The sequence below is a fragment of the Schistocerca cancellata genome, chromosome 5, assembly GCF_023864275.1.
Source record: "Schistocerca cancellata isolate TAMUIC-IGC-003103 chromosome 5, iqSchCanc2.1, whole genome shotgun sequence".
NCBI classification, from domain to species: Eukaryota; Metazoa; Arthropoda; class Insecta; order Orthoptera; family Acrididae; genus Schistocerca; species Schistocerca cancellata.
This window is the reverse complement of record NC_064630.1, coordinates 281093738-282247170: the sequence shown is the minus strand read 5'-3', so window position 1 is coordinate 282247170 and position 1153433 is coordinate 281093738. Positions and strand designations below refer to the sequence as shown.

At 42.7% G+C, this 1153433-nt stretch overlaps 1 protein-coding gene, 2 non-coding genes and 3 pseudogenes across 3 annotated transcripts; 1 reads left to right on the top strand and 5 right to left on the bottom strand.

The window, feature by feature from the left end:
- Positions 1-305224: 305224 nt before the first annotated feature.
- On the bottom strand, positions 305225-1063613 carry LOC126188497 (nephrin-like). Its single transcript, XM_049930101.1, has 15 exons — positions 1062818-1063613; positions 601735-601867; positions 583499-583704; positions 560933-561046; positions 558997-559200; positions 444042-444193; positions 433728-433872; positions 408865-408995; positions 391725-391884; positions 380070-380366; positions 357339-357635; positions 349745-350041; positions 344041-344171; positions 318516-318809; positions 305225-305542 (listed from the first exon to the last, which is right to left on the bottom strand). Exons 1-15 carry the CDS (start codon positions 1063041-1063043, stop codon positions 305462-305464), a joined length of 2868 nt encoding a protein of 955 aa, XP_049786058.1. The 5' UTR covers positions 1063044-1063613; the 3' UTR covers positions 305225-305461.
- Positions 454212-454286, bottom strand: Trnap-cgg (transfer RNA proline (anticodon CGG)). Its single transcript has one exon. It is a non-coding gene; the product is annotated as a tRNA-Pro (tRNA).
- On the bottom strand, positions 466016-466133 carry LOC126189783 (5S ribosomal RNA; annotated as a pseudogene).
- On the top strand, positions 812735-812852 carry LOC126189857 (5S ribosomal RNA; annotated as a pseudogene).
- Positions 836072-836145, bottom strand: Trnas-cga (transfer RNA serine (anticodon CGA)). The gene has a single exon. It is a non-coding gene; the product is annotated as a tRNA-Ser (tRNA).
- Positions 1034456-1034573, bottom strand: LOC126189183 (5S ribosomal RNA; annotated as a pseudogene).
- Positions 1063614-1153433: the final 89820 nt, after the last annotated feature.

Genomic DNA, 1153433 nt, shown 5'->3' with positions numbered 1-1153433 from the left:
CTTGCGAACGAAATATAAAAACAACTATGTGAGTAATAATTTATGATGCTTAGTTTGCAGTCAGTTCTGAGTATTATTAGCAACTATGCTCCAGTCCCTAAACCTAGTTACAGAAATGCGAATCAGACGCATTACGTAATCCAGGCCATAGCAGCTGCGTCTTTGAGACGCCAGCTATGGTCACTTCCCAGCCCACTGTAGGCTCACGTCGGTTCGTCTTCTTCCTGCTGGTACTGTAACTTATATTTGGCAACACAGCAAGGTATGTTCAACAACTCTGTGATCGACGAATTACTTCCTGGTGTGCACGGAATTAAGCCTCAAAATTCACTTGATTATTCCTGTCATTTCCATTGAAGTGTAATAAATATTTGAGTAAATTTACGGCTTTCGGCCCAGGAAAGTAGTTGTACGTGGAAATCGTTACTAATCTCGTCCTTTAAATAGCATTTTACGAGTTCTAGCCACTATTGGACTCGTGAGAGGATACCAAGATACATTTTTCTTCGCTGGCTATGTGGTTACGTGCTAACTTGTGAAGAAGCGTCTGTTATGGTTGGCGGTTCCAGTCTCGCTGACAGTAAAGTTTTTATGCATTATGTGAAAGAGCTACAAGCAGTCAGATCAAACATCGATTAGGAAATCGCAAGAAAATACTTTCGACTCATAGGGCAATGGTGAAAAGCTTACAATGCTGCACTACAGGTAACGCATCTTTCCGCTGCTGACATGCAAATTTTGGGTTTCTAGGAATACATAACTTTGTTTATGAAATGCCACATATACATACCTCTTGAGTATGCTACACCATACCAATTAAGCACAGACTCAATCGAAATATAAGTGAATAGTGTTTTACTAATTCGTGCCAATTGAGGCACACTTGTCACAGTCAGTTTTATTAAAACAGACTTTCGTCGTAATGATATCATGGGTAGTTTTATTTCATTTCTTATAATACTCTGCACAATTTTCGTAAGGTGCCTTTTAGTGTTGTTAAAAGAATAATAATCATGAGAGAGAAATTAATTATCAATGATATACGCGAATTCTCTGATGTTCTGTATAACAGTCTAACAATACACATGCAGTTTATTGATTACATTCATGTAGAAAACTTGTTGTGAGTTAAAGCTGTCAAACAAGAATAAAATGCCACTACCACACGACAGATAATGTAGAAAATACTTTTCTGACGTATTTCGGCACGATGCGCTCTCCCCATACATAATTCGAAAGTTTCGAGATGCATCTGCTGCATGGCCGTCTATTAAACGTGAAAAGAACAAAATGACGCAGAGGTTAGCCCTTTTTGCACATGGGACTATTTTGGGTTGAGACGTGAATGGAATTATGTTCAAAGTTCCATTAGATCGATAACTTCAGCAGATAGCCGAATTGCGTTTTAAAAAAGTAGCAGCGAATGTACTCGAACTCGCGACATCTTACACACGGTGCGAAACGCTTACCATTCAGCTACTAGGTCACACGTAGGTCAGTACCTCCTGAAGTCAATTAGTCCCCCAGAATTTCTGCTTTCCACATAGCAGTGGGATAATGCATATGACCGGATCTAGACTTCTGAGAGACAGACAGTTACAGTTCTTCTTTTGCACTGCACGACGTTTTCAACAAACCGCGCAGTAGAGTAGCTCAAGTGGAAAGGAACACTTCCTATTTAAATTTCTGCATCCTATACTGTTGGCAGTTATGTGTAGGTGACAGTTACGTGATTTTATTTCGGTGATTACGAAATAGAGTCGAATGAATGTACTGGGTAACTGAGACAGCTAGTTCATGGTGATTCGGTCAAACAAATAAATGGATGTACTGAACATGCTGCAAACCACTACAAGGAGCCTGTGCGTCAGAATTCTTATCCAACGTGGCGCGACGACGTTTAGATCAGAGGATTCGGTGATCTGTGGATTGATAATAGTTTCATGTACTTACGGTCTGACTTCGATTCCAACTTCTGCTGATGATTTTTGATAGGCAGAGACAGATTCTATTCTCTCCTGGCTACGCCAAGTGAAGAAGGTATAATGGCATCGTGGTCTGAAATTCACATTAATCATGATATTCCTTTCCTGCCAAGCACACGTTAAGTTGAACCCCAATAAAGTCAGGTGTGGCGACATGTAGTAACCTTTATTATACTAGTTATTTATTTCTAGTGACGAAACGAATGGTATGTAGGGCCACAGGACGCTTATTCCACCTTCTATTTCAGCTTCAGTATGTCGATAAAATTGGTTCTGATCGGGGAATGCAACTCAGAACGCCCTTAACGCGGAATTTGATCCCTTCGTGACAATACAGCTCGACTACAGTTTGTTGTTTGTTCAAAACTGCAGTTTCCTAACATCTCTACATACTGCGCGTGAATGCGTTCGAATCCTGGCCCAGCGCTAAAGTTTTCGTTATGTATTATCCAGCTCTAGCATGAGAACACCTATCTGCTGGTGGATAACAATTTTGATTTGTAATGTATTTTCATTCGTTGTCAACACTAACGATATCTGACGTTTTGACTCCCAGTGAGACACAGAACTATTTGCGAGATCACTCAGTCCGGAATCGCGCGACTGCTACGGTCGCAGGTTCGAATCCAGCCTCGGGCATGGATGTGTGGGATATCCTTATGTTAGTTAGGTTTAAGTAGTCCTAAGTCTAGGGGACTGATGACCACAGATGTTAAGTCCCATAGTGCTCAGAGCCATTGAACTCTTCGTCATATTATTTCTAGTTCAAACACGCTCACATGTCGCTGCTGGTGTAACAAACCCATATTTAAAGTTCGTTTTCTCTAGAATATAACAGCGATAGGTGTCGGGTTGGAGTCCTGGAAAGGAAAAAAATTAATGTTTCGTCTCGTCATTTCAGTTAAAACATCTAGCTACTGCCGAGAATATCCGATATGCACAGTTGATTGTGCTACGATATCAATCTGATTAGGTTTTGGGTTCGAATCCCTGTCCAATACAAAGCTTTACCTCACGGCATTTCAAGTAATTTACTTGTGAAGAAGCAATATTTAACATCTCTCGTAGTTCGTTAACAGGGCAATTGATGATGGGTAGGAATTCCTGTCCGTTAAAAATGTTTACGTTGTGTAATTTAAATTTGATATTTGCCAACTGAAACTGTCAAAAATCGAGGTATATCACTCCCCTGTATGCATAGTCAGGAACGACTGTTAGTTTCCGTCAGTCACGAAATCTTTGCTTAGTCTGCATGACTTTGGTTTGAATCCGTATGCAGAACGGGACTGTTCGTCGTGCCATTTGAAGTTCGTACATATTCTGAACTAGCTGCTCGTGAAGAACTTAAGTTTTTTAATGTCATTTTGTGTTAGATAATAAGTACGGTATGTTACATTGAAGAGCAAATCATGAATATGACGAACTTACTACGTGCATGCATATCTGACGTAATAATGAGAGTGGTAACATTTCGGGTATGTCATTTATTGTAATAAATGAGAGCTTATAAGCCTTAAGGACAGTCTTATCTGTGATAAGGTGTTCCCTGATATTTGTAGTATCGTGGTATAACTTTAGATCTTGAGTTATTTCGATACAGAGCAGTGTTTTCTAGTGGTGACCTGTTGGAACCATTTTCAATAGTCAAACGACTGTACCCATGAGCGATTAGAGGACCTGCAAGACAGCTGCGTTATGTGGGCTGCATGCGAATCAGGAGAAATACAATTCAGGTCGTTCGGATACTTTTGAGCATGACTGTACAATAGTGCCAGCGATACAATGACATAAAACGCACAAGGGAGCAATAATGAAATATTAATGTGCAAATAGAGGTCTGTACGCAAATTAAAACTCAAAATTACGCACCTGTTTTGCGAACAGGACTGATGCCATGCGGAAATGAAGACCTCGCAACTCGTAAATTAAATTTGGACGCCGGTGGCTTTCAAACAGTCTGTGATCAAGTTATATTTATCAAAACTGTGGAGTAAAACAGGACCACTGGTGAGGAGGGGATAACCTGTCGCTACGAGTTTCTTATACAATTCTTATTGTGCAGTCATGTACTTGGAACATAGCAATATGAGGTAGTTAAGATCTGCTACTGTCGTTGTGTCCTTACATCAGTGTCCAGACGTAATAATCTCCAACCGATATATGTGTGCAGGGTAATATCCGTGTCCCAGCCTCATGCGAATGATAGGAGTCACATGACGTCTACGAAACTGCACCTAGGGGAACCATGGTCGATAAGAGATGTTCGGTTGTGTTTTAGTCGATATGATATCAGTGCGGTTCCTTCTTAACTTCGTGAACTGTGTGGCTCGTGGGGTAGTCTGCTCTTGTCGTCCTTTGGTTGGTAGCCTTTGGTTGGTAGAATGGACCTCGCTGTGTCTCCTGTAGTTCTTGCGTTAATACGTCACTTTTTTGTGTTCTACGGTGCTGTACGGCATCCAAAGGATAGTGTAGGCATTTTCCAGGTTCGAAATTACTTTCTTATCTCTATGGCGTGACTTTCGTATGGATGCTGCCTTGGGCTCTATCTACTGTACATGCCACTGCGTTCACCAGCAGTTTTTGTAATATTACCCAGCTGAAGATTTCACGGAGCCCATTCCTGCTTGACACGATGATATGTATGTTTCTTGACTCGGATCGATAGCAAACTTGTCAGTCGTTTGAGTGCTTTAACCACTTCATATTTTAACAGGTTCGCGTATCAATCTTGTCACCAGATTTCCTGAAAAAATGCGCCACCATCCCTACATATAATAAATATTTACTCATATTTCGAAAAGTTCTCATATTTACAAATTGGGTTTTTAAATAAAAAGAAACGTGAACTGGTGTGGAGATGTCAGTAAGGTCTTCCACATGCTGGAAACGAAACAATTCAGGTATTTGCACTGGCTGCGGAAACGTAAACTAACTGTACGAAACATTTATTTCGCTTTAAGCGAACAACAGTCTTATACTAAGATAAATGTAGTAGTCTTTCACTTAAATATCAATAGAGACGTTATACTTCTTATTCACATGGTTTACGTTGCATTAAATACTGTTATCAGACTCGAACCAGTATTACAGGTGCTGGTAGGAGAATGTAGATTATGTTGAATCTTTCACAGTGAGAGAGCACGGCTGACCAATTAATCTTTTCCACGACTCTATAACAAGCCGAGTGCGCAGTACGTGTCAGCGTTTATCACGTTAATCACGCGTCACTTGTTCCCAATGCTTTTTTCCCTGTCACGGCCACTCATACTACTAACAAAATTTAGTTGACACATCGACAGGCGTGCCATTTAATCGAGTTCTCTGTCCTTTTACACAGTCCCTCATTCCCGACGTTCATATGTCCTCTTTCATTAATAACTACTCCTTACAGCCAGTAGAACGTATGAATTGTTGAAGAACTCCTCATTCATTACAAAGTCCATATTCCCGGCGGTTATTTAAGAGACACGACCAGAAAAAAACGGAGACTTTACTAATTGCAATTTGGGACCTACAACTATCGAAGAACTAACTCCGATCTTCTTGAAAAAATTTTAAAACAAGTGCCGTTTGTTGCAGTTACCTGAAATTCAGTATATCACCAATGCACTAAGTAAGATATTGAAATCAGATTGGACTTCCATGCAGGAAAAAATGTCAGACACACCACAGCAAAGAACTATCACCATGGCGGCCAATACACAAACGGTACAATAACTTCCTGGAAAGCCAAAGGCCTTCCCGCAGTGGTAACACATGATCCGGTAAGATCATCGAAGCCATGTCCGCGCCTAGTAGCTGAGTGGTCAGCAACGGAATGTGATACCGAAAGGCCCGGGTTCGATTCCAGGCTACGTCGGAGATTTTCTCCGCTCAGGGACTGGGTGTTGTGTTGTCTTTTTCGTTAGTATTTCATTCCCATCGACACGCAAGTCGCCTAAGTGGCACCAACTCGAAAGACTTGCACCGGGCGAACGGTCAAAACGACGGGAGGACCTAGCCACACGGCATTTCTATACCGAAGCCATTCCCTATCGGGCTTGACTTGCACTTGGAGGAGTGTCCATCCGGGTCCGACGAGTACTGTTGGCTAGCGGTGTGCACTCATCCAATTGAGAAGCTACTAGATTGAGCAACAGCAGCTGCAGTCACGAAAGCTGGTGACCACACATCGTTCCATATCCGCATCCAGGGGCGCCTCTCAGATGAGGATGACACGACAGTCGGCCGGTACCGTTGGGCCTTCCTAAGCCTGCTCCGACGTAGTTTAGCTTCAGAATTTTCTGGAGAGAGGTGACATGGATGTGAAACATGGAAATTTGCTGTAAGTTCCTATGGGACCAAACTGCTAAGGTCATACACACACTCATGCCCCATGGAGGACTCGATCCTCCGACGGCGGGTGTCGCGCGAACCGTGGCAGGGCGCCCTGGACGGCACGGCTAGCCTACGTGCCATGGATGTGAAGCATCGGAGTAACTTGTGATGAAGACTTCTACGATGTACGAGTTATATTGCCTTCTTCACCACAGGAATTTGTTTAAAAAATCTTCCGTGTACTGGTTTCTCAATTATACACTCCTGGAAATGGAAAAAAGAACACATTGACACCGGTGTGTCAGACCCACCATACTTGCTCCGGACACTGCGAGAGGGCTGTACAAGCAATGATCACACGGACGGCACAGCGGACACACTAGGAACCGCGGTGTTGGCCGTCGAATGGCGCTAGCTGCGCAGCATTTGTGCACCGCCGCCGTCAGTGTCAGCCAGTTTGCCGTGGCATACGGAGCTCCATCGCAGTCTTTAACACTGGTAGCATGCCGCGACAGCGTGGACGTGAACCGTATGTGCAGTTGACGGACTTTGAGCGAGGGCGTATAGTGCGCATGCGGGAGGCCGGGTGGACGTACCGCCGAATTGCTCAACACGTGGGGCGTGAGGTCTCCACAGTACATCGATGTTGTCGCCAGTGGTCGGCGGAAGGTGCACGTGCCCGTCGACCTGGGACCGGACCGCAGCGACGCACGGATGCACGCCAAGACCGTAGGATCCTACGCAGTGCCGTAGGGGACCGCACCGCCACTTCCCAGCAAATTAGGGACACTGTTGCTCCTGGGGTATCGGCGAGGACCATTCGCAACCGTCTCCATGAAGCTGGGGGCTACGGTCCCACACACCGTTAGGCCGTCTTCCGCTCACGCCCCAACATCGTGCAGCCCGCCTCCACTGGTGTCGCGACAGGCGTGAATGGAGGGACGAATGGAGACGTGTCGGCTTCAGCGATGAGAGTCGCTTCTGCCTTGGTGCCAATGATGGTCGTATGCGTGTTTGGCGCCGTGCAGGTGAGCTCCACAATCAGGACTGCATACGACCGAGGCACACAGGGCCAACACCCGGCATCATGGTGTGGGGAGCGATCTCCTACACTGGCCGTACACCACTGGTGATCGTCGAGGGGACACTGAATAGTGCACGGTACATCCAAACCGTCACCGAACCCATCGTTCTACCATTCCTAGACCGGCAAGGGAACTTGCTGTTCCAACAGGACAATGCACGTCCGCATGTATCCCGTGCCACCCAACGTGCTCTAGAAGGTGTAAGTCAACTACCTTGGCCAGCAAGATCTCCGGATCTGTCCCCCATTGAGCATGTTTGGGACTGGATGAAGCGTCGTCTGACGCGGTCTGCACGTCCAGCACGAACGCTGGTCCAACTGAGGCGCCAGGTGGAAATGGCATGGCAAGCCGTTCCACAGGACTACATCCAGCATCTCTACGATCGTCTCCATGGGAGAATAGCAGCCTGCATTGCTGCGAAAGGTGGATATACACTGTACTAGTGCCGACATTGTGCATGCTCTGTTGCCTGTGTCTATGTGCCTGTGGTTCTGTCAGTGTGATCATGTGATGTATCTGACCCCAGGAATGTGTCAATAAAGTTTCCCCTTCCTGGGACAATGAATTCACGGTGTTCTTATTTCAATTTCCAGGAGTGTAGCTCCGTTTGTAGTGCTACGAACGATGTAGCCATACTGTTTAAGCACGTTGGATATCCAAATCCGTGTACACCTGCAGCACGCGATTAAATTCAAGCACTGAGTCAAGTAGCGAGGCAGCCTGCATGACATATTTGTGCATGAGGAGCCATCAGTACATGAACTACCCCCGAGGGGCCTCCCCACCCTTTTTCAGGTTAGTGCTTGCCTACCACGGGGCCCCAGCCTTTGCAGCATCTTTTCCTTTCCGTGATGCATGTCTCTCCTCTTGCTACTCTTTTTTCCCCTACCTTGGGGAACATGTGTGGGGTGTTACTGGGAATGTTCTGCATTGCCTGTCGCCGACATAAGAACAGTCTTACCACTGTTTTCGGTTCCCTTTTCCTTCCCTTGCCTCCCTTATTCTCTCGTTCCTCCACTTGGGCATTTGAGGTTCCTTATTTTCTTCTTCCTCCCTGTGCGCTCCTGAAGACCGGCCCCCGCGTCTGACGCGTAGCAGGTGACTGGGCAACGCGTAATTCCCAGCCCCAGGTAAACAGGTAGGGTTCTCACGTACCCTGGTACAGGCCAGGCCCAGGGAGGTGTGATTGCCTGAGCTGCAACCTTCCCAACCTGCCGATATGTCCCTATGTCAGGTGTTCAGGAGGTGTAACCTGAGGTGTGAACAATTACCTAAGGCGGGTGCGCCCTCTTGTGATGGAGTCCCCCAAATGGAAGGAGCGCACCATCAGAGACGCTGTAAATGATTCATAGGCCCTTTCTGCTTCACCACAGTTCCTTACGGTCTCACGTACTGAATACGGTCAGTCCTTCGCCACAGGTAATACGTTTATTACTCAGGAAGGTGCTGATGCAATTGCGGGCCCTGTAAAATCCTGATCTCCTTTACGGAATGGCACTTTGCTTTTGGAAACTACTACTGATTCTCAAGCACAACAACTGCTTGCCATCTCGCTTCTCCACGGCTATCCTGTTCTTGTCGAGGCCCATAGAACTTTGAATTCTTCCCATGGTGATATTTACACTAGGCTGCTTGACCGTCTGACCAAGGCCGAAATCCAGTCTTACCTCTCTGTCATTGCCGTCCATTGTGTATGAAAGCATATTCCTCACCCTTGGTGGAGCCAGTGTGATGTTTCTTTGGCTTCGTAGTTATGTTGGTCTGCCAACAGAAAGGAGCAGTAGTCTTTCTTCACAACTCTTTAAAAATGAATAGAAATGACAGAAGAGAAGGATGAGGAATGTCAGTAACTATTATGCAGCCGTCTATTTGACGGGTACTGCATATTTGCAGAGGAGCGACAGCACAAAAGCAGGCACAACAGTTTTAAACATTCAGCTGACGAAGAAAAAGCAAAAAATAACAATCGACGGATGGGATTCACTGTTCTCTACATGAAGAAGCACTTTATGATAAATTTGCAGGCATGCACACGTGGTGGTATGAATAGTAAATTTTTGGAAGTCAGACGCATTAATACTGTGTCAGCTGCATTATTTTTCGATGGAACTGTACGAAGAGCATATTACTGTAAAGTATGTTGGTTAAGTCGAGGGGCATGCCTGGCATTGTTTTTCTACTTAAAACGAAAAGTAGTATATCAGGAATGGATTACAGGTCTCGCATTTTAAGTAGAGCTGACTGCAATATGCTCACAGTAAGAAATTCCAAAGTAATATCTGATTTAATGGGAATTCACTTAAAACGAGTATCCCGTTATGGAAGGGAAAATTATGACAAAAGATGCCTTCCATCTCCCTAAGCTCACTGTCGTTAACAAAACGTTAATTTTAAGAGTCAGTTATGTCCTTGAAAGAATTACGAGGGTAGTTTTCTAAACGTTTTGAGGACACTACCAATCTTGTATCTATTTTCGGTAGTTTTTCGGGACCTTACGTTTCAGTTGAAAGCACCGCCGTGCATGTTCACGTGGGACTGAGTGATTTGCAGTGCAATTCCTGTCTAAAAGAAGTTCCGTTACAAGTGTCCAGGAAGCGTACGTTGTTTTTGTCTCGAAGTCTTTCCACATCACTGCAATGAGATTAACAATCTGACGAATTATTTTGATCAGGATATACGTACGAAAGGTTATTTTTGATTATGAAACTAAATAAGTCACAATTACAAGGCAAACTGAGTGCGAAAATCTGTGAAATTGTCCAAGTCTGCTCGTACGCCCGCAGCTGCTACGTAAATACTATATTACGTCTTCAGAGAGTCACGATAATTAAATAATATTTAAGTTTGATTTGTTTGTGACCTATGTCGTTGAGAACTCTCGAATAGGAAACCAAATCGTATGAAATGCGACTTCATTGCCATCTAAACGTAGTGCAATTTTTGCTTGCTGTTTCACCCTCTTCCCATTCATCACACTCCGTGTAGCGTGGCGGTGGGGGACGTGTGCAAGTGTGCAGTAAGGCAAGAGAGCCATGTACGCATGCAAGACCATTGCGCATTTGTCAAATTCTTGTCCATGTCTTGTTTACACAAACATTCGGATTATGTACCATCTGTAATACATTTTCTTGAACTTTTGATATTTCAATCCCCTAAAATACAAATAAAAGGCATGATATTAATCCTATGAATATGTTTACATGCTCAACGTAAATACTTATGCAAAAACAAATTTTCGGTTTACAATCTTTCATTTTCATTGTCAACCGCACATTCTAATAGGAATATGTTCTATGAATGTTATTCAGCTTTATTTCCAGACTTGTTGGATACGCTTCATTTAATAATATGAGGACGTAAATTCATATTATTACATCCACAAGCACATAAATAATATACCATGGATAACTATTGATGTATTGAGGGAATGCTCTTAATGAGAGGTATTTTGTGGTAAGTTCCTATGAGACCAAACTGCTGAGGTCATCGGTCCCTGGGCGTGCAAACTGTTTAACCTAAGCAAACTTTCGCTAAGGACAACACACACCTGAGGGAGTTCTCGAACCTCTGACTGGGAGGAAAGATGGTGGGGGAGCTGCGCGAAAAATGGCAAGGTGGCATAGACCGCGCGGCTCCCCAGCGCGAGACGAGGGGTAACAAGGTCACTTGAAGGTCCAATGTCAGAAAGCACGTGGAAACTAAAACAATCTCTGATCACAAATTGGTTTCATTTGATTCATTAGTAGAGGTCACCCGTGGTCTAGAGGTAGCATCTTTGATTAGTGATGTAAACGTCCTTGGTCCTGGGCTCGAAAATCGTCACAGCTTAAACTCTGACTAAAAATCAGCATTGGTGACCGGAAACTTATAAAATAAGAAGTGTCGCCCTCTGTTTGCCAATGGCGTCGTCAAAGAGGTTGGAGGAGCGGACAGAGGTTTAGATCACTCTCTTGTGTTTCGGGTGGCAAACTGCCCCTAAAGACGGAAGAATCAGCAATGATCCATGGCATGAGAATGCAGAGGGCAATGTAAACAACTGCGTTAAAGACACATAACGTGTATCCGCAGGACTTGTGGCGCGCAATTGGAAAGGGGTCTGACGATCTCACAATTGGCAAAAGATTTCGAAATAGTCCCCCATTCGGATCTCCGGGAGGGAGACTGCCAAGGTCTCCATGAGAAAAAGACTGAATAATGAACGAAAGGATATCTCTATGAGTCGGGGCATGGAATGTCAGAAGCTTCAACGCTGTGGGAAGCTAGAAAATGTAAAAAGTGAAATGCTGTGTCTCAGTTTAGATATAGTAGTTGTCAGTAAAGTGAAGTGGAATTTCTGGTCAGATGAGTATTGGATAATAGGTATAGCAGCAGAAAAGGTATAACGGAAGCGTGATTCGTTATGAATAGAAAGGTAGTGCAAAGAGTATGTTACAGTAAACGTTCGAGAATAGGGCTGTTCTTGTCAGAATCGACGGAAAACCAACGCCGACGACGATAATTCAGGTATACATGCCGACGTTACAAGCTGGAGAAGGAGAGATACAGAAAATATATCAGGATATAGATAGGATAATACAGTACATAATGGGAGATAAAAACCTAATAGTAATGGTGGATTGGAATGCAGTTGAGTAGAAGAAAATGTTACAAAAAAATATGGGCTTAGGACAAGGAATGAGAGAGGAGGAAGGCTAATTGAGTTCTTTATGAATCTCAGCTAGTAATAACGAATACTCTGTCAAAGAATCACAAGAGGAGAAGGTATACTTGGAAAATACCTTGCGATACAGGAAGATTTTAGATAGATTACATCATGGTCTGAGAGATTCCGAAATCTGGTTCTGGATTGTAAGGCGTATCCAGGAGCAGATATAGTCTCAGTTCACGACGTAGCCGAGATGAAGTTCAAGAGATTAGTCACGTAGAATCGATACACAAAGAAGTGGGATATAGAAGAACTAAGGGATGACGAGACACGCTCGAATTTCTCTAGGGGCACATATACAGCAATAAGGAATAGCTCAGTAGGCAGTACAAGAGGAATGAACATCGCTAAAAAGGGCAATCACAGAAGTTGGTAAGAGAAACATAGGTACTTTCGCTTCGTCTCTTTTCTTATTTGTTTTGTTTTATTATTATTATTCGCGTAACAACTAATGTATGAGATAAAATATGTTACTACGAAAAGAGACCCAAAATACCTTTTAGTGATGCTGTGCTATGCCTTTCTTTGGATCATTAATTTTCAACAAAACAAAATATATTATGTTCTTATTGTTCTGGATCTGGATTTCTATTAAAGGAAATTTTTTTCTTTTACTGTAACTCGCCATAAAGTTCAACCTGTCTTCCTTACTTTATAGTTATTGAAAAGGTTAATGAAAATTACTTCGTTATCAATACTGATGTTACAGTACGCAATGATTGTTCAACATCATAAATTTGCAGTGGATTTTTGTTAACAGTAAAACAACAATAAGTACCACGACTAACCCGAGAACATGAGACTATTATCGGAGAAAAAAGATGTTTTTACTATAAGGTTGCCAGACCAGAACTATGCACAGCAAGATTTCTTTTATGTGATGAAAGTAAATTTTCTTTTTGCGCTGTTAGTAATATATTATCAGCAGCCCGCGTCAACCTGTAAAACACATCATAAAATCTGCTGCTCTGCTCTGCAACTTCGAAAGCTGAAAGAAATAATTTTTACTTCACTATTACCTGCCCGCTTCTTTGCGGTATGATAGATTTCGTTTAATGAAATTTGAATGCGCCGCGGCAACGGTTCGTTCGTCCGTAGCGCAGCTCTGCACCACGAATAATATTTAACTCACTGAAAATGTCTTAAGGGGATGGGATAAAATACCAGGCAAGCTTATCATATATTAATTATTACACACCTTTACAATGAGTACGTAATGGCGTACATCTCTCGATCTTGACAAAAGAATGCTACCCTAGTGTACACTATCACGTCACAGGCTATCCTTCTCCCGTAACTCCAAGAAGACGACAGAGAAATTAATGTTCGTTCTGTATTATTTATACTAGTCACACGTTCTCATCTTTGTTTGATATTTAATAAGTATCGTCTGTGGCGGTTTCAGTACTCGCCGACACAGATATTACCTAAAATAAATAAAAAAGTACATAATTTTATACAAGAACAAAACATGACACACAATGTTTTCTCTTTATTACATAATGTGACTTTTGCTAAGAAACGTTACAATTCTCCCTGGCAGCAGTTGACTAACGTTAAGAATGTTCGGCAATATGCTGCCACTAACGTCCGTTTTGTCCTTGTTTGTCACCTTATTTGGAATATTCACTGTTCACTTCTTTGCTCTTTTGCACTATAGTTTTAATTACACTCTTTATGGTATTTTCACACTTTTCGAGGTGATCGTAAACCTAGTCCCAGGGTCATTACAGTTTTCTGGCTCCCTCATTCGGGCTACGTGCGTTCAGACAACCTGGGAAAACTGTGCCGGAGCCATGGTCATCTCGCCTGGTTTGTCTTAAAACACAGTTTGATTGTTCATCAAAAAAGGTTGGAATTTATCCAATGTTCACAGATAACAAAGGTTATTTATGACAAAATGTTAAATTTTTAGTCTCCTTGTTAAAAATGTACCTTCTACACTCTTTCACATTCGTGATAATATTTGTGTTCTGTGTCACACTGAAAGTCAATCATTAAACAGTTTTACAGTAGTGTAATGGATTGTCTCTACACTTACTCACGACAAATGTTCTACCATGGTATGGCATTCGAGTCAGTTTGCTTCACTAATATGACGAAAACACATAACATATATCATCGAACAAGTGAATGTTTTGAGTTTATACACAGTAAACTAAAGAAAAACCGTTTTTCACGAAATTTCGTGTCCTATAAATCATTTTCATGTTAGTACATTAACAGCGTAGTTGGTAATTTTCGGTTGAATGTCGACAATGTCGTACGGGGCGGGCGGCGCGAAGCAATTGTTGCGTAGCGTCGTCTGGAACGCGCCGTGCCCACGACCGCTGGGATCGACGACATGCTCGCCGTAACAGCGACGGAGTATTGGGGTGTCGCCCGTGCAGTCGCGAACCGCGCCGAACTATTCACCAATGTCGGCGTGTTGCAGTTGTTTCCCGCGACCGGCTGGCTGGCGGCACGGCACCCGTCTCTGCTTCTCCACATGACTCCCCGTCACAACGCATGAAACAAATATTCCACAACGGTGTACTGTCTTTAAGGATACAGATTATTAGCTGTGGAAGAAAATGCAACTTGGTTAAAAGCGTTTATTGTTCAGTAAGCCATCGTTTCGCTGGTATGCACAGGATGTTTTGGCGTGATAACGGGTTTCTTGTGGCTTCACAAGTGAATCGCATTGTGACACTGGTATTCAGGGTTCGTCACACACACGTTGTACTACACACTTTCATTTGTTCTCACGGTCGATACGCTGCCAGAGCGTCTCTCAACACGCGAAAATATTTCTGTTCACACACTGTAAACGTTTCCGTCGAGCGATGTTTGTTTGAATCGACTCCGAACGGATCACTAACTACCGTTTTTACACACAGTAAATTTATTGTTCGTTGAGCACGGCACTATGACAGTTAGTCACTCAACACTTGACTCATTCCGACGTATATATTGGTGCAGATACAACAGTCATTTTCTGTCCCTGCTACACACAATATTCCGTCCTTTCCTAGATTGTTTATGCACAGTTTATTTTTAATACATATCAACTGTTCTTAGCATAATCACTCTCATCTACATTGAGTCCATTGTGTTTACCATGTCATTACACACTTTTAGTATTATTACTAGGCATATATGGCTTTTTTCTTTGTAATTAGAAGGTAAATTGACAGGTGTGTGATTGTTTTTTTACATAGTTTTCTTTTCCTTTTTTGGTGTAGCTTGCCAGGTTATCACCCATCTAGCAAACAGATTTTACCATGTGCATGACAGCTGGACTTGGGCATATTGCTCAATAAATACTTCATTTAGTATTAGTATTTTTTTTAATTGATCTGTCCTACAGGACTACAGTGTAGTTTCCGCGTCGATTGACTTGATTCGCGTATCGCGTAATTAATATTCAAGGACGTGTACCAAGTACACGGGCTTCAATTGAAGCATTGATACATACAAAGCGTAGGTTACACGGAACGGGTTTGTCTTTGATTGAATTCTGCTCCAGTGTCGTTCTCAGATCACTATTGGCAGTAAACGTTAATCACATAATTGTTTCGTACTACAAAGTCAATTTTTGACCAGTAGAGACTCTCTCTCAGGGTTCCTTAATTCTAACACAATGACACCTGTTACATCACTATATGAGATTTCATCATTAATTGTACTTACTTACTACAAATGAAAAATGATTCAAGAAATTAATCATTATTTTATCAACAAAAAGATTATTCATTGCTTGATGAGCATATAGTATTTTAATGACCCTAATTGTCTGTAAACAAAGTCTTCAGTTTGCATGCTATTGCTCAGTTTACTGATTCTACTTTCATGCTAGGCTTAGTTATTTATGTTTTGGTTCCACAAAATTTTAAATACACACAAATTCTTTCTTAAAGCTAACATACTTATACTCTAAAACACAACTGAAATCTTCTCATAATGACTACTATAGGTCATTGAATAAATAATTTGACTATTCCACTCTAACATCTTTCGAATCTCTTTAGCCACTACTTCCCTCCTCGACCAAGGTGGAGTAAGATGCGCGACAGTATGTTTTGTGGGGCATCACCTCTATGTGATAGTGGTACCCCTTGATTATTCCTGGTCGGTCGGTAAATTCCATGGTATATTCCGATAGCAGCTGCGTCAACTGTTGCTTTTGTATGTTGCTTAAACTTTCAGATTCCTGTACTTTGGTTTGAAATGCATCAACATTTGTTTCTAAATTTCTATCTTCTATACTCGGATAATAGAGATCCGTCACAGGTGAATAATCATTGAGGTGTAGTACCCAGGGGTCCCTACATTTGATATTTATTCGGTTGCAACATGGTACAAGTGCCTCCTTCGATTTCATTATAGACAACTCAATCCTTCTACCTTTATTAACTATTCTTAGTTTTCCCGAGGAGAGGTCGATCACTGCATCCCTCTCACGGAGAAAATCTACTCCCAGAATGCAGGCCACCTTTAACCCTTTAACAATGAGGAACGAGCTCACTATGGCTTCGCCCTCCTTACAAATCTCCACCTGCACCTGGTACTTAACTAATTGGCTCTGTGCACTTATAGCTCCAGACACCTTGCAATTATTAACCGGGAAAGTCGGTATGCTACGTCCCTTCCCTAGCGCTTTGAAAAATTCTGTACTCATCACACTAACTGAGGCACCTTTGTCAATGATTATATTCACTGCAACATCATTGATTTTCGCTTCTATTATGGCTTGCACATTTTCGTTGTTATCTTTATTACATTCATGCGGTTCGGTCAGTAGAGCTTTATCCATACTGATACCGTCATTGTATCGCAGCATATGTATTCCAGGGATATTATTGTCATTTGTGTTGCTCTCACTCCACCCCTCGGCCAGCGATGGAGAGCATATCGTGGCCGATTCTAGTTTGTTGGATGGCTATCTTGCGAGGTATTTGGACGACTATTGTCCGCGACCTCTACTATGTGTACGTTTTGATTTGTAGGCCGCCACGACTGCGCAATAGGCGCGTCTTGCAGTGGTGGTCTTTTGTTATCGTACCGGTTATTACCTTGCCGTTCTGGGCTTGGTCGACGATTCTGATTCCAATTGCGATTACTGTCGCTGTAATTGCTATGCCACTGACCTCGCGCATTTTTCCAGCGGTTGGTCCCTGGCAGTCTGCATTCGTACCGGTCGTCAAATCGACGCTTTTTATTATGGGACGGCTGCCCATACCCATTCTGACTTCTACCATTATTACCATTTTGCGAATGCTCTTGCCGTTTGTTACCACCCCCACCATTTCCATGATTGTGGTTTTGTGCACTATTATTTCTGTCATACCCTGATCCATTGTTCCATGAGTGATCACACGCTGCTTTTACGTCTTCCTGGATTAAGTCTATTGAATCTAGAACAGACAGGAAGTGTTCCATGTCGCTCTCTGGTACGTGTATTAATTTCGCTTTGATATGAATGGGTAAATGTGATTTCAGAAGTCTTATTATGTCTCTTGGTGAGATCGGCTCATCCCAGTAGCGCGTCTTGTTTATATACTTTTCGAAATACCGTCTCAAATTCCCAAGACGGGGTGGGTACGGTTCGGGATTGTATACTTCTTTTCTTAGCCGCTCTTGTATACAAGGCGACCAGTATTTAGACAAAAACGCCCTTTCGAACTGTTCATACGTCATGCAGCTGTCCGCTACTTCCGTAGCCCACAACGCTGCATCACCCTGAATGTATGACATTACGTATTGAATTTTCTGTGCTTCGTTCCACACACTAGGCAAGATATTTTTAAAGCTTTTTATGAATACTACTGGGTGTACTGACTTCCGTTCAGTAGTAAACGTTTGAAACTGCCTATTTTTGATCAAACTTTCTTCAACCAATATTTTTGGACTATACTGGCTTGCTCCTGGGACATAGGCTGTGTGCTCCGAACCGAAGCTACAGCTCTTCGCATTATTGCCTAAAGATTCACCATTGTTGCGTCGCGTATAAGTTTGTGCGTTGCCAAAAACATTGGCTGTTGGCGACATAGTTTCATGTTCGAGATGTTTGCTGCTCTGTGCTAAACCCTTTTCCAAGTCGGATATCCGTTTGCTAATATTCACTTGCCACTGCGGAATATACTCACTGAGTAGTTGTTTGATGGTTTGCATGTCGTTCTGTACTTGACTATTTACTGCGGTACTGAACGATTCGGAATCTCTATCTGCCATGGCTGCTTGTACCTTAGAATTAATATTTTTGTCGATCTCGCTCTCCTTTGCTTCTAGCCAAGAGTTGAATTCGGTTTCAAGTTTAGTCGCTTGTTCGTTCCACTTCTGCTCTACAAGCTGTGTGGAATCTATTTCTAGCTTTTCTAATCGGTTGGCTAAGACATCTATCTCGTCTACCATGTTAGTGTTTGCTACTTGCAGGTTGGTGACCTGTACAGTCAACTCCTGCACGGCCTTAGGCATCGACTCATAATTCTGTTTCATACAGGCAATCTCTTTTTTCATAATTTCTAACGATTGCACAAGTTGCTGATCCCGCTCAGCTAACTGGCGATCCCGCTCAGCCTGCTGTGCAAGAAACTTTTTCTCTAGCTGGGGATCTCGCTCAGCTTGCTGGCGATCCCGCTCAGCTTGCTGGGCAAGGAAATTTTCTGTTACTGGCGATCCCGCTCAGCTTGCTGGCGATCTCGCTCAGCTTGCTGTGCGAGAAAGATCTCAATTTTTTCGTCCTTTTCAGCTTGTTGTTGTGCAAATTTTGACTGGTAATCCAGCACGCGCTCTAATATCGCCTGAAGTGAATACCCACCATGCAGATTACCACTCTCAGGTTCCTGCTTTTCTGGGAGTGGTGCAATTTCTTTATCTACATCTCCTTGAGCACTGGTGGGCGGTGACACCACTTCCTGTGCCCCTGCCCCCACATTTTCGCATGGTATATCCTCAAAGAGAGTACTTGTACTGCTTAATGCACCCGTTCTACATTTCCTGCTCTAACTAATGGCTGTTCCTCAGTATCCATATTGCTCGGACGTTGACTACGCAATTTAACCATATTCATAAATTACCTACTCGAACACAAGATCTGACAGTTTTGCCACTTGCACACAAAATATGTTAATTTATCTACAATACACTGCACACTAAAAATTACTATCTACACTCAACTTTGCTTGTCATAAATACTAACGTCAAACTACGCACACCACTAGCGATATGAGATCACTTCACTGGAGTTAAGCTTCTATAAACAGGACAACTACACTGTAGTCTTACCTTTAGTTAATCTGATTTCGGGGTTCAGCTGCCCCCGGATTATGTAGTCGTTACAGTTTCTCAGTACTATCAGGATCGTTTCCTCTGACTCGCTTGCAGTGGTGCGTTTTTTCATGAAAGAATTTTTGTACATTCATTAATACATGGCATTAATCATGATACACATACATACATTTATCACTAAATATATACATGTATATAACAACAGACAATGAAAGAAAACACATAAAGTAGTTATTTTCGTGGCCACTGCAAATTCGGGCCCCGCGTTTTTGGGCGACAGTTTCGCTTCGTCTCTTTTCTCATTTGTTTTGTTTTATTATTATTATTCGCGGAACAACTAATGTATGAGATAAAATATGTTACTACGAAAAGAGACCCGAAATACCTTTTAGTGATGCTGTACTATGCCTTTCTTTGGATCATTAATTTTCAACAAAACAAAATATATTATGTTCTTATTGTTCTGGATCTGGATTTCTATTAAAGGAACATTTTTTCTTTTACTGCAACTCGCCATAAAGTTCAACCTATCTTCCTTACTTTATAGATATTGAAAAGGTTAATGAAAATTACTTCGTTATCAATACTGATGTTACAGTACGCAATGATTGTTCAACATCATAATTTTGCAGTGGATTTTTGTTAACAGTAAGACAACAATAAGTACCACGACTAACCCGAGAACATGAGACTATTATCGGAGAAAAAAGATGTTTTTACTATAAGGTTGCCAGACCAGAACTACGCACAGCAAGATTTCTTTTATGTGATGAAAGTAAATTATCTTTTTGCGCTGTTAGTAATATATTATCAGCAGCCCGCGTCAACCTGTAAAACACATCATAAAATCTGCTGCTCTGCTCTGCAACTTCGAAAGCTGAAAGAAATAATTTTTACTTCACTATTACCTGCCCGCTTCTTTGCGGTATGATAGATTTCGTTTAATGAAATTTGAATGCGCCGCGGCAACGGTTCGTTCGTCCGTAGCGCAGCTCTGCACCACGAATAATATTTAACTCACTGAAAATGTCTTAAGGGGAAGGGATAAAATACCAGGCAAGCTTATCATAAATCATAATGCAAGGTTTCACTAAGTAACTCTATTCAAAACATTTAAATATATTAATTATTACACACCTTTACAATGAGTACGTAATGGCGTACATCTCTCGATCTTAACAAAAGAATGCTACCCTAGTGTACACTATCACGTCACAGGCTATCCTACTCCCGTAACTCCAAGAAGACGACAGAGAAATTAATGTTCGTTCTGTATTATTTATACTAGTCACACATTCTCATCTTTGTTTGATATTTAATAAGTATCGTCTGTGGCGGTTTCAGTACTCGCCGACACAGATATTACCTAAAATAAATAAAAAAAGTACATAATTTTATACAAGAACAAAACATGACACACAATGTTTTCTCTTTATTACATAATATGACTTTTGCTAAGAGACGTTACAGTACAAAGAAATCACAGGTAACAGAAGAAATACTTCAGCTGATCGATGAAAGAAAGAAGTACAAAAATGTTCAGGGATAGTCAGGAATACGGAAGTACAAGTCACTGAGGAAATAAATAAATAGGAAGTGCAGGGAAGCTATGACGAAATGGCTGCATGAAAAGTATGAAGAAACTGAAAAGCAAATGACTGTTGGAAGAACTGACTCAGCATATGGGAAAGTCAAAACAATCTTCGGTAACATTAAAAGCAAGTTTAGTAACATTAAGAATGCAACATGGATTCCACTGTTAAAAGCAGAGGAGAGAGCGGATACCTGGAAAGAGATATCTATGAGGGGAAAGATCTACACTCATGCTTATAAATTAAGGATAATGCTGATACATGGTGAAACAACGCTCTGGTGGGCGGTTTGCGGGTCTAAATCACCTCGAGGTACGACCATGCGGTGCTTTTGACCTGCGGTAGTCGCACGGTGGCGCTGCCAGCAGTCCATATACGCAGAGGTGTTTTGGTGGAAATTAGAGTACGGTGCAGCGAGTAAGTGTGCAGATCTTTTCAGATGTGCTAATGGTGTGATGAAAATGGCTCAAAGTACACATCTTGATGACCTTCTGAGGGGTAGAATACTAGAGTGACTGGAGGCTCATCAAACAAAGCAGGTCGTAGCACGGGCCCTCTGTGTGACACAGAGTGTGATCTCACGATTATGGCAACGATTCCAGCAGACAGTAAACGTGTCCAGGCGCTACAGTACGGGACGTCCAAAGTGTACAACACCACAAGAAGACCGATATCTCACCATCAGTGCCCGCAGACGGCCACGGAGTACTGCAGGTAGCCTGTACTGCTGTTAGCCTTTCTCGGGACTTTACCGCAGGCACTGGAACAGTTGTCTCCAGACACACAGTCTACAGACGACTGAACAGATATGGTTTATTCGCCAGGAGACCCGCAAGGTGCATTCCACCGACCCCTGGTTACAGGAGAGGCCGTGAAGCCTGGTGTCAAGAACACAGTACATGGTCATTGGAACCGTGGTCTGGCGTCCGAACTGGCTGAGCGGTTCTAGGCACTACAGTCTGGAACCACGCGCCCGCTACGGTCGCAGGTTCGAATCCTGCCTCGGGCATGGATGTGTGTGATGTCCTTAGGTTAATTAGGTTTAAGTAGTTCTAAGTTCTAGGAGAGTGATGACTTCAGAAGTTAAGTCCCATAGTGCCCAGAGCCACTTTCAACAGTGGTCCCAGGTTATGGTCATGGACGAGTCCAGGTAGAGTCTGAACAGTGATTCTCGCCGGGTTTTCATCTGGCGTGAACCAGGAACCAGATACCAACCCCTTAATGTCCTTGAAAGGGACCTGTAGGGAGGTCGTGGTTCGATGGTGTGCATGGGATTATGATTGCTGCACGTACACCCCTGCATATCTTTGACAAAGGAACTGTAACTGGTCAGGTGAATCGGGACGTCATTTTGAACCAGTATGTCCGCCTTTTCAGGGATGCAGTGGGTCACACGTTCCTCCTGATGGAGGATAACGCACGGCCCCACCGAGCTGCCATCGTGGAGGAGTACCTTGAAACAGAAGATATCAGGCGATGGAGTGGCCTGCCTGTTCTCCAAATTTAAACCCCATCGACCACGCCTGGGATGGTCTCGTTCGACGTATCGCTAGACATCTTCAAACCCCTACGACAGTTCAGGATTTCCGACAGGCACCGGTGCAAGAATGGGAGGCTATACCCCAGCAGCTGCTCGACCATCTGATCCAGAGTATGCCAACCCGTTGTGCATCCTGTGTACGTGTGCATGGTGATCATATCCCATATTGATGGGGTACATGAGCAGGGAACAGTGGCGTTTTGTAAACATGTGTTTCGGGACTGTTTTCTCAAATTATCACCTATACAATGGACTTACAGACCCGTGTCGTGTGTGTTATCTGTGCCTATGCTATTAGCGCCAGTTTTGTGTAGCACCACGTTGTGTGGCACCACATTCTGCAATTATCCTTAATTTATGAGCATGAGTGTATCTGATATGATAGAAGAAGAAACAATAATCGACTTAGGAGAGATAGGGGATTCAGTATTAGAATCAGAATTGAAGAAAGCTTTGGAGGGCATAAAATCAAATAAGACGGAGGTGATAGGCAACATTCCACCATAATGTATAAAATAATTGGGGAAAATGGCAATAAAATGACTATTCACGTTGGTGTGTAGAATGTATACCATGTGACTTTCGGGAAAATATCAACTACACAGTTCCGAAGACTGCAAGAGCTGACAAGTGCGAGAATTATCGTACCAGCAGCTTAACAGCTCATGCATCCACGTTACTGACAGGAATAGTATACAGAAGAATAGGAAGGAAAATTGAGGATCGGTTTGGCTTTAGAACAGGTAAAAGCACCAGAGTGGCAGTCCTGACGTTGCGGTCGATAATGAAAGCGATACTAAATAAAAACTGACACGTTCATAGGATTTGTCGACCTGGAAAAAGCGTTAGACAGTATAAAATGGTGCCAGATGTTCAAAATTCTGAGATAATCAGGGGCTGAGCTATAAGGCAAGACAGCTAATGTAGAGCAAAGAGGAATTAATAGGAGTGGACGACCAAGAACGAAGCGTTCGTATTAAGAATGGGGTAAGACAGATATTTGGTCTTTCGCCCCTATTTTTCAATCTGTACATCGAAGAAGCAATGATGGAAGTAAAACAAAGGTTCAGAAGTGGAAGTAAAATTGAAGGTGGAAGGATTTCAGTGATATGATTCGCTGATTACTTTGTTACCGTGGGTGAAAGTGAAGAAGAATTACATGATCTGCTGAATGGAATGATCAATCTGATGAGTACAGAATATTGCTTAAGAGTAAATCGAAGAAAGACGAACATAATGAGACGTAGCAAAAATGAGAACAGTGGGTAATTTAATATCAATATTGATAGTCACGCGGTAGAAGTTAAGGAATTCTCCTACCTAGGTAGCAAAATAACCAATGACGACCGGTGCAAGGAAGACATAAGAAGCAGAGTAGCATTGGCAAAAACGGCTTTCTGGCCAAGAGAAGTCTACTAGTACCAAACATAGGCCTTAAATTGAGGAAGAATTTTCTGAGAACGTTCGTTTGGAGCACAGTATTGTACGGTTGTGAAACATGGACTATGGAGTAAACCGGAACAGAGAGAATAGAAGCATTTGATATGTGGTGCCACGGTCGAATGCTGAAAATTAGATGGACTGAGAGGGTAAGGAATGAGGAGGTTCTGCGCAGAATCGTAGAGGAAATGGATGTATGGAAAACACTGACTTGTGGAAGGGACAAGATGACAGGAAATTTGTTAAGACATCAGGGAATGACTTCCATGGTACTAGAAGGAGCCGTAGAGGGCCAAATTTGTAGAGGAAAGAGAGCTTGGAATACATCGAGCAAATAATTGAGGACGTAGGTTGTAAGTGCTACTCCGAAATAAAGAGGTTGGCGCAGGAGATGAGTCCCTGGAGGGCCGCATCAAACCAGTCAGAAGACTGATGACTCAAAACCAATCGGTTTTGATCGTTATGATCGTCATCAGATTCATCTATGTCCTTAAACTTGCTGAAAACCAAATAAAATGTATAGATATGGTCGGTATAGTCACATACTTTAAAACTATAATGAAACTCTGATAAACTTTAATAGTCAATGTCCTAGGACCGTCTTTAGAAGATTGTTTACTAAGCTGGAAGACGCAGATATAAATGAGCACAATCGTAACGATGAGAACCGATAGTTTAAATGAATAAAACAAATTAGTTATCAAAGGTCGTTTTGGTTTCGGTGTTTCCTGAAATACTTTTATTTTTAGGTAGCCAAAAAGCGTAGGTTAAAATAAAAGTTGAATGGTTATCTATTAACCGTTTAGGAAGCGCATTTCTTATCAGCTATAGCACTCTATTCACGAAACTGCATCAAACCACTTAGTCGGTTATATAAAAAGTGTAGGTTTTAAAATGTTTTTCCCTCGTGTATAAATTTCTGCGGACGCATGTGAATAAAAGTGGTCTGGGTAGTTGCATATATCAGACATCGTAATGGAGACATCATAATACAGGTTTAAATACACAGCGCCTGAAACAGACAAAGTGAAGATTGCATGTGTTAGGACAAAGGCTGCAAATACATTTGTAATTATCACAATCGTCTGTGGAGCTGTTTTAAACAGAGGTTGTAATAGAAGCATTTCCTTTGTCATCTATTAAGAAGTATTAAGAACATCTAAAAGGAACGGTAAATTCGCTTAGGCTGTTATGTTGAACAACACAATTGGATATCTCTTACGCCGGTCGTGTGTAATATTTCAGTATAGATGAATAAACAATGAGAATATTGAGTACATTAGACAAGTAAATGAATACTTGTAGGTTTCGTGAAATGATCATTATCCTGTGGAAGGGACAGAAAAAATGAGGCGTGATTTTAATTTGTTATCCATTCAACCGAAAATTCTACACCAAATAACGTAAGTAGTGTGGCTACAAGGTATGTGTAAGACATTACACAGCAGCACTCATTTAGTGTTGACTACACTTGATTACTGCAGCAGCACAATCTGAAAGTCTTTAATTACTTGCTACAGTCACGAGTAGAATTTCGTTTGGTGTTTTGGTTCTGCTACGCGGCGATGCTCATCGAGGCGTTCGTCCTGCAGCATCAGTTGGCACTCACTTACTACGAGCCCCGCCGTGAATAACAGCGGTGAACGGACTTGCTGCCGTAAATTTGTGGGAAGCGCGCGGATCGCTCGCAACGGCCGCTCGGGACGCTGCCATCGCCGTAGCAGGGATCCGCCCGCCGGCCACAAACGCACCGCCGCATTCCCGTTCGGGCGAATTAAGCTGCTGCAATAAAGAAGAATGCATGTAATATTCCCGAGTCCCAACTTTGTGCATTACCCCGAGATGCTCTGATGTCGTTTCCGCGAACGTTACTCTTGGAAAAACATCCGGACGTCTGATCGTTATTTCTTTTTACGAGCCGCGCCATTTCCTGCGGCAGTATCATCTTCCCATTCACTGCGCTTTATGGGCACAATCGCGTAATAATGTACTTCGCAGTTAAAAGGTGGACACGAGCGCCCCAACAAAGCGGCCGCAGCGCCCTCGCGATGACTAACGGCGCACTGCGGACTGACTCGGCCCGTACCAGTGGTCTGGTCAAGTAACGGAGAGCCAACTCTGGCCAGAGTTTATGGCCATTAAAGCTGCACGCCCGTAGTGACCTCATTACTTGGAAAACGTCGTAAAGAAGTAACAACAGTTTTACACTTCAACCTATTAGGTGCCCAACTTTATAGAAGTACACTGTTCCTGTAAACATCCTATTCACACAAAGTAGCATAGATGCATTGACTTCAGCTTTGTCTATTTTGTTGTACCCAAATTTGAACATTTTTGCGTGCATTCCAATGTAACGATAACATTATTTACGAAGGCGGCTGAAAAATATTGCCGCGTGGGATTAGCCGTGTGGTCTAAGGCGTTGCAGTCATGGACTGTGCGGATGATCCCGGCGCAGGTTCGAGATCTCCCTCGGGCATGGGTGTGTGTGGTTGTCCTTAGGATAATTTAGGTTAAGCAGTGTGTAAGCTTAGGGACTGATGACCTTAGCAGTTAAGTTCCATAAGATTTCACACCCATTTGAACTTTTTTTTGAAAATTATTGCTTGTGTGTTTTTTAAGTGAAAACTCTTAAGTTTTTAAAATAAAACCAACGTTTTTTTTACTATTAAGTGGTCTGGTGGAAAAAAATGCATTAAAACTCTAGTGCAATCTGAGAAACCCCAATGATTGAAAATGAGATGTTATCACAAATAATTGCATTTAATTATCAAATGAGATACATATTATTAAATGTGAATGCGTAATACATTAACTATACGTATATACATAAATTATGTGTGATTACATAATTAAAGTGTGCATGTAAAATAAGCCATGTTATTTTGCACAGTCTGGGCAAATACATACACTGTGTTCCAAACAAAGCAACTTATGACACTTCACAGAAGAAAATGTTGTCTTTCTGTATTTTTCTGGAGGGCACAACAGACAACACCCCTTTCTGACACGCGGCTCTTGACTCCCCAGTCCTTCGTCTCCACCTCTGTTTTTTCCAACAACCTGCTGCAGTTACCTTGGAAGATATCTGGTTTCACGTCTACCCATATGATCTTTGATAAGTGCCGTGCCTAATGAAGTCAAAAGTTTCCTTCTTAGCATATACTGTGCTGTTGAATTAGGCTTGCAGTATGACACAATAGCACTGTTTACACAAGCAATGTCCAACATTGCGATGAAAATAGCCATAGGCCATCTCCTTGTGCGTCTCGAAGTAGTGTATGTACCACAGAGCTGGTCAAGGGTATCCGCCCTACCCTTTGTCTCATTGTAGTTGGTTATCATTTCCGGTTTTCCAGAGTTTGTTATCTTCTGGTCGTGATGCATGCTAGACAATAAAATAACTGCTTTGTTCTTCTTCGGAACATATGAACAAAGCGTGAGGTCTGTAGTATATCCAAAGAGAGTAGATCCAATTTGTCTAGGCCGGCTAACTTTGAATTCTTGTGGAATTTCACGTTTGTTGGCTCTCACTGTTCCCAGGACGGTGAGTTTCCGTGTTTTCAATTTCTCAGGAGGTTCAATGGAGGTGAATCAATAGTCAACAGTCACATTCCGATTTGTCCCTTTGATGGGTTCAATTAAGCGCACCATTGTTTGCGTTGGCACTGACATATATCTGCGAACTTCACTTTCTGAACCAATATAAATGAAAGCATTATTCGTATAGAAGTCCTTGTAATCTGCAAAGCATAGAACTTTTATTCCACATTTATTAATTTTTTAGGCATGTACCTTTTAAAAGGGCATCGTCCCCGAAATGGTACCAGCATTTCGTCAACAGTCACAAAGCTTCCAACAACAAAATACTGAATACAATTATGGATGAATGCATCCCAATTTCACGAATAGGAGCAAGTTTATCTGTTTCCCTTCGCTCTACTCGTGTCTGGGCACAGTCAGACCGCAAAGCAGGATGAATAAACAAGAATCTCTTGCCACTCATAGTGGCCCGGAAGATCTCTCTACCTGTACCATTTAAAGCAAAAAGGCTAGAAACATCTTCGTTTCCTGATTTCGATACACCTGCCAGGTGTAACAGTTCTCCCACTGCTTTGATTTCAATCATAGAGAATACCAAAACCACCAGCGCCATCTGTTGCCTAGATATAGAGGTAGGTGTAGAAAAATAGTCCTAGGGTCTGTCAGACCCCACTAGACCAGTTAACGGTTAACGTTCTCCACATTTATTCTTCATGTCCACATACTTTCAGCCCTGTGGCGCTAGAGCTGTTTCAGTTGTGGCCGGGTGTTACGAAGATATGTCGGTGCCTAAGAAACAACGTGCTGTAATCGAGTTTCGGATTCGAAGGGTTTCTCCACACATGGAGAACCAGTAACACAACATCCCGATGCCTCGTGTATTTTTCAGCTATGTGGTTTCTTCAGTTTACAACCATTTTTGTACATATATGTATTAATGAATGTTTTCAGTAATGTAACGTTTGTTGGTAGGCTAACTATGAATTATTTGCGTCACATTCTTGTAGTAAAGACGCTGGCCATGTCAGGGAAGCCTTTATTAAATAAAGTGCACAGAATATCTTTCGTGTAACAATAAGATCGTTGGTGCGAGTGCTCACAGTCGTAGAGGTAAAGGCAGAGAAATAGTTGCGAAACATCTATGGTGAGGAACCGTCGTATGTGTTGGCGCGCAAATGCTAGAGTGTTTTGCGTCGAAAATGATGTTGTAATATGTGGCTAGGTAAGTTATAAGTGGGCTATCAAGTACGTGGGCAAAGTACGTGGTAGTAAGAAGATTTTGGAAGTAATGAAGAATGCTGTACAGCCCAAATTTATTCAAGCTTCTCGTTAATCAACAAAAGCTGTTGCCAAAAAGGGATCTCATAGTAAGCACTACTTCTCGCCACAAGCAATGTATGCCAAAGTAAGATCCAGCCAATATCTGCGTAATACGTATGCTCTCCCTGGAGGCACCACCTTATCGTAGCACTGTCCGTGCGGGTGGGAGAGTTTGCGTGTTCCTTAGATGCTGAGAGCTATACCGGTGGTAGCGTAGCTACTGGCAGGTTCAACCTAGCCGGTCAGGTCTCAGCAGAGGAGCCAGACGAAGTGTGCCTCACAACGACCTACCGTCCTTTCCTCCCTTTCCCTTCCAGTCCCTTCCCTTTCCTTCTTCCTTTCTGTTAGTCACTTCATCGGTGTAGGAGGCGGGTAATATCGATAGGTAAACACTCACGGCTTCTGTACCGACAAAGCAAGGCACCTGTGATGTGCCGTAAGGGCATATGTCAAGATACTTCCAGTGGCATATGGTCATTCACTGCATTCCCTGCCTCTTGCCAGTCGTATCGGCCCTACGATCCACTGCCAACCAGAGGCAGAGGACGAGAGAGTGGATCTGCATCTGCGCAACTGCTTGTCCACTTTAAATACCTTCACGCGCAGATGACTCCGGCAAAGTTTCAATGGACTATGACCTTTGTAAGTCCTGCGGCGATGGAGTACTGGTGGTGCGGCAAGGGTTTGGTGTACCTGAACCTTAGTTGGTGGTCTGCACGTTAGGCGGTCAGACGGTGATGGTCGTCTGGTACTCATGAGAGACGGGAGGCCTGGTTCGGCAGCTCGTCAGACGACAAAGCAGCCCTATTTAGGATCGCTCTGCTTTCCCTAATCCAGCGAGGGGCCTAGAAAAGATGGCCTAAACATAGCCCGCCTCAACCCAGCACAAGTGGCAAACTGCGGTCACTTGTTCACTAACATATGCGGTCAAAAAAATAATAAAATGAACAGTTACCTTAAATATCTCATGATTAGAGTCTGGAACGTCCGTACTTTACAGGATAACGACCGTAATCAGTGCCCAGAGAGAAAGACAGGACTTATCGCAAGGGAATTGGCTAGATATAACATCGACATTACCGCCATAAGTGAAACACATCTTAGTGACTCTGGACAGTTATGTGAACCGCTCGGAGGCTATACCTACTACTGGAGTGGAAAATCATCCACTGAAAGGGCGGAACGTGGGGTAGGCTTTGCCATACGCAATAAATTAGCATGCTCACTAACAGAACTCCCAAAAAGTATCAGTGACAGAATAATAACACTCAGACTTCACCTGGCATCCAAGAAATATCTTCACTTGATCAATGTATACGCACCTACATTGCCATCTCCGGATGAAGAGAAGAACAAGTTCTACCAAGACCTCCGACATGTCCTTAGGGATATTCCTTCTGCAGATAAACTTCTGTTACTTGGTGATTTTAATGCTCGTGTTTGGAATGATTTCAGTGCTTGGAATGGAGTCCTCGGTCGCCATGGGATTGGAAAATGCAACTCGAATGGTTTGGATCTTCTAACTCTATGTGCCGAGTTTGAACTCTGTCTGACAAATACATATTTTCGTCTGCCTGAAAAATATAAAACGACATGGATGCATCCGCGATCTAAACACTGGCACCTTCTGGATTATGTGATAGTACGGAAAAAAGATCTTGGTGACGTACTGGTCACACGTGCAATGAGAGGCGCTCAGGGATGGACAGACCATCGACTCGCGAGGTCCAAATTAAAGATAACCTTGAAGGCACCACGCCGAGCTTCACACAAAATACCAACAAAATTGTCCTGCAAAATCTTGGCCAATGATCAGACTATGAGGGCAAAACTGGATGAAAAATTTGGTGTTGATTGCCTTTTGATATCTGAATCTGCCCCTGTGGATGAACAGTGGAGTGCATACGCTAGCAGACTGCGTGGCTGTGCTTCAGAAGTCTTGGGAAAGCCTCAGAAGAAGCACCAGGACTGGTTTGACGACTCAGATCCAGAGATCAGAAAGCTAATTAATGCTTTCAGAACCTCTCTTCGCACCCCTGATGATAACAAGCGTAGAGCAGTGCATTACAATCTGAAAGTGAAGGTACGTGCTCTCAAAGACAGTTGGTGGGCAAATAAAGCAAATGAAATACAGTTATATGCTGACACACACCAAACGGGCAGATTCTTTGAGTCCCTGAAAACTATCTTTGGTCCAAGAGTTGGGAAGATAGCACCAGTCTATAACAAAGATAAAAGTTGTCGGCTGACGCAACAGAGTGACATCCTGTCTCGGTGGGCGGAACATTTTAATGACGTTCTTAATCCCGACCATCAGGCAACCGATATTCCATACATAGAAGCACTTGAAGACCTGCCAGTTGAGGAACAACTTGCGGATGCCCCTTCCTACGACGAATTCATTTCAGCACTGGCTAAGCTGAAAAATGACAAAACAGCAGGATTAGATAACTTGCCATGAGAGCTATATAAATATGGGGGGCCAAACATCAAGAAACCATTGTTTGCTCTGATCTTAAGGATTTGGGAGTATGAAATGATTCCACAAGACTGGAAAGATGCTTGTATTTCCAAGATCTATAAAGGAAAGGGTGACATATCAGACTGCAGCTCCCACAGGGGCATTTCTCTTCTCTCAGCAGCGGGAAAAGTCCTTGCCCACATAATTAACACCCGGTTAACACACTTTGCAGAAAAACTGCTACCAGAGACCCAGTGTGGCTTTCGCCCAAACAGAGGCACAGTGGATGCCATATTTGTCGTCAAACAAATGCAAGAGAAAAGCTTAGAGCAACATCGGCCTTTGTTCATGTGCTTTGTAGACCTGGAAAAAGCTTTTGATCGTGTCCCACGGGAAGCTCTCTGGATCATACTAAAGAAAACTGGGTGCCCTGACAATATTGTCAGCTTGATTCGGCAGTTTCATGAAAACATGATGGCAAAAATCCGCCATGAGGACAAGCTCTCAGAACAGTTTCCCGTGACATGTGGTGTAAAATAAGGCTGTGTTCTGGCTCCCACACTCTTCTCACTTTACTTCGCAGTTGTTATGAGAGACGCGATCAAAGCCTGTAGTAATCAAATTAGTCTCGACACAAGGACAGACAAAAGTGTCTTCAACATCTCTCGCCTCAGAACAAAAAGTCGCGTAACCAAACTATCCATCTTAGAGATTCTCTACGCAGATGATGTATGCATGATGGCTAATTCTTGCGAAACTCTTCAGACTTACATAAATCTGCTAAATGCCTCCTGCAGAAGATTTGGCTTAGCCATTAGCATCACTTAGATGCAAGTTCTCAAACAGCCACTTAGAGGTCTTAATGCAGATAACTCCAGTATTGAGATAAATAACAAACCCTTGCAAAATGTGTCCAATTTCAAATACCTGGGAAGCCAAATTAGAAGTGACAACAGCCTGACAACGGAAATCGCAGCGCGTATAGCCAGCGCAGCCTCAGCCTTCGGTAAGCTTAATGACCGAGTATGGAAATCACATGATCTCAAACTACAAACAAAAATTTCAGTCTACAAAGCAGTAGTATTATACACCTTACTCTATGCCTCGGAAACCTGGTGCTGTTACAAAGCTGACATTAAGAAGCTAGATAAATTTCATCTTCGATGTCTGAGATCAATTCTGCGCATCAAATGGGAAGACCGTGTCTCAAACACGGAGATTTTGCGCCGCGTGAAACTGGCCGGTATTGAAGCTTTAATAATGAAACATCAACTGAGATGGAGTGGTCACATAGTACGCATGGATGACAGTAGGCTACCTAAAGCGGTGTTCTACTCGCAGCTCTCGTGCGGGAAGAGGAGGAAGGGTGGCCAACACCTGCGATATAAAGACACCATTAAACGCTACCTTGCAGCCTGTGGCATTCCAAGCAACCGTTGGGAGGAGCTAGCATTGCGCCGATCGGAGTGGCGATCAACTGTACATAAGAGCATCGAACAATTCGAGCAAAAGCGTCTAATGAACCTGGATGCTAAAAGAGAGCTACGAAAATCTCAACTCAAGCCTGTCTACACGTATACTTACAACTCTGCTGGTCAACTTCACTGTGCTTCATGCAGCAGGATATTCAAAGCGAAATTCGGATTCGCGAGCCTCATCCGAGCCTACCACAACAAGGACAGAGAAGACTGACCGATTCGCTGTCGCCGGACACGGCGAGGAGGACATCATCATCAATACGTATGCCAGCGTCTTAGTAACTTGTAGGAACGTTATAGTATTTGTAAAAAATTATTAAAACTACGACCGGTTTCTGCCTCTAGTAGTACCCCGTCTTCAGACAATGCATCATCCGGCTGACGATGATAACGCATGGAACCGCCGTGCTGTTCCCACCAGTTTTGCGTCGTCATCGTCAGCCGGGTGGTGTATTATCTGAAGATGTCGTACTACTATAGGCCGAAACCAGTAATAGTTTTAACAAATGACTGTGAGATCGAGACTGTTCCCTACCAATTTTATATAACTGACAGATCCCTGTTTGCCAATAATGTTATCTAACATTATAATGTTTAGTCAAAGAACAAACTTGTCGAGAGAAATTTGATTTACCCGAGTCGTTAACCATCAGCAGCGTCCTATTCTTTCACCATGAATTCCGAGGAAGTCACAAGTGAAGCAAATAGCCTAAGAAGACAAATCTAACCAAATGCACAGCCCGTTTTCAATCGAGTGATTATTTTACTGAAAGACAGTACTAGCTGTAGTTGCTGACATAGTATTGCACTACTGCAGCAGGTCATCACTTCAAATTATAAGTGATTTAAGGTGACATTCATTTTCTATGACAAATGCATGCTGGCTTTCAAGTAGCCAAAGTAGTTTTAGAATATAATATCGTATTTCGTTAATGATGTTATGTGTGTTAAGTCTTCATAGCATTACTACCAAAAGTAGTTGTTGTAAAGAACTATTATCGCGTTAATATGAGACGTAGTGATCTGCAAAGTAATAAGCAAAAAATTATACAGTTCTTGTCAGGTTTAGAAATTTTTTCAAACAGGTAGCATTATCGTGGATTACATAACACAATGCAATTTCCATGAAATGTTGCAAGTCATTGATTGTTACTGGTGATCATTAAGGTAACTAACATCATTGCATTCCAAATTAACCACTTAGTGTTCATGTCAAATATGTGTTTTACATGTAAGTTTGTTCGCGTGCATTTTATCCAGTTGCAGCTTTGCCTTTCTGTCACGATATTTGAGTAATTTCATAGCCGTTATAATAATTTACCAGAACTGATTTTTTTTCCTTGTGGAGCCAGCGACCGTTTTATTCTGCCACTCAAACCACATTCTTCCATTAGAAATTCCGGCTAACTACAGTGAGACTTAAACGTAATAACATTTTCTTTTTCCTTTTGGCATTTCGATCTTTGTTGTACATAGTAACTGACACTCGAGCGGTGGGTGATCGGGTTGTAAATATCAATATTTATGGCATGTATGGATAAAATTACTACGTCAAGATAGCAAATTTTCTGTATTGATTACCGGTTTCGACTCACTGACAAGACATCTTCAAACTGTGGAATGTTGTTCAGTGCGTGACATACACACTTCAGCTACTCGCAGTCAAAAATGTCAAAAAACTATTGATTCTTACTTAAGAATTTGACTTGTATACAAAATAAAAATGTGATAGAAAACAAATTTAGAAAAATCATTACTAATATAAATTACAAGAGGTAAACATTTAGCTGTTTTAGTAATACCACAGCTCTGTGAGACCGGTACACCTTGAAACATAAACATAAAATAGATTTTTGAACTATCTCGGCTAAGTTTCGAACAGCAAGGTGTCAACACATGCGGAAAAAAAGGTCGCATTGTAGAAGTTCATGTGAGTTGTAAGGTAGGTTAACGACGTCACGCTGTTAGTAAATTTCAGCACAGTTCCTCCCATCGTAACTGTCAACGAATCATGAGACGATAAGGCGACATCCTCTCCCCTCCCCTCCTCTCACTTAACCAGATATCACTCATCTTGAGGCCTCTACGATCGGCAGAACCACCATTCCCAGCGTTAAAATTACACAACACTTTCTTACGGGTGACTGAGGATACATTTTAGACACTTCGGTACTTAGAAGACACGGGAAGGGGGGGGGGGGGGGCACAAAGGGCGTCAGGGAAACCACCCCTTCACTTTGGGACATTGTTTTACGACAATTCGTAGTCTAAAACGGCAGTTTTCATTGCCATGTGAAATAGAACGTCTTTCGTTACCTCCTTTAACCCTGAAACTTACTGACAGATTAAAACCGTGCCGGACAGAGACTCGAAATCAGAACCTCTGCCGTTCGCGGTCAAGTGCTCTACCACCTGAGCTACTCAAGCACGACTGACGCCCGGTCCTCACAGCTTTACTTCTGCCAGTACTTCGTCTCCTACCTCCCAAACATCAGAGAAGTTCTCCTGTGAACCTTACAGAACTATCACTCCCGGAAGAAAGGATATGCGGAGATACCCCCTGAGCGTTTCTTGCCTTCCCTAAGGACACAGTGGGGCTGCAACCCCATTGAATGTGATCTGCTTTGGAGTGTAGCAAGACCGCAATTTTTACTCTATTTACAGGTTAGAACCACTTGGAACCATTCAAAAACTTTCGACGAAACCTCAAAGTGATTCAAAACACCGAAGGATGTTTATACTTTTTCAGACCTCATGTTTCATAATCTCCTGTGGCCTGATCATGTGGAAGTTGAGACACTGACAAGTGCGTGACCAAACTGCCAAAGAGTCCCTCTAAGATCCCATCAGTCTCGAAACATCTTCAGTGGACCTCTCCTGAGCTCTTTAAAAATGAATCTGTTCAAAGAAAACCTTCAACCCATTTCTAGGCACCTACAAGCATCTAACCAACAACCTACGGCTGAGTGGCGCTATACTGCTGCTCTAGTAGCAGTCTGCTGGTATGCGGAATCTGAGGGGTATCGAAGGAATTGCCTGAGCCCAGGTGCCTAAGAACTATGACCCAACTTACATATTCACAAGAACTTCTGAGCTCTGGCCTGTATTTCACATTTGTCGACGCATTGCCGTTTGAAGCATAGCCGAGATCTAGAGTGAAGGGATGGGGTGCCACAGTTTTTCTCCATTACAGAGAGCCAAATTTGAGACTTCTGCTTCTCTGTTGGGGAAAATCGCGGGAGTTTCGAAAAAGTAACCCTTCAGTTCTTTTGCACAATGTAGTTTGGGGTAATAACAAGAAGATATGGGAAGCATTAAGAAAGAGCAGTGGAACACTGATATTTCTTGAAAAGAGCAATACTTCTCTAACGGTAATCAGATATAAGAAGTGAGTGCATGTAGTTGTAGAATACTGTTCGAGTATTAGGAGTTCTTGTCAGGTATGTATGACATTAGAGATTGAATTCAGAAACTGAATTCAGAAATGAGTTGCTGGGTACTTAGCTGGTCGGAGTGTCCTGTGTATAAGTGTAACAGAAATGCTCGTACAAATTAAATAGAAATTCTTGAAAGAAAGATGATATACTTTCCATGGAGTCCTTTTTGGTACAATGATTACCTTGTATTCGAAGTTGAATGGGCAAACATTACGCTGCTACTATGAAGGGATCAGGGGAAAAAACTATGACAGATTAAGACACATACAGAGTCGTGTATATATTCATAAGAAAAAAAAGCGATAGCATTACTGTGATGCACCCTCAGTCATGCACTGTACGATGACTTGCGCATTATTTATGAAGATTTAGGTAGTCAGGATGAGCAAGCAGTTCAGTTTTGATTCAAGCCGATTGTCGCATTTCTGTCGGCCATATTACACAAACTCAGTATCTCCTTTGGCAGCAAAATGGGAATTTTGTGCAGCCCATCGGGCTCTTATTGTCGTTTGGTACCATGGCAATTCGAACATGAATACTGGACTGAATGTGGTTTGGGAACCACTATTCCTAGACGTGGAGAAGCAGGTAAAATTCCCACTTTTTCCTGGCAACAACTTTTCCTTGTTAACAACTTCCTTAGCACAGACAGACAGATGACAATAGAAAAATCGCAAAGAGATCATTTCTTTCTTTTATTTAAAATTCAATGAAAAATTTTGAATATAATGTCATTAGCTGTTGAAACTTTCTGAGTGGGGCTGATTTTTAAGAAAACGTATACTAACTAAAATTAATTATTTGAATTTCGGAGACGCTAGTGGAAATCTACGGTGGAGAGTAAAGCAAATAAGATATTTTGTTGAGAAGAGCGGCAAGGATGCCGTGGGTACGAATGTAAGAGTAACCCTGTTATTATATGAAGAGAAACTCACCGGTTAGCGTTTCCCTTCTTCTTTTTATTTTCTAGCGAGGAAGAGATCACTGTGACATAAATTCCAGAATGTTCTATGAAACGAAAACTAAGAAGAAAGCTTCTAAAGGAAAATCAGAGATGCTTCACCTGCCAGCTCTTAAATGAAATAATCCAAACTCAGAGCTACTTAAACTTAACTAACCTAAGGACATCACACACATCCTTGCCCGAGGCAGGATTCGAACCTGCGACCCTAGCGGTCGCGCGGTTCCTGACTGTAGCGCCTAGAACCGCTCGGCCACCCCGTCCGGCTTTACCGATGGCATTCCAATTATGTCAGAGACGACCAACGACTTGGAAGAGCAGCAGAATGGAACGGATAGTGTCTTGAAAAGAGGTTGTGCGACGAGCGTCACTAAAAGTAAAGGAAAGTTAATGGAACGTGGTCGAAGTAAATCAGGGAATACAGAGAAAATTAGACTAGGAAACGAGACACTAAAAGTAGCCGATGACTTTTGCTATTTGGGCATCAAAACAACTGACAAAAGTCTAACTAAAGAGGACATAAAATGCTGACTGCCAGGAGAAAGAATAACATATCTGAAAAGGGGACATAGACCACAGACCAACAGACAACAACTCTGACCTAAAAATGCTCAAATGCAGCAGCTGCCCACAAAGATTGATGACTGAGTAAAAAAGACTACCAATGAAAGATGGCTGTTTTATCCCATCAATGAATGTTAGACGACTAAATCAGGGAATACTGAGGAAATTTGTTTAGGAAATGAGACACTAAAAATAGCCGATGAGTTTTGCTATACGGGCTGCAAAATACTTATAAAAGTCGAACTAAGGAAGATAAAAATGCTGATAGCCAGTAGCAAGGAACATATATCTGACAAAGTGGACGCAGGCCACAAACCAACAGACTAAAAATGCTCAAATGCAGCAACAGCCCACAAAGACTAATGACTGAATAAAAAAGTCTATCAAATACTGATACCTGTTCTGTGCCTCAAAGACCGTTGGCCAACTAAAATCAATAAAATCTCTCTTTTCCTCTCTCTCTATCTCTCTCACGCACGCCCACCCACACGCACACACACACGCACGCACACGAGAAACACCTCTAGAACTCTAATGGCAAAACAAGATTCACAGATACGACTCGTAATCAGTGAAATAGATTTGTAAGGATTTAGGGGAAGCCAAGAGAGGTAAGTCGAAACATACTGACACACACACACACACACACACACACACACACACACACACACACACACATATACATACACACACACATACACACACACAATCTTTCATACGTCTATGGTCGCAGATGGCAAACTGTGAATGAACAACAGTTGTAACTCAGAATACGGATAAGTACAAAAACCACATAACATGTTGTGGAGGTATGTGTTAAAAACTTTTGTTTATCAAATTTGTCAGTACGTTTCCTAAGAACCGGTAATTTCTACATACATAGACAATAAAGGGCTATTTTTCATGTTGTTTAGTAGAAATAAAAGAAAAGAACGCTGATGCTGTAACTGCAGTGAAACATGCTTTGGTAAAAGGAGGAGAAGCTTGGGTTTCTGAAAGGTGGAGCCCGTCCAAAAATAAATTTAGAGTGCGAGTATGGCGGTTCTAGCAACAGATGAGAGCATGAGGTACACATACCTGTGGACCAAATTTCATCAACTGAGAGTCGACTTCTGACGTCTTCAGGTCACTGACCTTGCTGCACCCATGATGTTGTCAGCAGTTGAGTACAGTTTATGTGTGAAGCTGTCTTTTTCGGATGGAGCAATGCATTCTGGAACACTTCCCACTTCCTGGGAATACGCCTTGCAAGGTCTAATTCAGCACATGAGATAATAAATCTCTGCTGGCTTAGCAGTTCTACGAAGCTATAAAATGAGGAAAACTGGCTTAGAAGCTCGCAATTGATTCTGAACCGTTGGGGACATTCAACATCATGGGATCAGGGAAAATAATCTGCAGAGGAAGCAGAGAACCTGCAGAGGAAGAAGAAGACCTTCACCTTGGTAGGCTGAAATTTTCATTGACCAATCTAACAATGCTATTACTGTAATGGCTGAACCAGCAGCAAAACATGTTAAATTGGATGATGGTCTCGAATATGAATTGGTGGTATGGATGATAGGCTTGGATTTAAGAGCCCAAAATATTTCCGAGACGAAAGTTCGTCAGATGATCCAGCCTATTAAGATTAATTGCTCGCAAATCCGCAACTTACTTTTGCCAATGGCAGTTCAGGAAGAACAGATGTACTTCGATAAAAGGATGTGTCTCGTTCACTGTCTCCTGCTGACATCAGTGACTGGTACTCAACAAGTATTACAGAGTGACTTTCGAGAAAACTGAAAACTTTCCAAACTAACAATTCTGGCAGAGCACTGAAGTAAATAATTTATTTGAATGTTCATGTTAACGAAAACAATGTAATTTCTGCAGGAGTACACAACTTCCTAAGCTTATACCAGGTAAATAATAGTGGAATAATGCAAGTGATGAAAAGGATAATGCTTGTTATAAGTGATAAATTCTAGTAGAATTGTATTATGTGACTAAGGACGCAAAATGCCAGTCTAATTATTGGTTCCATGTAAAGAAATTAAAATTTCACAACATACAATTCCAAAAAGAGCTCAAACATGTTCATATTTTCGAAAAACAGAAGATGAAGATGAAGATGTGCCTGTAAATGTCTGTGGCGTCCAGTATTGGGACCATGTTGATAAAACGAAAGACAAAGAAACTAGAGTTGTTGCACCGCATTTTCCAAAACGCGGTCATGACAGACGTGTGAGTCTATTAATGTTCCAGGTTACCCTCAAAATACAGATTTTCCTCGTTTCTATTAGGTAAAAACATATCGAAGTTAGTACAGTGTAGTGTTGCTTCTTTTCATTGGTGTACTGCATTATGTGAGCGATGCTGACGATATTTTTATTCCAACGAAAGATTCGTTGCACACTCAGTTGACTGCGCACAGTGTAAACCAGTCACCAATCTCATGCCTAGTGAATTTACAAAATTCAGTAATAAACTGAAAGTACTTTTGTGATTTATGCTGATACAGAATGCATATTGGACTCAGTCACGGACTGCAGTTGTCGTACAGACTTTAGTTCGTATTCACATCAGGTAATTTTGCATAGACCATTCAGTGCCGCCTACTACTCGTATTTATGGTATACTGCAGCTACTACCACGAATATTCCCAGTTAAAATTATACAGAGGCAGCGATTCCATGGAATGATTTACTCAAGAACTCTATCCAGTCACTAAGACTGTGAATTGCTATTTAGCGCAAAATAAACATATGGTATTATGCTCTACGGATGAATCAGCGTTTCGCACGGAAGAAGTCTGTCGCATTCTTGAGAAACCATTTGTGGAAGACGATGTAAAGCATCGGGATCATTGTCATTTCACAGGTGTGTATAGAGGTGTAGCACATCCCGGCTGCAACATCATTTACAGACAATCTTAGCAATTACTACGTACATCCCTCAATCACAAACCTATATGACCCAAAGACAACGGATGACGTTGAAGAAATTACATTAAATCCAGACCGTGTATCTGTTAGATAGATCCACAATAATGTAAATAAGCGTTTGGCGTCATTGACCGTGAGCTCCCTTGCGGGGCCGTTCCGGCCGCCTTGGTGCAGGTCTTATTACATTCGACGCCACATTGGGCGACCTGCGCGCCGGATGTGGATGAAATGATGATGAAGACAGCACAACACCCAGACCCTGAGCGGAGAAAATCCCCGACTCATCCAGTAATTGAACCCATAATGAAGGATATGCAATAGCGATCTTGGTTGTTCGAAGTTGTACTTCAGTTTCTGCCTTGTTGACAACTTGGGTCCGTACATTGCTTCATGTAGTCTGCGTCACACTCGAACCCTATTATCAGCTCTTAGCACCCGAAATCTGTTTTCATCTGAACAGGCCACGACTTTACCGTAATCCAGGGTCCAACCAATATGGTCACGAGCCCAGGAGAGGCGCCGCAGGCGACGTCATCCTGTTAGCAAAGTCACTGGGGTCTGCCGTCTGCTGTCATCGCCCATTAACGTCAAAATTTGTCGCACCGTCCTACCGGATACGTTCGTCGTACGTCCCACATTGATTTCCGAGGTTATTTCACGCAGTGCAGCTTGTCTGTTAGCACTGACAACTCTACGCAAACGACGCTGCTCTCGGTAGTTAAGTGAAGGCCGGAGGCCTCTGCCTTCTCTGTGGAAAGAAGTAATGCCTGAAATTTGGTATTCTCAACACACTCGTGACACTGTGGATCTCTTTATATTGAAAAATCTCGGACTATTGAAATTACTTACCATTGCCAAAATGGAATTTACTATGCGTCTACTGAAACGTCCCTACTTCTCACATATTGTCCATATACTATGACCAACAGAAAAGTGTGCAGTGAAATGTAACTAACAAGTTAATAATATGATGAACTGGTATCAATTACAATTTTATAACATAAGAATACAATTACAAAGGTACAAAATACATCATTAAAGAACATAACAATACAGATAACATTTGTAGTACAGGCTTTACAACAGAATAGAAATAAACATATACATCAGTGTTACAGGAATTATGACATAAGTAAATACATAAAAGATCAGAATAATTATTGAAACATCAACTTCACACATGAGCATTAAAACAAAACAGAATAAATAATGTCTAAGAATATTTACAAGGTAAATAACATATTATTAATGCCAATTATATTTGAGGAGAACAGTGTTCCTCATCATAGTGAATGTAGCTTAATATTAAAAGAAGAAAAAATTCTATGAAACTACACAGAGACAGGAAGAAAACAAATACACAAGGGTACACAAACACATAGTGGGATAACACAAAAGGAAAGGACAGGGGTCGTTTTCAGTGTAACATTTGGTACTGCAGTCCAACCAAAAACTTCATTCCATATATCTTTCCTCTTATTTCATCCTTTGTTTCCACCAAAAAAAATCTATCTAAGCATGCTTTCTAACAGCATTGCTGGTTCTAAGGACAATTCCAAAAACATTGTGAGTGCACAAGTGGTGGTTATGGACTTGCTATATTAACTGCAAGACTCTTCAATGGTGATTGTGCACCCGCACAGTCACAACACATGGCTGCTGGCCATCTCTACAAGGACTACAGTGGGTCTGGATCTCTGATGACCCACCAATACCATTATTTCTACAAGGACTACAGTGGGTCTACACCTTTGCTGACTCACCAGTACGATTATTTCTACAAGGACTGCAATGGGTCTGCACCTCTGGTGGCCCACCAATACCGTAATCTCTACCAGGACTACAGTGGGTCTACTCTGTGATGACATACCTACCAATATTCTTCAAAACGTCGAATGACTCTGCTGTGGGTTTCCTCTGTTGTGGCCCATTACCTGTCTGCATGTCAAGAGTCAGCACTGTCTTTTCGTTGGAAGGACAACACTACTTCTTCAAGACTGCATGGAAATCCACTACTTCTGTGTGCAATTTCTTTTACTAATGAGACTTTGTGAAAATGAAATTACTATTATGATGAATGATCAGGACTATCTTTATGGACTGTGAGAAAATTTTAGCTTAAGATGGGGTAGCCTATAAGAGAATGAGTTGCGATGAATTTGAAGAAATGCACTGAGAGGTTATACGAGAAAAATACAGAAAGCATGCTTAGATAGAATTTTTTTGGTGGAAACAAAGGATGAAATAAGAGGAAAGATATATGGAATGAAGTTTTGGGTTGGACTGCAGTACCAAATGTTACACTGAAAACGAACCCTGTCCTTTCCTTTTGTGTTATCCCACTATGTGTTTGTGTACCCTTGTGTATTTGTTTTCTTCCTGTCTCTGTGTAGTTTCATAGAATTTTTTCTTCTTTTAATATTAAGCTACATTCACTATGATGAGGAACACTGTTCTCCTCAAATATAATTGGCATTAATAATATGTTATTTACCTTGTAAATATGCTTAGACATTATTTATTCTGTTTTGTTTTAATGCTCATGTGTGAAGTTGATGTTTCAATAATTATTCTGATCTTTTATGTATTTACTTATGTCATAATTCCTGTAACACTGATGTATATGTTTATTTCTATTCTGTTGTAAAGCCTGTACTACAAATGTTATCTGTATTGTTATGTTCTTTAATGATGTATTTTGTACCTTTGTAATTGTATTCTTATGTTATAAAATTGTAATTGATACCAGTTCATCATATTATTAACTTGTTAGTTACATTTCACTGCACACTTTTCTGTTGGTCATAGTATATGGACAATATGTGAGAAGTAGGGACGTTTCACTACTTCTAACTACCAGTCTGCTTTCAAAGTCCGTTAATTCCCATCGAGTGGCCATAATCACGTCAGAAAACTTTCACATGAATCACCTGAGTACAAATGACAGCTCCGACAGTGCACTGCCCTTTTATAACTTGCGTATGCGATACTATCGCATTCTGGACATGTGGATATTGCTGTCCCATGATTTTTGTCACTTCAGTGTAATACATTTCTTTGACTTTCAGAGAAATAATGAGCCTTTCGATTCGACGCTACGTAATTTTTACCGCAAACTGATGTTTTCTTGTACTGCACACTGACTGGTAAGAGATATGGAGGATAGGAGACATGGGATATATAGGACAACTGTTTTTTTTTTCATCATGTTTAATACTGGTCTGTGATTGTTTGGAGATAAGGATGGAGAGAGTGAGGGGTTGGGGGATGGCGTGTGACGTGACACGTATATCACAAATAAAGCAATTTGACGCCATTCCTTTATATATTTTAAAAATTACATTAGAAGGGGTAGAAGTTTCAGTCATCTTGGATTTTTAATCTTACGCTATGCAACTGGTTTGGACTAAAGAGTAGGGGGATTATAAAGCACGCAGTCGGTCTGTATGTAAGTAATATAACTTGACACCACTTTTATACCATGCTTTAATTGGTTGGAAAGAGGAGTGGAGGGAGTGGAAAGCAGACTATTGCTCCATTTCCATAATGTTGGACTATTGGCTCAAATGGCTCTGAGTACTATGGGACTCAACTGCTGTGGTCATAAGTCCCCTATAACTTAGAACTACTTAAACCTAACTAACCTAAGGACAGCACACAACACCCAGCCATCACGAGGCAGAGAAAATCCCTGACCCCGCCGGGAATCGTTGGACTATTGATACTCCGCTGTCTCTGGTGGATGATGTAAGGAGAGGGAGGGGAAGTGTAATGGGTTTCTAAATTTTCGTCTGCTGCAACTCTACTGTTTTTACCATTTTGTATTTTTAATATTGGATTATAATTTGCTGGAGATAGGCATGGGGCACGGCCCCCACTGAAAAATTTGATGTCGCTGATGAAAACTTTGACGTCACCGAAAAGTACGATGACATCAGTAGATCAGTGACTTTAATCGCATGCCATCACAAATATAAACAAAAGTGGGCCATGTGTACGTACCTGTGTTGCTTTGACTTACCCACTTTTTATCTGGCTCTCGATGAAACAAAGACACTTTTTGGTGTGCCCTGCGACGCACACCATGTGCTTCATTTGCTTTAATTTCCCCCTTTTATTAGAGATAATTTACACTTCTGTGATACAACGTTTATATTTAGGATCAAGTTTTTTTACTTGCACGATTGGTTGAGACAGTACCCATTCATTTTATAAAAACTTTCTTATGATAGAGATTACAATAAAATTAGTGATTCCTACATTGGTTTTCAATCCGTCATATCATCAACATGCGCAGCCTTGATAGATTTCTTAAGAAAACTTTACTCAAAATGTTTTATAGTAGATAGATTTTATATTTTCTTTACAAAGTTGCCTTGAAATTAATATTAATTCATAGATGATATATAGGGTGATTCAAAGAGAAAGAAGAGATTTCAGTTGTTTATTACAGACAAACTATGAAAGATATAAACCCATTCCCCATCTCGCTGGATAGGGCAGTTGTAATAAAATGGAAAAAATGGAACACCTCCTGCGTCCATTCGATGCTATTTATTATATAGCTACAAGTTTCGATGGCCCAATACATTATCTGTAGGCGTTAACTGATGCTCATTGTTCAAGGTTTTATGTTGGCAGGCACTCTATACTCAGCACGAGTCCTATGAGTTCCTCAAGAAACACCGAAACGATAGTACATTTCATTCCACACACCAATCAGCAGATCCCTATTTGTGCATTTTCAGATCCCTATTTATTAGATCAACAGCTTCAACAATCTCATTGCTCAGTTCCGGAAGAGAATCTACCAAAGATGGGATAAAGACTCTGTCTTTTATGTAGCCCCAACAGAAATAGAATTGCAAGATGAGATATCTAAAGACCTGGGAGGCCAAAAACAACGAATGAGGTTTTGTTATCCTCAACTTCCAAGAATGGTTGTGTTAAAATAACGACATACCTAATTGTGAAAGTGGCGTAGGGCACCATCATGCATAAAAAAGCACTCATAGGGATCTTCGTGAAGTTGAGGAAACAAACAATTTTGTAGCTGTTCCAGGAATAAAATACCTGTCACGCATTCCTCTGTAAAAAAGAAAGGTTCGTAAACTTTTAAAGCGAGATCGTACAAATCACGTTCGGTTTCGGTGAGTCTCTTTCATGTTCGATGACTAGTCATGTTTTCTAATCCCCATATTCTTGCATTGCGATATACCTTACCTGACGTATGTAACATCAATTGGTCTGAAAAGATGATTAGTTCGAAAATAGTATCCTTTGCCATATCCTGATGAAGTGAAATGAAATATTCGTACCTTCTGTTATGGTCGCATGGGACGCAATTTCTGCAATAACTACAATTTGTAAAGCTTCAAACGCAGGCGTCGTATAAGAACACGCTACACCGTTGTTGGAGGAAGTTAAAGTTCGTCGCCTACCCGTCTTGTAGACTTCCGATGGCCCAATGTGAACGCATCTCGGATACGCTCAGCATTTCCAGCAGGCGTGCGTGGCCGAACAGTGCTCTTCGACGTGCATATGCAACCAACTTCCAAAAATTTTGGATGCCATTCATAAATCTTCTTGTGTAATGGCCACTTCTTTCTGTTTCTACAGCGGAATGCACGTTGCACCTGAGCAGTGGACTGACTTTGCGCAAATTCCAACACACAGACTGGTTTCTTTTGTGCCGTTACTGCCGTCTTGCTACAAACAAACAAAACTGTGATAAAACTTTGAAGCTTCCTCTCTCCAGTGGCATGTAAGGGAGACCGTGGCAAGTTGAGGTGCGGGGCAAGATTCAAAACGATTTAGTTTAAATTCCCATACCTAGGTAGCAGCTCCGTATGCATACTACACTCCTGGAAATTGAAATAAGAACACCGTGAATTCATTGTCTCAGGAAGGGGAAACTTTATTGACACATTCCTGGGGTCAGATACATCACATGATCACACTGACAGAACCACAGGCACATAGACACAGGCAACAGAGCATGCACAATGTCGGCACTAGTACAGTGTATATCCACCTTTCGCAGCAATGCAGGCTGCTATTCTCCCATGGAGACGATCGTAGAGATGCTGGATGTAGTCCTGTGGAACGGCTTGCCATGCCATTACCACCTGGCGCCTCAGTTGGACCAGCGTTCGTGCTGGACGTGCAGACCGCGTGAGACGACGCTTCATCCAGTCCCAAACATGCTCAATGGGGGACAGATTCGGAGATCTTGCTGGCCAGGGTAGTTGACTTACACCTTCTAGAGCACGTTGGGTGGCACGGGATACATGCGGACGTGCATTGTCCTGTTGGAACAGCAAGTTCCCTTGCCGGTCTAGGAATGGTAGAACGATGGGTTCGATGACGGTTTGGATGTACCGTGCACTATTCAGTGTCCCCTCGACGATCACCAGTGGTGTACGGCCAGTGTAGGAGATCGCTCCCCACACCATGATGCCGGGTGTTGGCCCTGTGTGCCTCGGTCGTATGCAGTCCTGATTGTGGCGCTCACCTGCACGGCGCCAAACACGCATACGACCATCATTGGCACCAAGGCAGAAGCGACTCTCATCGCTGAAGACGACACGTCTCCATTCGTCCCTCCATTCACGCCTGTCGCGACACCACTGGAGGCGGGCTGCACGATGTTGGGGCGTAGCCCAGCTTCATGGAGACGGTTGCGAATGGTCCTCGCCGATACCCCAGGAGCAACAGTGTCCCTAATTTGCTGGGAAGTGGCGGTGCGGTCCCCTACGGCACTGCGTAGGATCCTACGGTCTTGGCGTGCATCCGTGCGTCGCTGCGGTCCGGTCCCAGGTCGACGGGCACGTGCACCTTCCGCCGACCACTGGCGACAACATCGATGTACTGTGGAGACCTCACGCCCCACGTGTTGAGCAATTCGGCGGTACGTCCACCCGGCCTCCCGCATGCCCACTATACGCCCTCGCTCAAAGTCCGTCAACTGCACATACGGTTCACGTCCACGCTGTCGCGACATGCTACCAGTGTTAAAGACAGCGATGGAGCTCCGTATGCCACGGCAAACTGGCTGACACTGACGGCGGCGGTGCACAAATGCTGCGCAGCTAGCGCCATTCGACGGCCAACACCGCGGTTCGTGGTGTGTCCGTTGTGCCGTGCGTGTGATCATTGCTTGTACAGCCCTCTCGCAGTGTCCGGAGCAAGTATAGTGGGTCTGACACACCGGTGTCAATGTGTTCTTTTTTCCATTTCCAGGAGTGTACTAGCGCTCCACACGACTATCAAGTTAAATATAGTGCACTGGCGCCGCTCGTGCCGTATCGTTCCTTGCTATACTCTGATCGAGAATTTTCTGTGACATGCTCTACATCTCTGAATTAAGACTTCGCAGACTAACAGGTAAAATATTGTTTTATACTTTGCCATACAGGAGTAACTTAAACAATGTGCTTTTCACAAAGACTGTGTATTTGTACCTCATTCTTCTTTAAACTGCCTCAGTAATGAAAAGTTTGTAACAATTTCGTTCGGGGCAAGTTGGTTGGGGCAAGTTGACGACCTCGTCATCTTGCCTCATATGACTTTTGCTGTAGCTGTTTCAGTTTTTGACTGCCTTTTTTTGTGTTCTGTGTAACAGTCTTGACTTTCATTACTCACAAAGTATCTCTTAACATGCTGAATGTGGACTACCTTACCAATTTATGACACATTGTGATACAGACAAGGTGAGAACTTATAAAAATGGTCCTCCAGAGGCGAGTGGGACCGAAATGCTATGGGTGCTGCAATAAGATATGTCAACAAAGGAAGAAAGACTTGCTTTAGTGCAGCAAACGTTTACGATATTCCTGAAGCCACACTACGTCGTTATTTGAAGAAAACAGATGACATAAGAATTAAATGTTTCTTTCATACGCAAGAATATTCGTAAAACTCTCTCTCTGTGTGTGTGTGTGTGTGTGTGTGTGTGTGTGTGTGTGTGTGTGCAAGCGTGCGTGTGTGCATCTGTATGTCTGCGCGTGCGCACGTGCGTGTCTGTGTGTGTGATATTTAGCCTATATAGGGCCTAGATCCTGTAATAAATAGGCCTACCATAACATAACATACTACATTTAGAGACTATGTAGGACCTGGGGTGAGGTCACTTATTTATTTTTAATTTTCATAGGAACGACCTATTCATGGTGGGCGATTTCGAGAAGTTTTTGATGATGTGCAACTAAAATATCTAAAGGACAGTGTGACAACAATGGATACAACGTGTTTGGAATAACGAAGCAGCCAGTAGGCTTGTCTTTGATTAAGCAGAGTGTTGATAAGTTTTTTTCAATATTGAAAGAAGTGCGAGAGAAAAATAAAATTACTGCTTCTGTTATTTATAATGCAGGTGAATCTTCACTCTCTACTGTACCTAATAAGTTACCAAACGTCATTTCACCCACAGGAAATAAGAGAGTTTCCAAAATTTTGTCAGAAGAGAGAGGAAGGAATGTTACCATAATTTGTTTCATTAGTGCTACCAGCCACCATTTTTGGTTTTTGCAAGCAAACGATGTGACCTGAGCTTGTAGAAAGAACACCACCAGGAACAATTGGACACTGTAGTGACAATGGATGGAGCAATGGAGATGCATTTATGATGTTTTTGAAGCATATTAATTATCATGTTAAGCCGACTTCTGAATCACCAGTTATGTTGCTGGTTGACAACCATAAATCTCACGTAACGCTGGAGGCTATCAAATTTTGGAGGTTACATCACATAATTATTGTTGGATTTCCATCTCACACTGCCCATCACCTACAACCACTAGACGTTTCATGTTTTGGACTTTAAAGATCTATTATAGCCAAGTTTGTGATAGCTTTACGGTTACTCATCCAGGTCAGGCGATTGCTGACAAAAACGTTGGTGGGCTACTGAGCACTGCCTGTTTCAAAGCAGCCACCGTTAGGAATGCCGTTAAGGGCTTCATAAAATGTGGAATTGAGCCTTATGGTTCTCTTGTGATTGATGAGGACAATTTTGCTTCAGTAGACGTCACAGACCATGCTCTTGCTTCAGACAGTACTACTGAACAGGAAAATCCTGCAGTTTAGAGTGAATAATCTAATGCCCAGTCCTCAAAAACGCTGAATGAAGAAGCAGGACCTTCAAGTAGTGCCCATAATTATGCAGAAGTATTTTTGACTTAAAACCAGTGCCAGAAGAAAATCCAAACATGAGGAAACGTAGAACTTACAAACAATGTGCAAATGTTTTAACAAGCATGCCTACGATAGACAGTTTAGAGCAGAAAGAAGCGCAGAAAATGGAACAAGAACTTCTAAAGCAACAAAGACGATAGGCTCAGGATGCAAGAAATAGAAGTTTTACTAAGGAACTAGTGTTTTCCTCTTCTGATGTCAAGAAAAAACCCAGAGTTTCGATAAAATCAACCAATGCTTACCAAGAAAGTTTAGTTCAGTGTTCTGGATGTGAAGAGATATATGAAGACCCTCCGTCAGAAGACTGGATACAGTGCTGTAAGTGCTTTAGATGGTGGCACGAAGGCTGATCAAACTGTATGTACAACTATGTATTAATATATATAACAATAAAAATTTATTGCAGTTTTGTTAAGTGTCATCTTGCCCCATAGTCAAAGTCATCTTGCGCCAGTACTGGGGCAAGATAACAGTTTGGCCTTACTTTCTAAAATTAACAACAAAATTTGGATAACATTACAATAAAATGATATATAATTACGAACATTGCAATAAAGACCAGTCTAATAATATTTGCAATGAAAAAATATTTTCTTCAAAAAAATGAATTTATTAAAAATGTTTCATCGTTAACATCGCCAACTTGCCCCGATCTCCCCTACAATGTGTTCCTATCTATTATAGTTTGTCTGTAATAAAAATCTGAAAGCTGGACTTTCCTTTTGAATCGTCTATTATACGAAATAATAGAACAGACATTCATCGTTTTAGTCGCTGATACCACTTGGAACATTAAACTGAAGATCAGTACCTTTTCTAATTCGAACACTTAACTCTTTCGGCCTGGTGTCCTCACATAAAGACATACAAAATAAATGCTTAGTATATTAAAATTTCTTTAAATTTTACCATTTGTCATTGTTGTCCTCGTATTGTCACAAGCAGAGAGTTTATTTGAGAACAGCGTCAACATCTCTTGTCAATCTGTGGTACCACATAACAAAACTGATTGCGCACAGTGACATGGACGCTCCCTAGTAATATTTGTACCTTCCATCAGCCAGTTAATATCTTCTGAGTTTGGGTAAGGAAATTCATTTCTGCGTAGAAAGGTGCATTCTAGAAGTTGAAAACTAAACGTAAGTGACATATTTATAACGTTACACATGTCTCGAAATGAGGACGTTGTGGTTGAAAGGTTGTAATAGCATAGAAATTTAGGACATTATTTCGCTGTCTTTTTAGTCACATTACGGTGTTTTTACAATGCCCTGAGTCTAAGATAGACGAAGACTAGTTACAGAAGAAGAAGTTATAGAGATCCTTCATTCATCTGAATTTGACGATCTATCCGATGATGCTGGCGCTAATTTTGAACGAGAGGACAATGATGGAAGTAGTGTTAGATGTTTTATATCATGCAGTATATTGTAAGCTGAGTAGCCTAGACGCAAAGCCCGCTAACTTCATGATAATTGACACTGAGATCATCACGAAACACTCTTCCCATCCAAACGACAATGCATTGGCAGCGAGAATGGTATTGTTGCGTACCGCAGAGACAGGCTGAACAGTGAAGGGGGAGGCGTGTTTATAGCGGTAAGAAGTGCAATAGTATCGAAGGAAATTGACGGAGATCCGAAATGTGAAATGATTTGGGTGAAGGTCGCGGTTAAAGCAGGCTCAGACATGGTAATTGGATGTCTCTATAGGCCCCCTGGCTCAGCAGCTGTTGTGGCTGAGCACCTGAAGGATAATTTGGAAAATATTTCGAGTAGATTTCCCCACCATGTTATAGTTCTGGGTGGAGATTTTAATTTGCGGGATATAGACTGGGAGACTCAGACGTTCATAACGGGTGGCAGGGACAAAGAATCCAGTGAAATTTTTTTAAGTGCTTTATCTGAAAACTACCTTGAGCAGTTAAACAGAGAACCGACTCGTGGCGATAACATATTAGACCTTCTGGTGACAAACAGACCCGAACTATTTGAAAAAGTTAACGCAGAACAGGGAATCTGTGATCATAAAGCGGTTACGGCATCGATGATTTCAGCCGTAAATAGGAATATTAAAAAGGGTAGGAAGATTTTTCTGTTTAGAAAAAGTGACGAAAAGCAGATTTCAGAGTACCTGTTGGCTCAACACAAAAGTTTTGTCTCAAGTACTGATAGTGTTGAGGATCAGTGGACAAAGTTCAAAACCATCGTACAATATGCGTTAGATGAGTATGTGCCAAGCAAGATCGTAAGAGATGGAAAAGAGCCACCGTGGTTCAACAACCGAGTTAGAAAACTGCTGCGGAAGCAAAGGGAACTTCACAGCAAACATAAACATAGCCAAAGCCTTGCAGACAAACAAAAATTACGCGAAGCGAAATGTAGTGTGAAGAGAGCTATGCGAGAGGCGTTCAATGAATTCGAAAGTAAAGTTCTATGTACTGACTTGGCAGAAAATCCTAAGAAATTTTGGTCTTATGTCAAAGCGGTAGGTGGATCAAAACAAAATGTCCAGACACTCTGTGACCAAAATGGTACTGAAACAGAGGATGACAGACTAAAGGCCGAAATACTAAATGTCTTTTTCCAAAGTTGTTTCACAGAGGAAGATTGCACTGTAGTTCCTTCTCTAGATTGTCGCACAGATGACAAAATGGTAGATATCGAAATAGACGACAGAGGGATAGAGAAACAATTAAAATCGCTCAAAAGAGGAAAGGCCTCTGGACCTGATGGGATACCAGTTCAATTTTACACAGAGTACGCGAAGGAACTTGCCCCCCTTCTTGCAGCGGTGTACCGTAGGTCTCTAGAAGAGCGTAGCGTTCCAAAGGATTGGAAAAGGGCACAGGTCATCCCCGTTTTCAAGAAAGGACGTCGGACAGATGTGCAGAACTATAGACCTATATCTCTAACGTCGATCAGTTGTAGAATTTTGGAACACGTATTGTGTTCGAGTATAATGACTTTTCTGGAGACTAGAAATCTACTCTGTAGGAATCAGCATGGGCTTCGAAAAAGACGGTCATGTGAAACCCAGCTCGCGCTATTCGTCCACGAGACTCAGAGGGCCATGGACACGGGTTCACAGGTAGATGCCGTGTTTCTTGACTTCCGCAAGGCGTTCGATACAGTTCCCCACAGTCGTTTATTGAACAAAGTAAGAGCATATGGACTATCAGGCCAATTGTGTGATTGGATTGAGGAGTTCCTAGATAACAGGACGCAGCATGTTATTCTCAATGGAGAGAAGTCTTCCGAAGTAAGAGTAATTTCAGGTATGCCGCAGGGGAGTGTCATAGGACCGTTGCTATTCACAATATACATAAATGACCTGGTGGATGACATCGGAAGTTCACTGAGGCTTTTTGCAGATGATGCTGTGGTGTATCGAGAGGTTGTAACAATGGAAAATTGTACTGAAATGCGGGAGGATCTGCAGCGAATTGACGCATGGTGCAGGGAATGGCAACTGAATCTCAATGTAGACAAGTGTAATGTGCTGCGAATACACAGAAAGATAGATCCTTTATCATTTAGCTACAAAATAGCAGGTCAGCAACTGGAAGCAGTTAATACCATAAATTATCTGGGAGTACGCATTAGGAGTGATTTAAAATGGAATGATCATATAATGTTGATTTCGGTAAAGCAGATGCCAGACTGAGATTCATTGGAAGAATCCTAAGGAAATGCAATCCGAAAACAAAGGAAGTAGGTTACAGTACGCTTGTTCGCCCACTGCTTGAATACTGCTCAGCAGTGTGGGATCCGTACCAGATAGGGTTGATACAAGACATAGAGAAGATCCAACGGAGAGCAGCGCGCTTCGTTACAGGATCATTTAGTAATCGCGAAAGCGTTACGGAGATGATAGATAAACTCCAGTGGAAGACTCTGCAGGAGAGACGCTCAGTAGCTCGGTACGGGCTTTTGTCAAAGTTTCGAGAACATACCTTCACGAAGAGTCAAGCAGTATATTGCTCCCTCCTACGTATATCTCGCGAAGAGACCATGAGGATAAAATCAGAGAGATTAGAGCCCACACAGAGGCATACCGACAATCCTTCTTTCCATGAACAATACGAGACTGGAATAGAAGGGAGAACCGATAGAGGTACTCAAGGTACCCTCCGCCACACACCGTCAGGTGGCTTGCGGAGTATGGATGTAGATGTAGATGTAGATGTTACAGCGAAGCCAGTCTAAAGTTGAATAAGAAAAATATCCATTCTAATCGAAACAGACTGAAAGATAGCTTTTAATATCCAGATTGGTAAGTCTCATGTCTGTTCACGTACTTTGCGTCCGGGCAATCGCAGAGGATGGGACTATTGGTATTAGGGAGCTCCAACGTTAGGCGCATTATGGGGCCCCTTAGGGACTTGGCTGACAAGGAGGGTAAGAAAACCAATGTGCACTCCGTGTGCATACCGGTGGAGTCATTCCAGATGTGGAAAGGGTTATAGTCACTTAAAGCTGGCTAAAGCCGGATATAAGCTCAGCTGAAATTTTTTAGACGAACCTAACGGTGTTCCGAAAAGATAGGTAAACACGGTTGGGGGTGGCGTGTTTGTTGCTGTTAGAAGTAGTTTAACTTGTCGCGAAATTGAAGTAGATACTTCCTGTGAGTTGTATGGGCAGAGGTCATTCTTGGCAACCGGAATAAAATAATAATTTAATCCTTTTACTGACCTCCCAGTTCAGATGATACATTTGCTGAAAGGTTCAAAGAAAACACACGTACCCGAGTCATACGATAGTAATTGTAGGTGACTTTAATTTACCCTCGATATGTTGGCGAAAATACATGTTTAATTTCGGAGGTACGCATAAAATATCATCAGAAATTGTGCTACACGCATTTTCTGAAAATTATTTCCAGCAGTTAGTTCACGAGCCCACGCGAACAGTAAATAGTTGTGAAAACACACTTGACCTCTTAGCAACAAATAATCCTGAGTTAATAACCAGCAACAAAACCGATATAGGGATTAGTGAACACAGGGTTGTCGTAGCGAGACTGAATATTGTAATCCCCAAATCCTCGAACAATATACCTATTCAAAAAAGCAGATAAAAATTCACTTGACTCATTCGAAATTAATAATATAAGTGTTGAGCAGATGTGGTTTAGATCAAAGAAATAGTATCGGCAGAAATTGAGAGGTTTATACCAAATAGACTAACAAATGACGGAGCTGATCCTCCTTGGTACACAAAACGGGTTAGAACACTGTTGCAGAAACAACGAAATAAACATTCCAAGTTTAAACAGACGCAAAATCCTGAAGATTGAGGATCCTTCACAGAAGCTCGAAACTTAGCGCGGAGTTCAATGCGTGACGCCTATAACAGTTTCCACAACGGAACTTTGTCTCGAAACCTGGCAGAAAATCCAAAGAGATTCTGGTCGTATGTGAAGCATGTTAGCGGCAAGAAACAATCAATGCCTTCTCTGCGCGATAACAGTTGAGATACTATCGAAGACAGTTACTAAACACAGCCTTCCGAAATGCCTTCACAGAAGAAGACGAAGTAAATATTCCAGAATTTGAATCTAGAACAGCTGCCAACATGAGCAGTAGTAAATATCCTCGATGTAGTGAAGCTACTCAAATCACTTAATAAAAGCAAGCCTTCTGGTCCAGACTGTATACCAGTTAGGTTCCTTTCGGAGTATGTTGATGCATTCACTCCATACTTAACAATCATATACAATCGTTCGAACGACGGACGATCCGACACATTATTCAAGTAAGGTAGTAGGAGTAATCCACTAAATTAAAGGCCCATATCGTTAACTTCGATATGCAGCAGGATTTTTGAACATATGTTGTGTTCGAACATTATGAATTACCTCGAAGGAAACGGTCTATTGACACACAGTCAACATGTGTTTAGAAAACATCGTTCCTGGGAAACACAACTAGCACGTTATTCACTTGAAGTGCTGAGTGCTATTGTCATGGGATTTCAAACCGATTCCATATTCCTGCATTTCCGGAAGGCTTTTGACACCGTAACACACCAGCGTATCGTAGTAAAATTTCGTGCTTAGGGAATATCGTCTCAGTTATGTGACTGGATTTGCGATTTCCTGTCAGAGAGGTCACAGTTCGTGGTAATTGACGGAAAGTTATCGAGTAAAACAGAAATGATTTCTGGCGTTCCCTAAGGTAGTGTTATAGGCCCTATGCTGTTCCTTATCTTATAAACGATTTGGGAGACAATCTGAGCAGCCGTCATCGGTTGTTTGCAGATGACGCTGTCGTTTATCAACTAATAAAGTCATCAGAAGATCAAAACAAACTGCAAAACGATTTAGGAAAAATATCTGAATGGTACGAGAATTGTCAGTTGACCCTAAATAACGAATAGTGTGAGGTCATCCACATGAGTGCTGAAAGGAACTCGTTAAACTTCGGCTACACGATAAATCAGTCTAATCTAAAAGCCGTAAATTCAACTAATTACCTAGGTTTTACAATTACGAACAGATTAAATTGGAAAGAACACATAGAAAATGTTCTCGGGGAGGCTAACAAAAGGCTGCGTTTTATTGGCAGGACACATAGAAAATGCAACAGATCTACTAAGGAGACTGCCTACCCTAAGCTTGTCCGTCCTCTTTTAGAATACTGCTGCGCGGTCTGGAATCCTTACCAGGTAGGACTGACGGAGTACATCGAAAAAGTTCAAAAAAAGGCACCACGTTTTGTATTATCGCGAAACATGGGAGAGAATGTCATAGAAATGATACAGGATTTGGGCTGGAAATCATTAAAAGAAAAGCGTGTTTCGTTGTGACGGAATTTTCTCACGAAATTCCAATCGCCAACTTTCTCCGCCGAATGCAAAAATATTTTGTTGACACCGTCCTACATAGGGCGGAACTATCATCACGATAAAATAAGGGAATTCAGAGCTCGTACGGAAAGATATAGATGTTCATTTTTTCCGCGCGCTATACGAGATTGGAATAATAGAGAATTGTGAAGGTGGTTCGATGAACCCTCTGCCAGGCACTTAAATGTGAGTTGCAGAGTATCGATGTAGATGTTCATTCTATTACCCGCTCAGTCTCTGCCAGATTCGGTCTTATGTTCTTACTTGTGGTTTCAGTTCTCTTTACCCTATTTCCGGTGGTATCAATGTTAATATATCTATGTGCTGTGGTTGTATGTTTTTTTACTGACATCAACATATCGCTTTTATTAGAGTATAAATATTACTCGCGTCTGACTACAACTTCTTAATATTTCCTCTTGTTCTACAGTTTATACGTAAGTTTAGTCTTTTAAAATTTAATTCAGAAGAAAGAAATAACTTAATTTCACCTTGACAGTAAGAAAATAAGTCTGACTTTGGTTCTGGAAGGTTTCAGACCATCTCTCACTTCTAGCAGAAATTGCCCTGTGAAAATCTTACTATTATCAGAAGGATCACTTTTACCTCAGTTTGTAATTTTCTCGTGTCAAAATGACATCCTATACGATGTACATCTGAAGTCCGACATCTTACGTTGTACTTGGAAAATAGAATATATTATCGGCATGAAGTGCGATAATGCAGGTTGGGCCAAATGAATATGCGGGTTTTAAGGCTTATTAGCATTTATTAAGTTCAGCTTGCAGTTACAGATAATACTTCAGATGATAGAAAAACACAATTGTGTTTATATACATTTTCGAAAAGGGAAGCATATGGAACGAACAAGAGTGACTGAATAACGAGTTGAACGAGAGAGTCTTTGTGGCGTAGCCCCAGCCCGGCGTCAATTCAGATGGCTAGTCGTGAATTAGCACTTCCTGTGACGTCTGAGTGAAGACTTTTAAAGAGTCGATTACAACTTGCAGCTGTTACAAGCTCTAAAGTCTAGAGACTACGGTTTACTTGCCAATTTTGTGAACCAAATGTTGCTGCGTGACGATGAAGATTTTCTGGACCTGTCGTCTTCAGTGATGAATCGACATTTTACCTAAGTTTCAAAGTGAACACACATATTTTACGCGTCTTGGTGGTTAGAACATCCCCACTAGAAGGTACAGTTGTAACGAGATTCCCTTAAATTGGATGTTTTTGTTGCCGTATCCCGCTGGGAAGTTTATGCGCTGTCTTTTTCGTCGAAGCAACTGTAACTGGTGTTTGCCATCTTCATGGGCTAGAATTATGGCTCTTTCCTGATCTCGAAGAAGATGAACCACCCAGTTTTATTTGGAAGTAAGGTGGTAGACCGCCTCACTGGCATAACTAGCTTCACGATTGGTTAAGCGACCGCTACATTGGCCACAATGGTCTTAAATGACAGAGCTTGTTTGTATGACCTCCACGTTCACACACGATCTGACGCCACAATATTTTTACCTTTGGGGATTAATAAAGGTCCATGCGTACGTACCTCCACTACAAGCTGATGTACCCGACTTAATAAGCAGCATTGTAGCAACAATTAATTCAGACACGGTGATCAAGGGTTGGGAAGAACTCGGCTATTGTCTCGATGTGTGAGGAATGGTCCACACATGAAAGTTTGTAACAAAAACTGTTTGAGTTTTCTTTCTTTTGATGTATTATTTATTAGTTTTTAATTCGAATGCAATGAATACTACGAAGCTTCAACCCGTATATTCATTTTGAAACACCCTGTATATGGAATGCAGCAGGATCTGTTTAGTATTATTAACTACTGAAAAGAGAAAGTGGCAAGCTAACACATACGTCGGTATTTCTAACAGGTCAGAGTCATTTGACCGTAGGATCCACATTAACTTGAAAAAATTGATAATTTCTGCTCACTAAAATACTCTTACTGCAAATAAAATTTATCAGGTGAGCCAAGGCATTATGACCACCCACTTAATAGCGCTGTACTTTAGGTAGCTGTATACCGGTAATTCCGTCAGCATGGATTCGAAAAGCGTTTGATACGGTACCAGATGCATATGTCACCGAATAGCTGCCATCACTTCCTGCAGTTCTTGAAAATTACAAGCTGGCGGTTCGTTAGCGTGGAGCTGGCGTCCGATAGCGTTTCAGATATGTTCCGGGGAGTTCATATCGTGCGAATATAATGCTTTAGAGACGTGAGGTAACGGAAGCTGCGTTTTACGGTAAAACTGGTAGCTATGCTACATAAGGGTCAGCAGGGCGTTTAGAGAGACAATACTCCCGTTAAAAGGTTGTAATATCTTAACTCATGATATCAAAACACTAAAAAGTCTGCCATAGTCAACACATAAGCTTCAGTTGTCTATCATGCTAACCCCCTATAGCAGAATGATACGGGCTGCTTTCCTGTTGGAAAATGCCATTACTGTGGGGAAGACATTAAGCAGGAAGGGATTCAAATGGTCCAAACAATATTCACGTAGTTTGTCATGAGGCCTTCGGTTATTACCACGAGTTCCAATGAAGCCAACGTGGATGTGCTCAAAGCGTAATGCAGGCCCCAGTGGCTGTACCCGTGTCGCGGTGCTAGTTTCGATCAGTCGTGCGGAATATCTGGACCGGACCATCGACTGGGTGTAACAAGAACTCTTATCTGGACACGATCATGGGCCTGGTGTAACAACGATTTCGTTACATCTGTGAAGGCAATATCTTTTCCTTAATCCTTGTCTAATCTGGTGCTGTGAGGAGCCCCAGGTTCAAGAACGTGTGCTAAACTGTATGCTCCGAAACACTTGCTTCGGCTCCAGCTCTGCAGTATGTCGACAGATCTGCCCATGACAGTCATTTTCCTTCTCGGAACGATTACGCTTCCGACATACGTGTCCCACTCCAACACTTTGTCGTCCACTCGTGATTTTCCCGCCCTTGAACTCTCCACAAATCCTCACGACAATAGCTCGGAAACAAACGACCACCTTCGACGATTCACTTCGCAGTCCGTATTTTGCTTTAGTGGTTCCTCATTCGTCTATTTTTTTCACTTTTGTTATTTCCTTAGTACGTCAAGCGCCAAAACGCCACCAGGTGGCGTAGAACCTCGCGGCCGGACGGTCATAATGTTTATGGTTGTAAGTTAGTTGTAGATAGAGTTTTTGTATCACATCATAATGGACTCAATATTCGTCCTGTAATTCTAATTTTTCATCGCATAAATCATCATCTACAGAGCGAAAAACTATACTAACAAGGGACGGGTCTGAATATCGTCCATTACCAACGTTGCTAACGCGGTGAGTACATTATCAATAATAAATGTCCACCTGCTGCAAGTAAAATCGAAAGTAGAAACATTAATCACATACACTGAACTCTGGCCTGTGATTACATCTCTAATACGTATATGCATAGAGAAATCGTGCTACACCTGCGACAAATCAATAACCATTTATTAATTCAGAACCATGCATAAGGCTATTTGCAATCAAGATGCTCGTCACAGGGACATATAAACAATGACAGATAGACAGAGTCCCTAGCGCTTAAAGTAACCGTAAAGCAGGCTCTCAGGTGATGTCTGTGTGTTTCAAATCTTATGGATTAACAGTGTAGCACGGCTTCGTACTCATGAGGATTACGTACCACCAGTTATGTATTTGAATATTGTTCTCGGTAGTTATTAGAAGAAGTCTTCAGATCCATAAATTGAAAAAAGGAAGATTGAACACCGACTTAACCAAGTTGTGAAAGAATTTGATACGCTCCTGAACATGATCTCAGTTTGATCAGGCACACCCATTTTAGTTGATAGCTATTGCAATTAGGTACTTATCTCGGCACATTCATATCACTTGGTGCATTATATCCCAGATAACACAGGAATTTCTACGTTTGTGCTTGGACACTCAGACTGGTGTCAATATTTCTTTACAAGTATTCTAAATTTCTTTTTTTCCGTTCACTAAAATAATTAATTTCCATTTATTATGACCATTATCTGTCTATGCAACGTCGATTATTAACAATAAAATTACTAGTTAATGTCCACCCACTACGTAATGAGATGCACGCCCATTCGCTTGTTCATGTATTAAAGAGTGACCATTGTTTGCGGCCGCTTAGGATGAAACTTACAGATGAACGAGACTCAACCAAATGACTTAATGGGAAGAGGGATGAAGGGTATTTTTACAGTCCGGGATAGCTGTTTCTGTCACATCAGCTTGGTCTGATTATAATTTTTTATAGCATTTATACTTAGTTTTGTTGCATTTATTACAACATGTTTTGTTTTGCTGGGTCATCTGAATGAATGTTAAGTTGGTGGCTACCGCCAGGTAACTATCAGAGACTTATCAGGATAGAGACCAGACGGAAGCTCAGTGAAACGACGTTTGAACGGGGGAAATTCCAACGATGAAGATGATCTGCCTGTGTTCCAACATCTGTCTGCCAAAGGTGGACATGAATGTAAATATTTACCGTGCACACCAATATCTTATACAGAACAAAACACAAGACAAAACTAAAAGGAGCACAATTTAAATTATGATTTTTTTGGACGAAATTGATGTCAATATACCTCAACTTCCATGTAAATAATGACAACTGATTTGCGCGCTGAAAATGGGGAAACAGCGATATAATTGGAGAATTAGTTACTACAAATGAACAAAGTCACGAAGATGATCAATACCTTAAATGGTAGCAAGAGCGCAATCAAGTCATCAGCTGCGGCACCTGTAAATAGAACAGTTCTCTCCCTAGCTGTTAGAAACATGTAAGTGTTTTAATTAACACTGCCGAAAGTTATTAACATTACTACATACAAATAAACAAAATAAATGGTTACATGTGCGTAAGATATATTATGAGAAGCTAATACTTGTTGCGATACTTGTTATGGTCCACAATCTAAGTATGTATTCGACTATTTAATTAATCTTGCAATTTTTTACGAAAATCATTAGAAAACTCTGCAATATATATTAAAATAAACTGCACCGAAAGAAATAAAATGTAGAGACACTTAAAAATATTATGTAGTCAAACTCCGTATAACGACTACGAGTACAACGATAAACCCTGGTACAGCGATAATTTCATATGGCCCCGGCTTATTTCCTATACGTACCATGTGAATTACTCGTCATTACAACGATGTAGTAAATTTAGCGACACCCTGTTGTTACGAAGACAAATTTTCGAAGAGTTTACTATTTCCTACTTCTAAGAAGCTCACTATAAAGGTAGGTATTGTTTATTTAGCAACTACACTTTTGGCGCTTTATTCCGAGAAGCTTCGCTACATACTATAGTAATGTTTTTATTCTGGCGGTAAAAAGAATAGCGTACAGCCGCGGGCGAACTTTGCCGAGCGGCAAGCGTCAAACAGCTCCTTTGTTTGAACGATTGTTTAGTTTGTTCATTGTTGAGCTTCAGTAGCAAACAGAAGTGTTTTGTTGGACTCATACGCAGCTTATCTCCGTGATTTTTGCAATCTGTGAAAACTTTTAGTTGATGTAAACGCTTTGGACTTCGTTAAGATCTCGACAACGGCTGGAACTCGGAAACAAATAAGGTTGGAGATAAAAATGGAGGTTTTGAAAAACATTTATAACGGAATGAAACAGGTAGACGTAGCGAGGAAGTATGGACTTGCACAGTCGAGTAAGTATGGACTTGCACAATCAACGCTAACTATGAGAAAAAATTGAAGAACTTTTTTAAGTGGAAAATTTAACCCTTCAAGAAAAAGAATGAAGACTGTTGCTGCTGACGATGTGGACAGTGCTACACTACACTGGTTTAATGACATGCATGCACAGAATGTACCAATTAATGGTCAGTTGATATGGGAATATTTGACAAACTTTCTTGGTGATTCTAATTTTAAGGCAAATAACAAATGGTTGCAAAGATTTAAGGACGGGCATGGGATCATTTTTAAAGTGAATTCAAGAGAAGGAAAGTCAGCATCTTTAGGTGATGCATAATTTTGGACGGAAAACACCATTTGTAAATCGTTAGATAAAAACAGTCCAGAAAACGTGTACAACGCAGACGTGACGGGATTGTTTTATCAGCTGATGCCACAGAAGACGATGGCCTTTAAAGGAGAAGCGTGGAAAGGAGGGAAGCAGTCTAAAGAATGCCAAACTGTTCTTCTCTGCAGCAATGCGTCAGGGACACATAAATTGACACCAATGGTGATCGGACAATCAGCAAACCCACTGTGTTTCAAAATGTAAGAAGCTTATTAGGTAAGAGGATACTTACATTTTATTTTACCTTCCTTTAATTTATAAGTAGTATAGCTTTGCTGGCTGGGGTGGTCGAGCGGTTCTAGGCGCTACAGTCTGGAACCACGCTACCGCTACGGTCGCTGGTTCGAATCCTGCCTCGGGCATGGATGTGTGTAATGTCCTTTTAATTGCAGTCTATTGCAGTCTATTGCAAGTCAAATCAAAAAGCATGGATGACGTCTACTCTTTTTAGTGAGTGGCTGCTTTCGCGTGATAAAGAAATGTACATGAAGAACAATAAGACCGCATTTCTGATGGATAATTGTAGTGCGCATAGCAACATGCCAGCATTGAAAAAGTTGAACTATGCTACTTCCCCCCGAGCTGTACTTCGATTCTTCAGCCAATAGATATGGGGATGATTATGAACTCTAAGACAAAATATCCTTCACGTTTAGTTAAACACGTGATCGCGAACATTGAAAGAACGGTAAGCAATCACTGCGGTTTCAGTGTGAAGCAGGCTTGTAACATGATTGCTAGTTCCTGGAACAGTGTACAGCCGAATGTGATTCTGAGGTACTGGAAAATGCAAGAATTTCCGAAAGTTAAGATGTTGGTGAGAATTTTGTGGTGGAAGAAATAACGCAGGATGATATTCAGCGTTACTGGTAAATCTGTGGATGCTTCAGTAGTTGAATACTTGTCAGTGGGTGAAGAGGCGTTGGTGTTTGAAGCATAACCGACGAATCTATCATGGAGGAGTTACAGGGTAATACGCCTGTTGAAGATTCTGACGATGACAGGGATACGGTAAGTGCCAGTCTCCCTCCTCTGATGGAGCTAATAGGTCAGTTGGAAACCATTCAGCAAGTAGCATCTTCAATTCCCAGTTTTCCAACGCAGCAATTGATTGCGTTAGAGGAGATGAAGACAATATTCACAAGAGAATCTTTAAGAAAAATGAACCAAAGGAAAATTAGTCAATTTTTCTGTACACAAAAGTAAGATATTCTACAGGTTCAGTATTAATAAATGAAGTGAACAAAATGTGTTTCATTATTTGTCTTTTAACGTTATTTTTCGTCAGAAAGTACTACTGTAATGTAGTTCTCAGCTACGGAAACATGACTCCTAGCTCCGAGTCACGATAACAAAACCTCATTATAATAACAACCCTGGTACAACAATTCAATTTTCATGGTCGCACGAAATTCCTTACATCGAGATTTGAGTGTATAACACATTAAATTCTGAATATATTTCTAGGTGGTCTATTATTTATTTTAAAGCAGCGAAATGCGTATAAACTCTGAATAAACTGTAGAGACTACATCAAACGATTTTTGAGACAGGAATGCCAGCGTCCAACAATGATTTTAGATTATATTTAGCGTAACTATTTTGCAATTTTTTACCTAATGATTTAAAAGACTGTACGAAGGAAATGGTCATGAGAACGTATTTAAGAACTGGCGAAGTTTAGTGACACAGATTCTAAATATACAATTTTGCCATGCTCCTTTCGTAGCGAAAAAACTTTCTCTCCTGTGCTCCTAATATTAAACAACTTTCCCTCACGTTATAGGTTTTAGGTCTAATTAATCAAAATCGACAGCAAACCAACACTGACAACTGTAGTTCACAGGTGCACATGCCAACGTCGCACGCCGAAGATGAAGAGATACAGAAGGTATATGAGGGTAGTGAACATGTTATCACGTATATAGCGGGCTTGTTGCTAAGGAAGGGAAAGGGGAAAAGCTAATTGAGTTGTGCAATAAATTTCAGCTACTAATTGCGAATACTCTGTTCACTAGTCAAAAGATGAGGAGGTATACTTGGAGAAGGCCAGGAGATATGGGAAGATTTCAGTTAGATTACATCACGGTCAGACAGAGCCTCCAAAATCAGATACTGGATAGAAAGGCGTCTTCAGGAGTAGATACAGCCTACATTAAAATTTAGAAGTGATGAAGAGTGGGTTGAAGTTTAAGAGATTAGTCAGGAAGAATCAATACACGAAGAAGTGGGATATGGATGTACTAAACAATGAAGATATACAGTTGAAGTTCTATAAGCTCTAGGTACTGCAATAAGGAATAACTCACTAGTCAATTCAGTTAAAGAAGAATGGTCATCCCTAAAAAGGGCGATCACCGACGCTGAAATAAAAAACATAGGCACAAAGAATGTCACTGCGAAGGAATCATGAGTAAAAGAAGAAATACTTCATCTGATCGATGAAAGAAGAAAGTACAATGATCAGGGAAATTAAGGAAAACAGATTTCAAGACGCTTAGAAATGAAACAAATAGGAATTGCAGGGAATCTAAAGAATGCATAAAAAACAGGAAGAAATGGAAAAAGACATTATTGTCATAAGGACTGACAAAGCATATAGAAAGGTCGAAACAACCTCCACTGAAATTAAAAGCTAGGGTGGCAACATAAAGAGTGCAATGTAAAGTCCACTGTTAAATTTAGAGGAGACAGAGGATAGATGGAAAGAGTACATTGAAAGAATCTATGAGGGTAAGATCAGTGTGATGTAGTGGAAGAAGATACTGGGAATCTAGTATTAGGATGATAATTTAAAAACTTAGGAAGACTTAATCAAATAAAGCAGAAGGGATGGATAACATTGGATCAGAATTTTTAAAATCATTGAGGAAAGTGAGAACAAAACGACTATTGACGTTTGCGTGTAGAATTACGATATATCATCTGTTTTTCGGGAAAACTTCATCCATACCGTTTCCAACACTTTTAAAGCCGACAATTATCTCACAATCAGCTTAACAGGGCGTGCATCCAAGTTTCTCACAAGAATAATATCGAAATGAATGGAAGAGAAAACTGAGGATGTGTTGGATAAGGATGAATTTGGTTTTAGGAAAGCTAAAGGCACGTGAGAGGAAATTTTCACTTGCGTTTGATACTGTAAGCAAGACTAAAGAAAAATCAAGATACGTTCATATAATTTGTCGACGTGCGAAAAGCGTTAAACAATTTCAAATTCTGAGGCAAATAAGGGTATGCTAAAGGGGACACTAATATACAACCCGTACAAGAGGCAAGAACGAAGTGCTCGGACTAAAACGGGTGTATGTCGAAGAAGCAATGATCGAAATAAATGAAAGTTTTAAGAATGGAATTATAATTCAAGGTGAACATATTCAATCCTTACGTCGAAGAAGCAAAGATCGAAATTAATGAAGGCCTCAAGAATGGAATTAAAATTCAAGGTGAAAAAATATCAGTGATGAGATTCGCTGACAACATTTGCTATCCTCAGTAAAAGAGACAAAGAATCACAGGATCTGCTGTGCGGAATGAAGAGTTTAACTAATACACAATGGGGTTTGAGAGTAAATCGAAGAAAACAAAAGTAATGAGAAGTAGGAGAATGAGAGCAGAGAAAAACCAGCATCTGGACTGAGGGTCATGAAGTGGATGAAGTTAAGGAACTCTGCTACTTACACAGCAAAATAACCAATGACGGAAGGAGCAAGGAGTACATCAAATGCAGCCTAGTACTGACAAAAAGGACATTACTGTCGAATAGAAGTTTACTAGTATCAAACATAGGCTTTCATTTGAGGAAGAAATTTCTGAGAATATACATCTGGAGCACAGCATTCTATGATAGCGAAACATCGACAGTAGGATAACCGGAACAGAAGAGATTCGAAGCATATGAGATGTGGAGCTACAGACGAATGTCGGAAATTAGGTAGACCGGTATGGTAAGGAATGATGAGGCTCTGTGCAGAATCGGAGAGGGAAGAAATATAAGGAAAACACTGACAAGAAGAAGCGAAGTGCTAAGACATCAGGTAATAACTGCCATGGTACCAGAGGGAGCTGCTGAGGGTGAGACCTGTACAGGAAGATAGAGATTGGAATCCATCTATCAAATAATTGAAGACGTAGAATTCAAGTGGTACTTTGAGATGAAGAGGCTGGCGCAGAAGAAGAATACATGGCGGGCAGCATCAAACCATTCCGAAGAGGGATGACAAAAAAAAATTAAAGAAACGCAGAGGAAGAAAAGGCAAAATTCTTGCACGTTGTGTGGTGGAATCAGCAGTTTACGTTGGCGCTGCCTCTGCTACCGTATATATCTCGAAGTTCAGGATTTGCGGCGCCTTATCTGAAATACTGCAAACTTACGCTGCTTATGTTTATATCGTAGCTCTAGAGCAAATTCCAATGCAAGTGACTGAATAACGTTTTATAAGAACCAGGTCTTAAGTATTTACACATCGAGGTGAGCTTGACGGGTTGAGGGTGTTGCAGTTAATTGTTGCACAGGGAGGAACGAGCGTGTCCTCGGCAGAAAGCAATGGCCTTGAGAAACAGGTGTGCTGCGGCACTGTCAGCCAGATATCACTATGGGTCTGCGCAAGGCGTGGCTGTGGTGTGGACACAACAGCCAGATGTAGCTGTTCGTATCTTATCCAGGCCAGACGGACAGCGATCCCAGGGGAGGTGGAGGAAAGGTTGTTTTGCAGCAGACACTTACATGCTGGTGGTTTTATGATTGATAGAGCGCACGGTTTGGTATATGAGTAGTGCACTGGATGTGTTTGCCAATGACAACATTCTGAAGGGAAGCCTTTCGTTGTCAAATAAAAAGTTGTGATTTATAGATGGGGCACAGGTGTGAGGGCTATAATGAGGAGCAGTCACACACTATAATTGTATGCTTGAGAACGATTAATTGTAATAACCCTAAATTGTTTTGTCCAGATCAATCCGTGAGCGTGATTGCTGAGAATCCATTTTGTTGCTTGTTCTGTGTGAGTAATCAATTATTTGTTTTATTGTATAAGACTTTGTGAAGATATATTTCTAGGTATTTTGGTGACGGTGGTAGTAGGACACCAGAGTGTTCATTTATTATCCTAGGTAAGAGTTGTTTCCCATCTAACGATTTTCTTTTGAAGTTGTCTCAGACGAGTCATTATGGCCGAATGCCATACTTTGTAAATTGTTAATGATGTTGCGCGATTCTGTATAGCACAGCCAAAATTGTATTTTATTGTTTCATCAAGTGTGAGACATTTTTGTATTTATTGTGTGGATTCCTGCTTAAAAATATTTAGGAGCTACAGAAATATACGTTTTTTCGTAAATGTTTATTTGTGTTTTGTTGATGTTAATTCAAGTAATTCTTAGTTGAGTCCCACGTCTGCACAACCTCTAGCCACAAAAGCACTCGTCCTAAATTCTACGAAGCTAGAAGTAATATACAAGACAAGAAACTACATCAACTTGGCTCGATACATTGCCAAATAAGAGATTGCTTCGTACTTAAACCGCAAGAGATGTTCAATCAAAAAGTACGTGCCTAGGATGTGATTGGTAGGTATCGGTGAGACATTTGGCATGTCAACAAGAGTTTGATGCCTGTTGCTGTTGGAAGATGTACAACTCCAGCGGACAGAGTCGGCTAGTGATAGATAGTTCACGGTTTCACAAGTGACTTACGAAAAGCGCTCTGTTGCACGAGCTGTGGAACATGTTCACGCCACAGGGGCCACACGAGTTGAAATCAAAGAAGTCAAATTAAATTCCTAACATTCCTGAGTATAAGTCTAGCACTGTAATGTAAGTAAAATATTTGTATACAAAACTGTTGTCCATATACAGAAAATTCAGGTTTTATTCACGTCGTAATTGGCCCTATATAGGACATAAATACAAGCACATACATACACAAAACAAGTTGCATACAACATAGTTATAGGTAAAGCATCATACCATCCACTCCCTTTACACAGAATGTACTTGATAGTTTTAAGTAACTGACAAATGTGTGTTGGTATGGGATATTAGTAGTGGAACAGACTATGTTTTGCCCCACTCTCCATTGTTGCCTAATTTGTTCAATATGGCGGATCCAAGACAGTGGAGATAGATAAGGCAACATCGCAAAGAGGTCAAGGAGGGAAGTTCAAATTTTGGCGAGAAAATAAGTCAATTAAGCTACCTTCACTAACCCCTCCCTTCCCCTCTCCTCCCCCAGAAAATGGAGGGAATTTCAAATTCCAGCAGGAAATTGCAACATACCGTGGCTACCTACAACAAATATAAGAAAATGGCGGGTAAATAGCTCACTTGGACTACGCTAACCTAAGTCATCTGACGGCCACCTCTTCCTAGGTATTGGTGGGAAAGGGACTCAGGATGGACATAAGTCTCTATTTTCTGTCTTTATTTAAACAATTTCAGGCAATAGCTCCATTGACTGTGTTCACCATGGGGTGTAGAGTCCAACTGCGGTAGTACACAGTATGCCATCAGAATGCACTTTCATCCCATGGTAGTCTGGGGGAAAAATGGTGGAAACAGAACACAGCCTGTGCTGGGCTGCTGGAGGGAGGATGGAGTGTACTTTATTTACTTTGGAACAATTGATTTAGGCAGGATTTCATGTAGATTATTTAGTACACTGATACAAAACACAATCTCTGACGCTCTTGGGGTTGCAATTCACAGCCTACAGACCTGCAATTTACTCGTAATAACCAAAATAATGCAGTACTCTGATGCACAGAGATGTAGAAAACTTGTAAATTGTTGAAATAATGAATGTAAAATGCTCCAAAAACACGCTTGCTAATTGTCAACTGTCGAAATCCTGCATTGCACAGCCTACAGATCTGTTCACAGAATAGTGCAACAGACTGAAAACAACACATAAATCTCGCAAATAATGTATATATATAACAATCTGCCACCACTCTCACAACGCTTAAACAGCGAAAAATAATGCACTGCACAAACACTCAGTGCACATAAAAAACACTTCTGAACTGTAGTCAACTGTGATGTATCAGCGAACTGCTGCCCTACAGAACTTCAAGACACACATGTTGGGCAGTGCGCTCACTCCAGTCCCATAAGCGAGACACTTCTGGACATGCATGGTTACCATTGCTGGCACTATACCTGTAGATACTCACATCACAGGTCGTACTATAGTAATCTGTTCCAGAATAACATCGACTGCTTTCTCCCAAGCGATCCCAGTGGGACATGAGAGGTGTGTGTAGCCTTGCACATGTGTTTACCTCCCAAGCATGGCTGACGCATCACCGCAGAAAATCCGTGTGAGGACTCGCCATTTAAAGTTTCTCAATGTTATACTGACATCACATGGCTATGTAAAATAAGAGTCAAGTCGACCTCTCGGAAATTTTGTAGTGACCAAGAAAGAGTTAACAATCACTATTTGGTACAGATCACCATGTTGCACCGACAATGATACCCAGCAGTGTGGCCTACAAATCATCAAATACAGAAAGACTGTTACTCAATTTCACTGCTCTGCCACTGACGACAGGAGCTTGATTATTAGATCATGAAACTGATCTCCAACCCAGCAAAATATCACTGCATATAAGTTTCGATGTAGCAAACATACATTTTGCATCCTGCGCCATACAAAATCGCCCCTGTTACATCCTTCGTATAGCTATCGGCTGCCAGACACTCATACATATACCGCGAAGACAGACAGTATAAGCACATGCACTGTAAATACACTCCTCGGTGCACTAGATATTTCCCATGTGGTCGAGTGGTAATCCGCTCCCAATGTGTGCCCAGAACGCCCTCAGCAGGCCGAAATCACTCTCAGAACTGTTCTGCAAATTCTGGGTCGGCCCACCTCGGCACATAAGCGTTACTGCATATGGCTCTGACCTGCATGCTTACTTGCTTTTCTACACTCATCTACAGACTCTGGGATTACAAGAACATATGTAATTTAGCATGGTTCACCAGAATATCATAACATTTCTGCAATACTTCTTGATATTAAGCACATAGCAATATCGCTTGTGTAGCAGTATTGCTCATGCAATATAATCTGAAGAAATAGTCTGGAAATTATTTCTCAAGAAACCCGAAACGTTGGTGAGGTGGAGCGTGCTGTAAACCGCTGAGTAACTAGAAATGTATCCTGTCTGCAAAGACCTTTACATGAAAACTCAAAAAACAAAAGCAAAGAAAATAGAGGAAACTGATAATTCCACTCCTGAATACGGACGTCAGTGACGCAACAGATTCCAAATCATCCCTGTAATTGACATAGTCAATAAGAGGTTCCTTATGTCTAGAGATCCAGCAAACGTTTTTTCCATCTGTCTTTCACACCACACTTGATGTTCCCTCAACTAAATAAATGTGCAAAATGTACAGAAGCAGTGAACTAGATAATATAAATGGGAGAAAATAATGGTCCATCGCAAGCACACATCCATATGGAATCCTCTCACAGTTCCACACGATCACGAAAGTGGTTGATCACATAATAAGCGTTTGTTCACTATTCAGCCTTCTAGACGACGACACAATTAAGTCAGCTACATTAATGCATCTCAATAGTTGTTTACAGTCAGAGAGCTCATGGCGTTAATGGGAAACGTGAATTATTACCGCCACAGGCTACCGACATGAGCAGACAGAATCATCATCCTAGGAAATCGGTTATATATATATTTGATCGCTATACTTACAGTTACATGATACGTTTGCAGTCACAATTGAACAACATTTGACAATGAGCGAAGTATCAGCTGTATCTGGGGCTCTGGAAATAGAAATATCTGTACCATTCTTATGACTTCACATACTCTTCCCTTTGTTATCACAGTACTCCAAATCAAATCCATACCTCCCTTACGACTGGACATAGTCATTTCCTTTGCACATGTCAGTAAACTATCACGTACTTTATAAGCCTGATGCTCAAGGAAAACCTATCACACACCCCCTACCATGAAGTATAATACTTCGTCAATAACTGATTGCTGGTGATACTAAATAATACTGACCGAAAATCAGCAATGGGTGGGTAGGTCTCATAAGTTTTCTTGTGGGACGTACCACTGTGTCTTAGAACATGAGTAGTAATTGTCTCACAAACCGACAGATGTTAAAAAACTCAACCATATTACCATCACAAGCAGTCTTGGTTCTACAGGTGCAGACTAGTATCAATGTCAAAGGTTATATTGGCTTTATATAACGAGGTATGGCATTATCTCCGAATGAAGTGATTTTACTTGCATGTAGTTTGGGGATGCACCACAAAGAAGCAGCCAAAACCTTGTCATTCTCCCAGTTCCCATACTGTCGTTTATTGCTACAGTACAGGCGATGCACATTTACACTGGTCCGTACGATGGATCAATAGCTGTAAATTTAATAGGATCATCACATGTGCTTGGTGCCGGCAACCAGACGGTATTTATTTTCGATATATAGAAGAAAGAGATGCGGTAAAAACCTTACTGAGTTCTCTATCAGATGAAGTTACTGGAGCTTTTATAGTTCATGATTTTTCTCTGTTGGATGGTACAGAATAACGAAGATAGCATGTTGGGGTGATACACGTGATTGGGCCCTGAGGGATGAGGATCGGCTTTGGACAGCAGTACTTGCATGTAGTTTGGGGATGCACCACAAAAAAGCAGCAAAATCCTTGTCCTTCTCCCAGTTCCCATACTGTCTTTTATACTACTTCATGTTGCGGGAGTGGGATTTGCTTGGCGCTGACCTTACAGAACGAGCACAGTTGGTGGAGCTACGATAATATGTTCCCATTTCCATCGAATGGTCAAAACACAGTCCTGTCACAGTAGCTCAGCTTAGCCTGTTTCTACACAAGATGGAGAAGGTGGTGATTATAGCTTCCCCCGACTTCTACTCAGTTCCGACTTAAATTGAAACGATTACATGCGTAAAGCTGCAGAAATGGTGGCAGTTTCAAGATACACGACGTTGTAATTTTGCTGTAGCAGATAGGTTCGAGAAAGGTGACTCGTTTCAAAATATCAGTGTACCTGAAGTATGAATTACTAATGGGTGAAATCATTAAAGGTCTTCCCCATAGGATCCAAGACAGGTATGTGGTTGAATTAAGAGACTTCATTCCAAATCCCAGACAGCATTTCTAGCGGATAGCGTAGCACTATAGATCTGAAAAGCTATTGTACATCCTTGCAATCTCAATCAGCACACCATCTACTGTTTGTGATCTTTCCCAATCAACCTTCGTCTGTAACCCAGTTGATATATCACCGAACCTTTGACATGGCATCGAGACACAATGCCTTACAAATACTGGAGAAATAACCAGCGGCGGTGGCGTGAGGGAGTTGCAAATACCGGTTTCATACCATTTCCCTTAGCCGAAACACTTTCTAATTTCGGTAATTTTATTACGAGGTGGCCCTGTCAATGAAGTGTAACCACACTGTTGGTCTGATACTATACACTCCGGCGATTACCACCTATATTCAGTGTCACGGTATTTGTCTGGAAAAAGCCACTTCATTCAGAGAAAATGCCATACCTAAATATATAAAGCCAATATAGCTTTCAACATGGATAATTGTATACACCTGTAGAACCAACACCGCTTGTGATGGTAATATGGTTGAGTTTTTTAGCATCTGGCGGTTTGTAAGACGATTACTACACATGATCTAAGACACAGTGTACCTCCCACAAGAAAACTTATGGGACATGTCCACCCATCGTTGATTTTCAGTCAATATTATTTAGTATCACCAGCAATGAGTTATTGACGAAGTATTATACATCATGGTAGGGGATGTGTGATAGGTTTGCCTTGAGCATCAGACTTATAAAGTATGTGTTAGTGTACCGACATGTGCAGAGTAAATGACTATGTCCATTCGTAAGGAAGGTATTGATTTGATGTGGAGTGCTGTGATAGCAAAGGGAAGAATGTGTCAAGTCATAAGAATGGTACAGCTATATCTATTTCCAGAGTCACAGGTACATCCGATACTTCACTCATTGCCAAATGTTGTTCAACTGTGACTTCAAACGTGACATGTAACTCCAGGAGCTGTCCGACTGTAAACACCTGTTGGGATGCATTAATGTAGCTGACTTAATTGTGTAGTTGTCTAGAAGGCCGAATAGCGAACAAATACGTAAGATGTGTTGGGCAGCTTTCGTGATCACGTGGAACTGTGAGAAGATTCCGTATGGATTTGTGTTCGAGCTTGACCATTATTTTCTTCCATGTGAATGGTCCAGTTGATAACTTTTGCACATTTCTCACCTTTACTTAGTTGGGGAAAGATCGACTGTGATGTGAGCATCTAGCAAGTGGAAGACAGGTGGAAGACAATGTTTTCTGCTTCTCTAGACATGAGGAACCACTTAGTTGACTTTGTAAATTATAGGGATGATGTGGAATCTGTTACATCAGCAACATCAGTACTCGTGAGTGAAAATATCAGTTTCCTCTACTTTTTCTCTAGTTTTCATGTACAGCTGTTCGCAGACAGGTTAAGTATCTAGTTACTCAGTGGTTTACAGCACACTACACCTCGTTAAAGTTTCGGATTTCCAGAGAAATAACTTCCAGTCTATAAATTCGGAATTGTGTCGCATGAATGATTCTGCTATGCAAGCAATATTGCTATGTGCTTGATATCGAGAAGCGTCTTTGAAATGGAATGATAATCAGGCAAACGATGAGAAATTACAGGTGTTCTTATAATCCCAGAGTCTGGAGATGGGTGAAGAAAAGCAAGCAAGCCTGCAGGTCGGGACCATATGCAGTAACGCTTTTGTGCCGAGGGTGGCCGACCCTAATTTGTAGGACAGTTTTGATTGTGACTTAGGCCCACTGATGGCTCTCTGGTCATGCTTTGGGAGTGGATAAAATTGGGAAATATCTAGTGCCGCAAGGAATACACCTACGGTGCATGTGCTTTTGTTGTCTGTCTTCACGACATATATATGAGTGTCTGGTCTCCAATAGCTATATGAATGATGTAACACAGCGATTTTGAATGGCGCAAGGTATGAATCGTATGTTTACTATATCGACATGGTTTGCAGCGATATATAGCTGGGTTGGAGATGGGTTTCACGATGTAATATTCAAGCTCCTGTCCTCAGTTTCAGAGCACTGTAATTGAGTAAGAGTCTTTCTTTATTTGATGATCTGTGGGCCACATTGCAGGATTAAATTGTTGGTGCAATATGGTTATCTGTACAAAACAGACTGTTGCCACTGAAAGTATAAAGGTGGACGATGCTTCCACACTGGTGGCATCAGTAATTCGGCAGTTGAGTTCAATAAGAGCCGATTATAATTCCCCATTCATTTAGAAGACATTCTTTGTGCTGGAATATAGGAGTGTCTACATAGTGGTGAGAACATTTGCGTTTCAGAGATGTTTGCTGAAAGCAAGACTTAAAGATCTCCGAGAAGAATAACATGTGATGGACGGGGTGCCACGCTAGGTCCATCAGGAGGAATACATTTGGTGCTATTCTCAGTTATTTTAGGAAACAGATTCTGTTAGGACAAGAATTTCCATGCAGACATGCTGAGATATCAAGGTAGCTCCTTCAAAAGCGACCATTACCTATTTCTGCGACATCATACAATTTCCAAGAGGTCGACTTCACTCTTATTTTACATAACCATGTGACATCAGTATAACACTGAGAACCCTCTTAGATGGCGAGTCGTCAAGCTGACATTTCGCAGCTATCTGTCAGCCACACTGGAGAGGTAAACACACGTGCATGGCTAGATGTAGCTCGCATGTCCCATTAGGATCGCTTGGGAGAAAGCGGTCGATGTTATGCTGGAACAGATATATATAGCGTGACCTGTGATGCGCCAGAAACGGTAAACACAAGTGCGCAGAGGTGTTTCGCATATGGGACTAGCGTGAGTGTGCCGCCCACCATGTGTGCCTTAGAGATCTGTAGGGAGCCATTCGCTGATACATCGTGATTGACAGTAGTTCAAAAGCGTTCATTACGTGCACAGAGTGTTTGTGCAGTGCATTATCTTCGGCTGTTTGGATGACTGTGGTTCGAAAACGCTCCTTTCATGCACAGAATGTTTGTGCAATGCATTATAATCGACTGATTAGGCATTGTGAGATTGTTGACAGAGTGTTATATACACATTATTTCGGCGATTTACAAGTTGTTTTCATAACTGTCGCATTATTGTCTGACAGGTCTGTAGGCTGTGCAATGCATGATTTACGCAGTTGATGATTAGCTAGTGTGTTTGCAGAGCGTTTTATGTGCATTATTTTGACAATTTACATGTATTTTACGTCTCTGCACATCAGTGTACTGCATTATTTCGGTGATTTTCGAGTTGATTCCAAGTCTGTACACTATTTACTGCGACCTCTAGCATGCCTGGGTTTGTGTTTTGTATCAGTGTAATAAATAAAGTAGGTGAAGTCTGTCCCTAAATAAATTGCTCCAAAAAAATAAAGTACATTCCTATCTCTCTCCAGCAGCCCAGCACAGGCTAAATCCTTTTCCTGCCTTTTCCCCCCACATTGCCATGGGATAAATGCACACTCTTGAGACAGTACTGTGTACTAGGTCAGTTGAACTCCAGATGCCACGGTGAACATACTGGATGGATCTACTGCATTAAATTGTTTAAATAAAGACTGAAGATAATCACTTGCATCCGTTCTATCGAGCACAGACTGAGTCCTTTTACCACCAGTTCCTGGGAAGAGGTGGCAGTCGAGTGACTCAAGTTAGTGGAGGTAGTCCAAGTGAGCTATTTTGCCGCCATTTACTTAGGTTACTGGAGGTGCCATTTTCTGGGGGATGGGTGGGGAGGGGTGTTAGGTTAGTGGAGGTAGCCCAATTGACTTATTGTCCCGCCAAAACTTGAACTTCCCACCATGACGTCATTGCGATATCGTGATATTTATTTCCGCCATCCTGGATCCGCCATCTTGAATAAATTTGGCAACAATGGAGAGTGGGGCAGAACATACTCTGTCCACTACTGATATTTTGGCTCATACTCCTCTTTCGGAAATTTCAACTGACTGGTGGAAGTGTTTTTATTTTACGCCACTTCAGCAATTAGCACGATGTCGATGATGTTGAAATGTGTGTGAAATCTTATGGGACTTAACCGCTAAGGTCATCAGTCCATAAGCTTACACACTACTTAACCTAAATTATCCTAAGGACAAACACATACACCCACGCCTGAGGGAGGACTCTAACCTCTGCCGAGACCAGCCGCACAGTCCATGACCTGAAACTCCGGCAGGGAATCAAATCCAGGACCCTCGTACGGCGTCCCGACACGCTTGCCACACAACTATGGTTTTGGACAAGTACCTAACAAACATTGTGCCATATTACAGTGAGTATTCAACGAATCATATTACACACGAAGTACTATATTTAGTCACAGTTTATGAGAACAGAGGGTATGCTTCCTTCCAAAGAAGACTGGATGTAAAGATGGCGCATGTGACAGTGCTAAGGAAATAAAAAATCTGTTGAATGCTTGATTTTGAGCTGATATATACTGACAAAATTATCTCGATTCTGCAGCCGCGTCTAGTGGTTCATGATCCTCGGGCTTTCGGCATCCCCAAGCGGTGACATACCACCCCCATTTTCTAGAATATTCTCTGCTACCACTGATTTCTCAGGGTACCAAGACGAAAACATCTCTCATGTTATATACGGCGCTTTTCAATAGTGTGCGCAGAGTCCGACGTAAAGCAGTCCACAACAACACGAATTTTATGCTCCTGGGGTTTTAGGGATTACATCGTTTTCCGAGGCCTAATTTTGTGGAACTTTTGCTGGAGACATGAAGACCAAGCTGATTATATGACTCTTTAGGATCTGGCTAATCTGCACTGCAGAACTGCCTTCCGCGTACGTGTGTTTGGAAAGGTGGCCGATCTTGTAGCCGTTTTCTTTGAATGATTTATGTATGTGTCTCAGTTTCTTCGGCAGGTTTTTCGTCTGTGAGGCTTCCGCTCGATGCACCAAGGTCCCCAGAGCAAAACGCTTCTTCGGCGGATGGTGATAGCTATTAGCGTGCAATATCGGCCCATGTGGGTGGGTTCCTGGCCAAAACATTTGTTTTGTGGTGGATGAGGACGTCAAGGGAAGGCAAAGCACCATCGTTCTGTACCTCCATCCTGAACTTCAAGTTTTTATGGACGTTACTACTGTGGTCCAGGAATTCTCCAATCTTTTCACGAGCGTGAGACCAGACAACGAACATGTCGTCGACGTAACGACGAAAGCGTATACGCCTTTCAGTAGGAATTTGCGGAGCCGTGTCCAGAGCGACATCCTGAAAGTGCTCCATATGCAGATTGGTTATAACTGGAGCTGATAGGATCCCTATCGAGATGCCACGCGTCTCATTAAAATATTCTCCATCATACACAAAAATACGACAGCCTCAGAGAGCGCAAAACAGCGTCGTCGAATAACTGGGAAAGCAGACAATAGAATCCCTGATGGGAACGCGCGTGAGTAATAATGTCACATCAAAGAATGATAATGCCACATCTACAAGACTCAAGCATTTAATTCGACTGATGAAATAGGTTGGTTGGTTGGTTGGGTTGGGGAAGGAGACCAGACAGTGTGGTCATCGGTCTCATCGGATTAGGGAAGGATTGGGAAGGAAGTCGGCCGTGCCCTTTCAGAGGAACCATCCCGGCATTTGCCTGGAGTGATTTAGGGAAATCACGGAAAACCTAAATCAGGATGGCCGGACGCGGGATTGAACGACTGATGAAATAGCTCGTATTATTGATGTGGTGCACACTATGATAAACGTGTGGGGTTAGGTATCTGGTCAGATGTTTCAGGAGTCTATATGTCGGCGATTCAATAGCGCTCACCATGAGACGCACGAGTTTGTTCTCCTTGTGGAACTTTGGAGGACACTATAATGTGTGTGGTCGTGCTTCCCTTTTGCCAAGCGCAGTGCAGCAGCTCGATGTGACATGAATTCAGCAAGTCGTTACAAGCCCCTGCGGAAATACTGAGCCATGTCGCCTGTATGGCCGTCCATAATTGCAAAAGTGTTGTTGGAGCAGCAATTTTTGTACGTACTAACCTCTCCATTGTCACATAAAGGTTCGATGATATGGTAATATGGGATGATACAGAGGTAGACGTACAGTTACAGCTTGATGCATGGAAGGAAAGATAATTTTTGCAGATGATATGGTAATGTGAGGTGATACAGAGGTAGATGTACAGCTACAGCTTGATGCATGGAAGGAAATAATGAAAAGGTTTGGATTAAAAATAAATAAAGATAAGAGTGAAGTAATGGTATTTGAAAGAGAGAAAGGGATCAACGGAAATATTACCTCGAATCGAGAACCCCTCAAAGTGGTAGAAAGTTTCACTTATTTAGGGAGTGAAACATCCAGGGATGGCAGAATAACTAACGAAATTAATAGGAGGTTACAGAGTGGGGGCAATTTCTGCCAAACATTAAAACACCTGATCTGGAATGAGGAAGTTTCAGAAAAAGCAAAACTCCTTATGTATAAGAATTATTACTTCCCTATTGTCACCTATGATGGAGAAACATGGACAATGACAGAAAGGGACTGGAGCAGACTGCAAGCAGGGGAAATTAAATTTCTCAGAACAGTTAAGGGAAAAACGAATGGACAGAGTAAGGAATGTAGAGATTAGAAAGGACCTTAAACAAGAAAACAAGAAAGTATGAGAGAAGAAATTGAAAAAAAAAGACATTAGGATGGTATGGGCATGTTAAAAGGATGCATGGGCAGAGACTCCCCAAAATTATGGAAGAAGTAAAGATGGATGGGTAAAGACCTAGAGGGCGCCCAAGAACACGATGGAAAATGGGAGTGAGAATATCTGTAAAAAGGAGAGGTGTGACCTGGCAGCAAGTGGAGGAAGAAACGTGGTAGGAGGACCGAGCCAAATGGAGAGGATTCGTCAGCACCCAGACCCGGCGGTAGCTGGAGCGCGATTCGGATAATGATAGATTCTTCAAGTCAATCGTGAGAAATTGTGGCCAGGTGAAATGGGTGATTCTCAGCCACAAAAACTCCATTTTTAGGAAATTTGAAGTCCGTAAATGGACACAGATCGTTTCCAAGCAGCCGGACATTATCATTCCCGGTCAATGATCGATTCAGTTGTATCAGAGGACCGAGTCCATTCCGTATACACACAGCCAAGGCCACTACGATGCCGCCACCACCACCAGCTTGTATAGTGCCTAGTTGGCAATTAGGGGCCAACGCTTCGTAAGTCTGCACCGCACTCGAACCCTAAAATCACCTCTTACAAACTGAAATCGGGATTCATCTGACCAGACCAGTCTTCAGTCTCTAGGTCCAACCGATATGGTCTGGAGACCAGGAAAGACACTGCACGCAACATCGTGCGGTTAGCAAAGGTACTAGCGTCAGTAGTGTGCTGCCGTAGAACACTGACGCCCAATTTCGTAGTACGTTCCACACTGATTTCTGCTATTGTTGCAAGCGTAATTGCTTCACTGTTGGCACTGACAAATCTACACAAATGCCGCTGCTCTCGGGGTCGTTAAATCAAGGCACTGCATTGTCCAGCGGTGAGAGGTAAACCCCGAAATTCGTAATTCTCGGCACACCCTTGACAAGGTGGATTTTGGAACACTGAATTCCTTATCGATTTACCAAGTGCCCTGCGGCATGCGTCTAATTTGAATCACCTGAGTAAAAATGACAGCTCCGCCACCCACTTCTCTTTTATACCTTGTGTAAGCAATACTACCGCCATCTTATATTAGAACAAATAAGCCCTCGGTCACAAATATTAAGTCGAAATAGACCAGGTTTCGACGCTACTATGGGCGTCGTCTTCAGAATTAAACTTACTGTTCTAAAACATAATAGGTATATAAGACATTCAAATGGCTCTGAGCACTATGGGACTTAACTTCTGAGGTCATCAGTCCCCTAGAACTTAGAACTACTTAAATCTAACTAACCTAAGGACATCACACACAACCATGCCCGAGGCAGGATTCGAACCTGCGACCGTAGCGGTCGCGCGTATAAGACATTAATAAACTAAAGTGTGTACTGACTGGAAAGAGATGCAGTACGTAGAAGTCACATTCTAAAAAAGTCGAACCCGGAAAGGCGACGTCATGAAAAGTTGTAAATAAGATAAGATGGCGAGCCGCTAAGTGCAGCTCGTACCTGAGTGAACACGGGTTGCAACAAAACTGTTTTGTAAGTACTGTATCTCTTTCCAGTCAGTACACACTTTAGTTTATTAATGTCTGATATACCTATTATGTTTTAGAACAGTTAGTTTAATTCTGAAGACGACGCTCGTAGTAGCGTCGTAACCCGGTCAATTTTAACTTAATATTTGTGACCGAGGGCTTATTTGTTCTAATGTAATTCTGACACGGTAACTGAACCTTAGCAGCTATGTTCAAAAAACTACCGCCATCTGTTTTATCGGTATCCCGTGAATTTTGTCGCCTTATCGCAAATGATTCGCGGAAGCAGCAACAGCCCTAATATTTTCGATCAGTGTTCACTGGCCGCGAGGGATTAGCCGAGCGGTCTAAGGCGCTGCAGTCATGGACTGTGCGGCTGGTCCCGGCGGAGGTTCGAGTCCTCCCTTGGGCATGGGTGTGTGTGTTTGTCCTTAGGATAATGTAGGTTAAGCAGTGTTTAAGCTTAGGGACTGATGACCTTAGTAGTTAAGTCCCATACGATTTCACACACATTTGAACATTTGAAGTGTTCGCTGGCTGAATCACAGTGGCGAGTGTTGACCCTTCCTCGATGTCGCCAGAGGCCTCATGAGTGAGGAGACGACTAGGGTTTGGTCCTTGCAGTAAATCATCGCAGTCGCAGCTGGAGCCGCGCCAGTGACTGGGGCCCGTTTTATGTGCGAGAAAACATAAAAGCGTGGAACGAGCTACAGTGGAGCAGAGCGCCGCGCTGCGCCGCTGCTGCCCGCTGCCCGCTGCCCGGGCCACCGCCGGCGTAGCCGGAAGGACCGACAGTGCGGGCCAGGGGTGAGGCGAGCGGGCGGCCGCGCCGCGCAGGGGCAGGGCGCAATTCCATTTGCGCGCCTGCACAGCGGCAGTAAACCGACCGTGCCGTCCCTCTGTGTCTGTCTGCGTGTGCGTGACACTGTGCAGGCGCGCCGGCGTGTGCGTGCGCCGGCCCATGTGTCCGCGGCCGCTCTGCCATCAAAGGCGAACAGCCGCACCGCGCCCTGGACACTGGCAGGCCGCAGCGACGCCGCCGCCGCGCCTTCCGGTATACCTTGCGGAACGCCCAAGATGTCGTTCGGCACACTGCAACTAGCAGGAGGAATCCCCTAAAACTAAAATTCGAACGAAATTATGATCCAAAATGTTACAGATATCTCAACTTTACGAACGTCTACTAGGTAATTTTGCTAGGTGGATACTGTGGTGTCCGTACTGTAAGACCTTCGGTGCACACACCATCAGATTATTTGACTTGTCGCTCTATCGAAGTAGGCGAATGTCAGCAATATGTCTCGTGGTCTTATCGTGGCGTGTTTATCTTCTGCTGTTAGGTCAGACGATAGAAATGCCATTTGCACGCTTAGAGTAGCAGATTGACACTGACCGACTTTAAACAGAACTTGATTAATTTTCACACACATTTATTAAAATAGTAACGAGCATAAACCTTACGTAACTTGATTCTGATGCTATTTACAATTGACAATCTGAAGTTCCTTTTGACTTGGTACATTAATCTTATTCTCACATATCTCTGATACTTGACAAAGTGTCTATACATTTCTCCTCGTGGCTATATACAGGAATATGATAATCTTCTTAGGTGCAGACTGAAACTTGACTATAGACTGGTACAGACTAATGCAGACTGGTACAGACTGGTGCAGACAAATGCAGACTGACTAATCGGAGGTCTGTACACTCGTTATAATACCTCGCACATTCAGGTATCACTGCGTGAGTGTGATCCGCTAGGAGAAAAGCTTCTAAGTTAGCAGCAATCTCATTGGCTGCGTTACATATTAATACGCGGATCGGCGGAAGCAGAATTTGGTCCATCTCGAAGGCAGCGCCATCTCGTAGTGTGGAGACGGACGAGCGCTGCACCTGCGCTGTTGTGCTTAGCGGGGCGTGCTCTAGTGGGAGAGCTGTGTACGCGCTGACTACGCGGAACTATGTACACGACAGATACAATCTGCCGAAAAGGATAGACGGGAGGATAAGGAGCAGATACGGTCATTTCGACACACGGCCGATAATATATTCCGAGGGACTTACGCCCATTTGAAGGTGAAATTTAGGGGGCGGGGGGTATGACGTCAAACGGGCCGACTTGGAGCAGGAGAGGCATCACAGGACATTTTAATTTCCAGTGTCTATACTTTTACAAAAAATGGTTCAAATGGCTCTGAGCACTATGGTACTTAACATCTGAGGTCATCAGTCCCCTAGAACTTAGAACTACTTAAACCTAACTAACCTAAGGACATCACACACATCCATGTCCGAGGCAGGATTCGAACCTACAACCGTAGCGGTCGCGCGGTTCCTGACTGAAGCGTCTAGAACCGCTCGGCCAAGCCGGTTGGCATACTTATACAAATAAATTTATAAAACTTTGTCAGCATCACCAGGAAGGATTCAGGATTCACACTCATTGCAGTGGAAGTTCGAAAACATACTAAAATAAATTTTTTTACGTGTGAAATTTCATCATTTTTTCACTTACTAATGGCTGCATTTGTTGCTATAGGTACACTTTTCTTCATAAGTTAGACAGATTATTCGATGAATTTTGCATAGCATACATACCATACTTACAGGTGTATGAAACTCTAGAATTTATTTAATTTATGAAAAAACGAATGAGCTGTTGTATTTTAAACTTCATGTTTGGAAAAAACGCAAATTTTGTAGTTAATTACCTCAATTTTTACCACAGTTTTAATAGATTTTGAAAAATTTAGAGTTTCATACACCTTTAAGTATGGTTTGTATGCTGTGCAAAATTCATCGAAGAATCTCTCTAATTTATGAAGAAAAGTGTACCTATAGCAACAAATGCTGCCATTACTAAGTGAAAAAATGAAATTTCACATGTAAAAAAAAATATTTCGTTATGTTTTACAACTTCCACTGCTAAGAGTGTGAGTTCTGAATCCTTCCTCGTCATGCTGACCAAGTTTTATAAATTTATTTGTGAAAGTATAGACAGTAGAAATTGAAATGTCCTGTGGTGCATCTCCTGCTCCAAGCCGGCCCGCTAGACGTCCTACCCCCATTAAGCGACCTTCAACAGTGCACGGTGAAATCGGGAGGTTACCGGGATCAGAGAAATGACATGGAAGGACTAGGCTCCGTTAGCTAACATGATTTATCCTTTAGACGACATTTATTTTTCACGGTAACATTAGGCCCCCCTTTAAGAAAAGCAGATAGGAAAATTCCACATTAACTTGTCATGTTAAATTTACACGCTTGAAAAGCATTCAAAAAGGTGAACAATACAATTACCCTTTTAATGGCCTTAAACAAGATCCAAGAAGATTATGCTTTCACAATGTAGGCCTTTAAAAAGATTTTTTTTTAATTAAATAAACCAGCCAACAATTAAAACAGAGCACTAGATAAATTTCTGCAAGCGAGCTCAAAATCGAGTATTAGACAGGCCCGCAAAGGATGAATATTAAGTAGGTTACAAGACAGAACAGTTTGCTTTAGGGCTTACCCAAAGGGTAAAATTTAATACAAGCTTGCAATACGTATTAAGCAGAACAATAACACTTAAGGGAAAATTCCATTTGTGAAACCCATTAATCAGACGATGGTTTTTTGGCCAACAGCAAAATTTCATTAACAGTTCAAGTGGGATAATATAAAGCATAGACAGTCAGGACAGCAAACAAACAGCAAGCCGCTCCAGAAAATACTCGAGAGCCGTCCACACAGCCACAAGCAAGCCAGGCTCAGGCGGAAAACGTTCGAATGTGTGTGTGAACCACAGAATGGGGTAAGACACACGACTGTGTAGAATGTGACTGTAAGGCACGCTATCTCACGGATCTCTGCGGCACAGTGACAGCGTACTGATTGTATCTTTGTCTGACGACAGTTATGTTACGTTCTCTTCACACCTGCACGTCGGCTGCACAATTTACGCTGGTGCCAAGAACATAGGGACTGTGCCAACGAGGATTGGAATGCGTGCACTTCTCGGATCAGATTAAATTCAGCCTGTGACTGTGGACGTACCACCATATGTCGAGATGTGTCAATACGTAACGCACCAAGGAGAATTGTCAAACCTGATCGTTGGTGGCCCTGGTGTTACTTGCAGTGAGGCATGATGTTACATGGGCATCGAACAGGGCAGGTGAAGGAGCCCTTGGAACAAGAGGATATTCTGCGAATGGACTTGCCTGAACGTTCCCCAGACCTAAGTCCCATACAGCTCTTGTGGGATCCGCTTAGGAGACGTATTGCATCACATGTACATGCACCAACGACCAGGCACCACTTGTCAACCGTGCTGGTTGAAAATGGTTCAAATGGCTCTGAGCACTATGGGACTTAACAGCTGTGGTCATCAGTCCCCTATAACTTAGAACTACTTAAACCTAACTAACCTAAGGACATCACACACATCCATGCCCGAGGCAGGATTCGAACCTGCGACCGTAGCAGTCGCGCGGTTCCGGACTGCGCGCCTAGAACCGCGAGACCACCGCGGCCAGCTAACCGTGCTGGTGGAAGAACGGAGCGCCCCATCACAGGGACCCATTACGAACATTGTGACCTGATTGGGAGCGCGTTGCGGAGGATGTATTGCTGTCTGTGTTGAGCACACAGTCCCTGTTACGAACCATGTCCATATTTCGAACCATTGTCTTTGAATATAAGTGTCATTTATTTCCATATCATTGCATGTTTCTTTCATTTACCTTCAGTGGCACTCTTTAGCGGTTCTTTCTCTGTTTGGTGCAAGTTTTGTCGAACTATGTCACTTGGAAGTGACGTATCATACGCAATTTACTTTCTTTCTAATGTTTGGCTCTTCATGTATTTTAGTAGAAAGAGAACTTTTTATTTATTTTACGAAACACATCTACCATATTTTGACTAAATACACTGATCTAAGAAACGGAACGTCCATCGCAATAATAATTACGTGAAAATTACTTTTGTCCTTAACTTTTGCGTGATATGATGTGATGATACGCTAACTCACTTCAACATTTCCGTGTAGTGGCATTTTGACAACTGTTCTGGTCGACAGAGCAAACAAGGTGGTCGCCAGTCCTCAGCCTTCTAGATGTATACCTGTGGGGGCACCTGAAAGAAGTCGTGTCTGTGGAGGCCATCCTGGACGTACAGATGCAGGAACAATGCAGTCATGCTGCCTGTGACGTCATTCGTTCGCACTGTGTCACATCTGACCGTTTGCGCCAGCCATTGCTGCCTAGTGTTGCCACATGCTCGGATCTTTGTGGGGGGGTGGGGGGTGGACACATTGAACACCTTGTCCAACAGTGGCCTCATGATGTTGTGCCGTTCTGTGCATTGTACTATTCAGGCATAATAAATTAACAAATGCCATGCATTTCCGACGATAAGTCCACACTGCCTTTTTAGTTTCTTTTCCTCTCAGGGACCTTCTTCTGCAGTTTGTACACATTTCCAGATATCAGTCTCTATGAGTATTATACCTATTGTACATGACTTTTTTCTTCGAACGCACGTATGACAACACTCATTTCATTTTCTTAAATATGATGTTTTCTCCCGAGTGGTAAAAACGTTTCCCCACTTTGTCAATTTACACACAGCTGTGAGGCATGGTGCCATGCTGCTGTCACATCCACTTAACACGCGGCATTTCCATAATATTCACACGGTGCACAACAAATTTCGAGATTTAGACAAAGTATATTGTTGATGTGTGATAAATTTATAAACAAAATTATACAATGGTTGCAGGAAGCATATGCAGACATGATCTATCCGTGGTGAGCTCAACCACTGCCTACGCATTATTGGTCTCATGGCTGTGAGCGATTCCCATCTGACAGTATTTCGTTGAACACTTTTTTTGTGACAAAATACTGTCAGTGGGGAATCGCTCATAGCCAAGAGACAGTGGTTGAGCTCACCACGGATAGATCATGTCTGTACATACTTGGTGCAAAATATTTGTTTTACATGTGATAACATCGTACAAGTAAATACGTGTGGGTGTGTATTTGTGTACATCTACATTTACATTTATACTCCGCAAGCCACCCAACGGTGTGTGGCCGAGGGCACTTTACATGCCACTGTCATTACCTCCCTTTACTGTTCGAGTCGCGTATGGTTCGCGGGAAGAACGACTGTCTGAAAGCCTCCGTGCGCGCTCGAATCTCTCTCATTTTACATTCGTGATCTCCTCGGGAGGTATAGGTACGGTGAAGCAATATATTCGATACCTCATCCAGAAACGCACCCTCTCGAAACCTGGCGAGCAAGCTACACCGCGATGCAGAGCGCTTCTCTTGCAGAGTCTGCCACTTGAGTTTGCTAAACATCTCCGTAACGCTATCACGGTTACCAAATAACCCTGTGACGAAACGCGCCGCTCTTCTTTGGATCTTCTCTATCTCCTCCGTCAACCCGATCTGGTACGGATCCCACACTAATAAGCAATACTCAAGAATAGGTCGAACAGTGTTTTTAAAGCCACCTCCTTTGTTGGTGGACTACATTTTCTAAGGACTCTCCCAATGAATCTCAACCTGGTACCCGCCTTACCAACAATAAATTTTATATGATCATTCCACTTCAAATCGTTCCGCACGCATACTCCCAGATATTTTACAGAAGTAACTGCTACCAGTGTTTGTTCCGCTATCATATAATCATACAATAAAGGATCCTTCTATCTATGTATTCGAAATACGTTACATTTGTCTATGTTAAGGGTCAGTTTCCACTCCCTGCACCAAGTGCCTATCCGCTGCAGATCTTCCTGCATTTCGCTACAATTTTCTAATGCTGCAACTTCTCTGTATAGTACAGCATCATCCGCGAGAAGCCGCGTGGAACTTACGACACTATCTACTAGGTCATTTATATATATTGTGAAAAGCAATGGTTCCATAACACTCCTCTGTGGCACGCCAGAGGTTACTTCATCGTCTGTAGACGTCTCTCCATCGATAACAACATGCTGTGTTCTGTTTCCTAAAAACTCTTCAATCCAGCCATCAGCTGGTCTGATATTCCGTAGGCTCTTACTTTGTTTATCAGGCGACAGTGTGGAACTGTATTGAGCGCCTTCCGGAAGTCAAGGAAAATAGCATCTACCTGGGAGCCTGTATCTAATATTTTCTGAGTCTTATGAACAAATTAAGCAAGTTGGGTCTCACACGATCGCTGTTTCCGGAATCCATGTTGATTCCTACAGAGTAGATTCTGGGATTCCAAAAACGACATGATACTCGAGCAAAAAACATGTTCTATAATTGTACAACAGATCGACGTCAGAGATATAGGTCTATAGTTTTGGGCATCTGCTCCACGACCCTTCTTGAAGACTGGGACTACCTGTGCTCTTTTCCAATCATTTGGAACCTTCCGTTCCTCTAGAGACTTGCGGTACACGGCTGTTAGAAGGGGGGCAAGTTCTTTCGCGTACTCTGTGTAGAATCGAATTGGTATCCCGTCAGATTCAATGGACTTTCCTCTGTTTGATTACAGTTGCTTTTCTATTCCTTGGACACTTATTTCGATGTCAGCCATTTTTTCGTTTGAGCGTGGATTTAGAGAATGCTATATACTGATGTAGTATAAAAACGCGTTTAGCTGGGACATTATTCGGGTCTCATTGCGAAGAGCGAGCGGAGCCTTACCAGGACTCAAAGAGAGACAATAAAAATATTCGCCTTAATTTAAGTGAAAATCGGTATTAAATAACAATGTACAAGATGAAAGATGTCGTCTCTTATGACTCGTAAACATGTTCAGAACTACAGAAAACACAAATCAGATTAACGCTTTCAGCGAAAGAAGAGTCCACATTGCCTAAAATGTCCAAAACCAAGAGAATGGTAGAGCTACAGCAGGATCCAAAAGGAAACGGAGAAACTACCCAGAAGTAGCTGCCGTACCAGGTATACAGCGGGCGGCGACATTCGAAACTATCGATTTAAGTGTTTTGTAACCATTGTACTACCGTGTAACTATTGTATGAACACAGAAATAACAACGCATTTTCCATAACATGTACTACCAACGACGCGATAGAGGGACGGGTGGGTACTTTATGGCTATCCCGAAAAATTTACTGAAAAGTTCATTACTTTTATTAACGACATTCTTTTGAAAAGGTACTGATAAAGTCGGGTCTGGAACCTGAAAATATCTTTTAGCACATTATTACCATACCAACGCATTTTCCGTAACGTGAACACAGGGAAGAAAGGTAATAAACACCCAAAAATCTCTAAAAAGTGTAGTTTTCTTTAATTTTTGCTGACCTTTACTTAAAAAAAATTGCTCAAGTGGCTCTGAGCACTATGGGACTTAACTTCGGAGGTCATCAGTCCCCTAGAACTTAGAACTACTTAAACCTAACTAACGTAAGGACATCACACACATCCATGCCCGAGGCAGGATTCGAACCTGCGACCGTAGCTGTCACGCGGTTCCAGACTGTACCGCCTAGAACCGCTCGGCCACCCCGGCCGGCCTTTACTTAAAACATACTTTGTAAAGGTACGAGGGCTATTTGGAGAGTAAGGTCCGATAGGTCACGAAATGGAAAACACAGTGAAAATTAAAAAAAAAAGAAAAATTATTTGCAACAGTATGCCACACCTTCTAGCTGCTTCTCTACAGAGTCTCCCCTCCGACTGAGAGATTTGTCGTAGCTACGTATCACCTTGTCAATACCCTCGTTATAGAAGGCAGCCGCCTCTGCTTTCTGCCAGTACTACAGACTGAGCCGGCCGGAGTGACCGAGCGGTTAAAGGCGCTACAGTCTGGAACCGCACGACCGCTACGGTCGCAGGTTCGAATCCTGCCTCGGGCATGGATGTGTGTGATGTCCTTAGGTTAGTTAGGTTTAAGTAGTTCTAAGTTCTAGGGGACTTATGACCACAGCAGTTGAGTCCCATAGTGCTCAGAGCCATTTAGCCAACTACAGACTGATATGCGACTTGTTGTCTATTGCCAAAACGTTGTTTTCATAGTCAGCAGTTTATGTGAGCAGAGATGAAAATCATAGGAAACTAAGTACGAGCTGAATTGAGGGTGACAAAATAATTTCCCATCGAAAACGCTGCAGGAGCGTCCTCATTGCTCCGAAAATTGTCGTGAAGAACGAAGTGCACGATAGTTACGTTGTGTGGCTGCATGAAATCAGGAGAAACTCTCACATGCACTTGGCGGGATGCTGTATTTCCTACACATGTTTATGTGCTCACTGTGCTCTCAGATCTAAAAGAGCGATGTGACGCGATCTATGGGCGTACTGGAGACACAGTGCAGCACATCTATGCAAAGTCTCATCGGATTTTCACTGTCGTTTTCACTTCGCGAACGATCGGACCCTACTCTCCAAACAGCCCTCGTGCACAGATGTACGAGTATACCACGGGTCTTGAGCTTGAAAATATGAATATGACATTCGTTGCGAAAAGTTATATCCACTGCTGTGGCTTAAATTTTTGCATTACGTTACACTGAAAAATTTGAAACAATTACGGAATTTGGTGTAAGGAACCATTAAGAAAGAGACTGCTTCTTACCGTAAAGAAGACACATTAAGTTGCAAACAGGCACAATTAAAAGAACTTACACAAAGCTTTCGGCCACAGCCTTCATCAGCAAAAGAGGAACACACTCCTTTCACACACACGAGTAAGCACACGGCATACACACATGACCGTCAACTCCGGCATCTCGGGTCGGAATTCCTATCTAGAGATTCCAATGCTCGATAACCATCAAAAATATTTTTTTCAAACTTTGAAATTTAAACTACATAACAAGACAACAATATTTTCAAAAGGTGAGCATAAAGTAGCCCCCCACTCTTGTCATGGAATTTCCAGGGTCAAAGAAGTTCATAATAAAATTATATATCAATACGCAGCACTTGTTGTGACCTAATCTCGATGTATTCACGAAAAATCTGGCGGACACTAGAACTAACCACGCATAAACACTTTTTTTACACATACTTTTCATACCCTACCACAGATCATTCCAATTCTTGACCTCGCTCAAGAATAGCTGGGTGGTTAAGTGCACAGGTGCGCAGAAGCAGGCAAATGGCAGATGCGGTGGCAGTCTGGCAGCCCGTAGCGCACGGAATCATACACAACTGGCCGATCTCAGACGGCCAGGTGTCGCCAAGCAGATCTCTTACCCGAAGAGTAGAGTTTACTGGTCAAATGTTGACCCACTAAAGAACTAGTTGCTGGCGAACTGGAAGAGGACAGAGTGACTCAAATTTGTCGCTATATGAAAAGGGATATCCAGCTGTATGACTTGCAATACTGCCTTGGTTGGATAGGTGACAGAAGCTACTTATAACTTGTTCCTTGGACACTTAGTTACAGGCCTAAATAAGCACACTGGACAAAAAATTATCGCCCTTGGATACACAACATTATTATCATGCAACATTGTCTCTAGCAATGATAGCATCAGCAATTTGACGAGAAAGAGAGCGCACAGATTGCCTCAGGTACGCTACATCCATCAGCCACAACTAATTAAATACAGTAGATCAATAAATTTACAGGTATGCTGATCACAAAGTTTCATCTGATAATCCCAATACTCATGACGAATTGAGATGGAGAGACTTAGTGGGATGATCACGGTGCAATATTGTACGAGAGTATTCTTCAAACTGGGAACGTATGCATGGAGACCTGTGAACACCGATGTTGTCTTCTTGGAAGGTGGGAGTGTCGACAACTTCTCACAGAATAATCCGGAAGAAAGGGAAACATTTGGTGACTAAGTTGAAATAACCATACTGCTCAAAGCAGCACTTGCACTCTATAGCCTCATTTATTTGCTAATGTATTAACATATCTGCCTTTCCCTATAGCTTTTGTCCTCTGCAGCTCCTCTAGAACCAAGGAGGATGTCTTAACACATTTACTCTTATCCTGTACCTTCTTCTTGCCGATGGTATCCATATGTTCCTTCCTTCGCCGATTCTTCGGAGAACCTCCTCACCCCCTATCTTACCACTTCACTAAATTTTCAGTCTTCTTCTTTAGCACCACATCTCAAACGCTCCAGTACTCTTCTGTTCCTGTATCTCCACTGTCAATGATTCACTGCCATGCAGTGGTTTGCTCCAAACATACATTCTCACATATTGCTTCCTCATATTAAGGAAGGTACTGGCAGATTTTTCTTGGACAGGAGAGTCTTCTGTGCTGTGCCAAAATGATTTTTATTTCTTGTTTGGTTCATCCACCGTGGGCTATTTTCATTCCAACATGGCGGAATTCATTAATTTTGTATAGATCTTGATTACAAATTTTGATATTAACTTTCTCGCTATTCTCAAGTGTGTTATTTCTAATTACTTTTTTCTTTCTCCTAATGACTCTTCATCAGTATTATGTGCTCATTACACTATTCATTCCATTCCATAAATCCTGTAATTCGTATTCAGTTTCACTGAGGACAGCGGCCGCGCGAAGTGACTGCGTAGTTTGAGGTGCCATGCACGGACTGCGCGGCCCTTCCCGCCGGAGGTTCGAGTTCTCCCTCGGGGGGAGCGAATCTTATTACTGTTATCCTTTTACGTTAATTTTAATCCCACTCCTCAATCTTTGTCTTGTTTTCGTCATATTTTCTTAGATGTGCAGATTGAACGTAGAGGTTAAAGACTGCATTCCATACCTTACACTCGTTTTAATCCGAACACTTCAAATGGTTCGAATGTCTCTAAGCACTATGGGACTTAACATCTGAGTTCATCAGTCCCTTAGAACTACTTAAACCGAACTAACCTAAGGACATCACACATATCCATGCCCGAGCCAGGATTCGAACCTGCGACGGTAGCAGCAGCGCGGTTCCGGACTGAAGCGCCTAGAACCGCTCGGTCATAACGGCTGGCCCTAACGCTTCTCTCTTGGTCTTCCACTCTTATTGTTCCCTCTTGGTTCACATACATACTTAACACTCAAGAAATCTCCTTAATGCTTGCTCCCTTGTCTATCAGAATTTCTAACATCTTGCACCATTCATATCGTCGAACGCTTTTTCCAGATCGACAAATCCTACGAAGTTGTTTTGATTTTTCGTCATACTTGCTTCTATGATCAAGCCCAACGTCAGAACTACCTTTATGGTGCCTTAACTTTCTTCGAGCGTAATTGATTATCTAACAGATCCTCAGTTTCTTTCCTTTTTCCTGTGTTATTCTTGTCAACAGCTTGGATACATGAGTTGTTAAGCTGAGTGTGCCTTGCTATCATCGGAGTTATGTGGAAGAAAATTTTCCCAAATTCTGATGGTAAGTTGTTTGGTTGCCACTTCCGGAAATGATTTTAGAAATTTCGATGGAATGTTATCCATCCCTTCTTCAAGTCTTCCACTGCTCTTTCACATTCTGACTCTTATTCTGCATCACCTATGTCTTCCATATCGACTCCTATTTTCTCTTCACCGAGCGAGGTGGCGCAGTGGTTAGACACTGGACTCGCATTCGGAAGGACGACGGTTCAATCCCGCGTCCGGCCATCCTGATTTAGGTTTTCCGTGATTTCCCTAAATCACTCCAGGCAAATGCCGGGATGGTTCCTCTGAAAGGGCACGGCCGACTTCCTTCCCCATCCTTCCCTAATCCGATGAGACCGATGACCACGCTGTCTGGTCTCCTTCCCCAAAACCAACCAACCAACCAACCTATTTTCTCTTCCGTATCAGATGAGTCCTCTACGTCGTACAGGCCTTCAGTATAATCTTTCCACCTATACGCTCTCACGTCTGCTTCTGACTCTGATTCCCCCTTGCACTCTTGCCTATAATTTCACCAAAAGCTGTTATGACTTTTCTATTTCCAGAGTCAGTCCACTCGATGACAATTCAGTTTTCGATTTCGTAACATCTTTTCTGAAGCCACTTCGCCTTGGCCAATCTGTATTTCTCATTTATTCCAATATTAAGTTACTTATATTGCTGTATTCCTCTTGCCCCTAAATATTTTTGTATTTCTTCTTTCGTCGATCTATTGAAGTATTTCTCCTGTTATCCAGGGTGCCTTCCTTGTACCTAGGTTTGTCGTCCCGTCTGTAATTGACGACTCCTCTTCAGCTGAACTGTCTACTCCGATGTTATCACAGAATCTACATTCTTACTGAACTACAAATGCTGCTTATCATTCCTCAACGCATTTGTATTTCACTATCTTCCACTCTGATTCTTCCGTACGATTCTCTTAAACTTCAATCTACTCTTCATCATTAGTAAATTGCGATCTGCGTGTCTAACCGCTCCTAGGTTCACGATGGGATCCAATAACTGATTACTTGTCTGACCATGATAGAATTCAACTGCAGTCTTCCCTTTAATCTGGGTCGCTTCCAAGTATACCCCCTCTTAGTTGAACTGAGTACTTCATATAAATTTCTTAAATTTATTACCGAATTCAATTAGTCTTTCTCCTCTTTCCTGTCTTTTGCCAAGCCCACATTCCTATGTAACAATTCATTCTGTTCCTTCTCCTACAACCGCCTTCCAGTTCAAATTTTATTACGCTTCCATCTCCCTTTGTATACTGTATTAACTGTTTAATATCTTCACATACGAGCACAATCTCAATCATTTCATCATCTGCTTGAGACAGTAACATGCACACTTGAATTGTCGTTGTCGGCGTTGGTTTGCTGTCGAATCTGGTGAGAACAACCATATCACTGACCACACTAGCTCACTCTCTGCCCTACTATCCTATTCATAACGAATCTTACTTTCAATATACAATTTTCAAATGCTGTTGATATTTCCCTGTATTCACCTGACCAGGAGTACAGATCCATTTTCCATACTTCACTGACCCACTACATCTATATTGTGCCTTTGCGTTTAGATGTTCAGATTTTCTGGCTTCCATCCAATGTTCAAATTTCTGACATTGCAAGCTTCGGCTGGCAGACTATTATCTCGTCGCCGGTTATTCCATCAGTTTCGCATGGTCTTCTCCCGCCTGTGCCTGGCAATCCGCCCCACCCCCCACCACGGGAGATCTTAATGGTGGTCTGCTTCGGTATATTTTGCTTTTGGAGAGATCATCAGTTTTTCAGTGACGTGCCATACATCCTGTGGATGGACGTTGTGTGTCTCTGATGTAGTGGTTTCTGTTGCCTTCTGCATCTCCACACCGTTTATCATTGTGAATTCGTCCGCCTTTTAAAGGCAGTTTCCCACAATAAGTGTAATAGAGTGCCCTGAACCTCCGACCGCTCCCCAGCCTTTCTTTGACAAGGTCGTTGGCAGAATGAAGGTGAGTTCTTATGTCGGATGTCTTCACCCTCCACTGATAATTTGAATAAGTGGGTACAAATAATGGTAAGAAAACATCACTAGTAGCAGGACAGTTCCAACTTCCCCCAGAATTACACGCTTCACACACAGTAGGTTCGACGCTTCATTGAGCTGCTAGTGCACTTGACAGCTTGTATATTTTGAAAAAGTTAAAAGTCAGAGTTGATTGTATCACATCATATGCAACCAGTCTACTACCTTCAAGTTTCAGTGTGCTTCACACACACAGAAGAGGTACCGCTCGATGTGGCGCTGTGTGTGACCTTTTTGTGAAAAATACGGCTCGTTAAGTCCATTGCACGCATTTATCTTTCTGTTTCGGAAATGGTTGAGATGTATCTGCATATACTGATAGCAGCAGTTTCAGTCGGGTTCGAAACCGACTGTTATTGAAAAGGAGTGCCAATGGTTGGCACTTGTTTTCGGTTACTGTATCTGTATGACCACTATTCTCACACCGGTTTGCACGGCTGCGTGTAGCAGGCTTACACCAAATTCTATACACACGTTGGAAAATCCATGTTATAAACCAACGAATCGGGCAACCGTATTCTAGGTGTGGTATGAGTGCGTCCAAATACGACAGCTTATTCCCAGCAGTCTGTCCGATCTGCCCATCGACTAAGTATCCTACACCGTGTAAGTAGGCTATTTAGGTTTTTATGTTGGTAACGCCACGTAGTGCTCTGTATGAAAATCACTGACTGTGCCGTGTGCAGTCTGTGGCTGGTTTGCATTGTTGGAATATTCGCTATTGTAGTGTTGTGCAGTTGGCTGTTAACAGCGTGTAGCGTTGCGCAGTTGGAGGTGAGCCACCAGCAGTGGTGGATGTGGGGAGAGAGATGGCGGAGTCTTGAGAGCGGACGATCTGGACGTGTGTCCGTCAGAAAAACGAAATTTGTAAGACCGGATGTCATGAACTGATATATATATATATATATATATATATATATATATATATATATATATATATATATATATATATATATATATATATTAGATGACTTTTGAACACTATTAAGGTAAATACATTGTTTGTTTCCATCAAAATTTTTCATTTGCTAACTATGCCTAGCAGTAGTTAGTACCTTCAGTAGTTTGAATCTTTTATTTAGCTGGCAGTATTGGCGCACGCTGTATGAAACTTCCCCTTTGAAAAATTATACACGACTGTGCTTAAGCTGACACAATATTTTTAGCGCAACGCAATCTGACTTTCAAAAATCCCTACAAAAGAATGGCCCTGACTAACATTAACCTATACGTTTCACAAATCACTTACCTCACCAAAAATCTTCCTTACTCGAACTACTGCAATACAGGGAGCGCCACTACTGCCAGCTAAATAAAAGATTCAAACTACGGAAGGCACTAACTACTGATAGGGATAGTTAGCAAATGAAAGATTTTAATAGAGAACAAACAATGTATTTACCTTAATATCATCAAAAGTCATAATATATGTAATTTCAAAACTCCGCCATTTCCTTCCACACATCCACCACTGCTGGCGGCTCACCTCTAACTGCGCAACGCTACGCGCTGTTCACATCCAGCTGCCGCTGCCCAACACTACAATGGCAGACAACAATGCAAACTAGCCACAGACTGCACACAGCACAGCCAGTGATTTTCATACAGAGCGCTACGTAACGTTGCCAATATCAAAATCTAAACGGCCTACTTACAGCTGTATTGCAAAAGTTTGAGTAACGAAGATTTTTGTGAGGTGAGTTATTTATGAAAGGTATAGGTTATTGATAGTCAGGGCCATTCTTTTGTGGGGATTATAGAAAACCAGGTTGCGTTGCGCTAAAAATATTGTGTGTCAGTTTAGTGATGATCAGTATAAAATAAAGAGAGAAATGTCTGAGCACGTTCAGTTTTGCTCAACTGTTAGAAAATGAAATAACGTAAGAGGTTTATCGGCACAGTCATTTATAAATTTCAAAAGGGGGTGTTTCAACCATTATTTGAAACACAGAAATCATATCACTGCCCTGACTTCCATCAACGCCTTCTTTGCCTGCAGTGCTCCAAAGTGGCCAGCGTACTTTCTTTCGGAGATATTTGTGAGGTGAGCTTGTGAACGGCTAATGCTTGTTAGAACATCTGCCAATGTGTATAATAGAGTAAAGTTGGTAACTTTGGCGACTTCCCTAATGTATGTGACGGCCAAACTGCATGGTGAACAACCAAAAAATGGTTCAAATGGCTCTGAGCACTATGGGACTTAACATCTATGGTCATCAGTCCCCTAGAACTTAGAACTACTTAAACCTAACTAACCTAAGGACACCACACAACACCCAGTCATCACGAGGCAGAGAAAATCCTGACCCCGCCGGGAATCGAACCCGGGAACCCGGGCGCGGTGAACAACCGGTCACATGCATTTGCCAAGCACATCAGCTGTGAGCACAGGCAGGCGCCCGTCTCCTATCACAGCTATAACAGTATGATCTAGAACTACATACGAATGACATGGAACAGCCTCGAGAATCTGTAGCGATTTCAAAAATGCCGATGCGCCAATTGGTTAACGGTCCTTTCCAAGGAACAAATTTGATCATAGAGGCCGCTACATTAAGAAAATCGATACAACAGATGCCTACATTCAGTTATCCAGCTACAATTAGAACAGAAATTCCGCAAATACTTGCTCATTAATTCGCTCGGCAGGTTACACCAACAAATTGATTACCTTTCTGAACAGCCTCTTCACTCGAACATAGACACGTGTAATGTAATGCACATAAATACACTAAAGCGTCATACATTATCTGATTCCACCTTCGGCGGGCAATTACAGTAATCAGTCGCTATCGTCCAGTTTCTGTTTCTGTCCATTTGGAGGTTATTTAGCTGAAACAGGTAAATCTGATACTCATTAAAAAATCGAACTTCCATGTAAGGAACTGACTACTTTACAAAAGGGTTAACGTGTTAAACGATTTCCGTTTAGCACGTAAGCGAGAAAAAAAATCCATGGAAGATTGAAGGTTTTGCTTAAAGTTGCATGGAAGTCGCTAAGTGAACTAATGATGAAGCACTTGATGAACATAAAGTGGATAATTTGCACTCCATTTAAGCAAAAGCTAATTATCCAAGCCCCTCAGTATCTGTGACCTCACATTGCATGAATTACGAGGAGCACAATTACATAATTTTAGCCTAATGTTGGAGTTATAATACGCGCCATTTTAAGTAAAAGCTAGTTTTCAAACATATAATTTTTTTTGACGACATATCTCCTGAAATATACACTGATGTGACGAAAGCCATGGCATACCTCCGAATATCACGCCCGACCTCCTTTTACAGGGCGTAGTGTAGCAACTTGACGTGGCCTGGACTCAACAAGCCGTTGCAAGTCACCTGAAGAAGTATTGAGCCATGCTGCCTCTATAGCCGTCCATAATTGCGAAAGTATTGCCGGTGCTGAATTTTGTGCACAAAGTGACCCCTTGAGTATGTTCCACAGATGTTCGATGGGTTTCATGTCAGGCAAATTTTAATGGCCAGATAATTCGCTCGAACTGTCCGTAATGTTCTTAAAACCAGTGGCGACCAATTGGGGCCGGGTGACGTGGCACATTGCATTCCATAAAAAAAGCCATCGTTGTTTGGGTACATGATGTTCATGAATCGCTGTAAGTAGCCCAAAGTAACCGACCATAACCATTCCCAGTCAAATACCGGTTCAGTTGAACCAGAGGAGCTAGTGGACCCGCCACCAGCTTGCACACTGCCTTGTTGACAACTTACGTCCATTGCTTCGTGGCGTCTGCACCATACTTGAACAATACCAGCAGCTCTCACTAACTGAAATCGCGACTAATCTGAACAGGCCAAGGTTTTCTGATAGACTACTGTCTAACCGATATGGTCTCGAGTCCAGGAGAGGCACTGCAGGCTATGTCGTGCTGTTACACAGGCACTCGCGTCGGTCGTCTGCTGTTTGGCCATTTGGTGTCAAATTTCGCAGCACTGTCCAACGGATACGATCGTCATACGTCCCACATTCATTTCTGCGGTTATTTCAGGCAGTGTTGATTTCCTCATAGCACTGACAACTCTACACCACTGCTGTCAGTCGTTAAGAGGAGGTCGTCGGCCAGTGCGTTATCTGTGGTGAGTGGTAATGCCTGAAATCTGATATTCCCGACAGCTCTTGACACTGTGGGCCTCGGAATGTTGAATTCTCTAACGATTTCCCAAATGGAATGTCCCACGCGTTAGCTGTGATTAGCTTTGCGCGTTTAAAGTACGTTAATTCCCGTCTTGTGACCAAAATCATAGCGGAAACATTTTCACATGAATCACCTGTGTACAAATGACAGCCCCGCCAATGTACTGCTTTCTTACATCTTGTGAACCCGCTACTACTACTATTTATGTATGTGCATATCGCTAACCAATGATTTTGGTCATCTCAGTGCATATTGTGCACTGGCAAAATTCAGCAGGCACTGCAGTGGTGTACGTAAATACTGTGTGAAAACTATGTTGCCAATAGCGTAAACAGTAAAGAATGCGCGATGATTTTTTGGAGCACTTTTGAAATTGTGTGTAGAGTTTGTTGAAAATTTCTAAGTGTTATCATTTTAAAATATAGGAGGAATAAATTCTGGGCATAAGAGCGCCGTTAGTTAATTTTTCTTGAGACAAACACACAGTTTCTAACTATAATACTTGCCTCATTGTGTTTAAGTTTTAACATAAGATTATACGTCCAAACTGACAGATTATTTCAGCTTTTTAAATTTTTTGATTTCGTCAATAATCAGATGACATAATAAATATCATCTTTTCGTTGTCTATTGGATAGGCCACCTGCTAATGGGGCTGCGTTTGGTGCCCCGAATTCTCGGATATTCGTTTATCAATGAGGATTGCAACACACATCTAGCTCTAGGGACTGATTCGATGGAAGATCACTAAGAAAGAGCAATCCATCCAAGGACGAAATACCTCGCGGAACGTTGTCCGTGTTTGTGGCCTCTTAACATAGTTCTATTTAGTTTATTAGTGAACATTCAGTGCTAATAGAATAAGAAAACCGTAATATAATTGTGATACATTCTGCTAACTCCGCCGTACACCGTATGATCTGTTGTACAATACAGGTGTGCGTGCAGCTGCTGTAGCGAAAGAATATCTGACTAAAGTGACAGCAACACAAAGGAGGCTTGAATACCTTACGAGTGCTTCACACACTGATTCCCCTGCAATACTCTACGTTTCGTTAATATGACACGTCGTTAGGTTTCGAAATGAACATGCTTGTCTAGGTACATACTAAATCTTTTCCTTTTTTGCCACTTGAAACGCAAAAACACGTCAGCACTGAAGAATGTCAACTGTACTGATAGGAAAACATTATTTATGGTCGTTCATTACTAAGACAGTTATTGCTCTTATAAGCTAATGTAAAAGGAAAGACTGAAGTCATGTTTGTTTTCTGAGGATTCGAATGATATTGTAAAAATTAAGTTCCCTAAATCGATACTGTTATATTCAAAGAATAAAGGTGGATCAGTAATTCTGATGATATCCGGAAGACAAGACATCACGATCACTGCCTCTTTTATGAATAGCTACATTCGCTCGTCATTACTTTCTGGTTTTAATATACCTTCTTTCCTCACAAAAAATTTTCAATGAATTTTTTCCTTCTTGTTGTATTACCAACAGCACTTCCCTGCTCTTTCCCACTTTTCTTGGTACTTGTTCATTCTTCAGCGGCCTCATTGCTGCATATAGGTAAACGTGTCTTCATTGACCCTTATCGCACTAAAACGTTAAGAAACCAATGAACATTTATGACGGTTAACATAGTGCTGAAGATAAATGTGTCACCTGGTCCAGAAAATGAGTCAGTGCTGAAACGGCTTATTATTCTGGCTGTACTGCCGGTAATGAAGCTACATAATATAAGAACTCCCCAAATATAACGTATGTCTTGCTTCTCAATTAAACAAGGACTACCACGAAAACTATATTAAATCTAAACAAGTACTATCACTAAAACTGTATTAGATTTCGTTTCTTTGTAAACTGATTTGAAAGTCGTGCTGCAGTATTAACTGGGTAAATCCAAATGGTTGATCTACAAAAAACTGGAGAAATTTTATATTTCCCTCTGCACTGGCCTTTATTCGGATAATGTGCATGTTTTCTTAGCCATAACTGATTATTGTAGTTGGATGCAATGAGAACGTGTAGGGCGTCTTGTCGTGCTTCTGTTCTTTGAGATGATCACGGCAGAGAGCGCTCACGTAAGCTCCTCAGCACAGATTACTTTTATGTATTTACTGCCGATCTCGCTTCGTTCATAACGCTAGTCATTATCGGCAACTGCATTACAGAAGTCAAAATATCTTTCGAAATACATTTGTCTCTACTGTTTCGTATTGCTTTATGTGACTTATTTTTAGAGTTCCATACCTCTATCGGTAAAAACGGAGCCCTCATAGGATCATTTTGTTGTTCATCTGTCTGTGTAACCCACTGATATAACTCCTTTTTCTACAGAACAGATAGAACTATCAAGTCCAAATTTTCGTTGCGCACTAAGGTCTTCAGTTGCTTGGCGGTGAAAGAAATTTAAGATAGTACGTCAATATCACGAAAAGATAAGGCCGTTTATGTCATCTACTTCGATACTCACAAACTGACTCATTAAAACCTGAAGAATACTTCCTCATGACCTACAATCATAAAATTTGTCAAAAAGAAAGATTTGACAGTACAGCTGAAAAAAATCCGAAAATTGATCATTTGAAATTATATTGCATAAAAAATATGATGGTATCTGCCACTGTTGTCCGCCTATCTGTCTGTCCCTCTGTCTGACTGGTAAGACACCTTTTCCTCAGGATCGGGTTGATATAAGAAGTTGAAATTTGTTTCACATACTGAGGTCTCCGGTCACTTGGTGGTGTAAACAAATTAAGCTTCAAGTCAGTGCAAAGAAAAAATACGGGTAGATATGTCACGATTTCATTCATTAAAACGATGACCTGGAATTTTAAAACTGGACAAGAATCAAGATTTGACAACAAAACTAAAGTAAAAATCCTAAAATTGTTAATTTGTTATTATATCAAAATTTCTTTTTTTTTCATTTGTTGTTCCTCTGTCCCTCTAACTGTTCGTTAAAACAATTTTTCTCAGGAACTGTTATAAGTCTTACATTGAAATTTATATTAGGGACGAAGGTCTACAGTCCTTTGGCGGTGTAAAAATTCATTATGTTATCGAAAGATACAGCCATTTATGTCGCATATGCTAATGCTGGCTAAATCACTCACTGTAGGATACTTCCCGATGACCTAAAATCATAAACTTTCGCAAAAAGCAAGGTTTCTCAGTATGAATTCAGCAAGAAATCCTAAAACTATCACTTTGTAATTATATGACATTAAACAGTGTTTTTTTATCATTTGTTGTCTGTTTGTCCGTCTGTAGAGACCCCTTTTGCCCAGGAAATGGTAGAGATACCAAGTAGAAATTCATATCATATACTAACCGCTGCGGGGCCATAGCGGTGCAAAAAATTTTAACTTTAAAGCCACTGAAATCAAAAGATGCGATCACATATGTCACATATTTTGATACACGCAAGCTCGCTAACGAAAACCTATTAATGAACTATCTGCATACATGTCGGACCGGGTGGTTTAACTATAGAGCTCATGTCTGATAACTGAGAGATCGTGGGATCGAATCCCGTTCTGACCACCAATTTTTCAGTCCTATGTCTGACCTAGTCTTCATCTCTCAAACATGTAAGGAGTCGCCATAAACAACACATCTTTCGGATTCCACATTAAATTAGACACTTCTGGAAATGGAAAAAAGAACACATTGACACCGGTGTGTCAGACCCACCATACTTGCTCCGGACACTGCGAGAGGGCTGTACAAGCAATGATCACACGCACGGCACAGCGGACACACCAGGAACCGCGGTGTTGGCCGGCGAATGGCGCTATCTGTATCTGCGCAGCATTTGTGCACCGCCGCCGTCAGTGTCAGCCAGTTTGCCGTGGCATACGGAGCTCCATCGCAGTCTTTAACACTGGTAGCATGCCGCGACAGCGTGGACGTGAACCGTATGTGCAGTTGACGGACTTTGAGCGAGGGCGTATAGTGGGCATGCGGGAGGCCGGGTGGACGTACCGCCGAATTGCTCAACACGTGGGGCGTGAGGTCTCCACAGTACATCGATGTTGTCACCAGTGGTCGGCGGAAGGTGCACGTGCCCGTCGACCTGGGACCGGACCGCAGCGACGCACGGATGCACGCCAAGACCGTAGGATCCTACGCAGTGCCGTAGGGGACCGCACCGCCACTTCCCAGCAAATTAGGGACACTGTTGCTCCTGGGGTATCGGCGAGGACCATTCGCAGCCGTCTCCATGAAGCTGGGCTACGGTCCCGCACACCGTTAGGCCGTCTTCCGCTCACGCCCCAACATCGTGCAGGCCGCCTCCAGTGGTGTCGCGACAGGCGTGAATGGAGGGACGAATGGAGACATGTCGTCTTCAGCGATGAGAGTCGCTTCTGCCTTGGTGCCAATGATGGTCGTATGCGTGTTTGGCGCTGTGCAGGTGAGCGCCACAATCTGGAATGCAGACGACCGAAGCACACAGAGCCAACACCCGGCATCATGGTGTGGGGAGCGATCTCCTACACTGGCCGTACACCACTGGTGATCGTCGAGGGGACACTGAATAGTGCACGGTACATCCAAACCGTCATCGAACCCATCGTTCTACCATTCCTAGACCGGCAAGGGAACTTGCTGTTCCAACAGGACAATGCACGTCCGCATGTATCCCGTGGCACCCAACGTGCTCTAGAAGGTGTAAGTCAACTACCCTGGCCAGCAAGATCTCCGGACCTGTCCCCCATTGAGCATGTTTGGGACTGGATGAAGCGTCGTCTCACGCGGTCTGCACGTCCAGCACGAACGCTGGTCCAACTGAGGCGCCAGGTGGAAATGGCATGGCAAGCCGTTCCACAGGACTACATCCAGCATCTCTACGATCGTCTCCATGGGAGAATAGCAGCCTGCATTGCTGCGAAAGGTGGATATACACTGTACTAGTGCCGACATTGTGCATGCTCTGTTGCCTGTGTCTATGTGCCTGTGGTTCTGTCAGTGTGATCATGTGATGTATCTGACCCCAGGAATGTGTCAATAAAGTTTCCTCTTCCTGAGACAATGAATTCACGGTGTTCTTATTTCAATTTCCAGGAGTGTAGGTTTCGTTTTCCGGTTGGGTAACTGGGGTAGGTTATGGACACCCAAGTGACCGAAGTGGCGCCCAATAGAAGTACTAGAACAGTCACATTGAGTCACCCGAAATTATTACTGTCTATATGCATAAGCAATCCTGAGTGCGGGTCGTACTCCTGTTTTATTTAATGTAATTTAACTTCCATTATTTACTGGTTCCTTAGCACGTCTTAAAGCCGTTTGTCAAAACATTCAAGTATTCACAAGATAATGCAATAGCTGTGAGAAAATTCATATAAGATAGACAGGAAGAAATTTCAAAACAAGATTCAGAAGAACGTCGAAATCTCACTAACAGAAGCCTAAAAGAACTGAAACATACAGACAGTGAAGCTACACAATGCCTGTCAATCCTACACCTTGCCAGAATGGGTGACCTACTAAATATGTTAGAAGAAATAGGAATTTTCATTTATTCGACGAAACATCCTGCCCCTATTTTTAACAAACAGAGGAGCCTGAAAAACAAAACACTCATTTCAGATCCCACCAATATTCTCTTAAACCTTTAGTTCTGGAATATATTCCTTTGTTTAGATATTCTGTGAACACAGACAATAAAATTTAAAAATAATTTATTTCTTTTTGTTTACGCCATAATTTTAAAAAACCTATAGCAAAGTAACATTTAACCTTGGTCAGACATACTTCTTAGAGGAGACACGTATAAATGCGCCTTCAAATCATAATTCTGGCATACCATCACCATTTCGCCATTTTGTGCAAATTGTTTTCATGTGAAAAACGTGAATATATTTAGTGTTAGCGAAAATGATATGTGCTAAAATCTATCACATATAAGTAGAATGCCGTGAAGAATGGCGTTAGAAAGAATAACCGTGACCACTGAAGATGTATTAGAATAAAGGGAAACGTCTTTGGTCCCAATCAGACTTTATTACAGTCGCAAAAGACGCCATTTATCCTGCATAGCTTGCCTATGTATGATAGTGGGGGAAAATCCACCATTTATATGCACATTCACAATGGACGTTACTATTTCCCGTGAGTGTTTGTTATTTCTACAAATTATGACCCTCTTCGTATGAGCAGTTGTATACCTGCGTACCATTCACCCATTGCTTTTCCGACTTTCGGTCCCTTCTTCCTGACACGAAAGATGCGCCTGTCGTTCTATTTATGGGAGGATGTGTGCGTACGGGAGCTTAATGTCCTTGGTCTTCCGCTGATAATCGCTTCTCTCCCTAGTTAATCTGCCTCGTGATTACATAGAACGGCGTAACATATAATCTACTGATGTAAAGCACAGCGGCGTTGACAATTATAAAATATCCAAATTAAGAGGGCGTGCTGAAAAGTAATGCGTCCGAATATTTTATGTGAAAACTCTTTGAGATAGTTACCTAAAACAAATTTTGGTAACGTTCTACATCTTCATTCTTAGGGGGCTCCGAATTGTAGCGTGTAACATTTCGTTGTTAAACGTAACTACGTCAGTGCATGAGAAACAGCGTGTTGTAGTAGAGTCTCGATTTCAAAGAGCTCGTCCACACACGGAGCGCCCTCTCGTTCAGTATCACAACGCCACTCTACACACGAGAGCCGTGATGTCTGCAACAATCCGATATATTGTGTTCACTGTCACCGGCCACCCTCCATACAGTCCGGACCTGGCCCCATCCGATTTTCGTCTGTTTCCGAAACTTATAGAACATCTTAGAGGACTTCACTTCGATAGTGATGAAGCGGTGCAGGCAGAGGTGACGTTGTGGCTCCATCAACATACTCCTATATTCTACAGTGACGCTATCTACAAACTGATCTCTCGATAGGAGGAATGTGTTCTCGTTGCCAAAGTGACTATGTTGAGAAATAAATACATAGACATGAAGAATAAAGATTTAGAACGCTAACAAACTTTGTTTTTATTGAAAATGCTTTAAGACGTTTCTCACAAATAATTCTGAGGCATTACTTTTAAGCACGCCCTCGAAATATGCTGGTGAAAATTATCGTTAGATAATTAGATACGTATGAGAAAATCGTTGGAAAATATCTTTTGCATGTGTTGAGAAACCAGAACAAATTACTGTACATGAAAGAACAGACTTTGTGTCATGCGAAACGCTATACACTGGTGATAAATATATTTTAAAAGATATTTTGTCTTCTGGAATGCAGATGTCGCTGATGATGGACATATGTGTCCGATAACGGTCCAGTCGAAATACATAAAAATAATCTCTGTCGGCAGCTAGTAATGTATTCCCTTACTCTACGACACTGTGGAGACGAATATGCTTGAAACTACGGTAATGACGAGTAATATTGTGTGTATGGATCTCACACTTTCAGCCATTCCTCCAGTTACGGACCAAATAGTGGTGTGACGCGTTCTAACACGTTCATTCGGGACGCCTATTCTCAGGACGAATGTCGTCACACCAGCGTGCGTTGGCTACCGCCGCTGCAAATGCTGGTACCATTAAAAAGTGATTACCTGCCACTGTGTAGTAAATGTTTTCCTTTGATTTCTAATTAATAAAAGAGAATCGATATATTTTCAACTCATTAAAATTAATAACTCAGATAAAATTTCAACAATATTAGCGATTCATATTTTAGCGGCAACGCTGAAAAAGCCTACTAATTTGTCGAGTTTGGAAGTGAAAGCAAAATGAGCCACAGTTTTCTGTTTACACCTGAATAATTCAAGCGTCCTCTTTTTTTGGCGGTAAAAGGTATTCGTATAAAAACATAATGAACGTAACGTGATTTAATTTATATGTATTGTCAGAATATATTGGCTCCTGTTAATGAACGAAATTAATTTAAGCTCCTGCAGGATTGCAGTAACCGCTGAAGATATGTGTTCAATGTGGTACCTGATAGGCTTGTAACGCAGCGTTGGACTACGACGATAGAAATTTCGATCACACAATGCAGGCTTCACGGCCAGTGTCTGCGTTTCTAGTGATACTTGTTTAATGGACATAACGCCGTGGTCCAAGTCACATTTGCCTGGCTCCGTCTTACAGTGCTAGAGATATCATCAGAGGCTGTATCAAATCAGATAGGAGTTACAATCAGAGACTAGCTCAGCAAGCAGAACTGGTTGCAAGTACCCAGACAACGGTCCGTTGATGACGACGTTTTGACCACTGCCTAAGATTTAGGGGTTTCTAAGACCTGCGTCATGGGTATTTATTTAATACCAAGCTCCACAACTCGTCTCATTTCAATCCATCAACTTCTTTATTAAAGCTTTCGTGATTTTTTTAATTGTTATGGTCTCTCTGTACATCCTAGCAGAGTAAACAATAACGTCGATTCTTTAAGAATCGAGCTCGCATGTGTAAAACAGCTTCAACCGTCTGATTTCTTTACAAACGAATCTATAACTTAAATATTTCACTTTAAGCATGTGAGTGAGAAACAATTCTAGGAAAGATCTGAAATTATGATTAAGCTTTGTTGGAAGGCTTTAAGTGCTCTAATTGTGGAGCACTGGATGAATATACTTGGGTAATTTGCACTCCATTTTAAACAATAGCTAGTTTTTCATGCACTTTAATATTTATGACGTCGTATCTCTTGGGCTATGTCACGCACAATGACACACTTTTTCACGTACATTCACTTTTATATGGGGACTCTGTCTCGAAGCTGTGTTGTGAGTTGAGCCGGTAGTAAAACACTAACAAGTTGAAACGTCATGAATAATGCTTCATGAGCAGCGAAAATATGCGATAAACCTTCTTCCTTCCATCTTCTTGTAGTGGGTGTAAGCTACAATAAGGTGCTTTAAGGGTTGAAATAGTGCGTACTGTTTATTGGAAGTTACTAAGGACCACAATTCTCAAATCCAAGAGGAGTGTACACCGGAAATTATCGCTTTGTCAGTGGCGATGCCTCAAGACACTCGAGTTTTCACAATTTCTAATGGTAACAATTGTCTTATTGCGTTAAAGTTTTACCTTAAGATTATACCTCTTAATGAGCAGATTAAGATATCCTATTAAATTTTTCAATTCGGTCAGTAACAACGTGAAATATTGAGGATCAAATTTTTATTGCCCAGGGAGCAATTAAGTAGGCAGCCTGTAACTGTTACCGGCTTACTGGTGCAGCGTTAGTGTGGAAAAGGAATTACATAACGAATTGTCAGGCAAATTTCCCAACTGCGTGGACCCAACAAGATCTTAGGTTTCAGAATCAATGTAAAGTGGCGATTTCGTCGGTTTTAAATCGACAGAATGTCTTAAAAGAAAACTGCTTGATATTAGACAGCGGTTGCAGTTTACTCCGAATATTATTTGCGCTATGGAATAAACAAGCATGTTCTTGGGATCATCAAAGGGAACGATTAAAATCATCACTTTTAAACCACGTAGGGTAAGGACCTTGGAAGAATTTGAAGGGGAAGATGTCAACAGGTCTCTCAAAAATTCGCAGAATATACTTCATTTGCGAGTTGTGGTATCAACTTTTTTCATAGGTCTGTTCCAGAAACTGGGGTGTTGAAAACACTGATATCATACAGGAGGTGCCACTTAGTACATAGCAGTAAAATGCGGCATGCAGTAGATTCATTTAATTGCGAAGACTAGTCATATATTTCTAATTGTTTATGTTGTTGTTCGTGTTCTCCTCAGTCAGAAGATGATATGATGCAGTTCTTCAAGCCACTCTGTCCTATCCAAACCTCTTCATCTCCGAATAACTAAAACAACTCATATCCATTTTAAATGGTTTAAATAGCTCTGAGCACTATGCGACTTAACTTCTGAGGTCATCAGTCGCCTATAACTTAGAACTAATTAAACCTAACTAACCTAAGGACATCACACACATCCATGCCCGAGGCAGGATTCGAACCTGCGACCGTAGCGGTCGCTCGGCGACAGACTGTAGCGCCTAGAACCGCACGGCCACTCCAGCCGGCATCCATTTGAACCTGTTTACTATACTTGTCCCTGGCTTTTCCTCTGCAGTTTTTAACCCCCCTCCCTTTTCACCCCAGTACTAAACTGACTATTCCTTGATGGCTCAGAATGTATTCTAACAATCTGTCCCTTCTTTTAGTAGAGTTATGCCACAAATTTCTTCTGTACCCTTTTGTATTCAGTACTTCCGCATTAGTTGTATAAACTTCATATCTCTTCTGAAGCGCCACATTTAAAAAGCTTCTCTTCTCTCCTAGTCTGAAGTGCTTATGGTAAGCGCTTCATTCATGCACAAAACTAGAGTCCAGAAAGTTACCTCCTGAAAACATCTATTTGCAGAAATAATTTATTACTACTGTAATTTTGCATTTTATATCCTCCTTACTTAGGTTACTCTCTGCTATCTTACTGTCCACATAGCTCATCCACCAATTTAAGTGTCTCATTTCTTTATCTAATTTCCTGAGCATGCCTGATTTAATTCGACTACATTTGATTACCCTTGTTTCGCTTTTCTTAATGTTCATCTCATCTCCTGCCTTCAGCACACTGTCAGTTACCTTCAAGATCTTTGCTGTCTCTGACAGAATTACAACGTCATCGGCAAAACTCACTTTTTTTCTTCTCCGTTGTTGTTGTTGTGGTCTTCAGTCCTGAGACTGGTTTGATGCAGTTCTCCATGCTACTCTATCCTGTGCAAGCTGCTTCATCTCCCAGTATCTACTGCAACCTACATCCTTCTGAATCTGCTTAGTGTATTCATCTCTTGGGCTCCCTCTACGATCTTTACCCTCCACGCTGCCCTCCAATACCAAATTGGTGATCCCTTGAGGCCTCAGAACATGTCCTACCAACCGATCCCTTTTTCTGGTCAAGTTGTGCCACAAACTTCTCTTCTCCACAATCCTATTCAATACTTCCTCATTAGTTATGTGATCTACCCATCTAATCTTCAGCATTCTTCTGTAGCAACACATTTCGAAAGCTTCTATTCTCTTCTTGTCCAAACTATTTATCGACCATGTTTCACTTCCATACATGGCTACACTTCATACAAATAATTTCAGAAACGACTTCCTGACACTTAAATCTATACTCGACGTTAACAAATTTCTCTTCGTCAGAAACGCTTTCCTTGCCATTGCCAGCCTACATTTTATATCCTCTCTACTTCGACCATCATCAGTTATTTTGCTCCCCAAATAGCAAAACTCATTTACTACTTTAAGTGTCTCATTTCCTAATCTAATTCCCTCAGCATAACCCGACTTAATTCGACTACATTCCATTATCCTCGTTTTGCTTTTGTTGATGTTCATCTTATATCCTCCTTTCAAGACACTGTCCATTCCATTCAACTGCTCTTCCAAGACCTTTCCTGTCTCTGAGAGAATTACAATGTCATCGGCGAACCTCAAAGTTTTTATTTCTTCTCCATGGATTTTAATGCCAACTCCGAATTTTTCTTTTGTTTCCTTTACTGCTTGCTCAATATACAGATTGAATAACATCTGGGAGAGGCTACAACCCTGTCTTACTCCCTTCCCAACCACTGCTTCCCTTTCATGTCCCTCGACTCTTATAACTGCCATCTGGTTTCTGAACAAATTGTAAATAGCCTTTCGCTCCCTGTATTTTACCCCTGCCACCTTTAGAATTTGAGAGAGAGTATTCCAGTCAACATTGTCAAAAGCTTTCTCTAAGTCTACAAATGCTAGAAACGTACGTTTGCCTTTCCTTAATCTTTCTTCTAAGGTAAGTCGTAAGGTCAGTATTGCCTCACGTGTTCCAGTATTTCTACGGAATCCAAACTGATCTTCCCCGAGGTCGGCTTCTACTAGTTTTTCCATTCGTCTGTAAAGAATCCGTGTTAGTATTTTGCAGCTGTGGCTTATTAAACTGATTGTTCGGTAATTTTCACATCTATCAACACCTGCTTTCTTTGGGATTGGAATTATTATATTCTTCTTGAAGTCTGAGGGTATTTCGCCTGTTTCATACATCTTGCTCACCAGATGGTAGAGTTTTGTCAAGACTGGCTCTCCCAAGGCCTTGTTTCGACTCAGGTCTTTCAGTGCTCTGTCAAACTCTTCACGCAGTATCGTATCTCCCATTTCATCTTCATCATCTTCCATTTCCATAATATTGTCCTCAAGTACATCGCCCTTGTATAGACCCTCTATATACTCCTTCCACCTTTCTGCTTTCCCTTCTTTGCTTAGAACTGGGTTTCCATCAGAGCTCTTGATGTTCATACAAGTGGTTCTCTTATCTCCAAAGGTCTCTTTAATTTTCCTGTAGGCAGTATCTATCTTACCCCTAGTGAGATATGCCTCTACATCCTTACATTTGTTCCTTAGCCATTTTGCACTTCCTGTCGATCCCATTTTTGAGACGTTTGTATTCCTTTTGGCCTGCTTCCTTTACTGCATTTTTATATTTTCTCCTTTCATCAATTAAATTCAATATTTCTTCTGTTACCCAAGGATTTGTACTAACCCTCGTTTTTTTACCTACTAGATCCTCTGCTGCCTTTACTACTTCATCCCTCAAAGCTACCCATTCTTCATCTACTGTATTTCTTTCCCCCATTCCTGCCAATTGTTCCCTTATGCACTCCCTGAAACTCTGTACAACCTCTGGTTCTTTCAGTTTATCCAGGTCCCATCTCCTTAAATTCCCACCTTTTTGCAGTTTCTTCAGTTTTAATCTACAGGTTGTAACCTCCCCCTCACTTACCGACCTTAATGACAGTGAAAAATGAAACCGCGTGTACCTAATGGGAGTTTTGGAAAAGCAATCGTCACCGAAGTTAACCTGTCGGTAAAGAGGGAGGAAAGGGTTACATCTAAATGAAAGGAAAAGTGCTAAAGATACTGGTGGAAATTAACTTTGAAAATGGGTAAAGTTAATAAAGAAAGTAAATGTGCAGCCGTTACATTAACAATTAACTAGCGGTAATTAGGTATTTGAGATTTGGGGGAAATTACGGTCGCCAGTCCTAAGGACAATTACTATAGTAACTGAAAGAGAAAGGTTCTTACACATATAATTAGCACTAGAAGTGTGGCAACTGAAGGTTGACACGTGTAGTGTGAAAACTGAAAGTTTGTCAGAAGTAATAAATTTCGCTACACTCTGACTTAATTTAGCAAAAGAATTAATAAAACAGGAAAACCGAAAGTTAATTTAGTGACTGAAGTTAATAGTGAGCTTTCTTTCTGAAGCACATCGAAATTCAGTAAAACACGGTTAGTCTTGGACTACCTCAACAATCATTTCAAAAGCTACTTGAATCTACGCAATTTAGAAATAAGAGATTTAACTTTGAACTTGAATTAAATGATTCCGAATAATTAACAATAGTAAAATTTAGTACGTACCAAGCTGAGCTGCAGTCACGGGTAAGCTAAAATACGATAACAAAACTCGCACTCTTAATTTGTGCTTGGGTAATCTGAATATTGAAGCCAGCTATGAATACCTTTGAAATTAAAGCAGTGAAATGATGTTACTTTAATGCTGGCGTCTGAATTTCAACGACACTCGGGTTCATTCCGGAAAAGGAAGGGACCCTGATTGGTAATGCAATTGGGACAATGAGCAACAAAGGTTCATGCTAAGTAGCTGTAATTTTGCGAGGCAAATGGAACAAGATTAAAAGCTGAGGTCTGCCATACAGTTCTAAAACTTTACGTGCGTCCAGTCTTCCTTGTCGGTTGATTGAAGGTTTGAAGCCGTCGGTCGAGGAGGTGGCGACAGTCACTCATTGTCGGCCGCCGCTGTTGCAGAAGCTGGGTTGGCGCGCATTCTTCTCGACACGGTCACCAGACGAAACGGGCCATTTATGTGCGCTAGTTAATGTTTCCCGTCCGCGACACCATGTCAGAATCTATCATCGCAAGTAGAGCGCAATTACATGCTGCCAAACCCCGAAAGCGCGGCAACTCGCGGGAGCGTCACACAACACACCTGCTCCACTCGCTACTCCCGCCACACTCCTTCTCTCAGCCCGCGCTCCACGCGGCAGAGTTAACACTACCAAAGATCCTACACACTTTGAATCTTCACACGACCTATCGATGTAATCGTTCGATAGCAGTTTTCCCTAGGCAAGACCCAGCGTAAAAATACAAATAATATTTACGAACCATACCAATTATACATCGACATAAATGAATAAATATACAAATAGTAAAACAATTACAATATACAAAGAGACAGAAATGACATATCTTGAGGTAACAAAGCAAAGAAAAAAATAATAGTACAATAGATGGAAATAGGAGGCTATGCATTTCCGGCGTTACACGTGCCCCACATTGTCTGAGGATGTTCGTGTAACGTAAACAGACTCAGAAAATGTCCCAAAAAAGAAACAGCGGAAATGCATACGTTCAAAACATCAAAAAAATTTAGCATTCGTCTAATTAATCATAAACCAATTTTTATACAATAATAATTGAGTGGAGATACTCCTAATCTTATTCCACTCTGTCATCTTGCACAAAGTAAAACAGGTTGACAACATATCAAAATTCATAAAAAACATAGAAAATGGTTTAGCTATTCCAAAATCATTAAAATTCGTAACACTATAAGGAATGGAATACTATTTACAAAATTAATCAGAGTACCTGGTCATAAAAAACAGGTATATCTAAATACGCAAACTAATGATTAATTACATAGAATACACATTTTTATGAAACCTTTTCATAATTAATTTTCTCGTCATGTCCAATTAACGCTAAACAAGAAAATAATATACAGCAGATCGAAAAAAAACACAAATATTGACAGCAGAATTCTTTCACATCAGCTGTCCGGGAAGAAAAGCAACTCCACATTCCGTACTCGCGAGTACAAAGAATGCCGACAGCGGCACAAGAGCCGACAGCGACACAAGAGCCGACAGCGGCTTCGCCTCGCAAGTATTGTTGCGCCCGTCTGTGCGGCACGCTTGATTTCACTCGCCTGTGTAACGGCATTTCCAGAACGTCCGTTTCACTGAATTCTTTCGGAAAAACTCACTCCCGAGTAATCTCAAGGAGTTCATAAACACTATCACAGTGGATAACTCAACACTGTCCATCATGACACGCATGTACTAGCCTGAAACTTAAAACAGCGTCTAAGTACATCGGCAATGACTAATAAAACACACATTCATGAAATATTACAGAAAGTTACAAAATCATATTTACATTCCTTAATCTACTGTGACTCAGCTGAAAACTTAAACTAGCAGCTTGGATTTTTCAGATGATTACTAATCAGTTACTCTTAAATCATTTAGTCAAAATTAATTACTTGTTAATTACAACTTCTTTAATGACCTCTAGGTCAGGCAAAAGCATCGCAACATGGTACACCCTTAAATCTTACACTCTATATTTACATACTGTACAAATTACCCTTCTGTGGTATTAATCAATCATAGGTTGGTACAATTTCAAGTCTACAATGTTCCGTATACCTAATAGTTCTCCAGAGCTTGGATACTCTGACCAATATGCATTTGTGTGAGGTATACCAATGACTTTATATGGTCCATTGTAAACAAACTTAAATTTAGAGATTTCATTGTCTATCTCGCTCGATTTCTCATGAGCTTTTACAAGTACTAAGTCTCCGATTGCAAACTTAGCAAAACGCGCTTTAGCGTCATGACGACGTATGCGAGCATCGGCTTTTAGCTTCATTACTTCTCGCAAACGATCCTTTTTCATACCAATACTAATGTCAATCCGTGGAGGGAATTTGATTATCTCTTCCACTAAACTTTTACTTCTGTCATCCAACAGGATTTCCTCTGGAGAAAATCCCGTCGATTCATGTCTCAAGGTGTTCATAATTCTCTCAAATACTGCTACATATTTGCCCCATGCCCTATGATTGTGATGGCAATAGGTACGGGAAAGTCGGCCTCGTCTTTGTTCGTGTGTTACGTTTGACACCCCGTCTACAATACTTTCCAATTCACTTTCTACACTTTTGTCAATGCCGAAATTGCTCACGTTACGGCAGTTCAAATTCATTCCTACGTCAATGTCATCCGGCCAGTTAACAATGTGTGTAGGCTGGTATTGCCTATGCACACCGTCTCCTGCCTCGTCAAAACCAACTACCATTGTTTTATCTTGTGACGTACATGTCAAAGTTTTGCTTTCGCAATTAATCACTGCACGGTACTTTAATGCCAATCTAACCCGATAATTACTTCCGTAGTCAAGTCTGGCACGACGACAAACTCTTGTTCAAATCGTGCCCCACATATCTCGAAGTGGACAAAAATCTGTTTGGTGACCGGTTTACTGGCCTTCCCAGTAGCACCGATAATTTTCACTCCTGTTACTGGCATAACTACGATGCCAGGTCTGTCTTTCAGTAACTCAAATATATTCCCAGATACAGCACTCAATTCTGCACCGGTGTCAATCAACACGTTTAGTTGTAGGTCATGCATATTAGCAGACACTACTATCTGTCTACACTTGTCCTCGAATGTTTCTTTATTTTCCCACAATAAATCCTCGTCTATATCCAGGTCATTCCAGAAAAAACCATCCGGCTTTGATCCTAAATCCGGCTTATCTGGCGGCTTTTTCAGCCTCTGTTCACATACAGTTTTAATTTCAACACGTTTGTCCTTAGGCTTAGTCTGTAGCTTCGCCTCCAATACCCAAACCTTTTCCTGTAACTCGTCAACTAGTGAGTGTTGCTTAGCTATCAATTCATTAATCGTCACCTTCGTTGATTCCTCTTTGGCCAGATTAATCTCATCTGCCAATCTACCTGGAGGAATGTGCTCAGTAGTATCTGCAATTACTTCCTCTGGATCTGCGCAACCCACACTGCTATCGTCTGACCGTATAATGTCAGCTCTAACCTCATACGCGTTGTAATCTATGTGCTTTTCTACCAATCGTGTCTGGCTATCACTAAAATTTTCGCAATCTTTCTCCTTAATACTCTCGCAATGTTTAAACTGGAGGTTTGCGTCGGATGGGTCGGTTACTTCTACCACTGAAACTTTCGGTAAGGTCTGCCGGTTAGGGCCAGAACTTTCCGTTACCACTTCAACATCTAACTCCTGCGGGACGAAACACGACGAATCTTGCTCGTGCTCCCCCTTAACATCAACTATTTCTAGTAAAGTCTGCCGATTAGGGCCAGAACTTTCTATCATTTCACAAACACTATCTTCCTGCGGGACGAGACGCGGAAAATCCTGCACGCGCTCCCCACAAACACTTCTCCCATACAGACCCCTATAATCTCTTAGTTCGTCGTATAAGCGACCGAACTGCCTTAACCAGACCTCATCCCTCTCTGCATCCCCTCGCTCGATGACGGACGTGTTATCCGACATCTGATCTTCTCTCAACAATTGCGAATCATTCTTAAACTCAATCTCCAGTTCCGCTGTGGGTATTACAGCTGCCACTTTATGATCGATTTCCGGAACACTACTTAAATTGTTCTCACTGACAGCGAATGTATTTTCTACTGCCGTGTATACAGCTGATCTACTACTTGTGGGCGCACTCTTTTCTCTTAACACTGGCACACTCTCCCGCCGTTGATTATTCCACACGGAATTTTCATAACGGCGACACCTGGGTTTTCTCTTGTTATTGGGCCGCCAAAATTTCTCCACGCCCGCTCGGCCCCTCACCGGCGCGGCTAATGGTTTCCCTGTCTCGTCCCAGCAGATACGCTCCCCGGATGCTGCTGAGGCGGCTGATCACACCCTCTGGCGTTATTACTATTCTGTGAAGCCCGTATCACGTTAGTATGATACTGGTTTCTGTCATTCCTGTTATTATTTGCATTGTACCGATTGTTATTACGGTCCGAACCATTATTGTTATTGCTGCGGTATGCATTATTCCGATGGTTATCATTGTTGTGGTTGCTGTGGTACTCATTGTTGTTACCACGGCCTCTACCACTGTCGCGATTATTGCGCCAATTGTCCTCGTCCTCAACTCTTTTCAGGAAATCATTCACTGTCCTATAATTGCTTCCTACGTAGCGTTTTGTATCATCTGGAAGCTTCTTGTAGAGTTCCCAGACTATTTCGGATTCCGTGCGGCGATCACGCAAATATTCCAACTTGCGGATCCAGCCCTCACAAAACTCCTTCATCGAGCCGCGCGAATTCGCATCGAAAGGCCTCGATACGACAAATTCGCGCCAAACACTTTGCTGTTTTTGCTCTGACCAGTATTCAGCCAGAAACAAATTTTTAAACTCGTCAAAAGTCAGGTTCGTAATGTTGAGGTTTAAGCCCCAACGCTTGGCATCACCAGCCAGCACATCAATAACCGCATTAATTTTTCTCTCATTAGTCCATGATCTGGGTAAAACTCTTTCACAATTTTTAATGAAATCCGTCGCGTGTATACCGCCTTTTTTCAAGGGGTCGAACCGCTCCTCTTTCGTCAACAATTCCGAACTATGTGCACAGATTGGCACATAGCTCTGTTTTTCGTCAAGTTTCTTTTCTAATTCCGACACTCTCGTAATTACTTGGCAAGTGGTTGTCGCAAGCGTTTCCACTTCCCTCTTTTTCTCTTCGCAGGTATTAGCCTGCTCCCTCACTTTAGTGTCTACTTCGGACACTAAAGCCTTTAAAGTTTCCACCTTCTGTTGATCCTCTTTTTTCACTAATTGAATTTGTTCCGTCACCTTATTCTCGATGATCGGAGCAACTGCTTCTCCTACACTTTCCTCTATTCTGCTAATTTCGGAATCAAAACTAGTATTTATGCTCGCAATTTCCGCCTGAACGCCTATCATTTCCTGTTTAAGATTACCGATTTCGGTATTAATTACAACAATATCTTCTTTGATTTTATCAACTTTTGTATTAACAACTCCAACATTGTTGTTAACAACGTTAATAGCTTTGTTCTGATTGTCTAGCTTGGCCGATTGACTCTTGATTTCGTTAATCAAAACATTCAATAAATCAGTTAAATTCCCGGAAACTACCGGTTCCACTTCCGTAGCGGCTTCCTCTTTAATTGTCCCCCGTATTCGTCATAAAGGGATTCAGGTTTGATTTTCACTTCCGATTCCGAAACATTTTCTAAAGTTTGGAATTCCATTTCTGCTCTTTGTTGCGTTTCGGCGGTCGCGTCTTTCATGCTAGCCGCCTGCCCCTGAACAATGGGTACCGCGGTGCGCGTTTCCCACTGTTCGACCGATTGTTCCGTATCCAAGTCTACCAAATTTTGGCAATTGTTGCCTTCACTCATTTTAATAATTTTCAATATAAATGCCAAATCTCAAATATAATTAGGATTACTCCCACTACTTATTCTCGCTGACGTAACGGCCTGTACGTAACCAATACTTTGTTACGAGATTTGCACAATGCAAAATTCGTGTCCAGAACAACCTCAAATCCGAAGATCGTCCTGTCACCAGGTTGCCACGTGTAACCTCCCCCTCACTTTCCGACCTTAATGACAGTGAAAAATGAAACCGCGTGTACCTAATGGGAGTTTTGGAAAAGCAATCGTCACCGAAGTTAACCTGTCGGTAAAGAGGGAGGAAAGGGTTACATCTAGATGAAAGGAAATGTGCTAATGAAACTGGTGGAAATTAATTTTGACAAGGGGTAAAGTTAATAAAGAAAGTAAATGTGCAGCCGTTACGTTAACAATTAACTAGCGGTAATTAGGTATTTGAGATTTGGGGGAAATTACGGTCGCCTGTCCTAAGGACAATTACTATAGTAACTGAAAAAGAAAGGTTCTTACACATATAATTAGCACTAGAAGTGTGGCAACTGAAGGTTGACACGTGTAGTGTGAAAACTGAAAGTTTGTCAGAAGTAATAAATTTCGCTACACTCTGACTTAATTTAGCAAAAGAATTAATAAAACAGGAAAATCGAAAGTTAATTTAGTGACTGAAGTTAATAGTGAGCTTTCTTTCTGAAGCACATCGAAATTCAGTAAAACACGGTTAGTCTTGGACTACCTCAACAATCATTTCAAAAGCTACTTGAATCTACGCAATTTAGAAATAAGAGATTTAACTTTGAACTTGAATTAAATGATTCCGAATAATTAACAATAGTAAAATTTAGTACGTACCAAGCTGAGCTGCAGTCACGGGTAAGCTAAAATACGATAACAAAACTCGCACTCTTAATTTGTGCTTGGGTAATCTGAATATTGAAGCCAGCTATGAATACCTTTGAAATTAAAGCAGTGAAATGATGTTACTTTAATGCTGGCGTCTGAATTTCAACGACACTCGGGTTCATTCCGGAAAAGGAAGGGACCCTGATTGGTAATGCAATTGGGACAATGAACAACAAAGGTTCATGCTAAGTAGCTGTAATTTTGCGAGGCAAATGGAACAAGATTAAAAGCTGAGGTCTGCCATACAGTTCTAAAACTTTACGTGCGTCCAGTCTTCCTTGTCGGTTGATTGAAGGTTTGAAGCCGTCGGTCGAGGAGGTGGCGACAGTCACTCATTGTCGGCCGCCGCTGTTGCAGAAGCTGGATGTTGGCGCGCCTTCTTCTCGACACGGTCACCAGACGAAACGGGCTCTTGATGTGCGCTAGTTAATGTTTCCCGTCCGCGACACCATGTCAGAAACTATCATCGCAAGTCGAGCGCAATTACATGCTGCCAAACCCCGAAAGCGCGGCAACTCGCGGTAGCGTCACACAACACACCTGCTCCACTCGCTACTCCCGCCACACTTCTTCTCTCAGCCCGCGCTCCACGCGGCAGAGTTAACACTACCAAAGATCCTACACACTTTGAATCTTCACACGACCTATCGATGTAATCGTTCGATAGCAGTTTTCCCTAGGCAAGACCCAGCGTAAAAATACAAATAATATTTACGAAACAAACCAATTATACATCGACATAAATGAATAAATATACAAATAGTAAAACAATTACAATATACAAAGAGACAGAAATGACATATCTTGAGGTAACAAAGCAAAGAAAAAAAATAATAGTACAATAGATGGAAATAGGAGGCTATGCATTTCCGGCGTTACAAGGTCATAACCAACAGATTGTGGTCAGAGTCCACATCTGCCTCTGGAAATGTCTTACAATTTAAAACCTGGTTCCTAAATCTCTGTCTTACCATTATATAATCTACCTGATACCTTTTAGTATCTCGAGGGTTCTTCCATGTATACAACCTTCTTTCATGATTCTTAAACCTAGTGTTAGCTATGATTAAGTTGTGCTATGTGCAAAATTCTACGAGGCGGATTCCTCTTTCATTTCTTATCCCCAATCCATATTCACCTACTACGTTTCCTTCTCTCCCTTTTCCTACACTCGAATTCCAGTCACCCATGACTATTAAATTTTCGTCTCCCTTCACTATCTGAATAATTTCTTTTATTTCATCATACACTTCTTCAATTTCTTCGTCCTCTGCAGAGCTAGTTGGCATATAAACTTGTACTACTGCAGTAGGTGTGGGCTTCGTATCTATCTTGGCCACAATAATGGGTTCACTATGCTGTTTGTAGTAGCTTACCCGCATTCCTATTTTCCTATTCCTTATTAAACCTACTCCTGCATTACCCCTATTTGATTTTGTGTTTATAACCCTGTATTCGCCTGACGAGAAGTCTTGTTCCTCCTGCCACCGAACTTCACTAATTCCCACTATATCTAACTTTAACCTATCCATTTCCCTTTTTAAATTTTCTAACCTACCTGCGCGATTAAGCGACCTGACATTCCACGCTCCGATCCGTAGAACGCCAGTTTTCTTTCTCCTGATAACAAAGTCCTCTAGAGTAGACCCCGCCCGGAGATCCGAATGGGGGACTATTTTACCTCCGGAATATTTTACTCAATAGGACGCCATCATCATTAACCATACAGTAAAGCTGCATGCCCTCGGGAAAAATTACGGCTGCAGTTTCCCCTTGCTTTCAACCGTTCGCAGTACCAGCACAGCAAGGCTGTTTTAGTTAGTGTTACAAGGCCAGATCAATCAATAATCCAGACTGTTGCCCCTGCAACTACTGAAAAGGCTGCTGCCCCTCTTCAGGAACCACACGTTTCTCTGCCCTCTCTTCTCCATGAACCTTGATTCCTTCTTCCAGATTTCCTTTGGCTTTCTCTACTGCTTGTTCAGTGTAAAAATTGAATAAAATCACGAATAAACGATAATCCCGTCTAACTCCCTTCTCTACCTCTGCTTCCCCTTCATGCCCTTCAACTCTTAAAACCGCCGTTTCTTTACGAGTTGTACATTGCCTTTAGTTATCTTTATTTTACCCTTCATGCCTTCAGAATTTCATAGAGTATATTCCAATCAACATTGACAAAAGCTTCCTCTATGTCAACTATGCTGTTACCGTTGGTTTGCCTTTCTTCAACGTGTATTTTAAGAAAAGTATTGCCTCGTGTATTCCCAAATTTCTTCTGAGTTAAAACTGGTCTTTTCCGAGGTCAGCTTCTATCAGATTTTCCAATCTCTGTAAATATTTTGGGGCATTATTTTGCTACCATGACTCACAGTCCGGTAATATTCGCAATGATCAGCACACGATTTCTGTGTAATAGGAATTATTACAGTTTTCTGTCTTATAAATCTTGCGCATTTGATGGTATAGTTTTGTTATGCCTGGCTCTCCCAAAAAGATTTCGCTCGGAGGGAATGTCGTCTACTCCAGGGGCCACGTTTCGTCACAAGAGTTCAGAGATCTATCAGATTCTTCTTGCAGTACTGTATTTCCCGTCTTATCTTCATTTATCTACTCTTCTCTTTCTATAACATTGTCTTTAATTTCATTTCCCCTGTACAAATCTTCTGCCCAAGATTAAAGCAACAAACGGAAATTTTGCAAGGTTTAATTTATCTAGCCACAAAACAGTATAAACACGTGATAGAAAAGTAGAAACAATGTAAAGAATACAGAACGTAAGCAAGTGCAACATGCATAAGGGTATGTAGAAATGTCCTTCTTTTTTTTCCAAATTAACGGTTTTGCACACACATTCTGACAACTGGTTAATGTGCTCACGATGGGGTTTGCCGACCTCTGCTCATTCTTCCTGCAGATATGATCGCACGTCTTGGGGAGTGGTTGGTGGACGCTGACGTGATGCAACCCGTCTACCTAGTGGATCCCAGATATGCTCTTTTGTCTGTTTTCGAAGCCAACAATCATCTCACTGGTTGACTCGACCCGCCACGATTTCCTCTCCTCTGATAACCTCTTCATCTTAGAATAGCACTTGCAACCTACGTCCTCAATTATTTGCTGGATGTATTCCAGTCTCTGTCTTCCTCTACAACTTTCCCCTCTACAGTTTCCTCTAGTCCCATGGAAGTCATTCCCTGATGTCTTAACACATGTCCTATCATCCTGTCCCTCCTCTTTGTCAGTGTGTTCCACATATTCCTTTCCTCTCCTCTCTGATTCTGAACAGAACCTCCTCATTTCTTAATTTATCAAGCCACCTAACTTTCAACATTCGTCTGTAGCACCACAATGCTTCGATCCTCTTCTGTTCTAGTTTTGGAACAGTTCATGTTTAACTGCCTTACAATGCTCTGCTCCAAATGTACATTCTCAGAAATTTCTTCATCAAATTAAGGCCGATATTTGATATTAGTAGAGTTCTTTTTGCCAGGAATGCCCTTTTTGCCATTGCTAGTCTGCTTTTGACGTCTTCCTTGCTCCGTCCGTCATTGGTTGTTTTACACCTGCCTAGGTAGCAGACTTCTTAACTTCATCTACTTCCTAACCATCAATGCCAATGTTAAGTTTCTCACTGTTCTCATTTCTGCTACTTCTCATTCCTTTCGTCTTCCTTCGACTTACTCTCAATCCATGTTCTGCATTCATTAGGGTGTTAATTCCATTCAGCAGATCATGTAATTTTTCTTCACTTTCACTCAGGATAGTAATATCACCAGCGAATCTTATCATTGATAACCTTTCACCTTGAATTTTAATTCCAGTCCTGAACTTTTCCTTTACTTCCGTCATTACTGCTACAGATTAAGCGGTAGGGGCGAAAGACTACACCTCTCTCTTATACCCTTTTCAACCCATTAAGTCCCAAATTAATTTCTTTTTAAAATTGAATTTTTTATTCCTTAATTATAATGTACATAGTGCATGAACCACAATATTTACAAAAATATCCAAAGAATATTTATACATGGTGATATAATGGCCGTCCTCATAATAGGACACTGGGATCTACCAGTATCATATACTAAACTAAACTGTATTCAAGTCTTAACTATTTATTTCTTGTGAAATGGTACAAAACACTTCACAAACAGTGTTACACGTCATTTAACACAATATGTTTTTGGTTTCCCATTGCATTTAGCTCCTACACATCTTTTTTTGCGTGCTTCTTTTCTCAATCATATGACCAATTCCATGAAACCTGATGTCTGGTATCACTCTCAACTGACTTGATGGATATTCCATTGGACGTCCAATATTCGGTCTTCCAGTGTCCAGTTTCAGGTATGTAACCGTAACAGCACGTCTGAAGTCCAGTAAATCCTGTGCATTTTTCCCATATAGTAGTCTGTAGAAGAGTCAGGCATTTACGTGGGCCATTTCCAGCAAACGTGTAGTAGGACCCAGTACCATTTTTTCCCTCTAATTACCGTCGCATATTTTCCAACTAACCAGTCATGGTGGTCAACACCTCCCATGTACGCGTTATAAGACTTCAAAACGGCAGGTTGTTGCACTTGTGTCTTCTTACTTGCTTGTCTACTGTACAGCGTAGCTGCTCCCAAAGGTTCAACTTGGTCAAAATTTGTACCAATTGTAACGCATCTGTTGTCGTGCCATCGAACAAATAAGACTTCACCATTCCTGTCGAACTGGTAGTCATAGTTTCCTCGAACTGTCCTTTTCAGTTCGTTGCTGCTCAGTAGTGGACAGTCACCAACTCGATTCTCTCTGACAGTCCCAGTTGCTCGAAAACCCAAATTTCTCAGATGAATCAGAAGATCTCTACTAATGAAGAAATTGTCAAAGTACACACAATGATTCTCGGGTTTTTCAATGCAGTCCAACAGTAGGTCATCCCTTGCAGTATCTTCTGGATCCATTCCACAGTATAAATCAAATTCGAAACAGTAGCCACTTGCTCCACAAAAAGACCACAACTTATAGCCAAATCTAATAGGGTTGCCTCGGATAAACTGTCCATCTGGAACTGTATTATTTACTAATGGGTAACATATTCATAAATATACTTACATAATACACTGTAAATTTCAAAGTAACTTTTATATCCTGTAAATTGTATATATATATATATATATATATATATATATATATATATATATATATATATATATATATATAAAAGAGGGGTCGTTACTTACCTCAGCAACAAAATCTGGTAAAATTACCACGTTCTAAAAAGAAAATGCATCAGCAGTAGCAGAGTTTCATACGCAAACGTGCAACAATACAAATAACTGAAATGATAACACCAAGGCCCAGTGTCCTATTTCGAGTACACCAAATTTTATAACGATGGAAAACAATGAATATACCTCCAATTGAGCTAACAATGCAAGTAGTTTAAAAGACACATTGTTGACTATAAATAATCGCAATAAGGTCTTTGCCACATATTTCAAATATTACTAAATTTTCGATAAAGTGAATACCTGTAATAACGAAAAGTGTGCCTTAGTATTCAGTAATCAATTAATGGTAGGATTTATTGCTTCTAATTTCCTGGAAGTATACATTTGTTATAAAAAGCATCAACAAATGACGTAAACAGTAATAGTTGCAAATTAATAATTTATTGTGTATTTATAAATAAATATGTGCTCTGTCCTCGAAATAGGACATTGGCACTCAATGGGTTAATCTGAGCGCTTCGTTTTTGGTCGTCCACTCTTATTATTTCCTCTTGGCTCTTGTACATATGTTATATCACCCCTATTTTTCTCAGGATTTCGAACATCCTCTACCATTTTACATTGTCGAACGCTTTTTACAGGTTGACAATTCAATGAACGTGGCTTGATATTTCTTTAATCTTGCTTCTGTTATCAACCACTACGTCAAAATTGCCTCTGTGGTGCCTTTACCTTTCCTTAAGCCAAACTGATCGCCGTCAACACATCCCTAATTTTCTTTTCAATTCTTCTGTACCTTATTCTTGTCAGCAACTTGGTTGCATGAGTTGTTAAGCTGATTGTACGATAATTCCTGCACTTGTCAGCTCTCCCAGTCTTCGGAACTGTGTGGACGATTTTTGTCCACAAGTCAGATGATATATCGCAGAACTCATACAGTCTACACACCAACGTGAACAATTGTTTTGTTGCCACTTCCCCCAATGATTTTAGAAACTGTGATGGATTATCTATCCCTTCTGCCTTATTTGATTGTAAGTCTTCCAAAGCTCTCCTAAATTCTGCGTCTAGTACTGGATCCCCTATCTCTTCTACTGTTCTAGATCCTCTCCTGTTTCTTGTTCTGTCACATCAGACAGATATTCCCCCTCATACAGGCCTCAGTGCATCAATCTGCTGTCTCCTCAGCATTTAACAGTGGAATTCCAGTTGCACTCTCAACATTAACCGCCTTGCTTTTAATGTCACCGAAGGTTGTTTTGACTTTCCTGTATGCTGAGTCAGTCCTTCCGACAATGATTCCATTTTTGATTTCTTCGCATTTACATGTAGCCATTTCGTCTTAGCTTTCCGCACTTTCTATTTATTTCATTCTTCAGCGGCACGTATTTCTGTATTCCTGAATTGGCCTGAAAATTTTTGTACTTCCTTCTTTCGTCGATCAACTTAAGTATTCCTTGTTACCCATGGTTTCTTCGCTGTTACCTTCTTGCTACCAATGTGTTTCCTCCAGACTTCGGTCACTGCCATTTTTAGAGATGTCCATTCCTCTTCAGCTGTACTGTCTACTGAGCTATTCGTCATTTTTGTATCTACAGCCCTAGAGAACTTCAAGCGTGTCTCGTTCTTTAGTATTTCTGTGTCCCACTTCTTTGCATGTTGATTCTTCCTGTCTAATCACTTAAACATCAACCAACTGTTTATCGCTATTAAACTGCGATCTGAGTCTATATCTGACCCTGGGAAGCCTTACAATCCAGTATCTGATTTCGGAATCTCTGCCTGACCATGACGTAATCTAACTAAAATCTTCCCGTGTCATCCTGCCTTTTTCAAGTATACCTCCTCCTCTTATGATTACTTGCTTTTACTAACTGAAGTTTAAAAGAACTCACTTAATCTTTCCCTTCACTCATGCCTTGTCCCAAGCCCACATTCTCTTGTAACCTTCTTTTCTAGTCCATCCCCTGCAACTGCGTTCCAGTCCCCCCATGACCTTTTACATACTGTAGTACCTCTTCAGTATCCTCATGTTCTTTATGTATCTCTTCATCTTCAGCTTGCGACGCCATCATGCATACCTATTCTATCATTCTCGGTGTTGCTTTACTGAACAGCCATATCACAGAACTATTCACAGTAACTCACTCTGCTCTATCTTCCTATTCATGACGAATCCTACTCCTGTTATACCATTTTACCCGATACTCATCCGGCCAGAAATCCTTGTCATGGAGTGGTGTTATGCGTGGTTGTTGGTTGGTCCCAAAATATATTTAGATTCTTCTCGTAATGACTGTAATGACTGTACACCTTCAGCTGTACAAATTTCCATTTATTTTATTTGAACAACAAGCGATCCCTTCGATCATTGCTTAATGATAGTTGGCATGTAATGATCGAAAGTTTCGGCGTGTCAAGAAGAAATATACGGATGCCAGTCATTGAACGTGTCCCTTGTTTTGACTACAACAGATGTGAGATTCCTCCTCCATGCCTGTTATGGTGCCTGAAATGGCGAAATGCGGCGTTGAAATTGGTTTCTGAAACAAAACAACTGGAAATTTAGACGTCAAAGGTGTTTTCATTCAATATTTTATATCGAACAGCCGAGGTTCTGCAATCATCGATATTACGATAAACTTAATGAGGAATAAGAAAGGAACTGATAAGTTCTAGGCAACATGAGGACACCTAGCGTAAAATAATACATACTGCATTTAAATATAAATATTACAGTATCATTAATTTTTTTTTTATCTAAGGGACGTAAAATACATGAATGTACGGCTGTGTGGCAGGACCGAAGATACTAAACATTAGTTCCACTGCTGACATGCGAACTTTTGTTTTCCAAATTTCTCTCCCAATCGTACTCATTTGAAGTATAACAAGTTTTATACATATTGAATCATCATAATTATATCCATCGCCGTACATTCAAACAACGCCTTTTGGGGGTAATTATGAAGTCACTATGGAGTCTCAGTGTATGGAGGTGTTATTTTCGACAAGAAAACTCAGTTCAAATTTCACACTTTTGCGCAATTTTAATTTGATCTCCGCAGTGCATTTGTTTCTGAAATAATTAAAATCGTCCTCCGGCAAATAACTGGCGAAGCGACGATATAATTATCGTGCAGTACAATGTTTCGCTGCATACATTTAAAACAGCAGATATGTGGCCTTGAAGAACTTAACAACTTTTCGTCGAACGCACTATCTACTGTTTCACTTCAGTTGCTTTGTATTCCAGTAACTGACATACGGTATTCAGTCAGTGACAACAGTAGAGATGAAAACAGCTACTTTCTTGTTGTGAGTTTTCATGCTTTCCCGACGGATCTGTTGCAAATACGCTTCTCGGGTTTGCCGCCGGATCGTGTTGCGTAACTCGCACAATATTTCATCGATGCAAATACTCGACATCATCAGGTGGCGGTAGCTCCTGCTGTCACTGCTGCAAGGCGCGACTGATACTACGCCAAGATAGTCACGGAAAATAGCACAGCGCTGTCATTTTAACGTGCACTACGGACATGACGAGGCCAAGTGAGATAATTTACTCCTGCTGCCTTGCAGCAGTGACAGCAGCAGCTACCGCCACGTGATGATGTCGAGGAGTTGCATCGATGAAATAATGTGCGAGTCACACAATACGATCCGGCGGCAAACCCGAGAAGCATATTTGCAGCTATTTGCTTCATTAGCGTTTCGAAGGTTCATATTCAGTTACGACCCGTACCAGTATGGTGAACTGCATTTAAGATAATTTTCGTAACAACGAACGGAATGTTTAGTCCATTATTGCTAAGAAACGTATAAACTTTGTGGATAACACCGTAATTTAATAGTTTTTTTGGCTCATTCGTTACTGTATCGAGACCATAAAACGAATTACAGTAATGAATATCAAAAAATCTCGTACAAACTCTCGGCGCTTGAGCATGGCTTTTTTTGTTAAAGGTTCGTTTACGTATTTTTAACCCTGTTTCTTCTCCATGTGTTAAATCAGAGTTCGTAATAATACAGCACACGAAGACAACGGTGGATCGAGCTGGACGACTTTTTGATTAGAAGTACGGAACCTTTTGCAATGCCAGGTCACCCAACAATCTTACAATGGTTAAAAATACAAAATAAAACATACATAGTAATAACAGTATATCCTGAAATACAAACACGATTAAAAGAAGTACACTTACATTATGCAGTTACGAGTGCCGTTTGGTTGCAATTCCTGAATATATTAATGAAATAATGTAGTATTAATGGCGGTGTGCTGTAATATGTCCTATCTGGATAAGACCTAGAAAACAAAAGGTGCCTCAAAAATCTTCAAAAGTTTCCAGCGACTACATACAATATGTAGGCCTATACATCCGTGGAATATATCTGTGGCTCAAATTATTTCTTTATTTCATTAATTATAATTACTTTTTCTTCTAATAAAACTCAGCATGCAAATGAGTCTTTAAAGTAACGTAAATATGTGTTGTATCTAGACGATAGTATACCAGGAAACATACGGTGTTTTTGGTCGGTACTTTAGACTAGAGATTGATATTAGGATCTCATGAATTAATGCGCTGGAGACTGCCGTAAGCAGTTTCCGGCATTTTCTAACGTTTGTGTCGTTGTTAAGCATCAGGTTGTGTTCTGTGCAGCATCTGTGAATTTTTCGCGTTCTGTACATTTTACTGCTGTACAAAATATTAAGGCTTTTTGGAATATTGTACGAAGTCTTCATATATATTTTACATCTATTTATATAACATGTGGACAGTTAAGCCGTACTTTGTCGGTCCTATATCAGCTGCTACGTTTAGAAGGCCTTTCAACATGGAACGTGTGATACTTGAAAGTGATATTTGTAAAAGAACTAAGTTTCCTTCAAGGTCTTAATAATTTCATCTATCCAGGAAACAGAAACTTGTCAGTTTTCAGTAGCTTCTATTTCATAATGTATTTAACGTGCTTAATTTGATTGTACCTACTGATTTTTTGTGTGTAGGAGAATAGTAATGTAACAGATAGGCTATTAAATACCGGAATAAGGAAATTTTCTCGACTGTAACTCTTGTAAATTTCAGTCTATTTGTTCCCAGGTACATGACGATGTTTTACATGCAGCATGTTTCCATATTTGGAAAAAACGTTAATTTTCCTGAGTAATTCTTGGAATTTCGGAAAGATATTGCAGCGCATAAAAATGGAATAAGAAAATAAGTTGAACTTCTATTACATCTATACTAAAAGCAAAGGACTGAACAGCCTATAGTGGTTGAAAACTTCACTAAGGTGCAACACCCCCTTCCCTCCTACTCGTTAACAGAACAGGCCATACGCAAATATTAAACCAGTGAACATTCACTTTGTTTGTGTAGTGAACAAAACCCAGTCTGTGATGAAATCAACGGAACTATGAGGTCTACGTTTCCCGAAACAAATTATCGTCAGCTACACAGTGATAATACCTAAAAATCATGTACAGAAACAACGGCACACGCACCAAACGCAGCTAAGAGTCATTTTCAGCGTCTGAAAGACGCCTAACCCGTCATGTCCTCAGTGCAGACTGAATATGAACTAGCCCTCTGACGCCTTCTTAACACCCAATTACCTCACACACTAGTTTCATCGGATACAACGTATAACTGAATTCTGCCAACTATTGTTTCTTCCTTTTTAGTTAACAGTTAAGAACGTCCAGTAGCTTTACAGAGTTAAGTCAGATAGCGATGGTGATTCTATAAAGCCGTATACTTTTAGAGTATAGGAACTATGATGCATGGAAAACAACTTGGTACTAAGGTCAAGGGGACGTGGAACTGAGTAGGATTTTCCAAATAACTGTAGGACAGGGAAACACTCTTGTGAAATTACAGCTATAAAACGTCAGCCAGATATTTAAACGAACCTGGACCAGCTAATACCTATTACGCTAAAAGGCGCAGTTACTAACTAAGTTAACTGAAGTTAGTGGCTCCAACCGGACAGTCAAAGGCAGGCAAACTTTAAATACCTACCCATGGCTGATTACTTTAGAAGCTAATTTTCTGTAATATTTGCTGAATAAAGCTTGATTGTTAAATCAGTTATGTAAAGTTACTCTTAATGTCACTAATTTATTGAGATAATAAGCTATACTGTACAAACACCATTCCAGAACGATAGTCGATTTGTAGTACAGCAAGATGCAAAGTTTTTAGTAAAGAAATATAATGGCCTTATGTTGTCAGTCTTACTAATGAACAGATGGCATGAATATATTTTTATGCCAGTGACTGCAGTGAATTAGTAAGTGTAAACTCAGACAATAGTGAAAAAGTAAAACGACACTAATTTTATACACTATTTTATTTAATTACATTTTTTACAGCATGTACCGAAAACCCTACTTCGAACATTATTTCAAAGTGAAGTGGAGATCAGCAACAACTGCGCTGCTAGCATTTTAAAGCATTACGTGACCGGACAAACTTCCACATGCTTACTGCTGATTGGATCCTAGGCTGCTGTTTCATTTTTCGTTGGTCCACAACGCTGTACATTTTTCGTATACCAGGAAAATAGACATGTCTAATAATATTCAATTAAATTACTGGAATTCAGTCCATATTTTGAGAGATACACATCCTGTCATTTTAAACGCACAGATACAATGTGTAAATATATTTAAATAATCATTATGCAGAACATATGCAGAAAGACGACACACACACACACACACACACTGTGATAGATTCCTGTTATCTGAAAACTGTACTATCTTGAGAAGAGGAACCAACTGAAAGACTGCAGTTAATTATTTACGTAATTGGTGATATGAAACGCATCTGATTTTCAGCCTTGCCATAAAACAAACACTTATTCAATTTTTTAAATTTTCTTTAATACTGCGACTGACTTCATGGACCACATACGGCGTAAGTCTGATAATTTGCAACTCATAACTATGCTTCCTGAAATCATTTAGTCAAAGAATCAGAATGCCACACTTATATCTATTGTTAAGAAAATTTATATTCTTATATCATAAACACATTGAGGATGGGACGGAATTACATTCAACGTGGATCTCTTATAAAGTTTCAATGATTTATTTATCGCCGGCCGAAGTGGCCGTGCGGTTAAAGGTGCTGCAGTCTGGAACCGCAAGACCACTACGGTCGCAGGTTCGAATCCTGCCTTGGGCATGGATGTTTGTGATGTCCTTAGGTTAGTTAGGTTTAACTAGTTCTAAGTTCTAGGGGACTAATGACCTCAGCAGTTGAGTCCCATAGTGCTCAGAGCCATTTGAACCATTTGATTTATTTATCGAGCAAGTGGGGAACATCAGACATACATAATGAAAGTACACTCATCAATGTAAGCGTAGGCTTCCGCGGCCGTTGTCATCTTCAATAAAATTCTTCAGGGTATCAGACCGCATCGTCATAATTTAAAATGCGCCAACGTTTCGGCCAGCGTTGAAGCTAGCCTTCATCAGGGCCTTAGGTTAAACAGCTAAATGAAACACACTTGGTTCCTTAAATAGCTGCACGAGAAAACCGTGTCGTTACTTGATTGGCTGTAAGAGGAGGAGGAGGAGGGGTGAAAGGTATGCTTTATTGGTGTTTCCTTTACTATCTGTCATTGGCTGAAATAGCTGTTTTCTATTGGTCTTTATATTAATCCACCCCATTGGAGGAGACGGACGAATAGCGAACAGGTGATGGCTGTGACATCACACTGTTTACATGCTGTCCAGAAGCCGGCTGTGGCGTGCCATTGCTTTGTGTGCTCGCGACCACTACTGCGGCTCTCCGCGTGTCTGCATGGGCCGCCACGGCTCTGCCGCCGCTCCGTAGCCCTGCTATTGCAGGCAGCCAACACCTCGGAAGCTTGTACCCGTCCTCTCCATTCATGTTGGCGGGTCTTTTGGCTATTTCTATCGCCTCTCTAATCTTTCTTTTGAACGTGAGAGGCTGTTTCGCCAGGACGCGGGCTTCTTGAAAAAATATTGGTTTCCCTCACACGTCTCGGTGTTCCGCCACTGCTAACTTAGTGTGTTGTTTCAGGCGGATATATCTTTCATGTTCCGAGAGCCTTGTGCTAATCGGAAGTCCCGTCTCACCTATGTAGACTAATCCACACGCACAACCAATTACATACACGCCAGCTGTGTGTAGTTTGTCAACTGCATCCTTGGTAGAACCGAGCATGTCAGATATTTTGTTTCTGCTTCGGAAAATTGGTTTGATGTCGGCTATTCGTAGAATTTTGCCAATACGTTCGGTGACCCCTTGTACATATGGTAACACAGCAATGCTCTGTGCGTCCTTCTCCTCTTCCCTATTAGTCTTCTCCCTTGTCGACATGGTGCTGTCTATCGTCTGCTTCCCATAGCCATTAGTTCCGAAGATGGACCTGAAGCGTTCAAGTTCGGTCTTCAGATGTTCTTCGTCGCTTATCCTGTACGCTCTCTTCGTTAGCGTGTGCAGGGCGGACTTCTTCTGCGTGGGGTGATGGTGGGAGGAGGCGTGGAGGTACCTGTCCGTACTGGTTGGTTTCCTGTACACTTTGTGGCCAAATTTACCATCAGGTTTTCGATAAATTTCCACGTCGAGAAAAGGCAGCACCCCATTCTTCTCTGTTTCCATTGTAAACTGAATTTTCCTATGCTGTTGGTTAAGGTGCTTGTGGAAGTTCTGTAACTCCTCTTCTCCGTGGGGCCAAATGACGAAAGTATCATCGACATAGCGAAGCCAACAATTTGGACGTAATGGTGCGGACTGGAGGGCTGTTTCCTCAAATGACTCCATGAAGATTTCTGCTGCGATAGGCGATTGGAGTGAGCCCATAGCTACACGGTCAGTTTGTTCATAAAATTGACCTCTCCACTTGAAATAGGTGGTTGTCAGACAGTGGCGCACAAGCTCACATATATCAGGTGCCACGCGTTCTTCTAGGATGTTCACAGTATCTGACACTGGGACATTCGTGAATAGGGATTTGACGTCGAAACTAACCATCAGATCTTGGTCCGTAACACGCATTTCATTTAGGAGAGACACGAAGTGAGTGGAATCCTTAACGTAGGACTCGGTTTGATGCACTAGGTGTCGGAGCCTAGGTGCCAGTTCTTTCGCTAGGTAGTAGGTCGGCGAATTTATACTGTTTACTATGGGCCTTAAGGGGAAGTCGGTTTTGTGTACCTTCGGTACACCATATATCCTTGGTGCCTGTGTCACTTGCGGGATGAATCTTCTGGCCTTGTCGAAGTTGATTCTAGAGTGCTTGGGCAGTGTCTGCGTCGTTTTGATTACCTTGGCCGTCGGATCTCCCTGAAGTTTCTTGTAGATAGGTACTGCGAGAATATCTTCCATTCGTTTGTTGTAATCAGTTGTGTCCAAGACTACAGTGGCTTTGCCCTTATCTGCCTGTACCACTACTAAGTGGGGGTTGTCCCTGAGTTCCTTGATGGCATGGTATTCCTCAGCGTTGATGTTTTGCTTCGGTGGCTTTGCTTTATTCAGAACTCTGACCGTTTCCTGCCGGATCTTCTCCGCCTCGGCCTGTGGCAGATGACGTACCGAAGCCTCTACGGATTCTATGATATCTTCTTTTGGAACTCGCTTAGGTGCGACTGCGAAATTCATCCCCTTGGCCAGAATTGCTGTGGTTGCTTCGCTCAAGGTGTGGCTGGAGAGGTTGACCACTGTCCGTCGCCTGTCCAGCGTCAATGTTTCGTCCGTGGCTTTTTGTTGTAGTTTGTCGTACTTTCTGATCTGGCGGTTAGTAATACTATTGCTGGTCCTTGATGTTTCCTGAAAGGTTAACCTGTCGACTTTATCCCAGTCTTCCATCTGAAGTTTTCCGGCCAGAAATAAGTGCTGATCACACAAATTCCTGTTGTGAGCATCGATACTTATGCGGATATGGCGGATCCTTTCCCGTAGCAATGCTTTACTGGCTTTAGCACAGATATTCCTCGCCTTGTTCGTTTTTATGTGAGACGTCAACCGCAAAGAATACGGCACAACACTCGTGTCTCTGCATCTCTTCAAAAAAGCAAGGTCATTCAGCAGTTTACATCTTTTTAGACGCAGTGCTTCTAACTTCTTGATGTTTCCGTGGATTTCCTGCCCATACAGGTTGGTTAAATGTAAGCGTAGGCTTCCGCGGCCGTTGTCACCTTCAATAAGCATCAAGGACCAGCAATAGTATTACTAACCGCCAGATGAGAAAGTACGACAAACTACAACAGAAAGCCACGTGTAACGCCAGAAATGCATATCCTCCTATTTCCATCTATTGTACTATTTTTTTTCCTTGCTTTGTTACCTCAAGATATGACATTTCTGTCTCTTTGTATATTGTAATTGTTTTAGTATTTGTATATTTATGCATTTATGTCGATGTATAATTGGTTTGTTTCGTAAATATTATTTGTATTTTTACGCTGGGTCTTGCCTAGGGAAAACTGCTATCGAACGATTACGTCGATAGGTCGTGTGAAGAATCAAAGTGTGTAGGATCTTTGGTAGTGTTAACTCTGCCGCGTGGAGCGCGGGCTGAGAGAAGGTGTGTGGCGGGAGTAGCGAGTGGAGCAGGTGTGTTGTGTGAAGCTCCCGCGAGTTGCCGCGCTTTCGGGGTTTGGCAGCATGTAATTGCGCTCGACTTGCGATGATAGTTTCTGACATGGTGTCGCGGACGGGAAACATTAACTAGCGCACATCAAGAGCCCGTTTCGTCTGGTGACCGCGTCGAGAAGAAGGCGCGCCAACATCCAGCTTCTGCAACAGCGACGGCCGACAATGAGTGACTGTCGCCACCTCCTCGATCGACGGCTTCAAACCTTGAATCAACCATCAAGGAAGACTGGAAGCAAGTAAAGTTTTAGAACTGTATGGCAGACCTCAGCTTTTCAAACTGTACCATTTTCGTAACTATAATAACAGCAACTTAGCATGAACCTTTGTTGCTCATTGTCCCAATTGCATTACCAAGCAGGGTCCCTTTCTTTTCCGAAATGAACCCGAGTGTCGTTGAAATTTCAACGCCAGCACTAAAGTAATATAGCTAATTCTATTTCACTGCTTTAATTTCAAAGTTCAGTTAGCTGGCTACAATATTCAGATTACACAAGCACAAATTAAGAGTGCGAGTTTTGTTATCGTATTTTAGCTTACCTGTGACTGCAGCTCAGCTTGGTACCTACTAAATTTTACTATTGTTAATTGTTCAGAATCATTTAATTCAAGTTCAAAGTTAAATCTCTTCTTTCTAAATTGTGTAGATTCAAGTAGCTTTTGAAATGATTGTTGAGATAGTCCAAGACTAACCGTGTTTTACTGAATTTCGATGTGCTTCAGAAAGAAAGCTCACTATTAACTTCAGTCACTAAATTAACTTTCGATTTTCCGGTTTTATTAATTCTTTTGCTAAATTAAGTCAGGGTGTAGCGAAATTTATTACTTCTGACAAACTTTCAGTTTTCACACTACACGTGTCAACCTTCAGTTGCCACGCTTCTAGTGCTAATTATATGTGTAATAACCTTTCTTTTTTCAGTTACTATAGTAATTGTCCTTAGGACTGGCGACCGTAATTTCCCCCAAATCTCAAATACCTAATTACCGCTAGTTAATTGTTAACGTAACGGCTGCACATTTACTTTCTTTATTAACTTTACCCCTTTTCAAAATTAATTTCCACCAGTTTCATTAGCACATTTCCTTTCATCTAGATGTAACCCTTTCCTCCCTCTTTACCGACAGGTTAACTTCGGTGACGATTGCTTTTCCAAAACTCCCATTAGGTACACGCGGTTTCATTTTTCACTGTCATTAAGGTCGGAAAGTGAGGGGGAGGTTACACACGGACGAAACATTGACGCTGGACAGGCGACGGACAGTGGTCAACCTCTCCAGCCACACCTTGTGCGAAGCAACCACAGCAATTCTGGCCAAGGGGATGAATTTCGCAGTCGCACCTAAGCGAGTTCCAAAAGAAGATATCATAGAATCCGTAGAGGCTTCGGTACATCATCTGCCACAGGCCGAGGCGGAGAAGATCCGGCAGGAAACGGTCAGAGTCCTGAATAAAGCAAAGCCACCGAAGCAAAACATCAACGCTGAGGAATACCATGCCATCAAGGAACTCAGGGACAACCCCCACTTAGTAGTGGTACAGGCAGATAAGGGCAAAGCCACTGTAGTCTTGGACACAACTGATTACAACAAACGAATGGAAGATATTCTCGCAGAACCTATCTACAAGAAACTTCAGGGAGATCCGACGGCCAAGGTAATCAAAACGACGCAGACACTGCTCAAGCACTCTAGAATCAACTTCGACAAGGCCAGAAGATTCATCCCGCAAGTGACACAGGCACCAAGGATATATGGTGTACCGAAGGTACACAAAACCGACTTCCCCTTAAGGCCCATAGTAAACAGTATAAATTCGCCGACCTACTACCTAGCGAAAGAACTGGCACCTAGGCTCCGACACCTAGTGCATCAAACCGAGTCCTACGTTAAGGATTCCACTCACTTCGTGTCTCTCCTAAATGAAATGCGTGTTACGGACCAAGATCTGATGGTTAGTTTCGACGTCAAATCCCTATTCACGAATGTCCCAGAGTCAGATACTGTGAACATCCTAGAAGAACGCGTGGCACCTGATATATGTGAGCTTGTGCGCCACTGTCTGACGACCACCTATGTCAAGTGGAGAGGTCAATTTTATGAACAAACTGACGGTGTAGCTATGGGCTCACCCCTATCGCCTATCGCAGCAGAAATCTTCATGGAGTCATTTGAGGAAACAGCCCTCCAGTCCGCACCATTACGTCCAAATTGTTGGCTTCGCTATGTCGATGATACTTTCGTCATTTGGCCCCACGGAGAAGAGGAGTTACAGAACTTCCACAAGCACCTTAACCAACAGCATAGGAAAATTCAGTGTACAATGGAAACAGAGAAGAATGGGGTGCTGCCTTTTCTCGACGTGGAAGTTTATCGAAAACCTGATGGTAAACTTGGCCACAAAGTGTACAGGAAACCAACCAGTACGGACAGGTACCTCCACGCCTCCTCCCACCATCACCCCACGCAGAAGAAGTCCGCCCTGCAAAACGCTAACGAAGAGAGCGTACAGGATAAGCGACGAAGAACATCTGAAGACCGAACTTGAACGCTTCAGGTCCATCTTCGGAACTAATGGCTATGGGAAGCAGACGATAGACAGCACCATGTCGACAAGGGAGAAGACTAATAGGGAAGAGGAGAAGGAGGCACAGAGCATTGCTGTGATACCATATGTACAAGGGGTCACCGAACGTATTGGCAAAATTCTACGAAAAGCCGACATCAAACCAATTTTCCGAAGCAGAAACAAAATATCTGACATGCTCGGTTCTACCAAGGATGCAGTTGACAAACTACACACAGCTGGCGTGTATGAAATTGGTTGTGCGTGTGGATTAGTCTACATAGGTGAGACGGGACGTCCGATTAGCACAAGGCTCTCGGAACATGAAAGATATATCCGCCTGAAACAACACACTAAGTCAGCAGTGGCGGAACACCGAGACGTGTGCGGGAAACCAATATTTTTTCAAGAAGCCCGCGTCCTGGCGAAACAGCCTCTCACGTTCAAAAGAAAGATTAGAGAGGCGATAGAAATAGCCAAAAGACCCGCCAACATGAATAGAGAGGACGGGTACAAGCTTCCGAGGTCTTGGCTGCCTGCAATCGCAGGGCTACGGAGCGGCGGCAGAGCCGTGGCGGCCCATGCAGACACGCGGAGAGCCGCAGTAGTGGTCGCGAGCACACAAAGCAATGGCACGCCACAGCCGGCTTCTGGACAGCATGTAAACAGTGTGATGTCATAGCCATCACCTGTTCGCTATTCGTCCGTCTCCTCCAATGGGGTGGATTAATATAAAGACCAATAGAAAACAGCTATTTCAGCCAATGACAGATAGTAAAGGAAACACCAATAAAGCATACCTTTCACCCCTCCTCCTCCTCCTCTTACAGCCAATCAAGTAACGACACGGTTTTCTCGTGCAGCTATTTAAGGAACCAAGTGTGTTTCATTTAGCAGTTTGACGTAAGGCCCTGATGAAGGCTAGCTGCAACTCTGGCCGAAACGTTGGCGCATTTTAAATTATGACGATGCGGTCTGATACCCTGAAGAATTTTATTGAATACACTCATCAACATTCTACAGAAGCACAGTTCCTACATCATAGAAGATTTATATTAAATTTATCTACAAACCAGCACTAAATAGTATATGGAAGTAGTGATGGGGACAGCCATGATATGTTCACGAAAGGACTAGTGCTTTAGGATAAACGCAGTCACACATTAGTTCTTGTATCAACAAAGAGACGTGAAACTGCTTTTTTTATTACCGACAGTCACTACGAATGCTACTGCTTATTCAGCATAAACAACTTGCCTCAAACTTGATCAACGGCCAAATTATCAAAAATCTATTACATTCCATAATGTCAAGATAAGAAAAAGTAATGCACACTAGCAGATATTGGCTATACTCTGCATATTTTGATCTTACCAGTGATCAGCAAGGATTTGAATTCTGATGAGCAGTACGTATCACGTGGTTGAACAAACTGTTGTGTATACATAGAAATTTTCCCCACTTCGATTAGAAAATTCGGCTTAAACCAAACCGGAAAAGTGCACGTTAATAACGTGAGCACTAAAGGTACAGGCACTTTACCATAAAACTCATAAAGGAACGTGCATAATCTGGACAAGTCTCCAAACCACGAAAACTCCTTTAAATTACACGTCTCCAAAATTACAAAAAAATGGTATACTCATGTAAATAATCACTCTACTCCCCAAATATATATCTATATAATGATTAATAAATAATCGTGTTTCAATGTACTTTTACTGTTACGTTTTCGAGTACACATCTTTTTCCAGAGAAAATCAGCATAAATTTAGAAATATTTATTTATTTCACTTGAGCACTGAAGGTAGAAGTATTTACTGGAGATTAAACAAGGAACAAACTCAAATCCTACCATTTCCCACGTGGTGTGCTACCTGAACTACACTCTCAATATTCAAACCCCAAATAATCATGGAAGCTATGACGTTCAACCCCATGCATCCTATTTTACGCACTGAAAAATAGTTCAAACGCAAAATACATGGCAAATCCACCTCCGAAATTTCTCCTGTCATGATTAATATAATTTTACCCTCAAATCCAAAATGTTCAAACACAGATGACGAAATTTTGCACACTAAGTAGGCTCCAATATCTCTTTCTACGTAGTATCTGCAGGACAACTGTTCTTACCCATACTTAGCGCCAGGGTGTCACACTGGACGGATAGGGAACACTTCCGCTTTTCATCATGTAGGAACAGCCAAAGAAGGACAATGCCCTTCTTGCTAAATTAACTGTATATCTGCTCTGGTTACATGATCTATGGTATCGCTAAATCTCTTCGTCTTCCCGCCTCAAGCTCTCGCTATTGACAAAACTGCACCCATAAACTATATGTACCGGTTTCCCTTACAAAATTAACACTAACGCTCACTCATTACAGTCGCACATGCTGTATAAAGAAATTGGAAAAGTATATGAAAGGATACATATCTACAAATATGAAGGTGAATATAGGATTAAAACAACTTACCGACTACGGAAATGTTTACTACCTTTGCAAGCAGATAGCGGCTCGTAAGGTAGAACAAAAATTACTTACAACTGCAGATGCTACACTGAAGAGCCAACTAAAATGGTATACCTACCTAATATCGTGCAGCGTACTCGCGAATAGGCAGAAGTGCATCACAAGACGTGGCATGGACTCGACGAATGTCTGAAATAGTGCTTGAGGGAATTTACACCATGAATCCTTCAGGGCTCTCCATAAATTCCTAAGAGTACAAGGGGGTCGAGATCTCTAATGAACAGCACTTCGCACGGCATACCAGATTTGCTCAATAATGTTCTTGTCTGGGGAGTTTGGTGGCCAGCAGAAGTGTTGAAACTATGAAGAGTGTTACTGGAGTCACTTTTTAGCAATTATGGACGTGTGTTATGATAGTTTCAAACCAAAGAGATGGATGTCTCGAGGTGGACAAGATGTGTAATACTCCGTTGACATATGAGCACTGAGGGATGGTATCCCAAGACGTATCTCTTCCCACACAGTTTCTGTAAATCCCAATTTAATACCATTTTTAATACCCTCGATATCTGTTACTACTTCACATGTACTGTCTGCGTATAACTGTACTTATATGTTTGGATCTACTCGCTTTCAAACTATATACAGTGGCATACAGCAGTACACCGTGACCACTTAGCTGAGACTAGAGAGGTGGTGGCATTGAAGGAAACGATTCTGAAATATCTACTTGCTGCTGCTACTGCTAGACGAGCTAGGTGTAGCGGACATGTCAGTTAGTGATGCATCAGGTAGCTGTTGTGTAAGGTGTCAGGCAAATCCAACACCTTCCATGAAAACCCTGACATGATAGCAAATCCGGCCTTATGTCACATAGTTTCGAATAAATCCTGACATTAAACTGAGCAAAGTAATACGATCAATGAGTGAGCAAATGTAATACCACAGACTAACACAAAAATGCCTGAATACATGTCATACCTTCCCACCGTCAAACAGACGCAGGTCCGAAGGGAGAAACGAGAACAGAAGCCGAGAGCAGAGTCGTGTAGGCTAGAAGGCCCTACGATAAGAGCGGGTCAATGGGACACCCACATCGTCGGCCGATCGCTGGGCGGTCCAGCCCCCAGCCCATGTTAAAAGATAGAGCAATCCAGAAGAACAGTATAGATCTTACGATAACACTAAAAGGGCCACACCAGCTGCAAGTTTTAGCGTGAGACTATATACATCTCTGTTACATAGTAAACATTAAAAACATTGCCCCACCACGAAATGTATAACGTTTCTCATAGAATAGACAGAATTTTTGTAGGTGGAGCTCAAGGTTGACATTGAGGCGCTGGTTGGTCAGTTGAAAACACAGCCAGATACCTTTCTCTTAAACCAACTTCGGTAAACAGTAGTAAGGAGAAGTTGGATAGAGTTGCTACCGAGACGGCGAGGTGTGTGGAGCTGCGTCGCTCACCGCCCCTGACGCTGCCTAACCACTGGCAAGGTAATGAACGCACGCGATGCCACATAATAGCACATAAGGCTTCACTCAGAACTGCCGAAGTGTCATCTGTTACATTCCCTTTTTACGTAATACTAGAGTCGATTGTCAATTAAACTTCGTGGTATTCACATTTGCTACTTGAAAAACGCACGCGATGCCACATAAGAGCACATAAGGCTTCACTCAGAACTGCAGAAGTCTCATCTGTTACATTCCCTTTTTACATAATACTAGTGTCGATTGTCAATTAAACTTCGTTGTATTCACATTTGCTACTTGAAGTTAAAATCTGAAACGCGATGATTTTTCTGTTATATAATTATTGAGAAGCCACATCACCCACTGTAATCGACGACTAGTTAAATAAGTAATTAAAGATAATTGAGGGTCACTGTAGACCATTTTTGATACTTTTCTCTTTTATGAAACTTAATTTAAACCTAGATTATAAATGTGATATGGCATAGGTCATCTTTCGATCCATTATAGACCAAAACTCTACCATCTGGTGAGCAAGATGTATGAACAGGCGAAATACCCTCAGACTTCAAGAAGAATATAATAATTCCAATCCCAAAGAAAGCAGGTGTTGACAGATGTGAAAATTACCGAACAACCAGTTTAATAAGCCACAGCTGCAAAATACTAACACGGATTCTTTACAGACGAATGGAAAAACTAGTAGAAGCCGACCTCGGGGAAGATCAGTTTGGATTCCGTAGAAATACTGGAACACGTGAGGCAATACTGACCTTACGACTTACCTTAGAAGAAAGATTAAGGAAAGGCAAACGTACGTTTCTAGCATTTGTAGACTAGAGAAAGCTTTTGACAATGTTGACTGGAATACTCTCTCTCAAATTCTAAAGGTGGCAGGGGTAAAACACAGGGAGCGAAAGGTTATTTACAATTTGTACAGAAAGCAGATGGCAGTTATAAGAGTCGAGGGACATGAAAGGGAAGCTGTGGTTGGGAAGGGAGTAAGACAGGGTTGTAGCCTCTCCCAGATGTTATTCAATCTGTATACTGAGCAAGCAGTAAAGGAAACAAAAGAAAAATTCGGAATAGGTATTAAAATCCATGGAGAAGAAATAAAAACTTTGAGGTTGGCCGATGACATTGTAATTCTGTCAGAGACAGCAAAGGACTTGGAAGAGCAGTTGAACGGAATGGACAGTGTCTTGAAAGGAGAATATAAGATGAACATCAACAAAAGCAAAACGAGGATAATGGATTGTAGTCGAATTAAGTCGGGTGATGTTGAGGGTATTAGATTAGGAAATGAGACACTTAAAGTAGTAAAGGAGTTTTGCTATTTGGGGAGCAAAGTAACTGATGATGTTCGAAGTAGAGAGGATATAAAATGTAGACTGGCAATGGCAAGGGAAGCGTTTCTGACGAAGAGAAATTTGTTAACATCGAGTATAGATTTAAGTGTCAGGAAGTCATTTCTGAAAGTATTTGTATGGAGTGTAGCCATGTATGGAAGCGAAACATGGACGATAAATAGTTTGGACAAGAAGAGAATAGAAGCTTTCGAAATGTGGTGCTACAGAAGAATGCTGAAGATTAGATGGGTAGATCACGTAACTAATGAGGAATTATTGAATAGGATTGGGGAGAAGAGAAGTTTGTGGCACAACTTGACCAGAAGAAGGGATCGGTTGGTAGGACATGTTCTGAGGCATCAAGGGATCACCAATTTAGTATTGGAGGGCAGCGTGGAGGGTAAAAATCGTAGGGGGAGACCAAGAGATGAATACACTAAGCAGATTCAGAAGGATGTAGGATGCAGTAGGTACTGGGAGATGAAGAAGCTTGCACAGGATAGAGTAGCATGGAGAGCTGCATCAAACCAGTCTCAGGACTGAAGACCACAACAACAACAACAACAACAACAACAACAACATAGAACTTGGAAATCCATACAGCGTTTTGAGTAGAATAAAAATTCCAATGGTAAATGTAACTGCTTTTTCGACGTCATTTTATCAGCTAGCTAAAAGTAGGAAAGCCTTGAACCCCTTCCACTAAATGTAGTTAGTATTAAGATTCTTTTATAGGGAGTGCAGTGGAGCTGACGCTGAAATCATTAAGTATTTGATTATATCATCACTAGTCTCACTGAACTCTTCTGAAATATACATGTCATGTGTCGTCTGGCGTCTCTTTACCAGCAACAGGTCCCAGGTTCAAGCTAGACAATTCCCTAAAAAACACATTCAGAGCGTCGTTGCGTGAAAGTGGTGGGGAGACCCGACTTAGAACAAACAGACATCACGCAGTATGTTAGAGTTGCGCTGTGGAAATGAAGGGAAATCGTAAGTATTTAATAAAATACATAAAGTAGTAATAAAGATGGAATTGATTAATAATACTAAATATCAGTTTTCCTTTCCTCTCACAAAGGTGGTCGTAGTATGAAACAATTGCGGTCCCTACTCACAAACGTGAAATAGCCCACCCATGCGCTGTGATTCGCTGGGCGAAAGTGCTCTGGACAGATGTATGTCGTGCTCCAACTTATCAGCTAGTGTTGCGTCAACGGGCTGTTGTGTTGTTGAAAACAGAAAAACACCGTAAGCATTCGCGAAATTACACTCAAATACACGATTATTCATGATGATACTTTGAAAATTTCAAGTGAGGTGTTAGTCTGATTGCCGGAAGTGTGGAGGAAATAGTTACTTGGCTAATAAATCTTTATAGGTGGGTAGTAGATAGTGGTGATATGTCTTTAATAACTGTGATGAAAGGTATACGTGTCTATTTACGCTAACTAGACAACAAATTATGAAATAAAATTAATAAAAGTGATGTAGTCGGATGTCACGAAGAATCTGAAAGACCTGACTTGGCAGACGCTTCATAATAGACGCAAATTATCTGGTGTAAACCAACTTAGAAAATTTCCTGAACGAACTTTATGTGATGAACCAAGGAATGTATATTATAATACCATATGTGTCGTTCCCTTAGGGTTCACGAAGACAAGACGATACTAATTACAGCCCACATAAAGTCATTGAAGAAATCATTCTTCCCGCGCTCCATATGTAACCGGAACAGGAAAAGGCCCTAAGAAATTGTACAGTATGACATAACCCCTGCCGTGCGCTTCACAATATTTTATAGAGAATGGATGTAGATTTAAGTGTAGATTATTGTTTCTATGAACGCATGCTTCAATAATTTTGCATTGACAGTTTATGTAATATAATCAACATTAGGTAGCGATGTTGCGTGTTCAGTTCGTCAGCAGCAGTTAATACCCTGCTTGAAAGTTGATAAGGAGCAGAAATATTGTTGGAGAATGATAATCGTAGGCACTCCATATGTGACAGAGAAGAAAAATGGTACAGGTTTCACTCCACAGGAACGGAGAGTGGATGTCCGCGGAGAATCACGTCTTCCAAGAGTATACCAGGCATTCTATAACCGAATTATGTCCGTGGAGTACAAAGGCCACTCCATACTTTTAGCACCTTCACTTTCCAGTGAAAATCTTTACTTCCAGTTAGTTCGACTTCTCAGCCTCCCTGTGTGGGCGAGCATTTTCGCCCACAATCACTGAGTCGGGACCTACCGCATCACTAACAGACGGATATGATAAAGAATAATCTTCTTGGAAATACCGTTATGCCGTAAGGGTGCCTCGATGCTCGACCATTGTGCATAATGCTTACCCACACCATAACGCCTAGGCCATACCGATGACGTCCATGAACATTCTGTGGAATGTAATGTGTTGTCCACTCTGTCTGCACTAACTGGTTGCCAGACTCACCCGCCACAGTGAAGTGGAATTTGTCGGAAAATATCACTCTGGACCACTGTTCCTGACCGCAACCGACATGTTCCCTACACCAATGAACTCTTTTCTTCCATGACAGAATTCAAGTGGGTTGAATGCAACAGGCTTTCGACCATAAAATCAATGTGATTTAATCTCCGCGGAACGATTCTGGCAGAAAAGCGCGTATCGGTAGCGCCAGCAAAGTCTGCAGTGATCTGCTAAGAGTGATATGTCCGTTCCTTTTTGCCAGTTTGGGTACGTATCGATCCGCTAGCGGTGTAATTGTACGTCTCCTGCCACCGAAAGTGTTTCGCAGAGCTTTTCCACCACCAGTGGCCTTTTTAGGGTTCCGTGAGTCAATCTCTAAAAATGGAAGCCTTATAGGATCGCTTTATTGTCGGTGTGTCTATTAGTCCGACTGGTAAGAACCTTTTTTCTCATGAATGGAAAGACGTGTCTGGATCAGATTTATGTCATGTATAAAAGTAAAAGTTTCCTAGGTGCTGTAAAAACATACGAGCTTCAAAATCAATGAAGTCAAAAGATTCGTTAATTTATGCCACATAATTCGATACTTGAAAACCCGTTCACTAAAACCTATAGTTTACTTCCCGTTGACCTAGAATCACGAATTTCGGTAAGAACCAAGGTTTCACAGAACAAGTACTGTAAGAAACCTGAAACTTGCTAATTCGTAATTACATCATACAGAAAAAATCTTTTGCCATTTGAACATACACTGAATTCTTCAACTGTCAGAAGCGTAATAGACAAACACTACTGCATGTCAACGTAAAATGTAAAATGGAGTCATTTCCTAACACGAAACTAAAGATGTTTTATTCAACTGAAGTCCCCTGCTCGCAACTTTCTATATGTCCGAACTGCTCTGAGAAACAACTGTACAGGTTTTGGTATGGTCTTGGAATTCCCGGGATTAATACCTTGACAGTATCAATATCGACAACAAGTGAAACTGGTCGAGATTCTCCTTTCCGGATGGGTCTGCTTCTCGCACTTGGCCAGTCTTATAATCGCGAGATAACAAGTTTGAACACACCTACTACTGTGGCCACTGTAGTGACACTCTGATCAGCTTCAATCTGTACAACTGTTCGTCTGCGATGTCTTGCAGGCTGCTGTCGTACCACACGGAAGGCCATACTAATAGGCTCCACAACAGCCATCGTCAAATACCGTACTGCATGAACCGTCCAACGCACACAGAGCAGTTAGCAAGTATAGAGGTCGCTCTATACTTCCTTTTACTACATCATTGCTTGGAAGATCAGTACCAATTTGCGGTTGTCCCATAGTAATTGGCAGTTGTTCCTCAGCAAGTGTCAGTTATTCCTTAGCAGCTGTCAACCAGCGTAAATAACCAAACTGTATGTCTTTGCGAGATCGAGATAATTTTACTTAACGCGGTATTAGTGTATTCCATGTCTTAAGAAGCAAGGAAATACAAGGCCGGAAAAATTTGTACACTGTTTTAGAGATCTGCAGTTAATTCTAGATTTATTGTAGCGACAGTGCAAATGGAGTACGCGAAATGATTACATCTACACATCAATAGCACCCAAGCGGTTCTGAGGTATCAGGAATTGATCCATGCTGAAACACCCATATTAGTACGTGGTGCAGCCACGAGGAGGAAATGCAGGCGCTCAGCCTGGCATCCAGTTGATCGTACAGATAGCGAATACTGTCTTGGAATGCGCCTGCTCGACCTGTTCATTGAGCGCTCTAAGAGTTGTCGGCTGACGAGTCGCACGAGACACATCTTGTCCCATCATATCTCACACGTGCTCGATTCGAAACAACTCCGGAGACTGTGATGGCTAAAGAAGTTACTGCATGTCTTGCAGAGCAGCTTGAGTTTCACGGGGAACTTGTTGGTGAACGTTATCCTGTTGGAACAACACATCATCTTCCTGCTGCAGAACGGGTCTAACAACTTTCTGCACGTACTGAGCGCTTTCGCTCCCCAGACTGTAATGCCTAGTGTGGGGCCAGTGTGATTTGGACGAAAGCACTCTACGAAAGAGCGCTCGCCAAGACTACATCGTACGTGAAAACGACTATCGCTTGCGTGTAGGAAGAATCTGCTTTCGTAGGTGAAGACCACGGCGCTCCATTCCTTCTTTAAAGCAATCATCTGACGGCACTAGTTGAGCCGTGCACGTCGATCCTGTGGTGTGAATGGAAGACTCGCTAGAATGGTGCGGGCCCATAGTTCCACTGCTAATAATTGGTTCGCAATAGTTCATGGGCTCACAATCCCTCTTACCTGTGATGTGACATCTTTACGATCTGGTATTGCTGCTCTTACAATGCGACGATCCTGGTGGGCATGTCTGTGCTGCGCGGACATCCAGAACCTCGTCTGCGGGTGTGAGAATGTTCCCATGGCCACTGATTCCGGCATCATTGCACAATTGACGCAGCACATGCAGCTTCTACTGCATTTCTCAGAGAGGACTATCCCACCACGCGGAAGACAAAAAATTGACCCCTTTCAAACTCGTTCAGTCTGCTATAGGAAGCACGATTGCGTCTTAATGACTTGGTGCCTGCTTGCTTGACACATTTGCATCTCACTGAGACTTCTGGCTGTGAGCATTCACTATTGATGGATAGACACAGATGGCGCTCTGGTAGCTACGCACCTATGTTGTCTGTTGGCGAGAAATTTGATAACATAAGCAGTACATCTACTATACAAGACGCCTTCTTTACAAGTGTAACTTTTTTCGTTTCTATTTCTGCGGTCGTATATACGACAGCGGTAAGAGTACGAAATTGTACAACCCAATGAGCCACAGAATTTGGTTAGCGGGATTGCGGCTGTCTTCCGTGTGCGAGGTGCGAGACGCTTTAATACACCACCACGGGGGCAGCATCGGACGGTGCCCGTGGAAGTGTAGCGCCATGCCGTGTCGTGTTGCGTGGCGACGCACGGCGCCTAGCGGACGCCGCGGCGCATCGCGGGCAGCAACCCGCAGCGCACAGCGAGAGCACAATCACCGGCTGATTTCCCTGAGGCGCCGCACGCGCTTGCCGTGTCCGCTCCGCTATAACTTTGTTACGCCGCCGGAAAATTGCAACAATTTTTATATTTTATTCTAAAACTCTCTTATTCATTTACGAACAACGCACAGGAAAATTTCTCTCCTCTCTTATTTTCCCGTCTCCGCGGGAAAATAAGTCGGTGACAACATCTCTCTTAAATGAACCATTGTTTTTGTAAACTTTCATCTTCTGATGCGCGTGTTTGTAAAATGGGAAGAGAATTAATCTCAAAGCTGAACGCCACCTTGTCATCCTGTATTAAAATATTTCCTTTTATCAATAACACGATAATAAACAGTTTTGAGTAGAATTAAAATTCCAATGATAAACTTAACTGCTTTTTCGACGTCATTTTATCAGCTAACTAAAAATAGGAAAGCCTTGAAGCCCTTCCACTAAATTTAGTTAGTATTAAGATTCTTTTACAGGGAGTGCAGTGGAGCTGACGCTGAAATCATTAAGTATTCGATTATATCATCGCTAATCTCACTGAACTCTTCTGAAATATGCATGTCATGTGTGGTCTGGCGTCTCTTTACCAGCAACAGGTCCCAGGTTCATACTAGACAATTCCCTAAAAAACACGTTCAGAGCGTCGTTGCGCAAAAGTGGTGGGGAGACCCGACTTAGAACAAACAGACATCACGCAGTATGTTAGAGTTGCGCTGTGGAAATGAAGGGAAATCGTAAGTATTTAATAAAATACATAAAGTAGTAATAAAGATGGAATTGATTAATAATACTAAATATCAGTTTTCCTTTCCTCTCACAAAGGTGGTCGTAGTATGAAACAATTGCGGTCCCTACTCACAAACGTGAAATAGCCCACCCATGCGCCGTGATTCACTGAGCGAAAGTGCCCTGGACAGATGTATGTCGTGCGCCAACTTATCAGCTAGTGTCGCGTCAACGGGCTGTTGTGTTGTTGAAAACAGAAAAACACCGTAAGCATTCGCGAAATTACACTCAAATACACGATTATTCATGCTTGTCGTTTGTTTGCGTTTCCTTGATGATAGAACTAATCCGGAAGATTATATCATCCGTTACAAAAGTGTATTGTATGTTCCACATGTGACTCCATATACTCCAGAAGTGGCTACATTAAGATAATATTCCACAATAATACAGGATTAAGTGACATAAATTCCTGGAGTTAACAATCAATGATAAACTTTATTCACGATCTAGCGAACGATGCAATGCTTCGCAGTTGCTAAATATGCATTGGATACACGTCCAAGTCTCCCCCTTTTCCGTGTCCATTAAATTCTCCGCCCTGTCTTTTTACATTTCATCCTGCTCGTCCCTATTACCTCTTAACCTTCTCTTTTTCTGTCTCCTCCTGTCATCTGTCTCTGTCCATCTCCTCTTTCCCATTCCCTATCTTGGGGTCCCCCCCCCCCCATTCCTACCTTCCACCCCAAACCGGCTGTCGGTCTGTCACCTTTCTCTGACCTGTCACTGCAAAAAATATCTTGATCGGGAACTTCAGCCGCTTAAAGTCAGTGCGTAAGACTAATGGGATCATTGATTCATGTTGTATGTGATAGAGCTCGCCACCTGCTGGGTCTGTGAGGACAGTAGCTGCAGTGACAGTCCCTCGCATTGTTTGAATCTGCGAACGGGCACGATTACTCTTTCAGAAGACTGAGTTTCGGTAGTACCATTCTAATTATTAGTCGTTGAGCCATAAATACAACTGCTGTCTGTTAAAACGGACTGAATGGAAGGGAACAATGCAGCGTATTGATGTGTAAACAATTTTTAGTTAAAATTGTATATAAGGAGCAAGAATATACATTATATAGGACAAACATTTTCTCTAATTTACCAAAGAAATTCACCAATCATCCGTACGTTTTGAGAAGTTATTTTATTTAGACAACCAGTTTCGGCATCTCAATCATTCCGTTTCCATGCCTCATATGCACCGAAACAAGTGCTTTATCATTTGGTAGATAAGATGCATGCGGAAGTGGCCCTGGTTCCGGCAACTACCTGTTCGCTGGACGGGAGGCGGGCAGCGGTGCACTGTGGGAGGTGTGGGATAACGCTGGGCAAATGTCCTTTTTACTGCTTCGAGGTCTCTTACCAACACTCAGCGAACTGATACAGTAGAATTTCACATCATTCAGCGCATTAACAACAGTGGTCACCTTTTCAGATCATACATCGGATTAACCATAGTGGTCGTCAACCTACATGAGACATTAAATACTGCGTAGAACAGAAATTTGGTCAGACTGTCAGAAATCTGAAGATGGCCTGAACTAGAATATTGTAGCTTTCACAGTGGACAGTTTCACGATAGTAGCTCATGCAGCAGCCTGTTCAAATTAGAAGCATCTGGAATCTATTGGTGGTAAATTTGAGCCGCTGAACGTTCTCAGGATGACTAATATACATTTTCCTTACGAAAGAAAGAGGACAAATTTCTTCCTTAGGAGTCTGCACAAACTGTGGATAAAAGTCAATGTTCGTATCAATATCTATACTGGAAAGTACTGTGCACTTACTTCCAAGACGTTAGAGCTGCCAGCTACAACGAGCTCATGGGCCTCGTCTAATACACGTTTTATTTATGGCTCCAGTTGTACACGACATATCAGAATCGCTAGCAGGATTTGCAAGAATAAAGTATAATTTAGATAGTGTTACTGCATGGTTCTGTTACATTGATGGGGCCACCGCCTATGTTCGATGTCAACGTGCAATAACCGTTCACAGGCAGCACACGGCAGCACCAGCAATGGAGGGCATGTAAACCGAGTTGGTGGAAGGGGGAGGGGGGGGAGTGGAAAACAGTGCAGTCGTTGTCGTAATACGGGGAAACGGAGCGAATTGCCTGACGTCCAAAAGGGCATGATCATTGGCTTTAGAGGCAAGGGTGGAAATATTTTCGAAACGGCTTAGTTTGTGATTGTTCGCTCGCGGTCGTGATTAAAGTATGCCATGCATCGCAAAATGGCGCTATCTAAAACCTGCACGGAAGCAACTGTTGTGCACCATGGGTCACATATGAGAGGCCCGAACGACGGCTGCGGAGATGTGTGTAGTCGAACAGACGTGCAATTGTTGAGAAGATGGCAGCCCAAGTGAACCAAGGGGCTACCAAGAGTGTCTCCTCAACGACCGTCCAGCGAACGTTGCTGTGAATGGATGTCCACAGCAGGCGCCTGTTTCATGGTCCCAAGTTGACAACTGTTCATCGTCAACGGAGGCTGGAATTTTCACGCCAGTGCCGCAACTGGACGCCCAATGAGTGGCGACAGATGGCTTTTTCAGATAAATTAAGTTTTATGCACCATCGAACCTGGTGGCCGTTGGCGTGTACAGCTTGAAACGTCTGAAAAAAAGAAAAAATCCAGCAACTATCGTCAAGCCAGAAGAGGGATCGTTATGGTTTGAGGAGTGTTTTCGACGCAGTCCTTGCGTGAACTCGTCGTTCTGGAAAGTACAATGCATGTGTTGCATCTGTCCCTGGGGCCATGTTCCGTTTGTTTTTCATCAGCGCGACAGCATCTACCAGCAAGACAGCACAATGTGTCATACAGTTCGCGGTGTACGTGCGTGGTTCGAAGAGCACCATGAAGGGTTTATTGTACTCCCCTGGTCACTAATCCACTACCCACGCGATATAGGTCCAATCGGGATTTTGTGGAACAACCTCAGTCGAGCTACTCGCGTCATGGATCCTCAGCCGTGAGTCCTAGCCTAGCTGGCCACAGCACTGGAGCCGTCACGGTGCCACATTACTGTCGGTGCTTCCCAGAATCTCACCAACTCTCGTCCTGCCCGACTGAGTTGCAAAAGGTGCTTATTCTGGCTTTTGACTGGCGGTCACAGTAATGTGACTGGACCGTGTAGTTCATTTATGAAACGAATAACGCTTTGAAATGAGTAAAATAGTGTGCGATAAGAGGATTGTAGTGGAATTGTGAAAGTGTCCTGATGACTAGCACTATTCAGTGGTACATTCCCAGAGGTATTCGTAAATCAGCTAATTCGTTTGAAACTGATCGTCAAATGCTATCCCTGCAATGCAATTGTTCCATCGCAACATCTCGGCATCTGTAGTGAGCACAGAAAGCTTCTTCTAGAACAGTGTTTCTGAGGAGGATATCATATGTGTTTCTTTTATTTCTTTGTAGATGTCACCTTATCATTAGGCAATGAAACATACATCTTCTGGTTTGATGGGTCTTTTCTAATTATTCATATATGCTCTCCACTGATACTCAAGGAAAATGGTTCAAATGGCTCTGAGCACTATGCGACTCAACTGCTGAAGTCATCAGTCGCCCAGAACTTAGAACTAATTAAACCTAACTAACCTAAGGACAGCACACAACACCCAGCCATCACGAGGCAGAGATAATCCCTGACCCCGCCGGGAATCGAACCCGGGAACCCGGGCGTGGGAAGCGAGAACGCTATCGCACGACCACGAGATGGGGCGATACTCAAGGAAAATCACGGTTAAATTTAGTATACGACGATGTCATTAGTGAATGAGTGCAAGCACTTACGGTGCCAAGACGGCGATGCTGATCGGCTATAACCTTTTTGCTTGAAATCAACCCGTATCTTATTTCTCGAAAACCTTGCAAAAATCTACGCCTAGATTTACTCCGTCTTTCCCGAATGCTAGTTCAGCGTCTCCTCGTTCGATCTGAACCAATTGTAACGCGCCTCCCATCAAGGGAGAACACGATGTTTCTAAAAGACTCGCCGAATTCAAAACGTTACTTCTTATGGAAGAATAAAAATGGAAACTATAGTTGATTTTAACATACTCATCGAAACTAAAATGCATTGGCGACAGTATTAAGCTGCCTCTTTAAATGGTTCGCTGGCGCTCTCGTCCACTCTGTTACAAGTAAAAGTTGCGTGGGTATATTCGAAGTCTGAGGTCCTCTACAATTGATAGAACATGCTGAAAATGCTATTTTGGAGCAGGATGGAGCGTTCCCTACTGACACGCGAATGTAACACTATTTAGTTACAATGAGCCATGTAAACGATGGATTGGGACTCTAAGGGCGTATAGATTTCACACTCCACCAATGGCCTCCAAGGTGGCCATTCCCCGACTACGAGATTCTCTTTTGGAGATTTTGTGAACACTACATTTGTCAGACCTTTCAACAATTTAGAGTGAAATGTGATGCCACACAACAACAGTAGTTGAAAGTTTTATGTTAAACTGTACATTCATTTCTGTCCATAGTTGCTGATTTCCTTCAAATCGTGACATCGTCTTTGCTATTTTCAGCAAGAAAATCCACTAATCGGTATCAGTTGGGCTTTGAATTCTTGTTCCAAGGAAATAAAGACACTAGCTGGGGCGGCCGGCGTGGCCAAGCGGTTCTAGGCGCTACAGTCTGGAACCGCGCGATCGCTACGGCCGCAGGTTCGACTCCTGCCTCGGGCATGGGTGTGTGTGATGTCCTTAGGTTAGTTAGATATAAGTAGTTCTAAGTTGTAGGGGACTGATGACCTCAGAAGTTAAGTCCCATAGTGCCCAGAGCCATTTGAACCATTTGTACACTAGCTGGCACTGGAATACATCAATGGGGAACGTTGAAAATTTTTGGCATACCGCAACTCTAACCCAGATTTCTTTTTTCGTTTCATGCGAACAGTTGCCTTGACGCCACAGCCATCTACAAAAAGTCTTTCAGACTGAAATATCCCACTTATCGACTCACTACTGACCTAGTGCGTCTGCCCCTTATCCTCATTACTTGCTGCGATTCGCTGATTCACGTAATAGTTTGAGCTTGTTCGAGCATCTGCTCTGAAGGTATCAGGGGGCAGCTTCAGCATATTCTGTTCTTTCGGACATGACCAAAACAAAAGAAACAGCATACATATACAGGGTGAACATTAATAAATACGACAAACTATAGGGAAGAATTCCTGACTTGAAATTGGGGGAAAAATGTACTATGAATACGTGTCCTGAAATGCATAGTTGCTGGTAGATGGCATTAATGAATGAAAGTTTCTCTGCGTGTCATTTGTTCCTTGTGCGTTTCAGGCTGTGTAACCGACCCAGCGTACTGTAACCAGCAGAATGGTTCGTCGGGGAAACTGATTGATGACAGAAATCCCATAACTGTGATGGTCTGGTGCAGAAAACATCGACAAAAGCCTTCCCATAAAGAGAAATCCGCTGCTTATAATACATGCAGACGTTGAAGGTGACAAGTATGGCAGCAGTTATTATACAGGATACATATTGTCGTACTTTTTATGGCACCATGTTGGGGGAGGGGAGGGGGGAGAGGCACTTGCGTTGAGCTTGTACCAGGGTTCGTCTCAACATCCCGCAGGAGCCGGTCCTTCAGATCTGTTGTACGGGTGTAAGAACAGTCCGCCGTCTCCCTGTACGTTCGTCTGTCTGGAAGGACGTTGATCGCACAAAATGTCCAAAAAGGGCTTGAAATGTTGTGTGATGTGGTTGGTGTCTGTGAGGGTACTTGTTCTGTTATAGCCGTGCTGCCTTACGATCGTTTCCATCTGCTTAGACACGCACAAACACCATCTCGGCTCGTTCCCGATACGAATAGAGGACCATTCTACTGCTTACAGTATGCAGCCACTCACAAGGAACACACGGCACGTGGTCAGAGGAACTGTCATTCGTCAGCACCATCTACCGTCGTAAAGATGGATTTGTTGACACATGTTCATAGGACCTTTCTTCCAGTCAGGAATCCGTCATTGCAGTTTGTCGGTATTATTGATGTTCACCCTGTATATATCTTTGAATTCTCTCTTTGTGGCGTTGATGTACGTCTTTATTACTTTTTGGTACGACTATCGGTCTCTTAGCCATTCAGGACATGTACAGTCTTCTGGCCCATGTGGGTGGAAGTATGTGAAAGCATTTTCTGTTCTGGGATTCGAATGCTAGAAATTTGGGAACGACGACTGGAGTTTTGGAAACTTTTGTTAGACCACTTTAGACATTTTCCATGGTTGTTGCTAGGCAACGTTTTCATAATTTAAGGCCCGTGACACTAATATTTTCATAGTTATTTTGGAATAATTTCATGTGCAGAACTTGAAGGTACTAGAAATGTGATTTGGTTTTCATGAGGGAAGCGCCACAAAGGCTCACAGATCGCTCGTTTTCATAAGCTAGAAGCTGATTACAAAATCGAGTTCTATTTATTCAGTCTGTTTCGATATGCACTCAATCTTACCACTAGTTTCTCCTCCATTTTAATTAGTTATTGGCTTAGTGGAAGATGTGCGCTGAGAACATGTATTGTTGGTTTTACTGAACTTCGATTCGTGTGTAACGTATTGAGATGCGTAGGTGGTTTATAGAAATTGTCTCACGAATATCAGGTCAATATAGTTTCTTAATTCAGTGTTACTGCTACTTACATTTGCACTCCCTGAACCGTTTATTAGTTCTTGCACGTAAGGTATATATATGCAAGGTGTGGCAGCTTGGCATCATCTTCTGGACACCGGTTGTCTAGATCCACATTTTGCCTCTTGAGTGATTCATCAGTGTACGAATAAGCCAACAGCAACATCTTACACGACGTTCCTTTTCATTAATGGTAGGTATCTCTCTCTGTACATGAGTAATTTACAGGCGGAGAAATGTTAGTTTCGACGCTGTGTCTGGAATGCCGAATGCAGCGGACATTTGAGTGTCCGTATTCATATTTGTCAGACAACGTGGTATCTTTTGTAGTACATGGTAGTGATGCTTCCCGTATTTCTAACAGTGTGTGAAGATTCAGTCCTCGAGCTGAATAATTCTGTCAGTTTAATAAGGCATTAAAGCGATAAATCTTTTAGAATCCGAGTTTCGTAATTTCAATAAGGAGGAAGTTCCTCACTGTACTGTGTTTACCTAAAACGTATAATTTTGGTAGAATTTTATGAGTCATTACCTACTGCTTCAAGTTCAGTTACATAGCCTAAGTATATTCTTTTTTGGGGTTGTGTAGATTTGTGTATGTCTACTGTGCTAAATTCGTTTATTTACTTGTTGTCAGGCTGCATTTACAAATTGAACATTGAGTCAGGAGCATTCACAAAGAAGAGCGTTGATTCACAGTGCACTGCTTCGTCTAACATCTAGTGATAGTGGATATCTGTTCTTAACATAGGAGTAAGCTTACGCAGTGAATGCAATGGCTCCAGACAAACATCAGACAAGTTTTAATATCATCTGGATTTTTCTCGTACGTCCAATAAAGGTTACATTCGACATTTCACAAAGGTAAATAAAGTATGAGGGGCAGTGAAATGAAAATCGAATATGCGCCACAATGGGACCACAGAACGCTCCCATTCAAGAGTAATCTCCATACACGTTATGACATGTACCCCATCAGGTGACGAGACAATCAATTCTTGTTTCGTAGAACGCAGTCAGCCACTGGTAGATTCAAAAGTAATCACCATCACGTTAATAGATTGATCCCACCGAGACTCGAGACGATCAATTCTTAAAATTTTTAACATGACTGCATGTTCAGCGACCGTTTACAAATTACAATTAACAGCAATAGCAGCCCTCGGTCGCAAAAATCAATTCTTGTTTCATTGAAAGCGCTCGGCCGCTGATATATGCACGACCGCACCCACCCTTGTATTTCCTCGTCCGATTGAAACCGACATTCACGCATGTCTTTCTTCAGATCGCCAAAGATGTAAAATCACACGATTAAAGACCAGGGCTGTACGAAGGATGTCGCAGTGATTCCCTGCCAAATCGCTTAAGTCTAGACTTTGTCCGATTAGCAGTGTGAGGACGAGTGGTATGAGCAACAGGATGACTCCGTTCGCCAGCATCCCCGGGCATTCTGACTGTTTCTGGGAAGCGTCTGAGAAGTGTCTTCATAGCACTGAACATGGATTGTGGTTCTACGCTCGAGGAACTCAGCGAGTATAGGGACCCTGCATTCCAATAACAAGGTCATGATGACTTTACCGAAACATGTGTGAACAACTTAGGATTTCTGGCAGTGAATATATGGGATACATCTTTTGCTGGCTTTGCTGTTTACCTTGCGGCATAAAGTCCAGGAGGAAGTACGTCAGACAGACATCGAGCTCTTACCCCTGGGCAGCCTTCGCACTATCTACTATCACTCGCCATTCGAGTGCGAGGACCTCAACAATGCTTTGAGCTTCTTGCCGCGAGATGGAGTGATGCTAAAAGTAGTTAAGGGTAATCTAAACGACAGCGTGTGCTTTTCTGTATTTCTACCTTTCTCTTACAATCGAATATTACTGTCTGATGAACACTTACTTTCTCGATACTCTTTATATTTGCCCGTCTTCACCTGTGCCACGTTCGTCTAACCTGCTACCATTTCTACTGTTGCCTGCCTCGCTAGTATATTCCTTGGCACCATTCATCGCCTGCGTTCGTTGCCGCCTGTGCTCTCGTCCCTGCAAGTACTCTTTATGAAGCGCTAGAGACGCTCTGTTTGCACAGTCGTTGAGACTGGGCCTTGAAGTCTGGTCTGAGAGTGACCGTGTTACGTCGTCTTTCCTGCGACCAACGGTTGGAGTATAGCAGTATGTGTTCTGGAGTCCTTCTCCCTCCATATGCACAGTCAGCCTCCAGGCCGAGATTTACATGCTGCAAATGCGTGGGATATGATTAGTTAAGACATGAAGTATGCCACGATCTGCATTCACATGTTTCATGGTTTGAAGAGTATTCAGGCAACCTGCAGCACCTTTCCTCTAAATAACTCCATCACTTACATATATAAAGTATCTCAAACTATTAAAAAAATAGATGAAATGTAGCAATTATTATCCCTGTAATGTGATAGCTCTACAGGATGTAACTATTAATGAGTGACTTCAACTAAATATGACACAACTGAAGAAATTAGTGGTCCCTCTTCCTCACCCAGTTGAGGCCAATACTAGAGGCAGTGACACTGATGTCGTGGGCAAATAATTTTTTGTCCGCCGTGTTTACATTAAAAAGCAGTTCACATAATCCTGTGTCAAAACTTTACTCATCACAGATACTGCCTCGATATTTATCTTAACAACTAATTTTGAGCCTAGGTCGTGAATTCTAACCTGGGTCACATATCTTCGCGAACAGTCGTGTATTATTATTTTCTAAGAGAGTAATCAACATTGCAAGCAATTGAAAGAAATAATTATCTCGCTACACTATGACTGACCAAAATCTTCAGCTTCATTTGAGCTCGGAATTGAAAGCAGAATAGGCAGGGCTCAGTTGACAAACCAGTATATTCTTCATGGTCTGTGCTTCTCAACAGTCACAGCTGGTAGTATGTCATTTCTAATACTCCTGGATCTTGGAACGAAGGCAGCTAAGCTACCTCCACACAATCCAACACTTTTCTCTCCCACTGTGAAATGTTTCCAAAGGTAGAATCAATCTGAACTCGAGATATCTACTGCTACTTCCTTGTTGTAGTTCCTGTTGTTTGCCAGACTGAAGTGGACTTGAGGAAACTTCGTTTGGTCCTCAATCTTTTAATGGATGACTATCCTGTTAACCCTGATCTGTTATCTCCTCATTTCGCAGTTGCTTCGCGACAAATATCTAGTGGCGCTTTGCCTGTGAGATGGTAGAGTTTTACATGTGGCATGGGTGTCTAGTAACCTATAATAAAATTGTGTAACAGACCAGGACTCCAGCTAGGAGCTTTTGCCCTTTGCAGGCAAGTGCTCTAACTGAAAACGACTTACGACCCGTCCTCAGAGCTGCCTTTTCGCCAGTACCACATCTCTACCTTCCAAACTTCACAGACGTTCTCTTGATAACTTGCGTGACTAGCGCTCTAGGAAGAAAGGCTATTAAGAAGACATGCTTTGTCCATGGCCTGGGCGACTGTTTCCGGAATGATTGTACACTCTGCAGTGGAATATGGGCTGATAGGAAGTTTCGTGACAGATTAAAAGTGTGTACCGGACTGTGAGTCGAACCATGCAAGGCGACGGTGCCGGGTGTGAATCCTATCCGTCTGACAGTTTTCATTTGCCAGGGAGTTCCATACCAGAGCACATTCCGCTGCAGAGTGAAAATTCAATCTGAAACCTGGAATAAGGCTAGGCCTTTCGTTTGGTACCTTGCTGGTTAGTCGGTTAGTTATATATTCCATAGCTCATTTGAACGTTTCTCTTATCGAAACAGTGTGGAAAGAGGCTGTATACAGGATACGTGCACACAATGTGTTAACATTAATGTATACATTATTGTCTCAGTGCTATTCATGCAGCTACACTTGAAGCAATATTTTTTTTCCTGGTACCAATTTTCAATTAAAACGAAGTAGAAGGAACTGACCAGGAGTTAGACTTAAAACTCGCTTTGCTACCTCTCAGATATTTTATGTTATTGGGCAAAGGATGAAAAATTTTTGTTATTGTATACTGAACTCCTTGTGGACAGTTGACAGCTTTAATAATGGGTAGTAAAAGTTATGTCTCCCTCTAGCGTTGAAGGTATAGACGTTACTGTCCTTCTAAAATCGTGATTAATTATTTACGATGCATTTCGTTACGTACCTGTACAGAATGTTCTTGGGAGAACACCACGTGTTACTTTCACAGCTTGCTTTTCTGCAGTCGATCTTTTTAGGTGATGTTACAGTAGAAAATTATTCCATAACACTTAACTGAGTGTAAATATGCAAAATTAGGCAGGAAGTTATTTCGCATGTTTCCAGAATCCGCAATTGCATGAAGAGAAAAAGTAGTTCAACTTAATTGTTTGACAAGCTCAGAATATGCTCTTTCCAGGACAAGTTTTAGTCGGAATGTACATCTAAAAATTTGTAGCATTGTACCCTCCATACTGACTCTAGCTCTTGTGCTGCATCACATTAGTTGTTCGAAAATGGAATATAGTGTGGTTTTTTTTTCAAATTTTAGGGTGAATTCATTTTATGAGTACAAATTTATAATTATTTTTAAAATATCAATTATCATCTCTACTGCTGTTTTCTTTCTAATGGGATTTATTACAACACTAGATCGTCTGCAGAAAGTAGTAATTACGCTTCGTGAACGTTAGTTGAAGGTCACACACGCACACTCATATTTATATAGGGAATACAAGTGGACCCAAAATTGAAACCTGTGGAACTCCTTTTGTTATTTCTCCGCCCTCACCTTTCGAAATTATCTGAAATGCTCGCTGTCCACTGGACATTGATCTCCGCCCTTCCTTCTTCATTGAGCTTGCCTGGCGATTCAACTCCTCTTGGAGGAATATACGTAGCTCCAGTGGCCCACAGAAGCAAAGGGGATACGAGAGCGGGTTTAACGGAACGCGGAGGGCAACAAAAATCGGCGGCATCGGCAGGGGTGGACGGCACAGGGGGCGTTCAGTGGTGTCGGTGTCGGTGGCGGTGGCGCCGGATCGATATATCGTAAGGGGGCCGGCGGCGTGGCCCGGGTGCCCAGCCGGCGCGGTGCGGCGCGGCGCGGCGCGTCCCCGATATTAATATTCCCCTCCCAGAGGAAATTACGTGCCGCGAGCGCGACCGCCCTGCCGTGTCCGCATCGGCTGCCGAGGAGGCGCGGCCGCTGCCCGACAACAGCTGGCTGCTTGCGGGATCAAGTGCCGCTCGACGTTTCCCCATCGACCACCATTTAGGAAAGTAATGGGCCTTCAGAAGTTTCGAGTGCTAGACGTGGAAGCAAATGGAAATACCCGTCACTTACTCCAGTGAGGATTACTGTCAGTTACTTCGAAAAGTGTGCAAAAAGCATTTCTAAGACTCTTGGACACGACACACATGGGACAGCATACCCAAATTCTAACCAAAAGGTAGTCTCTTCAGCATCGTGCGCTAATATGGAAGTCCTTAACGTACAGGTACCTGGTGTTACTCAGTTTAACTCTTTTTCATCTTTTGCTTGGGGCTTTGTCCTGCATTAATGCATTGCCGGCATGCTTATCTACGGATGTGGCAGTTTAGTTTAAGGTGTGGCCAGACGCGCTCCTCACCCCCCCCCCCCTCCCACCCCACCCCCTCCACCATTGGGACTGCTTATGTGAACCCCACCAGTCTGTGTGTAGCGTTATTCATGTGAGGGTGAGCGAAAGTTTTCTAAATGTCTGCAAGCCATGTAACTGAGATGAAATTTAGGTACTGAGCCGTGGTAAAATTTGCTGTTTTTGAAGAGCGCGCCGCAGCGCGTAGTATAAAGCAGTCGCCTTCGGTTTCTGGCGGTGTCGCCGCTGTGGCTATCGCAGCTTTGGTGTCTCCCTCTGGTGGGAAAGGGGGAAAGTTGCTTGTTCACGTGCATTTAAGGGGCGCTATGAGCTCGGAAGAGGGTCAGTCAGTCGGAGTGATTCTGGATCAGTCTGTGAGTCTCGGCGAGTCTGGTCAGTTGGTCAGCCAAGTAAGTCTGGGTCTGTCTCTCGTCCGCCTGGTGTGGCGGTTAGTGTCTGTCTGTCGTCCGGAGTGCTAATATGTTAGGCCGCCCGTCTGCTCGAGTTTGCTCAGGCAATAGGTATTGCTGATTGGATCGATCGGCCGGTCGGTCGCGCACTGGGACACAAGATGACTTGTCCGCCCGGAGCGTCGGCGCGGATGAGGTAGCCACGTGAGTCCAGTGACCGCGCCGTATAGCGAGGCGTAGTGGCTTCGCGGCCGACACGAGAGCAACAGGGGTCAACCCACGACATCCGTCTGGCCGGGGCGAGCTGCGACGCCCTGAGACGGGAGATCAGCGCGCCTTCCTGCGTCCGTTGAAGCGGCTGGCAGCGGACGGTTCGGGAGAGCGTTTTGGGGGTGCTACGCCGAGTCTTCGCCGGAAATCGCAGTTTGTTAGAAGTTAAGTGATGGGTGATATGCGATTTCATTTACTTGTTAAATTCTACTTGTTTTCTTGGTCAGTCTCTCGTCCCCAGCTTGCTCGTCTGTCTCCCGTCCGCATTTGTTAGGCAGTTAGCGTCGGTCTGTCTGTTGATCTGCCGTAAGTTAATAGCTGCGTCTGTCATGTTTGTCGGATTCGGTGTTAAGGAATTTATAGAATTGAGGTGTAAAGGCTGAATTCCTGAAATATGTTTTTATCTTGCCTATCATCTTGCGAGGCGGTATATGTTGGTTTGTGGGAGTTAAAGGACCAGACTGCTACGGTCATCGGTCCCTTATAAGTGTCATGTAGAGCATGTTGTACATTTTATGTAAGTCTGAATTTCATGGGTTTTATTTAAATAGTCATTTTCATGAAGTTTCCACACTTCCATCATAAGAGTCCTTTTAAAAACAAATTGCACTTTCGGTGGCAAATAATTTCTTAGTGTGAGTGTTTGTACCATTTCCATCCCTCTTACGGGGTGCATAGTTAATGTGTTTGTGTGAGTTGTTAAAATTTTTACTTTTAAGTAATCTGGTGTGTTGCAGATTTGCATGTGTGTAGTCTTTCAGAAGTTGTTGTGAGCGGTTCGTGACTACGGCTGTGTTGAAAAGGAATGGCAAGCTTCTCAGCCCGAAGGCTCATACTGTCAATATTGTTCTTTCTGCCTCTAAATAAAATTGTAACTTGATATTTCGAGGGTGCTTTTCTGCTGATAAATTTTAAATCTGTTTTTGAAAAGGCTTTTATAAATAAAATTCCCATTTGTTGAAGATAATTTCATTTTCATCACTTACTCCCTGGCAACTACTTCCACGCTTAAATGTGTTAGTGTTCTTGATGAATCGCTAGTAAATAAAGTAAATTCTTTAGGAATAGATTTTGAAAGTAAATTCGCTGTTCAGGTACCATCCCCATATTCACCTAACGGGATTTGGGTAACCGCCTTATAATCACATCCATTGCAGTAGACCAACCCTCATTGTTAATGCACACAGTGTATTTGATCTGGGGTGGGCGCACTTTCCCATCAACGAAAAACGGTGCTTCAACATGCACGGCTATGTGGGTAGGTACAGTTTTACTAAATTTAATTGATTGACATGCTAACTTGTGTTATGTATCATACTACACTGATACAGGAAACATAAGGACGAAATAATGTTTCACATGATGTTTAACTGGGAGTAACATAGCTCCATTAAACTTAGACCACGCATAAAAAGAACTTCGTCAGCTGCAATGTATCATGAATACATTCCTGTCAGATCATTGTTTACAATGGGCCACAGGATTGTTAATTATTTCATTGGCTGATACTGGCTAGCATGGCATGCTAACAATTTCTGCAGTACCTCGTGTGTGGGAGTTAATTAGAACTAAGCACTGACAGAAAGGGTGTAGTGGGCCATGCATTCCTCAAAAGCCGCTATTGGTTAAAGAGGTGCCGAGAAGAGACTTATCGTATTCTTGAGGTGTGGACATTTACTGCGCTGAGAGGGAGGAGAGTCAAATGGTGGTGGTTTACAGTTCTGGAGGCTGTAGAACCCCTGCAGCACAGACAGAGTGGGTGGGAGTTTGCTGTCTGGTGGGATGGAAACGAATTCACAATAGTTTACCTGGAGAAAGAGTGTCATGGGCGGAAGAAGGGGAAAAGAAATCCTTTTAGTGTGGAGGAGTGCTTGGGCACATTACCGATTGTCGCGAGCTGACCTCGAGGGAATCTTCCTTCGGAAAGTGCCAGAGCATGCTTCCTACTGAAAAGGGGTAGGAGGGGAAATGGAAATTGCAGAAAATCTTCTGAAAGAGTGTGAGCTTCAAGTGATTGGTTGGCGGATTCATGACCCATATACTGAGAGCTAATTTGAAGTGGCCGCTGGAATTCATTACCTGAGCACAAACGTGGATGCCACGTCAGCGGGAGGGAGCACGGTTGTCGTGGAGAGAACACTTTCCTCCCTTAATGAATCAGGGGAATTTCCCTGTCGTGATCGATCGAAGATAGTTTCCTGCGAGGATCGACCTAGAAACACTGCTGGCGAGAGCCACTGCGGAGAAACTAACGGTTACATTTTGCGAAGTACTGCATTCGGCACAGGGAGAAGGTGAAATCGTTTCTCTGCGACAGGCCGGTTATTGTGTTTGCTTGAATGACGATTCTCTAGCCTCTGTGGAGTATGACACACACTGAAGTGCTTCTTTATGGGAGAATACTTGAATAAAATTTCTATTGCTGTATATTAAGCAGAAATATTCACTCGTGTTCTGTCTTGCACTGAGGTAATTTCGGCCCTAGGAGTTTTCGGATGGAATGCTGGCTGCAATGTGAAGAAAGACAATTGCAGATATGTAACGTACGTCATCTAAACAGAAGCTAGCGGCCCAGCAAGCACATTCAGTGCAGTACAAGTGCTTCCAGCACTTCAATAGGTGACATGCCCGTCCGGTTCGACGGATAGGGAAACACTCACAATAAATGTGGTGATTTCTATTTCCTTCTCCAACGTGCGTTTTCTGAAAGTGCCAGTCAGGATGTAGGACTTACGTTTCTCACCGCTTCTGTCCGTCAAATAACGGGGTGGGGCAAGGTGGAGGGTGGCGATCTAAGGAAATTCAATCAAATATCCTGCAAATTTCGAAATTGCATGTAGCATACAATCTAACGTTCAATACTTCAAATTTATACAATTTTTTCAATCGACATTTTTTCCAAAATAGTACCCTGACAGAAACAATTGGTTTAATGTGATAAGTGAAGCAAACCCACAACATCTAATTCGTTTTTTGAAAATCCATAGGTGTGGGTTGTGAATGGAAGGATCATCTTAATAATTTGTAGACGTAAGAATTCCATTACGTAAACAACATTAGACAACCACATACATACACACACACAGACACTATTTGTTACAAACACCAAGGAGGTTCACAGAGAGTTGTACAGAAGGTTATTGAAAGAGATATGCTGTGAAAAGAACAGAAATGACGTTCTCATTCAAACGGAGTTATTACACAGAAGTCTCTGCTATTCATTATGGTCCCCTGGATGCTACAGAAGTCGGACTATCGTTCTTAATTGGGCGTGTCATCACCACGGACGGCAATGGACGCTCTGCAACGTGCTCCCATCCTGGCCATAAGGCTGGTGTGGAGTTCTTGTGGTAGGGGTTCCATTCCTCCACCAGTGGAGCTGACAACTGTTGGAGGGTCGTTGGTGTATGTGGACGTGTTGAAATACCTTACCAAACGCGTCGCTCACGTTCTGATGGGATTTAAGTAGGAGCATTTGTAGACCAGAGCGTTTATCAAGTAGCCTCTCATTGTAAGAGCTTCCAAACCTATGCGTTGTCATCCATAATAATGAAATCACGACCAAATTCACACCTGAAGAGACTCACGTGGTGAAAGCACAAAAATAAAGTTAACTTATGAGTATACCATGTTCAAAGATCTGGATGTGAGTGTGCACATGTAACATTGTACCTCATCACATTAACATTGTACCTCATCACATTATAACACCTGCATCATCGAAACAATCATGTTCGTCAGTGCTAGGCATATCCTCATATGGCGAGAGGTGGGAACACGCAATGCATCTAGGAACTGTTGTATCTATGAATGTTTCTAATTTAATTGAGCAGTGTTACTTGCCAGTGACACATCAGACGGAAGCTACTTTCGTCCTTACGTCTTGTACAACAGTTCGTTACAAAGCACAGCTTAGAGTACTCTTCATTCTAGATCATGTTGCAAATCATAGATTACTAATTGTTAACTATGTCTTTAATGAAACATGAACATTATCTGGTCGAAAGTATCCAGTGACCTGTTAGTGGACTATAATAAGGCGAAGCAGGGCCACACACTTCGCCTTTATAATGACCTGAATTCAACTGAGGACATTTTCAGTGCCTGCTGTGGAATGGCAACCCATTATTCCTTAAGCATAAGATCCTGAGTGATGATGAACGCTGAGGTCTGGAGTGAACCCGACGTTGTAAGCCATATTAGAGGTGAAACTTCCTGGCAGATTAAAACTGTGTGCCCGACCGAGACTCGAACTCGGGACCTTTGCCTTTCGCGGGCAAGTGCTCTACCAACTGCGCTACCGAAGCACGACTCACGTCCGGTACTCACAGCTTTACTTCTGCCAGTACCTCGTCTCCTACCTTCCAAACTTTACAGAAGCTCTCCTGCGAACCTTGCAGAACTAGCACTCCTGAAAGAAAGGATATTGCGGAGACATGGATTAGCCACAGCCTGGGGGATGTTTCCAGAATGACCGCACCGCACCGCATTCGTCTTAGATTCCTAGCACAGCTATTGTGCTACCTGAACTGCTGGAACACTTTGAAATTTGCGAGTGATTCCTCAGGTTTATGTCATGGAATGTTTCATAACCACCCCTACAATGCTTGATGGTCTCTGTCGGTCAACATCATATCCGTCTGGTCTTGGTTAAGGTGTTCATTCCCGTTTCCACTTCACAGCCACATCACTAAAAGACGCCGGAGCAGCTTTAGAAGGGTTGAAAATTTCCTGATGGATCAGTTACTCAGATAACTTCCAATAATTAGTCCAAGTTTGAAGTCCCTAATCTCACCAAATTGATCCATTTTGCTGTACTGCTTCTCTGCCGACAACGCAATGCTCCTTTTATATAGACTGGTGCGCCTCTCGTCTCCGCGTTACACAAGTGTGTCCCAATACTTCTGATACGATAGTGTGCGGTTGTCGCCTGTGTCTGTTATCCAGACTACTCTGTTCGTGGTTCTTAGGAAGTAAGCCTTCTGGATCTGGGTAGTTTCCACATGGCTGAAATGTCTTAGATGTTTCTGATATTTAATGTAAAAGTCAAAAAATGTATTATGAAATAAATAAGAGTAACTGAATCAGTTGGACAAATACTTGTACAGGCCTGAGTGATACTGGACTATGTGTCGTACTAGTTACTTTCAGTCTACATGACTGCTTGTAAAGCACTGATCTACAATGTACTAAAAAGGACAGTAACACTATGACCGAAGCCGACCTTCTTTCTGTTCTGGATTACGTAATGGAGGTGAGGCACAATCATTCACATGCAATCCAACATGGCGAACATTATTTATTTATTTATGTTTTGTGCCACAGACTTAATTCTTGCAATATTATCGAGACTGGTTTATTCTGGGAGAAGTTTCTACAGTCATCTGTCGCTACTGACTCTATATAGAATTCGTGCGTGATATGATCCGGTGTTGCTTCACGATTACTCTCTCATGAATTTATAGGTCTCAGTTTTATTGTTTTCGTATAGTCAGATATGCCCTGTCTGGTCCCTCTTGATCGATCCATTTACCTAATATTAAGCCTCTCCGATCTGACTCCTGAATATGCAAGAAATTTTCGTGGTCAACGTTTGGCTGTTACGTGGAGAAGATGTGGCGACATGAAGTTCTTGATCACTTTCCATCACTGTTCCCGGAGGTATGACCGGCGAATGGCAGTGACAATTTCTGCAGGCCGCTACGAGCTATCCGCAATGTCAAAACACGTTTTCACTTTTTCTTTTCTCTCTTTCTACGCGTCGTTAACGTCGTGGACATAAGACACTTTTCTACGAGATCAAGGAAATGAATAGTTCCTGCGACCATAGCGAGTCATAGAACTGTAATTAGATTGGCGCGTGATAATTACCGTTTGTTTCATTGAACAAGTAGAATTCAATACACGCAACAGATGGTAACCCAAAGCAGGGATAGTGCAGATGATTCACTGTAGGTAAGGTACGTCATGTAGAGGCCTATTATTTGCTAATAACAGCGTCATAAATTTTTACGGCGGGGCAAAAGCTACTAGTTTTCAGATAGCTTCTGATACGGATTACCAAACGCGATGCTACGAGAATGCAATTTTGCAGAACTACAAATTACAATATTGGACCTGAGGGCATGGAAGCTGGTTGATGTCATTTATCAATTTCATTTTCTAGACAAAGTAAGATAATTTGTTTCAACGAATGTGACTGGAACAAATGTATATCTAGTGTAAGAGCTACTAGTAAGTCGAAGTCAGTGACATAATGGTTGCAACTTCTCAAGTTACAGTGAGTGTCCATACCATTTATTGTTATACAATATTTTTCAGTCTCATTGACAACCTATGTTTCATTGTGTTATCACTTTGGGTAACAAAACAATCTTCTAAAAATCGAAAATTTAAAATCAAATCTGATATGTTATCGGACTGTGAGATGGACTCAATAATCAATGGGTGTAGCGAAGTCTCATTAGGGACGCCCAAGCTCTTAATACTAGTCAGTCTCAAGCTGGTCTTCCATCTCTACATTATTACATTTATTTGAGTCTGCTTACTTTACTGAAACCTTTACCAAATTGACTGCATTGAGAACTGTAAGTCTATCTCTTCCTGCAGTCAAACAGAGCCATAAAGCTATTATCTCACCTGTTTCATACACTTCAGTCTCAGTTTGTTATCCGATCTTGCTCTCTAATCTACAGTATTACCAAAATGTCTATCAGCCGCATGTATGTTTCGTTCGTCCATCACATTTCACTTCCTTATATCTTCACCCAACCAAATAAATTCAAAATTACTTCCTAACACTTAAATGAGCATTTGATTCCTCAGGAAAGTTTGTACTTCGGTCATAGTCAGTTACTTTCGCTCACTAAATAACAAAAGTCGTCTACTGCGATGCCCTACTGTCCATGATTTACTTTCTTGACGTCTATTCATTTGCAACATGTTTCTCAAGACTTTGTGCATTCCGATACCTTTTTTTTTCAAAGAGCTTGCAATTTACAAAGAAATTACAATGTCACTGACAAACACTGACGTCTTATTTTTCCCTTCCCCTTTAATTTCAATTCCCTTTCTCAATTTCTCTTTCGCTTTATTTATTCTCTGCTCTAGGCGTCGTATGTGTAATGAAGAGCATATACTGAAACACTGTGTTACACCTGTGGCGTGGGATTTAGGTGAAGTGGGGTTCGGAATGGAGGTTGTGTATACTTGGGGCTCAGTATTTTTATTACTAACTGATTTATCATGCAAAGATCAATACAACAAGAACGTAAACACTGTTATAAATGAAATATTTCTGTGGCCCGAATAAACTAGTTCAGAGTTTGAATAACGCAAAATGTCTTCTTGATATAATAACAATAATTAAGACAAAACAATTCAATGTGGCCCCACACGAGTAACCTAAATAACACTTTACAACATACAGCCTTTGACCTTTAGTAGTTACGTCAGTGGTAACTTATTATATCAGAAAACATACCTATAAAATGAGAGATAGCGGTACCAACTACTTTTTGCTCGTTTACCACTGGTTACCAAGGAAACAACTACCATTATACTGCTCTACTAGCCACACCTACGTCTAAGTGATCAGTACTCGAGTGACACACATAAATAAGTTATTCATGTAACAGAATATAGCAACTCACAATAGGCTACACGTGAATGAAAGACAGGTCGAACGACAAGATACGTACTGAATCAGCATAAAAACCGTAGAATATGGAACAGATCCACTGATTCAATAAGGTTTTATATTACATTTGACCTCTGTACAACACGCGTAGGCCTACAGCAAGCACAAATATGGGCCTGCTTGTTAAATGACACTATTCACTTTAGTACACCCTGCATCAGTACACAGTATTCACTTTACACAGCCACACGCGCAAGAGGCACAACAAGCACTAACTCAACGATCACGACTTCCAGGTGAAATGAAGTACAAATGACTTCTTGTTGCATCTGTGCATATAACACTGTGACTCAACTTGAACCCAAATTTGCCTAGATACCAACATTAACACAAGTACACTCCAAAATTTTATAAAGCCTTCTGGCGCAGCGCGTTTGGTGTAAACGCTAAAAATCAGATAAAAACAGTCTCAATCGCGTTTTCATATTTTTTTTAATTTGTTAGAAACCGGTTTCAGCCCTTTCCTCAGACCACCTTAAGAATTTTGATCGCCATTTTGGCTAATGGTGGTGGCAGACGGAGCGAAATTTACTTCTAAGAATCTCGCTCCGTCGGCCGTCACAACTCTGATTGTACTCCTTGCTTTCTGATGAAGACGTTCCTCGCCTTCTTGCCTGAGGAAACAGCACCCACTCCAACAGGTCGTTGTCCACACACTAGCGCCATCCATGCTGACCGTGTCCATCTGATTTCGATGCTCATTCCAACTCGGTGAGCGCCTTGATCTTGGCTTCTCACAGAATTGCTTCCCTTGGTGTCCCTCTAGCAATTTTTGTTACTGATTGTCTGTAAGCACAGGTCAAGCCGCCGGTCTCGGCAGCCGCCTAGCCCTTAGGATCCCATTCCGACTGCCGATGACGCTTCTTGGGTCCCTAGCGAAGACGTGGTGCTTGCTTCTGGGAGAGTGTCGGTTCTCCTTGAGTCCGGCTGATTGCCCGCCGCTGTTCGCACCTCTCCCCCTCAAGACGTCGGCGGGATTCGCGTCGACGACACGTTTGGCAGCGGCCGCACTGTGGTGGCATCAGTGCTGCGTACCCAGCAACACGATCGCTGGTGTAGGCGAACGTAGTCACGCTGTTCAACATGAAACACACACACCTTCCTCTAAAATTGGCTTCCTTCCACGTCAATCCCTAATGCTAGTTCGTTTAATGTACAAGTTGCAGATAAAATTTCTGCTCCCAGTATGTTATCCAAGATAACCTCATAATTCCAAGCCGTGTATTCCAATCGACATTGTAAAAGTGACTTCACTCAATCCACTCATTCTGCTATTATAGGTTTGTCTTTCTGAAACTTGTCATCTAACCTGAATGATAAGGCCAATAATGACTCGTGTTCCTACATTTCTCCTGAACCCAGACTAAAGTTCCAACTGGCCGGCTTCTGTCAGCCGTCTCATTCAACGATAGATCATTCGTGAGAAGTTTTAAACCAAGACGTACTAAAACCAAAAGATCGGCAATACTCACATACTTCAGATTATGGCTCATTTAATAATGAAGTTGTTGCATTATCATTGAAGTCTGATGGTATTTCGTTTGTCTCATATATACCTTGCATATTGGGTGTAAATAGTTATTGCCACGCTTGACTCTCCAGACTATTGCAATACTTCTGAGAGAATGTAGTTTACTCCAGTAACTCTGTTTCAACTTAGGTCTTTCAGTCTATACTGTTCTTCCCGCATGACTCGTGCCCTCTTCATTCTCTTCCTCTTTCTTATCCATAACATCACCTTCAAGTTCCTTTATACACGTTTTCTTAACAGCCCTTTATTTTTTTTTTTTTGCTTAGTATTTCTTTCCTAAAAGAATTAATACAGTTAGTTCCCTCTCCGACTATTCAACATTTTCGTACAGGTGGCGTTTATCTTTCCAAACTCATGCATGCTTTGCGTTTCACATTTAAACATTTATGCTTTGCCACTATATACTGTCCCTCAGTCCCACAGTTCGGCATATACGTACCTGTTAGTTTCTGCTGCATTTTACCTTCATTCTGAAAAAAAAACACAAGTGTGTTCCTTGTTGTTGTTGTGGTCTTCAGTCCTGAGGCTGGTTTGATGCAGCTCTCCATGGTACTCTATCTTGTGCAAGCTCCTTCATGTCCCAGTACCTACTGCAGCCTACATCCTTCTGAATCTGCTTAGTGTATTCATCTCTTGATCTCCCTCCACGATTTTTACCCTCCACGCTGCCCTCCAATACTAAACTGGTGATCCCTTGATGCCTTAGAATACCAACCCCTTCTTCTCGTCAAGTTGTGCCACAAGCTCCTCTTCTTCCCGATTCAATTCAATACCTCCTCATTAGTTATGTGATCTATCCATCTAATCTTCAGCATTCTTCTGTAGCACCACATTTCGAAAGCTTCTATTCTCCTCTTGTCCAAACTATTAATCGTCCACATTTAACTTCCATACATGGCTACACTCCATACAAATACTTTCAGTAACGACTTACTGACATTTCAGTCTATACTCGATGTTAACAAATTTCTCTTCTTCAGAAACGCTTCCTTTGCCATCGCCAGTCTACATTTTATATCCTCTCTACTTCGACCATCATCAGTTATTTTGCTCCCCAAATAGCAAAACTCCTTTACTACTTTAAGTGTCTCATTTCCTAATCTAATTCCCTCAGCATAACCCGACTTAATTCGACTACATTCCATGATCCTCGTTTTGATTTTGTTGATGTTCATCTTATACCCTCCTTTCAAGACATTGTCCATTCCGTTCAACTGCTCTACCAGGTCCTTTGCTGTCTCTAACAGAATTACAATGTCATCGGCGAACCTCAAAGTTTTTATTTCTTCTCCATGGATTTTAATTCCTACTCCAAATTTTTCTTTTGTTTCCTTTACTGCTTGCTCAATATACAGATTGAATAACATCGGGAATAGGCTACAACCCTGTCTCACTCCCTTCCCAGCCAATGTTTCCCTGTCATACCCCTCGACACTTATAACTGCCATCCGCTATCTGTAGAAATTGTAAATAGCCTTTCGCTCCCTGTATTTTATCCCTGCCACCTTCAGAATTTGAGAGAGAGTATTCCAATCAACATTATCAAAAGCTTTCTCTAAGTCTACAAATGCTAGAAACGTAGGTTTGCCTTTCCTTAACCTAGCTTCTAAGATAAGCCGTAGGGTCCGTGTTGCCTCACGTGTTCCAACATTTCTACGGAATCCAAACTGATCTTCCTCGAAGTCGGCTTCTATCAGTATTTCCATTCGTCTGTAAAGAATTCGCGTTATATTCATATGTACATGTACGCGATTGTGAAAATTCAAGGGTAAGAAACAGATGAACTTCTCGAACGGAAAAGTTCAGCAAGTTTCACGCTTCACCGCTACATTAACTCTGTGAAACTAAAATTAATACCTTTAGAAATTTTGAAAAAATTCGATAACTGATGTATTTAGAAGCAAAACTGTGGGCTGATCCATCACTTATAAATGAAGTTTTTTTCAAAAATAGTGTTAAAAACGTGTGATGTTTACTCTCAGTCATATATAATCGATAATGACTAACACAAGTAATCCTTCAAAATATGAAGATGATGGGAGAGACACAGGTCTTACTAAGCAGTACCGTAGCACGCCGCTACAGGAGCTAAAACAGCATGGCGCACCCTGCTGCTGAAGCCGAGTATAGTATTCTGCATTTGCTGTCAAAAAAACTCTACAATTCATGATGTACTGGTGGAAGCTACTGCAACAGTGCATCATATGACACAGCGATTAGAATGTTGTGATAAAAGTCATGAGATACCTAATATCATATCGCCCTTCCTTCCGTCCGACGTAGGGCAGCGACTCGACATGGCATGGACCCCACAAGTCGTTGGAAATTACCTCAAGAAATATTGAACCATGATGACTCTACAGCCGTCTATCAATGCGAAATTGTTGCCAGCAGGATTTTGTCCACGAACTGACCTCTGCTTTATGTCCTATGAATGTTCGATGTCTTCATGTCGGGCAATCTGAATGGCAAAATCATTCTCCATAATGTTCTTCAAACCAGTTGGGGCCCTGGTGACATGGTGCACTGTCATCCATAAAAAATGCATCGTCGTTTAGGTAACTGAGGTCCACTAACGGACGCAAATGTTCTCCAAGTAGCTGAACATAGACATTTCCGGTCAATGATCAGTTCAATTGGAACATAGGACCAAGCTCATTCTATGTAAAAACAGCCCAAATCATTACAGAGCCGCCACCATCTTGCACAGTGTCTTGTAGACGAGTCCATGGCTTCGTGGGGTTTGGGCCACACTCGAACCCAACCAAGTGAAATCGGGTCTCATCTGACCAGGCTACGGTTGTCCAGTCGTCTGGATCCAATAGATAAGATCACGAGCCCAGGAAAGGCACTGCAGGCGACGTCGTGCTGTTAGCGTCGTCTACTGACATAGTCTTTTAACGCCAGATTTCACAACAATGACCTAACCGAAACGTCCGTTGTCGTCTCATATTCATTTCTGCGATTGTTCCACGCAGTGTTACTCGTCTGTTAGGACTGACAACACAAGGTCGAACAGAGCTAATCACTTGGCTCATGCACCGAAAACATTTCTTAATCCAACATCGAGGTCGCAATCTGCTTTGTCGGCATTAGTCTCGAAAACAGTTACGCTATTTACGCAAACGCCGCTACTGTCAGTCTTTAACTGAAAACCGTCGGCTACTGCGTTGTCCTTGGGGTTCAGCTACCAGTCTACATTCAAAGCCTGTTGATTCCCATCGTTCGGCAGTAATCACGTAGGACACGTTTTCACACGAATTCACCGACTGCTTCGTCAACGCACTGTCTTTTTACATACAGCGGGGCAAATGGAAGCGGCCCGGAAAATTTTGGAAATTTGTGGTATGGTCTTATGGGATCAAACTGCTGAGGTCATCGGTCCCTAAGCCTACACTCTCTTTAATTAAACTAACTTACGCTATAGGCGACACACACACCCATTCACGAGTGAGGACTCGAACCCCCGACGAGGGTAGCCGCGCGGACCGCGACAAGACGCCCTGGACCGCGACAAGACGAACTAGACCGTGCGGCTAACCAACCCGGCCAGTGGCCCGGAAAACAGAGTTTCATGGTGTAAATAAACATAGCAGAGGAAAGGAAATACGCTACCAATATGCCTACAGCAAATGTTGAAAGTGACCACCATTCATCTCTTCGCATTTCTAGGCCCTGGTCAGCCATTTTCTGAAAGCAGATTGTAGCTTGTAGTTCTTGAGGACTATGAGGACTCCCCGTACAAAGTAATCGCACACTGACAGATCAAGCGACCTAGGCCGCTATTTCACTGGGTCTGCTAACAACCCTGTCACATCTGAAGATTTTGTGAATGGGCTCCAAGGTTCGGCCGGCTGTATGACCTTATTGCTCCATCCAGTTGGATGTAACCATATGTCTTTCCCTCTTCCATTACCATGTTTCAAAACGTTGGCAACGTAACGCGCCGAAGTCGGCGTGTGATGAAAGAAGATGGGACCAATAATGCGGCGTGGAGATGCTGAACAATAAACCCCAACTTTATGGTAATGCAATGGCGTTTCGTGGAAGGTACGCGGACTCTCCGCTGCCCAGAGTGAGTTGACATAAAAAGGCAGAAGACACAAGGCTTCATGTGACATAAAGAACAGATCGACGTCCGAGTCGTTCATTGATATCTCAGTGAAAAGCCACTCACCAAACTGGAGGCGCTGAAGAGCATCTGCTGGTTTTAATGCATGAACGGCAGACACTCGTGCAGGTCCAGCTGAAGTATTCGTACATATGATCGACATGATAATCCGGTCTCCTGCGACAGGTGTCAGGTTCATGTGGTAGGCCTCAGTAGCAGTTTATGGTGAAGTGCATCCACATTTTCTGGTATGCAGGCACGTTTCGGAATGGTTTTTGACATCAAAAACAAATCCTACCCGACACCACTTTTTTTGCTGGTACTTCAAATGGCTCTGAGCACTATGGGACTTAACATCTCAGGTCATCAGTTCCCTAGAACTTAGAACTACTTAAACCTAACCAACCTAATGACATCACACACATCCATGCCCGAGGCAGGATTCGAAACTGCGACCGTAGCGGTCGCGCGCTTCCAGACTGAAGCGCCTAGAACCGCTCGACCACTAGCGGTCGGCTTTGCTGGTACCTTGACGTGACTAAACTTCTGAGCAAGCATCTGACCGAACCGTTTCCACGACTTCGTTGTCACATATCCTTTCACGACGAATAGCTCCTCTTACTCTGTGAGTAACATCGTCCCGTTTTCGTTACTCCAGGCGCACTACCACAGCTCGTACTACATTCCAAAACGGCGCGAATTACGTGGCGGGCGTACACGTGGTGTGCGCGTCACGGAGTGTGATTATGTGCATATGTTCACGTCGAGTCGTAACCACTAGTCCGGTCCACTTTTATTTGCCGCATCCTGTCTCTAGTGCACGATACTACCGCTATTCTGTAAATCTGCATGTCGCTATCCCATGACTTTTGTCACGTCGGTGTAGGTGGCGTAGGCGGCCTTCAGTGCAGTCGAACAACTCTGTGATGAAATCGAAGCGTCAGATCGTCGCTCTATGAAGAATCGGGAATCTCCAGAGAAGTACATGCCATATTGCTCGAAGATCGGCGTACCAAAATAGCGAAAAAGTGAAAATAAGTTGTGGATCAATGACACTGAACATAATAAAGGACGTCAAACTCGTTGAACCGAGGCAGCAGAATAAGCGACGTCTGTAGCTTCGGAATTACCAATGACTATTTCTAGGAGCATCCTGTGGCAAACAATGGATAATACATGTGTTTCCCACCGTCGGAAAAAGTGAAGATCCATCATCGGGAAAGGTGACGCTGAGTATGTTTCACGATTGTCATTGTTTGGGACTAACAGAATATGATCGTAAGGTACCAAACGTCAGAGGAGCATACTTCTGAAATACGTTGGGGAGGCTATCAAGACAGGTTAAAGTGGTAAGCTGTTCAAAGAGGCGTTTTCCATCCGTAGCAACGGCTCGTCACGGTCTGTACGTAACACACCCGTAAATGCTGCTACTTGGATTATAAAAACTCAGGGCGTCACGCCTCATATTCTCCTGTTGTGATACCTAGCGACTTTTCGCTCTTTCCTCGGATATGAAGCCATAGCGTGGAAGGATTTCGTAAATACCTACATAACGTCTTCTATAATCAAGGTCTCCAAGGAATCATCATCGTAGTGAAGCATGCGTTGTGTTGTAGGCTGAACATGTTGACAAGGAACACTATTTACAAGTTTCGTGGTCACAGCTTTATTTCGTCGAGACGCTATTTGCCGTTATTACTATTGACTTACTTAGCATTCTTCAAAACATTTTCTTGGAGGTTGCTGCTGTTGATAATTGGAAGGAGAAGAAGCCTAATGCAGAGTTCGAAAAATAGAGAGTTTGATTAAATGAAAGTTTGATTGATCAAGATCCATTAGGTAAAGGTCGAAATAAGAGAATAAGTTAAAAAATAGTACTGTAGTTTCAGTCATATTCGATTTTTTTTTTTTTTTTTTTTTTTTTTTTTGGTCATCAGTCTACTGACTGGTTTGAAGCGGCCCACCACGAATTCCTTTCCTGTGCTAACCTCTTCATCTCACAGTAGCACTTGCAACCTACGTCCTCAATTATTTGCTTGACGTATTCCAATCTGTCTTCCTCTACAGTTTTTGCCCTCTACAGCTCCCTCTAGTACCATGGAAGTCATTCCCTCATGTTTTAGCAGATGTCCTATCATCCTGTCCCTTCTCCTTATCAGTGTTTTCCACATATTCCTTTCCTCTCCGATTCTGCGTAGAACCTCCTTATTCCTTACCTTATCAGTCCACCTAATTTTCAACATTCGTCTATAGCACCACATCTCAAATGCTTCGATTCTCTTGTGTTCCGGTTTTCCCAAAGACCATGTTTCACTACCATACAATACTGTACTCCAGACGTACATCATCAGAAATTTCTTCCTCAAATTAAGGCCGGTATTTGATATTAGTAGACTTCTCTTGGCCAGAAATGCCTTTTTTGCCATAGCGAGTCTGCTTTAGATGTCCTCCTTGCTCCGTCCGTCATTGGTTATTTTTCTGCCTAGGTAGCAGAATTCCTGAACTTCATTGACTTCGTGACCATCAATCCTGATGTTAAGTTTCTCGCTGTTCTCATTTCTACTACTTCTCATTACCTTCGTCTTTCTCCGATTTACTCTCAAACCATACTGTGTACTCATTAGACTGTTCATTCCGTTCAGCAGATCATGTAATTCTTCTTCACTTTCACTCAGGATAGCAATGTCATCAGCGAATCGTATCATTGATATCTACATCTACATCTACATCTACATCCTTACTCCGCAAGCCACCTGACGGTGTGTGGCGGAGGGTACCTTCAGTACCTCTATCGGTTCTCCCTTCTATTCCAGTCTCGTATTGTTCGTGGAAAGAAGGATTGTCGGTATGCCTCTGTGTGGGCTCTAATCTCTCTGATTTTATCCTCATGGTCTCTTCGCGAGATATACGTAGGAGGGAGCAATATACTGCTTGACTCTTCGGTGAAGGTATGTTCTCGAAACTTTGACAAAAGCCCGTACCGAGCTACTGAACGTCTCTCCTGCAGAGTCTTCCACTGGAGTTTATCTATCATCTCCTTTCACCTTGTATTTTAATTCCACTCCTGAACCTTTCTTATACTTCCATCACTGCTTCCTCGATGTACAGATTGAAGAGTAGGGGCGAAAGGCTACAGCCTTGTCTTACACCCTTCTTAATACGAGCACTTCGTTCTTGATCGTCCACTCTTATTATTCCCTCTTGGTTGCTGTACATATTGTATATGACCCGTCTCTCCCTATAGCTTACCCCTACTTTTTTCAGAATCTCGAACAGCTTGCACCATTTTATATTGTCGATCGCTTTTTTCCAGGTCGACAAGTCCTATGAAAGTGCCTTGATTTTTCTTTAGCCTTGCTTTCATTATTAGCCGTAACGTCAGAATTGCCTCTCTCGTCCCTTTACTTTTCCTAAAGCCAAACTGATCGTCACCTAGCACATTCTCAATTTTCTTTTCCATTCTTCTGTATATTATTCTTGTAAGCAGCTTCGATGCATGGGCTGTTAAGCTGATTGTGCGACAATTCTCGCACTTGTCAGCTCTTGCCGTCTTCGGAATTGTGTGGATGATGCTTTTCCGAAAGTCAGATGGTATATCGCCAGACTCATATATTCTACACACCGACGTGAATAGTCGTTTTGTTGCCACTTCCCCCAATGATTTTAGAAATTCTGATGGAATGTTATCTATCCCTTCTGCCTTATTTGACCGAAAGTCCTCCAAAGCTCTTTTAAATTCCGATTCTAATACTGGATCCCCTATCTCTTCTAAATCGACTCCTGTTTCTTCTTCTATCACACCAGACAAATATTCACCCTCATAGAGGCCTTCAATGTATTCTTTCCACCTATCTGCTCTCTCCTCTGCATTTAACAGTGGAATTCCCGTTGCACTCTTAATGTTACCACTGTTACTTTTAATGTCACAAAAGGTTGTTTTGACTTTCATGTATGATGAGTCTGTCCTTCCAACAATCATATCTTTTTCGATGTCTTCACATTTTTCCTGCAGCCATTTCGTCTTAGCTTCCCTGCACATCCTATTTATTTCATTCCTCAGCGACTTGTGTTTCTGTATTCCTGATTTTCCCGGAACATGTTTGTACTTCCTCCTTTCATCAATCAACTGAAGTATTTCTTCTGTTACCCTTGGTTTCTTCGCTGCTACCTTCTTTGTACCTATGTTTTCCTTCCCAACTTCTGTGATGGACCTTTTTAGAGATGTCCATTCCTCTTCAACTGTACTGCCTATTGCGCTATTCCTTATTGCTGTATCTATAGCGTTATAGAACTTCAAACGTATCTCGTCATTCCTTAGTACTTCCGTATCCCACTTCTTTGCGTATTGATTCTTCCTGACTAATGTCTTGAACTTCAGCCTATTCTTCATCACTACTATATTGTGATCTGAGTCTATATCTGCTCCTGGGTACGCCTTACAATCCAGTATCTGATTTCGGAATCTCTGTCTGACCATGATGTAATCTAATTGAAATCTTCCCGTATCTCCCAGCCTTTTCCAAGTATACCTCCTCCACTTGTGATTCTTGAACAGGGTATTCGCTATTACTAGCTGAAACTTGTTACAGAACTCAATTAGTCTTTCTTCTCTTTCATTCCTTGTCCCAAGCCCATATTCTCCTGTAACCTTTTCTTCTACTCCTTCCCCTACAACTGCATTCCAGTCGCCCATGACTATTGGATTTTCGTCACCCTTTCCATACTGCATTACCCTTTCAATATTCTCATACACTTTCTCTATCTGTTCATCTTCAGCTTGCAACGTCGGCATGTGTACCTGAACTATCGTTGTCGGTGTTGGTCTGCTGTCGATTCTGATTAGAACAACCCGGTCACTGAACTGTTCACAGTAACACACCCTCTGCCCTACCTCCCTATTCATAACGAATCCTACACCTGTTATACCATTTTCTGATGCTGTTGATATTACCCGATACTCATCTGACCAGAAATCCTTGTCTTCCTTCCACTTCACTTCACTTCACTGACCCCTACTATATCTAGATTGAGCCTTTGCATTTCCCTTTTCAGATTTTCTGGTTTCCCTACCACGTTCAAGCTTCTGACATTCCACGCCCCGACTCGTAGAACGTTAACCTTTCGTAGATTATTCAATCTTTGTCTCATGGTAACCTTCCCCTTGGCAGTCCCCTCCCGGAGATCCGAATGGGGGACTATTCCGGAATCTTTTGCCAATGGAGAGATCATCATGACACTTCTTCAATTACAGGCCACATGTCCTGTGGATACACGTTACGTGTCATTAATGCAGTGGTTTCCATTGCCTTCTGCATCCTCATGTCGTTGATCATTGCTGATTCTTCCGCCTTTAAGGGCAATTTCCCACCCCTAGAACAAGAGAGTGCCCTGAACCTCTATCCGCTCCTACGCCCTCTTTGACTAGGCCGTTGGCAGAATGAGGCTGACTTCTTATGCCGGAAGTCTTCGGTCGCCAATGCAGATTATTTATAAAAATTTAGGCAGTGGCGGTGATCGAACCCGGGACTGAAGACGTTTTGATAATGAATCAAACACGCTACCCCTAGACCACGGGTGCCCGTAATATTCGTGTCTCTTTCGTTTAAAATGATAGTGTAAACAAAAAATAACGAAGGTGGTAAAAATATAAATACTCTCCAGAGTCCTAGTTGTTACTTTCTGTTTTGCTTTGCAAAGAGATGCAAAGAGTAATATTCGTATCTCCGAGTACACACCAGAAAAGTTCAGTTTTCTGTGCGAAAAAACTATCATCAACTTTCACGCTATCTTCACACGTCTTCTTAAAATCGAAGTTCTGTCATCTTTTATAGTTAGTGAGATACCCCACACTAGCGGTGAACGTTTAACTGGAACAGCTTTGCATTTTTAAGCATGTAATCTCCGACACTGAAGAAGCCAATTCATTGACGTTTCTTCATGACAGGGGAACAAACTTCTCTCTGCTCTTTTCCTCGCTCCTTATAATATATTTTCAGGAATCTTACATTTATGTTTGAACTGAAAGGGTACTACTTCTCCCCTTTCAGTGGCGTCCACTTTCGATGGAGCAGCAGGTCGTAGTTTGTGCACATAATGTCATTGTATTTCGTTACATTGGTACCAGTATGTCATAGAGAAGGGATGGGCGAACTGAATTTTATTTTTCAGTGTACATCCCGTACCAATCCTCAAGTGTCCTCATAGTCTCAGTGACAATATTTACATGAGATTTCCAGAAGGCTTTTGACATTGTACCACACAAGTGACTTCTAGTGAAATTGCGTGCTTGGGGAATATCGTCTCAGTTATGAGACTGGATTCGCGACTTCCTGTCGGAAAGATCACAGTTCGTAGTAACTGACAGAAAGTCATAGAGTAAAACTCAAGCGATTTCTGGCGTTCCCCAAGGCCCTCTGCAGTTCCGTATCTATATTAACGACTTAGGAGAAAATCTGAGCAGCCGTCTTAGGCTGTTTGCAGATGATGCTGCCGTTTATCGTTAATAAGTCATCATAAGACCAAAAAAATTGCGAAATGATATAGAAAAGGTATCTGTGTGGTGTAAAAACTGGCAATTGACCCTAAATAACGAAAAGTGTGAGGTCATCAACATGCGAGCAAAAAGGAATCCGTTAAACGTCGGTTAAAAGATATATCAGTCAAATCTAAATGCCGTAAATTCATCTAAATACCTAGGAATTACAATTACGAACAATTTAAACTGGAGAGGTCACACAAAAATGTTTTGAGGAAGGCAAACAAAAGACTGCGTTTGATTGGCAGGAGGCTTAGAAAATGTAACAGATGTACTAAGGAGACTGCCTACCTTGTCCGTTCTCTTTTCAGAGTACTACTGCGCGGTGACGAATCCTTACCAGATAGGATTAACGGAGAAAGGTCAAACAAAGGCACGACGTTTATAATTATCGCGAAATAGCGAGAGAGTGTCACTCGTATGACACAGGACTTGGGATGGGCGTAATAATAAAGACGTTTTTAGTTGCTGTGGAATCTTCTCACGATATTTCCAACTTTCTCCTCCGTATGCGAAAATATTTTGTTGACGCCGACCTACACAGAGAGAAACAATCATCATCATAAAATAAGGGAAATCAGAGCTCGCACAGAAAGATATAGGTTTTCACTTTTTCCGCGCGCTGTTCGAGATTGGAATATAAGAGAATTGCCTCTGCCAGGCACTTAAGTGTGCTCTTGAGTGAGTATGCATGTAGATGTAGATGTTGACGTCTTTCGTTTTTTTCTGGTGGTTGGTTCTGATGTTGAATCGCTTCGAGTGTATCGTCTGTTGATGTAATAGAGGAAGCTTTCATAGATGTTGTCTATGTAGTGTCAAGCTGCTGCTAACTTGAGTTTTCTTCCAAGGATAGCAACGCAGGAATGTGGGGTCAAAGATGTGCACGGTTCTGTAGTTGTGGAAGGCCCTTTCGTATTGCGGAAAAACATCGAGTTAGGTATCAGTTTGTTTATGGAGAAAGGGAATAAACCTATCTTATCCCACCAAGAGTGGGACATGGCAAAATAAATGTTAGTAGTTTGCGATGTACTTAGGAGATGAGTATTTTTAGTGGACAAAAAATGCGTCACCTTTTTCCCACCATGATTGACGTCTCTGAGTAATTAAATGTTGCAAGAGTTCAAAGAAGATGGTGGGACGTCTATTTTGATTTGCGATACATACCTTGCACTCACGGCAACCATTTTATGCCTCCATGGCAGCCATTATCAATATGGCAGGTCCAGTACACGATGAGTGTGGAAAGCGTAACTTTCATTGATGTAATTCCTTTTACGCGTTGTACATCGTGCTGCTTAGATTTTGAACATGAATAGTATATGGTAATGAATTCACCGAGGGCCGGTATTCGTCCGATTTACTTTCCGTGGGGGTAACGTAATAGTGGTGGACCACAATATTCGATGTTGTCGCTGACACGCCTACAAACCACGTCGAATTTGTCCACGTCTCCTATCCAAGGCGTGCTTTAGATACAGAAAGAGAGAAGGATCGTTGTTGAGGGTAGCAATAAAACTCTGTCTAGTTCAAATTCAGTTTCAGATGAAGTAAAAGCTCTTAAACACCCCTTCACAAAACATTTTCGACAGCATGGTTGACGGAATTCCAAATGGTTTTAGCACATCTGCTGTTTTATTTCTCTCTGCATTAGGCCTCAATAACCTATTGCGTTTTTGCTACAGTAAGAAACTTTTACTTCTTTGTAGTCACTTTTACAACTCATTTATGTTCTGCATAAATTAATGCTTTATTGAGAAAACCAAGAAGTTTCACGAATAGTTTAATTGGAAATAATAATCAGGACAACGGACGAAACACTTTGGATCAAAGAGTGTTACACAGCTGCGAACTCGGAATTATACGACAACTTTTCAACAAGTAAGGCAACATATTTTTTTATAAAAGCATGTTGGTTTTATTCAGAAATACAATCCACCTTATTATACCCCACTCTTTTGGCTACAGAACATAATCTCGGTTAAAATGCAACAGCCTTATGCCATCTTACTGGGAGGGTCTCTGTACCCGCATGGTACCACTCTACTGGTAAACGGCGTAGCCTAAGTGCCTCATTAACCTCCTCCTCACCCGAAACAGTACCCACAGAGTCCATCATTCATTTGGCCAAACAGATGGAAGTCGGAAGGAGCGAGAGCCAGGCTGCAGGGTGGATGGTTCAAATGGTTCAAATGGCTCTGAGCGCTATGGGACTCAACTGCTGTGGTCATAAGTCCCCTAGAACTTAAAACGACTTAAACCTAACTAACTTAAGGACATCAAACACATCCATGCCCGAGGCAGAATTCGAACCTGCGACCCTAGTGGTCCCGCGGTTCCAGACTGTAGCGCCTAGAACCCCTCGGCCACTCCGCCGGCTGCAGGGTGGATGATGAAGAAAAGTTGAGATGATAACAGATGCCTCACCCAACGACTCACCGTGCTTTTGCTCACTTCCAGGTCCCCGTAGACATTCCACGAATACCTGGAATGCTCCGGTCTTCCACCAAGAGAAACTCAAGCTCTTTACTTGTAGCGCTTCTACTATGTTCCACAAAAAATTCCGCATTTTTGCAAACAAAACTATCCGGAAAAATTTGTTGCATTATATACTGAAAGCACATTGTAATCTGGCGGACGGTATGTTATGATCATCACTTAGGTTTATTCAGTGTGTCAAATGCCATATGGTTTCTACAATTTGTGGAAGCTTTTCGAGTATCTCGAAAAACCGTTGGATTTATTCTGATATTCAGTTTATCTAGGTTCGACTTAGCAAGGGTCGACTATATAGACGTTCTTCCCAAAACCTTCTTAATCTTTCGCTGCGCCTACATTTACTTTACACTAAGGTAACTAACGTGTCTTTGCGGTATCAAAGAGAGATCTGGGAGGCAGGCACTCCAGCTTCTGGCCCCAGACCGGGCCGAAGGGAGAAAACCAGATTAAGACGTCCGTCACCGAGTAGCACGTGGGAGGAAAAACGACCCTCTGGCAGTGTCGACAGTGGCGAACGCGCGCAGAAAGCTAAAAGTCGCGGGTGGAGGAGACCTTCCGCCGCCAGCCTGAACAGTGATAAATAGCGCGGCAGAGGCGGGGCATTAATTCCGATTCGCCTAATTCCGTGTAAGAGGGCGACGGGCAGGAAGCCGGCGCGGCGCGGCGCTCCGCGATTTATCGCAGTCGCGGCCGCCGCCAACCGGCCAGCCGCCAAGCCGCAGGCGAGAGGTGGAGTGAGGGTCGCGGTCGCCGCGCCCGGTCCCACCGAGGAGCCTATCTCACGGATCCTGACTAACGCCGTATGCCGAACTTCGTTAGGAAGGCTGAGACGTACACAACGTCGTCCGTCACAATCTTCAACACGGACAGTGGTGGCGAACCTTTTTCTTCTTCTCTTTGTTTTCTTTTTCTTCTTCATCTTGTTGGTCACTTATGCGACGCCCTTTCCATTTGACACCATTTGCGTTCCTTGCGTGACAGAAGACCTAACTGTAAATGGCTCAGGTTAGTTTCTGTCGCAGGAAGGTGTATAATGTTACGACATTTTTTGTTGTTGACAATGATGATAACGACGATAAAGGAAAGGAGACATGTGTACCATATGGTTCAGTTTCAGGTCCACTCTTATTTCTTATGTATACTGTCGCGAGAACGTGTATACTTTTATGTCAGTTTTTGCTGTTGACAATGATGGCCCTGAGCACTATGGGACTTAACATCTGAGGTCATCAGTCCCATAGAACTTAAAACTACTTAAACCTAACTAACCTAAGGACATCACATACATCCATGCCCAAGGCAGGATTCGAACCTGCGACCGTAGCGGTCGCGCGGTTCCAGACTGAAGCGCCTAGAACCGCTCGGCCACTCCGGCCGGCTGGAAATTATGATATTGACAAAATCGATAGGAGACACTTGTCCCATATGGTTCAGTTTTAGGTCCACTTTTATTTCTTACATATAGGGTAAGACAGCTAAGACAGACCACTCCAAATATATCCGGAATGAATGAATATATGGATGTGCAGTTTTTGCCGAGTTATAGTGGAAAATATGGCGAATATGCCGAAGTTCTAAAGTAACATCTATCGCTTATAGTCGCCGTTTTACGGCACCAACACTTTTTTCCTGATGGAACGGTATACTTTTCATGTGGCACTTGGAACCGAACTGGATCCTCATAACGTGTACGGGACTTAATCAGTTACTATCAATATAAACGTCTCGCAAACCATTGTTCCGCTTTCAGGAGAGGAGGTTTCACGAGCACCTATCCTATGATACCAAATGCAAATAAACACGTACTCACGTATGGTTCGTGTTGTTATTATTACGCCTGTTATACCAACTGCTGAAAATGTTGACCTTGAGCATTGATTCACAATATAAAGTGATCTGGAGAAATGCTACTTGTACTGTTTCTCAAGGGTGGACTTGGGTTAAAAAAATATAAACTAAATATTACGATAAATTTTGTAAATAATCGACAAGTACGCCAAAGAAGAATAGATAGAACTACAATGGACATGTTATTCCATGGACTCTTGCGCTTATATGCATGAACTATCTTTCCTTTGTCTTTCACTTATCTTTTGTGCTTGAATTCGGACGTAAGAGGACGTTATTGTGTAAAGCTCATCTTGCTGTACCAGCTAATGATGTAAGTTGTACTTAAAACTCGAAAAATATAATGGTTGTTTTGTCAAAAGAATTTGCGTATGTGGTCAATCAATTGGTAGTCTGATATCTGTATTGTCTTAAGTAGACATGAGCCTTAACAAAGAATTTTCATTCTTAGGCGCCATATTAGAAAAATCTTTAACATTTTTCTTTTAGCTCATCTATGAGAATTGCCGTCGTTTAGGACAATTAACCTTATTTCAGATCCCACGAGACCGGAGGCAGCTACTATAATTTAACAATTTTACTTACAGATTTTCTTTATATAACGAGATAACATCCCAAGCAGAAAAGGTCTGGTCACAGGATTCCAGTTCCATTATGGGATTTCATGTGCAGATCCTACTCTTGTTTTCTTATATTGGGGAATCGAGACGAAACCACGAGGTTAAGTTACGTATATCAGTAGTGAACATCGAAGAGACTGGGCAAATATTCGCTGGTGCAATACGCACACGACTTCTCACGAGCCTTGAATAATATCTGTAGATAAGAAAAGGACAATTAATTATCGACTATTGTGTAACTACCCTGAGAACTGAGCTAGTTTACTGAGTGCTTATACACGTCGGGCTACATTAAACCCTGTTAATAATATTGCTACATTAGTTATTTCTTTTTCATGCTGAGCCACTACATTAATGTGTGTTTCTTTTCTATATAAGTCGCGGCTCGTATTCATTCTATTACATTACACTGATAGCAAAGAAAAAGAGTCACAAATAATTTTTATTTTATTACATTAAATGCTGCACGTTGAATTTCATCTCTAATTAACGGCAGCACAGTTCCTCGTTATAAGTCATTGCATACCTTCAGAAATCGTTGGTGTTCGATTGTAGAGTTCTTGTTGTAGTTTTTGCTACAGATAAAAATATACAAGTTTTAAGTCTGGTGAGTGTACACACCACTTAACCTGTCCTTAATGACCTTTCCAATGCTCTCAAATGTTCTCCGAACAGGGTCTGTCATTAGATGTGCAAAATGGGGACGCATCCATCGTCTTAGTACCATACTAACTGTCTTACGTCCAGCAGGATGTCTTTAAATATCTGCGGCAGCAGCATATCTTACTTCAGTGTATATGCAATTGCAGGCTTCTACGGGCAATTCCCGTGATGAAATGTCCTCAGGCGATCAACCGAGCTGCAGTGTCTTCTTGTAGAAACGCTTCAGTAAGTTTCGTACCCATCATCGCTTGAAGACGACGGGTACGAAACTCACCGAAACGTTGCGACAAGACGACGCCACCACTCTGCTAATCTTCCGAAAAGGTTTCATTACTTGAGGGTTTCTACATTCCCATCAGCAAAACTGGGACCAATAATGTGTGTCTTGAAAAAACACCCATCAAACGTCGATAGACCAAGAAGGTTGTTGTTATTCACTTGTTTGAGCCAGCATGGATTTTCAACAAAAGAAAAGTGCATATTGCAGCGACTGATTTGCACATAGTTTGTGTATGTTTCTTTCTTGTTAAACATAATTTTGCGTAGGTGTGCAGCATCACTTTGCGCTTTTTCTAGATAACGTTCGGAGAACTGTAACCAGTTTTGGAAGTCATTGCCATAAAGTTGTAGATGCAGCCAAATGTGGAGAGGATGAAATGCGATGTACTGTAGTGTTCGCGAAACACTCGTCGGACCTATCACTCTCATACTCCCGAAATTCCTTTTACAGACATTTTTATTGTGTGTTAGTGCTGCTAAGACGTCAGTTTCAGTTCTTTCTTCAGTTGCTCCTCTGTTTCCTTGGCGAAATTTACTCTCCACACTCCCAGTTTCTGTAACTTTTCTTATAATGTTTGCAAAGACAGATCGTGAGAGTTTGGCAGGATTACGATACTCTTCAGCATAGACTGCACCGCAGATCTAACAACCGAGCGGGGTGGCGCAGTGGTTAGACACTGGACTCGCATTCGGGAGGACGACGGTTCAATCCCGCGTCCGGCCATCCTGATTTAGGTTTTCCGTGATTTCCCTAAATCGCTCCAAGCAAATGCCGGGATGGTTCCTCTGAAAGGGCACGGCCGACTTCCTTCCCAATCCTTCCCTAATCCGATGAGACCGATGACCACGCTGTCTGGTCTCCTTCCCCAAACCAACCAACCAACCAGATCTAACAGTTTGACCACATTAATCGCTGTAAGGTAGAGTGGAAGTGAACATGTATAACAGTTTCCAGACATTGAGTTTCCATGAAGTGCAGCACCACACATGTCTCTGTAGACGTGCCCTGTGATGGGTTGGAGCAGTACAAGGAATTGTTTCCAGGCTTTGAGGTTCCAATACATTCACCATCTGCACCACTCGTTGAGTCACATATAGGTACAAAGTGACTGTTACTATACTTCTCATGATCGTCCTATCCAAAATGCATGCATGTGGCTCTTCGGAAAGAGGGGATATATAGGGTTTCTTTAGTAGGTCGGTGTACAAGAAGTGAAAACATTCTTATAGAAAATCAAGTAACACATGGATAGTTGAGCAATGTGACCATATTGGTACGGAAAACAGTCGAAAAATATGAAAAAGTTACATACGTTGGGCGAAATTCGAGGAAAATCTAGTACAGGCACGAAAAATTGATGCGAAATAGGTAAAGCTGCTGGAAATGCCACGAAACAGATAAATAGCGAAAACCTATTAAAATTACGGAAATTGACTGAGAATATATAAAAGCGGAGGAAAAAACACCGTGAAATGAGTACTGAGCGAAATCAATAAAATTGCGTGTTTTGCAGGAAGTATACTGATGCTACATACACACATCTTAATAGTGGAATGACTTCTGAGTGCAAGAGGAAGGTTACGAGGGTGGGGGGGGGGGGGGAGGGTGGTAAACTGCGGTAAGACTGTTACATCTCATCTGGCTACCGATCGTGGTGTTCATTTCCTCGTAAGATGTTTCTGTCTCTTCGTAATCATTTTCAGCTGGCGACGATCATTTTATGGGACTGTTGTGAACATATAATAATTTATGAAAAACTGTAATCAGGCTCCAAATTTGTAAACTACGGGCATCATACAACTCTGGAAACCATCTAGTGTTTGTGTTACAAAGAATCGACGTTTTATTTGGTGTGCAAGGTAGTTGTTTCATGATCCTACAGTTTGTCACCTTAGTTTATCGGGGACAAACTTGCAGGGAGAATATACATCAAGCGCTGGAAATGTATTCCCTACATTCCAATACTAACAGTGTTACATTCCATACGACTACTAGGTCGGAAACCAAGCATCTGCACCATTAAATCGTATTTGAGTGCAGAACCATGGAGCCCATGGAATGTGTGTAAGTTACACTATCATTTCTCTCTTTCATTATTTTAAACATAGCTGCGTAACAGCAACGGTTCCACGTAATAAGATGAAAAACAGCCGACCAGTTGCAAAGGATAAAGTAATCTTTACCTAGGTTTCAATAGGTTTAAACCTATCTTCTTCAGAAGACGGCCTGAGGAAAATGAACATCATGTTTTATATGAAAGGTATACACATAGGTCAAGTTTTTTTTTTTTTTTTTCCTTTATTGAATTTCAATTCCCCCCGAAGGGGGCGGGCTGGCAGCAGCTTAGGACGCCGCTCTGCAGCCTACAGATTTTCTGACAAAGAGCAGGAGAATAAATAATAATAAAAAAACAGGCGATAAAGTCGGGGACGTAGCGAGTAACAAGGTGAGAAGAAAATGGGGAAATTAAAACAAACAACAGAGGGATGATGAAGCGAATAAAAATACATACGGAGCAGACATGGGAAACAATAGACAATTAAAAAAACACGGCGACAGTCTGGATTCTGTTCGCAAAGTATATATAATGCACACCCAGCGACAGCATGGTTTCTGTTCGCAACACAACACTGAATAGTCACTAGAACACAGCACGAAAAAGTCGGCAAAGGTGACACCACAGTCGAGAGCAGGTGGGGGGAAACTGGACAGGAGATGGGAAAACAAAAAGGGGGGGAAAGGAGAGTAAAAGCGAAGGGGGGGGGAACCGGGAAAGGAGCTGATGGAGGATGAGGACCCATAAGAGGGGTGGGGGGCAGACGCGACAGGGAGGGGGGTAGGGAGAGGAGGGGAATACAAAAGGACTGGGGGGGAGAAGGGAGGTAGGGAGAGGTGTAGTGGGGAGGAAACAGGACAGAAGGGGGGGGGAAGAGGGAGCCCAGGGAAAGGACAGAGGAAAGGAGGGGGAGGGAGGATCAGAGTTGATAGGAAGGATAAATGGAGGGAGAGAGGGCATCATCCGGGAGGGGGAGTTGACGGAAGCCACCTTGGGAAAGGAGATGGAGGGTGTAGAGATGGAGGGTAGGGGGGACACAACGGTGAAGACGGGACAGGGGGCGAGGATGGGAGAGGAGAGGAGCAACCAGGGGGTGAGGGGGTTCAAGACGGCGGGAGGTATAGAGGATGCGGATATGTTCGAGGAAGAGGAGCAGATGGGGGAAAGGAATGAGATCATAGAGGATCCGCGTGGGGGACGGGAGGCGGATACGGAAGGCGAGGCGGAGTGCATGACGCTCAAGGATCTGGAGGGACTGATAGAATTTGGGGGGGGGGCAGATATCCAGGCAGGACTGGCATAACAGAGGATGGGACGGATTAAGGATTTGTAGGTGTGGAGGATGGTAGAGGGGTGCAACCCCCATGTCCGGCCAGAGAGGAGTTTGAGGAGGCGGAGGCGGTTGTGGGCTTTGGATTGGATGGATCGGAGATGATAGGTCAAGTTTAGAGTTTAACATATATTAGGAGGATCTTGTGTTACAAAATATGAGATAAATTTCTTGTAGTTACAGTATTACATTAACATGGCATGATACGTCGTTGCAATTTTTACAAACATCTCCATTGCTCCATTAGTTCAAATACAATATAGCCCTAAGAGTAGGGTTCGTCAAATAAATAAAATTAAGTACATGGAAGTCGGAGAGCGTATAAGCAACTGAGTAAAATCGGCCTGCGTGGTAGCAACGCGGCCAGGGCAGGTGGCGCTCAGGTCGCGTACTATGTGCCGATTGGCGTACTGAAGCAACATGTAAAATATAAATATTAGTTGCGTCTTTAGATGGAGTGACAGTGAATAAAATGAAAGCGTTTAACATTCCCATTATAACAATGTGGGAGCCTTAGAAATAGTAACGTAGAAACATACATCAAAAAGGCAGGTGGCGCATACGCCATGAGTTACATGCAGTGGCATATACAGCCAAAATAAAATTATATTACCATATAGTGAAGCACACAGTACGTATATAGGTCAAAAGTTTTAAGCATAAACAGTAATGGCATCTTAAGACATAAATTACGAAACCTGGTCCACAATTTAGTTATTATATATTCACTGGGATCCGAGGCTTTAAGATAAGCGAGAATTAAATGAGGGCCGGTGTAGTGGCAGCCATACATCATGAGTAAATCACATTGCATAAAAGGTAGTGAGCTTAGAGATATAAAAGTGCATTATAGCTTCCTGAGGAAAAAGACTACTGAGGTTATCAACATTAATGTTATGAATTAAATAATACGGGTTTAAAGCCTTCTAAAAATTGTCTACAGGCAAGGTTCAACTGATCGTTTAGTATATTGCCGTCTTTCAGCTCTAGATGTTTAAAAATAAATAGCTCTTCCCACAGATCTAATCTCCGTCCTTTAACTTGTCTGTGTAGGATAACCGTGTCTTCTAACTGTTTAGGCTTATGGCCGGCTATCCAGAGGTGTTCAGCAAAAGTAGAGTTGTGAACATTAGCTCCTTTTTTTCCTAATAGATGTTCTTTATATCGTGTTTTAACAGCTCTGCCTGTTTGACCAATATAATATGAGGGGCAGTTACTACAGGTTATTTTGTATACACCTGAATTAGAAAACCAATCGTTAGCAATTTCTACTGAATGTATAAGATTTCTTTTTAAACTGTTGTCTGTAGAAAAGGAGACGTTACAGTTATATTTTTTAGTTAGAAGACGTTTAATCCTATATGATATGTTACCCAAGAAAGGGATGGAAATAAATTTTTTAGTTTCTGTGGTATCAGTGGGGAGGTTATTACTCAAAGTCGAACAATTTTGGGAAATTTTCTTATTAAGCAGGTGATCGATCATGTTCTGGTTGTATCCATTATTAACAGCGATCGTTTTGATGACATTCAATTCTTTTTGTTGATCCGCAGGTGATAAAGGCGTGGTTACCATTCGGTGAATGGCGGAATGAAAAAACGCCAATTTGTGCGCTTTAGGATGAGTTGAGTCAGCAGGAATGACATTATCTGAATATGTTTCCTTGCGGAAGATATTGAAATGGAAGGTATTATCTTGTATAGAAATTGTTAAATCTAAAAAATTAAGTTCACGTTTATCATTTTGAAGTTCTTTTGTGAAGGAAATTTTTTCATGTAGACCATTGAAAGTGTTGAAGAGCTGCTCTAACTCATGGTCAGTGCCATCAAAAGCAATGAGAATGTCGTCCACATAACGTGTATAATAGCGGATTTTTTGATGTAATTCTGAACTAGACTTGAAAAATGCTGTTTCCAGGGCGTTAATGACAATCTCTGCTAGAATACCGGCAAGGGGGCTGCCCATTGCTAGACCATCTGGCTGTATATACATTTTCCCATTAAATGTGAAATAATTGTATTTTAATATGACCTTAAGCAAACCAATAAGTTCAGCAATCTGAGTTTCACTTAGTTTTTTATGCTTAAAAAGATTTTCTTTTACAAGGCCTATGGTTTCATCAACCGGGACATTTGTATAGAGGCTGACGATGTCGAAGGACACCAGTCTAGTGTCAGGTGTACATCTTACAGATTGAATATTGTTAATTAATTCCTTACTATTTTTTATAGAAAAATTATTTTCAAATGTGAAAGCATCTTTAATTTTAAAATGGAGGTGCCTAGCAAGCGTGTGATGTGGACTACCTATACCATACACTACAGGGCGGATCGGATGATTTTGTTTGTGCAGTTTAAACTGGCTTCTGAGCACAGGTGGTTCGGGTTCATATTTATAAGCCCTTTCTTTTGAAACTTATTAAACAAGCTGACGGAATTAGATAGAGTACGCCGGATTTCATTTTGCAGTTCAGCAGTTGGATCTACGGTAACCTCAGTGATGTCGTTTTCCTCAAAAAACTTTGCAGTTTTCTCTATATATTCATTTTTATAAGCCACGACAACGGTGTTACCTTTGTCGCTCTTAGTGGCTAAGGCGTCATGCTCTCTAAGTTTATGATTAATGCTTTTTACTATACTATATTCACGCGACTGACAATTAGGAGATAATTTAATTTCTTTCTCTATTATGTTATTACATTCGTAGGCACATTTAACTTGCTCCGTTTTCTTTAATTTCAGAGATTCTAAACCGGTTTTTAGATCTACAATGAGATTACAAATAACTGGATATTTATCGAGTTTAGAAGGCAAGTTATATTTAAGGTCTTTACACAATAAGTCATTCTCAGCCTGCGTAAAAGTCATATTAGTTTTATTTAGTACTCTTTCGTAAAATAGGTGCTTGCCACTATTGTCTGCTGTATTAACACTTTTACTTGTGGTTCTATTACTAAACTTCAAAAGCTTTCTTTCATGTCTAGCCTTGATTTCTTCTTTACGATTAGAGAGCCATTCATTAATGCTATTTAATATATAGTCATTTTGAAAATTACAAAGATCTTTAAAATCTTTAGTTAAAAATAGGTGTATACATTAGGCTTCACTATTAAGAACATCTTTTTTCTTGTACAAATTCACTATGCTATCTGAAATGACTAGATGCACTAACTTCTTTTTAATAGAAGGCACTCTGTTACACTGTTTAAAGTTTATGTACGCCTTCACGTAATCAGGGATAATGTCTTTATCTAGGCACTGTTGATTAAAGTCAATAGCCATACCTGCTTTCACAATTTTTAATTTGATGTCCATATACCTGGATGCAGCTTTTGATACCTCGCCAGGCACGAAGTTCATTATTTTAAACATAGCTGCATAACAGCAACGGTTCCACGTAATAAGATGAAAAACAGCCGACCAGTTGCAAAGGATAAAGTAATCTTTACCTAGGTTTCAATAGGTTTAAACCTATCTTCTTCAGAAGATGGCCTGAGGAAAATGAACATCATGTTTTATATGAAAGGTATACACATAGGTCAAGTTTAGAGTTTAACATATATTAGGAGGATCTTGTGTTACAAAATATGGGATAAATTTCTTGTAGTTACAGTATTACATTAACATGGCATGATACGTCGTTGCAATTTTTACAAACATCTCCATTGCTCCATTAGTTCAAATACAATATAGCCCTAAGAGTAGGGTTCGTCAAATAAATAAAATTAAGTACATGGAAGTCGGAGAGCGTATAAGCAACTGAGTAAAATCGGCCTGCGTGGTAGCAATGCGGCCAGGGCAGGTGGCGCTCAGGTCGCGTACTATGTGCCGATTGGCGTACTGAAGCAACATGTAAAATATAAATATTAGTTGCGTCTTTAGATGGAGTGACAGTGAATAAAATGAAAGCGTTTAACATTCCCATTATAACAATGTGGGAGCCTTAGAAATAGTAACGTAGAAACATACATCAAAAAGGCAGGTGGCGCATACGCCATGAGTTACATGCAGTGGCATATACAGCCAAAATAAAATTATATTACCATATAGTGAAGCACACAGTACGTATATAGGTCAAAAATTTTAAGCATAAACAGTAATGGCATCTTAAGACATAAATTACGAAACCTGGTCCACAATTTAGTTATTATACATTCACTGGGATCCGAGGCTTTAAGATAAGCGAGAATTACATGAGGGCCGGTGTAGTGGCAGCCATACATCATGAGTAAATCACATTGCATAAAAGGTAGTGAGCTTAGAGATATAAAAGTGCATTATAGCTTCCTGAGGAAAAAGACTACTGAGGTTATCAACATTAATGTTATGAATTAAATAATACGGGTTTAAAGCCTTCTAAAAATTGTCTACAGGCAAGGTTCAACTGATCGTTTAGTATATTGCCGTCTTTCAGCTCTAGATGTTTAAAAATAAATAGCTCTTCCCACAGATCTAACCTCCGTCCTTTAACTTGTCTGTGTAGGATAACCGTGTCTTCTAACTGTTTAGGCTTATGGCCGGCTATCCAGAGGTGTTCAGCAAAAGTAGAGTTGTGAACATTAGCTCCTTTTTTTCCTAATAGATGTTCTTTATATCGTGTTTTAACAGCTCTGCCTGTTTGACCAATATAATATGAGGGGCAGTTACTACAGGTTATTTTGTATACACCTGAATTAGAAAACCAATCGTTAGCAATTTCTACTGAATGTATAAGATTTCTTTTTAAACTGTTGTCTGTAGAAAAGGAGACGTTACAGTTATATTTTTTAGTTAGAAGACGTTTAATCTTATATGATATGTTACCCAAGAAAGGGATGGAAATAAATTTTTTAGTTTCTGTGGTATCAGTGGGGAGGTTATTACTCAAAGTCGAACAATTTTGGGAAATTTTCTTATTAAGCAGGTGATCGATCATGTTCTGGTTGTATCCATTATTAACAGCGATCGTTTTGATGACATTCAATTCTTTTTGTTGATCCGCAGGTGATAAAGGCGTGGTTACCACTCGGTGAATGGCGGAATGAAAAAACGCCAATTTGTGCGCTTTAGGATGAGTTGAGTCAGCAGGAATGACATTATCTGAATATGTTTCCTTGCGGAAGATATTAAAATGGAAGGTATTATCTTGTATAGAAATTGTTAAATCTAAAACATTAAGTTCACGTTTATCATTTTGAAGTTCTTTTGTGAAGGAAGTTTTTTCATGTAGACCATTGAAAGTGTTGAAGAGCTGCTCTAACTCATGGTCAGTGCCATCAAAAGCAATGAGAATGTCGTCCACATAACGTGTATAATAGCGGATTTTTTGATGTAATTCTGAAATAGACTTGAAAAATGCTGTTTCCAGGGCGTTAATGACAATCTCTGCTAGAATACCGGCAAGGGGGCTGCCCATTGCTAGACCATCTGGCTGTATATACATTTTCCCATTAAATGTGAAATAATTGTATTTTAATATGACCTTAAGCAAACCAATAAGTTCAGCAATCTGAGTTTCACTTAGTTTTTTATGCTTAAAAAGATTTTCTTTTACAAGGCCTATGGTTTCATCAACCGGGACATTTGTATAGAGGCTGACGATGTCGAAGGACACCAGTCTAGTGTCAGGTGTACATCTTACAGATTGAATATTGTTAATTAATTCCTTACTATTTTTTATAGAAAAATTATTTTCAAATGTGAAAGCATCTTTAATTTTAAAATGGAGGTGCCTAGCAAGCGTGTGATGTGGACTACCTATACCATACACTACAGGGCGGATCGGATGATTTTGTTTGTGCAGTTTAAACTGGCTTCTGAGCACAGGTGGTTTCGGGTTAATGTTTATATGCCCTTTCTTTTGAAACTTATTAAACAAGCTGACGGAATTAGATAGAGTACGCCGGGTTTCATTTTGCAGTTCAGCAGTTTGATCTACGGTAACATCAGTGATGTCGTTTTTCTCAAAAAACTTTACAGTTTTCTCTATATATTCATTTTTATAAGCCACGACAACGGTGTTACCTTTGTCGCTCTTAGTGGCTAAGGCGTCATGCTCTCTAAGTTTATGATTAATGCTTTTTACTATACTATATTCACGCGACTGACAATTAGGAGATAATTTAATTTCTTTCTCTATTATGTTATTACATTCGTAGGCACATTTAACTTGCTCCGTTTTCTCTAATTTCAGAGATTCTAAACCGGTTTTTAGATCTACAATGAGATTACAAATAACTAGATATTTATCGAATTTAGAAGGCAAGTTATATTTAAGGCCTTTACACAATAACTCATTCTCAGCCTGCGTAAAAGTAATATTAGTTTTATTTAGTACTCGTTCGTAAAATAGGTGCTTGCCACTATTGTCTGCTGTATTAACACTTTTACTTGTGGTTCTATTACTAAACTTCAAAAGCTTTCTTTCATGTCTAGCCTTGATTTCTTCTTTACTGGTTTAGAATCTCTGAAATTAGAGAAAACGGAGCAAGTTAAATGTGCCTACGAATGTAATAACATAATAGAGAAAGAAATTAAATTATCTCCTAATTGTCAGTCGCGTGAATATAGTATAGTAAAAAGCATTAATCATAAACTTAGAGAGCATGACGCCTTAGCCACTAAGAGCGACAAAGGTAACACCGTTGTCGTGGCTTATAAAAATGAATATATAGAGAAAACTGCAAAGTTTTTTGAGGAAAACGACATCACTGAGGTTACCGTAGATCCAACTGCTGAACTGCAAAATGAAATCCGGCGTACTCTATCTAATTCCGTCAGCTTGTTTAATAAGTTTCAAAAGAAAGGGCTTATAAATATGAACCCGAACCACCTGTGCTCAGAAGCCAGTTTAAACTGCACAAACAAAATCATCCGATCCGCCCTGTAGTGTATGGTATAGGTAGTCCACATCACACGCTTGCTAGGCACCTCCATTTTAAAATTAAAGATGCTTTCACATTTGAAAATAATTTTTCTATAAAAAATAGTAAGGAATTAATTAACAATATTCAATCTGTAAGATGTACACCTGACACTAGACTGGTGTCCTTCGACATCGTCAGCCTCTATACAAATGTCCCGGTTGATGAAACCATAGGCCTTGTAAAAGAAAATCTTTTTAAGCATAAAAAACTAAGTGAAACTCAGATTGCTGAACTTATTGGTTTGCTTAAGGTCATATTAAAATACAATTATTTCACATTTAATGGGAAAATGTATATACAGCCAGATGGTCTAGCAATGGGCAGCCCCCTTGCCGGTATTCTAGCAGAGATTGTCATTAACGCCCTGGAAACAGCATTTTTCAAGTCTAGTTCAGAATTACATCAAAAAATCCGCTATTATACACGTTATGTGGACGACATTCTCATTGCTTTTGATGGCACTGACCATGAGTTAGAGCAGCTCTTCAACACTTTCAATGGTCTACATGAAAAAATTTCCTTCACAAAAGAACTTCAAAATGATAAACGTGAACTTAATTTTTTAGATTTAACAATTTCTATACAAGATAATACCTTCCATTTCAATATCTTCCGCAAGGAAACATATTCAGATAATGTCATTCCTGCTGACTCAACTCATCCTAAAGCGCACAAATTGGCGTTTTTTCATTCCGCCATTCACCGAATGGTAACCACGCCTTTATCACCTGCGGATCAACAAAAAGAATTGAATGTCATCAAAACGATCGCTGTTAATAATGGATACAACCAGAACATGATCGATCACCTGCTTAATAAGAAAATTTCCCAAAATTGTTCGACTTTGAGTAATAACCTCCCCACTGATACCACAGAAACTAAAAAATTTATTTCCATCCCTTTCTTGGGTAACATATCATATAGGATTAAACGTCTTCTAACTAAAAAATATAACTGTAACGTCTCCTTTTCTACAGACAACAGTTTAAAAAGAAATCTTATACATTCAGTAGAAATTGCTAACGATTGGTTTTCTAATTCAGGTGTATACAAAATAACCTGTAGTAACTGCCCCTCATATTATATTGGTCAAACAGGCAGAGCTGTTAAAACACGATATAAAGAACATCTATTAGGAAAAAAAGGAGCTAATGTTCACAACTCTACTTTTGCTGAACACCTCTGGATAGCCGGCCATAAGCCTAAACAGTTAGAAGACACGGTTATCCTACACAGACAAGTTAAAGGACGGAGATTAGATCTGTGGGAAGAGCTATTTATTTTTAAACATCTAGAGCTGAAAGACGGCAATATACTAAACGATCAGTTGAACCTTGCCTGTAGACAATTTTTAGAAGGCTTTAAACCCGTATTATTTAATTCATAACATTAATGTTGATAACCTCAGTAGTCTTTTTCCTCAGGAAGCTATAATGCACTTTTATATCTCTAAGCTCACTACCTTTTATGCAATGTGATTTACTCATGATGTATGGCTGCCACTACACCGGCCCTCATGTAATTCTCGCTTATCTTAAAGCCTCGGATCCCAGTGAATGTATAATAACTAAATTGTGGACCAGGTTTCGTAATTTATGTCTTAAGATGCCATTACTGTTTATGCTTAAAATTTTTGACCTATATACGTACTGTGTGCTTCACTATATGGTAATATAATTTTATTTTGGCTGTATATGCCACTGCATGTAACTCATGGCGTATGCGCCACCTGCCTTTTTGATGTATGTTTCTACGTTACTATTTCTAAGGCTCCCACATTGTTATAATGGGAATGTTAAACGCTTTCATTTTATTCACTGTCACTCCATCTAAAGACGCAACTAATATTTATATTTTACATGTTGCTTCAGTACGCCAATCGGCACATAGTACGCGACCTGAGCGCCACCTGCCCTGGCCGCATTGCTACCACGCAGGCCGATTTTACTCAGTTGCTTATACGCTCTCCGACTTCCATGTACTTAATTTTATTTATTTGACGAACCCTACTCTTAGGGCTATATTGTATTTGAACTAATGGAGCAATGGAGATGTTTGTAAAAATTGCAACGACGTATCATGCCATGTTAATGTAATACTGTAACTACAAGAAATTTATCCCATATTTTGTAACACAAGATCCTCCTAATATATGTTAAACTCTAAACTTGACCTATGTGTATACCTTTCATATAAAACATGATGTTCATTTTCCTCAGGCCGTCTTCTGAAGAAGATAGGTTTAAACCTATTGAAACCTAGGTAAAGATTACTTTATCCTTTGCAACTGGTCGGCTGTTTTTCATCTTATTTCTCTCTTACTGATTCCCTCTTGGTATGGACACCAAAGACTGGAACACAAGTGATTTACGCAATATATTTCCTAAGGCACTGACAGAGGTTTATGAGGTACCGCAATCCCTGTGTGTGTGTACGTTTGCTTTACCGTTGCCCAGTTTATGGAGTTCGTGCAGCGCTGAGTGTAATTTCACATGAAAGACACTGCTGCTATGCATCTGTCTGTTTTCTCACAAGATGCACTTTTCATTTCTGGCGGTTATTTTAAATTACTGATGAGAGCGTAGCATAAATTCAGAATCGCAATAGGATTTGAGCATTGGGCACTCTACACCTCTGAAAGAGTGCTGTGCATGTGTTACAAAGAGTCTGTCTTATTCTTTGGTGTAGAAGGAAGTAGTTTTGTCGTCTTGAAGTTTGTCATCATAGTGAGTGGGATAAAAAAGTTTCAGGCTGGTGTACGTCAGATGTTGGACATTAATGTCCTGCATTAGAGTGTTACGAGCGTTGCACTCCACATAATTGGTACTTCGGAAACCACATGGCTTCAACATTATAGCGTGTTTAAGTGCAGAAACAAGTAACCTTAAAAGTGCTGTGTTTATGTTCTACAAACATTTCTCTCTTGCCAATACCTTTGTCTTACTGACCTCAGACACTAGAACAGTACTTCAGAAATGATAGCACAGTTGATTTACGTAAAATGTGTCAAACTCCAATCATCATGCCTAAACCATACGTTTCTTCTTAACCGTCTCTTATGTCACTACAAGACTCTCATACCTTCTATACACCGATAAGGGGTGCTTACCTCCTCGACATACATGCTTCTGATGAGGCCTTGTGTATATGTATGTGGGCCTTGAGTAAGACTGGTGCGGAACACTCTTCACTGAACAGCACTTACGGACTTAAATCGCTGTGTTCCTTCACAAGACATGGAATGTTGTGGGTATAGTACCCTGAACTTCTGGCCAGTTGCAAATAAAATCAGCAATTGTGTTGCGGTAAGTGTTGGTCAAAGACAACGCGGGGAGGTCTTTCAATCTCCAACTTCATCCTATGAACGCGAGAATACTCTGTGAATCTGAAAAAATTAAGGAAAAAATGTTTTAAGTTTTAGACTTTCAAATACACTCCTGGAAATGGAAAAAAGAACACATTGACACCGGTGTGTCAGACCCACCATACTTGCTCCGGACACTGCGAGAGGGCTGTACAAGCAATGATCACACGCACGGCACAGCGGACACACCAGGAACCGCGGTGTTGGCCGTCGAATGGCGCTAGCTGCGCAGCATTTGTGCACCGCCGCCGTCAGTGTCAGCCAGTTTGCCGTGGCATACGGAGCTCCATCGCAGTCTTTAACACTGGTAGCATGCTGCGACAGCGTGGACGTGAACCGTATGTGCAGTTGACGGACTTTGAGCGAGGGCGTATAGTGGGAATGCGGGAGGCCGGGTGGACGTACCGCCGAATTGCTCAACACGTGGGGCGTGAGGTCTCCACAGTACATCGATGTTGTCGCCAGTGGTCGGCGGAAGGTGCACGTGCCCGTCGACCTGGGACCGGACCGCAGCGACGCACGGATGCACGCCAAGACCGTAGGATCCTACGCAGTGCCGTAGGGGACCGCACCGCCACTTCCCAGCAAATTAGGGACACTGTTGCTCCTGGGGTATCGGCGAGGACCATTCGCAACCGTCTCCATGAAGCTGGGCTACGGTCCCGCACACCATTAGGCCGTCTTCCGCTCACGCCCCAACATCGTGCAGCCCGCCTCCAGTGGTGTCGCGACAGGCGTGAATGGAGGGACGAATGGAGACGTGTCGTCTTCAGCGATGAGAGTCGCTTCTGCCTTGGTGCCAATGATGGTCGTATGCGTGTTTGGCGCCGTGCAGGTGAGCGCCACAATCAGGACTGCATACGACCGAGGCACACAGGGCCAACACCCGGCATCATGGTGTGGGGAGCGGTCTCCTACACTGGCCGTACACCACTGGTGATCGTCGAGGGGACACTGAATAGTGCACGGTACATCCAAACCGTCATCGAACCCATCGTTCTACCATTCCTAGACCGGCAAGGGAACTTGCTGTTCCAACAGGACAATGCACGTCCGCATGTATCCCGTGCCACCCAACGTGCTCTAGAAGGTGTAAGTCAACTACCCTGGCCAGCAAGATCTCCGGATCTGTCCCCCATTGAGCATGTTTGGGACTGGATGAAGCGTCGTCTCACGCGGTCTGCACGTCCAGCACGAACGCTGGTCCAACTGAGGCGCCAGGTGGAAATGGCATGGCAAGCCGTTCCACAGGACTACATCCAGCATCTCTACGATCGTCTCCATGGGAGAATAGCAGCCTGCATTGCTGCGAAAGGTGGATATACACCGTACTAGTGCCGACATTGTGCATGCTCTGTTGCCTGTGTCTATGTGCCTGTGGTTCTGTCAGTGTGATCATGTGATGTATCTGACCCCAGGAATGTGTCAATAATGTTTCCCCTTCCTGGGACAATGAATTCACGGTGTTCTTATTTCAATTTCCAGGAGTGTATTTTATATACAATACAGAGCACTATATAGTAAAGTGATAATTAAATCAAGACCCTCCGCTGTCGACAGGCGTTGATATACATCATTTGGAAATGTGTGCTGTGACCGGGACTTGAATCGGGGATCTACTGCTTACATTTCAGACGCTCTATGCAATTCAGTTTTTTATTACAGAGGCCAGTCAGCTCTCTGACCGAACACGCTGAGCTACCGTGCCGGCGATGTGAGCCACCTAGGGCACAGAGGATAGTGCGACTGCAGGGACTTATCCCTTGCACGCTGCCCTTGAGACCCACATTCCGAACTTAATGTCCACACACTACATTCGTAGTGCTCCTGTGCATTACACTCATTACTCGTGGCAGACAATCTTACCGAGTCCAGTAAGAGTTTGGGCAATACGTGTGCATCAGCACAGAAGAGGCAGGTCAATAGCCGGTTAACTTTAACTATATGAAGATGGTATCTGTTCTTTCGAACATGTCCGAAAGAACAGATACCATCTTCATATATTGTAAAGTGTTTTAAGTACATGTGTTTTACAGTGGGTATTTTTAATCTCTGATTTCATCATCTTTTGTCCACGTTTTCAATATTTTTGTGTTTCATGGGTTTTGACCATTATATCACTGAACATATGTGATTGTGTTTTAGGCTCTTCCAAGCCAGAACAAATGAAATGAAATGAGGGTATGGCATTGCTGGCCGGGAGGCCCCATCCGGGGAAGTTCGGCCGTCGAGATCGAGTCTTATTGCAGTCGACGCCACATTGGGAAACTCGAGTGCCGATGATGAGGATGAAATGATGACGACGACAGCACAACACCCGGTCCACGTGCGGAGAAAATCTCCAACCTGGCCAGAATCGAATCCGGGCCCGCTGCATGGGAGGAAAGCACGGTACTATACGGCTGAGCAGGCTTTATTCGAACTGATCAGTGCCTGCTTCTCATACAGTGACAGTGTATTGGGTCTGTGTTTTTTGAAATTCACTATTTCCCTTTTGCTTTAATCCAATGTAAGACATGTAATACCGAATTTGCAATAGAGTTTTTAAGTGAACACATTTATATGAACGTTAATCATAATTTTTGATCTTGCAGGTAATGTTTGTCACTACATTTCATTTGGCATTGAAACCGTGGTCTAGGGGTGGCGTCTTTGATTTCTAACCAAAAAGTTCACGGACACACGTTCGAGTCAAGCCACCGCTTTAATTTTAAACAAAAATCATCAGCATTAGTGGCCGAACACTTCCGGCATGAGGAGTCTCCTGTAGTCTGCCAACGGTCTTGTCAAAGAGGACGGAGAAGCGGACAGAGCTTCAGGGCGTCCTCTTGCACTTGGAGTGGGAAAAAGCCCGTAAAGGCGGAGGATCAGCAATAATCAACGACATGAAGATGCAGACGGTAATGGACACCACTGCATTAGCGACATATTACGTGTATCCACAGGACAAGTTGCCTGTAATTGAAAAAGATTCCGGACTAGACCCCGTTCAGACCTACGGGAGGGGTCTTCCAAGGAGGAAAGATTGGATCACCAACGAAAGGAAACCTGTCTTCGAGATCGGGCGTGGAGTGTCAGAAGTTTGAACGTGGTAGGAAAGATAGAAAATCTGAAAAGGGTAATGCAAAGGTGCAGTCCACACTGGTGTCCAAAATTAAAGTAACAATGCGCTACTTCTCCGTCCTGTGTCTAATTCATGATATAATTACACAAACTGTCAACAGATGTGAGTACGACCGTGTGTCCCACGGAAGATGGCATTCTGGTCAACGACGAACCACGCGAAAGATGACGTCAGGGCACCTGTCAAACGAGGTAGTGTTTTTTTTGTGGTCCCCCATCCACAATCGCTGTGTACACAGTCACAGACGAAGTATTATGGCACTGAGAAGGCGCCCATCACATTCTCTGCGGTAGAGCGCCTTAGGAAGAGTGGAAGCAAGACAGTCACAAACTGATGTGGTCCGACGACGTAATGTGAATCGTTCTGATATTTTTCAGATGTGGTAAGAGTGTATAGACACAGAAACTGTCTCCCAAAGATCATATCAGGGCCGACCAAGTGTAACATGAGAAAGAGAGGACCGTTATTTGGCTGTGAAGCAACATGCTACCGCCTTAGCACTGCACGGAAATGGCGTCTGACCTCGCAGCATCCACTGGACGTGTTCCATCGAGGTAAACGGTGTATAGAAGACTTCGGCAGAGCGGTCTGTATTGTCGGAGACCTGCTGTGAGTGTACCTCTGAAACGTCCGCACAGAAGGGAACGTCTAGAGCGGAGTCGTCAACATGCCACCTGGAGGCTCGAGAGATTGACCAATATTTCTTTCCACAGGTGAGTCCCGATTTAGTCTGATACTGGACGGATTCGCTTCTCAATATTCATGTGCTTGAATTATTGTGAAATATAGCCCTAATAATACGAGGGAACGTGGAGCGTGATTTCTGGACCCAAACATTGTGGCAGGAGACCGATATTGAGGAGTATTCTTAATGGTGTGGGCAGGGATTATGTGGGCCAGTCAAACACCTCTTAATGAAATTGTGTGGGTGAATCAGCAAGGTTGTTTGACGTCATGGCAAGATTTTGGGACCTCATGTGCAGTTGTTTCGAGGTGCTGTGGGCCAAGGCGACGTATTGATGGACGATAATGCTAGACTTCATGGAGCACGGGTGATTGGTTTTCTTGGAAACGGAAGACGCTGCTCGCACTCCCTATTTGAATCTCACAGAGAATTTCTGCGATGCTCTGCGTAGACGGGTTGTATCACATCAGCATTCACCAACCACTATCCAAGACTGCGAGAACTCTGCAATCAGAATGGGGGTTATCGCCTTAACATGAGATTGATGATATCATTCACAGCATGCATTATCGCTGTCAGGCCTGTACTGCTGCCAGAGATGATGGAACTCATACTGAGCAAATTAAGCAAATGTCGAAAGGTGTGTGCAAATCCATCAAGTTGAAAGAAAAAACTAAGAACATTTTTGTCTACCGTTATGCATCTTGTATTTGTTTACGTTCTGTATTGTTTACGTTGTTTCTGCTTCACTGTCGCCTGTTTACACTATTTTGTGGCAGAACTGAACATTGCAAAATATCCGTTTGTTGCTTTAATTTTGGACCCCAGTGTAGATATAGTGAGAGTCGGTGAAGTTAAATGGAAGAAGACAAGGATTTCTGGTCATATGTCTATTGAGCAATATCAACATCAGCAGAAAATTGTATACGAGGAGCAGAATTCGTTAGGAATAGGATGGTAGTGCTTAGAATGGGTTACTGTGAACAGTTCACTGGTAGGGTTGTTTTCATCAGAATCAACATCAAACCAACACCGAAAACAATAATTCAGGTATACATGAAGAGACAGGGAAAGTATAAGAGACTATTGAACCGGTAGTTTTGTACGTAAAGGAATATGAAAATGTATTAGTATGGGGGATTGGAAAGCCGTTGTAGGAGAAGGAGCAGAAGAAACGGTTACGGGAAAATATAGGCTTGGTACTAGGAATCACAGAGGAGGAAGACTAATTGAGTTCTGTATCAAATTTCAGCCAGTAATAGAAAATACTTTGTTCAAGAATCTCAAGAGGAGGAGATATACTTGGAAAAGGAAGGGAGTCATAGGAAGATATCTATTAGATTACATTGTGTTCAGGCAGAGGTTCGCCGGCCGATGTGGCCGAGCCGTTCTAGGTGCTTCAGTTTGGAACCACCCGACCGCTACGGTCGCAGGTTCGAAACCTGCCTCGGGCATGGTTGTGTGTGATGTCTTTAGGTTAGTTAGGTTTAAGTAGTTCTAAGTTCTAGGGGAGTGATGACCTCACATGTTAAGTCCCATAGTGCTCAAAGCCATTTAAACCATTTTTTAGGCAGAGGTTCCGAAATCACATACTGCACTGTAAGAAGTATCCAGGAGCAGATATAGACTCAGATCGGAATTTAGTAGTGCTGAAAACTAGGCTGAAGCTTAAGCGACTAGTTAGGAAGAATAAATCCACAAAGGAGTGGGGTACAGAAATATTAAGGAATGAAAAGATATGCTTGAAGTTCTCTGAGGCTATAGTACTGTGACAACGAATAGCACAGAAGGCAGTTCAGCTGAAGGGGATAGCCAGCCTTGACTAGGGCAATCACTTAAGTTTGAAAGAAAAACGTAGGTACAAAGAAGTTAGCAGCGACGAAACCATGTTAACAGACGAAATATTTCAGTAGATCGCTGAAAGAATGAAAGAAAAAGTATAAAAATATTGAAGGAATTTTAGGAATACAGAAATTCACGTCACTTACAAATGAAGTAAATAGAAATTATAGTGAAGCTAAGACGAAATAGCTGCGGGAAAAATGTGAAGAAATCGAAAAAGAAACCATTGTCCGAAGGACTGACTTAGCTTATTAAAAAGTCAAAATAACCTTCGGTGAAATTAAGAGTGCAATGGGAATTCCACTGTTAAATGCAGGGGAGAGAATAGATAAGTGGAAAAAGCACGCTGAGAGGAAAAACTTGTCTCATGACGTGATAGGAGAAAGAAGAGAAATCGATGCAGTAGAGATATGGGATCCAGTATTAGAATCAGAATCTAAAAGACTTACGAGCAAACAATCGGAATGCATAGACAACAATCCAAGAATTTCTTAAAATCATTGGGTGAAGTATAAACAAAAGGACTGTTCACGATAGTGTGTAGAATGTGTGAATATGGTGATATACCAGCTGACTTTCGCGAAAAAAAACACATTTACTCCATTCTGTAGACTGTAAGAGCCGAAAAATACGAGAATAATCGCACAATAGTTGAACAGCTCATGCATCCAACTTGATAACAAGAATAACATAACAAAAAAGGGAAATACAATTGAAGATGTGTTAGATGACGATTAATTTGGCTTTATGAAAGGTAAAGCCCTCAGGAGGGCAATTCTGATTGGCTGATAACGGAATCAAGACAGAAGAAAAATCAAGACACGTTCATACAAGTTGTCGACCTGGAAAAAGCGTTCGACAATGTAAAATGGAGGAAGATATTCGAAATTCTGAGAGGAATGAGGGTAGACTATGAGGAAAGACAGGTAATATGAAATATGTACAGAAACTATGAATGAACAATAATAGTGGAAGACCAAGAGCGAAGTCCTCAGATTAAAGAAAGCGTAAGACAGGTGCGCCCCTACTGATCAATCTATACATCGAAGAAACAATGACGGAAATAAAATGAAGGTTCAAGAGTGGAATTAAAATTGAATGTGAGAGGATGTCAGTGATAAGAGTCCTGATGAATAAGACTAGCCCATGACGTTGCTATCCGCAGAGAAACTGAAGAAGAATTATAGGATCTGCTGAATGGAGAACGGTCTAATGAGTACTGAAAGAATATCGAAGAAAGACGAAAGTAATCAGAAGTAGCAGAAGTGGATAAATTTAAGGAATTCTCCTACCTAGGCAACCAAATAATCCATGGTGCATGGAGGAAGGAGGATGTCAAAAGCTGACAAGCGCCGGCAAAAAAGGCACTCTTGGCCAAGAATAGCTTATTAGTATCAAACATAGGGCTTAATCTGAGGAAGAAATTTCTGAAATTGTACCTTACGAGCATACAGTCATATGGCTGTGAAACATGGACTGTGGAAGACCGGTACAGAAGAGAATCTAAGCATTTTGCTACATAAGAAAGTTGAAAATTAGGCGGACCGATAAGGTATGAGAAGGTTCTGGGTAGAATCTGAGAGGAAAAGAATATTCTGGAAACTGGAAAGAAGGGAGAGGATGATAGGGCACCTGGTAAGAAGTCAGAGAATAACGTCCATGGTGATGGTAGTAGAGGGATCCGTAGAGGGTAAAACCTGTAGAGGAAGACAGAGACTGGAATACATCCAGGAAATAATTAAAGACGTAGGTTGCAAATGAAAAAAGAAGAGTCGCGTAAAGTTGTCTGAGCGTGGTGTTTTACTGAAAGTGGTTCGTGAATACAACACAAGTCAGCACTCACGCCATGCATTTCTTGAAATATGTACATGCTGATTCCCACTTCGCACAGTTGTCGCTTGCAGTCATCTGCAACAGCAAGAGGTAGAAGAAAGCACGGTGCTAATTATATTACTCAAATAAATCTCGCTAGTTGAATTGCGAGTAAGCCATAATACCATTCGCTAACAATTGGATCTCACGAACTGCAGTGCGTGTTCAGGTAATCGTATTTAATAACTTCTCAATAGACAAGTAGGATTTCAATTCTCAGTAAACAATAAATAGAAAACTATTGCAATTTAGATATATATTATCTACGAATGACGAACAGGAAATATAAACATGTCTACATCGACAATTATTGCTTTAATCTAATACTAGCTTACGGGGTGAACACTTTTGAAATAGCTTCATTAACGTACAGCACTTTAAAAAGGAAGGATAAATGATGATATGATGTTTCCTGAGTTATATTCTAACAGTCAGGATATAAGTTACAATACTGAAAACACTTAAACTAAAACAATCCCTAAATACAACGTTCATTATTCTGCAACATTAATAATGCAGATGCATAACTGCATGTTACCTCACTTCATATGTTCCAGGCCGCAGCAGAGAAATCAAGCCTCCACAGCAGAACCAAGACACAGACCCAGGTATTCCTACGCTCGACAACGAAGTACTAACCAGCGCGGACTGACTGGACAACAATAATGTAAACGTTGGTAGCCGAAGTGTCTCCATTATACACTGTAAGTCTATGCCGTATTGTGTGACATTTGGTGAAGTATTTAAAAGAGAATTTGCTATAATACATCTTAATTTGGCCCTGTATAACAGGCATAAGTAAATGAACACCTATCAAAACAGTGACAAAGGAATTCATCTGATCAGGAAATTAGACGAAGATCTCAATGAACTCTGTTTGTTACGTACGTACATAATTAAATTCACAAAAAACGAGTCGAACATACATTGAAGTGAATATACTAATACTTCGGCAATTTGAATAATGGTCCTGGAAATATAATTCATGTAAATACGCATCTGGACAAAGGAATTACAATTATGGAAGTCGTACTGCGACTGCCAACAGTAAGTACACAGCGACAGAGAATACTACGAAGAGGTATGAACATCTGTTGCAGAGTTGAATGCATGTTGAACCTCTAACTGCAAGGAAGTCTTCAGAATCAGCACTGAAATTACAATGTTACAAATGATTCGCCCTTCCTACAGTTTGCTTTGCCATTTTAATAGGATCTCACCACACTCGTAATCTTGACGCGGAGGCTGATCGGTTGCAAAATCAGTCATTGGCACGCTACAGTGCCTGTACAGTCTCTGTATCGAAGTTCATCTCAGCTGGATAAGAGCTTCTCGTTCCGGACGAGTCTCGACCGTGTGGGTAGCGCAATGCTAATGCCGAGATGGTGCCTTCGAAAGGGTACGGCTGCTTTCCTTCCCCATCTTTCCCTAATCCGGGCTTTTGCTCCGTCTGTAATGACCTCGTTGTCGACGGGACGCTAAACACTAACCCCTGCTCCTCCACCGGACGACTCTTGGGAAGCCGTCTGCCAATAGAGAAACCTGCCGCTCAAGAAGCTGAAGTAAGAAGTACCTATCTACTGGGCATGTTCTGTGTTTTTCGACATCACATGTGATTGTCTGGACAATAATTCTCGTAAGTTGCATACTTGATAAGTAAGAATTTGAATTTTCTAAGTGTAAGTATGAAGCTATCTTATAAGATGCTGGTCTCATTCTTTTACTTCCGTTTCAGGTGGTTAAGCAGGAAGTTAACCTTGTTAGCCTTGGCGCTCCACAGTATATCCGGCTCTCTCTCTCTATCTCTCTATCTCCCTATGCCTACTTTCATGCGCAGCTCATTACGGTGGGGGATTAACTGCCTGTAATTTATAACCATATTGTATGTCCCTCATTCTCCAAGGAGTAAACTTGCTTTCACACTGGATTTTAATTTATTTATGTATGCAATTTAACATAGGAAACTGTTTTGTAAGGTATTAAGTATTGCCAATCTGAGGTACTGATTCCCATTTCAGTATCTGGTGGGGATTAATTTATTCCAATTTGATTTGACTCTTTCTCACTGGTCTTACGTAAGTTACAGGAACTTTAGGTAAAACGGTTGCTCAACATTAACGCTTGCTGCGCTTTCTAAATTTATTTTACTCATTAACTCACTGATGGCTTAGGCTTAAGCAGACTTTGTCATTATGTAAGCTTTAATTAATCATTCATAGTCGCTTAAAGATCATTGTTTTTTAAATTTAACTCATTCACCCTTTTAGCAAATACGTAAGTTGATATATCGTAAACATAATAAAATGTACTTGAAAGTACATCGTCACTCAATAACATACAAAGCACTAAATATATGTGATCTTTGATCATCGACCCGTGATTACCATACTCTTCCTGGAAGATCTTGAAAATATAAATCCCATACCGACAGAATCAACCAGATAAATCCATGAATAATGACTTAGAAAACCTAAAAAAATGAAAAAGGTACTGTATAATTTTTACAACATACAAAATTAGGCGATTACCGTGCCGCTCTCCTCAAGATCCTTAATATCCTTGTAGCTCGCAAATATTAATAACTTAGAAAACAAAGCTTGGAGCTTACTACGCTCGCTAATAGAGCTTAGTGACGAATTGTCAGTGAAGACTGGCTTAATGGTGACCACCAAAAGGTATTCAAGGATAAAAGAGATTGCAAGGATTATCAACAACAGAGCGCTGGAAAAATCCTGAACTGACAAGGGAATGAAATGGAGAATCACATGTTACAAAGTTATATGTAGTAGACACACACTTCTCACATTGTCTAATATTAGGGAAGTCACTTAGCCTATCGCCCATGGTTCATACTTTCAGATGTGATATCTATCTAGGTGCTGTAGTTCCCTTGGTAGTAAAGGGTGCTGACCATCAGTATTAGACAACAGACATAAGTTTTTATTTATCTAAAAGCATTCTTCATCCACTTCCGGAACACACAAGAATGACGTTGCTTACAACCGAAAGAAGTATCCACCACAAAAATATTAAATCGTATGAACAGATACGAGCCGACGCTAAAACGATAAAGCCTATGCTTTATGAACAAGATGGCTTCTGAAACATATTTATCTACAGGACATAAACGCGAATGTCTTTCCGCTATCAAAGAAGTATACGATGAGCCATAAACAATGCGACAGTAGCACCTATCGGTTTCTCGGCGTATACGTCATTGCGTAATAGATGATAACTATCGCTATCGACGATTCGTCGATTTCTGGTATCATCCTTGCCCTGTCCATGACAGAAAGAGCGATTTTAGAAGGCAGACTCTCTATCGCTTTTATCTAAATAAAAACTGTTCGTTTTATAGCCCCTGATAATATTAAATTTGGAAAAACGTTAAATTCCCACTTCTTGAGACACATACCTGTTAGGAATATGTGTATTTTTCTGTCATAATTCTACTGACCGATTCTTCATGTCACTTGTTGCGTGTCACTGCGTTAATCTCAAATCTCTAAGAACGTGAGACATCGGCTTCCGACTTCTCGTTCTGCATTAAACTTAAAAATGACTGACGACGTGACATTTCCTAACATCTAAGTTCTTTGTTGTAAAGTCTTTTCAGCTGTTGAGGATGTATGGGATAGGTAGGGATTAAACCCCGCATGGGGTACAAGCCCGCACCGACTTTTTGAACTGACTGCCATCGATTCAGGCATTTGACCATCAGGTGACAGGTTCCTTCTATTGCAACTTACTGCTCCATGAAATTTCGTCCCAATAGGCTGGTCCATAAGTTAAAAAACGAGGCAAGCCTGTTTTGTACTACTTACATATAACTTTTCTGATTTTTTGATTGAACTTGGTTTAATGCACGGTTTGAAAAGAAGAATAAACGTATTATCCTCTGACACGCCCGACGGTCGGCGCAAAGGCAGTGGAGCTTCAAATGCTTCAATCCCGGACGAGCCCCCACTTGCAACGGTCAGAGGAACGGGAAATGTGGCTTCAAATGCTTCAGCTCGCTGGCTCTTGTCTTCTAGCTCGGGGATTAACTCATACCCTTTGTCGCGCCAGACATGTGCGCTTGATACCTGCTAAAGCGTCTAAATAAAATACTCTCGACGCTGCTGACCGATGAGTACAAAAAATTAACCTAGTTACAGCCTAGGAAGCTGATGTCAAATGATGAATCCAACGTGTGTGTTAAGTTCCATAAAATTCACAAGTTTTTATTCGTAACTGAATAGAGTTAACTGGTGGTATCTTCCAAACAGTTACGTGTCGTTTTAATTATGATCGAGCCCACAACAACGATACTAAACACGCTGTAAATTTTAATAAAAGTCGTCGAATGCTGTAGAACATCGATTGAAATTTATAACATCGATCAGTCCGCAAAAACACGGCCTAATCCCGATGATCTGAAGTTCGCCCAACACTAGCCAGAAGCGCGAATTCTTAAGTGTCGGATGCCACAAAATATATTAAGTCCCCACTGGTTTAAACACAGTTAAAGTCCAGTGGCACTGTTTCAGAAACTATCACATAAATCTGGTGAAAATAATTAGAGTCCAACCTAGAAACTTAGTCCCACTGGTATTCCAAAACAAAGATCGGAATACTCAAAGATAAACAGAGTCCCTCGGTAGTGCTTCAGCGGCTAAGTGTGGAAGCACTCGAACGGGAACAGAGTCCCTACAGCTACGATTTTTCAGCAAAGTCCCGTGTGCTTACAAAACAATCACCAAAAGACACAACGCGTGAAAAAACACAAGTCCCTACTGTGTTCCACACCGAAAATGTCCTAAGTCCGGATTCTTCGCGAAAAATTCCCCTTTCGCGCACACGTGAAATTCGGCTGTTCAACACTTCTTGAACCGCAAAACGATCACCAAAATGTCGCGTCGAGCAACACAGGTCAGGCGTCCGCATAGGTGATGCTGATGCTGACGCTGACGCTATATGAGGAGCGGGGTCCTTGGTTCGATGTGGTGCAGTTTAGACAGAACTGCCATTCCTGCAGTTCCTAAGCGGGAGAAAATACATACCTGGCTTCTTGGTTCGTCCTTATTGGTGGATACCTGTGGACAATTAAACACAATGTGTTGGGGGATTAGTAAAACTTAATCCTTCAGCAGGTCAGGCCAACGCGTGGATGGCGTGTGGTGTGGTTGTTGGGTGCCCCAGAGGTGTGTGTCAGGCCCACTTAAATACCCTCGATCCGAAATTTCCCAAGCTACGTCATGTAAGTGCTTTCCATTGACCACCATTTCTTTGAAAAAGTTGCATAGAAGAGCAATCTTCATTCTGCTTGCAGCATTATATGCGCGCTCAATTTGTCGTCAAAACCATATATTACACAAACGTGTAGCTGCAATAATTTGCCGAGAATTAACGTTTTAATGTTTTGTAATTATCTTTGCAGAGCGCGAAAATAGTTTTTGTCCATTTATGACACTGAACAACATTGCAGTTATTTACGAGGCACCACATTCCATATGGATTTGAAGCGGTCTATCTGATGCACTGATCAGAATGTATGTATATACAAAGGTTAAAAAAATATGGGCAAAACTGTGCGAAAATTATTAGTAAGGAAAGACAACATATCTTATTAATTCCAAATATAATTATAAATATCACAAACTAACCACGTCGAAACGTATATAACGACAACCGCTGTCACGCACTGCCTTGCTGCTCGTGTATCTGTCTTGTAGTACATATTTTAATTAATTATTAGCAACAAATTAATAAAATTGGTGTTTTACCAGTGAAATATTAATGCTGCAAATTATACAAGTATGTCAGCCGTTGCGCTTCGATGAGACCTTTAAAATCAGCATTTACTCTACACCGTAACTGCACTGGTTCAAAATCTATAAATTATTCAGTAACTTGCACAAGCTACAGATTTGTTTATTTAATATCTTTTGATGAAAAATTCGTATAAATCAACGTCTCGGCTGATTTCTCTCAACTCCTCTTTCCTATGCCGCATCATACTCTGATGTACTAATTTCTGTTTCCGTGTAGACAACGCAAACGTGGATAAGGCACTGTCTTAAAGTCGTGTGCTCGACCGGTGTAAACCCTCATGACGTCACGTAACCGCCAGCCGCTTGAAACTGACAGCTCCACGTGGAGCGATCTGCCGCTGACTACTCGCTCGCCGCCGTCTTCCCCTGGCAGCCTCACCGGACACAGCGCGCGTGCCCTGCGATCTGCGATCAAACTTTTCTCTACAAATGACAAAAAATAACTTTCGTGTCACGTACGACAGCATTTAAACTTACATTCGCGAAGAAATAATTGCTCCAGTTGGCCCCTAAAATCAACAACAGTGTTTTTGTCAGAAAACGGCTAAGTGGGGCACATACATTCAGCTATTCTGAGGTAAATTACTGCAACCCTAACAATGTGAGCATGATGCCTCAGTGATAACCGCGGCAAAAGAAGACATTCAACACACATTGACTTAGATTGGCTCACCTGAAGATATAATTCCGCTGTCTAAAACAAAAACCTGAGAGAAATTTTCTAGCACGGCGTTGAAATCTGTGCTTCTAGCACCAACACCCATTAAAAAGCGAATGGAAGAACAATTCATGGGGAAAGAAAAACTTGCTACTGAGGATGGAAGACTTCCCAAAGAAAGAAAAGAGCGTGCTGTACAAAGAAAACGACCTATGCTAGATTTCGTTACATCCAAGCCAAAAAAAGGAAGACAATTGGTCAAACAGTCAGTTGATTATTCTTCAGCATCATATTCACACTTCTCGTATCCTGACAGTAGCTCAGACGTAGATGTGAATTTACTGTCTGGCGAAGAAGTATTCTAAGAAGAAGAAGAAGAAGAAGAAGAAGAATGAGAGCCTGAGACTTCAAGGAAGAATCAGAGGACCTAACAAAATAAATTGTTTACTAGGTACGAACATAGCTTAGCCTCAGTAACTCCTTCAGGTTTAATTAGTAGTATTCCTATCGTTAAGAACAATTTATTGTTTTTGTACAAATATTTTCACCATTATTTTCAAATTTATAAGAAATTTCAGTTCAAAATTGTGTTGGGTAATTTGGCTACAACACTATAATGTTAGAATAGGTTATTTCAAGCGTTTTTGTTATGCCGTCATTCACCGTTATCCATGTTGATCTCAAATGAATCAAAGACGCATACTGTGGAGCTTTACCGCATTTTTTAGGGTAAAATTCCACAGTTTTTGTTTCAACCAAATTGCAAATTTTTCTGTAATTAACAATCAGACAGAGCTGGCATTGGGATGGGTCACAGGTAGGCAAACCTATAACTTCTGTTTGAAATAGCGAGAAAATCTACCTCTCACTGACCATAGTGTTAGAGAAACCGAAAATTGAGCAGCTTTTTCCTCAGCTTCCCTACATTATGTCCGAGTGTGTAGTGTTCTGTAGATCTTCTGTAGATTATCTGTATAGGTTACTATCTCTAGCAGACTACATACAAAAATCTACCTGCAGTGTTCCGCATAATGCCGCGACGGCTACCGTCAGCTACGAACGTCGCACACGAGTATTGTATCTCTGTAGTGCAGGCGGTGTATGCACCTTAGCGATAGCATTCCACAATGCTATTTGTACATAATGAGTGAGGAAACTTGGCAAAGGTTAGACAGTTATGGTCAGCAGTTGCATTCGTGGATTTCTCTCATTACTGAGAATATTGTCACGTTGCATATATCTACCATACCAAAAAGTTCTCAACCATACCAGGTGCTCGATATGACAATGCTTGTCTTCTATCTGATAGGTTGCCACCATAATGTAAAAGTTGTTCCACGCCTCAGCGCCAAAGTAGGAATTCTGCGCGAGAGATCGGAACCCAGCAAACATCGACGCTAAACTCGGCATAATGGGACAGCACTTTTGAATTCCCCCAACTTGAGATTAATCTTCCTTCTGTCATCCAGACTAATAACAAGAGTCATTTCATTTTGCGGCGGTAAGGTTAACCACATAATTAGTATCGGCTTCACTGGATTGGATTTCGCTGGTTCCTTCATAACATTTCTGCCCACCCCTTCCCGTTTCTATAGTCCCAGTTGTGTCTAAATTTGTTTACTTTAAATTCCTAATTCAGTCATAATATTAACCTATTACTGTTACGATGATGGAACTACCGACGCGTGGTGAAGGAAAGCTATTAAAGAGCCCCTGACAGAAAACAGCGGTAGCAAGGCTTGGAGTGACTAAACATCTGACAACATCAGCTACGTGTACGCGTGTGTGTCTGTGTGTTTATGGGGGGGGGGGGGGGGGGAGGTGCACTGTGAGGATTAATGTGTTACTCTTATATTCACGAATTAAAACTGAACGAAAAATTATAGGAAGGCCAACGCGTGGAAAACAGAAGGAAGATGAACAGCAGAGAGATTAAGTATCGTCATTCCTTTGTGAAAATAAAAGGAGACATGATTACGATTTATCGTGTTGTCAACGAAAAGTCGTCGGAGACGGAATAAAAGTTTGTACTGCAGGAAGGATGAGAATGGAAACTGTCTGTGTCCTTCTCTACGGAACTCGGACAGTCTCGCGATTTTATGCCGCGGGCACTTACACTGAACAATTTATAGAATTCGCTTACACTCATAAACATACAATTAGTCTCCCCTGGACGTAGTATCCGAAACAAAATTGTCAGCTGCACTGGCCGAGCGGTTCTAGGCGCTACAGTCTGCAACGACGCGACCGCTATGGTCGCAGGCTCGAATCCTGCCTCGCTCATGGATGTGTGTGATGTCCTTAGGTTAAGTAGTTCTAGGTTCTAGGGAACTGATGACCTCAGTAGTTAAGTGCCATAGTGCTCAGAGCCATTTGAGCCAAACAAAATTAAAAAGGGGTTCTGTTCAAGCAGTTCCGATCAAGATCATCGTGAGGTTTCCTTGGTTCAACGAAAATTCTAGAAATTAAAATCTTCTCATAGATGTGCCGAATATGGGTGGCCTTTGCATCTCAAGCAGCACTACCGGTAACTGGCTGAGATGGATCGGATTTCGAACAGCTCATTCAACGCTTAAGCTTTTACAAAATAAAGCTGTGAATCTGTCACATTAATTTTCTGCATAAATCGGAATTCTTGAAGAAAGCTCGCACTTATACAGAGAATTGAAAAATTACACAGCTACCATTAATACATCACTATTCTCGACATATACGTCGAGATAAATTCAGCAGCAGTTTTGATATTTAAAGTTTAGTGTTTTTTGTACCTGTGTTTTCGATCATAATCGACCATCTTCAGATCTCTGTAGATACGTAAGCTACACGTTGTGTCCGTACAGAACTGCATACAGGACTAAAACTGTATGTCCATATGGAAACGACGTGTTGCTTACGCAAATACATAGATCTGATGATGATGACCTTGGACTGAAACTATACTGAAATAAATAAATGTGCAATTAAGACGTAAAACAAATAATAAATTTCACATTAATACAGCAAACCCGTAGTGACAGAACAGGGGACTTGAAAAAGAAGGTTGCATGCGTATTCTCGTGCTACAACCATTTTGATACAAGAGTGACGCATTACCAGAACAGAATACATGTTTTGGGTTTCTTGCAGAGACAGTTCTGTAGCAATGCGGATTACAGGTGCATCACCCCATGGGATTAAAATGACGCAGCTACACGACACGTGCACAAAAGTTGAAGTACGCGACGCAGCACGAGTCTTGCGGTGAAAACGTCTAAATCGCACGAAGATTCACAGCGAAATTCTATAGTTGAACAGACCAAATACAGCGTCAGGCCTCGACGTAGAGAATGCTAGAAAAACTTCGTCCAAGACGGCATAGATATGTGATCCCGAGCGAGAAGGAAGGCCATCGGACGTAAAGCACTGACGACTATGTCCAGACAGTCGAGGAACAGATTCACATCAGTCACAAATACTCCGAGGAAGATGAATCACAACGACTGGAAACCGGTAACGGCACCCTTTGAATAAAGGAACTGAAAGTAAATTTGTGGCTGGTTGCTGTCCCAACACCAACATTTTTCTACAAAGTTAAAGAATACAGAAAACTGCTGATACCAGAAATCAGGCAATATTTCGCTCATACAGAAATATAATAATTCCTAACTCAAATGGCCTACAATAATATAAAGCAGAACCTATTCCAAAACAGATACATACATTATTTAGGTAAAATAGTCTTGCTCGGCCAAGGTAAACTATAAAAGCAAGCTCCAACTAAAAATTATAACTTGTTTATGCTCGTGATTATCTTTACTGAAAAAATAAAATACCCTACACCCTGTGACATCTGTAATCTACTTCTCTCAATCTTCACCACCTGCCCAAACAGACAGCACAACTACACAAAACTAAGTACTTCGTGGACCATAAGGAAAGCCGTACAATGTCACCACTATACACTTACAGAACCACAATTTCGCGTTGTATTTAACTTCTCAATGAAAATATTACACCCTCTTACACCAAGGCCCACAGTGCAATGCTGTCTGTTCCACAATAAACCTCTGGGCTGGTACAAGTTGAAGAGGCCATCACTGCCCTGCCCCACTGTCTAGCTTATCCACCAGACTCTGGTTGAAGCAACTCCATCGACCAGCCGCGCCGAAGCCATCTAGTGCAGCCAGATGCCGTAACCAGCTCTGAAGCTAGAAAAGGCGTCTGACCCTCGCAGACACGACTATGAGTGGAGGTGTGGAGGGGGGAAGGCAGCAGGATGGAAGATATATAGGCCACGAAATTTCAGTTCCATGAATGGTACAGATGCAACCCTCCCCACAAAACTACTCACAATACCACCCAGCTACATGGATGGAGCATCGTTGTCCATTGAAATAATAAATAAGCAAATTTACAAACTTCACGAGAACAGTTCACCGAGGAACCAGAACAACAAGTTACCGGACAACAACTGAATTTGCAAGCACAAGGACAGAACAGAAACCAGGACAAGTCACACAACAGCATAAAAAGTTTTGACCGCTATGCGGCAAACAAGAGCACCAGTTACACTTTTAAGACCTGCTTCTGTCAAGTAGAAATACCAAGAAAAATACTTTCCACTTCACAAAACACGAATGCATCTTTCTGTCTCTTAATGTCACCAGATACTATAGGCATAGTACTCCCTCCGGTGCTGAATCTACAAAATAAACTACAGAATACTACTCATGATTGTTGATCATGCCTCATAATAGATGAGGTAATCTAGCAAACTTATCTTCATCATTTTACTTTCATGTTCTAATGCCTGTATCATATTCAGTTCTATCGTATTATCCTACAAGGATGACAGTGGTAACAAATCACTAACAACTACATCTACCCACGCTGACCTATCTTCCCACTTATTCAATGCCCCTTGCTTTCTCCCTCCTTAGTTATGAATTTTAAATCATTTCTCCTACACATAAAGTCACTCCTGTAACGTCCATAACTGCACATACATGGACACGTCACACTCTATAAACTTCGACTTCCTATAATGTAACATGGTATTTTATAACAAGTTCCGTAAGATCAGATGGTGACAGCATCAGACGGTTGAAACCGGTCATCTTCGAACAATAAAAATGCCTACACTCCAATCGAGGCGTATAAAGTGTGTCCATTTCCAGAAAACTTAAGTACCAATTCAATTTCATTCTGGGTCAACTGAATATTGTGAATTTACTTACTCACTTCCATCCGCTCCCCAAATTTCATAGAGTGAGGTTGCACACTGATCAGCATACTGGTCTCACATTTGGGAGGATGATGGTTCAAATGTGCATCTGGCCTATCTGATTTAGGTTTCTAGTGATTTCTCTAAATTTCTGAACACAAATTCCAGAATGGTTATTTTGAAAGGGCAGAGCCGATTTCCTCCTGCATACTTTCTTAGTTGGAGTTCGTGATACGTTTCTAGCGTGCTCTGTTGCACAATGATCTTCCTTCCTTTCCAAATGGCGCTTGTAAAGTCTTTCACACCACCTAACAATATTGTTGGGATAATTCCGCCACAGTGTTTGTAAGGGCCGTATCACAGGCAGAGGTTTTGGGTGGAGTGGAAATTAGCTAGTTGTTCGACGAGCATGGACTTGCAGTAAATACCTTCTTTATCAAACAACACCTGGCTGTTGGACGAGCATGGACTTGCAGTAAATACCCTCTTTATCAAACAACAGATTACTACATGCAAGAACATAAGAAAATAACTTTATCATTCAGTAACAGAAATAAAGAATTCAGAAAGTTTCTGATATTAGAAATAAAACATTATTTCGCACATATAAAACAATATTTCCGCCATGCAGAGATATGATTATTCTTAACTGCAGTGGGTAACAATAATATACAGCAGAACGTATTCGTACACACACATTTAATACTTAGATAAAATCATCATGTTTGGCTCCAACTACTAATGACAATTTATTGAAGCTCGTGACAAAATAAACAAGTAGTCACACTGAATAACTGTGAAAGACAACGAACTCATTCTCATACCAACAGTTTAATAAACCTTCATCATTTGCCAGACTAACCCAAAGGACAACACAAGAACATAGAACTAGCTGCTACTTGAAGCATAAGGAAAACAGTACAATACACAATCCCCTGTCATTAGAATACAATCATAGAACCACGGTGTCGCCGTGTACGTAAGTTCACGACGAAAATATAGCGTCGGCAAATGGAGCAGATTTTATAGTTCAGAATGAAGAAGGAAAATTTTATGTGTTCGCAAAAGTAGAAGTGAGAAACTATTTTCGGTTCCATGTAATATGATAACGGATCATTTTCAGACTATGTTTCTGCGTAAATCCTCTTCTATCGATGCTCTACACGGCCTGCATTAGGACCGGTGAAACATCCCGTACACTTTGACTTGAGGGGAGTTGGAAGCGTTTAGTTGTTGCGTGTATTAGGCAAATCGTTTTTCTGAGAAAAATTTCCCTGCTCACAAAAGTTTTGTGAGACGTTCAGTACCGTACCTATGATTAGTAAAATGCGAAAATAGATAAAAGAGCAAACGATGAAGTCGTTGACTAACAAGGGGAGGCCACAAAGTTCGGATCACGTATTTACTTCAAACTTTTGTACAGTTTTAGTAGTCCATTATTACAACATAATGTGCAAGCAGTAAGCCGTACTACTTAGGCGATTTCGAATAAATAGCAAGATAATTCTTACGCCTTGTTGATGTACCTGTGGGTTGCGACCCAGAGTACGTAATCGGTGAATCACTGCATCGAGTCCCAGTCATGATTTTCTTTACTTATATTTTATTCAATGTTAGTCATTTCATACATATCTTATTTGAAAGAAAGGAGGTGAAAAGAAACAAATATCTGCATGAAATTATACTGAATTTCCTATGTTATTTGGTTATTTCCTAATTTCTGCTACCACAAGAAATTTTATGTTTATAACTGTCGACAAGTATAGGATCGAACGTCTGAAGTTTTTCTGGAAATGAGTGCCTGTCGTGATTTCCGAAATCCCTTTTACTTGAAATCGGGTGAGGTATCGAAAGCTGTCCTGACCTACACCCTTTGATATGCAAACGCAAGGTTCAAGGACGAAGGACCGGCCTGGAAAGCGCAAGTCAAATGGCGATAAATAAAGGTGCAATTAACTTTACTGAATAACATGATTAGTTACAATATGCCAGAATATGCGACTAAATGACAAATAATCGTCGGATGTGCTTTCGACTTTACCATTTGCAGGCTGCTATTTTTCACACAAACACGAAAAGCATAAATTAAAATAGCACCTACTACATGGAATGAACGCAATTTACCTGTATGTACAAGGAATCTTCTGAGTTTCAAAGGAAAAAAAAGGTTCATTGACATTTCAAAACTTTTTCTTTCTTCGAACAATTTGGATGAAAATAGTGCGTAACACATTTTCGTACATATCGGTACCGAAAATTGGCGATGTACATTGAATGTATTTTAATAACATGTTCAGCAGAAGCATCCTCTCTTTCGTTGCCAGTCAAATATGAACAAGTTTGAAAGCTCTTGATAAAGTTTCTTGCTTACTACAGAAGAAAAGTCACATAATATTTAGTGCAATAATAATAACTAGTAAACATCAAAACAACACTGAAAATTCAATAAAAGTTCATGAAAACCCCCGTGTCATGTTATCATATCATCTTTCAAATGTAATACGTACGAAATAATATGAGCAGTGTCGAAAAAAAATGAAATTTAAAAAATCATAATGAATCTTGAACACTAACCACAGAATCGCCGCCAGTACACGCAGATGCTCGCAACGCACCAGTACATCATGGACCGGGAAAATTTCTCTTGCGATTTCATCAAAATCGCCTAAGTGGTACACCATACTACTTGCACGATATGTTCTCCTTATGTATTATTAAAAGTGTACAAAGATTGATGTAAGCTAGTTATCTGAATGTCTTTTCCTCCCCTTATTAGTCACCAATTTCATCGTTTGTTCTTTCACCAATTTCGGCATATTTTATAATTCTTGATACAGTACTGTAATTCTCGCTGGCCAGAGTGGCCGTGCGGCTCTAGGCGCTACAGTCTGGAGCCGAGCGACCGCTACGGTCGCAGGTTCGAATCCTGCCTCGGGCATGGATGTGTGTGATGTCCTTAGGTTAGTTAGGTTTAATTAGTTCTAAGTTCTAGGCGACTGATGACCTCAGAAGTTAAGTCGCATAGTGAACCATTTGAACTGTAACTCTCATGAGCTTATGCTGGACTAGTTCACATTTGTAGAAAAGATTATAAACACAACAGGCCATTAAAATTGCTACACCACGAAGATGAGGTTCTACAGACGCGAAATTTAACAGACAGGAAGAAGATGCTGTGATATACAATAAATTAGCTTTTCAGAGCATTCACACAAGGTTGGCGCCGGTGGCGATACCTACAACGTGCTGATATGAGGAAAGTTTCCAACCGATTTCTCATACTCAAACAGCAGTTGACCGGTGTTGCCTGGTGAAATGTTGTTGTGATGCCTCGTGTAAGGAGGAGAAATGCTGACAATCACGTTTCCGACTTTGATAAAGGTCGGATTGTAGCCTATCGCGATTGCGGTTTATCGTATCGCGACATTACTTCTCACGTTGGTCGAGATCCAATGACTGTTAGCAGATTATGGAATCGGTGGGTTAATGGGGGTAATATGGAACGCCGCGCATGGCTGTAACGGATCGTGCAACCACGTCTCGATCCCTGAGTCAACAGATGGGGACGTTTACAAGGCAACAACCATCTGCACGAACAGTTCGACAACGTTTGCAGCAGCATGGACTATCAGCTCTGAGACCATGGCTGCGGTTACCCTTGAAGCTGCATCACAGACAGGAGTGCCTGCGATGGTGTACTCAACGACGAACCTGGGTGCACGAATGGCAAAATGTTATTTTTTCGGATGAATCCAGGTTCTGTTTACAGCATCATGATGGTCGCATCCGTGTTTGGCGACATCGCGGGGAACGCACAGTGGAAGCGTGTATTCGTCATCGCCATACTGGTGTATCACCCGGCGTGATGGTATGGGGTGCCATTGGTTACACGTCTCTGTCACCTCTTGTTCGAATTGACGGATTTTTGAACAGTGGACGTTACATTTCAGATGTGTTACGACCCGTGGCTCTATCCTTCATTCGATCCCCGCGAAACCCTACATTTCAACAGGATAATGCACGACCGCATGTTGCAGGTCCTGTACGGCGTTTTCTGGATACTGAAAATGTTCGACTGCTGCCCTGGCCAGTACATTCTCCAGATCTGTCACCAATTGAAAACGTCTAGTCAATGGTGGCCGAGCAACTGGCTCGTCACAATACGCCAGCCACTACTCTTGATGAAGTGTGGTATCGTGTTGAAGCTCTGTTTGATTCAATGCCCCGGCGTATCAAGGCCGTTATCTCGGCCAGAGGTAGTTGTTCTGGGTACTGATTTCTCAGGATCTATGCACCCAAACTGCGTGAAAATGTAATTACATGTCAGTTCTAGTATAATATATTTGTCCAATGCATACCCGTTTATCATCTGCATTTCTTCTTTGTTTAGCAATTTCAATGGCCAGTAGTGTAGGAATTATAAAGCCGATCCGTTCTTACGACGGATATTTTTCTGGAACTTACATTTCCGTATTCCCTTAAATGACATAATTTTCAACTAAGGAAGGAAAGTAAAGAAAAACGAGATACGTTCATCGCAGCTGCCTCTGGTAAGACATTCTATCGGAGATATCTTTCCTCATCGATGTACAAGAAGAACGGAAGTGTGTGTACGAGAGGGAGATGTGTTTAAGGAAGACGTAGCTGTTCTCTATGGGAGTCGGCGGGCAGAAGTAGAGCGGTGCTCCAGCAGGCCGAGGTCCGCCCCCAGGGTGGGCAATCTCATCAGCGGTGCCCGGCTCCACAAAGCAGTATCCGGCGTACCCCATTACGCGCCGCATAAAGTAGCCGCCGCCGGTTATCTCGGGCGCTGCATTCGTCTTAACTGCTGCCGTTACGTCGCCCTGTTTCAGTCGCCAGATTGGAAACGTGACCCGGAATTTCAAAGCGGGCGCCGCTGTTATCACGGACAATTTTCTGCGTCGGATGCCGCGCTTTCGTTGCTTTCTTTTTGGGGCATTTGGTTATCTGATTGCGACATTTAGGTTGCCTGCAACAAGCTGATAAACTACCTGCGAGATTAGCTGCACGCAATATCAGACTAACTGCGGTGTTTACTGTCGGCACGGAGATGTTTGTCTTTGAGAGGCCGGGGGTTTATTAGGAGTCGGTTGTAATGAGAGTATGTAACGCTAAGGAAATAGAACGTAGTGCACATTTATTTCTAAGCATACGGAAACTTTAAACTCAAAAACTAGAAACTGATGACGAGCTCGCTAAGAACGTGGCAGCTGAGCGAAAAATACACTAGTGCGCAAAACTTTAGGGTGAATTTAACTTTCTGGTAATGGGACATATCGGCGTCTCGTAAAACGCCCTTGAAGGTCTAAATGGAGGGACTGGACCTGCGGGGGGGGGGGGGGGCGACGGTTGGAGGGTGGAGGGGAGGGACTGGACCTGCGGGGGGGGCGACGGTTGGAGGGTGGAGGGGCGAGCTTTATTCACCTTTTATTGCACAGGAAGTTTTATTTATATAAACAATTAATCAAAATGAGAAAGAAGTCTTTTGCGATGTGGCTGGTCCCGGTGGAGGTTCGTGTCATCCCTCGGGCATGGGTGTGTGTGTTTGTCCTTAGGATAATTTAGGTTAAGCAGTGTGTAGGGTTAGGGACTGATGACCTTAGCAAAGTCCCACAAGATTTCACACACATTTGAGCATTTCGTTCGTGATGACACTGATATGGAAAACATTCTCTGTTTTGTGGGCACGTCAGTTCGGGATACTATCTGGAGGTTTCGACGATAGCCTCCATCGTCTTCGTCAGGACTGTCTTCACTGCAGCTGTGATCGCCTTATATAGCCTGTGGACGGCTTCTGATTGGTCACCTTGTGACTGGTCGGCAATTACCTACTGCTCTCGCAGACGGTGTCAATGTCTGCGCAGGAAACAACAATAAAAATCAAAAATGTTTTATTTGAAACAGTTTAGCTACACCTTTCAGCTACTTCTCTACACAGTCGCCGCTCCGACTTAGACATTCGTCGTACCATCGTACCAGTTTTCAGACCAGCGGTGGTGGCCGAGCGGTTCTAGGCGCTTCAGTCCGGAACCGCGCTGCTGCTACGGTCGCAGGTTCGAATCCTGCCTCGGGCGTGGGTGTGTGTGATGTCCTTAGGTTTAAGTAGTTATAAGTCCAGGGCACTGATGACCTCCGATGTTAAGTCCCATAGTGCCTAAAGCCATTTGAATGTTTCCAGTACCCTACGCTAGCCCATATCTCTTGCTCTGCGCCACAATTTTCTTTTCATAGGCAGTATGGAAATGGAAATGAGCGTTTGGCGTCATTGGCCGGGAGGCCCCTCGCGGGGCAGGTCCGGCCGCCTTGGCGCAGGTCTTATTACATTCGGCGCCACATTGGGCGACCAGCACGCCGGATGGGGATGAAACGATGATGAACACAACACAACACCCAGTCCCTGAGCGGAGAAAATCTCCGACCCAGCCGGGAATCGAACCCGGGCCCGGAGGACGGCAATCCGTCACGCTGACCACTCAGCTACTGGGGCGGACTTCATAGGCAGTGGTTCCTGTGGGTAAGACGTGACTGTAAAGGGGAGTCAATTACGGGCTGTATGGCGGATGATCAAACACTTCCCTTCAAAAATGCTGCAGGAGCATTTTCATTGCCCCTACGGAGTGCCGCCGAGAATTGTTAAGAAGAAGGAAACGTATGACTGTTATGTTATGTGGGTTGCAAGACATCAGGCGAAATGTCACACCAGGCCCTCAAAACTTCGCGGGAGACTCTACTGTTCTAGTCGTCTTCACGTGCTCACTGCACGCTCAGAAATGAAAAGAGCGATGAGACGCGATCGACGGGCATACTAGAGACACTGCCCAAAACATTCGTGCAAAGCTTCGGATTTTCGTTGTGGTTACCATTTCACACCCAATCAGACCTTACTTTCCAAATTTCCCTCTTATAATACAAAAGGTAACTGAGACGAACAGAAATGACACAGAGTATGTGCATTTTCTTAGGGTGCATTCGGCCCTGACTTAATTTTTTTGGGTGACAATGCATAACCACATAGAATTGCTGAGCTTTTCGAACGAGAGGATATACAGCGAGTTGACTGCCCTGCCCGTTTCCCCACCTTAAATACCTTCAAGCACAGGTGGTATTCATTCGGAAGACATATGGCAGCACGTCCAGTTGCATCAATGACCATCCAGCAGCTGTCAATCACAGTGGAGGAGGAATGGAATGCCCTACCCCAAGAACCGCTCACCACACATGTGACCAGTTTGGTGATTGGAAATGCTGAGTCATTTGCACACCAGTGCATTTAGAGGACATTCTGTTTTCTCTTTTCTTATCTCTAGCGTTTATCCTGCCTATCAGAGGATTTTTAAAATGTTATTTTATTATTTAATTTCATATCTACATGTTCTATCTAGAGCAGAGCTGTAAATTGCATAAACTATGTTCTATATAAAATAAAAATTGTAGACCAACCACAAGTCGCATGTAACTGTTCTTTATAAAAAAAATGAGAAATAAAGGCAACTTACTTGTAACTTTTAGTTACAACTTAAACTTTCAACTGTCACTCTTCCTCGTGCAGGTGAGACCTGCGGAGACGAAGTTGTATGTGTTATCATATTACAACTGTTTGAATAACATAACAGCCAAGCATTTGCGTGAAATATCGTGGGAAACCCCCTAAAAACTACATTCTGGTTGGCTGATGCACGAGCCCATTGTCGTTAATCCTCAGAGGGTATTCGATCAGAGTTCTGCTCCTCCTCCCCCACCCCCCCTCCTTCACTGCCTCAAAAGCTATCTCACTTATGAGCATGTAAAATAAATTACGTGACGTACATATATACAAAGTAGTACAGGTGCACAGTAATACCTATACAAGTTTAATTTCAGGTATTACCTCTTACTCAAATTCAGTGAATGCATCCGCGTGTGGATTCAGGTGCCTGAATACACGTACAGCATCGACGTGACTGCTTGTGTGATATGTGGTACCACCAATACCTGCTATAACTAATGCCGACAAGTCACCTGTCACTGGCCGCTTTTATACAATCATTTGATGCTCCTAATATCTGGCAGATCTCGACCACAAGCTCATCGGAACTGTCGACGAATAGCAATAGGAGAATGTGTTCAACGGCAGTACAAAAAACATTGTGCTTTCTCCTGCTTGGACGCCATTGTAAAAGCATGAGTCGCTAATTACGCTACGTGTTATAAGACAGACAGAGAGAGAGAGAAGAAATTAGATGTTATGAGAGCACACGTAGAAGTGTCCATAAAAACTTCGTAACATAAAATTTACGAAAAACACATAAAATGTAGAATTATATCCACAATAAGACTCTACAAATGAAGCTACCATTTGGAACAATCCATACAACTGTATCTGGTAAAGTTCCATAGAAATAAAAGTCGGTAAGCAGAGAAGAATTTATGTTAACCTGTACATCTCTTACGTCAATCTCATTGTGTCACCGTTCAGTATCAAACTAACATTTTCCATGCTCCCAGCAGCGACAGGTGACTGAGGCCTCAGGTCATCAGTCCCCTAGACTCAGAACTACTTAAACGTAACTAACCCTTGTACATCACACACATCCGTCCCCGAGGCTGGATGCGAACCTGCGACCGTAGCAGCAGCTCGGTTCCAGACTGAAGTGCCTAGAACCGCTCGGCCACAACGGCTGGCCTGGAAGTTCAGGACTCTTTTTGTAAGAAATAGGAGTTACTCAAGTAAACAGATACACGTGGTTCATCTTTGACTCATAACGACAACTGTGTTGGCTATTTATGTACTTCTGATATTCCATCGATTTAAGCCTGCAGTCTGCTCTATTTTTTTCATTTTTTGTGATTATTCGTTACTGAAGCCGAACTCGCTAATTCCTGCACTTTTAGATGTGTCGCAGTGAGAAATCGATTCACTGTCCGACTGTCGTCGCTACAGTTGTGGACCAGTGATGCATCCGTAGACGGACTGAATATTCTGCCGTGACAGATCGTAGACAAACTTTCAGATGAAAGAGTGTACCGCTGTCGGTCATTTTATCGGATCAGCAGACAGTGAAAAATGTTTCCATTGACTAATCCAAGAGACGTATTCAGGCTGGTACAGTAGTTGTCATTTTGTGTATCTGAGGTTCCTTAATTGCGAAATTACGTAGGTCCCGAGTGAACTATTACGCTGCTCTTAAGTCTCAGTCACGAAAACTATGTGTCAAACTTATTATTTCAAAAATGGCTCTGAGCGCTATGGGACTTAACATCTGAGGTCATCAGTCCCCTAGAACTTAGAACTACACTCCTGGAAATTGAAATAAGAACACCGTGAATTCATTGTCCCAGGAAGGGGAAACTTTATTGACACATTCCTGGGGTCAGATACATCACATGATCACACTGACAGAACCACAGGCACATAGACACAGGCAACAGAGCATGCACAATGTCGGCACTAGTACAGCGTATATCCACCTTTCGCAGCAATGCAGGCTGCTATTCTCCCATGGAGACGATCGTAGAGATGCTGGATGTAGTCCTGTGGAACGGCTTGCCATGCCATTTCCACCTGGCGCCTCAGTTGGACCAGCGTTCGTGCTGGACGTGCAGACCGCGTGAGACGACGCTTCATCCAGTCCCAAACATGCTCAATGGGGGACAGATCCGGAGATCTTGCTGGCCAGGGTAGTTGACTTACACCTTCTAGAGCACGTTGGGTGGCACGGGATACATGCGGACGTGCATTGTCCTGTTGGAACAGCAAGTTCCCTTGCCGGTCTAGGAATGGTAGGACGATGGGTTCGATGACGGTTTGGATGTACCGTGCACTAAATGTGTGCCTCGGTCGTATGCAGTCCTGATTGTGGCGCTCACCTGCACGGCGCCAAACACGCATACGACCATCATTGGCACCAAGGCAGAAGCGACTCTCATCGCTGAAGACGACACGTCTCCATTCGTCCCTCCATTTACGCCTGTCGCGACACCACTGGAGGCGGGCTGCACGATGTTGGGGCGTGAGCGGAAGACGGCCTAACGGTGTGCGGGACCGTAGCCCAGCTTCATGGAGACAGTTGCGAATGGTCCTCGCCGATACCCCTGGAGCAACAGTGTCCCTAATTTGCTGGGAAGTGGCGGTGCGGTCCCCTACGGCACTGCGTAAGATCCTACGGTCTTGGCGTGCATCCGTGCGTCGCTGCGGTCCGGTCCCAGGTCGACGGGCACGTGCACCTTCCGCCGACCACTGGCGACAACATCGATGTACTGTGGAGACCTCACGCCCCACGTGTTGAGCAATTCGGCGGTACGTCCACCCGGCCTCCCGCATGCCCACTATACGCCCTCGCTCAAAGTCCGTCAACTGCACATACGGTTCACGTCCACGCTGTCGCGGCATGCTACCAGTGTTAAAGACTGCGAAGGAGCTCCGTATGCCACGGCAAACTGGCTGACACTGACGGCGGCGGTGCACAAATGCTGCGCAGCTAGCGCCATTCGACGGCCAACACCGCGGTTCCTGGTGTGTCCGCTGTGCCGTGCGTGTGATCATTGCTTGTACAGCCCTCTCGCAGTGTCCGGAGCAAGTATGGTGGGTCTGACACACCGGTGTCAATGTGTTCTTTTTTCCATTTCCAGGAGTGTACTTAAACGTAACTAACCTAAGGACATCACACACATCCACGCCCGAGGCAGGATTCGAAACTGCGACCGTAGCAGTCTCGCGGTTCCGGACTGAAGTGCCTAGAACCTAAACTTATTATTTACTTGTACTTTTGATGATGAGCGATCTCGATTACTCAATATTAACTGCGTACACATAGATGCTATGCTCGTAACGCACAGTGCATGTAAATATTCCTTAAGAGTGGATAGTTATTTGATGCTTAGGTTTTCTTCTGGAGATGTTCTGCTTTCACAAATATATAGTTACAGTCCTCTTTTCCATCTGTACTATTAGGTAGGGAAAAACTATGAATATTCCAGTTGTGAAACTAGAGTAAAAAGTTCTGGCTTCATGTTAATGTATTTGCATTTACACACAGACTTTCTTTAGTTTTTTGCGTGCGCTAGTGCTGGGAGGCAAGCTCTACGGCTGCGTTGTAATGGTGAAGAGCGAATAAGATCCGTACTTTACCTCCACCTGGCCAAGGCCGCCGTGTGAATGACTATTCAGGTAAAGCATTGTTCAACGGTCTAAAGTAAAATTAAATATCTAAATAATGTTATAATACTATGCCAGAAGATATAAACATTTTTTTGAGTTTCAGTATGATCCGCACATTAGTTTCCACAAGAATCCACTCTTTTACGAAATTTAAAAAGCGTGAAATATTAAATACAGAAAGTTGTAATTCTGGACATAGGTTCCGTTTTATGCAGAAACATATTGTTGTGGTTTCTATGAAGTTAACTCTTAGAATTTTTAATTATTAAGTAAACGCTGACTTTCTATGAAATTTTGTAAAATCATGCTACATTGATTAGACTTTCTATGAAGTTAACTCTTAGAATTTTTAATTATTAAGTAAACGCTGACTTTCTATGAAATTTTGTAAAATCATGCTACATTAATTAGCCTTTAAAAATAAGTTCCAATGATAAAATTACATCAGTACATCCATTAGAAGTAGTAATGGAGATGTATCAATCTACAAGAGAATTAGGTAACTTACAGAGGTACAGAACGTAGAATACAGTTCAGAGGTCGCAAACTACCCTCGTTTTCGTTAGAAAAATCTTTAAATCGGATTTAAGATTAGTCTAACTTACCTATGTTATGGTTGACACATACATAGAGTACAGTATTTCTCGTAGAAAAATTGGGGAAGTTGTTAGTCTTCACTTATCAACGATATGTAAGGTCTTGAAGTCAGGAAGGGTACCATTTGAGCACTGCTGCAGGCGCTAAAGGCTTTATATCTACAGGTGTTGCGTTTGCGGAAATGGACCTCCGTAGCATTGTGTGTGAGACAGGCAGGAGCACGTGATGTATCTCGCTACGCTTCAGGACGTGCCGTACTTGTGTACGCTAAACCTCGCATAAAGACGACGACTTGAGAATTTATCGGTCGACTTAGTTATTGCGGATTTTTGCGCAAATGTGTAGAAGTGAACATTCGTGGACTTTTTAATTTACTGGAAAGCTTATGTTTCAGCTTCGATAATTCTATTGAATGTACCGCCTCAGTGTTTTAAAGACACGTGTGACTAGTGGCATAGACTCTTCACCACTCTGAACGTGAACAATTAACTGTACTTAATAAACAGCTGGAGCGATAATTAGCAATGCTTGGAACTTCCATTGGAGGACGTCTCTGAACTGTATCAAGTGCTGATTACGGTAGGAAAATTTTAAAGAACTTTTTAAAAAATTTTCATGTTTATGTGTGAACATTTCTTGAATATACAGCACCTAAACGTTAAAACAGCAAACTCTCACGTCGTGGTTCCTGTTAGCGAGTTAGAATATTTTTTGTCAGTTCGGAGAGCTGGATTGTGGACTTGTGGACAGGAGATTACGGGTACCATGTTTCTCGAGTACTTTCTGGCTCTCCGCCCAATAATTTTCTGGCCCTTCTAAATCTGAACACACTGTGTCACAATGCTCAGGTAATTAAAGCTGATTATTTGCGAAGTGCTATGCAGCTACATCAGGGAGGGAGAGAGAGCGAAACTGCAACCGCTGTTCGTTAAAACTGCTATCGTATTCCAAAAATTGCGTTACGAATGTCCATTTAGTCAACAAAGATTTCTCACTGTTTGAACTGTCCCTATGTAGGGTCATAGGATCTTATACAATGTTTAATTTACCTTAATCAGGACAAAATAACTCACTGCTCTATCTGTGAATATGTTTCAACGGTTAATGAAAATGTTACTCAAACGTTTTATCTAGTATTTCTTATGTTCCCAACACAATGACTGACTTAAACAAAGAACAAAGTTTATTTACATGTGTCCTATGTACTCCTAACAGCTCAGAAACTAGTACATGTTTCTACATTTAAAATGTAAGTTAATTTCCACAAATGGAACTTCGCATGTTAAATTGCACATCCTGTGTGGACATGATAACGTGGTGTATTCATTCCGTTAAAATAAAGTTCCTTTTGTCAAAATGCGTTAGAGACAAACGCTATAAAAATGTGATCCATTGTGTTGCACACAGCAGGTAAAATTCTGCTATTCATAAAAATTCTTTTGTTTGCTTTAATGAAGCATGAATGTAGCAGCCCACCGTCAGAATATATCTAGTGGCAGGAATGCAGCAGCTAAAGATTTGGCACGAATACTTGATTATGTGGATAGTCACTGTCCAATGTGTTAATGAGTGCATATAATCTATTGGCAAACAGAAATTAGTTGTGCACAGATAACAAGAAATAGCTTGAAGCCGTAAGTTTTCGAAGCCTTGTAGTGTACAACCGACAATTTTATTATACTTAGATGTCGCATGGATCGTTAATGAATCACAGATGAAGTTCAAATGTGTAGAAATAGTATTTTTCTGTTAGAATACAGTTCAGTGGTACAAGAAATGTGTTTGTAACGGACTAGTAAACCGCCAGAGATGTAGTAGGTTGAATTCGAAAACGTATAATTTGATGGTGTCGGACTGTCCTTACCAATCCAGACGGACGTGCGATGCTGGTGGCCGACAGAAGATTTAAACAGACCTTCCGTTTTGTAATTGATTGGCCGTCCATTATTCAACAAAACATATCAGAGTTGTTGTTCGCCGATAGCTATCACAAATAGCCTTAATTGTAAAATCAAATTCAGCCATGTGGTATCGTCCCAAGATGCCAGCGCCACATCAAAGTTTGCAATGCACATCGATGCCGCACATATAAACAATGTCTCGTTGCAGTCCGTAACGACGAATGGGGGTTTTTGAAGGAGACACGCCCTCTCACTCAGCCCAGCAAGCCCTCACACAGAGGTCAATATAGAGCTGTGCATAGAAAAGCTCTGGTACAGTTCGTGATCTCAGTTGAAGTAGTCAGCATCATCGAGTAGGGCTAAAGTGTTCTTCAAGTCTCAGGTGGAAATGTACTTTTGTAAATGTTGAATATTTTACTCCAAGAAGCACTCCGTCTTCACGCCCCAAGTGGCCCATCGGGACCATCCGACCGCCGTATTATCCTCGGCTGAGGATGCGGATTGGAGGGGCGTGTGGTTTGCACACAGCTCTCCGGTCGTTATGATGGTTTTCTTTGATCGGAGCCGCTACTATTCAGTCGAGTAGCTCGTTCTAGGCGCTTTAGTCTGGAACCGCGCGACCACTACGGTCGCAGGTTCGAATCCTGCCTCGAGCATGGATGTGTGTGATGTCCTTAGGTTAGTTAGGTTTAAGTAGTTCTAAGTTCTAGGGCACTGATGACCTCAGATGTTAAGTCCCATAGTGCTCAGAGCCATTTGCTTTGAAACCAGTTTCTTTTAAGTTCAGGAATGATTATTAAATTATTAAAACACATTTTGAGTTAATGGTTTACGCTGTACAAAAGAAAAATACAGATATATCTTATGTAGTGGCTGTAGGCTTTGGTGTGATGTACGGAAATGCTGCGTGGCTAGGGTCTGATAGTTTTCAGGACACTGTCAGTCGTACATCTATTTTCGAGCTGTTTTCGAGAGCGTTTGCGCCTCAGTTGAAAGCGTCCCTAAGCATATGCAGATGGAAGTGACAGATCTGCCATGCAGTGCTCTCCTTTACGTTCAGGCTGTCCAGCAGCTCTGCAATGTTTCTCTGGAAGAGTTTCCACGTCTCCGCAGTGCGTTTGCAAACGTGATAAAATATCTCGATCAACAAATTTGCGCAAAAGAATTTTTTCGGTTGTGAAACTAATTGAGTAATGATTACATCATAACCTGAGTGCGGAAAGCTGCGAAAATGTCTGCGTCTGTTCATATGCCAACATATTCTGGCTCTGAGCACTATGGGACTCAACTGCTGTGGTCATTAGTCCCCTAGAACTTAGAACTACTTAAACCTAACTAACCTAAGGACATCACACACATCCATGCCCGAGGCAGGATTCGAACCTGCGACCGTAGCAGCAGCGCGGCTCCAGACTGGAGCGCCTAGAACCGCACGGCTACCGCGGCCGGCGCCAACATATTCTACCAGGTAAAAATTATACCTTCATCACGCCAAAAATAAATAAAAATAGTAGTATTTTTCTCTGTGGGCTATGTTGTAAAAAATACGAAAAATGAAACTAAGCCATACGCAGAGCATCTGCATCGCCATTTATGTGCAGCACGTTCACATTTTCCCTCTTCCCCCTCCCTGCAGTCAGACAGCGTGATGTGGCGGCGGGGAAAACACGCAGCCAGGCGAGAGACGCGTGCCTAACTAGCAACCGCCCTGCTCGTGAGCCGAATACATGACTGTCCCTGATGTGAAGGCCTCCAGAGGCAGCAAAAATTTGATGGTCATTATTTCATATGATTACTGCCTTAATATCATAACTTAAAATGCTGTCATAATTTGCTCATTAACCGGGTTAATCTTATACAAGTACTACAGCTAGCAACTGTGTGTAAATATCGAGGCAGCTTAACTCATGGCGTGCAAATTACCCGGGATAAATTCATCCACAGTTTGAGAGTGAGGGCACTTAGCGTCCTCAAACAAACTTTAAAATTAATTTCAAATTATCACGAAACTATTCCACAACGACACCCCAAGCGAAATAGAGAATGGATAAACGTTTGTCAATAAATACAAGGGGTGTTCAATAAATAATGCAACACTTTTTTCCTGAAAGCATATTGGTTTTATTGAGATTCCAATACACTACATTATTTCCCACACTTCTGGCAAAAAGTAACTTACTTTTCATCATAACCTCCTATCAATGCAGCGGCCCCTCACCACCTCACTGGGAGAGCCTGTAGTTTGAGGTGCTCCGATGAACACTCGCCAATCGATATGCAGCAAGGGGAGTCAAACGGCGTTCAGAATAAAGACACTTGGACTGTCACAGTTTTATCAGTAAAATGTCGAAGTATTCGTAATAAAGCTATAAAATTACTACTCTGCAGGAAGGTCTCGCACTCAAAATATTTTTGGGATCGAGAGCTGGCTGAAACTCGAAGAGGAAAGCTCTGAGATGTTTTGAGTGACGTGGTACGTACATGGTAAAGACAGATTAGAGCCATAGGAGGGGTGTGCCCATTGCAGCTGACAAAAATATTGTCTCTTTTGAGGTCGAAGTTGAGTGTGACAGTGAGGTTATCGTCGCGTGTAGCAGGTGTTCCAGTGAACAGTTCAGTGATAGGGTTGTTCTTATCATAATCGACAGCAGACCAACACCGACAACGATAATTCAGTACACATGCCGATGTCGCAAGCTAAGATTAACAAAATAGGAAAGGTATATGAAAGTATTGAAAGGCTAATACAGTAGGTAAAAGGAGATTAAAATTTAATAGTCGTGGGGGACTAGGATGCAGTTGTAGGGGAAAGAGTAGAAGAAACGGTTACAGGAGAATATCTGCTTTTGACATGAAATGAGAGAAGAGAAAGACCAGTTGAGTTCTGTAACAAGTTTCAGCTAGTAACAGCGAATACAATCACACGAGAAGGAGGTATGTTTTGAAAAAGTCGGGTGATACTGATAGATATCAGTTAGATTACATCGTAGCCAGACAGAGATTCCGAAATCAGATACTGGATTGTAAGGCGTACCCAGGAAAAGATACAGACTCGGATCACAATATAGTAGTGATGAAGAGTAGGCTAAAGTTTAAGAGAATAGTCAGGAAGAATCAATACGCAAAGAAGTGGGATACGGAAGTACTAAGGAATGATTAGATACACTTGAAGTTATCTGAGGCTATAAATGTAGCTGTAAGGAATAGTTCAGTAGGTAGCACAGTTGAAAAGGAATGGACGTCTCTAGAACAGGCAATCACTGAATTTCGAAAGGAAAATATAATTTCAAAGAAGGCAACTGCGAAAAAAAAAAAACATGGGTAACAGAAGAAATGATTCAGTTGATCGATAAAAGAAGAAAGTACAAAAATGTTCAGACAAATTCAGGAATACAGAGATACAAATCGTTAAGGAACGAAATAAATAAGAAGTGCAGGGAAGCTAAGACGAAACGAATTTATGAAAAATGTGAAGAAATCACAAAAGAAATGATTGTCGGAAGGACTGACTCAGGTTACAAGAAAATCAAAACAACCTTTATGGAAATTAAAAGCAAGGGTGGTAACATTAAGAGTGCAACGGGAATTTCACTGTTAAATGCAGAGGAGGGGAGTGGATAGATGGAAGCGTACATTGAAGGCCGCTATGAAGGGGAAGATTGGTCTGATGTGATAGAAGAAGAAACAGGAACCGATTTATAGAGATAAGGGATCCATTATTAGAATCAGAATTTCCGAGAGCATTGGAGGACTCACGATCAAATACGGCAGACGAAATTGATAACATTCAATCATAATTTCGGAAATCATTGGGGAAAGTGGTAACAAAACGACTATTCACGTTGGTGTGTGGAATGTATAAGTCTGGCGACGTACCATCTGACTTTCGGAAAAAAAACACACACATTTACGAAAACTGAAAGAGCTGACAAGTGTGAGAATTATAGCACAATCAGCTTAACAGCTCATGCATCCAAGTTTCTGACAAGAATAATACACAGATGAATCGAAAAGAAAATTCAGGAAGTCTTAGATGACGATCAGTTTGGCTTCAAGAAAAGTAAAAGCACCAGAGAGACAATTCAAACGTTACTGTTCATAATGGAAACAAGAGTAAAGAACAGTCAAGACACGCACATAGCACTTGTCGACCTCAAAAAGCGTTTGACAAGGTAAAATGGTGGAAAATATTCGAAATTCTGAGAAAATGAGGATAAGCTATAAGGAGAGACTGATAATATACAATATGTACGTCAGCCACGAGAAGGAACTGCTCAAATTAAACCGGCTGTTAGATAGGGATGTAGTGTTTTGCCCCTACTGTTCAATCTGAACATCGAAGTAGCAATGACGGAAATAAATAAAAGAATGAGAAGAGGAATTAAAATTAAAGATGAAAAAATATCAATGATACGGTACGCTGATGACATTGCTACCCTGAGTGAAAATGACGAATAAATTACATGATCCGTTAAATAGAAGAAACAATGTAATGAGTACAGAATGGATTGAGACTAAATCGAAGAAAGATGAAAGTAACGAGAAGTAGCAGAAACGAGGGCAACGAGATGCTTAACAACGTGACTGATGGTCACGAAGTTGACGAATTTAAGGAATTCTGCTACATAGGCAACAAAATAACCAGTGACGGATGGAGCAAGGAGGTAATCAATAGCAGTCTAGCACAGGCAAAGGGCATTTTTGGCCAAGAAAAGTCTAGTAGTATCAACCATAGGAATTAATTTGACGAATACATTTCTTAGAATATAGGTTTGGAGCACGGCATTGTATGGTAGTGAAACATGTATTGTGGGAAAACCGGAACAGAAGAGAATCGAAGAATTTGAGATTTGGGGCTACAGACGACTGTTCAAAATTTTATGGACTTATAAGGTAATTAGTGAGGAGGTTCTGTGAAGAGTCGGAGAGGAAAGGGATATGTGGAAAACACTGATAAAGAGAAAAGACGGGATGATAGGACAACTGTTAAGACAGCAGGGAATGACTTCCATGGTACTACAAGCAGCTGTAGAGGGTAAAAACTGTAGGATAGGACAAAGGATGGAATATATCCAGCAAATAAATGAGGACGTAGATTGCGAGTGGATCTCTGAGATGAAGGGGCCGGCACAGCAGAGAAATTCGTGGCAGCCCGCATGAAACCAATCAGAAGACTGATTAAAAAGGAAAAAAAGTAAGAATTGGCGTTCTTCAAATCAAGTTCATTGTCGGATGTTTTTACAGGCCACCCGCTTCTGATGCGGCAGTTCTAGAGTCACTAAATGATAGTCCACTGTCAATGGCGCGCAAGTACCCAGATCATATAATTTTAGTTAGAAGCGACTTTAACCTACCGAGGGAGCGACTTTAACCTACCGAGTATAGAAAGGGATGTCTATGGATTCATTGCAGGGCTACAGCAAGAGACTCACGCGAAATACTTTTGAGGACGTTTCCTGAAAACTATCTTGAGAAGCTAGCTCGTCAGCCCACACGCAATGGAAATATCTTAGACCTTGTTGCTACAAACAGGTGGGACCTTATCGAGAATGTCAGTATAAAACGGGGATTAGCAATCATGATGTCATTATAGCAACTATGACTACGAAACTCAAGAAGACAAGGAGAGTGTTTCTACTAGAGGGGCATCTCACTTAAACAGTGAATTGGCATCACTTAGTTGCACTAAGATGGCTGTAGAGGAATTATGGGCAATGTTCTTCTTCACTTCTGTGAAAAGATCCATGCGCGAAGCATACAACTATCACCGTCACACCTTGGCAAAAGATTTGGCAGAGAACACGAGGAAATTCTTGTGTTATGTAAAATCACTAAGCGCCTCTAAGGCTTCCATTCAGTCCCTTCTTGAGCACTCTGCTATTGCAGCTGAAGGTAGCAAAATGAAAGTGGAAGTTTTAAATTTCACGTTCAAGAAACCGGTCACCCAGGAGGATCGTAGAAACGTAAAAACAAATGACTATCAAACAAACTTCCGTATCGACGACATAGTAATAAGAGTGACTGGCATAGTGAACAACCGAAAGATTTCAAAGCTAATAAATCACCAGGTCCGGATGAAATCCCAGTTCGATTTTACAAAGAGTACTCTGCAGCATTGGCGACTCACCTAGATTGCCTCTATCACAAATCTCTCGCCAAGCACAAAGCTCCAAGCTACTGGAAAAAAGGCGCAAGCGACTCCAGTATACAATAAGGGTAAAGGAACGGACCCGCGAAATTACAGACCAGTGTCCCTAACGTCTACCTGCCGCAAAATTCTTGAACATGGCTTCATTTCGAATACAATAAACTTTCTTGAGACTAAGAAGCTTATGCGTACGAATCGGTATGGTTTGTGAAGGCATCGCTCGTTCGAAACCCAGCTTGCCATTTTCTTACATGATATACTGCGAAATATGGATGAAGGGCAACAGGGAAATTCCTATTTCTAGATTTCCGGAAAGCCTATGACACGGTGCCCCACTGCAAGCTGTTAACGATGGTACGATCGTATGGAATAAGTTCACGGATATGTGAGAGGCTCGAAGACTTCTTAAGTAGTAGAACCCAGTATGTTGTCCTCGACGACGAGTGTACATCAGAGGCAAGGGCATCGTCACGGAAGTGTGATAGGACCGCTGGGCGATAGGGTGGGCAGCAATCTGTGGCTGTTTGGTAATGATGCGGTGGTTCACGGTAAGATGTCGAAATTGAGTGACTGTAGGAAAATACAAGATGACATCGACAAATTTTCAATTGGGGTGACGAATGGCAGCTAGCCCTAAATGTGGAAAAACGCGGATGACTAGGAAGAAAAATCTGTAGTGTTCAGATACTGTATTAGTTGTGTCCTGCTTGACGCAGTCAAGTCTTTTAAATATCTGTGCGTAACGTTGCAATGCGATATGAGATTGAATGAGCATGTGGGAAATGTAGAAGGGAAAGCCAATGGTCGACATAGGTGTAGTGTGAGAATTTTTGAAAAGAGTGATTCACTTGTAAAGGAGACCGCATATAGGACACTGGTGGGTCCTGTCCTGAGTACTGCCCGAGTGTTTGGGATCCGTAGCAGGTCGGACTGAAGGAAAACATTCAAGTAATTCAGAGACGCGCTGCTAGACATATTAACGTTAGGTTCTAACAGCACATAAGTGTTACGGAGATGCTTCGGGAGCTCAAAAGGGTAAACTCTTGAGGAAACACGATGTCCTTTTCGAGAAACACTCTTGAGAATATTTAGAGAATCGTCATTTGAAGCTGACTGCCGAACGATGCTAACGTCGGCAATATACGTTGCGCGTAAAGACCGCGACGAGAAGAGAAATTAGGGCTCATACAGAGGCGTATCATCATCATCAGTTATCTGCTATATTAGCAGGTCCTTTGCCTCTCCATTTTCTGCGATCCATTGCTTCCTGCTTAAGGGGCTCCGGAACGCCCTATACTTGCAATGTTAAAATAACGCTTATAAATTACATCTTTCCTCACAAAGTATTTGAGGTAGGAAGTTGAACTTTTTACAGATTATTTATTGGTATATGGGCTACAACTTAAACAGGGATTTTACAGAATTTTAGTTCAGTTATTAAAGATGATTTTTTTTCAATTGTAATGAAAATTCACAGCATTTTTTTGCAATTTTTTATTTATATATTCAAAAATATACAGTTTTTTGGAAAAAGGCTGTGTTAAATTATGCAGAAGGTACTGTGTAACATTTACTGAAAGTTTGAAACAAATACGTTTGGAAGATCCTTAGAAAACATGTAATTAGTATGAGAAAATAAAAGTTTTGGGAATCGAGCGACGAAGATTGGATTAACTTTTTAGTGCATTCCAGGTCCATAGGATGAATTATCTTCATCCTCTGCAAACTCCTCCTCCAGCTTCCTCTTTTTCCTCCTCCTGTTTACTCTTGCTTGTACTTCTAGACTCTTTACAGCCCTGTCTGCAGCCCGAAGGCGTTCCTTGTCTAAAGCAAGCATCGCTCGTACCATGTTAGAACCTATCTTCATTCCCATATTTCTAAATACCTTGCACCTTACAATGTTGCCATCATTGAAAGTCGCAACAGCAACTTTACTTTTACTCATTATTATACTTCAACAAAACAGAGACTCAAGAAACAGAATTAATTACGAATATTTTCGAGATAACGACATAGTAAATAAACATGAACCAATCGACAATCACACCAGCGATATATATTGAACCATCACAGGTTAGCCACAACACATACTTTATCTCACATCACTAAAATGTACCTGATGAACACGGACGTTAATAATAACACCATTTGACAGCAGTTTAACAGCGCCACAGTGGGTCACGCCCATGTAGAACACATTTCAAAAAAAAATTAAAAATAGTCGTAGTCTTCGGAATTGTATAAATTATATATCTATTAAAAGGTAATAGTCTGCAGATTCAGAAAACGCAAAAAAGTAAAAATTGAACTTTTCATGATTTTGAGCCTTTCCGGAGCCCCTTAAGGCTGCTGTGTGTTGTACCGTCCATCATGTCATCCAGTATCTGGAATCTCTTCCTTCCTCGCTTCCTTTTCCCTTCTACATAACCTTCTAGAACTGTTTTTATCAGTCCGTCTTTCTTTCTTACTATATGCCCAATCCAATTTCTTTTTCTTCTCTTTATTACATCTAGTAACTGTCTTTTCTCTCCCACTCTTCTCAGTACCTCTTCATTTTTTACTCTGTCCATCCAACTTATTCTTTCCATCTTCCGCCATGTCCAGATCTCAAAAGGCTCCAGCCTTTCTCTGTATTTTTTCCTCATAGTCCATGTTTCATTGCCATATAGAAGAACACTCCATACAAGATATTTTTTGAGTCTCTTTCTGAGTTCTCTGTCCAGACTGCTGCAGAAGATTCTCCTTTTCTTATAAAACGCCTCTTTTGCCATTGCTATCCTTGTTTTAATTTCTGTGGTGCACTTCCAGTCGGTGACTATCCTGCTTCCACGATACTTAAAATTTTGCACCTGTTCTAGTGTGTCTCCATTCAGCACAATTTTTATTTCCTTATTTCCTCCTATTGCCAATACTTTTGTTTTATTTGTGTTAATTTTCATTCCATATTTTTTTCCGTTAGTTGCAATGGTGTCCACCAAATACTGTAATTCTTTTTCCCCTGTGGCTAGAAGGACTATGTCATCAGCAAATCTCAAGCACCCTACTTTTCTTCCTCCAATTTCTACTCCTTTGTCATCTAATGAGCATTGGTCAATCATATTTTCCAAGTACAGGTTGAAAAGAGTAGGTGATAAGCAGCATCCTTGTCTTACTCCTTTCCCTAGTCTGATCCAGTTTGTACTTTCTCCTCTCACTTTAACTGAAACTTTTTGATTAAGGTATAATGAGTTTATAAGTCTTCTGGTTTTCCAGTTCACTCTCTTTTCCCTCATAATAGTGGCCAGCTTGTCCCAAACCACATTGTCAAATGCCTTTTCTAAATCGATGAAGCACATATATAGGTCTCTTCCTTTTTCAATAAACCTTTCTCCCAAGATTCGTAGGAGACCTATTGCATCTCTGGTGCCCGTATTCCGTCTAAAGCCAAACTGCTCCGCGCCGAGATTCTCCTCTATTACTTTTTAAAGTCTTCTATTAATTATTCTTAACAGAAGGCGTATAAACAGTTGTTTTTCGCTCGCTCAGTTTGCGAATTGAACAGGCACCGTACGGTGGCTTGTGGAGTATCTATGTAGATTTAGATGTAGATGTAGGTATACCCTTTACTGGTCGAGGTCGGAGCCAACGTCTTGTTGCAGCCGACTGGTGCGAAATCCGGGATGTCGACTGGATTAGGAAGAACAATGCAATGAAGTTTACTCAGCTTCTCTGGTGTGTAGCCTTGTGTGAGGTCTTTCGTTATCATGGAGAAGGACAGGTTCGTTTTCATTACTGAGGTCTGTCCACAAGTTCCAACATTACAGGAGTTACAGCTGTGTGCAAAGAGCCAGCACGTGGGAGATAGGGCAAATTTTCGCGATCTTCCTGTGATGATGAAAGATGCCTCGCTCAGTGTCCTATAGTGCTTTTGCTCACTGCCAGGCCTCCGCAGGCATTTTACACGCACCTACGAATTTCAGCGATACTCTGGTTATCCGCCAAAAGATCAATGACAGCTCTCTCCTATAAACCTCCGCAGCTCGTATTCTAGTGGCTATCGTTGCTGCCTCTGTACCACGGGGACCCGGATTCGATTACCGGCCATCATGGGGATTTTCTCCGACGGGAGACTGGGTGTTTGTGTTGTCCTCATCATTTCATCACCATTCATGAAAGTGGCGAGATTGGACTGAGTAAAGATTGGGAATTTGTACAGGCGCTGATAATCACGCAGTTCAGCGCCCCCAAACCAATCATCATCATCATCATCATCATCATCCGCTATGAACGCACCTCTGTTACAGACACCTTTTTAAGGTTACGAGTATCGCAGCCATGATTCGAACTTCATGAAACTGTACAGACTGAAGCGGGATTATTTCACGATATCTCACAACAAATTCCGCATCTTGTCATCCAAACAGTGACCGAGGAAAAATAAAAGTATTACATTACTTATTGAAGGTCCTCTACTGTCGATGCCTGAAACTTCAGCGTCAGGACGTTTCAATTTATTCCTTACTTGCTGCTAACTTCTTTTACAGGATATTTTGCAGACGGTATCCTCATATGGCACTGAATGTAGCTGCAAAACTATACCATTATACGAAAATAGTTCAGCATATATATGGCATTACACAATTGAGACCCGTGAAAACCTAGCTTTCACTTGACACGGAGCACAAATTAACCAGTCCCTTCACCTACTCATCTAGTAGTGTTTGAAAAAAATGGTTCAAATGGCTCTGAGCACTATGAGACTCAACATCTTAGGCCATAAGTCCCCTAGAACTTAGAACTACTTAAACCTAACTAACCTAAGGACATCACACACACCCATGCCCGAGGCAGGATTCGAACCTGCGACCGTAGCAGTCCCGCGGTTCCGGACTGCAGCGCCAGAACCGCTATACCAGTAGTGTTTGATAACTAAAACATCTACACCTTATTAATAATTTCAAACTTCTTCTGAAAATTTCTTAACGTCAGCCGTTTAATGTATTAACTCATTTCTAATCCGTAGTTTGTAAAGTAAATAGTTTTGAACATGGGAGGTCGACTCTTTGGAGAACCGGGGACGTGGATTTACTGATTATTAAACTATCAGTGTTAACTCGGAGTTATAAGACGGCATCTTCCGCTGGCGCTGTTACTTGTCGAGAGGAACCTAGCAATAAGGGGCTATTCTTGTTTCTTTGGCGTCAACGTTTCAACTCGTCGTTTTATTCCTTGTGCATCAGTTAAGAGTGCTCTCACGCTTCAATAGGGTAGTGCAGACGCTCCTTTAGACGAGATTTCTGTAATATTTTATTCACTGCCAAGCTAATTAATTAGAGACTGGCACGTCTTCAGACGGCTTAACGGCTCTGCTCACTTTGTCAAGCGTTCAACAGAACAGCTCTTTGTAAAGCACCTGTAGCATGCAGGCTCTATTACGGCACCAAATAAGTTTTCCTTAGCACGTTGACTAAATACCGATAATAAGCACAACTGCTCACTCGCAGAACAGTCCACTGAGGGATCATCGGCAATGAAGTTGTCGACCGCTTACGAGGATAACATGGCAACTACCATAATCTGATTCCCCAGAAACTTCGCTCAAGGTTTTGGGTACTGATGTACCTTTTAGCGAGTAAATTGTTCATTCGAAGCTCTGGCGCACTGGCTAGTGTCACAGCTACAATTTTGCGCCCCGTCTTCAAACCCGACTATTAGTTCTATTTTTATTTTTCATTTACCTACCCATTTTCGTAGAAGCTTATTAGAAGAATGTTTTACAATGTATAGTGAAACGTAGTCCTTATTGCTCTACTAATTGTATGTTTGGCGAATGAATTTTAGAAAAGAAAAAACTGTAAATACATGAGAACTATTTGAAATTGTTTCAGGCTTAATTCCTGAACGTATTTTGATTCATAATCAATTGCAAATGCCAGCTTTCGGAAAACTGATCCTTTATTCGATAAATCTTCAACAGTATTAACGACGTTCCTTTCCCGAGTGAGATTTATACGAAGAAACGTCAGTATGGCAATCCTATCTTCGCTCGTAGAGTTCGGAATTTCCATGTATACAATGTTTCTAATGTCGGTATCAACATTAAATATAAGAGTAGAGTGTAATAAATGATAAAGGAATATGGGAATTTAAAAAGAATGTACTATCCGTAGACACCATACACATACACATCAACTTGATAAGAAAGATTCGTGTAATAACTTTCTGCAGACATGGATAGATAAATTAAAATAAAGATAAAAAAAAATCGGAATCGGGTGGAAATTGGGAGCACACAAACGTGAGGCCGCATCTGTGTCCATTTTGACACTGCTGCAGCCAAAAATTTCATTCATCGATCGATTGTCTGCGTATAAGGCGGCAAACATATAAAGCGGGAACGTAAATTAAACTAAAGATAAAAGAAATAACCGGAAACGGGTGGAAATTGGAAGCGCACAAACGTGAGACCGCATCTGTTTCCATTTTGACACTGTTGTTGTTGTGGTCTTCAGTCATGAGACTGGTTTGATGCAGCTCTCCATGCTACTCTATCGTGTGCAAGCTTTTTCATCTCCCAGTATCTACTGCAACCTACATCCTTCTGAATCTGCTTAGTGTATTCATCTCTTGGCCTCCCTCTACGATTTTTACCCTCCACACTGCCCTCCAATGCTAAATTTGTGATCCCTTGATGCCTCAAAACATGTCCTACCAACCGATCCCTTCTTCTTGTCAAATTGTGCCACAAACTTCTCTTCTCCCCAATCCTATTCAATACCTCCTCATTAGTTACGTGATCTACCCACCCTATCTTCAGCATTCTTCTGTAGCACCACATTTCGAAAGCTTCTATACTCTTCTTGTCCAAACTAGTTATCGTCCATGTTTCACTTCCATACAGGGCTACACTCCATACAAATACTTTCAGAAACGACTTCCTGACACTTAAATCTATACTCGATGTTAACAAATTCCTCTTCTTGAGAAACGCTTTCCTTGCCATTGCCAGTCTACATTTTATATCCTCTCTACTTCGACCATCATCGGTTATTTTACTCCCTAAATAGCAAAACTCCTTTACTACTTTAAGTGTCTCATTTCCTAATCTAATTCCCTCAGCATCACCCGACTTAATTTGACTACATTCCATTATCCTCGTTTTGCTTTTGTTGATGTTCATCTTATATCCTCCTTTCAAGTCACTGTCCATTCCGTTCAACTGCTCTTCCAAGTCCTTTGCTGTCTCTGACAGAATTACAATGTCATCGGCGAACCTCAAAGTTTTTACTTCTTCTCCATGAATTTTAATACCTACTCCGAATTTTTCTTTTGTTTCCTTTACTGCTTGCTCAATATACAGATTGAATAACATTGGGGACAGGCTACAACCCTGTCTTACTCCTTTCCCAACCACTGCTTCCCTTTCATGCCCCTCGACTCTTATAACTGCCATCTGGTTTCCGTACAAACTGTAAATAGCCTTTCGCTCCCTGTATTTTACCCCTGCCACCTTTAGAATTTGAAAGAGAGTATTCCAGTTAACACTGTCAAAAGCTTTCTCTAAGTCTACAAATGCTAGAAACGTAGGTTTGCCTTTTCTTAATCTTTCTTCTAAGATAAGTCGTAAGGTCAGTATTGCCTCACGTGTTCCAACATTTCTACGGAATCCAAACTGATCTTCCCCGAGGTCGGCTTCTACCAGTTTTTCCATTCGTCTGTAAAGAATTCGCGTCAGTATTTTGGAGCTGTGACTTATTAAACTGATAGTTCGGTAATTTTCACATCTGTCAACACCTGCTTTCTTTGGGATTGGAATTATTATATTCTTCTTGAAGTCTGAGGGTATTTCGCCTGTCTCATACATCGTGCTCACCAGATGGTAGAGTTTTGTCATGACTGGCTCTCCCGAGGCCATCAGTAGTTCCAATGGAATGTTGTCTACTCCCGGGGCCTTGTTTCGACTCAGGTCTTTCAGTGCTCTGTCAAACTCTTCACGCAGTATCTTATCTCCCATTTCGTCTTCATCTACATCATCTTCCATTTCCATAATATTGTCCTCAAGTACATCGCCCTTGTATAAACCCTCTATATACTCCTTCCACCTTTCTGCCTTCCCTTCTTTGCTTAGAACTGGGTTGCCATCTGAGCTCTTGATATTCATACAAGTGGTTCTCTTCTCTCCAAAGGTCTCTTTAATTTTCCTGTAGGCAGTATCTATCTTACCCCTAGTGAGACAAGCCTCTACATCCTTACATTTGTCCTCTAGCCATCCCTGCTTAGCCATTTTGCACTTCCTGTCGATATCATTTTTGAGACGTTTGTATTCCTTTTTGCCTGCTTCATTTACTGCATTTTTGTATTTTCTCCTTTCATCAATTAAATTCAATATTTCTTCTGTTACCCAAGGATTTCTATTAGCCCTCGTCTTTTTACCTACTTGATCCTCTGCTGCCTTCACTACTTCATCCCTCAGAGCTACCCATTCTTCTTCTACTGTATTTCTTTCCCCCATTCCTGTCACTTGTTCCCTTATGCTCTCCCTGAAACTCTCTACAACCTCTGGTTCTTTCAGTTTATCCAGGTCCCATCTCCTTAAATTCCCACCTTTTTGCAGTTTCTTCAGTTTCAATCTGCAGTTCATAACCAATAGATTGTGGTCAGAACCCACATCTGCCCCAGGAAATGTCTTACAATTTAAAACCTGGTTCCTAAATCTCTGTCTTACCATTATATAATCTATCTGATACCTACTAGTATCTCCAGGATTCTTCCAGGTATACAACCTTCTTTTATGATTCTTGAACCAAGTGTTGGCTATGATTAAGTTATGCTCTGTGCAAAATTCTACAAGGCGGCTTCCTCTTTCATTCCTTCCCCCCAATCCATATTCACCTATTATGTTTCCTTCCTCCCTTTTCCTACTGACGAATTCCAGTCACCCATGACTATTAAATTTGGAAATGGATAGGTTAAAGTTAGATATAGTGGGAATTAGTGAAGTTCGGTGGCAGGAGGAACAAGACTTTTGGTCAGGTGATTACAGGGTTATAAATACAAAATCAAATAGGGGTAATGCAGGAGTAGGTTTAATAATGAATAAAAAAATAGGAGTGCGGGTTAGCTACTACAAACAGCATAGTGAACGCATTATTGTGGCCAAGATAGACACAAAGCCCATGCCTACTACAGTAGTACTAGTTTATTTTGACACTACTGCAGCTAAAACTTTCATTCATCGGTGTTATGGCAGTTGCCTTATTCTCTTCTTTAGTCAAAGAAGCTGCTGCGGGAGAACATACTACCTGCGCTGCAATCCCAAGTAACGACTCCTACAACTCCTACAAAATCGCAGGGTACAATAACGGAAACGTAAATGGGAGGAAAGAACAAGACATAAAACAAAGAAGTACGCAACCATTGATACGTTGGTCCCCTGTTCCACGAAATCTCATACAATAGCGTAGGTACTTCGCCTAATAGCAAGATCCATATTTAACCTCGGATCTTTCTGCAAACATCTTCACAGGCCACAACGTAGAGACATCTTTGTGCTCTTTTGGAGCAGAAGAGAACGCAACGTGGACAACGTGGAAGTGCAATTCTTTTACAAGAACTTGTGGACCTTGATCATCCGTTGCCAACCCGCATGAGGACTTTACCAGCAACACAGGAACACAAACGTTTGTAAGCGCTGTACAGATTCACTTTTTCTGGACGTATCCGCATCTACAATCAACATACCACTGACAATGGACTTGTGTTATCTAATTAGTGGTCTGGAACTACATTGAGGTGACAAAAAGTCGTGGGATAACTTTATGCACATATATACAGCTAGCGCGAGTACCGCTTACGCAAGGCATAAAAGGGCAGTGCGTTGGTGGAGCAGTTATTTACATAGGTATTTAATGTGAACGGGTTTGCAACGTGATTATGGCAGCACGAGGTGAATTGACAGACTTTGAACGAGGAATCGTAGTTTCAGCTCGACGGATGGGACATTCCACTTCGGAAATCGTTAGGGAATTAAACATTCCGAGATCCACAGTGTCAAGGGTTTGCCGAGAATACGAAATTTCAGGCATTACCTCTCACCAAGGATAACGAAGTGGTCGACGACCTTTTTATTACAAGTCTTCAGTAAGACTTGGCGTCATTAATGGCATCTAAATAAGGGACTTAAACGTTTCGTTTAGTTTTTCGCTAACTGAAAAGGACCCGCTTCGTTTTTTCCCTGTTTCATTTACTTTATTAACTGGAAACGAATATGAAATTAATTATTTATATAACATTTAAGCTATTGAAGGTACGTTTTTATAAGCTTTATCTGGTACTTTGCTAATGACTGCAAAGACGAGTAAGTTTGGTGGATGATCAACACGTGAATAACGTTACTTATAGCTGTCGGTGGGGGATACCCGATTATTTTGAATTGAGTCAGCATATTTCACGTTGTGATTCATTGATATACTGTACGCCAAACTTACCGGAAATTGGAGTCGTTTGAACATGAATGGTAAATTTGTAGAATTGAGTGGAATTATTCGTGACTTGTTTCTTTTGTTTTCTTGTTTTTTTTTCCTTTCCGGTTAAGGGGCTCCGGAACGCCCTATACTTGCAATGTTAAAATAACGCTTATAAATCACATCTTTCCTCACAAAGTATTTGAGGTAGGAAGTTGAATTTTTACAGATTATTCATTGGAATATGGGCTACAACTTAACACAGGAATTTTACAAAATTTTAGTTCAGTTATTAAAGATGATTTTTTTTTCAATTGTAATGAAAATTCACAACATTTTTTGCAATTTTTTATTTATATATTCAAAAATATACAGTTTTTTGGAAAAAGGCTGTGTTAAATTATGCAGAAGGTACTGTGTAACATTTACTGAAAGTTTGAAACAAATATGTTTGGAAGATCCTTAGAAAACATGTAATTAGTATGAGAAAATAAAAGTTTTGGGAATCGAGCAACAAAGATTGGATTAACTTTTTAGTGCATTCCAGGTCCATAGGATGGATTATCTTCATCCTCTGCAAACTCCTCCTCCAGCTCCCTCTTGTTCCTCCTCCTGTTTACTCTTGCTTGTATTTGTAGACTCTTTACAGCCCTGTCTGCAGCCCGAAGGCGTTCCTTGTCTAAAGCAAGCATCGCTCGTACCATGTTAGAACCTATCTTCATTCCCATATTTCTAAATACCTTGCACCTTACAATGTTGCCATCATTGAAAGTCGCAACAGCATCATACACACCAAAGTGAAGTGTTTCTATTCCAACAAATACAGTCTTGGGGATTCTCGACCATATAACACTATTTACACTTTCATTGGGGTTTTGAGTTTTTCCGTGAATACACTTTTTCAACAGTTCAGGTGCTCCTAAGTCTCTGAAAATAGGTTAGCCACAACACATACTTTATCTCACACCACTAAAATGTACCTGATGAACACGGACGTTAATAATAACGCCATTTGACAGCAGTTTAACAGCGCCACAGTGGGTCACGCCCATGTAGAACACATTTCAAAAAAAAATTAAAAATAGTTGTAGTTTTCGGAATTGAATAAATTATATATATATTAAAAGGTAATAGTTTGCAGATTCATAAAACGCAAAAAAGTAAAAATTGAACTTTTCATGATTTTTGAGCCTTTCCGGAGCCCCTTAATGTACTTTAGATTTTATCTGCAAGAGAAAACCGGAAACATTGAATGAATTTGGAAATTATGTTGGGAAGTTTTGGCTTTCGTCTTGATACATCATTGTATCTGTGGGGTTAAATATTTCTTTCCTCCTCTGGTATCATATTCGCTATCCAGTTATATGCATCTCAAACTGTGCCATTTTTAGGGTTCCGCGTCAAACAGGAAAAAAACGGAACCTTTAAATAAAACTCAGACTACTGTGTGATCTCTTTGTCAGTTACCGACCTATGGTGAAAAATGTCTGTTTCAGTTCAGGACGTAGGCTTGGTATTGCCTAAAGTAGGAAACACATAGGACCTAAGAAGAGGAAAGTTACAGAGGAGTTGGGAACCTTCCCAGACAAGTGGATTGTACATTTTTTTTTGTGAAATAAAAAAAAACCATGTGTCTGATATGCAGTGAATCTGTCTCGGTTCAAAAGAATATAACATCAAACAGAGTTATGAGACTGAACATGCAGTTATGTTTCATACGAGTGTTGGAACGTTAATAGTGGCAACTATTTATTTACAGCTCGTGCAAAATAGATATAAGTTTTACTGACCTTCGAAGTAGTCACCAGCATTGTGTATAACCCGTTGCCAGCGATGTGGAAGCCGTAGGACACTTTTAGCAGTGCCAGTTACGTTGACAGTTCGAGCTGCACGATCTATTGCCTGACGAATTTGTAGCAGTTCTGAAGGCAATGTCGTGAAGTGTTTCCCTCAGATTAGAAATCGAATTGAATTCACGAGGGCTTAAGTCATGGGAGTGCAGTAGGTAGTGTAGCACTTAGCAGTCCCATCAGTCAAAAAATCAGTAACAGTTTGCACATTACGTGCTTGAACATAGTCCTGCAAAACGATGATCAGGTCCTGCAGAAAGTGTCATTTTATAGTCAGGTGTTTTTCAGAACTCTGGCGACCAAAATGAAGAAAAGGTCACGTAAGACCAGTAAAGTATACATGAGCTAATACTTTCGGAAACAGCGGTCTTTTTCCTGTGCAGAATGTTAAGTAATTCTGTGTTCGGCAGCATGTCTTACAATGGTCTGCTCCCGGTAGGTGAGTGGTCAGCGCGACAGACTGTCAATCCTAAGGGCCCGGGTTCGATTGCCAGCTGGGTCGGAGATTTTCTCCGCACAGGGACTTTTGGTGTTGTGTTGTCCTAATCATCATCATTTCATCCCCATCGACGCGCAAGTCGCCGAAGTGGCGTCAAATTGAACTTGCACCAGGCGAGCGGTCTACCCGACGGGAGGCCCTCGTCACACGCCATTCATTCATTCAGAAGACATCGTCGGATATCAGTATAACTTTGTACACGTACGCACCACTGGGATTATACAAATGATCACAGCTGCAATTCAGAGTACGTTAACGTGATTAGTGTTTACTACTGTTACGAGACGTGGTAGGATATGAACGTGACGTGAACAGCATCAGATGTTGAGTGTTCGCTGTGGAGATCAGTGTCATCAAAGAAGCCTCACTGTAGATCTCATTACGCCAGATAGTAAAATCATGCAGTATCCAGATTTGTAGGGCGCCGTTGTAGGGGCAGTTGAGGGCAAGCGTACTAGTCGTCAAGGGGGGTGGGGTGGGGTGGGGGGGGGAAGCGGATGACGTAAGATGGAGTTAAAAAAGGGATTGAGAGAGCAAAAATGTGTATGTGTATATATGTGTGTGTGTGTGTGTGTGTGTGTGTGTGTGTGTGTGTGTGTATGTGTGTGTGTGTGTCTGTGCTCTCCTCGCCTGCCCTCTCCTCGTCTGCCAACTAGTCTTTGCATGTAGGCAACCCTTACATTTGACGTCAGAAAGACGGTACTAAGGAAGGTGCTTTACTATGCTTACAAGCCGTGAGCCAGTGCCCTATAGAGATGCTACTATTGTGTGCTTTATATGAAGTAGCACGCTGCTCGTATTTTTAGCCAGATGCCGAATACCATTACAGACAAGACATTTTGCGTACTTCTGTCATTCTTTACGTCGTTAAACAAATGCTTTTCGTTATTACACTTGTTCCCTATTGTAAATTTCATCAAAACACAGAACTCACTTTCTCTGTCCCTGTATCACTTCTCTCTGACACTGACCTATCTTGGATTCTGTATCTCTCTCTCTCTCCGAAGCAAGTTCATTTCAGATATTAGAGATAACTAACTGATTTCATATTAAGTGTCTAACATTAGCGGCGTGGAATCCCATTGTGGGGAATAGATTTGTCTTCGGTGAAGAGTCATACTTCGAACTGAGCACCGATGACCACCAAAGACGTGTCTGGTGACACGCCGAACAGCGGTGGGATACCAACCAGGCTGTCACCTGCCATAAGGCTCGACAACTGGGAGTTGTGGTCTGGGGTACCATACCTTTTAATAGCGAGACACCTTTGGGTGTCATCTGTGGCACCCTTACAGCTCAGCAGAACATCTAAGGTATTCTACTACCCGTTTTGTTGCCCTCCATGGCAAGCCACCCTTGGCTTACATTTCAGCAAAATAATGTCCTCCCGCACATGCGAGGGTTTCTATGCTGGTTTTGGTGCTTGCCAGACCGTAATTTGGCCAACATGGTTAACGGATCTCTACCAAACTGAGCACTTTTGTTGCATTGTGGACAGAACTCAACAACCAGCTCGAGATTTTGACAATCTAGCGCGTCAATTTGACAGACTTTGGCACTATATTCTTCACGAGGTCATCAAACAGCTCTGTCAATCATTGCCAAGCTAAATAACCAGAGGTGAACCAAAGCGTTATTTTCATGCTCATTCTGCGAAGCAGTTTCTCTTGCATAACTCATTCAATTTCTCTGAAATTCTAATCAATCTTTTGCCTGTAAGTGTACATAATATCCAGCTTTTTTATTTAAGGATGTTTCCGTAGATTCGCCAAGTAGTAGCGAAAAATAGTTGCCGCTGTCAAAGTCAGTTTTAGCAGTGAAGTAACATCGGAACTCATAACCTCCATCCTTTTCATAACTGCATTTGCTCACAGCGGTACAGATTTAACAGCAGAAATTATCTCCGTTTAATTTTTGAAACTATTAGATAATGAAACTGCAGTTTCTAAAAACGCATTATTAATTAATCCATCGTTTTTCTACGGTTTTTTATTCTGTGAAGTGCGAATTTCAGACGAAACATGTTTGCAAATACCTGATATATTCACAAAACATAACGCGCACAACCGACATGTATACAATTAACTATGAGGGTGACAATTTACTATCCCTGACACAATGGGAGCTCCTTTTTTTTTTTTTTTTTTTTTGGTCATCAGTTTGACTGACTGGTTTGATGCGGCCCGCCACGAATTCCTTTCCTGCGCTAACCTCTTCATCTCAGAGTAGCACTTGCAACCTACGTCCTCAATTATTTGCTTGACGTATTCGAATCTCTGTCTTCCTCTACAGTTTTTGCCCTCTACAGCTCCCTCTAGTACCATGGAGGTCATTCCCTCATGTCTTAGCAGATGTTCTATCATCCTGTCCCTTCTCCTTATCAGTGTTTTCCACTTATTCCTTTCCTCTCCAATTCTGCGTAGAACCTCCTCATTCCTTACCTTATCAGTCCCCTTCTCCTTATCAGTGTTTTCCACTTATTCCTTTCCTCTCCAATTCTGCGTAGAACCTCCTCATTCCTTACCTTATCAGTCCACCTAATTTTCAACATTCGTCTATAGCACCACATCTCAAATGCTTCGATTCTCTTCTGTTCCGGTTTTCCCACAGTCCATGTTTCACTACATACAATGCTGTACTCCAGACGTACATCCTCAGAAATTTCTTCCTCAAATTAAGGCCGGTATTTGATATTAGTAGACTTCTCTTGGCCAGAAATGCCTTTTTTGCCATAGCGAGTCTGCTTTTAATGTCCTCCTTGCTCCGTCCGTCATTGGTTATTTTACGGCCTAGGTAGCAGAATTCCTTAACTTCATTGACTTCGTGACCATCAGTCCTGATGTAAGTTTCTCGCTGTTCTCATTTCTACTACTTCTCATTACCTTCGTCTTTCTCCGATTTACTCTCAAACCATACATTGTACTCATTAGACTGTTCATTCCTTTCTGCAGATCATTTAATTCTTCTTCACTTTCACTCAGGATAGCAATGTCATCAGCGAATCGTATCATTGATATCCTTTCACCTTGTATTTTAATTCCACTCCTGAACCTTTCTTTTATTTCCATCATTGCTTCCTCGATGTACAGATTGAAGAGTAGGGGAGAAAGGCTACAGCCTTGTCTTACACCCTGCTTTTAATGTCACCAAAGGTTGTTTTGACTTTCCTGTATGCTGAGTCTGTCCTTCTGACAATCATATCTTTTTCGATGTCTTCACATTTTTCCTGCAGCCATTTCGTCTTAGCTTCTCTGCACTTCCTATTTATTTCATTCCTCAACGACTTGTATTTCTGTATTCCTGATTTTCCCGGAACATGTTTGTACATCCTCCTTTCATCAATCAACTGAAGTATTTCTTCTGTTACCCATGGTTTCTTCGCAGCTACCTTCTTTGTGCCTATGTTTTCCTTCCCAACTTCTGTGATGGCCCTTTTTAGAGATGTCCATTCCTCTTCAACTGTACTGCCTACTACGCTATTCCTTATTGCTGAATCTATAGCGTTAGAGAACTTCAAACGTATCTCGTCATTCCTTAGTACTTCCGTATCCCACTCCTTTGCGTATTGATTCTCCCTGACTTATGTCTTGAACTTCAGCCTACTTTTCATCACTTCTATATTGTGATCTGAGTCTATATCTGCTCCTGGGTACGCCTTACAATCTAGTATCTGATTTCGGAATTTCTGTCTGACCATGATGTAATCTAATCGAAATCGTCCCGTATCTCCCGGCCTTTTCCAAGTATACCTCCTCCTCTTGTGATTCTTGAACAAGGTATTCGCTATTACTAGCTGAAACTTGTTACAGAACTCAATTAGTCTTTCTCCTCTTTCATTCCTTGTCCCAAGCCCATATTCCCCTGTAACCTTTTCTTCTGCTCCTTCCCCTACAACTGCATTCCAGTCGCCCATGACTATTAGATTTTCGTCACCCTTTACATACTGCATTACCCTTTCAATATCCTTATACACTTTCTCTATCTGTTCATCTTCAGCTTGCGACGTCGGCATGTATACTTGAACTATCATTGTCGGTGTTGGTCTGCTGTCGATTCTGATTAGAACAACCCGGTCACTGAACTGTTCACAGTAACACACCCTCTGCCCTACCTTCCTATTCATAACGAATCCTACACCTGTTATACCATTTTCTGCTGCTGTTGATATTACCCGATACTCATCTGACCAGAAATCCTTGTCTTCCTTCCACTTCACTTCACTGACCCCTACTATATGTAGATTGAGCCTTTGCATTTCCCTTTTCAGATTTTCTAGTTTCCCTACCACGTTCAAGCTTCTGATATTCCACGCCCCGACTCGTAGAACGTTATCCTTTCGTAGATTATTCAATCTTTTTCTCATGGTAACCTCCCCCTTGGCAGTCCCCTCCCGGAGATCCGAATGGGGGACTATTCCGGAATCTTTTGCCAATGGAGAGCTCATCATGACACTTCTTCAAATACAGGCCACATGTCCTGTGGATACATGCTACGTGTCTTTAACGCAGTGGTTTCCATTGCCTTCTGCATCCTCATGTTGTTGATCATTGCTGATTCTTCCGCCCGGGGCAATTTCCCACCCCTAGGACAAGAGAGTGCCCTGAACCTCCATCCGTTCCTCCGCCCTCTTTGACAAGGCCGTTGGCAGAATGAGGCTGACTTCTTATGCCGGAAGTCTTCGGCCGCCAATGCTAATTATATATCAAAATTTAGGCGGTGGATGGGATCGAACCCAGGACCGAATACGTTTTCATTATGAATCAAAGACGCTACGCCTAGACCACAGGTACGCACTATGGCAGCTCTACCGGAGAAATAAGCCGTTGTGATCATGGGCGCGGTTGAGCCCAGTAGAGCAATCCTAAGCGTTACGCCATTTACCAAAGGTGTCTCTGCGAGCTACTATTAACACTGACTTAGACTGTAGGGTACATCAAAGTCAATCGGCTAATAACGTTGACCTATACTTAATGGGGACAGGTAGCCTACCGAAACAAATTTAAGTCGGATGAGAACTTTACCTCAGATGTCTAATCCAAAACGAGTCTATAATATCCCGACCGTACCTTACAATCACAACACTAACATAACAATGTGGTGACAGTTTTGTTCCTGTTGAATATCTAACCTCCAAGGTGATAACGTTCATATATGTAAATGTAACACAATGAGGCTGATGATGTTATACATGGGGGTGACAAAAGTCATGGGATAGAACATATACAGATTGCGATACATCGCATACACAAGGTGTAAAAGGGCAGCGGACTGACGGAACTGTCATTTCTATTCAGGTGATTCGTATGAAAAGATTTACGACCCAATTATGGCCGCACGATGGGAATTAACAGAATTTTACCGCGGAATAGTACTTGGCGCCAGGCACATGGAATATCGATAGGGATTTGCATATTCCGAGATCCACAGTATCAAGAGTTTGCCGAGAATACGATATTTCAAGCATTAACTAGCGCCATGGGCAACGCAGTCAGCGACCGACTTCACTTAAGGACCGAGAGCAGCGACTTTTGCATAGAATTGTCAGAGTGCTACTAGACACACAATACTAGTTCAAAAGTACAATTTCGTGACGATAGTGAACTAAAGAGCATTTTGGCGTGAAGATTCCAGGTTGCAAACCAAGATCTAATTTCGCAGATTTCCCAACCAAATTCTATATAAATGTAACCAAAATAAATAGAACAACATAGATGAGTTATTTTAAATAGCTTAGAAAAGAACAGTAAAGGGAATTATAATTTAATTAAAAGACACATAAAAATTTTGAGAAATTATTCAAATTAAATAACGTGAATAGGTCCCTTGTGGCAAGCACATCTAGAAATGGTAGTTTTTTCTCCTAGTCTTCTTCCATTGTAATTTTATGTTGTTGTTATATTTTCGTTTCGAATTTAATTGATCAGAAAAATATTTGTTAATTTTATCATCGTTTTGAGTTTAATTAATTTGTCTTCATTTCGAGTGTAATTAATTTACCTCCAGTTTTAAAGTTGATTAATTTATTTTGGTTTCAGGTTTAATTGTAGCAGTAATTTTTTTCTGGCCACTGCTGTGCATTTAAATTAGCAATAAAGGAAATTAAATCGAAAATTTGTCTTTTTAATATTTTAGCTCAACAATTCTTTACTGAAAGTTATCTTAATCATATCTTCTCACCGTAAGGCTGTGTGACTCTACAGTGTTATATGCTTTTGAGTCTCCATCACCTAAGAACTTAGTGTGACATGCTCCCCTTTCATTCACAGATTGACTAAAAATTGCAATAGCCGGAGGCCTCCATACCACAACTTGTTCCTTAATAACTTCTGTCACAGATATGCCCTTATTCCTCCCCTGATTTATACTTATAACAATGGTTGGTTAAAATTTGGAAATCTATTACCTTTCCAGTGTCCACATTGGTCACTGTCGCAACAGAATTCTCACAACTGTGGCAATGTTTCTGCCAAGTGCCATCAAACGCTATTGGTATGTCAGTCAATCATTATTTCAACAGCTTCGTTTGCAGCACCCTTCATTGACTCACAAGCAACAGATTCCACAGCAGCTCCAATACAAACTGCATACTTGGCGATTTTACGAGGTGGGTGTGGCATATTCATCATGGCACACGACGTTTCTGCTACATTGTATGCTTTGCCAGTAGCTCTCAATCCATAAAATCACCTAACATTTACTTCAAAACGTCTTCATGTAAACTAACTGGCCTTCCATATATTTTACAACACACACATTCACTTAACACTCTTGTTAGGGTGTGTAAATCTCACAGAACACAACCTAACCTACAAATTATATCACTTTCGTTTTGAGAAAACTGTGAATCACAACATTTTATTTTAATCTTGTAAGCAGTAATGGTTGTTTCTCTAGATACTGACAAGTTTGACAGTATTTCATTGTCTGTAACTTCACATGCTACATGTTGATCACAATGTTTCCCATTATTCGAAAATCTATTACCATGAAATCCACATTTCTTAAAAACACTTCGTTTTCGCGTCATACTTTACTTTTTGAGAGATTTACCAATCTATTTGTCACTTTTCCTCGGAAATACGTTAGCACTTCGACATACAATAAGTGTTTATACTATGAAACGGGTACAATACTGATTTTGATAGTGCAACCAACACAAACACGTAATTAAACCTTTATAACACAGCAATCCACAGCCTTCTGTATAAAAAAAAATACAGCAATCCAGAAGCAATGCATGTAAAAATTTTAACGTTTTCAATCAGTGATGATTATATTGAAAAAGAATAAAGTAAAATACTTCCTGTGTGAGTTTATAAACAATATTCAGAAAACAGCAAATGTTGTAATGAAATAAAAATTCGAAAATGTGAAAAATAATTTTTTTTACGTACTAACTACCCTTAAAATTCAGTGTCCCCAATGTGGGGCAAGGAATTTGAAAAATTTGAACATAAAATTGAACAACAAATAAAAATTAAAGTCTTCTTCAGTAAATTCGACCACCATTGTGGCCTATTACATCTTCTTCTTGTGGGAATGGTTCTTTCTAATCTTTATCGCTATATATTTTGCTTTCTTCACTAGAATCCGAATCTTTTCCTTCCAAATATCATTTGTTAATCGCCTCAAGAAACTGTTTAATGTATTTCTCTCGACTGCATTTATATAAATCTTTTAATTCTGTAAATGTGTATTTTCCTTTATTGTACACAGTAATTTTTAGATAATCGTGTTTGAGTATAAATAAATCCAAACATTTTACTTGGTTTTCTTCATCTAACAAACTATTTAATTCACTTAAATCTTCAGAACTGATAGGCCATGGTTGATGTATAAAACTCTTCCCTGATGTTTCGTCTCCGGCTGTGGGAGACATCCTTCAAGGTAAGCAGCGAAGTTATAGGGGAAGAGAATACTGGCTGTGAAAGCCTACACTGTATGATCAAGCTATTTAATTTTTCTCTTGTTTCTTTGTAATGCATTTTATTCTTGTAGAACAGACCAAAATTTTAGCATTTCTATCTTCCTCCATTTATTACTACAAATTTTAGTAAGTTATACATAATTTTAATTAAAATAAAAGGGAAAACTAATTATTCTTAAAGATATTGCGCCCCTGGAAACAGACATATGTGTTTACATAACTAAGGAGACTCTAAATAAAGAATGGTTTCTGTTATTGTTTACATATTTAGGATATGGTTGAAATGGCTCTGGGAGTTAATTTCTGAGGTCATCAGTTCCCTACAACTTAGAACTACTTAAACCTAACTATCCGAAGGACATCAGACACATCCATGTCTGAGGTAGGATTCGAACCTGCGAACGTAGCGGTTGCGCGGTTCCAGACTATAGTGCCTAGAACCGTCAGCCACCCCAGCCAGAATTTAGAATATAAGGTTTACCACATTTATTTTGTAGAAGATGGACATTTAATTCATCCTTGTTATATTTTTGGAAATTATTATAGCCATAAATATATAGAAAGTTTAGTTGGACTTAATAACGAATATCCACCTTTAATGTTAGATTACACAGAATAATATACTTATAACATAGAAATTCTAATCAATTAAAACAGATATATAAATGTTAAACAACAAACAGTAATTTTTGTTTGTGATTATTTAATTTTGTCAAGCTTAACTGTAATCTTGTAACTTTGATCTCTTTTTCTATTATGTACTGTTTTTCTAACCAATAATTAGATACATAAAAACTTTCTATATTTCCAAATTTAAATATATATCATTCTTTGCATCTATAATCTATTTTGGATAGACTGGATATAATTAATTCCATTCCTTTTTCTGAACCTTCTAATGTTTTACACTCACTTACCTTTACTTTCCCTGACAAGCCTCCCATTTGTGCATTATCCATTCATTCTTTTGTTTCTTCATTATACAAAATGTTATCTTTAGTTTTAAACACCTGTAAGTGTTACATTCTTGCATATTAGGATAAGAATTTCCTTTTTAATTTTTAGTCCTAGTTTCCTTTATTTTGATAAAAGTTTTTTTCTTTTTTTTGCTAGGAAATAATTATTTCTGATCTGTCATACAGAATAAACCAAATCTTAATTTTCGTAAAGCATCTCCTTCTTTACTTTATTTATTAATGTACTTTTTTGTACATTTTCAACATAATATAATGACTTCATTCAGTCTTTTTCGCAAAATGCTCCAACATATGGAAAATTATTTTTATTATTTGCTACAAAAGCATATATATTATAAACAAACTTTTTTATATGTAACTCTTTTCGACATTTACTAAAATAATCTCATAATGCTATTTCTCTTTCTTCTATCTTTGTACTTTTCCTTGTTCTTCATCTAATTTCTCTTATATAGATCTTGTTTCCTCCAAATAAGCTACTTTTTGCTGTTGGATAATAATACTTTCTAGCTCTTGTTCTTGTTTTCTTGTTCTAAATATTCCAATTTAATCGTTTTAATTTCTTTAATGGAATATGGATGAACTTTGCTGAGTGAATTTGTTCTTTCCTACATATGAAAGGAATAATATTGTCTGTTTCATTAGTCCCAATTCTTCGACATTTATCTCTTTTGTTATTGTAGAAAAAAGGCTCTTCGACTTTGAAAAATATGTCTTATTATTTTTATGAAACATGTTTGATTTACAATAATTACATTCTCTGTGTTTTCCACAATTTCTGTGCAATTAATAGGTAAGAAATCAGAACCAAAAGCAACTAATTCAACTAATTCTTCTCTTTCCCATTATTTTCAATTTAAATTTTTATTTGTAGCAATGTCAGTTTTCTATATGTTTTTGTTGCCTGAATAAACATATTGCAAGAGATTGTTGTTAATCAGACAACTACTATTTTGTAGAATACCTATTAATTTTTGTCATATTTTAGCAGGTGGAACAGAATAGAATTGAGCTGTTTAGAAATATTGCCTGTTTTTGCTATTACTTCTAAGCAATCTGTTAATAGATCGAATTCCTGTCTTTTTCGAAAATCTGGGTTATTATAATTAGAGATTGTTGCCTGGAGCCTTGTTATTCCATTTTCTTTAGTTAATGTAGAAGCAAAAGTTTCCATCAATAGTTTGTTGGGGCAATTTAAAAAATCTGTAATTTTGTTACCAAGTTGATTATTAATTCCTGGACTTGATAATTGCCAGATAAATTTATTGCATATTTTTATTCTATAATTTGAGTTTATCCATGGTAAACAGCTTTTCCCAACAGAATGATCATTGTTTACTATTACATTACATTCTTCCTTATATTCTCCTTGTTTTCGAAAATTAAAATTATTGGTTAAGTATTTGATCTTATCTTCTTTGTTACATATTCCAGCAAAATCTTGTGTTATGCCAAAAACAGTAAATAATAGTGTTCCTTTTTAAGTTCTTCTAAAATTCCTGGTAACTCATAAAAGTGTACATAATTTAACATCTGCTAATACTATGCTGTAAGAAATAGCAACAGGCTTTAAATTTCTTTGTTTTGTAATTTTTATATCTTTGCTAATAATTTGTTTAGTACTATTAGCTTTTTGTTTATTGGAATCTAAAAAATATGGCATTTACTTAAACTCCATGTCGTTCCAAATTAAATGTAGAAAACCTACATCTTAATATGCTATTAAAACCTATATGTATTTACTTTTTTACAAGAAATTTTCCATTTTTCCATACTCCTGTACAGTCTATAAACATGTTATTCTTACAGTCATAATGTTACAGCAAAAAGATTCTGTAATTGGTCTAAATTCTTGTGATTTTTGTTCTTTTGAGTATGTAATATCTCCAATATTTGTAGTAAGATTATTACTATCTAAATATTCTGTAAGTAGCTATAAGCCAAATCTTTGATCACTTGGTTTTACTTTATTTCCAAAAAGTTAGCTTATAGAAATTTTTTTTCAGTTGTAGCTCACATTTTACTGTCAGCTTCCATTTATGGAGGAAAAAATTTATTAGATTTGTTTAAAAGTGGCTAGAATTTAAAAAAGGTTAAAAATAGTCTACATGACACTAGTGATTATCCTGAAAGTAATATTTATGTTGTTCCACCTGTGAACAATAAATTTGTAGGATAAAAGGAAGGTGAATGGAATGGAAAAATAATAAAGAATTTTGTGGTTTGAGAGCAATGATGCATGGTTATAAAGTTGGTAATAAAAGAGAGAAAAATCTAAAGGGGTTAATAAATATACTGTCAAAAATAGAATAAACTTAGAAGAATATAAAGATTGTTTGTTTAACTGTAGAGAACAGTACAGAAGAATTAATATGATTCGAAGTCAAAAACACGAAAATTACCATATGGTCATTAGAAATTATAGACAATCTAATAAAAATTCTTCTCTATAAATGGAGACTCTAATCAAGCAACTCAACAACACATCTTGAAAGATATTAAAAAATTTATTAAGGTAGAGGTAAATGTTTTATATAATGTTATTGGATGTTAATATTTATATACTAGGGAATGTATTGAGCTTAATAACGAGTTTAAGATTGTTTTACAAGACAGATATTCTAAAGTAATTACTGATTGGGAATTTAAATTAATTGAAAACAAACAGATGAAAATGAAATATAGAGGAATGAAGAAACTTAAAAACAGAAATGATGAATTTCATCATAATGAATTGACAGTATGATATTTTCGACCTTTTGACAATGAATTTGTTATTCCAGGGTTTTTGAAGCAGAAGCATGCTTATTCCATATATAATTCCACAGCGTATGCTCACAAACTCCTGAAAAATAAAAGTTACTTATTACATTCACCATAATGCATTTTATTTATTTTCTTACATTCACCTTTTATAAAACAATATTAAATTTTATTTCCTTACAGTCACCTTTTATAAAGAATATTAAATATTATTTTCTTATGTTCACCTTTTGTATGAAAAAATAAATATTTGGAAAAGTGGCGAATGTGAGACGAAAAAATATTCATTTCTGTAAATTTCTGTAAGTAATTTAAATTAAATTAAACAAGTTAGACCTGAAAAGTTGATTGTAGTAGGATAATTCTGTAGAGCAGGTTTTCAGTTTCTAGTGAAAGAACGAGTGAAATGAGTGAGCTAGGAAATGAAAACTGAGCCTGAACCTAATGAACTATCCTTCTTTGAAATAACCACATAACTCAATGTGGGGACATACGACAAACACATCCGTTAAGACAGTGTGGCCAAAATTTGGCTTAATAGGCTATGTCAGCAGACGAGTGACATGAGTGCCTTTGCTATCAGCACGACATCGCCTGTAGTGTGTCAACTCCACTGGTGACCATATTGGTTGAAACCTACATGACTGCAAAACAGTGACTTGGTCTAATGAACTTCAGTTGGTGACAGTTGATAGTAGGGTGGAAGTGTGGCGAAGACTCCATGAAGGAATGAAAGCAAGTTGTCAATAAGGCGTTGTGCAGGCTGGTGGTTTCCCCATGATGGTGTGGGCAGTGTTTCATGGAATGGAACGCATTCTCTGGAACAACTGAACCGATTATTGACTGGGAATTGTTATGTTCGGCTACTTGGAGACAATTTGCAGCCGTTCATGGACTTCTTGTTTGCAAGTAACAATGGAATTTTTATGGATGACAATGCGCCATGTTCTTGGTTTGAAGAACAATTCCAACGAATGACTTGGGCACCTACGTCATACGAATGAATCCATCCAAGGACGTAGCCAAAGGAGTGGCGAGTTGAAGGGGTGTGGACTGATGTATCACATAAAGGGAATGACGCATGATCTAGTTGCCATGTGTGAAAGTGAAAGACAATCATAAGCTGCGGTCAAAACCTTTCCATCTGAAGGAGTTGCTGCATTGTATATACAACATAGCACGACTCCGATGTGAGTATAAATGCACCGACTTATAGGCAATGATTAGTGTGTATCTGTATGTTTCCAAGATCCGTGTGGTTTATTGTTCTGTTACTCAGTCCAGTTATTACTTGCAGTTTAATTTAATTCATGTGCTGACCTTAATTGTTTTTGTGCTGTATGCTGTTCCAATACCTTCTAATTATGGATACATTTGTAACAAGAAGAAGAGGAAAACCGATTTTGATTCGTACATGGGCGTTATAGCAAGAAAGATATATACAGACTACTATAATAGCCTAAGTATCTATCTATAGCAGTTTGATAGTCGTGGTAGAGTGGTAGAACATTCAGTATTTCACAAGGCAGTGGAGTGGAAAACATCATTATAAATAACGTTAAATTAAAATTGGTGCATAAAAATACACTTGGGTTGGCCCATGTCGCCCAAAAATCGCGTTGATCTACAAAAAATGGCATCCGTAGGGTGATTGTTGCTCAACATTCTAGCATTAGTAGCCCTAATGGCAAAATATCGCCCGATCTCGTCAATGGGCGGTATGGGAAACGATTCGGAAATGAAGCGACGGGGAGGGGTTTGTGGAGAACGGAAGCGACAAGTGATGACAGCACATTCTCGAGTTCGTTGTCTCTAAAATCAGTTTTCGCCGGCTACTTGAATTCTTCCTAGCAACGTGTGCCCTGCATCGCCTCCATCTTTCGTCCAAAATGTATTTACACTCTTGTAATACTATAATAACTCAAGCCACGAATTCAGTGCACAACTAAATCTTAATGTAAGGAAGCATCCATGCACTATTAAATGACGAAACATGCATACTTAAAGGAAAAAAGCACAAGATCAGAATCTTTTCTTGTGAAGCATTTTATTTTATTTTTACAAAGTACAACAACTAGTTTTTCCCAAATTCTCTACTGAGCGGGGTACATCTCTGCCTTGAGGCGCTGAGCTAGCAATCCCTACATACAACAGGGGAGATGGTTCGAATACATTCGCTGGTAATCTTGAAAACGGGTTCCTGGTGTCTCCTATTTTCAATTTAGGCAACTGCCGGGGTTGGTAACTTACTATAGGCCACAGCCAATTTCTTCCCAATTCGTTTCTTTTCTAACAGATTCCAGTTCCCTTGAAGATGCAGCCTCTGTGCTTAAATGCATGAAAGGCGAACTCTCTTCAGAGACTCTCGGCACTGCAATCCATATTAACATGGGAAGGCGGCTTGCGATCGTCATTCTGTGCAATGTACATGTGCATAAAGGTAGCTTATTTGAGGAACATGGATTAATCATGTCTTCAAGGTTTACTACGAGAACGACATTCTACTGTGAAATATCTTATTTGTAGTATCCTCGGAAAAATGAATGCAACCATGAAATTCTAACGTGTTTGTAAACAAACGTCATACAAACGACAACATTTGTAGTACATCGTCGAGGAGTTTATTAGTATCAACGACTGTATAGCCATATTATCATGGGTAAATGCAAGCTAATTAATGAGGTCGCATATGTTAGGAGTCTAATTAAAATTAATACGAGAATCAGTTTTAACATCTCAAAAGCGTACCTCACTCTATCTGTTTATTACGTTTCGTTTTATGAAAAAAATTGTTGCTATAGTTTAAAAAATGTTCTTGATCACTTAAGGAAAATGAAGAAGTTTAATGAAATGAAAGATACTTCAATAAAATTTAAGCTTGAATTGAGATGCTTTGATGTGCAGGAGAAATTCTGACTTTGTTTAGATAAGCCATAAATTTTAAATACATAAATTTAGTAGGAGTTCTATAGCTAATGTCAAATGTGATTTAAACGTATTTAACTTTATAAGTTACTCAACCCACCGTTATATTAGGAAACAGCTCTGCTTTGTTAGCAAAGAGGTAATACTGTGTTTTATTAGCAAAGAGGGAACACATTATATTCGAATTTTAATTCGTTTGGCAGTAAAGCCTTTTTTGAGGTCATCTTTAACAAATCCCCACCCCCATGCTGGCTACGTCCTTATCCTGACGCACATTCATGGAACATAACGGAGAGGTCAATTCGTGCACAAAATCATGCACCAGCAACACTTTAACAATTACTGACTGCTGTAAGGGTAAAACGGCACAATATCTCTGCAGGAGACATTCAACGACTTCGTGATTCCTTGCCAAGTCGAGTTTCTGCACTACGCAGGGCAAAAGGAGGTCTGACACAATATTAGGAGCTATCCCAAGGCGTTCATCACCTCAGTGTAAAAAGTAGCAATGTGACTTTTGGTTCCGACACCAACCATTATTATAGAAAATGGTAGTGCCATAGTTTTCCTGTGAAACTCTAAAATTGTTCAAAATTTTCGTTGTTGTATACAGCTATTTTCTTGTATGGATCATAATGATGCAGTGATGAGGCACTACCATCCAAGAATGTACGTCTGCAGCGTAGCTAAGGCAACCTGAGTGCAGTTTCACCATCTGGTGGAAGTATGTCGTATGCAGCACCAGCCTGCAGGCGCACGTAGCTACTGCTGTACCAGCCACAACCGCAGCGCGGTGGGTGCATCAAACTTATCGTCCTATGCCCTCACCTCGACCATTGGCTGCCAGCTCCGAGCGTTCGTGCTCGCACACGCTGTGCCCTAGAGCGGTGTGCTCGGCTGAGTGTGACAAAGCGAAGCGGCCGATTAGCAAACCTCTAGTTTCCAAGCTCAAAATTATATTTTTTTAGCAGCTGTGGCACGATGGAACAGTAACCATTATGAAACTACAAGATGATTCTAGAGCAAAATTTTTGGTAAGGTTTTAAACTGAAATACAGTTTTGTCTATGATGTGCACTCTGCCGACGGCACAGACCCAATAGACGTAATTATCGTCTACGAGGCAGTGCAAAGCGTCGGGCTTGGTGCTGCAGTGGAAAGTGTGAGTCCGGAACCCGCTAGGTCGCAGGGCTGAATCCCACTCACACATCGGAGTTGTACTCTGTCTTTACGCTAACCTTCCCATCTCACTGACGTGAAGATATGTCAGGAATTACACGAAGTGGAGCTCCACTTGAAAGAACTAGTAAACGGGCGATTGAACAACTGTCTTGAGGGACTCTCGGCCAGTCGTGCCGTAAGTAGTTACGTTACGCAGTAAACTTTTGTCTCGTACGAATAGTTCGTTCGATGGTATGTACGATACCAAAGGCGAACAAACGTGGTAGAAGCCAATAAATATTTTGACAGGCTTGGTGGTTTGACGTGTAGATGACGACGGTGATTAGAGAGTGTAATATGACCTGATGACGCAAAGTCCAACGTCACTGTATTGTTTGGTGATTCAGCGTGTAGGGCGCTGATGGGAACGAATATCTAAATTATCAGTCCAGTTATTCTGATTCAATGAATTCCATCAGAGTGGACGAAACAGCACTGGGATGTTTTTCCCTTAACGAGCATTCACTCCGACGTACCGTAGGTAAATTAATTATTGGGTTAATTACCTGTGATGCCTGGAGCTTGTTAACGCAAGGCCATTAGAGGAACCGTACTTGGGTAGCAATTAGGAATATTCCTGGGGGAGAAGCATCGTGCTCACCCCTCCCCCGTCTCTCCCCTCCCACTGGCCATCACTGCCGCGATAAATAACGCCAAACCTGTTGGCCGCTTGTCTCCCCGTCTCTTTCAAGAGATGCATACATCATACTGTTGCTTTAAGAAAATTTGACACCCATTTCGACATGAGGTGAAGCATGATGTCAATGCCGAAATGCTGTTACAGCACAAACAGGATTCGGTGGCATAAAAGCAATTGTAATTGTTTCCACAAGTGTCCAATAGTATTTTTAAATTTCAAGTTCATCGTTGGCATATCCCAGAAAATGAATTTCTCATTTGGAGCACTTCGTCATTTGAAACGTGATACATTTAAACCTTAATTAAAAAGTGGCGTACAAATTAATAAACTTCATTGTCGGGCGTAGCTGGAAATAATTATGATCTGCCACTACCCATTCTGGTTATTTTGTTACTAACGTAACAATGAACAGCTCTCTAACATTTCGCCTTACTGTACGCGTATCTCTTAAAGGTAAATACCCGCCCGGATGCCCGTGCTTGTTAATGTGCCGCTTCTGGGATGGAGAGATGAGCCGGCCCCAGATCGAATCCCCCCAGTGGATTGATGAAGGGAGTCAGTGTGCCAGCCAGACTGCAAGTGGTTTTGAGGCTGTTTCCCACATCCCACCAAATGCATTCTGTGATGGTTCCCCAGTTCTGCATCAGTTACACGATTCGCAAATATTTCGAAAACTAACGCTCACAGTCACATGAGAATGTAGAGAGTCGGAGTACAGAAAGGACATCCGGCCACCCGTAAAACTAACCATGCGAAGTCCATAACTAACAATGAAGAAGCAGCGCCGATGCGTGAAAAAGGCAGAAGCAAAACATCAAGAACTTCAAAGGTAAATGCCATCGGATAGTCACAGACGAGACTAATTAAAGGCCGGCCAAAGTGGCCGAGCGGTTCTAGGCGCTACAGTCTGGAACCGCGCGACCGCTACGGTCGCAGGTTCGAATCCTGCCTCGGGCATGGATGTGTGTGATGTCCTTAGGTTAGTTAGTTTTAGGTAGTTCTAAGTTCTAGGGGACTGATGACCTCAGAAGTTAAGTCCCATAGTGCTCAGAACCATCTGAACCATTTGAACTAATTAAAGTGTACTTGGACACTGCACTTGATATAGTCGAACGTAATATCTAACACCAGATTTATAAAGGGTGTTCTGAAATTCCCGTTACAATCTTCTAGGACTTGTAGATGAGAGTGAGTACATAATATGTTGAATAGAAACCCGCATCCGGAAACGTACCCTTTTTAATTCATATGTTTGACTCATCCACTTCTGCTTGAGGAATTGAATCAGGCATGATGCAGTACAATTATTAGGTAATAATTTGAAATGAAACATACGAAACATACATCTGCGATTTAAGGACGTTTCTTTGTATTAGCACTTAAATTTACGTGATCACTTATTCCAAAACAAAAAGGAACCCATGTTACTGTAGGTACAGAACAGTAGTGATGCATTACAACAGTTGCTCGATGTGCGGCTGCCTAGGTTGTTACAGACATTGCACCTACGAGGCGTGCGTCGGTATACACTCTCTATTCCGCCTGGTTTCTCTTCAGTTTCTAGTGCAGCAGACGTGACGCGTTACAGATCTGAATTGAAACCGTCGTAGATCGGAAACGGTACGTTTCCGGCATGGATTCCTGTTCAAAATTCGAGTATGTACTCACACCGATCCACAAATCTTAGAAGTTTGTAACGGTTATTTCCGAACACCCTGTTTGTTATCAGCCGAATTTTTGCTATTCTAATAATTTCTTTGTGAACAGCATCATATTTAGTTCAAAAATAGAAAGTATCTAATAGAATTTGAATCAAAACTGGCACACTGAGTGGCGTCACTCCCTGGCGTTGGCACACTCACTCTGCACCATCACGGACTGCTCACTATATGATTCTATACACGGCAAACGGAACAATTAATTAGGGGTAGCACAATACAACTGTATCTCTATAAGTGCAGTCCAATTTGCCACAATGATGCTGTTTAGCAGCTTAGAGCATACAATCTAGAAGTTAAGTAACTACGTAAAAGCAATACAGAGGACAGAATTAACAACTGAATGACTTTATGTTACAATGAGATTGAACTAAAATTAATGAACTTCCTGAATCATTAGATTATTTTCAAAACAAGTGTTACGTTTCAAATTAATAGCAATAAAGGGAAAGGGACTATAACTGGTGACAAAATAGACACAGACGCTAAAGAAGTACTCGTAGAATTGGACTCAAATGTTGTAAAACTCTCAATTTAAGTGGCTTAGGCGTAAATTGCACATTATTATTTGTAGTCAAATACATTTTTTTTCGACATGGCCACCAAGTCTCTTGTAAGCCCTGGTCGGGATGTTGTATTAATCGTTCAGTTTTCGACGACAAAAGTCCTCTCCTTCGTCACGGAGCATTTCGTTAAACGCTGTGTGAACGTCATCATTGTTGGAAAGTCTCTTTTACAGCCAGATGCCCTTTCAGCTTGCCGATTGAAACGACGTGCTGCAAGACCCGGACCGTATCAAGCATCCCCATCACCCACGTCTGTGCGACCTTCGTCAAATTGATGGCACCTTTTGTCTGCGGCTGGACCCGAAATTGCATTTGCTTCATATACCACAAGACTTTCACGGTGCAATTGTGTACAGTCTAGACGTTTTGTCCACAAGATTCATACAGTACCGCATACTTCAGCTTTCGAGTGCGTTTCCAGTTGATGCACCATTTGACTTCCACATTTTAACGCACCTGTTTTCCGTGCTGCAAAACAATTTTGCTGGCAGGAAATCCGAAAAATGTGCTCTCTTCTGACAATGCGACAGTCTTTTTGTGCAATGGTTTTGCTATGAGAAGACATGTGTATTGTATTGGATTGTATGTTAACCGGGGACCTAGAAACGACGGAGAGGCTCCGGCCCCGCCGAAGCCGCAGTGGTCCACAACCCCACGACGACTACCGCAGTCCACTTCACCCCTCCGCCGCCCCACACCGAACCCAGGGTTATTGTGGGGTTCGGCCCCCGGTGGACACCCCAGGGAACGTCTCACACCAGACGAGTGTAACCCCTATGTTTGCGTGGTAGAGTAATGGTGGTGTACGCGTGCGTGGAGAACTTGTTTGCGCAGCAATCGCCGATATAGTGTAGCTGAGGCGGAATAAGGGAAACCAGCCCGCATTCGCCGAGGCAGATGGAAAACCGCCTAAGAACCATCCACCGACTGGCCGGTTCACCGGACCTCGACACAGATCCGCCGGGCGGATTCGTGCCGGGGACCAGGCGCTCCTTCCCGCACAGCCAACCGGGCAGGCTAGACATGTGTAATTAGTTTCTCAAGTGTTTACGTGTTTTGTCTCTTGCAAATCTGTCATCCCCGGAGTTTGTAAGGGTACCCTTTTCGTCGTCTTGGACATCATCTGCGTACCAGGAAATGAATTGAATAAGAGTAATCTTGTACGTTCATATTCCAGTTCATGCCTGTAAGAGGAGCTTGCGCTGATGTTGACAATATTAAGGGTGGGAAACCATCACGAACCGGCACGTATCTATTCAGTGATTCTGCAGCAAGTCAAGTCCTGAATCGTGCAATTCTAAAGGCCGTCCACACACGGGGAAACTGAAAAGGAACGCAATGGGCACGAGATCTAAAATCGGAAACTGGTAGCAGACAGGCTGGCAACACTGTAGCGGGCACTGCGTAGCCTTTTTAATATGAGAAACTGCAGTTGCCGTGAGCGAGCCTTAAGGAGAGGGAGTACTGTTATTTGCATATGAGCATCTTTTGGTACGTGTCAAGTGAATCTAAAACCAATTCTTCACTTTAACGTGTTGTACATCATTTTATTTTGAACACCCAGATGCCATTAGATTTGTACACATGGATTCGTGACGACAGTCATTTGTGCTCTTTACAGCCCCTTTTGGCACCATTGTGTTTACAAGTATCGATAATTTAATGGTTTTTCCGTCGTTTCTCTCCCGTTTTAATTTTTCGATTGAATGCAGCGTAATTTTCCCGAACGAAGTAGGCATTGATAGTCATGCGGAAGAATTCTCCCGGTATGATTTATATTTTCTTGTGTGTTTGTTCCCATTGATTTACCAGTAATTTTACTGTAATCAGCAGATGCACAGTATATTACTTACCTGTCTTACGAACTTCTTTCATTTCACACCACGCTTTCTCTATCAAATACCTCCAGGAGTAGCACGGGAGCTTGTAGTTGTATAAAACGAAATATTTTTTTCACTTCCCGTGCAAACTAATTTCCACAACCTGCTCGTTCATTTTCACGATACAGCTCAGATCGCTTGTCAACGCGGGGCCCCGAGTCGCTGACAGATGGTTGGAAATGCTCTGCAAGAGATCAACTTGTGAGTCAGTCTGCAGTTGCGCTACCTACAGGAAGTAATTCACAAGCGATTAGTTGCCAACTAGCATCGCGAACGGGTTTAGTTTGATTCGCTCCATTTATGATGCGCTACGTCCTTTATTGATTGAGGCTCTGCAACTGGGACCTGTGCTATAATGTGGAAATCGCGGAAACAGTAACAACTGAAAAAAAAAAAAGAAAAACACCTCCAAGTGAGAGTTCTTCAGTGTCGTTTGCTTTGCCAGTGCCTTACCTCAACTTTATCAATGTTAAGTACTACTTACGTGCATGGAACTTCATGGACTTTGAGGATGGCAATGTGGATTCATATCTGATGACTTTATTGACAAAGCAGTAAATGATGCACTGAAAGTAGTAGATGGGATCCCAGTTCTTATCATGACTGGCCACTGTTGCACTACGCTGTTAGCGCTATTACGGGAACTTAAGTTCCCACATCACTCCAGCGGAGTTCCTGCAACTGTTCAGATAAAGCATTCACTATGGGGTACCAGGAGCGAACGATCTGTGGATTCATATCAGGGACATCACCAACACCTCCTTCAACCAACTGAGGGGAAAGCGAATGTGTAATGCATAGTCGCATACGTGGATTTTATTGATGCTTTTGTTGTTGCAGACTCAAGAACTTCATTAGAAGGAAAGGACTGTGAGCTACTGGAGCAGATAATGTTACGGTGCGAAGGGAATAAACTTCCGATCGCTGATGTTGTGGTGAGAAGGGAATAAACTTCTGAATGCTGACAATAGTCCATCTACGTACTGCTAAAGGATAATCCGAGAGACTACTGGGACCAGTATCACTAATAAACTCCAGCAGCAAGACTACAGGATGGGTGCATCGTAGAGTCAACAAGACACAGTGAGTAAGGGTCGAAGCGGTTGGCCGTGCGGTCTAACTCACGGCTTTCCGGGCGGGAAAGAGCGCCTGGTCCTGGCATGAATCCGCCCGGCGGATTTGTGTCGAGGTCCGGTGAACCGGCCTGTCGGTGGATGGTTTTTAGGCGGTTTTCCATCTGCGTCGGCGAATGCGGGCTGGTGTCCCTTATTCCGCCTCAGCTACACTATGTCGGCGATTGCTGCGCAAACTAGTTCTCCTCGTACGCGTACACCACTATTACTCTACCACGCAAACATAGGGTTTACACTCGTCTGGTATGAGACGTTCCCTGGGGGGTTCACTGGCGGCCGAACCGCACAATAACCCAGGCTTCGGTGTGGGGCGGCGGAGGGGTGAAGTGGACTGCTGTGGGCGTCGTGGGGTTGTGGACCACTGCGGCTGCGGCGGGGACGGAGCCTCTCCGTCGTTCCTAAGTCTCCGGTTAACATAACGTAAAGGTCGAAGAGTGTGTTACTTCTTTTCGAATATCAAGAAAAAGCACAGTCGTACTTGATGCACCTCTAAACGGCACGTTGTCCTTGTCTGACATACTCAGAAATATTATAACTTAATTAGGGAGGAATTTACCAGTATGGAAGAACTAGATTATGTGAATGTGTAGTTATGAAGTGGAACACGTATAGTTGTGTTAGTGTCACACACACCAGGAAGCATCGCGGACCTGTAATCTGCATTATGGACCTCTGTTTTTCGTGGAGAAGGCAAACCCGCCGATGGCGTTTCTGCAAATCAGCTATCGAGGGCACGTCACAGTTGTACGATTTTGATTTAACGCCCAGTAACCGAAAATAATTCAACAATACTCAATGCTGAGGCAACGTCGAGCGTTCACCATTTGAAGACTCATATTTAGACCTAATAGAATAAGGTTAATATCTAATTGTAATTACGTACTAGCCTTAAAGTCAAATTCTTAGTTTTATTATGAATCATAGATATCAGACTACATCGCTAACACATTCAATAACGTTAAACGCGAACCCTGTAATGCAGGATCATTAAAAGTACTTAGACACAGAACCACAAGCGAAATATGAGCTTAGTTGACAGAGGTTGTGTCAGATCTGTGGGTCTGTTGTAACTGTCGTTCCCTAAGGTCACCCGATGAGTGCATGATTCTATGAAACTCTGATGCAATACTCCGCAAAAGTTTTGAGAGGGTACCTCTCTCTACACCGTCGACTATTTTCTTAAATTGTTTAGTTTATAAGCTAGTTTCCCAGCAAACTTCAGTAATTTTACTCTCAAATGTAAATACAGGGTTATTACAAATGATTGAAACGATTTCACAGCTCTACAATAACTTTATTATTTGAGATATTTTCACTATGCTTTGCACACACATACAAAAACTCAAAAAGTTTTTTTAGGCGTTCACAAATGTTCGATATGTGACCCTTTAGTGATTCGGCAGACATCAAGCCGATAATCAAGTTCCTCCCACACTTGGCGCAGCATGTCCCCATCAAGGAGTTCGAAATCATCGTTGATGCGAGCTCGTAGTTCTGGCACGTTTCTTGGTAGAGGAGGTTTAAACACTCAATCTTTCACATAACCCCACATGGGGTTAAGTCGGGAGAGCGTGGAGGCCATGACATGAATTGCTAATCATGATCTCCATCACGACCGATCCATCGGTTTTCCTATCTCCTGTTTAAGAAATGCCGAACATCATGATGGAAGTGCGGTGGAGCACCATCCTGTTGAAAGATGAAGTCGGCGCTGTCGGTCTCCAGTTGTGGCATGAGCCAATTATCCAGCATGTCCAGATACACGTGTCCTGTAACGTTTTTTTTTTTTCACAGAAGAAAAAGGGGCCGTAAACTTTAAACCGTGAGATTGCACAAGACACGTTAACTTTTGGTGAATTGCGAATTTGCTGCTCAAATGCGTGAGGATTCTCTACCGCCCAGATTCGCACATTGTGTCTGTTCACTTCACCATTAAGAAAAAAATGTTGCTTCATCACTGAAAACAAGTTTCGCACTGAACGCATCCTCTTCCATGAGCTGTTGCAACCGCGCCGAAAATTCAAAGCGTTTGACTTTGTCATCGGGTGTCAGGACTTGTAGCAATTGTAAACGGTAAGCCTTCTGCTTTAGTCTTTTCCGTAAGATTTTCCAAACCGTCGGCTGTGGTACGTTTAGCTCCCTGCTTGCTTTATTCGTTGACTTCCGTGGGCTACGCGTGAAACTTGCCCGCACGCGTTCAAACGTTTCTACGCTCACTGCAGGCCGACCCGTTGATTTCCCCTCACAGAGGCATCCAGAAGCTTTAAACTGCGCGTACCATCGCCGAATGGAGTTAGCAGTTGGTGGATCTTTGTTGAACTTCGTCCTGAAGTGTCGTTGCACTGTTATGACTGACTGATGTGAGTGCATTTCAAGCACGACATATGCTTTCTCGGCTCCTGTCGCCATTTTGTCTCACTGCGCTCTCGAGCGCTCTGGCGGTAGAAACCTGAAGTGCGGCTTCAGCCGAACAAAACTTTATGAGTTTTTCCACGTATCTGTAGTGTGTCATGACCATATGTCAATGAATGGAGCTACAGTGAATTTATGAAATCACTTCAATCATTTGTAATATATATAAATAGAAACACCGTAAACATATATAAAAAGTAGTTAAAAGGTAATTAAGGAGATATTTAGTGTTAGAAAGGGAATAAATTAATTCACTACTCATCAGATCCTTAGTGTCAAAAGGAAATCGTATAAAAACGAGCCGGCCGCTGTGGCCGAGTGGTTCAAGGCACTTCAGTCTGGAACCGCGCGACCGCTACGGTCGCAGCTTCGAAACCTGCCTCGGTCGTGGGTGTGTGTGAGGTCTTTAGGTTAGTTAGGTTTAAGTAGTCCTAAGTCCTAGGGAGAAAATGACCTCGGATGTGAAGTCCCATAGTGCTCTGAGCCATTATAACCATTTTTATAAACATGAGAAATCATTGTCTCCTCGGCTTCGAGACAGTTATCGAAAATAAACAGCTGTAAAAAAATGAAAAGGCCCTGTAACTGGAAAGTTGTGGTTCGATCTGGCCATGTAAGTTTTTACGCAACACTGATTACTTTATCTCCTCCCAATGTACACAACTCTTTGCAGTGCAGCAACTCAAATCTACCTCCTCGCGCATTTACAGTACTCGCATTTTAACAGTGGCCCTTGTCATTTTAACAGTGGCCCGCTGTCTCGCTAATCACCGTCACCATGTGTTTGTGTGAACAACATTCATTACATGAAAATATCAAAATCTCAGGCCAGTTTGTTCGTTCGTAGTCTATATTTATTCATCGAACAGTTACTGTAATATTTGACTTGGTAATAAGGAAGATGAGGGCACCATATGCACTTAAAAATTTGTATCGACCTGCAGTAGCGAGTAAGTGCAGGATACTCATAAAATTACCTGTATATCATACGTAATCAGTTCGTTTCGCAACACAACATTTTTACGTTCACTGATTGAAAAGAATTCATCTACAATTCAGTTGGGCACATGACGGGACTAGTTATATTTGCAGTCCATACGACAGTTTTGGGATAAACTGATGCGAACTGAATTACCGGAAAACTTTTATTATTCCCCTGCTAATAATAATCGTTGATTTGACTGCTTAAGGCTCTTTGAGATGTTCATATTTTCACGTAACCTACTCGAAAGAGTCCAATAGTACAAACATTGATGGCAGAAAAATATTCTTTAAGATTTATGTCTGGAGGACAGTTATCAATAAGTGAGAAAAGCGGACCAAGTAGAAGGCGTAAATGAAATGTTTAGAAGCCTTTGAATACGGTGCTGCAGGAAACTGTTGCAGATCAGATGGACTGATCGAACACGTTTCCAGACAATACAATAAGGAGAAATTCCTAATGAAGAACAAATGAAGCGAAAAGATCGAGTGGTTGATATAGACATTACAATGTGGATCGTTGGTGGAAACTGTACTGGAAGGAAGACGAAAGGAAAGAATCGTGTGGATAGTAGAACATGAAAACGTAACAATCGTTGACGGTTTACGGTGCAGTTGTTATGCTGAACTGAAAAGCATTAGTGACAGTCGACAGTAGAAATGCAATGATGGGCCAACGGAATGTTTTAGTACGCTGCTACTATAATCGTTATATTGTGACTGTATGAAACAATAATATCTACAAACATATACATGTGGGACGGAGGAATAATTATTAGTTGTACATTTTGCATGCAAAATTATCGCGTAAGTACTTTTGCTGAATTAGCACGTGTTATCTACTCTCTGTATTTCTCTACTCTTCCTTTAAACATGTTCACACATTGCATTTTGAATTTTTGTGTGAGTAACGGACAGCAAAAGTAATTAGGATCCCCCATTTCCAATAAAGGGGTTTTCAGGATGTTTTCCTTGGTTATGAGGAGGAATTAGAAATCTCCCGCCAAATATTCTCTCTTGAGGACCCCTTCGCTTAGCTCCCAGCTCATTATACTTTACCAGCAAGAAATTAACAGCCGGCCGGTGTGGCCGAGTGGTTCTAGGCGCTACAGTCTGGAACCGCGCGACCGCTACGGTCGCAGGTTCGAATCCTGCCTCGGGCATGGGTGTGTGTGATGTCCTTAGGTTAGTTAGGTTTAAGTCGTTCTAAGTTCTAGGGGACTGATGACCTCAAAAGATAAGTCCCATAGCGCTCAGAGCCATTTCAACCATTTGAACCAAGAAATTAACAACAGTCCATGCTCTATGACTGCTGCCAGTGATTCCTAATTGGGTTAAAAGGAAGTCGTTAAGGCTGGATTTCAAAATCTGGTGTTTATAGTTAATGTTTATCGTTGTTTCCTTGATACCACAATCTTAATTGGTATTTTGTACTCTGAAACCATTTATTACCTTTGCATATTTTGAATTTCAAGGAGTTAGAATAATGAAAAAACTGTCTGAAACTGAGCACCACTGGAGAAACACAGCAGCGTAAATAATACTTTACTACCACACGTACAAAACGAGAAAAATCGGAAAGTGTACAAGCACTCTCTGTATTAACTGAAAAGATACTGTCAAAACCCTGTCACTTGATCACGTATCACTACAAAAACAATACAGATATGAAATCGCCCCTCATTACGTCCTCGAAACAGTGTTGATATTTCCCGCGCTTTGTGTGTCAGCAAGGGAAAATAATTCAAACACCATACTGTTACATGCTGCTTTACTCGTTCTGATATTATCGCAATTTCTTCAGCAGCAGGTATAAGCTTTTATATTTACTCTAGTATGTTCTTGAAATGGTTCTTAAATTCGGATGCTACTTAAAAATTTTATCGCTCACTTAAGCAACTGCAAAAAATTTTTAAGGTTTAATGAAGACGAATTTTGGCTGAATTTGAGCTTGTTTGTTCTGTCGGTGCTACGCCGAAGGTATTCTCGTTCCACAGGATCTTAATGGAATTTTGCCAAAAGTCAGCTAATAGCGTCTCACACTTCAAAGATGGAATAAAAAATACTCTGAATCTAAAACGGAAAATAATTGAAACTCATACTGTATAATGGTTCACACTTTTCAGTTTTGCAAGAAGCTCACTAGGCTTAAAGTGAAAGGAGCAGTCTACTTTATAATGTGGTTCAAAAAACAGCCTTAATTATCAGTGGCTTGACGTAGGTATTTTCCTATGGCTAACTGTTCCTGCCACATAAGCAGCGTAGATTGCCAGTTTGCAATATGTCGCATCCTATTAACGGCGGCGCGAAGACAGTTGCAGTATGCTTCAATTCCGAGGACGTTATGTGTTACCCCCCCCCCCCCCCCAAAAAAAAACATAGGTGGTAGCATTACAATCTCCTTTGAGATGAGGGGCAAAGGGCTATAACTTATTGTCCCTCAACTCAATGTCACCCTTCCGATTCAATGCGCTTGCCACCAACACGAAGGAAACTTTTATGAAAAATTGAAAAGTCTGCCAAACAAAATTCCGAGTTCCTCAGTTTTCCTTGCATGCAGCCTTCCCGTGAAATTTTCTTATGCTTCCTGCGTACGAAACATCACAAGTCACGGGGAGAGAAGTGTGATTTGTCAGACAGTATTCCAAGTTTTCGATTCCGCATGTGTAACTGTCGCTGTTTCTTCACCTACTATAAACGGGATACTTTGCGGACCAGGTTGGTCAGGATAACCATTCCATTAGTCGAGAAGAAATTGTTATTTGCCAGTTACGTATAGTAAATTAAATTATTATCAGTGTTCATGAAATTATCTCCCATAGGCAACGGGGGGAACACCATGTACAAATTTTAAAAAATACACACCACTGTGCTGCCAATAATAATGTTATTTTATTTTACTGCCGGTTTTTCTTTTGAACCATCATCTGATTCATAAAATTATCACAGATGTATCACATGTCACACATCCTCAGGTTAAAGCAGGTTTATTCAAAAGTATTTTCGAAATAGTAAACAGTGTGATTTTACTTGACGAAGCTCAACGTTCTTCAGCTGTCAGGGTTAGTCACTTCCTGACTCAATAACTGGTACCTCTGGATCCCGTTCTTGTGCGTTACTCAACTTTAGTTAAATAAATTCTTACTGAAGGTTTACAAATTTTGTTCTGGTTCAAAAATGGTTCAAATGGCTCTGAGCACTATGGGACTTAACATCTGTGGTCATCAGTCCCCTAGAACTTAGAACCACTTAAACCTAACTAACCTAAGAACATCACACACATCCATGCCCGAGGCAGGATTCGAATCTGCGACCGTGGCAGTAGCGCAGTTCCGGACTGAGCGCCTAGAACCGCTAGACCACCGCGGCCTTTTGTTCTGGCCCAGCAGGGAAAAAAATGTGTATTTCAAATCTTATATGTTTCCAGAGAAAAGCTGCAAATATAGTGTTATATGTGTTGGGCAGATTCTGACCGTAGAACTGCTTTTTGCGCAAATTCATCAGCAATAAAATCACTTAGACTACGGAATTCTGCCTTCCCTCCCTACAACACTAAAGAGAGAAGACGTTCGTGGAAGACTGTACATAAATGTACTATTGTCCTGTGAATACAACCAAATTACAGCGTCCCTGAGAAAAATAATCGAAAAATAAAAATCTACCTAACAACTTAGCACTCACGTACGACAGGAGACCTTTTATCAGGAATGTCTTACTTCTGTTTTTACGTCAAATGTGATGCAATTGTCTTCCGTACATTTCAGTTTGTAACAAATCGAAAACAGTGCTGAAGATACCTACCAGCTTCTAAAACTTTTAATTATCTATCGTGACACATGCTGCCCATCCAGGCCCTACCTGATCGCCTTCCGACGGCATTTTTGATATCTGTGCCCACTAAACTAAGGAGTTCGAAACTGCTCGTAAAACCTGAGAACATCTGACGGTGAAATGATTCCGCAGTCCACGGCCAACTCTTCCATGACTACGAAACTGATTACCCATGTTGCCATTGTGTATAATACTTCCTCAGTAAAAGCTCGTGTCAGTTACAAGGTAGTAGTACTTACGTCAGTAGTTAAATACTTCATCGGAAAAAGAATAATTATAGGCTCTATGTGTTATATTATGAACAAAGTAATTCCGCGCTTTTAAGCTTCATTTTCCTGAATAATACATCCACTGGATAAAGTATTATTTTATGCCGGAGCAGCGCTACCACATTTCATTCTACGGACAGGGGGAGCGAAGGGATCATTTCCTGTAGAGACCAATAGCCGACGAGAAATCGAATACTGGTTTTCGATAACCGCGTTGGTGGCGGATATACGACGGAAGCTAAAATGTTATAGGAAGGGAAAGTATTCAATTTAGGGAGGTAAACAAAAGGCAACGGCAGCTCTACAGTGGAATAACATTCCAGTTTGTTGCTCTGGTAGCATTCTTTCAGAAAAATGCGTAGTAATCACAAACAAAATAGAGGGAGAGAGAGACAGAGAAAGATAGAGAGAGAGAGATAGACAGAGAGGCGGAAATGGAAGACTGCTCATAAAATTACTGAGTTTCTCTCTGGTGCTGGTGACAACAGCACCAGACAGTAGCGGAGTTCAGTGCGAGAACAAACAGAATTGCATATTCGTTACCGCTATCCATGCACTTCTCATCTCACGGGAAGCACCTGCTAAATGCAATGTGCTGTGGCTGTAACACACGATGCACGTTTCAGCTGTTCCTGCTCGCAGTGTTCATGCACAAAATGTTAATTTATGTAAATTATTCTCCATAGGGTTGGCTACACTTCATTTTCAACTAAGGCACTATAACTGGCAAAACAACAGAGGATACTCTAGTACATTACGACAGAAGGTCGGAAAATCAGTAGTGAGGAAAATATAACATTCAGAACAAACGAGGACATCTGGTAAGGTCATCGCATAGCCGTCACCCCGATCGCGTCAACGTCACAGTCCACCAACCTTGCCAATCAAACGATAGTGTGTGACGCTTTGCGTCAAAGCGATAGCGTGCTCTTCTTTCAGTGTTTGGCTGAGAGGCTAGGATGGTGACTTCAAATTGATTTTCCAAAAATTCCGAGACAGGGAGAATATCGTTAAACAGTATCTTCCAATCAGCAGTATAAGCTGTAACAAACTATAGAAAATCAGAATATGACACAGAAAACTGTTGATACTTCGTGAGCTTCTCGGTGAGAGAGAGCTACAGGGAAAATTAGTCTCAGCTCAATATGAGCCCTCTTTGCGAAGTTAGCATTGGAACATCAGAATGGAGTTGGAAAACAGTGACAGGTAGGATAATATACATATATATATATAAAATCATAAATGAGTTTCTGTGGCGTATAGATACATCTGATGAGTTTGTACGTTATACAGTTTCATAGGAATGAAATGAAGGTGTAATATGGTCACAGAACTTTCTCCGTCCAGCTAAATGTTCACATACGATCGTAACATCACAATAACCGATAGTGTCACGTGCCCTGTCTGTGGCAAATGCTTTCCAGGGCAGAATCTTGATGTTAAGAATTAACAATTTGCACTGGCAACTGTATTTCGTCACTTTCCTCCCGTTGACATTATGTATTGCTCATATAATTCTTTTCTGCATTCAGATCTCCAAACATCTTCCCCCGACTCACGAACCAACGTTTTGCTTCACCAACCGCAGTTGCAGAGTGACTGTGACACATACAGAAAATCTCACCTTCGCACTATTTCCGGGGGCGAATGATCGAGAAAAACTTAAGACAGTTGGAAAATTGTATAAGACCCCATATCAAGTTTTCTTTCTATCTTTTGTGTGTAAAGCTTTCTATGAATGTCATGAGAAACAGGACTAAACGGATCATTAGTGATATTTATCTTACTTTGACAGAGCACTGAAAGTCCTGAGTCGAAACAAGGCCCCGAGAGTAGACAACATTCCATTAGAACTACTAACAGCCTTGGGAGAGCCAGTCCTGACAAAACTGTACCATCTGGTCAGCAAGATGTATGAGACAGGCGAAATACCCACAGACTTCAAGAAGAATGTAATAATTACAATCCCAAAGAAAGCAGGTGTTGACATATGTGAAAATTACAGAACTATCAGTTTAATAAGTCACAGCTGCAAAATACTAACTCGAATTCTTTACAGACGATTGGAAAAACTAGTAGAAGCCGACCTCGGGGAAGATCAGTTTGGATTCCGTAGAAATATTGGAACACGAGAGGCAATACTGACCTTACGACTTATCATAGAAGCTAGATTAAGGAAAGGCAAACCTACTTTTCTAGCATTTGTAGAGTTACAGAAAGCTTTTGATAATGTTGACTGGAATACTCTCTTTCAAATTCTGAAGGTGGCAGGGGAAAAATACAGGGAGCGAAAGGCTATTTACAATTTGTACAGAAACCATATGGCAGTTATAAGAGTCGAGGGACATGAAGGGGAACCAGTGGTTGGGAAGGGAGTGAGACAGGGTTGTAGCCTCTCCCCGCTGTTATTCAATCTGTATATTGAGCAAGCAGTGAAGGAAACAAATGAAAAATTCGGAGTCCGCAGCTCGTGGTCGTGCGGTAGCGTTCTCGCTTCCCGCGCCCGAGTTCCCGCGTTCGATTCCCGGCGGGGTCAGGGATTTTCTCTGTCTCGTGATGACTGGGTGTTGTGTGATGTTCTTAGGTTAGTTAGGTTTAAGTAGTTCTAAGTTCTAGGGGACTGATGACCATAGATGTTAAGTCCCATAGTGCTCAGAGCCATTTGAACCATTTTTTGGCCGGCCGCGGTGGTCTCGCGGTTCTAGGCGCTCAGTCCGGAACCGCGCGACTGCTACGGTCGCAGGTTCGAATCCTGCCTCGGGCATGGATGTGTGTGATGTCCTTAGGTTAGTTAGGTTTAAGTAGTTCTAAGTTCTAGGGGACTGATGACCGCAGCTGTTAAGTCCCATACTGCTCAGAGCCATTTTTTGAACCATTTTTGAAAAATTCGGAGTAGGTATTAAAGTCCATGGAGAAGAAATAAAAACTTTGAGGTTCGCCGATGACATTATAATTCTCTCAGAGACAGCAAAGGACTTGGAAGAGCAGTTGAACGGAATGGAAAGCGTCTTGAAAGGAGGATATAAGATGAACATCAACAAAAGCAAAACGAGGATCATGGAATGTAGTCGAATTAAGTCGGGTGATGCTGAGAGAATTAGATTAGGAAATGGGACACTTAAAGTACTAAAGGAGTTTTGCTATTTGGGGAGCAAAATAACTGATGATGGTCGGAGTAGAGAGGATATAAAATGTAGACTGGCAATGGCAAGGAAAGCGTTTCTGAAGATGAGAAATTTGTTAACATCGAGTATAGATTTAAGTGTCAGGAAGTCGTTTCTGAAGTATTTGTATGGAGTGTAGCCATGTATGGAAGTGAAACGTGGACGATAAATCGTTTACAAGAAGATAATAGAAGCTTTTGAAATGTGGTGCTACAGAAGAATGTTGAAGATTAGATGGGTAGATCACATAACTAATGAGGAAGTATTGAATAGGATTGGGGAGAAGAGAAGTTTGTGGCACAACTTGACTAGAAGAAGGGATCGGTTGGTAGGACATGTTCTGAGGCATCAAGGGATCACCAGTTTTGTATTGGAGGGCAGCGTGGAGGGTAAAAATCGTAGAGGGAGACCAAGAGATGAATATACTTAGCAGATTCAGACGGATGTAGGTTTAAGTTGTTACTGGGAGATGAAGAAGCTTGCACAGGATAGAGTAGCATGGAGAGCTGCATCAAACCAGTCTCAGGACTGAAGACCACAACAACAACAACAACATCGCTTATAAACAGAGGAAATTGCAGTTTTCCCTTTTTCGCTGCGAGCAGCGAGGAGAACATTTGCAGTTTCTCCCTTTATCTTGTTTCAGTTACTACCGTTTAAACATCAATATTTTAATCTCCCATTAACTGTGAATATATTTAAATCATTTAACGTTAGCTGATGCACTTACTTCAAATCCAGATAATTTCCTTGTGTATTAACGCTATGTAATTATCAGGCTTTCATTATAGCTATTACATGAAAGGAGACACAAAATTTTGTTTTACCCTGTGGTGAAGCACCTGTAGTTTTACGGACTCGAAGTTGACTTCCAACTTAATTTGTACAGCATAAAGTGATTGACTGGCCGTGTTATGCATATACTCTTACAAATTACGACGATCCACAGCTATAACTTACTGAATACTTTCACTGTAAGACTGAAGGAAACTACAGTGATCAGCATCGGTATTCTTTGGGAGTAACATTGTTGTGGAGCGAAGGTTTTTCCAGAAAATTAAGTTGGTTAATCTCTATGAGATGGCGAAATTAATTGCAAGCTTTATTTTTTTACTTCATTTGCCTTTATTCCATCTTCACAGCTAGAGGTCTACTCACACTGATAACGGCGGCTGCACAGTTAAGAAAAAACAGTAATATGTGTTAAATGTAGTTTAATGTATGTTCTACGTACTGTTGAAACACTACATTGTGGACACTATATCTAACTGGTGAATGGATATGGATGTGCAACTCTAATGTTCAAACACTACTGTATAAAGCAATCTGGAGAAGTTATTACATTAACAGATGCCAAATCAGTACTGAAATGTTTCAGTTAACAGAAGAATTACTATTGCCCTTCATTGCTTAAAGTACTGAGTGTTAGATTGCTTTACTTACACTCTTATTTACAAATTCAGTAGTACTTTATTCTTTCTGTCTTGGATAGCTACATACTTGCACATCATACAGTTTACAGATAACAGTAACCAACACAATAATACGTAAATTAGCTGCTCTAAGATGAACGACTTTTACTCATATCGTACGTAATATCGTGTTCCGTTAGTGAAGTTAAAGCTAGCTGAGATGTTGTCATTTTGCAACTGAAGTATTGATCATTTCAGCTGCGTGTTAACGTTATAAAAAAATAAAAATAAGAAAACACGCTCCACGGCGATTTGTTTTGAATATTATGGTGAAGATACTGAAGAAACAAATTATGGGCGAAGCAATAACATACTTTCAGACGAAGAAACCAGTGAAGTAGAAAACAACATTATTGAGAAAAACATTAATGGTGCAGAAGGCAAAATGAGTACACCAACTGTTAATAACACAGCTCAGACACATATTCAACCGACAGACAGCCCAGAATTCTAGTGAACTTATAATACAGAGAACGATGCTAAAGTCGTAGACAATATGAATAATATAACCGCCAAACTTGTGACACTTGCTATGATATCAACAACTGATGAATTGACAAACAATATTAACACATAATCACATAGTCTAAAATTACAGTATCTTAACATCCCATCTAATGTTAAACTACCTGAACAAAATAAGGATTTAAGAAAACAAGGCACGCTGTACAGTAATGAGTCGAACTTAAGTAACCTTTGCCAGAGTCTATCTTGTAACGAAGTAGTCAAAGTAACTAAAATATTTTTCTAAATCGATTGACAGTGAGGTATCAGAGAAAGTAATATCTAAGTTTGATGAACTGGCAGCTGAACATGGAGAACATGTCAATAGAATATACGCAAACGTTTCAGAACAAATAAATGTTTAACTAGTAAACATACGGAAACAGGTACAAAATGCAAGCAATTATTAAGTAAACGTACTAAACTGAACTTAATTCCATTCACTTCCAAAAAGTCGTATCGATATCATACATTTTTGTGACTGCCGCTTCACGGCTATCTTTTGTTCAAGTTACGAGATTTTCACTACTAAGGGGCTTCACACCGATCTGATCCTATTTTATTTCGGATATATACCGACATTCCAAGGTTCATTTATCGGGCACTTGGTAGTAGAAAGACTTAACTATACAAAATAATAGCACTTTCCCGTGATAAGAAGTTGTAGTGAATATGTTGCGTGTAGCCTTATGTGATCTTAGGAGATATTATTAACGGCACAAGTATACACACACTCACAAACAACAGACAAACATAAAAAGAAATCACTACAATGGCGCCCAAAGTGGGCATGTATGGTGCTAGATATAATTGTAATTTTTGTTGTTTTTTCTTTCATGTACGCCATCACCTACGAGGGTACAAATTGATCGGCAAAACAATAAGCTGAGAGACGTTGATGATAAAGACGCCGAGCAAGACTTGTAAGTGAGATTTCATTTTTGCAATTTCAATAATGTTTCTTGGTGCTATTTAATTCGCAGCACTGTGTAGGAAAGTTAATTTTGTAATCTATCGTCATAAAGTAGGAAACAGTAGTGGGAGTGATGTTTTATATGGATTATTGTGTGTTTTCAGCGAGTTAATATTTCTTGTATCTCGTCTTTTTGTTTCAATGTTGCGCTTAGTGCACTTTGGTATTCAATATGGGTAGTCCCAAGAGAAAAGAAAGGTTACGGGGAGATAACGTGACAGAGTTACAGGAAACTGATAACATTCGCGAGTTTTGTCACACCGAAATAGAGGGTAATTGCTCGGAGTTCCGGAATTTGGAAACCGAGACAGGTAGTCAGATGTCTGGTTCTAGCGTGGAGCGCTGAAACAAGAGACAAGCGCCAGATCTGCTGACGCTGCTACAAGTACCGTGCAAGCCGTAACGACAAATGAGTTGTTGCTTACGGCGATAGGAAACGATTTCATTTCTCTGTTGGGAAAGAACGAGGGGAACGAGAAGAAAGAGAAGGAGTAAAGCAAAGGGAACGGGAAGAAAGAGAAGGGATGAAGGAAAAGAAGGAGAGAGGAAATGGATCGGGAAGGAAGAGAAAGGACGGAAAAAAAGGAGCGACACGGAAGGGAAAATGTAAAGGAAATGGAACGGGAAGAAAATGAATGGATTTAGGAAATGGAACGAGAGGAAAGGGAAATAGTTCGCGAATTCGGAAGAGATAACAGGCTGACCGAACAATTTCGTAAGATTCTCGACGCTGGCGGTCAGTGTATCCTCGTCCATATGGAGGGGGAAATGTATAGTATATGAGTATAAATGGAAGAACTAGTTACTCAAAATAAGGATTTGCCTAGCAAAGTGGGTAAACTGGATTCACTAGTAAACAGACTAGAAGAAACTCACCAAACACCTGAAGGCCAGGTAAAAAGGATTACTAGCACTGTGGAAAATAGTAGCCGAAGCTACTGTGACATTGCAGCGTTTGAACAGTGCAGTAAATCGTGAGATTTTAATAAACGATGGCCACAGGATGTGCGTGAAATACAGAAGCGCATGGTTGTGACAGGCCGTGAAACTATCGAGAACAGGGTTAGAGAATCTAACGAAACCTTAAATACTCGTAATCGGTACGGTAACAGCACCAATAACACTGCACGTTGGGATATTTTAAACGGCGGTCAAGCAGCCCGAGAAGCGACGGGTGCATTGTTGACGCGACAGCCACTGCCGTACCAGTGCCAACCTTGGAGAATTTAAAGCACGAAGAGTCGCTTATAAAACATAGACAATTCTAGACGTTCTCGAAAGAGAACAAGACGGTGCATCCCATAATTTTCATTAAGAGTTTTAGGAATGTACTTCCTGCTTCTTGGTCAGAGAGACAATGGGTTCAATTTGTTACTCCCTTCATAATTCACCATGTAGCATTGAAGGCGATGGAAATCACTGACACCTGTCAGAAACTTTCGGAATTTGAGAAGTGTTTTCTATCACTCTTCTGGTCGAAGTGTGTTGGAGAACGCCGAAGGAAACAGGTTAACAATCCCGAACCATATAATCCTAGACAGGGATACTTTGTAAAGTACTTAAAAAAAGAATTCGTACTTGGATGAATCGATGTCTCCAAGAGGTGTACAGCGCATACTGAAAGGCAGATTACCAACTGTCTTTAGGGAAAACCTTTCCATGCCCTTAATACGGACTTGGCCAGTTTATGGCCACTGTTGACTCACTTGACCTCATACAGAAAAATGCAAAGCAAAGTGAGAAAGGGAACAGTGGCATGGGCCATAATAATTTTTACAAAAATGTAAATAAGGATGGAAACAGTCCGAAGAAAAATTGACACCAAAGAGACAATGATTTCTGTACCAGAACCAATGGCAACCACCAAATCGGGTACGGAAGTCAAGGCAATTAAGGGGGTAGCAATAACAATTCGTTTAACAACGGGACCAACATGTTTTAAAGAAAGAGGAGAAATGAAGGCTACAATGCCTCGCTTCAACCCGAAAATATGGGGGAGGTGAATGAACAAGTACAAAAGACAGAACCAGTAAACTAACAAAGAGATAGAGGGGCTGGCCAGTACTTACCTCAGCTCAGTACAGCCGCCAGGGATAATACTCCGCCAGGGATAATACACCGCCAGGGATATGACTTTCTCAAGTGAACCCCTGAAATGAGATCATCCCTTGACAAAATTCTCCCCACACCACCCAGAGTTGCCTTTCGTCGCCCCCCTAACCTCCGTAACATCCTTGTCAAACCCTACAATATTCCCAGACTACCTTCTCTACCCAGCGGTTCCTACCCCTGTAACCGATCCCGCTACAAAACCTGCCCAGGCATCCCCCCACAACCACCTCCTCCAGCCCTGCTACTGGTAAAACATACACAATTCAAGGCAGGACCACATGTGAAACAACACATGTCATTTATCAGGTGACATGCCTTCACTGCACAGCCTTTTACAACGGTATGACAACAACTAAACTGGCTGAGCGCATGAACGGACACAGACGAACTGTCCGCCTGGATGTCCAATACCCACTAGCAGAGCATGCCCTCCAGCATAATTCTAGGGACGTAGGAACCTGCTACACCGTATGTGCCATTTGGCTTCTCCCACCCAACACCAGTCCCTCGGTACTGCGGAGATGGGAACTTGCACTCCAACACATCCTTTCATCCCGCCATCCCCCTGGACTGAACCTACGTTAAACCACCTCAGTCCCATTTACTTTTCAGTCTTCTCCTCTTTCCCTTTCCTCTTTAGCCATTCACGCATCTTCCCATCCTACATAGTTGTGTTATCTTTATACTATATACCTCTTTACTTCTGTATGCATCCTCTTTGGTTTGAAGCTGGCACAGTACTTACAGTAGAACATCTTTGGCTTCCCTCTGACAACCATGCCTCCATCCTTGCTACCCTCCCTGTTTTCCTTACCCTGTTGCTTCATAGCCTGGGTTGTGAGTAACTGAATCCACTTTTCCTTCTTCCCTTTTTTTCCCCTCTCTCCTCCCTGATGAAGAAACTAAGTTCCGAAAGCTAGGACCGTAAATTTTCTGTTGTGTTTTGTGTATCTATCGGCTGTACTGAGCTGAGGTAAGTACTGGCCAGCCCCTCTATCTCTTTGTTAGTATTTGTTTCACATCTTTATATGAGATTTTCCATTAATCATTTAGAACCAGTAAACTGGCATTCAAACCAAACGCCACGGAGTAAGAACCATCCTGTGAATAATAGTTAGTCGAACTGGCAATGATAAAAACAACTGCCTTACACGAATAGTATTACAGAAGGTTGAAGTTAACCTTTATGAAATCTAAACTACTGCACATAGCCGGTGATTATACTCGGGAAAGCTACCCGTGTGTAACTGAAAAGGGCAAAAGTGAGGTCTCGATGGTAAACAGCGGCAACAACTCACTCGGTTATTGAAGCATTAAGCAGTGGTATTCTCCGAAAAACCCGGGAATAATTAACATATACATATACGATATGCAGGTCAAATCTCGGACACCTATTGCCGTGCTACCTATTCGGTATCATGGAGTAAAAAGGAGGCAGTGTCTAAGGATATACGACTTATGATTAAGTGGGAGATAATAGAGACTTCCTCATCTCCATATAGCAGCCTGATAGCCGGTGGTCCCAAATCCCCTGGTAGCATACGTCTCGTGCTTGATGCACGAGATATCAATCAGGTTATCGTATCAGTGCGAACCCGACCTGGAAATGTGGAAGAGCAAATACAAAAATTTCAAGGAGCACAGCATATAATGAGTTTTGATTAAAAAACTTCGTGCTGGCAGGTCTTACTTTCAGCAGAATGTAGGAAGTATGCTGCCTTTATTTTTGCTGGTCGAAGTAAGGAATTCAGTGTGTTACCCTTCGGGCTCAATGTGAGTGCCGGAGTCTTCATTGCGGCCTTAGATACAGTCATCGGTTCGGACTCGTTAGATAAGGTAACGCTCTATATTGACTTACTTATAGCTACGTTTAGAACTCATAGATCGTGCTCTTGAGGGATTTGCACGAACGGGTGTCACGGTATACTTACAAAATTCAAAGTTCTGGCAAGAGAAGATAAAGTTCTCGGATCATATTAACTCGCCTGTAGGGGTAATGCCTGATCCGGGTAAGCTTAATGCGATATGGCATTTACCTTACCCAAGAATTTACCTTGGAAGCTTTCCTAGGTCTAGCGTTATTATTTAGGCGTTTGGTGCGTGCACAGATGCTGAACAGTGTTGCATTGTTAAGCCTGCTAAGGACGAACGCGCTTTTGGTTTTTCTCTGAGGGATTCAAGATAGTCTTTGACAATCAAAGAGGCTCTAGTCACTTCTGGACTGCTACATCACACTTTTATCTAGCGACAGATGCGCCGAACTGTGGTTTAGGAGCGTGGTTGTTCCAAATTGATCAGACCTCGGGACAAGCCTAGGTTAAAATGATAGGATTTTCAAGTTCTGTCTCATCCGGTTGTGAACAAGCATATTCTGCAACTAAACTCGAAATATTGACTGTGGTTTAGGAACTAAAGAAGTCCCATTATTATGTTTAAGGTAAACACGTAGTGGTCTTCTGTGACCGTCAAGCTTGGGTTTTATCCCGTCGTGCCAGGCAATTCCTGTGGGTATTAGTCTTGGAGGGCTATGATCTTGAAATATGGCATGTCAAAGTAAAGGATAAAGTGGTAGCGGATGCTTTGTCGCGTTTGCCGGAAAGGTTGGCCGAATTCACAGAACTTGTCGACAGTCAATCGAATATAAGATGATGTTAATCCAAGACGGGAGCCAGAGAGAAGCATATCTGAGAAAATGTGAGGACATGAGGGACCTACAAGACGCAGATTCCTACTGGAAGAAGATAAAAGATTTATTAAAAAGTAATCCAGAAAGAGACGTTAGGAAGCATCACAAGCTGCAGAATGATGTTTTATTCCAAAGGTACCACCCCGATACACAACACTGGCGTGTGTATATCCGAGCAAAGAGTATAGATAATTCTATTTGGTACACACACCACAGCTGTGGTCACTTCGACGTAAAAAATGTGCATCTAAAATACCTACCTACTGTTATTTTCCCAATTTGCATGAACGTGTTAGGAAGTTAATAAGAACCTGTCTGGTTTGTGAAAGGGTTAAAGCCGATGAACTGTAGTACATTTAGCGAAGTACATGCGATTATACCCTCACAATCACTACAATTAGCAGCTGTCGATATAACGGGACCTTTATCTTTACTAGAAATTCTAATTCCACTTCCATCGCAATAAAATTATTAAGTGACTACATCCCAACAGTGGAAAGAAAAGTTTCCTTCTTGACACGCGATGCTACTAACTTCAAAAGCAACAAATGAAGACCTTTATAAGGGAACAAGGTGTTAAACAGCTTTTGATATCTGTGTTTAACTCCAGAGCGTACTCGGCTGACAGAATCTTTCGCGAATTTGACAACTTCGTCAGAACCAACACAGCATACTAAGTGGGTGCAGTATGTCCCTCTATTTGGGAATATTTGCCGGCCGGTGTGGCCGAGCGGTTCTATGCATTTCAATCTGGAACTGCACGACCGCTACGGTCGCAGGATCAAATCCTGCCTCGGGCATTGATAGTGTGATGTCCTTAGGTTAGTTAGGTTTAAGCAGTTCTAAGATATAGGGGACTGATGACCTCAGATGTTAAGTCCCATAGTGGTCAGAGCCATTTGAACCATTTTTTGAGAATATTTACAAAAACTTACCCCATGAGTCGACAGGGTTCAGCCTATTGAGCTTATGTCATCAGAACTTAAATGTACCTCAAACACTTAGAAAGATGGTGATGAAAGATAAAATCAAGCAGCCTTGATAAGCAGACAGGTTGAACTTACGGAGCCGAAAACATAATAAGCAGCAGAGGTCGATACATGAGTACCAAGAAGGCAATCTGGCCTTACTGAGGACATATCCTAAAGCTTCTAGTGTAAAGAACAAAAAGTGGCAATTTTTGGAACACAGAAAATATCTCACGATGGTCGCTACCTTCTAGCTAATCCAAGGACACTAATGATGGAAGGTCTATGTCGACACCGGGATTTAAAGCCTTTTATTGCCCCTGAATAAGTTGATAACAAAGGTTTGCTAGGAAAAACAACAATGCTTATATTTTTTTGAATAGTTAGTATATACGTGACATTTTTATTTGATTGAGTTGTATTTATGTATATTTGTAGTATTAATGTTTTTCATGTATAGTGTAATTCATATGTGTAATGACATACCTAACCGTGTAGTGTCGTTGTTAAAGGTCGCACATGATTTTAATACAGTATATAGATAATAACCATAAGAGAGCCGTGTCGGCAATTACGAGTCCACTTGAGTGAGCCCTCAGTAAGCAAATATTGCATGTACCGGGGGCGAAATATTACTTACCTTCAGTTTTGAACTTCTGAAAACCTTTCAAATGGCTCTGAGCACTATGGGGCTTAACGTCTGAGGTCATCAGTCCCCTAGAACTTAGAACTACTTAAACCTTACTAACCTAAGAATATCATATACATCCATGTCCGAGGCAGGATTCGAACCTGCGACCGTAGCAATCGCATGGTGCCCGACTGAAGGGCCTAGAACGGCTCTGCCACAATGGCCGGCTTTGAACTTCTGATCAGATCGCTGTGATTTCTTGTTTTGCTACTCATGGCATCCGATTCAAGATGAGATCAGCCCTAATTTAGGACATTTGAATGCCATCATGCGTGTTTTGTAACTGCTACATTCAGTCGAGATGAGGCTTTCTTCATGTGACAGTAAAGCTTGGAAGGATGAAACTGTGTCCTTTGTTTAACTATCACACTGTAGCATTTGCTTGCGGCATGCCTCTGTATGACTGATTGTAAAACTACAAGAATTATTTAGTCCAGATGACTCATGGTCATCTTTTCGACATGGACGAATGATTAGTTGCTTTCTGAAGAGGTCAAAAGTAACGATAAACAGCATACTGTAAACGAAAATACGTGACACTCCAGTGTAAGTTACATTCTGTGTGTGCAAATGACACATAACGAACCAAATACTTGTAGCGTTTCTTTCCATCATGTACGATGTTCGAACTGAATGATGTACGAGGGCATTTTAAGTCTTAGTGCGAGTAGTTAGTATGTGAGTGACACTAAGGAACATAATCTGCGTAATTACAGCAAATGTATAATTGACACATCAGTCAGTGATATTCAGGCCGTAATTCAAGCGTTTATTTTGTTTAAACGTCCCATCCGACGTCTATGGAAATGTTCTGTGTAAATGAAAACTGAGACTATGCTATAAGTGTTAAAGCAGACAGTGTTTACTAGCCAAGCGGACAGTCACAGTTGAAATGTGTCATTTGAACTTTGCTACACCAAGTGTGTGAATTGTGAATTCCGAAAGCAAGACAAACCGGTTGCGACTGTAAACATAGTGTCTACAGACAGTGCGGGCACTTGAAGTGCCGTTGACAGACTAGAAAGTAATGCTCACTGTAGATCAATTAAAACAGTTAATGCCTAAAACCCAGAAATGTACGGAATACTGGAATGAATAAGTGCCTCGTGCTACAACCGAAAACATTACCCACAAAAGCAAGAAAAACTGCGGGATAAGTGGAAACTAATAATGCTTCGTTTCAGCTGAATTAACAATGTTGATGTGATGTCACCGCCAGACACCACACTTGCCAGGTGGTAGCCTTTAAATCGGCCGCGGTCCGTTAGTATACGTCGGACCCGCGTGTCGCCACTATCAGTGATTGCAGACCGAGCGCCGCCACATGGCAGGTCTAGAAACTTCCTAGCACTCCCCCCAGTTGTACAGCCGACTTTGCTAGCGATGGTTCACTGACAAAATACGCTCTCATTTGCCGAGACGATAGTTAGCATAGTCTTCAGCTACGTCATTTGCTACGACCTAGCAAGGCGCCATTACCAGTTACTATAGATGCTGTAAAACATGTACCGTCAAGAGCGACGTTCACCATTTATGGATTAAAGTTAAGTATTCTACAGCTACGTCCTTTTTTGCTAGTCTAATTTCCTTGACCTGTTCCAGACCTCACGCCAGCCTGCGTGAGCTAAAACGCGTGCCTTTCGACTTCCTCTCACACCGGGTTGGATCTTTTGCCAATCCACAACAGTTGATAAGTGTATTAATGCTGTGTTGCAACATTTCATGTTCATCCCGCGACAAGATGGGTGCGCGCCGCACGAACAGCTAGCTGACTGACCCGGGGGGCAGAGCCGGCTACAACACCTGACCACCGGAGGGGCGTGCTTCATTGCAGATCAACCCACGTACATCTACGAGCGTCTTTTCCTGTACCTTGGGTCAACGTTGCAGACACAGATACCCCAAGAAGAAACTCTTTATGTAGTTCGCTGCAAAATTGTAAAATACAAATTCTGCAAATATTTTGTTACACCTCGACAGCTTACCCGCTGCTTTATCGCTGAATTTGTATTCTTGAGATTCAAAGAATAATATAATGAAAGTAGTTGCAACGGCTTCTTTTAACGAACTTGTTTTTGCTCTGATGATTTAAAACCATCATGGAGTGAATTTTAAAAACATCGTTTACAGCTTAGGGACCATAGTTGGTAACTAAGTTAGTAGTTATTGTGCGAGTGCTCAGATGGGAACAGTCTGAAAATTCCGGGCTCGGTTTTATGTCGTCCTCAGCTTTTTCTCATTGTCTACAACCCAAATGGGGGAGTTACCGAGTATCTTTCCATGAAATATTCAACTTCACCAGATAGTTTTCACTGGTTGCAGTAGTGTTGTGAGAAATGGGCGAAAAGTCGTCAATATAATGCCCAAGTGAAAGTAAATAACAGTGAAAAAACCTTACATAATAGCTATCGTTAAATACTAACTGATGATTTTTTAGAACTTAATTTTGAACTCATATCCAATGTAATCATGTATAACTAAAGATTCTTGATGAACTGTTCAGTTAATAACTGCTTAATGCAAATATTATTGCAAACCCGTTATAAATGTGAAACTACGTATTTGAAAAACCATGTGTGAACTGATTAATTAATAATTAGTTAAAACAGTTACAATTATGAACCCACAGCTGATGTAAGAGTGTTCACATAACTAAGCATTATGAACTTGGCTTTTTGTGCTTACGAGTGCAGTGTGACAAACTGCGATGGGACGAATTAACGGACAGTAAATGTGGAATGCCTGTCCACAAAACTTTATGTAATTTTGGTCTAGTCATTCCAGGGCTGCATTGTACTGGTTCTCTGGGAACGAGAAATATTCATTTCTGATTGACATAAAATGTTTAAACGAACTGTTGTTTTGTGTGAGAAATATTTATGTGAGAAACAGTATCGATATTGCAGGATAATAGTGGTTTTAGGACGACGAAACAGTAGAGACAGATTTTCTGAATCATACTACTTTTGTTCGAATCTTCATACCAGAAAGACGTGGGTGGAGTCGTATGTACCTTGTAACGCACTTCTGGTTAATGTATGCTGTTAATTATAACTAAACTACTTATTTCAGTATGGGTAGCATCCCAAACACGTGAAAATTTAGTGGTACGTTTTTTCAGAGATTAGTAACGTGCGATACAACGCGAGTTATAATTTGTATTGTCGGCCACCAATTGCAACATGGCAGATTCTTGATCAAATTAATATAATATTAAGTGGTGTAAAGAAAACTGGAGAGTGTTTACAAGTAATTCTTGAGTAAACATACTAAAGTTAATTTAATTCATTTTGCAGAAAGATGTATCGATATTAAAGATTTTTGTAGTTGCTGCTTCACGGCTATCTTTTGTTCAAGATTTTTTCAGTTAAGAAAGTTATCAGCTTTGAAATAACAATAAGTGTACCATGCAGAAGGTGGATCTCCACGCGAACCCACGAAAGTATAATTATTATCCGAACGAAAGGATATTAGTTACAAGCCTGAGATATTTCAAGACGTAAAGGAATAAGTGATTACACACCGATGTGTTGCTAATTTATTTCAAGTACATACCGACATTCCAAAGTGACTCTTTTACAGGGCACTTGTATATAGAAAGACTTAACAATATCAAAACTAGTAATACTCGCCCATGATAAGAAGTTGTAGTGAATATGTCGTGTGTAGCATTATGTGATCTTACGAGATATTACTAATATTAGGAGATATATGACACTACATGATGGCGGATGGATTCTGACGATCTGAGAGAATGAAAAAAATGACTTCCCAATGAAATGAGAGGACGTAAGAACATAGAGCGGTCAGTAATGACCTCGACAATTTGCGGAAAACAAATTGCATTTGACCGAACACTTGTCTGTCACAAGCTACAGATGACGGGAAACCAAAAAAATAAAAGGGTCTCATGCTCTAATTTCCTATTTGTCTAGTCTTCTGATCAGTTGTCGACAGAGGCCTCTCCCTGCATCTTCACTTAATGATGCCCTTCTCCAACTGAATAGCTTCAGTAAGTCGTGGCATAACTTGTTGGCATGGACCTCTGAAGCGTCCACAGGCGGGGCTGTTGTCGGCTTGTGCAGATGATGCCGCCGTAAACTACTTGACAACGGCTGAAATGTGCTGAAATCAACTTGTTCTTGTCAGCATGACAGCCTAAGTCACACTACAACATCGAGTTAACAAAGTTCTTGAAACTAAGGACGGCATTTACTACTCTTTGAATGAGAATATAAGTGAACAGTGAACAGCAACTGTGAAATCTGAACCCTTAGCGATCGCCGAACTCTGGATGCTCGCACATAACAATAAAGTTAGCAAGACACATGTGACACCACAGCATTTTCTACGAACCAAATCATCCGTTTCAGCAATCACAGGTCAGCGCGATCTGAGCATCCAGGACTGATCATTCGATCCCAAAAGGATAAACATAGCTAATGACGAATAAGAAATAAACAAATTGTACCCAGAATATTCAAAAGGGACGAGTATTTATTGTTTGCTATCAGTATTCATTTTTAAATTTTATTGGCAGATCTAGATTTCAGCTAGAAACTATCCATTCTCAATGCACTATCATTTTTGATCAATGCAAGTAATGCCTGTTGGTCGTATGTAGTATTCAATGAACAGTGTATGAAGCCCGACCAACAGGCATTACATGCATTGACCGAAAATGATAGAGCATTGAGAATGGCTAGTTTCTAGCTGAAATCTAGATCTGCCAATAAAGTTTAAAAAGGACGACTGATAGGTGAGGTCTATTATTTACAAGTCAATATAACAGTCGCTGAGTGCAGCAGCCTTCTGAATGGAAGGTAACCTGATTAGAAATAAGTTTGCTCTATCTGTTAACGTAAGTCATAACGGAGTACCTTGCATAATATTCCTTGTTTCATGCTAAAATACACTGTCTGAAAGAAAATCGCAACACCAAAAAAATTAATGTAAAGTAATAAAATTTTGGGAATACAAATGCGTAGGTAACTTTGCAAGATCAAAGGTTAATGGAAGTGCTATGCAAGCCATGGCAAATGTGAAATGCTGGTACGTTAATAACCTGTGTAATTGCCAGACTATTGAAAGAAAGCATTCAAACTTGCATGCAAGAGCCGGATGTTACTTTCTGGGGAGTTCCATGCCTGTTGCTCTTGATCGGCCAATACAGAGCCGGTTAGTTCTGTTTGTGATTGACCCTGGAGTTGTCGTCCGGTAATTTCCCACAAGTGCTCGAATGGAGATAGATCTCGTGTTCCAGCAGGCCAGCACAACACGTCGACCCTCTGTAGAACAGTTTGGGCTAAAACAACTGTATGTCGACGAGCGTTATCCTGTTGGAAAGCACTTCCTGGAATGATGGGCATGAATGTAAGGCACTATAACGGATCAGATTAACAGACTGGCGTATAGTTTTGCAGACAGGGGGCGTTGTATAACAAAGAGAGTGTTCCGCTGTCATACGAAGTCACGCCCTAGATAACAACTCAGGTGCAGGTGCAGTATGTCTACCACGCAGACAGGTTGGTTTGAGATACTCAATTTGTAAGTAGGCTGTTTAGATTTTTATATTGGTGATGCCACGTAGCGCTCTGTATGAAAATCACTGGCTGTGCTGTGTGCAGTCTGTGGCTAGTTTGCATTGTTGTCTGCCATTGTAGTGTTGGGCAGCGGCAGCTGGATGTGAACAGCGCGTAGCGTTGCGCAGTTGGAGGTGAGCCGCCAGCAGTGGTGGATGTGGGGAGAGAGATGGCGGAGTTTTGAAATTTGTTATACTGGATATTATGACTATTAAGGTAAATACATTGTTTGTTCTCTATTAAAATCTTTAATTTGCTAAATATCCCTATCAGTAGTTAGTGCCTTCAGTAGTTTGAATCTCTTATTTAGCTGGCAGTAGTATAGAGAGAATTTCCTTGGTAGTTGTGGTTTTTCATTGTTGCACAGTAAAACAGTTGTGGCATGCATGTAGATTTGCACCAAGTATTTCGCAGCTGCGCTTGCAATTAACTACATATTATTTTCAGTGATATGTTAATGTGTTCTCTTATTTTTGCTATTCAAATTGTGCTTTTCTGTGTTATCGTGTGAAATATTGTGACAATAATGGCGTGTAAGAAACGTAACACTCGGCTCCAAAGTAAACTGAGAAATCATAGTGACGACGAGCGTAGCTTATCAGCACCACTGTGTATTGAATTAACAGACGTTCCAAGTAGTAATTTGGTAATTGTGCATAGGGAAATGGAGCGGGCGGCAAATAATGGTGTAGACAGTGAAACAGGTTGTGAACAGGGAAGCATTATCGATCGATCGGTCGGCAACAGCTCGCCTCAGGAATCCGAAATGACAGGACACAATTTTACAAATACTGTAGATTCAGGTTTTGCGTCCTCGCCGTTTTCTCAAATAAGTCAAGACACATTTTCAGCTTGTCAAAATGTGAATGTTGCCGGTGCAAATGCACTGCCGAAAAGCGTAGAGGAACAGATTCCAGACACTAATGCATTGTTATTACAATTAATGAAACAAATGGGACAAAATCTTCAAAAGATAGACACAATGGAACAAAATCTTCGGAAGTTAGACACCACACTTGAACAAACACGTGAAGATTTAACTACTGAGTTACATAACATTGAATCGAAATGTCAAAAAGTCTGTAATGAGGTAAAAACACAAATTTGTGAGCATTTTCAGCCTATTTTTTCGCGGCATGAAAATGCATTACAGAATCACGAAGCAGCCATAAAAGAGCTGCAAACCATTGTTCATGAAAATCATGAGACCTTGTGGGCTAAAATTGACTCAGTTGCATCTACCGATTCGGTTACGCAACTGGCAAAAACTCAGGAAAACTTAAAGAACACAGTAGATTCGATTTCAACACAAATGGACACTCTGAAACTTGGTTCAGAAAAACACACTGAGGAAATGTGTTCACTATCGGAGAAAGTAGCCGAACTTTCGGATCAGGTCACTAACTTATCTACAAAGGTAGATGATGATCTGAATGACACAAGACCCGTTGCATTCACTGACACAGAAGAGTATGAACAAATAAGAAAATTCAAACAAAATCAAAATCAAATCAATACACAGTACAAAAGAGAAATCCGGGAAGTACAACATCAGTTGACACAGGTATTACAAGAAATGTAAGTAGGCTGTTTAGATTTTTATATTGGTAATGCCACGTAGCGCTCTGTATGAAAATCACTGGCTGTGCTGTGTGCAGTCTGTGGCTAGTTTGCATTGTTGTCTGCCATTGTAGTGTTGGGCAGCGGCAGCTGGATGTGAACAGCGCGTAGCGTTGCGCAGTTGGAGGTGAGCCGCCAGCAGTGGTGGATGTGGGGAGAGAGATGGCGGAGTTTTGAAATTTGTTATACTGGATATTATGACTATTAAGGTAAATACATTGTTTGTTCTCTATTAAAATCTTTAATTTGCTAAATATCCCTATCAGTAGTTAGTGCCTTCAGTAGTTTGAATCTTTTATTTGGCTGGCAGTAGTGGCGCTCGCCGTATTGCAGTAGTTCGAGTAATGAAGATTTTTGTGAGGTAAGTTATTTGTGAAATGTATAGTTTAATGTTACTCAGGGCCATTCTTTTGGAGGGATCTTTGATAGTCAGATTGCGTTGCGCTAAAAAATATTGTGTGTCACTTTAGTGAATGTTTGCGTACGTGCAGTTTTGCTCAGCTGTTTGAAAAGCAAATAGTGTAAGAGGTTTATCAGCACAGTCGTGTATAAATTGTTCTAAGGGGACGTTTCAAATTGACCTCGTTGTAACCAAGAAACTGTCATCACTGGCGTCAAGACAGAAACAACTTTCATCAGGAAACACAATAGACCTTCACTCTGCCCTCCAATGAGCTCTCGCTTGACGCCATTAAGGACACAAATGACGATGGTTTGGAGTCGCTACAGAGTGTCTGGCTTAGAGCTGTCCGCGAAGTAACCAATCGGTAACAGTTCGTTGTGTGACTGTGGTGCCTACTGTTGTTCAAATTGCTACTGCCGATGCAGTACGATGTGTCAGAGCCATTTTTCAAACACGTGGTCTTCCCTCTCGGTAGTACCACATGGCAATCTGGAGCCCGGTCTTCTTGCGAATCAAGATTTAGATTTTGTGCCCATCGGTGCCAACAATCACGTACAGGGGCTACATTCCTGCCAAGCCTTTCTGCAATATTACAAAAGGAACATCAAGCTTCTCGTAGGCCTATTACACGACCTCGTTCAAAGTCAGTGAGAGGTTAAAATGGCATCTTTGTCGCCTATAAGGCATTGTTGACAAACATCAGCTCACCACGTCCAATATTAAAGGTAACTAACGCTCACGGCCGTTAAAGAGTGTGTTTAAAGAAAACCTGCTGTTCATCCTCATAGCGGCACTACTCACGCCACCGGCCGGAATGACCGAGCGGTTCTAGGCGCTACAGACCGCTATGGTCGCAGGTTCGAATCCTGCCTCGGGCATGGATGCATGTGATGCCCTTAGGCTAGTTAGGTTTAAGTAATTCTAAGTTCTAGGGGATTGATGACCTCAGAAGTTAAGTCCCATAGTGCTGAGAGCCATTAGAACCATTAGAACTATTCGCGCCACTCTTATCCGACGGGTGCGAAATTTGAGTAGGCGTCATGCTTCATATGAGGAAACACGCCCACCAGCTGTAGCTTACATCATTCAACTCCTGATTTTGATGCGATTTTTGCCCGTCAGTATATGAGGACAATATCATTTTGTGTATGTGTTAGTATCTCAAGAGTAGCAGTTCGTGGCAGTTACTTTTTACGCCATTAGAAGCCTTCTCCAAAACCCACATTCAATTTAATTATGATGAAACTGCATGGCCACTGCTAGGAAATACCGGTGTATAACCTTCATATTTCCTAGCGAAAAACATTCGTTGAGTATTCGTTTTCCTTAGACAATTATTTGCAGTGTGAAGCGTTCTGTGTCAGCTACGAGGGAATGTGGTATCGAGAAGGATTAGGTGAGAGCGTTGTGAACACACAGCTTCCTTATCGCTGCTAAGAGGTCTCATACTACAACATTTCCATTAACCAGTCGTACAACCATCAGTTTCAGTTACCATTGCTTCATGAGCTATTGGGTAAGATTTTTCACTTTTATCTTGGACACCGGTACACACTGCTTCGAACTAGCAATGTCTTGATCAAATGGTACTTCATGGGTGAAGCTATAGAGGCACCTGGGAAAAACCAGTTTCATCAACCTTTATACCGCATGAGCGATCAAACATTATAGTCCGGGACAGAAGAGCTTTATGTCTGCAGTAGGAAGTTGTACTGATGAAATATTATTCTATTTCCTTAAGTTCTCCATTCATATTACTTATAGCGTAGAAGACTGTGGTAAAGCTTATTAGAAGAATGTCCGGTCAGAAGTAAGTAATGTTCTTAATCATTGTAATCTGAAGGGGGGAATACTGAATAAGGAATTAAATAATCACTTTATTATTTACACAAATTTGGTATCATCATTTGGCTCACATACAAACGTATACCGAATATTGTACTTTATCACAGTAAAATATACGTAAGAGAATAATGTATTCAGAGCATTTCATTAGAAATAAACAAACGTGACAAGAGTGAACTTCTTTGTTTGGCGTGAGTAGTCTCTTTGGATGCTTCCCTGGCTTGTTGTGCACTTCCTACAGACGCGCAGAGGTTGCGAATTCGCAGGATAGGCCTCAGAATCTGGTGGCTCCCCCTCTGATGGGCACCTGCAGCAGCCCAGGCGCCCCAACTGTCGCTTCCTGCGCCGTCAACACCTGGGAAACATGGAAAACGTGTTACGACTGTTACAGAAGTTATCTTTTACAAGACGCAATTAGATAAGAAAAACTGATCTCATTCGCAAAGATGTTGTACACGCTTCTGGTGTTTTTGGTTAGACATTTACACGTTGTAAATAAAAATTTGCATGATTTCTATCGAAATGTAGAAAGGCACTTTAGACACGATGTAATTCATGATCTATTTGTGTGCAGTATCTGTATCTTGGTTACCTGCAGATTTCCAAGTAGCATGGGAGTTTAAATTAAAAGAACACATTTTTATTTTCAGATTTCAAACAGAACACCAATTTAACAAACACGTAAATATCTTTTCTGCTATATTACACATGGCACCAGCGTGTAATCGGATACCCCTTGTGCAAAGTTTCCACTGGTAAAAGCAACGTCAAGAGCAGCGTCAAACCGTCTGCAGACTGACACGCCCACAAGATCACGAACAACAACAACAACAACAACAACAACAGAATAGAAACTGTTCAGAATAAATCCTTTCATAAGATTTAAAATAGAGTTCGCTATTTTTCATACGTTTTATGTTATTGGGAAAATAATAAACGAATTGTTCTACCATACTGAACTCATTTTAACCACCCTGATAGTTTTACTAATTAGTGGATGATCTTTCTATTCTTATTGCTCTCTTTTGTATATTCAGTACCTTCTTCAACACGGTGTTTCACAATTCATGTTACAAACGTCAAGAGGTAGCAAAAGTAACTTAGTAGATCAAGTTTTACATAGGAATCTGTGTTTGGAAACATCATCCAACGACGCTACAGAGCGACAAAGTAATATGTATATAAAGAGTAATTCCGTGATGACATTACAAACTTTGTAGGATGATGGAGAAGGACAAATGCGTCAATTTGAGGTAAGGTCCCGGGACTGGACACAAACGAGTCGAAAGCTCATAGGTCCTCAAGTCCTTATAGCTCTGCAATTTAGAGTCCATGTTTCCAGACTTTTTTCCTTATTTTGGTCCAAACGATCACCTGTGAAAGTTGCTTCCCTAAAATCTTAGCAACAACAATACCAGTATACGTTTCCCACTGTCAGAAGTATCAGAAAGGTTTTCGCTCGTAGTTTTTGACTCATTTGTTTCCGACCCAGAGGCCTTACCTCAAATTCATGCATTTATCCTTCCCCATCGTATTAGAAAGTTTGTTACATCATCAGGGAATTACCCTATATATACAGGGCTATTACAAATGATTGAAGCGATTTCATAAATTCACTGTAGCTCCATTCATTGACATATGGTCACGACACACTACAGATACGTAGAAAAACTTATAAAGTTTTGTTCGGCTGAAGCCGCACTTCAGGTTTCTGCCGTCAGAGCGCTCGAGAGCGCAGTGAGACAAAATGGTGACAGGAGCTGAGAAAGCGTATGTCGTGCTTGAAATGCACTCACATCAGTCAGTCATAACAGTGCAACGACACTTCAGGACGAAGTTCAACAAAGATCCACCAACTGCTAATTCCATTCGGCGATGGTATGCGCAGTTTAAAGCTTCTGGATGCCTCTGTAAGGGGAAATCAAAGGGTCGGCCTGCAGTGAGCGAAGAAACGGTTGAACGCGTGCGGGCAAGTTTCACGCGTAGCCCGCGGAAAATTGGCTCATGCCAGAACTGGAGACCGACAGCGCCGACTTCATCTTTCAACAGGATGGTGCTCCACCGCACTTCCATCATGATGTTCGGCATTTCTTAAACAGGAGATAGGAAAACCGAGGGATCGGTCGTGGTGGAGATCATGATCAGCAATTCATGTCATGGCCTCCAGCTCTCCCGACTTAACCCCATGCTATTTCTTTCTGTGGGGTTATGTGAAATATTCAGTGTTTAAACTTCCTCTACCAAGAAACGTGCCAGAACTGTGAGCTCGCATCAACGATGCTTTCGAACTCATTGATGGGGACATGCTGCGCCGAGTGTGGGAGGAACTTGACTATCGGCTTGATGTCTGCCGCATCACTAAAGGGGCACATATCGAACAGTTGTGAATGCCTAAAAAAACTTTTTGAGTTTTTGTATGTGTGTGCAAAGCATTTTGAAAATATCTCAAATAATAAAGTTATTGTAGAGCTGTGAAATCGCTTCAATAATTTGTAATAACCCTGTACATATATTTATAGGCACTGGCTCCTCTAACTTTGACGCTCTGTAGCGTCATCGGATGACGTTTCCGGTCATGTGTTGCTATGTAAAACGTGATCAGTTAAGTGCACTCTAGAACATCCAACTAAGTCCCCTCTACAGCTTTTGCCACAAGACATAAATGCATAGAGCCATAAAAATAATTTTCCGATGCTAATTTCTGTGTTTTCAAAACTAGCAATTATGCGAACAGCTAATGTTTTTGAAGTTGCGTTTGTGAAACCCACATTAATATGCTTCTTCCAATTTATCATCGAAATCGAGTTCAAACTGAGTTCTACGTCTAGGACAAGGTTGAAGCTACCTCTCGACTTTTCTGTTGTCATCGTGAACTGCTCAAACATCGAAACAAGAGGATCTAAGATACCTTCAGTTGTTGGAAGAAACAGAGTCACTTTGCCATTTCATTAAAGCGTCCTCACTAGCGCAACTTAAGTGTATGTTGTAGCACTTCAGCATCGAACGAAACGGAGGATCTTGCCTGAAACCCAGGCATAAGTGCTTTTATGAAAGGAACTATATGACCGCCCCATTTCGTTAGATGTTAACGTACTATTCCATTAGAGTTGGAGAGTCTCTGCAATGCTATTCGAATTTAGGGCGAATACCAAGTAGGCAGAGACGTTAATGAGAATTCGGATTGATAGGAGTTACTGGAAGCCACTGTGCCGCGGCGGTGTAGTGGTTAGTGCAGCTGCCTAGTGAGCAGGAGACCTGGTTTGAAACGCAGATTTTGTACAAATTTTCATTCGTCTCTTCATTCTGCTTATACACATCACATATGTTTGAGACTTGATCTCTGGAACTATACGATTTCATTCTATTAAAGTATCATGCCTGTGTTTCAGTCAGGACTCCCCGTTTCGTTCGATGCCCAGATACTATTCCAATTCAGTTGGAAAGCTTCTCCAATAGTGCTCACGTTTCAGGCTTATACAAAATGGCCTGAGATGTGAATGGGAATTTGTGGTTAGGAAGGGGAAGGCGGTGGCGTGCTGGGATAGTATTTGCAGTTGCGCAAAACCACCGCACTGTCCAAGGTGGCGTAGTGGTTTGCCCTATTCCCTTGTGAGTGGGAGACATATGTTCGAATCCTAGCCTTCGTACAAACTTTCATTCATCGCTTCAGACTGTACACATAAAACATAGAGATTTGAGTCTTCAAAGGTCTCTGTAACCATATAATTTCATTTGATTAAGGTCCATTATCTTTATCTGCCTCCGTAGGTGAGTGATCAGTGTGGCTGACTGACATGCAGATGGCCCAGGTTCGATTCCTGGTACAACCACTGATTTTTCCTTGGTGGCAGGACTGTATTGGGGTACAGTCAGCCTTGTGAAGCCACTTGACGAGCTACTTCACCGAGTAGCAGCAGCACCAGGTCTTCTAAAGCGACAATGGCTGGAAATGGGGGGTGCTGACCAAACGCCTCCATACTGAATTCACATGGAGCCGTTGCCACGGCGGTCAGCATGACCCGATCGGCTTAACTGTAACCAGAAGGTCGGTGCTTACTTGATCTTCAAGGTTTTCTCTCAACAACGTGAGCACGTTCTATATGTCTCTCAACAATCACTGACTCCGTTATCGTCTTCAATCTATTAGCAATTATAGCTTGAGGGGGAACTTAAACTCACTGTAATCCTAGTTATTTCTCGATTGAGCAAACTTTCAAGTTTCCGCAAACGTAAAGAACATTTGTAAATTTAAATGGATAAAAATGAGAAAGCAGAAAAAGTGGAAAGAATGTCGGGCAAGGAGACAAGTTTCAAACATTTGACTGCATTTAATTATTTGTTTACGATCTCTACTATCGTAAGTAACAAATATTGTACGCATACAGTGGTAGCTATAACAGATGGCCTGATATTAAGTAAGTTTTCCACACAATAGTATCATAAATGATTTTCAGTCAAGAAGGATAGCTATACTGGAGTTTAGGTTTGGGTTCTTTTTGTAAAATCCTAGATTGCCACTACCTAATAAGAGCTTCATTAATTTCGGTAATCGACTATAAAGATTCCCTAGCAGCAGTAATATAGAGGATGCTAAATAAATTTATACATATAAGAGCGATAGAAAAAAGTATATCATTTACAGACGGTAACTATAAATAATAATTCATACACCACAGTTCTTAAACTCAGGAATTACTGTAGTTATTCCAATTTATCACCATCAGTTCCCAGGGGTTTCCGGTTACAATGAACTGACCAACATTCGTTAATGTCGTCGCTATGATTTCTGAACATTATGTTACAAATTCTTTTGGAAGTCAGAAGTGGAGCCGTTTATCTGTGGCATACAGTGTTGTTAGGGGTTCACCGCAGGCAGAAGTACAGTGGTATTTAGTATGAAGAACGTGCAGGTCACAGATTTGTCACTTCATCATAACTATAAAAGTAAATCATCGATTAAACCTTTTGCGCCGTGGAGGTAATACGATGGTGTGCCATCCCCATGGAAAAACGATCTCGCATTTTTAGTAAGTGTGAAAATTGCGGAATGGGTGATGAATTTATGCATAACATATTCTGCTGTACTAGGCAACTTCATATCTTTTCGGACAGAAAGATGCAATTACGACAGAAGCGGTCCAGCTATACCAACCACTAATTTCTGGTTTATAACAACTGAGCGCATTCTATTTCAGACTAAATGCCGTCCCCTTTGTTAACCGAAACACGCCACATCTAACGAAAACGTTATCCCCACTAATTACATACGTTATTACGCCGTGTTCCAAACGTTATAGAACACTGTATTATTCTACGAGACCCACCATCATTTAATACACAAGACAATATTCGAATGGCAAATGTAAATTGGACATTTTTCCAGTCACAGGCCCAGCAACAGATTTCAGCAGCTTAAAGACTTCACGGGAAAACTATATCTGTATAGCCGGACTAGGATTTGGAACTCAGTAATAGTGTGTGTAAGTGTTCACTATTTTAACAACAACACCCACTTGTTTGGTATACACTGGTTCTTCTAACCAGATTTTCAAACAGAAATTTTTTTGACAAACCTATTTTTTAGTGTGGAATGGTGACAGAGTTCCATAATATAATAGAGCAATGATGGTCACTTGTTTCATTAGATCTCTTACATCTACCAGTAGACCCAGAAGAAAGCTGCCGCAACTGTGGCCGAAACGTTGGTTTTTCTCCAGCAGCAGTAGTTTTATACATTACGACACGGTACCATACCCAGAAAACTTTTATGTCGACTGACTCTGGCCGCGGAAGCCTACGCAATTATACGATTAATTTGCTACTTCCACTGATTTTTGTGGCCTACTGTAATACTTTCTTGTTTTCAGTGCCACTTTAAAACCGCCTCCCTGCGGATCTAGCGATCGAACACTTGTGCAGCAGTAATGCAATACCATATTTGGAATATATGCGTCAATATACAGCTCATCACATTACAGCTCAATATATTTCGGTGCATCGTTCGAAGATTTCAGTAGTTATCGCTCTGTGCATCCGTGAGATCGATTTAAAGTTACTTGGTGGATTAGGAAGGAAATATAAGGGAAAAAGTGAAATTCATAACAAGTTAAGTAATCGGTGCAATAACGAGGTATGTCTTCTTTTGGCCGAAAATGAGGTTTTACTACCATTGCATAGTTTGAAAATTTCTCTACGGTGTGGTGCAAGAATGAGACCTATCTGTATTTATGGGCCAAAAGCAGAAATATATAGGATGATGATGTTTGGTTTTGTGGGGCGCTCAACTGCGCGGTTATCAGCGCCTATCCAAATTCCCAACCTTTTCTCAGCCCAATCTCGCCACGTTCATGAATGATGATGAAATGATGAGGACAACACAAACACCCAGTCATCTCGAGGCAGAAATATATAGGGATTGGATTTGTCGACGCCGTGTGTTTAGGGCAAAAACCAAATATGACCAGGGCTTGTTTTATCATTGAACCAAAGTTTAGTCAGATTCTGACATGTGAAATGAATCCAAAAAGTTCATTATGGTCGATATTACACAAGTCCTACTATTAGACCTCTTCTTTCACCCAGAAAGGCTACGTCGGATGACGAGACGTTTTAAAGGACAGTTTCTTGGAGTACTCCACTGCACACAAGCGTATAGTTCACAGTAGTGCATGGTTATCACAACTTACCGATCATGATTTCGACATTCAGAAAGCATCAGAACACTGACTTTAACTGAGAAAAAACTGTATGAAATACTTCTGGCAGTTAAATCTGAGAAATTTTAAGATATCATGAAGCTTCCCAAGAAGTATGTGCCTATCTCAGACATGGAAGTTAAATAAATGCCTGTGGAGGACCTCTTACGGATGTTGTATACAGTTCATTACAAGGAGGAGCACAATCAGCTGTTTATTAACCTTCAACACCTTTGACTTTTGTTGCAGTATCCACTTTTTTTTAATTCTTAGACTCTCCGTAATATTCAATAACCTGTAAATAGACAATAGTTGTTGCTTTAGTTTCTTGTTTATTTTTGATAACATATTCAAAAAACTGTTCAGGCGCGAGTAGGATTCGCACACTGAGGCTTTCCTACGAATTTAATTACTCATATACACACAGACAGTTTATCCATTCCGGGAGCTGAAGATACTGACAACTTTTGCCTGTTGTCGACATTGCCATTGGCGAGATGACGCTCCCAGGGAACCCGAAAGCTTCGACAATGTTTTAATTTCAAGTTAGAAGTCGGATAACAAATGACAACGGAAATAATTTTTCGTGTGATACAATTACAAATTAACAATTTAGGATTTTGCACTGTACTCGAACTGTCAAACTTTGCTCTATGGAAAATTTCACGGAATAGGTCAACGGTAAGGTTTTGTTGAGTTAGTTTTACAGTATCAAAATACGTGACATAAATAGCCGTATGCACTAACTGAATTGAAACAGAAGTCTACAATTTTTACACAGCCAAGAGACCACGGACGTTAATACATGATATAAATTTGAACCTGTTACTCTAAACTATTCCAGAGAAAAAGCACAGACCGACAGCCAAACATATAGACGGATAAAAAATGGGAAAAATTGCCTTTATTAGGATATGTAATTATAAATTAAGAATTTTCGTATCTTCCTCTTGTACTTGCACTATGAAACGTTGCTTTCTTGCCAAAATTTAATCTTTCTATGTCAACGGGAAGTACGCTACAGGTACTGATGGGTGAATTTTCCTGTATCATAATACATCCCTTATCTTTTGAACTGACTTAGGATTTTAAATTTTTAACATCGCCAAGGGACTATAGACCTTCATAAAAGCCACAAATTTCAACTTGGTACGTCTACTACTTCCTGAGAATAAAGGTTCTTAACAGGCAGGCAAACAGACTGACAGACAATAAAGCGACCCTGCAAGAGTTCTACACTACTGGACATTAAAATTTGCTACATTAAGAAGAAATGCAGATGATAAACGGGTATTCATTGGACAAATATATTATACTGGAACTCACATGTGATTACATTTTCACGCAATTTGGGTGCATAGATCCTGAGAAATCAGTACCCAGAACAACCACCTCTGCCTGTAAAAACGGCCTTGATACGCCTGGGCATTGACTCAAACAGATCTTGGATGGCGTGTACAGGTACAGTTGCCCATTCAGCTTCAACACGATACCACAGGTCATCAAGAGTAGTGACTGGCGTATTGTGACGAGCCAGTTGCTCGACCACCACTGACCAGACGTTTTCAGTTGATGAGAAATCTGGAGAATGTGATGGCCAGGGCATTAGTCGAACATTTTCTGTATCCAGAAAGGTCCGTAGAGGAACTGCAACATGCGGTCGTGCATTATCCTCCTGAAATCTAGGGTTTCGCAGGGATCGAATGAAGGATAGAGCCACGGGTCGTAACACATCTGGAATGTAACGTCCATTGTTCAGAGTGCCGTCAATACGAACAAGAGGTGACCGAGACGTGTAACCAATGGCACCACATACCATCACGCCAGGTGATACGGCAGTATGGCGATGACGAATACACCCTTCCAATGTGCGTTCACCGCGATTCCGCCAAAAACGGATGCGACCATCTTGATGCTTGAAACAGAACCTGGATTCATCCGAAAAAATGACGTTTTGCCATTCGTGCACCCAGATTCGTCGTTGAGTACACCATCGCAGGCGCTCCTGTCTGTGATGCAGCGTCAAGGGTAACCGCAGCCATAGTCCCCGAGCTGATAGTCCATGCTGCTGCAAACTTCGTCGGACTGTTAGTGCAGATGGTTGTCGTCTTGCAAACGTCCCCATCTGTTGACTCAGGGATCGAGACGTGGCTGCACGATCCGCTACAGCCATGCGGATAAGATGCCTCCATCTCGACTGCTAGTGATATTAGGCCGTTGGGATCCAGCACGGCGTTCGATATTACCCTCCTAAACCCACCGATTCCATGTTCTGCTAACAGTCATTGGATCTCGACCAACGCGAGCAGCAGTGTCGCGATACGATAAACCGCAATCTCTATAGGCTACAATCCGACCTTTATCAAAGTCAGAAACGTGATGGTACGCATTTCTCCTCCTAACACGAGGCATCACCACAACGTTTCACCAGGCAACGCCGCTCAACTGTTGTTTGTGTATGAGAAATCGGTTGGAAACTTTCTTCATGTCAGCACGTTGTAAGTGACGCCACCGGCGCCAAGCTTGTGTGAATGCTCTGAAAAGCTAATCATTTACATATCACAGTACCTTCCTCCTGCCGGTTAAATTTCGTGTCTGTAGCACGTCATCTTCGTGGTGTAGCAATTTTAATGGCCAGTAGTGTATTTCTACAGATTGAGGCACGGAACCTTAAAAACAATGTTATTTCGTTTAAGAGCGAAGCAACTTTAAGTCTGTTAAATATATGTAGTAAGTTCCCACAGTTTATTGGTTGTCTAAATAAAGGTTTGGAAAAGTCGAGACCGATTAATAAAGTTTTCCAATTTCTGGACAGTTTTTGCTCTTTATTAGAAAGTATGTAAACATGCTTATCTTGTTAACCCGACGATGTCTTCAGTATATACTTTTTCCACACAGCCTATACTAACAGCGAACGTGAAACTACTAGCTGCGGTGATAGCGCCTACAGTTGCGTCTGCAGACGCGCGGACTCTGGAAGCGCTGATAACACGCCGACGACGCCCTCGCACACACTGCCAATGTGGAAGCCGGCGTGTGTCCCGCCTGCGGCTCTTTCGTCACACAGACCGGCGCCGCCGCAGCTCGAGGAGACGAAACGTGCGGTGGGCGGCCGCTAGCCTCCCAGTCCGCCACCCTGTGTAAACACGCCGCGCTCTTCCCTTCATTACTGAAATTAAAAGTGTTGGCTCACAAAATTGCTCTGTCGTCCCGTCGCCAGGGCTGGCTCGCAAGTCTACAGGAAAAACTAACCGTTCCTCGGTGGAAGAGCGCGCTCTGGCCGGCAATTGGAAAAACGTAACTGCTTTCCTCTGGCACACAGCGGCTATCTCAGCTCGCCGAAAAGTTGTATGCGACAGCTGAAAATGTGTGTCCATTTGACTATACATCGATGTTCTGATGCTGAAACTACAGCAAGATTTTTTTAACAGTGAGTACATTTGTAGGACATAATAGTTCAAGAAACAGAAAAGTACAAAACAATGCTAAATAAAACCATCCCATTCCTTAACTCCTACCCAATTTTCGCATAAAAAAAAAAAAAAAAAAAAAAAAAGCTGTGAATTACATCCACAGAACGGCTGAAGACAGAGAAATCGAAGAATGAACAGTAATAATTGGTAGTATTCAACCGTTTAATGTCTTAGACACAACTCAACTCCCACTTCGACAGACAATGCTCTCGTCATGAAAACAGTCTTTTTCCTCCTTTCTACTCATCAGTCTTCTGAATGGTTTGATGCTGCCCACCACGAATTCCTATCCTGTGCTGACCGCTTCATCTTACGGAAGCGCTTGCAACCGATTACCTCATTTATTTGCTGGATGTACTCCAATCTCTGTCTTCATCTACAGTTGTTACCGTCTACAGCCCCTTCTGCTATCGTAGAAGTAATTCCATGATGTCTTGACACATTTCCTACCATCCTGTCCCTTCCTTCTTCTGTGTTTTCCATAAACTCCTTTCCTCGTCGGTTCTCCGGAGAAATTGCACATTACTTACCATATACGTCCACCTAATTCTGAACATTCTTCTGCGGAACCAGATTTCAAATGCTTCGATTCTCATATTTTCCGAATTTCCCACAGTCCATGTCTCACTACCATGCAATGAAGTTCTCCAAATGTACATTCTCAGAAATTTCTTCCTCAACTTAAGCACTACGTTCGCTACTAGTAGACTTCTCTTGGCCAGAAATGCCTTTTGCGCTAGTGCTAGTCTCCTTTTGGTGTCGTCCTTTCTCCGTCCGTCATGGTTACGTAGCTACCTAGGTAGCATAATTGGTTCAAATGGCTCTGAGCACTATGGGACTTAACTTCTGAGGTCATCAGTCCCCTAGAACGTAGAACTACTTAAATCTAACTAACCTAAGGACATCACAAACATCCATGCCCGAGGCAGGATTCGAACCTGCGACCGTAGCGGTCGCGCGGTTACAGACTGTAGCGCCTAGAACCGCTCTGCCACTCCGGCCGGCGAAGCAGAATTCCTTAGTGTCATCTACTTCGTGATCACCAGTTATAATGTTAAGGATCTCACTGTTCTCATTTCTGCTATTTCTCACGATTTTCTTCTACGATTTAGTCTATGTTCGGATTCTGCACTCATTAGACTGCCCGTTCCATTCAAAATATCCTGTAATTATTTTCACCAAAGATAGCAATTCCACCAATGAATGCTATTATGGATATCATCTCGCCGTGAATTTTTTATTCCACTCTTGAATCTTTTTTTCCTGTCATTACTTCTTCGATGTATAGATTTAACAGTAGTGCCGAAAGACTACATCCCTAACTCACTCCCTTTTTAATCTAAGGACTTAGTTCTTGGCCTTTCACTTTCATTGCCCACTCTCGGCTGTCATTCTCAGACGCAAAAATCTACCAATTTCAGGAGCTGAGGTTGAATATATCGTGATCAGAGCATTGTCATCCAAAATGCATCTTGACTTGAGTCTTGGACATAAAACGGCATACAACGGTAACCAGCTGTTACTGTTAAAATGTAACAACCGTAGCTTCGAATAATTAAAGTGGCTTATATTGAAACGATGAATTACTACGGAAGAAGACATAATATGAAGGAAGTTCATAGGATACGGACATTAATATTTAAGATGGCCGCCACGAACATCATGTATCACTTTTGTTAGTGGAGTGAAACAAACTTACAAAGAGGTCAAGGAAGCCTGATTTTATGCACAGCAAAAAGCGCATAATTAAGGACAATAAGGTACAATGTTTGTGCTATTAATCTCGGAGAAGTGGCATTCACAGTGTAAGGAAGAACAAGGGATAACTGTAGAAACACATGCTGCATTTAAATGTTAATACCTTCAACTGCGAATAGTAAAAAACCTACGCCAAGGGAACAAAACTTGTTTTCATTCCTAAACCATAAAGAGGTTGCCTTTGTCTTCTGACAATAATGTTCCAATGACAAATACTCGTATTCCTTTCTGTGAGTTCCTTGAAGATAAGACGACCATCCATAAATTACTCATTAGTGTTTCAAGTTCAAATTGCTGAACGTTGTGTTGATGAGATGTCACATTGTTATGCAACAATCTTCGTAGGTTTTGAACCATGTCTCGTTCCGTGCCATCCAATAAAAAATTCCAGTCGGTCTAGTTATTGTTCTGTCTTCGACGGCGCTATAAACTGTGCAATGGATGTTGCTTTTCCAGCAGCATGGAGCTTTTGTATTAGCCTTAATTCATTATTTGGTTTGTTTCTTGGAAACTGGTTTGTAATTACGTACCGAAGTTTCACACGAAGACATGAAATTTGCACATAATGTACCACCCCAGAGTTCCCACGAACTTCTCCAATTTCGATCTGTGCAGATGGCCACGAAAATGTGTTTCAACCGCAGGAAAAACGTTTCGCTGCATTTTTTTTTTCAATTTCACAATTACTGAGACGCAGTTGCTTGGAAAACAGTGAGTAAAGAACGATAAACTGTTTTTGTCAGATTTAGGCTTTTTTTCTAACAGACAGCATTATCGTGAGTTACATAGATACTACTTTCCATAAAGTGTTGTTAGTCGTTGGTTATTATTAGTGATCGTTATGGTAACTAACATCATTGCATTGCAAATTAAGGTCTTTTGTGTTCAGATCAATTGTGTATTTTGCATGTAAGTTAGCGCGTGTACATTTTGTTCAGTTGCTGCTTTGTCTTTGCCACAACATATTCCAGCGATTTCAAAGTTATTACAAACATTTATCGAATTTAACTTTTGCCCCTTTTTTAGAGTTCGTGACCGTTATGTTCCGCAATCTGAATTCGCTCAGACTAAATTCTGGCATTCAGAACGACGACTAGCTTGAGTGAGATTTTCATTTATTACCACTGTGTTTTACATTTCGATCGTTGATATGCGCAGTAACAAACACTAGTGCGATAGCGATCGGGTTGTAGCTATCAGTATTCCATAGGCTAGCATTGACCGGTACAAGTATCATAGTAACTCCTTACTTACACAATGGAGTATGAGTACGTTATAAGCTGCGATTGTCCTATGGTCCGTGTTGCGTTGTTTTAGAGAACGGTTTACATTTGTGTTACACAACGTAAGTGCGCACAACACAGTAGCGGTAAAGGAGAGGGCGGGCACGTTGTTACCGTACCGGCTGGTGGAGGTGCAGCGGGCGACCCAGGTGCAGCCCCTCGGCGGAGGGCCTGCGGACGGCGTGGGGGCGGGCCTGCTGGGGCTGGTGGTGGGGGTGGGGGCGGTGGCCGTGGCGCTGCAGCGAGCTATAGCCGGGCCGCGCGCCGTACGGGCCCACCTCGCCCGGCTCCAGCGCCACCACCTCGTCCTGGAAGCGCACCGTCGGCCGCGGCGCCGGCGTCGGCGGCGCCGTCACCGCCACAGCCTGTGGCGCCCGCGGCGCCGGAAGCTCGATGTACGTCACTTCGTCTCCCTGGCGGCACAGAGCGTTTCAGTACTATTTCGTATTGTGTGAATCTTCGCGTTTCCAGAAAAAGCATACACATTATCACTTACAACACCTCTGCAACCCGTCTCGCCTGTTCAGAAACAGATATCATAGTACCACACTCATATACACTGAAGTGCCAAACAAACTTGTACACCTGTATATATCATGTAGGGCACCAGCGAGAACGCAGAAGTGCCGCAACACGACGTGGCATGGACTCAATTAATAGCTGAAGTAGTGCTGGAGGGAACTAGACCATGAATCCGGCTCGGCTCAGAATAACTCCGTAGGAGGTCGAGGCGGTGTAGATATCTTCTGAACTCCACGTTGGAAGGCATCCCAGATATGCTCAATAATCTTCATGTATGTGGAATTTGGTTGCCAGTGGAAGTGTTCAAACTCAGAAGTGTTTCTGAAACCACTCCGTATCAAATCTGGACGTGTGGAGTGACGCACTGTCCTGTTGGAATTGTCCGAGTTCATCGGAATGCACAGTGGACCTGAATGGACGCAGGTGATCAGACAGGATGCTTACCTACGCGTCACCTGTCAGAGTCGTATCTAGACGTATTAGGAATCCCATACCACCCCAACTGCACACGCTCCACGCCATTACAGAGCCGCCACCTGCTGACATGCAGTGCTCATGGATTCATGAGGTTGTCTCTATACCCGTACACGTCCATCCACTCCATACAACTTGAAATTAGACTCGCCCGACCAGAAAACATGTTTACAGTCGTCAACAGTCCAATGGTGGTATTGACGGTCGCAGGTGAGGCGTAGAGCCTTCTGTCGTACAGTCATCAAGGGTACACTAGAGGGCCTTCATCTCCGAAAGCCCATATCAATGAAGTTTCGTTGAATGGTTCGCACACTGACACTTGTTGATGGTCTAGCACTGAAATCTGAAGTAGTTTGCGGAAGGGTTGCACTTCTGTTACGTTGAGCTATTTTCTCCAGTCGTCGTCGGTCCCGTTCTTGCAGGATCTTTATCCGGCCGCAGCGGTCGGAGATGTGATGTTTTACCGGATACCTGATATTCACGGTACACTCGTGAAATGGTCATACGGGAAAATCCCCACTTCATCGCTACCTTGGAGATGCTGTGGCCGATGGCTCGTGCGCCGACTATAACACCACGTTCAAACTCACTTAAATCTTGATAGCTTGCCATTGAAACAGCAATAACCGACTAACAACTGCACCAGACACTTTCTTTCTTACATAAGCGTTGCCGACCACAGGACCATATTCTGCTTGTTTACATATCTCTGTATCTGAATACGCATGCCTGTACCAGTTTCTTTGGGGCTTCAGTCTATTTTCGTGGCTGCCGAAGGGCAAACACCGGTCAACAACGGTCGAAGTATGAAGAATGTGTATGAGATAGCATATCTGTCTAAAACCTCCGCTGTGGAATGGTGCGACGAATTGTGCTGTCGCTTCATGGTAACACACGTCCACAGATCGCAAATGTCGTAACGCTGAAGTTACGCCAACTCAAGTGGGAGACGCTCGAGCACCAGCCCTTCAGTGTATATCGTTCTGAACTGGAAAGACGGGTTTCTGCCATAAATACTTACATTTGAAGATGATTCTGAGTGATAGAAGCATGTGTCTACTTAAAAATATGCAGCTGAGGCATAACAACAAATGAGAATTATGTCAACTATCAATACAGTTGTTGAATCTCTTAAGACGAATATGTCGGCTAAAGTGAAGAAAGAAGTTTGTGTAAATAGACCAGCTTTCACCCCATTATTTAGCATTTTGTAGAAGCCAGTTCTCTGTATTTGTCTCGATACTGAAATGTGTTAAAATGTTTAAGGATTTTTTTATAGCCCACAACTTCAAAAAATTCGAGTTTTTGATTAATTAGATGCAATAAAAGTGTGGGTTTCACTAGACTGGACGCCATAATTGATATTAAACACTAGCACTAGAAACATTATAACTTTGCTTTTTTATACATTCAACTTATTCAAGACTCAAAAAAAGTTCTTTCTTCTTGTTATAGCTTAATTTGTCACAGTTGTGTCCCTTGGCAGTGTATGGCATTTGTGTTTCACCATCCTTACAAATAACGGTCGTAAATGTTTGTGTCTATGTGTCTCAGATACACGTACAGCCGTTTATTATAAGAATGATGGTCTTTGCTTGTTTATTGTTTAAATATGTGAAGGTACACAGCAATGGAGGTCTCTTGTTATGGCCAAATTATGAAAGCATTAAAGCTACCAATATCGTTTCATCAACTGTTTGGCAGGGTGCAGTTCATGTATACAATTCCTCTTACAAGACGACTTCCTTCCGACTGTCATTTGGAAGCATTAATAAAAGCATTTGACAATCATGAGAATAGTTTCATCGTGCATCTGAATCGAAAGACACTTCTGACAGTGATACAACATATGGCAATGTGCAAACGGTCCAGGTGCTTCAGCCAAAAGTCTATTTATCATGTACAACCCTAGGATGTTTTCCACGAAATGGAAGAATATCTACTGCAAATGTTATAAAACAGGCTCGTTGTAAAACAAGATACTGTGTATGCATTTTACAGGAAATAAAATCATCTTATGAATATCTTATGAATGATAATAATAAAGAACATGCTACTGAAACGAGTAATTCTGGGGGTAAAAAAGCTTTCTACTGCCTATCGTCGTGATTAGTGGAGCAAGGCGTCTACAAGGACATTCGTAGGAGTGGGCTGCATATACTCATAGGAAAAAGTAATTGATTTATGACCTCTCTCCCTGTCCGCTTAACATACTGTGCTGTCAAGTTGTTTACGAACCCTTGGGGGTGAACTTACGAACCCCTTGAGATAATCTGTCCTTCTGAGAAACCAATCACAATCCTCCCCTCCCACTGCTCCTCCCCCAGCCCTCTGGAAACTTCCAACCCAGTACCTTCCCCCTCGCCAAAACAAGTATACTTTGAGGACTGAGTTATTCGAATAGCCAACTTCCAATCTATCAATTTGATTGGCTAATAACTAAATCGATCAATTAACCCATTCCTCTCAGAGAAATCACAGAGACCCCCTTACCCCACAGCTGGAAATAGGTGTCTCTGTGCTGGACAGGAGGGACCCCATGACAGGAAATTCAGTTAAAAATATACTATTTATTTATAAAATTCGATTTGCACAGGATGGGTCTCTCTTGCTCATCATTCTCTCCTGTTTGGTAAGATGTAGATCTTGTAGAACACATAAAAGAGAAGTAATTAAATCGATCGTTTCTTTCCTATTCTGATCGCACAACGAATACCATCAACATAACTAGCCACACATAATTACCGCGTTAAAAATCTTTCGATCATGAAGCATGTGCTGTCCGCTGTACACCAGCCTGACCACGTGCCAACAACCTTGCGTATTCCCACACGTTCAGTACCCCGCAACCACTGTTACCTGCACCACACGCCAGCCGACTTTTGGGGCATGCTGACTGGATGTCACACTAATCCCTAAACAAATGCTTCAGGTGGGAGCAACCCTTCGATTTTTGATACCCAAGATATTACTATCGATACACATGCTCTCTCTCTCTCTCTCTCTCAGTCCCTCTCTCTCTCTCTCTCTCTCTCTCTCAGTCCCTCTCTTTCAGTCTCTCTCTCTCCCTCTCTCGGTCCCTCTCTGCCTCAAGTGGCTGCTTCCTGTTTGTATGAACCAATGTATGCCCAAAACACACAGACCAAGATGCATCCCCCACACCTTCTCTCTGCCATAACTGTCCCCTGCCCGCTCAACACTCATTATCTCTTAGTTCTCACATTTAAACTGCTATGGAAACCTGTAGCGAATGGAACAAAGACATTCAAGAAGGAGTAGGTAGCATCTGCCATGTGCCTCACTAACGCTACCTTTATCCTGAACGAAGTAGTAGACATCTGGTAGTAAACCCTCCCACACTCAATCAGCTTGACTGAATAGTTAATTAAGTCAATTACTTTGTGTGCAGCCAGATTTTCCTTGAATTCTATTTGTGGATACTAGAAATGGTATGTTTGGCGATATTCGATCCACCAACTGTTATTTTCCAAACCCTTCTCTTCCACCTTCCATATTTTTCCCCTTTCCTTCTATTGGGGATACTAGCACAGTTAGGTCATGTGGCAGAAGTCCATTACGTTCGGGGCAGTTGAAAATATGGAACTCAGCTCATCTGCATAGTATGTTCTTACACAATGTTTGGGAGGGGCTGGAGAGATGCGTGCTCACAGTAGCGCTATCGGAAACAACAAGTTGATCAATCGGGATATTTACGTTGTGACTGGGTTTTTTAAGGACTATAGGATTGTTAAATTATTTCTCTCTGCTACATTCAGAAGGAGGAGGAGGGCCTACTATGGAGTAGAATATAGACAACAGCAACAAATATCACAGCAAAACAGAGTCGTCTGGGATGTATTGAGAAGCACTAAACATGACACACTTAAACCACAATCCAATCCGTAGTAGTAGTTGTCATGGCTAGACATTGGAGATCCCTGAAATGCTCTGACATAACACACGCTCGTGTCCCAATTCCTTGGCGATAGCGCCCGATTTTAGTCAGACTCTGCCCACTGGAAAAGATCGCTTGCTCATAGTTGGTGTCCAGGATGACCGGGATGGTTCGAATTTGGATGTAATCAACACATCCGGTGCCAATACTCACCATACTGGATCGTCTCAAATGTCGACATAAAAATCGGAGAAGACTCGCAACACACACGATCGCAGAGGCAGCCAAACCCAAGGTGAGTATTAGTTCGCTATTCACCCAGCTGACCAGTTCCTGAGGCTTAGCGATGGCTCCCGCCTTACGCTGGAAATGTCAATTCGCTCTGGTCACTGGGTACCCCTGCCAAACACCCACATGCCAGGTCAAATCGTACGAGGAAACAAGCCACGTATTTATCAGTGTAATTCCAATTAATTATTACTGTCGTTGCACCAATCTGGTGACAATCGACAATAGCAAAGCATCTGAAATGTCTCCTCCTGGCGAATGTGGCTCTGGAAATATAAGTATTTGTACCATTCTTATGACTTGAAATAATTTTTGACGATATTCTTTCATTCCCATTATGCTATCGATTCACTGAAATCGCTGTTTTCCATATCAAATCCGTACCTCCCTTATGACGTCACAGTCATCTCCTTCACGCATGTCAGAACAAAGACCACAGTAATTTTACATACCGGTCACTTTATAAGACTGCTGATCACAGAGAATCTATCACACATCCACTACTACCTATAACTGAAGGCTGGTGACACCAAACAATATTGGGCGGAAATCTACGATCGATGGACATGCTCCATTTGTCTTTCTTGGCAGTCGCTCCAGTGTGTCTTAGGAAGAGAGAGGCAATCGTAATCGTCTTATAAACGACCTGATATTAAAAACACGCTGGCAACGACCATGCTATTGTTACCCTGCATGAAAAAGTGGTCTTCGTCTCAAAGGCACACACAAGAATCAGTAATGATATCCGTGTTAAGAAATATAGATGCTTTATAAATCGATGTATGGTACTGCTTCCGAATGAAGTGGTCTTCCACACAAATGCCACGATATTAAATATAGGCGGTTATAGCGAGGCATGTATTAACTGGCCGAAAGTGTGGGTACATGTTGCCAGCCGTGTAACCTCTTCAAAAAATCACCCTTCTTATTTAGAAAGCAATTCGGCTAAGAAACGTGGTATTAAGCCGATATTTGCAATACCTTCATGCCGCTCCTAGGTATTTCTTACGCTAACGAACACAATCTGTAACGCATTCTATCTGGATAACATGTAGACAGTGCAATAGACGTTCTGCGATATATCTGCAAGGATATAGGCGAGGGAAAATGATGGTTGATTGAGAACATTCACCTAAAGAAGAAGAAACTTTCTAGCAGATTAAAACTGTATGCCGGACCGAGTGTCGGTCAGGCACACAGTTTTAATCTGGCAAGAAGTTTCATGTCAGTGCACACTCCGCTGCAAAGTGAAAATCTCATTCTGGACCTAAAGAAGATGCTGTGCTGTGCGAGGAATCATTTAAAAAACGCAGTTATAGAATGAATTCGTAAGGAAAGTACAACATTCTATTATCAATATACTGGCTGTCAGATCCATAGCACTACACTTTCTGGTAGAAATGCCGATTTGGAATAAAGTTTTTCCATTCAACTACACGCTTGCGTTGGATGTTAAGGGGATACGTTATAGTGATCAGAGCCAATGGTAAAACATATTTGTGGCACTCTTATATCTCGGAACGAGTCACCTTTCTCGAACCTATCTGCTGGGTACACCATACAGCAAATTTCCCAAGTGGTTTTAGACTGTATCTCTACAAATTGTGTTTCTCAGTCACTGCTCCCAACACCCTGCAGTTTTGTCCACATGAACGTTCCAGTTTAAGTAGTAACTGAGCCGAAGTCAGAGAGCACCATATCTACCACAATCTGTATCTCATAGAGAAACAGGGTGAGCTGGGTTAATGTGACAGGTTATGTTTTGACCACTCGGTGGAAATGGGAACATGTTGTCGTAGCTCTGCTAACTATGTTCAGTGTGTAAAGACAGCGCCAAACGAATCATTCTCCTGCAACACGACATAGCAGAACAGACAGTACAAGCAGTTACACTGGTGTTTCGTACTGGGAAACCTAGGAAGAATGCACATCATATGGGGACTGGAAGATGGACAATGAATTTGCTACCACACTTTGGTGTGTTTCCTAACTGCATATCGATATATCAGTCCAAAGCAGATCTGCATCCCTCAGGCTGCATTCTTGTATGTTACTCAGACATTATATCTATCCCAGTTATTTTATTCCAACCAGCAGAGAAAAACTACAAACTACAAAAACTTTGCTAATATAATCCATTACAAAACTTGCGTCCCTCTCTTCCGATATATCGAAAACATATACTGTGCTCACACCAAGAATATCTGGCGATCCTGTTATATATACACGCATTGGTCCAATGGAGCTGATAGACAGTGATCGAAGTAACTCGCATGAAAGTGTATAGTTCCATCGCCCATAATATAGGAGTACCATATCCCATACCCTAACAACCACAAGGACGGGCTCCTTATGTTGTTACTTCATAAGCAGCTTGATACGTTGTTTTCCAGCTGTAACACATAGAATCAGTGTATGACTACAGTTTTGTACACTACCCTACATTTTGTTTCTTCACCACGACTTCGAGCTCTATGTCAGGTGCTAAACCGACATTAACACGTTTTGATCCGTTGTCTCTCACAGAAAGTTGGCTATAGTATTGTGTAAATTATGCTGCTCCCACAACAGACAGGATGGTTCATATGAAATAGAGAGATGGTGTTCATTAATTACAAAAATGTGTGGGACATGTATCATGTCGAACCTGGAAGAGTTTGCAGCATTGTGGGACATTTCCAACAGCTGCCCAAAGGTGATAACCTCCACTTTTAATCTCATCTTCCACAGTGACAGGATAGCAAATGTCTAGGTAGTCCATTTTGAAGAGACCAACAGCATTGTTTCCTCATATTGCACCCTTGTACGAGATCAATGGTTTCGTGCTGGCCATATCCTGAAGGTCTTGCCCCTAGAAAGACTCTCACCATCTCAAACGTGGTGTCAGTCAACCATTATGTAGTACTCAACAGAGTACCAGAGGATGGTTGGGATGGAGAAGCCACCATCAATATGCGATAATGTACTGAAATAAGCACCATAGTTCATAGTGCTCTCAAATTTAGCAATTTTACCACTTTTTCCATACTTTCAGCGCCAGTCAATGACATGACAACATGCTTCCTATTTTCTGTATCATCACCAAACAACTCCTCCATTAATTCGAGGTGTACCATATACAAGATTGATAATGTAGATGGATGACGGTGCAGTACTTCCATTCACGGTTAATTCTAGAACATATACACCAAATTATTCCAGACAGCGTCCTATACCAATGATGTTAGGTTATCTATATAGTTCTAGCACTTCGATCAAAGTGTGTAATTTAAGATTACGATTGCCTGTATTTCATTATGTGGATGAGTGTCACAGAGTACTCTTTCACTCATATGATAAAGTTGGAGATTGAAAGATCTGCCTCCATTGTTTTTGACCAACTGTCTACGCAGCACAGTCACCGATTTAATTGGCAGTTGGCCATAAGTTGGTGAGTACAACACCTGCTACATTCCATGTCTCATAAGGAAATAGATCGAGAAGAATCTATAACTGCTACTCAGCAAAGGCTGCTCAATGCCAATCTGACTCACAGCACCCATTCAAGTGAACAACATCTTTCCAGACTCGTGCATGTTGAGGAGGTTAGCACCGCTTATCTGGGTATAGCAGATATGAGAGTGTTGTAATGATATAAAAGACTGAGAAGAAGAAACGTGTCGTTTATGCATGATGGAGCTCCAAATGGACGAAGTGTGAAGCATTTTACCTAAATCAACTCCGCTATCAATTCCAAACGATTTTTCTAGTGTCTGGGACCAATACCAAGAAGATATCGTCAAGAGAGATATGATCGACACACTCCTAAAGCTACACGGTTCTGCATTTAAACACGCTATAATATTAATGCCACGTGGTTTCCGAAATACTAGTCATGTAGACTGCAACGCTCTTAACACACTAATACAGGATATGTACGTCCACCGTCTACCATACTTTCACCTTGGAAGATTTCTATCCCATTCACCATGGTGACAAATTTTAAGATAGTAAAACTACTTTCTTCTTCATCAAAGAAAACAAGATTCTTTGTGATACATGTACAATACAGCTTTAGAGAGGTGTATAACACCCACTGTTCACATACGATTACGGTTCAGAATTTGTACTGTTATGCTCACATCAGCCCTACAAAATGATCGTCAACGATAGAAAATGCATCTTGCAAGGAAACAGACAAACTCGTAGCCGTGGCTTTTGACACGTGAAATTAGACGCCATACCACAGTAGCACTTTAACCAGGAAAATTGTGAATCAAATGAATACAGTGCATTTGAAGTACCGCAGAAACATCTGTCACTAACTTAGAATCACTGCAGTTATGAAAATGAATACTCGATTTCTGTGATTCAAATGTGGCAGAGAAATGGAGTACTTAGAAGAAACATCGTTCGTCTAGAGGAGGGTGCTGCAATAGGTTTTTCATGGATGGACATGATGCACCAGACATGTGTCAGAAGTCCTCTGTTGACTGTGGTATGGACATGTTTGCTGTTAAAGACAGTAGGTAGATAGCGCTCTAAGTCACACAGAACAATCATCCGTAAATGAGTCAATACTACGCAACTAATGCAACCCAAGAGAACAACGGGAGAAAACTGTTAAATGCGTGATAAATGCCATGCAGCAGCATGAGAGGGAGATGCTACTGCATCTCTCTCTCTCTCTCTCTCTCTCTCTCTCTTTCTCTATCTACACTGGATAATCTGTCTACATTATATCATACTTCATTCCAACCTGTCTCAACTGATCACTCCATCTACTTTCTACAATTATTTAATGCAGATCCATGTCAATTTAGAGGCTGAGGGTTCTCCTTTCCAGGAAAGCATCGAAGACAACAGTCAGCTGGCATGTATCACTAATAACTCAACACATATACAGTGGAATGTTGTTAAAAGCCATGCAGCAACTGTTTTATAGGATAACTGTTAGATGATGCCACATGGTTGTGACTGGACAGTACAAGGAAGCACATTGTAAATACTGTTTGTTAGTGAGGGCCAAACACACAATACATTCTGTAGTTGTATACTGCAGTTCCTCCACAGGTATTTTTTTTCTTCTAAGCTTATCAGTCTTCTGACTCATTTTATGCGGTGCACCACAAATTCCACTCCTGTGCCACCCTCTTCATCTCAGAGTAGCACTTGCAACCTACGACCTCAGTTATTTGCTGGATGTTTTCCAATCAACGTCTGCCTCTACATATTTTGTACTCTACCGCTCCTTCTAGTACCATGGAGGTCATTCCCTGATATCTTAACAGATACCCTACCATCCTGCCCTTTCTCCTTATCAGAGTTTTCAACATATTCCATTCCTCTCTGATACTGTGCATCACCTCCTCATTTTTCGCCTTATCAGTACACCTAATATTCAAAAATCATCTGTAGCCCCACATCCCACGTGCTTCGATTCTCTTCTGTTCCAGTCCCCCCCCCCCCCCCCCCCCGGTTCATGTTTCACTACCACACAATGCTGGGCTCCAAACGTACATTCTCAGAAATTTCTTCCTCAAATTAAGGCCTATGTTTGATACTACTAGACTTCCCTTTGCCAGGAGTGTCCTCTTTGAAAGTGCTAGACTACTTTTGATGTTCTCCTAGCACGATCCGTCACTGGTCATTTTGTTGCCTACTTAGCAGAATTCTTGACTCAATCTACTTTGCGACCATCAATCCTGATGTTAAATCTCTCGCTGTTATCATTTCTGCTACTTCACGTTGCTTTCGTCTTTATTCGATTCACTCTCAGTCCATATCCTCTACCCATCAGACTCTTCGTCCCATTCAGCATATCATAAAGTCTCCTTCACTTTGACTCAGGACAGCAATGTCATCAGTGAATTGTATCATTGATATCCTTTCATATTGAAATTTAATTCCACTCTTGAACCTTTCTTTTATTTCCATCCTTGCTTCTTCGATGTACAGACTGAAGAGAAGGGACGAAAGACCCTCTCTTACACCCTTCTTAATCTGTGCACTTTGTTCTCAATCGTCCACACTTATTATTCCCTTTTGGGTGTTGTACGTGTCGTGTATTACCCACCTCACCCTTCCCCTATTTTTTTCAGAATTCTGAACACCTTGCACCGTTTAACATTGTCGAACGATTTTTCTAAGTCTACGAATGCTATGAATGTGTCTTGATTTTTCAAATATGACGCTAGAATTGCCTCTTGTGTGTCTGAACCTTTCCTTAAACCAAATTAATCGCCATCTAATACATCCGCAATTCTTCTGTATGTTATTCTTGTCAGCAACTTGGATGCACGAGTTGTTAAGCTGATTGTGCGATAAAACTCGCACTTGTCACCTCTTGCAATCTTCAGAATTGTGTGGATGATATTTTTCCTTAACTCAGACGGTATGGCGCTAGGTTCATACATTCTACATACCAACGGGAATAATCGTTTTGCTACCACTTACCCCAATGCTTTTAGAAATTATGATGAAATTTTACCTATCCCTCCTGCCTTATTTGATATTAAGTCCTCCAAAGACCTCTTAAATTCTGATTCTAATGCTGGATATTTTATCTCTTCTAAATCGGCATATCAGAGAAATTTTCCCCGCATAGATGCCTTTACTGTACTCTTTCTATCTATCCGCCCTATTGTATTGAACAGTGGATTTCCTGTCGCAGTCGCAATGTTACCACCAATGCGTTTAATTCCCCAAAGGTTGTTTTGACTTTCTTATAAACAGAGTCAGTCTTTTAGACATCATTTCTTATTTGACTTCTTCACATTTTTCATGCATCCATTTCGTCTTAGCTTCCCTGCACATCCTATTTCTTTCATTCCTCAGCGACTTCTATTATTGTACTCCTGAACTTCCCTGAACATTTTTGTACCCCCTTCTTTCATCGATCAACTAAGGTATTTCTTCTGCTACCCATGATTTCTTCGCACTTACCTTTTCAAATTCTGTGATTTCCCTTTCTAGAGATGTCCATTCATCTTCAACTGTACTGCCTGCTGAACTATTCCTTATTTATGTATCTGCAGCCATAGGGACTTCAAGCATTTCTCGTCATACCTTAGTACGTCCGTATCCTACATGTTTGTGTATTGATTCCCCCTGACTTGTCTCTTAAACTTCAGCCTAGTCTTCACCGCAATTACACCGATATCTGAGTCTTTATCTGCACCTCTGTACACCTTACAATTTAGTATCTGATTTCGATATCACTGTCTGACCATGTTACAATCTAACTGAAATCTTCCCGTATCACCCTACCGTTTCCTAGTATACCTCATCTTGCTGCAATTCTTGAACAGAATAGTTGTCATTACCTGCTGAAATTTATTATGGAACTCAATTAGTATTTCTCTTCTCTCATTCCTTGTCCCAAGCCCATATTCTCCTGTAACAGTTTCTTCTACTCCTTCCCCGGCAACTGCATTCCAGTACCCCATGATTATTAGATTTTCATTTCCCTTTACGTATGGTATTATCCTTTCAATATCCATATATACTTTCTTTATATCTTCATCTTCAACTTCAACTTGCGACGTCGGCATGTGTACCTTAAGTATCGTTGTTGGTGTTTGTTTGCTGTCGATTCTGATAAGAAGAACCATATAACTGAACTGTTTGCAGTAGCACTCTCTCTGCGCTGCCTTCCTATTCATAACGAATTCTACTCCTGTTACGCCATTTTGTGCTGCTGTTGATATTACCCTATATTAATCTGACCAGAAATAGAACGCTGATAATACGACACTCTTTAGCTGAGGACACCTTACAGAAATCCTTAAGATGATAGCCAATAGCTATCACTCTACATTTGGTGGTAAAATACGTAAAAAATTGTAATACAGTCGTTTTATCGTTATCGATAACAAATTACTGTTTCCCTGGTTCCAGTTGCTCCCACATCACCTTTTTCTCGTATTTCTTTTGGTGTCATATACTCGTTCACATGTGCGTGAATATTCCCAGGCAGAGGACATGCAAAAATTACTTCTTCCTCCCTCAATTTCCCTGCATTTTGGTGTATTTTACCTAAACTAATACGTATTTACCTTCAATTTTCGTTATTTTATAAATTTTATGTCACTTTTCCCCATGCGATCATGAAATCTCTTCTCGAAACGTATTCTAAAATTGCTTCTAAGTGTAGTAGAATTGTCAACGACTAGCGCAAATGAACTGTTTTGTGGTGGGATAGTATTGTAGAGCGCTATGTTCGAATGCATCCACTCACTTCCAAGTACATATTCTACAGCTACAGTGCATTGTCTCTGTTTTCTGTATCGTCAGTGACTGTGCATGTGTTGTGGATGCTTCACATGACCCAACTCTCCCACTTCTCTCCGTTTTAACATTGTAGGGTTTTTAAGTGCACCACCATGTGAACTTAGAAGTGCATGTGTTTATGTTCTACAATCGTTTCTCACTTTATGATATCTTCTTGGTACTGGCCCCAGACACTAGAACAATTCATTAGAATTTATATTACAGTTGGTTTAGATAAAATGCTTCAAACTCCTTCCGTCTGGAGCTCTATCATGCATAAACCACAAGTTTCTTCTTATTCGTCTGGTGTATCATCAAAACACTTTCATACCTACTGTATAGGTGTGCTAATCTCCTTGATTGCACACACCAGGAAAGATCTTGTGCTCTTGTGCGGCAGCCGTAAAATTCGTCTGGAACAGTCTTCGCTGAATAGCAGTTATCGAATCAGCTCAGTCTGTTCCTTCACGAGACATGGACTGTAGTGGGCATAGTACAATGCTATTTCTAGTCAGCTGCAAATTAAATCAGCGATAATGTTGCATGGACAGTTGGTCAAAGACAATGCAGGAAGATATTTCAATCTGCAGCTTTATTGAATGAATTGTAGAATAATCCGTGACTCCCATCCACATAGGGAAAATGGGCAATCGTAAATGTAAATTACTCTCTATGATCGAAGTGCTAGAAATATAACCACTTTGGTATGAGTCGCTGCCTGGTATACTTTGGTGTATATGTTCGAGAATTAACTATGAATGGACGTACAGCACAATTATCTATCTACATTCGCAATCTATTATATGGTACACACTGAGTACTGGAGGGGTGGTTTAGTGATGATACAGAAATTGGGAAGCATGCTGCCGTCTCATTGCTCAGCATTGCAATAAATCAAAAACTGCTAAAATTGCTAAAATTGATAGCGCTATGGATTGTGGTGCTTATTAAAGTACATTGTCCCATATCAGCTGTATCTTTTCCATCAAATCTGTCCACTGGTACACTGTTGATTACCACATAATGATTCAAATGGTTCAAATGGCTCTGAGCACTATGGGACTTAACATCTGTGGTCATCAGTCCCCTAGAACTTAGAACTACTTAAACCTAACTAACCTAAGGACATCACACACATCCATGCCCGAGGCAGGATTCGAACCTGCGACCGTAGCAGCCTCGCGGTTCCGGACTGAGCGTCAGAACCGCTAGACCACCGCGGCCGGCCACATAATGATTGACTAACACCACTTGTTTGGGATGGAGAGAGTCTTGGTGGGGGCAAGACCTTATGAGTATAGCCACCACCAAAACAGTGACCTCGTACGTGTATGCAACTTGAGGAATCAGTGGTGTTGGTCTCTTCAAAATGAACAACCTAGACATTTGCTATCCCATCACTGTGGAAGATGAAAATAAAAGTGGAGGTTATCACCTTGAGGCAGCTGTTTGTAAATGCTCCACAATGTCGCAAACTCTTCCAGTTTCCACTTGTTGGATGTCCTCCATACTTTTGTAAGTAAGAAACACCACCTCTCTGTTTCATTTGAACCATCTTGTGGATTTTGGGAACAGCATAATTTACATCATGTGATGTCCAACTTTCTGTGAGAGTCAATTGACTGAAACGTGTTAATGTCGGTTTGGCACCTGACACAGTCCTCGAAGTCATGGTGAGAAAACAAAATGTATCATGATGTACTGTAGTCATGTACTGCTTCTGTGTGTTACAGCAGAAAAACAATGCATCAAACTGCTTATGAGACAACAACACAAGAACCCTCTGCTTGTGTGATTGAAGGTCTGTGGTGTATCGTCCTCCTACAGTACAGGCCAAGAAACTTCACGCTGGCCTGTGCACGAGACCTCAATCACTACCTACCTGCTCCACTGGACCAGTGCCTGTATATTTAATAGCATTGCCACATATTCTTGATCTCAGGACACTGGCGGTATTGTTTTCGACATATCAGAAGAGAGGAATGCAGTAATATCTTAGCAAATTATCTACCAGGTGACATTAGCCAAGTTTTCCAGTTGTAGTTTTTCCTCTTTTGGACGGTACAGAATAATGTTGATATAGAGAATATTTGGATGGCGTACAAGAATGGGCCCTGAGGGATGCAGATCTCCTTCAGACTACAGTATCTGTATGTAGCAATTTGGTAGCAAAACCCTTGTCCTTCTTGCAGTTCCCATGTGATGTGGAGTCTTCCAAGTTTTCCCAATAGGAAACACCGATCTAACTGCTCGTACTGCCTTTTCTACTACTTCTCGCTGTAAGAGAAACCTTCGTTTGGCACTGGCCTTACACATTGTACACAGCTGGCGGAGCTACTACAACATGTTCCCATTTCCACCTAGTGGTCAAAACATGATCCTGTCCTGTCCTGTCCTGTCCTGTTTCCCCATGGGGTGCAGAATACGCTGGATACAGCGCTCTCTGACATCTGCTCAGTTCCAACTTAAATTTGGGATGATCACATGGACAAAGCTATAGGGAGGATGGGGCAGTGAGTGAGTAACACAAGATGTAGACAGATTGTCTAAAAAATTCAGGAGTTTGCAGTATGGTGACCTCAGGAGATAAGTTCGAAAAAGGTGTCTTGTTTCGTGATATGAGAGTGCCATGACTGTGATTCATCAGTGGCTGATATCATTAAGAGACATCTCCATAGGATCCAACAAAAGAATGTGTTTGAATGGAGATACTTTATTCCAATTGCAGACGGTATTTCTACAAGGAAGTGTATCAACGTAGATCTGAAAAAGCCGGTTATTGGTATTAAGATCTTGTACATTTTCTATGATTTCAATTAAGCATTGCATTTTTTAAATGACTCCTCACACAGTACACCATCTACTGTATATGATTATTCTCAATCGACCATCTTCCTCCCTCGACTATAACCCACGGATGGGTGGCTGAACCTCTTGATTTACAAAAAATATATAGTCTCTAACATACATATCGTGGGCGACACTTGTGTGTGCCTGTGGAACCAAGACTGATTTTTATGCAGGGTGACAGTAACATAGTCGCTGCGATCGTGTTGTTAATAGCTGGTCGCTTATAAGATGATTACATTTTTCTTCCTAACACACACTGGTGTCATCATATGAACAACAAGTGACAAGTGGAGCATGTCAATCAAGCGCAGATTTTCGCTCAGTATTGTTTGGTGTCAGCAGCATTCAGTTACTGGTGAAGTATTGTACTTAGTAGGGGATGTGTGATAAGTTCCCTCTAACCAGCAGACTTATAAGGTGACTGGCATGTAAAGTTACTGTGGCTTGTGTTCCAGCGTGTGCAAACAAAAAAAAAAAAAAGGTCTATGTCCGTCGTAAGGGAGGTACCAATTTTTAATCGAAGTTAGACTGATAAATATGTGGCTGGTTTCGTAGGATGATCCTACCAAGCATTTGCCATTCAAATAATTCATTCGCAATGCACCTAGTTTCGGAATCATATAACCCTGGCACAAATGTAACCGGCGATGGGAAAATAGAACTTAGGTTTAAAATGGTAATAGCGGTAAATAATTTATGAGTATTGTGTCCTTATAAACTACTCCGGTCGCTATGCCTCAAAAGAGCATACAGGTGTAGATTTTTTTAAAGAAAGTAAGCAGGGTTAATTCAATTGAATTAATTGTTCTTCCGTACGTGCAAGACTGTCTTGATGGCTAGTGAGTTTCTCGTGAAGGTAGATGTTTTCTAGAAGCTGTTGGAAATAACACTTGGAAATAAACCTCCGACAAGGCCTGACTGAAAGTAGCAGATTGCTGTGGAGTGCGGGGAAGCTGGAAATGAAGAGTTATAGTGCTTGCATTCTGACCTTGTGGCTTACTGGCTTCAACTTTTGAATATTATAAAATTTCGTGGAATTTATTATGTGGCTACAGGGCATCAACAATTAGTTTTCAACAATTAGTTTCAGCGTAATTGCGGAAAGTGAATCTTGTGAGACATAAGAATATGTTGTGTTTCAGTGAAGAAAACAGATTCGGGTTCGCAAATAAACGTTTGCTGGTTAATCATTGGGGATATACGTCACACAATTTGTTTCACGTGACAAGAGCGCGTGTACTCCGGCGGCAACCGAGAGTGAGACTTTAAACGATTATGTCCGAGGAAAAAATAAAAGGATAGTTTTACTAGTGAATTCATAAAATCAACTGAGATGAGACCCTCTTAAATGATGGTTGAATCAGCAATCCCATGGCGCGACAGTCTAGTAAAGGGTAAAGCCAATTATAGAATATATGATAGTGACGGGATGTAGTACCTGAAATGATGCCTTGGTCAGGAGCTAAGTGTGTAACCTGATTTAGACACTCTTAGCAGCTTAAGCAAACCCAAGGAGGTCTATGCTGAACGTATTCAGTGTTTATTACGGGAAAACCTTAAACCTTCAAGGGGCAGCTGAACATTAGACAAAGATTGAACAACCAAAGAAGGGATAACGTTCTACGAGCCGAAGAATTAATTGAATGTCAAAAATTTGAACGTAGCAGGAAAACTAGGGAATCTGAAGAGGGAAAGGCGGGCTCATTCTAGATACAGTTGAGGCCAGTGAAGTGAAATGGAAAGAAGATAAGGATTTCCGATGGGAAAAATTTAGGGAACCATCAAAAATAGCAGAAAATGGTATAACAGGAGTAGTGTTCGTTATGTGCAGGAGAATACGTAGGTCAGAGAGTGAGTTACTGTCAACTCCTCAATGATCGGGTTGTTCTCATCAGATTCAACAGCAAACCGACGCCATCGATGATAGTTCAGGTATACATGCAGTCGTCCAAGCATAAGAGGAAGATATGGAAATATATGAGGCTATGAAGCGGATATTTCAGTATGTAAAGGGAGATGAAAATATAATAATCATGGGGGACTGGAACTCGGGGGAACAGGAAGAAGATGAAATGGTTGTTGGACAATAAGCGTTCGGAAGAAGGAATGGGCGCAGAGAAAGACTTGTTAAGTTCTGCAATAAGTTTCACATGTAATATCGAAAACAGTTCAAGAATCGCAAGAGGAGCAGATATACTTGGAAAAGATACAAGTAGGTTCCAGCTCAATTACGCCACGGTCAGACAGAGTTACCGACATAAGATACTATTTTGTAAGGCGTACCCATGAGCAAGCATACTCTCAGATCGAAATATGAAATGATGAAGAGCAACAGAAGTTTAAGAAGTTGTATGGACGAATCAGTGTGTAAGGAAAAGCGATACTGAAGCACTGAAGAGTGATAAGATGTGTGAATTTAACAAAGGACATGGATACGGCGTTAAGGAATATTACAGTAGGCTAGCCAGTTTAAGAGGAGTGGACAACTCTAAAAAGTCAGTAACAGATGTTAGACAGTACATGGAAGGTAGCTTTAGAACCCTTCGATAACATAGGAAACTCATCGACGAAAGGAGGAGGTAAAAAAATAAGACGGGAAGAGGGCAATATAAATCACTTGTTGTTGTTGTGGCCTTCAGTCCTGAGACTGGTGTGATGCAGCTCTCCATGCTACTCTATCCTGTGCAAGCTTCTTCATCGGCCAGTACCTACTGCAACCTACAACCTTATGAATCTGTTTGGTTTACTCATCTCTTGGTCTCCCTCTACGATTTTTACCCTCCACGCTGCCCTCCAATACTAAATTGGTGATCCCTTGATGCCTCAGAACATGTCCTACCAACCGATCCCTTCTTCTAGTCAAGTTGTGCCACAAACTTCTCTTCTCGCCAATCCTACTCAACACTTCCTCATTAGTTATGTGATCTACCCATCTATTCTTCTGCATTCTTCTGTAGCACCACATTTCGAAAGCTTCTATTCTCTTCTTGTCTACACTATTTATCGTCCATGTTTCACTTCCATACATGGCTACACTAATACAAATACTTTCAGAAACGACTTCCTGACACTTAAATCAATACTCGATGTTAACAAAGTTCTCTTCTTCAGAAACGCTTTCCTTGCCATTGCCAGTCTACATTTTATATCCTCTCTACTTCGAGCATCATCAGTTATTTTGCTCCCCAAATATCAAAACTCCTTTACTACTGTAAGCGTCTCATTTCCTAAACTGATTCCCTCAGTATCACCAGAATTAATTCGACTACATTCCATTATCCTCGTTTTGCTTTTGTTGATGTTCATCTTATATCCTCCCTTCAAGACACTATCCATTCCGTTCAACTGCCCTTCCAAGTCCTTTGCTGTCTCTGACAGAATTACAATGTCATCGGCGAACCTCAAAGTTTTTATTTCTTCTCCATTGATTTTAATACCTACTCCGAATTTTTCTTTTGTTTCCTTCACTGCTTGCTCAATATACAGATTGAATAACATAGGGGAGAGGTTACAACCCTGTCTCACTCCCTTCCCAACCACTGCTACCCTTTCATACCCCTCAACTCTTATAACTGCCATTTGGTTTCCATACAAATTGTAAATAGCCTTTCGCTCCCTGTATATTACCCCTGCCACCTTCAGAATTTGAAAGAGAGTATTCCAGTCAACATTGTCAAAAGCTTTATCTAAATCTACAAATGCAAGAAACGTAGGTTTCCTTTCCTTAATCTAGCTTCTAAGATAAGCCGTAGGGTCAGTATTTCTACGGAATCCAAACTGATCTTCCCCAAGGTCGGCTTCTATTAGTTTTTCCATTCGTCTGTAAAGCATTCGCGTTAGTATTTTGCAGCCGTGACTTATTAAACTGAGAGTTCGATAATTTTCACATCTGTCAACACCTGCTTTCTTTGGGATTGGAATTATTATATTCTTCCTGAAGTCTGAGGGTACTTCGTCTGTCTCATATATCTTGCTTACCAGATGGTAGAGTTTTGTCCGGCCGGCTCTCCCAAGGCCGTTAGTAGTTCTAATGGGATGTTGTCTACTCTCGGGGCCTCGTTTCGACTCAGGTCTTTCAGTGCTCTGTCAAATTCTTCACGCAGTATCAAATCTCCCATTTCATCTTCGTCTACATCCTCTTCCATTTCCATAATATTGTCCTCAAGTTCATCGCCCTTGTATAGACTCTCTATATACTCCTTCCACCTTTCTGCTTTCCCTTCTTTGCTTAGAACTGGGTTTCCATCTGAGCACTTGATATTCATACAAGTGGTTCTCTTTTCTCTAAAGGTCTCTTTAATTTTCCTGTAGGCAATATCTATCTTGCCCCTAGTGAGATAAGCCTCTACATCCTTACATTTGTTCTCTAGCCATCCCTGCTTAGCCATTTTGCACTTCCTGTCAATCTCATTTTTGAGACGTTTGTATTCATTTTTGCCTGCTTCATTTACTGCATTTTTATATTACCTCCTTTCATCACTTAAATTCAATATTTCTTCTTTTACCCAAGGATTTCTACTAGCCATCGTCTTTTTACCCACTTGATCCTCTGCTGCCATCACTATTTCATCCCTCAAAGCTACCCATTCCTCTTCTACTGTATTTCTTTCCCCCATTCCTGCCATTTGTTCCCTTACGCTCTCCCTGAAACTCTGTACAACCTCTGGTTTAGTCAGTTGATCCAGGTCCCATCTCCTTAAATTCCCACCTTTTTGCAGTTTCTTCAGCTTCAATCTACAGTTCATAACCAATAGATTGTGGTCAGAGTCCACATCTGCCCCTGGAAATGTCTTACAATTTGAAACCTGGTTTCTAAATCTCTGTCTTACCATTATATAATCTATCTGATACCTTTTAGTATCTCCAGGGTTCTTCCATGTATACAAACTTCTTTTATGATTCTTGAACCAAGTGTTAGCAATGATTTAGTTATGATCTGCGCAAAATTCTACCAGGCTGCTTCCTCTTTCATTCCTTAGCCCCCAATCCATATTCACCTACTACGTTTTCTTCTCTCCCTTTTGCTACTACCGAATTCCAATCACCCATGACTATTAAATTTTCGTTACCCTTCACTATCTGAATAATTTCTTTTATTTCGTCATACATTTCTTCAATTTCTTCGTCACCTGCAGAGCTAGTTGGCATATAAACTTGTACTACTGTAGTAGGCGTGGGCTTCGTGTCTATCTTGGCCACAATAATGCGTTCACTATGCTGTTTGTAGTAGCTTACCCGCATTCCTATTTTTTATTCATTCTTAAACCTACTCCTGCATTACCCCTATTTGACTTTGTATTTATAACCCTGTATTCGCCTGACCAAAAGTCTTGTTCCTCCTGCCACCGAACTTCATTAATTTCCACTATATCTAACTTTAACCTATCCATTTCCATTTTTAAATTTTCTAACCTACCTGCCCGATTAAGGGACCTGACATTCCACGCTCCGATCCGTAGAACGCCAGTTTTGTTTTTCCTGATAACAATGTCCTCTTGAGTAGTCCCCGCCCGGAGATCCGAATGGGGGACTATTTTACCTCCGGAATATTTTACCCAAGAGGACGCCATCATCATTAACCATAAAGTAAAGCTGCATGCCCTCGGGAGAAATTACGGCTGTAGTTTCCCCTTGCTTTCAACCGTTCGCAGTACCAGCACAGCAAGGCTGTTTTGGTTAGTGTTACAAGGCCAGATCAGTCAATCATCCAGACTGTTGCCCCTGCAACTACTGAAAAGGCTGCTGCCCCTCTTCAGGAAGCACACGTTTGTCTGGCCTCTCAACAGATACCTCTCCGTTGTGGTTGCACCTACGGTACGGCTATCTGTATCGCTGAGGCACGCAAGCCTCCCCACCAACGACAAGGTCCATGGTTCATTGGGGGGACAAATCACTTATGAATGAAATAAACAGGATGTGTATGACAGCCAAGGTGAAATAGCTACAGGAAAAATGTGAAGAAATTTTCACAGACGATAAGACTGACTCAGCACATGGATACGTAAAAACGACCTTCGCTAATGTTGAGAGTGAGGGTGTTAACATTAGGAGTGCAATGTGGAATTACACTTTATAACGCAGAGGAAAGATCGTATAGGTGGAAAGGGTACACTGAAGGCTCTATGACTGTTGATGTACCATCACACTCTTGGAAAAATATCATCCGCAAAGTTTCGAAAATAGCAAGGGAAGAAATTTGCGACAACTACTACACAATCAGCCTTACATCTCATACGTCCACGCTGCTGACAAGAATAATATACAGAAAAAGAAAATAGAGGTTTTGGAAGAGGTAAGGGCATCAGAGAGGCAGCTCCGATTTTGTGTTTGTTAGAGGAAGCAAAATCAAGATAAAATTTGATGATCTAGAAAAAGGTTTGGAGAGTGTGAAATGGAGAAAAATGTTCGAAATTCTAAGAACAGTAGGAAAGGCGTATGTTGTACAATAGGCACAGAAAGCAAGAGGGAGCAATGAGACTCGGAAACCGAATGCGAAGTGCTCGGATGGAAAAGAGTGCAACACAAGGATGTAGTGTTTCTTTCCGACTGTTCAACCGATACAGCGAAGAAACAATGCCGCAAATAAAATAAAGGATCAAAGCTGGGATTAAACTTCAGCATAAAAGCGTATCAATGATACGATTCGCTGAAGGCAGTGGTATCCTCAGTGAAAGTGCAGAAGAATCACAGGATCTACTGAATGAAATGATCTAATGAGTACAGGATATGGATTGAGAGTATTCTGGGAAAAGACAAAAGTAACGAGAATTAGCAGAAATGAGAACAGCAAGAAATTTAGCATCAACATTGGTGGTCATGAGGTACACGAAGATAAGCAATTCTGATTCGTTGGAAGCAAAATAACCAATGGTGGACGACGGAAGTTGGACATAAGAAACAGACCAACACAGAAAAAAAAGGCCACTCCCGCCCAAGAGAAGTCTACTAGTATCAAACATAGTCCTTAATTCGAGGAAGAAACTTCTGAGAATAAACGTTTGGAGCACAGAATTGTACGGTAGTGAATCATGGATAGTGGGAAGACCGAAACAGAAGAGAATCGAAGCGTTTGGGATGTGGCCATACTTAATAATGTCGAAAGTAAGGTGAACTGATAAGATGAGGAATGAGGAAGTTCTAAACAAAACCGCAGAAGAAACACTTGGAAAACACTGACAAGAAGGAGGAACAAGGTGATGGGACATGCGTTAATGCATTTGGGAATAATCTCCGTGGTACTAGAGAGAAATGTAGAGGGTAAAAAATGTAAGAGAAGGCAGAGATTGGAATACATCGAGCGAACTGAGGACGTAGGGTGCAAGTGCTACTGAAGATGAAGACTTTGGCACAGGAGAGGAACTCGTGGGTGACAGCACCAAACGAGTCAAAAGAGCGAAGTCTCAGTTTCTGGATAAGGCAAACTGTGTGATGAATAGGGACACATTGTCTATCTTTACAGGCAGAAAACGTCTCACTGATTACCTCACTATTGCCCCGCAAATGTTAGTGGACCTCAGTATTATACGAACTCCATGATTGGACATAAAACCTCTTCGAAAGAAAAACTGTGTGCGTTGTTTTCGATGGAAGGAGCGTCAACAGTTTGTACGGGTCCATAAGGACGTGTGATCTGATCGTTTATGTTCCGACATAGGAAACTTAAAGTATTATATTGGTAATTCTGTGAGGCTGTTCTCGTACGACACCATTAGACACAAGGAGAGATCATAATTAGATAATTGCAGGAAACCTACCCTACCAATCATCAGCGCTTGGTGCAAGTCTGGCAGCCAAAGTAAACAAGACAGTGGCAGAGCAGAGCCTCATGGGAATAATAGTAAGTGTATCCAAGTACGTGAAGGTTGAAGTATATCACCTACAGGCTGTCGTCCGACGAATATAAATGACTGAGTTTTGCAGCTTGTGTCAGTGTACCGAGTCCAGAACTGCACATTTCGTCGTGGGTGTCTCCAGTCTGCGTAAGTCGCAGAAATGAATAGGTAACTCCGTTGATATTGAATATCACTCGAGGGATTAGAATTAAATATTTGTGAGTAAGTGCTATAAAAGTAGACATAGAACCCATTTCATACTTTCACCAAGTATCTCGTCTTACGGCTTACACTAAAGAAATAGAATAGAGAAAATCGAGCAGGCATGGAAGAATTAGCGACACTCGTTATTGCCATGCATAATATATGAATGTAATAGTTATGAGAGTAAATGAAACGCATACTACATAGTTTACACCTCACTCCATACGATGAAATGTAGTATGCTGGTGTAGAACGCTTACTTAAAGCCATAAAAGTATTCACATGATCAGTGATACATATTATTTTGAGGTGCCACAAAATCTTTTACCCACAGAGGACATGATTGCTTGCATTTCTAATGATAGAAATCATTGTTTGAAAGATATTTGTCTGAGAATTTTTGTAGCTTAACACTACTAACAAAATTTACGATTTGTTTCCTATACCAATCGAAGATGGTACTCTCACAGAGTAGAGGAGTGTTCAATATCCGCTGAAACACATGAGAAAGCGAGCATACTGAGTATATTAACTTGCTTAATATTCTTCTTTTTCCTGAGTGTTTTATATTTACTTCCATTGTATAACAACACAATGGAATACCATTAAAACCTCAGCATACATGGCTCAATTTCCCAGTTACAAATATCTATTGGCGAAATTCACTTCCATTGCTGGTAGTGGCAACGGAAAGTCCGCAAATGTGTCATTAAATTCGACTGTTAGTGCATATTATGTGAGCGTAGTTGGCGTTTAAATCAGAAGTATTTGCCACAGAGTAATATAATCAGGAGGGTGGCTGGGGTTTGCGCCATATGAAGGTGAAGGGAATGAGGAGAAGCTGCTCAACAGAAATGGCGAAGCTTTCACTAGGGCTGTTAAGATGTTGACTCATGACTCTATCGCCATGAGCAACACTTGGTGTCCTGGCTAGAACCCAACTTTTCGTGTATGTTTCATTTACATAAAAGAATGCACATTTCTCTCTGTGTTAGAAATTCCGCTTTCGTTGTAAAATCTATTTGTGTATGTTTGTGTGGGTTTAAGCGTGTGTGTGTGTGTGTGTGTGTGTGTGTGTGTGTGTGTGTGTGTGTGTGTCGGTGGGTGGGTGGGTGGGTGGGTGGGCGGGTGTGTAGATGTGAGTTTATGTGTGAATTCTCCTGTAGAGAAAATATCCTTCGGTAAACTTCTGGAAGCCTGTCCACTAATCTCTCTGACGCGTAAGTATGTGAGACAGGTGGCTGTGCGAGGGTGACACTGGCAGTGGCAGTTGAGGCATCCCCGATGGTGGGCGGTGCGAGCAGAGGCGGGGCGTGTGGCGGTACTCACGTTCCTGGTGACGTAGCGCACGTGGCTGGCCGGACCGCCCCCGCCGCCTCCGCCGCCACTCGGATGCCGCCCGTGCCGGCCGCCACCCACGCCGCCGGTGTCGTCGTCGTCATCGTCCTGCACGTCGGCGTCTGTGGGCAAAGGGCAAAACATCGGGCTCACTGCGCAGTCGCATACACACGGCTAGCTGCCGTTACAGGGTGCTTGTCGCTATCACGTTGGCTGTAGTTAGAGAATTCAGTTGTAAGTACAAGGGCTTAAACCGGCAGTATTAGCTATTTTGAATAAACGCTTTTGAGTGTGCAAACGTATCGCGATGTAGATGAAGTTAACAGTGCGCCTGCTTTTATTACAGGCATACCTTATTATTATGGCTACTAACTACACAATCGTGCATTATAGTAAACATCTTCCTTATAAATGGCCAGAAAGCATTGAAATACTCCAGATGCCCATGGAAGTATAAACACAGCAGTGTATCACGACTGCATCTCTCACAATCTTCGATGACGTTAACTGAAGGAAATTGTTGATAAAAGTACACGCAAAAACTACTTCATTTCATTCTTTTTGACACTGTCTTCCAGGTAATCTTACATCTTTGCTATCAACGGATCAGTGACAGAGACCATGGGTATCGTAGGTTTAGCGACTCCACTACAACCTCAGATAACTGATTCTGTTCGCTGCTCCCAACTGCTGTTGATAGACTCGGAAATATTTCCTTCGAATATGTGTCCTAGCGTGGTCCATGTTGTGTTGAACGCTACTGGTACATCCTCACGTTATTATAAATTCCAATGACTTCCTCCTGTGATAGACGATGAACTTCGGGAACTTTAAGTTTCAGTTTCTTCCACTTCGTTCACTTACTTGCAGAACATCTTTTTCAAATATGTACTAGCTGAGAAATCCACCATTGCCTGGGTATTTATTTATTGCAGTCTTCTGTTAGTTCATCTCTTTCCTCCTCTCTCTGTCCATGTCGTGTTCCCCCCTCTTTCTGTCCACGCCCTCCTCCTCCTTCTCCTCCTCCCCCTCCTACCCCTTTTCCATCCATCCCTCACGTCTCTGTTCGTCTCTTCATCCCCTCCCTTTCTCTGCGCACCACTTCGTCACCCTCTCTCAGTCCATCTCCTCCTTCCCCTCTCCCATTCATCTCCTCCTCCACCCCTCTTTGTCCATCTCCTGCTCTGCCTCTCACCACCTCGTCCTCCTCTCCCTATGCCCATTTGCTTGACCCTATATGCCTAAGCATCTCATCATCTTCTCTCTCTATCTATCTACCTTCTCCTCCCATCCTTCTCTGTCCATCACCACCAACGCCACTCAACTGGGTATTTGTAGTTTTCAACCACAAAGTATTTCTTTCGAGACAGTAAGCAATATGTGTAATTAGATTAGTTCAAATCGAACCAAGGGCTTGGGAGAAGATGTCGAACACATACGTATCTGACACATATAGCACACATATACATGTCTCAGTCTCTGCTATTTTACACTGTAAGATTCCAGAAATGGTGTGTATTCAGCCGTGTAGCTTGATCGTAGGTCCTGAAATACTGTGAAAAAATTATTAGCTCGCTGTAGCTCGCGTTCTGGTGACCTGGTTGACACGTCGAACATAGACACATTGAACTTCGTATTTTTAAAAGTATCTTATGGAAATACAGGAAATAAATATCAATAGGCCGTTTTCGAATATTTTCATGTCACCGATTCTCATTCACATCGGCACCCCTATTGGTAATGGGGCATCTTAATCTCACAGTATCAACATACAAGTTATGAGTCGTGTACCGAACAAATTTGGCTGAAATTGCTCCAGGTGTTAATGAGTTATGCTTCTATGCCACTCCCTTTTTATTCCCATCCCAATCAGATGTAGATGGTCCTTAACCCCACAGCACTTCTTTCCAGATAGCAAGTAATATGTGTACCACGTTTCGTTTAAATCGGTGCAGTTGTTCAGGAGGAGATGTTGAACATTCATTTACATGTACGTACATTTTAAAATATATTGTGATATGCAACTATCCAGTGGTTTAACTTGCATTAATGTTTGTTGACCAGTAGATACTATAACTTTGTGAAGCAATTTTGCAAAAAGCCTTCTCTCTTTCATCCTTTGTTTCGACGCCACAATGCCACTGAGTGTATGGTCGAATGATTTTGATCAGTTTACTGATTTAACGAGACTCCGAAAATTCTTAGCATTTTCTGTCAGGTCGATAACTGTTTGCAAGTTTCGTTGTTTAGCCTCCCGAAGATACGACTCCATTGTTGGGAAATCGGCAGCTCCATAGAATGGTGAGATATTTGCATGAGAATGACTACAACATCGCATAGTCACACAGATTTTTACCAATGCAGAGACTGAAGTACGTTAGTGTCATGAGCGGGCAAAAGTGTACAATGATTAAGACGTTGCACTCATATTACATTACATTCCCAGTGAAACTTTTTTTTTGTCGTCACATGACTGCAGTGTAGTGAGCACTTGCTTTGGAAATACTCAGAGGTTCAAATAAAAAGTAATAGAGTATCTTACTAAAAACTCTGTAAGTGGAGCTCGAGTATATCAATTTCAGTTAACAACAATGTCCATAGCATAGAATTTTAGAGCTTTTACGCTATGTATACACATCGTAGCAAATTATTTAATTACAAGCATCTACCTGACTGAATTTCATACAATCTTCCAAGGGAAAATGAGATTAAATTATTGATGGTAAACGTCATGTCTGTGAAAGTCTTCTGATACTTTTAGTTAAGATAATAAAATGTAGCAATTTCTTTCTTCCTTTCTTGCTAAGCCACGGGATAAAGTGTTGTGTTATTCCGGTATCTTGAGTTCTGTTGTGAAGTAATAATGCTGCATGAATTATTTAGTCTTCATTTTGTAGCATAGTGCATAATGCTGCAGTCCTGGACTAATGAAGCTTTTTCCATATTTTTTGGCCTTTTAAATTAGTTGGACGTACTCCGTTTAACGACCCGACGATTGCGCGTTGTAAGCACTCTATCGTCTTCTCATTTCAACATTTTTATGTCGAACCTGCATTCTGTGTTTTTATACGAAGTATGATTATTCTTATATAAGCAATTTCATATGTATTCGCAGTTAATAGCAACAAGTTTTCTAGACACTAAGCTCGCTGTATTGTAACGACGACATCCTGGCCTGCAGCATATGTTACATGACAATGAAATAAAATTCGCAATCTCTTACTGAATCTCTTACGCAGCAAGGAAAGAGTAAAAGAACCAGTACTTTCCTCTAATTTTAATGATCAAATGTTTTCCCTTGTTGTTGGCAAAGTGATGTAACCTTTCTTCAAAAAAAAAAAAAAAAAAAAAATGTTCAAATGTGTGTGAAATCTTATGGGACTTGACTGCTAAGGTCATCAGTCCCTAACCTTACACACTACTTAACCCAAATTATCCTAATGCCAAACACACACACCCATGCCCGAGGGAGGACTCGAACCTCCGCCGGGACCAGCCGCACAGTCCATGACTGCAGCGCCTGAGACCGCTCGGCTAATCCCGCGCGGCTACCCTTTCTTCAATAACATTCTATTCTCATCGAACAAACCGATACTTTGGAAGAAAGATGATACATTACAATTCGATAGTATTTGCTGAAAACGATGAAGTTACGTCCCACAAGTACTTAGCAACATCCAAAATTAATTTCCATCTCGACCACAAATTAGTTTTCTTAACCTGCGACTTGTTGCAATGCCTTGCGCAACATAATCAGTTTTTAAAAGTGTAGTTTCGAGTAGCACGTCAGCGATGGAGATGGAAATTAATTTTTGTATTACTGAAGTATTGCGATCACTACGTACCAGTGACGATGTTAGTCTTTCGAACTTTAAATGTACTGAAGAGCCAAAGAAACTCATACACCTGCCTAATATCGTGTAGGGCCCCAGAGAGCATGCAGAAGTGCCACAACGCGACGTGACATCGACTCGACTAATGTCTGAAGTAGTGCTGGAGGGAACTGATACCATGAATCCTGCCCGGGCTGTCCATAACTCCGTAAGAGTACAAGGGGTTGAGATCTATTCTGAACAGCACGTTGAAAGACATCCCAGATATGCTCAGTAAAGTTCATGTCTGGGGAGATTGGTGGCCAGAGGAAGTGTTTAAACTCAGAAGAGTGTTTCTGTAGCCACTCTGTAGCATTCTTGGACGTGTGAAATATCGCATTGTCCTGCTGGAATTGCCCAGTTCCGTCGGAAGGCACAACGGACACGAATGGATGCAGGTGATCAGACAGGACGCTTACGTACGCGCCACCTACAAGAGTCATATCTAGACGTATCAGGGGTCACAAATCACCCCAACAGCACACGCCCCACACCATTAAAGAGCCTCCACCAACTTGAACGGCCCCTGCTGACATTCAGGGTCCAAGGATTCATGAGGTTGTCTCCATACCCGTACATGTCCATTCACTCACACACTCACTGGTCATACCAGACTCGAGAGTCCATTACCGCAGAAACGTATTTTCGCCATCTGTCACTATCTTGGGGTATTTCCTTCCATTCACCTTCAATACCTAGGCTCCTCAAATCATTCTTCACATTGTCCTCCCATTTACGCCTCGGTCTCCCCACAGGACGTTTACCCTCTAAGTGCCCTATCAGTACTCTGCGCGCTGCCCTGCCCTCATCCATTCCAGCTACGTGACCCGCCCATCGCAGCCTATGCGTTTTAATAATACTGATTATGTCAGGGCTTGAATAGAGTTCGTGAAACTCTTCGTTATGCAGTTTTCGCCACTCTCCGCTATTGTCATCCCTTTTTGCTCCGAAAATTTTCCTCAAAATTTTGTTTTCAAATACTCGAAACGGCTTTCCTTTTTGCACAGTGAGAGACCAGGTCTCACACTCATACAGCATAACTGGTAGAATAATAGTGTTGTATATTCTAATTTTTAGATTCCTTGACAATATCCGTGATGAAAGTAATCGATTCAGTGAGAAGTAGCACTCATTTCCCGCCCGTAATCTCTGCTTCAGTTCGGATTCAATCTCATTTCTCGAAGTGATGTCCACGACTAGATACTTAAATGTGTTCACATTTTAAAACTGCATGTCTCCAACTCGTAACACTTCCTGATCTACTGCTGTTGGCATTCTAGTAGTAACCAGGTATTTAGTTTTGTCTTCACTTATCGTTACACTTACATCTTCAATAGCCTTGATTAACGCATTCGCATTTGCTGTTACAGATTCTTTCCTATCGCTAATGATGTTTAGATCATCTGCATACCCTAATATCTTAATATTTCCATTTAAATCCATACCCTCTGAATTATCTGCTGCCATTCGTACAGTATATTCTAGGGCTAAATTAAAAAGTCTCACGTGTTCAAAAAATGGTTCAAATGGCTCTGAGCACTATGGGACTTAACATCTGAGGCCATCAGTCGCCTAGAACTTAGAACAGCATTCGAACCTGCGACCGTAGCGGTAGCGCGGTTCCAGACTGAAGCGCCTAGAACCGCTCGGCCACTCCGGCCGGCATCTCACGTGTGGTTTTCGAAGGCCAGTTACAACACTGCGGGTTGCATAGAAAGACATCAGTGGGTGGTACCTGAATAACCATCTATAAAACAATCCTCCTCATTCGAATGAGTAACGCCGTTCCTCGCCACCTTCGCGTGCTGCATTAGTGGACTCACCGCTGTTGTGCGGCACGACGTCTGGGTTCTTGTCGTCGATGCTGTCGCGGCTGCCCGCGACGCCGGCCCCCGCCGCCGCCGCCGCGACGGCCGCCGCCTCGGCCGCCTCCTTGCCGGAGCTGTAGGCGTCGGTGAGCCCCGAGTCGCAGTTGGCGGCCTTGTCGTAGCCGCGCAGCCGGCGGCGGCGCCGCGTGCGCACGATGAGCGTCGCGACGGCGGCGGCCAGCAGCACGGCCAGCACGGCGCAGCCCGCCACCACGCCCAGCAGCGGCGCCAGCCGGCCCACGCCCGCCGACGCTGCCGGCACACACGCGCCGCCGCGTCACCTCGCTACATCCGTGCCAGCGCACTATTTTCTGTAGCGTACTCATCAGCAAGAGCAGAAAGCTAAGTGCCACGTAAAGCCGACGCTGTACCGTCGTCGTAGAACTGTCGCAGCTGCAACGTTGCAGGTATCTCTACTCCGATGCCATTTACAGGATGATTCGAAAGGTTGAACATAAATTGAAAGAGCTGGTAGAAAGGTGTAAAAAGAAACAATAAATAATGAAAAAGCAGCGGTAGACGCGATGTACATGTGCGGACACACTAATGATTACAATTTCAGAAAAATTGGATGATTTATTCAAGAGAATCAACTTCACAAATTGCACACATTGAGCATGTCAATAACGCTTTAGTCCAGCTCTGACCCTTAGGCACGCGGTTCTTCTGCTTGGCATAGATTGACTAAGTTATTGGCTGTCCCCCTGCGCATATCGTGATAAATTCTCTTCGACTGTTGCGTTAAATCACCAAAATCCCGAGCTGAGGTGGTTGGAGAGGCCTGCCCATAATGTTCCGAGCGTTCTCAGTTGGGGAGCGGTCTGGCGACCTCGCAGGCCAAGCAGACCGACAAGCAGTAAAATCTCTCGCTGCCGAAATGTAATCTCAGGATGGCTTGTCTTGAATGGAAACAAACCGTGGCGTATAATATCGTCGACGTACAGCTGTGCCGTAGAGCTGCTGCGGATGATAACAAAGGAGTCTTGCAATGAAAAGAAAGGCACTCCATACTGCCAGGACGGTACGCCAACACTCTCAGGGGCTCTTCAGACGCATCTTCAGTCTATATGCTCATTGACTGGAGCAGACTCTGATGAGTCCTGCATCGAACTGAGCCCCAATGACCAGCGGAAGACGTGCCTGGAGGCATTTCGGCAGTAGTGGAATACCAGCCTCACTGTGGTCCACCATGTGGTCCGACAACAGAGAGTGGTGGTCCCGTGTGACATTTCTTTTCACAACATAACATCTTTGGTTGCCATTCGCGACACACTTACAACACAGCGGTACTTCGACGGTATCCTACGCCTCATTTTGTTGCCATTCATGGTAAGCTATCCCGGCCTTACGTTTCAGCACGACAATGACCCACATCCACACGGCGAGAGTTTCTACTACTTCTCTACATGTTTGCCAATCCTGCCTGGCCAACAGTGTCACCGGATCTCTCCCCAGTTGACAATGTTTGCAGCATTGCGGAAAGGGCCCTCGAAGCAGCTATGCATTTTCACGTTTCAATGTGTAGATCGGACAGAATGTGGCACGATATCCCCCAGAAGGACATCCAGCATCTCTGTCAATCAACGCCAAGTCGAGTATTTGGGGGCATAGGGGCCACTGATGGACCAAAGCGTTTCTGACTTGCTCAGTCTGAGAAGCTCTTTCTCTTGACTCAGTCATCCAATTTTTCTGAAATTATAATCGTTTGCTTACCTGCACAGGCACGTCACATCTACCGATTTCCGTCCCATTCGGATAATTCCTTTGTGGTACGTCTTCTTTTTTTATCTTACAACGTGCAACAACAAGAAAGTATTGTCTTGGAAGTAATGCTGAGTCACAGAAAGCTTTGAAAATTCAGAAACATCGAGGACACTCAATACACATGAACTTTATGCTTAACAAAGGTAATACACCCTTTACTGAAAAAGTACATTACAGAAGTTGTTCGAAATGGCAATCAGTACATTCAGTATATGCATAAAATTTCCGTAGATCTTTCTGAATCGCTCTACCAGGTGCACTAGGTGTCGCATGAACCTAATCAGACTCTTCTAGTACCTTGATGAGAAGTGTGCCTTGCTCTGACATTGGTATCACGTACACGAGGCTTCCTTTCACAAATACAAACCGAAGGGTCATGTCGTGTCAGATCAGCAGAGCGATGTGGGCGTGTAATTGGACTTCCCCTTCCATCGTCTTTTGCATTGAGATGCTCAAAGAAGTATGCTGGTGCTCCGTCTAGTTGCATTCACATATAGTAATGCATGTTAAATGGTACATCCTCAGACTGTTCTAGCCAGAACACTTGCAACGTCTAACAAGGTTCGTGGGATGCCTTGAGTAGTTTGTAGAGTATGCCATAATTGTGTACGAAGATGTTTAAGTCGCCATTTTAAACAACTTCTGCAGTGGACGACACTGTTGAGTAAACAATACACTACCTTTTCCCGCCTTAAGGTGCATGTACATTAATTTTCCTCGCTGTTTCTGAGGATCCAAAGCTTTCATTGCTTCAGGATTACTTCGAAGCCTATAATTTCATGTTCCAAAGTTGTAGTATTTCGACTACTCTGTCAGCCCCTCCAGTATGTGAGCAACATTTAGAATCATTCCGTGCATTTAATTTTGAACACTGTAATGCACGAATCTCACTACGAAAAATTTTCACAGTTGTAAAATTCATGGAGAAATTATTGTAAAACTGGGTGTTATAATGCGTGCAGCAGCCGATGGAGAATGAAAAAGAGAGAAAAACAAAAGCTTCTTCTTTTGAAGAAATTATATTAAAAACGATAAGTGAAACATGGCCTTGGTTTCACATTCTAATGATAAGTTACTCATTATAATTACAGACCAAATAACTTTTGTCGATGCAACACTACACTTCAGAAGTGACACAGATATACGACTCTTTTTTCATTTCAACAGTCACCAAGTATCTGTAAACAACGGTCGCACATTCTACGAACAGTTCAACCCCTCTACAAGAGAAATCCCCCTCCACACTCCCTCCCCCCCCCCTCCCACGCCTTGGTCACGGAGTCATTCCAGAACGACTGAGTGAACGTCTTCGTCATCGGAAACTTGCGTGTGTGGTGGATGTCAATGGCCTTACGCCCCGATCGACATCACCGATGTATGCCGGACTTGTTCAAATCGTCGGCACCATTTCACTAAGGCTGGACACGACATTGCATTTGGTAGATATACCGCCAGAATAATACGTGTGAAATAGAGAGTTGTGCACAAGAATCTTACTATCCTGCGGTTTTCAACTTCAGAGAGCGTTTCCAGTTGCAGCACAATTTAATTTCTACATTGTGATGTATCTGTCATCCCTAGCCCTACAGAAAGGTGTCCACGAAAAATCGAGAATAGGTTATCTCTTCCGGCAAATGGTCTTAGAGCGGTACGGCACATGTAACTTACTTTTCGAAGTGTTCTCGTATTTGAGACGTCTAGTTAAGATCTGGAGCAAATCTCCAGTTCGGATATTATGTCAACAAAGTATAGTATGTATTTCAGTGTTAGAATTTCTTAGAACTTTTGCCGTTCTAAGTAATTTCTTTTTCTTCAGTCTAGATACAGTTGATTACCTCTATGATTCAACAATTGCTTCCGATTCCTAGTACGAATTTCCTGAAAATCCTTTCTTCATCTGTGCTGCTCACTCGTTATTTAATAGTTAACATAGATTACGCTTTCTTTCATCTTTTCTTTTCCCTAGCGTTTATCCCATCTAATACTGTACTGCTTTTTTTCAGCATTTCCCAAACTTTCCTTTTATTATTTAACGTGGTGACCGAATGCTCTTCGTGATTCTACAGTCGCCAAGGTAACATACGGTAGGGAACTCATATGACTCATCTGTGGAGCTTGGTAACTTTCTTCTGTGTTATCAGGTTTGATTCTATTGAGAAACAGTTGTATACCGTGCCTTTACCCTATTTGTTTAAGGAAGTAACGGGTACAGCAATCAGTCGCAAATAATGTTCATTGTATATCGAGATTACGGTCATTGTGTGGCCATCTACAGTGCAGTAACTATAAGTTAAAACATTAAAAACACATACATGCCCACAGTCACAACTAGACTATATGTGTAGGAATGCGTAAGTGGTTGTAATGTTTTAACTTGCATTTGCTACACTCACTGACAGAAACACTGACATACAGAAAACGTTATCTGGGACTGACTTCTGTGGCCGTTACTAAATTTTTCTGTCTTTTATTGCATTTTAACTATTTGCCTGTTATCTGAGGCGGATTGTGGGAACATTACAGTATATCTGGTTAAACGAGCTTGGCAAACAAACTAACTACCACACTCAGGCTGATTGATGTACTAGCCCACGTCGTTAACTCGATATACGGGATCGATCCTTGTCTGGCTTACCTTCCTGATTCGTAAGCTATCGCGCTAGATGTTCTGTTTTACGAACACAAGATGCGTCTGAAAATATCGGTGAATAGTCTCAGAAAATGGAGGAAACAGGAGTTACATGCAAAATATCTTTATTGGTCTTCAGAGTAAGCATCATTACGTAAGTAAACTTCTGATATTGGTGTTAACCTGTAGGAAATCGTCACCAGACGCATCTCGTGAAATCGGCCGACGCAACGTGGTCAGGTGTGTTGGATATCCGCAACGTCTGCTCATGCTCTTGATCAATAGCGCTTCCACAGGCTATTTTTATCTTCATCTCTTCTGATCTCGTTATCAAAGACAGCCGCCAATCATCCTGGAGCAACGGCCGCACTTTTTCGACGCTGCATTGGAATGCACGTGTTGACCCAAACGCGGCTCATCCTCGACACCAACCTTTCCCTCTCTAAAGCCTTTAAGCGACTCACACACTTTTCACTCACTGCTTTAACAACGTGCACTTGAACTAACTTTCCGTGAGTCTCCGTTGCCGTTTTCCTGATTTGAAGCAAAGCTTCCCGTTAACTCTTTACCCCATTTTGTGCTCCATTTTACAATGACACTATCGTGACGGACACTTGCGGCTGTCTTTTAGAATGACAGCACATGGGTTTAAGATAATCAAAGATATAAGCATAATTGTTCATGTACATTCGCTGACGTTATGTATATCCTACAATGCGTTACCACAATAATTCGATCGAATTCATAAGAAGTTTGCTATCACTGATCGTGATTACATTGAAGGCGATTTAATCTATTTTGATTGTAACTATTCTTCCTTTATTTTTCACATGAAATTTTGTATAAAGTATGCAGATAGTAGAGAACTAGGAATGATCGGCATAATAGGTTATAGAATGAAACTTTACTCTGTAGAAGATTAAAAATTTGTTCCTGACCGAGACTCCAAATGGGGACCTTTGCCTTTTGCGGACAAGTGCTCCTCTCCTTTCTTCCAGAAGTGCTATTCCTACAAGTTTAGCTGGATAATTGCTGTGAAGTTTGGAAAGTAAGACATGAGGTACTGGCGGAAGTAAAGCTGTGAGGACAGGCTGTCAGCTGTGCTTGGGTAGCACAGTCAATAGAGCTCTTGCCAGCGAAAGGCAAAGGTCTCGAGTTCCACTCTCGGTCCGGCACACAGTCTGAATCTTCCAGGAAGTGGCCAGCAGTATCGCACGCCCCGAGATGACACTAACGGAGCATATCGTGGTCGTGCGGTAGCGTTCTCGCTTCCCACGCCCGGGTTCCCGGGTTCGATTCCCGGCGGGGTCAGAGATTTTCTCTGCCTCGTGATGGCTGGGTGTTGTGTGCTGTCCTTAGGTTAGTTAGGTTTAAGTAGTTCTAAGTTCTAGGGGACTTATGACCACAGCAGTTGAGTCCCATAGTGCTCAGAGCCATTTGAACCAATCTAACGGAGCATAACAATATAACTTGTTAGTGTACACTGTTCGTGAAACTGCTCCTCTAAAGATGCTTAGCAACGTGTCAGTTGTTGCCGAAGGAAAAGCTGTGATACGTGTCGACAGAAAGGCCCATTTTCTTTTTTCGCCAGTGGACCAGATGGGAGGGATGCTTAGAAACTGACATTCGTATGGGGTTGCTGAGACAGAGAAATACGTTCAGCTGCCTTATGAGAATGTATTTTCTTCCTCTGCAGATAAAACACCGCTTCCCAAATGGTACGTGAGAGTTTGTAGTCTGCCTCGGTATCGGCCCGCTCAGCAAGGCAGGTTGCTGACTGAAGGGGCCTAGGTTCGATTTCCGGCCAAGTCGGAGATTTTTCCGCTCGGTAACTGGGTATTGTGTTGCTATCGTCACAACTGCCATTCCACATTTGAAATACGCTATGTGATCAAAAGTATCCGGACATCCCCAAAAACATACGTTTTCCATATTAGATGCATTGTGCTGCCACCTGTTGCGAGATACTCCACATCAGTGACTCACTAGACATCGTGTGAGAACAGAATGGGGCGCTCCGTGGAACTCACGTACTTCGAATGTCGTCAGGTGACTGGGTGTCACTTGTGTCATACGTCTGTACGCGAGATTTCCACAATTCTAAACATTCCTACGTCCACTGTTTCCAATGTGATAGTGAAGTGGAAATGTGAAGGAACACGTACAGCACGAAAGTGTACAGGCCGATCTCGTCTGTTGACTGACAGAGACCGCTGACAGTTGAAGAGTATCGTAATGTGTAATAGGGAGATATCTATCCTGAACATAACACAGGAATTCCAAACTGCATCAGGATCCACTGTAAGTACTATGACAGTTAGGGGAGAGGTGAGAAAAATTGGATTTTATGGTCGAACCACTGCTCATAAGCCACACGTCACGCCTCGCTTGGTGTACGGAGCGAAAACATTGCACGACTTCACAGTGAAAGAACGTTGTGTGGAGTGACGAATAAGGGAACACAATGTGACTATCCGGTGGCAGGGTGTGGGCATGGCGAATGCCCGGTGAACGTCATCAGCCAGCGTGTGTAGTGCCAACAGTAAAATTCGGAGGCGGTGGTGTTACGCTGTGGTAGCGTCTTCCATGGAGGGGGCACGCGCCCCTTGTTGTTTTGCGTGGCACTATCACAGGACGGGCCTACATTGATGTTTTAAGCACCTTCTTGCTTTCCACTGTTGACGATCAATTCGGGGATTGCGATTGCATCTTTCAATACAATCGAGCACTTGTTCATAATGCACGACCTGTGGCGGTGTGGTTACACGACAATAATATCCCTGAAATCGACTGGCCTGTACAGAGTCCTGCCTGAATCCTATAAAACACCTTTGGGGTGTTTTGGAACGTCGACTTCGTGCCAGGCCTCACCGACCGTCATAGATAGCTCTCCTCATTGGAGCACTCCGTGAGTAATGGACTGCCATTCCCCAAGAAACCTGCCAGCACATGATTGAACGTATGCCGGCGAGAGTGGAAGTTGTCATCAAGGCTAAGGGTGGGCCAACACCATACTGAATTCCAGCATTAGCGATGGAGGGCGCCTCGAGCTTGTAAGCCATTTTCAGCCTGGATTCTGCATACTTTTGAACGCATAGTGTAGATGCGTGGACACGTACCGAAAGCCACCTTAAGAAAAAGTTTCTGGGAGAGTACCTGCTCGCCGCTCTGCGGGCTGCAGCGTGTAGGCGTGCAGGGTGACGGCGCGGCTGCGGCCCTTGCTGTTGGCGGCGAGCAGCGCCACGTCGAAGCCGAGCCCCGGCTGCAGGCCGCTGACGGTGAAGGCGGGCGCGCGCGAGCTCACGTTGCCGACGAGCGCCTGCGACGCCGCGTCGTACACCTCCATCACGAACTCCTGCGGCAGCCCGCCGTCGAAGCCCTCCGAGCACTCCACGTGCAGCGAGTCCGCCGTCTGGTTCACGATGCTGCAGTTGTGCGGCGGGTCGGGACGACCTGCCCACAAGCGTAGCGTGCACAGTGTGTTTTACTTCTAACCACGCTCTAAGAACGTGTCTTTTTAGTAATTAGATTCAAAGAGCAAAATGGGAGCAGCGGCGATATGCAATTATTGGTTTTTTAACTGTCCTCACCCATTGTAGCAACTTATTGTTTCCGAATACAAAAGTTATGAAAAAACAGTTTCTTTGAGCACTTCAGCACATTCGGCACATTCCAAGAAGACTCAGGCTCATAAATTGCTTCCAAGTATACTGGTGTGAGAATCACAGAAATTGAAGCTCGCACGGACACGTTAATACGATGTGTCCACCTAGAAAAAAAGCGTTCGCCAATGTAAAATGGCGCAACTTGTTCGAAATTATCAGAAAAATCGGCTTAATATGTAGGGAAAGACAGGTAATACACAATTTGTATAAGAATCAAGAAGGAATAACAAGAAAAGAGGACCAAGAACCAAGTCTCACAATTGACACTATGTCTTAGAAACGGTGATCGCTTCTCTTACAGTAGATAATCAATCACAACCTCCACTCCGAGGCGCTATTGCTTTTTCTACGTAGGTGTTGGACTGAAGTGTAGAAAGACTGCATCAGTGTCTAACGCCCTACTTAGTGCAACCTCTTTCTACTTGTAGCAAATAAACAAACACTGTTTAGATCACTTCTTATTTTTTAGTGACGGAAATAAAAGAAAAGTTCAGAGCTGACACTAAAATTCAGGGAGAACGGATATCAATGACAGGCATTGCCTTGACACAGCTATCGTCACTGAAAGTGCGGATGAGCTGAAGGGAATACTAAGTAGAGAGAATAATCTAGCGAGCAGAGTATGTGGAGTGATGGTAAACCAAAGGAACACGATATTGACGAAGAGTGCTAGAAATGAGACAGTGAGTAACCACCACAAGTAGGAATAATGAGGTAGACAAGGTGAAGAAATTCTGCTACCTTGGAAGCAGAATAACCCATGATAGGCGAGCAAGGAAGAAACGAAAAGCAGTCAGGCAGTGGCCCTAAAGGCGTAACTGTCCAAAAGAAGCCTAGTAGTGTGAAATATCGGCCTTACCTAGAGTAAGATCTATCTGAGTAGGTAAGTTTAGAGCACCCCATTGTAGGGAAGTGAATCACGAACTGTGAAGAAGTCGAAAGAGAAGGTCGAAGTTTTCGAGAAGTGCGGCTACAGAAATTTGTTGGGCTAATACGATAGCGAATGAGGAGGTTCTCCGCATAATCGCTGAGGAGAGGAAATGTGAAGAACATTGTAAGAGGAAGGGGGAGGACATGCGTTAAGACGTCAGGCAACAACTTCCATGTTCTTAGAAAGAGGGGTTAATGTTAAAAGCTGTAGGGGAAGAGAGAGATTGAAATAAATATGACAAACTAACTACAAATTTTTCGCACTACGTAGCTACAATAATCTGCTTTATGAATGATTTGCATGTAGCTGCAACACACAGTAATGATATTATTGTGCTTTAGGGTTGGTTGATTGGTTGGTTTGGGGAAGGAGACCAGACAGCGTGGTCATCGGTCTCATCGGATTAGGGAAGGATTGGGAAGGAAGTCGGCCGTGCCCTTTCAGAGGAACCATCCCGTCATTTGCCTGGAGTGATTTAGGGAAATCACGGAAAACCTAAATCAGGATGGCCGGACGCGGGATTGAACCGTCGTCCTCCCGAATGCGAGTCCAGTGTCTAACCACTGCGCCACCCCGCTCGGTTATGTGCTTTAGGGTTACGTCATTCCTAAGGTAATATGATACAAGTTACTGTTGCAATACGTGATCGGACTGCGTCACTGTAACCTTGGCGTTCCCCGCGGCCATGGCGTTAATACTTACAACTGCTCACAAGGAATTCTCCGGTTCGATCCCTCGCGATTACCTAATGTTTTTCTGAGGTGGTCGCTGTGATATTACCCATGCCTGAGGTCGATAAAAATAAAATCTGAGCCCCCACTGAATACAGCATGCCTCAAATACAACTTGCTGCTTTCGTCAGTATGCTTTGATGAATGTAACGGATGTTCCGCATACCAAATGGCTGGAAGAGACAGACTGCTTGATACTGATTCCGCAACACTATTATGGCCTTCAGTTGCTATCCTCAGTTCATGGTAGCAAAGCATGACATACCGTATTGAAGTCGTTCAGCATTCGAAGAATGGAATGCTTACAGGAATTATGTGGTATCAATACAATCAGAAAGCAATCAACAACTTTGTGCTGTTATCATAAATAGACTCTGTATATGAAATAAAAGGAATCACTTGATATAAATGTAGATTACGGTCACAGAGTAAGTCGTTAGGTGTCGCGAAGCAGTTTGGTTTTATAGTCGATTAAGAAATTATACCGCAACATGCCTTCAAATGGTTCAAATGGCTCTGAGCACTATGCGACTTAACATCTGAGGTCATCAGTCGCCTAGAACATAGAACTAACTAAACCTAACTAAGGACATCACACACATCCATGCCCGAGGCAGGATTCGAACCTGCGACCGGAGCGGTCGCTCGGCTCCAGACTGTAGCGCCTAGAACCGCGCGGCCACTCCGGCCGGGAACATGCCTTCAACTGGAACATTCCACGTCTACAGTGAAATGGAAAACTATTCGAGTAATAAAAGCAGTGAAATTGACACAGGATTCGGCGAAATGGTACGAAAGCGATTGGCATGCAGCTCGGTGGAAACCGGATGACATCCATCCATATAATTCTTTCATCGTGAAACATTTGCTGTTTATGGAAACATAAAGGCACAAACGTTTGAAGTTCGACAAAATTTCAGCTGTATATTCCGTGTAACATTGTGACATATCTTTATTAAGGAGGGATATATCTCACAGCTGATCACTGCCAGGAGATAGTTTAGAAACTAGGGAAGGATACGACTCGTTCTGGAATTTTTGCTTGACCACAATATTCCACTACAATATGGCCTCGGTATAACAGCCTCCACTAGTCGTGGAGAAAGAAAATTACTCGGAAGGGGATATCAGGGGAATGCATGCTCCTGAAGTCATTACGTAGCTGGAGAGCAGCTGCGCTAGCCAAACAGAGAGAACCTTAGCGAGTGCCAGAGGTTGAGAACTGAATAGTTATGTCAGTTAACGATGGAAAGAACATTATAATAACAGTCCTGCACTAACAATTCCGTCTGTAAGCTTCGTCACCCCATTTCAATTAGGAAAAGCGTTAACTGACACTAATTGCATTATAATTTTCAAGGAGAATACTATCTAAATAAGAGTGGCGTGAGGTTAATGTCACCTTACGTGACTGCTCTTCTAAGAAATTATTTGTAAGTTGAGCATTAACGTCTCGACAGTAATAGTAACGCATACTGTGTTTAATTTCTCAAATATGAAGCACCTTAGACTGATTGTTTCTTTGTACTTTGGATGAAACACACTTTAACAAGAACCTTCAGTGCTTATTATATTAGCATAAGTGCAAAGGTTAGGACTGGTACACCTTCCTGACAATGACCTTCAATCTTGGCGTGCGTGGGTGAGCGTGATGGACGGCAGAAGAAGGAGTTCGGCCTCGTCCTAAAGCAGACGTTTGAGACTCGAGGAGTTCTCGTAACGTGCAGGCAGCACTCGTGTGCACTCTGTGAGGCGGAAGCTGACCGTATGTAGCTTTCTCGCGATCTGACAGTCATGGGTTCCAGTGGACAGAGAAGAAAAAACTGACAACAGATTGTGCTACATCACAATGTAAATGACTTGTCGCAAAATTCGGGAATGCATCAGTTTTGCTAGCGACCAACCTAGTTTCAAGTTTACGATGTTCACCGACGCCAGCATCACGAGAGACTGTAACACTGATGTGCAGAGTGATCTTCAATTTAAATTTTAAATCCCTGTGTCACTTCTGGAACCCTGTCAATTCTATACGTTAGACTAAATTACTGACCGAGGTTGTTATTACCAGGGATAGATTTCTGATTCCAAGATTTCTATTAGGATGCTCGAGTAACATGAGTGAGATACAGAATTTAACAGATGTATATAAAATTTCATTCCTTTGAAAAATTTAGGAGTATTTGTAGATAAAAAAAAAAGACTCCTTGCATAGTAACAGACCTTCAGTTCGGTATTCTTATAGTTGCAAGTCATTATTTAATTTGAATGGTGGCACTAAATAAGTTAACTATTGAAGGAAAACTGCTTTTAATTTTATGTTGTTCTATATTGATCTCAATGTGTCAGCAGTTCAACGTTGTTCCAGCAGTTCGTATTTCATAGTGATTTACAGTGGTTTGAAAGTTTTATTTTTCTTCTTTGTACTTTTAACAAAATTAGCTGCAAATTGATTATTTCATGTTGATTGCGTAAGTTCCGGCAAGGTTGTTTCGGCACGTTAGCAAGTGTTCCTGTTGACATTATATTTATCTTTTATTTTATTCCATCTCTATGTACAAGTAATATGAGATTTTATCTTATATTATATTCTCGTCTAGATGGAGTGCGGTCCACAAATCATCTTAGAACGTAAGTTCTTTTATGTTCTATGTTGCTGACATATATCACATACTTACTTTCGGCACACTACACAAAAGAACACTTCTAAGATTATTTATGGATGTCATTCCTGCTAAACGTAAGTACAAGATGATATAAAATCTCATCGTTCTATTACATTCACACATGAACCATCTCTCATTTTACAACTGTCACAAAATGATGCGAAATTTCACCATTATAATTAAAGTAAATACAGGGTGTTACAAAAAGGTACGGCCAAACTTTCAGGAAACATTCCACACACACAAAGAAAGAAAATATGTTTTTGTAACACCCTGTATATGACCTACGTTAACAATATAGTGAATAAAATAACTTAAGTTCAAAGATGATTTGAGGAAGCCACTCCACTGAACATAAGAATAATATAAGACAAAATCTCATATTACCGTTACACGGACGTAGAATAAAGTGATTTGTAAATGTTATGTCAACAGGTACACATGGTAATATGACATATGCCGAAAAAAGCTTGTCGTGAAATTATGTAATCATCAGGAGATAAACAATTTGCAGCTAATTTTGTCAGTGTAAAGTGTAAAGATGACGCCATATTATGACCTTATGGAAGCTGAGGGTCCATCAGAGAAGAGGTTATTTTATTTCTCTGTTCTACGTACATCATCTGAGAAAAAATATGTCACGATAAATAGTAGTGTACTACGACGTCTATGTATGCTTGTGCTCAAGTTCGTTTCAATGTTACAGTGTTCACAGTACGCTTTACGGTACTAATAAACTTCACTTATTAACGAGCAAAGTGATTCAGGATTGCTAAATTCAGTACAGTAATCGCAGGGAATATTTGCATCAGCAAGCACGTTACAAAATTGCATAATCGAGCTATACGCACAGCGTTAGTTACGCACAGCGTTTCTGTAATTAACTGATATTGCAGTTAAGTTTGTCCATATCGACTGGTGACCGTGTTATTGCAAAACTGTACAAGTTCGTTTCGAGCGGCTAAATTATTCACCCAGTTGTAAATATGTATTTCCTTGAAAAGTCAGGACCAAATTTAATCCCTTTATTCACCAATAATTCCTTATTAAGGAGATTGTAGTCGGGTGAGTTGTCATTGTCCTTCTGTGTTTTATATGTTCCACTTCGATTTGGCAGATTTAGTAACCGATGGCTGTGCATCCGAGATTTGTGGGTCACGCGACTTAACCAAGCCGAGTGTGTGGGCGTTGCAGGCGGACAACAGAAGCAGACAAATCTAGACAAATAAATGCTCTGAAATTGTTTCGCAAACGCTAAGTGACAAAATAGAGAGGCTACATAACACCACTTTCAAAATAAAATGTAGAGGTGTATTCCAGATAAACTCATAGGGAATGGACAATACCATTAGGAGAAAGCGAAACCAATGTGGGAGTTAGAGTAGGATAATAACAATAGTATGACAAAGGGACATCCCAACGTCAGTAATAACGTACCTGAAAAGATCTAAAAGGAACAACCTACAAATAGAACGTTTAGCGTTTGTGGATGACGTAGGTGTTTTCTCAGACTCAGCAGAAACAACCACAACACAAATAGTACGCTCATAGAAGAAGGTAATCCAAAACTAAAGGAAATCAAACCAGTGACACTTGGTGCGGCAGTTTGTTATAATTCTGAAAGTCTGTTTTAGCTTTGGAGCCCACTGAACTAAAATACTGGAGTCCGCTGTTTAAACAGTGAGTTATATCCACTGAAACACAATTCAGTGGCACTAAAGTGTCAAAATACATGAAACAGATATGTAGATAGAGACAGCGACATATCTTTCAGTTATTATATGTAGTTTTCTGCATAGACCATAGCACTATAGGGTAAGAGCAGACGTAACACCAAGCTCAAGGTTTGATGATTTCTCTAGGTGAGTGGCAATCGACTTAGAAACTACCCCAACGGGGTAGCGCACAATAGCCACATTGGTAAGTAGGCCTAAATAAATTGAGAAAAATAGTTTTAACTTTGAAAGTTTGTACTGAGAGACAAAATAAGTTATTTGTGCAAAAACCATACGTTATCTATAGGTTATAATTATTTTTTTTTTCAAAAACAATGATTTATTGTTACCGAAAAAAGTAAGGTGAAATGTTTCCAGAAATTTTAGGCACAGTTTCCTCACAGTCATTTTCATCCTCACCAGTAAAAGCACTGTGTTCGTGGTCCTACATTGCTTACCCCAGCCCACTCTCAATGTAGCAAACCGTTTCAGGAAACCAGCAGACCACCCATTTCCAGTCATTCAGATTTCCTTATTAAAATTATGAGAAAAATTATTCCTTTTGGACAGTTAAAATGCTGTGTATAGTAGATCCTTACCTCACATACAGAGAAATCTTGTCCAACAACAGATGGTCGTAAATTTGCTTTCTTTCTTTTGATGTAAAAATGACTGAAACTCTCCGGACACCTTTTTCTTGTCAATATTCAACTTCTGTTCACATTAATAACAGTAGGAACAGAAGGAAAAGGGATGCCTCACGGCGGGTATAGTGGCTACTGGCTGTCCATTGTGTCGTCTTAGACGCCTTTTCACATAAGGTGTTTTCGGCTGGTGAAGGCCACCGGTGAAGCAATGGCCGACACGAGAATTGGTTGCTAAGTAACGACTTTTACAACACAATTATGTTCGAAAAACGTAACCTGTTAAGTAAATTTTTGGTAACTTACATGAGATGGTCTCAAGACCACACAAAACGTGACTGCGAGAAACGCGACGTCCTGTTTCTTTCAAATCGATAAGCAGAAAAGTATGTGTTTCGAGTAACACAACTGTGCAGTTTTCGTACGACTGCAGCTCTACATGGACTAACACATCGAAATGGCCGCTACGCCCGCAGTGGCCCTTACGCCCACGCTTCTCCTATTCCGGAATTATTTAACCTACAAAGTAATCTTATTTTTAATTTTTCTCAGTATCATTACGCTAAGTGAAACGCTGGTGAGCAGCAAGACCATGACCTCCGAAAATAGTAACGTGTTGGTGTATCTATAGTTACGGTAAAAGCTTCAGATCGTAATACCATGTAGCCTAAGTATGGCATTAGAAATCCGCGCCAGATCGCTTGATTATCGTAGACTAATCCGAGATGGTTCCAGGACACGTAACTGGCCCTTGTTGAAATTAGTAGGCCCTGCGCGTGCAATATAAAAGCTATTCCCGACTTTTACGATCCCAAGCTTGGTATATAATTTTACTTGACACAACTACTTGTCTTAATTATGTGTAAGAATTTAACATACTGAGAGAAAGATTACATTTTAAGTCACATAACGTATCTATTCGGCGTTTCCCGTTATTGCTTTCTTCTCTTACGGTGTTATGTTATAAAAGCACACTTCCATAGGGTAACCCTTGTCGCTAAATTCCCAAGAATATGACAAGAAATTACGCTACCTGATTATAGACGAAGTAATTCTCTTCCCTTGTCAAAAGACACCAACAGCACGATATTCTGCAAACAAAGAGGGTAACATAACTCTATCTTATAACAATCACGTGAACACCGCTCCTAAGAAGCCTTGATCCTTACATTTATTGGGTTTTTACGTAGTACCATGGTTCCTTTACAGATTACTTCTTATTACTTTCCTGTTTCTGTGTACATACTTTAGAGGTAATTTCAGATATTTTCTTTAGAAAGTCCGCCTCTCTCACAGAACGTTTCATTTCGTTAAAGCTATGAACCCCCCCCCATGAACCATGGACCTTGCCGCTGGTGGGGAGGCTTGCGTGCTTCAGCGATACGGATGGCCGTACCGTAGGTGCAACCACAACGGAGGGGTATCTGTTGAGAGGCCAGACAAACGTGTGGTTCCTGAAGAGAGGCAGCAGCCTTTTCAGCACTTGCAGGGGCAACAGTCTGGATGATTGACTGATCTGGCCTTGTAACAATAACCAAAACGGCCTTGCTGTGCTGGTACTGCGAACGGCTATAAGCAAGGGGAAACTACAGACCTAATTTTTCCCGAGGGCATGCAGCTTTACTATATGGTTAAATGATGATGGCGTCCTCTTGGATAAAATATTCCAGACGTAAAATAGTTCCCCATTCGGATCTCCGGCATGGGACTACTCAAGAGGACGTTGTTATCAGGAGAAAGAAAACTGGCATTCTACGGATCGGAGCGTGGAATGTCAGGTCCCTTAATCGGGCAGGTAGGTTAGAAAATTTAAAGAGGGAAATGGATAGGTTAAAGTTAGATATAGTGGGAATTAGTGAAGTTCGGTGGCAGGAGGAACAAGACTTTTGGTCAGGTGCATACCGGGTTATAAATACAAAATCAAATAGGGGTAATGTAGGAGTAGGTTTAATAATGAATAAAAAAAATAGGAGTGCGGGCAAGCTACTACAAACAGCATTGTGAACGCATTATTGTGGCCAAGATAGACAAGAATCCCACGCCTACTACAGTAGTACAAGTTTATATGCCAACTAGCTCTGCAGATGATGAAGAAATTGATGAAATGTATGATGAGATAAAAGAAATTATTCAGATAGTGAAGGGAGACGAAAATTTAATAGTCATGGGTGACTGGAATTAGAGTGTAGGAAAATGGAGAGAAGGAAACATAGTAGGTGAATATGGATTGGGGGTAAGAAATGAAAGAGGAAGCCGTCTGTTAGAATTTTGCACAGAGCATAACTTAGTCATAGCTGACACTTGGTTCAATAATCATAAAAGAAAGTTGTATACATGGAAGAATCCTGGAGATACTAGAAGGTATCAGATAGATTATGTAATGGTAAGACAGAGAGTTAAGAATCAGGTTTTAAATTGTAAGACATTTCCAGGGGCAGATGTGGACTCTGACCACAACCTATTGGTTATGAACTGCAGAGTAAAACTGAAGAAACTGCAAAAAGGTGGGAATTTAAGGAGATGGGACCTGGATAAACTGACTAAACCAGAGGTTGTGCAGAGTTTCAGGGAGAGCATAAGGGAACAATTGACAGCAGTGGGGGAAAGAAGTACAGTAGAAGAAGAATGGGTAGCTCTGAGGGATCAAGTAGTGAAGGCAGCAGAGGATCAAGTAGGTAAAAAGACGAGGGCTCCTAGAAATCCATGGGTAACAGAAAAAATATTGAATTTAATTGATGAAAGGAGGAAACATAAAAACGCAGTAAATGAAGCAGGCAAAAAGGAATACCAACGTCTCAAAAATGAGATCGACAGGAAGTGCAAAATGGCTAAGCAGGGATGGCTAGAGGACAAATGTAAAGATGTAGAGGCTTATCTCACTAGGGGTAAGATAGATACTGCCTACAGGAAAATTAAACAGATCTTTGGAGAAAAGGGAACCACTTGTATGAATATCAAGAGCTCAGATGGAAATCCAGTCCTAACCAAAGAAGGGAAAGCAGAAAGGTGGAAGGAGTATACAGAAGGTCTATACAAGGGCGATGTACTTGAGGACAATATTATAGAAATGAAAGAGAATGTAGATGAAGATGAAATGTGAGATACGATACTGCGTGAAGAGTTTGACAGAGCAATGAAACACCTGAGCCGAAACAAGACCCAGGGAGTAGACAACATTCCATTAGAACTACTGACGGCCTTGGGAGAGCCAGTCCTGACCAAACTCTACCATCTGGTAAGCAAGATGTATGACACATGCGAAGTAGCCTCAGACTTCAAAAAGAATATAATAATTACAATCCCAAAGAAAGCAGGTGTTGATAGATGTGAAAATTACCGAACTATCAGTTTAATAAGTCACAGCTGCAAAATAATAACGCGAATTCTTTACAGACGAATGGAAAAACTGGTAGAAGCCGACCTCGGGGAAGATCAGTTTGGATTCCGTAGAAATATTGGAACACGTGAGGCAATACTTACCTTACGACTTATCTTAGAAGAAAGATTAAGGAAAGGCAAACCTACGTTTCTAGCATTTGTAGACTTAGAGAAAGCATTTGACAATCTTGACTAGAATACCCTCTTTCAAATTCTAAAGGTGGCAGGGGAAAAATACAGGGAGCGAAAGGCTATTTACAATTTGTACAGAAACCAGATGGCAGTTGTAAGAGTCGAGGGGCATGAAAGGGAAGAAGTGGTTGGGAAGGGAGTAAGACAGGGTTGTAGCCTCTCCCCAATGTTATTCAATCTGTATATTGAGCAAGCAGTAAAGGAAACAAAAGAAAAATTCGGAGTAGGTACTAAAATCCATGGAGAAGAAATAAAAACTTTGAGGTTCGCCGATGACATTGTAATTCTGTCAGAGACAGGAAAGGACTTGGAAGAGCAGTTGAACGGAATGGACAGTGTCTTGAAAGGAGGATATATGATGAACATCAACAAAAGCAAAACGAGGATAATGGAATGTAGTCGAATTAATTCGGGTGATGCTGAGGGAATCAGATTAGGAAATGAGACGCTTACAGTAGTAAAGGAGGTTTGCTATTTGGGGAGCAAAATAACTGATGATGGTCGAAGTAGAGAAGATATAAAATGTAGACTGGCAATGGCGAGGAAAGCGTTTCTGAAGAAGAGGAATTTGTTAACATCGTGTATAGATTTAAGTGTCAGGAAGTCGTTTCTGAAAGTATTTGTATGGAGTGTAGCCATGTATGGAAGTGAAACATGGACAATAAATAGTTTGGGCAGGAAGAGAATAGAAGCTTTCGAAATATGGTGCTACAGAAGAATGCTGAAGATTATATGGGTAGATCACATAACTAATGAGGAGGTATTGAATAGAATTGGGGAGAAGAGGAGTTTGTGGCACAACTTGACGAGAAGAAGGGACCGGTTGGTAGGACATGTTCTGAGACATCAAGGGATCACAAATTTAGTACTGGAGGGCAGCGTGGAGGGTAAAAATCGTAGAGGGAGACCAAGAGATGAATACACTAAGCAGATTCAGTAGGATGTAGGTTGCAGTAGGTACTGGGAGATGAAGAAACTTGCACAGGATAGGGTAGCATGGAGAGCTGCATCAAACCAGTCTCAGGACTGAAGACCACAACAACAACAGCAAAGCTATGAAAGATGTTTTGACAGCAAAGTTAGAAGCAGACTATTCAAATATGCTAATACAACGGCGAAACAAAGAAGACCTGAAACTTTTTCAAATCCTTCTCCTATTTCTCCAAGATTTCAGCTAGTCGAGAGAGGCAGTTGATTTCAGTAGCCAATATCAAGTTCTTATTACTTTTGTGACAAGACTTTATATCTCCACCGTAACCGTAAACGTGATTCACATGACGAGATTCTCACTGTTACCACTGTCTGACAAAAGAGATGAAGCACCTACAAGGGTAGGTGGAAACAAAATTTAATATCACGGGTTGAGAGATTATGTGATGTTACAGCATCGATGATAATATCGAGTCACACTTACAAGGAATATGGCAGTACGATCCTAGACAGTGTGTTCAGAAACAGACCGAAAAGCTTATGAGGGTGTTGCAGGATACTTTGCGTCGATAAATAGTTGTCCAGAAAAAAAATCGATACTTTCCGAGTCAATCAGCAGTGAAGTTATACTATCAAACGTTGCGTGCGCGAGCTCAAGCAGCCCGCCAGAGATGGTATCTTCGTTTGGTCTCCCAAAACCGAACTACATAGCAATACAAATACTGGACATGGGACGGTAGTAACGATCGAACCAGAGACACAGTCTCGTTCGCTATCCTCCAAGCTATGAGAAAAGCTGACACAAACTGTATTTGGTGGGCCACCTGAATTTGCTTTCGTAACTTGTAGATTTTAATGTCAATTGTAATTAGCTCGGAAACGGTGATTTTTTTTTCTTAATAGTTATTTCTCTACCTTGCAACACCCCTACCAACTTCTGTTCACTCTATATATCTATGACTTTGCAGCCGATATGGATGTAGGATCTATTTCAGTGCGGAAGGGTGCCGTAAAGCCGTTGTGTCCTTTCCTGGAGCAGGGTGGCCCTCAGCCGTTGTAGCTGGACTTTGATGTCCTATACAGTGACACTGGGAGGGAACTGACATCCGAGAGTCCCATGTATGTTCAATTCGGGATAAATATGTAGATCTGGTTGGCCACGGGAGCAACTGCAAATCACGAAAACAGTTAATAGAGATGCTTCCTATCTGTGGACGAGCACTGCTCTGTTAAAAAATTGCACCACGACGTTATGACATGAGGGACAACACGTGGGTCGCAGGATGTCCTTAACATACCATTGTGCCGTCGGAGTCCCATCAATCAATACCAGTTGTGACAATGGGTCATACTCGATTGGTCAAAATACCATTAGGGCTACGAGTAATACTCGTACCACAGTGACTCTCCAAACATGGGAGGAAAGTGACTTCACCTCAGGTCACCGCCACACTCGCCCAGAGAGAAAACAATGTGACACCACTCGCCAGGAGTCCGTCCTTCCCTCTTGCGGCACCACACTAGAGGCAGCCTTTTGTGTTATTAACACATGAGATGGTGTCCATACTGTCGCTGCTGGTAGCATCCGACCAATGAGGCGGGATATCACAGAATTCTGCAGGGAGTCCAACAGCCGTTTTCGGATGGCAGGCGCCATTGTGGTTGGAGCGCAATACGGCGGCCCTCTCTTGTGGTGGTAAGACGTGGTCGAGTGGAACCTTGATGGCGTATATGCATTCCCTTACGTTCCCATGCAGTTTGTGACAGACTCCACAAACCGCGACATTGCATGATTGCACCAGTCAGCCAAATGAGATTCACGACAAGGCCCCTTTCAAGCTAAGTCTGGTGTTGATAGTGGGGTATTCGAGCCTTTCGCGGTAACTACACATCTGGTGCTGTTCATGCCGCTTATAGACCTCTCCAGGCATGGTAACAATACTAAACACAAACAACAGTAATGCACTCTAGGTCGCCGTTCTATTTCTCCTGTCTCATAAAATGGCAAATTATTAACATATCCGCCTATGGCGTGTACATATACGAAGTTACATTTATATCCGATCGTTGCTACTGCTTTTTTTTTTCACCAGTGAAGTTTCGCTCGGTGTGTCTAATCATTAATCAAATACTGACTTCCAATAGGTTATCTCAAATCATAAATGAAATATTGGTTGTGTGCATGTTATTTGGTATACGCGGTGTATGTTTCATTGTGCTGTGGTAGAGGATGAAGACAGATGACGAGATTTACTTGCTAAGTCGCCTTCTGTAAAGTGGATGACTCCATCGTTTTCGAAGATGACAGTTTTTTCCCATCCTTCAGTCGGTAAAAACAGAAACCTTATAGGATCTCTTTTTGTCCGTCTACTGTCTGTCCGATTGTTAAGAACCCTTTTCCTCAAAAACGGGTAGACATATCAAGTTCAAATGTATATGACGTACTAGGATGTACGGTCCCTTACAAAATTTTAAAAAATTTAAGCTTCTAACGCTAAATACTCAAAAGATACGACCATTTATGTCACATGCTTTGATACTCACAAACTCATTAACATCTGTATAGTACGTCCCATTGACATAGAATCATGAAACTTAGCCAGAAGCAAAGTTTCACAGTACAAATGAATAAGCACAAACCACTTGTTAATACGAAAGTTGTTATGCAATTACGTTACATAAGAATACCTTTTTGACATTATAACTTACATTTTAATCATCATCCATCAACAGCATCATAAGATATTACACCGTATGCAGAGACAAATTGTAACTAGTAGCCATGTTTTAGTAAGTTCATAGAAATATTTTATTAAATCTTCTCTCTCTGAATACGTAAACTTAAGTACCCTGCTCTCTTCCTTTTGTATGTTCGGACTAGTCTCATGAACTACTGTAGAGATTCTGATACGGTCTTGGCATTTCCAGAAACAATATCTTGTCAGCATCGATATCGATAACAGGCCAAAATCGTCGAGATTCTCACTTCCTGGGGTGTATGAACTATCTACATATGTAACTAAATGTGTAGGGAACCAAAAGTGGGTAAGTCATACTTGAGCTCACCAAATTTTGGGTAATTCATCGTGTTACAAGGCAAGGAACCGTACCATTATATTTTCAAGCGATCTCAAACAAACTTAGTGTCTTGAACTAGTGACACCTGACGAGAAATAGCGAAAACAATAACAACACCGAAGCTATGGCATTATTTAAATTTTCCTTGGGCAGTTCATGAGAACATTTGTCTTTCCATATAAGGTGCTACTCCAACTGAACGTCTGCTGTCCTGTTCAGAGTGGCAAGCTTGGCGAGTTAGAGGATAATACGCCCTCCAAATCGACTAAAAGTTTTCCTTACTTAACACCTAATTCGCCCTTGGTGAAACTTGTAGGCGATATACGAGCATTGTAAAAGCTGTTTCTGACTTTTGCGATCCCAAGCTCGATATTTCCTTTGCAGATTAGTTATTATTACTTTCATTTTCCTGTGTACATACTTTAAAGCTAATTTCAGATATTTTCTTTAGAAATTCCGCTTCTCTACAGAGATCATTTCATTCCGTTAAAGATATGAAAGATGTTTTGATAGCAAAGTTAGAACGAGAATATTCACATATGCTAATACAGCGGCGAAATAAAGAACACCTGAAACCTTTTCAAATCTTCCTCTAATAAAAATATTTCTGTGTGAGAGCAATTTAATATGGGGAAAGGTACGAATAATGCTGAAATGAAGCCTAAGTTCTGGAGAAAACACCGCTGCCAAAGGAAGAAATACTTAGAAAATGTCCATGTCTGTATGAATATAGAAAATAGACGAGCATGCAATCACTGATGCTTTAACCGAATGAAGTGAAATACATATCCTGTGTCTGTGTCTGTCTGTATATTCAGAGTAATCTTAGGAACTGCTGTAGGGCAGGGAGAGAGAGAGAGAGAGAGAGAGAGAGAGAGAGAGAGAGAGAGAGGGGGGGGGAGGAAAGAGAAGGAGAGGATGGGAAGTGTTACATTATTTATTACTGTTTCAGTTCATGTAGGCGATTTTCTTTTGAATGTCATAATCTTTGTTTACTACAGAAGATATTCATGTTATATTTAGATGCTGACAAATCAAGCTATGAAGTGCTCTTTGAAGATTATTTTCATTTTCTTGCATTATTATTTGATTTTATGTCTATAGCAGAGTATTCAAATATTTCTCCTTGTCGTTTGCTATGCTACACCTTGTTTCAAGGCCCTGACTAGGTCATATGTATGGACGTTGAATGGAGTTGGGGACAGGTTACATTGTAACGTAACTCCAAGTGGTGTTAATATTTGTTTATACATGTTATCTCCATCTTCGATTGTAATTTTTGTCTCTTTGTAAGGAGTTCTAAGAGAGGTAATTAGATCTGTTGGACGCCTCTTTCTTCCACAATCATTAACAACAGGTGTCAAATAACCTTGTTAAAGTCTTTTCCATAACCTAAAAATGGTCTAAGTAAACTTAATTCCTTTTGTTTACCTGTTGTTGAAGACTAAAAAAAAAACGGCAAATGCAGCATCGTTCTTTGCTAAATTATATCCACTATCCTAAACAGATTGTTGAGATGGCGCAGTTTATTATTTAACGTAGTGTTATAGACGTCATAGTCTCTGTTAACGAGGCTAATTCCTCTACAGTTGTTTAGGTCGGTTATGTTGCCTTTCTTGAATATGGAGAATATTTTTGCCAAATCACGCTCATCAGGTTACTTACCTGCAGCGGAATATATATTAATCAGATGTAGCATATATTCCTTCAGTTACAGACTTCCGTATTAAAGCAATTCGGCATTTATTCCGTATTTAATTGTTCCTTTCCTGGTCTTCAACTCTTTTATTGCTAAATATTACTCATTGCAAAGGCCTTACTGCGTTGGCTACGCTATTTCCCCTCAGTTCATCGGATGTGGCCGGCACTTCAGTTGGTGACCGTCAGGACCTGACCCCTGCTGCTCGCAGGTGAGGTGCATTGAGCGCTTGTTGCCAGTTGAGGAGCTGCTTGACTGGAATCCAAGCCAGGCGAGCGGCATGATGACCTCTTGTCCCTCCATACCTGCAACCGATGACGCATGCGGGGTGAGAGTGACACGGCGATCGAACGGTCGGCACCACTGGACATTCTGAGGCTTGTTTGGCCCGAGTTTCACACCCTGTTCATCCAGTAGGATGAGATCGGTGTTTCAATTGATTGTGCAAATGTCACCGAGTGGGATAGGTCACTGGTTAGCACACTGGACTCGCATTTGGGAGGACGATGGTTCAAACCCGCGTCTGACCATCTTGATTTAGGTTTTCCGTGATTTCCCCAGATCTCTTAAGGGATATGCTAGGATAGTTCCTTGGACAGGGGACGGCCACTTTCGTTCTCCATCCTTCCCTAATCCGAGCTTTTGCTCCTTCTCAAATGACCTAATTGTCGATGGGATGTTAAACACTAATCTCCTCATCCTCTGCAAATATCACAATACTCTTTTGCTGCTGAGTGTTCAACCCAGTGACTTTTACGGTGATCTTCCAATCGTTTCAAATTTTTATCTTTTAACTGGAAAAAGCTTTGTATACTTTTCCATTTACCTGAGAAACGCCTGAAATAATTGTAAATAAAAATATTAATGTTTGCTTGTACACAATTTTAAATCTGTTCAACAATTGATTTCAAATTTTCACGGAAGATTTCCTTCGAATACATACATGTTTTATACACCTACTGGAGCGTCGTATGATGTGTAAAATGTATGTATTGTATAAATAATAAATAAAAATGTAATACACATATGTATGAAAGATTCAGCTTCTCCTACCTATGGAGTTTTTGGAACCTGCAGTATCTTTAGAAATCACGTGAGATTTTCATTTCTCTTGGTCGCTACACACAAACAATTAGTCCAACAGAAAACATAAATAGGAACTTCTTGTGGGATATTTTATTTAAAATTTCATACTGGGATACGATTTTGCTGGAGGTCACAGTTTTCGAGAAAACCGTATTTGAAGGTCACTTTTTCTTGGATAGTTCGAAAACTGCGGCCTCTAGCGAAACCGTATTCCAGTACGGCATTCAACTACATTAAATTTCCTACGTAAAGGTCACTTCATATTTTTTTTTTTTTCGTAAGACTGGTACTTTGCGAATAGCGACCGAGAAAATTTGAAAACCTTGCGCGTGGTATTTGAATATGTCGCGGGTTGCATAAAACACACAATTAAAGGCACCTGAAGCGTCCGGTACACAGGGTGAACATTAATAAAACCGACAAAGTTTAAGAACAGATTTCAGCATGGACGAAGAGTTAAGAGATGCTTTGAACATGGGCAGTGTGCCGTAACGAGAAAAGCCCTATGCATAACGGTATACGCAACTGAGCCGCATACACATTATGATGAAAGCCTATAACAATCATCATGGGATTGTAGGTGTAATGTTCTCAGCTGATTTAACGCAATACACAACTGAGCTGCATACACATTATGATGAAAGCCCATAACAAACATCTTGAGGTTGTAGGTATAATGTTCTCGGGGTATAATGTCCTTACGTCATGTAATATAACTGTAATATTCCGGCTGCGAGTACCAGCCAGGGGGGCGCAGAAAGCTATGCACAGAAAGCAACGTGTTTTCTCAGCTAAGCGCATGACGTCACGGTGGAAGCAGCTTTGCCAAACAGTACACAGTTCGAATTGTGTGTGATTGTTTTGTGTTCAAAGGGGTATTTGGATTGAGTTCTTTCTTCTGAGGTACTCAGTCAACAGCGGAAACATTCGGAGTTCGGGAGTGTTAACGGTTTTTGCTGTAATTGATATTTGATTCGGAACTGAAATAGTTAGCGATAGTGGTCAGCGGGATCAACATTGTGTTCGCCAGCTCTATAATTTACGGTTCGTCCTGTGAAATTCTTATTGGAGAATCTTCAAGTGAGTGAGAAAATTAAGTTTTACAATGCCAGGCTGTGCTGTTACGGGCTGTTTCTCCTACAACCGGAGCACAAAGGGAACTGACGTAATGTATCACAGTTTCCCGCCTAATGAAACATTACAAAAACTATGGTTGTCGAAATGTTGTAGGAAAGACGGTGTAAATGTTGCGCATGCACGAATATGTTCTCGCCATTTCGCAGAAACAGATTACTCAAGGGATTTACAGTCTGAATTGCTTAATTTGCCCCGAAAAAGAATGCTCAAGCCAGATGCAGTTCCTTCGTGCAATTTGCCGTGCAGTAGTGCGACTGTCAATGTGTCACCCGCAGCAGACGACAGAACCAAACGGTATAAGAAACGAGAACTACATAAGAGATCTCTGGAAACTCTGGAAAAGCTGTCACCAAATAAGAAACATCATAATAAGAGCACATTTACAGATGACGGTTTTTTTTTCAGACACAGATAAAGTTACTTTGATGAATACTATAGCGGCTTCAGAAAGAAGGAATGCTGTTCATACAAACAAGTGTGTGCAACTTCGAGCTCTTAAGTAAATTCATTTCAATGCAATTAAATTAATAGTTTCTGATTTATTTGAGCCGAGGTTTCGAATTTCAAGTGTGTGTCAGTGTGGTTGTGACCTGATATTTTACCGATGTGTGAGGCATAAGCTGCGAAAGAATATAACTCATCAGTTTTAACTGTAATATTTTAGCAGCAGAAAAGCAGTTTAGACATCTCAATTCTGGAATAAACAAAATCTTACACCAAAAACTTGACGTAAACGCGCATGCCGTGTCGTCTGCTTGTGAGCGCTTGCTTCCACTCTGACGTCACTAGGCCAGCCAATGGTAGAGCAGAGCGCTTACTGCCCAACCTTATTATTTAGTAACCTTGGTACCAGCAATTATGCGCTGACGTAATACGATACAACGCTCTTTGCTCTAACGACAACGCTCTTTGCTGAAAAAAGAGGAGCATCTATGTTTTTCTTGTAATTGTTGGAGATAAGTCTGCAAACAGAAGTAATGTCAAGTGCAGAGGTTAACATGTAATCGCGATTATCAAGAATAAAAATTGAATTTGTGGACAAAAGGAAGGTAAATATCCTTACGAATTTTTACTCAATATTCGATCCTCGGACCTTCATAAAAACTATTAATGGGTTTAGTAACACAGTGCGTAGTGATCTCTTCGCGCATTAACAATACTGGGCGAATCTGCTACTATCACGGCCCGAACGACGCGCAATACTTCGCCGTCAGCTTTTATGTTCAAGACGTTCCCTAAGCGACTAGTTTGTTAGTCAGAATATATCATACTGCCACTGTTGATCAACCTTCTCATTCTGAAAGTGTGTCTAGAATTCCATATCTTACGGCGACTATGAATATCGTAGCTGCTAAAGCAGACGGTGTCTTCATCGCGAGTTGTAGCAGTTTTCTCCGTCTATGCCTGGCGTTCTCTGAGAACCGGAGAAGCAGAAACCTCCGACCGCCAGCTCACCCTGTACCTAACCCGTTCTCTCTTTACAGCAGCCACGAGGAAAACACATTCATCAATAGTCAAATTTTTATCACAGATTGTTTATGTTAGACAGGTAAGAATTTTATAATGTATGTTTCTAGGCAAAAAAATTAAAAAGGAAGTTTTTTTAGTGCCGTACCTATCTTATCTTTGTGAAAGACAAAATTCAAAGAGCAAGTTATTTAATTAATAATTTTTGCTTTTGCATAGAAGAGTCTCACTTCAAGGGAACAGATAATCGTACTTTCGCTCACACAAGATTGGCGGGCAACTTGTCTGGAGCTTGTAGTAGTGTCCATCTCAATGTTCTGTAGAACGTGGTATGTACTCCAAATCTGGTATACGCACAGTACACCGCCTCCCTGCAGTTTCGTCTCTCTGAAAGGGCCCATGATCATACAAACACCCAAAACGTCCTTGAAATGTTGTGTGATGTGGTTCGTGTCTGTCAGGGTACTAATTTTGATACAACTGTGCTGCCTGTAAACCGTTCAAGTCTGTATGGCGGTACGAAAACTTCCACTCGGCTTGTTCCCGACATGAGTACCGGACCATTCTGTTGCATAAACGCTGTGTCAATCACACATCCTGCCCCACTCCCCCCGTCCTTAGTTTTTCCTCTCCAGCCAACCCCTTTTTCTTTCTCATCATCTGTCCATATTCCCCCCGTCTGCCCTCGGCTGTAGTATGTCATATTTGCCAACTTTTTAGTGCAGTGTTCAAGTGAATGATCAGTGTTGTACGTCTTTCCAAAGTGTTGCGAACATAAATCATGCTGTCGCTGGGTGTGAATTTTATGTCTCTTGCGAACAGAAACCAGACCGTGGCCGTGTTTCCTAACTGTCTGTCTATTATTTTACCTGTCTGCTTCATATGTATTTTATTAGCATCATCATCCCTTTGTTCTATGTATTAAGTTCCACGATTTTCCGCCATGTTACCATTTAAGTCTCCGATTTTATCGCCTGTTTTTATTATATATTACCTTCATTTTTTTAAAACAAATTCTGTAGGCTGAAGAGCGGCATAGTAAGCTGCTGCCAGCCCGCCCCCTTCGGGGGGAATCGAAACTCAATAAAGAAAAAAAAAAAAAGAAACACGCATCCTGCAACACATAAGGAACGCACGGCACGTGGTCAGAGGAACTGCTACTCGTCCGCGCCATTGTCGTGGTAACGATGCATTTCAAGACTAAGATTCATAGGACCTTTTTTCCTCCATCTCCGTTCATGAATATTGTCCATTTTATTAACGTTCACTCTATATATACCATGTGGGGCCCCAATTGGTATATAAAAAAAATTTGTTGGCAAACTTTCAACGCAATCAGCGAAGATCCTACAGAGATTTAAGATTTTGAGAAAACGAACGTCTACATCCACATAAAGAAAAGTGTATATGTTGGTTTGCTCAAAATCTTAAACCTCCAAAAGTTTTTCGCCCTTCTGTATACGCCTCCCGTCCCCCACACGCATCCTCTATGACCTCATTTCTTTCCCCCATCTGCTCCTATTCTTCGAACATCTCCGTATACTCTACACCTCCCGCCAACTTGATCCCCCTCACCCCCTGGTTGCTCCTCTCCTCTCCAATCCCCACCCTCTGCTACGCATTCACTGTTGTTGTCCCCCCTACCCTCCATCTCTACACCCTTCACCTCCTTTCCCAAGGTGGCTTTCGTCAACTCCCCCTCCCGGACGATGCCCTCTCTCCCTCCATTTATCCCTCCTATCAACTCTGATCCTTACCCCACCTCCACTGTCCTTTCCCTGGGCTCCCTCTTCCCCCCATTCCATCCTGTTTTCTCCCCACCTAACCTCTCTCTGCCTCTGCCCCGCCTCCTCCTCAGTCTTTCCCCACTCCCTGTCTGCCCAGCCCCCCCCCCCCTCTTATGAGTCCTCGTCTTCCATCGGCTCCTTTCCCCCTCGCCCCCACTTCGTTTTTCCTCTCCTTCCCCCTCCCCCCCTTTTCTTTGCCATCATCTTTCTAGGCTCCCCCCGTCTGCCCTCGGCTATGATATGTCATATTTGTGCCAACTTTTTAGTGCAGTGTTCAAGTAAATGTTCAGTGTTGTACATCTTTCCAAAGCGTTGCGAACAGAAATCATGCTGTCGCTGGGTGTGAATTCTATGTCTCTTGCGAACAGAAACCAGCCTTTCGCCGTGTTTTTAATTGTCTATCTATTATTTTACATGTCTGCTTCATATGTACTTTATTAGCATCATCAACCCTTTGTTTTATGTTTTAAGTTGCACGATTTTCCGCCGTTTTACCATTTTAATCACCGATTTTATCGCCTGCTTTTATTATTTGTCATCTTCATCTTTTTAAAACAAACTCTGTAGGCTGAAGAGCGGCGTACTAAGCTGCTGCCAGCCCGCCCCCTACGGGGTGAATCGAAACTCAATAAAGAAAAAAAAAGTTTTTCACTGAAAACGAGTGCTTTCTCTTCCCTTTCTTATCCATTTAAGCAAACCGAGTCACAGTAACAGTAAATAGCGATAGAATAAATATCTGAGGATACCTCATTTCCATCTGGCCTGCAGGCGTGCGACTACTAACCTGCGGGCACGACCTGGAAGACGCAAGGCGCGCGCTGCGTGCCGACGGCGTTCCTGGCGCGGCACAGCAGCTGGCCGTAGTCGGCCTCGGCGCGCGGCGTGTACAGCAGCAGGCTGCGGCCGCGCTCCACCGACCACGCGGCGGCCGGCAGCTCGCGCTCGTCCGCGCTGCCGTTGAAGCTCCAGCTGAACGACAGCCCGTGGCTGGGGTTCGCGTCCACCTCGCACGACACGCGCACCGCCTCGCGCCGCGCCACGCCGTACGTCAGCTGTTGGTTCTCCGAGCACAGCGGCCGGTCTGCGCACGAGGCCAGCAGCGGTAAGTTAGGCGGGTAGAGCTTACAGCTACTGTATGACAAACTAACGGGTGGCGCAGTTTTCAAGTAGCACATTCCCCTATGAATGCGAAAGCAGTACCTCGACTTCTGAAGTAGAGTAAACAGATCTTTGTTCTGTTTCTCGATGGACACAGAACCTAGGTCTGAAACTAAACCCCAAGACATCCCAGGTCATTCTTTTATCTCATCCAAAGTTAATCAGCCGGTACTTTCACGAAACAGTCCCTCAAATACTCCTCAATAGTACCCAACTACGTTTACCAAAAAACTGTAAAAGACCTTGGAATAATCTTGGATGAACACCTAAACTGGGAAGAACAAAGAGTCACAGCTTGCCCGAAATCGCTCTCCTCCCTACATGCAATCCAAAAATTTAGAAAAAAAGTATTTCCAACCCATCTTAAACAAAAATTAGTCCAAACACTAGTCTTGCCTAATCTTCACTACTGTGATGTACTTCAACACGACACAAATAGTGAAAATTCGAGATGCCTCGAGCTAGTGATGAATGCTTGCGTAAGATACGTGTGTAATATACGGTTGTATGATCATATCAGACTTTCATACTCCCAGCTAGGTTGGTTACGCCCACATAAGGTACGCGATCTCCACACGATGTGCTTTCTTCATCGACTTCTTAGTCACTGGTGCCCCCAATACTTATCTTCTCACATTAAACACCTATCAGCATTCCACAACCGCAATACCTGATCGGATACGTCTAGCTTCTTGGCTGTACCTTTACATAACACAAAATCTTTCTCCGTGTTATACTCCATCTCAGCCATAAGACTATGGAACGCGCTCCCCTGTGACCTGCCTCTTATCCAGACCCACTCAACATTCAAGGGGGAACTCAAAACTTACATATTAGGGACGGTATAGCCACCATTGTTGTGCACCTCTCATCTCTTTCTTTCTCCTCTACATCATAGCCTCGAATTTTACCATTCTATTGCTCTTCCTCTTCTAAATCTCTTTCACACCATTCTCTTGTCTTATGTCTCTGTTCGATGTGAATAACTCACAAGCTGCAAGAACATAACGAGAAAATTCCCAACTAGCAATAGGACTGACATTCATAAAAGAAAAATATGTTTATTTTCATATACATAGTCATTATTATTATTATTATTATTATTATTATTGATTGTTACAATTATTATTTTTTTATTATTATAATTATCCTTATACTACTGTTATAATCTCTATTTTTTCTTTAACATTAATACTGTATAACACGTGATATGCCCATAATGTTCTGTACAAACTGAAATTCGTTCACTCTGAGTATGCCTAGTTAGGTGTAAGAGAGGGCCTGAAGGCTCTAATCTTGCCAGGTAAAATAAATGCACACATAAATAAAATAAGTAAACAGCTAAAACAAAGGGCCGTTTTCCGCAATAATAAATTGTTATCGTTCTTCAATCAGCATTTCAGTTCATTCAGTCAGGGAAGATAGAAGTTTCTCTTTGCGGTCTGCAAAATGACTTGCTCCACAGAAGAAAGAACTGAAATTGTGGAAGTATATATAAACAAGTTCGATTAAGGAAACTAGTGAAATTTTCGTGGTGAGGTATGCGAATAGACGCCTATCTGCAGAGAGAGCAATACAAAATCTGTATAAAAATTGGCGCCCCTACGCATCGGGGCAAGATGTAAAACGACAAATAATTCCTTCAACTCGCACGTCAGAGGTTACTGCAGATGTTCGCAGAAGAATTATTCAGAGCCTAAAGAAGTCAACATGTAAATTGACACCAAATGTGTATGTACAATTTTATAAAGTATTCTGTGACAGCAGCACAGTCATGGGTATAAAATGCTAAAAGTCATATAAGATCAGTCCAGATCGCGCTTTCAGATTTTTAATTTCTTAGCAGCCGGTTTCAGTCGTTTCCTGAGATCATCTTCGGGCTTTTCCCGCCACCAGCAGCCATAATGACGGGGACAAGCCTGCTGAAGGGGGTTTGAGCAAAGAGCAGAAAAATGCTGCTAACAAATAAAAAATCTGAAAACGTGATAGAGACTGTTTTCATTTTATTTTAAATGTTTGTAAGTAGAAGGAGTTACCAGCTCTTATTTAGATGTTTTAATCCGAAGCCATATCGAGTGATTGTTGTACAGCAATTACGGGAAGATGACTGTCATAAACTTGCAGTTTACCGCACGTGGCTTTTGAATAACAAAAATGGTTCATATGGCTCTGAGCACTATGGGACTTGACATCTGTGGTCATCAGTCCCCTAGAACTTAGAACTACTTAAACCTAACTAACCTAAGGACATCACACACATCCATGCCCGAGGCAGGATTCGAACCTGCGACCGTAGCAGTCACGGGGTTCCGGACTGCGCGCCTAGAACCGCTAGACCACCGCGGCCGGCTTTGAATAACATTAAAGATGATTTGTTAGACCCTTTCCATTACTTCATGAGTGGTGAAACATGGTTTCCCCTTTCTGGTCATGTGAATCCACAGAACACGAGGTACTGGGCAACGGAGAACACTAACACTGTGTGTCAGCAACCATTCCATGATTTAAAAAATCGGAGTTTGGTCCGCTGTATCAGGAACATGCATCATTGGACAGATATTTGTTGATACTACCCTCAAGACTATTGCATGTATAGATATTTTTGATATATTTTGTGCTCAACTTACTGAATATGAAAGACAATACCTGCTCTTCTAGTAAGATGTGGCAACATGCCAAGCGTCTGAGGTATCCATGAAGCAGTCCACGATATCTTCACTGAGGGCGAACTGTCAGCAGACCTTTATGGCCACCACATTCGCCGAATATAACAACAAGTGATTTCTTACCAATGGGACACTTTAAGAGCAAGGTGTATGAAAAAAAATACACACACAATGCAGCAACTGAAAGCCAACATCAGCCGTGAAGTTATCACTGTCGATATCCGAACATAACGCCGCATGTATGTGAAAATGCTCAGACATGCACAGCTGTGTACTGACGCTGCGGGGGTCACTTTCAACATATTCTACAAATTATTTTTCAGGATGTTTTCCATCCTACGTAAATGGTAAGTCCATTTTAGCTCACTGTTTCTGTAATTCCACTGCATTTTCTTTAGACTTACACAGGCTAATTTTACCTATGCCATCCTTTATAAAGTTTTCTCTACCTTACTCAAAGCTAAACGAAAGCTCATGATGGGCCAGAAGCAATTCATCGCAGTAGAAGGGGACACCGGTATAGTTACTGACAAAGGGGAAATTTTACATCTCATTCGGAACTTTTACAGCCGACTTGTGATATTCCTCTTACTTTGGACAGTTTATTATTTCCTAAATTTTGCACTATATGGGACACTGCAGCAAGAAAGAAACTTTTAAGCGTTTCCTGTACTTGTGATTTATGGTACTATTATTACACGCACATGATCGAAGTCATATTTACACATGTATGCACTGTAACAATGACAGTGGACCGATCGACAACCACTTAGTGGTTGATGTGGCTAACTTTTATTTTAAGTTTTGCTTGTTCTAATTACACTGTTGGCAAATCTCATCATTTAAAAATAAACATTCAAGTGGTTGTTGACAAGCAACAAACTCATAGCTGCAGACATTTACCTGACGAAAATGGCTTCCTATAAAGGACGTACGTAAGCAATAGAAAAAATACTGCAACAGGTACTGGATGCTAGTTCAGATGACGACAGTGATATAGATACGTTTTCTGCTGATACTTATGATATTACTAACGATGGGCCGAGTTAACATCCAGACGTAAACGAAGTGAATCTCTCTGAAAATGAGGACAATTTTGAAACAGGTGATGAAAATGTAGACTCTGGTGACAAAGAAATGGTCGAAAAAATCACAGGAGAAAGGTAAATTATGGAAAAAGTTATCTCCTCCTCAAAGTCGTTGCAGACAGCATGGTTACAGGTAAACCAGAGTTGACAACTTACAGTGAAAACGTTTCAGAATTATGTGAAACCATGAAACTTTTTTTACTGGTGATATGCAGAATGAAATTTGCCTCCAAACTAATTCTGAGGGCACTTCAAAACACCCAAGTTCGTTGAACGGTATTACTGCAGAAGAATTGATAGTATTTTGTGGATTGCGTATTCTTGCAAGTCTTATGAGAGTGAAGAAAGAATCAGTAGTAAATTCATGGCGCCGAGGTCAGAATTTACTGAAAAATTGGGAAAAGACAGATTTGTTCAAATTTTACATCTTCTTCGTTGTGATGATAAAATGACAAGACCTGAACCTAGAATGTCAGACACATTAGCTCCAGTTAGAAAAAGTTTTGACAGTGCAACCAGCAGATTTCAAACGAACAGTTGGTTTGCATTTAGGGGAATATGTCCATTTCTTATGTTCAGGAGAAGATAAAAAAGCGAATATTGAATGAAAGTTTTAATTGCAGTAACGCCCAAACTTTCTACGCACACAGTATAGAAGTGTAAACAGTGAAAAATAACGAGGAAAGAGAAAGGACCTAAAGTCTTCGTGAAGCCAAGCACGTGATCAGTAATTTATATGGGACCGGCAGGGCCGTCACAGCTAACAGTTGTCTTACATTCTGTGAGCTAGGAGAGTTCCTTCTAGCACAGAATATGAAGCTGGAAAGCACATTGCGGCATAAGAAGTCAGAGTTCCCAGCATTCCTATTCTGAAAAACAAACACAGGGCGGTACACGATTCACTTACCAATGAATTAACGTTGGCGGCTTATGCGCCAGCAAATAATAGAGCGGTACTATTTCTCTCATCCCAAGATCATTATGATTCAGGTGCTACAGAAGCAAGTGACGCCAGGCCAGAAGTCAACATGAATTATAATGTTACCAAAAGTTGTGTTGATGTGCTGTACGACTTAGTGAGGAAATATACAGGCTAAAGATATACTAGACAATGTTGCTAGTCTGAAAGCTTTCGTTCTCTGGATGACGAAAAATTCATCAAGGAAAATGATAGATAGCAATCTAAACGTTACAGTGATAAAAGTAGCAGACAAAATAAAGACAAGAAGTAATAGAGTTGTAGACAATGTAAACTTAGTGAAGTTCAGAACAGAAAAAGAAGATAGGAAAATAAAATTATCTTGAAAATACATGCATATATAATTTTGTGTGTAATGTCCCCTTGTTGTAGTCAAGACAATGGTCTGTAATAAACAAATAATAAAAGTAAATTACCTGGAATTGAACTCTGATTGCACCCTGCTGCCTTCAGTCGAATCTTTGTTTGGAATTCTATTCCGAGTTATGGATGTTGACGACAGTGATTAGAGATTTGAAGATTCGTATTACTGGTAGCGAAACGTATTAGAGACAGCATTACAGTCCGCTATTGGGACTTTTCTGGTTGCATTCCCTTCCGGGACACATGAGCCACTGAAGTGATTTGCTGCAAAACTTTTATTTCCCATTAATTTTCTGTGTTAATGGTTATTGCTCCCTCCATATTTAGCGAATCCGTTTCCGATTTTTTTTTAAAAATGGAGTGGTGTTACTCCCCGGGTTAGTTTCAATTCCAGGTGGTTTGTACTTTAGTTTGTAAGCTATTGTATTAAGTAGAAACAGAAGTAAAACTTCAAACAACCAAGATCCCTGTTGTACGGTATTTATTGTGGCGACCGGTTTCAGCAAACTACGCTGCCGTCACCAGATCTATAAAGCATAAATCAACATCTTGAAGCAGACTGGAATCAGATGTAAAAGGGTGTAAAACAACTTAACATAAGCATAGACTATACCACTGCATATAACATACCTTCCGTAGTACATCTGAGTTAATCTAGACCAAATCAATCTTATATCGAATCGCATCATAGAACGATATTTCATTAACATGAGAAAAACAGTATATTAACAAGTCAAGCATAAAATAACATAGAAGTGACAAAGTCGTTGTAGATCCATACGACAATTACTAATCGCAAGAAGAGAAAGGGCTTTAAAATGGCTGGTTAGTCGAGAAATAATAGTCACATGGTATTCCTGAAATATTTCTTTATTCATTTCTGCTCTGCCCATCTTCAGATGACATGGTGATAAATATATTTCTTTACAATCTTCCACAGCGGATTTCACCTAAAGATGTGTGCTACTAACAACCTAGTGAAGTGGCTAGTGTCACCTCGCACCGAGTAATTTTCTTAAGCGGGGACGGACGCCAGCCACTTCACTCGGCTGTTAGTAGCACACATGTTTATGTGAAATCTTACTTTGCTTTGTGGAATTGTAAAACCTATGTCGGTTTTGACGTTCTTTGACAACTTTGTCAAACTTGTATGTTCACTTTGTATCAAAGGGTATGTATTACGTCTTAAATGTCTTGTTGGTGTACGGTGGTTTACTATAGGGGCTCCATTTATACGCGAGTGTAATTTTGCAAGATTGCAAAGAAACGTATTTATCACTAGGTCATCTGAAGATGGGCTGAGCCCGAAACGCGAAATGAACAGCAAAAGGTTCCACAAATACTCTGTGACTTATTTCGCAACTAGCCGGCCACATTAAAGCCATTTCTATTCTCATGAAACATAAAACAGCTGTTACATGAAAAACGTGCGTATTACACTCATTACACAAGCTCATTTTCGTACATTTGCACAATGAAGACTGAGATTCTCAGGTAAACATCGTAGACGATACAAGCAGCCACCAGGTGACACTGTGATATAATTTACAGAGAAAAATGCGTCGTGCCATGTAAAAAATGAAAAAAAACGAACGATCCAAGAACGTTACAGTGCTGACATGCAATAAATAAATAATCGAAATCAGAGTTTGTTATAAAAAACTATAAATTAAAGAACAGAACAGGGAGCACTATATCTCCAATGTAACGTTTAATACATAAGTAGTGAAGCCAGTCGTAGTACCTGGAAGTCTAGCTACATGTTGATGGCGTAAATCATGTGATTGTACGAAGCCAGCTCAGTGATTTCATTGTATAATTTCTGTACTTGTACGTACTTCTGTACGTGTTTTTGGTAGTTGTCAGTGGAGCACTTGATGTCTCCTTTGCTTAACTCACCGAGGCACCAAACACAGTGCATGGCTGTCGAGGCTTTATGCTCCTTGCATTTTATGACATTTGCATTTTTACTGTTTTTGTTTTTGTAAAACGAACATGCCATATGACTGACTTCACTACTTCAGTATTAAATGGCACACTTAAGGTACATTGTTTCCAATTATTTTGTATACTATTAATTTATTATTATTATAAACAAATAAATGTAATTTACTCCGATTTAGATTATTTCTCTATTACATGTCTGCAGTGTAAAACACTTGAATCGTTGGTTTCTCTTTATATTTTATACCACACGGCATATGCCGCTTCTACCACAGTTCCACTGAGTGACTGCTTGTAACGTCTATGAAATTTACTTGAGAATCTCAGAATTCTGATAACATACGGAAATGAACTTGTGTAATAACTGTAATACTATTTAAATTATTGTACTGTGATCTTATTCGAAACTAAATGCAATAAAATCTACATCTACACCTACATACATACCCCTCAAGCCACTGTACGGTGCGCGACGTTAGGTACCCAGTAACACTGCTAGTAATTTTCTTTCCTCTTCCACTCACTAACAGAGCGAGGGGAATCGACCGTCTATATGCCTCCGTATGAGCCATGATTTCTCGTATCTTATGTTCGTGGTCCTTACCCGAAATGTATGCTGGCGGCAGTAGGATCGTTCTGCAGTCAGCTCCAAATGCCGGTTCTCTAAATTTTCTCAACAATATTCCTCGACAAGAACTTCGATATCCCTCCAGAGAGTCCCATTTGAGTTCCCGAATCATCTCCGTAACACTTGAGTGTTGCTTGAATCTACCGGCAAGAAATCTAGCAACCCGCCTCGGAAATGCTTGTTTCCTTTAATCCGACATGGCAATGAATCGAAACATTCGAGCAGTACTCAAGAATAGGTCGGGTAGCGTCCTATATGCGGAGTCCTTTGCATATGAACCACACTTTCCCAAAATTCTCACAATAAACCAAAGTCGATCATTCGCCTTCCCACCGAGATCCTCACATTTTCGCCCTACTTATTGCCGTTTTGCATGATTACATCGAGATATTAAAACGGCGCTACTGTTACAATCAGGAGTTTTGCTGCATCCGAACATTACGGGTTTGTTTTTCCTACTCATCCGCTTTAAATTACTTTTTTCCACATTTAGAGCCTGCTGCCATTCAACACACCAATTAGAAATTTTGTCTAAGTCATTTTGCATCCTCATACAGCTACTCAACTTCGACAGCTTTCCGTACACGTCTTCTCTGCTGGGCTTTTGACAGAATTAACTTCAACTTTTTACTTCTTGTTGATTACATTGTTTCACGACGAGCTTTTTTTGGCATATGTCCCATTTTCAAGTGTACCTGTTGACATTACGTTTATACTTAATTTTACTGTAGGTCTATGTTACGTATAGATGGAGTGACGTCCACAAATATTTTCGAACGTAATTTCTTTTATGTACCACGTTGTTAACATAGGTCACGTATTTACTTTTTACAGAAGAATGAGAGTGAAATTTCATATTACTTTTTATGACAGTTTTAAAATTATAGATCTTTCCAATGTCAATGTAATAGGACTATGAGATTTCCCCTTCTATCACACTTAGGTCAAGATAGGGTGACGTCATTGAATCATCTTAGAACATTAGGTCTTTTATGTACTCTGTTGTTACTTTCTGTTGAAATTTCGTGTTATCTTTTGACAGTTTTCAAATGATAAATCGTTTAATGAATATCCATGTTTACAAATAAATTACATCTTAGGTAGTCAGAGACATATTTACCAGATATATTGTACATTATGTAGATGTGCGATCATAGTGCTGTGTATTTTTCTTTCTTTCTTTTTTCTTTTTTTGTTTATCGCGTTGTGTTCATCCATTTTCTGTTTCTATAACGTCAACAACGATTTACACATTTTTTTTATGTTTTCGGTCTGTTTCTTCATTCAGGATGTCATGCGGATATCTTTTTATGTGTGCGTGAAAGGTCCAACCATGAACATATTGGAAGAACTAGACACATCCTAAACGAATAAACGCACCAAACATAAAAATTATCTGGAAAACATTACTGACATAATTGAAAAAGAAAAGGGGTGAACCCAACACGATAAACAAAAACAACAGAAAACGTTAAATCACAGATATACATAATGCACAATATCTCTGGCAATAAATATCTCTGCATACCTAAGACATAATTTACTTGTAAACAGAAAGCATCGTTGAAATGATCTACCATTTTCAAAAAATCAAAAGATAACACATAATTTTTGTAGAAAATACACTCCTGGAAATTGAAATAAGAACACCGTGAATTCATTGTCCCAGGAAGGGGAAACTTTATTGACACATTCCTGGGGTCAGATACATCACATGATCACACTGACAGAACCACAGGCACATAGACACAGGCAACAGAGCATGCACAATGTCGGCACTAGTACAGTGTATATCCACCTTTCGCAGCAATGCAGGCTGCTATTCTCCCATGGAGACGATCGTAGAGATGCTGGATGTAGTCCTGTGGAACGGCTTGCCATGCCATTCCCACCTGGCGCCTCAGTTGGACCAGCGTTCGTGCTGGACGTGCAGACCGCGTGAGACGACGCTTCATCCAGTCCCAAACATGCTCAATGGGGGACAGATCCGGAGATCTTGCTGGCCAGGGTAGTTGACTTACACCTTCTAGAGGACGTTGGGTGGCACGGGATACATGCGGACGTGCATTGTCCTGTTGGAACAGCAAGTTCCCTTGCCGGTCTAGGAATGGTAGAACGATGGGTTCGATGACGGTTTGGATGTACCGTGCACTATTCAGTGTCCCCTCGACGATCACCAGTGGTGTACGGCCAGTGTAGGAGATTGCTCCCCACACCATGATGCCGGGTGTTGGCCCTGTGTGCCTCGGTCGTATGCAGTCCTGATTGTGGCGCTCACCTGCACGGCGCCAAACACGCATACGACCATCATTGGCACCAAAGCAGAAGCGACTCTCATTGCTGAAGACGACACGTCTCCATTTGTCCCTCCATTCACACCTGTCGCGACACCACTGGAGGCGGGCTGCACGATGTTGGGGTGTGAGCGGAAGACGGCCTAACGGTGTGCGGGACCGTAGCCCAGCTTCATGGAGACGGTTGCGAATGGTCCTCGCCGATACCCCAGGAGCAACAGTGTCCCTAATTTGCTGGGAAGTGGCGGTGCGGTCCCCTACGGCACTGCGTAGGATCCTACGGTCTTGGCGTGCATCCGTGCGTCGCTGCGGTCCGGTCCCAGGTCGACGGGCACGTGCACCTTCCGCCGACCACTGGCGACAACATCGATGTACTGTGGAGACCTCACGCCCCACGTGTTGAGCAATTCGGCGGTACGTCCACCCGGCCTCCCGCATGCCCACTATACGCCCTCGCTCAAAGTCCGTCAACTGCACATACGGTTCACGTCCACGCTGTCGCGGCATGCTACCAGTGTTAAAGACTGCGATGGAGCTCCGTATGCCACGGAAAACTGGCTGACACTGACGGCGGCGGTGCACAAATGCTGCGCAGCTAGCGCCATTCGACGGCCAACACCGCGGTTCCTGGTGTGTCCGCTGTGCCGTGCGTGTGATCATTGCTTGTACAGCCCTCTCGCAGTGTCCGGAGCAAGTATGGTGGGTCTGACACACCGGTGTCAATGTGTTCTTTTTTCCATTTCCAGGAGTGTAGATAAGTGACCTATGTTAACAATTTAGTACACAAAAGAACTTGCATCCCAAGGCTATTTATGGACGTCACTCCATCTACACCAAAGTATAATAAAAGATAAACTCTCATTGTACTGTTGTGCAGACGTAGAATAAAATAATACGTAACTGCAATGTCAACAGGAGCACTTGAAACTGTCACATATGCCGAACTAAGCTTGCCGTGAACCTACGTAATCAACAAGATATAAACAGATGCAATAATTTTTGTCAAAAGTATACAAAGTAAGTAAGTAAATAAATGTGTTTCGATAGTGTAACTTGTATGAAAATTAGTCAAGCCAACCACACCAGTTGATGTTTCTTTGTCCTACCATAGGCGAATGTAGATTTCAACATCCAGGGGTTTAAATTAGTAATCAATACAACAAGAGAACACTAACTCATAATAACCAAGCTGAGATTGCTACAACATTCTATCCTTACGGTGAATGGGACACATACTACTTGCGCCAACTGTTTCAGCTCATTATAGGAGAGCTGAGAAGCAGAAAGTCTGTTTCAAGATGGCACTGCTGTGTACTCACAGGTCACGTTGAGGTAGACGGGGTTGCTCTCGCCGTCGCCCTCATGGTTGCTGCCGACGCAGGTATAGATGCCAGCGCGATCGCGCGTCACAGCCTGCAGCACGAGGCTCTGGTTGGCCAAGATGGTTCCCGTGGAAGCGTTGTTGTGGAGCGGCTTGCCCTGCAACCGAAGCACCGCACTGGACCTCGCTTTGTCTGGGGGAGTTATTACAGGTAATAGGAATTAAACACGGTACCAGTGCTCCTTTCCACTATCTGATTTTGAAACAAGTTGCATTTGAGTAGTTGCATGCTGCTCAAATGGTTCAAATAGCTCTGAGTACTATGGGACTAAACATCTGAGGTCATCAGTCCCCCAGAACTTAGAACTACTTCAACCTAACTAGCCTAAGGACATCACACACATCCGTGCGCGAGGCAGGATTCGAACCTGCGACCATAGCGGTCGCGCGGTTTCAGACAGAAGCGCCTAGAACCGCTCAGCCACAGCGGCCGGCTGCATGCTGCTATTTCTCAAAAGATACTCTGGGTCTCGTCTACGAATCACAGACACCAGTAGATGATTGGCGCTTCGATCTCTGGCACTTTCCTTGATTTCGAGAAGGCGTTCGATACAGTGGTTCTATGTCACCTACAGAACAAAATACAACCGGATGGAATGTCAGACCAATTTTGTGGTTGGATTTAAGAGTTCCTAGCTAACAGAATACAGTATGTTGTCCCTACTGGAAAGATATCTTCAGACGTAAAAGTACCTTTGGGCACACCCAAAGGAAGTGTTGTAGGACCATTACTTTTCATAAGATATTTATTGAATAACGGCAAAAGTTCCTAGAGGCTTATCCGGATGCTGATATTACACACAGATTAGGCGCAACGCTATAAAACTGTAGCGAAATATAAGAAGAACCTACAGTGGATCGAAGTTTGCTGCAGGTATTGGCAGCTGATCTAAAACGTAAACAAATATAAGACCCGCTACTGAATGATTACACAACGGAAGAGCGTAAAGAGGAAATTTTCTGACATCTCTGTCATTTGTCACAATAATAAAAAAATGATGTACCTTTCTTTCGTACAAAACTGATTTGTATCCAAAAACTTGTGGTGATATTCTGATAACACCGAATTACGCTGCTTACCGTGTTGCTGAAAAAAATATCATACAAATTAGAAACTAAATACTTCATTAAGAACTTTCTAAAGGTCACTGCAGGAAAATGACTTTTTTTAAGTACCGATACGAATGATTTTAACAATTGATTCTTGGAAGGAGAAAACAGCAACCAATCATTCTTAATAATGCTAGGAATTTACACAAATAGCGTCCTTACAGGTTTAAAAGTGTCAGGTTCATCTTTACATCGTTTATATTGAAGTTTTTGTTTACATTAATTGTAGACTTTCTTCCCAAAAGCTAATTTCGGTACAAAACAGGTAACAACGATACTTGTGTAAAAAATAGCATTATTAAGAGTGGAGGGTAGTCGTTTTCTTCTTTGCAAGAAGTAATGTTTTTTTTCTACGCTGTCACTGTCTCAAATACGTTAGTTTTACACAAAACTGCAGGACGAATGTTTTTGTTCCATTCCCCATTAGTACTGAAATACGTTTTATCTATGATGATACTAGTACAGAAATATACTAACTAATAGATCTGTAGTCAGCAAACCGATTTCCCATAGCTTTTAAATTTTGGAACTCCAAAAGGAAGAATAACTTGGCAGAAAGACAATGCGACATCAGCAACAGCATTTTGGAGCACTTTCTCCGTGGTTTTTCACCTGGATCAAGTCTAGGGACATGCAGTAATATGCTGATAGCACAACAGCACTAACAAGCCTTTTGTGAAAACATGACACTTACAACGTTTTACGTCTCCTCTCTTCAGTTGCCACACCAATTATGGAAGCAGTTATATACAGTAAATATCTGGCTGTATGCGCACAAGGAATCTAGATGCAAATTTATATGTATATGTGCATGTTCATATACATGTACATGTAAATTAAAATCAATTCTTTACAACGCTTTACAATTTGGCGCCCCTGTCGAAAGCTCATTGGTTTTAAGCCTTTACTGTGACGGCTACAACATTAGATCTCAGAGAGATTTTGCTGCTACAGCTGGGATCGACAAGCACCCTAAAACGACTAAGCAAAGAGGGCAGTGACTCTTACTGCCTTCACCTGCAGTCAAAAATGAAAGGTTGCTCTTTTCCCTCATATACTTTCTGTCCAAAATTTTAACACTGCATGATATTCCTGTGAATGCATTTATAAAGAAAATGTAGATTTCAATTTTCGTTCAATTGTAGTGGACTGAGTCGATGTTTGGCTTCGCTTTACTTCCTTCTGGGGAACTGGAAGGATTTTCATCGACGATGGTATGTGCAGTATGCCCTTCATCGATTTTCCCCAAAACTTTCCTCTACAGCCAAGAGTACTGTTTCAATCAGCAAACAACCCGCAGTGTTAAGAGTGATGATTTTTTCCCTCCATTTCTTTAGCATGGAGTTTTGATCGATTGGATTTTTATTGTTTGTATTTTACTGACTACCAAATTTCAATTCAATAAAGTACTATACTTCACCAGTCATTCCTTCTCTTGTTTCAGGGCTCGCAGCGTCCATCTTATATAGAGTATCCACCGACGTTCCGTATAACACGTAGCCTGAAGATCGATTTGCGTGGTCCTTTCTTTAAATTTTGTTTTAATTTTGCTAGAGGCTCCATTACTGTCTGTTCTCTTTGTGAACTAACTCGGAAATCATGTTTTTACCTTACTTCTTTCCTAAAGAGGGCCAAACCTGCTAGGAAGGTCAGATTCGGTTGTACAGAAGACACTACTTCTCCGGAACAACAACGTAGCGCCACCAATTTTATTGACTAGACACATTACAGGAATTTCGCTGGAAAAACTTCAGATAATTGTCTCACTCATTTATCACTTTACACATTCGTATAGCCGCCTTATACTAAGACGGGCAGATAAATGAAAACCATGTGAAGACAGTAACTGAATTTCGAATATGGGGCACTCAAGTATGAAGCCACGACGCTAGCCATTGTGCCCTCACCTCGGCTGAAGTTATCGTGCCTCTGTACGCTAGTGTAAATACGTCTAAAACCTTAACCCTGATTTTCTCAGAAATGGTCGAGCATCCGCGTATAAACTGAAACACATGTTCGCTTATTTTAACACCTCTTCCACAGAGCAAAGTTTCCGTAAAATCGGGTAATGACACTTGCCGTGTTCTCGACGTAAGACAACAGAGAGTTCTGTGTCTCCTCGGTCGCTATATTTACTGTCCACAGATAGTGCCGTAAACAAATATTAACTTTTGTTGTAATAATAAAAGCATATACGATCTCTTGTTTATTTATACGAATGTAACGAGCTAAGCGCAGCTTGCTATCACACATCTTCGATAACAGAAAAGAAAAATACAAACAGTAGAAGCGAATCACAAATAAACTGAGTCACGTGTGCGCTCATACTGCAGCAGCGATTAATATTTTCAACTAAGACGTAGATTAAAATTTTTCCTCTTATGATTTATGAAACAGATCATTTTAGGAGCATTATCGCAGGCCAAAGTTCGTGGACTTTTTGGTTTGGTATACTGTACAGTCTACCTGTAATACATAAATTCACTCTATTAATAACTTCTATATACACACATAAATACAACATATATTCAAAAAAATGGCTCTGAGCACAATGGGACTCAACTGCTGTGGTCATAAGTCCCCTAGAACTTAGAACTACTTAAACATAACTAACCTAAGAACAGCACACAACACCCAGCCATCACGAGGCAGAGAAAATCCCTGACCCCGCCGGGAATGGAACCTGGGAACCCGTGCGTGGGAAGCGAGAACGCTACCGCACGACCACGAGATGCGGGCAACATATATTCACTTTGCACATACGCTACATTTGAATTGTTGGCTGGGACAACTCATCAATGAAGGACGATATCCCAGAAATAAGTTAGTATTATTCCACTTCTCTCCGTTCTGGAGATTTCCCTTCGTTCTAAGAAAACTGACTAGAGCGGGTAAACCCGTCCTATTTTTTTCCAATTGGGATCCCCTAACTGACCCGTTATCAGCTTGTATGCTAATAAGCGAAACAGGAACGCGCCTCATTAATGAGCTGGATCCCGAACAGCCAGCTCCACTCACTGGAAAAAGTATACTGTGCAACATGAAATTCGTTTTGTCCCACTCTGATTTTTAACCTTGTAGCTGGTGGTACATCAATACGACTGCGATACCAACAACTAATTTATTTACGACATGTAGCATAACAAGACAAGTAATAGAAACATATTTACAACCTTGAAAATCTTACCAGTGCTAATGTGTGTTTTTAATAAGTTTGTATCCATCCCAAATTCCGTTTTACACTGAAGTAAAGATTAGCAGCGAGAGGACAATCTTGTTGACAACAAATGAAAACGAGGTAAAACAGGATGTACCTGGAGGAATAGTCAGTTTTCCGGGAAGCAAATAAGTCTAGTAAACATAGACTCGAAAACTATATATGAAATGGAGGAATAATAAGAAAAGGGAAAGGATGTGTGGGAGACTAGGGATTTCCAGCCACACAGGGCATTGTGAAAATGCAATGGCGAATCCTGAAAATATGCGCCGAACCGGGACTCAAACCCAGATTAAACACTTTTCCGTGAGCAGTTGCCGTAGCCGCTTCGGCCGTCCACCTACGGTCCCTGACCGACCATAATTTCCAACTTATCGCACACTGCACTGCAGCGTCCCTTATCCATTACGCCCTACACGCAGATTATTGATTTCGTAGGAATTTGGACGATATTACTGCATCTTCACTGAAGTGAATGCCATGGACTCTAAACTACTTAAGTTAAGAGCTGTGAGCAATTGTTCGGGAGAAGAGATGTGTTTCGCAGTAGCGAAGATACGTACATAGATTAGTATAAAGATGTATGGGTTAGTACTAAGGAGGTTGGAAGCGTTCTCTGTTCAACGGAATCATTGGAAAGGGAGCACAAGACCAGACAGAAGAAGGTTAGAGAATTCTGATCATGTTTTTTTGAATTGAATTATACCTGCTTTTCACATACATCGATTAAGGAAAAGCAGGGCAAAAATAAATGTGAATGACGGAGGGGAATCTAAGCGCTCCTTCCGCATGCTAGCTCAGTGCCTCAGTCACTTCGTCAGCTCGTTCTGTGGACCTTACAGTTCAGTTGTTCCGACAAGCTTTCCTCTGTGGCCTGTCTGTATTATCATTGAATGTTAACATTTCCCAATAATGTGTGAAAGAACGGTCAGCGGCACTTTTAACTACCTTAAATTCTCTGGCGAGATGTACGACCTCGGAGATTCAGCTCATCCAATTCTGTCTGCTGACTGAATATTGCTGATAGTATTTCCATTACGATGATGGAGCTTTATCGTTGCAGTTGATTACTATTCCAAGGAGAGCCAGACGTCACACCGAACTCTGTTATTACGGCGCCCAGAATTTTTGACTGCTTTATGTATCAGTCGAAATTGTTGCTGAAAATTCTTTCTTGTCCACGAGATCTTTAGATCATCTATTAAATTCTCTTAAGTTTAATATTAATGTAAATCAAATATTTATGGCATTTCATACTCTGGGCACCTGCATCTGTTGAAAGGTATGAAGCTAGAAAGAATTCCACTAGCAGCTAGTAAAGCTGTTGTTTATTGATACACAACAGGTTTCACCGCCTAAAGCCGCATCATCTGGTGCAACCTAGATGGCAAAGGGCAGTGTACACTGTCACCTCTTTGTAGATATTAAAATTAATGAAAATATTGTAAAATATACTCACAACGTTAAAGGTTCATAGACATACCAATCGCTCCTAGACAAAATTTGCTATTCAATGAATTCTGTCAGTTCTATGTCGAACGAAAGGTAACGAAGACGTTCTCCGTTCCTTTAGGACAAATTGACGGCCGCAGTGGCCGAGCGGTTTTAGTTTCTTCAGTGTGGAACCGCGCAGGTTCGAATCCTGCCTCGGGTATGGATGTGTGTGATGTCCTTAGGTTAGTTAGGTTTAAGTAGTTCTAAGTTATAGGCGAATGATGACCTCAGATGTTAAGTACAGTAGTGCTCAGAGCCATTTGAACCATTTAGGACAAATTGCTGATAGGTGAAACTTGCAGTTACAGAGCCATGTTATAAAATTTACCCGCACCAAAAAACAAAAAGGAGATATATTTTATAGTGAGAGGGGATACAAATATTTATTAAAAAAGGCCGGATTAGTGTTAAAAATTGTCACTGCTAACATAATTCGTCGCGGCACTATGAAAATTACTGTATGGGATGTATACAGTGTACTGAGAAGTGCGGTGAGAATGACACTTTACCGTTTTTGGACCTGCAAGTATCTGTAAAAGTGGAATTACTGGCTTCGATATGTACAGAAAGCGAACCAAAACAGATCTTGCTATACACAGGCACTCATGGCACCCAACGGAATATAAACTCGTGGCTTTCCGAGCCAAGTTAAACCGTATGTATTGTGAGTCCCTTAGTAGCGAAGCTCAAATGGTTAAGTATAGGGTTATACAGTATGCAGCGTATCGAAATGGTTATGATCCAGGAATTGTTAATGTAGTTCATATAAGTATATTAAAATAAAGAAAAATCCTCTTTCCATTAGCGGATCAGAGGCAGATTTTATAAACGGTAGACCAGCCGACCACAGAAAGAACCGCTCTATTTTTTGTAATGTCATATCTGGGTGCAGTATCCGATTAAATAGCCAGATGTATGAGACGTAAGTACATTATTCCAGCGTATTTTACTTTTTCGGATCTACGTGGAAATCTCAGACACAGGGATGGAGCACTGGGAAATAAATGTAATGAAGCGGGTGTATACTCCACTACATGCAACGATTTCCCTAAGAAATGTATAAGACAAACCAGTAGGTTATTTCTAATAAGATTTTAGGAATACTCCAACTTAGATAATCCCCAATCTGCATTAACAGCGATGAGAAGAGGGGCATATCACAACCCCTTCATAAATTTTAAAAATACTTCATAAAAAAGAAAAAAACCTATGTTTTTAAAACAGTAGAGGAAGTAAAAATTTTTAGACGTAAGAAAATACACGGTGACCGTTGAATAGCTAATTAGAATTAAAGCACTACAACATTGTGGCTAAATTTGAGTGTTTATACGGTTAAGTATTAGTACGTAATAAAATTCTGTATTATCTCGCTTGTAAAGGTGGCGACCCAGAACTCCCAGTCATCACATTGTCCACATGGATAGCTTGCGTTCCGCCAATCAGCTAGTCACTCCAAGTCGTTGGCGTGGGCCGGTTTTTTTTTTGCCCTGCCGTCACACCGCCCTAAGACGTTGCCACGTGGTGCAGTCCACAGAGTAATCTGCGTAGTGTCGCGACCAATTGTGTTAGCAGTGCAATTTTTATCGCCAGTCTGGCCCTTTTCTAAAAATATATCCAGCGTCTGTTCACTATGAAATATTTTTCTTTTTTCTTTTTAGACGCAGGCGGACTTTAAAACATGGCTGTGTAGCTGCGTGTTTCACCTATCAGCGATTTGTCTTAAATGAACTGAGCACAGCTTCATTACCTATCATTCGTCATAGGGTTCACAATATTCACTGGATAGCAAATTTTGAGTAGGCGCGATGAGTAGGCCTATGAACTTTTAACGTTGTCAGTGTATTTTAGATATTCGTTTATGAATTTTAATATCTACAAAGTGATGACACTATACGTTGCTCTTTTCCATGTAGGTTGCACCTGATGATGCGGCTTTAGGCCCGGAAACAAGATGCAGTACATGCCAATTTTCCCAGCCGTTAGCAGAATTCTTCCCAACATCACTTTATGCCATTAACCTATTGCGATATAATTGTCGCCAGTCAGTGTTATTACTGAACAGTGAGACTGGGCCAAATCATTTCATTATTGACAACGATAGTTGTGTACTGACAAGGTATCTTCAGTTTTTTCGTATCGATTGTTTGTTTATTCTCATAAGACATTCAGTGTCACGACATCCTGCCTTGGGGAGAAGTAAACTCACTGTGTTTCATACTAATTATATACATCATTCTAATACTTCATATTTCTCTTATTAAAAGAGAACAATGCTTAGTGGGTGCGAAATTTCAAAGGCTCAAAAGAAATTGCGTTATAAGGTAACAATATGCACGTGCGGTATTTTATCATTTTTTGTTGAAAGACGTAATTGCGGTAATCTAATCACAGGAATCTATGACTCATAAATTTCTTAATTATTGTTTTTAAATTTTTATGAAACAATATACTGCTGAAAATCGCTGCTGATCCAACATTCCTAGCCTTGTGTGCATTGTTGTGTGCACACGATCGTCGTGCATAGACCAGTCCGCTTGTTGATTTACACCCGCCGTAGAAAGACGTGTTTACCTGCGGGAAGCCAACTAAAATTGTTCCTTAATAGTCCTCAAATGACTAATACGAGCAGCGACCCACCAGTACACAGCAAATGACCGCAATATGCACTGCCGCCTGCTGCTCGCCCATAGGAAACTAATCTCACGGCACGTGCTCCATAAGCGCGAGTGGAGTGTCGCATTGTGTAGGGGCCCGCATGCTTCACGCCTAAACTGCTGAATTATGGGGCATCACGCTGCCATCTGTCCCAGCCCTACGACAAAGGACCCCCACCAACCCTAATTCAGTGTCGGGCGGTGCCACAGCACGTTCTTATTTCCGCTTCAGATCACGACTCGTTTATTGTACGACAAGCTCTAATATTATGCACCAGTTGTCCTGGTACTCAAAAGGATATCTTTTTTATTTCATTTTAAAACCCTCCGTTATTAACTCAGTGTTTGATGCACTGATATAGCCTATTATACAAATATAATTCATTGACAGTCGAATGTATGCAACTACGGAAACATTTCTAAAGAAAGTTACTGCATTTCGTTACGTATTGCACTGACGACATTCAAGCTGCCTGACTGATTCGGCGGGAAGTGTCTTATATCTGTTGTAGCCTCTTCTGAGGCAAGCTGGCCCACAAGTGTTCTTAACTGATACATCATATCTTGGATATTGCCACCGGGACGGAGATGACGTCAGTACTGGTGTCACATACGTTTTTTCGGGAAGAGGCGTGGGGTACTGTTGGCCACGGTAGTCCCTCAGCATCACGCAGACAGTTCGGAAAGACATGTGCCATGTGTATATATGATCCTTGTCCTGTCGAATAATGGCACCATAATACTGTCAGATGGAAGATAACAATTGAGAAAGAAAGATTTTCGTGTCGTGCCGTTGTGTCTTCAGAGTTCCCTCTGCAGCAGCAGCCTTTAATCGGAAGTCGTCCCCCACGGCTGTCCACACCATGACGCCACATGTAAAACCAGTGTGCCACTACAGAACACTGCTAGTATGGGACCTTACCCCACGTGCTGCTGTTGTTACATGTGTGAAGAGATACACTGCTCGTGAAGTCTTCTACGGAAACCAGGTGCAAATCTTAGTTTCGTGTTATATACATGTAATGCTGGAGGCTTAACGTCGTTCATGCTACTGGGCGTGAAGACGACTTTATTATGGATTAGAAACTGGTAAGCTCAGCAACTAGCTATAAAGGTAACGGCTGTTGATATTTTTACAATACATTGTGACAATGTTATCTGATGATGTCGACTGTCTCTTACAACATGCTTTCTAGTTTAGCTAAAGGAAATGTTTGTAGAGGAAGTTGTCGTTGCATGTTGGAATTGATTCCGATGCTGGGTGCACAGGCCATTTTGTAGCTCATTACTCATTATTACTCATATGTTCGAGCTCAAAAGAAAAGAATAAGATGGAAAGTAACAGGTCATACCATTCCATTTTCATAAAGATACACAAAACTGGCGGAAAACGCCATTATTGTATGGTTACATGATTGCCGAACAGTGACTGGAGGTAGTCACATCCATTAAATAAGTGCGCTTCGCGTACCAAGCGAGTTAAAGTAGCGGCCACATAAAACTAACCCCAATAACGGTAGATGCACACAGATTCGTTGGATGAATACTTACAAAAAATGGCTCTGAGCACTATGGGAGTTAACTTCTGAGGTCATCAGTCCCCTAGAACTTAGAACTACTTAAACCTAACTAACCTAAGGACATCACACATCCATGCCCGAGGTAGGATTCGAACCTGCGACCGTAGCGGTCACGCGGTTCCAGACTGTAGCGCCTAGTCTCACTCGGCCACCTCGACCGGCTGAATCCTTACAAATTATGATCTGTCACGAAGGGGGTAGTTCAGAAAACCGTCGTTCGACCATGATTCAGTATTATTCGTCAGTCTGTGATCCTTGCTAGACGGGACTGACAGTCGAAATAGAGAAGATTCAAAGAAAAGCAGTACGTTTCGTCATAGTTTCGGCGAGAGACGCCCAGAGATGTACATCCTAATCAAGTGAAAGACTTTAGAAAAGGCGATGCCAGTCATGATGTGGTTTACCGTTAAAATTTTTGAGCGTACGTTCGTGTAAGAGTCAACGAATAGACAGTTCCTCTTACGAATTTCTTGCGAGAAGACCGTAGAAAAACAATTAGTGAAGCTCTAATTCACTTGGAGGGCCACAACAATCGTTCTTCCCATGCAGCCTTTTGAACTAGAACAGAAAAAATTCGGAGAAGAGCGACTAGGACTCGAGCACTGAGGATGGCGCACGAATTTAATTACGTGTGTCGATAGTACAACCATTCCAAGAATAGAGAATCACAATGATTTTGGCCTGTTATCAACGTTAATGCAGGTAAGATATACATCTATCCATTCCTGAGAAAAAGGAGTCCTAACAGAACGACACACAATCGGACAAAAAATTTAAAAAAATATTTTTATGTGATATAATTACAGTTCAATCATTATTGTATTTTTCCTTTGTTTTCACTGTCGTATCTTGCTTTCTGCCAAATTACACGATTCTTGGTCGTTCTTGGTCGACAGGAAACACACTATAGATTTTGAGGAGTCAGTTCGGCAGTATGAAAATTTGTGACAGTAATGGTGGTATTTTGTGTCTGCGTCGATTCAGAGGCTTACATTTATTACACCTCCAGGACACATAGACTTCAGTATGCGACATAAATTTCAACTTGATAAGTTTACTCGTTCCTGAGGAAAAGGGGTCTTAATACATGGACGGAAAGACAGAGAGTCGGATAACAAATAACGAAGAAACATTTTTCTCTTATGTTTTAATTACAGATCAACAGTTTTCTGATTTTCTTTTCGTGGGCTTGTACTTCGAAACCTTGCTTACTGCCAAATGTCATTATTCTAGATCAACGGGAAGTACTCTACAGGTTCTGATGAATGAGTTTGATCGTATCAAAACGTGACATAATCGCATTGACTTACAAGGGAAACTCCCCAATGCACTCCCCTCGGATTTTGTCGTGAGATGGCCCTGTGGATAGACCGTCAGAAACTGAAGAGAAAAAAACCATGAAAACAGGAAGAAAGTGTACTGAACTGTAAAAACTGAAGAAAAATAGAAATAGTGAACGGTTCAAGCTCAAGGTTTCCAACATCGAGCGAGAAGCGAGTACCACGGCGTCGTGGATGGGTGATCACGGTGTTGGACTGCAAAGTGGGAGATCTGTGTTCAGATCTCTCTCATGTACACGACCCCCCCCCCCCCCTCCCGCCGCCGTATATAACTTTCCGTCCAGTAGCGTTATTTGTCTGTTCTCTTTCTATGGTCTTCACAATTGTCGTACTATACATTGGTTATGGAATGTTGTTGTTGTTGTTGTTGTTGTTGTGGTCTTCAGTCCTGAGACTGGTTTGATGCAGCTCTCCATGCTACTCTATCCTGTGCAAGCTTCTTCATCTCCCAGTACCTACTGCAACCTACATCCTTCTGAATCTGCTTGGTGTATTCATCTCTTGGTCTCCCCCTACGATTTTTACCCTCCACGCTGCCCTCCAAAACTAAATTGGTGATCCCTTGGTGCCTCAGAACATGTCCTACTAACCGATCCCTTCTTCTAGTCAAGTTGTGCCACAAACGTCTCTTCTCGCCAATCCTATTCAACACCTCCTCATTAGTTATGTGATCTACCCATCTAATCTTCAGCATTCTTCTGTAGCACCACATTTCGAAAGCTTCTATTCTCTTTTCGTCTAAACTATTTAACGTACATGTTTCACTTCCATACATGGCTACACTCCATACAAATACTTTCAGAAACGACTTCCTGCCACTTAAATATACACTCGATGTCAACAAATTCCTCTTCTTCAGAAACGCTTTCCTTGCCATTGCCAGTCTACATTTTATATCTTCTCTACTTCGACCATCATCAGTTATTTTGCTCCCCAAATAGCAAAACTCCTTTACTACTCTAAGCGTGTCATTTCCTAATCTGATTCCCTCAGCGTCACCAGAATTAATTCGACTACATTCCATTATTCTCGTTTTGCTTTTGTTGATGTTCATCTTATATCCTTCCTTCAAGACACTATCCATTCCGTTCAACTGCTCTTCCAAGTCCTTTGCTGTCTCTGACAAAATCCCAATGTCATCAGCGAACCTCAAAGTTTTTATTTCTTCTCCATTGATTTTAATACCTACTCCGAATTTTTCTTTTGTTTCCTTCACTGCTTGCTCAATATACAGATTGATTAACATCGGGGAGAGGCTACAACCCTGTCTCACTCCCTTCCCAACCACTGCTTCCCTTTCATGCCCCTCAACACTTATAACTGCCATTTGGTTTCTATACAAATTGTAAATAGCCTTTCGCTCCCTGTATATTACTCCTGCCACCTTCAGAATTTGAAATAGAGTATTCCAGTCAACATTGTCAAAACCTTTTTCTAAATCTACAAATGCTGGAAACGTAGTTTTGCCTTTCCTTAATCTAGCTTCTAAGATAAGCCGTAAGGTCAGTATTGCCTCACGTGTTCCAATATTTCTACGGAATCCAAACTGATCTTCCCCAAGGTCGGCTTCTACTAGTTTTTCCATTCGTCTGTAAAGAATTCGGGTTAGTATTTTGCAGCCAGTGACTTATTAAACTGAGAGTTCGGTAATTTTCACATCTGTCAACACCTGCTTTCTTTGGGATTGGAATTATTATATTCTTCTTGAAGTCTGAAGGTATTTCGCGTGTATCATACATCTTGCTCATCAGATGGTAGAGTTTTGTCAGGACTGGCTCTCCCAAGGCTGTTAGTAGATCTAATGGAATGTTCTCTACTCCCGGGGTCTTGTTTCGACTCAGGTCTTTCAGTGCTCTGTCAATCTCTTCACGCAGTATCGTATCTCCCATTTCATCTTCATCTACATCCTCTTCCATTTCCATAATATTGTCCTCAAGTACATCGCTCTTGTATAGACGCTCTATATACTCCTTCAACCTTCTGCTTTCCCTTCTTTGCTTAGAACTGGTTTTCCATTTGAGCTCTTGATATTCATACAAGTGGTTCTCTTTTCTCCAAAGGTCTCTTTCATTTTCCTGTAGGCAGTATCTACCTTGCCCCTAGTGAGACAAGCCTCTACATTCTTACATTTGTCCTCTAGCCGTCCCTGCTTAGCCATTTTGCACTTCCTGTCAATCTCGTTTTTGAGACGTTTGTATTCCTTTTTGCCTGCTTCATTTACTGCACTTTTATATTCTCTCCTTTCATCAATTAAATTCAAATTTCTTCTGTTACCCAAGGATTTCTACTAGCCATCGTCTTTTTACCTACTTGATCCTCTGCTTCCTTCACTATTTCATCCCACAAAGCTACCTATTCTTCTTCTACTGTATTTCTTTCCCCCGTTCCTGCCATTGGTTCCCTTACGCTCTCCCTGAAACTCTCTACAACCTCTGGTTTAGTCAGCTTATCCAGGTCCCATCTCCTTAAATTCCCACCTTTTTGCAGTTTCTTCAGTTTTAATCTACAGTTCATAACCAATAGATTGTGGTCAGAGTCCACATCCGCCCCTGGAAATGTCTTACAGTTTAAAACCAGGTCCCTAAATCTCTGTCTCACAATTAAATAATCTTTCTGGAACCTGTCAGTGCCTCCAGGTTTCTTCCATGTATACGACCTTCTTCTATGATTCTTGCACCGAGTGTTAGCTATGATTAAGTTGTGCTCTGTGCAAAATTCTACCAGGTAGCTTCCTCTTTCATTCCTTAGCCCCCAATCCATATTCACCTACTACGTTTCCTTCTCTCCCTTTTCCTACTACCGAATTCCAGTCACCCATGACTATTAAATTTTCGTCTCCCTTCACTATCTGAATCATTTCCTTTCTTTCATCATACTTTTCTTCAATTTCTTCGTCATCTGCAGAGGTAGTTGGCATATAAACTTGTACTACTGTAGTATGCGTGGGCTTCGTGTCTATGTTGCCCACAATAATGCGTTCACTATGCTGTTTGTAGTAGCTTACCCGCATTCCTATTCTTTTATTCATTATTAAACCTACTCCTGAATTACCCCTATTTGACTTTGTATTTATAACCCTGTATTCGCCTGACCAACAGTCGTGTTCGTCCTGCCACCGAACTTCACTAATTCCCACGATATCTAACTTTAACCTATCCATTTCTCTTTTTAAATTTTCTAACCCACCTACCCGATTAAGGGATCTGACAATCCACGCTCCGATCCGTAGAACGCCAGATCTTCCACTTTTCAGACCAACTACGTTACCACAAAACTGCTACTCCGTTTGTAACGTGGCTATTTATTGCGGGATAACATTTGTTGCAGTAAGATACGCATACGTGGAGCAGATGGCTGAAAGCAGGCTGCAGAACTGTGTCTTAGCGATGACTCATAGCACAGCTGTCACTACGAGCCAGCGTGAGAACGGGCTACTGTGTCATGTAGTACGAAAGTATATTTATAGCCCCTACGAATCTAAACTACAGTTCGAAACTTAGTATACTACTTTTTGTTATTCAGTAAAAGATCTCATCAAGCTACTGGGCCTGAAGACGACTGTTGTGGATTCGAAACTGGTAGGCTCAGTTTTTTATCTGATATAGTTTCGGAGATTGCAAAAATTACTTAAGTCATACAACCCACACTCAGTTTACAAAACTTTGTTATGAATAATAACAGTTGGTCTTTTGTTATCATTTGAAATCAATACCAGAATTTTCAGGATACAAAATAATTTAATGGGATTTTTTCTTTTCAAAATCTTTAATTACTTTGAATTTCGTAGTATAAAATTCATAAGAAATTAATATTTGTTTATTATGTTGTTGTGTGAATAAATAGGAATGAATGAGAGTGTGTCTGTGGGCCATACGTCAAAATTCAATATTATTTTCTGTAAAACTGTTCGAAACTGTGCTGTGGGAAATATGTATTGTACCCACGTTGCTAATGACGTATGTCGAAGAGTGCGTGCTTTTATAAAAGAGCAGCCAGAATATCAGTTGGAAGTGTAATCGGTTTCTGAATTAATTTAATGATTCTTTTTCATTTCGATCTTTTTCATTAAACATTATATTAACATTTGCATTTTTGAATGATGTAAATAACTTTCTGAAGAGTGATTGTCTTAGGCAAGTTTTGCAGCAAGGAGGATCTAGAAGATTAATTCTGACTGGTCAGTCAGATTGATCAGCCAATCAGAATTGTCTTCCGCGTACTGAAAGCAGATAGGTAGAGCGTGGGGTAGCATCTAGCGAGTCGCTCGCTAGCCATCGGACGTGAAAGGTCATGATAGACGTCACGGTAAAAATTGTGTGTAAGATGAAGGAATATTAAGTTCCTCGCGTTTGGATTTTGTCGTAACTAAGTAAATTTGGACTTACGAACATTTGTGAAAAAGTTTGATGTTTCTGGGTACATTTGTTGGAAAGTTATGAGCGCGTGAAATTTAGGCCTTTAGTGAAAATACTGCGTGGAATATTCTGTTTTCATTATGAAACATTTGGCGAGCACTTCTATTATAGAAGACCACTTGTAAGACCGAATGTGAAACACGCCTATAGTAGTGGATCAGTAATTGCTAGTTTGCGTATTCCATCGGGTACACTGGAAATCAATTTCTGGCTGGTTTTGCGTGTGAAATTTGTTGTTTGACTGTGAACTTAGTGACATAGCTGATGTATTCACTAAAAGTGGACTTGATAGCCATTTCCAATTGTTGCCTAAGCAATAATAAAGCCAGGTCTTGGAATTTTGGGACACTTATTTAAGTCAAAAATACACCATATTACCGTCCGAAATCTTGATAATAATGAGCTTGTAGGGCCTGATTTTCACTACTAGTTACGCGGCCTGAGCAGGGTAGGTCTTAGGTGGCATTTTTCTTCAACGCTGCTTTTTCGCTGCCTAGTAAGTACCTACGACTGCAGAGTGAAGGGTCGTCGAACGGAGGCCGTACTGAGGTAGATGGACATTTAATAAGAGCAGTACGAGGTACGCACCGACCCCGCCCCGCCGCACATTGTTCTTGGAATTCGCTCAGTATTGCTCATCTTTACCTTGGACATTCAGGGTTTCTGTTTTGCTTCTTTTTTTCACCGTTCAATATACATTCTTCCTGTTTTCATGCTTAGTCTATGTTCAGTTTTTGATGAGATATCCCATGGGCCATCTTGCCACAAAATCTGAGAGGGGGTGCGATGGGGAATTTTCCTTGATAGAAGCTTCAAGGGACAGTAGACTTTAATATATGTCGTATGTTTCTGTTTCATACGTCTACCCATTTTAACAGTCGAACAGACCAACAGACAGACAGACAGACAGACGGACAACAAAGTGATCTCGTAAAGGTAGCGTATCTACCGATTGAGGTACGGAGGAATGTCAGTGGGATGCCAAGGACCATATACCAAACATCATAAGGTGGCGTTTTGAGTATAGATGCACATGTAGAAGGTTGTCCATGAAGCATAAACCAACACAGTTCTCTTTTCATCCCCAGGAAAGTCATTTGTGACTTATTCAAGAAGGGGTTTAAGAATATGTCAGATTAATCTCAGGTTTTCTTGAAGTGATTGACTCATGGGTTCTCTTCAGGTGTTCATCTAAGTTCTTGATTCCATTTTATAAAGCTCATTACATTTTCGGATGTAGTATGAGCAATTATTCTGTGAATACTCACATTATGCCTCCAGCTGACTTTGTACACCCAAGGATTGGACTTGATGTTGCACTCGAAGTACACGTCTTGCCCCTCCCGAATGTTGCTGGGGTCTAGTTTGCTTCCTATCTCAAGAGACACAACTGGAACATCTGTGGACAGAGGAAAACACGAAAATTAATTGAACGGACAGTCCATCAACTCTTCGAACATCCAGCACATGACAAGCATGTACTTTTGAGAAATATTCGAAAAGAATAAAGTAGTAGGATGTACTGTTCCTTAAAAAAAAAAAACAAAGAAAAACCTGGTAGCTTTTATTATTTATTGTAACATAAGCAGATATTACATATCTTCACCAATACCGATTATTTGAAAACGTACAGCTGATGACGCTTAATATTACAGACGAAACAGCTTGCTCTAAGTAATGCAAAGTCTTCCAAATAACTGTTTCTAGAAACGTACTTAAATATTAGTGCCTTCACTATGATCAACATCACAACGTCGAGCGAGCTGTAGGTTGACACATTGGCACATCAATAATTAACTTGCATATGGACGTGTACAACTGAAGTTTTACCGTGCAGTGTGTCATTCTACAGCTCACGCGGGTGTGCGGTTTTACTTTGTTATTATCTTGCTTGCAAGTTATTACGTAGATTCCGTGTTCGTTTCTAAATTGATTCTGTGGATAGTATTCCAAATATTCCAAGTTGAATTTTGTATTTATTATGGAGACAATAAGAATTTATTAGCATTCCTTAGGCAAACGTTGGTAATTAGTTGAATTATTCGGGGAGTTACAGCCATTTGTCGAATTTCAATTGTCAGGTCTGAACTAGGGCTGTTGATAAATTATCGATATGTCAGTGCATCGATATTGTTTACAAAAACAATGAATATTTATGGCCGATATCTCTTCCACTGGTATATCGATATCAAAATAGCAATATCAAGAACCGATATTTTTATTTCATATTATCTCTTTTCACAATTTTCTGTAAATATTTCAAGTCGTTCTTTCGGTGTTGTAGTACAACATAATTTTGCTTTCACTGTATGAAGGAGTCTTACTACTTTTTGAGTTTTCAACTTTTCCAATATTTCTCTTTTGACTGTGTGAACCAAGCAAGTATATGTGACAGAAAAGAAGTACGATTGCATTGGGGTGGGGGGGGGGGGGTGGAGGCGGGGCGGTGGGAATGAAAGAAAAAAATTTCTGATGTGAAGAAACAGCACACCAGTTGCATTGAAGAACAATTTTTAACGCATCTAGTGTTTTATTTCTTCACATCGGCATTTTTCAAAAGCAGTTGCTGAAAATGATGACCAAAATGCCTAAATTAGAAGACTGGTCTGTGCCGTGGGCGGAGACGTGTAAGGGGAAATGCGAACGTAATCAGCGCGTGGTGTTACCAGCAGAAAGTGCACCCTTCAGCTTCAGTAGGAAATTTTGCCACTACAATCACTAAGTTGCTGGCATTGGCACAAATGAAACAAATGGTAAACTCGACATGAAGTGTCCCGGACAAATCCAATATGCGAGGAAACCTAACGAGGGACTGAATCGGACATCTTTTAGTGTGCTACTTACATGCAGTTACTATTGTTAGCCAAGTGGTTATAGCCAAGCGTAAACGTACATTGTTTTCCATTCAATTCTTGCTGTAAGGAGTATAAACAGGCTGCTAGCTTTTTATGTAGAGAGTATCTAATAATAAATCAACACTTAAATATACAGCAGTGAAATCGGTAATATATTTAGAATGTGCAGCCGATATTCTTACAGGCAGCTACGTCGATATTTCGTTGCTCAGTATATCGAAATCTTTCTCGAATTATCGAGCGCCAATACTGATAGTTTTTAAATATCGATATATCGGGCCCTCGATATTTTCAAGAACATCAACTGTCTTACTTTGAACCTGGGCTATATATTGACGAATCTAACAATTACTACAATTTTTACCTGAAAGAATTTGTTCGTAGATAACTGCGTTATATGAAAGGTATTATATGGTACTAATGGTAATCTGTAACATGAACAGTAATAGTGCTTTTATACTTCCGTAAGTTATATGAAATATTACTTCAGTGTCTGTAGCTGATCTCCATCCAGAATAAAATACGGCGTCCTGCCGGCCAGAAAATTTTTCATCTGCATGAAAGCTTAATTAGATATCGCAAAGAAACATGTTTTTCTTCGACGTCGTTGAAGTGATACTGAACGAAAAGCTTTTCGATAGCTAAAAAGCACTGAACCAGTTTCTTCTATCGGTGGAGCTAATGGTGGTAGGTGTGAAAAGCCGGAGTTGAGTTCCGCAGGATACATTTTTCTGGAACCCGTGCTGATTTCCATTTACGAGGGTTTTTTTCCCATATAGATCATCGGATGAGTTCTATTTCCTTGGCATTTGTTCCCAAACAATTTTGCCCGTAGATTAAATTTCTGTCTCGATTTAATACTTTTATTAGTGCTACAAATACACTTCCACAAGCTAGTGCATCAAGTTTGCAAACAGCTCGCGTACCGCCGTGGTTAAAGCATACTGTGCTTGGCAAACCAGCCGAAACAGACGCAGAGGTGACTGGTGCACAACGGGCTATAGATGACAGGAGTAAACAGCGGCTTCGGAGATGTGTACGGAATTTAAACCTAATCGGTAATCTGTAGGATCACCTCGACCGAGTTGTTCGCGAAATGGATCCTCAACCGAGAAACCTGGCGCAGGTGACCACACCACTTGAATCTGCGTGGCTCCCTAATCCCGCCGGTACCTTCCATAACTTCATTACTCTCTCCCTGCGCGTCTCGCAGCGTCGGTGCAGCAAAAGGTGCTTATTGCAGCATTTGAAAGTTGGTCACATTAATGTGACTGAACAGTGTAGATAGTAACGTGCATCAGATAAGAAAGAAAGCTGTAGTGAAAGTAGCATAGGTCAGGACGTCCACGTTACGAAGCTATACGTTGAAAATTTGTCATACCTTTGATTTGCGATTCTAAAGAAGAGCATTAGAGAATTACAGTAATATGTGCAGCTGATCACATACATATGAATGGGAATGTAGAGGAAACTATCTTTCAAGAAAATATTTAGGTCCAGTCATTAAGAAATCATACAAATGTGGACCACAGGCTGTCTAACAGTCCGGAGCTCTTTCTTCCCTGTTCTCCTTCATGATATCTCAAACACCACCATAAGGGAGTGTCCCATTGCAAAGACTTGAGTGATACCTTCGAATTTCAACTTTTGCTTCAGAGGGTTGTATCTTTGGCATTACTGGTAATATTACAATCGGGGAAGTGTATATTACATTAAATTCATTCGCAGTTGCAAATGTGGACTACCATCAGCAGTATAATGGAATGACGAATCGGATCTCGAGCCTGGATTTCCCGCTTATTGCGAGCCGTAGCCCTAACATACTCTTTTCTTTTCATTTTGCTTGTTATTTTTCGTTGTTTGATGGAAGCGGGCGTCATATGACATCATTTGAAGTTCTTTGTTGATCGTTTCACTCAGATTTTTTATTACAGAGAGTAACCAGCTCTCTGACCGAATGCGCTGAGCTACCGTGCCGGCTAATCATGTGTCTAACAACCTGTGCTTGTACATCTATGATGTATATTGTATCACGATAGCCTATTGTAAAAGGAGGAGACACTTTGTTCGATCACGAACACGCGACCGCGGACACAAAGGAGGCGGCAATCGGGCTATATTCGTGTTGACAGCTGAAATCAGCTTTACAAGAGCACGTGGAGGGCCAGTTTCACACGATGCTCCGCAGATGGTGTTGCCTCTGGACTTCCAACGGCCGATAAGGTGATCGTGTTACCGGGAAACCCGTCCGTTGGGCAGCACAATGGCTGCTTATTTCTCATAGCCGCTTTTCGCGTTCAGTGCAAAATTAAGGATTATCTTAAAATCAATAAATAGTGAGGCATATGTGTCACTGAAGAGCCATAGCCACATTGGAAATGAAAAGAGGGACGATTAAGCGTGTGGAGACGCGCCTTTCATATCCGTATTAGTTTATAAGTTATTGTAAGTTGAATTTTATAAATAATTCCTCAACTGTGAAAGTGAATATCTCGGCAACGCATTATCCGATTGAAGCAAATGAGGTGTGTACGAATACAGCCTGGAGGACTGTATCGGACTGTAGTAGTAGATTTACTGAGATTATCCACACATTTAAATGAGAGGCAGAAAAGTGGATTTCGGAAATTAAAAAACAGCTTTTCTTACGAAATAAATGGAGAAATATTGAAAGTAGTGGCAGTACAGTAAAAGTTAGATATATAGGAAATTATTGAATTTATTATTATTATTAATTATTAATTTATTTTATTTATTTCTTCATTATTTATTATTATTTAATTATTAATTTAAATCGTTTATTAATATTTACACTTAAAAATCCGGAAACGGAGGAAAACAATAGCAATTATTGTTATAAATAAACTATGGTAGATAAAAGAAAACTGATAACAGCAAAATATTTCTCGGAAAATGTTCGTGTGATTAGATATGTCATACGTGTATAAAATATTAAAATTAAGAATTTCAGCTGTTTTCATTTCCAGTTTCCAGTTTCATTTCAGTGATGTTTGCCCGAGCTTTCCTGGGTGAACAGCAGCTCTTTGGAGGGGAGTTTAGCTTCGGACGCCGTTGGAAGCGGTCGGGTTGTGTGAGGAGAAAGTTCTGTCTGATGAGCCGTAAAATATCCGCCAGTTCGCGTGTGTGATTTATTCAGAGTTTCTGCTTTCGGGGATAGTTATTATTCGGCGTCTGATGAACTTGTTACTTTTCGAGCTGCGGGTAAGGCAAACCTCACTTATAAGGTTTCAGCGTCTAGCCATTGTGGCATTTATAGTTTGATAGTCTGTAGAACTTTACCAGTTTTCTAACGTAATTCACGCAGTTTATATTGGTTTACTCAACCGCCACCAAGGTCTTTCTCGGCCAGGCTCTGGAATTCTTGTGGACCGTGCGACTTTCGATTTTTCTGTGTGCTTGTTGGAAATAAAACTCGGGTTCGTGAAACTTTTTAAAAAAATACGTGAGTGTGTCCATGATTTTTTCATAACAAATCCTCCCAGCATATATAATAAATACTTTCGTGGGATGTTGGGTACGCTGTGATGAATGAGAGTTGGCGCCCCATAGACGAAATGTAGCCAAACGTGCACGACCGACCACATTTACGAGGGCCCATTGAAGGGTTTGTGTTGTGTAATGTTTGGGTAAATCATTTCGTGCAGTAGCACGTGGGGACTGCGAGCTCTGAACAGTTAAAAATTTGATTTTTGGCGAGTTGATATTGTGAGAGATTGTATTTTATACCGTCGTCCACGCCTCACGCACATTCTTATGCAACCCGTACGGTGACAGTATTGCAGTACACGGGAGACATTTTACTTGAAAGCCGCTTGCTATATGTCGGCGGATAAATATGATATTGCTGTGTTTGTGTTATTCCGTATTACGATGCAAAGTTCCGGCAGACACGCATGTATGTCCCAAGGAACAGGCAATGCGGCGACTGCAGTCGTTATGAAATACATGAAATGTATTCGCCGTTCGGAAGGTGGGTAACCATTAGCTGTATAATGGAACGTCCTTCGAACATGCATGCATGTCCGAAGAAACTTTGCATCGTAATTCGAAATAACACACGGACTGCAACATCGTATAGTGTAACAATTAGTGACGTCCCAGTTATTTGCCGACAACTCTCTCAGTGAATTCTTACGCCACAGTATCATCCAAGTAGAAGAATTCGCTATTCTCAACGTAAGTTGATTTAACTTTGAATGCAGCATACCGAGAGCAAGAACGAAACTAGAGGAATTTCTTGCAACACAATCAAAAAAGCACTCCATAGTGCAGAAAATTGTTCCATCGAGCCATCTTGCTGTAAGTAGATAAAGAAGCGATGTCAAAGAACGTTTACATATTCTGTAAAATATGCCAAGTAACTATCTCCAAAACGATACAACAAGAATAAAATAGTAGCTATAAGCACTTGCTGCCACTCGTAATTGAAGGTTCCCGTTGCGTTGTCAACGTAAGTGTAGACACGGTAGGTAGATGACAAGATTTTATATATTTTAGGAGTGAAATCTTTCCTTTTTCTATAAACACATACCTACAGTATATTCGCGAAAGGAATAGCCATTTCGACAAATTCCATAGATACATTCATCTGTGTAATAGGACATACTTGTTTAAAAATCCAGAAAACTAAAAAGATTTTTAAATTTCCACAACTTTAAAGTGGGTAGAAGAGGTAACGTGATAAAAAGAATGATTCATAAGAACATGATGATGTGAATATGCAGTAGGAAAAGGGAACACCAACAAAATCACCGAAAAATTACAGGCAGTCAGCAGTGTTTTAGCTAACAACGATTGTGACAGTGACAGCAATCAACATTCGAGAATTTTTTTGGAAGTGACGCTGTTTGAAAAGTGAGAGCATTTCTTGCAGAGTGCTCATTTTTGTCACATAGTCTGGATGGCGTTGTGATAAATTATTCTTATTGTAAATTATTCTGCCCTGGGTCTGTATCAAATGGCAGACTGTGAAGACGAGTATTCAGTCTGACTAGTGACGATGACAAAAAGCCGCTAGGTGTCTTAGATGTCGAACGCAAAGCGATAGGTTTGTAATGCAAGACTTTTTATAGGTTGGAAACGGATAACTAAATTTACTTTTTTTCATATACAAGCAGTTAATCACCGAGCATTTAAAGAATCGAACTCCCATGTGCTCGTGTATAACAGCTTCAAACGCCTTGATGCTTTATAAATGAGTTAATATGTAAACGTGTAATTGAAGAAACGACTTTAAGGTTTGAAATTATGCTTGAAGTTTGTTGGAAGCCAGTAAGTGCACTAATTATGATATACTGCATGAGTGTAGTCCATTGTAGGCAAAACGAAGTTTTTCGCGTGTCTCATTGTTTATGGGGGGTAAGGTGTGGGATGCGTCACCAATAGCCTCTCCCACACAAATGTCAACCTCTCCGGCACGTGGTATCCCCTGCTACGCTAACGAGGCTCTGGCGACCGAGTTTCTCCCGGGATAAGGAGAACCCTCTACTAAGTCAATGACCTTCTAGAAGGGCGGATGAGCTGGTAGAGCAAGGGCACCCTCTTGTCCTTGGAGTGAGAAATCACTCCTAAAGACGGAAGAATCACCAAGGGTGGTCAACGGCATAGGATGCTGAAGGCAACGGGAAACCACAGCATTAAAGATCCAATGGATATCCCCAGGAAAACTCATCATGGCAGGGTTCAATGTCAAATTATCCGGAGTTTCAACTCCCCCACTCGGATCTCCGGGGGGGGGGGGAGAGCCTTGAACAATGCCACAAGTAAATACAAAAATAATGCAACAATAGCAACTTGGAATGTAAGATCATTATACCAACCAGGCAAAGTAAATAATGTTATACAAGAAATGAAACGCCTAAAAATTAACATTTTGGGTGTAAGTGAAACAAGATGGCCTGACTCAGGAGAAATGACCATTGACAACATGAAAGTATATTACTCGGGAAATTCTGATAGCCAGCACAGGAATGGGGTAGGAATAATTTTAGATGAGTATGTTAGTAAATCTGCCAAAAGCATTTTACCAATCTCAGATAGAGTAATCAGTCTACATTTACAAACGAAACAAACAAATATTAATTTAATCGAAATCTATGCTCCAACAGCCGACAAAGACCAAGAAGAAATAGGAAAATTTTATGAAGAATTAACACAAGCAATAGGAACCTCAAAAAGCAGAGACATTATTATCATCATGGGAGATTTTAATGCCAAAATAGGTGAAGGAAGTGAAGGTGATCTTATTGGACCTTTTGGTTTAGGAACAAGAAATGAAAGAGGAGATTTGCTGTCACAATTTTGCCAGGAAAACAATCTGTCTATTACAAACACATTTTTTAAACTCCCTAAACGAAGACTTTATACTTGGAAATCATCAAGAGACTGTAATGAAGAAGTTTGCAGAAATCAAATCGATTTCATACTTATAAACAAGAGGTACAAAAATTCTATTCATGGTGTGAAAACATATCCAGGAGCTGATATATTTTCTGATCATAACTTTTTAGTAGCAAAGTTCCATGTGAAACTGAAAGCCATACAAAAGAAACAAAAGAAGGACTATATAAATACAACTATTCTAAGAGACCCCTTGACTAAACAAAAGACTTCTGAAGAGATTAATAAGGAATTAGTTAGGATAAAGAATAATCAAACAGAAGACATTGATGGCAAATGGGAACTTATAAAAGACACATTAAATAATGCATGTAAAAATACAGTGGCGACCAAACACGACAACATGAAAAAGAAGTGGATGACAGAGAAGATATTACAATTGATGGAACAAAGAAGAATACTTAAAAATAGAGATGAAAGTGAGTATAAAAGATTACATGCAGAAATACGAAAAGAAACACGGCGAGCAAAAGAAGAATGGTACAAGGAACAATGCTCTGAAATTGAGAGTTATGAAACAAGACATGATAGTTTCAACTTACACAAAAAAGTTAAAGATTTAGCTGGACTTAATAAAAAGAAAAGTACAAGTTTATTGTTAGATAAAAATGACAAAATAATTCCTGATGTTAAAGGTAAACTGGACAGGTGGACAGAATATGTCAAAGAACTATTTGAAGATGCAAGAAAAGATCAAAAATTTTATGATAACATGATCGGAGAACGAGGACCAAGCATATCGAAAGAAGAAATATTACATGTTATCAACAAATCAAAGACAGGAAAAGCCCCTGGACCGGATAAGATACCAAATGACATCCTGAAACTCATAGGAATAGACCATATAGATATATTTGTACAATTGTTTAATGATATTTATAATTCGGGAATTATTCCTAGGGATTGGTTGACATCTACCTTTGTTACATTACCCAAAAAGGCTAATGCCAAAACTTGTAATGATCACAGTACAATAAGCTTAATGAGTCACACCTTAAAGATATTTCTAAAAGTTATACACCAACGAATATACAAAAAAGTAGAAGAAGGTATAAGTGAAACACAATTCGGTTTTAGAAGTTCCCTCGGTACAAGAGAAGCATTGTTTGCTTTTAACATATTAGCGCAATGATGTATGGAGGTTAATCAGCCACTATATGTGTGCTTCCTGGATTATAATAAAGCATTTGACAAAGTTCGTCATGATCATCTCATAGAATTGTTAGAAAAGAAAACACTTGATAAGAAAGACATCCGCATTATATATAACCTCTACTACAATCAAACCGCAACTGTGAAGGTAGAAAATGAGTTATCGAATGATATAGAAAGAAAGAGGGGTGTGAGACAAGGTTGCGTTCTCTCACCCTTATTGTTTAATATGTATTCAGAAGACATATTCCAGGCAGCTCTATCAGATGAAATAGCTGGCATTAAAGTGAATGGGCTAAACATTAACAATGTTAGGTTTGCTGATGACACTGCACTACTAGCTGGAAACCTCAAAGATCTACAATTACTTCTTGACAAAGTCGCAGAAAAAAGTGAAGAATTTGGCTTGACTCTTAACGTAAGCAAGACTAAGTTCATGGTGATATCTAAAACACACCAACAAGAAAATCTTACAATCGATAGGGAAAGAGTCGATCAAGTACGTAAATTTAAATATCTCGGAACAATTGTAAATGAGGAGATTGAAAGCTCAGAAGAAATTAAATCGAGAATAGGACAGGCCAGAAGTATCTTTAATAAGATGAAAAATGCATTCTGTTCGAGAGACATTTGTTTAAACACAAAAATGAGGTTGCTAAGATGCTATGTATTCTCAAAATTACTATACGGAATGGAAGCGTGGACATTGAAAAAGAAGGACATGAACAGTTTAGAAGCTTTTGAAATGTGGGCATATAGAAGAATACTTAGAATTAGTTGGGTGTCGAGGATTACTAATCAAGATGTCCTAAGAAGAATGGGAAAGGAAAAAGAATTAATTAAAACTATTAAAGTAAGGAAGCTACAATATTTAGGCCATGTTATTAGGGGAGTAAATTACAAAATATTGCAAATAATACTAGAAGGGAAAATTTGTGGGAAGAGAACGAGGGGTAGAAGACGGACATCCTGGATTGACAATTTAAAAAATTGGTACAACTGCTCAACGTCAGAACTCCTTAGATCAGCCAAATCAAGATCAGAAATTGCCATGATGACAGCCAACCTTCTTAGAGGAGACGGCACATGAAGAAGATTGTTTATGACGTCGTATCTTCTGAATTACGAGTCGTACAATGATATGATTCTACAGGTACGTTCATTGATGTATGTAGATAATGTCTAAAAGGGTTTCGATAGTAAAGGTGGCAGTAACGAAGTAATGAATTATATAGTCATCCCTGATGCTGAAGTTTCACTGCGTTCCTTTTTAAACAGAAGCTAGTTTTTCGTGCGTCTAGATGTTTATGACATCATAGCTCCTGAACTACGTTTGCGGGCCGGAGTGGCCGAGCGGTTCTAGGCGCTACAGTCTGGAACCGCGCGATCGCTACGGTCGCAGGTTCGAATCCTGCCTCGGGCATGTATGTGTGTGATGTCCTTAGGTTAGTTAGGTTTAAGTGGTTTTAAGTTCTAGGGGACCGATGACCTCAGCAGTTAAGTCACATAGTGCTCAGAGCCATTTGAACCATTTTTGAACTGCGTTTCGTACAATGATTTAATTTGTCTGCAAACTGTTGCGAACAGAGTTGGTAGTAACGAAATTATACATTTAAACGTCATGTCTCTATCTGACATGTGACGGTATGACAGCGAAAGTGTAGTAACTAATTCACTCATTTCTTTTCATTATTTTGTGGAGATGTCAGCTAGAAAAAGTTTCCTTATATTATGTGTAAAGTTTGTTGGATGTCACTAAGTGCATCAAATACTAGATGAAAAATGTACGTGTATTCGCGTGTCGTCTGTTATACTGCCTCAAGAAGAACCCACAGTTTCTGATTGTGATACTTTCCTCGCTGTGTTAAACTTCGCATTAGGTTATACCTTTTAATGAGTAGCTTAAAATAGCGTTTTAAATTATTAATTTTGGTCAATAATTACATGATAATTTGAAATCAAAATTGTATTGCCCACTGAAGCAGTTAGATAGGCAACCTGTAAGTCGTACTGGATTCCTGAATAGTCACTAAGTAACGTAGATTACCCCGTTGACAAAATCACATACCTGATGCGCAATATTACTGATTTTATTTGTTCCAGCAATTATCTTTAAGTCTATGAACAGAATAAAACAAAACTAAAATTACGATTTAATCTAGATAGACGCTGAAGGCACAAATACTTCTCACTAAAACTTGGTATTATAGAAATTTATTTGTTATATCATATTATTGTCTTGGCGGTATAGAAAACTAAAAATGACAATGACAATGACAATGATAATAATAATAATAATAATAATAATAATAAATATTCGCGGTTCACAGGTATGGTGCAGGTTTTTCTATTGGACGCTATTTCGGCGACTTGCGTGTCCCTAACCTACCCCAGTTATCCAACAGAGGAAAGGCGACATACTGTTTCACATGGAATCCGAATCACGTGTCGTATCTGTGACTCCTCACAGCGGTGAGAGATGAAGGCTAAGTTTAAACAAAGACTTAAAAATCATCGGTCCGATCGGGATTTGATCCCGCACCTTCTTGGTTTACATGCAAGTGCTTTGTCGCAATTATTTCTTGCCCCCCTCCCCCTTTCTCTTCTTTTCATTCGTCATTGTTAACGGCATTTTGTCTGGGCAGACCTCACATGACACCCCTTCAAGTTTATCTTTGAAATCTTCTCTCACTTTTTATTTTTATTTTTTATTTTCTCATTACAGAAGGTAGCCAAACCTCTGACCGAACACACTGAACTACCTTGCCGGCGACTGATAAATTACCAGGCCTACATAGAAACAAATTATTATTTGCTCAGATATCTTCCCCTAGAGAACTGAGCTGAGAGAACTCACCTCAGTTCACGCTATATAATGAAATACACAACAGCAATGTATTTTCAAAATAATCCCGTCAGTTGACAGATGAGCCCCCGCGCCTCTAATTTAGTACATTTACAAATATAATTTTAAATTTCACAATGATTTCACCTGTTTAGCAATGTGATTGATTGCGCGTCCCTTGCCTCACTTGTGCAATGTATCGCAATGACGTCGAACGAGTGAATTTACTGGTTACTAAATTAATTTGTATTTAAACATTGCTCCATACTGATCGTTTACAGATTTCACGTAATAAAAAGAATATTTTATAAAATAATAAGGGAAATAATGTGTAATTACATCTTGAAACACAATTTCTTTCCTTAGAAAAATATGACCTTAAGTCTGAAAATATCATCTGCCTTCCAGAAGTGCTTAGATGTCATTAGCCGATGACGCGACGCGAAAAGCAAAGATATCTATTGCAGATTCCCTACTTACGTAACACAATGTAAATCTCTTTTGTGCAATAAAGAATACAATTGCGGAAAAATAATATAGGAAACGGAATGATGGTTAAGAACGTCCCGGTCCCTTCAGATTCTGTTGTACAAAATATCTACTTTGAAGAATGAATGTGTGGTTGTATCTGTATTACTACCGTTAATATTCACACCTATACTGCAGGCGAAGACCTCCGGTACCTGCTTACCCCACCCAGCCCCTAAGGAAGTTTCCTTTATAAGAAATGGGAAAGAGAACTGGCGAGAACGGTTAGGTCCTCTGTTACCTTTACAAAAGCCTACGTTAAGAGCAAGTACAGTGTTGGTGCGACATGTGCGAGGGGGAGAGTGGTGTTCCGCCTTGTGACTCCCTAATACTGCTCTTTACTGACGCTACAGACAGAGCGTGATACAGAGATCTAGCGGAAGGCAATGCTCTGTTCAGATGACAGTGACGTATTTGTGCTTCACGCTTGGCAAGTACTAGATCGCAGATTTACGGATGGTTAGATAGCATATAATGGAATAAAGTAAAATAACTAGGTGCCAGTGAATCTATGGATTTTTCCCATCGGCCCATAATAATAAATTTCCCATATTTTCACAATACAATAACTCGTCAGATGTTAGCACAGATGCGTGTTTATTTTATCCAGAGCTTGTGATAATAAAGTGTGATCGGTGAACAAAATAAGATATGAATCACATCTTTTGTTGTGTAGATCGACGTGATTTCAGAAGTGTTTTACACCGACTTGTACGGTAATGAAGTACCCCACTGCTGATTTCAAGAACTTTGTTATCTGTTAAAGATTGAATTTAAGATTCCTCCGGGATCATTCGCTTTTGTTAAAAGTTTATAATTCATTTTCACATCATAAGTGGTGAATTTCGACCATAGAGACCAATGTCATGTAATACTAAAACTCAGACAGAGTCATCAGCTGTCACAAACCGAAGAAAAGGTATACAGAATATTTCTCAATTCTGTGGTGTTATTATCTGTAAAAAGGAAAGTTACAAGGGTTGAAACTTCAATAGTGCCTACTATTTATTTACGGTTTACACAAAACAAATATATGATACATGTTTCAAAACTTTATTATCCTTCAAACTAGCCACCAGCACCGTTGTCAGCGATATGGAGAACGTGGGACACAATTAACAGCGCCAGTTGCGTTGGCAGTTAGCCGGCCGGTGTGGCCGTGCGGTTCTAGGCGCTTCAGTCTGGAACCGCGTGACCGCTACGGTTGCAGGTTCGAATGCTGCCTCGGGCATGGATGTGTGTGATGTCCTTAGGTTAGTTAGGTTTAAGTAGTTGTAGGTTCTAGGGGACTGATGACCACAGATGTTAAATCCCATAGTGCCCAGAGCAATTTGAACCAATTTTGTGTTGGCGGTTCGAATGAAGCCTTGGATTGCCCTACCAATATCTGTAAGAGTTCAGAAGCGAATATCATGAATTTCTTCCTTCAATTTAGGAAACAAGTTGAAGTCACAAGGACACAAGTTCGGAGAATATGGTTGGTGGTACAGCACTTCCCAGTCCCACCGACCGAACAAATCAGTCAAACTGGCGCCATATACGCATAATGATGGGCAGTTTCTGCAAAAATTGTCGCCCCCTTCTTATTATAAGATACTCATTTTTGGGGAACAGCATATGACTACCTTTGACAAAGAGGTGGCGACAATTTCTTCAATACTCTCCCGGCATTTCGCAGGAAAATTCTCGGGAGCTTATGGCGCGTTTTGACTGATTTGTTCATTGGCGATGGGAAGTGCTGTCGCACCCACGACAAGTCCCCGATTTCAACACGAAGTGTCGACACAACTGACGCGGCTAAGTGTATCCTACGACTCCCACATCACTGACAACGGGTTGTATGCAATACCAGTGACTACTTTGAAGGATAATAAATCTTGGAACACTTTTCTGTTAGGTGTAAGTTGTAAGTAAATATGTTCCACTATTAAAGTTCCAACCCTGATACTACGTATCTGTACCCTTAACCATTCAGAATTTTGTATGAAGCTCCAAATGAAACGGGAAGATGTGAAAACACAATATAAAAATTTTCTAACAGAAATAATGAAGACAGTAAGTAAGAAAATAAGTAAGAAGAAGAAGAAGAAGAAGAAGAAGAAGAAGAAGAAGAAAAATCAGTAACTTACTTTAAGTAGACATGACATTTCATCAGTTAAGATAGCACAGGGTAAACTGTAAGTGGTGTCCAAAAATCCTTTATGTTTGCATCTTTTTCAGCAGATAATTCTGAAACGTAGATCACTGACGTAATAGTGAAAATATTATGACTCCGAAAATATCGTCAGGTAAGTTGAATGAAGCCATTTGATGTAGGAAAAAATCAATGGCACCTGGAGATGCTGTTGTTTCAATAGAAATTATTGAACCTGGAGCCTAAGAAATTCAAAAATTGTTTTCAGAACATCTGCAGATGCAATACATAAGAAACTATCTACCTCGATTGCGGTAATGAAACCAACCTTTACCTGGGTTTCAGCCCAAATGATTGAGACTTCTTCGGAAGATATACCTGAATCTATAATTTGTCTAAGAGGGCATGGTCTAGAAATAAAACTAAAACAGCCTGAATAGGCGTAATCACATTTTAAAAATGAGGTACAAAAGTACTAGGTCAACACCAAGACTTAAGTTAAGCTCTGGCGTGCGCCTCTTCTCCATGGACGCCGTGCGGTGGGCCTCGGGAGCTCACGTGAAACTAAGCAGGACTATATAACGCGCTGAAAATCAACATTCAGGGGAACATTGCGCATGTCTAACTGAATCCATGACTGTCAAAGATAAAAGACCGACGCAGTTATATCTTAAAACAAATAACTTATAAAAAGGTTGAAAATCTAAAACATAAGGCTTCTGCACCAGGTTATGACTAAAATGTAACAAACTATGCATAATTTATATAAGTTCGAACCGAGATTATTGCATTATGGCGTTTACTTACTACGGTTTCGCTGTTTTATGTCCTATGTCATCTTTAATTAATAATGATTGGTGCGTTGTGAAGGGGCCGATATATTCTAATAGCGTAAGTCGGGGTAGTGTGTTCGAACTCACAGACATCGACGCAATGATCTATCGATTCTGCAGTCAACTGACGTGGCAACCATCTCGCTGACACTTCACTGATTCGCAACTTATCATGGACAACATGGTGTACTAAACCAACACTAATGTCCAAAGTAGTTTACAGTTACACGTCTGGTTTTACTTAATAAGCTTTTCCACAACGGCAATATTTTCTCCGCCAGTAAGCGGCGTGCCTTGTCTGGACGCAGAGCATTTTTCACAGAAGTTACACCTCTTTTAAACTTTCTGCACTACTTGCACAAGTGCTGCAAGAACAAGCACGAATCTCCATACTGTGCTGTCATCCTATGATGCATATTCAGAGGTTCAGCAGCTTCACAACTAATAAAACATATTACAGATCGCATCTCAAATGCTGTGCAAGTCGATAATGGAGCGGCCGCACTGACACAGTTTCCTTTCTTGTGATGCAACAAGACATTACAACTGTTAGTCATTTGTCGTAACGCAAGGATAGCTCCTAAAAACTGAGAAATCAGTACTATGACATGTAGGAATTTTATTGTTCTGTTGAGGTTTTAATTTGAATCGCACTCGTGATCTGTATTGTAATGGATGAAAGTAATATCCTTAAAATCGGTTTGCTACAGACTTCTTGAACATATTCTAAGTTCGAATACAACAAATTACTTTTTACAGAAAAGCTTCTGTACACAAATACCACAGATTTACAACGCATCTCTTGTGCGAATCTCAGATTGCCCTTTTCTCTCCCGATACTCTGCAAATCAATAGAGCGCAAAAGCCAGATCCTGTATCCCTAGATTTCCGGGAAGCGTGCAACGCGGTGCCCCACTGCAGACGGCGGAGGAAGATCCAATCACACGGTATAAGTTGCCAGATGAGTGATTGGCTCGAAGACTTTTTAAGTAATAAAGCCCAGTATGTTGACCTCGAAGGTGAGTGTCCATCAAAGACAAGGGTATCGTCAGGAGTGACCCAGAGATGTGGGATGCGACCGCTTTTTTTTTATCTGTGTTTATAAATGACCGGACGGACAGGGTGAACAGCAATTTATTGCTGTTTGTTGATGACGCTGTGGTGTACTGGAAGGTATGGTGGAGTGTCTGTAGGAAAATACAAGACGACTTAGACGAAATTCCTAGTTCCTGTGATAGTGGCAGCTAGCTCTAAAGACAACCATTTTGATTAAATATCTAGGCATTACGCTTCCAAATGATATGAAATGGAATGAGCACATCAGATTGACAGTAGGCAAGAAGAATGCTCGACTTCGTTTTATTTGGAGAATTTTGGGTCTAGCTCATCCACATAGAATACGGGGTATAGAGGCGTAGTGCTACTGGCTCACATTCGGACTACTGTTAGAGTGTTTGGGTTACCCATCTTGTCTGATTAAGGTTCAAAATGGCTCTGAGCACTATGGGACTCAACATCTTAGGTCATAAGTCCCCTAGAACTTGGAACTACTTAAACCTAACTAACCTAAGGACATCACACACACCCATGCCCGAGGCAGGATTCGAACCTGCGACCATAGCAGTCCCGCGGTTCCGGACTGCAGCGCCAGAACCGCTAGACCACCGCGGCCGGCAGTCTGATTAAGGTTCGACCAGCATCCAAATATTACGGATGTCCCTCACGAATTGAAATGGGAATCCAAGGGAAAAGGGGACGCTCTTTTTGTAAGACACTGTTGAAATGTAGAGAACAAAATGGTTCAAATGGCTCTGAGCACTATGGGACTTAACATCTATGGTCATCAGTCCCCGAGAACTTAGAACTACTTAAACCTAACTAACCTAAGGACAGCACACAACACCCAGCCATCACGAGGCAGAGAAAATCCCTGACCCCGCCGTTAATCGAACCCGGGAATCCGGGCGTGGGATGCGAGAACGCTACCGCACGACCACGAGATGCGGGCGGAGGGAACAAACATCTGGGGTCTATTGCAGAACGATTCAGCTGCCGCCGACGTGTATTTCACGTAAGGGCCATAACATAAGATGCGAGGAATTAATGCTCGTACGGGGATTTTGGACAGTCGTTTTTTGCTTGCTCCATTTGGTTGTGGAACAGGTAAGGATATGACTAGTAGTGGTACAAGACCCCTCCGCCATGCAGCGTAAGGTGGTTCGCGGATTATGTATGTATATGTAGATGGTGATATATGATTCCTTTCATGCCAGTGTTGATGCTGGTAACGGAGAAAGGTATTGGTGGGAGACTAGAGGGCCCATTTAAACGACGCATTCCGACCAAGAAAAATAATATCGTTAGAGAATAAAACAATAATGCCTCTGCTGCTTCGAAATTGCGGAATAAGTAAACGACGAGCGACGGGCCGCTGTTCATCGGGGACCACGGGCAGCAGCTGGCGCGGCGATTCATTATTGAGAGGAAGCGGATTACAGCGGCCCAGTAACGGCGCCGCCATTCACTGGGCTGCGGGCAAAACGCGCCGCGCCAGATTACTATGAGCGGCTCCCACTCAATGCAAATTATACATCAACACGCCGCATGGCCGCCGCGGGAAGCCGTAAATAATGCGCCAACAGCGCCGCATCGCCACAGCAGCCAGTTTGCCAATCAGGGTGTTCGCTTGCCGCGCGCTACGCGCTCCGCCCGGAAGAAACCACCCGCTCGTCCTAATGGCGAAATTGAGGCCACTGCCAAATTATGATAACGTAAAAAATTCCATGTGCGGCTACCGAGTAAATTTTCCATTCCATAACGAGCGTTAGCCGGCTCTACACTTAAAAAAAGAAAAAAAATCTAGAGAAATAGAGCCTCGAACAAAAAACTGATGTTACATTATGGAGTTGGTGAGCTAACATTCCTCGTCGTGATATCAGGCGTTTTTGATTTGCTTGCAGTCTACATCGCTCGTGTCGTTTAATACCATCTACTTCAGCCATGAGAAACCTTGGGGACCCGCAGGCCTGATTCACATACTCATTTAATGAGGTACACTACGATAGAAATTTTTGTAGCGTAATTTTTTTAGTGGTTTATAATGTTTCTTGGAGTGTCTATTTTTAAGATTCATTCATATCAAGCGTGCCACAAGTGTTAGAAAATGTTAAAACCGCGATTTACTGCAGGGGGGTCAGGCACATCCGAGAGCTCGAATACAACCAACACTTACATAATTAGTGACGGAACGGGTGTACTATGACATGTCCGAAAGAACAGATAGCATATATAAGGCTCACCGGCCATTTGACCATCTTCTTCTGTGCAGATGCACAAAAAGTGCCCAAACTCTTACGGAAATCGGCAGTAAAGCCACTAGTAATCAGTATAATGGGCAGGACCACTATGAATATAGTGCAGGACAATAAGTTGGGAATGTGGGTGTCACGGGAGGCGTGCCAGAGATAAGTCCCTGCAGTCGCTCTATCCTCTGTGTCCTCGGTGGCTGAGATGGATAGAGCGTCTGCCATGTAAGCAGGAGATCCCGGGTTCGGGTCTTGGTCGGGGCACACATTTCCAAATCTCCCCGTTGTCTTATATCAAAGCCTCTATGCAGCAAAGGGTATTCATTTCTTTGTAAAATACTATTCTCAACAAGATCTCTCTTCGTAACATGATTCGTTCACGGTAAACAGTCTGAAAACACGTGCTTGCCTCGCGTGTACTTAGTTTGTCACTCCGCATTTTTTTATACAAGTAGAACTTGATTCCTGAAAGTGACAAACGCATTTATACGGACAGAAAAGGTTCGAAAAGTAATGACAATTGTACAGAAAACGGTTCGATTCGTAACCAGAAGCCAGTTAACTGTTGTAATTTCGTGAAAATGAGAGTACACATCGGCGAGGAAAAGGCCAACTGCACGGTGCTGGCATTTTTTTAAAATTACACCAGGTAGGATGATGATGATGATGTTTGGTTTGTGGGGCACTCAACTGCGTGGTTATCAGCGCCCGTACAATTACCCAATCTTTGCTCAGTCCAATTTCGCCACTTTCCTGGATGATGATGAAATGATGAGGACAACACAAACACCCAGTCATCTCGAGGCAGGTGAAAATCCCTGACCCCGCCGGGAATCGAACCCGGGACCCCGTGCTCGGGAAGCGAGAACGCTACCGCGAGACCACGAGCGGCGGACTTCCCCCGCGTAGGATGTTAGACAATATCGTCAGTTTCAAAGCAGTTTTTGAAATATTGTTCTAGGTCAGACGTTGTGGCGTTCAGGGCTCCCACCAACCAACCACGCACTCCATGAAGGTCTCTCATCGGCCGGCCGGTGTGGTCAGGCGGTTCTAGGCGCTTCAGTCTAGAACTGCGCGACCGTTACGGTCGCTGGTTCGAATCCTGCCTCGGGCATGGATGCGTGTGGGGACCTTAGGTTAGTTGGGTTTAAGTAGTTCTAAGTTCTAGGGGACTAATGACCTCAGGTGTTAAGTCCCATAGTGCTCAGAGCCATTTGAACCATTTCTCTTGTCGTAGGTGTGTGATGTTCTCTGGGTGCAAGTTTTAGGTGTGTGTTAAGGGCGTGTAATAAACCTCTGAAGTCGACTTTGTAATTTGGTATGTCAGTTTATTGAAAAAAAAAAATCTAGAATGTCGGTTCCAAAATCGGGCGTCACCCTGGTCCGTCCCCTTCACCTCGCTGGCCGGCTCGCCACCTGACACTACAGCAGCAGACGTTAATTTTCTATGGGGTAATGGGCCGATACAATTGGCATTAATGGCACCACATTCTCAACCCGCCACGCCAGCAAAGTATGCCTCAAAACTCGCGTTTTTAGGAGTACTTTCGTTTAATGTTCACCGCATCTTCAGATGTTTAAATTTAATATCTGTCGTAAATATTGTTTATTTACTTACATTTTACAATAGTTGTCTTAAAAAATTCCACTGCAAAATTGTGCAACGCCATTAGCAAATAAACGATTTTCGTGACACGTAAAAAATGTAAATATCTCATGACGGGATGCCAAGCATCTTGAAATGTTGTCACAGAAGAACAGATGCCTATAAAAGCAACTGTTTGCAGTTAATTCATTATAAATTACAGTTTCAACAGTTGCAATGTTCTAATACGTCCACAAATAACAAGAATTATGCAACTACTGTTAATACGAGAAGGAATAGAAAACCAAAATACCACCATGAGACTTGCGGTTTCCGTTGACAAGTAGTAATGAGTAACTTTCAGTTTTTGGCAACACGCAGCTCATTCAAGTGTTTGACCTTTAGTGTCCTAATATACACCCACTATGAGCAAGGATTTTTTAAATATTTGTCCAAAAATTCTTTCGATGTCTGATCACAGAGGAATGGGCTGATTCTGGGACACTAAGAAAATTAACCCACCATTTCTTTATTCATTTTAAAAAGTTTAAAAATCTAGATCGATTGAACCTAACGTATGTGGGCTGTAGTATACAGAAGCTATGCTGAAAAATTGCGAGCAACGGAATGGCGAATATCCGAAAATGCACCACGGGAGTAGTACATGCTGTCCCATGAATTCCTTTTGAGGACCGTATTGAAGCCACTCGCAGGTTTCAATAATTATTTAACTGAAATGAATTTTTAATATATCACATTTTTCAGTCTAATCCGTGCACCTTATGTTTTTCGTTTTAAGTCTTACAAATATTTTCATAGCTATAAAAAATTTATAGCCTAACCAAATATTTTCAACACCATCTCTATGGGATTAGGAATTTTTATGGGGCTGGGAGAAATTATTTTATGTTTCTTAGTTCGATTTGAATCATGTTGTAATAATAATTCATTTTTATTAAAAAATATTTTCTGTTTTAACTGTAATATATGTGACATTTTTCAGTCGATTTTCAGCATTTTGATGAGATTACAACAAACACATGTGATAAATTTCAGTTGTATATAGCTTTCATTATCAGACTGAACCGAAATACTGCTTCCTCCTCCACTTCTACTTTAATCAAATTTTACATGCAATCACTTTTCCTGTGAAGCAGTCCCGACTGCAACAGGATAAAGAGGACACGGTAGTGGTACACGAAGTACCATAGACACACACACCATCAAGAAAGATAATATTGTATTGTCATCCAGAACTGAGTCACATTGAAAATTTAAGTCTCTCGCTGATCGGGTAGTTAGTTTCAAGTCAACTGCAAAACATATACGGAACAGACAGACCGATAGGAAAGCTGCATAATAAATACTTGCTAGAAAAGGACAATGAAGATGATTGTTTCATATCCTCGTCAACGTCTTGCTCATCAGAGACAGAGACAAAGCTCGGACTGCAAACTTGAGGGGAAAGGAACTAACTGGTCGCGTTGTTAGAGGAAGCATCCTAGTGTTTGCTTTAAGCAATTTAAGGAAACCACCAAAAATTGCTTTACTGGCAATTAAGACAGCAACCCCAGTGAGATGGGAATAACGAAACTTTACTTACTGTGGGTATACGGCGCAATAGGATAATAAATTATCATATTTGTAGATGGTTTGTGAGCAGTGTGCAAAAATCAGTACTTAGAGCTTCCTCCTATCACAACAACAATTGCTATCACAACAACAAAAATTTGTAATAGGTGCAATGTTGGTGTACACGACAAATGTTTTCCTTCATTTCATACGGAATAGACATTTAATAATATTAAAACATTCCTTATTTATTGTTTGTGTTGTTTCTTACAATATTATGCATGGGAAATAAGATTGTGAATTTGGATAGCGCATTTGGCCAATGTCCCAAAAATGGGACGGTCTGTAGTTTCTGTTCTAATAAACTGAAAATTTTCAGAACAACTTTTTATTCAATTAATCACTCAATGTAACGTATTTATGTACAAAAGTTTGCAAAAAATGATCCGACAGAGTTTTGGCCAGTAATGGGTTAAGTAGATCTAAGTTCTAGGGGACTGGTGACCTGAGAAGTTAAGTCCCATAGTGCTCAGAGCCATTTCATTCTGCACAGAACCTCCTCGTTCCTCACCTTATCCGTGCACCTAATTTTTAACATTCGTCTGAAGCACCACATCTCAAATTCTTCGATTTCCTTCCCTTCCGTTTTTCCCACAGTTCATGTTTCACTACCATACAATGCTGTGCTCCAAACGTACATTCTCAGAAATTTCTTCCTCCAAGGAAGGCCTATGTTTGATACTAGGAGACTGCTCTTGGCCAGGAACGCCCTTTTTGACAGTGCTAATCTGATCTTGATATCCTCCTTGCTCCGTCCATCACTCGTTATTTTGCATCCCAGATAGTAGAATTCATTAACTTCATATACTTCGTGACCATCAATGCTGATGTTAAGTCTCGCGTTTTTCTCATTTCAGCTATTTCTCATTACTTACGTCTTTCTTCGATTTACTCTCAGTCCATATTATGTACTCAGGAGATTGTTCATTTCATTCAGCATATCATGTAATTCTTCTTCAATTTCACTCAGGATAGTAACGTCATCCGCGAACCGTACCGCTGATATCCTTTCACCTTGGATTTTAGTTCCACTCCAGAACTTACTTTTAATTCCATTATCGCTTCTTCGATATGATATTGAACAGTAGGAGCGAAAGACTGCAACCCTGTCTTATACTCTTTTTAGTCTGAGCACTTAGTTCTTCGTTATTATTCTCTCTTTGCTCCTGTACATATTGTATATTACCCGTCTCTCCCTACAGATTACGCCCTATTTTCCTCATAATTTAGAACATCTTGCACCATTTTACTTTATCTAATGCTGTTCCAGGTCAAAAAATCCTATGAGTATATTGATTTTCCTTTAGTCTTTCCTCCATTATCAACCGCAACTTTAGAATTGCCTCTCTGGTGCCTTTACATTTCCTATGGCCCAAATGCTTGTCATCTAACACATCCTCAATTTATGTTAAACTGTTCACAGTAACACACTCTTTGCCCTACCTCCTACTCATATCGAATTCTGCTCCCGTTATAACATTTTCCGCTGCTGTTGATATTACTCTTCTGACAGAAATCCTTGGCTTCTACCGAGCGAGGTGGCGCAGTGGTTAGCACACTGGACTCGCATTCGGGAGGACGACGGTTCAATCCCGTCTCCGGCCATCCTGATTTAGGTTTTCCGTGATTTCCCTAAATCGTTTCAGGCAAATGCCGGGATGGTTCCTTTGAAAGGGCACGGCCGATTTCCTTCCCAATCCTTCCCTAACCCGAGCTTTCGCTCCGTCTCTAATGAACTCGTTGTCGACGGGACGTTAAACACTAACCACCACCACCACCGCCACCACCTTGGCTTCTTTCCATTTCATATCACCGACCCTTACTATATCTAGATTGAGCCTTGCATTGCCCTTTTCAGATTATCTAGCTTCCCTACTACTTTCAAGCTTCTGACATTCCATGCCACGACTCGTAGAACATTATCTTTTCGTTGATTATTCAATCTCTTTCTCATGGTTACCTCCCCGTAGGCAGGCCTTTCCCGGAGATCCGAATGGGGGACTATTTCGGAATCTTTTCCCAATGGAGAGATCATCAGGACACTTCTTCAATTACAGGCCACATGTCCTGTGGATACACGTTACGTGTCTTTACTGCAGTGGTTTCCATTGTCTTCTGCATCCTCATGTCGATGATCATTGCTGATACTTCCGCCTTTAGGGGCAGTTTCCTACCCAAAAGACAAGAGAGTGCCCTGAACCTCTGTCCGCTCCTCCGCCCTCTTTGAACAAGGTCGTTGGAAGAATGAGGATGACTTCTTATGTCGGAAGCCTTCGCCCCAAAGAGTGGTGATTAATCGAAATTTTAGCAGTCTGCACGCATACAGAACTGGAAAGGTAAGCATCCAATCAAACAGACAGGTAATAGAGAGTGTCTATACCTAATGAATAGTAGTAGCATGAGGTAGCAAGTCAGTGCATAGAAGATAGGAAAACCTTCAGAAAGTAAGAAAATTCAGACACAAAGAAGAAAATAAAAGTTGAGTAAACATTTAACAAGGCAATTTAAGTGCATAATTGTGTCCAACAGCCACTGGCAAGTCAGTCTCGATATACGCCCCCTTTCTTTTTGAAAGAAAGACTACTATGTAAGGAGCGAAATGCGACTATTGGATGATGGTCACGCAAGCTAAATACGGAATTTAAATCTCTATGGTTGTTTAACATAAGATAGGCTTTGGACATTACATTCTCTACAGGAGACGTAGGCTGCTATGAACCGCAACTGCATGTCCCTTTGAGTTGTATTTTTGAGCGCAATTAACTAGCCGTTTGTGAACGCGTGAATACTGCTCTAAGGCACAGATTTAAGGCTGCCGCTGCCAGAGGACTGGGCTACTCACGGTAGATGTCGAGCTTCCAGGAGTCCTCCAGCGAGCTGTCGGGGATGAGCGGCGTGCTGGCGCGGCACGTCAGCAGCTTCCCACTGTCCTCCATGGTCGGTACGAACGTCAGCGTACTGGTGGTCACGTTGCCGTCCGGACTCGACTGCAACAGGCACCGCCGACGTTCCAATCATACTTTACCGTCGTTTCTGCTTTATTTCCAAAGAAAAACTTCTCGGGAAGCTTGGTCGGAAACGGGGGATATATGACATATTTATTACCCTCCAAAATTTGATTAATGTAATTAATGAAATTTTGGGAGTACATTTGTGTGGGTAAAATATTTACTGGATTAACACTACAAGAACGTACATGTATTGTGTTGTACAGATATCAGATTGTTGGAAGGAGTACCACATCTGTTGCAGTTGGTCGATCAATGCAAGGTTGACACTGGAGTTTTCGTCCTATGAAATCCCATATTTGCTTGATTCCAGACAGATCTGGCGATCGAGCAAGCCAATACAACATGTCGACACTTTATAGAACATGTTGGGCTGCAACAGTGGTATGTGGCCAACGTTATTCTGTTGGAAAACACACCCTGGAACACTTTTCACGAATGACAGCACAATACGTTGAATCATTAGACTGACTTACGGTTTTTCAGTCAGGGTGCGTGGGATAACCACAAGACTGATCCTGCTGTCATATGAAATCGCAGCCCAGATCATAGCTCCACGTGCAGTTCCAGTGTGTTTGGCGCACAGGCAAGTTGGTTTCAGGTGTTCAACTTGCCTCCTCCTTCTCCTAACCGACACACGGCCATGGGCGGCACCGAGGCAGAACCAGCTTTCATCAGGAAACGCAACAGACCTCCACTCCGCCTTCAATTAGCTCTCGCTTGACACCACAGATGTCGCAAATGGCTGTTGTTTGATGTCAATGGAACGCACGCTACATGGTGCCTGGGTCGGAATTGTCCTTGAAGTAACAGATTTGTTACCGTTCGTTATGTTACGGCGGTACCAACTGCTGCTGAAATTGCAGCTGCAGATGCAGTTACTAGATGTGCCAGAGCCATACGCCGAACAGGATGGTCGTCCTCTCCGATTGCCATGAGGCCGTCCGGAGCCTGGTCCTCTTGCGACTGTGCCTTCTCGTGACCACCGCGCCAACAGTAGAGGCTACATTCTTTCCTAGTCTTTCTGCAGTATCATAGAAGAATCATCAACATCTCATAACCCTGTTACACGACCTCGATGAAACTCAATGGGTTATTGATATTGGCGTCATTGTCGCCTTAAAGTCATTCTTGACCAACTTCAATTCACCACGCCTAATCTCAAAGGTAACTAACCCTCACGACCGTTACAGCATGTATTTAAAGCAAACCACATTTGAATCCTCATAGTGGTGATACCAGCACCACTCTTAAGTGACTGGCCTGAAATTTCATACCTATAAACAGGCCTATCAACTTTCATTTATGTCGCACAATTCCTTCGTGGTGTTGGTATTTGTTTCCTTTAGTGTATTTTTGGGACAACGCGTTCCAGACAAAAAATTGAAGGCTAAGTGCGTATTTGAATATCCGTTTATGTACTGTATATAGCTTAGAGAAGTCGACGGGTTCCTCAACATACTCACTTCTTACACTCTTTCCACCACCAGTGTATGTAGTTATTCCAAACGTTGGAGTAAGGGGATGGAGTACACAGGTGTTCTATCACCAAGGTGACACCAGTGATTTATACAACCTAACGACGGTTTCCACAAACGAGGAGCGAACTGGGAATGAAGACTTCTGAAGCCACTTAAACTGAAGTATCGTAATTCGTTCTGCATGTTTTTTATTCCTTCTTCAAAGAGTAAAAAATCAGTTACATGCAGTACATTACTTTTCATCAATCCTGAGTTTGGAAATAGCACCACCTGTTCTCCAGAGTAATAAGAAGAGGGATTCGTATTGCTATCAACACTGGGATACACACGGTTTGTTGTACTGAGCTTTTGCTTTATAAGAGGCGTTTGGAATTTAATTCAGGGTATCGGCACTAATTTTTGTGATGTATTGTTGTTAGAAATAGATATCGTCCACTACCAGAACTGACCAGCAATTATTTATCCTTTCATTGATTATTCGTGTTCTTGTGTGTTGTCACGACGGAAAATTTCCATGGACTTGGAGATAATTATTGAACACATAAACAAATATAAACAGTTATTCAAATCTGCACTATCTGTAAACTGCTAAAAACTCTTTTTGGATATTCAGGCCGAATTTACAATCGAAAACCTTGGAGGAGAGCTGCTTACTGTAAAAACCTTCCACTTATTCAGTTACAGTCAATTGCTGCCATTTAATCTTACTGACAGCCGAATATCTACGTGTCCACATTTATATTACGATACCATACGACTGGTGTTATCCTGCTCGGAAAAAAATTCGCAATACCGTTCGAAACTAGTGAGAGACACACTCGAACTCTACTCTTCACCCAAAAGCTGGTGGGAAAAAAGGCTGGGACGTAAGGTACTATCTTTATTCTTTTTGATGGGTAATAGGTTCAAGTGATGAGATGCTGGTGTTGGAGACAGCTTACCGCTGAAGACAATTTCTATTGTTACTTAACATCAGAGTTCGCTACACACTCCTGCTCAAAAACTACGCTGCAGTCCAGGTAACCGAAGCCAACATACACTACCATAACTCATGAAATAGATGCATCAGAGCACTAATTACACTTCAAAATTGTTGTGAAAAAACCAGCACTTGTAATTGACGTCTCATAATGTAACACATGTACTATGAAAAATGTCCTAAAAAACAGCAGAGGGGGAGATTTGATCGTGCATTCTCCTTGAGAAGCGTCGACAAACTGCTGAAACTCAAGACCCTCTCACATCCTTCTCTCTTTCCATCCATCCACCTACGTGGACGACACAGGCTTTTTGAAACGACCAGCCGCTCCACACAGTGCCTCGTGGCAGGAAGTGTCCGCTGACCGCCTTGAGGCGATGGTCCTTAGCCAACACAAAAGCGTGTATAGTGGAGTAAATAATAGAAAATAAAAGGATGACCGCATCAAGTGCAACTTGTTCATCTAAAATATAGCGACACGTCTCCCACATGCCACTCCGTGGTCAGTGTGTGGCTGTGGCCGGCGACCACCCACTGTAGACAGCCCCCCCCCCCCCAACCCCCTCTTTCCTCCAGCAGTCCACCTTTCTGCGATGGATAACAGTTGTACTTACCATCAAAGAAATTCTTTCTTGCAATCAGCTAAACGTATTTTTTGGAAAGATAGGGCCCCATCCAGAACAACAACGAAATTCCGAATGACGCTCCAGATGGGTTTTTCAGAAGCTATGGAAACAGGAAGTCTTCCGCCTGAAGTGACCAAAGCCTCACACCACAGTGTCTTCACCACAGCCAGCTCCAGCGAGCACACTGCTGGGCGTCCAGTGCTATCGACGCCGAAAAAAGCTACACATATTGTAGAGTGTGATGCTGTCATCCCTCAGAGTAAAACCATGATAAAAGGAGACTATCCCAAACGTTAGTTGTTTGTCCAAAGGGACAACTGCGACATCTTAAGGAATTCAGCCACCACGCCTTTCCGAGCACTGGACGGTGACATCAACGTGACTCCTGTATTAAAGCAACTATATCACGGCAATAATAAATGTCCTCTTTCCACGAAAATAACCACAGGTCATTTTCTTTCAGTTTCATGAGCAAAATGGTATAATTTTTATATTCAACTGCAGGATACAATTCACATCTCATAATTTTGCGACATCCAGTGAAGTGCACAGCCACCCATTACAGATGATCAAGTGTGTTACAAACATTTCAGACACGTAAAATAACAGGAGACAACACAATCTTTCACGCCATTAGCTCAATTATCTGAAAAAAAAAAAACTCAATCGTTTCACGTTCGACAACAAGAAGCTGTTATTCAAAAGGACGTAACGGTTTTGTACACTATGGCAGTGATCATTTTACGGTTGCAATACTATGTCATACAGGCGTTCATGAAACAAATCGTGAGCAACTGTCTTGTAATAGAATCTCGTAAGATTTTACCACGCACCTTTTCCATGACATCAAAAACAGTTACCGTCTGGATGTTCACATTTGACATTTTTTATGCATAACTCACCACTAACGACATGTCTAAAATTTCTGTCATACAACAGCAGGTTCCTGCGTTCTAGTTTTGCAAGACAATTGATCATCACTACCGTTTCTCGCCATCAACTCGTATGCCTAACAAACAACCTGCCATCATTTCTAGAGTGCACAATGAGCTATAATTCAAGTGGTGTCTACTTTATAATTGGAATTTATGATGTATGAAATAACACGCAATCGTGGCCATAATAATAAAAAAACAGTCATGAGTCCACGAGAGTAGATTTCGATTAATTTTATGAGCAAAATCGTTGCTGTTTTGAGGGAACTATAAGCATCCAGACTTTAACCAGCTATAGCACTCTTTCTATCACACTTCCCCTACTACTACTAAGTATATTACTTCATCAATAACTGCATGCTGGCAATACGAAAGAATACTGAGCGAAAACCAAGGCTGGGTGGACATTTCTCATAAGTTTTTTCTTTCACGTGGTACGACTGTGTCTTAGAAAGAGAGGCGTAATCGACCTATGAGCCGCCATAGGTTAAAAACATGATCGTAACGGCTATATTACTGTCACATGCGGTATTGGTACTACAGGTGCTCACTAGTATCGCTAACGATATCCATGTTAAAATCTATACAAGCCTTGTAAATTGAGGTATGGCATTATCTCCGATTGAAGTGGTTTTTCCACACAAATACCTCGTCACTGAATATAGACCTTGATCGCTGGAATGCATATTAATACACCAACAGTGCTGTTAGACGTTGCCTACGGTGCTAGCTCGTTATAAAGTCGCTGTGTTTTTAACATCTGGCTGCTTGTAGGGGGATTACGCCTTCTCTTTCTAAGACACAGTGGAACCACGCGCAAGGAAAAACTTATGAGAAATGTCCAGACCAAAATAAAGTACACTAACCTAACTTTCCTCTTCTGCATCTAGACAGTTTCCTTGTGATGCGGTAAGCACTTGGGCTTTCCATCCAGTAGAACTACGGTTTGAGTACCAGAAATGTCACTGCCATTTTTATTTCCCGCCAATTCCAAGTGCCTCTGGTGGTATAATTGTGTTAGTAGGGTGCTCTTGGGCTTTCTGGCCAGAGGGACCAGGGGTCGTGTCCCTGAAAGGGCACTGCCAGTTTTTATTTCGCGCCCATTCGCTGTTTGGTGGGGCGGGGGGGGGGGGGGGGGAGGGAATCAGCACAGTCCTGGGACAACGTAATTCCCACCAAAATTCGAAATTCACACACCAACCGGGGGTGGGCGATGGTCGAAAGGAGGGACAGGGGCTGGGGCCCACCTGTAGGCTGAGAAAAACACATGATGCTATCGTGGAATGGGGGAGGGCCTAATCCGGGACGGGGGAGATCAATTGCTCAATTTAATTTAATTTAATTTAATTTGCGTATCAGTTTCATAGCAAAAGAGTCCTGTTGCTGCAAGGTCCCAACTACTGCTAAGGCATGACAACAGAAAATAAATTTCGGTTAAAATACGGTGTACTAGTCCCTTATTTTGTCCACGATATTTAACTATGAGGTGCTAGGAGCATCTTCGCAGATGCGGGTAAGCAGCAACTCTCTAGACAAAATGTAAGATTTGCAGACTTGTTGAACGACAGCTAAAGCCCGTTAGTCATTATTGACATTACCTGCGAAAGAATCCATCTACACATACTCATAGAAAACTGTAATATATGTTCTATGAATTTGACTTTAACGGGCAGCGTGCAATCAGAACATAGTCACTCGATTAAAATAAACGAATTTGAGAACAGTGTAAGTAGATGGGTTTGTCGCATGTTCATTTAGTGCGTCCCCTAAATGAATTATGAATCGCCCTGTAAAAGAGAACACTGGCTGCTTTAGAGCTCTGCAAACATTGTATATTTGGTGGAAGGAGGTCAGCCGGCCGGAGTGGCCGTGAGGTTCTAGGCGCTACAGTCTGGAGCCGAGCGACCACTACGGTCGCAGGTTCGAATCCAGCATCGGGGATGGATGTGTGTGATGTCCTTAGGTTAGTTAGGTTTAAGTAGTTCTAAGTTCTAGGGGACTTATGACCACAGCAGTTTAGTCCCATAGTGCTCAGAGACATTTGAACAATTTTTTTCAATAAAAACTTCCCACGAATGTCATCAGACAGAAGAACGTGATGTAAACCACTTGATGCTTTTCTGCAGTTTCTTCGAAGCACAATAAAACAGTTTCCTCAAAATTTTGTGAAGTTAAAGGTTGTCCGTCCGCAAGTGCTACAGTTTTATTGCGTCATGAACATCTCAAATACACTCCTGGAAATTGAAATAAGAACACCGTGAATTCATTGTCCCAGGAAGGGGAAACTTTATTGACACATTCCTGGGGTCAGATACATCACATGATCACAATGACAGAACCACAGACACATAGAGCATGCACAATGTCGGCACTAGTACAGTGTATATCCACCTTTCGCAGCAATGCAGGCTGCTATTCTCCCATGGAGACGATCGTAGAGATGCTGGATGTAGTCCTGTGGAACGGCTTGCCATGCCATTTCCACCTGGCGCCTCAGTTGGACCAGCGTTCGTGCTGGACGTGCAGACCGCGTGAGACGACGCTTCATCCAGTCCCAAACATGCTCAATGGGGGACAGATCCGGAGATCTTGCTGCCCAGGGTAGTTGACTTACACCTTCTAGAGCACGTTGGGTGGCACGGGATACATGCGGACGTGCATTGTCCTGTTGGAACAGCAAGTTCCCTTGCCGGTATAGGAATGGTAGAACGATGGGCTCGATGACGGTTTGGATGTACCGTGCACTATTCAGTGTCCCCTCGACGATCACCAGTGGTGTACGGCCAGTGTAGGAGATCGCTCCCCACACCATGATGCCGGGTGTTGGCCCTGTGTGCCTCGGTCGTATGCAGTCCTGATTGTGGCGCTCACCTGCACGGCGCCCAACACGCATACGACCATAATTGGCACCAAGGCAGAAGCGACTCCCATCGCTGAAGACGACACGTCTCCATTCGTCCCTCCATTCACGCCTGTCGCGACACCACTGGAGGCGGGCTGCACGATGTTGGGGCGTGAGCGGAAGACGGCCTAACGGTGTGTGGGACCGTAGCCCAGCTTCATGGAGACGGTTGCGAATGGTGCTCGCCGATACCCCAGGAGCAACAGTGTCCCTAATTTGCTGGGAAGTGGCGGTGCGGTCCCCTACGGCACTGCGTAGGATCCTACGGTCTTGGCGTGCATCCGTGCGTCGCTGCGGTCCGGTCCCAGGTCGACGGGCACGTGCACCTTCCGCCGACCACTGGCGACAACATCGATGTACTGTGGAGACCTCACGCCCCACGTGTTGAGCAATTCGGCGGTACGTCCACCCGGCCTCCCGCATGCCCACTATACGCCCTCGCTCAAAGTCCGTCAACTGCACATACGGTTCACGTCCACGCTGTCGCGGCATGCTACCAGTGTTAAAGACTGCGATGGAGCTCCGCATGCCACGGCAAACTGGCTGACACTGACGGCAGCGGTGCACAAATGCTGCGCAGCTAGCGCCATTCGACGGCCAACACCGCGATTCCTGGTGTGTCCGCTGTGCCGTGCGTGTGATCATTGCTTGTACAGCCCTCTCGCAGTGTCCGGAGCAAGTATGGTGGGTCTGACACACCGGTATCAATGTGTTCTTTTTTCCATTTCCAGGAGTGTATAAGAAACGCCTTTTTGTTCTATACGACATAATAACGACTGTACATGACGTTTGGTGTGTTATGTAATCTCACAGTTTCGTCTGTAGTTGCTACGTCACGTTTCCTTATCTGTAAGTATTATACCTGTAGGGATTGGACAAAAATGCGGAGACAGCTCGAGAAACGCATTATTGAACAGAAATGCAGATTCTAGACCAGCCTGCAGGTCCTGATGTTGCATTTGGTCACTAACAGCACCTGTGCAAAGTCCTTAATACTCTATAGTTCTCAGTCGTAGTGAGAACAGTGTTCTGTGTCGTTGTGTGTGCATTATGTCGGAACTAAATGAATTCTTACGTGGCCAAATTCTTGGTGCTCGTATGGTGAATGATTCTGCAACAAAATGGTTCAAATGGCTCTCAGCACTATGGGACTTAACATCTGAGGCCATCAGTGCCCTAGACTTAGAACTACTTAAACCTAACTAACCTAAGGACATCACACACATCCATGCCCGAGGCAGGATTCGAACCTGCGACCGTAGCAGCCACGTGGTTCTGGACTGAAGCGCTTACAACCGCTCGACCACAGCGGCGGGTTGATCCCGCAACCAAACTGAGCGACGTGCTTGGTGATTCAAGACACTCCGTATCGATAGTTTATACCACATACAAGAAAAACGGGAATACACCCGCTTAGTCACAATATGGATGACAGTGTGCAATGAGTGATCGCGACAGATGGCCATTGAAGAGGAGTGTTTAGAAACATAACCGGATGACAGCTACAAAAGTCACTGCAGAACTTAAAATCGAGTGCGAACTCTGTCAACACCAAAACAACAGCAACAGATGAGTGGTTCGAATGCCCGTAATAGGAAAACGTGCCTAAGCCACAAAAGGAGGATTACGGAGCAATTAAAGTAAGTAACATGATCGGATTAGTCTTGTTGTACACTTTTTCCAATTTCTGGCCGAGTTTATGTCCCAAGGGAGAAACACAGATGGACTTCGGTGAGGATTTGAGCAGCAATGCCGTGGTATTCCATAGTCAGCGTGATTACTCCGCAAAGGTCACATTACTATGAAGCTTTATAGGATCATTTTGGCCTGCGAGATCCATCCCTCGGTACAATATTTGTTCCACAATGGTGATGCTATCTTCTACGACGACGCGACCCTATTCAGACAACGCAAAATATCCAGAACTAGTTCTGTGAGATACGAGATGAATTGTTGCATCCTTTCTGGCCACCACAGTCATCAGATCTGGATAGTGTAGAGCCATTGTGGTCTAATTTGGAAAGAAGGGTGAGTGATCGCTATCCAACTCCATCATCGTTACCTGCCCTTGCCGCTGTTTTGCATTACGTGTGGTATAATATTTCCCTGAAAACCATGCAGGACATCTTTTTATCCATTCTGAGACAACTGGAAGCTATTTTTAAGGCTAACGAGTCTCCCACACCGTATTAGACATGCTAATGTGTTTCTTGGGTTTACTCATATTTATCCACCGAAAAATAATGTCAAACCATTGTCCAAATCATTTATGTTGTGATTTTTCTGTACACCGTATGTGATTTTATAAGAGCTGTTTGCGATATGGTTCAATACACGCAAGCCAAAGGCCACTTCATAAAAGCAGTGTATGGGCAGTGCATCTCTAGCCTGGAGGTAGTGCTGTTATGTTTTGGGAGTGTTTTTCGTACAGTCTCCGCTTTTAGGTGACCGTAAACATAAACCAAGACATTCATTTTAAGATTACGGTGACCAAGAGTTGAACTTTCATGTAAACCTTAATCTGAGTACGATGTGGAAATTCCTATGTTCCAAGATAGCAACACTGTTGACAAATTACCGAATAGATTCGCATTCTGTGACTATACTTTGTTGTCAGCTGTTCGCGAACCCGGATTTCCCGCTTATAGCGATCGGTCGCCTTAATCTCGTTGGCTACCCAAGCGCGCCTCCAAGACTGATCCAAACTCTTACCTAGTCATTGTGCTTCATTTTCCTCAGTCATGACTGCCCTTATGCTTTCATAATTCCTGACTCTCACACTGAGAGATAAATATTCGTAGCTTTAGCCTGTCAGCGCATGGATACATATTGAGTGCGTGCATTTCTGGACACTTATTGTGAAGATACAGACACTATATATACACAGACATCGTAACCGTCTAAAATTCTGATCAAGCTCCTTGCCTGGTTGACACTCAGGTACCATTTCACATCTCGATAGGCCTGCGGAATCTCTCGATTTTAATCCCGTATAAAATGTCTGGGACTGTTTGGAACAGCGGGTGAAACATACCAAACAACGTCTCACGTGTTAGGAGCTCCACGTACGAGATCTAATCACGACTGTTCTCAGCTTGATAGGGTGTACATTAAGAAATTTCTGAACATCTCGTCGAAATGCGGCTATTATTTTGTCCAACGTACGTAGCAGATTGCTCTGCATAGTGACTTCTGTTGAAGAGCAGAAAGTGTGGTGTGACTCACCGTCTCCCTGGTGTTGCGCAACTGGACGCCGGCCTTCCACCAGGAGAAGACGGGCGGCGGCCGCGTGCCCACCGCCTCGCAGTCCACCTCCACCGGGGCGTCTGCTGACAGTGGCCGGTTACGGCCGCGGATGCGCACCGACAGCGGCCGAACTGCAAAACACAGCCATTCAGATGTAGCCCGACCGTTCTTGCAAGAAGGTATTAACACTTACCATGAGCTCATCTTTTCTTTATCGCCACTGGGTGGAAACCCTAACGTCTTCACCACTTCTCATTGTGGTACTGTATGGGGTGTTTAATTAAAGTGTTACATATTCCTGCAGGACGTGGTTGTTCAAAACTAGAAGAAAAGTTCCAGAAACCAAATACATGCTGAGGTGTGGGCCGTTTAACTTGTTGCGGCGTATTATTTGCAGACGAAGAAGAATTCACAAGAGATGTCATAATAAATCGTTACTACACGCATGTCTCGGCAGGTGCAAATGATTGAGCAATCTTGTAGATGAGACATCAGGATCAATGTATGAACAGGAATTGCAGTGAACCACAGATAGAACCATACTAAAACGAATTTAACTCCGTCCGAAAGGCGTCATAGGACCCGATGATACCGACCGATCACCGTGTCATTCTCCAGATAGGTGTCACTGGATACGGATACGGAGGGACACATAGTTAGCAAAACGCTCTCCCCACAGTTTTCAGTTTTCGTAACCGGAGCCGCTACTTTTCAGTCAAGTAGTTCCTCAACTGACCTCGCAATGGCTGAGAGCAGCGCACTTACTAACAGCTCTCGGTCAACCATCCAAGTACTAGCCCAGCCCGACAGTGCTTGACTTAGGTGATCTGACGCGAACAGATGTTACCACTGCGACATGGCCTTTGGCATAGAACTATAAACTTTGCCAAGAAGAGTAACAGGCGTGTATCACCGAACTCTGCACGATGAATTACCAGCCTTATTTGAGAACGTAACCCTTGTTGGAAGATAACTACTTGCCACCGCACAGTTTTCTATGGATCGTGCGAAAGTGAGTCACAGCGACGTTTCATGAGCAGTGGATTTGTCGAAGAAGACGAGTTGGATGGCCTCCCCACTCATCACCCCAAAATCTCTTTGAAATGTGGCTATGGCGACATTAAAATGCATTAATGTATTCCCAACCCATCGACGATGTGCTGACGTTACAGAAGCGAGTGTCCAATGCATAGGACGCGATTCGAATGGACCGAGTATTCTAGAAATAGTACGTGATCCATTGTGTAGAAGGGCTGAAGCCTTTGCCATTATGTATGGTAATTATGTGAGCTCAAAACTAGGGGGGATAGGTCCGAAAAAATCTCACCAAATTTCATTTAAAGAGAGGTTTGAGGGAGGGGATGGGTGGCAATGAAAATCTCGTATCAGATTTTAATTCCGAGAATATACGTTATAATAATGGATAACACTTTGTTATTTTACTAATCCCGAGCACAGAAATTATTGAAGTGCACACCAGTATTTATGGCTTCTCTGCACTGAACTGAATACTTTCCACATTTACATGCCCGGGGTTCTCCAATTAGAAACAAGTGCTGCACAAGTGTTCGATTTAATTCTGGTAATTCCCTGCCGCCATCGGTTGAAATCAGTGCGTGTCAGTTAGCTGTGATATTCTGCAAAGCATAGAACACCAATGTTACTATGTTAAACACGAACTTGCCTCGAAACTTTTACAATGCATATGTTAAATGGCCTGCCGTCAAGTTGAAACGAACGTTCGTATAGGAAGTTAATCGTTATAGGAGTAAGCTAAGCTGAAGTTCACTTATAAGAGTTCTCTCAGATGCCACATAAATCAAGAGACTGAAAAGCACGTAATCATAGCGTTCAAAGGAAGATACAAAGACCTTTCTCTTCCATCTGAAAAATAAGTAAAGGTTTTTGAGTATCCGTCGATACGGTTAATACTATTTTCGATGAGCCTTTCTTTTCGTCTGCCTCTCTGTTTGTCGATACAGATACTATTTCTGGTTGACATGTTTAAAATAAAATGTTTTTCATCCCACATTATAAGTAAAGTGTAGTACAGTTTCTAAATCTATGTACTACATTTCTGAGTAAAACAGAGGTGAAAATGATAACTACGTTTAAGGTGCACTATAACGAGTTTAATTAAATTGCTTATCTTGAAACCTGTCAAATAGCAGTGAATATAAACAGGATGTCCATTATTATAAAGGATAACGTTTTGTTTCATAAAAATAATTCCGAGTAACCTGAAAGGTATTTTTAGTGGTGTGAAACTGAAACATGAACGTATCAAATATATCTGTTTAACAATTACAGGGTAAATTTAACGTAAGGTGAAGGGGGCCTCCCACATCGCACAAAGGGATAGAGAGGAAGGGGGGGGGGGGTGGTCAGGTCCTTCGTAATTAATGGGTCTCCAAATTACGTGCAGCATTGTTGTAGTGTCTGCTTCTAAGTAAAATATAGATGGTAATGAGAACACAGATTGGTCCATACATGAACAGCTATTGCTTTCCGGACATCCCACTGTAGGAAGTTTTCTGCTATGTCTGACGAGTAGTGCCCCTTGTAGATGGCGATTGTCGTCAGATGGGACTGTTAACCTCCACGACTTTCTTTTGTCTTTACTAGAGAGGACAAGGATTTTGTCAGTCTGTGAATCACGTAAGATAATAACAGGGCACTTGAATTGATCAAACTAAATATTATTACAGAGACCAAAGGGGCATCATTCTAGCGACGATGAGAGTCGCAAGGGGGAAAATCCACTGACGTGAGCGACTTTCACGAAGGGAAGGCTCTTATGGCTCGGCACCAGGGAACGAGCATCTCTGAGACAGTGAAGCTGGTCCGTGTGCTACTGTCATGAACATCTGTGGAATGTGATTGGAGGAGTAGGCGACAAGGTACTGGATCGTCATGCCACGTCATAGAAAGTGGAGGTCCAAGGCTTGCCCGCTATGTGAAGTAGGTTAGGCGGTGACCTGTGGAAGATCTGATGACAGTGCACAATGCTGGAGCAAGTGAAAGTATTTCGGAGCACATCGTTCAGCGCAAGTGTTGAACATGGGCTTCCGCAGCAAACGACCCTTACGAGTTGCCATACTGACCCAATACTTTGTCGCTTAAGACTGCAATAGGCACGGTACCATCGAGATTGGACCCGGATCAATGGACCATGGTTGTGATGCTGGGCCACAACATTATCGGGTAAGACTGCAGCAGCACCAGGATCATCGAAATTGGACGGTGGTGCAGTGAAAACACGTCGCCTGGTCGAGAGAATCAAATTTCTTATTACACTGGGCTTGTGGTCGTGTCCGAATACGTTGTCATCCAGGAAAATGACTGCTCAACGTAAGTACAACACCACGGACACAGGTCTATTGGAACAGTATTATGCCACGGTTGATTTTCACTTGGATTTCCGTGGGATCTGTAGTAATGATCGAAGAAAATATTTCTTTTTCTGGTATTAAGGTTGATACGTACAGGCTTCATCAAAGTGAGTCGGTCACTGAATTAAAACCACTTTACACAAACAAACAAAAATGGTTCAAATGGCTCTGAGCACTATGGGATTTAACATCTGAGGGCATCAGTCCCTTAGAACTTGTTGTTGTTGTTGTTGTTGTTGTCTTCAGTTCTGAGAATGATTTGAAGCAGCTCTCCATGCTACTCTATCCTGTTCAAGCTTCTTCATCTCCCAGTACTTACTGCAACCTACATCCTGCTAAATCTGCTTAGTGTATTCATCTCTTGGATTCCCTCTGCGATTTTTACCCTCCTCACTGTCCTCCAATGCTAAATTTGTGATACCTTGATGCCTCAGAACATGCCCTACCAACCGGTCCCTTTCTCTTGTCAGGTTGTGCCACAAACACCTCTTCTATCCAATCTGTTTAATACCTCCTCATTAGTTATATGATCTACCCATCTAATTTTTAGCATTCTTCCGTAGCACCACATTTCGAAAGCTTCTATTCTCTTCTTGTCCAAACTATTTATCGTCCATGATTCACGTCCATACATGGCTATACTCCATACAAATACTTTCAGAAACGACTTCCTGACACTTAAATCTATACTCGATGCTAACAAATTTCTCTTCTTCAGAAACGTTTTCCTTGCCATTGCCAGTCTACAGTTACTTTGCTCCCCAAATAGCAAAACTACTTTACTACTTTAAGTGTCTCATTTCCTAATCTAATTCCCTCAGCATCACCCGACTTAATTCGACTACATTCCATTATCCTCGTTTTGCTTTTGTAGATTTTCATCTTATATCCTCCTTGCAAGACACTGTCCATTCCGTTCAACTGCTCTTCCAAGTCCTTTGCTGTCTCTGACATAATTACAATGTCATCGGCGAACCTCAAAGTTTTCATTTCTTCTCCATGGACTTTAATACCTGCTCCGAATTTTTCTTTTGTTTCTTTTACTGCTTGCACAATATACAGATTGAATAACATCGGGGACAGGCTACAACCCTGTCTCACTCCCTTCTCAACCGCTGCTTCCCTTTCATGTCCCTCGACTCTTATAACTGCCATCTGGTTTCTGAACAAATTGTAAATAGCCTTTCGCTCCCTGTATTTTACCCCTGCCACCTTAAGAATTTGAAAGAGAGCATTCCAGTCAACATTGTCAAACGCTTTCTCTAAGTCTACAAATGCTAGAAACGTAGGTTTGCCTTTCCTTAATCTTTCTTCTAAGATAAGTCGTAAGGTCAGTATTGGCTCACGTGTTCCAGTATTTCTACGGAATCCAAACTGATTTCACATCTGCCAACACCTGCTTTCTTTGGGATTGGAATTATTATATTCTTCTTGAAGTCTGAAGGTATTTCGCCTGTCTCATACATCTTGCTCATCAGATGGTAGAGTTCTGTCAGGACTGGCTCTCCCAAGGCTATCAGTAGTTCTAATGGAATGTTGTCTACTCCCGGGGCCTTGTTTCGACTCAGGTCTTTCAGTGCTCTGTCAATCTCTTCACGCTGTATCGTATCTCCCATTTTATCTTCATCTACATCCTCTTCCATTTCCATAATATTGTCCTCAAGTACATCGCTCTTGTATAAACGCTCTATATACTCCTTCCACCTTTGCTTAGAATTGGGTTTCCATCTGATCTCTTGATATTCATACAAGTGGCTCTCTTTTCTCCAAAGGTCTCTTTAATTTCCCTGTAGGCAGTATCTATCTTACCCCTAATGAGATGAGCCTCTACATCCTTACATTTGTCCTCTAGTCATGCCTGCTTCGCCATTTTACACTTCCTGACGATCTCATTTTTGACACGTTTGTATTCCTTTTTGCCTGCTTCATTTACTGCATTTTTATATTTTCTCCTTTGATCAATTAAATTCAATATTTCATCTGTTACCCAAGGATTTCTACTAGCTCTCGACTTTTACCTACTTGATTCTCTGCTGCCTTCACTACTTCATCCCTCAGAGCTACCCATGCTTCTTCTACTGCATTTCTTTTCCCCATTCCTGTCAATTGTTCCCTTATTCTCTTCCTGAAACTCTGTACTACGTCTGGTTTAGTCAGTTTATCCAGGTCCCATCTCCTTAAATTCCCACCTTTTTGCAGTTTCTTCAGTTTTAATGTACAGTTCATAACCAATAGATTGTGGTCAGAGTCCACATCTGCCCCTGGAAATGTCTGACAATTTAAAACCTGGTTCCTAAATCTCTGTCTTTATCATTAGATAATCTATCTGATACCTTCTAGTATCTCCAGAATTCTTACACGTATACAACCTTCTTTTATTATTCTTGAACCAAGTGTTAGCTATCCCTAGAACTTTGAACTACTTAAATCTAACTAACCTAAGGACATCACACACATCCACGCCCGAGGCAGATTTCGAACTTGCGACCGTAGCGGTCGCGCGGTTCCAGACTGAAGCACCTAGAACCTCTCGGCCACGAGAGCCGGCTTTACACAAACACATACGGTCGGTTAAAAGATCGCAGATCAGAGTTAGGACACAGTCAGAACAGGAACGTCGGTTATAAAAAAGTCAGAACAGGAGCGTCGGTCATTAACAGCGCAGGATCAATGCGCAAATTCAGCAATCGACTGTGCACTCAAAATTCAGAACAAGAATTCCTCCGAGATCGCGGTCGAGCTGGAAACCCTTTCCTCGTTTTAGCAGTTAGTAATTACACGTCTTCCTTAGTCACGGAATCCTGACACGTTGGGATTAATTCTCGTACATTGTGGTAACATTTACATAAGACAAACAATACGCACGTTATAAGATTGCGCACCGAACGCTGGCGACTCAAACGCCTTCTACTGCCGAACAAATCTGCCTTGACCGAGCGTTACATTTCTGCAGGTCATTCCATAGATTACAGGAATGTCGTTATACTGGCAACATCCCCGTAATACAGCAACTGAGTTGTCAAGGAAGCCGTCGAAATTAGATCCAACTCAACAATTCATGGAAATTGCTCAATTCACTTCTGAGTTCCGAAAAAAGTAGTGTTCTGAGTCTTCTCTGTTTGTATTCCAACATATGCTGCTATATCCTAGCTGCACCCAGTTTTCAGTAGCGAGAACTACAACGTCCGAAGGGTAAAAACCAGTCGGGGCCAGAACACAAGCGAGGACGTCAACCACGCACCTAACCAAGAGATAAAACAAGGAGAGATTCCTATTAACACGTACTACTCAACCACGATATTATTGTCCTTGGCCGTTATCAGAAACACGTGGTGACGTTACAGTAAACAAGAACAGTGCTGACTCAGAAAAATGCATCGCATTGTCGATGCCTTCAGGTCGGTTGTTCACATACTATCAATCCTGATAACGCGCTGACACGCGAGAAGACGACCAAAGTACTCTTACGCCCAGTACTAAAGTGCTGTGATTGACTAACACGCGTTTAAGCGACCGCATATCCGAACCAGAAGATCTCTCCAGTACGCACTGCGTGAGGACCCACAGTCGGCGGGCGTCGTAACCTGCTCGCTGGCTGCCAACGTCGTTGCTTCCGCGTCCTCTGTTGCTGTGGCATTATTTGCAGGCGCAGATAACAAACACACCATCAATTTGATGGATTTTCTGATGCCGCTTGCTCTATTTTGCTCTTAGATTGATAGTGTTTTATGTGTGACTGACACTATTGTACTGACGTCTTATCTATGATGCGCGTGCGTTTACTCCACAGTACATCATTGTGGGAAGTGGTTATTAATTCAGTCACCGACTTAGCTGGGAGCCGGCTATCCGGTTATGAGCCCGAATAACAGAAGAAGAAATCTTCCTGTCCCTGATACGTGCCAGAAAGATGAGGGAATGTTTGCAAGAATTTGAAACCATTTTGACTGTTTTGCGACCGTGACCGTCTCAAGAAATATGTAAAGGTTTTTTTTATTTTTTTTTAACAACTGCTACTAGCCACAAACTTCGTCAACTATCGTATTACTTACTTATTTAGCGATATGTTTCGAGGTAATACCTCATCATCAGGCTAAATGGCATTACAAAAGCAACTTTACAATAAGTCCATACTGATATTACATAGTCTTTTCGTAAATGCTGTGATCATCCAGTGGAAGAAGAGAAAACTTAGTAAGAGATGATGTCACTTTGGAGGCTGGACTGATGTTTTCACGAAAAAGTTTTGTAGCGGTCACTCACTTTTTTATTTTGGCGCGGCAGCCTCGTTGTGGGTCGCTAGGGTGCCTCCATTTCTGTGGCTCTCCTTGTCACTGTTCACAAATTGTCACTAACATAGCAGTAACTTGGAAAACGACAACAGACAGTTCTGTAGTGCAGTGGACAAGATGGCGGACGAAATACAGCTGGTTTTGATTTGACAATCGATTTGTCGATCTATGTGGTGTCAGATGTTTACCTGTCTTCTGCACGTCTTGTTATCATATTACAGATGTAGGTTGACGAAATACATTACAAATTGAGCACCTATTACAATATTATTGAACACATCATGAAATAAACTAATTTATTTTACATATTTCTAAACTATTGCTGGGGCTAGAGTTAAACGACTATCATGTGATGTATTTTTTTGTTCTAGGAGTACTGTAGTGAAATTGGAAAAGAAATGTGAATTTTTTAAGTTTGTCATTTCATTCAGGATCTCGTTATTTCCCATGTATCCATGGATGAATATTTCCATTTCTTCCAAGATGTCCATTTTCCAGCTCTTTTCTAAGTTATGTAGTACTTTGAGTTCTTTGTCTATTGTAACACTGTGTCCTGTTTCATTTATATGTTTCGCTATAGCTGATTTATACGGCTTGCCAAGTCTGAAACAGTCAATGTGTTCTTTAAAGCGGGCATTAAAATTTCTTCCTGTTTGGCCAATGTAATATTTGTTGCAATGACTGCATGTAATTTTATAAATTCCTGCTTTATTAAGTTTCTCTGTAGGATGTGAAATGCAGTCCCCAAAGTGCTCCTCTAGGACATCAAACATTCTCGTGCTTCGATAGGTTCGAGGTCATTCTTGCATGAACCACATCTTGTGGAAATCAGTGTCACTTTGAATAATAGAGATGAAATCATCTTCCAGATCCTTCACATACCGTTCGGTAGTCACCGTGCCACACCGATTCTTCTGTAACTGGTCATCGCAGACCACACAGTCATCCGCTGAGGGCGAAGAGACTTCTCGATCTCGAAATTCAGATTCTCAGTCTCCCCAATGCGCCAATTTTGCTCATTCTCGAGACTATCCAAACGAAAGAGGACTTCATCTCTAAAGCAAACAATGTATGGCATACTAATTTACATCATGCTCCACGGCCAAACGCGAATTTTGAAAGTCCTAACATAAACCGCTCAGAAGTTATGACGATTTTCTTCATGTAGTTCAATAGTTGTCACCCTGTTCATTGTCACAACGTAAGAGAGTACCGTGGTGCCAGTACTAAGAGGTAGTGGAATTTTCTCTGCAAATCATACTTACCTATTAGATAGAACTGAATCGTGCGGGAGCCACGTGTAGTCAGGTAACAATGTGGTTTCCGCTGTGTACAGTTCTAGGTCACGAGAGCAGTTCACGTATTGGCTGCAGGAACAGGGTGCCTACGAAATGACCTCCCCCAAACACTCCGGGCGCTACACGTCGCTCCGTTCTCGCCTGTGGTATCGGTCGAACAAGTGGCGGACGGGTCGGAGCACGAGTGCACCGTATCTCAATTAAGCGATCGCTGTCGCTCGTGGGCTGTGCGACGCCCGGGGACCGCCGAACCCCATAAGCAGTTAGCGGCATGAACAACGAGCGCGCAGGGGGTTAGCGGGCCTGGAGCAGATGCGTGCAGTAATTGTGAAGAGCGGTAACAGTCGCGCGCGGCCGGCCCGCGGATAACGCTGAGCTACGCTAATATTCGTAATGCGGCTCGATTAGAGCGGCGAGTCTCTTCTGGCGAAACGGCCGCCGTCTGCGGTGTGGCCCTGCCGCGTTGCGCGAAACAGGGATCGCGGAACTGAACTCCAGGTGTGCTGCTTCGCCCCTGATAATCCTGCTCCCCTCTAAACATTGATCGCGAAGTTAATGCAGACCTCAGTCCAGTTTGTAACTGGATTCTCTGTCTCATGTGAAACTTGTCGATTGATTTAGGAACGGGCACTCTGTAACCAACACGGATTGGATCCGGTTTTGGCTGACCTGCGTAATTCGTTAGCAACCTCATTGAAGCAGGGGTCTGAATCCCCGTAGAATGCTTTGAGTTTATATTTTTACCAGTGAGTACACGAGATTTCCTGGTATGTATTTATTGCCCTCTTCCTTTAGTCCATCTTCTGCTTCTCCCTCTCTCTGCTCATCACCTCCCTCACCCCACTTTGTCCATCTCCTTCTTCCCCCCTCTATGTCAGTCTGCTCCTTCCTCCCCTGTCCAGCAATTCCTTCCCCCTCTGTCTGTGTCCTCCTCCTACCTATAATTCCATTTCTTCCTCCCCTTCTCTTTGCCTAACTTCTCTTCCTCCTTCCCTCTGTCCATTACCTCTGGCCTCACCCTCTGACCATATCTCCTCTCCACCCTCTCTCCATCTAATTCTCTTCCCTTCTCTGTGCATTTCCTACTCACCTGCGTTTCCAGGATGAGATTTTCACTCTGCAGCGGAGTGTGCGCTGGTATGAAACTTCCTGGCAGATTAAAACTGTGTGCCGGACCGAGACTCGAACTCGGGACCTTTGCCTTCCGCGGGCAAGTGCTCTACCAACTGAGCTACCCAAGCACGACTCACGCCCCGTCCTCACAGCTTTACTTCTGCCAGTACCTCGTCTCCTACCTTCCAAACTTTACAGAAGCTCTCCTGCAGAAGATACCGACGTCGTCGTCGCACAACAGTTTACAAAAATATAGAAAACTTCGAACTAACGACAACAACAGGCGACAAGAAAAATCGCATCGAGTGAAGAGTGTTGCAGCAAACGCGCTCGTTGATGGACCATGTGTATTTCTTGGATGTAGTCTTAATTTTAGTTTGGACATAAACGATACCTTCTCTCATGGCAATGGATGGTTGATAGTTGCTATAGTAAGAGGTGGTAGCGGAGTTCCAAGTGTACCTGGACTAGAAAGTTTTAATGAATGTAAAGTTTGGAAGGTAGGAGACGAGGTACTGGCAGAAGTAAAGCTGTGAGGACGGGGCGTGAGTCGTTCTTGGGTAGCTCAGTTGGTAGATCACTTGCCCGCGAAAGGCAAGGGTCCCGAGTTCGAGTCTCCGTCCGGCACACAGTTTTAATCTTCCAGCAAGTTTCACCTGCGTTTGTTTATCTCCTCCTCCCACTCTTTCTGCCTATCTCTTTCTCTCCCTGTCTCTGTCCATTTTCTTCCTTTCTGTCTCCATCTTCTCCCCTCCCCTCTCTCTGTCCATTTCCCCCACCCCTCCCTCTGTCCTCCTCCTCCTTATCTGTGTCCATCCCCTCCTTCACCCTCACTGTCACTTCATCGCCTCGTCCCACTTTTCCATCCACGTTGACACGCTCATCCCAATAGGAGACTGGTCGTTCTTACGCCAATATATTTCTCTCCAGAGTTTAACTAACATGTATAGAAATTCGGTTGAAATAGTCCCAGGGACTTTGATAAGCTTTTAACCCGCAGCTTTGCCCACTTATACACATGTGCACTTATACTTAACGTATATCACAGGTATTAGCACACACATTTAACCTGTATCTCAAGTGTATTTCGCCCTGCAGTTTCATTTTGACACAGCGCAGGGTGTATAACGTCGTACCTCTTAAACTATGTGCTGTAAACAAACCAAGCTCTCACATATGCTGTTTTACGACGTGTATGCATTGTCACACTGATGCAAACAATCATCGTCTCCGAATTGTTCCTGTACAGTACACAATCTTGTGAAATGTGTTCATATCCTTGTGCATTTAGGAATTGTATTGAGTATAATACAGAGAGCAGATTATAAACGCTAAAGACACCCACATACCGTAACACCACCTATTCCGCACTTCTCTGTTAGTACTATACATGATGGCCCGTAACGTTACGCGAAAACCTTACATCAGATTGCCACATGGTCTAGCGTAATTCGTCACGCCAAATCACTCGTTTCCAGTCATCAATGGTTCAGCGGTATCGCTCTTTATACTGCCTCAAGAGATGCTTATCACTGACTACAGCAATGCGTGGTATTTTAACTATTTTAACGCCTTACGCACAGACAATGTACTAGCAGGAATGCTGATATCCCTTGTAACTCATGAGTGTTTCCTTCCCTGGATTTTTTATAACTGCTCTCTGCAATGGCGATCATTCGTATCCTCCATTACATTTAATCCGTCTGGTCTTGATTTAGCTGTGTTTGTTCCTTCGCTTTTCCGCTTCACAGTCACATCACCACCAGTCGATTTGAGTACATGCAGAAGGTCTCTAATGGGTATGTGTTCCTAGTGACGTCCAATTACTTGCCCATGTTTGAAGTCACTGAATTTTACTGTTACTGCCGCTCTGTTGACAACAAAATACACCCCGCCTCCTCTTACGCTGGTGGGTCCGATCGTAGTTGTTAGCTCCTCATTTCATAGATGTTTTCAGATACTTTTGATCAGGCACTGTACCTGGGGTAAGCTAAAGGCTTTCACGCAGAGTCTGCACCTCTCCACAAACGAACTTTGACAATGGAGAGACTAACCGATTGGAATTTCATATTATTCAAGTATCCTGACATTATATTAGCTATTTGTGAGTCCTATGAAGCGGCCGTGGCAACCTTACACAGCCATTCTGGGAACCTTACACAAATAAAAGAAGAAAGGTGTTTCACACCCAGGAGGATTCCCTCTTCTATGGGTCTATGGAATGAATAATTAATCTAATCTAATCTAATCTCTAGGCAACAACCCACTTAGCGTAATGTCTGGGTCAGACACCTCGACTTAATGTTGTCCCACATCAGCTCGGCCTCAGTTGTTTACGATCTATCACAGGAGCTACTTGTACGTGGACTCTGTAGAAACAACTGTCGGAATTTTACAGTACGTAGAACGAATATCTGCACTACCAAGAAAACACGATCTTCGAGTCTCGTGGAACCCAGCCTTTTTATTATGTATGCTGTTTAATATCTACAGAAATCGTAGGCATAGTGAATGGGTGAGCCATATGGACTTCCTTGATGTGCAGATTGTACGAGAACCTATTTCGAGTTATCCACTATCACGTGGGGTTTTTATATTGTGTGTATTAGGCGTAATTAACCTCCACTGTTGCTAAGATTAGCCGAGTGGTCTAAGGCACTGCAGTCCTCCCTCGGGCATGGGTGTGTGTGCTTGTCCTTAGGATAATTTTGGTTAAGTAGTGTGTAAGCTTAAGGACTGATGACCTTAGCAGTTAAGTCCCATAAGATTTCACACACATTTGAACATTTGTTGCTAAGAAGCGTTTATCGGTAGTTACAATCGCTTAGTTCTTTCTGTGCCTTTATTTTTTGTAAATAAATTGTCTTTTCTGGTTGAAATGGTATTTTTTCGAATGGAACCTGGCATGTAACCACTACCAACTCTTCGGTAGTTGCAGAATTTCATTTAGCCTGCTTATAATTGATAATCATCAGTTTCGAAAATGGTTGAGGAAGTTTTTATTAATGTTTTATTTCCACCTTTTTTATCAGGAGACACATGAAACAAAAAAAAAAAAAATATGGAACCGGACGCACCGTGAGGCGTAAATAGTAATCTGAGTGAAATGGAGATGACAGGGAAAGCTTTTTTCTTTATTTTTCTTAGTCGTTTGAAGCAGTGTGCCACGAATTTGTCACCTGTGCAAACCTTTCCATCTCAGCGTAGCACCTGCAAACTAAGTCCTCAATTATCTGCTGGAATATATTCCGATGTCTTCCCCTACATTTTTACCCCGTACATTTTCCTGTAGTAAAATGGACGTTATTCCCTGATATCTTGACATATGTCATACCACCGCGTGCTTTTTTCTTGTCATTGATTTCTATATATTTCCTTGCGCTTCTATTCTGCAGAGAACTTCCTCCTCATCTTACCAGTCCACCTAATTTTCAACACTCACCTGTATCACCACATCTCAGATGCTTCGGTTTTCTTTTGTTCCGATTTTCCCACAGTCCATATTCACTAGAACAATGTGCTGTGCTTCAAACTTACATTGTCAGAAATTTCTTTCTCAAATTAAGACCTATGCTTGATACTAGTAGATTTCTCTTGGCCAGTAATGCCATTTATGACAGTGGTAGTCGGCTTTTTATTTCCTCCTTCCTCCGTTCGTCATGAGTTATTATGTTGCCTAGGTAGCAGAATTCCTTAACCTCGTCTGTTTCGTGATCACCAGTTGTGATGGTAAGTTTCTCGGTGTTCTCATTTCAGCAACTTCTCAAAATTTTCGTCTTTCTTCAATTTACTCTGAATCCATATTCTACACTCCTGCAATTTTTCATCTTTTTCACTGGGATAGCAATGCCGTCAGCCAATCTTACCACTGATATGCTTTCGCTTTGTATTTTAACCTTACTAACATTTTCGTCATTGCTTCTTCGATGTATGATGTGAACAATAGGGGTGAATGATTACATCGCTGTCTTAATATACTTAACCCGGAGAAAATCGTTCTTGATGTTACACTCTCATCGTTCCTTCTTTACTCTTGTACGTATTGTATATTACTAATGTTTCCCTATAGCTTACTGTTATTTTCTGATATGTTCGAACGTCTTGCATCATTTTGCACTCGAACTTTTTCCAGGTCGGCAAATGCTACGAAACCCTTCCATTATCCACCATTATCAACCGCAACTTCAGAATTGTCTGTCTGGTGCCTTTACCTTTCTTAATGCCAAACTGATCGTCATATAACCGATACTCAAGTTTCTTTTCCATTCTTCTCTATATTATTCTTGTCGGCACGTTGGATGCAAGAGTTTTAAAACTGATTGTGCAGTAATTCTCGCACTTGTCAATTCTTGGAATCTTCGTAATTGTGTGGATAATCTTTTTTCTGGGAGTCTGATCGTTCGAAGCCGCTCTCATACATTATACAAACGAACGTAAATAGTCGATTTGTTGTCAGTTCCTCACTTATTTGTAGATTTTTTAATGGATGTACTAGCAGAGAAACCGGAGCTGCCCTGGTACTTATTTATTCTAAACTTTTATTAGTTCATCTTCTTCCTCCTCTCTCTATCTATCTCCTTCTCCCCCTTCCTCTCTTTCGGTGTCCCCCTCCTACTTCCCCTCTTCCTTCTGCCCCCTCTCTGTCCATCCCCCCCTGTCTCTGCTCTTCTTCTGATGACAAATTCCATTTTGCAGGTCACTCTCTTCCCTTGCTGAAGTTGTGACTTCGTCTGAATATAAAACACAATTCAAATAACATAGGAGACCTCTATGATATTTTGCTTTCCAGTCTCGCAGTAAACCGTCAAAAACGTGTGGGTGACACGCTACAGCGTTGTCTGATCCGCACCCCAGCCACTTCCACCCTTCTGCCATTTCTGCATTTATACTTAACGTAATTGTTGTGTTTTCATATAAGCTTTTTAAGGTGTTTATTAAATGGAGAGGGTAATCTCTTCCGTTAATTATGCTACACTGACTGCCTCAAGCACTTTTCTTTCAGATCAAAACTTTATCAAAGACTTTGTTTCAGATCAACCAGTTTGAGCCGGTAGCGCTCGCTATTTAAATTTTTTGTTTTTTGAAACCACCCGCCTTCTCAGTACTCGCCGCGATGTCAGTATCCAGATCGTATTTGAGTCTCTGGTCGCCGCACATCTTTGGCGAGTTGGCTTAGCGCGAGGCGACAGAGCGAGGAAGAATGGGGTTGCTGGGACTTAGCTCTGGACTGTGCGTGAGCAGCTACGTCGGTGTCGGAGAGCAAGGCCGCTTGGTCGGTGAGCCCAGCGGAAGCAGTCGGTTGGGGATGAAACGCCGTGGGCTCAAAGATCCTAGCGTGGAGTGACGGCGCTGTCCCGATGGCGGTCATCGTGTGGTCATTCAAGGACTGACAAGTGAGTTCTTGGTTCTGCCTTTGGATTCCGACGAAGAGTTACGGCAAGTTTGACGCATGACGTGAACACAAGAATTCTAAAAAGGTGCACGTTGGTGGCGCGTATATCAGACTTGTGAGTGGTGTAAGCTTTGCTTCGGTATTGCTGTTTCCAGTTAGAGCGCTGCTTGGGAGGAGAGCGTTGATATCGGTATTGTCATTTATTTAGCTGCTTTAAGGTATATGACTTTTTTGGATCGAAGGTGGATCCAGGTGAGGAATCGAATCATTTCTTGTCTTATTAAGAAACCTAAGTCGTCCCCCACAGTGTTAAACTATGTTATCTACAGTTATAACGAGTAATTTGACAATCTGGTAGTGTCCACGATTGAAATTTGGAGGTACTTTTAAGTGTTTGTAGTAAGGGAAAGACTGACTGTGGAGCTTTTTAGTCGGACGCTTAAGAATCGTGTTCATTGCAGTTCACTTCTTATGGTATTTTACGGTTCTGCTTGTCATGGCGAAATCACTGACAGTATTTCCATAATTTAGATTGGGACATCGTTGTATGGTTTGGTGTGGTCCTCCCAAGAGTTTAAAGCCCCAAATATTCTCTTACTACCTTCGCTGGGGTTGCGTTCTAACAGTTATTTGTTTGTCTCTTGTCTACCTCACCGTACTGCTGTTTGGTGCGGTGCGGTATAGTCGAAGTGTTCACTAGTACCGCATCTACTCCCTCGCCCGTTTTAAGATTTGCGAGCCGCTTCCATATCGACGTATAATCCCAGCGTGCAATTTGTGTAGGTTGGTAGCGCCCTGTTAACGTTTTTTACATCGGGGAAAATCTTTCCCCTTGCCGCATGTGACCCTGAAGGAGAGCACGGTCCACAACAGCGCATGACCACAACGATATCAAAAGATTCGTATCGTATTTTTTTAATGGATGAAACCACTGAGATTCAGAGTTGTTTTTTATTTATTCTGAAAGGAAAAGATTCATATACCTGGTTAATTACAACATATGCTTAATTATTTGTCATAATTCGTTGGGTGTAGTGTGCACCACATGTAGGGCGCTTTATGGTATAAAGTATTTAAAAGGAAGTAAAATATTTTGTGATACGGTGCGCATCGTAGAGGCTACGGGGTATGAGTGTACGTTGATAGTAATCAGATTTTATTGCATTTAAGTTGTTGTTTCAATTAAAATTTTGTGATTAATATTTGATTGCCTTTAGAGATCACAGGCGATATCTAGAAAAATTTTGGTATTGCCATGTGGCGTTAGTCTTTTATTTAACCTTTCATTACGCAATTTGTATTTTTTTCTTTGCTTAAAAAGGGATTTTGTCTTTTAGGCGTTGTAAATTGATTCTGAGAGCTGTTCTTGATCTGTTAAAATAATACTTCAGGAACTTTCATTAATAAACTATATTGAGGATCTTGCTGTTCATGATAACGAATGTTCTCTTACTATTCTAAACTCAAGTCAATAAAGTTGTAAAATTTTAAAGATAAAAAAGGCTTTTATTCGAGAAACGGTGTGTGCCAGTACTCCCCACAACTTCCACGTATTCAAAGCATTGGCCTTCGGACGTTGTCTTGTGTTATCCCCGGTATCTATCCCAGCCAACGCCTGTGGGGCGACGTCACGGTTCTAGGTTGGCCTGTATGATCTGACATCGTCGGGTGAAAGAAATACTGTGATCTCTACAGTTTTTTTTAAAAAACCGTAACAGCCTTGATCGCAAAATAAAGCAACTTGCTGATTACCGGTTTAGGTTTACTAACAACCATCTTCAGATCATGGTAAGCGAAGAACCAGTGCCGGTGTGCAGTGTTGGCCACAGCACAATCGCTGCTTAGTGCAGCTGGGATCACGCTTACTAAGGAATCGGTACCTGAGGAGGGTGTTGGGCAGCGTGGGCGCAACCAATCCTGCGCAGAGAGTAGGCTTCTGAAGGTTCGACAAGTTAACACCCGTGCTTTGACCAACTCGTTACTATTAACGAGTTACACTTTGCAACTAAGATATGGAAAACATCGTACTTTGGTACTGATTCATAAGTAAGCATTATCAGACCTACACTCGGTAGTGATGGTGTTGTTCCCAACTTTGTTTCATAGCTACTTATTCTTTAGTAAGCATGATGTGGAGATGGTTATCAGTCAACCGGAAACAATTTATAATTTTATGTTTTACTAGCTGTTTCCGGCCACGCGTTGTCGTGGTTTAGTCTTGTCAAATGGAAATGAAAGAAAAGAGAAAGTATTAGTTTCAAATATGTATCGGAATTGGATATACGTCCTAATCCCTCTTTCTCCCCTGTCTCTGTCCATCTATGACTACCCATTAGTGGTCCATCTCCCCCTCCTTCCCCCTCTGTTCATCACCTCCTCCCCCTCTAACGCCGCGTGGGGTAGCCTCGCGGTCTGAGGCGGCTTGTTACAGTCCGCGCGGCTTCTGCCGCCGGAGGTTCGAGTCCTACCTCGGGCATAAGTGTGTGTGTTGTACTTAGCGTAAGTTAGTTTAAGTAGCGGGTAAGCATAGGGAGCGATGACCTCAGCAGTTTGCTCCCGTAAGACCTTGCAACAAATTTCCTAATTTCCGAATTTTTCCCCTCTCTCAGTCCATCTTTCCCTCCCCTACCTATCTCCATTTCCTCCTGCCTTTCTTTCTCCTCCTGACTCTGTCCATCACCTGCTCCCCCGCTTTTACGTCATCTTCCATTCCCCCTCACTCTACAGTCTCTCCTGCACCCTCTCTTTATTCATCTTCTGCTTTCCGCTTTCTATCTCCATTTCCTCCCGCCCCTCTGTCTACCTCCTCTTTCTCCTCTCTATGACCTTTACCCCTTTTTTATTGTTACTGCAGATTATGTACACTACTGGCCATTAAAACTGCTACACCAAGAAGGAATGCAGATGATAAAGGGGTATTCATTGGACAAATATATTATACTAGAACTGGCACGTGATTACATTTTCACGCAATTCGGGTGCTTAGCTCACGTACAGGTACAGCTGCCCATGCAGCTTCAACACGATACCACAGTTCATCAAGAGTAGTGACTGGCATATTGTGACGAGCCAGTTGCTCGGCCACCATTGACCAGACGTTTTCAATTGATGAGAGATCTGGGGAATGTGCTGGCCAGGGCAGCAGTCGAACATTTTCTGTATCCAGAAAGGCCTGTACAGGACCTGCATTATCCTGCTGAAATGTAGGGTTTCGCGGGGATCGAATGAAAGGTAGAGCCACTGGTCGTAACACATCTGAAATGTAACGTCCACCGTTCGAAGTGCCGTCAATGCGAACAAGAGGTCACCGAGACGTGTAACCAATGGCACCCCATACTATCACGCCGGATGATACGCCAGTATGGCGATGACGAATACACGCTTCCAATGTGCGTTCACCGCGATGTCTCCAAACACGGATGCGAAAGTTATGATGCTGTAAACAGAACCTGGAGTCATCGGAAAATATGACGTTTTGCCATTCGTGCACCCCGGTTCGTCGTTGAGTACACCATCGCAGGTGCTCCTGTCTGTGATGCGGCGTCAAGTGTAACCGCAGCCGTTGTCTCCGAGCTGATAGTCCCTGCTGCTGCAAACTTCGTCGAAATGTTAGTGCAGATGGTTGTTGTTTTGCAAACGTCCCCATCTGTTGACTCAAGGATCGACACGTGGCTGCACGATGTGCTCCATGTGGATAACATGCCTGTCATCTCGACTGCTAGTGATACTAGGCCGTTGGGATCCAGCACGGCGTTCCGTATTACCCTCCTGAGCCCACCGATTCCATATTCTGCTAACAGTCATTGGATCTCGACCAACGCGAGCAGCAATGTCACGATACGATAAACCGCAATCGTGATAGGCTACAATCCGACCTTTATTATAGTCGGAAGCGTGATGGTACGCATTTCTGCTCCTTACACGAGTCATCACAACAACGTTTCACCAGGCAACGCCGGTCAACTGCTGTTTGTGTATGAGAATTCGGTTGGTAACTTTCCTCGTGTCAGCACGTTGTAGGTGAGTTACCGGCGCCAACCTTGTGTGAATGCTCTGAATAGCTAATCATTTGCATATCACAGCATCTTCTTCCTGTCGGTTAAATTTCGCGTCTGTAGCACGTCATCCTCTTGGTGTAGCAATTTTAATGGCCAGTAGTGTATATATATGGCATCTGGCTATCCGACTGTTCATTAGGAAATCGTGTAAAATTTAAAATAAATGTGTCAAGAATTTTTGGGGTTTTTTGGTAATAACGTTTCCCTTTTCTACGTTACCTCTTTATGTATATATAAAATATATTAAAATTAGATATAGAAAAACACGCGCGTATTCAAACACAACGTTGTCGAAATTTCAAAGAACTTAGCAGATTTTGAACATTTTTGTTTCTGGAGACGTAAATGTACGTTCGTACAAAATCGAAAATCGCTTAAAGTTCTTCATCGAATGCTCTGAAATTTTTGCAAAACGTTGCGTTCGAATACGTTTGTGTTTTTATTTAGCTACTGAAGCGATATATGGTGTATATAAATACATATATTGCATATAAAGGGCATACGTTTTTAGAAATATTAGCATGTTCGCATACGTATCCGAACGCAACGTTGTGTCCACTTTTCCAAGCAATAGGTAAAGACCTTTAGGACATACACTATTTGGAACAACGAACGTTTTATTGAAATCAAGACTACTCAAAGTTTTAACTAAATGTGTCCCTCGATTAAATTCTGAATTTTTTTCAACAGTCTCTTTCATCAAAAAAAACTGTCTCTATTGCCGATTTTCGTCTACGAAATCCGATTTGATCTAAATTTAATAAAGACGACGGAATATAGATAAATGTTTTAATTTACTTCGCCGGCCGGTGTGGCCGTGCGGTTATAGGCGCTTCAGTCTGGAACCGCGTGACCGCTACGGTCACAGGTTCGAATCCTGCCTCGGACATGGATGTGTGTGCTGTCCTTAGCTTAGTTTGGTTTATGTAGTTCTAAGTTCTAGGGGACTTATGACCACAGATGTTAAGTCCCATAGTGCCCATAGTGCCCATTTGAACCATTTAATTTACTTCATAAACAGCAGCAGTTTGCAAATCACAGTACAGCGTGGACGACTTTTTGTTTCTCTCTTTTGGCGTCTTCATAGATTATCAGCAGTGACAAGGGACGAGTTACTCCGGCAGCTGCAGGGAGGACTGGATAACGGTACGCGAGCTGCTGCGGCGGTGGCATGGGGCGCGCGGAAGTCCCATGATCCTGCCTGAGGAAGCGCGCCGCGGCGCGCCCCTCGAGGCATAAAATACGATTCCTGAAAGCGGCGCGGCGCCTGGCGCTGGAGGTCCCGCCTTATTTATGGGATTTATGGTCCTAATTAGGTCCGTAATGGGAGGCGGAGGCCCCCCACGGCGCTGCGCCCTATTTCCACGGCTACCTGTTGTATAAATTGAGCGCTCCTGACCCACAAAATAAATCTGACTCCTCCATTCCCAGCTAATAAATATAAACCGGCGAATCGATACCACGGTCCTGCGGCTGTGCCTGCGGTGACGCCGCGACTTGCGAGGAGCCCATTTGCAAGTTTATTGTGGCCGACAATGAGGACAGATGAAAATTTAATTATGTCTGCGAACAAATAACATTGTTTGTCCATTCTTCTGGAGGGCTCTAATAGGACACGGTTCGTTTCTCGCATTTAATAACGATATCTGAGGACCACCGGGGTGCCCTGAGACGTCAATAAGATGCAGTCTCAGTAATTAGTATCCGCCGAGCGAGTATGCTCTGAAAATGTGTAACAAAACGTAGGAGTTTTCTCTCGCTTTACACAGCACTGCCACATCTGCACGGTAGTCGCATTTTCAGCTCTTCTTTAATTCGTTCCAGCATTACCTTAACTCATAGGGAGAAATGCTGTATTTACTATACCTTTCCGAACCAACAACCTCTGCTCTGTATTTTGTAGTTAGGTGTCTCCAGTGACCGAGCGGCTCCAGAAAACTGTAGCACATTAGGAGCACAGATTCTTTTTCCTTTGTCTCAAACCCCCCCTCCCCCCACGCACAAATTACTTCGCTACACCGTTTGCTATGTAGTTACGCCTGTGGTATTGCCTGTAATCGCAGTAGGAACCCCAAGTTTGACATCGTTTTCTATGTCATGAGCTTTTCCCTCTCAAGCAGCAGTCTAAATGGCACGCTTTGTTTGTCTCAATTTATCCTCATTCTCGAGTTAGAGAAAAATTAAACTAAACCACATTAAACTTCTCTCGCACAGGCCATGAAGGCCCAAAGGTACCGACCGGCCGCCGTGTCACCCTCAGCCCATAGGCATCACCGCATGCGGATATGGAGGGGCATGTAGTCAGCACACCGCTCTCTCGGCCGTATGTCAGTTTCCGAGACCAGAGCCGCTATTTCTCAATCAAGTAGCTCCTCAGTTTGCCTCACAAGGGCTGAGTGCACTCCGCTTGCCAACAGCGCTCGGTTGACCGGATGGTCACCCATCCAAGTGCTAGCGCAGCCCGACAGCGCTTAACTTCGGTGATCTGACGGGAACCGGTGTTACCACTGCGGCAAGGCCGTTGGCCCAGTTAAAGAAACTGGTATGCTAAAATTAAGAACGAAAGCCACTTTCGCATGACGTGTCACTGGCAATCAACATTGTTCGATAAAATTGGGACAGTAGATACACTGAAGGGAAAAAAAAGAAACTGATAAAAGTATGCATATTCATACAGAGATATGTAAACAGACAGAAAACGGTACTTCAGTCGGCAATGACAACATAGCACAACTATCTGGCGCAGTTGTTAGATCGCTTACTGCTATTGCAATTGCAGGTTATCAAGATGTAAGTGAGTTTGAACATGGTTATATAGTCGGCTCATGATCGATGGAACACAGCACCTCCGAGGAAGCGATGAAGTGGGGATTTTCCCGTACGACCATTTCACGAATTTCCGTGAATAACAGGAGTATGGTAAACATCAAATCTCCGACATCGCTGCGGCCGGAAAAAGAACGGGACCAACGACGACTGAAGAGAATCGTTCAACGTGACAGAAATTCAACTCTTCCGCAAATTGCAGCAGATATAAATGCTGGGCCATCAACGAGTGTTAGCGAGCGAACAATTCAACGAAACATCAATATGGGCTTTCGGAGTCGTTGGCTCATTTGTGTACTTACGCCTTGCCTGGGCCCTTCAACACCGACACTGGATTGTTGATGACTGGAAACATGTTGCCTGGCTGGACGAGTCTCGATTGAAATTGTATCGAGCGGATGGACGTGTGGGGATATACGTAGAAACAACTTCATGAATCCATAGACTCTGCATGTCAGCAGGGTATTTTTAAAACTGGTAGAGGCTCTGTAATGATGTGGGACGTAAGCAGTTGGAGGGATATGGGACCCTTGATACGTCTAGGTATGACTCTGACAGGTGAGACTTACGTAAGCATCCTGTCTGATCATCTGCATCCATTCATGTCCATTGTGCATTCCGAGGGACTTGGGCAATTCCAGCAGGACAGTGAGATACTCCACGCGTCCAGATTTGCTACAGAGTGGCTCCAGGAACACTCGTCTGTGTTGGAACACTTCGCTGACCACCAAACCCCTCAGACATGAAGATTATTGAGCATATCTGGGATGCATTGCAACGTGCTGTTGAGAACAGATCTTCACCCCCTCGTTCTGTTACGGATTTATGGACAGACCTGCAGGATGCATGGTTTCAGTTACTCCCAGAACTACTTCACACATTAGAGGAGTCCATGCCATGTCGTGTTGCTCCACTTCTACATGCTCGGGGAGCCGCTACACGATATTATGCAGGTGTAAGGTGTACCAGTTTCTTTGGCTCTTCAGTGTAGAAACAACTGCAACAGTATAGTATACAAGGTAACACAAAGAAATACGAAATATTTATGTTCTGACACACTAATTACACCAAGTTCACCGTGATTCATGATGGTTTCGTGGGCTTTGTAAACGGTGTGACATGGTTCTTAATAGGGTGTGCCATCAGGCAATGCATGCTCTGCACTGTAGTCTGACACTAACCACAAGGTTGGTAATGGTTTCGTGTGGCAGAGTGACTCATTCCTCCACTAGCGCCATTGACAACAGCTGGGCCTTCATTGGTGCGTGTGAGGGTGCTGCATTACGTCTCCCCCACACATGCTCGATGGGACTGAAGTCTATGGAATGGGCAAGCCAGTCCATACGCCCAATATCCTCTCGCTGCAAGAGCTCCCCCACCTGTACATCTGGATGCGCCCGCGCGTTGTCGTCCATAAAAAATGAGGTCGGGACCAAATTCAATCCTGAAGCGAGACACATGGGAAAGGAGTAGAGTGTCAAAAGAACTTTGACTTGTGTGCCGTGTTCGAAGATTTGGAGGTGAGTAGTCCCATACAGCATCAGGGCACCCCTGATGTCATATATAGTTAAAATATGGCTTCTCGGCCATTGACCTTCTTGTGCGAACGCACACGCTATGCCCCAACTCGTACGGGACTTGGTAGATTAATCTGCCACGAGTAATGAGTGTGCTCCCTGCCGCCGTTGGATAAGCAGCTGCAGCAGCAAGTCGTATACTCCTAGCTCACTCATTTGTTACATAGTTTAATTCTTAATTTCTTTGCGTGTTTTTGGTACTTGCATTGTTAAATTCATAAATTTCGGGCGTATTATAGTATTTGAGAGTTGTAGCATCGCGTTTTAGTACCTGAATAGTGTAAATTCGCGTAGTCGTCAGTCTTCTGTTTTTGTTTTGAACGGCCAGTGTCGGTTGGTCACAGTCAGTGTGCTCCCTGCCGCCGTTGGATAAGCAGCTGCAGCAGCAAGTCGTATACTCCTAGCTCACTCATTTGTTACATAGTTTAATTCTTAATTTCTTTGCGTGTTTTTGGTACTTGCATTGTTAAATTCATAAATTTCGGGCGTATTATAGTATTTGAGAGTTGTAGCATCGCGTTTTAGTACCTGAATAGTGTAAATTCGCGTAGTCGTCAGTCTTCTGTTTTTGTTTTGAACGGCCAGTGTCGGTTGGTCACAGTCAGTGTGCTCCCTGCCGCCGTTGGATAAGCAGCTGCAGCAGCAAGTCGTATACTCCTAGCTCACTCATTTGTTACATAGTTTAATTCTTAATTTCTTTGCGTGTTTTTGGTACTTGCATTGTTAAATTCATAAATTTCGGGCGTATTATAGTATTTGAGAGTTGTAGCATCGCGTTTTAGTACCTGAATAGTGTAAATTCGCGTAGTCTCCTTCCGCCGCCGAGCAGTGTGTCAGCAGTGCACAAGTTACTGCATTTACTAGGCAATCTCGTATTTTAATAACCGTTTAAATTTTGTGTCGATTTCTTTGCGCTCTCTGTAGATTAGTTCAGACGTTCTTTGCACAAGTTTTTAGCATGGATAGGGACTGCAACTGCTGTGTTCGGATGCAGGCTGAGTTGGCATCCCTTCGCTCCCAGCTTCAGGCAGTGTTGGCTTCGGTCACACAGCTTGAGGCTGTTGCCAATGGGCATCACTGTGGGGGTCTGGATGGGAGTTTGTCGGGGACGGCCAGCTCGTCCCACGCATCCCCCGGTCGGGCTACGGCTGTGGTTGCCCGGGATACTGCCCGCATTGAGGCTGATCCCTCACCTGTGGTAGAGTGCGAGGTCGTCTCAAGGTGTGGCAGGGGGCGAAAGACATTCCGGAGGGCTGAACGGAAGGCCTCTCCAGTTTGTCTGACGAACCGGTTTCAGGCTCTGTCTCTGGCTGATACTCAGGCTGATACTGATCTTCGGCCTGACATGGCTGCCTCTCCTGTTCCAGAGGTTGCCCCTCAGTCTGCAAGATCCGGGCGGTCGCAGAGGGTGGGCTTACTGGTAGTTGGGAGCTCCAACGTCAGGCGCGTAATGGGGCCCCTTAGGGATATGGCAGCAAGGGAGGGGAAGAAGACCAAAGTGCACTCCGTGTGCATACCGGGGGGAATCATTCCAGATGTGGAAAGGGTCCTTCCGGATGCCATGAAGGGTACAGGGTGCACCCATCTGCAGGTGGTCGCTCATGTCGGCACCAATGATGTGTGTCGCTATGGATCGGAGGAAATACTCTCTGGCTTCCGGCGGCTATCTGATTTGGTGAAGACTGCCAGTCTCGCTAGCGGGATGAAAGCAGAGCTCACCATCTGCAGCATCGTCGACAGGACTGACTGCGGACCTTTGGTACAGAGCCGAGTGGAGGGTCTGAATCAGAGGCTGAGACGGTTCTGCGACCTTGTGGGCTGCAGATTCCTCGACTTGCGCCATAGGGTGGTGGGGTTTCGGGTTCCGCTGGATAGGTCAGGAGTCCACTACACGCAACAAGCGGCTACACGGGTAGCAGGGGTTGTGTGGCGTGGGCTGGGCGGTTTTTTAGGTTAGATGGCCTCGGGCAAGTACAGAAAGGGCAACAGCCTCAACGGGTGCGGGGCAAAGTCAGAACATGCGGGGACCAAGCAGCAATCGGTATTGTAGTTGTAAACTGTCGAAGCTGCGTTGGTAAAGTACCGGAACTTCAAGCGCTGATAGAAAGCACTGAAGCTGAAATCGTTATAGGTACAGAAAGCTGGCTGAAGCCAGAGATAAATTCTGCCGAAATTTTTACAAAGGTACAGACGGTGTTTAGAAAGGATAGATTGCATGCAACCGGTGGTGGAGTGTTCGTCGCTGTTAGTAGTAGTTTATCCTGTAGTGAAGTAGAAGTGGATAGTTCCTGTGAATTATTATGGGTGGAGGTTACACTCAACAACCGAGCTAGGTTAATAATTGGCTCCTTTTACCGACCCCCCGACTCAGCAGCATTAGTGGCAGAACAACTGAGAGAAAATTTGGAATACATTTCACATAAATTTTCTCAGCATGTTATAGTCTTAGGTGGAGATTTCAATTTACCAGATATAGACTGGGACACTCAGATGTTTAGGACGGGTGGTAGGGACAGAGCATCGAGTGACATTATACTGAGTGCACTATCCGAAAATTACCTTGAGCAATTAAACAGAGAACCGACTCGTGGAGATAACATCTTGGACCTACTGGTAACAAACAGACCCGAACTTTTCGACTCTGTAAGTGCAGAACAGGGAATCAGTGATCATAAGGCCGTTGCAGCATCCCTGAATTTGGAAGTTAATAGGAATATAAAAAAAGGGCGGAAGGTTTATCTGTTTAGCAAGAGTAATAGAAGGCAGATTTCAGACTACCTAACAGATCAAAACGAAAATTTCTGTTCCGACACTGACAATGTTGAGTGTTTATGGAAAAAGTTCAAGGCAATCGTAAAATGCGTTTTAGACAGGTACGTGCCGAGTAAAACTGTGAGGGACGGGAAAAACCCACCGTGGTACAACAACAAAGTTAGGAAACTACTGCGAAAGCAAAGAGAGCTTCACTGCAAGTTTAAACGCAGCCAAAACCTCTCAGACAAACAGAAGCTAAACGATGTCAAAGTTAGCGTAAGGAGGGCTATGCGTGAAGCGTTCGGTGAATTCGAAAGTAAAATTCTATGTACCGACTTGACAGAAAATCCTAGGAAGTTCTGGTCTTACGTTAAATCAGTAAGTGGCTCGAAACAGCATATCCAGACACTCCGGGATGATGATGGCATTGAAACAGAGGATGACAAGCGTAAAGCTGAAATACTAAACACCTTTTTCCAAAGCTGTTTCACAGAGGAAGACCGCACTGCAGTTCCTTCTCTAAATCCTCGCACAAACGAAAAAATGGCTGACATCGAAATAAGTGTCCAAGGAATAGAAAAGCAACTGGAATCACTCAACAGAGGAAAGTCCACTGGACCTGACGGGATACCAATTCGATTCTACACAGAGTACGCGAAAGAACTTGCCCCCCTTCTAACAGCCGTGTACCGCAAGTCTCTAGAGGAACGGAAGGTTCCAAATGATTGGAAAAGAGCACAGGTAGTCCCAGTCTTCAAGAAGGGTCGTCGAGCAGATGCGCAAAACTATAGACCTATATCTCTGACGTCGATCTGTTGTAGAATTTTAGAACATGTTTTTTGCTCGAATATCATGTCGTTTTTGGAAACTCAGAATCTACTATGTAGGAATCAACATGGATTCCGGAAACAGCGATCGTGTGAGACCCAACTCGCTTTATTTGTTCATGAGACCCAGAAAATATTAGATACAGGCTCCCAGGTAGATGCTATTTTTCTTGACTTCCGGAAGGCGTTCGATACAGTTCCGCACTGTCGCCTGATAAACAAAGTAAGAGCCTACGGAATATCAGACCAGCTGTGTGGCTGGATTGAAGAGTTTTTAGCAAACAGAACGCAGCATGTTGTTATCAACGGAGAGACGTCTACAGACGTTAAAGTAACCTCTGGTGTGCCACAGGGGAGTGTTATGGGACCATTGCTTTTCACAATATATATAAATGACCTAGTAGATAGTGTCGGAAGTTCCATGCGGCTTTTCGCGGATGATGCTGTAGTATACAGAGAAGTTGCAGCATTAGAAAATTGTAGCGAAATGCAGGAAGATCTGCAGCGGATAGGCACTTGGTGCAGGGAGTGGCAACTGACCCTTAACATAGACAAATGTAATGTATTGCGAATACATAGAAAGAAGGATCCTTTATTGTATGATTATATGATAGCGGAACAAACACTGGTAGCAGTTACTTCTGTAAAATATCTGGGAGTATGCGTGCGGAACGATTTGAAGTGGAATGATCATATAAAATTAATTGTTGGTAAGGCGGGTACCAGGTTGAGATTCATTGGGAGAGTCCTTAGAAAATGTAGTCCATCAACAAAGGAGGTGGCTTACAAAACACTCGTTCGGTCTATACTTGAGTATTGCTCATCAGTGTGGGATCCGTACCAGATCGGGTTGACGGAGGAGATAGAGAAGATTCAAAGAAGAGCGGCGCGTTTCGTCACAGGGTTATTTGGTAACCGTGATAGCGTTACGGAGATGTTTAACAAACTCAAGTGGCGGACTCTGCAAGAGAGGCGCTCTGCTTCGCGGTGTAGCTTGTTTGCCAGGTTTCGAGAGGGTGCGTTTCTGGATGAGGTATCGAATATATTGCTTCCCCCTACTTATACCTCCCGAGGAGATCACGAATGTAAAATTAGAGAGATTAGAGCGCGCACAGAGGCTTTCAGACAGTCGTTCTTCCCGCGAACCATACGCGACTGGAACAGGAAAGGGAGGTAATGACAGTGGCACGTAAAGTGCCCTCCGCCACACACCGTTGGGTGGCTTGCGGAGTATAAATGTAGATGTAGATGTAGATGTAGAATGAGTATGATGGGCAAACATCTATTAGGCGCACTACGAATGTAGTGGTGTCGACATGTTGGGAATGTGGATCTCACGGGGAGCGTGCAAGGGATAAGTCCCTGCAGACACACTATCCTCTGTGCCCGCGGTGGCTCAGATGGATAGAGCGTCTGCCATGTAACAGGAGGTCCCGGGTTCGAGTCCCGCTCGGGGCACACATTTTCAACATGTCCCCAATGAAGTACATCAACGCCTGTTTGCAGCTAGGGGGTCCATTTAATTATCATAGCATCAAAAGTGGCGAACTGTAGTGGTAAATAACTTATAGTACAAGAAATTTGGAGTTTCCTGTAAAAATTTTCTGAAGACACTTTTGAATATGTCGGTGGGTATCATCGTTCTTATGTGGTGTATTTGGCGACTACGGTCAAGAAGCAGTCAACTGCTAACAAGCAGGAGTTTCGAAGCTCAGTTTTCAGCTTCACGGAGTATACTGCAGTTCTCGCATTGGATGCATACGCACCCTTTTCTTTCTATATACAGCTACACTTGTGTAACTTCAACGCTTCTGAAAAGGTAACAAATGGCAAAACGTGTATGCAGTATCTCATGCATGTGATTAACCGCTTCTACTTTGTTACGTGATACGGGACATTAAGAACGAATCGGCATTTAGTTTAAACATATAGTGACAGCCAGTCTAACCTAGACCAGTAGTCATTCAAATGATAAATTTCATTCCAGTCTGATTAAATCACCTATGTCACATAACAAAGAGACAAACTATGAGGATTAACTAATTTCGTGATTATTCCAAAGTATAATTAGACTTACTCCTTTGAAATATTTTGTAAAGCAAATACGATTTGCCTCGTCATGAGAGGTATCTAAAACAGATTTACCAAATTACATGTTCTTGTCTCAGAACGTGAAATTTGTAATGCTATTACAATTTCTTCTCCTGAATTCAAATGTGATATAGATATTCCTCTCTTGTGCCAACCTTTTCATCTTAGAGTAGCACTTGCGGCTTACGTCTTCAGTTATTTGCTGGATGTATTCCAGTTCCTTTCTATTGCAGTTTTCACCCTCTACAGCTCATTCTAGTACCGTGGAAGATATTCCGTATCGTCTTAACAGATGTCCTATCATCCTATCCCTTCCTCTTGTCAGTGTTTCCCATATATTCCTTTCCTTACCCATTCTGCTGAAAACTTCCTCAATCCTTACCTTTTCAGACCATCTAATTTTCAGCATTTCTCTATGGCATCCTATCTAAATCGCTTCGATTATATTCTGTTCTAATTTTTCCATAGCCTATGTTGCACTGCCATAAAACGCTGTGCTCCAAACGTACATTCTCAGAATTTACTAGTAGTCTTCCCTTTTTACCAGTGCTGGTCTGCCTTTTTATGTCATCCTCGCCCCGTCAAACACGAGCTGTTTAACTGCTTAAGAGTTGAGTTTCCTGTTATCGTTTCTGCTACTTCTCATTTATTTCGTCTTTCTCCGAATTAACTTTTAATCCGTATACTGTTCTCATCAGACTATCAATTCAATCGAACTGATTCCGCAGCTCTTATTCAAGTACACTGAGGATGGCAGTGTCATCAGCGAATCTTGTCAATCATATACTTTTACGTTGAATATTAATTCCACTTCAGAAAATTTCTTTTATTTCCGTCATTGCTTATTCGATGTATAGATTGAACAGTAGGAGCGAAAGACTACAACTCTGTCTGACACCCTTTTTAACTAGAGCACTTCGTTTTTGGTATTGGAGTTGTATAGTTAAATTATAATTCTTGTACATATTGTACGTTACCCGTATTTCCCTATAGATTACTCTTATTTTTCTCAGAATTACGAACATCTTGCACTATACGGCATAGTCCAACACTTTTGGCAGGTAGACAGATCGTATGAACATGTCTTTAAACTTGTTTCTCTTATCAAGTGCAACGTCAGAACGACCTCTCTGGTGCCTCTATCTTCCCTAAAGCCAAATCGATCGTTATCTAACACATCGTCAGTTTTTTCCATTCTTCTGTATATTATTCCTGTCAGCAGCTGGGATGCATGAGCTGTGATGCTGATTGTGCAATAATTCTCGCACATATCGGCTCCTACTATCTTCGGAATTGTGTGGATGATGTCTTTCCGAAAGTCTGATGATATATCGCCGCAATCATATATTCTACACATCAGCGTGATTAGTAACTTTGTTGCCGCTTCCCCAACCGACTTCAGAAATTGCAGTAGAATGTTATCTGTCCTTTCTGCCATGTTTGACGTAAGTCTTCCAAAGCTTTTTTAAATTCTGACTCTAATACTGGATTACCTGTCACTTCTCTGTCGGCTCCTGTTTCTTCTTTTATCACGTCATGAGACAAGTCCTCTTCGTCATAGAGGACCTCAGTGCACAGTTTCCACCTATGTACTCTATCCTCTGCATTTAACACTGGAGTTGCCATTGCACTCTTAATGGCACCACGTACGCTTTTAATTTCGCCAAACGTTGTTCTGAGTCTTGTGTGCCGAGTCAATACTTCCGACAATAATTTCTTTTCCGATTTCTTCATATTATTCATGTAACCATTGCTCCTTGGCTTCTTTTCAATTTCTGTTTCTTTCATTCCTAAATTTGGAAATTTGCGGTAAGGTCTTATGGGACCAAACTGCTGAGGTCATCGTTCCCTCAGTCTACACACTACTTAATCTAACTTAAACTAACTTACACTAAGGACAACACACACACCCGTGCCCGAAGGACGACTCGAACCTCCTGTGGGGAAAGCCGCACGAACCGGGACAAGGCGCCCTAGGCCACGCGGCTATCCCGCGCGGCTTTCATTCCTAAGTGCCTTGTGTTTCTGTATTTTCGAAATTCCGTGAACATCTTTTGTGCTTCTTTCCTTACCTTTCTAGTGCTTAAGTGTTTCCTTCCAGTTTCTGTCATTGCGGTTTTTGTAGATATGTCAGTTTCTCTTCGACTCAGCTGTCTTCTGTGGCCGGCTGGTGTGGCCGTACGGTTCTAGGCGCTTCAGTCTGGAACCGTGTGACCGCTACGGTCGCAGGTTCGAATCCTGCCTCGGGCATGGATGTGTGTAATGTCCTTAGGTTAGTTAGGTTTAAGTAGTTCTACGTTCTGTGGGACTGATGACCACAGATGTTAAGTCCCATAGTGCTCAGAGCCATTTGAGCCATTTTTTGTCTTCTGTGCCATACATCAACGCAATACCTAGAGCCTTGGAGAACTTCAACCGTATCTCTTCATTCTTTGGTCCTTCCATATCCTACATCTTTGCACATTGATTCTGCCTGACCAGTTCCTTGAACTTTATCCTACTTTTCATCATTATTAAATCGTAATTTATTAATTTCGCTGCATGTTTTCACACCATCGCTTTACCTATTCTGCAGTGCTGTGGGATCAACTGCTTTTAAGTTAGGCGAGAAAAAGCTAAATTTCTTCGGTTTGAGGAAACCAAGCGAAGAACACGTTTGGCGACACCGCCTCTGGCACGCTGCTTGGATTTTGGGCGTGCGACGGCCTGGTTGGCTAAACTGTGCTAAATAACTCTGAGAAACATACCGAATTCGTTTCTTAACAATTATTTCTCAGCACAACCACCACTGCAACATCCTTACGAACTGTTCAGGCTGTTGCAGATCACTCTGTACTTTGATTTGCACTTACTTCACACTCTAAGCTCCACCCACAAGCCCTTGCAGGCCCATGTACCGACCGATCGCCGTGTCACCCTCTGCCAGTGTCGTCGTCGGATGCGATATCCAGGGGCGTGGGATCATCACATGACTCAGCCGACCGTTGTCGGTTTTCGTGACCTTGAGCCGCTACTACTTGGTCAAGTAGCTGCTCAGTTGATTTCACGTGGCTGAATGCGTCTCGTTCCTGGTCTCCCAAGGAAACATCATTGGCAGCACTGGCAACAGAACCCGGATCCTCAACGAAGCAGAAAACCGCACTGATCAATTATTTTTATTTTTTTAACATAATTTGTACCATTAAGGGTATCTATCAAAGGAAAACAAAAACAAGCAGTTGCAACCCTACAGGGCATCGCTACATGTGACCTGGCCAAACAAAAATAAACGGATCCTTCTTCAAGCGTTTCCATGTCAAGTATTGCTAAACCTCCTGCCACCTCTCCTCACACCTATGGGAACTAAAACTGGACGTCTTTCCAGCGATAATTCTTAAAGCCGATAGGAATGAGGGATAGGGGATCCCAATAACCAAGAAACAAGTTTTTTCATGTATTTAGTATTATATTTATTTACGTATTTATTTATCTCGTATTATATCTATATCTACATCTACATTTATACTCCGCAAGCCACCCAACGGTGTGTGGCGGAAGGCACTTTACGTGCCACTGTCATTACCTTCCTTTTCTGTTCCAGTCGCGTATGGTTCGCGGGAAGAACGACTGCCGGAAAGCCTCCGTGCGCGCTCGAATCTCTCTAATTTTACATTCGTGATCTCCTCGGGAGGTATAAGTAGGGGGAAGCAATATATTCGATACCTCATCCAGAAACGCACCCTCTGGAAACCTGGCGAGCAAGCTACACCGCGATGCAGAGCGCCTCTCTTGCAGAGTCTGCCACTTGAGTTTGCTGAACATCTCCGTAACGCTATCACGCTTACCAAATAACCCTGTGACGAAACGCGCCGCTATTCTTTGGATCTTCTCTATCTCCTCTGTCAACCCGACCTGGTACGGATCCCACACTGATGAGCAATACTCAAGTATAGACCGAACGAGTGTTTTGTAAGCCACCTCCTTGGTTGATGGACTACATTTTCTAAGGACTCTCCCAATGAATCTCAACCTGGTATCCGCCTTACCAACAATTAATGTTATATGATCATTCCACTTCAAATCGTTCCGCACGCATACTCCCAGATATTTTACAGAAGTAACTGCTACCAGTGTTTGTTCCGCTATCATATAATCATACAATAAAGGATCCTTCTTTCTATGTATTCGCAATACATTACATTTGTCTATGTTAAGGGTCAGTTGCCACTCCCTGCACCAAGTGCGTATCCGCTGCAGATCTTCCAGCATTTTCTAATGTTGCAACTTCTCTGTATACTACAGCATCATCCGCGAAAAGCTGCATGGAACTTCCGACACTATCTACTAGGTCATTTGCATATATTGTGAAAAGTAATGGTCCCATAACACTCCCCTGTGGCACGCCAGAGGTTACTTTAACGTATGTAGACGTCTCTCCATTGAGAGCAACATGCTGTGTTCTGTTTGCTAAAAACTCTTCAATCCAGCCACACAGCTGGTCTGATATTCCGTAGGCTCTTACTTTGTTTATCAGGCGACAGTGTGGAACTGCATCGAACGCCTTCCGGAAGTCAAGGAAAATGGCAACTACCTGGGAGCCTGTATCTAATATTTTCTGGGTCTCATGAACAAATAAAGCGAGTTGGGTCTCACACGATCGCTGTTTCCGGAATCCATGTTGATTCCTACAGAGTAGATTCTGGGTTTCCAGAAACGACATGATACGCGAGCAAAAAACATGTTCTAAAATTCTACAACAGATTGACGTCAGAGGTATAGGTCTATAGTTTTGCGCATCTGCTCCACGACCCTTCTTGAAAACTGGGACTACCTGTGCTCTTTTCCAATCATTTGGAACCTTCCTTTTCTCTAGAGACTTGCGGTACACGGCTGTTAGAATGGGGGCAAGTTCTTTCGCGTACTCTGTGTAGAATCGAATTGGTATCCCGTCAGGTCCAGTGCACTTTTCTCTGTTGAGTGATTTCAGTTGCTTTTCTATTCCTTGGACACTTATTTCGATGTCAGCCATTTTTTCGTTTGTGCGAGGATTTAGAGAAGGAACTGCAGTGCAGTCTTCATCTGTGAAACAGCTTTGGAAAAAGGTGTTTAGTATTTCAGCGTTACGCGTGTCATCCTCTGTTTCAATGCCATCATCATCCCGGAGTGTCTATATATGCTGTTTCGAGCCACTTACTGATTTAACGTAAGACCAGAACTTCCTAGGATTTTCTGCCAAGTCGGTACGTAGAATTTTACTTTCGAATTCTCTGAACGCTTCACGCACAGCCCCATTACGCTAACTTTGACATCGTTTAGCTTCTGTTTGTTTTGACTGCGATTAAACTTGCAGTGAAGCTGTCTGTTCGTTGGCCTGTACATGTTAATGTATCGTACCTCGGAAGGTGATCAGGATGTCTCATGAAGTGGAGTGATGGGCTACATCCCAACTAAGGGGGTGGAGCATCAAGGAAGATGCTGCGGATATATCCTGCGAAGGTTCGTCGGTAATGGGGCGACTGGATGAGTATACAGCGCCTGATCACAACCAGATTCCAGTAGTCGAGGACTGTATGTGGATCGTTGTGAAAGCGGTATCTTAAAGCCTGTCCTCGAAACCATGTGAGTGCGTGAGGTTTCGCCAGAGGGCAGTTTGAGGTCTGGGGCAACAGCAGGAACTTCGAGGTAGCCGTCGTTGGCGTGGCGCAGAGGTAACGGCACACGATGCATAGGATGGGGAGCCAAACTTTCCATTTCTCGAGGCGCCACTGAATTACGGAGGCGGAAGCACACACTGCAGTGTCCCTGGTTCATTCCAGAGTTGGAGTACTTACCTTCCTGTTCTGCTACTGTTTTGGTCCTTTCTGTGCTGTGTTGTTGATTTTCAGTATTACTTCTCTCTCTTACATTTTGAGAATGTTGCTACCTGTATATGTTTGTGTGGTGTGTCATTGTGTACCTTCAGCCTCTTTCTGTTGATTCTAAGCCTATTATATGCTGTTGGTTTGTATTGTGTTTTCATGCATTGGTGTATTTGCGCATTCATTGAAATAATAATGGCCCTAAAAATAGTAATGATAATAATAATAATAATAATAATACTAACACTGTTCAAAAGCTAATATCCTTATCATGTTTGCTGCTAGAAGGGTTCAAATTGTAGCAATGTCTTCAATAGGTGCATATTTCTTTATAATTAAAGTATGCAGATCTATTAATTGTAGGGATCACTCTGCAGTTACCTCATGTAACCAAGCGAGAGATACGTGGATATAAAGAAAAAAAAAATACCTGTTCCAAATGAATGCTAAGCACTTACAAATAACACGAACAATAGGAAGCATCTACCTATTGAAAATATGGTATGTAATAGTTCCACATGCAACTAGAAGTCATGCAGGGAAATCGAGAAAAATTATTAGCGGCAATCCTTTAATGTGCTGACAGCTTGTAGTGAGACCGAAATTAGGAAGCACAGCAGCACGTGAATAGATGTGTGGATTTTTCGGCCCATTTGTATTTAATAACAGGCGTTCATCGTCTCAGTATCATCCCGTGGAACTAAATTAAAACAGCTTGACCTCCTCCGTAAATGTTCATTGGCCCATAAAATTTAATTACTAAGTAATTGGGCTAACCGGCTGCTCCAGCGGCAAAGGAGGTCGCTTCGTTTGATCCTGTCGATTTAGGATGAGTTGTGGCAATATGTCTGCTGTAAACAACTTAATCAACAGCTGCGTGAATCCTAGAACATTGAATTCCAACAGAAATATAACAAATTATCGAACGCATTCTGTAAGGACTTTCCCGTAATCTATCGTCAGTCACCTGTGTAGCTCAACACCCACATACGTATAAAAATTTTGTAGTTCCACTGAGCTGAAAGTACATATATGACAACATATATTCCAAAGCGCAACACATTTTTCCCGGACTCATAGCTCTGGTAATGTTGGTGATAGGAAGAAAGGGTCAAGTGTTTTGGACAGCCCTTGTGGTTTGGCCATTTGCATCCTCAATTGAAGGACGGTGTTGTTGTTGTAGTTGTGGTCTTCAGTCCTGAGACTGGTTTGATGCAGCTCTGCATGCTACTCTATCCTGTGCAAGCTTCTTCATCTCCCAGTACCTACTGCAACCAACATCCTTCTGCCGGCCGCGGTGGTCTCGCGGCTAAGGCGCTCAGTCCGGAACCGCGCGACTGCTACGGTCGCAGGTTCGAATCCTGCCTCGGGCATGGATGTGTGTGCTGTCCTTAGGTTAGTTAGGTTTAAGTAGTTCTAAGTTCTAGGGGACTGATGACCACAGCTGTTAAGTCCCATAGTGCTCAGAGTCATTTGAACAATTTGAACCTACATCCTTCTGAATCTGCTTAGTGTATTCATCCCTTCTTTTGGTCAAGTTGTGCCACAAACTTCTCTCCTCCCCAATCCTATTCAATACTTCCTCATTAGTTATGTGATCTACCCATCTAATCTTCAGCATTCATCTGTAGCACCACATTTCGAAAGCTTCTATTCTCTTCTTGTCCAAACTATTTATCGTCCATGTTTCACTTCCATACATGGCTACACTCCACACAAATACTTTCAGAAATGACTTCTTAACACTTAAATCTATACTCAATGTTAACAAATTTCTCTTCTTCAGAAACGCTTTCCTCGCTATTGTCAGTCTACATTTTATATCCCCTCTATTTCGACCATCATCAGTTATTTTGCTCCCCAAATAGCAAAACTCCTTTACTACTTTAAGTGTCTCATTTCCTAATCTAATTCCCTCAGCATCACCCGACTTAATTCTACTACATTCCATTATCCTCGTTTTGCTTTTGTTGATGTTCATCTTATATCCTCCTTTCAAGACGCTATCCATTCCGTTCAACTGCTCTTCCAAGTCCTTTGCTGTCTCTGACAGAATTACAATGTCATCGACGAACCTCAAAGTTTTTATTTCTTCTCCATGGATTTTAATACCTACTCCGAATTTTTCATTTGTTTCCTTTACTGCTTGCTCAATATACAGATTGAATAACATCGGGGAGAGGCTACAACCCTGTCTTACTCCCTTCCCAACAACTGCTTCCCTTTCATGTCCCTCGACTCTTATAACTGCCATCTGGTTTCTGTACAAATTGTAAATAGCCTTTCGCTCCCTGTATTTTACCCCTGCCACCTTCAGAATTTGAAGGAAAGTATTCCAGTCAACATTGTCAAAAGCTTTCTCTAAGTCTACAAATGCTAGAAACGTAGGTTTGCCTTTCCTTAATCTTTCTTCTAAAATAAGTCGTAAGGTCAGTATTGCCTCACGTGTTCCAGTATTTCTACGGAATACAAACTGATCCTCCCCGAGGTCGGCTTCTACTAGCTTTTCCATTCTTCTGTAAAGAATTCGTGTTAGTATTTTGCAGCAGTGACTTATTAAACTGATAGTTCGGTAATTTTCACATCTGTCGACACCTGCTTTCTTTGGGATTGGAATTATTATATTATTCTTGAAGTCTGAGGGTATTTCGCCTGTTTCATACATCTTGCTCACCAGATGGTAGAGTTTTGTCAGGACTGGCTCTCCCACGACCGTCAGTAGTTCCAATGGAATGTTGTCTACTCCGGGGGCCTTGTTTCGACTCAGGTCTTTCAGTGCTCTGTCAAACTCTTCACGCAGTATATTATCTCCCATTTCATCTTCATCTACATCCTCTTCCATTTCCATAATATTGTCCTCAAGTACATCGCCCTTGTATAGACCCGCTATATACTCCTTCCACCTTTCTGCTTTCCCTTCTTTGCTTAGAACTGGGTTTCCATCTGAGCTCTTGATGTTCATACAAGTGGTTCTCTTATCTCCAAAGGTCTCTTTAATTTTTCTGTAGGCAGTATCTATCTTACCCCTAGTGAGATAAGCCTCTACATCCTTACATTTGTCCTCTATCCATCCCTGCTTAGCCATTTTGCACTTCCTGTCGATCTCATTTTTGAGACGTTTGTATTCCTTTTTGCCTGCTTCATTTACTGCATTTTTATATTTTCTCCTTTCATCAATAAAATTCAATATTTCTTCTGTTACCCAAGGATTTTTACTAGCCCTCGTCTTTTTACCTACTTGATCCTCTGCTGCCTTCACTATTTCATCCCTCAAAGCTACCCATTCTTCTTCTACTGTATTTCTTTCCCCCATTCCTTTCAATTGTTCCCTTATGCTCTCCCTGAAACTCTGGACAAGCTCTGGTTCTTTCAGTTTATCCAGGTCCCATCTCCTTAAATTTCCACCTTTTTGCAGTTTCTTCAGTTTTAATCTACAGGTCATAACCAATAGATTGTGGTCAGAGTCCACATCTGCCCCTGGAAATGTCTTACAATTTAAAACCTGGTTCCTAAATCTCTGTCTTACCATTATATAATCTATCTGATACCTTTTAGTATCTCCAGGGTTCTTCCATGTATACAACCTTCTTTCATGATTCTTAAACCAAGTGTTAGCTATGATTAAGTTATGCTCTGTGCAAAATTCTACCAGACGGCTTCCTCTTTCATTTCTCTCCCCCAATCCATATTCACCCACTACGTTTCCTTCTCTCCCTTTTCCTACTCTCGAATTCCAGTCACCCATGACTATTAAATTTTCATCACCCTTCACTATCTGAATAATTTCTTTTATCTCATCATACAATTCTTCAATTTCTTCGTCATCTGCAGAGCTAGTTGGCATATAAACTTGTACTACTGTAGTAGGTGTGGGCTTCGTATCTATCTTGGCCACAATAATGCGTTCACTATTACTCAGTACAGGGTCAAAATTTGAATATTATACACTTCGTCCAGCTTAAGCAACTGGATTTTACGTGCGTATTTTACGTGTGCAAATGAGGTAACTTTGAACCTCTATACCAAGCAAACGGATGAAGAATTTCAAATTTGTTCGAGATTGGGACCTTAGAACTATAACGTAAGAATTACATCGAATTGCTGTACATCGCCATTTTGGTACCCAAACCCAAGCTTTGTCTCTAACGGCAAACGATTACTGAAAACAGAAAGTCATCACTTCTGCATAAATGTCTAGAGAATACGCCGTTAAAATTTGAGAAATTTGCTGCTGTTAGTTATTTAGATATTCGCACGTTATAGCGAAATACTGGCAAAAAATAAGTTTTTTCCCGTTTTCTCAGGACACGCCCATTAATTAAAGGATGCTTCCATAAGCTCCTTGGAGTGCACCGTAGACCACATGTAATTCATTAAGATTAAAATTCAGTTTTGCAATATTTAAATTTCACATACATAAACAATCAATATTTTATTGACCCCTAAATTTCGTTTCATATAAGTGACATTCCCTGCTGTAACGGGAGAAATAAGAGAAACAGTGGAAGAATGCTGCTATCGGAGCTCAAAGGAGGCGAATAGGCTTAAAAGACATTGAAGAAAAAGCAGGCTACCAGCTGATTCATCATTTTACCTTCCTCAGAACTCTTAAAAATTCTACCAAAAATTTTGGCATGCGGACATATTCGCGCTTTTGTATGCCGAGAGAGAAGTAGACAGTGGCAGTGTGAGGGAGACGGAAAATTAGTAAGCACTGGAGGATATACAGTAGTTGTGTAGAAAGAGCGAAGGAGATAACGATATTGTGAGGCAAAGAGAAGGACAGAGTGGCAGTGGAACATAGTTGACAGTGAAACAAAAGAGCTACCGAAAGAGTGAAGCAGACATTGTCAGTAGGAGAGGAATAAAGAGAAGGAGAAAGTGTAAGTGGGTTAGAGCCAGTGATAATGAGACAGTCTATGAGTATGAGAGCGAGGACGAGAGACATTGTGACATCAGCAGTGGGTAGGAATGAATGAGACAGTGGCAGTAACATAGAGGGAGAGGGAGGCAGTGGCAATGAGAGTGGACGGTAGTAGTAGGACAGAGCGAAGGTGACAGGCCGGGAGACAAGACAGAGTGGCAGTTAGAGAGGCACAAATAGATAATGCCGCTGAGCTGAGCTGATTGAGTGAATGAGAATGGTAAAGTGGGTGTGCATGGGTATCAGCGACTTACAGCGGCGGACTAGTGGCTGTGAGCTAGTTGCAATTAGGGGAGGTTGTGGGGGTGAGATGTGAGTTGCATGTTAAAAAAAGTGCGAATATGTTCCCATTTCCAAAATTTTAAAGGTACTGAGGAAGGAATCGTGAGGCAGCTGATATCCCTCTTTTCAGTCACAATCTTCTAAACAGAAGCATATTCACCTTTCTTTTTCCTCTGAACATAATTAATAGTTAAAAACTTAACAAGGTGTTGATATTTAATTAGGTACGTACTGGCCAGCCAGTTTAGAAAATGCCTCTGAGACGTAATTTACTCGTACAAACACTCATCTCTACAGGCGACGTCACCTGCGCTTAACTTTGTGCTTGGAAGAGCGCTGTTCGAAATCCGATGGAGGAAAAACTTCTCAGTAGTGATAACAAAATGGTAAGTGAAAACAGAATGATCTTCATTTCTACTCCATGCCCTGGTTTTATGCGACTAAATCTCGCATGGAGTAACGACAAAATTCAATCTACAGTGATCCATTAACCTGGCAACACACATTAATCTAGGCAAAGCTTGTCAATATTCGACTGTGCAAAACGACTTGACAGTTATCCACAGGACACAGATACACACAATCTCCGCGAATGTTTTATTAGTTACTCTTTTACAAGAGCACAATAGTCCTTGGAGCAGATGTGGTACTACTGATACAGCTAACGTACGTCGTGGTAGCGAAGTGGAGTATATTTGCCATTCGCTTTTATTGAGTCGAAGCGGTATCATGGGTTGGTGTGCAGGCGTGGGACAATGTTAGAAAGAAGCTATCGAATTTAGACGATCCCGTGCTCACGCCATGGGTGAATTGGGACATTTTGTTGATGTATCAACGAAGACTGTCCAACATCTCTCCAAAGACTGGTGTAGGATTAGTGATCGTAGGTAGTTCCTGACCAACAGAAACCGGAGATAATACGTCACGCCTTGGCAATGACATCGATTCCAAATCCGAAATGAACTGATGCTGTCAGTAAAGGCATGTTCGTTGCAACCAACTTTAAATCAAACACTTTAAGGGAATTGCGTGCAATGGACACTTTGAGTATAGAACCACGGGAATGGCGGTCACTGGAGGCGTCTAGGTTTACCATTTTGCCTCTTTTCAGCTGATTTAAGGCATCAAATGCCAAATGAAGCGTTGAAGCCGCTGTGCAAGGAAGTTTAGTGATGTTTAGGAGGTCGTTTCCATACTATGACTTGTGACCACTGTTCTAGGCTACCGTGAACATGATTCAGGATGTTTATTTCGACATTTCGGTGAACACTTTTTGCCCTTTGTTCTTTATATTCATGATGAGTACGCTATAGACATGCCTGTCCCGCAATGCAACAGCTGTGTTCGCAGGGCTGCACGCATACGTTCCTCGTTTGACGAACGTTCAGGCGCTATCCCACCCCTGTTCCATAGAAAATGTGCGTTTGGAGTCACTTAACAATCAACATTACCGCAGTTTGGCAGCTCTACGGAATGTAACAATCACTGGGCCGCTTTTGCTGAATAGGGAACACCTGGGGATGTCGGTGGTCTGTCCTTATGGACAGAGAAGATTATCAATATGCTGTTACACAGTATCAGCACGATGTCTCTCTGACGCGACTAATTTTTACTCGTGTAAACACAAGAAATTAATGGTTAACTGTGGAGTGCATTCATTTTTCAAAATACTTCTAAAATAATTTTGTGCATCAAATAAAGGTATGCACCTACGCCTTGAAGCAAAAAATTCGTATCCGCTACCCCAATAATGAAAAGCTAACTCCTTTCATGTATCCGAAATGGTCTGATTTTCAAATGTAATATTCAAATATAAGACGTGATGTATAATTTCTCTCTTGATAATTCGATAAAAGGAGCTGCAATTACTTAAAAGGTATCCGAGTCATGGACCACATTAGTTTCATTCGTGATAAAACAAGGCCAGGGAATGTTACTGAATTTTGGTGGGAATGAACGTGAGGTGTGCATGTAATTTCGCAACGTTCCTTCTAACGATTTCCTTAGCCATGGTAATGAGCATACGCAGCTTGCGGTTCGGTGGAATTATTGTACAGTGGTCTAGTGGCCTGAGCCGGCAGCTTCTGAAGGAGCCCTGTTTGGGGAAAAGTTTATTTCATCTTTTAAAGTACTATATAACGGTTACTGGCCATCAGAATATAACACTACGGTGCCTTGCGCAACGTCTGGATTATCTCCTAACCGTAATTCTGTGACATCTGTGCTTATGGGTGAACTTAATATTGATAACAAACTTGGAGCGATTTTCAGCTGGAGAATGGCCAACAGACCCATCCATCATATCAACTAAGACAATGACTTAAATATAACCATCATCATTACAAAAGCGCAGATTTAACGATTAATAATTAATTTCACCCTTTTGTAAAGTCCGCGAGCTTTTAATAGTCATACCTCACGGATGACTCATAATGCCAGCAAGGGAGCGTATTATAAGCTTTGACAAAACATCCTATCCTTTAACTAATAAACATAAATCTTCTCTGGTAATTAATAATAATAACTACTCAAAGCTCTGAATCTCTATAAAAGGAAGAATATGATTACTAAACTTTAAATATGCTGTTTTGCATTCATGATGGTTAAACTGAAGTCTTTATCTCACTTGATACGCTGGGCGAGTCTGTTGGCCTCTCTCCAGCTGAAAAATGCTCACAGTTTATCCGTGTTAGGTTGAACCATAAGTATAGATCTCACAGCTTTACAGATGGAAGGAAGACCGCTCGTTGTGCAAGGCACGTTACTTAAAATTTCCCACAAACAGGGCTCGATCCGAAGCTGCTGTCTCTGGCCGCTAGACCACTGCAAGTTGCGAATCCTCATTAACATGGGTAACGAAATCGTGAGAAGAATCCTGGCAAAATTATATGCTCACCTCATGTTTATACCTGCCAAAGCAATTTGAAAAGGCACTTCTGCAAGTGAGTGGTATGTTGACGTATACGGAAAGGAATAAATTTTTTATGCTTGCCACGTTACGAGGAATTGTTTTCTGATGTCGAATGGCGGCTCACCAGCCTCAGCAGGTGAACTGTAAGAACTCCACTGACCGGACTGGTTAATGTAATATTTTAAATATGCTTGTCTGCCTGACTCATACATCATGCATAGTCGAGCTGATGCCTTACGAACATTCGAAAAACTGACACAGAGATGGTGTACCTGCTCCAAAACCCTGTAGCTAACATGTTTCTAATTGTTTGGTGCTCTGAGAAACTATGCTTTCAGATCTTTCGAGTTTGGCAGCTAAGTGAGTGGAAATGAAGACCAGAATTCTCACCGAATTGTAATTTAAATTGCTGTCCCTCATATTCAATTCAGACAAATTAAAAACAGAGCACGAGCGGTTAAAGCGGACAGAGAGGTATCTCAGTTGAAAACTTTTATTTTCCCACTCATCTCGCCTTCTGTCAGCTGCAGCTGTCGTGTGCTGCATGCGGCGCTAGAGGAGGATCAGAAAATTGGAAAAAGTCAGCCATGAGTAGGAAACAGTAGGCGGATGCTCTTACCGTGGACGAAATATTGCTAATTGCAAACTTTGTTAGACTTAAAACTCTACCTTGTCAAAAGATATCGGACTAAATATTGTCAACGCAGCAGGTAAAATAACGCGAGGAAAAGAGGAACCACAAGAATGTTGACAGATCACCTCGGACGCCTCATTCTGGGAGATACTCATGGATACAATACTTCAAAGTAATGCTACAGGTTTTTAGAAGTTTGAATAAAAAACTTGTCTGTTCAGGAACATCACACTGAAAGTCAAAAGATATTGTTCCATAAATTTTGTGAACTGAATATTAGAGTGAATAAAATATGATTTTCTGCTGTTTATTATTTTTACAGAAGCCGAAAACCGGACGTCCTTAATAGTTGTTAATTTTAAGGCAACAATATTTATTTGTGTTATCTTACAAGGAAAGGTGAAAAAATAAATATTTTAAGAGCATCCACTTTTGACCTGTCAGGGCACTGTGTTACGAGAATGTCTCTTGTTACCATTCAGCAACAATTATTTAAAATAACTACACAAGATTTCCCTGTGTATCTTTATTCATCCATCAAAATATCGCGATAAAACGATTACCTCGTTTATTGCTCATATTACGAAAATTTTTATATGACATGTGACATAGAGCTATTCATACTAGTGCATCAGGTGCTTCGGGTTGTACACGAAGTAGGCATGGGCAGAGTTGTAAGCACTCTTGGAGGATTTGAGATCACATTCATTTGTGTGAATATCCCAACAGCATTCTCAATAATCAGAGTTAATGAACAAAGATTTTTTGTTAGAAAACTTTGATCATATACTTTGAACCCAGTATCTGTTGCGTCTGGCTTTGCGCTGTGCGTTTTGCTTTGCGCTTCGGCGCCGAAGGTGATGAGTGTTTAGTATTTTAGATCTCGTCCACTGTGTTTTACACTCATCCCGCCCACTATATTTTATTCTTTTGCTCTTATACCATCATGATTATATTACTCTGAACGAAACAAAATTTAATTCCTTCAGTGAAATGTATTTGCCAGGTGACCATCTTCTTACAAAGCGTATAAATTTATGCGACTACAGGTAACACAATAAAATTCTGTCCGCAGCTCGCGGTCTTGCAGTAACGTTCTCGCTTCCCGCGCTAGGGGTCCCGGTTCGATTACCAGCGGAGTCAGGAATTTTCCCTGTCTCGAAATGACTGGGTGTTGTTGTGTCGCCTTCATCATTCATCCCCATTACGGTCGAAGGAAGGTAATGACAAACCACCTCCGCTAGGACCTCGCCTAGTAGGCGGTGCGGGTCTCCCGCATCGTCCCCTACGCTGAGTGTGGGACCTCATCATCATCACAGGGAATATGATTTTCATTTTCAACAGTTTTATAAACAACGCTCAATTGTATACAGTAGTTATTGCTGTACTATTAACGCCGTCCGGGGTGGCCGTGCGGTTCTAGGCGCTACAGTCTGGAACCTGCGACCGCTACGGTCGCAGGTTCGAATCCTGCCCCGGGCATGGATGTGTATGATGTCCTTAGGTTAGTTAGGTTTAAGTAGTTCTAAGTTCTAGGGGACTGATGACCTCAGATGTTAAGTCCCATAGTGCTCAGAGCCATTTCAACCATTTTTGTACTATTAACGACTACTAACAGTGACACACACATATACTCATAAACATATATTTATACCTTATAAGCATATATTGTCATCTACATCATTGTTAATACACTGATATCTTACACTTATTATCTTTACCCTTGTTCCACGGTTATATTTTATCTCAGTTGTTTTCTGTATTGGAATACTGTTATTTATGATGACTATGAACATACTGTTTTACTTGTACTTAATTTCTGATGCTTTTGTTTTCACGTTTCTTTTAATGTATTCAAAAATCTCGCCTATAAGGGTGCGGGGGGGGGGGGGGGGAATCAAAAAGCTTCCGTTGGAAGGGCATACGGTCTAAAATCAGTAAGCCAATCAGCCAAAACCGTTGTGAACATTGAGGCAATCATCCCATCGACGCACGAGGTTGAAGATATCCGTTTCGCAAAACACAATGTCCTGCTGCGTGAAGAGGTCCGTAACTGCTTCCTGATCTTCGTCCAAGACGAATCGCCGACCCCTGAAAACCTTTTTTAAGGGTTCGAAGGCGCGATAATAGCGTGGGCAGAAATCAGGACTACAGGGCTGGTCCTCTGGCGTCTCCCACTTGATCTGGCATAACTTCTGCGTTACGACATCTGCGATGTGTGGACGTGTGTTATCATGAAGCAGCAGCACCCCTTGTCGCACCAATCCGCAGCGGTGGTTTTCGACAGATATGGTGCCCCATACACATTCTTCATACTTCGACAGGTGTTTACCGGTGTTTGCACATCGGCAGCCACGAAATACAGTGAAGCGCCAAAGAAACTGGTATAAGCATGCGTATTCAAATACAGAGGTACGTAAACAGGCAGAACACGGCGCTTCGGTTGACAACGCCTCTGTAAGACAGCAAGTGTCTGGTGCGGTTGTTAGATCGGTTACTGCTGCTACAATCGCAGATAATCAAGATTCAAGTGAGTTTGAACGTGGTGTTATAATCGGCGCACGAGCGATGGGACACAGCATCACCGAGGTAGCGATGAAGTGGGGATTTTCCCGTACCACCATTTGACAAGTGTACCGTGAATATCAGGTATTCACTAAAACATCAAATCTCCGACATCGCTGCCGCTGGAAAAAGATCCTGGAAGAACGGGGCCAATGACAACTGATGAACATCGTTCAACGTGACAGAAGTGCAAACCTTCCGAAAATTACTGCTTATTTCAATGCTGGCTAATCAACAAGTGTCACCGTGCGGATCATTGAACGAAACGTCATCGATATGGGCTTTCGGAGCCGAAGGCCCACTCGTGTATCCTTTATGACTGCACGACACAAAGCTTTACGCCTCGCCTGGGCCCGTCAACACCGACATTGGACTGTTGATGACTGGAAACGTGTTGCCTGCTCGGACGAGTCTCGTTTCAAACTGTATCGAGCGGATGAACGTGTAAAGGTATGGATTCAACTCCATGAATTCATGAACCCTGCGTGTGAGCTGGGGACTGTTCAAGCGGGTAGAAGCTCTGTAATGGTGTGGGGTGTCTGCAGTTGGTGTGATATGGGACCTCTCATAGGTCTAGATATGACACTGACTGGTGACACGAACATAAGCATCCTGTCTGATCACCTACATCCATTCATGTCAACTGCGCATTCCGACGGACTTGCGTAATGCGTCATCTCACACGTCCAGAATTGTTAGAGAGTGGCTCTTCTGAGCTTAAATACTTTTGCTGGCCACCAGACTACCCAGACATAAACATTATTGAGCATATGTAGGATGCTTTGCATCGTGCTGTTCAGAAGAGATCTCCAACCCATCGTATTCTTACGGGTTTACGGACAGCCCTGCAGGATTCTTGATGTCAGTTCCCTCCCGCACTACTTCAGACATTAGTCGAGTGCATGCCACGTCGTGTTGCGGCACTTCTGCGTGCTCGTGGAGGCCCTACACGACATTAGGCAAGTGTACCAGTTTCTTTGGTTCTTCAGTGTAATAACAGTACGTTTTTCCTGTTTGGACGGATTTTGTAATAGCGTCGCCTCAATTCACGTTTCCCCGTTTACTGGAGGCACATCGGTTAGACACGAATGCCAACTTTCTGACCACCCCTTATAGTAGTGGTGTATAAAGCACAGCCTGGTGAAATGACGCTCTTTTTAATAATGTAGTATCTTAAACACAATAACCTCTTCCATGACAACCAGGGTGGGGTACGAAAACATCGGTAATCCGTTACAGTTTTCTCATTCGAAATCCTGCAGGACAGGCAACATTACATATCGTCCTTTGGTTGTTTTGGAGAGCCGTTGAGTTGCGGAGTCAGGAAAATGAACATTACAACATTAGAACAACTATCTCAACACAGCCAATTATCTGCAGGATGTTTCAACCATCCCTTTAAAGTGGGAACAGAAAATTACTAAACTACTTTGTCCACAGCTGGTTTAAATACAGAACTACATGTTTGGAAACAATAATGTCCGATTAATAACGTGTACAACTCTTTGCTTTAACCCTCTGAAAATAATTAAATGCGCTATGTTCATAACCCCGCATAAAAGTAACGTATCTTACGTATACTTAATTAAACAAAAACACCTTTCAATTATTATTTTGTAAGGTACAGGAAAAACACGTTATCTGAAACGCCCTGTTAGATGATGGCTACTATAAACCAGTTCCTTTAAAATATTGATTTAAATTTCTTTGTCAGAACGATGGATTGACAGGAGATGCATTCCACTGTCAAAAACTGAGAATTTATTGACTTTGTAGGTGTCCGGTGGACGCTGTCTACCTGACGTCTTTTGGCAGTCGTGGAGTTCAGAACAGACAGTGGGACAGTTTGAGGCTGTTTGATTCGTGTATTGCATTACGAGAATATGACAACATCCGGCAGTGGTTTGAAACCAGTCCATCGCTGTGTAGGCATGATAATGCTACAGCATTGCCGTAACGAGAAGGACCAGCTTCCAGCCGCGGACAGTCAATTAACCAGACTGCTGATAGCGAAAAACTTGGCATTATCAACTCATCGTGCTTCACGACGAACTGAAACAAATTTCCATGTCACTGCATCAAGCCTTCCCCTGAATAATAAAATCTAAAACAGTGGCGAAAACAGTTTCTGCATGCTGCCGACTTCACACGAGAAACAATGTGATGTCCGGAATTGGCGGCAGAATTCGTCATTTAATCAGAACAGATAAAAAGCGCTTCCCTTTGTCCTTCGCCTTGTTCTTCTGTCGTCAAGTCTGTTCTGTCCGATTATAAATATTTACATTTACTAACCGAGACAGAGCCTGTGCCAAAACGGGTATCCGCTGTAGGGACAGTTTGAATGACGATGCTCCGCTTGTCCCGTGCTCATTTTGGCGATACAGGTAGCTTGTGTGTGTCTCCTGCTGACACGGCTTTGTGTGACGGTTTTGCCGGAGCTCTTCATCACTGTCATGCCCGCCCTGCTTCCAGCGACCACACCGTCCCTGGCGGCTGCGAGTGACCCTGAAGAAACTCCTCGACAGCAAGTGGATTTAACCAGAGTGGTCATTTCCTGAATTATGCATTCGGCTGCACTGTCGCGTGGACAGGAGTACATGTGTGTGTGTGTGTGTGTGTGTGTGTGTGTGTGTGTGTGTGTGTGTGTGTTCGTGTATACATTTGATAGCACCCATGTGGACGTACTTTTAAATGCCCCGAGCGTACCTAGAAGAAGGGGAGGGTGGTGAGGGGCATGAAGGCGGGAGGAAGGTAAAGTAGAAAGCGCAAAGGGAGTAGGAGGATCAGAACAGAACGAGAGAAGTATAATGGAATGGAAGAGACAGGTGGAAAACACAAGCGGCTTTAAAGCGATAACTACTTTGCTTGATAAAAGTACAAGGATGACCCCAAAAGTGACTTATGAAGGCATTTATATACTATATCGACTGGGCCTTGAAAGAACGTATGTGCTAGGTGAAAAATGCATTTATCATTCGACGTAATGTTGACTTAGGCAACGTCTTTTCCTAGAACTCAATTCCTTCCAGCATGTTTGTATGACGAAGATCTGCAAATACTTATCGTCCACTGTGTTCTCTTCATTGAGATCAAACTGTTCATTAACCATAAATTTCTTTAATTATACAAATCAGGTGTTTATCACAAATATTCGTATTTAGACTCCCTTACCCTCCCCATTCCCAAGCCGCATATGTGGTCATATTCATTATTATAATAACTACTTTTTCCAATCCTTCGTGTCATATTTCAGTGCAGTCTTATGATTCAGTTTGTTGATGAATCTCACGTAGTATTCGCAGGACGACTGTTACGTACTCCTTGGATTCGTAAAGTTGTCTTCGATAAAATATACGAAGCGTTACCTTATCACAATTTATACAGAAACGATACTGCAGTTTCAAGAGTCGAAGGGTACGAAAGGAAAGCAATAAGTCAGAAACGATTGTGACAGGGACGTGACCTATCCACCAATTCGACATTAAATTGGGAACACCAGCAAATACAGAAAATAAACTAAAGGAAATAGGCAGCAGCCCTATTGAAAGACCCGTCTCAGTATTCTCCTCAGTAAATTAGAAGGGCTGGATAAGAAACTGAGACCCTCTCCTCCAGTACACAGTTCCAGTCTCCTAAGAACGCCACCATTTCACTACGCAAAAGTTCTCTTAAGACGTTTATCTACATTGCTAAGGAGCATTTAATCCTAAGAAATTGTCATACACATGACTTACGGAGAATTTAGTGTGAAGGAACAAATTATGAAACAGTTTCACATGTCATACGAAGAGCGGATATGGCCAACTCTCTGAGAGACATTTTTCGTAAAAAATGTTTCCAGTGCTTTTGTGCACTCGGTGCTCTGTTGCATGCCCCTAGCCTTGTTCCAAGTAACAACTAAAAAACAAAATGTTTTAAACATTCATTCACAGCTAGTGCAAGGTCTTTGTGTCAAACAGCACCTCCTTCTGGAGTTCCAGACGCCATCCGTCTAGGTATCCTCTGTCGCTGAAGATTCTCATGAGATTGTTGAATTGGCTAAAGCTACGACCCCATTCGATGTGATTCTACTGTATATAACGGACTTATTTGATTTTGAAGACGCAGTAGAAGTATTGTTTTCAACGCAGGTGTACAAGTTCTTCAAATGCAGTATGAGTAAAGCGCTCATCTCAAATAGCTCTGAAAAATTCTAACTCTGAAAGAGAAGCGTGGAGAAACGTCATTTTATTTGAACGTGGAAAGATCATGTCTGGGGTATGCCACTGAACACTTCTTCTGAAAGACCTGCCATGTTTATCAGATGCATCACAAAAACATTTGTCGACGTCGTTGGCATTACCTCCTCAATAGTGCAGGGAGTCTTACAGCAAACTTGTGAACGTCTGATTCCGAGAATAGAGCTGTGTATGAAATGCAAATCAATAGTTAGTGATTTTCCTTGAATTTAATTTTATTATTATCTTCTAAAACACACAAAAGATAAGAAAAGGTTTTTTTTTATTACATCTCAATTAGTTAATATTCTGCTATTTAAAACATTACTGTTGTATTTCTGTTCTTTTAATATCACAAATGAAATGTAGTAGCTCATTATTAATGGCACTTGAAACAATAACTTTTTGATTCGCACTTAGATTTAGAACCAGTTCCTTGGTATGACGCATAGAAAGCTCTTCATAAATTATTTATTTTCTGATCTGACTCACAATGTTTTGCAGTGATGAACTGGGCAGCGTAGTTCTTTGGTATCAGGAAACCACCTCAATTTCTTTGGATACGACTAAATCACTCACAAAAAGAGATATATTACTTTCTGGTCTACCTGATATATTTACCACTTAGAATATTCGACTTTTCCAGCCTTCATATGATGTAGTAGAGGTGGTCATTAAACGGTGGTCTTATGTTTATAGATAATTGTGATAGATTATTGACGTCAACAAAAATAAATTAAGCAATAAATGAGTGATGTATGTACTTAAAGTAATGATTGGGTAACGAAGTGGGGTTATGAAATTCTTCAAATCAATTCTAAATTGATAAGCTGAAGGTAACAGAAGGAAATGCTTTTCATTATGGCAGCTGCGGTAAACATGGAAATTATACAATTTTCAGCTTTTCAGAAACGCATACGAAATTTACGGGGAATTGCCGAATGTTTTCTTTTTATTAGTTGATTTTAATTTTCATATAAACGTTGCACATTTCTTATTTGCTTCTGCAAAATTGATCAATTTCTCTTTACCTTCAGCAAATGCTACTGAGAAGTGGAAAGCGTAGTGATTGGTACATAGAGAAAAACATTGAATAACAAAAAAAGGAGGAATGGGTAAACATAAAAAAAGATTTAGAGGGAGCTTCTCTTAATATGGAAAGGTTTTAAAAGCAGAGGAAAATTCTCATTTAAATGAAAAAGTATAAGTGTTACCTTCGGGCTATAGAATAACTTGGACGCCAACAGCAAACAGCGTGTATCAAGGGGAAAAAGGTTTAAAGAAAATATTAAAGCACCACCGTTGCTACTCAGTACATAACCAAAGAAATAAGAATATGGAGCTACAGTATTGTACATGATGTTATTTCCTGTGTTTTAGGTTGAAAGACATACCAGAGTATCTCAATTACACAGCTGCACCACTTCAATAAAAACACATCTGAAGCCTTACCCGTACAAAGTACCACAGGCTTTAAACAACAATTATGAACGCATTATTTTCTCTCTTATATGTTTATTATCTCACACGTAGAATGCGAGCAAAGAATGAAGCTTAAAGAAACTAGCATAAAATATAATGAAATCGTGTTTAAAAGATCAAATTAACAATCTACAATCGCGCGTTTTAAAATCCAGTTCTGGTATTTTGACGTAAGTTTTAACCAGTCATCTGATATGAAGGTGTAATTAATTTCTCGGTCGTAGTTATGGCCACCACACTTGCTCATCATCGTCCAATTCATGCTCATCCTCTGTCGCTATCCGAAGATCTGTAGTCTAATACATTGTTTTCCCTTTCATTATTTTCTCTTTTCTTGTCACATCAAAGATATTTACAGTAGTGCAGGCTTTGTGAGTCTTTCTATGTACGTTCTATAACGGCCTTGGACATAAATCTAATTTATTTTAATTTTATTGTGTTGTATATTCATACATTCATTTCTTTAAGAATCGTTAAAATATTGTTAGGTACATAAAATCATATATTACTGTAAAATTGTAGTTAATGCAATATGTTACTATAGAGAGGCATTTTGAACACCAATCGACAGGTCGCGATGTGGAGTTGTAACAAAGGATTGTGAATATAAGTGAAGACATTACTGTTGCGTGTGAGCATAGCAGCAGCATTTTTCACTGCGCACTGCGTTTTCGGCGTTTAGCCTACACGGTTTTCGGTGTATGCCGTATATTGTGAACCTGACTGACGCGTAGATCAAAGTTATTCTGATTATAAATTATTGTATCATAAAATAAAAATGCAAAAACTAAAACATCGGAACGGTGAAGAGACACATTTACCAGCTGAACTGTTGTCAATGCTCACGGTGGACTGCCCAGTGGACAGAATGAAATTTTCACTCTACAGTGGAGTGTACGCTGATATGAAACTTCCTGGCAGATTAAAACTGTATGCCGGACCGAGACTCGAACTCGGGACCTTTGCCTTTCGCGGGCAAGTACTCTACCGACTTTTTTTTATTGTTAGAATAACATTAAATACAAAAAAATATAACACATCCTGTTTTCCTTTTTTTTTTTAATAATTTGTATTGAACAAACTAAAAGTACATATATATTCACTATGCAAGAGTTCTTCAAGGTACCATTTAAACATATACAAATGACTGTAGTTAAAACAAAAAAAATATTAAAAAGAAAAACATTAAATACAACAAAATATAACATATTCTGTCTTCTTCCTTTTTTTTGTTTTGTTTTGTTTGGTCGATGCATGAGAACGTGGATAAGGGTGTTGCATCATGTGACAGGTAGGCATGGTACACCCCAACTTTGAGGGGGGTCAAGGAAGACGCTGCGGAGATAACCGGCAAAAGTTTGTCGGTAAGATTGTTTTCGGGTGAGGGTGCTATGCACGATCACAACTTTGTACCAGAAGTCAAGGACTGTATACGGACCACTCTGAAAGAGGTATTCTAAAGCCTGTCCTCGAAACCAGATGAAGGCATGGTGCTTAGCAAGAGGGTAGTGAAATGTCTGGGGCAACAACAGGAAATCTGGGGTTACCGTCGTTGGCGGGGCACGGAGGTAAAAGCCCACGATTCGTTGGATGAGGAGCCATACGTTTTGTTTCAGGGGGCACGTAAGACGGTGCTCGTCGGTGTCTTCGAGCTGACAGTCAGGGCAGAGTGGGGAGGTGGCCAGTCCTATGCGATAAAGTCGACTATTAGTCGGGAATTTTCCATAGACTAAAATATACCAGAGTGCAGACACAGACGACGGTAAAAAGGGTGCATGAACACACCCCCAAACCGTGCGCCAGTGAATGTCAGGATGCTGTAGCACCATGGGGTCGCAAGGGTTGGACAGCATAAACAAACGATAATAATCTTTTGTACGGGGAGGACGGGTGACTGGAAGATCGGCCCGAACGTAGCTGAGTTCTATGAAACAATTGGCGACGTGGTACAATAATGGAGAAATAGGTGTCACATTGATCGGTGGATCGAGAGAAGCTGGTAGGAGGATATCTAAGAGACTGCGTGTTAAGGACGGGACCGGCCCCTGCCAGTGTTGCAACAGAGTGTGGACAAAGAGTGCAGAAGATCGTGCCTGCACGTTGACGAGTCCGAGGCCACCTTTTGCAGGAGGCAGTGTTAGAGTGTTGTAGCGGACTTTGAAAAGTGCCCCTGCTGACACGAAATATCCAAAGGCTGATTGGATACGGCGGCCAAGGAGTAACGGTATTGGGAGGATCTGGGCGACGTGTACCAGTTTAGGGGCGACATACATGTTGACATAGGACACACGTTGATGTTGGTTTAAGTTACGGTGCACTTTACCGCGGACATGGTGCCGAATCGACTGCAAAAGCCGCCGGTAAGCCAGGGCCACTGTGCGGTGTGTGGAGCTCGTAAATTCGATACCCAAGTAACGAAGGGTGGCACTGACTGGGAGTGGGGTCAGCACCATAGCCGGGAGGCCGCGCCCAATGTGCATCATAGTCGATTTACGGACATTAATGCTACCAGAAAGACGTCCGTACTGGTGGATCCATTGGATGGCGTCATTGAGTTCCGTGGAGGGGCAGGTGAGAAAGAGGAGATCGTCCGCATAAGCCCTACAGTGAAAGGTGTAGTCACGCAAAGTGAGGCCCTGCAGTCTAGCGGTAAGTCCAGTGATGAGGGGCTCAAGTGCAACGGCATATAGTAAAATAGACATAGGGCATCCTTGACGCACAGAGCGGCGTATAGGAATCGGTCCTACAAGCCTCCCATTGACTTGTACCATCGAGACCACGGGAAGTAGTAACCGGCGAATGGCATCGACAAAAAGTAATGGGAACCCCATACGTGTCGCCACTATGAGGAGGAACGGGTGTCGAACGCGATCAAAGGCACTCGTGAAATCGACGGATACCAGTGCTGCACGAAGGCGACAAACCGACGCCAGTGCAATGAGGTCACGGCATTCTCCTAGGGCAGTTTGTAAGGTGGCCCCACAACCACGTGCAGTCTGCTCAGGTGAAAGGACCGTAGGTAAAATGGAAATGTCGTGTGGCTAGGGCCTCCCGTCGGGTAGACCGTTCGCCTGGTGCAGGTCTTTCGATTTGACGCCACTTCGGCGACCTGCGCGTCGATGGGGATGAAATGATGATGATTAGTACAACACAACACCCAGTCCCTGAGCGGAGAAAATCTCCGACCCAGCCGGGAATCGAACCCGGGCCCTTAGGATTGACAGTCTGTCACGCTGACCACTCAGCTACCGGGACGGACTGGACCGTAGGTAAGACTGTGCGTATGCGCGCTGCTAAGAGGCGTGCATAGATTTTATAGTCTGCATTTAGTAGTGTAAGGGGGCGATATGCAGAGACATGAGACCCTCCCTTCGGTTTAGGCACAGGTAGAAGAATGCCAGTGACGAATTCAGGTGGAATTGGGAAGGACGGAGTAAAGAGTTCCTGAATCATTTCCGTCCAGCGAGGAAGCATTAACGTGGTGAACGCCAGGTAAAACTCCACCGGGAGACCATCCGGTCCGGGTGATTTGTTCTTGGCCCCTTTGTTGATCGCATCTACCACCTCTTCTGCGGTGATGGTAGACATCATGGCCGTCGACTCCGCTACGGTGAGGGTCCGATCAGGGGAAGGACGGAGATCATCAGGAATGGGCGTCGCCATCGGTTCATCATCATAAAATTGGCGATAATGTTCAGCAAAGGCAGACACCACTGCCGCCTGTGTTGTGTGGTGAACACCATCGGAGGTCGTGATGTTGGGGACTAAAAGTCGACGTCGACGACTATGGTCAGATGCGGCATGGATTGTGGATGGGGTTTCGTCGTGGAGGAAGTCTTGTCGTCGGGAACGCACCACGACACCATGCAGTCGTGCACGTTGAAGAGAGAGGAGACGAGCTTTAGTACGTTGTCGTTCCCTATGGGTGTCAGGTGATGGAGGGAGTGCATCGAGCTCACGGAGGACGGCGTAGTGAAAATTTGTGGTGTCTCGATGCCATGCTGCTGCTTCCTTGCCACATTGTATGAAGGCCTTTCTGATTGCCGGTTTGGCACATTTGAGCCACCAATGGAACGTGGATGTGTACTGCGGGAGGCGTCTTTCGCAAGACGCCCATGTAGTGGCAATACATTGTCGGCAGTGTGGATCATTAAGGAGGGAGGTATTAAGCTTCCAGTAACCTCTGCTGCGCCACACTGACTGAGGTGGCAGAGCCAGGGAGCAAATGACGGCGCAATGGTCCGAAAATGCAAGGGGCCATCGTTCAGCTTGGGCGACCTCATTGCCAAGGTGGGCAGAGACATATAACCTGTCCAATCTGCTTGCAGAATGTGCTGTATAATGGGTAAAACCGGGGGTATTGCCATGAATTTTCTCCCAAACGTCCACTAGATGAAAATCTTCGATTAAGGTGAGCAGCGCCGGGCATGGCGAATAACCAGGCATCTGGTCCTGCGGATGGAGGACACGTTGAAATCGCCTCCCATGATAAGGCGATCATAGCGTCCAGAAAACAGGGGCGCCACGTCATGTCCGAAGAAAGTGGACCGCTGCCGACGGTTCGCGGAGCCAGACGGAGCGTAGATATTGATGACGCGCGTGTCGAAGATGGTAACAGCCATGCCTCTTCCACAGGGAAGGATTGTCGTGTCCTGGAGTGGGATTCCTTCGCGTATGTAGAAAGCCACTCCACGCCCTGAGTGATCACATGTGGACGTGCATGAGTCGTAGCCGTAGACTGGTGGTAGTGTGGCAACGCGTACTTCCTGAAGAAGGGCGACGTCGACGTCAGAGGCCCGAAGCATGTCACACAGGAGTTGCAGCTTGGGTGCAGTGCCGATCATGTTGATGTTCAGTGTGGCAAACCGGTACGTTTGTTTCAGTGGTGGTGGACGCGCATCTACCATCACCGAGGGAAGTAAGAGGAGGGCACCGACAGGAAGTCCCGTCCCAGCAGCTGCAGTGCCTCGCTTTTGATGTTAACAGGCAGCCTTGTCCGGCGGAGGCAACTCATCCGGAGGAGGGGGCGTATCTTCGTCAATGTCGTCGGCCCATGCTCCTGTGCCGTGGGTCTGTCCAATGTCCATGGGAATTGCGTCGTGGTGAGAGAGATCTGGAGTTGTCGGCGGGGAGACAGGCGTCTCAACCGGCGCACCGATCGTTACATTGTGAGTTGCGACCTCCATAGTGGTCCCGTCCTTCAAAACGTCTTGTTCATCGTGAAGGTTGTCCGCCGACCTCTGTGTGGAAATGTCGGCTGGTTGGGTATCGTCTTCGTCGTCGCGGGTGGCGACGCTTTGAAAGCCCGTGGGTGAACGGCGACAGCGTTTGCGCCTACGTCGCGAGCGTTGTTTGCGCACGTGTTCCTCAGTGTCGGACGACGGCAAGGAGGAGCGTCGACCTGGTTCGAAGGCGTCGGTGGGTACAATGAAATTGTCAAACAGGTGTTGTGAAGAAGTACTATTCTCCTCAGCGTCCGGTGCGGGAGCCTGTTCGGCGGCAAGGTTGTCAGGTGGGACGTCCGCACCGTCCATAGGTGACTGGGACGGTGGGACGTGCCGATCGGAAGGACCGGGCGACGGACTGGACGAAACTGTAGACGTGGCGAGAGCCGCTGCGTAATTGACCGGTAGGGCGGTCATCGTGGGTGTGACGGACGCTTCCGACAACGGGAGCTGCGCGACACGTCGTTGAATGCATTCAGACCGTAGGTGACCTTCTTTCCCGCAACCGGAACAGGTCCGAGGTTGGCCGTCGTACATTATAATGGCACGGCAGCCTCCGATACCTAGATAGGAAGGCACGTGTTTCTGCAACTCGATGCGGACCTGTCGAACACCGTTTAAAACGGGATAGTTGTCTTGTGACAGCGAGAGCGAGAGCACCAGCAGCAGCACAGTACTGTTTGTATAAAGCGTTTTTGTACTTATTTGCTGCGCTTAGCTTTTAAATAGTTTTTCTGGGAAAACCTAGCGTAGTTTTCGCGTCTCGTATTTCAGTGAGTGTTTCTTGATTATCAGAGTAGCTCATCAGAAGATTATCTTGGGAATTTGTCACCGTATAGGGTAGGGTAAACATAGTCATGTGTAGGGACTGTGGTTGTTGTGAGCGGACGCAAGGAGAATTGGCCACTCTTCGGGGGCAGGTGGAGGCTTTGTCTGTTAGGCTCATCGAGCTCGAGGCGCAGGCGTCGGCTCGTAGTGGCGTTGGGGCAACTGTGGTGAGACCTATGCCTACTTCGGTGGCCTTGGAATCACATGGAACCCCTGATGTCGCTGCGTCTTCCGGCAGTGAGCATCTTACCGGTCAGCCATCACTCCAGGGTGAATGGCGGACAGTGGTGGGCTCTCGCGTGCCTGGCCGAAAGGCGAAGGTGGGATCTGGCCGCGTGGCAGCTGCCTTACCCCTTTCCAACAGGTACGGGGTGCTTCCTAGTGGTGATGACATCGTTTCCGAGCCACCACAGGATGCCTCGCCTGTTGGGCCAGTGGCCGATTCTCCGGCAAGGTCCCGACAGTCACAGAGGGCGGGCCTATTAGTTATAGGGAGCTCCAACGTTAGGCGGGTTATGGAGCCCCTCAGGAAAATAGCGGGTAGGTCGGGGAAGAATGCCAGTGTGCACTCGGTGTGCTTGCCGGGGGGTCTCGTCCGTAATGTGGAGGAGGCCCTTCCGGCAGCTATTGAACGCACTGGGTGTGACCGGCTGCAGATAGTAGCACATGTTGGAACGAATGACGCCTGCCGCTTGGGTTCTGAGGCCATCCTTGGTTCCTTCCGGCGGCTGGCTGATTTGGTGAAGACAACCAGCATCGCACGCGGAGTGCAAGCTGAGCTTAATATCTGCAGCATAGTGCCCAGAGTCGATCGCGGTCCTCTGGTTTGGAGCCGTGTGGAGGGTCTAAACCAGAGGCTCAGACGACTCTGCGACTATAATGGTTGCAAATTCATCGACCTCCGTTATTGGGTGGAGAACTGTAGGGCCCCCCTAGACAGGTCAGGCGTGCACTACACACCGGAAGCAGCTACTAGGGTAGCAGAGTACGTGTGGCGTGCACACGGGGGTTTTTTAGGTTAGAGGGACCCCCCCTTGGGCGAAACGATAAAATACCTGACGGCTTACCAGAGAGGACATTATCATCGTTGATAAAGAACGTCCGTCCTCAGAGACCAAAAACAGGAAAAGTTAACGTAATACTGGTAAACTGCAGGAGTATCCAGGGCAAGGTTCCTGAATTAGTATCTCTTATTGAAGGAAATAGTGCGCATATAGTATTAGGAACGGAAAGTTGGTTAAAACCGGAAGTGAACAGTAACGAAATCCTAGACACAGAATGGAATATATACCGCAAGGATAGGATAAACGCCAATGGTGGAGGAGTATTTATAGCAGTAAAGAATTCAATAATATCCAGTGAAGTTATTAGCGAATGCGAATGTGAAATAATCTGGGTTAAGCTAAGTATCAAAGGTGGGTCAGATATGATAGTCGGATGCTTCTATAGACCACCTGCATCAGCAACCGTAGTAGTTGAGCGCCTCAGAGAGAACCTGCAGAACGTCGTGAAGAAGTTTCGTGATCATACTATTGTAATAGGGGGAGACTTCAATCTACCAGGTATAGAATGGGATAGTCACACAATCAGAACTGGAGCCAGGGACAGAGACTCTTGTGACATTATCCTGACTGCCTTGTCCGAGAATTACTTCGAGCAGATAGTTAGAGAACCAACTCGTGAAGCTAACGTTTTAGACCTCATAGCAACAAATAGACCGGAACTTTTCGACTCCGTGAATGTAGAAGAGGGTATCAGTGATCATAAGTCAGTGGTTGCATCAATGACTACAAGTGTAATAAGAAATGCCAAGAAAGGAAGGAAAATATATCTGCTTAACAAGAGTGATAAGGCACAAATCGCAGAATATCTGAGTGACCACCATCAAACGTTCATTTCTGAGGAAGAGGATGTGGAACAAAAATGGAAAAAATTCAGAAACATCGTCCAGTACGCCTTAGATAAGTTCGTACCGACTAAGGTCCAAAGCGAGGGGAAAGATCCACCGTGGTATAACAATCATGTACGAAAGGTACTACGGAAACAAAGAAAGCTTCATCATAGGTTTAAGAGTAGTCGAATCATAGCTGATAAGGAAAAGCTGAACGAAGCGAAAAAGAGCGTAAAGAGAGCAATGAGAGAAGCATTCAACGAATTCGAACATAAAACATTGGCAAACAATCTAAACAAGAACCCTAAAAAGTTTTGGTCATATGTAAAATCGGTAAGCGGATCTAAATCCCCTATTCAGTCACTCGTTGACCACGATGACACCGAAACAGAGGACGACCGAAGAAAGGCAGAAATACTGAATTCAGTGTTCCGAAACTGTTTCACTGCGGAAAATCGTAACACGGTCCCTGACTTCAGCCGTCGCACGGACGCCAAAATGGAAAATATTGAAATAAACGATATCGGAATTGAAAAACAACTGCTATCACTTAGTAGCGGAAAAGCATCCGGACCAGACGAGATACCCTTAAGATTCTACAGTGATTATGCTAAAGAACTTGCCCCCTTTCTATCAGCAATTTATCGTAGATCGCTGGAAGAACGTAAAGTACCTAGCGACTGGAAGAAAGCGCAGGTCGTTCCCATTTTCAAGAAGGGTCATAAATCAGATGCGAATAATTATAGGCCTATTTCGCTTACGTCAATCTGTTGTAGAATAATGGAACATGTTTTGTGTTCTCGTATTATGACGTTCTTAGATAATACAAATCTCCTTCATCATAACCAACATGGATTCCGCAAACAGAGATCATGTGAAACTCAGCTCGCCCTATTTGCCCAAGAAATTCACAGTGCCGTAGACACTGGCGAGCAGATTGATGCCGTATTCCTGGACTTCAGGAAGGCATTTGATACGGTTCCGCACTTACGTTTAATGAAAAAAATACGAGCTTACGGAATATCGGACCAGGTTTGTGATTGGATTCAGGATTTCCTAGAAGAAAGAACACAACATGTCATTCTTAACGGTTCAAAATCTGCAGATGTAGAGGTAATTTCGGGAGTACCGCAAGGAAGCGTGATAGGACCTTTATTGTTTACAATATACATAAATGACTTAGTTGACAACATCGGTAGCTCCGTGAGGCTATTTGCAGATGACACGGTTGTCTACAAGAAAGTAGCAACATCAGAAGACTCGTACGTACTCCAGGAAGACCTGCAGAGGATTAATGCATGGTGCGACAGCTGGCAGCTTTCCCTAAACGTAGATAAATGTAATATAATGCGCATACATAGGGGCAGAAATCCATTCCAGTACGATTATGCCATAGGTGGTAAATCATTGGAAGCGGTAACGACCGTAAAATACTTAGGAGTTACTATCCGGAGCGATCTGAAGTGGAATGATCACATAAAACAAATAGTGGGAAAAGCAGGCGCCAGGCTGAGATTCATAGGAAGAATTCTAAGAAAATGTGACTCATCGACGAAAGAAGTAGCTTACAAAACGCTTGTTCGTCCGATTCTTGAGTATTGCTCATCAGTATGGGACCCTTACCAGGTTGGATTAATAGAAGAGATAGACATGATCCAGCGAAAAGCAGCGCGATTCGTCATGGGGACATTTAGTCAGCGCGAGAGCGTTACGGAGATGCTGAACAAGCTCCAGTGGCGGACACTTCAAGAAAGGCGTTACGCAATACGGAGAGGTTTATTATCGAAATTACGAGAGAGCACATTCCGGGAAGAGATGGGCAACATATTACTACCGCCCACATATATCTCGCGTAATGATCACAACGAAAAGATCCGAGAAATTAGAGCAAATACGGAGACTTACAAGCAGTCGTTCTTCCCACGCACAATTCGTGAATGGAACAGGGAAGGGGGGATCAGATAGTGGTACAATAAGTACCCTCCGCCACACACCGTAAGGTGGCTCGCGGAGTATAGATGTAGATGTAGATGTAGATAGGTTTGAAATTGTACCCATCGTTCGGCAACATGTTCCAGAACGTTGCCATAGGGGCGGAGCGCCTCGATGACGACGTCTGCAGGTAGTTCGAACGGCAGTTCGAAGATCCTTATCGTCCGTGTGCCGAGACCTGCGTGATCGATGGTAACGGGTCCGACGTTGCCGTCGGAATGACGGAAGCGCAGTCCACGTTTTGCCTCTTGAAGCACCGTATCGCACGCCGCATCGTTGATCATTTTGACGTAGACGGTACTGCTAATTATGGACAAGTGGATACCAATTAGATCCGTTGGTGGTATTTTAACTTCATCGCGAATAAATCGTTCTACCTCCAGGGCCTTGGGTCGGAACAAAATTTGAAACGTAGTGTTTTCTTCCGATAGTTGTGCGCCATGGTGGTCTAGAAGGGATAACGCCACTTACAGCGGCCGAAGTAAACACAAACACACCGTGCGCGCCTCGCCCGCAGCGCTCTGGCGCGTGACCGCCTCGCAGCACTGCCGGCGGCAGACTGACTGAGCTATACAAGCACGACTCACGACCCGTCCTCACTGTTTTTCTTCTGCCAGTACCTCGTCTCCTACCTTCCAAACTTTACAGAAGCCCTCCTGCGAGCCTTGCAGAACATGCACTCCTGAAAGAAAGGATATTGCGGAGACATGGCTTAGCCACAGCCTGGGGAATGTTTCTAGAATGAAATTTTCACTCTACAGCGGAGTGTACGCTGATATGAAACTTCCTGGCAGATTAAAACTGTGTGCCGGACCGAGACTCGAACTCGGGACCTTTGCCTTTCGCGGGCAAGTGCTCTACCGACTGAGCTACCCAAGCACGACTCACGCTCCGTCCTTCAGCTTTACTTCTGCCAGTACCTCTCCGCTGTAGAGTGAAAATTTCACTCTACAAACATCCCCCAGGCTGTGGCGAAGCCGTGTCTCCGCAATATCCTTTCTTTCAGGAGTGCTAGTTCTGCAAGTTTCGCAGGAGAGCTTCTGTAAAGTTTGGAAGGTTGGAGACGAGGTACTGGCAGAAGTAAAGCTGTGGGGACGGGGCGTGAGTCGTTCTTGGGTAGCTCAGTCGGTAGAGCACTTGTCCGCGAAAGGGAAAGGTCCCGAGTTCGAGTCTCGGTCCGGCACACAGTTTTAATCTGCCAGGAAGTTTGTGTGCCCAGTGGACAGTTCACAGTTTATAGCACGGACTGAGTATTATGAAATATAAATGTAGTGAACGGCTTCTAGTCAGAAATTAATATTTAAAGAACTAATATTACCACAACAAAGCTTGAAAAGTAGCGAATAATGTTTAATAGGTGTTGTCACGTGGGTAGACATCACGTTTTTTTTCCGAGTGAAGTGTCTGGCGCACGTCACCGACTACATATATTTCCGCTCGAGGAGGCGGCCCTTCTCAACAGGACAGTTACAGCAACAGTTGTTAATAAGGAGTGCACTGTTTGGTTCATGGCCAGTCTATGGTGACCGCAGGCCCTTTCCCACAGTTAACTTTTACTTCGTTAGACTTTGATTCTCATGAGCTCTCCTCTAGTAAACTGGTTTGAAAAGGGTTTATAGATACAATGAGGAAAGCTCGGAGCTCCTAAATTATCAATAAGTGTTTTAGTGGGAGGACTAGACTCCAGGCTTTTGGATATTCGTTCAACATTTACTGCACACAAAATAATTTATTAGCAATAGCTTCAGAATTAAAACAAACAATGAACTTTAAATGAAAATATAAAGGTTCTGTATACCTAAACAATGTTTACAATTTTAAAACAGCATTTCGACAATATAAAGCTTTCAGGTAGGAAAACAATAATTAAATTTAAAGGAACTTCAAAATTTGTTTGAATAACAACAACCTCATAGTGGGCAAATAACAAAGGGTCGGACGAAGAATGGCAATTCGTGACATTTACTTGCAACAGATAACAACGCCCAGGGGACGCAATCATACTAATAATAATTTTGCCCTAGAAGGACCAAGATAATGACTATAAAGGGCAGTAACTCGATTCACGAAAATGAGGGTATCATAACCCCTGCTTATTAAAATAAATTTGAACAATACATGATAATTGGTGTTAGTGCGGACAAGAGACCCCCAGGATCTTAGTGAATATCAAGGGTGGAATTTTTCAAGTCCCTCTTTAGGAAAGCATTAACATATATACCTGTTCTCATTCAAAAGTATAAAAATTCAACAACAGTAAAATAAAATATCAATCTCAATATACAACCACGAGGTACGGAAATATACGTAATTAGAACTCTTTCCTGTAACATAAACTTTAGTGACCCCTTGAAAAGCACAAGTTAGTAAAGGAAACTCACTAAATTGTGTTAAAGGCATTGAAGCGTGGTACAAAACGGTAACAGCTTATATACGAATTCCGTGGAGAGAGTGGTCTCCGATAACACTGTCGCACACATCGTCGGGCATAGTTAATGCCTCGATTACGCGACCACTCGACAGCTGTCGTAGAGATGAACAGTGTACCGATTGACTACGGACGTGCGAAACAAGGATCACAACTCCCAACCTGGCATAAACACTAACGCCCCTACATAGCAGTACAAGGCCGACAAGCAATCACGTCTCGCATAAATACCTGGAGTACAGAGCATGCGCTGATAAACATTAAATTACATACACCCCAAGTGCGCGCACACCAAATCATATCAACACAACTAAGCCTCAGAACACGCCAATAACAACAACCTCATAGTGGGCAAATTAACAAAGGGCCCAACAAATAATGGCAGTTCGTGACATTTATTTACAACAGATAACAACGCCCAGGGGACGCAATCATACTAATAATAATTTTCCCCTAGAAGGACTGTAGAAGGTGATGTGCGCCAGACACTTCACTCGGAAAATGTGATGTCTACCCACGTCACAACACTTATTAAACGTTTTTCACTACCTTTCGAGCTTTGTTGTGGTAATATTATTTTTTTAAATATTAATTTATGGCGATACGCTGTTCAGTACATTTATATTTCATAGTCCTTAGTCCGTGCTATAAACTGTGAACTTATGCGATGACACAGTTTTAGTTGAGACTAAAAAATATCAATTATGAAGACAGAAAGAGCTACAGCCAAGTCAAGGGAGCAAGAAATTTAAATCTTAAAAGCTCGGATCAAAATCGCATCAAAATTGTCATAATCCTAATCCTTAAAATATCCAATTATAAGTCTGCTTTAGAGTCATAGCTTATCCGGTGCAGAGGCAATATCCAAAATTCCCCAGAAATTATCCGATGAATAAGAAGCCTGTCGAAAATGACCTCTGCTCGGCAGTACACACAGCCTCCTGGAACACGCTAAATGCGAAAACTGATATAGGGTAATACAACAAATACTAAATGTTCAAAGATTTTCGAGGTTATAATGTCAGTGGAACAACTCAAACCATGGTGCAGATAAACTGAATTACTACTCACCACCTCTCTGAACTTAACGAATCGTAGCAGTGACCCGTGCAATAAATCATGAATATGAATTGAGAGCTCGGGAGAAAACAGCAAATTGCACTTCAAGGAACTTCAGAGTAAATACACCTGAGGATAAAGACGTCAGGAATCACCTTCAAATAAGACGACGTATGTACAGAGAAATCAAACATATCCAAGAGCCCACATGTGACTGCATAAATTCTGCAGTTGGCAGGTAAAAATATGGTTCAAATGACTCTGAGCACTATGGGACTTAACTTCTGAGGTCATCAGTCCCCTAGAACTTAGAACTACTTAAACCTAACTAACCTAAGGACATCACACACATCCATGCCAGAAGCAGGATTCGAACCTGCGACCGTAGCGGTCACGCGGTTCCAGACTATAGCCGCACGGCCACACCGGCCGGCAGTTGGCAGGTAAGTGAATCTTCTCCAACTACATCGCCCCCCCCCCCCCCCCCAGGCACCTAGGCTCCCCCGGCTAGTCCACAATACAACGCACGTACTGTCGACGCTGGCCAAACCGACGACCGTGTGCTAGTTTTCTAATTCCATCACCTCTCTCCATCGCTCGCTTTCCTCTTCGCCAGAGCGTGCCACCTCGCGCTAGGGTCACACAACCCACGACCAAAGATCAAAACAGACGGCACGGGTCGATATCGAGACAGCCCGCATGACTAGCAGATAATTACGATTGCTGATGTTACGTTAATGACTGCTCATTGTTGTTACCTATCCCACGTAACCTAATTCCCAGGCACTTTAAGTCATACATTGAGTAATTTAAAAAGATTAAACTGCAACTAATTTACTTTGCATAGCGAAATAAGTACGAGTATTTGCGAATACTTCCTGTTTTAATGTTTTCTCCATTTTTTTTTGTATTTATTAGCCACACGTATGCTTGTGTTTGCAGTGATATGAATCTTACTTCTTTCTTTTTTGTACGAGGGTCAGTCAAAAAGTAATGCCTCTTATTTTTTTTTCTACGTTTAATTGTCAGGAAATTTAAATGCAATTACATAGGTTGAAAACCACAACATTGAGGATCATTTTGTCATTTTTCAATGTAATCTCCGCCCATCTCTACAGTTTTGGTCCATCTTTGAACAAGGGCATGTATCCCAGCACGGTAAAAATCACAGCTCTGCTTCCTAAGCCATTGACGCACGGATGTTTTGACGGCCTCCTCATCTTCAAAATGAATCCCACGATGAGCTTCTTTTAGTGGCCCGAACAGATGGAAGTCTGATGGTGCCAGGTCAGGGCTGTATGGGGGATGAGGCAAAACTTCCCGTCCAATTTTGACAATCTCGTCAGAGGTGTGACGACTGGTGTGTGGTCTTGCATTGTCATGCAAAAGAAGAACATCTGCCATTGATTTTGTCTGGCGAACTCGCTGAAGACGTGCTTTAAGTTTGTTGAGGGTTGTGACGTATTGAACAGAATTTATTGTGCATCCCTGCTCCAAAAAATCAACCAGAATCACACCCTCTGTATCCCAGAAAACTGTTGCCATAACTTTCCCTGCCGATCGCACAGTTTTGAATTTTTTCTTCCTCGGCGAGCTTGTGTGACGCCACTCCATTGACTGCCTCTTTGATTCGGGTTCAAAAAAATGCACCCATGTTTCGTCCCCGGTCACAATTTTTTTCAGAAACTCATCTCCCTCCAAACGGAAGCGCTGCAAGAGTTGGAAGGCTATTGTTTTCCTTGCCTCTTTATTCTGATCGGTTAACATTCTTGGAACCCACCGTGCACCAACTTTTGAGTACCCCAATTGTTTAATAATCGTGATAACACTGCCTTTACTAAGAGAAATAATGCGACACACTTCATCTGCAGTCACCCGACGGTCACCACGAATGATGTCATCAACTTGCTGAATGTTGTGTGGAGTCACTGCACTCACCGGCCTGCCGCTCCGCTTTTCGTCAGTCAACGGTGTTTGCCCTTCAGCTTCCTTACAACGACGAACCCATCGTCTAACAGTGCTGACATCCACTGTCACAACACCATACACCTTCTTCAGTTTTTCATGAATGCGTATGGGCGTTTCACCTTCTGCATTCAAGAATTCAATCACACAACGCTGTCTCAAACGAACATCGATGTCGGTCATCTTACACACTTCTGCTGTGCTGCCACCTGTTGACACAGAAAGTTACTACTGCAGTGGATTGCAGAAGAAGGTTTGAGGAATGGCGCCAAATTCAAATTTTTCACTTAACTTAATTTCTTTAAGTAGAAAAAAAATGGGAGGCATTACTTTTTGACCGACCCTCGTACTTTCATCCAAACTGCATGATGAATTAGGTGTTGTTTACTGACTTGCTTGTAAAACATGTATGTCGTCCATTACACCAGCTGGCTACGAGCAGTCGGGAAAGAATAGTTGGATTTTCATTGAATATTGTTATTATTATTGTTATTATTAACTTTTTATATGAATATAGCCATTTCTGGTAGAAGTAATGTTAGGAAAGCTTGTGTTTCGTGCCAGCTACCAATTTCTTCATTGAAAAGACGTTTGTCCTCTTATTTCATTTGAATCAGAGTAAATGCTACAGTAAATGAAGTGAGCAATTTACATTTTATCGAGTCTGCTTTACATAAACTGTGTGCACTGATAACAAGGAGGGAATGAGGTATCTAAACGGCAATATGTTAGTAACAAATATGTTAGGGAGGGAGCGAAAGAGGGAGGGAACGAGTGTTTGTTGCTGACTTATTTTAGATGTGGAAATACTGCAAGATGCACACTTTATGTAATTTTTCCGTTAAATACTGCGCATGAAACAAAAATACCAGCTGATTTGGATATTTTTTAACGTGGCCAAAGTTGCTGCTCTGGGCCATCATTGTGATTGGCTGTTTCATTTTTATGATTAGTAAAATACTACACTGTCACTGGTTTTTTGTTCTAATACAACTCGGTTATTGACTGGAGAGGGCAGAGGGGAGGAGCATGAGGACATCACTGAAAGGGGGGAGACCTATTACATGATGATGTTAACGTCTTTAATAAGATGGGCAGGGCTTGTGACATCATCTGTGTGTGCCCCATGACAGCCACATGTATGTCCATCAGGAACTTTAGCAGAAGTCTGTAGGTTAAAGTGTTCCAGCTTGCTCATAACTATTCTAGTTGAAGCTATCCAGTGATCAGCATAAGGAGATTTTTTCACACATAACATAAAAATTAGCCAAATTTCCTGTTATGTGAGATAATGTTTTTGGTCTGATTGTGGGGAAAATGGAGAGAGGAAAAGACTATCTCATGATGACATTAACTGGTTGCAGAGACGCTAACAGGTAAGTGAATTTTCAACTAATATTCACTGATAGTTTGGCAATTCGACGGTAATTAAAACTTTTATTTTTGCTTGTGTTACAGATCAAAAAGGAGAATATAGAAGCCACGAAATAGCTAAGATTCATTTTAGATGAAGACTGAAAACCTTAACAATGGAGGCGCGATACTAGCGATTTTTTATTAACGGAAGTAATATATATGTCGACATATCTCACTGCGTTTGGGATGTGATCTACAACGAGGCTATACACCTTTAATAAACGGAGGATTAGAAATTTCTTCCTTTATGTGCACTGGAAAGACAGCTAACTAAATACATCAACAGCTCGTTCAAGGTCAACAGAATTTCAAATTTTTGTCGGAGACAGTAGACACATTTTATTATATCTTACCAGAGCTCTCCAAGCTATGAGACAGTCTACACAAAGAATAAAATGTAAGATCAGATAACATAAAAATTTGAAGACTACACATGTATCATCCATCTAAACTCGATATTCCATGCCCTAGAATTAGGAACGTGCCTTACCTTTCCAGCGTGCATGATATCCGTTACTCATAATTTAAACGTAAAGAAGCTAGTTTAATTTTGCATACTTGCATTTGTTAATGAACATATTTTGATGATATTCAACTTATAGAAACAGTATTTTCTGATTATAAACGTATTACACATGTTATATGACGTCAGTTTTTTTAATTTTGAGACGAAGAAACGCCTCAAAAACTGCACGTGAGACTAATAAACCGAGAAATGCGTGTTCAATATTTTTAAGAAAATGCAGTATTACCACTGTTGGGTAACTTTCTAACCTTAAATAGTAATATCACATTTTTATGAACTAGCGCACTGAAAAGTGATACCTCTGAATTTCTTTATGAGGAAACTCGTAAAGCTTTTTAAATAAAACAACTTATATTTAAATTCTACATCTTTATTTACCATGTATACATATTTATTTTTCAACATAGTCATCTTGTCGACGAACATATTTTTTCCAAAGAGAGAGCAGTGTATTGAGGTCGTCGCTGTAGAATGTTTGATGTCAGTGACGGAGCCACAACTTCATCTCTGCTTGCACCGATACATCACTATCAAAGTGAAGTCTTCGAGGGTGCTCTGTAAGTTTTGGGATCAGATGAATATCAGATGTGACCAAGTCGACACTGTATACAGTATGATCGATGACAGCGAACCCAAGGCGACAGATTGCTTCGTCTGTTCCAGCCCTCGTGTGTGGTCTCGCATTGGCATGCTGACCGAGACGATGCTCCAGGATTGGGTGAATTCATCGAATTCATGCTTTTAATTTTCTGAGCTTATTATCACACACCGGCGTAACTACATTACGTATCACCATGTTACACACTATAGTTTGGAGCTCCCTATCAGCAGAGGGTGCAACGTCCCTCAGCGAAACAGGTAAATCGACTGAGTAATGTGCATGTCAATACGCCAACCAATAAATATGTAACTTCTGCATGTAACACATTTTTCGTCGAGTGATATATGGCGCTGTAGTCGATAAAGGAAAATGAAATTTAGTTCGAAAACAATAATATCTTGAGAAACATATCAGGGATCAGACCTGATCAGTAACTGTGAAAAAAGCTTGCTTGAGATGTGTCCTCTCACCTTTCACCAAATGGGCGCTTGACTTTAAGAGATCTTTCACAGTAACTATTCACCTATTTATTCGAACAGTGGATGATTCTACACACTTGAGAAGTGTTTTGATGTAATCTTCTAATAACATGCATTGGTGATACGCTGAACGACGTTAATGCGCGTTGTTGGTACTTTGTCATAAACTTTCCTCTTCAAGTAACCTCACAAAAAAAAGTCAGGCGAAGTAAGATCCGGCGATCTTGCAGGCCAAGCACTGGGCTGCCTCTTCCTATACACCGACGATTGTACACGGGATCTAATGCTTCCTGTGCTAGTATACAAGTACTACTCGAAGAGTAAGGTCTGATCAGTCAAATACTGGAAACCACTGGGAAAATCGTAAAAGGTTTTATTTTCAACAGTTAGCCACTCCTTATAACTACTTCTCTAGGTAGTCACTACTCTGACTTAAACATTTGTTGTACCGTTGTACCAACATTCTAATACCCCCATCATAGAAGGCAGCCCCATGTGCTTTCCGCCAACCATCGTATTGAAACCACATTGCTTTTCACCAAGGTCAAGAAAAGGACTGCCGGCCGTCGTGGCCGAGCGGTTGTAGGCGCTAAAGTCAGGAACTGCGCGACCGCTACGGTCGCAGGTTCGAATCCTGCCTCGGGCATGGATGTGTGTGATGTCCTTAGGTTAGTTAGGTTTAAATAGTTCTACGTTCTAGGGGACTGATGACCGCAGAAGTTAAGTCCCATAGTGCTCAGAGCCATTTATACCATTTTGAAGGAATGGATTGTAAGCAGTGCTGGCAGATCGTCCGCCAAGAATGTTCCGCATTTATCATCGTAGAAGGTGCTATCGATAAGAACTGGACCAATAAGTATGTCACCAATTATTCCACAGCAAACATTCACATTCCGCGGACGTCAATGTTCTGTTTGGCTTAGCTTATATGGGTCTTTCACATTCTAATAATGGATATTGTTTCGATTAATCGTACCGCCGTACGTGAAGCCGACTCGTCAGCCAGCAATACTCGTCCAAATATATTGGGACCACTTTGTGTCTGCTGAAGCGACCACTGGCAAAATGTTAATCTGTTCTGGAAAACCTGATCGAGGGACATATGACATGGATGATATTTTCTACGTTTGAGAATACTAATTCCCAGTTTTCGACTTAACTACCAAGTGCTAATATGGTGTTATAATTCAATGCTGTTACTATTGTAGTTCCATTATTCTCTTCAGTAGCCGGGCGAAGTGGCCGTGCGGTTAAAGGCGCTGCAGTCTGGAACCGCAAGACCGCTACGGTCGCAGGTTCGAATCCTGCCTCGGGCATGGATGTTTGTGATGTCCTTAGGTTAGTTAGGTTTAACTAGTTCTAAGTTCTAGGGGACTAATGACCTCAGCAGTTGAGTCCCATAGTGCTCAGAGACATTTGAACCATTCTCTTCAGCAACTCTTCGTCGACGGTCCCTTTTTCGTGACTGTAAAGCTCCTTCGGTCGAGATCTGACAAATAAGCCAGCAGAAAGACACGCATTATCGCATCCTGTTTGGAAAAGTCGAGCGTAAAGATTTACATCGATGTCGACATTCCTGCTCCTTTCTTCATAAACTTAAACCATTTCAGTTTTCTCTTTTAAAGTAACGGCCTGTATTTTCACTAAAACACAGGTTATGAAAGAGCGTATTTGAGAAATGTGCAACGACGTGTACGCAATATGAGAAGTCAGATAATAAATGAATGTTTCAATCTGCTACTTGGAGAAAGCTGCAAAACGCTGAATTGTTTGCCATGCAGTCTGTTTTTATAATTTTGGTCCAGTACATTTTCTCAAGATAATACCGTTTCGGAACCCCATTGTGTTGTTTATCGATTATAGTGGCATCTATCACGCAACAACAGAAGTGTTACATACAGGAGTTACATACTTTTTATCGTAGAACCCGATTTAACAATAAAAATTGGTTTTCTTAATAATGACATCAAAGTTACCGCTCCATCCCGTCGGAGTCAACATTGGTACCGCCAGAAAACATTTTTTTAAATTTTTAACACAAGCTTTTCGGTTTTTAATGTAATGTGTAATTTTTGAGGAATCTCGTTATCTCAAGATAAAAGCTTGCCCTGTGTGTGGTGTTAATTCTGTAAACTGAAAACTGATTACAGGACATAGATTTGGTAAAATTCTTCGACGTTACCTACATTTTTCTTTCCAAAACGATGTATAAATGTAATATCAGAGACAAAACTGCCCCCTAGAAAGGTGTCTTGAAGTTAACATTATTCTAAAACGTAGTTAGAGGTATTAGAACCAATGTACTCATTAACCTGCCAGATCAGACTAAGCTAGTGTAGCTTGACACTGAATGAAACTACTTCTACCACACAGAAGAGTCCCTTCACAGAAAATCTTAATATCCATGTTTTCGGTTATTCTGAAATTAACTTTGCCATTATTGTACGGTAAAATTTTTTGATGTCAATAACCACGTGGTATTGTACAAGGGGCGTTCAATAAGTAGCGCAATAAGTTTTTTTCTGGGGCAATTTCGGTTTAAAAAGTGCCGAATTTGTTGTGGGACATTGTGGACTATTCCTGCTTCAGCTTGTGTAATTTTAGGAAGTTACGGTAGTTGTTCAAATCAAATTGCTCTGAGCACTATGGGACTTAACTTATAAGGTAATCAGTCCCCTAGAACTTAGAACTACTTAAACCCAACTAACCTAAGGACATCACACACATCCATGCCCGAGGCAGGATTCGAACCTGCGACCGTAGCGGTCGCGTGGTTCCAGACTGTAGCGCCTAGAACCGCTCGGCCACCCCGGCCGGCTACGTGTGTAACGGAAGTGCGTTTTCGAGCAGAACGCTGTCATCGAAAACCAGAGAATCGCCGATAGTCTTAGGTGCTTGCAGAATGTCTAGGAACGCCTGCCAGTAAACGTAAGCATGGTGATTCATTCGACGAGGTGTATGTCATCGTTGCAGTCCTGCAAATCTGTCCAGTTTCCCGCATGCCCGTCGGCCGCACACACCTTTGACCCCTGCAATCTTGGAACGTCCGAACACTCTCATTCGAGGTTATTGACGGAACAGGATCAAACACTTCCATTATAATGCAAGACCTCAGAGAAGTCTGTATATCCTAGAGGAACTCAGAAAATTTAAATGGATCGTTCTTCCTCATCCACCCCACAGGAAGGATCTCGAATCTTCCATCTGTTTGGTTTGATGAAGAATCCACTCCACGGGAAGCAGTACGTGGATGCTGGGGAAGTTATTGATGCAGCAAGCCATTGGTTCCGACGTCGAACATATAGGGGCACCATGTGGCAATACAGGCCCTTCCGGTACGATGGCGTAATGTCATCGCATTGAACGGAGATTGTGGAGAAAAATAGGATTTTGTTGAAATACCAGTGGTGCATAATATGGTGTATTGGAATTCTGAATAAAGATCACCTGCTTTCAGCAAGAAACTGTGTTGCATTACATACTTAACGCCCCTCGTAGTTAAATAAAATGTGTTGTTGTTGTTGTGGTCTCCAGTCCAGAGACTGGTTTGATGCAGCTCTCCATGCTACTATATTCTGTGCATGCTGCTTCATCTCACAGTACGTACCGCAGCCTACATCATTCTGAATGTACTTAGTGTATTCATCTCTTAGTCTCCCTCTACGATTTTTACCCTCAACACTGCCCTCCAATACTAAATTGGTGATCCCTTGATGCCTCAGAACATGTCCTACCAACCAATCTCATCCTCTAGTCAAGTTGTGCCACAAACTCCTCTTCTCCGCAATTCTATTCAATACCTCCTCATTAGTTATGTGATCTACCCATCTAATCTTCAGCATTCTTCTGTAGCATCACATTTCAAAAGCTTCTATTCTCTTCTTGTCCAAACTATTTATCGTCCATGTTTCACTTCCATACATGGCTATACTCCATACAAATACTTTCAGAAACGACTACCTGACACTTAAATCTATACTCGATGTTAACAAATTTCTCTTCTTCAGAAACGCTTTCCTTCCCATTGCCAGTCTACAATTTATATCCTCTCTACTTCGACCATCATCAGTTATTTTGCTATTTTGCTCCCCAAATAGAAAAACCCCTTTAATACTTTAAGTATCTCATTTCCAAATCTAATTCCCTCACATTACCCAAGTTAACTCGACTACAGTCCATTATCCTCGTTTGCCTTTTGTTGATGTTCATCTTATACCCTCCTTTCCAGACGCTATCCATTCCGTTCAACTGCTCTTCCAAGTCCTTTGCTGTCTCTGACAGAATTACAATGTCATCGACGAACCTCAAAGTTTTTATTTCTTCTCCATGGATTTTAATACCTACTCCAAATTTTTCTTTTGTTTCCTTTACTGCTTGTTCAATATACAGATTGAATAACATCGGGGAGACGCTACAACCCTGTCTCACTCCCTTCTCAACCACTGCTCCTCTTCCATGTCCCCGGACTCTTATAACTGCCATCTGGTTTCTGTACAAATTGTAAATACCCTTTCGCTCCTTGTATTTTACCGCTTCCACCTTCAGAATTTGAAAGAGAGTATTACGGTCAACATTGTAAAAAGCTTTTTCTAAGTCTACAAATGCTAGACACGAAGGTTTGTCTTTTTCTTAATCTAGCTTCTAAGATAAGTCGTAGGGTCAGTATTGCCTCACGTGTTCCCATACTTCTACAGAATCCAAACTGATCGTCACCGAGGTCGGCCGTCTAACAGTTTTTCCATTCGTCTGTAAAGAATTCGCGTTAGTATTTTGCAGCCGTGACTTATAGTTCGGTAATTTTCGCATCTGTCAACACTTGACTTCTTTGGGATTGGAATTATTATATTCTCCTTGAAGTCTGAGGGTATTTCGCCTGTTTCATGCATTATGCTCACCAGATGGTAGAGTTTTGTCAGGGCTGGTTCCCCAAGGCTATCAGTAGTTCTAATGGAATGTTGTCTACTCCCAGGGCCTTGTTTCGACTTAGGTCTTTTAGTGCTCTGTCAAACTCTTCACTCAGTATCATATCTCCCATTTCATCTTCATGTACATCCTCTTCCATTTCCATAATATTGCCCTCAAGTACATCACCCTTGTATAGACCTTCTATATATTCCATCCACCTTTCTGCTTTCCCTTCTTTGCTTAGATCTGAGTTTCCGTTTGAGCTCTTGATATTCATACAAGTGGTATTCTTTTCTCCAAAGCTCTCCTTAATTTTTCTGTAGGCAGTATCTGTCTTACCCCTAGTGAGATAAGCCTCTACATCCTTATATTTGTCCTTCAGCCATTTACACTTCCTGTCGATCTCATTTTTGAGACGTTTGTATTCCTTTTTGCCTGCTCCATTTACTGCGTTTTTATATTTTCTCCTTTCATCAATTAAATTCAATATTTCTTCTGTTACCCAAGGATTTCTACTAGCCCTCGTCTTTGTACCTACTTGATCCTCTGCCGCCTTCACTACTTCATCCCTCAAAGCTACCCTTTCTTCGTCTACTGTATTTCTTCCCCCTTTCTAGTCAACTGTTCACTTACGCTCTCCGTGAAACACTGTACAACCTCTGGTTTAGTCAGTTTATTGAGGTCCCATTTCCTTATATTGCCACCTTTTTCCTGTTCCTTCAATTTTAATCTACAGTTCATAACCAATAGATTGTGGTCAGAGTCCACATCCGCCCCTGGAAATGTCTTACAATTTAAAACCTTGTTCCTAAATCTCTGTCTTACCATTAAATAATCTTTCTGGAACCTGTCAGTATCTCCTGGTTTCTTCCATGTATACGAGCTTCTTTTATGATTCTTGAACCAAGTGTTAGGTATGATTAAGTTATGCTCTGTGCAAAATTCTACTAGGCGGCTTCTTCTTTAATTTCTTACACTCAATGCATATTCTCCTACTACGTTTCCTTCTCTTGCTTTTCCTACTATCGAATTCCAGTCACCCATGACTATTAAATTTTCGTTTTCCTTCACTATCTTAATAATTTCTTTTATCTGATCACACATTTCTTCAATTTCTTCGTCATCTGCAGAGCTAGTTCTCATATAGATTTGTACTACTGTAATAGGCGTGGGCTTTGTGTCTATCTTGGCCACAATAATGCGTTCACTGTGCTGTTTGTAGTAGCTTACCCGCACTCCTATTTTTTGATTCATTATTAAACCTACTCCTGCATTACCTCTATTTGATTTTGTGTTTATAACCCTGTATTCACCTGACCAGAAGTCTTGTTCCTCCTGCCACCGAGCTTCGCTAATTCCCACTGTATCTAGCTTTAACCTATCCATTTCCCTTTTTAGATTTTCTAATCTACCTTCCCGATTAAATTATGTGACATTCCACGCTCCGATCCGTAGAACGCCAGTTTTCTTTCTCCTGATAACGACGTCCTCGCCGGCCGCGGTGGTCTAGCGGTTCTAGGCGCTCAGTCCGGAACCGCGCGACCGCTACGGTCGCAGGTTCGAATCCTGCTTCGGGCATGGATGTGTGTGATGTCCTTAGGTTAGTTAGGTTTAATTAGTTCTAAGTTCTAGGGGACTGATGACCACCGATGTTAAGTCCCATAGAGCTCAGAGCCATTTGAACGGTGTGCTCTTGAGTAGTTGCCGCCCGGAGATCCGAATGGGGGACTATTTTACCTCCGGAATATTTTACCCAAGAGGACGCCATCATCATTTAACCATACAGTGAAGCTGCATGTTGTTGTACATCCTCTATTTCATTTCATATTCGAGGGCACGCCGAATTGTTACTTACTATGTCGTTATGCAGTCTAACCAAATTCTTTCATTGATCGGCTGAATAGACAGATATTTTTTCTCAGGTTTTTGGTAATATACAACTCTTCATTTATTGTCTGTGTGATTCGTTTATGAATGTGAAATACTTCTGCATTCATCCGTATTTATTGGCGTTTGTGATACTCTCCAGTCACCCGTCTTAACTTTTTGTGTTTGTATGTACTGTATCTTCTCGATTTCCGAGTTACTTAACATGAGCTTCAGACATCCACCCACTGACAGGAAAACATATGTGTATCTGAGGGTGGATACATATAACCCTGTAGTCTATAACATATTCTACATGGCAACGGGAAAAATAAAGGCAGATGATTCGAACAAGATACACACGTGTAATTAATATATGTGTTTTCCACCTTATTGTTAAAATACACCACATATAACTTAACCTGTATGTTATATACCACTTTCAAAAAGAATCACTATCTTCGGTTTGGTATTTGCCTCATAGCAGTACCGAAACTACACTCCTGGAAATTGAAATAAGAACACCGTGAATTCATTGTCCCAGGAAGGGGAAACTTTATTGACACATTCCTGGGGTCAGATACATCACATGATCACACTGACAGAACCACAGGCACATAGACACAGGCAACAGAGCATGCACAATGTCGGCACTAGTACAGTGTATATCCACCTTTCGCAGCAATGCAGGCTGCTATTCTCCCATGGAGACGATCGTAGAGATGCTGGATGTAGTCCTGTGGAACGGCTTGCCATGCCATTTCCACCTGGCGCCTCAGTTGGACCAGCGTTCGTGAGACGACGCTTCATCCAGTCCCAAACATGCTCAATGGGGGACAGATCCGGAGATCCTGCTGGCCAGGGTAGTTGACTTACACCTTCTAGAGCACGTTGGGTGGCACGGGATACATGCGGACGTGCATTGTCCTGTTGGAACAGCAAGTTCCCTTGCCGGTCTAGGAATGGTAGAACGATGGGTTCGATGACGGTTTGGATGTAAGGTGCACTATTCAGTGTCCCCTCGACGATCACCAGTGGTGTACGGCCAGTGTAGGAGATCGCTCCCCACACCATGATGCCGGGTGTTGGCCCTGTGTGCCTCGGTCGTATGCAGTCCTGATTGTGGCGCTCACCCGCACGGCGCCAAACACGCATACGACCATCATTGGCACCAAGGCAGAAGCGACTCTCATCGCTGAAGACGACACGTCTCCATTCGTCCCTCCATTCACGCCTGTCGCGACACCACTGGAGGCGGGCTGCACGATGTTGGGGCGTGAGCGGAAGACGGCCTAACGGTGTGCGGGACCGTAGCCCAGCTTCATGGAGACGGTTGCGAATGGTCCTCGCCGATACCCAAGGAGCAACAGTGTCCCTAATTTGCTGGGAAGTGGCGGTGCGGTCCCCTACGGCACTGCGTAGGATCCTACGGTCTTGGCGTGCATCCGTGCGTCGCTGCGGTCCGGTCCCAGGTCGACGGGCACGTGCACCTTCCGCCGACCACTGGCGACAACATCGATGTACTGTGGAGACCTCACGCCCCACGTGTTGAGCAATTCGGCGGTACGTCCACCCGGCCTCCCGCATGCCCACTATACGCCCTCGCTCAAAGTCCGTCAACTGCACATACGGTTCACGTCCACGCTGTCGCGGCATGCTACCCGTGTTAAAGACTGCGATGGAGCTCCGTATGCCACGGCAAACTGGCTGACACTGACGGCGGCGGTGCACAAATGCTGCGCAGCTAGCGCCATTTGACGGCCAACACCGCGGTTTCTGGTGTGTCCGCTGTGCCGTGCGTGTGATCATTGCTTGTACAGCCCTCTCGCAGTGTCCGGAGCAAGTATGGTGGGTCTGACACACCGGTGTCAATGTGTTCTTTTTTCCATTTCCAGGAGTGTATTTGCGATACACTGAGACATCAGGAGCTGGCGATATGAGCCATGACGCCTGGAAGGAAGGCAACCACACCAACTCGGTCGTACTTGTAGCTGCCTTCCCTCGCACCTTCTGTGAAAACTTTCATTCTCAGCAGGACGTGCTGAAACCTCTTAAAACACTTTAAATATAACAAACGTTATTAACATTATTCTTATTATTAGCTGACAACCTACATAAATTAGTATGTTCTGATCCACCAATAAACAAGCTGTATTACGGGTGTGATAAGCTGGCCGCCGGCCCCCAAATAATGTCATTAAAAGGCGGCATCATACGGAAAACTTCGTGTCGGCTTTTGACTGGTTTAAATTGCTACCACCCTCAGTGACACCAGACATGGGACACTGCAATTGACTAACTTCGTGCTGTTGTGTTGTCTATGTGGGCGAATGATACATATTGTGTGTTTATGTCCCACATTTCCTCCTAAACCACCAGCAGACCGATCTTAACCAAACTTCGTAAACATATCCCTTACTGTCAGCAATAATCGTTATGGGGGTAAGAACTGTGATAGGTAGCTGGTTCCTATCACAGTTCAGGAGACATGACGTCATAAACACTGAGATCCGTCAAAAACTACCGCATTGTGCATGATGTTTAAATTTATTACTTCTGTTCTACGAAATCTATTCTTAACACATTTCATCGACAGTATCCGCATATGCCACTGAATGTATCTACATAAACGTATCAATGTACGACTCATAGCTGAAGACACTCCAACAGTCGAGTCAATCCCTGACACCTGGCAGAGCATTTGCCAGCTTTCAACTGCGAAGCGCCGACGGCTGTAGCCGAAAACAATAGCCGTCTATAGAGCTATGAGGGGGAATTGCCATAGAGACGTTTACAAAACCACTTTGTATCGATGGGAAGCAGCTGCACCCACCTTACATAAGCTGTCCGGAATAGTGTTTCTCAACCTGGATACTGTACCTGTAAATTTATACATCATGCATATTTCGTTGCACGACTGTTTATAATTTCAAAGATATTTTCACGCCTACATGAAAATGAATTCCTTTAGATACTTCACCACAAACTAGGTTCTTTTTTTGTTTTCCTTTCTAATAGAAACTTGGACAAAATGAATTCTCGGACATTATCGCGTTTATCAGCTACTTCTTTAAAAACTATAATTGTACGTATAATGAAATGCATTATTCCGTATGACACATGCTCAGAAATGTTTACTAAATGTTTTGAATGTCATTTTCTTGTACTCACTGAGTTGTATTAAACTGCCTTAATTTAATTTCGTTTTCCTTGCTACAAATATGTACCGCATTTGAAGATAACCCTCTCTACAATGTGTATTCTCGAATGCACGTTAATTCTCTCCCTGTAGCGAGGGTCCTACATCTGTCCAAGCATCCAATATATCTATTGTCTAAGCCCTGATCTCGTCATTCTTCTTCTTCTTCTTCTTCTTCTTCTTCTTCTCCTTCCAGGTGGTTGCCATGAAAGTGTTCTCTTTGGCCACCACTGTTGTTCTATTCTTTTGACATGCCCTAACCATCCTAGTTTTTTTTTCTTCTATTTCATTCGCAATACTAGGGTCTGCGTCCTTTCTCTTAATTCCTAATTTCTTACACGGTGAAGTCGGCAAATTCCACATGCTGTTCTCAAGTGTCTGCTTCTAAAATTCAGAGTATCTTTTTATTTTTTTAAGTGTCAGTTCCCAACATGCACACCCATAACTTGTTATTGGTTCCAAGATGAATTTGTATAAGCTAAACTAACCTTCAAACTCTTTTTTGAGAACCGTAGTACAGGATTTAATTTCTGGATATCCGCCCTTCCTTCCAGATAAGTCGTTCGAAATCTCTTTCGTATCTTCCATCACTTGGTAGGATGTTATCCAGGTATTAAAACTCTTCACATGTTGTAATTTAATGTGCAAGTTGCTCCTCTCCGCTCCACAACACAAATATTCCATTTTCTCAAAATTCGAATATCATTTTTATATTCCTCTACAACTTCCTAAGCGTGTAAAACATGTACTCTCCATTTTTTTTGCTGCAAAGGCCCGATCATCAGCTAAGAGAAGTTTGTACATAAACTGGCTACCTACTTAATTCTCCAAGGCCATAAACTTTCTACACCAGAGATCCACTGTCTTCTGCACATACAGTACTTGTTAAAGAGTGTGAGTTACAGCGTCCTTGTTTCACTCCTCTGTTTATTCTGAAGGCCTCTCTAGAAATTTCCGCCCCCATTTTAACGACACATGCTGCCGATTTGTAGAGGTTTATGGTATTTCTTGTGTTAGTTTTCGGCTATTCCACAACACCTCGAACAGTATCTTTAGCAGCATTGCGTCATATATATTCTCAGTATCTACGAAGGTCAAATGACTGAATAGGTCGTTTCCAACCTCCTCCAATTATCTACACATGACCTACCTCTTCAGAAACGACTTTGTTCTTCCACTTCCATGTTGCGATGTCCAGATGGGCGCTATGGCTGCTGGTCCTAATCTTGCACGCGTATGTTTCACGTGGGTGTGACTAATTGGCCCGATCTCCCCTCATTCATGTTTCCATCATTATTTGTTGGCACCTGAAGATGGAACTTGAAGCTTCGACACCGGCCGTGGTAAAAATCAAGAAAATTACCAGTAGCTGAAGTGGAATTTGTCTATAAATATAATCTTCCCAATCTTGATTGTAAATTCTCCATTATAATCTGATAATTGAACTTGTGACACTTATACCGCAATAAGTGCTAAAAACTTTGTTTCTTTTTTATGAAGGGAGCTTAGATATATTAAGTTCCATTCTGCTGGAATTTCCTCCCCATACCACACACATTTATTAAATATCTTGCTCAGATATTCGTACAGAATGCTTTCTCTACAACTCGGTAACTTTATTGGTACATTAACAGGCACTGATGATTTCCCCACTTTAATTTTCATAACCGCCTTATATATCTCTTTCGTTCTCATTTTCTCTACCTTTTCCCCACGCTGGTTCTCTAGATTCTACTTTATTTTTTTTTGTAGTCTGTCCTTTCTTTAGTTAGCAGGCCTTTAAAATTTTTCTGCAATTCTGACCGGTAATAGGCAGGTTACTTCCGTTTGAAATTTATACCACGGAAGTTGACCGGCGCAAGGGAGACATCCCTGTAGGTTGTTAGACAAACAATAAAACATGTCCCGTCTCACAACATCTTGCCCCGCAGAAACCACGCTACTTTCCCGTCTGCTCCGGAGATAAGCGACCAACTTTAGTCAGATCTCGGCCAAACTCATCAACGTCCATTACAATAAGCGCATGTTGAAATATTAATCTCTCTGTACGTTTCCAAGCAGGAAAACTGCACTCTGAAGATGATCTTAGCAGACATTTTGGATTCGGATGTTAGTTGCTAGATGTGTATTATTACAAAATACGGCTGAGAATGGCGGGCTGTACGAATACTTGATTCTGACCGCATCCCGCCCGCCGGCCGAAGTTTGACATCCGCTGCTTTAAATCTGTATTCTTCATGTGGACATATTTATTTCTCAACATAGTCACCTTGGAGATGAACACGACAGTTCCCTCAAACCTAAATTTCTCGTTTCACATCTTGACTTCTATCCCGGAAACCCAGGTTCAGTCAGTAACGAACATGATGAACATTTTCAGCAGATCGTTTTGATGATGGGGTCGCGGTATCAGGGTCTACGGCATGCAGAAAATTGTGTGTCTACTGCTGGATACCTCAGTGTGATATGCCCAGCGCTCAGCGCAATCGCAAATCTACAGCCAAGTAATTCAAAACAAACGAACTTTAAATTAAGGAAATATTTCAGGGAGTATGGATGTTACGGGTAGATTATATCTTGAACTCGATATAACAGAATGATATATGTGTCCTGCGACTAAGTCTCACAATTTTCTTAGCTAGGAAATCGGGAACATCAACGATTTTTGTCTGTTATGGACATTCATAATAGCAAGATATCGGACCCGGGATTAAGACTTTCGAGACTGTTTTAATTTCAAGTTTGAACTTGGAAAACAAATGTCATAAGAAACTTTTTCGTGTGATATAATTGCAAATTAAGAATTTTGATTTTTTTCCCTTTACTTGTATTGTAAAACCTTATTTCTGCCAAATTTCATGATTCAGTGTCAACGGGAAATACGCAACAGGTTATAATGTGTGAGTTTTCAAAAATCTAAACATGTGGCATAAATGGCTGTATCTTTTTATTTGCACTGACTTAGAAACTTACATTCATTACATCACCTTGAAAAAGAAAACCTCAACATGCTACATCACTTTCGACTTGTTACGTCTGACTGACCCTGAGAAAAAGGAGTCTTTGAAACGTTGCTTGTTGCCAGATTTAACGACTCCGAGTCAACGGGAGGTTACCTTTACGTGTTGGTGAGTGACTTTGCGAGTATCAAAATATATGAGACAAATGGCCGTATATTTTCATTGCACTGAGTTGCAAACTGTGTATTATAGAGCCAAGACACCTTAGACCTTAGTACATGACATAAATTTCAACTTCATAATTTTAACTCGTTCTATGGAAAAAGGGATATTAACAGGCGGACTGTCAGGCATACTCGCAACAAAGTGGTCCTTTAAGGGTTCCATTTTTACTGACTGAGGTTGTTGTTGTTGTCTTCAGTCCTGAGACTAGTTTGATGCAGCTCCCCATGCTACTCTATCCTGTGCAAGGTTCTTCATCTCCCAGTACTTCCTGCAACCTACATCCTTCTGAATCTGCTTAGTGTATTCATCTCTTGGACTCCCTCTATGATTTTTACCCTCCACGCTGCCCTCCAATGCTAAATTTGTGATCCTGTGATGCCTCAGAACATGTCCTACCAACCGGTCCCTTCTTCTTGATAAGTTGTGCCACAAACGCCTCTTCTCCCCAATTCAATACCTACTCATTACTTATGTAATCTACCCATCTAATCTTCAGCATTCTTCTGTAGCACTACATTTCGAAAGCTTCTATTCTCTTCTTGTCCAAACTATTTATTGTCCACGTTTCACTTCCATTCATGGCTACACTCCATACAAATACTTTCAGAAACGACTTCCTGACACTTAAATCTATACTCGATGTTAACAAATTTCTCTTCTTCAGAATCGCTTTCCTTGCGATTGCCAGTCTACATTTTATATCCTCTCTACTTCGACCATCATCAGTTATTTTGCTTCCCAAATAGCAAAACTCCTTTACTACTTTACGCGTCTCATTTCCTAATCTAATTCCCTTAGCATCATCTGACTTAATTCGACTACATTCCATTATCCTAGTTTTGCTTTTGTTGATGTTCATCTTATATCCTCCCTTCAAGACACCATCCATTCCGTTCAACTGCTCTTCCAAGTCCTTCGCTCTCTCTGACAGAATTACAATGTCATCGGCGAACCTCAAAGTTTTTATTTCTTCTTCGTGGACTTTAATACCCACTCCGAATTTATCTTTTGTTTCCTTTACTGCTTGCTCAATATGCAGATTGAATAACATCGGGGACAGGCTACAACCCTGTCTCACGCCCTTCCCAACCGCTGCTTCCCTTTCATGCCCCTCGGCTCTTATAACTGCCATCTGGTTTCTGTACAAATTGTAAATAGCCTTTCGGTTCCCGTATTTTACCCCTGCCACCTTCAGAATTTGAAAGAGAGTGTTCCAGTCAACATTGTCAAAAGCTTTCTCTAAGTCTACAAATGCTAGGAATGTAATTTTGCCTTTCCTTAATCTATTTTCTAAGATAAGTCGTAGGGTCAGTATTGCCTCACGTGTTCCAACATTTCTGCAGAATCCAAACTGATCTTCGCCGAGGTCGGCTTCTACCATTTTTTCCATTCGTCTGTAAAGAATTCGCGTTAGTATTTTGCAGCTGTGACTTACTAAACTGATAGTTCGGTAATTTTCACATTTGTCAACACCTGCTTTCTTTGAGATTGGAATTATTATATTATTCTTGAAGTCTGAGGGTATTTCCCCTGTCTTATAGATCTTGCTCACCAGATGGTACACATTTGTCAGGACTGGCTCTCCCAAGGCCGTCAGTAGTTCCAAGGGAACCCTAAAAACATGGGTGATAGAGACAAGTGCTTTGTAGATTTTGAATCAGCATGTTTCACTCGTCTTATAATAAGCGTTGGATATCAATAAATTCGCCAAATTTTGTCATTTGTTTCCCAATATACCAAAATGAGGATGAGACCTCACGCAATAAAGTGAAAATGAAAATCCTAATTAATTTCAGATTCACGGTCCCATCACTAAGATTTTTCTGTGGTTGGGGAAGGGCTGCGAAACGTACAACACCCAATTGTGTGCAGTTGAGCAGAGGTGTGCTTTGTCCTAGCACGGCGGCGCGGGTGCGCGCGCTCGGTGACATACACAGCTGCCCGCGGAATCTGTTCCGGAGAGCAGGACGTGGCCTCCGCGCCCGGCCGACTCCCGCCGGGACGCGAGTCTCTGCCAGACGGCCGATCGTGTTAATTAGAGGCCGTGTATCGACTGCCAGGTGCCGTGTTCCCCGGCATCACACCCATTCGCCGGTCCCAATAAAACGCCGGAGGCCTATCCCTGCCCCGCCTTCCACCGCAGAATTCCACTCGGCGCACGGGATCCGACCTCTAAATTCAATAGAACCCTCGCCGCTTCTTTATTGACTAGTGAATGTGGTAAGAGTGAGGCGGGCATTTCCTGCAACCACTTCGTTAGTGATGTCGACACTTTCACTGCATCTGGGAGCTATCTATGTTTAATTTCCGCATCGGTATTCGATACATTCCTCGAACGCAGACCTGGCTATTTTTAAGTTTTCGGCGTTATTTGTGACCGGCGAAAATAGCTCAAAAAACTTCTGGAAAACACTGATGACTTATTTAATTGTGTTACTTGTTGCGCGATTTGTTCTGGTCTAACGACCCATCGCGCTTGGACGACTTATTTATAATATGTAGTGGTGGTAGTGGGTGGAGGCGTGGTGGATACTGCATGACTCAATCAGAGTTACGTCGCACCCTGGTTTCAGAGGGAGTTCCCAAAAATCGAGATAAATCCTGATGTTCTCGAGTCGCAGCATGTCTCGCCTCAAGATCTCGGATTCTCGAAACCGCATATTCCTCAGTCTTTCAGCTGTTCTGGTGTATTCAGAAGAGTGGAGATGTATAATCGCAAGGAAAACGAAATCAAAACTTAATGTATAGGCATCCAAATCGCAAAGCAAACTTAATAAATTCGTTTTTCCTACCAAATTATGTAAATAAAACCTATTTAAAGAAGCAAATCAGTGTCGTTAAGTCTTCAAAAACACAAAGTGAAATCAGGTAAATCCGTATATGCTAGCCACGTAAATTCAATTTTGGTTTGTACCTGTACATATAAGACTGTGGAGCTTAATTATTTCCCTGACGTAAACTTCCGAAAATACTTCTGTCACCGAGGTTAAAGAACTTCCTTGAAAAGAAGAGGAGTACAAACAATACCTGTCTAAAAGAAGAAATCAGTGTCGCTTAGTTTTTAATACACAAAGCGAAATCAGTTAATCCGCATATTCTAGCCAAGTTATTTCATCAACCTTAATTTGTATTGGTAAAGATAAGGCTGAGGCACACAATTTTGTCACTGACGTAAACTTCCGAAAATACTCGTGCCATTGAGTCAAAATAAGCTAACGGCGTCATCTATTCGTTCATCGGTGTACTATGAAACTAACAACCCCATCTATTGTTTCTTTGGTGTACTACATTGTGATGATTAAACATCCGCAACACTGAACTGAGAAGACGATTTTAGATAAAGCTTTCCAAATTACGATACGTTCTTTTCAGTGGTTTTGATGAAATAAAGCCTATATATTACTCCTGGCTGTGCTCAAGATACCTGCGAGAAGACCTTTAAAATCCGTTTAGTAGCTATGAAGATTAATGTTTTCTACAAGTCAAACAGACAGACACGACAGTCTTACAGTTTTATTGTTGGTAATACTAATAACCGATTATCTGCCACTGCATGGGTATGTATTTTTTGAAAATTTCATTCGTCCGTCTCCACCTTCCACCTTCCCTGTCCATCTCCTCCGCCCCCTCTCTGTCCTCCTCTCCCTGTCACTGTCCACTTCCTCCATCCCCGACTCTTTGTCCACCTCCTTCGGTCCCTCTTCATCCGTCTACAGCCCCCCATTCTCTCTGTACTCTTACCCCATCACACTCTCTCTGTCCAGCTATTTCTCCCTCTCAGTCCATAAGCTACTTCCCCTCTGTCCATTTCCTCTTCCTCCTTCTAAGTCAATGTCCTCCTGTTCCCTGTAACTTTTAATCATCCCCTCAGTCTCCTATTCCCTCCTCTCTCTGTCCACCTGCTGTTTCTCTGACCATTTCCTCTGCCCCGTCTCTCTGTCCGTTTGCTCCTCTCAGTCTCTCACTCTATCTCTTCCTCCCCCTCTAAGTCCATCTCCCCCTGTCCCATGTCATCCCCATCCCCATCCCCTCTATCTGCTCCTCCTCCTCATCCTTCTCCTCCTCAGTCCACCTCTTCCCTCCCCTATTCTGCTTTCCTTCTCCTCCTCACCCTTCTCTGTCGACCTCCTCCTCTTCTCCTTCTCTGCCCATTTCCTCCTCCTCTCCCATAACTGTGTCCGCCTCCTCCTTCCACCTCTCTGTCTGTCGATCTTTTCCTCCACCACTCGCTCTCTACATTATTATCCCCATCGAAATGCGAAGTTGCTGTTTCTTATCACCAGTATATACTACCAGGTGGTAATACAAGTACCAAGTTTAGCTGAAATGGATCCAGGAGCTTGTGAGGGCATTTATATCTGCGGTTTTACTGCATAGCCACATTTCCCAAACATTTAACGTATATTTAACATACTTCACTTGCATCTCCAGTGAATTTCGCCCTGCAGTTTCGTTTACACGCATCCCAATCTTTATGACGTCATACTTCCTGAACTACGTTCGTTTTTCTCAGGCACATTTAGCGGTATATGTCGCTACTGTGTGTGAAACGTATTTAGAATAGCGTTAGTAGTAAATAAGTAATAAAATTAAGCATCATGCATGATGCGGTATTTTTCCATGCATCTCAGTCTGATGACGTCATATCTCCTGAGCTATGGATCGTAAAAAGATATGATGTTGCAGGTACATTCAGTGGTGTGTGTTAATAACAGGTAGTAGTGCAGAAGCAATAAATTAAAATGCCATAAAAAATACAACAGTTTACTTGAAGGAACAGAAAAAAGGTTGGAAGCGATTAACTTTTCCCTTTCATCTTTTTATGGAGTCTGTCAACGGGAAAAAGTTTCATAAGGATTTGAAATTATGTGTAAAGTTTGTACCAAGACACTAAATGCACACATTCCCCATATCGGTCGAAGATGCTCTGCGCCTTTTTCATCCGGTATATCTCTTCATTTTCGTGGAAAAGGTATAACATCACACACCCATATCATACGATTACGTAAGTACAGCATACGCCGGGCCAGAGTGGCCGACCGGTTCTAGGCACTACAGTCTGGAACCACGCGACCGCTACGGTCGCAGGTTCGAATCCTGCCTTGGGCATGGATGTGTGTGATGTACTTAGGCTAGTTAGGTTTAAGTAGTTCTATGTTCTAGGGGACTGATGACCTGAGAAGTTAAGCCTCATAGCGCTCAGAGCCATTTGAGTCATTATAGCATACGTGATTATAAGTGGCGTAGAAATTAGGGCGGTCAGTTTAATCAACGGGATAGGGGTTTGAGTTCTGTAAATTTAATTCGTGGTAAGCTCTATTAGTTTAGAAAGACAACGAGAATTATTAAGTATTTACAAACTTAAAGTGTTTATAGCTGAGGATGCAGTGAACTAAAATGCTCGACTGCGTCTACATCGCCAGTCTTGCATCACTTTCGGCACTTTTTCTCTTTATTCATTGTGATTTCTGCTTGGCATTTAAAGGAAATGATATCTGATTTGTCTTTTCGTCAGTACTGACGTCCTCAAAATGGTTCAAATGGCTCTGAGCACTATGGGACTTAACTGCTGAGGTCATTAGTCCCCTAGAACTCAGAACAACGCAAACCTAACTAACTTAAGGACATCACACACATCCATGCCCAAGGCAGGATTCGAACCTGCGACCGTAGCAGTCGCGCGGTTCCAGACTGTAGCGCCTAGAACCACTCGGCCACCCCGGCCGGCACTGATGTCCTCCTTGCATGTAACTAGAGAGAACACTAACTGATATGATGCTTTCTCTCGGCTTAAAAAGACTGAATACTATCTCCTTGGTGCTTTCGTCAGCACTACCTTTATGAGCTTCATGACAAAAAATTAAAATAGCTTCAAGTTTGTCCTAGTGTTTCTAATCGATGGTCGCAAAATAATTTAAAATCTATTTAACGACTGAAAAGAGTGAAATAGACAGCCTATGTTTGTGAAACCGGTTCTCAGATATTTTTTTAAAAAGCGAAAAAGCGTCAAGACCAAAATTTATACCTCATCTTTGATAGAAAACAAAAACTTCACTTGTCATAAACAAAAGCTTCTCCCTAACAACACAATAATTCAGTAACGTGTCCAGTATCGATTTTCTTCTACAACTACATTTATCCGCCGGGGAATAGAGGCAACAAGTTTCAGGATGAAACTGTTATTCTCTGACAACTCTTCACAAGTGCCATGAAGTGCTTGGGACTGCGATAGCTTAGTTATCGGTGCTTGTCCTCCTCGCCTTATTATTTTCTCCGTCTCTACTCATACATGCTGTATGGGTCTGCGGTCAGCATTTTTGGGAGACCAGTCCAACGGCTTGAAATCTCCATTCATTTGAAACAAGTGTTTAACACAGTTCGCTATGTGTACAGGAGAACGGTCATATTGGATGATTATTCTACATCCAGAAAAATCTCAGACAAACAAATGAGGCATTATGTTCTCCAGTGTTTCGTAGTAGAAATGACTAGAATACGGACGGGTCAGTTGTCATAGAATGCCGCAACCACTTGCTGATATCAATTTCCCAACTGTGACACCACTTTGGTCACACCTTAGCCTCAGGTGGACATGTTTTCTGTCGAATCTTGCTTCACTTGGTCGATATACGTGGGCTAATTATTATATTTAGTACAGTAGAAAACACTTTAACAGCCGTAAAGACAACTTGCTCTCAATACGAAAACGGTTTCCTTCAGTACGCCAATGCAAAGTTTAATCTGGCAGCCTTATAACGCTCCTTCGATATTTCCTTATCCACTGGTTTTCATCCACACCTTCCTTTCTCTGTGAGACGACGACGATTGGTAGACCTGTTTAACGTACCTGGAGGATCTTCCTAATTTCTGTGCTAGTCCAGAAATGTTCTTCATCACTGCAGTGTTAGTTCAAGGACATCCAGGGCTACGACGACGGTCCTCGAGGTCTTCCTCAGTCATCCTCTCAAGCTAGAGATGTAACGTAGATTTTCTGTATCCTAACGCACGGGAAACGGCGCGGATAAAATATCTATGTTCATAAGGTGCAAGTATGCGACCTTTATCAAATTTCTTGAGCTATGACTTTTCTCAGGTAAGGACCTACTGACAAGGCAGGAAGAAAAACGAAGAGCGTTACAATGTGGACGGCACTTCCTTCGCCTTAGAGGCCAAGTTCAATCGCAATTTTTTGCCTTGGAAAAAGATTTAATGCTTTACTTCCTAATGAGTATTATTGACAGCGTCGTGTGAATATATTTTGTCTCTAAACATCATAAATAGTAATAAAATTCAGATTTAAGGTAATATATAGATTCTTGTGGTCATGTAGATCATGTTCTTATGGCTATCGTATTTTAGTCAACTGTGCTACCTCATAATTACATTACAGTTTGTAATCTTCTGTTATCGGTTTAGAATTCTACCGTTTCTACAAATTTTAGTTCGTTGTAAATAAAGAACTCTTAGTTTAGGAGGGCAACGTCAGTTATAAGGTTCAAAGTACTCGTAGTGTTGTAAACATGTACGAGTATGTATGTGGCTTCCAGTGCTCACTGGAGGAAGGCGAGGACAATTGATCTCCTCAACACTCGCTATTATAAATAGACCTCAGACTGAGAATGAACTCGCCGGCCGGTGTGGCCGAGCGGTTCTAGGCGCTACAGTTTGGAACCGCGTGACCGCTACGGTCGCAGGCTCGAATCCTGCCTCGGGCATGGATGTGTGTGATGTCCTTAGGTTAGTTAGGTTTAAGTAGTTCTAAGTTCTAGGGGACTGATGACCTCAGAAGTAGAGTCCCATAGTGCTCAGTGTCATTTTTTGAGAATGAACTCGGTTGTTAATCGTTTTTTATTTTTAGCAGTACCATGCCCTTAGATGTTAAACTCTGATTCAACTAACGATTTCCACAGCTTTAGGAACACAACGTGTGATACTTCGTTGGCAATCTATAACGCTGTGCTACAGGACGAAAAGGTCGACATCCCCAGATTCTGCAGACTTTGTTTTTGAAACTTTCCCTACCTGGACAATAAGATCAACATTTTCGTAAATCTGTGAATGTTGCTGCTTAATATGTTCAAAACACTAAATTCCTGCACCTAGGACTACGTTAAAAACAATATTCTTAACAGCACTAAATAGCTGTTTGTGAAGCGATTACCGACCACTTTCTGCCGCTTTACTGAACAGAAAACTAATCTCCCAGAGGGAAAGGAGGATCAAAATGAAACCTCTCATATTGAGAGGTCAAATGACTTCAATTTTAAGTGGCTACAAAGTTACATGTAACGAACAGTGAAGTTGACAGTACGAGCACACTGTTGGTGTCAGTATGACGTTGCACTATCTCGGTCCTAAAATGAATCAAAGCCGGTTTAGATCAAGAATGTACAAAACTGGAAGGCTCCTCAATATTAAATTTTGCATTTTGTATGCGTTGCTTTCACACTAAATTACTGTTGCAGTATAATTAAAGAGCCAAATAAGTCAGCTGTGTATTTTCCGATGAGGCGAGCAATGGTAAACCGTCTACGCTACATGAGCTTACTAAAACAGGTGTCGTACGAAGACAGAATTACTGTTTGGCAACTAAGTGTAAGACGTCTGAGTTGCATGTCAGTCCTGCACCGTCGAAATATTTTTCTACATTGTTGAAGTGGATACTACAGTCAAATTCCGCGAAAATTTAAACTTGGGCGATATAAAATGAGTTTGCTACAACAAAAACAATTGCTCTAGTGAAACATCTTCTTCCTTATAGTAACTGAAACTGGTGATGTCAACGAAATCATCTGCACAGAATGATCGTGAAATTTAACAGAATACATTAACATTATCTGGCTTTTAAAGTTCTGTTCACCGCTGGTTTTAGCATTTTACAAGCGTCGTTGCTAAGGTAAATGGAATAATGTAACACAATTTCTGTTATGAAGTAGCCAGTTAATAGAGAGCTGAAGTTTTTCCACTTGGTCTAATTTTTAAGCTAAGCGCATCATACGGTGTGTGACAATCATGAATGAGGCAAATGTGGGCTTCAGTGGTCTCGTGGACTGATCCTAGTTTCGTAGTTGAGAGGTAAGGGTTCGATTCTCAGTTCCGTTATGTGTTAAAACGCATACGTACAGATCTCATGGACGTCTGGTAATGCCAGGTCAATAACGTCAGTTTGCACCTTAGTGAAGAGTCGGTATTATAAACATCACTTCCCTTCGCTACCACGTGGGACAGAGACGGTTTATGTTGGGCCATAGCAGAGGCGGAAAATGCAGCAAACAGAAATTTCAAATGGTTCAAATGGCTCTGAGCACTATAGGACTCAACTTCTGAAGTCATCAAGCCCCTAGACGTAGAACTACTTAAACCTAAGGACATCACAAACATCCAAGCCCGAGACAGGATTCGAAGCTGCGACCGTAGCAGCAGCGCGGCTCCCGACTGGAGCGCCTAGAACCAATGGCCACCGCGGCCAGCAAACGGAATCTCTCTCGTCAGTGAGTATCATTAGAGAAGAAACTTTTTTCATTTAATGAGCCAATGGTCATTTAAGGTCAAAGGATTCTTGCTTCATTTGGACTTCATAAGTTGAAAAATTTGGTTCTGGGCTGGAATTCGAACTCTAATTTCGTCTTTCGTGAAATCTTACCCACACAGAACCATATGTTTCGACTATTTCATTGTTTTCCCCAAGACTGCAAACTCCTCTAGGTCTCCACGAAGGGCACGTATGTTGGTTTGAATCCTGGTCTAGCACAATAATATCCTTGGTTTCATTTGAGGCATTATCTTATGCATACCGAACTACTAGTGATGAATAATTTTCATTTTTAAAGTATGTTCATGTTTGTCACCAATAATGACAGGTACCCTTATTCCTAGTCAAGCATGCATACATCTCATTACCGGTGAACAAACAAGTCGTAGATAGAAAGCAACTGTGGTAGGTGACGGATTCGGTTACCTGTCCGGCAAACAAACTGATCCACATTTCAAGTTCAAACATCTTGCTGATGATGGATAAATTCGATATCTAATATTTGGTATTAATTAGTTAACAGTTTTATTATGTGCTAGGTTCGAGTCCCCGTTACAAAACTTTACATCACGGAACTTCGTTTTAAACACGTGCAAAATTTGTTACTTGAAATTATATTAAACGTTTTCCGTGTTTAATTAATAGGGAATAATGGTCTTGACAGGAATCCAGGTAACGAAAAAAATTATCAAGTTCGGATTTGCTGACTGATACTCGTTAAAACTTCGATATTTCACATTCTTTACTCCTGGTCACCAGTCACAAATATTTGTGTGATCGAATTTTGGTCATGCACGAAAACTTTGCTTGGTTACAATGGCTATAGGTGCTTGATTTCAATATAGTTCCAGAAAGAAAAGTTCGTCGAATCGTTTAAAGTACTAACATGTGGACAAATAATTGCTCAGTCATGAGTACAGAAAAATTACTGGTGATATGAAGTTAATTTTGAGAGTTCCGTAGAACGCTTGCTTCTGTTAATCGCGTTCCTTTTAACCGATTAGTTCAATACCAGTCACGAATATTTGTGTGATCGAATTTTGGTCATGCACGAAAACTTTGCTTGGTTACAATGGCTATAGGTGCTTGATTTCAATATAGTTCCAGAAATAAAAGTTCGTCGAATCGTTTAAAGTACAAACACGTGGACAAATAATTGCTCAGTCAAGAGTACAGAGAAATTACTAGTGATATGAAGTTAATTTTGAGAGTACCGTAGAACGCTTGCTTCTGTTAATCGCGTTCCTTTTAACCGATTAGTTCAACATAGTGTATGACAAATTACTCGTATCGGAAACGACCTTACAATGGTGTAGGAAAACCTTTTGAAGGGCAAAACTACTTTGAATTGTCAAGATGTTGTCTCAAATTATCTAGATCATAAAAATATTTAATTTTCGACATAGGATTAAACAGCTAATCAGTTGCACAAGCATCAGACGCGTTGACCTAGGTTTCGACACTTACCACGGCTGTATTCATCAGAATGAAATATTGCTAAATCGCAAAATAACAGTGCTAAGAAGCAGCACTCAGAATTTGGAACACCTACGCTCAATTCGAAAGTGAAATAAAACTGTCCAGCCTTTGCCATGTGTGCCCAGCTGGAAACAACATCAGACTGATGTTATTCCCAGCTGGGCACACGTGGCAAAGGCTAGAACGTTTTATTTTACTTTTGACTTGAGCATAGCCAAATAGCTTGGGTAGCTCAGATGGTAGAGCGCTTTCCCGCGAAAGGCAAAGATCCCGAGATCGAGTCTCGGTGCGGCACAAAGTTTTAATTTGCCAGGAAGTTTCATATCAGCGCACACTCCGCTGCAGAGCGAAAATTTTATTCTAGTATACGGTTGCTGAGTATCAGGCATGTTCAAAACTGTAATATTTAATTTTGCATAAAGATTACAGGAATGAATTATGTGACACAGTTAGTTAAATAAAATTCTAATCATTGCAAAACAGGTACGTTAAGTGGGATGCATGCAAATCAGGTTAAACGCAACTCATGTCGTTCTGATACTTTCGTGTATGAGAGTAGATCCATTTTCACTATACGTACAGATATGGACAGATATGTGAGACTGAAGAATTGTTTTCACCAGAAGACAATAAAACCATCATGAATATACTTTAATGTTGTTCCTCTTTGTCTATTCATTTTGAAATTGTGGTCATTATTTGCATCTATTTCTTGATCGGCTGGGTGGTGTGGCTGTGGTTAGCACACCGGACTTGGATTTGGCAGGACGATGGCTCAAACCTGCGTTTCGTCATCCTGGTTTAGATTTTCGTCGATTTTCATAAGTAGCTTAAGACAAATGGCGGGATGGTTCCTCCAAAAGGGCACGGCCGCTTTCCGTCTCCATCTTTCGCTTATCCGAATTTGCGCTCAACCTCTAATGACCTCGTTGTCGACAGGGTGTTAAACACTAATCTCTTCCTCCTCCTCCCTATTTCTTGTTTAATTCTCCTCAAATTGATACTGATTTATTACGGTACTTCGGTACTTCTAGTGCTGTCATCATTGGATAGACTAGCAAGTAAGACCCATGAAAGAATAAATTACCGAACGACAATGATGTCACTACCCTCTTTAAGTTTAACTCTGAGGTTCCACCATGGCAGTAAGCTCTGCCAAAAGTTAAAAATTACTTGTAGTTTACATCGGGTTACTTTATCTCTTAGGGGTCATTTTCATTTAATGTCAACAAGCTGCAAACCTAAATCGTGGTAAGAGCTTAGTGTTCAAGGATACCATAGTATTAAACTTTAACAAATTTCTAACGGCTGTGAAATCATAAATAAAGTGGCTGAGTTCGACTAGCTCCATATTATTTACTAATTATGATTAAAAATTTCTAATAAGCTTCTCTGAAACAGGTCTGTACTACACTTACGTCTCTGTTGCAACAGCAACAGCGGCATAAAAACTGTAAAACTGCAGCGTGCTTCAAAAATTTTCATCCCACTGCACATGTCCGCTTCTTCCACATGAATAAAGAGAGAAACTTGGGACAAAAGTAAAGTGCTGTGGCATTGCAGGCTGGAAGAATGGAAGGGCAAGCCTACTTAGGCACAATGCCACATTCTCTTTGCGAAAGGTGAAGGTAATAGCATTTGTGCAGTGTGGTGACATGTTTGTGTTATACGATTATAAGAGGATGGAGAGCGTGAAACCTGGTGACGGCGTATTGCCTACTCCTCTCGAATAACACGAAGGAGGCCGCTGAGCTTACCGTCCTCGTCCGCCGGACGGATCACCATCAGTGGCGTCTCACGCCCTTACTGCAGGCCGGCCGTAGTGGCCGAGCGGTTGAAGGCGCTACAGTCTTGAACCGCACGACCGCTACGATCGCAGGTTCGAATCCTGCCTCGGGCATGGATGTGTGTGATGTCCTTAGGTTAGTTAGGTTTAATTGGTTCTAAGTTTTAGGGGACCGATGACCGCAGAAGTTAAGTCCCATAGTGCTCAGAGCCATTTGAACCATTTTTGAAACCGCATTCCCGTCACTTCCGCTCTCGTATAGCTATAGGCTACCAACAAGAGTTTACGATCGTAGTCCTTAACGAAATATGATACAACGACTTTACACTGTTTAAATGACGGCGTTAAAGTTATGAGAGTCAGATGCAACTGTAGTTCATAAATTCCGTACCTCATGTAGCCCACTACTCTAACTTTTTGAGATATGCTTTCCAAATACAGTTTCTTCGGCGTTATGCTAAAGCAATATCCATTCATTTGTGTAAGCAACTTAATATTACTATCATTATTTTATAATTATTATTATATTCGAATATATTTTATATTTTGTGATAGTTAAATGTTTTATTAACATTTGAAATATTTTATATGTTTTATTGTTAGTGAAACTGATCCTACCTGAGTCAAATTAAGATTTGTGAAGTGGGAAGTTACATTTTTTAGCAGGGTGAGGAGGCAAAAATAGTAACAAACTCTAATTGCCTCTCCCCACTCGTCCTCTCCCCCCCCCCCCCACCCGTCCCCCGACTCCCAATTAAAACAGATCCATGTGTCCACGTTTGCATGCTGGTCCAATGCTGTTGGCAGTAGTGAACCTGCTCTGCATTTCCGTAGCCTCTTTCTGATCAGTGATAACAAACAGCAGAGTATGACAGTAAGCCCGGACTGGTTCTCGCACGCCACTGGAGGCTTCGTAAAGCCGTCAGCACATGGACCGTGCTGTTGAACGTTAACGTTGAGCGTGCCAAGTTCAACGTGGTGCTGAACGCTCAGGAACGATGCGACTTGTGCATACGGTACGTGGGCACCAACGTGCTATACGCGATCGCAATGCACTCCAGTGGCAGTTGAGGGATGTTTCTAGTTCGTAAATTACACTGTTTACTCAACGGGCGAGCGTAAAATTCCCGCCTTATCTCTATTAAAACGCACATTTCCTCCATCGTCCACGAAAAGGAAAGTACTATGTCCAATCGATAAGGACACAGGCTTATAAAAGTTCCATTAAAAACAGCGCGGTACAAATTTGGAATACTTCTCTGCATTAGATAAATATTGTTTCATCATTCCCACATTTTAGTAAAACCCCAAGGTCAGTCTTACTTGATCACTGTTCCTGCCCAGTAGCAAAAACTTGGCAACATGTGAATTACGAAGCGTAAAAGAAAAAGGAGCAAAATATCTTTATACAAATTGCGCAAGTTGTCTTTTAAATTAAGCCAATCGAACAAAGTCACCCCTCAAAAGGAAGTGAACTTATATTTGCATAACTTCAAATATTATAGTATATACTTGTTTTTGGTCGATGCATGAGAACGTGGATAAGGGTGTTGCATGATGTGACAGGTAGGCATGGTACACCCCAACTTTGAGGGGGGTCAAGGAAGACGCTGCGGAGATAACCGGCAAAAGTTTGTCGGTAAGATGGTTTTCGGGTGAGGGTGCTATGCGCGTCACAACTTTGTACCAGAAGTCAAGGACTGTATGCGGACCACTCTGAAAGAGATATTCTAAAGCCTGTCCTCGAAACCAGATTAGGGTATGGTGCTTAGCAAGAGGGTAGTGTAATGTCTGGGGCAACAACAGGAAATCCGGGGTTACCGTCGTTGGCGGGGCACGGAGGTAAAAGCCCACGATTCTTTGGATGAGGAGCCATACGTTTTGTTTCAGGGGGCACGTAAGACGGTGCTCGTCGGTGTCTTCGAGCTGACAGTCAGGGCAGAGTGGGGAGGTGGCCAGTCCTATGCGATAAAACCCTAAACCAACATCAGAGCTTTAGCACCTAATCATATTATCTTACTCTTGCTGGAAACCTTAATCGTGGCTATGTTACTAATTGAAATTTAATTATAACAAACTGTACCAAGAACAACGCGTTTTCGGTGGATCTTCAGTGCGTGGCTGCCTTCAAATAGCCTACTCTCATAATACGCAAGTTACAAAATTTCTTGTGCCACGAATATGATGTTTCTCATTATCTTATTGGAAATAATCATACAGTTAACAACGGGTTTTCCAGTGATTCTCAATTTGCTGGTGCTCAGAAACGGCATATATGCGTATAAGCTTGAAATGAATGCCAATATGGCGCCCCACAACTCTGTACTGAAGGCAGACGGCGTGTGTGTGACGTATGTGGCGTTGTGCCATCTCATTGGTCATCGCTCGGACGCACGCTCAGAATATCTGACATGCCTGCACGTTCGGAAGGACTCCCGAACGTACTCTTCCTCGCTATGACGTCAGAAACTCGGCACTCTCAACGCTCAACGTTCGGATGCACGGTCCGTGTGCCGACGGCTTAAGTCGCAAGCAAGGAGTGTGCCGGGACGTGGGTGGAGCTGTGGCACGCTCTCTCTCTCTCTCTCTCTCTCTCACACACACACACACACACACACACACACACTCACACACACACACGCACACAGACACGGGCGGTGGGCGTGGCGCCAGGCCAGACCAGACCAGGTCGTGGCCGGCAGCGCGGCGGTCGCGTGGCCGACACACGACAGCAGTAACAGGCAGGCGGGGAGGCGGGTAGCCCTCCAAGCCGAACCGGTCCGCGCGGCTACAAAACGACCACCGAGCCGGACACACGACCGGGCAATCCGCCGCCGGTCGCTGTGCCGGCGAGGCTACCCAGTAGTCAGCCGTCCGCTGAACGAAATGGCATCGAATAGTGCGAACTTTCAGCACCTTCCTATTACACCATTTGCAACCTGTTACTGTAACTACGACGAAATTCTGTTGAAAAGCTACTGTCACATAGCCCTGTGTCTCGTTCGAGTACTGCCTCCTCCTTTTTTCTGACCTCATCAAATGTCTTCACGGAGTGTCCTTCCTGTCACCACCCATTCTCCTGTGACGGAATTAATGTACCCCAACTCCTCGTTAAGTGCTAATCCACGTGAAAGTGTGCGAACGCGTACCTGAGACGGAACGTTGGTACCGTCCCGTATTCATCTAGTCGGGTGTCGAAAACCGTCTAAAAACAATATTCAGGCTAGACGTCACCCTGTCCTCGCTGTTAATCCATCGAACGAATCCATCCGGAGCCGGCAGGAATTCCTGAAGCGACGTGCTGACAGGCGGATTCACTGAAGTACCATCTTCAACAGAATCGTATTTGACGTGCAACATCATAATGTTAATCGAAGTCCGGTTCAGATGACACATTGTCGAAGAGTGGGCATACTTACGTCGCGGTCGTTTGTTGTCCAGAGTTGCCAGTCAACATTTTTTTACAATATGAAACGACAAAGAAACTGGTATAGGCATGCGTATTCAAATACAGAGATATGCAACCAGGCAGAATACGTCGCTGCGGTCGGCAAGGCATATATAAGACAAGTGTCTGGCGTAGTTATTAGTTCGGTTACTGCTCCTACAATGGCAGGTTATCAATATTTAAGTGAGTTTGCACGTCATGTTATAGTCAGTGCACGAGTGGTAGGACACAGCATCTCCGAGGTAGCCATGAAGTGGGGATTTTCCCGTACGACCATTTGACGAGCGTACTGCGAATTTCAGGAATACGGTAAAACATCAAATCTCAGACATCGCTGCGGAAGGAAAAAGATCCTGCAAGAACGGAACCAAAGACGACTGAAGAAAATCGTTCAACGTGACAGAAGTGCAGCTCTTCCGTAAATTGCTGCAGATTTCAATGTTGGGCCATTAACAAGTGTCAGCGTGCGAACCATTCAACGAAACATCACCGATATGAGCTTTCGGAGCCGAAGGCCCACTCGTGTAACCTTGATGACTGCACGACACAAAGCTTCACACTCGCCTGGTTCCGTCAACACCGACACTGGACTGTTGGCTGGAAACATGTCGCTTGGTCGAACGAATCTCGTTTCAAATTGTATCGAGCGGGTGGACGTGTACGGGTATGGAGTAAACCTCATGAATCCATGGACCCTGCATGTCAGGAGGGGACTGTTCACGCTAGTGGAGGCTCCGTAATGGTATGGCGCGTGTGCTGTTGAAGCGATATGGGACCCCTAATACTTACAGATACAGCTCTGACAGGTGGCACGTAGGTAAGCATCCTGTCTGATCACCTGCGTCCACTGATGTAAATTGTGCATTTCGACGGACTTGGACAATTTCACCAGGACAATGCGACACCCCACACGTCCAGGATTGCTACAGAGTAGCTTACGGAACACTCTTCGGACTTTAAACACTTCCGCTGGCCACCAAACAATCCCGAGATCAACATCATTGAGCATATCTGGGATGCCTTGCAACGTGCTGTTCGGAAGAGGTTTCCACTCTTACGTATTTATGGACTGCTCGCAGTATTCATGGCGTCAATTCTCTCCAGCACTACTTCAGACATTATTATTGACCATCCCATGTCATGTTGAGGCACTTCTGTGTGCTCGCGGTGGGCTCTACACGCTATTAGGCCAGTGTACCAGTTTCTTTGGCTCTTTAGTGTATATTGACGTGATCTCAGCTTTACAAATAAGAAAGAAAGAACTTTGAATAACTGTTGGAAAATGATTGTTGCACACAGCAGTATTAATCAGTTTATTACACGAACAGTTTGAGCCATTAATAGACCGTCTTCAGGTGTTGTGTGAAATCGTAATCAAGTGTGGAATAACTTATAACCATGAACAACCATCGGGGCACAAGCCCACATTTCCATTTAACTCCAAACTTGTGCCATGATCGATGACATTCATTATGAGTTATCTCATATCTGATTACGATCTTACAATACACCTGAAAATGGTCCGTTAACGACTGAAATTACTCGTGTAATAAATTGGTTATTGCTACTGTTTGCAACCATGAATTTGTAACAACTATTCGTTGTTTCTTTGTTTGTTAATTATACAGCTGCAAGGAATTTTACGAAGTGGTCGAAACTGTGTGGGTTGTTACATCACAGCTAACTCTCAGTTCGCAGTACTTAGATTATAACGAACAAAACAGTTTTAGTTTGAAGTACTACTCTTGGAATAGTTCGAGTGGTTGCTATGTATCTCGCTTTTATGAAAAGAGCTGTGAATTCAATTTAATGATATCGCAGCACTTTATATTGTAATGTGTTGGGTACATTTGACATTTAATTGGGGTTGGCTAGCCCTTGTAGCAGTGCGTAGTGACACAAAAACCAGACGTTTACTCTTGCTTCTCTGTTCTTTCGTGACATCCATGTAAGTATGCGTTTTTGTTAGGATCGAAAGTAACTTATGGGTCTCGTACTGAAATTGGTTTTAAACAAACAGTCACTGCAGCTTCATTCATAAAACTAGCAATTACACCTACATGGAATGTATCCTTGTCCTTGCACCTAGGGAAGTGGCCCAGTGGTGAGCACACTGGACTCGCATTCGGGAGAACGACGATTCAAAACCGCGTCCGGCCATCGCGACTTAGTTTTCCGTGATTTCCCTAAATTGCTTCAAGCAAGTGGCGGGCTGGTTCCTTTGAAAGGGCACGGCCGATTTCCTTTCCTATTCTTCCCTAATCCGAGCTGGGGCTCCCTCTCTAATGACCTCATCGTCGGCGGTACCTTAAACACTAATCTGCTGCTGCTGCTGCTCCTCCTCCTCCCTGTCCTTGGAGTAGCAGTTGCTTGTTTTGCTTATGGTGGGATCCGAAAACACTATTGTCACCTTTTGAAGCTTTGGGCAAGGCTACTCATTACTGTGGCTGTTCATTCGGAAGTGTCTATTTCCGGACACGAACAGTCGAGAAATAGCAAATGTGTCCATAAATTCGTAATGTTTATTCGATGGAGCATTTTTTCCTTCTCCTTTAACGGCAACCAACAAAGCTGCAGTTCGGAGAGTTGGGTAAAACAAGAAAGGAGACAAGGGTCCAGCGAAGTATATTCATCCAGGACTTTTTGTTTAAAGCAGTGCTAGTCATGAGTGCTGCGGTGTGCTAGCGCACATGTCCATTTCTGACATGTTGTCTGCTAGAATAGTCACTTGACGGAAAGTAGCGGAGGGCCCAAAAATCGTAAATCCTGCCAGCGGTAAGAAACGCTCTCGAACAAAATCAGAAGGCTAAGGAGGAAAAGGACAATGGAAGAGAAGAGAGAAAAGAATACAGGATTTACGAGAAGAGAGAAAAGCTCGTTCTGCAGGAAAGAAACAGCTCACAGCTCTTCAGAAAACTAATCGGGCCAAAAATTTCTTTTTCCCGGGGTGCTGATGTAATTTTGCAGACGACTTGATACAGTACGGTAAATGTGAAGAATGATGGTATTTTAACTGTAGGGAAAAAGAAGGTTCATGACGATAACACTATGACCATTGCCAAAGAGTTTCAATTAAGAACTCTTAATCGACTGATTGTGTGCTCTTATCCGCCTGTGAGGGCAAGTGAGCATAGTTAATGCTTTTGTAATGTCGTTCTTATTGTCGCTTTGTTAAGAGAGAAACGGATTTACTTGTTAATTATTAATACGTAGATACTCAAATGACAGATTGTTGTGTAAATAAATTACAGTGAAATATTCGACAGGTATCTGCGATATTTCTTTTCCCGAAACTTTCTTACATCAGTTGTCATTTACAACTGAATCTATCTCGGAAATAAGCTACAAAGCTTGCTGTAAAATAGTCCTTTCACTCACTTCAGTGCTACAACAAATAAGATTTAGATCGTACGGCAATATTCAAGGGAGCACATGCCATACTTGCGACGTAAGAACTTAAACCCCCAACTTCTTAATATTTTTAAATTTTGTCTTAAAATATCTGCTGTGTATAACTAATGTTTTATACTAATGCTGTAAAACTGATTTTGAATTTTAATTTATGCTTTGTCCAGAATATTTAAAATATGTATGCACTGAAACTTGTCAGGCTACAAAATAGTAAAACATCAGTGTTAGGAATGGGCGGTGTTCTACAGTTCGTGAAAGCCAGAAAAAAAGCTCCGGGAGACTTATTCCAATGGGCTTCCAATTCTTGATTCACTAGAAGTGCGTCCGCCACAGAAATAATTACAACAAAGGCTTCTTGCGTAGCAGCGAGATCTTTCCGCGAAATTTTAAACACCAGTTTTCTGCTCTGAGTGCAAAATATTTTGTTGACTCCCACCTACATGGGGAGAAACGATTATCATAACAGAAATCCGAGCTCGGGCGAAAAGCTTTAGTTGCTCATTTTTTGCATGTGATTATCGTGGGCGGTACGGTCAAGAAATAGTCTGAAAGTGATTCTAGGAACCCTCTGACAAGCACGTGAGTGTGAATTTGCAGTTTTCATTTGTGTGTAGATGCAGATATAGAGGGCGAGGCACCCTGGAATGTTCAAGACTCAGTTAATATTCGCAATATAATACATTTCCGTGAACATCAGCGAGCCAACAGTCGTCTGGTAAGAGTTCCAGGTGGAATTAACCACACATCACGTACGCTGAGCCAGAGAGATGCACTCGAGATCCAGATGGACGATTCAAGATGTTGATTATTCGATGCCGGCAGTTGCTAACAAATATCACTGAAACCAAAAGTCGTCAAATGTTTTTTAGCGAAGAGAGAGTCCTGAGTTTGTAGGAAGGTGCCTCGGGTTGCAAACGTACCTACCTTGTTAGTAACCGGTAGCCTACATAAATTGGTATGTTGCGAGACCCCTTTTGATTAAGTACAGTAAGGAAGCGATAAGTTGTCCGCTTGTTCGTAAGTATTGTCGGTTAAAAGTCGTCAGCATCCGGAACTATCCGTATCGACTGTTCTGTTCCAGACTGCTGCCATCCTCAGTAACTATAAATTGCTGAAACTGTAATTACCTGACGAAGTGTCATATTGTCTGTGAGTGGGTGATTTATTGATTTACAACAGTAACTGTAGTTCCATTTAAATACACTCCTGGAAATTGAAATAAGAACACCGTGAATTCATTGTCCCAGGAAGGGGAAACTTTATTGACACATTCCTGGGGTCAGATACATCACATGATCACACTGACAGAACCACAGGCACATAGACACAGGCAACAGAGCATGCACAATGTCGGCACTAGTACAGTGTATATCCACCTTTCGCAGCAATGCAGGCTGCTATTCTCCCATGGAGACGATCGTAGAGATGCTGGATGTAGTCCTGTGGAACGGCTTGCCCTGCCATTTCCACCTGGCGCCTCAGTTGGACCAGCGTTCGTGCTGGACGTGCAGACCGCGTGAGACGACGCTTCATCCAGTCCCAAACATGCTCAATGGGGGACAGATCCGGAGATCTTGCTGGCCAGGGTAGTTGACTTACACCTTCTAGAGCACGTTGGGTGGCACGGCATACATGCGGACGTGCATTGTCCTGTTGGAACAGCAAGTTCCCTTGCCGGTCTAGGAATGGTAGAACGATGGGTTCGATGACGGTTTGGATGTACCGTGCACTATTCAGTGTCCCCTCGACGATCACCAGTGGTGTACGGCCAATGTAGGAGATCGCTCCCCACACCATGATGCCGGGTGTTGGCCCTGTGTGCCTCGGTCGTATGCAGTCCTGATTGTGGTGCTCACCTGCACGGCGCCAAACACGCATACGACCATCATTGGCACCAAGGCAGAAGCGACTCTCATCGCTGAAGACGACACGTCTCCATTCGTCCCTCCATTCACGCCTGTCGCGACACCACTGGAGGCGGGCTGCACGATGTTGGGGCGTGAGCGGAAGACGGCCTAACGGTGTGCGGGACCGTAGCCCAGCTTCATGGAGACGGTTGCGAATGGTCCTCGCCGATACCCCAGGAGCAACAGTGTCCCTAATTTGCTGGGAAGTGGCGGTGCGGTCCCCTACGGCACTGCGTAGGATCCTACGGTCTTGGCGTGCATCCGTGCGTCGCTGCGGTCCGGGCCCAGGTCGACGGGCACGTGCACCTTCCGCCGACCACTGGTGACAACATCGATGTACTGTGGAGACCTCACGCCCCACGTGTTGAGCAATTCGGCGGTACGTCCACCCGGCCTCGCGCATGCCCACTATACGCCCTCGCTCAAAGTCCGTCAACTGCACATACGGTTCACGTCCACGCTGTCGCGGCATGCTACCAGTGTTAAAGGCTGCGATGGAGCTCCGTATGCCACGGCAAACTGGCTGACACTGACGGCGGCGGTGCACAAATGCTGCGCAGCTAGTGCCATTCGACGGCCAACACCGCGGTTCCTGGTGTGTCCGCTGTGCCGTGCGTGTGATCATTGCTTGTACAGCCCTCTCGCAGTGTCCGGAGCAAGTATGGTGGGTCTGACACACCGGTGTCAATGTGTTCTTTTTTCCATTTCCAGGAGTGTATATTATGCAATATGGGACACAATCACAAATGCTTACTAAATGTTTCGAACATCAGTTTTCTTCTACTCACTGCGTTGTTTAATTTCATACTGCGTGCTACAAATGCGCGGCTCCCCCCGTCGAAGGTTCGAGATCTACCTCGGGCCTGGCTGTGTGTGTTGTCCTTAGCGTAAGTTACTTTAAGTTACATTAAGTAGTGAGTAAGCTTATGGACCAATGACCTCAGCAGTTTGATCCCATAGTCATTACCACAGATTTCCAATTTTTGCTACACATATACAGGGTGAGTCACCTAACGTTACCGCTGGATATATTTAGTAAACCACATCAAATACTGACGAACCGATTCCACAGACCGAACGTGAGGAGAGGGGCTAGTGTAATCGTTTAATACAAACCATAAAAAAAATGCACGGAAGTATGTTTTGTAACACAAACCTACGTTTTTTTAAATGGAACCACGTTAGTTTTGTTAGCACATCTGAACATATAAACAAATATGTAATCAGTGCCGTTTGTTGCATTGTAAAATGTTAATTACATCCGGAGATATTGTAACCTAAAGTTGACGCTTGAGTATCACTCCTCCGCTGTTCGATCGTGTGTATCGGAGAGCACCGAATTACGTAGGGATCCTAAGGGAACGGTGATGGACATTAGGTACAGAAGAGACTGGTACAGCTCATTACGGTCACATGCTAACACCTTTTTACTGGTCGTTTTCACTGACGCACACCACGTGTGTACGTGTACCTCACCCCTCATGGTAATGTACATGTGCGTCAGTGAAAAAGACCAATAAAAAGGTGTTAGCATGTGACCGTAATGAGCTGTTCCAGTCTCTTCTGTACCTAAGGTCCATCACCGTTCCCTTTAGATCCCTACGTAATTCGGTGCTCTCCGATACACACGATCGAACAGCTGAGGAGTGGCACTGAAGCGTCAGCGTTAGGTTTCAATATCTCCGGATGTAATTAACATTTTACAATGCAACAAACGGCACTGATTACGTATTTGTTTATATGTTCAGATGTGCTAACAAAACTAACGTGGTTCCATTTAAAAAAACGTAGGTTTGTGTTAAAAAACATACTTCCGTGCATTTTTTTATGGTTTGTATTAAACACACTAGACCCTCTCCTCACGTTTGGTCTGTGGAATCGATTCGTCAGTATTTGATGTGGTTTACGAAATATATCCAGCGGTAATGTTAGGTGACTCACCCTGTATACCATCTCTATAATGTGAATTCACAAATCCTTGTTATTCCCGTTTGAAATTTATACCATAGCAACCGATGGGTACGAGGCTCGCACGATCGTGAGTTGACAAAAGACAAAAAATAAAACATTCACACTCTCACGTTCTCTAACCCTGCAGTGTCGAGAGTCCCGTGGAATAACGAAACAGAACGTGCGCTCCACTCTTGAGGTAGGCGGGCAACTCTACTTAGCTCGCGACACACATTACCAACGTCAACCGATATTAAGCACGTCTTAAAATGTTAATGCTCCTCTAAATATTTTCGTTGCTGCGCAGGGAAACGCACTCTCAAGAATCTCTTAATGTTATTTGACATTCTGCATTCTTCTACTTGTTGTTAGATGTTTATTATTGCAAATTAAGGTTGAGAACTGTGGGCCACAAGAATACTTGATCCCGGCCGCAAATTTGACAACAACTAGCTTAGACAGTTTGTCATATAACAGGCAATTGGACTGTACGTGCTGGTTACCTTGTGATAACACAGTTCTGCAAACGCAGCTGTAGTATTGCAGTTAATTTCCGTCAATATCTTTATGTCATGTAACTAGCTCATGAATTAATTCACTTGCTAAAGAACTTCAGTCTTAAAATCTAAGAGTAATAAATATTACTGATGTAATCTTAAGTTATTTTCCTTTTATATATACAGTGTGAAGAAAAAAAACGCGTACTCGGATTTCGCAGAGCGATTGCTTACTTACTAACAATACAAGAACGCCTCTCACAAAATTTCGTCCTGCTCATATTTCCGACAGTATATAGCTGTTAAAGATTGGGAATCTAACAGCACTGTAATCACATGTCGGTAACTACTTCTGTCAGCGTACAGTGTCAGAGCCGTCCAGTTGGTACAGTGGATAGCGTTTTGCGTAAGCTTGCAGGAGATTGAGGCTTCGATTCTGGTTCGAGGAGTGTTTTTGTTTGTCAATTTTGTCCTGCGATATAATACTGTAATTTACAACGTTTCATAAGCCACTCGTATCCGACATTTACACCATTTTTCTTACGGTGCCGGTAATGGACGTGATGTTCCCATATTTCCATCGTTGATGATAATAATAATAATAATAATAATCAGGCAACGCACGGACATACTTACTAAACAGCATGCGCTGATCACACTCAATGTTGCAAGGCATAATTAGTGTTTACATGGGGATAAGGCAATCAGATGGTAAACAAGTTAGGAAATTATTTGCAGAGTATGTCGCCAGCATTATTTCTGACGTAAGGTTTAAACAAAATGCAATGGACCTGAAAGTGGCAAGAATGATAGTGATTAATAATTGATAGGTCCACTGGGGGTGGATAACAGAAGGCAGGTTTGGAACCTAGGAGATGTAGTGGTGCGAAACAATTCGCATCCATGACGTGGGAAATGGTTCTTTAACAGCTCACTAATGAAAAGTACTGCACATCGATTTCTATGTTGTAGTACGTAAGTGCAAATGTTTTGCAGAAGACCCACTGTAATGGCTGCATGACTATTAAGACGCCAGATACTATGCGAGTATATTTAGTAAATAAAAACAGCTGGCCAGAGTGGCCGTGCGGTTCTAGGCGCTACAGTCTGGAACCGAGCGACCGCTACGGTCGCAAATTCGAATCCTGCCTCGGGCATGGACGTGTGTGATGTCCTTAGGTTAGTTACGTTTAATTAGTTCTAAGTTCTAGGCGACCGATGACCTCAGAAGTTAAGTCGCATAGTGCTCAGAGCCATTTGAACCATTTGAACCAAATAAAAACAAACACGCCTCGTCCCAGAATATAACCCTCGACATCCTGCATGCTAACCCATAACATTATCCACTGCACCAACTGCACAGAACTGTCAACTGCTAACAGAGATAGTTACCATAAAAGTGATCACAGTGTCGCCAGGCTGCCAATCTTTAACGTCCATTTACTTCTGAAATATGCACGGGACGAAATTATATGAAAGGCATTTTTGTGCTGCTAGCATTTGAAGAATCACCCTGCGAAGTACAAGTAAGTGAATATTTCTTATCCCTGTGTATTCTGGCACCAGTTTTGCGGAATTGTTTAAAAGTTTACATGTACCTGTAATTTTACTGAACTAATCTCTTTGTTCTTTGGCATCCTGTACTCTGATAGTGAATCTTCATTCGGAGTGCAATTTGGTTTGAGGTGTTATTCAGAAAATGCTATTTAAAGAGTGTTGATCAGCTTATCCAGTTCATAACTGTGTAGACTATATACATAACGTGTATTGACGTTTTCCCCTTGTCGTGTGCATAGCAATTAGACTTCATAAGTACAGCATAAATTGTAATCTAACGTTTTTCAAAATTTAACACAAAGTTTATAAGTTATTTTTGAGTCTGGAAATTCCTAACTGGGTTCCACGAGGGTTTTGCCCGGAAATCTGTAGCCATTTTGTGAGGAGCATTTTCTTTCTAGCAAATCTCATTCTTCATCAGGAATTCTATCGCCATGTATTAGTTATTGCTAACTACGAAGCGAAAAAAGGCTCAAATCCTAACAACAACAACAATAAGCCACGTGAAATTGAAATTCCTCCTGGTGCATAAAATCTCCAAACCACTTATGGAAATGAAACAGGTGACGTCCTCGGCAGCTGCAGATGTTTCGGCAGTTGAACATCCCGTCACTCTCAAGTCACAGAGGCAACGGGAGAGCGCTGAGCAACGAAAATTACCCCTAAGGCAGCAGTGGCTACGTTAATCTGTTCCTCTGTTGTTTGATCAGGGTGTTAACAGGATTCCAAACAGAATTATGGGAAAAATCTCCGTTTGTGTTTATAAGATTACTTGCTGAGTTAATTTCAACTGGTTCCTTAATAACACTATTGTAAACAGTGGAAATGCACACCAGAATCTTTTTATAGTTATATTTCACAGGATGGTCACTAAGAGGAGAATCTTCTGCATTAGCAAACCAGCTCGGCTCTTGTAAGAATGTCTGACACTTATTGTCTGTACGCCATTCCTCCATGATGCTGACAGTTTGACCAATGTGTGACACAGGAAAGCAACAAGAGACACGGTAGATGTCCATCTTACATAAACCAAGATCATCTTTCACAGATCTTCAAAGAGACCTAACCTTAAGATGGTAAAAAAAACCTACTTCTCACCGCTTTCCCACAGAGCACATCCAGTCTCGTCAGTAATGCTACCTACGTAAGATAGAAAAGGTCATAAACTTAGGTTCCACCTCTTCATTTTGATCGCTCAGTTAATTCACGGTTGGTCGATAACACAACATGTGTTTTCACTGTCTTACGCTATAACTTATTGCGGCGGAAGGTGAATTCGAGGTGAGGCTATCTCAGCTGAAAGACCTTCAGCGATTCATATCATCTTGGTCCTATGAACACAGGTACGAAGTATGCCTACACGCTGAGCCGGATGGTGACAACTATCATCCTTGACATACAAACCAGTGAGAGACAATGAATTCACGGTGTTCTTATTTCAATTTCCAGGAGTGTAGATTTAAATAGAAACAGATGTTGGAATATGCAGACAGAATGCCTGAAAGTAGACTTCCAAAACTAATTCTTGACTACAAAGCACGAGGGGAAGACCACGAAAGAGAAGGTTAGAACTTGTTGACCGGAATTGGTGAAATAACCTAATCCACGAAGGGAAAAAAAGAAGAAGAAGATATTCTGAAGATTTGTTTAAATTTTCACTACCTTGATGCCTGAGAACAAAAATGTTGACTTCGTACCTAAAATGTCATTCACGTTCGAAAGTCGTCGACATCACGGCACATTCCTCAAGTGTTACATAAACGCAATCGCAATACTGGTGACAGAGGGCTCCCCATGCAGCTCATACCTCATAAAACTAGTCATTTAGTGACAATGAGCAATGTGTGAATAAGTGAGTGTGATCTGAGGATAGGCTCAAGAGACACTTCCAAATGGATCTACAGGCGTATGAAAAAAAAAAAAAAAAAAAGGCGAGACAACATTCAGCAGACAGTACCACTGACGACACTACTGTGTTTTTCATTCTATTGTTGTAGAGTTGGTCTCGAACCTTTCTTTCAGAGGCACTTGACTTCCATCCATCCTAAGAAACTAAAACGTGACTCACAGGAGAAGCCTATCGATCACCGAAAAGCAGGAGACGAAATCTTTCCTATCATCTGCTTCAGAAACCCTACAACACTTTTCGCCGAATCTTCAGATTCAGATCCTTTGATTAATCTACAAGCTTCTTTGAGTGGCGAACTGTATGAATTTAGGATGTCATTAGGCGTTCTTAATGTTCGATAGCGAGATCTGTGTCAAGCTTCATGTAGTGGATCGCTGACTTCCGATACAGCATCAGGAATTTGAAAACATCAGTATTTCAGAAATACTGAAGCTTATAATTCAGTTTTCATGAATCAATCCATTGTGGAGAACCTGCATTTTTTTCTTCAAGGGATCACAAAGTTAAATGCGCCTCAGGATCATATATTTGTGATCATACATAATACTTCGTACAGCAAATTCTGTCACACGCAATGTGGTAAATGCTTTAACGGCAGAACTTAACTTTGACCACATTCCTAGGCTACAGATTGTGTATAAAAGAATCTATACGTATTGTTTAACACAGTGTTGTTATACAATTATATTCAGCTAGCTGCATTTTTCAAAAATCCGTGATCGATTGCAACCACTCGGTCAAATCTATATCGATTGCTGCCGATGGAAACCACTTTTTCGCATAATGTAAATTCTATGGAATAAAATTTGCTTATGATGTGCCATAGCAGTCACTTTCGACCACTGTACAAAACTGCTTGAAATTATCTGTCCCTTTCCACATCAGTCTTTTTATTTGTATTTACTGTATCGCCTTCCTTCAAGGGGTCAAGTTTTCTATTAGGTTTCCCTGTTAGAAATTATCCACATTATAGCAAATCTAACAATCATTTACACTGAGTGAGATAATATGTTTCGCAGAGCATAGATCAACTAATCCCGCACACCGTTCACTTTAATTTTGATATTGTTTTAAAAGCGTTTTGAAGCAACTGATCTACACTCCTGGAAATTGAAATAAGAACACCGTGAATTCATTGTCCCAGGAAGGGGAAACTATATTGACACATTCCTGGGGTCAGATACATCACATGATCACACTGACAGAACCACAGGCACATAGACACAGGCAACAGAGCATGCACAATGTCGGCACTAGTACAGTGTATATCCACCTTTCGCAACAATGCAGGCTGCTATTCTCCCATGGAGACGATCGCAGAGATGCTGGATGTAGTCCTGTGGATCGGCTTGCCATGCCATTTCCACCTGGCGCCTCAGTTGCACCAGCATTCGTGCTGGACGTGCAGACCGCGTGAGACGACGCTTCATCCAGTCCCAAACATGCTCAATTGGGGACAGATCCGGAGATCTTGCTGGCCAGGGTAGTTGACTTACACCTTCTAGAGCACGTTGGGTGGCACGGCATACATGCGGACGTGCATTGTCCTGTTGGAACAGCAAGTTCCCTTGCCGGTCTAGGAATGGTAGAACGATGGGTTCGATGACGGTTTGGATGTACCGTGCACTATTCAGTGTCCCCTCGACGATCACCAGTGGTGTACGGCCAATGTAGGAGATCGCTCCCCACACCATGATGCCGGGTGTTGGCCCTGTGTGCCTCGGTCGTATGCAGTCCTGATTGTGGCGCTCACCTGCACGGCGCCAAACACGCATACGACCATCATTGGCACCAAGGCAGAAGCGACTCTCATCGCTGAAGACGACACGTCTCCATTCGTCCCTCCATTCACGCCTGTCGCGACACCACTGGAGGCGGGCTGCACGATGTTGGGGCGTGAGCGGAAGACGGCCTAACGATGTGCGGGACCGTAACCCAGCTTCATGGAGACGGTTGCGAATGGTCCTCGCCGATACCCCAGGAGCAACAGTGTCCCTAATTTGCTGGGAAGTGGCGGTGCGGTCCCCTACGGCACTGCGTAGGATCCTACGGTCTTGGCGTGCATCCGTGCGTCGCTGCGGTCCGGGCCCAGGTCGACGGGCACGTGCACCTTCCGCCGACCACTGGCGACAACATCGATGTACTGTGGAGACCTCACGCCCCACGTGTTGAGCAATTCGGCGGTACGTCCACCCGGCCTCGCGCATGCCCACTATACGCCCTCGCTCAAAGTCCGTCAACTGCACATACGGTTCACGTCCACGCTGTCGCGGCATGCTACCAGTGTTAAAGACTGCGATGGAGCTCCGTATGCCACGGCAAACTGGCTGACACTGACGGCGGCGGTGCACAAATGCTGCGCAGCTAGCGCCATTCGACGGCCAACACCGCGGTTCCTGGTGTGTCCGCTGTGCCGTGCGTGTGATCATTGCTTGTACAGCCCTCTCGCAGTGTCCGGAGCAAGTATGGTGGGTCTGACACACCGGTGTCAATGTGTTCTTTTTTCCATTTCCAGGAGTGTATTTCATTTAGAGCTGGAGGACAACTGCTATTAATTAATTAAAGCTCTGACGAGTTTAGTTACTGCTTTCTCTAGACAAAATTCAGTTTCGGAAAGCTCTGATCAAACAGAACTGTTTGATATACTTCAGGATAACATTCTGATTGATTTTTATTTTGGTATTTATTTAGTTATTTTTGTGTCTGTACGATTCTAGCCCTACCACTCTCTTTGACCCGGTTCAACCTATATATTGTGAAGACAGTATGTGTGTGAACGAATCTGACAATTTGTAATTGACACAAAATGTCATTTGGATGCAGTGATTTATCTGTATAATTGGCTGTCAGTATAGCTTAAAATGACATTAAACTTGATGTGATCCATGAGACTTGCCATAATTCTGGCGTAGGTTCTGTCGACGTCATGGGAAAGACGTCAAAAACACTAGAATAAAACCTTCAGCCTGAGGTGGAATGGGCACTTGGACGGTAGTGATGACGGTCTTGACACGGTACCGTCAGGTGTATCTAGAAGACTCCTTGACAGCAACAGATGTGTACTTTTTCAGTATGGCACTGTACTGTTTACGCCTAGTTTGAAGGTGGCAACCCAGGGTGATGAATGACTGTATCTCACTTGTATTGTTTTTATTTTGGAAGCGAAGTAAACACATGTTACGCTAGGTTATTGTTCACTGTTTATTAATTTAAAAGAGCATTTCAAACATGAATAAGTCTATCTGTAAATCTGAAAGTAGTCGGCTACGAGATAAGTCTTTCTATTGAGTTGTAAATCTGGGAATCTTCGAGTTTAATGGAGATCATATTACTGGCATTTAAAAATAAATGATATGAAGATTTGACTGTATAAATCCCGGGAATTGATGAGTTTCAGGCAAGGCAAGGTGGGGATACTCACGGTTGAGGTCGAGCGTGATGGAGCCCGCGACGGGCGCGGCCAGCGGGCTGCTCTCGGCCTGGCAGGTGAGCACGGCGTGCAGCTGGCGGCGCGACAGCTGCTGCAGGCGCAGCTTGTTGCGCACGCGCTCGTGCGAGATCACCTCCCAGCGGTCCGTCAGCAGCGTGTTGTCCTGCCACCAAGTCACTCGCGGCGGTGGCCGGCCTGCACAACCACATCACAGCTCTTACCACGCGTAGTGAGTTGCGCACGCGCTGTTGGGAAGTCACCTCCCAGTGGTTCGACACCAGCATGATGGTCTGGAACCTCGGCAGCTGACAGCTTGTTGCACACGTGACCTGCCAGATCGCTGTCCTGCGATTCTTCAGCAGTGTGTTTTCCTGCGATCACACCACATGTGGTGGTGGTGAACTGTATACTAACACCTCAACTCTATTACTAACATGTGGCTGCACATACATTCCCCCGACATCACCTCTCAGTGATCTGTTCTCCCACAAGGTCAAATTGGTCAGCAGACGACCTTTATAAAAATATCACAGTTTTGTTTTTGGCAGTATGTGGTGCATGAACTCTTACAAGATTACGTGCAAGTGGCGGCTGCAGGCTGTTCTTCTGTATCACGAAGCAAAGTGCCCCGAGTGGTAAGGCACTGGACTCGTGGAATTCAGGAGCGCTGTGGTTCAAGTTCACGCCCAAATATTAGAATTATGATTTCGCTACATCACTGGAGGTAAATGCCAGGATGGTTCCTTTGAAATGGAACAGCCAATATCCTTCCCCTATTTCCTCAGCTTTATGTGGTATTTCATCTTGAATGATCGCACCTGTCTTAATTTCTTTTTGTTCTTTGGCAATGGTTTATTAGGTGTAAGAAGATTAGGATGACACAGTTGACATAATAAAATAATGGTAAAAAAAGTCATATGAATGAAGTTACTATGTGGTAAAGCTGGTGTTCGCTATGGTAACAGCTACTGCCACAGCATATTTCAGGATATGGAATTTTCATCAGTAGTTCTTGACCAGGTAGTTCCTGCCCAGTTTCAGTATCCAGCTAGCTACTAAAGTCGTGTCACAGCTGTCTTAGTATTCATGATTCCCAGTAAAACTGCAAATACAGGAATGCATTAAAGAAAGTATGTGACTTTAACGTCAAGAGTATCCCCTGACCTTCGGTCAGTCTCAAGCGAATATCTTCATTGGTTCACCATAAGCCGTTGGAAAACATCTTGTGACTGTGTTTGGATACATAGTGTAACATTATTGCTATGCTAATTGGCTGTTTCATTTCACAGGTGATTCGTGAGAAGGATATCTTCATATGTGACTTTTGAAACATGACATAGGCGGTTCTTTGAATACTGACCCTAGTATACCTCAACAAAATAATAACTTACTTCAAACGTATCACACTAAGTTCTAAATTAAAGTGAATGACCAAAAATGGGCTAAAGGAAGCTTCCCATCTGAAAAACAATATTATTGATGATCCGTATTTGTCAGCTGTTTCTTGTTTTACAGTTTTGATGGTAAAACGTGCTTAGCGAAACTTGAGTATGGGGTACAGTCTGTACAACCCATGATAGGATGCTGTTTAAGGGACTTCTGCCATTCTTGAATGTCCCTTCTCCTGTACTCAGGGCATAATCACTCAGAAATGTGTCACAGACAATGGTAACGAAAGTTTTGTGTGTTTGTGTATGTGTTTATATTTAAAACTGATTTCAATTTCAGTTATATGCTACTTTAACTTAAACCTCGTATATTGACACTTAGCGGTGTTGGTGTCATAAGAAAGTCGTCAGCTAAATTCAGTTGGATCGATTTATCCGAGATTAACATGCAGGCATCCTCAACGCACATCTCCATAATACGCTCTTGCACTAATTTTGAATTGTAAATTTGAATGAAGCAGTCTCTTAGTTCAACGTACCTCCGACAGCAATGCAGGTAATTTCCACTGTGGATCCCTCGTTGTAAGGACCAACAGTGTAGTGAGGTATGGTTTCTCCGTTTCCATCCAGAAAGATTATCCTCTTTGGTGGCACTGAAATAATAATAGCCCACTTTTAGAAACAGTTAAACTCGAGAAGGAAACAGAAACAATGGAACTGTTTTTTAGGTCAAGGTCAAAGAATTATAAGTATGAATTCGTGGGTATGTCTACTGAATTAACATATGTAATACAGTATCTCCATTCTAGTCTGTCGTCTAAGACCTGTCGATAGAAAAGACAGTTTCTGTTTGCCTGGCTTCCAAGACCAGTCGATAGAAAAGATACTTTCTGGTAATCCATTTTTATTACCGCCACAGCCACAATAGAAACTAAATTCTTATTTGCTGAATTAGACTGTATTTTAAAGCTAATAGGTTGAAGACGTTTACGGTCGCCGCTACAGGTCATACGAGCACTTCTGAACTGTTATATAGAAACGATTGTCAGTGCGCATCTAACTGCTCTTGATTTACCACAGTTGCAATGTTGGGTCTTTAGACGTAGGATTTTTGTTCCTAGAATCCCATACACAGTTCTATCTTGTGTATTTCTTCTTCTGAAGTCAACAATTATTTCTCCCAAATATCAACTTATCTTTTCATTTAGATTCTTAAAATATTTGCTACATATTTTCTGCAATACCTTTAAAATGTCGCCTATTACATTTATATGTTGACAAGCGCTTTTAGCTGTGTGCTTTGGCTAGTGGGTAGTCTTTCTGAAGTACAATATATGTAATCTGGCGCTATCTAAAGCCATGGCCTGCAATAACTCTTTTTTCATCAATTTCGTTTATGACAAGAGCCACTCGGCTTTATCTAAACTATTGTGGCAACGTGTGATGTAATAAAGGCCAATAATTCAGAAGACGATATTTTAATAAATAACTAAACAATGCTCAAGGGATAATAAACATTTATTTGCAACTGGTTGGCTGAGTTTTCAATCTGTTCTAAATTACACAGTTGATGTTTCGCTGCCAATCAAAAGACTTTTAAACAACATATATTGGATTTCCGTTTTCAGAAAGTATAATAAAATCTTCTGACTATGTTAGGCTATTTATTTCATCACCTTTGTTTTATCCAGAGACGCTTTATGACCCACTCTCTCAGTTCCCTTTTTGCCTGTACCCATCTCCCACACAGAACGTGTTGTGGAATAACAGCGCTACTCCTCTGCAGAATGAAAAATTATGGTTGAAATCACTCCTATGCTTCTTCGCGACTCTGTTTCTTCTAGAAGTACTAACCCAGTTCACTTTGGGGGAGAGAATACTATCACAATCTCTCTGATTGTATTCCTTTGTTATAAAATAAATGAAGTCTAAAATAGTAAAATAACCGACATTTCGCCCTTGAAGTTTAATATGTCTGAGGAGGTCCTGACTAATTTTGTGTTGTGTCGAAGCAAAGACTGGACAGCTGGTATGGTAAATATTGTTCACGAAAGGCAAGGTTTCGGATTCGATTCTTGAAATGGTATACTGTTTCAACCTGACATCGAATTTGATATCAGTGCACATTCAGCTGCAAAGTGAAATTTCATTTTGCACCTTTGATGTTTCCACACGCTTTACCGCAGATGTTCTGCACTCTTGCGAGCTCTCTGTTCCTTTCGCGGTTTTCTTGAAGACTGTCACCATCTTCTCACAGTTCAAGAACATCGATACTCCCTTCTCCTCCACCAAAAGATAGCTATTCTAACACGTTATGCGTCGTTATCCTATGTGTGGTTAATGACCTGCAACATACTGTAGAAATATGACGTGATAACATCTGAGCTCAAAGATAAACGTGTGCTGAGCGATATATACCTACTGCGTATCAGAGCAGACGATACAGAAGAACTCCTTGCATCTCTAACGCGGTGGTTTGTACAGTGGAGACCATGGGAGCTCAAGAAGGACATTGGGAGAGAATCAAAGAGGCGGCTTAATGACGCGAAGCTGGTACCCTGAATACGATGGTACCAGATGGCTCCGAAATGAAGATGATTGAAAGGTGTGAACGATGCCAAAATGCACCAGTGGGATTGGATAGGCTAAAGAAGAAAAAGAAGAAGAAGAAGAAAGAGAGGAAAGTACCCTTAATGATACCTTTTATAATAATCATTTATGAGTTAATTTTCCACGCTGTAGCTATTCAAAGTGAGAGAAATGCTCATACCTTGTTTATAGAAATTAATCTAATCAAGCCATATGTTTCATATGTCTTATGCGTGTCCCGCAAAGTGCTCTCGGAAATTCATTAATTATGGATCAGGTTTCATTCTTAGGAATTCTGCTCAGAGATGTGGCATAAAGAAGTGTATACTACATAGAAAGGAAGTAATCAGTGGAACACGCACCCTGACTTTGGCTACAATGCACGAAAGAAGAAATGCCTTTGTGTGATACTTCTCATTTCTTTATCGTGCCGACAGTTGCAACGGCTGACGAACTTATTTTCTGAATGGAGAGCGGTACCGAAGAACCAGTCGTCGTTCATCAATGGACACATTCCAGCAGGGACCCGGTAAAAAAGCGGCATCCTAAATTCTGACCGTGTGGTATGAGCTAACGAGCGAAACAGCGTCAGCTGTTTATTGGATCGGAAGGTATTTCAGGCTGTCCGCGCAGATTAAGGCGAACAATGACGGCCACGTTCATCAGCGTCCTGGGACGCATTCATTACCGCGGAATAACAAACGAGCAGCGACATGTGAGCCGCGCCCGGAGAAAGCTACTGGAGGCGATAGATACACGCGGCGCTGCTGTCGCCTGTGCAGCGAGGCGAACCCAGCTGTCCCCTGCGCCCGTGTGATTTCATTCGTGAACCACACAAACTGTTGACGTCTACAGTGGCCAGTCACACTGGAATGTATCCGCCGCATCTGCCCCGCGGCAAAACTGAATTTCGCATACATTTACATCTGATAAAAATAGTGACGTACAAGGGTTACTGAGTCAAAATTTTATACGATTCTTCACAAAATATTGACTAATATTTGACATACTATCGAACTTTCCGATGAATATCACTCACAAAATCCAGAATACTATGACAAGCAGAAGAGCTAGAGATATCACAAGCAGCTTGACAGTTCATGTACCCTATAGTAAAAATAATGTGCAGAAAAGTGAAAAAGAAAATGGAGGACTTGTTACAAGATGATTAGTTTGGTTTTAGGGCAGATAAAAGTACCTGAGGGCTCTGACATTGCTCTTGGTAATGGAGGGAAGACTTGCAATTAATGAAGATCCCTTCACAGGACTTCTCGACTCAGAAGAAGATAAAATGGGTCAATATGTTTTATACTCTGTAGAACAGTCTTATAAAGCTATGTGGGAAGATGGGGGAATCAAAACATGTGTAAATACCAAAAAGAGTCAATGAGAATGGAAGATAATAAGAGAAGTGTTCGTATTAAATAGGATCTAAGAAAACGAAGGAATCTCTTTCCCCTATCGTTGAAACTGTGGTACCACATATCGATACCACCCTACAGGCGTCATAAAGTTGGCAGCGGAATTGCAAGTTTCCGTCACACGCCGACAGTGGTTGTGCAGCATCCATCGGACCCAGTGCAGCATGCCTGCTGAGCCATGCCCTCAGCGGCTCGGAGGATAGCGAGCGCCCTCTGCTGTCGCAATGTAGGACGTCCGGCGGCAGCCATACAGCCCACTCACAGTTGGAGCCACTTCGATATGTGACGCTATGCAAACGCCACCTGGTCGCAGCTCCAATACCATATTTTGTCACTGCTATCAGCTGCAGTGGGACATTAAGCGGAATCAGCGACGACGAACGAAAATGTGTACCAGACCGGGACTCGAACACTGGGATCTTCTGTTTACTAGGCAAGTGCGGTAACCACAGGCCCATCCGGGACACAGCGTTATCGCAACTACACGGACTATCTTACAATGCATTATGGCCGATCCACACTCCCGCTGAGCGCCACCTGCCTGCAGTCCCAATCCATTATGCTCCTGTTCACTACTTAGAGATTCCCACACGACGTATTTGTGCATTCGAACTGATAAAGTCGATCCATTGCTCAGCAAGGCCTGTCAATTATTTGAATGCATGGCGTCTTTCCTTCAAAAGAACAGACACCACGGTGGATAGGTTGAGCTCGTCTGGAGTGTGGATCGGCCGTGAGGCGTGCCGGGACAGTCCATGCTGTTGCGATAACGCTATGGTTACCGCACCATCCTAGTAAGGAGGAGATCCGGGGTTCAATACCCAGTCCGGTACACATTTTCGTTCATCGCCACTTAGTCCACTTAATGTCCCACTGCAGCTGATAGCAGTGATACCATTTCAATTTACATATAACGTTTCACAGCAGCGGGATCTGTGTGGTGTCTGTTCTTTCGAAGGAACAGATACCACGCATTCAAAAACCCATGGTTTGTGCTTATTTCACAGAGCTTCATCCCTGTTGCTGTTATATGATCTTGACTCTTATTTTTTACAGCACTATTTGCCATGAGTCTTTGTACGCTTGGAGAGATACAAGTTAAGTAAATCTTATATTTACTGTGTTAACTTCTTCGCTAATCATTCCTGTTCCCGTCCAGAATTTCTATAGTGACAGTTGCTGCACCTCTCCTTACCGGAGTGGGGTTAAAATTTGGGGTGGAAGTATACCAAAGACCAGATTTCTGATTACATCACTACCTTCAGTGAGAGTGAGACGTAATTACAGGAACCCTTGATTGGAACAGATTGGAGCGCATAATATGGACTGAGGCAAATGAAAGAAAGGTGGAAGTAATGAGTAGAAGCTGAAATGAGTTTGGCAATAAATTTAACATGAAAATTGTGGACCACGAAGTGAGGGTTTCTGCTAACTTGGACAGAAAATAACTCTTATGGACGAAGTGAGAAGGATATAAAGAACACATTAGCATCGGCAGAGAGAGAATTCCTCGCTTAAATAAGTCTCCTAGGTCAAAAACAGACCTCAGTTCGAAGAATATATTCGTGAAAATGTATATTTGGAGCACAACATTTTACGGAAGTGAACTATAATCCACTGTGGGAAAACTGAAAAAGAAGAGTATCTAAGAGTTTGAGATCTGGAGTAAAAGGAGTATGCTGAAAATTAGTTTTATTGATTTGTTTATTTATTTAACCTGGCGCGATTACGGCCACCAGAACCGCTTAACCAGGCAGTCTACTTTTTTTTCATTACTTTGATTACGTTAAGTATGTTGTAAGTTACATCTTACTACTTACTACAGTGTAGAAAGAGCAGAAAACAGTTTACGTTCGTTCATGACTACAACAGTAGAAAAAAACTTGCAGAAAAGTAGATTTAAACTAGGAGAGCTACCAGCAGTGGTCATGACAGATTGGGTGGAAGAAAGGAGGAGAAAGGAATTTAGAAAAACACAATTAATTCTGGCAGGGAAAATAGTCGTGTGACTTACCGATAAATGAAAAGAGGAAGAAACGTAAATGGGAGTACTTGGAAGCATCTACTTTGCTGTCTCACTGAGGGAAAACTGGTCATATACGTTTATTTGTATGGAAATGTTATGACAGTGGCAGAAGGTATTCCTTCTTCTTAAAAATACCAGAGATATAATTTTGCTCAGTTAGCTAATTCCAGAGGTGGACCGTAGCAATAATGAAAGAGTATGCGAACGGATTTCTTGTATGGATGGACGCAGGCAGAGCACTATAGAAACGAAGACGTTGAGGGAATATCTGACAGCTAGGAGGGCTTCTTCCAGCTTCCAGCTGCGAATCGCAAACATCTGTAGACGAAACAACAGCCGCCTGTAGAGCTGTGACAATACTGAGGTGTTACCGTAGAGAGGTTTACAGACTCGCGTTACATGACGCATTGTGGTAAGTGCGCGAACCAGCTGCGCCCAGCCCGCTGCAACTGTCAGGGGTTTTCTTATGCCGTGTCGGCTAGAAGTAACCGGTATTTAATCTCTGACGCAAGGTACAGGGTTTCTTGTGCACTGACGAGCCGATGAAGAAAACATAGCGTCTGGCCACAACTAACGTAAATTGGCGTATGAAGCACTGATGGTCGTATAGACGGATATTGCAGATATAATACACACATGCAGCCTAGGTTAATTGTAACCATATAACATTCTCACTACTTGTGCCATTTTAGGTTACATCGTAGTAATGAAGGTACGGTAGAACAAACGACTGCACGAAACTTTAGTAGGGCATAGAGACAAGGGAAAGCCTTTCCGCGTGCGGCAACAGTTTTCTCTGATAAGTTGAGATGCTTATGAAACTGGTTACACACAAGTTCGACACTTGTTTTTATTACTAAAGGATGGGATACTACTCAGAACTGGCGAGCTAATTGTGAGCAAAACACTGACTAGAAGAAGTGACAGGCATATAGCACATGAGTTAAAACATCGAGCAATAACTTCGATGATACTAGAAGAAATCGTAGACGGAAAAAACTGCAGAGGCCAGGGAGTGGAACGTATGTAAGAAAAAATTAAGGGTATAGTGCTAAATTCAAGCTCTACACTGAATCGAAGAGGTTGCAAATCAGTATGGAGACTAATCATCCACCTACCAACTCTAACTCTACTCCCCTTCCCAGCCATCAGGGAAAAAGAAAAAAGAAAAGAAACCACGGCTCAGCTCTAAGCTTATCACCCTCTCTTGTATACAGCTGAAGGCCACCGACGAAACAAATAAAAATTTGCCAGAAAGATTTATTACTAGTGAAGTAGATAGCATTTATCTTGTAAACGAAGCGGTATAATCTTTGAAATAAATCCCCTGACGATGAATGTGAGTAAACGTATTTCTTTTCATCACAAAATTTGGAATTGACCAAATTTTACTTCGCAAGATATACCAAAGAGAGACATTATAAAATACTACTAATGGCGAAGAAGGAAAAGCGGAAGTGCGTTTCTGAAGGCGGTGACCTATAACACACAATAACCAACGTCCGAGAGTACCCCATTAACATTAATTATTTATACTCCCGACAACACAGTTCCTAGTATGTGTCTCTGTGTAATTTCTGGATTTAGCCAACCACTAAGATACAGTTCTCTATTTGCACTGATAAGTACAGAACTTGGAAGGCGAATTCCCTCACCTGCTACACAGGCCTAACGTACGTAATGAACCCTTTGAATGTCTGCCAAATTACACAAGCCACAGCATTAGAGCGGCAGCGCAGTCATGTGCCGAGTATATTTAGGCGCCTTAAATCCTTCTACACTGGTGTAGGAAGAAGATGTCATGTAAGCTGTCTGAATTCTATATAAATAGCGTTAAGACCGCCGGAACAGGATGCTACTAATGTTTCCGGCTTTCTTCCAATTAGTCGCACTCATGTGGCTCAAGTTCAGTTTTTCACTCTCAGAGAGTAGAGGTTTCTCTTGTTACGAGTTCGTGCGGCATCAGGGGGTAACACTTCTCGAATTATATTCTTCTGTTTTCAGATTTTAGCAAATTAATTTATCCACACAAATGATTTCCTCTCTTAGCTTAAACCAATAGACAGTCATGTCAGGGTCCTAAAGTGTAACACCTGCTATATCAAATAAGCTTTTTCCAGGAGTTAATACAGTGGCTAAATTACTTTGGACTTTCAATAAGGTGTCACGATGTTAATATAGTACACAATGTCACAATAGCCACGTACTCGTATGTGATACTGTATCTTATTACTTGTCTATTATGAAATTTATAATAATTACCATAGCAAAATTTGCAAGTTGATCATTATATCTCTCTCCATAAAATTTGGGTGTACACGTTTCTCGTGTTTTTTGTCTTTCACAAATTCCAACAGAAAACATGTTCCGTAATATTTTTATGATTCAACGCCCTTATTTACTTCCTTACATTAGTTACAATTAATGGTAATCAATATATATTACATTTACTACAAATTTGTGTCCTACTAATTTTCTGTCGCAGCATTTAGATACCTACTATTACTTTTATTGCCTGTTTTTGGTCATTTTGAAATGTCTGTCATGTTCTGTTATGGCTCTGTGATGTTAAAGTAGTTTTATTGCTAATCAGTATGTGTACATATTCTACGTTCTCGTGTGGTATGTTCACAGGTACTTGTCTTAACGTTGCTAATTGCATTTTATAGGTTTTAAGAACGTTTATTGTTACGCTTCATTTTCTACCAAATTAATTGTGGTATACCTTCTTACACACTACATGTATACTCATTTTCATATGCAGGGCCTGAAGATGGCATATTGAAATGCCGAAGCTAGTTGTCAAAATAAAACTAAATAATTTCTTAAAAGATTTGTTCGGCAGTTTTCCTTGATAATTACGTCAGATATGTGGTCGTCATAGAACGGTTTTACTGTAACAGAGCAGTTTGCGACGTCGACAGATCTGAATTTGATCGAGGGGACTGATGCGAACTGTCTTATGGGGCTGTTGTGGATTTCAGTCCCAAAGTGCGGTACTATGGAGCTCCCCACGTTAGTCCAATCAGTGAAAGCCTCTTCTTCACTGTATAACAAGTGCAACCTAGATCAATTAGGATCAGCTTACTACAATGAAGCTCCCCTAAAATTTTTAACTATCACGCGTCCTCACAATTTGACGATTACTTAATGCCTCAGGATGTGTTCTCATCAAAGGAAACGGATTCCTTTTTGTCCAATTGTGCCGTAATTTTCCTTTCTCCCTAACTCTATTCAGTAAACCTGAATTCTCCTGTAGGACCATATTTCAAAAGCCTTTATTCTCTTCTACTCTGACCCGTTAATAGTCCACGTTTCACTTCAGTACATTCCTATACTCCAGGAAAGTGCTTTCGGAAATGTTTCCTAATATTTAAAGTTATATTATATGTTAACAAGTTTCTCAACTTCAGATACTTGTTTCTTGCTGATGTCGGTCCGCATCGGTAGCTTTTACGGATGGGTGTAAAAGAGACAATACAAATACAAAATGTACTATCAAATGATTCAAATTGATCTGAGCACTATGGGACTTAACATCTGAGGTCATCAGTCCCCTAGAACGTAGAACTACTTAAACCTAACTAACCTAAGGACATCACACACATCCATGCCCGAGGCAGGATTCGAACCTGCGACCGTAGCAGTCGCGTGCTTCTAGACTGAAGTGTCCAGGACCTCTCGGCCACCGTGGCCAGCATACATGTACTATCCTCTCCTTTGGATATTGTCTTCATTACTGGTCCACTTGACTATGAGCGGCGTGGCAATAGTAGGTCCAGGCGCCCTGTGGAGAGGAGACGGGGACCACGGAGAACTCAGGGCGTGATACCCATGACCCTACCGTACAAATTCGATGTGCTGTCTCCCACTAATACTGGAACTGATCCATTGAGACTAAGGTCAGAAGGCCGGCCGGAGTAGGCCGAGCGGTTGTAGGCGCTACAGTCTGGAACCGCGCGACCGCTGCGGTCGCAGGTTCGAATCCTGCCTCGGGCATGGGTGTGTGTGATGTCCTTAGGCGAGTTAGGTTTAACTAGTTCTAAGTTCTAGGGGGCTGATGACCTCAGCTGTTAAGTCCCATAGTGCTCAGAGCCATTTGAACCATTTTGAACTAAGGTCACTTGTTAGGAAACGTTTCGTGCCCAAGTCAAATGAAGACAAAGTTAATAATGTAGGTGGTAGTTCAAACATGTAGTAAATAATGGTGGGCCTTGAGGAAATGGCAACAAGGGATCCGAAGGACGACAATGCACTCAATGTGAATGCCCTGGGGGCCTCATTCAACGTGCTATTCAGGCACAGAAGCTCTCCTGAAGTTTGGAAGGTAGGAGACGAGGTACCGGATGAACTGAAGCTGTGAGGACGACTCACACCCCGTCCTTCAGCTTTACTTCTGCCAGTACCTCTCCGCTGTAGAGTGAACATTTCATTCTAGAAACATCCCCCAGGCTGTGGCGAAGCCATGTCTCCGCAATATCCTTTCTTTCAGGAGTGCTAGTTCTGCAAGTTTCGCAGGAGAGCTTCTGTAAAGTTTGGAAGGTAGGAGACGAGGTACTGGCAGAAGTAAAGCTGTAGAGACGGGGCGTGAGTCGTGCTAGGGTAGCTCAGATGGTAGAGCTCTTGCCCGCGAAAGGCAAAAGTCCCGAGTTCGAGTCTCGGTCCGGCACACAGTTTTAATCTTCCAGGTAGTTTCAAATCAGAACACACTGCGCTGCTGAGTGAAAATCTCGTTCTAAAAAGGCTTAACTCCGTTACCAAATGTTCTTCTACAAAGAAAAACACAGAGTATTACCTGAATTTAATTCTGGTACCACTGCAAAGATGAGTAAAATGGATATTAGAGCCACTGGTGTTGCGAGAGAGCTGATGAATTCCCATCACCTTCTGTACCGAATTAACGGCTGAGCTAACCACTATTTTAACCACACAAAACTGAAAATCCCTCCACAAATACTGCGTCTCAACGGTTGTAAGAAGGCACACGTTACATCCATTAATGAAGTACCTCGGCCAGAATGACCTCTACCATGTCAAGCAGCATGAATTTCGATAACATGGATCATGTGAAACTGAACTTGCAGATTTCTCACACGATATCCTGAAAGCTATGGATGAAGAAGCTATGGAAGAAGTCAGGTAGATACAGTCCAGAAAATGTTTGATTGAATACCACTCCTACTCACGTTGTCCAAAGTACGATCCTATGGTATGCCAAGCAAATCTGTGTCTAGGCTATGGATTTCTTGGTTGGAAGCGACCAACGTCTTTTCTTGAAGGAGAGTTATCAACAGATGTAGAAATAACGCCTGATGTTTCGGATACTTGTACATGTTGTTTACTAGTGACTTTTCAGACAGTATTGATAGTTATCACAGACATTTTCAAGATGATTCAGTTAGTAGCTATAGTGAAGTATTTTCTGATTCTTCTTCAAATTTGTGGTTTTTCCCCGCAATTTCTGTCCTGAAACAAGATCGCCACTCTCGCTCTTTGTACTGAACCAAATGAAAATCTTGTCATGTAGTGAGCCATCCTTTGCATTTCTTTTATTGTCCCGCATATCTCCAAATTGCCCTACATTTCAAGCACATTCCTCGATTTCTTTTTGTTATTCCTTCACTACAGTGGTTAACAACCTGTAATGGCTACTACACTGCTGCAGGACCTACAAGGTATTATAGTTGTCATTATTTTTATTATTATTAGTGGTAGTGATCAGACAGAAGCCATTGACAGCTAGAGGATTTTAATTTCCAACCAGTTCAGAAATAAGGAGTCCAGCTGTCAAATGATTTACAAGCAGTAAATATAGTGCATGCGTCTTAATCTGGTTGATTTTAAATGGGGTGGACTAACGTCGCCAGGGAGAGAAATATCGGAGAGGAACCATGTTCTGTAACGATTGTCTACTGCCAAACACCGTTGGGTGGTGTAGTGTACATACGGCGTGTGTATTTGTGGTTGCCTAACGTTGTTTCCGCAACGGAAATATCACGTTCACAACTTACACCGAGAGGAATATAGTATATGAGATATTTAGCAGTGACGATTTCTACTATTCCCTAATTAGGAGGTCGATAGCGTTGAGTATATATCCTGTTGTTGTTGTTGTTGTTGTGGTCTTCAGTCCTGAGACTGGTTTGATGCAGCTCTCCATGCTACTCTATCCTGTGCAAGCTTCTTCATCTCCCAGTATCTACTGCATCCTACATCCTTCTGAATCTGCTTAGTGTATTCATCTCTTGGTCTCCCTCTACGATTTTTACCCTCCACACTGCCCTCCAATGCTAAATTTGTGATCCCTTGATGCCTCAAAACATGTCCTACCAACCGATCCCTTCTTCTAGTCAAGTTGTGCCACAAACTTCTCTTCTCCCCAATCCTATTCAATACCTCCTCATTAGTTACGTGATCTACCCACCTTATCTTCAGCATTCTTCTGTAGCACCACATTTCGAAAGCTTCTATTCTCTTCTTGTCCAAACTAGTTATCGTCCATGTTTCACTTCCATACATGGCTACACTCCATACAAATACTTTCAGAAACGACTTCCTGACACTTAAATCTATACTCGATGTTAACAAATTCCTCTTCTTGAGAAACGCTTTCCTTGCCATTGCCAGTCTACATTTTATATCCTCTCTACTTCGACCATCATCGGTTATTTTACTCCCTAAATAGCAAAACTCCTTTACTTCTTTAAGTGTCTCATTTCCTAATCTAATTCCCTCAGCATCACCCGACTTAATTTGACTACATTCCATTATCCTCGTTTTGCTTTTGTTGATGTTCATCTTATATCCTCCTTTCAAGACACTGTCCATTCCGTTCAACTGCTCTTCCAAGTCCTTTGCTGTCTCTGACAGAATTACAATGTCATCGGCGAACCTCAAAGTTTTTACTTCTTCTCCATGGATTTTAATACCTACTCCGAATTTTTCTTTTGTTTCCTTTACTGCTTGCTCAATATACAGATTGAATAACATCGGGGAGAGGCTACAACCCTGTCTTACTCCTTTCCCAACCACTGCTTCCCTTTCATGCCCCTCGACTCTTATCACTGCCATCTGGTTTCTGTACAAACTGTAAATAGCCTTTCGCTCCCTGTATTTTACCCCTGCCACCTTCAGAATTTGAAAGAGAGTATTCCAGTCGACATTGTCAAAAGCTTTCTCTAAGTCTACAAATGCTAGAAACGTAGGTTTGCCTTTTCTTAAACTTTCTTCTAAGATAAGTCGTAAGGTCAGTATTGCCTCACGTGTTCCAACATTTCTACGGAATCCAAATTGATCTTCCCCGAGGTCGGCTTCTACCAGTTTTTCCATTCGTCTGTAAAGAATTCGCGTTAGTATTTTGCAGCTGTGGCTTATTAAACTGATAGCTCGGTAATTTTCACATCTGTCAACACCTGCTTTCTTTGGGATTGGAATTATTATATTCTTCTTGAAATCTGAGGGTATTTCGCCTGTCTCATACATCGTGCTCACCAGATGGTAGAGTTTTGTCATGACTGGCTCTCCCGAGGCCACCAGTAGTTCAAATGGAATGTTGTCTACTCCCGGGGCCTTGTTTCGACTCAGGTCTTTCAGTGCTCTGTCAAACTCTTCACGCAGTATCTTATCTCCCATTTCGTCTTCATCTACATCCTCTTCCGTTTCCGTAATATTGTCCTCAAGTACATCGCCCTTGTATAAACCCTCTATATACTCCTTCCACCTTTCTGCCTTCCCTTCTTTGCTTAGAACTGGGTTGCCATCTGAGCTCTTGATATTCATACAAGTGGTTCTCTTCTCTCCAAAGATCTCTTTAATTTTCCTGTAGGCAGTATCTATCTTACCCCTAGTGAGACAAGCCTCTACATCCTTACATTTGTCCTCTAGCCATCCCTGCTTAGCCATTTTGCACTTCCTCTCGATATCATTTTTGAGACGTTTGTATTCCTTTTTGCCTGCTTCATTTACTGCTTTTTTATATTTTCTCCTTTCATTAATTAAATTCAATATTTCTTCTGTTACCCAAGGATTTCTATTAGCCCTCGTCTTTTTACCTACTTGATCCTCTGCTGCCTTCACTACTTCATCCCTCAGAGTTACCCATTCTTCTTCTACTGTATTTCTTTCCCCCATTCCTGTCAATTGTTCCCTTATGCTCTCTCTCAAACTCTCTACAACCTCTGGTTCTTTCAGTTTATCCAGGTCCCATCTCCTTAAATTCCCACCTTTTTGCAGTTTCTTCAGTTTCAATCTGCAGTTCATAACCAATAGATTGTGCTCAGAATCCACATCTGCCCCAATTTAAAACCTGGTTCCTAAATCTCTGTCTTACCATTATATAATCTATCTGATACCTTTTAGTATCTCCAGGATTCTTCCAGGTATACAACCTTCTTTTATGATTCTTGAACCAAGTGTTGGCTATGATTAAGTTATGCTCTGTGCAAAATTCTACAAGGCGGCTTCCTCTTTCATTCCTTCCCCCCAATCCATATTCACCTACTATGTTTCCTTCTCTCCCTTTTCCTACTGACGATTTCCAGCCACCCATGACTATTAAATTTTTGTCTCCCTTCACTACCTGAATAATTTCTTTTATCTCGTCATACATTTCATCTATTTTTTCATCATCTGCAGAGGTAGTTGGCATATAAACTTGTACTACTGTAGTAGGCATGGGCTTTGTGTCTATGCTGTTTGTAGTAGCTAACCCGCACTCCTATTTTTTAATTCATTATTAAACCTACTCCTGCATTACCCCTATTTGATTTTGTATTTATAACCCTGTAATCACCTGACCAAAAGTCTTGTTCCTCCTGCCACCGAACTTCACTAATTCCGACTATATCTAACTTTAACCTATCCATTTCCCTTTTTAAATTCTCTAACCTACCTGCCCGATTAAGGGATCTGACATTCCACGCTCCGATCCGTAGAACGCCAGTTTTCTTTCTCCTGATAACGACGTCCTCCTGAGTAATCCCCGCCCGGAGATCCGAATGGGGGACTATTTTACCTCCGGAATATTTTACTCAAGAGGACGCCATCATCATTTAATCATACAGTAGAGCTGCATGTCCTCGGGAAAAATTACGGCTGTAGTTTCCCCTTGCTTTCAGCCGTTCGCAGTACCAGCACAGCAAGGCCGTTTTGGTTAATGTTACAAAAATGAATACAAGTAGATACCGTCAAATTATTTAGTTTCAAACAACAGAAAAATGTGAAAATATATAATTAATACGGAATGTTAAATCCTAATCTTAATCTAGCTTTGAGATTGGGAGAATGTTTGTGACTTTCCCCATTTATTAGATGGGCATACTAGGTTAGCTGACACTAAGTTGCATCGAGAAATACAAGACCTCTTCTCTGCCTGGAGCTGAGAGTAAAGAGCTTAGAGAACAAGCAAGTGGAGCCCAAACCATTGACTGTGATTTTTTTCCCTATCTGCCGATCCATGGTGCGTATATCACCGTTTACAGTGCTGGGAGACGTGGTCCGGCAGCGTCGATCTGCTTGGTGCCGTTGGTTGCCGCGCAGAGAATGTACTTTGCATACCTATAAATTTTGTCAATACAGCGGACGGAATATACCGTCCGCAAACTCCTAGAGCTGAAACTACTTCAGTACGACAAATAACACGAGTCGAGACATCTGTTTGCTCATAATCTCGGAAAGAGCTTAAGTATTCATTCGTAAAGAAGCACTTCAATATACCTCAGACTCCACATAGAAGCCAAGTATCGTCATTCTGATTACAGAGAAACGGCTCAACTTGGGCTCAACTTGCTTCTAGTGGTGAAATCGACACGCTCTTGTCAGCGACGTCTCAAGTCGTTCCATGAGTCCTCTGTCTACACCCACAGGACAGTCCTTTTTCAGCCTACATGCTGGTTTCCAACATGGCTCACGGCGCTTTCGTGTGTGCTCACTGCAACGAAACTTGCAAAAGCAGTGCCTCTCACTACATGAGGAAGCTGTCAGCCAATCACTTACAGTGCATACTCTGTATAGAAAACTGCTCTAGAACATTCTAAGGACTCCACCAATTAAATTCTCTTCTCTGCTTTTTTTTTCAGAAAATGTGGCTCGCTGTCTCGTATGAAAAGATCTGCGATGGGTCCACTTTCGTCTGCCGTTCCCGACCCCTGCATATTTCTTCATATTAAAAGGATGTCTCCGCCGCTTGTATGATGCTATCGCTCCATTCTACTCTCTGTAGAGTATTAAAACGTCCCTCTCAGTCGAACACAGGAAGATGCCTCTTCTAACCTCTCTTCTGCCCATCGCTGCTTTTACAGGAACATGTAAATGTCACCCCTCCTTGCCGCCAGTGTCCCGCTCAAATTAATCCCCAGCCAAGCAACACTACAGGAAATTTTAGTACATGGTGCTGCCCAGAATGACCTGAAGAAATGATCAATTATACGTTCACCCATCGTAAATCTCGATTTCATATCGAATAAAGTACGCAAGCGAACTGGTGTAATATTACATTTATAGCGGAAAAATATTACTGCCTTACAAGTGGATAGTTAGCTTTATTTTCTGAGGACCTGTAGGTAGTACCTGCGGTGTATAGTGAATTGTTTCACCACTTTATAAAAAAAAGTTCGTTAGAAATAACCAGTACCATTGCCTCGCTGGCTCATTAGTTTAATAAAACGGCTACGAAAACTAAATACGATTTATCTTCCGCTATTTTTAAAATAATGGTGTTCAAAGATTTTTTTTTTCTTCCTAAGTTCGATAACATGCTAATCTTGGGGTGGGGGGAGGCGGGGGTGGCGTGCTAGCTATTATCTGATTGCACTTAGGGTTATGTGCTCGGAAGGCTGAGGACCACTGCTTCAGTATGACACAGCCTAAGTTGCGAAATCACATGCAGCAGCAATGTTTTCATCGATGCTATTTTATTCATTCTACGGAGAACATCCAACGTTTGGTCCGTCTTTCTCTTTAATGTAATTCTATACTCAAGACGAACGGGATCAATTTAATATGGTACAACTAAATATTAGATTGGTAGGTTACACAGTACTAGGATCCTACGGCTGACTCTAAATTTAATTACTGTCCTCGTCAATTGAAGGTTACACGGGATAAAGGGGGAATGTAACGTGACACGAGAAATGAAGTAACATTACCAACATATGCTTTTTTCTGAGGAGAATAATTTCAGACAATGTCCAACCAAACACAGGGAAACGTCATTGAAATGTAACAATTGGCAGAATCCATGTACAATGGATGAAAGGAGAATAATACCACAGAACAATAAAAGCAAGGGAAATGTCAGCTTGGTATGAGACAGCAATGTTTCACACGATGCTGAGTTAACAGTCAGTTGTTTCAACTTACAGCGAGTTAGTTGTTCATGACTGTGTTGCATTGATTATTTTGCATATAATTACCATGTCTGAAGAACAGAATGGTAACGCAAGTCTGCTGTCTACCAAGTAGAGACAAATTTTGTATCGAATGGCGGAGGTAACAAATGAATTTAAAGTACAATCCCATGAAGAAGGGGAAAACTGTAATTACAGTAGGTTGCAGTCTTTTAAAAACATTTCTGAGGACAACAGAAAAAGGCTTTTTCATGACTTTAATCCGCTCAGTACTTATTTGGTCCTATAGACATTATGCCAATTGCTCAAAGGACGCCTAGGAAAACGGAAATTAAACCACAGTTTCTTAATCAGAGTTATAGGCATAAGGTTATAATCCCACAGATGGTCGTATAGTTGAAAGAAGTTATGTTATATAGAATTTCTGTCCATTTTCAGTATTTCTAACGGCTTGATATCTTACAAAATATTCTAAAGGTTGGGCATCCCGGGTTGCAAGCGGGAAACGTACAGATCGGTCAAGAAAACATTCAGAATCAGCACTGCGCTTTACTAAGGATCTTATACATTTCTGTAAAATAACGCAGAGCTATTGTAGTATACATGATTCACTAAAAATGTACTTGCCAGATAGGTTATTAGTTAAGAAAATGCATGCTATTATTATGGATAATCCCAGTAGTTTAATATCATATGAAAGCTACAGGTAAATATTCTCTTACAAATTGAACGTAAGTTTTTGATATCCTCGCACGGATACTTGCAGTATTTGCGACACTTATGCAGCCAAGTTTAAGATAGAATGTCAAAAGTCGATTCACTTAACAAAGATTGCGCAAAGCGAAAGGAAACTGAAGCTCAGTGGTTTACTTAGGCATTCAAAGCAAACTGCATCATAAAATCGCTGAACGGTTTTATGCACATAAACAATTTGCGAGGCTTACTAAAGATTTTGATGGGAATGCAGTGATGATGAATGTGCGAAAGAATTTATCCACAACTAAATTATCCAGTAAAGACTCATATTATAGCAGACTGCTATCACTCTTCTCCTTCAATACACAAATTTTGTCTGGTGGATAATAGGTGTTCTATACATACCCAGAGACGGCTGCACATAAAGCCGTGGGCAGATGAAGTGTGTTCTATTTCACACCATTTTATATTTTGTGAGCTTGGTGAATAGGTGAAACAGTTGACAACGTTCTGTGATTCTGTACGTGGACAGAACAAGAAATGGATAGCTTTCAGATTTCTCCGCTTTGTAGTACATCATGCCGAACGCCTAGATTATGTGAAAGTTGTATTTCCAGTTGTGGGCAATCATTAATGAGAAATTTGCAGCTAAAACGCCAGATCATTTAAGGAGTGCCTGAAACAAGCCTTTCCCTTTCCATGTAATCGAAATCGATCAACCAATGATTCGCCAAGGGGTCAAGTTTTTGACTCTCTCGTTCAGAAAAGCTTGCCCTTTTAAAACAAGACCTGTAAGGGAACCCGTCATTTCCACTGAACATCAGCGATTCATGGAACACAGAGACTGTTACAGTGGCAATTGGAGAAGATCTGTTGTAAATGTTCCAAGACCAACTCTACACTTACTAGAAATATCAGTTAGTGAGTTTGTTCTTCCAGAGACATCTTATAAAAGTAAGCGCAAAAGTTAGTGTACATGAGGATGCTCAACATAACCAGATATGCTGGGAATGTGGAGGTTTTAAATTTGTAATATCTATTTCAGCTTTGCATCCTATCTCTGAAGCAAAATTTGCTGATCTACAAGCCTTTAGATCGTCGATTGCCAACCTGGGGGTAACTACTCCTGAAGAGTAAAATGAAACGATCTAAGGGATAAAAGCAAAACGGTTTGATTGTTATTCAGTCATGAATCCACATTAGTTTTAAAAGATCTTTACTGGTATCACAATTTTCTAAGACTAATATTGACTATGTAAATTATCAATAATTATTTTTTTCTCAATTACTAGCGTTATGGAGATTACAGGTTTCTCACATGGTCCAACCTACTACACAAATATTTTGTGCCTTGTCCGATACAGTGATCATTGTAAAAGTGGCAACCTCCCTGTTGTAGACCAGAAATTGATTCGTTGCTCACTTCTGAACACATAAATAAGTTAATTGAAAGCACAACAGTATGCAGGTTGTCCCAGGAGCAATGGTAAGTATTCAGGGATATGACAGAAACAATAATTTGAAGCCGGCAGAGGTGGCCGAGCGGTTCTAGGCGCTTCAGTCCGGAACCGCGCGACCGCTACGGTCACAGGTTCGAATCCTGCCTCGGGCATGGATTTGAGTGACGTCATTAGGTTAGTTAGGTTTAATTAGTTCTAAGTGCTAGGGGACTGATGACCTCACATGTTAAGTCCCATAGTTCTCAGAGCCATTTGAGCCAATAATTTGAAGCAAAATTGTGTTGTAAACATAGATTGTAAAATGCATAGCTAAAGATCTATCATTGCTTCTTCGTCTTCGATACTGTGAAACACATTTCTTCTACTGCAAGCTCTTTCTTTTCCATGTTTTGAGAGGTGACAGTATGGATGAAAACAAGAAAAATGTCCAGAAAACGAGGGCTGAAAAGTGCATACTTTATAAACTATGAGCAGTGGTTCTTCTTTGCTAGTCTGAAACACATCTCTCCTACTGAACAAGTGCCCATAATGCTTAAGTTAAGCATTCTATAGGCCATGTGTGGTGAACAGTCTTTTATTTTTTATTTTCGACTATATTGTCTTCACCGTCTGCTTGCAGCAGAAGAGATTTGTTTCATAGTATCGAAGATGAGGAAGTGGTTATAGCTCTTAAGGTATGGCACATGTTTACGAGACTTTTCTGGTGCTGTAAACAATATTATTATTACTATTATTATTATTATTATTATTGGTTCAAATGGCTCTGAGCACTATGGGACTTAACATCTGAGGTCATCAGTCTCTTAGAATTACTTAAACCTAACTAACCTAACGACATCACACACATCCATACCCGTGGCAGGATTCGAACCTGCGACCGTAGCGCTCGCACGGTTCCAGACTGAAGCGCCTAGAACGGCTCGGCCACACCGGCCGGATATTATTATTACTAGAATGGACAGACACAAGGCGTTAACAGCCTGAAGTCTTCCAATTTCTGCTAGTTCAGAATTTATGTATCCAGCAACCAAATCACTTACAAACAGTAACTATAGCTCACACACTTTAACTTGGTTCATTTCACATGAAGGTCCAAGTGAACCAAGTGCCACTAGGGAAAGTAGTAGCGCACGAGAAGCATGTATTGTGACAAGTGCTTATCCTCACTATTGCTAGTTAGCTTTCTTACCTGAGAAGAAGAAGTGGTTAGTAACCGAAATGGAGTCGGAATTGCTTCATCATATTCTCTCTGTCTGTCCGCCTATCTCTTCTATCCGGACACAACATATGGCACGTGGGAAAGAAATGTGTGATTCAAGATTTACAGATGTGAGAGTAGATTTTGGAGTGAAACAGCAATAAAAATTAAAACAAGTAATGGCAAAGTCCCGGACTGATAACGATACTGTTGTTAAAACAAGTAACTGAATAGATCTGGACCATGATTTGTGGGGAGCACTAACTGAAAACAACTCGGATAAAAATGGTTGTCAGACATAAGCATTACGAGCTGTCTCATTGAACCATTAGTTTGTGAAGCAATAAAACACCCACAAAACAAAATATCATTCATCTTCTACTATTTTTAAAAGTGTTCAAAGGAAGTTCTTTTTCATTGTGATGTTTATTTAGGTGCTAAAATTGTGACGTTGGGGAGACTGGTAGTAGGGGGAAGGTGGGGGTTACTGTCTAAAACCTGGTTGCATTCACAGGTAATGGTCTAAGAAAGGCTGGGAAACACTGCTTCAGATCATTTTGTGAGCCAGAGAAAAGATCCTTCATTGGCAGAGTTTCTGGCAATTAACGGAGACTGTAATACTGTTATTTGTTAGTTTTTATTCAAAGTGGAATTCCTCTTTATTTTAGTAACAAAAGTGTAGTTTCTTTCATGTATAAATATTATTTGCAATTTTCAATTATGTATGTAGAATACCAATACATTAGTGTACCCTTAAGTAATACACTACTGGCCATTAAAATAGCTACACCAAGAAGAAAAGCAGATGATAAAGGGGTATTCATTGGATAAATATATTATACTAGAAATGACTTGTGATTACATTTTCATGCAATTTGGGTGCACAGAACCTGAGAAATCAGTACCCAGAACAACCACCTCTGGCCATAATAAAGGCCTTGATACGCTTGGGCATTGAGTCAAACAGAGCATGGATTGCGTGTACAGGTACAGCTGCCCATGCAGCTTCAACACGATACCACTGTTAATCAAGAGTAGTGACTGGCGTATTGTGAAGAGCCAGTTGCTCGGCCACCATTGACCACACATTTTCAATTGGTGAGAGATCTGGAGAATGTGCTGGCCAGGGCAGCAGTATAACGTTTTCTGTATCCAGAAAGGTCCGTACAGGACCGGAATCATGCCGTCGTGCATTATCCTGCTGAAATGTAGGGTTTCGCAGGGATCGAATGAAGGGCAGAGCCACGGGTTATAACACATCTTAAATGTAACGTCCACTTTCAAAGTGCCGTCAATGGGAAAAAGAGGTGACAGAGACGTGTAACCAATGGCACCCCATACCGTCACGCCGGTTGATACGCCAGTATGGCGATGACGAATACACGCTTCCAATGTCCGTTCACCGCGATGTCGCCAAACACGGATGCGACGATCATGATGCTGTAAACAGAACGTGGATTCATCCGAAAAAATGACGTTTTGCCATTCGTGCACGCAGGTTCGTCGTTGAGTACACCATCGCAGGCGCTCCTGTCTGTGGTGCAGCGTCAAGGGTAACCGCAGCCCCGGTCTGCGAGCTGATAGTCCATGCTGCTGCAAACGTCGTCGAACTGTTCGTGCAGATGGTTGTTGTCTTGGAAACGTCCCCATCTGTTGACTCAGGGATCGAGACGTGGCAGCACGATCCGTTACAGCCATGCGGATTAGATGCCTGTCATCTCGACTGCTAGTGATAGGAGGCCGTTGGGATCCAGCACGGCGTTCCGTATTACCCTCCTGAACCCACTGATTCCATATTCTGCTAACAGTCATAGGATCTCGACCAACGCGAGCAGTAATGTCGCGATACGACAAACCACAATAGAAATAGGCTACAATGCGACTTTCATCAAAGTCGGACACGTGATGGTACGCAATTCTCCTCTTTACGTATTTCTCCTCCTTACACGAGGCATCACAACAACGTTTCACTAGGGAACGCCGGTCAACTCCTGTTTGTGTTTGAGAAATCGGTTGGAAACTTTCCTCATGTCAGCACGTTGTAGGTGTCGACACCGGCGCCAACCTCGTGGAAATGCTCTGAAAAGCTAATCATTTGCATATCACAGTATCTTCTTTATGTCGGTTAAATTTCGCGTCTGTAGCACATCATCTTCGTGGTGTAGCAGTTTTAATGGCCAGTGGTGTATAATAATTTGTGTGCGTGTATTCTTGAAGAAAATAATAAAAGTTGCAACTTTCAAACTAAATTAAATGAATGTGTTGAAGATACGACATTACGATGTGCTCTAAATTTTTAATGTACGTAACAACATAAAAATTTCCTCTGTTTGCAATGTGGGAAAAACTGAGCACTGAAGGAAGGCTTACCGATGACGGTGAAGTTGACCTTGTAGTTCCTGGTAGGCGATCTGCGGAAGTCGACGCGGCAGCGGTAGACGGCGGCGTCCGCCTCGCGCACGTTCTCTATGACCAGCGCCGACGGCCGCTTGTAGAGGAAGACGGCGCGCTGGCTGAGCGCGCGCTCGTCCTGCCAGCGCACTGCGCCCGCCAGAGGCGACGTGCGAGCGTCGAAGCTGCGGGCAGAGCACAGCGTCGAGACAAGAGTACAGCACGGTACAGTTAATACACGACGGAAGGCGGGGCGCGCGTACGTCGCTGCTCCTGTGAATGCGTCGACAACAACCACACAGGGTGCACAAAGGGCGCGACAACGTAGCAGTCTCAGTAGTAGACCAGCGACAGCAGCAGCGATGTGCGTGCATACGTCTACATCTACATGATTACACTGCAACTGGTACATAAGCGTCAGACGATTCATAGACCCTCACGACCGTTCAGCTCTTGTACAACGCATAAGCAATAGGAACACCTAAAACCTTCGCCTGAGATCTGATTTATTTTATTGAGATGGACGTTTCTTCTTGCGTAGATGGGAGACGACAAGATGTTTTGGCCTTCGGAGGAAATACGCCCTGGAAAAAAAGAAACGACGCACCACGAAGAAATTACTCGAACAGCATGGAAACCGGTAGTGGTGATGCACATGTACGGACGAACAAATAATGACATTTTCTTAACGTTGAGTGACGAGTGCACTGTTTTTATTTTACTGACTTTTGTTTATTTCAGACTAGTTTCGGCTTACTGGGCCATCTTCAGGTAACAACTGGCTAGCGTCTCAAGATGTCCTAATAAGCCGAAAATTAATGTGAAATAAACAAAAATCAGTAAACAGAAACTGTGCACTTGTTATTCAACTATAAACATGAAATTCTTCTTCCAAGACGTAATTTTACAATTATGACAGCTTCCGAAAAATTGTATGATTTATTCCAAAGAAAGAGCTTAACAAACTGAACAAGTGAATGACGCATTGGTCTGTCTCTGGGCCTTAAGCAAGCAGATATTACCCTTGGCATTGATTTATAGAGCTGTTGCATGACGTCCTGAGGGATATCATGCCAGATTCTGTGCAATGGGCGCGTTAGATGGTCAGAATCCCGACTTTGCCCATAATTCTACAAAAGTTCTCAGTTGAGGAGAGATCTGTCGACATTACTGGCCAAGATAGGGTTGGCCAAGCACGAGGACAAGCAGTAGAAACTCTCCTTTGCCACGGTGGGCTTTATCTAGTTGAAATGTAAGCGCATGACGGCTTGTCACGAAGGGCTACCGAACGGTGCTTAGAATATCGTCGGCATACTGCTGTGCTGTAAAATTTCCGCAGATGACTACCAACGGGGTCGTGGCTGTCAGACCATATGGCGAGCGACAGGTAGGCTGGTATCCCGCCGCTGTCACCAGCGTCTCCAGACAGTCTTCTTCCTGGAATGGCACTTACTGGAGTAGTATTGTTTTCAGTGATGAGTCCTGATTCGAACTAAGCCCCGGTGACCAGAGAAGACGTTTCTGGGGACGCCCCGCACAGTCATGGGATACCATTCTGACTGTCGTCCGCCATGCAGCCCGACTACTAGGAGTCTACATCTACATCCACGTGATTACTCTGTTATTCAGAATAAAGTGCCTGGCAGAGGGTTCAATGAACCACCTTCAAGCAGTCTCTCTATCGTTCCACCCTCGAACGGCACGCGGGAAAAACGAGCACTTAAATTTTTCTGTGTCAGCCCTAATCTCTCTTATTTTATCGTGATCATCATTTCTCCCTATGTAGGTGGGTGGCAACAGAATGTTTTCGCCACTGGAGGAGAAAACTGGTGATTGAAATTTCATGAGAAGACCCCGTCGCAACGAAAAACGCCTTTGTTTTAATGACTGCCACTCTAATTCACGTATCATGTCTATTGTAATGCTCTGTGGCGCCATTTCTTTTCATAGCTGGAACCCTTTACATGTCGCCGGCGGCACCCTAAAAGCACAAGGCTATGTCTTTTTTATTCTACGCCCCGTTTCGTTGCCCTTAATGGTAAGCCCATCTAGGCTTACACTCCAACAAGATAATGGTTGCCCGCTACACAGTAAAAGTTTCTGCTGTTCGTGCTTGCCAAAGCCCATCTTGCCAGCAAGATCATCAGGTCTCTCTCCAGTTGAGAACGTTTGCAGCATTATGGCCCTAGCCCTCCGAGTAGCTAAGGATTTTTGCAACCTAACGCTGCAAATGGACAGAATTTGGCGCAATATCCCTTATGAGGACGTCCAACAACTCTGTCAATTCAAAGCCGAGTAAGCGTTTGCATAACCTCCAGAGATGGAACAAGGCGTTGCTGACGTGCTCAATTTGTGAAGCTCTTTCTCTTTAAGGCGTCATTCAATTTTTCTGAAATTGTAATCACTAGTTTCTCTGTACACGTATATCAGATCTACCGATTTCCACCGAATAATTCGCTCGTACTGCACCTTTCCTTTTTTGTCTTAGCGACTGACATTTTGTGAAAAGACCTCGCTGTAACGAAAAATGCCTTTGTTCTACTGACTGCAACCACAACTTGCTTATTATATCCGTGACATTCTCTCACCTATTCGCGATAGAAGAAAACGACCTGCTCCTCTAACTTTTTTCGATGTCCTTTCTCAATCCTACCTGCTAACCGCCCCATACTGCGAAGCAGTGCTTCAGAAGAGAACAGACATTGTCTCATCATTAGAATATTGTATCTTATAAGCGTTCTGCCAATAAAACGGTTTACCTACAACAGTTCCTATGTAACGGTTCTAACGGGAGTTAATTGTAATGGCAAACCGTAGGCATTCAACTTCGGTAACTTTTAAATTTGTGTGATTTATCCCGTAACCCAAGTTATGCGGAATTTCTTTTACAACTCATCAGGAAGAACCAACACTTTTTATTATTTAGGGTGAATAGCCTTTATTCATAGATTATAGATACCTAAATCGATCTTCAATTCAGTTTGATTTTTTGATGTTTTCACTAGACAGTAGATGACAGCATCATCTGCAAACAGTGTAATATGACTGCTTAGATTGTCTCCTAAATAGATTAAGAACAGCAGAGAAGCTATAACGGTTCTCTGGGGAACGCCATATATCCCTCCGTCTTCAGTAGATGACCTACAGTCATTTAATACGAACTGTGACGCTTCTAACATGAAATCACGAATTCACTCGCACAGCTAAGACGGTACTCCACAGACGTGCATTCATTGCTTCATGAGAATAAAGTTCCAGTTGTTTTTCACAAGAATAATGCTTTCTGAATCAGTGGTTGTTGAGTCTCGATTGATTGCATTCTTTGAGATATTTCATAATGCTGCAACACAGCATATGTTTCAAAATGCCATCGAAAATCGACGTCAAAGACGCGGGCCCGTAATTCGGCGGATTGCTGCAATTTACTTTCTTGAGCGTTGTTGTGGTCCTTCAAACCTTCCATCTTAAAGGTACGGATCTTTCGTCGAGGGAACAGCTGAATATGTTTGCAAGAAAATGAAGCTATTTCATCAGCGCACTTCTAAAATAACCGAACTGGTGTACAATCTGGATCGGAAGACTTCCTTTTACTAACTGACTTATATTGCTTCGCTACAGAGATGCTGTGTGCTTCAAAGTTAATCACGTTCGCTTCCATTCTTGATACGAATTCCGGGATATTTACTATAAGTTCATCACGGCAGGTATTTCGGAAAACCATCTTTAGTAACTCTGCTTTAGTGGCACTTTCGTTGGTAACGTTAACCATTGTCATCAGGGAGTGAAAATATTGATTGTATCTTACCGCTAGTACGCATCACGTAGAACAAGAATCTCTTTCGATTTTCAGTTAGATTTAGAGAAAAGTTTCATTGTGGAAACTATTCAAACATGTGCGTCCTGAAGTAATTTTCGATACGAACAACAAGTCGGTATGTACAGTACCACAAGCAGCTATAAACGTTACAAAACTTACCACACAATACAACAGAGGAGAGAAGACAATCGAGCAGATTCTGCTATATTCTCGCTCCCACCAGTGCTGACAAGAATTGGCCAAATTGAACAAATAGACAGTAGCCCATAGCGCAGCATTAGGACAGATGCTAAAGGTAGGAACGAAGGTTCTGAAAAGACGATTTTATGCACATAACACTCTATGCGATGTTTGTGGGGTCGCAAATAGAGGTGATGGAGGCATCTGAAGGCTAAGTATTCTATAGTTACAGGTTCTTCTGCGTAATTAATAAGTAGCTAAAATGTTTTACTTTTAAACAGCTTGTGTCTTTATTCACAAGCAAAATATATTTGTCTCTTCCCGACTATTTATGTTTGCAGATGAGTTTTTGAAATAGTGAATACAGCGGCAGCCATTACTTCTACTTCTCAGACAGCCAAATGAGGAAGTAGAAGTAATGCAAGAAAAGGAAATGTTATTGTCATGGATCCTCTGCCAGTTTGTGTCCGTATGTGTAGCGTACGGACTATGTGCAATGTCTGCCACTACTAGTGATGAGGTGTAAGTGAATACCATTACATTAGTTTCGTCATTATCAACTAATTTGCATGCAATATTGTGTTGTACAGAAATGAAGCGTTATTCTGAATGGGGAGTCCCCATAAGCTGTCACATGCGTGTCTGTATATAAAAGAGTATTATACAAAGTGTACAAATCCTCTTTAAACCAGACCTGAGGATAAATACATGCGTACAGGTATAAAACTTGAGCTTCTTAATAAGATTAAAGGTAGACTTACCTTTCTGTTTTGTTGTTGTAAAAAGCTGACGTATTTCATATTACTGTAAAATAGTCCTTGAATCAAGAAACAACAAATTAACTAAGAAAAAATATGCATCTGCATGCCTCCTTTCATTATAAAATATGTAACTGTTGCTCAAAGGAGATATTTAAGTAAATTTTAGGTCTAATCAGTAAATGATTGATCATAAACATCATACAATTATCAGAAAAGAAGGCTATAGTTAAGTTCCACATGAATTTTCATGAGATCACTATCTTTTCGGAGTATCACAATGCTGTAGATCTGTTTGATAACTTCTGGTACGAAAATGAAACTTACTTTAGAATGGGGAACTATGAAATGCGCGTCTCTCATGAGTCATTACTATTTCACCTCCTATAATTTCCAAATTACGCGTTAATGATGTACAAAATAATTAAAATCGTCTCTCAACAACATTAACACTTCCTTGCATGGAAAGGGCTCTGGTCAAAAAGTCTGAATTCCTCTATCTTGTATAGACGGAAGCAAAACTCAGAGCAGGTACTCGGTTGAAGAACTACAATGTTTTGTACTCTTTCTGAGAAAGTGTAAGTAATGTACTCTGAGACCTGTACCAATACTTTTTTCCCTTGCTGAAACGGATTCTATGTACAAGTTCTAAACGACACCTCAAATGTAAAATTTATTTTTCTTTTTTTGTTGATGATAAAGTAATGAAATGTTACCATTCCTTCGGCAATCATTCTGCACCGTTTCTCGTATATTGTCTTTCGGAGATTCGTAAGAGCTTCAAACTTCAGTAATTCAGTAATTCTGAGGCGTTAATCTCACGAATCCACTTGTCAAAATTCCTTTGCGAACACAAAAAATGTAAACGACATCTTACGGTTTGAGAACTTCTGCTACAATTTTTTAGACTTTTTGGGGGAATGAGTGAGATTCCAGTATTCACACTGTTCCTTAGTTCTCGGGTTGACGTACTGAAACCTACTTATCGGCCCTAGTCACGATTCTTCGAAAATTCCTCCCTCTCTCAGTGGTAAAGCTAAAGAAATGTCAAGGCCGCACATCTTTACAATCAACCATGAGTTTTCTGCACCAACGCCTCGCAACGTCATCATTCATAACCCAGTCCTCATACATGTGACACAAACGACAATGAATCCCGGCGGCGGTGACTCCTCCTGCTGGTAGAAAACTAACGACGGAACATACCTCTAAACTGACGGGAGACGCAGCAACGCCAATCATTTCAATTGTCATTAAGCTGCTAGCTTTCGTTTGCTTGTAATATCCAATAGGAGGTTAATTTATGAATAGCCCTAGTAAGTCACTATGTTACACTTTACGCCTGCATCTAAAAACGTCCTCTTATAGTAACACTATGGCTACAAATACGTGATCAGATTACATACTTTTTCATTTTAGTTTCCTTTGTGTAAAAACGCTTTGGAGCAAAGCAAACTATACTATGAGCGTACTCTGTAGCAACGATCTGACAGGAATAATCTGTCAATAATAAGGTGTTACAAATAGCTCTCCTAATAACAGTTACTGTTTTTGCAGATAACTTCAAGTTCATATCCTCTGTAAGCATTGCGTATTGAACCGGGGACCTAGAAACGACGGAGGGGCTCCGTCCCGCCATAGCCCTCAGTGGTTCGCAACCCCACAACAGGCCACAGCAGTCCACCCACACCACCGCCGTCCCACACCGAACGCAGGGTTATTGTGCGGCTCGGCCCCCAGTGAACTCCCCCGGGAATGTCTCGTACCAGATGAGTGTAGCGTGGTAGAGTAATTATGGTGCATGCGTACGTGTAGACAGTGCTTGCGCAGCAATCGCCGACATAGTGTAACTCAGGCGGAATAAGAGGAACCAGCCCGCATTCGCCGAGGGAGATGGAAAACCGCCTTAAAAACCATCCACAGGTTAGCCGGCGCACCGGACCTCGAGATTAATCCACCGGGAGGATTCCTGCCGGGGTCCGGCAAGCCTTACCGCTCGGGAAGCAGCGCGTTAGACCGCGCGCCTGGCCGGGCGGGCTTCTGTAAGCATTAGTCAAATCTAATTGTGGGATGATGCGGAAATCAAGCCTGCTAGAGGAGGAAGCGCTCTTACTTCGTGAGAAATACTTTCATTCGGTATTGCAGTGCCTGTATTATTTCGAATTACGATGCCAAGTTCCCACGCACAAGCATGCATGTCTGGAGTAACAGGCAGCGAGGTGACTTCAGCCGTTATGAAATACAAAAAATGCATTTGCAGTCGCAAATATTAACAACCATCAGCCGTATACCGCTAAATTGTAAAGCGACCGCTTGCAATAAGCCGGAAATCTGTCTTGGAGTCTCCATCCGGCACAAATTTTCACTGTCTTCGGTTAGTTATGTTACCTAGTATTGGCGCCTGAAAGTCAGTGTGGTGTTATGTTTCCAATAACGTCACGTCTACGTGAATGGTACACTGCGACACGTTTCTGAATAGATCATAATCAGAGGTGATGGATTACTGATAAAATATTTATTAAACTGTTTAAAGAAAGAAGTATTGTAGTTCGTGTTTTTATAACGAACAAGTTATAAGAATGGCGGTCCTCTTGTTAATGTCCCGCAGGTCGCTAAACAACATTTAGTTTAAACGTATTTTTTTATTTTCCTTTTGAATAAAAGTCCGCAGCTCGTGGTCTCGCTGTAGTGTTCTCACTTCCCGAGCACGGGGTCCCGGGTTCGATTCCCGGCGGGGTCAGGGTTTTTCACCTGCCTTGAGATGACTGGGTGTTTTTGTGTCACCTTCATCATCATTTCATCTTCATTACGGTCGGAGGAAGGCAATGGCAAACCACCTCCGCTAGGATCTTGCCTAGTACGGCGGTGCAGGTCTCCCGCATCGTCCCGTACGGTCTGTCAAGGAGTATGGGACTTCATCATGATCTAAATAAAAAGATATTTTAGGTGGTCAAGGTAAAAGACACACACTGCGTTCATTGTGCTGAGCTATTGATGATCGTTTTGCTGAATAAATACTTATTCGCTACAATATCCCATCGAACAACGGCAAGTGAAGGTTTGAACAACAATGCAGCACTCGTTCCTTATAGGCAAGAAGCTTACGATTTCCACTCAACTCCTACAAATACCTCAGTATTATCGTTTGTAATGAAATGAAAAAAATCATAGGATTGGTCATAGGTAAGTGGAAATGCCGTGAGGCTAGGGCCTCCCGTCGGGTAGACCGTTAACCTGATGCAAGTCTTTCGAGTTGACGCCACTTCGGCGACTTGCGTGTCGATGGGGATGAAATGGTGATGATAAGGACAACACAACACCCAGTCCCTGAGCGGAGAAAATCTCGGACCCAGTCTGGAATCGAACCCAGGCCGTTAGGTATGACATTCCGTCGCGCTGACCACTCAGCTACCAGGGGCAAACGGTCATAGGTAAGTGGGTAGAAGACTTTCATGGTTGCTAGGACTACAGAAACAGTTGTGGGAACTTCATATAATATTATGTAAATGTATGTGACCCATAACAAATACGACTGTAAGCGGATACAGAACGTATGTAGAGAAGTGCAATGCATATAATAATAGGGATATTTGCTCTATGACAGAGCACCATGGAGAAGTTGAAGAGTATGAACTAGGAGATGCATGAGGGTAGACGCCAAGTATCCAACGAAAGCATATCTAAAAATGTTACGTTTGTGGAGATCCACAGCTTTCACATGCTTAATAAACATAAACATGGTTCGTAGCAGGCTGTAATGCGGCTTTTAATTAATCGTGCGCTTAGTCTAAATTAGCTAATCGAACGATTAAATAAACATAGTACTACAGCCTGCTACGAACCATGTTTACATGTATTAAGTATCTAAAAATGTTTCAACAACCAGCATTGAGGACTCTAGAAACATACTACAACCGTTTACGAGTTGATCCCATGTGGACAGTGAAGAAAAAAGTAGAGTAATTACACTGCAGCACCTTTGTACCTTCTTTTTTGTACTGCACACATGCGAATGGAATAATAAATACCCCTGATAAGTATTTTTAGTTTATAGTTCCTTATAACTCGGACAAACTGTATAAATGACATCATCTAACACTATAAGCTGCTGTTTAATTCATTCTTTAATGTGCGACCGGTTTTTGGTCAAAGACCATTACTGAGCACACTTTTTTTCTGAACAGCAAGAAAGTGACTAAGTATAAACTAGAATTCTCCCCTCAGCTTCGCCCATGTGTGCGTTCGACACATATATTGAATACACCTCCTCCTGTGTACATATTTTCCTCCCATTATCTCTCCCCCTCTTCCTCCATCTGTCCATTTCATTCTCCCACCTCTATCTGTCCATCTCATACTCCCCTATCTGTTTCTTCATTGCCTCCTCGCCCTGTCTTTGCCGATTTCCTCTGTCTCTTCACTCTCACCATATCTTCTTCTCCACTCGAGCTGCCCACCTCTTTCTCCCCCACTCTTTCCATCTCTGCCTCCCCCAATTCATTTTCCACCTGCATACTACCCTTCTACATTATCCGCATCTCTCCCTTGAATCTCTTCTCCATCCATTTCCTCCTCCCCTAAATCTGTCCGATCCCTCCCCTGTCCATTTTAACCTGCCCCCAGCCATGTTCATCGACACATCTAGCCCTTGAAATACAGTTCAATAAAGAAGACCGACACTACTATCAGATCACAGTTGTCACGCAAGACAGACTAAAAATCAGGAGCCTCAAAATTATTTATTTTATGATGTTGCTTTTTGTTGCTAGGTGGGGTCGCGTCAGAGATACGAACGTCAACTTTTTCTTATATGGGATGCTATAGTTTGGTACTTATTTTCTGATAGCGGCTATCGAGACGAATGTTCAAATGTGTGTGTGAAATCTTATGGGACTTAACCAATAAGGTCATCAGTTCCTAAACTTAAACACTACTTAATCTAAATCATCCTATGGACAAACACACACGTCCATGCCCGAGGGAGGACTCGAACCTCCGCTGGGACCAGCCGCATAGTCCATGACTGCAGCGCCTTAGACAGCTCGGCTAATCCCGCGCGGCTATCGAGACGGATCCAATGATGTGTAACAGTAAGGTCTTTGAATGTCAACGAAGGTCAAAAAGGTGGCATGAACGTCCATTTACAAAAGGTGTTCAAAGCAGTGCTGCAATCTTCTAATCATGGATTGAGCTGTATTCCTTATCACTTCGGCGTTTACCGAAGCACATGCTCTGACAATTCTCTCTCGTATATCGTGCAAACAGTAAATATTTGCCGAATACGGCGTATCCATCTAACGTGCCACTGACGTATAAACACCATTCGATGGTTTCGCAATACAACTCTAATAGGAACGGTAATACTTAGTATCGTCGAATCAAGCGAATATGAATGATGTATCCCTTCGAAGAACGAGTCGATATGCTTCTCATTTACGGAGAATGCCAACGAAATTCAGTGGGAGCTAGAGACTTATGCGCTGAAAGATATCCTCAACGTACTCCCCCTACACGTCCTACATAACTGGATCTTTAACGCATCGGAAACATATCCGGTAAAGGAAATTTACTAACGAGGAACCGGAAATTTGTACTCTTGGCACTGTGGTTCGAGATCCCTGTGTCAGTTTGCGTCACATCGCAAGGGAACCTGGCATGAGCCAGGGTAATGTTGTTCGTGTTCTGCGTCGCCGTAAATATCATCCTTACCATATCAGTCTGCACCAAGAATTAACTGGTACCGATAGTATGCGTCCCATTGAAGTCTGCCAATGTGATCAACTTCAGATTCAGAGGGATGACACATTTCTTGATTTGATTTTATTTACTGACGAGACTAGATTCACGAACCATGGAAAAGTTAATTTGCATAACAGAAATTATGGAGCAACTGAAAATCCATGTTGGTTGCGGCAAGTTACGTACCAGAAACCGTGGTCGGTGAATGTATGCTGTGGGATTTTGGAGACAGAATTATAGGCCCCTATTTTGTCGAAGGAAATCTTAATGGTAGGAAGTATACCACATTCCTGGAAGAAACGTTAGGCCTGTTACTGGAAGAAATACCTTTAGGAAAAAGGAACAGAATGTAGTATCAACACAATGGGTGTCCGGCATATTTTTTGCTGATGGCCAGAAATGAGTTGCAGAGACAATTCCCAAATCATTGGATTGGACGCGAGGGGGATGTGTCGTGGTTCGTTCGCCATACTTTACGCCTCTGGATTTTTCCTTGTGGGTATTTGTAAAAGACATTGTTTATCATGTGCTTTGATAAGTGCCGATGTGATAAGGATTACCACTGAATCCATGATAAGAATATTATAACACTGCATTGATACCAGTCGTCATCACTTCAAACCAACGTCATATTATGGCCCTGTTGTCTCATGCAACATTTGCCCCACAAACTCTTCAGTCGCTATCATACTTTCGGAGTTATTCTTGGTGGCAATAGTCAGTGACTCATAAATAAGACTGCATATTACAGTGTTATATGATGTAATTTCCACACCACGATATGCGATACAACCCCTCAATACCTGCTACAGTGTAACGCAGAGCACGCTAGGTTTTAGGATGGAATAGAGAGTCAGACGATGATCGAACCTGTGTTGTGGGTCAACGAAGGTGGCTGGAGCACCAGCCAAAATAAGTGTGGCGTTTAGGCGGTTCTCCTTTATGGAGATGCTGGGCTGGTTCCCATAAAATACGATAAAAAACCGTTGAAGCAACGATTACAAATGGAACAATGCTTACAAAGTGCAGAGACGACTTCCCTCCCTTTGGTAACTGACGAGTGTGGCGACAGGAAGGGCACCTGCCCGCAATATTAAAGAAAGGAAAAATAAGTTAATAACATTTTCCAAATCCTGAGTGGGGTGGACCAGTTTACTAGACGGGACTAAAGCTAAGAAGAAGAGGTATGATTGGAAGCACTCTCGGCCACGGACTTCACAATGGTTTGCAGACCACAGATGTAAATATGGATCAAGGCTTAACAACTCGCTAATTCTGAGCGCGAGCACTCAATTCTGCTCACGCTCTTACCTGCGAGCAGACCTGTTGCGGCGTGGCGACGCGTGAGGGAGATGCGCGCGCAGAATGTGATCGCGGCAGCACACTAGAAGAGCAAATGTGAAATTTCGGAGGGTCAGTTTTGGCAGCGGTGCCACCTAAGGTCGAGTCAGCATTGTGTAACACCGACAATGTCTTCGCCTTTCTACCTGCTGTGCGAGGAGATGGGTATTGCTTGTCACAGCACTTCAAAGGATAGAAAACGGAATATGTGAAGACCTGATCAAGTACAAGAGGTTTTAAAAAGCAAAAGGGAGCCATCTGAAGGAAGAAAACAGCATTACTTTTAATGAGGTCTTAGGAAACTTTCACGGATGATATTTAACGGCCGTGCGGTGTAGCCGTGTGGTCTTGGGCGCCTTGCCACGGTTCGCGTGGCTACCCTCGTCGGAGGTACGACTCCTCCCTCGGGCATGGGTGTGTGTGTTGTCAGCGTAAGTTACTTTAAGTTAGATTAAGTAGCGTGTAAGCCTAGGGACCGATGAGCTTAGCAGTTGGGTCCCATAGGAACTTACCACAAATTTCCAAATTTTGATATTTAATCGAAGAATACTAGGTTGTTGAGACGACACAGTGTTATTGTGTGTGTACATTCTTGCTTGTTAGTTGCACGATTACGTAACGACTATAAGGCTCACATACTTAGAACATATCTGGTACTGCTAATGAGATTTTAATGCAACATTTTGGTTCACTTAAAAATACATTCTGGATTTAAAGTACTTTCTGTGAGATACCAGATGACACAGTGGTTAGTTTATGTGACAGCTACACGATTTTATCACGACGCTACTAATGAGTGACAATTTACAATGTTGCTTTTGCGGTGTTTCTGTTTTATATCTGCACAGTTTTTCTGAATTCTTCTGGAAAGGAAAACATGTTTTAGTAGTAACTTTTGTGGTATAGCTACAATGAGACTGCCTTTTCCGTAGCACAACAATACGTTACAGCACAGTACTTTCTTCATCACGGCAATAAGCGTAATAAGTAAGATATCTATACGCAAAGCATTTCACTTTTGTTTATCATGAGGTAAGTACATTGACTTCTGCAGAATTTAGCTTTCGGAGGACAATAACTACGACACTTCCACAGAGATTATCTTACAGCAAGACGCACATTTCGCGCTACAGGACACGTATTTGAGTGATTAATTTTGTACTTAAAACATTTATTTTTAAAGATTTTTGAATTACAAAGAAAGTTTTCCGTGATACATTTCATTCCATTGCTGTAATCTGTAACACCTGAGGGTATAATTGCATTAATCCTCAGGGGGGTGCACGCTTACTTTGTGTACCATGTGTGTGGCAAGCACAAGGAGCCCTAGCTAATATGGTATTTGCTTATACAACTTTACACATCGGTACCATATTTCTGTAACACATAATTACACAGGTATCTGATCATTTAACTGAGAGAGACAAACTTTTTTACTACGGCAGTGACAGATGTTTACGTAATTACACTGTTGGATAACTTCGATCTTACGAAATTGTATTTTGTCTGTACTTTGTGAACTGTTCATATTTTTCAGAACCATTGTGATACTATCAGAGCTTTGAATGATGTATTTGGTATGAGATCATGATTTTTAAAGTACGTTTGAGGTAGATGACACTACTGAAATGAGCAGAGAATCTTCTTTAGGTTTTGAAATTATTGCAGAAAGCTACGACGTTTTAGAGATTTGACTGAGGTGTTATGATGTTATTTTTACGACGACGATGTGTATTATGCTGTTGAGGTATGTTTATGATCAATAAGCTGATGTTATATGAGGAATCTGATTATGCTATGTAGTTATTATGATGAAATATTGAAGACGTGTTGATGAATATGAATATGTATATGTGTAAAAAGGTAAGGAATAATGAGTAGTGGTTAGGGACTCTGGTTTGTGAATAAGGTTATGGGAAACCAAGAATCGTCCTTTAAGAGTTATGAAATGTGTGTAAATGAGTGAATGTATCACAATGCCGGGGAAAATTTTTGGACACTGTTATATTTATAGGATTTTGTTTCTACAGATTTGTAACGCAAATTCTTGACCTGTGAAATATTTTTATATGAGACTGTCACTGTAGCGGAAACTGCTGTCGTAAATATTCCCGTAAGAAAGTTAAGTGACCACCTGCACGTAATGCGTCGTGGGCACCCAGCTGTGTCAGACGCCTGGAGAAAAAGCCATTAGGGTGTGCCTTTCCAGAGTTCACAGGTAGAAAAAAAAAGGGAGGCCATTATCCTCGCTGTTGACATTCCTTTGTAGAAAGCATCGTAAATACGACACCCTCAAACTTGAAAACATGATAACACTGTGGAGCTCTTAATTTATGATATTTACTGCAATGCCGAATGAAATGACGAGAAATATTTTTATGTCTATACACCTGATTATGACTACTGTCTTTCTAGTTGAAAGAAATGCCATATGGCTTGCTTTATGTATTTATTTGCTCATTTTCTTTAGTATCTAGTTTCTAGCTGCACTGCAGCATTGTTTAAAATAAAATTTTATGAATGTACTAATATAGATATTTTATGCCTACAGATACAGTAAACAATAACTTAAAAAAAATGAAGGAGCACAAAAAGACATTTCCCTTCACAGGACTTGCATACATAATTTTCTTTTCAACTACTTGGTAATATTTTTCGTAGAATAAGTTGTGGTGCACCACTTTAATTACATAGACATTAAGATGTGAATATACATTTCCCTTATCTGCATTGTTGTTTTTACTGTAATATTTTTTCTGCTTGAGCTATGTCATGTTTAGGTATAAGTTACTGCTGTTTGCCAGGCATAGTGTTACTGAATTTGACTTTGTGTTACTCTGCTAAGCCAGTTTATTACTGATTTATTTTTCTTGTTTGCTGCTCATTGCATATTAGTTGTAATATTGTTGCTTACTTTGCCAATTTGAATTTTTTGTCATTGCTGTTCGTGTTAATTGTTTTGTGCTGCAGCATTGCCTCGTCCCTTAGTTTAGCATCTGAGCTCAGTAGATTTAAGTTAGCTTAAGAAGGGGTAGACTATATAAGAGAATGAGTTGTGATGAATTTGAAGAAATGCACTGAGAGGTTATACGAAAAAATACAGAAAGCATGTTTGGATAGGATTTTTTTGGTGGAAGCAAAGGTTGAAATAAGACGAAAGATCTATGGAATGAAGTTTTGGGTTGGACTGCAGTACCAAATGTTACACTGAAAATAAACCCTGTCCTTTCCTTTTGTGTTATCCCACTATGTGTTTGTGTACTCTTGTGTATTTGTGTTTTTCCTGTCTTTATGTGTTTAGCTGATAAGAGCTATGTTGTAGAATTTTTCTAATACTCTGTTATTTACTTTGTAAAGATGTTCAGACATTATTTATTCTGTTTTGTTGCTCATGTGTGAAGTGGATGTTTCAATAATTATTCTGATCTTTTATGTATTTACTTATGTCATAATTCCTGTAACACTGATGTATATGTCTATTTCTATTCTTTTGTAAAGCCTGTATTACTAGAAATGTTATCTGTATTGTTATGTTTTTAATGATGTATTTTGTACCTTTGTTATTGTATTCTTATGTTATAAAATTGTAATTGACACCAGTTCATCAAATTAAGTAACTTGTAAGTTACATTTCATTGCACACGTTTCTGTTGGTCATAGTATATGGACAATATGTGAGAAGTTGGGACTGTTAGTGTTTGCACATGTGTTAATAATTGAGCAAGGGACTGGATAACAGCATTGCTGGTTCGAAGGACATTCCAAAAACTTTGGGAGTGCACAAGTGGTGGTTATGGACTTGCTATATTATCCGCAAGACTCTTCAATGGTGATTGTGCACCTGCACAGTCACAACAGATGGCTGCTGGCCATCTCTACAAGAACTACAGTGGGTCTGCATCTTTGATGACCCACCAATACCATTATTTCTACAAGGACTGCAGTGGGTGTGCACCTCAGGTGGCCCACCAATACCGTAATCTCTACCAGGACTACAGTGGTCTGCTCTGTGATGACCTACCTACCAATATTCTTCAAAACTTCGAATGACTCTGCTGTGGGTTTACTCTGTTGTGGCCCATTACCTGTCTGCATGTCGAGAGTCAGCATTGTCTTTCTGTTGGAAGGACAACACTACTTCTTCAAGACTGCATGGAAATCCACTACTTCCATGTGCATTTTCTTTTACTGCCCAGACTTTGGGAAAAACACTGCAATTTTACTGTGTTGACAAATCTGCACTGTCTTTATGGACTGTGAGAAAATTTTAGCTTTTGACCAACATTGCATCAATAAGTGTGTGCATTTGATATCTTTGTTATTGTAATTATGAAAAATTTTGTCAAATCTGTATTGGCCACTGCCCAAAACAATTTGTAAATTTTTTTGTGGGGAGCATGGGGGCTATGTAAGTAGGCTGTTTAGGTTTTTTTATTGGTAACGCCACCTCTGTATGGAAATCACTGGCTGTGCTGTGTGCAGTCTGTGGCTGCTTTGCATTGTTGTAATACTCGCCATTGTAGTGTTAGGCAGCTGGCTGTGAACAGCGCGTAGCGTTGCGCAGTTGGAGGTGAGCCGCCAGCAGTGGTGGATGTCGGGAGAGAGATGGCGGAGTTTTGAAATTTATAATTCTGGATATTATGAGTTTCTATGTATATTATGATTTTTCAACACTATTAAGGTAAATACATTGTTTGTTCTCTATCAAAATCTTTCATTTTGCTAACTATGGCTATCAGTAGTTAGTGCCTTCCGTAGTTTGAATGTTTTATTTAGCTGGCAGTAGTGGCGCTCGCTGTATTACAGTAGTTCGAGTAATGAAGATTTTTGTGAGGTAAGTGATTTGTGAAAGGTATAGGTTAATGTTAGTCAGGGCCATTCTTTTGTAGGGATTTCTCAAAGTCAGATTGCGTTGCGCTAAAAATATTGTGTGTCAGTTTAAGCACAGTCATGTATAAATGGTCAAAGGGGACGTTTCAATACATCCCACACTTGTTATGGAAAGTGGCGTTCAGAGTGAGATTGTAATATTCCTGCAAAAAAATTGCTGCATATTCTTTAGCCCTGTATGAAACTGTAGATATCACAAGCACACAGTTGGATGTAACATTCTTAGCCGCGCTGGTGTCATGTATAAAACGTTTGTCACGGCGATTATTAGTTTGTGTGTCTGCAGTTGGAGCGTCAGTCATGATGGGAAGTAAATCAGGCTTCGAAGCGCAGCTGAATGAGAAACTGAGAAAGCGTGCAGCACCCAAGACAGGATGATCAGCAGCTTGAAGTAACTGATCTACATTGCACCGGTCTCCTCCCGGTGACCCTGGAGAGGGAACAGTACTCGCTCGTTGCGGGTTTGTGCTCACCGCTTGCTCGCGGAGCACGTTTGCTGCGAAGCCCTGATGTAGATGTACGAGGACTGTTCGCAATGTAACGACCTATCGCTCGCGGAATGGAAACCACTGTGAAAAGCAAAAATATTTTATTTACAACAGTTAGCTACACCTTCCAGCTACTTCTCTAAGTAGTCGCCGCATCTAATTAGACATAAGGCGTAGCGTTGTACCAACGCTTCAGTACCCTCGCCATAGAAGACAAGCGTCTGTGCTTTCCGCCAATTCTCTAAGCTCATCTACAGCTAGTCATCTGTGTCAGAATGTTTTCTTTATAACCAGTGGTTCATGTGGGCAGAGATGGAACTCTGGGGGAACCAATTATGGGATGTACTATAGGTTATCAAAACTTCCCATCGAAAATGCTCCAGGAGCACCTTAAATGCTCCCGCATAACACTGCCGAGTACTCTCATGAAGAAGGAAGCAAACGAAAGTTATGTCATAAGAGCTGCATAAAAACAGGAGAACTCTTGTCACGAAGCCCTCATACTTGGCGGGATATACTATTTTCTAGGCTATTTTACGTGCTCACTGCGTGTTCAGAACTGAAAAGAGCGACGTGACTGGATCGACGGGCATACCAGAGACACTGCCCAACATATCTGTGGAAAGCTTCCTCGAAGTTTCACTGTGATTTCTGTCTCATGTGCGATTGGGCATTACTTTCACAATAGACCTCGTATTTGGCGACAAGTATATTACAGAGCACAAGTTCTGGTTGGGGAAAGGTAACGGTCGAGTCCCTTTGAAAGGAACGATCACCAGTTCTGCCTAAAGTAATCTGGGGAAGCTACAGAAGGCCTAAATAGGGCTAGACTCCCACTCTAGCAAGTGGGACTCCCGGAATAACAGCTACATCTTTTCGGTCGTATCACGAGTCAACCCACTGAGAAAGGTACCTTCAACAGTGAAACTTTCGTAACCGATCTTTACGGCGAAGAGTAAATCGTATACGGAACAACAAGTTATGTGTGGATTTATTTCTGACCTGTAGATGGGTGCTTTGAGGTCCTCGCGGTACCAGATGACCAGCAGCGGCTTGTCTTCGGCCACGGCGGGGGTGATGTCACAGGGCAGCCGAGCCACGCCCCCTTCCGCCGCCTGCACGTTCGTCGTCGGCACTGTAACAGGAGAACACAAAAGCACGTCACATAAGGTACAAAACGTCCAACACACAGTGCTCTAATTGTAAATTGTGGTAATTGTATGTTTGTGGGCCAAAACCACCGAAAACGTGTCTGAATAATGCTATTGAACAGCTTCCCATTCTACGTCGCTGCTAAATGCGACCATCTAGGTAGTGTGGGGTTTTTTCCAATCTGATGCTGGCTGTTGTGACTTCTACTTTTTCTTTTTTTTACGCGGTACACAGTCACTTGCGCGACAAGTTCGTGGTTGTGGTGCGGATCGTCGAATGAGATGCAATTCACCTATTGGAGCACGTCTATTCAAATGGTTCAAATGGCTCTGAGCACTATGGGACTTAACTTCTGAGGTCATCAGTCCCCTATAACTTAGAACTATTTAAACCTGACTAACCTAAGGACATCACACACATCCATGCCCGTGACAGGATTCGAACCTGCGACCGTAGTGGTCGCGCGGTTCCAGACTGTAGCGCGTAGAACCGCTCGGCCACCCCGGCCGGCACAAGTTTATTCAAAGGCAAGTTAAACAGCAGTATACAGAAACTTGTCTTTACTTCAGTACCACTCAAAACGTCATTTAAATTTACGCCTCATTCGAGAGTACTTCTGACAATGAGAGTATTAAAAGTTGTGCGTTGAAATCTTCTTCAGCTCGATGTGACACGTAAACGAAAATAAAATGCTACTAATCCCCAATGTAACTTCTCAAATATCAAGAGAGTTCCTTTAAATAACTATCAAAAATTTGCGGAATGTAGTCACAAATTAAAATTTTTATATGGTAATGAATTTAAATTCAGTGAAGATTTATGGCTGAATTTTACATATGTAATCTCTTTAGTATGAGCAAGGAGATATGTCAGTAACATCCTCAGGTATAGCACTTGCTGTACCCGATGAGTGCATTTGATGGCATTCCTTGCTAACTCAAAATGCTGGCTAATGTGAAGCAGTCCTTGTTCGTCTGAACGTCACTACCTCGTTGAGCCTTCTCTCCTCCATTTACAGTAGGTGGAAACCAGAAGCTGTTACAAGGGTCTCTCCACAGTCCAGCAAGTGACTGAAGACATCTACATCTGCATCTACATCTACATCCATACTCCGCAAGCCACCTGACGGTGTGTGGCGGAGGGTACCTTGAGTACCTCTATCGGTTCTCCGTTCTATTCCAGTCTCGTATTGTTCGTGGAAAGAAGGATAGTCGGTATGCCTCTGTGTGGGCTCTAATCTCTCTGATTTTATCCTCATGGTCTCTTCGCGAGATATACGTAGGAGGCAGGAATATACTGCTTGACTCTTCGGTGAAGGTATGTTCCCGAAACTTTGACAAAAGCCCGTACCGACTACTGAGCGTCTCTCCTGCAGAGTCTTCCACTGGAGTTTATCTATCATCTCCGTAACGCTTTCGCGATTACTAAATGATCCTGTAACGAAGCGCGCTGCTCTCCGTTGGATCTTCTCTATATCTTCTATCAACCCTATCTGGTACGGATCCCATACTGCTGAGCAGTATTCAAGCAGTGGGCGAACAAGCGTACTGTAACCTACTTCCTTTGTTTTCGGATTGCATTTCCTTAGGATTCTTCCAATGAATCTCAGTCTGGCATCTGCTTTACTGACGATCAACATTATATGATCATTCCATTTTAAATCACTCCTAATGCGCACTCCCAGATAATTTATGGTATTATCTGCTTCCAGTTGCTGACCTGCTATTTTGTAGCTAAATGATAAAGATCTATCTTTCTGTGTATTCGCAGCACATTACACTTGTCTACATTGAGATTCAATTGCCATACCCTGCACCATGCGTCAATTCGCTGCAGATCCTCCTGCATTTCAGTACAATTTTCCATTGTTACAACCTCTCGATACACCACAGCATCATCTGCAAAAAGCATCAGTGAACTCCCGATGTCATCCACTAGGTCATTTATGTATATTGTGAATAGCAACGGTCCTATGACACTCCCCTACGGCACACCTGAAATCTTTCTTACTTCGGAAGGCTTCACTCCATTGAGAATGACATGCTGCGTCCTGTTATCTAGGAACTCCTCAATCCAATCACACAATTGGTCTGATAGTCCATATGCTCTTACTTTGTTCATTAAACGACTGTGGAGAACTGTATCGAACGCCTTGCGCAAGTCAAGAAACACGGCATCTACCTGTGAACCCGTGTCTATGGCCCTCTGAGTCTCGTGGACGAATAGCGCGAGCTGGGTTTCACATGACCGTCTTTTTCGAAACCCATGCTGATTCCTACAGAGTAGATTTCTAGTCTCCAGAAAAGTCATTATACTCGAACACAATACGTGTTCCAAAATTCTACAACTGATCGACGTTAGAGATATAGGTCTATAGTTCTGCACATCTCTTCGACGTCCCTTCTTGAAAACGGGGATGACCTGTGCCATTTTCCAATCCTTTGGAACGCTACGCTCTTCTAGAGACCTACGGTACACCGCTGCAAGAAGGGGGGCAAGTTCCTTCGCGTACTCTATGTAAAATCGAACTGGTATCCCATCAGGTCCAGAGGCCTTTCCTCTTTTGAGCGATTTTAATTGTTTCTCTATCCCTCTGTCGTCTATTTCGATATCTACCATTTTGTCATCTGTGCGACAATCTAGAGAAGGAACTACAGTGCAGTCTTCCTCTGTGAAACAACTTTGGAAAAAGACATTTAGTATTTCGGCCTTTAGTCTGTCATCCTCTGTTTCAGTACCATTTTGGTCACAGAGTGTCTGGACATTTTGTTTTGATCCACCTACCGCTTTGACATAAAACCAAAATTTCTTAGGATTATCTGCCAAGTCAGTACATAGAACTTTACTTTCGAATTCATTGAACGCCTCTCGCATAGCCCTCCTCACACTACATTTCGCTTCGCGTAATTTTTGTTTGTCTGCAAGGCTTTGGCTATTTTTATGTTTGCTGTGAAGTTCCCTTTGCTTCCGCAGCAGTTTTCTAACTCGGTTGTTGTACCACGGTGGCTCTTTTCCATCTCTTATGATCTTGCTTGGCACATACTTATCTAACGCATAATGTACGATGGTTTTGAACTTTGTCCACTGATCCTCAACACTAACTGTACTTGAGACAAAACTTTTGTGTTGAGCCAACAGGTACTCTGAAATCTGCTTTTTGTCACTTTTTCTAAACAGAAAAATCTTCCTACCCTTTTTAATATTACTATTTACGGCCGAAATCATCGATGCCGCAACCGCTTTATGATCGCTGATTCCCTGTTCTACGTTAACTTTTTCAAATAGTTCGGGTCTGTTTGTCACCAGAAGGTCTAATATGTTATCGCCACGAGTCGGTTCTCTGTTTAACTGCTCAAGGTAGTTTTCACATAAAGCACTTAAAAAAGACGTCGGTGGGTTGACAGTATGCGCTTTCGTTAGCCTGCTGAGACGGTCTCGAGTTATCTGGAAAATGAACTAATAAACCTGTGAGCTCACACACCCACAACGTCCCTCTGTACCTGTTCATCGTTGATCTTAGAGTTAATTAGTGCCGTCCTGACTAGGACGGAGAAGATAAACCGTTATTAGATGAATGATTATCCTAGAGCGTCCATCTTCGTTTATCTTCTAATATAGACACACGTACATGTGTGCAAAGGATGTGTTAGCAGAACAAGTCCAGCATTTCTCTGCCATTAAGCCATACCGATGGAGCGTTAACAAACGCGTCAAGACCTTTTTAGTCGTTCAGCGAGTCTAAGCCGCCGCAAAGCATAACTCTGCCGCGCTGCCGTTTGCACCGCAGACCTCACGGCGAAGCCAGGTAACGAACCTATGCTGGGAGTTCGTCCTCCTTGCGAATTCTCACCCTCTCTAGGCATACCCTTCTTCTTTCCAATACTTAAAATACAGTTCGGACTTTGTGACTCAGAATTTCATTGCGCTCAAGTTTTGATACCATACCAGAGACGGGCTACTGCCAGGAACGACCATTGTTGCTGTTAACTACCCAGCTCGTAGTAGGGCAGGTCTAATTTCCATCCGAATTTATTTGTTGTTAAACTATTCTAATGACTCCATAAAATTCGGTACTTGTTTTGTACAGTAATCGGCAGTACATTTTATCAGTGTTTCCGTTTTAACCCAGTTGTTTACTGAACAATACCGTATCGTTCTCGCAATGTACTTATACAGGGTGATTCAGCTGCCCCCATCGCTCGGTTTTATACAATCCGCAGTGCCTTCAAATACCACTCGCAAGATGGTAATATTCTTTCGCTTTCTATGCGGAAACTATTAGTTCTACGAAAAAATTAACGGGATCTTTTTGTTGGAAGCTATCACTGGAGGCCATGGTTTTCGAGTTATTAAAGAAAAATAGGTTTAAAGGTGACTTTTGCATCTGTTCTTGAATAATTAGGAAACTGCAACCTTTATCGAAATCGCATTCCAGTACAATATTTAGCTAGGGGACTTCAAATGGTTCAAATGGCTCTGAGCACTATGGGACTCAACATCTTAGGTCATAAGTCTCCTAGAACTTAGAACTACTTAAACCTAACTAACCTAAGGACATCACAAACACCCATGCCCGAGGCAGGATTCGAACCTGCGACCGTAGCAGTCCCGCGGTTCCGGACTGCAGCGCCAGAACCGCTAGACCACCGCGGCCGGCTAGCTAGAGGACTAATAGCTTGTGTACAGCAAGATAATACGAAAATATTGAGTGTGACATTTGAAGGTGTTGCAGGCTACATGGAACACAGAGGTAGGGACAGGTGAATTACCCTCTATTGACTCACTACATATCATGCTTTAAGGTCTAAAACTTTGCTTCCTTTCGGGCATGGATGTGTGTGATGTTCTTAGGTTAGTTAGGTTTAAGTAGTTCTATGTTCTAGGGGACTGATGACCTCAGATGTTAAGTCCCATAGTGCTCAGAGCCATTTGAACCATTTTTGCTTCCTTTGTTTTCTCTGCTAGAGAGAGGCTTTATTGTGAAACACTAAATTTTACAGTTTATACCACTGCCCATCTCTAGCTACTACTTTATCGCACCTGATTTGGCGGCATACGAACCCCGTAGCGGAAGAACTGGGCATCCTCTGAGGAGACCAATGAATGAATCCAGTTTTCCAGCTATATGACCGGAAGTGCTGTTCAGCCAGACCCTGTGTTATTAATCGAAAAAGGTGGTAGTCAAGGCAGCAATGTCTGGAGAATCGGCAGTTCCACGTTTCCAAATGTTTTGATTGGTTTTGCGACTTGGAGGTGGAGCGTTTTCGTGTTGCAAAATCAGTTTTAATATGTACCACCGTATTGTGGTCGTTTGTTTTCCAGTGCTTGGCTTAATGGGAACAACTAATTTCGACAAGCGTTACCCGTGATTGTTTCCGCCGGTTTCAGTAGCCTCGAAAACCTCTTTTCCACTGCCAAATCAGTAGCCGACGAAAAATCACCTTCTTGAAGCGTATAAAACCATTGTGTGCACGTTCTTTCACTAATAGATGCCTCGGCGTAGGTCTTACTCAGCATTTTATGAGCCTCAGATGCAGATTTCATCATGCCAAAGCACGAAATTAGGACTTCCAACTAATGCAGCTAGTCGGGTAGAAGAGTACTCGTAGAGTGCAATTGATGTTTTTTTTAGGCTTGATGCTTTTTTTAGGTGAATACTCGCCAGTCGATATGCAGCATGGGAAGCCAGGTGGCGTTCAGAATGAAGACACTTCGACTGTAAAAATTTTATCACAAAGCTGTCGAATATTCGTAATAAAACTCCACAGTTTATTACCATTCAGGAAAAGTCTCGATCTCAAATTATTCTAGGGATCGAGAGATGGCAGAAACCCCAGGTGGAAAGCTATGAGATATTTAGCATGTTATGGATCGAATATGGGAAACACAGCTTACAGGCTATAGGATGGGGAGTGTTCATTGCAGTTGACAGAAATGTTGTCTCTACTGATGTCGATGTAAAGCGCATACCAGATCGCGCATACCAGATCGCGCATACCAGATGAAGTTGAAACCAATTTAATTGGTGGATATTTTTACCGGCCACCCGATTCCACTGTGAGAGTTCTAGAGTCATTCAAAGAAAGTCAGTAGCGCGTAAATACCTAGATCATGCAATACTAGTTGGAGGCGACTTTAACCTACCGAGTATAGACGGGGATGTCTATGGATTTATTGTGCGGGGTAAAGACAGACAGTCATGTGAAATACTTTTGAACAGGTTTTCTGGAAACTGTCTTGAGCAGCTAGCTAGGCAGCTCACACAAAATGGAAATATCTTAGACCTTGTAGTTACAAATAGGCCGGGAAATATCGACAATGTCAGTATAGTAACGGGGATTTTGTGACCAAGCGTTTCTAGGCGCTTCAGTCCGGAACCGCGCTGTTGCTACGGTCGCAGATTCGAATCCTGCCTCGGGCATGCATGTGTGTGCTGTCCTTAGGTTAGTTAAGCTTAAGTAGATTTAAGTATAGGGGACTGATGACCTCAGATGTTAAGTCCCATAGTGGTTACAGCCATTTGAGTTTGTCACTACAGCAATCATGATTATGAACGTTAATCAGTCAAGAAGGCTAGGACTGTGTCTCTGCTAGAGGGAGCACATAGGCAGTTGTTAGAAGCTCTCTTAGAGAATGAACTAAAACCACTTAGTTCGAGTAAGATGGATGTACATGAGTTACAGGCGATGTTTAAGCAAATTGTAAATTATGGGCCGGAGAGTTATGTGCCTAGTGAGTGGATAAATTGTGGAAAAGATTCACCATGGTGCAATAACGAAATTCGGAAGATGCTGAGGAAGCAGAGGCAGTTTGCATTCTCGGTTCAAAAGAGAACGCACAAATGACGAGAAGCGAAGATTACTAGAGATTCGTGTATCTGTGAGATCTATGCGCGAAGTTTGCAACTACCACTGTCACATCGTAGCGAAAGATCTGACAGAGAACCCTAGAAAGTTCTGGTCCTATGAAAAATCGCTAACCTTCCATTCATCCCCTGTTGGCCAGTCTGACGTGGCAGCTGAAGGCAGCAAAACAAAAGCCGAAGTTTTAAATTTCACGTTCAAGAAATCGTGCAACAGGAGCATTGTGAAAACATACGGTCATTTGACCATCGGACAGACTCCCCTACGGACGACACAGTAATAAAAAATGGTTCAAATGGCTCTGAGCACTATGGGACTTAACAGTTGTGGTCATCAGTCCCCTAGAACTTAGAACTACGTAAACCTAACTAACCTAAGGACATCACACACATCCATGGCCGAGGCAGGATTCGAACCGGCGACCGTAGCAGTCGCGCAGTTCCGGACTGCGCGCCTAGAACCGCGAGACCACCGCGGCCGGCACACAGTAATAAGCATTCCTGGCGCTGAAAGACAACTGAAAAATTTGAACAGAAATAAATGACCAGGTACGGATGGAAACCCAATTCGGTTTTACAAAGAGTACTCTAAGGCATTGGCCCCTTGCCTAGCAAGCATTTATCGTGAATTTGTAGCCCAGTGTAAAGTTGAAAGTGACTGAAGAAAAGCGCTGGTTACTGCAAAATATAAGATTGGTAAAATAACGGACCCGCAAAATTGCAGACCAACATCCCTAACTTCGGTCTGCTGTAGATTCTTTTTACATAGTCTCGGTTCCAATATCTTTCATGAGACTGAGAAGCTTATGTCCACAAATGAGCATCGTTCTTGCGAAACGCAACTTGCCCTATTTTTACGTGATGTACTGCGGAAGGGCGATAAGCAGATTCCATAGTTCTAGGTTTCTAGGTTTGACATGATGCGCATTGCAGTCTGTTAACGAAGGTACGAGCATATGGAGAAGTTCACAGATGTCTGAATGATTCGAAAACTTCTTGAGTAGTAGAACCAAGTGCTATGTCCTCGACGGTGAAGATTCATCAGAGACAAAAATATCGTCAGAAGTGCCTCATGAAGTGTTATAGGACCGCTGATGTTCTCTTTATACGTAAATGGTTGGCGGACGGGGTGCGCAGCAATCTGCGGTTGTTCGTTGATGATGCCCTCGTGTACAGTAAGGTGTCGAAGTTGAAGACTGTAAGAAGGTACAGGACGACTTACCCGAAATTTCTGGTTGGTGTGATGAATGGCAGCTGGCCTTAAATGTGGAAAAATGTAAGTTAATGCTCATTAGTAGGAAGAACAGACCTGTAATGTTCAGATATACTATTGCTAGTGTCCTGGTTGACACAGACTAGTCGTTTAAATATCTGATTTATCAGAAATGTCAACAATGTTGTTTTGTAAGATCGAATACTATTCTCCTTAACGATGGGCTAGCTGTCTTTGTGGTCTTCAGTGCCAAAACTGGTTTGATGCAGCTCTCCATGCTACTCTGTCCTGCGCAAGCCTGTTCATCTCCGAGTAATTACTGTAACCTACATCCTTCTGAATCTGCTTAGTGTATTCATCTCTTGGTCTCCTTCTACTATTCTTACCCTCCAATATTAAATTGGTGATCCCTTGATACCTCAGAACTTGTCCTTTCAACCGATTCCTTCTTCTAGCCAAGCTGTGCCACAAATTCCTCTTCTCCCCAGTTCTATTCAGTACCTCCTCATTAGTTGTGTACTCTACCCATCTAATCTTCATCTCACTTAACTATCAGAATAATTTCATTTATCTCATCATACATTTCTTCAATGTCTTCATCATTTGCGGAGCTAGCTGATATTAAACTTGGTGTCTGTTTTGGTTACAATAATGCGTTCCTTATGCTGTTCGTTCTAGTTTATTCTCGTTTCTATTTTTTATTCAGTAGTAAACCTACTCCTGCATTACCCCTGTTTGGTTTTGTATTTATAACCCTGAATTCTCCTGACCAGAAGTCCTGTCCCGCCTGCTACCCAACTTAGTTTTGTTTCTCCTGATAACGACATCGTTCTGAATATTCCCCGCTCGGAGATTAGAATGGGGGATTGGCTAGCAAACTGTACAAATTATCCGGTATAAATAGTGCTTCTAATCTTACATTTCATAAAAGTCCCTGCCATATTTCTAGTTAACAAGTGATTAATTAGTCAGTCTGCAACGCTTTCTGCAAGACGAAACTGCTGCTGCTAATACCAAATTAAACATTTGCGGTTTTGCAGACATATTGTATCCAAAGTGTGTAAAAAGCGTTGTCATTTTATCCCTTTGCTTTTTGTAAAAAAAAGTACATTATGCAAATAATATTAAGTACCGCAATATTTACCTAGTAAGTAAAACGTACTTTCTAATTTCGGCCCTTGTTATGGGTTTGTCCATGCTCTCGGAAGCATGTTTGGAAACACACCTGCAACATGTTAGGGAAGATAATGCTAATAATGCAACGCAGCATTGTCGCTCTGTGTATGGAATTTTTAGTCCGCAGCTCGTGGTCGTGTGGTAGCGTTCTCGCTTCCCACGCCCGGGTTCCCGGGTTCGATTCCCGGCGGGGTCTGGGTTTTCTCTGCCTCGTGATGACTGGGTGTTGCGTGATGTCCTTAGGTTAGTTAGGTTTAAGTAATTCTAAGTTCTAGGGGACTGATGACCATAGCTGTTAAGTCCCATAGTGCTCAGAGCCATTTGAACCATTTGGAATTTTTATGTAAGCAACATCTGGTCATGATAGATCACAGGTCCTCTATAGGAGAGTACCTGAGCAAGAGATCGTTATCACACGCCTTACTAACGTTAAAGTTACGAATATTTAGAGTCTCTACTGACCGACAGCTTGTACATCATGATTCCCCTACATGATGATGTTACGAATGTGTTGATATGATACCTCACGAAACTGTATTTCCTGTAACAATGCCTTGTGGTCAGACATAAATTTGTAAACGTAGCAATAACAACCCTCTGCTGCTTATTCCGCAGACTAATGCACGAAAATCAGTTACAGGTACAGATGTCTCCTGCGAAATGTTGTTATTATTGTTGTTGTTTGATGCAATTACCTAAGTTAGCATATACTCTCCACACCTCTTCACCTCAGTGTAACTACTGCCACTTACGATCATTTGACCCTGTTTATTGAAGTTCAAATCTTGGTCTCCCTCCACAACTTTTATCCCCACACGTTCTTCCATTACCAAATTGCCTCCTGGTTTGTTACTAACAGTCTATTCCTCTTTTATACGCAGTTCAATTTACTACCTCATTAGTTATTCGAAGAATCCATTTGATTTTTAAATTTTCTTCTGTAGCAATACACTTTTAAAGCTTCTTTTCTCTTCTCGTCTGAACTGATATCGTCCACTTTTACAACCGTACACGCCTACACTCCATAGAACAACCTTCAAAAAGATTTCCTGGCAGTTAAATTTATATTCGATATTTAAAAAATATATTTTTCAAGCTCACTTGTCTTGCTATTTCCATTCTGACAAGTTGCTTGTTTTCCATATGATTTTGGGTGTACAGACGGATGAAGTCGAAATCTTTCACGCAATTTCGGCTGACACTGCGTAAAACTCACATCAAGATGATAAGATAATAGTCGCCTGAAATGTCATGGCAATAATTCGACGTCATCCAACTGTAAGCCCGTTTTACAGTGGGAGCAGTTATTCTAACCAAACGTTTTCTAGAGCTGCATCTACAAAGTGATTCCTTGATGATGTTACAAACTTTCAGTGGTAATAGAAAAGGGTAAATGTATCAATTTCAGGTAATTGGTCCAGGTCCGAAAGCGACGAAGTCGAAAGTTCCCAGCAAAAGTCGTTCTCAATTCTCTTACAGTGGAAAACATGTACCAGTACTATTGATGTTACGATTGTAGGGCTGGCAACTTTCGAAGGTGGTAGTACGAACTAAAACAAAAGAAAAATTTATCTCGTAGACATAGGTCCTAAAATGCACACCTTAAGAGATATGAGTATCTGTTGATGTTCGATACTGTGAAACACATCTCTCTGCTGTAAACGTTTTGCTTTCTATATTTTTGCAGCAACTAGTATGGAAAAAAACAAGAAAAAACTGGCCAGTAAGCTTGGGTTCCAAAGGCATACCTTAAGAACTACCGGCACTTGTTCAGCAGAAAATACGTGTTTCACATTGTCGAAGTTGAAAAAATGTCCATAAGCTTACTAGACTTTTTTCCTTGTTTTTTTTCGATACTGCTACCTCTGTAAGTTGCTACCCTACAATTTTAGCAATGAATTCTATTGTTTTCACTTATGAATTTGAACTCGGTCGTTTCCAAATCAGGGTCCCTTAACTCAGATGGCTAAATTTATCCTTCTCCATCATCCCTGAAAGTTTTTCACATCACAGAGTCACCCTTTACAGACATCAATAAGCAGGAACTGTGTAACACATTTTCCGCCTGCAAGCTGCACCAATCTGAAGTTATTTAGCTAATGGCATGACACACTACATTGGAAACAGCATAAAAAAGAACATGTATTGCTAAAATATAGGATACAAACATAATAAAATAATGTGAATTGAACATTGGCACATAACAATAAATATATAACTAAATTACAAAACAATAAGATTGCATTAAGTTCAGATTCCAGTATTTTCAGCAATCACAATTCCACACTTAGATTCTGCAGCCACTCCACAGCTTATGCACCCAGGGTCAGGTCTCAAGTTCCATCTGTTCATCGAGGATCCGTGTCGGCTATAACCTGTCCGTATTCTGTTCAGTGTTACCCAGGTTTTCCTTGAGAGGTGAAAGCCCTCTGCATGGTTGGGGGTCTCAAATAATGTATGCCATCTTCGATTGATTCTGTTTCTGTAGTCCGTTCGCCAGATTTCAACGCCATTGTAGTTTTGGCTCAAAAGTTGCTGTGCAGTCTTCACAGGAGGATGTCTGGATTTGAGTCTTCTAAATACAGTAAGGTCCTCGTGGATGGGCAGGGATGTGTATTGGAGATCTTTTTAAACTCTCTTATGAGTATGTTGCATCGTCATATATAAGGCCGTTCGATGTTACTGAGGACTGGTAGCCAGTGGAGTGAAGTGGTTTTAATAGCTCCAGCTATTATTCACATCGTCTGACTTAGCACCACATCTACTTTCCCCTCGTACGGACTGTTTAGCCACACCGATGCGCAGTAATCAGCTGCTGAGTAGACCAAGCTTAGAGCGGTGGTACAGAGTGTCTCTGCACCAGCTCCCAGGTCGTTTCCGTTAATTTGTGGAGGATGTTGTTTCAGGATTTCAGTTTTGCGGCCAGGTTTGATAGGTGTTTTTTATAAGAGAGAGTTCGATCCAATGTTACGCCCAGCTATTTTGGATGGGAATTGTAATGAAGCGCAGTACCATTCAGAGATATCTGCTGAGGTGTTCCAGTCAGCCTATTATTTAGGTGGAAGCATGAGGTCTCCGTTTTTAGTGCACTTGGGATTAGTCGCTATTTCCTGAAGTATTCAGCCATCAGATCCAGATCTTGGGTGAGAGTCTGTTCAAGAGTATGTAGGCATACAAGAGTGATGTCATCTGCTAAAATAAATTTTCTGGATGCTGTGGTTGGTTGGTCGGCTACATAGAGATTGAACGGCAGAGGCGCAAGCACTGATCCTTGGGGGAGACCATTACTCAGGAGTTCTGATTTGCTGAAAGAGCCAAACATTGAGATCTGCAAGACCCTATTTGACAACAAGTCCTCTAAAAGATACGTCATCGTTTTACATCTAGTAGCTTTTAGGAACTTATATGTTATTAATTTTAAGTTAACAACAGCCTCAGTTGCACTGTTTACCTAGATTTACCTAGGTTTCAGTTGGGATAACCCATCCTTCTTCAGAATGTGTTATTCCCTCTCTCCAGACAGTATAATAAGCTGCTGTCAAATCGACGAAAAGCACACCAGTTTTCAGGCGTTGTTCATAGCCCCGCCCAATGAACATTGTTCATGCGAGGACCTGATTTTCGCAGTGTCGATTGGATCTGAAACGGCTTGGTCGATAGGCAGAGATTCTAGTATCATTGGGTTTAGTCTGTTGTAAAGACTAAGCAGTGTATACCTTACACTTAAGAAAAGGATGGGTCTATAACTTCCTGGTTTATCGTCTGGCCTTCCTCGCTTGAGAAAGGCAATGATCTTTGCCCTCTTGAATTCTCTTGGGACAAACTCTTGACTGGAGTATGTGGAAGTAGAATGTCGTTAGCCATTCTTTTGTTTTTGGTCCAATCTGTGGTAAAACTTTATTGTTTGGAACTAACCTCCATGCTGTTTGTGCATAGTGAATTTACTACTGACACCCTCTCGTCGAAGAGGCTGCTATAGTTGCTTTGATGAACGTTTGTGGCCAAAGACAGCGGTTTTACTGATTATTTAAGGAGTCATAAACAGAAGTGACTCGAACCCATATCGTTAATAGTCCATTCAATAATCACTGCATCCAGAAAGCTAAACGAATAGAACAACACTGCGACACACTCCAAGAGAAAGGATCAAGACAGTTTCAGTAATGCTGAAGATAACTGAGATCACTTTGTAAATGTGGTGCATTAGATGTCATCTAACGTAGCTTACACGCTGAGAGTCGATCATAAAATTATTCCGCTTCGAAACACATCCTTTAAATGAGCAATAATCGCGCGGAATTCCAAATTTAGAGGAGAAGTTGTAAACTTTGCTAGACTACTTAACCTAGTGTGTGGCAGTCGTTCCTTAATGCAACAGTTTGCCATCTACAGTCGCTCGCCTTTTCCCTTCAGCGCTGTAATCCCCGCGTGTTGTGGCCTCGGCTTCTCATTCTCAGTAGCGGTGAACACAAAGACGGCTGGCGCGCAGAATGAAGTGGCTGCCATTTTACAAGCGCGGCCCTCTTTCAACACGTCCCCGCCCCCCCCCCCCCCCCGTCCACGCCCCCTCCACCGCCACCAACTCTACGTCCTAGCCCAAGCTAGGGCGTCTGCAAAGAGCGCCGCAGAACACCGAGAGCAGGAAGGAAGCGGTAAAAGAAACCGCCGTGGCGCGGAGGCGCCGGTGAAATGTAATCCCGGCTTCCGAGGGCGCAGTAGTTAACGCAGGCCGGCCGCTTCTTAATTCCCCGACAGGAAAGAGGGGGCCAGAGAATGGGAGGGAGAAAGTGTCTGCGCGTCTGATTCCCTGGCTGCGCCAGCCGGCGTCTTTTGTCCACGGCGTCCCGACGCCGGGCGTCGTCGCACTCAATAGGTTGCCAGCAGGCGTCTAGGACCTCACTGTCCCCATGGACCTCGACGCTACGACGGACTGCGCAGTACGATCTACTTTCGCACTTACGACGGACGTGCGAACGTGCAAAGCCGGGAAGGGAAACAAAAGTTAAGAGATAATAGTCTTCTCAGTCTTGAATGGTGCGCTCAGTCCTACTACTCAGCATCTTTTTAAAACCACAGTGAAATATATTTCATTATGTTGCATAGGTGACACATTTAGCTGTATTTATTCCCCTTGCTTTTATTACAATCGGTTTGGCCGTTCTATTACACCGACTTCAAGCCCGTTTCCGATATATGGTTTCCATGTTGATACATGGCAATCATCATAATACACCTGTGATCAAAATTATCCTGACGCTATTAGTGGACATTACAATGGGTCCTAAGAAATTCTTTAGGATTTTTAAGTATCATTAGCCTTCGGCTGCGCTGTTTATTAGTGACAAATGAAAATTTGTGGCAGACAGGCACTCGAATCTGCATTCCCTGCTATTCGCAAACTGTCTCCAAATCCGCTTCGGCTTCCCGAACTCGACTGAGGACTAGACAAACTTTCATATGTCGTCATCCATGTGTCGTACCTGAACTCGTACAAACAAAGACAAACACCGTCAGAAACAGGCATTGAAGGGCCAGCGCTACCGGCTGGCCGCCGTGTCTTGCTCCGCTCTTAGGCGTCACCGGATGCTGATACGGTGAGGCAAGTGGGCAGCACACCGCTCTCCCGACCGTTGTCATTTTCGTGACCGGTGTCACTGCTTCTTAAACACTTAGTTCTTCAATTGGCCTTACAAGCGCTGAGTGCACCCTTATGCCAACAGCACTCGGTTGACACGGATGGTGACCCATCCAAGTGCTAGCCAAGCCCGACAGCTGTTATCTTCTGTGATCAGACGCGAACCGGCCTTACCACTGCGGCAAGGCCGTTGGCATGTACTACACTCATGCTCATAAATTAAGGATAATTGCAGAATGTGGGGCCACACAACGCGGCACTACACAAAATTGGCGCTAATAGCATAGGCACATAGGGAACACACACGACGCAGATCTGTAAGTTCACGGCATTGGTGATAAGTTGAGAAAACCGTACCGAAACACATGTGCTAGAAATCGCCACTGTTTCCAGCGCATGTACCTCGACATCAATATGGGCTATGATCACCATGCACACTTACACAGGCCGCACAACGGGTTGGCATACTTTGGATCAGGTGGTCGAGCAGCTGCTGGGGTATAGCCTCCCATTCTTGAACCAGTGCCTGTCGGACCTCCTGAAATGTCCTAGGGGTTTGAAGAGGTGCAGTGATACGTCGACCGAGGGCATCCAAGACGTGCTCTATGGGTTTTAGGTCTGGAGAACAGGTAGGCCACTCCATTCGCCTGGTATCTTCTGTTTCAAGGTACACCTCCACGATGGCAGCTCGGTGGGGCCATGCGTTATCATCCATCAGGAGGAAGGTGGAAGCCAGTGCATCCATGAAAACGTGGACATGCTAGTTCAAAATGACGTCCCGATACACCTGACCTGTTACAGTTCCTTTGTCAAAGACATATAGCGGTGTATGTGCAGCAATCATAATCCCACCCACACCATCGAACCACGAAATCCATACAGGTCCTTTCCCCTTTCGCGGACATTAAGGGGTTGGTATCTGGTTCCTGCTTCACGCCAGATGAAAACCCGGCGAGAATTACTGTTCAGACTATACTGGACTCCTCTGTGAACATAACCCGTGACCAATGTTCCAATAACAATGTACTGTGTTCTTGACACCAGACTTTACGGGCTCTTCTGTGACCAGGGGTCAGTGGAATGCACCTTGCAGGTCTCCAGGCGAATAAACCATGTCTGTTCAGTCGTCTGTAGACTGTGTTTCTGGAGACAACTGTTCCAGTGGCTGCGGTAAGGTCCCGAGCAAGGCAACTTGCTGTACCCGTCGCCGTCTGCGGACACTGATGGTGAGATATCGGTCTTCTTTAGGTGTTTTACACTGTGGACGTCCGATACTGAAGCGCCTGGACACATTTCCTGTCTTCTGGAATCATTGCCATAATCCTGAGATCACACTTTGTGGCACAAGGAGGGCCCTTGCTACGCCCTGCTGTGTTTGACCAGCCTCCAGTCGCCCTAGTATTCTACCCCTCATAACGTCATCAATATGTGTTCTTTAGCCAATTTCAACACACTGTCACCATTACCAAGTCTGAAAATGTCTGCACATTTATTCGCTGCACCGTACTCTGACATGCACCAGCACGCCTCTGCGTATGTAGACTGCTGCCAGCGCAACCGTGCACCGACCTCAGGTCAAATGAACCGCATGGTCATACCCCGAGGTTATGTAAACACGCAAACCGCCCACGAGAGTGTTGTTTCACCATCTATCAGCATTATTCTTAATTTATGAGCATGAGTGTAGTCCACACCATTAATGTTTTTTCCATACATGGGAGACATTTTATGGCAGGCCCGGTGTCGGCCGATTGGTTGGGCTGTTGATTCAGGAGAGGGGCCAAACGTCGTACGCGGTGGTAGCAGAGTGGGGTGAGCGGCTCTGCGCTCTGACGCCACTAATCTTTCGCCATCGACTGTCTTCAGCTGTGGTTCCGTCATGAGCTACTAGCTCTGATATGGTGCCTCTTCCTTCGGACGACACTCCATCGGACATGACACCCTGTGACTTATTCTTCTGTTCTGCAGGAATATTCAGAAATTTTCGAGGTCAAATGTTTCCTATAAATTCAAAGTAGTCTTCTATGGCAAGATCTCTGCCGGTCCATTGTTGGCGAAAGTGTGATGCACTGAAATGTGAATATGTACAAAAGAATCGTCATCACCAAATTTCATAATCACTGCTCGGATTTTTGAGAGTGATAAATCAAAATCTTGTGACGGTCCTTCTACCACATCTTATGATATTACTCTGCGTCCACGCACGCATTTCTTCAGACTTCGAAACAAAACCTAACCTCTTCGAGTGTGGTGTGTTTCGATGCGCTTAGAAGCGAAAATAATGTAGTAAATTCAACGATTTGAGACTTCTCAGAACGTGTTATCACGACGAAAAATAACTTTCTTCTTAGAAAAATGTGGACGCGTATGCGAAGACCAGAAATACATGGTAATGTAATATTGGTGAAAGTCCATAGGAACTACACCATGAAAAAATGAAATGGCAATGGTCAAGAGATCCCGTCTGGGGCCGCGCTGCGTCTATTGCTGTGTTCGCATTACGTGGCAGACAGCGTCTTCCTCATGTTAACAAATCTATGCACAACATAGGCAAGATTCTTATAAAAATTTTGAAAAGCTACTGTCCATAACAGTTGAAATATGGACATTGCAAACATCAACCTTGCACAATGCTTTAACATGGTACATTTGTCATTTAAAATTTACCGCACTCGTATTAGTAATACATCTATGACGTAAAGTGTTTTACATGTTTTCAATTGTCATTCGTTTAATTTGGGCCCTATTTCAACTTGTTAATCAACGAGTAAGTTGATCTGACGTTTTTCATGTGTATTACTTCCAGAAGAACTGAGGTCACGTCAAAATGTTGAAAATGAAAAGAAGTAATCCTTACGAATCCTCAGTAACTGAAGGTGAATTTTCCTTTCCGATCTTATGACTGTACGTTATTCCAGTTTAAGGAGCTGGAGGAAACACTTGCTGCAGGGCGACTTCAAAAATATATAGATTAAAGCTATTCTGCAGATCAAGTTTTTAATATTGACACTCTTTTATGTAACTGGACATAATGTTGAAACATTGCAAAAAAGAAAATTTCATTTATATGACTGTTTTTACTGTGTCAGATCGATGAACTTTCATCTTTCTACCGCCTCACGGGGTAGCCGTGCGGTCTGGGGCGTCTTGACACGGTTCGTGCGGCTCCACCGCATCGGAGGTTCGAGTCCTCCCTCGGGCATGGGTGTGTGGGTTGTCCTTAGCGTAAGTCAGTTTAAGTTCGATTACGTAGTGTGTAAGACTAGGGACCGATGACCTCACCATTTTGGTCCCATAGGAACTTAAAACAAATTTCCTAAATTTCATCTTCTATTCCATACCCGTGATAGCAAGCGTACCCAAAGTGTTAAAACAGAAAACAATTTCGCCAATTTTACACAATACAGTACCGCCAACATGGATCTGTACCGACAATGAAAACCAGAAAAGAGACTTCAAAGCTTTGATAATGCTTTACAGGGGTCTGTTAAGATCTGACGAAAGATAAGCAAAATTAAGAAAGTAAGAAACTACTGACCATTTGTAAGGATATGTGAGTAACACATTCCATGAAAACCTAAGAATAACACAAATGTTAAAGAACTTCTTCCAGCAGATATATAACTAATTAGCGATAGACCTATACGTCGAAGCGCTGAGAAATAAATCATTCCATTATTTCAGATTTTTGAACATTTATCTATAGCAAACCCTAAGTCGTTGGCAGCTAGGCAGAACTGTTTTTTGCACGAATCCGATTGCATAATCGATGGCCCATTAATAAGAAAAAGTAAATCTAAAGGAATACAGAGTGAATGAAAATGAAATACAGATAATGTTTTTTACGAAGTTTGCGAATGGAACATGCTTTCCTAAGGTATATTTATTGAGATGATAGAATGTCTACGTTTTGCAGACTAACTGATGATGCAGGATACAAAAATGTGTTGTAATGGTTGAAAGTAAAGTTAATGGATTCAAGAGCGCGGAATGGTGGAGAGGAAAAAATAAATCAGTCAACAGTAGAAGTCAAACAGTGGTTGTCGGTTTCGTTAACGTGTCCTCATGCCAACCTGACATATGTCTCAGCTTTGCACTTGGCCGCAATCTTCAGACGCAAAGCTGAGCTGCAGATCAACTTTGCATTTGAAGTAGGCGGGCAGTTAAAACACCGAAATGTTAGATTGATTTGTGAAACTGGCAGCAAAAGCTGACAAACCTACCATAAATTACCAAGCAGTGAAAGCCTACGCACTCTCATCTCGAAAAGGTATGTTCAGGAAAAGTGTTAGATAAATGATTTTTAAGAAATTTTCATTCTTAAAATCGTGGAAGTTCAAGGGTGAACATATCCTGACAAGCGTTAATTCATGAATATAGGGACTGTCTCAGGGCCTCTTAGCTGACAAATACGGTGACACGTCTAGAGTAGGAGCCTTTTGTCAGATAAAGACTTCTGAGAAGAGAGGGAAAATATAATGCTGCACTGTCGTGGAAGTGAAATTCTCCAACAAACTTTTCTCATTCCGAGATGATTACGAAAACTTCGCCTTAGGGGCTTCTTTTCATTGCTAGTCTCCGCTATTACGCCTGGAAACAATTTTCGCGTATTTTCTCCAATTTTCATCGTGTTTTCCTCTCTCCTTACAGCAATGTGTCCTCGTGCAACACAAATGCCTATGGACTCCAACTGAAGTCACCAAGTCATCCTCAAAGGCGTAGTTTACTTTAAGACAGAATATACGAAAAGATACTGCAACAAATAGTTTTCACAGACATAATTTCTTTGACTTGTTCCATGAATTCCTCTACTTCTTATGAGTATTTTTTATTGTCATCATTTTTGTATAAGGGCCAAATCAGCCATTTTTTTCTTCATAAAAAGTTAAAACAACAGATCCTGATAGTATGTTGGCGTCCATTGTTTGCAAAGTTTGGAGCCCTGTTGCAAATTATTGAAGCTAAATATGCAGTGACATAATCTGTGTGTGGTGAATTGCACTATTTTCCAAAACTTAAGTTTCATGTTGAGAATAGGAAACCTAAAGAAAATTACAAGAAGTCAGATTTACGTGCCGCAAATAGACATGTGATAGAAAGGTAAAAGGAATGAAATGGTCACGTGGCATTGATGGCCGGGAGACCCCATCGGGGAAGTTTTGCCATCGGGTTGCAAGTATTATTTCAGGCGACGCTACATTCGGCGACTTGATCGGCGGTGATAATGAAAGGACGATAACAACGCAACACCCAGTCCACGAGCAGAAAAAATATCCATCCCGGCTGGAAATCGGACCTTTGACCGCTGCATGGTAGGCAGACATGTTATCATATAATAAGAAGCCCGAGAGGAGGGTAGGGTAGGAGTCGCCTCCAGAGGCGCGGCCTCAATGTCCCATTCCCACCCTCCCAGTGCCAATAGAGGAAAAGGGTCTTACAGGATTAAGAGAGCTTTATTTGAACAAATTCATTTATGTGTTTATAAATGTATATATTTCATTTATTTATTTTGTTTTACTATCATTAACCGTATCCTACTACCGCCACCGGAAGCTTCCGAGACGTTTCCTCGTAAATTAATGGATTGGGGGGGGGGGGGGGGGGAAGGATTCACTTCAAACTGTTTCCTCAGAGGATCAGTCATGGCCCATGAATCGTCTTCAAGTGTGTGCCTTCTACACTACTGGCTATTAAAATTGCTACACCAAGAAGAAATACAGATGATAAAGGAGTATTCATTGCTCAAATATATTATACTAGAACTGACATGTGATTTTCACGCAGTTTGGGAGCATAGGTCCTGAGAAATCAGTACCCAGAACAACCACCTCTGGCCATAATAACGGCCTTGATACGCCTGGGCATTGAGTCAAACAGAGCTTGGATGGCGTGTACAGGTACTGCTGAACATACAGCTTCAACACGATACCACAGTTCATCAAGAGTTGTGACTGGCGTATAGTGACGAGCCAGTTGCTCGGCCACCATTGACCAAACGTTTTCAATTGGTGAGAGATCTGGAGAATGTGCTGGCCAGGGCAGCAGTCGAATATTTTCTGTATCCAGTAAGGTCCGTACAGGACCGGCAACATGCCGTCGTGCATTATCCTGCTGAAATGTAGGGTTTCGCAGGGATCGAATGAAGGGCAGAGCCACGGGTCATAACACATCTTAAATGTAACGTCCACTTTCAAAGTGCCGTCAATGGGAACAAGAGGTGACAGAGACGTGTAACCAATGGCACTCCATACCGTCACGCCGGGTGATACGCCAGTATGGCGATGACGAATACACGCTTCCAATGTCCGTTCACCGCGATGTCGCCAAACACGGATGCGACCATCATGATGCAGTAAACAGAACGTGGATTCATCCGAAAAAATGACGTTTTGCCATTCGTACACGCAGGTTCGTCGTTGTGTACACCATCGCAGGCGCTCCTGTCTGTGATGCAGCGTCAAGGGTAACCGCAGCCATGGTCTCCGAGCTGATAGTCCATGCTGCTGCAAACGTCGTCGAACTGTTCGTGCAGATGGTTGTTGTCTTGGAAACGTCCCCATCTGTTTACTCAGGGATCGAGACGTGGCAGCACGATCCGTTGCAGCCATGCGGATAAGATGCCTGTCATCTCGACTGCTAGTGATAGGAGGCCGTTGGGATCCAGCACGGCATTCCGTATTACCCTCTTGAACTCACCGATTCCATATTCTGCTAACACTCATTGGATCTCGACCAACGCGAGGAGGAATGTTGCGATACGATAAACCGAAATCGCGATAGGCTACAATCCGACCTTTATCAAAGTCGGAAACTTGATGGTACGCATTTCTCCTCCTTACAAGAGGCATCACAACAACGTTTCACCAGGCAACGCCAGTCAAGTGCTGTTTGTGTATGAGAAATCGGTTGGAAATTTTTCTCATGTCTGCACGTTGTAGGTGTCGCCACCGGCGCCAACCTTGTGTGAGTGCTCTGAAAAGCTAATTATTTGCATATCACAGCATCTTCTTCCTGTCGGTTACATTTCGCGTCTGTAGCACGCCATCTTCGTGGTGTAGCAATTTTAATGGCGAGTAGTGTAGCACTCGTTACGCCCCATTGGGCAGAAGGATCCTCGAATAATGGGCCTAAATAATTCGATAGTCGTGTTCGGAACGTCTCATGAGTCGTTTAGTCGTCAGGCGGAGCCACGAGACGAGAGAGCTCTCGGGCGATGCTTGCAAAACGTAATACAGCACCATGCCCTTCAGCCAGTTGCCAGTTTTCGGGATGGAGGTACGAAAATAAACAGAACCTGGGCGTAGGAGTTTCAAAAATGGTTCAAAATGGCTCTGAGCACTATGAGACCTAACATCTATGGTCATCAGTCCCCTAGAACTTAGAACTACTGAAACCTAACTAACCTAAGGACAGCACATAACACCCAGTCATCATGAGGCAGAGAAAATCCCTGACCCCTCCGGGAATCGAACCCGGGAACCCGGGCGTGGGAAGCGAGAACTCTACCGCATGACCACGAGCTGCGGACGTAGGAGTTTGTTCGGCATGATATATTCAGGCTGACGTCGCAACAGGAGCGCCAAAATACGTTGTGTAAGACCCCAGCAGCTGCCCGTCGCAGAATACGTGAAGCGGTGCGCGTCCGAATCGACGATTGCATATTGCGGGCGCAAAGGGTCGTCCGTAACATAGATTGAATGGAGGCGCTGGTGTGTGGCTGATTTGGCGTTCACCACGTACCACAAGGAACGAGCGTGTGTGGGCGAGTATGACGTCTTGACGGCCCGCCACACCATGGTTCACCGGATTGCCGTGTGTTGTTGTTCGACGTTGTTGCAGGGTTGTCGAGTTTGATAGATGCTGTAACAGTCACTCGTGCTCGGCGCCCTCATCGCTGGTAGATTCTCGATCATGTAGATCGGGTCGCCAGGGAATATCGGATGTGGGCGAGAGAAGGAGCTATGTGGCGCACGGCAACTGGCTAGCCACTCAGCTAAGCAAGCGGACGACAGAAAGGTAACAAAATGCAAAGAGTTATACAGTTTTTGCAGTTTTCTTGTAAAGCTACTTTAATCAGTTGTTGAAGAAGACAGTTATGGAGCCATACTCATCACTAAGTTCCTTTATTTTGATGCGGCATATGTCCCCGCAAGATATGCCTCTTGCGCATTTCTTTGTGTGTGTGTGTGTGTGTGTGTGTGTGTGTGTGTGTGTGTGTGCGTGTTCAATATCGACTCAAATTAATTTAACCACCTGTTAAACGCCTGAACCACCATCATTGCAGTGCTGATCTCTGCGAGAAGAGACGCCAGGCCACATGGAGCATGCCAACTCCAGTGCAGTGGCCAGCTGAGCTAGGTTTCCGGCCTGAGGACCCATGAGGCGAACAGCTCTATCGCAGTGGTACCACAGATTCTCGACTGGGTTTAAATCCGGTTGGTTGGTTGGTTGGTTGGTCAGGGGGATACGATAAACTCATACTGAAGCTCCTCGAACTTACTGTGCGATCTGAGTGACACGTGGCATTGTGCTGCTGTTAGATGTCATCGTACAGAGGAAAAACAAGCTGTATGTAGGGGTAGACATGGTTTCCCATGGTTCCAGAATAGCGATCATCCGGGGAATAATCTCCGACGATTGTTGCAGGGTGTTTGCTTACACAAGTTTCACGCCATACACGTCAACGACCATCTGTCCGATGGATCGTAAAATGTGATTCACCTGAAAAGGCCACCTGTCTCCAGGCAGTGGACGTATGGTTGCGGTATTGGCGTGCAAAATCCAGTCATCGTCGACGTTGAACAGGAGTCGGCGTGGGTGCATGGAAGAGGCGTCTGCTGTAGAACCTTATTCGCAGCAAAGTTCGTTAAACGATGGATGAGGAGACACTGAAGGTAGCCCATTGATTCATTTCAGCGGTCAGAAGCTTAACAGTTACACGTGTGTTCGTCCATACACATCCCTGCATGCATTGCTCAACCCTGTCATCTAAGGCTTCTGGTCAACCACAGTCTCCTTTGCTCCGGCTCTAGATAGCGCCATTCACTGACGCACGGTAATACTTTCACCACAGCAGTACAAGAACTGTTTACAAATTTAGGTGTTTCGGAAATAATGCTTTCACCTTTGGCCCGAAAGCCAACTATCATGCCCTTTTGATCACCAGTTAAATCCGTTTCCACATTGCGACTACTACTGCATTGTTTCCATATTCCCCGCAATCTACACTACTGGCCATTAATATTGCTACACCACGAAGATGACGTGCTACAGACGCGAAATTTAACCGACAGGAAGAAGATGCTGTGATATGCGAACGATTAACTTTTCAGAGCATTCACACAAGGTTGGCACCGGTGGCGACACCTACAACGTGCAACACCACGAAGATGACGTGCAACAGACGTGAAATTTAACCGACAGGAAGAAGATGCTGTGATATCCAAACTATTAGCTTTTCAGAGCATTCACACTTGGTTGGCACCAGTGGCGACACTTACAACGTGCTGACATGAGGAAAGTTTCCAACCGATCTCTCATAAACACACAGCAGTTGACCGGCGTTGCCTGCTGAAAAGTTGTTGTAATGCCTCGTGTAAGGAAGAGAAATGCGTACCATCACGTTACCGACTTTGATAAAGGTCGATTGTAGCCTATCGCGATTGCGGTTTATCGTATCGCAACATTCCTCCTCCCGTTGGTCGAGATCCAATGACTGTTAGCAGAATATGGAATCGGTGAGCTCAAGAGGGTAATACGGAACGCCGTGCTGGATCCCAACGGCCTCCTATCACTAGCAGTCGAGATGAGAGGCATCTTATCCGCATGGCTGTAACGGATCGTGCAGCCACGTCTCGATCCCTGAGTCAACAGATGGGAACATTTCAGCAGGATAATGCACGACCGCATGTTGCAGGTCCTGTACGGGCCTTTCTGGATACAGAAAATATTCGACTGCTGCCCTGGCCAGCACATTCTCCAGATCTCTCACCAATTGAAAACGTCTTGTCAATGGTGGCCGAGAAACTGGCTCGTCACAATACGCCATTCACAACTCTTAATGAACTGTGGTATCGTGTTGAAGCTGCATGTTCAGCTGTACCTGTACACGCCATCCAAGCTCTGTTTGACTCAATGACCAGGGGTATCAAGGCCGGTATTATGGCCAGAGGTGGTTGTTCTGGGTACTGATTTCTCAGGACCTATGCACCCAAATTGCCTGAAAATATAATCACATTTCAGTTCTAGTATAATACATTTGTCCAATGAATACCCGTTTATCACCTACATTCCTTCCTGGTGTAGCAATTTTAATGGCCAGTAGTGTATATATATCCTCCACTGCTAGTGCAGTCACCTACAGTCTTTAAATCGTTATTCCACGTTGACGTCGAATATAGGCGGTGGTTACATTAATGTGATTGTATCGTGTATATCTCCAGCAATAACGCGCTAGCGGTGCCTCACGCAATTTGGTACACGGAGAGTTCGCCGGTCGCCATCACTGCTTCTTGCTGCTGCTGCTGATGTTACTCTTGCGGTCACGCGTCTAACCAGATTCTAAATATGCAGCTACCAAAACTGAGTGTGAAATCTTATGTGACGTAACTGCTAAGGTCATCAGTCCCTAAGCTTACACACTACTTAACCTAAATTATCCTAAGGACAAACACACACACACTCATGCCCGAGGGAGGACTCGAACCTCCGCCGGGACCAGCTGCACAGTCTGTGACTAATCCTGCGAGCCTATGCAGCTACCGTCAGCTAAATCTATTACATGTACCATCTAATTCTCTCCTTTTGTGTACACACGCTGATATTCGTTACAACTATGCACGTTAGATACAGCCTGTATAAAACATTCAAAATTAGAAAAAAAATCATAATAGTTAAAAATTAATTATCTGGTCTTTAAACAAATGGATTAAAGCATGAATAAAGTATTTTCAGTAATAATTTGTAATATACAGTATTACAACAATAGCGTGACACACATGAGTTGGACAAAAATATGGGAACAGCAAAAGCGCAACACATTACCACGCATAATATAATGTAGGAAACATGTTGACATTGCCGGCCGCAATGGCCAAGCGGTTCTAGGCGCTACAGTCTGGAACCGCGTCACCGCTACGGTCGCAGGTTCGAGTCCTGCCTCGGGCATGGATGTGTGTGATTTCCTTAGGTTAGTTAGGTTTAAGTAGTTCTAAGTTCTAGACGACTGATGACCTCAGCAGTTAAGTCCCATAGTGCTCAGAGCCATTTGGACCACGTTGACATTAAAAACAGCTTCCAGTCGTCTCAGAATTATCAAATATGAATCCTGTACTGTTTTTAAGGGAATCCCATATCATTTTTCCTGTAAAATAGAACCAGTAACGATGATAGAGGTGTAGAGCGATCAGGCACTCTTCCCTTAAAAGTAGACAAGAATGACTCTATAGTTTTGAGATCTGGTGACTCTGGTGGCCAGGGGAGGGAGGGGAGGGGATGGGACAATTCACCTTCGTTCTCACAAAACCAGTCCTGGACGATGCGAGCTGTGTGAACAGCAGCCCTGTCGTCTTGGTACACAGCAGTTTCATTCGGGAGCAGAAACTGTACTATGGGTTGGACCTGATCAGCCTAAACAGCCGCATAATCGTTGGCGGTAAGGCATGGTACCTATGGGATGCTCAAATCAGCACTGAACCCCGTCCACGTCATACTCGTGGAACTAAAACTTTGCTAGAAGTTGGAAACAGTGTGTAACAACACTCAAAGGCTTTATGGCATCGGCACCACGTTCTCCTGTTACGGGCAGTTGCATCATTGATGAGTGGTTTTGGAATTCCACTTCACTCTTCAATTCCCAGCTTATAAAGCTTCCTTCGTTTTTTTCTGTTTTTTGTTGTTTTGTTGTGCTGACAGGCATCGAGAGTGCAGCATTCAGTTCCGCATTGACTTCTACTTATTTTTAGTTACCGTTCTCTTCAATGACCGTCCGTCACGGTCACTCAACACAGACTTCCGTCCGCGTTTTCAGTTAGCGGTTGATGTATTTCCGCTTTTCCTATATACGGTATACATTTTCGATGCGGAGCCTCTCGAAACACTAAACACTGCTGCTACCTTGGATACGGAAGCACACAGTATCCGAGCTCGAACTGTCTGCCTAATTTCGAAGTCACTGATCTCCGACGTAATGCACTCACAGCTGCACAGAAGCAAGTTATGTCCACGACTAACACATGTAACTTATTGAGGTCCTTGAACAGTTGCTGTTCATCGTCAAACACAAAAGGGCAACCTGCAGGATTGGCTAACATTTATATTTATGTACAAACACATACATTTATCGTGGCGTTACCGTATTTTTGGCAAAGCCCTTTACTTGTTTACACAAATACTGGGGATGCACATACATATGAGGCTACGAAATTACTTTTAACATTTTAAAGAACATAGTTCTCATATAAACAAAAAACAGCGGTTTGTAATTATTATAAATAAATTGGAAGCAGTCTTGATCGTTTAGCTTTTTTAATGGTGACCGGTTTCGATCATTTTATCAGATCACCTTCGAACCATGAATGTCTGCCGGAGCAGTCATGGACTGTGCGGCTGGTCCCGGCGGAGTTTCGAGTCCTCCCTCGGGCATGGGTGTGTGTGTTTGTCCTTAGGATGATTTAGGTTAAGTAGTATGTAAGCTTAGGGACTGATGACCTTAGCAGTTAAGTCCCATAAGATTTCACACACATTTGAAAATTTTTTTGATGTCTGCCGGAGGCGGTGGCGCATGGCAGTCCTCTTGCTTGTGGCTGGTGGTGCCATGTGCCACCGCCTCCGGCAGACATTCATGGACCGAAGATGATCTGATAACAGGATCGAAACCGGTCACCATTATAGAAGTTAATCGATCAAGACTGCTTCCAGTTTATTTACGAAATTACTCCTGTGTTGCAAATATCGTAAGACAGTGGTGGTTTGTCTGTGCTGTGTGGTTCTGGTGACGGTCATCACCCGTGGATCTCAGATTCCAGATCCCAGTTCTGTGCGCTACACACCTCCTGCGCAACTACTACGTGCCAGTACGGACAGCTGTTAAATGAGACTACAAACCGTATTCACGACGGTCGATCAATCACGCCCATTCATTTGGCGGGTGCGGTCTACTGTAATCTCTCAGACTACGTTTGCCGCTCGCAAACAAGGAAACACGGCGCCCTACGCTTCTCTGCAGCCCTTTATGTGCACACACGTTGAGCGGCAATTCAGCGGCTGCTGACAGCACGAGCACCTGCTATCATCCTGTAATGGTATTCGTTTTTTAGTTTCGTTTACCCATATTTGAAGTGTTATATCGTTTGATTGGAAAGTTGCCGTTTTCTTCTACCTGTTCTCTATCTGATAAGATTGTTTTGTTTCAGAAGATACACAGTGTAGTAGATAACTACGTGACGAAACCTTTTTTCTCGAAGTGCGTGGTCATCCGTAATGTTGTGCCGTTGCTGAGTTTTGTTTTACGCGCGCGTGTGTGTGTGTGTGTAAGAGAGAGAGAGAGAGAGAGAGAGAGAGAGAGAGTTCGTAGCTGGCGTGGGAGACAACCGAGGGATGACAGATACTTTCATAAAACTTAAGGTCAGTCAAGACCTAATCCGTCAATTGTTTTTCGTGTGGCACAAACGCTTCCACTAGGACCATGGACACTGTGGAAAATAGAAGTAAGCGGTTGGTCGACATTAACGAACCATCGACTAAATCGCATTAAATCAAATTGGAAAAATGTGACTCGCATAATTGAAGGCAAGTTTGACATCCCCAACACAGCATTCTTGGGCTGCCTACACGAAAATTTGTACTGCGCGAGGTTTTTCGGTTGATGCTCCTTGAGAACAAACCGATCAAGGTGGTCCACAGATTCTCGATGAGGTTTAAATCCGGGGAGTTTGGTGTCCAGGGGAGTACGATAAACTCGTGCTGGTGCTCTTCGAACCATGAATGTAGAGTGCGACCGTCTACCACTTTGCGTTGTCCTGCTGATAGGTGCTATCGTGCCGATGAAAAACAAATAGCATTTAGGGATACACATGGTCCCCCGCGAAAGATAGATATTTATGTTGATACAGTGTGCCTTCCAGAGTGACGAGACCATCCAGGGAATGCCTTCCCGGCTGGCCCCTTCTCACAATTGTTGCAGGGTGTTTTCTTTCAGACGTATTACCCCGTACACGTTAACGGTTATGAATCTGATACAGCATAAACCATTATTCATCAGAAAAGCCACCTTTCACCTCTCTGTGGACGTGCAGTTGCCGTGCTGGCGTGCAAATTTTAGCCTTCGCCACTGATGAACAGCCTACTGCAGAAAACGATACGCAGGAACGTTTGTTGAACTGTCGTTGAGGAGACATCCCGAAGTGCAGTTGCTCAAGGGTTGCACGTCTACTCGCACAAAGCGTATTTCTTCGGCCGTTGTTTAATCCTGTAATCTATGGCCTGTGGTGCACCACACTTATCTTTGCGCCGGTTTTGGATAGCGCCATTTTGTCATGCAAAGTAAACTTAAACCACGCCGGCAAGCGAACAGTTTACAAACCTAGCCGTTTCGGAAATGCTTTTACCCTTGTTTCGAAAGCCAATGCCGGCCGAATTGGCCGAGCGGTTGTAGGCGCTACAGTTTGGAATCCTTCCTCGGGCAAGGATGTGTGTGATGTCTTTAGGTTAGTTAGGTTTAAGTAGTTCTAAGTTCTAGGGGACTGATGACCTCAGAAGTTAAGTCCCATAGCGCTCAGAGCCATTTTTCGATAGCCAATAATGGTGCCCTTTTGGACGTCAGAGAAATCGCTCCGTTTCCGCATTGCGACAACGACTGCAACGTTTTCCCCTTACCCTCGAAGAGCTTTATATACCCTCCAACGCTAGTGCTGCCACCCGGCGTCTGTGAGTGGTTACTGACCGCTGACGTCGAACACAGGCGGTGGCCGCATCAATGTGACTGGACCGTTGATCTCTATACTGCCACACTAAAAATAGTGTTGTTTACTACAAACGAACGCATAATATACAGACTAGTTCACGGAAAAGTGTTCCTGGAAGAACGACTGGGCGATTTGGAACTCTACATCTACATGGATACTCTGCAGATCACATTTAACTGCCTGGCAGAGGGTTCATCGAACCACCTTAACAATTCTCAATTATTCCAATCTGGTATAGCGCGCCGAAAGAGTGAACACCTATATCTTCCCGTACGAGCTCTGATTTCCCTTATTTTATCGTGGTGATCGTTCCGCCCTATGTAGGTCGGTGTCAACAAAATATTTTCGCATTCGGAGGAGAAAGTTGGTGATTGGAATTTCGTGAGAAGTTTCCGTCGCAACAAAAACCGCCTTTCTTTTAATGATTTTCAGCCCAAATCCTGTATCATTTCTGTGACACTCTCTCCCATATTTCGCGATAGTACAAAACATGCTGCCTTTATTTGAACTTTTTCGATGTTCTCCGTCAGTCCTACCAGCGAAAAGCAGCGCGATTCGTCATGGGGACATTTAGTCAGCGCGAGAGCGTTACGGAGATGCTGAACAAGCTCCAGTGGCGGACACTTCAAGAAAGGCGTTACGCAATACGGAGAGGTTTATTATCGAAATTACGAGAGAGCACATTCCGGGAAGAGATGGGCAACATATTACTACCGCCCACATATATCTCGCGTAATGATCACAACGAAAAGATCCGAGAAATTAGAGCAAATACGGAGACTTACAAGCAGTCGTTCTTCCCACGCACAATTCGTGAATGGAACAGGGAAGGGGGGATCAGATAGTGGTACAATAAGTACCCTCCGCCACACACCGTAAGGTGGCTCGCGGAGTATAGATGTAGATGTAGATGTAAGGATCCCACACCGCGCAGCAGTATTCTAAAAGAGGTCGGACAAGCGTAGTGTAGGCAATCTCTTTAGTAGGTCTGTTACGTTTTCTGTGTGTCCTGCCAATAAAACGCAGCCTTTGGTTAGCCTTCCCCACAACATTTGCTATGTGTTCATTCCAACTTAAGTTGTTCGTAATTGTAATACCTAGGTATTTAGTTGAATTTACGGGAACTTGATGTGCAAGATGCTAGAAGCAAATAGTATGGAGGGCAGAAATATTTGGGATGAGGAAGCACTAGTGATGGACTGCAGATATACGGAAAAGCCAGTTATTTGGAAAATCGTTCTTTCCAAACGAACTATACCGGCATTTAGGAAAACCGTGGAAGACTTAAGTCGCATCTTTTGACTTTATTCCAGTCTTATTACAATATAATAGTAACACATACTATGGTTACATATGATAGCCTGTTTAATATGAACTCCTCTAGGAACACGAATGTCCTCTTCTGTTTACATGCGAACGAAGCCTGTTAGGTTTCAGTGTGACCGTTACTAACATCAACTGAAACTTCAAACAACTGTAATCATCAAATTTATTATACTTTCCACTAAATGTTTCCGAAAATGGTACCTCCCTCAGTTTCATTTATGTCAGTTAATAAGGCGTGGATGTATTGTATGTACGAATTTCGGGGAGCCTTCGGCATTCTCAGCAAAATAAAATAATGAAAATTATTTGCTGCATAGCTCACAGTCTTGTGGAAGATTTGTACCACAAAGGGGAACAGTGATATAAATCTGATATACATGACGGAGCAAATGAAATTGGTCAGCACGACTGGATACGATTGGACGGAAATGTATGCATATAACCACCCACATCCCGTGAGGCGCACACCAAGTGTATGGCCGCCACCGGTTCAGAGCGTAGTGTGGGCCGCGTCAGTGCGACTGGAGTGATGCAAAGGGGGCGGTGGTGCTCACAGCGGAGCAGCGGGTGTTCGTTGCGGAAAGTTACGTGACAACAAAGCCGTGGAAACGGCGTGGTCAGTTGTTTGTTGAGAAGTTCAATGGTGTCAAAGTGCCAGCAACGCTTAGTTCGAAAATGGCGTCAGACGGGATATGTTTTTGAACAAGTCCAAAAACATTCCGAAACGTAACCGCATACTAGAAAATGAGGCTGCTGTTCACCAGAAAACGCTTAAGAGTCCTACCAAATCATACCAACCCTTGTGGCAAGAGGCCGTCATGCCACGTCAATAATCCGGGCCAATACTCCACCTGGACCTGCACGTGCATCACTAACGAGTGTCTGTTGTTCACGCCATAAGACTAGCAGATGTTTCTTCAGCTCGTCAAGTTTTATGAGTGGCTGTTCACTGACATAACAAAGGACGGCTTGGACATGGATTTGTTCTTTGTGTCCGTTGAAGCCTAGTTTCACTTGAGTGGTTATGTCAGCTTACACAATCACATGTTTTCTGCTAGCAGAGAAGCAATATAATTTCCTCATAACACCACTGCATTATTAAAACCTTCGGATTTGGTGTGCAGCGTCTGCATGCCGCATTAACGTTGCCATCTTCTTTGATCAGGCTCTGACGTTTACCGCGTTTCATTGACAACATTTTGAAACCATCTTTGACAGCATTAACGGAGGAGGAAGACACCTACACTTACTTCCAACAGGACAGCAGGCTGAATTTTGGAGCACATTTATGCAGTCTTCACGGCTGACAGAGTTGTTAGCAGACGTCAGTCTGGTCGCTGCCAGAGATGCCCAGCCAGGTCATTTGATCTGTCTGTGTGCTATTACTTTGTGTGGCGAACCCTCTAGTCTAAGGTGTATCGCAGCAATTCTCACAGTCTTCAAGAACAGTAGAAGAACAGTTCCGATGAGACTGCAGCAATTCCAACAATTCAGCTTCGATCCGCTTTCAGCAACTTGCTGTCCAGGGCCCAAAGGTGCCAAGAGATAAATGGTGGTCATTTTCAACATCTGCTATAGCCAGGTTCGTAACGAATTTCCTTTGCTCTGTTGTGTTTCTTTGTACTCAGGAACTCTGTTCTCCTGAACACTTATATCTGCCCCACCTCGTATTTCCGTACACCGTTGTTATCAAATATGCCACTTGACTTCAAGCTTAATATATTTTCGTACTCAATTTTGAGATGACAGCACTCACTGCAGCTGCATATTTTCCAAACTAAAAAATTTACTTCGGAAAAATTGGGTTTCTCTTAATCTGAGAAAGCTTTCCAAGGTACTGCACGGCCGTATATTTGGAACAAATATTGTGTTCCAATTTAAAAGTGTTACGTTCGAAAAAATTGTGACTACAACATTTAATAGTCTATGTATTAAGATATTACTCTATTACGTAACCACAATCAGCAAATGAAATCAAATCAAAAAGAAGTTTTACCAAAAACCAGTTACAGGTGAAAAAGATTTTGAAACAGAAGTTATTGGTAACTAACTGGAATTTCCATTTCCAGGACATGGAAAATTATCAAAGCATCAAACAAACCCAGTTCATTTGCCAATATCGCCTATTCCATGGTAGAAGACGTTCTTACGTTTCAGGGTACAGGACGGTGCACGACAGACGAAGTATGGCTTAAATGTCTACCTTTACGTAACTACGAGGCTCGTTCATTATGTAATGCAACACATCCTTTTTCTGAAAATGGTTGCTTTTATTCAGGATTTCAATACATCATACTGTCCACTGCTCATGGTCTCGCGGTAGCGTTCTCTCCGAGCACGTGGTCCCGGGTTCGATTCCCGGCGGGGGACAGGGATTTTCCCTGCCTCGAGATGACTGGGTTGTTGTGTCGTCTTCATGATCATCATCATTCATCCCCATTACGGTTGGCAAATCACCTCCACTAGGACCTTGCCTAGTACGGCGGTGCGGGTCTCCCGCATCGTTCCCCTACGTTCTGTCACGGTATATGGGACTTTATCATCATCATCAATACATGATATTGGCTACAAAACTCTTTCTTTCAACACAATCTCCACTAAATGCGATGGCCTTACACTACCTTAGGGGGGCGTGTGTGCCCGCATGGTACCAGTCTACAGGCCGACGTCGGAGCCAATGTCTTGCTGCATTAGTAACCTCCCTATCATCGAAGGACTACTTGCCGAGGAGTGCCTCCTTCATTGGGCCAATGAGATGGAAGTCGGAAGATCCGAGCTGTAGAGTGTATGAGGAGCAGCAATCCAATGAAGTTTTATGAACTCCTTTCGGGTACGCAGACTTCTACGAGGCCTTGCATTGTCATGGGGAAGGAGAAGTTCGTTTGAATTTTTTTGGCGACGAACACGCTGAAGTTTCTTCAGTTTTCTGAGGGTGGTACAATACGCCACAGAATTGATCGTTGCACCACGAGTCCTCACTCATCCTTTCTGTGACCCAGAAGACCGTTTCTGGCTGAAGGTGTGGCTTCTGACTCTTTTTTTCGGAGAAGAGGTGGTGTGGCACCACTATATGGATTGCCTCTTTGTCTCCGGTTCATATTGATGAACTGTTTCACCGGCTGTAACCAAGTTCGACAAAAATGTTCACGATCAGCCTCGTAACGCCCAAGCACCTACGCACAGATAGTCCTTCCTTGCTGTTTATGATCTGCTGTTAGGCGACGAGGAGCCCAGCTCGTACACACACCTTGGGTACTCCAACTGGTGCAACACTGTGTCAGCACAACCAACAGAAGACGTCCAGTTGTGCAGTTAGTATTTGACTGTTATCCGTCGATCACCTCTAATGAGTGTCAGCACGTCCTAACATTGCAGGAGCCAAAGCTGTCTGCGGCCGGCCGGCGCGCGGGACACAGGAATGGTTTGCGCGACCTTATTGTAAAGATGACAGACGTCGCGCCCAACGACTCACTTTGCTTTTGTTCACTGCCAGCCTGCGTAGACATTCTGCAAGCGCCTATGAATATCTGCAACACTCTGTTTTTCAGCCAAAAGAAACTCAGTGACAGCTCTCTGCTCGGAACACAACACAGTTGCAGACGCCACTTTGAAGGCTACGAAAATCTCCGTCACCTGTCAGAGTTCCAGGAAACTGGAGGGGCTGAATGGGTTGGGGTTGTTTGGGGACGGAGACCAGACAGCGAGGTTCAAATGGTTCAAATGGCTCTGAGCGCTATGGGACTTAACATCTTAGGTCATCAGTCCCCTAGAACTCAGAACTACTTAAACCTAACTAACCTAAGGACATCACACACATCCATGCCCGAGGCAGGATTCGAACCTGCGACCGTAGCAGTCCCGCGGTTCCGGACTGCAGCGCTTATAACCGCACGGCCACCGCGGCCGGCGACAGCGAGGTCATCGGTCGCATCGGATTAGGGAAGGATGAGGAAGGAAGTCGGCCGTACCCTTTCAAAGGAACCATCCCGGCATTTGCCTCGACCGATTTAGGGAAATCACGGAAAATCTAAATCAGGATTGCCACACGCGGAATATAACCGTAGTCCTCCCGAATGCGAGTCCAGTGTCTAACCACTGCGCCACCTCGCTCGGTAGGAGGGGCGATATCCCTTAACAAATCCTTCATTTTTTCAAAGGAAATTATCCGAGAATAAAATGTGTTACATTTATTTATTATACGCCTCTTATACTCCTACAAAACGGGTAGAGCAAACAATAATATGTCTGGCTGATTATAGTAATTCATAATTTCCACTCAACACCTTTTGTTTCCTATAGAAGGAACAATGATAGTCCTGTTCTCGTCACCAGGGATATACTTCGCTTTGTCGAAACACTTCCACCAAGTAGCCAACTTTTTAATACTTGCAACGTTTCTAGATCTAACTAAAGCGGCAGGGGTCGTGAGAAGGACACTCGTAGGTCACTTTAAGGGGCGGGTGCAGCACAAAGCAAGGATGGTAGAGAGAGGAGGGAGAGCGGGGGTGGGGTACGCGAAGTGCTCTCGCTTGCGCCGGCCCCATCCCCTTTCCTGCTAATTATTATCACCAGCTAGCAGGGCTGGCGCCGAAGAACGCGCCTGTGTGAAGCCGGAGCGAATTTCCGTGTCAGCGTCGTCGTAATTCATTGCGGTGCCTTCTCCGTCTGTGCCACCAGGCGGCTGCCTCCGCGTGCGCCTTCCCTCCCCCCCCTCGAGCTGTGGGCCACGGCCGCGGCAAATTAACCCGCTCTTCAGAACGCAATTAACAAGGGGATGCGTGAGAGGTTCAGAGTCGTGCTGCGAGCGCGCGCGCGGGCTGACGGACGTGCGCGAGTGGCAGACAGCGCGACGCACACACTCCGACGCCGCGTCCTACTGTACTCGGCGGCAAGTGCTCGCGTGCGTCGGCGGACGTGCCCTGTGTGTGTGTGTGTGTGTGTGCGTGTGTGGCGAGCGCGTAGCGGCTCTTGCAGGCGCGCGCGGACCGTCTGTCTCTTTGAGGCAGTGCCACAGGGTTTCAAAACACGCGCGCACCAATCCCTCTGTGTCGCGTATTGTACAATGGGAAACCGCCATTCTGGACCTTAATGACCTCGGTTTGACCTCTGCCGACGCGATCCGGGCCGCATAGTCGTAATGGACGCGGGCACAGCCTGGGCAGCCGAAGCGCACGCTAATGGCTGTTACATAAAAAACTGCATAAAAGGAGCGGCGCAATCGTTAAATGAGGAGCCCGCTGCCGAGCGCACAATCCCGGCTGTCATTATTTCCAGCATTTTTTTCGGTTTGTCCGAGCTCGGGGGAAAAAAAAAATGCGCAGTGCCGCTCCCCATGCCAGAAGTTTTCCGATAAAGATAACAGAATATCCATATGCGGAGTCTCCTGGAAGCGAGTCCTATTTTTCGAGGAAACGAATACCGTATTTACGCATCTACAGCGTATGTATTTTTTTTTCCCGTACTGTCACTGGAAAAACAGCGATGCGTATGTTCACGCTTGATACACGTATGAATTATACAGAATTCAATGCAGTCTAATTAGGATATATCTCAAATACAGAGAGATATCATGAACTGGTCATCTGGTATTATTTCCGATGTCATATACTGATACGTGGTAGCGTATTCCAATGAGCTGACTAAATGAAACAGTAGTATTTCATTTTCGTACTAAATACAGTAATTTTTCTTTTTACTTTTGACAGTGGTAAAAGATTTTTAGTTCTTCTGTGCGGTACTTCCGTTTCGACAACATTCTTCAATTTGCGATCGAAGTCTCAGAAAATACACTCCTGGAAATGGAAAAAAGAACACATTGACACCGGTGTGTCAGACCCACCATACTTGCTCCGGACACTGCGAGAGGGCTGTACAAACAATGATCACACGCACGGCACAGCGGACACACCAGGAACCGCGGTGTTGGACGTCGAATGGCGCTAGCTGCGCAGCATTTGTGCACCGCCGCCGTCAGTGTCAGCCAGTTTGCCGTGGCATACGGAGCTCCATCGCAGTCTTTAACACTGGTAGCATGCCGCGACAGCGTGGACGTGAACCGTATGTGCAGTTGACGGACTTTGAGCGAGGGCGTATAGTGGGCATGCGGGAGGCCCGGTGGACGTACCGCCGAATTGCTCAACACGTGGGGCGTGAGGTCTCCACAGTACATCGATGTTGTCGCCAGTGGTCGGCGGAAGGTGCACGTGCCCGTCGACCAGGGACCGGACCGCAGCGACGCACGGATGCACGCCAAGACCGTAGGATCCTACGCAGTGCCGTAGGGGACCGTACCGCCACTTCCCAGCAAATTAGGGACACTGTTGCTCCTGGGGTATCGGCGAGGACCATTCGCAACCGTCTCGATGAAGCTGGGCTACGGTCCCGCACACCGTTAGGCCGTCTTCCGCTCACGCCCCAACATCGTGCAGCCGGCCTCCAGTGGTGTCGCGACAGGCGTGAATGGAGGGACGAATGGAGACGTGTCGTCTTCAGCGATGAGAGTCGCTTCTGCCTTGGTGCCAATGATGGTCGTATGCGTATTTGGTGCCGTGCAGGTGAGCGCCACAATCAGGACTGCATACGACCGAGGCACACAGGGCCAACACCCGGCCTCATGGTGTGGGGAGCGATCACCTACACTGGCCGTACACCACTGGTGATCGTCGAGGGGACACTGAATAGTGCACGGTACATCCAAACCGTCATCGAACCCATCGTTCTACCATTCCTAGACCGGCAAGGGAACTTGCTGTTCCAACAGGACAATGCACGTCCGCATGTATCCCGTGCCACCCAACGTGCTCTAGAAGGTGTAAGTCAACTACCCTGGCCAGCAAGATCTCCGGATCTGTCCCCCGTTGAGCATGTTTGGGACTGGATGAAGCGTCGTCTCACGCGGTCTGCACGTCCAGCACGAACGCTGGTCCAACTGAGGCGCCAGGTGGAAATGGCATGGCAAGCCGTTCCACAGGACTACATCCAGCATCTCTACGATCGTCTCCATGGGAGAATAGCAGCCTGCATTGCTGCGAAAGGTGGATATACACTGTACTAGTGCCGACATTGTGCATGCTCTGTTGCCTGTGTCTATGTGCCTGTGGTTCTGTCAGTGTGATCATGTGATGTATCTGACCCCAGGAATGTGTCAATAAAGTTTCCCCTTCCTGGGACAATGAATTCACGGTGTTCTTATTTCAATTTCCAGGAGTGTATATTAACAACGAACGTAGGCGCATGACCAGCGACAGCGGTACTAATTGTAAACCTATATTCAAATTCTAGCCAGAAGAAGTTCAGCAACGTATTACTCTACTTGTCTCTCATACCAACTTGGAGACCCAGATAACAAAGAGGATAAAAAGTAAAGGCATTCCATGTTCCTCAAGTGACAGGTAAACACTGACGACAAATTTCGACTGCATATCACTTTCTGGCGTCTGGTCGCTGTATTGCAGTACTTCAACTTCTGTATTTATGGTACGAGAGGGCTCGTCTTAAGTCCGCTCAAACAGAAATGTCTTTGATATATAAATCACAGCTCTTTCATTCTCATAAACACTCCACAGATACTCGATGTGTTCTCCTCACTGCGATACTTTCCAGGCTGAAAAGAAGCGTCCGCTCACCGTGGTATCTCCAAGCTACCGTCTCACTATGGACAAAGTTACTGAACGCTGTAGGTATCCGCACACAAACATACTAACGAAGTTGCTGACAGACAGCAGTTCGTATAGGACAGGGTGCAGGGTGACTGGTCCAGTTACAAGATGCTACCCTGGATGACACTAGGAGTGGAGGGACTGAGAGAAATTAACAGTCATTGAGAAAATGTTATTGCAACTGTAACTTAAATGCAATGTAAACAGAGACACAGTGATGTACATGTACCGACAAACAAATGATTACTATTCCAGAAAAACCGAATGATGTTTTTCGAGAGTAAGTGCTTCACAAATTGAGCAAGTCAATGCGTATGTCGATCTCTGGCCCTTATGCAAGCAGTTATTCGGCTTACCATTGATTGACAAAGTTATTGGATGCCCTCCTGGGGGATATCGTACCAAATTCTGTCCAATTGGCGCGTAAGATCCTAAGAATCCCGAGGTACTTGGAGGGACCTGATCATATTGCTCCGAAACTTCTGAACTGTGGGGAGGTACGGCGACCTTGCTAGCCAAGGCAGGCTTTGGCAAGCGCGAAGACAAGAATTAGAAACTCTCACCCAGTGCGGACTGGCATTATTTTGCTGAAACGTAAGTCCATGATGACTTGCCATAAAGGGCAACAAAAAGAGGCGTAGAATATCGCCGACGTACCGTTGTGCTGTTACGTTTCACGGATGACAACCAAAGGGGTCCTGCTGTGAAAGAAAATGGCACACCACAGCATCACTGCTCGTTGTCGGGCCGTATGGCTGGTGCCAGTCGCGTTGGTATCTCACCGCTATCTGTGGTGTCTCCAGACATGACCTTACTGATCATCTAATTATAGATTATTTCAAAGGCGAAATAAAAGGGGCACCGTATAATTTAAACTTGGTTACCAGAGGATATTGATGGAGTAAGGACCATCATAAATGGGAATGCTACATCACAAATCACAGATTTAAACACTTCATGGGGACAGCGCAATGAATGCTTAACACAAAGCGAAGACGACTTCTTAACCTTACATAACTGGGCTACCATTGTTGTTGTCCGCCTCCTCAGCAGAGTGGTCAGCGCTATTGACTGCCATGAGGGGGACCCGGGTTCGATTCCCGATATTGTCTGGGACTTTTCCTTGATGGGAAGACTGGCCTCGTGAGGCCTACTGAAGAGCTGCTGGACCGATTAGTAGCGGTTACAAGGTCAACAAACCCTACAGCGACTGGGAGAGCAGTGTGCTGACTACAAGCCTCTCCATACCCCATCCGATGACGCCACTGAAAAAGGACGACACAACGCGCGGTCCCGTCAGTGCCAGATCATTCTTGCTATATGGGGGTCAAAAGTGGGTTGTATCAACGGGTCAAAGTAAATGATAAGAGTCGAACCAAATGTAACTCCGATACGTAGAGGATTATTCACTGCTTGATCACGAAAGAGGTGAGGACACGCAAAAATATGTGGGAATTTGAGGGTTCTTCGATAAAATAGTGAATTGGAGGAGATACTGACTACTGCGCTAGCAGCGTACGCCAGTATCTATGACTAATAAAACAACTAGCAATGCAAACCATTAAGTCTATGTACATAGGAATGCCGCTGGTAAAGTGACAGAACCCATTTTGGAGACAGGAAGTTAACTCGTACGCAGCATGCATTGACTATGTAAACAGTCGGCTCTCGCTGTTCAATATACGCTGAAATCCAATTGGCATTTCTAAACTAGAGTCGTCAGAAATATGGATATAATGTAGGTCTGCATATATGACGTACATCTATTGTAAATTTATGGGTCATTATGCTTATCTATTATCACATTTCTTGAGCAAGAAAATCTCATACATATAAATCAACATGGATTCCTCATACAGAGTTCTACTTCCTCCTTTTATCCTCAGCGCCGTAAACAATGGAACCCATGTTCATGCTGTGTTCCTGAACTTCAGGAAGGCAGTCGATACAGTTCCGCACATTCGATTGGGGAACAAAACACAGGAATACCGAGGTTAATACCAGATTTTTTACCTGATCCAGGACTTAATTGCTGATAGAATTCAACATGTCGTTTTTAATGGAACAAACTCGGAAAATGTAAAGGAACGATCAGTAGCATCCAAAGAAACTGTAACAAGACCGTTAATGTTCGAAATATACGTTACTCATTTAGCGTTATAGCTTTCGGGAATCTATTCGCAGACAATGTTGTTGTTTATACGAAGGTTGTAGAGTGATAGGTCTATATAGCGAAATTCGGGAGGGGACCTCGACAACGTTGAATGTTGGTGCAAGGACTGTCAGTTGTACTTGAGCGTAAATAAATGTGAGGTTCTGCACACAAGGAAGAAATGCATTGTTGTTGGTTAAGGATAACCACTAATTCTAGGAAAAGCAGATGACAGGCTGAGAGTCATTGGCAGAATCTTAAGAAAACATAATTCCCCCAGAAAATAAGTCGCAAAAAACTCGTTAAGACCTACTCTTGAGTATTTATCATCAGTATGGGAACCTTATCAGTTGGCATTAAAAGAAGAGATAGAGAAAAATCCAAAGAATAGGGAAGCGCTTCGTCAAAAGATCGCTTAGCGGGGGCGAGAGCGATACGGAGTTGTTACGCATCACGGAGAGGATGACTGGTGAAATTCAGAGAGTTTACGTTGCAGGAAGAAACGGCATCCACACACACACACACACACACACACACACACACACACACACACACATATATATATATATATATATATATATATATATATATATATATACCTCTCGCTAAGTAACCACTACAATAAAATCACAGAAGGTAGAATGTTTGCCGTCAATCATTCTTTCCACACACCATTCATGAACTGAACAGGGAGGGGGACTTGTGGAGCATAAACACGATAAACGTGGCGATATGGCAATATTATATGCATTCACTGAAATGTTAAATGACTCTATAATGTTCAAAGAGCCTAACTATATTTCTGTATGTGTACGATCGAAAGATGGCAAGTATTTGCCGAAACCGTTAATCTAAATATTTCTAATGCATCTGAGTGATCGATTACGTAATGAAATAAAATACGAGTCGAAAGGTAAGCTGTTAAGCTGTTAACATTTCCAGAAACATGTACTTAACACGCACTGGAATGACGCAAATAGTCACCTCTAATAGCTCAGTAAATGCTAAAATTGTGGAAGAAATTGTCAGTTCACATCTTTGTAGCAAAATTCATTGCTATAATTCGTATTTCACATTGAGCTTAGACTATAATCGCCGTTATTCAAATTAAGTGCGGTGTACGGTGACTAGGGCGCCGTATGTCTTTTTGTGGCGGGCCTTTGTTTTTAGACCGGCTGTCTGCACAGTGCCGTGAGCGGCGCTAATGAGCTCAGAGGGGGCCGTGCCCCTAATGAGTGAGCCTCCTCCGCTCATCTACTGTCGCCGCCTGCGCCTCCTGATGGGGGCGCTCGAGACGCCCGGCGCCCGTTGTGATGGATGTGCTCCGTGGTACTGGGTTGCCGCTCGATGCTGTCTCGTATCGCCCCGAGGACGTAACTATTACGTGGCAAAAAGTGAAACATTTCTGACAGTGTCTACCCATGCGCGAACGCAGTTGAGTTAGTTCACTGATACCGCCATGAATGACGTAGCTAAATCTCCACGAAGAAGAGAGGTGGCACGTGTACTTGTTGATCAACAGACTGATTGTAAGCGTAAGTCCGTGATTCAGTAGGCAATTTTAATATACAGCGTTTACATGAATTATCGTTACAGCTCCAGAGTTAAATAACTTTCAAAAAATACTAGATAATGACAGCTGGTTTTCTACATTTGACAAGTTAAATCCCGAAGATTATTCAAGGTGACACAGGTTTGATGTAAACGGCACAGGGTAAAAGTCAGTACGCAGCATGGAACATTAGGGAAATGGTAATACCCAAGCGCAACGAAACTTTCTGACTCATGGACTGTGCGGCTGGTGCCGGCGGAGGTTCGAGTCCTCCCTCGGGCATGGGTGTGTGTGTTTGTGCTTAGGAAAATTTAGGTTAAGTAGTGTGTAAGCTGGGGACTGATGACCTTCGCAGTTAAGTCCCATAAGATTTCACACACATTTGAACATTTTTGAAACTTTCTGACACAATACGAAGGGAACCTCACTTCCGACCCACTTGGCATACATCATCTAATATTGTCCACAAGCAGGTGCAGCGTCATTCTACACCCACGACTGATGCAAACTTTGACATTCCGTACAAGATTTGTTTCACCAATGAGTCAGTTTTCACGTATATGGCAAACAGAAGCATTATAAAGTTCATATATAGGGATCAGAGACTCCTCGTGTTAGGCCTACACGAGGAATGGAAAGGTAGAGCGCAAAGGTCAGTGTGTGCGCTTAGCTGCAGCTTTCTTTTTCTGCTTCTCCAGAGTTAACAGTGATGTGTAGTTCGATATTTACAAGACTCTGCTGTGACATACATGGAACATCTGAAATCTGACGTTATATTCCAACACATGGGGACACCATCGTACTGGTCCCTAAATAACCGTCCATTTCTCGATGAAATGTTTCTTGGCAGGTGGACTGTACGAGATGGTCCGATTCGTTGGTCACCACGATCGCCTGAACTCACGTCCGTGTGATTTTCTAATGGTTCATATGTGCCTAATCAATGCTACAGACTTATAGAACTTGAAGACATGCATTCTCAATACCGTGGGGTCCCTGGAACGGACTTGCAAAGAAACTGAATATCCACTGGGCATTTCGCGTACCACGAGAGTGATCGTGTTGACGTTTATGAATAAGGAGACTTCAATTTATCACTTACTTTTTAAATGTTGATAGCCATTGGTTACTATCTCGTATACTGTAAAAGTTCTTAAAATCAAATATTGTCAAGATGGTTTATGGTACGATTTCGTCAGACAGAAAATTTAACATTATAATGCAATATCGATTTGTTTACTTGGTGACTTATACAAAGCAGAAAAAAGACGTGCACTAGAAAAAGAAAAGTGGGCCACTTGTGAATGTGAGCTACATAAATAAGCTGTCTTGCAAGTCCTGTAAACACCGAAACCTTTCGGGGTGCAGTCGTTTGAAAATGCACAATGGTTACTCCTTGGGACTACTTAGAGAATACTGCTCTTTATTACAGTCAGTCCAGATGTAACTCAATGCCGTGATACAACGAATATTAGAAAACACATTAGTAGCTATGAGACAGTCCGGAACGCCTGTAAATTAAACTTCATTACAATAAGTAGCACTTCAGAACTATGATCACACCCATTAAATGATATGATGAGTTGTTGCTTGTAATACGAATTTGAACCCACTCTTAACCAAACAGTGCTTCCATGTCTGATCGACATGCGACTAGGCATGGAGAGCCGTAAAATATCAATGTGTTCACCAATATCAGTTTACAAGGCCGACTGTCCGAACTTGTAAATAAGTGACGATACGTTTAGCACTGCATCGGGAACCCCGTGAAGCTTATGTTGCATCTGAGAAGTAACCACGAAAGGTACGTAATAAAGTGCAACGCACAAGTGTGAAACGCCGTAAAATAAAGTTGTGGTGATGGATTGGGAATAGAACCCGGTGCCTGTATCAGTTGTTAACTAAGCACAATCAGATGTTAGATAATGGTACTCGAACCTGAAACAACGATACAAATGATTTTTCCCTGACAGGTCTTCGAAGCCAGCGCATTTCATTATTGTCTTACAGCTACGAACAGACGTGAAGTATTTATTATTTTTTCATGAGTAGTGAGACGTGCACATGTTGGGCTAGATGTAACTCAGCGAATAGTTATGTGTTTCCTGGGACTCCAACCCCATGCATACCTTCGTTGTTGACTCCACACAGAAGTGTCTACTATCATTGTCTTTCACTAGCAGGATCGCGCAGTTCGTAAACACCTGGAGGAGTTTGCCATCATGAGGAAGAACGTAATGATGGGACAGAATCATCTCGACGGATTCAAATCCAGAAAAAATTTTTGAATCGGAGCTCGAATCCCAGTCCTCTGCCAGTATTTTCCATACCTAAAGGTCACTTAAAATAAGAAATGAGGCTGCTGTTACCTTACATGACGATTAGTGTGTGAAATAAAATAATATGATTGGTAGAAAGAGGCTTACTAGAGACAAAGTTACTGCAAGCAGCGACTTCCGCCTCTCACAGCCAAAATTAGTCCAACTCTCTTCCAGTCACTAGTGAATGGATGTTGATTTGGAACCACGACACAGCCCTCCGTCCCTTACTTGGCGTTGCTAGAGGCGAAGGGGGTAAGTTTGTGACTGTTAAAAACTGTTACCCCAGCGGGAATCGAACATACCTTAGCCGTTACAAGCTAGCCTCAGTCCAAACAACCACCGGATTTCTCACGTGTTACCATCATGCTTTGTCATAGTGGGCTACGCAGCGCACGGTACGAGAAGTATTGATTTCTACTTGAGCTGTTGTGAATAAACCGGCCGAAGTGGCCGTGCGGTTACAGGCGCTGCAGTTTGGAATCGCAAGACCGCTACGGTCGCAGGTTCGAATCCTGCCTCGGGCATGGATGTTTGTGATGTCCTTAGGTTAGTTAGGTTTAACTAGTTCTAAGTTCTAGGGGACTAATGACCTCAGAAGTTGAGTCCCATAGTGCTCAGAGCCATTTTTGTTGTGAATAATCTATTCGTAGTATTGTATATGTAGTCAACATAATGCAGGACGAACGCAGAGCTGTGTTATCAAACCCACCTTTTTCATTTCTTTTTAAGATTTGTTCCGTCTGTCTCGTAAGAGCATCAGTCTGACAGAAGTTCAGAGAGTTTCGTTCATTTTCTAACCGACCAGTAATAAAAAAAATCTCGTGGAAACATGTTTTCGATTGGTCTCACGGGCGCCTGTCGTGGTTAGACCAGTTACAGTGCTATCAGCCAGCGACCGCTTGATACATACTGCCGTCCGCCCAGCTGACCGCGACGCACAGGGCATAGAGGCTGTGTTCACTAGCGGAGTTTTCTACATAAGAATTAGCGAGTATAACATCATGTAACATTGCGTATGATATAATACTATGTTTCACCATTCTCAGTGAAGATTCGGTATGGTATGTTGCTATTAGTGTATTTACCTGTGGTTTTGTTTTCAAGTTAAAAAGGAGGAAAGTCAAACATTTTTGACATTGTGTTTAATAAATGCGTGAAAGTATTGGAAGCAGCTCGAAACACCTGTATGGAGTCATTGCTATGAGAAAATCAAGTTGTATCGTTTGAAGGACGATAATTTTGAGATAAACTGATCATTAAATTAAGGAAGACAAAAAGGTGTTGATGATGGACGGTTCTGTGATTTACTACAACGATCAACTATAGTCTATCCGGTAAGTGGCAAGTGTGGTGACCAATTAACCTTCTGTTACTCTCTCCTTTAGTAGTCACGCTAAAGTAAAAAGAAAGGGAGGAGGATTATGATAGTGTCTGATCGAAAACGAGATTAGACGTGAAACAAAATTTGGTTGTGGGAAGGATGGGGAAGTAAGTCGTTGGTGCACTTTCAACGGATTGACCCTGAGGTTTGCCATATTGGATTTACGGTTGTCACCGTAAATCATTGCGGCCTGTGGAGATTTGAAGTACTATATGAAAATTTCATAATGAGAAAATAGTGGGTAAGCCATAACAATTGTTATCTCAAACCAATACCTGTTTATGTTCAAAAAAGGATTCTTATTTATATGCATCGGGTGGCACAAAGAAGGTGTTTTGCGTCACGATCTGCCTCACAGGGATGTGTCCTTCGCAGCTTACGTTTGTTATCAACAAGTGAGATGCCTTCAGTCGCAGAGTAACGAGTGCAGCCAGGAGCCGGCCTTTGTCGCCGTGCGGTTCTAGGCGCTTCAGTCTGGAAACGCGTACCGCTACGGTCGCAGGTTCGAATCCTGCCTCGGGCATGGATGTGTGTGATGTCCTTAGGTTAGGTTTAAGTAGTTCTAAGTCTAGTGGACTGATGTTAAGTCCCATAGTGCTCAGAGCGATTTGAACCTCTTTTCTTTTTTTTTTTTTTTCCAGCCAGGAAGACAACACCAAGAAACTCGGTTGGCAATCATGATTACCACACGTTTACTAATATGTCACTCGTATGTGTTAGCATTTCTCGCCCCTAGTCGATCAACCACCAGGAAAGATTTTTTTTTTTTTTGTGAGTGCAATTTAAACGTAGCTTAACTCAGAATCGGCAAGTCACTAAATGAGTGTTATTGAAAAACTACGTGCACATAGTCAGACAGTTTTCGATAACGAGGTGGAATATATTGTCCACAATTTCTCTGATATTTTTTTCAGTAACCTAGCGGACAATACAACTGTTGCCTGATCATAATTCCATACAACGAATGGCATTAAGCACGAAGTGTTTGTTATACTCAAGTAGCTTTACCGGACGACAATGTAAATATGAAAATGTAGCGGTGAGAGTAGCTACTGAATAAAACAAAGTTAATCGAGTATTCTGTGATACTATATCATTAACAAATGAGTGTATTTTCTGCTGCAGTTCCACAGTATTTTATGTTCAAATGGTTCAAATGGCACTATGGGATTTAACTTCTGAGGTCATCAGTCCCGTAGAACTTAGAACTACTTAAACCTAAGTAACCTAAGGACATCACACACATCCATGCCCGAGGCAGGACTCGAACCTGCGACCGTAGCGCTCACGCGGTTCCAAACTGAAGCGCTTAGAACCGCACGGCCACATCGGCCGGCCAGTATTTTATGTTTGTTACCTCTAGATCTACTGGGTACTAAACAAAGCGAGACGTCTTATGATAACAAAATTTCTAAGGATGTCGTTCTTAGTTCGATATAGCTGTTTGCAGCTTCTCACAGAGGAAGTAAAATGTTACTCTCCTGGCATTTTGGAACTAAGCTCCTCTGTCTGTAAACATATAATTGATAAGTCGATGACACACCAAAGTAGAATTCATTAAGAGTCTTCCATTGGTTACCTCAAATATATCCGGTTCTAGGCCCTTCAGTCCAGAACCAAGCGGCTGTTACGGTCGCAGGTTCGAATCCTGCCTCGGGCTTGGATGCGTGTGATGTTCTTAGGTTAGTTAGGTTTACGTAATTCTAAGTCTAGGGGACTGATGACCTCAGATATTAAATCCCATAGTGCCTAGAACCATTTGAACCTCATAGATATCAAGTGAATAGTCCATTAAACTTCGGGCATGCAGCCGCGCAAATAAAATTTCCTCCTCTGATATTTCGGCCATCTTCAGAGTGAGTCACAAGTATGATGACAAGATGACAAGCTCGGCCTTATATACTCAACCGCGGCGGTACTGCGCATGCGGGTCACAGAAGCTGGTCGGCGGCAAAGAAATACGCTTAACATGCGCCGGCTGTGACAAAGGCGAACTGACATTCGATTCGCTTATCGATGTATGATCGGAGGTAGTGACACCATGACGACTTCTCTGCAGTTTAATTACCCCAAGAGCCGGATTCCATGTTTTGTCCTATTTAAAACCATGATCTCTATTTATTAAATGGAGATAATAGTTTCCTACAGCATGCGGTTGCTAGGTAGTTGAAATACTTTGTGGTAGCTGTGCTTATCCTGGATGTATTCTTTAACTTATCTTTCGTTAAGTATTTGAATGAAACATCGAAATTACGTTATAGCAAAATAGCTCTAGCTGCATTAGTGTGTACTACAGACTTGGGTACGGTAGATTAAACGTCTGATCCTTCACGGGGTGAGCATGGCTTTGCGTACTGGGCCTGTACTGGCCGTGGCTCAAGAGCTAAGGGCTAAAGGCTAGCCAGCCTGGACAACTGATGGACTGGTGACTAGGCAAGACCGAAGCAAGTGAGCTGTCAGTGGCAGGCAAGCAGCGCCCCGTCCCACACCCCCACCCCCTCACACACTCAGCTGTACAGGGATAAACTAGCACGGCCACCACACATCGGTCTGCCGCTCCTTTTGACGTAAATATGTTTGCTTCCTCTCCTGTAATCAGCAAAAGAGCGGCAAGGGGAAATACACATCAGGCCATTTGTTGAAGTAGCACACTGGTAGAGATCAAATGTTCAAATGTGTGTGAAATCTTAAGGGACTTAACTGTTAAGGTCATCAGTCCCTAAGCTTACACACTACTTAACCTAAATTATTCTAAGGACAAACACGTACACCCATGCCCGAGGGAGGACTCGAACCTCCGGCTGGGAGAGATCAACCAAGCTTTCAGGTTGCTCTTGTTGCTTTCCAATTGCAAGACATCTCATTTGCTGGCAATAAAAAACCAACGGCGTAACACAAAACGCTTTCTTGTGCCACCAGATCCATGTCAATAACATTTTTTTGGATATAAGCAGGCATCCCTTTGAGATAACGTTTGCTATGGTTTACCCACTATTTCCTCATTATGAAGTTACCATCTAATATTTCAAATCGGCATCAAACCGCACTGATTTGCGATGATCTCCTTAAATCTAGTATGGCAAACCCCTGGGCCAATCCTTTGAAAGGGCACAGACGGTTTCCTTCCCCATCCTTCTCAGTTCAAGATTTTGCTTCGTGTCTAATCTCGTTTACAGAAAGACGTTTTACCGTAGTCCCTCTTTCTTTTAACTACAATATGTCTATTGAAGGCAAGAGTCGCACGAAGGTTAATTGGTCATCACTATAGATCGGGTTATATGCACTTGCATGTTACTTATGCATTTTCTTATTCGGCTCCTTTTCATTGGTTATTGCGTATTTTATCTAAAAACTAGTGTCGGTGCTCATTTTCACTCTATGTTCACAATATTTTAAAAATTTAGACTCGTGGTCTTTGGCTCGATCTAGTTTTGATGTCTCACAGATTGACCGTGACCTAGAACTGCGTGCAATCGCTAACCGATAGGGCACTGCCCTATCATTATAGAACATGAACAGGAACAGGCAGACAGAGTCAATGCTCCTGCGCCTGTGACCTTGACATTTGGAAAATTTTGGCACTGGACTGGGATTTGAGCTCCGATTCCATTTTTTCTCAGCATTTGAACCCATCGAGATGACACTGTTCTATCATTTCGTTGTTTCCTCACGATGCCAAACTCCTCCAGGTCTCTACGAAAGACACAACCCTAACTACTAGTGAAAACGTTTAATAGCTGACACCCCTTTGTGTGCGGTCAACAACAACAATATGCACAGTGTTTGAGTCACAGGCAGCACGGTATTATTCCTTGCGTTATCTGTAGCCGAACATGTGCATATCTCGCTACTGATGAAGAAACAACAAAGAATTCGTGTCTATTCGTAGCTGTAAGAAAATAGCGAAAGGTGCTGGGTTCGAATCCTTGCCAAGCACCAATCATTTGCGTCGTCGTTTCAGGTTCTAATATCACGCTATTGGTGGACATATTTACTATCTAACATCGGAGTATGCTTAGTTAATAATTCATACAGGTGTCGCATTCTACTCCCCGTCCATAACCACAGCTTTACTTTATGTCGTTTCACACTTGTGCGTTGCACTTCATTACATAAATTTCGTGGTTACTTCTCAGGGGCAACATAAGCTTCCGTGCTAAATGTACTGTCATATATTTCCAAGTTCGGACATCAGGTCTTGTAAACTGATACTGGTGATCACATCGATATTTTACGTCTCTTTATGCCTAGCTGAGTCTCGATCAGATATGCAACCTTTGTTTGGTTAACAGTGGTTTCAAATTCGGACCTCAAACTAAGCTCATCATGTCATTTAATGAGTGTCATAAGACTTCTGCAGTGTCACTTGCTAAAATGAAGTTTAATTTACAAACGTTTGGGACTTTATCATCTCTAAAAAAAGGTGTTTTCTAATTTGTTGTACAAAAGTATCGATTTGCATCTGGACTGACTGCCATAAAGAGCAGTGTTGTCTAGTAGTCTCTTGTGGTACCCACTGTGGACAGTCATGCGTCCGTACCGCGGAAGGTTTAGAGAATCTGCAACACAGCCATGCTCTGTTGGTCTCATAGAGTCAGGTACGGCCTACACATTCAAACTCAAGGGTGGCCCGCTTTTTGTGCCATTGTGAGTACAATTATGTGACAAGTGCTGGAACAGCAATAATATACTGTATTGGACGTCAACGATCGTTTCTTAAACTTGATGTAGCGTGCGTAACTTAAAAAGAGTTGCTTGATCGAGACCAGATGGCTGTGAATAAATACAACAGGTATAGGTGGGTCTGTTGTACCGTTCTTTAACAGGAATGGTTTGCAACTAACGTTTAGTAGACATCACCGCTAACAACCGAGTACTACCGCTATAGGAGAAAGGTTCAAGGATGCAGCCAAAAACACTTGTTTTAATTACAATTACATAATGTATTTGACGTCACTAAACTTTCCTTAAACTTGACGTAGTGTTCATGGTTGCTTGACCGAAGCCAGTTGATCGTGAGTAAATACAACGGCTTTAGGTGGTTCTATGATACCGATTTAAAAAGAAAGGTTTGTAACTTGTTTAGTAGACATAACCACTATAACGGAATACTATTGCTGTGGCATAACGGTTGTAGTATGTAGACACAAACACTTGTTTATCTATTTTAGTTTTGTAATGAAGAAGTCTGCAAGTCTTATGAAGTAATTTTGATAAATGACGAAGGACCAATAGAGCTAATGGGATTAACACATTGCTATTTCTGAATACGAGTGCCGTAACTACTGTGTCACAATTTTTGTTGGAGGTTCTCGTTAAGAGCAGAGATGAGATAGCGCTCTCCATTTCTGTTGCGCCAAGCTAAAACGTAGCTACGCAAATGCAATGCTACATAAACTACTGATGTTCATATATGCAATACAGCTACGTCTCTGATGACTATACATAATTTGTTGTAAAGTCGTGGAGAAACTCTCAACATGCGCTGACTATTTACCCGAGTGTATGATGTTAGAATAAATACGGAATATTATTATTACGTGTAAAATAAATACGTATTCTATACACCACCAAATGTTTCTTACGGGTATAATGAAGTTCATTTTCTTGCAGATCTAATGAGATCATAAACAAGTTCAGCGGATAGAATACTGGTCACCCCTTCAAAATTGCCGGCTGTTGTGGCCGAGCGGTTCTAGGCGCTTCAGTCTGGAACCGCGCGATCGCTACGGTCGCAGGTTCGAATCCTACCTCGGGCATGGATGTGTGTGATGTCCTTAGGTTAGTTAGGTTTAAGTAGTTCTAAGTTCTAGGGGACTGATGACCTCAGATGTTAAGTCCCATAGTGCTCAGAGCCATTTGAACCATTTTTAACCTTCAAAACAGCACAATGGTTAATTTGTTGCGCTGCAGATGTAGATCGTAGAAGGTAGCTGCAGCGAAGTGTTAAGTATGTGCCAGTTACCTGTATGGTGTCAGTGTAGGAAGATGAGTCGTCATGCAGACGTAACAGAATGACAACCAGGAAGAATCATGAATGAGATTTTCACTCTGCATCGGAGTGTGCGCTGATATGAAACTTTCTGGCAAATTAAAACTGTGTGCCGAACTGAGACTCAAACTCGGGGCCCTTGGAAAGGTAAAGGTTCCGAGTTCGAGTCTCGGTCCGGCACACAGTTTTAATCTGCCAGGTAGTTTCAGGAAGTATCATGTTTGTAAATGTCCCTGAACACGTATTATAAGGAAGTTCTCGTTTTGTGATTTACAGACCACCAATGCATATGGACCACAAATTTATGCAATTATTTTTTATGTACCGTGCCAATGAACGGGGGCTCTGCAGACATTGACAAGAAACTCTTACGCCGGCTCGGTCACCGACAGCTCGACACAAATGCTGGAACTACTCAAGCTCTTGTTGAAGCAGAATCAAACAGATCCGTCGCGCTTTCGAGTTTGAACTTTTGTCGGAACCAGTATGGTGCATGTAGAGAGGCTGCTTTCTTACCGTACGCTGGGGCGTGTCTTCAAAGATAAGAAGACTATTTAAAAGACATAATACACTAGTGTGCAAAATTTAATGAGGAAAATATCTTTTGCGTGGTTTGACACTTGCGAGTAACATAGCTCGATAAAAGTTGGATCATATATACTACGAACCGCTACAATACAGTGTAGAAGGTAAGTGAAATCACAACTAGACGGTCAGAAATGATCACTTCATTCAAAGATAATAATTTACTCAAAGATAATAATTACACTGAAGTCTTCGCGATTCATGATGATATGCTGGATATTACGAAAGGCAGGAAATGATTCTTTAGAGGATGTGTGATCACCACGGATAAAAATTCAGGCTCTGTGAAGTGCTCTCATGATGGCCACAAGCAGCTGTTGTGATAGTGCGTTCCTTTTCTCCATTAGCGCTTGACAGTTATTGGATAGTCGTTGGTGCATATGAACGTACTGCAATTCGGCTCCCCAAAGCATTACACACATGCGCAATGGGATTTCAGTCGCGGGAACGAGGGGGCCATTCCCTTCCCTGAAAAACTTCTCATTCCAAGAGCTCCTCCACCTGCGCTATTCGAGACGGTCGAACATTGCCATCAAAAGGATGACGTCAGTGCCGAATGCATCCCTGATGTTTATGCATATCTGGAAGGAGTAAAATGTCATAATAACGTTGACCAGTGAGTGTACAATATTCAAAGAGATTCTGAAAATGGTCATGGAATTTGTATTACCCTAAGGGATGTTAATTACTGTCTCAGATACTGTTAATTTTATACATTCCTGGAACAAAAGCTGCCTTTATGTTTGTAAAGGTTGAACGTCATCGTTTCCTACCTCTTATACCTTGTGTGATTAAACGATGGAATTCAAGTAGGAGGCATTGAGAATTGTATGACAAGTATAAATAGACGAATGTTGATGACAAGTAACGCTATTCGAGTGAATATGAAAAATTAGCGGATAAGGTATAACAGAAAATCCGTTAAAAGTTAGATGTTCCATGGATGCTCGAAAAACAATCCTGATACAGAGAGAGATGTCAAAAGAAAAGAAGAATCACTGAAAAGCTTGGATTCCTCGCATTTGTTTTCTTTGGTCTGAATAAGACTCAAGAACTGGCGCTGTCTATTTTGCTGTTTTGACTTGTTTTTCGTTCTCAAGTTCACTGCACGGACTGATCTAGATCTCTTCTCATTTTCTCAAGAAGAGTCCTGAGTTGGAAGAAGGAAGAGAAAGGAGCAAGAGATAATGGGTGAAACCGATGGCGACGGTTTGGAACTAATTTTAAAAGATAGCTCGGTCAATACCGTCCTCTATATATACAAGGTGCCCCCCGTAAGAGACGTCAGGCACATTTTCTCTGGTGTTTCGGCAGATACTTAGCATTTCTTTTCTTGATTGGCGACTCCATGTTGTCTTGTGCACTGCGACCAGATAACAGGTATACTTGAAAAAGGGACAGCATTGGTCGTATATTTTTTACTATCGCAAAATCGATTTTCTGTCACTGAGTGACCATCTTCAGTGCTATATTGTAGAACTTAAATTAGGATGCACTGTTGTCACTAAGCTTACGGCAATCACAGACAGAAAATCGATTTTGCGATAGTAAAAAATATCCGACCAATGCTGTCTCTTTTTTCAAGTATTTCTTTTCTGCTATGTGTAGCTGGAGTCAGCCCAAACAAATACTGTTCAACACATTTTTCATACGACGCTCGGTGTCAACGAAAAGCGACTGTTTCTTTCCAGCTAATGACACAATGAAAATTAAAAACTTAATTTTAATTGTTAATTCCAGAGAGCGGTTCCAAATTTCTCTTATCAAAGTTCTTATACAAACATGTATTAATAGGGACCATAAAAAACGAAGTATAATCAGACTCCTGCAGTAACTGAGCAGAGCTCTTGCAAGGCTGTTGTACTCAGCGCGGACCAGGGCGGGTTGATGCTGCTGGGTACTAATTATTGTTCGTGTTTTACTGTCCCTTTCAATACATGTTGATAAAAGAATTTCACAGTAGACTAATCTGTGACTGCTCTATCGAAAGGGTACGGCCGGCCGCGGTGGTCGTGCGGTTCTGGCGCTGCAGTCCGGAACCGCGGGACTGCTACGGTCGCAGGTTCGAATCCTGCCTCGGGCATGGGTGTGTGTGATGTCCTTAGGTTAGTTAGGTTTAAGTAGTTCTAAGTTCTAGGGGACTTATGACCTAAGATGTTGAGTCCCACAGTGCTCAGAGCCATTTGAACCATTTGAAAGGGCACGTAAAACTATGGTTTAAAAATAATTTTGTTTGTAAAGGAAGAAACCTATCCTTTTCGTCAAAAATGGGCGCCAAATGAAAGACGTAGTGCGTAGAGTTTGTCTGGGCTGCTTCCAGAGGAAGCCTGACAACTGTTAGGAGATACACCAGTTACATACACTATGTGATCAAAAGTATCCGGACATATAGCTGCAAATGACTTACAAGTTCGTGGCGCCCTCCATCGGTAATGCTGGAATGCAATATGGCGTTGGCCCGCCCCCAGCTTTGATGATAGCTCCAACTCTCGGAGGCATACGTTCGATCAGGTGTTGCAAGTTTTCTTGGAGAATGGCAGCCCATTCTTCACCGAGTGCTCCACTGAGCAGAGGTGTCCATATCGGTCGGTGAGGCCTGACACGAAGTCAGCGGTCCAAAACATCCCAAATGTGGAATGAGATTTTCACTCTGCAGCGGAGTGTGCTCTGATATGAAAATTCCTGGCCGACTGAAATTTTGTGCCGGACCGAGACTCGAACTCGGGACCTTTGCCTTTCGCGGGCAAGTGCTCTACCTTCTTTTTTATTTTATTTTCTTTTTTAATCTCAATTTGTTCTATATTGTTCGTTGTATTTGTTCGTGGCGGACGTCCGATGACACCTATTCAGGTTCTTTGTTGTTCCGTTCACTCAGTTTGTGTATTACAGAGGGAGCTAACCCTCTGACCGAGCACGCTGAGCTACCGTGCCGGCTCCATCTGAGCCACCCAAGCACGACTCACGTCCCGTCCTCACAGCTTTGCTTCTGCCAGTAACCATTCTTCCACAGGCGGTGCATTATGAACAGGTGCTCGATCGTGTTGAAAGTGCAATCGCCATCCCCGAATTGCTCTTCAACAGTGGCAAGCAAGAAGGTTCTTAAATCATCAATGTAGGCTTGTGCTGTGATACTGCCACGCAAAACACTAAGGGGTGCAATTCCCCTCCATGAAAAACACGACCACACCATAACACCACCGCCTCCAAATTTTACTGTTGGTACTACACACGTTGGCAGATAACGCTCACCGGGCATTCGCCATACCCACACCCTGCCATCGGATCGCCACATTGTGTACCGTAATTCGTCACTCCAGCACAACGTTTTTCCACTGTTCAATCGTCCAATGTTTATTCTCATTACACCAAGGCAGGTATCATTGGGCATTTACTGGCGTGATGTGTGGCTTACGAGCAGCTGCTCGACAATGAAATCCAAGTTTCTCACCTCCCGCTAACTGTAGTAGTACTTGCAGTGGATCCTGATGCAGTTTGGAATTCCTGTGTGATAGTCTCGATAGATATCTGCCTATTACACATTACGACCCTCTTCAACTGTCGGTGGTCTCTGTCAGTCAACAGACGAGGTCGGCCTGTACGATTTTGTGCTGTGCGTGTCCCTTCACGTTTCCACTTCACTATCACATCGGAAACAGTGGACCTAGGGATGTTTAGAAGTGTGAAAATCTCGCATATAGACATATGACACAAGTCATACCCAATTACCTGACCACGTTCGAAGTCCGTGTGTTCTGCGGAGCGCCCCATTCTGCTCTCTCACGATGTCTAATGACTACTAAGATTGCTGTAATGGAGTACCTGTCAGTGGCGGCAGCACAATGCCCTTCGTATGAAAACCTTATGTTTTTGGGGTTATCCGGATACTTTTGATCAAATAGTGTATGGTGATGTGGATGATGTCGGAAGCTGAGAAATGCTCTTTGTGTACGATGACAGTGTGTATAGGGAATTCGCAATGACAGGAACTTGAAATCAGGTAGAGGAAGACCTACACAGGATAGACGCTCGATTTAAAGACTGGTAGCTAAGCATAAAATTGAAAAGTAGAGCTCGTTGCGTACAAATAGGCAAAAAAAAGTTATTCGATTACCTGATCATCGGAGAATCACTAGCAACATGCAGAATATGTAATGCGTCTACGGCAGCTCTAAGTGGAACAACGACGTGTAACCAGTCGTAGAAGATACAGTTTTATTAGAAGACTTCTAGCCAAATGTAGCTCATGTGCGAAATAGGTAACTTACAGAACCCTTCCATTGTAGATCCTTCACCATGTAAGGTTCATTTAGTAAGTGCAGTGATATCCATCCAACAGAACTGACTGGCACTACATCAGAGGCGTTTATTGTTGCCGAGAGATTTACTGTTAAAATTCATAGGGCATTATTTCCAAGAAGATTCAACCAAAATGCTACTTCGTCCTCTATGGCTGCTTCAAATGGCTCTGAGCACTATGCGACTTAACTTCTGAGGTCATCAGTCGCCTAGAACTTAGAACTAATTGAACCTAACTAACGTAAGGACAACACACACATCCATGCCCGAGGCAGGATTCGAACCTGCGACCGGAGCGGTCGCTCGGCTCCAGACTGTACGTCTTCTATGAGTGACAAGAAAAGGCCGTGGAAAGCTTCCTAACAGACGTTCTTCACAGGTCAGGGAAGGAAAAGATAGAGCACCCAAACAGAATACAGTGGTCTCTCGATTACAGATGTTGGATGTAAGTGTTGTCCACAAAGTCTGATGTTTGGAGTCCCTGTCTTCAGAATGAAAATTTAAATCTGCAACGATCCAAGCGCAGTTTGAAATTTCTTGGCAGTAAATTAAAGTTGAGCCCCTGATTCTGTCTAGTCGTACGCAACGCACTTATTAACTGAGCTATCAAGGCATGATTCGCGTGTCGTCTCCGCAGCTTCACAGCCAACGGTACCGCTCCCCTAGCTTACATTCTTCATCGAAGTTCTCCGGAACACTTTGCTGCACTAGAGCTCCTCTGCAAAGTATACCCAGGACTGCGGTCCAACCATTTCTTCGCAAAATACTATCTTCCGGAAAGCTATGCGTCTATGTAGTTTGGAAGCTAGGAGATATCAAACGGCAGAAGCAGAACTGTGAGGGCGGGCCTGAATGCCTCAGATCTTTAGGGCATTACCCGTGAAAGAAAAGGGTCCTCGTCGTTTCCTGGTCCGACACACAGTTTTAATTTGCTGATTAATGTACTAAGTTAATTACATGTTCCTTAGTTCAATTTACGCCTATGTATAGACGATTATACATTAGTGAACATATTGTTATTTTTAGTCCTATTTACGCAACTATAATTTTTTTTCTTTTCCTGGCAACCAGTATTTAAGTAGAAATTCGTCAATGGAATAGAAGTTGTTGTCCAGGAGAAATTGTTTTAAATTACATTCAAAACTAGCTTTTCTACACGTCCGAGATTTTATATTATTGGACAAACGATCAAAAACCTTGTTGCTGCATATTGGGCTCCATTCTGAGCCTCTGACAGCTCTCACGAAGGGTATTACAGGTCATTTTCCCTCTATTGCTGTAGACATGGACATCACTGTTCATCTCAAATTCTGGTGGATTATTTATGACGAATTTCATTATGGAATAAATGTATTGTGACTGCGCAGTTAAAGTAACTAGTTCCTTGAAGAGGTGCCTAGATGAGTTCCGTCGGCGAACACTACATACTATTCTTACCGCTAGCTTTTATGCACACAATACTTTCTGTCTTTGAGTTGCGTTACTCCAGAAAATTATTCCGTAAGACATTATTGAGGGGAAATAAGCAAAATATGTCAGGAGGTTGATACATTTGTTTCCGAGGTAAGCAATTATACGAAGACAAAAGGTAGCTGAACTTAACTGTATGAGAATCTCAGTAATATGCATTTCCAGTTCAAGTTCTTATCAAAATATTTAGAACATTTTACCCTATTTACTCACACCTACTCATGTGCTACATCAGCAATCGGTATGATTCTGTTTCTTGCACAGAACGGAATGTCGTGTGCTTCTTCGAAATTTAGGGAGAGTCCACTTCCAGAGAATCGCTTAGTAATTAAAGATGATTTTAAAACTGGGTTAATCACAGCTAAAACAGTTATACATGAATGATTAACAATTCATACAGTAATTTAAATTTTGTGTTCTGCCTTACGGCAGGTCTTGTCATGGGGGAAGCCTCGTCAGAGAGGTCAACCGCATGGGCGTCTAGGGAAGTGATTCCAGTGGTGGTTTCCCGTTGCCTTCCAGTGATGATGATGATGAAATGATAATGAGGACAACACAACGCCCAGTCCCTGAGCGGAGAAAAATCCCCGAACCAGCCGGGAATCGAACCCGGGCCCCTTGGCGTAACAGACCGCCGTGCTGACCACTCAGCTATCGGGGCAGACTCAGACAGTAAACAGTTGTTCAAATACAAGTGGTACAATTACTGAAATATAAAATGGAATGAAAAGCCGAGTAGTCCGCTGTAGCTGTATTTAGTTAAGTCGAATAGAGCTTCTGGTATTTATACACATGCACACGCTTCGACAACAACCTGGACCCTCCTAGCTTGTGTTGTCAGCTGCTACGTTGGTGACAAGCACACCTGAGCGTGTAGGCTTTCCGACCCAATACATTCTGGATAACATTGAGGCCGACAGGAAGACATTTTAATAAGTTAAGTGATGACAGTTCGTGATTTTAATGCAGAGATAACATTCATAACTGATAATTGTTTTTATCAATTGAAGAGGGGGCTGATAACTTTGCCTTGCCACGCGACATGTTACTCTGTGGCATTCTGTAACCACTCCATTTACTACATGACACAGCATTTATATACACCGGAAGTTGCAACTTAAAAGTTGCGCATCTGGTTGTGTGGGTCTCTGATCGACTTATATAAATGCAGTTACAGCGGACTATTGGATTTCTCATTCAGTTTTATTTTCTAATAGTATTAAACAACTGTTCACTGTATGAATTGTCAATCCATTACATAGACCAATAATCCTTTGGAAGATATCATCTACCAACTCTTCTTTGACTTTCTGTCTAGTGGGATTTATTACACCACTATTATCATCTAAGTAACAATGTTGCTTATTGAATATTACATGGAAGATCATTCACATTTGCAAGCGCAGTACAAGAATGGGGCTAGATCCAAAATTGAACACTGTGAGACTCTCTATGTAATTTTCTTTTCTCCGGTCACTAAAATACTGCACCTTTTCGACATTGTCTGAATTATTCATCACAACCTTTTGCATTCTGTACCTTTTAACTCGTAACATATGTTTCGTGTGTGTGTGTGTGTGTGTGTGTGTGTGTGTGTGTGTGTGTGTGAGGTCAGTGATTAGCTTATTAGCTTACTAGCTTACCAGATGCTGGAGAACTGTCGTAACAGGTGAGAGCACATGTCAGCAGGCACAGCTTAGCAGCTGCAAAAGGAGAACTGGTTCAACTTGTCAACAGTGGCAGGGCAGGACAGTTAATCCCAACCCTGTAAAACAGCATGGAGTGTAACTGTCAGCTGTTGTTTTTGAAACGAAGAGGAAATAACAGAGGAAATACCACCACTGAGAAATGAAATGGAGGGAAAAAGAGAATCACATCCGTGTTTGTCTTGGCGGCAGATCTCGCGTGCCAGGATGGCCGCTTTATAAACCGAATGGCCGCAGCGCAGCGCAGCGCTCTTTGTCTTGGAACGCGGCTGAGCCAGAGGGCTCTGGCAGTAACTCGCCGCCCGCTGTAATCCCGCCCTCGTGCCGCGGCAAACAAACGCCGCTGCCAGCCGTCGCCTCTCACTCCTCTATTCCACCTTACCGACTCGATGCTAGTAGTCACACGACGCCACACTCCTTTTCATTTTTTTTTACAACTATCGACACGTTTTACGGCCGATGACATGCACTGAATGCTTCTATTATGAAAGCGTAGAAAGTTTGTGACATTTTTGCACCAATATGTCGTCAGCGCACTCATTCTCTCCGGAATAATTTTCCTCCGCGTGTGAGAGGATACATTCAGGAAGCGTATTTTCATTTCCTTGCAACTGACAGTCGATTGTGGTTGTGGAAAAAATGGTTCAAATGGCTCTGAGCACTATGGGACTCAACATCTGTGGTCATCAGTCCCCTAGAACTTAGAACTACTTAAACCTAACTAACCTAAGGACATCACACACATCCATGCCCGAGGCAGGATTCGAACCTGCGACCGTAGCGGTCACGCGGTTCCAGACTGAAGCGCCTAGAACTGCACGGCCACACCGGCCGGCCGTGGTTGTGGAGCCAGTGCGATGAGGAAACAGTGAAAAGTTCATTTAGCGCTCTAGGTTTCTTTGAGAAGTTGATAGCAAGAGCCCACTTATCGATATGACGTTGTACACCCTCTGGTCTGTATGATTGCAGCTTTCGGCTGACGAGAGTGTCCTAAAGCCTTTGAATCCCTTCCCGCGGCGAACTAGTCCCATAACTGTGGTAACTGGTCCTTGGCAACGTGCATAATGACAGTGGGATGGAGCTGACATCCCTGTTGGTCCTACACATGTTCTGTCGGAGATGTAATTTGGGGGGGGGGTCACCTCACCATGTCGTAGACATTTCACAGATGCAAATGCCATGTGTGTACTAGCATTGGCCTGCTGGAAAACGTCATCACGATACTGCCGCTTGAGACGTCCGTCACGTACCACTGTGCCATAAGAGTTATCTCAATTATCACCACAAGTGACCTGAATTCATAACCGATGGTTCGCCACACAAAGACACAAGAAGCAACGCTACCGCGTCTCTTCGAATAACTGATACATAGGAACCTCTTCCAAATCATTCCCATACTAGACGACGATGGTCACTCAGGACAGTACCGAGTGAGTTGTTTTACATTTAGTTATGTCATGTTCCGTAGATCATTTTTCCCGATTATTTTATCGATATGATGAGGAACAAGTAAGATTACAAGATATATACAAACACACATTAATAGTGCTAATATTAATATTACTGAAATTTTTAGATCTACACATGCAACTACATTCAGAGGTACTTCTTTTTACCATTTCTGAAACAGAAACTCGTCCATGGAGTAGAAGGAGTTGTCCAAAAGAAATGATTTTAAGCTATATTTTAAACTTGATCTGCTACCTGCCGACACTTTATGTTGTTGGGCAAATGATCAAAGATTTTTGCTGCTGAATAATGTACTCCTTTATGAGCAACTGACAGCTTCAATAACGGATAAAATGGTTCAAATGGCTCTGGGCACTATGCGACTTAACTTCTGAGGTCATCAGTCGCCTAGAACTTAGAACTAATTAAACGTAACTAACCTAAGGACATCACACACATCCATGCCCGAGGCAGGATTCGAACCTGCGACCGGAGCGGTCGCTCGGCTCCAGAATGTAGAACCTAGAACCTCACGGTCACTCCGGCCGTCAATAACGGATAGGATTGGTCATTTTTCCCTCTAGTGTTGTACGTATGAACATCACTGTTCTTCGCGATTTGAGATGGATTATTTGTAACAAATTTCATTAGCGAAGATATGTACCCTGATGGTGCAGTTAAAATACCTAACTCCTTGAAAAGGTGCCTACATGACGTCCTTGGGTGAACAAGACTAATTATTCCCACTGCTCTCTTTTGTGCAATCAGTACTTTATGTCTAAGTGATGAGTTACCCCAGGAAACTGTTCCATAAGGCATTATTGAGTGGTTAGTACACTATAATTGCATTGCGGGAACTACCGTTCAAACCCTCGTCCAGCCATCCTTTGAAAGAGCACGGCCGATTTCTGTCACACAGTCCGAGCTCGTGCTGCGTCTCTAATGACCTCTATGTCGACGGGACGTTAAACCCAATTCCTTTGCCAGGACAGTACAGAACACTGATTTATCGTTGAAAGCAATGTGACGCCGGTCACCAGCAGTCTACGCTTCCCAGCCACGGCTCCATCACAAAATCAGCCGCTTATGTTTTGATTTTAATGGCAGCCTATGTATTGGACATTAATTCCCTATTCTGGCTGCTGATAGTCTCCGACCAGTGGTGCGAGGTAGCACAGAATGCTGCACGGAGTCCATTACTCGTTCTCGCACGGTGGGCCCAGGTGTGAGCTTGGTGAACAACTCGGCAATGCTCTCCTGTGGTGTCCACACATGGTCTACCGGAAACTTCTAGACCAGTACACCTGCCCCAACGTTCACAGACATGCCAACATCGGGCTAGTGTCACATCCGTCTGCTTCACGAATCTAGATGTTGCACGATTCGAGCAACAGGTAAAATGAGGTTACAATGAGTCCATTCTCAAAATCTGTGAGGTGCTGATAACGCCAGTGCAAAAAGTCGTGCATAAGGAGGCTACGTCCCGTACAGAGTCGAGTGACGAGGACCTCATCCCGCATGTGTGATCGGAAAGACGAATGCCACAGTCGTACAGTGGGTTTCATAGCCCGCAGCTTGCTGTCTCTCATTAAAAAAACAAATAAGTACCATGAATAAGTTTCCGATCACTGTGGACATTTTGAGAATAAAGCGGATTAAATCACTTAATATATTTTCTATTTGTAAGGTCGTTAAAGCTACTGCCATAACCAGATCAAAACTTAGAACTTGCCACTCTCGTTCGTGTCTTTTATTGATACTTACACTGGATGACGTTTTACGAATTATGAGTTTTGATATGTTGTCTCTCACCTTCAAGTACTCATAGCCCCCCCCTCCCCCCTTAAATTCATTCATGCCTTTACGGAACAACAGCGTAGGGGAATTACACTTGTTAAACACTGTCACCCTAACAGAGTTCTTAGTTGCTACATCAGCTTGTTCGTCCCCCTTTCCACGTATACAGGGTGTTACAAAAAGGTACAGCCAAACTTTCAGGAAACATTCCTCACACACAAAGAAAGAAAATACGTTATGTGGGCATGTGTCCGGAAACTCTTGCTTTCCATGTTAGAGCTCATTTTATTACTTCTCTTCAAATGACATTAATCATGGAATGGAAACACACAGCAACAGAACGTACCCGTGTGACTTCAAACACTTTGTTACAGGAAATGTTCAAAACGTCCTCCGTGAGCGAGGATACATGCATCCATCCTCCGTCGCATGGAATCCCTGATGCACTGATGCAGCCCTGGAGAATGGCGTACTGTATCACAGCCGCCCACAATACGAGCACGAAGAGTCTCTACATTTGGTACCGGGGTTGCGTAGACAAGAGCTTTCAAATGCTCCCATAAATGAAAGTCAAGAGGGTTGAGGTCAGGAGAGCGTGGAGGCCATGGAATTGGTCCGCCTCTACCAATCCATCGGTCACCGAATCTGTTGTTGAGAAGCGTACGAACACTTCGACTGAAATGTGCAGGAGCTCCATCGTGCATGAACCACATGTTGTGTCGTACTTGTAAAGGCACATGTTCTTGCAGCACAGGTAGAGTATCCCGTATGAAATATGATAAGGTGCTCCATTGAGCGTAGGTGGAAGAACATGGGGCCCAGTCAAGACATTACCAACAATGCCTGCCCCAACGGTCACAGAAAATCTGTGTTGATGACGTGATTGCACAATTGCGTGCGGATTCTCGTCAGCCCACACATGTTGATTGTGAAAATTTACAATTTGATCACGTTGGAATGAAGCCTCATCCTTAAAGAGAACATTTGCACTGAAATGAGGATTGACACATTGTTGGATGAACCATTCGTAGAAGTGTACACGTGGAGGCCAATCAGCTGCTGATAGTACCTGCACACGCTGTACATGGTACGGAAACAACTGGTTCTCCCGTAGCACTCTCCATACAGTGACGTGGTCAACGTTACCTTGTACAGCAGCAACTTCTCTGACGCTGATATTAGGTTTATCGTCAACTGCACTAAGAATTGCCTCGTCCATTTCAGGTGTCCTCGTCGTTCTAGGTCTTCCCCAGTCGCGAGTCATAGGCTGGAATGTTCCGTGCTCCCTAAGACGCCGATCAATTGCTTCGAACGTCTTCCTGTCGGGACACCTTCGTTCTGGAAATCCGTCTCGATACAAACGTACCGCGCCACAGGTATTGCCCCGTGCTAATCCATACATCAAATGGGCACCTGCCAACTCCGTATTTGTAAACATTGCACTGACTGCAAAACCACGTTCGTGATGAACACTAACCTGTTGATGCTACGTACTGATGTGCTTGATGCTAGTACTGTAGAGCAATGAGTCGCATGTCAACACAAGCACCGAAGTCAGCATTACCTTCCTCCAATTGGGCCAACTGGCGGTGAGTCGAGGAAGTACAGTACATGCTGACGAAACTAAAATGAGCTCTAAATTGGAAATTAAGCGTTTCCGGACACATGTCCACATAACATCTTTTCTTTATTTGTGTGTCAGGAATGTTTCCTGAAAGTTTGGCAGTACCTTTTTGTAACACCCTGTATAAACTGAGTCAGGCCGCCGTGAGACACACAGTCAACAAGGATGAGTCGTTCCTCGTGGGAAGGCAGTCCTGTGTGGGGTGCAACAGATACATTAGTATGAGCACATATCTTCTGCTAGCACTTGCGGCCTGAAAGGTCTTCGTCGATGTATGAGGCGAAATCAAATGAAAAAAAGACGGATGGAAAAAATGTCAGAAAACTGTTTATTATTTCAAAAGTAACTGCTATAACTGGAAATACATTTACTCACTGTGAGACAACACGGTCAATGCCTTCACGAAAAAATGTTTGCGGTGCGGAACCATGGTTGTACCCACGCTTGTAGTTCTTCGTCTGAAGCAAATCTACGGCTGCAAATGTCCTTCTTTAGGACTCCAGAAATACCGTAATCCCATGGCGGGACTGTATGGAGGACGTGTGAATATTTCACAGCGAAACTTCTGCAGCGTAGTCGAAACAACAAGCACAGGAGCTCCGGCAAAGTCATAATGATCATCTCCTTTGACTGCAAGGACCTGCTGCTCACTGACTTTCTGGAACGCGGAGCCAGAACTTACGCAAGCGATAGGTGGGCACTTTGCAGAGACTGAAGCGCACGGTCGAGTATAAACGCCCAGGAACGTTTACGGACGATATCATTCTGTTGCAGCATAATGCTTGTCCACATGTTGGCTAGGTCGTTTCAACTACGCTGCAGACGTTCCGCTGGGTAGCCCTTACACGTCCTCCATACTGTCCCGATCTTTCGTCATACGGTTTCCATGCTGTTGGAACCCAGAAGAAAGATATTAATGGCCGTCGACTTCCTTCGGATGAAGGGTTTCGTGCCTTGATACAATCATGATTCCATAGGGAACAGCACAACATTTTTACATGTTGGCATTGACCGTCTTGTCCCACAGTGGGATAGATGTATAAAAAGATTATTTTTTAAAATACTTTTTCCATCTGCCTAGTTTTCATTTTAGTGTCCATTAAATGAAGCTATTCATTTACACTTCGTCCCTATGTGTGAGAGACATGTTCAGAAAGAAAAAAGGGAATTCTGATTTGTCTCTGAAAAGGTTTTATGCACATGGCGACGAAACGTCCGTGGATTGATCATGGCTGGACAGCCCGGAAATTTTAGCTGGTCTCAACAAAAGCTGTGAAGCCCATAGTATAAACATTAATGTTCTAGCTAAAACCGAAAATGGTGTACCTTAGGTGGCGAGTGAGCAGACCACGGAAATCTATTTCTGCGATATTCCCTTCCAGACACCAGGAGACAGTCAAATCTCTATTGGCAGCAAGTACAAGATTACATGTGTTGTTTATTTACGAGTGGCATTAGATATGGTTCAAACGGCTCTGAGCACTATGGGACTTAACTGCTGTGGTCATCAGTCCCCTAGAACTTAGAACTACTTAAACCTAACTAACCTAAGGACATCACACACACCCATGCCCGAGGCAGGATTCGAACCTGCGACCGTAGCAGTCCCGCGGTTCCGGACTGCGCGCCTAGAACCGCGAGACCACCGCGGCCGGCGGCATTACATAGCCTAACGTTTTGCGAAGCCGATTGACACTTGTTACAGCGTAGATCCCGCTGCGTTCTGCTTGATTTAGCTACTAACTACTTATGAGAGGGGTTGAGAGTGAGAGAACTCTGTACTAAATTGCCTTATAGAGACAACTAATTATCCTTACATCGCTGTTTGGATTTTGGATGGTCCATGACAGCTTATATGTACATTATGAAGGTTTCGAAAAGAAAGTTCTGATACCTATTTGAGAAAGAATTATAATCATCGTAATAGTACAGTATTATGCAAATGGCTGCTACATTGTGAACCAACAGAACTTCTTCCATAATACGTTAGCTCAGTTGCATATACAGCATTATTAACAGCAATTTAGTATATTTGTTGTTTTGCAATGTACAAGAAAAATCGGTTTTAAGGGATAATGAGGTTATTACTCTCTAGATCTATAGCGGAATAGCCAAATTGCACCAACCATGCATCTGACTGACATTTGACGCCATCTATGAACTATTTAGTAAATGTGATGATTAATATACTTATTATGCTTTAATAAAGGGAGATATAATATAAAGATCAAAATATTTAAGCTATATCAACTAATAGGCGTATACAGCACGTGTCTTCTTGTGTCATAAATTTTTAAAAAATTCAAAAAGTTTTACCTGTCTGACGTAATTTAGAAGTTTTAATAATAAAACGGACTCACAAGGTGTGAACATGGAAATTTTATTACTTGCCGGCAAATATGAAATAAGTCGGACTACAACGTAAAGAATTTTACTTATGTTTCATTCTATGTAATTCTCACGCAAATTTGAAGTGGTTTACTTCCCTTGAATTTTATATATGTAGTTCATATAGATGGCGTCATGTAACCAACCGATGTGTTCTCCATATATCCTGCCTTCCGCTAACAGTACTATCCCATGAACTGTGGGTGAAGCCCGATCAACAGGAACTTACATGCTTTGAGCGAAAATAATAGTGGTATGTAATATGCGAACCATATGAGCTAAGCCATTACTTGTAACTTTTTATGACATCATCTGACTGTGTACTTCTTGTATTCTTAACACTGAGAATGGCTAGTTTCTAGACGAAATCTAGATCTGCATACTAAACTTTAAAAAGGACGACTGGTTGCTGAAATCTATAATTTACAAGTCGATATAGCAGTCGCTGAATGGAAGGTAACCTGATCTATAGCTTAAGACATTCACTCAGTCTGCTTTTCCGTATCTGATTATCGCCAACCATGCAGATCGTGTGACAACTCACTCAGTTCCCGCATAACCTTCATCATCTAAGATGTAACCGACATCATTTCATTTATCTTATGAACCGTCTTCAGTCCTGTTTCCACACAAGTCTCATATCTCGAATAAACACGAGTCTAAAGCACCAAGACAGTCACAGATCTCATAAATTCGCCCATCTCTCTGGTGTGACACGATCATCAGTCACGTTGACAAAGAATGGTTTATAAAGCCGTAAATGGTCATTAATCAAAGGCTGAAGAGCTGCTGCATTCAAACTACACTGGACTGGGTGATCGTAGATACTAGAAAGAACTTGGGTCGGCTGCAATTGTGTATGGGTCTTTGATTACGACTGATAAAATCGACGTAATCTGAGGTGACGCTGCTGCATTTGAATGGTGGGGGTCGTAAGGTTCCACGCACTGGTTGCTCGGCTACATGCGGCCGTCTGTCGACGGTACTGACTCGCAGGATGTGGCGCAAACAGCAGCAGTCCTGGCAGAAGGGGCTGGTGGTGCCTGCCGGACAGTTCGCCTGTCTGCTTTCCTATTGAATCGAAACGGCAGTCTAGTTTCTGTGTGGCGTATTATACTCTTTCTTTTGTCCGTTGTCTAGACCCTTCCCTCCTCCCCCCAACACTCCCATTACACCAGCGGGCCGCTGTAATGCTCAGTACGGGGAATGGCTACTGAACCTCCCACAACCATAGTTTACGGCCACAACCTCCCTTCCCTCCGCGCCGAACGTTTCTGCTCAAACTATAAATCGTCTCCGAAACATTCTGCAGTCCACACCGATGCTATCCAAACCATAACAGGCCAAACAATAGGAAGCAAACATATTGCGTCGCTGTTAACTTGTTTCATTGTTACCCTCAATCATAACAGTAGCATTATCAGGTCGATTGGATATTTTCAGTTCAATTTTAAGCCGACTTGTGTGTTAGTAAATAGCCAGTAACTCATCCCCGGTTCATTAAAGAACCCTGACTACTTTACAAATGAGTTAATGTGCTAAATATTCGACGATAGGCACGTTAAAAGTTTGTGGCTTAAGACACAAATGCCCAGTGATATTGATTTTATTTGTTTTGTTTTTGTTGGAAGTCACCAAGTGTTGTCAATATCAAACAGTGGTTGAGTACAGTCTGGGTAATTTCGGCTTCGTTTTAAGAAAAGCTAACATACCGGCATATCTCGCAACCGTCGCTGACAGTTTGAAAAGCACCAGCACCCTGCATTTCCTCGAAGCAAAAGGGTTCGCGCCACACCATACCGTGCCCTTCTCGTCACGCCATGACAGTTTTATCATTTTCGGTAGCTCAAATTCTGCAGTTGTCGGTGTTATCATGCGGAGCGTCACTGACAAGTTGCCGTTCAAACATGGTTCTGAGCACTTTGGGACCCAACATCTGAGGTCATCAGTCCCCTAGAACTATTAAACCTAACTAAACAAAGGACATCACACACATCTATGCCCGAGGCAGGACTCGAACCTGCGACCGTAGCGGTCTCGCGGCTCCAGACTGAAGCGCCTAGAACCGCTCGGCCACACCGGCCGGCCAAGTTGCTGTGCAATGCCATCTGTTGTCCTGTTTCTGCACCCGTTTGTAGGGTTTCATGCGTGAATCTGTAAAAACGGAATTCTTATAGGTTCGTTTTGCTGTACATCTGTCAGGCAGTCCGATTGTTAAGAATTTTTTATCTTAGAAACGGGTAAACTTATCACGTTAAAATTTTTATCACATATTAAGTTTTATAGTCTGTCGGCGTTGGACAAATTTCAAGCTTCTAAGTCAGTGCAATCAAAAGATAAGGCCAAATGTCACACATTTTGATGAAAACTCACTCATCAAAACCTGTGGGATGCTTCCCGTTGATCTAGAATCATGATATTTCGCAGTAAGCAAGGTTTCAAAGTGCAAGTAAAGGAAAAATCAGAAAATTGTTAATTTGTAATTCTATAACAAGGAAAAATATTTTTGTTAACTTTTTAGACATATATTAACATCCTTTTTCTCTGGAACATTTTGATGTCTCATGTTCATATTTTTGTCACATATTCAGGTCTATCGTCCCTCTGTCGTGTAACAAAGAAAGCCCCTAAGTCAATGAAATCAAAAGATCGGGACATTTATGTCACATACGAGGTATTTCGATACTCGGAATCTCATTCATGAAAGCTTACAGGGTACTTCCCGCTGACGTAGAATCATGAAATCCGGCAAGTAGTAAGGACTTGCAGCAAAATTAAAGTAAAATATATGGAACATGTTAAACTGTAATTAAATGAAAAATATTGAAATGATCGTACAGAAATGATGGCTGTGAGTTCCCACCTGGAGGAATCCGGCTGCCGAGTTGTGAGTCTTTTCAGTTGACGCCATACTGGGCGACTCGCGTGTAGATGCTGACGAAATGAGGATAAGAACAACGCAGCGCCCAATTCCCGAGAGGAGAAAATCTCCGACCCAGCCCGGAAACCAACCAGGGCTCCGTACATGGCAATCAGGCGCGCTGACCTACTCAGCCAATGCAGTTGACATTAAATTGTAATTACATCATGTATAAAATACCTTCTCGCCATTTGAACATACATTATATTTATCGTCTGTCACAAGCATAACAGACGAACCTTATTGCATGCAAACATAAAATGTACGTTGTGGTCATGTTTTCGTAAGTAAATAAAGAGGTTTTTACTGGAGTTCCTCTCACTACATATATAAGCTTAAGTCCTTTTCTCGCTTCTTTTTGTACGTGAGGACTAATCGAACAACTGTAGAGATTCGGGTACGATTTAGCAATTCCCTAAACCAATATATTGCATTATCGATATCCAAAATAAACAAAAATTGTTGAGGTTCTTGATTTCCAGGATGGATTAACTATCTGAATACGTGATTAAGTTTACAGAGCATTCGTGGCGGGCAGCATCAAACCACCCACAAGACTGATGGAAAAAAAATAAAAGAAATTCACGCGCGTACATTATTCCGTTAATTACTGCATCTTGTAATGTTAAGGTGGGAAACAACACTAGGAGGTTCAAAAAATCCGATTTTTTTTACTTTTTTTTATATAAATCGTTACGTTAGCTATCCAAGGTCCACCCCCGGCAGCTGAGTGGTCAGCGCGATAAAATGCCAATCCTAAGGGTCCGGGTTCGATTCCCGACTGGGGGTGCAGATTTTCTCCGCTCAGGGGCTAAGTGATGTGTTGTCCTAATAATCGTCATTTCATCCCCATCGACGCACAAATGAGCCGAAGTGGCCTGGAGGCCCTAGTCACACGACATTTATTTTACTACCAAGAATACGGCGTCAAAATTTCAAAGCGAAATTCGCATTCGTTTTGGCTTAATAAGCATAGAATGGAATGCATATCGGGTACAGGCTCGAGCGCTGATGGGACGGAGCACTACCTCATGGGGACTCGACTCCGAAACATTCGAAAAACTGAAAAGCTTGGTGGAAACGGCTAACTCACGGTGTCATTAGTGAAAAAACTCGGCACTATTGTGGACTAGCGATTCGAAGACATATAGTGTGCAAGGTGTGAAAAAAGCGGCTATGGTGACATACGATCATGTGATTTCCAAGGATGAAAATCCTCGACACGAGTGTTGTCCAGAGGGAGAAGACAGTTGGTGCGAATCGCAGAAACGAACAGCCCTTGGAATGGAACATGAACCACCCTACTCCATTGCACCCCGATGAACAGAAGGAAATTCTTCTCATATATGAAGAATTATCAAAGGATTAATTACTGGAGAGATGTTTAGGTGGCAACACTCAAAATACGAATGAAAGTTTTAATTCCACTATTTGGCTAATAGTTCCTAAACACTTGCACTCCGTATTAAAAGTCGTTGAACTGACATCGTTTTCAGCAGCGGGATTATTCAATGAAGGAGACAGGAACTGTACTAGCGAATCGAAGCTTCAGTTATGCCGAACAAATGGATAACCAGTGCGTGGGCGGGCAGAATCGACGGAGTTCATTGGAACCGAAGGAAGGACGGAAAGCTCGGAAAGCACCTCTGCAAGCGCAAAACGAAGCCTATGAGGAAGGAGAAGGATTACTATATGGTGCTGGAATAGCAGATTCATCGGTAAGCATTTTACATTATCTTTAACTTCCTTGAATTTCTAGTTTCCAAGAATTTATTTTCCAACGCGTTTACCTCGAAAAGACTTTTTTCACATTTGCGTGCAGTCTAACTCAAAAAGTGTTGAACCGATCATTATGAAAATTGATGGTATGATTCTTTATATAAAATACGAATTATATGAACCAACTTGTGAAATGATATCATGATTTGAAGTGTATTTTTCTTTGCATAATGAGAGAAAAAAATGTAAAAATCGAAGTAAATTGTTCCAACGCCTGCAAAATTTTTAATTTTCATTATTTTCATCTGCATGGCGGTTAACATACTTAGAAAATAAGTTTTTAAATGTAAAATCAAAATCTTTCTGATTTCAGATAAAAATCGGAATGGCTACACTGCATGCAATTGAAGAACTGTATTCACAAACTTCAGTGGACATCACAGCGTAACGTTGTTATTTTTGGCCAAAATTATTCAAAAGAATTCACAAAAACTGTTCGAAATATGAATTAAATGATGTCAAAATTTGATTCAATTCTAATTAATTTTTCCTACCCAAAAAATTAGTGTCAAATAGCCTGCCAATGTGGTTTCCCTCCTTAACGGATCTTTTGGGTCACCCCGTAGATTCCACTTCGGTTGTCCATGTCCCTGCTTTCAGAACCTTTGATTTGTGAGTTGAACCAAGCGTCGCGTATCTGTTTGCAGACGCCGAGTTTCCGCGTGCTGTGGGCCGCCTTTATTATGCTCGGCGTCAGCCCTGAAAGCAATAAGAGGCGGCCGAAGCCAGCGCCGCCCTCGACGCCTCTCAGCTGCCGACATGGCGTGGCGTGGAAGTGCACCCCTCGCGCGCTGTGACTCACGTCAGCCGCCCCTATGCGACAACATGACGGCCGTTCCCCGTCCCCTTTCACTGTGCCAGCGCGGTCCTCGCGTTCTTCCGTCTCCCGTTCCCTACAGGACGCAGTTGTCAAAAGAGAGAAGAGAGGCCACCAGAAAGAGCCACGGGGTGGGGGGTGGGGATGAAATGAGATAGGAATAATTGAGGGAGGAACTGCCATACAAGCTTCATAATCCGATAATGCAGTTTACTGCAGCCGGAGCGGGGCGGCCATGCATCAAAGCGGCTCGGAGAATCTCTCTCTCTCTCTCTCTCTCTCTCTCTCTCTTTGTGTGTGTGTGTGTGTGTGTGTGTGTGTGTGTGTGTGTGTGTTATCTCTCTCTCTCTCTCTCTCTGTGTGTGTGTGAGAGAGAGAGAGAGAGAGAGAGAGAGAGAGAGAGAGAGAGAGTGAGGGAGGACGCACAGTGGGAGGGTCGGCTGTGGAGCTCTGCGGCCGCGCACAATTGTGCGGGCACAACAGTTATTAGGGGTGCCGGCCGTAGCCAGCTGGGCCCGCGTCGTTTACTCGCGGTAACTCAGCCTTATGCCTGTCGGCACTCCGGCGGCGAGACGGCCGCCATATACAGGGGTCGTGACTCACAAGCCGGGGGTCAAGCATCCTCTCCCCCGCCAGTGCTTCCCCGGGGCAATCATTCTCGAATTATTGCTGGAGGGTGCCGGCGACCTCTACGCGTCGGCACGTGCTCACACAAAAGCGAGTTCGCACCAAAATTTCTGTCAGAGATGACTTTCGAATAATTCGGTGGCCAAGTATTAAAATTTTTCAGCCTATTGTGCCGTCGTGGAGTGGATTATTGTGTAACCCCGACGTTTTCTCTGTAAGGTCATCTGCAGAGGAGAAGAACGGGCCATGACTTCACTTCAATGTCTGCAATAGCTCATTGTTGTGTGCGAAGTATCGAAGTCGCTGCAGTGGCGTGGGCGTGGCGGTAACCGCATTGCTTGCAGTGAACACCTAGCGCAGCATTTCGCCAAGCAAAGGTAGAGGAAAGTGCCCAAAAGCGGACCCCCAGTTACTATTTCATTTTAAAAAATAGAAAATAATGAAAAAATGTTTTAAAAGCATGTATTATTTACTTTATACCATTCTGCACACTCTGCATTTTACTTTTAGAAAGTAACATCAAAAGTTATTTCCAAGAGAGTTATTTTCATAAACCTTACACTTAGTGAGTTAGGAAAATAGTTGTGAAAAACAAACCCATAGTACAAGTAATCAAAATAACACTACACAAAATTACAATAAGATATTAAATCGTAGAAAAAATGTGTGAAATGGCTCTGAGTTTAATTATAACACATTGTACCAAGAACAATGCGGTTTGGGTGGAAATAATAATACTCAGGAGAACGTATACCTCACCCCTCTTGGTACATGTGCGTCAGTGAAAAAGTCCAATAAAAAGGTGTTAGCATGTGAACGAAATGTGCTGTTCCAGTCTCTTCTGTACCTAAGGTCCATCACCGTTCCCTTTGGATCCCTACGTAATTCGGTGATCTCCGATACACACGATCGAACAGCGGAGGAGTGGTACTCAAGCGTCAACTTTAGGTCACAATATCTCCGGATGTAATTAACATTTTACAATGAAACAAACGGCACTGATTACGTATTTGTTTATATGTTCAGATGTACTAACAAAACTAACGGGGTTCCATTTAAAAAAAACGTAGGTTTGTGTTAAAAAACATACTTCCGTGCATTTCTTTATGGTTTGTATTAACCAATTACACTATGCCCTCTCCTCACGTTCGGTCTGTGGAATCGATTCGTCAGTATTTGATGTGGTTTACGAAATATATCCAGCAGCGGTAATGTTAGGTGACTCACCCTGTATATATATATATATATATATATATATATATATATATATATGCAGCCTGTATGAAGAGCGACAAAAGACAGCACAAATACTGTATTTAACCGAGATGTATCAGTGGGGAAGACAGGGCATGGAACCAGAAGTAGATCGAATCGTGACTGCGAGTTAACAACTACCGGTCAATACATCGGTCGCTCGTAACATTACCTGTTCGTGCTCGGTCAGCTATTTGGAGTACTTGCCCTTTTTAAGCAATGCAGAGTCCATTACAGAAACGTCAATTTGGGCAGAAAACGAATGGTCTATGATCGGCAGAAATAATAATACTTAGGAGACCAGCCGTCTACGATATCCGACATGAATTTCATTCATGCCAAATTTCCAGTTATGTGAAAAAAACTACGTAGCCTTTCAGAATTAGCCCATAACTCGCTGCATTCCCGTGCACAGATTTACTGCTTGCACCTCTTCAGTCTTGGTACTTTATGAAACACGTAGAAGCAAAATGTTCTTAATAGCTGAATCCGAAGTCTCTTCAAAGGACGCAGTACAGATGCAGATTAAATTATGTAAGTAACAATAAAAACATTCAGTGACAACATATTCACAGATTTCTATTTCTACGTCACTGTCACAAAAATACTAAGAGTCTTGAAAATCCCGTTTTTTCCATATTTCCGTCACATTAACGCAACACAGAAACAAACAGAAACACGAAGACAATGGAATTGAATTTCGTTAGCACACACAAGGTGCACACGGCGTTCTCTTCCTTTTTCAGGTTCATGATCACGAGGTGACAGAAAATGGGTTTCGCCATAGTTGCCAACTCTAGGTAACTCTAGCAAAGGCCTCAAACCAGAAATATTATTGTCCAGAAACCTCCGATCATCCAACTTCACATTTTTATTGCCACAAATACAGAAAATTATGGGGCCAATTTCGCACCCTCAATGATCCATATAATCTAAGCCGAAGGCACGCACGGCATATATGTAGGCGAGTGAGGAAATAACGTGAAGTCAGCATTGAAGGAGGTTGCAAAATTACGGACAAGGAATTGCAGGACGATATTTATTTAGAATGTTAACTAAGGTTTATCCTCAAAACATCGCATCATGTCAACCGCTATGGTACAGATTTAGCGTCAAAGTTGCCACTATTCTCATTTGCCACTCGCTTGCCTGAGACGTCAATTTTATTCGATGACAGACCGCCGTCGCACAATTAAAACTCGTACGCGTTATCTGAAAAACCCAGTCACAACTAGTATAGCCCCGTATCAGTGTGGTCCAAGATGCGTATGTCCAAGGTACGTATGACACCACATAAATCGTGGCAAAATGATGCGCTGCATGTAATTTTCTGCACTATATCACCGTTTGTCGTTGACTGGTCGATTCCTGCATAAGAGTCTGAGAATAATTATGTGGAATTCCTGGGGGGTGACATCGACAATGTGAAGCAACTATTACAAGTTACACAGAGATTTCCTTTAGGTCTTGTCTCAACCTACCAAAAATCTCCAATTTCCCTCAGTAGCATATCGAAGGAAGTTTCTCCCCCACCATGAACTTATCTGTTGGTAACCGAACTCGTAGTGCATATGACCATTTAATAACAAGCGTATTAATAGCATCAACAACACAACAACTCTCAGGAACTTTTATAAGAACCAAACTGATGCCACTGCTGGTGAGAAAGGTTTTAAAATGATTTGCGCCTGTAAATGACTGTATTAAAACATAAGCAGGTAACACTGTCAGCCTTATTTGCTTATGCGAAGGGCGTTCAGACGTTAAAGAATGTTTAGCCAATTGTCAACAATTCTAAAGAAATGGAATATTCGACACTTTACAAATAATGCTACCTTCTTCTCCTCTTACACATTCTGAATAGTGATTGATTTTCAGTTACCACACACATCATATAGTTTCTCTTGGCATGATAGGATTGCTTGATTTTCACTGTTCACGATCGAATACTGGAGATGCTAATCGATATGCAATATGATTCACCTTTTCTCCTATTACGACTATGGCGATAATTGTCTGCCTTGATCTCTCACCGTCATGAAGAACTTTAACTCATTCAGAAAGGACCATTTTCAGAGGGTGGAAGTAGCTGTCATTTAGTCTGCATATTACTTTCAAGACGTAAATATTGCCGATCTGCTCATTGTAAGGTACAGAGAACATACAATTTGTGACAAAGTAATGAGAGAGATTTTCTTTGCAAGATGTGACAACCCTGTAGGCTTGTGTAGGCACAATATCTTTGACCTTGGTCTACAAGTTGCTTCTAGTCCAAGCAGCACATCGATGCAGCTGCTCAGTCGTGAGTTGTGCTGTAATAAGTTAACACGTGTTTGTGTCTCTCGTCACCGAAATGGAAACGCATAGTATTGCGCAACGGTATGCCATTTCTTTTTGTGTTAAATTGGGTGAAAACGCGACGACAACTTACGGAAAGCTTCAGAAGGCTTTTGGAGAGGAGGTTATGTCAAGAGCTCAAGTTTTCGATGGCATAAAATACTTAGTGAAGGCAGAACGAATGTTGAAGATGAAGACCGCAGTGGACGACCGTCAACCTCATGGACAGATGTCAACTTGACCAGGGTGCGTGATCTTGTACGATCTGATCGAAGATTATCCATGGAAATGATTGCAGAAGAACTGAACATCAATCGAGAAACGGTTCGTCTTATAACAACTGGAGATCTTGGTATGAGACGGATTTGCGCAAAAATGGTCCCCAAAAATCTCACACCACAACAGCGAGAAACACAGAAAAATGTGGCAGCCGATCTGTTAGACTAAAAGGAAATCAATCCGGAATTTTTGAGCTGTGTTATCACTGGTGATGAAAATTGTTTCTTTCAGTACGATCGAGAGACAAAACGACAAAGTTTGCAATGGTGCTCAAAGGGATCACCCAGCCCAAAAAATGCTCGTATGTCAAAGACAAAAGTGAAATCCACACTTGTGTGCTTCTTTGATTCCAAGGGAATTGTTCATAAAGAGTGGTGCCTCCTGGACAAACAGTTAACCAATATTACTACAAAGAAACTTCATAAAGACTGCGTAAAAGAGTTCTTCGTGTCCGTGCCAACATTGTTGATACCTGGATTCTGCGCCGTCCCATACTACTCTGTCAGTACATTAATTTTTAGCCTCAAAACAAATTTCTGTACTACCATAGCCACCTTATTCACCAGATATCGCTCCGTGCGACTTTTTCTATTTCCAAGAGTCAAAACGGCGGTCAAGGGACACCATTTTGAAACAATACAAGATGTCCAAAAAGCTGTGACGAGGGTCTTGGAGATATTACACAAGATGATTTCCAGAAATGTTACCACCAATGGCAAAAGCGCTGAAAAAGTGTGTGCAATCAGAAGGGAACTACTTTGAAGCAGAACACACTAAACTTGACTAAAACGGTAAGCAACATTTTTTTTACATCAGTCTCATTACTTTATTGTTGCACCTCGTGGATCACAAAATAGTAACGTATAGTTCATGGCCTGTGTTCTTTATTCAGCATCTATTGTCGAAATCACCAAGTGTTATTCAATAATCTACGAATGGAACACAACGAAAATCAACATAACTAGCGCTCAGTAAACAGGTATGGGCACAAGACAGGTGTTGGAAAAATTATAGACAAAACAGAAAAAGTTATTCATAATGTAGTGACGTAGTGTATCGATACTGTTGGAGTCGGCGCCTCGATGAAGATTCGTGAGTGAGCTGCGAGCGGCGCTTTGAACATCGCCACCAGCAGGATGACCTGACCAATGAAGAATCTCCAGGCCGTAGAATAATGGCGACCGCCAGGATAGCGTTACAAGCGGCGGACACATGGGCACATTCTTCTAGGTCGATATTAGTTCCGTGTTTGATAGCTAGCTCTACTGGCAAACGTTCAGTGTAAACCGACGCATGCCCGTGCCAGACCCAGCTATAGCCATGGCTGCCACAATTTGCCAACAGAGTAGTAGTTCTTCAGCAACTTGTGCCAAGTAATCTTTTGCCTACCTGTACAGTTTGTTACGGCGACAGATCCCTGTGACCAACTTCCACCCAATTAACATTAGCTGTGAGGACACAACACTTGACCCTTCGAAAGGTAATTGTTGCTGATGGCATCATGACACAGAATTAACAGTGAAATACTATACTTGAAGGATGTCCTTGGCGCAAAGGAAAATCAGTAGTGAATACTGTTCAGGAAAACTACACGAAAAAGATGTCACCGTTATTGGACAAGAGATCTGAAAATGAATGCAGAAATATTAACATCGTCTGGCAAAAGAAACAGCTAAGCATAGAGAAAAGAGCAGACTAAATACAGAAATCGTTTCCGCAGGGAGCAGAACAATCCAGGCAATCCAAGGGCATTTCCAAAAATGGGGAAATGCGGAGGAGGAAGAATTAGTGATGTTCTGACATACTTCAATTTTGCACTGACGTAGTGTAGCTAGTGTTGACTTTTTTTTTTTTTCGCCCTCATCCTTCTCACTAGTTTGGTGCGGCCCCTCGCAAACTCCTGTGCCAACCTCTTCATCTCAGAGTATCACTGGCGATCCTCAATTATTTGCTGGCTTTATTCCAATCTCTGTCTTCCTCTACAGTTTTTTCCCTCTACACCTTCCTCTAGTTCCATGGAAGTCACGCCCTGATGTCTTAACAGATGTCCTATCATCTCGTCCCTTCTCCTTGTCAGTGTTTTCCACATATTCCTGTTCTCTCCGGTTCTGCGCAGAACCTTCTCGTTCTTTACCTTATCAGTTCACATAATTTTCAACACTTTTCTGTAGCACCACATCTCAAATGCCCCGATTCTCTTCTGTTCCGGTTTTACCCTCAGTCCATGTTTCACTACCATACAATGCTGTGCTCATAGCTTCCAGGAAACAATAGTGAAGGATTTAGCGAGTAGAAAATCCTTCACCGCCGTATCTGAGGTCTGTGATACGATTTAAGACCTGAAGGAGTACCATCACACTTGTGAAGTTTATTTCCTTCACGCTACCGAACAGACTTTTACACCTGCCAAAGTGCTCTGGCGCGGCCTGTGAGTGCTGCCGTAGAAACATACTCGTTCGCTGCAACTACTGTGAGGAGCTGCGGTGCTTACTTCTGCGTTATTTGTTATTGCGAGACACCCACTTTTACATAAGAACTATTTTTGGGCATAATACTGTAGACTTTTTATTAAATGTTAATCGTTTCTCTTGATATCGTTGTACCTACGTGTTAATATACAGGGTTTTAGGGGTATAAGTGCAGATATTGCGATCATTGGTACCTTAATATGACCAACTTCAGTGTGTGACGTTTTTTCCCCCTGTGCATCACAATGTTTCCGCAAACTCGTCACATAACTTTTCTCCTGTTGTCTTCTGGGTAGTCGTAACTGTATGAATAAGAGGACTATGTCTGTCAGTATAGACTTCCCTTTTTGCATCTACGTGTTCCCACTACAACACCTGAACTGCTGTCCAAGGGGAAATAAGTATTAATGGCTTGCTCTTGCCCCATGCTCTTAGAAGTACCAACAAACTTAAAAATATACTACTCCTAATAGATGTAGTTATTAGTCTGCAAATGAAGTAAATATTGACGTAATATTGTTCAGTACACTGGCATTAGCCATCAATAAATATATCTGCACTTATGCGCGTAACACCCAATACGTATGTCGTTTAGCAACTGCTGTTGTAAACTAAGCCCAAGGTTGCACTGTTCCCAGCTCAAACCCTGCTCCACCCAAATCCTGTGCTATAGTTGGTAGCATATGTCGTTGTGCATTGTACTTTTTTGGTGCCTGTTACCTCAAGTTTAGATTGTTAAGAACTGGTGTCCTGCTTCTCCAAATGACTCTGAGCAGTATGGGACTTAACAACTGAGGTCATCAGTCTCCTAGAACCTAGAACTACTTAAACCTAACTAATCTAAGGACATCACATACATCCATGCCCGAGGCAGGATTCGAACCTGCGACCGTAGCGGTCGCGCGGTTCCAGATTGAATCGCCTAGAACCGCTCGGCCAAACCGGCCGGCTCCTTGCTTTTTTCTTTGTGGTGTTACAGTAAGATTTCTGGTGAGATGCCAGGTAAAACATGAATGCACAAGGAGGAATTGGCCTATATCCATTAAAGTATGGGCCTCTGTCAGCACTGTGGCTGAGCTAAACCAGCAGCTTCAGCAGGTTATGGGTGAGCCATTGCAGTTCACGGTGGGTGAGTGGATTTATGTGAGCAGTGACATCAGTCAACAATATCATGTTGGTTCTCTCAAAGAACTAATATAGAATTTTTTTGGGGATATGTGACTCCTCCTTGTGTCCCGTTGTGTAGATTACACGCATTACGTAATGTGGGTTAATGACTTGCTACTGTTAATGAAGGAAGGATAAGGTAGGCAGGCTGCAAATGAATTACAAGATCGGGCAGCGTGAGCAGACGACCGGATTAGTGAGTTGCTTGTCTGGATCATCCACACCAGATACCAGAAGAGGCACTAGTACTATTAGGGTACTGTTACATCGATGGCCCAAGATGAACGGTAGTAGGCTATTTGGTTCTTTACCAGGTGGGTTCTCTTTTTCTCAGTTGGGCACAGCATGCGGTATTGCCTGGTCGCTGCTCTGGACAGAAAAGCATGCCACGATTCTGCATCTTTCAGCAACCTTGTCATGTTCCCAATATTTTTATTCCATCTTCCACTAAGAGGGGAGGCTGTTCGTCCAATGCAGTAGGTTCGAAAACAGGGCCCAACTAGAGGACTTGTTTTTAGTGCGACATCGTGGGCCCAAGTCGTTAGCATGGACCAGAGTTGGAGCAGGCTAGATGCTTGGTTAGTGGTCTGCAGCGCTGCCACTCTGACATTATGTGGGAGGCAGAGATGCTCTGGCACTCATAGTTCGGCAACAAGACATGGCTGGCAGTGTCCTGAGCCACAGCAGTGCCACACTGGGATTATGTGGTACGGTCCAGAATGGAAGAGGTTAGTCATTTGCACAAAGTGGTAACGAGAATGCCATGAGGACGCCACCGTGGAAGCGGTGGAAGAACCTGCGGCGTGTCACTGGATGAGTGCAGCAACCGAGTTTGTCTGTATCGGCAGACTAGGCCTAGATGTATCTGTCAGTTGGTCAGTGGGACAGGAAGATCTGGGGACTACAACTTCAGCCAGCAGCTAATGCCACCGTTCCTAGTCGTGGATGAGTCATGTGGAAGCACCGGTTGTGCTATGGGATGCTGTCGTGACCTGTTTCCTTTATGGTATGAAAGGCCCAACTTGTCGTGGACCGTAAAGAAGCAGGCCATATGATTTGTAGGTGGCTATCAGCCGATGGCTCCAGTCTGCAACGTCGTGTGCCATGGAGCCGAGCTGCCTGTACAGTCGTATCTTTCAGTGTAGGCTTTGCCAAGATGTCATCACCTTCCTGGAGGTTAAACAGTGTCTATTTTCTAATTCCCAGGGTAGGTGGGAACCACAACCAGAGATGGGAAACAGTGGACGTGTTATTGCTGTGATGTAGAGAGCACTATGAGTGTGCTTTGATTGTCCACAGTGACTGGTGGGCAGCTGGTAAGTGTTAGGTAGGGTAATGAGCACAATGATGACAGCCAGTGGCTGGTGTGTGTGTTTGAGTACGGCGCATTCGTTACAACTGTTATATTGTACAGTGTAGCTGCGGGGGTACAAGAGTGTGCATTCAGTATTGTGTGCTATTTTCACGCTGAGGACATGTTCAGCTGCATACAAGAGACAGTTCTGCAGTATGTTACTCAGTAACCTTGACGCACAATCAACTATTCTACATAACTACATACTAGGTTTGCTGCATTTTATGCGGATTTTCGTACATAACTACATAGTAGGTTTGGTGCATTTTATGTGGATTTTTGTAGTCAGTAGAACACTCGGCCTGGCGTAGTCTATTTTTACGGTACAGAGTAGCTAGTGGAATTGGTTTGTGGTAAAGGTAAAAGCTGTTGTGATTTTATTCATTTATTATACTGTGTTACTACAACGTATGTTTGCTCGATTATGACGTAATACGGACTGAAACTGTGAAAATTGTCGTTTATCCTGTTGTTCTTGGTTGTTGGTCACTTGTATATCACAGAGCCTGAATCAGAGTTGTCTGTATTTATAAATTTGCTTAGGACAAGTTTCTCGTACTGTTATTGAAGACTGTGCACCTCCACTTAACATAAGAGCTATTCCTGGCCAAAATACTGCTCTTTTTTATTAACTGCCAGTCATTTTTACTGACGTCATTGGGTTTGTGTCTTATTATGCATGTTGTTAACAATGTTGTCCACGACTGCACAACCCCCAGCTCTAGCATCATTCTACCCAAATGCTGCGCTACAACGTATGTACATTTGACGGTTATCACAAGATCAGCTTGAGATTCCATCTTTATAGATTATTCGAATGAATCAGATAGTGAATTGAAAGTTGTATCTGATATAAAAGACCATCAGATGAGTTTCAGAAATGGAATCTACGTGCATAAAATGTCCTGTCATTTCGTTTGTAATCGAAGGCAGATGTGAATACAATGGTTTCAAGCATATGTGAGTCTAGTCGTCGACAGCATGAACTACCGATAGCAAAGTACTGGAACAGATGGTTGGTTTGCAATATCTAAAGTGGTTATAATAAGGTGAGAATAAAAATGCAAAACCTTGTGCGTAAATACATTGTAGTTTATCATAATATCTATTCATGTTATATCTTGAGAAAGCAAAGGACTAGGAAACATAACGGTGATAAAAAAAAGTTTCCATTTGAGGGTGTTGCTGCAGGGTACATACAACGTAGTGCGCCTCCTATGCAGGTATATAAGCACCGACATTTCGCAAGGTATTAGTGTGGCATTCATGTGTTTCTGACGTCCATTTGGGAGATAAGGAAACGTGAACTATGGTGATGTCATTACCAAATACTTCCAAACAGGACCATTTTCTTGGCTGTCGAAGGAGAAAAACCGGTAGACGTCCAGCGGTGACAGAAGAATGTGTATGGGGCAGCATGCGTGTCAGAAACCACAACCGTGGAATTGTACGCCAAATTCCATGCTGATCGCGATTCGACACAAGACGCTTGTCGACCTGGGAGGCCAGCCCCAGGCATGACATTTGAGAACCCGCCCTATAGTCTGGATCTCTCTACAATGCGATAATCACTCTTTCGGTCCCTTAAAGAAGGTTTTGAAGGGTGTATGATTCCTGTCGGACGAGGACGTGTAGCAGGCAGTTATGCACTTCTTCACACAGCACAACGCGGTGTTTTACCAAAGGGGTATATTGAATCTGGTGCGTCGGAGGGTTGATTGTCTCAGTGCTCACGGCAATTTTACCTCACCGGCAGACTGTTTCTGGATTGTACGGCCTTCGAACGGAAACTTTTTGATTGTTATGCATAATGAGAACGTGAAGCGGAAGGCTATAGATATTACTACTGTTCACTGATATAAATGCCTACCAACGAAGGAACATAATTTAATGAACTGTTAATCGTTACTGACGGCTTATTAGCACAGAGCGTGGGGAAAGATAAGGAATAGAAATATCAGAAACAGCGTTGGACGTAGACATGGGGAACACAAAAGAAGACTCAGAGCAATAGCTGTATCTGCGGTGCAAGATCATAAACTATGGCGAAGGAAATAAGATGTATAGGACAGACAAAAAGAGATAAAGTAACTGGCGTCAGAAATGGTAGATTACGATTGGGGTTGGAAGATAATACAACATGGATGTGAAAGCTTAACATTAGATGAGCGAGAAAAGATGTTTTGACGGTAAGAGAAGAGATAATGGGGGAAATACAGCTGTGAGGCCGGGTTCCGCTGGTCGTGTGCATGTATCTCAGTCGGTGGAGCGCCCCACTCGGGAAAGAAAAAATGCCTCTAGTTCGAGTACCGGTTCGGTACGCAGATTTCGTCTGCCAGGAAGTTTCCTAAAAAAGTAGCCGGAGGCGTCTGTTCAGTGACACAATTGAAATATGCTAAGTACTAAATGGAATTTTACTAGCGAGAATAGCGCGATGAATAAGTTAAAACTGTTAAGAAGGCAAGTGGTTGGGACCAAATGCTGAAGGTTCTGACGCCACGCGTAGTGGCCGCCAGGTTTGAGGCGCCATGTCACGGATTGTGCGGCCCGTTCCGCCAGAGGTTCGAGTCCACCCTCGGGCGTGTGTGTGTGTGTGTGTGTGTGTGTGTGTGTGTGTGTGTGTGTGTGTGTGTGTGTGCGCGTGCGTGTGTGTGTGTGTGTGTGTGTGTGTGTGTGTGTGTGTGTGCGTGTTATTCTTACAAAAGTTGGTTTAAGTAGTGTGTAAGTCTAGGGACCGATGACCTCAGCAGTTTGGTCCCTTAGGAATTTACACACATTAAAGGTTCTGACAGAATCTAATTTCGATTGGTAGGGACTTGTGGAGATATTATTAGAGAAAATAATGACGTACACAGAATACATTATCAAGGAAATTAGTAGTAGACAGTCCGCAGCAGTGGGAAAGTTGCCCATACTAGGCTGATAGGTAACAGCAACAACGAGAAATAGTTTATTTGCATGAGAAAGACCGACCGTCAACATAGATTATTGATCTTGTAATTCTATCGAAACAGTGGTATGTGGCAAAAAGAAATCTCTTCCACTTTCAGATGAGCAACGTGATCTTTAATAGAATGATCAACAATCACTTTACTATTGTAATAAAAATTACTTACTGTGTGCTGTTAACGAAAGCTGCAGATATTAGGGAGTACATGAGTATCGTTACAGCGAAGCTAATCTGCTTAAACAAGGACGGTTGACCTCTTTTACGATTTATAACCCGACCTACGGTTTCGTAATCGGCTTCAGAGTAACTGTTTTCACGAATAAAATGGGTATCAAGAGTGGCTCCGCCAACGAAACCCTTTCCTGGCTGAAATTTCAATTATTACTTTATTAATTACTTACAAGTATTGTTAATGACAGCTTTCCTGCAGCTTTTTCATGTGCGCGTCTATCTGTAATTAAAGATTCGTAATCAAAATAGGCATCCCTCTTCTCTTACGGTATGTGAAGTAGGGCACATTTGCTGAATGGACCTTAATCTATTTCGAGAAATGATGAAACAACACGGCGCTATCGCAGTTGGCATATAGTTTCTTGTATACTATGCCCAAAGTTAAATACGTTATTTATTAACTTCCGACGCTATGGCAAGAGATATAGACAGATGATGAGGTATAATTACATGGATCACTAAATAGAATTGTTTGCAAGAAATTGTCTACATATTTGTTCTGCTGGTATTTCTTCACCTGCCTGGCCCTTAATTCTGCCGAAGTCTCTTCACGAACTGCACCTGCGACCTTCGCCCTTTGATGCAGCGCACTGCTTCGCATTATATGAATTCCCAGTTACAGCTAGGTAATTAGGACTGTGAGGCATCAAGCGAATTAACATCGCCCATGTCGGATTTAATTCCTTAGTGAAGAAAAGCTAGATGGCGGATCTATTCCATCCTGGTGAGCGTCTCAATTTAATGTTCCTAAATGTGCTTGAACGAACTTCACAAGCTTTCAGATGAAAGCCGAGGCATAATTTTTCTCGACTCAACTTGCATGAGCACATTAATAGGACAGATCTTCACCAACATAAATAATATCACTGTTTCCGAAGTGGAGAAAAGTAGACTGTTATCGTGGAACGTGAAAATAAGAAGGATGAAATAGTTGTACCCAAGATTTAAATTCATCGTAGGTTTTTTTAACAAGAAATACCACTGATATATAGATAGTACGTCCAACAACATAAACACTGTATTATGACAACCATTCCCGAAACCATTTCATGTAATCATAAAAGAAATTGATCTGAAGCCAGTGCATCCCTTAAATAAGTCACAGAACAGATTAGGAGAAAATCACAAGGAAAATAAGCTTCTCAAATTACAGAAATAAAAGACTTCAGCTTTTATTATAATAATAAGAAGAAGAATAATAATAATAATTATTATTATTATCGTATCCAGAGCAGTACGGTACAGTAATCTGCCAATTCATTACATGCACGAGGCTTTATGCATTTCAAATTGATTCTGAGGCTCAAAATTCGGCATTCTTGATTGCTGGATAATTTTCTGAAACTATGTCCACAAGCGTGCGGGCTTCAGACAACTCTAGGCAGACCAAGAACTGTTCAGCGTCTTGAAGTTCTCCATATTCGCAGGTTGCAGCTCCAGTAATGTAGACTTTTCAAGTTTTGTTTGTACCGCGTCATTCATTTCGCAGACTGTTCAAAGACATCAACGTCCAGCAAGGTTGTTAGAGACCAGCAGCGGTCTCTTCCTTTAAGTTTCGGTTATTACTTCCGGGTGTCTTGTTTCGCCACAGTTCTATTTTGCGAACGGAAGGTGGAGACGTAGTGGTTTCAATTGTTCGAAGAAAGGTCTTTCTCGACTCAGCCTATAACTTGATGTTTTGCTTACAAACATGGAGTGCCTGGAATCGTTTCCATGTTTCTTGTTCTCAACTTATGCTGCTGTTTATTCGTCTAATATCTGGGGTCTTATGCTTTTAAGATGGTACATTTTGTCAACTGGAACTGGCAGTAGGCAACAAGTTATAATCCAGCCAGTGTCGTTAAGAGCGATGTCAACGTACCTGGTGTGTGTTGAGTTCTGAATCGTATTCTGCCGTAAAGAAACAGAGAGCTAGAGCAGACGTACGTAGAACATTTGGCTGAGCCTCCCATGTGCTGTTAGTGAGCTTTCTTATATTATTATTTCGGCTATAGACTTTAAGCTTCATGTTCTCCCAATGGTCTTTGAAAGTAAGTAAGTGGTTGAGCTTTACTCTTACGTAAGTAGGGGTGCCCCACGATTGTAGTTCCTTCCCCTCCAAGTCGCTACTTGTTTTTTCCTGGCTTCTCTGTCTCTCAACTGAAACGCACATGCCTGTGTCTTGGATGAGTTAGGCTTTAGGTGGTTATTGTCATAGTATTGTGCCAGATAATTGAGCACTGTGGTCAGTTTTATTTGTACCTCCTCAAAAGTAATTCCTTGGACTGCAAATGCAGTGTCGTTGGCATAAATGGAAGATCTTGTGTCTGTTCCGACACGTTGGTCATTGATGGAGACATTGTACAGCAGTGGTGCCAACAAACTTCCTGGAGGAAGACCGTTCCTACGGGTTCTCCAACGGCTTTTCTTGTCGTTCAGGGTGACGAGGAACCGTCTGTTTTGTTGCAAGCTATTGATGGACAGCAATAATCGGTAGTCCTTGGTGATAGCAAAAATATTCTGTGCCAATTTTGTTATGATTCATTGGGTCACAGCCGCAGCTAGGTCCACGAATGCCAAGCCTGAATCTGCCCTCTCGTATGCGTTCCCTACATGCTGAGTTAAGTTGAGAATCTGACCACAAAACAATTATCCCGGGCGTAAACCTGCCCGTTGTTTAGTAACAATCTCTCTGTACGTCCCGAGATGCGGTTCATGAACATTCATTTCAACAGTTTGTATAGATCACAGAGAAGTAAGACTTCAATGAAAGCAGCATTTCCGAAGTAAAGAAATGTTCCGGAAAGTTGATAATGTATGGAGTGCCTATCTCCCCATCTACGTGAACAGTAGGTGGGCCACAATAGGGAAATACCAAAAATACAAAACATTACCACGCCGAATAAGGTGCAGGATTACCATTGGCATGAAAACGAGCTTCTAGTCGAGTCACAGTGGATAAATATAGGTTCTGTGTGGTTTATAAGCGACTCTTACGTCATTCTTGCAGCAAAATATTGACGAGTTCAGGTAATGATGATGAAGGTGAATAGCGATCACACATAATTTTCTCCTAAGTAGACCACAATGCCTGAATAACAGAGGGGTAACGGAGATGCAACAGTCCATCCTAGTGCTCACAATACCAGTCCAGGCGATGCGAGCTGTATGAACATTGGCTCTGTCGTATTGGATTAGGGCATTGCCAGTGGGGGTAACATAGTACCATAGAGTGGACCTTCTAAGTTAAAATAGGCGCATAATACTTGGCAGTAATAGAACCCATAGAATATCACGATAATGTTGTCCAAATCATCACCTATCCTCCGCCATGTTTCACTCCTGGGACGTAAACTCTGACACGAGCTGTTAAAAGTGTGAAACAGGGCTCATTCGACCAAATTGCACTCTTTTATGGCTTAACAGTTCGTATTTTGTGATTTCGGGGAAAACGTTTTCCTGTTATTGGAATTTGCACCATTGACGAGTGTTTTTGAATTCGTATCCCGCCCTGCAATTCTCTCTTCTGGAGCTCCCTTCGTGTTGTTTTGATGCCTGGAGGGTTAGCGACGGTAACATTCAGCTCTGCAATGACTTCCGTAGCTGTCGTCTTCTTAGTCGACAGCCCTCGTTTCATGACTCAATACTGATCCTTGAAATTTTGTTAGTTGGTTTTCTCAAGACAGTTTGTTTCTTACAATGAAAAGATTACCAATTCAGGTTTTTTCAGCTTTTCTGTGAAGCTCTCCTGAGGTGAAGTTCTGCAAGGACTTGCTATATTGAAAATAAAGACGCACATGTTTCACCATTTTCCGACACACTTTCTAGTTTTGGAAATAATCGAGGTCAAAGATGACGGCAGAAAATTGTATTTTCAGTGCTATATATCGAAAGATCGTCTAAAAGGAAACTTTTTATTAGCATAATATGAGGGTCAAACATTAATATTGTTCTAGTTATTAACGTTTTTGTGTCTTCATGATGTAGCTAGGGTATCCGCCGTTCAACGTATCTAGCAGAGCGAGGTCGGCGGTCGAGCGGTGAAAGGATAACAGTACCAGACTGCTGGTCCGTGTTCGATTCCTGATATTAGATGTTTTCATTAATTTTTTTTCGGTTTATCTGAAAATATTTTGTTATTGGGAATATCTTTCTTTCCTTTTTTAAGTAAAGCATCGGAAGGTGTGACTAATAATCAAATACATGTATATAATATATAGACAGTTGTTTTCATCGTAATGCATACGCTTAGGATAGCACTTTCGCGAATGATGATATTCAGTCGACCTGCACCGTGAATGTGATACCACCGAAATATTCCTCACTTTGTGAACCGTGTGAAATATACTATTTTCGACGAGTAAGGTAATTCATTGCACGACTTCAAAATCATGCGACGTAACAGCAAGGAAGAGAATTACAGGATAACATCCGACCTACCAAATTCATCCGTTGGTCCCAACCAGTTGTCCGCACCTATCTTTCAAGTCCTTCTGTTATACACTTGGTACACATCAAACTGATAGCTGAGGGATCTGTTTTTAGTATTATGAATCAGGTATGTTTCGCACGAACAATGCACCGGAAAGACACATCAATGCAGCGACATTTCGCTCGTGTGTTCCGTAAGTTGGGAGAAACATTTGTGTTTTGACTATTATAAAATCCACCGAAGATCGATTGCGGCTAAGCAGTAATATACATTAGGTGTAGTTTTGTATTGTATGTCACGATTCAAAGAGCATTAAATACATTATAATATAAACTTTTTTGATTTCGAATCATACTTTCCGATATGTTACTTAAAAAAGGCAAAGAAAATTGTTCTGATTATCAGAGTCCTATCAGACAGACGAAAAACGTATGGACTGAAAAGAATGCCGCGATCAAGAATCGAACAGGCACCAGCAGTTTGGTACCATCAAGTTCTTACGTTACGCTTCTGTTCTATCCGAAGTAAAGAGCGTGGGTGTGCGGGACCGGAAGTGTTTGCAGCACTTGAGGGATTCGCGACGCTATGGGAATGTTGAGATAGCGCGTACGTTGCAGGAGGTCATAGCAGCGGAGGCGATGTAAATGAGTGCAAACCTGATCTGTTGCGGCAGTCGTTTTGCAGTTGAGTGCCGCAATACGCACCAGGTCGACCGTAAAACCGATGCCAACGTAAGGCATCAGTCACGCTGAGCGGATCAACAGTCCCCTCCGACAGGCCTGTACCGATAGACATTGTCCGCGATTTATGTGCATTAAGGGAGCTGCCCCATGCCTCGCCAGGCCGCTACCCTCGCGAGCGGTGCCCGGATACTATAGGCACCTCGTAGGCAGAGCACCAAATTGTCCGCATAGGCGGTGCAGAAAATCGATGTTCACCTAGCGACACGCCCCTCGGTCGTCGTCGCAGACCACATAACAATGATTATAGGGCGAAGGTGTACAGCAGCGCCGAAAGGGGGCATCCTTGTCACACTGGGCGCCTGATCAGTATCGGTTGTGTGAGTCTACCATAATACAGCAGTCGGTACGTCGCTTCATGCGGGAGACATACGATCACCTCGCCAATAGTTACTGGGTCCGCTCGACTGCCCACCACGATGTGCTAGACACGCTGAATGACAGGTACCCATCTAGACCATCAAAAAACAGCATTATTAACGTAGGATCTCAAATTATTTTGATAAATTTATTTAGACCATCTTTCGTTGTATAGCACTGAAAGTCAATTTTGCGTCATAAACTCTGACCTCGATTTTTTCAAAAATAGGAATTGTCTCTAAAAAAAGCCGAAACACGCGTCTCTTTGTTTTCAAGATAAAACTTCTTTGCCAAACTTGATGAAAATCGTTGACCAACATGTCAGAATAAGAAACGATAGGTAAAAGATTAGCATCTTTTGTCCAAGTTCTGTTCTCCACTGTACCCATATTACTGTTAATTGAGTCGGACCTTATCTAACTTGAATGCCATCTCTCTTCCTTCCTACGTGAACTACATGCTTCGCATTGAGTAGATTTTACAGTGCCTAACTCTTTGGTTATGGCAACAGGCAGCATGGTGCTGGTGCAAGACATGCCCTTGCCTAGTATGCCAACAGCGGATACTAACACTATTGTCCATCGATTGCCCGGTGTGAAGTCTGCGATATTACTCAGTGCATATGGCTAATGTTTGGCTCCATGGCTCCAATTATGGCAAGCTACAACTTGTCGAAAACTTCTTGAGTTACATATATTGGGAAATTTCTCTGTAGAAGCCGGTAGCTCTCCACGTAGCCTCGGAGCAGTGCGTCATTCCCTCTGCCTGACCATTCGTTGGGCAGTCACGAGACGCAGTTCCCATTCAAAATAATTTACAATAAAGTTTATTTTCCCACCAACATCGCCAACAGGAAGGGATCAATCAAACTCACCCTCACCTATGGGAGGAAGCACACGGGTTTCCTCTGCCAAAAGAATTTGGCCAAATATAAATCGTGTAATTCTCAGAGCTTAACTGATCTGAAGAGTCCGGAGAACATGATATCAGACCCGAACTGTCTGCTACCTGCGTTCTTCCGTCTCTGGCTTGCTCAGAAACAGCTTTATCTGGTTGCCACTCATTCAGCCTCCGCAGTTAAGAGCTGGAGATAATGTCCCAGTGTTTCTCCTCTGTACTGTCCGTGTTGCGTCCGAAAGGAAGGCGGCACTGCCTGCCTGTCCGGGTACAAACCAAGCGACTTCTGCAGTTCGCGGGTCGCAATTGGCCGCAACACTGTTTCTGGAACGGCCCTTACGATGCCTCAGGTGCATTCTTGTGCAGTATCATCCTGTTCGCCAGCTGCCAGACAGGGACTTACTTACCAGTTTGTTTCGCACAGCACAGGCGAGTGAACGGAACTTTGGCCATAAAACTACTACTCAGATATCGTTTGCAACTGTACCATAAAATTACGAAATGAAATTAGCTATAAAACCGTTCAGCCTGAATCTTGTGGCCTACTCATTTATAGACAGAGAAGTAAGTGAAGTCGCGCAAACTCGAATTTACACTACCGTTTTTAAAAAGTGAAACGCTCAGAAGGAATGGTCTGCAACAAGTCAAGATAAGAGAACGTATAGAACAGCAGAACGACACTAGGAGATTAAAATGACGGAGAGGTGGCATGCACGCCCTCTTTTGCGTCAGGAGCGGGTCAGTGCCAGGCATCGCTAAGTCGTCATACGAAGCGGAAACATGTAACGGAGTGCCACTATGCGTCGACAGAATCGCATGGTGGAAAATCGACATATGAGTGTGTTAGAGCAGGGCAGAATGATTGGTCTACAGGAAGCCAGTCTGCCGCTCTGGGACGTTGCGGCCCATACAGGGCACGGTGCTTCAACAGTGGAGCGTTTGTGGGACCAGAGGAGAGAACAGAGCCATACACGGCGCCCACAGGGGTACTGGACGACACACTGTGACCACAGTGCGAGATGACCGCCATCTTGTCCGCCTGGCCGTAACGGACAGAGCATCTTCGTCCACGAATGGACGCCACTCCGGAGCACTGCAAAGGATGTAGACATGTATGAGCAGACATTTCGATGCCTCTTCTGCGGATTGGGCTATTGGCACACATGCCACTGCGTCGGCTTCCACTGAGTAGAACCCACCGACCACGCAGATTGAAACGGGCATGTGATAGTCGTCACTGGCACGCTGAGTGACAAAATGTAACATTTTTGAAACAGTCCCGCTTCTGTCCTACAGTGATGGCCGCATGCTCGTCCGACGGTGAACGCAATCGGGGAGACTGTATCGTTGAGCGGCACAGCGGTTGGTTGGGGCGCCATTGCCTACAACACACGATATTGCCTGCTACGAACTGAGGGCAGTCCCAGCTGCTACCGCTACAGCCTGAGGCACTGCCCCTCCTGCAAGCCGTTCCACATGCTATATTTCAGCAGAAAAACGTCCGGCCGCATGTGGCGAAGGATGTCCAAGCCTTCTTCGAAGAACAACGTGTACCACTGCTTCCCTGCCTGACCGTTCGCCTGAAATGTCGCTCAGCGAACATTTCTGGGATATGTTCGGTCGGCAGCTTGTTACTTCAGGTCCTCCTGCAGCCGCAGTTGATGCTTTGTGGACGCGCCTGCAATCCACATGGCAGAGAACAGGATGTTTATAAATGAATATCGGGGTTTTAACGCTTTATAATATTTATTACATTAAACTTACAGTTATAAATGATATGTCAAATGAAAGTGCAACTCAAAGAGTTTTACCAAGAACCTTATAAATGTTCAGTATGAGCACAATTTGTCACACGGCATAGCCGAGTTCTTCCCAAAGGTTGATAATTGAGTATTCAGTGATTGTAGTAACAGCTGCTTCTACCTGGTTTCTTAATTCAGGGAGGTCTGCTGGTAGCGGAGGGACGTACACACGATCCTTGATGAAGCCCCAAAGGAAACAATCGCATGGCACTAGGTAGGGTGAACGTGGAGGCCATGCAAAGCAAACCCTGTCATTGGGCCCCTTGCAGCCTATCCAGCACTTGGACACAGTGAAGTTCAACCAATCGCGTACTGCGCTTTGCCAGTGACATGGCGCACCATCTTGCTGGAAAATAAAGTTCTCTGGCTCATCTTCTTCCAACCGAGGGAAGAGCCATTGCTCTAGTGTATCAAGGTAAGGAATGCCAGTTACAGTAGGTTCACCAAAAAAGAAAGACCCATAATCCTTCCTCGGGGATATGACGCAAAAAACAGCCAATTTAGGAGAATATCGTTGCATTTGTACCACCTCGTGAGGATTTCGTGAGCCCCAGATGCGCACATTGTGAGTGTTAACATGTCCACACTAAGGTGAAAAATCGATTCATCACTGAAGACCAGAAAATCTTCATCGTCATGAAACAACATTTCGTTTGCGAAGTTGGCATGTAATCCATGGTCTGCCGGCTTTAGAGCCTCTAATAACTGTAAACGGTAAGGACGTAGTTGTACGTATTTTCTTAAAACTTTCCAAACAGTCGACAATGGAAGTTGTAATTCACGACTAGCCTTCCGCACTGATTTCTTTGGGCTACGAGTGAACGACTCTCTCACTCGCTCAACAGTCTCTTTACTAACTCTTGGTCGACCTGTGCTCTTCCCTTTACAAAGGCAGCTGGTATCTTCAAATTGATGATACCATCTACGAATGTTATTATCACTTGGAGTATCACAACCGAACTTCAGCCGAAACACACGTTGCACAGTAACTACAGATTCGGTCTTTGCAAACTGCAAAACACAAAACGCTTTCTGTTCACTAGTCGCCATCTTCGCTACTACCCCTGTGTAGCGGACGGCGGCGGATACATTGCGCGTTGCACATGCGCACTGGTGCCAAACACAACTGTTTCAGTTGCTCTTTTATTTGACATATCATTTATAGCTGTAAGTTTAATGTAATAAATATTATAAAGCGTTAAAACCCCGATATTTATTTATAAACCCCCTGTATTCCACAGCAGCATATTCAGGCGTTCTTTGATTCCATGCCACATCTTGTGGCTGCGATTGGAACAGGTGGTGTCCCTACTGAATTGCATGTAAAAGTCGGTGACGCTAACCATTTTTGTTGTGACATGTCCCTAATCGGCGACATAAATTTCACTGTAGTTAAATATCTCGGTCATAATGTTTCAGCTTTACCTAACAGTAGTGTATTTTCTCCACAACCGGAAATACAGTTGGGAGAAGGCGGCCCTAACCAGGTCGACACCTCACACATCTGCAGAAAGTGGTTGCTCCTAAGATTATCTGAGGTCATGAATCCACAATGTGAACAATTCCTGATTTTGCTATTTTAGTGTCCAGTAGTTTGTATGTAGTGTTTGGCGATAATTACTACCATTGTTACCGATATTTGTTAAAGATAATTTATCTATGATAAGGTATGTAAATGCATATTTAAAAAAGTCCATTTGGTTGAAAGTGCCCGATACATCTTATACAAATAATCTGCAGGCTGAGCGGATGCATGACTTCATTTAATCTATGTTTCTCAATTGTGGATACAAGCATAAGGAATACATGTTATTGCCGTTTGTGCTTTTGAAGCAGTGAAACGAGTGGTCAGAGTTAAATGTTCCTACGATATTGAGTGCAGCAGAAATGTAGTACATGTTTGGACAAAACACAGACGGGACAAGAGATCGCATGTATCCTTTTAGAAGACAATACCCCAGCATTTACTTTGATCTTTTTAGAGGAACTGCGTAAAAACCTATTCTGATCTGCGAGAAAGGATTTGAATCTTGCTCCTGCAGAATGTGATTCCACTTTATTTTTCAACTGAAGTATAGTTCCATACATAAATTTTGTGTGGGTGGGTGTGGGCGGGGGGGGGGGGGGGGCAGGAGAGAGAGAGAGAGAGAGAGAGAGAGAGAGAGAGAGAGAGGCACAATATTGGTGGGGATGGAAGGAGTGGGAGGGTTCGGGAGAAGTAAATGTTAAATATTACGTATATACAGACTGATCCATGCTGTAAGATGCAGGTATCTAAAAGATTCATCAATTCAAATTCTCTTCATTATTCGTTTTCTGAAAGCGCCTGAAAGAAATACTTTACATTTAGCAACACGCTATTTTCTGTAATTCTATTAAATCTGTCGGTTTACGCCTATACAGCTTTTCAGATCAAGAAACAACAGCACTATTTTGTTTCATTTTTAAAATCTCTTTACATCTCTCAAAGCTGAGGACCAAACTTGCAGGAACTCCTGTAGCTAATTGAATTCCGATATTGTATTGGCAAAGAGTAATCCATCTCATTCACTCATCCATCTGTGTCACCATATTCCTGTTACATTAGCTACCCGAAAGAGAAATCTGTGCAGTCACTGCGAGCTGGAAATTTTGTGAGCATAAGCAATCACTTTGGAAAATTAATTAAACAAATCTCATCTGAAGCACGCCAAAATGGCTTTTACTGGTCCACAATGTCCAACTCATTCTTTTCGTAATATTATGTTTTATAAAATGAAATAAAGGCTCTGCACCTAGTTCGTCACACAAAATTACAAGAGTTCTTTGTAATGGCCTGTAATTATTTCTCGGTCTTTTGTTAGCTATTCGCTTAGTAAAAGAACAATATCACTTTATTACTTTTAGTTCACAATTTCGCCATGGAAACGAGGAGGTGCTCACCGCAGACTGTTCATTATAACCGCGCCTCATGCGAACTCTCACCTCTCTAAAAGCGGGGCTCGCCAGCTTCATTCCACTTAATTTGCTGCGAGGCCAATTTAGTTATAACGGCCCGTAGGATATGCTTTCGAGAACTACCATAAAGCCTGAAGCGCATCTCCGAACTTATTTTGTTCCGTGCTCACTATACAAGAAATCTGTAGGGGCAATTATGTACTTCTTGTGCTAGTATTATGTCTAGCGACAGTACTTCAGAGGTTCACTTCAAAACATTTCCGAGAACTTTGTCTTGTTGCCTGTCGAGTTTTTTCGACAACTTTAGAGAGGAAATTCTTCGACCAGGCATAGGAGTGGGGAATCATGTATTTTCTATCGTTGAGTATCGAGTATGATGGTGTGGACAGCCACCTGACCATGAAAAACAAAGATATCATCAGATTTAGCATCTGGTGAAAATCATCATTAACTACCTTCTTACGACAGATCTTCGCGTTGTGTAAATGGAAGATGTTTCATTGTTGTTTTTCGAGTGACTGGTAATGGTAGGTCTGCCACACAAGAGCGAGAATGAATTCTTGCAACTAACAAATTCCCGAAGAAGATTCCCAAATTACTTTCAGCTAAGGGTATGCACCACTAGTAATAATATAGATCTTACTCAACCGTTATTATCGTAGAACACTAAAGATTTTTAATATTTGTTAGTTTTGAAAAGAAATAACGAATGACTCTCGACTCTGAGAATAAGTACAACAGCGTAGTAATAAGTGGTTACTACTGAGGAAATATGGCGTACAGACTGGTCCAGACGCGTCACGCCAGTGCTGCACCAAGATCAGATTTGTCGAACGTGGAAGCAAGTGAACTAACGGCCCTTCAGGGTGAAAGCGCACAGTGTTAATATCTGAGTGAGTTCAAATGTGTTTGTCATTCCATAACGGCTACTGCAGTATATTCATGTGTAGCAATGGTGTATATGAAGAAATAATGGTTTATACAATGTCTGTGCTTATGCACTGTCATGTAATACACGGCCAAAGCCGGTCCCAAGCCTTGTTGAAAAGTATTAGTAAAACATCATTAAAAAACCAAGGTTCACCGGGCCCGGGTGATGAAAGTACCTTGTGAGGGCCCCATTCCAGGGATACGGTGAAGACGTCAACGGCAGTGAAGGCGGGGATGAAGATCATCGGTAAGGCAGAACTGGCGGAAGAGGCAACCCAAATCCACCAGCGTCTGTTCTGTAATCGAGCGGGTAGTGGTCAGCGTCTGTTCGCCTAGTTGTGGCGGCTGTTCGATGCTCTTCTTGATCTCAACAATCAAGTCGTTAACATGATCTTCATAAAAGATCACCACAAAACAAGATTCAACTTGAAAAAGTGTGATGGAACAAAAGGAAAGAAAACTACTACCCCAGGCATCAGCCTCAAGACTGAATTTTCCTGGTCATCGGATTCTGGGTGACAGGAACGTGCGCGGAGTGGCTGCGTGGTTAGAGGCGCCATGTCACTGATTGCGCGGCCACTCCCGTCGGAGGTACGAGTCTTCCCTCGGGCGTGGGGGTGTGTGTTGTTGTTCTTGTCATCAGTTAGTTTAAATTAGTTTAACTAGTGCGTAAGCCTGGGGACCGATGACCTCAGCAGTTTGGTCCCTTAGAAATTCATATGCATTTTGAACATGAGGAACGTCATGCGCAGAAGTCGGAGCTTCTCAAAATCTCTAAGACCAAACCAGGAAAACTTCATGCAAACTCTCAACACAAACACACTCTTCAAAGTAGATAAACTCAAACAACTCACAAATACTATGGAAAAATTCCACATAAAAGTCCTTACGATTCAAGAAACACGATTTACTGACGAAAATAAATTTTATTCAGGAAACTTCAGAATCTACAAAGGAAAACATACAGTCCAGCTGAAGAAGGGACCCAAACGATTTGGCACAGATTTTGTTGTGCACAGATCAATTATAGGGTCTATTATAAATTTCCATTACAATAGAAAAGATCCACAGGTAATAGATGATTTCTGGGAACTATAGGAGGAAACTTTGAAATAAAATCCCTACTCATCACATGGAAATTATGTTTGGAGATTTCAACGGACAACTCGGCAAAGAGAAAACATTCAGGAAAACAACAGGAATTCATACGGCTCATTAGGAAACTAAAACGGCGAGAGACTGATAAAATTTTGATCTTAAAATCAGTTCCACACAATTCCTTAAACCTGTAAACAAACTTACAACATGGAAATCACCAAATTCAACTTCAGGTGAATTTCAGATAGACCATGTTGCCATATCTAATAATACCAAATAAATATTCAACGTACGGACAAGAAAGGGATTTTTTGAGTTAGACCATCATCTACTGTAAATAAAGATTAGATTTCAACAGAAAGAAAACACCAAAGCACAAAACAGTTAGAATTGATCCAGAATACCTTAAACTTAAGGAGACGGAAATTCTCCAGGAAATTGGGGAATCAAACGCAACGAACTAGAACGAACTTGCAGAAGTACTGAAAAACACTATGAAATTTGGCAAACCCCCAAGAAAGAGTAAACACAGATGGTGAAACTGTGTATGTGATGAAGCAGTAGAACAAAGAACACAAGCTTGGAAAACTTTCAGTAGCAACAAAAGTACAGAAAAATGGCAAAATGGCAGGAATTTTTGAGAAATCAGAAGAGTTAATTCAAGGCAATACAAAGAGGTAAACGTAGATATGGTATGAGCCGGCTTAAAGTAACTGAAAAAAGAATCTATCAAGAACAAGAGAAATTATTTCAAAATTTTCAAAGAAAACCTAACAGGGTATCGACCACCTAATCTGTGCTTTCGACGGCCCGATGGATCACTGGAAAGCAACCCTAAAAAAAAATTGTCAGATTTTGTCTAAATATTTTCACTCACTTCTCAACTGCGAGCCACCGACACAACAACTAGATTACGAAAAGCTCACATCCAATCCCGATTCTAATCCACCATCACTTAAAGAAGTAAAGGAAACAATCACTTCTTTGAAGAACAACAAGTCTCCAGGGGAAGACGGAATCATAGCAGAAGTATGGAAATTAAATGACAATAATCTCACACAAGCAACCCAGAGAATTGTATCAAAGATTTGGGAAACTGCAGAGTGCAAATGTGCATTTAATTAACCCTCTTCACAAAAAAGGTGCAAAAATCGATCCCAATAATTACAGGGAAATTTCACTGCTCCCTTTAATATACAAAATTCTTTCAAAGGTCCTGTTGAACAGACTAGAAGAACAAGCGGAGCAGTTAACAGGGGAGTATCAGGTAGGGTTTCGCAAAGGTCGATCTTGCATCGAACAGATTTGGAACTTAAAAGTAATTTTGAAAGTGAGAATCTGTAGAAATACTGTGGTAACCTTTGTCAACTTTATAAAGGCTTACGATTCAATAGATAGACAAACATTATTCCACAATTTAGAGGAGCTCAGGTGAAACGTCCCCTTTGAAAATTTATACAGGACTGTGCTTAAACTGACACGCAATATTTTTTAGCGCAACGCAATCTGACTTTCAAAAATCCCTACAAAAGAATGGCCCTGACTAACATTAACCTATACCTTTCACAAATCACTTACCTCACAAAAATCTTTGTTACTCGAACTACTGCAATACGGCGAGCGCCACTACTGCCAGCTAAATAAAAGATTCAAACTACGGAAGGAACTAACTACTGATAGGCATAATTAGCAAATGAAAGATTTTAATAGAGAACAAACAATGTATTTACCTTAATATCATCAAAAGTCATAACATATGTAATTTCAAAACTCCGCCATTTCCTTCCACACATCCACCACTGCTGGCGGGTCACCTCTAACCGCCTACTTACATAGCCCCCATGCTCCCCACAAAAAATTTTACAAATTGTTTTGGGCAGTGGCCAATAATGATTTGATAAAATTTTTCATAATTACAATAACATAGAAATCAAATGCACACACTTATTGATACAATGTTGGTCAAAAGCTAAAATTTTTTCACAGTCCATAAAGACAGTCCTGATCATTCATCATAATAGTAATTACAGTTTTTTTTCACAAAGTCTCATTAGTAAAAGAAATTGCACACAGAAGTAGTGGATTTCCATGCAGTCTTGAAGAAGTAGTGTTGTCCTTCCAACGGAAAGACAGTGCTGACTCTTGACATGCTGACAGGTAATGGGCCACAACAGAGCAAACCCACAGCAGAGTCAGTCGAAGTTTTGAAGAATATTGGTAGGTAGGTCATCACAGAGTAGACCCACTGTAGTCCTGGTAGAGAATATGGTATTGGTGGGCCACCAGAGGCGCAGATCCACTGCAGTCCTTGTATAGATAATGGTATTGGTGAGTCAGCAAAGGTGTAGACCCACTGTAGTCCTTGTAGAGATGGCCAGCAGCCATCTGCTGCGACTGTGCAGGTGCGCAATCACCATCGAAGAGTCGTGCAGAGAAGATAGTAAGTCCATAAACCACCACTTGTGCACGCACAAAGTTTTTGGAATTGTCCTTAGAACCAGCAATGCTGTTATCCAGTCCCTTGCTGAATTATTAACACAGGTGCAAACACTAACAGTCCCTACTTCTCACATATTGTCCATATACTATGACCAACAGAAATGTGTGCAGTGAAATGTAACTTACAAGTTACTTAATTTGATGAACTGGTGTCAATTACAATTTTATAACAATAGAATACAATTACAAAGGTACAAAATACATCATTAAAAACATAATAATACAGATAACATTTGTAGTACAGGCTTTACAACAGAATAGAAATAAACATATACATCAATGTTACAGGAATTATGACATGAGTACATACATAAAAGATCAGAATAACTTATGAAACATCAACTTCACACATGAGAAACAGAACAGATAAATAATGTCTAAACATCTTTACAAAGTAAATAACATAGTATTATAAAAATTCTACAACATAGCTCTCATCAGCTAAACACATAAAGACAGGAAAAACACAAATACCCAAGGGTACACAAACACATAGTGGGATAACACAAGAGGAAAGGGCAGGGTTTGTTTTCAGTGTAACATTTGGTACTGCAGTCCAACACAAAACTTCATTCCATAGATCTTTCGTCTTATTTCAACATTTGTTTCCACCAAAACATCCTTTCCAAGCATGCTTTCTGTATTTATATGTTCACATATTTCTTACGTCATTATTTATTTTCCATTATCTTACCTCATCATTTATTTCCAAGAAAATTCTACCTAAACTTGTTGTCTCTAAACCCTACTTTTTTTTCATATCCTCTTTCAAAATACTTTTTTGGCCAAACCATTTTCTTTTAGCTTCTCAATGCATTTCTTCCAATTCATCGCAACTCATTCTCTTATATAGTCTACCCCCTCTTAAGCCATATGAAACGTCCCCTTTGAAAATTTATACAGGACTGTGCTTAAACTGACACACAATATTTTTTAGCGCAACGCAATCTGACTTTCAAAAATCCCTACAAAAGAATGGCCCTGACTAACATTAACCTATACCTTTCACAAATCACTTACCTCACAAAAATCTTTGTTACTCGAACTACTTCAATACGGCGAGCGCCACTACTGCCAGCTAAATAAAAGATTCAAACTACGGAAGGCACTAACTACTGATAGGCATAGTTAGCAAATAAAAGATTTTAATAGAGAACAAACAATGTATTTACCTTAATATCATCAAAAGTCATAATATATGTAATTTCAAAACTCCGCCATTTCCTTCCATACATCCACCACTGCTGGCGGCTCACCTCTAACTGCCTACTTACACAGGATTGACAGGAAAACAAGTTCAGTTATTCAACAGACGTTAACAGATACAAACTCCAAAGTTAAATTCATGGTAGAAACATCGGAAGCACTTCATATCCATACTGGTGTTCGCCAAGGAGATGGAATGTCCCCCCTTTTATTTAACATGGTTCTGGAAAAAATTGTGAGGACATGGGAAAAGGAAATAAAAGGAATTCAGCTTGGTATTAAAAAGAGGCAGAGAATCAGGGTGAAGTGTATGGCTTTCGCCGACGATTTTGCAGTTCTAACGAACAATAGACAGGAAGCCAAACTTGATTGGAAAAACTACACGAAAAAATCACAAGAAACTAGGCTACAAATCTCCAACGAGAATACACAGTACATGGAAAACAAACCTGTAGATAATCTCTCCATTACTACTCAATACGGGAAAGTGGCACAAGTTACCCACTTCAGATATCTGAGAGAGAGAATCCAACCATCAAGACTGAACTCAATAGCCAATAAAGATAGAATCTCCAGATTACAAAAAGCATATAAGCTCACTTGGAATCACTATAATAAGAAATCTATTTCTGTCAATGCGAAACTAAGGCATTACAACACAGTAGTCCTACCAGAGGTACATTATGCTGCAGAAACTACAGTGATTCATGGTCATACGAAGATCAGAGAGATTGAAAAGCAGGAAAGAAAAATTCAGAGGAAAATATATGGACCAGTGTTTCGGGAAGTAATTTGTATGAAGAGGCCAAATAGAAAGATTTACAAAGACATAGAAACTATAACAGACACAGTTATAAAGAGAAGGATGAAATTTTATGGACATATCAGCAGGATGGATAAAACCAGGCTCACAAGGCAAATCTTTGATATAGTAAGCAAGAGCAAAAACAAGACAAAGTGGATCACTGAAATAGAAGAAGACATTAGAGAACTGAGAATCACAGAAGACAACATAAACAATAGAAAACAGTTCATAAAGAACACACGGAGAACAGAAAGGGAAAGAGATGGTCGGAAGAGGCAACAGAGAACACAGTGAACGTATGAAGAGTTTGGAAAGAACGAAGCAAGAAGAAGAACTCATGAGTACTCAAGGTGAATCGCTCTCGACAATTGGCTTAGTTGGTACGTTCTCCACGTCTCTCATCCATTGAAAATCTAGACATCGGTTACCGACTGACAGATAAAAGGAACATCATTGTTTAAAGAACAGCACTGATATTATAGGCTGTGCACAAGACAGTACAACCAGGATGGAGGAGGAATCAATCGATCTTGACCGTATTGAACGAACTATAACAGTATTCGCCTGTGTTATCTTACACATACCAAGAAAAGCAAAATTTCGGGAAGTCTAGTTTGAATCTTAACCTCAGTTGGTGTGTGAATTCAAACACAGACGACAGCATACAGCATATACCCAACATACCAGCTCCCAAAAGAGTATAGACTTCTGCTGTGATGAACGCACTGTGGTTATCGTTGGAAGATATGATACTAGAGCTGCGTTTCTAAACGTATCAAAGTATCAGAAACTTGACATACGTAAAGGGCTGATAATCAAGCAAAGACAGTTACTTGAACAGAATGAGAGATTCGCTAATCGGACAACAGTGGAAGGAAGTGTTGCATAACCAATTAGACACCTTACAGAAGCAACAGTCCTCCATATTGACAGTAAAGCGCATTTAACGCAGTAGAAACCATACGGTACATTTTTAATAAGCACGAGAAATAAAACAATATTTCAAAAGTAACGGGAATTCACATCCTTACGAAACTGGTCTTAAAAAGGAAAGGTCCTTACCAATTGTGTAAGGACAATAAATATTTCTTTAATTGTGAAATTTTGCTATTGTAAAATGTCCATTACCAAGTTAGCTTCAAAATATCGGCAATTTTACGTATTCGTAAATTCTTTAATTAACTAAAACGGGGGAGGATATACTTGTAAATTGCAAAAAGACGCGTGGACACTAGAGCGTTCTAAGAATAAGGAACTGTGGGACTTCAAAAGAGTTGATTTATACAGTATTCAGCTCGAATTACATACAAGTTTTCATTGATTGCTGGTCGCTTTAAATGCTGAGATTACGTCACATTGCTATGCACCACGGTATTGAAACTTTATTTTTGTCTTCACTGTGGGAACAAACCTAACCTAAAGGTCAATTATTGAGGGCCTCAGAGCCCAATAAGCACTTCGTGAATGCAGCCTGTAGGAATCACTACTTCGAAAACATCTATGAGAGAATGAACTCGCCAGTAATATTTTGAGTTTTCACTTTTCAACTGATTAGATGCCTGTGCGTCAGTTCTACGTATCAACTGAAGCTAATTAGTCATAATTTCTCTCGGAAAGAGAATTCATTCCTAGATGTTTTGACCGTCATACAATGACGCAAGGAAGGATGCATCGCAAATTAAAGCTTTCCGATGCAAAAGAACAAAACGGTATTGCCTGTTCAGTTCACAATAAAGTGCTCATAAATCATTTTCTCGAGTATCTCTGTTAATACTTCAGTGCGTCTGTGATCTATCCTCGACAGAATGACACAGGCCCCTGGAAGAGTACTGCGGGTATATAAACCCATTTATTTTATTCAGAACTTATAGATAAATGGAGACTAGTATGTTAGATACTCCCCGAAAACTGAGAAAATTTAGAGCTCCGGAATATCAACGTACCAGTGAGTAATGCATGGTAGGTATACTGAAAAACGAGCCGTTTCTACATCTACAGGGAGGTCCAAAATATGTAGACATTCTTTTGATAGTCAATATTAATGGAACAAAATGACATACCGTTACTATTCCTCCTTAGGGTGAAGGTCATTTTGTGTGTTAAAAATGATCCCATTGTGAGCCAAATAATGTCGAGGCCTCTGAACTGTTGACCGAACTACAGCTATCAGTGTGACCGGCATGATAGCCGTACAGGACGCCTCGATGGTTTCTCGTAGCCTGTTCAGTATAGCTGGCTTCTGTTGACTAACATCACTTTTTATGGTCTCCCACAGGTAGAAATCAAGAGGTGCAAGGTCTGGAGACCGTGGCGGGTACTCTACGCCTTCTCTTCGACCTGTCCACCGTCCAGGTAGTTTTTCATCCAAGTAGGCTCTGATATCTCTGTGATAGTGAGGTGGAACGCCATATTATTGTAGGTTAAATCCTTCCTTTCCAAACACCTCTCGGATAACAGGTAAAATCGATGTTTGCGGCATACGAAGATAGACCTCACCAGTTACGGTACCTTCAAAGAAGAATGGCCAATCAAACCGCAAGATGACAAACCACACCACACATTAACATCCTGTAGAGTAACATGTCTATCCTCGTGAGCGTGGGAGTTTTCAGGAGCCCAGGACACGCAGTTGTGGCAGTCTACAGTGCCATTACGTTTGAGCTGCATCTCGTCAGACCAGATAACCGTCCCAGCAAGCCGTTCATCCTCGCGAAGCATGTCTTCGAACCATTTGCAGTACACCATCATTCGTCCGGGTCGTCCTCGTTCATAGCGTGCAGCGATCTTGGAATGTACGTTTTCCAGTTTGCAGCCTACAGGTATTTCTGCCCACATGTTATTCTTTGCTAACGCATTGTAAAGGCCACCTTCATGACTGATGTTTTGTTAAAAGCCCAGGAAGCAGCCATCTGACAGCGGAGCTTGTACCTGTGTGTTATTATTTGGAGCCAGGTTCTTAAGGTAAGTTATTTAGGTTTCAATTTGTCATGTTGTAAGCTAGCCAACGCTTTAATCTGTTATGCTGTAAGCTAGTCAGTGGTAATTATTACTTGGTGTTATTTACAGGAAATCGCTCTTTAACTCCAAATTGTCACTACCGTTTCCTTGGAACTATCACTGTTTCAAATGGGATGCTTGGTAGATACTGTATGGACAGGCTGTGAGCCTGAGATTCATGTTATTTGGCATTTGCGTATTCAAGCTTAAATTTTAAAGTGTTCGCTAACTGAAGTTATGTAATTATTGTAACTCTTTTGGAAAGAACTTTACTTTGAGGACAGTTACAAGTGTTAATAATTTACAAGGTAACTTCAAGTTTTTTCTTCTGGAACTGGATTACGTCAAAATTTGCGAAAATGCTGCTAAGTCTTGCAACTCAGGCTTTAACTTGTATATTTGTTACCTAAGCTCTGTGAAACTGATGTCGGTTTTGAAAGTTTATTTTCCTAACCTGCAATCGGTGTGTTAGCTTGTAATCTGAGTTTGATTTTAAGTGCCGTGCCGTATCACTGTCAGGCTGCTATTCTTGTAGCTTTGTGTCATTAGAAACTGTAATATGTAGCAAGGGTTGGTCACGCTTAATTGTGAAGGATAACTAAGTTTTGAGCTTTAATATTCAAATGCAATCTTCGTGTAATAAATTATTTTTGTTGGTAAAACGTATAAATCAATTTCGGCCCTACAATGTACCACTTCCTCCTCACTCCTACCACTATACCAACTGTGGCACAATGTGATTATTCGACAGGCCTCTCGGCTTCCACGACAGTCAAACTCTGCCATAGCTTTTAGTAGTTCTTCCCATTCTCTGGACGTGCATTCGACCCAATATGTTTTCCCAATATGTGGTAACAGTTTCCTCGGGTGACCAGAACGTGTTGTTCTCACAACTGAGTAATGTATGCAGTCAACGTGAATGCAGCATCATGCATATGCGGGAACTTGATGGCGATAACCCTGGTATTACAGCCAGCGTGCTCTCTCAATAGTACAGTTCCCGAACCAATCGTTATTAGCTCTGCTTAACGAAATCCAAACTACTAGAAGTTATTACTATTCACCACATATTATAGCATAGTTCAATATGAAGTAGTCTTGGGAATACAGAATTATTCAGCTGAGATGGATGTACGAAGTCATACGATATTCACATAGCAACGGAATACCGCGTAACACGGTTTGTCGATTAATCTGGGAAGAGTAACTCCTTGCGGAGGGACTGGTGGGCGTTAAGCATATAAAGAGCATTATTTGGTAATTGGAAAAATGTACAGATGAGTAGAAATTTCAGAACGCATAAAGCAACACGGTCCTTCAATTGAATGTAATGATGCAGTTAAATAAAGACATCGACATACATTTAAGACACACACTTTCAAAACATGCAGTTCCAGCACAATATTGGTTCGTATACTTGTTAATTTCAAATAGTACTGCAGTATATGGTATTTTGATGTGTGTGGCTAAGTTATGTAAATATAAAAAAGGCCGTCTGTCAGTAAGGTAGGGAAGTTTTTGCATAAATTCTGTCACTTTTCTGTCTGAGAAAATTAGTGATTGCATATATTATTAATTTTGGGATTCATTGTCTCAACAGTTACACAAAAGAGAAAAAGTGAAAGTATGTAAAACATTTTATTAAGCCTGTAAGAGAACTACACTGGTTAGGCACAAACATTAATTACTTATCGATCGCAGTAGTCTGTTGCCGGCTAAGAAGGTGATGGTGAATGTTGCTTGAAGTGCAGTGGGATGAAAAGTACATTGTGGGGTAAATAAAAATGGCCCGGAGAACAGAGTTCCAGGAAACAAAGAAACGAAGCAGAGGAAAGGAACTACAGTACTAATCTGACTGTTTCACATACTGAAAGTGACCACCATTCCCCTCTTGGCACTTTCTGGCCCTGATCAGTAAGTTGCTGAAGGCGGATCGAAGTGGAACTGCTTCACTCTCATCCGAAATGTTCTGCCGTAATTCTTGAGGAGATTACTTTTCAGAAATTTCTTCTTGTATTCCTTGCTTACTGTGATAATAAAGGTTATTGTTGTGACAAATGTTAGAATTATATCTCTTTTCATACCCTTCGGACTCAAATGATTAGTGACCTTCATAGTAAAGGACCTGCCATTGAAATGTACTGAGTTTGCCGTAAATAGTGCGAACGTTCATGGAAATTTGTGGTGACTCTCAACCATCGACTGAAAATCTTCTAGTTCTGCGGGCAATAACGAGCGTCTTTACAAAATACAGGGCTGTTACAAAACTTTCATGGATGATGTATCATTTTGATGTAATGAATCCTAGTATGGAATACTAAGTAGAAAGGTGTAAGCGAAACTCCGCTCAAGATGTACCTTAGTCTCGCACAGTGCACAAACTGATTGCCTCGGCTTCTGAACCTCGATCATAACGTACAGGATTCCCGGCATGTGCTCCCCAGTACCCTTCGATAATTGGCCTTGTTGATGGACTAGGAACGGAGCATGTGATCTGAAGTAAGAGAGACCAAGACTCCTAAATGACGTGTACAGAAATAATAAATTTCATTTATCTCCGCAAGTTTCACAGGCTGCAACAGACGTTCAAAACGGAGTTCCCCAGCGTCAATGCAGGTATTCAATTGTCCCACAGAATTCCGCTGGACCCGTTCTGAGGTCCCCGCTGCCGTCTGAAGAGTGTCGCAGGCAGCGGACAACCTTGCTAGGAGTCCTCTTCAGTCTCGACAGCCGTCAATTTTCACAGGTCATGGTCACACAAGAAGCAATCAAGCAGTTGAATTTTCTGGCCACGGAACATGACCTCCTCTGGCTATCCACTTTTCACGCAATATACAGGGTGTTTCAAAATGAACATACCGTTTTTAAGGCGTTTTAGCATTTATTACGTTCAACTTACAATTGTAAATAATACACCAAATGAAAGAGCAACTCAAACAGTTTTGTTTGTATCCCTTTGAACAATGGGAAGAGTACGGAATAATAAAGAGCGACTGAAAAACGTGTTGAACGAGTGCGAGTCTTTCACGCTTAGCCCCAAGAAATATCGCCGCGGAAAGTTTATAGGCCTTCCTTTTTCGGTGAATCAACTGTAACAGATGTTTCTTGTCTTGATGTGCCACAGCTACGGCCCGTGGTTCAATGGAAAAAAGCTGAACAACACATCTTTATTTGGTAGCAAGATGGTGCGCCGCCTCCCTGGCATAACTGAGTAAGCGACTGGTTAAACGACGTTGTATCCGACCGGTGGATTGGGCGCAAGAGGCCAGTTGACGCAGCATTTTATGCATGAGTTCCACGTTCACAAACGATCTGACGCTATCATGTGTATGTGTCTCCGATACCAGGTGATCTATCCGACTTTAGAAACATCAAGGTTTCGGAACAACTAGCCTATCGACTCGATGTGTGATCGGTGTTCACACTGAGCAATCTTAAGAAAGCTCTTTGTGTTTCTCTTTCATTTGGTGTATTATTTATAATTGTAAAGTGAATGTAATATTTGCTACAAAACCTTGAAACCGGTATATTCATTTTGAAGCACCCTGTATGATCCAGGCGTTCACGAACACTCAGTCTAAATAGAAGTGGTGTTCCAGCATGCTGGAACCAAATCCGTTAAGTTATATGTGGGATATGTTCTAGGAACCTGGGTAGTGCATCCCTGATAAAAACGGTATAAACTCGTACATTTAAGTGGAGAGAAGGAAGGAAGGGACCTGTACGTAATCATTGACTATGCTTGCCCACACATCGATTGACACTCTGTGTTGACGGCTCTTCGCGGCTGTATTGTGCGGGTTCTAATAGGTCCAAACATGAAGATTGCGACTATTTAGCACTCTATTTCTGATGAAAAGGGTTTCATCCGTGAAAAGTACGCAGCAGGAAATTGAGGATCCATCAGCTGAACGCAAGGACCGAAGTCAGCAAGAATCAATGCATGTACTTTCTGTGGATGGTAGCGGTGTAGCTGCATCTCGCGTAATACTTACCAAACATCACGCTGCGAAACATCCATTTCACACGCAGACCACCGAGTGCTGATTAGAGGCACCTCATCCACTCGAGAATAGACCGGATCTTTTAAGTCGGGAGTTCGTGTAGTTCGTTGTCCTCCTCCGCCTCTTTAATGTGGTAACAGTTTCCTTGTTTCACTTGATCGCTTCAACCGTCTTGAAAACGTGGTGTGGTTCGGATGTTTTCTACGCAGATATTTGGTCCTGTGCAACCGTTTCGTATCTCTGCTGTTTCCATTTGCTTGCCCATACACGAAAATCATGTCTGTAAGTTCCGTCACCTTTTAAAATACGGTTTGCTTCGGGCAAATAGACGTGAAAGTTTCAACTTTTAAACACAGACTGCAATCTACAACAGAAAAGAACTTGTGTACCAGGATTTCTCATGACAGTGCACAGTAGGCCATGTGCATTGGTTGTATTATTATGCCAACATTACACCTAAGTGCTCGTCGGTGGTGCCTACCCTACACTCTTAGCATCGGAACATGTATCCCACTGCCAGAGATATCAGGATGATTTTCGCTTACAACTTTCGACTCGCTCGTTTCGGGAACAGTGAGCCTTACCTCAAATTTATACATTTATCCCTCTTCATCATCCACGAAAGTTCTTAACCTCACCACGAATCACCCTGTATGTAGGACCTATCGGTCATGAAAGAGGAACTAGAAAAATTTCCATCGCTAATAATGCCGCCCAGTAACTTAGAACTGTGCTATTCTGGAGGAAGTGAGCTCAAGTGCGATCCATTTTAAGGATAGTGGCACGACGTGCACATAATAAGTAAGAGCAAAGCTGTACACCATCTTGTTAAGGTAGATAAAGAGAATCTGTGATAGGGAACCAAAATAAAATGGAAGAGTTATATATTATTCACCGATAAAGTTTCAAACACTTCGTTTGTTCTCTAACCCAGCACCTGTTAATATATTTTTTCGAACGCTAGAATTTACGACACGTTGAGGAGGTGGAAGAAGAGGTAATTATTACCGGATAAAACCAATCAAGACGGTAAAACCCACGTTAACAATGGCGTAACATAGTATTCTAATGACTGAACCAAGTACTGAGGGTCCTGCGTCTAGCCAAATACATTGTCTTAGGTTGTTGATGGAACTGTGTAAGAGGTGGCATCCAAATGTTTCCGAAATATATGATTTAAAATGATTACGTCTCAGTCAGGTTTCATTCTGCACCGTCACCTTTCCCCCGTTTCAGCCACATTTGAAATGGATCCTGGAGGTTTCTCTGTGTTTAGTACCCTCTGAGTTTCTGCTTGAATCTTCTTCATTGCATCACATTTTCACCATTGATTTTGATCTTAGGTAAAAACAAATTACACGGAGCGTAATCTGGTCAGCACGGTGAGTAACAAACAACAGTCATCTTATGTTTGGTGGAAAATTCCTGAATAATGTAGACGGTCGTGAGTTGTCGTGGAGGAGTACCCGGTCGCTTGTGCGCCACTGTGGACATTTTCTCCTCGATTTCTCCCTCAAACATCTTAGAGCATTCTGAAAGTACCCTTTATTTACCTTGTGGCTTGGAGAAAGTCTTAATAAATACTCCCGTTTATGCACTGCAACAGAACAGGAAATAGATCAGCAATAAGTTGATGTTATTTTTGTAAAACTCTTCTTAGCCGAGACGAAGAAGGAGTCTTCTGCTGCGATATTTGATGTTAATAATCAGTGTCATTGTCACTAACTCAACTTTTCTCACGAGTGATAACCCCTTTGACAGAATATCTGAATCGTCTTGAAGCAATTGTTCAAGTTATCCGCAGATTTGCACTTAATATTCCTTCTTGCCGCCTTGAAGCAATCATGGTACATACTTCTCTGTAATCCTTCTCAACTATTCTGAGAGAACATGTTGTCATGTAGCATAATTTATTCCCAAGGTGTTGTACAAATATTGTATGGTGTCTACAGCATTTCAGAGGCAGATGCGTCATTTTCTGAATACTTTCTTTTATGACGTTGCCGGCCTCGGTGGCCGAGCGGTTCTAGGCACATCAGTACGGAACCGCGCGACTGATACGGTCGCAGGTTCGAATCCTGCCTCGGGCATGGATGCGTGTGATGTCCTTAGATTAGTTACGTTTAAGTAGTTCTAAGTTCTAGGGGACTGATGACCTCAGATGTTGTCCCATAGTGCTCGGAGCCGTTTGAACCTTGTTTTTTTTTTTTTTCATGTTAATTGACGACCAAACGGAACGATCGTCAACGACGTTCGTGTGGTATTCGATCGCTTATGCCAGTCGCAGCTCTGTGTATGACCTCACGCATTATTTGCGTCAACATCTGGTGAATTTCTGTAGCGCTTTACGCAAGTTTAAGATACAGCTTTATTCAGAAACGCTTCTCTTTCGGAATTTAGCTATGTTCATAGGGTCCTGTGTCAAACCAGATACGTCGCCTTAGCTCATGGAAGGAAAATGTAATAAACAGATGTACAATAGCATTTAATATAACTTCCAGTTATCTTAGAAAGGCTTATCAACTTGAGACCAACATCTTAAATCCTGGTTCATCAAAGGATACTATCACACAATATAATAAATTTTAGACAAATGCTTTGTAACACTGGTATTTTTAGGCCATACATTGGGCTCCAATTCTGTGGTGCTGAAATTCGGTTGCTTTTCAAGGTTAGAGATATAATCTCACCTCAGCAGTTACCGCTTGATTTGTAAATATTTTATATACCACATTTAACACGACTGGCTAATTGATGATTTATAGACCATTTTCATTATGAATGAAACACACACAAAACGGGTGTGCTATTCTACAACATTTATTGTTTTTACACGAACCCGTATTCAGATGTTACGCTATCATCAGGTGCAAAGATTAGTATATGGTGCAGTGAAATTTTGTTGGATCAAAGGTTTTAATCTAGTTCATCTACAGAGTATTTCCATTTCCAGAGATGAAAATGAAAATCACAGAATTAGAAATAAAATACGAGGGTTTACTTCAGTGTAAATGTTATGTAACACTGTTTAACTAAGGTAAAATACGTGACACATTAACTAATAAACTACGGACAAATTACAACAGCTGTACATAAAAGAAAATAATTGAAAAATAAACTCTTGTGACATATTCCAAAGATCTGGCTGAATAAAAGTAATCTTGTTGTTAATACGTACTCCTAAATTACAAACAGATAAGAAATATTGGTGATATTAAACTGGTGAGTGAAACAACTGTGATTATTTTGAGTTACTGTATGTATCAAATGACCGAACAACATGTAGCCATACTCATACTGGTATTTCCAATGTCCTCAATGGCAAGAGGAAGCACGAACAGTAATGTAGCCGAGTATTTTTTTTTCTTTTTTTAGTTTGAAGGTTACATGATTTTGCTATAGGAACGGAAAATATCTGTCACTGTTAGTCAGATACATTGCTCTGCTAGCTCCTACCTGCCTTGATCTATGATATGATTATGTTTGCATGCTGTTGCTGTCTTGATATTATAGAACTTGAGAATGCCCTGTAATGCTTAAATTTGGCATTCGTGTAAACTGCAGTAAATAAAAGTAATTCCAAATTAAGTATAACAGCAGCCGTGGGGCCACCATGTCTTTAACTACAAATAAGAAGAAAATGGTTACGTTTATTAATTATAATATAATAGCACTCGAAGGCGGCTTTCGCACATTAAGAAGTACACAATTAGCAGCGCCAAACAGAATGGGAACAGCTCATGCTATCATGATTTATTTTTCACACATTGTTGTTTCTGGACCACCGTTACGGAATTCCAGTCACCCTCTACAAAAAACAGATAAAAAGCAAGATTCATATTTCCGTCTCTGCTGCTGGAATAATAAAATAATAATATTCTCATTATAAGAATGAAAACCACTCACGACTATTACTAAGGCCTTTTGTGCTGGTTACTATGATAGGGAGTACTTAAGCGCGTGTTGTTATCAGGATACCATCGGTCTCTCGTCAGCGTCACTGATTGACACATAGAACTCGGCTGTTATGAGCAGAGCCGTTCCAAGCGGATGGCGAGATAGGTCCTTGCAAAGACAGTGCCACTGAAATTGGCCGACAAAATAAGAGAAATAAAAATGGTTTAAGAATTAACCAGAAAATGTGTTTAAGTTCTCCTTTTCCACGTGTTTTGTTTTCTACCTACGAGAAGATGCCTCTCCCTCGGCCTGTGACCTTAAACTCGTCGCCCGCAGCTCGTGGTCGTGCGGTAGCGTTCTCACTTCCCGCGCCCGGGTTCCCGGGTTCGATTCCCGGCGGGGTCAGGGATTTTCTCTGTCTTGTGATGGCTGGGTGTTGTGTGATGTCCTTAGGTTAGTTAGGTTTAAGTAGTTCTAAGTTCTAGGGGACTGATGACCATAGATGTTAAGTCCCATAGTGCTCAGTGCCATTTTTTAGCCTTAAACTCGTCATTTCTGCGGTGTCATTTCGTTCATGAAGCGCCATAAGGAAACGACTGCTTGCGAACAGACATCTACTGAAAACGTGGTTTGTGTCGCTATAGCGCACTTGGTTCGCACAGCCTCCATGTATACAGCTTGCTCTTGTTCAGCAATGTGGTTCTTACTGACACGTCATTACATAAGTGCAGGATATCAAACGTCAGCGACCGGGAGCTGGACCAAATTTGCAGTTTGACCGAAGAATTTCAATTTATGTCTACAGAGGACTATCAATATTTCATAATGAATAAATAAAATCTGTTCTTCATTACGAGTATATACAATACTAAGGCCAATATTCAGTAGGTGTCATAAGAAATAAGCATAGATTTTATTTCGCTCTAAATTCTTTAAAATTCATAAATTTTGTAATTTATTTGTTGCAGTGATACATCTAATGTATTATGTACATTTTTCGTCTGACGAAAATTGTTAAGTAACCAGAAGACATGGCCATACGTCAATGTCACTTCCTACTCATATATACCATGGGTGGTTATGTAAATGATTATAGCTGCGATTGGTAGCGAGGCCTCCAGAGTATATTGTTGTTGTTCGTGTGCAGTGCTGTTACCAAGCCTTTTAGAGAATACAAGGATCGTGACCATTTTCAGATGTTGAGTGGTCACAGTGAAGGACATGGTGATGATATGCACACGTGTGAGTCAGCGTTTTCAGCACCTGAGAGAGTTTGAACAGGGCCTCAGTGTGCGTGTTCACTTAGGTCGAATAATACAATGCAGATTTGTGTGGCATTTGGATGTGACAGTAGCATGTGACATAAGCTTGACGTAGGACTGCCTGGGATTGTTAAGGCCAGCAGCGTTACGTCATCCATGCTTCACAAACACACGATAGGATTGCTATATTGTCCGCCAAGCACATCGAAACCCCTTTCCACCTGTGCCTGACATCCGAGAACAACTAATTGGCTACCTGCAACATCACGCTCTGAGCGCTGGTCAGAGACAAGCAGCAGCCGCCCCATGTGTAGGCTGCCCCGTTAACACTGAAACAGTCGCTGACATTTGCTGACTGCAATGTTTCATTAAAATCAGTATTTGTCTCTGCTTATTGATTACCGCCCCCTCACGCTCCAATAGGTTTCGAGTGAGCAAGCATAATGACAATAAATAACAACCTCTTTCCCAAGAGATTATAATGCTAGCAGAGAATAAGCAGTTATAATCGTAGTGTGTAAGAGGTTAAATTCTTAAACGATGATGCAATTTCACTTATAGGACATCAGCACTGAATTAAGAAACAGCCGGGAGGCCCTCGCTGTAGAGGAAACTCATCCATCCAGAGAGACAAGTTATCTCCTACCTGAACACTCTGTAAATCGTTTCGGCTGCTGCGCTTCAAAGGCGGTCTCTCCGTGACAACAGCAGGTAGCTGCACGTCCTATGTAGAAGGTCTAAAGCGAGTTGGGAAGCCGCACTTCAACCGCTCACTGTGAGGTTGGCATCACAATGGTGGGGTGCTAGGCTGCAGTTCTAGGCACTTCAGTTTGGAACCGTGCCACCGTTACGGTGGCCGTTCCGAATCCTGCCTTGGGCATGGATGTGTGTGATGTCCTTAGGTTAGTTAGGTTTAAGTGGGTCTAAGTTCTAGGGGACTGATAAGTCCCATAGTGCTCAGAGCCATTTGAACTATTTTTTTTGGAAGTGAGGCGTATTGAATACTTCTTCTCAGTAGACGCTCGGAATAGTCTCGGGTCAGATAAAGGGAGGGAAAGAGTTCTTCGTAGGTTCTGAAAGGGTCTAAAAATCGCATCCACGCAGGCGCCAGGGAGTTGGTTGAGCAAACACACTCTGGTTCCCTAACACCTTGTCTTTCGTTCACTCTTCTCTTACATGGACATTTTCTATTCGAGTTTAGTAATGGGGAATAGAAGGTTGGCTTCATTATGTCCCATTGGCCGAAAACTCTATAGAGAGCGGATATTATCTGCATAATGTAACTCACCTAACCGGCGGGTAAATTGTTGCTGCAACGTCACTGCCTAAAATTAGCCTATACGGTTTCGTATACAGAGCCAAATAGTGCTCAAAAGAGAGGTACACTGAGAATTATTCTGATATCAGTTGTAGTGGGAAACAGTCGTGAAGCATTTAGATAATGGCCGTGGAAGGAAGCAGGCGTGAAGATTTGTAGTATCCAATCCGGAAGGACCCAGATGTAGTCTTCAGCTGTAGCTTCAACTCTTCAGACGGTAAGCGCTGCTTTGCAAAGTGAGATAATAGAGTCCGCTGGATTATTTTCTGACTGAGACAGCAACCCACAGAAGAGTGTTTTATGCATATCTGTGCCCGGTGCTCGTGAATGGAACACTGCCTACTTGATCGCGCGCTTATGCTTACTTTGACATAACTGCTCACGTAATGTAGACTAGGTAGTATTGGCTCTTTTCACATACGTAATTAATCCGTGTCTCAATAGCAGTACTAATTGTTTTACATGTACAAACTTTGTGACTTTGATTATTAGAGGTGATGCCGTAACAGTCTTTTCCTGCTCCTACAAATTTCGATGTATTGTGCTCATATGGCCCATAAGAACAATGCATTAATGACTGTGTTTACCGTCACTCACAAAACCTGTGTAATCTAGTACAGCTTAAATGTTCAGTCTTAAGATGTAATAAATAGTAAGAGTGCAAACTAATAATTTGCTTCCTCCTACCCATTCTGTTAATAATTTCAACGATACTAGTACTAGAAATTAAAGGTACCTCACCCTATTCAGATCATTCAGACCTCTCGAGAGATCTTATAGCACCACGACACAAATGATTGCGTCTGGAGTGGTGCCACGAGCTGTAAGCGTGCACTGCTACTCAATATCGTCGCTATGTGTTCAGCGATGAATCAGGGTTCTGCATTACCCGGTGTGATCATCGCTGGCGATTGTGGCTGCAAGAGGTTCTGTTCTTCCTATGTTTTGGAGAGGAACAGCGACGTTACTCCCGGCGTCTTAATTGCGAAGCCCTCAGATCACGGTTGAAGAGATCGATGAAACAACGGTACGTCACGGACGTCTACCACCGCATGCGTTACCGCTCATTAGACGATACTGTTAGGCAACTTTTTAACAGGACAATGCTCGTACAGACATGACACTTGTCTGTACTGATATCTGATGTAGTCCTGTTGCGATTAATATCGCCAGATCCATCCATGATAGAATTCTGATGGCTTGTCTCAAAGGGCAAAAAGAAGGGGCATAGAATATCGTCAACGTACCGCTGTGCTGCAAGGGTGCAGCCGATGGCAACCCAAGGGGTCTTGGTACGAAATGAAATGGCACCCCCGACCAAACACTTGGCTGTCGGACCGTATGTCGCCCGACACTCGGTGTCCAACCGCTGTCTGATGCGTCTCGAGACATGTCTTCAGTCTATAATCTCACTGACTGGAGTAGAAATGTCTTCAGTGATTGGTCCCGCTTCGAACTGAGCGCCGATGACCAACGAGGACGTGACTGGAGATACCCCGGGATAGCAACGTGACTGTCGTCGACAATCAAGAGTGATAATCTGGGTTGCCATTTCTTTTAATTGCACGATATCTTTGGTTGTGATCCGCGTCACCCTTACAGCATAGTACATCAACAATATTTTACGCCCCTTTATGTTGTCCTTCGTGGCAAGTCATCTTCGGCGCACATTTCAGCAAGATAATGCCCGTTCGCACATGGCTACTGCTTGCCTTCGTGCTTGCCGAACCCTATGATGACCAGCAACGTCCTCAGATGTCTCCCCAATTGAGAATGTTACGGGGGAAGATGGGTAGGGCCCTCCAACCAGCAATGGGGTTTTGAGAATCTAAAGCCGCAGTTCGACAGAATATGGGACGATATTCCTCAGCAGGACATCTAAAAGCTCAATCAATCAATCAATCGATGTATTGCCAAATACAGTAGAGCATCGATTACCCGAACGTCGGTCAACGGAACGACCGCTTAACCGAACTGTGTACTCGTTCGCACCTGTTACTCTCCCACCCTACCGTCCACCATCCCAATCACTCCCAAACCAAGTTTCCCACAGTAGTCGCAGCACTGGGCCACCGCTGGCGGAACATTGCTTCTAATGGGGCCTTCACAAGGCGCTGCTGACCGGCAAGCCGCCAGTCGCTGTTTTTCAACAATCAGCGCACTTCAGCCGGCTTGGCACTGGCAGTAGAAGTAGCGGCGGTATCAAAGCTGTTCACAGCAACAGCTGCGCCAACTTGTTGAGGCGTGCCGCTCCGCGCAGTTTGAAGGATTGCGCGCCCCCAAGAAGAGCTTCTCACGGTGCAAACGGTCACCTTCTGTTCTCTGTTACGACCACTTGTGTGCTGCAGCGTGAAGAAGTGAACTTGACGATACAAAATGCTTGAACGTAAACGTGTTGTCCTTTCTATGAGGGACAAGTACGAGATTATTAAAAGGTTAGAAGAAGGTGAATCTGCAACCACTTTATCCAATGAGTAAAAGGTGGGGAAGTCGACAATTACGAATATAAAGAAAACAAAAGACGAGTATAGCAAATTTTATAGCTATGCTTGATTCTACTGATGGATCAACAAGCCGTAAAACTATGAAGCTCGCCGGCCGGCCGAAGTGGCCGTGCGGTTAAAGACGCTGCAGTCTGGAACCGCAAGACCGCTACGGTCGCAGGTTCGAATCCTGCCTCGGGCATGGATGTTTGTGGTGTCCTTAGGTTAGTTAGGTTTAACTAGTTCTAAGTTCTAGGGGACTAATGACCTCAGCAGTTGAGTCCCATAGTGCTCAGAGCCATTTGAACCATTTTTTATGAAGCTCGCCACTAACACAGATCTAGATGATGCTGTTTACAAGTGGTTTACACAAAAGAGATCGGAAGGAGAACCTATCTCAGGTCCCATTCTGTGTGAGAAGGCAATGCAGTTCAACGAAAAACTTGGAGGGTCTTCGAACTTTAAAGCGAGTACGGGCTGGTTAAAACGCTTTAAGTCAAGACACGGCATTTGTGAGCTTACAATACAGGGAGAAAAACTGTCGGCTGATTCTTTCAAAGTCAAACTAAGGGACGTATTAAGGGAAGAAGAGTTTGCTCTCCAAAACGTTTACAATGCTGACGATACTGGACTTAAATGGAAAGCTTTACCGAGAAAAACTCTTGTTTCACGTCATGAATTAGCAGCACCTGGTCCTAAAACAAGCAAGGACCGTATTACAGCTTTGGCTTGTGCTAATGCTACTGGAAGTCACCGACCGCCTATGTTCGTCATTGGTAAAAGAAAAAAACCGCGTTGTTTCAGGCACGTTAATATGTCAGCCTTGCCTGTTGTGTACACCTCACAAAAGAGTGCCTAGATTAGGGTGACCAAATTATTTTCGGTGAAAACCGGGACACATTCACCCGGGTGCCAATGGACTCCTAATTCCACATGTATCCAGGCTTCTTAATTTTAAATATCAATGTTTTGTTGATACATTTTGTTAACCCGATTATTATAACTAATAAGAAGATACAAAAGATTGATATAATCTAGATTATCTGTATAATTAATGACATTTAATAAACGTATACAGCAATAAAGAATGTATTACGATTGTACAAAATTTTACAGCCATTCAACTTTTAATCAATTAATTTTAACATGAGCTTTAATATTACTGAGCACTTGTAGATGGAATTGACTGTCCTTGGAGAAAAGGGTATTTTTCACTGCCTCCACCCTTCTTGATCATGTCTTTTTTCTTTGAGACACAGTGATAAAACTCGGCACAATCCATTTTGTAGTTGTACAGGATCTGCAGGATTGCTTCAAGAGAGTCCACCTCCATTCTGTATCTTTCATCAGTCCACGACCGAGAGAAGTGGCGCAGTAGCTAGCACACTGGACTCGCATTCGGGAGGACGACGGTTCAATCCCACGTCCGGCCATCTTGATTTAGGTTTTCCGTGATTTCCCTAAATCGATACAGGCAAATGCCAGGATGGTTCCTTTGAAAAGGCACGGCCGACTTCCTTCCCCGTCCTTCCCTAATCCGATGAGACCGATGACCTCGCTGTCTGGTCTCCCTCCCCAATCAAACCAACCAACCAGCCATCAGTCCACTGGATATTCATGAACGAAAATATTCTTTCCACATTGGCATTATGGGCTGGGATTGCAAATCAATACCTTGCAATTATTACCAACTCAGAGTAATGCTGAAGACAGTCACAGCTTTTAAGCAAACTCACCCACTTCTCATGACATTCCAATGGTGGTTTTTTTTTTTCATAATTCCACTTGTGAAGACTTCCTTCAACAAAATTTGTCAGTATGTCGAACTGATCAAAGAAAATGGAATCATCGATTTCAATCTCTTTACTCTTCAAATAAGAAACAGTCTCTTCAACACTTTCCCATTTTGGCACTCTCTTCAGTAACATCCAATCAAACAGCGGCGATGAGGGTAAATATGAGGCGCTCTAATTGCTGAGATATTCTACACACGTGTCATAAAACTTGTTAACTTCTTCTCTAAAACTCCTTTTCGCTGCTTCTGATACTTCTGCTCTTTTAAGGACAGATTTAACATTAAAAGAAATGAACTGCTGTTCTCTCCTCTTAGTAACAGTTTCCAGAGTATTTTTCAAAACAACATTTACCTCTACTACACTTTTCGTGCTTCCCTCAATTTCCTTTATCCCATTCTGCAAAGTGTTAAGCTGACTGTGAATGAACCATAAGTAGGCTTCACTTAAAGGGTTACTGAAAAAGTGAACCAATATTTTGGGGCTTTGTCTTCATTTAAGAAAAAATCATTTAACAGTTCAACCAGGCGGATTACTCTTTCAACTGCTGGAAACAGTGATATCCAGCGAGTTTTCGAGTGACACATTACATTCATATATTCAGTTCCCAAATAATCAGAGAACTCCGTAAGCCTCTCTGTTCTAACAGTATATATGTAAAAGTGTGAGTATACCTTCATGGCGATAGTTTCAACATCACAACTTAAACTGTCAGCAGATGTCTGCACGCTATTGTGCAAAACATGTGCAGGGCACGCTATTCCTTCAATGTTTTCATGCAATGTTACCTTTAATTTGGTATATACGTTGCATTTGGCTCGTCTTTTTAAACCACCATAGTTTGTGTTGGTGTTGTCTCCACAAAATGCCACACATTTATTTTTCTCAAGATCAAACATTTCGATAGTATTCATACAAAATCTTGAAATTTCGTCAGATGTTTCATTAGGTAGGGAACTCACCTTCAAAATTTTGGTCTGAATTCCCTGATTAATATCGAAAAACTGAACAACAAACGGAATTATTTTAGTGGCCTTATGATTGCTGGCATCAGTGGATATCCCGTAGAAAGAAGACTTTTTGATATCTTCAAGGCTTTCCTTTACACTCTGGGGAGCAATAACTCCTTTCACTAAGGCTGACACTTTAGTTCTTGCTGAACTAAACTTTTTTGCAATGGAAGAATCATCAAACATAATGCTGTTAAGCTTATTAGTACAATCACTAGATCTATAAGTTTGGTGATGTTTTATCGTGTGGTAGGCTAGTGTAAGCTCGGCTGCTCGAACTTTTGTCTCTTCACTTGACTGATGTTTCACAAAGTAATTTCGTACAGTTTTACTGCAGCTCGGCGCACTGTATATGTTAATGTGTTTCTTTGACCTGATGTGATCAACTATGTCGGAACGTCCACCATGATTTATACTCATAAAACAGTCTGCTTCGTAATCAAAACGACCTTTGTTAATGAAATTCCACTCCTTGGAATAACAGTCACTGAACTTGCAGGCACGTTTCGGCATTGCGTTTCACAGTACTGCAACAATAATACCACTAATATGAGAAAAAACTATTGCAGTTTGTCTGACAAAACATCAACTACTACACTGTTCTGAGAATGAGCGTGTGAGTGGTGGCCCGACAATCGGACGGTTTCATAGCTCTCTTACAATAATACAACTTGCTACTTGTTGGCCAAGTACCGCTCAAAGTAAATTATTGCCTGAGTGTGTCAATACTGATACTGTGATTACTAGTATGGGACAATGGAGGTTTTAGACAAATAAGCTAAAATATATTAATTTCTTGTGTTGTATTTCCTTTAATATAGCGAAATCCCAAAAAATTGAGAAAGTTTCACGAAATGTATTTAAAAACTGAATTCCGGGACTTTTGAGCGACCCGAAACAAATTTTCGGGACACCGGAACACAGGGATGAAAACCGGGACAATCCCGCTTTTCCGGGACGTTTGGTCACCCTAGCCTAGATGGATAGTACGATTTTTATGAAGTGGTTTCTGGATGTATTCGTACCCTCTGTAAAAGCTCATCAGCTAAAGAATGGGAAGAGGGAGAAAACACTACTTCCTGCGTATGTAATATGTATATATTTTTGTTTAATAATCTGTGCCACATACTATATATTCCTACTGCAGTTGCCTTTGTATGTTACTTTGTAATATTAAAAGAGATCCCTGTTTTTATGAATAAATTTACTGTACAGTGCTTCTTTTTGGCAAATAAACATGTACAGTTCGATTATCGGAACAAACCAGTTTTCCAAACACCCATGTCCCCCAATTACTTCGGATAATCGACGCTCTACTGTAACAGCTTGTATAACAGCCAGAGGTGGGCCAATGCGTTATTGAATTGCACAATTTGTGAAGCTCTTTCTCGTGAATAAATAACTATATTTATCTGAAACTGCAATCAATTTTTCCCTGTGTATGTACATCAAATCTACCCATTTTCGTTCCATTCGGATAATTCCTTCGTAGTACGTCTCTTTTTTTTGTCTCAGAGAGTACTTCATTTTCAATTACCCCTGGTACTAACTGATCGTCCAGTCATTCCAATATAGATCACCAATGGAAAGGTATCCTTTGATAACTTCATCCACTCGTTCTATATATATATTAAATGTCGGCCGAAGATCCCGATTAAAAAGCCAACAGGCAATGCAATATATTTCTTTCTTGGGCACAATACTTTCTAGCTCTGTTATAAAAATTCCAGGAAGCAAGAAGGTCGAAAACGATTTTACCGTTTCTCAGTTGAGTTTTATATTCTGTTCAGAAACTTAAAAAAAAACTACTCAAGTATTACAACAAGTGAAGTAAACTTCTGTTTACCGTAGAGAAGCTCTATCTAGCAACAGTCTATCACAAAAAGAAGGGGCACTCATTATACGAAGTTCTTGGCTTTCTTATCATCAGTACGATCACTTCTTAGAAACTCGAACGTCTGAATACCAAGTAGTGGACAGATCGCTAGGTTTTCTGAACATCTACCTCCTACTGCAAAATGTTTCAAATGGCTCTGAGCACTATGGGACTTAACATCTGTGGTCATCAGTCCCCTAGAACTTAGAACTACTTAAACCTAACTAACCTAAGGACATCACACACATCCATGCCCGAGGCAGGATTCGAACCCGCGACCGTAGCGGTCACGCGGTTCCAAACTGAAGCGCTTAGAACCGCACGGCCACACCGACCGGCCCTCCTACTGCCACAAATGCACCAAGTCCACTTGCGCTCAGAAAAGAATGAAGTCTGGAAAGTAGAGAAGAGAGTAAGAAAAAAGGACGGTTCAAGGCGAGGTTAATTCGAGGAAGTTAAGGAGTCATTATGGAACGCTTAGATGAGACCGCACCGCCGCCGCCCATGCAGCCGTCGGCCCCCGCGAAGGAGCGGCAGTCTGGCGGCACCGCAGTCCCCGTGAGCTGACTTCCAGCTCACTTAGGGGTTCCCCCCCTGCCCCCTTCCAAGTCTCAACTAGCTGAAGTTGCCCAGGCCGTAATGGCTATAAAATGACTTACACCGTCTAATGTCTTATGCCTCGTTATTAGCGAATTTCCATTGTTTCTTACACTTTAATCAATTAACATTTCGGCAATATACCATATCGGTAAACAGATAAAAGCCACCTGTCCAGACACCTGTGATCATAATGGCCTCTAAACGGAGACTGAGAAAGACAAAGCGAAAATACAGACTGCCTGTTACCAAAACTCACTGAGGAAATCGTACTACGAGTTCCCCTAGAGGGTGGTTTGCTGAGTGTACTACAAAAGCAAGGAAAAATTTTTGTTTCGTAAACAGCTCGACTTAATTCTCGATATAGTCTCCCTTGGGGGATATGCTCTTGGTCGAGCGCTACTCCAACTTTTTCATCCCATCGGAAAAACAAGTTCTGCAAAATACTCGTTGACTGCGACTATCACTTCCTCATTTCACGAAAACTTCTTCAGCCAAAATTTCAATTTAGGGAACAGGAGAAAGCCAGTGGGGATTAAGACTGGTGAACAGGGTGAGCGAGAAATCAGTTCAAGTCCGCAGCTCGTGGTCGTGCGGTAGCGTTCTCGCTTCCCACGCCCGGGTTCCCGGGTTCGATTCCCGGCGGGGTCAGTGATTTTCTCTGCCTCGTGATGACTGGGTGTTGTGTGATGTCCTTAGGTTAATTAGGTTTAAGTAGTTCTAAGTTCTAGGGGACTGATGACCACAGATGTTAAGTCCCATAGTGCTCAGAGCCAAATCAGTTCAAAACTCAGTCAAGCACTTGCGGCACTGATATCGTTGACGTGTGGGATGGAGCATTATCAAGGTGAAAGGACACGTTTTTGCGTGTGAACCTCGGTCTTTTTTCAGCCAACGTAAGTTTCAATCGCTCGGACAATGAAGCATAACAGGGTTCATTTATAGTTATGCCTTTTTACAAGTAATCTTTCAGTATTATTCCTCGGAAATCCAGAAAGCAGTGGCCATCATTTTACCAACCAACAAAGTGTGGTTTGCCGTCTTTGGTGCACTTTCACTACCCTTTGTTCATTGTTTTCATCGCCGTTTTGTGTCTAGTGTGTAATAAATGATCCAAGTTTCAAGGAACAGTCACAAATCGGAGCAAAAAACTTTGTCAACTGTAGCTAAACATTGCCAGACACTGTGCTGAAATTTTGTGCCGGATGCGCTTTTGTTCGACTGAGCAATCGCGGCATCCACCCCGCACACAGCCAGTTCTCCGAGCAGAATATTATGCACTCACTCGGCTGAGATGTATACTGTGCCAGCAACCTCACGAAATTTTATTCGGTGGTCTTACATTACCATATCATGGATTTTGTCAATAGTTTCCTACTCGGTAACCTCAACTGAACGGCCGGAGCGAGCTTAATCTCCGGTGCTTGTCCGACTACATTTAAATCCATTAATCCAAAAGTAACCGGTTCTCAATGGTGGTGCAAGGTCCGCTTGAATGTCATCCAATTCTGTTTTGATATTTGCGCGGAACAACCATTCAGATGAAACTGTTTAATAACATCATGAAACTCGGTTTTTCTCCATTTGAGTCGCAGTCGACACACTGATCAATTGAGACGGCTGTCAGCAATTAACTGTACGCTTTGTATTGTTGAAATACTTTATGCGATCCTAAGGATAATCACACTTACCAACCATAATGGCTTAAAAACAAATTAAATAAATTAATATCTTTTTTATGTATCATTGCACTGAAATCAGAAGGTGAATAAAAAATGGTTTTTATGGAATCACAGAATTCAGATTCTTCTTATTTTCTCACATGTTAGGCCTTTTTCTTAGGTGGCCTCTTGTGCAATACCTTTACTATCTGTGGCTAGTTACTATTTGATCTTCCCATCTCTTGCTTGCTCTACCTGTTGATATTTGCACTATTGGTCGATAATTCGTCACTACTTTAGGCATTCTCTTTTTATTCGTTCTTGCGATATGATCACTCACTGCTTGGCCTGTTCGTTTACACTTTTAAGTCCTTGTCCGATTTTATACCCTTTAAAACCTAATCTCCGCAGCTTGCAACCCATTAGAGACAAGCCTCACTGGGACAAAAGTAGTGGAGGAGACTGGTCAACGAAAATGGTCGATATCATGTGGAAGGTACCTCCATTTAGAATTAGTGAAACCAAGAAGAATCTAAATTATGATGGCTGTACAGGTACTGCATATATCTTAATAAGTACAAATTTCATCCGTTATGAATTACATCCCACTTCTTACCTCGCTGACATTTTCACAGTTTAATATCTGTATCCAGTATTCCACTTAGGGGGACTCCTAGAAGTCACTTGAATCGTTATAGAGACTTGAACAGTCTTCACATTATTGAATAACACATGGTGCAACAAGTGCAATCGGCACCACTATTCCACAATTCCGGAAATCCTCCTCAAAAACATTTTGTGACGAGGATGTTAATAGCTGAGACTTCAGAGTAAAGTAATAACATCTACGTTACCACGTTGTATACGACAATGAAACAGAATGTTTGGAATTAACTCAGGTTTTTCCGCATATACAATCTGCACAGAAAATACATCACTAAAATCATGTCTCATCCATAATAAGTGGTCGTGTTCGTCATGGAGGGGGCTTGCACCCCTTTTTCTTTTGCGTGGTACTATCACAGCACTAGTCTACAGTCATGTTTTAAGCACTTTCTTGCTTCCCACTGTTGAAGAGCAATTCGGGAATGGTGACTGCATCTTTCAACACGATCGAGCACCTGTTCATAATGCACGGCGAGTGGCCGAGTGGTTACACGACAATAACCACCCTGTAGTGGACCGGCCTGCAAAGAGTCCTGACCAGAATCCTATGGAGCACCTTTGGGATGTTTTGAAACGTCGACTTCGTGCCAGGCCTCACCAACCGACGTCGATACCTTTCCTCAGTGCAGCACTCCGTCAAGAATGGGCTGCCATTCCCGAAGGAACCTTCCAGCACGTGACTGAAATTATGCCTGCGAGAGTGGATGCTGTCATCAAGGCTGAGGTTCGGCCAACACCATACTGAATTCTAGCATTACCGATGGAGGGCGCCACGAACTTTTAAGTCATTTTCAGCCAGGTGTCCGGTTACATTTGATCACATAGTGTAAACGTCTTTAGCATAACATGAAGCCAGTTATTTCTAAATAACTGATTACTGCAAAATTTTGCCTTTGTTATGTTTAAAAACACACTAATAGCGCCTTTTTAATTGTTTTCTTTCCTACTTATGTAAAAACTATATACAAATATCACGCCCTACCCCAATAAATTTTACCTTTACCACTACTTATTCATATATTGATTCTACTTGTATCATTAACGTGTGATGTTAGTTCCTTCTACATTATGGTAAAATTAATGGCCTTTTCTGAAACTTTAAGAAATATGCGTTATGTTATATAACAACTTCTAGCCACCAACTTTTATTTATTGCAAAGCGATAACTTAAGAACAATGCTTCACCATAACGGCTTCAGTTTTTCTGCTAATTCTGGTTCATTCGAACGTCAGAGTTTTGTAAATGAATGTCTGCGAACGGTTATGTCTCTTCATTAATGGGAGCCTCTTGTTCATGTAATATATATAAACTTCGGATTCTCTGAAACTTCCTGGCAGATTAAAACTGCGTGCCGGACGGAGACTCGAACTCAAGACCTTTGCCTTTCGCGGGCAAGTGCTCTGCGAACTGAGCTACCCAAGCACGACTCACGCCCCGTCCTCACAGCTTTACTTCCGCCAGTACGTCGTCTCCTACCTTCGGATTCTCTGTTCCTATACAGTGATAGAAACGGTTTTCCTTTTAGGATAAAATACTGTCTACAACTTTACTGCTAGTTTCTTAACACTCTAAAGAATGCGTAAAAAGCTGCAAAGACAACCACGCGATTGGTTTACAAAAAAAATCTGATATATTTTGTTGTTATTTATGGGGAGTACGGTTAGTAGCTGAAAGTGTTGCTCAAGTGGTTCCTCTTCAATGTATTGTCGTACTCTCGTCGATCGTTCCGGCATATATACTTTTTATTGCTGATATTTTATTTGAAAATTAGCCCATGCCATGACTTCACGGTGATTTAGGTTTTATGCGATACCATGGCTACGATTCCTCTATATAAATATTTCTTGTTTAATATCTCAACACTTGCCTCTTTTTCCTTCATATCGTATGATAACGATTGATTGGTCTCTAATATTGGGCATCTGCACCATATAGTTTGTAATGCATTAACAGGAATTTGGAGGTCAAAAACTTTTACCTAATTAACTGGATTTCTGAAGTAAGCCTCGACGTTCCGTTTGGCAGGTTTAAGGAAACTATCAATTCTTGAACGAGTTGTGAGGAAGTAAAGTTCTGTAAATATGCTTTTACGACATAAACGAGGCTGGAGATGTAGAAATACCGTATTCTCAAGAGGATGTCTCTGATAAATATATTAAGAAATGAATACAACTATGAATTAGTGTCTCACCCTTAGAAAATGAAATGGTTGAGTTTATCAGTAACATTTCAGGAGACATGATTATCAATTGCTATATCTAGGTTTTAAGATATACAATTATTTCTTAGCATTTATTTTATTCTATTTTGAAGAGGAAGAGACTAAGGTGAAAGTTTATAAAGAGATTTAATGACTTTGTCCTTACGAGCACGTTTTAAGACAGCTTGAGCGATTAGAGGTGCCATGGGCTGTGAGGTCTCTGCCGAAGTTTAAGGTGTAATTTCATACTTGCTTGGGCTGACGGCACGTCCTCTGAAGTGGAGCGTGGAACCAGGTTACGTCCTAACTTCGCGAACGGCACCAACTTAAGCTAAGTGCGCATCTGTACTCTCCTTCAAACAACAAGGCAGAAAGCGCAGAAGTTGATTCGCCCCTCCCCAGACCGTGACTTGATGTTCATTATGTCCAATATATTCCAGCATAGGAGAACTACTTACTTCAAGCGTCAGAAATAACTAAACATGGATTACGACACACAACAGTCATTCTTTTACTTCACCTTACGAAATTATCTTATGTTGTGAAGAAGCAAATCGTAAGATAAAATAAAAGTAAGTTTGAATAAAGAGATAAATACCATTTTAGTTACAATAATCACGTGTCACTGTGAAATACGTTTGACTACGAAACTTAAAACTGTAAAAAACGGAGTAAAGGAAAACAGCAACACGAAGGGGTGAATAGTGTCTCCACGCGATGTGATCTGTGTGTTTTTTTGGCGTTTGCCTTCAAGTGTGCTAGTAAACTGTCTCCTTACTATGGGTGGCATTTTGTACAGTATTGGTGGAGTCTAATAAGCATTTATCGTACCACCGATTGCAAAACCCGACGAAAACGACTATGTGAGTGGTGTGGACGTTGTGTATGAAAACTGAATTGTCAAATATAGTCCACAACAGAAAGGATGCCTTCTACTGACGAATGTTTGAATTGCTAACCAAATTTGGTATGAGCCAGTTGTCATAAAAAGAACAACGGTAATACTCTCTCGATGTGAATATACTAAGTCGTTGCACTTTTCCAGCGTCCTGATAACTTCTGAAAGGAATAACGGTCAAATCTTTGATTTATGTGACCATTAAACTGACAGCTGCTGGATAATTTGTTTGATGTTGGTACTGTGCGTACGAATATATTTAGTCTTACTCGTCGTTTCTTATAAAAAGGACGATTTGTGTCTGTTTACACGTATCACAAGAATATTCCCCTCTTAATATATTACTAACTGCCTTGAGAAGGCCGGCCGTTGTGGCCGTGCGATTCTAAGCGCGACAGTTTGGAACCGCGTGACCGCTACGGTCGCAGGTTCGAATCCTGCCTCGGGCGTGGATGTATGTGATGTCCTTAGGTTAGTTAGGTTTAAGTAGTTCTAAGTTCTAGGGGACTGATGACCTCAGTAGTTAAGTCCCATAGTGCTCAGAGCCATTTGCACCATTTTGAGCCTTGAGAAGGTTACGCACAGTAGGGACACTGCTCTGCATTAAACAGAAATATCTTACAGTTTTTATCAGATTCTTGCCGAAATTAGCATAGAGAAAGCTTTCTTCATATTTTCGACGCGTTTTTCCATGAGTATATAAAGGCCATTCACCTGAAGAAGTAACCCTATTGTCGAATTTGTGTAATAGTTCCAGGATAAATGACAGTAACCGAAATGATTTATTTAGCTAGATATTTAAATTGTTCTGATTGTGTGATTTTATAATATACGTTATTGTATCCCTACAATCGTTATGTATCTTCTGCCCATTCTTACGAACTTCAGACATTATCGAGGCAGCAGAAATGACCTGAGTGTCGACTGACTCACAAATAATTGCTTCAAGCACTTTTCTTCAATAATGAGAAGAACAAGATGTCAAAACTACAAGGAATACGATTAATTAGAGGATTCCGCACCTACATAGCTAGAAACTCCGAAGGCTACTTTACAGTGCATGGTGGAGGATACATCGAACCAAATGTATTTATATTCCTCCTTGTTCAACCCGCGAACTCACGTGGGTACAGAAAATTAGTGGCTCTGTACGTGGACGCCTAACCTTGTTATCGTCCTCTCTACTCTAGATGTATTGTAGTGTCAGCAATTGGTCGCTCAGTCTTCTTCAAATACAGCTTCTATAAATTCACCCGCAATGTTTTTTCGGAAACGTCGAGGGAGTCCCACTGAAGTTCCCGGATCACTTCTGTCAGATTTTCGTGAGGCATTTACAGATCTGTTCGATGGCTGTTGTCCTGTCTGCGTGATAGCAACTCCAAAAACGTGGAAAACAGTGATAGGATAAGTCGCGTAGAGTCTCGTACGCAACTCCCATTTCAAATGCACTGCACATTCCCAGAATCCTGCCTTCCGCTTTCCCTAACAATGATTTTACAAGATCCGTTTCATACCTGTTCTTAGTTCTTGTGTGATTTAGTGTCGCACTGTGTTCACCGCCGATCTTGCAAGCAGATTTTTTTACAGTTTTTTCTCTATACAAAAGGCGTTGTCTTACATTTATCCACATCACAACAAGCAGAAATTTTGCTCAAGACTTTCTATCACTCCTTACAGTGCTAAACGTACCCACAGATGGCGAAAGGGGGGAACGCGTACTGCACTCAGGAACACTGTCGAACGTGATCTTTATCGCAATGCAGGTTTCATCGTGTGTTGCATGGACGTACTCATCCCCAAACCGTAGAACACAGTCTCACCGGCCTATGGTAGTGTGACTCTCTACTGTTCCTTGTGCGCCTTTTCAGAAATGAGCTCGTCCCTAGCCTCATTTTTATGGATGACAATGAGCGACCACATCGAAATGCGCAGGTGGAGGACTTCCATGGACGAGAGGATATTTAGTGATGGACAGGGCAGCCCGTTCTCCTGACGTAAATCTTATCGAGCGCTTGCGGAACGCTTTGGGGAGACGTAATGCAGCACGCCCACATGCACAAAGACCATCCTGCAGTATTCAATCGCGGTGGTGGAGGAACGGGACACCCTACCGCAGGAACTCCTCACAAACCTCGTGACCAGCGTGGGAGCACGCTTCAGGGCATGCACTGCAGTCAGTGGTAATCACAAACATCATGAAGACACATGTCGAGCGTTTTGTAACTTCACGTTATTTATACTCATTGAATAAAAGGGTAATTTCTGAAGGCGTATTTCATTCAGTTACCTTCTCTACTATACAGTAGCATTTATTTTGATGCCTGCTCCAAGTTTCGTCGAGTATATTTCTTGATAGTCCCACAGCGCTCTTAAATTTTGCTGATTAGTGTACACTGAAAACAACACAGGGCCTGTAGTTCTTCTTCGGGGTACGCCCGGTATTACTTTAGTTTCTGCGGAGATGATGGAAGAACTGAACCACGTTATCTTGACGATAGAAGTAAACTATGCTGAGAAAGCCCTATATACATAAAATTAGAGCTGAAATCTCATGTATCCGAATTATTTAAGTGAAAACTCATAGAGCTTTATACAGATAACGTTGTTAATGTGCTACATTTTTATTCTTCATGTCTACATAATGGCGATGATCACACTTCTGTCAACTAGAGACCAGTTACTAATACTGTCACTATAGAGTGTTTGATGACGAAGGCACAGCCTCACCTCTGCTTGTCCCACTCCATCACTATCAGAGAGTATTCCTTGAACGTGATATTTACGTTTTGCAAACAGACGAAAATCGGTTGGGATCGGGCCTGGATTGTATAGAGGATGATCGATGAGAGTGAAACCAAGGCGTCGGATTGTTGCGTATGTTGCAGCACTCGTGTGTGGTCGTGCACTGTGACGCTGAAGGAGAGGGTGGGCCCTGTGCTCACGAAGTTTTGTGCGACTAGAAACTCCATTACAGCACGCTGTTCCTCCCGTACCGCCACATGTACGTTTCACACCGCCATTTTACAAGCTAGAACTCGTAGCCCTATTGTGGTAGAGGGTTGCAACTTGCGACAGCGAAGCGGAAAAGTTCCCTGAGTAATATGAATGACCTTATTTTGGGATCTAAATACTTGTATGATTTAATGTGCGCAACATGTTCACCACTAATCCTGCAATAAGATACCGTTCACTTCTTTCTCTAAACTATGTGTGTTATCTTGCACAGAGACTTTCAAACATTCTGCCCGAGATACATCCTTGACCAGAAAGCGAGAAAGGCCTTAGAACCCGTACAATGGGACGAACGCTTTGCCATACACTTCACAGTGGTGTACACAGTATGGATGAAGATGTAGATTCGTTGTTAAATAGTATAAGTCAAATGTTCCTGTAGCCAATCACTTTTTTGTGAAGATAAAGTGATGATATCGTAGCAGTCGACGCTGTGGTACAAATGTCGAATGCTTTACGGATATTTAGAAAGCGGAAGCAAGCAGTTCACCTGCATAATTCGTTTGCCAGATGTCTTGTATGAATAAAGCAAGCTGTATTTCCTACTGGCTTTTTCTGAATTCTTGCGAAATCTTCTCATGTGTATAATTTTTGAGCTGAGCAACGCTCTAGGACCCTGCAAGGGATGTCATCCATACTGATCTATAGTTTTGTGCATCGGGTTTCCTACGCTTTTTATAAAGAGGAGTCACCTGCTCTCGATTATATTCACACAAGAGTATTTGCAGCGCAAGCAATTCTAGATGAATATGTGCTGGGAACGTAGCTAATGAATCTAGCTAGAATTCAAGCAGGGGCTCTGATCTGTTCGTATTCTGTATCGCACTAATTGAAGAATTATTCCGTGAACTACCGAACACTATACAGTAAGGCAATGCTGTACTGCTAATGATGTCCGTAGGCAGCTGGGGGATGGAAGGGAGTGTGCGGCTAGGACTGTTTCCTTGCACCCTGCCTCATTCTTTGCAGCCATTATTCTGAGCTGTCTACCGTCGTTAAATAGAAACTTGCTGTTGCACTCCGTCGTAAAATGTAGTGCACATGCTGTATCTTTGTATACATATGTATCTGTACTAATAACACACGGTCCGGTCACATTAATGTAACTGCCTGTCAAATCCATCAATGGCCACTTTTCGCAACGCGGACCGCTGCTAGACGTACAGTAATAGAGGCAAAGAGGTTCTGGAAGGTACCAATAGGGATATGGAGCCATGCCGACTCCAGTGTTATGGCGCTTAGTCCATCACATTTAACTCGGCGCCTAGTTTGAACAGCGCCATTTTTCCCTTGCGCAGAATGCTTCGACCACTGTAGCACGCAAACAGTTTACCAACTAATCCGTTTCGCAAATGTTTCCACCCTTCGTCCGAAAGCCAGCAATCATGCCCATATGAATATCAGTAAAATCGCTCTGTTTCCGCATTGCGACAACGACTGGTTTCTGGTTTCCTTGTCCTCAGACACGCTTCATGTACTTCCACCTCCCCCTGCGCCCCCCCCCCCCCCCCCCCCCCAGCTGGTGTTCCCACCTGCTGTCTGCGAGTGGTTAGTGTTGCACGTTGACGTGGAAGATGGTGGTGGTCAGATTAATGGGACTGGAATGTGCAAAATTTTAAAACTGTCGTGTCTTTTTGTTGGTCTGTTTGAACACACTGATCGCCAAACTACTTGATGAATTTTCATGGGATTTTCGGAGGTAAGTTGAGCGTAGTTTGGGAAAACGTATGGGCTTTATTTAAGTGAAACCGGAACATTGAAAAAAAAAGATATCGTAATTTACATTTTTATTTAAAATACTCTCTTCGTCTTAGTACCTCGAATGTTTAATCTTCATTGTGTAGGACACCAAGAACCAATCAGACGCAACTGTTAGTTTCGTATTACACCTAAAAACCAGTAGATGGCACTGCTACCTTCTTTTTTTTTTAATTAGTTACGGTCGCATTTTCGAAATTTTACGTCAGAATGAAGCTCCACGATGTTATTACCAATGCAAACTACCGGTGAATTTACTTGGATAGTATATACGGGTTTACTGATTTTTATTTTTTCGATGAGTTTCATGTACATTCTTTTATAGGAAAAACGAATTTATAAGGGATGATAAGAAAGGTTCCGTTTGTGGACGTTGCTGCGGTCTATATGCAATTCAGTGCGATTCCGATGAGGGATACAAGCACGGACTTGTAAGTAAAGAATTAGTTTTTCATTCGAACTGAAATCTTCTGATTGCCTCTTGTATTCTTTATCATTTGGGTGCCTATTCATTACAGTTTGATTCCGTTTTGTTTTCGAACAAAAATGCGAAAATGGTCGAGTCTTTCCGAATACACCAGAATGGCTAAGGGACTGAGGACTACGCCGTATCAAGAGTCCAGTCAAGATCTAGAGGCGAGACTTGTTGCGGCAGAGAACGTTTGTGTTTCATTCTTCTGAAAGCAAGACGCGATCTCTCATGAAGAGGGTCATAAATTATTTCACTTCTCAGAATCGTTCACTCCCTGATACTTGAAGTTATTTCTCTACAACGTAACGTCATAGAAGCGGAAATGCTCTTGGGGAGTGGCAAAGGCGAGTGAGTTTTTGTACCGCAGATTCCATTTATTTCTTGAAATTTACCATTGCCTTTAAACGTCTGCAATTCCCGGTAAGCTTATGCTATGTTATGTTTATAAACGAAGCTCAAGACCAGGCGCTGCCTGTTCCGGACGTGGACCTTACTGTCAGTTGCTTTTAGAACGGCCGACTCTGTGTGCCTCTCTCCCATGTTAATGAAGCGAACGAGTTCATTCAAGTACGCAATAATACTAATTCAAACTTTGTATACGAAGACAAGTTAAAAATGAATTCCGTGAGTCGAAGTCTCGGGCATAGCAACAAACAAATACCTGGCCAACGCTGGTTTTCTGATATACTACTGAGTGTGTTCCGCTAGTGGTCGTCGCTTTCATAGTACCACCCTTCTGAGTCCAGTCTGCATGCGCCGCATAGACTGTTAGAAATATGTCAGCATATCGTTTCTCTCGCGGGTGCATGGAAATTCAGACGTGTTTTTCACTTCCCGTGGAGCACAGGGCGAGTGTGTAGAAGCCTGCTTGTTCACTGTCACTGAGTTAATCAATCTCGATGAACCAAGACACCACATGTGGACACAGTTCAACGTCTTCAACGCACACATAAGCTTCACTGCCAACGTATCACGTCAAATAGTTTCTTAGTTTCTTCTGTTGCAAGGTAATGTCTATTGTCGATACTGTACGTCATGCAATACACCCTGCGATCAAACTTGCATCTGTATTGGCATTACGAAACTTATAAATTATTCACTTTGTTAAATATTTTCCTAGAAAAAAATATTTATTTGCTCGAAAATCGGCCTATGTGTCCGAAGCCCAGTTCGTAATCAAGTAAATAATATTTTGCAGAACATTAGGAAAGAATTTCCTATTTACTTTGTTGTCGTGTGCTGTCAAGTACCGACAGGAAGTTAATACATCAGCTTTGTGTTAGAAGCAATGCGATGATTTCACGATTCTTACGGACTTGAACACTCCCGTCATCTTCAACAAACTTTATGAAACCTAAGCTTCCCTATGTTGCCAACTTTGAATTACAAACAGTGAAACGCATGTAGATGTTCAAAAGAGCTTTGCTGTCCCAGGAAATGGGCACTTGGTTGTCCAAGCGACACGATTAGGGAGTCGTTGGTCCACGACACACTGCTGGCAACGCACAGCCTCCTCGTCAACAAGGTAAATCCTGTTTAATACTGGACAGCCAATTAATAAAGAGCTTCCGACAATCGTCCCCCGTTTGCTGCTCTGTATTCTGTATGAGCGCCGGCGCAGTTAAAGGTACTTAGCCGCCCATAAATAGTGCAGCGTCTGTCAGAAGCACTTAGTGACTTCATCGCTCACTTCGGCCGGGCAGTCCGGCAGCTTAACGGCCATTAGCCGAGCCACTTATTTTCTGCTGCAAACAGGCTAACAAAGCCACCTGCTTCGCTTAAGTGATGGAAACCTGCAATGAAAAACTAGATATTTCTCGGAGAACACGCTTTTCTATGTCATATTTTATCATTATCTTTCCAGCACGTAAGGATTCAAAGGATGAAATTTTGTCTAGCGCCTCGCAATCATTTGACAACAAAATCTCGACACTTCGGTGCTGCTTAACGTAAGAACAAATGTAGAATGAGGTGCCAAAAGTCAAGGACTGTGATATGCACATATACAGATCGCGGTAGTATCGCGTATACAAGTTATGAAAAGGCAGTACATTGGCGGAGCTCTTATGTGTACTTAGATGATTCATGTGAAAAAGTTTCCTACGTGATTATTGACGCTGAATGGTATCTGGAGCTAAACGCATGGGATATTCCATTTCGAAAATCGATAGGCAATTCAGTATTGCGAGATCCACAGAGACAAGATTGTGCCGAGAACACAAACATTCTGGCTTTACTTCTCATCACGGACAAGACAGTGACTGACGGCCTTCACTTGATGACCGAGGGTGGCGGCGTTTGAGTAGAAAAAAATGTGTGTGAAATCTTATGGGACTTAACTGCTAAGGTCATCAGTCACTAAGTTTACACACTACTTAACCTAAATTATCCTAAGAACAAACACACACACCTATGTCCGAGGGAGGATTCGAACCTCCGCCGGGACCAGCCGCGTTTGCGTAGGGTTGTCAGTGCTAATAGACAAGCAATACTGAGTGAAATAGCCACGGGAACCAATGTAGGACGTACGACGAACGTATCTGTTAAGATAGTGCGGTGAAATCTGGTGCTACTGGGCAGCGGCAGTAGTCGACCGACGCCAGTGCCTTTGCTAACAGCACGACATCGCCTGCAGTGCCTCTCCCGGGCACCATATCGGTTGGACCCTAGACGTCTGGTAAACCCTGGCCTGGTCAGATGAGTTCCAGTTTCGGTTGGTAAGAGCTGGTGGTATGGTTCGAATGTGGCGCAGGCCCCTCGAATCCATAGGCCCAAGTTTTCAACAAGGCACTGTGCAAGCTGGTGGTGGCTCCACAATGGCGTCGGCTGTGTTTACATGCGATGGACTGCGTATTCTGATCCAATTGAACCAATCATTGTTCGGCTACTTAGAGACCATTTGCAGCCATTTATGGACTTAATACTCCCAAACAACCATTGAATTCTTGTGGATAACAATGCGCCTTGTGACAGGGCCACATTTGTTCACGATTGTTTGGAGAACGTTCTGGACTGTTCGAGTTAAAGATTTGTCCACGCAGATCGTCCGACATAAACCCCATCGATCATTTGTGGGACGTAATCATGAGGTCAGTTCGTGAACAAAATCCTGCATAAGCAACACATTCGGTATTATGGGCAGCTACAAAGGCAGCATGGTTCAATATTTCTGCAGGGGCTTATAACTACTTCCTGAGTCCATGCCAGGTCAAGTTTCTGCGTTACAACGGGTGATTGGAGGTCGGACACACTCTTGAGGCGTATCCCACGACTTTTGGCACCACGGTGCATTACAGCACCCCGTCTTCAGGCCCTAAGTGGCACATCTGGACCATCCGACCGTCGTGTCATCCTCAGCTAAGGATGCGGATAGAAGGGGCGTGTGATCAGAACACCGCTCTCCCGGTCGTTACGATGGTTTTCTTTGGCCGGAGCCGCTACTAATCGATCGAGTAGCTCCTCAATTGGCATCACGCGGATGAGTGCACTCCGAAAAATGGCAAGATCGCATGCGGTCCGTATGGTCACCCATCTAAGTACCGACCACGCCCGACAGCGCTTAACTTCGGTGATCTGTCGGGAACCGGTGTGTTACGCATTCTTTTAATTATAATCATTATAGGCGCCAAACTGTAAACAGCATTACAATTGCAGCACCATTATAACACCAATGCGCATACGTCAAACTGGGACTCTTCGATACGCAAACTGTAGCAATTCGGGGCAAACGTACGAAGTAAGAAAGAGTAACGCTATCCACTTTCTGCATACAAGGGAAGAATAGGCAGTGTGTTTCTCTGTCAGAAATCGCATTTGATTGTTAAAAATGGAAGAGTCTAGCAGCTCGTGCTGGGATTCGCCGGCGGCAGGACCGTGGTCTATCGAGACTACCGTTTGTCGTTAGGTGAAATTTCTGAAGACGATGATTGAGATTCCACAAACGGAATCAACAGTTTCAGGAGGCCGCACTCAACGCCTTGCAGGATCTCAATGAAACTCTTGAGACAAGTGCTGCAAAGGAGAGGGTGTTCGCTCGGACGTACGGGGTCATACAGTCTTCAGCTTTTTTTTTCATCAATATTATGACTGGTTTGATAGATCTCGACATCTCACCACGAATTCCTCTGCTGTGCCTACTTTTTCATTTCAGATTTCAGATTAGCACTTGCACCCTACTTCCTCAATTATTTGTTGGAAGTATTTAACTCTTTCCCTTCCGCTACTGTTGTTGCCCTCTACAGCTCCCACTAGTAATAAATTAAATGTATTCGCAATTACGAATACGGACAACCGTCAGCTATATAACAGAATGACGACAATGAAAATTTGTGCTGGGCTGGAACTCGAACCCGGATTTCCTTCTTATCGCATGTGGTTGCCTTATTATTTTTTGGTGTCCTGAATGAAGTAAGTATATGACTCTTCTTGAAATAAAGAATAATGTCTTTCTAATGGAGAACCAAAAAAAATGAACACTACTATATGTGCAAAACTTTGCACCACGCCCGGGTTCCCGGGTTCGATTCCCGGTGGGGTCAGGGATTTTCTCTGCCTCGTGATGACTGGGTGTTGTGTGATGTCCTTAGGTTAGTTAGGTTTAAGTAGTTCTAAGTTCTAGGGGACTCATGACCATAGATGTTAAGTCCCATAGTGCTCAAAGCCATTTGAACCATTTTTTTGAAAACTTTGCAGTTAACGAGAACACAAATAAAAGTCTCTACTGTCTGAAAATAAAAGATTGCGTTCTTCATAAGATAAGCAATATTTCTTGAAAAACGTAAATATGTATACTTTCTCAACATCTCTTTATTTTATTTAAGCAGAGTCCATGGGAATGAAAGGAAAAAAATTTAGAACGTGAAGAGAAAAGGGAAGTTACCGGCATTAGGAAGACTTGCTGAACTGTGCTCTCCATTGTCGCGCCGTCAGAACAACGTCCTTTCTATCTTTGGAAGGGGAGCGTGTGGTCGTCCCGTCTTGGTTAACACGTATGGTCGAGATTCCATCTCCTAGGCGGTTTAGCAAAAATACCCCGTAAATATTTCGTGAAAGAGTCCCAGCAGTGTCGATGTCGGTGTAGGGTGTGGTGCTGTACTAGGAGACGTGTCCGGCAGTCTGCTGGAATGACGATGTCGTCCCGGGAGAGATACTTGATAGCCCTGCCACTGATCCATGTGAATGCGTACCACTTACACAATGGAAAGTAGGTCGTGTTAGGGTATCTCAGCATGTAGGAGAGACGTGACGTTGCGGTGCTGGGAGGTAGAAAGCCGCGATCTATTGTACAAGGGCCCAGACAGCTGCTGCTGGTCTACACTCAAAACGGTGTAAATCAGTGTCTTCGACGTTGCACTTTAGACACAGTGGTCAGTCCATCAGGGCGACGCGATGCAGTTCCTGTCTTGTAGCATATTTCCCTCTTACGAGAAGGTACCACGTCGCAATGGTCTTAGTGGTGTGGTATCGTTGATGGATCGTTTTCCAAACTGTGGGCCATGAAACCTGGAGGTGACGTCTTCGACGGGGTTTCGGTTTGGATACTGTCGGAGAAGGCGGTAGATGTCGCGGGTTGGCGTCTTCCTGGTCCTAGAGAGCTCGGAGCATGTGTAGCTGTGTTGCCAAAAGATCAGGAGCCCCGATCGGGACTCGCATCCGGGATCTACTGCGAACATGGCCGACGCTCTATCCATCTGAGCCACCGAGGACTCCACGGCACGCCTCCCGTCAGACCCACATTCGCAACTTACTGTCCCGCACTATATTCATAGTCTCCCTGCCCATTATACTCATTACCCGCGGCTTTACTGCCGATACCCGTAAGAGTTCGGGCACTGTTTGTGCATCCGCACAGAAGAAGATGGTCAAATGGCCGGTGAGCCTTAACCATACACGTATGAAGATGGTATCTGTTCTTTCGGACATGTCCGGAAGAACAGATACCATCTTCATGTATACAATAAAATAAAATACCGAACACACAACTCAGAGACATTATTCACAAGGTTTGTGTAGCTAGTTGTTTTATCCGATTCTTGACTATTCCAGCAGGATTACTGAAGTCTAGATTTTTCGTCAATATTAATGAAAGACTATTGCTTAATTACAGCAGTAGCTAACTGTCAGACATGAACAACATTTAGACGTTACCCTTTTAGGTACAACAGATAATTACATACACAAGACCGGCCGCGGTGGCCATGCGGTTCTAGGCGCTGTAATCCGGAACTGCGCGATTGCTACGGTCGCAGGTTCGAATCCTGCCTCGGGCATGGATGTGTGTGATGTCCTTAGGTTAGTTAGGTTTAAGTAGTTCTAAGTTCTAGGGGACTGATGACCTCAGATGTTAAGTCCCATAGTGCTCAGAGCCTCTTTTTTACATACACAAGTTCTCATAAATTATTAGCTTTCAGTTGCCGGATAGGGAAAGGTGGTTATAGTCTAACGAACATTTCTGGTGCGCACACCTGATAATTTGTACAGCAGAAGAATTGTCAATACCAAGGGCGTTTGAGTGTTGCCCTGGCGAACATGTTGTCCGTATCTCTCACCGACTGACAACAGTTGACCGTAGGTTGCCGAGAGACTCGCACACTACCACTTTCCAGTGATTAGGACTGATAAACCTCTGGTACAGAGTTGAAGCAACATGGAGTGACATACGCATATCTCTCATGCAAGCTCAGTTCGACTCATGTGCAACCAAGTAACAGCATTTGTTGCTGCCACAGGTGACATATCTGTGTGCTAAGTACTGCATCCTCTATAGCCCCAAATCAGGTTCATATTTAATAATGGGTTCAGCCTATTACAGTGTGTAAGCTTTGTACAGCGCAGAATAGTAATTACGTGCAGGACTGAAGTTTTATTAGAACCGGCTGGGACGAGGCTAAGTGGAACACTTCCTCCGAGTATGTAACGGTGGCGTAACCGCTGTCAACATCCGAACTGGACGCACGGAGAGACAGGGAGCTTACTGCCTCACAGTGTGCGAGGGGAGACGCCAAGAACCGCTGATTCAGTACTCCGGCTGCAAGCTTTGCATAAAGGAAGTATTTGAAGCCCTAAGTTAAACATTATGCCAGCCAGGTGCTCTGGCAGTCTCAGAAAATGGGAGCACATTCGGTAACCCAAATGACGGAAATCACGTCACCGACGCTACAAAACCCTAGCCTTCCTTCCACTCATTCTCAGAGTTAGGTCGTTCCACCTGGCGGATACGGATGGGAGGTTAGCTCTATTAGTTATAGGACGCCCTGCTGAATACAACGGAGAGTCTACAGCAACCACTACCAAGGAGTTCATTGCTTCGAGTCCGCAGCCGTCTGGCTGTGGAGGGAACTCGACTCTGTTACCTGCAATCCCGCCGGTCACGACACCTATTGTAGATGAATGTGGGACCGATCTTCCGTGAGTGAAGAACCGATCTACCTGTATGCGAGCTAAACAATTTGAGAGCAGGATGCCTGCGCTGCCAATCCTGGATTTATGCTGGGACCAACACTCCGGCTGTCCTCCGTGTCGCTCTTGGGTCTTCCGTCTACATAGCATCTCGTCAACATAAAACAGAGGCATGTAGATTTATGTGGACGATGATGGGTGCTGCTTAACTCAAGGAGAGCGCTAGGCTCCGACAAATGTTCACAGCTACACCGGGCCCCTGCGTCGCGCTAGCCGCAGCACTGACCTCCGATAAACCCAGAGGCTGCACCTGCGAATTCCACGCTGGGCGCTGGCGTGCTACTCTGCCCCTTCGTGAAACACGGGCTCAGCGTGGACGCTGCAAGGCAGTGCCGGGAACAAGGCAGAGTGAATGTAAGACTCTTGCTAATAAATTGATGTTAACTGAACGATCTCTCATTAGCGAACCCGTCGCCCTACAGGACTTCACTACAGCACCTCCACTTTTCTATCCTCTACTCACGTAGAAGGTAGCATCAGGTAGCCTCATACAACGCAATTTCGTTATTTGCTATCCTTCCTGGTGTCGAAATTTTAATGGTCAGTGGCGTAGTTCGTAATAAGAGTGACTATACGAAACAATTTCATAACAGTGAGTCCCTATCGAATGACTCTTGTAGAACCAACATCATACTGAAGTATTTGCAGTACATAACTGACTGCATAAACAGAAGTGGCATTCGTTGGGACGTGGATTCCTTAACAGATCAGCTGTGCTACATATTTTAAAACGGGAATGGATAGCTTGAACACAGATAAATTCGGCTTAAGTGAAAAAATGCTGTGGCATGAAGAAAAGGACTTCTGGTCAGGTGAGTACAGATTTATATGTAAAAACTGAGAAGGGTAATAACAATAAAATAGAAACGCAAGTCACTTGCTATGAACAGCATAATGAATGCATAATCACAGCCAAGATAGAGACGAATAAACCACCCCCAACAATAGCCCAAGCTTATAAACAGACTAGCTCTACAGATAATGTAACAGAGAATGTATGACTGAAAACGTTTTCGTGTACTCGTAGTTCAGGGAGGCGAAAATTTGTGATGGGGAATTGAAATTCAACACGAGGAAAGCAAGAGATGAAAAAATAGTAGGAAAAGATGGACTGGAGGAAAGGAATGAAAGGCGACGCCATCTAGTAGAATTTTACACAGCTCATAATTTAATAATCGCTAATACTTGGTTTAAGGATCATGAATGACTTTTGTACGGTATATGCGGAAGAGACTTGAGAACATGAAGTTTTCAGATTCATTATACACTCATGTTCAGAAATAAAAACAGAGCGACTAGAGATAAGACGTTCATATTCACCGAACACGTACATTAGTATGTTATGCAGAAATGATTTGCAGTTGAACCACACTGGCCTAACGGTTGAGGATAAACATTGAAATCACGATGCAACACCACCTACCGGTAATATGAGCCTGCGGCTCTCGTTGTCGCTGTAAACCTAAGGGAATGGATCATTGTGACTTGAGCAGACGTGCGACATGCTTTGCAGACGTATGCGCGAACCGTGCCGTCAAATCAGTGAGTTTGAAAGAAGGCGAATTATTAGCGTGAGAGGATGTGATGCATCCATCTGGGAAATTACTGCTCGTGTGGGACGAAATGCTTTATCAGTGCAACGGATGGGTGCTGAATGGTTCGTGGAAGGTCGTACGACACAGCGAGATGGGTCAGGCCGCAGCATCCAGACCACCGGCAGAGAAGATCGACACTTCGTCCGATGGTATTGCAGGACAGATCCGTGTCCTCTTCGGCTCTGGCGCGACAGTAGAACAGTTTAACAGATAGTACACTATCAGGGGTGACAGTCCGGCGCCAGTTATCACAGCGCGTCGTCCACTTCTCCGCCTGCTTTCGACGAATGTGCAGAAACATGCTAGACAGCAATGGTGTACGGAGCGACGTCACTGGGACAGGAATGGCATCAGATAGTGTTTCCGGACGAATCCAGTTTCTGTTTGTTTGAAAATGATGACCGCAATTTGGTTACCCACAGAAAGACAGGGAAGCAGCACACAGTGAATGCATTCGCACAAGACATACGCCACAACTCAACACCTTATGGAGTGGGTTGCTATTGGGTACAACCACAAATCACAGTTCGTGCGTGTCCAGGACACTATGGCCATTGTGACCAAAGTAAACATCCTGCGACCCGTCGCCAAACCCTTTCCGCACAACACCCCAGACGCAGCTTTTCAGCAAACACTTTGACCCGACGTCAGCCAGCACAGATGAACTTTAGAACCCAGGTGAATGCAGCATCGATAGCTATACCTCAAGCGGCCATTCGCGCCTTATACGCGTGAAACAAGTTGTCAGGGCCCATGGCAGACCTTGTGCCTACTAGGCAACAGGACACACGCTGAACCGAGGTGACTAAAATGCTGATCATTACTCCAGAACATACTGATGTACATGTCCTGTGAATATGAACGTCCTATCTCCAGTTGTCCAAGGTGTTCTTTTTGTTTTCTGAGCAAGAGAGATTTCGAAACCAGATTTTAAACTGTATGATGCCTCCAGCTGTAGAAGTGGGTTCTGACCATAGTTTATTGCATCTGAACAGCAAATGGAAGCTCAAGAAATTGCGAAAAGGTAGAAAGTTAAAGAAGTGGAACCTGTACAGACTGAGAGACTTGGAGCTTATTGGCATTTTCATAGGGAGTATTAGGCAGTAATGGACTGAAGCGGGGGAAATAAATATAACAGAAGACAAAAGGGCAGCTTCGGTAAATGAGATAGTGAAGGCAGCAGAATATCAAATACACAGAAAGACAAGGTGTTATAGAAATCCTCGTGTAATATGAGAGCCACTGAATGCAACTGACAAAAAATATATATAGAAATACAGCCAATGAAGTACAAAAAACGGAATAAAAAAGATCTAAAAACTGTGACTGGTGGAAAGTGTTAAATGACCTAGCGGAAATGGCTAGAGAACAAAAGCAACTAGGACAAAGATAGATTCCGACTATGGAAAACATAAAACAAACTTTTAGGAGACAAGAGAAGCTCTATAGGTATCAATAGTTCATATGCAATTCAGAAGGAAGCTAAGAAAGGAGTACTCGGAGTTGAAAGGCATGTACAGGAGGAATGCACATGGGTAATGGACTTCAAGGCATTATTATAGAAAGGGAAGACGAACTGGATGAATATGAGTTACTAGATACAACACTAAGCTGTTCCACATGGTGTGCAACGTATATGAGACAGGTAAATATCGTCAGACTTCAAGAAGAGTGTAATAATTCCAATTAAGAATAAATCAGTTGCTGGCAGGTGTGAATATTACCGACCTACCTGTTTAGTAAGTCTTGGTGGCAAAATGCTGACACGAATTATTTACAGAACAACAGAAAAACTAGGTGAAACCTACCTTGGGAAAGACCATTTTGGATTCCGGAGAGAGTTAGGAACACGTGAAGCTATACTGACCCTACGACTTTTGTTACAAGATATTTTATGGAAGGAAAAACCTATAACTAAATCATTTGTAGATTTAGAGAAAGGTTTTGGCTACGATGACATACCCTTTTTAAAATTCCGAAGGAATAAAATACAGAAACCAGAAGGTTATGTAAAAATAGTACAGAAGCCAGTCTGCAGCTCTAAGAGTCGATGGACATGAAAGGGAAGCTGCGGTTGCCAAGGTAGTGCTACGTGGTCGTACCGTGTTATTAAAGATATTCAAGTTGACCATTGATCAAACAATAAAGGAAACCAAGGAGAAATTTGGAGAGTAAAGTTTGAGGAGAAGAAGTGAAAACCTTACATTTCGCAGATGACATTTAATTCCCTCAGAGACAGCATAGATCCTCGAAGAACAGCTAAATGGAATAGGATCGTGTTTTGCAAAGAGGTTTGAAAGTTGAGTGTGATATTGTAACTTTGTATTTTTAATTTACTATTGTACAATTCAATCATTTTTGCCTACTAGTTACCACAGGGTTACTGCAAAGAAGCTATTCTTCACGTAGTATCAACTGTGTTTGAGTCACGATGGAAGGCGTCTTTGAGCGACGGGTGAGCGAATCAATGAGGACAGAGCACACTGGCTGACTCTAGCGTTGCATCGTATGGAAGGAAGATGTGCGTACTTTGTGTCGAATGCTCGGGTTGCTGTGTTACTGTTGCATGAGGTGGTAACATGTAGCTTGGTTGCATGCAAGAAATGCACACTCGCAGTAATAATTTACGAAGTACGACTGCTCATGCTTAACTATTTCTTGATTTGCGTTGTGAAACTGGTAAAGCTTTCACATGTAGGACTCTCGTCTCAAATATAGTTACAGGTTCTTAATGTGTTTATTAGGCAAATCGGTTTCGAGGCTCGGTACAGAATCTGCTCGCTATAGATTCAGCCACATGGAGAGACATCCAATTTAGTCACAGTCTGTCTCAGTGTACCTTTATTTGTGTTTTGCGATTTGGTTATCTGGCACTATATTTACCAGTGTCGTTGTGATTTATTCGTTTTTCTAACTTCAGTTTTACGAATTTACGTTTAAACATTATTTACAATCATTGTCCTTACCATGCATCCAAATTAAATGTATTTTGCCGTTTTGCACTCAACCGTTGGTACATGACGACTTGATCAGAAACGTGTTACTTGATTACTTCAAATGGTAGAATTTTCCAATTTTCTCTCTGCAATTCTCGCCAATCATAATAACAATAATGATTACGAATATAGCGCTTTATATTTATGTATATGTTTTCGGCAGACAAGGTAGACTCTGGTGCTGACGCAGATGGCAGAATACAGTGCTTTGTTAAACTGGGAGCACATACCATCTGTACAGAAAATGGCTACAAACCACGATGCTTAAACACTTTTAAGCTTGGTTAGATATCTGATATGATTTCTTATATTCACTTAAAATTCAGTTTTTGCCCACAATGGATTGTCGTGCTAACAAAGTAAGTATTAACTGCTTAAGTAATTTTCTATAACACCATTCCAATCAGATCGTATTTCTAAATTTTATTCATGGTCAACATTTTGTATATGAGAGGGAGTAATTTACAAATCATGGCATATTCGGATTTACTTTCACAGGTAAAAAAAATTCAAAACCTAGCAGTAGCCTAGCAGGTCAAAAGACGAAAATAAACAAGAGTGTATAATTATAATGGAGTATAATTGAATTAAATTAGGTGAAGCTGGAAGAAATAGATTAGGAAATAAGACACGAAAAGTAGTAGACGTGTCTTGCTATTTCGGCAGCCAAATAACTAATGACTATCGAAGAGAAGAGGATGTAAAATGCTGTATTGCTATAGCACGAATAGAATTTCTGGGGAAAAACTAATTTTTTTATATTTATTAAACTTAAGTATTAGAGCGTCTTTTGTAGAGGTATTTGTATGGAGTGTAACCTTACACGAACTGAATCGTGGGCTATAGAACGTCTTACTGCAGAAGAAGAATACTGCAGATTTGTGGATAGATCAAGCAACTAATGAGGAGGTACTGACTCGAAATGGGTAACAAGTATATTTACAATACATCTTGACTAATAGAAGGGATCAATTGATAGGAAACAACCAGAGGCATCAAGGAATCATCAATTTAAGGACGGACGGAAGTTGTAGAGTGAGTACAGCAAGCAGGTTGAAATGGATGTAGGATGCAGTATTATTCGGAGATGTTGAGGTTTGCAAAAGATCGAGTAGCCTGGGGCCTGCATCAAATCACTCTTCGGGCTGAGGACCATAGCGACGATGACGACAGCAACGCCACCACCACCACCAACACCAACACCAACAACAACAACAATAATTTTGGAAACCATTAGCCGCAAGCATAAAGTGACATCTATCAGCATGTGTGAAAACATAACTGAATAAAACTGCTAACAGATTCATGGATTCTTTTAAATTTCCCGAAATACCCATTCCAAAGGTTCTACGTTGCAGAGCAATTAAACGGCAATATTAGGTGAATGTTCTCTCGGACAATCTTGTCAAATTGAGCCTGTGAGTGGCGTCGACCTATACAACCACTCTTTAGCTGTTCCAGGCGTATCGACTTGAGGGGGGAAGCGGTAAGTGTCTGTCGCACTCCCATGTTAATTGCGTCCTACATAATGCAGGTCCCCTGGGATGAAGGCGGGATCCAGCGCCGTTTCTGCTCCTTTCGAGAGTACTGTTGACCTTTATTTGGCTATCGAGAGGTCTCCATCTAGTCGAGCCGTTAGATTTTATTAATTTGTCAGTTATATAGATGCAGCTTACGACGTTTGAACTGTATTTGCATGTACGAATTGTTCCGCAACAGATGGAAGATCACGTGGAGATAAACACAAGGGATAATGCCACATACTGTAGGTGTGAACATAAATCGTTTTGTCTGGAGGGAAATATTATAATAATTTGTATATTGCAATACCATTAAGTGATACTACTTGGTTGGCGCATACGTTCGTAGTACCCATAAGTTTAATAAACCCAACAGATACCCATAACAGAGACTTTAGTCATAAACAGTATATTCTCCTTCACGATTTACAGCTATCTGCCAGCGCTGGGGTAACTTTTCTGTTCCGAGACTGTAGGAACCCTGTAATTTTGAAGCGAAGAATTAGTCGTGCCATGTTCGGAGTTCACTTTCATACCGAAAGAAAGTTCCTTGAAAGTTGTTCGATAAAGAGCGGAAAAGGTGAAAATCTGAGGACGCAACATCAGACGAATAAGTTGGGTGCGGAGTGACTTCCCAACCCAGCTCCTGTATAGCATTTTTTTTTTTTTTTGCCAATCTAGCACGATGTGGGCGGGCGTTATCGTGGATTAACGTAATTTAACGCAGTCTTCCAGCTCGTTGTTCTTCGATTGCATCTTCAAAAGTCTCAGAGTCTGAAAATATCAGCAGTGATGGTTACACATCGGGGAAGCAATTCTTAGTACACCAAACCGTCGCTGTCCCACCAGATGCATGTCATTGTCTTTTGTGGATGCGGGCAAGTCTTTGTAATGAGAGTTACTGCTTTGTTTGGGCACAATCATTCTTTTCTTTCTCTTGTGTTAGCTTAAAGACAGCACTTCTCGTTACCAAAGGATAATGCGAGATACTGTAGCTGTGAACATACATCGTCTTGTCTGGAGTGAAATATTATAATACTTTGTATTTTGCAATACCATTACCTGATTCTACTGGATATAGGATAGGAATGATAGGTGTTGTTCACGGGCCAATTGCCGACGAGCAAACAGAGGTGCACATATGGACACCCGCTGATTTTCGTAATTTCGGATTAGAGCACGCGGTACCCATACACGCGATTTTTAAACTTTTTTCATGCATTCGAATGTCTCATGATAGTGGAATAAACTCAGTTGATCATATTTCACAGTTCTCAATTACACTAACGTGGATCATTGAGGATTAATGCACTTACACGATCTCCATCAACCCTCTAGTATCTTCCTGAAAGTGGAGAGTCTCTAAAATCAAAACGATCCTCCTCAAATAGAGCAAACCATTTTCTCGCTGTGGTCTGTCCAATGGTATTATCCCCATACACGAAGCAAAAGTTTCTGGCTGCCTCCGCTGCGGTCACCCCCAAAATAGAACTTAAAAAGAAGAATATGTCTGTAATATTCCTGTTTCTCCGCCTGGAACTCCATTTTATAGCGTCCACAGCTCCACTCGCTATCTCCAAATAATGAAACGACAGTAGGTAAACTCAAATAGCAATATGAACTACATATGAAATATGACAGCAGAAATAAACCCATAGCAACCGAAGACATAGAAATGAAAAACGCTGCTAACTTTTACACCAAACCAATAAATTCCGAACTGAACACTGTACGACTTAAGTGTGACTAATATTGATTTTCGACGGAGGAAACTCATTCACGGTTTGCTTGTTCCTCCCCACGAACTGGCCATGTAATGATTTATCAGCATTGTTACAAGGCATAGACTCTGTCTTCAATTTCTTTCTTCGACTGATCTTGAGCATTTAAAAGCTTATATTAAATTACACACATTACAGCAGCCAGGTGATGGAAGTTAATTATTGTATAGTTATCAAGATGAATATGCCTAATATATAATGCAGTGCACAAATGTATAGTAATATGCTTCATCACTCGGCGTGATTAACTATAGAAGACAATGATCATGTCGTTCTTCTAAGGTGAAGATCCATTCTAAATTACCTGCACCCCCTATACAGTAATATTGCTTCATGTAAGTTTTAATTAATGGGTATTACTGCTCTTCGTTGTGGCCCGGGCGAACAAATGTGTATCGCCCGACCGTTAAGCCATCCTCTGACAATGGCGTAGCTCGGATGTGGTACTGAGGGCCATGGTGGCAGCACACCGCTCTCCCGGCGGTTGTCTGCTTTACTGATCTTATATCCACTACTTCCCTGTCAACTAGCTCCTCAGTTGGCATCATGAGGCTTCATGCACTCGGTTCCTGTTCTCCCACCAAGAAAAAAATCCCTGGAAGACCAGAAATCGAACATGGATCTTTTGTATAGCAGCCAGAAACGCTGACCACTGGGGGTGTATATATAAATAGCGCCAGCACAAACAGACAAGGCTTGTTTGACTGACGAAAGAGTGTAACAATATTGCCGAAAAACTCGCAGATATATATGGAAAGCTAATATTTCGAAGCACTAATTGAAGACCTGAATGGAAAAACATCCCAAATTCACCTTTGGTCAATTTTCACTTTTAGTATGAAACTGAATGTACATGCATAGAGCTACGTCCCTGCCGAGAAGAACATTCCAAGTCCAGATCTCTCCCCTTAAAACGACTCAATAAATTTTCAAATGAATGAAATAACATCCCAAGTCCATGGACTTGGGCAGTTTTTATATGCAGTAAAACCTTGGAAGCCACAATTCAGTTTTCAGCACCTCATGGCAGCTCCAACAATCAATAAAAAATTTTTTTCACAACGATGGACCGGCTTATACATACTGCATTGTTGACATTTTATGTATTTCACTACAAATCAGTTCCCAATGAAGCCTGTGTAGTAAACGCACCATTTGTGAAAGTTGATTTTTTTTTTCATTCTAATAAAGAGGTGGTTTCAAGTGATGGAGATTCAGAAGTTTGTGAATCAAACCTAAAACTCCTAACAAGTGGAAAAAAATGGCGAAACAAAAACGAGATGTGGGAGAAGAATATATCAAACATACAGGAGAAATACATCCGAGTCAAGAAACAGGTCCTAAATGCAAGTGCAGAAGAAAACGTTGTGATATGTTCACTGAAAAGGAAAAGTCAGTCAGTTTACGTAACTTTAATGGTTTAGCTGCGAAAAATAAGCAAGTTGTTTATCTCTGTGGGCTGATGTCTCCTACGGTTGTTTTTCGTCGAAGACTCCGTTCAGACGAACCTTCCCAGAAAGCCTTTACAATGGAATATAAGGTAATCAAAAGGTTAGTACTTTTTTATATTTACGTCCATTATCAAACATGATTCTCTGTTTCTGAATTTCACAACTCAACTCTTATATAGAAAATTCTCTCCTTCCCGTTTTGCCTCTCTGTATTCTCCCTCTCCCCTACGTCTCTCTTTGTCTTTTTCTCTCTCTCGTATTCTGAGCCAATTTTTTTCCTGTGAAATTAATCATTATTAGGTATATAATACTATATACTGTTTTAGGTAACCATTGCAACAACTAGTCATCTTGTATGCTGAATGGCATTTTACAGTCTTCATGGCACCGGAGAAGGGAGAGTGAAATGTCTGGCAACACTAACTGCAGTTGGGGAATCTCCTACTGAGAAAGGAGGTGTACATACTAACAGACACCACAGAAGATCTTCGGAAATCATAAGTAAGGTAATACGTCTTTTTCCTTCAGATTACTAATTTTCATGATTTCATCATGTAGTTAGTTGAGGTCGGCAAGTAGTAATTGTGTTACCTTATAGAATCTAACACGTTTATGACCACATACGATCTTTTACTTATAAAGTAAGCCACTGTGGGAGGGATAAAAGTAAGAAGCAATATTTGTCATCAGAGCTGAGTATTATGAAAATTCACACTCTGCATCTGGAGAAACATGAGCCAGAAAATTACATAAAAATCAAAAGTGGTTCTCCACCCGAAAAAGTAGATGCAGAAATTAAATACCGGTTGTGGTGTCACCGCCAGACAACACACTTGCTAGGTGGTAGCCTTTAAATCGGCCGCGGTCCGTTAGTATACGTCGGACCCGCGTGTCGCCACTATCAGTGATTGCAGACCGAGCGCCGGCACACGGCATGTCTAGAGAGACTCCCTAGCACTCGTCCCAGTTGTACAGCCGACTTTGCTAGCGATGGTTTACTGACTACAGACGCTCTCATTTGAAGAGACGACAGTTTAGCATAGCCTTCAGCTACGTCATTAATGGATTGAAGTTAAGTATCAAACTAATTATGTCCGGTTTCTGAATTCTAATTCCTTGGCATGTCCCAGACCTCACGTCAGTATAGTTCTTCCCTCCTCACGCCAGACTGCGTGAGCTAAAACGCGTGCATTTCGGCCTCCTCTAGTAACACGGTGTTGGCTCTTCAGCCAACACAACACCGGTGATTTCATAAATACTACGCAGACAGTTTTAATTACGGGTTTGGTGGTCCTCCTACAGTCACACGTAATTCATGCACCGAGGTAGAGAACAAGTTGAAATTTTTCGCGAAAACGATGGATTAAAGAGACGGATGGCACTAAAATTTGCTATTCATTAACGAAAAGCTTCTGTCTTCTACGACAACAAGAAAAACTTCACAAATCTTGTTAGGGAAAGGGAAAATGTGAATATTCTCTGTTTTGACTTCCAACACAATCTGTCATGCCCTTTATTCCCCGTAAATGAAATATTCTACCTCCGTTAGCTTTGAGAATTCAATTTTTATATTCATAGTGAAAAACAACAAAAAGACAATGTTTATGTGGGACAAAACACAGAGTCATAAGGGTGTTAACGAAGTTATTTCATGCTTGAACAGCTGCATTACAAGTACATTATCAACGCAAGTTGACGCACTTTACTTGTTCTCCGATGACTGCATTGGCCAGAACAAAAATATGGCAACGGTTCATTATCTAACAACTTTTGTTACTTCTGGAAGTTTCAAGTACATCAGTCATTACTTTCCCATGAAAAGCCATAGCTGTTCTCCATATGACGTCAACTTTGCAAAAATAGAAAAAATTAAAAGAAAGAAAGAAAAGGCAGAAACTCCTTGACATTTGGAACATACTGTCAAGAATTAGACAAATTTCAACGTGGTACGGATGACAAGTGGTGATTTCCAGGAATAAAAACGAATTTTAAGTCAATATTACAAAATGGCAGTAAGAAGCAGAGGTCAGAAATTATCTGTTAAAATACAAATATATATATATATATATATATATATATATATATATATATATATATATATATATATATATATATATATAAAATATTCAAATTTACAGACAAATATCCGGGAAAATTTGCAATTGCAGGAACAACTGGTGCAAAAGGCTTCATAATATATCCCTTGATGAAAGATCCGTCCCAGCAGGTCACTTTCAACACTCTGCCATTGTACACCAACAAACTGCCATAAAATCAGGAACGATGGAAAATCTGAAACGTCCTGTAAGTACTTATCGCCAGAGGGTACAGCCTTTTATTCTTCTGTCACAGAATATTCCTAACCCGAAGTAACAGCTATGGAATCGGGAGAAGAAGGAACAACATAGAGAAGGAAAAATAAGTTCCTTTTCATCATAGAAAAAGTTGTATCACAGAAAAAACTGTATACGTTATTTTTTTTATTTCCAAAGATTATGATGTCGTATTCATATATTCAGTTCAATAAACCATGTTAGGATGTGAAGAAATATGATTAAATAAGATAATTAAAAATAATTTTTCTTTCACCAATGTCTATCTTTTTACCACGCATTGGAAGAGATCCCAAGCCCATGACTATATATTAATCATTTTCTCTTGAAGTGTGCACTCCAAGTGTCTGAAACTTGCAGGGAATATAAAAGCGAGAAATTCATAAGTGATGACTAAAAATTACGTAAATACAGCAAAACCAGCCCAACGTTTTTTGCCGGTCATCATATATTTTGGTCAATGAACTTAGGATGATTTAACGTCCACGTCTTCAAGTATAAAATTAGAAAAATCCCGTTTTGAGGGTGCAATTCAAAAATATTTTTGAGCTATTTACGTATCTCTCATTAAGTAGTCAAAAAGTAAATCTAAGTATCGTAATACATACCACAACATAAATTTCTGTACACTACTATCAAGTAATTTCGAAAGTGTGTGTGACGCCGTGTATATATAGAACCTCCAGGTCACAAAGGGAGCAGAAATAATGTATTGAAGATCTAATAGTTACGTCTGTTTCAAGACATATTTCTGTTTATGGATACGAAATTATGAACTTCCTCTTTTAGCGTGGATAGATTATGAATTTTTTTGGATTTCCAGCATGCTTGTTTAATGACAGGATAGCAACTTACGTTAAGCTTTTGATGTAAAAAAGAAAGTTACGATATTCCATTCTTTTTATTTAATTAATGACCGGTTTCTCGTATGAGAACCCATTCTCAAATCATCCAAACAGAATGGCGATTTGAGAACGGCTTCTGATGTCCGAAAGCAGTTATCATTTAATATAAAGGACTGCATTTCGCAACTTTCTCTGTTTTCTACATAAAACTGATCACGAAGATTGTTAAAATATCTCTAATCCACTGGCAACTGTGCTTCCAGGCACTTAAAATGTAAGTCACTAATGCACTCTACAGAAGACGCGGGACTACGGATACTTGTAGGACGAAGAATGGAATACGAAACATTTCTGTTATGTGTTAATTTGTTGTACTTGATGCCTTCTTTACCACATAACAGTGATTTTTTTCAGTTAGTAGGAAGAAATATCACGCTAATCTTTGTTTAGTGAAATATAAATTCGTAATGGGTTACATGTACACAACTTTTGCTGTTTCGAAAGAAAATGAAATAACGGAATGGTTTTGATTGTTTAATAGCCAATCCACATGAACCACGTCCGCTGTTTCCCGATTTGTTTGTAAATCAGAGTAGCTGACACAACCTATAAACATGCTGATTTGATTGGTAAAAGAACAGCATTTTGTGCGCTGATTAAACTGCTAACGAATTTTGCTTGACAGAGGTATACTTACATGTGGTATCGGCAGGGCGAATAACGAGAACACTTAACGGCCCCAGCAATTGTCCAGTAATGTTGGAAAGTTCGATAAACAAACTGCTTTACTATCTCGCACTGCACACAGGTCATGTCATTTCACTCCATTCGTTCCATGGCCAGCAATCAGCCATAACTCTTCCGAAATAAAGTAGGTAATACGTGTTTCAACCACAACATTCTACGCTGTAGTTATTGAACAGTTCTGTAACTGTGTATGTGACGCTGATAATTAGTAGCATTCTACCGTATTTCTGTCCTATACACAGTTCAACAGCACGTTTCGAGAGACAATACTGCCATCATCAGGTTGTAAAATTTAGCTTATACAGGTGTCCTCCAACGCGTTGTTGAGCTGCATGCAGGGCAGATATCCACCGAATGCTGCAAATTATTAAAACTTAACAACCCTTGCCTATCATCCGGAATGACTAATATTAAACTGTGTATGTAAACTTTTGATTATCCTCGTCTGACGAAAACCTGCCACAAACTTTTAAAACCTTTAAGCGATGATCTTTTCTCTGCTGCAGAAAGACGTTGAGAAAGAGGAGACACAGTGTATGCCCAGAGATGAATATGAGACTTTTATTAGGCATTGCATGCCCTGCAGTCCGTTACTAATGTCAGAGATTGATTTTGAAGAAGCAGAACAGAAACATGATCGATGACTTGGAATTGTGCTGCTGATGGGCGAAATGTGAATATGTATAAGTAGTATTTCTAGAGCAACTAATCAGTTGATCTTGAAGGAGAAAAACTCGGAATACGAATCAAAAACACAGTTTAGCATATTATGACTAGTTTAAAAATTATAACACCAGAAAGAGTGCTGGCCAACCATGGAGAAGGTACAAAAATTCCGAAGAAGAGAAGACCTGCCAACCATCATCAACGTGTAATATTCAGTGCAGAGAGAGAAATCTTTCAGAGGAACCACGCATAGGAAGTGTCAAGGACGCAACTGACAGCAATGTTCTTCGCATGGACAAGTAAAATTTTCTTGAGAAGGTCAGTATGATTGCTGCAGCATAGTAGCTATTATGTTGTAAGATACCACTAGCGGAAAAATGCTCCTATCGGAACACGGAAAATGCTTACATTTTCCTGTTTAAAAGACTGAAAAGTGCCTTCCAAAGCACAGTTACAGATTTTCTCAAACATTTTGGCATACGGACATATTCGTGCTTTTTTTAATAAGCAACTCACCTCAGACTCCCACAAATTCTCGTAACTGTAACTCACTCACACCCACAAACCCAGCGTTGTAAGTCGCTCATGCCAATCCACTCCCAATCTTTCGCTCTCACTCATTCATTCAATCCAACTCATTATCTCTGTGTGTCCTTCTGTCATTGTCTTCTGTATCATAGCCACAGTCCCCTTCTTTCTTTCCTACCACTACAGTCTCCTCTCATTGTCACTGACTCCTTCTTGCTAATATCTCATTCCTTCCTTCATATTGCTTATGTCTCTTATTACTGTCCCTATATCTCTCTTCCTCGTTATCTTTGTCATATCCTCTGCCCCTATTACCACTGGTCCTCACCCACTTCCACTTCCTATTTCGCTTTATTTCTCCATCCCACCTCCCGTCACCCTGCCCCCCTCTGGACCCACTGGTATTGTCTCCTTTTTCCCTAGCACCGTTCTTTCACTGTCAACTATGTTCCACAGTCTCTGTGTCATTCTCTTTCTCTCACACTGCCACTGTCTCCTTCGCTCTTTCTGTAACACAAGCCCTACCTACTATCTTCCAGTATTTATTACTTTTCCGTCTTTTTGCCACGTCCCCTTTTTACCTCTCAGCATAATGAAGCACGAATAAATTCGCATGCCAAAACCTGTGGGAAAATTTTGAAGGTTCTGAAGAAGGTAGAATGAGGAAGATGGCACCACAATGCGTGTTTTTTAAAAAAGAAGGACCACATACACGATTTTTGTGCTCCGATGGAGTATTTTCCGCTGGATCCTTTCTTTTCCCTGAAGGTTATTTAACTCAACATGGAAAGAAATTTACTGATCAGTAAAACTTGGATGTTTATTAATGTAAAACTGAGATAATGCAAAACTAATTTCCCACGTGGTAGCGTCTATGATGGATAATCAAAACGTCCTCGGTCCCTAGGTTCGAAACCCGCCACAGCTTAAATTTTGATTAATAACCAGCAATGACGGCGGAACGCTTCCGGCGTAAGGAGTCACCCTCATTCTGCCAACTACCTTGTCAAAGAGGGCGAAGGAATGGACAGAGGTTAAGGGCACTATCTTGTCTCTGGGGTGGGAAACTGCCTCTAAAGGCGGAAGAATCAGCAATGAGGATGCACAATGCAATGGAAACCACAGCCTGTAGTTGAAAAAGTGTAATGATGATCTTCCCATTGGCGAAAGATTAGGGAATAGTCCCCCATTCGGATCTCCGGGAGGGGACTGTCAAGGGCGAGGTGACCGTGAGAAGAAGGTTGACTAACCAAAGAAAGTTCTACAGGTCGGGGCGTGGAATGTCAGAAACTTCAACGAGGTAGGAAAGCCAGAAAATCTGAAAAGGGAAATGGAAAGACTCAGGCTAGGTATAGTAGTTAAAACGTATAATACAGAGGTTGTAAGATTTTCCAAAAGCACGTATGCACTCTAGAAGTAAGAAATAAAGTTATCAATTTGCGACCGGACAGAGTACGAAACCACAGGGGCACAGTGTTAAGGAATTCTCTAACCTGAGTAATAAAACAGAGTAGAAAGCTGTAGTGAAACTATAGTATATGTATAGTAGTCGTCATCTATGTGAAATAGAAAGGATTTCTGGTCATATGAGTATATGGCATTATCAACAGCAACACAAAATGGTGTTACGACAGTAGGATTCGTTGTTGCCGACTCACTGTGGTCGCGGAAGTTACTGGTCCTTTGAAGTAAGGAAGGAAGATTAGGGTTTAACGTCCCGTCGACACCGAGGTCGCTGGAGCATGAAGTCGGAGTGTTTCAGGAATTGTCGTTACAAGTGAAATACTGCTTTTAAAACTGACTGGTTGTATATCCTGCTCCTCCTCATGCGTCACAAATGTTACAACACGGCATTTAAGGCGAATTTATTTGCTGCGTGGTTTATCTTTGAGGAAACAAGGTGTCATGCCTACCCGTGCTCACAGGGCACATCCGGACTACAGTTCATACGCGCCTGAAGATTACAAGTCTGTGAGGATTCAGAAGCCGCTACGAACTCTTTCTTACGTTTTTTGGCGCCGATTTGTCTGCTATAGTATCAGCATTAACGCTGAATCGACATTTTCGACCCTCTACGGTTGTGAATGAATTTAAGATTCCACAATGGGATTATCACTCTGTAGCGTAGTGTGCGTGTGTGCCAGACCGAGACTCGAACGCGGGACCTTTGCCTTTCGCGGGCAAGTGCTCTACCAACTGAGCTACCCAAGCACGTCCTCACAGCTTCACCTCTGCCAGTACCTCGTCTCCTACCTTCCAAACTTTACAGAAGCACATCCCCCAGGCTGTGGCTAAGCCATGTCTCCGCAATATCCTTTCTTTCAGGAGTGCTAGATCTGCAAGGTTCGCAGGAGAGCTTCTGTAAAGTTTGACAGGTAGGAGACGAGGTACTGGCAGAAGTGAACCTGTGAGGACGGGGCGTGAGTCGTGCTTGGGTAGCTCAGTTGGCAGAGCACTTGCCCGCGAAAGGCAGAGGTCCCGAGTTCGAGTCTCGAATTTAAGATTATTATTGTGGTAACAATACCTCAGTAGGTTTTTAGATGTCGGTAACTACGAAAGCCAGGAATGATCAAGACTATTGAATAAAAATGTTTTTCATTCACTGAATGGCTATGTTTGCTATTTTGTCAACTAACATCAGAATTTGTATCCGGCGATACCCGTATATGAGGATGCTAGCGCATGCTTGTGCGATGGCACTCGATTTGGAGGTACCCTGTTCGAAACCTGATGGTAGAACTAATTTTTACCGTCAGAATTTGGTCAGCAGGGCAGAAGAGTTAACAGCGTAATCCTCCATATCAACCTAATTTGAACCAATGCTTTTGATCAAATCCAAGTGTTCTGTTTTCATGATAGAGGCACACAGGGACTGGCACATTTTATGCTTAGAGCAGTACTACTAATTTTCGATAACGCTACGTTTTGCATAGGCAACGGCCTTGCCGCAGTGGATACACCGGTTCCCGCGATATCACTGAAGTTAAGCGTTATTGGGCGTGGCCGGCGCTTGGATGGGTGACCGTCCAGGACGCCATGCATTGTTGCCATTTTTAGGAGGTGCACTCAGCCTCGTGATGCCAATTGAGAAAACCGTCATAACGACCGGGAGACCGGTGTGCTGACCACACGCCCCTCCAATCGGCATCCTTAACTGAGGATGACACGGCGGTCGGGTGGTCCCGATGGGCCACTTGTGGCCTGCAGATGGAGTGCTGCTGCTGCTGCTACGTTTTGCATCACTTAATGAAATTCGATGATTCGTTTGAACTCGACTGCCCTAAGCACGTCTGAGATGATGCTCCGCACGGGTGTGCAAAATCTAAAGACGGAAGTAACTTTCACATGCTGTGTCACAGAAGTAACATTCCTGGATTAAACTTGGACCATACATAGAAGGAATTGCTACAGTATGGTGTAGCATGGTATAGTATGGGAGGTAACTGAAAGAAATAGGCAATGAGACGAACAGAAATGAAACTATTATTCAAATACATTGATTACACCGACGTCGACGCGATGAAGACGGTCCTGTGGACATTATGAAAGGCAGGACGTGGTTTTTAATACAGTGTAAGAACACCACGGATAGCAATGCATGCTTCGCAACGTCCTTCCATGCCGGCTCCTGGGGTGGTAAGAAGTTGTCGTGGGAGGGCGTTCCGTTCCTCTAACTATCGCGGTTGACAACTGCTGTACCGTCGTCGCTGAATGTGGACGTGCTGCAGTACGTGTCCCTAACGCGTCCCACACGTTCTCGATCGCATTTAAGTTGGGGAAACGAGCATGACAGTGCATTCACCGGATATCCTCTCGCTCAAGAGCTACTCCACCTGCGATATTCGATGCTGTAGCGCATCGTCACCCATACAAAATCAAGTCAGTGCCGAACACAACCACAAAAAGATGCACATGGGGGAGGATTACAAAGTCAAAATAACCGTGCCTGGTGAGTGTACCGTGTTGAAACATTTGAATGTCTATACATCCATGCGCCATATTACGTTGTAATTAGGCTGTTTATATTTTCTTATTGGCAACGTTACGTAGCGCTCTGTATGAAAATCACTGGCTGTGCTGTGTGCAGCCTGTGGCTAGTTTGCATTGTTGTCTGCCATTGTAGTGTTAGCCAGCGGCAGCTGGATGTGAACAGCGCGTAGCGTTGCGCAGTTAGAGGTGAGCCGCCAGCAGTGGTGGATGTGTGGAAGGAAATGGCGGAGTTTTGAAATTACATATATTATGACTTTTGATGATATTAAGGTAAATACAGTGTTTGTTCTCTATTAATATCTTTCATTTGCTAACTATCCCTATCAGTAGTTAGTGCCTTCCGTAGTTTGAATCTTTTATTTAGCTGGCAATAGTGGCGCTCGCTGTATTGCAGTAGTTCGAGTAACGAAGATTTTTGTGAGGTAAGTGATTTGTGAAAGGTATAGGTTAATGTTAGTCAGGGCCATTGTTTTGTAGGGATTATTGAAAGTCAGATTGCGTTGCGCTAAAAATATTGTGTGTCACTTTAGTGAATGTTTGAGTATGTTCAGTTTTGCTCAGCTGTTTGAAAAGCAAATAGTGTAAGAGGTTTATCAGCACAGTCGTGTATAATTGTTCTGGTTGCCAAATTGTTTGTTTCTATGAGTGTCTCTGTGATAGTCATTACCGCGGAAAGGTGATCTTTCCCTGTAACTATTACTCTGCCAGTGGTTGTCATACGGGTGATGTCTGTTTTGGTCACGATTTGTGTTGTGAGAATAGCCTTGTCGTGTCCAGCTATTATTTCTGTCGTCACGGAATTGTGACGGATGTGCCCGGTAGTGATTTTTTCCCGTTTTCGCATCCCGCGACTGTCTGTGTCAATTTCTAATTCTTGTAAGAGTCCCTGAAAAGCTTCAATGCCGTCTTTGCAACGTCCTGCCAAAATAATATTTCTTAAATGTTCAGGCGATTTCATTAAGCAAATGCGGATGAGTTCTGAAGGGCTGTATGGGTATGAAAGATATTGATTCTTATGCAACATGTCTTCAAAATATTTGACAAGACTGGAAAATTCAGATTGTTCGAAATGTTTCATCATTATGATGCCATGTTTTACTCGGTCTTGTGTGGCTTGAGACCAATATGCTGAGAGGAAGGCATGGTAAAATTCTCCTTCACTGTGACAATCGTGAATGACCGATCGCATTCTTACAGCTGGTTCATTCTCCAAGTAGCCACACATAAATTCTAACCTGTGCTCCAATGACCAGTTGGGAGGGAAACAATGAGAGAATTGATGGAGCCACGCTTATGGATGAATGTCGTTGGCAGAATTCTTAAACGTTTTGAATTTACGTGTAGTAATGAACAGCTTATAGTCAAAATCATCGTGTCGGCGAGTAGCATGTCGGTCATAGTTACGTCGTGTCGGCGGCTCGATCTCAAAATTCGGTGCACATTGCCAATTTCTTTCATAACTTCCGAAATGCCCTGTGTTATTATTTTGTGGCTGTTCCGTATTTCTATGACCCTCTTCCCGTATTGGAGCGCGAGTGTCCTCTGAAATACGTAATTCTTGTATTACCTGTGTCAGCTGATCTTGTACTTCCCGGATTTCTCTTTGGTGTTGCGTATTGATTTGATTTTGATTTTGTTTGAATTTTCTTATTTGTTCATACTCTTCTGTGTCAGTGAAGGCTACAGGTCTTGTGTCATTCAGATCATCATCTACCTTTGTAGATAAGTTACTGACCTTATCCGAAAGTTCGGCTACTTTCTCCGATAGTGTACTTATTTCCTCCATGTGTCTTTCTGAACCAATTTTCAGGGTAACTACTGTGTCCTTTAAATTTTCCTGAGTTTTTACAAGTTGCGTAACCGAATCGGTAGATGCAACTGAGTCAATTTTAGCTTGCAAGGTCTCATGATTTTCATGAACAATAGTTTGCAGTTCTTTTATGGCTGCTTCGTGATTCTGTAATGCATTTTCATGACGCGAAAAAATAGGTTGGAAACGCTCACAAATTTGTGTTTTTACGTCATTACAGACCTTTTGACATTTCGATTCGATGTTATGTAACTCAGTGGTTAAATCTTCACGTGTTTGTTCAAGTGTGGTGTCTAACTTTTGAAGATTTTGTTCCATTGTGTCTAACTTTTGAAGATTTTGTTCCATTGTGTCTAACTTTTGAAGATTTTGTTCCATTCCGTCTAACTTTTGAAGATTTTGTCCCATTTGTTGAATTAATTGTAATAACAATGCATTAGTGTCTGGAATCTGTTCCTCTACGCTTTTCGGCAGTGCATTTGCACCAGCAACATTCACATTTTGACAAGCAGAAAATGTGTCTTGACTCATTTGAGAAAACGGTGAGGACCCAAAACCTAAGTCTATAGTATTTGCAATATTGTGTTCTGTCATTTCGGATTCCTGAGGGGAGCTGTTGCCGACCGGGCGATCGATAATGCTTCCCCGTTCACAACCTGTTTCACTGTCTACACCATTATTTGTCGCCCGCTCCATTTCCCTATGCACAATTACCAAATTACTACTTCGAATGTCTGTTAATTCACTACACAGTGGTGCTGATAAGCTACGCTCGTCGTCACTATTATTTTTCAGTTTACTTTGGAGCCTAGTGTTACGTTTTTCACACGCCATCATTGTCACAATATTTCACTCGATAACACAGAAAAACACAACTTGAAGAGCAAAAAAAAGAGAACACATTAACATAGCACTGAAAATAATATCTAGTTAATTGCAAGCGCAGCTGCGAAATACTTGGTGCAAATCTACATGCATGCCACAACTGTTTTACTGTACAACAATGAAAAACCAGAACTACAAAGGAAATTCTCTCTATAATTACGCGCTAGCAATAAACAAAAGCTACACTAAATACACAAACTACAAGAAAAAAATCAGAAGATTCCAGTGAGGTACCCTAGGCTAAGGGTCGACATATGAAACGTCCCCTTAGAACAAATTATACACGACTGTGCTGATAAACCTCTTACACTATTTGCTTTTCAAACAGCTGAGCAAAACTGAACGTACTCAAACATTCACTAAAGTGACACACAATATTTTTAGCGCAACGCAATCTGACTTTCAATAATCCCTACAAAACAATGGCCCTGACTAACATTAACCTATACCTTTCACAAATCACTTACCTCACAAAAATCTTCGTTACTCGAACTACTGCAATACAGCGAGCGCCACTATTGCCAGCTAAATAAAAGATTCAAACCACGGAAGGCACTAACTACTGATAGGGATAGTTAAGTTAGCAAATGAAAGATATTAATAGAGAACAAACACTGTATTTACCTTAATATCATCAAAAGTCATAATATATGTAATTTCAAAACTCCGCCATTTCCTTCCACACATCCACCACTGCTGGCGGCTCACCTCTAACTGCGCAACGCTACGCGCTGTTCACATCCAGCTGCCGCTGGCTAACACTACAATGGCAGACAACAATGCAAACTAGCCACAGGCTGCACACAGCACAGCCAGTGATTTTCATACAGAGCGCTACGTAACGTTGCCAATAAGAAAATATAAACAGCCTAATTACAACGTGTTCCCACCTCCAGCCATATGAGGGTACGTATGCATGGTTGAAGTTTCAAAAAGCGACGTTACTTGAGAGTAACGCATCATGCGAGAATTATTTCCCTCCTTAAGCTCTGCACAAGTGTATAATTTCGAAACTGATTATGTGAATTAAATATCATCAGCAAAACATCTGAGTGGATTACGTACAGCTGTTATTTGTTTATCTTGAAGTGAGGGCGTATGATACTGTCGATGATGACAGACGATCGTCAAAAAGGGATCGTTAATCTAGTGACTCCTATGGCGTTATTTGAGCGGAGCAGGCTGCCAGATTCGGGCTTCTCTCTGTTCCTTCGCCTGATATCATAAAAATGGCTCTGGGCACTATGGGACTTAACTGCTGAGGTCATCAGTCCCTTAGAACTTAGAACTACTTAAACCCAACTAACCTAAGAACATCACACACACCCATGCCCGAGGCAGGATTCGAACCTGCGATCGTAGCGGTCGTGCTGTTCCAACTGTAGCACCTAGAACCGCTCGCTCACACCGGCCGGGCCTGATATCATGCGACAAAAATATGACACAATGCTATACACATGTAAACTGCGGACCTGTACTTAATAGACATACTGATGACACAGCTATAACGGTTGAGTCACGTAAGACGTAACACAAATCTTATTTTCTGAAAAGTTTCATATACCGAAACGAGGTTACTGCATTTGATATTATGCTGAGGGGCCCATAGTGTTTTGTATGGGTAATGTTCTGAACTCTGATATCAACCGACATATCGAAACGAGTATGATTTTTCAAACAGAACCGAATACATTTTATAAAATGGAATGTTCGTATGGCATTGCTGGCCGGGAGGCGCCATCCAGAAAAGTTCGTCCACCGAGTGCGTGTCTTATTTCAGTCGACACCACATTGGGCGATTCGCGTGCCGGTGATGAGGATGAATTGATGATGAGGACAACCCAACACCCACTCGACGAGCGGAGAAAATCTCCAACCCGACTGGGAATCGATCCCGGGCTCGCTGCGTGGTACATTTGATAATCACATTCAATAACTTTTGAAAAGACAACTACACTGATAGAGAGCTTGTTAGTACTGACGTTGAAATCTTTTTTAAAAAAGTCCGAGACTGCTCACATTGCTTTCCAATTTTAGTGCAGAGTCGGCGACTGGGATGTAAAAAATGCCAAGCAGAGCACTCATTCCAGGTTGCGTCGTTACAGGTCGACGGAGCAGGATAGGCCTATGCAACTAACGTAGAGCCTAATTTCCTATACGACGTGGGTGTAGGATCAGCTATGATTTTTGTGTGTGGAACTACGGCATATACTTGCTATTGGCACGTTCTATGGGGCTAGGATTACTACCTCGATTGAGCGTATGTTACCAGATTATTGTGGAAGTCACGACAGTTACGTCAGGGAATTTTCCATTACCATTTGGACAGTATTTTTTGACATTCGACATACAGAAGCAGGGTTGGGTTTTTGGGGAAGGAGACCAGACAGCGAGGTCATCGGTCTCATCGGATTAGGGAAGGAAGTCGGCCGTGCCCTTTCAAAGGAACCATCCCGGCATTTGCCTGGAGCGATTTAGGGAAATCACGGAAAACCTAAATCGGGATGCCCGGACGCGGGATAGAACCGTCGCCCTACCCGAATGCGAGTCCAGTGTCTAACCACTGCGCCACCTCGCTCGGTATAGAAGTAGCATATTTAAGTTCTTCTCATAGGCGCACATGCCTTCATGCAAGAAGTTTCTAACAAGGGAACCTCCCCATCGCACCCCCTTCAGATTTAGTTATAAATTGACGCAGTGGGTAGGCCTGGAAAAACTGAACACAAATCAATCGAGAAAACAGGAAGAAGTTGTGTGAAACTATGAAAAAATGAACAAAATATACAAACTGAATAGTCCATGTGCAACATATGCAACATCAAGGACAATATGGGTTGAGGAGCGCCGTGGTCCCGTGGTTAGAGTGAGCAAATACGGAACGAGAGGTCCTTGGTTTGAGTCCTCCCTCGAGTGAAAATTTTACTTTCTTTATTTTTGCAAAGTTACGATCTGTCCGTTCATTCATTGACGTCTATGTTCACTGTAATAAGTTTAGTGTCTATGTTTTGCGACCGCACGCTAAACCGTGCGATTAGTAGACGAAAGGACGTGCCTCTCCAATAGGAACCGAAAACATTTGATCGCAAGGTCATAGGTCAACCGGTTCCTCCACAGGAAAACACGTCTGATATATTCTATACGACACTGGCGACGCCATGTGCGCCACATGACGGGAATATGGTGTCGACCCACCGAACTTGCGCACTTGGCGAATGGGTAAAAAGATTCTTCTACCTTGCCCGATTTAGGTTTGCTTGTGGATGTGATAATCATTCCCAAAAAAGTGATGAAAACATAAACTGCAACAAATGAATGCAACAGTTTCACAGTCGCACAGTTTTCCCTGTGCTCTGTCAAAATATATGTTTTTTACGTTTTCAAATGTTTCCGCGTATAGACCGTCAAATCCTGCATATGTCCAAGCAAATCTAAACATGTCCTGGAATTTTGGAGAGCGAAGTTGATTATGTGTGAGTGCCTGAACTTTAATAATTATCTGAAAATAAAAAATTAAACTATTTATTCGAGAGAAGATTTGAACCAAAGACCTCTCGTTCCCAGCTGCTCACGCTAACCACGGGACCACGGCGCTCGTAAGCTGACCGTCTCCTAGATGTTGCCTACCTTGCGCATGTACTACTCAGTTTGTATATTTTGCTTATGTTTTTCATAGTTCCACACAACTTCTTCCTGTTTTCTCGATTGATCTGTGTTCAGTTTTTCAAGGCCTATCCCTGTGTCAACTTATAACTAAATCTGAGGGGGGTGCGATGGGGAGGTTCCCTTGTAAGCAAGAAAGGCCTGCCGATAGGCAGCACCGTTCCTGCTAGTCGTGTATTGCCGACAAGTGAACAGTGAAAAGGGTCTATAGCACGACGTAGCCTGGCATGAGCATGTTTACAAAGCAGTAGCCGATTTCGGCCGACTTGTTTTTCAACTGCAGATTATTTCTCGCTTTCCTTTGCGAAGAGTTTCAACCTCCATATGAACAAGCATTAAATCACTGTACTTGTCTTTCCAAGCGCTATCGGATGCCGTTAAAAAGGTATATCATTCTGTTCCAAAAAATCGTACTTGTTTCAATATCTCGATCGATACAGAAGCTGATATTCTTTGTGCCGTTAAAAAGGTATATAATTCTGTTCCAAAAAGCGTACTTGTTTCAATATCTCGATCGATACAGGAGTTGATATTCTTTGTCCCATACGGAAGGAAGTAGGAGCCCCTTAGCGGACCATCATTTGCCAATAACATCGTTTCGATATCTAAAATTATTCACGAAATAAAAGGGGGTGTTACTTCTTACGTGACTCAACCTGTAGTTAAAAAAAAAAAAAAATCCTCACACGCCTTGAGATAAGGGGGCACTGTACGTGGAGGTAGGGAAACCTTTCCTATTAGGCGGCTGAACCTACACTTCGGGATTTCCCAGTGAAGAATGTCACACAACTCTCTATTTTATACGGGTTCCCGGGTTCGATTCCCGCCGGGGTCAGGGATTTTCTCTGCCTCGTGATGACTGGGTGTTGTGTGATGTCCTTAGGTTAGTTAGGTTTAAGTAGTTCTAAGTTCTAGGGGAATGATGACCACAGATGTTAAGACCCACAGTGCTCAGAGCCATCTGAACCATTTTCTATTTTATCTCCAACTTGTTACCAGCAGGTTATCACTCGTTAGCGACGACGAGGAAAGGACTCGAGTAGTACGTCCATTTACACCAAATGCGCTTCTCGTCGGTTCCACAATGCTGCTTATTTCACGAAGACAGGCATTCAGTGGAAACAGTGCTGACTGAACACACTGACAAGGGAGGGCAAGTTGTCACGTGGCACGTGCTGGCTGTCGTTACACGCGGGAACGCAGCCAGCGCCCGGCCACTTAGTCGCCGCTTAGCGCATTCGCAACAGCAGACGGAAACTCGCGTGCACCGCCCCGAGGTGCACGGATACTTTTACGGCCGCCACACGACACAGAAAACTGCGTTAATTTCGTCGGCAATTACCACACGGCCCGCCCCACGGCCCGCCCGCAAGTGGCTGCGGCACGCGGGGGTCGTGACTCCTCCCACGCGGAAGCCCCTTCCCCCGCAAGCGGCCACTGCGCGTCCGACCAAACCACGTGCCCTCTCAAGGCGCGGAAGCCCGACGCTACCGTCTCTGCCGCCGTCATATCCCACAACAGGCCCCGAAACTTTCTCCTCTTTAATTAAATATCTTCTCGGTTTTCGGCGCCAGCGGTGGGCGTCGCGGTGTGCGCCGGACCGGCAAAGCCACATTTAAGCTGCAATTAGTAATGGGCCATGAACTCTGACAGCGGTTAATTTTCCCCCTTCAGCCGGCTCGCGCCTGTGTTATTCCGAGCTCCCTCGAATTAACAAAGATTGTCGCTCCAGGCACCCGCGCCCTACCGACCCTCCTTTTCTTTTCGTTTCGTTCCGTACTGTTCCGTCCCCTCCCGTCCCTGTCCTCACAGCTGTCGCCTTAAGCGGACTTAACTCTCTGCATTAAATGCTCTCTCGATCCGAGTTGAACGACGCCGCCCCATGCTTCCACTGCCTGGTACCCGCTCGCCGTGCATTGCGTATTTCTGACAGATTAATAAAGCGATGAAAGTGGCAGGGGTAAAATACAGGGAGCGAAGGCATATTTACAATTTGTACAGAAACCAGAAGGCACTTATAAGAGTCGAGGGGCACAAAAGGGAAGCAATGGTTGTAGCCTATCCCCGATGTTATTCAATCTGTACATTGAAAATGGTTCAAATGGCTCTGAGCACTATGGGACTTAACATGTGAGGTCATCAGTCCCCTAGAACTTACAACTACTTAAACCTAACTAACCTAAGGACATCACACACATCCATACCAGAGGCATGATTCGAACCTGAGACCGTAGCAGTTGCGCGGTTCCGCACCGAAGCGCCTAGAACCGCTCGGCCACCACGGCCGGCATGTGCACATTGAACAAGCTAAAGAAAAATTTGTAGTAGGAATTAAAATCCAGTGAGAGGAAGTAAATACCTAGAGGTTTGCCGATGACATTGTAATTCTGTCAGATGCACCAAATAATTTTGAAGAACATGTAAACGGAATAGACAGTGTCTTCAAAAGATGATACAAGATGAACATCAACAAAAGCAAATCGAGGGTAATAGAATGAAGTATAATTAAATAAGGTAATGCTGAGGTAATTAGATTAGCAAATGAGATACTTTAAAGCCGGCCGGAGTGGCCGAGCGATTCTAGGCGCTTCAGTCTGGAACCGCGCGACCGCTACGGTCGCAGGTTCGAATCCTGCCTCAGGCACGGAGGTGTGTAATGTCCTTAGGTTAGTTAGGTTTAAGTAGTTCTAAGTTCTAGGGGACTGATGACCTCAGATGTTAAGTCCCACAATGCTCAGAGCCATTTGAACCATTTCATACTTAAAGTAGTAGCTGAGTGTTTCTGTTTGTACAGAAAAATAACTGAGGATGGTCGACGTAAAGAGGAAAGAAAATGTAGACTTGTAATGGCAAGGAAAGTGTTTCTGAACAAGAGAAATTTGTTAACATTGTATATAGATTCAAGTGTCAGGAAGTCTTTTCTGAAAGTATTTTTATGGTGTGTATCCATGTATGGATGTGAAACATGGATGATAAATAGTTTAGACAAGAAGAGAATAGAAGCTTTTGAAGTACAGTGCTACGAAAGAATGCTGAAGATTAGACGGATGGATCCCGTAACTAATGAGGAGGTACTGAATAGAATTGGGGAGAAGAGGAATTTGTGGCACAACATAACTAGAAGGATGGATCGGTTGGTAGGACACGTTATGAGGCATCACGGTATCTACAATATAGTATTGGAGGGAAGCGTGGAGGGTAAAACTCGTAGAGGGAGACAAAGAGATGTATACACTAAGCACAATCAGAACTATGTAAGTTGCAGTAGTTACTTGGAGATGAAAAGGCTTGCACAGGGTAGAGTAGCATGGAGAACTGCGTCAAACCAATCTTTGGACTGAAAACAACAACAACAAGCGCAATAAAAACGACACAGACAAATGCAGCAGATCGCAACAGAAAATTCTCATATTTTCCACATGCCTTTTGCTTCTCTACAAGAACAATTAATCATTGCACTCTATAGTGTGTGATGCAAATGTAGGCTACCCACGTGAGGCATTCATAAGGTCCCATACCCCGAGGAGCGTAGGGGACAATGCTCGACACCCGCACGGATGTACTAGGCAAGGTCCTAGCGGAGGTTGCCTTCCTCCGGCCGAAATGGTGATGAATGATGATGACGAAGACGACACAATAACACCCAGTCTTTCGAGGCAGGGAAAATCCCTGACACCGCCGGGAATCGAAACATGGAGCCTGTGCGCGAGAAGCGAGAACGCTACCGCAAGACCAAGAGCTGCAGACGCATTCATAAGTAAGACAACAGATTTATTTCCCGGCCAGTTTCGGTTGAAAGAATGCGGAATTTGTTGTAGAACTTACACTCTGACTGGCACTTTCATAATAAACTCAGTGGGGCAGCAAATGAAACTCAGCAGATTTACTGCAAGTGTTTCCCTATTTGTTGAACCAGAGTGCTCGTATCCACCTACTGAAGTAGGGACAGCTGTTGCATTGCACCGATGATCTACTCGTTAGGGCGCTGGCCGCTATGCAGACCATGTACATGATGTACCTGAAATTCTCTGCCTACACAGTGGACGTAATATGCCATCCCCATCTCCTAGGGATGAAATTACCAAAATAAGATACAGCTCTAGTTATGATTTCTCTTTGCTCATTAGCCAAGAAAAGAAATTTTACTCGAGTATTCCTCCATAAAGAATCACATCAATATGTGTCAGACTCCACAGAGAGCTTATGAATCATCACTCGAATAAATAGAATAATAACTCTGTTTACAGAGGAACGACTTCAGTTGCTTTTTATTTGGAAAGCAACACTTCATAAAATCTAACAGATTCTCCACTTTGGCTCCCGTCATTGAAGTCTCTGGTGGATGCCTGGAGGGAAGTGCGTTCAATCGATCCCCGCTAGTCTAGGTTTGCAATCAGGCGACGAATTCCAGTAGCCATTGCAAAAATTTACCTCGCACTAAATGGGTCATGAATCTGACAGCTAATCACCTGAATCTCATACTCCTTTCTGAAGATTTTCTGGATGTTCCATTTCCCCTCCAGCCTTTTGGCAGGAAGCGTGCCCTTGAAGGGCAGATCGTGACAATTGTTTGCAACCCCACAGATTCCTTTGCACTTCAAGGATGTACGAGGTGCATTCAAGTTCTAAGGCCTCCGATTTTTTTTCTCCGGACTGGAAAGAGATACAAACATGCGCATTGTTTTAAAATGAGGCCGCGTTCATTGTCAATACGTCCCAGAGATGGCAGCACCGTACGGCAGATGGAATTTTACCGCCAGCGGCGAGAATGAGAACTGTTTTAAATACTTAAAATGGCGACGTTTTCCTTATTTGAACAGCGTGCAATCATTCGTTTTCTCAATTTGCGTGGTGTGCAACCAATTGAAATTCATCGACAGTTGAAGCAGACATGTGGTGATGGAGTTATGGATTTGTCGAAAGTGCGTTCATGGGTGCAACAGTTTAATGAAGGCAGAACATTGTGTGACAACAAACGAAACAACCTCGGGCTCGCATAAGCCGGTCTGACGACATGATCGAGAAAGTGGAGAGAATTGTTTTGGGGGATCGCCGAATGACTGTTGAACAGATCACCTCCAGAGTTGGCATTTCTGTGGGTTCTGTGCACACAATCCTGCATGACGACCTGAAAATGCGAAAGGTGTCATCCAAGTGGGTGCCACGAATGCTGATGGACGACCACATGGCTGCCCGTGTGGCATGTTGCCAAGCAATGTTGACACGCAATGACAGCATGAATGGGACTTTCTTTTCGTCGGTTGTGACAATGGATGAGACGTGGATGCCATTTTTCAATCCAGAAACAAAGCGCCAGTCAGCTCAATGGAAGCACACAGGTTCACCGCCACCAAAAGAATTTCGGGTAACCCCCAGTGCTGAAAAAATGATGGTGTCCATGTTCTGGGACAGCGAGGGCGTAATCCTTACCCATTGCGTTCCAAAGGGCACTACGGTAACAGGTGCATCCTACGAAAATGTTTTGAAGAACAAATTCCTTCCTGCACTGCAAAAAAAAAACGTCCGGGAAGGGCTGCGCGTGTGCTGTTTCACCAAGACAACGCACCCGCACATCGAGCTAACGTTACGCAACAGTTTCTTCGTGATAACAACTTTGAAGTGATTCCTCATGCTCCCTACTCACCTGACCTGGCTCCTAGTGACTTTTGGCTTTTTCCAACAATGAAAAACACTCTCGGTGGCCGCACATTCACCAGCCGTGTTGCTATTGCCTCAGCGATTTTCCAGTGCTCAAAACAGACTCCTAAAGAAGCTTTCGCCGCTGCCATGGAATCATGGCGTCAGCGTTGTGAAAAATGTGTACGTCTGCAGGGCGATTGCGTCGAGAAGTAACGCCAGTTTCATCGATTTCGGGTGAGTAGTTAATTAGAAAAAAAATCGGAGGCCTTAGAACTTGAATGCACCTCGTATTTTCGCTTTGATCGACTCATAATGTTACTTGGCCCAGAGTGCAACTTCCCCCTCCACTGTCTGCGCTACACGGGTTTTGAGACCTCCTGCATTCTAAACTGCCGCCTCCTCGCTCAGCCCGGGAGTAGATGTCCGCCCCTGCAGAAAACGACGACACTCTTCCCAGTCTCTCTTTAGCTGATAGCAGCTTCTGAGGAACGCACAACCCATTTCGTCTTTTCTGTCAGTGCTCAGTTCTAACATGCAGTACTACAGTACTACAGAGCTACTTAGTATATGATGCTAGCCAGTATCAGCCACTGAAATGATTAATAATCTGATTGTGCATTGTAAACAGTGCTCTAATACAGTTACATATCAAAAATATTTCACAAAATATTAAACGTATGGTGACAGAATGTTGCCACCTTAGACCTCACCACCGAAAGTGGCTTGACTGCACGCAGTAACTAAGCCTCACCACAGGGCCCAATAGCGTTAGGCACAGCTAAATTAAAATATACGGCAACGTAAATTAGCAACAATTTACAATTTATTGAAAGCAACGTTACATTACTGAACTTTAGTATGAAGCTGGATTTGATGTTGTTGTATTGGTTTGTGGGGCGCTCAACTGCGCGGTTATCAGCGCCTGTACACATTCCCTATCCGTACACAGTCCAGTCTAGCTACCTTAATTAATAATGGTGGCATGATGAGGACAACACAAACACCCAGTCCCCAGATAGAGAAAAATCTCCAACCCGGCAGGGAATCGAAACCGGGACCCCGTGATACAGATGAAGCTGGTGTAGGGCAGTAGCTTAATATTCACTTGAGCTCTCATCTATCTCTGAATCCAATGAACAGTAACTACAACCACTTATATAAACGTTTGGCTTATCTTGGCGGGGCCGGTTCCTGTTGATTCTGCTGTTGATTCTGCTGTTGATACTGTTGCATATACTGTTGACGATACTGATTTGAGAGGAGCCATGTGTCCACTTTTATTTGCATCTGGTGGAGGAATGTCCTCTTGAGCATCATTAGAGTGTCCTATGGCAGAATCACAAAATAGTTCTTGCTGTGTGGTATCCTCCCTGGACGCCAGCCTTATATCCGTGTTGTCTGAGATATTGGAAGCTTTGCGCTCTTTTATGTCCGTCTGTGGCACGTATCTCTGGCAAACTATTGAAATGTTTCCCCTTTTTATGTGAAAAACGCGCTTAAATGAAGAAGCCCCATGTGACCTTTAGAATATAATCATTTTACATATGAAACAATTAGTTGAATGTTATTCTCATTTGTCGTTTACGAAACGAAGCAAAATAGTGAAAGCGCACTGGACAGCGGATTGTGTAAAAATGATACACGTTGGATAACTTATTGTCTTTTTCAGCATTATCTGTACAACATTTCATTTTCGGAGCCCAGTGAACAGTAAGCCTTTTACTGGCAGCATTACCAACATAACTGTGCAGCAATATCAATGACGAGGCATCTCGTGTTGGTACAGAAAAAAAGTACGGTGTCTCCTGTAGGCTACCCAATTTGTTGTTCAGCATAAATGTAACGTAACATTTTGCACAACAGCTCCAGCGCTTAGTGTCGTAACTGTATAATATATTAATTGAAAGAAGGCAGTCAGGTGGAATGGCAAACAGTATACTGACCCGGGGCCGCATTCCACTAAAAAAGGTGTATTCAAACTCCATAGAAATATTTTGCTATTAAGATTTCTTATACTATGTGTTCATATCTTTGACAGACATGTAAAAGTTATCATTTTTCGCTTGCAGCCTCAAATTTTATACCGTGTCATTTGCTGCTGTCTAGTTTCAACGACAGCGTCATTATGAAGTAGCAGCACTCAGCAGTACACAACAGCACATAGTTGCAAGGAGAGCGGCACGGAATATTAGGATTTAATGGTCTGTCGACAACGAGATAGTTACACACCGAGTACAAATTCGTACATGGTAAGAACGTGGTAGGAAATCTGCCGCACCCAATCAGAGGGAACAAAACCTGGTTGGCCAGATGGGAACTGAACCCTTGTCCTCCAGAATATGAATCCATTGTCTTACTACTGGGCCACCATACTCGGTTGCACATAGTCGTATAGAAAAAAATAGTGTCATTGATATAACTGACACCATCTTCTGTTTTCCTGCTGTGGTTTGAATTCAAAGAAATAGTATCGACAGCAATTGAGAAATTTGTACCAAATAAATTAACAAACGACGGAGCTGGTTCCCCTTGGAACACAAAACGTGTCAGAACACTGCAGCAGAAACAACGACGAAAGCAAGACAAGGTTAAACGAACACAAACTCTCCAAGGTTGGCGATTTTTAAGAGAAGCTCGAAATCCAGTGCGTACTTCAATGCGAGACGCTTATAATACGTTTTCACAACGAAACTTTGTCTCGTAACTTGGCAGAAAATCCAAAGAGATTCTGGTCGTCAGTGAAGTATGGTTGTGACACGACACAATCAGTGCCTTCTCTCCACTAATGCAATGGAAATACTGTCGACAACAGTGTTGCCTAAGCAGAGTTACTGAACACAGCCTTCAAAAGTTTCTTCACCAAAGAAGACGAAGTAAATATTCCAGAAATCGAATGAACAACAACTGCCAATGTGAGTCATTTAGTAATAGAAATTCTCGGAGTAGTGAAGCAACTTAAATCACTTAATAAAAGCAAGTCTCCCGGTCCAGACTGTATATCAATTAGGTTCCTTTCAGAGTATGCTGGTGCAATAGCTCCGTACTTAACAATCACGTACAACCGCTCGCTCGACGAACGATGCTTACGCAAAGACGTGAAAGTTGCACAGATCACACCAATATTCAAAAAAGGTAGCAGCAGTAATCCACTAAATAACAGGCCCACATCATTAATGTCGATATGCAGCAGGATTTGTTCGAATATTATGAATTACCTCGAGGAGAACGGTCTATTGACACACAGTCAACACTGATATAGAACGCAACGTTCTTGTGAAACACAACTAGCTCTTTACCCATACGAAGTGTTGAGTACTATTGACGAGGGATTTAAAATTGATCAGATATTTTTAGATTTCCATGAGGCTTTTTACAGTGTACCACACAAGCGGCTTGTAATGACACTGTGTGCTTATGGAGTATTGTTTCATTTACGTGGCTGGATTCGTAATTTCCTGTCAGTGAGGTGACAGGTCATAGTAAGTGACAGAAAATCATCGAATAAAACAGAACTGCCGGCCAGAATAGACGTGCAGTTCTAGGCGCTACAGTCTGGAGCCGAGCGACCGCTACGGTAGCAGGTTCGAATCCTGCCTCGAGCATGGATGTGTGTGATGTCCTTAGGTTAGTTAGGTTTAATTAGTTCTAAGTTCTAGGCGACTGATGACCTCCAAAGTTAAGTCGCATAGTGCTCAGAGCCCAGCCAGCCAATAAAACAGAAGTGATATCTGGTGTTTATCAAAGGTAGTGTTATAGGGCCTTTGTTGTTCTTTATCTATATGAGCGATTTTGGACACAATCTGAGCATCCGTCTTACGTTGTTTGCAGATGATGCTGTCGTTTATCGTGTAGTAAAGTCATCAGAAGATCAAAACAAATTGAAAAACCATTTAGAAAAGATATCTGTATGGTGCACAAATTGGCAATTGAACCTAAATAACGAAAAGGGTGAGGTCATCCACATGACTGCTGAAAGGAATCCGCTGAATTGCGGTTACACGATAAATCAGTCAAATGTAAAGGTCGTACATTCAACTAAACACCTAGGCAGTACAATTAGAAAAGACTTAAACTGGAAAGAGCCTCACAGAAAATTTTATTGGGAAAGCTAACAAGAAATTGCGTTTTATTGGTAGAACACCTAGAAAATGTAACAGAACTACTAAAGAGACTGCCTACACTACGCTTGTCTGTCCTGTTTTGGAGCACTGCTGTGCGGTCTGGGATCCTTACTGGATAGGATTAACGGAGTACATCGAGAAAGTTCAAAGAAGAGCAGCACATTTTTTATCGCGAAATAGGGCAGAGAGTGTCACTGACATGATACAGGAATTGGAATCTATATCTACATCCATACTCCACAAGTCACCTGACGGTGTATAGCGGAGTGTACCTTGAGTACCTCCATTGGTTCTCCCATGTATTCCAGTCTCGCATTGTTCGTGGAAAGAAAGATTGTCGGTGTACCTCTGTGTGGGCTGTAATCTCTCTGATTTTATCCTCATGGTCTCATCGCGAGATATACCAAGGAGGGAGCAATGTACTGCTTGACTCATCGGTGAAGGTATGTTCTCGAAATTTCAACAAAAGCCCGTACATAGCTACTGAGCGTCTTTCTTGCAGAGTCTTCCATGGAGTTTATCTCTCGTCTGCGTAACGCTTTCGCGATTACTAGATGATCCTGTAACGAAGCGCGCTGCTCTCCGTTGGATCTTCTCTATCTCTTCAATCAACCCTATCTGGTACGGAGCCCACACCGGTGAGCAGTATTCAAGCAGTGGGCGAACAAGTGTACTGTAACCTACTTCTTTTGTTTTCGGACTGCGTTTCCTTAAGATTCTTCCAATGAATCTCAGTCCCGTAACTGCTTTACCGACATCATTAAGTCATAGGCGTTTCTCGTTGCGGCGGAATCGTCTCATGAAATGTCAACATCAACATTTCCACCGAATGCGTGAATATTTTGTTGGCGCCAACCTACGTCGGGAGAAACGATCATCGTAATAAAATAAGGAAAATCAGAGTTCGCACAGAAGTTATAGGTGTTAATTTCTTCTGCGAGTTGTTTGAGAGTGGAATAATAGAGAATTATTGTGCAGGTGGTACGATGAACTTTCTGCCAGGCACTTCAGTGTACTCTGCTGAGTGTTCATGTAGATGAAGATGCAGATGTGTATCCTCCTCAAGTACCCTCTTTAGGAGATAGCTGCTAAAGGTCTCACTGTCGCTCTGTAACCTTAGGTTTACGTATATATATATATATATATATATATATATATATATATATATATATATATATAAAAGATATCCGAAGCGATGTATACGACGCTACGACAAGTAATTTAATACATTGTAGGACACAGGGATCCACAAATTTCGGGACATAGCCTAAAAGTGGATGACAAATGTTGAACATGTGGCGTTACAAGATGACGTTCTTCGCCGCACGTTGAGACCCACGAGAAAGACAGGCCTTGGAGCATACGTCAGAGCACGTCTGCACTCGATGTCTTTCTAGTGCCAGCAGCAATGTCCTGCCCGGAGCAAGTAACTATCTCAGAGTAGTTTAATAATTCTTGTTCGTGTGTTTAAATGCATGCAATTTCTCGATAGCACGCGACAAAATTTATACTTTTAGTAGGTACGTTTTCGGTTAAATATTGATTTCCCCTGAGCGCTGCACGGATCCGAGCGTTCGCCATGTTTGGCGGAAAAGCCGACTAGTGTGATGTCTCAAGGTCGTTGCTTATCCCGTACATTTTGTTGGTTCCGAAGCCGACTATTGTGACGTCACAAGCTCGTTGCGTATATCACTTTGTTCCCGCCGCACGTGTAGTGGCTGGGTTTGTCGATCCTAACCCCCCTCCCCGCAGTAGAGGGTAGTACTACAAGTCGTTCCGCTACGCTACTCTATTTTGAAACGCCTTTTATAACTATCATCTGTTGTAGACGTAAAAGTTACAAAATTATTGTCCCCACTGTAACAAACGTTGTTCTGATTACATTTTTCTTTCCTTTTGTCCGTTCTTTTTTTTACTGATTTTATTTAACAAAGAACACTTTGGGAGTTTACTGCTAGCGATACAACTGTTCACTTGCGACGCAGTAGCGTTGTTTTTGTTTTACTGTACTTTGCAACTAACCAGCGGACCGCCAGATCGGTAAAAAGAATAATAGATATTCCCTCATTGTAACATCATTATTGCCTAAAGCAATGCAAAAATAAGATACTACCTACCAGACGTAAGACTCGAACCTGACCCCTAAGAGGTAAAGGAGAGCACGTAGGCCCGGAGCCACACCGCCGTGAATACTTGGTGTGTGACGATCAGGTGCGCAGACCGGTAGGCACCGTCGCTGCACGTGCACCGAGATACGTCATCCTCTGACGTCACAAGCTCAACGTCAGTCATCCATTTCTGGAGCATTTCCCGACATGTGTCTTACATTAAATTACTTGTCTCAGAGTCATCTACGTCACTTCAGGGTTTTTTAAGCGTTACTATGAATAGCCCTTCATAGTGCAATGTGTTTCGTATGTATGATGGATGTTTATGGCTAACGGACTGATATTTGGGATGTAGGAATTAGGTGATAAAGGAGACGACTTTTTAACATTTAGAAGGTGAATAGGATTTCAGTAAGGCAGAGGGAGAGTGGGTTGGTGTTTTCAGTTGCGATGGGTTGGTTACAGTAGGTATGTTGAGCAGATTGGGGAGAGGAAAGGGTTAAAACTGCTGTAGGAAGTGTTTGGAGATAGAACTAAAGTGTAAGGTGCTGCCTCAGCATGCCAAGGTTCTCAAGAGTGAGTATACGTGAGGGTTTTAAGGTGCGTTTGAATGTACGAGATTAGTGTACGGCAATATATGACGGAAGTAGCGTTGCTGTCTATAGAGCTGCAATGTCGCCGCCATACAGAACAATTTTGCGGCTTGGTTGCAGGTAGCTGCTGACATATTGCCGAGAGCTTGTCAGTGTTATCCACCAATGACGGTGAATATTTCGTACTGCATGGTAATATTTATCTCTGTTCTCGTCTGTCACTGCTTCCCTCTCGCTCGCACCTTTTGTTTCCTACTTCTCTCTCCGACAACGTTGCCGTCACGTCGCTGAGTGAAAAACAATATCGTTACGCTTTTGTTCGAAAGTTTCCCGCGTACACCTGTTTTGTTAATTGTTCGTTGTATATAGCAATACAGGAAAGGACAAAAGACAGAACTATGAATTTCACAAATGCGATTCATCTACGACTAGAGTAATTTATACAATGATCGCGGACAGCTAACGATCTGTGGCTTTTGAAGTCGATATCACACTTGATTCTCTTGTGCGCTTTGTCATGTCTGTTTTCGTGTGCTGGTGGACACAAAATAGAAATAGAAGTTTTATTCTTATTTCAAGCTTACTTTATGAAACCATTCAGTCCTTTCGCCAATGCACTGCATGTTGCTGGTACAAAGAGGCGTGTTAATGGGTAGTGCATTTTAAAGAGGTATATCAAACGACCATCTGATTCAGATCTGTTTTATAAAAACATGTCTTAATATACTGGGGCCATTGTGGTACTGTCAAATGCTAAACACAAACCCAGCAGTGCTGCTGACAAGATGACTCGTGTATATACTATTATTTATATATATATATCTTTGACGATGCTGGCGCTGATTTTGTGTTTAGCATTTGACGGTGCCACTGTGGCTCCAGTGTATAAGGACACGTTTTTATAAAACAGGTCTGAAGATGGTCATTATAGACCGAAACCGATAGTCTGATGATAAAAATATTTCTGATCATAGACGTATAGCAAGGGAAATTCATCGCAATGTTTTTAGCAGTTCTCGGTCCAATTACTTGTACGAGATATTCGAAATCGTGTTTCGATATTCTGGTAAAATTATGGAAAAAGTTTCACGTCAGTCACGGCAGTGCCCTAGATTTCGAATATTCCTTTCAGCTTGTGGTCTCCGATGGTATCAGTACATATGACTTTAGTTGTTAGAATAATTTTCAGAATTTTAAAAGAAGGTCTACACAACTGGATCTTTGGCGCATCCTTCCCATTCGACAAAGGAACGGAGTTCCCATTGTCATTACACAAAAAGAACCGATTCTGAATTCAGAAACTGTTTTCATTTCACTTATAACGAAAGCTGTTCAGTTCATCGTGCAGTTGAAAATAATGCTTCGTGAGTTCAACGAAAATAGCGGCACATTAATTATCAAATGCATTATAATTTCTACTGTGACTGTGACACAGTCCCCTACAACGGCCACCACAGTAAATCGAAAAAACTTAAAATATTTCTGTAGCTTTGATATAAATTCTCGCGAAGATGTAGCCAACACTGAGTGAAATATAATTACATGGAACATCTGAATAGAATATGAGTTAGTTATCGCTCACGAATACTCTGGCAATGGCGTGTAATACAGTTATATAGTTCACATTCTAAATAAGTGTCCCATTACGACCAAATTCGTATCATTACGTAAGCCTTTAGATTAAAACAGAACGTTTAAACACGACTCTGCACGCAAGAGTTTCTCGTTCCACGGCACGTTTATTATTTATGACTGAATACTATAAATAATAAACCTTATTTTTGTGGACATAGAGCTCTCTCTTAGTATTTGTATACAGTAGTGTCTGAATATTTCAGGACCTCTTCTCTTTTCTGTGACTCAGTTTTTTATAGATGTTACCACACAACAGTATGAAAGAGGTTTTATGATTCACTATTTACATTCGAAGATCGAATGTGAGTCACACATTTCCTTCTACCAGTGGCGTTGCATACTTCATTTGTTTTGTACCTGCACCGAGATATGATTTCACACGTTTTTCACAGCTTCGTAGTAAGGGTCCGGAAGGTGAAAAAATTGTTGGATGAATGTATAGTAAAAGACGAGTAATATGTTTCCAGAACGAACTTCTCACTATGCAGCGAAGTCACCCTATAATGAAAGTTCCTGGCAGATTGAAACTGCGTCCCGGTCAGACTCTCGAACACGAGACCTGTGCCTTTTGCGGACTCGAGCATTCTACATCAACATGAAAAATGCATTCTGGGAACAACCCGCAAGCTGTGGATAAGTCATGTCTATGCAATATCCTTTCTTCCTTAAGTACTAGTCCTGCAAGTTTCGCAGAAAAACTTCTGTGAAGTTAGTTCGGAAGGTAGGAGATGAGGTACTGGCGGAAGTAAAGCTGTAGGGTGGGTCGTGAGTCGTGCTTCCGTAACTTAGTCCGTAGAGTCCTTGCCCGCGAAGGGCAAAGGTACCCAGTTCGAGTCTCAGTGGGGCCTGCGAGGAAGTTTAGATTATTTCTATGTTTGGGAAGTTCAAAAACTTGTTCAAATAGTCAGTATATGTGAAAAAACTATAGAACATAGGTTCAAGCTCAGAGTGTGGAACGAAAAAGCATAACCTACTTAATTACGGAATACCATTCAGGTCGCGACAACCCTCATAAACTTTTCATAGCACACCAGGATACTTATATTTTAACGTCCTGTCGACAATGTCGGAATCACTGGGCTTCCAGCTTAAGTTCGGATTTGGGAAGGACGGAAAAGTTGATTTTGGTACTTTTTTTTATTGATTAATGCTTAGAATCTCGATCCACGCCATCTATAATTTATAGCTAGTCTTATTTCCACATACTGTATTTACAACGTAAAATCTGTAGGAACGGTTTATATTCCAAAAAGCTGCGCGCCAAAATTCTATTAATCATAAATATAAAGGGTCGAGTATTTTTGACAGTCCTTGGCCTAGCGACCATTTGTATGCCGGTCGGAAGAATGCTGCAGGGAAGGGTAAACATTTCAACATTACACGCATCTTCCAGCCCAGGAAAATTGAGCAAATCTGTTGATCGTTTTGCATTAGGTATACCATGATTTTCGGCTACCAAAAGCACCAGTTGTGGGGATGGCCACTTCCATAGTTCCTATTCACTGTAAACCATCGAAGCTGAGTACAACAGTGAGATACTCGGTGAAAGCGTTTAGAATGTTCCGTGTTAAAAGAGCGCAAACATGTTCACAAGCAAAAATTTTTGTTGCAAGGCGGAATGAGACAGACAGATGGTTTCCCACTTTTCTATCACAGTCTTTCGAATAGATGAATTTTCGCCCTTTTATGCTGCCACAAGAGCATTTTTAAGTTGGTGTGAATGCCTGCACGGCTTATAGACCACCGTCTTCCAGAAAATTTGTCCGTTTGTCTCAGTCACCGCGCCAGCTCATTCAGTTGTTGCTGAACACAGTTTCACAATTCTCCATTTCCTCCCCACCATCGGTTATGCTCAATTGAAGGTAAATACAATAAGGGTATTAATTCTTCTTGTCGTCACATTGCTGCAAGCTCCAAATAATTTTGCTCTTATTCGTCGCAGCTGATCGCTGCAGGACAGGCACCACAGCCTTGGGATTTGAGGGTGGGGGTGGGGGGCGGACGGGGGTGAAGCATCACCACAGGAACAACAGAGGCCTTAAGCCGTTGACACACGGACCGTGCTGTCGAACGTTGATGGTGAGCGTGCCAAGTTCAACGTGCTGCTGAACGCTCAGGAACGATGCGACTTGTGCATACGGCACGTGGGCCCTAACGTGGTATACGCGATCGTAACGCACTCCAGCGGCAGTTGAGGGATGTTTCTAGTTCGTAAATCACACTGTTTACTCAACGGGTGCGCGTAAAATTCCCACGTTAGCTCTATTAAAACGCACATTTCCTCCATCGTCCACGAAAGGAAAGTATCATGTCCTATCAAGAAGGACACAGGCTAATAAAAGTTCCATTTTACAAACAGGGCGGTACAAATTTGGAATACTCCTCTGCATAAGATAAACATTATTTCATCATTCCCACATTTTAGTAAAACTCCAAGGCCAGTCTTACTTGATCACTGTTCCTACCCAGTAGTCATGCCGGCACGGTAACTCAGCGCGTTCGGTCAGAGGATTAGCTGCCCTCTGTAATAAAAAAACTGAGTTAATGGAACAACGACGAACTGAAATGGGTGTCTTGCGACGTCCGCCCTGAGCAGATACAACGAACGAAAACTAACAAAATATGATTAAAAAAAAGTAGCAGAATCTTTGCAACGTGTGAATTACGGAGCATAAAAGAAAAAGGAGCGAAATATATTTACACAAGTAGCGCGATCTGTCCTGTAGATTAAGCCAATCGAACAAAGACACCCTTAAAAAAAAAATCAGAACCTAATAAAAACGAGAATGTTCATAAAAAAAATTGGAAGTGTCAGGACACGACCCACCGCCCCAATAAACAACTCAATAAATGAGAGTGATGCTACTTATTACGCTAAACTAACAACACACTCTTCGAATCTAATCATATTATGTTACCCCTTGCTTAAAAACTTAATCGTACATCTGTTACTAATTGAAATTTAATTATAACAAATTGTACCAAGAACAATGCGTTTTGGGTGGATCTTCAGTGTGACGCTCCCTTCAAATACCCTACTCTCATAATACGCAAGTTACAATAATTCTTTTGCCACGAATATGATGTTTCTCATTATTTTATTGGAACGAATCAAACAGTTAACAACGGGTTTTCCAGTGATTCTAAATTTTCTGGTGCTCAGAAACAGCATATATACATATAGGCTTGAAATGAATGCCAATATGGCGCCTCACAACTGTGTACTCAAGGGAGACGGCGTGCGTGTGACGTAGGTGGCGCTGTGCCATCTCTTTGGTCAACGCTCAGACGTACGCTCAGAATATCTGACATGTCAGATATTACTCTGCACATTCGGAAAGACTCCCGAACGTGCTATTCCACGCTATGACGTCAGAAACTCGGCACGCTTAACGCTCAACGTTCGGATGCTCGGTCCGTCTGCCGACGGCTTTACTCTCCGAAGGCCATTAACGCCTAGCAGGACCAGCAGATTTCGCTAACTGCAAACGCCTGTGATTTACGCTGTGAGGTCAGAACTTTAAGCCCTCCTGCTGAATGGCGGGCTGATGCACTTTTGGAAAACAATACAGCAGCGATTCTGCGTGGCTTGAATTCGACCACGCCTTCCATATCTCTGTTATACAGGGCTATTACAAATGATTGAAGCGATTTCATAAATTCACTGTAGCTCCATTCATTGACATATGGTCACGACACACTACAGATACGTAGGAAAACTCATAAAGTTTTGTTCGGCTGAAGCCGCACTTCAGATTTCTGCCGTCAGAGCGCTCGAGAGCGCAGTGAGACAAAATGGCGACAGAAGCCGAGAAAGCGTATGTCGTGCTTGAAATGCACTCACATCAGTCAGTCATAACAGTGCAACGACACTTCAGGACGAAGTTCAACAAAGATCCACCAACTGCTAAATCCATTCGGCGATGGTATGCGCAGTTTAAAGCTTCTGGATGCCTCTGTAAGGGGAAATCAACGGGTCGGCCTGCAGTGAGCGAAGAAATGGTTGAACGCGTGCGGGCAAGTTTCACGCGTAGCCCGCGGAAAATTGGCTCATGCCACAACTGGCGACCGACAGCGCCGACTTCATCTTTCAACAGGATGGTGCCCCACCGCACTTCCATCATGATGTTCGGCATTTCTTAAACAGGAGATTGGAAAACCGATGGATCGGTCGTGGTGGAGATCATTATCAGCAATTCATGTCATGTCCTCCACGCTCTCCCGACTTAACCTCATGCGAGTTCTTTCTGTGGGGTTATGTGAAAGATTCAGTGTTTAAACCTCCTCTACCAAGAAAAGTGCCAGAACTGCGAGCTCGCATCAACGATGCTTTCGAACTCATTTGTGGGGACATGCTGCGCCGAGTGTGGGAGGAACTTGATTATCGGCTTGATGTCTGCCGAATCACTAAAGGGGCACATATCGAACATTTGTGAAGGCCTAAAAAAACTTTTTGAGTTTTTGTATGTGTGTGCAAAGCATTGTGAAAATATCTCAAATAATAAAGTTATTGTAGAGCTGTGAAATCGCTTCAATCATTTGTAGTAACCCTGTACATATTACGGGAATTCAGCAACTGTTGCTAATTCTTCAGCTGTAAAACTTCCAACCATCATAGCAGCAAGTCGGATACCCAAATTCTCGTAATTTTATGGATCAATTAATGTGGCTTGAAAACATGAACATCAAGTCCTTAGTATATCTCCTGAGACTCAAAATGGCTCTGAGCACTATGCGACTTAACTTTGGAGGTCATCAGTCGCCTAGAACTTAGAACCAATTAAACCTAACTAACCTAAGGACATCACACACATCCATGCCCGAGGCAGGATTCGAACCTGCGACCGTAGCGGTCGCTCGGCTCCAGACTGCAGCGCCTACAACCGCACGGCCACTCCGGCCGGCTATCTCCGGAGGTATGTGGCAGCAAATGTCTACGCGGGTCACACGATTCCCGAATGCTGCGGACTGGGTGCACCAACGAGCTGCTGCCTGACAGTGTCCCAAACGAGTTCTATCGGCCTCAGTTTAGGAGAGTATGATGACTAAAGCATCAACGTCAAAACACGTGGTTTAACATGAAACGTGATTCATCGGACCAGGCGACACGTTTCTGCAGACACACGATCAAATCTCGTTGGTTTCGTGCCCACTGTAACCTAACTTGATGACGTCGCGTCGTGGAATACGTAGTTGTCGCTTGCAGCAGTACCGCATATTCAGCATCATCCACTGAACGGTCGATTTCTCCGTTTGCGCACCTTACCGCTGCTAGACTCAGTCTCTACTCCGCATATTTACGTTCCTTGTACCATCACGTTCCCACAACGTTACCAAACGGTGTTCAGTCTCGGGTGTGCAGTGATCATAATGTTTTGGCTCATCACTGTAGAGAGACGCAGGCAGAAAAGTTGTGGCGCTTTACGATCCTGACGACAGCACCCTTGCCCCAGTCTCTACACCAAAGGGACAAGACAAAAGCAATCGGTCCTATATGCCCATTATAGGAGGCGTGCTTAATTTTTGTGAATCAATTCCGCTAAGGAGGTGATATTACGGCGGTTGAGTAACACGAGACGCATTAAATTCGTCACGTCGGCTTCACACGCCACTATAATGATTTCTTATACTAACAACAGGATTGTCTGATTGGGACCTTTGATTTAAAAGTATGCAAAAATCACGAGTTGAGGACGATGATTGTACCATGTCTGTAAAATTGATCGTACCCTCACACGTTTTTATTTATAGTTGGAATTCATAGAAATAAACATGATTTTAACATTTATTCCACGAGTTTAGTAAATGAATGATGTTTCGCTACTACACTGTACCACTGGAATTACCGTTTCGAGTACCCATTGGCGAGAGATTCAAAAAAATGGTTCAAATGCTCTGAGCACTATGGGACTTAACAGCTGTGGTCATCAGTCCCCTAGAACTTATAACTACTTAAACCTAACTAACCTAAGGACATCACACACATCCATGCCCGAGGCAGGATTCGAACCTGCGACCGTAGCAGTCGCACGGTTCCGGATTGCGCGCCTAGAACCGCGAGACCACCGCGGCCGGCTTGGCGAGAGAGTTGACCTCCAAGCACAATGTATAAAACAAGCTAATACGATCCACCTACCGCAGTCTCTTACAAAATAAGGAAAACAGTTCCTATATATGCTGAATCGCTATTACTTTGGAAAAGATTAATGTAAAATTAATATGCCCTTATATATTTGGTATTGTCAAACCGGTTACAATGCCTCCTTGCTGCTACGTTAACGCCAACAACACATCGCAGTGGCAAAATATACTGATTTACTAAAAAATCTATCAGTTGCCGAGTAAAATGCTCTTAGAGTTTTTACAGTTTTTGTTCCTTTTCACGGCGAATCCCAAATAAAACCGAACATATCTACAACCACTTTTAAATATAAGCAATTAAACACGCTGTTGCTGAACGAGACATGCACTTTTACAAACTGACTACATTTACGGTCACACTTTGAAAGCAGAGGTCCCCACCTGAGATACTTTTTGCTGGAAGGGAGGGAGGGAGGGAGGGAGGGAGGGGGGAAGGAAGGATGTTTAGTGGTAAACGTCCCGTCGACAACGAGGTCACTGGAATCAGAGCACGAGCTTGTATTGAGAAAGAAAGGGGAAAGAAATAGGCCTTACCCTTTCAAACGAACTACCCCGGCATTCGACTTAGGAGATTTAAGGAAAACGCGGAAAACCGAAATCTGAATGGTCGGATGCGGATTTGAACCGTTGTTGTCCCGAATCCGAGTCTAGTGTGCCAACCAGCATGCCACATCTCTCAGTACCGGTTGTTGGAGGGATGGCGTGTAGTTCTGTGCCGGCTGGTGTGGTCGAGCGGTTCTAGGCGCTTCCGTCCGGAACCGCGCTGCTGCTACGGTCGCAGGTTCGAATCCTGCCTCGGGCATGGATGTGTGTAATGTCCTTAGGTTAGTTAGGTTTAAGTAGTCCTAAGTCTAGGGGACTGATGACCTCAGATGTTAAGTCCCATTGTGCTTAGAGCCATTTGAACCATTTAGAGCCATCGTGTAGTTCTGCCCTATTAGAAGCCGGGTAACTGGGAGCAATGATACAGTACCTCCACATCTAGTTACTCTGAACGATGTGAGGGATAGCGCCTATATGGCGTTCTACTGGATTACTGAACGTCCTAAGCGTTAGTATATTTTAATAATTTTATTCTACACTATATATTTCTGACTCAAACGTAAGCTAACAATAGTCGCAAAGCACAGTGTACTTATTTCCGCATAAGCATTTCTCTCTCCAGAAATATGGTTAGTACATTCGCGAATACATTGTGTACAATATAGCGTATTGATTACACAGCCATACAACCACCAGCATTCTAACAATGTTATGTTACATGCACGTCTGAAACAAAAGATAATCGCGATCTACAGCTCTACCAAATAATTCTTTATTAATTCGCTGAATGCCAATTCTTTGAAATCAGCTGTATTGGGTACAGATCTACTATCCAACATCAACATACGGAAATTTGTACCGAACCGGGATTCAAATGGATTTCCTCCTTATCGCGATCGGTCGCCTTAACTGCTTCGGCTATCCTTGAAAGGTCCCCGGACCGATAGGAAGGCAGATCCGGGTTTGAGTCCTGGATCGGCACAAATTTCCGTATTACTGGGTTGTAGATCTGTACCTAATACAGCTGATGTCACGGGGTTCCCATTCAGTGTATTAGTGTCGAATGTTATAAATGCAGCCAATGTCAAAAGTGAACGTTTGCGAAAAAAATTGCCGTTTTGTAAAGGTGCAATGGTATATGATGTTCTGAGTGCGCAACCTACTTTGTGGATTGAAGATGAAAACAGGGCGACATTCAACCAGTGTCGTGAGAGTGGCGTTGTTACCGGTCTTGTGCTCAGAGTGGCAAAACGAAGTGACATAAACTGTTGTGAGAGCATCCCATGCACAACCGGATTCTGCGGCACTGCGGGAGAAGCCGAAAGACAAATCCGAGGAGCGCATTAATAGCGGTGCATCGCGACTCGTAGTTGAAAGCGAAGGACGACGGTATGTGTCAGCAGCGAGGGGTTCGGCGATCAACATAATTTCTATTTGCATATAGATTGCCTAACACATGAGAGATCAAAAGATTAAATGTACACAAAGAAGCTTAATTAATTCAGTTAATTTTGCCGGTACGAGGGAGGGAGGCGAGACGAGGCGTGTCGCGGCGACAATAGGCAGCGCAGGAAGAATATATTGGCGAACTGGGGAGGATGCGGGAATGTGAAAGGGGGGGGGGGGGAGGTGATGTGGAGGAGGCGAGCAGCCGGCTTATTGCTCGCACCGCACAGTCACTGCGGTTGCAGCCTTCGGTCTGGGGTAGTGGTTCATGTCCTGCGGGGGGCAAAAGGTAAGAGAAGAAGCAGGGCAGGAAAGCAGACAATAGCGGGCAGACGACGCTTGTTATTGCCTTAGAAGCGCAGCGCACAGGAGCGGCTAAGCGCCGGCGGATTAGTTATTACTCAGGGGAAAACATACGTAATGTGCAGGAACGTCCCAGTATCAACAGTAGTTTACGATAATTTCTGATTTTTCTATCGCGTTAATCCCAGCTGCCACAGATAAATTAAAGTTTCATGGCACGTCAAACGCTTTAAGAAGCAGAATGTTGGAAATTACATTGCCATCTTAGAGAAACACAAACAGGGATACAAAATTTTCTTCAAAGGAGGCAAATCACGGTCCTGAGGGTTCCACTAAGGCCTCATTACTGTTCATGCATACTGATAATCTACCATTTTACTTGAATCGGAACCAGAATTATCCCTCTCTCTACCGACAAAGATAACAAACCAGTACAAAGCAATAAGTGTATACCATGCGCATTATTTTCGAAAGACCATCATTTGCAGACTGGTTGAAAGAATTTTTTCTCTGCAATGGGGTGTGAACTGATTCAAAACTTCTCAGGAGATCAAAACTGTGTGCTGGACCAGAACTCGCCTTTCGGGGGACAAGTTCTCTGCCGACTGAGCTACAGGGGCACATCTCAGGATCCTCCTCTCACCGCTTCACTTCTGCCGGTATCCCATCTGCCACCTTCCGAACTTCACAGACTTTCTCCTTCATATCTTCATCTTGTGGGATTAGGGGACACGGCTTAGTCACAGCCTGGATGATGGTTTCCAGAATGAATTTTCTAGCAACAGTGGAGTGAGCGCTAATTTCAAATTGTGGAAATGTGAAAGACACTCCAACTCTTCTATCCCCCCCCCCCCCCCACCTCCAAAACCCCTCGCATACACACACACACACATACACAGACTAAGCACTGCGCGGGCCCCGTGAGGCCTGAACTCTGCACAGGCAGGCATAAATACAGTCAGCACGCAGCAGACTCATCAGCATCACCTGACGACGGCGGAACGATAATTCCCCGAATTATTGTGGACTTTCAGCGATTGGATATAGTAATACACCCGAGTACCTTGGAAGCAGCATATACGTCTGGAAATCAGCAGATAACAGTTCACCTACTTTTTTTCCATGTATCTCATTTTCATCTGATTATTTCATTTGATTTGATTTATTTCTCATTTAGAGACCTATTGCCTTACATTTTAAAACAGGTCGTTCATTTTACAGCTTTTTGTGTAGATTATAACCACATCCCATACTACAAAGAGCAGTTATTGTTTCCAGCAATTACAATGGAACTAATAATAAATTAAATATACGTCAGAAATGCAAAGAAAAAAAAAATATGATGATAGATGATAGGAAAGAATTGGATAGTAGAGAAAGAGAGAGAGAGAGAGAGAGAGAGAGAGAGAGAGAGAGAGAGAGAAATATGTTACTCTATCTGAGCCAGCCTGGTCTGGACGCATCTGATTTACTTCGAGTCTTGCAGTCCCGTTTCGCTATAGTTTAATTTATGGATGAATATTTCTAAACACTACTTACAAGAACAATATAACTATCATCTAGACTGCAGAAAGCGTAGTGATTTGTGACTGTACGGTATGTTATTTCTTGGGGTTATTAGTTCACCTTCCGTTCCTATATTATGTGTCTTGAATTTTACCTGTTAATTTACTTGTGCATCTTTACTGTATGATTAAATGATGATGGCGTCCTCTTGGGTATAATATTCCGCAGGTAAAACAGTCTCCCATTCCGATCTCCGGGCGGGGACTACTCAAGAGGATGTCGTTATCAGGAGAAAGGAAACTGGCGTTCTACGGATCGGAGCGTGGAATGTCAGATCCCTTAATAGGGCAGGTAGGTTAGAAAATTTAAAAAGGGAAACGGATAGGCTAAATTTAGATATGGTGGGAATTAGTGAAGTTCGGAGGCAGGAGGAACAAGACTTTTGGGCAGGTGAATACAGGGTTATAAATACAAAATCAAATAGGAGTAATGCAGGAGTAGCTTTAATAATGAATAGGAAAATAGGAGTGCGGGTAAGCTACTACAAACAGCATAGTGAACGCATTATTGTGGCCAAGATAGACACAAAGCCTACGCCTCCTATAGTAGTACAAGATTATATGCCAACTAGCTCTGGAGATGAAGAAATTGATGAAATGTATGATGAGATAAAAGAAATTATTCAGGTAGTGAAGGGAGACGAAAATTTAATAGTCATGGGTGACTGGATTTCGACAGTAGGAAAAGGAAGAGAAGGAAACGTAGTAGGTGAATATGGATTGGGGCTAAGAAATGAAAGAGGAAGCCGCCTGGTAGAATTTTGTCCAGAGCATAACTTAATCACAGCTTACACTTGGTTCAAGAATTATGAAAGAAGGTTGTATACATGGAAGGACCCGGGAGACACTAGAAGGTTTCAGATAGATTATACAATGGTAAGACAGAGATTTAGGAACCAGGTTTTTAATTGTAGGGCATTTCCAGGGGCAGATGTGGACTCTGACCACAATGGACTGTAGATTAAAACTGAAGAAACTGCAAAAAGGTGGAAATTTATGGAGATGGGACCTGGATAAACTGAAAGAACCAGAGGTTGTATAGAGTTTCAGGGAGAGCATAAGGGAACAATTGACAGGAATGGGAGAAAGAAATACAGTAGAAGAAGAATGGGTAGCTTTGAGAGATGAAATAGTGAAGACAGCAGAGGATCAAGTAGGTAAAAAGACGAGGACTAGTAGAAATCCATGGGTAACAGAAGAGATACTGAATTTAATTGATGAAAGGAGAAAATACAAAAATTCAGTAAATGAAGCAGGCAAAAAGGAATACAAACGTCTCAAAAACGAGATCGGCAGGAAGTGCAAAATGGCTAAGCAGGGATGGCTAGAGGACAAATGTAAGGATGTAGAGGCTTATCTCACCAGGGGTAAGATAGATATTGCCTACAAGAAAAATAAAGAGACCTTTGGAGAAAAGAGAACCACTTACATGAATAGGAAGAGCTCATATGGAAACCCAGTTCTAAGGAAACAAGGGAAAGCAGAAAGCTGGAAGGAGTATATAGAGGGTCTATACAGGGGCGATGTTCTTGAGGACAATATTATGGAAATGGAAGAGAATGTAGATGAAGATGAAATCGGATACACGATACTACGTGAAGAGTTCGACAGAGCACTGAAGGACCTAAGTCGAAACAACGCCCCGGGAGTAGACAACATTCCATTAGAACTTCTGATAGCCTTGGGAGAGCCAGTCCTGACTAAACTCTACCATCTGGTGAGCAAGATGTATGAGACAGGCGAAATTCCCTCAGACTTCAAGAAGAATATAATAATACCAATCCCAAAGAAAGCAGGTGTTGACAGATGTGAAAATCATCGAACTACCACTTTAATAAGTCACAGCTGCACAAAAATAATGCGAATTCTTTACAGACGAATGCAAAAACTGGTAGAAGCCGACCTCGGGGAAGATCAGTTTGGATTCCGTAGAAATGTTGCAACACGTGAGGCAATACTGACCCTACGACTTATCTTAGAAGAAAGATTAAGGAAAGGCAAACCTACGTTTCTAGCATTTGTAGACTTACAGAAAGCTTTTGGCAATGTTGACTGGAATTCTTATTAATTCTAAAGGTGGCAGGAGTAAAATACAGGGAACGAAAGACTATTTACAATTTGTACAGAAAGCAAATGGCAGTTATAGGAGTCGAGGGATATGAAACGGAAGCAGTGGTTGGGAAGGGAGTGAGGCAGGGTTGTAGCCTCTCCCCGATGCTATTCAATCTGTATATCGAGCAAGCAGTAAAGGAAACAAAAGAAAAGTTCGGAGTAGGTATTAAAATCCATGGAGAAGAAATAAAAACTTTGAGGTTCGCCGATGACATTGTAATTCTGTCAGAGACAGCAAAGGACTTGGAAGAGCAGTTGAACGGAATGGACAGTGTCTTGAAAGGAGGGTATAAGACGAACGTCAACAAAAGCAAAACGAGGGTAATGGAATGTAGTCGAATTAAGTCGGGTGATGCTGAGGGAATTAGATTAGGAAATGATACACTTAAAGTAGTAAAGGAGTTTTTCTATTTTTAGGAGCAAAATAACCGATGATAGTCGAAGTAGAGAGGATATAAAATGTAGACTGGCAATGGCAAGGAATGCGTTTCTGAAGAAGAGAAATTTGTTAACATCGAGTATTGATTTAAGTATCGGGAAGTCGTTCCTGAAAGTATTTGTATGGAGTGTGGCCATGTATGGAAGTGAAACATGGACGATAAATAGTTTAGACAAGAAGAGAATAGAAGCTTTCTAAATGTGGTGCTACAGAAGAATGCTGAAGATTAGATGGGTAGAACACATAACTTATGAGGAGGTATTGAATAGAATTGGGGAGAAGATGAGTTGGTGGCACAACTTGACTAGAAGAAGGGATCGGTTAGTAGGACAAGTTCTGAGGCATCAAGGGATCACCAATTTAGTACTGGAGGGCAGGGTGGAGGGTAATAATCGTAGAGGTAGACCAAGAGATGAATATACTAAGGAGATTCAGAAGGCTGTAGGCTGCAATAGGTTCTGGGAGATGAGGCTTGCACAGGATATAGTAGCATGGTGAGCTGCATCAAACGAGTCTCAAGACTGGAGACCATAACAACAACAACAACAAGAACAACAAATATTTCCTTATATACTAAGTGTTAAATCACAAATGTTACATCTCAACAGCGGTCTAATGCCCGCGGCATGGATATACCTGTTGTTTGTACGTAAGTTAGAACAGTTTTACATGACTTATTACATTAGACTGTTTATTACGATACGGCTTAATTATGGTAGATGTTGTGTGAGGTTGTGTGTGGTATGTGTTGGTGAAAGTGTTTGCTATTTGAGTGACTGTGTGTTTCGGGTCTGCTGCCTCTGTTACTGTGTTGGAACTGCTGTCTCACGCGCTTCGTCCGCAGCTCGTGGTCGTGCGGTAGCGTTCTCGCTTCCCACGCCCGGGTTCCCGGGTTCGATTCCCGGCGGGGTCAGGGATTTTCTCTGCCTCGTGATGACTGGGTGTTGTGTGCTGTCCTTAGGTTACTTAGGTTTAAGTAGTTCTAAGTTCTAGTGGACTGATGACCATAGATGTTAAGTCCCATAGTGCTCAGAGCCATTTGAACCATTTTTTTGAATCTCACGCGCTTCCTGTGTGTTGCTGTGTTTTGTTATACGGCCATGTCTGTCTGAATTCGTCATGTAATGTCCTTGAGATAACATCAGCCATTGTATTCACTATTTGCCACTCGTCATTGTCCCTTACTGCCCGTATCATGTCATTGTTGTACTGCGTTACTGTTTGATGTGCTGCTCTGTATCGGTGGCAGTGAAAACGTATGTGTTCTGAGTATTCATGTTCCCCACAGGTACAAGTGGCACTCTGGCTGCGGCGTACGCGGTATAAGCGCGCAGGGTAAGGGCCGTCACCTATCAGAAAGTTAATCATACCCCTGCTGGGATTAATATGGCTCAGTCTCATAGGTTCCCTGATGTCCGGGAAGAACTGATATAGCCTACGGTCCTTATCGCTTAACTTTCGCTCCCTTCAACAGCTATCCAGTCGTCATTTAACGAGTTGGTGCTTCTCCGTAATGTCCTGTCCGGTCATCTCGATTACCTTCTCCTGCGTCCCCCTCCCCGGCCACTACATTGCAGCCCGAAACCGAATGTTTATGTTGATAGGGAAGGATCCAAGCACGACGCAGAGAGATTTCACTGACTTGGTGTTGAAAGCTCCTTACCAGGGCACTTCTCTGCCTCGCCACTAGATGTTCCGATTCGTCACCAGACATACTCGGTGGGCCCATGCACTGGCTGCAAAACAGACTACAGACACAAAGAGCGCACAATGGTAAATTTTCAATGTGTGTAATGGTACCCTGAAGTGTGTTGTGTTGAGACTGACCAAATTGTGCATGATCTTAGCAGCCCTGTCAGTCGTTGTTCTGATGTGTTCGTCAAAGGACTCTCGTTCGTCGAGTTTCACACCAAGATATCGTGTTTTCCGTTGTCTGCTTATAGTAATGCACTGTAGTTTTATGGTTGTCTGCTTATAGTTTTATGGTTGTCTGCTTATAGTAATGCACTGTAGTTTTATGGTTGGATTACTTAGTACTGTTCCTTCGAGTAATACATAATTTTTTTTGTGTAGATTACCCCCCTTATATCATTTCGTTCAATTGTTTGGTTCAACCGTTGACTGAGGAAGGGGTAATGTACCCTGTAATGGAACAAATGGCCCGTCTTTGCTCTACAGGTTGTATAGTTATTATTTATAGTTTTAGTGATTTTCTAATGCGCTACGTGAGCTAATGAAACTCTGGTTCATTCTAGGGCTCGGTTCATGCCAGTCAGCAACAGTGGGTGGCAGTGGATCAGATCTGGTGAACTAGATAGTCAGTTCATGCCATGGATGATATCATATAAAGAAATTTAGTATTGGTGGAGAGGAAGTTGGAATCCGTTGGGCCTCGAGTTGGACCTCGTACATATATGACTGGTGTACCTTTCCATGTACTTCTGGGACTTAACAGTATACATATGTGCCAACAAAATAATACCTCATCATACATAAAACAAACGACGACAAAATTAGTCGCTTCCTTCGACATTTCTGTTGTTGTATTTGTTATCAAAAAATGTTCAAATGTGTGTCAAATCTTATGGGACTTAACTGCTAAGGTCATCAGTCATTAAGCTTACACACTACTTAACCTAAGTTATCCTAAGGACAAACACACACACCCATGTCTGAGGGAGGACTCTAACCTCCGCCGGGACCATGACTGCAGCGCCCTAGACCGCTCGGCTAATCCCGCGCGGCTATTTATTATCATTTTTGCTCCCGACGCTTCTGGAAAGTGAATTGCAGTTCATCCGTAAATGGGAATTTACCTCTGGTTAATTTACTCGCAATTTAATTTAAATGTCGATGAGTAACTTAACGGATAAATCTCTTCACTGCCAAGCATATGAGCTACATACTCAGTGCTCTAAACCTGTGATATATTTTGGCGAGAAATTTGCAAACCGGAGACTCTATGTGGGCTTTGTGCACGTTATTATATTACTTCGTACAGTTAATACCAGGTCTGTCACCTTATGCGGTGGTTCCTCCTTTTTGAGAATGGACAGTTGTATGATGAACATTATTTGTGTTTACGAACCATCACGAAAGCCTTTTATGTGATACTTCGTGGCACATTCAGAGGGTCTGTAGCTGGCTTCCTACAAGGCTCCAAATGATGAACATTCCAAACCCAGATGTGTTGTTCTGGTGGTAGTAAGCTCAACGCTGTAAACTTTAGAGGGAGACTGTACTCACGATAAAAATGCCACAGCTCCGACATTATAGGTCTGTAAGTCTGCAGGCCTTCGTGGTCGTTGTCACTAAAGTTAAAATATTCTGGGTTGCCAGGCTGCGTAACATTTCCTTCTAAAATAATCGACGAGTCGACCCTCTGCTGGGATCTTCTTCAGGATCATACAGTGGCCACTATTGCTAGAATACTCTAGCAATACTGGACACCATATGATCCTGAAGAACATCCCAGCAGGCGGTCCAAACTTCGATTATTTCAGAAGGAAATATGACGCGGCCTAACAACAGAGAAGATTTTAACTATTATAGGTCTGACTAACTTTTTCTAGTTGCCGTTTAGTAGGTACCTTTTCGAAGCAGAAATTACTCTCTACTATACAAATAGTACATATGCGATCTGTAAGGAAGTGCAGATGGCTATTATACTGATCTCTCGTATTTATTCTTTCATATTTGTTTTTCTCTCAAATAAAATTGTGCATTACTTGTGTACGAAACAAAAAATCACGGCTTTCGATACGTTGCCTGAACCGTTACCCGAACGTGGGAAGGAGTAGAAAAACTAGCAGCCTTCCTGAAGAGCTTGAGAATCTATATCCCCTCCGGACGTGTATCATCAGCCCGCCTGTGGACCCTGTTTGGGAACTGTGCTCCGTAACAGCAGGTGCAGAGACCAGCGACTACAAGAAGGGATGTAACGGGGGTGATGAGAGAAGGGGAAGGGAGGGTCTGTTTTTGCCGCTGTTGTTGTGGGGGAGGAAGGACAATGTCGCGCTACGGCGCCCTCCTGTCCTCTCATAACCGCTGCATACTGATCAGCCGATTAGCATTCATGCTGGGTACCTCCCGTGATTACTGGTCCGTCGCTGCGTACAGTCCCCGACGTCGACAAGGAAATCTGTAATCTGGATTGCACGCAGGCGCGTCCGTGGGAGGCAGGCAAGAAGATGAGAAGTAGATATTTCTCGACATAAGAGAAGTTGAAAAAGGGAAAAATAAACAAATACGTCAGAGTTTTTGCTATGAAATTCTGGTTTCGGGACACAGTATTTTCTTACTTTGATTTCTAACAATAAATAAATCAATATACGACACGGATTAGAGTTCCTAATAGGTCTTTCTTATAAGAAGTTACGGGTATATATATTAAAATGGTACGTGAAGGTAGCCTGGAAAAGAATGGGGAATGCTGAAATGTTGGTGAAGGTAGACGTGCGAATACGAGATAACTGGTAAAGTGGACACACAGTGACATATGACACGAATATAGATTCAACGTCACTGATGGCGCATGTATGAAAAAGAATAATAGAATGTTTCACACGAAGCATAGTACCGAAAGACATGGAGAAGTAATAAAACAACTCGACTCGCGCTCAGTCGGATATGAGTTCAAAACATCGTCGGTCATTCTTGTTGAGGAATTCCATCGATTTCCTAAAAAGGTGACAGTGAAGGCCGGTGTACGGCCTTGGAAAAGAGGTAAAGACGTATCCGTTTTCTGTTCACGTCCTTTGCTATCGGAGCTTGTGTTCAGTGTTTAACGATCTAGGAGCTGACGGAAAGTTAGACACACGTCTAGGATTTTATGGATCAAGAAGATATATTTTGACAGTGTAAACTTCGAACTACACTGCACCTGGTGTAAACCTGACGTATTTGTTCTCCCATCAATCTGACATTAAGAGTTGGCACAGGGTACGGTGTGCTAATTATTAAGAACGTGTAGGTTTCACGTAGATTCCCTACCTTACATAGCCGGCCGCGGTGGTCTCGCGGTTCTAGGCGCTCAGTCCGGAACCGCGCGACTGCTACGGTCGCAGGTTCAAATCCTGCCTCGGGCATGGTTGTGTGTGATGTCCTTAGGTTAGTTAGGTTTAAGTAGTTCTAAGTTCTAGGGGACTGATAACCACAGATGTTAAGTCCCATAGTGCTCAGAGCCATTTTAACCATTTGAATCTACCTTACATATTAGTATTTATGTTCGTTCATCCATTTTGCTGATACATAACACACGAAAAGCGCTATAGAGCGTTTTAAATCTGAGTCTGCAGTAAGACAATTGTAAGGGAAAAATTAAAGAAATGATGCCTTTCAAAACATATATAGCGAAAGATAAACATTGAGAACAACTAAGAGAAACAAAAGAAATTAAATGAGGTACTAGATGAGGACATACTTGTAAATTAAAAGAAGTATTATGAAGAATGGTGATGTAAGATATTAAGGCCGTTACTTGAAAAAGTAAAACAAAAAATACGTCGCAAAAGAGGGTAAGTTATGAGAGCTGGGAGTTAAGTTAAGGCCTCTTACAACTGTGATTACAACCCAAAGTATAAGAAAAGAAAAATATATGAAATTTCTGATGCTAAAAGAAGTGCTATACCAATAAAAGACAATGCATATTAGTCCCTCAAGCATTTCAGTTGTTGACATGTTAAGCTTAGATCGGCACTGCTGAAGAAACACTGCAACACTGTAGCTTTGTGGCTGTATCTTATCTTGTACAAAGTGAACACTACGTGTTAGTCCAGTTACTGGGTATCTAAAAAATAAACTGCAGTGTCGCCTACTGAACTCATGGTACCCATAATTGTGCAAAGAAGGTATTTTTTTAACTCTGTAAAAATGTCCACTATAGACTTGAATCTTATTGAAAGAGATCAAGAACTACCACAAGAGTTTCAGTGAAGAAGACTGTCTTTCTTCCGAATTCGGATGTATATATACATATCGTGTGATTTTATAAGTACGCAGAAGTATCTACAATAATTGGAAATGTTCATTTTCACAACCACTCCACAGCATCATGAATCAGTATGGAATCCTCTGATGACCGTCAAATGCTCGAGGGAGATACTCCCTGACAACCCCACTTCTTTCATCCAGGAAAGTGCCGAAATTGGACTGAGCAAAGATTGGATAATTGTACGGGCGCTGATAACCACGCAGTTGAGCGCCCCACAAACAAAACATCATCACAACCCCACTTCTTCAAGTTGTAGTCACATATCCCTTGACTTCCCCGATACGGTTCAGCTTCGACCAGGTTTGGCGTGATAGTTTGAATCCCTCAACCTTCTTTGTGGGATCTTTAACAAAGAGAGCATTTTTGGGTCGATGTGCGTTCCAGTGTTGTCTGATACTTTGTGAATCATTCCGGAGTTGCTTGCATGATTTTAGACGAGTTGTTAGTGTAACTTTTCAGGAACTGTACAAGAGAGAGTTCTTAGGAGAAGTAATCTTCTTCGGCAGGTTTACCTTAGGTGCTCTCCTCCTTACATATTTCGGAGTAATACTAGAACAGGTAACCACTGAATGGGAGTAGATCTAACAGGACCAGTATTAACTCTCATGAATTAACTAAGCTTCACATAAGATTTATTGTGTCCTCATTTTTCCCCTCACAGGAGGGCAATTTCCCTAGTAGAATACACAAGATCAAGTGTAGCAGAGCGTAGAGCATTGGCGTCTGCGCCCCAGCCGCTTTCGGTATTCGTGCGAAGTAGATTGACTCTTAAGACAAGTTCAGATGATTTGAAGCGTTACTGTATGAATGTCAAGGGCCTGTGTAGAGTAATTTCTAGATATATTCGATTTTACCTAAAAATATGTATATACGAGTATTTAGCCTTATAGGTTCGAGACTGAACAGAAATCGAAGACCACACATTGCGTGTAAATTACATCAAGCACACTTGTTATTCGCGGAAATTTAGTAAGGGTTTTTAACAGATACAAAACACACATTCCATTGCATGTAATAAAACGCTGCTACACACATATCAGATGACATGATCAGGTTTCGACGTAATTTCACGTCCTCTGAAGTGAAATATGTTCTGCGAAGGAACCAGTGTGTAGCCGCTCACAAAGAAATAGCCGCTCACAACGAAGTGCGTTTTAACATCAGTACCACGTTATTGATTGGAAAGTGAAGATAGTCAACAAAAGAAAAAAGTTTTCAGACAGGGGAAAACAGGAGATATTTCACGTTCTGCTCTAAACCTACTCAAAACAGGAGAAACTAGATAATGTGAAATATCATACTAGATAATGTGAAATGTCGTTACATGATTTTTTTATTATCTTGATTAAGTAATAGGACGGCGGCTAATATTATCGTAATTACATGTAAATTTTCCACAATCACTGAGTTGTACAAATATTTAAAATACGGAAAAAAGGAAAAAGTAGGATAACCACAGGATAGCAAGTTACATACTTTTTTCTGATGGGAATAAATTTAGCCCTCTTTCTTTACATTTGCTGTGTTAATGAGACACCCTAATGTCACGGCACTGGAGTCATAATCACAATAAATGTGACTGAAGTTCTGGCTTTGTTATTCCTATACTATTTCTAGTTGTTCTCCAACATGACTGCTCGAACGCCGAGAAGTTTTCTTTAGGTACAAAATCATACTATCTCGTAACTCTATTTAAAGGGTTATTGAGGATCACTTTTGGTCATTACGTATAAGTTCCAGAAATCTCAGGAAACACTGACAATGTATCTTAATACGCCGTAAATCCACATTTTATCGAATCGAAGGTGATTATGTTATGAGTAGAAAAGTTGATAAAACATTCACAAGAAATACAACTTTTCTCTTCCAGTAAAAGACAAAATCTATTTCTTTCCCTGATTACGGATTGCTACATGTAGCTTAATTTATGAAAATACCATTCGCCAGAAGAATAGAAGTGTTACTTTGTCTCAGCACTTTCAGTTATGACACTATTAATCAGAGATGAATGTTAGTATTTTTTAAATTTAAACTACTTAGAAGTTATAGCATTAATTTAAGCAATTGTTCGCAGTGCGATAAGCAACTAGTACGGTGCTAACGTTTTCCTCTGTAGTTTGTACAAGGGTTTTATACACTGATCTTATATGACGCAGTAAGAAATCTCCATAAGAGTGAGGCCCAGCAAACGCTCCTGTTCTGCCAGTCGAACGAAAATCTTATATTTTCAAAATGCACCGTCCTGTTGCAACACATCCTCTCGAGGCAACAACAGATGAGGTGTCCAGTTATAAACAGGATAAAAATTAACCGTGACTAATGACAGTCGCCAGAGCATCGCGGAAACAAGTGCTCATCAGACTGTAACATTAGATTATGAAAGTAGAAATTTAGGACATCACATGCTGTGGTGTGTAGTCATGAGAAACAGAATCTAAACTAGATGTAGGATCACGCCATGTGAGGGCGATAAAGTGTTGCAGAGGTCCTTGCTCTCCAGTGGCGAACACTAGTAGACCGGGTGATGGCTGCCCTAGGGCGAAAGGTCAATATTTTTCTTAATCAGGGACTTCCTAGGCAACTTTGGTGGTGGTATTCTGTCAATATAAACTGTTTCTTATCTTCCTATTTTCGTATCTTATTAACACATAAATTATTGATTTCAAGGAATTCCGTTTCATAATTAGTTATATGTTTTCAAGTATTCCAAACAGCAACTTTGTTAAAACACTGTGAAACAAAATAAGTTTCATTTTAAACAGATGTACAATTTACCACTGTGAAAAAATGACCTGTTTTAGAGTCAAGGTAGCAGGTCAAACGTAAATAGCGCATATAAAATTAAATAAAAAAGTTCGGCAATTCTTTCTCGAGAACCTTGGTCAGATCCCTGAGGCGTAAACGACAGAGTTTTTCGTAATTTCCCATGCACGATGATAAATTTCTTCCAGTTATGGGAACGCATATTAGAATATTCGTTACTGTCTTTACTTGGCTTTCGGTGCCCTATACACTGAGGTGACAAAAGTCGTGGGCTACGTTCATATATCGTGTCGGACTCCCTTTTGCATGGCATAGTGCAGCAACTCTACGTGGCATGACCCAACGGGTTGTTGAAAGTCAATTGCAGAAATACTGAGCCATGTTGCCACTATGGCTGTCCACAAATGTGATAGTGTTACCAGTGCAGGAGTCTGTACACGAACTGACCTCTCGATTATGTCCCATACATTTCCGATGGGATTCGTGTTAGGCGATCGGCGTGGCCGGATCATTCGCTCGAATTGCCAAGAAAAGTCTTCAAAGCAATCGCGAACATCTGTGACCTGGTGACAGGAGCATTGTCATCTATAAAAATACCGTCGTTGTTTGGAAACATGAACTTCATGAATGGCTAAAAATGGTCTCCAAGTAGCCCGTCGTAACCATTTTCAGTCAATGATCGGTTCCATTCCATGTAAGCGCAGCATATACCATTACGGAGCCACCAGCAGCTTGCACAGTGCCTTAATTAGGGTCCACGGCTTCCTGAGGTCTGCGCCACACTGTAACCCTACACTCAGCCCTTACTAACTGAAATCAAGATTCATCCGATCAGGCCACGGTTTTCCAGCCATCTGGGGTCCAATTAGTATGGTCACGAACCCAAGAGGGGCGCTGCAGGCGATTTCGTGCTGTTAGAAAAGCCACTCGCATCAGTCATCTTTGCCGTAGCCCATTAACGCCAAATTTCGCCACACTGTCCTAACATTGGTTTCTGAGATTGTTTCACGCAGTATTGGTTGTCTGTTAGTACTGACAACTTTACGCAAACGCCACTGCTCTCGGTCGTTAAGAAAAGGCCGTCGACCACTGCGTTGTCCGTGGAGAGTGGTAAAGCGAGAAATTTGGTATTCTAGGCACACTCTTGACATTGTGGATCTCGGAGTATTGAATGTCCTAGCGATTTCCGAAATGGAATGTTCCATGTGCCTTGATCCAACTATCATTCCGCGTCTAAGGTATGTTAATTCCTGTCGTGCGACCATAACCTTTTCACGTGATTCATCTGAGTCCAAATGACAACACCGCCAATACACCGTTCTTTTATACCTTATGTACTCAATACTACCACCATCTGTATATCGCTATGGTATGACTTTTTCACCTCAGTGTATGTACTGCAGCGATACACCTCAAATGCACCTCTGAAACATGGAGTAACAGTTAAATTTACATCTTCGACAATCAGTCACAAAGAGTTAAAATTGGGCTCATCACGAAGGATTGTTGATTGTTTCTGAGACAGTGCTAGCAATGTCAGTGCGGTAGGTAGACGTTGGTTTCGAAATATAAGGAGTTTATAAATATGAGCATCACACACATCAGTCTTCCAAGTCCTCTCCACCCCAGATAATCTCTTCCGACAACTGGGTCTTACCTAGAAATTTGCGGCTTACGGTCTCCTAAACTATCTAAATTCAAAATTATACGGATGGTAGGACACCCTGCAGGTTTCCATTCCAATCAGCCTATAAAAGATATTGACAAGTCCTTCTACTGAAAAAAAGCAAAAACATCTTTGAAAGAAACAATTACATCGTGACAGCTGAAAACTGTTGCTTGGACGGGGCTCGAACTTAGATTTAATACGTTTAGTGAGATGTCGCCTCAATCATTAGAATACCTGACACCTTTTTAGGCTTGACACAGACTTACATTGTCATTGATTGATCCACCTATGTCATCCGAACACTGCAGTTTCCCTCACGAGGGAGATGGAACATATTCCAGTAGAATTAGCATTCAAATCGGAATTAATTAATACAAAAGGTTTTATTGTTTTAATGGCTTCCTTTGTGTTCCAGTACGACTATCCTAGGTGTTCCACCTCGGCGGAGTTGTGGAAAAGTGGTGGGGGCAAAAATGTACCCGAAAAAGGTGCATTTTTCGGTTTTGTGATTATATCTCGTAAATGACTCACAATATCGAAAACATAGTGGAATTAAAAATTGTAGGGCATGAAATTCTGCATTGAATGAGACCATCGGCATATTTTGTGAACCACCCGTTTCAATATCAGTGCTCTTCAAAATTGGACCAGTTTTACATATTCATGAAAAATTTTCGTTTTAACCTCTGTTTTTTGGTAATGTCGTTGAAACTAACCCACCTATCAATAATGTCGTTCATAAAAAAGATATGGAGAGACAAATATATGAATTCTATGAAATCAAAAGTGAATTTATTGGACCACCCATTTGTGTTCAGCTCCTCATTACAGTTGGACCATTTCTCATCATCAGTGAAGACGATTTCAAATGTAGTTCGTCAGTAATTCTTATTTACACTCTTTTAAATACAGAACTATAGCAATCTATTGTCTTGTACTTACGTAATATAGTATTAGAATAAAATATTAAAATTTTGTAAAATTTGAAAAATAATATTAAATTTTTTTTCATATATCGAGACCTAGTATCTGACAGATGTCAGAAAAAGTCCTGGCTCAAAAAAACGCGTAAGTGAAAAAATATATGTTATAACAAAATGATGCAAAAAAAGACAATGCACAACCTCAGAATAATAAATGATTATGCTCTAAATAAAAAAAATCAGTCAAAATTTTTGTTAAAAAGTTATGTTTTTTAACTCCTCTGTAAAATTCGGCTTTTGTCAAATACATGGTTTCCGATCTTAACCCTTGAAATAATATAATGATACCCATTCAACTGATATGAAGGGCCGGCCGGAGTGGCCGAGCGGTTAAAGGCGCTACAGTCTGGAACCGCACGACCGCTATGGTCGCAGGTTCGAATCCTGCCTCGGGCATGGATGTGTGTGATGTCCTTAGGTTAGTTAGGTTTAAGTAGTTCTAAGTTCTAGGGGACTTATGACCACAGCAGTTGAGTCCCATAGTGCTCAGAGCCATTTGAACCATTTTTGATATGAAGGAGGCAGGAAGAGAGAGACACTCCATGAAATTAAGTAGTGGTTATTATATTTCGTAATTACAAAATTTGACAGAAATGTATGAGATGAAAAGGGTAACAGTAGGCATGTACACAACTGTCATTGCACCACCCGGATCCTCAAAGTCTGTAATTTCCGAGTCCGACGCCCCGTCACTCGGCTCCTCAAAGTCAGTAATTTTCGTCACCTCATATATACAGTCCAGGTCTTCGTCAACATCTGCTTCTTCAGTTTCGTCTGATTGGATGAAGTTAGTGCATGAGTTCCCCTTGCAGTTGACACAAATTAATGAGCCTTCCGACATCCACACCTACATGCACAGCCCTTGTTGCATTTGCAGGAAAGTGTTGAGAGAAGACACTGTGGAGCTGGTTCTTTGGAGGTAGGTACGGGGCTAAGACCAAACTCTGAAGCCTGCTATCCCCAGAGGAGCGGATGGATCCATCTCGTGTCCTATCCACATTTGTAACTTATAAGTAGGTCATCAAGCAATGCTGACGAGCTATTTCCGATGTTGGCGGTAGGGATGCTAGGGTGAATCTGGGTTTCACAATCGCTTTGGAAAACGGGTCGAATCGCAAATTGACTAAAGTGTCTCCTGCCGTACCTCCATAGAAGGTTGTTAAAAATTGGAGGCCAGATTCGACTAGAGCTTCAGCTTGAGTGTCATGCTGTAAGAAAGGTTTGATACCTTCCAGAAGACATTTACTTTTGCCCTGACCGAAGAGTGCTAAAGTTGTGTCGCATCCACTTACGGCGAGAAGAAATGTGAGTGGGCTTCCGATGATGTTTGCCAGTTTGAAACTGCTGGAATCAAATACTTTTGATGAGGTCTTTCCTCTTCCAGGTTTCAAGAAATGAATGGTTATAGAACTTGAAAAATGACACAACTCGTCATATGCATTGTATGTATTGGTATACAAAAACATCGTGCTGTTACTTACGGTGGCAGTGACGATGGCACAAGGACGGCGAGGTGATGCGTGATCCGTAAATGCGTCGGAGGCGGTCCGAGGAAAACGCGTCGCGGCACGTCGCACGTTGCGGTCGCGCGAAACACTGGCACTTATCGCCGTGTGGCGTGTCGTTCTCCATGGGTAAATAACTGTGTCGTTTGGCGTGCGTCCAACCCGGAAGAGAGGTGGGCACTGGCGAGACCCGGCCAGAAAAAGCTTTTACCTGGGCTGCACCTGTCCTTTTGTGTGTGGGTGGCGCCAGGCGCCACTAGAGAGCAACAAACTGTGTCGCCTAGGGGGCGGAAGCAGGATGCTGCCGCCTGGTAACTGCACACTCACACTGTGCACAATATTCTAGTAAAGCAAAAGCTGCTCTTCCAAATGGTGCATTTCAAATTAAAATCAAAGGTGAGCTATATAAATAAATTTGCCTCCAAATTTGGTCAAATGTAGGTTTCAGATTTTTTGAAGGTAACTTTATGGACGATTACCTTAGGAATTACAAAAGATACGCTTTGGTCATTATTACACTGACTTGCCAGGCAGAACGTATACACCGAGGCAGAATAACAAGGTGCAAAAAGGCTTTACCGTTTCATAAGGGATTACCAAAGTTGACCCTAAATTTCTTGTCACGGAATTTACCCCCGACTTTGAACAGTTTTTAAATTTTTTTTTTCAGTCTTTACTCATGATAATTTTATTTTTGAGTTCTCTGAATAAAACTGATCTTGAGACCTAGCTTTATAAATGTGAAGTACCTTACATGCATAGCAATGAAAGTACAAACTTAGCCGTACAGAAACGGATAGTTCATTTCACTTTTGGTCTCATCAAACGCAGAAGTTATTCCTGTATATCGTTTGTAATAACCACTGTATTGATAGATGGGTTAGCTTCAACGTTATTACCAATAAACAGAGGTTAAAACGAAAATTTTTCATGAACGTGTAAAATTGGTCCAATTTTGAAGAGCACTAATATTGAAACGGATCGTCCACAAAATATGCGGATGGTCTCCTTCAATGCAGAATTTCACGCCCTAAAATTTTTAATTTTACTATGTTTTCTATATTGTGAGTCATTTACGAGATATAATCACAAAACCGAAAAAATGCCCCTTTTTCGGGTACATTTTTGGCCCCACCACTTTTCCACAACTCCGCCGAGGGGGAAAACCTAGGATAGTCATATTGGGCCACAAATGAAACCATTAAAACAATGAAATCCTCTGTACCAATTATTTCCGATTTGTCTAATTTTTAAGTTTAACCCTATTGGACTAATAGCAATTCTGTCAAATGTACTTGGTTATGGACCACGGATTATCTTGTGGGAAGGATTATAAACTGCTGGCCGTTACAGACTGCTGGCCACGAAGGTAATATGCAACCAAAGTCTATTTTCCATAACCTTTATTAGATCCTGGGATGTAAAAATGAGCGGTTTTGGCGCTACAGTCTGGAAACGCGCGACCGCTACGGTCGCAGGTTCGAATCTTGCCAGGAGCATGGATGTGTGTGATGTCCTTAGTTTAGTTAGGTTTAAGTAGTTCTAAGTTCTAGGGGACTGATGACCCCAGAAGTCAAGTCCCATAGTGCTCAGAGTCATTTGAACCACTTTTGTAAAGTGCACTTTTCAGTGCAACCGTACAAAGTACAGGGTGTTTATAAATTAATTATATAACAGTAACCTTTAATTGTGAAGAGGTAAACAGCTTATAGGAATTTTTGATACACCACTGAATGCGGTATATCTTCAAGCTTTATTCCCGCCTAACACTTTTAGTTTCCGACGTTCCCGCTAGGAGGCTTGCGCGAATGATTCCAACAGTCGTCATGGAGCCGTATAATAGTGCAGAGCATGCAGAGTATTGTCTGTGGATTCATGAATCCAAATCCTCTACTGCCGCTCAGAGAGAATTCAGGACTAAATATCTTAAGCCAACGCCTCAAAGACAAACTATTATTAACTGGTGCAAAAGTCTCACAGACACTGACTGTCCACCACTTGTGGCACAAAGTCAGGGTCGGCCAGTAGTCTCTGACGCAGCAGTTAAATAAGTTGGGAGTCTTACATTCGTAGCCACTGTAGATAAATCTGGATTCAGTGCTATATCGAACATTTCTGTAAGTTATTTGTCTTTTTCACCTATGTATGACTAAGGACCCTGTAATTAAGAGTAGCGCCATCTACATCCAGTATTTAAGGAAATATTATACAGCGTGTCTATAAATTATGAAATGTATTGGAATGTTTATTGTTTGTGATAACGTCGTACTATTCTTCCTATAAAACATCTGCCAGCATGTGTCAGAAATCCATGGCCCATCGCGACAGCAGTTCATCGTCGTGCAAAATTGCAGCTTGCATTAGTCGGCGTCCGATGAGTGTCATGCGAATGTGGAATTGATGGACTCAGCAAGGAGTTGCTCAGTCGCATGCAGTATCACTATAGCCCCATGCGACCAGCGCTAGAGAGGGTTGACATTACTCAGACGTGCGGGATCGTAAAGCTACCTCATACACCATCTGTCGTCCGCAGCTCGTGGTCGTGCGGTAGCGTTCTCGCTTCCCGCGCCCGGGTTCCCTGGTTCGATTCCCGGCGGGGTCAGGGATTTTCTCTGCCTCGTGATGAGTGGGTGTTATGTGATGTCCTTAGGTTAGTTAGGTTTAAGTAGTTCTAAGTTCTAGGGGACTGATGAGCATAGATGTTAAGTCCCATAGTGCTCAGAGTCATTTGATTTTTTGAACACCATCTGTCAGGATTTCTTTGTCAGATGTGCTGCCATTGAGGTTGCTGCTACGTCTGGAGCACCAGGCCTTTCACTATGGCGGTCACTGCTGACACTTCTCTTAACATGGCAGCAAAGACAGAGTAGTCGATTATACCCGCCCATCGCCGACATTTGTCACAATACTGGCACAAGATCGTCTTTTCAGCGAGTGTGAATTATGTGTACATCACACAATGAAAGTACCCGTGTGTGGAGTCTCTGAGCAAGACGAATGTTTCCAGACTGCAGTGGTCATCGTCGTATGGGTCCAGCATCTGCTGTGGCGGTATGGATTGCAGTGGGTGTGCACAACACTACATTTGGTTCATGTTGTCAGTAATCTGGTCTAACAATCATGGCGGAATGGAATATGGTTGTAGGGGTTGGTAGAAATGAGAAAGGAAAGAGACGAGCTCTACAATAAATTTCAGCTAGTAATAGCGAATAGACTGTTCAAAAATCCTAAGAGGATAAGGTACTCGGGAAAAAGGAGGACATACAGAAATACTCGTATTACAGCTGGATTTCATCAAGGTCATGCAGAGATTCCGAAATCAGATAATAGTCTGTAAGACGTACCCAGGAGCAATTTAACAACGATCAAGAGTAGGCGAAAGTTTAAAGTAGTCGTCCGGAAGAATCGATGCGAAGAGAAATGCGATACTGAGATACTGAGGAATGATGAGATGCTTTCAAAGCTGTATGAGGTTGTAGAAACAGTAATAAGGAATACCACAGCAGGGATTTCATTTGAAGTGGAACGAACATCACCAAAAGCGCAGCAACAGATGTTTGACAGTCAAAGATAGGTACAGCGAACGTAACTGTGAAGAAATACATCAGTTGGTCGACAAAGAAGGAAATACAAAAACTTTCAGGTAAAGACAGGAATACAGAGATGTAAATCCGGACTGAGGTAAATAGGAAGTGCATGGACACCAAGGCCAACGGCCTTGCCGCAGTGGCAACACCAGTTCCCGTCAGATCACCGAAGTTAAGCGCTGTCGGGCTGGGCTAACACTTGGATGGGTGACCATCCGGTCTGCCGAGTGCTGTTGGCAAGAGGGGTGCACTCAGCCCTTGTGAGGCAAACTAAGGAGCTACTTGATTGAGAAGTAGCGGCTCTGGACTCGGAAACTGGTATAGGGGCGGGAGAGCGGTGTTTTCTTAAATAGTTCAAATGGCTCTGAGCACTATGGGACTTAACATCTGAGGTCATCAGTCCCCTAGAACTTAGAACTACTTAAATCTAACTAACCTAGGGACATCACATACATCCATGCCCGAGGCAGGATTCGAACCCGCGACCGTAGTGGTCGCGCTGTTCCAGTCTGAAGCGCCTAGAACCGCTCGGTCACACCGTCCGGCGGGGGAGAGCGGTGTGATGAACACATGCCCATCCGCATACAGTGGTACCTATGGACTGAGGATGGAACGGCTGCCGGCCGGTACCGTTGGGCCTTCATAGCCTGTTCGGGAGGAGTCTAGTTTTAGTTTTTATGGACACCAAGGCAAAATGGTTGCAGAAAGAAATGTGAGTATGACAAATTATGAGAAGAAAGCAACGATCTTGCAACTGAAGGCCAAAGATACCTACATATTCCGCAGCATTAACAATGAAATTACAAAGAAATCCAGACCATTAGCTGCTTGAAGGCCTTGATAAATAACAATGAATGCTAACAGGCAAATACAGCCTGATGTCTGAGCTGCAGTCAGTTTCAGCAAAATAATAGTCGTAGTAGTTTTTCTGTCCGAAAACTGGTTTGATATAACTGGTTGGTTCAAATGGCTCTGAGCACTATGAGACTTAACTTCTAAGGTCATCAGTCGCCTAGAACTTAGAACTAATTAAACCTAACCAACCTAAGGACATCACACACATCCATGCCCGAGACAGGATTAGAACCTGCGACCGTAGGGGTCGCGCGGTTCCAGACTGTAGCGCCTTTAACCGCTTGGCTACCACGGCCAGCGCTTGATATATCTCTCGACGCTACTGTATCCAGTGCAAGTTTCTTCATCTTCGAATATCTACAACTGTTTGAATCTGCTAATTGTATTCATCCCTTGCTATCCCTCTACAATTTCAACTCCTGCGCCCTGCCCCCCCTCCACCCACCAGCCTCTTCCTACTATTATTTCCTTATTCGTTCGTGTCCCAGTATGTGTCTTATCATGCGATTTCTTCTTTACCTGCCGGCCGCTGTGGCAGAGCGGTTCTAGGCGCTTCACTCTGGAATTGCGAGCAAGCTGCGGTCGCAGGTTCGAATCCTGCCTTGGGCATGGATGTGTGTGATGTCCTTAGGTTTGATAGGTTTAAGCAGTTCCAAGTTCTAGGGAACTGATGACCGCAGATGTTAAGTCCCATAGTGCTCCGAGCTATTTGAACCATTCTTCTTTACCTCTGGTATTATTTTTTCCGCCATTTGGATCCAGAACGTGACTTACAACACCTGTAATGTTCTCTATCACACATTTCAAAATCTTCTATTCCCTTATTGTCTGAGTACAAGGCCACACTCCAAACAAAAACCTTCAAAGAGCCTTCCTAACCCTGGTATTTACATTCTATGTTAACGGATTAACCTTTTCCTGAAAGGCTGTTAGTGCTATAGCCATTCTGTATCCTACATCTTCTCTACTTCGGCCATCATCAGTCACACGAATAATATTTCCCGTACTTATGTGACTCGCTGTATGAGGTTTAGCTATGACCCGCGCGCACCAATGAATGAGCTCCTCATTACAGCAAACAGAGGTGCGCGCTGGCCCCCGTAAAGGAAAACAAACAGGCGCGCCCCGTGGAGCAGGAGTCCTGTGCACGTGTGGAGCTCCCGTGGGCTCATTATGGGCGCGGCTGGGCAGGAGCAGGGCTTCCCACGGCGCGCGCAGGCGGCACGCTGTCTGCCGGCATCACGTACGCAGCGCGCAGACGGCGCGGCCGCGCTGAATAGCGCTTTGCAGGCGGCCACGGCGCGCCGCGGTGCACGCGTGTCAACTTAACCACAGCGTACGCGCGGACAATGGCCGCCCGTGACTGCGAATAACACGTCCTCAATAGACGGGAAGTCCTCCAGGGTCCGGCTGTCGCGTTCCCCCCGGCGAGCGCGTTATGCCGGGGCCACCGCATTCAGCCTCCCGTTTGAGGTCTCCGTGCTAAATACTGCAACGACTCTCTCACTTTGTTCCGCTGCGGATTGTTCCTCGTCGCGACTCGTTGGCACACCTGGTTCCGGGTCACCTTGGGGAGCACTGCGCAGTTTATTTAATTTTCAAGTGTTGGGCACTCGAGTTTAGCCTACTCGCGAGGATTAAAACCATCTCGATTTGCGAGTGTTACTTCTCGTGTTAAGATAAACACCTGCCCGTTGCCACGGTAGCCCGAAAACAACAAGTTCAAAGAAGGCACACTTGAGGGCACTCAGTACTTCCGGGGTTCAAAACTGGTTCAAATGGCTCTAAGCACTATGGGACTTAACACCTGAGGTCATCAGTCCCCTAGACTTACCACTACTTAAACCTAACTAACCTAAGGGCATCACACACATCCACGCCCGAGGCAGGATTCGAACCTGCGACCGTAGCAGCAGCGCGGTTCCGGACCGAAGCGCCAAGATCTGCTCGGCCACAGCGGTAGGCACTTCAGAGGTGATGTACTGCCTTACATTCACCTATCAAGTAATAGATATGATGCAACCTTCATACGACATTGCTACATACTTAGATGTAAGGAAATTTTACGAGTATGGGGAATATCATAAGGTGGCGGTACCGTCCAGATCTGGCGTTAGCGCAGCTGCCTCAAGGGGCATATTCCCGTACTATTATCTGGTCGCCAATCGACTTGCGTCATTGCATGTCTGCTCACGGGAGATCACTAGCCTCACTAGCCCTAAACCACTTGAGACGATTCAGAGTAGATGCTTAAGTCTTGTCCTAGGTGCTCCATAATGCATGCGAATCGCAGACCTACATGCGGAACTTCAAATGCTAACGATCACTGATTAAGTGAAGGACTGAACGCGGAAACTATTGGACAAAGCTGATGCACTACGGCCAAATACTCAATACACCCGTTATGTATCTGCAGAAAGATGGCACCGGATAAAAGTGAATTGCACCACTGTGGAGGCTACTCATAACAGGTTAACCTCATGAACCACCATCTCAGCATGGTCTAATGACTTCTAGCCCAAGCCCCTCCTTACCATTCAATAAAGACGACACTATACATCAACCACCCTGTAAGTCCTGCCGGCCGGGGTGGCAGAGCGGTTCTAGGCGCTACAGTCTGGAACCGCGCGACCACGACGGTCGCAGGTTCGAATCCAGCCTCGGGAATGGATGTGTGTGATGTCCTTAGGTTAGTTAGATTTAAGTAGTTCTAAGTTCTAGGGAACTAATGACCTCAGAAGTTAAGTTCCATAGTACTCAGAGCTATTTGAACTTTTTTTTTATATGCCCCGCCTCATGGAAGGTAGTGCTTTGGATATACTGTAACAAACAATATCCTTCCCTCTGGAGGTCATGGACGGCGCCGTAACGGCTGTAAGCTACGTGAATGCCATCCGCTAACCGATAGTGCTACCATTTCGGCAGCATGTTGGCGAGGTATTCGTCTTCATGGACGACAATTCACGGCCCCATCGTGCACATCTTGTGAATGACTTCCTTCAGGACAACAACATCGCTTGACTAGAGTGGCCAGCATGTTCTCCAGACATGAACCCCATCAAACACGCTTCGGATAGATTGAAAAGGGCTGTTTATGGACGACGTGACCCACCATCCACTCTGAGGGATCAATGCCGAATCCCCGGCTGGCGGATGACATCGAAAAAGTTCAAAGAAGGGCAACTCGTTTTGTATTATTGTGAAATAGGGGAGATAGTGCCACAGATATAATACGTGAATTGGAGTGGCAATAATTAAAACAAAGGAGTTTTTAGTTGAGAAGGGAGCTTCGCATAAAATTTTAATCAACAATTTTCTCCTCCGATTGCGAAAACATTCTGTTGCCACCCACCTACATAGTGAGGAATAATCATCACGATAAAATAATAGAAATCATAACTCGCAGAGATAAATTTAAGAGTTCGTTTTTACCGCGCGGTTTTCGAGAGTGGAACGGTAGAGGCAGCTCGAAGGTGGTTCATTGAAGCCTCTGCCATTCACTTTACTGTGAATAGCAGAATAATCACGTAGAGATGTTAATATAGATGATGTCCGCTTGAAAATCAAACGGTGTAAGGCAACGCGGACACCGCTGACGGTATTGTGGAGGATATTCGTGGATACTCTCTGAGTGTTTTTGTATGGTTCAAAATGGTTCAAATGGCTCTGAGCAATTTGCGACTTAACTTCTGAGTTCATCAGTCCCCTAGAACTGAGAACTAATTAAACCTAACTAATCTAATGACATCACACACATCCATGCCCGAGGCAGGATTCGAACCTCCGACCGTAGCAGTTGCTCGGTTCCAGACTGCAACGCCGAGAACCGCACGGCCACTCCGGCTAGCGTTTTGGTATGAGGGATCCGTTGACAGCGGCAGCTCGTTACATAGTAATTGGATTTCGTGTAATTGCTTACCCGCGTTTAACTTTATACCAGACAGGCACTGAAAATATCTGCACAACAGTGCATATGTCGATAGTATTCGCTGTGTGTCCTCTTTGGAAACAAATTTGTTCCATTCACTTACGGTACTTGTTATTGACAATAGTTACGCCCACTTTATTTTCCGCATTCAGTACTACTCGGTTCTGTTTCGAGTTTGTTTTCATGGCAGTTTTATTTGTACGTTAACAGTGATACGCAGCAGTATTGATAGGTTTGCTGATGAATAATTGCGCAATGTGCACCTTCTAAATACATTAATTGATTGAAATGGATGAACGGCACGACAACACTATGATCCCACAGGGATGACAGCCGTTTCACAGTAGGCTCTGAGCACTATGGGACTTAACATCTGAGATCATCAGTCCTCTAGAACTTAGACTACTTAAACCTTACTAACCTAAGGACATCACACACATCAATGCCCGAGGCAAGATTCGAACCTGCGACTGTAGCGGTCGCGTGGTTCCAGACTGTAGCGCCTAGAACCGATCGGCCACACTGGCCGGCGCTTCACAGTACTTGAACGTTTTGGTAACTGCATATTACGAGTTTGTTGTTATCATATTCCAACAGATTAAATGGTAACTGGGTAATAAACCGAATAAATAAGAACAACGTTATTACTCCGTAACTAGCTACCGCAAAACATGAGTCCACGATATCGAAATACCCTTAAACAGCTTCCGAAATTTTGTAGCTGCAGTTCGGGTTGGCCCTGAGTACAGCATGTACCAAATATCCAGAACAGCATATCCTATTAATGTCATATAGCATTTACTTATGTACGTGGTGTCTGTTCTTTCGTACATGTCCGAAATAACAGACATCACATATATAATTGCCTTGACGGTCATTACCGAGCATTCAGTACGGATGTACTCTTCTTCCGACCTCTCGAGGAAATCTGCATGAGGCTGTGACCAAAGAGGGTAATGAATTGGGCCGCTACGTATGTAGTGTGCCTGAACTTGGGACGTGTTCGGATAGCCAAAGCGGTTAAGGCAACCCCTCGCTTAAAGCGGGAAATTCAGTTTCGAGTCCCGGTCCAGCACAAATTTTCACTTATGACCACTGAATTTATTTCAATGCCCCATCGCGACTAATGTCAAAATTTCAATTTAGTCTTCGTATAGCACCCGGACCTGCAGAGTCAGTCAACTAATTAGGAAAGGTATTTCTGTCCTTCGCGCACAGTGGCACTTTTTCTTCATGAGGCGTGAGAGATCTGTGTTTAAATGTGTTTGGTAAGTGTAGCCGATTGTAATAGACGTATGTATTGTGGTGTCGTGTTTGTGTTGGATGATGATGATGATGATGAGAGTAGGGCGTGAAACTCTGTGCCGGCACGTAGTCTGCTCCTCTTAGAATAGCACCAGGGGAGCCACAGAGCTTAATGTCTGCATGTGATGGTCGGATCGTCATCAACAGTGTCACATGCCCTCACTGCAAGGGGCACAGCGGAAAAACTGGAAATTCCATTCACGACATTGGCGCAAAGTCAAGGAATCAGGAACGCCACCGGAAGCCCTCTCATTTGGCGTAAAAACAAAGGAAAAGCAGTCAACAGCACTTGGCGTATCAGACTGGTACTCGTTCAAGTATTGACCAAGCCCGACATTGCTTAAGTTCAATGATCTGGTGAGAACCAGTATATTCAACGAGTCAGACTTCTGACGTCATTCCAGTTACTAAATACTACGTGTGATAAAATACGCTGCTACAGATTAGTTTGAGCTGAAGTACGTAATGTATTGTTTTATCAAATCATACAATCTATACATCTTATAAAAATTGATGTACGTATATATGTATGTATATTTGTACGGAGTGACAATTATTGAACTATATGAAATAAAATCGTCATAACTTTTGAACGGTTCGCGTTAGGATATCCGAAATGCGTTGTTGGCCGCAGGGCATGGTGGGAATTCGTAAACGCTATGTGGTTTGGTTTAGCGACCAAGCCCACTTCCATTTTAAGGGATTCCATCAGTTAGGAAAACTGGTGCAATTGGAGAATACGCATTTCGTGATCGAGAAGCCTGTTCACGATCAAAGGGTGACTATGTGGTTTGCAGTGTCCAGTCACGGAATAATCGGTGCGATATTCCTTGATGGGACGGCGACTACCGTACGGTACGTGAAGGTTATCGAAGATGATAACATCCTCATTAGCCAAAGTGACCCTGATTTCGACAAGATGTGGTTCGTGCAAGATGGAGCTCGACCCCATCGAAGCATGAAAGTGTTTGAAGCCCTGGAGGAGCACTTTGGGGACCACATTCTGTCTCTGGGGTACCTAGAGGCCACTGTCATGGGCCTAGATTGGCCGCCGCATTTTCCGGATCCAAGCACATGCGACTCCCTTTTGTGTTTCTGTATTAAAGACGAGGTGTATAGAAATAATCCCGAAACCATTGCCGATATGGAAACAGCCATTCAGGAGGTCATCGACAGCATCGATGTCCCGACACTTCAGCGGGTCAAGCAGAATTTAGCTATTCGTCTGCGCCACATCATCGCCAATGATGGCAGGTATATCGAAGATGGCATAATCTAAATTCGAATTTCTGTAGTGATATTTACATAATGAATAAATGTGTGCATGCCGTATTTTGTAACTAATTTAAGTTTTTTTTCATATTGTTCGATAATTGTCACACTGTATGTATGTATACAGGGTGAACCTTAATAAAACTGACGAACTGCAGGAACCAATTTCTGACTGGAAATGGAGGAAAAGGGTCCCACGAACTTGTCTTCGGAAATTGACGGTGTACGTGCAACAACAAATCATCCCGTAACACAGTACAGTGCTGTGTCGCATCCACGTCACAGTAGGTGTCGAAGAGGCCTCCATGGGATTGCAGGTGATAGGGACAGTAGTCGTCTGAGTATCCTGTAGAACCCGAACATCCAAATTTGGTGAACGCACAGTCCGCAACCTCCCCGCACGCTCGTCTGTCTGAAACGACCCCTGATCACATAAAGACCCAAAATGGGCCTGAAATGTTGTGTGATGTGACTGGCGTCTGTGACAGTACTTGTTTTGGTACAGCCGACCTGCCTCTCGACCATTTCTGTGTGCTTGGCCGTGTGCTTTATTGTATGATTATATGATAGCGGAACAAACACTGGTAGCCGTTACTTCTGTAAAATATCTGGGAGTATGCGTGCGGAACGATTTGAAGTGGAATGATCATATAAAATTAATTGTTGGTAAGGCGGGTACCAGGTTGAGATTCATTGGGAGAGTCCTTAGAAAATGTAGTCCATCAACAAAGGAGGTGGCTTACAAAACACTCGTTCGACCTATACTTGAGTATTGCTCATCAGTGTGGGATCCGTACCAGATCGGGTTGACGGAGGAGATAGAGAAGATCCAAAGAAGAGCGGCGCGTTTCGTCACAGGGTTATTTGGTAACCGTGATAGCGTTACGGAGATGTTTAACAAACTCAAGTGGCAGACTCTGCAAGAGAGGCGCTCTGCATCGCGGTGTAGCTTGCTCGCTAGGTTTCGAGAGGGTGCGTTTCTGGATGAGGTATCGAATATATTGCTTCCCCCTACTTATACCTCCCGAGGAGATCACGAATGTAAAATTAGGGAGATTAGAGCGCGCACAGAGGCTTTCAGACAGTCGTTCTTCCCGCGAACCATACGCGACTGGAACAGGAAAGGGAGATAATGACAGTGGCACGTAAAGTGCCCTCCGCCACACACCGTTGGGTGGCTTGCGGAGTATAAATGTAGATTTAGATGTAGATGTAGACACTAATACCATCTCGGCTTATTCCCAACATCAATACAAGACCATTTGCAGCTTGCACGACGCTGCATCAATCACATAACCTGCAGCACACAAGGAACACATGGCACCTGGTCAGAGGAGCTGTCAGTCGCCAGTGTCATCTACTGTGGCAACGATGCAATTCCGGATACATGTTCATAGAATCTTTCTTCCAATACACCGTCTTTGCAGTTTGTGGGTTTTGTTAATGTTCGGCCTGTATATGTAAGTATGTATGTACACTATGTGATCAAAAGTATCCGGAAACCCCCCAAAACATCCGTATTAGGTGTATTAAGCTGTCACCTACTCATAGGTACTCCATATCAGCGACCTCAGTCGTCATTAGACATCGTAAGAGGCAGAATGGGGCGCTCCGCGGAACTCACGGACTTCGAACGTGGTCAGGTGATTGGGAGTCACTTGTGTCATACATCTGTACGCGAGATTTCCACACTCCTAAACATTCCTAATCCCACTGTTTCCAACGTGATAATGAAGTGGAAAGGTGAAGGGACACATACAGCACAAAAGCGTACAGGCCGACCTCGTCTGTTGACTGACAGAGACCACCGACAGGTGAAGAGTGTCGTAAGATCTAATAGGCAGACATCTATGCAGGCCATCACATAGGAATTACAGACTACATCAGGATCCGCTGTAAGTACTATGACAGTTAGTCGGGAGGTGAGAAAACTTGGATTTCATGGTCAAGCGACCGCTCATAAGCCACACATCACACCGGTAAATACCAAACGACGACTCGCTTGGTGTAAGTAGCATAAACAATATACGATTGAACAGTGGAAAAACGTTGTGTGGAGTGACGAATCACAATACACAATGAGGCGATCCGAAGATACGGTGTGGGTATGGCGAATGCCCGGTGAACGTCTCTGCCAGCGTGTGTAGTGCCAACAGTAAAATTTGTAGGCGGTGGTGTTATGGTGTGGTTGTGTTTTTCATGGAGGGGACTTGCATCTCTTATTGTTTTGCGTGGCAGTATCACAGCACAGGCCTATACTGAAGTTTTAAGCACCTTCTTGCTTTCCACTGTTGAAGAGAAATTTGGGGATGGCGATTGCATCTTTCAACAGGATAGAGCACCTGTTTATAATGCACCGCCTGTGGCGGAGTGGTTACACGACAATAATATCCCCGTAATGGACTGGCCTGCACAGAGTCCTGACCTGAATGCTATAGAACACCTTTGGGATGCTTTGGAACGCCGACTTCATGCCAGTGTGTTCGACCGACATCGAGAAGCCATCGAAATATATAAACATGGTGATATTTTTAACAGAAAAGAAGAAGCTATGAAACTCAGCGATATATGGACAGTGGCGCTACAGAATCGATGAGAAGGTTTTATCTTTGACGTACTATGATCGACAGTTATATTTTATCCTTGACAAGGTTCATCTCTACTATCACGTGAAATCCAGACCACGCCCATTTTCCACGGTATTTAGGCTGTTCTTCGACATCCGACTCGTCATTCGGCAAGACTCAGCACAACCAGGAGCATCTCTAAAGATGTCCAACGTAGGGTTCGACGAAACGTCAGGGATAGAAGAGACCCATGGAACACGGCCATAAGACCCGGAAGAATTATCGGCAGCTGAAACATCCGGTCGTGAAAGCCTTCATTCTATGATCGATACCTCTCCTCAGTGCAGCTCTCTGTGAAGAATAGGCTGCCATTTCCCAAGAAACCTTCCAGCACCTGACTGAACGTATGCCTGCGAGAGTGGAAGCTGTTATCAAGGCTAAGGGTGGGCAAACACCATATTGAATGCCACCGTTACCGATGGAGTGCTCCACGAACTTGTAAGGCATTTTCAGCCAGGTTTATGGATACTTTTGATCACATAGTGTATGTACGTATGTTCCACTTCTCTCCTAACCCACTTGACCAATATCAACCAGACTTGGTACACAAATCACTTACTGTCTCTAAAGAATCGCTGTGGTGGTACGAACCACCTACTTATCAAATGAGTGGGGCGGGGTTGAAAGAAGCCCACGACGTATGAGTACCCATACTTTAGTGATCCAGTGTTTGAGAAAGAGAGTACTTATTATCGAGAAAAAAAAAAAAAACTTACACATTATTTCAAACCCTTATGAAACTAGTTCTCACTGACAACACCCTCTTCCAAAAAAAACAAAAAAAGAAAAAGAACCTGAGTCTACCAGCAAACTTATATCACTCTACGACATACAGTACAGAAGACTTGGAACCATAAAATTATAAATACTTATACGCGTGCAAACCTGCACCATCATGTATTACGTTTCAATTTATTACTTGTTTACTATTAACTCTATTCACAATACATTTCTTGGACATTTGCCCATTACACCATTAGATGTAGCCGACCCGCAAAATTATATCATTGTAGAGAATATAGTTCAGAAGATACGACGTCATAAACATTCAGCTGCGTAAAACGAAACTTCATGGAGAAATTCGTTAGAGATACAGGTGAACCACGTGTACAAATACTTGTGAAATGTATTAAATATAATAAATGAAAAGCACCAGTTTGCTTTTGTTCTACAATATTACTTTTATTGTTAACCGGTTTTCGGCTTACAAGGCCGCCTTCAGACATTGAGTAAATGTCTGAAGATGGCCTTGTAAGCCGAAAACCGGTTAACAACAAAAGTAATATGGTAGAACAAAAGCAAACTGGTACTTTTCATTTATTATAATGTTGTTCTACCAAGAACCGACGAAAGATTCTGTTAATATGTATTAAATATATATGTGAAACATATGTGACATGGGCGTAAGCAGGGAAGTCACGGGTAAAAGCTCAGCCTCAACTCCTGTAACGATTTCAACCGCATTTGGTACAGATGTTAGCTACGATCTGGAAAGCAATACTGACGGTGTAAGAACTGTAAGCGCCTTATTGGTGGAACGTTATAATATGGAGAGAGAAGGAAGGTGAATGAGATGGACAGAGAGATTGGAGCGGATATGAAAGAGAGACGGAGAGGAGGTGATGGAGAGAGAAAGGAAAGGATATGGTCAGGGAGCAGGGAGAGGGGGTACATGTAGACAAAAAGAGAGCGGGGGAGGAGGAATGGGGCAGAGAAAGGGAAGACGAGGAGATTGGACAAAGAGGGAAGGGATGGAAATGGACAGTGAAAACCAAGACATATAGATGAGCTGGGAGAGGGTGAGGAAATGGACAGAGAGAAGGAGACGGGGAGCTGGAATTAGAGCTGATGGACAAAGTGGGGGGGGGGGGGGAGGTACAGATGGACAAAAAGAGGGAGAGGAGGGGATTGGCAGAGAGAGAAGCACGGGATGGTCAGTAAGGTGGAGGGGGTGAAAGAGGTATACAGAGAGAAGTTAGACAGGTGACGGAGAGAGAGGGCGTGTAGGAGTGCATAGACAAAGAGAGGGGAACAAAGGAGATGTACTAACAGAAGATTGTTATAAGTACATACCAGGGCAAAGACGCATACTCAGCTAGTTGTAATTAAATTACAGCCGGGTCTAGCGTCATCATTGTTTGGACAGTTCTATGATTAAAGTGGTTAATTGTCATCGACAGTTTTAAAAGTACGAAAACACGTTTTTCAACCACGTTTGTGTAATTAAAAAGACGCAGATACGTCTTCAAATAAATTTCTCCAATCTCACTGCACCAGTTGGCTGCGAGAAGGAGAAAAGATAAAGTTTCTCCCTTCACGGAGAGGAGAGTTCACCACCGGTCGCATCTGTTCAATTGGTCCAGGCGTCCGCAGTATCGCTTCGCGAGGCGAAATCCAAGCGCGCAGGCGCTTCCGTCCCGTCTCCAGTTACACAGGATGCCGTGGATAAATTGCGAGAAGAGAAGACGCCTATCTAAATTCCGTCAGTCCTAAGCCCGGCGATTCGGGAGCACTTGCGCGGCTGCGAAAACAGGCGGTAGAGAAACGTCGATACGAGACAGGGCGTGTCTCGGCAGACAGATACGGCCGGGCTGGTGGCGCGAGGAAGGAGACTGGCATCGGGCCGCTTTTGGTCGGATGTCGACGGCCGGCGCCAGCGCAGCACGGAGTGGCGCGGCGGGGCAAAGGCCAGGCCGCTCGTGCGGACTAGCGCCCCACATCGGTGCACAAAATGCATGTATTGTCGCCCTAGTTAGACTTCACAGGCATGGTAACTGAGGTGCGTTTTTCAAAAACTGGCGATATTTGTTGGGATGCATGGCCTAACGGTCATACGACTTAATAAAATTCTCTGTGGCTTTCAACCGAGTGAAGTGGTTACACACTGATGGAATTTGAAATTATTACACCGTGATCGGACATTACAGCAGTGATACTCCATTATTCCCATTAATGTGGCTTATCTTGATTAAAATTTAATCCTTACATGAGGTTATTTTCACTATTTTCATTGTCCCTGCAGACGAAGAATAATGTAACTACATGGAGAGTATTGGATGTTTCTAATGTTCCTGAGATCGCAACAAAACATGCCGAGAGACCGAAAAGTGTTAAGACACATTGCGCCACTGTAGACTGTTACCGAAGATCATAACGTACTTAAAAGGTTCTCAGGTATTTGTTTGGCTCTGTGATCTTTCATGTAATAAATATGTAAAAGTATCTTCAGGAGTGCACCAGGAAGTGTAATAGTAGTCTACATACGTGAATAATAATCTGATACTGTTTCCTGTCGATGCTTTAGTATGCAGGAAAGTGTCTTCTTTGAGTGACTTAAGGAGGGTCCAGGATGGCATGGACAGAATTACTATCTTTTGTAATGATTGGCAGACTGTCCTACAACTAAAATGTTAATGCAGGTGAATAGGGGAAAAATCCTATAATATTTGGTCACAGTATTAGCAGTCTCCTGTCTCATCGGTTAAATATCTACGGGTAACTTTGCGAAGTGATACGAGGTCAAACAAGCACGTAAGATCGGTTGCAGAGTAGATGAATCGTCGGCTAATTCGAAGAATACCAGGAAAGTGTAGCTCCTCTATAAATAAAACTGCGTACAGAACACTTCTGCACCTCGTTCTTGAATGTTGCTCGACTGTTTCGGATACCCAACAGGTCGAATTAAAGGAAGACATCTAGCCAATTCAAAAACATATATATTTGTTACGAGTGTCGCTGCTTCTTTCGCAAACAGGTCGTTTTAGGAGCATCACCTGCGACCAGCTTCGCGAAGGAAGCGGCGACACTTTATGCGTAACACACCCATCATTTTGCATGATAATGCGCGGCCGCATACAGCGCAAGCTGTGACTGCTCTGTTCGGTAGATGGGACTGGGAAGTACTGTACCATCCGCCATACTCCCCGGACTTAAGTCCTTGTGACTTTGGCCGGCCGGAGTGGCCGTGCGGTTCTAGGCGCTGCAGTCTAGAGCCGAGCGACCGCTACGGTCGCAGGTTCGAATCCTGCCTCGGGCATGGATGTGTGTGATGTACTTAGGTTAGTTAGGTTTAATTAATTGTAAGTTATAGGCGACTGATGACCTCAGAAGTTAGGTCGCATAGTGCTCAGAGCCATTTGAACCTTGTGACTTTGATTTGATTCCGAAGATGAAGAAACCACTTCGCGGCATTCGCTTCAGAACTGTTCCAGAGATTCGACAGGCATTAGACAGCTCTATTCGCACCATGCACAGAACAGGCTCTGCTAAAGGTATACTACGCCTTGCACATCGCTGGCAACGGGTTCTACACAACGCTGGTGACTACTTTGAAGGACAGTAACAGGTGAAAACATGTAACTTCTGAGTCTGTTTAGGTTACACGAACATCCTCTCTTCTGTATCGGTAGTGAATAAATAGTTGCCACTATTTAAGTTTCAACCTACGTACAATCCAAATGACTGAATATTTTAAATTAACTTCAGCTACAAAACACTTAGAGAAGTAACTCTCAGTTAAACCAGTAATAAATAAAATAGAGAGTTTCCAACGCTGAGTGACTTCAGTACAAAGAATCAGAGACCAATTTCAAAATAATTAATCTTGGGCAGCAACAACACTTTACGGCCAAATGGCCATAATAGTAAGACCCAAAACTCTCCCATTGAACAGTAGTAATTAACCGTAGAAAGCTTTGGGCATGCAACCAACAAGATTTTAAAACATATTAAAATAACAAGGCGATGTGACACACTATCGTTCCGGGTGCGACCAAACGCTTTGACAGCACGAGAGCGCGCCGTCACCGCCCCACGGTTAGAAAGGCCAGACGGATGCAGAGCATCTCTACAACAAGCTAAGGTTGCCCTTTAACTACCTGTAATGGTCAGGATACCACAGCAAGTTACATCGACACAATTCCACGTAAGAATCAGTTATCAAATGAGCTGTTTTGAGATTCAGAACAAGTCACAAGCGTCAGTAGCGGTGGCCGCGTGATACTGAAGTCCTAGACAGCAACCCTGGCCCTCGAGTCGAACATGTCGGCCCGCGAGAGGCAAGAAAAATCAGCAAATCACCCACTACAGACCGATCTTCGTTAACTACAAACAGAGCGGCCGAGCCAAACTGTACAACAGCCAGTGGACTAACGGTTGTGTGCAGGGAGACAAACTGTACAACAGCCAGTGGACTAACGGTTGTGTGCAGGGAGACAAACTGTACAACAGCCAGTGGACTAACGGTTGTGTGCAGGAAGTCCTGTTCGAAATAAAGTTGACGTCAAGTACGAACAGCCCATTCAAATGATATTAAATGGCAGATAATATTACACTTGCTTTCAGACATTACATAAGTCAATGTAATTTGCTCTTGTATAACGTAGTTGAATTAGTCACGGGTAAATGCTTGAAATTGATAAACGTCAGCTAGATATTTACTAGAACATTCTGTCACCGGATCTTATAAAAAATCAACTGACGTTCAGTCTTCATTCTTGCGACACCACATAATCGGAAGTAATGTACAAGGCACTGTGACCAAAGCTATATTCAATTTAGGCTGAACAGGAACTGCCTACCAAGTACCCAATATTCATAATAACGGTCCTATATTCCATCGCCAAGACACTTCCGCTAACGCACAAAATTCACTGCGTTGTACTGAACAAACTACGTCGCTTGCAACCCTCTCTCACTCGCACTCAGTGTCTAGCAGTACCGGGGGGAGCAGAAACTCTCCCCTTCCAACAGATCGTTCTAACAGCTCCGTTGAAAACACAGGGACGCGACACGTGACTCAGCCCTCTGAGGGAATACGGAAGAGTTGCTCCAGCAACAGCCTTCCTGCCGCTGAGCAGCGGGAGCGGTAGGGCACCAGGCCGCAGCCGGAAGAAGGCGACCTCTCCTCTCGTGCGGTCTCCCTTGTCAGCTCCCCAACACGCCCCGTCCCCCATCAACAACCTCGAGCAAAGACCCTAGTGGCCTCAAAGCAGAGGGACATCACACGACACATCGAGCTACTGGCGCCAGATATTCGAAAGGCGAAGCCATCAACCCCGCCATGGCTCAGGACTCGTTACAGTTGGTAATATGAATAGAAAGAGAAAGGACACGTAAGGTGTATTGGTGAAAAGAAATTGGCATTATGCAAATAGATCCATAACTGGATAATTAGCCAAATAAGATCATTCAAACAAATGCATTCGCAATAAATTACTTGTAAATTAAATAACGAATAACACATAATGCCACTGTTTTCATTGTTTACAGGGTTATTACAAATGATTGAAGCGATTTCACAGCTCTACAATAACTTTATTATTTGAGATATTTTCACAATGCTTTGCACACACATACAAGAACTCAAAAAGTTTTTTTAGGCATTCACAAATGTTCGATATGTGCCCCTTTAGTGATTCGGCAGACATCAAGCCGATAATCAAGTTCCTCCCACACTCGGCGCAGCATGTCCCCATCAATGAGTTCGAAAGCATCGTTGATGCGAGCTCGCAGTTCTGGCACGTTTCTTGGCAGAGGAGGTTTAAACACTGAATCTTTCACATAACCCCACAGAAAGAAATCGCATGGGGTTAAGTCGGGAGAGCGTGGAGGCCATGACATGAATTGCTGAACATGATCTCCACCACGACCGATCCGTCGGTTTTCCAATCTCCTGTTTAAGAAATGCCGAACATCATGATGGAAGTGCGGTGGAGCACCATCCTGTTGAAAGATGAAGTCGGCGCTGTCGGTCTCCAGTTGTGGCATGAGCCAATTTTCCGTGGGTTACGCGTGAAACTTGCCCGCACGCGTTCAACAGTTTCTTCGCTCACTGCAGGCCGACCCGTTGATTTCCCCTTACAGAGGCATCCAGAAGCTTTAAACTGCGCATACCATCGCCGAATGGAGTTAGCAGTTGGTGGATCTTTGTTGAACTTTGTCCTGAAGTGTCGTTGCACTGTTATGACTGACTGATATGAGTGCATTTCAAGCACGACAAACGCTTTCTCGGCTCCTGTCACCATTTTGTCTCACTGCGCTTTCGAGCGCTCTGACGGCAGAAACCTGAAGTGCGGCTTCAGCCGAACAAAACTTCATGAGTTTTTCTACGTATATGTAGTGTGTCGTGACCATATGTCAATGAATGGAGCTACAGTGAATTTATGAAATCGCTTCAGTCATTTGTAATAGCCCTGTACTTCTTCTACTGTATTAGTATTTGTTCACTTCTTTTAGTGTAGTTCCTGTTTGATAGGTACCTTATTAATGGCTTGTCCAGATATGTACCTTAGTGGATCAGTGGCTTCACTCTGCCTTCGGCAGCGATGAGGGGCGCACGCATTGTTTGCGTCTCGCCTGTTGTGTGAGCGAGCGCGCGTTTCTTTACTTCCACTTAGCGCCTTGTCTCAGAGTCCGACTTCATCAACCGTCGTGGCGTATTCACACCCAAATCACAATTCACTTTTCCATTGGATCACGAACGTCCGAAGGCCTATGTAGTAGAACGTTTAATACGGGATTAAATTAGTCTGCCACCATAGCATATTGTCGGCATTCGTTTTTCGATCCTCAGTACAGACACTGTGGACATAAAGCTGGCGAATGACAAGTTGTGTGCCGACTTTGTGCGGCGCCGATACTCTGACGGACATATAGGGGCTGTCGTGGTTGATCTCGCTGGTTTTGGCTTCAGAACGTTGCGAGTTTTCGATCTCCATTTTGAGGTACCGTCGGACGCTGTGGTGGCCCCCTTTAAACCTTACGGAAACGTCGTCAATCACGTTGCTCAAACACGCAGGCATTCTAAACATACCGTGTCCTGAGTGGCGTCCGTCAGATAAAAAGTGAACTACGGGAACAGGTGCCTTCCTACTTGGTGGTGGTAAGATCTTATGGGAACCAACTGCTTAGATCATCGGTCCCTAAGCTTACACAATACTTAATCTAATTTTAACTAACTTACGCTATGGACAACACACGCACCCATGCCCGCGGGAGGACTCAGACCCCCGAGGGGGGAAGCCACGCGGACCGTGACAAGACGTCCCTGACCGCGTGGCTACCCCACGCGGCTCGTACTTGGTTATTGCCGGCCTGTTCAGGTTATGGCCGGGAAGTCCATGTCCGTTCTGGATGTCTCCGACAAAGACTGCTTCAGACACCGATCTCAGATGTCGCTCTTCTCTATCTTACACGTCTGCGTCGGTGCTGCCTGCTGCCCCGCTCTGCATCAGTCGGTACCGGCGTCGACTCCTCTCGACGACGCGATCTATACTCCTCCTGGAGGTAGTAAACGATGACCGTCAGCAGGCATAAGCCGTCAGTCCCGACCCCTTTGGTTACTGATCATGAAGCAGTACCGAGCCCTGCTTTTCTGCCGTCTGGCCACATATTGGACATAGCCGCTCGCCATCTGACGCGGAACAGCATATTAGAAAGTAATGGTCGCCGAGGAAACGGAAGAGACAACGCCGTACCGTTCTGATGAACGCCTCCATCGGATATGAGCACAGGATGTCTACCCAACTTCTGATGGTGCGCGGTCCTCTGATGCCCTGACACCTGAAGACGCGAAATCTTCCCCGCCTCTATCTTCAGTCAGCGTCCACCTGCGTCTGATGCGGTTGCCTTCCTTTCTGTGTCTGACGCTACTTGTGGATGCACCTCTGATAGTGTTTCACTGAACTGGCCCAGTGACACGTCTGTCTCCTTGGCGAACGACGTCGATGATGAGGATAGACAATCCGGAGGTGTACAGAACGATGGAAACCTCCTTGGAGGGATCGGCTCCCTCCTCCTCATCACCTCCTTGAGGAGGTGCACATTGTAACTTTTTGTGCTCCCCATGGTTTTACAGCGCAAGTCCCTCACGCTTCCCCTACTTGTAGCGGGGCGGCGATCCTCTTACGCGACGGTATCTTAGCTGATGCAGATTCCTGTCTCCCTGATGCCGAGGTATGGCTCTCATTTTTAGTGGCGTCAGGATCGTTAATGTCTATGTGCCATGTGCCTCGAGTCGTCACAGTGAATGTTTTACCTTCTTCTCAGAGACAGCCGCGCCTTTTTTCCTGTGTTGGCAGGATGCATTGATCATGGGAGGCGATTTCAACTGCACCCAGGCACCCAAAGACCAACTACCACGCCCGTGCGCGGCACTAGCGACAATTCTCCAGCACCTCAGCCTTGTGGATTCTTGGCAGTATGTTTGTGGCGGTCGTCTAGAGTTAACGCATTTCATTAGCCATTCTTCCAGCCGCCTCTATCGTGTTTACATCTCCCACGATATTGTCAGTGACCACGACACAGTATTTGCGCCATCAGACTCTGTCGCCAAAGGGTGTGGCGCAGCTGTGGACCATAGAAACTGAACTTGACCCGCTTTTCTTGATCCGACTGCCGGCAGCTCATTGAGATCGGCGTGGATGGCTTTTCGTTGACGTCGTGATGCCTGTCAGTCTGCCCAGTCATTGTGGGTGCTCTGTGCAAAGAATAAGAATAACACACACATCCATGCCCAAGGGAGGAATCAAATCTCCGGCGGGACGGCCCGCACAATTCATGACATGGCGCTCAAACCGTGCGGCCACTCCGCGTGCCTGCGCTGTGCAAGGCCTTGATTGCTTACGGAAGAGAGATTGTTGCGTGGCGTGAAGAACTCAGGGATTCTATTTCATCAATCTCCACGAATGTCCTGTGACGCCATATTGGCGAGAGTGCCAGGCGATGGCGAATTTTGTCTGTCAAGCCACAGCTCACATCCCTCTCTCGTCGCCACCTTGGAGGAGCTACGGTCAGGATGCGCACACGTCAGTTCAGTGCAGGAGCCTCCATCTACGTATCATGTCAAAGCAAAACGACGCCACCGTCGGATGACTTTGATTGAAGTTCTTACGACCGATGATGGGTGGCGTTTTGGTACCCAACAGGACAGAGGATCTGCCCTCTATGCACATTATTTTATGCTGTACCCTCAAAACGTCACTACCATGCAGCACTCTTCAGCCTATCCTTTGGCTCGATTCCCGTGGATGCGAGTGTGGGTTTGCTTGCTAACGTCGCAGGAGACGAAGGCCTTGAGGCTATCCTGGCGGCTTAAACGAACAGGTGGCCTGGCCCTGACGGCCTCCCAAAGAAGTTTTATCGAACATTACGTTCCCTTCTAGTGCCAGTGTAGACGGAAATTTGTGAGGGACTTATGGCACCTTTCGTGCTGATTCCAGATGGTTTCCTCGATAACTTTATCATTTCCATCGACAAGCCTCGGGGAACCTCGCGTGTATGCGATTACCGTCATTTGATGTTACTCAATGGAAACACATCTAAATCTACATCTACATGGCTACTCTGCAATTCACATTTAAGTGGTTCGTCGAACCACAATCATACTATCTCTCTACCATTCCACTCCCGAACAGCGTGCGGGAAAAACGTACACCTAAACCTTTCTGTTCGAGCTCTGATTTCTCTTATTTTATTTTGATGATCATTCCTACCTATGTAGGTTGGGCTCAACAAAATATTTTCGCATTCGGAAGAGAAAGTTGGTGACTGAAATTTCGTAAATAGATCTCGCCGCGACGAAAAACGTCTTTGCTCTAATGACTTCTATCCCAATTCGCGTATCATATCTGCCACACTCTCTCCCGTACTACGTGATAATACAAAACCAGCTGCCCTTTCTTGCACCGTTTCGATGTCCTCCGTCAATCCCACCTGGTAAGGATCCCACGCCGCGCAGCAATATTCTAACAGAGGACGAACGAGTGTAGTGTATGCTGTCTCTTTAGTGGACTTGTTGCATCTTCTAAGTGTCCTGACAATGAAACGCAACCTTTGGCTCGCCTTCCCCACAATATTATCTATGTGGTCTTTCCAACTGAAGTTGTTCGTAATTTTAACACCCAGGTACTTAGTTGAATTGACAGCCTTGAGAATTGTACTATTTATCGAGTAATCGAATTCCAATGGATTTCTTTTGGAACTCATGTGGATCATCACCTCACACTTTTCGTTATTTAGCGTCAACTGCCATCTGCCACACCATACAGCAATCTTTTCTAAATCGCTTTGCAACTGATACTGGTCTTCGGATGACCTTACTAGACGGTAAATTACAGCATCGTCTGCGAACAACCTAAGAGAACTGCTCAGATTCTCACCCAGGTCATTTACATAGATCTGGAACAGCAGAGGGCCCAGGACGCTTCCCTGGGGAACACCTGATATCACTTCAGTTTTACTCGATGATTTGCCGTCTATTACTACGAACTGCGACCTTCCTGACAGGAATCGAATTCCAACGGGTTTCTTTTGGAGCTCATGTGGATCACCTCACACTTTTCGTTATTTAGCGTCAACTGCCATCTGCCACACCATACAGCAATCTTTTCTAAATCGCTTTGCAACTGATACTGGTCTTCGGATGACCTTACTAGACGGTAAATTACAGCATCGTCTGCGAACAACCTAAGAGAACTGCTCAGATTCTCACCCAGGTCATTTACATAGATCTGGAACAGCAGAGGGCCCAGGACGCTTCCCTGGGGAACACCTGATATCACTTCAGTTTTACTCGATGATTTGCCGTCTATTACTACGAACTGCGACCTTCCTGACAGGAATCGAATTCCAACGGATTTCTTTTGGAGCTCATGTGGATCACCTCACACTTTTCGTTATTTAGCGTCAACTGCCATCTGCCACACCATACAGCAATCTTTTCTAAATCGCTTTGCAACTGATACTGGTCTTCGGATGACCTTACTAGACGGTAAATTACAGCATCGTCTGCGAACAACCTAAGAGAACTGCTCAGATTCTCACCCAGGTCATTTACATAGATCTGGAACAGCAGAGGGCCCAGGACGCTTCCCTGGGTAACACCTGATATCACTTCAGTTTTACTCGATGATTTGCCGTCTATTACTACGAACTGCGACCTTCCTGACAAAAAAAAGATATTAACCAGGCTGTTGGCTGCGCGGCTTAAACCACGACGACTCGGTACATGGTTTCCTCTTATCAACCTTCTTTTAGAGGTGCCAGTAACATCCACACTGCCCTCTGTCACTGTCGGGACAAAATGCTCTTGCTCACATTCAATGTATACCTGGACTTTTTGGCAGCTCTTGACTTCAGCCAGGCGTTCTATCGGATCGATCACGACTATCTGGAAAGTGCACTCCGCAGTAATAGATACTACGGCCAACGTCGTTATTTCTCCTTGGTGCAGCTACGACTCGTGTACTCTACACTGGTCGTCTAACTCGTCCCGTCTCCTTCCGTTGATCAGTGCTTCAAGGCTGCACGATCTCTGCACTGTAGTATGCTTTCGTCACGGAATCGTTGCTCTGCAGCCTCCGTCAATGCCTCTCTGTGGTGTCTCTCGATGACTGTGTATTCAGCCGTACTGCTTATGCAGATGATCTATTCACCTTTCTTCATAGCGGTACTGAGGTCAGGGGATGACTGTCACGGATTACCACCTAGGGCGAAGCTTCTGGTAGCTGCCATAATGTCCTCAAATCCAGCGCCACGGTTATAGGTGCGGGTCTCTTGCGGACAGTGCTGCTCTTTTGTCTGTAGTTGTTACTATGCGATGCACAGGACTCGACTTCGCATGCGATCTGCGGCGTACGACTGTCCTCAACTGCAGGTGCTTACGAGCTGGGCTCTTAGATCACCGTTTACGAGCGCTTGAATGCAGCGGACACAATATGTAAAAGTATTTTTGGCGTCATGTATCCTCCACGTGGCACAGACACTTCCTATTCCGCCATCCATGACCCGCCGCATGCTAGTGGCATTGGATTTATTTGTTTGCGACTACTTGCTGTTCAAATTAAGGTACGAGGCCCTCACCCTCCCGAGGTGCAGGGGTGGTTTACGTCTGAATCATGTGTGTGACAGAGCTGTAGTTCTTTTCATTGGCTCTCAAATTTTCCTGTGGCGCTGTTGTCCTAAGTGTCTTATCAGCGCGCTTGACATCCACGAAGGCAATTTACGAGTTTCTTCAGCAGCAGGTCACCGAATGTGGTTGTGGGGAAGCATCTCCAAGTCGACTGGTGTGCCGTTATGCGATCGGTGGGCGCTTCTTATTTTGACACTAAGGTCCAGTCTGCATGGTACCTTACTGTCAATCGGAGCAAGTATGCCTGTCACGCCTCCTCGAATTTCACCTCGCCTGCAGCCCGTTGTGTGTCGGATGTGATGTTTTGGACACAGACGAGCATCGCAGATCGGCAAGAGGTGTCTGATTTTTGGTGCGACAGGTGTTGTCCCTAATTACCCGTACGACTCCTCATCAGATACCTATCCCACTGCTCCTCTTTCTGGACGCGTGATACTTCCCATAAGCGAAGAGGAAATCTGAGAAATGGATTTGTGGACACGCAGTACACTCCAGAATGAGATTTTCACTCTGCAGCGGAGTGTGCGCTGATATGGAACTTCCTGGCAGGTTAAAACTGTGTGCACCGACCGAGACTCGAACTCGGGACCTTTGCCTTTCGCGGGCAAGTGCTCTACCATCTGAGCTACCGAAGCACGACTCACGCGCGGTCCTCACAGGTTCACTCCTGCCAGTATCTCGTCTCCTACCTTCCAAACTTTACAGAAGCTCTCCTGCGAAACTTGCAGAACTAGCTACCGAAGCACGACTCACGCCCGGTCCTCACAGTTTCATATCAGCGCACACTCCGCTGCAGAGTGAAAATCTCATTCTGGAAACATCCCCCATGCCGTGGCTAAGCCATGTCTCCACAGTATCCTTTCTTTCAGGAGTGCTAGTTCTGCAAGTTTCGCAGGAGAGCTTCTGTAAAGTTTGGAAGGTAAGAGACGAGATAATGGCAGAAGTGAAGCGGTGTGGACCGGGCGTGAGTCGTACTTCGGTAGCTCAGATGGTAGAGCACTTGCCCGCGAAAGGCAAAGGTCCCGAGTTCGAGTCTCGGTCGGTGCACACAGTTTTAATCTGCCAGGAAGTTTCACGCAGTACACTACCTGTATGCTGATTGCGAGAAAAGTGTCCTTGATTTTTGGCAGTTCCTTAATGAACGCCATTGTGCGATTGCCCGCAATCCAAAGCACTGACAGTATTTCTACTGCTTCCTTTGCAGTGTCTTCCTGAACTCATCTCAGAGCTGGGGAGTTCCTATGATGAAGAGCTGATTCCCGCCTCTTCCACACTTAGAACCGATTATTTCTCTGGTCATCGAAGTTTTTCCTCAGAAAAAATATACGTCGGTAGTATCAATGAGTCTGACGTCGTGCTGCGCCCTCCTCCTCGCGACACCTCACTTTTTTGGGCACCAGGAAGGTTAAAAAAAGAAGAGAAAAACTGAGGGCTTTGGGTGCGATCTCCGCTTGATCCTATGAGTTTCTTTGTTATTAAACGCTCCATTCACCTCCGCATTCCGGAGTATCTTTTGAAATGCAGATCCACCGCTAATTGGTTCTATAAGTTCGTTCTGAGATGGAAGGAAGTCAAAGGCACAACATCACGCTGAAATCACTCTTCGAGTCTAGCCCAGCTTTACTTGATTTACAGGGTAACAAATGAAACATAAAAATATTTATAGGCGGACGGCCTCACAAGCTTCGGCTATAAAGCAGCAGGTAGCCGCAATGCTAAGCAGCCAGTTTGGTCAGACAGCTGACAGTCAGTCGTGACCGATCACCCGAGCCACGTGGCCGTGGAATATGTTGTGTCATTTTTCTCATAACGAATTTTAATTATAGAAATTATTTTTCCGTCGTTTTATTCGCTTTATGTGCTGGGGATAATAAGTGCACTTTAATGCGTCCTTACGGAGGAAGGAGTTTAACGAATAATAAAAGAAGCTTTAATTGCCGACTGGCTCGGACTAGGCGGGTTATAGGATGCACTTCTGTCATTCTAGCAGATAAATGAAGAATGGCGCATTTTTCTTCGCTAACTATATATTCGTGAAGAATTTCCAAATGCCTTAATAAGTAGATGTTGTATTTTACAAAATAGTGTGACAGAATGATGTGATTATAAATTAGTGGCGATACCATACGTCCCTTCAGAAATGGGAATTCCCAGAAGTCTTACAAGCTGTTGAAAGTAATCGTGGAATTTGTCCCAGGATGTGAGCAAGGTCTGACTGCTACGACAAGTGCGTTCTCCACGAGACACCCCGCTCCCAACTGACACCACTTTTCATATTAAGTTCTCCCAGATCTCCTATCTGCTGCTCCTGACTACTTTCGTCTAGCTTCGGCTTACTCAAGTCCATAACATGTAATGTAGCGCACTGTGGCGTGGGGCTCGGGCTGGAGAGTTTGCTGACATGGGGCTCAATTTAACAACAATTTATTTAGCACCAAAAACATCAATTAACAAAACGGAAACCACTTATACACATATAAAAAAATTTCCCATCACCTCGGTTCCGAAAGTTCCGGAACCTGTGCAGATAATTGGAATAGAGATTAACATAAACATCATTTTCGCACTCTTTATTGCTCATGAAAACCACACATTGCATGTTGTATCACCATGCAGCGAGACTTTCAGAGGTGGTGGTCCAGATTGCTGTACACACCGGTACCTCTAATAGCCAGCAGCACGTCCTCTTACACTGATGCATGCCTGTATTCGTCGTCGCTACGGTCGCAGGTTCGAATCCTGCCTCGGGCATGGATGTGTGTGATGTCCTTAAGTTAGTTAGGTTTAAGTAGTTCTAAGTTCTAGGGGACTGATGACCTCAGATGTTAAGTCGTACAGTGCTCAGAGCCATTTGAACCCTTTTTTTGTATTCGTCGTGGCGTACTATCCTCCAGTTCATCAAGGAACTGTTGGTCCATATTGCCCCACTCCTCACCAGCGATTCGGCGTAGATCCCTCAGAGTGGTTGGTGTGTCACGTCGTCTATAAACAGCCCTTTTCAATCTACCCCAGGCACGTTCGATAGGAGTTATGTCTACAGAACATGCTGGCCACTCTAGTCGAACGACATCGTTATCCTGAAGGATGTCATTCACAAGGTGTGCACGATGGGGGCGCGAATTGTCGTCCATGAAGACGAATGCCTCTCCAACATGCTGCCGATATGGTTGCACTATTGGTCGGAGGATGGCATTCACGTATCGTACAGCCGTCACGGTGCCTTCCATGACCACCAGTGGCGTACGTCGGCCCCACTTAATGCCACCCCAAAACAGCAGGGAACCTCACCTTCCTGAACTCGCTGGATAATGTGTCTAAGACGTTCAGTCTGACTGGGTTGCCTCCAAACGCGTCTCCGACGACTGTCTGGTTGAAGACATATGCGACACTTAACGGTGATACCAATCCTGAGTGGTCCATTCGGCATGTTGTTGGGCCCATCTGTGCCGCGCTGAATGGTGTGATGGTTGCAAAGATGGAACTCGCCACGGACGTCGGAAGTGAAGTTGCGCACAGTTTGAGTCGTAGCAAGACGTCCTGTGGCTGCCCGAAAAGCATTACGCAACATGGTGGTGTTGCTGTCAGGGTTCCTCCGAGCCATAATCCGCACGTAGTGGTCATCTACTGAAGTAGTAGCCCTTGGTGAGGAGGGGGGGGGGGGCTGAGCGAGGAATGTCATCGACAATTCTTGTCTCTCTGTTTCTCCTCCATGTCCGAATAACATCGCTCTGGTTCATTCCGAGACATCTGGACATTTCCGCTACTGATAGCCCTTCCTGGCACAAAGTAACAATGCGGACGCGATCGAGCTGCGGTATTGACCGTCTAGGCATGGTTGAACTACAGACAACACGAGCCGTATAGGCCGGCCGCGGTGGTCTAGCGGTTCTGGCACTGCAGTCCGGAACCGCGGGACTGCTACGGTCGCAGGTTCGAATCCTGCCTCGGGCATGGGTGTGTGTGATGTCCTTAGGATAGTTAGGTTTAAGTAGTTCTAAGTTCTAGGGGACTTATGGCCTAAGATGTTGAGTCCCATAGTGCTCAGAGCCATTTGAACCATTTTGAACGAGCCGTATACCTCCTTCCTGGTGGAATGACTGAAGCTGATCGGCTGTCGGACCCCCTCCGTCTAATAGTTCCTGCTCATGCATGGTTGTTTACATCTTTGGACGGGTTTCGTGACATCTCTGAACAGTCACAGGGTCTGTGTCCGTAATACAACATCCACAGACAACGTCTATCTTCAGGAGTTCTTTGAACGAGGGTGATGTAAAACTTTTCTTGATGTGTGTAGGAAAGCAATGTAACTTTCTTTAGTCCAAAATAACTTAAACAGGGCTAGAATATTCGAACACAAAATATCGTTTAACAGCAACAGAACAATGTCAAGCGTGGAACAAATTTAATCAACGCCTACAACGGGCTACCTTGCAACAACATAACAAAACGTCAGGCACTCTGCCTTCATCATACACGAAAACTAAAAGCTAAAGAAGCCAGATAACCATCATCAACACTGTCTAGCTATCTGCACGTATGCCTAAACAAATAGTTAACCAGTTGCATGCATGACCGCATGACAATTCGTTCACATACTGTCAATCAAAATCTTTCTCAGGAGAAGTTCGCAAAGTAGTTTACACTAGTTAGTTTCGGTTCTTCGTACATCCACCCTCACATCTATCACTGTAAAGGCACAGCGTCAGTGTACACAGCGAGACTGGACGGCATTATCACTATATCTTGGAAAATTCCCGTATGAGAGATAATTTCAGTGAAGTGCTGGATTCACCAACGAAATAACCTAGTTGTCTCTCATATGAGAATGTACGAAAATGTGCAGACAATGCAGTCTAACCTCACTGTATACACTGATACTAAGCCTTTACCATGAATGATTTGAGAACTGTTGTATGAACAACCGAAACTAGTTCCCAAATTTAATGTTTATATTGATTACGATCTACACAGTTTATGAAAATATATGTAGTATTTAAAAAATAATTAAGACTGAAGTCTCTTTTTTCCTCTCCTGTTAATGTCAGGTGTTACTAACCATTTACATAAGATAATGGAAAACAGATTCTTATTAAATATGACGCACCCACTGGTTTGGTCTCAATACTTAATTGCCGGCCGCGGTGGACGAGCGGTTCTAGGCGCTTCAGTCTGAAACCACACGGCTGCTGCTGTCGCAGGTTCGAATCCTGCCTCGGGCGTGGATGTGTGTGATGTCCTTAGGTTAGTTAGGTTTAAGCAGTTCTAAGTCTAGGGGACTGATGACCTGAGATGTTGCGTCCCATAGTGCTTAGAGCTATTTGAAGCAATACTTAATTCGCAATGAATTCGTAAAACCACTGAATGAATAGTTGATTCACAGTCGTAACGAGGAACAATTAACTCGCATTTAATTTGCTTTATCGCACCCCCGGAGACACAATTATGACTTCTAATTCAGATTTCGGACAACACACAGTACTGCACGTCCCATCTACCACAAATACAAACAAACTGTTACCTGTCACTCCCAGATTTCCTTTCAGGAAGTTGCTACACGTAGTGCACGTTCTAACGTATCACGGTGCGCCACCACAAAGACGACAATAATAATAATAACAAAAATAAAAATAATAATTTTAACGAAACGAGAATAACGGAATATCGTCGAATCAAATCGGGTGATGCTGAGGGAATTTGATTAGGAAATGAGACACTTAAAGTAGTAGCTGGAGTTTGCAATTTCGGAAGCAAAGTAACTGAGAATGGTCTAAGTAGGGAGGATATAAAATGTAGACTGCCAATAGCAAGGAAAGCATTTCTGAAGAAGAAAAATTTGTTAACGCTGAGTATAGATTTAAGTGCCAGGAAATCCTTTCTGAAAGAATTTGTATGGAGTATGATATGTGGTTTCGCAGGATATAGTGGATCAGGTTATGGTTGTGGAGGGGGCCATAAACAGTTGCTGTTAGTCACACAAAAACAGACACACTTTTATTTTCCTAAGAACCACTTAATTACACGTTACCTTAAAAGGATCAAATTAAAATAATACATCTGAAAGCCTAGTTAAGAAAATATGCGATAGCTCCTGGGCTGAAGGCCCGAAACCTCGCGAAAAACAAGAACGGCTGTAGGCCTGAACACAAGCTATAAATTTGCTGTAAAGAATACACGCGTCTGAAGACCTTACACAAAAAAATATTTCCCGTATATACTCGGCCGAAGGCCACACACAAGTGAGTGAAAAACTCAGGGCTTAAGGCCTGGACAACAAGAATTTCAGATAGAACAGACTTTCAAAATTTAGCTTTTGAACAAATCAGTCTTCATATTTTAATTTAAAACAGCTGAAGGCCTTATTTTTAAATAAAAACAAACTAAATTAATAAACGGCTGAAGGCCTCACACAGCACATCAGATTAAAATGAAAATCTGAATCCAAAACCAACAGAACAGTGGTGCTCAGAAGTGTTCCAAGGGTTGGCCTGAGGAGGTAGCTCTAACATAAGGTGAGGTGAGACAGGCAGCCAAGAGTAAGGTTGAATAATCGATTGGCAACCCGACCCAGGGACGGCTGAAAGACCTACCAACAACCTAACCAATTTCCTTCCGCCTGACCAACAGTACGACAACGGTAAATACCAGCCGAGGACGAAGATACCAGCCGCACTCCGTCTTAGAATTTGGCATCTAAAAACAGCCAAGGTACAATAACCACTCTTAAGAAAAAAAAAAAAACTATGAACAAACAACTAAAAGGTTGTTGAACTACATACCCTGCCGGACATCATCAGCATGGCAAGGGAACACAAACTGCTGGAAAACTACGCTAACGACTAGGGCAGGTAACTGGGCGTTCACGGTCACAAGGCAGAAAATACCGCTGATGCACTTCACTAATAAGTAACAACCAATTTAATAGTTAAAGAGAATACTGGAAGACAGCTGCAAAATTTCGCCAACTCCAACACATCCTATGTTACTGCTAGCGGGAACAGCCCAGGAAGCAAAAACTGGCAATGAAGGAAGAGATGTCACAGCAGTTGAGATTTCATAACAGGTTAACTGACAACTCAGTTTGAGTGTCCAGGTTCGGCAGGCAACGAACTTTGTAGCTCTCGCAGCTAGCGCCTCAGAATCCGACCTCGCATGCACGCTGCCAGTGGTCCTGGCCTGACTTCGCGCCGCAAAGACTTCTTTGCTGCTCTGTCCCAACCGACAGACTGCCACACACACACACCACTACACGGAAATATAGTGGTCACAACAAAGATGGTACAGCAGTACTATTATCGATAAGCGCTGCTGCTGCCACTGACAGGGGCAAATCAGCAACTCGTCATGGTAGTTGCTCAGGGAGAAATAAGACGCCACTCGATTACGACAAAACGCTAAAGAAGAAAAGGCATTAGCGCGAGCTGGCCACGGCTCAGAGTGTAACAATGCATGGAAGTGAAACGTGGACGACAAACATTGTAGACAGGAAGAGAATAAAAGCTTTTGAACAGTAGTGCAACTGAAGGATGCTGAAGATTAGATGGGTAGATCATGTAACTAGTGAAGAGGTACTAAACAGAATTGGGGAGAAGAGGAATTTGTGGCACAACCTGACCAGAAGAAGGCATCAGGGGATCACTGACTCAGTACTTGAGGAAAGCGCTGGGGTAAGAACTGTAGAGGGAGACCAAGGGATGAATACATTAAACAGACTCAAAAGGATGTAGGTTGCAGTAGTTACTCAGAGGATGAAGAGGCTTGCCCACAATAGAATAGCATGGAGAGCTGCATAAAACCAGTCTTTGGACTGAAGATCACAATAATAATAATAAATAATAATAATAATAATAATAATAATAATAATAATAATAGTACTTTAGTCCACATTAATATTAAAAGAATAATTTTCAACAGGCAAAACATCGTTCTGTGTTAAATGAATTCTGTGTCTTTTGAAGGAATTAATTCGGTGTACATGTGCTACGCTAATCAGCGATATAAATTCATTTTGAAACGCGAATCGGTCGCCTAGTAACTGTTAATGAGCATCTTTGGTGCCAACCGCTAAACAACGCAGCTAGACGATAGCAGTTCTCGCAATTAGTTAAATTGTTAACGAAGGAGACTTTAAGAGGTTGGTGTAGATCAAAATATAAACTCAAATTAGTGCAAAGAGCGGACATTATCAACAAATATTGACTGCAATAACAGATAATGTTGTGACACCTCCCTTTCACGTATCTCGACGAGCAGAATACTGGATGGGCATAGATAAAGTACCTTACACATTCGCTGATCGTGGAAGTGCCAGTAGGCAACAATAGGAGGTGTCACATAACCCAACGTCCTCGATAGAATGTCGACACGTTGCTTGAGCCTGATTCACCACCAGGTCTGTCTCCGATCGGTCGCATAGGGGACATCATCGGACGACAGCTCCAGAGCTATCGACAAACAGCATTAACCGTCCCTGCACTGATTGGCCAAGTGAAACAGGGATGGAACTCAGTGCCACAAACTTGCATTTGACCACTGTGCAACACGCCGTACGCACGTTTGCATGCTTGTATTCAGCATTCTGGCGGTTACACCGGCTGTTAATGTACCAGAATTTTACATATACAATAGTTTATCTCGAGCTTACATTAACCTGTGATCTTGCATCGTAAATCTTTTAAAATGTTAACCAGACAAATGTATCCTCGAAATCTCATTAATTATTTTTCGGCATTGGGATTTTACCCGCCATTAGTGTGTATCGTACATTACCCATCTTTCCTTGTCTTACACCTACACTCCTGGAAATTGAAATAAGAACACCGTGAATTCATTGTCCCAGGAAGGGGAAACTTTATTGACACATTCCTGGGGTCAGATACATCACATGATCACACTGACAGAACCACAGGCACATAGACACAGGCAACAGAGCATGCACAATGTCGGCACTAGTACAGTGTATATCCACCTTTCGCAGCAATGCAGGCTGTTATTCTCCCATGGAGACGATCGTAGAGATACTGGATGTAGTCCTGTGGAACGGCTTGCCATGCCATTTCCACCTGGCGCCTCAGTTGGACCAGCGTTCCTGATTGTGGCGCTCACCTGCACGGCGCCAAACACGCATACGACCATCATTGGCACCAAGGCAGAAGCGACTCTCATCGCTGAAGACGACACGTCTCCATTCGTCCCTCCATTCACGCCTGTCGCGACACCACTGGAGGCGGGCTGCACGATGTTGGGGCGTGAGCGGAAGACGGCCTAACGGTGTGCGGGACCGTAGCCCAGCTTCATGGAGACGGTTGCGAATGGTCCTCGCCGATACCCCAGGAGCAACAGTGTCCCTAATTTGCTGGGAAGTGGCGGTGCGGTCCCCTACGGCACTGCGTAGGATCCTACGGTCTTGGCGTGCATCCGTGCGTCGCTGCGGTCCGGTCCCGGGTCGACGGGCACGTGCACCTTCCGCCGACCACTGGCGACAACATCGATGTACTGTGGAGACCTCACGCCCCACGTGTTGAGCAATTCGGCGGTACGTCCACCCGGCCTCCCGCATGCCCACTATACGCCCTCGCTCAAAGTCCGTCAACTGCACATACGGTTCACGTCCACGCTGTCGCGGCATGCTACCAGTGTTAAAGACTGCGATGGAGCTCCGTATGCCACGGCAAACTGGCTGACACTGACGGCGGCGGTGCACAAATGCTGCGCAGCTAGCGCCATTCGACGGCCAACACCGCGGTTCCTGGTGTGTCCGCTGTGCCGTGCGTGTGATCATTGCTTGTACAGCCCTCTCGCAGTGTCCGGAGCAAGTATGGTGGGTCTGACGCACCGGTGTCAATGTGTTCTTTTTTCCATTTCCAGGAGTGTATTTATCTGGGAATTTCGAACATGATCTAATATTTTACATTGTCGAATAGCTTTCTCCACGTTAGTAATTCCGGTGAACGTATTTTGACTTTTACAGCTTCCATTAGCAAACACATCGTCAAAATCGCCTCTCTGCTCCCATTACTTTTCCGAAAGCCAAAGTGCTGGTCACCTAAGGACTTCCCAATTCTGTAAATTGATGGAGGAAGATGGAGAAAGGGAAGGGATTATTGATATCGGCTGAATCGGGACTGCGTGATGCATCAGCGGTGACAAGTGAAAATGTGTGCCAGACCTGGATTCAAACTCAGAGTCTCTTGATTTCTGGGCAGATACGTCAACCACTTCGCCACCAGAACAGAGTATCCTTCGCACCCGCGCGGACAATCTCGGCACGCCTCTTCACCGATCCACATTCCCACCTAGCCCCATCTATCCCTAGTCACTGTCCGTGTCGTCCATGCTTGCTGCGTTGAAATTTCCGTGGGAGGTCGGACGTAACTGGGCTTCCGCACTGAATGTGGTAGATCCATTGCCCATCGAGGCGAATCAGCTGTATGAATGCGTCGTGTCTGTTCTTTCGGACAATATGCGTTCGTATAACTTTTCTTTCGAATCTTCTGTAAACAGCGTGAGTCAGGATGAAAGGTATATGCAGTGAGGGATGACAGCACTAGTGATTCTGAATAAAAAATTCCATATAGGCAAATGTAGCATTCGGAATGGTTTCCGAGATAGAACGCATGTAATATCACTTTTCTATCACGTCTTGAATCACTCGAAACCCCGCACCTCCAGCGAAAACATGTAGCATTACAAAATTACATTTAGTTTTCTACAAAAAAAGGACTGATTCATGTGTCCCTAGAACTTACAGTTTGCCCAAAGACAGCGCCAGGATACTGAAAACCTGGCGCGATTGGCGTGCGCTGTAGCTTAGGTACTCTTTGTAGCCCAATTTGAAGTAGTTTCCCGACCTGATGGAACACAAGTGTCAAACTGTTCGACTCAGCTTCTTCTACACTACCGCCGTACGTTGTGAACAATAACGATGTTTGAATAACACAGAAAATAAGTTCAAATGGTTCAAATGGCTCTGAGCACTATGGGACTCAACTGCTGTGGTCATAAGTCCCCTAGAACTTAGAACTACTTAAACCTAACTAACCTAAGGACATCACACACATCCATGCCCGAGGCAGGATTCGAACCTGCGACCGTAGCGGTCGTGCGGTTCCAGACTGTAGCGTCTTTAACCGCTCGGCCACTCCGGCCGGCCAGAAAATAAGTAACAAAGTATTATTACATACGTTCTATCTCGGAAACCATTCGCAATAGGGCGTATGTCCATACGAAGTTTTTTGTTCAGAATCACTTATACTTTCACCCCTCAAAACCTGTACACTTCCTCCTGACTCACCCTGTATATTCTTGTCAGCAGTTTGGATGCATGAGGTGTTAAGCTGATTCTGTGATTATTCTCATAGTTCTCAGCCTCTGTTGGCTTCGAAACTGCACGGCTGAAATTTATCGAAACGAGTTTGAATAATCGTTTAGTTTCCAGTTTTCATAATTATTTTAGAAATTCTAAAATAATGTTGTCTCCGTCTTTCGTCACATTTGATCCCAGTCTCACAAACGTCCGTCAAACACTGACTAAATTACTAGACCCCCTGTGTCTTCCAAATTTACCTCAATTTTAATTTACAGGTCCGTCTTGATCACACAGATTTTCACACTTCAGTATTACCAGTTTCAGCTAGTGTCACTTTATTATATTATTGTATATTGTGATGTAGGTAACATATGACATTGACACCTACATCACAATATTTTATGATCTGAAGGTGACAGAAACCGGAACCGGTAACAGTGAAGTGTAAAAGTTTGTGTGATCAAGACAGACCTGTAAAATAAAGTGTCACAGTATGAGCATGGACTCATTTTTCAGACTTTATGTCTTCGATTGACTACCTCCATTTCTTCTTCTATCACTCCACTGGGCAGCTCTTCCACCTTGTAAATGACTTAGCCGGCCCGAGTGGCCGAGCGGTTCTAGGCGCTACAGTCTGGAACCGCGCGACCGCGGTTCCAGTCTTGCCTCGGGCATGGATGTGTGTGATGTCCTAAGGTTACTTAGGTTTAAGTAGTTCTAAGTTCTAGGGGACTGATGACCTCATAAGTTAAGTCCCATAGTGTTCAGAGCCATTTTTTTTTTTGTAAACGACTTAATTTTATTCCTCCCACCAATCATCTCTGCGGTCTACACTCAACAGCGGAATTGCTCCTGAACTCTTAATGTTGTCACGTTTGCTTTTTACTCATCGAAGGATGTTTTGACTAAACAGACATGCTGCATCAGTTCTTCCGACGGAAATTTATGCTCAATTTCTTCACATTTTTTCCTGCAGCCATTTCGCCGTGATTTTTCTGTGCTTCTTTTTTGGATTATTATTAAGTCATTTATATCGCTGTGGCTCTTAATGATAAAAAAATAGTGGAGAAACCTTAATTCTCGCTCCAAAAAGGAGCGCAACGCTAGCAAAGAGACACTCCTATACTACTGTTTACGTGTGAGCTAGATTTGAGGCCCAGAGGTTGCGCAGCTGCATACAATCCGTTACAATGCAACCCCTTCCGTGAGAGATGTGGACGTTCCGCGAACGTTGCCAGCGCACTAACGCGGGAGGGCCTGCTATCGGGAGTCCGCTGGGCGACGTGCGCCTGTTTACAGGAGGTCCTGAATCGCACGCCAGGACCGCCATTAAACGGATCGCGGCCGTTAAGTGACGTCGTTAGGCGAGGCATAATGAGACGGCCGCGCGCGATCATCGCCGCTGCAGGCGCCAGATACCGCCCGCGACGCGACGCCTGCGACCCCGTCGCCGCCGCCGCCGCCCCCGGGATCGATGGCTGCCGGCGGAAGGCCGCCCCCGGCCCCCAAAACGCCGCTTTTGTTCTCGTCGCTTGCTGTGCTGTGTCGCAGGAGAGGACAACGTGATTACGTCGCATTGCCTCGTTAGCTGCAGCGGCCGCCGGCCACCGGAGCCTCTTCAGGAGTATAGGAACGAGAAGCGGGCGTCGGAATAATGAGCATGGCTGTCAATAATTAGTGGCACATTCTCTTCGTATCTTCTTTTGTGGAGTTTACGACAGTATTTAGCCACCGAGAGGTAGAGTTTAACGGCCGGCCAACATTCGAGACTTTGTATTTACATACATATACAGGCAGTTATCTAAAACGAAGTAAACGTCTGGGGAAAGCATAGAGAATTTACAATGAAGCAAAAACGTTCATTTACACATAGGGTCAATTTTTTACGTTATTAATTACAGTTAACACTTTTTTGTTACTAAAATGTAGACTTTCACGGCCGGAAATGTCATGTTCATTATAATTATCATGGCTGTTATGCCGTGGTCGGTTGATGAATTCTGTGTCAATTTCAAACATTTCGTCCCCGTCTGCGGAGGACATCTTAGAGGGGGTCTGTAGCTCGATGGAAGGTCCAACACACCCACTGGCTCGCTACAGATCCCCTTGAAGAGGTCCTCCGCAGACGAGGACGAAACGTTGGGAATTGACACAGAATTCATCAACCGACCACGGTATAACAGCCCGGATAATTATAATGGACATGACTTTTTTGTTGTTACATGTTTCCTTCGTTTTCATCCCTTTCATCAAATTTCCACCTTGATTCTTCAAGTATTTTTTCAGTTGAAGGAAGGCAACTTCTCAGCCAACATTGTACTCGTAAGACCTGTTGCGGTAGAACAGAGGTACCATCATCTAATCTGTTAATAGTGTACATAAAGTGTAAAGCATACTAAATTTGACACAGAATTCATCAACCGACCACGGTATAACAGCTCGGATAATTATAATGGACATGACTTTTTTGTTGTTACATGTTTCCTTCGTTTTCATGCCTTTTATCAAATTTCCACCTTGATTCTTCAAGTATTTTTTCAGTTGGAGGAAGGCAACTTCTCAGCCAACATTGTATTTGTAAGACCTGTTGCGTTAGAACAGAGGTACCATCATCTGATCTGTTAATAGTGTACATAAAGTGTAAAGCATACTAAATTATGAAAAATAGCGAACAATGTCAAAAGTGTAATGCATAGAGTAAATTATAATTACACGTATCTAGGTACAGGTTAACTCAAATGCCCAACCAGTGCTCTAATTGCAGTCCACACATTAATTAGCCAGATATTTTGGCTTAAGATGCATTGGCATGTCAAAGTTAAAAAACAGCTGCGCAGTCTAGGGCGCTGAAGTCAGGAACTGTGCGGCTGGTCCCTGCGAAGTTTCGAATCCTCCCTCGGGCATGGGTGTGTGTGTTTGTCCTTACGATAATTTAGGCTAAGTAGTGTGTAAGCTTAGGGACTGATGACCTTAGCAGTTAAGTCCCATAAGATTTCACACACATTTGAAAAATTTTTGTTAAAAACCAATATTTACACGTTTCACAAGTGCGTCCATGGACGGAGTCACAGAAAACATAATTGATACAAGAAAGCCGCTGAACTAAACGCAGCGAAAGTTACTAGAGAACGCGCGGAAATTTAGTGTCGGTAGAGGCCTCTTGTGTACTCATGACAACGTCAATTGCAAATGCAAGTACGTATTCTTAATAAAATGAGGAAAGTAGTACAAAATTATAAAATTTTTCTTTAGCAGGAAAAGCTAAAATATTGCCTAAAAGCAGAAGTAGCATACGTAACCATATAGAAGTAAAACAGTAAGTCGAAAAAGGCAACTACTACTGTTACTACTACTACTGCTGCTGCTGCTGCTGCTGCTGCTGCTGCTACTACTACTAAAAGAACCACCATCTGGTGTTCCATAAGTGCTCCTAAACAAGTATATCACTAAACAAATGGTTCAAATGGCTCTGAGCACTATGGGACTCAACTGCTGTGGTCATAAGTCCCCTAGAACTTAGAACTACTTAAACCTAACTAACCTAAGGACATCAGACACATCCATGCCCGAGGCAGGATTCGAACCTGCGACAGTAGCGGTCGTGCGGTTCTAGACTGTAGCGCCTAGAACCGACCGGCTCCATGAGAAAGTAACAAATTTAAAAGAGAGAGCATAGTTTTTAAGTAACGTGGCTATCTATAGCTCCTGAATCGTGAATAGAACTCAGACACTCCATTTTTCACGTGCTCTGCTTATTTTTTTCATTTTGCGTTCTCAGCAGAAGACCCCTACGTGTTCCCATGTTAATCCAACAACAACGTCAGTTACGATTACATTGGGTATGGGATCACCACCATTAGACCGTTGATCAAATGAAATGTGTGGCCTGATTGAACGACTAACGTTCTCAATTACATCATGTTCGTAAGGACAGAGGGATGGGGGTTAATTATCCAACTGTGGACGTTCACCTGGAATTCCGTAGGACCTGTTGAAATAATCGAGTGCTAGCTGTTGGCTACGTGAACATTACTGCACCCTATATGCATCCCTTTGTGCTACATGTCTTTCCAATGGCATCTTCTAGCAGGATAACTGTCCTGTCACTTTAGTATCGTCCAAAGATTGCAGCACACACATAAATCGTCAAAGGACATCGGTATCACAAATATTAGGATGTCTCGCTACAATGCGTAACAAGGAATGGGAAAGGCTGAAGAAGACATACCCTATCTCTCAGCACACCAGCACCATCGCACGGAGGTGAATATACAGCCGAGCATCAAAGTGCTCATCTGAGTTCGTGATCTCAGGTGAAGCAGTCAGCATCAGCGAGTAGGACTAAAGATTTATTCATGTCTCAGATGAAAATGAACTTTTGTAAACGTTCAACATTTTACTTTAAGAGAACAGTTCGTTAATTAGTGCATCAAGCAGGCCGGTGGCCAAGGATTGTAGAAAGTTAAGTAATTCTTTTTATCATTCATTTAACAATGTAAATTATTATTCCATACGTTGTAGTTCCAATGGGCGAGCTCCCAGAGCAAATAACGAATCCGTAGTTATGGTCGGACGATTGTAGTCTGGTCTGGTCATAACAGTCATAGTCCGCCCCGATAGCTGAGTGGTCAGCGTGACGGATTGCCGTCCTATGGGCCCGTGTTCGATTCCCGCCTAGGTAGGAGATTTTCTCCGCTCAGGGACTGGGTGTTGTGCTGTCTTCATCATCATTTCATCCCCATCCGGCGCGCAAGTTGGCCATTGTGGCGTCGAATGTAATAAGACCTGCACCAAGGCGGCCGGACCTGCTCCACAAGAGGCCTCCCGGCCAATGACGCCAAACGCTTATTTTCTATTTCCATAACAGTCAAAATGCTAAAATCGTGCAATCGTCGTTGCAGGTACAGGTACATGATTCTCTCCGAACTTCCTTCTGTACTCGGCAGCTCTGCGTCCTATTTAGTAGAAGGAATAGGATACCTGAATTCGAGAAACCGATTCCGCACTTCTTGTAATCCTTCTTTAATCCTCTATTTTGGGTCAACCCAATGTTCCTGAAGTACACATTGTTTGTTACACGATACATACTTACAACTACAGATTTTTAACGTTGATAGTAACTGTCATTGGTCAAATCTACTAGAAATACCAAGAAAGAGTAATAATCATTAAAAATAAATTGTAACTGCTTCTAGATATACACTTCGCTAGCCACCGTACGGCGCGTGGCTTTACCGCTATTAGTCGTTTCCTTTCCTGTTCCACTCGCAGACAGAGTGAAGGAAAAATGACTGTCTATATGCCTCATAATGAGCCCTAATTTCTTGTATCTTATCTTCTGATTCTTATGCGAAATGTATCTGGCGGCATTAGGATCGTTCTGTACGTAGCTTCCAATACAGGTTCTCTAATTTTTTTCATCAGTGTTCCTTGCAAAGGACGTCGCCATCCCTCCATGGATTCCGATTTGAGTTCTCGAAGCATCGTCGTAACACTGAGTGTACGAACTTAACTTAATAAATCTCGCTGCCCACTTCTGAATAGCGGTCGACGTCTTCCTTTACACCTTTACACCACCTCGTGTAACACTGGAGCAGTACTCAAGAACAGGTCGCACTTGCGTCCTAAGTGCGGTGTCCTTTACAGATGAACCACCCTTTCCTCCCAATAAACACAAGTCGACCATTCGCCTTCCCTATCACAAGCCCCACATGTTGGCTCCATTTCACATAGTTTCGTCACGTGACGCCCAGATATTTAAACGACATGACTCTGCCAAACAGGACGCTACCAGTTCTGTATCCGAACATTACTGGTTTGCTTTTACTACTCACGTGCATTAACTTACATTTTTCTACATTTAGAGCCACCTCCCATTCATCACACCAACTAGAAATTTTGTCTAAGTCATCTTCTGTCATCCGAGAGTTACTCGTCTCTGTCTTCTTCCCGTACACCACAGCACCGTCAGCAAAATAACAGCGATCCTATCACACATCTCTGGGGCACTCCTGACGGTTCCCGTTGACCCTGATGAGCACTCACCTGAGAGGACAACATAATTGATTCTATTACTTTAGAGGTCTTCGAGCCACTCACATATCAGGGAACGTATATCGTATGCTCGTACGTTCGTATGTCAAATACTGTTAGGAAATCAGGAATATCGAATCTGCCTGCTTCCCATCATCCCATAATTCGTTGCACTACACGTGAGAAAAGGGCAATTTGAACTTCACATAAGCGGTTCATTCTAAAACCGTATTGATTCGAGGACATTAGCTTCTCAGTTTCTAGAAAATTTTGTATATTCGAATCCAGAATATATTATATAATTCTGCAGAAAAAAGATGTTAAGAATAGTGTTTTGTAATTTGACAGTTCCTTTCCCTTGCCGTTCTTTCCCACTCACTTGGGACTTGTCGCTGGGTGAGAGATTCGCGGTAAATGCAAGCTAACTAAGGGACCAATGCCGTAGATTACGCCTTGTAATTTTTGTTAAGGTATGACAATGAGTTCTTGTATGCTTCGCAAATAGATCTTTTCGCAGACGCACGAATCTCTACTAACCTTTGCCTGTCGTCATTTGTGGGTTCTGTTTTGAAAAGAGAGTTCAACAGCCTTTGTTTCCTCCGTATTTTCCGAATTTCGTAGCGAAGCCGTGGTAGGTCTTTACCTCCTTAATCCACTTACTAGGCACGTACTTGTCCAGAGCACGATTTACACTCTGTTTCACCATTGCCCTTAAATCCCCTACCTGAAGAAAGATCTAAGAAACTTATCAACGTCGAGATATAGAGACTATAAACAAAGAGGAGGAGGAGATTGACGTTCATCGACAACGAGGCTATTAGAGAGTGAAAAGAGTAAGAGCGGCCAATTGTAACATTTTATATATACTATCAGTGACAAGAGAGCTTTCACAAGTACACAATACTCATAACAGATGTCAAAGCGACCTCTCAAAAAATTTAGCGACTCTCTCTGTATGATGCATCTTTGAACTCTTCGCAGTACTGCTACATCCACAATTACAAGAGAAGTTTGTGTACTTGTGTATGTGTACTTTCAGCTCCTCTATATTCAACGGCGGAACAAAACAAACATGCTCCCTTAGGTGTCCCTAAGGAAGAAATTGAGGGGATTTAGATGAGGAAACCTGGAGTAGGCAAAGAGGCAGAACCTCCTTGACCGGTTCATTTCATGAGAAAGGCTACGCACCAGTCCCGTCACACACTTATTCCGCAGTGTGTAGGTGCACCATCAAGTTACAGCCACAATATCTGCCGCAAAGTGGAAAGTCTTCTGATCATTCAGCCAAATTGTTTGTGAGAAATGAATGATACCTTCATTGAGTCGAGTTGTTTTTTCGAGCAGGGTAATTATGGCGTACAACTGAACAAAAAGAGCCGGCCGGGGTGGCCGAGCGGTTCTAGGCGCTTCAGTCCGGAACCGCGCGACTGCTACGGTCCCAGGTTCAAATCCTGCCTCGGGCATGGATGTGTATGATGTCCTTAGGTTAGTTAGGTTTAAGTAGTTCTAAGTTCTAGGAGACTGATTACCTCAAATGTGAAGTCCCATAGTGCTCAGAGCCATTTTGAACAAAAAGAAGGCAGTTGTGAAAAGGAATTGGAAAGCATGTAGGAGTGTAGTGTGAAAGAGAACAGAGTAAACGTTTAAAAGTAAAATATGCCTTAAAATGGGAATTATTGAAAAGCATAGCACTCTCTTTTATGCTACTTTTAGATAGTTGCACATGTTATGTACAAGGTCTGCTGCAACTGCTGAATAACGGTTAAGAAACCAGATACCATACCATGCAGTCTAAAACCAGAAAATTGCACTAGGACTCCAAATTGAACTATTGAATTAGAGTTTTCTAATGCAAAACTCTATCCAGTTCATTAACTCAGAGAGACTAGCTGAGGTAGAGTACTGAACAAGGACACTTGATGTACATTTGACTGCAGTGTCGGCTAGTTACCTTTATATGACCTCCATTCTCTACCGAAAATTCTCATATCAAGAAATTTTTAGAGACTTTTTGTGCTGCTAGTATGCAAAGGATAGCACTATGACGCCTGAATGAGCGAATTTCGGTTCACTCTGTATATTACTAACTAACCCACGGGCTTATACAGACGGTTTACAGCCGCCGGAGATTTCAATCCATTATTACATTGCCGGCTGAGAGAGAGGTCGAGCAGCTATAGCACCTTCTTAGCGTTTCTTCTCTCTTAATAGATGGCATGACATGTTATATGCCACTGGAAATCTGAGAAAGCGATCTATATAGTGGTTTCCTGTATCTAAAAGGAACCACTATATTTAAGTAGTACAACGGAAATTTTTAAGTTAAATTTGTAAAATCTGAAAATGTACACTAGACGAGTAATTGTGCCTAGTGATACTGTTAAAAGATCCTGGAAAATCTTTACCATTTTGCTATTTTTAAATGAAAACGTAGATACAAATGCTCTCTCTCAGCAGTCTAATCCACATTTAGCACGTTACAACCTTCTGCACACAATTGTTTCCCGGTCTGATGTCTTTGAACCATTTGTCACAACGCTGTGTGGAAGCTGTTGACAAGTTTAAAATTCTATTAGGAAAAGATTCTTGTTTCAGTATTGTTAATGTTGTCGTAATTCCTGATGATATGGTCTTCAGTCCTAAAACTGGTTTGATACAGCTGTTCGTGCTAGTCTACCTTGTGCAAGCCTCATCATCTGTGCTTAAGTATTGTAATCTACATCAATTTTAACCTCCTTAGTTCATTCAAACATTAGAATCCCTCCACAGTTTTAATTTTCATACTTCCTTCCATAACCAAATTAGCTACACCTTGATACCTCAGCGTTTGTCCTACCAACCAGTCACGTATTTTTGACGGATTTTGTCATTAGTTTATACAGGGTGTTTCAAAAATGACCGGTATATTTGAAACGGCAATAAAAACTAAACGAGCAGCGATAGAAATACACCGTTTGTTGCAATATGCTTGGGACAACAGTACATTTTCAGGCAGACAAACTTTCGAAATTACAGTAGTTACAATTTTCAACAACAGATGGCGCTGCGGTCTGGGAAACTCTATAGTACGATATTTTCCACATATCCACCATGCGTAGCAATAATATGGCGTAGTCTCTGAATGAAATTACCCGAAACCTTTGACAACGTGTCTGGCGGAATGGCTTCACATGCAGATGAGATGTACTGCTTCAGCTGTTCAATTGTTTCTGGATTCTGGCGGTACACCTGGTCTTTCAAGTGTCCCCACAGAAAGAAGTCACAGGGGTTCATGTCTGGCGAATAGGGAGGCCAATCCACGCCGCCTCCTGTATGTTTCGGATAGCCCAAAGCAATCACACGATCATCGAAATATTCATTCAGGAAATTAAAGACGTCGGCCGTGCGATGTGGCCGGGCACCATCTTGCATAAACCACGAGGTGTTAGCAGTGTCGCCTAAGGCAGTTTGTACCACCACAAATTCACGAAGAATGTCCAGATAGCGCGATGCAGTAATCGTTTCGGATCTGAAAAATGGGCCAATGATTCCTTTGGAAGAAATGGCGGCCCAGACCAGTACTTTTTGAGGATACAGGGACGATGGGACTGCAACATGGGGCTTTTCGGTTCCCCATATGCGCCAGTTCTGTTTATTGACGAAGCCGTCCAGGTAAAAATAAGCTTCGTCAGTAAACCAAATGCTGCCCACATGCATATCGCCGTCATCAATCCTGTGCACTATATCGTTAGCGAATGTCTCTCGTGCAGCAATGGTAGCGGCGCTGAGTCTCAGTCTCAGGTCGCACCTGATGAAGGCCACGAGCTACGTGACCGAAATATCGTGCAAGTACGACGCTGATATTCGGCAGAACACCCGACAACCCAAAATGTCATTAGATCGCCGGGAAAGCCTGAATAGTTACAGATCCTTTATTGTATCGCTTTTCGGTCCTTTGGTTACATTAAACCTCCGTTGAAAACTTCGTCTTGTTGCAACAACACTGTGTTCTAGGCGGTGGAATTCCAACACCAGAAAAATCCTCTGTTCTAAGGAATAAACCATGTTGTCTACAGCACACTTGCACGTTGTGAACAGCACACGCTTACAGCAGAAAGACGACGTACAGAATGGCGCACCCACAGACTGCGTTGTCTTCTATATCTTTCACATCACTTGCAGCGCCATCTGTTGTTGAAAATTGTAACTACTGTAATTTCGAAAGTTTGTCCGCCTGAAAATGTACTGTTGTCCCAAGCATATTGCAACAAACGGTGTATTTCTATCGCTGCTCGTTTAGTTTTTATTGCCGTTTCAAATATACCGGTCATTTTTGAAACACCCTGTATATTTCCCAATAGGACTCAGTGCCTCTTCCTTAGTTACCCGATCTGCTCAAATAATTTCAGCTACCGTTTTCAGCACCATAATTAAAAAGCTTCTGTTCTTCTCGGAGCTGCTCGCTATTGAAAGAAAATGGTTCAAATGGCTCTGAGCACTATGGGACTTAACATCTATGGTCATCAGTCCCCTAGAACTTAGAACTACTTAAACCTAACTAACCTAAGGACAGCACACAACACTCAGCCATCACGAGGCAGAGAAAATCCCTGACCCCGCCGGGAATCGAACCCGGGAACCCGGGCGTGGGCTCACTATTGACATTTTATTTTCGTAGAAGTATACACTCCATAAAACTACCATCAGAAAACTAGCTAGCATTTAAGCTGATACTCGATGTTAACAAATTTATAATTCCCATCAATTCTTTTCTTGCTGTTGGCTGTTGCATTTTGTATCCTCTGTATTTCTGCCTTAGTCACTTTTCTAGCCTAGAACTCATTTACTACTTTTAGTGTCTCCGTTCCTAACCTAATTCCCTCACCACTCGCTGATTGAAATTAGTTATTTTCCGTTCCGTTTGTGTTAGGCTTTTTTTTTTCACTTATATTGTAAGGTGTTTTCAAGACACTATTCATTTCTTTCAAACTATCTTCCAACTTCACCCACCGCAGCCTGTGAAGCCCGTGGTGGAGAAACCACTATACGCCACATTTAAACTGAATACGTTTCTTATTTTGACACGTGGGCAGAAGCAAATTTAGGTGGGAAGTGTCCTCTACTTGAGCAGATGATGGGACGAGTGTGGTTAAGGTATTAAAGGCTTGGGAAGTGTCTGGACTCTAGCCTAAGCATGTGGGCTGGAGATCTGTGTGTGTGGGAAAGTTCCTTTGCTCACACACATTCATCCCAGTGTTTTATCCCTTCTGCTTTCAGAATTTCAAAGAGTGAACATTGCACAAACATGTTCCAATATGGTGCTCACAAAAGCGTTACAAGTATTAGTTAGAAAAAAAATGGCTGTGAGCACTATGGGACTTAACATCTATGGTCATCAGTCCCCTAGAACTTAAAACTACTTAAACCTAACTAACCTAAGGACAGCACACAACACCCAGTCATCACGAGGCAGAGAAAATCCCTGACCCCGCCGGCAATCGAACCCAGGTACCCGGGCGTGGGAAGCGAGAACGCTACCGCACGACCACGAGCTGCGGACTATTAGTTAGACATTAATATACTCGCCCCGTTGCGACGCCTGCTGTCTATCGACGGAAACCTTTCTTTCCCTAGTGGAATTATTTATTCAATATTTTGTCGCCATATACTCGGCGCCATGTGTATTCCTTCGCTTGAAGAGTGCATGAGAAAGCAAGAAATGTGTGACGAGGAGAGCTATCCAACAGATTGGTAAGACGCCCAGGGAGGAAACGCCGAGCAAGCATCATCGAGTCGGCTCTGTAGTAGTTGCAAACGCGGGGAGTTGGGGCCACGCCATGTTGGATGCAGACGGCGGCAACGCAGCCCGCAGCAGGCAGTTACGTTGTGTCAACATGCGCCGCCGATGAAGATGGCCCTCTTAATTAAGCGCCTGTTGACGGAGCGCGCGCCGCTATCTGGGCGGCATCGCCGACACTGCCACGCCCAGCACGGCTCAGCCGGCCGGATAACAGCCTGGCCCGGGGACTGTGACGTCACGCACAGTAGGCGCGCTGCCCTGCGCTGCGTTGCGCGGGGCCGCGAGTCACAGAGCACAACGGCGCTCCGTGAGGGTGTTGCTCCACTAGTACGGCAGAATTTTTTTTTTGTTATGGTTTTAGGGCGCAAAACTGCTACAGCTCCCGGAACCGTGGAAAATGTGGTGATCTTAAGTTAAGAGATAGGTACATACCAGTACCCTGAATTTTTCTTCCGCCGTGCATCTCAGCGATAATCTGACCAAAAGACATGAGTCATGACTGTGGCACAAACAATTTGTGTTAGCTTGCTGCTTACACTACGTGCTGTTTAGATCAAAAGTGCCCTAAATTTTCAACGTAATCATTCCCTCATTTTTTTTTTTTTAAATGAGCACATTCTATCCGAAAGGTGTATTCTGGAAATTCATCAAAATAGCGAACTACTATTGCCAAAATCTCTTCATTAGAGCCAAAACGTTCTACAGTCGCATATTTCTTGAGATTGGTGTTTCGTTTCCGGCGTGTACAGGGGTGTGTTTTATAATAATGCGTCAACACACAAAATAGGCTACAGTCTACCTAAATCAGTCAAATGGCGCATTGGATTTATTTTTGAAACTTCCTTCTCCCACTCCTTCTACAAATAGTGCAGACTTTGCACAAAGCCTTCTCATTGTTAACCCGTTGACTTACTACTATTTTATCCCTCTTCGACCCTTTATTTGTAATTTAAATTTACGAAAATCAGAATTTTTGTGATACACAACTTCTCTCAAAATTACATAATTGTTTTGACAGAAGGTCGTTACTCTGAACAAACCAGTACATTTCAGGAAAGTTTTCATCCACAAACCAATGCCTCACAGATTCTGCTTCACGACAATCATCGTTCCGGAAATGTTCCTCTATTTTACGCAGCACACAATTCTGTAAAATCTGTTCATCTCCTACCATGTTTAGCGTTTTCTTAAGTGGCGTAAGTGAACTACACACTAACCACGAAAAATGCCGTTATACCGCAACACCCCATCCTCTGTAGTCCACTATTGATACTACACACGATCACAGTAACGTTCTCCAAGCTCTCCCAAACCCAAACCCTACCATCGGATTGCCATAGGATATAGCGTGGTTCATCAAACTAAATCATTCGTTTCCATTCACTGTCCAGTGGTGTCGTCCTTTACACCTCCTTAAGTGTCACTTAGAGATAACTACAGAAATGTGTGGTTTACGAGGAGCTGCTCGATCATTGTATCCCATTCTTTTTAACTTTCTGCGCACAAGTGGTCTACTGGTAGCTCTTACGAATTCACGATTCCTTTCGCTTATTTCAAGCGAATTTATCAACCACCTTGCACAGTTCAAATGGCTCTGAGCACTATGGGACTTAACATCTGTGGTCATCAGTCCCCTAGAACTTAGAACTACTTAAACCTAAGTAACCGAAGGACATCACACACATTCATGCCCGAGGCAGGATTCTAACCTGCGACCGTAGCGGTCACGCGGTTCCAGACTGAAGCGCCTAGAACCGCACGGCCATACCGGCCGGCCCTTGCACGGTGCTCGACGGTCCCCTTTCATGAGTACATAAAGTCCGAAAGGTCTTGATTTAGCTGTGGATGTTGTTTCGCATTGTTAGTTCATAGTCCAACCACCGTCGACTGTGACAGCTTTAGAAGATTTGAAATGTTCCAATAGATTTGTTACCCAGGTGAAACCCAAGTTAGAAGTCACTAAGCTCTCCTGATCAACCCATTCTCCTTTTACTGCTACTCTACTGACAACACAATATTCTGCACCTAATTTATACAACCTCTCGTGACACCTAGTGTCACATAAGAAATTCTGTATATTTCTGATGAGATAGTGTACATAACTGAGAAATCAGCCTGTTAAGTGTTACATTAGAAACTCTGCACTGGAAATCGAATCGTCATCATCATCATCATTTTCTTTGGGCCTTTGTCCCACTTCAACACTGGGTTGGCCTGGTTACTATGGATTTGGCGATGTTAGTGTCGAAGGGTGGCCAGATGCCCTTCCTGTCGCCACTCTCTACCCCAGGGACGGAATTAGTGTACCCTAGCTGTCTGTGCCTAGTGTAAAACATGAAATAGTGCGAACGTTTTCAAATGTCTGGGATTCGTGTAACTGAAGTGGGACATAGGGACCAGCCCAGTATTCACGTAGTGGGATGTGGAAAACCACCTAAACACCACATCCAGGCTGGCTGGCACCCCTCGTCGTTAACCTGCTTGGCGAATTCGATCTGGGGCCGGCGCACCTACCCAAGTCCAGGAAGCAGCACATTAGCGCCATCGGCTAACCAGGCAGATCAGCACTGGACATCGATAATTCGTATAAAATGTGTGTCAATGTACTCTAATATTCCTATAATATACGTGTAAAGTAGCTTAAATATGATAATTATAGAAGAAGTATAGGTCATCAGGCACATTGAAGTTCTGCGACTATTTGCTCACAGCACAGATGTCTCAGGGCAGGGACACAGCAAGTATTCTGTTGAGTCCAGAGAGACTTCAAGACTGGAAGTGGTCCATCAATATACAGAAATGCAATGTAATGCACGTAAATCAATTAAAAGACCAGATATTGTGAAAGGTGGCTTGCCCAACATTTAATAATGCACCCGGATGAGAGTTGAATTACTTTAATGGGAGACAGGAGATCACCCTGATTATATAAGCAGATGCCCTCTTCTCAATATTCTGTACTCTAACGTGACGCTGAGTATGTCAATTTGCTTTATAGGCGAGCTTCGGAATGAGGAGTGCTGTGAGTAAGAGACAGGCGACTTTTTGTGAGGCCTGACAAAACGAGCCATGGATAGCCATGTGCAGGCCGTCTTTTGCAGAACTATAGTGAGGACAGAGCAGGTATAGCTGCCTCGTCATCCAGGAGATGAAAGTCTTTTGAGAAATGGTGAGAAGATGGAGAGGCGGCTGGGCATTTCATTTCGTGGCCTGCGCGACAGCCAAGAAAAACGCTTCTGTTCCAGAGGACGGAACTCTGTCAGCAGGTGGTAGGCGCTATGAGCATGTTAAAACAAATACTTGAGCGGATAAACGTTTCCTAGCTTTCCTAAAAACTTGACAAAGCAGCTTTGACATACGTAAGGTTCAAAAGTTGCAGCAGAGTAATCAACTAGACTCACGAACCGTTTTTTTTTTTCATCATTTTGTGGACCTGTAATGTGAGGCTAGCTGGTGGAGCAACGATTAGTGAGACAGAGGCGTAGTCAGAAGGCCGCAGCAATTAGCAAGAAGATTTTTAGAGGAGAAAGGAGAAAATTAGTTTTCATTGGTTTGTTGATTTTGGTTGGGGTGGAAATTAAAGTCCAGGGAAAAAATTAAAACTTTGAGGTTCGCCGATGACATTGTAATTCTGTCGGAGACAGCAAAGGACTTGGAAGAGCAGTTTAACGGAATGGACAGTGTCTTGAAAGGAGGATATAAGATGAACATCAACAAAAGCAAAACGAGGATATTGGAATGTAGTCGAATTAAGTCGGGTGACGCTGAGAGAATTAGATTAGGAAATGAGACACTTAAAGTAGTAAAGGAGTTTTGCTATTTGTGAAGCAAAATGACTGATGATGGTCGGAGTAGAGAGGGTATAAAATGTAGACTGGCAATGGCAAGGAAAGCGTTTCTGAAGAAGAGAAGTTTGTATTGATTTCAATGTCAGGAAGTCTTTCTGAAAGTATTTGTATGGAGTGTAGCGTTGTGTGGAAGCGAAACGTGATTGATAAACACTCGTAGTTTAGAGAAGAAAGAGAATTGAAGCTTTTGAAATGTGGTGCTACAGCAGAATGCTAAAGATTATATGGGTGGATCACGTAACTAAAAAGAAGGTACTGTATATAAATGAGGAGAAAAGAATTTTGTTTGACAACCTGACTAGAAGAATGGATCTGTTGGTAGAACACGTTCTGAGACATCAAGGGATATGTAATTTCGTACTGGAGGAAAGCGTGGGGGTTAAAAATCGTAGAGGGAGACCAAGAGGTGAATACAGTAATCAGGAAGGATGTAGGCTGCAGCAGTTACTCGGAGATGAGAAAGCTTGTGTAAGATAAAGCAGAGGGAGAGCGGCATCAAACCAGTCTTCGGACTGAAGACGACAAAAACAAGAGCCCGATGCCCAAGCTTCATCTATTCGCAGGTCTATAACACGCTATTGCTGTTCGGTTTCTCACGACATGATATGAGCACTTTTTATCAGTGAATTATTATGAGTAAACTCAGACTATCGAGATATTACGGAAAGGAAACGAGGCGTAACGCTGTATAAAGAGCCTTTTCAGCATTCGCCTGTAGAGTTTTAAGGACATGTGAATCTTGATGGCTGCGTGGAGGTTTCAATGCCGTTGCTTCAGAATACAATATGATCAAATTGAGCGAAACATGGACTGAAACATTCTGTGAATACAACGGACGTCAATACATCACCACGAAAAAATTTCACTGAAATGAGACATGGACATGAATCATTGTCATTTCCGTTCGCTTTTTCCGTCACTTCACCCGTGTGAATATTTTCTTTCTGGTTTTACAGCCGAACATAACTCGAATTTGCAGATGGCGACAATATAGTAGCACTGATCGTCGCCGAAACACTGTCGTCCTCATTAAAGCAGACTGTGGATCGAAGTGTAAATCGGGCCACACTACTGAAACGGACGCCGTGCGTGTCATTTCCGCCCTGGCGAAACCTATAACGACATTATTTCTCGAGCTGCGTTCCACGTGACAGATTGGTAATCACATAGATAAACAGACGCATATGCGGGTATTTCCCTGTGAGATTGGCTTTAAATGCGATTTTCGCCGTCGCCTGGTGAAAACGTGATCATAGCTCATTTGGGACTGCTTTGATCACGACCGTCGCCGGCCAGGTTCGCCTGTCATTAACGCGGTTATGGCAAAGCCGGCGCTAATTCCATTTAAATTTCGCCAGGGCAGACGGAATCTGGTTAAAACCCGTGGCCGACGTGTCCGTAGATAATTTAATCTACAGAACGGACATCCCCAGCGGTGCCGTACAGATCACAAGCGGTCAAAGGCTCGACTTCACTGGCGCCGTTCCAGACGCCCGCTATTACGTCTACCGTTACAGACTGTAAAAATGTAGGACGAAGAATTTTAATGTTTGCATCTGGAACTACAATCAATGGATTCGAAAACATCAAATGCTGTATGATTTTCCAAGTAAGGTATGCTTCATTGTTATCTCCGAAAAAGCTTCAGATCTTCAGTATGTAGGACTATGGATTATCGTGTTGCTTTTTCCAAAGGTCTAAAATGCGAACGAATCAGTTTCTTGTGCACTTTTTCGTAATTAGTCGAAGATTTACGTGACGTCATAATCATAACAGGGACTGCTGACAATGCCCCATTCTTTGTGAGTACCGCGAAGTGGGAGAATTGAAAATCATTCGATCTTTAAATTTATATCCAAACGGTAAATATCCAGACATAGATTGTTTTTGAGAGCGTTATCTAATAAATCCCCTCTGCGACTTCTAGGAGCCTGTAGCAGAAATTGTGAAACACTGTATATTATTTAACTACATAGTTCATGATAGGTAATGTAGAAATAAATGTATCTTTTAAGAAGTAAGAGAGACAGAGAAAAAGAGAGAGAGAGAGAGAGAGAGAGAGAGAGACAAAGAGAGAGAGAGAGGCCCCTCCATTCACTACATGTAAACGACGTAAATTGCATACTATGTGGTAAAGAAAACTGTGACTAGAAAGTATTTAGGGAGAGAGAGCGGGGGGGGGGGGGGGGGGAGGGCCCTCCATAGACTACACGTAAACGACGTGCATACTTTGTGTTCAAGAAAACTGTGACTAAGAAAGTTTTTTCCAAACTATATCGCATGCTTCTTTTAAACGATGTCAAATTTCATTGAAAAAATTATATAAAGATAACACTACATCACTGGTTCATCCTGTTCGCTTGCGACCTCTGCAATAGTATCGTCATGTAAATATGGAATACACCAATATTACAATTCGTTTTAAAAATGTATTTTGGTGAAGGTGACCTAATAGCTTCGCATGATTTTTAAAGAAGCAATATAACCTTTGCTAGCACACTTTCAGGTGGGAGAATGAAATGACATAAAAGAGAATCGTCGATAACTAGGATATCATGAAATGGCATCGGTCGATTTTATCAAGTTTTAATATTCGTAATACGTGCCACAGCATTCGGTATCTTTAAGTAATGGATGCCCTAATTTTTTTACAGTTGTTGGAATGTACGTGGGTACTCATAATGTATAACTATTTTCTAGAAAACCTTAATTTATTAATTTACTTTTTAGTCTGTTTGCAGGTACGTGTCCGTAGTCCTGGTACACAACGAAATTCCCGCGCCACAGTACTGTAGAGCACCAGTAGGCGAGCCACACACAGTAAAACGGCGCAGGTAGTTGTTAAGTCGATTCTCGTTGGGTGCTTTATTCTTTGCATTTGAAGAGGATCTGTGTTACCCGCTCGTACAGCAGAGCACATGTTATTTTGCGATTCAGGAAGGTGAGGAAGGCACGGATCAAATCCCAGCAAATGTGGCTTTTAGGCAGTTATCAACGCTCATCGTCTAGGGAAATATGATATAGAAACAATTAAAATACGGTCACACACAGAACGAAGTCTACAGAATTCACAGGTGGTACTCACAACTTTATGTCTTAGGTGACTGACAACTGCGGCGACTCCAGCAGAAGACGCGTCAATGCGGGGGTAAAATACACTCCTGGAAATGGAAAAAAGAACACATTGACACCGGTGTGTCAGACCCACCATACTTGCTCCGGACACTGCGAGAGGGCTGTACAAGCAATGATCACACGCACGGCACAGCGGAGACACCAGGAACCGCGGTGTAGGCCGTCGAATGGCGCTAGCTGCGCAGCATTTGTGCACCGCCGCCGTCAGTGTCAGCCAGTTTGCCGTGGCATACGGAGCTCCATCGCAGTCTTTAACACTGGTAGCATGCCGCGACAGCGTGGACGTGAACCGTATGTGCAGCTGACGGACTTTGAGCGAGGGCGTATAGTGGGCATGCGGGAGGCCGGGTGGACGTACCGCCGAATTGCTCAACACGTGGGGCGTGAGGTCTCCACAGTACATCGATGTTGTCGCCAGTGGTCGGCGGAAGGTGCACGTGCCCGTCGACCTGGGACCGGACCGCAGCGACGAACGGATGCACGCCAAGACCGTAGGATCCTACGCAGTGCCGTAGGGGACCGCACCGCCACTTCCCAGCAAATTAGGGACACTGTTGCTCCTGGGCTATCGGCGAGGACCATTCGCAACCGTCTCCATGAAGCTGGGCTACGGTCCCGCACACCGTTAGGCCGTCTTCCGCTCACGCCCCAACATCGTGCAGCCCGCCTCCAGTGGTGTCGCGACAGGCGTGAATGGAGGGACGAATGGAGACGTGTCGTCTTCAGCGATGAGAGTCGCTTCTGCCTTGGTGCCAATGATGGTCGTATGCGTGTTTGGCGCCGTGCAGGTGAGCGCCACAATCAGGACTGCATACGACCGAGGTACACAGGGCCAACACCCGGCATCATGGTGTGGGGAGCGATCTCCTACACTGGCCGTACACCACTGGTGATCGTCGAGGGGACACTGAATAGTGCACGGTACATCCAAACCGTCATCGAACCCGTCGTTCTACCATTCCTAGACCGGCAAGGGAACTTGCTGTTCCAACAGGACAATGCACGTCCGCATGTATCCCGTGCCACCCAACGTGCTCTAGAAGGTGTAAGTCAACTACCCTGGCCAGCAAGATCTCCGGATCTGTCCCCCATTGAGCATGTTTGGGACTGGATGAAGCGTCGTCTCACGCGGTCAGCACGTCCAGCACGAACGCTGGTCCAACTGAGGCGCCAGGTGGAAATGGCATGGCAAGCCGTTCCACAGGACTACATCCAGCATCTCTACGATCGTCTCCATGGGAGAATAGCAGCCTGCATTGCTGCGAAAGGTGGATATACACTGTACTAGTGCCGACATTGTGCATGCTCTGTTGCCTGTGTCTATGTGCCTGTGGTTCTGTCAGTGTGATCATGTGATGTATCTGACCCCAGGAATGTGTCAATAAAGTTTCCCCTTTCTGGGACAATGAATTCACGGTGTTCTTATTTCAATTTCCAGGAGTGTAGCTTGCTCGGTTGGTCGTACACCATTGCTGTGGTATCGTCCAGAGACAGCAAAAAATGGTTCAAATGGTTCTAAGCACTATGGGACTTAGCATCTGAGGTCATCAGTACCCTAGACTTACAACTACTTAAACCTAACTAATCAAAGGATATCACACAGAGCCATGCCCGAGGCAGGATTCGAACCTACGACCGTAGCAGCCAGAGACAGCAGTGCCACACTAAAGTAGGCAATAGACATCTATACCACAGATGTTAATTATGCCTCGCTGTAATCCCGAAAAAAGAGATTAAGAGGCTAAAGAAGACAAGTCCTCACTCCCAGTGCGGAAGCGCTGCGACACAGAGATCAATGTAGAGCTGAATATGGAAGCACTCTCATCAGTTAGTGCCTCAGCTGAATCAGTCAAAATTATCGAATAGCCCTAAAGAGTTATTCAGTTCTCAGATGGAAATGTACTTTTGTAAATGCTGAACACTGTACATCAAAAGAACAGTTTATTATTTAGAGCATCAGGTGATTTTTTTAATAGTCAATGACAGCTGTAAATTATCAATCACTCCTGTGGCAAAGGATAGTATGAAATTAAGTAAATCTTTTTCTTCGCTCTCGTAATAAAATTATCTAATATTTAATATGTAGTAACTAAGAAGAGACATCTCCCAAAGCAGTCAAAGAACCAACAGTTGTAGCCGGATTATTGTTGTTTCATCTGGCCATAGCGTTGCTTTTAAGCCCAAATTATAATATAAATTTAATCTTAAGGCCATTTACTAGTATAGACAATGGCGGCACAGAAAACAAGAAGTGACCCCGTAGGAAAGCGATGCTGTCTACACCACAAAGTTCGTGATCGTACAGGAAGTTAATAAGAAACACACAGTCGTGTGTCAATTGGGGCCTCACATCACATTAAAGGAACAGAATAACGTTCAAGTTCACAATGTGAAACATAATTATGTAGTACCAACAGAGCATTTACAGGCAGTAATAGATGCGGAATAAGTGCATGAAGTCACACAGTAATGTACGAAGAATCATTAACAAGATATTAAAATTCGACGGCAGAATTCCAGCGAAATCTATCGTCCACTTTTGTCAAGATGAAACGTTCAAGTTCACAATGTGAAACATAATTATGTAGTACCAACAGAGCATTTACAGGCAGTAATAGACGCGGAATAAGTGCATGAAGTCACGCAGTAATGTACGAAGAATCATTAACAAGATATTAAAATTCGACGGCAGAATTCCAGCGAAATCTATCGTCCACTTTTGTCAAGATGATTTACAAAATTTAAATCAAAATTATATGCAGCCAGATCAAAGGAGTTCACAGCTGATTATAAATACCTAAAAAAACTGATTTAACAGCGAGAATTTTCGCGAGATTGCAAAAGAATTAATCACGGAAAGCGAGTTAAAATTTCTATGTCCAACCGGAATTCAGTGTCCCGAAAAATTTCTAAGTGTTTACCACAAAATATTTCAAGTTCTACTATCACAGTCTAATGCCTCAATGGGGCTCTGGCTACCCAAGCCAAAAGAGGTCTTACAGAACTGACGAACACAGACCGAAAGACGTTGAGCTGACCTCTGCAACGCGTTTGAAAGTCTCGGTCACTGGACTATTAAGCTGCTCAACATATGTATTTGTAGAATTAACATCATTATAAACTTTTTACATTAAACTTCACACATATCCAATTTAAAAAACAGAGTAAACATTTAGGGTCAGTCTGCAGCTTCATAATAAAGTTACATTATTCTTATGACGTGAGTACACATTAATACTGCCCCATCACATTACAGTTAATTAAGCGCCATAATCATTTGAAAAAATAACTGGGATATTGAAACTTCTTGGCAGAATAAAACTGTGTGCCCGACCGAGACTCGAACTAGGGATCTTTGCCTTTCGCGGGCAAGTGCTCTACCATCTTTACTTTTTTTTTTTTTTAATGTCATTGTGTTCGGTTTCGTTCGTTGCATCTGCTCGGGGCGGACGTCGTAAGACATTCGTTTAAGTTCGTTGTTGATCGATTAAATCAGTTTTTACTATTACAGAGGGCAACTAACCCTCTGACGGAACACGCTGAGCTACCGTGCCGGCTGCCATCTGAGCTACCGAAGCACGACTCACGCCCGGTACTCACAGCTTTACTCCTGCCAGTACCTCGTCTCCTACCTTCCAAACTTCATAGAAGCTCTCCTCGCAGGAGAGCTTCTGTAAAGTTTGGAAGGTATGAGACGAGGTACTGGCAGGAATAAGGCTGTGAGTACCGGGCGTGAGCCGTGCTTCGGTAGCTCAGATGGTAGAGCACTTGCCCGTGAAAGTCAAAGGTCCCGAGTTCGAGTCTCGGTCGGGCACACAGTTTTAATCTGCCAGGAAGTTTCATATCAGCGCACACTCCGCTGCAGAGTGAAAATCTCATTGTGGAAACATCCCCCAGGCTGTGGCTAAGCCATGTCTCCGCAATATCCTTTCTTTCAGGAGTGCTGGTTCGCAGGAGAGCTTCTGTAAAGTTTGGAAGGTAGGAGACGAGGTACTGGCAGGAGTAAAGCTGTGAGTACCGGGCGTGAGCCGTGCTTCGGTAGCTCAGATGGTAGAGCACTTGCCCGCGAAAGGCAAAGGTCCCGAGTTCGAGTCTCGCTCGGGCACACAATTTTAATCTGCCAGGAAGTTTCATATCAGCGCACACTCCGCTGCAGAGTGAAAATCTCATTCTGGTAACTGGGATATTGATAATGGTCTGACAGTATGTATTCATGGCAAGAAATCGTAGTTTTTGGCACATCTTTCCTCGTACTTAAATAAATTGTTTATAACTATTTACCAATTTCTTTAACTGTAAAAATAAGGGGTTGGCTTGATGGCTGACACCAACAGCTTTTACCAAAGTGTTATACCAGGTGTTTATAATTTCAGTGCAGCTACTCAGAGAGGTCCTGTGTGGGCCGTAATTATCGTGTCACAGCAAGACTTGTTTCAGATATTCCAATGCGTTAATGAGGAACCGATCTACGCTGGAAAAAGGTTTGACTACCAACGCAAATCAGGCGGTGTGAATGCAAGGAACACTTGTAGAAATATTTACAGACGTAATGCATTAGGAATATGATACCCACAAAAAAAGTCAAACACGTGAGAAAGGCATAATATTGTTTTCGTTATTAACTGCCGCTTAAACATTTTCATCAGTATGAGCACTGGAGACATTGTCGAGATTTGGCATCCGTATAACGACGTAGTCAACAGTAGCTAGGAGTAGTTGCGGTGAAATCTGATCAAACTGTTCCCGTATACTGGCCTTCGGATCAGCCCTAATATGTCCATGTCAGACGCCTTCTTTCAGGTATACCCAGAGACAACTGTCACATGGATTTAGATCAAGTGTTCTTGCAGGCGATGCATTTGGAAAATCTCTGGGGATAACATGTTCGAGGAAGGTTGCCATAAGCATATCTTTCACTGGGCGAGCGACACGAGGTGTTGCCCCGTCTTGCACGAAAACATTGTTTTCCCCATAGCTGCGTTCATCCAAAGCAGGGATCACATTTTCTACAATGAGGTCTCGATAACGTGCACACGTCACGGTACACAAAATAGGCTCTCTGAGTGCATTTTGTTCGAAGGAGAACGGACCGAGAACAGAGACGCTTTTTAATCCACAGCACACAGTCACAAATGGAGAGTGCAGACGTTTTTAGTGCATAACATGCGGTTTAACAGTACCCGAAACTGGGCAGTTCTGTGTATTCGATGCACCTTCTGGTGTAAAGTGTACATCGTCACATCATAGAATGTCGGCCGGCCTAATGTCATCAACTTCGATCCGTGCCAGAAACCAAAGAGCAAATTCAGATCGTTGCTACGGATCATGAGATTTCAGTCGCAGTGGCCGAGGGTTCTAGGCGCTACAGTCTGGAACCGCGCGACCGCTACGGTCGCGGGTTCGAATCCTGCCTCGGACATGGATGTGTGTGATTTCCTTAGGTCAGTTAGGTTTAAGTAGTTCTAAGTTCTAAGGGACTGATGACCTCAGAAGTTAAGTCCCACGGTGCTCAGAGCCATTTGAACCATTTCAGTTGCAGTACCGTCAGGATGCTGTAGCGGTACCCGTATAAAATAGAGCCCAAAACTTTGCGTACTGTTGACCATGGGATTGACAATTCTGGTGGTACTGCACAAGCACTAGCACTAGCCAGGAAAAGTGCTGCATGGTCGGTTACAGCAGCAGCAACCTTGTCTATAAATTCCAGCGGGGCGGGACGCCTTCCTCTTCCAGGTGCCACATACGCTCAGTCGTGTTTGCCTATCTCATTATCATCATCTTTAAACCATTTAATTACATCGCTCCTCTCCTCAGATCTTTCAGTCGGCGATACTCTCTCAATGCAACACTTTAATTGCTGTCGTTCAAATGAAGCAGTTTCACCAACAGCACACAGTCACTCTTCTGGACACCCTTACTGTCCATTCATGCTATGGTTTGAAACTTCCTGGTGGGTTAAAACTGTGTACCGGACCGAGACTCGAACTCGGGACTTTTGCCTTTCGCGGGAAAGTGCTCTACCATCTGAGCTACCCAAGCACGACTCACGCCCTCTCCTAACAGCTTTACTTCCGCCAGTACCTCGCCTCCTACTTTACAAACTTCACAGAAGCTCTCCTGAGAACCTTGCAAGACTAGTATTCCTGGAAGAAAGAATACTGCGGAAATACGGCTTAACCACAACCTGGTAGAGCACTTGCCCGAGGAAGGCAAAGGTCTCGAGTTCGAGTCTAAGTGCAGCCGTGTTTCTCTGCATGCTTCGGTGTGACTCATCCCTCTCTCCCATGCCATACCTCTCGGTCGTCCTGACACGTTACAGCCCTCGAGTTCGAGAGGTTGTAACACCATCTGCCAAGTTTCTCTGCCATACTATAATTACAGTCCACATTGGTCCTCCATTAGTAACTGCACATTAATTATAACCGTTTAGTATGTTTTATTTGCGTGTACGCTTCAACTGGTATTAATTTTATAAAGTATAATAATTTATACGTTAATAATTTAATAACCAGTGTGTTTACAAACATGGTTTAGATTGCAATAAGCTCGTGCCACCACCGCGATTCATAAGCTGTATTGCCGGCCGCGGTGGTCTAGCGGTTCTAGGCGCTCAGTCCGGAACCGCGCGACTGCTACGGTCGCAGGTTCGAATCCTGCCTCGGGCATGGATGTGTGTGATGTCCTTAGGTTAGATAGGTTTAAGTAGTTGTAAGTTCTAGGGGACTGATGACCACAGATGTTATGTCCATAGTGCTCAGAGCCATTTGAACCATGAGCTGTATTAACCTTAATGTAGCTTCTCTGTAAGGCATTTTCACTGAATATGAAAAATTTTACCCCATATTCCCAGGAACAGAAGGCACACCACGGTGCCCTCTCCTCCTGGCCAAAACCCCATTGTCTGGCTGCCTGCGCCCGGCGCCAAGCCTCGTTCGCGTAGCCGGCCACACCACAGACACTAGCCGGCCGTGAACCGCCCAGTCATATGTTCTAAGCTCACACATATATCTAAACAAACTAGTCGCTCGTAACGTCAAATGGACACAGAGTTAAATAAACAAGAATTTGTCAAAACTTGAGTACCGTGGAGCCAATAACTAGACGGAGTAAATGTTAACGAAAATAACAGTAACAATAATTAAAATAATAATAATAACAATAAGAAGCGGTTATTATTGCAAGTTGATGACCTGTTGGTGGTGAGTTCAGTGTGATCAAATCTGAATGATGAAAAAGTGGCAGACCATATTTCAGCGATGAACCAGGAGTCTCAAGTGACGTGAATACCTTGGCGATCGAAAACCGACGTATCACACTGGATGTGGTAGCGGAAAAATTGAAAATCAGTCGACAATCGGTATACAATATCTTTCGTGACGTTTTGAGTAGGCTTACGACAAAGGTCGCTGCCTGCTGGGTTCCGCGGCAATTCGCACCCATCTCAATGCCCGACATAGCAAGTGGAAATGTAGCTGTGTGAGATCCATCAAGGTGATATTTTCGTGATTTTAATCACCATGGACGAGTGCTTGGTACATCGCTAGGATAAAAGGCCAACTCAGTGAAAACATGAGGGTTTATCTTCACCGAAAAAGGTGAAGACCAAACATTATCGAGCAAGGTGATTCTGAGTACCTTTTTGGTACTGTCATACTGTAGTGCTAACAGGCTATTCTGGAAACTGGCAGTCACAGGAGTAGAGAACCTAAATCTAACGTAACTGGAGGCATTCAAGACGAAGCGTCGCGAGGAACTATCCACGACAGCACCCTCGTTCATTCTGGACATGACACGGTACCACACAAGCCTACTCGTCGGGCTATCGTATTTTGCCTGATCCCCTGTATTCTCTTGATGTGGCAACTGGTGGCCTATTCCTCTTTCCTCGAGCAAACTATTACGTGCCAAGCTTCCCCATAATGACGACAAAGTAATTTTTGAAGTGGAACGTTTCGTAAAGAGCCAATTCGTCCACTCCTACAACCAGTTGCACCGCCAAGTTATTCATCGTTGAGAAAAATATGTCGCTATGATTGAGGAATATGTAGACAAGGACTATCACAAAATTTCACGGGTATTGCTTATTGTTTTCCGATATGATAATTAAAATTGTGGCTTCGTCTCGTATGATCGTTATTTATACTAAATATACGTCTTCAGAGATACAAACGAAAAGGGCGAGTAGGTGGCAATCAAACAAGGAAATAATCCGGCCGGCCGGAGTGGGCGAGCGGTTAAAGGCGCTACAGTCTGGAACCGCACGACCGCTACGGTTGCAGGTTCGAATCCTGCCTCGGGCATGGATGTGTGTGATGTCCTTAGGTTAGTTAGGTTTAAGTAGTTCTAAGTTCTAGGGGACTTATGACCACAGCAGTTGAGTCCCATAGTGCTCAGAGCCATTTTTTGAAATAATCCTAACAGACGTAGGTAGGTCTGGAAGCAAATGGTTTCAGTGATTCGAAGTTTTATGTCTGAGTCCATGAACTACAAAATTCAAACTGCATGTATGCATTTGAGGACACACACACACACACACACACACACACACACAAACACAACAAGTGTTCCACATGGCCTCTGACCATATGAAGGCAGGCTTGAGGATGTCGCCTCATCAATGTTCTAATGTGTGTGAAATCTTATGGGACTTAATCGCTAAGGTCATCAGTCCCTAAGCTTACACACCACTTAACCTAAATTATACTTACGACAAAAACACACACCCATGCCCGAGGGAGGACTCGAACCTCCGCCGGGACCAGCCGCACAGTCCATGACTCGCCTCATCAATGACCTGTACAGTTAAAACTCCAGGCACGTTCCGAGTGCGCTGACAAACACATAAAGAGCGTTCCCGTGATCATCAGACCTGTCAATAGGACTGGATTAAACCAAGGCTTTTAAACAATACCACGTGTAAGAAAATGCTCCTGCTTCAAGTCGAGGAACGTGGAAGGCCATGGTATTGGTGAGTGACGACCGTTATTTACCAGCACTTAGGTATGCGTAATACTTGTTTCATTGTCTTCTATTCCCCCCTTTCAATCACACCTAGAATAGTCATCCTGTATATATATTCTTTTATATATACACATTTTTGTCTAATTTTATGCTTAAAATGAAATTTATAAACCGTCGAAATTGCTATGTAGATTAATACACTGAAGAATAAAAATCGCAAGAAACAATTAATGTAGAGTCATGAAATTTCGGGAATATATTTATCCAGGAAACATATTTAAGTGATTAAGGTTGCAAGATCAGGGGTTAATGTAAATGAGAGATAAGCCATTGTAAATGTGGAATGTGGGTATATTAATAACTGATGTAACCTAAAGGATGTTGAATACAAGCACACATACGAGCATGCATTGTACTGTACAGGTGCCATGTCTCACTTCATGGGACGGAATTCCATGTCTGTTGCACATTTTCGGTTAATACAGAGACGGTTAATTCCGTTTGTGGATGACGCCGGAGTTGTCGTTCGATGATGTCCCGTACGTGCACGCCTGGAGGCAGATCTGGTGACCGAACAGGCCAAGCCAACATGTCGACAGTCTGTAGAGCATGTTAGGCAACAACAGCGCTACAGGGGTGAGATTTCTCCTTTTGGGAAGCACCCCTGGAACGCTTTTCGTGAATGGTAGCACAACAGGTCGAATGACCGGATTTACATACAATTTGGTGGTAATGGTGCGTGGGGTAACCACGAGTATTAATGCTGTTATACTGAATTGCACGCCAGACCGTAATTCCAGGTGTTGGTGCAGTATGTCTAGGTCGCAGACAGGTTACCTGCAGGTTCTCAACTGCCTTCCTCCTAACCAACACATGGCCATCACTGGTACCGAGGCAAAACCGGCTTTCATCAGAAAACACAGCAGATCTCCACTCTGCACTCCAAAGAGCTTCCGTTTGAAACCACTAGTCACTAATGGTGGTCGTTTGGGGTCACTCAAATGTAAGCTACAGGGTGTCTGGTTAAGAGATGACCTTTAAGCAACCGATATGTAATACACTACTGGCCATTAAAATTGCTACACCACGAAGATGACGTGCTACAGACGCGAAATGTAACCGACAGGAAGAAGACGCTGTGATATGCAAATGATTAGCTTTTCAGAGCATTCACAAAAGGCTACAGCCGGTGGCGACACCTACAACGTGCTGACATGAGGAAATGGCTCTGAGCACTATGGCACTTAACATCCATGGTCATCAGTCCCCTAGAACTTAGAACTACTTAAACCTAACTAACCTAAGGACAGCACACACATCCATGCCCGAGGCAGGATTCGAACCTGCGACCGTAGCAGTCGCGCGGTTCCGGACTGAGCGCCTAGAACCGCTAGACCACCGCGGCCGGCAATACAGCTTATGAATCGCGGTGGTGGCACGAGCTTATTGCAATCTAAACCATGTTTGTTTCCGACTTTGATAAAGATCGGATTGTAGCCTATCGCGATTGCGGTTTATCGTATCGCGACATTGCTCCTCGCGTTGGTCGAGATCCAATGACTGTTAGCAGAATATAGAATCGGTGGGTTCAGGAGGATAATACTGCCTCGTATGACTAGCAGTCGAGATGACAGGCATCTTATCCGCATGGCTGTAACGGATCGTGCAGCCACGTCTCGATCCCTGAGTCAGCAGATGGGGACGTTTGCAAGACAACAACGATCTGCACGAACAGTTCGACGACGTTTGCAGCAGCATGGACTATCAGCTCGGAGACCATGGCTGCGGTTACCCTTCACGCTGCATCACAGACAGGAGCGCCAGCGATGGTATACTCAGCGACGAACCTAGCGGCACGAATGGCAAAACGCCATTTTTTTCGGATGAATCCTGGTTCTGTTTACAGCATCATGATGATCGCATCCGTGTTTGGCGACATCGCGTTTAATCATCACCATACTGGCGTATGACCCGGCGTGGTGGTATGGGGTGCCATTGGTTACACGTCTCGGTCACCTCTTGTTCGCACTGATGGCACTTTGAAAATTGGACGTTACTTTTCAGATGTGTTACGACCCGTGGCACTACCTTTCATTCGATCCCTGCGAAACCCTACATTTCAGCAGGATAATGCACGACCGCATGTTGTCGGTCCTGTACGGGCCTTTCTGGATACATCGACTGCTGCCATGGCCAGCACATTCTCCAGATCTCTCACCAACTGAAAATGTCTGATCAATGGTGGCCGAGCAACTGTCTCGTCACAATACGCCAGTCACTACTCTTGATGAACTGTGGTATAGTGTTGAAGCTGCATGGGCAGCTGTACCTGTACACGCCATCGAAGCTCTGTTTGACTCAATGCCCAGGCGTATCAAGGCTGTTATTACGGCCTGAGGTGGTTTTTCTTAGTACTGATTTCTCAGGATCTATGCACCCAAATTGCGTGAAAACGTAATCCCATGTCAGTTCTAGTATAATATATTTGTGCAATGAATACCCGTTTATCATCTGCATTTTTTTCTTGGTGTAGCAATTTTAATGGCCGGGAGTGTAGTTCACTGTATCACTGTGGTGCCAGGTGCTGCTTAAATTAGAGCTGCAGATGCAGTGGAATGCTCCACAAATACACGCCTGCACGATGGTCTTCCTTCTCGGTAGTGCCAGCTGGCCGTGTAGAGCTCGGTCTTCTTGTTACCCTACGTTCCTGCAACCACCGCTGCCAGCAATCACGTACAGTGGGTACATTCCTGTTAAGTCTTTCTGGAATACAGCGGAACTAACATCCAGCTTCCGGGAGCCCTATTGAACAACCTCATTCAGATTAAGTGAGATGTTGATAATGGTGTTTTAGTCATATTAATGGCATTCTTGACTAACATCAACTCAAAACGTCCGATCTAGAAGTTAACCAACGCTCGCTACCAAATGGCATGTATTTAAACAAACCTGATTTGCATCCCCAATGTATCGTTACTAGCGCCACTCTTATACGACTGGCCCGAAATTTGATAGGGATCATCTCTCACATGTAGGAACACGCCTATCAACTTCCGTATATGCCACACAACTCTTTCTTGCTGTTGCAATTTTTCTTCGTCAGTATATTTTGTACCTCATCGGGACGTGTGGAATGGTGCGTTTCCATTGTCGACCAGCCGCCTGCAGGAAGCCGTGGTTCACCCGGCAGGCCGGCCGCCTCCGGCCGCTGCTCACCTGCCCCCCGGCGGCTTGCATAATCAGCGCCCGTCCCCCGCCCCACCCCGCTGCACGCGTCGCACCCGCCCGCGGCTGATCGCTCCCCTGCGGTCCGCGTAATCTCGGCATCAGGGTCGCGGCCGCGCTGCAGCCGCGGACGACGCGCCATAACTCACGGCGCGCTGCAGGCACCTCGACGTAACCGCACTCCGTCCTCCGCCGCTCCCATCGCACCCCACAGGCCCGGCGCTGCGCCACCTCCGGCTCTTGCCACACTGAGAGTGAGAGCACCACTGTTCCCAATCACTTCCTTGTCATCCCAACACTTTGTACCAAAACAGTTCTTTCCTTACATATTCACCAAAAACAGTTTTATTCCTCACGAAGATATTTCATCTGCATTCCTGCATGTGATTGTACCAGCAGGCCTAAGATACCACTGTAACTGGGTTTTCTCTTTTTGATGTTAGTCAATTGGGCCCGCATCTCGTGGTCGTGCGGTAGCGTTCTCGCTTCCCACGCCCGGGTTCCCGGGTTCGATTCCCGGCGGGGTCAGGGATTTTCTCTGCCTCGTGATGACTGGGTGTTGTGTGCTGTCCTTAGGTTAGTTAGGTTTAAGTAGTTCTAAGTTCTAGGGGACTTATGACCACAGCAGTTGAGTCCCATAGTGCTAAGAGCCATTTTTGTTAGTCAATTGGCAGGATGAGCTTTAATGCAAAGGGCATTTGATTCTTAAGCATTATGTCAGGGTGAAAAACACCAAATAAATTACTTTTTCTCTCTTAACAACATGTGGGCAGGGTGGGTTCTTCCTTGGCTCGGGTATGAGGTAGAATGAAACAGCATTTTTACATAAGATAACTTTTCTTGAAAGTTTTGTACAACGGTTTCCTTATGGGATTGTTCTGGCTGGGAGAGCGGCAACTGTGTCGTTTGCGCGGCCATGCTGCGTGAGCGGCGTCGTCTGATTACGCCTGGCGGTGTCTCGTGTCGCTGTTTCGCCCAGTTGACTGGAGACGCGCATCGTGAAGCGGCCCGTTTAATTATTGAGAACGAAGTCGTGAATCAGATGGTGATACCTTGGATGTGGCGTCCCAATGTTCCTCTTCTCTATGCGGCCGCGTATGTCAGTGTTGTGCGTCGGCCAGCGGAGCGGCGCGGTGGGGGAAGGCCAGTGTCCCGGACTCGAAAAACGGACTTCAGCTTGCCAGTCTTCGGCTGTCAGATCTCCATCACCAGCTCACAGGTGACTGCTGATGTGAGGGCGTCTCCTTCCCGTCCCCACGAGTCACTCGGGTACGTAAAAATCAGTCTTCAAATACCTTCTAACTTCTGTCTTTTGGCGGCGAGGCTCCTGCTTGCTATTCCATTACAGCGGCGGACTTGGTGCTTCTGCGTACGATGTAGTCTCTTCCTGCATGACGGTCTTCAGCACCGACTGCACTGTACTGGAACTGAAAACTACTCTCGGGCCCACTGCGTCTCGCGTATTTATTCACTTCAGTTCACTGGAGGTGAACGACTTCACGGTCATTGCCTCTTCTGTCACGTTGTAAAGCTTCTCGAAGAATCTTCTTAACGTCGGTCATTGGCTCTTGGAATGTAGCCGAGGGCCTTTGATTACATGTGACAAATGAGAAACACGTGAGCCGGTCGGGCGATGCCCTGACAGCTGAATCGTCAGCGTCCACTTATGTGGGCAGGGCGATGGCTTCTCTTAAACGTGCTGACTTGCAAGCGTCGGACGTTGCCACTGCTGCTCTGTCCGCTGTTTGCCAGTGTGTAATTCTTCTAAACTAAACTAAGTTTTTCATTTATTTTCTAATTTCTACTTCACATTGATTTCAATAATTTATTTACCTATCTTAAGTACCACTCAACACCATACTGACGACTCGGACTAACAGCTCAATGGAACTGATGTACTTCACATCGTAAATAAAGGTTTTTCTGGCTGCGAAATCCTAATCATTAAAATAAGTTTTACCAGTAATGTACAGCTTTCAACTCTGCTAGATGGGTTCTCTTAATATTTTTAAAAACATCCGGAAACCGACATATCGATATTTATAGAGATCGCCCTATCCCATCGATATATCGCAAAGATAATCGATATAACGCAAAAAATATGCACCTGCCGGCCTATAAAAATATCGGTTGCACGTTGAAAATATAAGGGGCGTTCAAAAAGCAATAAGCTGGAGGCATAATTACAGAGACCAGTACCAGTATGTTAGAATTATTTACCCTGGCTGTTGAGACACTTGTCCCACTGTGACACATGGTGGCGAATGGCTGTCTCATAAAATTCCCGGGGCTGCAATGATAATCAGTTCCGCACCTACAGCTGGACGTCGTCGTCTGAGGTGAATCTTTTGCCCCTCAGAGCCTTATTTAAGGGGACCAAAGATGGCGTAATTTTCTGATTCACTTCCTTCAGCACGGAACGACAATGAATGACCAGTGTTACTCGCAAAGTTTGAGCACCCTTCACCAAGCGATCAGCGTGGTTATAATTAACCACTCAAAGACTCACAGAGGTCCAGTGTGGGCCTTAATCATCGTTTGACGGCGAAACTTGGTAGATATCGTAATGCGTTAATGTGGGACCGACTTAAGCTGGAAAAAAATAAGTTCTAATATTGGTCATCAGATTCAAACTGCCAATATACTGATACAACACTCAGATACACACAAGCTTACATATGTTAGGTAACATACTAATCACAGGAGAAGAAAGAAAAAATATGTAAATAAACACAATGGTAAAATTCCATGACATCATTATCGTACCACCTAGTGTTGGTGATTTCCATGAAGATGTGAGCCCAAGCTCCACCGACAAAATTTCTGGTGTTGTTCAGGGATATTCAGAGTATTTTGCTGCGATGGACCCATGGTCTCTAGTGGCTAGTGGCAGTGTAACTGCATTTTGTTTGGTTTCTCACCCTCATTTACTTTTTTATCTGTTATATAATGAAAATACCTACAAAATAATGGGAATGTCGATGGTATTGTTATGTGGCCAGTTTTCTCTGAAACTGTCACGCAACATATTTCAGAATATTCTACGCTCACTACCTTGATGAAGTAGTTGACATATAACGCTGCATAATAATTGCAATCACGATTCAGTAATACTAATGATTGTCCCATTTATCGCCTTCCTTTCACTACTCTTGTTTTAGGGACTGCAGAGTTCACAAACTATGATCTGGTTATCATAAAAATGTTCAGAGTCAAAGGCTGGGTCTTAGCTCAGGTAAGGACACAGCTTTCAGTTCCCCAACCCCCATCCCTGTACTTCAGGAGGAGACGGAACAGCATTCTCCCAGAGAACACCCCAGCATTGTTCAAAGAAACATTTTAAGGAGGTAAAGAATCCAGCCAGGTGGTGCTTTCCAGAGACTAGTTGTGAATATCCGTTACCTCAGAAGCGACGCCATAAAATAACATACGGTTTAAATTAATTTCAGAAGTCGTCCTTCTAATTGTTTCTTACTGCTATTTACCGTAGAGTACGTGCCATTTCAGAGGTTATTGAACATATTTAGTTAAGTTTCACTGGACAAATGTCGGAATGTCTGCCAGTATTGGCAGACGAGTTTCCGACTCAGAGCGTTAACTTTGAAGACAGTGGCTTCTAGGAGACGTTGGAGTGAAGTCTTGTTGCCGTGTGACTGATTAGTGAGCCGCGCAGTCGCACGGAAGCGTGTTTCCGCTTGATTGCTGAGTACAGAGAACTCAGAATATCTATCAATTGCCGTCACTTCCTCCTATGTTACGCTATATCTTTGGTAACATGGGCTAGCACTGTGATTACCGATTCGTAGGGACACGGTATCAGTTCATTATCTTCAGAAGCCAGTAATTCCGTTTTAATGCTTCGCAGCCAGCTACTTGTTTCCATTATGCAATTTAGCGATCTCACTGGTGTTCGACCATATTTTTTATGTTCTTCCCGTAATTTACTACCCATCCATACAGTCACTGGTCATATTCTTGTATTATTTGCGTCGCTTTGCAATTATCGATCTCACCAACCTGTACCAAGATTAGGGGTACATAAGAGCCCCATGGTTGGTTGGTTGCTTCCTTGGTTGATTTGGAGGGGACCAAACAGGGAGTCATCGGTCCCATCGGACTAGGGAAAGATGGTGAAGGAAGTCAATCATGCCCTTTCAAAGGAACCATCCCGGAATTTGTCTGAACCGATTTAAGGAAATCACGGGAAACCTACTGGAAGCGAGGTGTAGCAAAGCTAATGCAGTGAGCGCTCAGCTACGATCTACTCTCTTCTGCAAGAAGGAAGTTAGTACCAAGACTAAGTTATCTGTGCACCGTTCAATCTTTCGACCAACTTTGTTGTATGGGAGCGAAAGCTGGGTGGATTCAGGTTACCTTATCAACAAGGTTGAGGTTACGGATATGAAAGTAGCTAGGATGATTGCAGGTACTAATAGATGGGAACAATGGCAGGAAGGTGTCCACAATGAGGAAATCAAAGAAAAACTGGGAATGAACTCTATAGATGTAGCAGTCATGGCGAACAGGCTTAGATGGTGGGGTCATGTTACACGCATGGGAGAAGCAAGGTTACCCAAGAGACTCATGGTTTCAGAGGTAGAGGGTAGGAGGAGTCGGGGCAGACCGAGGAGAAGGTACCAGGATTCGGTTAAGAATGATTTTGAAGTAATAGGTTTAACATCAGAAGAGGCACTAATGTTAGCACTGAATAGGGGATCATGGAGGAACTGTATAAGGGGGGCTATGCTCCAGACTGAACGCTGAAAGGCATAATCAGTCTTAAATGATGATGATGACGGGAAACCTAAATCAGGATGGCCGAAGGCATGTTTGAACCGTCTCCTCCCGAATGCGAGTCCAGTTGCTAACCACTGCGCCATATCGCTCGGTAAGAGCCCGTTGTCCAGTTATTAATTGTTCATCTCAGCTGCTAGCTCATGTATTTTGCTTTTAGATAATAAACCTGATTGATACAGTGACCTGTTGTTTCTGTTATGGTTTAGATGACCCCTTGTTGTATTAATACGTCTATGCACATGGTATGGTACCCGCATTATCATGCCTGATTGGGTCAGACCTGTCCTATTAAATATTATTTAGTAAGACGTTTCGGTTGCGCGACATTATCATTACCTTTAATTAATAATCATATGTAATGATTCCCTGCGCCTAGGTCACCAGAGATCAGACTACAGCATTGTAAGGGTATGCGAAACAGCACAGCCGCCAACACACCACAGTACGCACTGTGACTTGTTTGCTGTTGACAACAGTAAATCCCACTTTAGTCCTCATATTCAAGCTCGCGTTCAGTGCTGCTCGCCTCTGTCTCTAGGTTTATTTCGTTATTATTTATTTATTTTCGTACACCTCGTGCGTGAGTGCACTGCATGCATTGGAAGTGTGGCTCAGAGACACCATGCTGACCTGCTCCCGCAGCAGCAGCAGCAACAACATCGCAGCACTTTGGCGGACTGGGCTTGATATATCAGTCTATGTTTTGTGTTTTACCCATTGGTGATTGTATATTACAGGTTATCTCACTATTCTGAAATTAGTCGAACGGAAATAAAGATAACTGGGGTAACAACGGAAATAATTCACAATTACGTTACTACTCTGTGATGAGCTCTTATGGGCCAAGTTTCCCTCAAATCAAAACACTAATAAAATATTCCCGAGCAACCAGCGAAATTTCGTCGGTCGAGTTAGGGGTCATCCTGTATTTATTTCCTCATCTATACTGACATTTATGTTACCACCTCTCTTAATTGTCAGGATCCTGCTGTAACACTACGCCTAAAACTCTTCAGTTCTCTTCTTTTCTGTTTTTCCCACAGCCTGGGTTCCACTGCCACACAATACAGTACTCCCGGCGCACATTCTAAAAAAAATTGATTTTCAAATTAAAGTCAATGAAACTACTGCACTTCTCTACCCGTCGAATGCCCTATTTGCATGGGCTATAACGCTTCTTACATCCTGGCTTTGCCTTTGATGGATTATTCTGTTTCAAAGGTAGCTGAATTACTTAACTTTGTGCAACACATGGTCCCCAGTTCTAGTGTCCGGTCTGCCGAAGATGTCATTTCTGCTGATCCTTAAGACTTTCGTCTTGGTTTCATGTATTTTCAACCCATGTTCTGTGCTTATCAGAATGTTCACCCCATTAAGTCCCTCTCTTTCACAGAGTACAACAATTTCATCACCGAACTTCTTCCACACAGAATATTAACCAAATTTTTCAAATTTTCTCTCACTTTATTAGTTACTTCTTTGCTATACAGACTGAAAAATTTCGCCCTTTTGCTCCCTCTCTAAATTTAGCAAGTCTCTTTTGGTCTTTCTTGTTTTCCCAAATGGGGTCTTGTAAATATTATGTTGTACTTGTCTTCCTCTGAAACGTGTCTCTATTTTTTTAAAGTTTTCAAGCTTCTTTCACAACTTTACAATGGTGAAAGATATTTGTAGGTCTACCAATCCTAGGAAAGTATCTTGATGTTTCTTGATTCTGTTATCAAATGTAACGTCATATGAGCCTCTATTGTTCCTTTATCGTTCCTAAAGTCAAACTGACTTTTATCAAGCAAACTTCAAATTTAATGTAACTTAAATTTCACCTTCAATGCACACCAGTTATTTATTTGTTTAGTTAAACTTCTTCGTCGCTATTACACAGCAAACATATTTTCGACTTCTGTCTCTCTTCCCGTGCTTTCGTCAGCACAAAGGATTGCTGTTGCTATAGAATATCATCTTCCTACATATATTTACACCAGGGAAACCGGGGGTAACATCTTCAGTGGTTTCTATATTGTAAATGTTCTTGGTAGTATGGTGGAACGACGCCCGTCCGTTCCCTAACGGAGGTCTGTTGTTGCCCAAACCCATCGTAATGAAGTGTCTAAGTCTGAAAATTATGTCACGCACGGCTCATTTAAGTATAAAATCTTTCCCTTCTATGCCTTACGTGCACGATACTCTGCGGTAGAGAAAAGCAGGGATTTTGTGACGGTCTGATGAGTAACTGATTTTGTTCACCAGGGTGTTTCTGCTAATTTGCTTATTATTCTGATTTTGATCGTTCGTTTTTTTTTTGTTTTTGTTTTTGGGCAATTACCTGTAAATGTTGTGCGCCATGGATCGGTCAAGGTATTTTGGATAGTTTTTGAGGTTTATTAGCTCGTTACAATAGAAAGAATTAACCATAGTACCTGACAGACGATCATGAGGACAAATGCTCTACTTTTTGTTTTGTGTGGTTTTCAACACAGTTGCCATATATTGTGAGAATGTATTCTCCTTCAAATACATGATTTGTTTTGATAATTATTGCCATCTGACCATCACTGCAGTATGCCTGTGGGCTGATTACAGGTATCTAGGTTACATCGATCCAAGAACTCTCTACATTTAATATGGGAAGCGAACAGATCTATTGACTCGCGAAGCATTGTGTATATACGCGAGGCAAGTCAAGTTTAGATCAATGCCTGCATATTTTCAACTAAATGGGAATATATTTCGCTAATTGATTACTGTAAAATGCTGACACAAGATTTAATGTTTCTGTTTCCTTCTGATAATTTGTCCAAAGTGTTCGCTAAACAACAATGCTTTTCGAAGAACCATTCACAAGGCCCCTAAAAAAGAAAAAAAAACGTATTCATGGTGAAGCAAGATTGCAAGAAGAAAAAATAGAAGTGGGTAGATCTAAAATATGTTCAAAGTTAAAGTGTCTCCTGTAAGCTAAAGCTCTTCATTCTGAATTGAGATGGCACGACCGTAAGAATCCTTAACCACATAATCCACATGAAGTATCAATAAAGCTATGTTTTCATTTATGCTGAAGATATCCCACACTGGATTAACGTATCAGCAACAGCGGTTTCTCGTCGCTTCAGCATCTCGACCCGTCCCAAAAACAAATGTATTTCAATGTTCGACAAAGAGAGTGTAACTGATATAACAATATGAAAAATGTAAAGGAATCAAATGAATATTTATAGTATTTGAATTACTGTTTTGTATGCCGGCCGGGTGCCGTCAGTATTTGCATATGCATCTAATCTGTATTCCGCCATCTAGTGTCTGACGGGCTGCTGAGTATGCGTGATACCAATTTCCGTTCTGTTCCATTAACAGATGACGTGTGGCCGAAATTGGATTGCGCGCATACTCCATTACATGCTTTGATTTATTGCTTTCTTACGTAAGTTTATCTCAAAACGACTCAACTCTACGCAGCCTGAAAAAATATCAAATCTGTACTTCAACTAAGGCAGATATGTTTGTTTGATTTTTAGATAGTAATCACAACTCATTAAGTGGACTGCAGTCGTTTTACAAATTTCAGAATATCGCGTTCAAAAATCGGCGGCATATCTCTTCAGCTGTCTCTCAGTGGTGTCGACATTAGCAGAAGCTTTTCTGTTAAGATGAATCAGGAAGTTACATGATTAAAACACTTTGCGAAGTTGAACAATTGTCTCACTCGTACGGTACTTGGCAAAGGTATAGAGATAATGTAGTAAAATATTTCAGTGATATTCATAAATAGATTTTACAAATTAGTAAAGATTATCGGAATGTGCCTGACGTGGTGACAGACCATAACCTGTCTTTTAATTGTATTAGGAATTCTTGGTGAATCTTCCATTAACGAACAGCAGTATTGTTCAGATCAATCCTCGTTTTTGTTAGACGTATCTTGTAAGTGATAACAACATGCAAACTAAGGATCCGAAAAGAATATCTTCTTCTGGCACAATTCCCCATCAAAGTTGTATGTGGCTGATAATACAACTTTTCAGCTACCACCTGTTCGTGTCAGCTACTTACTGTTATAAACTGGAGATACGGTGGACTAGTTATTTTCATATCCGATGAAGTGGATAAAAATAAAGTACTTCTCCAACTCTCGTGACGATACCCTATGAAGTTAGCTGGCCCCGTTTTGTGGCCTTCCAGATAACGTGACCTCACTCTAACGAAATCTGGGACCCCATCGAGCCAGGTGTCCTTCACTTTATCCAAGGTCAATCAACTACCGCGAGTGGTAAACACCAACTGAGCAGTCATGGATCAAAATGATTCCGTTAGGCTTTTGAAGCCTCATGGAGTCAATGCAAGAACTAGAAACCACTGAAAACCTAACTCCTGATGAGGGGCTCGAGATTCGAGTGCCTCTGCTCATAAATGCGAATCTCATGCCTTAACTATTGTCCTATGTCACTGGGTCTCTAAACTGAGGCAAATTAGAGGCGCCGGGAGGAAGTTGAGTCATCCAGGGAGGTGGTCGCTTAGTAAATTTTCGTCTTTGCGAATATTTATCGCTAGTCTGGACCATTAGAAATGAGATTAATGAAAGCGCTAGAGTAAATTTGAGCAGAGTCAAGCGATTCGCTACAAATTTGATAGTTTGTGCGAAAACATCAAACAAGTCCATGGGGAAGAAGCCATACGAAAACGGCCCGTGACCATTAAAGGAAATGTGTGCTGTAGCCAGGGAACCTTAGCAAGTAGCTGACGTCAAGGACACACACTAACGGAAAAAGAATCACAACACCATGAAAGAGTTTTACGACATAAGGTGTAAAGTGTTTCTAAATCTAAAAGATGATTATTCAAGTTCCACGCCAGACGCAGAAGAGTGGCGCTCGTAGCAAATCAGGGTAGCTTTAAATACACGCTGCGACGGTCGTGAGCGTTAGTTACCTTTGAGACGGCACGTGGTGAACTGATGTTAGTGAAGAATGCGACAAAGACGACATTATCAACACCTCACTGAGTTTGAACGGAGTCGTGTTACAATGCTGCGAGAAGCTGGATTACCCTTCTCCGATACTGCAGAAAGACTAGGCAGAAATGGAGCCACTTTACATGGCTGCTGGCAGCAGTGGTCACACAAAGGTACGATCGAAAGAAGACTGGGCTCCGGACGGCGACGTGCTACTACCGAGATGGAAGATCATCGTGTTCGGCGTACAGGTCTGGCGCATTGTACTGCATCTGCAGCACCAATCTGAGCAGCAGTTGGCACCACAGTGACACAACGAACTGTTACAAACCGGTTACTTGGAGAACATCTTTTTTTTTTTTTTACGCTATTGCTCTGTTATCTAGATTAAGAAAGAACAGTCCTCTACTGAACCAATGTTACAACTAACATTTAACAATTATAACTGATAGATTGGCTGGTTAACATATTAACTCTTGCAGACATTCCCGCATCTTAGCAAGCCCTCTTAAGAGGAGGTTAGAAAAATCACTGCTGCATTGCAACATGATTAAGATTTTGTGTGTTACAAAATCTTACTTACCAATTACAGCCGATCGTACAGTTACTTACCACTGGAGCACAGTTATTAAGAACTAAGGATAAATTCTACAAGGCTAACAGGCAAGCTGTCTATCAGATTCTGTCCTGATTGTTTTCTGCCCAACCCTAACTGGCACTGCCAGCCGGAGTGGCCGAGGGGTTCTAGGCGCTACAGTCTGGAACCGCGCAACCGCTACGGTCGCAGGTTCGAATCTTGCCTCTGGCATGGATGTGTGTGATGTACTTAGGTTAGGTTAGGCTTAAGTAGTTCTTAGTTCTAGGGGACTGATGACCTAAGAAGTTAAGTCCCATAGTGCTTAGAGTCATTTGAACCATGAAAGATATGTGCTAAGGTCTGGTCAGGGTAGCTCCAGAATATAGTCGGTAGTTGCCAACAACAAGGTGGAACAAGTATAATATGTTTGAGTAGGAGGTTCTTTGATGGTTAAGAGAGCCGGGCGCGTGCAGTAAAAAACAGAGGAGTCGCAGCTAGGTGCCCGGAGGAAGCAGACGTGTGGTGACAGCTGTAAGGTAGGTCGCGCTCGCTGCCCCAGACCAAACCTTAGCACATAAATGAGAGAAGTTATATAATTATTTCAAATTGGTTTTGTTAGATAATATTCAGAGTTAGGATTTGTATGTCCATGGTTTGACCCAGTAAGAGTTTGGTAAAAATTTTTGTAAGATTGTTTCGTGCTACAAAAATGTTGGAAATGTAGGTTTTGTGTATGACTTAAAATTTTAACTATATATATATATATATATATATATATATATATATATATATATATATATGACATCAACATTGTATCCTTTCCTTAAATTGAATATGAAAATGAGTAGTAGAGTAAAGTTACCCACCAATGAAAGAACCAAGTAAACATCAGGGCCAAAAGTTAATTTTCCAGTACCATCTTAATGCCATTGCACAAACGGCATTATTCTCTTAAATTTTATTGCTGAGTCAAATACATGTTGCATTTCTGGCAAGAAACAAGTTCACAGACGCAGTCAGATGCAGGTTTGCTGAATAATTAATTTAGAACAATCTCATCAATGATACTTTCACTGAATAAAAGATCAATCATTTGAACCTAACTGGCAGTAATTAAAATAACGTTACGTCACTCTCAACGTACCTCTGCCACCTTTTCGAGACAGTATGAGTAATAAACTTGCTTCCCAAGACTATCAACAGTTGTTGATGTCTTTGATCACAAGCCATTCTTTATTGATGTTAACTAGTTTTGCTGCCAGCGTGTGCTACATAACACACATAGCTTTATCCACCTATGATCACCACGCCTTAGCTGTTCTCCCTGGTAATTACGCTGTGCATGGGTCGATGCATTATCGATTGACTTTATTAAATGACTCAGTTGGTCAGTGATAACAACGAATAATGAACTGTTGCAAATCTGTTACTTCAATGATAGCTCCGAACCAGACGCTCTGTAGCGTGGATTCCACTGACCCCAAAACATCGCCGTTTGCAACTTGAGTGGTATCAAGCGAGAGCTTATTGGAGGGCAGGGTGGAGGTCTGTTGTGTTTTCTGATGAAGACAGGTTCTGCCTCGGTATCAGTGATGGCCGTGTGTTGGCTAGGAGAACCTGCATTCAGCTTGTCTGGGTACTAGACACACTGGAGCGACAGCTGGAATAATGGTCTGGGGTGCGATCTCATATCACTGCAGGGGCATTCTCGTTGCTATCCCACGTCTCTGATTGCAAATTTGAAATGTCAGTCTGTTGATTCGACCTATTGTGCTGCCTGTCATTCCAGGGGTGTTTTCCAACAGGGTAACGCTCGTCCACATACAGCTGTTGTAACACACCACGCTCTACAGACTCGTCTTGACCTGCCCTATCACCAGAAGTGTCCCCAATGGAGCACATTTGGGTCATCATCGGACGTCAATTCCAGCGTTATCCACACCTAGCATTAACCGTCCCTCTATCGATCAACCAAGTGTAACAGGCGTGGAGATCCATCCCATTAACTGGCATTCAGTATTCTGGCGGTTACACCGGTTATTAATGCTTCAGCGTTTCACATTTGCAATGGCTTTCTCACGCTTACATTAACCTGTGTTCTTGGAATGTTAGTCGCTTAAATAAGTTACCGAGACAAATGTATTCCCAAATTTCATTACCCTACATTAATTATTATTTTGTTTTGGATTTTTTTCCGTCAGTACGTATTTTCAGACGAGCACTGTTTTATGCATGAACTTCCTTATCACTTATCTGAAAATTAGAATTGCACGTTGAGTTCAGTGTCTACTGCTATACCCTTCATAAGGAAGGACATGTTGTCGTACACCATGAGCTGCACTTCAAACGTATTTATTTGCCATACCGATATTCGGGAATGTAGCCCAATGTCAGTGGCATCTACTGTGCACATCTACGTCAATCGACGTGTCTTAAGTATAAAATCCTGCCGACTGTTAAAAGTGCTTTAAATATCCGTGAGGTATGCCCGGTTACTCATCTGGCAACAAAATATTTCAAAGTGCAGCTCGTGGGACACAACAAGATCTCCTTTATCAAATACGTATAAACTGTGGAGCATCCAACATGCAAGAGTTTTACTTATAGAATGATGGTATACCAGCTATGACACTCCTATGATAGACTATACCTACAGAAAGTTAAGTGTAGTAGGAGGCAACTTCGTGTGGCTATACGAATAACGCTCCAGTGCTGCAAACTCTTCTCCAGTGCTTTTCGAGTCCATTGCAGTGTGTTACAGCAACTAGTCGTAATCATATCAAAGAACAAACAGTCTTGCTTGCAAAATTTTAACCACAGTGGTTTCCTTCTGGGATCTTTGCGGGGCATTCTATGTACTTAACACGACATTTTGCCTGTAAGTTATTTTAATTTTTCTTGCTAGTCTAATTTTGCTAAATCAGTGTCATGGAATTTATATGAAAGGTTTTATTTTTTATTCTTTTGTCTTACACCAATCTGACCTAGCGGCGAGGACAATGGAGTTCTAATGAGGACGCCGTGGGCAGGCGCTCTCAAGTCGCGTAAAAGAAACGCGTTACATGAGGATAAAAAATTCCAGTTTTGCAACATAGAGTACTTGTTCTTTCATCTTCACCGATGTACAGTTTCGCACTAATAAACGTACAAGGGAAATTCGTGGGCTTCATATGCGTGGAAAAACTTTCTTATCAAACACATTAGTTGCAATAAAGTGACTCTACATTGGGCTCGCATTCAGAAACACAACGCATCAAATCCCCGTCCAGCCACCCACATTTAGGAATTCCATAATCCCCTTAAATCGTTTAAGGAAAATGCCACGATGGTTCCATTGAAACAACACGGCTGATTTCCTTTTCCGCCCTTCTACCGGAGCTCTAACGGCTTCGTTGTCGGCCGCACGCTAAACAATATTTCTTCTGTAATACCCTGAGCAGTAGAGTGTGACAGCTACTACCGCGTGATCACACGTGTCCATTGCCAGTATCGAATCAGCAGTGCCGCATAATAACAAAAGTACACACAAAGCGTAAAGTTCTTGTTGCAACACTTTTATCGCATATCAGTGTTGCTCTACCAATCTGGCGTAACAGGCTTACGTGATGGGTGTTAAGTAACTATTAAAGTGCTTTATACGGAGGTGCGGCGATTCCTTGCTGCTGCAGTGGAAAAATTTGCTCGTACGCTCTCGAGGCCAGCATTCGCTTAACGAGGCGGAAATTCGCAACGTACTTGCCTGCACTTCAAAGAAGAATGAAACCTTGAGAAGTGTCTCGGCCAGGCGCCTGTGGCATCCATTATTAAGTCTGTTTACACGACCTAGCGGCGAGGACAATGGAGTTCTAATGAGGACGCCGTGGGCAGGCGCTCTCAAGTCGCGTAAAAGAAATGAGTCTGCCTCGTAAGAGAGGAAGCTGAAAATGGTGCAGCACAAACTTCCTTCTGGCATGTTGTTAACATGCGCTAGTCAAAGAATAGGGGCCACGGACAGTGCCACTGCTGTTTCCTACAAAACTACAGCTAACTGCTGTCAGTGTTACATTACCTGGTAATAATAATAATCACCAGGCCATGTAACAATAATGTTTTCTGGTAAGACAGGGGAGTTAGAAAATATTAAATAGTAAATATTGGAAGGCGAATTGCTAATTATCATGTCTCCATCGTATCTGCATTAATATATACATATAGGTTGTAATCAGGCAAACGCACCAGCTGCACTTTTATTTTTTTCTTGATTGCCATTGGAAATTGGCCTTGGGAGGGGAAAAGGGGGGGGGGGTCAGGGGGTCAGAAGCCGGTCGTGGCAATTAAAACAAAATGAAAAAAGGGCAACTAGTTCGTTTGTCTGATTGCAAATCTATACTGCATTTGTGGAACCTGCCCCACAATGCTTCAAATGCAGGACAAAAATTATATTTGCATGTACACTCTGCAAGCCACTTCGTAGTTCACAGCGGTGTGTACTTTGTAACAGTACCACCTGATTTTTATTCTGTCCTAGTCAAATGTGAAACGAATAAAATATGATTGCCTATGCGTCTAATAATTTCTCTTATTTCCTTCTCGCTATTCATATGTGAGACATATGTGGAACCCAGGCAGCCACAGTCCTACCAGAACACGTGCACTCTAAATTTTATTTCCTGAATGCCGCTTGCTTCCGAAATATCTCTCTGAACTTTTATTAGCACTGGTTTAAGCTTTCACACACACACTATTGTGACCATTTATGATTCTGACAGCATTTTGCTACTCTATCCTGTGCAAACGTCTTCATATCCGAATACCTACTGCACCCACATCTTTCTGAATGTCCTTAGTTTATCTCTTGGTCTCCCTCTACGATTTTTACCCTCCACGCTGACCTCTAATACTAAATTGGTGATCCCTTGATGCCTCAGACCATGTCCTACTAACCGATCCCTTCATCTAGTCATGTTGTGCCACAAATTTCTCTTCTACCCAATTCTATCCAATAGCTCCTCATTAGTTACGTGATCTACCCATCTAATCTTCTTCTGTAGCGCTACATTTCGAAGCTTTTATTCTCTTCTTGTCCAAACTATTTATCGTCCGTGTTTCACTTCCATAGATGGCTACACTCCATACAAATACTTTCAGAACCGACTTCTTGACACTTTAATGTATACTCGATGTTAACAAATTTCTCTTCTTCAGAAATGCTTTCCTTCCATTCCCAGTCTACATTTTGTATCCTCTCTACCTCGACCATCATTAGTTATTTTGCTCCCCAAATAGCAAAACTAATTTACTACTTGAAGTGTCTCATTTCCTAATCTAATTCCCTCAGCATCACCCGGCTTAATTCAACTAAATTCCATTATCCTCGATTTGCTTTTGTTGATGTTCATCGTATATCCTCCTTTAAAGACGCTGTCCATTCCGTTCAACTACTCTTTCAGGTCCTTTGTGGTCTCCGTCAAAATCGCAATGTCATCGGCGAACCTCAAAGTTTTTATTTCCTCTCCATGGATTTTAATTCGTACTCCGAATTTTTCTTTTGTTTCCTTTACTGCTTGCTCAATATACAGATTGAATAACATCGTGGATAGGCTACAACCCTGTCTCACTCCCTTGCCAACCATAGCTTCCCTTTCATGCCCCTCGATTCTTATAACTGCCATCTGGTCTCTGTACAAATTGTAAATTGCCTTTCGATCCCTGTATTTTGCCCCTGCCACCTTCAGAATTTGAAATAAAGTGTTTCAGTCAACGTTGTCAAAAGCTTTATATAAGTCTACAAATGCTACAAACATACGTTTGCCTGTCCTTAATCTATCTTCTAAGAAAAGTGGTACGGTCAGTATTGCTTCACGTGTTCGAAGATCTCTACGGAATCCAAACTGATCTTCCCCGAGGTTGGCTACTACTAGTTTTTCCATTCGCCTGTAAAGAATTCGAGTTAGTATTTTGCAGCTGTGACTTATTAAACTGATAGTTCGGTAATTTTCACATCTGTAAACATCTGCTTCCTTTGGGATTGGAATTATTACAGTCTTCTTGAAGTCTGAGGTATTTCGCCTGTCTCATACATCTTGCTCACCAGATGGTAGAGTTTTGTCAGGGCAGGCTCTCCCAAGGCTGTCAGTAGTTCTATTGGAATGTTGTCTATTCCCGGGGCCTTGTTTCGATTTAGGTCTTTCAGTGCTCTGTCAAACTCTTCACGCAGAATCAAATGTTCCGTTTCATCTTCATCTATATCCTGTTCCATTTCCATCTCCATAATATTATTCTCAAGTAAACACCACAATTTGACTGTATTTTTTTTATTTAATTACGACCCAGGTTTAGGTCGTTTACGCCATTTTTAAGTTATTGAGTTCACATATACTTCAGGACAGGTATTAATATTGAATCTTTTTCTGTGAACACTGAGCAAATAGCAGATAGTAATTAAGAAGGTGAGATCTGGATGAACAGAAATAATTAGATATCGTTGAGAGTATCAAAGAAAGTAGTGACTGAAACAGGAAAACGAAGCCGTAAAAGACAGATGAGTCGCTTTCAGAAATGCAACAGTGAAGTCCACATCATATCAAGTGTGCAACACTGCAGTAGAAATACTTTGTTACGAGACGAGATATTTAATGAGATTGGTAAAAGAAATATAAGCTAAATAAAGCAAAAGTAGCTGTTAAAAGGAAATACAAACCTCTCAATACGAGACTGACAAAAAATGCAAAATGATAAAGCAGGAATGGCTAAGAGAGAAATACAAAGTTGAATAACTTTGTTTGAATATGGGGAAATTAGATGCCACCTAGAGGAAAAACAAAGAATATTAAGACAAAATAGAAGCACCTGCTGAATACCCATAGCTCACATACAATGGTTAGAGAAAAATATGGAAACACCGCGAGAAATGCTTGCTTGAACATAAATGCAGATGCTAGTCAAGCCTCGAGGTTGCAGTGTTATATATGATCACGAACGGTACCTGTGCATTGTCCTCAGTAAGTTGCAAGTGTGCGTCGTGGTCTGAACAATATTCTGTGTACTTGTGAGAACATTATGGCAGAGGTCAGTGAGTTCGGGCGTGTGCAAATTGTGGAGCTCGTATGGTGGATCCTTCCATAACCAAGACGGCCGAAGTGTTGGGTATTACAACAGGCACCGTATCGAAGGTTTATGTCGCATACTGGGAAGGCGGAAAACCGTCGTTCGCTAAGTCACAATGCGGACGACAGTGTGTGCTGAGTGATCGAGACAAACGGTCATCGAGCATGATTGCTATGAAAAATAACAGGAACACAGCTGCAATAATCACTAACGAATTGAATTTGCATTCGTGAATCCTGTCAGCACCAAAACTAGAGGATGGGAGATCCATGAGCAGGAAACTGCAGGGCGGTCTGGAACTCCAAAAGTGATGCAAATGCCAGAGAGAGAAAAACGTGATGCCGAAGCCATAAAACTTGGGCTATGGGGCAGTGAGAGAAAGTCATTTCGTGGGATGAATCTTGTTTCAAACTGTTTGCATCTTCTGGCTGAGTCTGCGTCCCAAGATAAAACATGCCGCGGGTTCGGTGAAGATTTGGGCAACCATTTCGTCGTATTGCATGGGGTTCACGGTTACTCTGCAGGGTCGTGTTACTCCCAAGGATTCTGTGACGAGTTAGGCTGATGAGGTTCACCCCACGGTACAATGTTTGTTCCCGAATAGTGATGACGTATTCTGGGATAATAGGTCCCGTGTTCACACAGCTCGGCCACCACCGTCACCTTAATTTATTGAGTCTTCGTTACCTACTTTGGAGACAAGAGTGGGCGCAACAAGAATGCTATACGATTCCCTTAAAAACTACACAGGACCTGTATTTATCCATTCCAAGGCGACTGGAAGCTGTTTTGATTGCCAACAGTTTTCCTACACCGCAATAGGTACGGTAATATGTTGTGTTTTTGGAGTTTCCATCTTTTGGACCAGCCACTGTAGTTACCTGGTACTAAGCAAAGCAGACCTTAAGATGCAAAATATACAAAGTAAACGAACTTGTAGACAGTACTGTAGGAAGGGAAGAGGAGATAGTTGAAGATGAGGTGCACGATGTGATATAGCAAGAAGAATTTGACAGAGCCCCGAAGGCTCAAATCCAAACAAGGCACCTGCAGCAGGCGACACTCCCTCAGACCTTTTCTCATCCTTGGACGAACTGACCATTGAAAAACTATTCCACCTTGTAAATAAGATATATGTTACAGGATAAAAACTCTAAAACTTCAAAGAGAATGTAAATAACACCATTCTATAGATGACATTCAAACCTAAATTTATACTATTTGTAGATTAAGAGAACGTGATAATTAATTGTAACCCTCAACTGCTGACAGGTGTTGTTGACATACGTTTATCGGGACAGCTGAAATTGTGTGCCCCGACCAGGACTCGAACCGGGAATCTCCTGCTTACATGCCAGACACTCTATCCATCTGAGCCACCGAATACACAGATGAACAGCGCGACTGCAGGGACTTATCCCTTGCACGCTTTCCGTCAGACCCACATTCCCAACTGTCCACAATCTACATACGTAATGTTCCTAATAGATACTTTGCCCATTCGCTCGTTTCTCGCGCCCGCTTAAATTGACGATTCCTGTAAGAGTTCGGGCAACCAGTGCGCACTCGCACAGACGAATGGCTGGGTAGCCATTTAACTATATATGAAGATAGTAACTGTTCTCTAAAGAACAGGTACGATTGATGACCGTGCAGCTTCTCTAGAATCAATGATAATTAACTGAAACCCTCAGCTGCCGAAGAGTGTTGTTGACATGCCTTGATTGTGGACAGTTGGGAATGTGGGTCTCACGGGAAGCGTGCAATGGGTAACTACCTGCAGTCGCGCTATTTATCTGTATCCTCTGTGGCTCAGCTGGATAGAGCGTCTGCCATGTAAGCAGGAGATCCCGGGTTCGAGTCCCGGTCGGGACACACATTTTCAGCTGTCCCCATCAAGGTATGTCAATAACACCTGTCGGCAGCTGAGGGTTTCAATTAATTATAATTTATTCTAGACAAGCTGCACGGACATAAATGGTATCTGTTCTTTCGAGAACAGTTACTATCTTCATATTAAGAGAAAGTGTTTGATAAGGTTGACTGGAATACTCTCTTTGAAATTATAAACGTGGCAGGGATAAAATCAGGACTCCTTGGACAGAAAGAGGACTGCAAATATAAAAATCTAAGAATATGAAAGGGAATGTTTTGTTGAGAGCTGAGACTGGGCTGTAGCATACCCCACATGTTTCTCCATCTGCATATTGGGCAACGAATAAAAGAAACCACCGAAGTTGGAAATTGTAGTTTAGGATGAAGAAATAAAAACTTTGAAGTTTGCCGACAACACATCCTGCGGCATGAAGGAATGGTTGATTTGGTTCAAAAAATGGCTCTGAGCAGTATGGGACTTAACTTCTAAGGTCATCAGTCCCTAGAACTTAGAACTACTTAAACCTAACTAACCTATGGACATCACACACCTACATGCCCGAGGGAGGATTCGAACCTGCGACCGTAGCGGTCGTGCGGTTCCAGACTGTAGTGCCTACAACCGCTCGGCCACCCCGGCCGATGCGGGTGATTTGATAATGGATGGAAACGTTAGCGGTAAAAATTGTAGACCGATCCGAAGGCTTGACTACTGTAAGGAGATCAAACAGATACGGGTTGCATTAATTATGGAAAGATGAAGGGATTAAACTGTACAGGACAGACTAGCTTTGAGGGAAGTCTTTTTGACTGTAACCAAAATAACAACATCACGTTTCGTCCGGTAAATGAGGCCTAGACACGTCTTCGTAATGTTGGTCACTCCAATTACCTTTCGTCATAGGCATTGGATCAACAAATTCCGTGTTTAGAAGAAAGAGTAGTTTCTTATTATACGGTTAGGTTGGAAACAAAAGAGGCATAAATTAAATGGAACATCAAACTTCCAACAGCTACGAAAGGACTGATTTTTGTGTGTTCTTATCGCAGTTACTGTGAATACTGATGTTTCTCGACTCACTTCGAACACATTCCTAGTGAAAAAAACATTGAAAAACGTTTTTTATGATGAAGGAAGATTGGCGTTAACGTTTCTATACTACGATATAATTAGAGATAGGGAAAAAACCTCGGATTTGACAAAGATGGGATAATAATTAGTCCATATCCGGTACTTGGTTTAACCAAACGAGGAAAACCACGTAAGACTTAAATCTGGATGACTCGATGGGATGTAAACGCTTCTCTTTCCGAATGCGAGTGCAACGTCTGAACGACAACATCTCCTGGCTCGGCAGAACTTCTTACTATTTACTGAATAATGCTAACTTTTACTTGTGTGAGATACTGCAGTTGCTATTCAGCCATACTTCAACTTTATACCGTTTCCTGTGATCTATCAGAAGACGTCAGTTGTAGCTATCTTGAGTGTCATCAGCCGCCGGTTTTTCTTGCGCATACGAATGTCTCCTGTGTCCACGCGCTAGAAAGGAGAAAATACTCATAAGAATCTGTTTTGGCACACCGACACTAGCAGTAGTTAAGAAGTAGCTCTGGGAAGATATCTGTAGAAGATATTTTTTGTGTTATAACAAAAACTTACGTTCTCATTAACATTTCTCATTTTGTGCTGAGATGATGTTGCGCAACGATTTCTTTTTACTTCTTAAGTTTCATTAAACTTCAGAGTAGCATCAAATGTCTCAGGGTTATCTACCGAGACCACCACGTATTCTAGAGAATACAGAAGTTTATTGCCTTTTCTGCATTGTTCACTTTATGAAGTATGGCGACCGTAGAGATATATGGAGTGCTGCGATGGACGGTTTTATAAGTCACAACCAACGACTATAGGAGAAAGCAATTGCCACAACATTGCTTTCCATGTTGTAAAGAAAGTTATTTTAACTTTTGCCGTTATGGCAACACAGTACTCGTATTATTCGTCGACATGAAACTGTTATCCAGCAAAGAGGTGGTCGGCGAGGAGCCCTACATTTAAGCAGTCTTATCAGGATTCTTAGTGTTACTATCAGCCTACAAATAAGAGTCTCAGAATTAATCCAAGATCGAAGTTCCGTTAATATTAATTGTAAGGTTCGATCAATTCTGAATTACATTCGTATGCAGAAAACCAATAAAAAACGTGTATTTTAATTACGATTCTAAGACCAGCAACGAAGGAAGCTGTTGGTAGTTTATGTGTTTCTCATCATTTTGAATGTTTGTAGCTTACACCTCCAACAGTTTTTGGGAAACAATGCGAAAAGAGCAAATCTATATTATTTACAACAGGATAACTTGAAAACTGAGATGCCATGCGTTTCCTGGATAGATGTAGATCAGGTCGAAAATATCTTGGACAGACTATGGCTCCTCTGTCCAAGGCTGAGGAATGTGAGACCGGAACAATAAGGACTGAGAGAAAAGAAACTGATAGCAATAAACCTGATCCACAGATCGTAAATACAAAACGATGAAAAATTATAAAATTTTTACTGATGCGAGTGTTACAAGAAAGATGTACGAAAAAATTATTCAAACTGATTTCAGACTAAGATGTTTACTATCGATAGCACTGTTCCGTTTCGACCAGTTCGTCAAAGTTTTAGAATTTCATAGCATACTTACGGAATAACGGTAGAGTTCTTACTTCTGTTCAATGGAATACTTACATTTTTTTAGGCCAGTACAAGCTTCACAGTACCTAAGTAATTGTGTTACACTGGTTGCAATATTGCATTGCAGTCACTGAAAAAGATTGTTGGCTCATTTAGTTGAAAATTTTTTATCAGGCACATATTTTTGCTGCATGTTTTACACGATCACACACACACACACACACACACACACACACACTCACTCACTCACTCACTCACACACACAGACACATACACACACATATACGTGTAGCAGTGACTCAATGTTGCAATAGTTTTGTGAACTATATGATAGCAACGACTTCCACTGTGCTATCAAGCCAGAATTCTGGTGCAACCGTGAGAAGCATTCGCAAGCCATTTCGGCAACTTCGCCGCGTATGAAGTTTTATTTATCGTTGAGTTCTTTGACTGCACATAACTTGAAGATCGTTCACGATTCAGTTACATTCTTCTACTCGGAAACCATCTTTGATGAAGCACGCCAATACTTAAACTCGAAACCTTACATTTCGTAGCTCCAAAGTAAATGGTTCAAATGGCTCTGAGCACTATGGGACTCAACTGCTGTGGTCATAAGTCCCCTAGAACTTAGAACTACTTAAACCTAACTAACCTAAGGACATCACACACATCCATGCCCGAGGCAGGATTCGAACCTGCGACCGTAGTGGTCGTGCGGTTCCAGACTGTAGCGCCTTCAACCGCTCGGCCACTCCGGCCGGCTCCAAAGTAAGAAAAAAAAACAGTGCTGCGGTCCGGGAATTATATTCTTCTGCTTTCTGAATAAAAATATTAAATAGACCTCCAAGGCTGTGGGTAAAGTAATTCAATGTAACGAAAGGATACGATATGAAACAACTGGAATCGTCATGATAGGGAATGAGCGTGAACAAATATAAGAAAGGAAATGGAGCAATGTATTGACGTAACTCTTCAAGGAGGGAAATAATACAATAACGGTGGACGAAGACAGAAAGTTATGACGAAGTAGGGTAAGTTCCGCAGATATAAGGAATACCCCGGCTCATCAAAGCCCTAAAAATTTTCTCTCGAATGATACTCTCGAATCAAGTCCTATTTACGTGAACAGATAAAATACAAAATTAAGTTAATGGAGTAGATGAAGAAGTGTCTGTTAAATGGTTGCCAAAATTTGTACAGGAGCTTATCCACGAGAAAACTGTCTTGGTTAACCGGGTAATACAAGACTACAGTTTTAGTAAGGGAAGCGGAAATTAAAATACGTGGCACGGGCTATTAGGAATAATAAAGAGTAGCATGAATATGGAAATGTAAAGAGCAAAACATCACAGGAAGAGGTTTTCTGCTATCTTCTGATATTAAGTCTTTGAGTCGATCCCAGGAAAAACTATGTAAAATTCCATTTTCCTGCGATATTATGTCGTACAAAGCGTAGAGCAAGAAACGTAAGTATTTGGAATCATACGAAAAAATGCCGGTTTTTTTTTCAACTGTTGTTACTCAATAATCGTGTCGGTAGAAGCTTGCATTAAAGAGTTGTTAACTGCAGTAGGTGGCCGATTCCCGTTGCGACCAATCAGGAACTGTCATGTTTATGCCCGCCGCAGTGGCCGAGCGGTTCTAGGCGCATCATTCTGGAACCGCGAGACCGCTACGGTCGCAGGTTCGAATCCTGCCACGGGCATGTATGTGTGTGATGTCCTTAGGTTAGTTAGGTTTAAGTAGTTCTGAGTTCTAGGGGACTGATGACCTCAGAAGTTAAGTCCCATAGTGCTCAGAGCCATTTGAACCAATTTTTGTCTGTTTTTCTAATCTGCATGAAATTCATTCAACTCTGATTAACCATCGACAGTCGAAACGAGGACTATAAACATGTGGTGCGTTACATAATTAGGATCGCACTCTAGATAAATCTGTAGAGAGTAGTTCAAACGGCTCTAAGCACTATGGGACTTAACATCTCTGGTCATCTGTCCCCTAGAGTTACAACTACTTAAACAGAGAGTAGTTCGAAAAGAACATTTATATACCGGAAAGTTCTTTCGAACGTGGTGCACATGGACTGAGCGTCGTGATACAGTACTGCATTCGGACGTCTCGGAGAAGCGGGGTTCGCTGTTCAGATCCCTGTCCTTCTATCCAGGTTCAGTTTTCTTCCGTGGTTTCTCTAATCGATTGAGAAAGCTACCAGTATGCTCCACCTGAACAGACGCCAATTACTCTTGCTTCTTATCTAACGGCCAACGCACTAATAACGTAGCTGCTCATCTCCCGAAACCCAAGCAATCTAATTACCTCGTCGTCGACGGGATATTAACTCCTAATCCAATCATCTCGAGGTATACAAGGAGAGTAATACACTGCGTTTGCTCAATATCGTCGTAGCTGTGGCGATCTCTATTTCAGAGACGGAACAGTTCGTGAACCCTTAAAACGCATCTGTGACGCAGGTGTCCATCGTGAAAACTGCAGAGTTACAACTGCCACTAACAACAGAGTTTATCGTAGACTACGAGAGCTTGTCAAAACTAGTGCCAAGCAACGGTGTAACAGCTCTTTACCCAAAGAAACCAAGAGGAACCTGGTGCATGCCTACCACAAGTATTCAACCAATCCTGCTATGTGTTGGACTCCGCATATATTAATCTTGTCGGATCATTCATGAAAAATATTTTAAGTTAGTGTTGAAACTGGCAGAATGTGCAAACATTTCATAGAAGGACGTGAAACGGTGGGACTTTACTGTATGCAGAGATTTTTGGAGGCATTGCTTACGAACATTACCTCTCCTGAAATAGATACTTTAACGATTAGTTTCTCGGAGGTCTCGTCGACTCTTGGCAGTGTATCCGGAGAGGCGCAGAGACGTATGATCACCTCATTTAATCATTTGCTATTATTCTGTTTTCTGCATGTAAGGAGCTCTGGATGTATGATGTTCCTGCTGCGGATCAGAGGCTATCATTAATGGATCTATTACCTGATCCCTGACGTCGGTAATTTACTGCTGACTTCGAATGTCTGCTGACGATTGTGAGAGCTAGAATATTGCATTAAAAGTACGGTGTCATGGTCTTTACTTTGACTGAATGAAGTAGATATTAGCGCAAATGGCCACGGATTACATCCCATAGACAGTTACTGGCAGCAACGCTTCGTAAAATATGGTATTTGCTTGTATATCAACCTCTCTAGTACTCCACTGTAGAAGACCCGTAGGTCCCCGGTCCCGCAGTCACCACATGACCCAGTTCCACACTAATGTGTGACCTCTGCATTCATCTCTCGTGGCTACTGGCCGCCTTTGTTCCTGACTTCCGAATGTCCCATGAAATCCGAGGATAGCCTTTATCTCTGGCTGTTAGTCACTCCTATCTCAGGGAACGGTTATCTTCAAGTACAAGCCGCGCTCGTTGAAACTGCTTCTTCCGAATTCCCACAAACATTTTCCACAAACAGGAGTCAGATAATACTTTCAGATTCTATTTTTATGCAATACGGACACTTAGCAAGCGCCCCTAGCACCTCGCCGTGTCTAATCTACAACAAAGACTCAGACGGTTTTTCTCCTGTAGCTTTCGTGATAGTTTCCTGTCTGCACCATGAGTACTTGAAATGAGCGGCAGCATTCTCTTATCGGTAGGTTGGTAATAATGCTCTGTTTGTAGATACTCTTTGCATTCCGCCAACCAAACAATGAAGGCGACGCGAGAGAAACAGTGCTGCACAGTAAAATTGTGTTCATGTAACCCATACACCCGCAGAAGCTAACGAAAAGCTGCAGCAAGCGTACGCTGAAGATGCACTACGGCGTGCAAAAGTGTTTGGGTGGTTGGAGGACTACAGAAAAGGCCGACTTGCCTCTGTTGAGCAACGTCTACATCTACATCTACGAGGGCAGTTCAATAAGTAATGCAACACATTTTTTTTCTCGGCCAATTTTGGTTGAGAAAACCGGAAATTTCTTGTGGAATATTTTCAAACATTCCCGCTTCATCTCGTATAGTTTCATTGACATCCGACAGGTGGCAGCGCTGTACCGAGCTGTTAAAATGGCGTCTGTAACGGATGTGCGTTGCAAACAACGGGCAGTGATCGAGTTTCTTTTGGCGGAAAACCAGGGCATCTCAGATATTCATAGGCGCTTGCAGAATGTCTACGGTGATCTGGCAGTGGACAAAAGCACGGTGAGTCGTTGGGCAAAGCGTGTGTCATCATCGCCGCAAGGTCAAGCAAGACTGTCTGATCTCCCGCGTGCGGGCCGGCCATGCATAGCTGTGACTCCTGCAATGGCGGAGCGTGCGAACACACTCGTTCGAGATGATCGACGGATCACCATCAAACAACTCAGTGCTCAACTTGACATCTCTGTTGGTAGTGCTGTCACAATTGTTCACCAGTTGGGATATTCAAAGGTTTGTTCCCGCTGGGTCCCTCGTTGTCTAACCGAACACCACAAAGAGCAAAGGAGAACCATCTGTGCGGAATTGCTTGCTCGTCATGTGGCTGAGGGTGACAATTTCTTGTCAAAGATTGTTACAGGCGATTAATCATGGGTTCATCACTTCGAACCTGAAACAAAACGGCAATCAATGGAGTGGCGCCACACCCACTCCCCTACCAAGAAAAAGTTTAAAGCCATACCCTCAGCCGGTAAAGTCATGGTTACAGTCTTCTGGGACGCTGAAGGTGTTATCTGTTCGATGTCCTTCCCCATCGTCAAACGATCAATTCTGAAGTGTATTGTGCTACTCTTCAGAAATTGAAGAAACGACTTCAGCGTGTTCGTAGGCACAAAAATCTGAACGAACTTCTCCTTCTTCATGACAACGCAAGCCCTCACACAAGTCTTCACGCCCGAGAGGAGCTCACAAAACTTCAGTGGACTGTTCTTCCTCATGCACCCTACAGCCCCGATCTCGCACCGTCGGATTTCCATATGTTTGGCCCAACGAAGGACGCAATCCGTGGGAGGCACTACGCGGATGATGAAGAAGTTATTGATGCAGTACGACGTTGGCTCCGACATCGACCAGTGGAATGGTACCGTGCAGGCATACAGGCCCTCATTTCAAGGTGGCGTAAGGCCGTAGCATTGAATGGAGATTACGTTGAAAAATAGTGTTGTGTAGCTAAAAGATTGGGGAATAACCTGGTGTATTTCAATGCTGAATAAAACAAACCCTGTTTCAGAAAAAAAATGTGTTGCATTACTTACTGAACTGCCCTCGTACATACTCCGCATTCCACCATACGGTGCGTGGCGGACGGTACCTCGTACCACAACTAGCATCTTCTCTCCCTGTTCCACTCCTACAGAACGCGGGAAAAATGACTGCCTATATGCCTCTGTACGAGCCCTAATCTCTCTTATCTTTGTGGTCTTTCCGCGAAGTGCAAGTTGGCGGCAGTAAAACTGTACTGCAGTCAGCCTCAAATGCTGGTTCTCTAAATTTCCTCAGTAGCGATTCACGAAAAGAACGCCTCCTTTCCTCCAGAGACTCCCACCCAAGTTTCTGAAGCATTTCCGTAACACTCGCGTGATGATCAAACCTACCAGTAACAAATCTAGCAGTCCGCCTCTGAATTGCTTCTATGTCCTCCCTCAATCCGACCTGATAGGGATCCCAAACGCTCGAGCAGTATTCAAGAATAGGTCGTATTAGTGTTTTATAAGCGGTCTCCTTTACAGACGAACCACATCTTCCCAAAATTCTACCAATGAACCGAAGATGACTATCCGCCTGCCCCCACAACTGCCATTACATGCTTGTCCCACTTCATATCGCTCTGCAATGTTACGCCCAAATATTTAATCGACGTGACTGTGTCAAGCGCTACGCTACTAATGGAGTATTCAAACAATAGAGGATTGTTTTTCCTATTCATCTGCATCAATTTACATTTATCTATATTTAGAGTTAGCTGCCATTCTTTACACCAATCACAAATCCTGTACAAGTCATCTTGTATCTTCCTACAGTCACTCAACGACGACACCTTCGTGTACACCACAGCATCATCAGCAAACAGCAGCACATTGCTATCCACCCTATCCAAAAGATCATTTATGTAGATAGAAAACAACAGCGGACCTACACACTTCCCTGGGGCACTCAAAATGATACCCTCACCTCCGATGAACACTCACCATCGAGGACAACGTACTGGGTTCTATTACTTAAGAAGTCTTCGAGCCACTCACATACTTGGGAACCAATCCCATACGCTCGTACCTTAGTTACGAGTTTGCAGTGGGACACCGAGTGAAACGCCTTCCGGAAGTTAAGGAATATGGCATCCGTCTGATACCCTTCATCCATGGTTCGCAAGATATCATGTGAAAAAAGGGCGAGTTGCGTTTCTCAGGAGCGATGCTTCCTAAAACCGTGGCGATGCATGGACATCAACTTCTCTGTCTCAATGAAATTCATTATATTCGAACTGAGAATATGTTCGAGAATTCTGCAACAAACCGATGTTAAGGATATTGATCTGTAATTTTGAGGATCCGTCCTTCTACCCTTCTTATATACAGGCGTCACCTGCGCTTTTTTCCAGTCGCTCGGGACTTTACGTTGGGCAAGAGATTCGCGATAAATGCAAGCTAAGTAACGAGACGATGCAGTAGAGTACTCTCTGTAAAACCGAATTGGAATCCCATCAGGACGTGGCGATTTATTTATTTTCAACCCATTCAGCTACTTTACAACCGCAGGGATGTCTGTCACTATGACCTCCACACGGGAATATGTACGAGACTCAAACGGCGGTATGTTTGTACGATCCTCCTGCGTGAAAGATTTCTCAAATGCTAAATTTAAAATTTCATCTTTCGTTTCGCTGTCTTCCGCTGCCAGGCCAGACTGATCAGTGAGTGATTGGATGGAAGCCTTCGACCCGCTTACCGATTTTACGTAACACCAGAATCTCCTTGGGTTTTCAGCAAGATCTTTTGCTAAGGTATGACGGTGGTAGTGGTTGTATGCTTCGCGCATCGCTCTTTTCACAGCAGAACGAATCTCTACTAACTTTTGCGTGTCATCATTCTACCGATCTTTCTTGTACCGCGAGTGCAACTGTCTTTGCTTCCTAAGCATTCTCCGAATTGCACTGTTAAACCACGGTGGGTCTTTTCCGTCCATAACCCACTTTTTCGGCACATACTTCTCCAATGCGTGATGTACAATGTGTTTAATATTTGCCCATAATTCTTCCACGTCCATCGTACCGGAAGTAAATGAAGTCGATTCATTTACTAAGTGGGATGCTAACAACTGCTTATCCGCTCTTCCTAGTAAGAATACTCTCCTAGCCTTCTTGACCGACTTTTTAACTTTCGTAACCATAGTCGTAATGACAACATAATGATCCCTAATCCCTGTCTCATCACTGAACCGAGCGAGGTGGCGCAGTGGTTAGACACTGGACTCGCATTCGGGAGGACGACGGTTCAATCCCGCGTCCGGCCATCGTGATTTAGGTTTTCCGTGATTTCCCTAAATCGCTCCAGGCAAATGCCGGGATGGTTCATTTGAAAGGGCACGGCCGACTTCCTTCCCTAATCCGATGAGACCGATGACCTCGCTGTCTGGTCTCCTTCCCCAAACAACCCCAACTCAACACTGACACCGTCGATGAGGTCTGGTCTGTTCGTGGCTACCAGATCTAAAATATTTCCATTACGCGTAGGCTGTCGATTTAGCTGCTCAAGACAGTTTTTGGATAATGTTTTCAAACGTAATTCACACGACGTCTCGTCTGTACCACCTCTAATGAATCCATAGACATCCCAGTCTATACTAGGTAGGTTGAAGTCACCTCCGACTAATATAGCATGATCCGGGTACTTCTGCGATACAGAGTGTAGACTGCCTTTGAATGATTCTAGAACTGCCACGGTGGAACCTGGTGACCGGTAATAACACCCAAAATATAACTTTATTTCCCCTAGCCCTGTTAAACGTGTCTAGATAACTTGACAATCATACTCTACTTCGACCTCTGCAGACACAATATTTTTGTCAACTGCAATGAATACACCACCTCCTACGGTGTCTAATCTGTCTTTCCGATACACGTTCCAACCCTCACTAAATATTTCGGAACTTCCTATCTCAGAGTTCAGCCAGGTCTCTGTCCCGAGAATAATTTGCGCGCCACACGATTCCTAGAGGGCAGTAAATTCAGGAACTTTATTCCTAACACCCTGAAAATTTACTGCTAATATCTTGATAGCTGAAGTGTCTTTACACTGAGCGCGTTCTGATTTCCCTGCCTGCACGTCGACTGGTGAGTGTTCATCAGGACACTTCGGACTACTGTCTAACCCAAAAAACCCCATGTCCACGCCACAAGTACTCTGCTACCTGAGTAGCCGCTTCTTTTGTGTAGTGCACTCCTGACCTATCTAGGAGATTCCTACAATTCCCCACCCAATAGCGCAAGTCTAGAAATCTGCAGCCAAGACCGTCACAGAGTCGACGAAGCCCCTGGTTGGGACCTTCTGCTCGGCTCCAAACCAAAGGACCCCGATCCACTCCGGAAACGATGCTGCAAATAGAGAGCTCTGCTTGCACCCCGCGTGTCAGGCCTGCGGTCTTCACCAAATCCGCCAGCCGCCCGTACGAACTGAGGATCGCCTCAGAACCCAATCGACAGGCATAATTGGTGCCGACGTGAGCAACTACTTGCAGACGACTGCACCCCGTACGCTCGATAACCGCAGACAAGGCCGCCTCCACATCTTGGATGAGGCTCCCCGGCAAACAAACCGAGTGCACGTTGGAATACTTTCCAGCCCTGTACGCTATTTCCCTAAGGGGCTCCATCACCCACCTAAAGTTGGAGTTCCCAATAAACAGCAAGAGTTTGCCCCCGTGTGCCTGCTCGGGCCCTGCTGAAGGAGCGGCCACCTGCCCACTGACAGGATGAACGGGCGAGGCCAGATGGCCAGCCTCCACATTGACGCTCCGCCTCGAGCGACGCGAACGCGTTGCAGTCCGCCACTCACCCTGAGGTGATGGCGGCCCCAACGCTCCGGGTACACTAGAAGGTACCTCGGTGGCTGAGTCTGCAGACGCAGAAAGCCACTCGTGGGGTGTCTCAAGCGACGCGCCAGACCCTCCGCCCTCGCTGCACCTCGAGGCAGCAGTCTGAAGGCGGCCGACCGTGGCCAACGGCACACTCAGCTGCTCGCGAACCGCGGCCAGTTCCTCCTGCGCCCGCACACAGCACGCACACACCCTATCCATCCTACTGCTAATATCTGGACGTATAGAGTTGCGGCAAATAAAACAGCAATATCCGACTGCACAGTTGCGTCACCAGCGCCAAATTGAGATCCGATATATGAACAATTACTTACGAACCAAGCATTCAAATGACCACGACTACGCCACTATACAGATATTACAATGCGATCCAACCCCTGTCTTAGTACAAATGACAACCGCCTACGCGATGTTACGCTCTACCGTTATTAAAATTTGATACTACCCCTTTTTTATTCGATAATACGCAAAGATCCGAAAAATTTCACCACGCAAGCACACAAACACACAAAGTAATTTGAAGTAAACCTGCGGGACTAATACGAAAAACTGAATATACGACTAGTTTCTGCTACTGCTGCTCGCACACGTCACTCTGCAAGCACAGATGAAACTGCACTAGCCTCTGTCTGCTGCTAACTGACTCTATGAAATAAAGAGAAAGCACTGGCTGTACAAAACAAACAACTGACTAGTGACTCCGCGAATTTATACTTTACAGCTATCAATAAGCAATATTACTCCTCTCAAATACGAGAATGCGCAAGGATTTTATGTAATTAAATATGAAAGTGCACAAACACTCGGAAAGAAATTAAGAATCAAACTACAAAACAAATATGAAAGCTAAATATGCAACTCGTTACTGCACTACTTCTGCACTGATACTTCACCAGCGGCTGCTCAATTCTAACGGAAAGTCATCGAGTAAAACGGAAATCATGTCCGGCGTTCCCCAAAGCCTATTAAAGACAAAGGAGACATTCTGAGTAACTGTCGTAGATTGTTTGCGGATGGTGCTGTCATTTACCAAGTCATGGAGTTTCTGGTTCAGTTGAAAACTGCACCTCACAATCTTTTTTTTTTTTTTTTTAATTCTAATCACTAAAGGCAAAGAAGGCAAATCTTCGGGCCTTTCAATTTCCGAACTGTGAAGCAGTTCTCAAGAAAAGTGAGGCGATTCTCAAGGACCTGACAAGGAATGTTCTGTACTGTGTGTTCGTGGACTGGCTGAGATGCTACACGAAGTGTGTTCAAGTAGAAGGGGTGTGCTTTGGAAATGTTTATCTAAACATCTGTGAAGGGAATCGATCTCACTCGTTTTTCACCAGCTCTCATACATCTGCGTTCTACACATGGCTGTTAAATGACTGACAGAGGATGCTTTTTGTTGTATTTGTTACGAAGGCTATGTCCCGTTCAGCAGAGTATAGGAAGAAGGACTGAGGTATCTTAGTAACTCCTGAGGGTGGAAGTTGAATGTAATGTTTGAGTGGTGAGAAAGTGTGGATGGTGTGGTGGTGTGGGCACTCTGTGTGTGTGTGTTCCCGTTCCGCTGCTACCCTCTACATTACACACGAACCCGTCGAGTTAACTCTGCAGCAAGGTTATGTGCATTGTTTAGAAAGCGAGGTTATGTCCAGTGAATTGACCGATCATGACAGACAGGTGATTTGAAAGCAATATTGTGCTCATTAAGTGCTAAAAGGAGAGCTAATTGACACATGAAAAGAAAACATAAAAGCAAGCGACGCATTTTATTGTTATAGATAGTATGAAAAGTCAAATGTGCTGCCAAGAAACACATCAGTCTGCATCTACAGCCACACACATGGTCCGTTATTCACCATACGGAGCACAGAGGCTGGTGGTTTGCCCCATTGCTACAAGTAGTAATTCCCTTTCCCGTTCCAGTCACAAGTGGAGCGAAGGGAAAATGACTGTCTATATTTCTCTTACCTCGTCTTTGCGGTCCTTACGCGAGATGTACCGGGTGATCAAAAAGTCACTATAAATTTGAAAACTGAATAAATAACGGAATAATGTAGATAGAGAGGTACAAATTGACACACATGCTTGGAATGACATGGGGTTTTATTAGAAACGAAAAAAAATACATAAGTTAAAAAATGTCCGACAGTTGGCGCTTCATCTGATGAGAATAGCAATAATTAGCATAACAAAGTAAGAAAAAGCAAACATGATGTTCTTTACAGGAAATGCTCAATATGTCCACCATCATTCCTCAACAATAGCTATAGTCGAGGAATAATGCTCTGAACAGCACTGTAAATCAGGTCCAGATTTATGGTGAGGCATTGGCGTCGGATGTTGTCTTTCAGCATCCCTAGAGATGTCGGTCGATCACGATACACTTGCGACTTCAGGTAACCCCAAAGCCAATAATCGCACGAAATGAGGTCTGGGGGCCTGGGAGGCCAACATGACGAAAGTGGTGGCTGAGCACACGATCATCACCAAACGACGCGCGCAACAGATCTTTCACGCGTCTAGCAATACTTTTTTTGTTGTTGTAATAAAACCCCGTGTCATTCCAAGCATCTGTGTCAATTTTTACCTCTCTATTAACATTATTCCGTGGTTTATTAAGTTTTCAAATTTATACTGACTTTGTGATCACCCGGTACATTGGCTGCAGCAGTGACATTGTGCAGTGTGACGTGAATGACGGTTGTCTATACTTTCTCAATAGTATTTGGCGAAAAGAAAGTTTTCTTTCCATTTGAGTTCACAGAGCACTTTCGCAACAACCACTTGTCGATTGTACTTACCAATAACAATTCTAGCAGCATGCCTCTGAACTGTTTTAGTGTCTTTCTTTAATCCGACCTGATGGTGATTCTAAACACATGAACAATACAGTGAAGGCTTGCACTACCGGGTGTTATAGTTGGTGATGAATCTTCCGGGTTACGACCGTGGTCCAAGAAACGTCCATTATTGCACTGGACATCACCGGAGGTGCTGTTGGTAACGGTGAGTCTTGTCGACTGACGAGTCAGACATCGGAGAGCATCATGAATACTGTGTAAAGTGGGCATGATCCATGTGATGAGTAAAGACAGTCTTTCTCAGACATAAAACTTAAATATAGATTTTCACCTGTCAACGATAAAAACTTATCTGTCTTTTCAAATGGCACTGAGCACTATGAGACTTAACTTCTGAGGTCATCAGTCCCCTATAACTTAGAACTACTTAAACCTAACTAACCTAAGGACATCACACACATCCATGGCCGAAGCAGGATTCGAACCTGTGACCGCAAAAGTCGCGCGGTTCCAGACTGTAGCGCCTAGAGCCGCTCGGTCACTCTGGCCGGCTATCTGTCTATTCTGTAGACCTACTGTCCATGTATCATCCTGTTTCATGTCTGCTTCTTTTCTGTCACAATTATCACTGTGTTAATATTTTTCGATGGCTTCTCTATATAGTCGTGTGTAACAGCTTGTCATGGTTGATGAAATTTTGTTTTCATAAAACGTCATGATTTCCTGACTGAAGAGCATACTCTGCTACAGCTGGATTTTGTGTTTTCCCTAGCCGGCAAACACTTTTTTATGTTTCCGTCTTGTATTCATGCTTCTCTTGGTAGTTTCAATGCGAACCTTTTCGCAAGTATACGTAATCTTACATACTCCACTTGCTGACAGAGGAAGTCGTTTGTCGTTTACAGATCGGAGTACTTGACATATTTTCTTAGTTGGTCTAAAGACCGGTCTGATAAAATGTTTCTGTAGACTCTTGTCGATCTGATCAGTTACGTTTTTGATAAAAGTGAAAGAAACAGTGTTCTTCCATCGCTGTGTTTTATCGTTGTTCTTTTTCTTCTACTGTTATCAAAAAAGTAATAGAATCCAGTTCGTTGACGCCAACTGATCTTCAGAGACAAAGGTATAGTCAAATTAGAATTATATTAATACCTTCAGCTGCTAATGTGCGTTGATATACATCAACGGGGACAGGTGAAAATGTGTGCCCTGACCGGTACTCGAACCTGGGATCTCCTGCTTACATGGCAGGCCCTCATCCATCTAAGCCACTGAGGGCACAGAGGATAGAACGACTGCAGGGACTATCTCGTGCACGCCTCCCGCGAGACCCACATTCTCACCTTGTATGTCCACACACTACATTCGTAGTGTCCCGCCTCAAAACACACTCGTTACTCGTGGAAGGCATTCTTGCCAAGTCCCGTAAGGGCACGGGGAACATGTGTGCATCCGCACAGAAGAAGCGGGTCATGGCCGGTGTTGCCAGAACTACATACTTACATGGATATGATCAGAAAGAATAGACACCATATCCATATAAGGTATAGTCAGGTGCGCCCTAGTGAAGTGTGGTAGGACCGCTCTCACGTTCTCTATACTCAAAAACTCCGTGATAGTGTGATCTGCGATCTGTTACTGTTAGATGACGACGATGTAGTGTTTGGGAACGTGTCGTCGTTGAATGACTGTAGAGGGATACGAAATGACCATAGTGACGCTGATTAAATATCTGAACTTCTTGTGGCAATGAGACATGAGATGCAACGTGCACGTTTTGGTCGGTTATGGAGATGATAAAGTGTTGACTTCGATTTATTGCGAGAATTTTAGGGAACTTTTGTTCATCTGTAAAGGAGGTCAAGTACAGAGCACTTGTGTTACACACTCACAGCTATTGCTCATGTTGCTGATGAATCTTCCGGGCTGTATGTCCGCGGTCGGAAAATCTTCGAGCCACTCACATTTCTGAGACCTGTTACCTGTTCTCTAACAGTCTGCAGTCAAATGTGTATAGCTAAATTATTATATTTGGTTTATACGAGGAGTGTTTTTTAAGTAAGTACTGTTTTGAAATTAAAAAAAGACGTGCGAAAATATCTCAATAATTTTATGTTTACATGAAAGCTGGGCCTTAATCTACGCACTGACGCCATTACAGTCTGATTCTTCCTTGTTCAAGTTGTGTACTGAGTGTTTAAGATGCCTCCGATAATCGTGAGTCCCGCCGACTGTGAAGTACGGGCTGTTATAAGATTTCTTAGTGCTGAAGGCCTAAAAGCGATCGATATTCATCGTGAGATCTGTGTAGTTTACGAAGAAAACATTATGAGTGATGGAATGGTAAGAAAGTGGGTGAGAGCATTTAAAGATGGCCGCACAAACGTGCATGATGAACAACGGAGTGGACGCCCTTCGTCCGTTAATGAAAGTTTGGTGCAGGAAGTGGACAATAAGGTGAGAGAAAACAGACGCTTTACGATTTCCTCCTAGCGGGATGATTTTACAAATGTTTCTCGTAGTGTTTAGTGTGGCATTTTGACCGAGCACTTGAATTACCGAAAATTGTGCGCACGTTGGGTACCGCAAATGTTGACGGATGTGCACAAAAGCAAACGTTTAGACAGTGCATTGACTTTCCTTGAGCGGTACCACAATGACGGTGACGATTTATTAAGCCAAATCGATACGGGTGGTGAAACATAGGCGGACTACGTCACACCAGAATCAAAGCAACAGTCCATGGAAGTTGCGCAAGGGCATCTTTTTGCTGCAAGACAATGCTCGTACGCATGTGGCGAATCAGACCAAAGTTCTCATCACAACTTTTCGATGGGAAACACTAGATCATCCTCCGTGCAGCACCGATCTTGCGCCCAGTGACTGCCATCTGTACCTGCACTTGAAGAAACCCCTGGGCGGTCAGCGTCTTCAAGAATGACGAAGTCAAAACAGTGGTGATGCAGTGGTTAACAAGTCAGGCGACAGACTTCTATGAGGAGGGTAATCAAAAACTGGTACAACGTTATTACAAATGCCTGAATATTGACGGAAATTATGTAGGAAAGTAGATTAAGGTACAGGCATTCATGTAAAAATAAAATTATTGAGATATCTTAGAACGTTATTTTTTTAATTTCAAAACGGTACTTCTTTAAAAAAAAACGCCTCATGCATTGCTGATGATTCAACATAAGTAGATGCAACAGCTATGGCTGAATTGAAGTAACCGCTAAGTAAGAATGACTTCATTTATTAACGAGACAGGTCGCAGTAATCGTATCAGGAGACAGTTCGTAGCGGCCGTCCTTACACTGAGGCGCGCTTCCCACTTGTGCTCGGGTCCCATAGTGCCCTGTCCCCGCGGCGTGTCCCGGGAGACAAACCGGCTGGCCCCCTGTTCGGCTCTGGTCTGCCGCTGGCCGCGTCGGTCCAGGCCGAGTGCCCTCCATTAGCGCTGCCGCTCCGAATTGTGGTTTGCCAGCCCTGCGGCCCACTGCGTTACCATGGTAACGGCTTTTCCGCGACCCGACGCGCGCGGCCCGGCGCCACTCGCCGCAGCTCATTCCGCTCTATTCGGAGCCGGTGCGTCAGCACTGTTATTCGGTATTTTGTTTCTGAGTACCCTGCAACAGGCCTCTGAAGAAACAATACTGCATAGCTTGCTTTGCAGATTTTCTGCAGTTCACTCAGTCGCAATACTTGCCTCAGCGCACGTGCTATCCACGCGGAAATTAGAAATTGTCATTTTTAGTCTTTGAGTGTTGGTGGACGAAACTATAGCAGCACCGACTATCGTTGTTCCCAGTCAGATGCTCACCTGCGGATCTTGTGCCACAGACGTCGGATATCGTTTCTTACAATATGTGTTTCACCACCTACCTAGGAACTGACTTTCAAAAGCAAGAGTAGGGAAGTTATAGGCAGAGAAAGGGGGGATTATCAGGAGAAACATATATTCAGAAATGGAAACATAAATGAGAGATAGCCCTAACATAAATTTCCGTAAATTACCACTCACAGAATGTAGCCGCTGGGCAATCATTAGGACAAGTTCAAACCGTATTCAGAATAAAGATCAGTCCCCAGAGAGATCACAGGAATAAAATAACGAGGATCATAACACAAGAAACTAACCACGGGTCACGCTTGCAGTACCAGTAACACAGGTCGACCGAAACAGAATACCAAGCCATACACCGATCTGCAGCGCCAGGATCTTGCGGCACAGCAGTACAGTCGCAATCACTGTAACTGCCATGTGCTTTGTAACTCTGAACATCGTGAGTGGTTCACGGATGACTAAGCTGTTCCCAACAGCCACTAAATGGCTTTAACTGCCGTATTGTGAATCTCGCGATGTTGACGCCCCTGGAAACTGCAACGGAGTGGGCTGGAGAGCTGTTCCCCAGATTGTTTAAAGACTCTGTCTACGAGTTACCGTGCGCCTCCGCGGTATACGAAAAGGCCATTGTAGCAGCGGTGAGACGTGGACCCGTTTCTGCTGTCCTGGTCGCCCGCAGTAGCCGAGTTTTGGCCCACAAGTTGGATGACATGAATTGGCTAATTCTCAGAACGTGGGAGAACTGTTTTTACCTCCATCACCGCATGGCTTCAACTGCAATTCGAAATAACGACCAGAAAACCAAACTAGATTTCGCCATCTTGGCTTTTTCTGTATTAATAAAACGGGGAATGTTAAATTTGTCCTGCCCCCTCCAACTGACGGTCTATGTAGGTACCATCTCGGTAGTGTCTGTGAACCTCAGAAAAATAATTTACCAGTAGTTAAGTTTGATGAATTGGTGATTAGTTCATCGACTGGTCTGAGTTAGGTATCAGTTTTCTCTCAATTTTATCCGGTGTTCGAATGTGTGATCAGAAGTAAAAGATTAATTTTATTACTCTCTCTTCCTTCGTGGAGAGGAGTGGTGTGGACTGATCCTCTGTGCTGGACAAAGTCACTGCTTTACACATTTTTTCCAATGAAAACGAACCTGAAGAATTCCGAGTAAGTCGAAGAAGATAAAAAGTGATGTATGTTCTACGAAAATGAAAAACAAGGAAATACCATGTAACTGGAGCCTAAGAACCTTCGTGAGGCTGTTCGTCGATGATGGTGTTATCGGATGAATCAACCGTCGTCTTTGACCAATGACATCATCACAAATCCCGAAAATCAAAATCAGCTTTATATTAAAATGACAAAAATGACATCACAGTTATTATATAGACAATAGAAACTTCAGTTACAGAAACATACAAAATTGTAATAATATATACTGAAACTACCAGGACAACAGCGGGTACTAGCGAATTTTCGCCAGGACTGTCTTAACTCCAAAACAACAACAAAAGACACGAAAATAATAAAATATATTTACTAAAACACAGATACACGATAAAGCGATTCTTATCAAAGGCGGTATCTGATACCGAAAACATGACTTGACATATGTTGTTGAAGTCAAAAGCCGGATACAAATGTAAGAGGACAAAAACAGATAACAACAGGGAAAGGCAAAAACCGATACCAAAATCGCGTCTACTGATGAAACGCGGTATCGAGAAACATTAACTGACAAATATAGTTCGACTGAAAAGTCCGATATCAGCATAGAAACCCAAACTCACGGAAACAAATTACATTCGATATAACTTGGATGTGAGATAGTACACACGAAAGCTTGCCTAGTGGTGATGATTTGCTTTATCGTATCGCTCTGCACCGATTTTTTCAACCTTATAGCAACAAATTATGAACCACTTCGCTACATTACTTTCAATTATTCATATTACTTTCCTTATACTCCACGTTAAAGGTCTTCATATACAGTTAAGTTTTGCAGACTTACGTACTCCGTAATCGTCGTGATATCAACTCTTCTTATTACAATAACACTAGTGTTATTATTCAGTGAATTATATTAATTTCATTACGTTGCAAGTTCGTTCTCATCTGACGAAAAATAAGTGTCGAAAGAAATCCCATGGGTACTGTAGTCGCTGCTTATGTTCGTTACCAGGACAACCAAAGTCAATGTTTAAGCTGATGCGTTACAATCTTCTGTCCTCATAGCTAACCTTGTAGATTTAATATCGTGCTGTCCGTATCACGATTCACAAAGCTCTCCACATAACCATGCTGCGAAGACCTCTTCGTCGACGGGATATTTAATCCTGATCTTCCATCTACACTTCCCGATAAAAAGGTGAAGCTCCAGGAAAAAACCAACTCTCCTCAGACGTATGACGTCACCTGCTGAAAGCCAACAAGTGGTATCGAAAGCTCACTTTCAGACCTATACTCTGTAGGTAAGCTGCAATGTCAGAAGGCTGTAGTGAAACACACAAAGGGCTAAAAAGCGTAAACGATTCGTACAATGCCTGACAATTGTCACTCACTCTCGAATGTAAGTGTCCACTTTTACACTCTAGTTTCAAGTGAGCAACGATTTCTCTCTCGGCGAAAAGATCGTCTTGTTGAAAGGCAGTTCATTGCCATCAATTCAATACTATATTCAAGAACTGGTTTCATCACTCAGAGATATGTAAAGAGCAACAACAATATCCTGTGGTTGCGAACTGCGTTTCAAAACACGGCCGATCGTCACAGAGTCCTTTTTGTACAATAACTTATTACGTCAACGATATAGTATATTTTCACATTACCAGCTTCGGCAAACAGCTGTCATATTCAGATGTGAAATATCGACTACAAACCTTTCGTCCTTCAGATATGTAACAAAATCAGTTGGGCACTTCGAACATAGTGAAGTCAACTAAACTATTTCAGCGAATGTAGATCATCTCGTCAGTGGTATAAAGAGGCTTTTTCAGTGTCAAGATCACGCATGAGTTTCGAAATGGTAAAGCAGATGTACCATCGTTATGTGCACAATTTTCGATACAGTCCAGCCTGCACCTCTTCAGAAATCTGTAACATCCCATTTATCCATCGAAGTGGGCCTGGAATTCCAAAGTACTTTCTTTTCTGTTCTAGTGACGAGGACTTTTGGCCAGCATGTTTAAAAGTTCTCCATCCGGGTAATACAGAGATAGATGATTAGTACCGTTATCAAAACATCTTAGCTCTCTGCTGTTTGGTGCAAAATCTCGGCTACTCCCAGGCGGAGGTTTTCCTAATCAGCAACTAGCAGGTCACGTTAACAATACCTGAAAACGGCTGGTTAACTCAGCATCTGCATCTAGGGACAGATGCCCAAGGCATGTCGGAACGCACTAAGTACCAGTGTTACTCTGTCTCTCTCAGAGAACGCAATGATGAAGTGGTTACGACAGTGCACTCGCCATCGGGAGGATGCGGGTTCATATCACTGTCTTCCCATCCAGAGTAAAGTATCTCGTGGTTTCCCTAAAGCACCTCAGTGAAATGCTGAGACGTTTCCTTTGAGAAGGACACTAGCGACTTCCTTCCACATTCAGCCTACATTGGTTCAAAGTGGTTTAAATGGCTCTGAGCACTATGGGACTTAACATCTGAGGTCATCAGTCCCCTAGAACTTAGAACTACAAACCTGACTAACCTAAGGACGTCACACACATCCATGCCCGAGGCAGGATTCGAACCTGCGACCGTAGCCGCCGCGCGGTTCCAGACTGAAGCGCCTAGAACCGCTCGGCCACTCCGGCCGGCCAGCCTGAATTGGAGCTTGTGCTCCAACTCTATTGACCTTTTCGTCGACGGGATATTTGACCCTGATCTTCCATCTGCACTTCCTGACAAAAAAGTGAAGCACCTAGAAGACATAGTAGGACAGCAAAGTAACTTCGTACACTTATGCATCAACAGCGAGTACGTAACTGATTAGATTTGCAACTTCTCCTGAGACAAGAATGCATTAACGTTGTTAGTATTCATTGTTGTTACCAGGTCTGGTAAGGTATACCAGCATCCACCGAAGAGGTGGCACAGTGGTTAGCACACTGGACTCGCATTCGGGGGGACGACGGTTCAAACTCGCTTCCAGTCATCCTGATCCAGGTTATCCGAAATTTCCCTATAGTCTCTTGAGGCACATGCTGGGATGGTTTCTTTGAAGGGGCATGTCTGAGTTCCTTCCCCATCCTTCCCTAATCCGGTTGCACTGAAGACCTCGATGTTTGGTCCCCTCCCCCAAATCAGCCAACCAACCAACAACGCCATATCTTCAGTAGTCACTGTGGAGGACATGGAGATGGAGTGTACTCGTGTGTGACAGCGTTATCTGCACCTGACTACTTGAAAGAAGACTCATTATTGGTCTCCATTTGGCAGGCTGGTCGAATTGCGCAGTATTCAGATTTATGGGGCATTCAAATGTAACTGTCTTTCGGCGTTGGACTGCATGAGAACGTGGAGCAGGCACGCTAGTCGTCATCGTTTCGGTCGATCACGTCTGACCATTACACTGGAGGACTGCCGTAGTGCCGGCCTGGTTGGCCGAGCTGTTCTAGGCGTTACAGTTGGAACAGCGCGATCGCTACGGTCGCAGGTTCGAATCCTGCCTCGGGCATGGATGTGTGTGACTTCCTTAGGTTAGTTAGGTTTAAGTAGTTCTAAGTTTTATGGGACTGATGACCTCAGCAGTTAAGTCTCATAGTGCTCAGAGCCATTTGAACCATTTGACTGCAGTAGTGCACCACGCATGTCGTAGCCCATTCACGTCTGTCCCTACTATCCGAACAAGGAGGGTGCGTGCAAAATAAGGTTGCCGGTGTACGTGCGGTCGGTAAGTGATGCGTGGGGAGAGTGATACTGTTGGGGGTTGCGGGCAAGCGCTGTAGGGGAAATTCTGAACGCTGGAGGGAAGTGCCATTCAGAACTGAAGCCTACCCTCCACACCCGCACATGCAAAGTGACCATTCCAAAAGATCAGCTGCCACCTCCACTTTGGTTAGTATCTATAAAGAGTTCCACTGACAATGCAACAAAAGAGCCATTTATTTTCTTTTGGGTTTTTAACGATTTGTAGCATTCACAGAAGCGTAGTGAGTGGCGAATTTGTAGTAAAATCTATAATTGTCTCGCTGCCATGTTAAAATTTGCTTCTTTTGCCAAAGCACTGCGTAGTTTACACTATGTTATCTTACTAACATGTGCAGATGTAATTGTGAGACAATTCTGAAACATTGGTTCATTAAGTTTATTAACTGACGAAAGGTAAGGTAAGTAGGTTACGAAAAAGCACACCCACGATACAAAAATAACCAGTAAGTCTTCAATTACGTTGTTCTAAAACCATTCTCATTTCACCAGTTATCGATTGCCCTTAAAAATGACTTTCTTTTATCAAAAAAGCTGCAGGTAGCGAAATAACGTGGTAGGTAACGAAGTTGTGCACAGTATATATAAGGCAAAATGCATTTTTCTTTGTGTGCTACCATTGCCAAAATGTCATCTTGATACATCAAACGGCTTATGAAATATGAGGAATGTTGTGGATATTTCATTCCGGCTTTATTGCTGGTGCACACGATCGTAAATGAGTGTGCTACATTAGATCAATTTTCACGAGAGTCTTGTTAGTTAGAGACCTCCATACAAGTGCAAAGAAAAATTCGATGTATGATGTAACGTGCACCAAACGCAAAATCATAGCGAACCAAGTTTTTCAATGGAAAAGGAGAGTCATACTTAATGCAAATACACTCCTGGAAATTGAAATAAGAACACCGTGAATTCATTGTCCCAGGAAGGGGAAACTTTATTGACACATTCCTGGGGTCAGATACATCACATGATCACACTGACAGAACCACAGGCACATAGACACAGGCAACAGAGCATGCACAATGTCGGCACTAGTACAGTGTATATCCACCTTTCGCAGCAATGCAGGCTGCTATTCTCCCATGGAGACGATCGTAGAGATGCTGGATGTAGTCCTGTGGAACGGCTTGCCATGCCATTTCCACCTGGCGCCTCAGTTGGACCAGCGTTCGTGCTGGACGTGCAGACCGCGTGAGACGACGCTTCATCCAGTCCCAAACATGCTCAATGGGGGACAGATCCGGAGATCTTGCTGGCCAGGGTAGTTGACTTACACCTTCTAGAGCACGTTGGGTGGCACGGGATACATGCGGACGTGCATTGTCCTGTTGGAACAGCAAGTTCCCTTGCCGGTCTAGGAATGGTAGAACGATGGGTTCGATGACGGTTTGGATGTACCGTGCACTATTCAGTGTCCCCTCGACGATCACCAGTGGTGTACGGCCAGTGTAGGAGATCGCTTCCCACATCATGATGCCGGGTGTTGGCCCTGTGTGCCTCGGTCGTATGCAGTCCTGATTGTGGCGCTCACCTGCACGGCGCCAAACACGCATACGACCATCATTGGCACCAAGGCAGAAGCGACTCTCATCGCTGAAGACGACACGTCTCCATTCGTCCCTCCATTCACGCCTGTCGCGACACCACTGGAGGCGGGCTGCACGATGTTGGAGCGTGAGCGGAAGACGGCCTAACGGTGTGCGGGACCGTAGCCCAGCTTCATGGAGACGGTTGCGAATGGTCCTCGCCGATACCCCAGGAGCAACAGTGTCCCTAATTTGCTGGGAAGTGGCGGTGCGGTCCCCTACGGCACTGCGTACGATCCTACGGTCTTGGCGTGCATCCGTGCGTCGCTGCGGTCCGGTCCCAGGTCGACGGGCACGTGTACCTTCCGCCGACCACTGGCGACAACATCGATGTACTGTGGAGACCTCACGCCCCACGTGTTGAGCAATTCGGCGGTACGTCCACCCGGCCTCCCGCATGCCCACTATACGCCCTCGCTCTAAGTCCGTCAACTGCACATACGGTTCACGTCCACGCTGTCGCGGCATGCTACCAGTGTTAAAGACTGCGATGGAGCTCCGTTTGCCACGGCAAACTGGCTGACACTGACGGCGGCGGTGCACAAATGCTGCGCAGCTAGCGCCATTAGACGGCCAACACCGCGGTTCCTGGTGTGTCCGCTGTGCCGTGCGTGTGATCATTGCTTGTACAGCCCTCTCGCAGTGTCCGGAGCAAGTATGGTGGGTCTGACACACCGGTGTCAATGTGTTCTTTTTTCCATTTCCAGGAGTGTATCACAATAGCTATGACCATTAACGAAATGATGGGCACTTTATCACTAGGCTGACTTATAAAGCCATAAGCAACGAAAAATGAAGTTTCATACGGAAAAATTACTATTAAATCGTTTGACAAAGATTTCAGGACGTCCACCTCGATTCTGTCACCACATCTCGTCGCCAACTGGCCGAAACGCGGCAAACGAATGAACTCGCCCATCGCTTCTGTAAAAAATTGGTTACTTTTCATCTGCCAGGTATCTTGTGCGGACTTCTGATGGACTCCCCGTAACATGTTTGGTCATTCAGCACTACTGGTAGAAGACTAGCGGCAGCCATACTAGGAAATTACCGTCCCATGTGTTCGCTGCCGTCACTGTCACAACACCGATGGCTGCGTTAGGAGTGTTATCGCGATCGGGAAGCATGGGCTGTTGATGAGTGGCGTCACAATTTGTTCAGCGAATTGATGGCGATCTTGTGAGAGGTATCGTTGTTACAACGTTTTGGAGAGCCACAGTGGTTTGACTCATGATGACTTGCGTGGAGAGTTGCTGGGTATGACTTCAGGGTGGTAAGGTAATGACTGATGGATGCACCATACATCAGGGACCTCCTGCGTCCTCATGTGTTATCTCTCACGGGACAATATCGTGATGCAGTTTTTCAAAAAGACAATTACTGTCCACAACTGGCAGTGTGTCTATGAACGGACTGCGTTATGTTTAAATACACCCGTGGCCACCGAAGTCACCAGATCTCTCCCCGACAGAACACGTTTGGGACCCGCTTGTACCTCAGTTCCATCCCAGTCTCAGTATGGAGGATGTAAAGGATCAGGTAATACAGCTGTGGACCAGCTGGCCTCTGGAGGGGATGCTAAGGCTTTATGACATCATTTCCAACCGAATCAGTGCACACCTCAAGGCCACCGAGGGAGCAACGTCATAGTGCTAAGTGGGCTCATACTGCCAAGTTCTTTGTGCAGTTAACTCGATTTTGTAAACAGTGAAATAAAACACACACGATCTCACTGTTTTTTCTCCTCCTCCTCCAGTGGCCCTTACACTTTTTTGTTTTTTCTCAGCAGTGTATTTCACTTTCTGCTCCGTTCCACTTTCGTGTGTACCGAGGAGAAAAGGTATACTACTTAGTATTTCTTAGTCTGTTTTTGTGACAGCCATATGTGTTATACGATGGTGGTGGTACGACTGTTACTGTACTGTTTCATTTAATGACAGTTCATTTAATCTACCCAATTAGTTTGAGAGAAAACAACATCGTCTTGCGTCACGTTTCGTGTATATTTCCGTGACTAACAGTTTTCAAAACCACCGGGCGATCTGCGAATAACAGTCTCGTTACATTTGACCTATTCGTATAGAGTAAGTTGTATAGCAAAACTTTGTGCGTTGAGAAAGTAAGGCAGGCATCCGGTGTGTAAAACAGAGTCCACCATGCGTATTTTCAAGCCAGTTTCCGCCAAGATTAGGCAGTACCGAGGGAAGCAGACCAGTTTTTAAAGCACTGAATTTAATGTCAGATTGAGTACTCATCGCCCCCTTCCACGTCCAGCGAGAAAGTTAATATACGCTGAAAGGAAATTTCACTATTCGTTGACAGATAGTGCATGGCATTATTTTCTTTCCTCAGTTGATTTACAAGATGCACCGGAGACAGGAAAAAGTAAAATAATTCTAATTCCAGGAGGAATGAACATTCACTGCAAGCAGACACACAATAAGGGAAGATTTTGCCAAGGAAAAATGGAATTTAATGTGGCATTATCACATTCAGGAGTACGGAAAAGCATGCATGTACAGGTGGTGACATGTTCTCATGCACGTTACCTGTTATCTTAGGAGACTACATACAACGCAAAAATGTAGTAACAATTAATCTTTTTGTCATATGTGAAAACTAGATTCTTGCCTTGCATTTATTCTACACGCATTTATGCACTAAAACTATAAAATAAACTGTAATATATGTAAAAAAATTCTGTCTTAAATAACACACAAAACATAATTTTGTTTTGACATTGAAGTCGCAAAATCGCAATTCATGTTAGTATCTATACAACACTTTACTGAAACACATCGAGCGAGGTGGCGGAGAGTTTAGCGCACTGCAATTGCATCCGGGCGGACGGTGGTTGAAACCCATGCCCAGCTATCTAGATTTAGGTTTTCCGTGATTTTCCTAAATCGCTTCAAGCAAAATCGGGGATTGTTCCTTTGAAAGAACAATGTTAATTTCCTTCCATATCGTTAAAAATTTCCTATCTTGTACTCCGTCTATAATGACTCATTCAACGGGGTGGAAAACATCAACCTTCTTTCCTTCCTTTACCGAACTTCTCGTACTCGTATTTAGATCTTCAAGACACAACGGCATGAAACACGTTGGCTGCCAGTGGGCATTGATTTATAACTAGGGAAAAGCTGAAAATTTGTGTCAGACTGGAATTTGAACCCTGCTCTCCTGCTTACTGAGCAGTTGCGCTGACCACTATGTCATCCGGACACGGTGGTCACCACAACCGCACGGACTACCCTAGCACGCCTCCCATCAGACCAAAATTCCCAAATTGCACCATACACTGCTGATGTAGTAACCCTGCTCATTAGTCTCACGACTCACAGCATCCGGCCGATTCCCTTAAAAAGTTCGAGCTTGGTGTGCATCTGCTCTGAAGGGATCATTGGTCGTATCGCCTTAATTATATATGTATATATGGTGTCTGCACTTTCAGTCATGCCCGAAAGAACACACCCCATTTTGATCCTGCAGTCACTACGAACCAAGGCACAAGGTAATTAAAGCCATTAGCTGACAGTGCGCACTGATTTATATGATTTATATCAATGGGGCAAGTTGAAAATTGAGGCTGGACTGGGACTCGAAACCGAGTCTCCTGCTTACTGACGTGCTAGCGTAGCCCACATAGCTGTTTAGAGAACACTGTTCAGATAGAGTAGTGGTTAGCACAACTGCCTAGTAAGCAGGAGAGCCGGGTTCGAATTCCGGTCTGGCACAAAACTTAAACTTGTCTCATTGACATAAATCCGCACCCACTAGCAACTAATATCTTTAACACCTTTGTGGTTTGATTCATAATGGTTACAGGGTCAAAATGGTGTCTTTTCTTTCGGACATGTCCAAAAGAAATGATACCCTATTAACAAGTTAGCCCTTCATTTATCTTATACTGCATCTCTTGATGCGCTCTAGGTGTTCGATACTAACTCATCTCATGTCATAAAATGTCTTAAAGTGGGAGAAACTCCTCTCTGTCAATCGGAAACCTGAGAGTCCATATAAGAAAGCAGTCCCTAGTACTACTATTAAGGAGGTGTTTTTCTGGAGCTGGCACAGCCAATAACCAGGGTCTCTTAAGTTTTTCTTTTTTTTTTTTTTTTATTCTGAACTTTCAGAATGCGCTTTGCTTTTATAACTTAGAGATATTACAACAGATATGCCTACTTTGAAACATACAGTGGATTTCAGGATACAGGAAATAAGAGCGGAAATGTAAAATGATGTCCAACCCCATCTTGGTCTAGGAAACTGCGCATTCGCAGTCGGTTACAGACACATTCATTTACATGCCCTTAAGAGATTGTGGAAATTGGGTCTAGTAAATCAGTATACGAAAACATTTGTCCCAGCACGTTTTAATTCATCCTGGTGGAAGCTGAATACTGTCGCTGGTAGTTTGAATGTTTGTTTGCTACATTGTTAAGAAACTTTTTAACAGAAAATTCAAATCTGAAAACACCCAGAAAATTTTCCTAAATAATTTCCAAAACACTATGTTATCTGCAGGTAAGACACGTCCAATGTATTTCATTTAGAAACTTAACTTTTAATTTGAATTATGGTTCGCCCTGCAATTCTAAGTCACTGGTTTTGTGTCTGGCGCTAGCTAGGTTACTCAGTTGTTCACTATCGTGTTTTTGCGGTGGCAGCTGTTGTAGCTTTGGAGATATGAGTGCTGAAGTGGTAGCAATAGCATCGTGGTGGTCACCAGGTCATCGGTCTTTTCGCATCAACATATTTTTCAAGGGAAAATTCGAGATTGGTCTATAACGTTCTAGAGGTTTTGTTAACGTTCAGAAGTGAATGTTTTCAAATGTTTCACAACTCCAAGGTATTAGAATGCAACTTAGAAACACTCCGGGAAAATTCTCTTTAACGATGAGTTGCGCATAATAGTAAATAAAGAGAAACAGTTCACTGAAAATTGTATCCGATTATAGAGAGGAACTCAATGTCGTAAAAGAAAGAAGAAAACATTTCGAACAAAAACAAATTAGAGTGCGCAGAAAATAATACCAGAGGAAGAGAACATGTCTAACTCTGTTGATATAACAGAGGTGGGAATATTTGCCAGAAAAGTAAAAAGCAGATACTGCAATTACGAAAAATCTATTCCGTTTTATAGGATATTGAGGTGTAACAAGCCTGTTTTTTTTTCTCTCTACACCTTTTAACATAATTTTCTTTTTGGGTTGTGATTAACCTTTATTTTTGTGTTAAATAAGCTATCTACTGTGCCAGAGACATATCCAGTACACATTGCTGTACACAGTAATGAGCCGAACTCATTTCGCCTATTTTTTAATCTGGAAGATATTACTGCAGTTGAATATAGGTGAAAACCCGAAGCGAATCTCAGGACAAATAAAATTAGATAAGTAGTGACCGGCCAGTGCGGCCGAGCGGTTCTAGGTACTACAGTCTGGAACCGCGCAACCGCTACGGTCGCAGTTTCGAATCCTGCCTCGGGCTTGGATGTGTGCGATGTCCTTAGGTTAGTTAGGTTTAAGTAGTTATAAGTTTTAGGGGACTGATGACCTCAGATGTTGAGTCCCATAGTGCTCAGAAGCATTTGAACCATGTCTGAAGATAAGTAGTGGCTGGTTGCCGTTTCCCTTCATGTAATTTAATGTACATTCACTGCACTCAGCCACCAATATAAAGCATAAACTGATGTTAATTCTTGTAATAACTAAGAACTTAAGGATGGCAATGAAAGTAATTAAATACTGCAGGATAATATATAATATGTAAACATGGGAGAGTTTATTTTTTTCTTTTTTTTACGAAAAGGTAATTTTCTTTGGAGAAATTGTAGATTTTTGGCATTCATCAACAACTATCGAAAGATTACTAAAAGATATGAGTAAAAATTACAATTAATATCTTCACAAAAAGCTCCTAAAATAGCAACAGACACTTGTGATGTAAGTATGAGCCATCCACAAAAATGTTACAAAACTGTTTTACAATGCTTTAATATAACAATACAAAACGGAAGATTAGCCAACAAAGAGTGTAATACACATCAAATCTATATTTATTTACAAAAATCCATGCGTAAATGGCTCTTTCATCCCAGGTGAAATCCAAGTATGCCCACATTTGGCACACAACACATTTAATCCACAATTCTCCTGGTCATTATTGCTCAACTATCTCTTTTTGACAGCACTTTCGTCAAGCGACTTGGTCAACTGATCCTCGTATAAAGTTCCACTGATGAGGATGACACACGTAGCTTCACATCCGCGGTTCTGTTCTTAATGATGGGGAGAGGAAATGTACCGAAAGGATAACCTGAATTTACCGGGAAATACTGCATTTTTTTCCATGAGATACTGCGGTAATGAAAAGGGGGTCGCTATTTACACAACTCCATATGATGGACACAAATATGGATACACCACCAGAAATGCACGCCTCAACGTAGATACAGAAACTAGCCAAGCATGCAGGTTGCACTGCTGTACTTGAGCACGAACTACATCCGCACAGTGTCCTCAATACGTTTCACTTATCAATCGTGGTCACAACAGTGCTCTTTGTAGTTGTGAATGTTTTATTCTGGAGCTAAGTGAATTCTAAGGTGGGCAAATGGTTGGTGCTCATATGATGGTTGCTTCCGTAACCGAGGGTTCAAATGGCTCTGAGCACTATGGGACTTAACTTCTGAGGTCATCAGTCCCCTAGAACTTAGAACTACTTAAACCTAACTAACCTAAGGACATCACACACATCCACGCCCGAGGCAGGATTCGAACCTGCGACCGTAGCGGTCGTGCGGTTCCTGACTGTAGCGCCTAGAACCTCTCGACCACCCCGGCCGGCGTAACCGAGGGAGCCCGGGTGTTCGGTCTTTCAAAAGACACCATATCGAAGGTTTAAACCGCATACAGGAAAAGCGGAAAACATGATCCATTAAGTCACACCGCGGACGAAACTATGTGTTGAGTGATTCTGACAACCGGTAATTGAAGAAGTCTGCGATGAGAAGTAAGAGGAAGTCATCGTAGAATTGATTGTCGCACTCGTCAACCCTGTCAGCAGCAAAACAACACGAAGGGAGTTCCAGAAGCTTAGAATTGCAGGGCGAACCATAATTCTGCAACCACTCATCAGCGATGCAAATCACATAATAAGAAAACTTAGTCTCGAAACCATAAAAGCTGTACTGTGAAACAATGGAAGAAGGTTATTTGACCGTAGGGGCCTTGGTTCACACTGTTTCCAACTTCTGACCGAATATACGTCCGAATAGCAAACACAGCGGAGGTGTGTGTAAGTAGGGGGGGAGGGGGGGGGGGGGTGCGGTGATGATTTGGGCAGCCGTGGGCCGCATTGTTAGCCTGCAAGATCGTATTATCTGACCATCTTCTCTGATCTGGTCTATAACACGGTACAGTATTTCCCCGATGGTGTCGCTGTGTACCAAGGCAACAGGGCCCCTACTCACACAGCTCACATATCAAGGATTCGTTTTGTGGCCACAAGGATGAACTTTGGCATCTACCCTGTTAACGTATTGTTGAGCCTTTGTAGTCTACTTTGGAGAGAAGGGTGCCTGAGCTTGCCAATGTTTTTCAGGAAGTCCTTTGAAAACCATACAAGACCATTCCGAAACGACTGGAAGCTGTTTCGAATATCTGGTTTCCTACGTCTTAAAACTAGGTATGATAATATATTTTGTTTCTCGTGTTTCCATATTTTTGTACAAACCCTGTATGTAAGGTGGCCACTATCACATGTACCCTAAGGACGTCGGTGACGGAAGACAAGTTTCTAAATAAATGTAGCATAGATTTCTACTTTCCTGATTCCTGATATCACTGTGAAATTACTTTATACTAATCGTATGGACATGAAAAGCAGACGATTTTACATGCCCGCCAATGGTTTGCACTCCAGAACAAACATTAATTCGCGCTGTAACCTATGTTGCATCCATATTGTTTGAAAGGAAGGTTCCAACTGCTCGCTGTTATTTTCTATGATCAACTGGCAACGTTCACAGTGATGGCCTTGTCTACAGCACCGTCCACATTCCCTTGGGGAGAGGTGCCCTTATTTAAACGTCTGCTCGTTTTTAAAGCATCTCTTCTAAGAACTATGTATAAGGAATTGCCTAAAGTAATCTTAAATCTTACTGAAATATAGATTTAAAAAATTGTGACAGTAGATACTGTCGTGACGTATCAGACACAAATTTTGTTTGTTAACCCGAGTATCGTTTGCCTAATGAAAGCATGTACCATTTGCAAGTGATCGATGCAGTGTGAGTAGAATCAAGATCCCATCAACACGACGTTAAGTTGGTAATACTCAGTGTATCCGCTACTAGAAACGGGTTGCTTGCTGGAGTGGATGGCTCCTCTTGGTAGCAGGTATACGGCTCCAGGGCAGCCGCGTCTGACACGTCATTAAAAGACACGCGACCGCTGTCAGAGGCCCGTGCGTCGCCTTACCTCGCCAGAATAGAGCAGGAGTAATCTCGACTGATGAAGCAATCAGTGAGGGCTGCCGCCGTCGAAAGACGTACCGTACATTGAGATACGCTGTCGACGGAAAATCTCTCCCAGTCATAAACAGTCGCTTAAAGGAGTCCTTCGCCTGCAGCAGAATCACTGACTCATAGATTTCATCACATTCGGTGCTGCCCGTGGAGCAGTTATTCCAGAGCCAGAGTTTTCTCACTATTTCCTACAGTTGCATTAGGAGCGCGGAAATTACAATCAACTGGTCTCCGTGATCTTAGGGTAGTTTCGTTTCATAAAATCCCACATATACAATGAGGGATCACTTTGTACATAATTTTTGAAAAAAGGTACCGATAAACTCTACTCACTTTGACGAATAGGCAAGTCACACTGGGGCCATATAATATTGACCAGGATGTTTCCATTGTGATATTATCATAGAAATGAAGAAATCAAAATCGTTTTTCGAAAAGCAGCTATGCTATATATTTTCGTTCTCTATGCTTTCTGCTATTCTTAATGCATTTTGTGACATCATCCGTACTGCATTACACTGTCATCCAATTCTCCATTGGTAAAATTTGTGGTTTTTTAAATTAATTACAAATTAATAACCATTCGAGACAAAATATTTCACTCGACATATCTCCCCCTGACCAACGCAATTTTACATCTCACTTAATTCGAATCCAAGACACGGTATGACACTATTTATCCACACAATCTTCTTCAGGTATTTTATACTTAAAAATTTGAAGAAAAGTGTCTTCTACTACATTCCATAAACGTTTTAAATATAAGTCTCAGTGGTGGGTGTGACTTTTCACAATGAACGTCACACTGAATATTTTCAGACTGGGGACCTCACCTTACACATTGACATACCTCTAAAAGGTTTGTTGTGAGTAAAAGCCAACAAATAACGTAATTTATATTTTTAAATTGTTTATGGTGTTCTCAAACTACCCCACCCCCACCTATTAGTATGCGTAACTAAATTGCATTACTATTGCTAAGAGTGTGCTAAAAGATGTTTTCAAGTTCTGGACCTTACTTACCTATCAGTACCTCTTTAAAAGGTATGATGTTAATGGTAGGTAGTCAACATTTTTTACCTATTGCACACTGTTACATCTCTGTTAGAAGCACAATTTTCTAATCGCCCACTGGTCGCTTAGTAATGGTGATTTATCAAGTATGGAAGTAACTTTTCAAAATGAATAAAGTAAGGTCACAGCAAGTTATAGCATATAATAATAATCACTTACCAAAAGCTTTGTCAAAATTTTATGAAAATATTTTTAAAACCCTTACTGGCTGCTGCCCATCACAAAAACCGGAACTCTTTCCAGAGGGCGATTGGGACCAGGTTAACTACCACTTTGCAAATATAAGTATACAAAAGTTAACCAATTTTGAATTTTATTTTATTTATGTAATTTTTTGGGATTGAGGGGAGGGCGCGTTGGACATAAGGCACCCCCTCTCCCTTGGTAATAGACATTATCGAAAATATGGTGCTATTGCGAGGATTAACCGAGTAACTTCTGTCTATGTGAAACTCGTCTGCATCCGTGGTACACATCAAAATCTCGTGCCTCAGTACCCTAACCCACCACTAGTGAAGCAAAAACAAAATGGCACAGCCCAGTGATAAAGTGGTGTTTCGCGTGGTAATTTGTTTTCGGCAGGAGCAGAAAATTGCGCAGTTGTGTCAGGCCATCCCTGATGGCTAATGAAGATTTATGATACTACCATAAATAATCAGAGGGAGCAGACCTACCAGAAGTTCCTACTTTTACTCGCCAGATAACCGGATCTGTCGACCAGCTGTAGTCTTATTCTTCCATTGTGAAACTGCGAAGGAGGCAACAATCTTGTGAACTTTCTTGAAATCTTAGCCATGAACTTGACCAGAATAATAATCTCACTTAGACGTATATATCAAATAACTGGATTAGCCCCATAAATTAGGCCTCGAACGTCAGAAAAAATATATTAACAACTTCCTGCTCCAGTGTCGAGGCTTTAAAATCTCAAGTATACCACCTTCATCTTCCTTCTGTAGTACCGTGGCTTATGACGCTACCGCTGACTGGAATTTATACGATTACATTTCTTCGCTAATCAAGAGTTTCTCACGGCGACTTTGCTGCCTCTTGTTGTTCACTCAGCGAGGGCATTCGCATAGATTTCAGGTGCATTCATCTGTACATGATGAGTGGTGAGACACTGGAAATTTTCTAGCGGTTTGAGGCAGACAAGACCGGCTGCTCTGATAGGTTCTCACAAATCCTTATAGGTGGTTTCTCCCACTGAAGCCTGCAGCTTTCTAGACTTGCATGTCGCTAAATACCTTGGAATGCTTTCAGAATGAGATTTCACACTGCAGCGGAGTGTGCGCTGATATGAATCTTCCTGGCAGATTAAAACTGTGTGCCGGACCGAGACTCGATCTCGGGACCTTTGCCTCTCGCGGGCAAGTGCTCTGCCATCTGAGCTACCCAAGCACGACTTACACCCCGTCCTCACAGCTTCACTTCTGCCAGTACCTCGGCTCCTAACTTCCAAACTTTACAGTAACTTAGCTGAAAATCTCATTCTGGAAACATCCCCCAGGCTGTGGGTAAGCCATGTTTCCGCAACGTCCTTTCTTTCAGAAGTGCTAGATCTGTAAGGTTCGCAGGAGAGCTTCTGTGAAGTTTGGAAGGTAGGAGACGAGATATTGGCAGAAGTGAAGCTGTGAGGACGGGGCGTGAGTCGTGCTTGGGTAGATCAGATGGTAAAGCACTTGCCTGCGAAAGGCAAAGGTCCCGAGTTCGAGTCTCGGTCCGGCACACAGCTTTAATCTGACAAGTAGTTTCACCTTGGAATGCTGGTTGTTACCGGTGGCTCTGGAATTCTGATACGTGGTATGAGTGTAAAAATTTGCTTTAAATTTTGTTGCTAAGTGTGTCTCCTTTTTTAATTATGGCGACTAAGGGAACATGAAGTGAGGTCAGTTTCTGCATGCATGCACATCAGTCGAGTTTCTGTAGTGTCAATTGAGTGCCCTCTCTAACAGATTTGAATTGTAACGCAGTATTGCATTGTACATAGAACCTCAAGTAGACTGTTCTCATTACCCTTGCACAGCCTTACTATTTATCACTCAGAATAAATTTCTGAACCGTACCAAATGAGCTGCTGTTACAGTATGTCTGCTGTAGTTACGTTTAAGCAGTTCTAAGTTCTAGGGGACTGATGACCTCATATGTTGAGTCCCGTAGTGCTCAGAGACATTTTTGAACCAAACCACAGCCACCCTTTTGAAGCGAGAGATGGAGATTGCTGTGTTTTCTGACGAATGTTGGTTCTATATCGGTACCAGTGATGGCCATGTGCTGGTTAGAAGGAGGCCAGTTAAGGCCCTGCAACCTACCTGTATGCGAACTAGACACACTGGAGCTACACCCGGCTTTATAGCCTGGGTACGATGTCGTATAACAGGAGCGCTCTGGTGGTTATCTCACGCACGCTGACCGCAAGTTTGTACGTCAATCTGTGATTCGACCTGTTGTGCTGCGATTTTTAGTGCTGTGATCATTTTTCTTTTTCGTCAGTCTATTTGGCGTAGTAATTTCATATTTGTAACCCTGTCACATTGATGTGATGCAGCACTGCACTGCCAAGTCTAGAGGACATGCCAAAAACTTTCTAATATTACGTGCCATGTGCTGATAAGAGTGTAATCATTATCGGAGGTATTTGCGGGATGTGTTATAGAAGGAAGAATGCCTCCGATTCAAAAATGGTTCAAATGGCTCTGAGCACTATGGGACTTAACAGCTGTGGTCATCAGTACCCTAGAACTTAGAACTACTTAAACCTAACTAACCTAAGGACATCACACACATCCATGCCCGAGGCAGGATTCGAACCTGCGACCGTAGCAGTCGCGCGGTTCCGGACTGCGCGCCTAGAACCGCGAGACCACCGCGGCCGGCCCTCCGAATCAAGATGCGGACTTTCGTATCCCTGAAGGACGTGTCGAAAAAGATTACAAGAGTTCGAGATTTTTTTGTTCATACAACGTCATTCATCGAAATGGAAAGCAAATAATAATCGTCTTTAATAACGTAGGTACCTGCAGAAAAGGAAAACCAAAATATTTCTCCTTTATGTGAAATATTTTTCACAGTTTAATAGGGTTCACGAGCTCTTTGCTGGAAACAGTTCTGCCTGCGTAAAATGAGTGCCTTAAAAACATCCTCAGATGGAGCTCAGCTGAGAAATTTCATGACTCGCCAGACGCTAAGCAGTAAGCTGGATAAAAGGGTAACTTTCTACTCGAATAAGTTTCGCGTGCTCTTTTGAGGAAACACGCTTCTCTTAGAAACCAGGGTGGGTGCGGAAGGGGGAGTAAGGGGGGGGGGGGGCGAGGGGCTGAAAGGGCAACTTTGTGTAGGGTTCAGACTGAATAGTTGCTGCAGGAGCGGCGCGGACACCAGTCGCGTTCCGAGCGTACACACCCGGCAGAGCCGCGCCACCGACGGGTGAAGGAGCGCCGCTCGCAATTATAGGTCATTACCCAGGCAGGCGTGCGAGGCCGGCGGGTGGGGGAGGAGGAGGAGGAGGAGGAGGAGGAGGAGGAGGAAAACGGGGTCGCCAGGAGGGGTAAGGGCTGCTGGACCGGAAGAAGGCTGCAGCGCGGGACACGCCTACTGTCTCCTACGCGAGTGCCGCTGCAGTCTCTATTGAGAGTCCAGCCTAGGCCACAACGTTCCCAGAAGTTTGCCACAGTTACGGTTTGATGCTACATAGAGGGTAATTATGATTAATACCCAATATGCCCAAAGGTAAAAGAAGCGAAAGCTTTAGAGTAAACGTGACTTCGCTCATACACCGTTGGCGACACAGCTGACTTCGTGGTAAGGAGCCGCAACTGACTTTAGCAAGAAATATTACCCACTGTGTGCAAATTGTGTTCATCCCTGATACACCTTTATCAAGAAAAAGAATACTATTAAGTAGACCTCGACGTCTGGAGGCTCCAAAAAATTGGAACATCTTTATTTAATAAAACTTTGTGATTCTTCTAGTTTATAAAATCTCTACTATATACATAGTACCGCATTATTTCGTGTTTAAATGTCTTTCTAAAGCAGATGCGGAGCGTGAATGCCTAGCTGACTTCTTAAGTAATAGAACCCAGTACGTTGTCCTCGATGGTGAGTGTTCATCGAAGGTGAGGGCATCATCTGGAGTGCCCCAACGAAGTGTGGTAGGTCCACTGTTGTTTTCTATCTACATAAATGATCTTTTGGATAGGGTGGATAGCAATGTGTGGCTGTTTGCTGATAATGCTATGATGTACGGGAAGGTGTCGTCGTTGAGTGACTGTAGGAGGATATATGATGACTTGGACAGGATTTGTGATTGGTGTAAATAATGGCAGCTAATTCTAAATATAGATACATGTAAAGCCGGCCGTGGTGGCCAAGCGGTTAAAGGCGCTACAGTCTGGAACCGCGCGGCCGCTACTGTCGCAGGTTCGAATCCTGCCTCGGGCGTGGATGTGTGTGATGTCCTTAGGTTAGTTAGGTTTAAGTAGTCCTAAGTTCTAGGGGACTGATGACCTTAGAAGTTAAGTCCCACAGTGCTCAGAGCCATACATGTAAATTAATGCAGATGAATAGGAAAAAGAATCCTGTAATGTTTGAATACTCCATTAGTAGTGTAGCGCTTGATACAGTCACGTTGATTAAATATGTGGGCGTAACATTGCAGAGCGATATGAAGTGGGACAAGCATGTAATGGCAGTTGTGGGGCAGGCGGATAGTCGTCTTCGGTTCATTGGTAGAATTTAGGGAAGATGTGGTTCATCTGTAAAGGAGACCGCTTATAAAACACTAATACGACCTATTCTTGAGTACTGCTCGAGCGTTTGGAATCCCTATCAGGTCGGTTTGAGGGAGGACATAGAAGCAATTCAGAGGCGGGCTGCTAGATTTGCTACTGGTAGGTTTGATCATCACGCGAGTGTTACGGGAATGCTTCAGGAACTCGGGTGGGAGTCCCTGGAGGAAAGGAGGCGTACTTTTCGTAAATCGCTGCTGAGGAAATTTAGAATACCAGCATTTGAGGATGAAAAAAAAATGGTTCAAATGGCACTGAGCACTATGGGACTTAACATCTGAGGTCATCAGTCCCCTAGGACTTAGAACTAGTTAAACCTAACTAACCTAAGGACATCACACACATCCATGCCCGAGGAAGGATTCGAACCTGCGATCGTAGCGGTCTCGTGGTTCCAAACTGACGCGCCTAGAACCGCTTGGCCACACCGGCCGGCTTGAGGATGACTGCAGTACAATTTTACTGCCGCCAACTTACATTTCGCGGAAAGACCAGAAAGATAAGATAAGAGAGATTAGGGCTCGTACAGAGGCATATAGGCAGTCATTTTTCCCTCGTTCTCTTTGGGAGTGGAACAGGGAGAGAAGATGCTAGTTGTGGTACGAGGTACCCTCCGCCACGCACCGTATGGTGGATTGCAGAGTATGTATGTAGATGTAGATGTAGATGTAGCTGTCACACTGCTGTCAAACATAAAGCCTTGCCTCCAGTTTACATTGCAACTCGTTTGTGTGATATACTTGAAGAATATACTGACTTTACTACGAGCTGGGGTTTATCGCAGTCGACCTTTCTGTCGATTCAAGTAAATAACTTGCAATTCTTCAGGCTTTCCCGGCGAGGCGTTGCCATGTTGATTAATCGGGTTTCTGCCGATTATTCGCGTCTTTCCTGCACGATATTTCAACTGCATGACTAACAGTCTTCTTCAGGTGCTGTCCGATACTGATTCCAGTGTGGAACGAGTCCGGTATTTATGCCTACGTTGTGCTAGTCGTTCCCTCTGCGGTGTGCGCCGTGTCTGGCGCTCATTTTGTGGTGTGCGCCGACCAATAGCAACGGCTGTAGCGTTTCCTTCTAGCCGCGGCTGTTCCAAACGCTGTGCGCGTACTTTGTGGCTATTATCCGTTTTCAATATAGCTGAACTGTTCGCCTCCGTAGCGTAGCTGTAGCTCTACAGCCTACTACGCAGGGGGCCCGGGTTCGATACCCGGCAGGGGACTGGATGTTGTGTGTCCTTGATCATCATTGACTCGCAAGTCGCCGATGTGCTGTCACCTATATAGGACGTGCAATACGGCGGCCGAACTCTTCCGAATGGGGCCTCCGGGCCAACAGTGCCATACGATAATTTCATTTCATTTCATAGCTGAATTAAGTCCTGAATGGCATCCAAGCTAGACGTTTTATCTGCCCACTGTCGTCATCAGAGTCCTTCTATGAATTGATACGTTCTGTTACGGTGGTGTGCTGTGTTAGGCGTTACGTCCGAAGTTCTTGTCACCCAGGAGCGGCTGCAGTGTCATTTTCAGGCCGATTCTGTTCAAATTGTTGCTCGATACTCGGAAGGACGCCCTCAGATATTGTGTCTGTTGTCTGAGGTACCATTCCACGTACGGCCTTTGTTACATGTACTGGGCTGTTATCCCTAATACCATCTTTATACTTGTGTCCCTTGGGGTCTGAATACTGCCTACGTTGTGTCTTCAGAAGCTCGATTTAAACACTTTGTTGGTCATACGTACGCACGAAAACTTGATTTTTTAAAAATTTATGGAGTTTTTTATTATCAATTTTAAAAATAGCTACAAATAGTTTGGTACTATAGGTTGTATAGATATAACAAAACAATGTTCACCGTATTCGACGGCAAGAAGCTGGTGTGAGGTATCACCGAAATCGAATGAGACCTACAAGTACAGCCCAAGGAATTATCCCCACTACTAAAGACGTAGTAACAGTGGTCGTCGCATGAACTGTATGAAGAGGATTTTCAATGGAGAAGTTCTGTTTGTTGTTCTCTTATTTCGAAGGAACGGTATACTGTTACCTGCAGTGAGTAATAAATTCTTTCCAAGACAGCGGGTCATCTCGTAAAGGATGATACGACTTACAGTTCATTGCTACAGATCCTAAACTCTATCAGGGGGGGGGGGGGGGTCCTGGGGTCCTGTATACTTCACTTTTGAGATGATCCCAGATTTAAATAACATGCACTCTGCCTTCTTAATTCTGTATTGCACATGTTGTGCTGTGTAGAAGTAGAGCGAAAATATCTACTAAAACAAGTTTGTGCAACAAAAATGTATCAAGTGTGAATTCACGGTGATTGAGAAAGACATTGTCCAGATGCCACAGTGTACTGTTAGTCACAATGCTCTCAGTGACGAATTAGTGCAGCCAGCGCGTCTGAAACGTCATCTAACAACAGCTCAACCCACGTTGAAAAATAAACTAGAAGAATTTTTTGTGGAAAAAGGAATTCTTTAAATCGCTTGAAACTGGACCCTCCTGGGATATCCGAAAAGCGAAATGTGAAGCTTATTGGAGCGTCGTACGAAATTTGTCTTAACAGAAGAAACGAAAAACTTCATACTATTGGCGACGTGTTAATGAAATTGCTAATGTTTTTCGAAAGAGGCAAAATAAATAAATACAGGTAAATTAAATAAACATATGGGACCATGAGACATTCTGGAATTGCAGAATGGGAGAGGGGGGGAGGGTAGAAAAGATTGGGAACCATTGATCTAGATGGGAACTTAATGGGAAAGCTTACATTTGAAACACCAGTTATGACAATAGCTCGTACTGAAGTCTGTGGTGGCTAGTACAACGGTACGTTCGTAATTAAGTCCCTAAGTGCTCATTTGCAGACCTAAGTTTACTCGATAGTTTTTCGTTCTAATATCGTGTACTTTACGCTTGTGTCAGTTTTCGATATTAATTATGATACATCTTGTATAACTGAACCATGTTGGATTGTATACAAAACAAGCAATATCGGCATAGAATTTGTCCTTTACGTCAGCGGAAACCTGAAATAAATGGAACTTCCACTTACACTTGGAAAATGATGACAACCGATGTTTTTAATTGCTTATCACTGACTAATTAAACATTTGCGCTCACTAGCTTTTTGACCTTATCCCTATCTTTCGACTGACTTGACAATGTCAACAAGCAGATGTTTTCCTCCAGCTCTCCCAATCGGAAATTCCACAAGGAATTTCTGTCAGAAGCTGACGCGGATAAGAATCCAATGGGCGGCCTAGATAACCCGTACGCCAGAGCGAAGACGAGTGAAGGAGGAACTTGAGGGGAAACCAATTACCGGACGGCCCATAAGATGTCCGAGGTGGCGCTGGATGGAAGACCTGGCGAAGAACCTGGCAGCTGTGCGGATTTGAGACACCAGGAGGGATCGAGCACAAAACATAGAGGTTGAAGTCAGTTTGGCGAAGCAATGCGTGGTCTGCAGGGCCTGTGATCGCAGGATATATACAAGTCAAAAACCATTCGAAAGCCAATATTTCATAAAAATATTTCTTTATTTAGGACAAACCGGTTTCAACAGTCATTGTTGCCATCTTCATTTCCTGAACATCTTGTTGTATAACATGTTAATTTTACGCTGAAACTCACGCACAAGATATCAAGCGGATAAAACTCAGCACATTACAAACGCTTGTCATAACGTTACAATGCACTGAGTTTTATCCACTTGACATCTCGTAAGGGAGATTCAGCGTAAAATGAACATGTTTTACAGAAAAAAAAGTTAAAGACCAAAAAAAGACAGCAATGACTGCTGAACTGCTGAAACCGGTCGTCTTAAATAAAGAAATTTTTATGATAACTTGGTTTTTGAATGGTTTTTAACTATTCAAACAGATTGCCCTTCAATACTCAGAAACTTATATATATAATTTTCCTGATACTACAGCACTGGTTCGTCTTTGAATCTGGCGTAGAACACGAAGAGCAGACTCAGTCTAGTGTACGTAAACTGTTACGTAAAAAGACGAATCACTTCTACGGAAAAAAGAGAAATACCAACTAGATCCGGTATCCAGCAAAGCGGTGAACTACTTGCGCACACAAAACGACATTTATTTTACATAAAATTTCAAAAGTGATTATCACTAGCAGCTGTAAAGTAGACGTTCATCCTGTTATCTCTTAAACGTAAACAGACAAGAGGACATTTACATCTCTACGTGATCATTAGAAACAGAACTGCGCAGCTGGACAAGGCTGGAGAAAATAAATTGTTCAAGTGTGATTGTTCAATTTTATGGGACTTAACTGTTAAGGTCATCAGTGCCGAAGTTTACACACTACTTAACCTAAGTCATCCTAAGGACAAACACACACATCCACGCCCGAGGGAGGACTCGAACCTACGCCGGGACCAGCCGCACGGTCCATGACTGCAGCGCCCTAGACTGCTCGGCTTATCCCGCGCGGCGAAATAAATTGGTAATGACCTATTCGACGGAATCATCACAGCTGCTTAGCTAGAATTATTTAGGATAGGCACTGGAAATGTAAACCTGAATCCAATCCAGTCCAGAGTAAGCGCGATACCATCTCGGAATGGAACAGCATCAGTACAGAACGTCATTTTAGAACAGGACAGTCATGGGTCAAATTATTCCATGTGAGATCACGCCGGAAATGATAATATTAAGAAAAAAATCGTATAGTTTTCTGTCGTTCACCCGCAGAATAATTTTATAACTAAAAATGGGAGCGTGCCATATTCATTCTCTACACGTTTATTTTGATAACAGACGTCCGGCTTGCAGAGTCAGTTCTATCCAAAATGGGAATACTACGGCCATTTTATTTATACAGCCCAGCTGCATAATTTTCTGCAAGCGACAGTATAAACGTTTCCCACATGGCGAGTCAATTCCTATATTGGGCAAAGCGGTATTACCGACGAACGTCCTTGGTCTAGCGTTGGTGCCAGAAACTTGCTGCAACTACACAGCTTGGCTCTGGGATTACGCTATCAAGACGATATGTCACAAATGTTTAACGGACATGCGTTGATATGGACATTGTTAATACTTTACTGTAACCCCACAAGTTACCAAGGAGTAACACGGTCCACATTATGTGTGTATTGTAATGGTCACCTCTCGGATCGGGAGATCAGTGGGCGTCGAGTTCGAACAGGTGAGGTGGTGACTTTACAGCGTCGGAAACCGAGTTCGAAGGCTGGTGTTTGTTTCAGTCTTACGTCTGACGACACAGACAAATAGAGGTTTCTGAAACAATATTTATTAATAAGCTTGTTGTAATGAATACTGCCTCTCTCGGGTGGTCAGGAAACAGTCAGGGCTGCTCTCCCAGGCGTCGGCGAGGAGCGCAGGACACAGCACCCAAACAGCTTGCCTAGCGTGCGGCAGGTCAGGCACCCTGACTCAAAAGACCTCTGAACGCTGGAAGGGGGACACGCGCTTGGACTCATATCCACAGCCTCTTCCGGATGGCGGTTGTCGTGAAGGTGGAAGACCAAGGTACCTACAGCAAACACACCGTGCACAGCCACGAAGGCGCACAGCGTACATCATGGGAAGCCGCACTTACGCGCCCGCCTAGGAAGCAGAAAATGGCGGCTTGCTGTTGGTGGGATACGTCCTTCACCAGAGGAACGGTCCGTACACCTACATCAGTCACGGCTGCAAACTATCAGGAGCGAACAAGTCCACCCATTATTGGCAGGTTGCAGTCTCTTAAAGTCTTCAGACAGACAACGAGCAGCACATCATGGTTCGCCAGCAGTGAGTAGCGAAACTGTCATTCCGTCTGAATCGGTGATCCAAACGGAATGAACACACACACTGAGCGCGAGCTGTCTGAAACACGGGTATTTAAAGCTAGATTACCACTTGATCTCGTTTAAACAGATGTATCGGTAGTCGTGTCCACGTGGTGGTGCTTCAAGTACAGACGGTTTTCCCTGCCTCCGCATTTATTGTCAATAATAGCAGCGGATCTCGAATGTTGCATTTTGTTACAGCGAACTATAGAGTTTTCAGAACAAAGTTCCGGGTACTTTCATACTACATCGTTTGCGCTTCTTGCTATATCTCAGATTTCTGTGTGGCAATGAGTTATAGGAGTTGTCCTGCGTTTGCAGAACTTGCACTTCTCACGAGCTGTAGATTATGTTTGTGATGCAGGATCTGAGTCGGTAGGGTTCTTTCACGGTCAGTGTCGAACAATTTATTGGCTCACCCGCAAACAGCGCTGCTGTGCAACAAAATTTATGTAACGAATTGGCAGCAAGTGTTTCATTCAGAAAGCGTTGTTGAGTGTTGGTTATCTGTGACAATGCCATTATGACTGATAAACTCTAGTACGGAGTTCCAGCACCTTTACCGAAGTACCCGTATCTGTCAGAATTTCAGTTCTACACGATGCACGCCACGGATGGAACCATTTGTGTTGCTAGGTGTGACAGCTCGATGTACTAAATTTCGTACAGTTCCTAACTACGAATAATTTATGAATTTGACGGCCGCGGTGGCCGTGCGGTTCTGGCGCTGCAGTCCGGAACCGCGGGACCGCTACGGTCGCAGGTTCGAATCCTGCCTCGAGCATGGGTGTGTGTGATGTCCTTAGGTTAGTTAGGTTTAAGTAGTTCTAAGTTCTAGAGGACTTATCACCTAAGATGTTGAGTCCCATAGTGCTCAGAGCCAATTTATGAATTTCATCATGTATTCGTCCTACCATGTCGTAAATGCACAAAATATAAAATGTCAGTATTTATTATCCGTACTGGCGTAACTTACATGGGCAACACGGTGTTACGTTCTTATAATTAAAGCAGACAGGCTGCACTGAGGAACCAAAACATTAGGACCTCCAGTTTAATAGTCACTTGGTGCACCTTTGGAAAGCAATTCAGCAGCGATTCAATTCAGCATAGATTCATCATGTCCTTGTTAGCTTTCCAAAAGTGTGTGGCACCAGACATCTATGTACATGTCTGGCAGTTCACATAAATTACAGGCCGATGACTGGCTATTATGTTCCAGATGCGTTCAATCGGGTTCAAATCAGACAAATTTGAGGGCCAAAGCATAATTTGAGTTCACTGTCACGCTCCTGAAACATATGGTTGCATGATTCTGAACTAGTGACACGGATAGTTGCCCTGCTTGGAGATGCCATCAGGGAAGACTTGAACTGTGTGTCGAAAAAGGTGGTTTGCAGTCATATTCAAATAGTCCACAGCCACCATGGTAACCTTCGAGTATTGCGACAGGTCTCACGGTAGACCAGGTGAATGTCTCTTATACCATAATACTGACCGCAGAGACCTGCTTCCACAGCTCAATGTGTGTTTCCAGTAGTCTTTTGCGTCAATGACGGCGACCATCGACATGGTGTGTCAAGAAAAGTTATACATTCGATAAAGACGTCAGCTTCCCTTCCTCTAGGATCGAATCTCGATGTTCCCAGGCCACTGAAGTCCTAAGGGACAATACTGTCTTTTCCCACGTGGGAAATGGTAGATGAAGTCTGCTGCCTGATGTTCAACAATGTGCACTGAACGATGTGCTACGAAACACTTGTGCCTGCACCAGGACTGTAATCTGTCATCAGACCTGCCGCAGATCGCAGCTTACCCTGATTTACAGTCAGCCGTTGTGGCCCAGCGGTTCTAGGCGCTTCAGTCTGGAATCGCGCTGCTGCTACGGTCGCAGGTTCGAATCCTGCCTCGGGCATGGATGTGTGTGATGTCCTTAGGTTAGTTAGGTTTTAGTAGTTCTAAGTCTAAGGGAGTGATAACCTTATATGTTAAGTCCCATAGATCTTAGAACCATTTGAACCCTACTTTACAGAACCGGGAAGCCTCCTGCGTACTGTTTTGACGCTTGGACTTTCAACATCTCGTCACTTACTCATCTTTCCATCATCCTTCAACGAATTTTCATAGGTGCTCACAACAGTTGCACGCAAACAGCCGACGTTATTCACTGAGTAATAGTCTGCCATTTTCTAGAGTCGGTTACGTGTTCCGTTTTCGTCTCTCCTCCACTTACATAATTTCCTTACCGCATTAAGTGCCCGCATTGGAAACTGGTTGCGTTCATTGTCTCAGTGAGCAGTGATCGTAATGTTTTGGCGCATGAGTGTATCCAACTAGACTGTGAGTGTCTGTATTGGACAACTACGATAGTATTGCATCAGGAGGTGACTGTTCATCAGTCAAGTAATCATGAGCTTTTATCGCGATATTTCATGAGAACACGCTTGACCACTTGACAGTACATGCGTAACTGTCTTGAAATCATTCACAATGCGATGAATTTTCCTTAGTTATTACTGTACTTGTTTACTGTAACGTCACCACATGTTTCTGATAATGGCTCCGGAAGGCTGAGGGAATTAGTATCGTGGTCAGACAGTACAACTCGACCACGGTGTTACTGCACTTGGCCTCCCGTGGTCGTTATCGGAAACATGCGGTGATGTTACAGTAAACAAGTACAGTAATAACTAAGGAAAATTCATCGCATTGTGAATGATTTCAAGACAGATGTGCAAAGAATATCAAGTCGTTCGGCATTTCTTCCTGAAATATCACGATAGACACGTTAAACTGACTGTACCGCCCTCAGTTCCAGGTGTAATAACACTATGGTCGACTTATATACAGGGTGGTCCATTCATCGTGATCAGGCCAAATACCTAACAAAATAAGCGTCAAACAAAAAAAACCTACAAAGAACGAAACTTGTCTAGCTTGAAACGGGAAACCAGATGTCACTGTGGCTGGCCCGCTAGATGGCGCTGCCATTGGTCAAACGGATATCAACTGCGTTTTTTTTTAAATAGGAACTCCCATTTTTTATTACAAATTCGTGTAGTACGTAAACAAATATGAATGTTGTAGTTGGACCACTTTTTTCGCTATGTGATAGATGGCGCTGTAATAGCCAATTTTAGACCAACACTTGGTAACAGATGTTGTTGTTGTAGTCTTCAGTCCCGAGACTGGTTTGATGCAGTTCTCCAGGCTACTCTATCCTATGCAAGCTTCTTCATCTCCCAGTACGTACTGCAACCTACATCCTTCTGAATCTGCTTAGTGTATTCATCTCTTGGTCTCCCTCTACGATTATTTCCCTCCACGCTGCCCTCCAATACTAAATTGTTGATCCCTTGATGCCTCAGAACATGTACTACCACCGATCCCTTCTTCTAGTCAAGTTGTGGCACAAACTTCTCTTCTCCCCAATCCTATTCAATACCTTCTCATTAGTTATATGATCTACCCATCTAATCTTCAGCATTCTTCTGTAGCACCACTATTCTCTTCTTGTCCAAACTAGTTATCGTCCATGTTTCACTTCCGTACATGGCTACGCTCCATACAAATACTTTCAGAAACGACTTCCTGACACTTAAATCTATACTCGATGTTAACAAATTTCTCTTCTTCAGAAACGCTTTCCTTGCCATTGCCAGTCTACATTTTATATCCTCTCTACTTCGACCATCATCAGTTATTTTGCTCCCCAAATAGCAAAACTCCTTTACTACTTTAAGTGTCTCATTTCCTAATCTAATTCCCTCAGCATCACCCGACTTAATTCGACTACACTCCATTATACTCGTTTCGCTTTTGTTGATGTTCATCTTGTACCCTCCTTTCAAGACACTGTCCATTCTGTTCAACAGCTCTTCCAAGTCCTTTGCTGTCTCTGACAGAATTACAATGTCATCGGCGAACCTCAAAGTTTTAATTTTTTCTCCATGGATTTTAATACCTACTCCGAATTTTTCTTTCGTTTCCTTCACTGCTTGCTCAATATACAGAATGAATAACATCGAGGATAGGCTACATACCTGTCTCACTCCCTTCCCAACCACTGCTTCTCTTTCATATCCCCCGACACTTACAACTGCCATCTGGTTTCTGTACAAATTGTAAATTGCCTTTCGCACCCTGTATTTCACCCCTGCCACCTTCACAATTCGAAAGAGAGTATTCCAGTCAACATTGTCAAAAGCTTTCTCTAAGTCTACAAATGCTGGAAACGTAGGTTTGCCTTTCCTTAATCTAACTTCTAAGATAAATCGTAGGGTCAGTATTGCCTCACGTGCTCCAATATTTCTACGGAATCCAAACTGATGTTCCCCGAGGTCGGCTTCTACCAGTTTTTCCATTCTTCTGTAAAGAATTCGCGTTAGTACTTTGCATCCGTGACTTATTAAACTGATAGTTCGGTAATTTTCACATCTGACAGCACCTGCTTCCTTTGGGATTGGAATTATAATATTCTTCTTGAAGTCTGAGGGTATTTCGCCTGTCTTATACATCTTGCTCACCAGATGGTAGAGTTTTGTCAGGACCGGCTCTCCCAAGACTGTCAGTAGTTCTAATGGAACGTTGTCTACTCCCAGGGCCTTGTTTCGACTCAGGTCTTTCAGTGCTCTGTCAAACTCTTCACGCAGTATCGTATCTCCCATTTCATCTTCATCTACATCCTCTTCCATTTTTATAATATTGTCCTCAAGTACATTGCCCTTGTAGAGACTCCATATACTCCTTCCACCTTTCTGCTTTCCCTTCTTTGGTTAGAACTGGGTTTCCATCTGAGCTCTTGATATTCATACAAGTGGTTCTCTTTTCTCCAAAGGTCTCTAATTTTCCTGTTGGCAGTATCTATCTTTCCCATAGTGATATAAGCCTCTACATCCTTACATTTGTTCTCTAGCCATCCCTGTTTAGCCATTTTGCACTTCCTGTCGATCTCATTTTTCAGACGTTTGTATTCCTTTTTGCCTGCTTCATTTATGCATTTTTATATTTTCTCCTTTCATCAATTAAATTCAATATTTCCTCTGTTACCAAAGGATTTCTACTAGCCCTGGTCTTTTTACCTACTAGATCCTCTGCTTCCTTCACTACTTCATCTCTCAAAGCTACCAGTTCTTCTTCTGCTGCATTTCTTTCCCCCATTCCTGTCAATTGTTCCCTTATGCTCTCCTTGAAACTTTGTACAACCTCCGGTTCTTTCAGTTTATCCAGGTCCCATCTGTTTAAATTCCCACCTTTTTGCTGTTTCTTCAGTTTTAATCCACAGTTCATAACCAATAGATTGTGGTCAGAGTCCACATCTGCCCCTGCAAATGCCTTACAATTTAAAACCTGGTTCCTAAATCTCTGTCTTACCATTATATAATCTATCTGAAACCTGTCAGTATCTCCAGGCTCCTCCCATGTATACAACCTTCTTTTTTGATTCTTGAACCAAGTGTTAGCTATGATTAAGTTGTGCTCCTTGCAAAATTCTATCAGGCAGCTTCCTCTTTCATTTCTTACCCCCAATCCATATTCACCTACTACGTTTCCTTCTCTCCCTTTTCCCACTGAGAGGTGGCAGAAGCCCCCTCTCATATTTCTATCTTACTCTAAGTAATTCGATTTTCCTCTCTAATTGCATGCAGTGAAAAGTTGCTATTCCTTCACACACGGACTTCCCACGCAGCGTCTCTCGTCACCTGGGTGGTCGGGTGACAGGCGGGCTCTACTGACCTTGAGAGGGTTAAGCCGACGGGTGTGAGGGAGTCGAGTGAATGCTTTCCAGACGCCGACATTGTCATAACAGCTGCGGAGACACGCCCGCAGGGCCTGAAGGAGCGGCTGGGCTAGAGATTCCGTTACTTCGCAGAAGATTAGCGAATACACTTTCTGGCGGGCTACCAGCGAGGCGTGGGAATGGCTTGTGTTCCCAGGCAGTCTGGGCGGGCAAATTCCCGCGTTTTCTGCAAAATCGTAACTCTGATTGGCTTGTTCAGGGCATAGCTCCGTGACGTAGCAAAATCGGCGCAGAAATTGGCGTCAAGAATATCCATTGGTGGAATGGTAGTGCTTTGGCAATAGAGTGGAATTCTCCAGCGGTTTTCGAGTTGCTGATTGGAACGTTTAACCACGGCCACTGTCGTGGGGGCGGGAACGTTCTGTGTTCGGCTTGTACGGGTGCTCTTGAGAGAGTCGGCTCTTGCCTATCAGTCGGGGTAAGTTACAAGCCTGAGTTCTCGCTGCTCTGGACAGCCTACCTTCCGTTGGCTGTCTAATATACTTTTATTTAATTGTAACTGTTTGACGAAGTCGCTGAAGTTTCGACTTCAACGTAACTTTTCGAGTACAGTTGGCAATTGAGCGTTCTGCGTACAAGCGGACTATGTTGTCTGTCTTGAGCAGTTTTGGCTAAAGTTGACTGTATCGGAGTTACTGTATGACTTCGCTTGTTATAATCAATCACTGTACCATCAGTGATTGTGTGGCGAGCCTTTTCATCTTCCTCAGAGGCACAATTGTATTGATAGGAAGGCTTTAGTCTGGAACAACCAGACCAGGATAATTTGTTTTGGACTATACTCACGACATTATCATCACTACAATGGGACGTCAAAGCAACCAGCCATCACTTCCGGTACACCAGATCGTGTCCTTGCAGTTAAGAAGACAGCTTGGTAATGTATGTCTGCAGCACCGGCAGCTTAGGGAATTTTGATAGGTGATAATCAGAGCTCAGCAGAGCGCGCCTGTCCATCTTTTCTAACTTTGTTCTGTCTTGGGTGTTCATTGTCTGAGTTCTCACTACTGTAGCAGCAATTAATGTTGGGTTGGCTGTGTGTTTCTCTTAAGATTTGAGTTGCAAGGAATTGGCTCCACATACCACTTCGTTATAAATATCACAATCCAGTTTATGGACAACTTCACCTTCACAGCATTTATTTGAGTATCCAATTTGATCCAATTTAATGTATTGTAAATGTTTCATGTGTTTTGTTTATTATTTTGAGTTTAGTCACAATAAATCAAATTCTTATTTTGGACAGATCTTTCATTCTGTTAATCGGTAGAGCAAACATTTCATTTCTCACTACATTAATGAAAGTTTTCTTTATTTAATTAATTTCTAACAAATTACATTATTGCAGGTGCCAAACTCTTTTGTACTCCACTTGCAGGGTCGATTACAGTCATTTCGATTTTCTTCTTAATCCATGTGCAACAGCAAAAGTCGGGAGTTAGAATAAGAGGGGGCTTAGAGCATCATTTACGTATGAAAATTCTAGAAGAATTTAGTGTTAAATACACTGCTAGCCCCGGCACCTCGCACTACTACCGAATTCCAGTCACCCATGTCTGTGAAATTTTCGTCTCCCTTCACTATCTGAATAATTTCTTTTATTTCATCATACATTTCTTCAATTTCTTCGTCATTTCCAGAGCTAGTTGGCATGTAAACTTCTACTAGTGTAGTAGGCGTGGGCTTCGTGTCTATCTTGGCCACAATAATGCGTTCACTATGCTGTTTGTAGTAGCTTACCCGCACTCTATTTTTTTATTCATTATTATACCGACTCCTGCATTACCCCTATTTGATTTTGTATTTATAACCCTGTATTCGACTGACCAAAAGTCTTGTTCCTCATGCCAGCAAACTTCACTAATTCCTACTATATCTAACTTTAACCTGCTAGATTACGGGATCTGACATTCCACGCTACGATCCGTAGAACGCTAGTTTTCTTTCTCCTGATAACGACGTCCTCTTGAGTAGTCCTCGCCCGGAGATCCGATTGGAGGACTATTTTACCTCCGGAATATTTTACCCAAGATGAGGCCATCTTCATTTAACCATACAGTAAATCTGCATGCCCTCAGGAAAAATTACGGCTGTAGTTTCCCCTTGCTTTCAGCCGTTCGCAGTACCAGCACAGCTAGGCCGTTTTGGTTAGTGTTACAAGGCCAGATCAGTCAATCATGCAGACTGTTGCCCGTGCAACTACTGAAAAGCCTGCTGCCCCTCTTCAGGAACCACACGTTTGTCTGACCTCTCAACGGATACCCCTCCATTGTGGTTGCACCTACGGTACGACTATCTGTATCGCTGAGGCACGCAAGCCTCCCCACCAACGGCAAGGTCCATGGTTCTTGAGGGGGGGGGTGGGGGGTTGGTAACAGATAGGTTTCTTAAATTAATGTACAGAACTAGGTACGTTTGAACATTTTCTTTCGGTTGTTCTAATGTGATGCATGTAACTTTGTGAACTTATCATTACCGAGGACGCATGCTGCTACATCGTGATTACCTGTAAGTACCACATTAATGCAATAAATGCTCAAAATGATGTCCGTCAACCTCAGTGCATTTGGCAATACGTGTAACGACATTCCTCTCAATAGCGAGTAGTTCGCCTTCCGCAATTTTCGCACATGCATTGAGAATGCGCTCACGCATGTTGTCAGGCGTTGTCGGTGGATCACGATAACAAATATCCTTCAACATTCCCCACAGAAAGAAATCCGGGGATGTCAGATCCAGTGAACATGCGGAGCATGGTATGGTGCTTCGACGACCAAACCACCTGTCACGTAATATGCTATTCAAGACCGCTTCAACCGCACGCGTGCTGTGTGCCGGACATCCACGATGTTGGGAGTACATCGCCATTCTGTCATGCAGTGAAACATCTTGTAGTAACAGCGGTAGATCATTACGTAGGAAATCAGCATACATTGCACCATTCTGATTCCCATCGATAAAATGGAAGTCAATTATCCTTCCTCCCATAATGCTGCGCCTTATATTAACCCGCCAAGGTCGCTGATGTTCCACATGTCGCAGCCATCGTGGATTTTCCGTTGCACAATAGTGCATATTATGCCGGTTTACGTTACCGCTGTTGGTGAATGACGCTTCGTTGCTAAATATAACGCGTGCAAAAAATCTGTCATCGTCCCGTAATTATTCTTGTGCCGAGTGGCAGAAGTGTACACGACCTTCGAAGTCGTCGCCATGCAATTCCTGCTGCATAGAAATATGGTACTGGTGCAATCGATGTTGATGTAGCGTTCTCAACACCGACGTTTTTGAGATTCCCGATTCTCGCGCAGTTTGTCTGCTACTGATGTGCGGATTAGCCGCGACAGCAGCTAAAATACCTACTTTGGCATCATCATTTTTTGCAGGTCTTGGTTGACGTTTCACATGTGGCTGAACACTTCCTGTTTCCTTAAATAACGTAACTATCGGGCGAACGGTCCGGACACTTGGATGATGTCGTCCATGATACCGAGCAGCATAATAGCACACGCCCGTTGGGTATTTTGTTCACAATAGCCATACATCAACACGATATTGACATTTTCGGCAATTGGTAAACGGTCCATTTTAACACGGGTAATGTATCACGAAGTAAATACCGTACGCATGGCGGAATGTTACCTGATACCGAGTACTTATACGTTTGTGACTATTACAACGCCATCTATCACAAAGCGAAAACAGTGATCCAACTAAAACATTCATATTTATTTACGTACTCCAGGAATATGTAATAAAAAATGGGGGTTCCTATTTTAAAAGGAACGCAGTCGATATCCTTTTGACCTATGGCAGCACCATCTAGCGGACGAAGCATAGTGCCATCTGGTTTCCCCCTTTAAGCTAGACAAGTTTCCTTCTTTGTAGTTTTTTCGTTTGACGCTTATTTCGTGAGATATTTGACCCGGTCACGATCCGTGGACCACCCTGTATTCGTATCGTGTTTGTCGGCCGAATTATTTCCTTGAGCAAAGCCGTGTACCGCGAGACGTTCAGGACGTGGTGTTGGTGCGAGCAGACAGCTGTTATTAAGCTGTGGCTAGGTAGTGTCGCACGGTTTAGAGGCCGCGGAAAATGACTCCACGGCTCGGGCAGGGAGGCGGAACGTGTTGGCGCACAATCTGCGCGCATCTTCACGCGCAGCCAGCGCCCGCCGCGTCCCGTTCCGCTCGACGCGGCGTTTCCCGGCAGGTGGCCTCGCTCCTGATTTAATGTGCCGCCGGCGGACGCTGCGCCTCCGCCCCCAGACACGTGTTGCTGCCGAGCTCAGCAGACACCGCCCCACAACACATAGGCACGTGCCGCTGCAGTACCGTTCCCCTCTGTGTAATGCTCGTCCACAAGAGCGCGCGTACGAGTCAAATAAAATTTTACTAATTGTCCTTATTTAGTATAGTAGGAAAACACGTGATTAAATTTGCAGGCGCCTTGAGAGTACACAGGACGAAAAATTAAGTACATAGAGCTGTCACCTCTGAGAGCAGCAATGGCTGTAACCTGGCTGGGAAAATACTCCAACTCGGTTTGGAGGTCGGAGATGGGTACGCCTCTCCATGATACTCGGACACTCTCCCACAGTTCACCACTCGTAGTTCCTTCTGAAAGGACGCTTGCCATCCTCTCGACAACCCAGATCAGATTTTTTTTCAATGGCTGAGAGGTCTGGATAATGTGCTGGCTTGGGAAAGACTATTCCAGTCCGTGTACCAAGGCAGATCAAGACAGCATGAGTAGATGTAGTCTTCTACTGTCTTGCTGAAAGATAACACCAGAAAGATGTAGAAAGCAGGGCGTAGGAACCGAATGTATTGGTTACTGTTCGAAATATTGCAGAGCGAATTTGTGTCTCCGACCATCAACTAGTTGTAGTCGGTAATTGCTGGTTGAGGACACAATATCGCTGTTACAGAAGTCTATGGAAACCAGTTCTTAGATGTTGGCCACTAATGGGAACGTGTATGCAATCTGACTTCACCCTCTCAGCGTCAGGTAAGGCCTGAAGATGGTCTACTGATTAGCCGAAACTGGTAGCTGTATAATAAACAACATCGAAATGAGAGCTTACGTAAGTGAACGGCTCTAGTCCCTCAGGATGGACATACAAAAACCTTAAGATCTCCTCCGAGACTCCACGAACTGATACACTAATCGTGATACTGTATGCAGAACTGGACCTCGTCTAGAAAACCTTCACTCTGCTGGCAGTGCATGCTGCTCAGGAGTTCGTCACACAGCTCACATGTATACTACTCTTGTTGTGAACAAAACCATCTCCTGACTCAAGGTACATGACGTAGTACTATTATCCTGCACAGCAAATCGAACAATGTGTCTGTCCTACAGGTAGCTAGTCGAGTGGAGCCGATGAAATCGTGCAGAGAATTGAATATAAAACTGAACTTAACTCCACCCGAACAGGCAATGAAGGCCCAACGGTACCGACCGGCCGCCGTGTCATCCTCAGACCACAGGCGTCACTGGAAGCTGATATGGAGGGGCATGTGGTCAGCACACCGCTCTCCCGGCCGTATGTCACTTTACGAGACCGGAGCAGCTGCTTCTCAGTCAAGTAGCTCCTCAGTTGGCCTCACAAGCCCAGAGTGAACCCAGAAAGAATTGCATATGGCCCTCCTGATCTCATCGGTTTCATGTTCGCATGACAGCTGTGGGATCCCGACCTATGTCAAGGAACGACAAATTTCAGCCTCCGCAGGCAACGATCGATTTCTGACACCTGATAGCATATGTTTCGGCTTCTTATACGAAGCGTAACACAGTAACATTAAAATATGCTTTCTGAATAGGAAAGCCGCTACCCAACCTTTTCTCGTATACGGGACATAGTGTAGCTCCTAGTTTATTTGTGACCTTACGCTGAAATGCATGCGGTACCGTTCACTCCCATTTGACGTATGTTACCTTCTATCTACATGGTTTTGCAGTTACACTGGCCAGCAGTGCAACTTGCGATACAGCACAACAAACAGTAGTATCAGTTTGTCATTGAAGGTGACTGAGTAATGCAGGTCCTGCTGATGCTTAATACCTGTATTCAAGTAACTATGTAGTGATAGTGAAAGTGGACAATACAGCTTGGTACGAGAAGTGTCTGACATAGGTGTCACCTTTCTCTATCACAACTGTTAATTATTAATATTTACGTATTTTAGGCTATTTGCTGCATGGGTATAAGATTAATAACATATATGAGCACCACGAATGCAAACTGTTGTAACATGGATGCTAAGCCGCATGATGTCGTATATGGAGAAATCTGTCGTAAAAGGGCTCCCAAGCACTCTCATACATGACGTGCCAAAATGGATGGTCAGTACACATGGAAATGCGACGAACGACAGTTCGAAGCAGATCAGCACTTGTCGACTAGAAGAGACATGGTTCATAGTAGCGAAGATGAACAAGTGCTCGTAATCCTCAAGGTATGCACTTTAGAGCACACTGGATATTTTTCTCTGTTTGGGTCTGTACTTTTTTGAGTCATCAGTCTTCTCATTGGCATGATGCAGCCCCCGTTAAATTCCCCCCTCCCCGTTAAATCCCCCCCCCCTCATCGTTAAATCCTCTGTTGCACCAACCTCTTCATTTGAGAGTTACACTTGCACCACACTACTTCATCAGTTACTTGTTGGACGTATTCCAGTATTTGTCCGCCCCTACAGTTTTTACCCTCTACAGCTCTCTTTCTAGTACTATGGATGTAGTTTCGTAATGTCATAGCATACGTCCTATCATCCTATCAGTGTTTTCCATATATTCCTTTCCTCCCCGATTCTGCGGAGTACCTCCTCATATATTACCTTATCAATCCACCTAATTTTCAGCAGTAGTCTGCAGCAAGACATGTCAAACGATTGGAATCTCTCCTGTGTCGGTTTTCGCACATTCCGTAATCCACCAACACACACAGTGTTATGCTCCAAACGTGCAGTCCCTGGAATTTATTACTGAAATTAAAGTGTATGTTTGATATCAGACTTCTCTGGCCAGAACTGCCCTCTTTCCTGTGCTAATCTGCTTTTCGCGTCCCCTTTCTTCGCCCATTGTGATTATTTTTCTTCCAAAGTGGCAGGATTCTTTAACTGCATTTACATCGCTACCGTCAATTCCAATGTTTAGTTTCTCACTATTCTTATTTCTGCTACTTTTCATTGCTTTTGTCTTTTCTCAGTTTACCCTTAATCCATATTGTGTAGTCATTCGACCATTCCGTTTGCGAGGTAATATCCCACAGATGTTCGGGCTCACATGCGGTTCCTTTTCGTTGAAATGTCTTGGCTGGAACTCGTCTAGGGGTTGAACCGCACGTGTCGCATTACAGGCTCTAAATTAGACACCTGTGACCCTTTTGTTGAATTGTCTGGCTGATGGCAACATAACATATAATAACAGTAATAGAAATATCGGGTACTAAATTAACACCCTATAAACGATGTAGGCCACTCAGTTGCGATTAGGTTAGAATAATGTTTATTCAGAAAGCAAGCTATTAGTGAATGTGATCGTATTTATAATTACTATTACACTCAAGCGCATATCCATTTGACACACTTCGATCATTCACAATCTCATCGCGAAACACAAGTCTAATATTCCACCTCGTTATCTTCTCACTAGACGCGCGGCTGCTCACCGCTCAGAGACTAAGTCCCACGATACGACATAACGTCGTTTCACTTCCTAGCTGCCTAAAGACCGACCGCCTGCTTCTGCATCTCCACCAGCACTGTCTCCGCCGGTCCCCGGCTGCGTTTCCCGCGCGCCGAACATCTTTACTCAACTGATCAGTGCAGTTCCCTTTCCTGAAGCCGCCCATCTGATTGGCTACGTCTTATGCTACCTTATTTTACATTTTAACATATTTAAATAATTAGAGCTTGACCATTTTCACGTTCTAAATAAAGTAACAATAATATCCATTACACAATAAACGTTAAATACTTTTACATAAAACCAATACTATTTCCTTCTTAACTTTGAATGTCACAACCAGCAGCCTTGCACCAATGTGCTTTCTGATAAATAAATAAACAACAAAAGTAACTATTATGCACTGTGCTTTACAACAAATATTCTACTACCTAATGATTCAATAAGGTGTCATGCTGTCATAGTTCAATGTATTTTGTGTGGAGGAAATGATCTGATGCTTAACTGACAATATTGTTAAATTAGATTTACTATATGTTTTAAACAAATAAAGTTACAGAGTTCATAATTACAACATATATAATTTCAATGATGCGCTTCTACATGAAATGTTGATCGTTAAGGTCGACCAAAGCGTTCCGATTTTTACATTCAGGTCTTTGTGAAAAACTTGGTAATTTAACTTTAACAGTAAATCCTAAACTATTATAGATATGACCATTACTTAAATTTTATTGGGATCACCATGCAAATTTATGAAGGATGGTAGATTAAGAGTAAAATAGCGGTGGCTTAATTCCCTGCATTTCTACACAATTAAATAATTTTCATAAATGTTTCCTGTATTGTAGGGAGCACATTGTGCTCATGTGGGGAGCGATCTAGAGGCTTGAAAAAACAAACTGGTAGCCAAGATCGCAGGAATTCTTTTTATTCAATGATTACCATTGTTTGCCTTGAAGTTGTTACCTGTATGTGTCCTAAGATCTGATGATGGCGACTTTAGTTTCACCGAAACCGGTAATCATGGAATAAAAAGAATTCCTGCGATCTTGGCTACCAGTTTATTGTTTTATGAATGTTTCCCTTTATGGTCGATCTTAGGTCCGTCATATTTAACACTGCTATGCTTTCCTGGGTTTCCGTATGACATAGGTTCTCGTCTGTCTCACGGGTATTCTACAGCGCTTCGGCCTCAACAGACAAGAGACGCCTGTGAGTTTCCCCATCTCGTGGTGAATCTGCGACCTTTGAGGCAAACGGTCCTGGTTGACAGGGTTCGTTTAACAATTCCTGTAGGCTGACTCTTTCTGCCTTACGTTTAAGTGAGAGCGAAATGCTCGTTAACTCACACGTTCTACATACCTTTTAATGCTGCTTCACTTTTATTGAAAACAAAAATGTTATCAGCTGATCATGTCATTGATACCCTTTCACACTGAATCTAAATCGCACTGCTGAACCTTTCTTTTATTTCCGTCATTTATTTTGTAATGAACAGAACGAACACTAGGTGTGAAAGACTATACTCCCGTCTTACGACATTTTTAATCCGAGTACTTCATTCTGTATCTTCCACTCTCATTGTTTCCTCTTGGTTTCTGTACATATTGTGTATTATTCATCTTTCCTATAACTTACTCCCATTTTTCTCAGAATTTCCAATATCTTGCACTATTGTACATAGTCGATTGCTTTTTCTAGATCGTCAAACCTTATGAGCGTCTCTTGGTTTCTCTTAGTCGTGCGTGCTTCCACTATCAAGCGCAGTGCCAGATCTTCCTCTCTTGTGCCTTTACCTTTCCTTGGTCCTTACTACCACCTCACAAAGTATAGAAAGCAAAGAGCTTGCAGAGGTTTGTCTTACAGTATCAAAGGCGAAGAAGTGCCCATAGACCTTAAGGTATGCATTTTAGGGCCCATGTTTACTAGGCTTGTTGCCTGAGTAATCGCTCCTGTTATATCCGTGCTTCTTGAACACTCGAGTACACAGATGCATTAAGTAGGTGCCGACTGTGTGGCCACGCCTGTTGTTCGAGGAGGCAGACAGCGAAGGCACCTGACAAAGTGATGACACTATAAGAACAGAGTTCTTCAGATCTCTTCAAACTAGAAGCTACTCACTATTATGCAGGAAGACCACTACAGAAGAGCAAACTTAGAGAGTCCGTATTTCTTTTCGCCTGGGAAAAGAGGGTTTTCTGCAACAGCAGCGGAAGTTGCTAAGGAAATAGCTGATGAGAGGAAGAAACTAGCTCTCCAAACAGATGTATCCACACAGTTAGCGCGAAACATTTTACTGATGGACCTGATTTGGGGATCCTCTTGCACTGCTCCATGGTTTCTCAGTATTTTAGTTACCAGTACTATAATCTCCATATACCGGGTGGTTCATTGATAGTGACCAGGCCAAATATCTCAAGAAACAAGCATCAAACGAAAAAACTACAAAGAACGAAACTCGTGTAGCTTCAAGGGGGAGCCAGATGGCGCTATGGTTGGCCCGCTAGATGGCGCTGCCATAGGTCAAACGGATATCAACTGCATTTTTTGAAATAGGAACCCCCATATTTTATTACATATTCGTGTAGTACGTAAAGAAATATGAATGTATTAGTTGGACAACTTCTTTCGCTTTATGATAGATGGCGCTGTAATAGTCACAAACGTATAAGTACGTGGTATCACGTAACATTCCGCCCATGCGGACGGTATTTGCTTCGTTTTACATTACCCGTGTTAAAATGGACCGTGCACCAATTGCCGTAAAGGTCGATATCGTGTTGACGTATGGCTATTGTGATCAAAACGCCCATCGGGCGTGTGCTATGTATGCTGCTCGGCATCCTGGACGACATCATCCAAGTGTCCGGACCGTTCGCCGGATAGTTACGTTATTTAAGGAAACAGGAAGTGTTCAGCCAGATGTGAAACGTCAACCACGACCTGCAACAAATGATGATGCCAAAGTAGGTGTTTTAGCTGCTATCGTGGCTAATCCGCAACATCAGTAGCAGACAAATTGCGCGAGAATCGGGAATCTCAAAAACGTCGGTGTTGAGAATGCTACAGCATCGATTGCAGCCGTACCATGTTTCTTCGCACCAGGAATTGCATGGCGACTACTTTGAACGTCATGTACAGTTCTGCCACTGGGCACTAGAGAAATTGCGCGACGATGACAGATTTTTTGCACGCGTTCTATTTAGCGACTAGGCGTCATTCACCAACAGCGGTAACGTAAACTTGCATACTATGCACTATTGGGCAACGGAAAATCCACGATGGCTGCGGCAAGTGGAACATCAGCGACCTTGATGGGTTAATGTAGGGCGCGGCATTATGGGAGGAAGGATAATTGTTCCCACTTTATTGATGATAATATAAATGGTGCAATGTAGGCTGATTTCCTACGTAATGTTCTACCGATGTTACTATAAGATGTTTCACTGCATGACAAAGTGGCGATGTACTTCCAACATGATGAATGTCCGGCACATAGCTCGCGTGCGGTTGAAGCGCTATTGAAAAGCATATTTCGTGACAGGTGGATTGGTCGTCGAAGCACCATAACATTTCCCGCACGTTTCCGGATTTCTTTCTGTGGGGAAAGTTGAAGGATATTTGCTATCGTGATCCACCGACAACGCCTGACAAAATGCGTCAGCGCATTGCCAATGCATGTGCGAACATTACGGAAGGCGAACTACTCGATGTAGAGAGGAATGTCGTTACACGTATTGCCTAATGCATTGAGGTTGACGGACATCATTTTGAACATTTATTGAATTTATGTGGTATTTGCAGGTAATCACGCTGTAACAGCATGCGTTCTCAGAAATGGTAAGTTCACAAAGGTACATGTATCACATTGGAACATCCGAAATAAAATGTTCAAACGTACCTACGTTCTGTATTTTAATTTAAAAAGCCTATCTGTTACCAACTGTTTGTCTAAATTTGTGGGCCATAAGTTGGTGACTATTACAGCGCCATCTATCACAAAACGAAAAAAGTGGTCCAACTAAAACATTCATATTTCTTTACGTACTACACGAATATGTAATAAAAACTGAGGGTTCCTATTTAAAAAGACGCAGTTAATATCCGTTTGACCTATGGCGGCGCCATCTAGCGGTCCAACCATAGCGCCATCTGGTTTCCCCCTTCAAGCTAGACAAGTTTTTTCGTTTGATGTTTATTTCGTGAGATATTTGGCCCGGTCACAATCAATGAACCACCCTGTATACGATGTACAACCTATCACATGATCACGGCAAAGTATGTGGATGAGTTCTTGTGCGAAATTATAGCCACTTTACAAATTTATCGGTCCATGCAATTTTCAACATTCTTGTTTACCACCACATCTCAAACGCGTCGATTCACTTCCGCTCCCGTTTTCCCACCGTCCGTGTTTCACTGACATACAATGCTGTGCTCCAAACGTACATGCTGAGAAATTTCTTCCTAAAGTTATAGCCTAAGTTTGACACTAGCAGACGTGTATTTCCGGTTTAGAAATAATGAACTGTTCCTGGTGGATTTGTTGCCCTGCTGACATTCAATAACGAGTCCATATCGAACTCACTGAACACTTCTGATCGACCCACTCTGCTGTACTGACAGCGCAGCACTCCCTCACTTTACGCTGGCAGAACCGCTTCAAAAAATTGGTTCAAATGGCTCTGAGCGCTATGGGACTTAACTTCTGAGGTCATCAGTCCCCTAGAACTTAGAACTACTTAAACCCAACTAACCTACGGACATCACACACATCCATGCCCGAGGCAGGATTCGAACCTGCGTCCGTAGTGTTCCAGCGGTTCCGGACTGAAGCGCCTAGAACCGCACGGCCAACGCGGCCGGCGGAGTATAGATGCAGACTGAAATATATACGTCTCGATCCAGCAAATAATTTCAATCTGGTAGCAGGTTTCTAGAGTAATTTCCCTTTTCATGAGATTCATCCATCAAAAATTTTAAGAAAAATTGCGAAAAAGACAATAATGGAGAGTAGGAGGCAATGGGTAAATGGACACATAGAACTTTGAAATGCAGGCTATCACAGCCATTTAACTTTATAATGAAACGAACTAAAATTAATAGCAAGACAGCTGTAAGTGGTGATTCCTTTATTATCACAACCGGTTTCGCTGCGTTAGAACAGCATCCTCAGGTGAAGTATGCAAGCCGGAAAGAATCCCGTGTAATACACATGACGAAAATACCATAGGAATCTTTTAAGATTTGTATGTAGTTCACTTGAGGATGCTGTTTCATTGTAGCGAAACAGATTGTGAGAACTAACAATCACCGAGTACAGCTGTCTTGCAGTTCTTAAATGGAGTTTCAGAAGCTACAAAAGAACTCAGCGGCTGATGGTGGTTCAAGACGTCTCGTGGTCGATATGCCCGACTAAAGCCACCGGTGCCATCCCCAACGAGGAGCGGAGTGAGACAGTCCGCCTTCAGCAGCAGCAGCAGGACCAGCAGCATCGGCAGCGGTAGCAGCTGCTGGGGGTGTCGGGGCGAGGCGGCTGCTGCAGGCGCCGGCCGGCGCAGCGCCAATTAGCGCAGGGGTGGCGGGGCTCGCCGCGCACCCTCGCCATTGTCTCGGGCCGCTCTCGGTGTAACCGGCCAAACGAAAACGCGCCCTCCAATTTGTGCGTCGTCGAGAGCGCCTGCCTCGCCCGGGACGCCGGCGCCAGCGAGCGTGAGTGCGTGCCCGCGTGTGTTTGCGTCGTGTGGAAGAGGACACGTGGGTAGTGGCGCGGGGGTGGGGGGACAGGGTGGGGCTCGCGACGCCGCGCGTGACTGCGGCCGCGCTCACCGCCACCCCACACCCACCCCCTCGACGCAGAGCAGCTGTCAACTCGGGACGGGGCACGGCCTCAGAGTGTCGCGTGCTCGACGGCCACTCCTCCACAGTCACCGGATCAGAACTGACGCCTCCTCGTTTGACCTTTTTTAATTATTTGTTTGCGTGTGTGTCCGGAGGAGGGTGGATTTGACTCGAGAAGTAACGGAGAGATAGAGGAGGGAAAACAATGGGAACTGTCCCCGCAACGTGCTGCCGTGGTGAGCCACTAATTAGGAGCCGGTGCACTTGCTCAGGCCTACTCCACGTCATGGGACCTAGTCCGTGCTAGGCAAGATAACTCAGCGCCGAGCCACTGTTTGGCGGCACAGCTCGCCTGCATCGCTCTCCGCTTACAAATACGAGGGCTATCCACAAAGTACATTACGTTTTGGAATTAAAAATAAATAAAGTACTGGAATTTTTTTTATTATATACAGATGAAAGCCACACTTCAATACTACTTTTCTACATAGTTGCCATTTAAATTTAGGCACTTATCGTAGCGATGGACGGGCTTGGAAATTCCTTCGTCGTAAAATTCGGCCGCCTGCGCCTTCAACCACGTGGTTACCTCTTCTTGAAGCTGTGCGTCGTCATCAAAACGCTGCATACCCAACCACTTCTTCATTGCTGGGAATAAGTGGAAGTCGCTCGGTGCCAGGTCGGGACTGTACGGCGGATGAGGAAACAACTCCCACCTAAAAGATTCGAGAACTTCACGAGTGGCATTTCTAGTGTGTGCCCGGGCGTTGTCGTGAATCAGCAAATTCTTTGAGCCCAACTTTCCCCTGCGCTTGTTTTGTATTGCTCTTCTGAGGTTGTGCAGAGTTTGGCAATACCTTTGAGAGTTTATTTTATTTTATTTATTTATGCATTTATTTTACGTGGCAAGATTAGGACCTTCAGGCCCTCTCTTACACCTAACCAGGCATACTCAGATTCAACAAATTTCAGTTTCTACAGAACATTAAGGACATATAACATGTTATACAGTATTAATGTTAAAGAAAAAAATAGAGATTATAAAAGTAGTGCAATGATAATTATCACAATCAAAAAATAATTATAACAATCAAGAATAATAATAATAATAATAATAGTAATGACTATGTATATGGAAGTAAACATATTTTTCTTTTATGAATGTCAGTCCTATTGCTAGTTGGGAATTTTCTCGTTATATTCTTGCAGATTGTGAGTTATTCTCATCAAGCAGAGACATAAGACGATAGAATGGGGTGAAAGAGATATAGACGATGTAGATAGGTTAGAGGAAGAGAAATAGAATGGTAAAATTCGAAGCTATGATGGAGAGGAGAAAGAAAAAGATGAGAGGGGCACAACAATGGTGGCTATACCGTCCCTAATATGTAAGTCTTGAGTTCCCTCTTGAATGAGTGGTTCTGGATAAGACGCAGATCACAGGGGAGTGCGTTCCATAGTCGTATGGCTGAGATGGAGAATGACACGGAGAAAGATTTTGTGTTATGTAAAGGTACAGCCAAGATGCTAGACGTATCCGATCTGGTATTGCGGTTGTGGAATGATGATAGGTGTTTAATGTGAAAAGATAAGTATTGGGGGCACCAGTGGCTAAGAAATCGATGAAGTAAGCACATCGTATGGAGATCGCGTGCCTTATGTGGGCGTATCCAACCTAGCTGGGAGTATGAAGGACTGATATGATCATACAACCGTATATTGCATACTTATCTAACGCAAGCATTCATCACTAGCTCGAGGCATCTCGAATTTTCACTATTTGTGCCGTGTTGAACTACATCACAGTAGTAAAGATTACGCAAGACTAGTGTTTGGACTAATTTTTGTTTAACGTGGCAACGTGGCAAGCTGTGACAGTTTGTTCTTCCCAGTTTAGGTGTTCATCAAAGATTATTCCAAGGTCTTTTACTGTTTTTTGGTATGGTAGTTGGGTACCATTGAGGAGTGTTTGAGGGACTGTTTCGCGAAAGTACCGACTGATTAACTTTGGATGAGATAAAAGTATGACCTGGGATTTCTTGGGGTTTGATTTCAGACCTAGGTTCTGTGCCCATCGAGAAACAGAGCAAAGATCTGCGTTCATACTCGCTACTGCGTCAGCAATGTTCTTGGGGCTTGCACTTATGTACAGTTGGATATCGTCGGCATATAGATGGTAGTTGCAGGAGTGAATCACTGAAGTAATATCATTAATGTACAGTGAGAAGAGTAATGGACCAAGGACGGAGCCTTGGGGAACTCCAGAGCGCACGTTTTTCCATGATGACTTTTCCGACCCACAGATGACTTGTTGACTTCTGTTTTTGAGGTAACTGTCGAACCAGTGTATTGCGCTGTTTGAGAAATTCTGCTGCTTCATTTTAATTAGTAATATATCAAAGTCAACTGTATCAAAAGCCTTGCTAAAGTCAAGCAGTGTTAGGATGGTAGCATCACGTCTGTCCATAGCATGTTTAATGTCATCAGTTACTTTGATTAATGCAGTTGCTGTACTATGGTGCTTTCGAAAGCCTGACTGATATTTGTCGTGGATGTTATGAGTTTTGAGGTAATCCGTCAGCTGTTCATGGACGATGTATTCTAGGGCTTTAGATATTGCAGGTAGTATGCTGATCGGCCTGTAGTCACCCGGCGACTTAGGGTTGTCAGTCTTGGGTATAGGTTGAATTAAACTTTGCTTCCACTCAGTAGGATATGTACTACTGACAAGAGACAGGTTGAAGATGTCTGTGATAACTGGAGTAATAGTGTCTACAACGTTCTTAATCATGCCAATGCTCACTCCATCATTTCCTACTGCCTCGGAAGAGATTCTCATAATTGCCTTGTGTACTGTGCCGGTAGTGACATGTTTTAGGAAAAACTTGTCTCTCGAGAGATTGATATCTTGGGGCTGGTAATTTGTCGCTGCGTGGCAGTTTACAGCTGCTGAGAAGAAATCGTTTAATTCTTCTGCAGACGTTTGATAAACAGCGTCAGATCTTCGCTTCCCTACACCGAAACTGCGCAGCTTTTTCCACAGTGCAGCAGGTTTAGATATGCCGCATACGACAGAGCGGGCATGTCTGATTTTGGCATTCCTCACGCTTTGCTTGGTTCTATTTCGGAGTTTCCTATAAGCTTCGTACGCCTCGGGAGTTGGGTTACGCTTGAAGGCCCTATGTGCAGCATCACGTTTACTCATTAACTGGCGTAATGCAGTAGTGAGCCACGGAGCGGGAGCTCTCTTTACCTTGACAGTGCGTTGAGGAGCATGTTTATCATGCAGTGCAATAATTTTGCGACATAATTCCTGAATTTTTCCGTCTAAAGTCGGTTCATTGCTTATATCATGCCAAGGGATGTCTGAGCAATTCTTTTGAAGAGCGTCATGGTTAACATTTTTTAGGTTTCTATAGGTTACCAGGTGAGATTTTTCTTTGGTAATATGCGCTGAGTAATTTAAGAATATCACGTCATGAGCAGAGAGTCCTGAAATCCACAAAAATCGTATTTCTACCGGGTTACTGATTAATCACGTGGTTGAAGGCGCAGGCGGCCGAATTTTACGACGAATGAATTTCCAAGCTCGTCCATCGCTACGATAAGTGCCTTAATTTAAATGGCAACTATGTAGAAAAGTATTATTTACGTGTGGCTTTCATCTGCATATACTAAAAAAATTTCCAATACTTTATTTATTTTTAATTCCAAAACGTAATGTACTTTGTGGATAGCCCTCGTACAATCCAAAGATTGTGATCCGTACCGAATGGCCTAGGGTGCGTCTGACTCGACCCTACTTACAACTGTGATCAAGCTGTATTTTGAATATCCATTAATCAAAGCTTATCACTGGGAATTCCACTGTTAAATGCAGAACAGAGAGCGATAAATGGAAAGAGTACATTGAGAGCCTCTATGAGACAGCGACTTACCTGATAACGCGACAGAAGAAGAGACAGGAGTCGTTAGAGAAGAGATAGGGGATCCGCTATCAGAGTCAGAATTTAAAAGAGCATTCACAGACCTAAAATCAGATAAGGTAGAAGGGATAGTTAACATTCCATCGGAATTTCTAAAATCGTTGAGGGAAGTGTCAACGAAACGATTATTCACGTGGGTGTGTAGAATGTGTGAAACTGGCGATATACCATCAGACTTCCGAAAAAACTTTTACCCACACAGTTTCGAAGATAGCAAGAGCCGAAAGGTGGGAAATCACACCATTCGCTTAACAGTTCATGCATCCAAGTTGCTGACAAGAATAATATAGGGAAGACTGGAAAATAAAATTGATTTGTTAAATAACGATCTGTTAAATTTTAGGAAATGTAAAGGCACCAGAAAGGTAGTCTTACGCTGCGGTGGATAACGGAACCAAGACTGAAGGAAAATCAACACACATTCATACTATTTATCGAACTGCAAAAAGCGTTCGGCAGTGCCGAGTGATGCAAGAAGTTCGAAATTCTGAGGAAAATAGGGGTAAACTAGAGCGAAAGACGGGTAATAGACAATACGCAGAAAAGCCAAGAGGGAACAATAATAGTTGAAGACCCAGAACCAAGGGCTCGAATTAGAAAGGGTGTAATGCAGGGATGTAGCCTTTCGCTCCTACTGTTCAACCTACACACATCGAAGAAGCGATGACGGAAATAAAAGAAGGTTCAAGAGTGGAATTAAAATTCAAGGTGGAATAATATCAATCATGAGATTCGTTGATGACATTGCTATTCTCAATGAAACTGTGGAAGAATTAAAGCATCTGCTGAATGGAATGAAAAGTCCAAAGAGCACAGAAAATGGACTGACAGTAAATCGAAGAAAGACGAAAGTATTGAGAAGTAGCAGAAATGAAAACAGCGAGGAACTTAACAACAGTATTCGTGATCACGAAGTAGATGAAGTTAAGGAATTCTGCTACCTCGGCAACAAAATAACCCATGACGGACGGAGTAAGGGAGACATAAAAGAAGCAGACTAGCACTGGCACAAAAGGCATTCCTAGCCAAGATAAGTCTACTTCCATCAAACATAGTTCTGAATTTGAGAGAGATGTTTCTGAGATTGTAAGTTTGGAGTACAGCAGTGTATGACGGCGAGATCGGACTGTGTGAGAACCGTAACTGAATAGAAGAAAGGGATTTGACATGTGGTGCCACAAAAGAATGTTGAAAATTAGGTGAAACGATAAGATAAGCAATGAGGAGGTCCTCCGCAGAATCGGTGATGAAAGGAATATATGCAAAACACTGACAAGACGAAGGGACAGGATGAGAGGATACTTGTTAAGACGTCAGGGAATAACTTGCATGGTACTAGACGGAGCGTTAGAAATTGGGATATATCCAGCACATAATAGAGGACGTGTGTTGCAATTGCTACTCAGGTGAAAAGGTTGGCACAGAATAGGAATTCGTGACGGGCCGCATCAAGCGACTCACAAGACAGGCCTTATCATAGTCGTTACAATGATACGTACAATTCTGATTCATTAACTGGAAAGTACTCTGACTTTAAAAGCCGGCCGCGGTGGCCGAGCGGTTCTAGGCGCCTCAGTCGGGAACCGCGCGACTGCTACGGTCGCAGGTTCGAATCCTGCCTCGGGCATGGATGTGTGTGATGTCCTTAGGTTAGTTAGGTTTAAGTAGTTCTAAGTTCTAGGGGACTGATGACCTAAGATGTTAAGTCCCATAGTGCTCAGAGCCATTTGAACCATTTGACTTTAATATTTACAAACAAGAAGAAAAACAAATATTAAGCACTTTCATCGGTTGTAAGCACTGCTCTAGTATTCAGTATTAGGTTTCACATGCGATCAGGCATGAGTGAAAAACTTCCTGGCAGATTAGATCGATGGGCTGGACCGTGATTCGAAACAAGGACCTTTGTCTTCCTCGGGCAGGTGTTCTACTGAGCTATCCATGGACGACTGCAGAGTCGCAATCACAGTTTTAACTCCGCCGTTACCTCATATCTATCTACTAGAAACGAAAACCATTATGGGGTTATGATAAGCGAAAGAGCGAAATAACTTAATGTAGCAATCGTTATTTTAGTCTTCACATATCTAAACTGATTCTGTTAGGATAATTTACATCATTGTATTACTGGATTATATTTTGCCAATATGTCCCGCCGTTTGGTAGATGCACGCTTATCAATGTATTTTGTTATGATCCGAAGATGGCTTGGAGATAAGCCGAAACTAGAGATTAATAAAATCGTGGGTGCCATCTTGACTATTAAGGGTATTTCTCAATCCACAGCAGATCGCTGATCCTCAAATTTGACTACGTCAAGTAAAACTGGGAGATATTAGTAATACGGAGAAACACTGTGGCATGATGTTGTGTTACCAATGCTGTGGCCCATAGCGTCTCGCCGTGTTACGCCGGCGGTTTCATTCCTATCGGGTGAATCAACTATGTCATTTACATATCACAAATAGTAAGGGTCCTTATCGATTTTCAAAACCTCTCACTTTTCCTGTCGCGCTTCTTGTTACATTTATATGTATTTTCAAAATTAATGTATACGTAGAGATACCCCTCTAAGTGCGTAAAACCTTAAAGCCAGACTTTTGGCTACATGGCGCCTATCACGAGGTCCTATGTTATGACTTCGACAATGCGGATATTAAATGTTGACTACTCCAGGGCATTGACAGCTCAGTGACCCTTCTGGGTCCTATTTAAAAACTCTGTCCCCGCAGAATAACAGCAGATTGTCAGGATAGGCACTATCTTCTATGCCGCTCTAACTGGCCATTCCAACAAAAAGCTACGCCCATTCTACAAGCAAGTTCTGAGCGAACTTTCCAGATCTGTTAGGTTGCTATTACCTGATCGGCATTAGTAATATAAAATAAAAAAAGGGTTCCTTGTGCTTCTGGCACCCTTCTTCAAAATTAAAGGCCCCTCTCATGGTCACCAGCATCTTTGAAAGACGTTGCATTAACATTAAAGTGGCCCAAAATTACCACTGTACAGAGGTACACTTACGTAATCCATGTTTCAATTTCGTGTTGGGAACACATAGAAAATGAAGTGCAGAGTTTTGTTTGTATTTTATTTTGCTACTCAATCCCCAAAAGAAATGTATGTAGTATCACAATTGGGTATTTGCAGTAGTCACCTTCCCAGTTTTGGACTGCGCGGCTAATTTCCTTGACTGTTTTTATCTTGATGAGATGCTGTAACTCTGTGTGAAGTATCAGGATTCATAATGGTTCCGGCATTGCGATACACAGTTGTTAATGAGTTATGTGATCACTAACGAAGGCACTGTAACGTGCTCTCACGCTGGACATACACTCCTGGAAACTGAAATAAGAACACCGTGAATTCATTGTCCCAGGAAGGGGAAACTTTATTGACACATTCCTGGGGTCAGATACATCACATGATTACACTGACAGAACCACAGGCACATAGACACAGGCAACAGAGCATGCACAATGTCGGCACTAGTACAGTGTATATCCACCTTTCGCAGCAATGCAGGCTGCTATTCTCCCATGGAGACGATCGTAGAGATGCTGGATGTAGTCCTGTGGAACGGCTTGCCATGCCATTTCCACCTGGCGCCTCAGTTGGACCAGCGTTCGTGCTGGACGTGCAAACCGCGTGAGACGACGCTTCATCCAGTCCCAAACATGCTCAATGGGGGACAGATCCGGAGATCTTGCTGGCCAGGGTAGTTGACTTACACCTTCTAGAGCACGTTGGGTGGCACGGGATACATGCGGACGTGCATTGTCCTGTTGGAACAGCAAGTTCCCTTGCCGGTCTAGGAATGGTAGAACGATGGGTTCGATGACGGTTTGGATGTACCGTGCACTATTCAGTGTCCCCTCGACGATCACCAGTGGTGTACGGCCAGTGTAGGAGATCGCTCCCCACACCATGATGCCGGGTGTTGGCCCTGTGTGCCTCGGTCGTATGCAGTCCTGATTGTGGCGCTCACCTGCACGGCGCCAAACACGTATACGACCATCATTGGCACCAAGGCAGAAGCGACTCTCATCGCTGAAGACGACACGTCTCCATTCGTCCCTCCATTCACGCCTGTCGCGACACCACTGGAGGCGGGCTGCACGATGTTGGGGCGTGAGCGGAAGACGGCCTAACGGTGTGCGGGACCGTAGCCCAGCTTCATGGAGACGGTTGCGAATGGTCCTCGCCGATACCCCAGGAGCAACAGTGTCCCTAATTTGCTGGGAAGTGGCGGTGCGGTCCCCTACGGCACTGCGTAGGATCCCACGGTCTTGGCGTGCATCCGTGCGTCGCTGCGGTCCGGTCCCAGGTCGACGGGCACGTGCACCTTCCGCCGACCACTGGCGACAACATCGATGTACTGTGGAGACCTCACGCCCCACGTGTTGAGCAATTCGGCGGTACGTCCACCCGGCCTCCCGCATGCCCACTATACGCCCTCGCTCAAAGTCCGTCAACTGCACATACGGTTCACGTCCACGCTGTCGCGGCATGCTACCAGTGTTAAAGACTGCGATGGAGCTCCGTATGCCACGGCAAACTGGCTGACACTGACGGCGGCGGTGCACAAATGCTGCGCAGCTAGCGCCATTCGACGGCCAACACCGTGGTTCCTGGTGTGTCCGCTGTGCCGTGCGTGTGATCATTGCTTGTACAGCCCTCTCGCAGTGTCCGGAGCAAGTATGGTGGGTCTGACACACCGGTGTCAATGTGTTCTTTTTTCCATTTCCAGGAGAGTAATTTTGATATGGAGTTCTTGTGGTCCATTCCCACACCAGCTCGGTTTGTAACTGTTGGGTGGTCTTGGAGCATGTGGACGTGTCAGTAAGTACTTCCAATGCATCCCACACGAGATCGATGGGATTTAAGTCGGGGGAAACGCAGGCCAGTCCATTCGCCGAACATCTTCTCTTTCCAACCGCTTCTGCACCAGCGCAGTTCCATACGATCGCGCATTGTCATCCATAAAAATGAAGTCCGGGCCGAATGCACCATTGAAAAGGCGGACACGGGGAGGGAGTACCGTGTCACAATAACGTCGATGGGAAAATGCACCGTGTTCAAAGACTCGGAGGTCAGTACGGACACGCAGCATAATTCATGCCCACACCGTAACACGTGGACCACTAAAATGATCACGTTCGACATTGTTCCTGAACACACGGCCAGAGGTGGGAACAGGTTGAATGCCCAGGAACATTGTCGAACGTGACCCTATTGGTGGTCCAGGAGTTATGGTGTGGGTGCATACTGTCTGCAGCAAAAGTCTGGTAATTGTTATACATTGCGCTTACCGACATGGAAAGTACTTGGGTTCGAACAAACACATTTATTCCAGAAGCCCGTGAGGGATCATTTAGAAATTTATTACTGCGCAGTGATATTTGTTTATCTGCAAACCTCTGCAGTCATCCATTAGAGGCCATGCCGATTTCGACCTTTGCCTCCCGCTATGCCAGTCGAGACCAGTAGACATGGTGCAGTTTGTATGTGAAGTTGCATTTGTGTAGTAAAGCTTCACATGGGTCGGCGACTGGTAATCAACCCTCCTAATGTATTGCGACTGCTGTGAGATGAAGGTACGACGAACTCTTCTTCGTAAAGATGGTACTTGTCTTAAATATGGATCACTTGCATGTGTTCTGGTATCTATTATAGCGCAAAAGTATTATCATTCGTTAGAAACGGAAACTGTTGTACAACTAACACATAATTATGATGCTAGTCGTGATAATGACAAACATCTCACTGCAGGCGGTAGTTATACTGCGAGTTCCAAAAATGGTTCAAATGGCTCTGAGCACTAAGGGACTTAACTTCTGAGGTCATCAGTCCCCTAGAACTTAGAACTACTTAAACCTAACTAACCTAAGGACATCACACGCATCCATGCCCGAGGCACGATTCGAACCTGCGACCGTAGCGGTCGCGCGGTTCCAGACTGTAGCGCCTAGAACCACTCGGCCACTCTGGCCGGCACTGCAAGTTCCAGAAGAAACCGTAAAAGCAGTGAAAATAAATTCAGACCTTCACCTGATACGCAGTTTAAATTCGAGAGCGTCAAGATGTTTGGTCACAACACATTAGAGAACATATACGATGATTATTACGTCAGAGGTTTCAGAAACACTAGAAGCGTACTAGATCATGTCGCAAAGAAAAGAGAATGCAACACATTTTTGAAAGGAAATCGTACACTCCAGTTCAATACGATCAAGCAGCGTGTAATGGGCAAGTCTGAGATGCGTGAGAATGGGGTTCTTTCGTTTGTAATTGGCATTTACAACATTTATCATTCGGAATAACAGAAATCTCGGATGTACAAACTTTACAGCGTCAATGGGATTTTTTACTAATTTGAAAAACGAGTTTAGGATAAAATCTTGTCGTATAGTTACGCCTCGTGCACGACAAGCTAATGGCGACGAAGAAGGGATGATTCAGAGAGCTCAAACACATGTTGCTTAAGTCTTGCTCATATCACTACAGAAAACATCAAAAGGCGTTCTGTATGGAACTGTGGTCAGAGTCAGTTTAACTATGAGTTTTCTTCCAAAAGAACGCTATCCACGAAAGGGGACAGAAACACTGTTTCGAAGTTGCAATACGTTAACAGTGCAACACGAAGCGACTTGATCCTTATTGATATGTCAATGGACGGAATAATGGCAGAAAAACCCTATATATGATTCCAAGAAGGAAATGGAAAGTTGGACCCCATGTGTCAAGGGAAAAAGACGCTACCCACCGAATGTCTTCGTAGATGCAAGCTTGAGTGGGTAGAAGACGAATGAACATTTGAAAGCGTTTTTTCTGTCCGTTTTAAATCTACATTTTCCAACAAAGTCACTAGTACTTTGTGGCCCCTAGTCTGGGCATACGGATGAATAAGTGCTACTGGCATCATTCTACTTAAAACTACAAAATATGCACAACCTCTGGAGATGTATTTCTTCAGGCAATCTAAAATATATGCCAAGAGAATAACAGACTTACTGAAACTGCGTTTCAGGTACATGCCCCAAAAATTACTTGACAGATTTTGTATCATGAAAATTCATTCTGTCATTTATAATCAATTATATTCGGAAATATATAGGCCAGGCTACGATATTGGTGAACTTGTGACAACTTCAGATGTGTCGTTGACATGGCGTTCAGTACAGATATTATAGATTGTACAACTACTACAAGTGATCAACTTCTTTTGTTTCACCGTGCGTTTTGTAGTCATTCATATTGCTTTCTGTATTTTACTGAAAATCCTCACTTCCATTTATAGTTAAGATATTTGCATTAGGTTTGACTTCTACATTGAGATCTGCACTCACATGTAGAGCATGTTTGCTGAGCCTTGCGGAATAACTATACTTACCAGCACCCTGAGGGGTATGTAGTGGTCCTGTAACCAAAATTTCACATAGATATGTTCATTATAACTTAAATGATTTCATTTAAAAATAAATGATAAAAAATGCGGCGCTACATAAACACGGGTAGCATTCTGCAGCACGACACTGTTTAGTAGAAAAGTTCGTGCAGTTTGCTTTTTAAGATCCTCAAGACAGAGTGTGAGTTTTTTCATCGTACCATGCCTGCATCAAAAATCGAGACGCTTGGTTTGGTTTCACCTCATGACATGGTCATATGACGTAAGACTTTTTTTTAATTCTGTGGCAGATTTGATTGATTATGGGGCGTTAATTCGATTTGCTCGATTTCATACCAGAGTTTCATCCAATTAACAGTAGTAATTTACGCATTGCCGGCGTGTTATACATTGACCGCGCCATTGTTCAGAGTGATATCATTCAACCCAGATTTGTAATTGCGAGTTTTATTACGTAATTTTGGCACTTAATTCTATTCAAGTAATTGACGTCACTCAAACACATGGTGCGAAAAAGTTCGCACGAAATTATCGCTTTATGATTTATACTGAATTAACCATTATATAATCATTGTACGAATTGTGCGAATGTACGGAAATTTACGACACATTGTAGAGACGTCTCAGGGACTTCACTGCAAGAGATAATGGCTAAGAGAATGTTCGAGGAGTGTTTTTTTAACTAAGTACCGTTTCGAAATTTAAAAAAAAGACGCTCTAAGATATGACAATAACTTCATTTTTACATGAAAGCCTGTACTTTAATCTACGCACTGCTCAACGAGGAAATGAATTATATGAAAGCATGGTGTATGCTCTTTCGGACCAAGAGGAGTATCTGGAGACGCTCCGGACAGCAGAGGGATACCAACCTGACCGCCACCTGCCATACGTCCCGAAATCCAGGTGTGATGGTCTGGAGTGCCATTTCTTTTTGTAGCAGGACATTTTTTTGTTTTTATCCTTGACACTCTCATAGCACAGAAGTACGTCGGCAAAATCCTACACCCAGTTTCGTTGCAGTTGATGGTAAGCCATCCTGGCCTTATATTTCAGCAAGATAATAGCCGCTCGCACACGACGAGGGTTTGTACTGCTTGTCGTCGTGCCCGACAATCCCTGTCCCGGCCAATAAGATCATCGGATTTCTCCAGAGTTGAGAACGTTTGGTGCGTTATGGGCAGGTCCCTCCATCCAGCCTGGGATTCCGACGATCAAACACGCCATTGGACGGAACTTGGGACGATGTCCTCCAGGAGGACATCCAGCAAGTCTATCAGTAAAAGCCAAAAACTGCTTAAGGATCAGAAGCAGATCAACGCATTGTTGACTTGCTCATTTTGTGAAGCTTTTTGTCTTAAATAAATCATCCAGTTTTTCTGAAACTGTAATCATTCATTTGACTGTACATGTACATCACATCTGCCCAGCCAGCAAAAGTCGGTGTTAGAAAAGGAGGGGCTTAGAGCATCATTTCCATATGAAGATTCTAGAAGAATTTAGTGTTAAATACACTGCTAGCCCCGGTACCTCGCACATTATCCAACAGTAAAATGGTTCAAATGGCTCTGAGCATTATGGGACTTAACATCTGAGGTCATCAGTCCCCTAGAACTTAGAACTAATTAAACCTAACTAACCTAAGGACATCACACACGTCCATGCAGGAGGCAGAATTCGAACCTGCGACCGTAGGAGTCGCGCGGTTCCGAACTAAAGCGCCTAGAACCGCTCGGCCACCAGCGGCCGGCTTATCCAACAGTAGATCTGCAGTGTGTTCCTGAAGGCTCTATGTAGCTAATGCAACATTTTCGCTGTTATTCAAGACTGATTGATGCTCTTATATTTCGGAAAGTTGTCATAGAGTGCCGCACTCCCACCTAGTAGGACAAAAATCTAGAGTACAGAACACGGGATGAGGTTTTTGACAGAGTTCCGGATTTTCCAGTGGGGGAATTTGAATACATTGTTCTTCAGAGGGCCAAATAGTCTGGTCAAAAATCATTCACAGAGATTCACCAGAGTAGTGTTTACGAGAGTTATTGTTCAATATATATATATATTTCAACTGGCGCATAAAGTTGGTGGTTTAGAGAGCTTGTTCGCGGATGTTCAGTCGTATATGATGACGATGAAGTCCCATCCTCCTTGCGTAGGGGAACGATGCGGGAGACCCGCACCACCGTACTAGGCGAGGTCCTAGTGGAGGTGCCTTGCCCTCCTCCGACCGTAATGGGGATGTGTAATGATGATGATGATGATGGAGAAGACACAATAACACCCATTCATCTCGAGGCAGGTGAAAATCCCTAACGCCACCCTGAATCGAACCCGGAACCCCGTGCTCGGGAAGCGAGAAATCTACCGCGAGACCACGAGCTGCGGACAGTCTTACATAGAAAAGGAGGAGACGACACAAGACTTCAGCGGCATGAAGGAAGACTCGGTGAGGACCTGTACTAGGTACAGAGACTGGAACTTTACTTTTAACTTAAATATATGTACGGGATAACTTTGCTGTTCCTACGGCTGTCGTTTTATGCAACCCTTAATTTTATGTTGGCCTTCATAGACCGCACTCGAGATTTTCATATTCTCTCACTCGCTACGCGAGAAACTATCAGTACTACAGAAAAATGAAGAGGACCATTTTTTAGGAAATTTCAATTTTGTACTGGGGTATGTTTTCGTTAGAGGTCGTAGTTTTAGAGTTAGTCAGGAAATACGTACAAAAGTAACTTTTTGATCTTTCTTGCTCTTCATTCACGGGCATTATTAGACCACGGGCTTAGTAGAGCCCTTAAAAATGGTAAAGATTTGGTTTTTGTAAATTTTATCTCACAACCTTCTGACTTTTAACAGCATAAAATAAGCATTTACAGCGCTGTTTCCGTCAGATCTTCTGACTACGGAAGTAATCCACTTGTACGGGTTAAGTTTGGATTGAATTTTCAACGTATTTAGTTTTGTCGTACCGTTTATAGAAGTCATTTTTTGTTCATTATTCACACGGCCACGTTTAATTAATTAATGTCAACAAAGTACTCGACTTTGCTGGTGGCTTAGTAGCGTAGATAATAGACCAAAAAAGGTCGAATACCGGGAATAGTTCGCGTAGTGTAAAATGGCAGGAGGAGCTGTCATGATCAACTTTCTTAAAGTCCTGATTGTTGAGGGATGATGTGAGTTAGAAGTGCGTTTGAAGATCTCTTATGTAGTTTTTCTTGAATAACTCGAAAGTTATGGCCTCTAGAAAATTTAATTACATTAAATTTCCTATAAAAAAGCCTTGTTCATTTTTTCTGTATAACTAATACACACGCGTAGCAAGCGAAACGAAATGAAAATCTCGGCCGTGGTTTACGAAGGACAGAAACAACATTGCGGGTTGCAAAATACGAAAGCATTATGGACTGCTGAATCACGCTATATAACGTATTGATCTACACACATCCATGCCCGAGGCGCGGTTCCAGACTGTAGCGCCTAGATACATTGGTGATCCCTTGATGCCCCAGAATGTGTCCTACCAATCGATCCCTTCTTCTAGTCAGGTTGTGCCACAAATTTCTGTTCTTCCCAATTCTTATCAGTACCTCCTCGTTAGTTACGTGATGTACCCATCTAATCTTCAGCATTCTTCTGTAGCACCACGTTTCGAAATCTTCTATTCTCTTCTTGTCTAAACTTTTTATTATCCACGGTCCAGTCCATATATGGCTACACTCCACAAAAATGCTTTCAGAAAGCAGTTTCTGACACTTAAATCTATACTCGATGTTAACAAATTTCTTATATTCAGAAACGCCTTTCTGGCCATTGCTAGTCTACATTTTATATCATCCCTACTTCGACCGTCATCAGTTATTTTATTTCCCAAATAGCAAAACTCATCAACTATTTTAAGTGTCTCGTTTCCTAGCCTAATTCTCTCAGAATCACCTGATTTACTTTGACTACAATCCATTATCCCGCTTTTATTCATGTTCAGCTTATATCTCCTTTTCAAGACACTGTCCATTCTGTTCAACTGCTCTTCCAAGCCCTTTGCTGTCTCTGACAGAATTTCAATGTCATCGCAAACCTCAAAGTATTTATTTCTTCTCTCTGGACTTTAATTCGTACTCTAAACTTTTCTTTTGTTTCCTTTACTATTTTCTCCACAGACAGATTGAATAACTTGGTGGATAGGCTAAACCCTGTCTCACTCCTTCTCAACTACTGCTTCCCTTTCGTGTCCCTCGACTCTTAAACTGCTATCTGGTTTCTGTGCAAATAGCAAATAGCCTTTCGCTCCTTGTAATTTATCCCTGCCACCTTTAGAATTTGAAAGAGAGTATTGTAATGGACATTGACGAAAGTTTGTTTCAAATGGCTCTGAGCACTATGGGACTTAACATCTATGGTAATCAGTCCCCTAGAACTTAGAACTACTTAAACCAAACTAACCTAAGGACATCACAAAACACCCAGTCATCACGAGGCAGAGAAAATCCCTGACCCCGCCGGGAATCGAACCCAAGAACCCGGGCGCGGAAAGCGAGAACGCCACCGCAGACGAAAGTTTCCTCTAAGCCTATAAATGATATAGCATAGCAGATTTGTCTTCCCTTAATATATCTTCTATGAGAAGTCGTAGGGTCAGATCTTCCCGAAGTCAGATTCTGCCAGTTTTTCCATTCTTCTGCAAAGGATTCGTGTTAGCATTTTGCTACCGTGACTTATTAAACTGACAGTTCGCAAATTTTCACACCTGTCAGCATCTGCTTCGAATTGGAATTATTATATTCGTCTGTAAGTCTGAGGGTATTTCGCCTATCTCATACATCTTGCTCGCCAGATGGAGGAGTTTTGTCATGACTGGCACTCCCATGGCTATCAGGAGCTCTAACGGAATGTTGTCTACTCCTGGGGCCTTGTTTTGACTTACATTTTTCAGTGCTTTGTCAACTTCTTCACGCAGTATCATATCTCCCTTCTCATATTCATCTACCCCTCTACCATTTCCATAATATTGCCCTCAAGTACATCTCCCGTGTATAGACCTTCTATAAAGTCCTTCCACCTTTCTGCTTTCCCTTCTTTGCTTAGGACTGGTTTTGCATCTGAGCACTTGATATTCATGCAGGTGGTTCTCTTTTGATTACACATTTATTGCATATGTTATGGTATTTTCTGAAATTACAGCCTTTTAATATTTCATTCTTATATCTGTTCTTCCTCTACTTGATATTTATGTTTTTTGTGCAGGAACATTTGGTGTATTCCCTTGAATGATACCGATCATAGAAACGTTCCAAACATAGAAATTCCAAACAACGTGAGTATCGCGGGAACGTTGGTTTCCGACAGGGAATCTCATTCGGCACAGATTTCCAATGTTGGCTATAACTCCTTTCCAAATCACGCATAATGGATAACTTTTCCGAAAACTGGCGCTTGCAGCTGCTTATGAATCAAAATACACCGCAGGAATTTCACCGAAACCAATTAGAAATAATTTTTCGATTCACTTATTGTCTTTCTTCTTTTTAGTTCATTCCCCATATAGCTAGTAGTCGAATAAGGACAAAGTTATTCCAATATACACAGGGAAACATTCGTTTAGTAATTTTCAGTGGACGTGGGTAGATAAACGAAAAACAATAAATAAATAAAATGGTTTTGTGTATTAATAAACCGTTTCAGCTGATTTAGTCCTTTGTTTCTAGATCACTACAGGTTTCGTGACACTAGAAGTCACATCTGTATGAGAATAAATCCAGAAGGAATAACTACACTTATACATCCACTGAGATGTGAGTACAAATACTTTAATATGCTCAAGTGGGAGTTTTTATACTTTTTAAAAAATTTCTAAATCTTTAGACAACTTTAGAAAATTTACCGTATCAGTGGATATCTCAGTGCAGTTATTCCGTCTGGATTTATTGTTACACAGATGTTAACTTGAAGATGTGGTTTTCAGTGCCACGAAACCGGTAGTGATTCAAAAATAAAGGACTAAATACATCTGAAGCTAGTCATATCTGTGGTTGCTCTACCTACAAGGTTGTTTGGGAAGTAAAATAAAATAAAATAAAATAAATAATAATAATAATCGGGTTTCAAACAAGGGTCGCAAAAGTGTGAAGCCACGTCGCTGACCGTTGCCAGCGTTTCGACTGCTCTGCTTTCTTGGTAAAAGGCACAAACAGCACCTCAAAAACTTTGATCGTCGTTTCCTCAGAAACTGTCGAGTACTGTAAGCCGATACCTGTGTTCATTTATTTTGACCCCTATTCCACTGAGTGAAGTTTCTGAGAAATCGGTGATGGCATTCGCCGTGTTCTCCTCTTTGGTAATAAATTTAAGAGAACATAATAGATGAATTTTCAGAAAATAAGAAACAAGTTTGCTATGAAAATAATTAACACTGCTTATACATGGGTTCAACGCATTTTTCTGGAATGTGAGGTTTAAAGTATTTTAAGTCAGCGGTTATGGAAAATAATATTAAAATAAAAACTAACAATGTTATGTTCTTCCGAGGGAGGGAGGGAGAGAAAGATAGGGGGAGGAGAGAGAGATAAAGATAGGGGGAGGAGAGAAAGATAGGGGGAGGAGAGAGAGAGAAAGAGAGAGAGAGGGGGGGGAGGGAGGGAGGGAGGGAGGGAGGCAGGGAGGGAGGGAGGGAAGGAGGGAGAGGGAGAGGGAGTGGGAGAGGGAGATTGTGCGCAAGTTCGACAAAACGTGCTCCTGATGAAGAGATGTAGACGAAACAGCAGAAATATTGCTGCTGCAAATCAGAGGAGCACATTAAGGCATTTGGTTCCGTCGAGATGCCACTGGGCTACTTCCGGTATCAGTGTATCGATTAGAAACTGCATATACAGATATCAGTTACAATTCCATCACCAACTCCACCAGTGTTACTGAAAATTCACTCGTTTGCAAAGAATGTGTTAGAAAGGATATGATGCATCTCTCTCCTGACTAAAGAGTTTATAGAAATGGTGAAAGGGACTCGGGGAGTCGAAGAAGTGACGTTCCATAATCACTCCGGGGTCGTAAATGTTAAGGTAAAAGCGAATTATTTCTTCCATTTCCCTTAGTTACAACATTACAAATAATGAGCGGGAAAGTCACAAGGTATTTGTGGACATGAAGACGGCTTAACACATTCTAGATAATAGACGAATAGGGAATGGCGGCACAAATGATTCGTTATTTGTGGAGACTCGGAACTTCGAAAAACTTCAAATATTCAAATGTCTTTAATACGAAGGGACATACACATAGAGCCGGTCTGTTTCGTTCACCATAACTTGAAGAGGCATCACAGAGAGTGAGAGACACCTCCACAAATATCGAGTCCTTGGGAACATGCATCACTGACATCGTTTGTCCTTATAGTTGAAATTCAGTAGCTCTTCGTCTTTTGGTTAGCTTTCACGTGGCTCCGAGTTCGATTCATGGCTAGTTCATGGATTTTCTCCGATCGGACTGTGTGTTTGTGTAGCCTCTTATAATCATTACATCATGATCTAAGCACAATACGCCGAAATGACATCAAATGAAATACTTGTATCCTGCGGCCAACTCCCCAGTAGGGGTATCTCTGCCAAATTTCATTTCTGGTTGAGAACAAGGTAGATTTGTAAGAATTATGTGGGCAAAGGCTTTGAAAGTAATGATGTATAAACGAAAAAAGCTACAAGCAACAACAACATACTCGGCCAGTGTAAAATATTAACTTGACACTGAAGCAGTAAATGCTGGAACTATACACTTAAGCAGCAGCAGCTTTTACATGCGATGAGCCATTCTTGCAGCCGTTCGGATGTATCGATTCCGGAGAAGTCTCACTGCAAGGACTATTTTCGGTGAGAAAGCCCTTTGACGAAGAAGCGATCTTGCACTGGTGTGGTCTGCTAGCAGCGAGTTAGCCAGCCGACAACGAGGCAGGCGCTGCAACTACGGAGCGCCTAGAGAAAACGGCATGCAGATGGCGGTGGCATCAAGTACACAGGGTGCAAAAGGGCAATGTTTTGGTGGAACTGTCATTTGTACTCAGGTGAGACATATAAATAGGTTTCCCGTTATTTATAGCCGCACGACGGGAGTTAACAGACTTTGAACGCGGAATGCTGCTTGGAGCTAGAAGCATGGGATATTCCATTCCGGAAATTGTTAGGGAATTCAGTATCGCGAGATTCATAGTGTGAAGAGTTCGCCGAAAGTACCAAATCTCAGGCGGTATCTTGCACCACAGACAGCGCAGTGGCCTACGGCCTTCACGTAACGACCCAAAGCAGCGGCATCTGCGTAGAATTGTCAGTGCTAACAGACAAGTAAAATGCGTAAAATAACCGCAGAAATCAATGTGAGGCGTACAACGAAAGTATCTGTTATAACAGTGTGGCGAAATTTGGCATTAATGAGCTGTGACAGCAGCAGGCGGAATGCCTTTGTTTACAGCAAGACATCGCTTGCGGCGCCTCTCCTCGGCTCGTGACCATAGCGGTTACATCCTAGACGACCGGAAAATCGTTCCCTGATCGAACGAGTCCCGAATTCAGCTGGTAAGAGCCGATGGTAGGGTTCGAGTGTGGCGTCGAACCCGCGAAGCTATGAATCCAAGTTATCAACAAGGTACTGTGGAAGCGGGTGGTGGTTCCTTAATGGTGTGGACTGTGTTTACATGGAACGTACTCAGTCCTCTGGTCCAACCGATCGATCATTAACTGGAAATAGCTATGTTCGGCTACTTGGAGCCCATTTGCAGGCATTTATGAACTTCATCTTCCCAAATAACAATGGGATCTTTATGAATGACAATTCGCCATGTCACCAGCCCACAATCGTTCATGAGTGGTTTGAAGAACTTTCTGTAGAGTTCGAGAGAATGATTTGGCCCACCAGATCATCCAACATGAGAAATAAATGTGTGGTCAGTTTACACAAAAAATCTTGCACCTGCAATATTTTCGGAATTACTGACGGCTATAGAAGCAGTGTGGATCAATATTTCTGCAGGAGATTACCAACGACTTGTGGAGGCCTTGCAATGTCGAGCTGCTGCATTACGCCTGGAAAAAGGTGGTCCGACACGATATTAGGAGGTACCCCACAGTACCCGTCACCTCAGTACATATGGGAAGTAATGCTTGAATGATAACATCACTCTTATTTTGCCTGAAAATGATCATAGGTTGCAATCATCAAAGTGCAACTTGTTAATAGTAGCTGGTGCTAAATAGCACCGTTTCGTCTGGTAGAGGCTTTCAGTGTGGTTTTATGGATACTGTGTTGGCCCTGTAGGTGCTGATTGGTACATGAGTGATGTCGTTCAGCAGATATTGCATTTTTTACACAGTTGTTTTTAGCAGTGGTCTTGTACTTTGCTGTGTCGTTACTTGATTCTGTTACATTTTGTCTCCTAGAATAAGTATTGTCAATCTGTATAGGCTAGTGTACTTTGGTGTAATATAAGGAAGTGGTGTTCTTATGGTGCTGATCCTAGATTTCTTCTTGTTCCTATTACTTTAGAATTAGTATTAAACTTAGTGTTCAGCACACTTGGCAATTGGGTTGTTACTTTCAACCTACAAGCAGTGAAGTATTGTACCCAAAGTATGTTTTATTTCAAGTGTTTTGTTAAAAAGAAATTTTTGATCCCATCTTAACGTAAGTATTTTGAATGTTTAGTAGTCAGAATAAAAATTGGTAACCCGTAATAGCCGGCCGGTGTGGCCGTGCGGTTCTAGGCGCTTCAGTCTGGAACCGCATGACCGCTACGGTCGCAGGTTCGAATCCTGCCTCGGGCATGGATGTGTGTGATGTCCTTAGGTTAGTTAGGTTTAAGTAGTTCTAGGTTCTAGGGGACTGGTGACGACAGATGTTAAGTCCCATAGTGCTCAGAGCCATAACCCGTAATATGTCTTTCCAAAAGACTATGGCTAACAACTTTCAGTATCTTTGTGAAAATGAAGACTATTTCCCTGTTGCTAACTTGCAGGATCAGTTGAAGCTTTCGTGTGAAACAAAACAAAATATCATATTTATTGCTGTTCTTGGTAAATCTCCTTAGCGTCTTTTAAGATTTTTTTCTAAAAAAGTGATAGAGACTATGGTATCTTTTGAGAATTGCAGATTGATTTTTCCAACGAAGTGTAATTTTTTCATTCTTTGATATAATAAATTTTATTTGTCATATGTCCAATTTGAACACCAGCATGCTTCATGTACCACCACATGGTCCCCACCGTTATACACAATACGAAGACAATAGGAAAAAGGAAAAGAAATGAATGAACCGTTTCCGAAGTGTCTTTTTTTATTGTCTGGGATAATAAATTTTATGTATATCATGTCCAGTTTGAACACGAGCACGTTTCACGTATCGTTCCCACCGTTGCACAAGATACGACGGAAATAGTAAAAAAAAGACAAGAAATGAAGAAATTTCTAACATTTTAAGCACTGCGCGTGGTTTAAAATTAACTGAAAAGAGAGCACCAAACTGAGGGAATCTAGGTACGTTATTTGATGAAATTTGCACAAAACCTAGTACTACAAGTGCGAAAAGTTTGAAAATAAACAAATAGTACGTTTTCTTAATCTGGTCCGGAAGAGTAAAATCGGATTACAAGGCAGACGATAGTATAAATAACTGTTTCTTTCGGATCATGTTATCACTTGAATCCCAATAGGGAGTGGAGATTGCGTACAGTAAAGAAGTTGCAACGGCGAAGTAGTGAACACACAACAGTTTTGATCTTGTGCCCTCCAGTCTTGAAGATAGTCGTTAAGGATTTAGTGTTCTGTAGCGCATGTTAATGAAGAGCTAAGCTATCGTGAAATGACGTCCACATAAAACTGTTTTAGCAAAGGAAGTTGTAAAACAGAATGGCAGGCATTATGTAAGCCCTTTGTAAGGCAGGTCGGCGTAAATTTCGCTGCAACAGTACTTGGACAGACACTAAATTCTGTAATATGAGAGTCCCTGTTTCCTCATATCGTATTGTGGGTTGTTCCGTCTGTTTTTAGATTTCATTCGAGGAGAGAATTTCTCCTTTACAACGTTTCTGAACGTGATTAAATACCCAGTTTTATAGTGAAGAATATTCAAGAGATGATGTTTTGATTGGCGTCCGTAAAGGTTTTTCTGAATGTATATTACCTCAGGTAAGGCAGAAGACTTTCTAATTTTTATAGTGCTAAATTCTTACAGTGCTAAAATCAGTGCTCGTATTGAGGAATATCCGCGATAAAATCCCATCATAATGTAACTGTTTTGTGTCTCTTGTAGTCAGATTAAAATTTATTAACCTGTAATATTTCTTTCCAAAAGACTATGGCTGACAATTTTCAGTATCTTTGTGAAAACTAAGATTTCCGTTATGCTATATAGAAATAAACCAAATAGTTCTCAGTACATATTATTCGCTTTGAGGGAAGGGAATGTGCAGTATGTATGCTTTTACATATTCCTTTTTCATCATGGATCGATTTCATACACATCGTGTGAAACACAACGTAACACAATGGATATCATTACCATGTGGATGCTAATATCAAGCAAACAGCCACTATCTCATTGGAACTATACTATATGAAGTCATCTGGCTGTTGGATCAAGGGATTAATTGAGAAAAAATGAGGGTCCAGAAAGGGAGGAGGAAGCGGAAAAAAATTTCGCGGGTTGAGGGGGCATGTAGTTGCAATTGCGAGTCAAATACACAAAGAACTATTCAGTATGAGCCAACTTATCAACATGACGTTGCACCACCCCTTCACCCTGAATGCATGCACTCACTCAATTGTAAATTGTGTTGCGAAGGGAACCGTACTCTCTCCTGAGGCAAGTGGACGCACAACTGTTGTAACAGGTCCTTTACATACTGGATGCTGGCAGTGGCACGGAGTAGACGTCCGAGCTGGTCCCTCACGAGTTCTACCGGGCCAGAGCTGGGGTTCGTGCTGGCTTTTGGAACACCTCAGCATCACGCAGGAAGTTCTTATAGACGTGCCCCGCCGTGGACGAGCAATGTCCTGAAGAAAAATAGAACTACTATACGTCGCATGATAGGTAACACATAAGGACGCAGTATGTCCGCGACTTACCCCTATGTTCCCTCAGTCAGTACCAGTCATGGCCTGAGATCATACCCGAAGGATCTCCAAATAATGACGCCAAGAGGAACATCGCTAAGCCTCTGTTAAGGATACAGGGTACTTTTCCGGCTCAATATTATGTACAAATCAACACCGATTTCTTTCAGGCACTGTTTATAATGTATCTGTTTAACAGATTTTATGTTGATATCAGATAATGCAGCATACTTTCTAAACAAATTAGACGTATATTGAATATTTTTGAACCTGTTTGGGGTTATTAAAAATTACAAAGAAATTGATGCAATTTTTTTCCAAAATGCTTCCTCCAATTCAGGTACCATTTAATCCAATGTCGTACATTTCAAGGAGACCAGATTTTTACCAGATAAGCATAACATGATGGCTGAGGTACTAGACCTATTTATTTCCCCCTATTATATATATTATAAGGATAAAAAATATCACATCTTAAATTTTAATTTTCATATAGCTTTTTCCTAGTAAAAATGTTATTTTTTCTATAATTTAGTTGATTCTGCGATAAAGCTTTGGTCTGCTACTTAAGTATGGACTACTGCAAGCTGCAGAAAAAAATTAGAGCAATTCTTTATAAACTTTACAAAATATTTTACTTGAATTCTGAAAAATACAACTTGCGGGAAATTGTGAATGAACGTGTGATTCCAATAAAACTGTACATCCCAACATTCCTGAAGCATAGTCTCTAGCCTGCAGCATTTCTTCGTCTTCAGTCTTTCTCTTGGCATTCCTTTTAGCACTTCTTGCTTCTTTGGTAACTTGAAGAGTGAATCTTTCAGCTATATGCACCCACTGTCTGTCACACCCTAGCAATTGATCTTCCATATTAGAGCCGTATTTTATCCCTAAATTTCTCAGGACTTCCAACCTTCCTATCACTCCATCATTGAAACATATCACTGCATCGGGTACACCAACTTTTAATGTATGTAGTCCTACAAAAACATTCTTGTGTAATCTTTCCCGTATGCAGTGGTTGAAACTTTTATTTCTATTCTGAGTGCCGCCATGAAGACATTTACTAAGCAAATCAGGGTCACTCAGGTCTCTAAAACTTGGTTTCATTTCATTCACAACAGACTCAGGAAGAGAATGTTTGTGACGGTATATTTGACCACGTTCTTTTACTTTTTGATAACTACACCAAGAATCTGCTCCTTTATGGCAAAGTCCGTGAACAGGGTAGTCATCAGTGGACAATTTGTGAAAGTGGATCGCCCATACAGCTTTTCTCATTGCTGTAACATCATTCAGACGTGCAGTTCGTCTAAAGGCCAGTCCACTACAACTCAGAAGAACGTCTATTTCAGTTTCTGTTAATCTTCCTCGGCCAGATAGAGATTTTCCATCAGATATCAACTTTCCTTTCATTTCTCTTCGTAGCTTTCTCAATCTAGCAACCATCCTCTTTTTAACATGTCCACAACACTCCTGTTTTGTTACCAAGATATCACCATAAACATTAAACTCATTATTTTTATTGAAAGCCTTAGAGTCCCCATCGCCTAGGTACTTCGTATACCTAACGTTATGAATGTGCACCGCCCTCTGAAATATCTATAGAGCTCCATCACACTCCATACCTCCACTGTAACCATCATAATTCTTAGAACACTGATGTTCAATATGTCCTTCAGTGTTACCATGGCACGTGTGGCAGTACTTAGATACGCACTCAACATCAACAACTTTTCCATTCTCCAGAGAAGTAGCACTTACAACACCATTCAAGGAACGATGTCCTCGACGTTGCTATGGCCCATCAAGTGCAACAGCAACGTCCCTGGTTCCAATAATATTTACAGTTTCTTTTACTGCACGTTTCATAGATGCTTTAGACACAACCGTCAAGGCACCTAAAAGTATTATGTACTTGCTGAAAATACTGGGAGGAAGAGGAAGGGCCATCAAACCACAAAACGTTTGAGCAGCCTTTTTTCTTTTTCCTATCGCTCGCATTCCATACACTAACTTCAGATTCACATCATATGAATTATGCACAATGTTCGAAGTCATTTTCGAGGTAGATTTATTGCAGGATCTACACTGAAAACTAATTTTGATGCTAAACCCTTCCTGCTACTTTGTTGTTCAGTTATTTCCAGACAGCTTGCACCATCATATTGCTTACATTTCGCCACTTCCTTTATCAAAGAAGATAAGACACTCACATCAACAACAACAAATCCACTACAAACAGTGGCATTGTTAACACAAAATCTTGAACTGGTTACCACAGAATTTCCTTTTATTGAATTTCTTGATGCGTAGCATAGTTCGTATTTACTGCAAACTAAAGGATATGTAGTTCGACAAATATATGTAGCACTTGGGCAATAAACATTCAGTAAAGCTTGAACAAACTGCTTCAGGGAAACAAAAGTAAATACTACCAAAGATAATCATTTACAGACACTAAAAACCTGCACTGTTACCAACATTTACAATGTATCATATGTATAATCGCTGGAAACAGAAAGTTCACAGTTCTTTTCGAAACAATACTAGTTTCTGTAACAGAAATAAAGGGGCGTGGAGGCATACATGACTCTAACTTTAAAATTTGGTACATATAGGTCTTTTTTCATTTGAGACCCTATAATGCAGGTATCAATGTAATCAGTCAAGACTGTAGAATTTAAAAAGTCATAAAATAATTTAGATTTTTTCACCATTTATAAGTACTCTGCATCCTTAAATAAATGGGACCACTTACCAGTCCCCACCGTATTTATAGACAATGATCATCCGCGATAGTGCAGAACCACAAGTCATCGCTGAACACGGTGCAACAATATTCATCAGCAGACCACGTTTCCCGGCCACGACACGACTCCAAAGGTGGCCGTTAGTGTTGCACAGGGTTATTCTAAATGATGGACCCATTTTCAAAAATTCGTATGTATTCAAGTACAAATCCAAAATGAACAAGCTTTATACCAATGAGAGGAGAAAGTTTCAAAGTTTTTGGTGGGTGGCGGCGGAATGGCAAATGGTTCAAATGCTTCTGAGCACTATGGGACTTAACTGCTGAGGTCATCAGTCCCCTAGAACTTAGAACTACGTAAACCTAACTAACCTAAGGACATCACACACATCCATGCCCGAGGCAGGATTCGAACCTGCGACCGAAGGGGTATCGCGGTTCCAGACTGAAGCGCCTAGAACCGCTCGGTCACACCCGCCGGCGTTTGTGAAAAGTGAGTCGCAAATTGCAGTGCAGCGGGCATTTCGTATCAAATTCGGTATTCAACCACCAACTCGCTAAAGCATTAGCCGTTGGCTTAAGCAGTTTATACAGACTGGGAGTGTGTTCAAAACAAAAAATATAGGCCGACCATATGTGTCAGAGGATGATGTCCGACGGATTCAAGAAAGTTCTGCGCAGTCCCAGTAAGTCTACCAATAGAGCCAGTCGAGAACCTAATTTGTTCACCAAGTTATCGCCCCTACTGACGTTGTTCAAATCTGCATGTTTCGAAATAGTCGCTAATTTTTCTCCCATCATCGCCTCCTACCAGAAATTGTGATTTGTCAGTGCGCAGCACAGATGTAGGCAGTAATCAGTAAACAAAGTGTTTATGTTGGCAGCACTGCTACAGAGGCGAAAATACACGCCCTTCATGGAAGACAGCATTTTTTCCCAGTCTCCTCAGGCACACGAGCACATGGTTCATAACTTCCGCTGAGACTGAAAAGGTGGTGCTCTTCGTTGATAAAATCCAGTGTCAGTGAAACGGCACTACAAATGCCCTGAGTAAATAAACTTTTCTGTGGTCTGCATGATGAGCTACAAACTCGAGCCAATCGTCGATGGAAATATCCGAAAATGCTTACCGGGCCGAGTTCAAAGCGAGCGCCTTGCTCTCTCTCTCTCTCTCTCTCTCTCTCTCTCTATCTCTCTCCCCCATGAATTTCTTCCAAGGGCCAGACTGAAACCAATCGCTGACTAGCTATAGAAGCTAGCGTAAGCTCTTCCAGAGGGGATGTGAAGCACAGATCAGTAGACACAGAATGAGGCAAATGTTTGAATGCATTTAAAAGCTGTTCTGGTAAACTGAACGGTTCTTTGTGACCAGTGCACAAGGTCAGGTACACACTACTGTTGTGGGGATCCAGTTGACCTCATTAATGAATTATTTCAAAATGCAGAATTTAATTGTGGATTCCTATGTCGAGTGTACACATCCAGGAGCAACAGATGATATTTTATGGCGTAAGATGATAAGGTGCTAGAAAACGCGACTTCAGCGGTAAATAATTACATGCATGTTGTGTCTACTTCCATCTCACGAGAGATGAAACAGAGTATGTCTGCGATGTGGCTGCATGTTGTTGCTCAACGTAATTCTCACTCCTGAAAGCTGTTTATCGGGAAGAGGTGTTTTCATTCGCCTTGGAGCTGAGTGAAACCGTGGTTAAAACTCCGTCCGAACAGGCCTTTTAAGACCCAACGATGACGATCGACCGCAGTGTCAGCATTAGCTCACAGGGGTCACTAGGTGCGAATTCGGATGGGCATGTGGTCAGTACACTGCTCTGCCGGCTACTGTCAGTTTGTGAGACCGGAGCCACTACTTCTCAATCAAGTAGCGCCTCCATGTGGCTCCAGAGGCCTGAGTGCACTCATACTCGTCAACAGCGCGCGGCAGACCCGGACGTTCACCCACACAGGTCCGACAACGCTTAACTTCGATGATCTGGCGGAAACCGGTGTCGCCACTGTGGCAAGGCCGCTAGCGATTACCAGTATCACACATTTCTATAAGCGTTGTCTTGCGTTGCATTAACGAAGGATCTTCTGACGTTCCATAACATAAAATACATATTGTGGACACTTATAGAGGATGAACGCCAATACGTGAACAAAACAGATCTTGAAGCACAACTGGGGAAAAGACATTACCAAAAAATTTTATCCGAAAAGTTAAAAAAAATTGAATAACACAATGTAAAGAAGAAGGAGTATCAGACAGATATATTTTGGGGCGGAAAGCGCTAAATTTAAAATGATCCAAAAACACGAAAAGTAAGAGAACAATTGGTAAGTTATCGGACGAAAGATGAAAGACAAAGGGTGAAAATATGAATTCACATTGGAGAACAAAGTAAATGATAAACTGAAATTGCAACGTGACCCCTTGTTGGCCACAGCAAAATGAAAAAGAAAGTGCTTTCTCTCGCCATTTCAAGCTATTCTTCCTTAACTAAAGACGACATATTCCTTGCACTTCGTAGAAATTATGCTTAGATATTAGTAATTAATTGACAAAGCCGGCCGGGGTGGCCGAGTGGTTCTAGGCGCTACAGTCTGGAATGGCGCGACCGCTACCGTCGCAGGTTCGAATCCTGCCTCGGGCATGGATGTGTGTGATGTCCTTAGGTTGGTTAGGTTTAAGTAGTTCTAAGTTCTAGGGGACTGATGACCTTAGAAGTTAAGTCCCATAGTGTTGAGAGCCATTTGAACCAATTGACAAAGATATCTAATAGAGGTTTTTCGTAAATTTTCACAAGCAAATACACTTACTAATATTCGACAAATGTGCTGCTATTGCGTTGGAACTGTTTAGCGAGTAGCTACAAATATCCTCTTGACACCATACTTTTTAGGAAGGGTTTTGGTCATTATTACTTCTTTTCTGGGCACGGTGTCCTGCGGGCTGTATGAAGTTGATGACAAGGCTGCTGGTTTTATTGCTTTTTTTAAAAAATTCGATCGGACTTGTGTCACGCTACATGCCCATCTTCTGTGTTCTTTAGCTCTTAACACGTCCTTACTGCGATGTAGATGAGGGAGTGTTGTTTATGTTATCAGCGATTACATTAAATTACAAAATACATCGTTGGTAACGTATAGCACGCTGCCGAATCCGTAACACGATGATGACGCACTAAAAAGTCAACTAAAAGTTAAAGAACGCCGAATTTTTTGCATGTATTCTGATACTGGTCCTGCTAAAATAAATAATAAAGCAAGCAGTCTTGTTTTTGTTTATACAATTTAATTCAATTTATGTAATTATATTTTTTCTACACAAACGCTATTATTCTTATTTCATGTAAAAGAAGCCTCAAAGTGTGAATAACTTTGAATTACGTAGTTTCCCTACATCACTGTAAATTAGACACATACCAACCTCTGAGAGTAGTCTGTACGGGATATCATTTTTATGTAAGAAAATACAGCTCTACCGCAGTTTGTTATACCCTATTTCAGACAAAATCACAACTGTGGTAGGACTATGTTGAAGGCTTAAAACGGAATGCAGTTCGGAATTGTTGAATACCCTCTGAGTCTCTGCCACAAGTTGGAAGGAGCTGGGAGCAAAAGGGTACCGGACTGAAGGGATTGACCAGAAAACTCCGGCCAGTGCCGGAAAGTTATCTCCGTCTAGCAGTGAATAGCTGTGGGAGACAATGGCAGCCCCAATCCAAAGATATCGATAGAATGAAAGTTGTTGGATGAGGAATGCGCGGCCGGAATAGTGCAGCCCCAGAACTTTCGTGAAATTCTCGCGGAGATAATCAAGAAATGGAGTCTGAAACTTCGATCATCGTCGTCGGAGAGCGTACGATGAAAATGTCTATGTAACACTTCGCAGTAATCACCATTCTGACGACCAAATATTTTTTTCTGCAGTAACGTACCGATAACAACGGCTACCTGAACTTAATAATTTCGCAACTGGCACCTCGCTGGCAGCTTTTAACGTTCAGATTCGTCCCTTCTTATGCTCTCGCTAGAGACAAACCACTGTCATAAAGTATCAGTAATCGTTAGGTAGACTTGTTTTCATAAATAGTTGATATGATCCCACATGCTACTGCATTTTTTGTCCATTATAACGAATATTGGTTAATTTCTGATGGTCGCAGTTGATACTTGCATTCTACAAAGGAGACATTTCTCACAAAAATATGTCCTTCCGCAAAAGCCGGCTGGGGTGGACGAGTGGTTCTAGGCGCTACAGTGTGGAAACGCGCGACCGCAACGGTCGCAGGTTCGAATCCTGCCTCGGGCATGGATGTGTGTGATGTCCTTAGGTTAGTTTGGTTTAGGTAGTTCTAAGTTCTAGGGGACTGATGATCTCAGAAATTAAGTCCCATAGTGCTCAGAGCCATTTGAACCGTTTTTGTCTCGCAAAGGAAGACACACGAGAGTCGTAGATGCTGTACTGGACAACAGTTCTCGAAGGGATCCTGCATTCTGCGACACACAACTGATTGACGGAGGCAGACGCTCTTTCTAAGCAACCCTTGAAAATAAAACAGGGATTGTAACCTCCCCCTCACTTATCGACCTTAATGACAGTGAAAAATTAAACTGCGTGTCCCTAATGGAAATTTGGGAAAAGCAATAGTCACCGAAGTTAATTTGTCGGTAAAGAGGAAGGAAACGGTTACATCTAAATGAAAGGAAAAATGCAAATGAAACTGGTGGAAATTAATTTTGAAAAGGGGTAAAGTTAATAAAGAAAGTAAATGTGCGGTCGTCACGTTAACAATTAATTGGCGCTAATTAAATATTTGAGATTTGGGGGAAATTACGGTCGCCAGTCCTAAAGACAATTACTATAGTAACTGAAAAAGAGAGGTTATTACAAATATAATTAGCTCTAGAAGCGTGGCAACTGAAGGTTGACACGTGTAGTGTGAAAACTGAAAGTTTGTCAGAAGTAATAAATTTCGCTACACACTGACTTAATTTAGCAAAACAATTAATAAAACCGGAAAATCGAAAAGTTAATTTAGTGACTGAAGTTAATAGTGAGCTTTCTTTTTGAAGCACATCGAAATTCAGTAAAATACGGTTAGTCTTGGACTACCTCAACAATCATTTCAAAAGCTACTTAAATCTACGCAATTTAGAAATAAGAGATTTAACTTTGAACTTGAATTAAATGATTCTGAACAATTAACAATAGTAAAATTTAGTACGTACCAAGCTGAGCTGCCGTCACAGGTAAGCTAAAATACGGTGACAAAACTCGCACACTTAATTTGTGCTTGTATAATCTAAATATTGTAGCCAGCTATGAATACCTTAACTGAACTTTGAAATTAAAGCAGTGAAATCGAATGATGCTGGCGTTTGAATTTCAACGACACTCGGGTTTATTCCAGAAAAGGAAGGGACCCTGCTTGGTAATGCAATTGGGACAATGAGCAAAAAACGTCCATGCTAAGTTGCTGTAATTTTGTGATGCAACAATTTTAAAAGTTTGAAAAGCTGAGGTCTGCCATACAGTTCTAAAACTTAACGTGCTTCCAGTCTTCCTTGTTGGCTGATTGAAGGTTTGAAGCCGTCGATCGAGGAGGTGGCGACAGTCACTCATTGTCGGCCGTCGCTGAAGGTGGATGTTGGCGCGTCTTCTTCTCTACACGGTCACCAGACGAAACGGGCTCTTGATGTGCGCCAGCTAATGCTTCCCGTCCGCGACACCATGTCAGAAACTATCATCGCAAGTCGAGTGCAATTACATCCTGCCAAACCCCGAAAGCGTGGCAACTCGCGGGAGCTTCACACAACACACCTGCTCCACTGCACCACCCCAGCCAGACCCCTCTGCTCAGCCCGCGCTCCACGCGGCAGAGTTAACACTACCAAAGATCCTAAACACTTTCGTTCTCCACGCGACCTATCGATGTACTCGTTCGATAGTATGGTTTTCCCTAGGCCAGACCCAGCGTATAAATACAAATAATATTCACAAAACAAACCAATTATACATCGACATAAATGCATATATATACAAATAATAAAACAATTACAAAATACAAAGACACAGAAATGTTATATCTTCAGGTAACAAAATAAGGAAAAAAATTTGCAGTGCAATAGATGGAAATAGGAGGATATGCATTTCCGGCGTTACAGGATGCACTGTTTTTTTCCTTGGAGCCCAAATCTGTAAATGTGAGGTAGCTCAACATAAGCGTTTGACAGTGGAATATAACGAATTCCACGAACTGTTATGTTCCGTAAATGACGGAAATTGTACGACTTAGAAACAATAACTATTTCATTGAAAGTCACTATCACTTTTCACACAAAGAGTTGTCTTATTTACCTCGTCATGCTTAAAAGCTTTCTGTAAGTAGATTCTATACTTCTTTTACGCAACATAGGGTGTCCCAGGAAAAATGGACAATATTCGATGTTACAGGAACTATCATTAGAAACACAAAAGTATAGTAAACATGGGATCCGAAACGTATACTTTAGGCGCTATGATTACTACTTCACCTTCGCTACTGTGAAACACATCTCTACTACTGAACAGGTGCTCACAGCTCTTAAGGTATGCATTTTGGAGCCCTAGTTTGGTAGACGATTTTTTTTCTTGTTCTGGTCCACACTACCTGCTCCCACAATATAGAAAGCAAAGAGCTAACAGTAGAATAGATTTGTTTCACTTTATCGAAGATGAATTGCTCATAGCTCTTAAGGTGTAAGTTTTAGAGCCTATGTTTACTAAACAGCTTCGCTTCGAATGATTGTTCCTGTCATAGCCCTGTGGAATTCATTTTGTTGCTAAATACGTTTTATATTATGTTTTAATATTAGAACCATACTGTAGCCTCGTCAAACCACGTAATTTAATTAAACTGTTGAATCTATGACGATGGATGCTTACGTTACCTCATCGCTGGCGCCTTCTTTTGTATATAGCTCCTGTTTGCGCAAGTATAGGACGTTCTCAGTCCATTGCTAACACTTATTCATGTATCTGCGTACACAAGGAAGTTGACATTGAGACTAGTTTCAGAATATCCTAACGATATCGCTGTCAGCGATGTTGCGCTTATTATGTACAGTTAGTTTTTTTCCTGTAGAATTTGCTGCCAGGTAACTGGTCCATTATTGCTACATTAGTGTCATTTTCCATTTCATTTTAACATATCTGATGACTGCAGCAAGCCGTCAGCGATCAATCTGTGAATTACATAACAATGTGCGACCAACACGTAGAGTTCTCAATAAATACACTACTGGCAATTAAAATTGCTACACCAAGAAGAAATGCAGATGATAAACGGGTATTCATTAGACAAATATATTATACTAGAACTGACATGTGGTTAAGTTTTCACGCAGTTTGGGTCCATAGATCCTGAGAAATCAGTACCCAGAATACCCATCTCTGGTCGTAATAACGGCCTTGATACGCCTGGGTATTGAGTCAAACAGAGCTTGGATGGCGTGTACAGGTACAGCTGCCCATGCAGCTTCAACACTTTACCACAGTTCATAAAGAGTAGTGACTGGCGTATTGTGACGAGCCAGTTGCTCGGCCACCATTGACCAGACGTTTTCCCTTGGTGAGAGATCTGGAGAATGTGCTGGCCAGGGTAGCAGTCGAACATTTTCTGTATCCAGAAAGGCTGTACAGGACCTGCAACATGCGGTCGTGCATTATCCTGCTGAAATGTAGGGTTTCCCAGGGATCGAGTGAAGGGTAGAGCCACGGGTCGTAACACATGCGAAATATAACGTCCACTGTTCAAAGTGCCGTCAATGCGAACAAGAGATGACCGAGACATGTAACCAATGGCACCCCATACCATCACGCCGGGTGATACGCCAGTATGGCGATGACGAATACACGCTTCCAATGTGCGTTCACCGCGATGTCGCCAAACACGCATGCGACCATCAGAGAATCTGGATTCATCCGAAAAATGACGTTTTGCCATTCGTGCACCCAGGTTCGTCGTTGGGTACAGCATCGCAGGCGCTCCTGTCTGTGATGCAGCGTCAAGGGTAACCGTAGCCATGGTCTCCGAGCTGATAGTCCATGCTGCTGCAAACGTCTTCGAACTGTTCGTGCAAATGTTTGTTGTCTTGCAAACGTCCCCATATGTTGACTCAGGGATCGAGACTTGTCTACACGATCCGTTACAGCCATGCGGATAAGATGCCTGTCATCTCGACTGCTATTGATACGAGGTCATTGGGATCCAGCACGGCGTTCCGTATTACCCTCCTGAACCCACCGATTCCATATTCTGCTAACAGTCATTGGATCTCAACCAACGTGAGCACATTGTCGCGATACGATAAACCGCAATCGCTATAGGCTACAATCCGCCCTTTATCAAAGTCGGAAACGTGATGGTACGCATTTCTCCTCATGACTTAGGTTTTCCGTATTCTTCCCTATACTGCGTCTGGCAAAAGCCGGGATTGTTCGTTTGAAAGGGCACTGCCAATTTCTTGTCCCATCCGTCCCTAAACCGAGCTTGTGCCCCGTCTCTAATGACCTCGTGGACGTGACACTAATCTCCTCCTCCTCCTCCTCTAATGATTCCGATAGTACAGATGTAGACACCTGTGATGTTGCAACTAAATGCTCCTGTTACAGTACCGAAGTGCATTTCGCAGTTACCTCTCTCGTGAAGACTGAAGCCCACAACGTAAATACGGGTGCATAGCTTGGAAATTCGACTGCTTTGTTGTCTATAGGCGCTCCAAAGCCAAAGGCAAGCCGAAGTGTTGACGTGTGTAAAGATTCGGCGCAAGCCGTTTTCATACTCCTCACAGGCGAATGCACATGCGCGAGCAGGCACACGCGCGGTTGAGGCGCGCATTTCCTTTTTTTTTATGGTCTCGCAAAACGCCGAGGCGACTTTCGCCCCACTGCGTGTATGCGCCTAACTGGAATTCCAGCGGCCGTATCGCCTCCGTGTTTCCCTTTGCCTTGCTTACAAGCTCCGACCTAACAACCGTTCCCTTTTCGCATCTTTTATCCGCTCCCTCCTCCTTTTCTGTTCTTCCACTCTTCTTCGTCCCGTGCTCGTCTTCTCCTCCGTTCTCCATTACCCGAAGAATGCCGTCTAGCTAACATCGAACCTCTTTACCAGAAACGCTCGCGAATACAGTGGCACTAAATGAGATTGGGAATATATACACTGCGTAGCTGCCGCTGCAGCGCAAAGTGAATGCCACCACTGAGATAAGAGTGCCCACCCGGTGATCCAGAATGAAGACGCTTCCCCTCCGTCCGTCTTGTTTCAGTTGCTTGTATCTTTCATTCGCTTCTATTGTTTCAGAATATATGCAATGCACACGTCTCGGTGTAATTCCTCGTGGGATATAGAAACAGACTACTTATCCTTTAGAAACGCAACGGAATTAACAGGAAAAAAACCGATGGCTTGCTCATCATCAGGCAACTGAGAGGCTTTACATTGTTGATACGCGCAGTCTTAAAGGACTCCTCAACACAGAACGTGTGTATGAAGAACTGGTAGTGATTAACTAATAATGGTCACAGGACGGAGGATTAATAACTAAGTGGTGTACAAATTAATGGCCGTATCTCGACTTGTTCAAGGTGTAAATTTGTTTTTTGTGTCACTTACAGGGCCTGAGTGTAGTGCATAGAAGGCGTCAGAAAAGATGCTTTGTTGCGTTAACTGACGTTGAGGAAGGGTGAATAAAAAGTATCCGTGAGAGTTTTTGATCGCACGACTCCCGGTCACATGACTCTTGACGAATAGGTGAAACGGTGGGCGGCAGAGAGCTACCACGACAGACGTACCGTGCTAGTGCGGGGGAAGTCCACTCTTGGCCACAGTCGTGAAGACACCTCTGATGATCACATCTGTGGCCGGCAGGGAAGCAAGAGCCACGGTGATCTTCCAAATGTCGGCGTGAGCAGCCGACAATTACTTCCTGAGAACAGATGTTTGTTCCCCTCACATTTCTCATAATTCGAGAAAAGAAGGAGCGATGTGCAATGGAACAGGACGTATAACAACAAGTATTTTAAAGATCAGAAGATGACAGTCTTAACGGTTGAAACCGGTCATCGGGGATAAATACGAGTAATAGTGAATGCGGTCTTGCGTGTCAAATTTTATTCAAATTTATGTTCTCGTTCCCACCGTTCGCCCAGCAGTGACAATTCTGCATCAGAATCAGAAAAAAGTTATTTGGAAAAGCGACTAGAAGTTGTTGACACCCAGCAATCAGTTACTGTCGTGGACAAGCTGACACTTCTGACCTTACAGGGACTACTTGCCACGAAAAAAATAGATGTGATTGGCAGGCAAGCAGGCAAATTTCCTTTGGTTTTCAATTAGTAACTCATACAACTGTGGCCTCATCACTGCTGTTCCATCTCCATACCTGAAATTTTTTCGGTAAGTCCTCCCACTGGTCAAAGGCGAAAGCAAGAAAATATGCTACACATCCTCTATTTGATTCGACAGTTCTCCTGGCTTAAATCTGTTAAGGACTGTGTCACATGGTTGAGAAGTGTTCGAAGTCCACACTGTGTATGGGAAAGATCAATACGAAATTAACCGAAAAGCGCAACGTACTAGAGGAGGCATACCACAAACTTCTAGCATCTGTAGAGCACATAAAATGACAAAGTGTCTGCTTGGATAGACCCTGACGATACTCATTACAAAGCAGCGTACCGCAAATCTCTCTGCAACTAAAACTGAACATTTACGGTCGTTGAACGAGCAGTGTCGTAATCAGTACCAGATACCATCAACTTCTTGTTGTTGTCGAACTTTGGGAGAGTGTACGTCGATGTATGTTTCCTTCCTTTTCGTCTACAAACGAAACATCCCATAAACATGCCGCTGTCATAATAGTACCATTTCATGAAGCATGTTCAGCGGTAAGAACACCGTTCGCTGAGAACAGGTGTTCCCTAACTGTGACAGATACACGTTGCTTGAAAAAAAATAAGAAGCATCCAGAAGACGTGGTCGGATGTCACACGACACGTATTAGCACCGTCGGTGGGTGTGTAAATGGTAAAAGCCGCAATTCTCTGTGACATGTAGAACGAAAACCAAAGTGAAAAAGTGTTACTCATCTTTCGTTTATATTTAGTTTTGTTACTACGCCTGGTTAGGGCGTAAAAGGAATTTGAACAGCGTCAGTTATTTATCGTTCGCTGTAAAGGACGAGGAGATAAGGCATACCAGCATCTGGCAGAGTTTGGAATAGTCCTAATTGTGGATCTCCATTTGGTCTGCTGGTCGAATCGTGTAATATCTAGATTTGTGGAGCATTCGCATGAGAGAGTGACTTGTGCTGGACTGCACGGGAACGTCAGGAAGGCATACTCGCTGCCAAAGCTGCGGTCGATTACATCTGTCCACCACATGGGACGATCGCCGTATTGAGCACCAGGAACATCTTAACCCCTTCACAGCTACCTCTGCCACCCGAGGGCAAGTACTGGACTCCATGCAACATCCCCCACCACTGGTCAGAGGTAAGCAGCAACCGGACTTGGGAATCACCGTCTTGTGTAGGCTGCCGTTAACGCAACACAAACGGCTACGTCTGGAGTTTTACCGTGACCAGGAAGCATGAATGGTATCTCACTGTAACCAACGATAAATCGTAGTTCTGCAGTACTCCAAATAACCATCGCCGGTGAATGCAACGACAATCTGTGGAGAGGTAACACTTTTCTACTGATTTGCAAACGCACCGCGATATTTCTCCTGGCGCCGTAGAGAGAGAGGGAGAGAGAGAGAGAGAGAGAGAGAGAGAGAGTGTGTGTGGGTGTGTGTGTGTGTGTGTGTGTGTAGCCACCGGGTAGGACTACATGTCACGGATGGTAGTGACTAAGGGAACTCTGACGGCACAGGAGTACACGGACACTATGTATCCATATTTGTTACCTCTCACGTGACAGTAACGTGGTGTTATTTCTCAACAGAATATTCGTCCACACGTGGCACACCTCTCTGTGAACTGTCTGCGTGTTGTTGAGGTAGTCCTGTGGCCAGCAAGTTTTCCAGATCTGTCCCCGACACAACAGTGAAACACAATTGTAGGAAACCATAGCTTTCTAAAGAAACAAAAATATCTTGTAACCGGAAAAGGAAAATGTATCTAATAGTAAGAAAGAGTAATGACCCTGAAACAAATGTAATAAAAACTTCTGTGCTATATTCAGGAAAGTCTTTAAGAAGTCCAGATATAGGTGTATTACGTCTAAGATTATCACTCTGATAATAAAATTAAAACAATATGGAACATTGTTTGAAAGGAAAACATAGCAACCAACAGCACAGAACAACTGTATTACTATTAGACTGATTGAAAACTTTAATAACAAAAAGTCAGAGAATGAAAGTGTTTTTAATAATCAATTTTTTAAATATTGTGGAGAAAGTACGATTCAGATCTTCGTTAGAAAATACAAAGCTATATATGGAAGAGGCAATACCTATGGAATTTGATAAAATTGAAATTTTTCTCACATCCACTTCTGACGTTAGAAAATTATAAGCTCACTCAAAAGTAAAAGCTCGTATGGAATTGATATCATCTCTAACAAAGAATAAAAGCTTGTTCCCAATAGATAAGTAGGATTCTCAGCAACATATGCAATAGCTCACTGAAAGAGGACTTTTTTTTGATAGATTGAATTGCCTATAGTTTTCGCATAAAAGGGGGGATAGGTATCCTGCCAACTACTGCCTATTCTCACTCCTGACATCTTTGCCCAAAATTCTTGAAAAAGTAATGTATTCAAAAGTAGCATCATATATTTGTAAAAATGCCAGTTTGATTCTCAGAAAGGCTTTTCAACAGAAAATGCTGTATATGATTTCACTGATGAAATGTTAACTGCCTTGAATAAGTTGACATCATCAAGCGGGATTTTCTGTGACCTCTCAAAGGCTTTTGATTGTGTAGATCGTTGAACTCTTCTAAATAAGCTTAAGTATTGTGGTATGAGTGGGACAGTGTACAAATGGTTTAATTCATATTTAAATGGAAGTGTACAGAGTGTTGAAATAACCAGTTCACATAATGTGCAAAAATCAGGGGATTCCTCAAACTTGGGAGGTACCACTAATGGGGATCCAAAAGTTTCAATGTAGGGTCCCTTATTGTTCATAATAGATAATAATGACTTACCTCTCTGTATTCAGGAAGATGCGAAGCTAGTTCTTTTTTCTGATGATACAAATATAATAATTTCACCTACAAAACAAGAATTAGCTGTGGAATGTGTTTCAGCAAATTATACGTGATTCTCTGCAAAATGACTCTCGTTAAACTTCGATAAAACACAGTATATACAATTCTGTACAGCAAATGGCACAGCATAGTTAACAAGTACAAAGATTGAGCAGAAGTGTGAAGCTAAGGCAGAATATTCCAAATATATGGTTGTGTGCACTGATGAGAGATTGAATTGGAAGAAACGCCTTGATTATCTGTTGAAACGTTTGGGTTCAGCAACTTATGCTATTTGGGTTTAAAGAGATAGAGAAGTTGACAGTAGCTTCGAAATATACACACTCAAGAAATTTGTAATTAATAACCCATCCCAACTCAAAAGAAATGGCAATGTGCAAAGCTACAGCATTAGGAGAAAGGCTACTTTGGGTTAAGTCTAGATTTGGCACAGAAGGAGGTGAAGTATGCTGTCACAAAAATTCTTTGTCACTTGTCAAATAGTACTAAAAGTCTGAAAGATAGCCAACGTACATTAAAAAAACAGAAGTATCTCTAAATGACAGCTCCTACACAACAGATGAATTTTTAGATATCAATTAGTAATAGTAGAAGAAAAATTAATAAATAAAAATAAGAAAACTTTAATCATAGTTTGTAAAGAATCCTTTGGTTGAACTGACACGTTCCACAGTGTCGTATTCGAGATCTATGGAACAAGTGTTAACGTAATGTAATGTAATCCAGTTCGGACGTCAATACCGTTCCAGCGCCAGTATTCAGGATGTCAGGGCCAGTTATAACAGCTGTGGACCAGTTTGCCTCAGGAGAGGATACAAAGACACCTTGACGCTAGACACCTTGGCACTCTGCCATCGAATTTGCACATGCAAACCTGTGCGTGCATCGAAGCAAGAAGCAGTGGATCGTCGTATCGATGAGTGGGCTCATATTACCAAGTTGTTTTTAAATTTTACTAATACTGTAAATAGTGAAACAACTTCACATACAGGGTGTTTCAAAAATGACCGGTATATTTGAAAGGGTAATAAAAACTAAACGAGCAGCGATAGAAATACACCGTTTGTTGCAATATGCTTGGGACAACAGTACATTTTCAGGCAGACAAACTTTCGAAATTACAGTAGTTATAATTGTCAACAACAGATGGCGCTGCGGTCTGGGAAACTCTATAGTACGATATTTTCCACATATCCACCATGCGTAGCATTAATATGGCGTAGTCTCTGAATGAAATTACCCGAAACCTTTGACAAAGTGTCTGGCGGAATGGCTTCACATGCAGATGAGATGTACTGCTTCAGCTGTTCAATTGTTTCTGGATTCTGGCGGTACACCTGGTCTTTCAAGTGTCCCCACAGAAAGAAGTCACAGGGGTTCATGTCTGGCGAATAGGGAGGCCAATCCACGCCGCCTCCTGTATGTTTCGGATAGCCCAAAGCAATCACACGATCATCGAAATATTCATTCAGGAAATTAAAGACGTCGGCCGTGCGATGTGGCCAGGCACCATCTTGCATAAACCACGAGGTGTTCGCAGTGTCGTCTAAGGCAGTTTGTACCGCCACAAATTCACGAAGAATGTCCAGATAGCGTGATGCAGTAATCGTTTCGGATCTGAAAAATTGGCCAATGATTCCTTTGGAAGAAATGGCGGCCCAGACCAGTACTTTTTGAGGATGCAGGGACGATGGGACTGCAACATGGGGCTTTTCGGTTCCCCATATGCGCCAGTTCTGTTTATTGACGAAGCCGTCCAGGTAAAAATAAGCGTCGTCAGTAAACCAAATGCTGCCCACATGCATATCGCCGTCATCAATCCTGTGCACTATATCGTTAGCGAATGTCTCTCGTGCAGCAATGGTAGCGGCGCTGAGGGGTTGCCGCGTTTGAATTTTGTATGGATAGAGGTGTAAACTCTGGCGCATGAGACGATACGTGGACGTTGGCGTCATTTGGACCGCAGCTGCAACAAGGCGAACGGAAACCCGAGGCCGCTGTTGGATCACCTGCTGCACTAGCTGCGCGTTGCCCTCTGTGGTTGCCGTACGCAGTCGCCCTACCTTTCCAGCACGTTCATCCGTCACGTTCCCAGTCCGTTGAAATTTTTCAAACAGATCCTTTATTGTATCGCTTTTCGGTCCTTTGGTTACATTAAACCTCCGTTGAAAACTTCGTCTTGTTGCAACAACACTGTGTTCTAGGCGGTGGAATTCCAACACCAGAAAAATCCTCTGTTCTAAGGATTAAACCATGTTGTCCACAGCACACTTACACGTTGTGAACAGCACACGCTTACAGCAGAAAGACGACGTACAGAATGGCGCACCCAGAGACTGCGTTGTCTTCTATATCTTTCACATCACTTGCAGCGCCATCTGTTGTTGAAAATTGTAACTACTGTCATTTCGAAAGTTTGGCCGCCTGAAAATGTACTGTTGTCCCAAGCATATTGCAACAAACGGTGTATTTCTATCGCTGCTCGTTTAGTTTTTATTGCCGTTTCAAATATACCGGTCATTTTTGAAACACCCTTTACGTTCTCCTCATGTGAAGTTTCATTCAGTTTTCCCCTTTCCTTCTAGATGATTTACATTATGGAGTCTCATTCTTTATTGAGGTGTTAATCTTTTTTACGAGTAAACAGTCTAAGGATCGAGACAGGATTACGAGACTAGATACTGTTTAAAGCTAAAATCGATCTTGAAGGTATCCTATGATGACAACGGTAAGAAGCAGTCTTATTTCTGGATTAAAGTTTGAAGGTATATGATCCAGCTCGTAATATTTGTCATTCTTTGACCTTTTTCTCAGACGTTTCTCACTCACGACTCAACAATTTACAAAAATCGATATTTCAAGTGAGACCTTGTAATAAACACGTGGTTATTTGTATGTTGCAGGTAATGGACCGGAATGTCGGGAGATTTGTTGCGCGACGCGTAGATCATTGCCCCTTCCGAATAGAAAAATATCGGTAGAAAGCCGTAATTTAATAACGGACGTACCACATAAGATTGCACGGGTAGAATGCTTTAAGTATTTCCACTAATGAATTAGGAGTAAATGAACAGGCATCACAAACAATGTCGTGCACAGTGCTTTGCTTGATCAAAGTTCAAAACAAAAGGCTTCCTAGATCAGGCGAAGCGGGACAACGGCTTAGAGATGGATTATGTAAGGCTGGAAAAGCGTCAGAATCTCATTTTAGCCATTTCTGTGCAGCAGTCCGAATTATTGCTTCATAGCTGCAAACAATGCCAGTATGCTGAATGCCCTGATTACAGTTAACACGAATTTCATGTGATTCACTGTTCCACTGAAGTACTGGCGCATTGCTAATTAACTGCTGCAGACGACAACGACAGAATACAGCGTAGTGGCGTTCTTAGTACAATATTTCGGTACTGTAATTATTCTTGGTTTGAATTCAATTGCAAAAATCACTATAAATCTATCTCGATCGCAGTGTCAAGAAACAGTAAGGTAACCAGTTTCAGTTGTCGAAGATCCATCTTCAGGTCGTAGCTCCTAAAGCTAATAAAGGCTACGATAATGATTGAAGCAGAAGAAATGAATTAAATATGTGCTACGACCAGGAATCAAACCCAGGTCTTCTTGCTTGCTAGCCAGAAATGCTGACTATTAGACCATCACAGCACTATGGTTAACAATGCTGCACGAACTACCCAAGTTGAGTGCCCTCCCCAACACAAGCCTCAATTCATATCTTCAGCTTATTTTCCCTTACATTGTCACTACTGCCAGGGCTCTCCGGCATTGGACATAATGGGAAAGTCATGTACCATAGGCAATCTTACAGATCTCACGATTATATTTTTCTGGGGGAAAAATATAATTATAAGATCTGTAAGAACTAATACAAGCTGTATCACAAGCAAATTGTGATACATAACCAAGAATGGTGCATTAAAGGTAAATCTGTCATCTGGCCTATGGTTAGTTTGAACACGAGAGCGAAATACTACGCATGGTCCTGCTGAGGTGGTATACGGTTTTCTTTCTCTGACCAGCCATTTATAGAGAGAGGACTCTACAGTTTAACGAGGACTACGAACTACGGGGCAGCTCGGCACTTTTCGTATTAACAAACATTGCCAGAGGCAAAAGATTTAATAAGTATCAGATAAAAGTCCTGGGAATGACCAGGGATTGAACCTGAAGCTTTTGATCTTGTAATGTAGCACTTGCCGAATGGACCATCGAGTGCCTTGCAATCAGCAAACGGTCAAGGCGCTCAGAATGTGCCTGAAGGCAGCGTGATAGACAACGACTATGAGACTCCAGTCCTTGAAATTTAGTGTTTGGAATCGTTCCCTACTGGTTAAGCCTCACAATACCTGCCACATTAGGAGATATGATGTGAAGATTGTTTTTAAGCAACTGAAAGCCGTTGTCTAACGATGTTTCCTTTATAATGCGATCAAGAAAAATAAATTTTTACCGAACTTATGGGTTGCGTATACACTACCTCTTCAGTTACCTGGACACGTATCATAATATTGAACTGCCCAGTAGATGTCGTGAGACGCAGACCCGCCAGCACAGAAAGGAGAGGAGAGTATTGGGTTGCCAGTACAGAAGCTGTTGTCAGTACACAAGCGGTAACAGCAGAGTGGGTCGGTCAGGTAAGCTCAGTGACCGAACGTTTACTATTCATCGGGCGTCACATAAATAACAGATCCATTAAGGACATTTCAACGCTTCAGCATCTGCCCGAGTCGACTGTTGATGACCTGACTGTCTAGCGGAAAAGCGAAGGAACAGCCACTGCTAAACCAAGATCATGGACCGTGGAGCATTGCGGATGGTGGTTGAGAAACGTCGCATGAAATCTGCAGAAAGCTCCAAACTGCTACCAGTAGTCCAGCCAGTTCAGTGACTGTGCGTAAGGGGTTAAAGATAATGGAGTGCAATGGTCGAGCAACACCACATAAGCTACGAATTTCTGTAGTAGAAGCTAAGTGACGCATGAGCGGCAGCACTGGAACATTGGATGACTGACGACGAGTAATTTTGGGTGATGTCTTGTGATAGTCCGATGAAAGGGACAATATTACCTGTCGTCACCTTTAGTTCCAACCGTGCTTACGGAGAAGTACTGTTATGCTACTGGGGAATTTTTCACAAAAATGGTTCAAATGGGACTCAACATCTTAGGTCATAAGTCCCCTAGAACTTAGAACTACTTAAACCTAACTAACCTAAGGACATCACACACACCCATGCCCGAGGCAGGATTCGAACCTGCGACCGTAGCAGTCCCGCGGTTCCGGACTGCAGCGCCAGAACCGCTAGACCACCGCGGCCGGCAATTTTTCACATTTAGGATGTGCTCCCTTATTGCGTTTAAGATAACACAAAATGCAGAAGGTTATGAACAGGTTTTATGATGTTGTGTATTGCGGAGAGGAACAGTTCGAAGACGGTTATTGTATCAGCATATCAGCAATACAACACTCTTCTCATAAAATAGTCTCTGTGAGGCAATGGTTTGTGAACATCATCATGTTTGCAATAGCCTGGCCCCTATTTCAACCCAGTTTAACACCTTAGGAGTGAGATAGATCCCAGCGTCCAATATCAACATCTTCTCTGGTTTCTGCTTTACAGGATGACCTTGCTGCTATTCCTCCAGAAACGTTCACACACACTTCATTGAAAGCGTCCTCGGGAGAGCTCAAGTTATCACAAAGGCGAAGGGACGCCACATCCCATGTTACGGTGAATCATTCTGTGACTATGTACATCAGATCTTTAAAAACTTGCAGAAATCTCGATATCTGCAACTGATGTGTCTTCTTTTATCCGCACTTTCGTTGAAAGTGTTGGCATCAATGGGAGTGCTGCTTCAATGAGACATTACTCAGAACACGATTTCAGCCACGAAGAGCTTTCTTCATTGAGTTGACGATTAAGACCGTGGCTTTAGTGGATCCCCTTTCCACTACGCTAGGTTGCAAGTCTTAAACAATAATCTGCACCGTCACTTAGCTGTTTCCCTTAAATGGTACCATTAACGTAGCGTTTCTCTTTTACGGCTTCGGGTACAATTTGCGTCAGCGTGAATTATCACGTGTACGATATGTTTACTCTGCGTGAAATGTTTCCACCGTAGATAAACAAAGCTCTTCAGAGAAATTAAGCACTCTTGCAAAATAAGATTAGCGCTATTCAAAGCGGCGCCTCCGCTGAGCTGAGACGGGATTTAATCCAATTGTTCCGTCCGAAGAGCCGCGAACTGCCCGCTTCTGGGGAGACGCGTTCAAATAACGGCGACACGGCTCTTTGTTTCCTTAGAACTGCGACGAAAATCCGGATTACGCAAATGTCGATCGCAGATAAATCCGGATTTCCTGTGGTTTTATACATAAATCATGAGGGAGAACCTCGAGACAATGCAACTTAAACAACAAATCCGCTTCTGCAAGCCTCCGTCAACTTTGATCGTGGCGGTAAGGGACTCCCTTCCGTCATCAGCTTAAGCATGCAAACACACACACACACACACACACACACACACACAAACACATACGTAAACGTACTGATATTCATTCACACATACACGCGGTCACGCATTCGTGTACGCAAGCAACATGTGAGCATTTACTTCGAGCATAGTTCACGCACTGAGAAGAAACCCCTCCTCCCTGAATTCCTCTACACACAATCTCCCCTTTGTGTTGCGTCTCTCGGGAGCGCCTTTGTTGGGTCTTATTATGCAAACTCCGAACGCCGGCCACAAATTACGACCACATCGGCTTTCAATGCCCCCGATCCCGAACTAGCAGGCGGCGAAGCAGCAAGTCTGGCGGGTGAGAAAGTACAGCGCTTAATCGGCGAGGGTTTATAAACGATCTTGAATGAAAGCGTTCAGGTCCTCTGAGAGTAACTGACTTTTCACGCCATTTGACACACCGCCGGAATTCTAAATTTTGGAAATATTTACAGTGCTCTTTCAGCATGTCTTGAAACTTCAGTGATCTTTGAAATTTCGTATTTAGGCTACAGGTAAGGTCTAAGTTGCGCAGAAGAAAAATTTTATTACGTGTACTACATACTACTATGAACAACTTCAAAACGGCAGTAGCAGTTGCAAGAAATCGTCAAATTCCCGTCAGAGTTGAGTCGTGTTTTGCTTCAAATGATCGACACTTATTAAAATAATAATTAAAATACAGATGATCAACAAGTATATACAGTACATGAAATACCATTTTCATTGTTAAGAGCATTGTTACAGCCATAGAAAAACAGAGTTGGTTAACTTGAATACATGTCACAATTTCGTAAGAAAATTAAAGAGTCATGGATAGTTCAGTCGTACGACTGTCGCCTGTCTGTGAGCACTGCAGAACTTACCCTTCCTCCTTATCATCCCCGCTTACAGACAATTAAGACTTCCTCCTCAGCGATCGGAGTGGCCGCACGGTTTGAGGCGCCGTATCACAGACTGCGCAGCCCTTCCCGCCGCAGGTTCGAGTCTTCCCTCAGGCATGGGTGTGTATAATGTTCTTAGCATGAGTTAATATAAGTAGTGTGTAAGTCTAGGGACCGATGACCTTAGCAGTTTGGCCCCTTACGGAAATCACACACGTCTGAACATTTGAACCTCCTCCTCAAAAACGTTAAGGAAACATGTGGGTAATCTTGCCTTCTGTGTTCGACACATGCATGAGGCACGCATTCCTCTGCGAATGTTTATTTCAAATACAAATTGAAACGCCCATCTACGTGCAGTAATCGCTCCTGGATACCTTATGATGGATACATTCTAAAATTCGTCCTATGAGCAATAAAGACATTCGTTGACTGATGTCATACTTTCACCATTTGCGACCCAGTCAGTCTGAAAACACAACTATTGACTGTTGTAATTTCGAGTTTGACAGAGGAAATGTGTTCTTCCGTGATATAATTCCACATCAACGATTCTCTGATTTTTATCCCTTTACTCGTAATGGCGTTGCAGCAGTGGATACACCGGTTCCCGTGAGATCACCGAAGTTAAGCGCTGTCAGGCGTGGTCGACACTTGGATGGGTGACCATCTTGGCCGTCATGCGCTGTTGCCATTTTTCGGGACGCACTCAGCCTCGTGATACCAATTGAGGAGCTACTCGACCGAATGGTAGCAGCTTCGGTCAAGAATACCATCATAACGACCGGGAGAGCGGTGTGCTGACTCCATGCCCCTCCTATCCGCATCCTTCAATGACACGGCGGTTGGATGGTCCCGGAAGGCCACTCGTGGCCTGAAGACGGAGTGCTTTTTTTACTCGTACTCTGATACCTTGCTTCTTGCCAAATTACATGACTGTAGGTCAACGGGAATTACCATGTACGTTTTGATGGGTGAGTTTCCGTGTGTATGGCCGTACCGTGTTACTACATTGACTTGATAGATAACTTTTATCATACTACCAATGGACCATGGACATTAGAACGTGACATAAATTTCAACTTGATATGTTTGTCAGTTTCTGAGAAAAAGCGGTTTTAACAGACGGTTGCACAGAGAGACAGTCCGATAACAAATGATAAAAATACATTTTTCGTCTGATATAATTACAGGTTTATAGTTTTTGGATTTTTTTTGCTTTGGTTGTATTGTGAAACATTCCTTTTTGCCACATTTCATGATTGTAGGCCAACGGGAAGCACACTATCAGATTTGATGGGTGTGTGGGAATATCAAAATATGTGACCTAAATGACTATATCTTTTGGTTGCGTTGATTTTGAACCTACAAATACTGGCCGCTGTGACCGGGCAGTTCTAGGCGCTTCAGTCTGGAACCGCGTTGCTGCTACGATCACAGGTTCGAATCCTGCCTCGGGCATGGATGTGTGTGATGTCTTTAGGTCAGTTAGGTTTAGTAGTTCTGAGTCTAGGGGACTGATGACCTCAGATGTTAAGTCCCATAGTGATTAGACCATTTCAACCATTTGAACCTTCAAATTTTTCATCGCCAAGGGACCGTAGGCCTTAGTATGTGACATAAGTTTCAAACTGACACGTCGACTCACTCCTGAGAAAAATAGTCGGATACACAGACAACAAAGGGGTTCTATAAGGATACCGTTTTTACCGATTGAGGCATGGAACCCTAAAAGCAGCGTACTCCATAGAAGGTCGACTTCTAGACTAAACAGAAGTCACAATGCGTCGAACGATCACGATGCGTTGTTTTTATGACATGTCTTCCTTGTAAAACAGTGCTTGTGTGCCATAGGCCACTCCTTTCCTGTTAGTAAGTAAATTACTATTGATTCGCTGAGTAATCAGGTTACCTGCATCCTGCAAGCAGCATCTAAAAATAACTGAAAAATTCTCCTGGCAGAAAACTGCCAGAGACAAACTTGATTAGAGCGAATTTTTTTTTTATTATTTCAAAAGCATTTATCACTTGCTATTTTTCCCCGAATGCGTCACTTGAACAAAGGTGCGACGTTTCGCGTTAAAAGTCTCCCGCCCTGTGTTGCAGCCGCTTTATTTCGCTCAGCGACAGGGTGATTTATTGGCCTCTCACCTCGTTTCCTGTTTATTCAGGTCGCTGCAAGGCGATTTATGCGCGCCACGCTGCGAAATTTCTGTGCCGAGTATCCGCTAAGCGCTGTTTGATACCTCATTGAAAGACGGCGCACGGAGCTTAATTGCCCGCATTAGGCTTTTCCTGCGGCCTGGGATGTGCGCAGCGGTCCCGCTCAAAGAGCCTCATGCGAAAAGATCAACAGGCTGCGCTAACTGGCCAACTGTACGTCATATCAACCTAAATACGGGAGCATTTCTCATTCCTCGTACCATCATCTTTAGTTACAAACATTTATGGTACTTTATTGCGACAAATGATAAAACTACTCAGATAATGTAACAGCACAAAATATCGAAAGCAACATGACATCTACAACTTTATCAGAAATGCGTCTGAACATACACAATAAAAGTTTTCGGGAGTGTATTATATCACGCACTTAGAGACGTCATAGGAAACATGTAACACGGCGTTTTTCTTATGACAGGCCTTCAGACTACAGCTTCCGCCTTGTTATGGAAAATTGAATAGTATTATGATATCATACCACAGAAATATGGGAAAAAAACGACATTACCTTCGTATTCAATTAGCATATACACAATGGATGAAACGATTACATCCGTGTTTCACTTTTTCGATAGCATTAATGCAAATAGCTTTACTAAAATCAGTCAATCATTACCGTGTGTGCTACGAAAGTTAACTATGTTTGCCTTTAATGGTACAATGTAACTCCTGTATGAGAACCCTGAGTAGGTTCCTTATTACATTCTGTTCTTAATTACGAGGTAATAAATTTAATCGGGAATCACTGACCAATGAAACACATAAAATTTAGTTACATCAAATAGGGCCGAACTCTGCAGCAGTGATTCAGTTAGCTGCGTGGTTCGCGCACCCTGCTGGTTCCTCTCGTCCAGCATTGTGATGTTGAACATAAACTGCAGTGTGCGACAATTTTAAGACCATTACTCTGTACGTCAACTTGGATACAAAACGTTTATGATAAACGCAAGTCACCTATAAATGGAATGGATCTTTACGTGGAATATCTAGGATAAATCCAAATTATCGCACTTGTGCCCCACTTTTCAAGTTTTGAGCAGATTTCTTTCGTTTTATTTAGAAACACAATATTTTATCAACATAGGTACTAATCTCCAGTAGAATGTTTTTCATTTATCGTTGACTCATGCAAATCTCCTAATATGTAAAACTAAGACATTACTCACGTAGAGATAAAAGTGGAGGCTACATTTTTTTGTTAACGATTACTTACGAAACTGATGTTTCGCCCTAGGTTTCTTTTAACTTTAAAAATCTTCAAAGACAGATAAATTTAATTTTTGTTCCGTAGATCTAGAACATGGTGGACCTTACACAAAAGCAATTTAAGCAATAAAAGAAATATGTTAGTGTTTCTTCTACGTAGTTCTCTACGTGAAAAAAGTTGAAATCTGAAATACATTTTCGTTTAAAAGTTAATACCAAACGGGACACAGATATGTAAATGTACGTGAATATACATCGAAGACCATAACTTGCTTCTTAGGGTATTATAGCCACGTGTCATTAAACAGAATGCAGTACTTACTCATTTCCCATCACTGCATGTAGATGTGGTTATGTAAGATTTTTAAGTAATAGTCTTATCCTTTCGTATAATTAATAGTACGTGCGTCGGCTGGTTTTCCTAAGAAATTTCTCAGTGTTTTAGGCTCCTCTTAAATGGTACTTTATTACGAGGTAAACTTCTTATGGCTCCTGGCAAGTATGGAAAATGTGAAACTTTCTGGCAGATTAAAACTGTGTGCCGGACCCCGAGAGTCGAACTCGGAACCTTTGCCTTTCGCGGGCAAGTGGTCTACCAACTGAGCTACCCAAGCACGACTAACGCCCCTTCCTCACTGCTTTAATTCCGCCAGTACCTCGTCTCCTACCATCCTAACTTCACAGAAGCTCTCCTGCGAACCCTGCAGAACTAGCACTCCTGGAAGAAAGGATACAGCGGAGATATGGCTTAGCCACAGCCAGGGAGATGTTTCTGGAATGAAATTCTCACTCTACAGCGGAGTGTGCGCTGATATGAAACTACATGGCAGATTAAAACTGTGTGCGGGACCGAGACTCGAACTCGGGACCTTTGCCTTTCGCGGGCAAGTGCTCTACCAAATGAGCCACCAAAGCACGTACTCAGGCCCCGTCCTCACAGCTTTAATGGAAAATGTGTTCCTCTAAATGACGGTCACGTTCCTTGATAGAAGTAAATTATTTATTATTCGTAGATTGCTAGTTTCTACCTGTTGCTTTGTAAACGAGACACATTATATATAGTATAAATTTCATCAAGGAAAAATGTATTAGGAACTGCTACTTAGAATTCCTAGTTCCTTGAACAGGCTTCTGCAGTAAGTTGTATAATTCACATCGCAAATAATTCGTATTACACACTTTTGAAATCAGAAAACTTTAGCATCAGGTTGCCGCAATAAATGATGCCGTATGACGGTATGTAATGTGTACATTTTCTTGCACTCCTATTTGCTCTTATACATTTCGGTGTACTGGACACCAGAATGAACGGACGCAATTAAAAATTTCTGTAGAGCGCTGACGAAATATTAAACTAGATGAAGAGGAAGTTGTTGAAATATTACTGCTGTAAAGTGATGAAATTCCTGTTTCTAACGTGATTTATGTCGAAACAACAGGCACGAAGAATTTCTCCAGAAGCTCTCTCTGTCACGTTCCTGTACGGTTACAGGAGACTGGAAGCGCCTTCGCAATTGCAGTATTTCTCGATGAGTGGCCGGATGCAGAGCTAACCAATCCAGCCGGTCCAGCTGCGAATGCAAAAGGAGCAGCCCGATTAAGAGGCCATGGAAAAAAATAAACAGCGGATGTTGGACCGCTGCTACCGCTGCTCTGCGGCCACTTTATTGCCAGACTTGGTGCCAGGTACAGCCTTCCTCTCGCCATCTGAAAGAAAGCCCACCCCAGCAGTGAATGACTCGGTATCCGCTTCTGGGAGACAACGTGAAACTGATGTGGCCGCCTAAACACCGTCAATTCCGGAATAATTATTGGCCAAATCCGTTATCATTGCTCGGGCTAACGAAAAACAATGTGGTTGCCCTTTTTTTTAAGACAAAAGCTTAATGCTATAATTTAATGGGTACAATTCCCGTACTGGACTCAATTTTGTCTCCCACTAAGTGCAATTTACTCATAAGACAATTTGGTTAGAAACCAGAAAATGGGCATATCGCATGTAATCGTATGAAGTATGAGCATTAAGACTACTCTCTATTACACAGCAGTTACGTGCACATGAGATAAATATTTCCTTTAACTACTTCTTCAACTGGGACAAATGGCCCTGAGCACTATGGGACTTAACATCTGAGGTCATCAGTCCCCTAGAACTTAGAACTACTTAAACCTAACCAAGCTAAGGACATCACACACATCCACGCCCGAGACAGGATTCTAGGCGCTTCAGTCTAGAACAGAGCGACCGCTACGGTCGCTCTGTTCCAGACTGAAGCGCCTAGAACCGCTCGGCCACACCCGCCGGCCAACTACTTCTTCTTCGGGTATCTTACACTGTCCAGTCACATTAATGAGACCACCTGTCACCTTTTATAGTGCTGATCGCTGCGAGATATTCAGGAAGAGAATCAGTGCGTTACTAGAAGGTACTGACAGGGATGAGAAGGCGTACCGGCTGAAGTGCCGTGGCCAGCTCCACTAGGTTTCGCGGCTGAAGATTCATGGTGCGACTAGCCGGATCGAGGTGGTCCTTGAGATTCCCGATTGGATTTAAATCCGGGGAATCTGGTGACCAGGGTAATACGGTAAAGTCATCTTAGTGCTCTTCGAATCACACATGTACACTTCGAACTGTGTGACATGATGCATTGTTCGGCTGGTAAACGCCGTAGTACCGAGGAAAAAGAAACTGCTTGTACGGGTGGAATGGTCCCCAAGTATAGATGCCTACTTGCGTTGATCGTTCTCCCGTCCTGAATCAGGAAAACATTCTCCGGATCACAACGCTCCATTATCCAGCCTGGGCCCTTCCGACGATTGTTGCAGGGTACACTACTTCGCAGCGGCCGTTTACCGTTGTCAATTTTGGCCCGCGGTGCACAGCAGTTGCCTGTGTGCCGGTCTTTTATATCAGCATTTTGCCATTCACGGTATACTTTAACCACGGCGGCAAGTAAGCAGTTTACAAATTTAGCCATTTCGGAAATAAGTCCATCCTAGATCCAAAGTAAGGCAATGATCATGCCCTCTTGAATGTTAGATAAATATCGCCGTTTCCGCATTAGAACAACAATTACACTGGTTCTTGCACAACGCAACCCCCCCCCCCAACCCCCTCCGCGTTTCATATACTCTTCACTGCTAGTGCTGCCACCTGCCGTCTGTGAGCCGGCCGGAGTGGCCGAGCGGTTCTAGGCTCTTCAGTCTGGAACCGCGCGACCACTACGGTCGCAGGTTCGAATCCTGCCTCGGGCATGGGTGTCTGTGATGTCCTTCAGTTAGTTCGGTTTAAGTAGTTCTAAGTTCTAGGGGACTGATGACCTCAGATGTTAAGTCCCTTAGTACCCAGAGCCATTTTTTGCCGTCTGTGAGTGATTACTGCACGTTGATGTCGAACATAGGCGGTGGTCACATTAATGTGACTGGACCGTATACATAGTATTTTTGCCGCGAACAGTCTGTTGTCTAGAATGAAATTTTCACTCTACAGCGGAGTGTGCGCTGATATGAAACTTCCTGGCAGATTAAAACTGTGTGCCGGACCAAGACTCGAACTCGGGACCTTTGCCTTTCGCAAGCAAGTGCTCTACCAGTTGAGCTAGCCAAGAACTTGGGCAGCTCAGTTGGTAGGGCACTTGCAAGCGAAAGGCAAAGGTCCCGAGTTCGAGTATCGGTTCGGCACACAGTTTTAATCTGCCAACAAGTTTCAGTCTGTTGTCTGTCTAGGTGTAGTACTATCCCATAAAATTGGTTATCCCACGGGCTGTATCGTCATCACATCAGTCTGACGTGGAAGTGCTCCCGCTAAGTATTATCATACAAATGAGTTTCGCTTACACCAGACATGTGCAACCTTAGGTGACCTGCCGACCTGATTCACATAATTAAGCTCGCGCTATTAGATGTTAACGTTTGTGGCATAACGCACCGATGTGAATGGCAATCCTATCTTGCCACACCAGGCCAACAAATTATGCCTCAAGACACGCCTTTTTGAAACGGCATTCATTTTATGTGCATCCAACCTTCAGATGTTTACATTTACTTAGGGGTCATGAACATTGTCGCTTACATACACCATTTGACAATATCTGCCTTAAACTGCCGTTAGAAAATTCTGCAAAGCGGTAGTGCAGAGACAACCTTGACGAGAGGTAAATGTTGTAAATGTAAACATCAGGAGATAGGATGCCAATTATCGTGGAAAATAACACTGATAAAAGCAAATCGTTGCAGCTAGTTCATTATTAATTGTAGAGTGGAGATCAATAACGGGCTAAGTGCCCAAAAAGAAATTTTTTGCGTTAGATCCTAAAAACCAAGCTAACTGCCGTAGAGTGGAGATCAATAACGGGCTAAGTGCCCAAAAAGAAATTTTTTGCGTTAGATCCTAAAAACCAAGCTAACTGCCGTTGCCAACAAACTGAAAAGCGGGCTAAGCGCTACCATCATTTCTAGTAGTGGATGTAATGCCCGAAAACAGCACGCGCGGTACGTACCGGCCAACTGGTGGGGCTAAAGCGGGCTAATTGCCACAAAGCTCTGTAATTGTTTGCAGCGTGTTACTGCGGTTTTGCCCAGACTGAAAAATATAAGAGGCTGGTGGCCATACGTTTCTAGGCGCTACAGTCTGGAACCGCGGGACCGCTACGATCGCAGGTTCGAATCCTGCCTCGGGCATGGATGTGTGTGATGTCCTTAGGTTAGTTAGGTTTAAGTAGTTCTAAGTTCTAGGGGACTGATGACTTCAGCAGTTAAGTCCCATAGTGCTCAGAGCCAGCTGTAAGAGGCTGGAAGAATGTCAGAGTGTCAAGTATCTAAGGATCCTGTAAAACATATGAAGAATACGAAATGTAACAATTCATTTGTGGTTACTACGCTCCAGCTTAAGGACTTTTTTTTTTAAAAAAAAGGAAGCTGATATTCATAGTAACACAATGATAATAAATATATCCAAATGTATTTTGCGTTCAAGCAAAAGAAAAAAATGTTTAACGAACTTGAAGACTGGAGCACCTACAAGATTATCTAGAAGAGGATTTCCAATGACGTAAACGTCAAAACAATTTAAGAACAACTTGTTAGCTCAAAAAAAAAAAAAGAATCTGCAACAGATGCTGCCGTGTCTGAAATTATCTGATAGAATATTTTTATAATATTTAATGAACTAAACTTGCTCTGTGTGCTATACAATTAAAAGGCGTACCAGTATTAAAAATAATTTAATCACAGGATAGAGAATCTGCAAAATGAATCAGTAAAATGTTTCTTATTAAAAAAAATGATAAATGCGTACCTAGTTTTTTTCCGATCCTGCATCGCGTTTTAGCATCTTCTGCGTTTTTCTGAATGAAATATTTATTTTCATTGATAAAAATAAGATAACTTAAAAACCGTCAGTATTTGTTCAGTGCCTCTTACTACAAACAATAAATAAAAAATATTGTTGTGGTTTTTTTATTAAAATACTTTTGTCGGAACAAAAAAGACTGAATAACTCGGAATTAGTTTATTGGCGCTTGGTCCGTTACTGATTTCCATTCTACGATTATCTTCAGTCTCAACAGTTCTAGCGTTCTAAAAATTCTGCAACGGTCAAGAATTACGAGTATTTACCGAATGTTAATACAAGAAACGTTGGCGGGAACATCCAGAAATGCTTCTCGGGTGGAGGACAATGCGAGCACCTCCGTCTCTCTCACACGAATTTCTTCTGTGGGCAGGACTGAAGGCAGTCACGCCCTGGACCCTGTTCCCGGTTGGCCACCCGTGGTATACGCCAAGACCGACGTGAGCTCACTCTAGATTGTGTGCTGATGTCCACCATTCATTGGTTTCTTCAATCAGTATCCACTACCAAGCTGTAAAAATATTATTGTACAAAAGATGGTGAATGCCTTGTTGCGGAACAGTGGAATACACACACTCTTGGAAATGGAAAAACGAACACATTGACACCGGTGTGTCAGACCCACCATACTTGCTCCGGACACTGCAAGAGGGCTGAACAAGCAATGATCACACGCACGGCACAGCGGACACACCAGGAACCGTGGTGTTGGCCGTCGAATGGCGCTAGCTGCGCAGCATTTGTGCACCGCCGCCGTCAGTGTCAGCCAGTTTGCCGTGGCATACGGAGCTCCATCGCAGTCTTTAACACTGGTAGCATGCCGCGACAGCGTGGACGTGAACCGTATGTGCAGTTGACGGACTTTGAGCGAGGGCGTATAGTGGGCATGCGGGAGGCCGGGTGGACGTACCGCCGAATTGCTCAACACGTGGGGCGTGAGGTCTCCACAGTACATCGATGTTGTCGCCAGTGGTCGGCGGAAGGTGCACGTGCCCGTCGACCTGAGACCGGACCGCAGCGACGCACGGATGCACGCCAAGACCGTAGGATCCTAGGCAGTGCCGTAGGGGACCGCACCGCCACTTCCCAGCAAATTAGGGACACTGTTGCTCCTGGGGTATCGGCGAGGACCATTCGCAACCGTCTCCATGAAGCTGGGCTACGGTCCCGCACACCGTTAGGCCGTCTTCCGCTCACGCCCCAACATCGTGCAGCCCGCCTCCAGTGGTGTCGCGACAGGCGTGAATGGAGGGACGAATGGAGACGTGTCGTCTTCAGCGATGAGAGTCGCTTCTGCCTTGGTGCCAATGATGGTCGTATGCGTGTTTGGCGCCGTGCAGGTGAGCGCCACAATCAGGACTGCATACGACCGAGGCACACAGGGCCAACACTCGGCATCATGGTGTGGGGAGCGATCTCCTACACTGGCCGTACACCACTGGTGATCGTCGAGGGGACACTGAATAGTGCACGGTACATCCAAACCGTCATCGAACCCATCGTTCTACCATTGCTAGACCGGCAAGGGAACTTGCTGTTCCAACAGGACAATGCACGTCCGCATGTATCCCGTGCCACCCAACGTGCTCTAGAAGGTGTAAGTCAACTACCCTGGCCAGCAAGATCTCCGGATCTGTCCCCCATTGAGCATGTTTGGGACTGGATGAAGCGTCGTCTCACGCGGTCTGCACGTCCAGCACGAACGCTGGTCCAACTGAGGCGCCAGGTGGAAATGGCATGGCAAGCCGTTCCACAGGACTACATCCAGCATCTCTACGATCGTCTCCATGGGAGAATAGCAGCCTGCATTGCTGCGAAAGGTGGATATACACTGTACTAGTGCCGACATTGTGCATGCTCAGTTGCCTGTGTCTATGTGCCTGTGGTTCTGTCAGTGTGATCATGTGATGTATCTGACCCCAGAAATGTGTCAATAAAGTTTCCCCTTCCTGGGACAATGAATTCACGGTGTTCTTATTTCAATTTCCAGGAGTGTATTTTCGCTCTTTATCTCACAAGATTAAGCTGCGAGAAAAATGTGTGAACCACATCAAGATTGATCTTACTGGCATATTTTGGATTACACTTCCGCCAATTGATGACACACAGAGTAGTACTGGCGATCGTAGTCGACATCACCAACGCTCGATAGCAGGTGATGCTGGATCCAGATATAACAATTCGATTCTGGGTGGGAGAGTAAATTAGAATCGTTAAAATTTGATCCACGCGAGATAGACGATGGGGACTGCGTTAGCATCCTCTCCTCTTTCCAAAATATCATGAAGAACCCAGCCGGATGGACATGCGCGTTTACTGGTCGCTTTTGGGATTCGTGGAGATGTGGCAGCTCCCGATCGAATCCTTCCGGTGGCTCAACAAAGAGGGCCCGTGCGCCGGCAAGCCTGAATGTGATTTTTAGGCGGTTTCCTAGATCCGATTACGTCAATATCAGGCTGGTATCCACATCGGGTGACATTTACACGATTCGCAAACTTTCAGAAAGCGCTCGCACACTTTCACGTAAGACAATATTTGACCAGTCGACTCAGGAAGCCGCATAGGATTAGCCGAGCGGTCTAAGGCGCTGCAGTCATGGACTGTGCGGCTGGTCCCGACGGAGGTTAGAGTCCTCCCTCGGGCATGGGTGTGTGTTTGTCCTTAGGATAATGTGGGTTAAGTAGTGAGTAAACTTAGGGACTGATGACCTTAGCAGTTAAGTCCCATAAGGTTTCACACACATTTGAACATTTGACTCAGGAAGTTGGGGTACATACACTCCTGGAAATGGAAAAAAAAACACATTGACACCGGTGTGTCAGACCCACCATACTTGCTCCGGACACTGCGAGAGGGCTGTACAAGCAATGATCACACGCACGGCACAGCGGACACACCAGGAACCGCGGTGTTGGCCGTCGAATGGCGCTAGCTGCGCAGCATTTGTGCACCGCCGCCGTCAGTGTCAGCCAGTTTGCCGTGGCATACGGAGCTCCATCGCAGTCTTTAACACTGGTAGCATGCCGCGACAGCGTGGACGTGAACCGTATGTGCAGTTGACGGACTTTGAGCGAGGGCGTATAGTGGGCATGCGGGAGGCCGGGTGGACGTACCGCCGAATTGCTCAACACGTGGGGCGTGAGGTCTCCACAGTACATCGATGTTGTCGCCAGTGGTCGGCGGAAGGTGCACGTGCCCGTCGACCTGGGACCGGACCGCAGCGACGCACGGATGCACGCAGTGCCGTAGGGGACCGCACCGCCACTTCCCAGCAAATTAGGGACACTGTTGCTCCTGGGGTATCGGCGAGGACCATTCGCAACCGTCTCCATGAAGCTGGGCTACGGTCCCGCACACCGTTAGGCCGTCTTCCGCTCACGCCCCAACATCGTGCAGCCCGCCTCCAGTGGTGTCGCGACAGGCGTGAATGGAGGGACGAATGGAGACGTGTCGTCTTCGGCGATGAGAGTCGCTTCTGCCTTGGTGCAAATGATGGTCGTATGCGTGTTTGGCGCCGTGGAGGTGAGCGCCACAATCAGGACTGCATACGACCGAGGCACACAGGGCCAACACCCGGCATAATGGTGTGGGGAGCGATCTCCTACACTGGCCGTACACCACTGGTGATCGTCGAGGGGACACTGAATAGTGCACGATACATCCAAACCGTCATCGAACCCATCGTTCTACCATTCCTAGACCGGCAAGGGAACTTGCTGTTCCAACAGGACAATGCACGTCCGCATGTATCCCGTGCCACCCAACGTGCTCTAGAAGGTGTAAGTCAACTACCCTGGCCAGCAAGATCTCCGGATCTGTCCCCCATTGAGCATGTTTGGGACTGGATGAAGCGTCGTCTCACGCGGTCTGCACGTCCAGCACGAACGCTGGTCCAACTGAGGCGCCAGGTGGAAATGGCATGGCAAGCCGTTCCACAGGACTACATCCAGCATCTCTACGATCGTCTCCATGGGAGAATAGGAGCCTGCATTGCTGCGAAAGGTGGATATACACTGTACTAGTGCCGACATTGTGCATGCTCAGTTGCCTGTGTCTATGTGCCTGTGGTTCTGTCAGTGTGATCATGTGTTGTATCTGACCCCAGAAATGTGTCAATAAAGTTTCCCCTTCCTGGGACAATGAATTCACGGTGTTCTTATTTCAATTTCCAGGAGTGTATTTTTCCGCCCCAGAGTAGGAAAGATCATTCGACCACCCACTACCACTAACAGTTGTAAGTAGCCTGTTTGTATGTTGGCAGCGCTATAGACTGTGTTAATATCGCCGACAGCGCTCTGCGCCCTCGGCAAGATATTCTGTGGCCGGACGGACTAGCAGTTAGCGAGTGGCTAGACATGTTCTTCTTTGTGGAGAGACTGTGTTGGTAGGACACGCAGTGTAAAGTAAGATGAAATTTGTTATAAGAAAATATGCAAGGAAAGGTATGATGATGGATGTATAGTTGATAATATTTGGATAGTGGAATTATTGACAACTATATAATTTTTGCTACTGGATGTCAAATGAATAAGGTAAAATTTTCTAAATACGTTGCTTTCTCTACAACAAAATCTTTCTTTTCCTAACCATATGCCTCCTAATAATTAGAGTCTATAGTAGTTAGAATCTTTTTGTTTAGCTGGCTGTTGTTTCTACTTACTGTAATTGCTGTAGTTCGTGCTATGAAGGCTTTTTGTGAGGTAAGTGACTTACGAAAAAGAATGGGATTTTCACTGTTGGGATTCGTGACTGAAATGAGTTTAGGCAATTAACAGAGTTGGAGGTAGTTTCAAATTTCTATAAGTTCATATTTTTTGATTTGTATTACTTTTAAGATTTTTTGCAATTCAGGGCCATACTTTTGTCTTAATTATTGGAAGTCATGTTTTCAATGTATGGCAGTCAGATTGCATTGGGCTTGTATATTGTGTGTAATAAATGAATAGGTTAATTTTAAGTGGCCTTTGTCAGGAAAAAATCTGTATGTCAGTGTTTAGTAACAAAATAATTAAAGAGTTAGTTTCACAGATCCAAATCCAATAATTAACATGACTACTCCTTGGGGATAGAGGAAAAAGTTCAGGAAAAAGAAAGTATCATGAAGACATGTGGTATTACTTCTGCTGGATGGTGGACGATCGACGACCCGTTGGTGTCATTCGAAACCTGTGCACTGCGTGACAGCAACCGACTTCACTTAATAATATTACACATAACGCTGTCCTGCGTAAGCAGTCTTTGCACCCATCCATAGGTACTGAAGTCTTTACTGATCTGAAGACCCAACGGAGAGTATAGTGCAGGTTTTGCACCTTGCCCCGTCGCTCACAACTGAGCGTGGGAGTGACTTCGACTACGATTTGCATAATGCTGTCTGTGCCCGCCACACCCAACTCTCGGTGACACAGAATTACATTTACGTCTTACTTGAAGTTCAGAGCCGTGCTGGCAGCCGCTTAAAGCTTCACCGAGAAGCGCGAGGCACTTACTTCTCTGCTGCTCGGCCGGCCTCCGAGAAACTACGACCCGTCAACCAGAGCGCGAGTGGCGCAAACTCTGCCGGAGTGAGTGCCGTCTCAGTCGGCCTGCCTCCTGCTGCCCCGCCTGCCCGACAGATAACTGGCTGGTGCTGGTCCCGAGCAGGGTGGACGCGTCGCCCGCCTGCCACGGAGGAAGAAAGGGGAGGCTGCGCCCACGCGATATCGCTCGCGCCCAATGGGACGTGACGTCACGAGACGTGGCACGGCGTGGCGCGGTTCCGTCTCCTCATAACGGCGGCCAGCGTCTCAATAATTCATTTCCCACTTTCTTGTCCCAGCGCTGTCACTTCCACAAGGCTCTGCGTTGCGAAAAGGCCATCTGCGTTACGATCCTGTCTGAGGAAGTTGGATAATGAAATGTGACTGGACTGATTCTGGACTCAGTCTTGCAGAAAATTGATACCGCGAGACCAGGAGCTGTGACAAGTAGGTGTCTTACACAGAATAGCAAATGGTTACACTCAGTGATATGCTTGACTGACTAAATCTGTTTACTCCATACTAGCTGAAAATCCCGGCGTTTCCGGGTTGTTTTTCTACTAAAACGAAAGGGAACATGGACTGCATTTGTAGTGTAATACTGGAAAAAATTCATTGAAAATACCCTTGAAGTTATGGAAGAGTTGTACAAAGAAATCGCGTAGTGTAGACTCTTTCATAGCTTCAAAGGTGTCTTCACGAAAACGGGAAATGAATTTTTTTCGGCACTACACTACAAACACAGTATCCAGATTAAGAAACATACTATGCAAAATACAAATTCTCTGTAATGTTTACTTAACTCATAATATGATTATAAACAATGTTTCTAGTACGTTGGGCGCAGCTGCTTCGCCGGTCTAGAATGCGATTTTGTAAACGCCTCTATGTCAACGCCTCTTCACAGCTCTATAGACGGTTACTGTTTCGCCTACAGCCGTAAGCGCTTCGCAGTTGAAAGCTGTCAAAAGCGCTGTCAGATGTCGTTGAATTCCTTAAGCTGACTGGACGCTAGGACTGTCTAAGTAGTAAAGAATGGATGTATTAAAACTTCCTGCATGATGAGGTTCTTTTTTCGCGCCTACCAGTGTATATGAGGTCGTATCTCCTGATTTAAGTGTCATAAAATAATATAGTTTTGTAGGTACATTCAGCGGCATATATGAATACTGTCTGCAAAGAGGTAATAAATTAAAAGTCATGCACAAGGCGGCTGTTTTTCACGCACTTCAGTGTTTATGACGTAGTATCTCTTGAACCATCTCTGGTACTATGGTATAATTTTGTAAGTACTCGTACATTTAGCGATATTTGCGAATACTGTCTGCGAATTTTACAGCGAATGATATTAGAAGCACAGAAGTAGTAAATTTCTACGTCATGCAAGATGCGATACTTTTTCATGCATCTCATTTTTTATGATGTCATATCTCCTGAACTATGATAGGTAGGTGGTTATTACGCCACAGAAATTGCTAGCAGTCAGTAAGGGCTACATGTGCCATTTTCGGTTAAAATCAGTCCAGTCTTTTAGGAGGAGATGTGGAACATATACTTTCATAGTATGTATGGATTCGTAACATCTTTCATCATTATCTTCATATCTGCAGCATGAAATACTTAAACTGGGAATGCAGTAAATGGTTCAAATGGCTCTGAGCACTATGGGACTCAACTGCTGTGGTCATAAGTCCCCTAGAACTTAGAACTACTTAAACCTAACTAACCTAAGGACATCACACACATCCATGCCCGAGGCAGGATTCGAACCTGCGACCGTAGCGGTCGTGCGGTTCCAGACTGTAGCGCCTTTAACCGCTCGGCCACTTCGGCCGGCTGGGAATGCAGTAAATATGCATCGAAAATTAGGTAAGAATTTGCGATGTATAATATCGTACTCACATCAATGTGCAAGGGTTTCAAAAAGATTCAACCAATTTCATGACGCTTTGTCTTTTACATGAATAAATGCAGAAACTTGTGGTGAATTTGAACTTAGGCACAGGACTACAGAGTTCTTTATCTATGACGGAAAAAAATGGAACACTCAAAAGACGTGGGTGGATGTAAATGTAACTTCGTTTTCCTACACACCACCTGCTGTTATGCAAATGATTAGAGCTGCAATTCTCTGTGCCACGTGGAACGGCCCACCTAAGTACTTTAGTGTTAGGTTCAAAATGGTTCAAATGGCTCTGAACACTATGGGACTTAACATCTGATGTCATCAGTTCCCTATAACGTAGAGCTACTTAAACCTAACTAACCTAAGGACATCACACACATCCATGCCCGAGCCAGGATTCGAACGTGCGACCGTAGCAGTAGCGCGGTTCCGGACTGAAGCGCCTAGAACCGCTCGGCCACCACGGCCGGCAGGCCTGTTAGGGTATGTAAAAGCCACTACCAGCATCGCTGAGTAATTACTGTGAAGGAGACGGGTATGTCGCAAACGCGTGTGAGACAGCGTTATCAGCACCTGACAGAGTTTGAAAGGAGCCTCATTGCGGCTGTCCACTTGGTCGGCTGGTCAAACTACGCAATGTCCAGAATGAGATTTTCACTCTGCAGCGGAGTGTGCGCTGATATGAAACTTCCTGGCAGATTAAAACTGTGTGCCCGACCGAGACTCGAACTCGGGACCTTTGCCTTCATATCAGCGCACTCTCCGCTGCAGAGTGAAAATCTCATTCTGGAAACAACCCCCAGGCTGTGGCTAAGCCATGTCTCCGCAATATCCTTTCTTTCAGGAGTGCTAGTTCTGCAAGGTTCGCAGGAGAGCTTCTGTAAAGTTTGGAAGGTAGGAGACGAGGTACTGGCAGAAGTGAAGCTGTGAGTACCGGGCGTGAGTCGTGCTTCGGTAGCTCAGTTGGTAGAGCACTTGCCCGCGAAAGGCAAAGGTCCCGAGTTCGAGTCTCGGTCGGGCACACAGTTTTAATCTGCCAGGAAGTTTCATATCAGCGCACACTCCGCTGCAGAGTGAAAATCTCATTCTGGAAACAACCCCCAGGCTGTGGCTAAGCCATGTCTCCGCAATATCCTTTCTTTCAGGAGTGCTAGTTCTGCAAGGTTCGCAGGAGAGCTTCTGTAAAGTTTGGAAGGTAGGAGACGAGGTACTGGCAGAAGTGAAGCTGTGAGTACCGGGCGTGAGTCGTGCTTCGGTAGCTCAGTTGGTAGAGCACTTGCCCGCGAAAGGCAAAGGTCCCGAGTTCGAGTCTCGGTCGGGCACACAGTTTTAATCTGCCAGGAAGTTTTACGCAATGTCCAGATTTGAGAGGAGGGAAGAGGGTGGGGGGACATTCGGATGTGACAGTGGCCCAATTAACTGCATAGCAACATGAGGACTGATACGGTCGTCAAAGTTCGGGTCGACCATATCTGACTGCCGTCACTTTGGATCACCATACTCTGCAATAAGATCACCGTAACCACTCCACAGCCGCGCCTGCCATCTGAGAATCAGTACCATTCTTAGGATACAGATAGCAAACAGACTATGGAATTACCGTTCTGTGCGTAGGCTGCCGTTAAGGCATAGACGGATGCGTTTGGAGTAATGCTTTGACCAGGAAGGATGGACTGCTGATGAAAGGCGTCGCATTACTTTCATCACTAAATCACGGTTCTGCTCTAACCCGGATGATGAGTATGGCAGCGATCTGGCGAGAAGTCCCATTCTCGTAGTGTTAAAGTTGGGAAGAACACACAGGAAACGTTGTGGGGAGGGTAAACCAAAGATTGCGTTTCATTGGGGAACACTTAGAAAATGTAACAAATCTACTAAAGAGACTGTCTGCTGCTGCACGGAGTGGGATCCTTACCAGACATGATTAACGGAGTACATCGAGAAAGTTTCAAAAGAACAGCACGTTTTGAATTATCGAGAAACAGGGGAGAGACTGTCACTGACATGATACGCGACATGGAGTGGCCATCATTAAAAGAAAGGCATTTCTCGTTGCTGCAGAATTTTCTCATGAAATTTAAATCACCAACTTTCTTGTCGGAAAGCGAAATTATTTTGTTGACGCAGGCCTACATAGGAAGAAACGATCATCAAATTAAGGAAATCAGAGCTCGCACGAAAAGATAGAACGTTTTTTCTTCGCACTTTTCGAGATGCAAATAATAGAGATCGTGAAGGTTGTTCGATGAACCCTCTGCCAGGCACTTAGGTGTGATTTGCGGAGTATCCATGACGTAGATATAGATGAGCACAGCCATCATACTGTGGGGAACCATCGTGTAATATTTGAGGTCGTAGCTGTTACTGATTGAGAGAACTACGACAGCACAACGGCACGACACGGAAATTCTGCGTCATCGTGTGTTACCTCTCATGCGAGTGTAACGTGGTTCAATGTTTGCATGGTACAATATTTGAACAGCACAATGCTCGACTACACATGGCACGTGTGTGTACTGTCTTCGTGATGTTAATGTACTCCCGTGGCCATAAAGACCCCCAGATCTGTTCCAGATAAGACTTCTATTGGACCAGCTCCGTCATAGAGCCAGTATCCAAAATATCGAGTAGCAGCTCTAACAGCTGTCGGCTAACATGCCTCAGGAGATTATTGAAAGGCTCTGTGACATCCGCATCAACCGAAACATTGCGTGCAATCAGATCAGAGTGGGTGCAGCAGTGTCATGTTGATGAATGAACTCATTCTGCCAAGTAGTTTGTAAATTTGACTCGATATTGTAATCGCTGGAACAACATCAGGCAGACTCTCAAATCGTGAAGTTCCATTTCATTTTCCCCTTCCCGTCTGAGTGCTTCAATGTTTTTGCCAGGTGTGTATATTCAGATTAAGCCTTAGCGCGCATTTTACGATGATTTTTAAGATCGCAGTTTTGATATGTATATGTCCGATGTGCCCTCCACCGGTCGGACGACAAACATCCAGACAGCAGAGGCGACACAGTAAATCCAGTATGTCTGTCTGCACTCCTCTTGCTATGTGCGGTCATAGTTCATTCAGAATTGTTTGAAGGGAAAGGATATAGGTGGAATATTACATATACATCACAATAAAAGAAACTACATTGACCACTTGAGATCTGCCTAAGATACCTAATGAGTAGGTACGGAATCGAACTGAGAAAAAATAAATTCGTGCACAACACACCAGTTGATTGGATACATTCTGAGACAGAAAAGAATCGTCAGTTCGGTGAAGGAAGGAAGTGTGGGATGGCAAAATTTGTAGGAGACTATGGCTTAGGCCTGGCTACAGTAGTCAGCTTCAAATGAAAGTAGATCGCAGCAATTATGCAGAGACCAATATGCTTGCTCAGGAGACAGTATGGTGGAAAACTGCATCAAACCATTCTTCGCCGGCCCGTCTGGCCGTGCGGTTCGAAGCGCTACAGTCTGGAACCACGCGACCGCTACGGTCGCAGGTTCGAATCTTGCCTTAGGCATGGATGTTTGTGATGTCCTTAGGTTAGTTAGGTTTAAGTAGTTCTAAGTTCTAGGGGACTGATGACCACAGCAGTTATGTCCCATAGTGCTCAGAGCCATTTGAACCATTCTTCAGACGGAGGACTACAGCACACATCGTGAGTTCAGGCGACTTTGGTGCAAGAAGAGATCCCTTATGGCTGATCTCGATCCACCAACGGGACCGTACTCTCGACGAAAAACACACCACCCAGTTGTATCTAAATTGCAACATTTGAAAGCAAAACTCCCTTTGCTGTTGTGTTATCTCCATCGATTTGACCCCCTTTGGGCGACGAAGGAAGGAACGACCCATCTAGCTGTACCTGGGCGCCCGTACTGGCTACCATATGAGCCCGCAGCTTGTAACTGTCGTCAACGTAATGTTTTAGTTTCAATGCGTAAGTTAAAATGCAAATAATGTTTTTAATTTCTTTCGTTTAGAAGATGAGGTCTTGTTAAATAAGATGACTCTGTATGTTAATGTGTAACATTTTAGACAACTTTCAATATGCTCAGCCGGCCGCGGTGGTCTAGCGGTTCTGGCGCTGCAGTCCGGAACCGCGGGACTGCTACGGTCGCAGGTTCGAATTCTGCCTCGGGCATGGGTGTGTGTGATGTCCTTAGGTTAGATAGGTTTAAGTAGTTCTAAGATCTAGGGGACTTATGACCTAAGATGTTGAGTCCCATAGTGCTCAGAGCCATTTGAACCATTTTTTTTTTCAATATGCTCAGAGTGTTTACACAGTGTGAAAATCATGTTGCGAGCAGCCAGCTGTCGTGAGGCACTAAAGGGAAAGTTAATAGCTTCTACCCTTAGCGTTTTAACAAGCTCAAACGTTATGAAGAAAATTACTGGTCCTATTGCCTCTTAAAGACATTGTCTTGGTTTTGCGATACTCTATTCTGCAATTAAGGTGGACTTCTGTCTAAAGCGGCAGCGCTTTGGTGTTTCGGAAAGTAAAATATGTTTTGAAACTTCCTGCCAGATTAAAACTGTATGCTGGACAGACACTCGAATCCATGACCTTTGCCTTTCGCCGACGAGTGCTCTACCGACTGAACTACCAAGCACGACTCACGACCTGTCCTCAAAGCTGTACTTCTGACAGTACGTCGTGTCCTACCTTCCAGACACTTCAGTGTGTCACCGTCTGTCAGTACAAACACAGCAAGCAATACATGCTGAAAGCTTTGTTTACCACAACTATGGCTTTATTATGTATGACGCTACGCTGGAGCGTCTTCTTCAACGAGTGACTCCCAAATATGGTTTATGACTAGGCAACAGTGCACTACATGTAATGGCACAATGGTTGATGTATGTAGATGAGTTGAAGACAATTTAAACCGCTGAAACTAGTCGTTTATACATGTATTTATTGCGATCTGAGACAACAGAACTTCTGAAATAAAAATATTGTATTTTTAAATTCAGAGCTCGCTCTTCTGTTGGCAATGTCAGCAATGTTAGGACCATATACTGCCATGTTATTTCTTGGAAGTAATTTGGAGTAAATGGATAGTCGTACATTATGCGTTAGATGAGTATGTGCCAAGCAAGATCGTAAGAGATGGAAAAGAGCCACCGTGGTACAACAACCGAGTTAGAAAACTGCTGCGGAAGCAAAGGGAACTTCACAGCAAACATAAACATAGCCAAAGCCTTGCAGACAAACAAAAATTACGCGAAGCGAAATGTAGTGTGAGGAGGGCTATGCGAGAGGCGTTCAATGAATTCGAAAGTAAAGTTCTATGTACTGACTTGGCAGAAAATCCTAAGATATTTTGGTCTTATGTCAAAGCGGTAGGTGGAGCAAAACAAAATGTCCAGACACTCTGTGACCAAAATGGTACTGAAACAGAGGATGACAGACTAAAGGCCGAAATACTAAATGTCTTTTTCCAAAGTTGTTTCACAGAGGAAGATTGCACTGTAGTTCCTTCTCTAGATTGTCGCACAAATGACAAAATGGTAGATATCGAAATAGACGACAGAGGGATAGAGAAACAATTAAAATCGCTCAAAAGAGGAAAGGCCTCTGGACTTGATGGGATACCAGTTCAATTTGACACAGAGCACGCGAAGGAACTTGCCCCCCTTCTTGCAGCGTTGTACCGTAGGTCTCTAGAAGAGCGTAGCGTTCCAAAAGATTGGAAAAGGGCACAGGTCATCCCCGTTTTCAGGAAGGGACGTCGAACAGATGTGCAGAACTATAGACCTATATCTCTAACGTCGATCAGTTGTAGAATTTTGGAACACGTATTGTGTTCGAGTATAATGACTTTTCTGGAGACGAGAAATCTAATCTGTAGGAATCAGCATGGGTTTAGAAAAAGACGGTCATGTGAAACCCAGCTCGCGCTATTCGTCCACGAGACTCAGAGGGCCATAGACACGGGTTCACAGGTAGATGCCGTGTTTCTTGACTTCCGCAAGGCGTTCGATACAGTTCCCCACAGTCGTTTAATAAACAAAGTAAGAGCATATGGACTATCAGACCAATTGTGTGATTGGATTGAAGAGTTCCTAGATAACAGGACGCAGCATGTTATTGTCAATGGAGAGAAGTCTTCCGAAGTAAGAGTGATTTCAGGTGTGCCGCAGAGGAGTGTCATAGGACCGTTGCTATTCACAATATACATAAATGACCTGGTGGATGACATCGGAAGTTCACTGAGGCTTTTTGCAGATGATGCTGTGGTGTATCGAGAGGTTGTAACAATGGAAAATTGTACTGAAATGCAGGAGGATCTGCAGCGAATTGACGCATGGTGCAGGGAATGGCAATTGAATCTCAATGTAGACAAGTGTAATGTGCTGCGAATACACAGAAAGATAGATCCTTTATCATTTAGCTACAAAATAGCAGGTCAGCAACTGGAAGCAGTTAATACCATAAATTATCTGGGAGTACGCATTAGGAGTGATTTAAAATGGAATGATCATATAATGTTGATTGTCGGTAAAGCAGATGCCAGACTGAGATTCATTGGAAGAATCCTAAGGAAATGCAATCCGAAAACAAAGGAAGTAGGTTACAGTACGCTTGTTCGCCCACTGCTTGAATACTGCTCAGCAGTGTGGGATCCGTACCAGATAGGGTTGATACAAGACATAGAGAAGATCCAACGGAGAGCAGCGCGCTTCGTTACAGGATCATTTAGTAATCGCGAAAGCGTTACGGAGATGATAGATAAACTCCAGTGGAAGACTCTGCAGGAGAGACGCTCAGTAGCTCGGTATGGGCTTTTGTCAAAGTTTCGAGAACATACCTTCACCGAAGAGTCAAGCAGTATATTGCTCCCTCCTACGTATATCTCGCGAAGAGACCATGAGTATAAAATCAGAGAGATTAGAGCCCACACAGAGGCATACCGACAATCCTTCTTTCCACGAACAATGCGAGACTGGAATAGAAGGGAGAACCGATAGAGGTACTGAAGGTACCCTCCGCCACACACCGTCAGGTGGCTTGCGGAGTATGGATGTAGATGTAGACGTAGATGTAGATGTAGATGTAGAATAGGCTGTAATTCACTCCCGTTTAACACCGACCAGCGTCAAAGTTATGTCCTTGGAAGGAACAACGTCTGTATTGGAAGGAATGATTTGAGTTGAAAAGCTCGAAGAATGATTCAACAGGACACTTGGCACATTCATATGGATAATATTCAATGCAGATTTATCAGACGTTTAGATTTACGGGGACGACAAGCAGAATTTTAGCTAGAGTATTCGAATTAACATGGTCGTAGATGGCATTACAAAATCATGGAGTTTAATACTACATGGACCATTAAGTCCACAACGCACAGATTACATGTTCTGCAATGCATTAAACAATCACCAACATGGCATTATTTACGCGGATACGTACATCGTTCCTCCGTTAAAAACATCCGATATACGCAGCCAGACAAAGGCTTACGTCAATTTCCTTTCCACGTCAGATATAACTCGAAATTAAGTAAATCCTTCGCTTTCTCAGGTTGATACACTTGATTGCAGCTTTTTATTGGTATGAACTGTCCAAATGTCGATTAGCAGCAATATTAATTATATTACTGCGTTAAGTGGCAAGGTTGTTCCATTCTGTATTGGTAGTAATGAGTGTGAGTATCACAAATCTGTGTTTCGATTTGATGAAAGTATTGTTTACCGTACAATTAAAACTTAATATCTCTACAGTACCACAGGGTTTTGACTTGGATACAAATATTTATGAAAAAATTTAGTGTATGTGTAAACTGACATTCGTTTTTTTATTCGTTTAAAGTAACTGGCTTTGTGTCAGTTTATGGGCAACTCGCCCGCCGCATTAACAATCTTCTTGATAGACAGTGCTTTAAGCGTTAACTGTTGTTTAGTTAAGCGAATGCTGCGGTGAACGATAAATTCGCCGTGCAAGTGATAATATTAAACGCTCCAATTTGAAAATTCTACTAAAAATACAATGTTTGAATTATTCGTCAGCTGTTCTCATCGACGCTTTCGCCTATCTATATTACACCGCTTGACAGTCTCTATCCAAGCAGAAACTACGACTAAACGCTTTTTCGCGACATTAAAAATAGTGAAAATTAAAAACATCTTTTTGTGGATGCACAGTATACCACACTGTAATATGGACATTATAAGTACTTCGAAGGAAGTATGGTCTCTTGCTCCACCTAATACCACAATACTCAATTCATGGCACTTAACTGTCGGAGTGAGTAATCCGTTTAACAGACTGTGTAGGAGAAAGCCCTTATTAAAGACCTCACTATTCCTTGGAACGAATCTGCAGACACATGTTGTTTCCTAGAACCGCCATTCAAGTAGTTAACGTAATTGTTGAGAACGATCTATGAATCACTGCTGACTCAATGAGCAGCTTTATTTTCACAATAGCGCTCACATCAGTAAATGAACCTCGTGAAGATTACGGCTAATTTCTGTCAACTGCAGAGAAGAAAACACCAGGATATTAAAGACGAAGGTATCAGTTGATCGTTTATTTTATTTGGCAAAAGCAGGGGAAGGGAGGACTGAAATGCTACCGTGGCCTTGCGACAGTGGTTATTCGTCTCCGCAGAGTGGAATACTCGCGCCTAGTAATGTACTGTTGCAACATTTAAATATGTTTCACTAGTTAAGAACACAAACGGAATTCAAAACTGTCCGTGAACTGTAAGTAGCACTGATGTAGCTCACATTCACGAGCACCGGAAGCTCTTTCTATGGAGAACGTATTTTCATATTTTAAACAGTAAGCAACTAGATTAGTTATTTGCTTATCTGCAAATAATCAGTTGCTTTACAGAAAAATTTTCTGTTCCATACACAATACTACAGCCGGCTGGGGCGGCCGAGCAGTTCTAGGCGCTACAGTCTGGAACCGCGCGACCGCTACGGTCGCAGGTTCGAATCCTGCCTCGGGCATGGATCTGTGTGATGTCCTTAGGTTAGTTAGGTTCAAGTAGTTCTAATTTCTAGGGGACTCATGACCTTAGAAGTTAAGTCCCATAGTGCTCAGAGCCATTTGAACCACAATAATACACAATAACAGTAGGATTGGATTTCACCAGACAAATTTGTTCCCAGAGCTGATCGAATGTGATTGCACTGTGCGAGGATCGACTTTTTCCTGCGACTTTGCTGTAATTAATTACTGTGCAACTTCGGTACGTGAGTGATAAATCCAATAAACGTGTACGATTACGTGTTGAGAAAAAGTACACATACATGCTAAAGAGCCAAATCACGTGTTTCCGCTGACCACGCCTGGCAAAAGTATGTGTATTTGTCAAAGTTTAGATGAAGCTTTCATGATGTTCTTACACCACCATAAGCCAATAAAGATTCTTCTGGCCTTCCCGCCTATTTTTATAGATTCAAGTTACCTTCACAATTTGCTTCAAACTGCCTTGCTGTCCAATATGTATCATATGTCAGAATCACCCATAATGTTTTTCCTGTGCATAGGATTTTACAGATTGATGTTGTTACGTGCAAGAGATTGTGAGAAACAAGAGAAAAAAATTTCTCGGAAAAGGTTTCATTCACATCACTCACTCACTCCATCTTCAGGCCACGAGTGGCCTACCGGACCGTCCGACCGCCATGTCATCCTCATGGAGGATGCTGATAGGAGGGGCGCGGGGTTAGCACACCGCTCTCCCGGTCGTCATGATAGTAGTCTTGACCGAAACCACTATTATTCGGTCGAGTAGCTCCTCAATTGGCATCACGAGGCTGAGTGCAGCCTGAAAACTGGCAACAGCGCATGGCGGCCAGGATGGTCACCCATCCAAGTGCCGACCACGACCGACAGCGCTTAACTTCGGTGATCTCACGGGAACCGGTGTAGCCACTGCGGCAAGGCCGTTGCCTTCATTCACATCAGCATATACATATGTTCTTTCTCGTTGCGGAAAAAGTCGCTGTTGATTGAGACATCTTCTCATGGATATTTCCTCACGGAATTCATGAATGGCGTGTAATCAGCATACATTTTACTACTTTCGCTGGCGTAGTTTATAATGTGAAAAGTATAATCCGAAAGATATGAGTTTTAGTCTTAGAAAATATTTTCCTTTGGCGATCAGTGCATCCTCTAACACAGGAAAATGCTACATATCGGACAAATACCAATTAACAGCTTTTACGCGATATTTTGAATCGGGTTTACTGGTTCACCAGTATGTGTTTGACAAGCTAATGTTGGTCCCTACGGAACTTAAATCTCAAATTTCTGACCCTCGCTGTATGCGCCGAACAGAAGAATGCTGTACTTAAGTTTCACCTCTATCAAATCGCGATACAGTGTCTCCATTCTAGACATTTGCAGATATGTAGTGAAAGTAACGATACTTGACTTTTAATCATGACTGGAAACTGCATGGGAATTTAATTGATATAACACCAGTTACGCAGCGCTCGTATGGATTTTCTTGATAGAGAATGGGCAGAAAAATAGATATAATTATAAGTCTTTGAACAGATATAGTTCTCTCACAGTTATTTTCTCAAATCGTTATCCATTGGTACCAATATATTCTTGCCTGTAAACTACGACAAGCTAAAGTGTCTGTTAGAAAAATAAAGAGTTGCTAAGAAAGTATCTATCTCAAACAAAACGTTACTTTTCTCAAGCAGTGCACAATCTAGGTAATTGTTAACAGACCAGGCATCGCTGCGCTATGCAGGAAACATAAGTGTCTGATTTATATTTACACAATCTACATTTAATTTCTACGTTTCAGGTGAAGGCACTAATTCATTTTATTATGTAACTTCTGTTTTCTCCAATCCTCCACAGAGATCTGTGAATTTCTATAGTCTCACTCAAACTTAGCTGCAGTTTAGATTGCGTCATGAATTCCAGCTGTGTAAGATACACGTAACCTTCATTATCCAGACAACGTAGAAAATCAGTAACTAATAGTGGCAGAGTACATATTCCTGTAGAATGGTGCAGCTCTTGGCGTCACATTTAGCGTCAGTCTTCTGGATGTAGAGATTAGTGTACACGGTGTTCGTCTTACCTCGAGACAACTAAATATCTCGATAACAATGCATCACTAGAGAAATATGTTCTAAGTGAAATGTTATTAGTAAAGCAAACATCGGTATGTCCAAAAAATTGGCACCTCCTAACCACCCTTACTCGGTTGGTGGGGTCTACTTTGTATTTTCAATCTGCCCCCCCCCCTTTTTTTATTGTATATTCCGATTGTGTATAGCATATTCCGATTCGACGCCAAATAATACGTACGTTTTACTCAAACCATGCTTTCCCATTCGTGGAAGATGGCGATTTAATCGAGAAATATCAAGTGAGACTGTTTTTGCAATTAAGAATCGCCGTCTGCCACGAATGGGAAACAATGACTTGAGCAAGCAGTACGTATTTTTTCGCGTAGAATCCGAATATGCAATACCTCGCCCACGCAGGTGTTTGGTTAGGAGACGGTCAGTTGAGAACAGATAGATTACTTTTCACCTAGAAAATTGTTTTGGTACGATGCGTCGTTTTCGAGATATTTAGTTGTCTCAAGTTAAAACAGATACCCTATAGCTGTTTGTTGTTCTCTAATACAGCATTTAATGAAGTGTTAGATATATTTTATGTGGTAATTTATACATATGTAAATATTTCAAGTCAGTTTGCTATAGGATGTGACACAATGACGAGTTTTTTGTTTTTCCCCCTCTTGACATCGTGCTGTGTTTTACACTTTGTGGAACAGCAGCATAAAACTTACAGTAGATAGAATCTCGTACAATGCATTGCCTCCATATATAGTTTACTGAAATTGAAAGGCACAACATTCGGTACAGCCACGGGCACCAATGGTATGTTGATTCACTGGATGTTACAAATTAACTGCGTATTTCAGATTAAGCAGTTTATGAACTGCTACTGGAAGAAGGTGAAAGGGAGTTTTTGACAATATACGTGATCTTATCGACATTATATTGAACGCTGAGCGTCGCACCATTGTACGAGAGAGAGAGAGAGAGAGAGAGAGACAGAGAGAAAGAGAGAAAGAGAGAGAGAGAGAGAAAGGGGGGAGGGGGGATGAAGAGGGGGAGAGCGTATAAGGAACTGGTCGGACGAGTGCGCGAAGTCCAAGGCAGCCACAGCTACGCGCACCGTAGCAGGCAGTGCAAATAAATATCTTGCGATTATCTGATGTGCTGGGCAGCATGACAAGCACATTGAAAGCATTTCCGGAACACGACGACATAGGTGATGTGTAGTCGGGCTGGCGTGGTGCCGAGAATGAATTGGCTAGCCGTTACTCTCTGCAGCTACACCGATGTTACGTGCGCTGCAAACGACGGTGCTCTGACCGATCGTAGTCCTCGCCCTCACCTGCTCGTTTCACGAAAAGAACAGATGACTACATCCCTCCCGTATAAACAGTACTGCAATGCGTTAGATACTAATCTCGATGTATGAGTCGTAATTCCTTTACTTTTTCGGTTTATTTATGAGAAATGTTCAAAGAAAGTGACACAATTGGTCTATAGTCAACGTTATACACCGCTCCCCTGCACTGATGCAAATAAAACTATATCATAAATTCTAGTAACATTCTCGAACAGGCTCAATCAGTCGGGCTATAGAAGTATGTTTTTCAGTTTATTCGATCTTCCCTGCCGGCCGCAGTGACCGTGCGGTTCTGGCGCTGCAGTCCGGAACCGCGGGACTGCTACGGTCTCAGGTTCGAATCCTGCCTCGGGCATGGGTGTGTGTGATGTCCTTAGGTTAGTTAGGTTTAAGTAGTTCTGAGTTCTAAGGGACTTAGACCTGAGATGTTGAATCCCATAGTGCTCAGAGCCATTTGAACCATTCGATCTCACCATTTGCCACTTAAGCAAAATACCGAGATGTCGGTACCAAAACACTAGTCCGTTTGCAGTTCTACATGAGGTTCCTTTCTATCTGCACTCGATTCGATGGTCCAAAAAATAAAAAAAGTATTAAAAATATTTTTCGCTCGTTTTGAAAAAAATGCGTATGTACTTATGCAAATACATCTGTAGACTATCTACATTCGCAAATCAATATCAAGTGCAAAGCAGAGGTTTTTACCATTGTACCAGGTATTAGGGATTGTACCATTCCACTCAAAAATGTACCGTGAAAGGAATGATAGCTTAAATGCCTGTGTTCGCCTTCTACACTGACGAGTCGCATTAATGTGACCACCGGTTAACAGCCTGAATTATCACTTTTCACAGCGCGGACCGTTCTGCGATGTGGAGGATGAGAGCCAGTCAGGTTCTGGAAGGTACCGGTACGGATGTCGAGCCATGTCCACCCCAGTTCCGTGGCAAGCTGACCTAGATTCATCGGTTGAAGATCCATGGTCCGAACATCCCGATCGAGGTGGTACCAAAGATTTCTGATTACGTTTTAATTGAGCAATCTGGTGGCTAGGGGTGTACGGTGAACTCATCCTGATGCTCTCCGAACTACGCACGTATACTGCGAGCTGTGTGAAACGTTGCATTGTTCTGCAGGTAGACTCCATCATGCCGAGGAGAAAACAAACTGTATGTAGGGGTGGACGTGGTACCAAGGACGCATACTCGTGTTGATTCACTGTGCCCTCCAGAATGACGAGTTCATCCACGGGATGCCACGAACGCATTCCCCAGACCGCAGCGCTCCCTCCTCACGCGTGGACCTTTCCGACGATAGTTGCAGGGCGTTTGCTTTCAGTCCGACGGAGCTTAAAACGCGATTAATTTGCAAAAGTCCTATGTCGCCACTCAATGTACGTCCATTTGCAGTATTTCCGTGCAAATTCCAGCCTTCGTCGTCGGTGAGCAGCAGTTCAAATGGCTCTGAGCACTATGGGACTCAACAGCTGTGGTCATAAGTCCCCTAGAACTTAGAACTACTTAAACCTAACTAACCTAAGGACATCACACACATCCATGCCCGAGGCAGGATTCGAACCTGCGACCGTAGCGGTCGTGCGGTTCCATGAGCAACAGTCAGCATGGGTGAGTGAACCAGGTGCCTGCTGCAGATGCCCATACGCAGCAACGTTCGCTGTACGGTCCTTCAGGAGACACTGTTGATAGCCCCTTCATTCACTTCGGCGGTCAGTTGCTCAACAGTTGCACGTCTGTTTGCTCGAATACATCTCCACAGCCGTCGTTCACACCTTTCATTTACAGTCCATAGTGCACCACAGTTGCCAAGGCGTCGGTTTTGAGCAGCACCGTTTTGCCATGCTCGTTACACTTTAACCACTGCAGCACGAAATCAGATTACTGACTTTGCCGTTTCGGATATGATTCCACTTTTGGCCCGCAATCCAATGATCATTCCCTTCTATAAGTGAAGTAAATCGCTCTGTTTGCGCAGTACAACAACGACTGCACCGTTCCCCCCCCCCCCCTCTCTCTCTCCTCCGCGGCCCCACCCCAACAGGCATTGTATTCCCTCCAATGCTGATGCTACCACCTGCCGTCTGTGAGTGGTTATAGCACGATGATGTCTAACACAGGAGGTGGCCACATCAATATCACTGGACCGTATAATGTGTCTAATATATTCACTGCGATGCCTATGGGAATAACAGGCGGAGTGTTGTAGGCTTTCCTAGAATCCTCACTTAGAGCTGGTTTGTGGAACTTCCATGGTATAGTTGGTGTCTCATCTTAAAGCTGCTGCCAGTTGAGCTTGTTCAGCATCTCCGTGACGCCTCTCGTACATCAAACAAACCTGTGATCATTCGTCCCGCCCTTCTCTGTATCCGTTCTATGTCACCTGTTATTCCCATTTCGTATTATTCCAAAAATTTGAGCGAAAGACTAGGGTTGGCACATGAGTATCTTGTTAGCAATTCTTTGCATCTGAATAAACAGCGTCAATTTGAGTAAAGCGTTTTCGGTCCTAGGTCGCGCAGTTATAAAGCATCAAAACAAAGCTACTGTCGAAATTTCGGTCATTTTCGGAACGGTCCCCTTCAGGACAAACAATCTGGTCTAGCTGGTCGAAAGTCCGTTTGTACATTTGTTTTCGTGTTTTATAATGACGTGGCCTAACACTGGCAATGCTTTAATTCAAACTGACTCTTCAGTCGCGAACGCCTACGAACTTCATAAAATCCTTTGTAGACTGATCCCATTTTCCCAGTTCTCACCAATGAACTGCAGTCTGCTACATGCTTTACAAACGACTGAGTCTTTGTGATCATACAATTGTTTCCGAATGTTGCATTACAAAGGAAAATCCAGATAGAGTGCCCCAGTTTAATCCTCGCACCATTGCAAAAGTGTGTGATGCATATATTACTGTCACTGGCATTGAGAAACAGCTGAATTGGCAAAAAATGAACAAAGCTCCAGAGCATAATGGAGTCCTTATCAGATACTATACCTAATTCCCAGTTGAATTAGCTCTTTTTTTATTCATAATATATCGTACTACAGATCGCTAGAATAAATAATTCTGTGGCCAAGGCTTGGAAGGAGGCACATAACACACACGTTTACAAGAATGATAGCAGAAGGGATATACTAAATTATCGTCCGGTATCAACGCTTGTCTTTTGTAGAATACTAAAACATGTTCTGAACCCGAATATAATGCGACACTTCGAACTGAATGATCTCCTTGGTGTCGACCAGCATGCATTCCGGGAACATCGGTCATGTTAATCCCAGCTCGCACTTTTCTCAGATTATATACTGAAATACATAAATCATAGGAATATTAAAATAAATTTCTTGCGCAATTGCAGAATTTCGTGAAAGGAAGTACACTGCTTGTAGTCATGCATGGAGAGTCGACAACAGGGTAGAAGTACCTTCAGGTGGGCACCAGAGAAGTGTGTTAGGATCTTCGCCGTCCATGTTGTAGATTAATGACCAGGTAGATAGTATTCATAGTAGCCTTAGAAGCTTCGTAGATAACGAAGTGCGGTTGAAACAAGAACTACATATATATTCAATGAAATCTTGATAAGATTTCAAAGTGGCGGTGCTTTAAAAATTTAAGAATGTAAAATTGGGCGTTTCACAAAACGAAAATCTCAGTATCCCCTTAATGAGTCACAATACAGTGAGTCGGCTGATACATATACCTAAGTCTAACGCTTTTATATGGTACAATCATCACGGAACTGTATTAGAAAATTGTCTTGAAGACAAGTTTCTATTTACATGTACACGTGAAAGTATGCAAGTGTAACAGCAGCAGAACAAAGTAAATACGAACTTTATACGTCGTGTAGCCTAAAGCATACATAGCGGTGTGGACGGACACCGCCCCTTCGCGGTGGCTAAATAAAGCGAGCCGGCGTAAAACACAGTTTACTTGTGCGCTCGTTTCGCGTACATCCGGTGCCCTGGAGCCTCAGTTTTAAACGCGGAGGGAAGCGCTGTCGGCTCAGCCGGACAAAGGACGGAGTTCTGGCGCTGGTAGGAAATTCTGGGATGGCAGCAGCTGCGCCGTGGCCACCTCTATATCTAGGGTACAACCTAGCCCGCCAACCAAGTGCGAGCGGCAGGCCGATCCAGTGTCCAGCGAGACTTCCTCAAGATACTGGAAGAAACGACAGGACGCTTGATCGGAACACTGAAGATCTGAAGATTGACAGAAATATATATATATATATATATATATATATATATATATATATATATATATATATATATAGTGGCAATGGTAACCATTTTTCCCGAGTAAGTGTATATAAGAGACTCACTGGATTCAAGAAATGTCAAGTAGCCAGTACACGTGAAAGAAACATTAAAACAAAAATAATTTAAGAATGTAAAGGTATAAAATTCACAATAGAACCCACAAAACGAATATCCTAAGAATCCTTTAAATTAAATTATTATTAGTGTTGCCGAATGTGACTGGAAGCAGACGTGTGTACTGGTGCAGAGTCCTAATTCCGGAATGCTGTTGCTGTAATCTGCAATATATTAAAGATTATAATATTCAGCCATGTAAGCTAGCTTTGCAGAAAGTGGGATGTAGCATTTAGGGAACATTTTCAGTTTTGATTTTTATTTGATTTGCATTCTTTGACTATTATGATACTGTTGTTTTATCTGATAAACTCGCAAACTCATATAAATATATCACTCATTACCCCCCCCCCCCCATGAACCATGGACCTTGTCGTTGGTGGGGAGGCTTGCGTGCCTCAGAGATACAGATAGCCGTACCGTAGGTGCAACCACAATGGAGGGGTATCTGTTGAGAGGCCAGACAAACGTGTGGTTCCTGAAGAGAGGCAGCAGCCTTTTCAGTCGTTGCAAGGGCAACAGTCTGGATGACTGACTGATCTGGCCTTGTAACAATAACCAAAACGGCCTTGCTGTGCTGGTACTGCGAACGGCTGAAAGCAAGGGGAAATTACAGCCGTAATTTTTCCCGAGGGCATGCAGCTTTACTGTATGATTAAATGATGATGGCGTCCTCTTGGGTAAAATATTCCAGAGGTAAAATAGTCCTCCATTCGGATCTCCGGGCGGGGACTACTCAAGAGGATGTCGTTATCTGGAGAAAGAAAACTGGCGTTCTACGAATCGGAGCGTGGAATGTCAGATCCCTTAATCGGGCAGGTAGGTTAGAAAATTTAAAAAGGGAAATGGATAGGTTGAAGTTAGATATAGTGGGAATTAGTGAAGTTCGGTGGCAGGAGGAACAAGACTTCTGGTCAGGTGACTACAGCGTTATAAACACAAAATCAAATAGGGGTAATGCAGGAGTAGGTTTAATAATGAATAGGAAAATAGGAATGCGGGTAAGCTACTACAAACAGCATAGTGAACGCATTATTGTGACCAAGATAGATACGAATCCCACACCTACTACAGTAGTACAAGTTTATATGCCAACTAGCTCTGCAGATGACGAAAAAATTGAAGAAATGTATGATGAAATAAAAGAAATTATTCAGATAGTGAAGGGAGACGAAAATTTAATAGTCATGGGTGACTGGAATTCGAGTGTAGGAAAAGGGAGAGAAGGAAACATAGTAGGTGAATATGGATTGGGGCAAAGAAATGAAAGAGGAAGCCGCCTGGTAGAATTTTGCACAGAGCACAACATAATCATAGCTAACACTTTGTTTAAGAATCATGATAGAAGGTTGTATACATGGAAGAACCCTGGAGATACTAAAAGGTATCAGATAGATTATATAATGGTAAGACAGAGATTTAGCAACCAGGTTTTAAATTGTAAGACATTTCCAGGGGCAGATGTGGACTCTGACCACAATCTATTGGTTATGACCTGCAGATTGAAACTGAAGAAACTGCAAAAAGGTGGGAATTTAAGGAGATGGGACCTGGATAAACTGAAAGAACCAGAGGTTGTACAGAGTTTCAGGGAGAGCATAAGGGAACAATTGACAGGAATGGGGGAAAGAAATACAGTAGAAGAAGAATGGGTAGCTTTGAGGGATGAAGTAGTGAAGGCAGCAGAGGATAAAGTAGGTAAAAAGACGAGGGCTAGTAGAAATCCTTGCGTAAAAGAAGAAATATTGAATTTAATTGATGAAAGGAGAAAATATAAAAATGCTGTAAATGAAGCAGGCAAAAAGGAATACAAACGTCTCAAAAATGAGATCGACAGGAAGTGCAAAATGGCTAAGCAGGGATGGCTAGAGGACAAATGTAAGGATGTAGAGGCTTATCTCACTAGGGGTAAGATAGATACTGCCTACAGGAAAATTAAAGAGACCTTTGGAGATAAGAGAACCACTTGTATGAATATCAAGAGCTCAGATTGTAACCCAGTTCTAAGCAAAGAAGGAAAAGCAGAAAGGTGGAAGGAACATATAGAGGGTCTACACAAGGGCGATGTACATGAGGACAATATTATGGAAATGGAAGAGGATGTAGATGAAGTTGAAATGGGAGATACGATACTGCGTGACGAGTTTGACAGAGCACTGAAAGACCTGAGTCGAAACAAGGCCCCCGGAGTAGACAACATTCCATTGCAACTACTGACGGCCTTGGGAGAGCCAGTCCTGACAAAACTCTACCATCCGGTGAGCAAGATGTATGAAATAGGCGAAATACCCTCAGACTTCAAGAAGAATATAATAATTCCAATACCAAAGAAAGCAGGTGTTGACAGATGTGAAAATTACCGAACTGTCAGTTTAATAAGTCACAGCTGCAAAATACTAACACGAATTCTTTACAGACGAATGGAAAAACTAGAAGAAGCCAACCTCGGGGAAGATCAGTTTGGATTCCGTAGAAACACTGGAACACGTGAGGCAATACTGACCTTACGACTTATCTTAGAAGAAAGATTAAGGAAAGGCAAACCTACGTTTCTAGCATTTGTAGAATTAGAGAAAGCTTTTGACAATGTTGACTGGAATACTCTCTTTCAAATTCTAAAGGTGGCAGGGGTAAAATACAGGGAGCGACAGGCTATTTACAATTTGTACAGAAACCAGATGGCAGTTATAAGAGTGGAGGGACATGAAAGGGAAGCAGTGGTTGGGAAGGGAGTAAGACAGGGTTGTAGCCTCTCCCCGATGTTGTTCAATCTGTATATTGAGCAAGCAGTAAAGGAAACAAAAGAAAAATTCGGAGTAGGTATTCCATGGAGGAGAAATAAAAACTTTGAGGTTCGCCGATGACATTGTAATTCTGTCAGAGACAGCAAAGGACTTGGAAGAGCAGTTGAATGGAATGCACAGTGTCTTGAAAGGAGGATATAAGATGAACATCAACAAAAGCAAAACGAGGATAATGGAATGTAGTCGAACTAAGTCGGGTGATGCTGAGGGAATTAGATTAGGAAATGAGACACTTAAAGTAGTAAAGGAGTTTTGCTATTTGGGGAGCAAAATAACTGATGATGATCGAAGTAGAGAGGATATAAAAGGTAGACTGGCAATGGCTAGGAAAGCGTTTCTGAAGAAGAGAAATTTGTTAACATCGAGTATAGATTTAAGTGTTAGGAAGTCATTTCTGAAAGTATTTGTATGGAGTCTAGCCATGTATGGAAGTGAAACATGGACGATAAATAGTTTGGACAAGAAGAGAATAGAAGCTTTCGAAATGTGGTGCTACAGAAGAATGCTGAAGATTAGATGGGTAGATCACATAACTAATGAGGAAGTACTGAATAGGATTGGGGAGAATAGAAGTTTGTGGCACAACTTGACAAGAAGACGGGATCGGTTGGTAGTACATGTTCTGTGGCATTAAGGGATCATCAATTTAGTATTGGAGGGCAGCGTGGAGGGTAAAAATCGTAGAGGGAGACCAAGAGATGAATACACTAAGCAGATTCAGAAGGATGTAGGTTGCAGTAGGTACTGGGAGATGAAGAAGCTTGCACAGGATAGAGTAGCATGGAGAGCTGCATCAAACCAGTCTCAGGACTGAAGACCACAACAACAACAACATCCCTTCTCATTCTTAAGTGCTGAATATAAATTTTGTTTAATGAACTAAGTTCCATGAAAGTTTTCTCGAAGAGATAACTTTGTACACTTACGATTTATTTCCAAATATCAACTATTTATTAATAGCAATGTCCTTTGATGTAGGTATACTAATATTTGGTGTGAAATGGCATATAGATATAACCCTATGGACGTTATTGTTGGCAATGGAATTGCAAGTTTCCGTCTTATACCGATAGCGGTTGCGCGGGTTGTGGTGGACCCAATGGTGCGCGCCCGCTGAGTCACACCTCCAACAGCTGTGGACTATGAGTGCCCTCTGCACGATATACGATGGTTGGCGGCAGCACACAGGCTCTCTTGCGCTTCGAATCATCACTACGACACCATCGTTCGTACCATTTATAGGGTGCCTCATTCTCCTTGAAATTGTAATAACTGTTTCTTGCTGCGTTATTTGTAATGAGTCTTCGTTCGCTTGGAAAAACTCAAGTTAATTAAATCTTCTGTTTGACGTGATAACTTGTTCGCTAATCATTTCCTCTCCCGTCCAGGCTTCCCACGACGACAGCTGCCGCACCAATCAGTGGCTCACCTGTCGTTGCTGTTGTGTAGGAGCTCATTATTCTACACATAGTATGCGAAAGAACTTGCCCCCCTTCTAACAGCCGTGTACAGCAAGTCTCTAGAGGAACGGAAGGTTCCAAATGATTGGAAAAGAGCACAGGTAGTCCCAGTCTTCAAGAAGGGTCGTCGAGCAGATGCGCAAAACTATAGAGGTCGATCTGTTGTAGAATTTTAGAACGTGTTTTTTGCTCGAGTGTCATGTCGTTTTTGGAAACCCAGAATCTACTATGTAGGAATCAACATGGATTCCGGAAACAGCGATCGTGTGAGACCCAACTCGCTTTATTTGTTCATGAGAATATTAGATACAGGCTCCCAGGTAGATGCTATTTTTCTTGACTTCCGGAAGGCGTTCGATACAGTTCCGCACTGTCGCCTGATAAACAAAGTAAGAGCCTACGGAATATCAGACCAGCTGTGTGGCTGGATTGAAGAGTTTTTAGCAAACAGAACACAGCATGTTGTTATCAATGGAGAGACGTCTACAGACGTTAAAGTAACCTCTGGCGTGCCACAGGGGAGTGTTATGGGACCATTGATTTTCACAATATATATAAATGACCTAGTAGATAGTGTCGGAGGTTCTATGCGGCTTTTCTCGGATGATGCTGTAGTATACAGAGAAGTTGCAGCATTAGAAAATTGTAGCGAATTGCAGGAAGATCTGCAGCGGATAGGCACTTGGTGCAGGGAGTGGCAACTGACCCTTAACATAGACAAATGTAATGTATTGCGAATACATAGAAAGAGGGATCCTTTATTGTATCATTGTATGATAGCAGAACAAACACTGGTAGCAGTTACTTCTGTAAAATATCTGGGAGTATGCGTGCGGAACGATTTGAAGTGGAATGATCATATAAAATTAATTGTTGGTAAGGCGGGTACCAGGTTGAGACTCATTGGGAGAGTCCTTAGAAAATGTAGTCCATCAACAAAGGAGGTGGCTTACAAAACACTCGTTCGACCTATACTTGAGTATTGCTCATCAGTGTGGGATCCGTACCAGATCGGGTTGACGGAGGAGATAGAGAAAATCCAAAGAAGAGCGGTGCGTTTCTTCACAGGGTTATTTGGTAACCGTGATAGCGTAACGGAGATGTTTAACAAACTCAAATGGCAGACTCTGCAAGAGAGGCGCTCTGCATCGCGGTGTAGCTTGCTCGCCAGGTTTCGAGAGGGTGCGTTTCTGGGTGATGTATCGAATATATTGCTTCCCCCTAGTTATACCTCCTGAGGAGATCACGAATGTAAAATTAGAGAGATTAGAGCGCGCACGGAGGCTTTCAGACAGTCGTTCTTCCCGCGAACCATACGCGACTGGAACAGGAAAGGGAGGTAATGACAGTGGCACGTAAAGTGCCCTCCGCCACACACCGTTGGGTGGCTTGCGGAGTATAAATGTAGATGTAGATGTAGATGTACACAACATTGATATCTCCTAAGTAATACAAATTTGAAGTGAAATTAGTCTTCAGATTATTTGACATTAAGACACAATATCCTACTTGCTATTCAAAGGTTTTAAAAGAAAAAGATTTTGGACTCGTATTGTGGCCCGCAGTATTCGACAGTTAACTGCATGTTAAGTTGGGCAATATCTTGCACTGCACATGGCAAGATTAATTAAATGATGACAAAGCAGCCTCATTTATTTCTGGGCAAAGCTGTTCATCTGCTGCCACACAGGTAAACCAAAGAGATTATTTGGGACAGAATCAAATATTGTGTTTCGTACTTGCGGAACAGTGATTATCACGCACATTACTCTCACATTCTGATGTTACGTGGTTCAGTAGTTGTTCAAATGGCTCTGAGCACTATGGGACTTAACATCTATGGTCATCAGTCCCCTAGAACTTAGAACTACTTAAACCTAACTAACCTAAGGACAGCACACAACACCCAGCCATCACGAGGCAGAGAAAATCCCTGACCCCGCCGGGAATCAAACCCGGGAACCCGGGCGTGGGAAGCGAGAACGCTACCGCACGACCACGAGATGCGGGCTTCAGTGGTTGTGTATTACTTTTTAAGTATAAGTGTAAGCATTGAGATTAGTGCAAAGTTTACACAGCAATATAGTTATTACATGTGATAGGTCAGACGCATATTGTCCATGAGGACTGCATACAGAGCATGTTATAATAGGAGCTTGAAACACAGAAGCTTCATATGCAACGCAAATAACGTTACATACAGCCACGAGTGAGCATAAAATTACATTACCTTCATTCAAATTGCAGTCTAAAGGTTTTACTGAGATGTAATTCTAATAACTTTTTCTGAAAGAAAGTACGCTTAGATACTTACAAATCAAAAAACTGAACCGGAGTATCAACAAAGAAAACTGGCACTGAATATTAGCCTTTTTTAGAAAACTTACAAGGTAAAGAAGAGTAGGAGTAGGCACGTGGTTAAAAGCACGCAGCATAATTTCAGTGATTAAGTGTTATGTTAAGTTTTAATGTGTCTGCAACAGGAATTGGAGAAACCACACTGCCTTAGGTCTGTTCGCCTTCGTTTCGAATTCACAAGTTTTGGAACTTAAAATCTCAGACTGCAAAGTGCACTGTATGAAAATATTATCTCCCGTACGAAAGTAAAGTAACAACGCCACAGTGGACAAACCGAACATTGCGACGGCAGACCTGAAGATGATCTGCTGCGCAGATGGAAACCGGTAGTCGGTAATGAAATGCATATCACAAAAAATCCGCTAAGTGAATACTCTTATTCCCTCTTACCCTTCTGAATCCGTTCGGTGCAGGGATAGAAAAATGTGTCGGAACACAACAAAAACAAAATTTACAGCTGTTACTGTCGACGACTAGACACACGACACAGGAGGTAGTAAGAAATTTGAATCAATATGCGTAAGAATCGGAACTGATGGACTAGAGAGTTGCGTAAATCACTTAGGTCTCTCAGGGTATTTAACTATGAGTGTACCAGCGTCCACTATGTATGTACTTAATGACGTGTGGCATACTTAATGACGTGACGTGGAGCAACATTACCTGTAGTTAAGTGTCGTAGCCTGATACTATAGACAGGTCAGTGGCACGAAACACGTGACGTGTAGAACGTAAGCTCGACGCCAAATCGATAGCCGAAAATACAGCAGAGAACGACGGTAGCGACAAGAAATAACTTGAGCTCGAATCAATTGTTTTTGAAAGTCGGCGTAACTTTCACCTAATAACGGAAGTATGAACTGCCCGAGCTGTACGCCGTACCAGGCATTACTTCCATGACATCGTGATGTGTTTTCCGTGCTCCTTTGGCTTACAGCAATTGGGGTTCAAATAATGAGCCGTACAAATACATTGATGCTCCAAACTTAAGGAAGAAAGTAACTTTGGCATGATGCGTCACCACTATGAAACATAACTCGAGGAAACTTGATCTATACATAGAAACAGCTGCAACATGGTATTACAGAAAGTAGCTTACACTTTCAATGAGACGAAAGAAAAAGACACATTTATTCAAAGGCAATAAGAACGCACATGGGGAAGAAGTACAGTGTCACAATAACGTTGACCGGTGAGTACCCCGCGTTCAAAGATTTGGAGATTAGTACACCCTTGAAACTTTATGCTTCCCACACCATAAAGGCTGGACCACTAAAACGGTCATGTTTGATAACGTTTGTGGGTGCATTGTGCCTTCCCATATCTAGCCCTGTCAGGATACTCTATTCCAGGCCCTATGTTAGTGTGGATTTCGTCTAAATGTCCCTTTTGAGCTTTTTATGGAAATACTCTTTATCTCAAGTCCATGCATTGAAACACCCTGTGTTGCTTTTGCAGTGAGGGCTGCTCTGGGCGCATATTTGTATCTCTATTCTCAAAAAGGAACTAATTATTAACTCTAATCTGTTATTAAATTCGAGTTGTATCCACTATCCAGCTCTCTGAGACTCGTAATTAATGAGGGCCACACTACAAGTAGGTAAGGAGCCGATGCTGAGCAGGTTGTTAATTTTAATCCCAGAGGCGTGTGATTTACCAGAGAAAGTACTTTAGAAAGTGTTGTCTGGCGATGCTCGCTAATAATGAGGGGGTTATACTGTTTTCTACTTGGAGAAGTAGACGTTGCCCCAGATAAACTTGATCACGAGAAGACACCGACATTTTGACAGGGAATGCCTGAGGAAAACAAGGCATCACTTCAGTGAAACGTCATTACAGACCGTAGGGATTTTCCCAGATCAATTCAGCATTGGAAGAACGTTTTCAACTTTTCAGAGTAAGCCTTATTTTAGTAGAAGAAACGCATTATGTGTCTGTAATTGATGAGAAATAGCAATCTAAATTTGTTGGATGACAGTGCACAACAGTAGCTTCCGTTCTACATCAAGGAAATTCCGAAATGTTGAAGAGAAACTTCTATAAAAAATATTTGTATTACGCAATCACAACATCTAAACAGAGTTTTAATATCCTTGTTAGCGCGAACTAACATCCCATAGATGTTGGGGCTCTCATGCGGTTCCTCTTCGTCGAAATGTCTTGGCTCAAACTCGTCTAGGGGTTGAACCGCATGAGTCGCATTAAACTCAATAAATTCGACACTTATTACCATTTGGTTAAATTGTCTGGCTGATGCCAAGTTTGCGAATTGCAAGGTTAATATAACATATAATAACAGTAATAATAATATCGGGAAAATTAACGACCCATATATGATGTAGGCCACACAGTTGCGATTTGATTAGAATAATATGTGTTCAGAAAGCAAACTAATAGCGAAAGTGGTCGTATTTAGAGTTAGTGTTACACTCGAGCCCATATCCAATTGACACAGTTCGATCATTCACAATCTCATCGCGAAATACAAGTAATCCACGTGAAATGTTAGAGTTCACACCAGGCGTGTGGCTGCTCACTGCTCAGAGACTAAGTCCCGCGATACCACACAACGCGAAATTTTGTAAGTCGTTTCACTTCCTAGCTATGTAAAGACCGACTGCTCGCTTTCGCGTCTCCATCAGCACTGTCCCTCTGCCCGTCCCCGGCCGCGTTTTCCGCGCCGAACATCTTCGCTCATCTGACTAGGACAGTTCCCTTTCCTGAGGCCGTCCATCTGATTGGCTACAGCTTGTTCTAAATTATTTTACTATTTAACATATTTAAATAGTTAACGTTTGACCACTTTCGCGTTCTAAATAAAGTAACAATAATATCCATTGTTAAATTCTTTTGCATAAAACCAATACAGTTTCCTTCTTAACTTTGAAAGTCACGGTCAGTAGCCTTGCACCAATGTGCTATCTGATAAACAAAGAACAAAAGTAACTACTATGCACTAAATTTTACAACAAATATTCTATTACCTAATGATTCGATAAAGTGCCATGCTGTCATCGTTCAGTGTGTTTGTGTGGAGGAAGTGATGACCTCATACTGATATTTAAATTTACTATATCTTTTAAATAAATGAAGTTACGGAACTGATATTTACAACATTTGTCATTTTAATGATCCTCTTCTATATGAAATACCAATCGTTAAGATCGACCAAATCGTTCAGACTGAACGGGCCGCGGTGGTCGTGCGGTTCTAGGCGCTTCAGTCCGGAACCGCGTGACTGCTACGGTCGCAGGTTCGAATCCTGCCTCGGGCATGGATGTGTGTGACGTCCTTAAGTTAGTTAGGTTTAAGTAGTTCTAAGTTCTAGGGGACTGATGACCTAAGATGTTAAGTCACATAGTGCTCAGAGCCATTTGAACCATTTGAACCATTCAGACTTTAGCGTTCAGGTCTTTGTTACAGAACTTCTTAATTCCATTTTAACAGTAAATCCTAAAGTATTATACATATAATCAATATTCAAGTGTTATTGAGATCACCATGAAAATTTAGGGAGGACGGCAGATTAAAATTCCTGTGGCCTGATTCCCTGCATTACTACAGAATTAGAGTTTTCGTAAATGTTCCTCTTTAGGACCGATCTTAGGTCCGCCGTATTTAACACTGCTACGTCTCATGGTTCTCGTCTGTCTCACTCGCACACTACAGCGCTTAGGCCTCACTCAGCACAATAGACATCTATGAATTCCCTCATCTCGTGGCGAAACTGCGCTCTTTGTGGTACACGGTCCTGGATGACAGGGCTCGTTTCACAATTCCTGTGGGCTGACTCTTTCGGTCATATACTTAAATGAGAGCGAAATGCTCGTTAACACACATTAAGACCTTTAGATTTGGAGGGCTCACCATATTTGATGGATGGGGACATTCTAGATACGAAGTTGTCAGCCATTAATTCCTTGGCCGCACTGTAAGGCCGCTTATTATACTTAACACTAACAATAGTTGCTGGGGAAGAAAAGGAATGGGCAAAGCGAGAGAATAGCATCGTGTGACGGGAGTTTCAAATTGAAAATATTCAGTTTATCGTAACTTCACATAAACAGAATTTTATGGACTTTTTTAACACTCCTGTAATAGATGCTCACTTTTTTGACAGCTTTGATACTTGTCGTGGATTGCATGCGGCAAGCGGGTTAGAAACTTCTGGTCAGAGGCGGCGTTGTGGTCGCCAGTCACGGGCAAAGCCTTCAGTCAGTAACTGCTGCTGAGCCTGAAGGAATCGGCAGGCGACCAACTTCCTTGTTGACCAGACAGTCACTCTGGACATTGCGAATCTCGACATATCGTGTATTTACCGACGAGGTGGATTATGACTGCTAGTGAAAACCAATGTGATTTTAACATACTCTCTTTTGATATTACGTATTTTCGCTTTTTACAGCATGATGATTAAGCCATTGAAATTAAGTATGCAAACGAATCAAAGCCATCTCTCCCGGCTGTGATTGATATGTTATCTGGTCCACTGATATTTCAACATAATTTTTTACTGTGTGAAGGGTTTAATTAAAGCTCTGGCCAGCTGACCACAAAAATGAGATCCTTCGGATAAAAAAAAATGGCTCTGAGCACTATGGGACTTAACATCTATGGTCATCAGTCCCCTAAAACTTAGAACCACTTAAACCTAACTAACCTAAGGACATCACACAACACCCAGTCATCACGAGGCAGAGAAAATACCTGACCCCGCCGGGAATCGAACCCGGGCACCCGGGCGGGTGAAGCGAGAACGCTACCACACGACCACGAGCTGCGGACTTCGGATAAAACTGCTACTAAAATCTGAACCAGTAAATATTTTAACTTTCCAATAAAGAGTGAAACTGCTGTTTCTGGAATGTTCAGTAAATACATAAAAAACGGGTATATTTGTAGAATATCATATATTCTTCTTAGTTTCTTCAGAGAAGTACAAATACCAATTACAGTAAACAAAGCTTGACGACAAAACTAAAATTCAGTACACAGTAGGTCCGGATATACAATGAGGTGACCAAGTTCATGGGATAGGGATATGCACATACAGAGACGGCGGTAATATCGCGTATACAAATTATAAAAGTGCTGTACAACGGCGGAGTTGCCATTTTTAGTCAGGTACTCAGGTATGTGCAAGGTTTCCGACGAGTTAGTGGTCGTACGACCGGGATTAACAGACTTTGAACATGGAATGGTAATTGGAGCGAAACGCATGGGACATTTCATTTCGGAAATCGTTAGGAAAATCAATATTCCGTGATCCACAGCGTCAAGAATGTGCCGAGAATACTAAATCTTAGACAATACCTCTCATCATGGACGACGCAGCTGCGTGAAACAGCGTCATACTTCACGAACTGTGTGTAGTACAATGATAACTTCGCAGGTAAATTCAGTGGTGTAAGTAAATATTCTCTGCAAAACATCAATAAAATTAATAGTAAACAAGTACTAAATTAAAACATCAGCCTGATGCTTAAGTTTTACTGCATGAAGAGCAAAAATGTAGTAATTATTTGGTGGGGAGTGTCATCGATAAAAAATTCCTTTATTGCTTGAAATTGTATGGAAACTTTCATTCCGCGCGGGATTAGCCGAGCGGGCTAGGGCGCTATAGTCATAGACTGTGCGGCTGGTCCCGGCGGAGGTTCGAGTCCTCCCTCGGGCATGGGCGTGCGTGTTTGTCCTTAGGATAATTTAGCTTAAGTAGTGTGTTTGCTTTGGGACTGATGAGCTTAGCAGTTAAGTCCCATAAGATTTCACACACATTTGAACATTTTTTGAAACTGTCATGGATGTTGCTAGTTGCTCTCATTTTCAAATATTGGATGAATATAGTCTATGTAATTTGTGCGCCATAAGACATGAAGACATATATACTGTTTCTAATATTAATACTTGACCAATTGGGTTAAGCCAACGGCTTACCGCATTAGTAACACTGGTTCTCGTCATCAACGAAATTCATGTCTGTCGGACTTTGCTAACGCTTGAGTGGGCGGCCGTCTGAGTCTGATGAGCGTTTTTGGCAAGCGGGGTACAATCAGCTCTTGTTAGGCCAGCTGAGGGGCTACTTGGTTGAGAGGTAGCGGCTCCGGTCACGAAAACTGGTAACGGCTGGGAGAGCGGTGTGCTGATCATATGCCCCACATCATCTGCATCCAGTGAGGCTTATCAGCTGAGGATAAGATGGCGGTCGGTCGGTACCGTTGGGCCTTCCGAGGCCTGTTCAGACGGAATTAATGTGTTTAACATTATACCTTTTAACGAGTAGATTATGTCAGCATTTTAAATTTCTTAAATTAAGTCAATAATTTAATATCTTAAGTCAATAATTAAACGAAATATCGAGAGTCGAATTTTTGGTACCCACGGGAACCATGCACTTTGCAAAATGTTAGTCGTTTAGTATAATAGGTGACGTACTGGATAGCGTCGGAAGTGTCATGAGGCTTTCCTCGGATGACTGTGTTGTGTACAGAGACGTCGCGACTGTTAGAAATGTACAGCGAAATGCAGGAGGAGTTGCAGGTGATCGACGCTTGTCAAAGGGATTGACAGTAGACCCTCAACATAAACAAATTTAGCGCATTGCGCATAATTTCACAGGAAACACTCATTCTTGTATGATTACACAATTGTGCACAATAAATCGTGGCAGTTAAATCCATCAAATATCTACGAGCAGGAATTCATTGTTCATAAAAGTGGAGCGAACGCACACAAGTAATAGCAGGTAAGGCAGATACTAGAGTGAGATTGATTGAAGAATCCTCAAAAGGTTTAATCCTCCCACAAAGGATATAGGTTAACCCTCATTCGACCGGTGCTTGAATATTGCACGTCTGTCTGACAGGCGTGGCAGAGGAGATAGAGAAGATCCAAAGATGAGCAACGAGTATAATTTAGTAGCCCGAAAGCGTGACGGTGATTCTTATTGCAGTATGAGACGCAACAAGAGAAGCATTGTCCATCACGGTGTGGTTTACTATTAAAATTCAGAGAGCGTGCGTTCCTGGAGGAGTCACCCAATATTTTACTTTATTTTACGTGTATCTCTTTAAAAGTCCCTGAATGTAAAATGATATTCTTGTTCACATGAAGTCGTACTTCCCGCCGACAAATCGCAACTGGAATAGGAAAGGGGCAACTGATAGTGGTGTACCAAGTACTCTCCGCCACTCGCCACACTCCCCATAAGATGACTCGTAGAATATAGATGTAGGTATAAATGTTGTTGTCCCTAACAAATTAAAAATTAGCGGGGGTAGGGGAGGAGGGGGATCATTCACGATTATTCAAGGAATTTCTACACGGAGCCGCAGACTCTAAGTAGGGCGGGCGTAAAGAGAAACTACTGATAATGTTATGTGAAACACTCGTACCGTATACTGTCGCGACAGTGAAGTGTGAAATCAAGCCGAGGTACTGGATGGTTCTAATTAAATTGCAGCTACTCATAGCAATTCAGTGCGGGCTCTAAATATCGTATGGCAGCGAAACTTCGTAAATATTCTGATTCATTAATGCGAACCGAACTGCGCTGTAAAAACAATTAGCTCCAATTTTGGCCTCCAGGTGAAAATCTGGTGTTGTGAATGCAGGAAAGACGTATATAAATATTTCCGTATGTAATGAAGCAGTAAGAAGACTTGAGCAGAAACGGTAAAACAAGTCAGGAAGGCATAATGTTAATTTTATAATTAAATGCTGCTTACACAGTTTGTGCAATACGAGCGACACTTGCACCTTGTGGCCAAAATTGGAACTCATTTTTTCCAGCGTACATCCATTCCGCATTAACCCATTAGCATATCTACCAAGTTTCGCTGCTGTTCTGATGACTGCAGCCGAAACTCGATCTCTGTGACTAGTTGCACGTTAATTATAACCACCCAGTATCTCTGCTTGATGTCGTACTCGACAGTCGCGACAGAAATGAGTGTCGAGAGCGGGGCACCTGAACTCGCCAGTACAGAAGATTTGAACTGGTCGTAACATAACGTCCACAACTCCCAGTAATGCTTGACCACTCTGACTGCTGTTTTCATTCTGAATCACTCAGCCAAATTTTTGGGATGACTTACCACTGTTCTGAATTATACTTGTCAGTGAAAGGTCTTAGTCTAGATCCGAGCGACTCACTAGGTAGGATAGGTGTCCTCAACAATATTTTAGCAACAGTCGAAGAAGCTATTACTACGCCAGCGGTCTTTCAAACAGTTCCGTACTAGTCTTGTAGTTGTGATAATGTCATCTATCACATTACTAAGAATCTTCTATCACATTACTATGAATCTCATTGCTAAAGAATAGAATATCCCACGTTTCCGCGTCATCTACATGTCTTGATTACATTGGAGGCAGTAAACCGAGCAGTTTTTATTTAACATTAAGAAGTGTAAGTTTGATACTTACACCCATCAAGATCTCTTAAACAAAATGATAGTATCTAAGCGTTACATGGTCATTAGCTTCACAGAGAGCAGTAAGTTTCTGATGCCTATTCCTAGTGACGAGACGCGGCAATTAGCACTGAATTAATAAGTTTATGTACACAGAAAAATTTCCAGATCGATTATCGATATGTCAGTCTTTTGCAAAGGAATTAATTAGAAATGCAATAAATATACAATTATTACAAATAGTCACATATGACAATGTCAGATTCAAACTTCGAAGCATACACATAGAAAAGGCCACCACGTAGGTCTTTTCTAAAACATTAGTACTCCACTCTTACCTTAGGATAATTAAAAATAAAAAGTAGTATTTTCCCCCAAAAACGTTTAACAACAAATCTGAACCTGTCGAGAAGATTCGAGATGCACGTAGTTGTTGCATTAGTTAAGCGTGTCATTTCCAGAAGTAGATGATTCTGGAAAAAGAGAGGAGAGATATAAATTAACATTGGAGACGATGTTTGGTAAATACAGAGTAACCAGAGTCGTTGCTTCTGCCTTTAAGAGCAGCCTTTTCAGGTATTTTGTAGTTACAACAAATAAAGCCATTCCAGTGCTGATTACGAATTCCGAGTATCAGCAACTCTATTTCATAAAATTTATTTCAAGACTTTGTGTCGCGTAATTATTCTACACAACTGGACAAAATTCTGTCAGAGAAAACAAAGACAGCTGGTGGTTACAATATAGTGGGACAAAAGACAACAGTCGAAGACATAAGAGAGGAGGCGATTTCAAGACGCCCATTGTTCTTAATACACTTTGAGATTTTCATATTTTCAGCGTGTGTGTGTGTGTGTGTGTGTGTGTGTGTGTGTGTGTAGGTGCGCCCTTCCCCCCACCTTCCATCATATGCACGTAAAACTTACACAGCTTACAAAAACTGTGAGCCAGCCGGGAGAGCGTTAAACTCTTATGAAGTGCCCTGCGCGAAGGCAAACAAAACACGCGCGACACGGACCCCCAGCAACGGTTCCCTAGCGACCAGGTTTCTAATAACATTAGCCCGCTACCCCTCCTGTTGCAACTGTACGAAATACTGCCGGCTCTTCCCCCACAGAAATTTCACCCCGCTTAGCGTGACCGACGACAGTAAACGGCAAACACGGGGGAACGTGCGGGAGCCCCCTGAAAAGGGTCGTATATCTGAGGGAACGCGCGCTTAGCCCGCACCTCGTACCTTGCGTTTAATGAAAATTTATGTACATTCGTGGGCTATTAAGCGGACTCGAACGCAGCGAAAACAGAATACAGGTATCAGTGCCGAGGAAAATAACCGGAAAGAACAACTGTGATCAGTGTTATTAGACCAAAATTAGACCAAAAGTACTTAATGCCGTGCTCAATAAAAGTTAAAGACTGCGAAACAAATGCTATAGTTCCAGCTATTACGCTGAAATGAAAATTAATGGAGACATAAGAAATAACGTCCATCTGAGCTCTCTTTATACTTCCGGCTCGGGTATACAAACAATATGAATTTTAAATTTGTTGCTATACCCTTCTCTTTTAATCGAATTTTTTGAAATTGCTGTGTGATACACCCACGACTGCACTGAATATGTTTGAAATGTTAAATTTTCAAATGTATTTACTTATGTCGCTCATTAGGATAGAACAACTACTCGCCCACTATACAATATTGGAAGGTCAATCAGTTTTCCGTTACCTACAAATGGCTCTGAGCACTATGGGACTTAACAGCTATGGTCATCAGTCCCCTAGAACTTAGAACTACTTAAACCTAACTAACCTAAGGACATCACACAACACCCAGTCATCACGCGTTACCTACAACATGAGGTATTATAATGGAAACAAATCCTAGACGCTGCTAATCGCTTTGTTCTCTTCGCAGGATGAGGCCACCTTCCTTCCGTATCACGCATTACCCCGATTGCACGTGTCACGTAAGAGGCCAGCTCGTGATAGCACCATGTTAACGGTAGTCTTAAGCCAACTGGTCTCAGACTATGATACGGGAGATTAGGTCATGTTCGTAATTATGGAACGATGCCTCGTTGCAGATTAAGACCACGATTCGGTACGTACATGTAACAGATGGAAGTGCCTCATTGGCTCTAGCCTACAGTCGCTGGAACAACATGAATGTAAGGAAAGCTTCTCATTCAGAGGTCTTGACATTCTGTATCCAGAGCTATGATATATGTATCTCAGAAAACTGACGTCATTTCGCGGAACTGACAATTGGTATGGTGCTACATAGACACTTGAAAAAGAGTAGTTCATTAATTGAAAACTTTATCATGCGAGTGTAACTATTAAAATTAACTGAGGCGATTCACATTAAACAACATTCGGTGCCTTAAGTGGAAAAATAAAAAGGAAACGTTATAGCTCCATACGATTTGAATGTAGCCTACGTAACTTTTGACACAGTTCCGTAAGTATATTTGTCGGTTTATTCAGATATTTCTGAGACTAAATCAACGGCCGTCATTTTCGTAAAATTCGAACAAAAGTTAACGGCAATGCGAACACCAAATCGAATGTCATAAGTATTGTATTAAAATTAAATCTCCATAAAAACCACTGTACTCGCTTTAGCATGCACTAACTCTCCATGGTCTTTCCAATCATTTCACTCAGGGGACATAATTCCCTGTCTTCCGTTAAGCCGTTGTCAAAATCAGCGATGTTACAGATTCCTTTACATAAGTCTCGCAAATTGTAACTATTTTCTGCGAAGTGCAATCAAGTCGTATGTGGGACTATTGTCGAATTACCTTTATATTTACTGTCCCATTACTGAGAAGAATGGCATAGCGCAATAACTGAACGAACGAAATTAATGTACACTTTCGTGAAAGTAAAGTCTGGGAAATAAGTTACATATCACGCAAGTCCTGCAATTATAATACGCCACTGCATCACATGCTATAGCGACTGATTTTGAGACACAGGATATGGACAAATGGTTTTCACTGGGTGCATAGAGCTACGTCCAACATCTTCTCATCATTTTTTAAATCTGATTTGTCTAATGACATCACGTCGAGTGAATTTAACTTCCCCAGAAACCAGAAACCAAAATAAATGTTAGCACCCCTATATTTGCGTTACACATTCGACGTGAGGTATGCGCAGGCTTACTTGTAAAATTCCTATGTGTGTAATGCCCTTTCGTGTGTGTGTCACTTTTGTATGAAGAATAGTCTCATTGATCAAAACCTTCGTTATACTTGTACAGACGCAGGCCGTATACGGAAGTGTCAAGTTCCAATGGATACCTTAGCATTAAATGAGTTGTATTACAACTGAGAGCTATCATGTGACAGTCTGTCTCTGTTGCATGAATGTGCTAGCCTTAAAATGTTAGAGCTTTGTAATTTCAGCATGGCCTAGAGAAGGTGTTTTAGGTTTGAAGAGGTGCTAGCCTTTTGATTCGTGTTTTCCTTTGAATGAACGGTTGTCAACTGCCAGTCAATGGCACCCCATAGATATTAAGTACGTTGACATATTAAATTTCTCTTTGCCGGTTTCGCGACTTCATATCAACACGCGTCACGTGGCAAAGTGGATTGAAGTTATTCCCTTTTCTTCTGATTGTAGGCTTGAGGTGCGTAGACCAAATGTTTGTGTCCACTAACCGCCCATTTGGTATTCACACACTGTCCGGATTTTTTTAAGAACTGTGGTTCTTCTCTTATATATTTACCGTTTGAGTAGCTCTCCAATTTTCTTGTAGATCATATGACTCAAAGGAGCAAAGCAACTTCTAAACGCAGATTGTGTGACAGTATTGTGTGATACCAAACTGTGAAGTTACACGTCATTGCACATACGACTCTCCCATATTCCTCTTTGCCAGATATTGCACAAGATCACCGACACTTATTTATGGTATACACTAAACCATGCCGGTTACTGGAAATTATCTCAGTCCACAATTGAAATACGTACGAATATGTAGCTTATGGGATTTTACACACCAGGTCTATGGAAACGTAAAATCAATGTTATATTACGAACGTATAAAACATCCACATCTAAACGCCGCGTTCATACAACGGAGCTGGCTAATGAAATGAGGAACTATTAAACAAATGCACTCCTGCTTTTGTGGGAATTATTAAACTGACATTACAGAAAAGCTGCACGAGGCACATTACGCCCGGCAGTAAATTCACAGAAGGTGAATTAAATGCAGTTCCCTGTTCTCCATTGTAGTTCTAAGCCGCAGCCGCTGGGAGTGGGCCGACTGAGACAGTTTAATGAGCAGAGCAGAACCACGTCTCGCCTTCCTACCAATGATGTAGATCAAGAGGTGATAACACGAAACTGTTGGCAGCAAGACGGCACCTGGATTGCTACACTGTCCTTTGGGTCTAGTTTTCTTTTTCATTTCCCAAGATACCTACAGTGGTGTCCCAACAGGCGTACGTAGCTTGTCATCCGCTACCTGTCCGATGAGCTAGACTGCGTGTCTGTTGAAGTAGTCATACTAAAGTAGGCTCGTGAAATGTTAAAGCTGTGTGGAAGAAATGTGTCCTGTCGTTTCAACGATGAGCAGTAGCCACGGTACGTCTCTCCTGTTGAAGGAGAACGGAAACCTTTGCATGCAAGACTGGTAATTGCGGGTGGCATCGTACGTTGTAATCTGATACCGTTGTACTCAGCAGCGGGGGCAGCCGCACCGACACCTAACCCTCTGCTATGCCTGGAGCGCCGCGCCGGTCCGTTGTTCCTCTGTGTATCCCAAGTATTGTCTTCTGGTCACGGACCTATTCACAATGTGCCCATCCCAGCATGCAGTAACTTTTATCTGGATGTTAAATCTAGTTGGACTGACTAATTATTCGTGTGTCTAACTTCACTCCGGGCCCAAAATTTCGTGACGTTATTTAAGGACGAGTTTCAGTACGTTTTTGAAAGTGTTTTCTTAAACACAGCAACTTGTTCAGTTATTCATACATGAAGGTGAACATAATTTAACACCTTGGGCAAACCGTGCAGTCTACTCATTATCACAAGGAAACAAATATTTACTTCATTCTTTGATGACAGAACAGTTTCTTTGTTATAAGCATTTTATTTGTTCGATTGTTTTTTATGACAACATTTATCAACATCTGGCAAAAAAATGTAACGGTCCTGTACCTCTCCTTAGTACGCAGTGCAACGAAGACATTAACGAAAATTATGACTTGACCTCACAGGGGCACGTCATAAACTTTCACAATGTATTAAAGTATATTTTGCACAGGACCTAGAGAATTTTTCACGGTGGTATAAAATGAGGGAACTTGTTGACTCATAGCTGAAACAACTCTGTAAGTAGGAATAAAGAGACGTTGCATTTAAAACCAGTTGTGGAAAAATGTTGTTCTTCAACGTATAACGTTCATCTTGATAGAAGGTTTTACTTAAATAACTTTTAAGTACTATTCGTCATGATAAAGCATAACGAGGAACACAAAACATATTTCATGTAATCACAGAATTCTGAATGCTTGTGGAAGGAAATATTACAGTGGTAGCTGTCATTAAAAAGATTTTCGACTAGCCGAGAAGAACGTGACGGGAGCGCTGCGTTCGGTGAGTATGATAATAGAACGACAGAGTATTTCTTCCGATCATTTATACATTGTGAACAGCGGAAGCATCGACGTCTTAGGGTGAAAGTTTGATGTTTTCAGAAATTCCTACCGGGGGTAAATGTAAATTCTGGAAATATTATATCATCATAAGCTGAAGTAGTACAGTAATGTTGCTGCTGCATGGTGATATTTGATATTATACTAAGCATGGAATATTAATAGCAGAACAGAAATGTTACGTCGGGATATACTGGTTTTTATCTCAGCCTTGCATGAAGCTTACGTTCCATTATTAAAAGCAGCTGCAGATATAAAAAAAGGAAGAAAAGTAGTGTAGAACCTAGGAACGAAAAGCCACTATTACCGTAATCGCGCTAAACCACGCCAGGCAGGCTACATAGTTAAATTAAGACCTTCCGTGTCACATTTCCTGCACGAAATTCGGTGCGCTGGATAATTTTAGAGTGAAATCTTACACATAATAACGCTTGTTTTGCAATCTTCAAATCCTTTACGTTTATCAGAATGTTTGCACGCAATGACCTGCAAGTCACGGGAAGATAACGTTTATCCCAGTGCAAAAGACATAGGGCATTTGCGTATTATCTCAAAAGAAATTTCCAGCCCGTGCGTGCGCTGCATATTCAACGGACTGAAAAGCGAAACAGGAATTAGTAAATGTTTCAATAACTTACCATCCTCGGTCATCAGCTTGGAAGAAGTGCAGCAGACGTGGAGTAGAAGGATAAATCCACACAGCACACAGTTTGTCGCAAGGAAAGTCATCTGTACGTGGATGTTCGTAGTCTTGGCTTTCACTGAGAAGTTCCTTCCTCTCTTCGAAGAGAGAAATTCTAGTGTCATCATTCTAGGCGTCAATATTTTGCTTCCATACTGACAGAAAATAAATCCCATAAACATTCATATGAAAGTAGCTTTCTCATGTCGCAGTTGACAGATGTCACAATTCTGCATGTGGGACCACATCAGTAGAAACTACGTTAAACGCGCTCGTATCGTTGGCTGTTCTGACGAAGTTCATTGTCACTGGAAGAACGAGAACGCAAACGGAAATACCTTGTGGGTCTGTGGAAGAAAGTTCTAAGCAAGCTAATAATAGAAGATAACGAAAATGGCAACATCTGCAATGAAGCGAAACGACATAGCTACAGCCTATATTGATGGCAGGTTTCACTAGTAATCCGAGAACGGACAAGTGTCACTCCGCTTGCGCTACTCTATAAAGAGGAGTGGCGTAAAAAAAAAAAAAATTCGGAAGCTGAAAAATCAGCGAGTGATCAGTAATCGCTAATAGTCTGGAAGCAGCGGATGGCCGCTTGTACGCGCGTTATTTACGCAGCCGACGCCTACGAGGGCGGAAGCTCCGCAAGAGGCGTGGGTCTGGTCCGCGCGGCAGCGGCGGCTGTCAGACGGCCGAGCGCGTCCGTCAGTCACGTTGTTTACGAGCCGCACGCGGCCTCGCGACGCCAACACGTGGTCCCGGCGCCGCGCCAGTGCGGCCACTGCGCCACCGCACCGCGGGCGCGCCACCGTCGTCGCCCGCCATTCGCCGGGCGCAGCCGGAAACGGCCGAGCGCAGTCGGCCGCCGGCGGAGCAACAACCGCTCTCCGTCGCTGTCGCCGTCGCCGTCGCTGCCGCCGGGTGTCGCCGGCGCAATCAATGGAGGAGGACCAGCGTAAACCGTCATACGGGCCTTTTTGGTACGAGCCAGGTGTCGATCTGTAACTATCGTGGTCGCCGCTTTTTACCGCCTGAAGTAGGCGTCCTGACCTGGACCTCATTTAGTTACGAGCAGCCGGAGCCAATGCTGAGGTTTGAACATACCGGTTGGAATCCGGAGAGCCGCGAGCGTGTCGCGCTCAGCGTGTTAACGGTCAACCTGCCTTTGGCAACGAACTGCTACTCGGAGAGCATTTCTGCCCGAGAAACAAAGGATATCTACACTCCTGGAAATGGAAAAAAGAACACATTGACACCGGTGTGTCAGACCCACCATACTTGCTCCGGACACTGCGAGAGGGCTGTACAAGCAATGATTACACGCACGGCACAGCGGACACACGAGGAACCGCGGTGTTGGCCGTCGAATGGCGCTAGCTGCGCAGCATTTGTGCACCGCCGCCGTCAGTGTCAGCCAGTTTGCCGTGGCATACGGAGCTCCATCGCAATCTTTAACACTGGTAGCATGCCGCGACAGCGTGGACGTGAACCGTATGTGCAGTTGACGGACTTTGAGCGAGGGCGTATAGTGGGCATGCGGGAGGCCGGGTGGACGTACCGCCGAATTGCTCAACACGTGGGGCGTGAGGTCTCCACAGTACATCGATGTTGTCGCCAGTGGTCGGCGGAAGGTGCACGTGCCCGTCGACCTGGGACCGGACCGCAGCGACGCACGGATGCACGCCAAGACCGTAGGATCCTACGCAGTGCCGTAGGGGACCGCACCGCCACTTCCCAGCAAATTAGGGGCACTGTTGCTCCTGGGGTATCGGCGAGGACCATTCGCAACCGTCTCCATGAAGCTGGGCTACGCTCCCGCACACCATTAGGCCGTCTTCCGCTCACGCCCCAACATCGTGCAGCCCGCCTCCAGTGGTGTCGCGACAGGCGTGAATGGAGGGACGAATGGAGACGTGTCGTCTTCAGCGATGAGAGTCGCTTCTGCCTTGGTGCCAATGATGGTCGTATGCGTGTTTGGCGCCGTGCAGGTGAGCGCCACAATCAGGACTGCATACGACCGAGGCACACAGAGCCAACACCCGGCATCATGGTGTGGGGAGCGATCTCCTACACTGGCCGTACACCACTTGTGATCGTCGAGGGGACACTGAATAGTGCACGGTACATCCAAACCGTCATCGAACCCATCATTCTACCATTCCTATACCGGCAAGGGAACTTGCTGTTCCAACAGGACAATGCACGTCCGCATGTATCCCGTGCCACCCAACGTGCTCTAGAAGGTGTAAGTCAACTACCCTGGCCAGCAAGATCTCCGGATCTGTCCCCTATTGAGCATGTTTGGGACTGGATGAAGCGTCGTCTCACGCGGTCTGCACGTCCAGCACGAACGCTGGTCCAACTGAGGCGCCAGGTGGAAATGGCATGGCAAGCCGTTCCACAGGACTACATCCAGCATCTCTACGATCGTCTCCATGGGAGAATAGCAGCCTGCATTGCTGCGAAAGGTGGATATACACTGTACTAGTGCCGACATTGTGCATGCTCTGTTGCCTGTGTCTATGTGCCTGTGGTTCTGTCAGTGTGATCATGTGATGTATCTGACCCCAGGAATGTGTCAATAAAGTTTCCCCTTCCTGGGACAATGAATTCACGGTGTTCTTATTTCAATTTCCAGGAGTGTATTTACATACCTAGTTTTTCACAAAATTGCCCCCATAGCCGAATAGGACTAGGTGAGATATTCTGGGATAGCTAGCTTGTTAGGGCACGAGGAGCAGTTAGGCCCTACCTGTGTGCACAAGCACACGTTCCCCTAGTCAGGCGAAGAATTCCAGGGATAGGCTACGAGCCGCGCGGGATTAGCCGAGCGGTCTGAGGCGCTGCAATCAAGGACTGAGCGGTTGGTCCCGGCGGAAGTTCGAGTCCTCCCTCGGGCATGGGTGTGTGTGTTAGGATAGTTTAGGTTAAGTAGTGTGTAAGCTTTGGAACTGATGACCTTAGCAGTTAAGTCCCATAAGATTTCACACACATTTGAACATTTTTGATAGGCTAGGAAGTCCGACGTGGAAAAAGGCACTGCAACCGCGTAATGTTGCTCAACAATTACCCCTCGACAAAGAAGATTTTGCTGTCACACAACTGAAGCAAACGCCCACACAAACCTCGTACATCGACAACAGACTCTAATCCATGTAAACGAACATTAGACATACTGGAAACTTCTAATTATACCGCCACGGACCCAAAGAAGACGACCCAAATGTGTATCATCAAACATCAACAATCCTAACTGTAACATCAGGAAACATCAATGGATGACACTCAGAGATCAACAAATAAAATACTACCCGTCATCATTTATTAGGCGGAAAAGTTTCTTGAAGCTGAACGCCGCACAACAAATGCACATCAAATGAGAAGTTAAGATCCACCAAGGCTACAGAACAAAATATCATCTAGATTCTTACACCGACTAGACAAAAGCCATGGTCGTTGTCTTTTTTAAAGAACACAAATTATAAATTTGCGACTTCTACTTATTTACATCATCATCTTATCAAAGGGCAAAAGCAATGACAAAATATACAGTCTTCAATGCACACTCTACACTAAACATTGGGTGGACGATTGCATTTCGAAATGAAGGGCCTCTGTAAAGTGAGACATACTAGCTCTTCGAGGATATGACAAATGAGTGCCATCTTCCAGCATTGAGTTTGTAATCACCACTCCCGGGACTCTACAGTGCCGAAAACGACTCCTTCCAAATACTGAAATTTGGAAAAGGATCGCTCCGTCCTATGGATAGGCTGTCCAAAGTACCAACAAATGCTTCACATATATCAACGATAAGCCACTGCCCACCCACCAACGCCCAGACGCACAATAATCATTAGACCAACGTCAAAAGAAACATAGCAACTTTAAGAGGGACAGACCACACAACCACACCAGTCCAGCAGCGACAACCACAACAACAACAGCTGAGAGATTGCAGGGCACTCTCACTTCTGATTTGGTGTCATGCCACTTAATGTTCTTAGGGAAGACGATCTTTATTACCATCTGACTTCATACATCACGATGAAATGGTGGGCATTAATTAATGCTCTTGCTTGTGTGCTCTAGTGACGGAATAGCGGTAAGCTTTACCTGCGTTCAAGGGAATACGGTGCCATTTTAAATGACTGCAGCAAAAGCGTTAAGGCGACTGAGCGCCGAGGGGAGCGTTTTCTTCTGCAGTACCTGGTGAAAACATTTGTGGACTGCCGAGTTCCGAAGTCTCATTTTCAGACACGCTGAATGACGCCGGTTGGTCGGGGACTGCATCCAGGTAGGCTGACTAGCGCTGAGAAGTCGCCGCTGCAAAGGGAAGCGCATTGAAGACTGGCAATAAAGCAGAGGATGTGTCCTTGTTAGGTAGGAAGTCGATGAGACAACTGTGAGCCTTCTGCGAATTTCCGTGGGGCAGGTCACTGGGGACCAGACGTGCAGACTCTGTTACAAAAAGTATTTGCGAAGGAACGAGGCTTTTAGCGAGTTTATGGCCATTCTTCAGAAACTTCGAAATGGACACTACAGGGGAGATAACAATCTTTCTTTGGAGGGCTGTGGTTACACCCTGGTCATGTCGTTAGCAGAGGTACTGCTTCTAGCATCACGTACACACGAGTGATGCATGGGTGTACTTATTTGTCTTGAGTCGGCTGTCTATGCATTCTATACAGGGTGTTTCAAAAAGGTACGGCCAAATTTCCAGGAAACATTCCTCATACACAAATAAAGAAAAGATTTCATGTGGACATGTGTCCGGAAAAGCTTAATTTCCATGTTAGAGCTCATTTTAGTTTCGTCACTATGTAGTGTACTTCCTCGATTCATCGTCAGTTGGGCCAATTGAAGGAAGGTAATGTTGACTTCGGTGCTTGTGTTGACATGCGACTCATTGCTCTACAGCACTAGCATCAAGCACATCAGTACGTAGCATCCACAGGTTAGTGTTCATCACGAACGTGGTTTTGCAGTCAGTGCAATGTTTACAAATACGGAGTTGGCAGATGCCCATTTGATGTATGGATTAGCACGGGGCAATAGGCGTGGCGCGGAACGTTTGTATGGAGACAGATTTCCCGAACGAAGGTGTCCCGACAGGAAGACGTTCGAAGCAATTGATCGGCGTCTTAGGGAGCACGGAACATTCCAGCCTATGACTCGCGACTGGGGAAGACCTAGAACGACGAGGACACCTGCAATGGGCGAGGAAATTCTTCGTGCAGTTGACGATAACCCTAATGTCAGCGTCAGAGATGTTGCTGCTGTACAAGGTAACGTTGACCACGTCACTGTATGGAGAGTGCTACGGGAGAACCACTTGTTTCCGTACCACGTACAGCGTGTGCACGCACTATCAGCAGCTGATTGGCCTGCACGGGTACACTTCTGCGAATGGTTCATCCAACAATGTGTCAATCCTCATTTCAGTGCAAATGTTCTCTTTACGGATGAGGCTTCATGCCAAGGTGATGAAATTGTAAATTTTCGCAATCAACAAGTGTGGGCTGACGAGAATCCGCACGCAATTGTGCAATCACGTCATCAACACAGATTTTCTGTGAACGTTTGGGCAGGCATTGTTGGTGATGTCTTGATTGGGCCCCATGTTCTTCCAGCTACGCTCAATGGAGCACGTTATCATGGATTGGTAGAGGCGGACCAATTCCATGGCCTCCACGCTCTCCTGACCTCAGCCCTCTTGACTTTCATTTATGGGGGCATTTGAAAGCTCTTGTCTACGCAACCCCGGTACCAAATGTAGAGTCTCTTCGTGCTAGTATTGTGGACGACTGTGATACAATACGCCATTCTCCAGGGCTGCATCAGCGCATCAGGGATTCCATGCGACGGTGGGTGGATGCATGTATCCTCGCTAACGGAGGACATTTTGAACATTTCCTGTAACAAAGTGTTTGAAGTCACCCTGGTACGTTCTGTTGCTGTGTGTTTCCATTCCATGATTAATGTTATTTGAAGAGAAGTAATAAAATGAGCTCTAACATCGAAAGTAAGTGTTTCCGGACACATGTCCACGTAACATATTTTCTTTCTTTGTGTGTGAGGAATGTTTCCTGAAAGTTTGGCCGAACCCTTTTGTAACACCCTGTATATTGTATCATGCATAATCGTGGGACGGAGTGAAATTGGTTTGGTAGACCAGCAATCGGGTCCACGAGCACACTGGAATCCACCGGGGTTCCAGAGGCTCATAGGGAAGTATCTGTGTTCTGAATTTGCCGAACGGCAGACCGCGTACTTGCATTTTTCGGGCGCGAGCCATTAATAACAGACAGTCGACGAACACGTCGTGGTATGCTGGCCTGACCAGCAGATGGGTAAAGTATTCGCTGCTACGGCGTAGGGCTCCAATATATGCTTCTCAGCACCCTGTTCTCCGGAAGCATATTTTTCTTTTTGGAATAGTAGAGTACAGATGTTTGATGGTGGCCTAGTTTCTGTGCAGTATCCTGGATTCACGCGTATGAAGTCAGATAAAGCGATTAGTGTTCTGGTTGGTGTCGTGGTTCTTAGCTGATCACTTTGTCCACCATGGACCCTATATTTGTAAAAGCGTTTGTCAAATGAAAATGTTTGTGTGACGTTTGTTTAGCCATTTTCTTTGTCTTGTGATGTTAAGAATGAATAAAACTGTTGTTATTTAGATCACAACTCCTCACTGTGTTCTGTTTAATATTACCTTTGCCATATTTATTAATGTCTTGATTACAAAAGAAAGTAGCAACCTTCCACAACAATAAAAGCACTATCAGGGCGCACTTCCCAAGCTCAGCGACGGACTTACGCACGAGCAGCGAACCCTCATCACAACAACCGCAACATAACGGAGCTTATTGCATCAGGTCTTACAGACATCCCTAAATTGGTGGCAATACTTCAGTAAAAAATTACTAGTATACACGCACATGTCGAAGGTATCATGAAATCAATCGTCTGATATTAAAATTGGTAAATCGACAGACAACTATTCACCTCCACCTCTGAATATAGAACGACAGTGAACTGAAGACTGAAATGATTTGAATCCGTGGCTGACTTTGAGTGCCGTTTTTGTGCGTAGCCTGGCCAGCCAACTCTGCGACGTAACGTACCGATAGAGTTGAAACCAGCTTCGCTGTGCTGAATTCTGGGTCCCGTTTGGAACCAGCTAGCTTCAGCATCGATTCTTGAACTTCAGTTAAGTTTTGGATTTTGAGAGTTTAACTGTTGTTTCTCTTGATACTTCTAGGTTTTGTCGATCATTGCGATTTCGTAGCTGATCTATTTCGCCACCAGTTGATTCCTTGAATTGTGGCTGATGTTCGCTTCTTCTGAGTCGATACTGGTTTTGGTTGTTTGTCAAAGGGATGTCTTAAACTGTGTGATGGTGTTTCCTGAGCCGGAGCGATAGCGTGTTTCTTCTATGCCGTGTCCGGAACCCCCTCCCCCACTCGTCATCACGCAGTACATAAATGTCTGGCTTTTAGCCAACCTCCCTGTCAGACTTCTTCCAGATAAGCACCTTTCTCCTAGAATACGACCGGATGCCGGTTTCAAGATACCTTTGCGCACTGCAGACGTCATCGCTCTGTTAATTATGTTGGCTTAGGATGTGCCTGAGTCTCAAAATCTGCAATTGTTGAGGATATGTAATTGAGTTTGGCAGCCTAGTTTCCTTTCGGGTGTTGTGGTGGCGGTGTCTCATAGTGACGCAGGTATACTGTTTCGCCAGTTATTGTTGTTTTCACGTAATTAACCTTGGTGTGTTAATATTTCTTTTTCCGGTCTGTATCCAATGAAAAGGGCCTTGGAAGGCCGGCCCTCTCGTTGTAGAATTGCCAAATAGAAAACATGCAGGCTTTCAATAATAACAGCTTCAGTTAAGAAAAATTACCAAACAGAAAACATGTAGATTATCATTAATAAGAGCTTCAACTGAATAATACTACCAAACAGAAAACAAGTAGGCCTTCATGAATAATGTTTCAGTCAAGTAACCGAGAGTTTTAATTCCCTTCTCACAGAACGTTTATATACAACGAGAGGACCGGCCTTCCGAGGCTCTTTTCGTTGGGTACAGAACGGCAAAATAGATATTAACACAGCGAGGTAAATTACGTGAAAGCAACAATAACTGGCCAAACGGTGTACCCACGTCACTGCAATATACCGCCTCTACCAGGACGGCGAAACGCCCGAAAGGAAACTAGGCTGCCAAACTCAATTACATAGCCTCAGCAACTGCAGATTTTGAGGCCCAGGCACCTCCTAATCCAATATAATTAACAAAGCTATAACGTCTGCAATGCCCGAAGGCATCTCGAAACCGGCAGCCGGACGTTTTACAAGAGAAAGGTGCTTATCTGGAACAAATTTGGCAGGGAAGTGGGCTAAAAATCTAGGTACTGGCGTGACGACGTGGGGGAGGATCCGGCCGCAGAGTAGAAGAAACATGTTGTCACTCCGGCCGCGGCTCACACAGCTTAAGATATTCTCTTTATAAACAAACAAGGCCAGCATCGACTCAGGAAAAGCAAACAGCCACAGTTCAAGGAAGCAAATTGTGGTGGAATAGATCAGCTAAGAAATCGCAATGATAGCTGTAGACCTATAGGTTTCAATAAGAAAATAAGCTACAACCTCAAAATCCAAAACTTAACTGAAGTTCACGCATCGAAGCTGAAGATTTCCGGTTCCAAAGGGGACGCTTCAGCACAGCGAAACTGGCTTCAACTCTCTCATCGGTGTGCCATGTTCCAGAGCTGACTGCCCAGGCTACGCACGGAAATGGCACTCGAAGTCAGCCACGGATTCACATCCGCCCACAAATACGTTTAGCAACCACTTGCCAGACTCCGTGCCCAAGACGCTTAAGCAAGTGCTCGTCTTACTCGCTGGCCGGGCCTCTCACACCGTCGTCCTCGGTCTGTGATCACTCCCCAACTCGCCACGCCACAACGCTACCCGTCCCCATCAACAACCTCGAGCAAAGACGTTAGTGGCCTGAAACCAGAGGGACACCGCACGACAGATCGAGTTAGCGGCCCCAGGAATTCAAAAACTTATCACTGCAACCCCGCCACGGCCCAGGTCTATCACACAAAGTTGGGCGCAGAGGTGGCGGCACTGCGGTGTTACAGAAACCTTCATTCAATATGCTGAAGCATTACAGCGTTTGGCGTCCTTTTAAGCAAACAGCAAATTGTTTGCGGCATAACTACCTCACAATAGGTCAGTATTCCTGACGAATACCGCCAAATATTCCAAACATACGACAAAATACTACGTGAAGGGAACTCTATGCAAATAACACAGTATGACATTTAGCGAACACCAGTTCAAAAAGTAGAATCCTGGATGATTTAGAACAAGACTGGGAAACCACTGTATACGGACCACTGCAACCTACTAGGATTCCGTGTTTTCAACATCAAGCGGCAGATGCCCTACACACTACGATTTTTAGTTGAAAGAAGAGGGTTCCCAAATTAGCAGGATGGTGAACTGGGATCAATTCAGCGCTTGCATGGATATTCAAATAATACCAGCCAAGGACGTGGTCACCAAAAAACACAGCAGTTTGCGTTCCAAGCAGTTCACCGAAACTCCTGCTACTTCGGATGACTTCAACAGGTCCAGATCAACTTTAAGTGTTTTAAAGACATGGAAAAAGGCGTACGACGAAGTTGGCGACCAAATCTCCTAGGGAATATTTTAATTAACCCTCCAGTCCAAGACTATTACATTATTATTCCTCGAGAATTACCTGCAGGATAGAGAATTTTTTGTGTAAGTACTACGCAAGAAATCCGAAATGAAATATCGCCAGCAGGCACTCTGCACGGCTTCGTCTTATTACCATATTTTTAGTGTGTATATTAACGATCTACCGTTGGAAAACGACGTTTCTACAAGTCTTTACGCCATTGACACAATATTCTTAAGCATGGGACGCAACATACGCCAGCGATATACACAGCGGCAACTAGACAGACTTGAAAATTGGGTGCTGCAGAATAAGACTACCATTAACACTGCTGCAGTGCTACGAGATTAGGCATAGTATTAATAACATGCGAAGATCGGATGGCTGGATACCTTTGCAATTACAAACATCTTGGAGCCCAGTTCGATAAAGAACTAACTTTCGCAAACCACATCAAGGAGAAGAAGAAGACGACACTTAAAATGATACAGGCCATTACGCCATCGTCCCTCAGTAAAAATCTCAGCTCATCAACAAATCTTAGACTATACCAAGAAACCGTTCAACCCACCATACTATACGGTAGCTTGTAATGGGGCACGGCCTGCAGTATAAATTTCAAGTAACTCCAGAACTCAAACAATGCTTCAAATGGAGCTTAGGACTTCTATAATTGACAAGTACGAGACAAATCTACAGAGCGCTTCAAAACAGATGCCTCATTGGTGAGCAGGCCACTGCCATTTTCACCAGGATTGAAGACCTACGGCACGTCGTTCGACAACTGTAACAAGTCTGAACATAACACTTCAGACGATGGCACCGACACAAAGTGCCTGTCAGGTGGTTGCCGACTGGTAGGCATGCTGGACCTGCATTGAGTTAACGCAGCATTTGTCCTGTTACACATAGGCAGGATAACTACAAAACCTTCCCATTGTGTATTCATGTTCTCAGAGGTCAAAAAGACTCCTCTGTGAGTCCATCTTCCTATGAAACTGCCCACTAAAGATAAAGATTTTTTGGGAAACATACACCACAGAAGCACAGAGCGCTAAAGGCGGTAAGCCTTCAGATCACACAAGAAAACGTATTCCCAATTGTGCCAACTACAAGTATCGGCTGCTACAAGTACAGTCGTATCTGTTCGATAGTTGCGAGAGAGACTGGACTGGTTATTTAGGCTTTTCTTTGCTGTACTATCTTTTGTTAAAACGTATATACAAAGAACAATTGTTCATAATGCTTAACTTATGAATAATGTATAGTGTTTGTAGCGGATGCAAGAATCGACAATGGAATAATTACTGACAAAAATATTGTCAGATCATGATCAATATTCGTAGTAGTCCAAAGACTGGCAAAAATTTAAAACTGTGCACAAATCACGAAAAAGTATGTTATGCGTACAACATCAATCAGTCACAGTTTCAGTTACCTCATACAAATTCCTCAGTTGTGTAGATATGAAACGGAATGATCTCTTAGGCTAAGGCGTAGGTAAGCCAGGTTCAGACTTAACTGTCCGAGTAGAATACTGAGAAAATGCAATCAGTCTACAAAGAAAAGAGGATGTTACAATTTGCTAGCGCAAACTGTGATTCCAAGTGTAAAATGCCGTAGAAATTTCACGGCATTTGTAATATACTCAGTAGCACTGATTTTACAAGTTTTGACAGGAATACGATTGTGTAATCTTTGATTCTTCTTCGCGTAAATTGCATGCAGCCGAGTTCCGTTTCCAAAGAGTTCGTGTTAACACCTTGTAGTGTAAGTATTCAAGTGATCGGGTAAGCCCGCTTAACACGTTTTCGACATATTTCGTAGCATATCTTGTTTCTCTCAGACGGCGTTTATTTCCAACAGTTCGGTAGTGCATATTGCCAAGATACATATGCCAATAGTTTGCAAACGCTACTTCTAGCACAAACACAATTTTTCGTGGAAACGCCTCATCAGTTTGCAGACACAATTCGGTGAGCTGTAAGCGATTTTTTGGTTATCGTCATGAAGTTGATGATGGAGAGAAAGGACACTCCTTTGGCTGATCTCAATCATGCCATAAATTTGCGTTGTAGTGACATGTGGGCTGTCTTTTACCGATTTAAAATGTCAGATGCATTTCTGTCCTCAGTTATTACGCTTTTTCGGTGATGTATTTTATTCTTGAGAGCTCCAGCATCTTAAAATTATTTTTTAATGTTTGCATAAGCAGGCTGTGACAGAGTCAAACGACCACGATACCTTTCAGTGTAAAATCAAATTGGTTTTAGAGGTGATATTTCGGCGAATTTGGACATGGGAATAACTTTGTTTGCTTTGCTAATCCTTGTAAACAACTGTAACTTAAGTTGTTAGAGCAGCAGTAGTGGTTACGTGTGTTTTGTGGTGCCATAGAACGAATTTTCATGTAGTTTGAGGATTTTACTGCGTGGTACAACATTCTGACTACATTTGTCTGCTAACTTGTAACTTATCTCAGCAGGGCCAGTAAGCAAGATGCATGTATCTTAATATGTAACACATACGATTTAGGTGTGGAAATATTTAATTTGAAAGCCTGCTGTGCTTGCAGTGTGTGACACAACAAATGAACGTTGATCATCAACAGGTATTGCTTAACATATAAGTTTTATCCGTAGCGCAATACGTAACCCATGAGCAGTTTCTAAAAATCTTATGGAACAATTAACTTACGACGATAGTGCAACTTGTGTTTTGTGCTCGAAACCTTATATAATACAATTTTAATTTGGTGCAAAGTATGAATTTTCCTTTGCAGCCAAAAGTCTGTAATTATACTTCTGTGTATTAGTATAAGAACCCTGAGCGCGCGCGCGTGCGCTGTGCGTGTTGAGGAACTGTCACTTATTACGATAAACAATTTTTTTCTATGCCAAAGATCCTATTTTCGAGATATAGACCTTTAATCACTGTTTTGTTCCACAGGTATCTTTGCACATGTTTCATCTGGGTCTCGTTCCACCAGCCTATCGGGCGTTTTGTGCAGGTCGTAAACATTTCGTATTGTAGTAGGAGGGTGTCAGGAGTTGCCGTATTAAAACTCAGCGAGAACTTTCCAGATGATTTATTCGTTTCCTCTACAAAGCTTCGTTCTCCTCGGTCCGTGTCACCGGCCCCGCAATACTGTGGCCACTGCCCCAGCGACCTATGCAACGCAACACTTGTTCGCCAGTGGTAGAGTTCCGATCACGTCAGTATGGCTGCGCAAGCAGCCAACTCAGTGGCCACCGTCCCCGTTGACTCCACGCTGCTGCGCCGGGAGCCGTAGGCTGGCCCCTCTGCTGCTTCTTCCTCGGCTGACGTAGCTGGGAACGCGGCGGCAACGACCGCCCCCATTCCGGAGTCCGAACCTGCGGCCCTCGCCGCGTAAATCTCCGAAGTGTGTCGGCAGTCGAGACGAGTGCCACCGTTAGCGACCCAAAGAGTGTCCCGCCTTGGCTGGATGGCTGCGGACCCCACCTCGGCCTCAGAGGGTCGAACCAACGACCCGCCTTGGACTATGACGCTGTCGCCCCATCTGTTGCTGTGTGTGGCCGGTAGTGTGACACGCCCCGCCATCCTGGAGAGCTGCCACAATTGAGTTAATCTCGTTAGAAAACAACACCTATTTATACTCGGCTTCGCACCTCTGTTTCGCTAACGCATCACTCCGAGTTACGTACGCCCCACACCCCAGTTGCACCAGTGGGCCCTTCATCCCGTAACTTGCGACATGCAAACCGCTACGTTTAGGCTTTTCAGTGGTTCGATGGCCCCTGTGGCCTCCATTCCACTTCGCAACTGCTGGTCAGCGTAACTTACTGCAATCCGGCCCACACTTGGCTGTAACTTGTGCGCTCTGAAATATTGCACCAAATCCAACTTCCCTATCTTAAACTGTGGTGCCGCTACATTATTCCCCTCTTTGGAAAGACCCGGTCCCCGGGTCGTCCTTTAACTAGCTTTTAAACTTGTTTGGAGTGGCACTTACGACATACTTACTTAGTATTAGTAAACTTAATTGGAGTATGCCGCCTTCTTAAAACCATGACATGAAACAAAACGTAAAAATTTCTTACTGGACGACCACTGCTCGATCAACCCCTTACCTACTCGTCTCACGCCCTCGGTATCCAATCTACTGGGACTTGGACTACCCTTGGTTCCCTTTTGGAATTAGCTGTCGCCTGATCAGAAAGGAAACAACACATAACAAAGTTAAGGCTGCGATGACACTTGGCACAGAGGTGCTCAAAATGGTCGTTATTTGCCGTTGCCTTTCCCTATACTGCGCGACATGTTGAACAAGTTGATATGCGCCCCTCTTGCTCAAAAACGAACTGGTTTACGGATCTCAACAGACCTGGCTCCAGAGTTTGATTTAACAACGTCAGATTCTGCCTTGGCAAAAACTCTAAAGTGGTTTCTGGCCAGTACAGCTGTGGCTGCATAACGTTCAATTGTCTGACTCCTGAAATTGACGCTGGCTGGTGGAAGGTTGGTCCTGTTATGTTACATTGATTAAAATTCCGCTCCTCTGGAGCTCTACACGTTTCGCTTCCGTAAACACTCCTTGCTCAAAAAAACTTGCTACTACTATCAAATTCTCGTAGATGGAGAAGATCCAAGCATCCCGACTCGTTGCAAGTTCAATTTTGGTTTCACGATGTCCCTTGGACAGTTTTTTCTTTCCCCTAAGCTAAAAATAACTGCACCGTGCATGTGTCCCATATTTGTAGCTTCACAGATTTTCCTCCGACATTCACTATTTTTGATTCAAACTTAACACCGATTGGGTGACTACTTTCATCCCTAAATTTACCTTATATGAACTTGTGCAATTAACACAACTTTTCTGAGCCAGCACTGTCGATAACTAAAAGTTTAAATGTGAAATCGTACGACTCTGACACCGTCCAACACATATTTATTACGGCTTTGCCGAAAAATTTACTCGGACGCATTTATTTCTCCAGAACTGCGTTCGATTTCTCTTCTAACAACATTCCACATACATCAGACGCTAAACTTCCCTTTTCAGTGACCTGAGGTCAGGGATCACCATCACTCTTTCTCTCTCTTCAAAAAGACTGCTGCCCTTAGCAGGCCTTCAATACTCGAAAATCTATATAAAATACAATGCCTAATTACTCCACAAAAACCCAATGATACACGACATGAAACCAAAAAAAGTACAAAATATACTCTACTACTTTCTAGAACGCAAAGCATACGGTACTTCATGGTCTACTCTATCTTCCTGGCTTTCTCTGCGCTTAGCACCTCTCTTCACTCTCTCTTTCTTCCTCTTTCCTTCCTGTGACACCCCTGGAATCACATCCCGGCAGCCCTTAAATGGCCATAACCACCCAATGTGTACTACCATTGTTCTAGTTGACAGCTGAAGCTTAACACGAGATGTGGTTTCAGCAACTTGGTATGGCCCTTGATACCTCGTGAGGAACTTCTTCGTTTTCTCTTTTTGCGTATCGGGGCTGGACAGCATTACTCATTGCCCCACTTTATACTGCGGTAAACTTACTTTCCGCTTTACTGCGTCTTTCTGCCTTTCCAAAGCCTTTGTATTCGCCTTTTGTACTCGTTTCCAAACATACCGAATTGTTCTCGCGAATTGACGTACAGATTCACCAGTCCTTCCTTTCTGTAGCTTCACTAAATTAAACGGTGACGGCATTTTTCGCCCGTACACTACCTCATATGGGGACAATCCGGTATTTGTATGGATTTTTGCATTGTATTCGCATACAATATGCTTCAAATACTTGTCCCACTGATGGTGATGAGAATCCACATAAAAACTCAGCATCTTCCCGATTGTTCTGTGTACCCGTTCTGTCCTTCCGTTCGCCTGTGGATGCAACGCGCTCGTCCTCAACTTCTTTACGTTCAACAATTTACATAGTTCCTTCATTAAATCCGACATGAATTTGGTCCCTTGGTCAGTAATTATTGTTTCCGGTAAGCCAAACTTCAAAATCCAGATATCTTCTAACACTTGCGCGACCATTTCTGCCTGTTGATTTGGCATAGCCATCATCTCCACATACCTTGAAAAATGGTCTGTTATCGTCAGAACGAATCTCTTCTCAGATGGTGTTCGCCTAAAAGGTCCTAAGACATCAATTCCCAGAAAAGAGAATGGACATGTTGCTTCCGGTAATCGTTATAGCTGTATGTGTTTCTGACTCAAATCTGCCCTCTGTGCACATGGTACACAATTCTTGACATGCTGATCCACATGTCCTTTCCTACCTCTCCACCAATACCTCTCCGCCACTCTCCTGTTCGTCGCTCTACACCCTCCATGACCGGATAACACGTGATCATGTGCTTCCTTTAAAGCCTCATCCCTCAGTTTCGCTGGAACTACTACTCTTGGCCCAAACTTCGTTTCCCTGCACAGAAGACCGTCGAACACATTAAACTGTGGCTGTGTCCGATACAATTTACAATCGTTGTCCGCGTCCTGTAATTTTTGCCATACTTCTAGGTCATAACCTATGACCTCTACTTTCGCCACCTTCCTACTTAGTGTATCCGGATTACCGTGCTTCTTCCCAGGCTTGTGCACCATCTCGTAGTAGAATTTACTAAGCCTCACAGCCCATCGAGCGAATCAAGTAGATGGATCCTTCAACTCCAACAACCACTTCACTGCAGCATGATCTGTCACTACCCGAAATCTTCTCCCATATAAATAACATTTAAAATATGTAATTCCATAGATTACGCTAACTATCTCTGTGGTGTCACCGCTAGACACCACACTTGCTAGGTGGTAGCTTTAAATCGGCCGCGGTCCATTAGTACATGTCGGACCCGCGTGTCGCCACTGTCAGTAATTGCAGACCGAGCGCCACCACACGGCAGGTCTAGAGAGACGTACTAGGACTCGTCCCAGTTGTACGACGACTTTGCTAGCGACTACACTGTCGAAGCCTTTCTCTCATTAGCCGAGAGATAGTTAGAATAGCCTTCAGCTAAGTCCATGGCTACGACCTAGCAAGGCGCCATTAACCATATCTAGAGAGAGTCTCACTTGTATCATCCAGAATGCTGTATACAAATGATGGATTAAAGTTAAGTATTCCAGCAGCTACGTACTTTTCTTTCTAGCATTCATTACGTATCCTGTTTCAGACCTAACGCCAGCCGGCGTGTGTAAACGCGTGCCTTTCGGTTACCTGTCACTGCGGACTGGCTGTCTTGTCAGTCCCCCACAATCTCCCTCTCTGTTGTTGAGTAATTCCTCTCTGCTGTATTCAACTGCCTAGACGCATAGGCTACAGGACGTTCTTTCCCATCAGTTTCCACCCTAATGCTTGATTCGATGCGTCGCATGCTAGTATAAAATCCTTTTCAAAATCTGGAAACACAAGAACCGGACTTGATGTTAACACTTCTTTCAGTTTGTCAAACGCATGCTGACACTCTTCTGTCCACTCAAATTTCACACCCTTCCGTACAATCGCGTCAACGGCTGTGCTAAATCTGCAAAACCCTTCACGAACTTTCAATAGAAATTACAAATTTCGATGAGTGACTGCACTTCCTTAACTGTTTTCTGTTCCCTAAAATCTCTTACAGCCTGTACCAACCTCGGATTTGTTCGCACTCCGTCCTTACTGATAATATGACCCAAATATTTTACTTCTTCTAACGGGGAATGACACTTCTCCAGACTCAACGTCCAACGAGCTGCACTTAACCTCATAATGACTTCCCTTAACCGCTGTCTATGTTGCTCCATACTACTTGAAATGTATACTATAATGTCATTCAAATAGACAAGACATTGCCGTGGTTTCAAACCCCTCAAGACACTGTCTAGCAACCTTTGAAACGTTTCCGAAGCGTTAATCAAACCAAATGGCATTCTACTGTACTGGAAATGGCCTCCAGGAGTAGAGAAAGCAGTTTTTGGACGATCCTCTGGAGCCACCTCTAACAGATGATAACCACTTGTCAAATCCATTGTAGAAAAGTACTGGCTCTGTCGTAAGTGATCCAAAGTCACCGATATGTTTGGAATGGGGTATGGGGGGGGGGGGGGTGGTAGTTAGTGTTTAACGTCCCGTCGACAACGAGGTCATTAGAGACGGAGCGCAAGCTCGGGTTAGGGAAGGATTGGGAAGGAAATCGGCCGTGCCCTTTCAAAGGAACCATCCCGGCATTTGCCTGAAACGAATGGGGTATGCGTCCGTTACTGTCTTAATATTGAGATATCGGTAGTCACAACAGAACGTGTATTTCTTAGTTCCACCCGCAGATTTTTTAGGCACAACGACAATGCCTACTTCCCAGAAAGTATTACTGTGCTCTATAATACCGTCCGCAAGCTGCTGATCAATGAAATCCTCCACAATCGGCAGCAAATACCTCGGAATTCTGTATGGTTTACGATAAACCGGTGCATCATTCCCTGTTGGTATCATATGTTGAAATAATGGAGTTGCTGGTAACTGCCCTTGTGGAAAAGACAAATCCTTAAATTCCCACAATAATTCTTCCATCTGCTCCCTTTCTTCTCCTTTCAAATGCTTAGTTTTGTCACGCAATGCAGTTCTATCGGCAGTTAGTGGCTGATCGCTTCGCCTACCTCTCGAACACCAGTCTTCATCATCTGGCACATCCAAATTTGCTACAAAAACTCCTTTCCTCAAATTTTCGTCTACAGCGCTAAAATTATCCACGTTCACGGGAACTACTCGTCCGTTGCTCCCCTCTTGTACGCGTACAAACACTACGTTTCACAAAACAACCCAATGAATCCAAATCTTCATTATCCTCCAATGGTTCAATAACACATACTGTACCCACAGGTAGATTCGACTCGACACTTACCGAAAGCGACTTCCCGGTGCCACTAGACTCACATTCATGCGAATTAAGCCTTAATGCTAATGTACGCGGTTCAATTGGTTTGTTCATTACGTTAAACGTCCTCGCAACGGCTCTGCATTGATAGCAGTTTCCCCTACCGGAAATAACATTCCACCAAGTTCCACAGTTCTTTGTCCAAAGTCAATTTTGGCATGATTTTGATGCAAGAAATCTACTCCTAGGATCATGTCGTAGCCCCCGCTCACCCATGGTACCACCTCCATGCATGCGAAAGTCAACTGTCACCGACCCCAAAGGTTGACCTCCTTATCCTCCACTCCACTCAACCTGTAACGTGGTGGGTCTAACTTCCTTCGTCCCATTATATTCTTAGTAGCCACTGACACTTACGCCCCTGTGTCCAACAAAATCTTAAACTTTTTAGTTCCTATGGATCCTACCACTGAACATTCCACCTCTGCATACGTATTCATAGCATTGAAATTAAGTCCGCAGCTCGTGGTCGTGCGGTAGCGTTCTCGCTTCCCACGCCCGGGTTCCCGGGTTCGATATCCGGCGGGGTCAGGGATTTTCTCTGCCTCGTGATGACTGGGTGTTGTGTGATGTCCTTGGGTTAGGTTTAAGTAGTTCTAAGTTCTAGGGGACTGATGACCATAGATGTTAAGTCCCATAGTGCTCAGAGCCATTTTGAACCATTGAAATTAAACTGGAGCTCCTTTAGGTGGGTCTTGGGCCCCCTCTGTCGTTTAACGCTTGTCCATCTCTCCTATCTCCATTTCTACATCCTCCACGCTGTTGATTTCCACCCCTTCCTCTATTCCTTGGTGACTGGGCACATTGCCTCTGAACATGTCCCATACGAACACATTTATAACATTTCATACCCGCTGCAAATACTGTTTGCCTCTCGCATACTCCTGTTGCCACGTCTATTTCCTCGCATTGAATTGCCAGCGGAATGGCCGAATACAAATCTTTCCGAATTCCTTCACGCACTTTCCGTGACAAATGCGCCGGTAACCCTCTCAAAAGTACTTCAAGTGCCCTTTGCTCGACCTCTGCAACAGAACGCTATTCGCTTCATCGCTCTAACGCAACTCGTAAGTGAACTCATTAATTTCCCTTATGCTGTCCGCAAACTCATGGCGGCTGGATCAATCTCCTGCTCCCTTGGCAACAAAGACTGATGAGATGCGGTTTCCCGCTCACTTCTAGATGTTAATTCACTGCCGGCCGCGGTGGTCTAGCGGTTCTAGGCGCGCAGTCCGGAACTGCGCGACTGCTACGGTCGCAGGTTCGAATCCTGCCTCGGGCATGGATGTGTGTGATGTCCTTACGGTAGTTAGGTTTATGTAGTTCTAAGTTCTAGGGGACTGATGACCACAGATGTTAAGTCCCATAGTGCTCTGAGCCATTTGAACCATTTTTTTGTTAATTCACTTCTCAGCTGCTTATTGTCCTCTATCAATTGTGCTAACTTTTCCATTAAAATTCGTACCGCCTCTGGTTCCGACACACCTTGAGTCCTTGACTCTGCCATTGTGTTATTTTCGTTCTCAGTTAGTCGTTTTGTATCGGGACTAAGTACAAGAATAATCTGACTTCCTACAACTCTGTATCATCATAGTAACACCATAAACTAATACAAAGTAAATAAATGCCCCGAAAAACAACATCTTACTGTCCCAAATACACTAACACTTATTGTGACAAAATAAATAATATGCTCACGCAAAACATCTAAAATATGGCTTACCAGGAGCCATACTCATAAAACAAAAAAGAAAGAAAACGTCAAATACTCAAAAGAACAATTTTGACAGCACTCACCACATCTTGTGACTGTACTGCAGATGGCCGGCCGGAGTGGCCATGCGGTTCTAGGCGCTGCAGTCCGGAACCGCGAGACCGCTACGGTCGCAGGTTCGAATCCTGCCTCGGGCATGGATGTGTGTGATGTCCTTAGGTTAGTTAGCTTTAAGTAGTTCTAAGTTCTAGGGGACTGATGACCTACGAAGTTGAGTCCCATAGTGCTCAGAGCCATTTGAACCAATTTTTTGTACTGCAGATGGTGCGCTCGAACTTCGTACTGGACAGACAATGTCAGCTATTCTGACACCAAATGTAGTAGGTGGGTGCCAGCAGTTGCCGTATTAAAACTCGGCAAGAACTTTCCAAATGATTTATTCATTTCCACTACAGAGCTTCCTTCACCTCGGTCCGCGTCACAGGCCCCGCAACGCTGTGGCCACTGTCCCAGCGACCTGTGCAACTCAACGCCGTGTCGTGCCGGGCTTGTTCGCCAGCTGTAGTGTTCCGAATACGTCATGATGGCTGCGCCAGCAGCTGACTCAGCTGCCACCGTCCACGTTGACTCCGCGCTGCTCCGCCGGGAGCCGTAGGCCGGCCCCACTGCTGCTTCTTCCTCAGCTGGCGTAGCTGGGAACGCGGCAGCAACAACTAACCCCGTTCCGGCGTCCGAACCTGCGGCCCTCGCCTTGTAAATCTCCGGCGTATGTTGGAAGACGAGATGACTGCCCACGATAGCGACCCGAAGAGTGGCCTGCCGTGGCTGGCGGGCTGCGGACCCAGCGTCGGCCTCAGAGGGTCGAACCAACGACCCGCCGTGGACTGGGACGCTGTCGCCCCATCTGTTGCTGTGTGTCGCTGGTAGTGTGACACGCCCCGCCATCCAGGAGAGCTGCCACATTTGAATTAATCTCGTTAGAAAACAACACCTATTTATACTCAGCTGCGCGCCTCTGTTTCGCTAACGCTTCGCTCTGAGTCACGTACGCCCCACACCCCTGTTGCGCCTGCCGGTCCCTTCTTCCTGTAACTTACGACATGCAAACTGCTACGTTTACGCTTTTCAGCGGTTCGATGGCCCCTGTGGCCTCCATTCCACTTTGGAACTGGTGGTCAGCGTAACTTACTGCAATCCGGCCCACACCTGGCTGTAACTTGTGCGCTCCGAAATATTGCACCAAATCTAACTTCCCTATCTGAAATTGTGGTGCCGCTACAGCATCTTGGAGTCCACCTTGTGTATTACGAAAACGTATAGTTTAAGAGCTACTTCACAACGAAAATATTCTCGAAACGTCTTCTTTTCTTCTTAAAATGATGTTTTATCCCTTTGTTTGTATTTTGGCTACGTTGTGTGTTTATATTCTCACACTGGAGTCGTCTTAAGTAAAGGCCCTGCTTCGAACTGACCCCCCGATGACCACCGAAGACGTACTTGGGATCATCCAGGACAGCACTGGGATACTAACACGACTGTCTCCCATCATACGTAGGACAGCCAGGAGTGATGCTCTGCGTTAGAGGTTTCCAACAAAATTTTCTCGAGGACTCCCTCATCGAGGATGATTGGTACCTTGCCACATTACAGTATGAAGTACCTAAAAAGGCCAAATTCAGAGTCTTCTTATACGTTTTCTATTTTTGGTACTTACAAAAAACATTGACATATTCATTAATGAAAAAAATATTACGCTTAAAACTGCTCATGCAGGAAGCGGCCAAAACAAAATATCTGTTATCATACGAAATATATTTAATATATTTTTTATTCTGATAGCATCTTGCCGACCCCTCTGGCATAGCTCGCGGACCCCAGTGGGTCCGCGGAACACCTGTTGGGAACCACTGCTCTACGGTATCATTTCATTTCATAGCAGGTCCACTTTGGTTGTCATCCACGGCACCCTAGAACCATAGCAGTATGTCGGCGTCATGGTACACCTTGTTTTGTCAATTTCGTAGCAAGCCATCCTAGGCTTACATTTCAGCAATATGATGCATCCACACACACATATGACTAGGGTTTCCACTGTTTGTCTCTGTGCTTTCCAAACCATTGGCTAGCATTTATGGACGGAGCCCTCCAACGAGCTCGGGATTTTGATGATTAACGCTCCAGCTGGACAAAATCTGTCACGATATTCCTCAGAAGGACAACAACGCTGTCAGTCAATGTTAAGCCGAATAATTGAATAATAGCTTCCATACGGGTCAGAGGTGCACTAGCAAGTTACTGACTTGCTCAGTTTGTGAAGCTCTTCTCTTACAATCAAATTTTTCTGAAACTGAAACAATATTTTCGTCACATCTACCAGTTTCTGTACAATTCGGAAGATTCCTCCATGCAGCGTAGTTTTCTTTTTTTTCTGTCGCAGAGTTTGTTACCATTTATATCCTTTCACCCTGAATTGCAATCCCAGTCCTGAATCTTCTTATATTTGCATCATTTCTTCTTCAATGTACAAATTGAACAGTGGAGTAGACACTCTGCATCCTTTGCTAATACCGTTTTTAGCCGAGCATTTTTTTCTTGATCTTCCGCTCTTATTGTCCATTCTTGATTTTTATACATATTCTGTATTAAGTGTTTTTGCCTATAGCTTACTAATCTCTCGGAATTTAGAAAACTATGCATCATTTTTTTTAAATGGTCGATAGGTTTTCTAGGTCGACAAATCCTGTACGTCCTCCTAAGTGTCGCTCCCTTATCAAGTGCAAAGTCAGAAATGCCTTTCTGGTGCCTTTACTTTTCCTGAAGCCAAACGTACCGTCACTCAAGATGTCCACAATTTTCTTTTCGTAATTTCTGTACATTTTTCCTATAAGCAACTTCAGTGAATTAGCTGTCAGGCTGGTTGCGCTATTTCTGCACTTGATATCTTCGGGATATTGGGAATGATATTTACCCCAAAAGCGGATTTTATGATGGCTCTAAGTATTATGGGAATTAACATCTGAGGTCATCAGTCTCCTAGACTTAGAACTACTTAAACCTAACTAACCTAAGGACATCACACACATCCATGCCTGAGGCAGGATTCGAACCTGTGACCGCAGCGGCCGCGTGGTTCCGGACTGAAGCGTGTAGAAGAACTCGGCCACAGTGGGTTTTATGACTCCAGTCTTATCGTTTCTACAAATGAACTTGAAAAGTCATTTGGTTGGCATTTCGTCCAATAATTTTACAAATTCGAAAGGAATGTTGACTGTGCGTTCTGTCTTATTCGCCCCCAAGTCTTCCAGAGCTCTGACGAACTCTGCCTGGAACAAAGGATCCTCTTTGTCTTCCAAACTGACTTCTATTTTTTTCCTCTGTCACGTCATAAGACGGTTCTTTCCCGCTGACGAGAACTTCAGTGTATTCCTTCCACCAGTTCTACCTCCCCTACACGTTTATCAGCAGAATTCCACCATACACTCTTCATTTTAACGCCGTTGCTTTTAATTTCACGGAAAGGTATTTTGACTTTTCTACGTGGCGACTATTCGTATAACTACTGTTTCTTTACCTATTTCATCAAGTTTTTCCTGCAGCCATTTCGCTTACTGTTTTCTTGCACTTCCTATTAATTTCTTTCCGAAGTGTTATACTGCTGTATTTCCGTCTCCTCCCACATATTTTTTTTTTACTTTCAACTGAAGTACTTCCGTTACTCATGGTTTCTTTTCCTCTATCTCCATTTGTCTGTCTGTGACTGACCTATTTAGAGATCTCCAGTCGTTTTCAACTGATGTGTGTACTGTGGCATCTAATGCCTCAGAGAACTTTACACACACATCATCATCTCTCAGTACTTCAGTTTTCTACTTATAACCACGTTGATTCTTCCAGATAATTATCTCAAACTTCAACCTCTTTCATCATAACGGAATTGTAGTGTCCTGGTCCGAGGCTGTATCTGCTTAAGGGTATGCCTTCCAACTCAAAATCAGATTTCGGAATATCTTGATGCTGTTAACAGATCTATCACAGTTACCGTACGTAAAAAGAAGACTGCTGCTTCTCTATCAACACAATGTTGATACTGAAAAAAATATTTTGGACTTGCTGCCTGACCGTGATATAATCCACCTCGAATCTCCCCGTGTCTCAAGATATTTTCTAAGTATACGTCCTCCTCTTATGATTCTTGAAAAGAGTATTCACTGTTACCGCCATAAATTTGTTTCAGAATTGAATTAGTCTTTCCCCTCTCTCACTCTTACTGCCAAGCTCCAGTTCTCTCTAACACTTTCTTCTATTCCTCCCCTGTAACCAAGTCCCAGCCCCTCATGACTACAAGATTTCCATCTCCCTCTACATAAGGAACTACCCGTTGAGTATCCTGGTATACTTGGTCTATCTCTTCATCTTCTGCATGTGACGTCGACGCTTTCAGCGCTGGTTCGCTATTTATTATGATGATATTAATCCTATCGCTGAACTATTAAGAGTAGCCCACTCTCTGATCTACCTTCCTATACACAACGTACTTTCTTTCTTTCCTACCACATTCAAACTTCTGACAACCCATGCTCCGACTCATAGAACGTTACCTTCCGTTGGTTATTTAATCTTCTTCTTACGGTTACCTCCCCCTTTGCAGCCCCCGACAGGATTTCTGAATGGAGAACTAATTCGGAATCTTTTATCAGTGGAGAGATCATAATCACACTCTTTCAAGTACAGGCCACATATCCTGTCGGTATACATCATGTGTTTTAATGCAGTAGTTTTAATTGTCTTGTGCACCCTCACGTTGTTGATCATTGTTGCTCCTTCTGCCTTTTAGCGGTAGTTTCCCACCTCATGGGTAGGAGGATTCCTGAACTTACGATATCGAGAAGTTCAGTAATTATGATGCTGAAATGTTTAACAAATGGTGAGTGCTGTTTCTGGATTCAGGTAATCGCAAGAGTCAGTCCTTAGACCTTCGAAGCGAAGAGGCTGCAGCAACAGGACATAGATTCTCAGAAAATTTTATAGACGAATTTGCATCGTCTGTGGCGGATCCAGTGGTTATTCAGAATCAGCCAACACACACATGCTATATGACTTCACTCTAGTTGCGTTCATCTCATGTGAGTGTACTGAGATGTTGATTGCCCTGATGACAACACGTTAAAGGTATAAGGCTCGGCCCATCACAGAAGTAATAAGTCAAGCATTCTGTCGTGCTTCCATCTGCTGCGCTGTGAATTACTGATCCACTGTACATTTTAAGTCTCACTCCTCTTGACAGTGAGTGATAAACTCCTGCCGTGGAAGAGAGTGCATGAACGTGCAAAATAACTGAGTGGAGTGCCAAGGCGGGTCACTGAGCAGCCCTAAGTAACGGTAGGGAGGTCCGAGGGAAAAGCTTCTGTACACAAATCAGCACGGTTCTAGAAAACACTGTTCGTACGAAACTCAGCTTACCCTTTTCTCACGTGATGTCCTACGAATCATGGATGAAGCGCAACAGCTGGATTCCATGTTCCTAGATTACCGTAAAGCATTTGACATGGTACCACACTGCCGGGTGTTAACGAAGGCATATGGAATAATTTCGCAGATATGTGAGTAGCTCGAAGACTTCTTAAGTAACAGAACCCAGTATCTTGTCCTCGACAGCGAGTGTTCATCAGAGACAAGGGTATCGTCCGGTGTGTCCCAAGGAAGTGTGATAGGACCGCTGTTATTTACTATGCACAAAAATGACTTGGCGGGTAGGGTGAGAAGCAGAAGGTGGTTGTTTGCTGATGATGCTGTTGTGTATGGAAAGGCGTCATCATTGAGTAGCTGTAGGAGGATACAAGATGACTTAGATCATGAATGGCAGGTAGCTTTAAATATGTACGTTCATGCAGATGAGTAGACAAAACAAACCCCATAATGCTCGAGTGCAGCATTAGTGGTGTGCTGCTTCACACTTTCATATCGATTAAGTATCTAGGTATAACGTTGCAAAGCAATATGAAATGGAAGGACCGTGAAGGACTTTAGTAGGTAAAGTGTATGGTCGACCTTGGTTTATTGAGAGAACTTTAGGAACATGTGGTTCATCTGTGAAGGAGACCACGTATAGGACAGTATTGTGACCCACTGAGAACTGTTCGAGTGTTTGGGATTCGTACCAAGTCGGATTCAAGGAAGATATCGAAGCAAGTCAGAGCCGGGCTGCTAGCTTTGTTACCAGTAGGTATTGCGAAGGTGTTTGAGGAACTCTATCGTGAATCACTGGAGTGAATGTGACGTTCTTTTCGAGTACCACTATTGAGAAAATTTAGAAACCGGCATTTGAGGTTGGCTACAGAACGATTCCACTGACGCCAACGTACATTTTTGCGTAATGACCAAGAAAATGAGAGATTACTGCTCGCACGGAGACATGTGGACAGTTGTTTTTCCCTCCCTCTTATTGCGAATGGAACAGGAAAGGAAATGACTATTAGCTTTACGGGATACCCTTTGTCACGCAACATATGGTGGCTTGCGGAGTGTGTCTGTAGATGTAGCTGTTGACGGTGTGAGGCAAGGAAGCAGCGACTCTTGGGAGCCAGCGTCGGAGACCGTGAACAGCAGCTCGAGGAAAGGCCGTGGAAGGCGTATCGTCAGATCTTATTTATGACTGGAGTGGCTGGTTTGATGCGGCACGCCACGAATTCCTATCCTTTGCCCACCTATTCGTCTCAGAGTAGCACTTGCAACCTACGTCATCAATTATATGTTGGGTGTATAATAATCTCTGCCTTCCTCTAGAGATGTTGTTACCTTCTGAAGCTTCCTCTAGTAGAATGGAAGTTATTTCCTGATATGTTCACAGATGTCCTACCATCCTGTTCCTTCTCCTTGTGAGCGTTTTCCATATACTCGTCTCCTCGCTAATTCTTGGGAGAACCCCCTCATTCCTTGTCTGTAACATCGCATCTCAAATGCTTCGATTCTCTTCTGTTCTCAGAATCTTCTTCCTCAAATTAAGGCCTATGTTTGATGCTAGAAGACTTCTCTTGGCCAGGAATACCCGTCTTGCCACTGTTAATCTGCTTTTTATGTCCTCCTTGCTCCATCCGTCATGGATTATTTTGCTGCATAGACAGCAGAATTCCTTATCTTCAGCTATTTCGTCATCACTAATTACAACGTTAAGTTTCTCGCTGTTCTCATTTCTCTACTTCTCATTACTTTCGTCTTTCTTCGATTTATTCTAATCGATATTCTGTACGCATTGAACTGTTCATTCCATACAACAGATCCTGTGACTCTTCTTCAGTTCCAGTGAGGTCAGCAATGTCTTTAGCGAATCTTATCATTGAATTTTAATCCAATATTTCAACCTTTACTTAATATACGTCGTAGCTCCTTCGATGTGTAGAACAATAGGGGCTAGTCAGTATACATTCTGGGTGTTTACAAATTTCTACATTCAGATAAATTTGGTAGTGTGAAATTAATAACATCTGCTGTGTAACAGCTATACTTCTCAACAAGTTTATACAACTACAGCCTCTGCCAATAATAATAAAAACAGTAATAATAATACTAATAATAATAATAATAATAATAATAAGAGGCATAACTTATTTGACAAAAGAAAGAATTGTCTGTGTAGAATTTTGTTATTTTGTACATAATTAAATACAGTTTAGGGCAATAACGAATAATGTGTAATCTTTCGCATCTCTTCGTTTCGCATTTTTATGTAAGTGGGAGTTTTCGTGCTTTTCCATTCTTTAGGACAAATGTACAAGGTCCCTAACAGATGTATTAGTTCACGAATTTACTTCCGGACTGAAACTCAGATATTCTTACGCTGCACCCACATAACAATTTGTGCTCACTGTACACTGTAAAATGTTCACTTGTAATCACGCTTATTTGATTTGGTCACTCTCTCAGTGAAAGGATCTGTTCTCTGAGGGCCTAGTCCCTTTCCTGCTAACTTTTCTGCTAATTTACTTTTATCTTCCCAGAATAAGGTTTTCAATCTGCAGCGGATTGTGCGCTGATACCAAACTTCCTGGCAGATTAAAGCTTTGTCCCAGATCGAGACTCGAACTCGGGACCTTTGCCTTTCGCAGGAAAGTGCTCCATCGATTGAGCTACTCGCGAGCAGCCACGCTGCTTTACTTTTCTGTTAGCATTTAAAACAGTTTCAACATAGTTCATCTTACACTGCACCCTAAATCCGATTCCCGTACAGTAAACAACAATTCCAAACACACGCTGTCATTTGTGAACATGATTAAAATGGTCACTTGACTGGAATACAAACAAGGCGCTGAGTTCCATAAGGGCCTAAAGTACACCGCCGTCCACCCCATATTTAAGTGAGTATCAGAGAAATCAGTGATATAACTTTTGGTGAATTTTCATATATATGACGTGGGCCTACAGCGCAAATAAACCTAACTCACTGTAAGATCAATAGATTTAAGGAACGTGAATAAATGCTACTATCTCACAATCGACGGTTATGTACTTTAGGCCCTTGTGATTCTCAGCGCCTCAAATGGACTACTTTACTATAAAATTCATAACTTAATATTCTGTAACTCATTCAGAAACCCCCAGAAATAGGTTTTCTGTCAGTACGAATTTAATATATACTGACGTACGATCTAATTTTGCTACATAGTGAGTGGATTAGCGTATCTGAGGAATGTGCTATCATCTAGCAGGGGATTTATGCCGAGCGAACAGGAATAAAAGTCTAAAGTAATGAGCTGACGTAAATTTCTAGTTGATTGGAAAGGGCTAGCTGTGCACATCGTGAACCGTGCACGTTGTTGATCAAATCCGTATTTATTTGGCATATAAGGCAATTACGTCACTTGAGTTGCGCATGCGTAAAAGCTCCTTAAGACGTGCACAACTGAAGGTGTGCTCGCGAGGAGTCTAGAGGAGCTGCAGCGCAGTAGATTCAAGCGTCGTATCTTTCAGGTTACACCGTCTATATTACTTTTAACAATACCCAAAGAAAAATAACCAATAAACTTGCAAGGTGTTGAAATGTAGGGTGTTCATGTGCTCTTGTGCTCTTACACAGCAGCCGCCACTGGTGTAGAGAGGGGACAAAGGGGAGAAAGACTACATCCCTGTCTTACACACCTTTTAATCCGAGTACTTCGTTCTTGGTCTTCCAGTCTCACTGTTCTCTCTTGACTCTTGTAGATAATGTCTATTACCAGCCTTTCCCTATAACTTACTCCCATTTCTCTCAGAATTTCGAACTTTTTGCACGATTTGATATTGTCAGACATTTTTAAGGTGGACAAATTCTATGAACGTGTCTTGATTTTTCTTTAGTCTTGCTTCCATTATCAGTCACAAGATCAGAACTACCTCTATGGTGCCTTTGACTTTCCTAAAGCCGAACTGAGCGCCATACAACTTATTCTCAATGTTTTCTTTCATTCTTATATCCATTATTCTTGCCAGCGACTTGGATGCATGAGCTCTTAAGCTAACTATACAATAATTTTCGCACTTGTCTGCCCTAGCAATCTTCGGAATTGTGTGAACGATGTTTTTCCGAAAGCCTGACGGTACATCGCTAATCTCATACATTTACATACCAACGTGAATACTCGTTTTGTTTCCACTTTCCCAATAACTTTAAAAATCCCAATGGAATATTATCTGTTCCTTTTGTCATATTTGATCTTAAGTCGTCCAAAGCTCTTTTAATTTCTGATTCTATTACTTGATTCCCTATCTATTATATGTCGACTCCTGTTTCTTCTTATGACACGTCATCAGGTAAAATGTCGCCTCATAGAGGTCTTTATTATACACTATCAATCTACGCGCTCTCTCCCCTACGTTTAATGGTACGATTCAAATTGTACTCTTAATGTTACCACCCTTGCTTTTAATTTCACCGAAGGTTGTTTTGTGTTTTCTGTATGCGGAGTCCGTCTTTCCGACTGTCATTTTTTTACGATTTCTTCGCATTTTTCATGCAGCTATTTCGCTTTAGCTTCCCTGCATTTCCTGTTTATTTAATTGGTAAGTAAATTATTGCGTATTCCCGAATTTCCCTGAATATCTTTGTACTTCCTTCCTTTCGATCAACTGAAGTACTTCTTCTGTTACCTATTGTTTTTTCGCAGTTACGTTCTCTGTGCCTATGTTTTTCTTTCCAACTTCCCTGATTTCTCTTTTTAGAGATGACCATTTCTCTTCAACTGTACTGCCTGCTGAGCTATTCCTTATTACTGTAGCTATAGCCTTAGAGAACTTCAAGAGTATCTCTTCAATCCTTAGTACTTCTGTATCGCACTTCTCTGCGCGCTGGTTCTTCCTGATTAAACCCTTAAACTTCAGCCTGCTCTTCATCACTATTAAACTGTGATCTGAGTCTTTGTCTGATCCTGGGTAGGCCTTACAATCCAGTAGCTGATTCCGGAACCTGTGCCTAACCATGATGTAATCTCACCAAAATCTTCCCGTCTCTCCTGGCTTTTGCAGGTATACGTCCTCTTGTGATTCTTGAACAGAGTATTCACTATAACCAACCGAAGTTTATTGCAGAGCTCAATTTGTCTTTCTCCCCTCTCATTCCTTGTATCAAGGACATATTCTCCCGTAGCTCCTTCTTGTACTCCTTTCCCTACAATCACATTCCAGTCCACCCTGACTATTAGATTTTCATCTCCCTATAAGCACTGAATTACCCTTTGAATATCCTTATATACTTTTTCTATCATTTCATCTTCAGCTTGCGACACTGGCATGTATACCTGAACTATCGTCCTCGCTGTTGGTTTGCTCTCGATTCCGATGAGAACAGCACTATTACTGAACTGTTCAGAGTAACTCATTCTCTGCCCTACCTTCCTGTTCATATCGAATCCAACTCCTGTTTTACCATTTTGCGCTGTTGTTGATATTACCCTGTACTCATCTGACCAGAAATCGCTGTTCTCTTACCCTTTCACTTCATCGTCCACCAGTCATATCTATATTGAGCCATAGCATTTTTGTGACCAGATTTTATAGCTTCCCTACTGCGTTCAGACTGCTGAAATTCCATGCCCCGACTCTTACAGAATCCTTAACAACTCTTAAACGCACATATTAGCATCAGAAATCAATAAATGAGAAGATACGAGTGATAGTAATCTAATATTCTGCGTGGTGTCTGTTTGTTCTAAGTCGTGTCTCCCTAACACTTTCGCGCAACGACGCTCTGAGCGTGTTTTTTTAGGGAATTGACTAGTTTGAACCTGGGACCTGTTGCTGGTAAGGAGACGCCAGACCACACATGACATGTAGAGTTCAGAAGAGTTCAGTGAGCCTAGCGATGATATAACCAAATACTTAATGATTTCAGCGTCAGCTCCACTGCACTCCCTGTAAAAGAATCTTAATACTAACTAAATTTAGTGGAAGGGGTTCAAGGCTTTGCTATTTTTAGTTAGCTGATAAAATAACGTCGAAAAAGCAGTTAAGTTTACCATTGGAAATTTTATTCTACTCACAAAACATTGTTTATAAATTGCACTATTGATAAAAGGAAATGTTTTAATACAGGATGATAAAAATCAACTGCGTTCAACAAAAATGTGAACGAATATTTCCTGAATGGGTTTCCAAGTTCTACAATGGATCGAAGGATGACCTGTGCCATATCACATCTATAATCTAGGTTTAAATTCAGTTTCACAAAAGAGAAAACTCTCAAAATGGTCTACAGTGACCCTCAATTATCTTTAATTACTTATCTAACTTGTCGTAAATTAACGTGGCTGATGTGGCTTCTCAATAACTATATAACAGAAAAATCATCGCGTTTCAGATTTTAACTTACGTAGCAAATGTGAATACCATGAGTTTCAATTGACGATCGACACTAGTATTAGGTAAAAAGGGGACGTGACAGATGAGACTTCTGCAGTTCTGAGTGAAGCCTTATGCGTTCAAAAATGCGGCATCGCGTGCGTTCATTACCTTGTCGGTGTTTACGCAGCATCAGGGGGCGGCGGGCGGCACAGCTCCTCACATCTCGCCGTCTCGGAAGCAACCCCCTCCTAACTTCTCGTTACTACAATTTACCGAAGTTGGTTTAAAAAAACTATCTGGCTGTGTTTTCATCTGACCAATCAGGGTCTCAATGTTAACCTTAAGCTCCGCCTACAAAAATTCTGTCCATCCGATGAGAAACGTTATACTTTTCGTGTTGGGGTCATGTTTTTAACGTTTGCAACGTAACAGAGACGCGAAAAAGTCTCACGCTAGAATTTTCGGCTGGTGTGTCCCTTTTAGTGTTATCGTAAGATTTATACTGTTCTTCTGGAGGGCTCTAGCTTTTAACATGGGCTGGGGGGGTGGTCCTGTCGGTTAGCTGGAGACGTGGGTGTCTGTCCCTTATCGTAGGGCCTTCTAGCTTAACACGGTTCTGCTCTCGGCTTCTGTTCTCGTTTCTCCCCTCGGAACTGCGTCTGTCTCACGGTGGGAAGGTCTGACATGCATTTAGGCATTCTTGTGTTAGGCTGTGGTATTCCATTTGCTCACTCGTTACTCGTATTCCTTTGGTTAATTTAATGTCACGATTTATTCGGCGCTATGTGACATACTACTGGATTTGCTTATCATGTCAGGGTTTTCATGGAAGGTGTTGGATTTGCCTGACACCTTACAGTAAAACACAGAAAAATGACCAGTGCTCAGTCCGCAAATATCCATTAACTTAGAGTCTAGCACAACTTGTAAAATGGTAGAACTGCTGCACTTCAAAGTAATTTTAGCTATACAACAATATAAAACTTGCATTTATTAAGGCATCAAGTATTTTGTAAACTGCTGTTAAGCGTAAGAGAAACTATATACATTTTGTTTGCTGCGTTGAGAGCAAACACATTTCGTTGTTTTGTTATTTAAGCTGAACCGCTGTGATTAATTTAGCCTTACTATAAATAAATAATATTGAAGCTGACACGTAGTTGAATATTGAATACATATTGAATTAGTGTTAATCTATAATGTATAACATTGACGTTGATAAAGTCGCAGCGGGCATCCATGCGTCGTAGTTTTTGTTACGGAGTCAAAGCAGCGGGATAAGCTTCGCACGCACTTTTCATTTCTTCAGAGAAATCCTTGAAATCGTCTTGAACTCTAGATGTAGAGATGTTGCTCCATTGCGATTTATCACACAATTTTGCCGCAATACAGCCGCACATCCGCTGCCTACAACTGCATGAGCATCACTGAGAGATGGGCTGCACATACGTTGCTTACGGTTATTGTTAGTTAAAGCTGCCACCTTAGTTACTGCGATGATATTAAATCCGTTCCAGGAATAGAATCAGTCTTGGAACTTTTTGGACAGATGGTGTTCGCAGATCTCATTGTACGATTTATGTTACTCAATAAGGCGTGAATGTATTATATATAAGACGTTTGGGTTACCATTTGCATTGGCTTTATGCATAACACTAAGACCTACATTAGTACAAAGCTCGAAGTTATGTCACTATTTCTATTACACACATTTAAAATTTGGTATTGTACCAAAGACATTTTTTTTCCCTCTGCTACCAGACAACGGCAGAGGTTATCCAAGAGTCGTACGCACAGTTCACGGAAATGAACTTGACGAAGGAAGTACAGTGCTTCGAAACGTTTAGAGAAAATTATAATACAATATAAGTAGCTCGTTATAGCAAATTGTATTTTCACTTGATATTCGTAACAGTCTAAGTCAAGCACAAATAAAAATTTGTAAGTTAAAGGCCCGTTATTTGCGTACAAACTGACAGGCTCTTTTATTGTTTCTGCCATCTACGTTTCTCCTAGAAACGTTTTACGATTACTACAAATGTCAGACACTAATTTCATTTCCTCTGTCTCCTGCCGTTACGTGAAACTGCGCGGGAGTAGTGAACATCGTGACTGAAACAACGACAGTAGATCTGTTCGTAGGTGCAACCTCGGTCAACATGCCAGCTTGTGTGGAAAGATAGAAAGACACGTTACTGTGTCAGAAAGTAGTGGCATGTGAATAGGACGGCTTGCTCACAATCATGCCCGATAACGGCTGTCATGATCAGTGTAAGACCATTGCGGAGGATACGGCACTGACCCGTTATGACTACGTGTAGCAAAAATGTGTGCTAGTGGACAATATATCAACCCCTCTCTATTCATCTGCTCCACCATCTTTTTCTGAGATTCGTATTTTAAACATAGTTTACAGTCAAGAAGTAATAAATGATGCAGCCGTTCTTCACGCATCTCATTGTTTATAACGTCATATCTCTTGAACTCTGTGACGTACATTGATGTAATGTCGCTGGTCCATTCATTGTTATATGTGAATACCACTTACAACATGTGCCGTAAACACAGAAGCAAAGAAGTAATAGATTAAAATGTCATACTTCGTGCGGCAGTTTCGCTGCATATGCAGCGAAAATGAACTAACTGATAAACCATTTCCTTTCATCATTTTTTGGGCGTTGCCAGCGAGAAAACTTTCGTGGAGGCTTTTTATTACGTGTAATGTCCGTTCAGGGCATTAAGTGACTTCATTCTCAAATACCGGGTGAATAAATCACGGGCATTTACGCGTTGGGCTACACTGTTTTTCCTCTCCCGTCCCCTTCACAGCTAGGTGGTTCTTACCCCCATAGCCATTCTATATAGGCAATAAATGATACTTACACCAAGTTTGGTTGAAATCGGTCCAGAGGTTTAAGAGGCGATACATACATACCAATGTACATACGTAATATGTGTGTGTTCATTTCTTTTTGTTGTCCCAAGAACTATTGTGTTTCCATGACGATACATTTTCATAAGGCGAAGTAAATCACAAAGTATCGTCATGGCTACCTGAAAGTCAGTACAGAACCAGTAGAGATGCAGTCTTCTGTATTGTCCCCCCTTAACGCTGTGCCCACAGTGTCACCACTTCCTCCGCCCCTGACTCGCTCTGTGCTGTTTGTATGCAGTAAATGTTGGCACAGGTGAGATTGTCAAAGCAGCAACCGCTTCAGTGAATCCTGACTGACGTGGACTGTGTGCTGACGCTACCCCTGCTTCCACTTCGCGTTTTCATGGAAACAACGTAATAACCTACCACCATGTGTGTTTGTATGTGTGTGTGTGTGTGTGTGTGTGTGTGTGTGTGTGTGTGCCACGTGGTGGAATCCACTTCAATCACCCTTCCTCAGTCAGCAACTTAAGATATTCCGTGAATATAAGTCAACATTTTCCTTTAAGTCTTTAGACTTAGTCGCCAAAACAGAATCTGTTCATCTTTTCCGAGGAATGATACCAGCATATGTGTCATTCAGATAACATTAAACAAATTAATCTGCCAATTATTTTAACTAGGCCAACACCTGAATAACACCGCTGAACGGAGCATAAGTTCCCCGAATCTATTTCAAAGCCGTATCACGTTGATCTAATGATAAGTAGTTACTGATGGTTGTTGGTCCCACAATTACAATAACTTTTGTGCCTTTTCTGAGCAGATTCCTGTGTGCTGACAAAAGAGTTCTTCATGTCCTTTTATTGCATTTGCATACTCACTTTGTGTGATTGAGGCCGAAGAGCAACAAATTATATTTTTGGTTTCTATTTCAATTGCAACAGTTATGTGTTCTGATTATTTTAGTTTTGCGATTAAAATCGTCCGTTTTCCGCACATCCTAGTACTTCCTCGTACATACATTTTGATGGTTTAGCTATCCGTCAGTGAGCGCACAACTGCCAGTGGTCGCCATTTCGGTACAAATACTACGCACATGTACTGTACTGTTTGATTTGGCTGGGAGGAGCAAGTGATTTGCGCCTGGATGGACAGTGGTGGTAAGTGAGTAGCGTATTAAGAGGCATGCCGACTGGACCTAGAACCACAATGGAGGGTATAAGAACTGCCTGTGCTGGTATTAGGGTTTAAATTCCGGTAGGGAAGAGTTAAGGATCATCCCCATTCTAGGAATAGCGTCTTTTATTCATAATTAAAAACGTCTTCGGTCCTGTGTTCGAAACAATCCACCGCTGAAATTTTGATTAATAATCAACATTGACGGCCAAAGACTTCCGGCATAAGTCGCCCTCATTCTTCCAACGACTTTGTCAAAGAGGGCGGAGGAGCGGACACGGGTACAGGGCACGCTCTTGCCCTTAGGGTCGGAAGAATCAGCAATGATCAACGGTATAAAGATCCAGAAGGCAATAGAAACCACTGCAGCAAAGACCATAGCGTGTATCCACAAGAGAAGGCGCCCGCAGTTAAGAAAGTGTCATGATGATCTTCCCACTAGCAAAAGATTCCGGAATAGCCCCCATTCGGTTCTCCGGAAGCAGACTGTCATGAGGGTGATGACCATGAGAAAAAGGCTGAATACTCAACGAAAGGAGAACGTTATACGAGTTGGGGCGTTGAATGTCAGAAGCTTGAACTTGGTAGGGAAGCTAGAAAATCGGAAAAGGGAAATGCAAAGGCTCAATCTAGATATAGTAGGCGTCAGTGAAGTGAAATGGAAATAAGACCAGGATTTGTGGTCAGATGAGTATAGTGTAATATCAACAGCTGCAGAAAGTGGTATTACGGCAGTAGGATCCGTTATGAGTAGGTAGGTAGGAAGGAAAGTGTATTACTGTGGACAGTTCAATGAAAGGATTATTATTATCAGAATCGACAGCAAACCAACACTGAAACGACAGTTAAGTTACACATGCCGACGTCGCAGGTTGAAGATGAAGAGATGGAGAAGTTATATGAGAATATTGAAAGGGTGACACAGTACGTAAAGAGAGATGAAAATCTAATGGTCATGGGGGACTGGAATTCACTAGTTGGGGAAAAAGTAGAAGGGATGGTTACAGGAGAATGTGGGCTTGGGACAAGGAATGAGAGAGGAGAAATACTAATTGAGTTCTGTAATAAAGTTTAGCAAGTAATAGCAATACTCCTCTATCACAAGAGGACGAGGTGTACTTGGAAACGGGTGAATGACATGGGAAGATTTCAGTTAGAGTACATTGTGGTCAGACAGAGATACCGAAATCCAATTCTGGAATATAAGGCATTCCCAGGAGCAGATATAGACCCAGATCAGAATGTACTAGTGCTGAAGGGTAGGCTGAAGTTTAAGATATTTGTTACGAAGGATCAATACGCCAGGAAGTGGGATACGCAGATACTAAGGCATGACGAGATACCGTTGAAATGCTCTGAGGCTTACAGCAATAAGGGGTAGTTCAGTAGGCCGTACAGTTGAAGAAGAATGGACATGTCCGCCGCTCGTGGTCTCGCGGTAGCGTTCTCGCTTCCCGAGCACGGGGTCCCGGGTTCGATTCCCGGCGGGGTCAGGGATTTTCACCTGCCTCGAGATGACTGGGTGTTTGTGTTGTCCTCATCATTTCATCCTCATCCAGGAAAGTGGCGAAATTTGACTGTGCAAAAGATTGGATAATTGTACGGGCGCTGATAACCACGCAGTTGAGCGCCCCAAAAACCAAACATCATCATCATCATCAGGAATGGACATCTTTAAAGAGGGTAATCACATAAGCTGGATAGAAAAACATAGGCGCCAAGACGTAACTGTGAAGAAACCATGGGTAACAGAAGAAATACTTCAGCTGATGGATGAAAGGAGGAAGTACAAAAATGTTCAGGGTAATTCAGGAATACAGAAATACAAGTCGCCGAAGAATGAAATAAACGGGAGGTGCAGGGAAGCTAAGACGAAATGGCTGCATTAAAAATGTAAAGAAATAAAAAAAGGAATGGTAGTCGGAAGGACTGACTCAGCATATAGGAGAGTCAAAACAACCTTCGGTAAAATTAAAAGCAAGGGATGTAACATTAAGAGTGCAAAGGGAATTTCATTGTTAAATGTTAAGGAGAAGCGGATAGGTGGAGAGAGTACACTGAAGGGCTCAATGATGGGGAAGGTTTGTCTGAGGTGATAGAAGAAGACACGGGAGTCAGTTTAGAAGAGGTAGGGGAACCAGTATTAGAATCAATCAGAGTAAATCTAACAAAGACGAAAGTAATGAGAAGTAGCAGAAACGAGAACAGCGAGAATCATCACATTTTGATAGATGGTCACGAAGTAGATGAAGTTAAGGAATTCTGCTACCTAAGAGCAAAATAACCAATGACAGACGGAGTAAGGAGGCTATCACAAGGAGACTATCACCGGGCAAAATGACATTCCTGGCCAAGAGAAGTATACTAGTATCAAATATAGGCTTTAATTTGAGGAAGATATTTCTGAGAATATACATTTGCAGTGCAGCATTTTATGGCAGTGAAACATGGACTGTGGGAAAACGGGAACAGAAGTGAATCGAAGCATTTGAGATGTGGTGCTACAGATGAATTTTGACGATTAGATGGACTGATAACGTAAGGAATGCGGAGGGTCTGCGCACAAAGGGAAGGAGAGGTTCAAAAATGGTTCAAATGGCTCTGAGCACTATGAGACTCAACTGCTGTGGTCATCAGTCCCCTAGAACTTAGAACTACTTAAACATAACTAACCTAAGGACATCACAAACATCCATGCCCGAGGCAGGATTCGAACCTGCGACCGTAGCGGCCACGCGGTTCCAAACTGAAGCGCTCAGAACCGCACAGCCACACTGGCCGGCGGAAGGAGAGGGAACAGAATGATAATATACCTGTTAAGACATCAGTGGCTGACTTCCATGGTACTAGAGGGAACTGTAGGGCACTGTAGAGGGCAAAAACTGTAGATGACGACAGAGATTTGAATATGTCCAGCTGATAATTGAGGACGTAGGTTGCAAGTGCTACTCTGAGATGAAGAGATTGACTCAGAAGTTTGATGACAAAGAAAAAAAGTTAAAAGTTTAGAACCGTCTATGTCATCGTGGTCGCCTTCGCAGCCATTCTTCGCTGCCAGTCCTCGGTGTCTGTCATGGCATTCACTGGCAGTCATCGTCTCTGCATTCAGATATCGCCCGCACAGCTGGTCAACAATAGCAATCATCTTCACTTCCAGTCTTCGCCTTCACCAGCCAGTCACCATCGATTCATGGCCTCTTCTTCACCGCCGCTAACTCCGTTTCTTTAGCGCCGCCACCTCATCACATCTGAGAGATTCTCATCGTTCACAACTCTACCACAGTCCTCCCAACTCACTTGGACGCCTGCTCACTGAGTCAACGCTGCTCATGATTCTCTGGCATCATGGTCGATCCTGCCTCTCCGTCTCCTACTCGCACTTTCACTTCATAGAACATATATACGCCACCCCGTCCCCATGTACTTGCCTATGACATACTATCCCACGACAGCAGCAACACATGAATCTTTATCAAATGGTTCAAATGGCTCTGAGCACTATGCGACTTAACTTCTGAGGTCATCAGTCGCCTAGAACTTAGAACTACTTAAACCTAACTAACCTAAGGAAATCACAAACATCCATGCCCGAGGCAGGATTCGAACCTGCGACCGTAGCGGTCACGCGGTTCCAAACTGAAGCGCTCAGAACCGCACAGCCACACTGGCCGGCGGAAGGAGAGGGAACAGAATGATAATATACCAGTTAAGACATCAGTGGCTGACTTCCATGGTACTAGAGGGAACTGTAGGGAACTGTAGAGGGCAAAAACTGTAGATGACGACAGAGATTTGAATATGTCCAGCTGATAATTGAGGACGTAGGTTGCAAGTGCTACTCTGAGATGAAGAGATTGACTCAGAAGTTTGATGACAAAGAAAAAAAGTTAAAAGTTTAGAACCGTCTATGTCATCGTGGTCGCCTTCGCAGCCATTCTTCGCTGCCAGTCCTCGGTGTCTGTCATGGCATTCACTGGCAGTCATCGTCTCTGCATTCAGATATCGCCCGCACAGCTGGTCAACAATAGCAATCATCTTCACTTCCAGTCTTCGCCTTCACCAGCCAGTCACCATCGATTCATGGCCTCTTCTTCACCGCCGCTAACTCCGTTTCTTTAGCGCCGCCACCTCATCACATCTGAGAGATTCTCATCGTTCACAACTCTACCACAGTCCTCCCAACTCACTTGGACGCCTGCTCACTGAGTCAACGCTGCTCATGATTCTCTGGCATCATGGTCGATCCTGCCTCTCCGTCTCCTACTCGCACTTTCACTTCATAGAACATATATACGCCACCCCGTCCCCATGTACTTGCCTATGACATACTATCCCACGACAGCAGCAACACATGAATCTTTATCAAATGGTTCAAATGGCTCTGAGCACTATGCGACTTAACTTCTGAGGTCATCAGTCGCCTAGAACTTAGAACTAATTAAACCTAACTAACCTAAGGACATCACACTCATCCATGCCCTAGGCAGGATTCGAACCTGCGACCGTAGCGGTCGCTCGGCTCCAAACTGTAGCGCCTAGAACCGCACGGCCACTCCGGCCGGCCGAATCTTTATCCGCGGCACCTCTTACCTCTTGTCTTTCACCCTTGACCCCCATCCATCTCCACCAGATTCACAGCCCACCAAGCAACAGTTGCAACTAATGACTTCACAAGCATCACTTCATTGAGCCTCACTGCAACGACCAAAACAAGCCACGCTAAAGTACCTATACAACTCGAAGGTAGCCGTCAGTAGCGTCACGTTTAATGACTATTAATTCTGCACCCATCTTTCTGCTGGTGTAAGCAATTCCTCCTCGAATCAAACCCTCAAAAACCCAGGTTATAATTGTAGGATGAATCTCCCATGATTTCTAGCTTACCATTCACAACCGTGGTTATCAGTTAACTAACACACTAAGTTATCTTGGACTCGCCCTTGACTGACTAATGGGAAGTCCTCAGCTACTAAAAGTCCAACACAAACCCCACAATAGACTAAAATTACTAAACGTCTTAACTTAGGGTTAACACCTACATAAGCCTGAACCGACCTATCCTCTGCTATGCAAATGTTGCATGAAACCCCCATCCCACATAAGCTATAGAGTATGTGTCTGTGAATTCCTGAGGGACCAAACGGCTGAGGTCATCGTTTCCTAGACTTAAATACTACTTACACTAACTTCTGATAAGAACAACTCACACATCCATGTCCGAGGGAGGACTCGAAGTTTCAGCAGGAGAGGCCGCGCAATCCGTGACATGGTGCCTCAAACCGGGCGGCCAAACAGCGCGACCATTCCGTGCGGCTAAAGTTCTAGACGGTCCTGGCAAATCTTCGAACGCCATACACTCCTTCTCACTGTCTGTGTCGTTTCACCTTCATCCCTCTACCATGTTATAAGATTCCCACTCCTCCTAACCTACATCGCACAGCTCAGAATCTCCTATACTACCTGCAAACTAGATTTCAATAGCTGCATTATCTGATCATCAGCCTGGTATGCTGCTGCGCCTCCTCTATCACGTCCCCCCATCCCTACACCCTCACACGCCTTACATTCCATGTCAACGTAACTCCAACCAACTCCCTCTTCCAGACACTGAAATCCAAATCGTTATCTACCTTTCCTACCACCTTTAACTCTTCCTCATTTACCCAGTCCACATCAGAGCCTCTCTCTCCTTTTCGCTCTCCATTCATCTGTATCGCTTTCCTCTTGTAACCACTACCCTCTCCACTCACCATACTACTCATCACCTGTCCGTGTTTCCCACTGTACTCGAACTAATCGCTTCACCTCCGACCCATCTTATCCGTCATTTACCCAACATAACCACTGGAAGCTATTTGCTCCGACTCGATCGTTTGTTCGTTCTAGACTATTAAAAACTTTGCGTGCATTTTACTGGAAACTGAATATACTGTCTTTCGTATGTCAGCCTGAAGCAGACTGGTTGAGTTGGATTTGAAGTGTTTGTTGGCATTTATGGGCTGTAGTTAAGTGGGCAAGGAAAGTGGCGACATCTGCGTACTGAAGGAGGCAGACGGTGGGTGTTGGAGGGGGGGGGGGGGGCATATCGGCTGTGTAGTAGCGTAGGAGAGAGGACAAAGCCTTACAGTACTCCTGCGCTTGGACTGGATGCATGGGAATAAAATTGGTATTGTTAATAGTAACAAAGAAGGGCAGAAATATAAGAAGGATATAATAAGTACACATAGTTAATTAGAAGTTGTATGTCTGCAGTTTGAAAAGGAGACGAGAATGCTATACATGATCATGGCTTTCTGTGTGTCGAAGGAGACGAAAATAGAGCATTTACAGGAGTTGCGTTGGTGGGATAGGAGCTTAGTGAGGCGCAGGACATGTTCCTCACAGGAGAAACTGGGGCGGAAGCCAGACTGATTAACGAAATTGAGGTGATGTTGGGTCATGTGTTGATGGGTGTGTTGGGAGAATATGAATTAGAAAACCTTGCTAAATACTTAGGTAAGGCAGATGGGTCGGTAGGGGGAGGTACGAGTAGGAGGTTTGTACAGTTTGGGGACAGTAAGATTTTGAATGGTTTACGTTGTTGAGGATAATTTGCACAGATTTAGGACGTTTGCATTGAGACTTCTAAAATATTAGAAGATGCCTGGATGGCTTAGAGGGTGGAGTAATGGAAAGGAAGGGTCACGAGGAAGGAGGTTGTCATTCCTTAAAGTGTCCGTAAGTGATGCAGTTGTGACTAGAGGAACCCTCGTGTACTCTTGTTGTGATTGGTTTGTGCTATGTTGTCCAAGCCCTCGATGCTGGGACCATGAGTGAGACAGAGGTATTTGACATTCGTGGATGGAAGGGAAACTGAGCAATCGAATTGTGGGTCATCAGGATGAGATTTTAGGGAGAGAGGATGCAAAATGGCTAGCTCTGATCAAGTTGTCAGATAATGGATGATTATTGTGAGGAAACAGGTAGTGAAGCATGGGGTTACCGTCAGTGAATCGATAAAATGCTTTCCAATACTTGGAATAGCTGATGTGAAATGTATTGTGGAATCTGGTGCTCGTGTGGCATAAGTCTCTGCGTTGCTATTTTCCATTTGATAAGTTTCTGATGTGTGTCTGTACTTCCTGGTAGCATGCGAGGGTATTTTGGTCACAAGTTTGCAAGAAAGTGTGGAACATGTGATGGACTTCTCAGAGGAGCAGTATTGTAAGAATATATGGTCTTGCTGGGAGTGTGTGTCTACTGTAGGAATTATGTGGTATGATGGATATTGTCAGGTTGCTGGTTAGTCAGGGAGTGGTTCCCAATGGATTCCCAACAGGCATTCCAATTGGCACAGGGGTATTCTTGGTTAACTTTTGGATGGTGATTGTAATGGGATCGGCAGGGGTTTGTGTCTAGGAGATGGTGAGGAGCACAGGTAGGTCACCCCTTCCAGTCAGATTTAGGACTTCTGCATTGAGACTTCTAAGATATTAGAAGATGCCTGGATGGCGTAGATGGTGGTTTCATTTTGCTTGGCAGAAGATCAACTATGGTTGTTGAGGTCAGCAGCAATAATATAGGTTTGACCTTTGTGGTTAAAAAAGTCACAAGGAATGTGATGATTATATCAGATGTTCATGTTGGCTCAGGAAATGTCTAGGATTTAGAAAAAGATGCTAAGGATAAGGTGGTTGGTGGGAGTACATTATAATGATTTTGGTCGAACAAAGAGCTTCCTTTGGTGATCAAATATAACTTCACCTCTGGCCAGGGGAGTGTGTGGTGGAGGATGTAGGGAGAGGTTAGAATGGTGGTTTGTGTCAGTAAGGTATGAGGAAATTTAGGCAAAGAATATCAAAGTGGGTGTAGGCGAAGTAGACCTGATTGTGGGAGAATAAGGCTTGGGCATTGAGATGGAAGATGGAACAGGCAGTAAGGGAGATTTGTTGGAGTGCGTGGTTATTGAATGGATAGATGTTTTGGAGGACAATGGTGATTAATTTAATAATGTCCTTAGCAGTAACAGTAGGATGGAGTGGACTGTTGTGGTGGATGGGGCGTCAGTGGGACGAATTGGGACAATGAGCTCTGGTACATTACATTTCGCAGAGTAGGTGGGGTTTTAGAAATTTCAGTTGATGCAAGTAAGAGGAGATGCAAGGTTAGGGCGCACATTAAAAAATAGTAGTCTTTGTGCCGTGGATAGGGAGGTGGAACTCGAATCTGTAGTAAGGTGATCATTGTAAGAAAGACGTATCTGGGAATTGTAGGACAGAGCTCCCTTTTGGGAGAGTCCCATGGTGCAGGCAGATTCAGAGAAGATATGGACAAGGTGAGTTGTATGAATGTAATTACTAATACAAATGACCTTTGGACTTGGAAAACAGTGTGGGTGTTGAATTCAGATGCCACTTCTTCTTCCATGACTTGAAGGTATATTTTTCTGATCACTACAGTGAGGGTAGTAGGCGACAGGGTGGAAGGGTTTCTTTCGAACTGGGTGTGGCGGTGAGAGATGTTAAGAAGGCTTTCTGATGAAAGGTAATGCGAGGAATTTTGGGGAGGACGTCCCTGTGGAAGAGGCAGTTCAGGGACCTTAGTAAAATGGGAAAATTTGCTGGATGTGAAGGCCTCGTAGGTATTCTTTTTTTTTTTTTGTTTCTTGAGTGATGGACTTGGGTTTGTCGAACTTTGGGTCAGGTTTGCTGGGGATGAAAGTTTTGATTCTAGGGAAGGAGTTGAAGGGAAAGGACTAGCTACTGTATGCAGTCTGCAGGTTCAGCTTGTGGCTTTTTAGTTATAAGAGTTGTAGAGATGTTGATGGTCTGACAGTTTGTAGGTTTTTTAATGGCTGTTTGAATGAAATATGGGTAAGGGATCAGGGGTCTTGGGATATAATGTTTGTGATTGTCAGATCAGTTATGTGGAGGCACTTCAACATGGCTTGTGTCAGCCAGCGCAGTGATGCTCAGTGAAGTGATGCTTATGATATCATCTGTTTGTTACTCAGCGAGCGGTGATGTGTGTGGCAGTGGCGGAGTTGGCTGGTGAGTTGTGGCTGAAAGAGAAGAGGCAGGGGGTCATGGGGACATGAGATGCTTGCGTTGCTGCATTGGTGATTCAGGATGTCATAAGTAAGTGGGGGTAGATGTGGTGGGGGGGGGGGGGGTGAGTTGGATATGTTCCATATAGTGACAGTGGGAGCAGCAGATGGAGAGACAGCATGGACCATGATGGCAGAGAGTCGCGGGCGACGTTGACTGTGGTGAGAGCGTTGACTGGGGTGAGCGTCCATCGAAGCGGCGCTGGAACAACGGTGACAACTGTGGTGGAGTAGGGAACAACAAGATTGTCTCCGACGTGATACGATGCGTCAATGAACAGACGGAGTTGGTGGCGGTGACAAACGGGCGATGAAACGGTGGTGACTTGCTGGTCGAGGCAAAAACTGGCAATGACGACTCGGGCTAGCGATGACGAATGGGGCAAGCGGTATGTTTATGTGAAGCAGATCGCCGGCAGCAAAGGTGACGACGGTGACGCAGCCGGATGGATGCTTTTCGCTTTCGGAATATAAACCCTAAGAGGAGCCGAGGCGGGTATTATTCCCTCCACTGGGGCACCAGACTCATTCGGCATATCTCTAAATACGCTACTCACTTGCCACCACTGTCCACCCAGGCGCAAATCACTTGCTCCTCCCAGCCAAATCAAACAGTATATGTGCGAAGTATTTATACAGAAATGGCGACAACTGGCAGTTATGCGCACACCGAAAGATAGCTAAACCATCAAAATGTATGAACTAGGAGGTACTATGATGTGCGGATAACGAACAGTATTAATCACAGAACTGAAATAAATGGAGTAAATAACTGTTATAATGGAAATAGAAAACAACAATATAATTTGGCGCTCTTCGGCCCCAGTCATACAAAGGGAGTATGCAAATGCAAGAAAAGGACATGAAGAACACTTTTGTCAGCACACAGGACTCCGCTCACAACACAAAAGTTATTGCAATTGTTGAACCAACTATTGTCAGTAACTACTTATCATTAGAACAACGTGATAAGGCTTTGAATTAAATTCGGGGAACTTATGCTCCGTTGAGCGGTGTTATTGAGGAGTTGGCCTCGTTAAAATAATTAGCAGGTTGATTTGTTTAATGTTATTTGAATCACACATATACTGGATTCATTCCTTGGAAAAGGTGAACAGATTATGTTATTTCATTTTCAGGTTCAAATTTGTAGTTGTTAACTATTATGTGTCACGACCGTTTTCGCAACTAAGGCTAAAGACTTAAAAGAAAATGTTGAATTATTTCCACATAATATCTTACGTTTCCGACTGAGCAAGGGCGGTTGAAGTGGATTCTATCACGTGTCACACACACACACACACACTCACTTATGGTGGCAGGTTATTACGTTATTTCCACGAATAAGCGAAGTGGAAGCACACAGTCCACGTCAGTCAGGATGCCCTGAACCGGTTGCTGCTTTCACAATCTCACCTATGCCAACATTTATCACATACAAACAGCACAGTGCAAGTTAGGGGTGGAGAAAGGGGTGAAACTGTAGGGTGGACAGTACAGAAGATTGCGTCGCTACTGGTTCTGTACTGACATTCTGGTAGCCATGACGAAACTTTGTGATCTTCTTCGCTTTATGAAAATGTATCACCATGGAAATACAATGGTCTTGGGTCAACAGAAACAAGTGAACCCACACGTATTATGCATGTATGCACGTATTTATGCACGTATGTATGCATCGTCTCTTAAACCACTGGACCGATTGCAGCCAAACATGTTACACGTATCATTTAGTGCCTGTATAAAATCGCTGTGGAGGTAAGAACCACATCTACCTGCTAAGGAGGCGGGGGGTGGGGGGGGTGGAAAAACAGTGTAGGCCAACATCCAAATGCCCGTGTTTCATCCGGTATTTGAGAATGATAGCACTTAATGACGCAACGAGCATTACAGGTAATAAAAGACCTCCACGAAACTTTTCTCGCTGGCAACGCCCACAAAATGATGAAAGGAAAAAATTTATCACTTCTGCATTTTCGCTGCATATGCAGTAAAATTCGAGCAGGAAGTACGACGTGTTAATCTATTAGTTCTTTGCTGCTAACTGTATTTACGGCACATTTTGCAGGAAGTATTCAAATATAACAACGAATGCACCAGCAAAATTATATCGATGTATGACACAGAGTTCAGGAGATACGACGTCATAAAAAGGTCGTGCAGAATTGCTGCATCATTTATAAATTCTTTGCTGCAAACTAAATTTACAACACATATCGCAGAGAAAAAAGTGGTAGAGATGAATAGTAATGGGGGAAACTGGCGATGGACTGAGAGAGAGAGAGAGAGAGAGAGAGGAAGAGGAGATGAGCTATAACAAGATTTGATTAAATGTATACGCGGACAATGGCGGCTACTCAAGTAATAAATGTTCTGAGAGCAAAACCGGCAATATGAGAAAAAGTAACATTCTTTTGTGTATATACTAGATCAGTAATTGGCTACAGCAAACAGGAATGTGCTACATGCTTCCGCCGTGTCTGAGGCAGTGGACTCGCCGTAAAGGGAGCGGCGTTAATACCGTGTCCGATGGCCCATGTTTTTGTTATACGTTGTCATTACGGGTCAGTGCCAAATCCTCCGCAGTGGTCTGGCATTGACCATGACAGCCGTTTTCGAGGAGTACGCCGTAATAGTCACATCCCACTACTTTTGACATAGTAACGTGTGTCTCTATTTTTCCATACAAGCTGGCACCTAGACCGATGTTCCACTTTGGAACTGATCTCCTGGCGCTGTTTCAGTCACAATATTCACTACTCTGAGTTTCGTGTAGCGATAAGAGACAGAGGAAATTAAACAACTGTGTCTGACATGTGTAGTAATCGTAAAACGTTTCGAGGAGAATCACAGATGCCAGAAACACTCAGAGAGACTCAGTCGGTTTATAAGCAACTAATTTTTATTTTTGGTTAACTATGACTGTTGTGAATACCAACTGAAAATACAATTTGCTATAACCAGTTACATGTACTGTATTACACACACATCAAAAAACTTTTTGCATCACCCTGGTTCCCAGAACTCTTGGAGATAGACGTTGATGTGGATAATGTATCACAGACACAGTCCCTTTGACTGTTCAGAGGCGTCACTAAAGCCTCCCAAATATGTAAACAACCATGCATGAGCAGCGCCTGTTAGACGGAGGTGGTCTGATAGCCGACCAATTCCAATCACTCCACCAGGAAGGAGTGTTGTCTTTAGTTCAACTATGCCCAAAGGGTCGATGCCGCAGTTCGATCGTGTCCGCAATGCTACTCTGTGCCAGGAAGGGCTATCAACAGGCGAAGTGTCCAGGCGTCTCGGGGTGAACCAAAGCGATGTTGTTCGGACATGGATGAGATACAGAGAGCCAGGAACTGTCGATGACATACCTCGCTCAGGCCGCCCAAGGGCTACTACTGCAGTGGATGACCACTACCTAACGCCTTAGACACATTGTAAAGCGAGTGCAGCGAAGTGGAGGTTCCCTGCTGTTTTGGGATGGCATTATGTGGGGCCGAGGTACGCCGCTGGTGGTCCTAGAAGGCGCCGTACCAGCTTTACGATACGTGAATCCCATCCTCCGCGCGATAGTGCAACCATATCGGAAGCATATTGGCGAGTCATTCGTGTTCATAGACGACAATTTGCACCCCCATCGTGCACATCTTGTGAATGACTTCCTTCAGGATAACGACATCGCCCGACTAGAATGGCCAGCATGTTCTACAGACATGAACCCTATCGAGCATGCCTGGGATAAATTGAAAAATGCTATTTATGGACGATGTGACCCACCAACCACTCTGAGGGATCTACGTCGAATCGCCGTTGAGGAGTGGGACAATCTGGACAAACAGTGCCATGATGAGTTTGTGGATAGTATGCCATGACGAATACAGGCATGCATCAGTGCAAGAGGACGTGCTACTGGCTATCGGAGGTACCGGTGTGCGCAGCAATCTGGACCACCACCTCTGAAGGTCTCGCTCTAAGGTGGTACAGCTGGCAAAGTGTGGTTTTCATGAGCAATAAAATGACGGAAATGATGTTTATGTTGATCTCTATTCTAATATTCTGTACAGGTTCTGGAACTCTCGGAACCGAGTTGACGCAAAAGTTTTTTGATGTGTATACATTTCAAAAATGGTTCAAGCTCTGAGCACTATGAGACTTAAAATCTGAGGTCATCAGTCCCCTAGACGTAGAACTACTTAAACCGGAGCAGACGCGTGATTATGGACTGAAGGGCCTAGAACCTTTCGGCCACAGCAGCCGGCGGTATACATTTAACTAAACGTTTTGAAACATTATACTTCCATCGTCAGGTTCATTTCCGTGAACAAGACACGGCTGCATTGTACGTACGACTCTTTGATAACCTCTGCCGTTATCTGGCAGTAGAAGAAAAAAAACCTTTGTACGTCACCAAAATTTAAGTGTGTGTAATCAAAACATTAAGATAACTTTGACATTAGTACTAAAATAGGTCTCTGTGTGCTGTGCATTTAGCTAATGCCAGTGGTTACACGAAAGTGTTATATCTAATACATCCAGGCCTTATTAATTAATATAAATCACACGAGGAGATATGCATACACCATCTGTCCAAAAAGTTGCGAGAGTGATTTTATTCCTGGGCCAGAAGTAATGTCATCGTAGTAACTAAGGTGGCACCTTGAACTAACAATAATCGTAAACAACGTATGTGCATCGCACGAGTCAGTGATGAGCAAGCAGTGTTAGGTAGCGAATGTGCGGCTGTACGGCAACAAAGTTGTGTGACAAATCGTAATGGAACAGCATCTCTAGTCGCAGTGTTCAAGACGTTTTCAAGAGTGTAGTGGAGAAGAATCTCTAGTAGCTGTAGATGTAGGAAGCATGCAACAGACCTCAGCAGTTACGGTGGCTAGGGCAGTTGCAAAGTCGAAGAGGAAGAAGGTTATGCTGTTCGGTAGTTCTCATGGCAGAGGTGTAGGCCAGCAGTTGCAGGAAGTGTTGGGGAGCGAATACCAGGTCACCAGCATTGTGAAGCCTAATGCAGGTTTGGCTCAGGTGACTGTTAACATAGGGGGGTTATGTAGGGAATTTACTAAAGAGGATCGGGTAGTGATTGTGGGTGGGGCTGGTAATAGTATTGATAAAGATGGGGAGTATGACATAGATGGTGACCTGGAAAAGATAGCCACTCAGACTGGCAACACGAATGTGCATTTCGTGGAACTGTTTCAGCGTCACGATCGGCCTCATCTTAATACAGCCGTCAGGCTTAATAACATGAGACTTGGGGGTGCGCTGATGGCAGAAAGTGTGGGTCACGTTTCAGTGATGTCGGTGGAGTCTATCAGCAGGACGGGTTTCACTAGACATGGCCTGCACCTCAACGGGTATGAGAAGTGGAGGTAGGGAAAGCTTATAGGTGACAGCATAGGTGGGGGTGGTGGGATCACTCATGGGAAAATTCCTGCAGTAGTGCGTGTTAGAGCTGCACCTTTTTTAGACTGAAGTCAGCTTATAGGTATTCCTGCTTAAGGGAAGTCTCTCTAACAAGGGAACCACTTTTGACAAAGCTTAAGTATCCGAGTAATGAGGGAATTAGTATATATCATCAAAATATACAAGGTTTTTGAGATGAAGTTAGTGAACTGCTTATAGATGTTGACTCTGAAATTATTGATATATCTGAACACTTCTTAAATAAGGAGATAATTCAGAGGCTTCCTTTACCAGGATACAGGTTGGCTGGTAGCTTTTCTAGGAGCTCTTTGCGGTGTGGGAGAGTAGTCATGTATGTGAAAAACGGCATCCCATTTGAGTCAATTGATGTTTCAAAGTACTGCACTGAAAAGAAGTTTGAATGTTGTGCAGGTGTGGTTAAATTTAGTGGAGCTAACCTTCTAACTGTTGTTATTTATATATCCCCGGACTCCTATTTCACAACATTGTTGCTAAGGCTAGAGGAGGTTCTTGGTTCACTTTATAGGAAATACAAAAAGTTAGTTATATGTGGTGACTTCAACATTAATTGTATAAGTGATTGTGCAAGGAAAAATATGCTGGTAGACCTCCTTAATTCATATAACCTTATGCAAACCGTATTCTTTCCAACGAGAGTGCAAGGGAACAGTAGAACAACCATAGACAACATTTTTATTCATTCCTCATTACTAGAAGGGCATTCTGTTAGCAAAAAGGTGAATGGCCTTTCAGATCATGATGTACAAATTTCAACTGTAAAAGATTTTTGTGCTGCAACACATGTTAAATATAGCTATCAACTGTTTAGGAAAGCTGATCCAATTGCTGTAGAGACCTTTGTAAACCTTATCAAGGAACAAGAGTGGCAAGATGTTTATAGCGCTGGTACAGTGGATGATAAATATAATGCTTTTCTCAAGACTTTTCTCGTGCTCTTTGAAAGTTGCTTTCCGTTGGAACGTTCAAAACAGGGTACTAGCACAAATAGGCAGCTTGGGTGGCTTACTAGAGGGATACGAATATCTTGTAGAACAAAGTGGCAATTATATCAAAACGTTAGAAACAGGCAAAATCTAAATGCAGTAGCCCATTAAAAACAGCATTATAAGGTGCTTAAAAACGTTATTAGGAAGGCAAAAAGTATGTGGTATGCAGATAGAATAGCCAAGTCTCAGGATAAAATTAAAAACCATATGGTCAGTCGTAAAGGAAGTGGCTGGTCTGCAGAGACAGGTCGAGAATATAGAATCAGTGCGTAGTGGGAATGTCCGTGTTACTGATAAGTCGCATATATGTACAGTATTTAATAATCACTTTTTGAATATAGCAGGTGAACTAAAAACTTAGTCCCAACAGGGAACCATATAGCGCTCTTAGAAAAAGGTGTTCCGAGACTGTTACCTGAAATGCTCCTCCATGATACTGACAAGAGGGAGATTGAGTTAATAATTAAATCACTAAAGACCAAGAACTCTCATGGATATGACGGGGTATCTAGCAGAATACTTAAGGATTGTTCTATGTATGTTAGCCCAGTTCTTAGCCATATCTGTAACTTGTCCTTTAGGAGTGGTCGGTTTCGTGACCGATTAAAGTACTCAGTAGTGAAGCCGCTTTATAAAAATGGAGACAGGGATAATGTTGACAATTTTAGACCTACTTCTATGCCATCGGTGTTTGCTAAAGTTATCGAGAAGGTTGTATATACAAGGTTACTGGAGCATTTAAATTCACATAATTTGCTGTCAAATGTACTGTTTGGTTTTAGAAATGGTTTAACGACTGGAAATGGTATATTCACTTTTCTCTGTGAGGTTTCGGACGGATTAAATAAACGATTGCGAACGCTAGGTGTTTTCTTTGATTTAACGAAGGCTTTTGACTGTGTTAACCACAAAATATTACTGTAGAAGGTGGACCATTATGGAGTAAGGTGAGTAGCTTACAATTGGTTCGCCTCTTACTTTAAGAACAGAAAGCAGAACGTAATTCTCCGCAATATTGAGAGTAGTAGTGATGTTCAGCCCCAATGGGGCATTATTAATTGGGGCGTTCCCCAAGTGTCGGTGTTGGGCCAGTTCTGTTTCTTATTTATGTAAATGATATGCCTTCTAGTATTACAGGTGATTCAAAAATATTTCTGTTTGCTGATGACACCAGTTTGGTAGTGAATAATCTTGTGTGTAATGCTGAAACAGTATCAAATAATGTAGTTTATGAAATGAGTTCATGGCTTGTGGAAAATAATTTGAGGCTAAATCACAGTAAGACTCAGTTTTTACAGTTTCTAACTCACAATTCAACAAGAACCGGTATTTTGATCAGACAGAATGGGCATATTATAAGCGAGACCGAACAGTTCAAGTTCCTAGGCGTTCGATTAGATAGTAAGCTGTTGTGGAAAGCCCATGTCCAGGATCTTGTTCAGAAACTAAATGCTGCTTTATTTACCATTAGAACAGTGTCTGAAATAAGTGACACTTCAACACGAAAAGTAGTCTACTTCGCATTTTTTCATTCGCTTATGTCGTATGGTATTATTTTTTTGGGGTAATTCTTCTGATTCAAAAATGGTTTTTCTGGCTCAAAAACGGGCTGTTCGACGTATATGTGGTGTAAGTTCGAGAACCTCTTGTCGTCCCCTATTCAATAGTCTGGGAATTCTGACATTGCCCTCACAGTATATACACTCCTGGAAATTGAAATAAGAACACCGTGAATTCATTGTCCCAGGAAGGGGAAACTTTATTGACACATTCCGGGGGTCAGATACATCACATGATCACACTGACAGAACCACAGGCACATAGACACAGGCAACAGAGCATGCACAATGTCGGCACTAGTACAGTGTATATCCACCTTTCGCAGCAATGCAGGCTGCTATTCTCCCATGGAGACGATCGTAGAGATGCTGGATGTAGTCCTGTGGAACGGCTTGCCATGCCATTTCCACCTGGCGCCTCAGTTGGACCAGCGTTCGTGCTGGACGTGCAGACCGCGTGAGACGACGCTTCATCCAGTCCCAAACATGCTCAATGGGGGACAGATCCGGAGATCTTGCTGGCAAGGGTAGTTGACTTACACCTTCTAGAGCACGTTGGGTGGCACGGGATACATGCGGACGTGCATTGTCCTGTTGGTACAGCAAGTTCCCTTTCTGGTCTAGGAATGGTAGAACGATGGGTTCGATGACGGTTTGGATGTACCGTGCACTATTCAGTGTCTCCTCTACGATCACCAGTGGTGTACGGCCAGTGTAGGAGATCGCTCCCCACACCATGATGCCGGGTGTTGGCCCTGTGTGCCTCGGTCGTATGCAGTCCTGATTGTGGCGCTCACCTGCACGGCGCCAAACACGCATACGACCATCATTGGCACCAAGGCAGAAGCGACTCTCATCGCTGAAGACGACACGTCTCCATTCGTCCCTCCATTCACGCCTGTCGCGACACCACTGGAGGCGGGCTGCACGATGTTGGGGCGTGAGCGGAAGACGGCGTAACGGTGTGCGGGACCGTAGCCCAGCTTCATGGAGACGGTTGCGAATGGTCCTCGCCGATACCCCAGGAGCAACAGTGTCCCTTATTTGCTGGGAAGTGGCGGTGCGGTCCCCTACGGCACTGCGTAGGATCCTACAGTCTTGGCGTGCATCCGTGCGTCGCTGCGGTCCGGTCCCAGGTCGACGGGCACGTGCATCTTCCGCCGACCACTGGCGACAACATCGATGTACTGTGGAGACCTCACGCCCCACGTGTTGAGCAATTCGGCGGTACGTCCATCCGGCCTCCCGCATGCCCACTATACGCCCTCGCTCAAAGTCCGTCAACTGCACATACGGTTCACGTCCACGCTGTCGCGGCATGCTACCAGTGTTAAAGACTGCGATGGAGCTCCGTATGCCACGGCAAACTGGCTGACACTGACGGCGGCGGTGCACAAATGCTGCGCAGCTAGCGCCATTCGACGGCCAACACCGCGGTTCCTGGTGTGTCCGCTGTGCCGTGCGTGTGATCATTGCTTGTACAGCCCTCTCGCAGTGTCCGGAGCAAGTATGGTGGGTCTGACACACCGGTGTCAATGTGTTCTTTTTTCCATTTCCAGGAGTGTATTTATGTCGTTTGTTGTTAGCAATATTAGCCTATTCCCAAGAGTTAGCAGCTTTCACTCAGTTAATACTAGGCAGAAATCAAATTTGCATGTGGAATACACTTCCTTGACTCTTGTGCAGAAAGGAGTGCAGTATTCTGCTGCATCCATTTTCAATAAGCTACCACAAGAACTCAAAAATCTTAGCAGTAGCCCAAATTCATTTAAGTCTAAACTGAAGTTTCCTCATGGCTCAAACTTCTATTCTGTCGAGGAGCTCCTGGAAGAGCTAAAACATTAAGGCAATTCCAGTGTTACATTGTTGATTTTCTTTATTTAAACTTACGACTTGTCGCCTGAATATGTTTTTTTATATTTAATTTTATATTTTCTACTATCGTGTTATAATTTCATGTATTGACTCGTTCCATGACCAAGGAGACGTCTCCTTAATTTGGTCATACAGAACATTAAATAAATAAGTAAATAAAGACTTTATTTCGAAGAAAATTCGTACGTTGACTCCCTAACAAAAACGACGCGTGGACGCCTGCTGCGAATTTACTGAAATGCAAAATGCGGTGAATTCTTTTCTGGAACAAATCATCACTGATGCCGAGACTTGTGTTATTAGTACGAACCTGTCACAAAACGAGAAAGTGCAGAACTTCACCTGAAGGGTCAACGCTTTGATGACGGAACCGACATTCAAACCAATGTAACACTGTACGAATGTTCTGTGCGTTGTACGTATTTGAAAGGAGGAAATGCAGAACGCAGGATGCATTTAAAGCTTCTTAACTCTTTTCTACCTTTTATTAATCCAGTCTCCTAACTTTTAGGACTAACGGAAATTTCCCCCGAAATATTTAGTTGGAAGAATTACATAATAAAGGCGAAGGTTCATGGATCGAGTCCCTATCTAGTAGAGTCCTAATCTGCTAGGCAGTATCATATCAGTGCGCTTTCCGCTGCAGAGTGAAAAATTTCTTGCTGGATAAGAAATTTGACTTGGTACAGTAACTTGTACTACAAACTAAAAAACCACCTATTGTCACTCATGCAGTTGTACACGTTCCACAACCCCTGCCATGCACACTCTTTGCTCGTCTTCTGGGATACTGAGATCAGTTGATGTCAGTCCCATCACAATGATGGAGAGACAAGGACACGCCTCAATCTCAATAACGCGCTTCAGAATGGTTCAAATGGCTCTGAGCACTATGGGACTTAACATCTGAGGTCATCAGTCTGCTGGAACGTAGAACTACTTAAACCTAACTAACCTAAGGACATTACACACATCCATGCCCGAGGCAGGATTCGAACCTGCGACCGTAACGGTCGCGCGATTCCAGACTGAAGCGCCTAGAGCAGCTCAGCCACGCCAATAACTCGCTTTCTCGACTGTAATATCCAGACGATGCCATGTAGTTTTCCTCCTCTCTTATTATTCAGTCTACGCACAGTGCCTCTGTGGATACAGGCAGAGGCAAGCTTGACAGACGTGAGGCATGAAGGGTTGCTAAACCGGCAACAACATTGTTCGCAGAATGAGTGGAACTGAGCTCCACTACCGGTCGGACATTCCATAGTAATCTGTCTTCCAGACATTGTTACACTGCTGCACAGTGAGCACTTAACTTTTCCCTGTCATATCAGGGGTGTGTCGCAATGATCGGAACCAACCCCCCACCCATATGGAGCGAGGGGAATGAAATAAACAATGAAGGGAAAAAGTTGGATCTGCGGTGGATGTCGACACTAGGAAATGATAGCTGGCTGGGTTCGTGTACGGAGAATTCTCCAGTACGGTGTTGACACGGAGCAGGCCGGGTTGGCGAGGAATACGGCGGCGATGCTGCGTGTTGTGTGTGCGGCCGGGCAATTGGCGTTCATTCGTGAGGCCGTAAACGCAGGAAAACTCGTTGGGGAATCTGAACTCTGCTCATTAACGAGAACACGGTGAGAGTGCTGCTGATTCAAGATACATTTGTTCGTGTGAGAGCGTCCTTAGTGTTTCGGTTTTGCCGCTCAATTGCGTTACGGCTTTAGTAGAGGGGGCATGTGCCCAGTGTATTTTCGCTAAGACTGAGGAGAAATCTTCTGTGTAACTGTATTGAGCTTTCAGTGCTGCTGGTAAGTCATACCGGCTTGTGAATTTAGCTGGCGTTGTTAAGCCTTACTTCCATTGCTTAGGCCGGCAATTATCAACAGCATTAAGCTCCAAGTTGTAAAAATTGAAAAATGGGGCTGATCGTCTAGCCATTATGGTGCCTTAGATAAACTGTGTGGTGTCTTGCGCACCGGATATCATTTCTTAAGTGAAAGTTTTATAAGGCTTTGAACTTTAAGTTCATTTGTAAGGACACCTGTTGTGTGGAGAATCATGCACAGTTTGTTTGCAGTTTTGTGTACGTAGTTATGAGGTTCTTTACTGGCTAGTATGATGTATTTATGAAGAGATCTTCAATTAAGATCAAGTGGTTCAAATGGCTCTAAACACTTTGGGATTTAACATCTGAGGTCATCGTTCCCCTAGACTTAGAACTACTTAAACCTAACTAACCTAAGGACATCACACATATCCCAAGGCAGGACTCGGACCTGCGGCCGTAGCAGCTGCGCGGTTCCGGACTGAAGCGCCTAGAACCTCTCGGCCACAGCAGTCGGCTCGGTTAAGATCTGTCACGCCGTTCTGTTAAGTAAATATTTCGCATGTCTAGTAAGTGAGTCATAGGTTTCCATAGTGGTACGGGACGATTATTATAATTACCAGAGTGCATTAATTTCTGTGTGCCATCGTACGGCAATCTGCATTGTGGTGATGTTGTCTGTTTCTCACTGTTTTGTGTACGTTTGTTTTTAATATCGTCTGCTTGCCTGTGTGCATGTCTTGGGAGTAATAATTATTTTGTTCAGCTCAGTGTTGTTCTTTAATCAGTTCTTCCGGAAGTATGCTCTTGACGTATTTTGTTCAAAGTCATTAAAGGCGTAATTATTAACAACTTCGAACTGCTAAAAGTGGCCGGTAATTGATGCTTCTTGAAGATTATTTCAGAGAATGCTTTGATTTCGGCCACTTGCGTTAAATAGAACTGAGAAACCAATTTTTTTAGTACTGATGTGTAACGGTTGTCGTCTCAGTTTGAGGTTGTATGTTACATAGGCTCCCAGGGCCTTTCAATTTATTTGGTTACCTTGCTTTTACGGTATTGGGGAAGGGATTCGCACCCTAATCCACGCTCCGAGAAGCGGAAGTTTGGATTCATGGCTAGCGAGACCAGAGATGCGTCGAACTGCATGGGACGACGGAAAACAGAAATAATATCCGGCGCTCCCCAAAGAAGTGTTATAGGCCCTCTATTGTTCGTGATCTATATTAACGACTCAGGAGACAATCTCAATAGCCGTCTTAGATGGTTTGCAGATGATGCTGTCATTTACCGTCGTGTAAAGTCATCAGTGACCAAAACGAATTGCAAAATGTTTTAGATATCTAAAAGTGGCAATATGCGGAAAGTGGCAGTCGACCCAGCATAAAGAAAAATGTGAAGTTATTCAGATGAGTACTAAAAGAAATCCGATAAATTTCGATTACGCGATAAGTCACACAAATGTGAAGGCTGTAAATTCAACTAAATACTTAGGGATTACAATTACAAATACCCTAAACTGGAACGATCACGTAGATAATGTTGTGGGTAGAGCCAACCAAAGATTTCGATTCATTGGGAGAACACTTAGAAAGTGCAACAGGCTTACTAAGGACACTGCTTACACCACGCTTGTCCGCCCTATTCTGGAGTATTGTTGTGCGGTGTGGAATCCACATAACGATGGGACTGACGCATGACATCGTAAAAGTACAAAGAAGGGCAGCTCGTTTTGTATTATCGTGAAGTATGGGAGACAGTGCCACTGACATCATACGTGAATTGGAGTGGCTATCGTTAAAAAAAAAGACGTTTTTCGTTGCAACGGGATCTTCTCACGAAATTTCAATCACCAATTTTCTCCTCCGATTGCGAAAACATTCTGTTGACACCCACCTACGCAGGGAGAAATGATCATGACTATAAAATAAGAGAAATCAGAGCTCGCACAGATGAATATCGAAGGTTAAGACTTCGTTTGCTGAAACTGCCTTTTATTGGCGAAACAAATTTCAGAGAAGGGAAACATATGCCAGAACGGGGTATAATATTCAACAGACATTTTGAAGTACAAGATAATTATAAGCTGTTGAATTGGTTCAGGCCTCTTTATTATATAAGGATAAACTTGTATATTATATTATATTATATAACTATTAACTTTCAGAACATTACACTGTATCAATAGTTAATTACCTTACACTGCATTTTTATTGAAAAATATGAGAAATGGTAGTTCTCCCTGTTTTGCCTCATCGGTGGGGCAACATGGGGAATAATATTTCACATAAAAACTGATGGTAGAAATAAATTCTAACACTTATATATATTTGTAAAAATCAATTATAACAGTTTGTATATATTTCACATACAAAAATTAGTTACAAATGGCATTCAAATTCCAAACTTTTATGTTCCGAGTAGAGTGCATTCACGGACAAACTTGTCCTCACTGTCCACCCGCACACAGAAACTATTTTCGATTCAGTTGTAGCTCCATGTTTGTGGGTTACACCAGACTTTTCCTAGACTCCTGGACTAATTCAAACCACGTATTTGCTGATTTTGTCCTATATCGCTTGGTTTTCTTCTTCCTTTTTCTTTTTACTTACTTCGCATTAATTAGCTTCTTCCTATAAGGAAAAGAAGTCAGAACAGACCTTTTCCTTCTAATGTTAGCAACAATTGAGAACTGCTAAGTGTTCTAAGTGTAAAAATATTTTTTCAAAATAAAGTGTTACGCTAAGCACAAAATTAACGTACTGAAGTACTGCTCCTCACTCTCTGCAATTCTCCTAAAGCCATTCTGTAATGAGAATTTCTGAACAGTTTTATGTGATTGAGTTCGTAAATAGCAATGCCCTGCAAGCTTTTCACGCGACTTAAGACCACGTAAGCAAGACTTTTTGTAAAAGTACATTTGCCTAAATGAATGAAAGCTTTTCTACAGAGATCCCTGGCAACTTACGACAGTAACAGCCCAACTTAAACTTGGGGGGAAGATTATTCTTTCGATGTAGACATATTCTCTAAGAACCCTGAAACATCAGACTTTGTTGCTGTATTGAAAGCCATTCGTTTTGTCTTTCAGACTCCCTCCCATCGATTTAAGGGGCTCCGAAAAGTCCTATCTTTCCAATGTTAAAATAGCGTTCATAAATTATATCTTTTATCAGAAAGTATTTGAGCTAGGAAGTTGAAATTTTTACGAGATATTTGTTGGAGTGTTGACTAAAACACAGGTATTTTTAAAAATTTGAATTCAGTTGTTAGAGATTAATTTTTCTACTGTAATGAAAATTCACTACTCTTTTATGCCGTTTGTTTTGTTTACAAATTTAACAGTGTACAGGTTTTTGGAAAAAGACTGTTTTAAGTTACGTTGAATGAACAGTGTAACATTTCCAGAAAATTTTAAGCAAATTGGCTAGGTGTATCCTGAGAAAACATGTAATTTGTAAGAAAAAATAAAACTTTTGGTAATCGAGTGACAAAGTTTAGATAACCTTTTTAGTGCATTACGGGCCCATAGGATGGCCTACCTTCACCTTCTGCAAACTCCTCCTCCAGTTTCCTCTTTGTTCTCTTCTTGTATACACCGGATTGTATTTATAGGCTATTTGCAGCTTTGTAAGCAGCCAGAAGACGTTCCTTGTTTAAAGCAAGCATCGTTCGTACCATGTTGAAACCTATCTTCATTCCCATATTTCGAAATACTTTGCACTTTACAACGTTGCCATCATTGAAAGTAGGAACAGCACCATACACACCAAAGTGAAGTGTCTCTATACCAACAAACACAGTCTTGGGGATTCTTGACCATATAACAATATTTACACTTGCACTGGGGTTTTAAGTTTGTCCACACACTTATTCAACAGTTCAGGTGCTGGTAAGCCTCAGAAAATAGGTTGTATCACCTCCATTACCACTTTAGGCAGACTATGTTTAAGAGCGTACACTTCACTAGTTAGCGATCCCTTGTTGTTCTTACACCAACTGTTTTCCCCCATGGGACACAAGTAATGCAGGGACTTTCATCAGTTGAAAAAGTATGAAAAAAAGAACACAAACAACCCTCTTCATTTCATCGACACTCAGTGTGTTTTGCCTAATATCCGCTCCATAATAATTCTGTATTTTGTCAATTACACTATTAGTTAACCTTTCCTACCCATCCAAACCATTACCATTACTGTGTTTTTGTTTTTTGTACAAAGCTTTCAGTTGCCGAAGTCCTGGTCCCATTCGTTTCTGTACGTGTCCAATACACTCAGATTTCTATACTAAAACACTATCAACTTAGGGCTACACTTCTTGAATATGTTTGAAACTTTCAGAATCACTGTCACCGAGTTAACTCACATATCGCACTCTAACACAGGCAACAGGACGTTAAAAAATATACTTGCAACACCAGCCACTTCCTTTCCTGCACTACTGCCACTATATTAGCTGTGCAATTATTTTCATGTGTATCTTTATTTTTTTGTGCAATATTTAGATATTGCTCTTACATCTATATCTTTCCCTATGTAGATACTGATGGCAGATACTACACCGTGAAGTGATCTGTGTCCCCGTTGATGCCAGGTCATCGAAAGCTGCGGTCAAGCCTCTATTACCACTATTACTGGTTGTTCCACAGCTTTCTTCATAGAATCTATACAGACATCTTCTACTTTAGATCCTTTAAATATGTTACAGTTCGTGAACTAGGCTGGGGGATTTGGAAGACTCGTCATGCCATGGAAAACTGTACCTGCAGTAGCACCCTTACCAATTGCACGCAAATCATAAACAAATCTAATGTTCAGTTTCATTGTAATGCCGAGGTGTACCAGTAAGGTTAGATTCACATACTTGGCTTTGTTATCGTCTTTATTGTTTACGGTAATAACATCTACCTTTGGCCTTTATCGGCTAACTTTTTGAAAATGCTGTTACTTCATACAACGATAGCTGTGCCTTTATTCCTGTTGTATGAAATGGTTTTCAAAATACTCTTTTATGTTTGTTAAAAGCCACGACTAAATTTTCTCAGGGTGCTATCGCCAGAAATATCATACGTATCAGAACGTGAAGACATCCGTCTTACTCACGATGGATTACACATCTTTCTTTAATTACGCGATAATCCATTAAACACAATGCTTAATTTTTTTTAAAGTGAGGCTTGATGTTCCAGGATAGCTACCAATGTGCAGTGGCAGCGTAAGCATTTATAGAAATTCCTGTTAATAAAAAAGTGTACCGCGGGCCTAATATTAATTGGAAAATATTACAAGACGCCGTTTTCCATTTATTGAGATTGTTCTTTTTAATACTTTTAGCATGAAATGACTATTAAAAGAGCTTATATCATTTTCATCATTAATGGCGTCTCTACAACAATGAGCCTACACAAAAATGGTCAGGGCAACATTTAATTATTGCGTAACTAAATCGTATTCAGGAAAGGTACTCACACTACTGACAACAACACATTTCATTACCAGTAATTTCATATATATTCAAGCAAATTATAATATTGCTACAGAAAATTATATAAATTACAGACCGTGAATAATAAGCGTCCGTCAACTATAACATCAGAATCGAGAAGACAATGAAACAAAAAAAGCTCGTTCTTTTGAACAAAGATCATAATTATTTCGATTCGGAGAGCTCAGATCACGCTTCTTTATTGTTGCGTGTCGATATCCTACTTATACTCCTTATTTATCGGAGGTTATCCTATACTTTCCAACATTTCTCCTTTTCTTAAAAGCCTTCAGAGCATTTCTAGTCACTTTACGTTTACCTGTGATTATTCTTCAATAAAAGAGGGACTTCAATTAACATAATTCACTGCGAATATTTTCAGAATTACAAAAGAGTAAATAAACGTGAGACACACGACAATCGAGCGAGCGATATATACCGAACTATTACAGATTAGCCACAACATTTATCTTCTAACACGTATGTTCTCTCACATCACTAAACCGTTCACGATGAGCATGTAGATGCATGAGTAAAACATTTAGCAGCAATTTAACAGCGCCACAGTGGGTCACGTCCATGCAGAACATATTTCAGAAATTGTTGTAGTCTTCTGAAATGAGTACATTATATATCAATTGAGAGGTAAAAGTCTGTACATTTTTAAAACGTAAAAAAGTGAAAATTGAACGTTTCATGATTTTGAACCTTTCCGGATCCCCTTAACTGTAGTACTGTTTAGGTAAATACATCTACTGTCAGAATAAGGAGACTCCGACGAGGCAAGATCTTACGTGACCATTTCGTTATCGTCCCAGAAAGTGTGTGTATGAATTTGGGATTGCAATACCGATTGTACCGAGTCTACTAGTATAATATTAAGTTTAAAAGCGGTGAAATAAAAGTTACATTAACAATTTGAAAAACCCTACCCCAAAAGACCTCTAAAAATTAAAAACAAATATTTATTTCCCTTTTATATTTAGCATAAGAAGAATATTTTGACCCTTAGCGTCGTCGCCTTGGGGGCCACGAAGTAAATAAAATTAGAACGGAATACCTCTACAAATGATGGAGTATGAAATGTAAATATGAGTAAGCTACCCAAGAAACATGTGTAAATATCAACATACCAATAGCTAATCGTTGAGTCTAAGTCTTAATTAATTTACTCCAAAGAATTTCGCAATATAGACACAACTGTCAACGACGCCTGCCTTTTGCGCGACTGTCCGTTCGGGTCGTCACACCTGGTCACGCCCCGCGTGCAGCAGACCGCGAATCGCGTGCTTTGCTCTCGCGGTTTAATGAAGCGAGAATTAGTACACTATCATTAAACCACTGCATAACATAAGCCCCATAATGTGGATTAATGCATGAAACTAAGTTAGTACGTAATTATGTAAAAATATGATATAAAACAAATAGGAACATCTATTCTTTAAGAATGTTACGCTGATTAAAGGCGGATCGGTCGTCACATTACTTACATAAGTAATTACAAGTTCGCTAGGTATTTTGAAGTGTGGATGCGGGATACGCAGGAGTGGGAGATATGATGCCGAACAGAAGAGCCTTACAATACCCAACAATAATGAAAGTATTCTGTTCTACAAAGGATAGCTTTACTTAGAGGTCCCCCGAAATGACGAATGTCAGGGTTTTTAAAATTCTTAGTTTAAGTTTTATTTGACACGCTTTTCATTTTCTGTGCTACTTTCGGAATTGGCAACGTCTCGTCAGGATACGTGGCAGCTACATTCTGCAGAAGGAATGTTCGATAAATGTGTTGGAGAAATTGTTCCCTGTGATGTAATTTCCAGTTCTGCTGTGCTAGACGAGTGTCGCGGCCCTGTTAATGTATTCTCCGGAGTTTGAAACTCAATATCAGGGTTGATGATGGTGTGAAATCTTAAGATGTGATGACAGTCTTTCAATAGGCTAAATTTCAGATTTTCAGAAGCCATAAACAGCATGTAACATCGATGGGCACTGCAAATGTGCAGTGCCAAACAAGGTCGCAGTTTGAAACAGTGTGATCATTTACAGAATTTTATTTAGCCATTTACTAACTTCACCCTCATAAATATTTAAACGAGGTCGCAGTTTGAAACAGAATGATAAATTTTCCAGGATTTTATTTCAGCCATTTCCGAATTTCAACCTCATAATATTTACTAAGGGGATTCATTTAAGCTAATCCAGTGGCTGTAACGTTTAAGATATGCGCGGCGGCAAACAAAGAATGTGATGTGATGTTTGGTTTGTGGGGCGATCAACTGCGCGGTCATCAGCGCCCGTACAAGGTTCCAATTATTGTACAGTCCAGTGTAGCCACTCTCACGAATGATGATGATGAAAGGACGAGGACAGCACAAACACCCAGCCTCCGGGCAAAGAAAATCCTTAGCCCGGACGGGAATCGAACCCGAGACCCTATGATTCATAGGTTGCCACGATAACCACTTTTTTTAATTGTTCTCATTTTCTTCCATTTTGTTCGTTGCCTTTTTCGGTGCGGATGTCCCATGACATCCGTTGAGCCGTTGACGCAGTTTTTTATTAGAGAGGGCAGCTAACCCTCTGACAGAACACTCTGAGCTACCGTGCCGGCAGCCACTAGACCACGAGCTGCGGATGGTATACAGAGAACTATAACCCCGTTGTCAATAGATAGATCGATTAGTTATCACCTTTGACTTCGAGGCGAATGTCCGTCTGCGATTAGAAGAACTGGATTTTGTTTATTTATTAGAACCGTTCTACAAAAAGCTCTTTAGTCATCCAGACTGTTTCGTGAACTGCTGAGATTGCACCAGCTGGGAGACCAGTATGAAACTGCTGCCTCCTTCGGTACATTGGGAAAATTAACATTCTACGGACGTACCCACTACATGCGAAAAAGTAGATCCCCATTCTCACAGTGTCACCTCTTTCAGCAGAGGTGAGAGTTCCCATTCGCCTGCGCCATTTCGGATCAAATACTCTTGAGTGGCTCTTAGGTTTTACTGATATTCCAGCCTCAATACAATTAAATTTTCTATTCCCAATAAGCTTGTATCAATCGACACCAGTATTCAGCAAGTCAAAGTTTTTGCCAACTACTGTTTTATTAAAGCCCATACCGCGAGCCGCTTAATTAGGTTCTGGTTTCCGCAAACTCAGTATCTGATGCAGCCTCAAAGATCCTGTCCACTCTACTCCTACATTTCTGTCATTGCAAATGGATGAGGCAAATTGTTACGATCTCCTTGTTCATGTGCTTACTCTCAAGACTCATTACTTGTTATTCCAGATAGCTGAGCTTACATTTTAGTCGAATATCCCACTATTTCGGCCTCTTCTTGTATAGTAAAGACACAATTAAAATGACCCATTGCCTTTTTAATACAACAGTCTTTGTTGACAAGTTTTTTCTTCACATTACGTTCTAATGTCAGGCAGCAGCACCTGGCTGAGGCACAAGCAGCAATGGGGGAATAATCGACTTCTTGATATTTAACGCGCTCCTAACCAGGAGCGAGTTGTATAATTTCGTCTGTAAGCTTTAGTAGTTTAATTTCTTGAATTTTCTGCATGTTAATTTAATATTTAAAAATCACAGTTCTGACGTTTTCGTTCTAATCATAAAGTAAACCTATTTTCTGACATATTGAAAGTTCCTAATCAGGAGGGAAATATTTGGTATTAGTTGAGTGCTTTGCTAGTTCAGCTTTTCAATCTCTGCATGTTAATCTAATTTATTAGACACTGTTCTTGCGCTTTCCTCGCTATCTACAGTAGAGTTCCATAGTCTGTATCAATAGTTATTTGTTCATCGGTGTAGTTTAGTTTTCCACAGTCTTTAGTATGGATAGGGACTGCGATTCCTAGGTTCGAATATGAGCCGAGTTGGTGATACTGCGCTCTCAGCTCCAGGCTGTGATGGCTTTGGTTACACTGCTTGAGGCTGCAGTGGATGGCCACCACTGTTGCAAGCAGGCCATGGGGATCGCTCAGCACTGGTCGCCAGCCCAGTTAATGCTCGCATTTAGGTTGACTCTCATCTATGGTCGAGTTGGAGATTGCATTGGAACGTTGCAGGTGGCGAAGATCTCTCAGGGGTCTGAACGTAAGCACTTCGCACTCCATCTTCAGGCCACAAGTGGCCCATAGGGACCATCCGACCCCCATGTCATCCTCAGCTGAGGATGAGGACAGGAGGGCTGTGTGTTCAGCATACCGTTCTCCCAGTCGTTATGATGGTTTTCTGTGACCGTAGCCGCTACTATTCGGTCGACTAGCTCATCAATTGGCATCGCAGGGCTGAGTGGACCCCAAAAAATGGCAACAGTGAATGGGGGCTCAGATGGTCACCCATCCAAGTGCCGGTTACACCCGACAGTGCTTAACTTAGGTGATCTGACAGGAACCGGTGTATCTACTGCGGCTAGACCAGTGCCTCTGAACATAAGGTCTCCCCAGTTAGTCTGACAAACAAATGGTGTCTGTGGCTGACACTGTGCCACAGCCCGATGCAGGCCCTTATCCTGTTTCAGAGAAAATCTCTCAGCTTGCAAGATCTGCACACTAACAGAGGGCGTGATTTCTCGTAATTGGGAGCTCCAGTGTTAGGCGCGTTATGGGACCCTTAGGGACATATATGACAAGGATAGGAATAAAGCCAATGTATATTCCATGTGCATTCCCGGTGGAATCATTCCAGAAGTGTAAGGGTCCTTCTGGATACCATGAAGAGCATAGAGTGCAGCCAATTGCTGGTGATGGCTCGTGTCGGTACCAATGATATGTGTTACTCTGGACAGGAAAAGACTCAGTATTCCTGCATTTGTCAGAAGTATTAAGGGCTGCCAGTATTGGTTGCGAGGAGTGAAGGGTCTGCATCAGATGCTCAGATGGTTCTACTACCATGTAAGCTGCAGATTCCTCGACTTTGGCCACGGGGTGGCTGGGTTTCGCGTTCTGCTAAATAACTCAGAGGCCCACTACCCTCATAAGGCGGCTACACGGGTAGCAGGGGCTATTTGACGTGGACTGGGCTGTTTTTATGTTAGAGGGTCTCAGAGAACCACAAAAATGGCTTCAGTCTCAAACGGTGCAGGTTAACCACAGGAAGAACGTAGATCCACTAACCATCGTATAACACTTGTACACTGACGTAACTGTGTTAGGAAAGTGCCGGAGCTCCAAGCGATAATCTAAGTGCTGATGCTCAAATCGTTATAGGCACTGAAAGTCTGCTACATCCAGCGATAAGTTCAGCCGAAAGTTTGGGAATGACCTAGCGGCGTTCATAAAGAATAGGCTAAAGACAGTTGGCGGTGGCGTATCTATCGCTGCTGGAAGTAGTTTATCTTACAACGAAATGGAAGTAGATAGTTCCTGTGAGTTAGTATAGCTAGAGATCATTCTTGGCAACCGGAATAAAATGATAACTGGATCTTTTTACTGACCTCCCAACTCAGGCGATACAATTTCTGAAAGGTTCAAACAAAACTTGAGTAAAATTTTATACACGTACCAGTCTCATACAATTATAGTAGGTGGTGACTCAATTTACTCTCGATATGTTGGCAAATATACATGTTTAAATCAGGAGGCACACATTAAACATCGATCGAAATTGGTCGAAACGCATTCTCTGAAAATTATAATTTTAAATCAGGAGGCACACATTAAACATCGATCGAAATTGGTCGAAACGCATTCTCTGAATATTATTTCGGACAGTTGGCTCATGAGCCCACTCAAACAGTAAACGACTGTGGAAACACAATTTGAAGTCTCAGCAACAAATAATCCTGAGCTAGTAACGAGCATAAAAACGGATACAGGGATAAGTGAAAGAAGGGTTGTGGTAGCGAGACTGAAAACCGTAACTCTCAAATCCTCCAAAAATTATCGAAAAATATACCTACTCAAAAAAGCAGATAAAAATTCGCTTGACGCCTTCCTGAGAGACAATGTCCCATCCTTCCACATGAGCAATGCACCAGTAAGCGGAAACTAGATGTGGCTTGAACTCAAAGAAATAATATCGAAAGTAGTTGAGAGTGTTATTCCAAATAAATCAACAAACGACGGAGCTGATTCCCCTTGGTCACATAACGGATCAGAAACAACAACAAAAGCATGCTAAATATAAAGGAATGAAAAATTGCAAAGACTAGCTGTCGTTTACAGATTCTCGAAATTTAGCTCGAGACACTTAGAGTAGTTGGGGCAACGAAACTTTGTGTCGAAGATTGGCAGAAATTCCAAAGAGGGTCTGGTCGTATGTAAAGTTTACCAGCGGCAATACACAATAAATGCCTTTTCTGCGCAACAGCAATGGAAATGGTATCGATAACAATGTTGCCACAGCAGAGTTACTAAACACAGCCTTCCGAAATTTTCTTGATCAGATAAGATGAAGTAAATATTCCAGAATTTGGATTAAGAACAGCTACCATCATGAATGACTTAGAAATAAATATCCTCCGAGTAGTGAAGTAACTTAAATCACACAACAACAGCAAGTCTTCCTGTCTAGACTGTATACTATTTAGTTTCCTTTCACAGTATGCTGATGCAAAAGCACCGTACTTCACAGTCATAAACAACGGCTCGCTCGACGAAAGATCCATACCCAAAGACTGGGAAGTTGCACAGGTCACATTAATATTCAAGAAAGGCAGCAGGAGTAATCCACTAAATTACAGGCCCATATCAAAGTCGGTATGCAGAAGGATTCTGAAACATGTATTGTATTCGAACATTACGAATTACCTCGAAGAGGACGGTCTATTGAAACATAGTCAACACTGACATGGAAAACATCGTTCTTGCGAAACACAACTAGCTCTTTACTCACATGAAATGTTGAATGCTGTTGACAAGAGATTACAAGTTTATTCTCTATTTTTCCATTTCCAAAAGGCTTTTCACACTGTGCCTCACAAGCGGGTTGTAGTCAAATTACTGGAGTATTGTCTGGCTACTCGACTGGTTTCGCGATTTCCTGTCAGAGAGGTCACAGTTCGTAATAATTGGCTGAGAGTCATCGAGTAAAACAGAAGTGACTACTGGCGTTCCCCAAGATAGCCCCTCCGTTGTTCCTAATCTATATAAAAGATTTAGGAGACAATTTGAGCAGCCTGTAAAGCCGGAAATGCATATCCTCCTAATTCCATCTATTGTACTATAAATTTTTCTCCTTATTTTGTTACCTGAAGATATGACATTTCTGTGACTTTATATATTGTAATTGTTTTACTATATATATATATATATATATATATATATATATATATATACGCTATCGAACGATTACATCGATAGGTCGTGTGACGAACCAAAGTGTTTAGGATCTTTGGTAGTGTTAACTCTGCCGCGTGGAGCACGGGCAGAGAGGGTCTGGCCGGAGTAGGGCGGTGGAGGAGGAGTATTGTGTGACGCTCCCGCGAGTTGCCGCGCTTTCGGGGTTTGGCAGCATGTAATTGCTCGCGACTTGCTATGATAGTTTCTGACACAGTGTCGCGGACGGGAAGCATTAGCTGGCGCACACCAAGAGCCCGTTTCGCCTGGTGACCGTGTCCAAAAGAAGGCGCGCCAACATCCAGCTTCTGCAACAGCGACGGCCGACAGTGAGTGACTGTCACCACCTGCTCGATCGACGGCTTCAAACCTTCAATCAACCAACAAGGAAGACTGAAAGCACGTAAAGTTTTGGAACTGTATGGCAGACCTCAGATTTTCAAACTGTTTCAAAATTACAGCAACGTAGCATGAAACTTTGTTGCTCATTGTCCCAATTGCATTACCAAGCAGGGTCCCTTCCTTTTCCGGAACGAACCCGAGTGTTGTTGCAATTCAAACTCCAGCATTAATGTAATATCATTCCAGTTCACTGATTTAATTTAAAAATTCAGTTAAAGTATTCATAGCTGGCTACAATATTTAGATTGCACAAGCACAAATTAAGAGTGCGTGTTTTGTTACCATATTTTAGCTTACCTGTGACTGCAGCCCAGCTTGGTACGTACTAAATTTTACTATTGTTAATTGTTCAGAATCATTTAATTCAAGTTCAAAGTTTAATCTCCTATAGGGATAAGACTAACCTTATTTTATTGAATTTCGTAGTGCTTCAGAAACAAAGTCCACTATTAATTTCAGTCACTAAATTAACTTTCAATTATCCAGTTTTATTAATTCTTTTGCTAAATTAAGTCAGAGTGTAGCGAAATTTGTTACTTCTGACAAACATTCAGTTTTCACACAACACGTGTCAACCTATGGTTGCCACGCTTTTAGTGCTAAATATATGTGCATTAATCTTTAATTTTCAGTTATTATAGTAGTTGTCCATGGGACTGGCGACCGTAATTTTCCCCAAATCTCAAATATCTAATTAACGCCAATTAATTGTTAACATAAGGACCGCACATTTACTTTCATTATTAACTTTACCCCATTTCAAAATTAATTTCCACCAATTTCATTTGCATTTTTCCTTTCATTTAGATGTAACCCTTTCCTCCCTCTTTACCGACAGATTAACTTCGGTGACGATTGCTTTTCCCAAATTTCCATTAGGTGTATGCGGTTTAACTTTTCACTGTCATTAAGGTCGATAAGTGAGGGGGAGGTTACAAGCCGTCTTACGTTGTTTGCAGATGAGGCAGTGGTTTATCTTCTGTTAAAGGCATCAGAAGATCAAAACAAGCTGCAATACGATTCGGAAAAAACATCTGTATGGTGCGATATTTGGCAACTGACCCTAAACAATGAAAGGTGTGAGGTCAACCACATGAGCGCTAAAAAAATCCATTAAACTTCCGTTACACGATAAATCAGTCAGATCTAAAGGCCTTAAGTTCAACCTGGGAATTACAATTACGAACGACTTAAATTGGAAAGGACACATGGAAAGAGTTATGGAGAAGGCGAACAAAAGACTGTGTTTTATCAGCAAAAAGCTTAGAAGATGCAACAGATCTACTAAAGAGATTGCATACACTATTCTAATCCGTCCTTTATTGGAGTACTGCTGCCCTGTGCAGGAATCTTACCAGAAAAGATTAATGAAGTACATCGAGGAAATACAAAGAAGAGCAGCACGTTTTTTACTATCGTAAATAGGGGAGAGAGTGCCACTGACATTATATACGATTAACGGTGGACATCAATAAAACAAAGGAGTTTCTCTTTGCCTCGGAATCTTCTTACGAAATTTCAATCACCAGCTTTGTCTTCCGAATGCGAAAATATTTCCTTGAACCGGACCTACACAAGGAGAAACGATCATAATAATAAAATGAGAGAAATCAGAGTTCGCACGGGAAGATGTAGGTGTTCATTTTTTCCACACGCTCATCGAGATTGGAATAATATTGTGCAGGTGTCCCCCGGAGAACCCTCTGCCAGGCCCTCAAGTTCATCTGCAGAGCATCATGTAGATTTAGATGTTCGTGAACGTGGTGTGAGGGATGATGAGCTGAGTTCTTGTCCATTCTTTCTGTTATTACAGGTTGTAGAACCGTTTCTAAGCGAATACAAGACGAACTTTACTTGTCAGAATTTTTTTCTCTCCTTGTAAATCTGAACCATTCTGTACAGAAAAGAAAACGTTTTATATGTACAAAATTTTAAAAAGGAAAAATGCAGAAATAATTATCATGGAGCATTATGGGCTATTAGTATGGCAGTACCCAGTTGTGCCCTATCCCATTCTGCCCCTAAACCACACTTTTAGATTATGTAATGTTCAGTGTCCACCATGAAAGATGCTTAAAATCTGAACTACTTAAAATTGAAGCAAAGGGTACAATCCAGACAATGGTATCGATTTATTTCAACTATAACAAACATGTGTTTATTTGCATGTGAGATGTTAAGGCCTGAATATAGCAGGCCGTGTAGGAAAAATGCAAAGATTCAGATCAAAGAAGAACACGTCACGTAAAATCCAACCACCGCCCTACCGCCTCACGTACTCTGAATCAGTAATACCGTTTTAAAAGCATGTTAGCCGTCCTCCCCTGTAATCTCTGCGGGTTTCCATCAAGCCGTCAGAAGACGAAAACGTATCGTGGCCATATTATTTTTATATTAGACCTTTTCAATCGTGTTTCACGTGTCTCAACGTGAATGGCTTCTGAGACGTGAAGAGGAAAATAACGTACGTATTTCTGAATACAGTGTAATTAGGTGAACTAGCTGAAACCGAATTATAGTATTACTGTCTAATATGTATCATATTCTAACTTAATATAAACAGTATAATTACTATTTTGTAAAATATTTTTCCTGCGTGGATATCATAGCCGCCTTGGTACCTCAGTATAATTTGCACGTCTTTATTTCATTTAATTTCTTATGATTCTCCAATTTCGTCCGTACAGGTCATTCCCAAATTCTGTACTTGCCAATATAATATGTCCGATTATTCAGAAGATACCACGTGTCAGCCCATATTATCGCATGTGCTGTCATGTCTGAGTTCACATATTGGTTTTCTGATATTGTCGTCGTTTAAAATTATGCTGACAGCCAGTCAGGACCTCATCCGCCATCTGCATGATATTTGATCACGCTCTCACGAATAACAGACATTCCCAACGGACAATCACAACCGTCGATATTTGTTCCTTAGCTTACTGGTGTTACAGGTAGCCCCTCGACAGATACATCTAACACGCCATTGATATGATATCTTCTCGCATCGTCGTTTTCCATTATGGCACCAAGTATAAGGAGTCGTGGAGATACATTTCTGCTCTTTGATCGGAGGCAACCAGGGACCATACCAGCAGGGGCAACCATAGAGGTTACATCAACAAGGGAGAGCGAAGAGAACACCATGCAAGACACACTTGACTAGCGCGAGGAGTGTGTGTACTCCCTGCTGAGACCACCAGAGGCGAAATCAGTCTCGTTAAATATCTGAGCACCACACTTGTAGCCAGTTATGAAGTTTAATCATCCCTACCATAATCATCTGGCAATGACGACCCTAATGACGTATTTGGATGTAGCAGTGAAAGCTACTTGACTATCTACGCCAGCTCACACGTTCGTGTAAAGTGTTCCGTGAATTTTAAATTCGCGGCGCATCGGTCGTCCTGTCCCAGACAGCCGTCCCCGCTGTTCTCGCGCTACAGTTTGGCTTGGGGGCGCGGTTGGCAACACTCGTGTCGCACGTAGCGCCGCTTCGAGAGTGTATGCTGTGTCCTCGGTGGAGCGGACAGTAAGCCTGCGAAGTAACCTGCCAGCAGTGAACATGAGGCGTGGGCAACCTCAGGACTGTGGCCTAGGTTGGTGGAAGCGGGCTGCGCTTGGGAGTTGACAATGGAGCGAGGGTTACCGCTACCTCAGGGAGGGTCTCCGCCAAACGCCATGTTACCGGCGGCTGACGAGTCAAGTCCTAGCGCCGCTCGTTTGAAACAGAGTAACAGGCCGAAGGCGTCGTGATGGCCGAAGATGCAGAGCTACAGTGTCGCAGCGAGTCAACTAGTGGTGAGTCGGTGGAGCCACAATGAAGGCTACTGCAGATGTTGTGTGTTGAGGAGTCAGGACAGGGATTCCACTAACGTCGACAAGGGGTGTAGGTGCTAACTGTCGACAGGAATAGGCCACGAGGGCGTTGGTGTGGTTTTTAGTATATTAATTTAGGTGCTTGAGATGGTCCGTTAGTCGACTGTAGAGGGTGTTGCTACCGGGCCGCGATGTATCGCTCGCCACGAGGTGAGGAGCGTACAGCGCCGAAACTTAAAGGAGGAAAGCGCGCGCTGGAAACAGTTGTGAACACGCAAGTGAGGATTGGTTCAAATGGCTCTGACCACTATGGGACTTATCATTTGAGGTCATCAGTCCCCTAGAACTTAGAACTGCTTAAACCTAACCAACCTAAGGACATCACACACATCCATGCCCGAGGCAGGATTCGAACCTGCTACCGTAGCAGTCGCGGGTTTCCGGACTGCAGTCCTGGTTCCTCAACACACAACATCTGCAGTAGGGTTCATTGTTGCTCCACCGACTCACCACTAGTTGACTCGCTTCGACACTGTAGCTGCATCTTCGGCCACCGTGACGCCTTCGGCCTGCTACGCTCGGCCACCGCGGCTGGCGCAAGTGAGGGGATTGCAGTACTTCGTCGAAGCTGTGATCAGAGCAGGCACGACGTAGTGCGGTGCCGAAGTATACTTTAAAACTGGTAGTACACAGCAGGGGATGCGGAGCAACATTTTGACGCGTCGTTAAGCCGTCGTGTACGGTCTTACATGGAAATGCGGCGCTCAGAGTGAAGGATGTGTCTTGCTGCAGCGGGTTGGCCATTGTATCCGTGCTGGGTGGCGGCGGTTGATGGTTCGCTAAAGTGGAATATGATCAACGTTGTAGTTGCTGTCACACTGCGGAGACGTTGTGCGCTGACGGAAATTTATTGTATGTATTTGAACATGATTCAGCTTTACTTCGGCATGATATGGGCGATCATCTGCAGTTCTCTAAAGCTTTGTTCAATGGTCGTGCTTTAATTGTTTACTGTGTTTCTCCTGCTTCTAACAGCACTTAGCTTCATTGACCGAATGTTAATGTGTATGTTTATGGTCACAGTTTTTATTTGATGTAAAATATTCTAATGAAGTGTTGCGAATTTAAATTCGTTGCCTCTGATTTATGTTTCTGTGAACTCCAGAATTTGAGCTAAATTCTATCCTTTCTCTTGTGTTCATGACTAATCCTGGGCCATATATAATTTGTGCGAAAATTATATATTGCCCAAGATTAGCCATGAACATGAACACAAGAGAAAGGATAGAATTTAGCTCAAATAAATAACTACACACACACACACACACACACAAATATATATATATATATATATATATATATATATATATATATATATATATATATATTGTATTTTTTGGCCAAGATGTCCAATATTCTGAACTGGCTATGTTCTTGTTATGACCTCTAATTTTAGTGTTCATGGGGTGGTGTTAATTTTTAATCCCTTCAGTACTGTGCTGAAGAAATTTTAATTAACTTACTACGTTGTTGTGCTGCAAAAACTTCAGGAACTGTAACTGGGCCACATACATACAACGGTCAAACTGCTATTTTGTGAGTTGTAAAGGAAGTGCTTTTGGTTTAATAAAAATTGTTTGTTAAAGTATGCCCAGGATGCACAGTGCCCAGCGTGGAAACCATTCCACCCAGAAACTACTCTACAGACGAAACCGACACTGAAAAGATTTAGATATCGAATTTTAACAGTGAGTGTGTCTAAATATTTAACTCGGAAGCGCAAGGAAGTCAAATTTCGTGATTTTAGACTCGGAAGAACGAAAGATACTGTAACTGTCACGTTCGAATTTAGCAAATAAAACCCAAAACAATAGAAATTATAAGAGTTCCTATTGCCTAAAAATAAATACAAGTGGAAGTAAGCTCGCCATGACTATGACAATTCGGCAGTGTGAAGAGTTCCAAATCCTAGACAAATGTTCCTGGCATCGGATAGGTCTCAGATTTAAAACTCCCACTTAGTTTATATACAGTTTACTAACTACAAAATTTAAATATGTGAAGTTACTTAACGAATTCACTTCGCACACATATATCAAAGTACATCTCCTAAATCAGTGGTTCCCAACCTGGGGGTAGTTACCACCTGAGAGGTAAAATGAATTTTTTGGGGGGTGAAAACTAAACGATTCGTTTCTCTTTAGTCACGAAGTTAAAATATTTACAAAAGATCATCAGTATTATCAACATTTTGTAAGACTTTAATATTGATTTTATGAGTTATGAATAATTACTTTTTATCAGTTAGTAGCATTAATGTGGTGGAGGTAACTGGTTCCTCACATGGTCTACCCACTACACATACACTTTGTGCTTTGTCCCGTACATTGCTGATGATAAAAGTGAGACATGCACATAACAATAGCTGAATATATTTAAATAAACCTCTTCTCCAAGTTGTGAATAGTAACTGCCGTAGTCCAGAAATTGCTTCATTAGTTGCTTAGAGACAGATAAATGAATCAATTGACAGCACAATAAAGCAGTGACTATATAAAGACTACTACAGTGCTGGACACAGTGTTCTTGCTGTTGTTATTATTATTATTAGAGTGGTTAGACGTAAGGCATTAACAGACTCAAGGCACCCAATTTCTGCCGGTTCAGAAGTAAGGAGTGCAGCAACCACATGATTTACAAAAAGTAAGCATAGTGCACACACATGAACCGGGTAGCACTTGCACTTGCGAAGCACGACGAATTCCTTCGTCATTCCTTCTAACACACACACACGCACACACACATACACACACACACACACATACATACAAACTAAACATCATTCATCTTTCATCATTTTTAAAAATAAAAGTGTTCCAAGGAAACTCTTTCATTCTACTGTTTAGCTGTTTATTTGGATGCTAAAGTTGGTAATAATTCGAGGAAGAGAGGGACAGGGAGGAAGAGGGGGTTACTAGCTACTGTCCGACTGCACTCGATGGCTGTGGTCTAAGAAAGGATGGGAGCCACTGGCCTAAATGATACAAAGTATGGCAATCCAAAAAAAAGACAAAAATGGCAAACAATAATGACAGATCAGTAATAAGTAAACAGAGCCAAAAAATTTTGAATCCACTAATTATCAAACTACGTTTATTCAGGGAAACACTCAAATGAAATTACGTGAAAACGATTACAACTGCTTTCCAGATCTTTACTAAGAGAGTGCTCTACACTTATCTGTGCAAGGGAGGAGATGTGCGATGTGTGGTGGCGGCGGAACCATAGTGGATCCTTCGGTTGTAAAATGCTCTATTCTTTGCTGCATGGTCCACTGAGGAGTACTGTTCTTCCTCTGTGACTTCCATTGTGTACAGACTGGTGCGAAGCATCTGGATACACACAGGATGTCAGAGGATCAATGGTCAATATTAAGTGATATGACAAACGGTCATTCGAAGCAAAAATGCCTGTTAAACATGGGCTCTAAAATGAGTGTCATAAGAACCATGAGCACTTCATCTTCGATGTTGCAAAACAAATCTCTTCTCCTGCAAGGTCTTTGCTTTCCGTATTTTGAAAGATGGTAGTATGGACCAAAGCGAGGAAAAAAAGTCCATTATACATGGCCTCTGTCCTGGAACCCTATGTCACTTATAAGACTATTTATAGAAAAACAGCAAGCCATTTGGTGTGTACCTTTTCGTTTAATATGAGAATTATACCCATCTAAGAGGATAATGAGAAGGCGAAACATTAAATAGCACAGGAAAACAAATTAGATTGCAGAGACTGTATGTACTGACCCCTAACTTTATATCTTAACTACATGTAACATAATTTGAGTCCACCTTTGATTTCTGAGAATGCTTGGTAACAGGGCACGCACTGGATCTGGGACAGAAAAGTCAGTGTCTGATGTAAAGAATACGCAGGCCCAAGCAGTCATCTGGCATACACAGAAAACAGGACAGGTATTATGAGGTCGTGTCGGTGTGAAAGCTGCATCGTCGGGCAAGTCCTCGGGGAGACGGGCGCTATTGGTCGTTTACGACACGTCTCCAGCCTAGTAGCCAAGCCGTGTTGAGAAAAAGAACCATCAGAAGGAGACCACATTACGCAATGTTCAGAGTGGTGCGTTTAGCAGATAAAAATCTCGTGCTTTCCAAAAGAAACATGGGGTACCGCAAGATACACTACTGCCTATTAAAATTGCTACACATAGAAGAAATGCAGATGATAAACGGGTATTCATTGGACAAATATATTATACTAGAACTGACATGTGATTACATTTTCACGCAATTTGGGTGCATAGATCTAGAGAAATCAGTACCCAGAACAACCACTTCTGGCCATAATAACGGCCTTGATACACCTGGGCATTGAGTCAAACAGAGCTTGGATGGCGTGTACAGGTACAGCTGCCAATGCAGCTTCAACACGATACCACAGTTCATCAAGAGTAGTGACTGACGTATTGTGACGAACCAGTTGCTCGGCCACACTTGACCAGACGTTTAAAATTGGTGACATATCTGGAGAATGAGCTGGGCAGGGCAGCCGTCGAAAATTTTCTGTATCCAGAAAGGCCCGTGCATGATCTGCAAGATGCGGTCATGCATTATCCTGCTGAAATGTAGGGTTTCGCAGGGATCGAATGAAGGTTAGAGCCATGGGTCGTAAAACATCTGAGATGGAATGTCCACTGTTCAAAGTGCCGTCAATGCGAACAAGAGGTGACCGAGACGTGTAACCAATGGCACCCCATACCATCACGCCGGGTGATACGCCGTTATGGCGATGACGAATACACGCTTCCAATGTGCGTTCGCCGCGATGTCGCCAAACACAGATGCGACCATCATGATGCTGTAAACAGACCCTGGATTCTTCCGAAAAAATGACGTTTTGCCATTCGTGCACCCAGGTTCGTCGTTGAGTACACCATCGCCGCCGCTCCTGTCTGTGATGCAGCGTCAAGGGTAACCGCAGCCCTGGTCTCCGAGCTGAGGGTCCATGCTACTGCAAACGTCGTCGAACTGTTCGTCCAGGTGGTTGTTGTCTTGCGAGCGTGCCCATCTGTTGGCTCAGGGATCGAGACGTGGCTGCACGATCCGTTACAGCCATGCGGATAAGATGCCTGTAATCTCGACTGCTAGTGACACGAGGCCGTTGGGATCCAGCGCGGCGGGCCGTATTACCCTCCTGAACCCACAGATTCCATATTCTGCTAACAGTCATTGGATCTCGACCAACGCGAGCAGCAATGTCGCGGTACGATAAATCGCAATCGCGATAGGCTAAAATCCGACCTTAATCAAAGTCGGAAACGTGATGGTACGCATTTCTCCTCTTTACACGAGGCATCACAACAACGTTTCACCAGGTAACGCCGGTCAACTGGTGTTTCTGAGAAATCGGTTTGAAACTTTCCTCGTGTCAGGACGTTGTAGGTGTCGCCACTGGCGCCAATCTTGTGTGAATGCTCTGAAAAGCTAATCATTAGCATATCAGAGCATCTTCTTCCTGTCGGTTAAATTTCGCGTCTGTAGCCACGTCATCTTCGTGGTGTAGCAATTTTAATAGCCAGTAGTGTAAGAGCCTGGCCTCAAGCACAGGTTTTCATTTTATTAGCACCTGTGACGCGAGGCTAACTACTGAATGTGAAAATGAGTGATGCGTAAAAATACTTGTGACGTCTGGAGGATGAGTCATAGGGAAAAGTTTTATGGAAAAGAGGGTGGATCGAAAAGTCATGCGAGTTTTGACACAAAGGGTTTTTTAGGCGAGTTTTTGCAGAAGAAGCAATTACCAGTACGCCAATGGCGGACTGAGAGTTCTTCAACACCTACTGGCGGGAAGGAAAGAGTGGTCTGTGGGATTCAGATATAAAATAGTTAGTACAGACGGGTATTGGATGTGAACAACTCTCTAAGTTGGGCTCTGCACTCGAGTAGCCAACTAGGACTCCAGAGTTCGTGACTGTAGGGGCACGCTCCTCACTGTGTACTTCAGAGAGAATTGTTATGGCAAAACTGTGTGCGTCTCATGTTGATAATTTACAGCGAGTATTATTAGCAACACCAATACCTTAGAACTATCTTCACAGTCATTATACTCTTTTAGTTAGAAACTCATGTGTCGTTTCAGACTGTCAGTTGCTTCTACAGGGAATGTTCCCAAACCATTCAAGCAACTCCGGGAAGCAGCAGGTTCATTTGGTGTTATTCACATTGTAAAACTTTGTAATGTTTTGTATGGTCGTATAGTTAGAGTATTTCAAGTTTATGTTTTCTTTCAATACATTAATGTGCCAATTTAAAATTTGCTTCTTGCTGACCTTCAATTAACCATATTTCATTATTTCTCAATTCCCCACTTACGGATCCACTGCGAGGACATTTCATCCCGTTAGTTTATCCGTTTCTGCAGAGTAATTCAGCTTTGGTCATAAATGTGTATCTGTCTCCTAAATAATTTTGCGAGTCTGGTTTACTAACAAACGCGACGTTTTGCATTATAAAAGGTTATCTAAACCAGCAAAAATTTGTATAAAGTGAAAAGAAGATGAAAAAATCATTATAAACTAACAATGTCTTCACACATGGTATTCTTACACATTTTTCTAAATTTAGGTACGTAGTTGCAGTTTCGCAGCACTCTCATGTGTTATTTCGCAAGCGCTGTGTTTTGGTAGGGCACATAAAAGGACTTTAGTGAAAGACGGATCAGTTATTCTATATTAAAAAATGAAGTCTTCACACGAAACCAATAGACAGACTCGCCATAGTTTCGGAATAATCATGAGAGTGGTACACTTACTACCAGTCAAAAACTAATATTCCACTCGTATGAAGCGTAATGATTACTGAGATTGGCTGCTGAGAGTTTTTTTCACCAGTTCATGAAACAGAACATGTTCGCCACAGATTCCTCGGTAATTTTCAGTGACAACTTGTCTTTCTTTCTTTTTTCGGAAAGGCAATTATTGGCTCATTGAAGGAAGGTATTTTAAGTGTCATCCTAAAACTTCAGAATAGCGCACCTAGTTGCTATATTGGGTTGTGCGTACTGACTGCGTAGCTAGCACCTTGACAGGAATGTGAACTTTTGCTTCTGATTTTGATATTGTTATTCGTTCTACCATTGGCCAATTAGTCTTACTGGAGGCAGCTAAAGAACAGATTTTCATTTACGTCAAGCCAACAGTAGCATCAAATCATCGAAAACCATGGATCTGTTTTCAGACTTTTCTTTAACTGTTCTTTCTGTCGCAACATTATGTTAGGTAACGAAGTGTCAGGTTTCTTTGATACCACTCCTAGCAAGAGAGTGGTACCCAATAAGTGAAAGTTTTTGTTGATGTTTTGAACCCAGCTTGAATTCGCGACACCCTTTACGAGAGCTCAGATCAGTATTACTTGCTTTTATCTCTTCCTCTTCCATTTATTGTCATCAAATATGTGAACTATCACCCGTTAGATCTACGTGGATGGTAACATGGAGAAATGATAAGAAATACTGGTTGTAGATTCACTAATAGTAAATATATGAGTGCTCATTTTAACTTTAACTTTGTTTTTCCTTACATTATTTTTATCTAGATCATAACTGCATATAATCTTGATAATTCACGAAATGAACTATTACCGGAAGACTGTGGTTTCACTGTAGTATCAGGCATAAGTGCTTAGGCTCACTAGCAGAGTGGCTGTAGCAGCGTCTAACTCCAATCCAGTAATCCGAGAGTCACTGATGCCTCGAGTTTACACATTAGGTAATGGCACATGTTAACGGAATACATTTTAAGGCCTGAGTATGTGGAAAGTATAAATTTACGAGGTCTGTCCAGAAAGTAAGTTACGATTGATCGCGAAATGAAAATCACAGTGAAAATCAGAAATGTTTCATTTGTAACAATTAGCTACAACTTTCAGCTACTTCGCTACGTAGTCGCCGTTCTGACTCAGACATTCGTCGTAGCGTTGTACCAACTTTCCAATACCCTCATCATAGAAGACAGCCGCCAGTGCTTTCCGCCAATTCTCTACGCTGCCCTAAAGCTCGTTGTCTGTGCCAAAATGTTGTCTTCATAGCCAGCGGTTCGATTGAGCAGAGATGAAACTCTGTGGGAGACAATTACGGGCTGTATTGTGGGTAATCAAACATTTCCAATTGAAACGATGCAGGAACATCTTCATTGCCCCTGCAGAATGAGGCAGAGAATTGTCTTGAAGAAGAAACCGCACCACAGTTATGTAATGTTGGTTGCATAGCTTCAGGGGAAAATTCTCACCAGGCCCTCGTACTTGGCGGGAGACACTATTTTCTATAACATCTTTACGCTCTCACTAACAGCTCAGGAATGAAAAGAGCGACATATTTCTACCTAGAATCATACTAGAGACACTGCCCAACACATCTTTGCAAAGTTTTATCGGATTTTCATAGTCGTTTCCATTTCGCGACCGATCGTAACTTACTTTCTGGACAGCCCTCGTAAATGAGGGTAAGAATTATATCTTAGCTGACAATGGCATAAAACGGTGGGTTAAAAGTGCAAACAAAGCACAGGTATTAATTCGGCAAAGTATTTTGCAGTAGTATTTTTTCGTTACAATCTCTGTTCACAAGGAGTACTATTAACAACCTAGAAAATAATCAAATCGACTGTGTGGTACTCTGGAGCGCTACCACAGTAAAAACACTGTGTAATACTGCTCTCAGATCTCTAGTAATTTGGTGACAAGTACGGAAGTGGTGTTAATGACTGCCTTCAATAAACAATGTACTATGGTGTTACCATTTACGTTCGAAAATCAGATTTGTAATCTATCTGTCGTATAACAAAACTTCTTATTAATGAGTACCTTAATTTCGCCACAATGCAGAAGATGAACATGTCGACGCGAAATGAAGTATGTTATCTCGTTACTAGACTTTTTTGTACGTAAAATTTACAGCTATGTCATTCATGTAGTAATAGATGAAACGCTGAAGCAGATGTAACGCTCCAAATATCAATGTGGTCCTAGAGAATGAAGTTGCAGCTCAGATACACTTAAGAATAAAAGCCAAAAAATAGTCTTCAGACTAGAGACAGCGTGTTTATAACAAAAATATTCCTAACTTACTAAACTTGATATTAATAAATTTTCAATCTCAGTCTGCCACCCAGCTTATTATTCATATTAAACAAAGTAAACACACAATCTCATCCAGTTTCCCAGACCTCGGCGCCGACTTGGTTTCACGACTAATAATACACTCGAAACTTACCTTCCCACTTTTGGAACTTCGCATCGCCGAGGCGCGCTCACGAAGACCCAGTAGATACTGTAGAAATTTCCAGAAGGCAATCACTATTGAAGGAGCTCCTTAGGTCGATGGATAACGTATAATGAGTTATAGTATTATTGTTTTTTGTGTATGTAAATTAGCTGTTTCAATTACGGTGTCTAATAACGACAGTGAAGACCCACTGTCAGGCGTCACTTTTATCTACATCGATACTCTGCAAACCACACTTAAGTGTCTGACACAGGGTTCATAAAACCACCTTCACAATAATTCTCCATTATTCCACTCTCAAATAGCTCTCGGGAAATTTTCCCCTCAGAACTCTGATTTCCCTTATTTTATTAATATAAACATTTCTCCCTATGTAGGTCGGCACCTAGAAAATATTTTTGCGTTAGCAGGAGAAAGTTTGTGATTGAAATTTCGGGAGAAGATCCCGCCGCAACAAGAAACGCCTCTGTTTTGACAATGTTCACCTCAAATCATGTATCAGGTCCGTGACACATTCTCCCATATTTCTCTATTGTACAAAACGTGCGCCTCTTCTTTGAACTTGCTCGATGTGCTCCGTTAATCCTATACCAGCGTAGTGCAGACCACCTTTTTAGTAGATCTGTTGCATCTTCTAAGTGTTCTGCCAATTAATCTGTCTTTTGTTCGCCTTCCGCAGAACTGTGTGTTCTTTCCAATTTAAGTTGTTCGTAATTGTAATTGCTAGGTATTTAGTTGAATTTAAGGGTTTTAGATTTAACATATTTATCGTTTAATAGAAGTTTAAGGGATTCCTTTTATCACTCATGTGGATGGTCTCACACTTTTCGTTGTTTAGAACCAATTTCCTATTTTCGCAACATACATATATCTTTTTTAAATCGTTTTGCAATTTGTTTTTATCTCCTGATGACTTAACCAGACGTTAAACGACAGCATCATCTGCAAAAATCCAAAGAAGGCTGTCCACAATGTCTCCCAAACCGTTAATACAGATAAGGAAGAGCAGAGAGCCTATAACGCTACAGTGGGAAACGCGAGAAATCACTTCTGTTTTTCTCGATGACTTTCCGTCAGTTGTTAAGAACTGTGACCTCTCTGACAAGAAATCATGAATCCAGTCGCATAAGCGGAAAGATAATCCATAACCACGCAATTTCTCCACGAGCCACTTGAGTCGTACCGTGTCCAAAGCCTTCAGGAAATCTAAAAGAAAATTTGTAGACTTAGACAAAGCTTTTGACAATGTTGATTGAAACATTTTCTTTAAAATTCCAAAGGTGGCAGGGGTAAAATACAGGTATGGAAAGGGTATTTACAATTTTTACAGAATCAACACGACAGTTGTAAGAGTTGAAGGGCACGAAAGAGAAGCAGTGGTTGGGAAGGGAGTGAGATGGAGTTTTAGCCTATTCCCGATGTTATTCAAGCAGTAAAGGAAAGAAAAGAAAAATTTGGAGGAGAAATTAAAGTCCAAGGAAAAGAAATAAAATCTTCAACGTTTGCCGATGACATCGTAATTGTGTCAAGGACAGCAAAGGACTTGCAAGAAGAGTCGAACGGAATAGACAGTGTTTTGAAAGGAGGGTATTAGATGAACATCAACAAAAGCAAAACGAGGACAATGGAATATTGTTGAATTAAATCAGGTGATGCTGAGGGAATTAGCAACAAAAACCAAACGAGGATAATGTAATGTTATCGAATTAAATCAAGTGATGCTGAGGGAATTAGATCAGGAACTAAGACACTTAAAGTAGCAAATGAGTTTTGCTATTTTTTGAACCTGCCATTTCTAGATGTGCTGGTCACAAGGGATGGTGAAAACCTGGGACATAGCTTGTATAGAAGGCCGACACACAAGGACCGATAACGGTACAAACTATCAAATCACCACCCGACCCAGAAAAGATGCATGATTAAGACGCTAGTATCGCGGGCAAGACGAATAAGTGAGCCACAGCACCTGAGACGCGAAATACAACGCTTGGAGTATTTTTTGACGAGCAACGGGTACTCCACAAGTGATGTTAGAAGCATAACAGGGCCAAACACTAGGCGAAGTGAGAAATCAGAAAAAGAATGTCGGGTACGGCCATTTTGCCACACATCCCCAGTGACGGACAGAATCGGCCGTACATTGCGCAAACACGGCGTAAAGACTATTTACAAACCGACAAAGAAAATCAAGCAGTGTCTCAGATCGGCAAAGGAGAAAAGGGCCCCACTTGCAATGCCAGGAATATAACGCATACCATGCAGGTTCGGAAAAGTTTATGTTGAAATGATTGGCGATCGATCAACACCAGGATACAGAACATAAACGACAATGCAGGTTGGGGCAGGTGGAGAAAATCGGCCGTGGCAGAGCACGCATTGTGTGCGACCGACCACGTAGTAAAATTCGCTGACACGGAAGTTCTGCCTGTAGAGAAGAACTATCACACCCGCTTGTTCAGAAAAGCTGTAGAAATACACAAATACGAAAACAGCTTCAACAAGAAAGAGGAAAGCCTCGAGGTAAACGGATCCTGGCTTCCCGCGCTGCAGTGAACGACCGTCGCAAGTAAAAAGAGGAAAACCGCACCGGAAGTGACCGCGAAGAAGCCCGCTGACGTTTGCGCGCCAGGTGCATATCGTCTGCGGCCGCGAGTTCGGCTTCAGTCCACCACCAGCAATGGAGGGTAAAACTTTGACGCCGGCCGGAGTGGCCGTGCGGTTCCAGGCGCTACAGTCTGGAGCCGAGCCACCGCTACGGTCGCAGGTTCGAATCCTGCCTCGGTCATGGATGTGTGTGATGTCCTTAGGTTAGTTAGGTTTAATTAGTTCTACGTTCTAGGCGACTGATGACCTCAGAAGTTAAGTCGCATAGTACTCAGAGCCATTTAAACCATTTAAAACTTTGACAATGCCAGCCACACGTGCGGGCGAAACTCCGGAAAAATCATCAGACGAACGTCGTCCAAAGAACCCGGGACAGAAGCAACAGGCAGTTCGTCAACGAGTGGCCACGAAAGCCTTTCCAATTTTGTAACATAGAGATTGCTGTGTTTCAAAAGAACGATGTTTTCTAAATCGATGTTTCCTGTGTGTCAATTGACAGTTCTCTTCAAGGAAATTCTTGATGTTCGAACACAATATATATTCCAAAATGCTGCCGCATATCGACGTTAATGATATGGACCTGTAATTTAGTGGATTACTCCTAGTGCCTTACTTGAACATTGATGTGACCTGTGCAACTTTCCTGTCTTTGGGTACGGATCTTTCGTCGAGCGAGCGGTTGTGTATGAGTGTTAAGTACGGAGCTATTGCACCAGTATACTCTGAAAGGAACCTAATTGGTATACAGTCTAGACCGGAAGACGTGCTTTTATTAAGTGATTTAAGTTGCTACCCTACTCAGAGAATATCTACTACTAAGTGTCTCATGTTGTTCTTGATTCGAATTCTGGAGTATTTACTTCATCTTCTTTCGTGAAGGCACTTCGGAAGGCTGTTTAGTAACTCTGCTTAAACAGTATTGTCATCGATAGTATTTCCATTCTTATCGCGGAGAGAACGCATTTATTTTGCCTTGCCGCTACCGTAATTTACATGTGACCATAATCTCTTTTGATTCTCTGCCAAGTTTTGAGAGAAAGTTCGGTTGTGAAAACTCTTATAAACATCTCAAATTGAAGACCACGTTAAATTTCGAGCTTCTGTAAGAGATCGCCAATGTTGGGGATTTTACCTTCGTTTAAATTTGGAGCTCTTTCTTCGTAATTTCTACAACAGTGTTCTGCCCCGTTTTGCGTACCAAGGAGGATCATCTCCGTCGTTTTTAATCTGTTTGGTGTAAATCTCTCAACTGCTGTCGATATTGTTTCTTTCAATTCAAACCACATCTGGTCTACGCTTACACTGTTAATTTGGAAGGAGTGGAGGTTGTCTCTCAGGAGGGCGTCAAGGGAATTTTTGTCTGTTTTTTTACTATGTATATTTTTAGCTTATTTTTGGAGGATTTGGGAGTTACGGTATTCAGTCACACTGTGATAACCCTGTGTTCACTAATCTTATATCCGTTTTGGCGCTCGTTACTAGCTCATGATATTTTGTTGCTAAGAGGTCAAGGGCGTTTTCACAAACGTTTACTACTCGAGTGGACCGCTCGAAATAATTTTCAGAGAATGCGTTAGCACAATTTTGGATGATTTTTATGGGCACCTCCGCATTCCAGCACGTGTTTACACCACCATATAGAGGATAAATTGAAGTCACTACCAACTATAACTGTATGAATGCGGTACATGTTGGAAATTACACTCAAGTCTTGTTTGAACCTTTCAGCAGATATATGACGTGACATGGGAGGACGGTAAAACGACAAAATTATTGTTTTGTTCCGGTTGCGAAGAATGACCCCTACTCATACAAAACCACAGGAACTAACAACTTCTCCCGGGTTCGATTCCCGGCGGGGTCAGGGATTTTCTCTGCCTCGTGATGACTGGGTGTTATGTGATGTCCTTAGGTTAGTTAGGTATAAGTAGTTCTAAGTTCTAGGGGACTGATGACCATAGATGTTAAGTCCCATAGTGCTCTGAGCCATTTGAACTGTTGTTGTATGTTGTGGGTTTTAGTCCTGAGACTGGTTTGATGCAGCTCTCCGTGCTACTCTATCCTGTGCAAGCTTCTTCATCTCCCAGTACCTACTGCAACCTGCATCCTTCTGAATCTGCTTAGTGTATTCATCTCTTGGTCTCCCCCTACGATTTTTACCCTCCACGCTGCCCTCCAATACTCAATTGGTGATCCCTTGATGCCACAGAACATGTCCTACCAACAGATACCTTCTTCTGGTCAAGTTGTGCCACAAACTTCTCTTCTCCCCAATCCTATTCAATACTTCCTCGTTAGTTATGTGATCTACCGATCTAATCTTCAGCATTCTTCTGTAGCACCACATTTCGAAAGCTTCTATTCTCTTCTTATCCAAACTATTTACCGTCCATGTTTCACTTCCATACATAGCTACACTCCATACAAATACTTTTAGAAATGACTTCCTGACACTTAAATCTATACTCGATGTTAACAAATTTCTCTTCTTCAGAAACTCTTTCCCTGCCATTGCCAGTCTACATTTTACACTCCTGGAAATGGAAAAAAGAACACATTGACACCGGTGTGTCAGACCCACCATACTTGCTCCGGACACTGCGAGAGGGCTGTACAAGCAATGATCACACGCACGGCACAGCGGACACACCAGCAACCGCGGTGTTGGCCGTCGAATGGCGCTAGCTGCGCAGCATTTGTGCACCGCCGCCGTCAGTGTCAGCCAGTTTGCCGTGGCATACGGAGCTCCATCGCAGTCTTTAACACTGGTAGCATGCCGCGACAGCGTTGTCGTGAACCGTATGTGCAGTTGACGGACTTTGAGCGAGGGCGTATAGTGGGCGTGCGGGAGGCCGGGTGGACATACCGCCGAATTGCTCAACACGTGGGGCGTGAGGTCTCCACAGTACATCGATGTTGTCGCCAGTGGTCGACGGAAGGTGCACGTGCCCCTCGACCTGGGACCGGACCGCAGCGACGCACGGATGAACGCCAAGACCGTAGGATCCTACGCAGTGCCGTAGGCGACCGCACCGCCACTTCCCAGCAAATTAGGGACACTGTTGCTCCTGGGGTATCGGCGAGGACCATTCGCAACCGTCTCCATGAAGCTGGGCTACGGTCCCGCACACCGTTAGGCCGTCTTCCGCTCACGCCCCAACATCGTGCAGCCCGCCTCCAGTGGTGTCGCGACAGGCGTGAATGGAGGGACGAATGGAGGCATGTCGTCTTCAGCGACGAGAGTCGCTTCTGCCTTGGTGCCAATGATGGTCGTATGCGTGTTTGGCGCCGTGCAGGTGAGCGCCACGAGGCACACAGGGCCAACACCCGGTATCATGGTGTGGGGAGCGATCTCCTACACTGGCCGTACACCACTGGTGATCGTCGAGGGGACACTGAATAGTGCACAGTACATCCAAACCGTCATCGAACCCATCGTTCTACCATTCCTAGACCAGCAAGGGAACTTGCTGTTCCAACAGGACAATGCACTTCCGCATGTATCCCGTGCCACCCAACGTGCTCTAGAAGGTGTAAGTCAACTACACTGGCCAGCAAGATCTCCGGATTGTCCCCCATTGAGCATGTTTGGGACTGGATGAAGCGTCGTCTCACGCGGTCTGCACGTCCAGCACGAACGCTGGTCCAACTGAGGCGCCAGGTGGAAATGGCATGGCAAGCCGTTCCACAGGACTACATCCAGCATCTCTACGATCGTCTCCATGGAGAATAGCAGCCTGCATTGCAGCGTAAGGTGGATTTACACTGTACTAGTGCCGACATTGTGCATGCTCTGTTGCCTGTGTCTATGTGTCTGTGGTTCTGTCAGTGTGATCATGTGATGTATCTGACCCCAGGAATGTGTCAATAAAGTTTCCCCTTCCTGGGACAATGAATTCACGGTGTTCTTATTTCAATTTCCAGGAGTGTATATTCTCTCTACTTCGACCATCATCAGTTATTTTGCTCCCCAAATAGCAAAACTCCTTTACTACTTTAAGTGTCTCATTTCCTAATCTAATACCCTTAACATCACCCGACTTAATTCGGCTACATTCCATTATCCTCGTTTTGCTTTTGTTGATGTTCATCTTATATCCTCCCTTCAAGACACCATACATTCCGTTCAACTGCTCTTCCAAGTCCTTTGCTGTCTCTGACAGATTTACAATGTCATCGGCAAACCTTAAGATTTTATTTCGTCTTCATGGATTTTAATACCTACTCCGAATTTTTCTTTTGTTTCCTTTACTGCTTGCTCAATCTGCAGATTTAATAACATCGGGGAGAGACTACAACCCTGTCTTACTCCCTTCCCAACCACTGCTTCCCTTTCATGTCCCTCGACTCTTATAACTGCCATCTGGTCTCTGTACTAATTGCAAATAGCCTTTCGCTCCCTGTATTTTACCCCTGCCACCTTTAGAATTTGAAAGAGAGTATTCCAGTCAACATTGTCAAAAGCCTTCTCTAAGTCTACAAATGCTAGAAACGTAGGTTTGCCTTTCCTTAATCTTTCTTCTAAGATATGTCGCAAGGTCAGTATTGCCTCACGTGTTCCAGTATTTCTACGGAATCCAAACTGATCTTCCACGAGGTCGGCTTCTACTAGTTTTTCCATTCGTCTGCAAAGAATTCGTGTTAGTATTTTGCAGCTGTGGCTTATTAAACTGATTGTT

Bases quoted from the DNA above. Each gene is read 5' to 3' on its own strand.
- LOC126188497 (XM_049930101.1), bottom strand. From the start codon at position 1,063,043: ATGTTTATGGGATTTATTTTCTGTCAGTATGGAAGCAAAATATTGACG. The intron at 433,873-444,041 runs GTGAGTCACACC...TGCCTGTTGCAG, and splicing joins TGCGCAACACCAGGGAGACG to TCGAGTCCGGACGGCAACGT. The intron at 380,367-391,724 runs GTGAGTACACAG...CCTCGTGCGCAG, and splicing joins CGTCTACCTCAACGTGACCT to ACCGGCCGCTGTGCTCGGAG.